We start from the raw sequence: 1,146,861 nt of genomic DNA on the forward strand, positions 1-1,146,861 counted from the left end.
AAAGCAAGTCTGAAGTAATGGGCCAATCCGAACAAGTTTCCATAGAAATTAATCTCATTATATTTATAATCCCAACATTTCTTAGGAATATATATAGCCAAAACGTATATCATCTGCTTACTTGATATTTGTTATAGTGAATTTAAATAATGGCAGAAACACCACAACACACTTCCTTGGTTCAGTGAATTGAATCCACTACTCTCATCCTTCAGTTCTTTAAGGCCAGATGTGCAGCTTCCCTGTTTATTTGCAGGTTCACCATTTAGATAATGACAACGTCCACGTCATCCTTCAGCTCTTCATAGATTGTTCACCAGTATAATACTTCTGAGAATTCTATATTTTCCATATAGTCAGACTAAACTGTGGTAGAGACTACTGGTTGCCTACATCAATATCCACTACCCCTTCTCCTTAAGAACAAAATGCAAATTTTTGCTGCCCATACTAGGGTTAGCTAAACTCCTCCTCCCCCCCAAAAAAAAACCAGTTAAGCAAAAACTGTATTTTTGCAGTTGTCCTGGCTGCTAGTTCGGGTTGTAAGAGGATATGTTGTATGGGATTTCCAGGAAGCATTCTTAAACGGAAGGGCCACACCTTTTTCTCATCCTCCTCCTTCCTGCTATCTGGAATGCAGATAGAATAGCTAAATTTCCAGCAGCCATCATGGACTACAAGACAATGCATCAAGGAGCAGCAAAATAGGAGAAACCTGAATTTTTCATGACCTTGGAACTGCCATGTCAAGCCTAGACTGACTCTTCAGGAATTCTTTAATGTCAGATGAAAAGAAATTTCTATTGTTCTTTAGCCACGATCATCTTGTTTTTTTCTATAACATGCACCTAATCCTAATATAAATTATGTACCTACTGGTAAGCACATGCAATGATTGAATAGGTGTTTTGCATTAGAAAAATATAGATGGACATTTTGGTAAGGGAAGATAGAAAAACAAATAGGGGGCAGTGCTACAAGATTTAGTTGTATTTTCCATAATGCTTATCTTGCTTTAATAAGGAAAATAAACATGTAATTAATACTTATGGCTATAAAATATCCAGTAGTATAAAGAGGAACACTTTTATTTAAGTTTGTGTGTGTGTGTGTATGTGTGTGTGTGTACACATGTGTGGAAAAAGAAAAACAACGATTTATATCCATTTGTTCATTTATTTGTTCATTAATGTATTTGTTAAAACAAAATTTATAAAATGCCTATCAAGCACTATACAAGATATCGTAAATTCAAGGAAAAATAGAAGAAAAGTCCTTATGTTTAGGAGCTAATAACCTAGTGGAGAAGACAGATTATCAATACTTTGTAAAAACGCAATGACACTAAATGCAAGGACAGGATGTACAGCCTTAGATGAGACGTAAACGCATATAGGAATGAGCTAGGCAGACAGAATAAATTGAGGAAACAATATCAATAAAAGACAGAAATCTTATGTACAGGAACTATTTTATGTAATAGATGAAGGTGAAGGGTTGTGCAAGACTATGTGCTTTATTAAACATTCTACTACAGAAGGTGAAATTTAAATCAGAGAATAAGGAGCCATTGAAATGTTATAAAGCAGGAAGTGACATTTTCAAATTTGTGCTTTATTTAAAATGCTCTGTTGCCACATAGTGACTATGGGTTTGAGGAAAACAGCTCTGGAAGCAAGGAGATTAACTAAGACGTTATTTTAGTAGTCTAGTCAAAATATAATGATGGTCTGAATTCAGGCAGTGGCGAAAGGGCTGTGGAAATAGGGAACACAGATTGAAGACATCTATAGCAAATGAAATGATCAGGAGTCAATAATCTAAGTTCCTGGGAAGAAAGGGATGAAGAAGAGTTAAGAATGATTCTGTGATTTCTGGATTGAGTGATGACTAGAGGGTAGTGCCACCAATTGTTGTTAAGAAAAAAAAAATAATGTCAAAGAATTCAATAAGGATTTGCATCCTGTTGCGAGAGCCTGGAAGGGCAGTCGCCACATTTCAGTCTCTTCCTGAAAGTCAAGGAGACATTAACCCCTCGGCAGGGCCCTACCTCCCTGCATGGTACTCGTGAAACCAGTGGGGAACAACGTCCTGACACACAGGTTCAGACAGAGTGAGTAACACAGCTTTATTTGGGAACCAATATCCCTCCAGAGGCCAATGCTCTGGTAAGCACAGAAGCATATACAGAATAGAATAGAATTTAATAATGAACCAAGTCCCTGAGTTAATTGAGATGGAGAAGCTCTCTGGTCTGGAAGAGACAACTGGGCTACAATGGGTCTGAGGCAAGCTGGTCTTGCAAAGAAGAACTTTAGAGAGTCCCAGGGTATCATGGCTTGTCCCTCGCAGAGGGTCTTAGCCAGAGCACCCAGTCAGACCACTTATGGCATTGCTCTGGAGTTCTGCTTTTATCCTCTTTTCCTTGCACTTGTTTACTTCTTAGGTGATAACTAGAAGTTGTTTTGATGAACGTGTTTATCACTCAACTTTGTTATGCTCAGTCTCACAAAAACATGTTTTTCACTTCACCCTTATCAGTCTCACACATGTACGGCCATATTCCTAGCTCACGATCCTACTAGTAAACAACTTGTTTTGCAAACCTCGATCCAACATGTATAATATATTTTATATACTCTACACAATTCCCCAAATCTCTGTATGGAACCCAGAACTTACACTTGAACACAGATAGCCAGACTTCCTGAATTAAAATTCTGAGTCTACTCGTTTTGACTATGGATAAGATGTTTAACCTCTCTCTCTCTCTGCCTCTGTCTCTGTCTCTGTCTCTCTCTCTTTTAAATAAAATGCTTGTTGTAAAATACAATGTGTGTAAGGACTGAGTTAGTACCTATAAAAATACTTAGAACAATATCTGGTACAAAGTGCTCCATAAATATTGGTAATTATTATTGCTGCAGTAACAATATCATGCATCCAGATTAAACTGGTTACTCAGGAATATATATAAAGAGAAGTTGATTGTGCATAGACTCCTGGGAAAAGTCAACAGTTAAGGGGTTTCAAGTAATAAGAGCCCATGCGGGATTTGAAGAAGAAAAATATTAGAGAAGGAGGAGAAAAATCAGAGTTAGGTATAAAGAAGCCAAGTACATACTAGGAAGCTTCAAAAAGAAAGTGATCAACAACGTCTGATCTAGCAGAGAGGCCAGTACGATAGCAGTATAAAAATGCTGATTGTATTGTACAGCTAGGAGATGACCAATGAAGTTAAAGCAAGTTTAGTGGAGTTGAAACCAGGGCTGATAGGGTTGAAACCAGGTGGTAGAGAGTTGAGAATAAAAAAGATAAAGAAAGGAAATAACATACCCATATACTGACGAGAAGCTGAAGTGGGTGGGAAGTGAAGTAACTGAATAAATGAGAGTTGAGGTCAAAAAAGGGCTGTTCTGTAGACAAACGAGCAATAAGGAATTGCAGGAGAGAGAGTAAATGATCCATGGCGGGAGGATGGGAGAAATAGAATTAATGAAACACATAGAGGGATCAGCTTTGTGCAAGAGACACTTAATGTTGTTATAATTAAGGAAAGAAAAAAAAAGGAAAGGAGCGGCTGTTGATGTTTATGGGGTGAAAGAAAGGAAATGAGATTGAAGGAGATCATGTCTAATGACTATAATTCTTTTTAATTGATGTAGGAGGTAAGGTCACTGGCCAGCCATTGATACTCCTATGGCTGCATCATTCAAGACGCCCTAACAGAGAACTTAGCATATGTTAGACTTTGCTGGAAATACCAATTGCTGCAAGGTAAATTGTTGACTCCTAAGAAAATTTTCAATCTATCTGATGGCAATATATGTACGCATAAGAAGTTACCAACAATGGAAGGCAGAACATGATCACTGCCAAGTAAGTTCAGCAGGCAGTAAGAACTCTTGGGATCACTAAGGGGAAATCAATATAGACTTTCTCCTTGGAGAAAGACTTCTGTTGGGACTTTGAAGAATCAGTAGGCTTCAGATAAGCAGAAAAGAAGGTGAGTTTGTGACAGATGGCAAAAATCAATGTAAGGAGAAAATGTGAGATTTTTGGAGTAGAATGTTATTAGAATAATCTAAAAGCAATAGTGAAAGCAGGAGACTAGAGTATTTTGCAAGATGACTAAAAACTTCAGAGGGATTTGGAGGAGATGGACAATAGGGTGGATATTTCTGTGAAGCAAGCTGAGCAGAGGAGACACTTAGGAATGACACTGTCTGAAGGTTTGATCTTCTGATACTGAGTCACTTTAAAGGAAGTAACCAATCCCTGGAGAGTGATTGATGAAATGGGATATGGTCACTTTGGTGTGGGGCCCCTTTTAGGGTGTCAGGAAGTCTGGGAAATGATGGTCATGTACTACATTCTTGGTTCTCATCTAACCCAGCCATGTTGACTGAGGAAATTCTAGAATGGAGTTGGGTTCTATACCACTGAGCAAACTATCTCCATGTACACAGACTTCTTTGTATTCACACTTACTCCTCTCATGCCACCATCACCAGCACAGCTATGGATGCCCCAATAACAGACACATTCAAGAGCTAGTAAGGCATGGGGCTCCTTTAATCGAGTGATCATGGTTTTTGCCTGTGGATTTGTTTTTGTTTTTTGTTTTTTTCTTTCCTATCAAAGGAATTTCAATGACTCTTTCTGTTCTCAAAATCCGGGTTACAAATAATAAGCAATAGATGGACATCCATCTGAGCAAACAGGATGCCCTTTATCTCTGTGTCAAGTCTTAGGCTCAGCAGACATCTGTCATAAGCTCCCAGGGTGTCTGAGCCAATGTTAGAGTCCTGGAAGGATAGGCAAGTGGATGAAGAGCCCAGAGACTTTTTTGTTTTTTCTTTTCTAGACTGCTGGCTTCTGAGACAGATTTGACATGATGGTGAATGAGGGGGTGAGAAAAGGAATCACACCCAGCAAGAATTATTAGTATTGTATTAGCGATACATCTGGGATGAGGAGGCATGCAGTTCCCTGGTTTTCCATTATTATGTGGATTTAATAATTTTCTGTGTGTGAAATACCAGGGAAAAACTGCCAGTACATGAGGCCTTTTTGAAAGTTTTCTTTTGAGATAATTATTGACATGGGTTTTGAATGCAAAATATCTGCATTTTAATTCTAGTCACAGGCAATGTGCATAACTTCAGGGTGTATGCATCTCTGTGCACGTGTGGAGAGTGAGGTTACTCTGAAAAGAGATGTAATTTTCCCATCCAAGATGGCTCATTTATTTTGATAGCTGCAAATGCACAAAAGAGAATGGGAATCGCCTTTGGTTGCAGGTGTCCTCATGAGTGCAGATTGGTGGGGGCTGGAGGGTGGAAAACCTGTAAACTTCCTCTCCAAATAGAAGCTGGGAAATCATCCAACACGTCCCACTTTCCTGAGAGGAAGCAAGATGTGGGGACAGGAAGGCTGTGTCAATAAAACAGCACAGCAAAGCCTTTTGCGATTGTTTTTGCATCATAAATATTCTGCAGCCAAGCTTACGAAATTTTGATTCTGAACAATTGTAATTTTCTGACATTCTTCAACGAAATTGAAGAGGAACAGAGTTTGTGGTCCTAGTGTAAAACAACAGAGAGAGGAAACTTCAGAATGGGAGCCACCCTTGTCCATCCAAGAGCACTAATTACGGCATGGAAGATTGCGCTTCCTCACCACAACCTGCCCAGAAAGAGGAGGATATGCTCGGCTCAGGAGGGGTTTCCTGCTGGGGCCGTAGCCTCAGCTTCTGGGATCTTACTTGACCAGGACTTCAGAAATAATTCATTCTACCATTCTAAGATAGCTTCCCCAAATTCCTCTAGGACGCTTCCAAAACACTAAGATAGCTCACCTTCACCCTCACCATCACCTGTTTCCCCAAACACACAATCTCTTGACATTCAATTCCTGTGGGTGATGACTCACTGGAATTCAACACAGTCTTTCCCAGTGCCACCGGCCCCTCCTCTTCTTCCTCTGATTGTAATGGCCTCAAATATCCCTCATCTCCTCATTCCTTCCTAGCAGCAGCTGCTTCTGGGTGACAGCCATCAAAATGGGACAGAGAGAATTATTCTGCCTCCCACTGCTCATGCCACTTAACTCTATGTCCCGTCTAGGAGCAGAGACATGTCAGGACTGTTTAAAGAAGGCTCTCGGGCTGGGGACCTAGCATGATGACACCTGAATCACTTTGATGAAATCCCTGAATCAAAATAGCTTGGTCTCTGTAGCAGGTCTGTTCCCTGTTTTAAGAATCATAGCTTTATGTGCCATGTTGTACTGCAAGGGAAATGTCCTGATAGAGTTATGGAATGACAGTATGAGAGATCCACTGTGTTAGGCAAAGCTGTTGTAGGAACATGTTGGGTGGAAAAATGAGAAGAAAAATGGTAAAAGGGCTTTGGACTAGAACTTGTACAACTGCCATATATTTTGTTTTCTCCCACTCCTTTATGTAGTCAGCAAATCTTTGTTATACACCATCTGTATGCCAGGCATGGTTCTAAGTAATAGAGAAACAGAAAAAAGCAATGTCAGACAAAAAAAAAAAAAAAAAAATAGATTGCTAGAAGACAGCTTGTATTCTTGCTCAGCACATATTTATGGAGCATATATGTCCCTATTTTCCAGGGATAGTTGTGGTTTCCTCCTACTGTCTCACATAATTATTAGTACTTCATCATTTCACTCAAAATTTTTCTCTCTTTGGTCAATAATTCACATGGTCATGCTAACTCTTCTATGCCTAGAACTCTATGAGGCACTGGCTATGCAAGAAGAGCTGGTCTTCAGGAAACTCGCAGCTTAGCAAGGTAAACAAGCACACAAACAAAATAATTATCATTCAGTAAGTGCTGGAGTGGAAATAAATACAAATGGCTAAGAGAACTTGCTTAGATCTTGGCAAAGTAGTAGCAGTTGGCTGGAAGATAAGAGGAAGAAGGTGGAAAGGTGGGATGAAAACAGATTAGAATTAATCACTATTTTGTCTCACTGGAATAGACAGAAGGAACAGTATGCGCCCCAAACTGAAGAACCACGAAGGAAAATGGCCTGTAAAGGGAAGTGCATACAGTGCGAGATTCAGATAATTTACATATGACAATAAACCAGAGTTTGCTAAAAGGATAGCATAGAACTAGTATAAATATCTTCAATATACGCTTTTAAATCTCTTCTGTCCTTTTACATACTCTGCAGCCCATCTTCTCCCCGCCCCACCATGACCACCACACACAGTTCAAGAATGGAACTTATATGGAGGTGTATTCATCTATGTGATAGTGTCCCATATTTATATACCGTGTTTGCCCGAAAATAAGACCTAGGCGGACCATCAGCTCTAATGCGTCTTTTAGAGCAAAAATTAATACAAGACCCGGCATTTTATATTATATTATATTATATTATATTATATTATATTATATTATATTATATTATATTATATTAATTATATTATATTAAAGACCCGGTCTTATATTATAGTAAAATAAGACCGGGTCTTATATTAATTTTTGTTCCAAAAGACACATTAGAGCTGATGGTCTGGCTAGGCCTTATTTTCGGGGAAACACAGTATATTCCACTCTTCAGCTGTGTGAAAATCTAAGGTAAGGGATGCTTTATGCAAGAGAACCCAGAGAGTGCAAACTTCTCCTGAGCACTTTCTGAACTTCTCTTTTTGATTTTTCCCTTCCCTCTTTCTTCTTTTACTTTCCTTCTGTGAGAGAATTTTGGTTTCTTGTCTTTAGAAACAGCTACACTACATTACCCAGCCACCTTGCTGATAGAGGAGCCTTTTTCTTGCTCTCTGAACAATGGAATGTGAGGAAATTGTATGCAATAGTTCCAGGCCTGTACTCTAAATACTACTTTCCTATTATCAGTCCTGTGTGTCTAGATGGACACTGACTTGCAGCAAAGCTCCCTACTTCTCCACACTTGATGTAAGAGAAACAGCAATCTGAGTGTGTTAAGCCATTGAGACTTAGGGAGTGTTTTTTACAGCAACCAGTGTTCATTATTTTAAACAATACACCTTCAGTTGTTCCTCCTCACATTTTCTGGTGAAGTTCTGAAAAAGTCTGAAAAGGCACATATGGATGGTTAGAGAAGACTTATTCTAGCTTTTCTCTCATACATGCTTTGCCTACTCGGAACTGGACTAGGTGGATGAATACGACCTACGTTTTTGTTTTGCTTTGTTGTTTTTAAGTTTTTAATTTCAGTTGTGACTTTTGGAAACTGAAAAGCTTATGTCCTCTCAAGTGAGCCTGGGAGACCCCTCAGCTTATCTGAACATTCTCATATCCCAATTCTTCCTCCAACATTCATCAGAGAAACAAAACACATTGTGGGAAAATGTCAACTTTCACCCCTTCTATATTATTCAATGTTTATGAGCACAATGAATGGAAAGAGCAATAAATTGGGATTTGCTTCTTGGCTTCTCTCACTAACTGGATGTGGTTGGGGTGGGGGGTAAATGGCTAGAGGTAACTGCTCTGGCTCACTACCCTGCTCCCCCCTCCATCCTCACTCAACTATACACACTCTTATTTAAGATGTCCCTGCTTTGAAGCAGAAGCCAGAATTTGTTCATTTATTAAACAAACTTTGAGCCTCAAGGACCAGAAAGTTCTAGGGATCCAGGGATAAATACAACAAAGGCCATTCCCTTTTAAGTAGCTAATATCTGGTGGCAGGGAAACATGTCAACTGAGAATTCCAGTGAGGTTTTGATGGAAATATGAACAGCTAGTAAGAGAGAGGGCATGACTAACTATTCAGGGTTATCAGGACACGCTTCACAGAGCACTTGGCATTTCAGCTGGTTTCAAAAGAGGAGACAGCTTTATCAGGTGGAGCAGGAAAATGAAAAAGGCATGCTACGCGCATGGTACTGGAAGCTCAAAGGAAAAAGTTAGAAACAATGATGTCACGTACGGAGAACCATGAGGAATGCATTCCTGTTGGAGCATAATGTTTGTACAGATTGAAGAAACAGGTGGATTGGTTTAGATCGAGAAGGCCTTGAGGGGCAGCCTAAGGGATTTCATTTTTATTTATGGGGGCAGGTCTTTACAGAGCACTGCTGTCTCGATTTTGTTTACAGCCTTGTTATGTTTGACACTATTTTATCATTTAAATTGTGTGTGTCTAGGGCTTTCCACTGTCCCTTTGAAGCTTCCTTCGTTATGATTTCATGTTTGGTGAGTCAGAGGGAGCAAGTAGGATCAGGAAGTGCTGAACAATGGGACTAGGAACAACCATTCTCCCAGGTTGAAGGCAGCTGATAAGGTCAGAGGGTGGGGCCCCCTCACCACCCTGCACTGGCCAGGTGGGGACAGGGCTGGGGCAAACCGAAGAGCAGCAGTGTGGAAGGTCTCAGACACAGGTACACCTTTTACCCTCCTTAATACCATCATTTGAACCTGCAGCGACTTAAATGCCATACGCACTGAGTGCTCAACATGCATTTATTGCTGACGATGCCACCGACCTCCATCAAAATCCTTAGAATAAGAATGTGGTATAATCTTCCCAATGAGGACTCCCCAACTAAAATACAGTAGCATAATATGCATGTATATGCAACTTTCAGAGGAATTAACAGACGCTTTCTTGTCAAATAATGCACTTTGGTCTATAAATTGTAGAAATACGTAATAACGGATCTAGAATAGCAGAGCTGGAAGGAAGCTATGAGTTCACCTAAGTCCTTATTTCCATAGATGACAAAGCAAAGACCCAGAGGTATTTTGCCATGTACTAAGCCTCTAGTAAAATTTTAATATAAATGAAGCTCATTCCAAGATATCGATTTCCAATAAAAATCAAAGATTCCTATAGCCACACAGCATTGCTTTTAGCTTTAAAAATAATGTCAGTAAGGACCTCAGGATTCTTCTTGGTCCATTATTATTTTCCTCAGTTAAGAAGCTTTTGGGGTGGCCAGTTAGCTCAGCTGGTTCTAGTGTGCTGCTAATAACACCAAGGTTCCCTCAATGCCCACATGGGGCACTGCGAGTTGGGCCCTCCTTAAAAAAAAAAAAAAAAAAAAGTTTTCCACAAGACCGACTCTATGAAGGGACAACATTTTGCATTTATGAACAGTACTTAGCACCTGGTATGTGTTCAAAAATTCTTATCCAACGAGATTTAGCCATACCTTCTTGAAGTCCTGCAAAATCCTAATACTTCTATTTGCTAAACGTTAGAGATGTTCTTGAAACCTACTATTGAAGGAAAAAACAAACCATGTGTACAATATCACTACTTTATCACTACCAAATACTACTTTAAAAATAATCTTTTAGCATTTTCTGGAAGCTAATACCCAGTGGATTATTCAGATAGAAACTTCTGGTCTATGCTGATTCTGGTGGGCTTTGCCATGCTTTTGTGATCCCTGGCAGTCTCTCGCATTTGCAGGAAATAGTGGGATGACGAGAGAAAGCTGAATATGGGTCTGATTTCCATCCTGCATGTTCAGTTCCTCTTATGCTGAACCTGGAATAGAATAGTTCTCTTAAACTTAGCTCTTAGGCCTTCTATGGAATGAAGGCCAGTCTAACATCTCTGAGCCAGTGAATCTCAAAGGGGTGGGGCCAGATAATGAAGGATGTATTATTTGTTAACCATGTCAAATAAGGTTGACTATAATTTGAAAAATTATATTAAACAAAATATAAGACCTATTCAACCTGTATTTTTTTTCTTCAATACAAACTATAGAAAGTCAAGCTTAAAAGAATCACCTTGGCTGATTGTGAGAAGCAAAAGTTAGACTAGAGTTGGGGATGATGGGATGTATGCAATAGTTTGTGAATCCACTAGTTCCCAAGATAGAAAATCAGTTTCTAGCCAGAGCCTATGCTAAGTCTGCTAAGTCTTATTAGTACTAACCACCTAACTGCTATTTATAACAGATTTAGCTGGAGAATGCGATCCATCTTTAAGGAAGGCTCAGGAAATGGGTGTCACATTATTAACTTTCTCATGACCTTTCCTCCATGTCACCCAGCAGGTGCTTTCACAAGAGTAAGCCCAGGGTGCGGGAATCCCCTAAACAACAACAACAGCACTTGGAGATGATTTTTTCAGTTGATAACCCTGGAACAGGACCCCATGGAAGGAATCAGAATAAACACCTTCACATTCAGGAAATAACACATGTCACGTGCTGATCACAACCTTTTGCTCCATTTCTGTTCAAGGAATAAAGCTAAACTCTTGCCAGTTTTCCAGATTCTCAGGGTTTACCTCCTGCAACTCAAGTAGAGTAGAAGCAAGGCTTTAGGTCAGACAGGTCGGTCACACTAACTGTTGTAATTACAGGTACAGTAGACATAATTGAGAAGGTAGTTCAGCCCTTACAGGAGAGCAGAACAGAAAGCAAAGCACTGTTTTGGAGCCAAACTTTTAGACCATTGTTGGGTGATGGTTGGAGGTGGAGGAGGAATGGTTTTTGTTTATAAAATTTATTTTTGTAACTTTTCTGTTTCAGTAAAATAGATTCAAAGTGTTTCCCTTCTGATTAGTACTCCTTCAACCTTGATGAGTCATTTCTATTAATCATGTCACCTTTTTTCAGGAAAAAAGTATCTTGACAAATAAAACTGGTTGTAAACAAACATTTGCTAAATAGCACAACAGTATCAGGTTTCACCTGTAGTTTACAAATATTTTGAATTTTACTTAGGGGTAGGGACAACCTTCCTCCTTTTAAGGTAATCATCATATCAGTTCTTGTTTATGAAGTTCACATGCTATGCCAGGTACTATGTTAAGTACTTTATATTATCTCATTAAAGTCTCATAACACTCCTTTGAGGAAGGAAATATTATTATTCCCACTTTGCCAATAAGAAACACTAGAGAAGTTACATAATTGCTGAATATCACGTACCATGCTTTCCCCAAAAATAGACCGGGTCTTATATTAATTTTTGTTTCACAAGATACGTTAGGGCTTATGTTCAGGGGATGTCATCCTGAAAAATCCTGCTAGGCTTATTTTCTCATTAGGTCTTATTTTTGGGGAAACACGATAGATATTAAGTGGCATGGGATGGTAGTGTGCAGGGAAAGTGAAGGGGGCAGCAGGATTCATACCTAAACCCACTACACCAGAGTTGGTACTGCTGACTTTCATCTTTCTTGTAGGCAGTAATCCCTCGGAGACAGAAACCTTTACACTGTCATCAGCTTAGTGTGAATGAGTTTCAAATTCTTTTCTGAAGGTTATGAAAAGCAGAAAGGATCCCTAAGAGATCAAAAAAGCAGGGAGAATAATGTAGAAGGAAAATATGGCGTGGAATTGAAAATTAGGTTGCTGATAAGAGGGTGGAAAAAAAAAAAGAGTGGGTATTTGGGGTGGGGGTTCCCAAAGTCAAACTGCTAGCTTTACAACTTTATTAAAGGACAATTCTTAGTGGATACATTTCTGGATTTATCTTTTGATATATTTACCCGAACCCTTAATAACTCAGATAAAATAAAGTTGCTATGACATATTCAAAGTTATATCCAATTTGTTTGCCTTGAGTAATCATCAGTTTTACAGGCTTTAAAAAAGTGCCTATTTGTCAAGTAGATAGCAGGTAAAAACAAGTTGCAGAGATATTCTGGTGAGAGCTAATTTGGTTAGTCCATGTTGGGAGGAACTTGCTCCCAGAATTCTAGCATGCAAAATTTATAGGCATGCCACTAGTGGTGAAATTTAATATAACTTTAGATACAGGAGCAGACATTTAAAAAAGAATGATGTATTTTATCACTACCTTTACTTTATAACTGTGGCAAGCGATCTATATTTATCAAGTTTTCTTTCAAAATAAATTTATTTAGGTTAAAACTCCAAGTCAGTGTTAACTAAAAATATTAAGTAATATATAGTATAGGTGGTTTGCACCTACAGAACTACGCCAGGCAATATGAAGGTGATATACACTGACCTCATAAAAAGTGCTCAGTAAACTCTGCTGAATTAAATGTGGTTTATGATGACCTATGCCGAAAATTACTTTATAAATTCTTAAAAATTGTCATTAATAAAGTTTCCTTCTAAAAAAAAAACACCTAATCCTTATTTTAAATAAGCCAAATGTACAATATCAAACATATAATTTGAAAAATAAAACAATGCATTAGCTGCTGTACTTATTTTTACTCATGTTTATTTTGCTTTTGCATATGAGGTATCACAAACTAAGAAGTCAAATGAGTATGTCATCGATGTTAACAAGAATCAAAATATTTCAAATGTCTGTATTGATTTAAGTACCCACAGTCCCAACTCGAAGCAATTTGGAGCAGTAGATTTTCTGAGGCGATTATGAAATTTTTGTTATTCGGTATGATGGAAGCTGCTTCTGAGATGGCTACTTTTTGACAGTTCAGAATACCATACCATCACAAACCACAGAGAAATAGCATCTCAGACCTACTTAGCAACTCTCCTGTACAACCTCTTCAATTAACAGAAGAGGAAACGGAGTCCAGAAATGTCCCCAAAGGCACAAAGCTAATATGCAGCAGCTTCTTAGCCATGCAATGAACATTGAAAATCAGAACTATTGCCTTGCTAAAACAGAAGTATTTTATTTTACTGAATTTATTAACCTTCTAAAATTAGTATGGTGAGAAAAGGTAGCCTTTAGAACCCATCAGACTTCTGTCTTGAATATATTGTGTTATCCTTCTGTCTCACTTTCCTTATTTCTATAAGAACCTTTTTTTTTTTCAAATCCTCGTTGAAGAAAGGATTAAATGAGTTGACATAAATATATAAAGCTCAGAGCACCATGCTTCTCAAGTTAGTTCTATGTCTAGGTTTGAATCCAGTCTTTACTACTTACTTCATATTTGAAGTTTGACAAGTTTAGTTAAACTTCCTGGCCCTCAGATTCTTAAACACTAAAAGGAGTCTAACAATATTATTTACTTTGTAAAATTGTTGCAGTGATTCAATAAAGCTATGCACATAAAACATCATTAGCATGCCCTGGAATACAGTAAGCACTCATTAAATGTTAGCTATTATTATTCTTTAAAAAAAAGAAGAAAAAGAAATTAGTTCTATTTCCTCTCCACCTTTAGTGTATATGTAAGCAAGGATTAGTTTAAGGCCTAAAAAAAGGATTAAAGAGAATATTATAAGAGGCTTTCTTTCTCATTGGCAATTAAAACATTATAAACGCAGGCAACGTATTCCTTCAGTATTTTGTTATTTGTGAATTTTCAAATGTACAAAATGAAGTCAAGTAAGTCTTCATTAAACTGGATAAAATATCACGTGGTCATCAGAAGAAAGGGTTGTTGCCCTGGAAACATTTCCTTTCTAAACTGTGAAACTGACAAGTCCAGCATGCAAAGACTAAATCTGAAGATTGACAGTTTGTAAAGCCATGGAATATACATTTAGCCAAAGGGTCATCTATTTCCTAGATGACATCAGCAAGAGGTTTGCATATTTCAGCTGAGACTGACAAAGATGAATTTATGTCACAATAGCAGAGGCGAGTATGAGGAAGGTCAAGGAAATACATGCCTACAAATAAGGTGCTTGTGAAATGATTGTTGGGAAGTCCTGAGCTTAGCCAAGGGAGACAGGGGCATGTGCAGCCAAATATTTCAATTATTCCTCGTGATATAGCTGAAGATAAACAGAAAATAATTTAAAATTTTAGCAATATAAATGTGTCTTTTAATTGTTTCCATTGGATTTGTGTGCTGAAAGGTCTGTTTTTTTACAACTTCTTTACTAAATATTTACTAACCATGAATACCATGAGAAAAATTTAGGCTGGTTTTTATATGACACAGATTTATTAAAGGGAATTTTTATAGGGAGAAGTAGTAACCTGGCTGAGGAAGTATAGAATATGATCTCTGCTTCTCTGTACAATGTCAGTGGGCTTGAAAGAGTTTATCCAAATTTGACAGTATTTTGTTTTGTTTTGTTTGTTTGCTTACTTGGTTTTTTAGTCATTATTGATTACCTGTTTCTACAAAATTATGTTTTGTTTCACTGAAATGGAGCCCTTAAGTAACTGAAATTTTATTTGACTCTCTACACTTAGGGAAAGTGCTAATGACAACAACACAAATATCATGGTTTCTTTATTTAGTCCAGTTTCTCTATCTCAACTATTGACGTTTGGGGCTGGTTAATGTACGGTTTTGTGTGTGTGTGCGTGTGTGTGGGGGGGTGTTCTATGCATTGTAGTATGTTTAACAGCATCCTTGGCCACTACCAACTAGATGCCAGTAGCACCCTATCACTCCCCCAAGTTATGACAATCAAAAATGTCTTTGGTTATTGTCAAGTGTCCCTTGGGGGCCAAAATAGCCTCTGGCTGAGAACCACTGATTTAGATCACATAATTAAACTGCAATAATTAATTAAAATTTATATAGAGAGACATAAAGTAAAAAAAAAAAAAAAAAAAACTATTATAGCTTCACTAAAGCAAAGTAAAATAATCCTATAGGTTATTTGCTGCCATCGGTATACATTTAGCCTAACTTCTAGAATTAGACCACAGTCATGAATATTCACACAAGTGTCTCTGAAGTTCTAACCACATCCTGAATTGTCTGAGAATGAGAAAAAAATATTTCTACTGAATTCCATACATTCCAGCAATATCATGACGATCATTTAGTTGCTTCTTCCATTTTATAGATGAGAAAATGAGACATATAGTAGTCAAACGCTAATGGAGACTATAAAGTTCAAAAGTTTCTCCTATAACAGTAGGTGTTATTCTGTCTCCTAGCTGATATAGAAACAACCTCAACTATAGGAACAGCCATGCCCTGACTCTTGCTCCAAAAATACTCACCCTTGAGATGGAGGTTGTGAAATAGTTTGAATTCTTTTGGGGGTAGAAGTGGTTAAAAAGACAGGATATGAATGTAGTATAAAGTATAATACTCTAGTCAAAAGTAATTCTGGCTATATTGTGTCCCTTCAAAGATGTTTTTAAGACAGACATTGACTTATTCTGCCACAAAGTTATGTTGCCAGTTGTTTTTGTCAAGTATTGGCATTTTTATGTTTCAACCTAATATATTGGTCTTAAGGTTTGCGGTGAGATTGGGGAATGATGGATAAGCATTATTTAATCTTAAACTATATAATGTTATAAAAATTCTTATTATACCTAAGAACATTGAATTTTATATCTTTGAGGACAAAAATAGCTGTTAAGTTAATATTTTTGGAATAGACTTATTTTTAATGAACTTTACTATCAGAAAAGAAAAACTGAGATAGATATTTCTGCATTGAATTTGACCTTTATAAAATGACTAGAATGGACTTCATGGAATGCCTCTTCAAAAAAAAGTTTGTAAGTTAATAAATTGCTTTTATGGGAATATTACTAATTTCCTGGTTAAAATTTTCCACAGGTATCTCTGGAGCGATGCTAGAATAAAATACATCAGGGCAAGTTAAATAGCTAATAATTTCCTTATTCTAGTCTTATATTTTATTAAGTGGCTTTGCAATAATCACTAATCTGTTTTGATGGAGGCAATGGACTTTTATGCAAGAGAAACTATTAGTCTGTTTTATAATCTCATATCTAATATAAACACAGAGAAAAAGTCCTAATCACCTCCCTGTGGTGTTACACACATCTGACAATGGCATTCCATGGGCGTGTGCTTGTGTGCATCAATAGTATCAGTAGGACACACCTTCGGGCTGTGACGTCCCCTGGCAGGAAGCTGTTCCTTGAGGATCTGTGAGCAATTGGTGGAATGAAAACGCACACACTCTGGAGGGCCTGATGGTTCACCAGTGCCCAGCCTTCCCAGGAAACCCTCTATACGGCTTCATGCAGAAAATGCTCCCTCCCCATACCACCCCACACTCATTACCTACCTGTTTCTCCAAGCGATAGCTTTTGGAATATGTATGAATCATCCAAGCCCCTAAGAGGTCATTTACTCATCCAGATTTTCCTCAACTTCATATAAGTTCTTTTAGCTTGTAGACTGACCCTTGCCAAAGCTTCCCAGAGCTGTCTTTATTGACAGGAAATAACAAGCCTGAAAGTGAAGGCAAGAAAATCTCTCCTACTTCCCCCCTCCTCCAGTTATTTTTCTTCAAAACAGAAAGAACTACCGTTTTCCTCATCATGCAACATAAAAATTGTTATAAAAACGAAGAAAAAAAATCCATAATCGTACTACCCAATAATCACATTTTGCTGCATATAACATTTTGGTATATATAAACTTTTAAAACTTTTACTATGCAATTATGTTTATATAATTAAAAATCTTTTAATTATATAAATGGCAATGGACTATTTCTATTTTTTATATATATATGTGTGTGTGTATATATGTATATTTAATTTGAGGGTATATTATGAGCATCTTCACATATCAAAAAAAAAAATAGATGGGCATCAATAGTTTATTGGTTACAGAGCATCCTTTGCAGGAATGCACCACTATTTATTTAAGAAATCTCTTATTGTTTGGCAGTTAGATGCCTATTTCTTTTTTATGTTATTATAAATAACGTTGGAATGAATGTCCTGAAAGATCTATATTTTCAATTGTCTGATTATCTCCTTTGGATATATTCTTAGAAGTAGGACTCACTGGTTAAAATATGCTATTTTTAAGGGCTTTGATGCATGTTATAAAATTGCCCTCAAGAAAGGATATATCAGTTTATTCTCCCATCAATAGTGAATGAATGTGGGAGGTTTCCTTTTCGACAGCCTTCGTCATGTCATGCATTTATTCCTGTTGGCTCATAACAGAATATAAACTCTAAGGTAGATTTTTTAGAAGGAAAAAAAAAATCTCAGAGAAGTTGTGACTATTCTGTGGCCCTTTATGAATCACAAGAGTGAAGCTTCCTTCCTGCCTGTGCTTTTGTGGGGAGCAGGCGGGGTTTCAGGCCACGTGTGGCATGCTAATGCTGTATGGCCAATGGTTACAGTATGGCAAGGCTGCCCTAGGGTGTGATGGGGATCCAGGAGGAAGAGGAGGAGTCCTATCATGTTTATGAAACTCAGCATGAGAAAATAATCCCCCTCCTGCAAAGTGGGTTTCAATGATGTATGAGATGTCTATAAGGATTGACAGTCCATTCTTCTCCCTCATGCTTTAAGGACTTGAGAAGTGCCCTTCTGATATTCTACAAAATAAGGGGGGGGGGGAGTAGAAACTGGATTCTTTATTGTGCCAACACTTCTTATTCTATGACAAGAACATATAACTACGTAACTATATACCTATATAACTATACATATGTATATATGTATGTGTATATATATATATATATATATATATATATATATATGTATTTTTATATTCTAAAGGCTAAATTAAAAAAAATGAAAATGTATTACACTGTGGGCAAGAATATATTTCTGATATAATGACAAAATCTGGGAGCTGTTAGTGGAAGCATTTACTTGAAAAATTTTCATCCTTTGAGAATCCTGATGAATAAATATTATAATTCAAATTCCTGCAGAAGACTCATTATTTTAATATTTTGGTTTTGATACAGTAAGTGCCATTGTCTAAGCTGTTCTGTCATACCACATTGTTGGGTTGAAATCAGTTAGAAGTAGGCTGGTCAAAGGTGGTTGTTACCTACATTCGGTGTCTTGTCTTTCTAGAAAGTGCCTTTGTACAACAGGGTATCTCATTTATAATCTTGGCCAGATAGACTGATTTGTGTTAGTTGCATCTTATTCTAAGTGTGATGGGAAGCCTTTGGAGGTTTGCAGGCAGGAGAGTCACATGACACACGTTTTGTCAAATGTTTCTCTATTGCCCTTTTCTTCCAGGATGTGGAAATAGCGAGTGTCTCCCACCTTTATCAGTTCAGCATATATGAGGCAGCCCGACCTCTTAAGACTTCCCCTTGGTAGCTTAGTGGATATAACAAATTATACATATAAATTGGGTGACAGTTATACTGTTGTTTTTCTATTTAAAAAGAAAAAGGGGGAATCTTGCCACTAATATCCCCCAAGTGGGCCCTCCAATTTCAGAGCCTGCTCTAAGGTGTCCTTGTCTGGGTTTGCCTGTCACTCAGCTGCCATGATCTGCCCTCTTGCATTTTTCTATTGTTCATTTCTGTGATGCTTGTTCCTTTTGCTTCTTCCTGCCCCCATGGTTTACTACCACATCCTGAAGCTAAAATTCCTAGCATTGTAGAGCCCTTCTGTATTATTTCAGATGAGCTGCTTGGCTCCATTTTTCTGGACCCACAGTGAGACCTGAGCTATCCATCCTGGTGGGGGAAATGTGCAACCATAAATTTTTTCTTTCTGGAATGACAGATTTATTCTTGGTAATGATTTTAGTCTTTGTACTCTTATTTATTTATTTATTTACTTATTTATTTATTTAGGAATGTTAAGCAGAGAGAATAGTGTTTGACATGTTGAATAATCCTAAGATGCAACTAATTTAAGTATGAACAAAAACATTTGGGGAGGAAATTTCAATATCTAAAATTAATTCTTTTTTCTATTATGTAGTATTTTCTTTTTAGATATTAAAATCCTATTTTAGCTTAATATTCAGTGGTAATAATGGGGTGACAGAAAGGAAACAGATCCAAAATTGATCATCTTATGTTTATGCAAACAATAAAGAGAACATATTAATTAATTCTGTCTGCCTGGAACAAGTTTCATTTACATGAACCTCTCACAGTGATATGTGTCATTCCTTCACAAAACAATATGACACTAAAAGCAAAATATTTTTAAGATCTAACCAATGTTAGCAACAGGAAGATGGCAGATGAGCTTTTTTTAGATCCAGACACTATACTCAAATAGTTAAATACAAACTATTAAAATGCAACATACCTTCAGAAAAAGGAGGAATAGAAGGCAGGGCTGAAGGGAAGAAGAAAAGCTTGGCTCTTGTGTCCACCGTGCATTTGCAAGAATTTAGAGAAATAAAGCCTAGCCACGTAATTTGAATAGGGTCTCTTTATTCATAAGTTCCACCCAGCAGACTTTAGAAAGTAGTAGTGTAGTATCAGCGTTGGGGGCACAGACGCTGCAGCCAGACTGCCTCAATTTGAGCATAAAGTCAGCCACTGACTAGCTGAGTGACCTTGGGCAAATTATTTAACATTTGCATGTTTCACTTTTCTCCACTATGCAATGGAGATCCTAAGGAGACCTGCTTCCTCAGGGTTCTTATGAATATGCAATATAGAAATACATGTGAAGCACTTAGAATAATGCCTAGCACAGATTGAATACGTGCTGATGGCATCACTATCATCATCAACACCTGACCTTAAGAAGGATAAGTCAGTTGTAGCCTGGGAAGCCCCAAGTTACTGCAGAAAAATAAATTTTTTTTTAGCTGCCGATTAGTAGAATTCTTCCTGTTGGATTCCAGAAGAAGTAAAGGTATGAATAGTTTTTATCTTATTATTTTTTTATAACAAGTTGTATTTTTAAAATGATAGACTAAAATTGATGTTTTATTTCGCTATAGTTTTATAAATGTTAACACATGTCTAGATTTGTGTAACCATAACTAGATTTTGTGCCACCATAATCAGAAGAGAGAACTGTAATAGCACCACAAAAAATACCTCCCACGTTTGCCCCTTTGCAGCAAAACCCTCCTCCACACCTAATTCTAGACAACCACTAATTTGTTTTCTATCACAATAGTTTTGAATTTCTGAGAAAGTCATAAGTGGAATATATTATGTCATCTTTTGAGATCAACTACTTTCACTCAGCATAATGACTTTAAGATGTATGAGTATTCATGATTTGTGTGTAGCAATATAGTGAGAGATGTGAACTAAGTCAATAAATGGATTTCAACCACATTAGTGAGATTTTAGTAGAGACCTCAATTTAAAAAAAAATCTGTTAAATTCATGAACATTTCAAACAGGAAAGTTTAATAAAAATTTGTGGTTAGCTGATATTTTTCTTCCTTAACTTCATGAAGAGCATATGTTATTGTCCATTTTGAGCTGTTTTTTGTTTGTCTTTTTTATTCAAGCAGAATTTTTATCTAGAATTTCCGAAGGTCTAACACTGTATTGAAATTCTGATTCAATCATGCAACTGTTTTCTAAGTTTGATAAAGCCCTTTTCCTTTGCCAGTTCTGAAAGCAAGACTATTTTTAACAGTTTCACCAGGACTATCAAAATAACCTTTTACAAAAACAACTTTTGACTAAGGTAATTGCTCATCTCTTTGCTGAGAGTTGAGAAATAAAGCAAAATTGTTAACGTGTTAGGAAACTAAAATTGAATATGACAAGAAGTCCAAATATTAGTGTTTTTTCCTGTTGGGCTAAATAAAGCTTTTGCTGATTCTTCAATGTTTCCTATAACATGTTAGAACCCGAGTTAGTTAAACGATTAAAACCTTTTATCCTCTGGTAGTTTGGCAGTTTCGTTTCCATTATCATTTACTCTTTCGAAAAAGAAAATGTATCACAAGTTGTTTTAGTCTCTTGGAACACTTTCACTGGCAAATGAAGTCAACAGTTAATGGATTCTTATTCAAAACAGAAAGCAATATCAATTAGTGGGTATTTAAAAACAATAGGAAACATTGTTCAGATATTGAAAATAAAAACCAATCCTAGCTAGGAGAATGAAAGGTGAGGGTTGGCCTATGTTAGAAGCTCCCCCATGGATTTTAGTAGAATTAGGCAATTTTTATCTGGGGAAGACTTACAGAAACAAAACCATACTATTTCACAGGTTCAATTTCTATTATCACTACCATCGAATGCTATCATAATAATTTTCTTTTGTGTGGATGAATTCCCTTGTGTCTTTGATTTGTAAGATTTATTCATGTAAAAATTTTCTTGTAGAAAATTGTAAATTCAGAAAAAATAAAAAGATACAGAGAAAAGAAGATGTTTTTAGTAACCCTTTAATATCTCTTTTCTACTTCAAAGACCTGGAAAACCTATTTGATAAGAACAGGTTGCTTTGTGAACCATTACCTTATGGAGAAAGATTTAGTAATCTTTGAGGATATTTTCATCTAGTTGTGAAAAAATAATAAGTTTCCCATCTCCATGTTAGGGAAATATCTCAATAGTTATCACAGTGAAATTGTACAATTATATCACCTGAGAAGTATATTATTGTGTTTCTCTTCCGTAGTTTGAGTGAACTCTGTAAACACTATAGTGATAACTAACTGCTCATCTATGGAAACTCAAAACTTTATATGTCCTCAAACTTAAATATACAAAAATATACTGAGAGTCTGCTGTATAATACAAATAATTCTTAAGGATTGAAAATCCTAGTTTCGTAACTGGCTTCTGCTGTGAGCTAGTTTGGAAACTCAGACCTCAGTTTTCTATACAGTGGATTTTGGAGATTTTCAAATGTTGGTTTAACTCCTAGTACTGCCATATAATAATGATGATTGAGGTTGAGTTATTTAATAATATGATCATTACCTTCTTTATCTTTGAAATGGTGAACATTGTTCTTGTCATGCCTATCTAATAAAAGAGGTAAATGCGTGTGAGGGCACTTAGCGAATGCCTAAGTTCTATATATAAATATATGGTATTATCATTTCACACTAAACCTATGCTAGAAAAGAAGACTGACTTGAGCTGTAGCTACACTCTAGTGATAGGCTTTGTGGTGATGTCATTGAAATTACTGATATTTCTAGATTGGTGTTATTGGATATTTGTGCAAATAAAGCCTGCCTTTTCTGAAAGCTATGGTCAAGTTTTAAAATCATTTCTGCTTCCAAGTGATTAGAGACAGCTTTGGACATAAATCCAGCCTTTGGCAGTTGCACTAACTTTTATATGCAGAAGTTTATCTTCCACAAAGTTTTGCTAACCAAAGTGGAGATTGTTCACGTTGCAAGATCTGGCCTAATATACTTTATACTGGAAAATGTTTACATCCTCTCAGGCCAGACCAAGTCAAAGATCAGCGTCTATGGCCTGCACAACTGAATGGTGCATTTGAGCTAAGGAGATATATAAACTTTGTTATTCTAGTAATGTGAGTCATCCTTTGTTTGGGATTTTGAGCATGGTTCCTTTTTGTGTAAGGTCCTGAAATCCCCATCGGAGTATGGAAGGACTTCCTAAGCCATTAGGTAACGAAGTCATGGTGGGCAGGTACCAGGTGAAAGAGGCTAGTGATGGCCTGGGGTCTGCTCTACTTGGGATTTATCCCAGACAGAGACAGGGCTATAGGTCAGGGATCCAAAGTCAGCAGCTTGGAATTCAGGCAGAAACTCAGGATGAGCTTTCAGTAGGGTCAGTCAGGACACAAGCAACGTTCTAACGGAGCACTAGTCCTTTTTATCTTGATCAGCTTAGACATGCTCCTTTGGTCATTTCCTTGTGAGCACCACTGCTGGTCTTAAATGACTGAGAGCAGCTAATGCAGACCTGCGTTTCCTAAAAGGAGTGGAATTTTTTTTAAACCCACCATTTCCTTGGTCTCTACCCCAGAGAAAGATTATATTTTCTAGGAGGACTTTAGACTTTGGATTTTAGGGTTGTCAACAACCAGGATAGGGAATGTGAATAGTCAAAGGAGACCTCGCCTGAGCTGTGGTCTCTATGTCCAGGTACAAACTACGCAGCTCTGGTTAAAGCCAGGCCTACAAGGATCCAAACAAACAATTTCCAGTCAGGTATAATCATCCCGCTGATTAGGATTCAAGTGATTGACTTCTCTTGATCAGGGTCCCTCACTTTATACTCAAATTTGCACCATTCATTTCTGCTCATGTTTCAGTTTGTTCTGAAGAAAACAACCAGCCTTCATTTCTATTGCTAAAACTTTAAATATTTACCCTTTCAAAATATAATTTAATGTTCTTTTTTGCCCTCCAAGTTAACATACATAAAAGACACTGAATGCCATAAGATTAAATAATTAGAGTTTGAGATGAGGTAAAAAGATTGCTTGTTGAGAAAAAGGACATGAGTCTAAGTGGTTTATTTGGGAGGTGATCTCAAGAAGTGCTGATAGGGGGATAGAGAAATGAGACAGGGAAAGGCAATACAGAGTGCAGTAATGAACAGGTTACACTGCGACTCAATCCCTCTAGGGACCTCTGGGAAACTGTAAACCATGTGCCGAAGCTGTACCATCTAAGGAGAGGAAGGTGGGTTCTAGTTTCCTCTAATTCCTTTCCTTCACTGGCTGAGTGCTGTTCTTGAGACAGCAACTGCCGAGCTCCTCTGGAGTGCTGTGCACATGGGCTCAGCATGTCACAGAATTCCTGTAGTGACAGGTCACAGGTGCCTGCCCAAGGAAGTCATCCGTGAGCGTGGGGAGGGTGAATGCCCAGGAGATACTGGCAGGGCCGTGACAGCATATGCTACAATACTATGGAGAGCAGGGCAATGCATTGCTCAGATGCCCCTCCATGACAGGACAGCTGCTTGGCTCGAGAGTGGTTAGCTGACAGCCTCGTGCTGCTAGTTCCTTCTGGATCCTCCTTAGATGTAGAGCTGAGGTACTGTTCTGCTTGGGATGACCCCCAGCTAATGACTAAGCTAGGCAGTGGTACAAGGCCTTGTCCATTCTGCCCTAAGTAGGACTCCTATAGTGGCTGATCTTTACTCCACAGCCCCCAAGGGTGGAGACTTGCTTAGGTTCGTCCTAGCCTGACAGCTCCCTCGGTCCAGTCGCGCTTCATCCCCTTTTCATTTTTCAGGTGCTGTCTTGTGTTAACACCAGCTTGGTGTATGCTTCCTGGAGAATCTAACCTGACACAAATACCTGATTCTAAAGAGAGGTTTGGAAAATGTCAACCTCTGGACTTAAGCCAAAGAAGAATCTACATGGATGATTAGGAAAGTGGGAGTGAAAGGACTCTTTTAACAGTAGGACTAGATAAAACAAAGATTGCTCTAAGTATATTGGAAACCCACCAGACAAAAATATAATAAATGAAAACAATATAAGAAAAAAATGCACACATAAAATAAATGGTAGGTAGACAATGTAGCGTTGGCAAATATTGAATAAATACTTGAGGGGGATGATGGAATTTCCCTTCTACGCATTCTTTAAAAGGATAGATTATCTATTCCATTGAGGCAGTTATCATTTCCAAATCCTTATTATAGATATTGTTGGTGTTTTTTTTTAAAACCTTACAGTTAATTATTCCTTTAAAGAAAATAGCAGAAACATTCAGAACTCAATTGCATTAGTCACTGGATTTATACATATGTTATAATAGCAAGAAAAGCTTAAGCAAGAAACTGTATTTAGATTTTTAGCTGCTTCATGGGAAGGGAAGTAATATATATGAGAGCCTATTATGTACCAGAAACCCTAGCCTGTGTTTTATTTATTATTCACCAAATACTTTTTAAAGCACTCATTATTTTCCAGGCACATTTCTAGGTATTGAGATATATCAGGAATGAAACATACTACAATTTCCTGCCATTGTGGAGATTATATTCTGGAGGGAAAATATAGATGATAAATATTAAAGTTAAATAAATATATGATAAAGTATCTCAGAAGGTAATACGTAATACATAAAAATAAAAATAACAGAAAAACAGTTTCAGTGAGGGCGTGGGCTGCCATTTAAGTAAGATAGACAGGGTAGGCCTCATTGAGAAAATGACATTTGATCAAAGATGTGAATGAGGTGAGGGGATTAGCTATGTGGATACTTGCAGAAAGAGAGTTCCTGGCCCAGGGCACAGGCAGGGCAAAGACCTTAAAGCATGTCAGAGGAAGAACAAAGAGGTCATGTGAGGGAATGGAGTTTCTACAAATTAAATCCCTCCCTTAATTCTCAGAGACAATAACTCCAGGTTCTGATGTAAATCTGTCTACCTCCGAAACTCATCCTCTTGTTGATCTTGGCTATGGCATCCATACACCACTCCACTTTCACCTTTCTAGAGACCATCCCTTTCTTTTATAACCAGATGCAGTTTGATGACACAATCGTCTGGCTGCAATTTATGTATGCTCACGCGTAGAGAGGTAAACATACATAGGCATATTCTTTGCTATACCAGAATATTCATAAATAATGACCTTCAAGCACATTGTATTTGGGGTATGACCTATTTGCTTTTTTCCCTGGAACACTCATTAAATAGTCAATGGTAAGCGTGACTTAAGCAGATCTCTGGGAAACCAAACAACTTACCTGAGAGTCATTTTTACTGAGACCATTGGAAGGACTGATTGGTCATTTTGACATTGTGGAGACCGGTCTAACTAATCTGCTCTCAGGCCACCACCCCACCCCATGAGCATCCCACTCAGGCTGAACATTTGAAGTGACATGTTTCATGATTATTCCCCACGAATAAATGCTTACTGCTTCTGTAGAAAATAATTCCTTTGACTTTTACCTGAAAGTATGAGCATCTCAACTTACTTGTTCAGAATTGTTTAAAAGATACACATTATTGAGTACAATTAGAAATACCCTTGGTTGACTAGCCTTACTCAAGGGAAATTTTCACACCAAACTGTATAGCTCCATGGAAAACCCACTATTTGAATACCTTGCACCTCTTCTTAACCATCTCTCATCCTCTTTTTTTTTTTTTTTTCTCCTGCTCAAGGATCCCAGAAGGTAATAACTCCTAAGAACATAAGTAGAATCAGAAATGTGTTAGATGAAGGATGTCACCAGCCCCTTGCAATGAGAATAAAGCTGAAAAACATCTAGTTATGACATGTACCTTATATAATAGGTGCAAGACATTTTTAATAAGATTATTTTTAGACACAAAATACAGTTTTTGGAGTTCCTTAGAAAATAGGTACTGCGTACTTTGAAATGGCATCATGCGATCTACAGAACAAAGACAAAACATCTTCATTTCCAAAGCATCTTTTCTCAGGGATGCCCAAATGTGTTAAAGATATGAACTCACTGATCTTCCTATTCTCCTTTTAGTAGTTAAGAGTCAGGTGTTACTTTCCTGATTTCATAGACCAGGACCCAGTGCCAACCTCTGGCTCTTCAAGAGAGACTTGTCTGAAGACTAAAGTTCTATCATAACATATGATGCTTTTCATACGTTTAAACAGACATCTGTCTCTTTTACCTTCAAACACTGTTATTTCCTTTGTCTTTTGGAGAGCATGCTAATATATATATATGTACTTTTTTTTTTCCTGACTGCAAAACAAGGCTTTGCTGTGGAGATTGATCTTGTGCTGAAACTTAAAATGGTTTTGTAAAAATGAATGGAGGCCATTTTTACCCTTATCTTTGCAAACAATTAAAAATAGGTAATATTCAGTGCTAATAATGATATAGGGAAATGGGTACTCTGATATATTGTTGATGGGAAATGAATTGCTACAAAAATTTTAGAAGGTTGACTGGAACTTTTTATTAAATAAATATGTTAGTATACTTTCCCCTCAGGTAATCTATTCTACAGAAATAAAAGCACCAAGATACATGCACAAACATGTTGATTTTGGCTTTATTTATAATGGTCAAAACCAAACAAAAAAGAAAGCATAGGAAAAATGCAGTTTCTCATTAATTTTTGATAATTCAGAAATTTCTAAATCATTCATTCTGTGAAAAATATAATATGTAACCATAAAAAAACAAATTAGTTCTATAAAGATTTATCTAGAGGGATAGCCATGGAAACTAAATATAAAGATCAAATTGAGGATTATACACACACACACACACACACACACACACACACATATATGTCGAACACCAACACTTATAAATAAGAATATATGTGTTTGTCTACATATGTGTGTGCTTGGAGAAAATTACAGAAGGATAAACGCTATATTGTTAATAGTGATAAGCTTTGTACATGTTTGTGTTGGTGAAGCTAAGAGATAGAGGAGGAGTGGGAGGGAGGGGTCAGGGAGATTTGGGACTTTATTTTGGCCAAACTCTGTACTTGAGCATGTATTATTTGTGAACTTTGAAATAATATCTGACCAAAAAAAAAAAAAAAAAGGAAGAAAGTCATCAAGATACAAGATGGTGAAGTATAGGGATGATGACTGGAAAGTCAGCCAGACTAATTAAACAGCCCAGTTTTGCTATTGGTTGCTTTGTAATGTCCCTAACACATCCCTAACTCCTCTGATGATTGGTTTTCTCATAAAATGGATAACACAGTCCAGGCACAATGCTGATAGGCAATAGGCACATAATAAATGCTATCTGTTATAATGGAGAAAGAATGTTTTTCAGGTGGGTGTAGAAAGAAGCAGAAGAAAAAGTTTGGGCAAGATGGAAAGTGGATTTTCCTAGGATTTCTAGGTCAACTCACAGAATAGGAATTTGGGACTACAGTCTCAGGACAGAACCTGCTGGGACACACGTACATACTCCTATTTGAACAACTGTGCTTCTCTCAGCAGCCCTGGAATCTCAGGCTGGACACTGAGAGGAACTGATGAGTTCTACTTCCAAAGGGTCTACTTTTCATCAGCCATAAGAACCAAATAACGAACTGTTCATCTTTCTGGATAGCGAGACTCACACTGAAAGATTGTTTCTTTTCAGTTCCTGGCTTGGAAAGGAGGGACAGGGGTGCTGATTCTAGGATGACAATGTACATCAGAAAGCAGAGAAGAGAGAAAACAGGGTAGGGAGGTAGAATTCCTTTGTGTCAGCCAACTAAAATGACATAGTTTGACAAACATTCCTGTTAACCAGCTATGGGTAAATAACTGCTGGAAGGAATTCATTCTAGCCCTAGTGTGCTCTGCCCTGATGTTTTATAGTTTCATTCTCAAAAGGTGCCAGCCTCAACATAAAACCCAGGACAGAGGTAAAACCAAAAGTTGTGGATAAAAAACAAAAATGTGTGGTAGTCCCTCTGTAGATCTGGAAAGAACCAGTCTAGTACAATTAGCCAGTCTGGGTCAGGATTACTTGAAGGACCATGTCAAAAACTGTTGGCATCCTCCAGAAGCTAGAAGGGACAAGGGGGATACTGCCCTCAGAAACAGCACGATCCTGCCAACAGTTGATTTTGGACATCTAGCCTCTAGAAATGTGAGAGAATAAATTTCTGTTGTTATAAGCCACCCAATTCGTAGTACTTTGTCAAGGCAGACCTAGGACTCTAATCCATATTTTGGCGGGACTCCAAGGGCCCCCAAACCCTGGATATGGTATCTTAGTCCTTTCAGGCTGCTGTAAGAGAATGTCCCAGACTGGGTAGTTTATAAACAACAGAAATCCATTATAGTTCTTGAGGCTAGGAAGTCCAGATTAAGGGGGCAGCAGAGCCTGCTACCTGGTTCTTAACAGCTGTGTCCTCACATGATGGAAGGGGCAAGATTGCTCTCTGTGGTCTCTTTTAAAATGTCACTAATCCCTTTCACAAGGGCTCCAATATGACCCTATCTCTCAAAGACCCCACACCAAATACTATCACACTGGGTGTTAAAATTTAACATATATATTTTGGGAGGATGCATACGTTCAGTCTCTAGCATATGGTTTCTCTTTTCTGGGTGCAACCTAAGGGTTTATGATAGTAGAGGCTAGTTATTGATTCAGGAAAAACATTAAGGTTTCCCTATTTTATTATAAGGAAGACATTCACATCGTTGTTTTTTTCTTTCTTTTTTTTTTACCTAACAACCTGTACAGAGGTGGTAGGAGAGCATATTTAAAGCCCTGTCTTGTTGACAGTAATCTGTGGATTTCTGGCAGGGAACTGTTTTTCCAGGTATTAACTTACATGTTTATGTATTTAATATTGTACACCCAAGATGAACTTCAGTAAGGATCTGATAATTCTCCCTCATTGAGTCTGGTGTCCTGTCCAGTTCTGTTGACCTTCTGGATGAGCCCTGGAGGTTTCTTGGCTGATGTGGTTCTATGCTGAAATGCATCTGGCTCATTTCAAGGCCCTTGTTCTTCTTTGTAGATAGCTTTTCGTGTTTATTTCAGCACACACTCAAAGCACTTTTTGTAAATAGTCGCTACAGGTATTGTGCTTAGCTTCAACATATTCTGCACAATACTGCATCTTTCCCTACTTGCTTATCTTAAGAATCACATTTTTGTGTTTTCCTGAACTCCAACCTCATGTAGTCTCAATACTGTTTTCTTTGCCTGTTGTATTCTTTCTCACCAGTTGTTTTTAGATTCCACTCCCTGGCAGACAGAATGCACGATATAGCACCTTGACACCTTTTTGCAACACCATTAAACACACGTTAGCATCCTCAGTTCAATTCACACCGATTACACCTTTAGCAAAAGACAATCTGATATTGTTTAACCCACCTTGCCATTTCTCACTGTAACAGATAAACAGAATAACTATTGATTCTCATTAAATTGTCAGATATGTTGACTGAATTTTACTTCACATGGAGTCTGTTATTCTGCATATTTGTCCACAAGAGTAATACTTTGGAGTCCCTTAATTCACCATGAAATAATATTCCAGTTAAAGTGCAAACTCTTATTCACTAAATCATAAATACTTGCAGATATAAGCCTACTGTGTTTCCCTGAAAATAAGACCTAGCTGGACAATCAGCTCTAATGCATCTTTTAGAGCAAAAATTAATATAACACCCGGTCTTATTTAACTATAATATAAGACCGGGTCTTTATAATATAATATAATATAATATAATATAATATAATATAATATAATATAATACTGGATATTATATTAATTTTTGCTGCAAAAGACGTATTAGAGCTAATTGTCTGGCTAGGTCTTATTTTTGGGGAAACACAGCAACATGTGATCGACTGGTAGGACAGTGAAATGTAACAAAAAATTTTAATATCAGCAGGGTTACCAGCGTTTCCCAAATCATAGCAGCAAATGCCTTAGTATTTACACCCTAAATCTGAAAAAATTTCCAATAGCCAAGTTCCATTTCCCACTTACTGTGTAGAATTCTGTTAGCATGCCTTTTTGCCAATAAAATGGCAGTACTATTACAAAGTTTTTGTAGTAGAAAAGAATTGCTGTTTGGGAGAAACAACATTTTAAAAAGCAGAGTTACTTAGTGAAATGGATTTAACATCTGTTTTAGAATTTATAATATAACCATAGTAACTAAATGTTTAAAGCAATATTGAACAAGACAGTGATCAAGATCAGAATTGCTTAAGGAAAACTTTGTAAAATAGAATTGAACCCAAATTTAGAGGAAGTGGTAAAACAGATTGGCAGGAAAGAGAGAGGGGTCTAGGAAAAAAGAGACTAGAGTTTTCAGCTTAGCTATAATACATTAATAACTCTTCCCTTGGGTAACTCATATAAGCTATCTGGACCCAGCTTCCCCACTGGAAAAAAAAAAATGAATAGCTTGGAGTTCATGATTTTTACAATTTGAAATTGCTAATATTCAATGGAAATGGATTAAAAGACAAAAGTGGCAAAAATTGTTTTACTGGAGCAGAAGTTATTTACTATCCATTATAAACTTTTCTTGGAGACAAAGGGAAAGATACACATTTTTTGGTAGGATTTGAATGTTTTATTTAATAGTATAATAGTGGTTTTATTGTGTCAATTTAGCCAAACTTTAAAAATCTTTTCCGTAACTCCCTTCCCTGTTTGTTTCCGTCTTCTTAACTGCCTTCTGCAGTGTCTGACTCTCGAGGCTTTTCGTTCTATCCCTGTGTAACTGCCTCCAAGTTCTAATGCATCAGTTTATCAGACACAATAATGACTGTTAATGGAGGATGGCCAGGGTAAGTGTTCGCATTCATCACCCGTGTGCTGGAAACCATGTCAGGTATCCACATGTCATTTAATTTAATGAGTTTAGATATTCATAGACTTTCTGGAAATACGGCTTTTCATCTCTCTAAGAGTGACTATAAAATACACTTTTGGGCTCTTTAGGTGTGTTTGACAGAATGTGTATGTCTCTTCACATCTCACCCCAACACGAGAAGCTGCTGATTCCACCCCAGGGGTACACTAGTGCTGGCTAACTTGGTGCCCACTCAGAATGTGGGTGTAGCCTCAAACTCCATAACCCTTCCTGCTCTGAATTTACCCACAGCTCCTCAATACTGTCCCCTGGCCTGAAAGATGAAAGGAAAAGGAAGATGCCTGTTGAGGGTAGGTAAGGGGAAGAGAATGTTAAATATGGCTTTACTATTACCTTCTAAGACCTGCTCATATTTGGCTGATGTCCTCCCTCAGAAAGAAGCCCCCCCCCATTTCTGATTTCTACATGCCAAATTGGTCCATCTAATCCTGTAGCTTCTTGATTTCCTATGTAACCATCACTGACTGCCTCTGCTTCACTGCTGCACCAATTCATCAGAGCACGATAATGACTGCTAATGGAGAAGGACGTGAGAGGTGACAACAACAACACAAAGAAAGAAGTCACCTCCAATTGATACTATGTCTTGGAAGGACTTTTGTGCATTCTGCACTGATCACCTCATTTATCTTTATTGCATCCCCAGTGACAGGAGGAGAACTACAGTTACATAGTAATTCTCCTTTAAAAGGACTGCCGTCACAAAGCAAAGAGTCAATCAATTTCAGAATTGCTAGGTTCTGTTTATTGTTGGTATGTGTTAAGGTATCTTCTGATGACACTTATGAAGACTGCAAGCACTACTGTTTAAGGCGCAGGAAAACTGAGCTAACCTTGATTCCACCTGCCTCACGTCCAGTCTTTAGTCACTTACTCACTGTCTCCTTCCATAACAAAACACAACTTGACCCAGATGACAACCTAATTACTCCAGGCTGAAAAGGACCAGTGGTTATAATCACATTAGAAAAACCCAATTGGGCATAGGAGGGAAAAGTAATATAGAGTATTATATCTAACAAACAAATTGCAAATGTGTTTAATGATGATGAGCTGAGACGAGGTCAATGATTTTCAAAGAAGAACATTGAACATGAGCTGTTTGGTATATTGATGTTGTTCAGACAAAGAAAAAAAATGCTCAGAAAATTGTGAAAATGTTGTTATTTTATCTATATTTTTAGCCACACTGAACTTGTAGGCTTACCAAATTTCTGTATCCAGGCACCCCTATTGTCCCAAAGGTTAGGTTTGAAATGTGTTAAAATATAGAAATATTCCAGATAACAGGAGTTTATCCCCATAAGTACCAAAACTATTGTTATTTACTATTTTGGGGTGGACAGTTTCCAAAAAGCACAATATAAAAAGGACACAAAGTAGAATCTCATATTTTCTAGATGAAAGTCTGTCATCATTATGAATATATGTGACTCCAATACCATCAGACAGTGAATGCCTTGAGGTTTACTGAGGTGTGTAAGGCCATCTTCCCTTCTCCTAAATGTCCTGGGACACTTAAGTTACTAAATCTGAGTTTTTAACTTTTCCTGCTTCTTCCTGGGCTGTCAAGTCATACCACCTTCTTCTTGCTACCGTCAGTACCTGCATCTAGTAAAATCCCAGTCCCTACCTCACCACCATGCTACCTACCACTCACTATTTCTTGAAAAATCCATGAGCTCTAGAGCATAAATAATGAGTAACACGGCCATATAAGAAGAAGATTTATAAGGCAGTGTTCTAAGAACATGGTTTTTAACCTTTCAAACCTTGGAAACATTGGAGAATCTGAAAAAAGTTGTGAACACTCTCCTCATATTCACATTAGCACACACTTCATTAGCAGGGTTTGTGAAACACATCCACAGAAACTTGGAGTGCATACACCCAATTTGGAAACATGGAAATTTTCCTAAGCACTTTGTAGGGGTTTTTCTGACCAAAAGGTGCTCCTACTTACCAGCACTTCTCTGGATATCAAACTAATTCTTATCACTAATAATTGATTTAGACATTCTAACTCAGTTGTTGGTCATAGGAAGCAACTGACAAATATTATTAAATAAATATTCATGTACAAAATTACTTCAGATTGAAAGTTAACCTGAGATATTATAAACACAAAAAAAGGATTGGAAATGTCTGCATCCACATGATGGAATGAAGAAAATAGACAGCTGACCTAATCATAAATACCTCATATAATAATTATATATGATTCCTGAATTAAATTTCAACTCTATTTGAAGCTGAGGTCTAAAATGGTTTACTCTAGAGTCTTTTCATCATTCCTCATCCATATTTGGCTTTGTCTATCCATCCATGACCTTCTATATTTGGAGTGTCCATTTCCTTCTACAAAGCCGGCATTGCTTCTTCCAGGGATTTATAGTTCTCTGAACCTCAATCGCTCAAAAGTCAGGATTAAGTTTGTAGTCTCTGTTACTTACATACCTAAAATCTAGCAAATGGCAGAGATTCTCCAGATGCTGAAATGTAAGTCTTGCCAACTTATAGTATATTTTCTTTGAACTGCAAATTGACATTACTCTTGAAATGGTATTATTTAACTGTGTGGTCCTGGATACTCTGAGTGCTCTGAGAGCCACTGGTTTTTAGCAAGAGAAGTTTTTCAAACTGAACTCAACCTAAAAGGCTTCTTGATGGGAAGAATGTATTTCATATTTTCTGTCTGGTTATCACAATTTTCTATCCAATTTTGTGAAGACTACTCTACTAGTCAGTATAAGATAGGTTATGCTGCAGTGATTAACAACCCACAAACCTAAATGACTAAGACAACAAAGGTGGGTTTCTTGCTCATGATATATGTCCAATGCACAGAAACAGGTGTGTTCCATTCATGGTAGTCATTTGGGTCTCAAAACTTATGGAAACTATACCTTAACACTTGTTTTTATGATTCATGCATAGAAATCTCACAATTCATTGGTTAAAACAAGCCACATGATTACGCCCAAATTCAAAGAGGGTGGATATTGCAGCCCCACTACATTCTAGGAAGTAAGAGGTGTGGGAGATTTGTGAATAGCTTTGAAGGTCTTCTTTTTTTATTTTTATTTTTTTGTTTGAAGGCCTTCTTACCTGGGTGTCCATATTCTCTTATCATTACTCATGGACTTTTGATATTTTGCACTAATTTAGAGGAAGGAGAGGTTGTTGGATAATTGATTTTTGAATAATTAGGTGTTTATGTGCTTGCACAAGGGTGTCCTAGGGAGACATCTTTGTTAGAAGATACCCTCTCAAAATATTTCATGTGGACACAGTAACTATTTAAGCTCTAACTACCCCAGTTGACAGTTCGTCATCGTCTGGGAATGAGTTTTTCTCTTTAACATTTTACTTATGAAAGAGATCAGACTCATCTCCCGTTCTTTTCCCATCCTGCCTAAGAATGTGTGTCTACAGTTCAAAGTTACCATAAAAATTTAGGAATTAGTGAGGGTTGAATTATGGCAATGGTAGTGAAGATAGAGAAAAGCAAATAAGCTATAAAAATATATTGCGGTAGAATTGATAGATATTCCTGACAGTACTTAGAGATTTTATTGGCTGCTTTAAGGAGGTTTTTTGACCCAGTGGTTGCATCTTTCCTAAGGAGCTCATTATCTGAAGAAATGATTGGAGCCTCAGAAGACTTTTCTAATGGATGAGGCTAAATGGACAATGTCAAGGGACTTTTTTTTCAAGGCTTATCAAGGGATAGGAGGGAGATGGTGGACATATTCAACATGAGTATAGTGGGCAATACGGGTGTGCCTTGACTAAAAAGCATTTAAAAACGGTGATGAAACCAATTAAAATTCTGTCTACTTTTTATTATCATGGCTCACTTGCAAATCTAAACAACCTCAGTGAAAAATATTCCTTTGAACTGGACTTATTCCATTGCCACTCTTCCCCCATATGTCACTAATTTAAGTTTCGACTTCAACAATAGCAGTACTTAAATTTTTTTGCTTCTCACCATTAGGTATGATGTTAGCTGTAGATTTTTAGATGCTCTTAATCAAGTTGAGGTAGTTTCTCTGTATTCCTTGTTTTCTGAGAATTTAATGTCATGAATGGGTGTTAGATATTATCAAATGCTTTTTATTCATTTATTCATATGAACAACTGTTCTCCATTACCTTATTGATGTGATGGATTACATTAATTGATTTTTGTAGTTTTTAGATGTGATTAACATTTAACTCAGTAGACTTTGAGTAAAGCAGATTATTTTCCACAATGTTGGTAGGTCTCATCCAAACAGTTGAAGGCCTTAAGAGAAAAAGACTGAGGTCCAGAGAAGAGGAAGGAATTTAGCCTCCAGACTGTTTTTGGACTCAAAACTATAACATTACTCTTGCCTTGTTCTCAAGCCTCCCAGCCTGCCCTGATCATTTTGGACTTACAAGCCTTCACAATCATGTGAGTCAATTTCAATAAAAAACAAGCAAACAGACAAACAAACAAAAAACCTATCTCTAGGTAGATAGATGATAGATAGATAATCTCCATTGGTCCTATTTCTCTGGAGAACCGTGATTAATACAGATGGATTTGAATAGGCTGAAAACAAGATTACCAGTGCAGTTACTATAATAATTCAGAAAATAATGATGCCCGGACTATGGCAATGGTAGTGAGGACAGAGAAAACAGATAGGTTGTAGAGATATATTGAAGTGGAATTGATAGATATTCCTAACAGTTTGGGTGTGACAGCATAAGGGAGATAGGATACTGAAATAATCCTAGTATTTCTGGTTTGAACATTGGTGGTGCCTTTAAATGAAATAAAGCTAAATTGAGGGGAAGGGTAGCTTTGAAGGGAAAAAAAGCCCTCAAATTTATTTCAACCATTTTAAGTTTCAGCTTCCTAATATCTAGGAAGTGATCCTGTAGGAAGATAGGGAGCTGTAGATTCTTTTTAGAAGTAGTCTGTACCTGCCGAGTGATAGTTGAAATTATGGATGAGAATGAGATGACTCAGGAAAACATACTAAGTGAAAATGGGGATGGAGGCATTGATCCTGGAGAATCCAACATTTAAGGTATGGCAGAAACAGAGGAACAATTTCTACAATTAATTCCCTGGGTTATACATTATATTACATTAAGGTACTTCTCTAGGTATTATAAACTTCACAGTCCCTGCTCTGTATTTCTATAAGGATCACTGACCACTTGCACTAGTCTTCAGGAAGCTGTTACATGGCAGTCATTTGTGGAACAGGTACTGACAAAATAAGCTTTATAACAATCTTGAAAAAGCACTGAAGAAACAAAATTATAAACATAGAAAAATGTGTTTTAATTTCTTTCATACTAGAAAAGCTTTAACTTACAGGCTCCATCGATGCAATGTGACTCCACTACAATTTGTGCTTTGCCAGTTCTAATGAAGTATAATGGCAGTATTTGACTCTGTGTTTTTTAATGGAAAGGGTCTCCCACTAATGAAGCATTTTAATTGGAGAATACGGAGGCATATGGATGTAAAGACAAAAGTTGTTCTATATGATTTAAGATGACTGAGGAGAAAAAGGCTTGAGTAGACAATACAATTCATAAAACTTGGCTTTGGATAGATAAAGCACATCACATGCCTCAAGATAGTTCCTCCATGGTAGTCAGCGTAGGCTGCTATAACAAAATGCCATAAACTGGGTGGTTTCTCAAAAACAGAAATTTTATTTCTGTGCTGGATGTTGGGAGTCTAAGATTATGGTGCCTGCATGGTTGGGTTCTGGTGGAGGTTCTCTTCCAGGTTGCAGGTGGCTGACTTCTTATCGTCCTCACATGGAGGAAAAGGAAAGAGCCAGCTCTCTCATAAGGACACTAATTCCATTCATGAGGGCTCCACCCTCATGACCTAATAACCTCACAAAGGCCCCACCTCCTAATACCATCACATTGGGAATTAGATTTCAACAAATGAAGCTGAGGGGAATACAAATATTCAGCCTATAAGAGTAGGGGGAGAAAAGATTCACACAAGAATGCAGATAGTTTAGTGAGTCAATTAACTTACCTTCTCCTCACTTTCAATTTTCAACTTATATTGGAACCCACCCTGGATATTCACCAGTAAAAAATAGCTGTTGCTAAGATTAAAAGTTCATAAGGCTTTTGGCTGTGATTTCAGTTTTGCTATGTAGTATAGCTGCCAGGCCAGTAGCCTTTGGCAAAGATAAGCTTGGAGTGTCAGATCACCTGATATAATTAAGCACATTCCTGTTTCATTCCATAGATACCATTATCTAGTCAGATGTGAAACTCCCTTTTGATGCATGTCACCATCCTGATTAGCTGCACAACTTCAGCTTTTGGTGCCTCCATTTCCTCATTTATAAAATGGGGATAAATAGATGTGTTGTGAAGATTGAGTAGAAAAATACATATGAAACAGTTGGTACTGAGCCTAGCCCATATGAGGGCTTATTACATAAATTGTTTACATTGACATTATTATGATGTACATTCTTTTTAATTCAAGAACTTGTAGAAGTGATAGCATAAGAACATGCTTCTGTAGCAGCTCTTTCCCTCCAGTTCAGTAGCCCTTTTAACAACCACAGGAAGTGGTGAGACAAGACAAAACTGAAACACTTCTACTATTAAAGGAACAGTAGACATACAGTGAGACATTTGGGTCCAATTCTGACATGTATATAGCATTATCATGCGCCAGGTGCTGTTCTAAGTATCTAACTCACATTAACTAACTCAAGTTGCCATAACAATCCAGTAAGGTAGGTACTATCAATTGTCATTTTACTGATGGAGAAACTGATGCAAAAGCAATTAAGTAACTTGCCCCACATCACACACATTTGGCAAGCAGTAGAATGAGGATTTGAACCCAGACAGACAACGCCAAGCCCACGAATCATGTCTTTAGCCCTCTTTCCTTCAGTTTTCTCAGTAGTAAAATGAGAATAACAACCCTGCACCGGAACTAGAAAAGGCAATACCAATGTACAGGATAATTGTCATTAAGCTACATAACCAAAATGCATCACTAGCTGCATAATGAAACAGAGTCAAGACTGAAGTAATCTCACTAAAGATGTGATGTTAACATTATCCCAGGTGCTGAGATACAAAATGGTGGAGTAGATAAATACTGTGCCTGCATCCTCCCATGAACACATTAAAATTACAACCAAAGTATAGAACAATCAACATGGAGAACCATCTAAAGTCTAGCCCAACAGAAGTCTTATAACTAAGAATATTTAAAAAACCACGTCGAGACTGGTAGGAAGAACAGAAACGCGAAATAGGCCCCAAACCTCCTTCTGGAGTTTGAGAATCAGGAGGGATATCTCAGCTGCAGAGGTTCTCATTCCCTTTCCCCCAGAGGAGCAAAGGACTCCACCCCACTCCAGGCTCCCCAGCCCAAGTACTGGAGCCAGAAGAGGAGCTCCCATGACATCTAGTGTAAAAAACAGAGGGAATTCTGACCATCTGGGTGGGATGGAAGGCTACAGGAAACAGACGACCTCTTAAACAACTGGCGCACATATTCACTCGCTCACAGGCACTTACCTTGTGTTCCAGCGGTGGAATGTGACTCAGGGTCCTCAGAAGCATACGGGGAGCAGACTGAGGTGTGTGGCTTCCAACCAGGCCTGGACGACGGTTGCCATTTTCTCTGTGTGTGGTTCTTCTCCCGCGCAAACGGCAGGCAGTTGCCATTGCTAATGTGTTGAGCCCACCCCCTATGCTTACAGCCACATCTGAATCTGATTGGTCTTGTGAGCTTTGCCGCTTTGCCCTGCTGACTCACTGGGACCCTGCCCCAGTGATAATACTCTTCATGATATATAAAGAAAACTTTCTCATGAGTTCAGAATTGAGTGTAGCAACACATGTTTAAAGGGGAATGTAAAAGTAAGTGCTGTTTACTGAATGATAAACTCAGATATTAAGGTCAATTTATCTTGCCTCCCAGGTCAGTGTAATTGCCTATTGATTCTTCGGAAGGCAAAAAAAGAAAATAACATTCACAATCTTTGCTCTTTCATTTTGGAACAGAATCGTAGCCTAAATGGAAAAATAACATTGTTTTTCCATTAGCGCTTTGAAAAAGCAGGACTAAAATTTTCCTTAATTACTTGTACATAAGTGGTGCTTAGTAAATATTTTTGGATTAAAAGCTTAACCCTGTATAAATAGTTCTTGCTTCATTAGACAGATTTGTGTTGCCTTCCTGACCAAGCATCCAATAGGCAGTCGGTAAATATATAGCAACTATAAACCTTTATTTACATCATTCGAAATTGCAAAATTCTGTTCTAAGACCAATAGCCATCAGCATGCTGCAGTTTAAAAATTGTATAAGAAATCTCAATGTACTGTGAAGTGTATACCCAGAATTAAAAGCTATATCTTTACTAAGTTTGAAATTGCTCCTAGACAAACAGTAAACATTGAGTAATTGTTTCGTTGCTTCCTTAGAATTTAGAAAGGCACTAGACTTTGTTTTGGACAGATCAGTTTTTATTGTTGTTTGTTTATGTTTGTTTGTTTGGTAGGGAGAGAGAGAGAAAGAAAAGAAGGAAGGAAAATACCTAGAGCTGTTGTAAATGAAGGTTTCTCCATACACTATTGGTAAATGTCCTTGTATCAAACACAGACTTTGACAAAAACACTGTTGAGCTCAGAACTGTATTACACTTGGAAATTAAACTTCTCAAAGCAGCTTTGTAACATCACATGAAAGACTTATTAAAGGTGTTGGTTATGAAGAATTGGGTAATTGTTCATTTGATTCTCTACCTCTTTTCTAGTATTCTAATTTAACATGTATATAGTTCTACAGAATTTCTAGGAATCACCTTATTCATACTTCTAAAGGTTATGTGAAAAAAATTGTTAACACGAACTAAATAGAGCATGTGCCCAAATCATTGACTAATATAATCATCATAACTCCTGTAAGTATAGTATTCAAAATCAGAGTATAATTGTAACTATCTACTATAGAACTCTAAATAGAGAAGGAAACTTCATTTTGGAATAAAATATATGGTAAAAAAGTTTTTAAAAGAAGATTTATGTATGTCATTCAAAATTTTCAAATATGTCTATGAAAACTTCTCCATTCCTTAGTGAAATATTTGTTCATTATAATGCATTTCTGGGCTCATAAAATGTGTTGGTACAGGTTCCTTGGGATGTTAAACGTTCCCAAGCAGCCACACAATGATCTAGAGCATTGCTAGTCAAATGTGGCCCAAGACCCAGTGCTTATTGTCTCTGGCTCTTAGTTACTCGGCTGAAACAAGATAAACATAAGCTTGACCCGAAGTATGTCAACTATACCAGTAAGTGGACACTTTTTCTTAATATCATAATTTTTCCAATAAAGGAAGCACTGTGGAATTTACATTCTGGAGCAAAGTCTTTTATCTCCGTAGGGACCAGTAACAATTTATGGACTAGCTACGTTGAGTGGCACTGTTCTGGTACAATTTTACTACACTACACTCTAGTATGATGCTTTAAAATCTTGGATTCTTCAGGCTGGCAAACCTGAGTTTGAATCATGACCTACCAATTCCGCAATCTAATGACCACAAATTAACTGCTCAACGTCTTCAATCCAATTTCCTTATTTATGAAATTGGGATAGACCTGTCTCATAGATATTGGGATAAATATTAAACTAAATAATGTAATATTCTTAGCACAAAATCTAGCATATATTAAGAGCTCAGCTCAAAAATGAGTTATGTTATTTGTTGTTACTTCCATATAATTGAGGGAATTATAACTCTGTTCTCTTCTATACATCTATGATTGACAACCAAAATCACTTGACGTATTCAGACTAGTTAGGCTGAAAATTTCCTTCGGTAATGAGGCACAGAATTAGCTAAATGCCTAAAAGGCTACACATGGCATGAAATACGCCTCTCTCCTGAAAGAAGGAAATGAGAGACAGCAGGTGTGGTACAATGAACAGGATAGAAGAAAAGGCATGGTATTTGATGTCAATGGCTGGGGATGAACCTTGATCCTAATTTTTACAGGCTGCTTTATTTTGAAGTAAATGGGGCTTTACATGAGAAAATATGCATGTATACAAATATACACATACATATATACATTGCATAGGACTTGAGGCAGAGAAGGTACTCAAAGTGTTTTTTTTATTCAGTCATCACTGTGTGACATAGTAGACTGGGTTTTATGCAGAAATACATTTCTTATTCTGGGATCTGGTGATTCAAATATTTTAGTCAAATTTTTGCATTTATATTTTCTTGCTCTCCACCACTGATTAATAAATAAGGAAGTCCTCCAAAGTCCTGCCATACTAAAATACTTTTAGAGTGGTGTCAATATTCTGTAATTCATCGACAAGCCCAATTAATCCCAATATGACTCATGATATGTCTAAATAGCCACTGCCATTTTTGTAGCATTTAGTTACTTGGTTGGCAGTTTCATGAAAAGATGGTGAGAATAAAATCTGAATGGAAGAGCAAGTGTTAATTTGGGGTTTACTCATCGCTGTTTATGTACTCAGCTCATATATCAGGTTCTGAGTAGACAAGTAGGTGAGAGTAGACCCTCATTAATCTCTTTTCCCCAAACCCGATTTTAAGGAAATTTATGAAATAGCAATTAATTGTCAAGCCTTGCATAGAACTATACACAAACACCTGTGCTCAGGAGTATGTTGAAAAGATGCTTCAAATGAATAACTCACGTCTGTTAGTGTAGACACATCTCCTCAGAAAGTGTATGAACATATTCTGTGCAAGCTCTTGTGGCACATACGTTGTTCACGCTCCATGACTGCACACATATCCATGTATGTGACGTTGCTCAGCTTACCCAGATTTATTCAGTTCCTTTTCATGTTTCTTCTTCTAACTATAATTGCCTTCTAAGTATCTTGTCCTACCTCCAAGATTATTTCCCTCCAATTTATTCTCCCTAAATCTGCTGGAACAAATTTTCCTAAACTGCCAATCTGATCATGTCCCTTCTAATCCAAGTCCTTCAATGACTTCCCATTGCCCTCGGGGTAAAATCCAAACTCCTCAGCATAATCTGTTCTTGGCCTATTTCCTTGGCCTCATCTCATATTATCCCCCTGATTAGTGTAACTAAACTACCATATTTGTAACTTCTTACCTGGTCCAAGCTCTCCTTGGTGTCTCTGCTATTTCTCCTATTTCCCCTATTCCTCCTATTTCTCCAAATATTACTTGGCAAATTCTTGCTTCATAGTTACCTTATACCAGCAGCCTTGCCTGTTGGCCTCCACAAGCTCTCTAAGGGCTCATCTAGTACCAGCTCTTACCCCTCAGCTAACTGTGAGATCCCCAAGGCAGGTAGGGTTTTTCTCTGTGACTTTCTAATTCCAATGTCTGCTACAGACCTGGAACACAACAGGAGTTTAATCACGTATGGATTAACAAATATTCAAAGTGCTGAGCTGAAATTGCACAACTGCATATCTGAAAGTTGCCCAACCAAAATGTAAGATATTCTCTTCCTAGAACGTTTAACATTCAAAGCCTAAAATAGCCGGTACTTATTCATCTCTAGTTCTAGATGGTTTTCAGATCAACTTGGCTTCCTGGTTGTATTGTTTCACACAAGAAGTGCACATGCATCAAGTGTGGGCACAACCCATAAATAGTCTGCATTATTAAACAGCCTTTTACATTAAACAAAACACTGCGTTCTTTCTCAAAGGTCATAATAATAAAAATAGTGTTCTAGTTTTGAGGCACTTAAACTTATCTGCTTAGTTGCATTAGGTTTTTTCAGTGACTCATTGAGAGTTTTAATTTTAACTGTTTGCTTAATAGTGTCAATATTCCGATGGTCGCAGCTTGACTGGAAGGTTAATACCTGGCCCAAGTAGTTAATTGAATAACAGAGTTTGCTTCCTCCATGTCCCCACTCCTGAAGCATCACATTTATCCAAGCTGCCTTCTGACAGGTCCTCACAACCACAGAGAGATGCAGGCAGATTTAAACAAACACACTGAAACTACAACTCAGCTGGAGGCTGGACACCAAAAGGGACAAGGTCAAAGGCCAGTCCTCTGTGCTGTTGGCAGTCACAGACGGGAACTCCTGAGGAACGCACGGTTCCATGACAGCAGGAATTAGTGGCTTCACAGAACTGCAAGTGCTCATTAGCCATTACGTGGTATCTGACGGCGCTCCTGAGAAGGCCGGATCTGTACTATTCTTCTAAGAATCTGTGGCCTTGAAGAGCAGATATTTGGATTACAGGCAATTTTGTTTTTAAAGAGACATGTGAGCAATTTCCAGATGAAGAAGGAAGCAAATGGTGTGATTTGTTCTCTCTTACTTTTCTAATTATAGGGGATTCACATTTCCCCCCATCTTGGTCAATGAAAGGCTAATTTTGCATTGCATTTCCTGCTCTGTGTCTCAAAGGATTATCAAAAGCATAGTGTGCATCAGGGATTAAGCTATTTATTTTCTAGACAACACCAGGACAGATCAACCAAAGTTCTCAGTTTTACATCTGAGAATATTCTGTGGTTCTCTACTTCTCAATATAAATGGCTTCTCCTCCTGGGGCAAATCCTGTTTCTCCTTTAGTTGTCTGCCTCCCTCCTCTTTTCCCTTAGATGACCACAAGGAAAATCTTTCTACTTGGTAGAAATGAAATAAGAGATTTGGCTCCTAAGGAAGTTTGCTTCGAGATTACAGATAAAGAAATGCAAACAGTTGCTGCAGTTCTCTAAAATGGAAACTTAGGCTCCCCTGGAAAACAGTTTGAGCATTTTGTAGGTGAGCTACTTTCTGACTGCTCATTATCATTTAATCAAAAACAACATCTGTCCTGGTAGAGCCAAGATGTTGGCTGCTTATTAATGTTCCTTTCTCTGCTTTGCTTAGTGATGTAGTGTCTTTTAGATGTGAGGTCGAAAGATATTTGACTTTTAAGAAGAGGTGTAAGTGTTAAGGACTTTTCTGGTCAAATTCTGGAAAAGCCCTGTTCCCCTGGTGGCCCCTACTTAAAGGGGAAAGAGTGTACTGCCCTGCCAGCTGTAGTCATCCTGACTCACCAGACACTGGCTTCCTGAGGAAAAGCCAAGCGAAAAATGACTCCTTTTCTAAAATTAAAAAAAGGATAAGAAGGTCCTCTAAGGTATAAAGTATAAAACAAAACAAAACTGTAATATTAGCTCCATAGCCAGCTTGTTCATTCTTTGGACCCAGCAAAGTGGAAGAGGAGGGCCAGGCATTCACCAATCAGTACTTGGAATATTGGAATTCCAATGCTGAGAGGCCAAAGCAAACCTAGGGCTCATTACTAGGCATGTATACAAGAACAGATGCAATGTTTTTATTAGTTGCTTATAACAGTGTTGTCAGAACTTTGGTGTAGGTTTCTGCTGAATCAAAATCTCTGGGGATGGGGTCAGGGAGCCGCATTTTTTGTAACTACCGAAGAGATTCTTATGAAGAGTCTTTTCTCAAAACCCCTACTTACATACCATACACTATTATGTTTTTAGTTATGCAAAATAAGCTGCTATAATTTCTGAGAAAGATATTTTGTAGGGGGGGTATGAAACACTAAGAGTGCATTTACCTAATTTCCCTCAAAATATTAGTTTGTAGTCTTTGAGCCATTAGGGAAATTTTGTCTCGAGATTTAAAAAAACAATTTTTGTTAGACTTTATGGACAAAACTAAATACAAAAAGAAGCTATTTGCTTGTTAATTAAGGAGACACCGATAGCAGTGAATTGATCTAGAACTAACAACTTCAGAAAGCTTAAATAACAAATTTACTGGGCAAGGTTATCCGCAACCAATCAAATCCCCAAGATTGTCACTATATATAAACAAAGCCAAATATTGGTTAGTCAATCATGTTGATTCAATAGAATTTATTCATTTGGATTAATTGAGTATATAAACACTAACATAGACATTTAACTATAGCAAAAGAAAAAATATCAAATGTGAAATGATGAATTAGCACTCTATTTAAATATGGGCTCTCTTTGATATTTAAAGTCCCCCCCCCATCTAAAGAATGGTAGGCAAGCAGAGAACTTCTAGTGAACACTGAAAACTCAATAAATATCATGTCTCCAACGCAGCTCAACTTGAAAGCTTTCATCCATAAAGTCACATATGGTTTAGAAACCACTAATTACATCTTTTATGAGTCAAGAAAATTAACTCATTCAGGGGACCTAAATCTACAAAAATTTTATTGAGTAATGTCATCAGTGAACTTTGTGTAATAGCAGGGCACATTCTAGGGCAGGCAGACTATTCTTTAAGAAAGAACTTTTTGTTCCATATCACTTGAGATTTTATATATGTGTGTGTGTGTGTGTATATACATATATGTGTGTGTGTGTGTGTGTGTGTGTATATATATATATATATATATATATATATATATATATATATATATATGAAAACATTATAAACTAAGAAACACAGTTGAATAAAACCCTAGGACAAGATCAGAACCAACTGACAACAAGAACTATAGTCTACAGCAACCTACTGCTTGTTCTACAAGATAGCAAAGGCCTGATTTGTTTTTGCTGAGTACATGGATTGGCATCTTATAGGCACTGTTGAAGTTCAAAACACTAGGACAGTACCAATCAGATCTTAGGAAGAAGCAGGAGATGATGGGTAAGGCCACTCATTGGATTTTAAGTTAATGTAACACACACCTTGAAAAACTGTCCTGTGACTATACATTATACCATATTTAAGGCCATTAAATATTATAAAAAATGTATACCTTTGACATATTGTACCTAGACTAAGAGAAATCTCTTATTAAATATAAATATACACATCTATAGTTTAATTTTTATCAGCACAAATTAAAATTGATACAATGTAGAAGAATAAGTTCAAGAGATTTACACAATTATCTAAACTCAATGGCCAAACCAATATCCTGGAATGTGATAACTCTGAACTTTGAATGAAAAAAATTTCCTGTATCAATTTAATATTGATAGTGAAATAATTTATTAAAACTAGGATAATCATGATGAAAGATCAAGTAACTTGAGGAAGTTTCCTTCCTTAGTGAAATAATGCCTACTCTATAAGAGTGCAGAATGAATCCTGATAGGCAAATAATTTATACACGGATTGTATAGGAGTTCAACATAAAAATATGTTGGAGAGAAACATGGAGATGTATTATATTACTCCCCATACCATCCTATTCTTCACCCTAAATTCCAATATAATTGAGTTCTGGAAATTCCAGATCCTTCTGTTCAGCCATTTTCTGATCCAGACATCTTTGCCTCTGGATTCCTTAGGCTTTTGTGTTCTCTAACTCTTATCTTTGTCTATGTCCTCTTCAGAAGTTCCTGTAGCTAGATTATTCTTGGGTTCTGTTTTTCTTAAACTCCTGAAACAGCTATCCATATAGGATTCATCTATACTACCTATTTGAAATTACAAACTTCTTCTGGCCTACTAAACCAAATCTGTCTCAGCCTCCTCTCCTAGGTAGGGCTTTCTCTTGTCAATGGATCCTAGAACTATTTTGTCACTCCTTGGTGACAAAACTCTACCTCTTTTATATTAATTAATAAGGATACCTTTAACAAGAAGTTAAAATAAGGTCATTAAGGTGGGCACTAATCCAAGATGACTAGTGTTCTTATAAAAAGAGGAAATTTGGAAACAGATATGCATACAGGGAAAATGTCATGTGAACATCAAGGCAGAGATCATGATACTTCTACCAGCTAAAGGATGCCAAAGATGACCAGCAAACTACCAGCAGCTAGGGGAGCGGTCTTGAGCAGATTATTCCTCACAACTCACAGAAGGAACCAACCCTGTTGACATCTTAATCTGAAACTTTTAATCTTTAGAACTGTGAGAAAATAAACTTTTTTGGTTGAGCCATCTGGTTTGTGGTGCTATGTTATGGCAGCCTTAGCAAACTAATACACATGGATTTTAAGACTTTAAGTTGGATGGTTGGTGAATAATAGCTATGCTCTTTATCTTATTTTGTGAAAGAATTTAAAGTTTATAACATTAGATAACTTTTGATAAATCATGGGAACTTAGAGACAGAAAAGACATGGAAAATGTTTTCTCTTTTACCCTGTATGTATCCACCAATTCACTTAAATCCATCCACTGAAAATGCTGTTTATCTTTAATGTTTTTATTTTTAAAAAGGACAAAAGAAAACACTTTTATATATTAATCATGTGCTTGCTATGTACTGTGAATGCTATGCCATTTATTTTACAAATATATCTTGAGTGCCCAGCATGTCCCTTGCATTGTACTATGCACTGGGGATAGAGCGAGAAGCAAGACAGATACTATCTCTGTTTTCATGGAACATACAGTCTAATGAAGGAATCAAACTATGAATATACAGATACAAAAATAAATATGTTATCACAGTTGTGATAAATATTAAGAAGAAAATATTTAGTGTACTATGGTGCAATATAACAGGAACCTGACCTGGAGTTGGGGATCAGACAAGACATCCTTAAGGTTGTAACTTTGAACTTGAAAAGGTTCAGTAGAAGTCGCCAGTGTGTCATTCCAAAAAAAAGAAAGTCTTTACAAGTTTTAAAGCAATGAAAGTTATGATAATAATTTTATTTTTAAGAGATCTGACTGTTAAAATGAGAAAGCATTGAAAAAAAGACAAGAATGGAACTAGGAATAACAAATTAGGTTGCTGTCACTGTGTCCAAACAAAGATGACGTCCTGGACAAAAATGGTGGTAGACGTAACAAAAAGAAGTAGAAAGATTCCAGGTATGTTTTTGAGGTAGATTCAACATGCTTCTCAGAGTAGGCATAGGAAGAGGGAGATATAAAAGATGATATCAAAATTTTAGTGGAAGTGTTGATGGAGGACCCATTTACTGAGATGGTAGGCACTGAAGAAAGGATAGATTTTTAAGATGAAAGTTGTACTTCACTTTCTATTTTACTTTACTTAATCTTCACATCAGCTCTGAAATTTAGAAATTATTATCATCTGCTGGTCTATTGATAAAATAAGTAATTCCATGGTCTTCCTGAATAGCATATCCCAAGGTTTTATGCTCTTCCAGTTAAACTCCATGACTTATTAAAGACCAAATTCATTTAACCAACATTGAGTGAGCATTTACCTTGTGCCCAGTATTCTATTAGAACAAGGATGGATGTCTCAGTCCCAGCCTTCCAAAAGGGAGACAAATATATTATACAAACAGAAATTATAACTCAATGTAATGAGTATAATATTAGAAATAGTCAAGGAATATTTGGAAACTCATACAAAAATATTTACATTAGTCCAGAAGCAGGAGTGAGAATGAGAGAAAGCTCCTTAGAAAAGGTTATATCTAAGTTGAGCCTTAAAGGGAATGCATAGGGAAAAGCGTCAAGGTTTGGACTAGAAGATGTAGAGACTAGAGGATGTAGAACAAGAGGGGATTGACAACCAGCCAGATTAATAAAATTCACAAAATTTTGTAGTGTGGTAAAGAAAGTAAGTGCTATGCCATGAAAATCTTTTAAGGAATGTGAGAGAGCTTGGAGTTTATAATATAATGAATGGCGAGGGAGCATTGCTAGATTCTCAATACAGAAGTGACATCGTCAATTATCTTGTTTTAGACATATAATTTTCTTGGTTATGTTGAAGATGGACTTAGAATATTAAGGCTGGAGAAAGGAAAACCACTTCAGACATGACTACAATAGCCTGGTAGAGAGATGATGAGTCTCAGTTAAGTTGATGATTATTCACATGCAGAGATGTAAATGGGCTGGAACTATTTAAAAGGTATAATTGTTAGAAAATGTTGATGCACAGATGTGTTAAATTTGAAGATCAGGGAAGAGAAAGTTGTTAAGGATGAACCCAGATGTCGAGCTTGGGTAGCTAAGTAGCAGTTAAAAGAAGAACTAAATAAGGAAGAAGCCATGAATTTAGAATCAGATTTTTTGAGTGTGAGATTCTAGATGGGATAAAACTAAAAACAAATCCTACGACTTTTAAGATTAATGCTTTTCTTCTAAAGAGTAGCTTTGAAAATAGCCATTTGTCAATGATTAAGGTTCAATTGAGACTTATAATAAATAAGAAAACAGAGTTTCTTTATATATTTTTTTCACATATTTCTATGGGAGGAGACAGAGTTATAAAATTCTGTAGGTGGTTAAATTTTTGGATCTTCTGTACAAGGTTGAGGGAGTTTATTGTATATGACTCATCAACAAATTGTGAAGTTGGTATGTAACAGGAGCTGTCTTTATCTGTGATAGAGAAGATTGTAGAGGAAAATAGCACTGTTTCTTAGTATGTTCTTTTCCCAGCAAGAAGGTTGTTTGGGTGTCCTACCATTTAATTCAGCCAGGAAACAAAGATCCTTTTTTTCTCTATAGCAAATGGATTGCAATCTGAGTTCAGTCCCTGGTTCAGAAAAGATTTGTTTTCATAAGAAGATTCTGGATAACAGACCACAACTCAAAGACAGACGATCTATACAGTCCAGACAGATTCATAGATGGGCAAGCACAAGTAAAAAACAAAATAAAAATTATATAATTACAAGGATAATTCTTTCTATGAGTTTACTGTCTAACACATCCAGAATGTTTCTAGAAAAATATAGAATACAACTTTAAATAAAATACAGAATGTCTCTAGAAAAAATATAGAATAAAGCTTAAAATGGAATACTTTGTAACTTTTATATACAAGGCATACATTTTTATAAAACATGGTGCTTTGAAAAAAAATTCTACCCAATGATTTACATAAAAATATTAAAATTGAGATATGTGATTCTAGAATCTAGAAAATGCATATTTTCTAAATATGGTAAGAACCTACTCTGTTTTAAATCTCTGCCACAGTAATTAAGTAGATTTAAGTAACATAAAAGATGCCCTGGATTGGTCAAGAGGGAGGCGATTGAAATTGTTTTTGTTCCACCAAGATCCAAAGAGGTGAATTAAGATTCGTTCTAAGTCACTACTGACCAGAATTTAAGAAAAAAGTCAAGAGTCTAAATATTTCCCAAAAGTAATATTCAGCCAACAGACATGAATACTCTTATTTAGGGCGTTAGTGAACAAACCTCAGAATGTTACAGTCACTATACTTCAGCACTCAACAGGCGGCTGCCGAGAAGTAATATCATTGTATGAAGAGCGTGTACGGAGGACCCGGAACCGAAGACGTTTGCACTGTTGCTGCACACAAGTCATTTTTTTTAGTTTCTAGTTACATTTACAGCATGAACTAAATTCGCCGTCACAGGCTTTCATTGTTGTTATGGTTTGATTTGTTTATTATTATATTATTTTCTTGTTTAAGTTGCTTGATATTTTAAGCAAGGTTGGAATGTCTTTCCCTGGAAAGAGATTATTTGGAAGAACACAACGAATGCCTATTTCTTCCAGAGGGAGGGAGTTTAGTCCTCATCTAGGGGCTACCAGTTCATATTTAATCTAGTATTTGTTTGTTTGTTTAAAGTAGTAGTCTCCTCCCCGTACCTAATGAATAATGACTAAGTCCCCTGCTTTTGCCTCCATATTAAGCTCAGCTATTGAATTGGTGATTTTCCTAAGCAGAGGATAATAATTCTAATTCACATAGGCAGCACCTTGCATCACTTTCTTTCAAATTTTATTAGGTTCAGTGAGTTTCCATATTTAAAAAATTGCTTTCTTTATTTGACTAAGCTTTATTCTTAGCATTAAAAAAAGCCGTATTCCTCTATGCCTAGCATTCCTCTTTCCCTTTGTATTTTTCAATCTTTCTTGTCAGAATTTATCTATATACAAAGATCTATGTCAGTCAGATCAATTAATTAAGTAGATTTAAGTAATAAATATACTAAGTAGTAATATGCTGTTAAATGCTATGAATTTCTCCTTGTAAAATACCAATTCCATATATTTGGTGGTAATAGAAGTTTACTGTGGGTGTGTTTGTTAAAACCAAATAAATTGGAATTTTTTAAGAAAGAAAAAAATTAACTATAGTTCAATTTGTGAAACAGGTGACACTGTTGGGGAACTTTCCCTCAAAGCAAGAAATTATGACATTTTTGTTTGTTTTTCTAGAGGGGTTTTCTCAAGTATAAAAATACAGATGACTGTAAACTTAATTCAATTTTAGATTTAGGGTTATCTGTATTTTACACGTGACTTTTCATCTAAAAAGAGAGAGAAAGGAGCAGAGGTGATATTATCTTTGAATTAGAAAATGGTTTAAAAAAGAGGACTTAGTGTTTCCAACAAAAGATCCTTTTTTTCCCTTGGAGTGCCAAATGAAAATCTTATGTCACAGACTAATAAATATCCCTCAGACAGAGACTCTAAAACTCCCTTCCTCAGGCAAGTAATGGAGATTTTCACCTGACAACAAATATTCCAATGAACCAGACTCCAAGATGGTAGTCGCTGATCCCAGGAAGACAAAGAACTTGTTAGTAAAGGAATGCTACAGATAGCCCTGGGGTGGAATTCCAGCACCACCTTTTGTCTTAGAGATAAGATAAAAGACAAGGAGGAGTTTCAATCACTTTCCTTTAGAAACTTTGGGGAACTCCAAGTTTACCTAGGGATTTCCAAATTCCTCCCAAATCAACCCTTTGTAATTCCATAGCCTGCTCCTTTCTGTACCTGCTTGGTTCTACTTTGGGTTTGATTCCTTTCTTTCAATGCACAGTTATTCATCCTATATCTTATAAACTTAACAAAAGGATTCTAGCAAGAGGTTTCCCAGATAGAAAGAATGGTTTGGGGCCTTGAATTTTCTAACTTATCCAATACAGTTCTTATTAGGTTTTGGAGCAGCAAAAAGTCACCTTTTGATATAGTGTAAAAGTACTTTATGGCCCTAAAATAGTTTCACTGAAGCAAGTCAGCTAATAAACTCTTGTTGTGTAATCTGATTTTCTGGGTAAAAAAAGGTAAAAATTACTATGATTAAGAGTTAAACTATTTACTCAAAAACTTTCCCTCTGCGAAATGTGAGGGTAAAGAATAGGCACATAGGAAGTTTCTGGTTCCAGGAATCCTCTGCTGCTTTTGCTAAAAATGGATGACCTTTCTCACCTACGGTGGTACTTGTACTAAATAGCTCTTTTCTATGGAGCAGGAGGATGGGGGTGAGGGGGGTAGTGGGGTCTCTCTTACTTAGCTCTAGAATGGAGATAGACTGTTAACAAATCCAAAAGGCACTGGAGCAAGAAAAAAGAGATTTTATTCAGTTTGTAAACTGGGTAGAGGCAGCCTCCAGCAAAAACCAAATATGTGATCCATGTTTTACAGATAAAGTTCCCACTCAGGCTCCTAATTAGGTCCATTTTATGTAAATGAGGTATCCAAATCCACACAGTTCTGATTGGTTGGAATTGCACAGTCCTGGACCAGGCAGATCTCAGTACATTGGTTGAAAAATGAAATCAGCAACTCCGTTATAATAGTTGACTCAGACGGCCTAACAAGCAGGGTATATAGTGTGGGGTGCTGAGAGAGTTCAGTCTGAGGTTCTTCCGGGAATACAGAGTACGTGAGAAGCCACTGTCAGCAGATGGCTGCTAAAACTATTACTATCTTTAAAGTTTGGGCCCTCAGTTGACCATGGGGAGTGCATCTCAGGAGATAAATTCCTTCTAGGGGTTCACATCAAATAAATTTTTCTTTTGGGGGCCACAGACCCGGGGAGGGGCAGTTTGCCACTGTCTGTGAATATTCCCCATGTGGTGCTGGTCATCCAGCCAGATTCTTTCAGTAACCACTTTAGTTTACTAACCACACTTTAAATTACTTTAGAATCACCTTGGGAGCTTTTAAAAGATGAAGATTCCTGGGCCATCTTTCTCCAAAGACTCTAATTCTGTAGTTCTGGTCTGGCACTCAGAATCAGTGTTTTAAACAAGCACATCTCGTAACTTTAGCGTATGCAGTACAGATTTTGAGGGTTACTGCATCAGATTGCCAGTTCAAAGGTACCTTCTGAAATGTGACAAATCCTACCATACTGTATAGCATAAAGTATAATTTCTACTTACTGGCTTTTGTAAACTCAATATAGAATTTTAAAATGTAAAAGCTTACACTCTTCCTCCTAATGACATTACGGCTGTACCATGAGGATCAACCAATCAAAACAGAGATCCACGTTGGCATGGCAGCAGGTTTCTTGAGGCCCTCTGCCGTTCTGTTGGCTTCCCCTCTAGATGCTGGTTTGTTGGTATATAATTTACCTATTTCTGTATAGATAATATAATAAATTATATATAATCTTATAAATGTACAATAAATGTTCCTGTATAAAAAAGAAACTATCTTAAAACCTAGTGGCTTAAAATAATGACCATTTATTTAACTCACAGATCTAAGGTTCAGAAATCTAGGTTTCTCTCAGCTGGATGGCTTTTATGCTTTTAGCTGGGCATACTCCTCCGTCTTTCGTCAGTTGCTAGTGCAGTCTGAGTTGAGATGGCCTGAACTGGGATAGTTCATCACTATTCTACTTGGTTTCTCTTTCTCCACCAGTGTATCTCAGGCTTGTTCTTGACTTCAGAACATACTTCTGAGTGAGAGGGAGCACATGTGCACAAGACCTCTTCTGACCTAGGCTTATAATTTGCATAACACCATTTATGCTGCATTCTACTGATGAAATTATGTCCCAAGATCAGCCAAAATCCAAGAAAAAAGAGACTCCACTTCTTGACGGGAAGAACCACAAGTCATATTGTAAAGGGGTGTGGGTATAGAGAAGAAAGTGATTGCAACCATTTCTGCAAGCAGTGTATTATTATGGGGAATTTGGTAGGAGGAGGGTCCAGGAGAGACTCCAAGTCAGTTAAGGTTCTGGGAGGGCATTAGGGGAGCTCCAAGCAGTAACTATTTACCAACTTCTATAGTAATATTTCAGTAGTTTAACAAGCAGTGTAGCTGCACATATAAGCACAAGCCAAATTTCAACCCTGGAAATAACATTACAATTTTACATTTTAAGAAGTAAAAACATGATCACATGATTACCTGAATTATTTTTACTTTCTTGATTACTCACACTTAAAGAAATCTTAACAGTGATGACAAAATTATCTAACTTTAGTCTTGAAGCCTAGAAGAAAAACCACCAATTTCTTGAAGATTAATATTGTTAAAGTAAAACTGTTAACATAGTTAATATTATATTATCCCAGAAAACGGAATGTTGAATTTAGTTATTATAACCTGCTTACAACTTGAAATATGGAGCATGAGTGGGAACTGTACAGTTTGACCATCACAGTTTATTTATTACTTTGTGGAAATATAAACATTCAAACAATGATCCAACTCATAGTTCTCTTTCCTTTAGATAATGCAAAGCCATCTGTGCTCAGATAAAAAAAAAAAAAAAAAAACTTCTTTAGTCTTATAACTATGTTAGGGTTTTGATTCCAAAATATTATTCTTCCAGTAAATAATATGGTAATAAAATATTTTCCAACTCCTGAAGTGTGACCAATCTTCTTCCCATAAGGTACAGCCCAACGTATAAGTTCTACTTCTTGGCATTTGTAGCCTCAAATAAAACTTTAAAACTGTAAAATTTTCCTCCTGATGAAAGTATAGTTGAAGCCACTTCACAGCCCCACGGCTCACCAGCGCTGTGGTTCTCTGCCAACCACACGCCTAGATGTGTGTATGACTGAGGCAGAGCTGGGGCACAGGTCAATGATTACTTGGCAACGGAGGCCAATCAGGAAGTTTCTCCTCCAGGCACTGAACCATAATTTATTCACAGGGCTAAACCCCTGAAAGTGAAGAAATCATAACTTTTCAGTCTTCGGATCTTAATTCTCAGTCTTCACTCATCACTTCCCAGCCATGGTCAGTGGGTATCAAGTGAGGTGACCTGCACTGCCCCATTCTTAAGTGACATCACTTGCTAAGCTATGGTTGAGGTGAGGGGAGCCCTCAGAGGTGTACAGCAGCCCTGTCTTGGAGAGTCTGAGTTCCCCATAAATCCAGTACTTGGAATGACATTTCGAGTCCCTGAAGTTTTTATTTCCAGGTGGAATGTTCCAACAGGGACATTCCACTCCCATTAGGAATACTGTAGTCATTTTCTTGTTTTAGTCACAGAATTTTACAATTATTTAAACATTTCAAATTTTCATTAATTGTTGGTGAAAATACAAAATGGCACAGCAACTTTGAAGACAGTTTGGTAGTTTTTTACAAAATGCACATACTCATATCCTACGATCCAACAATTGTACTGTTGGTATCGTGCTTCCCTGAAAATAAGACCTAGCCAGACAATCAGCTCTAATGCATCTTTTGGAGCAAACATTAATATAAGATCCAGTATTATATTATGTTATATTATATTATTATATTGTATAAACCTGGTCTTATATTAATTTTTGCTCCAAAAGACATATTAGAGCTGATTGTCTGGCTAGGTCTTATTTTCGGGGAAACATGGTATTACCCAAATAAGTTGAAAACTAAGCTCCATTATAAAAACCTTCACATGGATTTTTATAGAAGCTTTATTCATAGTTGCCAAAACATGGAAGTAATCAAGAAATCCTTCAATAGGTGAATAAACTGTGGTACATCCATACAATGGAATATTATTTAACAAAAAGAACAAATGAGCTATCCAGACAAGAAAAGACATGAAGGAAACTTAAGTGCATATTGTTAAATGAAAGATGACAGCCTTGAAAAGGCTACAAACTATTTGATTCCAACCATATGACATTCTGGGATAAATAAAACTATAGAGACAGTAAAAAGATCAGTGGCTGCCCAGGTTTGGTGTGTGTGTGTGTGTGTGTGTGTGTGTGAGATGAATGGGGGAGAACTGGGGATTTTTAGGGCAGTGAAGCTATTTTGTGTGATTCTGTGGTGGTGGATACATGACATTATGCATTGTCAAAACCTATAAAATGTGAAACCCGAAGAATGAACCCTAATGTAAACTATAGACTTTAGGTAATAATAACAATAATAATAATAATAATAATAATGTATCAATATTGGTTCATCAATTGCAACAAGTGTTACCACATCAATGTCAGATGTCAGTAAAGGGGAAACTGGAAATACAGGTATAATGGGATGGAGGTATATGAGGACTCCCTATACTTTTCACTCAATTTTTTTGTAAACCTAAAACTGCTCAAAACAGTTTTTTAATTAAAAAAAGCATCTTCAAACTACAAGTATTTCTTTTTTTTAAATTAGTTTCAGGTATACAAAACAATGTAATAGTTAGACATTTATACCCCTCACAAAGTGATAGCCTCCCTCTTCTACTGACATTGTATATAGCTTACAGTTCCACCGACTCTATTCCTTATGCTGTACTGCACATCCTGGTACTGTAGATAGATAGATAGATAGATAGATAGATAGATAGATAGATAGATAGATAGATAGATAGATAGACAGATAGATATAGATATAGATATATATTTATAGTTGACATTCATTATTATTCAGCTTCAGCTGCAGGTGTACACTGCAGTGGGCAGACACCTACACTGTCCATGAAGTGGTCTTCCTAACAAAACAAGTGTCCATTGGATACCCTACAAAATCTTTACAACATTACTGATCATATTCCCCAAACTGTCTTTCGTATCCCCGTGGTAATCTTGTGGTTGCCAATTGCACTTTCTAATCCCCTCACCTTCTCCCTCATCCCCACTGTCCTTCTGTCTAGCAACCCTCAGTTTTTTCTCCGTATCTTTTGATTAGTTTGTTTATTTATTCTATTCTTTAGATTCCACATATAAGTGAGATCATATGGTATTTGTCTTTCTCTAACTGACTTATTTCACCTGGCATAATGTTCTCTATGTCCATCCATATTGTTGCAGATGGTAAGATTTCATTCTTCTTTATGGCCCAGTAATACTCTGTTGTATAAATGTACCACAGTTTCTTAATCCAGTCATCTACCAATGGGCATTTCAGGTGCTCCCATGTCTTGGCTATTATGAATAGCGCTGCAATAAACAAAATTTTTTTGAATTAGTGCTTTGGATTTCTCTAGATAGATACTTAAGAGTGGAATTCCTGGGTCATGAGGTAGTTTCATTTCTGTTTTTTTGAGATACCTCCACATTGATTTCCATAGTGGCTGCACTAATCTGCAATCCCACCAACAGTGCACAAGGGATCCCTTTCTTCCATATCCTCACCAGCATACTATAAGTATTACTTAAAGGCCTCTTATGTGTTAGAATCTGTTGTTGATGCCAGAGACTCCTAATTATGTCACTGTTCCCAAGTACTAAAAATATAATTGGGAAGATACTGTGCACCCATCAAACTGTTAAGTAATAACCCAAGGATTCACGCAGCTCGGTGCGCAGATGAATGGAATAGATGTGAAATGCTGCAACCTTTCAGAGAAGAAGAAAATCAGCATGGGGTCACAAGATGAATTTAACTCTCCATTTAGAACTGACATTAGAAAAAAGGGGGAATTACTAGCAAGCCTGGTTGTGGATGAACACAGAGCAGACAGAAAAGTTTCACTGTAAGTGGCAGGAGAAACTCCCAGCAGTGGAGTATCCTACAATTTGAGGCAGAAGGAATTTCAAGGAGAATGAAGTGGTTTCCTAAGACATGGATATCTTCCCATCACCGTTGTTTCTGTATCCCGCCTGACTCTTTCTGAAGCTTCTCCTTTCATTTTAGTTTATTTCTGGGCACAGTGTCCAGATAAAAAATAAAAACCAAACCTTAACAGTAATCGCTTATAGGAACACCAAATATATTCACAAATATAGGTATTGCATGTTGGAGCTAAGACCAAGTGGTATGAAGGAGCATTGCATATACTTGGATCTTGGTGGGTCCCTTTGCTCCTCAAAATACACTTCGCCTTCATGAAAAGCCAGGAGAGGCTGTAGTCTAAGCTCAGAGAGAGAGCCAGAGAGAGAGAAAGACTGAATAAACACCAGCATGAGACTCTGGGTTGAGCTGTTTACCTGCTCTCCCCCCTAAAAACCAATCACAAACAGGTTCTTTTTAATACTAGTCTAGACGAGGTTTTGCAATGTTGCAGGTTCCTAATTGCAGTAATAACTGCCTGAGAATAATTAAGCAGACGACACCAAGCATTTTAATCAGGTGAATCCATTGTCCTATTAATAAATACCCATGTGGTTACTGCCTCTTTCTGGAAAAACCTCTTCGGCTGGTTTCATCCTACATAAGGCTCAAGTTGGGTATGTCCCACACATTCTGGGTGCCTGGAACACTTGTGTCTGCCTCAGCCTGAAATGGTCCCTCTTGTCTGGAAAACCCAGAGGCAGGTTTAGCAGCTGGCTGCTGTCGTGACTGTGTCCTGTCACTAATTAAATGTGTAGCTGAGAATTCAGTGTGAGAGCCATAGCACCCATCAGTTGTGAATAGATAACACGGATTTTGCCTTCTGGAAATCTTCTTTTCCCCCAGCTTGGCTACTTGCAAATTGGCTCTCTAAATATTTTTTCTCAGAGGAGGCAATTTCTTTTTAATCTTAAGATCAAAGCCCAAACCTGAAAGATGTCTTTTTTTTTAATCAGTAATTTTATATCCCAAACTATCACTTCACCCACAACAACCCACAATAGCTCTCCAGCTGCTCATAGTCTTTCTTTTTAACTCCTCCTCTTATATACCCCATGGTAGATTTCTTGTCTCAGGAAGGCTTCCTTCAAGACAGGTCTTCTTGTATTCCTATCATTACATCTTAGAATGGTAAAGCTCGCTGTCAGTCAAAGTGCTCCGAGTTTGCAGCGTAGCTGAGTCAGTGCAGCCCTCAGAGGAAGCTTGAAGGAGGCTGTTAAAATCTATTCATAGATGAAAGCGGCGGTTCCTGCCACAGCTGCAGTGAGAGGTTGCTAATGACGCATGTATAACCAGGACTGTCATAGGAGGAGAAGGCTTGCGGGGGAGGAGGGACAGCAGAAAGTGGGGGGTGGACATAGGATTGGAGAAAGCCAGCAAAACTTGACATGGCTGGGCCACCTTTTGGAAAGGACAGAATTCCAAAGACTCTGGGGTGGAATGCATTGCTAGTACTAGCTGCCTTGACACAGATTTTATGGCCTTTGTCTGAATTCTCATGTGGAGTAGAAGCCGCTGTGTATATGCACAAACACGGCTGGACTGCTCAGCTCCATAACACCTGCAAGATCTCTGACAAGCTACCGAGACCTCTGGGAGTGTGAAGAGAAGGCAAAAGGGAGGGTGTGGAAGATGGAGACAGGAAGACAGTCCTTCATCCATTCAGCTGGGATACACTACATACCAGGAGCTGTGCTAGGTCTGAAGAGATAACACAGGCTGGGGTTTAAACTTTAGCGAGTCATCCAAGGGAAGAAATAAAATCCCCCAATATGTTATTGCCAGTATGTGGGGAAAAAATATAAGATGTTAGGGCTGTGTGCTACGTAAGACTAACTTACCCTAATGAATGCAGTGGCCTGGTCCGTGGAGTTCATGGAAATGCAGATTACCTATTATTCCATCCACTGTCAGCCATTTATTGAGAACCTACTAGTGCCCGGAATTATGTGAGCTGTCGGTATGTCACAAATGCATATCATCAGCATCTCTAAGAGCACTGGAAGAAGCACCTGTGAGGATATGGAGAGCAAGCAATGTGGGCTGAGTGGATGATTTTGTTACCTAGAAAAGTACTCTTTTGCTCAAAAGTGAAAGATTGAGTTTCCTTTGCACCAGAAAAGACTATCAAGGATTCAGGGAGGCAAAGTAGCAGAAAGACCGCGGACCTTGATCGAGTCGGGGTTTCATCATAGCTTTGTCATGATTAGGATGCATTCAGGGGGCTCCTTTTCCTTATTTGGGAATGAAATTTGATCACCTGTAATATCTCTCCTAAATTCAAAAGTTATGACTTCATACTATATAATGATTCTTAATTCCCAAGTTTAAAATCTCCTTAACTAGTGAAAGATAATATAATACCCCCCTGGAACTTTTCAGTGATATTGACTGCCTCTTCTCCAACCCCCATCCTAGTCTTGACACCCCCAGGCCCCCCACGACTGTTTTCCTAATATGCCAGGATTCCACAGATGGAACAATTCTCACTTAACTCATGTTAAATCTTGAGAAAGAAATGTAGAATGGAATAGTGGGAAAGTGCCAAATGAAGAATAAGAACTTTATCCTTCTAACATTCTCTGTGATTTTCAGAAAGTCAGTTTACCTCAGTGGGCCTCAGTTTCCTCATCTGTGATTACCCCACCTCTACCCTGTACACACCTGCAAATCTGTGTTGGAAACACAGGTATCACGAGCAAGACATAAACATTCCAGGTTTGGCGATTATTTGCTGCAAATGCCTCACCTATCTTGACAAATACACTGTTCATAAAAATAACACTGAGAGTTTATTAAAATGCAGATTCTCAGGCCCTGCACTGACTGAATTAGAATTTCAGTTCTAGGGGACAGCCATCATGATTTTAAAAAGCTGAGTCAGCAACTATGATGCACCCCAAAATTAAGGAGCGCAGCACTGAGGCATTTGCACCCATTGATCATATTGGCAGCAATTAATAGTGTCTTCTGAATCTTCTCACCCATAGCACTCACAGAAAATGACACGAGGTCTATGACTCACTGAAGCCAACAGAGGAAGCAGCCTGTGCCTAGAAGCTGCATGGGGTGAGGGTATGGGAGTGGGTGTCTCCCATACGCCGGGCCCTGCCTGTCCCCAAAGCTGAGGGATGACCATTTTAGACCATCCTTTACTCCTTGTGGGTGTGCAGAGGCATGTGAGTTGGGAAGCTCTGATATCAGACTGGCAATCTAGCCAGAGCACAGTGCCGATGGGATGGCACATGGGAAGCGCAATGGGTCTCACCCTGGCAGGACTCTGGAAGACAGTAGTTGGGAGGTCAAAGTGGTAGACTCTGCCACTTGACAGAACCACATCCAGATCTACAGAGCTGGGTGGAAAGAGTAAAAGGACTAAGTGGGCCAGGCAAAGACTAGGGTTCGATAAGAATAACTCTAAAGACTTTGCCAACTTTATAAATCGTCTTATTTCTGGCATCCAGCTATATACCCGTTTTATATGAGGATGCTGAGCCAGTGAGCTGAAAAACAGCTTCCTCCAACCCACAAACACCTACTTCATGCCAAGTACCATATTCAGAAACAAAGCAGGATGTACACATAGGACCCGGAAATATGCCCATGTGCCTCTCCTCATTACCTAGGGTTTTCTGCAATCCTTATCTTGACCCAAGGACCTTCTTCTCAGTAATGGCATCTTCTCTCTTTCCCTCACACCATCTGCTTGCCCAAGTGTGAGTTTGGTCAATTTGCCTAAAGCAGTAGTACCGACGGGACACCCCCACAAATGAACTCATCTGCAGTTCACACAGAAGGGCTTTTGTTTGTCATCCTGCAACCACACGTGCACAAAGTGCATGAATGTCTGAGAAATGTGTTTGGGTGCATCTGTGCCCCTCTGGGCAAGGCACAGACTTGGGATACTTTATACTAGAAGATGCTCTGATCTAAGAAATTATATGTTACTATGTGGCTAATAAAATGCATCATCTGTGTGCATTAAAGAGCCCTTTATAATCCTTAATTATTATCATTAAACACAAGTATAAGGGCTCTGGAATTTCATTCTGGGGCAGGGCCCTGTGATCTAGCACTTCGGTTTCCCTGAAAGGCTGGCTGAGGACTGCAAGAGCAGGCTCACAGAGAGGTGGATGTAACCACAGACCACTCCTCTGTGTGGATCTATTTGGAATTGTTTTAGTGACAACTAGTTGGATGTGGAAACTATGTAAATTCTGTGGTTACAGGCATTGGAATTCTCCTGGCTACATTGTTTCAGCTAGGTTACTGGTTGACTGAGGTTACCACCTTCATCTTTCCAAAACCAGCAAAGGGGATTCCCCAAATTTTCCTAACTGACGGGGTATCCCTTAAAGGCACAAAACAAAAGCTTTTGAAATAGATTCTTCAACTTGCTCTACAATTGCTTCACTCATGCAATAAACCACGCTGGGGTTATTTGCAGGGCTGATGGTACCATTCTGCTTCAAGTTCAGGTTTGTGCCAAATCTGCTCACTCAATGCTTACATTGGGCTCCTGCTTACGTTATATGCTTACGTTTCTGCTAGGTGCTGTGGAAGTTTTGGAAAAAGGAAGAGTCCCCACCTTGGGGGAGCTTATAGTCTAAGAATAAAACAAGCATTATCTGGAGCAGTACAGAAAAGAGGGCAGGAGCACCAAACTCATGACAGGTAGGTTTGGGTTCAAATTTCTCTTCCCCCACTTTCCGACTGTTGGAACCTGGGTCCCAGATGTAATCTCCTGAGCCTCCATTTCCTCCTCTGCAAACTGAAGGCAACAATAACTACCTTAAGGGATGTAGTTCTGAGAGCTAAGCAGGATAATGCTCATAAGGCATTTAGCATCGCGTCTGACCACATCGTGCGGGCTCAGGAAATGGGAGCAAAGATGATGACCATGATGCTGAAACAATAATAAACAATAATAGAGAATATCTAACTAGAAGCGAAATTATAAAATATGGACTGTAAGTTTGGGAGGAGTTTAGAAAAGGGAAAACACCTTGCGGTTGAAAAAAAAAAAAACACCAAAAGGTTTTACAGTTAAGGACCAAAGTTGAGCCTGGAAGGATATGTAGAATTCAGATGAAGAAAGAGAAGATTTGACATTCCAATTAGGCAAAACAAACACAGCTAGTAAAGATACTCAGAGCGGTCAGCATGACATGTTGGAGTATTCCATTCAAGGCTTAATTTCAGTACATCACTTTATTGTGTGATTAATGAAATCCAAGGTTCTCTCAAGAACTTGTGCCATTGAAGAGGTATCCATGCTGAATTTCCTAGTGACTTCTCCTAATTGTTTGATTCTATTATGTTTCCAGAGGAAACACCCTCATATATTACAAACAATATACTTTAAAATTAAAGGTTACAGATGGAATTAAGTTTGTTAATCCACTGACTTTAAACTAGAGAGATTATCCTGGATTATCTGGGTGGGCCCAATATAATTAGAAGGGTCCTTACATATGGAAGAGGAAGGCAGAAAGGTCAGAGTGATGTTATGTGAGAAGGGCTCTACTCGCCATAGCTGACTTGGAAGATGGAGGAAGGGACTCATGAGTGAAGTGATGTGAATGGCTTCTAGAAGCCAGGAAAGACAAGGAAACCAATTCTTACCTGGAGTCTCTAGAAAGAAGGCTGACAACAGCTTGACTTTAGCCTAGTGAGACCCAGTTGGACAATCTGGGTTGTTTTAACCTACCAAGTTTTGGTAATTTGTTAAAAACAGTGATAGAAAACATACATCAGGAAACGCTTATTGACACAGATAGTCCAAACCTTCACTACCTGTTTAAAGTTCAGCTACTGTATTTAAATTTCCAAGAGCTCTTTCTCATACCAAGAGATTTTTGCCCACACTATTCTATTGTTTTATTTGTACACCAAAAGCCAGATGACAAGGAAATACTATCTTTAGTTTGCTAGGAAGAAAATAACTCTCAATCTAGATTTCTACATGCAGCTAATTGAACATTAAGGGTGAAGCAAACACATTTTTGGCAAATATTTTTGGTGTGTACCATTCACATACCCTATAATATTCCTTGATTACTTCTAATGAATTTACTTCTGAAAGAAGGAAATTGAACTGAGAAGCAAATAATGAAATTCAAGTAATAATAATTTTTTTTAAATGGTAAACGGACAAATCTAAATTTATATTAATTGCATAAAACCACAAAGTAACAACTAATTTGGGAGGTATAAAAAGAAAGTGATATAAAAATAGTGGAAAACAAACAACATCATGCTATTCAGAAAATGAGTGGTTAGATGTAAAGCTTTCTAAAAACTCTCACATTTGGGGGGAGGAGGTTAGAAGTGTTGATTCATTTTAAACTTAAAGTCAAAAGTGCGTATTAAAGTATAAAGATCGTACTCAAAGGAATAGAAATGAATGTGTATCTTCCAAAGTCATAGAGGAGATAAAAGAAATTAAGAAAATATGATCAGTTCAATAAAGGTGAGAGAGAGGGAGAGGAAGGGAGAAACAAACAAAAATATTAACCAGTTGTTTGTATAGAATGCCCCTCAATTTGGGTTTGTTTGGAATTTTCTCATAATTGATTCAAGTTATACAATTTTAAAAATAATTTTTAAGTGATATGGAGTCCTATTTGCATTACAGGAGGTGTAGAACATTAATTTTTTCCATTATTGGTGATGTTGTCTAAGGTAATGTCTTCCAAGTATTTACACTACAGAATTACTAATTGTGCTCTTTGTAATTAATAATTATGAGACAATATTTTGATACCATATAAATATACTATTAATTGTTAAGCTTTCATTTATTACTCATCCATTGAGTATTCTTGCCTCACTTAATTATTACTGTTAGTTGCAAAGTGGTGATTTTATAACTGCATCATTCCTTCCACATTATTAGTTGGCCCTCCACGTAATGTAGAGCTTTCCCTTCTCTTCCATTTATTTACTCATTTGTTTATTTTTAGTTTTGACTCATCTATTCTTATTTTATTTACTGGGTTATACTATACTTACTATCATTATCTGTTTACCAATGGATTGAAAACCTATTGTAAACCTGTTTGGCCACCATCTGGTTTCAAGATTGTGTATGTTAAGCATTTTAAGGGGATAGTCTACTTATTTTGGAGTTATACGGAAAATATTAAAAGGGTGAAGTGGCATCAACCATCTTCTCCCAAACGTTTTCCATTCTTTTTTCCCAAATAAGATAACTTTCAAAATCTGCATAGAGGTGACAAGCCAAGATAAGACATTCATGACGTTTCTTGGAGCATTCCTCAGCTAGGATGAGCCTTTATTTTTTGTTTCTTTATTTCTTGGCTATTTTTGCAGAAAAAGTCATCAGGGTTCAGTTGAGTTTCAAAGCATCACTTGTACAAGCAAAATATGCACCACAGCACCCCAGTTCCTGATTTCTTATGGTGCCTCCACTCTATCACCACCACTTCCCTCCTGCTCTCATTCATTAGAGCAGGGGGTTCTAATATAATATCCCTGAAAATCCTGAGTAAACTTGGACAGGAAAGTATATCTTTATTTTTATTAAACTCTAAGAAAAAATTAGCATTACTCTCAAATATAAATGTAGGCATGATGTCACAGTTGTTAGCAATAACGCTGTCACCAATAGAAATCCCACATTTTTTCATGTCACATTAAAGTTGTTGCAGATCTTCCAATGTTTCTGCATTCAGCCCTGCTTCAAATGCGTGCAGCTATTAGACCTGCCACTAGATCTTATTGCTGAATGTATAATGAAGAAGTTCATATATTACTGTATCACATTTAAAATTCTCTTGATAACTAAACTGCTGTACAATTGGTTTCCTTTGCACTTCTATGGTTATTATTTTATGGATTTCAAAACACCATTCTGAGAAGAGGTCGATAGACTTCCTCAGATTACCACAGGATTCATGACATAAATAGTTGTAGAACACTGACGTTAGGGCGTCTTGTGGGCTCCTTTCACCTGAGCTACTACATCAGAAGTAGGTATTCTTTCTTTTTGTCTTATATCCTAACAAAATACAGTCAAAGCTTCAGTGGCTTAAATTCACATTCACAAAGACTGTCTACTTAGAGAAATAAGAAAAATATTTCTGTGGTCAGGTTGGGATGTCTACCATGAGCTGTTCATGGTTTACTGTACACTTTAAATTATGATATGCTCTAAGCATAATTATCTGAGCTCTAGGCATAATTAGTCTAATGCTTGCTTTTTTAAAAATGGAAAAAATCATAACCATATGGTATCAGAAAATTCACAGCACAGTCAAAAACCTACTTCGCTTTCTCATTTTATCTAAGATTATATTATCATATAATCTTGAGAAGGTTCCTTTACATGTTGTAAATTATAAAGAATATAGTCTTGGGTTAGATAGATGAGGATTTGAATCCTGGACTCACTACTTACTATAGTTCTGGATAGTTGGGAAATTATTTTTTCAACTCTATTAGTTCTCAGTTTTCACATCTTTAAAAAATAGTGATAATAAAAACTGAATCAAAATATTGTTGGGCAAAATAAAGGAGATTGCATGTGTAAAACACCCAGCACATTACTTGGCTCATATATCCTGACTATTTTGTGTATCCATGCAAAATTTACATTTAAATAAATAGACATGCAACAAATTAGTCAAACATATCTGGGAGTAAGCGACCTAACACTGGAGGGAATCATGACTAAATAACTTGTGATGTTGTCCTCCCAGTGTTTTTTCCTTCTTTCTTTTTTTTTTTTTTTTCCTGTTACATTGATGGAAATCAAGTCTCACTAATAGGCTGACATCTGAACATTTTACTTCTGTTTTTGGTTGGCTTTATCACACTGAGTGATGAAGGTTATTTATCTTGTCAATAGAAGTAAAGTTGTAAATGTGTTTCAATTTTGCCACCTGACCACCCCTGTCACTTTGATAGAGTGCTGAAAGCTTCTTTTGAAATGATTTACTTGGTTTGAGGCAGATTCATAGATGCCAGAAACACAGTTATTTCCATTTCAAGTTGAGAGAAAATTGTGTCTCGGCTTTGATCGCTTTTTGATTTCATAGATTTAGACAGCTTCTAGGCCAGCCTTTTCACAGTACAGATGAAGAGGCTAGGATCATGTCATGCACAGCTTAATTAGCTTTACATATGTATCGAAAACAATACATTCAATTCAGTAAGACACGAACCCTGGTGATCTGCCTGAAGAAAAAGCAAACCAAAAATACCTAAAACCTTCTTTAGCTCAATCTACCTTTCATGAAGAGATGATTTAAAGAGAGCTCCCCTCGTAGATGATGCCTATTAGTTTAATAGAAGCAGCACTGTCTGCCCGTGATGGACCTCAATGGCCTTAAAATCAGAGGGTTCCTGGCAACCTGTAGAACAACTACAACTGCTCCTATTTTAAAAAATGTAGAGCAGGATTTATTTGCTCAATAAAGAAGAAACTGAGTGCTCCTTCTACTTCATACTCTTCCCCAAAGTCATTTTCCAGTTGGTGTCAATGGGAAACACTGTACCAATCAAATTTCTGCTCAAGGACAATTACCAGATGCCATAATCTTTTGATGAGCTCTCAGTAATAGGAGAATCAGACACTGAGATTCTGGTACTTTACCACGTGTGGTGGCAGGTAGAAAGGAAATGCAATGTTTACTATGTATTTGTATTTGAAACAGTACCTGATATTTCCTAATGAAAAGTGACAATAAATCCTGTAATAAATACTGACCTAGATAAACGAGAGAGGCTGCAGCATTATTTTGAGAGACCAATGCTTATGACAAGAGGACAGGCAGATAGACACTTTTTTCTTTGAGCATCCATGATTTAGTAAATAAATGCCAGAGAAAAAGTGTTGGAGCTTGATACATACAATATGGGTGTTATCAGCGTCTTACTTAGGTTTCCTCCTGTCACTTGGAACACTTTACATAAGCCAGATAAATATTATCCTATAGTCGTAGTAACAGGAATAAACAGCTTGCGTGGGCCATTACTGTACAGTTCTCATAGGGACAGTGACTCACCATTGCACCATCTCTCACCATTTTTTTCTGAATTATTTCAATTCAATTTTTTTCAATTCCATTTATGAAAGCTGCACATGCATGCAATCTGAAGCAATGTGCAGCTTTTTGCTATTGAAGCCTTTCCTTGTCAGGAGAGAGACAGCTAATAATGACCTTCCAGACAACTATTCAGAATGAGCATAAGGAACTCAAGCTGAAGAACTAAATGAGACCAAAGAATTCAAGTGGAGAAATTGAAAGGGATTCAGCAGAGTGACAAGAAGCTAAATTTTGGCAGCAATGGAAGTGCACAGGTTGCATTTGATTCTTAGTAGGAGTCACTGGTGATTTTGAAGAACACTGGAGTGAGCTATAGTAACTGACCACAGTAAATCCTCTCTCATACATTTAATTTCCAGGGTTTCACAAAGCTGAGTTCTGACTCTACTGAAAACCAAAAAAATTCCTAATCTGAATAATGACAACAGAAAAGGAGATGCACTGAAGATAGATGTACCATTATGATGAGGGGGAGTAATAATAAACAGGAGAAAGTCATATGTGGAATGTCATGCTCTATGAACAAATTAGTTTCCTAATAGTTCCCATTCTCATGTTTTCTACGAGTCTTCAGCATTATAATGATTTCATTCTAATAAAGGCATTCTCAGTCTTATTCCATGAGGAGCCCATGTTATGGAGGCAGATGGCTTAGCTTCCATCCCAGTTCTTTCACTGACTAAATGTGAATAAAATTATTTAACAGCTCAAAGCCTCAGTTGCCTTATCTGTAAAAGGAGGATAATACGATGATATTGTTTCATGAGTTAATCCCCTTAAAAGTGCTTTGGACAGTGATGTGTCATTTTGTAAATACTCAATATATGTTTACTATTATAATAATGGATGCTTTGTTGGTAACTGTGCCATGCAAATGAATAGTAAGAATCAATAATTGCTACCAATATTTTAGCGTCTATTACATTTCAGACAGTGAGCTAAGAATTTTACATGCATTGTTGTCAGCCCTCTCCTGGACTCCAGGCTGAATCCAACAAAGCTGTGTTGAGCCTTCAAGTTTTTGCAAAATGAATCTTCAGCAATTTGGTTAACTAAGACGAATGTAATTAATATCTAATGAAAAGAGGAAAACATAGCCATTTTAGAATGACTTGGGATCCTATAAAAAGAAAGCTATTAAGGATGTGATTCTTCCTACGGAGGACCCAGAATAGAATAGGAATATAAAAAAGACGGTTTTATCTCTGAGTTTCAAAAAACAACATGGATCAGATTAAAGCATTTTAGATCAGAGAAAAGCCAACTTTGAAATGGTATATCTGTCAGCATATCTTGGATTTCTGAAGAATTGCAAGACCAAATGAAGAAACTGTCAATAAGCAAGTTTTCAAACACCTGAGTATTCACAGAGCAGAAAAGAAAAAAGATATGTATCTCAGCTTAATTTCATTTTCCCCCTCATCAAAGTCACTGTAGCAATATTTAAACACAGAGTCAAGAGTTTCCTCTGCAGATAGCAGGCTCAGTTAAGGGCCTAAGTAAGAGTTAGAGCCTTTCAGAAGCCCATTGGAAAAGTGCTGAGCCATTTTTTTAATGTTGTTATTATGAGAAAAAGGGGGGAAATGAGAAAAATACTGCATGACAAAAATTTTGGCCATATAGCTGATTAATTATGGGTTGTATTGGGGTAACAGATATAATTTTTTATAATGCCAATATTACTGGGAGATGTGCCAGTTTTTACACCTTATTACTGTAATATTAGAAAAGACTTCAATATCATAGTAAGAACAGACAGAACTAAACAAAGGGGAAAGTTGAAACCTTCAAGGAAGAAGCAAGATTGAGTTGAGCTAATGTGTGGAGTCTGTGAGGAGTGAGAATGTTATATGGGGACATTGAGGGTCTAGAATTTGTCAAAAAATATCTTTATAGGAGGTGAGGAAAGCTTCAAAAATAAGTAAGTTGAAAGGAGCCAAGGATAAATTTACCATCTTTCAAATTCCATGTTGCTATAATACTAGTAACCAGGTATTGTCCATGCAAAACTATCTTCTCATTTTGGATAAGCAAATCCCTGATAACTGTGCTGTATCATATGAGTAATAAACAGATTCAAGATGAAACTAAACCTAAGCAGCTTCTGATCATTTCTTTGCCCACATGCATCTTATGCCAGGGAGAGGGCTAATGCCACTGATGGAGGGACTTTAGTTGGCTTAACTCAGCGATTCTCAATCAGGATTCCCAGAGGTGATATAGAGACTCATATACACAGGCCATTGTGAGAAGTTGCTAGTTGTGAGATGTTGCTGATTCTGTATTTTAAAAATTAAACAACTTAGATAATACATGAACTTAATATGACTGTAAAATATTCAAATAATACAAAAATCGTACGTATGCAGTGCATATTTCTCTCCTCCTACCCCAATCTTACTTCCTTTCCTAAACATATGCATAAGTTCACAGCTGTATGTTTTCCTTTTGGATTTCTGAGATTTATATAAGGCATTTCCCACTCAAAGAAAAATAATGAAGAAAAATAATAAAGAAAAAAAAATATTGTCTTCTAATACTTTTGTAGTTTTATTTGTAAAAGTAGGCTTCATCCACATGTAATATATTTTTATATATGTCATGAGGTAGAAACGTGCTTTTTTTTGTTTTTAAACAAATAACCAATTGCTCCAACATAATTTATAGAATGGTCTTTCTTTTCTCCAATGATGGAAAGTGCCACTTTAATCATTCAAGTAATAACCACATTTGGTCCTGTTATTGAATTTATTTTGTTCCATTGACATACTTATCTATTTCTGTGTCATTATGATTCTTATAATTGTTATAATTTTATTTCATATTTTTCTTCCTTTTGGGAAAATCCCCTTCAGTGCTCCCTGGGGTGAGGGGGATTGGGGACAAAAATTAGATATTCTTGCACATCTTGCACATAAGATGAAATCAAGAAGCACCTTCTCAGATTTTATTTTATAAACATTCTCATGGAATTATTTTATTAATTGTTAGATTAATCTTGGAAAAACTGACATAGTTTTATGATTGCTTATTCTCATCGAGTAATATGGATTTTTCACTAATATATTCAAGCCTATTTTTATGCTCTTAAGTACAGTAGTTTTCATTATGTCTTCTAATTTCTTATAAGAGCCTCACAAAGGTATTGTGAAGTTTTGTTGCTATTTTAATGGGATTATTTTTCTTGAATTTCTTTCTTTTTATACATGCATGATTGTTGGTTTAAAAAAATCACACAAATCAAAGAAAATTAATATTCTTAGAATTATATTGTTAATAATTGATTCATTTACTATAATGCATGTTTTAAAATAAGAAGAAAAACAAATCTCAAACTTTACAGAATGAAAAGTAACATCTTCTTACCTCACCTGCTCCCAGCCCCGACTGACGGTAGTGACCTTTTTCTTTTAAATGTTTGGGTTTGTAGTTCTTCTGGTACTTAGCACCATAACTTTAAATAATAGGTTTCTGGCTTTGTTTTGGGTTTCTTAACTTGAGATACTATCCATTATCCCTTTGTTTAAGGATGATATAATTATGCTGCCTGTTTCATGTGGGTATCTGAGAGCTATGCTCATCCACTAGTGAATGCCAGCTGATTATAAGACCTGCCTCTGGTGACTGTGGGTGATACAGTGTGTTTTGCTGGGATATTCTGAGGACCCGTCCTCTGAGTGTGATGGCTTCATCTCTTCTTGGGATCACTGGCTACCTAGAGCATGGTTCTCATCTCTGTGTTCTCTTCTCATCCTTACATTTTAGCTCAGGGGAAAATTCCTCCACTCCCAAAAGGACTAACACAAATGATGGTCCTTTTCATCATCCCTGGGAACCCTCCTGATCTTTTTATTGGTTGATTTTCAATTTTGAGCATCCTGAAAACAGTTTGTCAGTTGTCTTATGTTTTGTTTTGGTTTATGATGCCCTCTAGTCTTATGTGTCTGTCATTCTCATGCTTTCTGATTCAGAAATTTAAGAAATTTCTTAAGACTTCTAGTCTGCTAGAAAGATTTTATTCTAATAGTTCAGTGAATGAGTTTTCCTTTTAAAAACATAGATTTTATTTTCTCATTTCAAGGTATTTGAGGAGGGAGGGAGAAATAGATGCATGTACATCTATCTAGACTATCATCTTGATTCAAACCTAAAATAATTCATATTATTTTAATAGTACTTCCCTTTAAAACTGAACAGTCGAGAGCATACTAAATATTTGGGGTAAGATGGCAGGAGAGCCATGATGAACATAATCATGACTCAGCTAAACACCTTTACTTATATTTAAAATTGTACAGCCTTGAGCAGTCTTTATTTATAGATACCAATTGTTTAATTTAAATTTACAACTGACTATTGTTGAAAGAGAGAAAGCATAAAGAACTTTGGTCCTGGAATATAAAAGTTAAGGACAAACAAAAACAAGAACAATTCTATAGATTTGCTACAGTGATCTTTGCCTTATCTGTAAGCTAAATGAATATTATATATATATATATATATATATATATATATATATATATATATTATGAAGATGGCTTCACAACTTCAAAAATACATTTTTAAAGCAAAAATATATTGATTCCAGTCAAGAAACTCACATCTGGAAACTCATATCTGAGTTTCCATCAACCTGGTTAATACCATTGTCTCCAGCCTGGTGATTCTGAAACCATGCCCCACCCAAATTTCAGGCATACCCAAACCATTTCCAGTGGCTCTTTTGTACAAATGGCCTGCCTTGGCTCATGCAGACTTTCCTAAAATCTCTCAAAGGTTCACAAAACCTAAACAAGCAGCATCTGGTTTCAGTGTGTCCTGTATGTGTGGCTGGGAGCCCCTAAGCCCAGTACTAGTGATAACAGGTCTTGGTTCTTGGTTTTGACTGTCAAGGCACCTCTGAGAACAGTGCAAGTGATGGCCATCTGCAGATTGCTTTGTGTCTCATGCCAGGTAGCCCTGGGCAGGGCACAGGCTGCGGCTGAACTTGGCCTACAGATCCCCCACCACCAGATGGCTCTGGGGCTGGCATGCCCAGTGGCTAGCTTCAAACCAAGCTGGAGCATCACCCAGCTGCTTCCAAGGACAAGACAGCCAAAGGGCACAGTGGGCAGGCACCAGAGAACCCTGCCAAAAGTGAATCCTGCTCCATAAGTTCAGCCCCTATGCTCCTTCACTGTAGTCATGGCCAGTCCTCACAACTACTGAGCCCGAGAGTCAATCCTTCCTACTGACATGCAAACAGCAACCAAGGCTCAACTATAATAGGAGGATAAACACAATCCACACAAGGGACATACCTGGAGCACCCAGCTCTAGTGACCAGGGAGCCTGTGCCTCTGGGCCCCATAAGATACTTACTACATAAGGCCATTCTATTAAGACCTGGAGATATAGAAGCTATACCTAATATACAGAAACAAACACAGGGAGGCAGCCCAAATGGGGAGACAAAGAAACATGTCCCAAATAAAAGAACGGAACAAAGCTCCAGAAAAAGAACTAAACAAAATGGAGATAAGCAATCTACCAGATGTAGAGTTCAAAACACTGGTTATCAGGATGCTCAATAATCCCAGAGAGAATTTCAACAAAGAGATAGAAAACATAAAAAAGAACCAGTCAGAAAAAAAGAATACAATAATGGAAATGGAGAATACATTATAGGGAATCAACCATAGATTAGATGAAGCAGAGGACTGAATCAGCGATTTAGAAGATAAGGTAGCAGAAAACACCTAATTATAACAGCAAAAAGAAAAAAGAATTGAAAAAAATGAGGACAGTTTAAGGGGCCTCTGGGACAATATCAAGCATACCAACATTTGCATCATAGGGGTATCAGAAGGAGAAGAGAGAGAGGAATTGAAAACCTGTTTGAAGAAATACTGATGGAAAATTTTCCTAACCTGGCAAAGGACGTGGATATTCGAGCCCAGGAAGTGCAGAGTCCCAAACAAGATGAACCCAAAGAAGCCAACACCAAGACACATCATAATTAAAATTAAAATGCCAAAGGTTAAAGACAAAGAAAGAATCTTAAAAGCAGCAAGAGAAAAGCATTTAGTTACCTATAAGGGAGCTCCCATAAAAGTGTCAGCTGATTTCCCAACAGAAACTTTGCAGGCCAGAAGGGATTGACAGGACATATTCAAAGTGATGAAAAGCAAGAATCTACAACTGAGATTATTGTACCCAGCAAAACTACCATTTAGAATCAAAGGACAGATAAAGAGCTTCCCAGACAAGGAAAAACTAAAGGAGTTATTACCACCAAACCAGTATTTCAAGAAATCTTAGAGGGACTTCTATAAGATTCATAATAATAATAATAATAATAATAAATATGAATAATAAAGTGGCAATAAGTACATATCTATCAATAATTACTTTAAATGTAAATGAATTATATGTTCCAATCAAAAGACATAGGGTAGTTGAATGGATAAGAAAACAGGACACTTACAGATGCTGCCTACAAGAGACACATTTCACATCAAAAGACACACAGAGACTGAAAGTAAAAAAATGGAAAAAAGTTATTTCATAAAAATAGAAACAAACAACAGAGCTGGGGTAGCAATACTTATACCAGATAAATAGAGTTTAAAACAAAGTCTATAATAAGAGACAAAGCAGGATCCAATAATCCCACTTCTGGGTATTTACCTGAAGAAGGCCAAATGCTACTTTGAGGGGACATGTTTGCCCATTCATTCATTGAAGCATTATTTACAATAGCCAAGATAGGAAGGCAAGCTGGATGTCCCTGAATAGATAAACAGATAAAGAAGAGGTGGTACATATATACAATGGATTACTACTTAGCCTTTAGAAAGAATGAAATCTTGCTATCTGTGACAACATGGATGGACCTAGAGAATATTGTGCTGAGTGTAACAGGGTAGACAGCGAAAGACAAATGTCATATGATTTCACTTATAAGTGGAATCTAAAAAACAAAATAAACAAACAAATGATACAGAAACAAATAGGTACAGAGAACATTTTGATGGTTACCAGATGGGAGGGGGATTGGGGAATAGGTGAAAAAGGGGAAGGGATTAAGAAGTACAAGTTTGGTTGTTACACAATAGTCATGGGGATGTAGGGTATAGCATAAGGAATACAGCCAATAATATTGTAATAACTATGTATGGTGTAGACAGGTACTAAATCTATCGGGGTGATAGATAGGAGGGGGTTTGCGGGCAGGGTAAAAAAGGTGACGGGATTAAGAAATACAAATTGGAAGTTACAAAATAGTCAATGGGGTGTAAATCATAGGGAATATAATCAACAATGTGGCAGTAATTATGTATAGTGCCAGGTCGGTACTAAACTAGTCAGGGGGATCGCTTCTTAAATTATATAAATGTCTAATCACTATACTGTACACCTGATGTCATGTACAGCATAGGGAATATAGTCAATAATATTATGATAATGTGGCATGGTGTCAGATGCTTGCTGCACTTATCATGGTGGTCACTTCTTTGAGTATATAAATGTTGAGAAACCATGGTGTACACCTGAAACTAATATAATATTGTATGTTACATATAGTTTAGTAACAATTTCAAAAAGAAAAATATATTATTATTTTATCCAATTTGGATTTTCATTTATTAGGAATAAAGACTAGCCACACCAAAGTGGACAATATAAAAAAAAATGCTTGGAATAGTTTAAAATCTTCTCTCTCAATTGGTATTTTAGATAAAAATACAAATATAAGCCACCAAAATAAAAATAAAAAATTCTCAGTTGATGTTTTAATAGTTATAAAACCAGATTTGTTCTAGCTTTGATTGCTAACCCATGTTAAATTTCAATTTACATTTTCATATGCATTGTCACTAAACCAACAAAATCTGTTATTGAAAAGTTTATCTGAAGTGTATTGTGTTATGAAATAATTAATTTCATGCAAATCATTTGCCTTGGTATGGTCTATGTGGAATTTTGCCATTTGCTTTTATATAGTATGACTATTAGTAAAAATTGAAGTGAAATGCAATTTTTCAGTAACATGCTATTTAATCTTATATCTAAAGTAAAAGATTTTTATTAGAACCTTTTTTTATTCAATACCTTGCATAAATGATAGAAAGACTAAAAAAATTCTATGAGGGTTCAGAATATCATTATGTTATCATGAATGTGATTAAGTCAAAAGTGTTTGGGAAAGGACTATTTAAAATACCTCTAAGGAGTATGTTCAGTCCTGCAGGAGAATAATAAAATTCCATTAGAGATTATCATTTGGAGAGGAGCCCCATTGCAATGTTTTTACTTAGTGTTTTGATATTTAAATTAATGCCATTGGTAAGTACTTTTAAAAATCACATAAGCCCTGAAATATCTAGCTCTGATAAATCTAAACTGACTGGAAGATGAATATAAAGTAATAATTACCAATGGTTCAAAATTGACCCAGAAAATATATAAAGTTATATATTTTTAAATTATTTTGATGAAAATATATTTATTGAATTTGCAGATTGTAGCAATGATGGCTAGTATCTGACTACCAGTTTTATTCCTCCGAACAAGTTTGTTAATTTAGGAGAAATGCATCCAATACAATTATGTGGAATTCCTATAATTATTGGCTAGGGTAAATTTCTCCCTTTTGTCTACTGTAACCTAGTAACATTATGTAGATATAGATTATGTTGGTGTAAATACCATAATGATAATATGGGAGAGATAAATAATGTCCTAAAACAGATACACCAGTCGTTCAGAAAACAGAATCCAGGGTGAGGCAATTTCTTTCAAAATGGGTATATCATGACTATAAGTTAGAGTTTGAAAGTTGGTCTTATGGAGAGCAGTTGCAAATATTTTCCCCTATACTCACAGGGCAGACCATAGTCACATGTAGAAAAATTGAGAAGGTTATAGATTCTAAATATAAGAATATTTAATTTTGAAAAGTAGTCTAACATTTTTTTTCTAGGATTGTGCGTGCGTGCACACACTCACGTACACACATACACACACACAGACTTTTACAAATGAAGGCCAGCAAGGCCTGGAGCTTGACATTATATTCAGGACCAGCTTATAATGTGTGGGGGAAAGTGTTAAATGAAAAAGTAGGGCCCCTAGTTCATGAATTATTAATAATGGAAATAGCAAGTCATAAAGCATTAAACCAAGTACAGGTCCTTCTAAGTGTGGGGTCTTCTCTAAATTCTAAAACCCCGTAGTATGATTATCACTATGATAGACTTTTTTCATTATATAATATGGATGATTATCTTAAAATTTAGGGATGGACTAATCACTAGATAACTGAATAAAAGTTTTGAAGCCTAAATTAAAGGCAGAATGTGGCCTCACTTTTGTACTCTTATCAAAAACCTTACTCTTGCTTATTATTTCCTTGTTGTTCACTCTCTCCTCTCTGCTGTCCTCATCCCTCTCTTCCACATATGTAACATAATAAGGAGTGGAAGCATGATCTCATGTGTTTGTGTTCTTATGAAAGCATTGGTTCATATTTTCTGTTTTATTTTTAAAGGAGTTGAGTCAATAACAAAAACAAACTTTGTATAGCACTCCACGGGAAGGAGTTTGAGATACATTACTCACCTTTTCTTTAGTCACTTTAAAGAATTTTGACAAAAACAATGTTTCATGAATAATAATTGTGCTTTATAAAAGTTAAGTGGGACTTTTTACTGGGATGGAGATAGAAGATCAAATGGCTTGGATGATTTTTTGTTTAAATCTATGTTCTTATTTCATGAACGACACCGTGTTGGGTCAAATTGAGGCACAGAGACTTGACCTCTAGAATTCCTGAGAATTTTTTCAGCTGGGAGCAAACCTCTCCATTCAGTCAGTCAGTCAGTCAACTATATCCATTTGCCCTGGGGTCTTCTCTAAACTGTTGCTCTCAGTGGCAGCTGTTCTAAAGGCTTTGGAGAAAACTCTGCCCTTTCCATGGTGTATCACTTTCCTGTGGGATTGTATCTATTTAGCAGACAAAAGATGTCCCTGGAGAGGTAGACGAAAGCCAGGCTCACAACTCTTCCTCAGCGCCCACCGGAGAGATATAGAGGAGAAAAAAAGATCGATGTGTATATTATAGCTGAATATTAATAAGATTTTTCAATGTGAGATATTTGTGTTCCTGTAATTTAAGCACACTAGCACTTTTGATTTCAGCAAAGTAAGCTAATTTGATTTGATTTTTTTATATGTCAGATGATATGAATGATAATTTTTTTCTAATGTTTATTCTCTGTGGTTGCATTATCATAAAGTTTGTGTCTTGGGGAGGGAAGCAGAGAAGAGACTCGTTCTTACAAAAAAAGGGGATGCATGGGTCTCTTTACTCTCTCCCTCAAGCTCTGGGTGGTTTCCAGGTGACAGGCACACCTTGGGTGCAGGAATTTGTGACTTTGCTGTCCATTTCTTGCTGCAGCATCAGCTTCTAGCACAGAGTACTCTGGGCTTTATTTAACATCAACATCCAACAAATGAAAATAATACTGCTTGTCTTGTGTGGCTCAAATGACAGAACATATATGAAAATAACAGACCGTAATCTATGCCATAAATACAAAGTAATGTTATCTTTATGCATACAGTTAAATATAATATTGATAACAACATATAGTACGTATTCTAATTGGAAGATAAGTATTAAAATATTTTCTGCCAACTTTAGCCTAAGACCTCGAGTACCTTTGCATCCACCAGGCTGCCCTGAGAGCTGAAAATGCTAGGTACAGCACTGTTCACACATTTATAACTGCCATTCCTGTTGACTTCAGAATGTGAAACAGAATTATACTCTGTCAGGCTCGTAGTCCCAACTACACTACTTCCATCCCCAAAATTCATTGCAAAACACGTTTTATCCTTTTTTAAAAAAAATCTCCAGGGGTGGCTGGTTAGCTCAGTTGATTAGCGTGTGGTGCTAATAGCACCAAGGTTGCCAGTTCAGTCCCTGCATAAGCCACGGTGAGCTATACCCTCTTTAAAAAAAAAAAGAAAAAGAAAAAAAGAAAAAAATCTCCATTTTTAAGGGAGTTTTTCTTGAACGGCAAAAACAATGTATATATATTGCATAAATGGCAAAGACATTGTAAAAATAACCATTAACCCATAAATCTAAAGTTATACAGAAATAAAACAGAGTTTAAACATGATCTGGCATTGACTTAGAAGCAGCTTCACAGAGATGGTTTACATTTTCCGAATGGCAAGTGTAACTTTGGCTTAGCTCCCTGGATTTTGATTTGTTTTTCATGTCCACAGACCACATGCTACTCAGAAATAAAAGAAGGCTGCCTAACTCAAGTTCAGTTAAATTAAACTTCCTTTGAAATTTTGAAAAAACAGCAGTTATTTGAAGTAACAGTGTTGAAATATTTGCAGCCTAATGCTTTGTGACAATTCCTATAGTATGTTTCTTTACAATAGCTTAAACATTCTCATTGTTAACACAGAGTCATGCAACTCTTTACATTTCCTCTAATTCAATCTGTCATATTTAGACATGCAATGGCATTTAAAATGTTCACTCCCTGGAACAAGTTCATGAGTGTCCTTGCCAAAAAAAAAAAGAAGTCACAAAAGACCAAGAAAAGTCACACATATATTTAAGAAGAGTGAAATACGAAGTGAAATAATAATGAAATTACTCTTTGGAAATTGATGAGTGATTGAAAACAGGCTTGTGATGATATGAGATGTAAAGTAAAACACAGCTCATGCTTAGAGTTTTCTGAATCTCTGGAAACAGATCAAGATTGTTTTGAATGTAAGACAGCTGGCATCTGTCTGCCTGCCATGGTCAGTGGCTTTTCTTGAAACAAGGAACATTTATTTTCAATCTTCTAGTTCATGGATTCTCCTTTTGCCCCGCCAGGACTGGTAAACCAGAGGGTGGTTTATCTGTTGAGAAACGATACAGGTCGTATATGTTCTTTCCTGCTTTACTTGGGGAGGGTCAGCAGAAGCTGCTATCAGTGTCAACTTGAAATCAATGGTTTACAGGCATATGAACACATGCTGTAAAAGTAGAAGGAACAGCCTGAATAGAATAGTCTGGGGGCAGGGTGAAGGGGTGGGGGTGGGAGTAAATAGCCCGGCTGGATATTTTTTTAAATGGAAAACAAATACTAGTCCTTGTCACCTTCCTTAGTGTTTTCTAATTCTCCCATGTCCACCTTTCTCATTTAATAGGCCCCTCAGTTTTGAGTTGAGCTGTTGTTTACTGGGATTGAGATGTTAAACCAATGAACTTCTGAGACTCACCATCAGAAACCGTTTACTTAGCGACAAAGTATCCTCCAGTAGAGAGGTGATCTTTAGGTAAAATGGACTCAGGAAAATAACCTGATAACAAAGATTAGTGGTGTGTGTATGTGTGTGTGTGTGTGTGTGTGTGTGTGTGTGTTGAAAAGAGAGTAGCATTTGTCTCTGGAACACCCTATGGAGTTAAGTCTGGGTCCTGATGAAGTGTGGAAGGGAAGATTGATACTGTGAGTAAATACTGAAAGGGCTATTTTTACCAAATCCTCTGGAAAACACTTGGGGCATTTGTAGCAATGTTTTGTACCCATGTTCCAAAGTTTAACGCCAATGCTGGCGGAGAGATCCTTTTCCTTTCTCCATGGAGTATATTGGGTTTAGTCCCTTGAGAACGTCACCATTTTCAGCCTGGTTTGCCTCAAAGATGGCTTCACCGTATCAGTAGTAGTCAAAGCTTGTGGCACAAATACCCAGAGGCTGGTCTTTAGAGAGAGCATACAGTGAACCAGATATCCAGCACGCAGCAGATAGTACCACAGGGGCCTAAAACAAGAGGATGGACCAGCTGGCACAGGCCACATGGCCACTGGCAATACTTGTTGTTGGCCATGTGAGAAGATTCATGGGCTTTCCCAGAAATACCTGATGATAACTTGAGGTGGGTAGAGGTCACACAGGAGTGGAATGGAATGTCCATAGAGGCAGGGTGTATTTCTGTTAGTATCGTAGCGTTTATAACCTCTAGGCTTGTGGAAAACAAGGAAACATGGAGCATACACATCTTGTCAGACAGTAAACTAGATTCTCTTCCAGATCAAAGTGACTCTCCTTTGATGAATGAGGAACTTATGTGAGTTGCTTTTACACTTTTAGACTATTAGCAGGAGTTATTTGGCTTCAGGGAGGGCATTGTTCTCTATGTTTCTTTACCACACCATTTAAACTGTTTTCCTCATCAACTTCTGTTGTTCTCTGAGCGTGTCTAAAGAGCAATACAAAATGATCTCATACACCCTTTACCTATTAGTTAAACTAAAGTTTCTAACAATCACCACTTTATCTTTTAACTACAAGTTTCATATTTAAATTTTCTTAAAACATAACTCTGATGAAACTTTTTTTGTTGAAATATTCTCAACCCATTTATTTATATGACCTTTGAGTCTTTTGTGATAAAAAATATCGACAAAAATCTATTTTTTATCTATATTTTGGGGCATTAAAGAGACATCAACCTCCAAGAACTTGGGAATAAGGGAAATAAGACTCCTTTTGGGGCATTAAACTAGTAAAACCCACCCATTCAGTGTCAGCCATCTATGAGAATCAACCAAGAATTTGTCTGTAGTCATGTATCTGTATATCTAAGATTCCAGTTAGAATGATTAAAAAATTTCTCAGGGATCCAGGAATGCAGTTTAATAAGTAACAAGCTGATCAATTGTATTGCACCCTATATGGGGAAAGGCAATGAACAGTTATTCAGTCTACTGAATGCTTAGCTGGCATTAGATTTCAAATATTATCTCATTTAATTCTCCCAGCATTCTTGATAGGTAGGCATTATCATATCTATTTTAAAGATGAAGAAACAGAGGCTCTGAAAATGTTTGCAATTCTCCCAAGTTATTTTTTTTAAGTGACGGATCCAGAATTCTGAATCAAGTTTTCTGATTTCAAAGAATAAGAGTTACCAAATAGTAAGACTATCTGGATCAGAATCCCTTAAACAAGATTTCTGAGTCACACCCATTACAATTCAGTTGATCTTAGGGTGGAAAGGGCATGGGAGTTGGAGGAATTTTTGCCGTTTCAAAGCCCAGTAAGACATTCTGTTGCTCATTCAGGCTTGGAACTAACCCATAGGTAGGGGAATAAAAAAACAAGCAAACAAACAAACAAAACATGTCCATTCAAGCACTATTTAAGAGAGCAGTGCCCTGTCCAGCCAGGAAGAGGTGTACTCCTCCAATAGATGTGACCATTTATGATACCCCTGACATTACTAAACACTCTTGCTATTGAATGTATTCTCATTTTTCTGGTCCTAGTTCACCAAACCATATGAAAATGTCACTTCCCATGCAGTTTGTCTTCCAGGAAAGAATATATTAACCTACTGATCTGGATGTTTCAGTTCTTAAGTTGAACTTTAATACAATGATCTCTGTGACTGTGGTTATTGTGAATCCCCGAAGTCCATACAATCACTGTGCCAAAAGGTTTACCTGTAAGTTCGGGGCCAGACCCTGGACATCAATGAAGCAGGTGCCACCTTGACTGGGTGCTGAGGGGCAGCTCTTATTTTCTTGTCTTTTTTTTTTTTTTTTTTTGGTGATGCACATCCCTGCTCTCAGAGGGCACAGGCAGGCTTTCTTTCCACTTATTCCTGAAACTATTGGTGTTAGAATTTGGTGGGGTAAAAGGTCATCCACCCTACTGCCAACAAATGAAAATAGATAAATGTTTTACAAACTGGTAAATGCTTAGTAAACTGCATTTACACCGACTCCCCCCAAATACATTGCAGTGCAATTGATTAAGTTGCTGCCTACTATAATGCAATCTTATCCCAGCCTGACTTCCTGAGATGTCCCCAGAACATTCTGAAAGGAGTACTGGATGGGGAGACATAGGCTTACAGACAAGTTCTTAGTTAATTGTCACAGATGGCCAATCACACAGAGTATATGTGTTTTGCTAGTTTAACTCTGAAATGACAAGATTATTTTCTCTCGCTATTGGGTATATTGTATCTCAACAATGCCTCATACATTTAAAAAAAAAAAAAATAGTTTAATGAGTTGAGAATATTTGTCCTGACACTAACAGGTGAAGTTCTGTGGAAATTTTAACAATATTAATTATTAGTTGAAAGAAAGGCTAGAAAGGTAATTATTAGAAAGAAAGGCTAGGAAGGTAATTATGAGTAGCATTTATTAGGGTGGTGATGTGAACTATTACTGCTCGTCACATGTTTTGGTGTTGGCAACAACAAAATCTCAAAACCATGTTAAGTATTCTCAAGGTGGAAAACCATCAGATTCTTAAAGTAAGGTAAATGTTTGAAGAGCAAAGAAAAAATGAATTTCATATTGTCTACAGGCTCTTCAACTAGAGAGAGTTGGGATAAGCAATCAATGCCTGGGCGGTTTTCTCTTCTTGACGTACCTGCTCAGAAATTTCTACGGCAGCCACACATGGTGGGAGGTCAGGTTCAGCCCATGAGCCTTCCTTGCATTCTTCCCTTTTAGCAAGGTCTTAGGAGCCAAAGTCCTTGGTTGTGGAGCTGGTGGAATGAAGGAGCAGGGCTGGAAGAAGGTGGGAAGCTGAGCCTTGACAACTTTCATCAAGAACTAGAGAGAATGCCAAGCACGAAATCACCTGAGAATTTTGCATCCGAATGAAGCCCTTTTGGGATTGAAAGCATTTTCACTTTGTGTCTACTTTCTGCCCAAGTTTTAAAAAGGTAAATCCATGTAGTTTGTAGACTTTTAAAAATATGGTTTCAGAAAGGAGAAGCTATAATGCATATTATTAACAGAACAATAAGCTACCACATCTACACTCACATCGTATGGCTAATTATTTCCTTCAGTGCTGGCGCGTCCCCATATCATTAGACTAAAGCTTTTAACTCTTGGTTTCCCTGGTGAATTATATTCTTTTAGTATCACAGAGTCCAGGAAACATAATATAAAAAAGGGTTGGCAAACTGTGGCCAAGGGGACCAAATCCCACCTGAGGCCTATTTTTGTAAATCAAGTTTTATGGAACACAGCTATGCCCATTTATTCAGTATTTTGTATGGCTGCTTTTGTGCTCCAATGGCAAATTGTATAGTTGTAACAAAGACTATATGATCTATAAAGTCTAAAATGTTTATTATTTGGCCCTTCATAGAAAACATTGTTGACTCCGTATATAAAGCAATATTCAAAAAAAACTGTGGTATGAAGTATTCTTTTCCACAAAATTTCGCCCATTCTTTCTTATCCCATTTACCATAAAGCTGAAAAAGTACAGCAAGAAATTATTGCTAGCTCTGAAACCTATGGGGTTCAAAAAAAAATGCCACACTAGTGCAAGGAACAATTTTGAGATTATAATGACTAGTGTGGTTTTTTTAATTTATGTGTTTCATGGTAACTTATAAGGTTGCAGGATTAAGAAGTGTTTCACGTTAGTTTTAAAGAACACATTTTGAACTCTCAGCTTTACATCCAATGTCTAACATTGCCAAGAAAGTGTTCAGGGAATTGTAATAAGAGAACATTCAGGGGATAAAGAAGAAAATGGTTAGAAATTGTGCAACTGAGATAGCTGTACTCCCAATTTCCTTGCAACATTATTCACAATAGCGAAGATATGGAAACAGTCTAAGTGTCCATCAATGGGTGAGTGGATAAAGAAGATAAAGCATATAGGGATAGTATTCATCCTTAAAAAAGAAGAAAATCCTGTTATTTACAACAGCATGGATGAACCTGGAGGGCATTATATGTTAGGAAATAAGACAGAAAGATGAATACTGCATGGTATCACTTATATATGGATTTTTTTTTAAAAAAAGAAAAAGTTACAGAAACAGAGACGAGAAAAGTGGAAGTGGTTTCCAGTGGCTGGGGGTGGGGGGAGATAGGGAGAGGTTGGTAAAAGGGTACTAATTTCAGTTATAAAATGAACAAATCTGAGGAGCTAATGTATAACATGGAAACTATAGTTGATACCATTGTATTGTATTTGCTAAAAAAGTAGAACTTAAATGTTCTCACCAAAAAAAAAAAAAGAAAGAAAAGTAAATATTAACTTGGGGGGAATAATTTCAAAATGTGTATATAGGTCAAATCATCCCATTGTATACTTTAAATATCTTACAGTTTTGTTTGTCAATTATACCTCATTAAAGCTGGGCGCGGGGGAAAGAACATTGTTCAACTGGTTTTCAAGCAATAAGATTCTAACTTTTATTCCATGAATGTATGTATTTTAGCTTCAGAAAAACTGAACAAACTGGTCTTTGCCAGAGGAAAGGAGGGTTGGAGGGATGAGTGGAAAAGGTAAAGGGGAATATAGTCAATAACAGTGTGATAACTTTGAATGGTGACAGATGGTTACCAGACTTAGCATGGTGATCACATTGTAAGATCTACTAATGTTGAATCACGATGTTGTGCACCTGAAACTAATATTGGCATAATATTGTATGCCAACTATACCTAAATTTAAAAAAAAAGTAGACTTTTCCTAATTAATTTGGACCGTTCTGTTCCTGATTTAGACTTTAAATGGCATCATTGAAGTAACAAAAGAAAAGATCGCTTTAATAATGTACAGTTTCATTCATTCAACAAAGGTACACTGAGCATCTGAGAGGAAGCTGTCTCTGAGCTGGGCGCTTGAGTGATAACATTATAGCAGAGATAATCCTCTGTGAAAAGTGGAAAGGCACTTGCCCCTTCTGAATGGGACATGGCCTGATATTAGCCATGAGTTCCAGATGGAAGGCCTGTCAACACACTCTCCCATTTGTGAGGTCAGACCTCTACCACCCAGAAAGATTTTTAAGAGGATCTGTAAGTTAATGTTTACCAACTGCTTTAATATCCTAGGATTAAAAAGGGCACATCAGAAAGAAGTGGCCGTGCTGGAATTTGGAGGCTATTCAAAAATCCAGCCCAGCAAGTCTAATAGTTTGTTTTCAACATTTATTTAACCTCCTTCTGCTATCAAGAAACCTGAGAGCGTTCTGAGGAAGTTTATGCCAAAGGAAATGGAGAAAATGTACACTGATTTAGAGTTGTTTTGTTAAGGCTTCTGGATGGCAAGAGTGTGTGTTTTATAATTATGAAAGTTTGCCCAGCTTGTAGAGATGTTGTAGGCTTCAGTCTTTGAGCCGGCCAACAGTGGGGATCATGCCGTGCCTCCTTAGAAAAGCAAATATTGTTAGAGCCCTTGAAATAATCTTAAGTCTGTCCTTGAAATAACTATGAATGAATTTGGCCTCTGTTCAACATAGGCCAGTGAAGAGAACATGCCAGGGGGAAATGTTTTTGTCTACCCTGGAATGGCCAGCTGACACTGCATGCCAACAAGTGGGGGGCACAGAATTGCCGGATCTGTGGAAATAAGCAAACAGTTTTGTTTTCTCCACAGAAAGTCATTTCCCTGTGTTTCAAATTGACAATTGTGTGCTATATTTACAAAGGGGTTTGTATGCAAAAGAAGCATCCAGTAGGGTAGTACCAAATATTTACCCCAGCAGGTCTTGCTTTTTATAGAACCAGGTGATAACACATATCAAAGTGCTGGTTTGAGAGGCAAGAGTTTGCTGGCATAAAAATGTTCTTTAATTAGTATTTATCTCAGCGCCAGGGTGACATAAGTTGCTAATTATGCTGATACAAGAACAGATTGAGATATTTTTGTATGGAAGGGAGAAAGGGGTAATAAGGCATGCCTTTTGGATTTGGAATATATGTGTTTAAATTAGCTGGATTTGACCCTAAATTAGCTTAGATCCAGTCTGGCCTTTAGTTAACCTGCATTTAAAATAGCTTTCCTAACAGTTAAGGAGACTGTGCCAGCTCTGATTTCGAACACTAAGAATTTCAAGTTATATACTGCATAGTTAATTCAATATGTCATCTCTATGCCTCATAAAGGTTACCTTTTATCCCTACATTAATGGGGACTTTATACATCTCTCAGGAGCTATCTCTGTAAGTGCTAAAATAAGTAACTTTTAAAATAAAAACTGTTAATGGAGAAATATCTTTTATTTCCATCTAAATTCTAATAAAATATTTCATTAGAAATCCTGTGCTTGTATTAAATAACTTAAAAGATGTACACTGCTTATAACAGTACTTAGCAAGAACTCATTTAAATATATAGGTATATTTTTTTCAAATATTTACAAGGGTGATTATATATAATATGTGTTTTTTTTTAAAAAAAGAGAGTTTAGACCACATTTTTCTCATGGCCCAAAACCATAGTTACTGCTGGCATACCATTTGTTATGTGCTAGTCCCTATTCTAAACACTTACCATATAATTAATTTAATTCTTGGGTAATCCTATGAAATAGGTATTATTAGTACACATTTGGTCTAAGGGAGACACAGGCACAAAATGTTGAGTGATCTGCCTAGATTCATGTGTTTAGAAAATGGCACAGCTGAGATAGGACCTCAGATATCTGGATCCAGAGTCTATGAACTTGGTCACTATGCTGTCCTTCCCATCAAGAAGTCAAACATATTCAGGTACTAGAATAAAGCAGTGCTCCATAAATCCTCTCTTCTCCAGCACTCTGTTAAACATTTCTTATTTATCCATGCTTTGAGACCATTACAATAGGTGTTCACTATGGTAAACCCACAACAAAATCTTGAATCCTACCGAATCGATAACAGACTGCATGATATTTACTGTGATATTCACGTTTGAAAACATTGTCAATAGAAATATAACAGAATTAACTTACTAAAATATTTTATAAACTAGGGCTCTCTATCCCTTTCAGCACACCAGATCATGCTAATATGAGTATATGATAGTTGGGAAGCTAGCTTTCGGATGATTACTTTTAACCTCACCAGAAGCATATCAGAGTGAATGACTGCTGCTGGGCTATCTTGCCAGGCTCAGTAGCACTGTGTGTTCATTTTCAAACTGTTAATTTAATCATTGCCATATTTCTGGAGTCTTATAAAATTAAGAGTACCTTTTCTACTAATTTCTACCCTATTAAGAGGAGTTTTTGTTTCTTAACTTCTAGCAACTTGGGGGACTGTGACCTGTAACATGTCGATTTATTATTTTGAAGTACTTAAGGATTTTTGTCTGCCACATTTGCATTTTATTTTCTTCTCTGCCAACTTCAGAACAGAGTACCTGCCCCAAAACAGCATTTGTCTAGCCAATGTTTATGATATGGAAATATCATTTAACAACAAGGAAGAAAGCTTCCACATTATTGGTTATTTGTAGTCTATTTCAGCTATAAGATTTACTTACAAAGCACCTCAGGGTCAAGTCTCAGATATTGCTTTACTACTTTGTGGTTTTTAGTCACAGGCTGATAGGCAAGACAATCCTTCATTAGGGGGTGATTTTGCTTTATGGTCTTCAATTGGATATTTGCATAGTTATCTTTTTTTCATTGAAATAAATTTTAGGTATTTGTTTTTTATTTATCTTATAACACTTCATTGAGTATTTTTAACAATTATATTTTTCAGTTTTAGTTCTTTTTTTTTAAACTTTACTTGCTTATTCCCCCCCTACAGTTTTATTGACATATAATTGACATAAAACATTGTATTAGTTTGAGGTGTACAGCACAGTGATTTGATATATGTTTATACTGCAAGATGATTATAAGTTTAGTTAACGTCCTTCATCTCACAGTTATAACTTATTTTTCTTGTGCTGAGTACTTTTATGATCTACTCTCTTAGGAACATTTAAATATACGATACAGTATTGTTAAATATAGTCGCCAGGCTGTAAATTACATCCCAGAATTTATCTAACTGGAAGCTAGTACCTTTTGACCACCTTCACCCATTTTCCCCACCCCCTACCCTCTACCTGTGGCAACCACCATACGGTTTTTATATTACTTATTTAATGTTTTATAACACTGTGGGTAAATAGTGGCAAAGTGTTGAAAGAAAAACATAATGACTAGAAAATCGTTCAATGTAAGTCAGAATATTGTAAATCAGACTACCATACAAATAAGCTTGATTGCTTAGCATGAATTGACAGTCCATAAACAGGGAGCTGACTGGTAGTTTGTCTAAACGGATTGATTAATTCAGCTTAAAGTATAGAGACAAGGTCAGAGAGTGTCTTAATAGCTCTCATTTACTGAGTTTGTTTTTTGTTTTGTAAAATTCAATTTAATATTTGCTTCTCAGCAAAACGTGGTTAATATCTATATATCCAGATTATTTTGAGGTCTAAATACAATAAATGAAGCATCTCACATAGTCAGATAGTAGTTACTTGATAAAATGTAGCTACCCAGGGATCAACCATTTTGTGTACATATAACCCAGGTTGTCTGTGTTTGTTTATATTAAAAGAACTTAGATGATCACCTTATTTTATTTTATTTTTTGATGCTAACATAAATGAAAAGATTAAGGTATCGATATCAGTCTCTACCTAAGGAAGATTTTAAAGGAAAGAAAAGGAGGAAGGAGGAATGACAAAGGAAGAATCTGAGACACCATGTACTATCTTGAGAGCAGCGTGAATCTCCACAAAGAATTTCTTTAAGTTGAGATCCATAAAAATCTAAAGAACCTGACTTTTTGGATTTAGTGTGTAAATCATTTGATAACCTGAGCCAATCCTTTGAGTTGCCCTGGAAACCAATTTTAGTAACATAAAAAAGTGCTAGCTGTTAATTGGTATTCACTTAGGAGCTGCTGTCTCTGCTTTTGTCTCCATGGTTACCTAGCTGTCACGTTTTCATTTCTAGCATGGTGGTGAGCTTTCACATGTTTGTACCCTGTTCATAGTGTCTGCCACAGTTCCTTATTTAATATCTATAATTGTGATAACGTTTGAGTTATTAGCACTATTGCTAAAAAAACAGTTGCTTCACTGAAGTCAATGTCATCTTTCTTCTCCATTCTTCACACATTGAAAGCTTCCATTTTGGGATATGCATGCATTAGTTTTTGTATGGCTGTCTGCACAGGGAAAATTCTGCCTAACTTTTCATGTGTGTATGGAACATGGAAGTTTCAAAAATGCAAAATTGGTCAAACATGTATAAATAAGGAATAATTATTAAGGGTGTTTATCTGAGGCTGGAGGTAATGAATATTAATTTGAGAGATAAATGTCAAATTAGAGAAATGAGGTCCAGTTTTCTGTACTGAGAAAATATTCTCACAATTTGGTTGGATAATGCAGAGATGCCTCATATATCCAATTTCTAGCAATTTCTATTTAATAAAATGCAGTTTTTCCCCAGTTAGCTATGTTTTCTTCCCCATTTTTTTCTACTTAAAATTAAACTGAAGTTAGCTCTTTTTGATTTTGACTTTTATTAGATTTATTTTTCAGTTCACAAAGTTAAGTAGAATTATTTCCCAATCATAAGTGGCCAGCTAATTATCATAGTTAGTCTTCCTCATCATTATACCAATACTATATTCAGGGCAAGAAAAATGGTTTGGACAATATATAGCAATTAATCCTTTTAAAGAGGTAGCATGAATACTAGAAACAAAACTAACTTTGGATTGATTCAACATTGGTCTGAAATTCTGGGCTTTCTGTTTACTACCCTATGCCCTTGGGGGGGAAAAAAAACCACTATCAACAGAATTTTAAAAACAAATTTAAAAACCTCTCTTTCTTAATTTTTTTCATCTTTAAGTTAGGGCCAATCATACCCAGTGTTATGCTCATAAATATTTAACAACCAGCTCTTTAACAGAAGGAAAATCACTGATTTATAGAATTGAGTGATTTCCATAGTGTAAATACTCCCACCATGGCTGATTTCAATCTTTCAACGTGGTGTCATCAAACATGGAGCTGGATAGAGGTGTTAATAATTGTCATTCACAAGCCAAGGCATATGAGCTCTACCACATTACTATTTCTTAAGTTTGTTATAAAGCTTTAATGAGATGTCCTGGGTAAAATACTGGGTGCATAGCAGTCTCTAAAGATCTTAATTCTTTTTCTTCTCATGTGCCTTCCCCATTTATTTTTATTAAAAAAAAAATTAATAGCCATATTGAGTTCATATAACATACACTTCATACATTTAATTCTCCATTTCTTTTAATACGTTTCTTGTTGGCCACCATATACAACTAACATTTATTTGTGGAAAATAAATTTGAATATGTGGTGGTTTTAAAATATACCCACAGAATTTTTGATGTTCCTCCCTTAAAAATGTAGGGCCTAATTCACTTCCCCTAGAGTGTGATTTGTACTTAATGACTCTAAAATATGGTGAAAGTGATGGTATCTGGCTTCCAAGACTAGGTCATATAAGGCACTGTTGTTTTCTCCTTGCTCTCTCCTTTGAAACTCTTTCTTTGGGAGAAGATACCTGTCATGTCGTGGGACCACTCAGCAGCCCAGTGCCCTATTCTCTAGACCCTAGGCCTTGTGGATAGATCTACATGGCTAAAAACTGAGCCCTCCAGCCAACAACCACATCAGCGAGCCATCTTGCAAGTTATTAGGTTGGTGCAAAAGTAATTGCAGTTTGAAAGGTTAAAAAATTTTGCACCAACTTAATACTTCTGCAGCTTCATGGCAACTCTTCAGATAACTGAGTTCGTGACTGACATCTTGACCGCAAACTCGCAATAGGCCAGGATGATCCAACTAAACTGCTCCCTAACTCCTTACTGACAGAAACTATGAGATAATAAACGCTTATTGTTTTATGCCACTAAGTTTTGGGGTAATTTATTATATAGTGATAGATAACTAATAGAAGCATAATTCATATTTGTCCAAAAGTCAGAGTTAAGGTGTATTAGCATTAGGTTTTAATTATAAAGTGTAGCAAGCATGTAGAATAATTTAATATTTCTAAGCATTGACAAAGAGCTTTATAATGCCATCAGGAGGTGAGTTGCTGTTTAGATTTCACTATCAATGACTTGTTTATTGGGTATTAATGGTTCCTCGCTGTTCAGGAGTTTCTGTAATGTGTTGGTATTTAAAGTGTTTTTTTTTTTGTTAATGAGCCACCTGATCAGCTGTGATCTGGGAAGCCTTTGGGAAGATATATATGCTTATGTGTAACCTGAAAGTGGACTTGACTAGATTTCTGGAAGCACAAGAGGTTAATTAACTGGTGAAATCAATCCAAATTCCTGGAATTTCAGACATCAAACTTAAGGTTTATTACTGAGGCCATTACAAAGGTCATTGGTGCCAGAAAGAGATAACATATTTCTTTTAAAACAATTATCTCCTTTTATGCCTTTCAATCGATATTTAAATGGAAATACTCTTGATACGCTTTTTTTCTTTAACTTAAAGCTTCAAGCAGAATTTTTCTTTTTATAGTAAGACCTAGTAAAGAGGTAGAAAAAATATAGTTTTTAAATCATAAAAAATGTCTGGCCTATATTTTACCTTAAGTTTCACACTTTAGATATGTATTTAATGATCCACCTATATTTTACTTTCCCAAAGTTCAGGACTGATGGCAAGCGTTCACAGTTACCAAATGCAAACACTACCTCTTCAGACTTCTGTATTTTAACTTAATATTATTGAAGTGGTCCAGCAGTGGCCCTAATGACCCAAAAGACTGACATTTTGGAGAAAAGAAAAAAGTATATACATATATATATGTATATGTATATATGTACATATATGTGTATGTATATATATGTGTGTACATATGTATATGTATATATGTATCTATTTTAACCCTAGGGTTGTTTCCCTCATTGTTTCAGAGAAATTTTGGTTTGCACCCACTCTATCCCTTCATGAACACCTGTGAGGATATATTTTTAAAACAGGCTAAATAAATGCAATTAGAAAGATAAATATCTATTTCATCCACCTACCGCCCCCCCAAAAAACATAGCATACATTCCAAAGACAAAGTGTAAAAAGCGTTTGTGTTATTGAAAGCCTGGAAAAAACACTTAAACTCTCAGACTTCTGTTTCTTCATATGAAAATTCAAATGTGAAATAAGGAGTTCTAACAATTTTTAACACAGGTGTAATTTCGAACATTTTGGATAAGATTATTAATTTCAGTGTGTAAATAGCACATGTAGGTAACCCCCAATGTAAAGGGCTTGAAGGAATTAAATGGCAGCATCTTAAGCTATCAGTGCCCGGTGTATTCTAGAAGAATCCAACATCTCACAAATGGAGACTCAGTTATACCTTAAGCATAAGAGACTCTTCGCCATAAAATTTAAGTCCTCTTTCCGGAGACAGAAGGCACAGAACAAAGAGTAAATAAAGCAGTGGAATGACACTGATTTCTCAAAGAAAGTACAACTGCCAGAGATCACACCATTAAAGCCCTAGAGCACACAGCACAGAAGTCTAGACAGCTAGAGTCAGCGTTTACAGAAAACCCTGTAGAAATCCTTGTGGCACAATCAATTGACCAATACTCAAGATACTTCAAGACGGTGTTTAAACAAGGGCATAATCTAAGTCTGAGACTAAGGAAATCTGAATGTAGAGGCAGGAAGCAGGTATTCTAATGCAGGTAGCCCATTCCAACTAAAACATGAAACCCAGGCTAGACTAGAATAGGTTAGGCAGGGATTGATGGTACCTTACTGGCCTCGTAACCCACTGTAAATCGTTATAGTTCATTGGTTGTAAGCACGTAGAGTACTCTGTATAGTGATTCAGTTGTAAGTATGGGCTCATTCTCCACAAGTCTGATTGCCTTTTTGAAATTTCACAGGTTAATTCTTAAGGAGCTACGAAAGATTACTGAGGGAGGAGACCCCTTGCATGGACTCTTGCGTGTGCTGTGGGCAGAAACAACTGCCTTCAGTGCCTAGCAGAGTGTGTGGCACATGTTTGGTGCTCAAGTGAACAGATATATTTAGTCTCCCTGAGTGAACAAATTGTATGCTGCTTCTAGGCTGAGAAAGGCCTATCACCTGCACATGAATATTTGGACAGGTGTGATAACCTGAGGATGGATGCAGAATGAAAGTCTAGGATGAGAGTTTCAAAGCTCCAGATGGTGAGAGATTATTGTTTAGAAGCGTGATTGGAGTTTAAAAACATATCAAAGGGGCAATCTATGAGAGCTGAAAAAAATGACAGGCCTCCGTGAAACTGAAGGTTAGTTCACGGAAGTTCTGAGGACTAAGCCTGAAGATGCCTGCAATTCAGGGCAGTAGAGAAAATAAGGGTCAATTTTGGGGAAGTCTGGTGCCCAAACAGACAGAAAAAAGGTGGCTTAGAGACCATGGAAGTTGACAGGGTAGCTCTTGCAGTGAACACTGTAAGTACCAGTAAGACGGAGCAAAACAGGAAAGACAGAGTGAACAAAGGGTCCTCTGATGGGAAGAGTTGGTAGATGACTGGGGTGGAGAGAGCGGCGAGGAGTAAGGAAGGCCTGAACAGAATAAGCAATGCCTTAGAGACCAATCAAGTTACAGGGCAGGAGCTAACATTAATGCAAAGTCTATAGTAGGCTCAGGTTAAGCACTTTATATATTTATCTTATTTGAATGCTTACAGAAGTTGGAGAGGAAGGTATACTATTCCTGTAACAGATGAGGCAACTTAGGGGTATCAAGTCCCTAATAGGTGCAATGTAGAAAGAATAACTAAAAATAAGTGGATATACCATGTTTCCCTGAAAATAAGACCAAGCTGGACACTCAGCTCTAATGCATCCTTTGGAGCAAAAATTAACATAAGACCCAGTCTTATTTTACTATAAGACCCAGTCTTATTATATAATATATGATATGATATGATATGATATGATATGATATGATATGATACAATATGATATAATACCGGGTCTTATATTATTTTTTGCTCCAAAAGACGCATTAGAGCTGATTGTCTGGCTAGGTCTTATTTTTGGGGAAACACGGTATTATAGCTGTTTAGGTCATGTTTCTCAGGGTAGAGATCAGGGTTCTGCCAGGAACCAGAAGACACCCTCAAATGGGGACACGGAAGAAAATTTTAACAAAAGGGTTATTTATGGAGATGTGGAGAGACTTTCAAGAAACCATAATCTCGTACCCTGGACCTAAGAGCAGGAAGGAACATTTATTATCCAGAGCCTAAATAGACAAAAGGACTGTGTGGTCCCTAAAATCTAGAGGTTTCCTTATGTGGAGAGAGCTACCTGGCAGGTGTGATGGCCTTTGGGAGCTTGAGGCAGCCAAACTAGAATGAATGGATAGGAAGGGAACCTGAGGTCTAAAGACCTTGTCCTGTTTCTCTCTCCCTTGATCTCTTGTGAATGCCACTCTCCCCCTGCATCTGAACTCACTCAGAAGCCAGAGGGCAAGGATGCAGGAATCCAGGCATCCTTCCTCCTGGGGCAGAGAGAGTCTAGAGGAAAAAAACAGAGATATCCAGCCTGGTGAGCAAATTTCTTCTGACAGCATAGGTAAGTGGTTCAGAAACTTTCCTGGGTGTAAGAACATTTTTTTTTTTTTTTTTTAATGCAGATACCTGGGCCTGCTTCCCACCCATTACAGGGATTCTGAACCATTAGGTCTGGAATAAGACTTATGAATCTGCTTATTCAACAGTGTAAAACATTCAGCAGCTATTCATTGAATCACTAGGAGAAATACCTCCTTAAGTAGAGAGAGGGTCCTCTTTTCGTAGGCTGCCTTTGGGAGCCATCTTTTCTGTCAAGGTGTTCTCTTCAGGGAATTCATGGAAGGGAGAGTAGCATCCTGTAACATCATGGTGCTTTATCTATTTATGTACTTATAAATAACTGCTTTGAAAGTAGTCACAATTGAGTCTGAATTCCTACTCTGTCAGTGAAACTATTTGACTAAAACTATGAAACTATGCGACCTAAGCCTCAGTTTTCTTATCTCAAAAATGGAGTAATAGGACCTAATTCATAGGGTTGTTGTGAGAACTACATGTGATTAAATGTAAAAACATGTTAAAAAGAAATGACTTTAACACAATCGTTGGCACAAAGTAAATATACTATAAATGGTGTCTATGTTATTATAAGCTGTCATCACTTGGCAGTGCTTTGTCATAACTCATGTTCTACATTAACATGAGGTGTGACATATAGTCAAAAGCTGTAGTATAGAACAGACTAGCTGGGTAAAGAACACTTCATGCACTTAGCTCATATTTAATAATGCAAATAATGGTTTAGTCTTTGTACCTTGCAGCTTTAGATGTAAACATTGGAGATAAACAAGAAAAAGGAGACCTAGTTTACTTTTCTTTGTTCATTATCTATTCGAAGGCATTGAAAAAACACTCCCAGCAGGTTTCTTGTAAGTTGGGGAATGATGAAAAGCTTTTTCAGAAAAAAATACTAAATATGTTCTTCAAATATTTATTTTCTTTTTTTTATTAAAGTTGACTTGCTCAACTCAAAGATATGCTCAGAACTTGAGTCCTGCCGGAGGTGGTATGTGGAAAAGAATAAAAGATGTTTCCCCTTCCGTCAGTAAACAATGAGTCCTATTGACTTGTTTAAGTTCAGGGGGCCCAAACAGGAGTCTCCAAATCCCTTCAAAGCTCCTCCCCAGCCCTCCTCCACCACCCCAAGCCTAGTCTCAGAAACTGCTAGAACATCCATTCTAAGAAGCTATTGGAGCCCTTTCAGTTGGGGAGCTGCAGGACACAAAAAGGATAAAGTCTGTGCTTCCAGGGAGATGCCCTACCCTGAAGGCAACAGCCCATCTGTCACAGTGACAAGACAGAGGAGATCACAGAATGAAGGACCCTGTTTTGAAGAGGAGAGGGCTTTCTCTCTCTTTAGAGTAGACAATGGTGCTGAGCAGCTTGGGATGGACCCGGCAGGGAGGTGAGACTCTACAGGATTCATCCCTCATATAAATAAAGACAGCTAAAACACAAATTTATCAAAGATTTAGCACATTTTCAGAGATAAAAGGAAAAAAAGAAGGGTTTCCAGAAGCTGTTGTGAATAAATTTCAGAGGAAAAGAAAGATGGGATTGCAAGGGGAATTATTTTGCCTTTCTAACATAATTTAAAACAGTGCTTCTCAAGTAGGGGTGATTTTGCCCCTGAGGGGACATTTGGCAATGTCTGGAGACATTTTTGGTTGTCTCAGCCTGGGACAGGGGAGGTATTATGGTATCTATTCAATAAAGGCCATGCATGCTGCCTTATACATAGGTCATGTGTATATACATAGGCAAACTTAGCAATAAAAGGAGAAGTGAAAATACTCACTGGGCAGGTCATGGTGGGTAGTCACACCCCAGGCATATAATTTCCTTACTAAAAGGCTTATCTTTGCCTTAAGCAAGTCCTGTTCATAGCTTCTATGCATCTAAGTTAATACATCTTTGAAATGCCCATTTCAGATCCCTCTTTCTAATATGTGACCACTGTTTCAGATCCCTCCTTCTAAAGTGCCAAAGAGGCAAGCTTATCCCCATCTGGCGTTTCTCCCAACTTCATGTAATCTCCCTTATGTTCCCCTCCTTAATCTCAAAAGCATAGAAGAAACTGCAAACTGTAGTTCTCCAAGCGTGTATCTCAGTCTGTTGAGATCTTGCTTCCAGGTGTATCCTCTTTTTGGCTCAAATAAATTCTTATAATGTGTGTTCCATTGGCAAAAACAGGCTGTAAAATGGAAGTGAATGAATGGAATGCTTATCTTGATTGGAAAATAAAAACCTCTAAAAGGAGCACTGATAAACTTTCGTCAGAATGTTAATAAGAAAATTTAGAGATTGTCTCTGCACTAAAGAAAGCAACCAAAACTGCTCAACACCACCACCCTATTCCCCCTCTTTCTCCAAACACCCCTCTAGTTTCTGAGCTCCTTTTTTTCAGACATGTCCTCCCTTTCTCTTCCTCTTCTTCTCTCTTTTACAACTCTTTCACCACTCTTTACTGACTTCGGGGAAACTAAGAACAAAAGCCAGAACAGGATAGGCTAGAAGAACCAGAAATGCTGGCAGCTCCCATTAGAGAAAAGCCAGTCTCAGATTGAGGGGGGCCAGCAATAATTCACTCTCCTTGGACTAAAAAAGAATTAAGGAATCTAACTCAAGCTTTTCCTGATTCTCTCCAAGGCCCTGTTGGGTTTGCATTGGAATTTGTTTTAATTTGTTAGAATATATAATCCTGGTTATTCTTACCTGTTCCAACGAATATACCTATTTGTTTCTGAGAGCAAAGCAGCAGAATGGCTAGGTAAGGTCTGCTTGAAAACTCCTATAGAGGATTTAAAAACAAAGAGAAACAGACTAGGAAAAATGTAGAGAATTAGCTCACCTGCTTCGCCAAACTATCCCTGAGATTTTTCGCTGGAAAACATGCTAGAAGAAAATCTAGCAATGTAGACGAATCTGAGGAAACAATACTTGCTTTCTTTGAACATTTTGGAAAACAAAACTTTCTAGCAATATTCAGATTGTCTCTAGACAGTTCTTAGGATCATCGGAGTGGTCCAATTTGGTATTTCTGGAAGAATTAGATGAAAAGCTTGTAACTGCAACTAAACAACAGGAATTAAACTGGCTGATCACACATGCTGATAAATTAGCAGCTCTGGACAACCATTTATTTAAAACTGTTCCAAAGGAAGAGAAGGACAAATCTACTAAAATTATGAATTTACAGCTGCAACAACTAAGCAACCGGGTCAGACCTCTCCAAAGGCCTTTTCAATGAGGGGGAATAAGGGTCTGCTTTTACTGTAGAAAGCCAAGTCACCATAAGAAGAATTGAGAAAATCATGGTTTGAAAGAAACCTCTACAAGAGGAAAGTATCATGAGACTGAGTATTTGCTGCAGGACATTTCCGATGGAGCGCTGGGCTTTTTCCAGTACAGATATTGGGAAGATCAAGTCAACCATTCCCACCAAAATAACTATTGACAATACTTTGCCTCTACTTAATATTCACCAATATCCTTTAAGACCCAGTATGCTATCTGGAATTAAGTCCATTATACAAGATTACTTAAAAAGGGGCCTTATAATGCCATGGATGAGCCCCTGTAATTCTTCTATACGTCCAGTAAAGAAACCTAATGGAAAAGGATGGAGATTTATACAGGATCTAAGAGCTATAAACAAAATAGTTATTTCCAAACATCCTGTGATTCCAAACCCACATACCCAATTATCAGCCATTCCTGTGGACTGCCAGTATTTTTCATTTTTGATTTATGTAGTGCCTTTTCCAGCATTCCCATAGGAAAAGACAATCAATATCTTTTTGCCTTCATCTGGTAAGATCGCCAATTTTCCTGAACTGGAATGCCTCAGGGATATACAGAGAGTCCCACCTGTTTCTCTCAGATACTAAAGGCTGATTTAAGTGATGTTGATTTTCCCAGAGATTCCACTCTAATGCATTCTGTGGATGATTTACTTTTATGCTCTAGGACATTGCTAAACTTCCAAAGGACACAATATACCTACTACGAAAGCTAGCTATAAAAGGACATAAGGTCTCAAAGGACAGGCTTCAATTGTGTTTGTCCCAAGTAGAATAGCTTGGCCAACTTATATCTAAAGATGGGCTGCTAATTAACCCTGCAGGACTCAGAGGAATCCTATCGTTTCCTCTTCCAAGAACTAAGAAGTAACTTAGAGGTTTTGTAGGGTTGACTGGATACTGTCAAAATTGGGTTCCAAAATTTTCATTAATGGCTCAACCTCTATATGCTTTATCAAAATCAGATTGACCTGATCCAATCCAATGGAACCCTCGAGGAAATCAAATCGAAGAATCACTAAAGTAAGAATTAACTAAACCTCCCACTTTGGGACTCCCTAATTATAAACTTCCGTACTTCCTTTTTATAAGTGAAAATAAAGGGAATGCTTTAGAAGTTCTAACTCGGAAACATAGAGATTACCTTAGACCTATAGGATATTATGATCAGCAATTAGATTCAATACAAATGGACACTCTTCCTTGTATGAGAGCCTCTCTGCTACAGCCATCTTGTGCGAAGAAACAGAAAAGGTAGTTATGCGTTCTCCTTTAACCTTTTATGTTCCTCAGTCTGTTAAATCTTTGCTAAACTCTCACCATACTCAGCATTATTTGGTCAGCTCACTGGCTTCTTATGAAGTACTCTTGCTTTCTGCAGCTAATATTACTCTAGCCCAATACAACAACTTTAACCCAGCAACTTTACTAGCTTCTTTACAGAAGAAAGACACCCATGATTGCATTTTACTTACAGACCACCTTCTTGCTCCTAGGAATAATTTACAGAAAACTCCTATTGATTATGTTGACTTAATTTGGTTTACAGATGGATCTTGTCTCAAAGATGAACAGGAACATTACCGAGCTGGATATGCAAAAACTTCCATGGTGGATATAATTTAAAGTTCTTATTTACCAACAGGCCAAATTAAATGCTCTAACGTGAGTGTGTCATTTGGCCAAAGATCAAATAATTAATATTTTCTCTGATAGTCATTACGTCTTTTGTGGAGCTCATGACTGCAATGCTATGGAAGCAATGAAGCTTCTTAACTTCTTCAGGCCAGTCTATAAAAATGGAAAAGAGTATGCAGATTTATTAGATGCCTTACTTCAACCAACCCACCTGGCAATTATCAAAATTCCAGCACATTCTAAAGCCATCACCTTGAAAGCAAAAGAAAACCATTTAGCTGATGCTACAGCCAAACAAGCAACATTAAGCAATCAAATTATCCAGACCTGAGGATGATTTTTGCTCCCTGCTAAATCCATAAAAGACTCTCTTTTACAGTTCCAAAAGACAGACAGCTACAAAAGAATATATATAGACCATGTATATATACATAGACCATATATGATACACAGGACAGCCCTCTCCACCCCCAACAAAGAATTATCAAATCCAAAATTTCTATAGGGCTGAGGTTGAGAAATAGTGATTTAGAATATTTCTAAATATTTTAACTTGCTACTTCAAGTCTTAGTGAGTTTCAGAATTCCACCAAATTATCTGGGTCTCTAGATAAACTCTGATTAATGTAGTTATATGTACTAGGAAGAGTTTCATCATGACTTTGTGCCACCCAATGTTGGGAATTATTTAAGCTGTTATTTCATAAGTGCAACTTTATCTTGAGGGAAACTGGAAAACTAATGTCCAACTCCATTCTTAGGGTAGTAAAATCTTAAGGGAAACAAACAGAAGTTCACTAACAGTGACTAAACCACTTTATTGCTTAAAATTCCTTAGACCCAAGTAGAAGGTGCCAGATCATCAACATGTGTGGGAGGGAGGAAGATCTCTGGTGGTATTCTGTAACACAATGCTGAGCAAAGACACTGCATCAATCTACTGCTTTTCTAAATGAATTCTATTTTAAGCACAACACAAGATCATTTCAAATAACTAAACAAATATTTAATCAGTTTCTGTTTTTCTTCTTTATCACACAAATAAGTTAAGGTTATTAAAGGTATCTGTCTTGCCAGTTCTCGGTGAGGGTAAGATAGGTTTCCTTTGATAGGTTTCCTTTATATTTTGGCCCCTCTCTTTCAAAAGGCTCTGTCAATGGGCTTTTTCTAGCTCCTTGGGGGAAACTTTCCACTGAAGGAAATACTTTCTGATATGAACTTCATTGAAATTTACCTTGGCCACTACTTCTTCCTTGTGGTATTGTCATAACTTGCACATTTTAATAGTTGAACAGCACTGCCACTTGTATATTCTAGTTGATAGGCAAAACCCTTCTAGCTGTTCCGTACCTGTTGATGACAGTATTGTGTGTTTTGTACAGTGGGCTCCATATCGTGTTGCAGTATCTGCAGCAGGGAGGGAGAGAGCAGAGGAAGAAAATGAGAATTTATTACTGTCAGAGATGTCACTGAATTAGTAAAGATCCATGAAATTAGTTATGTAAGATAAACTCCTTTGCCTCAGTTTTGTCTGTGTTGTGATGGCCATTGAATTGCAATTTTTTAGAGACAGAAAATAAAACAAAACTATAACAGCAGAAAAACCAGAAGAGATGATAGGACTCAATTATACATGACTTCAGTTGAGCTATCCTTACTTGAATATAGTATTACAAAAAATAAAATCTATTAAAACCTGTGAATCTGAAGTTATTCACAAAACTTACTTACTTGGTTAAGATCCCCTTTTAGAAAGTTCTCACGTAGGTAGCATGCCCTCCATTCACCCACTTGGGTGAATATCTATATATAGATAGATATAGATATAGATTGTTATTTATTTATGTTTTTTTTTACTCTTTTTACATCTAGACTCTGTCCTAATACAAAACAAATTAGTTGGTTGGCTGTTTTTCAGCGATCTAGAAAGTGACAAACTGATCATAAGAAAGCTAAAATGACAAATCCAAAATGGCTGACTCAATTTTGTTTTGCACTTTCAACTGACATCAGTTGACACTCAGTCTTTGAAAGGCGGGACAAGACTGACAATGAACACGTGGATGCCTTGGTTGTCTCCCTCTGGTTTCTGGGTCATCAGCAACTCTTCAGGGATTGCAGTTTCCCTTCCATTTTTTTTCATCCTATCTATCACCTTTTATTTCAAGCTTAAAAGATCAAATCTGTTTTCTTGGATTTCACATCTTGCCTCTCTGGTATTCATTTCCTGAACAACATAATTGAGAGTTCCATTTCAAACACTGACCGGTGCTTCTCAATCTTTTCACTGACCTTTAAAGAATAATTATGAACTTAACATTCACTGGGGGTCTCAGGCGTATGATACCACTGTATACTTTTTTTTTTAAGGATATGCAGAAAGTCAACTCTTGGCAATAGCCTTCGCATTCATTCCTAAATGCCTTCTTTGGGAGCTTTTTTTTGAGAATGTTCCTCTCAAAGGAACAGTCAGTACTGTCAATTCAAGAATACAGGAGAGAAATTGACTCTTTGGTGAAGCACATATGAGTCTCTGGAACATCCCAACACTAGACTAGAGTTAAAAAAAAGAAAAGAAAAGAAAACTAGCGAAAAATTGTTTTATTACTTGGTGTATTTTTCACATCTTCTATTATATTCATGGAAATGGAAATTAGGCTTAAAGAAATTAGGAAAATCAATCACAAACTACCATGAAGAAAAAAAAATTTTTTTTTCACTTTTTATTTTAAACTCAGCTTTCATAAGTAAAGATGAATTTTCAACTCTGTATTACAGTGAGTTAAAAGGTAAATTTGATTTTCTGTGGCATAGGACAAGAAAAGACATACAGAGCTAAAATCATTCCTCTGGACTGCACGTTTTCAACTAATAAAAAGGTAGCAATATAGTTTGTACCCTAGAATCCACTTTCCCTCCTCTTGCTCATCCTTTTGTGAGAGAGCTCCAAAGAGATCAAGAAACAAAAATCGGTCTAAATGAAAACTAAGAGGAGGAGAAAATGAAAGTAGACAAGATGATCTGTGAACTGAGCTATCTATAGTCCCTCAAGAGCCAGCCATGTTAGTACGTGGACGTGCATAAACGGCGCCTATGAAGGACAGAAGGAGTGTGTTCTTTTAAAACACAGTGGAGCCTGTGTGATCTGATAAGAGTGGCCAGCAAAAGGAATTATTTTTGACAACTAAGAAGTTATTTACTAAGCAGGCACTAAAATATCAGACAAGTGACATTCCAGACTCTGACGGGAAAGTGGGTCCTGCTATAAAGCTCCAAATCCCGCAACAATTCATGCATTTCCTCCTCTCCCCTGCTTCTTCTCTCCTTTCACCAGCTTCATTCTAAATCCTCTGATACCAAACCCTGCATATCAAGCTGTAAACCCATTCAAGTGTGTTTCTTTCTTCCCCATATGCTGACTTAGCTTGTTTTCCCTCAGTGTTGAGTTTCATTTACATTTTCTATTGCATAAAACATGAGCAAACTTATCCACATGTGGGTTATGTAGAAAGAGGCAGATTACAAATCAATGAGCCAGAAACATTTCAAAATAAAATAATCTTAAAGGTTAGACTTTTAAAACACTATCCAGAAACACGGAATGTATCAGGAAACACAACACAGATCACATACTTCCAGAACTCAGAATGTTTTGGTGGACTTTACAGATGTTCTTAGATTTTTTTGATCCAAGATTCCTTGGAAGCTCATGAACAACACAAAAATTCTATTTTGAAGAAAGCATAAGCATGTCGGACACAACAACATGCATACAATTTTAGAAGATTATTGGAGGCCTTTAATCCCTTTCAGGAATCCCATGATAAGGGCTTCTGAACTCATCCAACACCCTCATTCACGTGTGAATGACTAACGTGTTATCAAGTCCAAGGTCAGAGCAAGCTTGTAGCATAACCAGGCCTCCAGATTCCCCATCCAAATACTCTCTAGCATACCATGAATCTCCATATAGATTTTGAGTTATAGGAATACTGATAATTCTTAAAGTGGTTATACTGGTTGGATAGTGTCCTCCAAAAAACATGTCTACCTGAAACTTCAGAATGTGATCTTATTTGGAAAAAGGGTCTCTTCAGATATAATTAGTTAAATCAAGATGAGATCATAGTGGAATACAGTGGGTCCTAAATCCAAATGATGTGCTCTTAAAAGAAGGTCGTGTGAAGACACACACATATGGAAGGCCATGTGATAAATGAATTGGCATGACATTTAAGAATGGTGTGAAGTGAGGGGGAGCCTGGAGTGATGCAGCTATGTGCCAAGGAATGCCCAGGATCGCTGGCAACCACTAGAAGTTAGGACAGAGACATAGACCAGATTCTTCTCTAGAAACTCCAGAAGGAACCAACACAGCTGACACCTTGCTTTCAGATTTCTAGTCTCCGAAACTGTGAGAGAATAAATTCTGTGTTTTTTTTTAAAAAAAACACAGTTTGTAGTTATTTGTTATGGCAGCCATAGGAAACTAATACAGTAGTTTACTGATGCTTGTTTATATCCTTATTAATATTGTTTTTAAAAGTCTTCACGTGCTGTTTCCATCACTGCCCCCCTTGGTCACTTTCTACTTCTTTTTCAGACTAGCTGACCTGGATATTAATGCTACACATACCAATCCCTTCCACGTCCTTCTAAGTTTTCTTCATGAAGGGTGATGAGTTGTGCTGAGAAAAATTACTAGATCTACATTTATACAACATTGCTTATGTTGTTTTTCAAAATGGACCATGCTTTCCCCTGCTGGGATAGCTGCTGTTGATCTTGCAAGAGGGTGATAAAAATTCCAACAAAAATTTAAAAGGAAGTTCCATTTAAATTATGTAGTACAATGGAAGTTTGCTTTATGCAAACAATGAGGAAACCTTAGAAGAGAATGTTTTCGACTTCCCATACTCTAAAGGACTCTTTGACTCAGGAAGATAACTCAGGCCTCACCAAGGATGAGCTCTGGAAATAACAGCCCACAGAAACCTTTCAGCAATCCCATAAGATAAGTGAACTGGCTTAAATCAAACCTTTCCCAATCCCATTTACAGAACACATTTACTGGCATTATATGCTGCTCATGTTGCAAGAACCCTACATTGACCTATGCAAGGCGATAGTGTTTTTATGCTGTTGTCAGGGTATTTTCAGAAATCCAACCAAGCTTAGGAAGAAAAGAGTCCTACTGTTGCTGCCACTCACTCACTTCCCTCAGCAGACGCGTGCCTAGGGAGATGAGCTACTGTGGTCTTGAAAAATTCCCAGTGGCAGGTCATTGTGAGCAGAAGCCTACTGTGTGGTCTGAAAGAGTATTTTCAGTTCTGCCAATTTTTATTTCCAAGAATTGCTTGAAAATAAATACCCCTGATTTTGTTAGGGGTGATTCTTTAATACTTTTGGGAATCATACCCTAATTTTACGCTGCACATTGAGCTAGCCTCTATTGTTGGACCCCCTGATGATTTCTTGATATGTTTGCTTCAAACTGAGTAAATAATTCTGGGCTGCTGTATCTTCACTTGCAAAATGGGAAAAAATAACACATCGATAAATTACGAGGATGAGTTGAATGTGTGTGTAGCCAATGGATTTTTTTATAAGCCTCTTGCAAATTGGTGGCAAAAAACAAAACAAAAAAGACTTAAACCTTTGAAAGAACATCCCATCTCCTTAAGGGGGTTCTAGTGAGTTTCAGAAGGAGGTTATAAAGCAAGGTGGAGTTGTCAGTGTTCAAATATAAATATGGACTCTGGGAAACTAAGACAGGAATCTGTGGAACTGCACTGAAAGCTCAGTTGTGCATTGCTTAGTCATATAGGAAACAAGGTAAGGAAATACAGCATGACCCAGAATAGCTTAACATATACAATGCCAGCTGGATAGGGATACAAGGCAGTAAAACCAGGAGAACTGAGTAGACGGAGGCCTTTTATGGGGGTGGGGGATATATATCCATAATATATATATCCATAATATATATATCCATAATATATATATATATATATATATATATATATATATATATATATCCATGATGTGTGTGTGTGTATATATATATACATACATATATCTATCATCTATGAGAAAAACCTAGGAAAAATATATGTGGAACAGAGAAAAGGCTGGGAAAAGAATCACAGATCATCAGACCAAGAAGTCAGGCTTGTTGGGTTGCAAGCAGTGTTTTGAATGTGCATTGATGACAGTTGCAAAGGTGGATGTGTGTCACAGACTGGAGAGTAGAGACAGTGAAAAGACAGGCTTTCCTTCTGGCAGACCTTGGTTTAAGTCCCAAGCCTCTGGCTTATTAGTTTTGTAACATCAAGTAAATTACTTATTTTTCTGAGTCTTGTCTATAAAATGTGGACTATAACTGTCTTTCAGAGATGTCGGGAATATTTCAGATAATACATAGATATAGGTCCCAAGCAGAAAGCACTAATAGCTGTTAATCAGTGCAGTGAGGAAATAAGAGGAGGGACAACTAAGAGGAAAAGTTTGCTACTTTTTACCTTCGCTTTTCTCCTCCAAGGGACGGAATGATAGGGTGGTTCTCAGTGTGATGGAAGGCAGGTGGGTCACGTGGCCTTGTGAGCGTTTCTTACCAGTACCTAGTTGTATCCTGCAATAATCTTATAAGTAGTAAAGCTGTGTTGTTCAGTACAGTATCCACTAGCCACATGTAGTTATTTGAACTGGAATGAAGTAGAATTAAAAAAATTTCTTTGGTTTCATTAGCTACCTTTCAAACAATGAATAATCACATATGGCTAGTGGCTATTATATTGGAAAGTAAGCACATACCTACATATATGTACATATGTGTCAATGTACATATATGTGCATGTGATTGTATTTTCATTATTTCATTAACTTTTATGACTTGCATATGTTTTACTACAGTGGATGATGTGGGCAAAAGGGTGTAACCGCAGGAGAAGTCAAGGTAGGGGGGAGAAGTGGGGACAGAAGCTGACACAGGAGGATAAAGCTTCTGCTGAGAGAACCCCCACTTTAAAAAAAAAAAATGCCCAGGATAAAGGCAGTAAAGAGGGGAACTTAAGATCAGTGAGATGGGTAAAACTTAAGTGATGAAGTCTAAGATCTGGGATCAAAGGATGTCGGCTACATTTGAAATTCATTCCAGGAACCATGCTTTGGTCTCTGATGTCAAACAGATAACCTGTTCCACGGTGACTAACCTGGAGCAAACTAAATAGAGAGAATAGAGTGTGGTGTCATTGAGAACTACATAAAAAATCAAACAGATATAATCATAGCAAATAGACTTGCCTAAATGGATCTTGCAATTCAAGGAAGGATAGAAATAAAAGAACATTGGGATCAAGGGTGAGGTTTCTCTGTAAACCTTAAGTGCATATATCGAAGTTCTGAGAGAACAAGAAGGAGAATTTCCTATAGTGAATCCGCCTCGTACCTAATGTGCAGTTAATAAATTTGTATGAATAGACGGATAAAAGGAATCTCAGAAACTTGAAGATGGAACAACTACAGTAGCACTGCCACATCTGAAAGAGAATAAAATGTTCAGTGTCTCTGTGGAGGTAACACATGGGGAGTAAGGCTAATGGTAACCAGGCTCATAGCTACCATTTGTGAGCACTGACCATATGCCAAGCCGTGGGCTAGGAGCTGGAATGTGTCCAGTCGTGTCGAATCCCATGATATCCAAGTGTTATTATGTCCATTTTACAGATTAGAAAACTGAGCCTTAGAAAAGTCAAGGCATCTGTTGAATAATAATACAAGTGGTGAAATTAAGGTTCTTATTATTATCTTTGTAATAGACAAATGTCTGGGTGAGATAAAGATCAATAATAGACCAACAATAAAAGGAGGAAGGGAAGGGAAGCAATTCTAACAACTGTCCCCCCAATAAACTTTAATTTAAAAAAAAATACTGTATATTCCTTCCAGCCTCTCTGCTTTACCCATTCATGCAAAAAACTACAACTAAAAATAAATAAATAAAAGATTAAGAGGAAAAGAGTGTGGGTCCTTATTTTGCATTTTGGGCAGAGTTCCCTCAAGGTGATCTGACAGTTCTAAGAAGTTGCAAGGGTCATGAAGTCAGATAGTAGAAGTCTGCAGGATCCCAAAGCAAAAGTGGTCCGTCCCTGAGGCTGTTGCTTTCTGCAGTGATTTATCGTATTTGAGGGTTTCATTCCTTCATGAAGGACTGTTGCCTTGACAGATGGTTTTTACTGAGTATTACAGATGATTCTTTTCTCTATGCAAAAATCTCAGTCTCCAACTTATATTTAACACTTTGTCAAACCATCACTTTGCACAGTTTACAGAATTAAACATATACAGATGAATCCACATGTTCTAACTCAAAAAATAACTTTCTACTTTTATATTTTTTTACATACAATTAAACATGCTTATAAACCATATTTTGAAAGCACTACTGAAATGGAGATTAAATCATGACAAAGTATTGAAGCTGGAAAAGCAGAAAGAAGGATGAGAACAAATTAAAGATCCCATCCTAAGTCCCCTCTTAGGGACTTATGTGGAGCTGTGAAAAGGCGGTGGACATTCATAGAGGTGACAGAGGTCAAGGTTGTAGCACTAGTCAGCGTGGGAGATGAGAGCCTAGACGTGTGACATGGAGCCCATTCCCTTACCGCTTTCCTTATGTTCCTGAAATGTGTGAAGAAGAACGTGCTAACTGAAAAGGCTTGTGTTAAAGAAAAGGCCTAAACAAACAGAAACTCCTTAAAAGGAAACAATTAATTAATTAATTAATTAATTAATAATATAACATTTTTGACAGAAGAATCACTGTAGTTTCACAGAATGGAAATAAGAAAAACCCAAATAACAGAGTATAAAAATTATACTCCACCTTCTTCTTTCCCCTCAGCCATATGTTTTAACTTCATTGCAATTTTTCCGCAGGCATATTAGTCTGCTAGTGCTGCCATAACAAAACACCACAGACTAGGTGACTTAAACAACACAAAATTATTTTCTCACAGTTCTGGATACTGGAGGTTCAAGAGCAAGATGTCAGCAGGTTTGGTTTCTTGTGGGGCTTCTGTCCTTGACTTGCAGATGGCCACCTTCTTGTTGTGTCTTCACATGGCCTTTGGCCTTTTGAGATCCAGAAGAGTATAGACGTCAATAAAAACAGTGGAGTGACTGATGATACATGCAGCTCCACTGCATTTCAGCAAGGTTTCCATCTGAGAATCTAGTATTGGTATCCAAATGAAAGTCAGTGAGGCACCAATCTGCTAATTGGACACTAGGCTTAATTTATTTGGCATTGGGCATTGAGCCATATATTTACCATAGTAAGGATTTCATTTTTCCAAGCTTTCCACCAAAGAAAGTTGTTCCTGATAGACTTTCCCAGCAGAAATGATGGGAGCTCGTGTGACCAGCAGAATTGGATATACGGTTGAACTAATTGACTCAGATCAATACTATAGGCACCGCTAAGTCTAAGAGATGTAGTGAAAGGGGACACGGTCTGCCTAAACCAATTAGGTTTAGTGTAGACGAGACTCTCAAGAATGAGATTTCCATGACATGGCACAGATGGCCTCATTGACTACTATGAAGGCACAATCAGAATGCTCCAAGGTGGGGACAGTGGTGATGATGGAGTTATATTGCTTGATGGTGACATGGGAACCTGAGGGCTCATGCTCCAACAATACAGAAAACCATTTTTCACTTCTTGCCATAATCAATATACATTCCATCAGCATGGATATAAAACCAAGACTGGTCCCTCCACCAAAGTTGTGACAAACTATGAAGCCCAGTGATCTGTGCCGTGGTCAACATGGTTTTGAATCTGTTCTGGACCCAGGCCAGTGCTTTCTTTTTCAGTGGTACAGTGTGAATCCTTACAGAAAACCGCACCGCCTTCTTCACTAGGGGTGAACTGGGTGAAAGAGCTGCTGATGCATGCCAGGGTAAACATCATCATTTGCAATTAGTGCCCAGGTTTATGAGTGCTGCTCCCAGTGGCAGGCTTGGTGAAAGAGTTGCTGAATATGTGGTTCTCTTCCCTGGCATCATGTTCCTGGGCACCGGGACTGTAGGCTGGATGCCATATTCCAGGAAGTGGAATTCTCAGCAGGAATGGTCAGAGGACCGGCTAGGCTAGTGTGGGTAGAGAACTAGATGCAGATGGTGAATATTTGGAGAGATCATGTTGTTTAGAGGAGGCAAAATGAATTATAACATAAATTTCTCAACAACACAGCATCAAGAGGTCTCAAGGAAAGATTAGAGAAAAGGTGACATATTACATGTCTAGTTTTCTGATCCTCAGGGAGCATTATGAATTTATCAGACCTGAACTAATATTGCCACCCACGGATTTTGGCCTTAGGAAATTTATAGTATGACAATTTCCCCAGTCTCATGTATTTTCATATAGATATCCTGACTCCTACAAAGTTAGCAATTGCCTGCCTTCCACACACACTACTTCTCCCCACCTAATACATATTGCCCTCTCTCCTTCCAACACACACTCTATCCCATTTTTTCTCTAAAATAACACTTCACCAAATGCTTTCAATTTAAATAGCTGCTGTACCATCATTTGCAATGACATAAAAAATACTTTTTGTTTATGAAGCTAAAGATATTTTAATAAATCATAGCAAACAAACTCTAATATTTCTACTATGCTGAAGAGCTGTATTCATCCCATAACAATTTCCTAATTAGTTATCCATTTCCATTTCCTTAAAAAAGAGTCCCATAAATATGAATGTGACAGAAATCCAGAGATGGTGGTTGTACCAGGACAATAATCTATTAATAAGAGGTTGAAGAAAATGGAATGTCCTGGGATCTAATGTTTAAGTGTGGCGAGACATCTCCAGTGTTTCGGTGTTTGTCCCCATTCACATAAAAGGAGGAAGCAAATGGGGAAGCAATGAAGCAGGCAGGAAATGAGCACTGTGGTTGGGTATTCATGGAAAGTCCTTTACGCGGGTAATGATAAAACCCTAGAGCTGAATCCCAGGGAGGAATGGAAATGAAACTTGTGCACCTGTGGTTCACTGCAATCCCTCAGTCTGAACATGCATCACCAAAAAGGGGAAGATTTCATCTCCAGTGAAATCCCTGGTCTTTATCTTAGCCCACTTACCATTCATTGGAAGAAATTCTTCCGTGGGCTTTTCACTTCTGGCTAGAGAACATAATAATGATAGCAAATACCTACTGTCAAATCACTATAGGCCAGACACTATGCTACGTAATTCACTTGCACAATCTCATTTAATTATCACAACAACCCTATGAGATGGATAACCTAATTGTTCCTGTTTAATAGACTAGGAGGCTGAGGTTCAGGGAAGGTAAATAACTTGCCCAAATTCACACAGCTGGTGGTAAAGCTAGGACGGAAATCCAGACCTATCATATGATCTTGTAATGCCTGGAAAGAAGTATTTTGTTGCAGAGACATTAAAAGTAAGGATATATATATATATATATATATATATATATATATATATATATATAATTCCTGTGAGACTCATTTACTTAATATTCATTAATGAGTCTTGCCATGGTGATCCTTCTACTTTTATATAAAATGGCATCAGTGACTCCAACAGTGTTTCCTTAAGTCAACTGTTCACAGGTTGCATTTAGAACCTTCCAGATGAAGCCTGCTTCTGTTCAGTGATGATTTAAATCGAAACAGGTGTGCCCAGAATCTGTTCTGAAAATTAACCTTTATGCATTATCCTTACTGTTGTTCTCCCTTTTTATTTTTAATTTGGAAATCTAACAGGCTAAGAACAATGTTCTTAGGACGGGAAATATTTCTTATAGGAGTTCCTCATGTTGGGGGTTTTCTTGTAAAACTAGAAGCTGGGCTGGGCTATGATCTATCTCCTGGGCATCTGTACCATGCTTCTGAGGCAGAGGAATAGCTTGGGGGGTTACCGCCACATTTTTTCTTTAGAAAGCAATGCGAGAATGGGGTATTTTGGGAGAGCACTGGAAACTCCACACGACGGAAATCATTTGGCGTGCCTAGCACAGTGCCTGGCTCAGAGGACACATTTCGGGGGGGCTGCACATTTACTATGACAGGTCCTGTCCTAGATGCTGAGGGCTCTACATGGTCCATGCCCTCAAGAGGCTCCCAACCCGATGAGGACACAGATAAATAAACAAGGAGTCATGCCAAGGCGTCATGGCACAGGGGCACTGTGTGAGGACCCAGGAGGAGCCCCTGATTCAGAAAGGAGTCTCAGAAAGTTCCATCGAGGCTGAGGCTGAAAAAATTAGTAAAAGTTATCCAGAAATTATAGGGAAAATATTGATGCCTGAGGCCTATGCATGAGGATTCTGATGTCATGGGTCTGAGTGTTGTCTGTTCACTGGGACTTTTAAAGTTCCCCAAGTGACTCGAATGTGTAGACAGAGCTGAGAATCTGGTCTGTGGCGCTCAATACTGGCTGAACTTGAACATCAGTTGGGAAGTTTTTCGAGTTCACTCCCTGGGATTCCCAAGCTGTTTGTTTGGGACATGGTATCTCAAAAGAGTTAAGAATCACCGTGTTAGCTGTTAGTAGCAGCACACGCAAGGGCCAGAAAAAGAAAACACGGCCAGCTCTGCGGTTGGGGTGAAAGGAGAAGCAGACTATTCAGGAGAGGAAGGGCTAATATTAGGAAGAGACTCCTTGACCAAATTATGGTGTTTGACTTTCATTTGGCGGATGATAGGTAGTGACTGAGGGGGTTAATATAGGGCAGCGACATTATAAAATTTGCTTTTGAAAGACTGGATGTAAGTTTGAAGGCAGAGAGTGTATTTGGCTGAAAGTAATTCATGGACAAAATAATGCAGGCTTGGATGTCCAATAGAAGACCCAGATTTTTTTGTCCCAAATCTCTACTTTCAGAGGGAGAAAGAAAATCAGTTTTTTTTGTGGTTTTTTTTTTTCCTTCTTACTCAAGTTCTCTAAGGGAAAGAAAATCATTTGTCAGACTCTATAGGATCCCTACATGGAGAAGGAGGTTGACAGAAAAGCTGGAAGAAAGGGGCTGTCTGGAGGGTTTCTAAAGTCAGGGAGCCCACAGCTTTCCAGGGGAGCCCAATGAACCCCAAAGAGTTCACTCTCTGGAGAGAGTGAACCATCAGACTCCACTCTTTAGAGAAGGCAGGGCAAAGATGGAAATAGTGCAAGAACTAAATTCAAGAATTATATTCATTATTCTCCTGGTGTGTGCTTAGCTCTAAAAATCATCGTGGTCCTCTTGACTATTTACTCTTATAAAGTGGTGTTTTTTCTTGGGAATGTTTAGGAAAAGAAGAAGCAATGGGGAAAGGATGCTCATGGCACTTTGTCTTTCCCAAGTGACTGCTCCTGCTGAGAAAATGGCCCCATGCCACCTTATGACTCAGATGTCTGAGAAAGGACGAGGTGGCCGCTCATGGGAAAATGATGACTGGTCATCACTCAGCAAACATGTCACAAGAGCAGAGTGTGAGGAACACCGGAACACATTGTTCATGCAGGCGCTACTCCTGGGCGAGCCTGCTGAAATCAGCATAAATCAACACAAGGTGCATTGGGAGTCCTCTCCCTCCCTTAAGGTATGGATGAAAAATGTCACAGCAGCTTGGCACTGAAGGTGACCAATGCTGCTAAAAGGTGTCTTTGGGATCTTTGAAGCCCTCTTCCCATGATATGAAGTAATTAAATATTAAACCATTTCAACAACTTTCTTCTTATAACTGGGTAATTTCCATTAGTATGATGATGCTTCTTCCAGTTAAAGGATTCATTGTGGTCTAAGGAAGGCAGAGAGACTTAAGGGTCTTCAGGGCCAAGGCATCAGAAATCTAGTCTACATCTTCCAAGTAGGGTAAGACTCACTAACTCTTTGCATTAAATTGTCATCAAGGCTCTTAAGTTTTTACACTTCCCTTAAACTCCTTTTCTTAGGTCAAAGACAGAGTGGTTTGCCCATTTGTTTTCTCCATAAAAAACAATTGACATTATTGATCTCCTATTATCTGGTGCTGTGAAAACATTATTTCATTTAATTTTTCCAGCAATTCTGCAGGGTGGTAGTATTAGTGCAGTCTTTTATGCTGAGAGTGAGGCTTGGAGAGATTGAGTGATTTCCCTAAGGAGTGTACCAAATTAGTGGCAAAGCTGGGCTATGGACCTACATCTACCTGGCTTTCCTCCATTATCTATCATCTCTCCTATAGCACCACAGTGTCTCCCTCTCCAGGAAACCACATCCCTGGAGCCCAAGGCCAGAATAGTATTTAAGTAACACTGTACTGTTTGCAGAAACAACCCCTTCCCCAGAACTCAGCTTTCCCTGAAGTAGTCTCCCCATTCAGTCATCCTTTCCTTGATTCATTGACTATTTAATGGCCAACAATTTTGAACAAAGCACTGGGAGAGAACGACGAACACATTAGAGTCCCTGTTCTCATAGAGTTCGGAATCTCACATGGTAAAGCAGAGAGTAAATAGTAAAGAAATAAATATTTGAGAACTATTCAGAGTTGCAAGAGCTGTGAAGACAATGGGGGAAAAGGAATGAGAGAAAGTGATGTGGGTTGGGGGAGGTAAACTGGGTGGTTAGAGAAGGCTTCTCTGATGTGAGGTGGGAAGGGAATGATGAGAAGGCAACAGTCATGCAGAGATCTGGGGAAAGAGTATCTCATGCAAGAGGAAAAGTGTGCACAAATGTATGAAGACTGGCATGAACCTGGTGGTTCTGCATCTCCTGCGTTCTCCCCTCAGAAAGACAAAGATTTATTGAACTCTCAATATAAAGCAGTCATTGTGCTACCTCAAACCATTTCCTAATTGAAATCTGCTAAGATTATGGTACTGGTTACTATGACACATGAAGGAGCTAGATTCTAAGAAGAAAGTAGAAAATTTGTAGCTAGTGTTTTTTGAGCAATTTATATGTTACCGTCACTATGTTATGCCCCTTCATATGTATAATGTCATTAATCCTCATTTAATAATAGTGATCATTTTAGAGTGGTTTATATCAGTTTGCTAGGGCTGCCATAACAAAGGACCACAGAGTGGGAAGCTTAAACAACAGAAATGTGTTTCCTCACAATTCTGGAGGCTGGAAATATAAGATCACGGTGTCAGCATGGTTGGTTTCTTCCGATGACTATCTTGGCTTGTTGATGGCCATCTGCTCCCTACACCTTCACATCGTCATCCCTCTGTACATGTCTGTGTCCAAATGTCCTCTTCTTACTAGGATGCCAGTCAGATTGGATTAGGGCTCACCTAAATGACCTAATTTTAACTTACTTACCTTAAAAATCCTATCTCCCAATATAGTCACATTCTGAGGTACTGGGGATTACGCCTTCAACATATGAATTTTTAGGAGGGTACAATTTAGTCGAGGTTAAAGTAAATTTCTCAAGATCAAATAGAGAATGAAAGGTCAATCAGGATGTGAAATTTCCTCCTTCCCTCTTGGTGAGCCTCAGAAACGACCGTGCGTGTTTGTTCTGCTTCCCTAACTAGTGTCTTTATTGAAGGCCTACTAGTGTGCGCCAGACACTGCTGTGGGTGCTGAGCCGGATTCCGGAGCTCCCTCACCTCCTGAAGCCTGCTGTGTCACGGAGGAGACAGATAACAAGCAAACAAACACACAACAAGATAATTATACAAATGTAAATACCACACAGGAAATAAACAGGACAGTATGATAAAACAGTACTGGATCTAAGGGGAAAAAGGGAGGGGAGAGCTACTTTTGAGAGGAGGGTCACGAAATTCTTCTCTATAATGTAACCTCGAAACAGGGACCGAAAGATGGCAAACTGTCAGCCCTGTAACAGGTTCCAGAAGGCTGTTCCTGCAGAGGAGAGAAGACCTTTTTCTATGTAAGTCACTTGCTGATGCTGCTCACCATAGGTGTTATTGACAGCAAACATCTTTGCAAGCAGAGGGACATCGAGCATTGTAGTGGAAGAAGCTGGGAAACATTGGAGAAGGGTGGGAATCAGAAGCTTCATCTCAGCTTCAGCGCCTACTAGCTGTGGGACCGTCAGGTCACCATATCCAGCTGAGCCCCAGCTTCTTCAAATGGGAAGCAGGAACATCAGTAACACAACACACAACACCCACTCTGCCCTGGACAGAGCTTGATTCAATGCACAAATGAGATAATACGCATGACAGTGCTTTTCAGACTGAAAAATACTTTGTGAATAAGTGCATTGTCACAGAGAACACCAGGAGCCATTGTTCTAACATGTATGTCTATCTGCATATTTTTCCTCCAACCTTTACCTAAATGTAATCCCCACTCAATGCCTCCTACAGTGATTAAAATTTGCCACAACAAAATATACAGGAAACTAAGTAGGTCATTTCCCTCCATTCATTAAACACTCAGAGTGAAGTTAGTTATTTTTTGTTTATAGAGAGGCTTACAGAGCATGTGCATTTCCTTTGAGAGTTCAGGCAGGAGAGGCATACTCTGACCTCCCAGCACAGGGTCTTGCCAGGGCTTTATTTACAGGAAGGTCCACAGAGCCAGAGGAGAGAAGCATGAGTGGACAATATTAGGCTGATGTCCACATTTCATAGCTATTTCATATCCCATATTCATAGCATTCCCATGGTATAGGCAAACAATTCTCACCTGTTGACAACCTGGACATTTTACCATAATGGAGAACTCTAGAACTCCACTATGAATGAATTTGTAATTTTTCTAAATATAATAGATATAGGGAATCTCTGTTCTCTTGGTAAGTAACTCCCTTCAAGCTCTGTAACACATAGAGACACCTATCTAACGCAGGGGAAACTTCCCATTACAATAAACCCAGCAAATTCATGCCATCACCTTATCTGTACATTTAGTTGTGAGCCAAACCATTCATCTGTGAGAAGTAAATGATTTCTAATTCCTTTCTGGAGCAAGATTATACCATGAAGAAAGCCAGGCTTTCTCTAAACCCTACTTCTTTCTCCCAGGAGAAAATTCCAACCCCTATTTGTTTCAAGGACAGCCCTTTACAAACAGACTAACAAAGAAGCAGGGCATTTCCCAGCCCCCTACTTCCTGGAAGAGGTTCCTGCTTCTCAAGGTTTGCTTTGTCTAATGCCAGCAGAGCCACCTCCAGAGTCTCACACCCTGCATTTCCTGTGGGTAATGTCCGTTTGAGTATCTAGTCACATGGATGAGAGAAACAAGCACACACACACACACACACACACACACACACACACACACACACACTTTCACAAACACGGACTCAAATACATATGTGTCAGAGGAAGGAAATGTGGGGGTTAGAAAGGCCGCTTAATTTATGATAAACACACATCGTTAATATTATCTTTATCATCATTTGAGAATATTTCCACAGGGCAGTTTTTGCCTTTGAGAATATGAACACCTCAGTGCTCTACAATGTTTCTGGACAGAGCTCTAGATTTGGAAGCTCTTTGCTAGTTCCCAGCACAAAAGAAAATAGGCATTTTCCAAATCTCACCTTAATTACAAGTACCTCCAAGAGAAGATACAATCCATGTGCCCATAAAATCCTTCCTGACCTAGCCCCCTCTTCTTCTTCTTCTTCTTTTTTTTTTTTTTTTTTAATGAGGACAGGAAGATCTGGCTAGGAAAGAGGAAGTTTTCTGGTTTTTTTTGTGTTTGTGTGTGTGTTTGTTTATTTGTTTGGTGTTTTTTTTTTGGCAATTGATAGCATGTAGGTTTACAGTGTGTACTCAGCTAAGCTGCTATTTCCTTTCAGTAAATGCTGAAGTTTGATTCAAACGTACTGAAGGAATACTGAAACCATTTAACTATTTTTTTATTCCCTTATCACATATGATAGCTTTCACATAACCCCCTGCAAAAACCCAAATGTATTCAGTGGGTAAGTCATTGTCAATTCCAAAGAGGAAGTAAAAAGCTGGTTTCACTTATTTATTTTGATTGGTGTGTTGTGTTAACATCAGATTATTAAAGATACATGTTCTCATTTCCTTTGTTTATATTTTATTAGAACATTAATTACTATTATTATTTTTATCACCATTCTTTATAATAATGTCTTACCTTTAAATTGAGTCTTTTGTCCTGAAATACCCCAAAGCTATTTACAAGCTATTAAACAAATTAGTCATGGACCTCACTTCACTCTCCCCTAAAATGTACCCACTTCCTGCAATGAAACGCAGCAGCTGTCTAACTACTTGCCTAGCCCAGCCTTGGATGGCATTAGGATGGAAAAGGCTGGATAATGCGTACTTGAGTCACCCAACCACTGGTGTCAACCGGCCCTAAGAAAAAACAAGCTGAACGGAGGTCTGTCTTGAATCATGGCTTTGATCAAAAACTTAAATAGATAGATCATTTGTCTTCCCTTCTGGACCCAGGCCTATATTAATTAGAGGTACAAGACCAAAAAAAATATGTTGTTTCTGCTAATGTTAAAGGGAAAAAAAATTCTTGAAGTTCTCCAAAAACAGTTAATATCTTTAAATTAGAGAGTTAACACTATTGAGGCATTTATCCTTTGAGATCCATTTGAACTGAATCCAAATTCCTGTTTCTCCATGTGCATCTTCTACTATTAACCTTCTTTGATGAGAATATTGAGACCTGCCCAAATCCCACCCAGTTTCATGGGTGTTTTTCTTTTTGTCCCCCAGAGACTTTCTCTGACCATCATTACCCTTTTCTGACTTTCAAATTGAACCACATTGCTTTTTCTACAATGCTTCACACAGAAAGCCTCTAAAGCATGTAAACTAATCATCTTTCTCCAACATTTCTGTACTCCTCCAATTTGGAGAAAGGCAGGTTTCATTGTAGCATGAATTTTTGAGAGTCTGGGGGAACAGCAGTAGTGATCCACCTGTTTCTCCACTGTCCTCACCCATAGCCCGTAACAACCCATCTATGAACATCCTGAATTCTCCTTCTGAGCAAGGTCCCAACAGCCCTGGCCTGGCGTCTATCCTACTCCTATCACAGATGAAAGGCCTGGAAAAGACCTAATCCCGTAGGCTCCAGAAGACACTAACTGTGCTCACTCCTTCCATAGTCAACCTCTTCCTTTATCATGGAACAACTTCTCTGGGAGAGAGAGCCTCACCTAGAATTCAGTTTCCTTATCAGGCCTGGGAAAATCTCCCTGGACTGCATTGATAGTGAAGCTTAATTAGAATGCCATGGATTATGGGCCTGAGCTTCAGAAAGCAAAACAAACATCACTCCTTTGAAATCTGACGTATCCGTCCAGTCATCTTTGATAATGACTTTCAATGAAATCATAAATCCATGTAGCTATGGTGCTACTAAATGTGTTATAAAACTAAAAAAAACACCAACAGCAGAATTTGTTCTTTAGGAGGTTTTTGTTTGTTCGGTTTTGAGTTGGAGGGAGAGAGAGTACAAGGGAAAGCAAATGAGTGTACTTTGTACTTATCTATTTTCAGGGAACCTTAAAGCTATCACAAAGACAAGGTTACTGTATCATGCACTGCAAGTTACATTCTGTTTTATGTGATGTAACCATGGTACATTCCTTTCTAATATGCAAAATAACTTAAAGGATTATGTCTACACAGAAGTCTATGGAAAACTCATGGTACATTTTGACGGTGCTGTATTAGTGCTGTTAAATATGAGTTCAACTGACTTGCTTATAGACCGCCCTGAGCTCTGTTAGCCATACTTTAGGGCAATTCAAATGTCTCTAGAATCCCAAACCTTTAGGGCTGGAATACCAGAGAATGTCGACTTATAAGTTAGATTTCGTGATGTGGAAAGGCTTGTGTTTGCATGAGTTATTCTATTTTGCCTGAGAGAAGGAAGGCAATGCAATGTTTAAAAAATCATTTGCTGATCCTAAAGTCTCCCAAATCCCCTGAGATGATTGAACCCATGGATTGGCATCACTGGACTCCCCATATTCAAAACTTTGGAAGACCAGAAAGAAGTCTGGGGCATCACTCCTTTGTACCTGACCTCAAGACACTTCTATGATTCACTGAATGACCCTAGAATCTTCCCTTGGCAATGGAAAAGATTTTAATAGTTCTGTTTGTATCCAGATGTTGGAGTAAAGATATGGAGTTGTTGGCTTATGGAATGAAAACATATTTATGAAAGCTCTTTATCATATAACTGCCAGGCCTTTCAGCTAGAACAGCATCATCTGGTCCATTTGCGCTGGAGGAACTGTGTCAGCCAAAGCCAGCAGGACCACAGTTGGCACAGCTTCCCACTTTATTGACTCAATGCCACAAGCATGTTGTGATTCATTTGACTTTTCACTTAGCTATTTATTAGAGAAGCCCATGAAGTTGGGTCTTAAGGATTTTCCCAGGAAAGTTTTCTCTGACAGAAATATGGCATCCACAGCACCAATTTAGTAACCTAAGGTGAAAGTACTAATAATACCAGAGAGAGAGATAAGAAAGTGCTTAGAGAAAAAATAGTGGTATTCTAGATTTTCCCATAATATTATATGTGTTCCTCTCATTTTTAAATTATAAATAAACATGTATCATCAAAAATTAACAGAGGAAATTAGCTTTAATAGAACAAATTAGGTTTAGAGAATGTCATTTTTCTCTTTTAAATGGGGGCAAAATAGAGCTCCTCTTGCATGTAGTATTCTGTGCTGAAAGATAACAGAGGTTTTCAAAAACCATCTTGGAAAACACGAGTAGAGTCCCTACCTTGGGTGACTGTTTGTGGTTCATACACGAAGCAAGGACTGTTAGGATAGTAGGGAGCTGCAGGAAAAAGCAAAGCAACTTGTATAGCTAGAGAAACAATTGTTTCCATGTTCTCTTGTACAAGCAGAGCTTCGGGCTTTGAGGAAAATAAGTTCTTTTCTGCTAGGAATCAGATGCTTAAATAAACACCTGGTGTTAGCCTCGGGAAAGGTGGGAGGAATATTGGAGCATATATACTGAAAAGAAAAAAAGTAAAGTTAGATAATTGAGAGGGCTCAAAGCCAGAATCTAGAAGAAATATTACTGTGAGAAAGAGTAAACAGGTGGAATGCCTGGCTGGCTTCTCATATTGGAAGTAGCATCTTGCTTTAACTGCCAGTAGAAGAATGAGCCAGAGGAAATACATGTGCATAAGAGTCAGAAAGAAGAAAAAAACGGATGATATAGAAATCCAGAAACGCTCCCTGGGCTAATTTATCTGTGTTTCCAAATGAATTCAAGCTCTGAAACTGAATAAAGAGTTAGATTAAGTGGTGCTGTAGCTCATGGAGTCTTTTATGGACACAGCTTGTGGTAAAAATGATACATGGAATGTACGTGTGAAGAATATTATCTGACAGAATAAAATTCCTTCGAAAATTATTTTTAAAAGTGAAAAACAATGTACACAGGTAATGATAAAGGTACATTGTACTTTTCAAATTTACCTTCTCATTTCTTCCTACTTTTCAAAAATGTATTCTCTCTAAAGCTCTTTCCTGTACAGAGAGAATTTGCTAGAATTTGCTTGGACCATTTGCCAACATTTCTGTGTCAGAGTTTCTCAAACCCCAGTGATTTTTTTTTTTTCAGTTTGCAAAGGTAACTGTGTGTGTGTGTAAGAGAGGAAAGAGACAGAGACAGAGGTGGAGACAATGGAGAATTAAGGAGAGAGGAATGACAACAAAAAAACATGTGCCAGTGAGTACCCAGAGAAAGCACACCTGAGAGCCATCTGCCTTACCTCAGCAACACCATTCTTCTCCCTGAAAGATCTCCCCCTTCTCTTTCCACTCCAGTTTTGTGATCCTGTTTGTTTTAAGATATATGATCACCAACATCCAATGAAAATGAAATATCATTAGGTAACTTAATATCTTAAATTTTAAATAAGACGTGTATTTTCCTTAGTCTTTAGAGAAGCACATTATTTTGAACTTATTAATAATTTTGTAGTTGCCTTTCATACCCAAAAGGCATAGAATGCGCAAAGATGACCTGTATTTCTGAGTCATAAAACTCAGTTTCTTACATAGTCAAACTGTACATAAAAAATTGAAATTATGTTATTATATTAGTTATATAATAGTGACCCTAGTAAACCGATTGGTGCCTTAGTTCCATGACTCATTCTTTAATGATTAATTAGAATTTATAAAGATGGCTTTGCACAATTTAGTGTACCTTTGCCTTTTCTGTTATAGCACTGATGAGAAATTAGTGGTTACCAAAGGATAGTGAGAGCCATGTGTGTTTGAAACAGTTTCTCAGATGATTTTAATGTACTACCTCCCCCGCTTCCCTCAACTATTTTCAAGGAAACCACTGCTCTGGATCCTATCTGGAACACATAATCTCCATTTATCACTAAAAATTCAAACTTTCAGAGAGAATATTTTCTTCCTTTTCATTTCCCCTTTGATGATGGTGTCAAAACTAAAAGTAGAGAAGCAATAAAAGGAGAGTAATTTTAAATTGCCTTATGGTTTTACTTATGGAAAATTGTCAATAAGAATTCTGTTAGAACTGGCTTCTAGAGATTGAAAAGCAATTATTTTTGTTGAAGAATATCTTTATTCCAAAGCAAGCAAAACATTCCCAAGACACTGAGAAAACCACTAAATAAAAGCTTAATTTAGTCAAAAGAGTAAAATAAAGCAAGTTGCTACCTATTGCATTTTGAAAATATAATGAAGTGACCATAAAGCTATACACATACAGATGCTGCTGAATAACACGTTAACTGTTTGATTTTATAATGGCAATTGGAGTACGCTTTATTATCAGATAAAATTTTACCCAAATATGCATGTAAACATACCCAGTAAAAGGCTATTTAGGTGAATCATCCAGGTTTTGGGTCCAAAATTATAATTGCTTTATCCAGGTGGAAAAGTTCTAACAATATATTGTAGATGGACATCTAAGATTCTCATGCAGGGACAAGATTTGTCCCTGTTAATCATCCGGGGCCAAGTGGAGAGGAAATGTCATCTATCAAGGGCAGAGGAATGGAGAGGGGGATTACTAGACTCTGAATTATGAGAATAAAGATTTCTTTTCAGCCCAGGAGAGAAAGTTACCTCTCCATCTGGTCTTTGGACAGGAAATCTGAGTCTGATAAAACATTAATAGTACCAAAATTCCAAACTTTCAACAAAAACGCATTCAATAATTTTGGTTTAGTTGGGCATTTTGATTGTTAAAGATAGTTTGGAGCAAATTGTACCCGGAAAAGCCATTTGCCTGACTGCATATAGTCACCTGGAAATCTCTGAGACCACAAAGTTTTAGAGCCATAATAGTAGCAGGGGATTAGTGAAACAATGTACAAATCATTCTCAAAACCCCTCCCGTACCTAGCTATGATTAGTCATTACCACCTCCAAAACATATCTTCCTGGGTTCACACTTTTTAAGATTCTATTATGTCTCACCTCAATCATTATCATAGCTCCTAACTGTTACCCAAACTCCTAACTGTTACCCAAAATTGCTTCCAATTTTGCCAGTTACAATCCGTTCTCCATACAAATGAATCTTCTAAAGCTATTAATTAAATGATGCACTCCCCTACTTACAAAGCTCCAATGATTTCCCATCACAAGAACACAAAAACCTAAATTGCCACCAGAGTCTACAGAACCTCTCCCTGCTCCCTTTCACTTTCACCCTGTGCTCCAGCCAATAAGCTTTTTTTCTGATCACGCAGACCTCAGCTCAAATACCCTGCCCTCAGAAAGCCCTGCTCTGACTACCCTGTCACTATTCATCATATCATCCGAATTTAATTCTGGCATAGCACCTGTATTTTCCTTGTTGCTTATTTATTTATTGTTTGTTATTGGTCAGCATGTTGATTTGTTGGGTTACTGACTGCTTCTCCCATCCAGAATGTCACATCTGTAAAAGCAAGGTGTTCTCTATCCCCAGTGCCTGAAACAGCGCCTGGTTTGTAGTGAGTGGGTGCTCAATAAATATCAGTTAAGTTTACATGTGAGATTCCTCAGACATTGCCAGACATTGCTTCAGAAGAGAAATCCTACAAGATGTCTCCCATTTTGTGAGGGTGAGGGAATCATAATCATTACGGTTTGAACTTTAAAATAAATGTCTATTTTGATTCCACTCTGATGAAGTGGGACACACTAGTTAATCATATTATATCAAACATTGCTTTTTAAATATTTAATATAAAATAATATTTAATATAAATATTAAATATAAAATATTGCTTTTTAAATATTAAAGCTTCTTTGCTTAGAAGCTAGGCTGTCCATGCTATTCACATCTATATTGTAGCACCCAGAATGAAATCCATCACCTGGTAGCTATTTTATATATGATTTCAAAATGAATCAACAAAGAAAGGAAGGCTGATATTTGTGATATACAATATAATTTTGTGGGTGTAAACAATTATTTATTATCTTGAGATCCTCCAAAAAAGCAGGGTATAGACTTGACTGAACTCTTTTGTAGTAAGCTATTCAAAAACACTACTAAAAAATGCATTATTTCATATCATATGTTTTTAGCACAATGTTAACTAATTGCTCTAAAAATGTTCTTAGTTACTAACCCAACTGTATTGAAATTGGTTAAATTTAATCCAATTAGTTTAATAATATAATTCTGGCCAAATCTGAACATAAAACATTTGAAGCAATGATGGCAATGGGTTTGAAGACAAAACATCTGAATAGCAAGGGGCCAGCTCATCTGACAGCATATTTCACAGTTTCAAATCATGAGGTCTCTGGAAGAGATCAATTCCTAATTCCTCTAGGCTGGACAGCATGTCTCTAGAAGATGTCAATGATAGATTGATGTACTCTCAGCCTTTGTAGAGGAGTAACTCTAGATGGTTAAAACCCTTGGAAATTTGAGCACTCCATGTGCATTTCTTTTTCCCCAGAGCAGACTGTCAAATTGACATAACTCTAGATGGCGATGAGTGAGTAGAAAAGCCCCAAGGAAAAGCTCAAAGGAGTAGTTGCTTTCTTTACCTTCCATGATATCAGCTATTCCTACTCTTCATCACCGACAGTGTCCCTAATACATACACAAACTGCAGGCACCACCCTATCCATATGCCTCTGTCGCCTTAATTTGATATTGAGCTTGGCGAAAACAAATACTGTTTTTTCAATTGCGTCTGTATCCCAAACTCCTAGCCATGCTCATGGCACATAGCAGATGCCTAAAAATATATTTATTTCAGTGAACAAGAGCAGGAGCAGTGGTGTTCTCACAAGGCTTCCAGATGTCTGTTTCTTCCCCTAAACCAGAAGATCCTCTAGCAACATCTCTCATTTCTTCTCTCTCCCTTTGGCTGTTCTTGGGCTTTATGTAGGAACTTGAAAGTCCCAACACGTGCTATAGATTAAGAATGTTACCAAGCCATGTTGCGAGAAAAAAGCCCACTTGTTAAAAAAGACTGATCTTAGATGAATAATAAAAGAGAAAAAATTATTTAGAAAAAAATAATAATGACTCAATCAAGAGGACTGGTTTGCCTCTTAAATGAGTAGACACTTGAGTGAGGTAAAAAAGCATTGCCATTGGCCAGAGATCCTGCTTCCTGTTGCTAGGCAGAAATCAAGTTGGCTTTACTCAGATGGCAGTTTAAGTTCCCTAGCTGTTTCAGAAGCTTATTCCAGATTAAAAAAAAGAGTATGGGGTAATGGAGAAGTAGACTGCCCCCAACCCACTTAATATGTCTGCTGTGATTACTATCTGATAATCTTGAAGAAATTGTCTTGGAGAAACTGATTAGCAATAACTGGAAATAAAATAACATCAAATAGGACAGAGAACCAGGACAAAGGGGAAGAAAATAACGTTATTACACTATGATTATTGAGACAAGGATGACCTGTCAGATGGTAAACAAAGCTGGTAAAGAATGATCAGGGCCATGGAAAGGACAGCCTCATCGCAAAATCAGGTAAGTTCTCCAAGAATGATGAAAGGAAGAATTTGAGAAACTTAAGAGGCCCTGAGCTTGAGAGGCAAAGAGCATGAATTCAGAATTAGATACTTATCTTTAGGATCCCAGTTCTATTCAGCTAAGAAGTTCTGTAACTACTCAGGGCAAGAATGACTCATTTCTGAACTATTTAGGGCAAGATCCTTAATCGTTCCAAGCCCTGGTTTCCTCATCTCTAAAATGGGGACAGAAACTTGGTTATCAACTCTCTTACTGAAAAAAGGTCTAGGTACAAAAAACTTTGCAGACACTTTTAAGAGGTTCACAGATACTCTGCTGCCCATTTTGTGTCTCCAAAGTAAAAACACCTACCTAAAAATATGTTTAACTCTGAGATAAATTTTCTATTTCACAGAACTTTCTAAATAGAAGATTCATGATGATGAAAGGACTATCAGGAAATTCTATTATTTATCAGTTGGCATTTTCTTGTAACCAGCATCTCTAAGCTTTAATAGAACATTAATAATTATTATAATAATAACCCATACTCAACATTTTGCAGAACGTGACACAAAATCAATTTCTTGTCTGTGTGAGAATGACCTTGGTCGCTTGTTTAAAAATTCAGAACATTACCTCTGAAAGTTCTGACCCAGAAAACTTGGAGTTTGTTCAGGAATCTGCATTTTTAACATAATAATACCAACCTTAGTTTTTGTATAAAATACAAGAGAAGGTAAAATTTTAATTCTAGTCCATTTGGGTTTATTATGACAGGCACTACCCATTTGTTTGCCTTTTTGCATTTTAAGCTCTACTCATTTAAAATAACATAATAAACCAATGCTTCATGTTCCACCAGTCTGATCAATTCATTTGAAAGATCCCTTTAAATGTCAGAGTAATGTATATTGTATGTAGTTGTATATGGGACAGGAAAATTGACTAAATCCAAAGAATTGTCAAAATATGTGCCTTAATATTCATGCACCAGAGTTCATATATTTTATTAATGGGTGTAATAAGAGGTGAAAGCAAACAGTAAAAGCAATGAAGAAAATAGTTCACAAATACCAGACAAAAGATTGTAAAAGTCTAGCAGTGTGGGACCATTGATACATGGGCAAATAGTCACAAACAGCTCTAGAGTTCCCAAGGCCATGATGTCTTATGGCAGAGGAAGAGAATCAATGTTCACGATGATTACTTAAGTTACTAAAAAGTTGAAAATATGCATCGAATATCTTAAGAAGGATGTCAAGCGTACAATATGCTTTAGAAAACTTTCTATCCAATATTTGTCAACCTAAAAACATATTATTTCTCAGCTTTCAGGAAAAATGCTACTTTTGGGAACTATTCATTTTTGAAATATCAAAGTATATGTTGTCCTTACTATAAACAGCTCACAGAGGACACAAAACAATAAAGCAGCCTCCCTACAAACTCCAGCCAGACTTAAACTGCAGCAGGAAAGACACATGAACTGACTGGGAGATATGGAAGTTTCCTGACAGCAGAAGGCAAAACTAAGAGATTAATGACCATCCTATATGAAAGAGGTTAAGTCCTCACCAAGTTTTCCTTTAAAAAAACACATATAGATAGCCTGCCATAAAAGTGATTTTACAGCAATTGATAAACAGAAAAGCGTTAGAACTAATCCTCATGCAAGAGGACTGACATAAGCACCAAACAGAATAACACAGAACTTCAGCTATGGAAACAGCAATGAAGAGGATTAAAAACTCCTCCATCTAGGGTTCTGATTCTAATTGCTCAGTAACCACCTGCAGTTAATGACAAACTCTAGCTCTGCTTAGGGCAGGTTCAAGAGGAGTAACCTTTAGAGCCACGGCAGACACTTGGTGGATTCTCTCCAAGAAAAACAATATAAACCTCAGGGATAAACACTTGGTAACTTTTCTAAGGAAATTGACACCAAAGCTGCCATCGGGAGCCTATATAGCTAGTGAGCCATTAAAGAGACTTGGAATAAGCCCTACTCAGGAGACTGTCCTTTTCTTCACTGTATGCTGCTGGTCTGAATAGGTTTGGATTCCATTTTGCCTCTTTTCCTTTCACAAAACCCAAGAACAATGGAGAGACAATGGGACCCATTACAAAAAGTGAAAACAGGAATTTAATATTCACCCCACAAGCATCTCTTGAACACTGGTGTTGTTCCCAAGTGTGAATCAAAGCAAGATGGTGGATAGTAATTCCTGCTCTGTTTGATGATTAAAAGTTCAAATAGGGCACATGAAAACTAAATATAAAGTACCTATCAGAAGGCGATTATTCTGTAGTTGGATCAAATTACTTCCCTTTGGCGCATGAACTGTGTTTTCTTATGAAATTCATTTTGGTGAAAGCAGAGCTGTGGCTGCCAGCTAGCCCTCCATTAGTGAGGTGTGCTTGATGATTTCAGAAGGAACACAGAGGCGTTGATGAGTTTGTTTGTTTTTCAGGCCATTGAGCCTTGTCCCTGCTCTGCTGTGTTCGTGTGTTCTTCCACATAATAATGAAATATATTATTTAAACACCTAACTTGTGAAACTGGAGGTCCTGGAGGATTTGTGAGAAACAAATTGAAACAGTTTCAGCAAAATTAATTAAATCTATAAGGGAAATATGGTCAGCATGAGATAAGAGGAAGACATAGACAATATGAAGAGGGGAAAAAAAAAAGAAGACTGAATTTTGCCATTAAGCCCCCAGCAAGTTCAGAGTTTCAGCTTAAATTTTCACTGCTGGGTATAACTCCACACAGAGTATATACATAAGACTTTTGATACAATGATCGGAAGACTCTTCCTGCTTCCGGTGCAGATGTGAAAAACTATCTCTGCTATTGGGCAGGCAGTGAGAGCTCACTTACATGCAATAAAGTCACCACTGAGATCCTGACATCCTTGTTTTCTTGACTGTGAAGACAATGTGAGCCGACCCACAACTAGTAGAGCAGAGCATGTGAGTCATAATGAAATGCTTTCAAATGAAATGCCTGGGGCTAGGGAATATATTCCATTTGCTGATTCTCTGTCTTCTCACCAGGGCTGTCTGTGGTTCAAGAGAGGTTCCTTTTATTAGGTTGGTGCAAAAGTTACTGCAGTTTAAAGGGTTAAAAATAATTGCAAAAACCGCAATTACTTTTGCACCAATCTAATAGAGTCCACGCTGCTCAAGTAACAGAAAAGTTGATTAGTGAATAGTCATCTCACTTTATACAAATATTCTTAGTTCAGATCTATCCTATCAGCTTGAATCCCTGCCCACTCAATGAACTCAGAGAAGATGAGGAACTGGAAAATTGTTCTTTGATTCATGACTCCAGATCCAGCTGTGCTTATGATAGTGGATCCGGGCCAGGTGCCCTTGGGAAAATGCGTATTTTGGGGAGGAAGATGCCTGGACAGTATATTGAGATTTCCTTTGCTGCCACGAACAATTTGTGACTTAATGAGGGTATTTATAGGTACATTACAGGTCCTCTATCTTCTCATCAATCAATGAAGTAATTTCCAAAGGAAGTTAGAGTGATCTGTGGCTATCAGCTGCCCCTATTTATCATAAAGAGAAAAAAAGAATTCATCCTTTAAGAAAAGTTGGAAATGGAAGAATTTGGCAGAAGGAAAAGTTAACTTTGATAAGATTGAATGAAAAGCTGTATAAAGGAAAACACTACCTAAAACAAAAAAATATAGCATTTCTAGTGATTAAGTCTTTTTTAAAGAAAATATTAAAACTTTATTTCTCCACCACAATTACCACTTAATGACAACAGCTACCATTTATCAAGGACTTAGTACATCGTCAGACCCCCTGCTAAATATTTTGCATGTTTTACCTCCTTCAATCCTTGTACCGATCTCATACATTTCAGACGAAGAGAATGAGGTTCCAATTGATATAATCATAATTACAAAGAGATTAATAACTTGCCCAAGTCATATAGCCAGCTAAAGGTACAGAGCTGGCTTTGAACCCAGTTCTATTTCACTCCAAATCTGTGCTCTTAATCACTATACCATATTGCCACTCCTGAAAGAAGTTATTCAACAACTTGGGTAAACAGGCATGTTTTGATCTTCTGAAGAATTCATTTTATTCTGTACTTGAATTCACACACACACACACACACACACACACACACACACACACACACACATCCAATTTATTTATTCATCCTGTCAAGTGGACACATACCTTGTGCCAAACCAATGCTAAGCCCAGAAGAGCTAAAGATGAAAACATAAGGTCTGTCTTCTCAATGCATTTGTAACAGGGAGATAGAAAGAACAAAATTTCTAACAGAGCTTGTGCAACAATGAAACAAAGTACAAGGTGGTGAAAGTAGAGAAGAGCTAGGGCCCTATTTTCCATATATAACATCGGGAGGCTTCCCCACTCATGTCAAGTTGACAAATATCTTTCCGAAACTACTGATCTCAATTCAAATTTAAGATAGCAGCAAAGGAGTTGAGGTTGTTTACTTGGTTTTAGGAAAACTCCCACCTAGGTTTCCGTGGAGCGCACCGGAAAGGGTGTATTTCTAGTTAAGGGAAATCTTTTTCTCCCAAATATAGAACCTCTAGGAAATTGTGTTCTTAATTTAGAAATCAGCTTTGAACTTTGGTGCTTGCAAAGTGGGTGGGTTGAGGTAAAGCATAAGCTTGGAGTTGTTACGTATTTCATTTTCTTCTCTCCATTTCTTTAGCAATCCTAGAATTAGGCACAGAAAGACTTGTAAACAACAATTTTTATATTGTTTGCACATAATAGATTACATGTTTTCTTGGTTGGCAAAACATGAGTTTCTCATCAAAATTAAAGCTTTCAACATAATGAGAAATGGCTTTCAAAAGCTGTCACATTCATTCTGTGAAAGCCTTGTTTAATAGTCACTGTACTAACTAAATCCTAGTGATTGTTCCTTTCTGAAAAAGGAAAATATTCTTGTACATATAAATGAAAAGGATATAGACCTCATATTGGAATGGTGATGTCATTGTTAGCTTTATTAAGGTGCACACGGGCATGGGTCGTATATTTTACACCATGCATTCACATATCTCAATTAATCCTCACAGCAGACCTAAGAAATAGGCCAGGTAAGATTTTCTTTCCTGTCTTCCAGTAGAAGAAGCTGGGTTTCTAAAATTATCATGACCTCTCTGGAGATTGTCTAGCTAATATAAGAGAGCGGAAGCTGAACCCAGCTCTACCTGAGTCTAAGTTCAATGCTGTGCACTGTGCTATGTAGAATCATAACTAGAAATGCACGGCAAGCTCCCTGACATTAAAACAAACAAACAAAAATATTTCTAATTATATTGATGGTGTAATGTAAGGGAAGCAATTTATATTTTATTCATTTAATACTTATTGAAGGCAAATCATCATGTTAGGAACAGTAATGGGAACCCAAAGATGAACAATGTTATGCTTCTCCTTTTACCAAGGGGATCTATGCATATCTACCTATGTGTACATGCAAACACATCTTCTCTAAATACAGTCTGAAATGAAGTCTGGAATAAAAATTATAAAGTAACCACAGCTCCCCTTCTTGAGATGTTTCAAGAAACTGAAAATAGATGAGTATGTACGGTGACAAAAGATTTATGTAGGATCCTGGTGATACTTAAGTTTACAACCCTATTCATTTATTTGAAATAAACTTTATGTCACAACTGCCTTTAGATTTGCTAGGTCTGGTGGCCAAAGTTAAGATATTAGAATTTGTAAATTGTGCTCATGTATCACACACCAGATTCAGCCAATATTGACATATCCTAACATTTCCTGTCAAGACCGAGCTCATAATTAAGCGGCTGGCTTGGGGATATTATTTGCTCTCAGACATGAGCTGTGGTATAAAAATCCTAAGTACTCACAGAAACCACTGCAGAATAGAATGCTATTCCTACATGTCAGAGCCCAGAGAGTGACTGCTTGGATTTCTTCAGGCTGCAGATGGAGCCTGTCTTTCCATACATATTTGTAAACCTCTCTTTGCACTTCTCTCTCCCAGTATGTTTCATATCTATCCGAGAATTTGTCCTTTCCTATTCCTAGAAGCATACAGTTTTTTAAACGTCTCTTTTGATACCTTGTAAATAAGCTCTTTCCTCTTCAAAAAACATTTTTTCCCCCTTGAATTCATGTTCCTTTGTGGAATTCAGACAGTTCCATCAACTCATCACTCAGAATCTTGAATACGACCTGAATCATATTCCCATAGGTAAAAAATAATTTTGTAAAAGTGCTTTTTATTATTTTTAGTTTAGCAGTTCTGAATTCTCTCTTTGGTTTTTAAAAACGCATGCATTTTGAATTCTTTAAAATCATGACAGGTAAAATTCTCAGATAGTCAGTGAGCCATTGTCATTAATCACTTTTAAAATAATCAGAATAATTACACAGACTTTAAAAAAGGACTTAAAGGTTGTTATTTATTTCTTTTTTGTCATCCCATATGAATTTACCCTCATCCTAACCCTGCTCTGAAGATGAGTTTATGACAGTATGTATGCTATCAAGGTAGGCAACTTGTATTCATAGGATGTATGAAACATTAAGATTCTTACTCAGTCTAACAGTGATGTCATTTCCTCCATGCCACTTGCAAAGCTTTGTTTTTAAGGAGCCATTATTGTATTATGAATTACATTGTTTCATAAATGGTTCCATTGTCCTGGGTATGGACTCCGTATGTTAGTAAAGACAGAAAAAAATAAGCAAGGCCTGGGACCATTTATTCTCATTGTATGTAAACCTATGACTCTGGAGAGAAACTGTCACAGGCCACAGTTACAAATGGTAAACAACTGATTGCATAACTAGTACTGGGTGGAAAATACATATTTTTTTAAATATAAGAAATCTGTAAAGTTTATGCTATATTCTTTCAGAGGATAAGAAGACGGAATAGAATTTTGTTTGGTTTGGTTCTGTCTTGTTTTGATACAGAAAAGCTCAAAGCAAGTCTTGTGATCTTTCCAGGAAATTGCATCAAGATTATTTGTGCTACCCTGGCAAATGCCTTTGAACAGCTAGCACTTGACTCACATTTTCAAACTGAAATGTATGTATGTTTCACTTTTGAAGTTAAAATATGTTTGAGACATAATATCATGGTCAGATTGAGATACCCAATATGCAAATTATGATTATAAGGATTTTGTTTTCTGTTCTCTGGAGATCGCACTATCGGTCATTACAGATTATGTTACAACAAATAATTTTGTACTTAACGGTTTTGGGTTTTTTAAATAGATTATTTAGGAAAAACTCCAAAAGAATTATTGATTCAACATTAGACTTCCTATGGGTCTCCTGTTTCATGCTGCTCTGTTGCTTTTCAAATGAATTGTAGCATTTTACACTCCCAGCAGTCTCTCTTCTTTCACTTTATCTGTTATCACAACTTGCAACTGCCACTAAATGTCATTTCTTCCTGTTGAAGGGTCAGTTAGAGTGCATAATATTGTGTTTCCCTGAAAATAAAACCTAGCCAGACCATCAGCTCTAACGCATCTTTTGGAGCAAAAATTAACATAAGATCTGGTATTATATTATATTATACCTGGTATTATATTATATTATATTATATTATATTATATTATATTATTATATTATATTATACCTGGTCTTATATTAAAATAAACTAGGGTCTTACATTAATTTTTGCTCCAAAAGACGTATTACAGCTGATGGTCCAGCTAGGTCTTATTTTTGGGGAAATACGGTATATGTGTATCCTGATACTTTCATTAAATTAGCATCTGTCTCAACCTAGGCATGTGACACTTCATGAAAGGAACTCTAGATCTCAAGCAACGTGGAACATTTTGAAAAGGGAAGTACATAGTCTATAAGGAAGGGGGGGCGGGGGAACCTGCAGGAGGTTTCCAACCAGTGAGGCTTGGGGCTTGCACCATTCTGCATTAGCTGCTGCATTATATGAGAGGCCCTTGTTCTGTTTTTACTAGGTGACTGACACCTGTAAGGGAAAGGGATTACCCTCCTCTGAAATTATTACTAAGATGAATATGTCACATCAGGTATATTATACTGAAGCCTGCTGAGGGCATTTCAATCCAGGCCTAATTCCCATACACACATACAAAAAAGATGATAAGCTGCATTAACCCAGAATGGCTGAACTGCTACCTTGTTACCCCGAAAATAAGACCTAGCCAGACCATCAGCTCTAATGCATCATTTGGAGCAAAAATTAATATAAGACCAGCTATTATATAAGACCCAGTCTTACATTAAAATAAGACCGGGTCTTATATTAACTTTTGCTACAAAAGACGCATTAGAGCTGATGGTCTGGCTAGGTCTTATTTTTGGGGAAACACGGTAGGAAATGGATCATTGTGTCTCTTAGATTACTCTGTAAATAACAATGAGCCCATCGTGTTTTAAAGATGAACAATATAATTCTCATATTCAATGTGAAATATGTTCTTACATGCAGCAAGAATTCATTGGCTACATTTTCACCTTCATCGTACAGAAGCCATTAAACACACACATACACACACACACACACACACACACACACACATGCTCCCAGAATTCTATTTGTCTGGCTAAAACTTCTCTCAGAAGGACAACATGCAACTTGTCCTCTACTTTTGAACTGCTTATTGCTATATTTACACTTGTTTTCTCATAGGATGCTCACACAGGCAGCTAAATCGGGCTTTGATAGGGTTTCCTCATCCTGAGCTCACTTTCTGAGCACACTGCATTCATAAATAGCCTGAAAGGCTTTGGGCTTCTGAGGTCACTGTGCTTCACACAATTGTTCTCTTCGGGACTACGTGAAATTCAGTGCCTGGGCTGAGGCCTGGAGTTCCTGGAAGCTGGGTTTCTCAGCATTGAATGGCTATCTCTTCTCAAACAAAAGCACAGCCAGGCTGTGGAGGGTGACCTTGGTCATTGTTTTTGGGGCTTGTGACTTCAGAAATAGAGATTGTTCCTGAAATGATAGGACCAACCTCTAGGCCGATACCATCTTGCTCTCAGGACAACTAAAGAAAGAGCAAACTGATATTTGCAATGAGATAAATGCTTTGTAAACTCTCCTCTGTTGAAAAGGAATGCAAATTAAAGCATTATATGAATATTTTTCCCTCCCATTCCCTTGACACTCTTCAGGCTTAATCCCAACACTTAGGGAAAGTAAGTGATGACCAGTTGTTGACCAATAAGAGAAATATGTTTTATAAATAGATGGAGAAGGTTAAAAAGTTGCCTAATGCTTGCCAGTTGAATGAGGAGGTCTGAGGAGGTAGTATGGAGGAAAACAATTAAGAAATTTGCTAATTTGTTGACATGAATACACTATATCGCTGTGTAGCTATAGATACAGTGTGTAGTGTAGCAGCAATCAAGAGACCACAGCTCCGTCTTCACTGTCACATTCAAACTTTTTTGTTTTTCAATTGACTTTCCTCTTTTTCTGGATGACCTACTACAATTTATATAAGACCCATGAAAATTTCCTGAAAAAGTACTCTTGAGAGTTTCCATTTATTTCCATGGACTCTGGAAGTTAAAAAACAAACACAAAATAAATTAGTTCACTACTTTTCTCCAGGGCCAAGTAATTTATGGCGACCCAGAAGTTTTAGGGTAGGTCTTCCTTTGAGAAAGTGTAGACAGGTGGAAGAAACTGAGGATTTGATAAACCATCACTTTTAAAATGAGTTCAAAGATATCTTGGACTCATTTTTCTTTATAAAGAAGGGCATGATGTCTTTATAGGCTATGACGTACATAAACAATTGTCATTAACCATTTTAAATACACATCGTGATTTAAAGTAATATAATGAACTACTGTGTATCTAAAATTTAGATAAGGAATAAAATGTTACCATGGTTATTGCTGTCATCCAGCCGTCTCTCTGACTGCATTCCCCTCCTTCTTTGCAGAGACATCCACTGTGCATTATTTTAAATGTGTTTGAAGTCAAACCACTGTAAATAAGCACTATGATGTCCTAAACTGTACCAAATGTTGACAACTTATTTTTTACAGTTTCTGATAAAGGCAGGGAAGCTAATATGTCTTAGTTACAGGTATAGTTGAATATACTCTTACCTGCCAAACATAAGAAATGTTTGAGAACATTATATAATTTAAAGCAATGCTTTTATATTGTTATGAATATATACCCCTACAAATATGGACAGGAAATTAAATGATCTAATATGCTTGTTTACGAGTCAGCCTTTTCATTTAAAAATAATTCCACTGGCTTTTGAACTTTTTAAAATAAAAAGCACTTAGGTCACGTAGGATTATATTTGACCTGGCGTGTTTACATCGGCCCTACCAATATTTAAGTAAATCCATACTCTTTCACTTACAGTTAATACTCTGTTTCTTCCCTAGGTCACATCTGTGGGTTTAGAACATAGATACATACGTACTCACATGCAGACTGAATAACCTCAGAGATAATATTCCTAGGACCCCAAAATCACTTGCCAATTCATTTAAATCAGTATCAACTGACTATTTGCCTAAATGGATTTGCGATTCGATTAAACTGACAGGACAATAATCCAAATAGACCAACCAAAGAGCTTCTTGCCCCAGCAAAGCATAGAGTGATAAAAACGGAAAACATGAAATTGCTAAGTTCATAGTTTGTCTTTAATCAAGCCAACCTTAACTTCTTTGGGCTTGGTGTTTATTTCCCAAGCTCAACTAAAGAGCTCTCTACTTTACATAATCTGTAAGAACCATGCCACCATTCGGCTTTCTGCAACATTCCTTAGTCACAAATAGATCCTGAAATTTGGGAGCAGTCTTGGGGTTGTTCATCTGAGGGCATTAACATAGACCAAGGAAGTTAGAGAGACAGTTGAATGACTGGATCAATGCCAGCTGGTATAGTGAAGACAGCGATTTTACTTTAAAGAGAGTGCAATTAATTGCTCTTTTGTACAACCCAGGCAGTTGGTTTTAGGTCTGATTTACTGAGTCCTAACATAATCCTATACATCAAAGAATTAACAACCCTCAGTTCTATAAATTAGGTCTAATAAAGTCACCTAAAATAGGTGGAACTCATTTAAAAATTCTAGAGAGACTCTCATGCAGCACAGAGAGTGACAATGTAGAAACTGGTAAACTTCAGGCTGTTTCTTTTTCATTCCAGAATAGTGATGCACCCATCTCACTTGGGACTTCCGGTCAACTAGACAGAATGTGCTGAGTTGATCATGCAGATCTGGTGGCTGATGTGCCTACCTGGGAGATTTCACAACTCCTGAAGATGCTGTTGCCTATTTTGGGGTCAAGAAATGATTCTAGACCCAACCATCTCACCTCATTACAAAAACTCCCCCATCCCTGAGTTTTTCCAGGGGACTGCTGCACAGATATTCATTTTCTAAGAATCCCTTGAAAACGTGCTAAGATATCCCAAGGCCCAAATAAGTTAGGTTGTAATTCAAGGTTGAGAAACTGATGTGCACGAGAAAACACAGCGAGTCAATCAGTTTTCACACTGCTATGCGCAACAGTAATCTTATCTAGCGAGATATATTTCTCACCAGAGCTTACCACACTTTAGTATCTCTCAACAATTCAGAGCCCCCATGAATACCTGAAATGTTATAATTCAAGACCTGAAACTGAATTTTCTGTTTTACTTTAAATTCACTGTAATTAGAATGAGTAGTAAAAAATTTAAATTCCTCTACTTTCCAATAAGCTTGAGTCTACTGTTTTGTGTTAATTTACTAGAAAATAGCTAGTCCACCACTATTGGTAGAAGCACACAAGATATTGACTAGTTTTGTTGACAGTGTTCTGACAGGCTCAAGGAGAAACCCATACCAGTTTGGAACGTTGAGAAGAATAAAGAAGCAACTAGAATCTAAGGGAGGCCTAGGACATTCACTAGCTCTGTTATCTGGGAATGAGGCAGGAGAGAGACACAAAAGTAAACAATGTGTTGTTTATTCTTACCGGGCTTCAGATGCATTTCTAAAGCTCTCTAGAGAGATACAGAGTAATATTTCCTTATTATCAACCTCTCACTACCCTTTCAGGTTGGAAGCATTTCTTCTGAGCTAATGCAAGGTCCTGCTGTAATGTAAAGATTTCTTCCTCCACTATTCTCCCGGGAAATGGTAAAGAGCTGCCCATTAGCTTGAATGCAGACATCTTTCCGGGAGTCGTAGGCTAAGGTTAATGAAAAGCTCAACTCTTTCTTATATAAGCTAATAAGTACCTCTTGATATTTGCTGGCTTCCCATGATGGTCGTCCTCCATTTCTACTGTCATCTTCGAAGGTAGGATTTTAGGGACTAAGTAAATTAAAACCTATGACTTAGAAAATCACTTTGGATCATTTTGCCATTTGTCTTGAGTTCCTCTCAGACAGCCCTAGACAAACCATGAAGGAGACTGGCTCTTTCTTTCCTCTTAATTCCCTCTCCTTGAATAAAGCTGTCTTTCTCCTGGTTTCTGTGGGGCCTCAGAGATGATCATTTTTCGATCCTTCATGGTTTTGCAGCCCTATTAAATATCAGAGCTAATCGAATCAACCATGCTATGACACAAACCAGATGTTAAACCCACTAAGACCTCTAGATGATTTTTTAATCTTCTAAGTTTGGTGTTATAGCCCACTCCTCCTTATTTTTCTCTTTTCTTTGAGTCTTTATGTTCAAAACTCAGAATAGCAATATAATGTTCTATTAGATTTTGTTAAAAAAATGATTTTGAAAAGTTACTTAAAGAATATGGATTAATTTTGTCCATTGTTTCAACTTCCAGTTGCCAAATTTTATAACTCCTCTTATGTATAACTTGAGCTAACTTGTTACTATACTTAGCGTATGTGTCACTTTAAAAGGGACCCTACATTTTGAAAAGAAGATGACTCGTTCAGGGTTAAAGCAGTACAACCAGTACATGATAGGTGAGATGAGCCCTCTGCAGAATCACCTAATGGTCTGCATGCCTATCACCTAGGTTATTTCCTTAAAGCCTAGGTTCTCAGGCCTCAATCCAGAGATTCTGATTGAGTATTTCTGGGGTGGGCCCCAGAACTCTACATTTTTTAACAAGGACCTCAAATGACTGTGATGCTGATATTGCACCATAATTTGAGCAACCCTCAATCAAGGAACAGGATGTCCCCTTAGACAAAGCAGGAAGAATAGTTCCCAGAAATCTAACCAAGACTTGACAGAACTGAAAGGAGACATAGCCTAAACAATAACATTAACCTAATTGAGGAGAAAAATGTGAGCATAAAAAGGCAGGGGCTTTGCGTGGAATCTGTTGGAAGGAACATCACAGCACAATTTGTGATGTCACAGTCTTCATAGAGAGAAACCTTGACACCCAACATGGACAATCGAGATTCATAGTGGTTCCATATTTCCCTACAATGGAAGTGCATGCATCAAAGTCTCTGTTGCTTTAATGGCAGTATTCTCCAATGACGAGTATGATCTAGTTTAATAGACTTGAGCAAACTTCTCAGAATAATGTGGCAACCTATTATAACCCTTTACAAGGGAGAAAAAAAACAATACAAACACCCTAGTCTATTTAACAGGTTTTAAATAATACACTGACATTCACACAAATGGGTGTCTTGTGAATATGACTAGCGCAAGTCGGTTCCTCTGAGTCTGATCAGCACTGAGCAGAATACCTACCAAGTTTTTGGCCCTTCAAAAGTAGACTTTTAAACTCTACACCACCTCACACCACCCCACAGATCTGACAAAGTGAGGTGGAGGGAACAGAGAATATCCACTGTCTACATGACAGCTCCACCGCTTCCTAGACTTAGCATAAGTGGTTCCACCTCTTTGAATGCTAGTACCTCTTCTGTAAATGGAGATAATACTTAGTGCAAAAGGCTGTAGAAATAATCAAACTAGTTAAGATATATAAAATTCTTTTATACAGTAGGTGTTAATTCCGTTAAATTTTCCCTAATATTCCCCCTGCCTAGCAAGCAGTTGAGCTCTCTTTATTACTTCTATGTAACTTAATATTGTTAATTGCTGTTTCTAATCTCAAATACCATATATGTACCTATGTGAGAGAGACATAAACCAAACAATTAAAAAAGATTATCTCTGGTGTATAAAAATGTCTTCTGTGTTTCTGTTTTCCAAACTCGCATTTACAATATTTAATGTTTTCAAAATTACCATTAAATTTCATTAATATAATTCAGTTATTCTTAAACTTAGCTATGCACTAGAATCATCTGAGAGAGATTTTAACAATTCTAATGCCCACGATGTACCTACAATGAAGTAATTAATCAGAATCTCTGATGGCAGGACCCAGGCATCAACATTTTTTTAAAGTTCCCCATGTGATTCCATTTTACAGCCAAAGCTGAGAACCTCTGGTCTAATTCTAATGTATTTAAAACCAATTCCTTAAAAAGTCAAGAGATGACACCCTCATGAAATTTTGTAACATCTTGAGATTTAAATATTTTTCCCAAATATGGTAAAAGCAATTTACTAAATCGTGCTACAAATCAAAATGGCTGAATTCTCCAGGATCAGTATTTTAAAATCTCAGCTTTTATTTATTTGTTCTTGTTTGTTTTTTTTTGTTTTTTTTTTTTTAAAGTGACTCTGAACCTCTGTAAATATGGATTTAGGATATTACATTCTAAACAGAAATTGAGGAAACTCAAATGTGTCTGAAAGCTCCTGAGGACCTACTAAAGGGTCAGTGATGGTTGACCACATCAAATTGGAGAGAGAAAGACCACTCTGACATCAGAAAGCCTTCTTTTGGAAGACACTTGAAGAGACACCAATAGTAGGTCACTGGCTAAAAAACAGAGAGGCAGAGGGCATGGCATCAGAAGACTATGCCAAAATGAAACAGTCTTATGAATTGGTCTCTCTGTTTTCTCAAATCCCTTGAAGGCAGAGCTATTTCTCAGCATGACCTGTGTTTTTTCTGATTCCTCTCTTTGTATGCTCTTTAGAACTCTAGCTTCCTATAAATGTTTCCTCAGAGTAGTTCTGGGAGCCCCAGGATGTTCCACCTGGGCTTATAAATAATTCTAGTTGGTTTTTAGTTCTGTTGTGTAGAATGAACTGTGTCTTTCTTTTGCTCTGGCTGTCTACTCCCAATACCACCATATCATCTCTTTTAGTAAAAAGCCCTTCTGTGTACTCAGATTGTCTTTGGAACTCAAAGACCGCCAGCAGGCTACTATTTTCGTCTATGTCCCCACGTGTCTGCAGATACCCTGGAATCCTTAAAGCACGGTTGTCTGTATTCAAGGGAGTGTTAACAAGTGCTAGGGTCAGAAAAATTAGTAATGAAAACAGTGTCATTATCCTTTTATCATGTTTGTAGACAAAAGTCACAGGTCCATTTCTAAGCTAATTTGCCTTTTATCCTTTATGGCCACCACCCAAAACTCCCACCCAGTTCCCCAGAAAAAGAAGAGAACCAATCACTCAGCAAGTTATACAGGTAGAATGACTTCTTTTCTGATTACCTAGAACGAGGTACCCACCAAGGCATGACTGGTGGACAAATAGGAATCTACAATCCAGTGAAGGAGTAAATGGAGAGATACCTGGACAGTGGGTCCATTTGGGAAGGAACCCATTTGTTCCTTTTTTTTTTTTTTTTTTTTGAGGGGGTAGGTGGTAATTGGAGAAGAAAGTTTTGATTTCACAAAGCTGGCATAAGAATTTGGACTAGGCACCTGGAGGCTTATCTTATTTCTTTACAAGTTCCTTTCTTCTCAGAAGTAAACAAAATTAAAATAACCTAATCCTGGTGGTGCTACATAGGTATCCAAGAAGTAAATCTTAGGCACGTGGGAGAGGGAACTCCTGTAGCTTTCCAGATCTTGATCTCATAGGTCTGAACTTCAAAAAAACCTTACGTGTATTTCAAGGACCAAAGTGTTAAAGATCTTTTTTGTTTGTTTGTTTTTTGTTTTGTTTTGTTTTTTGTTTTTAACTTGTGAGCAGCCTGGGGGTTAAGTAGGGAGACGTCAATCACTTAGTGGATCTCAAGTTGGAAATTTGAAAATCTTGTCTTCTAATTCTAATTCAGATTGTCTGGATTGCTTCCCTTTGGTTTATTACAGTTTTCTTCTTTTTGGTTATACCCTGGTGTTCAGTAGAGTCTGGTTTGAACTTTCAACCTGGTCACATCCATATTAAGGAATATTAAGGAAAATGATGTGTCCATACCCAGGTTGGTTGTTAAACAAGGATCAATGGCCCCTCCTCTTCAGAGCCACCTCTCTAAGGGAAAAAGGGATCATTAGAGACAAAAAGAGGACAATGAGGGCCAGTGTCCCCTTCCTACAGGAAGCCATTCCTTCCAGAGCATCTAATTCTATTTCATTGCAGAAGGTGGTGATGGAGCCTACAGAAGTGACCTACTTTGGAGAATAATGGCAGAGATGTTGGCATCCCTGAAGTCTCAACTGTACCTTGAACATCCCCAGAGCTTTTCCTGAAAGTACCTGGTTGTTATAAAGCACTGCAGTTCCTTTAGCTGAAATACTGACTCAATTCCAGTTCCACAGACAGTGTAAGAGAGAAAAATGGAAATAGATGACCCAAGAGACTTTACAACTATTTCCTGACCTAAGCCATTGATTTATTGTGAGTTTTGGAAAGGGCTTGCAGTTTTGTAATCATTAGGGAAATGTTTGATGAGCAAAGAGTTTCCAGTATTTTCAGGAATAGCTTGATGTTTAGGCTCTGAGAAAAATGTCTCCTGCAACCTCAGAGTTGCTTTGAGTTTGCAGCTGAGTTCAACTGACAGAAAAAGCCATCCTTTTGCTCTCCATCTTGACAACCAGCATACCTAATGCACTCCGCATTGCTTCCATTTTCTGCCTGGGACACCTACATTCCCTTGGTTTCCTTCTCGATCTCATGCCGACGCTGCCATCTACTTGCTTTCCCAGTGGATTAAAGTAAATTTATGAGACTTCAAAGCAAAGTCAAGTCATGTGTCATGACTTTACTTTGAGAAGACTCCCAATGAGATTGTAAAGTTTGGAGGAAGGAAAAAAAAGGACAGGAGTGACTCAAATGAGTCTGGGCATTCTACAAGTAAACTCCTTTAAATCAGAATCAAGAGAAAAGACTTCCAAGGGCTATACCACACATTTGTTTTTATTTTAAGATATTTTTTTCTAAGTATTTAAAGTGTTTTTACATTTCTGTTTCAATTACACACCAGCAATTTTCCTGCTTCTGAATCTTGACTTTTCTCTCTTTACTGGATTGTCTATATTAGCATACAAATTGATTGTAATTACTTCCACATTGAAACAATAATGTGACCCTATGTCCTTTTAATCTATGGGCCTATTTTTCTGCTTCCATTTACAATAATCCTTCCATTTTTCTCTTGATGCGTACTATCTACTTTCACCCTGACCACACCAAAGTCACTTCTGTGCTGTGGGTCCAATGGTCATTTCTCATCCCTCATCTTACTTGGCCGTCAACAGCATTTGGCACTATGAATCACTCAGCCTTTGAAACACTTTCTTTATGTGGCTTTCAGGACATAATTCACTCTTTTTTTTTTAGGTTATTGGGGTGACAATTGTTAGTAAAATTACATAGATTTCAGGTGTACAATTCTGTATTACATCATCAATAAATCCCACTGTGTGTTCACCACCCAGAGTCAGTTCTCCTTCTATCACCATATATTTGATCCCCTTTACCCTCATCTCCCACTCCCCACCCCCCTTACCCTCTGGTAACCACTAAACTATTGTCTGTGTCTATGAGTTTTGTTTTGTTTCTCATTTGTTTGTATTGTTCTTTTGTTGTTTTTGGTTTATATACCACATATCAGTGAAATCATATGGTTCTCTGCTTTTTCTGTCTGACTTATTTCACTTAGCATTATACTCTCAAGATCCATCCATGTTGTCACTAATGGTCCTATTTCATCTTTTCTTATGGCTGAATAGTATTCCATTGTGTATATATACCACAACTTCTTTATCCATTCATCTATTGAAGGACATTTTGGTTGTTTCCATGTCTTGGCCACCATAAACAAAGCTGCAATGAACATTGGAGCACACGTGTCTTTAAGGACATAATTCACTCTTGATTGTTCTTCTGTCTAATTGGTCACTCCTCTGTCACTTTTGCTAATTCCTTCTCATTTTCCTGACCCCCCAAACATGGGAGTGAACCAGGACTCAAGCTTCACAACTCTTCCCTGCTCTAAAATCACCTTCTAAGTGATTTCACCGATCACATGGCTTTAAATACAATCTTTATAGTGTTGATGCCCAAAGTTCTTTTTTCAACACTCATCTCTTCTCTGATTCCTCATTTGTGTATCCAGCTACTTATTGGATATCCCTGTTTGAATGTCTAATGGGCATCTCAAACTTATATATAAAAGCAAGCATCTGTTTCTAACCACCACATTTTTTTTTTCTCCAACATCATACCCCATATTGGTAATGGAAATTACATCTTTCCAGGCACTCAAACCAAAATCCATCAGAAAATTATTGGCTCTACTTTTCAAAATATGTCCAGAATCCTCCCACATCTTATAACCTGTACTGCTACCACTCTGGACCAAAGAATATTTCTTACCAGCACTATTTCAAGAGCTACCTAACTGACCTCCATAATTTTCCCATGCCCCCTTACCATGAAATCTTTTTTTTTCTATTGAGATATAATTTACATCACATACAATTCATCAATTTATTTATTTATTTAAGTGTAGTTGGTATACAATATTGTATTAGTTTCAGGTGTACGATATGGTAACTTGACATTTTTAAACCTTTATTGTCAGGCAATCCTAATAGGTTTGTTGTAAGTTTGTGGTGAGATACTGTCTGTTTAAAAAACATAAACTATAAAGCGCCATTCAAACATGATGTACTAAACCATTGCTATAATGGTAGTATGTCCTTAGTTTGTAATTCTTGAATGTTTGATCGCTATTTTAGCCATCAAGATATGCATTTTTTCTCTTTTATCAATAATAACACATCTTTTTCACAGAGTTCACAGTCTATCTGATTCCCTTGGCTTTTGAATGTTCTCAACAAAAGCAACTTAACTCATTTGTAGATTCAGCATTTTGATATCTTCTCCTGGATTGGTTCTAAGGTGGGAGTCGCCCTATCCAGGTGATACTTCAGTCAAGGTGTTCTCAGAGAAAGGGACTTAACCTTCATAGTACCCTGAGCTGTACTATTATGTGAGTGACAGCCAAGAAATTAGGCAAGCTTTATTTTCCAACTCATTCAAAGCAGTTATTCAGATGCAAACTTTGAAAATGCCTTTGCTGTTTAATCATAGATGGGTGAATCACTCGAAAATGTGAATTACTTTCTACAAGCTAAAGGTACATTTATGTAAGTGCATGTGTAGGCAGACTACTCCATAGAAGGTAGAAAACTTTCTCAAGATCATTCAAATGACAGACACATTTGCAACTAAACTTTTTTAACCACCATTCAAGCCAGAGATTTCATATTCCTACTTTCTAGTTTTACTATGTGCTAGAACACAAAACTCACCCTAAGGAATATAGATCAAATTGAAAAGAGATATAAACATAATTCAGGAAAGAAGAAACAAGACTTGAAGAATAAACTGAATTATTAATATTTTCTCCAATTGTTCATTGAATAGTCTAGTTGACAATACTTATTGTGTTCCCAGAGTTTTATTGTAACTAGGGTATTGGGAACTGGGAATGCATGTTATCTTAGAAACAATCTCACAGATGCTGGCTAGCTTCCCAGGCAGACCACCAAAGCTCATTTAACTCATAATGTAAATCATTGAGAATGAGAGAAACTCATGCTGGAGAATAAATATTTCTTTTAAATATAATAAATATTTAATCATCACTGGAATCTAAAAATCTTTAAATGTAGAAATAAAACACTAGTAACATAAATTTTTAAAAAGTACAATTAGTGACACACTGGTTGAGCTATGGTTTTACATAGAGTGTGGGTCAATCTCTGGGACTTTGGCTATTGCTAAGGACTCTAGAGGTTGAAATGTTATGTCCCTATTGTGTCTGATTTTGCCTCAGACTCAGAAGTTTTCTTTCTTTAATAAAAATGTCTTGACTACAAACATTAATCTCTTGCCCATCAGCTATATTAGTTTTTTAAAATTTTTTATTGAGGAATATTAGGGAACAATGTGTTTCTTCAGGGCCCATCAGCTCCAAGTCATTGTCCTTCAATGTAGTTGTGGAGGGCGCAGCTCAGCTCCAAGACCAGTCACTGTTTGCAATATTTAGTTGCAGGGGGCACAGCCCACCATCCCATGGAGGGAATTGACCCGGCAACCCTGTTGTTCAGAGCTCGTGCTCTAACCAACTGAGCCATCCGGCTGCCCCTATATTAGTTTTTGTTTTTGTTTAATTGCAAAAGTAACTTTAAGTAGTCTGTTTCACAATTGTTTCAATTAGAAGGCAATAGAATTTATTAAATTGCTAAAACAAAATTTCTCATGCTGTCTGAGATTCTTTTTAGTCTCACAGTTTCTTCAGGTCTACCCTAGTGTTTCTTTCTTTGACTTCCAAGGTTTCTTTTTCAAATTCTGTTGGCCAGAATCTGTTGGTCTCAGCTTGAGACCATACCGTAACCAAGTAGAGTCAGGAATCAAACCACACTATCTCATGCCAACTTATAGTTTCCTCCCTCCATCAGGGCCTTCCAGTTGATCACTGTATTCTTAGGCTCCTTGGTCCTTATCCTTTCAAGGTCAAAGCTAAGATAAAGGCTAATGAACTGGCTGAATGCCCTGTTTCCCCGAAAATAAGACCTAGCCAGACAATCAGCTCTAATGCATCTTTTGGAGCAAAAATCAACACAAGATCCGGTATTAGATTATATTATTATATTATATTATATTATATTATATTATATTATATTATATTATATTATATTATATTATATTATATTATATTATTATCATATCATATCATATTATGTTATATAAGACCCGGTCTTATAGTAAAATTAATATAAGACCCGGTCTTATAGTAAAATAAAACTGGTCTTATATTAATTTTTGCTCTGAAAGGCGCCTTAGAGCTGATTGTCTGGCTAGGTCTTATTTTCAGGGAAACACGGTGGCTAAGTTCCCCTCATTATAGTTGGCCAAGTATCTAGGATGGACGTTTAGTGACACAGTAGAGTCATTTTTTGTTTGGAGTCAGTTGGTCCAGGACTTTAATCCAACTCTTTGTCTTTCCTGGGTGGCCTTAGCAAATGAATTTCACTTCTCTGAGCCTCAGGGTTCTCATCTAAGAACGGATTGTAAAATGCCACATAACGCTTATAAAGCTCCATGAAAATGTATAGGCACACAGGTGGAAGGTGCACAATAAATGCTAGTGTTCCTCTTTTACTTCTTTCCCAACCTCCACCATGGAAACATAGAAAATGGAGGAAAGTGACAATCAGGTGGGAAACACTGCTTCAGGGCAGCGGCCCTGCGACTTCTGTGTCTCCAGGACGATGCAGATGCTCTTCCTCCCGCTGCCAGCAGCAGGCGAGGGACAGGCCTGGGTCCTGGCATAGGACTCCATGCTGCTGCACAGACTGTCCCACACTAGGGTGACTGCCAAGGGAGACAAATGGGAGCTGAAATCGGGCCCGAGCTCTGCTTGCCAAACCCAGTGTCTTGGCTCAGGACTGCAGTCAGTCTGGAAGAAGCAAAGCTTCTTGTCAAAACAGTTTCCCAAAAAGGCACCTTTTGGCAATTTCTCTGTCTGGAGAGGGCATCCTTTTTAAGAACAAAAAAGTAGCATAGCCAAGTGCTTAAAAGAGGCACTGTGGGAGGAAGCCGCATTGCAGTGATCCTTGGAACTGTCCCTACCCCACAAAGAAAAAGGCATTTTCATTTTAGAGGAGGAGAAAGGATGAGATCAATCCTGACCCAGCTTTGGTACGGAATGAGTAGTTCTTATAGTAGGTATTTATAAATTAGGGACTAATTATTATAAATTATCATATATAGAGATTATGTATTTGTTTATCAATAGTTAGATTTTAATCCCTTTCTTTTCCTAAATTAGATCCAAATTCATAGAGAAAACACCCTAGATCATTTCCATCTGTAGAACTGAAAGCCACAAGTTTTTAAATTAAGCTTCTTATTTTCAGCTAAGTGTAGGTTCACACACACTTGTAAGAAATCATTCAGAGAGATTGTGTGTACCCTTTACCCAGTTTCCCCCAGTGGTAAGTCTTGTAACACTATAATACAATATCACAATCATGATACTGACATTGTTTTAGTCAAGATGGAGAACATGATCACAGAGATCGCTCATATTGTCCTTTTATAGTTACACTCGCACTCCAACCTTAAACCCTAGCAACAACTAATCTGATCTCCATTTCTATAATTTTGTCATTCTGAGATTACGTAAATGCAATTATACAATATAGAATCTTTTGGGATTTTTTTTTTTCACTCAGCATAGAGATTGATCAAGGTTGCTGCGTGTATCAATAATCTGTTCCTTTTTTGCTTTTTTGTTTTGTTTTTGTCTGTACTCACTTGCTTTATGAGGTAAAAAAGAACACTTCAACACCCAAAGCTGAATAATAATGAATGTCAACTATAATTTAATATGTGTATAATCATGGGATACAGCATAAGGAATAGAGTCAGTGGAACTGTACCAGCTATATACGATGTCAGAGGGGTAGTAGATTGGGGAAGGGGGTTATCATTTTGTGAGGGGTATAAATGTTTAACTATTACATTGTTTTGTACACCTGAAACTCAAAAGGAACACTTTACTACTGTGTCATTTCCCAGGTTCTAAGATCCCTAGTCAGTCTGCCTTCTTGCCTCCAGCTTTCAGAGTCTCTGTGTGTTTGTTTTACACATAATGTTCACAGATTTTAGTTGTACTTAAAGGGAGAAATATGGGAAATATATGCCTACTCCATCTTGTTAAATACAAACCACAAGATTTTATAAATGATCCTCTAAAGGACATTGTGCTGATTAAAAACTTTATGTTAAATGTAGAAATCGAACTTGCTATAGAAAACTAATTAGGCTTTGGGGTATTTACAAGACATCTTTAAGTTTAGTAAAACTTCCAGTAGGCCTTTGATAATTTTGAATGCTGACAATATTCAACCTGAGAATTGTAGTAACTATGCTATAGGGCGTGCTTTTGACTTTTACAGAATACTTATATAACCATTCTTTCTACACAGTCAACTTTGCTATTGAGCCAATGTATCTTGCAATTTTTATCAGTGTGTGTGTGTGTGTGTGTGTGTGTGTGTGTGTGAGAGCGCGTGCTCATACGTGCACCTCTCATTCTTATTCCATCAGCTCACCCAAATTAATAAAAAGTGGCAGGTCCACAATGGAATGGTAGGACTTTCTTCCATGCTAGCCTCTAGCCCAGATGGCAGTTAGTGAAAAAGAGTCGGGCTGTTCAGCATGTATTTGGGTAGAGGGTAGTCAATTTTTTGTCATGTGACTCAAATGCATAGATATATCATGTGACCATTATTTATATAATCCACTACCTAGATCTTAAAGCTAAGGTTTAGATTGCAAACACTATGTACATTGTCAAAACCCTTGAAACTTTCTGAGTTAAAGAAACAGGTGTTTCAAATATCATACTGAAACACTTGAAGCAGACACATATATTATGGCGGCTTATAAGGATTCATTAGTGATAGAGATGAAAGATATGATTGGGCTATTGGGTTTCATATGAGCTATCTTGGTGGAATGGGTAGTGAATCTCAGAGATTCTAGGACAAGAGGTGATATGTATCTTTTTCCTTAGACCACAAGCTCCGGTAGAGCAGGGACTGTGTTGCATTCTTCAGGGCCTGGCCTATAGTAAGTAGTCAATATGTTTGTTGAATGAATGAATAAACAAATAAAAAAAAAAGTTTTTGCCCTACAATCCACTGATCTCTCCAGAAAATAAACTATAATAGAAGAGGGGCTGCATCTATTTGCACAGACAGGCATTTCTTTGAAAGAAATAAAGAGTATACCCAGAAAACATCTCTGGGGGACTTTCTAGGAAAGAGTCGTTACCTATCAGTTTAACTCCCACAAAAGAAATGACCCATAGATAAGGAATTACAGTAAACGTGAAAGGGATGTATTTAACGAACTTGGGTGAAGATCAAGACAGACTCCTTTTTCTTTAACCACTTTTTCTTTTGCTTTCTTATTGTCGACACTGGATACTTTCCTGGCCCCCAGCTTCACCCTCTACAGACATGCATTCACATTTCTCACATGGTTATGGAGCTATTGACCTGGCCAGCAGAAGCTGGGATGCTCTTTACGCTCACCAATTGCCAAGTGCGTCCTTTGAGCTTTACCCAGAAACCAGATGCCATTAGGAGTTTTGGCTGCGAACATAACTGACCTGGGGGGAGGACAGATGAAGAAGTTCTAGCTGAAGTTCACTCCTTATACCCCCCCGTCCATGTTAACCCCATGTCATTACTTTTTCTGCTGGGTCCCTGTGTTGCTGGAGGTGATGACAGTGATGGCCATGCCTCTCAAATTGTGCTGACTTTGTAAAGGAAAGATTATTCACCAGGTATCCATTGCCCTGCCCCCCCCCAAGCTAGTAATCCCCTGGAAATGGTATACAAAGTGATATATATATGTGCACCTGTACATTTTCTAAGAAGAGGGTCTTATGGGTTTCATCACATTTTTAAAGGAGTCACCAATCTACATAAATGTGTTACACAATTAGACGGTTGATGTAGAGATAAAGGTGATGGTGGAAAGGGATGGCCATATGTTGCCAACAGATCTAAGTCAATCTGGTTCCTTTTGGTAGATATTAGAAGGCTCCACTGGTTGGACATTGAGCTTCCAGGTGAATGTTACAATAAAAACAAATCTTAGAAAGAATTCTGCTATATATACAAACACGCACTAACAAGCAGCTATTGAGAATCTAAAAAATATGCCATCTGCCAAAAGAAAAGGGAAGGGGAAACACTTAAGAATCTAATTGGACTGGGAGTGCTCAGAGGGCTATCTCATAGTCTTCACTACATGCCCAGAAAATACAAGCACAGCCCTAACCACACACCATGCAAAAAGAAGAGGACAACCATCTCGATAGGGCCCAAACCTCCCCCACCCCTGCGATTTGGCCAATGTAAAATTTTGTAGCCCAAATATCATTGACTAATGTGACTCTGACTAATGTGCAGCCCCTATCTCCTGATAAAACTAAAAAGTTAGGAGTAGGTGAAATATGGCAGAGATGAAGAAAAGAGAGATAATGAATGAGGGACATACTAAGCAGGGATAATTTGATTAAGTATAATAACTAAATTAGATTTACAAAACAGTTCAGAAAGTAAGATATGTATCTATATTTTATGTTTTCAGTAGCAGGGGAAATATACATCAAAGTTAAATGGAAGGATGGGCAAAACAGATGGGAATGCTTTCAAATTGATAACTGTAAAAAGTTTGATTACAGTGGATGTCCAGGCAAGGAGCTAATGAAGTACAGACAGTGTCATGGTAAAATGAATGCAGGGTGAGAATGTTCAAAGTCTAGCCACCTGGGTCATACAATTATAAGGTTTGGAAAAGTTGGAAGGACAATACAGTGAGGAATTCCTCACAGAGGCATGTCTTATTTTCAGTGAGTGGAGACTCAGAGACCAAAATATAGTGTCTGTAGACATAAAGGTCCTAAAAAAAAGAGTTGAAAAGGGAGAGCACAGGCCTTCAGTGAGATCATCAAATGTTATTCCCTAGGTGGTACCTCAGTAGTGTAATGTTGGGCAGAATGGTCCCCAACTCCTCTAGGCACGATTATCCACACATTTGTAGGGGAGGAAAATAATTTTCCCTCTTCCCTTCTGAACTCTTAGCTGAGACCTATGTAATAAAAGACAGGTCTTTTATTAACCAGAGAAAAGCAAACAGAAGTTCATTAACATGTGTACCTCATGAATACAAGTACATGCTCAGGGGCAAATGAGAGACTCCCCAAAGCAGTTTAGCATTCAGATGTAAAGACCATCTTTTTTTTTCCTTTTTCTTTTATTACTGTTTGCTAAGATTTTATTCAGGATTTTAGCATGTACATTCATAAAAGTGATTGGTCTATGTTTTATTATTTTTTATTAAAGTATAGTTGATATATACTATTACATGAATTTCAGTGGAACAACATACTAAATACCGTCTTAGGGAAAGGAGGAGGAAGGCTTCTTAGAGGATAGTAAATGATTTTTAGGGAAGACGAAGGGGCCCTTACAAGAATAGATGAGAAGTATAATAGTTTGTGACAAAATTTATTTGAATGTGATGTGTTCTTCTAGTTTCCTTTCTTGAAATGAGTCAATCTTCCCTGGTTGATGGAACTTCCAGGGAGGAGATTTATGACAATTGTGCTCCTTTCAGAGGCTCTGTGTTTAGACAGATAAGGGGAGTGCAGAGAAAGCCTGTCTTACATTTGCTGTTTTTCATGTGCCTACGGCTCAAAATAATCAATATCCCAAAGTGGCACGTTTTTGGACAGCATGTCTACTACTCTTCACTTTCTACTTTAGCCTAGACTGATTCAGACTGCATGTGTTACCACACAGAGGTTCTAAGCCAAAACTGAATTTCAGGGAAGGAGGGACTGCACGAGGGTCAAGGTCAGGAAAACTGGCTTGAAAACCTAATGGGAATTAAGTTTCTTCTTGGACCTGTTGACTACCCTCTGTGCCTACACTACCAGGGGTGTCTACACTTCCAACTTCTTGTACGTGTGGTTGACCTATGTGTTCCTGGCCAAATAACAATGAATTTCATCCGGCACAAGAGCACAGGAACCACAAACTTAATAGTGTATTTTCTGTTTTCTACACTCATCTGGATTTGAGCAAGCACAGTGGATCTGAAAACCAGATAAATTCTCCCTGTTCCCCACTTTACTTCTCTGTGAGCAATAGTGTAGCCACCAAATGTTCCCTCTTTTCATCTTTTTCATCTGTGGCCTTGGATATATGTGTGTGTGTATATATATATATATATATATATATATATATATATATATATATATATTCTGAGCTCAAAATTTTCATAAAATAGTGACAGCATTAAAAATGAATTAAACAGTTGGCAAAAGCAGGGGGAAAACAAAAATATTGTAATACATTCTCCTCATTTTATGAATACAGTGGCAGAAAATTATGCATGCATAGTCCCATGTAGTTATTTTTCCATGCATAGTTTAGGCAATTTTGTGTAAACAATTAGGTGGATTAAAGAACACTGCTGAATGTGTAGTCAATTAGAACAAACAGGAAAACTATTGTTCTAGGAATACATATTTCCTTAGAAAACATTATAATAGTATTTATTTTATAAAGAAGTAAACGGTGCTATAACATTACAGATCCTGGAGCACACTCACACTTCAGAATTCATTAGTAATTGATCTTTTATGTTCAACTGGAGAAGAATGTTTTGATTATAAGATAATGTTGTACAGTCACGATCAATTTATCAGCTCTCACCAGCTCTTTTCTCTCCCAGCTTTCCTAACTTTAAAATTCATAAATATTTCAAGAGCAGGGTAATACATCTGTTTCTTATTCATTTACATTTTATTTGTTGTGATGTTTAATATGAGCCATTAGGAATTTCAGAAGCTTTTAAGCTCTTGTGGAGGATACTATGGTTTCTTTTTTCCTTTTGAATAAGGATGGAGTACTTTACCAAGAAAAAAGAAAAAAAGATTCAAATCTCAAAAGGTCCTAGTTTCATTTGAAATTCAAATTCAAAAACATCAAGTGGATTTTGAGAGTTGACACATTACATCCTTCCAGCATCACATTTAAGGGCCTCAAGATGTCTTATTTACCAACCCATAGTTACACTGTGGTGTTTTTGTTAGATTTTTTTAATGTGAAGATATATGTTTCAATGAATTCTGTGACGTTATTGCACAGTGGTAATCTAAAAGTAGGTCTGAAAACTCCAATAGAACTTCAGAGCAAAGTTTTAGAAATTGACTTCTTGAAGCTGTCCAGAGATAAATTTACTTTAACTTTGCAAACACCTAAGTTCTGCCTGTTTTCAGTGCATTCATCAATGTAAAATGGGTTCAACAATTCTAATGTGACCCCGCCCCCGAAAAAATAATTAACAAAATAAAACAAAAAAACAGAGTGTGTTTTCTGTTCCTAATTCAGGCAAAAGAGAATAATTCCTAGGAATGGAAACATCAAAGCCAAATATGTTATCCATCATTTTACTCATTTATTAAGCTGATTGCTTCATGCTCTAGTCTTTCCGCCCCCCCCCTCCCCCGCCACCAATTGATTTAGAAGAGTTATGGGAAATATTTCAAGAGCAGGGTTGAAATATTTCTCAATATTCTCATATTTCTCAATAATAATCTTTTCAATTATCCCATTGTTTGCACATCAGATGCTCATGAGAAGTTTGAAGCAAGAACGGGCAAATGAATATCAATATTTTGAAAATAAATAGATGTATCCTCAAAGATAGAATGTGCTACGTGGCATTGAGCGCTCTACTCATATCTCCTCTCTTCAGTTCAGTCTTCTCTGGTTATTTCAGTAGAAATAATGTAATCATTTATGAACACACTTTTGCCTCTCATTCAAAGGGATACATCTCTTAAGTAGAGTCCACCTAGAGTCTGAAGAGCTTTGAAGTTGGTGGGCATGCAGAGTGGTAATAGCCAAGTTCTAGCAAAGTCAAACAATAGTTGGAAGTGACTTGAGTAATGGTGCTAATGACTCAGCTGGTGGGAGGCTGGAAGAGATGACCTGGACGTGAATGGAGGTTGGGAAGCTATGATGACGTAATAGTTCATATATTTAAGAGTGCTTGTCTGTGCCGGGCACAATTCTAAGGGCTTCTATGTGCATTCATTTACATAATCTTTAGAACAATCCAATGAAGTTACTATTATTATCCTCTTTTTTCAGGTGAATTAACTGAAGCATGGAGGAGTTAAGTGACATGTCCCAGGTCACACAGCCAGCAAACAGTGGAGCTGCGATGAAAATCCCAGCAATCTGGCTCAAGGCTCTGAGCACTTATTCACTGCATCACGCTGCCTCAAGGTGGAGTTAGATTTGCCAAATATAGAGAGTTTAGTTTTCCAAATGCCTGGGAAAGAAACAAAAGGCAGAAGAAGTTTCCTGTATTCCCTTTTTTTAGTGTGTTCTTTCAACACAAATTCTCTCTCTCTAACTGAGGGACAGAGGGTTTATTCAGCCAGTCAAAAACTGAATAAAAATTGAATTCCCAACCTTGTATGTTGCATCAATATTCCAAAACCCTGAGGAAACACAAAGTCAGGTTTTCCAACCCAAAGAATGCAGCATTCCCGAACAGTAGCAACAAGATGATAAAGAGAGTTTTACAATGAAAGTGACATAAAACAAAAACTCCCAAACAGATGCCTGGGTGAATAGTGACTGCAATTCCCAATGAATATAACTACATGAGAAATGAAGTCATTGAAACAACTATATTTGTGCATTGTAGGAAATAGGAGACTTAACTTTTTGTTTTTGTTCTGATGGCGCTGCTATTTTAGTATAATAAAGAATGATCTGAATTTTGGAGAAATATCATGGGAACTTCCATGAAGGTCCAGAGGTAGCTTCCATCTAGAAGATGGAAGGTAACTCCTCTTCCAGGGATGGAAATGTTTCAGTCTGTGCTCTGTCTCCCACTCTCTAGCCTTATTAGTGACTGACTCACAAGGAAACAAGTTATGCCTTGCATCACCAATCTTGCCTCATCGAAAGTAAGCTTATCTTAGATCATTTATAGAAATATTCTGGTCATGCTTTGGTTTGCTTTTTATTCAATGAAAACACAAAATATATGTTTGCTTTAAAGAAATGTCCCAGCGCAGGTCTCTAGGTAAAGATGCAGGGCCCAGTGGGAACATTTCGTTATTCTGTGGTCAACTGACTTGGCACCTTGGAATCCAATCAATCTTCACCTCATTTCCTGTTTGCAGTCGGCAGCCCTCACCACCACACATACTTCCCCAAGTGATCACCTTCCAAGGTGATCACTTACTTTTCTTCGGCTCACACTTTCCCGGAGTGAAGTACACTATGAATTTCAAAGGTGAAAAGGCACCAGTTCACAGACATTTCTGAAACAGAGTTACAGCAAACCTATCTTGACCATGTCCTAAATTGCTAAATGTAGTCAAGACAACATTCATTGCAGCGGGCTTGATTTTTACAACCTGATGCTCAGGAGACTGGTAAACTCCTGGAGACATAGCACTGAATTATGTCACTGCTCCATATGTGAAAAGCATAAACCCAAATTCATAAAAAATTCTAGTAGCATGCATGCAATATGTATTGTTTTTAAGGTCATTTAGCCAAGGAGGCATTGGTAAATTTTGGAATATCTAATCTCATGTTTAAATACAATTCCATGGGGAGTTTCATTATTCTTAAATAAAAATTACTGATCTAAGAAACATACTCTGAACAAGACTTAAGGACAGTAAAACCAGTGATGTGTGTGTGTGTCTGTGAGTGTGTGTGTGTATATAAATATATATATTTATATATAATAGATAGATAGATATAGATACACACACACACGTAATCCCCTGTAACATGGCACTTCTATAATACGATTTTGCTCTAACACTGTTCGAGAATTATGGAAACCCTTGCACAATATGGCGTCCTAGAACACGGTTTCACTCTAACACGGTTTGAGAATTAGAGAAATCCCTGAACAATATGGAGCATAATAAGAGCTTTTAAGAGCAAAAGATATCTCATTTGAAATTTTTCATTCGAGCTTGGATGTCGTATCAGACATGACTGCAAAATTTCCTAAATGAAGATCCTTCCACTGAAAGAAGCGCAAAGTTTAAGAGAGAACTTCACAATTGCCTAGCACCATATAACGAAATTTATAAAGATCTCTCAGTGAAAAGCAAGCAATCTAAAATAACAGATTTTTTGCAAAAAGTACAGAATAGAAGTCAAGATAATGATGACTAAAGTTCAGAGGATGAAGATATCTTGTCAAAAAAAAACAAAAGAAAAACCCTCAGTTAATGGTGCTTAGCAGTGATGAAGAAAACATTTAATGCATATTAATATGTTATACTTTTGGTGAAAACTGTTTTAATAAAGATATTTCTCTTAATTATAAAAATATAATAGCATGTTTGTTTGTTTTTTCATTTTTGGAAGCTAACTCCCTTTTTTGTACTAGTGCTTTGTTTTGTATAACACAGATTTGCATAACACAACATTTTTTAGGAACCTAACAACCGTTAGATGGGGGTTACGTGTGTGTGCCATACCTTATCCTTCTATATATTATCATTTGTTTCTTTTTAAAACACCAAATGCATTCATGCCTCACTCCCACTTGCAGATTTATTGCACTACCTTTTGACAAGACTAGTTATAATAGAAAAGTTAATATTTTTGCCTTGAAACTTTTGGAATTAAAAAGAAAAGAACAAAGAAATTTATAGTAGAAGATAAAGGAAATAGAGCATTGCGGCACATAGCAAATACCTGCTTACTTATTGAATGAATGAGTAAAAAAAATGAATAGATGCAAAGATGAGTAAGTCAATGGTTGCTCAACACTCTCAGTGGGATGTGGAAAGAGCCTTGCAGAAGACAGGTACAACTTTCCTAAAAGAGACACCCTTGAATTAGCTGTGGAGTAGATGGTTCAACATGAGATAATGTGAAACTGGCATTAGCAAAACAACTTCTGAAAAGTTACAGCTAAGGCATATGTCTCACTCATTTCCTCATCTATAAAATGGGGATATGACTTCAGAAAGTTTTCAGGATCAAATGTGTTCACAGGCTTAAATCATCTAATGGAAAAGAGCTTCCTCCACACTGGATTTTTCCTTCCCCAGCAAGGAAGGGAAGATGCACGCTAGCAGCTAGTGCATCGGGTTGAAGTCAGGAAACATCAATTCACCAAAAAGCCTTGACTCCTTCTGTGGTTTTTCCACACCCAACTCATTTATTTTTCAGTTAGTTTAATAGAAATTAATAGCTAAGCCATCAAATTAGGTCTCCTTGAAGTCCCAGAAAAGAGCATTATGCTGATTTGATGTAACTTGCAAATGAGGTCCCTGGATTCTATTAATTCCCCCTCCATGACAGTACAAAGAGAATTCTGTAATCATTTGATATTTATTTTTATTCTGGTAATTACAAGCAGGCACAGAAAGGAATTATGTGCAGTTATCCTGTGTATTGGTCAAGTATAGGAGACCTTTTCAAGTTTCTAATATTCACTGATGTTTCTACTCAAGCCATGCTTTTGATTTTTAGTTATTTGGGGGTATGGTCTACATACAGAGGTAAAAAGGGTGATGTGTGAGTGTGGATATGTGGGGAGGCAGAAAAGCAAGGGAAACTGGGGTGCAAATCCTTTGTGCATTATAAACCCGAGTGGAGAAGAAGGGACCTGTCACTGCAAGTAAGAAGACTTTAGGAGGTCCCTTTTCAAATGTATCCTCCATTGTATACAATCAAGTGAAAACCTTTTTTTTTCTTCTCACCTTCTGTTTTAAAATGCAAAACACACCCACGTTTGACTTTGCATAGACATTGCTCAAATGAACTCTTTCCCTGGCCTCTTCATTTTACTTGTGAGGAAACCAATGCCTTGTGGGGCTGAATGATGTGCCTGTGCCATACAACTTATTAGTGGAAAGAGATTGAACTAGAACCCGGTACTCGTTGCCAATCCAGTGCCTTGCCCCAACTACCTCTCTGCATGTTAACTTGACTGAATCACAGGCATAATTTGGGACTATGGATTCTGAATATAAAGTCAGGTGAGCCGAATGTGGTGATGAGCATTTCAGAAATGGTAGCACACGATACAAGTATACACTATTCTTTTCAAGACCACTAATGGTCTTCGTGTTGTCACATCCGATGATCAATTCTCCATCTATAGCTTAATAGAATTTTCAGCATCCATTGAACAAGTTGATCACTCCTTCCTTCTTTAAGCATTTTCCTGATCTTGATTCCAGCACACTATATTCTCCTAGTTAAACCTGAAACTTCTGTCTCGTTTGCTGACTCCTCTTCTGCTTCCTGAGCTCCAAAAGTTGGTGTTCCCAAAGCTTAATCTTCTGACTTCCTCTCTTCTCTTTCTATACTCAAGGGGATTTCATCCAGTCCCATCAATACCCACATATTAATAACTTTCTAATGTATGCCTTTAGCACCAATTTCTCCCTTAAGTTTAAGACTCATATATACCTGTTTATTTGACGTCTCCACTTGGATATCTATTGGCCACATGAGAGTTAAATGTCCAAAACTGAACTCTTGACTTATTCCTCTTTCAGTGATCTGTATCTTAGAAAATAGCACAACATTTAATCAATAGCTCAGATTAACAATTTGGAAAAAAATCTACCTACCCCCACCAATATCCAAATATCCTGAAACTGAAAATGTCTTACAACTTTCACCATTATCAACAGCAGCTATGCCACCATAGTCTGTCTCTTGGAATAGAACAATCTTATCTTCCAGGTCTTCCTCTTTCTCTTGCTCACCACGGTTTATTCTTCCCGCAGGAAACTGATTCTTTAAAATCAAACTCAGACAGTTTCACGTCTCTGCTGAAAACTAAACACTTACGTTTTCCCATCACTTTTAGGGAAAACAAAAACAAAACACAATTCATACCATAGCCTACAATGTCTCCCATTACCAAAACCTTGGCTACCTGCCTGAGATCATGAGCTGCCAGCGTCCTTCTTAACTACTGAGAATTCAGCAATATGGGCTGGCTTATTGCCCCTTAATTATGCCAGATATGTTCTTGCCTCAACTTGATAAGAAATTACATTATTAAAAACAGAATAACAATACAAATAGGTGGAGGGAACAAAAATTAGAAATCAAGGAAACAAGATTATCCTCACAGTTAAGTGTTAAAACTCGATAGATCTTAAGATAACCACAGTCTTAAAAATAAAACAAACAAAAAAAAAAAAAACAGAATAAAACTAGAGTGAAAAGAAATTTGCATCATTAAAGTTAATGATTAATTGGATGTGAGAGATAAAGGAAAGAAGGAACTACAGGTGATTCTTAGGGTTTTTTACGTAGTAACCTGGGATGGTGGTTATATTCAATTTACTCACTTAGAACCAACTAGACTGAGTAGGAGCTAAGAGCACCCCTAACATAAGGAATGATAAATTATTACACATAAGTATAAATATTTGGAAAAACAGTAATCTATTTGCAAACAGATAAGCAATTTTCAACATTAAGAGCGCAACTGCCCTCATTTGTTGGGCTATATCAATGGGATATTTTAAAATCACAAAAAAATGGATTTTAATTTTGCTGAACATAATTAAGCTACATTGAATTTAAAAAAAAAAAATCATAATAACAAAGGCAAGGAGATTCTACCTCAAGTATTTCCATTAAACAGATACAACTGGAGCTATGTTCTTTTGATTTCTGGCAATTGAAAGGAGATTCTGAAAATAAATTACCTCTCTACTTTTTGCCACTATTGACACAGGAGTGGAGGTTAGTACCTAAATGAGCTACTTTCCTGTCATACATCATGGATGTAATTGAGCAGTGACTGAAAAATAAATGTTTATTAAAGCCCAAAGTCATATTTTAGAGAGTTTTTTGATGGATTTGCAGCCTGTGTGTGCTTTGATTTTAATAGACATTTGATCTCGCATTTGAGAAAGGTTATGGACAAGAGATGAAAATTCACTTTCCACTAATTGGAAGAGCACAGATCTGAAAGACCTAGCTGGTAATTGGAAAGAGAGACTGCAGACTACTGACTTACTAGTACTCGTTGGCTTGGGGAGATGATGAGAAGAGGTAGCATTGGCTTGGAGAGTCTTGCGGGACCCTCCTTTCCCTAAAACCATGTACTCTGTTTTAGCTTTGCCTGCCTTTGGGCACAGCAACATCTAACTGACCAGCCTTTTACCAGTGAATCTATCGTGTTCCTCTCCCCCCTCTCTCTTCCCCCGACTACCAGACCAGAATGAAAAGTCTCATCTAAAAAAGAAAATATTGCAGTTTTGAAATTTAGTGGCTTTTTTTATGTTAAGGCAAAATTTACATACAATAAATAGTACACATTTTAATTGTAAGATTCTCTGAACTTTTCGATACATGAACACATTTATAGACAATACTCAGATCAACATATAAAATAGTTCTATCATCCCAAAATGTGCCTCTTGCTTGTTCCCATTAATAATCCATCCCTGCAGTAATCACTATTCTAACTTTTACTACCAGAAATTGCTTTTGCTTGTTCTTAAAACGCACATAAATGGAAATTGTATAGCATGCAGTCTTTTACGTCTGCTTTGCTTGCTCAATCTAATGTTTTCAAGATTAATTCATGTTGTTGCATATATCTGAGTTTCATTCTTGTATTGCTGAACATTCTGGAGGTTCTAGGGGAGAATCCATTTGCCTACCTTTTCCAGCTCTAGAGGCTGCCCAATTCCTAGGCTTGTGGTCTTATTCTTTCATCTTCAAAGCCGCACTGAATCTTCCTCAGGCTGCTTCTCTCTGGTTTTCCCTGTCTTGCCACCCTCTTCCACTTTTAAGGACCCTTATGATTACATTGTGCCTACTCGAATAATCCAGGATAATTTTCTTTGCTAAGCATGTCAGCTGATTAGTTACCTTCATTCCATCTGTAACTTTCATTGACCTTTGCTATGCAGCCTGTTCACCTGTTTCAAAATTAGGATATGGACATTTTTGAGGACCGTTAATCTACCTACCACAGGATCTAATTGTTCCAGCACCATTTCTTGAAAAGACTATCTTTTCTTCATTAAATTATTTTTGTGTTTTTGTCAAAAACAGTCGACAGTATTTGCATGAACTTGCTGTGATTTTAATTCACATTTTCCTGACAAGCAATAATGTTACAACACTTATTCATACATTTATTGACCAGTCAGGTATCTCCTTTTGTGAAATACCTGTTCAAGTTTTTTCTCATTTTTTTCCTTATGGTTGCTTGTCTTTTTTTAAAAAATTGATTTATAGGAGTTTTTAATTTATTGTGTATACAAGTCCTTTGTGAGGTATGCATACTGAAATATTTTTCTTCCAATCTGTGGCTTGCCTTTTATACTTTCTTTCTGATGCCTTTTGATGAAAAGAAGCTTAATTTTGACTAAGTCCAAGTTATATTTTTCCTATATGGTTAGTGTTTTGTGTGTGTGTGTGTCCCCTTTAGAACTTGAAGATGTTTTCCTATGTTTTCTCCTAGAGCAGCACTGTTCAATGGATATCATGTGAGTCAAAAATCTGAGCCATATTTATAATTCTAAAGTTTCTAGTAGTCACATTAAATAAAAATAAAAAGAAACAGATTAATTTAAATTATTTTGTGAAACCCAATATTGTCATTTCAAAATGTAATTAATATGAACATTGATCAATAAGCTGGGTTATATTCTTTTCTTTTGTCGTGGTTTTGAAATCAGTACATATTTTATGTTTATAGCACACCTCAATTTGGACTAGCCACATTTCAAGTATTCAACAGCTACATGTGGTTAGTGGTTGCAGTATTAGATAGCATAATTCTAGAAGCTTGTTCATTTTAGCTTTTAAATTAAGGTCTTTGATCCATCTTAAATTAAGTTTTGTATATGTTGTGAAAGAGGAGTTAAAAGTTCATTTTTAAAATACAGATATTCGGTTGCTCCAACACTTATATTGAAAAGACTTTCCTTTCCTCTTTGAATTACATTGGCTCTTTTCCTGAAAATCAAGTAATTATATATGCTGTATCCTCTATTCTGCTCCTTTGATCAATTTGTCTATCCTTATGCCAATATAAGATCATCTTTAATTACTATAGATTAGAGTAAATTTTAAAATTTGGTAGTGTAAACCCTCCAATTTCATTCTTTTTTGGCAGGGACCATTGTTCTTTGAACTCTGAAAATCAGCAATTTATCATTATTATTATTAATTAAAAATGCAAATTAATTTTCCCTAACTCCAAATGTCTAAAGCTAAGAACAGAGCTACTTTAGAAAGAAGAGGGCAAGTTGCATACCTCCACTAGTCAAAAAGGCATGTAGTTACAGGAATCAAAGGCTTTCTATATGACTGATGTTAACTAGCTATACTCTTTTGACCTATAACGCCAGAAGAGAACACATGAATATGATCAGTGCCAACACAAGCAAGAGTGAGGGTGGAGAAAACACCCAGAGGAAGGCAGATGTACACCAGATTACAAAGGATTTTTAAAGAGACTTACATTCTTTCTTATTTTTCAGAAGTGCCATAAAAATAATGTCCTATAAAAAAACCATAAAACAAACATTTCCTCTCAAATATATATACATAGGTATATGTATACAAATATACATATGCACATATATATACATATATATGTGTATGTGCATATATATACATATATACATATACATATACACACATATATACATATATATGTGTATGTGCATATATATACATATATATATATATACACACACACATACACACATATCACCAATAAGCCTAATTCATTTTATTACCACAGTCTTTAAGTTTTCAGAGGTGAATAATATGAAACATAAGAGAGTAGATTACATGATTTGTTGTCACGGAACGTAAGTGAAAGAACTGAAAATAGTTCCTATAGTGTAATAAGCTATTGCAATAAAACCTAATCTATTCTCCATTCTGTCAAATAACACTTTTTAATTCACTGATATTTCTACATAGTTACAGAACAATGATAATAAAAATCATAATATTGATCTTGAGAGACTAAAGTATTCTTTCATGTATATATTTATTTACTCAACACTTACAAATATCTCCTAAGGACCAGAAACTTTACTTTGCTGACTTTCATCAGAGAAAGTGGATATCAGAGGAAGATTCTTAATCCTATGTCAAGCACATTTGAATTTATTTTCCTTGAAAACTGATAATCTGAACATGTTCTATATCGATGCTGTTACCCAGCTTCTTCTAATAACTGCTTGGGTGAAACTCTATACGGGAACAATCTTTGTGAGGGGAAAGGACTTGTCAAGAATTTGTTGAGACTTTGACTCTACACCTTTGGAAGACAGAAGTTGAGAATAAGAGAAAAACTATCTCCCTCGTCTACTTGCTGGTTCTGGCTAAGTTCCAAATCTGAAGGTCAGTTCTGTATGCAATCTTAGCAGGAATGTAGTTCTCCAAGGAAATGCTTCTCAAACTTTTCTATGCCTAAGAATCAACAGGAGATGTTTCTTTACAAATCTATTCTTGTCTCACTCCCAGAAATTCTGACTCATAAATCTGGGGTGGGCCTGAGAATATGCATCTTTAATCAATGCTGCTTGTGATTCTTTCCCCCAAATTATAAGTATCTACTGGGTAGTGACTATGATCAATATATTGAAGGAAGTGGGCAAAGCCAGTAGCATCACTGGAGTGAGATTAAATCCCTCACGTCATGGAGCTTATTCCTAGCAGAAGAGGCTGGGCAGAGGTAAAGGGGATAGACACGCCCCTCATTGTGTTGAGGCCCCGTCTGCATCAGGGGCTCTGTGTTTGAGGCTCTTAACACACAGAGCTATTAACAAACAGACAGCAGGCAGAGGTACCTAGTACCAAGTGGCTGAGGCATCAGTGAGAGTTGAATTCCCAGGAACGGGAGTGAGTGAACTCGGAGGGATAGAGGCGGTCAGAGAGGATTTCTTGCAGGAGATGGGTTTGGAACCAGCTCCAGATGAATTATGGGATGGAAATAATGGACCATCAAGTCACACTGTACAGCACAATTCTGCTTTGCTTCCCCTTTTGCTTTCTCCACAGTTTCCTTTCCCAGAGATGGAACACTCAGGAAGGACTGGCTGTACCCCATCCTTTCTAAAGATATTGAAAGTAGTTGAGGAAATTTTTTCTGTAAGTTATGAGTTAATGGCAAAGTAAGTGTTTCTCTCAGACATATGAAATGGGTTCTTTTGCAATTTTTCTAAAGTTTTTTGGGGTTTCTTTTTGCCTTTTTGTTTGTTTGTTTGTTTGTTTGCTTGCTTTTGGTTCTGAGGAGACTTCATGTAGGAAATGTTTTGTGTCACTAGAGCCACCAACTTGGATAAAGAATGCAAAGTAGAGGGGGATGCACCTTTTCTCTGACTTCAAGAATACAAACGACCAGCATTTAACCAAAGAGAAGCAGTCTTAGCTTCAAGACTAGAGAGCACAAGAACTCTTTGTTGTGACCCTTACTTGCAAAGAGAGATCATGTTAAAATAGCATTGTTCTCTTGAGAAAAAGTCTATCAATTGTGAATTCCAACAATTCACAATAAGTGTTCAAAACAGCCAGCAAACTGGGAAGAACACACAAAAGTATAGTAAAACTTGCATGACGAAAACAGTCATATCTTTCTGACTTAGCCTATGAACTTAGCCCAAGTAAAAATGCATCTGTCCTGACAGTTTTTTATCAAATAATAAACAGGCACTTGCAGAGTATTATTTATTTTCATCCTGTTTCAGGGAAACTATAACTCAGGTACCCTTGGGTTAATATGAGATCACCTTTCAGCTATGCCTGAAGCCACCACTCAATTGCCTTGGGGATGTTTGGCGAGTAAAGAATATGATCCAAGTGACATTGCCAGTATATTTTAAGGAGGCCAGATCTAATAAACTCATTGGCATTTTATATGATCACTCAATAACCCAGAAATTTGTCTTCTTTTCCTCCTTCCTACATAAATAATAGTGATGACAACATTTTTTATGCTTTTTCAGCTTAAAATGAAATGCATGATTTTAAAGTATTAACAAGGGGTTAAACTTGATGAGTTGGGATAGTTCCTAAATCCTTATTCCTTTACTTGCTCAAATCCGGGTCCATGAATGAGATGTTTTTCTTTTAAAATCTTTTCAACATAATGTGATAGTCAGAAATGAGAATCAAGCCATGTAAGAAGTTTGTTAAAATGGGAAATAGACTGACAGGTTCATGCTGTATTTCCCTGTGCTCTCTGCCATCTGGTGGATCTCAGATGACACTGAGAATGGTAAGTGGTGATAGCTAAAGATGCCCCAGCTCAGCCCTGCCCACCCCAAGCTACTACTTTAAAAATGTATATATAGCATAGAGCATAGTAAACTAATAGCAAAGCAGAATCCCATTATGTATTATTAAAAATTTCAGGACTACCAATTATCCTTGCATCCATAACTCAAATCTTCCATGGATTTCACTTTTCTCTGATGTCAAGTGAGTAACATCCTATTACACACATGTACCAACAGAGTCCTGAAACAGAATGCCTCTGAGGTACTCCCCATCCATAGAATCATTGTTACAATGATAGAGGACATGACAGTTTATAATCTCACCTCAGTTACCTGAAGGGAAAAAAATTAGTGACTACAACATCTGATGTTCTATTTTTATGTGGCATATACGAAATGAAGAGGTTATTGAGTGTAATCTCCTTTAAGTCAATTGATTCTATGTTTATCACATATGCAAAATGTCTTCATGGCAACATCTAGTCGAGTGTTTGACCAAACAACTAGAGAAATTGGCCTGGCCAAATTGGCACAGGAAATTTAACCATCACATAACTATTGAGAACTTTCAAGCGACCGTTAGAGTACTCAGTCTGCACATCCTCCCAATGTCTGGTATCTATTGAAAAAGACTTTTGAGTTGCCCTCTGCACAGCTTCCCCAACCCAAGCACCCTGCCTCTCAATTTCCTGCCACATCAGTAGCCCCACTCTCCAATAGCTGCCTCCTCAGCTCAGTGACACATCTGTGATTTGCTTGGTCTCCACCTCCTAGCATCGTGGTCGGAAAGTGTCCTAGGCAGATAGTTGGGATAAATGTGGGAATCACCTTGTTTGTTTTCCTTTTCTCGGGGATCATGGACTTGTTCTATATATTGTCCAATGTCTGGTAACAGTTGGCTCATATATTGTGACCAGTTATATAGTTGTTTATAGTAGTAAGGCAAGTCCTGTGCCAGTTACTCTGTAATAGTCAGAAGCAGAACTCAAGAGTCGTATAATTAGTTATTAGTCATCTATGTTAATAATGCTCTAATACCTCCTTTGCAATGAAGCATAAATTATACTGTAGTGGTTCTCGGTCATATTTTCATTAAAAATAAAATGAATAAAAATGTATACATCATTTTAAGATTTTCCAACCTATTTGACATTTTCAATTCACTAAAAAGTCATAATTGATTTGAAGATAGGCATTTCTATTATGACTACCCCAACATAACATAAACTCAAGTGAATTACCGAAAGCTTGAGGATTATTCAATATTATAGGTCTTCTTAGAAATAGTTATCAAAAGAATGAGTTAGTAAGATAATCAATAATAAGAATTTATGCTGCAAATAACATTGTGGTAACAGCTACAGATAATGTTATGTCTTCAAAAATTTACAGTGTTTCAACAAATGGTGCAGAAACAATGGACATCTACATGCAAAATAATGAATCTTGACACAGACCTTACACTCTTCACAAAAATTAACTCAAAATGGACCATAGAACTAAATATAAAAACAAAATTATAAAACTAGAAGATAGGGCGACTGGTTGCTCAGTGGTTAGAGCGCAGTGCTCATAACACCAACGTTGCCAGTTCGATTCCCACATGGGCCAGTGAGCTGCGCCCTCCACAACTAGATTGAAAACAATGACTTGGCTTGGAGCTGATGGGTCCTGGAAAAACACACTGTTCCCCAATTTAAAAAAAAAAAAATGAACTAGAAGATAACAGAGGAGAAAACCTAGATGATCTTGGGTATGACAAAGGCATTTATATATATATAACACCAAAGGCATTATACTCGTACATGAAATAAATAATTGATAAGCTGGATCTCACTGAAATTAAAAACTTTTGCTCTGTGAAAAACAATGTCAAGAGAATGAGAAGACAAGCCACACATTTAGAGAAAAGACCAACTGATAAAGGACTGTTATCCAAAATATACAAAGAACTCTTAAAATTCAATGCTAAGAAAACAAACAACCCAATTAAAAAGTGGGCCAAATACCTTAATAAACACCTCACCAAAGAAGATATATACAGATGGCAAATAAGCATTTGAAAAAAATGATCCATATCATGTGTCATTTGGAAAACAAATTAAAACAACAACGAGATACCACTACACACCTATTAGAATGGCTAACATCTGGAACACTGACTACATCAAATACTGGTGAGGATGTGGAGCTCATTCATTGCTGGTGGGAATGAAAATGGTACAGACACTTTGGAAAAAATGGTCCATCTACTTTGGAAGTTTGGCAGTTTCTTGTAAAATTAAACAAACATATTTTACCATGTGATCTAACAGTTGTGCATTTGGTATTTACCCAAAGAAGTTGAAAAGTTATGTCCATATGAAAACTAGTATATAGATATTTATAGCAACTTTTTAAAAAATTTATTTTGCATGCTTTAATTTCAGAACAAAACAAAAACAAACAAAAAAGCAGTTTTATTTGTAATTGCTAAAACTTGGGAGCAACCAAGATGACTTTCATTTATTTATCCTTGAGTGAATAGATAAATAAGCTGTGGTACATCCAGATAATGGAATATTATTCAGAGCCAAAAAGAAATGACCTATCAAGTCATGAAAAGAACTGGAAGAATCTTAAAAGTATATTACTAAGTGAAAGAAGCCAATCTGAAAGGGGTATATACTGTATGATTCCAACTAAATGACATTCTGAAGAGGCAAACTGTGGAAATGGTAAAAAAATCAGTGGTTGCCAAAGTTTGGGGATGAGGGAGGGATGAATAGACAAAGCACAGAGAATCTCTGTACCTTCCTCTCAATTTTGATTGGAATATAAAACTGCTCTGAAAAAACAGTCTTAAAAAAAGTTTAGAGTGTAGGTAAGAGCCAGGAAATTCAACTTTGCTAAGTGCTATACTTAATTTTATAAAACATTCTACATCAAGCAAACACCATGCCATGTGCTTTTAGTACAACCAAATGTCTTAGAAACGTAATGTTTGCTCGCAGGAGCAGATGAGTATCATTTTTCATAAATGGAAAAAGTTCTGATAGGTTATATGAGTTCAATTTTAGCAAGCATTCAAGTAAAACAGAATTTAGCAAATCATGGGGTTAATTTGTTTAAGCATGGCAAAACAACAACAACAAAAATTGATCATTTAATCCCTTCAAATTCAATTATGAACCATTCCAGTCTCTCTTTGAAGGAGTACCATAGGCCCTTTACACTGATCTTCAAATGAGTTCTATGTAATTAAGCCAGGATGTGAATTAAAAGGAAAGTGAAAAAAGGTGGGTGTAGGGATGGAAGCTGTATATTGAGACCCAAGCGAGCATGTTATTTTTATTTACAACGGGATTTATGGATTTATTAATTTATTTGAAAATCTTTAAGTCCTTACTATTTGCTAGAAACAGGGCAGATTAGTGATCTAATGGTGATGAAGTATACACGATCAGTTGTGATGAGCAAGAGTATCCAGGACCTAGAACTGGACATCCCATCACTTACATTGCAGTTGAACCAGAACCTTCCGAGCCAAGTTTTCTGGATTGTACCAGGACAGGAATGGGGAAAAGGGCAATTTACAACTTTTGAAGATCCCATAGGGATGAAAAAGATATAGGATAATAGCTAAAGTCCAATTATCACCTGGATAGAGAACTGAGAGAATCAACCTAGCAGTTGCCAGTGAGAAGGGCAGAAGTGGAGGAATGGCTAATGTACAGCTGTCTCAGAATCTTGGTATGATGTTAATAATGCATGATTTGCTCTCCTTTGCTGGGCTAAGCTCATGCCCCTAAAAATAGTAAAACAAAGCAATTAAAGGTGGAAGCTCATAAGGAAAAGTCTTGGTCCTACTAATCTAGTAGGCAAAACACTGTATCAAGAGCCTCAATATCTAAAACAGCGCAGTCAATAGGTAGTGGTCCAGAACCACCATTTATGTCAAGGACTTGTAAACCAAAGCAGAGGAATTTTCCAAAATGCACCTGGGGATTGATGACAAGGACTCCAGGGGTAATCCAGAGTTGTAGGCTGTCGCTATTGAGGAAATCTCTCTTTGGGGAGCAGGACCCCAAATAAGAGTGAATTTTCAGGAGCAGACTTCAGGCATTGAAGGGATTTCTACAGTGGACACAGTTTCAAAACTAATACTCAAACATAAGAACAAGAATATTGTTGTAAGAATAGAAATTCAAGGTAGCGTCTAAGCCTTAGAATCCCAGTTTACAGAACCAGGCTTCAAGGTCAAAGCTGGGTCTCTGAGCTCCAAGCGAGAACCTTGTAAATACCTCTACCTGTAGGTAAGAATTTGTACTAGAGACGAGATTGTCAAGCTGGTAAATGGTCAAATTCAGAGACAAAAAACTAGCTGAGCCTGTCAAAGGATCCTCTTTACCAATTTGGAATTGGTGTTTTAAGATAACTATCGGATTATATGACCTAAACATTAATAAATTTTATCAGAATATCTTTGTTTCATATCACTGAGGCTTTCCTCTTTACAGTACATCCAACAGTATAAGTTTTAAACATGGACATTTATTAAGGATGATTTTCCAATGAAAGACTTTCAAATTTGTGATATCTACTATTACAGATCATCAGCTTTTAAAAAACATTATGATAAAATTCAGTTAACCATTTTTAGCTCTACTGTTTTAAGGCCATAAAGAAGAGTAACATTTCCCCAAATAAGAACAAAGGGTGTGCTGACACCAGAAACTTGTGCCTCTACTTCACCCAGTGTAATTTCTTCCGTTATAATGTCTTCTCCATCCGTCCCTATTTATCCTGCTCCAATTTAGTGAATACAATTAAGTTCTTCCTCTTTACTGTTATCCCTAAATTCCTATTTACCTAGTTTAGAACACTTATTTCAGAATAAAAAATATTAATAATAATCAGTGTTATTATGTCAAGCTCTCCCTAGAATGGAAAAGACAGCCTTGGTCATATTTTTGCATTCTCAAGTGCTATAACTGTGCCTGGCACACAGTAGTTATGCAAGAGTGTTTGTCAAACAAATCAATGACTGAATAAATAAATATTAATTTATTCTTTAATTTGTCTAAAGAACTGGAGCATACTACTGAAACAGAAAGTAGACTATGAACTTATGTGTTCCTTGAGCATTTTGTTGCCTTTGAATACTTTCCTTTACTCGTAAATTTCCTTCACCCTTCTTATCACCAATGACTCCAGCGGAAATATCATTACTTGGAGAACAGCCAACTGATACTAACATTATTCCTTCTCGAAGGAAGAAACTTCTTTATATCTGTAAGAATTTTACCCTGCACCTTTGTTGTGAAAATTTTGTCATGCATTTCGGGGAAATCTTGCTATATTATATAAGACTATAAAGAAAGAAATGAAGAGAATCTACCAGTCTCAACTTTTGCAAACTACAGATTTCAGTTTCAAAGCAAAAACTGACAGATTAAGTTCTCAAGTCATGAGTTTTACTTGGAAGAAAAACAACACTCAGAACTTGTTTGCATCTGATGGCTCAGTTTTATAAATGGAAAAGCTGTAAGCTTGTGCACAGAACTCCGTCTGGGCCTGGCATCTGTGCTCATACACTGCACCCTGAAAGGGGTGAAGAGTTTTCTACCTGTATCTGTTTTATGAAACGTGGTACTGCCTGCTAACATGTGAATAAAACCCTCAGCCAGAACCCTCTAATCCTGTGTTGTTTGGGACAATTTACTCTCCGGCAATTATTCATGTAATCTTTGTAATATTAGTCCCTTTCTGCACAAGATGGTAGCTCACAATGATCCACCTCTTCCGTGATATCTCCTGATTCGTTTCTTTCCTTAGCAGCCGGTGCCTATGCTCTTCTTCATCTTACTGTATTTCGTTCTTGCATTCCCTTGTCCTTTCCCGAGCATAACTGTGAGCAAAGTGGATATAAGGTAATATTGGCAGGTGAGAAATCATGCTATCATCTCCCTCAGGAATTATACCATTTCACAACCTAAAAGGTTAAGATTGGGAAACCAGTCATTCCAAGTGACATCTTATGTAAAAGACACATCTAATTTTATCGTGTTGTTAAATCTTTATGCAGATGATTAAATCTGTGAATTTTTCCACTGCAGAACAGACACATTATAACCAGCCCCTACCATCCAAGTCTCTTAAAATTATACACATTCCGTATAGTGTGTACATTTCACACTTGCGCACGCGCGTGTGCACACACGCACACACACACACACACACACAGTCATTATGTTGGTACTTTACCCTTCCTTGGCAGACCTCTTACCCTGCAAACCATATCATTTCTGCTTTAGGATGGGCAAGTTGAGGTTAAGCCTAGACCTAAAACCAGCCATGGACAGCTTATTTACTTCCTTTCATCATTCTGAAAATCTAAGAAAAACAAATAAGTTCATTTAGGAGAAAGAGAGGACATTTTCTTATAAAAAAAAAAAGATATTTTTGTGGTTTTAAATTGGCAGTTCTAACCTATCTAATTGATCCTTCAAAAAACTCTGGGGTTGGTAGGTGAGTCACAGGTATAATTATATACCAATTTCCAAATTTAGAAAATGTGCCACAGGTTGGGAAACACACAGGGAGGTTAAGGAAATTGTTATGGCAGCAGGTAGCTACAGAATTAGGATGAAAGGGGTTTCAGAACACCATTTGTAGAGTCTAGAAATCTGTATTTTAGCAACTTTCCAGATGATCCTAACGTACAGCTAGATGTGGGAACCAGTAGGCAGCAACTGGTTTGTTCTGCTCATGAAACCTTGCAATAGAAGATACTACATGGTACATGTCAATTATAAATCAGGCTCTTTAGACTTTAGCGAGAGGCAGATGAATAGTTTGGCCACAAGGTCTCACTCACACAGTAGAATCACCAAGGGATAGCATTGCTAGATAGGTGAGTTGGCTTAGCACCTAATATTCTCCACTAAGTCAAACAAATATACAGTCTAAGTAAAAACAATATTATTGTGCAAAAGTACCTCATAGGACTAGTTTCCTGACCACTAGCCCCTCCATCCAACCCTTTACTAGGAGTCACACATCTCAGCAACAAATATATTAAAATTCTGAAGCTATCACAACCACCCACTCTATCCTTTCACTTTGGAGTAAATAAAATGAGAGGGATATCAACAATTGAGAAACTGTTCGAAAGACTGGGAAGGCTGCACTCCTCAGAATATAACTGCTGAATGTGTGCTTGAAAACATTGCACAGTCTCTAATTGTCGGTGCTTTATGTCCCTCAGATGTAGTTTGTTGATAGAATTCCCTAAATCTTCTGTAGCCTTAATTATTTGTTGTCTGTTAAATCTATTATTTCTAAGAGATATGTCTAAAGTCTTCCATTATTGTGGATATTTATTCAGTTTTCTTTGCCATAATTTCAAATTTTGCTTTATACAAGTATATCTTGAGGGTAGACTATTGAATGAGTGTACATGCTTTCAAGAATATTATGCTTTCTAGGCAATTTGTTTCATTTATGTAACAAGCTTCTCTGTGGCTGACAGTGTTTCTTCCTTAAAGTCTATTTTGATGATATTAATATTTCTTAGTAATTGCCTAGTTGGGGTTTTATTTATTTCCCTACTTTTGGTCTTTGTCATTATATTTTAAACGTGTATTTCATAAGTGATATAAAGCTGAATGTATTACAACCTAATTTTTACAATGATTGTTTTTAACTGGTGAGTTTAATTCATTCATTATTATAAATACTGAAATATTTAATTATTTTCATCTTATTTCATGCCACTGATTTCCTTTGCTTTTCTTCTCCTTTCTTGCCTTTCATTAAATTGATTAGGTTTTTCTGTCATTCTTTTTTCCTCTCTGCTAGATTTTAATTATACCTCCCACTTTTATTCTTTTAGTGGTTACATACATATTTCACTTCAGAAAATTCAAAAATTACTATTTTTTTTTATGTCTTAGGATTGACAATTTTTTTTAGAAAGAAAGTCAAGTATCTCCCTGGAAAAATAAATATAGCAAACTGTTGAATTTTCTGATAACTGAAAGTCCCAGTATACTGATATAGACAATAGTACTTTAGAATTGAGTCAACTATGTGCCTTTATTTTATGGTGATGAAAAAGAGAGTCCGAGATATCTTGGGGGCCTTCTGAGGAAAGGAAGGAAGGCATCAGGCCTCAAATTTTCAGCAAGTCTTCTTTGGGGACTCCCTGAAGACTATAGTTACTCTCCACCAACCTTAGGTTGGAGTTTTCTCTTCCTCATGTTCCAGGAAGGGGCAAACTGAGGGGGTACAAGTACTTTCCACAGGCTTCTTGTATATTCCTTATAGCCCCTGTTTGCGGGGCCGAAGGTGAACGGATGTGGCAGCTCAGCTGTGATTTCTGAGGCATGGACACACTTTTTGCTTGGGAAGTGTGACTTTTCACAAGTCCTCCAGTAGGTTTCCCCTCCCTATTGAGTAACTGGACTGGCTGTTCTCTTTGGAATTTTGTGTTATCTCCACATCCTCTGTTTCCTGGTTGTCCTCCAGCTGTTCATTAGCCTTGTGCACAATTTTCTCTTTCAGCTGTTTCTGACCTGCAGATGAGTCCATCAGCCTGTCCGGCCCCAGAAACTAGAGACAATACTGAGTACATTGATATCTCTGCTATTTCTGCCACAGCAGATTCTGAACAGAAACATGATGATATCTGGCCAGGCACTCTGTTCTCCATGGAGCACTGACCTCTGGGAAGGATTCTAACCAGCTGGGTTCTGTGCTGGCTATCTCTGCAAGGTTACAATAGTAATGAAGGAAGAAGTCAGAGTCGGGGATGTGGGACGGGGTTCAGAGTTATTACACAGACTTACTCAATGTGTTATTAGAATGCCTTCAGTGGCAGGAATAAAAATACCTATCTAAAACTGGTATAGGCAAGATGGGTATTTCATGATGCATGGGTTCAAAAAGTCCCAAATAGGGCTATTTTAAGTGATACTTAACTGAGTGCCTTGAATTGCATAAGAAATGCTCCGTTTTTTTTCTCCTTTCTAGCTCCACGCTTTCTGCTTTATTTTATTTGGGTAAAACCTTGCCTTATGACCCTGACAGGACTGCCAACAACTCTCTGAGCTATATCTTTATCATTTGTGTCCACAGTAGGAAAAGATGACCCTTGACTCAGTATTCCAAGGAAAAGTTCTGGAGCCCTTGAGGACTCCTGCCTGTACTGGTTCAGTCACTCTGAGCTACGGGACAAAATGCCCTGGTTGGTTTAGTCCAGCAGATGGTGCTCCCTGGAGCAGAACTGCAGTCCATTTCCCCAGAACGACATAGATCCAAATTTAGAGAATCAAAGAATGATGATCAGGAAAAAGTTGGTGCTGGTAGGCGCAGCAAAATGTCCATTATGCTTAAATATGCTTCTTAGTCTCTTAGCAACTATGAGATTTTTTTATTTCTGATTTTTTTTTTTTACCTCAACAAAGCATACCTTTGTGTAGATTCTCTGAGAAACTTATTAGCATGACTTTACTAAGTCAGTGCTCTTCCCCTTTAGCTGCCCCCGTACCTACTTCTCCAGAAAAAGGAATCATACCAGAAATAACATTAGATGACATTAAATGTGTACATTTTTTCATTGTCTGGAGCCATTATTTTAATCAGAGTCTTAATAGGGAAATACATATGCATAAAAGGCAAATATATGTGCACTGTCTATAATTTAAAGACTATAAGATGGTACCTTTGTTTTGTTTAGAATATGTCTTTGCTTTAGAGAAAATAGCTTTATTGTAGTTATACCTTGGTTATGCTTAATACTAAATATTGAAATAAAATGATGTGTCAAATCAGCTAATTGTTTCTACTTCTCCATTGTAGGCTTATAATTTTCTGGAGTATAGAATACTCTAGGAAATAATATCCAAGAGCATTCACTCTGTATTTGTACTAACTTTAAGTAGCATAGCCAATCTGGAGAGAGAGAGAGAGAGAGAGAGAGAGAGAGAGAGGCTTTTGTTTACTCCTTTATAGGTCTTATATTCTCAAAAGAAAGATCCATGTACTCAGCTCATACCAAACAGATAAATCTTACTAAAAAGTCATTTTAGGTCACTTAGTTGCCATGCAAGCCAAAATGCTATCACCAGAGTAAAACACATGCTGATCACTACCTTACTTTCACATGTGACACACAGTGAACTAGTAGATAGACCCTTTCTTGCAGAAAGCTGCCTGCAGTGATCGTGTTTCCCCGGAAATAAAACCGGGTCTTATATTAAGTTTTGCTCCAAAAGACGCATTTAGGGCTTAGGTTCAGGGGATGTCCTCCTAAAAAATCATGCTAGGGCTTATTTTCCGGTTACGTCTTATTTTCGGGGAAACATGGTAGATGATAGTCATACACTGCATGCCAACTGCAGAGGCTAGATGTACACAGTGGACAGGAGAAGGAAAACCCTACAACCCTACAGTTCAGACAATGGATGCTCAATAAATCTGACAGTTTTTTATCTATCCATCATTTCCATATGTGTATTGAAGTTCATTTGAGAAGACAGCAGGACAACGTGAATGAAGAGAGATGAATGGGAGTAAAACTGGCAAGCATTCATTCACTTGAGTTTACCCATGTCTCTGATGCTCGCGATTTCCAAGCAGTCTTGTACCTCAGCCGAGGCTGCCTGAGGCAGAGCTCAGGCCCTGAAGTACTTGAATGGAACACATTCTGTGTCCTGCAGGCCACAGTTCTCATTCAGCCTTCCCGCCTTATAAATCCTGTGTGTGTGTCATCACAGGAGTTCCAGCTTCCTGCTGGAGAAAGCCCTGGTGACCCAGGACTCACCAGCTCTCTGTTCTTGCCAGAGCTGCCGAGTCTGCAGCTTGGCCCAGGCTCAAAATTGTTAGTTCTTTGGACGATCGCAGGCCAAAGCCTCAGCTGCAGAGGAAATGTTAAGCAGCGTCTTTTCTCACAGATAAGATTTAATGAGTCCAGAGGATGTGTGATTAAAGGAAGTTCACAGGAAGTTGGGCTGGGGCTTTCTGATGATTGTTTAAATGGCGTTTACTTAGTCATTGAAGTCAAAAAATTAAACACATACAAAAGTAAAGGACAGCTATTTGATTCAAGTTATGAAGGCTAGTCCGTTGGGTTTGAGGTTGGAGGACTGAAGAAATAGTGGAGGGTAAAGGCTGAAGTGACCATAGAGGATCGTTACTCATAATTACCACAGATCCAAATTGATTATCAGTCTCTAATAAACTCATAATAGCTATTAGGTAATTGCTTGAAATTATGAAAACTGTAGCCAAAGGAAGCAAATTTTAGAAGAAAGCAATGCACCTTCTTTACATCCAGTAGAGAGTATGATGAGAAGCGGGAATTTAGGCTTAAGGAAATAAATTGCTAAAAAAGATTTAATCCCTTAAATAGACAACCCAATAAACACATCCTAGCAGGAATTTGAAAACCTAATGTCAGAAAGTTATGCAGTCAAACCTATGGAGGTTTTTACATGAATACATGTATCTGAGGACCAGAGACCATTTGATGTTTCCCTTAAGTTGGCTGTGTGGTTGCCAGCAACATAAAGGTCCAGCAACATAATCACAAAAACAATATTGAATGAGTGTAGACTCACTTCTCTCCCTGTGTTGTCATGGGCATGGTGTGGTGGGGGAAAGAGTGAATTGAGAGTCAGGAAACCTGGGAAATCTGGCAGGAAATCTGTGGTTGGAGTTGGCACTTTGGAATTTTAAGCCTTGAGAAAGCCACTTCTCCTGCCTGACAATCGTTTTGTTCCAACTGTCAAATAGAGAGTTTGAATTGGATGTTCTTTAGGAAATAGTCTAGCTCTAAATTTTACTAATTCCAACGGATTAAACCACAGCTAGTAATTATGTTGCAGTTTTATTTCATTGTTTAGAATAACTAGTCAAATTATCTGTATAGACACCAATTCTTACTAAACATTCTGAATGGTTAGTACCCTGAATAGGGACTTATTTCTGTAGAATGCAACTCTATCCTTTCCCACTGCTTGCATTTTCTGCCCTCTTGCCTTGGTTCTCATGGCTTTAGCAATGCTGTTTCTGCTAAATAAGTCTGTAGAAGAGACATGTTACTAACATATGCATCATAAGAAACATGTAATTGCCAAAATTCTCAAAGGTAAACTTTATGACTCCCATTTTATAGATGAAGAAACTGAGGCTAAGGAAACTGGCTTAAGGTCACGATGCTAATCAATGGAAAAGTGGAGGTTTAAACTCAGGAATCACTTCCTCAAAAAGTCTATGTCCTCTTCCAGAGACCAGCTGCCCCAGCTGTGACCTTAGGAAATAGGCTAGAAGACAGTTTTAAAATATTGTCATTCTCTGTATGCCTGAGCTTCACCCCGCTAAACCTATCCCCATGGCAGTGCAGGCTAACAGGGCTCAAGGATTTTGGTTAAATCACAGGCAAATTTGCCGTCAATCTACGGAGATTTGAGGAACAGTTGAGTCCCACACATTCCCTTGTTATTTTGCAAACTTGAAGTCTGAGATTTGAAATATCATTCAAACAACTCAATTTACTCAGCTGTCAATCTATTATTTGCTTGGAAATGCAATTTTTGTTCTCTTATTAGTTGCTTGTTTACTGATTTAAATCAGTTTGCACAGTAGCTAGGAAGCGTCTTATGGTGAAATTAACTGAAACCTGGAATCTGATTCTACTTTTCTTATATTCAGCGAACACTAGATTTGAAAAACACGTCTCTCAAGGTAAGGACCAGGTTACCAGGTGCTTGTGAAAAGAAAACTTCCTGGTTGTTTGTGAGTGAATCCAACTCTCTCAAGTCTCATGTGGTGGGGGAGGGAGATGAAGAAGAACAAAAGTGTTTATTATGGGGAAGAACTTCATTTCCTTTAGGCAGGACCACAGCAGAAGCTCTGTGTGACTTCCAGTTAGGAAAACTAATCTAGGAAGCTGCCTACCAACAGGTTTGTTTTCATGAATTTCACCCCATCCCCTTCCAAAAAAGATGCAACAAGGACTTGTATGTTAACTCCTTTAAAACATAATATGAAGGAAATGTCTAAATGCAGGAAAATAACAACACTCTCCAGGAAAGATAGAAACAAAGAAACAAATTGGATAATTGCCACTCGAACTTGCATCTCTATGATAACTGAACTCAATCCGTTGCACATCATTAAAACCAACCAACCAACCAAACAAACAAACAAACACAAAGAAGCAAACAAAACCCCTGCATTTTCCTAAAAAAAAAAAAGTTTCAGTTCATTTAACAGGATACATTTTCAGTCCTAAGAGAAACTATAGCTTAAAAATATAAATCCGTAGCACATGTATGTGGGTGAAAATTAAACAGACAAACGTGTCCTGGGAGAAAGGCACGGTGCCTGATCCCGTTAAATGGTTGCATTCACTCATTGTACTAGTGGATATTGTTCCAATATTGCCCAGGACTTAGGAGGACGGCTAACATCACTGTCCTCTTCCTCGCTTGGAGGCAGGATCCCCATTCAGTTAGTTGCCTCATCTGTGGGATGTAATGATTCCCCCAGCCCAGGGCTGCTGAAGGCCCACATTTCACTGCTCCCGCCAATGGACACCAGCGTACCAAGAGGAAGGCATCACAAGGACGGGGATTATTTTATATTTAGGGCAACTCCTGGCATGAAAAAATAGGCTCTTTATGTGTTGACTACACCTTAGAAAGACACTTGCAGGCTGTGCTAGGGCTTCCCTGTAGCTAAACTCCTGCTTTTCTGGGCAGGTTCCAAGAGACCTTTCACAGTCCTATGCCAAGAACCTGTTGAGAATGATACATCAGGGGCATCTGCCCTATGCAAGTTATCCCAGGCATCGTCATTAAGGGGTAGGTCTGCAGTGACTAGGACAGCTTATTGCATAGAGACAAAGATTGCTGCACGTTAAAGTTCCAACACAAATAAAACCACACGTATGCACACTGTTCAGGGTTATCTATCATCTATCTCTATCTATCTATCTATCTATCTATCTATCTATCTATCTATCTATCTATCTCTATCATCTATCTTCTGACAATTAAGTTTGTGAACTCATCCTAGAAAAAAGTGCTATATACCTAATTGCTGAATATCACTACAGTCACCTTCGAAGTACTCCCCATGATAGATATATATATAGATAGATAGATATAGATATAGATATAGATATAGATATATAGATATATATATAGATATATAGATATAGATAGATAGATATATCAGGAGTGCCAAAAAATGTAGACAAGTGGACACTTTGTTCAACATTGCTCAAGCAGTAGTTTGCCATAATCAGAAGTGCCTAGACACTGATGGTAACCACTTTGAGCAACCCTTGTAATTGCAGAAGTCAAATGTGACTTGTATTCATCTTTTGTTATTGGTATACATTGAGTATTACACTTTTAATATAGTTTTCCTTTCTTAAAATGTGTATACATGTTTTTTTGCACCCACACATACATTATCATTTCATTCATAAAGGCACAAAATACAAAATACACTTAAAGTTCATGGTTAACAACATAATTTATATTGTAGATATGTCTACATTTAAAATAGTTTTTATTTTTGAAATTTTGTTATCTGCTTATGAAACCTCAGTTGATATAAGTGTTTGATGTCAGCTCTGCCATTTTCTGCTGCTTCCCTATTCCCAGGCTTGCATTATCAGTCTTCTCTTAAATTCTCATTTATCTGTTTGTGATGATTAATTTAGTTACTATACTATTAATTTTAGTTACTATAATATTATATACTATATAATATTACCTGTAAACACACTTAATGGGGCTCAAGTAAACTGCACTATGTCCCAACATGCAGAACACAAAAGAATAATTAACCTGGGTAGTTAGGGAATAGCATGTTTTAAGCTTTTAAAAGTTATTTACAGTTTACCAGAAATGTTTTCCTTCTGTCCCCTAAGCTCACTACTAACTGATATTGACCAAAATTCTGGATGCTATTTTCATTGTAGAATCATAGATTTAAGGCTGGAATGAATCTTAGAAATGATGAAACTGGATTAATTGACTTTATCAAAATCACACCAATTGAGCCAGGTTTAACAATATAGGACTTAGTGTAAGAAGATCTCAACATGATCTAGATGACTATTCTTCTTCACTAAATCTCTGATGTTAATGTCCTTACACAGATGACCCTTTCACTAAAAATTAAATACCAAAATATATTTCAGACTCTTTGGGAACTCTAGTTGGTCATTGGATATGGTAATTTTCCTTCAATGGATATTTGAAAATATTTTTCTGTTTGTATTATTATTTTTAATTTTAATAAGCCAATGTCACTATTAAACAAAAAAACAAACAACCTGAAAGCAAAGTTAGTTTGGGCAGCAAGCAGAAAAGTAAGGCTACTTTGAGTTATACATGGACTTCTTGATTTTTTAAAATCAATTTAAAGAAAAATTCTTCAGCTCCCATTAGATGACTTTTACAAGGTCATTGCATATGGATGAGTCATCACACTGCTACTGGAAAATGACTTTAGGAATAAGCCATACAGAGGTTTGAAAGAGCCTTGTTTCTCACTGTGACAGTTATGCAAGTGGAAAGAATAGCCTTGAATCCAAAGAAATAGCATGAGCCCTCGTTTAACTATATAGTTTTGTATTGATATTATTTATTTGCTTCCTGGCAAAGAGATTTCATAAATTGAATGGTTTTTGTGTATAATCAGTCCATGGAAAATATAGATACCTTTATCGAGGATAAAAGCTAATATAGAGGCCTTTTTGAATAGTTTAACTTTTTTTTAAGTTTTTCTTTTTGTTTCATATATATGTATAGATAGATAGATAGATAGATAGATAGATAGATAGATAGATAGATATTTATTGGGGTGACAATTGTTAGTAAAATTACATAGATTTCAGGTGTACAATTCTGTATTACATCATCTATAAATCCCGTTGTGTGTTCACCACCCAGAGTCAGTTCTCCTTCCATCACCATATATTTGATCCCCCTTACCCTCATATCCCACCCCCCCACCCCCCTTACCCTCTGGTAACCACTAAACTATTGTCTGTGTCTATGAGTTTTGTTTTGTTTTGTTTCTCATTTGTTTGTCTTGTTCTTTTGTTGTTTTGGGTTTATATACCACATATCAGTGAAATCATATGGGTCTCTGCTTTTTCTGTCTGACTTATTTCGCTTAGCATCGTACTCTCAAGATCCATCCATGTTGTCACAAATGTTCCTATATCATCTTTTCTTACCGCCGAACAGTATTCCATTCTGTATATATACCACAACTTCTTTATCCATTCATCTATTCAAGGACATTTTGGTTGTTTCCATGTCTTGGCCACCGTAAACAAAGCTGCAATGAACATTGGAGCACATGTGTCTTTATGCATAAATGTTTTCAGATTTTTTTGGTAGATACCCAGGAGAGGAATTGCTGGGTCATATGGTAATTTTTTGATTAAATTAAATAATAAATTCATATTACAATAAAATTAAATTACATTTAAAAAACTCACTAAATGTTTACTAGTTTTATATCTGATCCCTGTCCTTATGGAACTTGCAATCCAGTCCTGAAGGTAAACAAGTAAACAAACATAAAATATGTGACTTGTAAATATAACTTGTGTGATAGAAAAGAATAGGGCATGAGGAAGCATAATGCGGCAGGGGACTTTTGCCTGGGTGGTCAGCAAAAACTGAAGTTTTGCTTTTATTTTGGGTACAATAAGAATGTCAACTCAAGAAAAACCTGGAGAATCTGCTCCCCTACTCTGCCCTCTCTTCCTTGTCACCTAGAGGGAGTGAAGAAGCATTCCACCCTGAAGAGAACTTCTGCCAGATGTGTACACACACACACACACACACACACACACACACACACACATTAAGTCCCCCTCAAATGAGTTTACCATCTGTCCCTGCCCCTCACTTGCACTCTGGAAACACCCTTCTATTATAAATATGCACGCAGGCCATTGCAGGAGGAAGAAAAATGTGAAAATTCAGTTTTTGTACCTATCAATTATGAGGTGCTGAAATTTTTTTTTACAAGTTAAAAGTACAACAATGAGGTAAAAATTTGTTCAAGAGTTTTCTAAGGAAACAAATCAGATCCTTATCACAGAAGCAGATTAATACATTATAGAGTCAGAATGGATTTAGAAATATTTTCTTCCAGCCACCTCTTCTTACAAAGACAGAAATTGAACACATTTGTTGAAGATTATAGAGGTAATTAGTTGCAGGGTCTGGATAAATCAGATCAGTTTTAGATGATACATTCACTTGAAAGAAGACATATATTTATGTGTCAAATTACTTAATAAAGTTTCAGTGGTTGATGTAAGTTGAATTGCTAAAGTATATTTATATGGTATGTTTAAATGTCAATTAAATATATTTTAAAAATTGAATGTATTTTTTAAATGTCTAACTGCTTATTCATTCCTTACTAATAGATAATCTGGTACTTTCTATCCACACACTAAACACTGATAAGAAAGCTTTAATTTAAGCAAAGATTCCTTTACTTACCTGAGTGCTGTATGCCATAGAACTTAGAAATGTGTCCGGTTTCCTCAACACCAACTTTAAGCAATAACCTTCAATAAGGTTTAAAAAAGTTAAACTATTCAGATGTCATCAAAATGGTGGCTGAGGTGAGCCTCTGTAAAGCTCCCCTGGAATTTACAACTAATGGAACAACAATAACTCCACAAAGGACTCCCTGCACAGCAGACAGGCAAGACGAAGAGGCCCACTACTGAATTCACCTAAAGGTGGGCGAATCACGCAAGCAGGGGAAGAGGGAAGGAAGAAGTGCGGAGACGGAGCCGTGTGGGCACAGGACTCAGACCTAGCTCAGTGCTCTGAGCTCCCTGCTTCCCGGAACTACCACAGCTGCGGGAGAGGGAAGAACTCGGACTGCTAGGGCTCCGCCAGGGCTCCACAGGGCTGAGGGGACAGCATATAAAACGGCTGAACCCAACGCTCATGGTAGAGACCTCGGAGAAGAGACTGAGGGAAGAAGGCTGAAAACCATGGTTTAAGCCCTCACTGCTGAACAGAGAATGGAAGCTTTAGGCACTGAGACTAGCCGCCCCCTCTCTATCCTCCCAGAGCTTCCTGGCCCCCACCTGCTCGGTGCTAGAAATGGAACAGTAGCAGTGCCAGATCAAAAGAACAGAATATTTGCTATTCTGAGAACTGTGGACCGCAGACACAGATTCGCAGCCCAACTAGTTCCGGCAAACGGGAGGGAGCTGGGGAAGCAGGACCGGCTGTGCTGGTGGTTGCCGCCATTGCTCTGGGCCACCTCTCACAACTCAACCGACTCCTGGCCCCACCTATCTGGGCGGATCCCTGCAGGAGTAAACAGAACTGCTGAAACATACGGGCTCTGAATCTGGTGCAGGAAGAGCTTTGGAACTTCAAAAGCTCTCCGCATACCCACACGGACACTATGCCCTGTGACCCAGGTGAACTATTAACAGAGGAGAAGCCCACTCCCAGGGAATTCCCCCATTGTGTGAGAAGCTGGAATAGTGCAGAGAAAACATAGCACTACCGTGTGAGAGAGAAAAAAAGGCTGCAGTCGGAGAGAAAAATAAAACATTCTACCAACAAGTACTGGAAAACAAAAGAAAGACCTCTTCCTATCAACCTGTTGCAGAAGCCACTCCTGTAGATGTCTAGGAAAAGAAATAATAAATCAGTAATTGCCATGAATAACCAAGGCAACAAGACAGCTCAGAAGGAAAGTGAAAAGTCTCCAGAAAAGGAACTTAAAGATATGGAAATATGTGGCTTAAATGACAGAAAATTCAAGATTGCAGTTCTGAAAAAACTCAACAAGATGCAAGAAAACACAGAAAGGCAGTTTAATGAACTCAGAAACACAATCAAAGAACAACATGAGCATTTTACGAAAGAGATTTAAATTTTAAAACAGAACCAAACAGAATTTCTGGAGATTAAGAACTCAATAGAAGAACTTAAGAATGAAATAGCCAGCTTAGGTAGTAGAGTTGACCAGATAGAGAAAAGAATCAGTGACATTGAAGATAGAAACCTGGAAATTACACAGATGGAAGAAGAAAGAGATTTGAGACTTAAAAGAAATGAAAGAACTCTACAAGAACTTTCTGACTCCATCAGAAAGAGCAATATAAGAATAATGGGCATACCAGAAGGAGAAGAAAGAGAGAAGGGAACAGAGAATATATTCAAACAAATTGTCAATGAGAACTTCCCAAACTTGTGGACAGAACTGGATCCTCGAATCCAAGAAGCAAATAGAACACCTAATTACCTCAATCCCAAAAGGCCTTCTCTAAGGCACATTGTATTGAAGCTGTCTAAAATCAACGACAAAGAAAGAATCCTCAAGGAAGCCAGGGAAAAGAAGACAGTAACCTACAAAGGAAAGCCCATTAGATTATTATCAGATTTTTCAGCAGAAACTCTACAAGCCAGGAGGGAGTGGAACCAAATATTCAAATTATTGAAAGGGAGAAATTATGAGTCAAGAATAATATATCCAGCAAAGATATCTTTTAGATATGAAGGAGAATAAAGACCTTTCCAGACATACAGATGCTGAGGGAATTTTCTAATACACGACCTGCACTACAAGAAATACTAAAGGAGGCTATTCGACCATCATCCAAAAAATCTGAAAACATTTATGCATAAAGACACATGTGCTCCAATGTTCATTGCAGCTTTGTTTACGGTGGCCAAGACATGGAAACAACCAAAATGTCCTTGAATAGATGAATGGATAAAGAAGTTGTGGTATATATACAGAATGGAATACTGTTCGGCGGTAAGAAAAGATGATATAGGAACATTTGTGACAACATGGATGGATCTTGAGAGTACGATGCTAAGCGAAATAAGTCAGACAGAAAAAGCAGAGACCCATATGATTTCACTGATATGTGGTATATAAACCCAAAACAACAAAAGAACAAGACAAACAAATGAGAAACAAAACAAAACAAAACTCATAGACACAGACAATAGTTTAGTGGTTACCAGAGGGTAAGGGGGGTGGGGGGTGGGGGTGGGAGATGAGGGTAAGGAGGATCAAATATATGGTGATGGAAGGAGAACTGACTCTGGGTGGTGAACACACAATGGGATTTATAGATGATGTAATACAGAATTGTACACCTGAAATCTATGTAATTTTACTAACAATTGTCACCCCAATAAATATCTATCTATCTATCTATCTATCTATCTATCTATCTATCTATACATATATATGAAACAAAAAGAAAAACTTAAAAAAAAGTTAAACTATTCAAAAAGGCCTCTATATTAGCTTTTATCCTCGATAAAGGTATCTATATTTTCCATGGACTGATTATACACAAAAACCATTCAATTTATGAAATAAATTGCTTAAAAATGCTCTAAGGATGGCAATAAATAAATAACCCCTCATTAGGAAATAAAAGGACAAATAAACTAGGGAAAAAAACATTTACGACCTAACTCAAATGATTAATAACCCTAATATAAAAACAACTTCTAGATATAGGAAAGGAGATATTTTTATCCCCAAAGAAAAAAGGTCTGGATAGATAAACAGATAGTTTACCAAGAAAAGAAATACAAATGGCTGTTAACCATATGAAAATATGGTCAACCTTACTAATAAGAGATGATTAAAATTAAAACTACATTGAGAAACCATTTTTCATCTATCAGGTTGGCAAAATTGTACATGTGGGGGAATAGGCACTTTTGAAAATTGTTGCTGGCAATGTAAATAATAAAATCCCTATGAAAGGGAATTTGATACTGTCTTTCAAAAGTACATATGCATTTATCTTTTGACAAGCAATCCCATTTCTAAGAACCCTTCCAAAGTACTGTGGCAAAAATACAAAATGGTGTATTTATAAAGCTTTTCATAGCAGCTTTGTTTGCAATAGCAACAGACTAGAAACTACTCAAATGACCATTTGCTTCCTAGGGTGGCCACAACAAATTACCACAAAGTGGGTGACTTAAAACAATAGAAACTTACTGTGTCACAGTTCCAAAGTCTAGAAGTCTGAAATCAAGGCATCGGCAGGGCCATGCTCCCTCTGAAACCTGTAGGGAGGAATCCTTTGCCTCTTCAGGCATCTGGTATTTTCCAGCAATCCTTGGTGTTTCTTGGCTTGTAGATGCATCCACTCCAATCTCTACCTCCATTACCACATGACTATCTTCTCCCTCTGTCTCTCTTCTTTTCTTATAAGGACACTGGTCATTAGATTAGGGTCCACCTAATGTATGAATATAACCCCATTTTAACTTGATGACATCTGCAAAGACCCTACTTGTAAACAAAGTTGCATTCACAGGTACCAAGGGTTAGGACTTGAACATATCTTTTTTTGTGAGACACAATTCAACCCATAACAGTAGTGGATACATTTAATAAACTATGGTATATCAACACAATGGAAGTCTATGTAACCATCATAAGTATGATTAATATATCTATACACTACTATTGTGTAATTTCTGGAATATATTGTTAAGTATAAAAAGCACAATGAAGAAAAGTATGTATAGTATGCTACTATTTAATTATGCCAGGATACACTTATGTGTTTAAGTTACAAAATAATAATAATGTTACCTAAATAGTGAGGGAGTAATATGGAAGAAACAGAAATAGAAGTTAAACTTCCATGGATATCATTTGCTTTGGAGGTTTGATTTCAGAATCATGTAAACATTTTACATAATTACAAAAAAGTTAAAATCTAAAAAGCAAACCCTAAACCTCCAAAGGAAAATGAAATAAAAATGAATTTGCGTTTCTAGTTGATGGAACTGATGTAGGAAATATTGTAAATGAGTATAAAACATAGTAATTTGAAAGTACATCCCTCAACACAAAGAGATTGTAAAAACAATTTTAAACTGTTTTTTAACAATCATATTGTTAGTAGTAGTATTAAGCCTGTTACGTGTGTCACATATAATAAAGAAATAAAGCAATTGAGTAACTGTGCTGGTGTCATTGAAAACCAGGATTTTATCTGGGGGACAGTTAATACAAAATAAGATTATGGTTAAGTAAGAATACTATAGTTATTCATTTCAATTGGATGTAGGATGATGATGATACTGTGGTTATATTTAAAAGAGGGACTCTCGGGACAAACACTGAAATACCATAGATGAAATAATATCATGTCTGGAATTTGTTTCAAAATAATCAGGAAGGGAAAAGTGGAAAATGAGTGGAGGTATAAAAGAAACGAATTGATCACGAGCAGATAAATGTTGAGCTGGGTTATGGGTATGTGGAGAATTGATTATACCATTGTGTCTACTTTTGTATTATATTTGAAATTTTCCATAATATATTTTCTATATATACTATATTCATGATATATATATATGATAAATCTATATGGTATAAATATGCATTGCATATGTTAATATATATTCTATACATTTATATATTCATACATACACGTCAGTACATATACCTAGTAAGGACAATAAAAATGTGTAAGCTTTCAGTTGACCCATTATCCCTGTCATTTAACTCATTGGTTTTGAATTTGCATTGCTTATTGAGCAATCACCACCTTGCCCTATGGGCAGCAATGTCAATTAGTCATCAAACTAAGCACACCTTCCCTCTGGGACACTTGCCTACATATATGGGAATTCCATAGGAAAACAATAGAAACTCTAGTGGTTCCCAGGTTTCTATTTAATTTTTTCAGCTCCAAGCACTCCAGATTTCCTGATTCCCAGCCTAATGTAGGTATGGCAATCACAGTAGTGTGTGGATTGTGGGTGTTGTCTTACTGAATGTGTGCACTAGCATTGGAACATGTCACCATTGAGACCCATTTCTTTCCCAGGCAACACCAGATGCCTTCTAGATTTGATCTAATTAAATGTGTTTCTTTACTCTGATCTTTTGCTCATCAAATTAATTTGTTCATAAGTGATACATTTCAATGACTCTAAAGTGTGATGATGAATAAGATAAATCACCCACCTCTGGGAAGGAATCAGTAAGGATTTGGAAAAAGAAACTGGGATTGGGGGTGACTGCAGTGAAAGCCCCTCCATGAGAAATATAAGGCCAGAAATATAGAGGCTCCATCCTCAGACTTCCGTAAACGTTTTCACCTCTTCTCTTAAGGGTCAATACTTTGGTAATTACTGAGTCCCCTTTTTCCTTGTCTTCAAGTTACACTCTTATATTCTTATTTTGTTTTATATATATATATGCACATTTATTCATGGCAGGGTCTAGTGTTGATAAACTTTAGTAGAATGGATGTATTTGTTCTGCTTTGACTTATTTATAAAGGACAGATTCCTGTTAGTAGTTCTCTGTCTTCCAGAGAATTCTCCACTCAGGTTTCTTATCCCATTCTAGATTTCCTACTTGAGTGCTTCAAAACAAGGCTCTTGGGAGAAAAGAAAAAAATTTCAATCATTTTTGGCTGTCTTCCTTCAAGTCCTTTCACTTGTATAACTTTTTCAAGAAGTGTTAACACTAAGAATATTATTTTTTTTATAGTGAGTCTAGGATGCTATGTTATTGTCAGGATCCTCACCAAGACAGTCTCTTGACCAGAGATAAGAAGGTCAATGGAATGTGCTAGAAATCAAAAGTAGGCCATTGGTATCATGGACGACCAGCTAAGATTTAAATTTAAAATAAATGTTTTGTATTTTTATATATACGCCTAACAATTTACATTCTTTGCAGTTAAAATATTAAAATTCTGGATTAGATTACTTCTGACGCTGATTTGAGCTTACCCCATGATCCAATGAGTAAAACAAAGGCTGGCCAAGAACCCCTCAAAAACTACCTCTACCTATAAGGTCCTCAGGTCTAAAATAAAATGGAGAGTAGGAAGTGCTGAGTTGATCATGCTCCCTCTGATGGCAGAAACCCCGTTTGGCTTGTTCCCATCTTATAATCTCCCTCTTCTATTATTATTAAATGCATTAACTGCTTCCCTCAAACTTTTTATGCTCAAAACTCAATATGCTTAACAAATGCCTGGGTCTGACTTCCTCTTTTCTTGGAAATGTCTCAGAATTGCTGGTGCTCTCAGTGTGAGAAGGATTTAAGAAGCCTTTGGACAAGGTTTAAGCTTGGTTGGAGCTGGGACCAGTAGTGAGCACTTATCATCGACAATCCAAGGTGACCTACCCATTAGGTATATCATCTGGCCACTAGATTTGCCAATATGTAAAATGAGACTAAGTTAAGGCACGATTTGTTTGTCCTGCCCACTGCTGCGCTAGTGAGAAGCAGTGCACTGGCTTCAGGAAGTGGGTCCTGACACCAAAGGGTGGGGAAGACCCTGGAATGGGCTCATTCTTCTGTTCTCCTATCTGCAAAGGGAGGCAAGATCATTTACTCTCTTGCAGTGCAGGGCAGAAGTTGCATTTCAAAAAAGAGGAGGGTGGGTCACTCTACGGAGACTGACCACAAAGCCTAATAATTGCTACAAATGTAGAAGTAGGGACCACAAAGCACATTTCTCTTGATGTCCAGGAGGGTGTTTCTGAGTGGAAACTGCAGGAAGCCATTGTTCCATTTTGAAATACAATGCTCATTTCAGGTAGAGAGAATATACCAGCTCACCTATAGCAGAGAAGTGGTACCAGTGTCCTTATTAGCGGTTACAGTCAGATTTCTTTATTTGTATTTTTACTAAGAAGTTGTCACTTCATCCATGAAGAAGAACACTAGGACGACTTATAAAGAGAAATTCCAAAGGAAAGGCAATGAGCACGGCCTCCTTTTTCAAATCTAATTATTAAGAATATGTGATAAGGTTAGATTTACCTTCAAACTTGTGGAATATTTAGGTAGAAGACAGGGGCTTTTTGTAAGCTACAGACTCCACAATGCCTTAAAATCTTTCTATTTGATTTTGGAGTTGCAACTATCTATTACCCAGGATCATTCACTATCCCGCAGTCCAAATCCAGGCAAATTTTTTATTTTATTTTATTTACTTGACTGGTCTGGCAATTTACATGGTTTTATTTAGACCGGAGTCTGTGTGTCAATATTAGGGACAACTAGCAATTTCGTGACAGATTTCAAGTTGAGTCCTTGATGTGTACATCCTGGATACATGACCTTAGGCAAATTCTTTATCTGTGACATATGGAAAAATACCAGAATCACAGGGATGGTGAAAGAATTACATGAGATGACACATGCAAAGTATTTATCACAGGCTGGTATAAAGTATAAGCATGAAATTTGTGTTAACTATTGCTAGATGCAGACATACTAGTTTGCACTATCAGGAAGCTTCTTATTCTTCTACTTTTGAATATGACCCTGAGCAGCTATCATTTCCAATTAAAAGCCGGGACAGAGGAATAAAATCCACAAGAAGCTGAATGATTATTATATGTATGTATAACTACACTTGCTGTTAGAGCTAAGGCATGGCCCAGGTAAATATGCTTGCAATATTACATGTAGCAAATTAGAAATCTGAAATCAAAGGGTTGAGATTCTGGCAATTGTGTGGCTATAAATTTGAGAAATTAATTCAAGAGATGATTAGTGAAGTTTCAATGCTAGGATGCTTGAAAAAGTTTTTGGTTAGAGTGTTAGATAATCCATAATTTAATTGGGTACTAATTGTGAGATTTAAGTCACTTAACTGTAGTGCCACAGAGGAACAGTTTGAAATTTCACATTAAAAGTGAGAAAATGATCCATTCTTTACTCAGGTAACCATTTTTTCATTAAAAAAAAGAAAGAATATCAGCTTACATTTGCAGTTGTCTAGAAATGAAAATAAAGCCATAGAACTATATTTACTAAATATAACAAATATTAAAAAATAGAGGAGCCCTCATTATGATTTTGTTTGAATATGTGTCTCTTAAAGTCACTTTTCACACAAATAGTCTACAATTCTGAGGTTAACTCTTGATTGGGAAGGAGTAAATTTAACAAACAAAATTCACACACTTCATCCCTTTTGTTATAGTTAACAACACCATATCGCTTCAGGGTTGAAGTGTTAGTGCTACTTTGACCTACATGTTCTACTACCCAGTCTTCTAATTGGACAGTAGATACCACTGATTCTACTTCCACAGTGTTAATCATATCCACTCCATCTTTTCCAGGTTTGCAGTTAAATCCCTAAGTCAAGCCTACATTGCCTCTTACCTAGCCTTCTGAAACAGCCCACTAACCGCTGTTTATGATTTCTCTCTTGTCCCTTGTAATCTGGGTTCATAATCCTGCAAAACAGCTTCAGTTTTGCCATGCACTTGACCTAAATAATTGACAGTTCTGGCAGTGTCCAAACTCCAGAGCCCAGCAAATCAGGCCGTCACCAACATGGTCACAGTCTTTGCCAGCAACCTTATCATGCCTATCATACAGCCTGCATTTCCAACACAGCAGAGTTCCTTACCTCCAGAAAACTCACACTGTTTTGTCCCCTCTCTGACTCTCCATTCTACTGGTTTTGCTCTCTCTGAAGCAGCAATCGAGGTTCATAAGAGCCATCCTCAGTCCCTCCCTCATCATCCTTACAGGTCACACTGATCAATGTCAACATCATTCTTTCTTGCTTAGATCACCTGCTGTTCAGCATCATTCTGAACTGATGTCCAGACAACTATTTTGACAGATTTGGTTTGGTCATGACAAAATGATTTGCCTTGTATCACTTAATACTTTAATAGAAGCTTGAATTAACATAGGTGGTAGACATGGAAGAGATTTCATTGGATTTGGGTTGAAAGGAAGAAAAAAAATAAGGAAAGTCGAAGACATTTCTGCAGCTGACAGAGAAATAAATCTGGACCCCATATGGCAGCTACATAATCAGATCTACTGCAAAAATCTCTTGTAGAACAAGAGGGATTAAATATGCCCTGGTTGACTAGATAGAAGAAAAAAAATTTTTACCTGGACAGTTCCAGAATCTTGCACAACTTCCTTTGGTACTGTGCTGCAGCTTGGGGGGAAAATAAGTAAAATAAATAAAGCAAAATAAAAACCACTACTAGTCAATCCAGAGACACAGACTCCCCCCGTGGCTCCATGCCTGAGTGGCTCTGCGAACTCCAGCACATCTTATCTCTGTACTTCAGCTTCATATGAAACAAATGGACCAGCTTTCTCAGGGCCCCTACCACCCCGATTAATTGTATTATTATGTATGAGTTCTTTAAAAACTGCATCTCCCTTTTTATGCAAACACCTTGAATAGTATACAAGATCAAAAGAATGTTTACAGACATGTGTGTGTTAAAATATCTTACAGGAATTTCTCGTTGATCTCTCTTTCATGACACTGAGTTTACGTGGTTATAAAATACCCGAGTTATTACGGAAGTCAGCAGCAAATTGATGGCTTGTTCCCAGACCATCCGTTCCCACTCCATCAGAACATTTTTCCCATTCTTACTCATGAAAGGTACGACCTCTTAAACACCAATGTATTTGCAAAGGAAAATATTTTCTAGCTTGCTATTTTCTCTATCTCATTAGTTGGCTCACAACTCCTGGAGTTTCTAAAATCCAAGATTGTTTAATTCTATAATAATAATTGCTACATGCTTCAGCAAATGCGTGGTAATTCAAAAGGCACCTTTTTGTCAGAACCAGAATTTGTTTTTTTTTTTTATTTATTTATTGGGGTGACAATTGTTAGTAAAATTACATAAATTTCAGGCATACAATTCTGTATTACATCATCTATAAATCCCATTGTGTGTTCACCACCCAGAGTCAGTTCTCCTTCCATCACCATATATTTGATCCCCCTTACCCTCACCTCCCACTCCCCTTCCCCCCTTACCCTCTGGTAACCACTAAACTATTGTCTGTGTCTATGAGTTTTTGTTTCTCATTTGTTTGTCTTGTTCTTTTGTTGTTTTTGGTTTATATACCACATATCAGTGAAATCACATGGTTCTCTGCTTTTTCTGTCTGACTTGTTTCGCTCAGCATCACTCTCTCAAGATCCATCCATGTTGTCACAAATGTTCCTATATCATCTTTTCTTACCGCCAAATAGTATTCCATTGTGTATATATACCACAACTTCTTTATCCATTCATTTCTCGAAGGACATTTTGGTTGTTTCCACGTCTTGGCCACCGTAAACAAAGCTGCAATGAACATTGGAGCACACGTGTCTTTACATATAAATGTTTTCAGATTTTTTGGATAGATACCCAGGAGAGGTATTGCTGGGTCATATGGTAATTCTATTCGTAATTTTTTGAGGAACCTCCACACTGCCTTCCATAGTGGCTGCACCAGTCTGCATTCCCACCAACAGTGTCTGAGGGTTCCTTTTTCTCCACAGCTTCTCAAACACTTGATACTATTTGTCTTGTTGATGATAGCCATTCTGACTGGGATGAGGTGATAACTCGTTGTGGTTTTTATTTGCATTTCTCTGATGATTAGTGATGTTGAGCATTTTTTCATATGTCTATTTGCCATTTGTATGTCCTCTTTGGAGAAATGTCTCTTCAGGTCGTCTGCCCATTTTTCAATTGGGTTGTTTGTTTTTTTGTTGTTGAGTTGCAGAGTTTCTTGTATATTTTGGATATTAGCCCCTTATCGGAGGCGCTGTTTGCAAAAATCTTCTTCCATTCAGTTGGTTGCCTCTTTATTTTGTCGATGGTTTCTTTTGCTGTGCAGAAGCTTTTAAGTTTCATATAGTCCCATTCGTTTATTTTAGCTTTTACTTCCCTTGCCTTTGGCGTCAAATTCATAAAATGCTCTTTGAACCCAAGGTCCCTAAGTTTAGTACCTAGAATTTGTTTCTTAAAATCAATGGAACTATTGGGATGATCATTTTGTAAGTTATATAAATGCCTATTCACTATGGTGTATACCTGAAACTAACCTAATATTGTATGTCAACTATAATTGAAAAAAAAAAAATACACATTTAAAAAAGACATGAAACCAGTGGAACTGATAACTCCCTTCAGTCAAAGAAGTTTAAAACACTGGGTTCCCATCAAGCTATCATCATTTACTCTGTTTCCATTTTGCTTTCAATAGTCTCATGCTTGGAGTAAGGAAAACAGCTGGAATATTTAAGACTGAAACCATTGATTCGCAGTGGAGGTTATTTAGTAACGTTCACTTAGCAAACACCTTGAACTTACTACAGTAGCAATATATATTCTCATTGTCAATAACAATACTTTAAATCCATAAATGTGTCAGAATGGTGTTCATAATACATTCTGTACTAATTACTATGCCTGTCTAATTTTCCTTCAGGTAACATAGAGTGTTTGTCAGTTTAATTGAACAGGCCCATGAACAACTTTATTTTCTCTAATCTTCTAAAATGTGAAAAGGAAGGAGAGAATAACATATCTATCTGTAGACATCCTAATGATCAAGTGATTTCAAAGCCAATGATAGGAGATGGCCTCCCGGCTTGACTCTTAAGTAGATGTGAGTCTCTTTCCTGAAGGCTGTTGGCCCTGCCTGTAGGTGTGCTGTGACGCATCTCCTATGGGAGCAGATCTGTCTGGGTAAAACCATTTAGGCTCCTTAATTTCCTAACAGAATAACAACACTGCTGCCTCACTATTGAGAACATGCAGTCTTCAATAAACTATGTTGAATAAAACTCAACATAGCTTCCCTTCAGTCATTCTCCAGAGAGCTCCTGTTAAAAGCAAACTTCAGCTTAATAATATTCAAGAGACATTATTAAAGCAACATTTATGTCAAGTTTTCTCCTTCCAGCAAGTTCTTCATTAGCTTAATCCCCTTTCCAATTGCCTCCAATGCCAATAGAGCAGCTGTCTCCTTCAAAGGTGGCTCCCACTGCGTAGTGTACCACCATTGCTTTGGGCACTGCTGCCACTTTTAGCAGATACGACTCTCTCCTTCTGGGTATCACCAGCTCCTACTGGGTACCACCCACTCTGTCCGGTACCACTGCAGATGTCACCATTAAAAATGCTGATATTCTGAAAGCATAACACCAAATGGGCAGTCTGTTCTTTGGAATCTAATAGGTGCCAAAAATGTTTTTAAATCATTGAAAATGGTATTCTAATGGATATGCATTTACCAGACATGCTCAGACACTTTTCAAATTCAGCAGTGGATTTCATGTGGGCTCAAACATGCCACACTGGTATTTTAAATGTAAATGACCTCAACTTACTTTAGCAGCAGGAGAACAATGCTATAAATCCAAACCTAAGTACATGTGCACAGTTTTTCATTCGCAGGTGAAAGGCAGAAGTGATTGTACTCAGTGTCAAAATAAACAGAGTCTTATGTGGTGTGATTTGAGAGTATCAAAATATAATTTACAAAAAGTTAAAGAAGTGACTCTGTATAAATACAAATTTACACATGCAAAAAATTGTTTAATTAAGTAATGAGGAAACTAGTAAGAAGGCAAACAAAGCTAGTTCAGAAGCATTATAATTATAAACATTAAAAAAAGAAAAGAAAGAAGGAAAAAAAGCAAAGAGAAATGAAGAAGGAAGGAAGAAAAGAAGGAAGGAAGGGAGGAAGGAAGGAAGGAAGGAAGGAAGGAAGGAAGGAAGGAAGGAAGGAAGGAAGGAAGGGATTGTTGGATTAAATAAAATACTACTTAATGTCTATAGGGCAAAGACATCATAAACTTTGAGGTTATCTTTCCTACTGGAGATAAACACACCACTTAACATGTTTCTGAACCAAATTAAATAGTAAATAAGTTAAAAACAAGTACATGTTCCTAGAGAGTCAAATAATCATCCGGTAAACTTGCTAAACAGGACCCTAGTAAGAAAAGACATACCTATCCCAACTCCTGACTTATTTCTAGGTTTGGGATCATATTTTCCTACCAGTCTCCCATTTTGGTCATACGTATTGGCAGAGTGTTCTTGATTACACATATACACACACAAAAGCTGGCCCCATATTTTGGTCTGATTATTTACATAAGCAGAACAAGAAAAGTTAATTACTCCTGTGAGCTCCCTTGAGTTTACTCAGCAAATCCAGAGCTATTTGGTATTGAGCAACTACTGAGGCCATAGAATTAACTTTTTCCTGGAAATTTTTATAAGGAATCTCAGATTTGACTTTTAAGCACTTGTAATTACTTGTTCTTCTACCCAAGATAGGAAGCCAAGCCCACGAACCGTTCCTCACCTATAAATTTCTGTGAATTTCTCTTTCTTCAAAGTTCTTAAAATAAGCTTAGGTCCCTGGCCTGTCCAAAGGTGACCTGATTCATCACCTGTGAAGTTGGAATGCGGTAAGCCAGGTACTAGGCCTGTTTTCCTCAGAGAACTTTTTAGGTATTGACTTCATATATAATGAATGGTGGGCTTCTCATAGCTGTTAAATGAACATTCTTCTCTAATATGACACACCAACTATGACACTTGTGCAATCTGTCTATTTTTATCCTGGTAAGTAGGAGAACACATTATTATTTAGCATATGCAAATAAACATATTGCCATGAAAAGTAATGAGGCTCAGTAAAATTACATTTCAGAATTTGGAGGAATCAGTACAAGTCAGACCATTTAAAAAAACTTTCACTTTAGTCACAAAAGCATAGTCCCCTAAATTGAGGATTAGCAATAAGTAAAGAAAACAGTGTTCCCTTATATACCAATCAGAAAATCGAACATTAAAGCAATATCAATAATATCTCAAGAAATAATTACAGTTAATTTTCCTTCATTAGTTCAGTTTTTAAGTTGCGTAATTCTTGTTCTGCTGAATTTTGAGTCAGCAGTTTGTTTTAATGCAATCATTTCTTCTACCTAAAAGGCTTCAGTTTGCTGGTATGGTCAGAAAACTGGCTCAAAGAAATCTCAACTTTCAGCTTTGAAGCCTATACCCACATATTTTTTCACAATGAAATATCAATAGTTAGGAATATGAGGTACAGTCCTTTTCACAAAGCTCTGAGAGTATTCTATGTGGTTAAAAAATAAATTCTAACTTGAAGCATACAGCAGAGCCTTTAGTCAAGCATCGGTGGAGAGCAGAAGCAACTTGATGAGACTGAAGTGCTGGAGTTAATCTATGACAGTAACTAATGAAAACAAAATGGAAGAAAGTCAAGTCCCCCACTGAGGTACAAAGCACAGCTCTCTGATCAAGGCCTCATCAGTGTTTCCCCTGAGAGGAAGGTGATCACTGCCAGTGAGGACACTGACAGGATGCCAAGGCCCTCCAAATCCATTCTGTAAGGTCTACAATTTTGGGGACATTTATATGAATAACATTTATCTCTGTACAGCCAATGGCAGAGAAGGCCAAGCTTCTTTGCAGCTATTCCCATGCAGCTCTTAATGACAGTGTTGAGCTAATTAAAAGTATTGAATCTACAAAACTGATTTTTTTCTCTTCCTTCCTTCCTTCCTTCCTTCCTTCCTTCCTTCCTTCCTTCCTTCCTTCCTTCCTTCCTTTCTTTCTTTTTCCAGGAGCTTGCTAGGAAATCTGAAACACAGTTTGAATTTTAAAAATTATGTGATAATTTTAGTTTTCCAAATTTAAGATCTGATCTTAGAAGGCAAAATCAAAGTGATTATGAGAGTATATTTGAGTATGCTAGATGGGTACCTGATAACAATAAATAGTTGATACTTAACTACCTATTAAAATGAGAATACAATATTTTAAAATACACATAGAAGAAATAGCGCAATTGTAAATAATCCTAGCTTCTTTTGGAAGAAGGAAACTTCTGTTTTCTTTTTTTTTAATAATTAGGAATGTAGGCCAATGTAAAGCAAAAGCATTTCAGAATCATCATCTCTGCTATATGCGCAGATTACACAGTGGATTACACAAATTATACAGCAAAGAATAGCATTACCACCCCTTGTTAAGAAAAGACCAAATACTTCTTATTTTAGCAAAGAGAAAACAAAATCTATTTTTCATCAATATATTATTTGACAGAAAGATTTAATATATTATTTGACAGAAAGCTTCTTTTTAAAAGTATCACGAAAAAGTTCATCAAAACTGAGCTAGCTTGCACACAAATTCTGAAGCTAGAGATCTTTCGGGTTCATTGTGTGTTAAAATGATGATTTACAGACTCTGAATAAAAACAGGGGCAGTAATGTCAACTACCTCCTCTTCCCCTCTTATGTGATGTTCCCCTCTTGAAAGGATCTCTTTGAAGACAAAGTTGACCCTTGAAAGGTAACTAAACCTGTCCAGGGTCATGATAAGCCCAGCCTCCAGTTTTATAATAAAGTGATTTCTGCAAGGTCTAGGAACTCATAACCCATGGAAGTGTAAACACATAGCTGCAGAATTAGCCTAGGAGTTTATCTCATCATATAACCCCTTGTTTCTTGGGGAGCTAAATTATTCTCTCAGAGAAGAACAATTAACTAAGTGTGTGTCTAGCTCAATTCCCAATAAACTTTGTATTCTCTCTGCTGTGTAAACAGTGTGAAATTCTATAGTGACTTTGTAGTCTCTTGAGGGCTACGTAAGGGCAGGGACTCTGTTATGTTTACTTGATAGTAAATCAGGTTTCTTTCTTTCCATAGTGATGTGGAGTGGTCTCTCTTTGTTGGCAGGATTTTTTCACTTTTTCAACATTTTACACACTCAACTTTTTTCCTTCTCTGCTCTTATGTATTCTGGATCAACTTTTTATTTTAAAACAAATGTGCTCTCTTTTTCCTTTGATAAGCAAAAACACCTCTTACTGTGAATATAGTTGAATGTCTTTACCATTATTATTCCTTGAATAACCTCATCCATTAAGCATACTTAATATACATATGTAAAATCTTAATATAATATATAGCATATTCAATATATATTAAATATAAAAATCATATATAAAAATTAGAAGGGAAAGTATGTATATGGATGTATGTGTGTGTGCATATACATATATATTTAATATTTTAAATTAAATCAGATCTTGGATATCATATCAAATTGACCCACTACATAATTAATATTGATATAGTTATTACTGATATAAAAAGGTGGAATACAAATGAAAAAACAAAGAATACAAAATTTTTTTTAAACAGAAAATATATTCAAATTGGGAAAAAGTATTTGTTAGAATTATGTATCCTTGAGTGGTCCTGTTAATACCTTAGGATAATATTAAAAGGTATAATCCCTCACCCTACCTCTTTGCCTTACTTTCAAATTTTACGCAAATTTTTACTAATCAGGGATATCTGTAAAGAATACCCTACCCTATGCCCAGATTTCTTGATATCCTTTTGACTGCAAATAGCTAATGAATGTACACTGGATGTAGAACACTGTCCCTGGGATAGAAAAGAGGCGATATACAAACAACGAAAAGAACATGAATTTCGACACAAGTGTGGAATTTACAAGAGTGAATCCTCGTTTCATTGGAGTATCAGTTTCCTTATCTGTAAAAAGGTCAATACATAACTGTCTGAGGTATTTTAAGAATTTCATGGTAGGTGCTCAATAATTGGAAGCTGCTATTATCATCAACATCATTTCTGTTATCATTATTATTATTTAAAGGACATGGTCATTGTCCTCAAAGAAAATATCATCTAGAAGTAGAAAATAAAACCAGTAAACATATATGGGTGATTCTTCTAATGTGGAATAAGTGTCACAGTGAAGATATAAATACAGGACTAACCCAGGGCTCAGAAGAGAAAGAAATCATTCTTAAGAGATTGAATTCCCCTTTTAGACAATTACTAGTTTTCAAAACCTTTTTATGTAATACAACAATTAAGCTGGTAAATAAACGACTAAAAAATGTAATAAAGTTTGCATAATAAGCAGTGGTCTATACTTTTCTATAAGACTTTTAATCAATTAAACATAGCAATGCTACACAGGGAATTGAAAAAGTGGTGACAGAGAACGGACCAAACCGAGCTTCCCTGTGTGGCCTGGGAACAGGAGGGCACGGAGGAGGGACCTAGAAAGAGAAAGTGGTGTGCTGTTAAGGAAGAAGAGGTCCCAGGAGGTAAGGTATCAAAAAACCGACGACAAACCTTAGCCACTTTTGCTCTGCAGGTGTATATGGAGAGCCCACTGTACCCAGTACTTCCGAGATAATAAAAGCAAATTAAGGTCTGGGGCTAGAGGTCTTTCAGCTTCATTGTGTGTGAAACTGACAGCTAGTGGACTCTGGATAAAAATGGGGTCAGTAACAGTGACAGGAAATGAAATAAAAAACAATACTATGTATTACCTCTTATTTAGCAACTAGATAGTTTGTGCTAGGAATGGAAGAGAACTGCACCCCTCTCATCCCCACCACTGAAGTAACTGTGAAGGAGAGATAACGCTGGTACTCGCTGGAGGAGGCAGCCTCCCCAAGAAGGATAGTTTGGCTGAGGTGGGAGATGAAAGGAATTCCTGGCTAGTTCTGAGCTTCAGTGTGGGAAGTTGCAATATAATGAAAGAAGCGAAGTAACCTCCCAGTTTTCCATGGACGTGTGGGAAGAACTAAAAAGCATCAATGTTGCAGGTAGGATAAACTGCTTTTGCAAAGTGAGGAATTCTCTCTGCCTTTAGTTAATCCATATCATAGTTGATGTTTTAAGAAAACTAATAATAATTGCTGATATTGATCAAACAGTGTGTGGCTTGCATGGTGCTAAGAATTTTAGGTAAGTTTTTGTTTTTAATATACTCTTCTGAAGTGGGCACTTTCTCACTCAAGGCTCCGGTGATTTGTCCATGGCCACATAACTAAGTAAATGGCAGGGTGAGAATTCAGTTCCAGGTGTGTTTAACTCTGAGGTCCATGCTCTGTACATTGCATTTGTTGTGGTTTGGTTAAATGAATTTCTCAAAGTAACTTGAGTTACTACTTTTCCTCTATTTCAGATATTCCCAAGGAAGGAAGGAAGGTTGTAGAAGAGAGTGGTGAAGGTACCATATGGTCTAGCAATATTCCATGAAGCATCTGGGGACATTAGTGAGCATTTTTATGAATGAATGCTGCATATGGCTATTTTTACACAATAGGTACTCACATAGATATAGAAGTGAAGCAAATTTACAGAACTCTGTCCACACAACTCATGATTTAAGCTATTTATTGACTTTATATGATTAATGCATGCTTGTGTGGTAGGATTAAAAATTATGATAACAGCTATAGCCACGAGTTCTCTTAAAGAGGTAACGGGGTTGGTATAGGAGGCGACACCTGAAGAAGGTGGTTGGGGCAAAGAATGGGTTAGTAGAAGACCAGATACCAGGAGGGAGACCTTAACACTGCTGTGCTAGAAATAACAGGAATTTGGGAATTAAAAGAAGAACAGAGAAGAGGAACAAAAAAAGGACATGACGGATAAGGGAAAGCACATACCCAAATAACATGGTAGAATGTTGAAGGATTTTTGATAATAGGAATACCTAAGATTCAGTTTTAAGTTACTTTTGTTTGTGAGTCTCAACGTTTTTCTCCTAAACTTTCAGCAGAGCCTGCTATCTCAGCTTTGCTGTGCTTATGCACGTGTGTGTGCCTGTGTGCATGTTTGTGTGAGTGTGTATTTGTGTGTGTTAGCACAAGACTGTGGTGCTGTGGTGAAGTACTCCGTAAACTGCATTAATTCAGAGGAAACAAGAACACAGAAGCAGAGATATATCATGATAATGTAAGTCCCTGAGAAGCCAAAGGGTGGAATGGGAATGAAAATCAATCTACCTAGTCTTTAGAGTCAGGGAGACCCCTACTCATAAAGCTACAAAGAGATGAATGAAAAATTTGGTCTGCCCAAACAAAAGGTAATAATGTTAAGTATAAGACTGTTGCATAAATGGAAAGAGACAGTCGGAAGAAATATACTTGGTTTTCATAAGAATGAAATTTATCTTGAGACTTCATCAGTATCCTTCAATATTTAATCTAAAAGTACATAAATTATGAATTGTAGCAGATTTCTATGCCAGCAGGGGTGTATTGATGAAGACTATCAGACTATCAATAGCACAGCATAATAAGACTATAAATTTTATGTTCTAACTGAACACGTAAGTATCTTTGATCTGTAGCTGAATAATACTTTTTAAGAGAATGGGTGGACAGTAATGAAGCCACTTTTAGCCATGGTTTCAGTGACATTTAACTTTCATTTATTCTAGTCACAACCTGGCCTGTTTATACCAGTCATTCATTGGAATAAAGACAGGTTGGAAAATTACATGAAAGTTGGCACCAACCTGAAAACACTTCTCTCACTCTACAGAATAACACTTCACCCTCAACAGTTCATACAGAGGGTGCCAAAAACATGTATACATATTCTAAGAAAGGAAAAAAAACTGTATTAAAATTCTAATACTCAATATATACCGATAACAAAAGATGAATACAAGTCATGTTAGACTTCTACAATTACAAGAGGTGCTCAAAGTGGTTACCATCAGCATCCAGACACTTCTGATAACGGCAAACTACTGCTTGAGCAACGTTGACTAAAGTGTACACTTGCATACATTTTTTGGCACCCCCAGTATATGACTATATGGACAACACAATTATGCTTTGGAATAGCCATACACAACTCCAGTAATACAGTCTGGAATGTGGAATGTGTCCATTTTCACCACACCCTCAGACCATCAGGAATCATTTGGCTCAATAATCTATACAAAATTAATCACTTTTCATCAAATATCATGTGTTCTTCCCAATACTTAATACATCTAACATGAAAAAGGAACTACTTTATATTATGATGGACTTTTAGCAAATAGTTCAGTTCAAAGAGGTGAAAAAAGGTGACTTTATTTGATCATGTGGAACTTAAATACTGTATGTGTTCATAGTTTTTTTTTTAAAATGAGTCTAACTTTCTGTGTTAGAGAAATAATAGTTCATTCGTTATCTAGAAAATAGTGGTTATTACATTCCTATTCTGTTGGATACCGTGAATTATGTAAATAGCTTTAAGAATATATTTAGCTGAGAACCGTTCATGATTTTTTCCTCAATAATCTAAAAGTTATAATGTATGACTTAACAAGGACTTCAATGTCTTTGCTCTCAACTGTTACTGACTTTCCACAAGTGATTTTCTTTACCCCTCCTTTTCCCCTCTTCGCTTCTTCTTTATCTCCTCTTTCACTGGGATAAAAATCAAAATCGGATAACTTGGATTTTTTAGTGAGACAACTGCAAAACAAAAAAGAAGTGCTATTGTTCCATTTTATAATTATAACAATTTCCAGCTCTAATTATCCAAGTCTTTATTTAGAAAATCAATGACTTATTTTAATTGGTATAATTTTTCTTTTTATCTACTGTTCCTTTTTGTCAGAATGGAGCAGAGGGTGACTGAGGCATCTTCTGATGTCTGCTTTCTTGCTATTATGATCTAATTTCTCAATGACACATAGGACCTAGTGATCAAATTGTGCAACCCACACAAACCCACTATATCAGAATATTAGTGTAATCTCTATTATCTTATTTTTAAAATACCACTTTTTAAAAGATTGGACATTTTCTTCAGATAAGGTTGTCATTTCCTATCCAAATGCAGCCTGATGCAGACTTGAAAATTCTGTGAGCAGAGGATTTTCCCTCTTTGGTTCTCAGTGGATGTCCTTCCCAGTGGTGGGCTTGGGCAAATTTAACTACTCACTCTCTGGGGGGGAAACAATCTGATTTGTAGCATTTGCCAATTTCCATGGTGTAAAGACTGCTGCCATGGCTGATTTTAAGCTACAAACATGATATCAATGGACATGGAATTGGGTAGGTGTGCAGTAACATCGTTATATTTCTACCCTACAAACATAATAGATATAAATAACCTCAAGAACATAAATAATAGTAAAATGTAGTAAAATAATTAGAAAGTGATGACTTTTTAGTATTTATTGCCTTTGTTTTCAATATAATTTATTTAATTGTAGGCTTATATCATTCAATTTTTAATAATGAAAGTGCTTAAAAACTGGTTGACAACATTATTGAAAAGTTAGTAATTGGTCCTTGAAAAGCTAGTGGAAGCAAGTTTCAGCATGCCCCTGGCTCTTTCCCTTTCTCTCAATGCCTGCTCCTTCCCAACACTCAGTGGTTGAGGATTAGAGAGGGATAGGCCAATAAACATGAATTGGACATCTAACATTTTTGAAACACTGTGCTTAGTTATTTATAGGTCTTAACAAAAATACTATTGATTGTACACTTAACTATAGGCCAGGGCTAACACTAGGCATTTTTCACATATTGTCTCATTCCTCACTTAAAACAGATCTATGAAGTGGGCGTTAGTATACATTTTACTGGTGAGAAGTCTAAGGCTCATGAATGGAAGAAACTTTCCCAAGTCTGTACTATCTGGTAAGTGTGGATTAATCTAGTAAATCAGTATTAACATTCTCACCTTGTTATTTACCGTTATAGTAACTTAGTGGTGAGGCAGATTTTACTATTGTTTTTTATAGATGAAGTTTAGAAACATTAAGGAACGTTTTCAAATTGGAGGATTTTCTACTTTCAAAGTCCATCATTTGTCTATCACAATATATCCTCTACCACAACTTCCACATGCTATTTTTGTTGAGGATGTAAGTTATGTGATTTACTGAGTTACACTTAAGTTTTAGAATTAAGGAGTTACCTCCTTAACAAAAGCAATTGCATATTAAAATAAGTCAAAGGGAGAGGACCGTGCTCAAGAAAAACAATAGATCCATAACCATAAATGTCAAACAACAGCTATGAGCCAGGACAGATCAGATTTTTTATAACTTGGGCACCCTAATACTTCTTCAGCAATATTCCGTATTCCACTGATCAAAGAAAGGTCACCACTCAATATTTGAAACACAGAGTTTAATTTATTGCCTGGTTAAACAAGTGAATGTGATATTTAAAAGTCTTAGTTTTCTTCTGAACAAAACAGAAGGGTGATATTTATCTGATTGTCTTCATTCTTTCATACTGAAGACAAGTCACTTCAATATAATGGAGAAAATGGCTCCCAAAAGCCCTAACTTCATACCCTTCTAATTTAAGAGGCAAGAAAACTCCTACTTCTGGAAATAAGGAACTCAATAACAAGTCTCTCTGATTTCTTAGTTTGAATAGCATGCCTTGTGCGGTACTAATCACAGAGTCCAGAGGAATACAATGAGTCAGGCCTGGGTCACTTCCCTACCTCTGCGGTAGGGACTGAGAAGTCGGTTAGTAGGAGTGAGTAGGCAGGAGTGGGCAAAGTAACATTCTATTAAAAAAAAGGTAATGGGAAGACTTTCTGAACAGCCCAAAATAATAACTATCAGAGTCCATTAAAATAAATTTTAGTCTTTTAATGTCTTCTACATTTTTCATTGTCTGTACTATAAAAATGTAGTCTACATTTTTGTGGTAGTCTGATTATTGGTCAATAAATTTCTCTTATTTGAGATGTCAAGGCTTTTATCATGGAGGGAAGAGAAAATATTAAAACTAGCATACTTTATCTAGAGATCACTCTATTGTTATATAATTTTCCCTGGATTTCCATAATTTGAAGTTGCAAATAGTGGATTCATTAGTAAGTTAGACAAACAGAGACACACTTTTCAGAAACCACCCCTCCTAAAGCCCACTTAATGCCCGAGAGTGATGTTTTACCATTATGTGTGCACACACGGGAGGGACAATTCAGAAATGTGGAGAGTAGCCTCCAGCATCTGGAATGGCAGCCTGGATAATCGTCCAAGCACTTCCCATTATGGAGCCTCACAGATCCTCTGAATAGAGACTAGTGGATTAAATTGGACACTAGGAAGACAGAACCATTTTTCCTAAAGATCTGTCAATACCAAAAGAGTGAGACAAATGTCTCCTAGAAATAAAAGTAAGATGAATAAGAAAATAAGTATATTCAAACTTATCATTTGTCACATTGTAAGATGTAAAATATAGGTATGTACTCTTACTTTATTGGTATAAAAATAAAGTCCATAAATTCACCCCATTCCTTCAATTAGAGGTATAACCATATCTTTCTCATGGTAACTTCAACAGTTTCCTTCCTTACATGGTAACTAGCAGCTTTCTGATCATAAGGTAGGCAAAGAGTATGGAAACAAAACTAGGAAGGAAAACAGAAGACAAGAGAGTGGTCCTTCGCAGTAAACAGGGTAATAAGCCCTGACACTTGGGACCCATTCTGTGACGAAAACCTTGGCCCCCACTGTCTGCAAGTTACAGCTCTTCATTTTGAGGCTCCCCAGGGATCAAAGATGGCAGAAGTAGTGGAATTCACACATAGCTCAGAAAACCTAAAAGAGTTATGTCTCCAATTTCCATCTGTTCCATTGTTATTTAGCCCTCTCCTTTTGCTTCTGAAATTGGAAGGAAAAGGTAAGTGAGAAACCTATGTGGACCGTGTACTTAGCACCTGCAGAGGGTCACACCTTTCAGAGAGAGAGGTTACCATCTCTAGGCACGAAGACCGGATGTGACCAGACCTAGCAGGAAAGATGGTATAGTACACCAGGAGTCAGAGGCTCCGTTTTGGGTTTGGCCAATCAGAGGCATGTATGGGAGATAGTAAAGAGGAGAGAGGAAGAGTCCACGTCTGAGGTTCCTGTACTTCTTGTTATTGAGCATAATCATGGAAGGGCTGGGCTGTTTTACAACAACATTAGCCAAGGTCCCAGTGACAAATATCTAGTGTCATGAGTGTCAAGAGGAGAGTACAATATGAGAATCTATTTTTATCTCGAGAATGTTCCTTAAAGATTATAGGATAATAAAAAGGAGAGGGCACTGTTCAGTGATGTCTACCTTCACTTTGAAAGATCACAAGGCTGATTTCCTTTATCCCCAAAACAACACATTTTGTATGCACACTTGCATTTCAGATTTAAAAATATACACACACAAGGGTAGCTAGAGATCCTTTTGTTTGTCCCAGAAGGGAGAATCTCTTCAAATTCTGTACTCATATAACTGACATGTTATACAAGTTCATTGCTTAAAATCTTCTCCAAATAGAAATTGAAATTGTGGCCAAAAGGATAGAACTATACACCACATGTTTCGCTTCCATGAAAGAAATTTTGGCAGAATTAAAATGGAATGAGGACTTTAAAAACCAAAAAAATATCCTGAAACATAGCTCTTACACAATTACTGGCCATCCTTATATGTTTTTGTTTTCATAGTCAAAATTCTGGATTTATAAGCCAAACTGAAATGAAAAGAGATTCTGAAATCTCCATTTGGGTAGCCACCCCTTTGAGAGACACGTGTACATCTATGTGGAATGTGTGAAAGGGCTGGGTTGACCTCTAATGGATTGATTTGCTGGGCTGGAAAAGTCACTCATTCTTTACCTATCCCTTTGTATTATCTGAGCTGACCCAGACTTCCTTGACTCAATCTTTTCCAGGATGCTATCCTTTTGGTGACATGTTTTAATATTTCTTTTCCATGGTGAATTTTGCACTCTCAGTGGGTACTGACGTCTTCACCAGATTTTTCTTAGGGAGCTAGGGCAAACAAAATGGAAATACTTGGAGAAAAATTCAGAAAAAACAAACAACAACAACAACAACAAAAAAAACAACTAAAATAAGTGGATGTCATATAGTGCAATACAGTATTAATGAGAGTTTTATGATATCCTTGAGAGTGATTTTTGTGATGATAAAAAGACATTTAGAATTTTACTTTTGTTTAAAAATATTTAATGTATTAGCATTTTAGATTTAAAAATTCAGTTATGTCTTAAGCTCTTAAGTTTAGCCAAATGTTACTACTCTATGTCTAGCACATTTTAAAAAATCACTTTGAAAGGATTTCCATTTAAAAACTTAGTTCAAAAATTTTAAATTTAACACTGCATTTTACATTTTCTTTTCTTTTCAAGTACTTTTCTTCTCTGAAATAAACAAAATCCTCATAAATATTAAATTATTCTTATAAAACTAACCAACTTAAAACATTATGTAACTTAGTATTTTTTATGTTTCAAAACAGTACAACATAAAAAAGATTTCCTCTTAAGATCACAAGTCTAAATTAGTAACTCAATTGTGGATTTTCAGTTGCATTTACAAAGCTATCACTCTAATGGACCATACTTCTGTTAAAAACGATTTAAAAGTTATTAAAGTTCCAAATATTTACTCATTTTTTAAACACAAAAATGTTTACAGTGTAGTCTGGATTCTCCTAAACGCTTTTATACTCAATTTTAAATCTTTATGTGGCCGAAAGATGATTCTACAAAAGACAATTAATATCCAAGTTCACAGGGATTACTTTGCACCAATGGTTTTAGCCAACATCTGGCGACGTTCAGGACAAATCTGCTCCCTGATCACAGAGGAAACTGTGATATTAGGAATTATCTTCTCAGCAATATTGAGGGTGTTGACAACTGGAGAGTTCAGCTGAAACATTGCCTAGAATCTTGTTGACAGTCCTGAAAACTTTAATAGTTACTGTATACTGACTTGATACTTCAAGGGAGTGTAATGGGGCAGCTACACAGCCCACATCCCTATATTCAGGTTGTAAATATCAAATAACTCTGATATCAACACAAAACCCAATTTGGGTTTACTACATGTATTTCTTCGGTTCAGATGACATGCAAATGTTTAACCAAGAAGACACTTGAGCTTGATGGGATTCTAAATTCTCATAAATTAATTTCCTTAGTGCACCTTACTCCCACATCAACAGTATTCTTTACTAACATGAACCTATTCTTATATTTTTCTGGCCCTCTTCTTGGACTTTGGACAAGTTCATTTTGCCCCTGAGTGACAGTTTGTATCTTTATAAAAGAGGCATCACTACTTGTCACCAACCTTGTGATATTATTAGAATTAATGACTAATGTCCCAGAAAATTCTTATCAAGAGAATTCCATTTAAGAATAATATTCTGTATGAGAGCTCCAGTCTAAAGGGAAAGACTCTGAGCAGTTTCTAATCACTGTGAAGCTACTTATTAGTAAGTGAACTCAGAAAAGTCCCTTAACCTTTCTGCTCTGGGGATCTCCCTACCTGCTTCATAGGAACGTTATGAGGATCAGAAGATGGAATATACGTGAATGGACTTGTGAAGAGTAGAGTACGATATGGACGTGTGCTCTATGTGACTACAAATAGTGAACTTGGGCATGCTGCGTCTACCCAGCTGACTTCTCATAATGCTGGTCGCAGTGCTTTGAATGAGTCTGGGAAAATGTAGTAAGGCCTCTGGATTGTGGTGTCAGTAAGATAAATACCATATTAACCCATGTTGTTAGTCTGCACTTTTTAAATCACTGATGTTTTCAAAGACTCAATAATAGAGAATTCTGCTACATACATAATCACACCTATGGTTCATATTGTCTTCTCCTGGAGTGAAAGAGGGAGGCAATTTCACAGCTTTTAAGTGAATGTTGTGGAAAAGTCTAAGCTAACATCTTGTCTTCCCAAAAAAAAAACACAGCTCATTTATGCTTATTTTTTACCTTCTCTCTCATTCAAATGAAGGTTTCAAAGAAAAGCTCAAAAGGAAAATGAGAAACACTAATTAAAAATTTAATGTAAAGCCAATAGGAACCTTTAGTTTCTAGAAGAAAAATTTTTAAAAAGACTATCTTGAACAAAATAAGGACATTTAAGTATTAAAAGATAGAAATGAACAAGAGTAACAAAGACAAATAGTGAGGAATTTTTAAAACAAATTTGAAAGAGACACAAAAACAGGTGTGCTGAATGGAAGAGCCTAGAGACAAGAATTTGGGGGTGAAATAAGACAGCACGTCTGTGCTACATCATGAGGAAATAAATACAAAATCTGTACATTTATGAAATTATGTTTGGGTTATATTTCTTTGATTATAGGATCACTTGAATATACCCTCTAACATCACATTTCTGGAACAAAATAATATCACAATTATAAATCTGATGACTCGTTTTTGTTATGAGTACAGAATTTTAAGTATTTCATCTAGTGCCTCGTCTTGGTGAGGTAAACAAACTTCACTGGCTGAACTGAGTTTAAAGGGACAGGGTGATAGACTTTCTAAATTCTAATTCCCAGTTTTAATACTAACTTCCATGCAACTCAATTTTTACCAAAAATCAGAGAAAATAGATGGTATTCTTAAAAAGAAAACATTCATCTTTTGAATTAACAAACTGAAATCAGGAGGCAACTCAGAATTTAAAAATATGAATATGTAAGTATCTCAGAAAGTTTCAGGAACTCATGTTGTTCGTTTTTCAGGATTGTAGCAGAAAATTGGGCATTAAGATGTACCAGATGCTGATTAGGCATTTCAATGTGTTACTTACAAATAATAAAGTAGGGAGGAGAAATTATTCACTTATTTACGCGTTATTCAGGACTTAGAGTACAATGTGTTTTGTCTATTTGGGGTCTTACAACTTACAAATTAAAAGTACACGTGAAAACTGATGAAGGGTCCAAGAAAAAAAGAAATAAAGACAATAAACGGATTAGCAGACAAGCCCTTTAAGTAAATATTTAAGAAATTTTAATTATTTAACTTGAATGTAAAAGAACTGTTTTCATTTATTTGAATGAAGAGTGACTAGAAGGTCCCATTTCCTCGAGTCCTAAAAATGAGGAAGTAAGGAAGAAAGGGAGGTTAGTGATGAGGAAGAACCATCTGGCTATAAATGGTCTTAAACACCAACTACGATTACCAGGGAAAGTGTGGACTAGCTTTACCAGGGACCTTTACTTTCAGGAAGGAAACCATCTATCAGGGAGTTTATCATATAAAGCCAGGCCATATTTTTCCTGAAATCTTTTTTTCAACTATGTTTATCCTTGAAAGAAATATTGTTCTTTCATAAGAAAGTGTTTTTTTACCATGCTTCTCCCACTCCTTAACACCACCCCCTAAGAAGTTACTTTATATCCAGATAATATGTGTATCAGAGTATGATTAAAGTTTCATTAGTCATTAATAGTCTTAAATGGTCCCCTCTCTCAGGAATGAATAGTCAAAGAAAAATAAGTACCAGGAATGAGTCAGAATCAAACTGTTCTCCTTGGAAGGATATTCAGTAAACGTAATCATTTCGAATGCACAGAGAGAGGCTTTGATTTCCATTTGAGAATTCAATTATTACTAGAAAATTTTCTTGTCTCTTGAGTAAATCTTAGGTAGATATTTTCAAAGGATACAGGGGATATGCTCAAAAGCAAGGGTGGCTGCATACTTCTGTCATCAAGGTCACAGACTTCTTTAAAATTACACATGCCAGCCTGCTATGATAGTGCACTCCACCCACTTTTGTCCTACCATCCTCCACGCTGACGTGGAACACATGGCCTTTCAGTAGAAACTGCCTACTCCATCCCCAAACCTTCCTGTATCTCCAAAGATGTTTTTAGAGAAAAAAAAAGAAAGTCATTCTTGACGTCTAGTACCTGAAACCATTTGGGTTTACAAGCCTGACACTAGAACCATTCCAAAACGAATCCAGAATTCACTTTCAACTGGCAGGAGGCTGTTTTTGTGGAGGTATCCTCAGCAGCCACCCAGAGTACCACTTTCTCCAATGTGTTCCTGGATCCATGGATCATATATGTAATTGGATTGACCAAGAATCAGTCAAAAAGATTCTAGAAGCATTTTATTGTTGTTTGTGTGTGTGTGTGTGCACGCGCGCGCGTGCGCGTGTGTGCACGTGTGTGTGTGTGTGTGTGTGTGTGTGTGTGTGTGTGTGTGTAGACACTAAGAATCTAAGAAATTCAGGTAACTACAAATGAATTGTGGGGCATTTGGCTAACAGGAGCTTTGTTTGAATGAGGGCTCATGTACTGAGTGCAAGACAGGGATTTATGAAACTGAAGAACAAAGGTCAAGGTCCTTCCAGAGAGAATACTGGAGGGAATGGATATACCCTGCAGGTATAGAGAATCAAGAACCACAAACTTTTTCTAATAGTTACTGGAAGTGGAGGAGGGAAGACAGGAGGTAGGAACGGTTAGAACAATCAGCATAGAGAAATAATTTTGAGAGCAGTAAGATGTGCTGTCAGTTAACTGATATTTCTATCCTAGACTTCCAACAGAGAGGTGACAGTTATGAACTGAAAGAACCTAACACACAGAAAAGAGAGCTGTACTTCTAAGGGTGAGGTAAAATCTGAGGGCAGGTGAGAATATGTTATGAAATATCTGTCGTTGGTAATAGATCATAACCTCAGTTAAGTCATTGCTGGAAAGAAGTTGAAGAGGCTTGCCTTGATGTGACAGGAGCAAGTAATATAGGGAAAAGATGGATAAGGTCAAAACTTGTAAATGCAGTATATAATGATGGCCTCGATGAGTTAGTGATAACCTTTCAGAACACACATATCACACTCTTGATGTCTTGCTCTGGAAAGATAAAAAATAATTTAATTTGTACATTTTTTCAAATTTAATCAAGATTTGATAAAATTATGCAATGAACTTCCTTGTACCAATCATAAAGTTTCAAAAATTCTCTATTCATGGCCAAACTTGTTATAACTGTAACTATCACCTCCCCAACACAGCCTGGATTTTGATGCAAATACCAAATATAATTTCATCTATAAATATTTTAGTAGATGTCGCTAAAAACTAATGGTTCTTTTCAAAATTTAAAAATATTAGCATTTAACATCACACTTTAAAATATTAATAATAATTGAAGAAGATAATTTTAAAATAAGTGAAATTGAGTTTACAGCAAATTGCTGGAAGGGATTGAGCCAGACTATTAAATATAACCATTAGCGTGACCTTCTTTTATCCCAGGTTGATGGAAACAAAAAGTTTGAGAATATAGGTGTTTGATTTAGGTCCCCTGTTCTGAGAATGTGTTGGCAGTAATGGAATAAATTTATCTTTAATCAAAAAGAAATAACATCCCTTAATTTTCCACATGTAAAGTAAACTAATTGCAGTTTTTGCTTTAGTATGGAACTTTTTCTACTGGCCCAGTGAGAAAGAGAGACCGATAGATAAGCAAAGACTATATTTCCGTAACCTATAAAAAAATGGTAGGTGTACTTGGTAATCATGTTTCTGCATATGAATGCAATACGTTGTAATAAACTAAGTATTAAATGTTAAAAACATGTTGCCCCACAAAGATCACTTAGCTGCGTACATGTTACAGGACTTGTTATGTGTGGTAAGCCTGCAGTTCTATCAAGCCATAAACATGAGACTCACAAGAAGTTAGTCCAGCAGTATTAGTCGGCTTGGGCTGCTGTAACAAAGTATCACAGACTAAGTGACTTAAACAGCATAAATTTATTTTTTCACTATTCTGGAGGCTGAAAGACCAAGATCAAGGTGCCAGCAGGGCTGGTTTCCGGTGAGATCTCTCTCCTTGGCTTTCAGATGACCACCTGCTCACACTCACATGGCTCCTTCTCTTTGGATATGCACTCTTGGTGCAGTCTCTCCCTCTTCTAATTAGGGACAACAGTCTTAAGGGATTAGGGCCCTATCCTTATGACGTCATTTAACCTTAACTACTTCCTTAAAGGTCCTATGTCTAAATACAATCACATTGGGGGTTAGGGCTTCAAAACATGAAATTTGGAGGCACACAATTCAGTCCATAATACCAGCTAATTCTAAAACCCTAAGGGAAATGATCTGTTTATTATCCTGCCAAAGTGATGATTAATCATTCACCGGAAACATGAGAAATGATTCATTAATTATTTTTCCTATTACACTTTCAGCCTCCAATTGTATATTTAAATATCTTCAATTAAATTTTCGAGGTTACACGAGCATATTTAGTTATACATGAATTTATTTCATTTATATAATTTAAACATAGATTTTGATGGATGTCAGTAGACATTATTTAATCATAGTACTTCCTTTTGCCATGTTTTTTTTGTAGAGTGTTGTGAATTGTTCTCATTCCCTTTGATATATATTTTTTTCACCAAGTGCTTCCATGTTTCTTTTTCCACCTACCAAAACTAAGGACAGTCAATCTATAAGTTGGCCAGCAACATACAAAGAAAATTTGTATGAAAACATGGTTCATCAGCTTTCCTGTCTTAATAATGTATACTAGGAAATATCATCAGAATGAGGCAGTCAGCAGAGAAGTGCAAGGTAGAAGGGCAGGCAGAGAGGAGAGCCTGAGACACTACGGCCTTAGGAAGTTGTGAGGAGCAGACAGGAGACAGAAGCTCAAGTGCTGCTGGAGAGGGGTGAGCAATTCCAGAAAAGCTTTAGCTTCCAGAACCTTTCCAGTTCAAGTTCCAGATCTGGTATGTTTTCTCTCTCTCTCTCTCTCTCTCTCTCTCTCTCTCTCTCTCTCTCTCTCAACTTAGCAAGATCTCTGTTCTTAGAACCAGAAGAGTCTAACAAACAAAGAAAGGAACACATCCTGAAATGCAGTATTCTGCTTCCTAATTACAACTGAAAAGCAAATGACTCCCAGTTCTTTTGATTATGTCTTTCGTGTGTCTTCCATTTTGCCAGCACAAGTATCCAGTCGGCTCTGTCTTTATGCATGAATGCTAAAGGATTTCAATTACCATAAAACTCCCAAATTGTGCAGTTTGCCTTACTGGCACCTGCTCTAACCTCCTTCACAGTCCTCCAAGCTTTTAGTTGATACTTTCTTTCTGACCCTATTTTCCATGCACTTCGGCTGCCTCCCGTCTACCCAAGGCTTACCATCATTGGACAAAGGTTTAATACTGAACTTCTTCTATACCCAGTCCCCATTTAATGTTCAAATATATTTTCTAACAGGGGACTGTTCCCTTCTTAGCTGTGATTTTTAAAAGTTGACAGGTAAATTCCATTTGTATTAACTTATAATGTTTAAAACTTTTAAGACTATACTTCTCCCAAGAATATTAACATTTTCTCCAGGGGAAAGAAAGGAATGGGTATATACCCATGAAATTTAAAGCATTGGAAAAGGCTTGCTCTATCCCTCCCAAAGACCCAAAGGTGAAGTAGTAATACATCTATTTACTGAAAGTTCCAAACCTCTTGACCTGTAAAATCCTCCTGAATGTTGTATTTTATGCCATAATATATATATTTCTATAAATCAGATTTAGGGAACTAGAGAGGGGAGATTTATCTGAGGGTATATTCCCAGGTTAGCTACTTTCACTACAAAGATTAGTTTAAGGACTTTAAGAGAGTCAGTATCTGGTCAGACCTTCAGTTATATTTTGGCCCCAAACAATTTCCTACGTGAGATCATCATCTTCAATAGTCAGCTTCATCATTGTGTTCCTGTGGTCACTGTCCTTATCGTCATTGGGCTGCATATCATGATAAAAGGGCAGTGGAATGCAGAGTCATGGGTGCTGAGACCCAGCTGCTCAGGATTGATTCTGGGCTCTACCACTTTCTGTGACCTTGGGAAAATGATTAAGTCTTCCTAGTTTTTCATTATTACCTATAATATAAGCATGAAAATGATAACATTACCTATTCCATAGGGTTGTTTTAAAAATTACACTACATAATATATGCAAAGCACCTAAAACTGTGTCTGACAGATAACAAGTATGCTGTGTGTTATGATGTCACTATCATACCATCTTATCATTAGACAGTGCTTGACAATTTACAAGGCCTCTTAATATATATTTAGCTATTTGTTCTTCACAACTCCCCTGGATGTGAGTAGGAAGATTATTATTTTATGAATAAAGAAGCTGAGGCTCAGAGAATCTGTTACCTCAAAGCTGCATCTAAACCTCCATTTAAAACAGTTCTGTCTCCTAGTATCCCTCCAAGTATGCACCATCAAAAGGACTTCAGATGATCAGCCAGATGAGTTCACTAGAAGTATCACCATGATTTAAGCAGTGGGATAATCTTAGAGAAAACGATTTTTTCCCTCCGGTTTTGTCAGTCTGAATGAAACATGTGACACATCCCAGGTAACAGTGCGGTGGCCACTTATCTCCCCCATGGCTACCATCCTCATTTGTCCTGCTTAAGGCTCTAATTAGTGCCTTCCTCCTTCTTCCAACAGCAGGATTGTGCTGCCCTGGAGACGGATTGATTAAAAGGCTACAAAGGTTTTTGGTGTGTGTTTCAACCAAAGGACTAACATAATTCAAAGGATTTTAAACGCAATTCCACTTGTAACCATAACAGAAGCAAACCAATTTAAACCAGCTTACTCATGCTTATTTCCTTTCTACTATGCCTATTTTCCAAATAGTTTAATTAGTTTGTTGCTTTTATGACTATTACAAAATTTATTTTTTCCTTTAATGGTTTGTTATTAAGATTTATTATTCTATATTTTAAAAAAATGAACTGAGTACTTTAGATCAACAATCTAACCCAAGTCAATTGAAGCAAAGACTTTTACCAGAACTTAACATGAATACCTGTTCTTAACTATTCATTGCTGGAACTGCTCTGACACAATAATGCATCCTCTGGCTTCTTAGGAAAATACGACATACACTAGCAGTGATAATTGTATCTTTAATATTTACTGTCATTTTTTCACTTAACCTCAGCAAGATTTCACGAACTGATACCTTGATATTAATGGATACAGTTGTTTGAACATCTTTTAAATGTTCATGATGGGAAATTAAGGGGAATTAAAACATCTTCAAGAGATAGGGTTTCGGGATGGCCAGTTAGCTCAGTTGGTTAGCGCCAGGTTAGAGAGTTCTTAACAACAAGATTACCAGTCCGATCCCCACATGAGCCACTGTGAGTTGCACCCTCCACAACTAGACTGAAACAACTACTTGCCTTGGAGCTGATGGGTCCTGGAAAAACACACTTAAAATCATTTTTTTTAAATAAAAAAAATTTAAAAAGAACTGTTGTCATCTATAAAGAGAGAGAGAGAGAGAGAGAGAGAGAGAGAGAGACATAAGTATGTATACAGTTCCCAGGAATTGCAGAAATGTAGTTCACTTTACACCTGAGTTTTCAAATGTAACTAAACTATTCACCTCATCAGTACGATGCTCCAGTCACTGGAGCTTCAACTTAAGCACCATCATCCTGAGCAATTCTAAAAGAATTTGGGGCAGAATGGTGTCTAGATTTAACTTGCTGCCAGCAAAATCTGCAGTGTTGAATCAAATGCGTTTCTGAAATAACCAGCTCCTCAACAATATAGTAAGGCCAAATCCAACATCAACTCTTGGCAATGTGTTTGCCTTGGACATTTCTCTTTCACAATGGGGATGAGAAAAAGAAAGTACTAAAAATGGAAATCATCAAGAAGCTAAAAGACAGATATTAAAATATCTGAAGATAACTTTAGAGAAGAGCCAAAAACCAACTAATAAGTACAATGCTACTTAGAGTCAAATGGGCAATTATATATATTTTTGAACAGTAAGACAAAGAAGAGCCAAAAAACAACTAATAAATACAATGCTACTTAGAGTCAAATGGGCAATTATATATATTTTTGAACAGTAAGACAGAGTGAATCATTTTGTCAACATTACCATCCATCAGAAGGGTCCTCTTTAAAATGCCACAAACAGGAAGCTGTTGAATTATTAACATAAGCTATTAGCAGTCACAAGCACTTCATATTCAAGGTTATTATTACATTGATAATGCAGAACCAACTCTAGCTCTTCCAAGCTAAAACTTTTTATTAAAATATCTTCTCTGGTTCATACTTTATGGTCTTATTTAACGGAAGACGAGCATAGCAAAGTAATTGATAGAAGGTTAGCTTCCTCCTTAATCAGTACCTCCCAACAAGGATTCCCGTCACCATGAGTACATCACCTTACCTCTATGATCGTCATCTGAGGCTATTATAAACTCCAGAAATCAGGTTAATCTCACTAAAAGGTTCGGGAATACATCTGCCATTTTCACAGCAATGGAAACAGTTACTTCTGAGGAGAAACTATGAGGAGATGCAAATACTGAATTTCTATACCTGGGCTTCATATTTCTCTATTCTTGAAAACAAAAAAAATGCCATGTTTTACAGAGATATAAAAACCATTCTAAAATTTGTATGGAACTGCAAAAAACCTTAAACAACCAAAGCAATCTTGAGAAAGAAAAGCCAAGCTGGAGGCATCACACTTCCTAATTTCAAATTATATTACAAAGCTATAGTAACCAAAACAGTATGTTATTGGCATAAACATGGCTATATAGACCAAACACAACAAAATTGAGATCCCAGAAATAAACCCATGCATATATAGTCAACTAATATTTGACTAGGGAGCCAAGAATATTCAATGGGAAAAGAATAGACTTTTCAATGAATGGTGCGAGGAAACCGGATATTCACATGCAAACAAATAAAATTGGAACCCTGTCTTACACCACTCACAAAAATTAACTCAAAATGGATTAAAGACAAATGCAAGGACCCAAACTAGAAAACTCCTAGAAGAAAACAGAGGGAGAAATCTCTTTAACACTGATCATGGCAATGACTTTTTGATATGACACCAAAAGCACAAGCAACACAAAAGCAAAAACTGACAAGTGGGGCTACATCAAACTACAAAGCTTCTGCACAGCAAAGGAAATAATCAATAAAATGAAAACGCAACCTATAAAATGGGAGAAAATACTTGCAACTATATATCAGATAAAGGGTTAATTTCAAAAATATATAAGGAATTCCTACAACTCAATAGAAAATGACTAATCAAATTTAAAAAAAATGAAAAAAACAGAGGACCTGAATAGACATTTTTCCAAAGAAGAAATACAAATGGTCAACAGGTATATAGAAAGGGCTCAACATCACGAATTGTCAGGAAAATGCAAGTCAAAACCACAATGAGATATCACCTCACACCAGTTAGGATAAGTAAGAGATAACAGGTGTTGCCAAGGGTGTGGAGAAAAGGGAACCCTTGTGCAATGTTAACGGGAATGTAAATTGGTGCAGCCACTATAGAAAACAGTATAGAGGTTCCTAAAACAATTGAAATAGAACTACCATATGATCCAGCAATCTGACTTCTGGGTATATATCTGAAGGAAATAAAATCACTATTTTGAACAGGTTATCTGCACCCCAATGTTCATTGCAGCAATATTTACAATATGCAAGACATGGAAACAAAGTGTCCAACAACAAATGACCTCATAAAGAAATGTAACTATATATAGGTAACATATATTATTTTATTAAGTGAGTTTATATATATACATTTTATTGATTATTTTCATTTTCATTTTATTGATTATTTCCTTTGCAGTGCAGAAGCTTTGTAGTTTGATGTAGCCCCACTTGTCAGTTTTTGCTTTTGTTGCTTGTGCTTTTGGTGTCATATCAAAAAGTCATTGCCATGATCAGTGTTAAAGAGCTTTCTCTCTCTGTTTTCTTCTAGGAATTTTCTAGTTTGGGTCCTTGCATTTGTCTTTAATCCATTTTGAGTTAATTTTTGTGAGTGGTGTAAGACAGGGTTCCAATTTTATTTGTTTGCATGTGAATATCCAGTTTCCTCGCACCACTCATTGAAAAGACTATTCTTTTCCCACTGAATATTCTTGGCTCTCTAATATATATATATATATATATATATATATATATATATACACACACACACACACACACACACACACATACACATATATGGCCATAAAAAGAAGACAACCCTGTCATTTGGGACAACATGGATGGAACTTGAGGGAATTATGCTAAGTGAAATAAGTTAGACAGAGAAAGACAGATATTGCATGATCTCATTTATATATGGAATTTTTTAAAAGCTGAATTTATAGAATAGAGAGTGGAATAGTAGATAGCAGTTGCCAGGGGCTGGGGGTGTGGGAAGTGGGGAGATTTTGGTCAAAGGGTACTTGATCAAACTTCCAGTTGTAAGATGAATAAATTCTGGGGATCTAATATACAGACAGCATGGTTGACTACAATTAATAATATGTATTATATACTTGAAAGTTGGTAAGAGAATAGATCTTAAACGTTCTCACTATAAAAAGAAATAAATAGTTAAGTATAGTTAAGTCACATTATTGTGATACTCATTTCTCTCTCTATATATATATGTATCAAATCATGTTGTGCATCTTAAACTTACACGATGTTATATGTCCCTTATATCTCAACATAGCTAGAGGAAAAAAAGTTGTTTTTCAAAAGGTATATACTTCCTTGCTAGAGGTGGACTTCATTCAGCCAGGGGCCTATGTTGTGTGGTTTACACTGAAAGTAATTCCAGGAAACCTGGCAGAGAGGTGGAGTGAGACAGGAGGAAACACAAACAAAACAGACAATAAAGGTTTTCTATAAAGCACGTTACCACTATTGGTAACAACAGATTAATCTTTCTAGAAGGCTGTGAGCCAGTGTAAAATACATGTCTCGGATTTATGATCGATGATTTGGGTTATTTGTATACCAATCTCTGTCAGTCTTTAGCTGAAGGCTATTTCCAGGCAGGGCATTAATTCCCTGCCTCTCCCAGACAAGTCTGTGGGCAGCAAAGTGAGCTCTAGAATGGAGAGAAAGACCCCAGACTGAGAAATGCATTTGGAATGTGGTCAGCGTGCACTGAACAGGGTAAAGATGAGGTGATATGGGTAGAGTACGAACACTGTAATATCGTGCCTCTTTTATCACACCTTTGAAATAACTGTATGGCTATTTCTTTCTAGAGAGAATCATTCCCGTTTCTTGAACGTATGACATTTGGTATCACCCTTTGACTACTTCATTCACTTGAAAGTTTGCCATAAAGCAGGAGATATTCTAAGAAGCCACCTTTCATGTTGAGAGTTGAGTGGAGAGGTGGGGAGCCCTGGATCAAAATCGCAAATGAGATTTTCCAAACCACATGTAACATCTGACCCCCCTGTTTTGAAAACAGTGTGTCCCCTCCCTACCCAGGGAAGCAATGTTCTGTGCTAAATCATGGAAGTTTATTGCATACTTCAGGCAGGTGTAGAAAGGAAAAAAGTAAAAATTATTAAAGGGCACCAATGTAAATGGAGTGTCACTATTCTAGCCTTAGTGCTAACAGGGAATATAAGTGATTTTAGTGCAACTTCAATTCTATTGTAATAAACCTGATGTCAAAACAAATTTCAAAAAAAGCAGCTATTTAACTCATAGGTTTTCCCAGAGCTATCATTTTAAGTAATTTTTTTTTCTTCATCAATAGAAATAATAACTTCATTAACTAAATGGAGCAGTATTAATATCCTGTATATTAATACTATCTACTGTATATAAAGACATCGCTTATTTACAGAGAAATGACTACAGTTCTAAAAGCAATACTCAGGAATTAAATGACATTAGCAACTTTGCTTGACATTTTGTTTCCAGAATGTTGTCATGGTGTTGAAGACCCCAAGGGCTAAGCATAAGATATATGAGTAGAAAGTAAATAAACTTTAAGAAAAACATAACCATCCCTAATATTAGGCTAAAATTTTATTCTTTCTTTCTGCCTTAAATTTCATAATATAGTCTTTTGGATCTATGTTTATTCAAAAGAGGAAAGGGTATTTATTTACTAAATGTTTTAAATTTTACTTTCCGAAAAGCAAAAGCATAAATAGGCACATTGAAGACTTGTGTCTGGTCAAGCTAAAACACCATGCTAAGTGGTTATCCACTTTCTCGTGCGATGTCCAGTTCCTCCTCCAGAATATGTGTTCCTTGGGCGAGGAAGCTGCACTTAGTTATTTGCCCGGCTCACTGCTTAGGCAAGTACCAGGGCGCTCATTTAATAACTGCTGGATGGATGCTGTACATCAGCAGTTACCGTTGTTCTGACAGGATTAAGTGCTCAACTTACTACATCTTTTAGAATAATGGATCTTTCCACAACAGTAGTTCAATCAACAGAAATCCTTCTGTATGAGTCCTTTAATTATTTATCTTGAACAATACTTCTTAAGCATTTACTCTGGGTAAGACACCATACTAAGAATGGCGTCAGACGAAAATAAATGAAAAGCAGTCCCACCTCCTGGAGCTCATCAGGAGTGAAAAGATAATGAGTAAATGAATAGCTTTCATCCAAGGTAAAGTATGTGAGGAATCATAACACAGGTTAAAAAAAAAAAAAAAAAAAAAATTAAACGGAAGCACCTTAAGGATGCTGAGCATCAAGAAAGTGATTGTTTTCCAAATAAAATGCCCACATTTGCTGATAGATTAATTCTTAGAATGAGTCTGAGCACCCTGAGCATTTCTGATGTTTTCAAAAGAGAGAATCCAGAGAATAAAATATGTCCTATCTACTTAGATAGCTTTAGGTTTTGTGGTGGATTAAATAAAGATGACCTCAGAATTCTTTGACACTCTCATCCCTGAATTCTAGGTCACTTTTCCAGGGCCCTTGAATCTGGACTGGCTCTATGACTGCTTTTACTCAAAGAACATAGCTGAAGAAATGCTGCTTAGTTTCTGGGCCCAGGCCTTCTGAGACTGGCAATTTCTACTTCTTGCCTAGAGAAAGCCAGCCACTGTGTAAGAAGCCCAGCTGCTAAGACTATCATGTTATGAGGAAGCTGGAGCTACACATTTTAAAAGGCCACATGGGGAGAGGAGACCAACCAGTGCCAGACTTTGTAGGCATCTCAGGCCAGGTTCTAGACACGTGAGTGAAGAAAGCCATCTTGGATACGGAGAATAACCAAGGAACTCAGACCACAGCCAGAAGTGAGGCAGCAGCAAAGTGCCCCACCCAAACCACCTCCAGCCCATGGAGCCACCCAGCAGAGTCCCCAGCTATCATGGGGTGAGGAGGGGCCACCCCTGCTGTGCCCTGACTGATTTTCTGACCCATGAAACTGGTTGCATAACAAAATGACTCCTGGTTTTACCACTACGTTTTGGGGTAGTTTGTGCACTGTAACAGATACACAGAGGTTGTATTTTCACTAGGGTTAACTATACAACAAGGAGATTTTGTTGTTGTTGTTGTTTTTACAAACACACTAGATCTTGCTTCTCAAAATATTCATATTCAAAGCTGTCACTTTGGAAGTATATTTACTTATTTCATAAATTTCCCATGCTGGAAACATTATTGATACTTTCTCCACAGGAAAATCTTTTGAGCCAGAAAGGAGGAGGAGAAGGAGTAAAAGGAAGGGAGAGAGGGAGAGAGGGAGAGAGGGAAGGAGGGAGGGAGGGAGGGAGGGAGGGAGGGAGGGAGGGAGGGAGGGAGGGAGGTAAGAAAGAAAAATCATGCCTGTTATTTTATAATCACATCTCAATTGGAGCGCAAGTAAAGCAATTATTTCCTGTTCTCTAGACTTAGCTCTACATAGCTCTCTCTCTCTCTCTCTCTCTCTCTCTCTCTCTCTCTCTCTCTTTCACATTTTCAAAACCAGTCCTCCAAGACTGAACAGTTGTCACTACTGAAAATGTTAAAAAGAAAGTGCCAGGTACTCTCAAGGCAATTCAAAAAAAGTGTTGTTGAGATATTTGGCTCATTTTCTTGACACTTAGCATCCCCAAGTGTCTCTTTTAAAGGACACAGAACTCATGTCGAAACATATGAATCTGGGAGATTAAAAAATAAAGAAAAAAAACACAATGCCATTATAAAGGGCAACTAAAGCCGAACATAACATAAGCATCCCTATAGTAAATTGGTTTGCTGACTAGCTCCTTCTGCAATGTCAACAAGCCTAGGTGCCACCTTGTAGTTCATTTATGTATATGTAGATTTATCCTAGGCTCTTCCACTTGCAAAAAGAGACGGTTCAGTTTCGCATAACAAGATTGGCAGAAACGGTTCTGTCCCTTACTACTTGCTTTTGATTTTATTTGTAAAAAGAAAATTATAATTCACTGCAAAAGGCTGATTTGTAGAAACAATGAATGCTTTTAAACTACCAAGCCCACATCTGATACACAGAAGGCTCTGAATCTCATCTATTCTTACAAATGAATAACAAGTCATTTCAGCATATTATTCTTGTGCTTTTTGTGGGCTTGTTTTTGTTTTTGATTTAAGAAGCTATAATCACTTCCTAAATAGCTTTATCTTTTATCAAAACATATACAAGATGAGACCTCATTCAAACATCAAGGAACTAATTCTAAATTTAGAAAATATTGAAGTTAAAGAGGAATACAGTCAATAATTGTGTAGTTTTGCCCAAAGAAAGTTAAAGGCAGGTTAATTTACTTGTTTCACGGTGGAAATAAAGGAGAAGCAGGATATGAAAACACTGCTGTTATTGTCATGATGAATGAGGCAATAATGTTTAGACTATAGAACAATGGTGCTGAGGTAAAGTACAGTTATTACTTGGTGTTATGAAAATAGGTTTGGGGTAATTTTCTTTATATACCAACATAAGAATCATGTTCTAAGCAAAGCTAAATAAACCACTATCAGACATTTCTGGTGTTACTTCCTGTTAAGCATGATAAACCAAACTTCTCTTTTTTTACATCCTTCCATAGCACCTGGTTGAAAGCTCTGAACTTGACAAATGCTGTTTCCTCTGGAATTTTAAGTAGCAATAAGCACTTAAGATATTTTCACACACAAAAAAAGACATGTGTGGGCTCTTCTTCTATTACAAAATGCCCTAGGCAACCACAGAAAACCTCATGTTTTAAAAAAGAAACATTTTTAAAAGATTCAGACAAGGTGATTGTCAAGAGTTCATCATTGGGAATGCCACCTACAGAATTCGAGAAGAATCCCAGTGTGCATTCAGCAGCATTTTGATCTTCTCTTATGAGAAAACTTGAAGTCTGTATAACAGATGCTGCTCGCCCTAGGATGCCAGCTATAATTGACCACTAAGGGAACTGTGCGAATGATGGCTCATCCTGTGTTATTGTTGTTCCCCGTTTCTGGCAAGCAACTCTTTGAAAACCAAGTGATTTCTTTAAGAATACATATTTTAGTATTAACCTTTGTTATATGGCACATCACTCCAGAAGAGTGCATAGGGCAGCTGGCAAGGAAAATGAGGTACTCGGCTATCTTGTGTGGTTGATAAAACGTGCACAACATGTGTTTTTTGCTGGCCAGAAGCTTCCCCTACATATCAGTCAGGATTTCGATAGCTGCTGTAAACGAACCATCATATCCCAAACCAAACGTAAGTGTGGCCTTCAACCAACTATAGCACAATCATTACAATTTGGAAATCTGCTAGAAGAAAAAAAAAGAAAAAAAATTAATTCTTAATCATCATACTAACAGTTCCCAGAGACGGGACTTTAAAGTATATATTTATGTGCAACACTTCCAAGGGTGGTGAATCTGTCACAGCTTCTCATGCTATCGTTTGTTATTGATTACTTTTTAGTACTTTACCTATTCATTATCATTTAGGTAAATATTTTTACTGTTGATGTTACCTTGTGTTTTCACCTTTAGGCCTAAGAAATAAAAGATTTAACTCTGAAAATGAAAGTTGGGTAACACTGAGTCTCCTTCCCCACGTAGCACCCATTAGTTGCACTGAGTATTAGCTGCAGTGGGTAGTGAAGAATGCACTTCCTGTCTCCAGGGATGGGACATTCACTGCCAGCTTCACTCACTTATACTGCCAATCTGGGCCTGGAGGCATCTGGGGCTGTGACATGCACAATCTCCAATCCTGCTGATGCCAAGAAACAATTCCATATCCTTTGGAAATTTTGTTTTTCATTATTTCCAAAATAAACTATAAAGTAACACAAGCAGAATACATTTACAGATTGAACGAGAAGACTGAAAATCATTTAGCAGTAACAATCAAAGAAACAAACAAAAACACAATATAGCCACTTGGTATGATTAAATTAGCAAAACAAACCCAAATCTTGGCTTATTTTTAGTTGAAGTGGTGCGCTCATATACTGCTAGTGACAGTGTAATTTGAAATAATCATATGGAAAGCAATTTTGCATCACAAGAAAAGTGAATTTATTTACATATTCAAAAAAAATTTGTTTAACAATTACACGCCAGATACTGTTGTAGGGATAGTGACTATTAAGAAAGTTAGGAAATAATTGTCAATCAGAAGTTGCAACCAAGGAGAATGAAATAAATTACAAAAAATAACAAACAAAAAAAAGGTGTACAAAAGGTTCTGGGTAATTGGGAAAACAGGGCAGAAAAGGTGATATTTGGGGCTGTGTCTGTATTGTTCATTGCTGCATTTACTCAGCAAGTACTTACTCAGTTCCTTCTATATGTCAGGAACTGTTTTAGACACTGGAGAAACATCAGTGAACGTAAGAGACAAAAATCTCTGTTCTCGTAAAGGTGACATTCCAGTCACAGAGACAGACAATAAACAAGGCAAATAAGCGACCTATATAGTAGATTGATAAGCAGTGTTAGGGAGAAAAAGCAGGATGGGGAGTCTGGAAAGGGGGTTGACATTTTAGGTAGGTTGGCCAGGGGAGGCCTCGTACAGCAGACATTGCATAAAATGTCTAAAGGGCACAAAGGATTGAGGGCAGAACATTCCAGGATGAAGGGACCGTGAATGGAACAGTTCTCAGGGGGACCTTGCTATGAGGAAGAGCTGGCAAAGAAAGCTGTTGGGGAGAGGGAAGTGAATGGGGTGGGGCGTGGAGCACATGCAGTCTGGGAGGCCCCAGGGAACCAGGCTATTCAGGTTACGTAAGCACTTCACTTTTTCTTTGAGTGGGGTACCCAGTCATTGGAGGGTTTGAGCAGAGGAGTGACAGTTCACACTTATGTTTTAATTAGTTCACATTCTCTACTTCAGAAAAAAGGATGAGTGGAAACAGGGAGACCAGTTAGGAAGATCACCTCTCTAGGAGACAAAAGAAAATTTTTGAAATAGTGGTGACAATGGAGGAGATGAGAAATGGTGCTATTCAGAATATATTTTGAAGGCGATGTTGATTGAATTTGCCAATGGATGGTGGCTCAGGGTCTTCAAGACCACCGCAAGGTTCTGTGATTTGCTAGGACTCACAGGACTCAGCAGAGACTTGTACTTGCAGCTATGATTTATTACAGAAAAAAAAAAAAGAAAAGAAAAGAAAAACAACTAAATGAAATTGGCAAAGGGAAAATGCACGTGAGGAGAAGGCTGGAGGAAAGAGGAGCAAGCTTCCAAGAGTCCTCTCCACATGCAGTCACAAAGAATGTGCTTAATTCCTCCTCACTCAACTGTGACAGCACACGTGAAACGTTATCTAACAGGAAATTCATGAGAGACTGACTCATTGCCCAAGGTTTTTACTGGGATATGGCAACCTAGACAACCTCTGCCTAGAATATACCCAACTTCTAGACTCCCAGAAAAAAGCAGGTATCCAGCATGACCATTGTTTGTGCAAACAGTTTAGGCACCGCAAACCACCCTTAACTATCAGGGAATGGTAGGAACCCTCCAGAAATGTATGTTCCTGACACCATCCAAGGGCCAACCACGCAAGCAGCTCTTCTAAGCATAGCCGTCTCAGGGCAGCTACGTTAACTCTTTTCTGCACATATAGAATGTGAGGTATGAGACAAAGAGCTGTTCAGGAAGAGAAATGGAAAGTACCTGGGTATTCTTAGGCAGTGAGAACACATATGTAAAAGGTGACAAGAGCAGACATAAATGGTACCTCTCCTTCACTCAGATGTGTGCAGTAAAATGCACTGGAGACATGGTAATGATCCCAGCAGACATGGTCCCTCCCTTTGTGGAGCTCATTTGCAATTTAATAGGATTGGTCAGCCCAGGCAGAGCAAAGAGCATTATGAAAAAAAGACCCTGGGGTGGCAAGAAACATGGTAAGTGGATGGTGGGTCACGTTGTTTGCAGCCCAGGGAAAGAAAGACAGTCACTTGGCCTTTTCTTCGTCTCATAGATTTGTCCTTTCTCTCCGTTCCCATCACCCTAACTAAATATCTCAAACCTGGATCACCGTGGGGTCCTCTCAGTGATCTTCACTCTCTCTTAATTCATCCTACAGTCTAAAATCAAATTAGGTTTCTTAAGATCTAATTCCAGGATGATTTCTAATGCTTAAGAATTTTTAATGTTTTTTCTACTTTTCACACTATGTTCCAAAATGAGAAACAAGTACTTAACGAAATCACACACACGCACTAAATTTTCGACAAAGAGCTTGCTCATTTCCATCACTATGCCTTCTAATCACGATGCCTTCTGGAAAAACCTCTCTTGAATCCTTCCATGTGGTCCTAATTCTTTTGTGAGACACCTCTGGGGCTCCTTCCTCCACTAGTCATTAACTACCTGGTCTACTCTACGCTGTCCTCACACTCCTTCCTACAACTTGTAATATCTGCAGAACACAAGCACCTCTTTCCCTCTGCTCTTCATATCTATTGATTTGATTTATTGACCTTTCTATCCAAACTTTTATCATAGGACCTTGCCATATCTACATGTATTAGTTATCTATTGCTGTGTGACCAATTACCAAATTACTGGCTTAAAATAACACTAAATATTGATTTATAGGTTCTGTGAGTTAAGAATTTGGGAGCAGCTTAACTGGGTGGTTCTGGCTCATGGTCTCTCACGAAAATGTTGTCTGGGGTTATCTAAATGATTGACTGAGGTTGGAGAATCTGCTTCCAAGGGGAGTCATTTATTTGGCTGACATGTTGGAGCTGGTTAATAGCAGGAGACCTTTCTTCTCCCTCATGGGCTTTCCCTAGGACTGTTTGAGTGTCCTTATCACATGGCTTCTGGCTTCCTGTAGAGCAAGTGATGCAGAGAGTACAAAACAAAAGCTTCAATGGTTTGTGATCTAAACTTGCAGAAGTCACAAAATGTCACTTCCACAATATCTTACCTCTCACAAAGGTCCACAATATTCAATATGGGAAAAGATTATACAGGACATGGATACCAGAAGGCAAGAGTTACTAGGGGCCATTTTGGAGACTGGCTATCCCACTATATCTGATTAAATTTACTGTCTAAGTTTTTTTTCTAGCAAAAGTACATTACCTTAAGCAAATCCAACATGAAAAAAAGTGCAAATACTGACAAAAAGAATAATGACTTAAAGCTTTTTAGCATAAGAATCCATCACTCATCAAAAGAATGTCGTTATATTGCAAGTACAACAGATTTTCCGGATAGCCTCTATGATATTAAGTGGGAACTGTAAGCATGCTTGCTTCCATCTCTTAGTCTCAAGGCTTAATTTCTTAACTAATAAATGTAAGTCCATCTCCTTAGCATTACACAAATATTTCTCCTTTCTCTTTTCCTCCACCAGTCCTCACATATATCCACTCCTCTCCTCCACCATTTCACTTTAGGCCTCACTTTCAAACCCTTTCTTATGCGTAGACAAACAAATAACCTGTGTGGAGTTAATGGAGTTGAGATCTCCTTCCGCCATCAAAGTATGTTTTCCACCTGCTCACTAATGCCTAACATTCTGCAATTAAAAGATTCCTTTTTTTTTTTTTGACATGTGGCTTCTTGTCTCCAGTTAAAAATACCAATATTCTTGGTAAAAGGAATATAATTACAATTTTATCAGCTGTCTGTTCATTAGTATGAGTTTTTCTGTATGTCTCTTGAAAACAAGTTTTCAGAAGGGGGAAGAGGAAAAACAACGCTGGGGGTTGGGTAGCCCTCAAAGGGCAAAGTCAGGGTAGAGAAGGGGGAACCTCATAAAATAGAAGGATACACTTCCTCACAATTTTTTCCAGGGCCAACTCTTTTATGAGACTTTGTCAAGGATAGAAAATCAAAGGCCTTTAACCTCATTCTCAAACTAACCAGACTCACTATATTAAGCCATATTTCCTCTGTGCACCATCTGCCGAAGTCCATCAAAATGTGGAAATGAGGACAATCCCTTAAAGAAAACAGAAAAAGAAATGACTGATGAACACAAGCTACAAAGATGGTAACGAAGAACTGGAAATGAACTATTGTGTAGAGTGGCTGGCTTGTTAAGCCTTGAGATTAAGCTTGTTTGTTTTAATGATGACTTTGGTTCATAAGCCCTTAGCCTTGTTATTTATTCATAACCTTGCAAAGGCCTAGAATTCCTAATTTGCAAGTATAAAAAATGAGAAGCAATTTGCACACGCCAGGTGTCTGGACAAATGCTCTCTATTATCTGTATAAACCAGATGTTCAATGATTTGAACCAAGTTGAACAAAACACTTATTGTTCATTTACAAGCTGGCATCCCACTCCTACAGAGACCCCAGGTTTTGCAGACCCTTCTGTAGTTTTTATCTAATATGGAAAAACCATCGTCCAAAAATGATGACTTTTCTGAATGATGTGCTGCTGAATGTAATGGTTGGGTTGCTCTGTAGAATTTAATGGCCTCAGAGTTTTCTTATGATGCTTAATAAATGCCCCAGGAACACAGACTTAGAACACAGACACTAAAGCCAGTTTTAACCACTGCACCAAAGTCCTTTCCCATTTTTATTTAAACCGATTGCCATGAGAAAGAGAGCTAGCACTTATTAACACATCTATTATAGATCAAGCATCCTGCTAGCAGCTGAAGTCACGTTATCTCATTTCCACAATTGACTGGCTCATAAACTATCCAATCTGACTTTATCATGACATTCAATGTTTTTCTATTAACCAAGTTAGACTGTATTTTGCTCGTGTTTTTATTTAGCAGAATAGGCTGTTCTGACACCAGAAATTGAACAAAATTCAGCCCCCCATGACTGAATGCATTCACAGCCTTATCTTTTTTGTAGTGCATTCATGCTCCCATGCTCATCCAAAAGAAAAAATGGGCTTAAAGGGCCTAGACCTCTGTGCAGGGCAAGGGATGCTGTAGAGCTGTGAATTGATATGGGGCACAGCAAGCGTAGCAAGCCTGAAAGAGCTGGGCTCAACCCTAGAATGAGCAGTCCTAGAGACAGCAGACATGCAATTACCTGAAGCATGGAGAACAGAGTCCACCATCAGGCTCAGCTAGAGGATACAAACAATTTTCAGAAGCTGGAGAGATGTGCTCAGATGAGTATCAGGATTTCTAAGCAGGACAGAAGACACAAAAGAAGCTTGTCAAGAGTATTCAGACCAGACCGCAGCACGCAGAGGCCTAGGCTGGATGGCAGAAGCTGTGAGAAGAGATAGGAGTAACAAATCCCCTGCGCTGGAAGAAAAAAGTTAACATGTAAATCAGGAGGGCAGAAAGAACCAAGAATCTGAAAGGCACAAGTGATGTCACAGAACAGCTCTATCACTCAGATAACACTGATGAGCTTGTGTGCCTGTTCAAACAGATCCACAGGTTATGGTCTGCAATGGATGACAAGGGCCCTCATCACCTCAGAGTACTCAAATGGAGCTTGCAAATGGTGCTCTGTGAGCTCTATATCAGATAGAAGAAGCTTTAAGGACAGGTGTATCTTCATGGTAAACACCATTTACTAGAAGAGATCTCCAGCTGAAGAGTGGCATGATGCAAATCCATTCTAAGAACGCCAATATATTGATGCCCTCCCTGGGTACATCTGGTAAACAGTTGCTTACACCTGTATAGTATTATAATTTTATGTCAGTGCTGGAACATATACTTCTCTATATCAGGGCTTTTCAAACATTAAGGTTCACAAAAATGACTTGGGGCTCTTGGTAACATCCAGATTCTGATTTAGTAGGTCCGGGTGGAACTGAGACCCCTCATTCCCAACAGACTCCCAAGCGATGCCAATGTTGCTGCTCCTAGCACCACATGTTAAGTAGCAAGGCTCTGGATTAAGGACGGGATCCTATTTTTTTCTGTTCTATCAACAACTAAACCACATAATATTCAATAACAAGCCACACTAAACTGGCATCTGAAAGAACACAGATCCTTGCTTTCCTGGTGGATAATTATTTGGATTTTATGTATTTGAATAATTTTTTTCATTAAACAACACCTCAATTTAAAGATGTATTCATATTACAAGTAAAAATTTTTTGTTTACTATGGTTGTCATAAAGTGGGTTATGCGTGCGTGAAGTCAGGGAGAAAGCAGAACTAGCAGTTGAGCTTCCTCATCTCCATCCTACTACTGTTGTATTGTGACGAATAGCAGTCGAGTTTCATTCTTTTGCATGTTACTTTCCAATTTTCTCAGCACCTTTGATTGAGGAGGCTTTATTTTCTCCATTGTACATTTTGTCTCCTTAATCAAAAATTATTTGTCCATATATATATGTGGGTTTATTTCTGTGGTCTCAATTCTCTTCCAGTGATCTGTGTGTCAGTTTTTCTGCTGATACCATGCTGTTTTGATTACTGTTACTTTGCAGTATAATTTGAAGTCAGGGAGTGTAAATGGGCAGAGGATCTGAATAACCTGAACAGATACTTCTCCCAAGAAGACATACAAGTGGCCAACGGATATATAAAAACATGCTCAACTTCACGAGCAATTAGGGAACTATAAATCAAAGCCACAATGAGATACCACCTCACACCTTTTAGAGTGGCTATTACCACAAGACAAGTAATAACAAGTGTTGGAGAGGCTATGGAGAAAAAGGAACCCTCATATACTGCTGGTGTGAATGTAAATTGGTACAGCCATTATGTAGAACAGTATGGAGATTCCTCAAAAAACTAAGAACAGATTTACCATATAACCCAGGGATCCCTCTTCTGGGTATCTGCCCGAAAAATTTGAAAACATTTATTGTCCATTGCAGCATTATTCATGGTGGCCAAGACATGGAAACAACTGAAGTGTTCTTCAATAGATGATTGGATAAAGAAGACGTGGTATATATATATATACAATGGAATACTACTCAGCTATAAGATGAAATACTGCCATTTGTGACAACATGGATAGATCTTGAGATTATAATTCTAAGTGAAACAGATAAAATGGAAAAAGTCAAGAGCCGTATGATTTCACTCATATGCAGGATATAAAACTGAAAGAAACAAATAAACAAGACATATAAACAAACAAAAACTCATAGACACAGACAGCAGTATGGTGATTACCAGAGGGAAAGAGAGGAGTGGGAGATAGAAAAGATTAAATGGGGTAAAAAATATGGTGACAAGAAGGAACTTGACTGGGTGGTGAATACAAAAAGCAATATACAGATGACGTATGATAGAAATGTACACTTGGAACCTATGTAATTTTATTAACCAATGTCACCCCAATACATTTGATAAAAAAGATGATCTTGTATAGATCACTGTCTTTATAAAAACTCCCAGAAATTTTACTGAGTTTCTGTTTTTTCAACCTGGATGTTTAGCATACCCTGGAATTTGGAAGGTTATCAGACCATTGTTGTGTTTTGTTTGTATGGTTGTTTTGTTTTCAAATGCAAGTCACAACCAAAGTTGACTAAATTTCTCCTAATTAATGAGAAAAATACTTTTTTTCTATGCAGTTGTATGGCCAAGAACCAGTTCTGATGAACAACCGGCGCATTTGCTAAACGATTTTGGTGGAATTACATGGGTATGTCAAAGAATGTAAAATAATAATTTTCAGTATGACAGAAAAGAGCACTGGAGTAAGCCCAGTTACCGTCTGAGCTGGCCGTTCATTGCCTGGGAAACCTTGAAAAAGACACTCATCCTCTCTGAGCCTCTCAGTTCTCCCTGTCTTAAACGGGGATGATCACCCTTGGTTTGCTTACCTCAGAGTTTCAACTAGCCCATGGCACACCTTTGCGACAATTAGAAGAAGATGTTCCCTCTGAGCAACCCCTGCCTTGTGCAGGCTCATAATTCAGCATTTGTTATGTGGACTAGTTTAAGGCCTTACATGTCCCCTTAATAGGGACTAACTCAGGTGCAATGAATCAACTTGTACATCCATGATGGTGGTGAGGATAAAATGAAGGCACTTCGTAAAATGTAAAGTGCAATACAAATGAAAGAGAATTGTATAGACATGAATGGAATCAAAATTTGGATTTCAAACCATAAATTTAGAAAAACTTCATGAATGTGAATTTCTCAAAAGTTTTTAATTTTAAGTACCTAGCAGACAATTCAGGTATTTTTAAACCAAGCTCACTTCTTTTTTTGCCTGAATTATGCAGAGAGCCTTCAAATGAAAAAGTATATTGCACACACACACACACACACACACACAAACACACACAAAACTTAAAGAAGATGTTATGCTCTCCATTTAAAAAAGCAGCTAGAATAATGTTTAATAAGTTGATGGATAATAAAATATTTATAAAATGCACATTCCAGAGTACATAACACGTGGCACAAAGTATCTGTACAGTCCCATCCACTGAATTACCATTGCAAAAATCCTAATCTTCTTCCGTGTCTGCTAAGAGTCCACTAAAATGCAATAAATTCCCAGATGAATATGTCGATCATCAGTTTTGATGTCCAATGAGGCCATTATGAATCACATCAAAAGCAAACCATCAATGATCAGTCTGCTTTTATATAAATCAGTACCATCAAAAGGAAAGGCAATAATGCAAACCCAAGTATTTCGGTGGTTTGAACTACTATAAATTAAATCCTTCATTAAAGCACACACATTTCTACTTTCAACTTAGATACTAAGGCATTTAGTCATAGTTTCCATCTCCTCTTCTGCTCTGTATTCCAGGAATGGACGAAGAGACAGTACTTAATACTTCTTTCAAGGTACTGTTAATACCATTGGCAGGGGAAGCTATAAAATGTTGAACAAAATTAAAAGGACCCATTTCTATCACCAAAGAATAAGCCAGAGAATTTCACCAGGCTGATATATTAAGTTATTGCATTTATGATACGAGCACTCTATTTTTATAAATTCTCAGGAATTATGTTTAATTATAATTATCACAGAAAAGTAAAAAGGAGAAAATAAACTAGACAAATGGTGAGGGACTCTGAGTTTTGAACTGACATATTCCTGTTCCCAATGCCACTAAATGGTCATTTTCTTTAGGCTGTTGGGGTACTAACCAATGAAGAAACCAGCTTGGAATCTGATCCTAATTCATCCTAAAATATTTTGGGGAAAAATAAGTCATCTATACAAGATTGACTAGATCCGACATATGAAACCCTTTTATATAATGGTTTTATAAAGTTACAATTACTAGCCAATGGCAAGATTAGAAAAATGAGTTTCTGGTTGCCATGACAATTCAGACAGCATACTACCACCCACTTCAATAGCAACCCTTAAATAATGAACATAAAGACAGATAATGGAGCCCACACAGAAGTGGGTGTCAAAAGCTAAAAGTTAAACTCTAGATACTGTAGTATCTAATAGAGTGACATAGGAAGTGATCACTGAGTAATGGGGGTATTTTCTGAGGTAGAGATCAGTTTGGTAAAACCCAGGATGGTTCATAAATGTCCACACCCCGACCTATGCTAGTAGACACTAATTTGTCATTACTATCTCAGCTGGCAGGTGCAGCTGACAATTCTGTAGAATGCTTACCAGAAGAGAGAGAATGTTTTATGCTTTACCCACTGTGTAAATGAATGTTACAGGTATGAACACATACTTAAACCTATTAAAATAAAAGCTAATGAAATGTTCTATTTAAATGAGAATTATGAGAAATGAATATAGTACCTCTTAATGTACTAAACAGACTGGTCTACCTGGCAGACATACGCAATAGACAGGTAAAGGGGAAATATAAACTGGATTTCACTGAGATTAAAAAAAAAAAATATTGTGAGGTATATCATTAATTTTGATACAAAAGAAAAAAAAGTGTTGCTAATATTATCAATTTCAAACTCATCTTAATTTCAGAGATATTAATTAGAATGTGAAAAAAACTGCTTCTTAAAAGTCATGAAATACAGTACATACCTGTGTGTATTCATATATAACTCTTTTTTGTAGTGTGGTTTAATTTAGTCAATAGTATTTTAGTACTTCCAATGTGCCAGCTGCCTGTGCAAGTGCCAGTTTTACATGATCAGTCAATAGTATTGTTGCTTTTATGAACCCTGAGAGAAGAATCTCACTGTTTACGGACAACTGTGAATAAGATTCTGGGGTGCAAAATGAACACATTATGCAAGTAATTTAATAAAGCATGTTCCAGGCTAGTATGTCTTGATACAGTTGCAGGCAATAAGAATGATATATTTTTAAAGTCACAAATGTTAGTGTCAAAGCCTAAGAATTCTAGGTATTTATCATTTATCTCCAACTTACAACATGTTACCAATCAAAAATTACTTACAAATTAATATGTTTCACATAAAACAATATGATAAATTTTGAAGCGGGTGGAGGCCAGATGATAAATGCCGTTTAATTCCCAGCTAGCTAAATTGTTATCCTCTAGTTACGTCTCACACCGTAACAGATTTTCCAGCACCGGACAACTTCCCCTCTCTCACATCTCAGAGTTTCCATATTCCCCACACACCCTCCTCCTAGTGGTGAGAACAAAGGCAAAAACATCTCCTAGTTGCTCATGAACATCTGGAGATACAAGTTGGTGTCTCTCAGAGTCACAGCATTGTTTCTGGTATAGATAAATCTGGGGGTATCAGTGGAAACAGATGTAGGGACATCCCCGAAGGAGCACCCATTCCCAAGTTCAGGATGTTCATAAACTGGGTGTTTATGTTTTCAGTGAGAGACAATCCAGATTAAACTGGATGATGAGCCTGATGCTATCCTCAGCCCAATTCCAGATTTAAACACTCTTTGCCTCAATGAAAAATAATGGAGAGAATGTAATTCTTCCCTGACCTTGTGAAATGAACATGTGCCCTTTTACTAAAAGCCAGAAATATAGAGTCAGAGAACCGAACAGCTGAGAGGCTTTCTACCAATAGGGCTTCAGGCAAGTTCCTTAACCTTTCTGACTCAGTGTTCTGACCTCTAATTATGAGTCTCAAAGATGTCAGTTATGATCATCACAAAAAATTAAAACATTATTCTTTATTATCAGAAAAAAAAGTTTTACAATATGGTAAACTGTTACTGGTGTAATCCAGATGGTGGGTATACGGGCATTCACTTTGCCATATGCTTAAAATTTTTCATAAATGTTGAGGAAGAAAGAAACTATGCTTTAAAAAGCTTCTATCTCCTGGATGGGGTAAGATCTCCACCTCAGAGTTTCTCTAGTATCAATTACTGTGAAAGGTCTGAGATTATACCCTTCTTGCAAGCTAACAAGTTAGCCTAGACGCTTAAGAAGACATGAGACTCCTGATTCAGAGACAAAAAGAAACTATCATTCACATAGTATCCGCAGGTGCACCAGCTCCCCAAGTCACTTAACACAGGGAGACACAAAGAGGGCAAGGTGATTGCTGCACATGCTGTGGCTGTGTTATAGAGAGGAAGCCCATGCTTGAGAAATCCAAATTCTTTATAACAGGCAGTAAATCTGCCTGACTTTTACCCTAGAGGTTGACAGAATATTCATTTCAGTGGTCAGTAAACACACCTTTTTTTTGTTCCAGAGAGAGACCATCTCTAGCTTCCATAGCTGTTTGACAAAAGAGCCTGAAAAAAAAAGGCAGTCAGGACCTCGGCTTGCAAGAGATGCAGGAACAAATTGCCTCCAAACACATACTAAAAAAGATAAATCTACAAGTGGTATAATAATAACAGTTCCCATTTACGTAGTAGTAAATGCAAACTTTGTGCTAGGTATTTAACATTGATTATCACATTTCATGGGCACAAAAATTTCCTAAGAGGCAGATACTATTCTTATAACTTTACGAAAGAAGAAAATGAAGCCATAATTCGAGTCATAAAACTACAATCCATATTACTAAATAATGGAACTGGAATTAGAACACCTATGCTTTTAATCACTGTTCTTTACTATCACTTTTTAATTATATGATATATACTTCCATCCCCACATATGTCTCATTACTTTGCAATTAGTTGTCTGGGTGCCTGTCTTCCCCCCTAAACTATATTCATCGAGGACAGGGACATGTTTGCTGCTTTTATTTTCAAAGCCTAATAGTATGTGACTAATATATACTAGATGTTCAAACAATGTTGGTTAAAAGATTTTTTTTCTTTTTTTAAATTAGTCTTCAGTAAATTATTGCCAGAAAAAAGAGAAGTTACTTCTTGTGCCCTTTAGTGCTCTATTCTGAAGATAACATTTATTTTCAGATGAACAGTCATGTTATGCTACAAAATAAGCTGAGCACTTTTATTCTTATTTTTTTAAGATAAACGATAGAGTGGGGCATTTATGACATATTTAAAATGGCCTTTCCTGACACTTTTTTCTTTCTTTCTTTCTTTCTTTCTTTCTTTCTTTCTTTCTTTCTTTCTTTCTTTCTTTCTTTCTTCCTTCCTTCCTTCCTTCCTTCCTTCCTTCCTTCCTTCCTTCCTTCCTTCCTTCTTTCTTTCTTTCTTTCTTTCTTTCTTTCTTTTAAAGCCTGACTTACCCTGGGTATATCTTATGCTGAATTTCTAATGTATTTAATAAGTGAATTTTTGAAAATTTTAACAATTAGAACAGAGTAGTGGAATATTAGTGCAGCAAGGATCCTTGGAGGTAATTTAGTTAACTATTTAAAAATAAATGAACAGAGGAACCATTTCTCCAAAGAAAATGTTCTAAGAAAGTCTAATATATAAATGAGGTGGACGAGGAGGTGCTAGCTAAAGTGGAAGTAGTAATATGGAGCCCCACCTAAGTGTTTTCTCTGGTCCCTACTTAGTTGTCTTTGAAGGGTACTAGGGAGCCCTAAGATTTGTTTTAAGAAACAGTTAGAGATCAGCTGATCTAGTCTATTCTTCTCATTTTTGAGTCGAAATACTTAAGACCTACAGCAGCTCATCCACGATCTCTACTTAATTAATGGCTGAATTTTACCAAAGAGTTCAGATTTTCAAACTCTGTCTAGTGTTCATGCTACTCTACTGCCCCTTAATTAGTATAGAAACATAATAATATCACAGCCTCAGATTTGCCCTAAATGATATTATTATAAATCATGATAACTAAAGCCAAAGTTATAAACGCCAAAATGAAAGCACCATGCTGGAAACAGCCTGTGCTAACTCAACTTTCAGAAGAAATGTGTCAAGAAGTGTGTCAAGAAATGTGTCCTTCTCTAACCTGATAATGTGGCCTTTGTGCATGTCATAGTGTCTAAAAATCAGCAACTCCCAGAAATGGGTATTTCATTTATTAATGCAGGAAGTGGGCTGGTCCACTTTTTCATTCCTAAGGTGACTGGAAATTTGGTGCCTTCATAGCAAAATTATGAGATTTGGTTTGATAATACTTAGGATGTTAACCCTTAACAGGAAAATCCCTAACTAATGCCGCACTTCGAAGTAAAGATTTTTCATCAAAAATAATCTGAACAAGAACAGTGTCTTCCAACACCTCATCCCCCAGCCTCTCTCCTCTACAGGGCTCTTTGTTTAAGCCTACAACTGCATTAATCTGAAAGGGGTAAACCTTTACTCTATCATCGGTCCCAGAGGTGCTCAGTTAATGCTTTGTTTTCAAATTTCCATTCTCCAAACTTCTCCCTTTTCTCCCCAGATCATGATAAAACTCCAAGAGATCAAAAAAAATTAGTACCATTTTATGGTGACTGAGTGTTGTTGTGAACTGCTATTATGGGGACTGAGTTCCAAATTGCTTGTGGCTACAGAGCCTGAAACCTATGCAGTGACTCAGTGAGTATTAAAAAAATATGTTTCTAATAATATATAGATATACACACACACACACACAAAAAAAAACACAATATTCTTCCTCCACTGGAGTATTCAGTGCTGCCCAAACATGCCCTGTACATTTATTTTGCATGAGATTTCCTCAGATTAATATTATATTTATAACATAATATAATATAAATGTAAACATAAAAATAATTCTAACACGTGAGTGAAGAAAACTAAGTGACATTTCAACAGTGCCTAGAGTAATACCCACACTATTACTATACATTGTAATTACTATTACTATACATTGTACAATAATTATACATTGTCTTGAATTGAATTGATTGGAATAGTTCCCATCAATACAACCATCACGAAGGCAAAGCAGATCACTTGGCCTCCATCTGTATCCATAGAGTTGGTGCCTTTTGGAGATTTTTCTCCCATTGATCTATTAAATTAATTGACAAATTTTATAAAATCTCTATTATATGTCAGATACTGTATAGGCACTGGGATATTATGGGGAACAAGTCAAACACCAAACTCTTTCCAGAGCCCAGTGTGGAAGAAAGTCAAGAAAGTAGGCAAACACAACATATTCTGAGACATGCTAAGGAAGAAGAACTGAAGATGCCTGAGAAAGTACAAAGGAAGGATACCTAACAGACACAGGAAGTCAGGGAAGGCTCCACAGAGAAAGTAATGCCTAAATTGAGACCAGAATAACCTGATAATCTGGCCTTTGTGCATGTATCTCCAATTGCCAGAACCCTCTTCACTCTTAGTTTAACCAGTTCATAGCACTGTTTAGGTTTAGGTTTAAAGAGTACATCTTCAAGGATACTTTCTTTCCCCAGACCAGCTTCTTGTATTTTTCACTTTCAGAATACTAATGACACTTGTCATTATCACTTCATGTCTCTCTCTGCAATCAGTCTGAAGGTCCATGAAGGTAAGACTATGTCTACTTTGTTACAATTGACTTAGATGTGCGCTTGGTCAGATAAGAGAATGGAAGAGTGATGGGATAAGAGAATTGGGAATATTGGCAAGGAGTGGTTAAGCTGATGGAATATCAATCTAGATACTATTAACAATACTTCTGCTACCACTACCAGATAGCTATTATGGAGCACTTTTTATGAGCTAGATAATATTCTAGTAACGCTATGAGGGGACTTATAAACAGAGTTAAAGTGAGGGATCAAGAGGCACTGGGTCTCCCTGATATTGAAGAACACTGTTGGGGAAGGTTACTGAGTAAGACATCTGGAAAGACAACTGTGGTGTGTACAATTAAAAGATGACCAGTAAAGGTAAAAACTTGGAGTCATGGCAAGGTCCCAGGGGGGGTGGCTCAGATGGAGAGGAGGTGAAAGAAGGAGTGATGTCAGGAAGAGACTGAGAAATTAGGTATTGATTGAGTTATTCATGAAGATGTAAATTTGGAAGAGGAGGAAAACTGCAAATTAAAGCGAAGAGGAGGTACATATGATAGCATAACAAGATGACCTCAGTTTCAAATTAGCAGGCGTTTTGCACAGAAATAAAGGAACGTAATGGCTTGAAAGTAATGCTGGGGTAAAAGGAGTATACCACACCTACTCTAGTGGGCTGAATGGTGACCCTGAAAAAGGTATTTCCACGTACTAATCCTCAAAACCTGTGAATTTTACCTAATTTGGGGAAAACGTTTTTGCATGCATAATTAAGGATCATGAGATGAGGAAATCTACTGGATTATATAAACCAATGAGAGAGAAAAAAAAAAAAATAAATAACCTGGTAAACCCTTATAGAATTTATCATCTGTAAATATGGTTTCCTTCCCTGTCCAAAATCTTTTGAGTTTGATGCAGTCCCATTTGTTTATTTTTTTTCCTTTTGTTGCCCTTGCCTGAGGAGACATATCCATCTGTCTCTGATAGCTAATCTATCAGCCACCCAACATACATTGTCAAAGGTCATAAAAAAATAACCTATGTGCTAGAACAGCCTCAGAGTTGATTCTGTCAGTTTTTAAGCATTTTCAGATAACAACAGCCATGGCGAAATCTTACATGCTCCTCAAAACTCCTTAATGGAGTAAAGATGTAATAAATGTTTCATTATCATCATTATCATTATTTAATAAAAAGGGTCTACAAAGCAATCAGAGACATAATTTAGGACTAAGGTTCTCTTTGCCAAAGGACAATCAGAGCTCTAGGGCCCATCTAAAATAACGTACATCCCAAGTATCACAATGACCAATCATGGGAAGTCCTCATTTCAAATATTCCTAAATCTTAACATACCCCTGATACGTACAATAAACAAGGCTGTCATCACATTGTATCTGGGAAAGACATAGACCTCTTTAATCAGTAGTAGAAATCTCTTACCTTTATGACTGTCAGTCATTTTCTCCTGTGGTTATGCTAGATACTAAATTTCTTTTTATTCACTTTCATTCAGTTTACTAACAGAATGACTATTTGCATAAACATAGGAGAGTAGATGAGGGTTCTGTGGGTTGGTAGTAATTTGGTTCAGTATTTTGCACACATTTTTCAAATTAATGCATTAATTTGGTATATTTAAATCATACTGCCCAATTCTCAAATGTTTGGGGTTCTTAAAGTAAAAAGTAAGCCTTACCAAACATATTTTGGTTTAAACTTTCCTGAGAGGAAATCAGTACGTGACTCACTTCAAAGATAGCGATTACAATAGGGTGGCCCTTAAGTGAGCAGAGCCTTTTCTCCATGTAATAGTTTACGAGATCAAAGCTATTAACATTTTTTTGTAACTTAAGCTGGGCACATTTGGAAGGGCATCTCAAACTCTTGTCACATTGCTCAAACAGAAATTGGAAGCTCAAATGCACTAGAGTTTAAAATCCTTCTGTGCTGTGATCTTTTACAAACTCAAACTATTGAGAAGTCAGCAAAAGACATACCAGAATGCCTTCCATTTCCTTTCTTTCACTACCCTTTTCTTTGCCAGAGCAAAAGAATGTATAAGACACAAAGACAACGATGTACTATGGGGCCATGGAGAAATACCAAACCTCTTTCATATTTCTAAATATTCATCTGATATAAATACCACAAAATTTTACTCAGTAAAATACAATTCATTCACAGTGAGGCCCAATGAAGAGCAATAAATATATGAAGTGTTAAGAGATTAAATTTCCATAGCCAAAGACAAATATGTTAAGGCAGAAATAATTTGAGCAACTTTCATCTTTTTTCAAAGTCGGATTGACATTGGGCCAAATTCTTATGACAAAAACTTTTTATAATTTGTTAATGTGTCAAAAAATAGCCTGCACAAATTGAAATATGGACTGAATTGGAAATATGATTTTGTTGGGTCATTTTGCACTATATTGCTTTGTTAATGCTTTGCATGCTAGTCTAAATGCCACGTTGGAAATGTTGGCATTTACAAACAAAATCTTTCTTGGGGGTGGATCTTAATTGGCAGAGCCAAAAAACAGAATATTCCTGGACTTAGAATAAATTTTCTTAAATCAAAATTTAAATATGGTTTTAAAGCAATTTGCCTTATTTTTAATTGTTTTTCCCTTATTTCCATGTAGAACAAAGGCATATTTTAGTGAATATGGTTGCTAACTAGTCATGCAATTAAATATAATTTGATGTATAAGTTAATTTTTGGTCAGTGACACATTATAACACTTGATAAATAGCTACTGATAATTAATTTACTTGAAAACCATATAGTCCTGCATTAAACCTACTAAAGAACTATGTGCACACTTCTAATAATGCTGATGATGAAAGTGGAGAAGTCAACTGAATCAATTGGTGCCATAGTTGATTTACTATTCATGGCAAATTTTTATTCTCACTATTTACAATAGCCACAAAGTACAGTATCATATTGCATTGCATAAATTGTCAGTGAAGGAATATTGTTATGAAAGTATACAAATATACCCCTCACCAAAAATTGACTGAATACATTCTAGGCTATATATCCACACACATAAATATATATAAAATATATATGTATATGCTTTGACTTCAGAGTATTTCTCTATTAAATCTTAAATTCCCCTTTTTAAAGATGGTGAAACCCTGTCAGTGAGGTCAGGCTGCCGAAAGCAGATCTGAACATGAAAATTCCCAAGAAGGCCTCACGCCCTTGATTATTTTGCTACCGTGAACATTTACTGTACCACTATTTCTTCCCTAGAAATTCTGTCAGACCCTGGCACATTTTGGGCATTTTCAATATTTCACCTGAAGATCGCAAAAACTATCTTTTCCTCATTTTATGTGCACGCCTCATGTTCAGTGTAACATTCTCTTCTTCTCTTTTTATATTTGAATCAGTAGAAAACTATAAAAAAGAAATTAAAAGTAGAGCAAAATGAAAATTTAAAAATTAGGTGTTAGTGTAAGAACACTTTTTATTTTAATCTTCCTATATATATATTTTTCAACATGGTGACCTCTTTTCCTATGGGGATGATACCTGACTAACAAAAACAGGAAGGAAAAGGAGAACGAGCAGGAAGTGAGAGAGCCTCTCTGTGCGCCCCAGAATCAGTAGGAAAGGAAGTTGGTAGAACACCAGATCTCCCCGGAGAACTTTGTAAAATTACAAAGACCGGCACATATGCCCAAACGCCAGAACACCTCAGTCCTGACTGTTCTATCCATAGCAATGGCAATTTTGCTGCTACTGAGGCAAGAGTGAGAGATGCTGGAAAGAAATTCAGATTATTGGTCACTACCTTCCCCACTGATTGCACAAGATAATATGTTGTCAAGTAATTAAATGATATATTTCATCACGATAATATTTTCTTATTTAATAAATAAACATTTTATTTAGCATACTGTCAAGGTTAGATTTTAAGACCTATGCAGTTTAGGAGAGTCTTATAAGTTTGAAGAATATGCATGAAAGCACAATAAAAGGGCATGGTAGGCTATCAAGGAATATTTTTGATTTTATAATTTAATTGCAATAACTGCAGTGCCAGGTGTGTCTACTCTGAAATGCATCACCTTATCTGAAGAAGAGTATTTGGTCAGCTACAGTAAATAGTGTTAATGACCCTGGTGACCCAAGCTTGATTGCAAGCCAAAGGTGAGTATGTTTCCTTCCCAAGCCACTCTTTCAATTATGGTAATAGTGTTATTTATAACATGTCACCACCAAACGGCCTTGGGGCTTGGGCATGGTCAAGAACAACCCTAGAAAAGGACGATGGACAGTAGATATGTCATCCAGTAAGATAAAATTCCAAGCAGGTACTTGCCAACTGTGCAATGGAGAGAGTAAAACAGTTATGTACAAACTGAAATTTGTAAAACTTGGTGTCTTCAAATGGTGATGTGTTCAGTGTGAAAGACTGAGCAGGCATACAATTGATGCTTCATAAAAGCCGTCATAGCAATGACTACAAGCAAAATGACAAATTCTTCAAAATAAAGAGATACTTAATTTGAAGTACATATTTATTTGGCCCACAATTATGCTAGCGGATTTTTTTTTTTAAATGAGTCAACATCAGTGAGTGCTGTAAATTTCAAGAACTAGAGCACATAAACAGTGTGGACATAGAACATCACGATACTGCTAATGAACACAGCTAACATTTATTGAATCTAACTATATGCAAGGCACGTTACATGCCTTACACATGTTATATCAATTAATTATTTTAACCATGTAATGAGACAGATGTATACTATTATTATCCCTGTGTTTTGGTGACGATACCTAGGCCTGAAGATATTATGTATGATGCCCATAGTTCGTTTCCACTGAAACCTGGACTCAATAGTCCCCAATTAAAAACAAAACAAAACATAGATTTGAAAAAAAAAAAAAAAAGCCGATCTGTTTCCTTGCTTAACCATCATACATACAAATGTGGCACAAAAGATGCCAGCAATTACCTTCCTTTTTGTGGTTATCATGAAACCATGAACGGGTTCACAATGTTGGTGTTAAGTTACAATATGGCAATTTCCCTTTATTGATCAAGAGTACGTATGGTGTCCTAAGGAACCCAGAGCACTGTGTTAGGCGGGAAACAATGACAAGGGGGATAGAAGACATGTGTTTGCTGCTGCTCTTCACATGCTTCCGATACAGCAGTGAAAGGACTAAGGACCAGCGTGAGTAACATGCACATAATTACAAGTGAGGGAAACATGAAGATGATGATAAAAATATCAAGACACTAAGAAGAAAGAAAATACCAGAATCATCAGGGGGACTGAAATCAAAGAAGGCCGATAGGGTTGTTCTTTATAAAATAGCCTTTATCTCCTATTGATTCCTTCTTGAATTCTTTCAAAATGTCTGCTACTGTAGGAGGCCTCAGTGCTTATTCCTAAATCCCTAAATACAAAATCTTTCCATCATGAAGTCACAAAGTCATTCTGATGAAATGAAGAAAGAAAAGAATGGGATTTTTAAGAATTATTATTATTAATATACCTATGTATTCCCTTCACCCTCCACTCACCTTTTGTTCAGGGGTTCCTATCAAAACGTACTACTTATTTTGTTACTCATTATTCTCCATTGTTGTAATTCCAATACCATAAAATAGTCTATGACATTAGGCAACCAAAACTCTGCCCTTACTTTCAATATCGGATATTTACTTGAATATGAATTAGTTCGGGCTGTTTCTGTTGGGATTTACTGTCACCATTACAAGAGAAGGAATCTGTCTATTCCTCCCACCTCATTTCTCTCTTCCCTTTAGAGGATGAGTAAAATCCCCAAGCCACAGTCATTCACTTAAACAATTGAATATGAAATGATTCTCATAAACCTACACTACTTTTTACTACCAAATCTTTACTGAAACTGGTTTTATTTGTGCTGAAAGAGTGGAAAACTGTTACAATAATGACTAAAAAGGTCTATAGCATTTTATAGTCAAAAGGTTACCCCAAAATCTAGAAACTTATTATTTGGTTGGTAATGATTGAGGTCACATGTTTTACAAAAACACATGGGCTTTATAGCTAGAAGAAGAACTGATTGGACCCATAATTTCCAGGATTCTTTTGTTTGTCTGACTTCTCAGAACAAAAAAACAAAGCACTACCACATCTATCTCAAAAGAAAAAAAAAAGTCAATGCGGCTCTTGATAAAAATTCACATCATTTTTTAGCAATAACAACAGAATATATCTGCAGGTATATGGCCATTTAAGAAAATGCCCTAAGCAATTGGTTAAATTTCATGATAAAATACTCAGAATGCTTTGGTTTTCACAAATTTGGCAAGGGCAAGGAGTTTATGGAAGGGATGCAATGCCGATGTGACATATTCAACAAAGATGAAACCTGTCGTTATCCAGGGATGTGCTGGGCTGTTGGTGTGGGAAAGAAGTGTTGCCTTGTCCTGGCAAGAACAGTCAGCAGTAGTGTGTCTGACTGCTGGACATCTTCACTGTGGACCTGGCAAGGCCCAGCCATCGAGTGACAAGTGCAAGGCTTGGGCTGGATGCTGGCCCAAATTTTGAGGATCCTTGGACCAGCTTGCCCTGACTGCTTTCAAGCAATCTCTCAGGCTTGACCATCATCACTGAGCTGATATTCAGCCCAGTGTTGGAATCATGCTCCTGGCCTCCAAGAGGCCCTCTAGAAATGCCCTAGCTCTGGCACACTACAAGGAAAGAGGCAATGCTCTATGAAATCTCTGTATTCTTTGGAAACATTATAAATAACAAGGCTTGAGGGAAAAAAAAGGGGCAGGAAACAGAAGGAAAAGACATCATTTTAACCAAAAACATTTAAGACTAGGTATGATGGCACAAATCCTTGACACTCCTCCTATGGAGGGAAGAGATTTATTTTTCCTCCTTTTGAATCTGAGTTAGTTTGTGACAAATATCACCATCATGCAAAGAAACCCAATCTAGTCTTGCAGAGAGACCATTTGGACAAACGGAGCTCCAGATGTCCCTGCCATTTATCAGACATGTGAGTGAGCCATTTAGATGTTCCAGGTTTAGTTGCCATCTTACTGCAGCTACATGAGAGACTCCAAATGAGACTATTAGAAAAAATAAGGTTGTCATTGTTTAAGCCACTATGTTTGAGGATGGTATTTACAAAGCAATAGATAACTGAGATAGGTAAGTAGGATCTCTGAAAAACGTTACTTTCTCCTCTTGCATGGACATACTGCTGAGATCATTACAATGAAGAGATTCAACCTCATAAATGACAACACCGAAGTTATAGGTCCAATATTTCCTCAGAGTTTAAAGAACTTGAATGTTTCAGCAGTAACCCCTTTTTCGTGTTCACTATTCTTCTTCTAACATTGTATTTTGTTTAATATTGATCTGAGTTTTCAAAAGGACAATTTTAAGTTAAAAATTTTCATGAGAAAAGCAGTTTAAGGATAGCTTTTAATCCATTGGATGACTAAAGAACAAAACAGCTATAAATTGGAAAACAAAAATTGACTATATCGAAAGAGCTACACTTCCCTGAAGCAACATAACCTTTTGTCTCCTTTGCATATTTTCAGGTTTTTACTAGAGGGGAAAAGTGCCATGCAATCCATGCAATTTTCTACTTGAGAGAGTCTGAGTAAGATCATGTCCTGAGAAGTTGGGCTAAGAATTTTCCTTGGTATATGAGTATACACAAGAATTTTTATTTGCTCCTTTTCTTCCTGTAGACCTGGGTTTGTATATTTCTGTGCTTCAGGCTTTCATGGTTCCTAAATAAACTCTACACGCCTAATTTGTTTGATACAGATCAGAATCTGTAGCCCATATTAATTGTATAATTTAATTCATGTGTCTATTTTTTAAAACTTTATACTCAGAATCCCTTTTCAGTAATTCACAAAACTTGAAAATACATGTCAAAATTAAAAAAAAAACCTCAATTGAAATATAAAAATGTCTCTAATGTTTATATTAGCATATATTCATAGCACTTGCGATATAAGCATTATTTTACCATTGAATATTTATTGAGAGCAGAATGCATTGTGCAGTCACTGAGTAGAACTGATATTGCTCTTTATTTCATTAGACAGTAGTAAAACTATTTTTGCTCTTGTCCCTAACTGCCATTTCTGCCTTTTTCTATCTGGCTGTATCTGTGGCACCATGTTATCTAAAGAGTCCTCACCCACAGAGCAAGCTCTTCTGGAATCCCTCTGTGCCTTACCTGATATATTGCTCAGCTGGCTGCCCACACAAGCTCTTCCATCTGTCCTGTTCCTTTCCAGAGGTTTACGGGGTCCACAGAAAAGAAGGTGGTAGTGCCTCTTCTGTCTTCTCATGGAATTTTCTTCTAAACAGTTTTATATATGAAAAACAAACAAGCAACAGAAGTTCAGAGAAGTTTAGTTATGTCCCAAGATCACAAAGCTAATGAGTGATAGAACTGGGATTTGAGCCCGTGTCCACTTGAGTTCATTCTAAATACACATATTAGCCAGTAACAAACATATTGTTCTCCTTATTGTGGTATGCAGGGCAAAAACATGACAGTATCGTGAGCAGTTGGAGTGACTGACTCTTCAAATACATCTACCTTTTAGCTGAAGACAATTTGAACTGGGTTGCTATATCTTGCAACCTTGAGGGTCCTGAATAATACAATCATAATATAGAAGTCTCAGGAAAATGGAAAATACAGCTTTCATAAGATGGTTGGAGAAGCCTGCTATAGTGGATAATATTTTTTATAAATTGTAGAGTGGATAGCAATAGGGACTAGAGAATAGCCAAGACATTTTTGTAAAATCTTATTTTCAGCACCTTTGTAACCTCAAAGCATCACAATAACAGAGATTTTCTTATTCTGAAAAATAACATTTCCCCCACACTTTCTACCTCTTAAGAGCTATGTGTATATTTCTCAAGTAATTCTCCATGGGCATGAAAAAAACCTTCTAAATTTGAATTACATTTATTCAGACTTTTACCTTTACTGCTCTTATTTGTGTAATGTGTTTTATGTGAAATTCAAGCTTTAAAATCTTTTTCCTACTATTTGACCACTTATGTATGTCCTCAAGTTGGAAAAATGGAAGCACTGTGTAGTTCAAAATACCTGAAACATTTTGTGTCTTACCTAAGGAATACCTGTTTTCTTTTTGTTGTATTTAGAAATGTCATACTATCATACTTAGAAATTTATATTTTTTCTTGAATGTTAAATCAGTTGGGCTCCAAGACATTTGTAGCTGATACAACAATCTGTAAATTATTACAAGCGAGGAGGCTCAGATTTCAAAGTCTGCACGTGATTTGTTGATGGGCAAGAATGATGGTTTGGACTCAATTCACTGTGACTTTTACTTTTCTTTACTCCAAAAGTATCTATAATAATAAGGAACGCAAAGAACTGACACAGAGTAAAGATGTGAGTGAGTGAACATGAGTGGGCATGGGCCTCATTGCTTCCTTTGTGTTTTCACAGGAGCACATCCTTGGCTAGTGGTCTTGGTAACCTGGATGAAGGGAGATGTCTACAAGGTCAGATGACTACAGGACTTCTCTCCTTTATGTCCTAGGCATATCAACATCCAGAAATAACCTCTAAGGCAATAGATCTACAATTTATCATGCTCTCCAGGCTGCATATCCAGGCTCCAAGGCTTGAAATGTTTGCCATGGAAGCACTGGGCAATTTCCCATTTTCTTCACCTATACCTCAGGGCCCAAGGATACTCTATTTAAGTCACTGAAGGATTTTTTTTACAGGTAGGTCTGCCTACAGTTTTCCATTGTAAGTAACTACTTATTATTCCTTCACCAGATACTGATTCTCAAGAAAAAGTAAAAACAGATTCCTATACACTATGTCAGTTTTCTCTTAAATATTATGCATTTTGTATTTTCCATGGTTTCCTTAAGTTGGTGGGTGTAAAGGTGAATCTAACATTTGATTCCAGGATTCATTCAATAAAGCATAGATATTACTTAATCTTCCCCTTCATTTGATTGAAATATTGCTATTTCTTTAAATATTAGGTGAAATTGCTTTTGGTCCATAGAAGGATGGAAGGACATGCTCTTGTTTCTACTGTTCAAGGTGCAATGGCAGTACTTTTAGTAGTAACACAAAAACTGGACTACAGCCCAAAACATGAAAATATTTAAGAAGAATTGCTTTAGATATATGTTATATTCCAAACAGAAGGCTCATTTGTCTGGCTTATGGGCAAGGCTGGGTATTGAGTTCTCAGCGAAGGGAATTTTGCCAAAGACTAGGATTTGAGACTCAGAAATCCAGAAGAGCTAACCTACCTAGACTGAAATTCTATCTCTCAGGGCTGAGAGGTTTTGAATAAGCTAATCCAGCAAAGCAATTTTCATAAATACCAGTGGTTTTACCTCCCTGTATGTATCTTTATGTGAGTTTGAAGCAGTGTTAAATGGTACATAAATGAAACTGGATATTCAAACATGAAATATAGAAGTTTTTATCAAATGTGACTTAAAAATTGCATAGAATAAAGAGAAATTTGACATTCAGTTACATCTTTGAGAAGTCCTGAAAAATATGTGATTATCTCTCAACCATCAACCATAGAACCTAGTCAAAAAGAACATAATTGAATAAAAACACATTTCTAAAATTGTTCATCTGCATACATGCAATATAGCAGACATTTTTATTGGTAATGAACATAAATTATGTCTTGCAAATGAGAACAGTGTAATCAGTTTTAGTTTGAAAAGGGGAGATGTATGATCTCCTAGGATATTGCAAAAATGGTGGTGAATAGGTATACTTTGATTATGATAGGTGATAAAAATAACCCCCAGTTTACTTCTAGGTCCTAAAACAAATCAGAAAATTGACCAATGAAAAGAAGTTAATTGGTCTACTGAGAAAATTGTTATGCCTACAGGGTTGAACACTATTTGAGAACAGAGAACACAATATATTAGTTACTGCCAAATGTTTCTGTTCTTGAATCAGCTTTACAGTAAACAAATACATGTTCAAATCTCAACTCTATGATTTATAGCTACGTGATCTTCAGAAATTGTTCTCTCTGAGCTGGTATTTCTTCTTTAGCATATAAAAAGCACATAGAAATGTGTAAGGAAGTTCATTAGATAAAATATTAAATGCCTAAACCAGTGCCTGGTCCATTATAGGTGTCCATTACATAAAAAACTTATTATTTTTCTTGCTATTTTATTTTGCAGAAATAGAAGATTGGTAAACAGTGTTCAGGTCAACATATTTTTTATTATTTTATCCCAATCTTGAAAAACGAATATTAAATGATTTCATATAGAACCTGCAGGATCCTGTACTTAAATGTCAGAGAGACACCCCCACCCAGGCTCCCACTACTCCTGACCCCTGATGTCCTAACAAACATATTCCAAAAATGCTGCCCTTACAGGTTTCTACAAATTCCTGGGCCTTGGAAAATATCCCATATATTGATCTCTTCTGTATTCCAGCATTCCTCACAGATCAGTCTCTCTCATCAGAATGAATGCAGTTTCATTGGGCTTTCTGCCAAATGCCTGAGCAGGTAGGACTTCCTTTTTTAGTGTGAGAACTACAGGTGAGTGAGTCAAGCTACGGCTCATGGGCCCACATGATAGCTCTGGATTTTCCACTGCAAACATCCCTTTTCCTGTGATTATCACTGGGGTATTACTAGTGATACCCCAGTTTCATCTCAGTTTCAGGGCTCAAAACAAAATGTTCAGCTGTCAAAATCATGCTGGTGACATCTTGGTAGAAAACATAATTAGATTACGGTACAAATGCAGCATTTTAAAGTGACGAAGAATTATTGCATAGTTCAGGCTGGATGCTAGGATCTTTTATGGCAATAAATTAGTTATTTCCTATGTGTAAGTTGCTATTTCCACATCACTGGTTGTCCATAAGTGAGCTATAAAAAAACTGCACAGTGGCATCAGATTGTTGGGGTTCAAATCCTGCATCTACTGCATGTTATACACAAAATTTCAGGTAAAAAACTTACCTTTCCAAATCTGTTTTGTCATCTATAAAATCAAGATATTAATAGTACTGACCTCAAAGGAATATCAAAGGCATTTACATGAAATGTATATAGCGCATTTGGTACCATGACTATTCATCAGGAGACATAGGAATTACTTAATAATTCTTTAATAAGTAATTATTTCTAGAACAATAATCTGATGAGCAGTATCTTAGTACATGAAACAGGTGTTACAAATATCCAAAGTGCACCATAAATTTAGCCAAAAGAGTTGAACACTTTAAGGATGTATAGACAGAAAAAGTCACTACAGGAGTTTTTGAAAGGTACCAGGAATCACACAGACCAAACTACAAACCATACTGTGTTACTTGGTTTGGGCTGCTATAGCCAGAGTGGCTTCAAAAAACAGACATTTATTTCTCATAGTTCTGGAGGCTGGGAATTCCAGGCTCAAGGTGCTGATTCATAGAGAAGAATATTTCCCCAACTTACAGAGCCAGCTGATTACCTTCAGCTGAGAGAGAGAGAGAGAGAGAGAGAGAGAGAGAGAGAGAGAGAATGCTCTGCCTCTGGTCTCACTTCTCTTCTGAGAAAATTAGTCCATCTTGGGGGCTCTACCCTCATGATCCATGTAAGCCCAATTCCCTCCCAAAGGCCCCACCTCCAAATACCATCACATTGGAGACTTGAACATGTGAATTTTGGAGGAATACATTCAAGCCATAACACATATGCTGGAAAGTAAATTTGCCCTCAATTTTATCTATAGCTGCTGTTGGGCAGCAGAGGAGTAAAATGAGCAAGCTGGGGAGCCATCCATCATTTCCTTGAAAAGCTAAGCATGAGGGGGTTATGCAAATAAAGTAAGGGTAGATATGGAGACAAAAAGCAGCACTGAGAAAGGGAGAGTAAAATAAAGTTAGGAGAGAGATTTTTTGCATATTAAGAAACACAGTAGTCTTCCCTGTGACTTGCTAGCTAAAAGCTCGGACTTGAAGAGTCCTTTCAAGCAGACATGCCACAGAATGCCTCTTATCCATCGAATGGAGTAGCAGAATCCTTTGTTCATTACGTTAGTATCAGATCATTATGTTTGGATATTTGTAGAGATACATTTATAACAATCAAACTACCTACAATGTCCCCAGGCCTAATCGATTCCAGAAAGATTTGCCTTTCCCTTTTCACCCAATCTGATCTACCTGAAATTCTTCCAAATCAGGATTGTTCTGCTTAGAGTAAAAGCTTTAAGTCCTTTTAAAGGTACCTGTGTTCTAACAGAACTAATTTCAGTAAAAGACATCCTCAAACCCAGGCTCTGTCATCTATTAGCCCTGTGACTGGGGACAGTGCATCAAATTGCTTATGATTTGATTAACTTAACTGGATAATGAGGTTATGAATACCTACCTTGAGAAACTATGAGAATTTCTCAAAGTTCATGAATATGAAACAATTTGCAAACTCTAAAGTTACACTGGGTTATTAAGCGCAAATGCCCCTGGAATGGGTGATACTTGAAATGGTTTCCGTTCCCTCATGCAGAGGTGATATACATGGCAGATTCTTCTACCACAGCAAGTTTTGATTGTATTTGGCAGCTTGAGGGAGAGCAAGAAAGATTAAGCAGGAAGCTGTTAACAAGGAAGAAATAGGGACAAAAGGTCCTGTCATAAAAACAAATTTCCTTTGTTCAAAATTGTGTTCTGGTAAGGTATGCTTTGCTCTCACATGTAAGACTGAAGGAAGCGAGTTGAAGTGAATGGAGATAATTTCATTTACATTCTCTATACTATGTCTATAGGTTTTTCATATCTGCTTATACCTTTTCCAACAGCTGAGAGGCAGGACTGGAATAACTGATATTGAAAAGCGTATGAAATTGCATCAGGTATCTGTAACACATGCGATATATATCACAAAAAGAGGCAAGAGGTGGAAAATGAAGGTACATCAGTGGTGAAGAAGGTAGGGGATTTACTGTGGAGCAATGCTGTGTGGAAGAGGTTGGCTTTTGAACTGACTAATTCAACTTGGTAGGTGGAGCATTGTCAGGGGTATAGAAATAGATGACATATAGACTTGGACATGTATCGGATTGTTGTCATTGATTTAATACCTTAAAGAAAAATTACTTATCAGAATAGTCTTCCAAAAAAGGGAACTTCATTGTACTTGATATGCTATAAAGCCCACTAAACTCTGATGTTTAACTTGCAAACATATGATGAAAACGCTTTCTGTGAGGTGATACAATTGTAATATCTTTTGGTCAATTTGGAAGAAATATATAAGAAATAGTCAACAGCAATTACCTCAAGAAAAGAAGGGCTGTAAAAAGTGGGAGAGGGAGTCTGACTTTTCATCTTTTAGTAAAATATAGTGTTTTTTAAATCATAATCACAATTTTATTAAAAAATAGCTAGAAAAAAATTATTTGCATGATATGCTTTCAGTTTTGATGCAATATACAAACACACACAATTCTCCAAGACAGAAAAATATTTATATGCATATTAAATAGAGACAGTATATCATAATGCTGAGAATTATCTCTGAGGAGTATGTTATTGGAATTTTTAATTCTTAACATAAATTGCTGTATTTCTCAATTTTTTTTGTAATTACCTTACCACTTTTATAATCAGAAATAAAAGCAAACTAATTTTTAAGCTATAAAAGTCATTTTTTTGAAAAACCACCTTATAGAGGTATGATTGATGTGCATGTACCTGTTAAACATATACAATTTCATGAGTTCGGAGATAAGCATACACCTGTGAAACCTTGATTACAATATATACCAAAAATATATCCAACATCTCCAAAAGTTTCATCCCATCCTTATCCATAAAAGAAAGGTATGTTGTCATTTATCCTAATTAGCAACTAGTTTTAAACTTCCCATTGATCGTTAGAATTTATCCCATCTGTGAGTTTGTTTTGATTTCATACCAATGGAAAGAATATTTTGATTTTAAATCAATGACAGAATATTCAATGAAATAAAAGAGGAATTTAAATAATCTCTCTTTCCCACTATCTTAATACAGTTGAAAGTCATTGTAAATAGACAGGCCTTTGATTCTGTTTTTTAAGTATTCCACACCCACTCTCATCTTAGATCTTAAACTCTATTCAAATTATTCTGCATAAACACAGCTAGAATCTATATGCCAGATTTCATTACAGCTTCAGTTAGCAGTGTGAACCTAGTGTGAATTCAAGGACACCAGAGAGAATTTTTCCACTGGTTATATAAGTACTAATAGTTATAATTTGGTTTCATTCTGCAATAGGTTTGGTATCTTTACATTTATTTTTCTTATATATAAATGCACACCTAATTAAGTAAATTTAAATATCATACACAAACGCAAAACCAAGATTTGATGTCATGTTAAACACGGATCAAATGTGAATTTGATTCTCACTGATTCTAGCCAAGCCCCTTGCTTCCCTTCCTAACATGTGCCCCTGAAGAGAGGGACTCATTGAGGTTAAGGACTTTTTCCAAATGTGCTTTTTATTGCTGGTTACAGAGAAGAGACTAAAAGTGGCTAAAGTCTTGAGAATGTTTCCCAGAGCCCATATTCATCCTCAGAGAAGTGATTTAATTCTTCCTTGTTTTATTACTACATACCTGGGGAGGATTTAATCCCCAGATCATGACATAATAAAAACTCCATGAGCACTTGTCCTATAAACACTGTTGGGTCAGTAAAATCCCCAACACTTCACTCCATGGGTCAGCACCCAAGCTTGGTCTGTGGTCATGTCTGCACTCTGTCTTAAAGGGTTGGGCAGCTTACACCCTTCTGAGAAAACAAAAAATCGTATGTAAACAATGGTGCATCAATGACACTGTTCTTAGGAGCTATTACCAAGTCCACTTTGCTTTCCATTTCTAATATGCAATAGAGCTATATTAGTGAAGTTTCTTCAGAGAACAGAACGAATAAAGAAAAGAACCAATGAATTACTGGCTCACATGATTAGGGAGGCTAAGAAGTCCCACAATCTACCACCTGCAAGCTGGAGCTGTCTCAGGAAAGCCAGTGCTGTAGTTTGAAGGCCTGAGAACCAGAGGGTGGTGTAGGTTCTCGTCCAAGTCTGAAAGCCGAGAACCAGAAGCAGAGGTCAGGGGATGTCTCAGCTCTCAGCCTTTTTTTCTAGTCAGTCCCTCATCAGATTGGAAGATGCCCACCCACATTGTGGGAGGGGAGGGTGGGCATCTGCTTTACTCAGTCTGCCAATGCAAATGCTAATCTCTTCTGGAAACCCCCTCACAGACACATTCAAAAATGTTTAATCAGGTATCTGGACATTCCATGGCCCAGCCAGGTCGACACATAAAATTAACCATCATAGGGTATTTTTTTGTTTTGTTTTGTTTTCATTTGCTCAAGCTTTTGTCTGAAGAAACAGGCCTGAAATGGTGAGGATCAGGCTTTTTGACTGATTGCTCTTTTGGTTGTTTAAGGCCAACCTGAAATCATCCCAGTTGACTGAACTCTAGTCTTACTGACATCCTCCAATCACACTGGGCATGCTGCTATCTTTGGGACATGTCCTGGCTGTTCTGCCTCGTGAAATGCTCTCCCTCTAAGTAGCTGTAGGTCTAACTCCCTCATGTCCTTTCCATCATTGATCCAAGAAGCCTTTGCCGACTTTCCTATAACTGTCCCCAAACCCAATCCCCTTTACCTTGATCTACTTCTTTTTCCATAGCACCTATCACCTGTGGCACTGCTCTTTCTCATTAAAAAATGAAAATTTAAATTAAAAATTCAGACAACTTGAGTACAGAATACCAAGCATCTGGTTCTTCAACTGAGTACCTGTTTTTTTTTGTGTGTTTTTTTTTTTTTGTGTGTGTGTGTGTGTGTGTGTGTGTGTGTTTTGTTTTTTTTTTTTCACTTTTTAACTAAACGGCTGGGGAAGCAGAGTTGCATCCACCTATTTTTGTTGTTTCTGAAAGTTAGAGACTTGTAAATCTCAAGAAAGAAAAATACCTTGTCACCTGCCTTGCCTTCAAAAAGCACAGTGCCTGACAATCTTACCCATGATTTTGGAGTTTGACTTTATAAGTTAATTGAATGCCTAACAGTCTTACTCTACAACAGGTCTATTCCTTGCTACTGTATCACAACATCCACAAATCATAATTGGATTTATAATTGCTTTTCTTGATAGAAAAGTATTTCTGTAACATGCTATAATGGGAGTATAAACTGTTCAAGTTTCGATGTATAGGTTAGGAAATATAGCAGGAGTAAGCCACTTTTAATATGTGTATAGTTTAATTTTTAATATGGGAGAAATGCAACAACCAGAAGTCTTTAGTATTTGTGAAATTGCCACAAGTAATGGCTCAGTTTAAACATTTTTGGTAGATATTTATAAAAACTGCCCTTTTCATTTGACATAACTGGAGTTTTCAATGACGTTATCAAAGAATTGCATTTATTGACTGCTCATTTCTCAGATTTTTATATTTGCTGTAGGGATAATTAAAATATATTGAATAAGCTACTTTAAATATAGAAAGAAAAATATTAAGTATTGTGTTCACCAATATGCCAGATGAGTGTTAAAATATTTATCAATTAGGCTAATCAACCTACTTCTCTTTTAAAAAGACCTAAGGCTTATAATGTATTGTGCTATGGTAAATGGTATTCTTTATAGGTAGGTCTCGATAGAGAAATAATTCTCAGGTTAAAACCCAAATTTGTTTGTGCAATTTGAAACATTTTGGGAAGACGTGTGATACTTATTTCAAACTCACTTACCTTTAAAGGTGTAATGGGATCTCAGTAATAATAATATCCAGATCAAAGAGAAGACAGTTGAATCTTAGCTTCAGATATATCCTGTAAGTTTCATATCAAGCTCTGTCATTACCGTCAACACTTGGCACACTTTCAGAAAAACTCAGCTTTGTAACTTCCCAGATAAGCAATATTTGCCTAATACATTATCCGGGCTCTGCAGAACTCAGTGTCAAATTATACTTGCAGCTGTTTCTTCACTGGTAAGTTAATACCTCATGGTGATGACACTTAAAACACAGTTGAATTATCAAGATGGAGACTTATCCGGAGCAAATGAGATGAACCAAAAGGGTTTAGGGCTTTGGAGTCAGAGAGAACTCCCTCATGCTGACATCACCACTGTTTTAGCTGCATGACCTCTATGGAGTTATTAGGTTATCTGACTATGATTTTCTTATTTGGAAAAGGAGGAGGATAAAACATAACTTGTAGGATGTTGGGAGAGTGAAATGAAACAAGGCAGGTAATTCACCTAGCACGTAGCTGAGACCGAGTTTCTCAATAAATGGTAACTGACATAGAGAAAGAGGAGACTGGTGGGAATTAAGTAAGCAGGCAGCATCAGGGCCGGTTCTCTCAACCCCCGTGCAGTGGGCACGCAGTGGATGGCTCCACCCACTGTAGTGTGCATTCCTCCCCAGTGCAGGTTTGAGCTTTAGAGCAGCACCAAGGACACGGGTGACGTTAGGCACTCCTGCAACCCTGGCCCAGCACCAAGCATTTGAGATCTTTTGGTTCATTCCACACCAACCTTGGGGCATTCGGTATTTGCATGTGCATTCAACCATTTGTGGTCAGCCAGGGCATGCCTATGGAATTCATCTTCATGTAATAGTTGACTAATGGCAAAGCGTGCTCCATTAGTCAAGCTATGGTGGAAAAAATACCAATCATGCTCCAACTTGCAGGGTAGCCTCAGACTCTGGAGGTGAACCACCCCTCAGGGCACACTGACTTCCATCTATCCTCCCTTCAAGCCACCTGGCCAGTTCCTAGTCAATCCTCACATGGAACATAAATGTGACTTTCTTTCTGCAGACCTAACCTCTGTATCAGGGACAATTGTGATTGACTCCACCCATAAGCTCAAAGGGTACTGTATGTAGCTCTATGATATGGCAATTCTAACACTGTCTACTAATTATCTGCTTACAGAACTGTCAGCCTCCGCAATGGCTAGTAACAGTTTTTTACATCAACCCCTTGAAGGTTTTAAACCTTGGATTTTTCTCACTGAAGCGCAAATACACACACACACACACACACACACTCACCCCTTAGGAGGATTATGGACATCTTGAGAGACTCATTCACTCTTAGGAATTTGGAGATCCAATGCTAAGAACTCCTATTCAAACCCTTGTGCATATCCATTTATGTTTTCCTTGAAAATCCTTGCAAATCAATGGGCATATTCTAGGCATTTGATAAATGAATAAATACGTGAACAAATAACAGTCTACCTAAAAGAATGGCAAGATTATTCCTAAAAACATATGCAAAGAATCCACAATTATCTGAGAGAATACCAGATGTTAGAGAATCTTGGAAGAAATTTTGATTGACTCATACCTGGCAACACAATCCACAAGAGGCTTTCTAGACTCATTGTCCTAATCCTATTTTGATTCTCTTTCTCATGTTGTTGTATAGTGAAGACCATGGTAGAGAGAAAAATTAGTTACACTCAGTTTCTGAAATATAACCTACAGTAATTTTGCACAGGGGCACAGGTTAAATGAGGGGAGATTATTTCCCTTTTCACCCTCTGTATCTATTACAGACCATTCAAAGGTAAATGGAGATTAATGTGTTTTGCCTCTTTTTGGGAAAATGGTGAAACTTCATCTATGTCTCTCCTTACAGATGTGTCCCATCTGTTATTGTTGCATGGGATTACAGCCACAGGCTTCACATTAAAGGTGGCAAGTGCATAGGAGAAGGCTTCTGAGGGGTTACAGGGAAAGGCTTCCCAGTGTTAGTACGGAAAACTCCTTGGAGAAGAGGTTTTTCAACCTAGAAATTTTTCTATTTTTTCATTTCTATGGCATTGCTTTAAGACACAGAAATTTTTTCCTCTTCAGTGTTTTATAACACACCTGCTTGAACAAGCCTCAATTTATTTAAGGAGAGAGAGAGAGAGAGAGAGAGAACAGATTTATTTTTCTTTGATGGGAGAACTCCCCCTTCTCCCAGAGGCAACTAGCAAATCCTTAACCTGCATTGCATCTACAGGAACACCCTAAGAACTGCTCCCAGCCCTCCTGTGAGCAGCTAGAGGTCTCTAGTGGAAATCCACAGCAATCACAGCTTTCATCATGTAGGGGAGGTGGGGAGGGCATGGACAAAACACGCAGCAGCCACTTTCCCAACACATGAATATGTGGGTGGCCTAGAACTCTATTAGCCACAGGTCCCCAACTTCAAGGATTCTGGGGAATTTGGAGAGCTAATTGGGATCAGACTTTGAAAAGGGAACAAAAGATGTACCCAGTCCTTGCTTCTTTCTCCTTCTTGTCTACCTTGGAAGCTGTATTTCTAACTAGAAAGGTTAAAATTCCAAGGAGCTCTGAGTATGTTAAAAATATGAGACATATTTTGCTATAAGTTGGGAGAGGTGTGAGATTATGTAAATTACCACAAACTTGTCAAGAGCAGGAGGTTTGCCAATATCCACGCTCCCTCCCAGCAGCATGAGGATAGAACTCTCTCTTCCTACACAAGATGCCCAAGTGTTGCAGATTCTCCTCATCAGGCATCACAGCACGTTAATGTCGTTTCCTTTGTGTCTTTTTTTCAAGTGGGGCTTAGCTACATGATTCATTTAACAGTGTAAAGACGATCTAGACTAGAGAAACCCATTATTGGGCTCCATTTGTTCGAATGGCCAACAATTTCACTGCAGTGAGAAAAGAGCTCCTAATGCATAGTCAATAGTAGCTTTTAACCCTACGCTGGCTTTGGAAAGAAATGATATGCTCAGGAAACAATTTCAGAGTCTCTCTGTTTTCCATTCTTGGGGATAAAATGTGATTCGGTGCAGTACATAAAAGTAAGTTGGAAACATTTGCCCCACAGGGTGCTGGTAAAGTCACAGTAAAGAAAGCTTAGGTAATTTGGAAAAGGGTGGTTTGATCTTGACAGTGTGGAGAGTGTTCACCAAATCTCACACCCGCTCCTGCCAATTGCCTCCAATAGTGGAACTGCCGTAGCCTCGGGAAGTATGGAGAGTGATTTTTAGCACTCCCATTGGCAAGATTGAGTGTGCCATAGTGACGAATACAAAGCATGTCTTAAAGCACAAATTAGGAAATCAAGCAATCTCCTAAAAAAGGTAAAGAAAAATGTTAGTGAAATGGGAGGACTTTTATAATAACACCACCAATAACAAACACCTCAAAGCATTTTTCCTAGGCATCACAATGTTCAGATTGAAACCATTCCCATAGGCATCTCTGCAATACTGTGGAGCTCATTATTTGCGCTACTTAGATGTCTCATAAGTGCTTGTTGAATGTTACCCTCCCTGCTAGAATGCCTGTACTCCATAATGTGTGGGAATGTTAGCCCTGCATAGCCCTGTGTCTGGGATTTCTGGTATGGTGCAACTCTCATCAAATCTTTGTGAATTGCATTCATAATAAATACATGAATGTAACACAATGATTTGTTTTCAAAACAGACACCACTCATTATAACAGGCTCCAAAGAAGTTTGACCAAGTTGTTTACAATAGATTGATGTTGTTTTTTAAATTGGTGGACCATTAGGTTAGAACCAAAAGGCAAATAGGTTATCATCAAAATATTTAATGGAAAGATAAATTTAAAAAATAAAAAGTTCCAGGAAATTCTCTCACTCTTTTAATGGCTATATCTCATCAGTGCCTTCCCAATAACCCTCTCAGGGAGATATTACTATATCCATTTTACAGAAGAGAAAAGGTGAAGGGTTTTTAAGAAGCAACGGCAGCCCTCTTCTAATCCATGTGACCCACACAACAAACATAAGCATCAGGTTTTATGTGAGGAGGGAAAGAGAAGAGGCAGTTTCAATCTGAGAAAATGTATTCTGAACGGGGAAGAAGCATTCAGGATGGAAGTATGGAATGAGGTCGTATGGCTTAAGGAAGGTCTGGAAAGTCTAGTTCCAAGGGAAGAGAAGCATGAGTGGGACGTGTAAGAGAAGGCGACTGCCCTAGATTCTTACTTCAGTACAAGATTTACCCATGCTGTGTCCCAGAAAGCTATGGGAATCAGTCTCAGAATTTAGGAGACCATCAGCTGATGGTTCCACTGAATCTCAGCAATCAGCAATTCAAATTTCAAAAAGAGTCAAGACCTGTTAAAATAGGACAATTGTTGCAGATGTATATCCTGATGCTGTGTGAAGGCAGACCTGTCCTTCTAGAGGAGACATTTCCATAGATAAGTCTGCCTCAGAATTCACGTGTTCAGAACTCTGAAAAGGCTTCACAGCTCTCAGAACAAAAGGTGCGCTGGGCCATGACCTGCAGGAACCAGCTCCCAGGTACCTCTCGGCCTCATCTCCTTCCACTCTTCTCCACACTCAGTCTGCTCCAGCCACACCAGCCTCCTCACTGGACTTAGAACTTTCTCCATATATCACATATCTTTATCCAAATCTCCATTAGGCTAACCCCACACTTCTGACAGGCTCCGTCCTTGGCAACCGTGTCTGAAACCACACAATCACCCTGCCTGACTCCCCTGCCCCTCAAACCCAACACTTCATAATCTCCTACCCACTTCAGTGTTTCTCCTTAGTTCTAATCACTAACATGAGAACTTCACTCTTTTATCTTGATGATTGTCTCTCTCTCTCTTGCTGGAATATAAGCTTATCAGGGCAAGCATCTGCATTGATTTTATTGGGTCTGTGCCTCAAACAGTGCCTAGCATATCACTGGTGCTCAGACGTGCTGGTGGAGTGGTTAGATGGAGCACAGAGGCACGTGTTATCTTCCTTCCCAAAGTCCAGCATGGCAGGCGCGGAAGCTGCCCCTGGGGATTGCAGTAGGCAGGGAGCAATCTCCTCATCTTCTGAGACTGGAGGTTTTGGAGACAGAGGCAGATACTTACCTTACAAATGAGAAGGAGCTGAGATGTGTGTTCTTTGCAGAAAACGTTCTCAGGAAATGTGTTTCTTCAATGCAGATTCAGGCTCCGGAGGAGAACTTGGTTCTTCTGTCTGGCTGGATTCATTTTCACCGAGTCACACCACTTCTTCCTGCCCACACCTGCTTCTCAGGAATGGCCCCTGTGAGCCCCAAGGTAGGGAGGGGTAGGGCGTGTCTGTGACACCTCAGATAGCTGTGCAAAGAGGGAAGAGGTCTGTAAGGGTTCTGCAGTATGGAGGGTGCCCCTCCTGGCAAGGAGAGAGAAAGGCCATAGCCCAAAAAACCTTTAAGTGCATTTGTGTTCTCAGAGAAGACTGTTCTTTTAGACAAGTTTCAAAAACATAACATTACATTTGTCTTTTGAAAGCATACATTGTATCCTCTGTATTGCCAGCTCAGCTCTTTTGAGGGCTTCTGGTGGATAATAAGAAGCCAGACTAGCAGAACTTTGATATTGATTATCAGCCATTTCCTACCAATGAATTTCTTGATTGCAGTTTTCATCTATTTGGAAAAAGAAAGCCAAAAGCCTTTCAGAGGAAGTTGCTAATATTTAAACAGAGAAACAATTATTTATCAGAATATTTGTCTTTAACTCTATTAAATCATACTTAGGCATAGCTTAGACACTCATTTTAGAAGAAAACCAAATGCATATTTTTTATATTTAATACCATTCTTTAAATGGCAAGACCCATGACAGGTCCATTCACTTTTACGTTCCTAGGACCTAGGAATTAGAATCTGCGCATCAAGTGCTCATAAATATTTGCTAAATGCACATACTTTGAAATGCCTCAGTTCATCTCAACACTACAAAACTTCCAAAGTTTGAAATCAGAAAATTATTCGCGCAGATTCCTAAAGTATGCCCTAATGTCTATGAGTACGTTCAAGTCTGTACTTCTTCAGCCCTTTGTACATACCTGCACTGTGGCAACTGGCACATCTTAATTATCGGTTCCTCTGTGTGTCTCCTCAAGGGTCATTTATCACTGTTCCCAGAGCACTTGGCTTGGTGCCTGACAACAGTAAGTGCTCAGGAAATTCATTCCTTCATTCATTCACCCATTAACCACTTAAGGACCTGCTATGTGCCAGGCATGCTGCCAGCTATTGGGGTTACAATTATGGACAAGACATCCAGCTAGCCTTAGTCCTCCTCATACAGAGCTCACAGCCCAGGGCCCGGGTGTGGAGCTAGGCAATCAGACAATTATTCAAACATCACCAAAAGGTGAGGTGAGTTAAGATACACACTTCAGAAGAACAATGAGAGGACTAATATATTCTAATGATCTGGCAAATCTCCCCAGAAAAAAAATGACATTTATACCAAGACTGAAAGGATGAATAAGAGTTAGCCAGGAAGAATGGTGGGGAAGAGTATTTCAGGTAGAGGGAAGAGCATATGACGAAAGCTAGTGTTCACACATTCCTGACAATAGTAGTTCCCAGATTTGGCAATGAGAAACTCAAATTTCCAGAAATGCCCAAATAATAAGTACATTTTAAAAATAATGAGTGACCACAACACTCAGCAGTGAACAATAAACAGTGAATTGTTTTTCAGTGACAGAGTTACAACTAGAAGTTTCAAAGGCATTTATTTTGTAACTTCATTCTCACACAGAACAATTTCTGAAGCTCTATACAAACAGGGCTAAATTAATTTTTCAAAGAATGCCTTTGAAAAATTAGGTATTCCTATTGAGAAACAAAAGCAAAGAGAATGAGAAAAATAGGCTTGCCAAAGAAATCAATACTACAACTGTAATTAGAATTTAGGCTTCAATTGACTTCTCGTTGTAAATTCATTGTACACCTCTCTCTTCAAGTAATTTTGAGATCCAAACGTGGCTAAGCTACTAAGGTAAAATGATCAAAATACCCAATCAAAAAGTATAAAATGAAAACCACCATAAATCCAGGATTTTATTTCCACAGATTTGGTGTTTGAAACCCTAAAATAATTTACAAAGTGTTAAAGAGGGATTTCTCAGGAAGCTTCAGATCATGGTAATGCTTAGAAGGACACTGAATGGCTGTCTGAGTCCTTCATCCACTCTGACACTATCCTAGTTAATTAAAAATATACCCTACTTTCAAATATTTTTATACAGAAATTCAACAATCTCTGTTAGGAAACAATTCCAATAGTTAATAACCTTTGCTGTGAAGAAAAGTGGTATTTATACTAAGTAATATATAAGGGGTGCCAAAAAAATGTTTACACATGACTTGTATTCATCTTTTGTTATCAGTATATAGTGAGTATTACAACTTTCATACAGACTTTTTCCTTTCTTAAAATTTGTACACATCTTTTTGGCACCCTCTGTATATGTCACTAAAATTGCAGTCCAAGGCCATTTTATCTATTTGGGCAAGGAAAGCAGTGATACATAAAAGTTCATATCCTGCCAGTGGCAGATTAATGGATTTGGGGTTCAGGGTCGCTCTATGCTCACTGAGACTCCATCAGAGACCTGGACCCCAGCAGCTTCATTCTGAGTGCTGTGAATGAACAAGCTTGGATCTTAGCCAATCTTCATGCTAGTCTAGCAAAGCCTCCTGGAGACACACTAGTCCTGACCATACAGTGCTAGGGAGGATAGGCTTCCCCGACACCACTAGCCTGAAGATTGCACATAACTCAGCCCCAGTAAGGGTGAAAAGACCAGCAAACCTCTCTTCAGTCTTATAGGGATGAACCCTGAACCTGTGGGATCTGACACTAGATAGTGTCAGAATTGAGTTGAATCGCTGGTGCCGGAGCACTGCTTGGCTGTGTTGGGTGGAAACACTGCTCCCCGTGTCTGAATTGGTGACCAGAACTTTTAGTACCCCATCTCTAGCTCCAAGATTAGCATGTGATGGGTCTCAGAGGGATCAAACTCAGTACCAGGTCAAGAACTTCAGCAGTTTCATAAAATTATACTCATTATTTACCAACTGAGCCATCCAGGAGGCAGCTCAGCTCAAGGTGTCGTGTTCAACCTTAGTTGCAGGGGGCGGAGCCCACCATCCCTTGCGGGACTTGAGGAGTTGAATCGGCAACCTTGTAGTTGAGAGCCCACTGGCCCATGTGGGAATCGAACCGGCAGCCTTTGGAGTTAGGAGCATGGAGCTCTAACCTCCTGAGCCACTGGGCCAGGCCCCTAGCCAAACACATTTTAATTTTATTTCTTTTTGAAGCCAAACATTTTTGGAACCAAGATACACTAAACTGTGTGACAATACTATAAATAATTACAACTTAATATTGATATCACTGTTAAAGTTCAAATTGATTTTATGAAGGGATGTATGAATATGGTAATAGTTATTGAATACCTACCATGTGATGAGAAGGCCGACTACAAAACACAGTCCCTGCCCTTAAGGAGACCCAGCTCAGGTAAGCACACAGAGCAGTAAATAAGCTGAAGAAGCGATTCACCTCTAAAAAGTAGCAGGCGAGAATGAAACAGGAAGGGACAGCTTGGGAGGACTGGAGAAGCTGTACAGAAGAGGTGCTGCTCCACTTGTGTCTTGATTAAAGGATGAATAAGAAACTTTACAGGCAAATGGATGGACACACACACACATATATACGTACATATACACACTCATATATACACACACACATACATACATGTATAACTAGAATTGATATGATGATAGATAGATAGATAGATAGATAGATAGATAGATAGATAGATAGATGATAGATGGACAGACAGATGGATAGAGGGAGGCAGGGAGAGGGCGAGAGAGAGAGAAAAGGAAAGATAGCTTGCTATTATTTAGAAAAATTGCTAGTGTATACATTATATAGAGAACAATTAGTATACATGATATAATATATAAAATATGTAATACTAATAAATATATATATACATATATAGTTACTCTGTATAATACCAGTCTTCAATTATAGATATTTCTATGTTAATGTTCCTCAAGGCTCTTAATTATCCCCCACATCTACCCCTACTCCAAATTCAGGAGAAAAACAAAAAAATTATTAATAGGATCCTTAATCATGGGAATATTGCATATAGAAATTATTAACAGGAAATACAAAGCTTCTGTGGCTTTTAAGTTGGCCAGCCCCTGCATTTATTTTGAAACCTGCCGCTAAATCTTCACATTTTGGGGAAGAACTCAGCTGTACCATTTTTCATTTCTCTGAGTCCCTAAACTGATCCACATTATAGAGAGGAAAAATGTTCCTGCCAAGTTTTTTGATCTACCTGAAATCAAACCGAACTGCATGCAATCTTGTGAGACTTGAGAGTCACTTCAAGCGAACAGCAAGCAGTATGCTGGCTGAGGAAAAGAACTGCAAGAAAAGGCAACTGACACATTTGTGGACAAACAGAGGGTCTGACTAAGAGCAGAGTATCCCGTCTGCTATGTCACATAGAGCTCCAAGGAGTTTGGGGCATCTGTGGTGGTAAAGAGGTAGCAAGACTGTACTATGCCAAGAACGGGGACAAGAGGACATTTGGGGACATCTACCTCACATGTTCTCACTCAGACTTTGCACTTGACAATGCAGTAACTTTCACAGTTGGAAAGAAAAGCTATGCCAGTGACAAAACTGGAACACTGAGGGGAAATTAATAACACTTTGTGCTTCAGGTTTCCTGGGAAGATGTGTCATACATATGAAGTGAGCATGACACAATTTAACAGCAGTAGCCTGTCTGGGCTCAACCTGTTCATTTAAAGTCCCAGGAACTGTAAGAAAGAGTCGATTTGAAAAGGAGACCCAGACAGGCACTAGAAAGATTTCTGGGGAGAGGGGAGAAGAAGGGAGACACTCCAGGGAACCCTCTGCTAAACTCAGAAAGGCTGACCAAGATTCCCTCATACATGTAAAGGGCACTCGTGGGAATTCTGAATGGTATTTTGTCGCAGAGAATTTTTGCAGAATTGAAATCACATTGGAGTTAGAGTTGCACTGGAATTAACAGGCACAGAAAGCATTACAGTCAATGATGAATCTGAACAATGAGCAAATACACATTAAAAGCCTGAGGACTCTTCTGTGCAACGTACTCATTACCCTCACGTCCTTTGATGAGAGGCAGACTGATTTCACTTTCCGGCTCTGCCCTTTGCTAGCTGTGGAAACTTGGGCAAGTTACTTCATCTCTCTGGACCTTGGTTCCTCATCTGTCAAAAAGAGATAATTACACTTACCTCATAGGGAAGTTAGGAGAACTAAATTTTGTGGTGTATGTAAAGAATCTAGTCTAGTGCCTGGCAGATGGCAATGAATCAAAGTCAAGCTAGACAAGTAGCATAAGATTTCTTTTTTGCTGTGTCCATATTGTTTTACTTCTGAGGCGAGAGCAGAGTATAAGAACTATTAGTAGTCATAGTAGCAGTACCATTGTAGTATTAAGAATCTATCATATTAAGTGCTAACCTATCACACTAAGTACTGATCATATTAAAATATTGTACTCTGAGTTTTATATAAATTATTTCTTTGAATATTTGCATAACTTCAAATAACAGAATAGTTTATTTTCCCTTCATTTATATAGATGAACAGAATCAGAGAGAAGAAGGAGCTTGTTTGAGGTCACACAGAGCTAGTAAAATGCTGAGCTAAAATTTAAACCCAGGTTTGTCTTCCTCTGAGGCTTACAATCTTCATTATGTGAGCCTTAAATTTGAGATAAACACAGCTGGGATTAGTATTGCTTATGAGCAAGGGACCTCAGAATGATTGTACAAAAGAGACAATATTTCAGCCGACTCTTAGAGGATGGGGAGCTTTTTTGAAGTGGGAAAGAGTAACCCAGAAGAAGGAACAATCTAAGCAACTAACAACAGCCTGAAAGTATTTTGCATGTGCTGGGCATGGAGATCTGGCCCTTCAGAGGGAGTTGAAGCATGGAACTTCAAAAGAGGTGCCACAGTAGCCACCAGAGTGTCACAAGATGTTGCATGTATTGTTCTGGAATTTTGGCAGAGATGCAAAGGCCAAGAACAAAACAGTAGATACCACATATCTACAGAGTCAAAAGTAAGGTGCTAAATCATCTCAATAAGATTAGAACAGTATTGACCCCAAGCTAGTTCTGCCATAAGTAGGTCATCACTCCCTCTAACCATACAAAAAGTTGAGGTTGAAAAAAATGAAAAGGGAAAATTTATTTGGAAAAACTTGTTGGGTATTTTACTACTCCCTGAACGAAGGTGGGGAAGAGCTGCAGCCTCACTTTAAACCTAGCGTAACAGGTTGAAAAGAGAATAATGAGGGAGCTTGACCTGTGTCTCCAGGAATCTTGAGGACACAGGGACTGGAGAGTGACGGATGTTGGAAAAAATGTAAAGGCAAAAAGCTGGACAATGGAAATGGTGAAAGAAAGACTTTGTTCTTTCATAGTGAAGAAAAAGAGAGCTGTGCGGGAAGTGAGATGTTTCTCTACCTATGGCATGGTAAAAGGGCTCACTGCCCTGTTTCTAGAAGTGGGTTCTGTGAAAAACCAGCCACTTTGACTCAACCCAAAAGAGGTCCTCCCCAAGAGGAACATATGGGGCTCTGTTGTATCCCCTACAGTGAAGTGGCCCTTGAGAAGCCCAAGGGATGAGGTAGATGAGAATTATTACTCACAACATTTACTGCAGTCTAAGTTCTTCAGCAGAGGACCTCCAAGGATTTCACAAAAATGTCCCACAAGAGAAAGAGCCAACAATGACGAGTCCATCATCCAGAGGGCAGAAACACAGATGACAGTTGTGCTAGCCTCCCTCCCGTTCTCCGTCCTAGCTAATTGTTCTTTCTGACGCCTCCATGGCCATGACCTGCTTTAAACTGGACTGAACTCTTTAATTCTTGACAGTAATTAGAGTCTTTTTATTATTTAAGAGTGACTGGAAAAGCTACTTCATCCAGGCAGGGGGAACAATGGTTTTACACAGTCTACAACAAGGGGTGGTGTGGAAGCATAGTTTCTTTCAAGTTTGTGTCCTAGTGAGACCAGCTAATAGAATAAAAATCAATTAGAATTGTAGTAGCAATTATAATAACAATAATAAGTCCATGCAAATTCTTTACCTACCACATATTCATCCTCATCCTTTTGCCTAGTCTCTTCATCAACCCATGTGGGCTGTGGGTTTGATTTTTGTCCTTAGTCTCTCTTTTCTTGTTATGCTCTAGAATCTGGTGTGTCACATGGATTTTTCTCTTCCATCACCTCTCAAACTGGTTTGTCACACCAATACTAAAGTTGACTTTTTGAATGGCATAAAGTAGAAACTGTTTTTAGGTGAGGGGGTAATCCATGAAACCTAGATGAGGTCCTTATTTTGAAGGGGTGTAAATATCATGCTAATAAGTACAAATTTTTTTTTTCTCCCTCCTTTGCAGATATAAGGAGATGCTGAAGGATTTTAATCTAAGCAGTAACATAATCATATTTTGGGGTTTTCATCTTTAATCTTTTTTGGCAGCACATGTGGGGGAATAGATTGGGCAAGAAAGAAACTAGAGGTAGGGAAATCAATTAAGAGGTAATCCTGAGACAAATAACCTATAAAATTATTGGAAGAAGAATTAACATTCTCCAATGACCCATCAAAAGGCAGGTATTAAAATGCAGTAAGCATGTAAACCTTGAAGGAACAGACTAATAAATCAAGCTGAATAATAATCATCTGAAAATAAATAAAGATTTTGATGTGAGCTGAAGACTATGCATTGATTGAATAATTAGTACTCTGGTGCTTCTATTACAAATTTTATTTTTATGTATTATCCTGGAGTCCTGAATTATAAATTTCAATGAGATTTTCTGTGTCATGGACTTAATTTAGGTTGCATGGATCTTCTTATGAGGTAAAGAGAAGGCAAAGTGGCTTCATTTCTCCTAAACATCTGTTGTCCTTAGACTAAAAGGGAATATTTTTCTCCTCTCCCCCTCAAGTACTTTTTATATCTAAATAGCAAATGTATTTTTTTTTTATGAATCAGACTTTTTTCTTTCTTTCTTTTCTTTCTTTTTCTTTCCTTTTCTTTCTTTCTTTCTTTCTTTTCTCTCTCTCTCTCTCTCTCTCTCTCTCTCTCTCTCTCTCTCTCTCTCTCTCTCTCTTTTATTAAGCAAAAAACTATTTGTATTTCACTCCCAGCCCCATCTGGAATGGTTCTTTTATTTTACATTAGCTTTAACTTTGGCCTTATTATTTTCAGAAACAATTTAAAAACTTTTTTGAAAATAGCATTAAATGCTCTAGGGCATAAGCCAAATGCAATTCCTTGGGAAACATCAAAAGAAAATCTGGACTTACTGAGAACAATTTTCCATTATAATATACCAAAGTAACAATAACATTTTTGTTAGAGAAGGAGCATGACAATATTCCACCAATTTATACACCCTGCTTTCTCTTGTAATTAATGTGCCATCCATTTCTGCTTCAGTCCCTAAGAGCCATCTGGTCACACTTGACCCCTTTTCACCTTGTTTCTCCATTCACAAATACCAAAGAGTTCAGCATAGCACCTATTTTATTTTGGATACACTCTGTCTTCTTATCCTTTTAAAATCTCCATATTTGTCATTAGTGTTTTGTTAGAATCATTTGCTTGTAAATGCATAGAATAATTCGAATATTACTACTAATAGCAATCATTTATTGAATGCCCACCATATGCCAGGTATCATGTTGAGGATTTTCCTACATTATCTCAATTTATCTGCACAACACACCTAAGATGTAGAAATACTATTTTTATTTTATAAGTGACAAAAACAAGTTCAAAGACGTTTAGTGATCTGCCTGAGGTCCTACAGTTAATAAAAAATCTAACCGGGATTAAATCCACACTAGGGCTCTGAACGATTGAGCTGTTTAGCCTCCCACGCCTGAGGAAATCACTGGGATTTCCTGTACTTATGGCACAGTTCTGACCACCAGGATAAATTCCTGTCCCTGGGTTGATACTTATTTCTCCCAATAAGGATTTCATAGATTGGACAAGAGAAATTTTGGAAACGTATTCATAAGAAGAAAAAATGATTTGCACTTTGAAGGAAAAGTCATTTGAGTTAGAATCCTTGAAATACCCCAAAGTAACCCAGAGAGGGAGTTCTGAGGTGAGGCTGACCCACCCAAACTGAGAAACAAGTATAGCCTGGCGAAGGCTTTGGACTGCACTGTATCCCAACACTCTGAGCCAGTTCAGGGGACTTTGGTTATTTTTTGCTGGTTAGTAAATTTCTAATTATTATTGTTATTCAAAGCCAATTAGTACAGCCATTATGGAAAAGAGTATGGAGTATCCACAAAATATAAGAATATAACTACCATATGATCCAGTTATTTCACTTCTGAGTACTTATCCAAAAAATATGTAAACACTAATTTGAAAAGATGTATGCACCCCTGTGTTCATTTGTTCATTGCAGCATTATTTACAATAGACAAGATATGGAAACAATCTAATTGACTATTAATGGAAGAATGGATAAATATGATGTGGTTTATATATACAATGGAATACTACTCGGACATAGAAAGATGAACTCTTGCCACTCACAACAACATAGATAGACCCTGAGGGTATTATGCTAAGTGAAATAAGTCATACTGTAAAAGACAAAAATTGCATGATTTCACTCATATGTGGAATATTAAAGAAGCAACAAAACAACAAAAACAAACACATAGATGTGAATAACATATTGGTGTAGAGGAAAGAGGGTGGGAGGAGGGTAAATGGGTAAAGGGAATCAAATGTGTGGTGATGGACAGAAACCAGACTTGGTGGGAAGCACACACAATATACAATATCAATGCATATTGATATTGAATTACAATGTTGTACACCTGAAACTTATGTCAATCAATGTTACCGCAATTAAAAAGAAAAAAGGGGGGAAAAAGCAAATTAACATCATAGGCTGTGCTTTTTCTAGTGATAAAATTCTATTTAATCGACTATAACTTCCTACTACAGCACTGCACGGAGACGAGCAGGAGATGTAAATCTACAGGTTATTCAATACCGTCAGGTTAGTGTTAACTTTCAACATTTGTTCTCACTATGCATTTTTGCTAGACTAGAGGTATTATAACATTAACTGATTTGAGCTTTACAGCCTATGCTAAGCTCTACTCATGCACTGATAAATGAGTTTGAAAAGCCAGAAAACCTTCCAGCAGTTAAGAACAGAAATATGTGGGGAAAAGAGGGGCACCTGATCATCTAAGCACTGGAATGTCACCGTTAAATATTAGGAGTCAGTGACGGCTACCTGGTAATCTCCATCTTTGAAACTATAGCATATTAGTTAGTCCAAGATGCAAAGCTTTTGACTGGGCCTTGAAAACCCTAAGTCCCCTTCCTGACACTGACTCATTTTTGTGTTCTGTCCTCCTCACGTAACCTTGTTGAACCTCAGTTTCTTCACTTGCAAAATGGAAATAATAATATGTATGGTACAGGGGTGTTGTGGAGTTAATTAGCGTTTCTAAAATACTTTGAGATGATCAGATGAAAGGTACACTTGAAATTTACAACATTAATTATTATTTTTTATTGTACATAATCATTTGAAAATACAAGGAGCTATTTGATGTTGTTTTACCCTTACTTAATATGTATCATAACATAAACCTGTTTCTGAAAACCATGCTCTTGTGGTCAGTATGACCTACTACTCATTCATAGATTAGTCCCAAACAAATCAACTTGGGAACAATATGCAAGACAGGATAACGAACAGGAACAGGAGAAGGCATAACAGGTAAGTATTGGTTTGACCAGTTAGAGGAGACACACCTACTGTTGAAACAAACACAAGAGCAGAAGGGATAATGGAAGGAAACACAGACACAGCTTGATTGCAAGACAATGTAATGCTGTTCTTATTTGAAGTGTGCTTTTCTTCTTAGGTACTCAAAGCAATTTACCAATGTTTTCTCCTTAATCCGCATATGGAAGAGAGCAAAGAGGAGTCCACTGTAAAATTAAATGAATGGAAACTTAGCGACTAAGTGGTTTGCCTAAGGTAACTGCCAGCAGCAGGGTTTAGGCTGTCCTTTTCCTGGACAAGGTCATAGAGTTTGCTAGAGGTGGGGCTGTGGCGGAAACTCAGATGTTTTGTGTCTAATAATTGAATAATGTTACCTCTTATCAGACAAATGGGTATAGTCTGAAGATAAAAGTATCTTTAAAAAGAACCCTGGACAATATCTAAATAAAAGCTCCACTAATACTTAGAGGCTCTTAGGGAGGTTGAGTAGGTCTCTCATAGATTAACAGTACCTGGCAAAGCACATTTCTGATCCCAGTGTTTAATTGCTGCAATTTCCATTTTCATCAGTGATCATAAATATTGCAAAGGAGCTTTATTTTTTATGGTACATCTCACATCACTGGGGAAAAATAGGGTTTTTTGTTTTGTTTTTGTTTTTTGCTGCAGAGGATGATTAGAATTTCAAAACATGTTCAGTACATCATTTATCTTATATCAAGAAATTTTCAAAATGTTTGATTCCAGCCTAAGTCTCAGGAAACACCAGCATATAATCATCTCAGATAAATCAGACCTTAAAACTCTCTGTCCACATATTCTACTTTTGGCTTCATAAACATCCTTCATGCAATTCTTACCCTAACTTACAAGATACAGAATGTGGGAGAAATCCCATTGATAATAGATTTGGATGTCTTGCCATATCTGAGACTCAGCAGTCAAAAATCACCAAAAATGCCATCACCAGTTTTTATTTTGTGTTAACTTGACTGGAGCTATTAGCAGAAATATTTTATGGTGATAAAGATCCATCATAAGATAACACCCTGATGATATCCTGATGATATTTCTGCATACTGGGCAAGTATTTCTCACTGATGCTCTATTTTTAAATCATTCTCTCCTCTCTCTCTCTCTCTCTCTCTCTCTCTGTTTTGTTTAGCATCCAGATCCCAAATGGTGGTTGTCTTTCATCCAGAACAGTCTTACAGACCAGTTCTACTTGGTTTGATGTCCGTGACTCACCCCACTCAGGTTCACAGGATTCTGATTAATTAGTGGGGCAAGTTTCTACCCTGCATTATTTATCACACAATCTCCAGCTTCAAGATCTCTATCAACTCTGGGCCAAACAATACAACATATAGCAACTTCTAGAGTTCTTTCTAAATAAACTTAGCTTCAAAATAATCGACACCTACCTTAGTTTGCAACGGTTAGTCCTCTAATGCTCAAGCAACATCATCAAACAGTACAGTGATGATATAACCCAGAGTTAATAATCCAATCGTTGATTTCTCTGGAGATAAGTAAAAAGCATTTTTGTATGACATGGATTTTTCCCAATAATATTTAGTAACCTAGAAATGGTATTATATAGTAAGCTTTTAAAAAGTGTCTCTGTGAGTAAATGTTCTTGGCCTAAAGAATAAAGTGTATTAAATGCCATACACTCAATGTCATATATTCAGAATCTTTCTGCCCTCTGCCAATTAGCATCGCTATGGATTCTTCTGTGACAATGTCCATGCCAGCTAGACTTCCTCCCCATTCGTAATTCCACCTGTGGGCTAGGGAAGGGAAAATGGCACTGCTTATATCTACAGAGAAGGAAGTGATACCTGGGGAGAGATGTAATTTAAAAAGACAACTCATAGGAGAAAACCTAGGTCACCTTGGGTTTGGTGATGACTTTTTAGATATAACATCAAAGGCATGATCCATGAAAGAAATTGATAAGCTGGACTTCATTAAAATCAAAAACTTCTGCTCTATAAAAGACAGTGTCAAGAGAATGAGAAGATAAGTCACACACTGGGAGAAAGTATTTGTAAAAGATATATCTGAGGACTGTTATCCAAAAGATATGAGGAATTCTTCAAACTCAACACTAAGAAAACAAACAACCCAATTAAAAAAATAGGCTAAAGACCTTAACAGATACCTCACCAAGAAAGATACACAGGTGGCAAATAAACATTTGAAAAGGTGCTCTACGTCATCATGAAAATGCAAATTAAGCAAAATAATTTCAGACAGAAAAAGTTGAGAACCATATGATTTCATTGATATGTGGTATATAAAACTGAAAACAACAAAGGAACAAGACAAATGAAGATACAAAAACTCATAGGCACAGACAATAGATTAGTGGTTAACAGAGGGTAAGAGGAAAGGGAGGTGGTAGGTGAGGATAAAGGGGGTCAAATATATGGTGATGGAAGGAGAACTGACTCTGGGTGGTGAACACACAATGTGATATATAGATGATGTGTTACAGAAACCTATGTATGTAACTTTACTAACAATTGTCACCCCAATAAACTTTAATTAAAAAAAAAAGACAATGAGATACCACTATATACTCATTAGAATGGCCAAAATCTGGAACACAGACCATACCAAATGCTGGTGAGGATGTGGAGCAACAGGAGCTCTCATTCATTGCTGGTGGGAATGAAAAATGTTCCAGTCACTTTGGATGACAGCTTGGAAGTTTCTTATAAAAACTAAACATACCTTGCCATACAAACCAGCAATCTTAACTATGTGGCATTCTGAAATACAAACCTTGGAAAATGCAAAAAAAAAAAAAGAAAAAAGAAAAAAAAGATCAGTGGTTGCCAGAGGTTAGGAGTGAAGGGAAGGATGACCAGGCAGAGCAGAGAGGATTTTTAGGGCACTGAAACTACTCTGTATGATACTACAAGGATGGATTCATGTCAATATACATTTTCCCAAACCCATAGAATGTACACCAAGAGTAAGCAAACTATAGACTTTGGGTGATTATGATGTATCAGTGTAGGTTCATCGGTTGTAACAAATGTACCTCTCTGATGGGGAATTTTGATAATGGGGAGGCTATGCATGTTTGGGGACAGAGGGTATATGGGAAATCTCTGTACCTTCCTCTCAGTTTTGCTGTGAGTCTAAAACTGCCCTGAAAAAACTAAAAACTTTATTTAGACACACACACACACACACACACACACACACACACACACACACACACACCCTTACCCAGTTTAAATTGAGTTATAGAATCCAGTGGTTGAGCGCAGCTTTAAAGGCCAGAACTCCGTTTACATTTATAATCATTAAAAAAAAAAAAAAAAAAAGATGATGCCAGCCCGGTTGCTCAGGTGCTCCTAACACTGAGGTCACCGGTTCGATTCCCACATGGGCCAGTGAGCTATGCCCTCCACAGTAAGACTATGAACAACAGGTCTCCCTGGAGCTGGGCTTCCATGAGCAGCCGGAGGTTGGCATGAGCTGTGGTGGGCTGCTGTATGCTGCCGCAGGGTGCTGTGTGCTGCTGTGGGCTGCCGTGTGCCACCATGAGCTGCCGATGGCCAGCATGAGTGGCCAGCAGCCAGCAAGATTGGCCGGCAACCATCGTGAGCTGCCGTGAGCTGCTGTGAGCAGCCCATCGATGACCGGCAACCGACTGCCTCAGCCGGTGGGGAGCGCAAGGCTCATAACACCAGCAGGGCCAGGGAGCTGTGTCCTACGCAACTGGACTGAGAAGCAATGGCTTGAACTGGAGTGTGGGGGGAGGGGGAAGAAAGGGGGGGAAAATGCCATGCTAGGTGGAATCAACATGAGCTGTAGTTCACTGGGAATAAGGATGCTTCTATGTTGGTAAAAATCCTCTCTGAAACATACGTTTTATTTTATTTACCTGCATTAAAAAGTTATTCGTGTTTAATTTGGAAATGAGATGGATACAGGGACCCCAATATAATTTTAAGTGCCCTCATACAAGGTTTTAAACATGATCTGCTCTCCCTGCCAAATGTTGCATGGACTGCTTCTGGGAGCTGCGGCCAAGATATTTAAAAGTTAGGAGTAAAGACATCTTTCCTTGGCAGTGATGAAAACCTACCATATTGTAATAAGAGGAGCCAGGGGTACAGCTGGAATGTGATTGCATTAAAATCATGGCCACATTACATGTGTTTGAACAGCAGTACGCTCTTGCGGAGCAGCAACCTTGGCTCTAATCCTTGGAGATCCAGTATGGCCTTCCTAGGTCTCTTAGCTAAAACTACATAAACTTCATTCTCAATGTTTCTCTCATTTCTTTTGTTTTCAAACATGAATAGAGCCTTTTACTTATGAATGTCCCCATTCTGGTTGAGGAGACTGCTTACTGGTACAGACTGGATATCACACCCAGCTCCTCTACACTAACTCAGCAACTCTAAAACCAAGCAAAAGGGATCCCAGGCTGATCTCTCTTCACTCCCTGCAAATCTACTTTGGCTCGGCTGGTGTCCAGTGAACTGAGTCATGTAATTACCCCATGGGAAACAGAAGTTGGGGCTGAATTTAAATGCCATGGACCGATCCCATAAGCTCCATTATTTACTTTTAATAAAACATGGTTGTGCTTGTTTGGTGTTTGTATTTGTTTTAACAGTAATCAAAATTATATGGACTCTAAGTTTCAATGAATGCATCTTAATCATATAGAAAGGTATCATTAATTGGTTTAGTCGAGGAAGCCTTTGCTTCTCATACACACTCTGCCCCTCTTGCCTCACCCACTTCCTCCTACAGTATGTGTTAGGTCATAGGGCATTGAAATTATTTTAGGCTTTTTTTTCTATCAGTAGAGATTAACTGGCACTTTGATGGTCCTCCTAACAAAGGAAGAACAAGAGTAAACACTGACCATTCCATCATTTGTACTCAGTTAAATATCCTAACATGAGGGTTTCTTGTGAGTATCCATTCAGGTTTGTGAAATATAAAGTGACATGGCTTATAGATCATTCCATTCAAACGGAGACAAATGCTGATTTTAAAGCCATTTCTGCATGTGTCTATGATTCAGTGTTATGTGGGTAGGAGCTTTCACTCTCTGAGGATTTCTTGGCTTACATATTGAATCATGATTAGACACACACCCTGGGTGACATTTTTCTCTTCTTCTTAATTCCCACATAGAACTCCCACTCAAGTGGTGGAGAAGACTCATGTATGTGGGAGGCTGACTTGGTATTCACATAGGTTTTTAACCAACAAAGAGGAGTTGCATTTGTCTGCTCACAATGCATCAGTGCAAGTAATAATCTCTCCTCCTGGCATCAACAAACCAATTTCAGTTCAGAAACTAAAATGGTATTACTGCATATGCTCCAGAATGCATACAGAGTGCATGCATATACATACAGACTCTATTAAAAACATTTGGCTTTTCTAGAATTTAACAGCACAATATTATTAATGTAAACCAAGCTCAATATGGCAAAATCCCACGCAGCTTGAAAACTCAGTGTAGGAGTGGAAGTCAGCCTGCCCGGTTGACAAGTGACTCAATACCAAAGTTTAATTGTCTTTGCTGTTTGCCAGTAACTGTAAGCAGGTACTTATCTTGGCCTCGCCTTGCTGGTTCACCAGCATTTTTTCAGTTGGGAAAGTAACTATGTGAACTACAGTGTCTGTGCTAGATGAAAATAGGTGTATTATCATTGGCATTTTAGACAAGCCTTCAGCATTTCATTACTCTGGCACAACACACAAGAGCATTACGCTGTATGCAAAGAGATGGGCCAAGATGATGAAACGTTGGACTTCCTCCAAAATTGGAAGTGGTTTACACCCAGTATCGGCTAGGAAGGCATTTGTTCACACATACGGTGATATTCTCAGCTTAGAAAAGCCTGGGAACTTACTTTCTTTCACTCATTCACATACTCATACACATTTATAACTACAAAACTTCGTATAAAAAACCCATAACATATCAGAAACTCATAAAGATTAGTGATTTATATGATTAAATAAGGTTCAACATTTGAATCTTGAGTTATGAAACATTGAAGATTTTTCAAGATAAAAATGTTGATGTAATTTTAGTTAAGCTCTTAAGGTTTTTTTTATTATTATTGTCAATAATATTTAAAAACATGTAAAATCCACAGGTAATCACCAAAAATTATTGCAATCTTTCCACCAACCCTCTCTCCCCCAAATCTCCACCAAGCCACTAATAGGTGAAAGAATGACTATGTATTTTATCTCCTTTATTTTTCTCTCCTCCCAAAAACTATGAACAGGAAAATTTCCTTATAGAAGGAGCCATAAGAAAATTGACACCTGAATAATCAAGAGCAAGCAGTAGTTCTCAGAAGGAAGTCGCTTACTTGTGTTAAGTGAGGAGGCTACTATGTTTTACACAATCCTTTTTGATTAGAAGGAACTCTGTTTCATGAAACAATAAGCCTAACAACTTGTGTTACAGTATTGGGGACCACTTCAGGCCATCAGTAGCTTTGGGCAAACCACTTCCCCTCTTTGGGTCTAAGTGTCCTGAAGGACTCAGTTATTTTTAAGGACTTTAATATATCTGGCTTCTATGTCACAACCTTTGGACAGCTATTTGTACGATGACTTTTCTGGAAGAAGTAGGGAATTAAATTCTCTCGTATTTTCCTCTTTGATTATACATCTTTGGGAAAAATGCATTATTTACAAATCCAATGGTGCAGCAAAGACAGTGCTTTTGCTTCTATATGCTGCCTTCAGTAGAAGAAATGAATTTTAATTTTAGCCACACTACTGAGTTATTTTATGGCTTTTAGAGTCACCACAGAATATCTCTGATACCAGAAATATGTTGAAATTTACATGCCATAACCAATAAATGACTTGATATCACTATCATTCCTACCACTGCAGTCTTTGCAGCTATTTAAGATGCCATGGCCCGATAGGAAAAAAAAAATGTTTATTATGTTTGAGATGGGTTTTTTTGTTTGTTTGTTTTGTTTTGTTTTGTTTTTTGTTTTTTATTTTTTTGCAAAGGGAGCCAGGAAGATAATTTTTAGCCATTACCAACCTAAAAATGCCTTGATACTCCTTGCTGTGTTCTAGGTTCATGAAGGGAAAAATGGTTCTATACTAAAGAAAACTGAGAGAATCTCCTCCCAGCCCCACCTCAGCCTCAGTCCCAAATAATTCACAACCACCTAATTTTATTTTTCAAAGCAGTGTTCTTTTTAAACCTCATGTTAAATGTATCATTGGTGCCATGAGACAATGGCCATCTGGATTCTTTGAAGTCCTGATGAACATTTCTATCTACTACACAAAGTATCAAACTCCAGTTTTGCATTTTCAGAATAAATCATATTTACAATAAGGAAAGCAAATTCACTGCAGGAGGCCATTACTATTATGAAGTAGATTTGCCCAGCACCAAAGAGTAAGGTACTAATTAAGGTAGGTCAGAGAATCACAGAGCTGTAATAGCTGTTGTTTGCTTACACAAACCCTGTGCCTCTAGCCAGCTTATTCTGTGGCCAAAACAAAAACAAGCTCTAGACAACCCAGGTTAATTCATGGTCAATGTCCTGGACCCACTGGCTTCACTCTGCCTTGTCCCTCACACCCACAATGGTCTTGTATTCTCCTTACTCAAGGACTCTTGATTTATTTCAGCATTTTGGCCTCATACGCTCGTCTCTTGGATACATTCTCTGACACTAACCCTCAGCTCTCATCTCTGGACACAACTGGACACTCAAACTCAAGCCTTATTCTACCTCAGAGCACAAAGTGCCTTTTCTGAACTAATTCAAGCCTCAGAGCCTACACCAGTTGACAGATCCTTTGTTTTGTGCTTTGGCAATATCTGATTGGGCCTACTGCAGGAGGTCGGCCCTTGTTCAACAGTCAACAGGCTACAAGACCAATCAACCCATAAAGGCTATGGCTGGGCATAGGGCTACATCTCTGAATTTAGCCAGTACAACATGGCAGAGGAAAGAACACAGTCTGGCTGGGGATTTATGAATCAGTTCTATTAATTCACCTACTGTGCATTTGGCATATAGTTTTAAAAAAAAAATAAAAAAGGAAAGAAAAGAAAGCTATCTCAAGGGTAAACAGATTCATATCTGCTTTTTCCCTACATATTTACCAATCCAGAAATCATTCCATATTAGTCGTCCTCAACTTTGGTGACACGTTGTAATCACCTGAGAAGCTTTAAAAAATACTGATGCCTGGGCCCCACCTGCAGATTCTCATTTAATTGGTTTAGGAAGCAGCAGGGATACAAATATACTTAATGTTCAACTCTAGAACTCAGTGCTTCTCAACATTTAGTGTGCATAAGAGTAACCAGGTTATCCTGTTAAATGGCAAATTCTGACACAGTAAATGTGGAACGACGCCTGAGATTCTGCATTTCTAATAAGCTCCCAGGTGTTGATGCTGTTGGATCCTGAACAACATTTTGAATAGCAAGATGGAAACTAATCCTTAACACCTAAGAAGCACTCAACATATATGCTAAAGTGATTTTTCTCCCTGCATATGGTTGGCTCATAAAAACAAAAGCCAGTGGAGACCCACCTTCTCCATTCTTCACTGCAGTTTTACAAGCTAATTTCATAGGACACACAAGTTGCAATCTTTAGACTCATCCCCTCCGTAATTACTGTTACCTTCACTCCCTTCTCTATCCATAGTAGCAAACCCTCTCACTGCTTCTCTACAAACAGAAAGTCCACCAACGTCAAATGGAAATAAACCACATGTGTCTATTGTGCAAAGGACTATGGGAAAATGCAGCAAAATACAAGACATTGCCCGTGGCCGTCCTCCTTGCCTATTGACAAGGCTTGTATAGAAAAACAGGGCCTACAATTCAAAGCAGAAATGCTCAGGGTCAAATGAGTGGTACTGAAAGGGAGTGCTGTATAAGAATATAGTTTAAAAAAAATCCCTGTAGGCTGGATAATTAAGCATAGGATGGGGGCGTGGTAGGGAGTCTCAAAAGGGAAAAGTCACACAACTCAACACAGATAGGGAGTAGGCAAGTGGGGAGGATCCCATAATCATTCCAGGGAGGATTGAATCGGAGCTACCATAAAACAGAAGCAGGAAAACCAAGGTGGGGGCCAATGATCATGAGAAAACCACTTCAACTAGGAGAGAAAAACCAGAATTTACTAAATTGCAATATTTTGAGGCCTATACTTCTTTAGGGCTGGTACTTGAAACATGATTGAAGGACAATGGGATATATCAGATACTCATAGCTTTTAAGTCAACACGTATCATGGTTTTATATAATAATAGCAATACCTCATACTCATTATGCACTCCATATATGCCAGACACTATTTAAAGTACTTTATATATAAAGATCTATTTAATCCTCACAAAGCTATACAATAGGTACTAGTGTCATCATTACTGGAATATAACTTAGATTGAAACAGGGGTTTTGTATATTTTATTCATTCCCACAATTCCTATTATCAAAACAGCAATTGACTCATCAAATACTATGAGAAATGGGAGCACAGAGAGATTAAATAATGTGCATAAAGTCATAGAGTAAATAAGCAGCAGAGCAGGAACTTACACCCAGGTGGATTAGCTTTGGTATTCATGGTTCTGCACCATGCCACAAAGTGTCCAGTTTAAGAGCAGAACTTCTGGAATGCATCAACTTTACCATGGTAAGTCTAGTTCTTGCCTTCAGTGTATAGCTAGTAATCCAACAAAAAGCATTCAATGAGAATTTGAGCACAAAGACCTGGATCTATATAGAAAAAGCGGTGCCCTTTTGCACAAGTAAGTTCTTTCATTCTTGCAATGACACTGAGTGGTAAGTGTAAGAGATCACCTAAAGCTTAGCAAGGCCCACTACAGACCCAAATCACACAGCTAGTACCTGATTGGAGGATTTGAACTCAAGTCCTCATATTCCAATTCTGGTAATGTTTTATCCTAAACGTGTCTCTTTAAGGTCTAAAGCTTTCTCTCTTGAATTCCTGATGACTTGCTTATTTACTCAAAACTAAGATACCTCATCGTCTCCTTCATCTTTCAATATACATTTATTGTGTGTCATATGCCATTATGAGACCCGAGCACACAGAAAGTCCCTAGCCCTAGAGGGACCAAAGTCTAGTGGACAGACATATGTATTATTTGTACAGGATTGAAGAGTACAGAGCAGATACATCATAGGAACAGTAAAGAATCTATGTCTGTGATTAACCTGAACGGTTACAACAGTAAATTAAACATAGGTAGCCGGGTAGGTGAACACTGGTCACTGGTGAAAAAAAGAGTGATAAACAGTAATAATTCTTGGCATTTGTATAATCCTTTTTATTACCCCCAATTTTTCCATATAGCTTATCTTTCTTTATCTTTATAATATTGATATAAAGTAGCGTGGGACTTCTCTACATTTTATGGAAGGTGAAACTGAGATATAGGGAGAATGAGTGGCCTCTCTGTTGTCTGTTTATGACCAAATAAGAACTCAAATTGGATTTCTTAACTCTAGTCCTATGTCTGTACTATGACATGAATGATAGTATTTTTAATGCATTCATTTATTTAACATACATGATATATGAAAGTCATCATACTGGTTCTAGTTCTTGAGTACACACAAATAAAAGAAAAAAACTGTAACTCTCAAGAATTTCAGTCCAAGAAAAAATATAAGCAGGTAACCACACAATTATACCTCAGTGTGATAAGTGTTAATGACATCGACAGAATGTTTCTGCCCCCCCCACCCCAAATTTACATGTTGAAATCTAATTCCCCATGTGATGATATTTGGAGGTGGGGCCTTTGGGATGTGATTAGGTCATGAGAGTAGAGCCCCCGTGATTGGGATTAGTGCCCTTATAAAGAAACTATAGAGAGTTCTCTCTCCCCTTTAGCCATGTGAGGACACAATGAGAAGACACCCATCTATGAACCATGAAGTAGATTCTCACCAAACACTAAATCAGGTAATACCTTGATCTTGGACTTCTCAGCCTCCAGAACAGAGAAAAATAAATTTTTGTTATTTTTAAGCCACCCAATCTATGGTATTTTGTTATAGCAGCCAGAATAGAATAAGTCAGCTAACATAAAAGCATGTTAAAAATGACATGGGGACTCATCAGAGTATGCCAGGGTCTTTTTTAGGCAAGGAAACTTAGAGTTGGGGGTGTTGAGAGAGGGAATTTGGTCAGTAAAGTATTCTCTGGGAAGACACTGCTTAAAGGACATGTCCTAATAGCTAAGAAAGAATTAAGAGTAAAGATTACGTGGGGTAGAAACAGCAGAATATCCAAAGGCAGAGTCACATAAAAAGGTAGCACAATCTTTCTACAAGTTACTTTCATAAGCTTCTCAAATTGCTACTTGCCTAAAAGGATTAGTTCTAGTGTCCAGATCCTCGGAGAGCTAGCAGCAGGCAGCTTTTAGATGCTCGCCTCTTCAAGAACTGCCTCAGCTGCAGAGCTCTCTCCTCCAAGGTCATGCCCTTTCCCATGGACACCCACATCCAATATCCAATCAGTGCAGGAATATAAAGGCTTGATCCTCCTGGCCCAGCTCAAGAGACCTATGAGGGTCTATTTTAGCTCCAAGCGTCCCTGTGATGTTGCCTGAGGCTGAAGTTGAGCCTACATTTCATCTCCTAATCAAGACATACATTCCCTGAAACCCTGTAAGACTGCAGAAGTACCTCCCACCATCAATAGTTAATACCCTCCCCTCTCACAAGAATAAAATACAGAGGCCTTCCCCTACAAGACAATGTATGCCTCATTTAGGATATACCCAATGTGATGGTATTTGAAGGAGGGGTCTTTGATATCCCATCTGGCCACTTGACTAGTAGTTAAGGTTAACTTGCAGCATAACCAAGCCAGGGACATCCTGGGCCTAATAAGGGAAAAAAGATAGCATACTTTGTCAGTATGCAGGATTTAGCATTCTGGCAAGGACCTCAAGGAATAGTGCAAACTCATTTCCCTGCACTTGGCCATCTACTTTGTGTAGAAAGAGGAGTGGGTCAAGGTTGGAATACATATATGGACTCACAGGCCATAGAAAATGACTTAGAAGGCTGCTTAGAGACTGGAAAGAGAAAAATAGAAAGATGAGGGACAAGGAAATCCAGAGTAGAGGTATGTGAGTGAAAATATGGGAATTGGTACAAATTATAAAAATCTTTGTATCACATGAACAAACCCCACAGATGGCATCCAACACAGAAGAGGTACTAAACAACCATGTAGCCAAAATGACTCAACCAGTTAATATGAGGCATCTTCTGTCATTGTCCATCTCAAAGCTGACAAAATGGTGCATAAACTGAGTAGCTGAAGTGGTAAAAATAAAGGCTGTACATATGCTGCAAGCATGGGTTCCCCCTTACTAAACATAATGTAGCTACTGCTGCTGCTGAAACACAGAGAAACACTAACTCCGTCTTATGGCACTATCCCTTGAAACCAACTTGCCATTTGGTTTGTCTTTATTGCTAGCAGGTCTTAGCCCTCACCACTATCCAAGGGTTTATGGAGTGTTTGATCCACAGGCATAGGATACCACATAAAATTGCATCAGGGAACTCATTATAGAGTAAAGCTGATGTGGAAGTTGGCCCATAATCATGAGATTCACATATCATATACTTACATGGACAAATCATATACCTCACTACACAGAAGCAAGTAGCTTGATAGAGCATTGGAACATCCTTCAGAAGGCATAGCTAAAGTTCTAGCTCAGGGTCAGTGATTTGCCAGGATGGAGTGTTATCCTCCAGAACAGGTATAGCCTTTGAATCAGACTCTTATATAGTTCTAGGATGCCAGAAAAAAAAATACATGGTTTTAGGAACTAAGGAGTGGAAACAAAAGTGGTCCCATCTCCCATATTTCCCAGTGACCTGCTTAAATAATTTGTGTATCACTTCTCTACAACTCTGGGTCTGTGGGTTTAGAGATCCTCGTTCTTAAAGAGAGAACGCTTCTGTCAAGGAATACAGTAATAATGCAATTGTATTATAAGCTTTGACTCTATCTAGCCTGGGCATTCCTTGCTCCGAGGAACCTGCTGGCAAAAGAAGTAATCATTGTTTTGGCAGGGTGACTGAACAATCATCAGATAGTAGGGCTGCAATTACACAATGGGGCAGGTAGGAATGAGTTTGGCACCCAGGTGATCCACTTGGATCTTAGTCCTCCCTCGCTCAGTTATAATGGCAAGTGAGCAAGCACAGCAATCCTAGCTTGAGAAGGCCAGGATGACCAGGGACTGAGACTACTCAAGGCTGAGGGTATGGGCTATGCCGCTAGGTAAGCAACTGAGACCAACACAGATACAAGGTAAGAGTGAGGAAAATCTACAATCGATAGTGGAGGATGGAGGCAATGAGTGTAAGTTGGGATCCTGAGAGCAACTGTAGCACTGGGCTTTAGTTTGGCCCACTAATATCCTGTTCTCAGTTTATCCCAAGAAAAGAAGTCCAGTGGAATCTTAAAAGAGCTGCTTCCTAAGTGTATATTGAGGTGTGAATTGGAATGGAACAAGGGATAGATTGCAGTAGACACTGTGCATCATATAGATCCACCCAGATCTTATTTCAATAAGAAATTGTTGTCCCAAATATTTGAAATGCTGCTATGAGACAGCCATCAGCTGTCAGCCCCTTCAGAGTTGTCTCAGCTGCAGAGAGCCCTCTTGCCCAAGGTTATGCCCTTGCTAGGGTTGCCCACGTTTGATAACTGATTGATGTGAGAGTGTAGAGGCCTGGCCATTTTGGCCCAACTCAGGACAACTCTGAAGGGCCATTCTAGTCCCTGGGAGTTGACAAGGCTATTGTTGGGTCTGTGTCTCAGCTCAATATCTCTTTCCAATCCTGTTGCCTTTTCCAGCCCTCCAGAGGTGTTGGTCCCAAGGACACTCCATAATAAATATTCTGTGCTCTAAATTCCATCTCAGAGTTTCTCGATGTAACCCAACCTGCAACAGATGAGAACATCTGGAGAGACAGAGATATAAATTTTGATTCATTTGCCTACTGGGGAAAGAGAATACTCTTTATTTCCAAAAGCAGTATGGAAGGAGGGTGCCACGGGGCCAAGAGTAAAGTTATTTAACGGAAGTGAGGAGATAGTGAAGCTGTCCAAGCTTTGTATTCCTCTCCACTAGAAGTTCTGTCAAGATGTAGGGGATAAGAAATGCCACACGGTAGCAGAAAAAGAGAAAAATTGATCATATGACCAACTCTGTATGTTGTGCATGTCTATTGGTTGTCCTCATGAAGAAGGATGGCCTACAATAATCTCCGGGTTTCTGCAACCAAAATTTGGCAAAAGGCTTTTACTTGCAATGCAGAAGAGTCTACCTTGGGTCAGCTCCAGAGCCAGTCCTGCCATTTAAATAAAAAAGACACAGGGATGGCCCTTTCTCCTTGCTGACAGCTTTCAGACACACCATTTGACCCAAGAGGCCCCAGAGACCCCAAAAATCACAAGATCATGCATAAGCAGGCTCAGTAAAGAGTGCAGCCACCAGTGCCTTAATAGAGATGGCAACTGGCCAGAAATCCAGCCCAGATGATCATAATCTTGGCAGACAAGTAGAATTCTGAGGACAAAAGGAAATCTTCAAATGTTTATGTAACTTTTTACAGGGGAAGAGTTTGCTGATTCTAGGAAGGGCGGGCCGCCCCCCAAGGCTAGCTGCCATACTCCAGTAATTACTGTAAGCCTTAGCACTATACAGCCCAACATTAGTAGTTAACACTTAACACTGAAAATTCACCTTTAAAATTTCTTGTCTGAATTTTAAGGCACAATAGGCAATTCATTTATTTCCTCCCAGAGGACCTGACACACGTGACTGTCTCCCGAGAAAGGCAATTATCACCGCAAGGTGGTCTGCCTGAATCACCCTTCTCTGATACTGATTTAGAGGCAGTGAACCCGTGTGACTGTCTCAGGAGGCTAATCACAAGATTGAGAAGAAGGCATTGTGAAGAATTCTTACAACATGCTTCTCAGTGACGCACACACACGGCTTCAAAACCCAGAAAATCTTTTCCTGAATTTTCTCATTTTCCTTTATTATTTCCATCACAGTTTCTAGGCAGGCACACTTTTATTATTTTGCTATGACCATCTTTAAATTCATTTCATTGAGGGCTGAAATTATGTTTACTTTCTATTATATAATATACAGAACTATCCATACTCAGGTGGCTCTGAGAAAAGGCATAGACTCAATTTGCAAGTTGCAATCTTTACAAGCTATATTAGTACTAAAAGGGACACTGAAATGGTCGGTCAGTGAGAAAATGTGACTCAGAGTGTTTTCTCTGGAGGCAGTGATCCATTTGCTGCCTATCCCCTTTCCTTGTGGTTCCAGTCCAGAGCTGCCTCCTCCATGAAGAATTGCACACCAATCCAGTTAGATTAAACCTCTCCTGTGTCTGTGGCTCAGGATGCTTAGCGTTTGCTTTTTTTTTTTTTCCCTATCATAGTACTTACTATAGACTGCCCGTTGGTGGCTAGCTCCCCACTTCCTCAAGGACAAGGGCCCTGTTTTCTATGGCTTGTATGTCTTAGACTTAATTAGACTGCCTTGCATACATTAAGTATTGTTCATGTATTGTTGAAATCAATCAAAACAATATAATTGTGTTATAGGAATAGTTCTTCCAAAACACAAATGAATGCAGAGTAGGAAGACCTATGACCCTTTGTTTTAAGAAAAAGACTTAAGCCAAGTCCACCTATGATTTTTAATAGAGATAACATGAAAGATGAAGGTGGTAATGTTTGTGGGATGCTCTAAAGTACTTTGTATAAAAGTCTTCAGATATTGTTCATTTTTGGGGAATAAAAATCAGTTTCTCCTGAAGGGCATTAACCTCCATAGAAGGAAATGCAGAGGTGAAGTTATGGGGAAGTTGATACGCTGGTGATAAATCAAATAAGGCTGAACAATACAAGGTGTTAGGGAAATATAAAATGCTAGATAAGAGATTAGCTAAAGACACCCATTGTATTTCTGTGCAGGTGGGAAGCACACCAATAGCAAAGGGAAAAATATGAATGTCATGCTATAGAACAAAGAGAAGCACTCAAGTTAAGAAATATAATAATCATAGAAACAAAAATGCACAAGGTGAGCCAAGAACAATTCTTAAGAAGTTGACTTGTAGGTGAAAGTATACAAGTTGGGAAAACAAGAAGAACAAAACTCTGAGAGAGGAGGAAGAGGTAGCAGAGCGGCCTAAGTCAATATTAGTCAAGTCAGGAGAATGAGCTCTGCCTAAGGAAGACAAGGGCTGCTGTTCATTTATCCACCCACTGAGTCCACCCCAACGCGGATGCTGTACGGAAACCTTCCTTTTGTGCAAGTCAACTGCACCCAGTCATTGAAAACAATGCTAAGTCCTCTAAAAGATAAGGAAATGCCATTCATCAGTCTTTGGGAAAAGACATATAAAGCTATTAGTTAGTTTTATAAAAACCCAAATTTATAATGTCAAGTGATAGAAATAGAAAGAAAAAAAAGTGCCTTAACTTGAATTTGAATCCTAGCCAATTATACTTGCATGAGAGGCACAAAACCCATGTGATAGCGTTTTCCTCAGGATGTTATTATTCTATGGTTTTGTAATTTTCACGTAATGGTATAAATCCATTTTTTCCTACTGCATCTCGCTGCGATTCATATTCCCTGTTATCAATCTGCTGCCACAACCACAAATGAGGCTCAGAAAACTGGGGCCCTCCTGGCCTCTCCAAATCCCAGTTTGCTGCTGTTCTGCTGGGCATTGGAGGCAACAGAACCTGGAAGAAGGCAGCTAAGGACAGGAAAGAGATGCAGAGTATTCGATTCTCAAAGGCTCACACAAAAGTCTTCCCATTTTAAACTGCTGAGATCTGTAAAGAGGTAATAACTTTCCACTGCACCAAAGTTCATGGTAATAAATTGGTGATTACAGAAAGGAACAAAATGAATGACTTTCAATTCCAGGTTCTATATTCTCCTTAGTCAACCCCTGAGCTTGACCTAACAGGAATCTCTCTCATGGAGATGAAAACATGATGAGACTAATGTCGGGGAATATTTGGTATGCACTAAGCTAAACCCATTATGAACACATTAGTGTTATAGGTCTAAGGGCACTAAAACATGTTTTCTTTCCCAAATGGTAGTGTCGATGGGCCATTATATTTTTGTCCACATTTTTGTCCCATAGTTATATGGAACAAAGGTCATAGCAGGTAAGGTAATTCACAGAATTATAATGATACTGTTCTGTTTGATATGCCTAAGCCAGGAATTTACAAATTCAGTATTTAAACTAATTGGTATAAAGTTTAAGAAAACAAAAAGGTGAAGAAAAAGAACAGCAAAGTCTAGACTCTGAGATTTGCTATTTCATGTTCTACACAGTGTAGAAAAAGTCGTTTTGTTTCCTCTTCCCAGATCTGGCACCCAGCTGGTCCTGAGTTAAGAATCTGAAGCATGTTAACCACACCACACATCAAAGAAACAATTATTCAATATTACAGGCTCCTTCCCACTGACTCAGCAAGCTAATTACCAACACCTATCTCACTGCCCAGCTCCTACTGCGGTGAGGGCAAAAGGGATTAAAGAGCACAGCATCCGAAAAGTTGACCACCAATGATTTCACTATCTGGAAACATGCCACATAAAAATATTTCAAATGCCCCAGGCATTTTGATCCAACTGCAACAGGTAATAACTTGAGCAGTTTTGAGTGAAATTATGCTTCTTAATTTCCCATTTATCTCATGAGAGACTCCTCATTTTACAAATTTTTTAAAATATTTATTTTAGTTTTTTGACTGCTTAAAATTAGAATGAAGTTCTTGCTTCAAAGTCATATCTTAGTTCCTACATTTTTTTTTTATTAAAGAAGGTTAATAATTACTCAAATCCTTGGATTTAGGAAATTCAGGGATTAATGAAAACTAAAATCTTTCCACTTAAACCTATGAATTTGATTTTGATTGGGCACTACAATTACATCCAAAGCAGTAATCATACACACGTAAAATAAAAGTTCAGTTTCAGTCAATGGATTAGTTTAATGGAGAGTAATTAATTAAACTACCATACATAGAAGGAAAGGAAAGAACTGTTTCGGATATAGATTAATCTTTCTTCTTACTCTCTATAGCAAAAGGATGGAAAAACAATTGCTGGGGGTAAACAAAATCATTCTACCTTCAGAACCAATTCTCATTGGTTGAAGCAGTCAGTAAGCACTATAAGAAGAGAAATATGTTTGTTTGGCTTACCAAGGTATTCCTAGCTCCTAATGCACGGTAAATGCTCCACATTTTTTTGAAAGTCTATATATCATTTCTGATGGTCCCTTTGTCAGGATAATAGTCATATTTATACTGTAAGTGGTGATACTTCCAAATAATGTATTCATGACTATATATATATAGATAGATAGATAGATAGATAGATAGATAGATAGAGATAGATATACACAATTTTATATATTATATATTAATATAGAAATCTATAAAGACCAAAAGGACTACGATTATCCCACTGAATTAAGTAACAATGAATTAGACATATGATAATATAAATGATTCCTTTACTCATTCAATAAATGTTTATGTACTATCATATGTTAGAATCTCTCTATTTTTAGTGACAGATTACCACAGACCTACCAAAAGCAAAATACATGCAACTCATATGTAAGTTGCTCCCTGAAGTCAGCAACCTTCTTTTAAACTAGTCTTCTGGGATTGAATTTAAAGCAGTTTAACTGGTTCGAAATGAGATACCTCTGAACAACATTTGGTCTGCTCCATGGACCAATGGTTAGGAAATTCCTAAATAGAACATTTGGGATGAATATGGTAAAGAACATCATCAGAAGGAGAGCTAATGGATTGTGGCTCCATTTCCCCAGGAAAGTAGTAAAAGGGCCTTGAAAATAATTGTAACCCTCACATTGGGCAAAAATATCCTCCTGGCAGAAACTCAAAGAGTTGTTCCAATTGAGTCATTAAGAAAATACTTAGATCAAAAGTTGCCATTGGAAGTGTTTTTTTAGAAGAGTTCTATCAAGCGGGAAGAAATGGACTGTGTAATGTTTGATGATTTTACCTTAAAAATAGAAGGCCTAAAGTACAACAGCATGTTGCAGGGGAAGAATTCTACAATATGTTTGAACTAGATGATCTGCTAAATCTTTACCATCCCTCCTGTCTGTGATTCAACTCTATTGCAGTTAAGTTAACCATAAAAATAAAGCCATGTGGGAACATGACCATCAGAAACAACACAAATAATAACACTCTGCGCTCCTTCCTTAGATGAAAGGCTCCATGTTTTTACAAAGCACTTCACAAACATTATCTTTTTAATTCTCACAACACCCAAGTTGTGTGGGAGGTAAGTATTATTATCCCATTTTGCAAATGGAGAAGTTGAGGTTCATGGGGTTTGACTTGCTCACAGCCACAAAACAATCCCACAAGGAAACTGAATCTAGACACTCAGAAGTGAGCTGCTAGAAAACCACACATCCTGATGAAATTTTGGAGGTCGAGATAACGCCTGCTCCAAGGGTGCAGCAATGTTATGAATAAGAAAAATGGAATAAAATTATAATTTTAAGTAAAAGGAATTAGTGCAAGAAGATGTGAAGTTTAACAAAGATGGAAGCACATCAAAAAAAATGAATTAGGGCACTCTCTTGAGTGATGATTTTCAGAGGATAAAAAGCAGCAGCAAGAAAGAGTCAGGTTTCTGACTTCTGATATTATTTAGAAAAACGTAAGAAGAAAACAGAAGAAAAACCAATTGCTGGCTACCCCATTGCAATAATAATCAGACTAACAGGAATTCTATCATTCTAAATATCCAGATCTAAATTTTCAAACAATATTCAGTGTACATCACACCAGTTCTATACTTCAGCCTTAGAGCAATTACCTGCATTATCTGGCCAGAAAACAAAACTGTTACTTCACTACAAATGAATGAGCACGTGACTGAATGAATAAATACTTTTTTTTTAAAAGAACATAGTTGGCTTCTACATTTTGGGCCCTGATTAAGACTTCCTAATATAGATAAGTAGATAAATCACACCTAACTCACTGTCCAAAAGGACTAACAGAAGAAAAGTGTCAACAATGAAGTCGATTGTCATTTTAGGAGGACTGACATTTCCAGATTGCCTTGGGCAACGATATTCCCTAATTCAAAGCACAGCTCAGCTCATGCTAGGTACACAATCCATACACTTGCAGCTCCACCTGAACAAATTGAAGGCACTCGTCATTTCAATCATTCAGTGCTGTAGGAATATGAGTATGTTATACATACCCTTTGGGCACCAGCTATTAGGGACTGTACTTCACAGAGCCACAAAGATCCAAAGTAGTCTTGATTCAGACTGCTGAGTCAGAGGTAAGGATGGGCCGAGGGAAGGAGACAGCATGGCAGTCTCATAAGCATCAGTGCACCAAATCTAAAAGGGATGAACAAGTCAGGCCTCTGCTTCTTTTCATCTTGTATGTATGTGGATTCTCTACATTTATTGTCTGAGAGTAGATACATATTTGCCTTCTCAGACTTCTGGAATATACTATTGATGGGAATGGCTAAAATAGGAAGAAGTTAACTAAGTAAATAGAGGCAGGACCAATGCAATTTCTGAGCAATTAATTTTTTTTTCCAAAAAAAAAAAGTTTTTTCCACATGTTGGTTTTATATTTTTTTTGTTTCCACTTTTTATTAGTCATTAGAATCTGCAAACTTGTGAAAATAAAGCCCATAAACCTAGTGCTATTCTGTGTACACAGCACACAATCACTTACCAGACTTGCATTCTTACTATTGCCCCAGCAACAAAACATCCTATGGTGATAAGAAGCATGAGAGCCTCAAGAAGTCCTGCAATTCTGCTCTTAAACCAGAGATGAGTACCCTGCATATTTCAATTTGTAGGCACTACATTGTCCAATGTATTAATTCTTCATCCTGATCTGGGCAGTTATTGCCTTTATTATTTTTCTATACAATATATTTTATAATTATATAAAGTAAATATTTGTTTATATACTATATACTTTAACATTTAGTATATATTCACTACATATATGCATTGATTGTACATACACAGATTTATTACAAATTGCGTTCGGCATTGTGGTGAACATTATGATATACCACCCAGATCTCCCTGCAGAAATGAAGGACTTATTCTCCTAGCTTCTGGGAGTGCTGTAGGAATATGACCCTCAGCTGGAAGTCCTGCTTTGGGATTCTCTCACCTGAATGAAAATACCTCATAAGTTTACACCTCCTTTCAGAAACTACCTTCCATATTCAGGAACTGATCAACACGGAGAGACCCCTCTACCCAATTCAGAACAACTCTGAGGGCCATCACAGCACTTGAGGGTCCAGTCAGCTTGGCTAGTCCCTTATTCATATTATTCACATTACATCACAACTCAACTTTTTTTCCTTGTCAAATTTTGCTTCCTTGCCATCTCTTCCACAGGACTCTTCCCAAGAGCACTTCCTACCAAATGCCCTAAACACTGATCTCCATCTCAGAATCTACTTGCTGAGAATTTTTCCCAACAGGCAACTGTGATACTAATGTGTTGCATACTGAAGACACAAAATGGTAAGATAATAAATAAATGACTCCAAAGGTTGGACAGCTCAAGGATGCTATGGTTCTGCCTAAATTTTGACATATGTAGAATGAATGGTCTTTGTAATTCAATAGGAAAATAAATTTCTGCATTTTTAAGAAATCTATATATAGGATTTTAGAGTGATCCTGTTTGGAAATGTATCGAAATGTTATTTTAATGTTCTTGGTGATAAAGCTAAATTCAATACTAAATAATTCTTTCTTGCACTCCAGCCATCAGGAAGGGTCCTTGCTGATAGATGAAAACCATAGGCTAGTAGAAAGAGACCTAGATATACATACCAATGTCTCCAATTGCTGTCTAGTCTTGGGCAAGTCATCTAAGCTCTCTGAGTCTTATTTCCTTCATCTGTTATAGGAAAAAATTATGATAACAAAGTGAAACATGCTATGTACGTAATCTGCTCAGCTCAATGCTTGGCATATTGGGTTAGGTCAATAAACGTTTGGTTTCCTTTGCTGTTGAAGAGTAGGGTTGCCTTTAAATTCATTGTAAGAGAGGTCCACATTACAGTAAGATGGGGTACAAAGAAGAAGCATATGTATGTAAGGTATGATACAGGTATTTCTAAAAATCTAGAAGTTATGGAGACGTCATTGAAACTTTCTGATGTCCAAAAACTCATGCTTTCTACTTTCTGTTTGTCCTCACCATATCTGTAGAACTTGATTATTCCCTAAGAGGCTTATGTATGTCAACTTCCTCCTTCATTTTAAACAAGACCCTGATAACAGATAAATAGCCTCTAGTGCCTATCAGAAGTGAGTCCATATTCATTCTCCTGGAGATCTTTTGACTAACGGATTCATTTTAGTAATAAAAGCCTGAGCAATATATTTGAATATTGAATGCTCCTCTCAAACATAATCTTAGTTTCCTCAAACTTAACCAAATTGATGGATTTCATTAAGAATCACTCAGATTTCATTGACTCATGCCGCCATTAACTGATATCCCTTAGGTCATTCTGTTTGTCTTTCCATTTGTTTCCTGGGAGCCTCTCAAGCATGCCTTATATGCCTGCACATGCTCTCACTAGAAGTCCTCTTCTATTCTGCAGGACCCCTCATGATGGCTCCAGAAGCCACTTGAGAGTGCCACCTACAACTGCTGTTCCAACCATTCCCATCATGACAACCCTGAGGCCTGGGCCAAGGACCCTCTTCTGAGGTCTACAAAGCAACAAGTACTTACGTAGCTGACACTACTCTGTGTCTGCCACAGTCCTCAATGCACTGAAGCTATGCCCCGTGGCGAGTTGTGGAAAGTGAAGCTCGAGAGGAAGGCAGGAGCCTGACAAGGTCTTGTCCACCATACTTAAAAGCTTGGTCTTAGCCTATAGTCACTAGGACACCATCTAAGAGTTTAAACAAGGGCTTCACAAATATACTATTTGAATTTTAGCAACATCACGAGCCTAAGTATAGAGCATGAATTGAAGGGACACTGAGATCATTGAGTCAAGAGAATAGTTATGAAATTTCTGTAATGGTGCAAGGAAGAGATAGTGGAGGCCTCCATCTAAGCAATGGACATGTCTGCGCTGTGTTCAAATGAGGACTGACTTTCTGGGCTATGTTTACTGGGCTTCCACGTCGGCTGGTTTCTAATTAGTTGGGGTCAGTGGTAGCTACTAGCAGGAGATTGGGAAGCAGAGGGAAAGAAAAATCCAGTGCATTTCACCCTCTCTCTCTGGGTCTCAGGTGACAGCTCCAGTAGCAGTTGCATCTCCTCCTTGGCATGTGCACACACGCCAGAGTTTTGGCTTCTGCCCAAGAATCCCACCCTGGGATCTGGGAACCCCATTTCCTCCCTTTGTCCCTCCAGCCCAGGGCTGATTAAAGCTTTCTGCTGTTGCTACCATTTGAGTTGCTACATTGGCCCTTGTTTGGCTTCTCATCTTTTCCATCACATGCATAACTGATTCTCTGTACAAAACTCTCTTAAAATATTTGAAGAGGTATTTTCCTTTCCTGATTGGACTCTGACTTATATAGAAGGGGATACATTTGGGAAATATTTAAGGAGGCAGACTCATTGGGACTTTATGAAAATAACCCTCATCACCTAACTCAAAGTGGTTCTCATTACTTTTGCACATTTCAGAACTGCTGTTTATTGTATTGATTCTTCAGCCAGCTAGCTATACCATGAGAAACTATTTGCAGTGTGGCAGAAAGTGAGAGTTCTCAAACCTCTTATAACAATAATAAAAGAGCAAAAATGATGGGACACTGCATGCCTGGGGCAAACAAGCCTCAGTATATGATCACCTTCCATAGGAGTCATTTACTGTCTGGGTCCTTCAGACTGCCAGCTTCCACAAATGAAGAATGAGAACACTGCCAAGCAAGGGCAAATCTGATGCCCCAGATATCGGTACTTGATTCAGATCTTGCCACATGGAGACACAACGTGACAAAACTGTTAAAATACTATTTTGTTTCTGGAATCAGCACAAGGGATATTAGTCCCCAGTGGCCAGAAAGGAGAGAAGGACATGATGCTGAGAGTGTGGATATGTGGAATAAAGAGGATGGCCCAGCGTGAATGTAGAGCATGCCTGGCCTGGCCGGGAAAGAGGCCGGGAAACATAAGGGCACTGACGCCCTATGCCAGGCTGAGGCTGCTGTCCTGCCTACACGGTGGAGGGGAGATACCAGGGCAGAGGTGCCTCTCTCCCAGAAAACTGGGTTTTTGCAACGAATAAAGGCTCACTGGGGATTGGCCAGACTGACAGGCATGCTATTTATTTATTTTTATAATTAAGTAAACTTTTTGTTTGGGAATAGTTTTAGATTTAGAGAAAAGTTGCCGAGGTAGTACAGAGAGTCCCTGTATACCCCTCACCTATTACTCCTACTATTACCATCTTACATTAGTATTTGTCACCAAAGTTGACACCCACATTGGTACACTACTGCCAACTAAACTCCACTAGTGAAATTTGTATTTCACTAGTTTCTTCCTAATATCCTTTCCCACATCCCACCCCTGGATCCCACTGCTTTACATGTAGAGGTGTTTTATTTTCAATCTATCTTAATTCTTAAGGAGAAAAACATTTGTTCTCATTTTTTATTATAGGAGTACCCAAATACGCATAAATCAAAAGATATATGTACTAATCCTGTTTCAGAGTTCGGTAAATTTCCTCAAGGAAGACCAGGCTAACTTTTCTTCCTTAGGAGTGCGTACTGAGGCACAGAGCACAGGAGTGGAATCTCATGGGTTCGAATCCCAGCCTGTTCCCTTCTACTGGGGCAGCCTTGGGAAAGGTACTTAAAGGGCTTAATCCCTCTGGGATTGGTTTTCTAATCTACAAAATGCAAATAGTGATAACACCTTAGCTCATTGGTGGGATATGTGGATTAAAATTAATAGTCCATATAAATCACGTAGAACAGTGCCTGGGTACATAGTAAACACTCAATTGATCATAGTTGTTATTATTATTATTATTATTATTACTATTGCTATATCACTCCAGAGTATCCTATATATATCTTTTCTTGATACTCATCATACTTTTAATTACAGGTTTCATGTCTGTCTTTACTTCTAGACTGGAACCATCATGAGTTCAAAGACATTTCTTGTGTAACTCATAGTAGGTGCTCAGAAAATAATCACTTAATTGTTTTACACACTGAATGTAGAGCCATGAACCAACCACATGAAACGTAAAAGCTTGAAGAAAGATTAAGGAATGAGATATAGTTAGATAGATGATATACACATACATACATACATACATACATACATACATACATACATACATAGGTCAAATGGGGGTAAAATATTTAAATTTTGTTTCTAAGCCATTGGTATATAACATCTTGTCCCTCTTTAAATATGAATTTAAACTCAATTTCTCTTCATGTGCTACATGATACTGAAAGGGAATGGATTTTTCTGAGATTAATAATTTAAACAGTTCAGCAGGAGGACACTGCCCTTTCAAGCATTGGGAATGAAGAATGGCCAAGGGAATTCTGGATGTAATTCCCAGCTATAACTTTCTGGTAAAATTGGCATGTGTAGTACAATTGAGATGGACAAGTATTATGGTCAAATGGCCTCAATGTTCAAGTTTCTGGCCAAATGCCCTGAAAAACTAAGTGTGTTCTACGTATAAATGCACACTTGGGCTCTGGGAACCCCGGGCACAGATGTCTGTAAAGCCACGTATATTTCTGCCTTAAATGCAACTTTAAAATGTGTTCCACTCTTATCCAGACCTCCAGACAAGGAAGTTGTTAAATGCATTTTTTTCTTCTTTCCTGTAAGTTGCCTTTGCCTTTGAAATATTGCTAAGCAGTTGTCCCACAGGGTGGAGGTGGAATTAGCAGCTGCAGCAGTTCTTACACAGTCATCTCTTTGGTATGTTGCTTCCTTTCACTCTCATGTTGGGGAAGATCCCACCCATCCTTTGCATTCCTCCTGAGCAAGTTGTGTCAAGGAAAGGCGAGAGAGGAAGCTATTCCCATCCTCCGGGGTGTAATCAAAAAGGAAGGTTTTAATTAGTTTCTCAGGATGTTCTCAGTTTCTGCACAAAACAGCCCTTCCCTTCTTTGGCATCAGAGCACCTCTTGGGTTCTTCAAGAAACACTCAGTTTTGCTCTGTCAGGCCCCAAACTCTGCATATTCAAGTATAACAAGGAGTCATAAAGTCTCTCTTTCCTAGAGCTCACCACAATTGCAATCTTACATTTTTTGGTATAATTAGTTGGTTTGTGACTCACCCATTTTGCTGAGGAGTCCATGAAGGCAGGCACATGCCCGATTTTGGTCTCCATTACATCCTGAGCACCAAGCAGTGTGTCTGGTGCATAGTAGGCACTCAGTAAGTGTTTGCAAAATAAAATAATAAACGTGTGATTGAAAAAGCATCCTCTATATCAAACAAAATAGGACCTGAAGTCTATGTGGCCCGCAGAGGTTGCTTCTTCACGAGGTTCCTAAAACTGTTGATGATACAGTCTTTTCTATGCACTAGACACTTTCCTAAGTGCATCACATTTGTTTCGTCTATTAAGTTAAATAATCCTTATAAAAACCTGTGAGCTAGATTCTGCAGTTATGCCCATTTTACAGATGAGAAATCTGAGACAGAAAGATGAGGTTAGTGTAATTTCCCGAGGTCACACAGGAGCTAGCGGCACAGCCTGGAATGCAGCATAGCCTCCAGAAACTATATGCCAACCTACTATGCGATTCTGCGTCCCAGGGCTCCCCAGATGGCACTTTGGATCCATAGTATAAGTGGCAGAGTGATAATAGTTCTAACTGGCAAAAACAAACAAACAAACAAAAAAATTTGATTCAGGTCTACACTAACACACTTTAGATTTAACAAGATCAAGGACTGTGTATTATCACTGGCAAAAATAAATACAGGCAAAAATTACCTTGAATACTGTAATGTGGAGTACACTCATAGATATCTAGTGAGTAAAAAATCCACCTTATTTTTTTCTAAAACATTACCTTAAGGATAGTTATATGAAAATGCATTCCACTCTAAAGAGCTCATGGAATCCCAACTGTCTAAAGAATAGATTACACCCATTAAAATAAGATTTCTGCATGAAGAAATGTTCCTACAGTACTGAAAGACATATACTTCAACTCCAAATGGAGTTTTAGACACAAATAAATGGGCAGGAAAACATTTCTCTCTCCTCTGAATTCCCATTTTACATTGGGCCATTTTTCTTGTTCTTGACATTTAATGCACTTATTCTGATGTTTGTGCCCTTGTCTTATCTCCCACAAAACTGTGAGCCCCTTAAAACAGGAACCGTGCCTTGCAATAAAAGGTAGTGTGCTGGAAAGAACAAGATTTTTATTAGTGAGTAGAATTGCCACTTACTATTTGTACAACCTTGGGCAAGTTATTTAACTGCTCCCATCTTTGATTTATTCATCTTTAAAATGAGGTTAATAATGGTATGTAGTATTATTAGCTAGAATATTAATAGAATATTTGAGACTTTTGTTAAATATAGCAGATTGAAACATACATTCTTTACTCTAGAAACACATTAAAATTTCAGTAAATAAAAAATATAATAATTTTCAGTAAAACCCATAAGGACAAATAAAGTAAGGGAAGAGAGCTAAAACAGTAAAAAATATATATATGTCTGCAAAGCAATGGACTGATTTGTGATCATTGATTTGGCAGATCAGCAAATACAGAAAGCCTTCAGTGAATGAAGTCACGAAGAACGCTCTGTGCAGGAGGCATTTTGGAAGGGGGTGTTGGTGGGGATGTAAACAAAAACACTGACTGAAAGTCTTTGTAAGGAGCAGCGAAACCCCAGGCTCTCTTCTCGTCCCTGCACAGCCAGGTGTCTACATGGCTTAAGTATGAATAATGTTTATGTAAACACAACAAGGCATTCATAGCAAGGTAATATACCTGTATACTAATCTGACCAAAAATTATAATTTAAATTATATTATAAAAATAGAGATAGTAGAAATGTGTGTTTGGGGTGAGTGGGGGTCTTCAAGAAAGCTAAATCATTGCCTTCATTGTAGGATATTCATAGGCAGTACCTAAAATGGACAAATTAATAAATAGCAGTATAGCATATTATGTAAAACTATGGCAGCCAATACCAGAAGAAACAGCTAAGAGGATTGAAAGTGGTTTCCTCTACAGGGTGAGAATTGAGGTGGACTAATATTTTACATTGTACTCATAAGCTTTGGAGAACGATTTGACTTTTATATCTATGTACATTTTTAATCATAACAAAATATATATTTTTTAAAGTGCTGGACTACAGAAGGCAGTCATTAAACATCAGCAGCAGCTCTCTTAATCCCTGTTCATTTTTATTATCGCCACATATTTATTCATGTTCACATTTATTGCTCTGTAGGCTGTCATTAAATGTTCACTAAATGACTGAGCAAATGAACCATCAAGGGTCACATATTGAATCACCAACAGAATCTTCAAAAGGGAAAAACGGAAGGGGCACATTTATTGCCTTAGATTTTATAATGTAAGGAATGAACTGCCATCCAGGAACAAAGTTTGAACAATTAATAATCAAACTTCTTGGCACTGTCTATGGGAAGTATTAAGAGAAGCTGGTATAAATAGGAAATCAGGTACCTGTCCCAAAGATGAGGCCTGTGATATATGAGATTATATTCCACTTGAAAAACTCCCTTAAAATATTCTTAGCTATCGAAACATGATGGGTAAATTCATCTGACAGCATCAACTTTTAAAATGACCTGTACTGTCACCGTTGTTACATATCTACATTTCCTTGCACCCATCCCCCCCACAAGCATGATGGTGATTGATTTATCACTGGCACTGATCAAGTGACATGATCCCTGAGTCTGGGCATACTTACTCTTGGGGAGCTTGGCACACATTAGCACAGTCACACATGTACTCAGGATTTACGCAGCACAAACAAGCAACTATCAGCTTCCAGAGCTAATTTCATATTTTGATTTTATATTTAGTATTCCGTCCAGAGAGTCTTCACTCAGGAATTTCCCATCCATACAGTTCTCCCTCCAGGATTCTTCCATTACGATTAACCAGAGGAAAGAGATAAGGTAGGAAGAGAGAAACAGATCTACCTGATTGAGTTGTTTATGCTTATCTACTCTACGATTTCTTTTTTTGTGTGTGACCCCTGACTGCCTACAGCCACAACTTCTTCACCAAAGCAGATGAATGGCGATCAGTGGTCTAGACCTCCACCAAGGAGAAATGCCATGAGTCGATCACTTTGTTTGCACATGTGTCTGTTGATACATGAAGAAAAATAACACAAGGGGACCATACAGTCGATCTTTTCCAAAAGAATTGCTTCTGAAAATCCAGACGACATGTACATTTGAAGATTTTTTAAAAATATGTTTCCAATAGTAACAATAAATTCAACTCTCTCCCAAGAATCACACATACTGTTCAGCAAAGCTGGTGATTTATGATTAATAATCCCCTCGAAAATGCAAAACCCAAGCAAACAACAAAGGTTCAGATTAAACCCAAGCCAAATCAACAGATGCCTGGCACCACATACTAAATGCCACCAAACACTAGCTCCCATGGAATGCATGAAGGAGGGAATTCCAGAGACACTGAGTCAGCCTTGGAGCCAACTTACCACCATTGGGCATGGCCAGGACATGGGAAAGTCTCAAGCAAAGAGTTCATGTTTTGCCTAATCCGTTTTCTTACTGAAAATCTTCAATCACATAAAGTTTCTAATCATGGAATAATTATCTGAATTCTGGGTTATATTGTTTCATAAGAATAAATGTCAAAAAAGAATGGTGGTCCAAAGACCAGAAGATTTGCAGTTATGGGAAAATGTCAGTGGATATGTGCTGTGAATTAACCTAAGCCAATTTCGCTGTTCATAATTATTAGGTGCTTTTCGGTGGGTATGCCCTATAGTGAGAGGTAGGTAAATGTTCTTGGTCTACTTCTTACAACCTTGTTACCATGTATGACACTGTGTTTCCCCAAAAGTCAGACCTAGACAAACCATCAGCTCTAATGCATCTTTTGGAGCAAAAATTAATATAAGACCAGGTCTTAATATAATATAATACAATATAACATAATATAATATCAGGTCTTATATAATATAGGATCGGGTATAATGTAATATAATATACCAGGTCTTATATTAATTTTTGCTCCAAAAGACGCATTAGAGCTGATGGTCCGGCTAGGTCTTATTTTCGAGGAAACACAGTAGCAAGTCTCAAACTGAATTCTGCTAGACACACATTTATTATCAAGCAGTCACAAAAAACATCACGCAACCAGCTTTCTGAATTTTGAGGTGCTTGGACCACATCCTGTATGAAAAATTCTCTCAAAGCAAATGCAACAGTGTTTTAAAGGCAGGATTTAGCAAATTCAGGGGAACAAGCACTCCAAATCAGGCTAACTGGAGACTGTCAGAATTAAGCTTTGGGTATGAAGCTGAAGGGCCTGGATTACCTGGTTTGCTACATGTTTATGTCTCAATTTTTATGCAAAGATGAGGATTTGTGTCCTTAGTAGTTCCAGCCAGTGAACATATCTAAACATCACTAATTTCATGAATGAAAACCTACTTCTAACATTTGCTATGGCACTTCACAAACTCACATTCATTGGGCAGCTGAATTTCTTGCAATATCTAGCTCTGGAGCAGGGTTTTCCAATTAGGTGCTAACTAATAAGCCATGTACTAGATTGAAAAGTATATCCCTAAATTCATGTCCACCAGGAATTTGTGAATGTGACCTTATTTGGAAATAGAATCTTTGCAGATATCAAGTTAAGATGGGGTTATATTGGATTAGAGTGGGCTCTAATGCAATGACTGGTATCCTTATAAAAAGAGAAAAATTTGGACACAGACACATACAGAGGGGAGAACACTTTGTGAAGTCAGAGGCAGAGATTGGACTGAAGCATCTAGAAGCCAAAAAACATCAAGGATATCTGGCAACCACCAGAAGCAAGGAGGGAGGAAGGGAATGAATTTTCTCTCAGCCTCCAGAAGGAACCAGCCTTGCTGAAACCTCAATTTTGAACTTCTAGCCTCCAGAATTATGAGAGAATAAATTTCCATTGTTTTAAGCCTGTCTGTAGTAATTTATCTAAGGAATTTATTTAAATCCATTAGTCATTTTTGTGCCTGTTGTATCTTTGGTGTTAATTCGTCTTGAGTATAAATCGCAGTTCTGAAACTTTTTGCCTGTGTGACCTGGAGGAAGCCTCTGCTGGATGTCTGTATATGATCCAGTGCAACTCACAAGCTTCTACTGAGGATTCAATAGACCACATAGGTCACATATGAATCCCATGTGGTGCACAATGTTAGGTAAATATTTGCTTCTTTCCTCCGTTGACAAAAGTCTTGTGAAGTTGGTCAGATCACATTTGTTTCAATGTGGACCCCACCATTTTTTGTTATGGGATCCAGGAAAAGTGAAAAAATAGCAATAGACACAGAAGTTGCTCTCCCCTTCAGGTTTGCCTCTAGACTCTACAAAGCTGTAGCTCCAGAATGGGAAAGCCCCAAGCCCAGGAATAGGCTGGTCCCTGCAGAGAGGAGAATCAGTGCCCCATTCTCTGGGTGCCTTCCCCAGCAGGTGGCAATGGCTAGAAGGGCATTCAGTGGGAATACCTTCAGGACAAGCTAAATTCCACCCTTACACTACACCCCTACCTCACCACCACCCCAGTAGCCCCGTTACACCTCTACTTTCAGGACCAAAGCAAGAATTGGCTGAAAGGGCTGTAAAAGTGGGACTCCACAGTGCAAGTCAATAGAACTGTCCTGCCTCAGTGGAAAGTTCATGAACTTGAGAACCTGAGAGAGTAGGTTCCAATCCAGGAGCCAGTTTTTACTACCTGTGTCACCTTAGGAAACGTATTTAAAGCCCACATCCTCAGTTTTTCACCTGAAAAAAAACAGCTTATTATTTCCCTTGTCATTGATTTGCAGCAAAGATTAAATAAAACAATATGCATAAAGAATTTTGCATAGTGCCTGACTCATAACTGGCTCTCAACAAACAACAATTAAGTCTTCTCTTACCCTATATATATTCTACTCACTGTGCCTATCCTCCTCTTCTACTATCATAGAAATACCATTCTTCACTCAAAGGCTGGCTTCTCACAACTTTGGTTACTTCCTTTATCCCTCATGCTCAGTGAACTTTTCCTACACCACTGCTGTTTTCACTTTTAAAGGTAATTAGAGATTTGAGGGTTTTGAACCTTACTAAGCGCCAAGAACTGCATAAATACTCTCAGATTCTCACTGCAACCCTCCAACACAGGTCAGACTTTCCTCAATTTATGTAAAAGGAAATCAAGGCTAGGAGGGATTAAATTTGCCAAGCTAACAAGTGAGCGAATCAAAATGCAAACTCAGTGTATCTAAATCCACAGTCCCTACACTGCATGGTCTGTAAGACTTAGTCCATATTGCCTTTCGTGTTATGTCAGATTTTAGGTATGTGCTCCATATGCCAACTGATAACATACATGAGGACTGGCTTAGCATAATGTTTAATGCATGATGTATGCCAAGTAAATGTCAGCTAAAGACTATTACAAATAGTTAATCAGTGATTAATTAGTTGATGACAATTAAATAATTGTGAATGTGCTTATTATCCTGTAAACATTTTCAAGCAAAAGAAAATCCTAAAGCAAGGTGGGGTTTACCTTGTATTTCATCAGGAAAGAGGAATTTTTTTAAAGTTATGGATTAAGTCAGAATCCAGTCCTGTTATTTTTTTATAAAACCAGATGTTGGAAAGAAAACTAGGAAGACACGGGTCCCTTCCAGAAGTATAACTAGACTGCCTCAGCATAACCTTTAGTGTTTTTAAAGATGGTGTGTTGATGTGTTGACTTGACAGTTGTTATGGCTATGATGAAAAGATGGTAAAAACAGAGGGTGAAAACAAGATCATGAGCCATGTAGAGATGGTAATCAAGGGGTGGCCCATTTTTATATACTTGCTCATCTTTCCAACTGGCAGTGAAGGCCCCACCCCAAACTCACTCACCCTATGTTAGAATCTAGCTACATCGCATCCTTGAGTTAGAGTAGCACAGAGTAATTCTGTAGTGATAGAGATCAGATTCCTTCAACTGTAGTTATAGTGAAAGACTGCGTATCATCTATCAATTTCAGCAAGACTACTCTGAGTTGATTTTGTTATCTGTACCCTGGCAATTTGGCTTCAGCTCCTAATTCAAGTAGAGATTGCTCTTTTTTTCCCCAGTCAGTTTTAAAAACCCAATGACCAACAATGAAGGAAAGCAAGATCTCTGCCTCAGATCTTACAGAGGAGCACGACCGGGTTGGTGCTCAGGACTCCTGCCATCTCAATTAAGAAAAGCCCAAAGCAGTGTCCACACCCATGTGATGATGGAGTCAGTTACCAATACAAATCTTACCACTGATTTCCTAAGAATGGAAAAGTGAGATATAATATGTCTGGCAGAGCTATTGATGCTGACTAGTCGTAGGTGGTTGTTATTGTTTTGTTTTCCCGCAAGAGGAGGTGAACGCATGTTTTGGCTTTACATCTGGCACTCAGCCCTCTCCAAGGGAAGGGCTTCTGAATCCTGCCAGCAATAGACTTCTTTGCTTTTGACTGAATTTTATTAATCTGGATGGTCATGTATCTACATCGCAAACAGAAAGGAGGCTGCCCCGAGTCAGAGCCAGTTTCACTGACACACACCCCGACCCTCACTGGAGTGTGCTGGTGATAGTGTGAAACAGCTTTGACTTTGGCCCCCTGGAGAGCAATATGCAACTCTTTGTAACATGGTCACAATTAGAGTTTCCCAGACATCCGAAGTTCACAGATCCAATAACATTAAAAGCAATTCCTGGCAAGCATGAATATTAAAAGCAAGAAAATGAAATCTGAAAAACCTACCATGACCTAACCACCATTATTTCATAATATAAGGAGATTTTAAGAACAAAAAAAGGTAGAAAGATCATAACCTCAGAATTAAGGATAGTCTTTAAATTAATAATTTAGTACTATAAAAAATGTTCTGATTATCCTTATGAAACTATAAACCAGTTAAAATACACACACACACACACACACACACACACACACACACAAGGTTGGATAATTAAGTTCACTATATGGTGGAAAGTTCTCAAACTTAATTGTCCAACTATATACATATATATATAGCCTCAGTGGTGTTTTTCATATTCTGGGAAATCTTTAAATATGACTCAGTGAGTGATCCTGAAGGAGGGTTTCTCATCTACTGCATATACCCAAGGTGTACATTTGGAGTTTTCTTAGGAAGATCATAAAAGTCTAAGTTTGGGTTAACGACATCCTGGAAATAGCAATGACATCCTGGAACCAGATTTGTCTCCTGCGGTCTGAAACCACAGCTGACCCCCAGCCCTCTCATGGTGCCACCCTTGACCCTGCAGCCACAGTGCTCACTGCTGTCTCTGAACTCTCTCCTGTGGGGCCATGACTAGCCACAGTACATGGCATTTAATCCCACAGTGCTGTGTGCCATCTTTCATCATGACCACTCACCTACATTACATTCCTTACATATTTTCTAGATGAGCACAATTCCTGAGATTATTCCATATTCGAGGGCAAGAAAGTCCCTGGCAAAATATAAGACTGAAACATATTTAAATATGGCTGCCTCTGCTATAAGATTAGTAATTCCAAACACCTACATGGGCAAATAGATAATATAAATACAGAATTTTTTATTTTTTTTTTAAATTATCAGGCATCTAAAAAGAAAACCTGGGAGCTAAAACCAGGTTTTCCAGGTACCAGTTCTTTTCTTAAACCATTCTTTCTACCATGCTTCCATTTAAGAAATCTTAGCCCTTCTTCCTTTCAAGTCCAGCCTCTCTTCTCAGAAACTTTTCCAACTATCCCAGTCTCTGGTGATCTTTCCTGGACTATTTATTATCTCTTCTCTTCTCCCCCAAAGTGAATATTTAAGCTCATTAGTAGCACAATGAGGACTAAATAACAGACATTTTTCTTCCTACCTCCATTTCTCTGTACATTAATCAAGATATGCCCACCCCCACCTCCTTATACATACGAGGAAAATCCTATTCGTTCAGCGATCAGCGCAGTTGCTTCTTCCTCTTTTAGACCTGCCTGGGCTGTCTTCCTTCTACACCAATTAATTACTTCCTCTTCCATGCCTCCATGTAAATTTTTGTCATTGAGCAAAAATAGCACTTATATTATTATAAAATTGTTGAGATTAAAACTCAACTGGGCCACTAGCACTGCCTGACATTCTCTTGGATTGGTCAATCCAGTCCACAACGTCTAATTAAAACTTCTCCTCTCCTTTCAAACCTCCTGTTATTTAGCATATGAACTTGTCTCTTAGTTTAAAGAGAAAATAGAGACTACTGATGAGAATTCCCAAATATGCACCATTTCCCTAATTTTCAATATACAAAACAACCCACACTGAACTTTTGCTATCTTCATGCCCTCTTGTTACAGTGGAGGATATGCCCCTTCTTCTATCTCAGATTAGTCTCTTTAGATCCCATCATTTTTCATCATCTCATAAGCTATCAATATTGTGTATCTCTTTTTTCTACTTTTGTATAATCAAATGCTCAACTGAATTCTATTATTTGGCTCTTGCTATGCTCTGAATGTTTGTGTTCCCCCCACCAAAAAAAAAAAAAAAAAAAAATTGTGTTGAAACCCTAATGCCCAATGTGATGATATTAGAAGATGGGCCCTTTAAGAGGTGCTTAGGTCATAAGGATGGAGCCCTCATGAGTGGAATTGGTGCCCTTATAAAAGAGACCCCACAGAGCTCCCTAGCCCCTTCCGCCATGTAAGGATATGAGAGAAGTCTGTGACCCAGAAGAGAGCCCTCAGCAACCATGTCAATGCCATGATCTTGGACTTCCAGACTCCAGAATTGTAAGAAATAAATTTCTGTTGTTTATAAGCCACCCAGTCTGTGATATTTTGTTATAACAGCTGGAACACACAAAGGCAAGTCTTAAACATACATAAACCTCTTCCATTTAAAAAAACGAAACAATTTACCTTCATTCTACCTTTCATTCTTCTATTCCTACCCCCAGCTCCTATAGCATCTCTGCTGGACCTTTTATAGCTAAACTCCTGCAGGATTGCCTGTACCTGCTGTTACCACTTCTTTATCACCCACAAATTCAATCCACTTCAATCTGGCATTGAGTGGTCTCTCCATACTTCTCCCCCATCACCTTCTACCATGTGTCCTTTCCGGAATGTTGCAAAATTTAGCAAATGCAACTACAAGATGACCATTTAAATTTAAATTTCAGATAAACAACAAATAATTTTTAGCAGATATTTAGATGGAATATGAGGTATATTTATACTAAAAAAAAATGATCTTTACCTGAAATTCAAACCAGTTATCCTATATTTTATCCAGCAACCCTACCTCTCCCATATATTACAATCCAACCACCCTGGATGTCTTCTGGTCCTTTGAATTTGAAATGTTTTTCATTGCCACAGATTTAACAGATGCTGGTTTTATTAGTTTCCCAGGGCTGCTGTAACAAAGATCAACAAACTAAGTAGCTTAGAACATTAGAAATTTACTGCCACACAATTCTAGACTCAGAAGTCTGAAGTCAAGGTGTTGGCAGAGCTGTGCTCTCTCTAGAGCCTCTAGGGGAAGATCCTTCCTTGTGTCTTCCTTCCTTCTGGTAGTCCCAGCCGATCCTTCGCTTGTAGCAGCATCACTCCAATCTCTGGTTTAGTCTACACACAGCTGTCTTCCCTCTCTGTGTCTTCTCCTCTTCTTATAAGGAAAGAAGTCATACTGCACTAAAGACCCACCCCTACTCCCGTATGACCTTCCTCTTGTTTTAATTAATTACATAAGGAACAACTGTATTGCCAAATAAAATCATATTCTGAGGTACTGGGGGTTAGGACTTCAACATATCATTTTGGGGGGACACAAGTCAACCCATAACACTAGACCTTCTGCTAGGAATGTGCTGTTTCCCTTATTTCCCTAGGTACTCCACTCACATCTATCCATTCTTTAGATTTCAACTTAATTAACAATTCTCTGACTTTCTTGACCAAATCCTATTCCCTAATTTTATACTTTTATAGGACCATATACTTCTTTTTCATTGCACTTTTAGAAGGTGAAGAGTCTATGTGAAGAATCTACATGGATTTGCTTGAAAATGTAATGATGTTCTCCATTAAAGTATGCACTTCATAAAGGCAAGAACTAAGCCTGTTTGGCTTATTAATACGTCATTGGCTCTGACCACCATGCTCTACACTTACTAGCTGCTTAATGAAGACTTGTCTTATGAATGAAGAAATGAATGAATGAATAGTTTTACAGTATGAATGGCTTGAGGGCAGAACAAAATCTTTATATTTATAAAGTTTTATAATATTCTTCAATTTGTAGTATAAAAATGGTCCTAGATATCCCAACTTTGATTTTTTCTCTTATAAGCTATGAAATAACAAAGACAGCGTCAGAGAACCAAGAAAGGTACTTTTGAAAGGTACTTAGGATTATACGGGTGCTTAAAAAAAGCAAACTAGACCCAGGAACTAAAACACTTCTGAGAAAGGCCTCAGAAGCAAAGCTCATTCATTGTTTCCATCCTCATCTGTTAATTTCTTGGAAGAGGTAATGCATCGCTATATCTGAGTCAGTGGAATCTCTTAGCCATATATTTATAATGATATTGAACAAGAGGATTTTGCCAAAGTCTGTGTGGAGATAGACGAAGATTTATTGAAAACACATCTGGCATTGACATTCCACTAGTTTGGAGCTGAGGTTTGCTTCCATTGGCCCTTGTGTTTATTGGGAACCTATCTTTGATTGCTTTTTGGATAGCATAGAGCTGAATTGAACTAAATCGTGGTTTTAGTGTCTTCTAAGAATTTGTGCAGCTTAGGTAAATTAGTGTTAGAAGTTGAACTTGTTAACATCTAGGCAAATAGAAGATATAATCAATTTTGCCCCAAAATGACTAAAATAGACTTTAAATATTGCTGACCCTTTAATATGCTCTCGAGCTGGTGATTCCAAGCATGTTCAATAGATACTTGCCAGATTTAATGTTTGTGATAACAGTCTTTCATGCTCAGTAACTTAATGAGTGAGCTGGAAAAACCCCCGTTTTTCTCATTTACATCCTGTGTTTCTCATTTACTTTCACATTCACAATACTTCTGGCACCTGATGTGTGAGTTTTCGCCACCCCAAGAAATTCTGTGACACCAGCTGGGTGTCCTACGATTTAACTCAATTCTAATACTACCTGGAGATGGCATTGGATCCCACTGGTCAAGGGCTCAAGCCCAGGAGACCGTCCCCCATTTCAGATGCCAATTGCAAGTAGTTGATCCCCAAGTTACCCACCACTGCTATCCTAGTTGGAACCTACAAATCAGAGATTTCCACAACCCCTTCCTCAGATTCAGTTAATTTGCTAGAGTGGCTCACAGAACTTGGGGAAACATTTACATTTGCCAGTTTATTAAAGGATGTGAAAAAGGACATATATGAAGAGCAAGATGAAGAGTTACATAGGGTGAGGTCTGACAGGGTACTGAGCACAGGAGATTCTGTCCCTGTTGAGTTGGGATGTGTCACCCTCCCGGTGTGGTGGTGTTCCCCAATCTGGAAGTTCCCCAAATCTCCTAGTATTGGGATTTTATGGAAGCTTCCTCATGGGGGCATGATCAATTATTAACTATTAAGTCCATTTTTAGCCCTTCTCCCCTCTCTAGAGAAGTTGGGCGTTGGAAGCATGGCTGAAAATTCCAAACTTGGTCTTTCCAATGACGAGTACCCATCCAGGACCCACAAGAGTCACCTTATTAGAACAAAAGAAGCCCCTACTGCTCTTATCACTTAGGAATTTCCAAGGGTTTTAGAAGCTCTGTGTCTGGAACTGGGGAGCAGAGACGAATAGTGTATATATATTATTATCTCACAATGAGGAAGTAAATTTTAAGTGGACCCTCTTCTGTAAGTATCGACTCTTCTGATGGAACTAGCTCAATCATTCTATATCCCTACAAGTATTTCAGTGATGAGTCAGGGTGTCTTTTAAATGACCTCACTTGAGAAACACCCTAGGATTTGCTTTTGTTATATAGGTCTTTAAATAATATCCATGTTCTAACACAAGTTTTACTGCTTTGTCCATTTTTTCACCTGTACTTTGTTACCACTAATCTAGCTCATGTAATTTATACACATTTTCAATAAATTCCAGTAGTAGTACAACTTGTTTTCAGGTAGAAAAATAAGTTACTTCAACCCTGGTTTCCCTCTGTATGTAAACAAGGTGCATTACCTGTAAAGGCATTTAAAAGTTGTTATTAAATCAGATGAAGTAAAAATTATCCAAGCTATATCAAAATACAAGGGGAAAAGATAAATTTGAAATGAGGTTTGTTTTGAAATATGACCTCTGTGTAGAAAGCCACTGGGGGAAGGCTGAGGTAGTGATGGTTGCTCTCGGGTGGGTATTCTTGGTAACCAGCATAGTCTGTCATAGACAGCCTAGGCCCAACAAATATTTGTTGAAAGGATATATAAATCAAAGAGAAAATAGGAGCAAATATGAGACTTCCCCAAATTAGAGCCTCTAAGAAGTTAAAACGTTTAGTGGACAAATAGGCAATACTATTTGAGGAGACCTTCTAAGGAAAGATGTTATTTTCACTTCAAATATTGTTCTACTCATTCCTATTTGTCTGCAAAAATAGGAAGTTATTGGGTTAGAGAATAAAAAAGGGTATGATTAGCCTCAAGGATGAAGAGATAGTCCTGAGGAGTTTTAAGATGAGGCCAAGTTGTGAAGTTGCTTTCTCAGATAATACCAGGGGTGCCAAATAAATGTATACAAGTGGACACTTTGGTCAACATTGATCAAGCAGTAGTTCTCCATAATCAGAGGTGTCTGGATGCTGATGGTAAATACTCTGAGCACCTTTGGTAATTGCAGAAGTCAAATGTGACTTGTATTCATCTTTTGTTATCTGTATATATTGAGTATTACAATTAATACACATTTTCCTTTCTTAAAATGTGTGTTCATTTTTTTGGCACCCTCCATATTTGCTCTTAGATAATATATAAAGCTGCAAGTGGATACAGAGCTGAAGTTGGCATTGAGCTCTCCTTGGGTGCAGAAATATAGCAATAAGTGACCCAAGGAATACCAAACATGTACCAAAGCATTGTAAATCCAGGGGTGTCTAGGATACTATTCTTGTTCAGTGTTTTATCAGCATCACAATACAATGGTTCAAATGAAACTCAAGTGCAACAGGTGTCCCTATTCCTGAACAGAACCACCAAGCTATGAATGAACCTAGAGCCTCTTTAGATTGTTGCAAATGCCTGTATAAAAGCCTATAGCTACCCAGACAGAACGACCATTTTTCAGTTCTCCTTAGACTTGACCCTGGGGAGAGCCTCGTGGTCCTTCTCTAAATGCTGACTGTTTAGATAACACATCAACATGGATCTCCACATGGAGTATCAGAAAGTAGAATATGTTTAAACACCAGGCAGAGATGTTGTCTCCGACACAAGACTAACAACCTTGACACAGGCATGGATTTGTTGTCTTGTGGAGATGCAGGCAGATAACAAGGCTAAGTGATGATTTAAGAGCTTTCTCTGAAATAAAAGCAGGAAACACTAGTTATCTGGGCTCAGGGGAAGAAGGGCTGAAACACATGCTTTGTTACTAACCCTTTCATTTCATTGGAAATATCGATCGTTAAATGCTATATTGTATTAAAGTAGTTATCTGGAAGCAACATATATATCAGGTCATCAAGTTTATGAGTCATGGAATAAACAGAACAGAAAGAATCCGAAAGAGACTGGGGAAGCACTATAGGAGCAAAAAAAAATGTGGACAGCACGGTCAAACAGAACCAGTCATGGTTCTACCACTTCCTAGTTGAATGGCCTATAGCAAATTACTTAACTGTCTGAAGTTTCCTTTCTACATCTGTCAAATGGAAGAAAAAATATATACTATAAAGACTGGTTGTGGGGAATAAATGAGACAAATTATGCCTATTGCCTGGCACACAGAGCAGGGGTCTACCCATGTGAAAAGGAATGTTGATGATGAAGTTAGCGCACGTGCAGTATTTGGACCAAATATCTGAATCAATTCCTGAGAGTGGAAATAGTTGTTAAGTGAGCCATTTCAGCAGACTCTCCAGCAAAATGGTTTTCAGCTTCTAAAACTACACTTTGTTACTCATTCATGAAATTTACCAAAACTATTAGCAAGTCATATCCAACTGGCAATAGTGGGAATAAAGAATTCACAAGAAAGGAATTTTGTATGTGTGACCTCATCTTTTTCTAGATCTTCTGTTACCACTATCAAGAAGTTCTCTGTATACTTTGGTCTGTGTTTACATTTATCAGTTGAACTAACAACAAATGAAGGTGGACAGCTGATAGGAATGTGGTTTTTCCTCATGCTCTGTCTTCTCCATACTCACAGATAGAGAGACACACAGAGACATGCAGACAGACACACAACCTCCTCAGAGACACATACAGTCAGAGATACACACACATACATACACACATCATCTCATTTAAATTATTAGCAGCTACAAGGGTTTCCAAATGATTTCAATAAGAATATCAATTATGAGGGGGTTATCACTTTGTGAGGGGTAAAACTGTCTAAGTATTAGATTGTTTTGTACACCTGAAACTAATTTTTATGAAAAAGAGAGTATGGTGATGTAATCATACATTCCTATATTCCTATGGGTGTAAACTAATATATATATATATATATATATATATATATATATATATATATATATAAATTATACTTGATAAAGAAATCTATAGATCAAATTCCAAAAAATATTTATAATTTTTTTTTTGGAATATACTTTTGTTTCTATATGACATTAGATTGGGCTATTTTACACACAAAAGATGCACATTAGCTATTAAGTGATTTATTGATTTAAATTTGGTTATTTCTTTTCAAGATATCAGGACAGTTAACATGAGAATGTTCTGTTCAAAACTGGACCCCGGCAACTCATTTTAATAAAATAATAGACATTTATCTCTATTCTGTAGCTGGGTAGTATTCAGACTATTGTAAAGGGGGGAAAACACCAATCTTTGATCTGATATACTCATCTATGATCTAAGGCAGTGAAAATATGGCAGGGAAGCAAACAAGACCGAGTACTCTCCTTATATAGGAAGTAGAGGCAATGGAATGAGGTGGAGATGGTAATAACCGAGTGAGCAATGCTGCTGACAGAGTGACTCTCCAGCGAATCATGCAGACCAGGCAGCAGCCCAATGATTGGAGAGCACCGCCTGGAACCACAAAGCTTTCATATTTCCATCATGAGAAAGAATCAAGATGAGAGGACGGAACTTAAAAAGATTAGAATAAGGGTACAAGAAGTAAAAGAGCTTAGTCAAATACCATGCATTGTATCTGACCCATGACTTTACAAGCCTCGGAGGAAAGGCTTGCCAAATTGTCCTGCATTTGATTGTCATTTTATGTACATAGAGAGAAGAGCATGTTCACATTTTGGAGAAAATATTCTTCTATTGACGTATATGCCATTAAGGATGTTCTGAAACATATCCTACTAGCTCCTATCCTGTTTTCTCTCGACTCAATAATGATTTCAGTCCATGAATGATCATACCCCAAATCACTGGACATTCCGCCTTGCATCACTCTACACAGTTTTCTCTCTAATACTGTAAGAGGAAACTTACTCCACCATCCTAAGTTCTTAAGTTCTGTTGAAAACATCAGTGTTGATGGTAAATACAGTAAAGACTGGCAACTGGGAATGATCTTATAGACCAAGTCATAGCTATGGGCCAAAATCAACATGTTGGGAGGATTAAATGAGATAATGTCTGTGAAAGTGCTTGTAAACTGGAGCACACTAACAATTAACAGAGCCGTTGGTGAAACTTCATAGATGCAAATGCAAATTCTCACATCCGTGTTATAATAAATCCATTGTATGAGTGTCAGATGACAGACATCTGGTGGGAGAGCATTTCAATAGAAACCAAGAATCTAAATGCTGGAAAGACTTAGGTAATCTGCAATTATAGGTAGGTAGATCACATCTGGCTATAGCGTTTACTTCTGGGAGCTACATTTTAAGAGCACACAGACAAACAGGACCACAGAAGAGAGCGAACAAGTTAATGAGAAGTTGGAAACCTTGTCATATGGTGAATGGTTAGAAGAGTTAGAAATAAATATTCATCCTCCAATATCTGAAGAGAGTTGGAGTGAAGTATAAGAGAACAGAACAGGATCAGGGTGGAAGTTACACAGAGACAAAGTTCAGCTCAATACAAGGAAAACTTTAATCATGAGAACTCTGAAAATACATACTGTATTTCTCTTCCCTGTCCCTTTTCCCTTCCTTCCTACTTCTCTCTCTCTCTCTCTCTCTCTCTCTCTCTCTCTCTCTCTCTCTCTCTCTCTCCACTGACTTATGTCTGATTGGAACAGGAATGGGAATCTGATCCAAAGGCTGCAGCCAGTGAGGTGGTTGAGCCTGAGATACTGGTCTAACAGGGGCCCTCTATTTAAGATAACAGTTAATACAGCCAGTCAGATCCTCTCTGAGCATTTGATTTTTATACGTACCTAAAAAGAAACTTCTAGCTGAAAGCAGAAGTAAAAGCAAACAGAGAGAGACCAAGAAAAGAGAAAGATAAGTAGCAAGAGCAAACCTGAGGCTGCAGGGCCCCAGGTAGAGGTGAAAAGTCAGGATCAATGACCCAGAGCTAGCATTTAACAAGTCCTGGTTTGATCTTTTATGTAGATGACAAGTTAGTGGTTGCTAGAGCAGGGCTGTGCCCTGGCTAATATTCAAGTGTTTGTGGAGGAGGCCTGACTGTGATGTTGGATGTATTGTCCATGGTTCAGCTGATGAGATCTTTCTCTTCTCTCAGCTTTTCTTGTGTTCTTACACTCAGTCTGCAGTCATAGAGGTAACGTGAGCATGTTTTCAGGGCAAATTTTTAACTTCAAGGAGCTTAATTAACACTATTATAATATAGACAGTATAGACAAAGAAAACAAAAACAAAAATAAAATCATCGAAAACCCTACTCTAGAGAGAAAAATTATTAATACTTGTCATGTGTGTCTATGCAGTCTTTATATATCTGTGTGTATTACTCCACGCAAACAAACTTCACGCAACACATGTGCATACACAAAGGGGTCATGTAATGCATATGATCTGGACTCTGAAATTTTTTACTCAAGTCAATCTTTCTACACCTTGAAATTTACCTTTTAAATTATTGTATAGTATTTCTTTACACTACTATATCACAATATATTTTTTAAATCCCTTTTTTGCATTTTAGGTTGTTTCTAATTTTTTACTACTATAAGAAGCACTGTGTTGAGTGTTCTTATAGTTCAAATTTGTACACCCATTGACAATTTTTTTTAGAATAAATTCCTAGACGTTCATATCAGAAGATATGAGCATGTTTAAGATTTTGTATTCAGATTGCCAAATTGCCCTCTAAAAGATTTTATCAATTTCCATTTTCAATTGTGGTCTTCTTTGAAGTAGAGAATCGCCATCATTGAAAAAGAGACTGAAGTTATGATCATCTTTTAGAAAAATTTTGGGAAATTTTCCTGAATTTGCATGTAGTTATATAATATCTAAGCACTAAATATTACATCACAAGATATCACACAGCCAAAAATATGGCTCGAAATCTGTGAGTTAATATATCTGTTTGTTCAGGCAACGGTCTTGGAAGTATTGAACTTCCGTCTTAATACTCCAGAATTCCGCTATCAATCCTCAAGTTTTCAATGCTGTAATCATCTGAGAGTAGAATTCAGGTTAGACTGCCTATGTGTCTGAAGGTACCAATGAAAGTTTTGTAGGGACAATTCTATTACAGGACAAATCATCATAACAAAAGTCCTAGCACAGATTCTGACTGACCCAAATAAACTGTTAATGATAGCTATAAACAGTAATAAAATGTATATACAGTATCATGCATGCATCACAGTAGATGATCAATGAGCACTTGTTGAATAAATAAATTAGTATTATAAAGATGAAGTAATCTGTGTACACATAATTATATTTTTTGCAATTAAAAATATTACATAAAATGAGATAAAATATATTAGTATTTGATTACATTCGACAGGAAGCTAAAGTGATTGTTTCACTATCTGAGCAAGTTTGACACTGATTTAACTAGTATTTACTAATAGGAAATCAAGAGTTGTTCTCCCAGTTCCTTTAAGAGGTAATGAATGTTTTAGATTTGAAAGAAGAAAGAAAGGAACCAACTCATTTGGAAGGATAAAAGTAGACAGATAAAAAAGACAGGTCTCAAGGAAATAAAACTCAAAGGAGGTATTTTGCTTATGCAATGATATTGATGAATACATATCAGTACGAAATGTTCACCATTTTTATTTCTTAAAATCAAATTAATTGACTTTTATTTCTAGATGTACCCTCCTTCCTGAAACATAAACAAAGAAAACCTAGACAAAATACTTGAAACAATGGTTTTCAAGACACTGGACACCAGGGAGCACAGGACAGCGATCCCTGAGAGATGGGAAACAGGCAGGATGAGCCCAGCTCAATATCCTGAGAGAGTTTCCAGGTACAGGTAGAACATGGCCCTTATGCTGAAGAGACACTGCAGAGATTCCGGGGAGAACAAGGTGGCAAGAGTAACAGACACAGTGCCAGAGAGGAGACAGCTACACAGAGCGAGAACCCTGAAGATCTGCAAAGGGCCCCACTCATGTATTCAGCAGAGTCATGACAAACGCCAAGTCTGAAGAAAGAATCGTCCAAAAGGATCAGAGGAGATAACAAATGATCCTTGAAAAACGATGTCCATATGCAAAAAAAAAAAAAAAAAAAAAAACTTTGGTAAATGCCTCTCACCTTATAATCCATTAATTCAAAATTGGATCAGAGACCTAATTTTAAAATCTGAAACTATGCAACTTCTAGAAGAAAATGAGAGAAAACCTTTGTGATCTTGGCTTGTGCAAGATTTGTTAGCTATGACACCAAAAACAAAATCCATAAAAGAAAAGATGATAATCTGGACTTCTTCAAAATTAAAAACTGCTGCGATTTAAAAAATTCTGATATGAGATTCAAAACACAAGCCACAGACTGGGAGACAATATTTGCAAATCAAACATCTGATAAAAGATTTTGCATCTACAAGAGCTTCTACAGCATCCAGTTAAGAGTATGCTTTCTGGAGGTGTGCTGCCTGGGTGGTATCATTACTAACTGCTGTCGAATCCCCCACAATGTTCTTATCTGCAAAAAAGGAGGAAACTTAGAATATCTATCTCAAAGTATTATTATGAGAATTAAACATATTAATTGACATAGGACTCATAGAATTCATAGACTAGTACCCAGCAGAAGAGAGAGAGAGAGAACCTGAATTATTTACCTCTACAATATTGGAATGATTGGAATTATAACCACCTGTTTGTTGTGCTTTTAAACATTGGCCTGGGAATTAGTTTCTCTCAAAATATAAGTGAGAAAGTCTATTGTGCTGACACATAGAACACAGAAATGAAATCTGCATCCAAGAAGCACCATTTTGTTTTACAAGAGTAAAAAAAAAAAAAAATGGGTCAAGAATTCTATTTTCTGCTATGACTATTTTTTTTTCCCCCCCTGGGTGGCTAAGAAATCACATGATGCCTTCCTAGCTAAAAAATGAAAAACAAAAAAATCAAACATCTGACTCCAAATGCAGTTTAACCCAGGGTGTAAGAAAGCAAACCTTGGTCACAGATGACAGATGTGTCAGGAAATGAATTCTGAACAGGAAAACAAAATGTAATTCTACGAATTTCTGCTTTTGCTAAGAGTTGACCAAAAGACATTGTTATGTGTCAAAACAAAAACAAAAACAAACCAGAAAATTCACACCAAGTAAAATGCTGAATTCATCTACTTTTTAATCAATTGACTTTCCTATTAACAAGAGACCATGGGATTTTTAATGGCCTCTATGATTCCTGATTTTCTAAGTGACGCACAGATTCACAATGCTTCAGATCCTCCAGCTCAGCAGGTGCAGGGGCACGATATCTCAGGGCACACTACTCACTACATCCTGAGTCCACCTCACACTTCTACCTCCAGGGGCCCTTTCAATTAAGCAGCAACAGCACACATCATGGAAGGATTACCTCGAAGGTAGGTCTGTCCAATTGTCTCTGTAGTTAGTAGGTTTGTAATAGCACTACCACATTTGTTTTGAGGAGAAGAGCTAGAAGTTGGATATAAAACAAGGAGAGAAGTTTAAAAGGGAAGTAACAGAAGTCTATGTCATTTCTGGAGTCGGTTTGGGGGAAGCATTACATTGCTTTGGAAAAGGTGTATTCCACATGCCACTGATATTCAGCATGGCTACTGAATTTCAGGATGAAGCACTCTGTGACTCATAAATGAGGACTACTCCATAAATTCCTCCATTGGAAGGCAATTCTCACCTTTTTTTCCCAAGCTGTTCTTCATAAATGCCCCTTCCTTATAAGCTACATCTAATACATCCCTTCAAAGAAGAAATGGGAACATTTTCAGGGGTGGAGAATTTGTGAATCTCTTGTGTATCTTGGAAGACTGGTTTTGCAGTTTTCGAACAGATATAAACTAGCCCTGGCTCTCTTTGGGGCCATTTCATACTATGCTCTTGAAAGCATTTACAACTGTTTGCAGACGGGGATAGTGAGCTTTATAGCTCAGACATGTAAAGGAAGCATTCTCCTTCGGCATATAAAATGTCTAGACACAAAAGGATGATCTCAATCGCAACAGGAGTTTGGTTCTGCTAGGAAGTTGTTCTTCAGCAGAGACTGTCCTTCACATGACAAAAAACAAAAAAGAAAGAAAAGAAAGAAAGAAAGGAAAAACATATATCCCAAACCAAGACTAGCAGTGTGAATGGCAAGCCAACCACATTCTTTTAGCTTGGATCTGGCAAGCTTTGTACAGCTGTACTCACTTAAAACTGAAGCATACAAAATGTTTCTCATTTATTATTAAGTCAACTGATACTATTAAGCACCTACTAAATGCCAGGTACCATTATACAACAGTAAATAATACAATGCCAACACTCAAGGAGCTCATGATATATAGCAGTGATTCTTAATGGTGGGCCTTTTTTGACTAATGGGGTTTATTTTATTCCTGAGGATATTGAGAAAGAAAAAGACCTGTTGTGAAGAAAATCAGTGTGCCAGGTTTATCTCTTAGACCCAAAAGAATGTTAGTGGGTCTTCAAGATAGAGAGGTAAGACTTGCTCTGCTCTGTCCATTCTCTGTTTGAGACATGCTCAGGATACTGGAGGTGAGGGGCAGTGCCAGGCCTCTTTGAAAATCTGCATGTTGATCAGTCCCTGTAGAACCTTCCCACCTTCTTTGCATAAATATACAAAGAAGCCCTCTCCAACTTGAAGTGTCCAGCCTCCCCTTATCTGGGTGCGAAGACTGCAGTCAGCACGGTAGTGTCTCTGGTATTTCAAATTGGCAGAGATGGCCAGGGAAACCACCACAGACTTCACAGTTGCATGACTGTTGCAGATGGAGTGACTCATTTGCCTCAGAATGTAATGCTAACTATGAGGTCAACTTCAGAGCAAGCAGCAGCAGCCAGCTAGAGAACCCATCAGTGGGAGAGAAATTCTTCAAAGATAAAAGTAAATCTTTCCAGTCAAACAGAATACAGCTAGAGAAAATATATTTGACTTTACCACCAATTTATGACAAGAACAAATTCAGCAGGTCTAGGCAAGCTCATATTGACTTAAGGAGCTTGAACAACAACAAAAAACATATTTGCTTTTTTATGCTAAATATGTATATAAATAAATTTATAGAAAAATAGCAGAGACTATAAAAGAAATTGAATGAGCTATGGAGGCACTTTGATTTTCTCTTATAATGCCCTACAATGTTAATTTTTTTCTGCCATTTTAGCAGTTAAAAAAATGTCTATTAACTAATTCCAAATGCTTTATCAGTTCCATTGTTAAGTAGGGTCTTTCAGGTATTTCACCCTCTAATTCTTCTGAACCATCAAAACAAATGCCAATGCCACTTTGGGGTCAATTCAATTTTACTGACTACTGGATGACTCTATATATTATGAAAAATTGAGACAGAATTTGACAGGAGACTAGACCAGGAGGACTTCTGAATTTCTCCTAATTCATTTCTGAGACACTTATTTAATTGAATTAGAATTTTTAGATAACCGAGATACAAAAAAGTTTTATGATAGATGATTTCAAAATCAAATCAGTGGAAAAATAATGTTTCCTGAGTTGCCAGGTTGTGGGTAGCAGGCTAGTGAATACTAGGGACAGCAACCTTTTAAAAATTAATGTTGATGGCCTCTATTATTTGAAGTTCTCCTTCCCTAACCCCACCTTTTTGGTGCAGGCTCTTTGTGCCTACTAAACAACATTACCAAGTAAGGACATAAAAAATTGCTGACTATATGCTCCATGCACTAGAAGATAGATTTCCTGTAGGAAGAGCTTTTGATTGTGTTATTCACAGCCATTTACCCAGTATCTGAAACAATGCATATCACATAGTATATACATAATAAGTATGTGTTAATCCAGAGAATAAATTAAGTGGCAGTTTTTACCTGCATAGGGATAATGTGATTCAGTTTGTCAAAGAAATAACCAGGAGCTTAACTTCTGTCTAATTACTGCTTCCTTGGTATTTAAAGGCTCACAGATCCAAACTGCTTTGACACAGGATTTTTCTGATAATTTTCATACTGTATTTCTTTTTTGGTCAAACGCACATAGGATTTTTATAACTAAGTTGGTATGGGAAATAGGGGGGTCTGAGCTAAAAATGCTCCTTGGGAATTTTAGGTTGACTTTAGCAGGTCACAAAGGCTGTGAGGTCAGAAGGAAAATCAACAAATCTAGGCTAGAAGTAGAGTCAGAATAAAAAATGTGTGAGGATGGGTGCTGACGGCAAAGCTGGGCTACCTCTTTATTGAAGCCCTAACTTATTTGAGTTCAGGATGAGAGAGTACCTCTGGCTGCTTCAGTCCTGATAGTAGGAAAGGAGAGTAGAAACTAGCCACTGAAACTGGGGAGTGGGGCATGTGAAACAATGGGATGCAGGTAAAACAATTACCTAATAGGAGCTGATGTAACATAACTCTGATTATAAGCTGAGCCTTTATTTTCTGTGGTGATTGGGGCCTAGGGAAAAAAATGGCCATGCATGAATTCCAAGTTTTATATTAGAAATAAGTTGCTTTAAAAATAATATGTTCCACTAAAGTACATAATTTTATAGAATAAAACATTAAACACACATGCACACACATGTGAAACCTATAAATTCTACAGAGTGATTGTATCTGTCGGTTTTTTTTCAGATGACACATTATAGATTTGTACTCTTGAAACCTATATAATTGTATTGACCAATGTCACCGCAATAAGTTTAATAAAAAATTTCAAACAGGCTATTTTTTTTTAAAGATAATTGTATCTTTCCTTTTTAGTTTATGGCTATTACTATAAGTGATCACTTAAACCAAAATTAACTTGAACACAGAAGTTTCCACCTGTTGAATAATCACTTTGGGGACAACTAAGAGTTCCTGATACATTATCTAAGCTGCCAGCTCAGTTACTCCCTGTATGAAATCTTTTCTCTTTTTCAAACGAGGCTATTCATCTATACTTGTTCAAATCCAAATCTCATATCCTCTTTCCAAAACTTTGCGGCAGAAAATTAAATAAAAAGGGAATAGATAAGACCTATGTAGAATCTATTGTATATACCTGTGATAATTCTACTAATTAGGAGATAACTTTCCAATTCAACACACACACACAAAGAAGCTCAAATCAAAACTTTGTTCTTCCCCCCTCCCCGTCCCCCATGATGGTCTTTTCAAATACCATCTATTTGAGATGTCTACTTATAGTTATTTTTCAGTTATCAGTTCTTAGTTTGTTCACCTTAGCAACATTTCTGCTCGATGTTAACTGGATATACATCTTTAAGTGCATGCATTACAGAGTTGAACACTGCACAAAGCAGTAAATTAAATCGGAAGTCATTTCATCAAACTTATTTTTTTAATAATCCTTGCATATAATGATAGAGACTTCCCATTACAGTTAAAAACTAATAATAATAAGCCAATAGCCATGCATTTGACTTACTGTCTTTCCTGAGCAAGAATAGCAATTCTTACATTTAAAAAAATTTTACCCTTTTTATTTTTTTATTCTCCTAAAATTTTACGTTCGAATGATACATTTTTTAAAGATTTTATAGAAATTTTTTCACCAGTCTTAACCTATAATATTTCAAAATTTTATTGAGTTAATCTGTGATCTTCACCTATGAAGGAAAATAATCAAGAAACAGTATGTGGCTATCTTAAGAGACAGAAAAATGACCGTTTCTTCATATCTTCTGAGCAATCAAAACAGTCTATAATAGTTTCAAAGCTTTCTTTTCCACACAGCAGGCTCCAAACTAATATATTTCACACACACACACACACACACACACACACACACACACACACAAGAAAGCAGAATCACTCACAAAATGATTTTTCAAAACTTTAGTCTAATCAGCCAGATGTTTTGTCTTCTCATCCATTGAAATGACAACTGCTCAGTTTCCTCAAGATCCTTCTGGCTTTTCCAAGTACATTTATTTTATTTAATGAGAGGGACATAGGAAAGAAAGCTTGGTTCGTATTATGAATGTAAAACCATACTCAGCTTTTTAAAAAATCATTTAAATATATCAATAGCCAGGAAGCAAAACATTGATTAGATTTTGCTTTGTGAACAAAAGCTCCTAAGAATGAGAATTCTTCTCAAATCTCTCCTGAAGAGACCTATAACAAGTAAGACTTCCTGGATTACCACATAAACTTTTCTGCTAAATAGTTTCAGTTTTAAAAAGAGATATCATAATGTTAAATATGAGTCTGTTATTTCATATTTCAAGAAATTATGTGAAATTATTTCTAAGGCAATTTATAGATGTAATAAGATTCAAAACACCTTCGTAGTCATAATCACTCTTCCATCTCCCATATGTACCAACTTATTTCTCTTGGTGGTCAACTCCTCTTTTTAATTTTTTCTTTCAACTCAATTTAGTCCAATTCACAATTATTTAATATGCCCTTATTATGTTTAAGACACACTGAAAGGATTTCAAATATTAATAAAGCATGGTCCCTCCACTGGAATTAGAGACCATTTAATGGGGGAATTCATTAAGATAGTGGAAATGAAAATGGAAAGGAGGCTTGCAAGAGACTTCAAGAAATTGAGAGGGTGGAATATAAATGGATGGGGCCAATACCTTCTTGTTCATGGGGCCTGGGGCAAGACTAAGAATGAAAGCCCACAAGTCATACGCTTTAATATGTAAAAGTTAACAAATGATCCTCTCAAATGGTGCTTTAAATGTTCTATCCTCTTACCTTGACAAATATATCTTTAAATGACAAAATTGAAAAATACAAAATTATGTTTTTATATGACTGAAAATCAGCAAAATAAAAATACAATTGAATTTACTTATTATTGTATATATCTAAGTATTCTCTTGGTAGATCAGTGATGTTTGGATGAATAATAAAGTAAAAATATGTGCAATTCATAAACGATTATATATTCATTCAATAAATATATTTTTCTTTCTTTTATTTCAACAAGATCTCTATGTTTGTTGCTTGATCAAGATTTTCTAACATGATTTGTGTTTAATTGACATCAGTTATCTAAAGGATTAAAAACATAAACATATACATGGTTTCCAAAATTTGAACACATTTCCATCAAAATTGCATATGAAAGCAAATATAAATAAGTGAAAGTATTTTTCATGTATAGTTTCAAAAATAATGTGTTGTCTTTCAATATTAAAATTATAAAATAATTAATTAGTACTAAAATTTTTAATTACGATTATTTTAATAAAGCTAAAGGTTTTTACTTAGTTTTGAAAACGAAATTTATTTTCATAAAATACTTTTATAAAAATAAGACTACTTTAAATTTTAGTGATCAACCTCCATCTAGTTGTTAATATAAAGAATTGGCTTCACTATGTTATAGCTAGACCTATAAGTATTCTCATTTAAAAGTAATATGAACTATTTAATATTACTAAATGTTCTTTATTCTCCATGTGCAATGTAATAATTAATGTGATAACTTAAGAGTACCTCCTGAATCATGAATTATAAATGATAAGCAAAATAATAATAATAATAATAATTGCTCTGTACTACTGGGAAGCAATAGTCAGCTATGTTAGAATTTATTGCATTCATGGTATCTGAGAGAAAGATTATAACAAGTTAAAATAAATTATATTTTTCATTATCAAGAGCGTCCACTGCTCAAATCCTACCCATGCTGCAAAGGAGTGTCCATATTCAACATAGCAGTGACACAATCCACCATTTTGAAGCAGTCACTTTTTCTTTCAAGGAAATAGGACAAGACATGAAGAAGCATTTTATTGGGCAACAAGAATATTTGTGTGGGTGCTGAGCTCCAGACCACAAATGAGAGAGATGCCTATGAGTTCTTAAATAATTTTTAATGTGGATTTATGACATGCAAGTTTCTCAAAACCTTAAAAGATCAAGGCAAAGATAACTTTAACCCAAGTCCAAGGGCATTACTATCCAACACCTGTCACACTGACTGTCTTACACCTAGCTGGGTATAATTAATGTTGTAGTTGTTACAGGAGTTGGTAACCAATTATACAAGTGTAAGGTGAGAAAAATATAAAGGAGCAAAGGACAGTGGTAATGTTTGAAGCCTGCTGATAGGATGGTTTAATAATTCTAGAAAAAATAGTATTGTGAGAAAAGAGGTTGAATTTATCTCTAAACATGGTAAGTTTGAGGTATTGGTAGAATTTCTCTGAGGATGTCTGTTGAGCAACTGAAAATCTTGGGCTTGATCAAAAGAAAATAATTTATAGGGGCTGAAATATCAAGAACTATGCCTTAATTTAAATTTTTTTTTTAATTTAAATATCCCAAAAAATAATGCAAAGGATGCCCAATTTAGTAATGGCAGAGTAAAATGGGTATTTTCTTCTTCTCTTCTTAAAAATCAGAATTAAAGATAAATATTAAAATTTAATTTTTGGTAAAAATGAGAAGATAAAATGTCAAACTACAGCACCGGTTTAGAAGCTATTTATACAATGGGAATCAAGCAAGAGCACATGCCGAGAAAAACAGGCAGAGGAAATCATGGCAGTAGGTCTCAGGATAAAAGCAAACAGTAAAGAAGTTTTTTTGTTTTGTTTTGTTTTTTTAAAACAGAAACATAACCTGAGTGGTGATTGTCAAAGCCTCTGTTTTTAACAGCAGGACAGTGGTACACACACAGGAGGAAGATGTAAATGGTGGAGGGGGGCCTAAAAAAATGATCACAGAGACCAGCCATCCTTTGAGGGAGTTGCCTCTGTACCAACAAAGCAGAAGGGAGACTTTTACATTGTGAATAGTCCCTAAGCTGGAAGAAGTAATTGCTATATGAACACCCCACAAGCCCAAGAATGGTAAGAAAATCCCAGTTAGCCTGGAATATAGTGCTAACTCCTCCGCCACATAACTTTTCTATCAATACTTCGTCCAGGAAAATTTTACTCCCTTCAAAGATGAATAGTGAACATCAAAAACCAGCACAGTAGCTATACAAGAATGCTACAGGAATACAGAAAGAAAAACATAAAACAAAAGTCAAATAAAGAAAAGCCACCAGAAAAATATACCACAGGGCAAATAAAAATGACCACAAAATTATTCATTCCATCATAAGTTAATGATGAATTAATCATCCCCATAAAAAAAGACTAAGCAGAAATATATGTGTTTAAGAATGAGACGTTGATACTAAGGGAGACAAAATGTGAATTGAAGAACTCAGAAAAAGATGAAACAAAATAAATTAAGACAAAATTAGGAGAAATACTAAAAAGAATGGATATTATTAAAAACACAATAATGGAAGTAGATAATTGACGTGAAAAAAGAAAAATAAAACATGATAGTTTAAAATTTGAGAGAAAATGACACGGAGGACAGATAAAGGGGATTCAACCTATATATAATTGCAATACCCCCCCCAAAAAAAAAAAAAAAAAAAACACAAACCTGGAAACAATTAAATGGCACAAATCTATTTAAAAAAAATTTTTTTTTCTATAATTAAAGAAGACGTGAAGTTAAATATTGATATGGCACATCATGTTCCAGGAAACATGGACCCAGGTGAGTCAACATAAGTTGTATCCCAGTTAGAGGGACTTCAAATATAAAGAAACACTTCCTTGCATAGTCAAAAAAAAGAATAGAAAATCAAATGATTATTCAACAAATGAAAAAATGTCTCCTTCTCTTACAATAAGAGAAATTCAAATTAGAATCACACTGACATATAACTTTCCACTTATAAGACTGGGAAAAAAAATGTATAATGTACCCTATTGGTGATGGGGTGGAGAAACAGGTAGATTAGTATATGCACAGCTAGCCAAAATGTAAATCAGTATGACTCTATTATGGGAAAGTTACCTATATCTATAGAAACATCAAATATGTATCACCTAGACACAGCAATTCCTCTTTCAGAAATTTATCCTATAACTATCATAAAACAAATTTGAGATAACATTCAATAGAACTTTCTGCAATGATTGAAATGTTCTATAATTCTGTACTAAACACTGTGGTAGCCACAAACCTCATGTAGCTATAGCTATTAAGCACTTCAAATACGGCTAATGTAACCAATGAACTGAATGTTTTAATTTATTTAAATTTAAATGGCTACCTGTGGCTAGTGGCTACCACATTGGACATCAGAGCTTCATACTAAAATGAAAACATGAGTTCTAAGCATCAAAATGCTGAGCTCTGAGATCAAAAGATGACATTAACATAAATAATTTACATTCACTCCATGCTAATATACCACTCTGCACAAAAGCCTAGTCTTTAGCTAGATAGCTGTTTCTGTTTCTCAAACTCCTCAAATCCATAGTTAGAGTCATAGCTGGGCCACACAATATCTGTGGAAATTAGAAAAGGGATCAAATCCACAGGCAGATTGCTTGGCCAATGGTCACTTAGTGTGAGATGGTAGGTTCCACCACTCCTCATGCCCTTGTAAGAGAGTGGTACCCCTGGGCAGTGAAACACTTGCCCAGTTGTGGCCCTGTCCATAATACTTCCTCAAAACAAATGGCTGACCAGCCAGCCACAGCAGACGTATAAGATCAGTTCCTCTATTCACCCCCTACCTGCGTCAACCTCTTTAAACTGCAACTGAAGCTGAATCCAGGACCCAAATATTCTCTTTTTATTCCCTCCATAAGTATTATTCCATTGGCTGGAACCATAGTAATGCCCGCATCAGAACATCAGTTTGAAGGTTAAACAAAGTAATTTATGCATAGCACTGAGCTTTTATCTAGCCTCCAGTGGATGCACAGTAAATCTCAGTTCTTCTTCCCACATGGATGTGGCAGCTATGTATGTTAAAAGGAAAGAGAACTTATGAATTTGTCAATTGTCACCTGGATGTTGGGTGAAGTTTATACAAATCCTTAATGAAAATACATGGGAAGTAGGGTCTGAGAATACTAGGAAGCTGTGTGTGTGTGTGTGTGTGTGTGTGTACAGGTATGTGAATTTGGCAGGATACTTTGTTAACTGGATCTAACCATGACACTCATTACAACACCACTTTCTGACTTTTTTACTTTAGTCTGTAACGCCAAAACCTTCCATCAACCCATATGGTATATTTTCTTGACCTCTGTGCCATGTTCAAAATAGTCCTATTTTAAAGATGAGGAAATTGAGGCTTAAATATTTTAACTGATTTCCCAAACTCACACAGCTTGAGAAAGAGGCCAGTTCTTGTCACTGTAAGTTGAGTTTTCTTTTGACGAAACTCCAGTTGTCAAAATATAACACGCCAGTAATAACACATTTGTCTGTCGCAATTAATAATACTGACCCAAGATAAAGTATGAATTAGGAAGAAAGTTCTTGTATGACTTGAGCAGTCACCAAAATCATCTCATTAGAATTTATTCTGGGACAAAACTTCACCCTCACAGACCTCCTGAACTCAGAGAATAAGAGGTCATGAAACCCACGCTCCTCAATTTACACATAAGTGGTAGTGATTCATCCAGAGTGAGTCATCGTTTCCCTCCCTGGACCTTCTAATGATCAATTTCATATATGAGAAATAACTTGGCAAGCTGCAGTTAGGATTTTGTCTCCACAGGAGAAATAGGAGGTAACGTAAGTTTCTCAAGGGGTGGTAGATCCTTGGATCTTCAACTCATTTGCAAGGAAGGAAAGACATATTTTTCTATATATTCCTTTAATGCTCAATGTGCCAAATAAAGCCATAAGCATAGCATACCTGCTATTTGGTAACATATACATAAATTCTTATTTTAGTTTATTTTAACACAAATGAAGGAATTAAGATAGGGATCTGATCTATTTCAGGTCTCAAATTAAATGTAACCCATTTAAAAATTAATCAACACCGTATTTATAAATAAAACAAGACTCAATTGAGCTGGTAACACTTCCTCCCTGTCTCCTACTCTCTGAAAATGTGTTGCAAGCTAACCTTTAGGTCTGAAAATAGGGCAGCCTTGCTGAGTCACTAATAAATTTCAGCCCTATACCTCACAAGAAGATATAAAATGTTCTACAACAACACTTAAAAACTTGTCTTCTTGAAATCACATTCTTGTCCTGAAACCAGACCCAAATTCCATGATGGTTCCCGAAAACTATTCCTGGAATATTAGACAATTGCCAGTGACAATTAGCAGCACCCACTCACTTTGGTAGAGAGGGGATTTTCTTCCTTACAGAAGTAGAAATGAGGCTATCTACCTTAGCTCCATCAGTCACCAGATTCCCTTTATTTGTGATTTATTTTGAGAAGAGCCTTCATTCTTATGGCTACTCAGAAATTCAGACAGACTCACTAAGTCTGTAAAGGACTCAGAGGTCACAAAAACCCAGTTCCTCATTGTATACCTGAAAACAGGAACAAACACAAGACTGTCAGGAAGAGTCTCATCTGAAACTACTAACAATTTTTTTTTGGGGGGGGCCAGAGTTCTGCTTGTCTTTACCTGTAATTTCTCAACAGCATGGGAAGATAAAATCCAGTGGGTAATATAAAATGGCTTTTTACTTATTCATTCATTCAATAAATATTCAACAACAGTTTGTGAAATCTCCTGTACTAGGTGCTGAGTATACAACAAGGAATACAACTGACATGGTTTCTGCCTTCTCAGGACTTAGTTTAGTGGGTTATAATAGAGAAGAAGAAAAGCAATTATGATAGTCTGATACTTATGTATGAGAGAAGTACAGGAGTGTTATAGGAGAATATGGGCAGAGAAATTGGCCGAGAGCACAAGATAAAAAGTTCCTAATCTGGATTTCGACAAAAAGTTCCTTTCTGGAGGATGTAACACCTAAACTATGACCTGAATTAAGAGTTAACTTGGAAATGAGAATGCGGTTAAAAAACAACAACAATAACAACAACAAAAAAAAAAAAACCACCGTGTGTCCCAACAAATCCAAAGACCCAGAAGTGCATGAAATAAAGCATGTTGGATGAACCAAAACCATTCAGCCTAGCAGGAGCCCAGAAGGGCCAGGAAAGTATGGTAAGCCCTGAGGTTGGAAAAGCAAGCAAGGGTCAAATCATAAAATGTAATTATTATAAGCTGCATTAAGGACTTTGGACTTTTGTCTAAGAGCTTTGGAACCCAATACAGAATTTTAGCATCTGAGAAAAATTACTGAGCTTATATTACGTGTGGGGAAATAGTTGGAAGAAAAACAAAAGGCAAGGATACCCGTTATGGAAGGGCTACTCAGGCATTCAGGCCAGTAATGTGGTTGTATGAACTAAAAATAGTGACTGCTTTCAGAAATATTTATGCAGTTGAATGGACAGAACTGTGATTTTATCAGGAAAAACAAGAATGTACCCAAGAGTTTGTCCCCCTCGATGTCTCCCTTGCCCCACAGTCCATAAATCAGAGATCACAGATCAAGCCAGCAATAAATCTCCCAGAGTAAACCACCCAACCTCCAATGTTGCCAGGTTGGAGTCTTCTGGATTTATAGGATGAAGGCTAACCAAAGCCTCCCTCTCTCACTGACGTTCATCCTATGGATATTTATTGAGAATCTGCTATATTTCAAACAGTAGTTCAGCTCCTGGGAATAGAAATAAAAAGGACAAAGTAGCCACACTTAAAGATTCCTGTATTACAGAAGAGACACATACCTAAACAGATAATTATAAAACAACGTCATAAGGGAAATGATAGTGGCTCTGACTGAGTATACAGAAGGACATGATACAACTAAGGAAATCATTAAAGTCTTTGTGGATGCTTCATAGAAAGCTTACAGGGCAGATTTATAAAAAGTGAGCAGGAATATGCAGAAGAAGGGAGGCGGAGGAAAGGATGGCATCAATAAAGGCATGAAAGCGAAGGGTGGCGTGGTTCCTCTGGATGAGGAATATAAGCAATACTGTGCAACTGAAGCATAAAATGAGAGACAGTGTTGTAAGATAAAACTCAAGAGGTTTGTAGAGAGGGCCTGGAAGGCCACATTAAGAAACTTGGATTCTATTCACTGGAAAATGGAGAGTCACTGAAAATAGCAAAACAAAAGAATAGAATTAGATTTATGTTTCAGGTGCTGAAATTGTGGTATATGTACAGAGAATGGGATTTGAAGGATCTGGAAGCAAGCATGCAGGTTAGGAGGCTTTTAAAACAGCCAGAAAGAGAAATGATGAAAGTCTGACCAGGGCTGGTAATAATAGGATGGAAAGCAAAATGAATGAGAGAACTTCTTAGAAGAAAGCATCAGCAGAATTTTGTAATTGATTGGATCGGAGTTAATAAGGGAGCAGGAGAAGAAGGACTTAGTTACTAACTTGGGGGAATGTGTGTCCTAGAATTAAGACAGAGTTCATTTCACATAGTCAGTTAGAAGTGTCTCGGTAACACTATATAAACAGAGATCTAACATGATGATAAATATATATGTGAATCCAGAGTATCAAGAAGATATAAAATTTGGAGTTATCAGTACATGAGTGGCAATAAAAACCTTAAGAACAAATAAAAACATCTCTTTGCTTCATGTCTAATTGATCAAATGCATATTAAATACTCTGTATGCATATAGGAACATTATATAGAACAAGAAGAACTGGAACAAAAACAGGACACTGATAGCAAAAAAGCTAACATTCAGGAGGTGAAAGAAGGCAGAAGACTCTACAAATGAAACAGAGGAGAAGCTATCAGTTTCAAGGAGAACCAAGAGTGTGGGTATTACAGATGTCAAGGGAACAGAGATCAAGATCAATAACTCCAGTAATATAAGAACTAAAAATAATCTTTGATTCGACACTAAAAGTTTTAGGTGATACCAGTGAGAGCAGTGTCACCAGAGCAGTCATTGAGCGAAATAGGCCATTTAAGTCACTATCTGTATACACCAATGGCCAACTACCTTTGAGCTTCCAGCTGGTCCCTGTTCTCCCACAACTGGGAAAGTAAATTGGGTTAAATGTAATAGTTGTAAAATGTCTTTTTCAAAAAGATATGTGTTTGAACTAGAGGATCTTTTCCTCAAAACCCAGAGACTCTTCCCAGATTAGTCTGTTGCTACACAGCAGCCTACCTGTCTGTCTCCTTGTACCTGCCCCTAAAGAAAGGAGAGTCTGTGAGACAGATCCTTTCAGGGACTTTGCTTCACCTTTGTGCTTGCACCTTATGTCTCCCTGTTTGGCACCAGAAAGATGGCTGGTTAGCCAATGACAAGTAAGATTGGGGGAGGGGGGGGGACGACAATTCAAGCCAGGCACAGCCGAGTGGGGACCAACAGGAGAATCTACAGAGTTGATAGAGGTGCGCACAGCCCCCCACCGTCCCCTGGTTAAGGAGAGCCTCTGCCTCTGTGGCTGCATTCCTTCCCACAACCTTCAGGGGAAGTGATTCAATGTTGTGCTCTCCATCTATTCATATGCGTAAAAGTTTTGTCCCTTGGAGAAATACATATATCCTGAAACTTATGGTTCTGCTGCCTGCAGGCAAGGGTGATTGGCTTGAATCAGTTTCCTATTATAATGTATGAGATTCACAGATCTTGAGATTGACAAGCTTTATCTCCTTTACTTCCCCACCCAACTAATAATAGCTATGCGTGTAGGCCCAATTTGGGGCTCAGTCCTTGAGGCTAGAGTCCCTTGGCCCCACGTGCACTCTATTCATGGCCACTGTCTTTCTTAACCCTGAGCCGCCCTCCTCGCTCCCCACAACCCTCATCGCACGGGACAAGACATTTGTCCTGTTGCAAATCGAAGTTACCCTATTATTGAATCTAGTTGATGCATGAGGAAGAATTAGAAAAGTAAGTTCAGATATTGAGTGAATCTACAGTATTTGGTTCCTGTACTTTTAATATCAAGTGGGAGGAGTATGGATAACAGACATATCTTAAAATTTTACCTGAATCTATTCAGTTCCAGTGTTTGGAGGGTGAGAGTTCAGATAATGAGCGATATTATATCTTAAATCTTGTTTTGTACAATGTAGGAGGTTAACTGAATAATTTTATTTTTCCTCTGAAGCCAGTCAAAGCAAAGGAATTCTGAGAAGTAATGTTTAAGAAATGTTGTATCTTCTATAATATGGAAAGAGTGCTGGACGAGGAGTTAAGAGAACAAGTACTCCAGCCAACACTAACCTGCTTGGTGGTCTTAGGTAGACCATTTAACCCTCTGGATCTTCAATTTCTCATCTGGACATCTGGTTGGACTAATGACCTCTCAGAGCCCTTTCAACCATCACTCTATATGATTAGAGGCATCGTAATACACTATGCCTTGGTATGACTTTTGGTATATAAATCTATTATCTCTTAGGATATCCCAAAGGCTATGGAAAGGCATGTGGTCTACCCCTATGTTGGAAAGTGCTGTATTCCTTCCAAATAGGAAAGCAAAGTGAGAGGTGAAACTTTTGTTTTCCTGCAAGATAAGAAAATACATTTATAAATCTGAGGCAACAAATGCCAGTTTCATAATAAACACCCTCCTAGGATTTGATTTCAGTCAAAAAAATTAAAAATCCTTAGAGGAACATAAGACCTTTATCAAAACTTTTTGCTCTTAAATACGTACCAAGTTGCTGTTGTATTGTTTGAAATGCTTATCTCATTAAATCACAAAACTTGTGCTGGACTGAGAGAGGTTTTCATGAGTGGAATTACAATTGTCTGACAACTCTTTGGAAGGAGACCTCAGAGAATTCGAAATAATTAAAGCATTTACATTTCAGAAGCAGCAAATATAGTGACAGACTTTCAAATAGATCTTGTTTTTGCAGGCTTATCAGAAGGTTGACATAAAGCAATGGAAGGACAAAAGACATAATTATCTAGAAACACTTGGACATGAAATTAAGAAAACCCAATGATCCAGCAGCTGTAAATTCTATTTTAAATGTTCATTTTTATTTAAAATTAACATAAGTGTATTATAGAATATTGAAAAGCAAAAAACGAAGGTATTTTTTTCTTCCCTTTCCTATTTTCAGATAAATGACATGAAGAAATAGGAGAGAAAAACAAAGATTTTTATTTACTTGAAAAACATACTGAAGATGTATATAATAGATAACATTTATGGAATACACACACATTTTGTGCCTAGGACTAGAAAAATCCAATCATAATCTTTCTGGCTACAACCTAAGATAGTCCTAAGATCAAGTCCATTTAGTCTAAAGCTACCTTGGGGCTTCAGTGACTCCCCAAAATGTACATATTTCTCAAGTGTTATAGGGAGATCTACATATCAGAAAGGAAAGAAAGGGAAGAGCAAATGTTAATATGAATTACTCAAATTATGAAAAAAATGGATGACTTTATGAAGACTGTGGAAAAGAAATACCTGTAGTACGAAAAGCTTACTTTCTTAGTCAATCTTCTCAATATGTTCACAATATGGTCTCCTTTCACACCCTCTCATCTTCTATCCCTCCACATAACCCAACCACATGATTCCCTCTTGTTTCTTGTTTTAGGTTGGGTTTCCAAAAGACTAAAAAAAGGGATTTGAGAGTAGGCAGTTTCTTTGGGAGGCTCTAAGGAAGGCTGGATAGGAATATAGTAAAGTAGAACCAGAAAGGGAAAGAAGCTAAAACAGAATGCACTGTCAAGTAGGTAAACTTAGAAGGTAACTGGTGCTCAATTCCACTGAGAATTTGGGGGGAAAAAATATAGAATACAACTGAGAGTTATTACACGTGAAAGATAGGGAGCTGGAGTATTTATTCTCCAGCCCCATCCATCATTAGCTGAGGCTACTTCCAGGGCCGTGAATTCTACTCGTTGGTTGGCCAGGTCAAGAGAGAGTCTTCAAGTGGGGGGCTCTATGTGCTTTCAGTAGGGAGGGACCTTTAGTACTGACACATTGGTATTAAGAGGATATGAGTGGGGCAAAGGCAATTCACTACATTTCTCAAATACACTTTACAATTCTCCTACCTATGTGCATACATTTTCTTCTGCCTAAAGTATTCATTTCTTCCCTCCTTAGTCTTTATTTTCCTCCTCTACCCTTAAGAGGGTAAAGGGGATCAAATATAAGGTAATGGAAGGAGAACTAACTCTGGGTGGTGAACACACAATGTGATTTCTAGAGGATGTAATACAGAATTGTATACCTGAAATTTATGTAAATTTACTAACAATTGTCACCCCAATAAACTTAATAAAAAAAAATTACTGATTTAAAAAAAAAAAAATCAGTCTAAATGCCACATTATTTTGTGAAATCAAAGTCATTTAGCAGTTTTGCTTTGGAAACACACAATAATAACCAACATTCACTGAGTGCTTAAAGTAACCTAAGCATCTTCTGAGGTATGTGTAAGGGTGGTGCAAAAGTAATTGCAGTTTTTGCGATTATTTTTAACCTTTTAAACCGCAATTACTTTTGCTCCAACTTAATACGACTAATACCTCCATTGTACTGTGGAGAAGCAAAGTAATGGTGCGTGAGATTTCAAGAGAGTAGGTGATAGAGCGAGGATTCAAGCCAAGATAGTCTGTTTCTAGAACCATACTCTAAGACACTATACCCCAAAGATACATAAGATGTAGCCAACTGCCTTCAGAGAACTTAGGATCTGGTTGGGGACACAGATTAGTCACATAAAAAGTAAGGCATATCTAGTAATTGACAAATTAATAAAATAAATACCAAGTGTTCTTTTGTACAAACCAAGAAAGAATAAATCAGAAGATACAAATTACAAAACAACAGTAAGAGATAAAGAGGCAGAAAATATAACAGAAAGATTAAGGATAAGAAAACCCAATATGCACCCATTAGGAGTAATATAAGATTGAGAACATTGGAAATTGGTACTGTTCAAGCACAAAATGGTTGTTAATTTTCTAGAACTGATTAAGAAGCACACTAAGTACAAATAAAAAGAAATAAATATAAATCCATACCTAGACACATCTATAGTTAAACTGCAGAACACCAAAGATAAAGAGAGCTTTAAAATAATCTGATATCAAAGGCAAAAAACTTTAAAGGAACAAGAATTAGACTGACAGCAGACCTCCCAAAAACAATCACAGAAGTCAAAAGGCAAGGTGATATTTCAAAGTGGTTAGAGAATATAACTGTCAACTTAGAATGATCTGCCCAACTAAACTGTCATTTAAAAGTGAGGAGGAAATCAAGATTTTGTTTTTTTTTAAATGGGAAAACATGAATCACTAAGTGACCCTCTGTGAAAGAAATATTAAAATAAGTAAAAAAGTATTTTAAAAGATTAAAAGAATAACACTTAACACAGAAAGAAGGAATGAGATACCAGTACAAAGATGAACAAGGAAATTAGTAAACACTTTGATAAATCTAAGCATGCACTGGCTGCACAAAAATCAACAGGACAACAAATTTGGGGATCACAAACTTGGCAATACTAAACTACTTGACAATGGCATAAAAGACAGAAGTGGTGATGAGAGTTAAAATATTCTAAGCTTAAAATAGTCAAGGGAGTTTTTGACTATTTCTAAAAAATCAAAGCAGAAAACTTCCAAATCATTGTTATGTGTGTCGGAAGAAGGAAAGGAATAACGATAACTCAATAAACATAGTAAAATGTTGGAAAGGGGGGAAAATCAAATCAAAAGCCAATACAATATAAAAAGCAAATAAGACAATGTAAATAATAACAAGTAACAATTGTATAAGGCTTCTATGTGCTAGGTACTTTTCTAAGTGCTTTATAAGTATCAATTCCTTTATTCCTCACAACAACCTCATCAGGTAAATCCTATGATATTATTACCCTAATTTGATGAGAAAAGTGAAGCATAGGGAGGTTAAGTAATTTGTACAACAGAGACTGAATAGAAAGATGAAAAGTATACACCCAAGTTTGTACTAGTCACTAATATATTATGTTGCTTCCAGAAATAAATCCAAATATATTAATAAGTGCAATAAATGAACTGCATTAAAATCACAAGGTGATGACAGAGTCTCAGAATACATATATTTTCAAAACAGGCCAATGAGATCAAAAGCTAGATATTTGTAATAACAGAAAAATTTCAGTCAATGCTATTCAAGAAAAAGAGAAATGGATAAAGAAAAGGTGACATATAAACAAGATAAACTTCAGACAAATCATTAGAATTTTTAAGACTGTCAGCAAGTTTGCTAAATGGATAAAAAATCAATATACAAAATCAATTGCCTCCACCCCTATAAAACCATTGCAAGTGATTTGAACTGTATTTTAAAAATATATATTATTTCTAATCACCTTCCAAACTGTAAAGTATCTAGGAATAAACATAGTAAAATATGCATTAATTTTTAAGAATAAAATATAGACTGAAATAAACTATATAATGAAAAGACATCCAGGACAACATTAATCTATGAAGAGTTTATGGATGGGAAGCCTCAATAAGGTAATGATTATAACTATGCCCAAGTTAATCAATAATTCGATTTAATTTTGATAAAAATAACAACTGAAGTATTTTGGTGAAACATTGCAAACAATCCTAAAAATAATTTGAAAGGACAAGAATATTCAAAATGATTTTAAAGAAGAAGATTCATCTGTTCAGACAGCAAAGCTCATTTACAAATAATAATAATAAAACCGTAGAACTTAGGCGCCTGGTCCAATTTAGACACTAAAGATTTATGTCTTTGGATAATTTACTTAATCATCTTGGACCTCAGTTTACCCATGTACCTCATATAAAATAGTCTGGTTGCTCATGTAGACACTATATCTTCCCTCATTATCCAATATAAAATAGCCCCTCTCCCATAGCTTATTATTTCATAGCCTTGTTTATTTGTTTTTATTGCACTTGCTATCTCTGAAATACTAGTGGTCATGGAATTATTGTTTGTTTCTCCCCCTCCTTCAACCAAAATTTATTCCTCTACCTCTGGAACTTGTCAGTCTTTTCACATCAGTGCTCTTCATATCTGGAATTATGCCCAGCACTTGGTAGATTCTCAATAAGTATTGTTAAATAAATATAAGTGCTAATATTCACCTATGTTCTATAATCCCCAATTGAGGTAATCTGGAAATTAAATTCTGAAAGCTCTGATGATTTCAAAAAAGTAAAAATCTGATGGAGGATGTCCTTGGGTTGTTTCCTCCACAGTCCAGATGAAGAGAGAGTGGGAAAATAAACAAAGGTGACATATCAACAAGACAAGCTTGACACAAACCTTTAAAACATTTGTCTAACAACCTCCAAAGGGCATATCTATGGCAAGGAGAATTTGAGTTTCACCTCCAAACAGAGTACAGAATAATGATCACTCTCCCAGGGCCTGTCAAACAACTTTCAGTTACAAAAGACCATATTCACCACATCAAGACTTTTCCACAATGGAACTGCTAAACAATTGTTAGGATGAAAATAAATTACTTATTCAATAATTTGAAAGAGAGCTGGGCTCAAATTCCAACTCCCCCCATTACCGGCTGTACAAACACTTATGTTACTCAACTTACCTGAACCTCATTTTCTCATCTATAAAATGTAGTCAATAACAACCATTTGTTATATGTAATATGATAATGAAATGAAATTACAAATTTATCATTGTGAAGACTCTAAAATAGTGCTTGGAATCTCTTGAGTGCTGCTGTTTCCCGGAAACAACAGGAAGAACCTGGAGGAACTAGAAGTAACTAATCACAAAATAGGCAATAATAATACCATGCGTTGTAGAAATACTGTGGCTGGAAAATAGGAAGAAAGATGATCCTGACTAAGAACTTGTTTTATAAATGCAAACCTTCCACTTTCCATGACCCATTGCTTGCATAAGCATTTGCATGTTTGTGGGATGGGAAATGGATGAAGGTGTGAAGCAGTTTCTCAGTGTGGATATTGTAGTACAGGATAACATCAGAAAGCCTCTAAGGATTCCCAAAGGCCTTGATTTCTAAGTATTGAATACAGTACGACAATCTGCAGAATGATAGTGGACATTATAGTTTGACACTATGCATAGTCGTTTTTTATTTTTTAATTACAGTTGACATACAATATATCAATTTCAGGTCTACAAAATAGTGATTAGACATCCATATAACTTACAAAGTGATCACCCCAGTAAGTCTAGTACCCACCTGTCACCATATTTAGTTATTATAATATTATTGACTATATTCCCTATATAACCCTTTATTTTCAAGGAGAAAAGGGAAATAGGGTTAGAAATGAGTAGAATGATTTGTTTTAGTATTTTAGACAGACTTGTTTACTCTAGGATCAGTCACAATGAAGACAAGTTAAAATGAATTCCCATGACCTATGGATGAAATAAAATAGAGTTCCCAGGCTAATGTTCTGCAACAGGAAGAGGAAGCACCATGTACCGTGTTTCCCTGAAAATAAGACCAAGTTGGACAATCAGCTCTAATGCGTCTTTTGGAGCAAAAATTAATATAAGATCTGGTCTTATTTTACTGTCATATAAGACCAGGTCTTATATAATATATATATATATATATATAGTCTTATATTAATTTTTGCTCCAAAAGAAATATTAAAGCTGATTGTCCAGCTAGGTCTTATTTTTGGTGAAACACAGTAGCTCTTGTGGGGCTTTGCAGGTTGTATTAAGGAGTTTGAGTTTTATTCTAAGAGCAAAAGAAGCCATTGAAAGTTTTAAATATAATAAGAGAATGATAAGATTCAATTTACATTCCAGAGAAAATTATTCTTGCTATTGTATGGGCAATGAATAAGAGAACAGCAAAACTAGAAGCTAAGAGATCAGTATAGAGGTTATTATAATAATTGGATGAGAGGTAACAGACAAAGTTGTCTGTGAAGATGATAAGAATTGAATGGATATGAGGGAGGCACATCTTAGAAACAAAATTGATTGGACTGTTAATGAGCTGAATATGGGATGTGAAGGAAACAGTGTAATTGACATGACTTCTAGGTTCTTGACATGAATAATTTGGTAGCTGCTGATGTCACTTACTAAAATAGTAAAGATCAAGAGAAGGACACTTGGATGAGGGTATGCTGTGGAAATTAAGAGTTCTGTTTGGGAGCATGTGAAGACTGGGATATCTATTAGAGGTCCAAGTAGAAATATGAATTAACCAGTTGGACATGTAAAACTAAAAGTTCAGTTCTAAATTTCTAACCTTAAGAACCAAAGTTTACTCGTGTAAAAAATACAATCATTGATTTCGGCTTTTGGCTACAGGTGAGTAATAGGGGCTGGAATCACACTCACGAGATAAAAACTATAAATTATGCAAAAAATATGTTTTAGACTTTGGAAATAGATAGCCCAGTACTTTGATACCTGAGAGAAGAGGGAAAAAATGAGATGAACCCTTCATCACCGGTCTGGAGACAATTTCCAGACGATAGCAAACACTAAACAGATATGGTGGTATTACGGAGTTGAGGAGATGAATACCTGAGATCAAGGCAGATGAAGTTTCTAGAATTGGCGGGAGAGAATTCCAGAGAGCAGAAGCAACACAGAGAAAGAGGCTTAAATGTCTAAACAGGAGTTCTCATGAGTCTTTGGCTGAGTATCAGTCAGCATGTTACGGGCCAGAACAATTTCTGAGAGAAAAACAAATATGACAGGAAATATAATAACACAATTGCTAGTGATCACACAGGACTGAAAGTTGTTTACTTTCAATGAAAGTAATGAAGGAGCTCTAGAATAAAGGCCACTATAGACTCGCTCGCAAACAGCTTAAAAATAAGTTCCATAAGGATCAAACTAATCTGCAACTAACCTGGCTTTCTACAAGAAAAAAGGTGTAATACTCTTTAAAGGTAAATAACAAAAACTAGCATCAGAAACATAAAATTTACAATGTTTGGCATCTAATAAAAATACTAACATAGGAAGAAGCAGGAAAATGTGGTCTGTAACCAGGAGAAAAATCAATTAAAAGGAAGAGACCCAGATATGATAGAGACGATATAAATAATAGGCAAGCACATTAAAAGAGCTATTATAAATGTTGCATATCCTAAAAGATTTCAAAGATAACAAGAACAAAATGAGGAAAAAGATGATATAAAGAGGAACAAAGTGTAATTTTTCAGATGAAAAATTACACTGAATGGTATTTAACAGTAGATTAGAACCTGTGGAAGAAAATATCAAACTTGAGGACACAACAGAAAAATCCATTTAAAATGCACACAAAGAAAAAAAATACTAAAAAATAATAATAATAATTATAATAATAATAATAATAATAAAGAGACTGCATGACCAGTATGACAACACCAAGTAGTCCAACATACATGTACCTGGGGTTCCAGAAGGAGAAAAATGGTGGTGGGGCAATGGGGTATAGACAGGGGAAGTGAGTAAAAACATTTAAAGGAATGATGGTCACGTGTTTCAAATTTGATGACAACTATAAACCCATAGATCTAAGGGGCTCAATAAAACTCAAACAGGATAAACACATGTATGTGGACATGCACATGTGTGCATGTCCACATACACACCTATGTACATCAGAGTAATATTGCTTAAAAAAATAGGAATTAAGAGAAAAATTTTAAAGTATTCAGAGAAAAAAACACACATTCAGCAGAGGAACAGAGATAAGATACATTATATATTCATCATCCCAAACTATGTCAATCAAAGACAACGGAATAGCATCTTTAAATAGCTAGAAGAAAATATCTGTCAACCTAAAATTCTATTTCTAGTGAAAATATGTTTTAAAATAAAAGCAAGGTAAAATCTTTTTCAGACAAACTAAAGATACGAAAAATTCAACAGACCTTTACTTTAAGGAATCAATCTTAAAGGAAGTTCTTCAAGCAAAAAGGAAAAAAAAAGAACAGATTGGATACATAGAAAAATAGTAAGATGGTACATATAAACCAAATCATATCAATAATTGCATTAACTCTCAAAGGCCTAATGTTCCAATTAAACAACAAAGATCATCATATTGGATAAAAAAGGAAGACCCAAAATCGATGTTGTCCACAAGACACCTGTTTTAGATACAAAGCCACAAATAGTTTAAAAGTAAAAGAATAGAAAACAAATATACCATGGAAACGTCAATATGATGAAAGCAGGAGTGACTATATTAATATCAGAAAAAGTAAGCTTCAAAATAAAGCATACTTCCAGGCATAAAGAGGAACATTTCATAATGACTGCAAAGTCAATTTCTCAGAAGACGTAATAATCCTAAATGTGTATTCACATTTACCAGAGTTTCCAAATTCATGAAACAACTACTCACTGAAGCTGAAAAGAGAAACTACCCGAAGAACTGAAAGAGAGAAACAGACAAATGCACAAATATAGCTGGAGATTTTAACACCCCTCTCTCAGTAATTAATAGAACAAGTAGACAGAAAATCAATACAGATATTGAAAATCTGAACTACACTACCAACTAATTCAATCGAATTGGTATTTACAGAGGATTCATTATAGAACAGTAGAATACACATCATTTTCTAATCTGTATGGAACATTCACTAAGATTTACCATATTCTTTGCAGTTGTGATTAAGGTAAGGATCTCAGATGAGATCATCCTGGATCAGGGTAGGCCCTAAATCCAGTGACAAGAGTCTGTATAAGAAGAGAGAAGGGAGAATGACAGGGAAAAAAAAAAAAACCCACGTGAAAATGGAGGCAGAGATTGGAGTGACACAGCCCCAAGCCAAGAAATATGTAGAACCATCAGAAGCTGAAAGAGACACGGAAGGATTTTCCCAGAGTCTTTGGAGGGAACGTTGATTTTATACTTCTGGTCTTCAGAATTTTTTTTTTCCCTGTTTTTGTTTGTTTGTTTTTATTGCTATTATTTGAGAAAACAAATTTCTGCTTTCTAAGCCACCAAGTTTGTGGTAATTTGTTATGGTAGCCTTAGGAAACCAATACAATGCATTGTCAACTGGACAATGAAAGAAATACTTTGGGGATTTGGCTATAGCTGATCCCAAACCTATCTTGGCACTGACTGCCCCAATCTGAATTCCCAGAATGCCTTGCAGCTGTACCTACCTGAGGCACCTGTTTCCTGTAGTCACTCATTTATCTCATACACCCTTTCTTTTTATGTTTCTTCTTGCCTTTTAAAGAGGCAATACAGGGTGGTGGGACAAACACCAAATCTGAAATGTAATTTTGATTCTGCCACGGGCTAGTCACTTCACTTCATTGGGCCTTATTTTTTCATGTATATTAATAAAATAAAGAAGTTGGACAGGATGACCTCAACAGTAAGTGATTATAGGTTCCTCTTGTCATGGCAGGTTTTAACATTGAAAGTCTGTCATCCCAGGAAACTCCTCAGTCCTGATCAAACTATGTAGTTGGTCACCCTTTTTAAAAGTTCCTCCCAGCTCTAACTCCATTTCCTAAAGCCTTTTACTAATATTTTACATTTATAATATTTTTCTATTCTTCTGACTCTCCTGATCCCATTCTCATAGGAGTTTCAAGCCAAAGGTCCTTTGATTCATATAAATGTTGATCTTGTTCCCAAAGAACTTCATGCTTTAGACTGGATATTAGTCTGGGTTTCCACCAGTGTTATGTTAGTGTTCCTACCACTAACATAACATTTAGAGGACCAAAAACATTTCAAGTTTTCTTTAATTCTTAAGATCCTGTATTGCATGAAAACTATTTCTATGGAACAAACTACTTTCTTAGGGTTCCTTGGGTTGTACACTAGGGTTACCTCAGATATACGGCAGCGTAGCCCAAACCAATGACTGTTGGAACCAGTACAACAGATGATTAAGTGCATCAATCAATCGTACTTTCCTTTTGTCTCCATGCCTTTTGATTCCCTTCTTTGGATTCTTTCATAATCTTTCCTTGCTATTCTAGTCAGTTAGGGGAGAAAAAATAAAATAAAATTCTCTTTGCCTTCCTTAGAGGGGATCATATAAAAAAGTAATTTTTCCAATATATTAATATAATATACATATGATTATATAATTAACTATGATTAATATAATAATCATTCCTGCTGTTCATAGCAAACATAAAAGGGAAGGGAGTGGATGCCTATTCTATTGAAAGAATTGCCAAGAAGACAAGATCTATTGTGCTTAATAACATGAAGTCAGCACGTTCGCATGAATTAAATTATATAATAAACAACTTGTTGCAGTTTTTTTTTAAGGCAATAGATTTCTCTTTCAAACATGATACTTCAAGGACATACGAGTTAAATAAATATACCTACATAACATATTATAAATCACCCAATAAAAATTACCTGTGATTTTTAAAACTAGAAGAAAAAAAGAAAAGAAATATCTTAAAGGAATATGCAGTGATGCCTCTCATTACTTATTACCTTTTTACATTAAGTGAACTTCACTCATCTCTTTTCCAAATTAAATTTCTGATGTGCTAGAGTTATCAATAAAAAACAAAAGAAAACAGCAGGCAGTATTCCAGTGTGCCTTTTAAAAGCCTCCCTCCCCACCCCATCCCCCAGTGCAGCCAAGCTTTGATGTATCTGATAATGGAGTAAGGAAAATCTTTCTGAATTTTATATTTTTCTGTGCATTGATCCGAAAGCAGTGATAATTTTTGTTCTCAAATTCTGTAAGAGAACAACTCCTCCAGGTTGTTTTCACCTTCCTCTGAACCTAGAATTCAGACATAAACCCATAGAAGCTGAGCTAATGACAATTAAGAGTGACAGCCTATATTGTATTCATTCTCACCCACTCTTTCTACCTTATTGCTAGAGAAAGCCACATGCATCAGATATCATCTTGGTCCTTAATGCAAAAACAGTCCCTATAGCTTTTCCTTCCAATCTGTCTGATATGCCCAGGCATGTTTATAACAGCTCAGAGAACACAAATTAGATTTAAAATAAGCCATTTGACAAGAGAGTAAGAGAAGGGTCTTCACCCCTTGCTTCCCAATTTCCAGCATTGGAGCCTTGTGATTCCCACTGTCAGCCTCAGGATGCCTCAGATTTTAGAACTATTCCCATTTCATAATCCGGGGAACTTGTGCAGCAGCTTCAAGAATTGCATCCCAAGTCTGGTTTGGGCCTTTGTGCCCCCAGTGTAAACAATAGGGTGCCTGCCATGCTCCTGCAGCTAAGTCCCCACATTTACTAAGATCAAGAAGCTGGACCTCCGTCCCTGCCTCAATAACATGTATGGGCATGTCCAGAGCCCCAGCAACGGAGTCTGCAAGCACCTCTACCTCCTCAGTGAACTCATCACAGAGGCCTGACCCTTCCCCAGATGGCCTTGCTCGGCACCTATAACATTGTAAGCTTTTCGTCTGACACCATTCTTCATGCAGCAGTAGGAAACCAGGTTGGATACTGTTTTGGACAGCTGGGAAATCCAGAGAGAGAAACTCAGACTTGATTCAGTGGATAATGACGAGCCAGGCTAAGTGCTTAAGCAGGAATGCAACGCGAGAGGAAGGAATAAATACAGAGCTTGGCTTCCTCTGCAGCCCAGGGAGCACAATTCACACTACCTGTGCCTTAATCGTGCATACAACCCTTTTAAACCTGAAAGTGAATAGAATTAAGGGTTCTTGGAAGCTGCTTATTTTTATTCTCACCAGGTTTCCTTTATTTTTTTCTATCAGTTTACATCTTCCAAATGAAACATGCTGCTATTGTGCCTAGAATATTAAAACTGTAATGTTAATAATGTACTTAGAAAATATCCAGAGTAAAATTGAAACCAACTTGGGCATTCTCAAATATCTTAAGTGCCTTTCCAAATGTCTGAGTTCCAAAACAATTCAAGACGCATTTAGTAGGATGTTTTCCATTTCTTACTTAAACCCAGGTGGGCTTTAAGGAAAAACAGAATTCAAGCATTTCTTATCCCTTCACACTTCAGTAAGCAAAATGTGATTTGGAAAGAGCTACTAGATATCAAAAACATCCTTTCAACTAATTTAATGAAGTTTCTTTGCTTTGTTTTCCTTAAAAGGAATAATAAGAATTCTAATGCAAACCAACGCAGAATTTTCTAACTATAACCAGAAAGCCACAAATATTCAACTCAGTATTTTTCTTCATTTCCTAGTAATATGCCCATCTTCCTTGCACATTTTAAGAGATAATTACATCCCTGGTATAATTCCCACCCTTAAATCTGGGTGTCCATTTTCATGGCTACAGCAGAGTTCAGTTAAGCCAGTGCATAATGAGCTTTCAACAGATATTGTTAGCACATTGATGAAGGTATAATTTTTCAGTCCAGGTCCAAAGCAGTGAAAGTTAACAGCTGTGGGGGTACCCAGGATGAAACAGAGAATCCTGAAACTCATTAAAGAAAGGCCAGTAAAAAAATACAAAGTATAGCAGGTAATACTGAGGGCTCCTAAGAAACCCTAGAATTATCAGACACAGAGAAATAAGTTTATGAATGGCAGTTTGGCAGCTATGCAATGTTCCTGGATACTTTTTTCTGCCTCTTCTGCACATAAGAGTCTTCAGAACACTGAGCGCAAAGAACAAGCTTGCATCGTAGGATAGGGAAAAGGCCAAGTAACTGATCACACAGTGCAGACGTTCATTTTTAAAGTCTGGTGGACATCAAAGTAAAAATAAATACACCCTTTCAGAAGCAAATAATGGAATTTGAAAACATGGGTTTAAGTACTAGCCCTATAAATTTACCAGCTAAGTAAGCAGAGAGAGTCACTGAACCACTCAAAACCTCAGTTTCCTCATGTAGTTAAAGGGATAATAGTACCTATTTCACAGAGCTGTCTAAGAGTATGTCGTTCTGGAGATTTTCATCACTCCCTTCCATACATGTGCCTCTTTTTTTCCATTTAGACATCAGAGACCAATACATAGTCTCTCCTCAGCATTTATTGGCAAGGACTGAGATAATCTAAAGCAGACTTTGAAATTGTAAAATGCAAAACAGTTTTTATAAGGAAGACATTACATTATTGAGAGAGATCTGATCCCTGAGTGGGAAAATGAAGTGAAGTCCACCAGTGATGCAGACACAAGACAGAGAATATCCAGGGGAGCCTGGTCTTCTTCATTCACCGGGTGAAAAACCAACCTGGCTCAGGGGTACGATACTATCCAGGGAAGCTGTTTTAGAATGGCCATGAACCTACAGACATCTAAACCCATGTCATCCAAAATATGCACCAAGCCTGGTTTTCTGCCTCGCTAGTTTGGTTATATAAAGGAACAGGCCTTTCAGAGGTTTCCTGGACTAAGGATTATCCAGCCAGGTTTTGGCAAATTGCAAGAGAGCTTGCCCCTGCCCAGACTCTTGTGGACCAAACTAACACCTTGAACTTCTAGAAAAATAATTTAGTCATTAAGAGTGAAGAGGTTTGCACTCCAGAAAACAGATGGCCCACTCAAAGTGGGTAGTATGAAGAGAGTTTAATAAAGAAAATATTGTAAAAGTATGGGTAAGGAAACCTAAGCAGGGCAGGGGGGTGTAGGGAGACAGATTATTGACCTTAACCCTGAGGGTTTGAAGGAGCCCTTAAGGGTCCCCAGAAGCAAAGAAATCTGTGGATAGGGTCTCCTTATAACACACAGCCAGCTGTGGTTACACGCTTCATCCTCAGGGGAAAAATATACCCCACCCCACCCCATTCTCCTCTTGCATCCTATCTCTTGCCATTGGCAAACCCAACTAGAAACCAGAGGACAAAGGGGTTCCCTGGTATGATCCATGTAGGCCTGCCTCCCGGGCTCAGGGCAACATGGAGAATGGACCCAGAAGTCAAAGAGAAAATATGCAGCACTGAGAGATTTTTCTAGTTGCATTCTGTTATGGGTTGAATTATGGTCCCACAAAAGATATGTTGAATTCTGAATCCCCCGGTATCTCAAAATGTGACTATATTTAGAAAGAAGGTCTTTATAGAATTAATCAAGTTAAAATGAGGTCATTATGATGGGCCCTAATCCAATATAACTGATGTCCTTATAAAAAAAGAGAAATTTGGACACAGAGACACTCACAGAGGAAGATGCGTGAAGGTAGACAGGGAGAAGACAGTGATACAACAGGTGTGATGCATCTACAAGCCAAGAAATGCCAGCAAACACCTGAAGGTAGATAATGCAAGGAAAAATTCTTGCCTAGAGCCATCAGAGAGAGTACGGTCCTGCTGATACCTTGATTTTTGTACTTAGACTCCATAACTATTAAAAAAATAAATTTTTGTTCTTTTAAACCACCCAGATTTTGGTATATTGTTACAGCAGCTGTAGGGAACTAATACACTTACAAAGGTGCAACTGGTCTTTGGTTGAACTGCCTAAATTCGTCAGAGTAGACATTAGCTTCAAAATGGACCTTAGAAAAGATTACGTCCAACCCTTTTATTGTATAAATAATAAAATTGAAACGTAAGGGAGATTTGCTCACAGTCATACAACTGGTCGCCAAGAAAAAAACAGCAGTCCCAGGAAAGCTATCTGCGCGACATTGACAGGAGGTCAGTGAAACCATTCTCAGCCTAGCTGAGCTAAAACATCTGCAGTGTGTCTTAGGATATCATCTAAGTTAAAGGATTGATTCTCCAGAATGAGTACTTGGCATCCTTTCCTGAACTCTCATATCTCCACAGTACTAGCAACTTTTAAAGGGGCATCAAGTTAAAGAAAACAGCTCAGGAATGAAAATGAAAAATTGCCTTTGTTCTTTTTTAGTGCTAAAGAAAAATATAGCCCTGAGAAAAATCACCATAAACCCTCTAAGACAAATTGTTTTACTTTCCTTGTAAATTAGCAATTTAAAAATGTTGCTCCAACAAAGCTTATTGTTTGAAGATTGACTGCTCCATATGTCCTAAAGAAATGATAAGAAACTACACAGTTAGCAATGTAGAAGTTGAGAGAGTTCCACCCAGAGCAAATAGATTTCCTATAGCACTGTGATGTTTCTTATCTAGAGGAAGGTTTTGTTTTCTTGTCAATCAACCCCAGCAGATCTTCTGAGGATTGGCCACACCTTGGGCTGGGGAATGCTCAGGAAGGAATGTGGGAAGGAAAAGGGGAGAGGCAATTTCCTGATGAATTAGCTGCTGGCAAGTGTCTGGACCCTGGGAAAGTCATGGTACTGGAATTTCTCCCTTTGGAGAGCAACCCAAGCAGCAGAAACAATGCTTGTGATCCCCTGGTGGTAACTCCCAGGTCACGGCTTGAGCAACACAGGCCACCAGCAGCGGGTTTTGCCGGGACAAGTCCTGGGCTCTCAGCAGTGTGTTGTTTACTCCTCTGTTTCAATCCAGCTGCCAACATATAGTAGTATTCTCAGAGCAAGTTCTGTCCAAGGGAGATAATTAGCTTCACACAAGATTAAAGCATAAGAATAACTTAAAAAGCAAACGAGCTAAGAAAAGTCCCATTAGGACTTCCAGGTTGCCGTCTTCTTGGCTCCTGGCTGAGAGTTCTACCAAAGGAAGGGTATGTTTTGACTGCCAAAGTATATGCAGTTTTTGACTCTGATCCCTTTATTTGCAGAGTTGTAGGTACTTGGCATGGAGTCCTCCCACATAAGGCATCTCAGAAATTATATAACAGCTAATTAAAGGGACACTTCCCATGCTTCACACTGCAGTGTGCCCATGCCCTTGAAGGAAGCATGCACAGGAGACACATGGAGACATTGTTCTTTGGCCAGCACACCACGTAAAGAAACACTCAGTTAATGGAGACTAACACAGCCTTATTTCTACATCACTCTCATATAGAAAAGCCTTCTCTCTGATTTCCAAAATTAAGACATTGGTTAGGAAGCGTTTAATCACTATAAGAGTTTCTTCCAGTTATATCAGCGCAGAGAAGAAAACAAGAAAAATCAATAAAAAACACTCTATTCAAAACAAAGTTTCCCATTTCTCAACAGACTAGCTGGAGAATAGACATTATGATCGTTTATTTGCCCTATTTTCTCTTTCATTCAGATATGAGCAGGACGCTGACTCTTCCTAAGCATTTTGGAAGCCTCTATGGCCTTCATATCTGGTGCATTGGTGACCTCTAGAGGAGACAATTTCATTCCAGACTCAATGTCAAGATTAAACATTACCAATTTTACAGCTGCAAAAAATAGCTATTCGCTCTTGTGACACAAGAGATTTCAAGAAATTAATCTTCCTCCAACTGAAATCTCTAAGGTGTCAAGTGATCTATTTTCCTGTAAATGAGAGAAGTTTGTTGTTGATGAAAATCAAAAAAATGATGGGTTTTTTTGCTCCCAAGGTGGAGCTCATTTTCTAACAGATTCCTGATTTGGCTGAAACATTAAATGGGGGCTTACGTGGTTATCATCAGCTAGCCTTTGCCTGTCAGTGTCCTGCCCAGTTCTCAACACAAGAATTTGAGAATGTCAGAAAAAGCATTCAAAGACATGTTCTTGAATCTCCCTAAGCTGACCGAGTTTGGCATTTCCTGGAGTTGAGTGGAGTCGCCAGCCATGCTTCACCACATTTTCCCTCACCAGCAGAACTTTTCAACCAGCTGAGCAGGGTTTGAAGAGTCTCAGGGCCGTAGAGTTTGGGTTGAGGTGTACTTGTGCAGTGGGGCTCTCGTCTACCTTAGGGTTTCCATGAGGTTCTGAGACAGAGCTGCCTTTCCACTCAAACAGAGCTAGGAATCTTGAATCACTTCCTGTCACGAGGTAGTCACACAGACTCCAATGTGATTTATCCATGGGGACAGAAACCATCCTCATACCTCCACATGCAAGGTAGGACCATTTAAGACTAGGTTATAGTATCACTGATTTTTTTTTTTTTAAACCATCCATACCCTGGGCATTTTGCCAGGTACTTATATTTGTTTACCTCTCATTTTCATAAGAGCCCTGAAAGGAAAAGTTATTCTCTTTCTTTTACTGTTAAGGAACTGAAACGGAGAGCTCAACTTGACTGAAATCACACATAACTGGAAGTTTGCTTATACATGTATGTGTGTTATTTTTGGTGTATTAATATTACAAAGCTTTTAACATCATCAAATGTTAGAGCAGAAAAAGACTGTGGCCCTCATAGTTTTATGTATTCACTTTATAAATAGAGAGAAGTGAAGTGATGTGCCTAAGGCCATACATGTTAATGGCAGAGCTGGGGCTCATAGCAGATATCTTAATTCCCAGGCCAGTGCTTGGGACACTATACAAAGTCCATAATAATTCTCTTCTTGCCTTTTCAGGCGCTCTAGTGGGTGACTATGAGATTAACATAAATACTGGAAAATAATTCTCCTTTAGCATTTCTTCTCCCATTTACCTCAGCTTTGGTTTCCACAGACAGAAGCCCTTTCTGAGGACCCCCAGGAATCCCCAGGCTCCCACCTCTAGTAGCATGGCCTTGTTCAGCATATTTTCTTCTGTGCTTGTGTCCTTATTCACATCTATATGGGAAAGAAAGCAGGACTCTCAAAACAGAAACAAAAGCCCACTGAAACAATAAAGAGAGACAGGCCTTAGAAGTTAGGAATTATGACAGGGATCCCTAGGAGAGGGATTATGACAGAAATTGGAAAACCAGATGGCATTTCTGCAATTTAAAATGTTAATCTTCTCTGAGAAAGTACTCATCATATGACTTCTGGAAAACCCCATTAATTTCTCACAAGCTCAGTTTCTGCCCCTAATAACATGTTTAAGTTCTATAAAAAGATATTCTTATCCTATTAAGGTTTACAAGTAAATGATCAAACTGTTGTATATTTTAAATGGACTGTTTTACTGATGAAAGGATAAAAGCATGAGAACACAAAACTATACGATAGATTATACAAGACTGGATACTGAACCAATATTTGCTTCTCTGTCTTCTTCCTACTACCCGATTTTTGCCCCATTACTCAAATCCACACTTCTCAGAAAGGTACCAGCTCTTTTGAAACTTATCAGTGAAATGCTGTTAGCAGTTCTAGTAAAGATTTGTTCAGTCAAGAGTTTAAGCTAGTAACAAAATGGTGGTTTGGGGATTATCCGGGAATTCCAATGATCTCTGTTAGCACAGTCCCAATATCGTGGCTGATGACTGAGTTTTCAGTGACTCACGTTCTCAGTAAAAGGAGGGGGTTTCTGGGAACCACACAGATCTCCAAGGCCAGTTGTTAAAAAGTGACAAGCCTCCATCGTTATTAGACATCAGAGGCATCTTATCTGGATCAAGAAACTCAACATATTGAATCGTGTTTGCTTGACCTTTAAGAATCACTATAGAGAAACAGAAAAATTCCCATGTTGGTTGGCCAGTGAGCTGGAGTTTTAACAATCCTTGTAAAGGTACAAGGAGACAAATAGCCGTGTACCATGAGGGGCGGCCTAGTTGTAAAACTGAATGCAGTGAAAGGAAGAGCATTTAAGAGCTCTAAGGCTTCAATGCTTTTCCCTGAGTTTTGACGTGTGATGTATCTTGTTCCAATTTCAAGGCCAACCGGCCAACTGGCACTACAACAAGCACTAATTAGAAAAGTCCTTTCAAACTTCCCCTCCATCCTTTTGCCATAATGGAGCAGTTCATAACAGAACTGCAGCAATTTCCCAGCTAATGGGAAATTGAAGGCATTCTCCTGAAGATTATATGTCATTCACTTTTTGCTAGTTCCTACCCTAGGAAGGATGGTTAGTATAGCATTCTGAGGGATTTTTCAAATATCAGCTATTATTCCTGTAGTGGCCACTTACTGATGTAGGTGTAGGGCTGAACAGACTGCTGTCCAATCTCTCAACACTACCCAGCTTCTGCAGCAAGGAAGCCTCGGCACACTGAAATCTCCCACACCATGCCATAAAGCAGGCCAGTCCTTCTCAGTAAGCAGAAGCCTAATAGCAATCAAAAGCACGGGAAAGAGAGCTCTAAACAGAGAAGTGCTCTAGGCAGTAAAATGGAGGACGAAGCACTTAAAAATTTTTGAGATAATTGTCTAGGTAAATATGAAAAGCGACATTTAATGCTTATCTAACTTTCTCTGCAGGCTAAGAAGACAAAGCAGGTCTCCCTAGGACAATATAGGAAAAGATAAAAAACAATGAAGCATATGACAAGGGTCTGGCTTACAGATGCAGTATTGCTTTTCCATGTCTAAGAATACAGAATTGGGGATTTTTCAATCAAGTTACAGATTGCTAGTGACCTAGAGAGCAAAAAAGACACAGAGAATAAGGCATCAGACAACTCAGTGCTGTCCAGGCTGATGCATGTTTTCTGTTGGGAGATGTGGTTTTATTGACTCGATTTTGTAGTGCCCTTTAAAATGTTTTTCCAGAAGCAAGAGGGGTGAATTGGCTTAGTCTACAGTGCATGAGGCAGAATACAGACTCTCAAGTAACGGTGAGCCCTATAAACAGAGACCACATCTGTTCTCCAGGCTAACTGTGATGTACTACCTCGTCAGAGAAAATATCACATAACATTTCAGGCACCTGGACAATCTTGTTAGTGGTAGCTATCGTCTTTGCAAAGCAAGGCTGATTCTGTGTACACGCTAGCAGCTGTCAGAAATTAAATAAAGGGTCACGTTGTGGTGTTCATAGTGTTTGATTTGTTTATTCATATTGTTCCTGGGCAAGTCCTCCTTGAAAACTTCAGCGTTATGTGCATGGAGTGGGGGCAGATGCTCATGGGAAACACTCTCTCCAGAGCCTTGCCAGTCCCAGGACCCACAGATGCATGAGAATTGTCCTAGACATAGCCCGTTCCTGGATTCCCCTTATTGGCGTCTCCAGAACTTTGCCATGGAGCTCACTAGGCACCAGGTATCACATGAGTACTTTATAAGTAATATCTCATTAATTCTCACAACCACCTTTGTAAGGTAGGTAATTGTTTCAATTACTATTGCATTTTGCTGATAAAGAAATGGAGGCTATATGGGGTTAAGCAAATTACACAAATTCAAGCAATAGGTAAACAGTAGAAATGTGATTCCAAACAACCATGGTTTGTGCCAAGATGTATTGCTCAAACCTATTTCAGAACTTCTCCAAGTCGGGGAGCTTGAGACAGGTTATAAACTCAAATGCCTACCAGGATGAAACAGATATTTTTGTTCAGCTTCTCAAGCTACCCTCCTCCCTTCTACCTTCCTGGTAGAATCCCAACTGTGTTCCAATATACACTTTTCTCCACGTATAATTCAGTGGTTATTAGTGTATTCACAAAGTTGAGCAACATTTACCTAATGCCAGAATATTTTCATCACCCTAAAAAATACTCCACACCCATTAGCAGTAGCCCCCTAGTCTCTTCCCAGTCTCTAGCAACAGCTAGAGACTTTCTATCTCTATAGATTTGGTATTTAATATAAATTGAATTAAAAATGTGATCTTTCATGACTGGCTTCTTTCACTTCGCATAGTGTTTTCAAGATTCATCCATGTTGTAACATGTATCAATACTGTGTCCCTTTGTATTGCCAAATAATATTCCATTGTGCAGATATACCGCATTTATTTATCCATTTATCAGTTAAAGAATATTTGGGTTGTTTCTTTTTTTTGGCTATTATGAATAATGGTGCTGCAAACATTTGTGTACAAGTTTTGTATAGACATATGTTTTTACTTTTCTTGGGTAGATACCTAGGAGAAATTTGGTTTTTACTCTGAATGATATTGAATGTTACTGGGAAGTTTAGAGCAGAGCAATGATTTACATTTTACAAAAATTTTAGGCATACCTTATTTTTTTGTGCTTCACTTTATTGTGCTTCACCGATGTGAAGTTTTTTTTAACAAATTGAAGGCAAGAGCCTTCACCAGGAAAAAGATTCCAACTTGCTTTATTGTGATACTCACTTTGTTGAGGTGGTCTGGAACTGAACCCAAGATATCTCTGAGGTATGCCTGTATCTTGAATTCTATCTTAAGAATGGATTGTAATTGCAGAAGAATGGAAGCAGGGAGATTAGTATGAGGCTATTATTTTCAGCCTGATGAGAGCCTGGTGACTTAGACCAAGAATGTAGCAGTGGTGGTGAGAGGTGATAAGAGTCTATCAACAGACTGAAAGTGGAACTAACTAGATTCCCAGATGGAATTGATATGGGGTACAAGGAGAAACCAGGAGTCAGGAAGAGTCCAAGGTTTTTGTCCTGAAGAACTAGAAAAGCAGAAGTGTCATTTACTGAAAGGGGAAATATTGGGGTAGAAGGTTGAGGGAGGAGATAAAAAGTTTGGGGGTTGTTGTTCAATAGATAACCAAGGTGAGATTTTAGGGAATATAGTTAGATCTGGAGTTTAGAGAGGAATATGAGCTGAAGATAAAAGTTTGAGAAGTCAGTGTTTAGGTGTTATTTAAAATATAATCATCTCATTCCTCCAAAAATAAATAAATAAATAAAAGTAGAACTGCCATACAACCCAGAAATTCCACTTGTGGGTATTTACCCAAAGAAATCCAAAACACTAATTTAAAAAGATACATGCATCCCTATGTTCATTGCAATATGATTTACAATAGCCAAGATATTGAAGCAACCTAAGTGTCCATCGATAAATGAGTGGAAAAAGAAGATGTGGTACATGTATATAATGAAACATTACTTGAAATAATAAATAAAATAAAATATTGCCATTTGTGATGGCTTGGATGGACCTCAGGGGCATTATGCTAAGTGAAATTAACTGGACAGAGAAACACAGATACCATATGATTTCACTTACATATAGAATCTATAAAACCACACAAGTGAACAAACAAAGCAAAACAGAAACCCTACTCTCTTCTTAGCGCTTGTGATTCTGAAGTAATCCAGAGACTTTAAATCAAATCTATTTAATTTTCTGATGAATACTAATGTGGAAAATAATTTGAAAGTATTTTACCAAGATCCTTTATAAGTATCAAAGCTAGACCATCAAAGCAGTGAGAGCCAACTAGCAAATTTCTTGACCCACCCTCACCCTCATGGAATTGTCTTCACCCATTACACTTTATTTTTATTATTTGTTTGTCTCTTTTCCTATTAGTCCATGAGCTCCATGCAAATAGTGCTCATTTGCCTCTCTAATTCATTATTGTAACCCCAGTGTTTGGCATATACAATAGGTGTTCAATCAACCATCAGTGAATGACTTTGTTCAATTCTACACAGAAAGTACATATCGAATCAGAGGCAGCTTTCTCATCATCACTTCATTCATCTTTAGACCTTGGAGACTCAGCCTTGTTTAAGGTTCTCTTGAGACATCTGCCCTTGACTCACTCTTCAGACGCTGAATTCTAGATTGTCTTGAACAGATATTTGTCAGTTAATCAGCAAACTGTTCTGTGTTCCCCACAGGGAAACAAGAACATTGTATATCACTACCCCGGTTGTGTCACTGACAAAGTCACAGAAGTGGAAATTTCCCTTCAGTGTATCTTGAGGGTTAGTCTTTACAAAAGAAACATTTTGTGGGTGGTATATGAGAACATGTTGGAAGCAAAATTTATAAATTTGGTTTATTGGATTTTTATTTAGTTGTGCAAATCTAACTCCCTTTAACTTGTGAGTAATCTTGTGCAATTATTCAACTGTGATTCATCCTGGGAATCAATTCCAAATACTTTATCCTTTCAAAGATGGACTGTTTGTCATAATGGGTGAACTGATTTTCTTGAAACCACAGAATTTCCTAGGGGTTGCTGAGAAGTCTATTTATAGAAAACATGTGTACATATTTTATCAAATCTCAACCCAGTATGGTATGAAGAGCTTTTGTTCAAGGGCATTAGAATAGACTTTTTTAATTTTAAAAGCTTACACAGGGATGCAAAGTACAGCATAGGAAATAGAGTCAATAATATGTAGTAGTAATTATGCATGGTATCAGACGGGTACTAGACTTACTGAGGTGATCAGTTTGTAAATTACATAACTGTCTAATCACTATGTTATACATATGAAATTAACATAATATTGTATGTCCACTGTTACTGAGTTTTTATTTTTATTTTTAATTAGAAGCTTAGAGCACATTAAAAGGAAAGAATATATTTCATGGTAGTGAACTCTCTTACCACTAAATTCTGCTTATCACCAACTCCAATATCAATCTGTATCAGAGTAGATGCTTAGAGTAATAGAACCCTAAGCAAAAGTGGATTTTAGTGGTGATTTTGTCCACAATCTTAAATTCATCCAGACCATACTTATGAGGGACACAATATTGTACAAACTTGAGGTTTAAGAGCATGGACTCTTGAACTAGATTTCCTGACTTTGAATCCCAGCTTAGCAGGTTATTAGTCGTGTGACCTTGGGAAAAGTTTAGTAAGCTCTCTACTTTAGTGCTCTTAACTATAAAATAGAATATGGTAATAATAGAAACTATCTCATTGAATGTTGTTAGGATTAAATAAATTAATATAGATAAAGATGAAAGTGCAGTGCCTGGCACAGGGTAAGTGTTAAATGAGAATTTACCATTATTACTGATATCTGGATCTTTTCATAATCACTTTATACCTATTCTTTCACTAGATGATCTCATCCAGCCCCATGCCTTTAAATGTCACCTAGGATACTTAATATGCAAATGCATAGCTTTATCCCTGGCTGCCCCTCTGAGTTTCAGATGCATATAATTTAAGACCTCCTTGGATGGCTTATAAGTATCTTGAACTTCACATGTCTAAAACAGAACTCTTGAGACACACACAGACACACACACACACAGACACACACACACAGACACACACACACACACACACTCAAATCTTTTCCAAGTCTTCATCAGTAAATAGCATTGCCACATACTCCACTGCCTGGGACAAAAACCTTAGCATAATCTTTGTTCCCATAATCAAATAATCCTATCAGCTTTACCAATGAAATACATCCAAAAAATACCCAGTTTTTTCTGCTTCTATGGCTTCCACCATAGTCCAAGTGACCTTGGCCTTTCACCTGGACAACCACAGCGGCAGCCTTATAATGGGTCCTCTACAACAACTGGCGCCCCTTGTAATACATTTTCCATAGTCATGGTCATCTTTTAAGAACATCAATCAACATACTCACCGATCACTCCCCTCTCAAAGCCCTCTAATGGCTTACTGTCAACCTGCAAATACAATCAGAGCCTCTCATTGCGGTCTAAAGGAGACTGAACGATTTGGCTCTTGCCTACTTTTCTAATCTCTAACCTTACAAAGTGGCCTCTATCCATGCAGAACAAGCCAAGTTCTCCACTGACTCAAGGCCTTTGTATTTGCTTTTCCTTCTATCTGGAATGCTCTTCCCTCAGATATTTATGTGGTTGGTTCTTTCTCGTCATTTATGTCTCAGCTCAAAGTTTCTTCCTCAGAGGTCTCCATTCCTTTCCCTACAGTTGTTCTCTGTTGGATTAGATTATTAGATTACCCTACTGTATTTTTACATTTATTAGTATAACATTTATTACTGGCTAAAATTATCCTGTTTATTTTTTATTTATCTATTATTGACTGGTCTATACTGGGCATATAATAGGTCCTAACACATAATAAGATCTATGACAAACAGAATAATGGCCCCCCAAAAAATGTCCAAGTCCTAATCCCCATAACTTGTGACTATCTTACCTTGCACAGTGGTAGGTGTGATTAAGTTACAGATTTTGAGATGTAGAGATTGTCCTGGGTTATCTGTGTGGTTCCAATGTAATCACAGGGGTCCCTAAGAGAGGATCGCAGTCAGAGAGATAGGAGATATGACAATGAAAGCAAAGAACGGGAAGATGCACTTAGAAGATGGAGGAAGGGGACATGTACCAATGGCAAAAGGCAGCCAGCCTCTAGAAACTGGAAAAGACAAGGAAACGGATTGTCCTTTAGAGGCTCCAGAAAGAACACAGCCCTGCTGACACTTTGATTTTAGCTTCTTAAAACCAATTTTGCATTTTTGAATTACAGAACCAGTAAGATAATAAATTTGTGTTTTTTTTAAGCCACAAAGTTTGTGATAATTTATTATAGAAGCAATAGGAAACAAATACTGGCCTTCAAATATGTTTATTAAAAGAATGAAAGGAATCTAAGTGTTTGGTATAATGCGGTGAAGGAAAAAATAGCAGACATACATTTTTGCTCTCATAGAGGCTATAATCTAGTGGAGGAAAAAGGACAAAAATAATACTAACAAAATATATTATGTGGTAAAATAGAAGGTAATAAGCACTAGGGGGAAAATGAATCAGGGAAGAGAGATAGAAAGGCAGCTGGAAGTTGTTGCACTTTTAAATAGTATTTTCAGGGAAGGTGTCAAGTGAGAAGCAGATAGCTGAAAAAACACTTGGAGGAGAGAAGGGGGCTAGCAATTGAGACTCAAGAGAAGAGGATTCTAGGCAGAAGGAACAGCTAGTAAGAAGGACTTGGAACGGTGGGGAAGTGGGGTGGTGCCTGAAATATTAAATGAACAGCAAGGAGGGCAGTGAGGCTGGAACAGAGGCGTGAAAGGAGAGTATCATAGCTGGACCTGAGGTCAGAGAGGTGATTGGGTGGGAGCCTAGCCAGAAGCCATTGAAAGGACAGGGCCCATTTCTCCAAATATGAGGATAACCTTTTAAGCAAAGTAATAATATAATTATCTGATTTACATTTTAAAAGGATCTCTCAGGCAAAGTAGGGTTGAAAATTGGTGTTGGGCAAGGGAAGAAGGAGTATCAGTTAGGAGGCTTTGCCACATTCCAGATGAGGGAGCAAGGACCCCTTAGACCACATGCTGGTCATGGAGGCATCTGTCTGGAATACATTTACCCTGCTGCTGGCCAAACTCATGTCCTTATGAAGACTTTGCTAAGAATTTCCTCCTCTTGTATTTTTCCCCAAAATGTCTACCCCTTCCTCCCCAAAATGAATAAAGATCTTTTATCTTCATCTCTGTACCCCCATAACATCCTTGACTATTTTTCTTAATTAAAAAACAAACAAAAAAAATTATTTCTGTTGAAATAAATTTAAACTCACAAGAAGTTGCAAAAATAGTACAGAGTTCCAATATACACTTCACCCAGCTTCCCCAATGGTCAATAAGATCTTACATAATAACCATGGTACATTACCAAAATGAGGAGACTGATGTTAGTAAATACTCAATCAGTTTTTACTTGCATCTTAGGTGTGTATGTGTGTATTTCTACAAAATTTGATCTCAAGTATAGATTTGTGTAACCACTACCACGATCAAGAAACAGAACTTGTCCATAACCACAATCTCCCTCTTGCTACCCCTTTGGAGTTAGGCTCTCTCCCCAGCCATAACTCCTGCCAACTATGTTCTGTTCTCCATCATTGTAAGTTTGTCATTTCAAGAACTTCATAGAAATGGAAGCATATAACATGTGACCTTTTAAGATTGCTTATTTCACGTAACATAATTCCTTTGAGACATATTCAAGTTGTGTGTATCAATAGTGTGTTCCCTTTAATTGCTGAGTGGTATTCCATTGTATGGATACACCACAGTGTGTCTATCCATTCACCCATGGAAGGACATCTAGGTTGTTTCCAGTTTGTTAATATTATAAGTAAAGCTTGTATGAACATCTGTGAATAGATTTTTGTGTGCACATAAGTTTTAATTCCTCTAGGATAAATATCCAGGAAGGTACTAGCTGGATCATATAGTAAGTACATGTATAACTTTATAAAAAACTGCCAAACTGTTTTCCAGAGTGGCTGTTCCATTTTGCATTCCCACCAGCAATATATGAGAGATCCAACTGATTTGAATCCTTGCCATAACTTGATATTGTCAGTATTTTTTTCTTATCCTTTATAATAGGTGTGTGGTAATATTTCATTATGACTTTAATTAACCAGTTCCCTAATGGCTAATTATGTTGAACATCTTTTCATGGGCTTCTTGGCCATCTGTATATCCTCTCCAGTGAAGTACCTATTCAAGATTTTTTGCCCATTTCTAGTTAGCTTGTCTTGTTATTGAGTTTAGAGAGTTCTTTGTGTATTCCGGCTATAAGTCTTTTCTCAGATAATGTGATATGGAAATATTTGTCCCCATCTGTGACTTATACTTTCATTCTCTTAACAGGATCTTTCTCGGAGTAAAAGTTTTTAATTGTTATAAAGTCTAATTTATTGATTTTTCTTTTATGGGTTGTTTTTGGTGTCAGGTCTAAAAACTAAGTCATGCTTAGCCCTAAGTCATGAATATTTTCTCCTATGCTTTCTTCTAAAAGCTTTATAGATTAACATGTTGCATTTAGACCTCTGATCAATTTTGAGTTAATTATTGTAAAAAGTGTGAGTTTTAGGTTGAGGTTCATTTTTGTATAAATGAATATCCAGTTGTTCTAATGCCATTGGTTGTAAAGACTGGCCTTTCTTTATTGAATTGCTTTTGCACCTCTTGGCCATACTTGCATAGCTCTATTTCTAGACTTTTGACTTTGCTCCATATCACGCTTTGTTTTAATTGTTGAATTCCTTGTCTCTCTCTGTCTCTCTCTCTCCCACTGGACTTGAAAGCAAGGATTGTGTTTTTCTCAACTCTGCTTCCAGGGCACTTGGCACAACGTCTGTCCCATAGTAAACATACAGTGAATAAAAGTTTATTGAACGAATGAAAGAAACTTGGCTCCTTTGCTTTTTATAAGTGATTGTCCAACTAGTCAGCTTACATTTTTGAAAGGAAGTAAAAAGCATTTTCTCTAAATTATCTGTTATCCTCTCCAGCATTTATTCATTGTCCATCTGTTCACACACTTAATAGCTTTTGATTCAATCAATCAATACATTACTATATTTTGTGTAATATGTACATTAAAGGAACTACGATATAATATCATCTTTATTCTTAAGGAACTTGCATCTCGTAATATAGCATAGTGGTAATAAGAGTGACTTCATGGCTGAGCAAAAATGAGATGAATCCTACATAGCTGTGTAACAGCTGTGTGACCTTGGGTAGGTTATTTCATTTTTGAAGCCTTAGTCAGTTAGTATGTGAAATCGTGACGATAACAGCACATACCTCAGAGAGGTGTTGCAAAGATTAAATTTGACAATGCAGTTAAAACTTTAGTACAGTGTACTCCCAGCACGTGGTAAAGATTTCATAAATGCTATTACAAATTTCCATTTATGGATATTATAAATAGAAATTTTTCTCCTGTTAATATCACTGTAACCAAAATGTTCTTTGAGGAGGACTTGACTGGGCTCCTACAAAATGAATCAAGAAAATGTCCCTGTTCCATCTTGCAACCTAAGTCAAAATTATAAGCCTATCTCAAAACCACTTCCCAGTCAGCATCCTTCTGTTCTCCAGCTAAATCACAAAATCTGATATAAATAAACATGGGACATTTTCAAATTAGCAGTAAGTGCATTTTTTCAGAATTACACCAGTGGAAGGAGAAGTATTTACCCAATAGAGAAATTTGCTAAATTTGCAGGCCACATTTTGATTACAGAGGACTGGCCATCTCCAAAAGCTAAATAAAACTTTCTTCCGCTCTTGGGAAACTAGTTATGCTTTGCAATAGAAACTGCACTTATGTGAATATGATATTCTTTGCAATTATTAATTCCATCTCTTTTAAACATCCTAATGGGCTCTAATGAATTTTCTAATTGTTCTATGTTTTCTGTGAAGATATTATTCTAAGTGCTAATTATAAACAAATACATAAACATGTGGTGTTTTAACACATTTTTCACCCTTCATAAACACTCAATATGTTGTATCATTTCTGTATGTACTTATACAGAGTTTTCTTCTGGAGATAGATAGTAGTGAATAAAATAACAGTAAAATAGAGTTCTGATGCCTCAACACTTTCATTACGATATAGTCAAGGGTCACGGCTTGGAGAGGGCAGCTCTTTGCTGGCTTCTAAGATAGTTCCTAAGCACTTGAGATGTCTATGTTCTGACCCAGGTCTCCTGGGAAGTCCACAAGTACCTTCCAACATGGAACAATTCTATTAAGAAAATTCACATCATACCCAAACAGCGTCTTGTGGGTGACATTTTAGCAAACACTATTTATAAAATCCACCAGAGGGCCAGTGTGTCAACTACAGATTCCCTGAAAATACCACCTTAGTAACCTGTGGCTAAAGCAAAAACAAGTTTATGGCTTATTGCTGTAAGAAAGACCACTCCCTGACTGAGTTGTAGGACCATGTTGCAGTGGAGAAGGAAAAGACAAGATACTTATGAAGTTTGTGGTCTGGTTTAAGGTGACTCTTTCTTTGGTGAGAAGTGGTGTGCAGGAGCTTAAGACTGGGCAACTGTCATGACAAAATTGTTAGGATAGGTGGAACAAGGTGAGATTTGGAAGAGTCTTTAGGAGTGGTAGGTATTAGGTGAACTTCACAGAGATATAGTATCTACGAAGGGATAAGGAGGCTGGCTGAGTGGTCTATTGTTCAAAAAATTGATTTTCCAGAAGTTCCTGAAATAAGTAATAAAGTTATTTTTAACTTCATCTTCCTAAGTAAGGATTACTTGGAATAGTAGTGTCCTGTTTATAAAGCGACAGTGAGCTGTGTGTTGCCGCTGGTTTGGGTTCTCATGAGAGGGATACATATGCCATCTTGTGTGTGAAAACCTCTCAGCCTTCCACTCTCACTATTGACAAGCTCTGGTTCAGAGATTTTCTCTTTATTGATTCTTCTCTTTGGGGTAAGGCATTGATGTCTCTAGGATGCCTCCATTAAACATGATTTCTCTTGAGAGTGGTAGAAAAATGCATTGTTAAGAGTATGGAAAATTAATCAGAAGTTACTGACTATTCAATAATTAAATAAATTATTTAATGATTAAATTATTAACCGGAAGAGGCATAAAAGTAAGTTGTTCGAGGAAGAAGGGATGAGGGGAGGGGGGAGCGGGCTGACTGCTGCCCTGGAGCTCAGGCCATTGCCCCAGGAGGATAAGCTGCTGCTCTGAAGGATGCTGTCGGCTAAGGAAATCATGGCGACTGGTGTGGGTTGGAATATGGATATGGGGAGATGTATGAAAAGAAAACGACCTTCTCATCTTGTGTCTCTAAGAAACACTTGGTATCTACTATTTAGATTCTCTCACGGAGGATTCTTCTCAAGAGTCACTTCCCTTCATCAAGCATCCTCTGGGGTTTTCCCGCAGCGGCTCCTGCAGGAGCATGTGTGTACTGTGGGCTCATGGATACCAACTACTTTTACTGTGATGAAATTCTGGAGTTAAACTATATAGAGGTGAAATCAATTTAATATATACATATAAGCCCATTTGTGTTAAACTCAATTAAATTTACTTTTATTCTGTTTGTTCTAGACTATCATTGTTTCTTTTCCAGTTTTATCCCTTCTAGTCTAAAGGTTTCTCTTAATTCCTTATTGTCTTTCTAGCTGTATTTGTATTTTATATCAGATCTATTTTTTCTCTTCATTTTCTTTTCTCTCCCCAGGAAAACAAATAAACACACACACACACGCAAACACACACACACACACAGAGAAAAAAATATATATATACATATACACATACATACATACTAGGGGTGCCAAAAAATGTATACAAGTGGACACATTGGCCAACATTGCTCAAGCAATAGTTTGCCGTAATCAGAAGTGTCTGGACACTGATGGTAACCACTTTGAACACCTCTTGTAACTGCAGAAGCCAACCATGACTTGTATTCATCTTTTGTTATGGGAATATATTGAGTATTACAATTTTAATTAAAAGGAATTTTCCCAGAGTCTCCTCCAGCTAGAGGTAGATGTGGAGGGACAATCATGAATCCAGTTTTAGATATACTGATTTTGACTTATCTTTGAATTATCTATCGAGTGGAGGTATCATGTGGACAACCAGATACACAAGACTGGAGCTCAGATGAGAGTGAAAAAAAGACAGGCATTTGTACATCACCTACACATAGGTATGTAGGTGTGTTTGAAGCCATGGAAATAGATGATGTTGCCTAGGGAGAGAATATACAGTGAATGAGGGAGAAATGTGGGCTTGAACTTTGGGGAATGACATAAATCAATGCCAAGGAAGAGGAAGATGAGCATAAGAAGGAAAGAGGCAGAATGGGAGCTGCCACAGAGGAAGAAAAATAACAATGGGCTGGATGGAGTTAATGAAACCAAGGAAGAGAGTATTCCAAGTTCTTTACAGACTTAAACCAACAAAAGAACAACAAAGCAAAATCTACACAGCATTTAGATGTGGGAGATTATCAGAGGCAACTTATTCATTTTAACTGAAATCTTCTAAAGGACAAATTGAAGTCTGTGTAATTTTCTTTGTTCACAGACTAAAATGGTACACATAAAATGGAATCCAATTCAATACTAGGACGCTTATTATATTAATGCGTATTGGGAGTTCACAGAATGATTGCAGAAAATTAGGTTTTTGTTTGTTTTTTCCTAAAGAGAACTAACAAATGGATGTTTCAAGTACTCCATCAGATCTCTGTACATAGTGTTCTCTGAATTTCTTTCCACAACACATTTTGAGTGTAACAATTTCAATCTTACTCTCCTGCTGAAAATTTGATTAAAAAAATAATGGAAGCAACAGTATGGCAGAGAAAATGATTATGTAAGATTCTTTCTCAAGTGTTTACAATAAAAAATAAATAAATTAGATCAAGCATGAGTTACACAAAACAAATTACAATCAGCTAAATCCAATGAATAATGAGAGAGAATAACTACTAGATATCATAAAACATGCACTCCTAGGCAACCCACACATAGGAGGACACGCTGAGAGATCCGAAAAAATCAATTAGAAGAAAAAAGCTTTCTGTATTTAGGGGGCAGGTAGAAAATACACCACAAGACCTTCAATAGCATGTTCTAATCAGTCACTGCTCGAGATCTCTTTGAGCTGTTTGGGTCTCAGTTAGGACTCTTCTAGTGGCCAAAGCCCTCATTGAATGTGTGTGTGTGTGTGTGTGTGTGTGTGTGTGTGTGTGTGTTAGAGAGAGAGAGAGAGAAATGTACTAATTAACAAGCACACCCACATACAGTTCCATCAGAGTGTTAATAATGTCAGGTTCTAGGAGATAAGTAACAAATGAATGAAGCACACCCAAGAAGGAAAAACAGAAACAAAAAATACACAAATACAGTGCAAATGACAATCATGAAGTGGCCTTCCTCATGAGAAGGCCTTTCACAATAGTCCTGTGGCTGATAGGAGTCCAGAAATAATAGAGGCCAGAATAAGGGGAAGAAGCTTAGAGCACCTTCTCACACTCTATTGTGCACAGTAAATCATCTGGGGATCTTCTTCAAAATGCAGATTCTGATTCAGTGGGTCTGGGGAGGGGCCTGAGATTTGGATGTAAAACAAGCCCAGGTATTGCTAACGTTGAGGGTCTTTGGACCATATTTTGAGTAGCAAGGTTGGAATAAAACCTAAAAATGGAAGTTTTACCCCAACATGGTAAACGTCTGGGGTAACTGTCTGAGTTGAAGTTGGGGAGAAGACTCAAGACCAACGTAGCAGGAGGAGAATAAGGAAGCTTACTGCGTGCAGGTGCCCAGAGACAGGAGGGTATGTGCAAACACAAACAGCAGGGTTCAACCCAGGGAGCATCCTCCTCTCATAGGAGAGTGGGAAGATCTTAAGCAGCAGCCTCATGCATGAGCCGACTTTCGAAGCTCAACTGTATAAACAGCAGAGGGGTAACATGGCCCTAAAAGCCCAACTGAGCAGGACAAGCAAAATACAATTAGCTTTACATGGACAACAGCTGAGACTTTAAAAAGTTTAGCTTGAGACAAATAAATTCACCTTTGGAACATTGTCTGCTTGGGACGAATGTAAATTTACAGAAGTAAATCAAGGATGCCCAGTTCATTGAAATTAGCAATGGGCAACTACTAACAGCAAAGTAAAGGAATTCCATATTGTGTCTTAATTATCTATCAGCAGAAGATTAGCAAGCCTAGGCTAGTAGCTCTTTGTAATATTGACAACCTTTCAATCCTCTTTTATCCTGCAGGCTAAGGCATACTGTCTACCAGTCATCAAAGAAGGAGAGACTGGAGTGGTTTTCCATACCACAAAATGCATTTCCAACTCTTGACATTCTAAGGAATACATTTAAATTCAGAGGGTTCAAACAAACGTTGTCGATTGAGTCTGCTGGAAAAAATGACTATTTGTTTATAACCCACATTATTTATATTTAAGTTCACATTGTAAAGATAAGTTCCCTAGATCTTACAGTTCCCCCTGCTCCCCATAAGCTCACGATCAAGGTGAGAATTCCCAAAGGTAATTTACAAGTTCCTTTCCCATTCCCACAGGGCTTCTTGTCTGTTTGCCCACATGTACAAAGAAACTGTCAACCACCTCTGCACATGTATGAGGCTTAGGGGAAGGGTAAATCAAAGGTCATTTCCCTGGTTCTGTTCCCCAGGTAAACCATCTCCCCTATACACCGAGGCCTGAGGCAGGCGTACTTTAGGAATATATCTACACATGTACCCATAAAATGTGCACGGCCTTTTTTAATGTTTTCACACTTTATATAAACGGTGCCAAATAACTTAACAACATAGTGCTGACTATAAACACTGAAAGAGTATTAAAGAGTGAAACCTATATGGTTAACATTTATGTAAACTAAAAATACATGCACGCTCTATCAAGCATTGTCCTTAATTAGGGACTCAGGCTGATGGACCATCCGCCATCTAGAACCACCATTGGGGGAAGCAGTATGAATTATGCCCTGGCTCTTAAAGGCTTCCACTCAAAAATGATACACATTAATTACAGTAACATTTCGTTGCCAAAATAAGTTACACAGCCATGCCCTATCTCAAGGGAGCCAAGAAGTGTGATCCTATCTGAAAGGGGGGAAACCAGAAAATCATTGGAGTCTAATGACAACCACACACACAAAAGTTCAATTCATATTTTACAATACAATTATAAGGATGAACATTAGAATGGTTGCCTATAGGAGTCATCGGAACAGAAGTGGAAATGAGGATAAAAGAGAATTAATAAATGAACAAACAAGGACAGGTATTATTACTCCCGTTATACAGATGGGTAAACTGATCATCAGAGTTTTAATGTGTCATTGTGATCCCAAATAGTTGTTGCCAGAGAGGAACTCAAACTCAGGGCTTCTGACTCCACATCTCAGTTCTTGTCCCTTAAGGGCCCTTGTCCCTAGGTCTCAGGGCTACATGCTTTGACAGATAAATAAAAATTAATCAATTGATAATAGATTCCTATCTACATGATGATTTGAACATGGACAAATATTTCTAAATTGGCATTTATTTATTTCATTTGATATTTTAATCAAGGGCTCCCCATATACCTAAAATAAAGCTCTCTGTATTTCCTCCTTGATAAGCAACCTTCATAGCGATTTGGCAAAAAAAGAAGTTGAGAGTAAAATGAACATAAATTAGAATTCTGGCCTTGTCATGTACCAAAACTTTATGACTTTTGACAAGTAATTTAATTCCTTTAAGTATCTTTGACCTCATTTGTTAAGCAAGGATAATAATGACTAATTTGAAGGGGCCTCGTAAAGATTAAATAAGAAAAGGGAACATCACAGAGCCTGGTACATAAAAGTGTTTTAAATACCGAACTTTAATTTTATTGCCCCAATTTTTATAAGGTAGTTTACACTGAACTAATAACCTGTGTTTTTCTGCTCCATCCTACCTGCTATTCATTTGATATTTCCTCTATTTTGCTCACACTATTACTAGTTAACTGTTACATTAACTAGTTATGTAAGGAGTTCACCATGAATATAAAGAACCAAAGTGAAAATCAGTCATTGAGGCCTTAGGTTGATGTTTTAAGCTTCATAGCTCTACAAAAAGGACTGTAGCAAGTAAGTGTACCATTCAGAAACATCCTGTGATGTTGTTTAAATTTGAGACTAAACCCAAATAATAAGTGACTAATCCCTCAAGCTTCTAAATTTTTATTTATTTTTTCCATAGGAATTCTATCCCATTTATTCATCCAGCATAACGAATAAAGATTTCTTCCTGTTTGCATGAATATTATCTAATGTAACCACCAGTTTATTCTAAGAGATCAAAACAGTTTTAAGAAAAATACAATGTTTAGAAATTATGTTTTTCATTGTAGTTTTACCATGTAGTTATGCACTTCCAAATGACATATTGTTACGTTTTATATGATTTTGGAATTTGAGATAATATAAATGGAGCTATATTGTATACATTTTTCTATGACTTGCTTTTCACTCAACAGTGTTTTTGAGAATTAGTCACTCTGATGTATGAATCAGTAGTTCACTCTTATTCACTAATGTATGATTTCCATTTATAAATCTACTACAACTTGGTTATCCATGTTTCACCTTCAGAATAGTGATTCCCTTTGATTAAGAGGCAGAAGATACTATAGGAGAGAGACCCAGAATGAGGGGGGATGGAATATGGATCATGTACTAAACATTTACCATTTCTAAATTGAGTAGAAGTTAATTTTGTTATTCTTTATACACACACACTCATACATACACATGCAGAGGGGGGGAGGGCGGGATAGAGAGAGAGAGCCAAAAAAATGTATACGCATATTCAGAAAAGAAAAAACTGTACTAAAATTGTAATAATATATACCGATAACAAAAGATGAATACAAGACATGTGTATACATTTTTGGCACCCCTGGTGTGTGTATAGATAGATAGATAGATAGATAGATAGATAGATAGATAGATAGATAGATAGATAGATGATAGATAGATAGATAATTCTTTTGTATTTATAAAATATTTTATAATTTCAAAAATTGGAGGGGTTGGGGAGAATGTTGCTCTTTGTTTTCTGACCCAAAAGGCATGGCCATTTCATCAAGGACAAAGCTTCATTTTATATTGGCATGAATGTCACTGGGTGTTGTTGTTTTTTTAATTGTTTCTTTTTTAAAGACTGACCCAAAGTATATGGAGTTAGTTTCTTTCTCCTTCTTTACCTCTGTCATGCCAACCAGATGTGACAAACACATGTGAAACTCATCTGCAGCAGGTTGGCATTTGAACACTCTTCTCTTTACCCCAATAAATTTCCAACCTGCTTACTCTACATATGGCAAAGCCAAGGCACGGAATGGTCACCAACAAACTCTTCCATCAGTAAATATCACTGATGTAAAACTAGCTAATAAATTAAGGCTACAATATAGAAGACATACAAAACATTTGTAAAGCATCAAAATGAGAGTTAGTTGACAAAACAACAGTAGGGAAATTGATAGAGGGGACAGTATTTATGCATTTAATCAATCATTAGATATTTATCAAGTATTTATTATGTGCCAAGCACTGAACAAGGGGCTGAACTCACAAAAATTTGACCCAGGCAAGTATTTCCATTACAGAACTCACTGCATCTTTTTGAATAGCCAGTTTGTCTCAGAGCAGTTGTTTCCTCGGGTAGCGCATGTATCTTACTGCCCAGTGCTTAGCACAGTGGCTGGTTCAGAAAAAGTCTCAGTAAATGTTTATTGAGCCAATCACAAATAAAAACTGCATTGCCCTAGAAATCTATAACTCATGGTTACCTTCCATTTTTTTTCTTGCAAGATGCATTATTTCTTTATTTTTAGATTTTGCCTTCAGAAGCCCCGAACTCTTCAAGCCAGAGTCCTTACCCCATCTCCCATATTCCCAGTGCTTCCACCCTGCACCCCCTCCCCACACACATACTCATGCACTCACAGACAAACTCACAGAAAAGATTTTTAAAATTCCAGTCGTGACCATTTAGAGCGATTAATGAGAAACTGGCGTTTAACAATGGAATCTCAGAAAACATTCCAGGGAATTATTTGCTTCACTGTCTCACTCTAAAGACAGCCTACTGTCCCAGCATTCTTGAACACAGAGATTTGAGAGAGTTAACAGACAGTCTGCATCTTTGCTCATTGCACGAATCCACTTGGATAGCGTAGCAGACAGACGATCTTTGTACAGTTGAAGAGGTCAAAGAAATTAGCAAGAAGGGCAGCTGCCTAGAGGAAGCAAATCAGAGGCAAGGATCTGGAGAACCAGGCTGAAAGGCAGCACCAGGACAAAAGAGAATAACAAGATTGGAAAACTGAGCATGCTTCCTTGTTAAAAAATATTGCAAAGGAGAAAGATTAACATAAAGCCTTGGATTCTAATGGTTCAGGATCTTACGGAGTGTGGGGAAGACTGATAAGGGGTGGGAAGGGGAGATGTTTGAGGGGCAGTGGAGAAGTGTCTCTGTGCTTATTACAGATTTTCTATGGACTGTGTGGAGGAAAAAGGGGCCACATACTAAACCTGACAAGCTCAGGGGAGACCAGCGTGGTGGGTCCTACAAACTTAAAGACTGAAATTAACCACATAGGATGGTCTGAACATAAAAATCCCTAACTAAAAGCGGGTCATGGTGGGTAGTCATGCCCTAGGCCTGTAGCTTCCTTGACAAGGGTCAATCTTTACCTTCTCTGAGCCTGTCTATTGTCTTTTTGAATCTAAGATAATATACGTTGGAATGTCAGAGTAATCCCTTTATCCAGATCCCTCAGGGCACAACCCGCTGCACCAGAGCAGGAGACCACAGAACCCCTCATTGTTACCTTGTTTTCCGAATACCTTCTCTATGTGCTGTAAATGTTCAATATTAACTATCCTGTACCAACTAATGTAAAAGAACTATGTGTCTCTCTGTTTTACTTTTAACTCAATCCCAGAGATTTTTTCGCTTTGCTTTTTCTGCCCCCTTAATCTATCATTAACGGTTTTCATGTAACTCTCCTTAGATCCCCTCTTTTTATTCTAATGTATAAAATTAGCTGCAAAACTGCCATTCTCTGGAGCATTTTCTCAATCCATTGAGATTTTGCTTCCCAGTGATTGTCATCATTTTGGCTCAAACAAACTCATTAAAATTCTCTACAAGTTTGGATGTTTTTTACATCGACAACTGCTTATATCCTGATTTATATATTCTCATCAGCCCTTCAAGAAATAGGGGTCCATACTAGCTGTGGGACTGGTAAAAATACTCTGGATATAAAAATCAGCCATTTACCATTACTGTTCAGAAGACTGGTCATCGGATAATTTCAAACAATGTAGCATTTTCTATAGTCTGCAAAGAACTAAGGAAAATGTCTCAATTTCTGGTTTCCAATCTCTGTTGGTCAAAACCTCAGACCTCAGTCTGGCCTTCAATGATAAATTATTTTGATATATTAAATTTTTATTTATACTAATCTACTAATCTTTTCATTTTAAGTTGATGTCAGTGAATTTGGATATAATTATTAAGGAACATAATTTACCATAAATATCCCTGAACAATCAACAAATGGTTCATTGTGTCTCTGTTTATAAGGTGTTCCCAACCCAACTGCATTATTGACTCTGGAGCCAGAAATTATTTCTTCTATATTCTTCCAACTATACACATCTTTGGATCAAGCTGAAAAAACAATGGGTACTTCTGTGTGATATTTAAAGAACAATCTTGCTGTTCTCATTAGGCCATCAGAGGATATTTTAAGACGTTTTTTACTCTAGGCACAGGAGATTCTGTAACAGAGTGAAATACTCACTCAGCCTCTCTGACACCATCTTGTTCAAGCTTGCATTGTACCCTGGCCTTCTGCCTAATAGCTCTGCTTTAGACATGTTAATCATTAGCGAAATCTATTTTCCCTTCCCTTGACATAAAAGAAGCCTGAACTCTATACTTTGGTAAGATGGACTTGGGCATCTGCTAGGGCTCCCATCTTCTCAGCACATTCTCAATCAATAAACTTTTCCTTACTCCAAACTGACATTTTGAGTTTTGACCTTTCAAGGCGTCAGGCACACGGCTTCTGGACTAGTAATAATACTTCAAAAAATCATATTTTTCCTAGTTTAATCTAAGAAAGACTCATCAAAATCTAACTAACGTGTGCAGGTTATGCATAGAAGCCTTGCCTTTAGCTGGTAGGCCATCTCCTAATGGCCTCCAAATGGCCACATCCATATTATTCCCCCAATAGATCACAGAATCAAACCCATAGGAGTTGCTACATACAATGAGCAAATGCCTGTGCAAGTAAAGACTTGGTTTTCTCTCCTTTTCTGCTCCTGAAAATGACCAAAGCACAATCCTCAAAGTCAACATGCCTCACAGGCTTCTTCTATCAGTCCAATTTCTTTGCTTTCTCCTCATTAATTAAACACATATAAATTGAAGTTCTTAGCACGCCAAGCCCTGAGCAAAGGTGTTACAGCTGTTCTCATCACGGAGTTCGAGAAGACAGAAGATGACCAGGCCATTTCAAAGAAATGAGATTAGGATTAAATTAGGAGAAAGCAGAAAGCACAGTGGGTGCTCTTAGAGGCACCAGCTCTGTGGGGAGGTAGTACACGCTGACAAGGAAAAGATGTCATTGATCACTTTGCACTGCCACTAGTTTCCCTGAAAATATTTTGATACTTCACCTGATTTTGGAAGAAAGTGCTGAAATCAGTTTGGGAAGTCATAGTTGGAAGAACCTCGCAACAGGGCTTTGGGCTGCAACGAGGCAGGAAAATCACAGCACAATGCTTCTTTTCCTTTATCAATAAGCTATATAAGTGGACAATTATAACACAATCTATAAATCAGATGTTCTAATGTCTCTATTTGATAATCTATATGAAATCCAATTCTAATTGAGGTTTATTCCTTTATTCTCTCACCCACAAACATAAATTAAAGGATTAATGACCTTAAAATTGATCTAAGTGACAGAAAAGGCCTTGAAAAACTCTTTTCTCTCCATAAATCCCCTCATTTACTATTTTAAAAGAGGCCCTTTCTTCCCCTGAATAGGTGAAGGTCCCTGCAAGGCTGTGTCCCTCTTTTGTCTAATGAATTACAGAGAGATGAGCCTTGAAATAAGGACAAGTCATAGCTCACCTGAGCTGTGGCATTAAAGAGAAAAGCTGACTTTTAAAAGGAACGTGTGGAATTTAAAAAAGAAAGAATAAAGGATTTGTGATTTTCCAGGCAGATAGTAGATATTTCTCAGGAAAATAGGCATGGAGTTAGTAAGCAAAGCTTGTGTTTTAACTTTTAACAGTCTTTGTTGACATGGTTTCTCCCATTCAATCTCAAGTAGCTCTAAATACTATAAAGTCAACTCTAATATTTGACTACATATACCTTGATTTCCAGACTTCTAGACAAGCATTTTAGTTGGAATGAAGTCAAGGAAAAAGATATTATGAGGAGAGAACACTTTAATACTGCTTTTTTAAAAACATCATCACAAGACCAATATCAACCAAGTCTAAGTTATTTTAGTATTCCCACTGCCAGGGTCAGAGTTAGTCACTCTTTGGATAATGGGAGAAAATCCCTGGTTCCAAGGGCTCAGCTGTAGAATCTGACTGAGGCTGACCTTGGAATCGTTATCTTAATACATAAACCATAAAAATTTTTAAAAATCACAAATTTCCATTGACTGGAAGATATGTAATGTTTTTCATGTCTGCAGTAAAATACAAATGAAAAATGCAAGGAGATGTCAGTTTAGATCTCTCTAGGTTGCTTCTGAGTTGGAGCACAGATTTTCCTGAAGGCATTAGTTCTCTGTCTACCTAAGTGTTACAAGCTTAAAGAGTCCTTTTAAAAATCATCTCTCACTCCCATGCTTTGTTCCAGAAGGTGCTTTTCATTCCAGTTAGGAACTGTTTTGTCCTTCAGCATGGTCATTGAACGCAGATTGCTATGGATGCTTGTAGCAGAATACAGCCTGTCATTATTTCAGAAATCATCAATAGCTTTCAATTCTGATAAGTATCTGAAGTGGCACTTTACTATCTTGCATTGGACTCAAGGCTACATCCCACTCAATCAACTCTGCTGAAATCCCAGTTTTGTTACCTAAATTTTGGCCACCAAAAACAAAGAAAACTGTTATTTCTAACCTTTTTAGCCCCCTAGAAAATATGCATACAGGGGACTTACATAACATGACTACATATGAATCATCTAAAGATTAGATTTTTTTCAACATTTTACCTGAGCATTTCTCCAATAGACTAAGAAAGCCATCACCCTAGCTATCATTTGCCTTCACTACTGATTTAGGTGAAATTGGAGACTAAAATCGAGCTCTGATTTACACTGGTGCCAACTGTAGTCTCACTGTAACGTTGACAGATGTTTTAGAAACTCATCTTTAGTTAGGAAACGCTTTTCTTCTTAGCTCTTGCTGACAGGTTACAATCAGGCTGCATTCCTTGTCTCTTTTCAATATAAGCAACAGGTATACTAACTTTCTTTGTGCCTAGCAGGAATAATTCATCTTCATTACTCCACAAAGCACTCTATACTTGAACAGTCTACAGTATGACTATATGAAGAAAACAAGCAGAAGGGCAAAGCAGATATCTTCTTAGGAAAAATTGTCTTTTCTCTCAAAAGCATGCAACAGTAGAGTGCTTATGAAATAAAAATATATAAGTGGTCTAAAAATAAGCAAACAGTATCTCTCATGCTAAGGCTTTATTTATCATACTGCTCAGAGAAGACAAAATGTAAAATTGGGGGAAACCTTAAAAAGATGCTGATGAACAAAGAAAGCCCTCTGTGTCCTTCCTTTTACCCACCTCAAGCCTCTGAAGTGTCACCTTGATAAAAGCTAAAGGGAAAAGGCAAGATACAAGAATAACTCAAAAAAGTCCCTCCTTCTACCTGAATCAGTCACTTGAGAAGAAAGGAAAGTGAGATAAAAAGCAGATTAATTAAACAGCACCAAGATAAGCTGAATCCCAGAAAAATAGGAATGTGGCAATGCAGAGGTACTCTTGATAAAAAAAGGAAAGGATTCCAAGTGAAACAAAAAGGTCATCAATTTAGAGTAGTATGTTCTATTTTATGATATGCGACCTTTAATATTGATTACAGTCAAAGCTAGATTCAGAAAAATCATTCATATGAATTTCTATTGGTGCCATGGCACCAATACTGTGATACTGTGTGGCTTCTGTAACTCATTCATTCAGTAGACTTAGATTGAGCTCTGGCTTTAAAGGAAATTAAACAGCTGTGTACCCGGCCCTGTACTAGGCCCTCGAAATATAAAGATGTGTAAGAGCAAGGCACTACCCATGAAAAGCCAGCGTCTGGGGGAGGAGGGATTTGAATGTCCAGCCAGCCTGTGTATAATGTTTCCAGAGACTCCTAAACCAGTGATACCTAAACTTTCACATGCATATGAATCACTTGAGGATCCTGTGAAAAGGCAATGTCTTACTTAGAAAATTCTGACAAGATCCCAGATGATGTTGATATTATTGTCTTGGACTACACTTTGAGCAGCAGGCCCAAAATCACAGTTGATTTCAGCCATTTCTACAACAAGAAATGTCGTGGGAACCAGAGGGAGTATTTATGTTACTGTGCTGTGTGTGCTACCTGGGCAGGAGGTCTCTATGACCTGTACATACAGAACATGGCGAATGGCTGCTGTCCATCTTCTCTGAAGTCTGAGGGAATCTACTAAATCGTCAGTAACATAAAAGCTGTTGAGTGATGAGATCAAGTTTCCCCTTGATTGGACATCTTGATATACGCTAGAGTTAGTTTTAAAGTAGATGATAGAATTTCCTTACCTGGATTCTAAGGTGAAAAAATATGTAGATTGCTTTTCTCCTGAAGACTGAAATGGTGATTTGGCATTTAATATTCAGCCTGTTCTGACAGTCTATGAAAAACAAAACATATAAAAATAAATTTCAATGTTTGTTCAATACATTCTTATTACAACCATAAAAACAATTAACCAGTGAGATTGAAGATAATTGGCATACTTAACCAAGATCCTTCCTCTCAATGTTCATACCATTAAAAGAAAATAATCTAAGATTCTAGTATCTTGACAAAAGTACCAAGATAATAACTAGATATGAGAATTAGCTTTCTTAAAAATGTGCTTATTTAAATGTTGATTTAAAGCATAAAACGAAAAAAAAAGTCAAAGGAAATCCTTGAGTTTTTACCCTTACAGCTTGCAAACTGAAGAGAATGCAAAGTTATTCACATCTGCTGTGGATTCAAACTCCTCCCGTTTGCAATAGGACCTCAGTCACTGTCCCATTATCTCCCATCATCCTTTGTATCAAACTTTCACACTCTAACACTTCTTCTCAAGTTAAAGGCAAGCTTATTGCAATTTTATCTTAACAAGTAAAAATTTCTACCCTGTATCCAGATTCCCTTGTAGTGCTGCTACATTTCTCCTCTCTTGGCCACCTTTCTTGAAAGGATCAGTTGCATAGGTAGCTCAGTTGTCTTACTTCCATTTATTCTTATTTTTTAACATCTTTTTAAAAAGTATCAGAACACTACTTTTTAAGAGAAATCTTACATAGAACCCTAAGACAAAAAATAGACAAGAGCACAACTTCACTAGTTGAAAGGGGATGGTGAGCACAAAACCCTCCTATTCAATCTTTGATTTTTGCCTGTCCAGGTAGGCACTGGGCCACTTCTAGAAGATCTGAGGCTCTTAATCATTTGATTAACTCACTAATCCCTACCTCTGCCTCTCTCTAGTCCAAGGAAATTGTTAAGAACATCTACCGTGCTTCCCTGAAAATAAGACCTAGCCAGACAATCAGCTCTAATGTGTCTTTTGTGGCAAAAATTAATACAAGATCCAGTATTATATTATATAATATATTACATTACATTATATTAAAGACCCAGTCTTATAGTAAAATAAGACCAGGTCTTATATTAATTTTTGCTCCACAATACACATTAGACCCGATTGTTCAGCTAGGTCTCATTTTCGGAGAAACATGACAGGAGCTCTTAAAATCAATAGCACTTTCCAGTTGGTGTCTTACTTGATTCTGCAAAGTATTTGATACTACAGACAAGTGTGCAACTATCTACAATTCCTACATATTTGATTCTCTCTCTTCAGTGCCTTTGCACATTCTGCTTCCTCTGTTCGAATCCTCCACTGGCTTTCCATTTCACCTAGATTAGAAGCCCAGTTGGTTTTCATTACCCATAAACCCCTCTTCAATCTGCAAGCCAGTCCCCTCTTCTCTGACCAGATCGCCTCTGCTCTTACGATGTTCTAGCGCCACCACCTGCCTTTGTGTCCCACGTTTACTACAAGTAAACACCTTACCTTGTTGCATTATTTTACTAAGAGTTTGTTTCCCTGTCACATATATAGCTATTGTTTTCTACTAAGTGCTTTTCAAAAGTTGAGGAATTGTATAATCAACCCACTGAAAGCTTGCTTTCTCAGTTCATATGCAGAATATTATTTTATTTGGAACTGTGAGACAGTGTCTGGGCTGTGTCTAGACTGGAAATGGATCCAATGTAGCAAACACTTCAAACTTAGTAATATTCTACTGTAGCATGAAAAAAGTAAAATGCAACAAGAATTTGTTGAGCACGCCTATGGGTTGGTTATATGGGAGATGTAAGGCAAGAGGAGAATACAACATACTTTCCTAACTAAAAATGATTATGGTTGAGTTAATGGTTGGCAATTCAAATTGAGGTGTATTATATCAATTACATGCTGATTAAAGAAAAAATACTGAAAGAATTGGGGTTTTTCTCCCCCTTAAATTTGAGTTTCTGTCATACTAACTTCATTTTTCAGCAAAGATATTCTTGTGCCTCAGAGAAAGAAAAATCACTCTCATTCCAATATTCACACTCTCATTCCAATATTCACAATTCTGGAATAATTTCATTTTTATTTTATTAGGTTATATATGTGTAGGTGTGTAGGGGTGTGTGTGTGTGTGTGTGTGTGTGTGTGTGTGTGTGTGTGTGTGTGTGTGTGTTAAAATTAAGTTAAAAAAATAAGTTTGCAGTATTTACATGATATTAAATTGTAAAATCCTGGCTCACCTCTACCTCCTGCTCTTTTTGTTCTTACATCGTAAGTGAAATTGTTCACCAACTGAATCCAATGGAATAATAATTGCATTTGCTTAAACAGAAGTAGGTCAAAGCCACTCTAAACAGAAAAATAAAGAGGCTGCTAACAGAGGCTGAAGCATAACATCATAGGTATACATTTCTAAACCTAGATTTTTAAGGATAAGAAATAAGTAAGCTTCTAGATACTTTCTAGGGCTGTAAATTAATGCTCAAGAGTTCTGTACACTAGGGGCGCTTGTGGTTTCTCAGATTATGTGTAGTAGTACCAGACTCACATTTTGCTGATACTCTTCCCTCTGCTAACCCAGGGGGAAATGTGCTGTCAAAAGTAAATCAATTCAGTAGCTTGTGATGTACTCAATACTTGTAATTTTGAGTATAAAATTCCTCCAGTAGTACCAAAACCTCAAAACAAATACAACATTTCATGTAATGGATCTCAGATACAGTGGACTCTTCTGGTTATTTCAGTCCCAAATAATTGTACTTTATTCTGGCTTTAAATATAATCATGAACTTACAATAGTTTCCTCGCGTGTCTTTGTCACTTTCACAACTATAGACTTTTTTTTATAGTTTCTTTTGTTTTGTTTTTTTTGTTTGATTGTTACTTTTTTCAGTCAAGTGCCAAGGGTCTTGACATTTCTCCCATGGACCACTCTGTGGTTTTCTCCAGAAATGTTACAAAGATATTTTCTATCACAGTTGAAAAATGAGCAAGCTCAACTGTCCTACTCACTTGCACTTGGCTTCACTTTTGGTTAGAGCATTGCTCCTCTTGTCCGCTCTTGCTTCCCCCGCCCCTATCACTGGCTGTTCTAATCTATAACTCAACCCCACCAACTTCCTGGGTCAATCAACATTCAAACTATAGAATGGAGTTCACCAGCAATCTTAGTCCACCAACAAATGAGTTCAAGAATTTGTCTTTCTCTGCCATGCATTTCACTCTTGAGTTGCTTAGAAGCTCTAGGTATCTGCAGACTCACACATTTGCCATTAGTCCCAACCTACTGTGGCATTAGTGCAGGCATGAGTTTCTATGCATGGCTCTCCCATATCCTCCTAGTCCTGTGGCCCTACAAAAATTTACTGGTTGCTTGACAAACTCTGACACACAGCCTAGCTCTTGCCTGTCCCTTTCTCTGGAGGGCTGGATCTTATTCACTGTACTTCTATCTACTTCACAGACCCCAGCTATAAATGGACGATTGTGTTAAAACATGCCACCATAGTCTATGTGATATAAATTCCAGTGAATAGACTGAACATCCCTATACATTAGAAATGAAAAGTTGCTGTAACCAAGCCCAGGTTAAAGACACCCCTTAAACACGCTACAATGGAGCACTGGCTACCCTCTGCAGTGATCGCCTTTACATCTGATCAAATTCTCCAATCCCCCATTCTCAAAAGTGCTAAGCATCTTCAGCAGTGTCCAGCCTGATTCTGAGAGCCTATCACACTTCACCCTCAAGTCCTTCAGAAACACAGAAATATGAGATGCTGCCTCTAACCTCAACTGGGACACAACACACGCTTGTAGAACTAACAGAAAACACATTGGGTGGCTGCCGTTCCTTCTACTTTAGGTTCTGCTGACTGAGAAGCTTTAGTACCCATGGGAAGAATACCTTCTCTAGGGAACACAAATATGATTCTATTGATTTTAGATCTTGAGAAAACCATTTGTATATTTTGGGCATTCCCTGGTATTGGGATCATTAGTAAAAATAGAAAAAGAAGGCTGCATATTTGCCTGATCCTGACTATCTAGGGGAAATAGGGTGACTGTACACCAAGGGGATATAGGAAGAATGTGGATGGAAACTAGACAGGCCTTTTCACACTTACCCATAGAGAAAATAAAAATAAAAAAAGACAACCCCAGCAATTCCAAAGAGGTGCTACAAGCAGGGGTTAGATCCTTAAGGAATCAAAATTCCTGAGTGAAATCAAATATTAAATGAATAGTAGAGGAAAATTTTTTATCTATAATCTAATGTCATAATTGTCTACTTACATTCTTTTCCTTACATCAGACTTAAACATTTATGTATTTCAACTAAGTTTCTTTTTCTCTCACCATTTTATACAGAGCGTGTTGGTAGTAACTTTTTGATTTAGTCCATAGGTTATAGAATATGGACACATGATTGTGACAAAACCAGAGGAAGACTGGGCGTTTCCCAGAGATCCTGAACTAGGAGTTTCATACATTAGTTGATAAGGCTCTGGGTTTCCTCATTTTGGGGGAGGAGGTAACTGTACCTTGACTATCAAGGTTTATCTTTGCTATGATAGGCTGGAACCAATGTTTGCTATTGAAAATATATACAAAAGATATCCAAAGTGCCAGACTGCATAAAAATCATATTTTTTGGCTACTACATAGTCTTCTGTTGTGGGATTCTCCAATATAAATCTTAGGAAGATACAGGGCCTGTCTCCCTCTACAGAAGCTCAAAGAATTCAGCCTGGCCTTTGAATTGAGAGTTAGAGACACATAGAAGACAGGACTAGAAAAATGCCAATGAGATTGGGCGCTGCCCAGTTCTGATGGCTGCTGCAGGCACACATTGTAGCATTTAGCATTTGGTGGAGCTCGTAGAAGTTTTGTCAAGTGTTTCCAGGTATGTTTTGGGCTGCCTCTGTACCCAGTTCTCCAGTCTTTTTTGTGATATGTAAAGTACTTTATTATATTTTCATAAATCTGTTTTCCACTTAAATCCAGCAAAATCAGTTTCTGTGGAGACCATAAAATCTATCTGGTCATCCTCCTGAGTGCCAGCAAGGCTCTACTTGAAATCACTGACTTGGGTCATTTGTTCCATGCCTTACTTCCTAAAGAATAAGATCTAGTTTCTGTTTCTTGTGGCTTTTAATGTCACCAATTATCTAATTGCTGTTCTCCTTCCCCATTCCTCACCCCGAATAATAATGGCTTCCCCAAATAATAATCCTATGATTATATTTCAATTTGAAAAGAATCATAGTATACAGTATCACTGAAATTATATGCCTCACTTGAGTTTTGAATTTGTTTTGCTCATGACAGATGTTGGTCATTATTTACGTAAAGAACTATGCATCTCCCAGAAACATACAGAATGTATGATATACACATCTGTTATTAAAAATCATGATATCTCTTAAAGAAATGAAACAAAATTCAATTGCAGAGTGAAGAGTGGGTCTTAGACTGGAACAATACAATATCAAATTTACTTTGTATTATATAATAAGTGGTATGTGAAGAACAATATTTATATAGACTTTTTATATGTTATGGTGAATAGTGGTATATAAAGTTAAAAGGCTACAAGTTAGCATACAACTGGGATAAATGTACAGCTTTCATTAAAAAGAAAATTTTCTGGATAACTAAAGATTACCCCTTTAACCACCAAATATTTTCTGTTTCTTGTGGCTTGAGAAGAAACAGAAAATAGTTGGTGGTTAAAGGGGTAATCTTTTAACCACCTTTAACAAACTTTTAACTCTTTTTCATGAAAAAAAAAATCTTTCAAAAATATATTATACAATTTCCCTGCCTTCCTAATTAGATTATATAACACAGAATGTAAACTGTTCTTTATGAAAAGGATCATTTTCATAAACATCACTTATTAAACCATGTTAAAGGGCTATTAAACTATATGAAGCTGTTTTCTACAAGCTGCTGAACTTCTACTTCACTTTAATGCCTTGAGTTTGACATAAAACTTGAAACTCTTACCTGCCCTGCAAGCCCCTTATGATGGAGTCCCTGCCTGCATTTGCATCCTCCTCCCAAGCCACTCTTCGTCGTGCTTATGATATGCTGGACATTTTCTCTAAGCTCTTTCACACCCAGAGACTTCCTATGCTGTTCCTTCTGCTGAAACCTCCTCCAGGTTTCACCTGGCAACTGCTGCTCATCCTACAGATCTCGTCTTAAATGTTACTTCCTCAGAAAACCTTTCCTTACCCCAGAGCCTAGCACAGTGCATATAGTAGACTTTCAGTAAGTGTCTGTGGAATTAATGAGTCACATATCAAAAAAAGTGGATTCCACAAATATTATGGAATAATAGTACCATAGGGCTTTTTGTTTGTAGCAATATTTAAAATCTAAATCTTTCTAAAAACTAAAACAAATACTTATGGAATATATTTAACAGCAAAAGTATAAAGTAAATAGAAATTATAGCTAGTGATCAATTAAACAATGAATATGCAGACATCCACATTCCTTTTTCTTTTCTTCTGTTGTTAAGATAATATATTGACTGAAACTGCTGTACAGATATCAGCCAGAGGAAGGGAAACAAATGGTCACATCTGCATCTGACTTACAGTGTTTAAATAGGGCTTAGAGATTCCCTATGGATGTCAGAGATCCATGCTATCCCCTATCTCCCATTTCTATGGAATTTCTATTCTAATTTGTATTCTTAAAAAGGAAGAGACAACATAATATTACAAAATTGTGATATCCAGGTACAATAGAGTAATAGTAAACAGATGGCAAAATTTGGGAATATTTATGATACAATATTTTAGTCAAGAAAACATAGGTGTAGCGATCACAAGACCTATGTTCTAGTCCCATTTCTTCTAACTTGCTGTGTGAATTATATGATCAGTGTTCATTTCCTCAAAAATAATTTATTAAGGTATATGGCCTAGGGCTAAGAACTGTGTATGTATTTGTGTAGAGAGTGAGGCCAGGTACTGTGGAGGAAATCATATATGTATATACCATAAATGAAACAGCCTTTTGCCTTAAGTGGTTCATAGCTACTATGAAAAACTTGAAGCAGGCACATAAACAAAAGCTAAATTGTGTGGCTCAGACTCCATGCATAGTAGGAGTTCAAAGAAGGGCGAAATGAATGTGGGCTGGGGTTGCTTAGGAAACTTGAGGGAGGGAGCTCAAGAAGATGTTAAATGCTGTTGCAAAGGACTGAAGATACTCATATAACTTGTCACTAAAAAATAAAACCCCTCTTCCCAAAAGGTTAAATTCTTTTTCCATTTGAGCAGCTCTGGAAACATACAAGAATTCCTGAAGAAGGAAGCCTCTTGTCTAGCCAGCCAATTTAGTGGAATCAAGTCTGGGAATGAATGAGTTACAGATGTCACAGCAGCTCTTTTTCATATGCATCCTTCTTGGAGAGGACGGAAAAGGAACCAGGTCTTAGAGAGACAACTGAAGTTAGCTGGGCAGCAAAGGGAGCAGAGTGAGTGTGAAGACATGGTAGCAGTTAGTGCCCTGTATGTGCAGAACAGGGAAGAGGCTGGCCAGTCTAGAATATAGACTGTTGTGTTGGGGGGTAGTGAGGAGATGATTGGAAAACCACACGAGACCACGAATTTGATCTAATTAGAATTAGAAGAAAAGCCAAAACTTCTAGGAGTATAGACTGATTCCAGGGCTGAGGCAGAGGAAGTATAAGTTGAGCCCTGAACTCCATGCTGCACTAAGAAGTGAGGAGCTGCTCAAAAAAATGACAGGAATGTGTCAAATGCATCTAGGAAAAGAGCGTGAAATAGTCTGAAACAACCTGAGCATCAGAAAATAATACTGTCGGTAACAGATTATAGCTACCTGAATGAAAAAAACTTCTGAGTCTATACTGATGTAAATAAACAAATGAATAAACAGGTAGTATATGGAGGGAAGGGAAAATTCTTCCTTGAAGTATAATACCAACTAATAAATACAGAGAATACGATGAAGCTGAAAAATCATTAATAAGTAGTAGATGAAGGCTTGATAAGAGGGGGTGTTTATATACTCTCAAAATATTTCCACAAATTACTTATTAATTGCAAAGCAAAAAATAGTAACTTGACAAAGGAAACATCCGGAAAACATTTCACCTCAATCAAGGAATCAAAGTCAACATCACCAATATTAGGACACACAGACATTATGTGACTCTTGAAATGATATACTGAAAAGGAAAAAACCTTTTACTGATATCCCTGTCAAAATGCATTGCCTAAATCTATTGTGAGTAAACAGTTGCCCAAGGTCAACTGTTTCAAGTAAAAGGAGACTAAAGAGACATGAGAACTAGATGCAATACATGATGCTGGACAGGATCCTGAACCAGGAAAAAAAAAAAAAAAAGCTATAAAGAATATTAGTGGGCCAATTGATAACTCTTGAATATGAAGTGTAGATAATAGTATTACATCCACGTTAAATTTCCTGATATCAATAACTCTATTGTGGTTATCTAAGAGAATGTTCTTGTTCTCGGGAATTACACATTTAAGCATTTAAGAGTAAAAGGGAATGATGCCTTCCACTTATTCTCGGAAAAAAAAGTGTATACGAGGTCTGACACTTAAGTTCGTGAAATAATCCTAGAAAAAGTGCTACAAACCTCATTGTTGAATATCATTGAGGTCACCTTCGACGTACTCCATTGGGGAGCTATGCACCGACTCCAGTGCCTAGAACACCCTTCAAAGCAATTTTGGAACTCTTTTTCCGGAATGGCCAACAGAGCTGTTGTCGTATTACCCTGGATGTCCTGAATGTCATCAAAATGTCTTCCTTTCATTATTTCCTCTATCTTTGGGTAAAGAAAGAAGTCATTGGGGGCCAGATCAGGTGAGTAGGGAGGGTGTTCCAATACAGTTATTTGTTTACTGGCCACAAACTCCCTCACAGACAGTGCCGTGTAAGCTGGTGCATTGTCATGATGCAAGGACCATGAATTGTTGGAGAAAAATTCAGATTGTCTAACTTTTTCATGCAGCCTTTTCAGCACTTCCAAATTGTAAACTTTGTTAACTGTTTGTCCAGTTGGTACAAATTCATAATGAATAATCCCTCTGATACCAAAAAGGTTAGTAACATCATTGCAACAAGTTCGCAAACTTAATTGTCAGACCTTGTATGTGTGTGTATAGGAGAGATGGATCCAAATGTAAATTATATCAAAGTAAAAAGTCACACAAAAAGAGAAAAAATAACATCCAAAGCAATATTTAATTATATGTATTTGGATGTGATAGGTCATTTGTATGCCTATAAGAACAAAAACCAATATCTAAACTCTAAACTTCCTCTTTATATAATAGAAAACTTTGTTACTTCCTAGATTCTACTGAAGAAAATGGCAAAATGCAAGAAAAAGGAGTTCAAATTTAAAACAGTACAGTTTTGTCAAAAGTACTTCCTCTGGAAAACCTGATGGTTGGGACATAAGGAAGGCACCCTTCCTGCTTAACCAGAGCAGAGGAAGCAGACTTAGCCCAGATGAACAGACTCAGTATTCTCCCCATGCCAAATCCTCATCCTGTTGCATGCTCCATCTGAGGTTACTTTATGAAGCTTCTGCCTAAGGGTAAAATAAGTGAAATTTTTCTATCACAGAGAGTTTGGGCCTGTAACACCTACAATCTTTATATTGAGCCCTACCACGAAGCCCACAAGAACAACATCTGGCAATTCTGAGCATTTTATGGGGTTTAGAATTATTTTTCTGCCCAAGGTCAAGTTTCCATATATCCTGAGTGAGCCTCCTCAGCTAACCACATGCCCTCTCATTTGTGGCTTCCTCCTTGATTCTTCATCATAACTTCTTAAGCTAAGCCTTCAAGCTGAGTTTCTGCCCTATTTCCTTACTGCTCTCTAATTTCATTAGGGACAAGAATCCATCCTTTCTGTCTAGGACCATGACAATCTATTAGGTCTGCTAACTCCCTTCTTCTGACTCAAATAACCAGATTCTCTTCCTTTACTTCCTTTCATTGACTAGGAAAATTCTTCAACCAAGAAAGTCTTCCCAGGAATTATGATTCCATGACCCCTGACTCTTAGGAGCTTTAGGTCTATAGGTATTTGTGAGCTCAGGTTGTGGCATGCTACCTCTCTCTGAGACAAGAATAAACCTTCCAGAATAACCTGAAAATTTTTTGAAACCTTCAGAAAGGGGGGTGGGGGGTGGGAGATGAAGGTAAGGGGGATCAAATATATGGTGATGGAAGGAGAACTGACTCTGGGTGGTGAACACACAGTGGGATTTATAGATGATGTAATACAGAATTGTACACCTGAAATCTATGTAATTTTACTAACAATTGTCACCCCAATAAATTAAAAAAAATATTTTTTTCTAAATATTCTCTGGTAGTTTTCCAGGGACATGATTACATCACCTTTAAATAGAGAATGTTTTACTTATTTTCTAATTCTATGCCTCTCATTGACTTCTCCTGTCTAATTCATTGGTTAATTCCTCCAGTTCAATGCTACTTAATAGTGGAGATACTAAACAATTTAGAGAAAATATTTGCAAATTAAATTACAAATAAAGTGCCATTATACCCAATATACAAACAAAACAAAACAAAAACCTTAAAATTAGTACAAATAAAACAAAACATAAAAAGAGAAAAATGGGCAAAGATATGAACAAATGGTGGGAAAGAGAGACAGATATAAAAATAGATATAAATGTGTGAAAGGATTTAGAAGTGATTATGCTCCAGTTGAAATGATCACATCTCTTTAAATAAATGGCCAATTCCAGGGTTGAGGCAGGGATATTAGAAAATGAACTTGAAACATCTTGTTGTACCAGAAAATAAAGAACTACTAACAGAAACATGAGGACATACTGAAAAGATACAGGAACAAGTCTGAAAGATTTCCACTCACCAAAGCTAATTTGGACGTCAAAATAAATAATAGTAAAGTATTAAAATCTATTGAATGAAGCAATAATCCACTGAGTCCATCTGTCGTAAACAAACTAATGGGAACAAATAAATCTCTTCTTAAGAGTAGAAAGGCAGCTAATAAATATGGAAGAAATTTTAAGATTAGAAAATTGCCATTTAGCAATCACAAAAATCGATTCAGGCAAGAATCTCCAATGGGTACTAACACTCATAGTGAAATTTTGAGGAGTATTAGGATATTTACATAGTTTCAACTATATCCCCATAGATATATATCAATCACAAAAGGGGAAATAGTAATTTTGCAGTGGAGAAATCGGACAGATAGCATTTTAAGTAATCAATCTTAATAATGGCAGGAATGGGACAAAACACCCTTTTGATAGGGTGCATTGAGAAAAACCATTACTTCTGGACTGTGCCTGCCCACAGCACTTCCAATCACAGGGAAACACCAACAAATCCAAATAAAGGGACAGTCTACAAAATACTTGGACTATGCTTTTTTGAAAACTAAAAAAGGTTCAGATTAATAGGAACTAAGAGATGTGACAACTGAATGCAACATGTGATCTTGGATTTTCTTTTGCTAGAATGAACATTACTGTGACAATTAGCAAAATCAAAATAAGGACTGCAGATCATATAATAATGTATTAATATTTAATGTTCTGATTTTGATAAAGGTGTTGTGGTTATTTATTTTTTAAAAAATAAAATGCAGGTTAAACTAGTTAGGGATAAAAAAAAGCATCTTATCTGTAGTTTACTGGAAAACAGTTCAGGAAAAGAGCATATATAGATGACTGATGATGAAGAAGAGATAGAGAGATACATAGATGCATGTATTAAAAAGTTAAATATTGACATATGGAGAATCTAGGTACATAATTCTTTATGCTACTCTCACAACCTTTTGTAAATCTGAAAATATGTCAAAGTATTTTTCCTAACTCAGCTTGGCTAGACAAGAACATATATGCAGAATGTTACCTCTGTCACCTCTGTGACTTAGAGAAGCATTTCCCACAGCCCAGCTGTGCTCACTCCTATTCTGGCACATGAGTAGAGTAGACATAGAACCGGAAGCCAGGAAATTTAATATGGACTTGGCTTCTAACTCTGTTTCTTGGGCAAGCCATTTGTCATCTCTGAACTTCAGAGTTCTGACATGAAAGAAGGGTCAAACAAGATGATCTCCCAAATATCAAATACATTTTGGAAATGTACTGTTAGAACTGCATGTTGAACAAAATACCTTCTCTCCTGGAAATAGTTTAATGCAGAAAACAGACCAAAAAACATAAATTATTTAGGTATATAAAATTGTGAAAGTAAATACATAAAACAGAAGTCTGGGAACATAAATCAAAGAGATCTGAGTCTTGGGAGAGCAGGCAATGATTTCCTAAATAAAATCACAATTAAGCTGAGACCTGAATGCAGGATCGTGGCTAGCTGGTGGAAAGAGTGATGGGGTGAAGAGTATTCCAGGAAAAGGAACTGTATGTGCAAGATCAGAGGGAGAAGATTGTTTGGCATCTCCAAGGAACTGAAGGAAATCCAGATGTCTAAGGAATAGAGAGAGAGATGTCTCAGGCCAGTGGTGGAATATTGGATGGAGATGGGGGCAGGGGGTGGGGAGGGCCCAGGTGGTGAATGCTATCACAGGAATATTAAAATGTCTTTTTAACCTGTGATTCTATTTAAGAGATATTTATATACAGATGTTTGACATTAAAAAGGAATCCAAATTCCATAAGTCCATTGTAATATGACTCAGTACTTGAGTGTCTGGCTCATAATAGTTACTCAGAAATACTTATTGAATGTCAAGTATATTCATTATTCTATAGCTCATCAGCTTAACAACTGCATCTGACAAAAGCTTGCTATGCCAAAGAAGGCCTGGAAGTAGTCATAACATTACCATCCTTTCCATTAGGGGCTGGTACAAGCAAGTCTTGACACTGATAGAGAAGTTCATCAACAGTGACAGGAACGGAAACATCCTCAGAATCGAATGCTTGGTGACTGCAAAATCATTGAAAGCCATAGCCAGCTAAGCTCTGAAATAAATACTGAATAATTGTCTCTTAGCTGGGCGACTGACCATACTATCTAATATCCCCTGTCTATAAATTAGAAATGTAGATGAGCCCATGGAAAGTTATATTATGATTTCTAAAACTTCTCTAGAACAAATCTCACTCCCTTTGGGGCATGATTATAAGAGAGAGCATGTGTCCACCGTGAAGGATCAACAAGAAACTCATGCTCTTATAAAATGGGGACCAAAAGGGGCAATCACCCTATATCAGCCTATGCTAAAATGATTGGGTTTTATGGCCTTTTAGTAAGAGGCTGTGTGTAGATTTTGATCCTCTCCAAAGGCCAATAAGGCCTAATACACTGTTGTGTTCCATCAAAGCAAATTAACAGCACAAAGCCCACGCACCGTATCTACTCTCACCAAAAAGCAGTGACTGTGTGCGTGGCTGTGGAGGAGGGTTTCATGTGGAAAACAGCAGGGGCCTGACACGTCTACAAACCAGGCTTACTGGATGTGCTTTGTACAACTAACATGGTTGAGTGTCTGGAGGACCTAATAAAAATGCTGTACAATAGTCCTCCAGCCCAGGGATCATAGCAAAGCGGAAATGCATCCTAGGATAGTGAAAGAAATGTATCTGCTCCAGGAACAGCTCCCCAGAGCTAGCGGTGAAGTAAGAGCAGAATCGCCATGGATCAGACTTGTGTCAGGACACCCCTGCATGCCCGGAGACAGGTTGCTTCAAGTAGCAATTCAGTTCATGGGGACGGGAGGTGGGGGGGGTGGGGGGCAGTGTGTCCGAATCTAGCTCTTGATGCCAATTTTACCATATACTCTCTCTGAATCAAAGTTCAGGTTATTAGTTCAGTGTGTAAAACACTCCATAATCTGGTTTGAGCTTCCCTTTTCAGTGCTTAGCCCTTACAATTCTTCAGCCAAACTAACCACACTTTCTCAGTCCTGTTCCTCCGCACCCAAGTGCCTTAGGCATAGAATGACCTCCTCCCATGTTGATGTGACCCAACTGCTTTCCGACATCAGAAGAAAAGCAGCTGTCCCACAGAGCCTCTCTCATGTCCACACTTCTGCCTCCTCAGCTTCTACAATCCCTTAGCTCCCTTCATTCTACTCCAAATTTGTATTCTTTTATGTCAGGTACCGAGCTAGCATTGCTTCATTTAACAACCACAAAATGATCTCTGCTTTGTGAGAGAGAAAAATGAAGCAAAAAGCAGTTAAAAGTTTTTCCCAAGCTAAGTTGCTCACTGTAGCGCAGGACATAGCAAATAACTACAGTTTGGCAAATGTATGATTTTTAAATGCAATATTTGCTGTAAATGAAAAATTGATAACACAATCCAGCTAAGACTTTTTGTGAATTTTTAACCCACACCAGAAGTTAGCAGCACGATAAATATACTTCAGTGGAGTATATAACTCGCACATCCATTGATTTCCGAAGTACAACCTCATTTGTACATTTATAGGATTTCTTTTTTAATAAGCAAAGCAAGAAGCTTTGTAAAAGAGAAATGAAGGGGATGCTTAAGTGGTTTTCTTATTTAGAAAAACAAGTACTGCTGCCATAATAAATCTGATATCTATGAAACCAAGGTCAAAGTTTCTCTACATTTTTTTTCCTCCTCGTCTTTGAAGTAGTAGAAGGCAGTCTTTCCAGAACATGGACAAAGGCCATGTCTGTGATATCAACATCTCCAAACCATTTTCTACAAACAAATAATTACTGAGCTGAAGAAAAATCATTTGGAGAAAACTGGCAACCGTGATGATACACGACGGAAGGAACTGCAAAGTCAGCTCCACAGACTCTGCTGATAGAGAGAACTCAACACTAATTAGCACAAGAAAGAGTAAAGACTGATATGTTGCAGCCACACTTTGCCCTAGAAAACCAGGGAATTTCCAAAAATATATCCCAAAATGCACTATGAAATCCTCATCTCCTATGGTCACTCCCAAACGAGCCTGGGGTCCCCCTTCCAGAGCCTACCTGGCACCTGAGGTTGGGTTTCCCTGAAAGCAGAGGAACCATGACTGGAAGTCAGAAAATCCCACCCCTAGAGTGGGCCAAGAGAGCAGTTACTTAGAACAATGGGGGTAAATGATGAAAACAATGGAAAGGGAAAGACAAAAATCCTAATTTTGAATTGCCAAGTGTGCAGGATTCCTCCATCACGTAGAGGCAATTTGTGGTTTCATGACAATCCAACTGTGTCATATGTGGGGTGCATGCTGGCTCTCTTCTCAAACCACTCCAGTAATAAATGGCATAGGTAAATCTTTCTGTCTCATCCGAGTTAAGTCACACAAATATGGTGACAGCCAGATGGGGAAGGGAAATCTTCCTTTGAGGTGAGGATGTTAGCACACTGGGAATTCTGATACATCTTGGAGACCAGAAATTGTTTTCTGTCATAAAAAGAAATTACACATGAGAGAGTTTGGTGAGCTGTTTCCTTCATGTTGGCACCCTGGATGGGGTACTGCCTGAGGGAAGGTAGCACTGCTAACATTTGGTGTCCAGCCCTGCCATGCTGTAAAGATTTTGTAACTCCTCACCTCAGGATTCATAGATCTACCTTCCTTAGAAAAGTCCACAAATTAAGTTGTGGAGAAAAATAAGTGGTATCAGCATTCTTCATGAAGTTGTAGCTGTCTTCTGATGCTTATTATTTCATGTGACACCAGTCTACCCGGGACCCTGTGGGTTTCTCTTAGAATCAGTACCCTTTCTTCATTCTAAAAGGACCAAGAACCATTCTATCCTTTCTAATTTTTATGAAATTTCCACAGCCCACTCAGAAACAGCTCTCCTTGCTAAAAATGATCTAACTGATCCCATCCAGCATTTCTGAATAATCTTCCATGAGCCTCTAAATATACCACAAAATTAGGAGTGCAGACTGGCAATTATGACTAACCTTCCCACAGCTAATGGCTTTTATGTATATAGCTGATTGTCTGGGTGAAGAATGTTCCTTCAAACTAGAACCTTCAGGAATTATTAACAAAGGCCATTAAGTCCATCCATATACTGCAAAATAAAGCCTCTGGAGAATAAAGCATAAAATTAGAACATGTTGCACTCCCCTGCAACACCGTCTTCTGTTGAGCTTCCGTGCATATAAAAAATGGCCTACATGATTTACTATTCATCTTGGAGACTTAGAAAGCAAAGTGGGGTATACTTAACTGTGAACTCTTTCAGATCAGATGCCTTTTGTTAGATCTCCAGTGTCAAGTACAAGGCCTGACACAAACAAGACAAGAAGTAAATGTTAGAGTGAGTCTGTTCACAAGAAAGATAAAGGAGAAAGTGTGAAATAATATGTTTTAGAAATGCTGTCAGTTAAAAATTGAATTAGTTTTAGAATCAAGGGTTATTTTCAATGTTATTATATAGAAGAGCAGTTTTAAAAAGAGCTGAAACAGGCCTGGATAATGAGGGAGATTGGATTATTAACCCAGTGTATCCAATCAGAAGGGCTTAATTACAGAGGAGACTAGGAATTACAATGAGTGGCTTACTGAGTTTTTAAGCAGTAATCATGAAAATTAAAGGACTCATGAAGTCGGTACATGAACAACAAACTTACACTTGTGAGTAGAACAACCAAGATATCAATCATACTCTATACAATGCCCAAGATCTAATGAAAACTCTAAGATATCTAGACATTTGAAGACTGCAATAAGGGACCCCTAGAAAGAACATTTTTAAAGAAATAGCACATCATGTTGAGTTGAAGTCCAAGCAGTCTCATAATTAACTACATTAGTATAAGAAGGATTAATGTGGCAAATGTTAGTATAAATGCAATTATATTTATTTATTTTTTAAAAATCACTGAACTGAACCTGTTGCCTATTTGTCCTAAGCCTTCTCATGGATTCAGCATTACCAAAGTAAGTTCTTGTTTTTTCCCTTGGATTTGATTTGACTTTGACAAAGTTTTTAAATATGGCAATTAATATATTACAGATAGCTATTTAAATCCTAGGAGACATAATTTATATTTAGAGATATTTCCCTATCCTAGTAAGTATAATCTAAAAATTTTCCAACTAGACATTAGGGAAAATAGTTTCTAAATCATTTAATTAAGGAAAGCAAAAGACCACACATTGAGAAATAATTCTCAATGGTTTTTTTTCTTTTACTGAAGTATGTTCAAAGCTCATTTCAAAACTGCCAAAAAAACTAGGCTAGTCCATAAAACTCTATACAAATACAAGCCACATCATAAATAACAGGGTCCCATCAGATAACTTAAGTGTACCATAATGCTAAATGACAAGACCCACTGATAAAAAGACACAAATTTGCTCTTATCTCTGTTCCCAAGAAATCTTTTGACAGCATGCATTGAAAGTTTTTATTTCTGACCCCAGAAAGAATAAGAACCACAAGAATTTATGTCAGGAATACAGCACAAGCTTCTCTGAAAGCTCATAAGTAATCTATATGTTTATTCTGTTCCTCATTTCAAAGAGAACTACTTCTCATTTTACAGGGCTCCTAGAAATATTTATAGGAAACATTAAAAAAAAAAAAAAAGTAACCATGAGAACAAATATGGCTACCTAGCTTACTGCAATTCTATGCAAATGATATTTGATACACACTCTCAAAGCCACTGCAGATATTTATCAGCAAAAATATATCATTTCAACCAAATTCCCCTTATCTTCTAAATCTCCTTGGAGTTCTATAGAAACAATTATCAGTAACAAAATTTGACAGGGGAAGGGAAGTTCCATGTGGCAAATGAGTTAAAGTGATATCTCAAAGTTACTAAGGAAATCTCTAGGAAATATATCTAGGATGCTAGACTCTTGATTCTTAAATCTAACTCTTTGACCATCAGAATTTGAATTAACAGACCCCAAAATGAACTCAAATCCTAATAATTGAAAAGTTGAAAGCCAGGTAGAGAAAGGAAAATGATTTCCAAACAATAACCACATAAGTTTTGGTGATTCTCAAACTATAATTTGTTTAAAACTGAGTATAAACACATCATTAATTTAAAAACAAGGTATTTTTAAAAGGGCACTATCCTCCCACTCCCTGCAGTAGAAATCCGCACAGCAAAGAGGTGTGCTTTTAGCTGTGTATTAGGATATTATTATATTTTTAACGCTCAATAATGGGTCATGTAGTTTGAAAAACTAAGAATAAAAGAGATTTCAATAAACATTCTGTTTTTCTTCCAATATCTGTCACCATGTCTTCCCCAAACATTAATAGAAATGATGGGTAAATTCACATTTAAACTCTTCTGACAGTCCTTGAAGTTGGGGATAAATTTCAAAATCTGTCAGTTACTGAAAGGAAAACATACACTGCCAATATTGATTGGGCTCTGCTGGCCAGGCACTTAAACATTGGCGCAGGGTGCCCTTCCTTTTCTTAGACAACAACCCCAGTGTCCGTTTGTAATCATAAAAACAAATGATTCATTTTTGTTCCATTAACATAAAGTCTCATTCAAGCCATGAACATAAATACTATTAAATAGGAACTTCATGAGGAAGTTGGATAGATAAATATAGAACAAGATTGAAAGGACATGATCTGGTAAAACGTATCCTTGAAACCATATCCATTGGAAATACAAATAAGAATTTGTGAATAGAACATATACTCAGTCTTTGTGTAGTTCCCCTAGAGCCAGACTGGAATCTATGAACGAGTTTCCCTGAAGATCACGTAGTCGTGGGTGTGACTTAGACGAGTTCATTGGCAAGTATGCTAAGTTGGAAGCAGATGTCCAACAAAACAATGAGAGTAAACAAAACACATAAATGAATAACCATATTTGACAGAACTCTTCCAGGTATTTATAAGTCAACCAAAGTCACTCTTTGTTGCAGCCCAAATCTCCTATCCTTACCATTTCTTATCCTTCTACCATGTTTGTTTGTTTGTTTTTTAACTTTTTCCTGAGCTACTGCAAACTCCTTGTGTCTCCCTTTCATTCTACAATCCTGTACATTACCTGTGGCAAGATCATTCTTCCTACAACCTGCTTCACTCATGTCCTTCCCCTGCTCAGAATGGACACTGTGTCTCTATTCTCCTCAGCAACTTTATCCATCAATAATTCTATGTGAAGAAAGCAAAGCTAAAGAAAATTGATGATCACCATCATCATCAGAGCTGCAAGTTTGTGTTCTTCTCGGTCTACATCTCCTAGATGCTTTCCTGAACCTTGAGAGGTAAACCCTATTCACCACTGAGCTTAACTCAACAGTCTTTTTGCCACGCCCCACTCAACGCTTTATTAATCCACACCCTACCTTTTCTCTTTACTCAATCTTCAAAAATAGAAATCTCCCCAAAGGGGAGACAAATCCTTGTCAAAGGGGAGAAATTTTCTACCTTCCACCTTCTCCAAGCACCATGTAGTTTTCTCTTTCCTACTTATCCCTTTCATTGCCACAGGTGGTCTAAAATCTTCCATCCCATGCCTCCCTCTTTAATTTTCTCATTAACTCATCAGATTCTGACTTTCATCATCAAACATCTACTGTCCCTGCTCTTCCTTTTGAAATTGTCTCGTCCTTTAAGAAGGAATCCGCAAAGTAAAGTGTAAGCGTTGTTTCTCAGGAGGTGAGCAACAATAAGCCGACGTATGGGAAAAATATTAGAATTTCTATTTAAACCAAAATTTAAAAACTATGAATAATATCATTCATAATCGAACTTTTCAGCAGAAGAGAAAGTATATAATCAAAGATATAAATAATAATCCTTTACTCCTTTATTTGAATTGGAAATAACAGCAAATATTCACAATTGACTTTTTTCTTTCATGCACACGTCTCTCCCTCCCGTCCCCCGCCTCTCTTTGCCTCTCATCACTCATTCTCTTAACTTTCTCATCTCTTCGCAGCTTACTCCCAATCACTGTGCCCGTCCTGTTCTCTATATCCTGGAATCCAAATTCTAACCCAGTAACTTCAATAGTACAGCCCTCCAAAGTGGGCCTCTTAATACTTCAAACCCCATATATGTGAGAACGTGTCCTGACACAAAGAATCAAAGCCTTGGAGTTAACTTTCCCCGGCCTGTTTCTTCATCCTCCCAATCAAATCCTATGGATTTTTCCATATAAAATATCTTTATGTATTTCTCCTTTTTCCTTTTTATTCTTACTGCCACAACCTAAATCCAGGTTTTGTCACCTCACATAACATTACTGAAAATAGCCTCCTAACTTCTGACACAACTCTCTCTGCTTTCCACTCCATCTGCATTGCATAGTAATACTGATGTTTGTGAAGCATCCCTTTTATCAGATCACATCCCTCGCTAAAACTTTCAAGGGTCCCTATTCCCTGCCACATCACATCTTAAATCTTTTGCCTGGTTTTCAAATCCCTCTGTTAAATAGCAACACCTTTTTGCCAGCCAAAATATGACCCCACCCTTCTACCCAGGGCTTTTTACTTTGGACTTATTCCCATCTTTGTGATTTAGTCCTCTTATTTTCTTTACCTGCAATACTCTTCCCTTTCCTCACTATTTATCCTTCAACTTCTGTGTATTATTATAGGTCCAAGTTTAATTCCTGCATGAAGCTTTTCCTGAATTATATTTGTTCCCAGTTATCTATCATCTCTCTAAAATCCTAAAACATTTATTCTTTGTGCAACCAATTTCAGGTTTTATTATAGATAAAACTATAATTTGTGTAATTCTTTAATTTTGTCATCTCTTCTATTGTCAGTCACAACCTGAAATACCACATGGGGACCCAGGTTGGGAATGAAATGAGAGCTATCAAAAAGAAAAGTTTTGGAAGGGGAAGAGCATTAGGGGCTGAGTTTTCTTAAGCTTTTTAATAAGGATCTTTTTAATTGCAAACAAAAGAAATCTAACTCAAAATGGTTTTGGGGAAAAATGAAAATATATTAATTTATGTCACTAGGAATATATTAATTTATGTCACTGGGAAATCCAAGGGCTACATCTTCCTAGATGCAGGGGTTCTAACAATGCTATCAAGATTTTCTATAAATCTTATGGTTCCATTTATCCCTGGGTCTTGGTTTCATTTTCAGACAGATTTCCCCTATATACTAGGAAAGAGAACCACTGCCAGCACAAGTCTATCTTCGGGCTTATGATCCAAATGGAAGAAAGATCTCCTCTGGTGCCCACACATCAGGAAGTCTTACTGGTTGTGCTTGGTCACAAGCCTGCTTCTGGACAAGTCCCTGGGCTGGTGTGCTGAGTTCCGTGATTGTCCATCATGGAGCATGTGCCCACAGAGAATAGATTTAGAGAGCAGCGTTATTGAGTGAGGAGGAAGCTTTCCTTGTCTTAAATCATATAGGTACCATCAACTGCATCTGTTCATAGAGCGTGTCAATTCCAAATTTGTAAAATAACAGCACTTACAATTTATGAAACTACTTCTGTGTAGAAAGGCACTGTGGTCTCTGCTCTATCTATGCATCAATTTTCACATAACATAGAAACGAAATGAGACGAGACTAGGATCCAGTCCTGCCACATCAGCCAGCTGGCTTTTATCACTGGATTACTGTGATTCTGAGGGTGAATGGGACCTACAGCTGAGGGCTTTATCCTGTCATTATGTGAGTAGCCTCTTCACCTGGGGTACTTGCATTCCGTAGTGAGGTGTCATTACTCACAGAAATGTAAAGAGTGTCACCTACCTTTCCATGCATGTGCCCTATGTGCCCATTTACTTTGGCTCCATGAAAAGTCAGGCCTGATAGTTTTCCTTAGTTTTAAATCCCCCTTTAGCTCACTCAGTACCTTTTACTTAGGAAGCTGAGAAAGAAACACACTAAGAAACTATTAAATACGAATATTCAGGTACTGCAATATAAACAGAAAGTTAAGACACTTACTTGAACTTACAGGAATTATGCATTTCAAAATTATAACTTCAGCTTATTTTTCTGTTATATGGGATAGGCCTTAATGTTAGCCTATCCCATGTTTTAATTAAATATTTTAATTAAAAACAATAACAATGAATACATGCAATTTCTAATGTAACACATACTAGAAATACTTGAACATAATTAGAGTCTGGAACAAATTTCATGATGTTTTATATAATTTTTTAAAACTTAATAGAAAAATTGGGGTTTAGTTCTTATGTTTTTCTTAATTTAGAATACAAGTGAAGGCTGCCTCAGCTTTGAGCCTTTGATCATGGCTGATAGGTAGAATAAATAAAAATACTTTTCCCAAAAGGTACATTTGTGAAATTCCAGAGAAACATTCCCTAATAAAAAACCATGAAAAATAAAAATCATCCTGCCACAAGTTAAAATCGCAGTTTCTAGAGCCGAGTTCACATTTCTTCACAAAGATCAGGATTTCTCTTTCACAAGATGATGCATTTACTATCTATAGTTTGATCTTTAAAAACATCTCCCTATTAATATGTTAGGATCTAACTGGACTTCCTGTTAAAAATATAAGCATTATTCATAGCTCTCCTTCCCCTGTTCTTATCACACCTCTAAAATGCAGTGAGACTCACATTTTGTTCCCCTAAAAACTTAGCTTTCCATCTATTGGAGTAAGGAGTTCTGTAGGCCATGGGGGTCTCTGAGTTTTACTACAGTCAAAGAACTTGTACCCATAGACATGGCCCAATGCAATGCAAGAAGCTAAGGCATAGTGCAGGATATGGACCTTTTAGTTTGCAGATTTCAGAGACCAAAATTGCTTTCCCATGACCTTGTGAGTTTAGAGAATGAAGCCTTATTTGCCACATGGAGAGGATGTCTGGCCTTATTGTACTCAATTTCCTTTCTGTGTTTAGATTAAGTTATAAACTCAAATCTCAATCAAGATTTGAGCTTGGGAAGCAGGTGGTGAGTATATATGGAAGGAAGACACAAAGTTTCACTCTTCTAGTTAAAACGATAGTAGGGACTCTCTCACCAATAAAAGTGAATGAATTACTTATGAAAATAGTAGAGTGAGAAATGGATACCTTACTCTACAGAGTTCAGCATTGTGTTATATTAATAAACAGCACCCAAAAAATGAATACAGTTTTACCTTCAAGATTTTAAAGGATTCAGGGGGGAAAAAGTAACATTCACATAAAGATCCCTGCTCCTCTACTCTAACTAGTAATCTATTTAAAAAAAAAAAATTCACTCTGTCCTCTGTATTCAATCCAAACACACTTTATCTATCTTATGGCTGGCAAATGACTAGACTCCATCCTCCCTCCAAAAAACGAACTCCGGTAAAAGTTAACTGGATAGGAAGTTTTTAAGACATAAATTTCTAGGGCTGACAAATGAATAGCCCTGGACAATAGAAAACCGTTACTTAGATTTAGCCATCTGGCACGTAAGCATTTAAAATTTATTTTCTGTCTTTTTTCATGGCATGTCTCGCCAGCCATCAGACTGAACAGTTGTAAGGATGTTATCTTGCCTCCCCAGCATCATGACTCCTTGTATAACTCCTGCTTCTCTGCACACCAATGTGGTGAGGCTTTGTCATCGCACTCGTTCTCCTCCAAACAAAACCAAACCACACTCTGAACACATAATAAGATGTTATGCACTGTGCACAGATGTATGAAGCTAAAAAAACTGCGTTATCATAACATCTTCCAGTTCAGCTATTTTAAGGCTGCGCTCCCATATCACAAAGCCTTGCTTGTTTATACAACCCTGCACATGGAAGACCTCCCTCCTATGAGAAGACTGCAGCCCAGTGTGTGTAGAAGAAACAACTGCAGGCCCCACACTTTCATAATATATTCACCCTGGCTTGCTTATCTTCCCTGAATGCAAGTCAAATTTATTAATAGTTTTTTTTTCAATCAGCAAGAAAATGAAACCATTTTAATTTGACAAGAGGATATAAAGAAACAACATGAACAAGAAAAGCAGACAATCTCAATGCAGAAGGCACCGGGGAACCTCCTGGGCCAAAGCAGCTGGGAAACAGTGGAGGTCTGAGTGTGCTAAGCCCGGCTGTGCCACCACTAACACGTATGAATGATTCCTTAGCTGTGCATCACTATTCACTAATGCACCACAGAGCACAATGAAAGGTGTATCTTGCCTGGAAGCTGGAGAAAATCAGCCTCTAAAATTAACTTATACTGTCCTGAGGGAAAATGATGATGAGAATGGAATTACTTCACTGCCTGAAGTGTATGAAGAATTTCTTTTCCAAGTGAATTTGGCATATCGCTCTTCAAAGCTGCTGCACTTTCAGTAGCCCAACAGTGTCAGAAGTGTCAATACTCTCCAGAAAGTATCAGACAGAGGGGTCGTGAGTAGTCTCTCAATTCACAAAGGCAGAGAGTAAATGATCTGCAGAGTCAAGTCCCTGGTCTAGATGTGTTTGGCCACTGGGCTCCAAAGAGAATGGCTATTCTTTAGTACATGCCATTGACTGATGTACCATGGATGTAGGAGTTGGGACAGCTGTCTGGCGAGGAGTCCAGACCCCAGCTATCAGATGCATGGCCGCTCTTCCCAATATGGGTCCCAGGAGGACAGGGAAGGGAAAGGTAGCACAATGATGGCTCATAAGGTTTCCCTTTGCCTTGTCCCCAAGGACTTCTCACAATCTTTGGGGGCCTGAAGCTTCATAATAGTAAATAAATCAGAGTCAGGCCACTCTGTCCTGTGGGAAATTTACTCTACTCTTCATGATGCAGCTACAAAAGATTCTAGTTCTAGGTTTGACATAGGACCTATTCCCTGTTCTCCAGGCCACATGGATTCAATGGCAAAAGCAAAGGTAAAAATCTCTACCACCTGTCACTTAAACAGGATGGCATTTATTATTTTTGGCTGAAAGGGCACTCGTTACACAGGACTAGATGTCAGTCTTGAAAGGCCCAGCATGTGCAGCCTCCTTTCCTCTGCCTTCCCCTCACCGTGAGCACATAGTACCCACCACTCACTCCCCACGCATCACCCCTGGGTGTGCACCTGCTCAGAGTTGGTGTTCTGATGGTGAGGAGACAGACAGATCTATAGTTCGCAACCTAGGACCTCCAGTAGTTCTTTGTTTGAGGTGCTTTCACGGCTTATGAAACCCTGCAAGGCTGCCACTCAAGAGGTCATCAGACCACTATTTCACTGCTCAGTCAAACTGTGTGCTAGATTCAAATTAGCTGGACTTGAGGAAGTAGGGAAGTTGGGGTGGGCCTGCATTTGTGACATTGTTCCATATCAGAAGCTGACATGTTACTGTAACTTTTTTTTCTTCCTTTAGCTGAGACATTTTCTCTTTTTGGACAAGGAACAAATACCATTTCTCTGGTTACAGAGACTGACTTATTAGACTCAAGGGCAAGATGGACAAGTCATTATAGATTATCAGAATGACAGAATGTGGCATGCACGCGTGGTGTGTGTCTGGTGTGTGTGTGTGTTTATGTGAGAGAGAGAGTTTTCCTTCCCACTTGGTTCCATGCTATTTTTCAGGGTAAATATGTAGAGTAAACACACATTATCCTCAATGACATATCATTTGTCATTTAAAGCAAAAATGTGGGCAGAGAATGGGTACCATTGTGCTTCCGTAAAGACTAAAGCAAGGCTAAAGAGAAAACATTCACATTTATTCATTGCCATTTTCGATGGAATTACTCATGTTTGCCTGCTCTCTGGTGAGTCACCAGCTGAAATCCAGGCACAATGCAGCCTCCATGCTTCCAGGGGGCTCTACTGTGGGTCATGCAGAGGTCACACAGAGGATGGTAAAGGTAGTCTCCTCCCAGGAATGAGAGCAGACTATTGTTTGCGACCAAGAGTAACGTTTACCCAGTAGAAGATAGACAATAAAAGGACTAAGACTCTTGTCATGAGGTGGGGCTGCCGTGGCTGGCATTCTCCTACAGTTTTCTGCCTTTCTCCCCAATAGGGGCCATATTAATGATTGAGCATTGCCAGCACATGATATCCACCTTGCATGCATGACTGGCTGCATCTCTGCCTGAGAGTTTCTGCTGTGGGGCTGTGGATGGAAAAGAGGCCACATACTAAACCTGACAAGCTCAGTGGAGGTCTGCGTGGTGGGTCTACAAACCCAGAGACCGAAAGTAACCACATAGGATGGTCTGAACATAAAAGTTCCTAACTACATCAGATCATGACCAGTTGTCACATCCTAAGCCTGTAGCTTCCTTGACAAAGGTCAATCTTTACCTTAAGTGAGTCTGTCTATTGTCTTTTTACATCTAAGATAACATACCTTGGAAGGTAAGATCCCACTTTTCTGGGCCCCTCCAGGGGGTTTACCAGAACACAAGACCACAGAACCCCTCATTGTTATCTTGTTCTCCTAATACCATCAGTATGTCAAAAGGCACACTGTCCTTCCCAGACTGTCTCTTAAAAATACCTTGGGAATGTCTGTCAAGAAGGAGTAGGGTCATTCTGACACCTTATAAACGAACGGTTTATAACAGATATAGATGAGGAGTATGGATACCGAACTCAAATGATTATCAGATTTCTAAAATAGGAAGCCTAGTATGATACCTTCCGCCACAAGGAAGGCAGAAATTCATTTCCACATTAACCTCTCAGTGTAGGTAAGCCACAGGGTCTTTAATCAGCTCAGTTTTTCTACTGAAGGCACAGGAATGATGATACTCTATCCTTCTAATAACAAAATCATCCTGTTATAGTTCTGGAGACCTGTGAGGTCACTGAGCTCAGACCCCATCGAGGGTCAGCACAGTGCTGCAATTATGCCATGGAGGACAAACAGACATCTGTCTGTTTTCTAAGGTATCCAGGGAAAGAGTTTGCAAACACTCTTAGCAACGTATAACAGATCTCAGAATTTTGCCTCTGCAGGCTAGAGAGTTGCCTCATGCAATCGAACCTCGTTCTCATATTCCCAGGAGATCATGGAAAACAGCTGGTCATTACATAGGACGAAAGTAATTTCTAAATTGGTGTGCCCACCAGTTCAAGTATGAAAAAAATTAATCAACTGATTGTTTTATCAAACCAACAATCGTCCATAATTGTTGCACAAAATTTCTTTTCCTGATTTATTTTCTTACTTAAGACTGTGTTTACACTGTACTCAACATTGAGTCAGTCCAGACAATAAGTCAAAACATAAATTTTGCTTAGTTTTATGTAAGCAAACATGTAGAATTTATCATGTTATTAGTGTTATTGTATACACCAAATATTTGAATCATGATGACTATGTCTGAGACACACCTGTTCCTAATTCCAATTCATTTAACTTTTCTAATAGTCATCATAATGACATTTTTTGAAGTTTTTAAATTAAATCTTTGATAGAAATAATAATGATGGGATAATGTGTAGCTACCTAGTCTTGCAGCATTTCTTCTTCACCCTTTCCCCAAAATCTCTCACCTGAGCTTTCCCTCACTCAAGGGTTACAGTCTTCTGAGTTAAATCTTAAGAAGAAGAAGTGCTTTATAATTGAATAATATCTCCTACCGAAGTGTGGGAAAAATATTAAAATAGAACTAAAACATTAGAAGAGATATCATCAGTTGTTTATCCAACTTATTGCCCAATGAAAGATTCCCTTCAAATATCCCTGTGAAGGCCACTCCACAGTTTTCCCATGAGGCTGAAAGTTCACAGTCTTAGATGCAATTTCTCTCAGTATAAAATTTGAATTTATTCAAAGCACATAAATTGTCCTCTTATCTGACTACATTAGACTTTACTTCATAAGGTAAACCCATTTTCACTCCCCTTCCTAGGTTAATTATTTTGCTTGTTAAAAAGCAAAAGAAATAAGACTTATGTAATTCACCTGTTTTCTCTTTCTTCTGTCACTATACCATCTGTCCTAAGCCATGGATTCTTGTCAATCTTTCATATTATTCTTTGTTAGGTACTTTTCTTTCTGCTATTGGATCATATTTATTTGAGTTTATCAGGGGCCCCTTATAAAAAGGCATGGATTTCATTCATATATAGAGGGTGACCAAAAAATGAATACAGATTTTAAGAAAGGAAAAAACTTTTTAACATTGTAACATTCAATATATACCAATGACAAAAGATGAATACAAGTCACATGTGTACATTTTATGGCACCCCCAATATTCTTTTAATATTTATTGAGTGCCTATTATGGGCTAGATATTGTATTAATTTGTTTGGATAAATTCTTGCTATCTTTTCCATCAGAATGGTTTATAATTATATTACCAGAATTTTGTTTTCAATACCCTGACAATTCCCCTAAGAATTATTCTACTTTTGGGCCCATGACTATAGAACAATGTCACCTTTAAAAATTATTTCCAGAAATCTAGCATTTCACTTTCACCTAATTTTGGTGAAAACTTCAGCATTGGTATATTGGTATAAACATTATAAGCTATGAGATGGCTAAGACATTTGCTCTAGATTTCTGTTTCTTCTATTTTATTAATTAGTTATTCCTTGATGTGGTTAATCTAGTCCATATTAATGAAGAATAAACAATTCCATCCCATTGCATCTGCAAATTTTCCTGGAAATTAAATTGTAGGTAGAACAAATTAAGATTTTATCAGATACTCTGATTTGAAAACAATGAGTATATCTGTCAGTATCTGGGCAGGAAACAAATAGCGCATTCAACATGGGTGATTAAAGAGGGTTTAGTGAAAAGACACGTACTAAAGGTGTAGGTAGTGTCTTGGGGGAAGTGGGAGTCGGAGATGAAGATTTTCTTATAGGCAGTTTATCGGAGAGTGCCCTCGGGATCAATGCCTGTGAAGGTAAGAAAGCAAGATTGGGCCGAAGTAGGAGCTGAACCCTGATGCAATCACAACTCCCTGTCCACCCCACAGGGAGCTCTGGAACTGCTGTGGCCCTTCAAAATTGCGCCTTTTAAGGCAAGAGGGCCAGTTCTTTATACACACACACACACACACACACACACACACACACACATAGGCCAATCATTGGATAGTGACAGCCCCCTGGGGAACTTGGCTGAGATGATTCTCTGTGACAGAAGGCAATTTCTCAGCTGCTGGTAGAGTGAGTGCCCCAGTACTGATGTGGTTTGTGAATAGCACATCACAGCATTCTTCCAGACAAGATGGGACAGCAACTCACAGTTAGCCACAGTGATGAACCATTGGTCCTAACAAGGCAAGGGGTAGAGGAGTTACTGGCACCTGATAAGATCTGTAACTGTAGGAGAGGGTCACTCTACAGGAGCTGTGATATGCAATGGAGGAGCACGGCCACCACCAGCCAGGGGTCTGGCAGAGAGTGAGCTAAGGCAACAACCACAACTCTTCCCTCCTCTTACCCTCTAATTTTCTGCTGGTTTCTCCCATTGGCTAATACCAAAAGAAAGTCAGAAGGCAAGAAGGACTGTCCTTAGATCCCAGCTTCCCTCGGCACAGAGCAAGGTAGAAAAGGGTAGAAAGTAGATCGGGAGAGGCACTGCACAGAAATATAATTGTCACCAGTAGGTATGTTTTGAATGATAAAATTAATAGCTCCATAAAAATTAAAATAAAATAAAATAATACATAAATGAATAGCCTCAACCGAGTCTTGGAAAATCCAAGAAAACTTTCCTGGAAGAAAAGATAGACAAGTGGAGTCCTACAGGAAAAGAAAAATTTAGCTTTAGGAGTTATTAAACCTGGACATACATTAGTGAACCTGAAAAGATTTCAATACATTTTGAGCCCACGACATTAGATTGAATTGGTGGGGTGAAGCCCAGGCACCAGTTGTTTGTTGTATCAGTTGCTGTTTTTAAAGCCCCCTGTGTGGTAAATACAGGACTGAGAGCCACTGAGTTAGCTAGAGACAGGGTGAGGGGAGAATTAGGAGAATTTGGGAATGGGCTTTGCCAAGGCCTGGAGACAAAAGAGCACATGATATGTTTACAAAACGGCAAAATATTCCTCATTTTAAGGCTGAATCATAAAGAGGAAATGTTGAGAAATGAAACCAAAGACCTAAACAAAGACGGGCTTGAAAGGGTGTAGTTACCAGTATTTCTACTAAAGTTGGACAATATCCTTAGGGAGGAAGATGATCAGACTTGCATTCCTCTGTTTTAAGACTAAAAGTGAATTACGGTAAAGGGGTGGAGGGGTGTGCAGGACAAGGGAATTGGGGCCCAGAAATAGGAGCTAGGAAGCTGGTGTTATAATCTATTCAACAGTACACCTACAGCCCAGAATATCTTTTTTTACTTTCTTTCTTTCTTTTTTTTTCTTTTACAGCAAGATTATTCTGGGATCATCTTTAAAGATATCTAATACGTTTTTGGTTTGGTGTGGTGTTTCCTATAAATTAATATTAGAATATTATATCCTTTAAAGAGATTCCTTATATATTTCTTAAATCTATTGTTACAGAATAAAAAGAACAAAGAGAATACATTTGCAGTTCACTTGGTGATCTCTGTATATTTTATAATTACAGTGGCGTTCATAATTTTAGAGGGCTTTCTGGAATTCAAATGTATCATATAATCTAGTTTTAGTCGTTGAAATTAAAGAAGATCTTGTACTCATAACTGATATGAGGAGCCCTTTTAAATGAATCCACTTGAACAGAGACCCTCCCCCTGGAAAATAATCACAAAATTATATCTTGAATACTTTAGTTTTTGTTCCATTAGAAAAATGTGTGGCAATATGATCTTCCCAGAAAATGGATGTTTTGTCATCATTAAGAGCCACAAAAGTCAGAAGCACAGGACAGGAAAGGAAAATTAAAGACATCAAAACAAAAAAAGTAGATTTTTGAGGGGAAACCTTGTAAGGAAGACCTTTCTATTTTATGATATATCTTTAAATGACATTTGTCTTGCACTTTCACCTTTCCTTTCAATAGAATAAAAATAAGAAATGAATTAAACTTAACAGAAAATACACAGAATGACATTTTTTATTTTAACATGGAGTTTGGTTAGTTAGCTATTGTCAATGACTTGGATAATGTTTATGTTATGTAAAACATTTCCACTAAAATGATGACATTTTATTCAAGGTCTCATAAAATGACTCATTTGGGGATGGAGGAGCAACAGTCTGCTCTTTCACATGTCAAACTACTTTATAAACAAACATTAATTAAGTCCCCAAAGTGCACCGAACACTAGGCAATGCGAAGAGAAAAAGTGTGACTCAGTCCTTGTTCTTCAGGGGTCTTAAATCCTGTGGTAAGAGACAGCATCTCTTTGCCAAAGGGCAAATAAAAATGAAGGGATCTTGAGCTGAGTGTGAGAGAAACAAGAGAAGGCATAAGAACAAGACATGAGTTGAAGCAGAAGCGAGGAAGAATTGCTGGAAAACTGGTGGACTAGGGTGGGGCAGAAATGAATATGGTGCTTACTTAGGTCAAACTATGATGAAAGGGTGTTTTTCAAGGACAGTAAAAAGAAAGATGTGATACAGAAGCTGAGGAGAGCTTCAATTACAGAAGGCCTTGTATACCAAGCTGGGAAATTTTGGACTTGTCCTGTCGGCTAGATTGGAGCTGTATGGTGTGAACTAGGGTCTGATGTGGGAATCAGTGGTTTTCAAGAGATCTATGTAAAACAGCTAAAGAATAAAACGTACTTTATAGCCAAAGTCTGGATTGCACGATGCAAAATAATTATTATAGTAATTCAGATTCAAGAGCCTTTCATCATGGACTGGCTTTGGCCACAGAGGCTTTATGTTTGTAGGATTTGTATATTGATTTTAGAAATGGTGTCAATAACAGCATTTTCTCTCATTTTCTGTGAGTAATGAAGTTGTTTCAGGGAGCTGGCCATATGAATAATGCAGCCAATGGGTATTCTAAACCAGTGTTTTTCAAATGTTAATGTGTACATGAATTACCTGGGGTTCTTGTTTAAATGTAAGCTCTGATTTGCTGGTCTAGAGGGCCATAAGATTCTGCTTTCTTATAAACATCCGGGTGATTCAAGTGAGGTGATTGGCTCTAAAAGTATTTAAAGCTACTGACCCATGGACTATACTTAGAGAAGAAAGGTTCTAGCCTACACCTCCATACCTGACATTTATATCAATCCACACACTCACTGGTATTTCGGTTACCAGTCAACCAGAGGAAACAACCAGCATCAATCATTAAAGATAGCTCAAATGAATTGATTGACCACCCTTTAAGCATCTTGCTCCAAGAGATATAATTATTAAGTAAAAGGAAGAATTTCCAGGATAGTTTTATAAAAACCACACATGCTAGTACATAAAATCCATGTTCTATTAAACAGAGGCTTAGGATGAATGAAGGGCAGTTCAACAAATGAATATTTGAATTGTGTGTTTTTTAATTGCCTATGTATATTATCCATTTGTAAAACATTCATAAAGCATTAGATTTCTAGCATTTACATCTATCAGTCTCTCACCTTTTGTGAAGGTTAATTTTATATGTCAACTTGGCTGGGCCATGGTGCCCAGATATTTGGTCAAGCATTATTCTGAATGTTTCTGTGAGGGTATTTTTGAATGAGATTAACATTTAAATGGGTGGGTATTAAGTAAAGCAGATTGCTCTCTATAATGTGGGTGGCCCCATCCTGATCAGTTGAAGGCCTGAATAGAACAAAAGACTGACCTCCCCCGAGCAAGAAAGAATTCTGCCAGCAGATGGAGTTGAATTGCAACACTGGCTCTTCCCTGGATCTCCAGCCTGCTGGCCCATCCTGAAAATTTTGGACTTGCCAGCCACCCATGGGCCAATGGCTTTAAAAAAAAAAAAAAAAAAAAAAAATATATATATATATATATATATATATATATATATATACACACATCCTATTTGTTGTCTCTCTGGAGAATCATAATACACCTATCTATGAAAAATTGTGCTTTGCTATGTCTTCTACACTTCTAAATTTGCAGCCACTGGGATTGTTAATTCTTCTCTCATGTTTAGCCTTTAAACATACTCCAGAGATAGCTCTCAATGCAGAGTCACTAAATAAGCTTTAAATCAGAGGCTCACTGGATCACCACATCACCAGCTTGACTGGATCTTGAATGCCTGGTACCTAGATTCTTGGATTTTTCCCAGTTGATCAAGTCCCTGCCAAGTAGCCCTACCCTCTTCAAGGCAGCTGACAGCTTCCATGACAGTTGCTTGAGCCTCTGTGGTTTACCCTGATCTTGAACTCATTTTTGAACTTTAGAGGTACTTGCATCCTGCCTGTCCTTTGTCCTCCTAGACTGATCTCCCAGATGTGGAGCCATCTGAGATCAGTTACCAAATCCGGGCCTAATCATATTTTTCAGCAGCTGAGTTTTGTCAAACTCTGCAGGCCTCTCTTTATCTATGTTCCAGCCAACCCACAAGTAAAGAAATCCTACTCTGACTGAGACAAACACACCAAATATCCCATCCAGCCCCTGCCTTATTATCCAGCTTCCTCTACCACCAATTCTCTCATCTGCACGCCAAACCTATGCCATCCCACAAACACCCCGCACTCTAGCCCCCCCAACCCCCCCACCCCGTGATTCTAACTCTTCCTTGCCCATCCTGGGTCCTTTCGCCATCCCATGCCTCTAAACATACTCTTCCCTCTCTGGAATAAACTATTTTCATTACTGGCAATACCCCACTGAGCCTTTAAGAACCTGCTCAAACGTTGACAGCCTCAGGTCACCAGTGACTATCCTAGTTGTCAGTTATTTTTTTTCCTCCAGCACTTTTTTTATGTCTCTTCCTAGTGCTCACTTTGTTGTAACAGTAGTATCCATTTACACGTTGCTTTCTCCAGTAAATGGTGACTCCTTCAAGGGCGGGAACTAATTCCTTCTTATTTCTATGACTTGAGGAACTAATGCAGTACTCATCACTGGAGGAACTTAATTCTCCATTGGCTCGTTTATTGATTAACAATCCTGGGCACTTTCAACCTTTCTCCCCTTTTGGGCAGAGAAAGTCTTGTGTTCTATCAACAACCATCAATGTGGATGTCATTGTGACTTTAAGTTACATTACTTCCAGGTATCAATTTTTAAGTATAAAGTGGCTATACACCAAAACTCAACTGGATTATTGATGATGATATAGAAGACAAATGCTCTACCCTAAAGTAATCCCAAATGCCAGAAACAACTACTGAAAAGCAAATATCCAACAAGCTTTTCTCCAATCTAAAAAACCTAAAGTTCAATAGTTCAAAGATGGAGAATGATTAGAAAGCCCCAAAACTGACAAAAGCTGTACTGCATTATGGAGCAATTTCTTATGTTGTTTATTCCTCCCCAGATGCAATGTCTTTCTTTATTACCTAAATTTTAGGCCAAATCTTACTTCTAACATGCAAAGTTTACTTCTAAGTATTGGCCTGTTTCTCAAGGGCAGAGAGCATGGTAGCTTAAAGTCCTTTCTCCTTCCAAAGCACCTCACAGAGGGGCAATTTACCACACTTTTAGGCACTCCCTAATATTTGATGGCTGACAAACTGACAAATCTGTATTTAGCTATATAACCATGAGAACTCATGATTTTCTCACTACATCTTTATTTGAAGTAACAAAATAAACAAGGGTGGATTTTTTTGTTGCTGAAAAAGCTACCCAGGAAAGTATGGATGAAATTTTCCAATTCAGAACAAACTGTCTGTTTTCCCAGAAAGTAGAGGCTCAACCAGGTACAGTAAAGTATGTGACCTTGACAGATGAGGGCTGGCTGCTTTGTACTAAATGACCTTCACAATCAGCGTACTGACAATAAGATTTGGGGATTTTATAATCTCAACTCTTCTTTAATTCCATACAAAATACTACAGATGCTTCCTCCCAGTGAACCGCATCTCTTATATTCATGCTTTGGTGTCGTCCCCTCTTTGGGAATCTGAGCTGGCCCAATGACAAGCTTAATAGAACGTGGAGGAAATCATGCTACATGACTTCTGAGGTTTGGACAAAGGAAACTTGGCAGCTTTTGCCTGGAATACTGAGCGGCCATGTAAGAGGTCTGAGTACTCTGAGACCACCATGCTGGGGACAGCACATGTAGGCACTCAGGTCGAGAGTTCCAGCTGAACCCATCCATCCAGTCAATCCCAGCCCAAACACCAGACATGGGAGTGGAGAAATCAGCTGGGTGTCCAGCCCAGTCAAGGCTTCAGTGGCTTCAGTCTTAGCTGACAACTGAATGTGACCAGATGAGAGCCTTCCAAGCAAAAAACAGTTAACTTAGAACCATAAACAATAATACCAAATTATTGTGCCAAGACACTGGGTTTCGAGGGGGTTTGTTTTGTGGCAATCGGTAACTGGAACACAGTAACAAAGGGAAGTAGATGCAGAGTCTAGAAACAAGGCTTGGTGTAAGAATTCCAAATCACTACATACCTGGACACATAGCAAACTGAAAACAGCTGTCTCCACTATGACCTGGGTCTTTGGCCTCTCAAAAGAGAAATCTTAGTTGATGATGCCTTTCCTTTTGACATACTTTATCAGTTTAAGTTTAGCTCATTTCACTGCTACTTGTCACTGGGTAGTAAAGAATTCTACCTATTTAATGACCTGGAGCAGTAAAACAGAACACCACTGTCCCCCGAGACTGCAGGGAGTCTCCGTTCCCTTCCAGGCTGTGTGTCAGAGCAAGGGGAATTGTCACCCCAGGTCTGATGGTGGCTGAGCCAGCAGGTGGATTTCTCCCCTGCATTTTTCCTTCGATAAACTAGCACAAGAAAATGACACAGCTGGTAGGTAGTGTGACAGTGCCCCTGAGAGGTGTAGACACCACATAAGGATGAGTCTGCAGAGTGCAGCTTTGTCTCTGCTCTACAAAGCTCATGACCACAATTAGCCAGCAGTGATTTAGCAAGTCTGCCTCCCAGGAAGTTGCTCATGAGGTTAACTCACTGCAGCAAGTACAGTTGCAACTACAATTAAAACTGAATTATGCTAGTAATCCTAATGGCCACTAAATGGGTACAAATAGGACCTCCCATGATTGAGGAGAAAATTCCATGTGTACATGTATATATGGTTACGCTAAAGAGCTCATGAAGTGAGTTAAAGACAGAGTCCTGGGCTTTCCAGGTGACTGCTGCATTTATTTCTTGTCACTCCAGAGTGCTATCCCTGAATGCCAGCACCATGTCAGACTAGAGATTGTATGGCTCCTTTGCCATGGAATTACCACAGTCAGAATGCTAAACCAGTTATCGTATGGGAACCTGATGCAATCATGTTTTCTTGTTTCTCTCTCCTTCTCTTACATGTGACCTCCTTGTTCTTACTTCTGAATCCCCACTTCTAAGTGAAGGCCTGGTACACATCGGTATTTAATAAATGTTTGTTAGGAATGAAGATGCTGGAAGCAATATGCAATGAGCTAGATTAGATGAGCAGGTCAGGGAACTTATATCTATATTTATTATGTATAATACTTACTATATATCTCTGCACAGTGTGCTCCTTCTCTGTGGATTACATAGGTGATCCTTAAAGCGAAACAAGACCTCAGTCAGTCCTTGACTGCCCCAATCTTGCCCAGAGAATATTATCCTTCAGAATCAGTCCAGGCTAGATTCTTAGCCAATGAGGCCTGGTCACCAACTTAGGAGCCGTTGGCACTCTTCTTTTGGCTCAAAAATTAATCTTGCTACCCTGTGTTTGATAAGCACCCATATTTTCCTAAAGATACATAGATTTTCCATAAACTGGGGGTTTTATAACAGTTTTAGCAATCAAGAGCTTTTTCCTAATTTATTTTATGTGGAACCCCAAATATAAACACCTAGATGTGGGCTGTTCTGATTACAGCAGAGATGAAGAGCCAAGGCAACATCTACTCAGCCTCTCTCTGACCCACCTGAGATAATTCTGAACCACAAATAAATAACTACCTTGAAACTACCAGCCTCGTCTGTTAAGCCAAGAACTCCAGTTCAGTTCTTAGCTGAGATTTACACTCAAGCTGTGACTCCAGGCCATTTGGTTGGGGCCAGAAGCCTGTGATCAGATCTTCTCAGAGTTCTGGTTCAACCCTAGACTCACAGCACAAGAAGCCATCTCATGGTTAATGTCACCATTTGCACCACATCCTGCTGCTATGTCTAGCCCCCCAGATCCAACTCCTTGAATATTGACACCAGGATGTGTTGACCTTGATTTCGCCACATATCTTAGAACAGCATTTATCAACCCTCTGTATTAGTTTTCTATTTTTAGAGAACAGACCACTATAAACTTAGTGGCTTAAAACCACACATATTTATCATCTCACCATTGCTTTGTGGTCAGGAGCCTGACACCTTTTAGCTGACTCCTCTACTGAGAATCTCATAATGCTGACATCAAGATGTCAGTTGGCTGCATCTTCATTTGGAGCAGGGGTGTCCAAACTGTAGCCCGCGGGCCAACTGCGGCCCGCAATCCATTTTTAATTGGCCCACAGCAAATTCCAAAAATATATTTAGTTTACTTAAATAAACCAGGTGAGGCAATACGTACTTCACCTCAAGTGAATGGTCCGGCTGTTTGTGTATTTTACCGCATATTGTCCTTGGTGAAAAATGTTAAAAAAAGTTTGGACACCCCTGATTTGGAGGCTCAACTAGGAAAAGATATGCTTCCAAATTCCCTCAGATTGTTGGCAATCAGTTTCCTTGTGGCTCTAGAACTGAGGTTCCATTATCTTGCCAGCTGTTGTACAGGGACCATTCTCATCTCCTATAGGCCACTCTCATGTCCTTGCCATATGACCCCTTCCATTTCAACATCAAATCTCCTTCACTCCTCTTCTGCTACTAGCTATAAAAAATATCTCTGCTTTTAAAGAATTCTTGTGATGAGGTTAGGCTCACCCACATATCCACTGGTTGATAGATAACCTTAGTTACCTTGGAAAATCCTTTTTGCCATGGAACACAGCATAATCACGGGAGTAACACCAGGAAGCAGAGGTCATGGGTGCCATCTTGGAATCCTGTCTCCCACACCCTGCTATAAGCCTACTGCACATATTCCTGAACTATTCCCCTGTATTGGTTGGGACAGATTTATTACTGTAAAAAATAAACATCAAAGTCTTTGTGGCTTAACATAATGCAGGTTTACTTCTTTCTCACATCAGAATCCCTCTAGGTCAGCAGGGGCTCTGCTCTACATTGTGATGTGGAAACTCAGGTCCCTTCAGTCTAGTGGCTCTGCTCTTTCTTAGGGCCCAGCATCTTCCACTGGATCTTTTATACTCAGCTGGCAGATAAGGGAAGAGAGGACATGTGGAAGACTTTGAAGAACATAAGGGCCAGGCCTGGAGATGGCCTACATAACTTCCACCCACATTCCATTGGCCAGAACTAGTCACAGGATTATGACTAATTGCAAGAGAGTCTGGGAAATGTAGTCTGTGTGCCAAGAAAAGGGAAAAGGTGAAAAACTAGTCCCCTCTCTGCTGACTCCCTCTTTTCCATTAAGTTTCTGCTACAGCCTACGGTGCTTCCTGGACTTGACAGGGGGAAAATATTTACCTTTCTTTGCTACAAATTCCATTTTCCCCCACCCCCACCCCAAGCCTACCCCCCCGCAGAAACCCAGGTTAGTTTCTGAATTGTTTTGTTCCAAATACAGAACTTAAGATAATGAGTGCCAAAATATCGGTCTGCTGACTCTGATGTTATTATATCAATAATTTTAGGTTCTGGATAAACCTCTAGCAAGCATTTATTGTATCAAAAACTTCATTCTCATCACAACCTGAAGTTTTACAATTAACATGTAATGAATCTAATTGAAGTGTTGAGAATTGGGAAAAAAAAGTATGGTTTAGACAGTAATATGAGAAGAGAGGGACACACACACACACATTTGATTTAGGTAGTGAAGCCAGATCTGTTTCTTTTCCCATCATCAAGGAAGTTTATGTTCACTTTTTTAAAATGCCTCCTGAAGTCATTTTCTTCAGAGATTTTCTGGTGTGACTGAGTTGTGTTCTTAGAGCTGCAAGAAAGCTTGTTATTTTTGGAGAGTTACAGTCCTTATGCTGGGTCAAGGAGAATACACATTCCAATTCTGAGCAAGATCTAAGGGTAGTTTTAAATCTCACCTTGAGAAAGAAAATTATTCTGTTCTTTCCTGCTTTAAAAGACGCTGGAGGAAAAAAATTAAACGAAGGGGCCTTGAAATGCCTGGAACTTGAGATACCCAAGGTTTTAGACATCTTGAAGTCTTTGTAGTCATATTTCAAAGGATTAATTAGGCTGCTATTTATGTAAACATCACTTTTCATATCAGTCTTTGTTCATTTACTAACTGCTCACTTGTCCTATTTAATTTTATTGTTCAATGACTTGTTACAGAGGTTTTTATATGCATGTTTAACCAGTTCCCAAAGCCTTGCGTGTTTTTTCAGATCACACCTCATTGGCATAATGATGTGTCTTTGAGGGTGGAAGAGCAAGGAGGCTAAGAACCACCTTCCATGTCTTTTCGGTGGGATGAAAACATGAGGTCAGAAATGTTAAGAGAAACAAGCAGAATTCCTCCACCTCCATGGAATCAGACAGAGATCTAGGAAGGGTGTTTTTGTGTTATCTAAAGTCTTCAGAAACATATGTAACTTTACTAACTATTGTCATCCCAATTAACTTTAATTTTTTAAAAAAAGTCTTCATCTTGTGCTTCTTTTGTAAGGCAAAAACGCATGAGAGACTGATTCAGCCTGTGCAAAAATAAAGCATCATTTCCTACTTCATGCTAGATATATTTTCTTTGAGGCAAAGTAATTTTTAAACAACATAAAATCTAGGCTCTATGATTCTTGAGATCAAATTTAGAGTAAAAATGGTAAAAGGCAGAACAGACTATGAGAAAAAAAATACTTAAAAGCAAACACTTTGCCAATGCTTGGTTTAAACTTGGGTTCCAGCCACTCCCCACAATCTCTTCTGCACCTCTGATCTCCCAATACAGAAATTTGGGATACTGTTTAGAAATAAAACTCTCAAGGACACATTTTCTGTCAGTTATTCTTACCATCATTTTCTATAAGTTGATTGTAAAATGCTGTTCAGCCTTTATATGCAATCCACCCTGCCTCTTAAGTATAGGAGAATTGAAGAAATTAAAGCTTGAAAGAATATGTGCACTTAACAGACTCACAATGGACAGAGTTTAGCCTCTTAAATGCTGAATTTTAAGGAAGGCAAACGATAATATCCCACTCAGGAAGCCTCACACTAAACATTTTTTGGATATGCCCTGTTTATAATCTGTGCTATTTCATTAACCCTAGTCTTGTTTAGAGGTGGATATCTTCTGGTTGTCACAGCCTACAGGTCTATCTCTGTTAAATATGAAACATTCTCTGTGCTAAGAAGCCAACAAATTGTTCAGCTCTCCTCTTGCCATTTCTTGTCTGAATACAGATAACTCTACTAAAGACCCTCAGTAAAATACTAAGAGGTTAATAACCAGTCAAGCTCCTGTTATCATAGCTTAAGATGAAGAATATACTCATTTAGACATCAGGATGCTGCACCTAGATGCATTAATGTATTTTTATAGGGTCATCCACCAAAACAATAAAAGGAAGAGACTTTGCCAGGCAGCTTAATACCCTATTTCCCCGAAAATAAGACCTAGCTGGACAATCAGCTCTAATGCATCTTTGGAGCAAAATTTAATTATGTAAGACTGGGTCTTATTACATTATATTATATTATATTATGTTATGTTACATTACGTTACGTTACATTACGTTACGTTACGTTACGTTACGTTACGTTACGTTACGTTACGTTACATTACATTACATTACATTATATTATATTATATTATATTATATTATATTATATTAACAGGGTCTTATAGTAAAATTAGACCAGGTCTTATATTAATTTTTAATCCAAAAGATGCATTAGAGCTGATTGTCCAGCTACGTTTTATTTTCGGGGAAACATGGTAACACTGGCTATTTGTGTGTGATGAGAAAGTTGTTTTTTGTTTGTTTGTTTTGTTTTTTTAATTAAAAAAAAGAAAGAAAAAGTTGTTATTCTCTAGCTGTGTCATTTTTATTTACAGAAAGAGCAAGCAGAGGGCAAGGTCTACCAAAATTCAAGGACTTCAAAACAAGCTGATTTTCTAGGTTGCAAATTGCCTATTGACCTCGCATTACTAAATGGCGTTTCAGTGAGGATCAGCTCTCTGAATCCCAGAATGGTACCATGCAAATTAAGAGTTCTAGGCTGCCCTCAATTCTTGGGTGCTGAGGAAGAAGTTCACTACTACAGACATTAGGAGCCAAAAGAAAACTAAGCATTGACCATTCTTGTGTCCATGTCCCTTTCCACAGCAGGGAAACAGTTTGATGCCAGTTTTCTTTCTTTGGAACCTAATCCTGCCACCTGCAATCCATCCTTTCCTCCCTCTCCTCTATTTATTTTGCTTCATTTGCCCATTTGGCAAATATGATGTGATGGGTTTGGAGTGCCTTGAGCCAGTCAATTGATACAGCAGGAGATGACAGTTAGTACATAATACTCTACTCTTCAACAGAGGACAAAAAAATGAGTAAAAATGATTGCAAAGCACTGTGAAAATTTCGCATGCTCCAGAATGTTGAGTCCACTCAAAATGATGATATAATCATAAACAAAGCAAAAGCAGCTTTTTCATTACAGGGACAAGGATCCAGGGAAGGCACTCTAATGCTTTAAAATTGTCAATAAGCTTCCATATTGTTCTATCATACTTGCCACTTTGCTAACCATAAGGTGGAAAGCCAAAATTACATGTTTATATAAATTGTGTTTAGCACTTAAACTTCAAAAACCAATGCAAAAGTAGAAGTAGGGCAAGGGTGTGCTTTCCTAAGCTACCAAATATCCACTTGGGGTTCTCTCTAATCTGAGAGTCTCCGGAACACAAAATATCCAAGGCTCCCAATTCCAAAGAAAAGATCTATGGAACCAGGGTTAGAAAGGGAGAATCAGGGTTGGGGAAAAAGTGGTTCCCCACACCAGGTTCTGAAATAGCTAGCACTCTGTGGGGATTCTGATGTATCTCCCATGAACCCAGCTTAAAAGAATAAGAAATATTCAATGGTAAACCACAAGCCAGATATTTCGCTGTGACTAACACCTAAACCACCAGTCCCCTTCTCAAGCCCATAGCATAGTAGATACCCTGTTTCCCTGAAAATAAGACCTAGCCAGACCATCAGCTCTAATGCGTCTCTTGGAGCAAAAATTAATATAAGACCCAGTCTTATTTTACTAAAAGACCAGGTCTTATCTAACATAATATAAGACAGGTCTTATATTAATTTTTACTCCAAAAGACGCATTAGAGCTGATGGTCTGGCTGGGTCTTATTTTGGGGGAAACACGGTATATTTTCCCTCCAATTAAACCACTTGATTCATTGACCTACTTAAGCCAGCCCTTTATCATGTGGAAATCCCAAAGCCTTAAGAAACAGAAACTTTATGGTTTGAATCTTCGACTTTTCTACCATTTGAGCCAGTGCCAAGTAGACATAACTCAGTCCAGTGTACTTTAGTACAGGGTGGCTAAAAGTGTGGACCCTGAACTGGTGCCAGACTAAAAGCTCGTCCACCAAGTGATAAGTACAGACAGTACGTGTTCAGAAACTGTTACTGCAATTTGACAGAGTAATTTTATAGCAGTTTATTCTAATAATAAGAAATTGGGGCTTCTACTTTATTGAGGGCTTCTACTTTTTATTTTTTTTAATAATTTATTTTTCTTATATTTTATAAAAGTATCAGTCCACAGTTGATTATAAAGCTAAAAAGAAATGTCCTTAACTATTGTTAATTTGAGAAGTACCACTGTAGAAGATCCAGTTTTTCTCTTAGTCCTGAGGAATAGCTTTTTTTTTAATTAATTTTTATTAAACTTATTGAGGTGACATGAGGAATAGTTTTTGATATGGGACAACTCACAAAGTATTACAGTTCCCCAGATTATTTCATGGAGGTTGGGGGCGGGGCTGGGAGAGGGAGGGAGGGGTCTTAGACTCCTCTGCATTTCTAAGAAAGTTCAGCAAGGCTAGTGTGGAGTCTTCTTGAGCCAAAATTTCCTGTCAGAGAAGTTCTCAAAATGGGCCTCCCTTAATATTCAGCACTGGCTAGGAACAGCCTTTGGAAAGTGAGACCTAGGCAAAAAAATAAGGATGGATTTCAAAGCAGAGTCGATAGGGCAGTTGTTCAACCACAACTCTTGCAGTACAGGATCTAAGGGTCACATTTTCAGGGGCAACATACTCCTCCTGATTCCACTGATTTCCTGAAATGGAAAGTCACTTCCTTTCACCCATGGGTGAGAAGCAATGAATTTGGATTAATGCTTTTGATCCCCCTATCACCTGCTCACTCACTCCTCTGAACCTGTCTAACTAGTGAGATCAAGGAAAGGCTGACATTTGCTAGGCTGTGTTAACCTATGGGCAAGACCACAGCATTGTAAAAGGAAAGGTGGGTTGTCTCTGGGTCTGTAAGCAATTATATTTTTGTGGAACAAGCCACAGTTGTCCTTTCAGCTAGCTAGATAACTGCTGGATATGAAAATTCAACTCTCCCTTAGATTAAGAACAAAAAATAACTTAATTCTACAATTCACATTATCAGGAAACTTCTCACTGTGAGGATTTAGGGGAAGTTGCCTAAACTATAAGCATGTCTGAGTCTATGTTTTTAATGTTTAATTATATTCTTGTTCCTATTTGTCATTAAGGGAGCCCAGAAGGGAGATTGGGAAATAATTAGCATCACCTAATTTCCAATGTATACAGACAACTGTGAGCTTATTTATCTAAAATATCCATATTATCCTGAATATAGCAGATGAATCTTATCATGTACATTTGTGCTACTAAATAAATATCTGTTGATAATTAGCCCTTGTCCTTGAAATAAAAAAACACTACACAGAGCACCAGGCTTGCAGGTGAAGACAGACATCTATAATCAAATACTTCAGAACCTTTAAAAAACAATAGAAATATATCTGGCTTCTTAAGAAAGCAAGGTGACTGCTTTGGTAAAATGCTCTTAAGGGAAATTCTATACATGCAGGCCTCCAAAAGGCCACTCAACCTGGAAACAAGGAGAAAGTTTCATTGGTAAGAATAGTCATTTCATTGTGAGACACCGGGAATAATTCCATTAAGAATTTATGAAGACAGCTGAATCTACAGAGAGCTCAAGTACCCCTCTCATAATGAGGCCCTCCAGAGTGATAATGGTTTCCACCACTGGTAAATTGGAAAGCTTTCCCTTCATCATTTTGTAGTCTAGAGAAGACGGTAGGCAGAAAAACAAATGTGAGTTCAGTCATTGACTTCCTGTGGAAAATCTCAAATTAATCTGTTGTTATTGTTCTGTCTCTACATTAATAGTCTTCTTCTGACAGTCATTAAATAGCAAAGAAAATCTTTTTGTGGTATTAAAAATTTAATAAACATGTTGAATCTCAAGAACAAGTCTGTAACACAATTTTTTTTTTTTTTTTTTTTGGAAGAGACATTGTGAATAGTGTATAAAAGTGTCAGGCATAGTCCAAACAGCATTTACACCAACAGTAAAGAGAATTTCCAGGAAGCACCTTGAAAAGAACTTTCAAAGTCATCAAAATCAGTCTTCTTTGAAGAAAATTATCCTGGAAAATGGAATGCAACCAAAACTATTTTTTTCCTGTTCTGCTTAGGGATGATGCAGTGTTTTTTAGGGGACAAACAGAATATTACTCAAATCAATGAAATATATATCACTGAAAAGTCTACATCTTTGTGTGGTTGCAGGTCCAGCTGCATAAAAAGCAAAAATACAGTTTCCTTTTTTATCAGATCTCATAAAGACAAAATGTTCCCATGAATTCTAAATCAGTAAGAGAATTCTTTTAATGACCAGCAATTCACCCAAAAACCTATATTTTCTTGGACTAATTAGGATAATTGCCTAGTAAATCATCCAGCTCCCAAAGAGATATTTTGTTTGCATAAGTGAATTCCTATTCATATAGAGAGGCTCATTAAATTCTGTGACCTAGAATTATAAGCAACTAAGGCAAAGCCAGCAAGATAAACTGGAGATTATAAAACGTAGCCTTTTTTTCTGGGCCTTGACGCCACTGCAAAGATTCCATCGATGATCTACTCATGTGAGGGGGGTCAGAACAAGGGTCTCCTATAGAACTTTCCTCCCAAGATTCACTGAAGAAATAATAAATCTGGTTACTCTTCCGTGATGTCCCAATCAGACCATGTGTTTACATGGGTTTATTTGGTTGAAGAAAAGAATGTGGTATATATCCTTACTGCAATGGCTATGGAAAGTTCCATCTGTTACATAATAAAGGAAATGATTAAAGAAGCTTCACACTTGATACCTGAGAATGGTGCTTTGCATGAAATGAAGTGCTCATCATAAATGAATTTATATGCAAGTACGCATTATGGGCTACCATGCGCAGGCATGCCATGGTCTCACATGCAACATTCAAGTTTCATCTTTAAATTATGTCAATAATTACATAGGAAAAGTTGTAGGTGGGATGTTTCTATAAGTACCCAACTATATCAGTTAATCTTCACAATTACATAAATTTTCGTGTGTGTGCTCTGAAGAAACAGGTAAGGTCACTTTCTTGTGTGATTTTCCAGCTAAAGTGGTTGTGGTTACAGACAGATAACTAGTCTAACACAAAGTTACATGTAGGACAATTCCCCCTTCAGGCATTTGCAAAACTTTAAGCTACACAGGAAAAGAGGTTAAGAAGCTAAACAAAAGTCACTTAAAAGCCGAGCAGAAATCCCCAATACAATTTTAGCAAATAGAAACCAACAATGTATAATAATAATAGTACACCACAATAAGAGGGATTTATTCTAGGTATGGAAGGGAAGTTTGATGTTCAAAAATCAATCATTGTCATCCACCACATTAACAGGACAAAGAAGAAAAGTCATATAATTATACTATTTGACTCAGAAAAAGAATATGACAAAGTTCAACACCCATCCATTACACAAACTCTCAGTACTTTAGGAATAGAGGGGACTTCCTTAATCTCTTAAAAACACCTACAAACCTATAGCTAATGTTATACATAATGGTGAAAGGCTGAAATATATTCCCTCTAAGATCAGAAGCAAGTCAAAAATATGTACTTTCAACATGGGTATTCAACATATTACTGGAAGTTCTAGTCACTGCAATAAGGTAAGAAAAACAAATAAAAAGCATACAGAATGGAAAAGGAGAAAGAAAATTGTCACACAAACACATAAAGAATTTTAATGTTACCGTTTCCCCGAAAATAAGACCTGCCGGACAATCAACTCTAATGTGTCTTTTGGAGCAAAAATTAATATATAAGACCGGGTATTATATTATATAAGACCCAGTATTACATTATATTTATTATATTATATTACATTACATTACATCATATTATATTATATTAAAGACCCGGTCTTATAGTAAAATAAGACCAGGTCTTATATTAATTTTTGCTCCAAAATATGCATCAGAGCTGATTGTCCAGCTAGGTCTTATTTTCGGGGAAACATGGTAGTTTTATAGGTTTATTCCTTTTTGTTATAGCCAAGAGAAAGTGTCTCATAGGTACTGACTGAGGATCACAAGTCCTTGTGCCCTAAGGAGACTAGATCTTTCTCTAATTATGTTGGTAACTAAATATCTAGAATCTTTAACTTCAAAGCTACCTTAGCCTGGAAATGAGTGCCAAAAAGCTCATTAAAATATAGCAGAATGGATCACTGAGAATAATGATTCATGGATTTTACTGTTTTGAATATATAAATATGTACATATAAATCAAAGGATATCTTAGATGTTATTGAATCTAGTAGTCCCCATACATTTGGTCATCAAGGAACCCTGTGTTTTGTTTTGTTTTTCCAACAATGCATTCTGTGTCAAAGCTTTGTTTACTGGTACTAACAATTATAACTAATTATTGAGGGCTTACTGTGTCTGGTATTATTATAAGCATTTTACATACTGTATCTCATTCAATACTAAAAAATAATTATGACAGTTACTGTCAATCACTATTTCATATATGAGGAAACTGAAGCCAACTGAGGTTGAGCAACCTAAGACCACACAGCAGTGGATTTGGGATTTGAACTCAGGTCTGTCTGCTTTCAAAGTCAAATTTGTTAACCTCTATGATCTATTACCTCTTCATGTGAAAACATATTTACATGTATTAGATTAAACCATATGAAAGGTTTTTGTCTGTCTTTTTAGGTCAAAAACTGTCAAATATCTTCAATGTTATACTATTCAATCTAATGACTAATTGTTTCCCTTATTCTGTGTGGTATGAGAAAACTACAGTTACCATAGTTAATTGATAGTATCCTAGTCAAAAGCAAAGGAATTTTCTATTTTATTTAGTCTTTGTTATTTAGTTTTTGTTTGTTTTTGTTTTTTGGTGTTTTTTTATATATATAAACTTCTATTTCAGTTAGTCTTTTCTAAAATATGGCAATAGCTTGAAGATTCCAATTCTAACTCAGGTTGTACAACACTGATCTATCTAATTGTTCAAGTTCTTACTTTCATAGGTAGGGAACTACTATAAAAATAGAGGGCCAGGATGACGGAGATAGTAAGTGACAACACAAGATAAGAGACACTCCTCTGATTCTGTTTCATCTAGGGAAACATTTCTCTGTGATATAATAGCATCTAAGTTCTGCTCATTTACATAGATATAGTTTACCAACCAAAAAACCCTGGGCCAATTGTTTCCTTAAATACCTACATATACAAAGGATATATACAGTCTTTTGAACTCTGAGTTTTCTTAGTACCCTTCCAACTTTGTTAAGGGAATAGGACATAGAATGGAATGCTTGGCTATTTCCATGTAGATTAAGAAAGAACAATATTTCACAGGGCATTTTTTTTCATAATTCTAGATCATTTACTTATTCACTGAATACAAAATCTTCAAGAAGCCAGCAAAATGGAGAAATAAGAAAGATACTAAATTTAAAGAAGACTATTAATAGAACATCTCATATCATTGTGGGATAGGAGTGAAGATGCATTCCAGGGATTTGATTGCAGTAGAGCAGTTTTCTTGCTGTTTGAGTGTTGTATAGTATACAAAAGGCTCCCCTGCCTTCTGTAAATTTTTTTCAGGAGTCATACTCGTATGTTTGGTGTAAAGTCTACTGTGAAATGTCATTCAGGAGCAAGAAGATACCCGTTATACATTACCTGGAATACTGAGTTAACCTCAAGAGAACTTTGGAAGGTGTTGTCAGTAAATAGGACATTTAGCAGTGATCAATGAAAAGAAATGGTAGCATCAAATGTTGAGACATAAAACTCTTCAATTTATTAATGACAGCATTTCTAAAAGTTATAATAAATATTTTACTTAGGTGTTATTAGGTAAAATATATGGCTTTCTTCAGGAACTAGTCACCCATTTACAAAAACTCATAATTTTTTCGCTACTATTGACCTACCAATCACAGAGCACGTTGATGATAAATCTGACAGCTGAGTAAGCCAAGTCTCTGCTCCTTGACCTCTAGGATTAGTGTGCTCTGAGAATTATACTATAATATCTTATGTCTTGACAGCACCTTTTTCCAGGGAATTGCAAAGGCCTTACAGACTTTTACTCTAACCTTCACAAATAGTTCTATGACATACAGTAAGGGACAGAAGTTGTTCTCCTATTTTTCCTGAGAAAACAAGGCTTCTGAGGAAAAGTTTAGCCATCTGTATCTGACTAAATATTTCCCAGTGAGGAGAACAGCTGGTCTAATGGCAACAACCAGTGGTCCCGTCCTGTCTCTGGTCCCATGCCTCTCTGTAACTAGAGAGTTGTCTCCTAATTATCTCCATTTCTTCAGCTGTAAGTAAGGGTTAGAGCTAGCTATCAAGTAGCACAGACCCCTAACATTTATAGGGTCTAGAGCACAAGTACAAATGGGTACCCCCAGATGCTCTGCTCTTCCCATTCCCCACAGTTCTACATATGAAGGGCCTCATGTTGAAGCTGTGGACAGCCTACCATTACACCTACCATCACAAATGCTTGTTCTTTGGCCACCTCTATGATCTAGGGTTGAAGGGGCTTTCTGGATCCTTAGTAACCAAGTGCAGTCAGGAGGGATGCAGGCTCCAGCCCCTAAGACTCTTGCCCCTTGAGGAGGGGCAAGGCTGGAGAAAAGAGAAAGGTCAGAGTGGTGCCCTCCATAATGCAGGACCCTAAGCAAGGATCCAGTTGTCCAAGTCTAAGATGTCACAGAGACTGTGGTGTACTTTCCAGAATCCCCTGTACTACACTCATTCATCTGGCTGCTGGGAGTACTGCAGCTCACAGCACTCAACCTCAACTATCAGCTATCAGCTAGATCATTCATTCTCTCTCTCTCTCTCTCTCTCTCTCTCTCTCTCTCTCTCTCTCTCTCTCCCCTCCCCCCTCCCAACCCCTAAAAATTGCCCTAGGCCAAAAAGAGTTGATTCAAATAAGTCACATCCCATCCTGAGGGCAACCTGCATCCAATGGATGATTGAAATAAGTGTACAAAGTCCCCTCATTGAAACTACAGAAAACTCTGAAGAGTCATCCCCTCCTCAGAGCTCTCCCATAGGTTTACCTGAGGACTTATTGAGACTTCATCACAGCCCCTTCTCTTTTATCAAATCCTGCGTCCGTCCCTTCCCCCACACATCTCCTGCACACTATCTCCTTCTCAGACTCTACTTCATGGGAACCTGATCTTCAACAAAGAGTGATACTAGTAACACCCCCAAAAAAGATCTGAAAAAAAATGAAAATATTAAAAAGTGATTAAAAACAGTAAACTAAGTAATGCTTATTTATCTTACAAAGAATGGCCTTTGCTTCAAACAAAGTTAAAATGGAATTTACTTCAGAGTGAATTTACTTAAACTCTTCTTGCATATGTGTTTGTTTAGTCATCGTTATTTTTCCCTTGAGGAATTGAGGGAGGGGAGAAGTGATTTGGGGCAGGGGGAATAAAAAACAAAAGTTCCCCATCCACAGTCAAAGATCAAACAGAAAGGTAAAATATTTGTGTTGTTATCATGTGAAGCAAAGGGAAATAATGCTTTGTCTCTACCTTCACAGAGCTTCTAACAGAGACCTTTAGAGGATTCATACTTGGAATTTTGCAAGGATTCCTAGTCATATAGAAAAGCCAATGCATTTATTTTCAAGATGCATGGTAATTTTCTGAGATTTATTGAATGGATAGAGGAGCAAAACCTATTCTTCCTAGAAGAGGGAAAATGCACAGTGTCCAAATGTATTCTCGCCAGCCACTTACTAGCCATGAGATAACATGAACTGAGAAGAATTTGAGGTCTAATCCTAAGAAGAGCATGCATTTGGCTCTCCTGCTCATTTAGCATCTTAATCTCTTCCTTTCTTGAAAATGGAAGAGCTATTCAATATGAAAATAAGATGATGGCTCATGTTGCTCGAGCTGAGAGACAAAAGGCTGATTCAGCAAGAAAAGGTAACAAAGCAATGGCTATCAGTCAAAAAAAGAATTGGCAAAGAGGAAACAGAACCCCCAATTGTCTTTGGAGTAGAAGGAAAAAAAACATTCCTGGGAATAAGAAATATGTGGTCAGGAAATTCACTTCCTAATTCCAATATGTACAGTATCCATAATTTCACATGCCCAAATGTGGACATGTTGCTATATATGATCTAACAGATGGTTTTATAATAGGCAAAACAATTGAATTCATTAGTGTCCCAGAAAATGCTGAATGATTAATAGTGTTAAAATCCCATAGCTTCTCTTCCTAACAAGATAGTTTATGAGTCCTCTTTTGATGTTAATCAGGAATTATTCTCCCCCCAAGAAAAGTAGAACAGGGACAGAGTAAAACTTCATCGGATATATTCAATGTATAATCATGCCCCAATAGACAAAGTTACTAAATTCTTGAACTTCCAACTAGGGGAATAGTAAATTAGGTGATAGTAGGGAAGAAAGGAAAAAGAAAAAATTACCTCAAAGACTTTCTTCACTGAGCCAACCAACTAGCAGGAAGAAAATCCACCTAGATACCCATGGAGTTGGAGAGATTTGTACTCTTCCAAAATGTCTACATAAACTGGAAGAGAGTGAGTATAGACGGGCTATCTGCTCCTTGGGAAACCCTAAAGTGATAGACCATAAAACTATGGACAATTAATTCAAAGAGAATAATAGTTAATATTTACTAAGTACTTTCTATTTAAGAAGCTATGTGCCAAATATTGTATATTTTCAACATCTCTGGGAGGAAAGTAATATTGTCCCCATATAATAGATGAGGAAAATGAGAGTCAGTGAATTAGGTGACCTGCCCAAGATGACAGAGCATGTCAGCTGGAGTCAAGATTCAATCTCAGGTCTGATTCTCCAAAGCCCTTTGTTTTCCAGTCTGGCTAAGTCTCTTTAATTCTGAAATAAATGGTCAAAGTTTTAGGTGCTACTTTGAGCTGACGAATTTCTGGGATCACTAAGTCATTTTCTGTGCATTTGCTCCACTTTTTCTCTCTGTGACAGCTTACTCTGTAGAATGAGTAGATGTGATTATGAGATCACCTACAAATGTAACCTGTCAACCTTAGTGAGACCAAAGGATACCAGACGTGCTAATGGGATCCAGAACAATTTGGATATACCTGTGCTTGGCTCAGTATCTGCGGTGCTATGGATTGTTAGCAGTTCTGATGTCACTTACCTGCCATGGGTAGTATAGTGTACTATCTGCAAAGATGGCCACCAATAAATATCCCCATATTTATAGGCACAGCCCATCAAGACTTCAAGAGTACATCTGTGCTGGCTGTGTGGTTTGCTTTGACCAATAGAATGTGATAGAAGTGATTCACACTGTTTGAGTTCTGGACCCAGGTCTCAAGAGACCAGGCAGTTTCTCTTTTCACTCTTGTTTGGAACCCTAAGACATAGGTTAAATTACATAAGTAAATGTTCAGTTACTCTAATGGACAAACCACATGTAAAGAGAAATCCAACAAACAGCCAGTACCAACCACAAAATATGTGAGTAAATCACCTTTTGTCATCAATACCCAAGAAAAAGGCAGTCATTTAAGTGAGCCCAGCTGACACCATGTAGACAGAAAAATGTGTCAGCTGAAACCAGCCAACCAATAGAATTGTAATAATTGTAATAATAGTTATTGTTTGAAGCCACTAAGTTACAGGGTAGTTTGTTATTTAGTAATAGGTAAATGAGATAAGTAGGCCCACCATGGCTATTGTTCCGGGACAAACAAAAGGGCAAAATTGTATCTGTCTTCCAGTGGTCAGCTTATAGAGTTCACATTCTAGGCACTGCAAGCAACAAGAGCTGCCAATTGAGGGTGGGCGGTAAAAGGGAAACCATCCCAACACCAGTTCGCTCCATATTCTTAGTGAGCATTGAATTGAGGCTAAAACATCTACTTTGTTCAGCAGAGGTGCTACAGGCCTTCTGGATCAATTAATCATCTAGCTCTCTTCTGTAAACCAACATTTTCCTTAATCCTTAGAATCAAAGAACAAAAATATCAATTCACAGTTATGGATCCCAAATCTTTGCTAAAATAGGCTTGAAATCTGGCTTCATGGAGCCTAACTCCTGAGCTACCCTTCCTTGAAAGCCTTAAGGTTCCCTTCAGACTGTCCCCAGATAGCCACTCTACATCTCAGAACTGATGCACCAGGAGTGATACAATCCTCCACCAGGTGCTGAGGGCGATATTTGCCCTCAGACCTAATTGGCACTGGTTGTGTATAAAAGTTTCCTGGTTTCTCGGTGCCACGCCATCTGAGACCCTTTTAATCTTTATTTCCCCCTTGTATGGATTTAAGAAAGCTTCATCTGACCTTCTTTAGATGGTATATGATGTTAACACAAGTGAAAACTTTGTTCTAATTCTGGTTTTATAAATTCACAAACTCTTAAAAATCTTCATTGCATAGGAAAACAATCCATTAAAAAAAGGGATGAGACATACAGAAAACAATGAAACAAATTCTCTAGAAAATGAATTAATCAATTTAATTTAGAAAGAGGCAGGAGAAGGGAAGATTATATTATCGGGAAATTAGATTTGAGGTTTAGTAATCACAAGAAGAAAGAGCATCTTCCTCTGTCTTCATAATGGCAGATTTCCTTGGATGTCATACTAAAAAAAGGAGGGGAATTGACATAACCCCTTGATGTTGGCTCTTGTCAGATTCAGCCAGTGGGAAGCAGTGTCAGGAGATAGGAAGCAGGAAGACAGTCAGGGTGGGTGCTTATTCCCCAGGGTGTCCCAGTGCTGTGCCTCGGGTTGGCTGCACTCCTCCACTGAATGCCACAGTGCCTCTCAGGCAGCCCTCTCCAGACAGCCCTCTCTCTCTCTCTCTCTCTCTCTCTCTCTCTCTCTCTCTCTCTCTCTCTCTCTCTCTCTCGGATTCCCTTATCTCTCCTTTCACTTACTCCTGAAGGCCTGGCAGTATTAACAGGAACCCGTATTGGCATAGGGGTACACACCATCCCTGTTGCTTTTTCTGAGCCATGTCCACACCCTTGTAAATAGACTTTTCATCAAACTCCTCTCAAATTACCCAATCTTAATGTTCCATCTGTTTCCTGTCAAAATCTTGACTGATACAATATTGAAAATGCTGGCAAGAACTTACAAGCCTCATCAAAACATTACCACTCTGTAAAATCCTTACTTAGAATGCAATCTCAAAAATTAGGAGAATCTCAAGATATCATGCTAAGCAAACTAAGTCAGACAGAAAAAGTCGAGAACCATATGATTTCACTCATATGTGGAATATAAAACTGAAATCATCAAAGGAACAATACAAACAAAGAAAGAAACAAAAACTCATAGACACAGACAACAATTTAGTAGTTACAAGAGGGTAAGGGGGGAGGAGGGATGGTAGATAAAGGTAAAGGGGGTCAAATATATGATGATGAAAGAACTGACTCTGGGTGGTGAACACACAATGTGATATATAGATGACGCACTACACAATTGTACACTTGAAACCTATATAATTTTACTAATCAATGTCACTCCAATAAATTTAATAAAAATTATATATGTAGAAAAAATATATGAGTGAGCCTTTTTCTAAACACCAGGCTTTCATTTATTGGGGTTTAATTACTCATTAACTCTGAATCAGATGAACAAGGTCTATTTCTTCCTGCATAAATGAAAATATTGTAAATATAATACAGCAGAAAAAAAGACAATATATTTATTTTTATAATTACCAGGGTTAAGGTGACCTGACCTGCAATTTTGTTTGGGAATCCAAAATGTCTGATAGTACCACAGATCCTCGTTTTCCCTTATCCTCTGGACAGCCTGACTCAGAGTAACATTGAGATCCATCTGCCTCCAGAAATCTGGAATCCAGTCTTTGTTCTGACACTTAATAATTGATCTTGGCTGTATTATGTATTTCCCTAAGCCTCTGCTCCTGTTATGGACTGAATACTTGTGGTCCCCCAAAATGTTTATGTTGAAGCCCTAATCCCCCAATGTGATGGCATTTGGAGATTGGGGTCTTTGGGAGGTAATTATGTTAAATGAGGTCATGAGAGTAGGACCTTCATGATGGAGTTAGAGCCCTTACAGAAGAGACATCAGAGACCTTGCTCCTTCTCCTCCATGTGAGGACACAGTGAGAAGGTAGCCATCTGCAAAACAGGAACCCTGCCAGACCTTGATCTTGGACTTGCCAGTCTCCAGAACTGTGAGAAAATACATGTCTATTGGTTTAAGCCATGCAGTCTATGATATTTTGTTATGGTCGCCCGGGCCGATTGATATAGTGCCCTTACCTTTAAACTGGTTGTGATTATACTAGACTACCCACACAGGAATATCTCTCTCCCATTTATTAGTTGTACAGCTTTGTTCAGGTTGGTTAGCTGTACCTGTTTCCTCATCTGTAAAATTAGAATAATATTTCATACTTCTTTGGTTTGTCAGGAAGATTAAATGAGATACTCCAAGTAAAGTAATTAGCTCAGTGTCTGGCACTTACTAAATATAAATTAACATTAATCATCATTAACATTGCTATGGAAACACAAAATGAATAACTCTGCCAGAGACAGGACACAGTCATCAAAGTCTTCTTAGAAGATGTGATGAAGAAAGGAAGCAAGACCACATCATATAGTCAGCCCTTTTTGCTCTCCCTAAATATCTAATTCAATACTAGCCACATAAGTGCTTATCACCTGCTCTTTGATTGATGTAGAAATTTTTGAAACAATAATTCAATTACAAATTAATGAATATAATAATGTAGAACTTATAGTATGAGCCAATGAAGAGTAAGTATAGAAACCGAGCTGATCAGGAAGGAGGGAATTCAGTAGTCACTTCATGAGTTCACTGCTTGTCCCCAGAGAAAGAATGCACTTAATCTTAAACCTCTTTATGACAAAATGTACAGCCTTACTGAATTCTATGGATGTGAATTCCCTAACCAGGTCAAAAATCACACTTCATCCCCACTACCCAGGAGCATTTCAGAATATTGAGCACATAGTGGACTTCAACACATCTTTCCTGAATGAACAAATACAAAGTAGACTGCCCCTCACACTGTCAGTCCATTGAAGGAGACTTCCCAAAACAGAAAACACAAAAAGGGGAGCCATTTGAGTGCAAGTACCAGATGATGAGTTCACACCAGAGGGAGTTGTTTCCATGCAGAGAAATGGCTTGGAAAATATCAGATTTATAACTAATTTCTCATAACATTTTGGAACACTTGTTTTCTATTTTTGTTTTAAAAAGAACTTCATAAAGTTAGGAAAAAGATGGTGGAGAATGGGGGAGGGAGAAGAGGAAGAGGGAGAAGAAGAAGGAAAGTGACCCAAAAGCCCTGGAGGAAGCCCAGGGAGAGACTGGGTTGGGTACTCCAGAAAGAGCAGGAGTCCTCACTTTTCCTTCTGTGGAAAATGGGAAATGTTGAAGCCAATTGTACTAGGTTGAGGCAGCAGGCCCATCACCTACTCTACAACCCAAGCCTGATTCATGTGAACAAGATCAAGAATTGCTCAGTTGTCAACCCCCACCTGAAGTTTCTCTAGATTTGACAAAATGCATTCAATCAGTATTCACAGGGTTTTTTGGGCACTCATCACTTGTTAGGCCCAATTGCTGGAAGAGTAATGGGAGATATTAAGGTGAATTAGACTAGATATCTGTTCCTAATGATTTTCCATCTTAAGGGATATAAAACACACAAAAGCAAAAAAGAATATTATATGTAGGAAAGATGGAATCAAACACCAAAAAAGTTTTAAATCACTGGTAATTATAAGGCTGATCAGAGAAGAAGGAGAGTAAAATGTTTCTCACAGGTTGTCAGTCTGAGATATGTCCTGAAGGAGCATATCTGGCTTGACTGGGATGAGATCATCCCAAATTAGGGTTGGGGGAATGATCTGAGGAAAAATTGAACAAAAATAAGCAAGATGTATTTATTTCTTAGAAATCGTGATCAAACCCCCAAAATAGTATTATTGAGCATATTCAAGATGCATTGTTCTTTCATAGAAAAGAAATCCAAAGGGGGCTGATCGGGTCTGGTATGGTGCTCCGTGATGTCATCAGAGACCCAGGCTTTTTCTAGTTTTCCATTCACTATCCTTCAGATGCGGCCCTCATATTATTATGTTCTCAAGGTGGCTGCTGCAGCTCTAGCCATCATGTCCATGTGTCAGACAAAATGAAAGAGTAAAGTTTTTTAAAAAAAGCTAGAGTACTAACCATTGTCACCCCAATAAACATTAATTAAAATAAATTAATTAAAATAAAATAAAAAGCTAGAGTAAATAGGTAGGCAGATGCTTCTCTTTTGAGAAGCTTCTTCAACAAGTTCCATTTACATCTCATTGGCTAGAATACTGTTACATTTCTACCCCCTACCTTCAAGAGAGGCTCTGGTATGTGCTATTTTGCTGGACACTTCACCACTCCCAATGGTATCAAATATTTGTAAGTAAGGAATAATTCTAGAGTTCAGCAACAAGTAATAGCAAAAAATTTCTCCACAAAAGATGAAGAGTGCGTGTCAGAAACTAACACTGTAATTTGTGGCCTGTGTCAGATTTTGAAGAGGGGATTGAAGCCAAAGTGAAAATTGTTGCTCTTGTGAACTAGGCTGGGTTTGAAGAGAAAGATTAAAAGGTTGTAAAAAGCTCTTGAAAATCCTCATGCACAGGAATTAAGTGCAGAACTAGTTCCACTGGATACGCATTGTCAGTCACCATGGAAACGTGCTCGGGACCAGCTGAGCACACAATAGCCCCTGGAAGTCAGTGGCTCACGTGAAGCATGGCCCTGTGATGCCTCTTTTAGGGCCATCAGCATCCAAATGTCTCTCTTAGGACCATCAAGTTCCCTCATGTTGACCTTTGGTTCATTTTCAAACTGTCTTCATGTGATTTTTTCATTTCCCATCAGTTGAGTTTAAAATATAGAGAAATTTCCACATAACATTTTGTAAAAAAAAAAAAAAAAAAATTTTGTATCTTAGAAATACAAATGTAATTTTTATAAATATGGATAAAAAATATTGATTTAAGACATAAGTATGTTCTCTGAAGTTTTAAAAACCAAGAGGCATTCTACTGAGACAGTGCTCACCAGAAAGACACTCTGCAGAATATGCCTATGACTATATACTATGCACACCGGGAGTCCAACCAGAGAGGCACATGAAGTTAATGGGGTCCCAGCATAACTCAAAGCCACTGAAGACACCAAGCCTACTGTGGTCTATGCTAATTGCACCGTCGGGGCACATAGACCAGCCTGTGAATGCTGCCCCTGCAGTGGTTTTGCTAACAAGTGTCTCTGGATGAGGTGGCCCCTCTAGAATTACCACATAGCAAAGACTGAAAACTATTGTAATATTTTATTCTCATAAATGTCACAGGAGACAGTTTCAGGAATGTATAGTGACTTGTACAGATTTACACACCTTCTGAGTAGCAGAATCCATGCCCACCTGATATACCGACGGAAATTTGAGCTGTCCGTGATGGTCAGGATTGGTCTCTCTTGAAGTTACTCAGATCATGCTATATTAAGTTTATTTTTACTACTATGAGTGATGAGTGCTGAGAGAATATATTTTTCTTCCTCCAGTTTATATAAAAAATATAGAAGCCTTAGACATTACAAAACTATTAGTTTGTTTAATTGTATGGTTATAAAAAACTACTTTCAGCCCCTCTTATATCAAAAACTCACCTCAAACAAAAGAAAACAAAATCCTTAGTTTAAAAGTATGTTAAAGGCACCAGACTTGGAATCAAGAAGGCTGGGTGTGTTCCTAACTCTATAACTAACGAATGTTTTAACCTCAAGGGACCTCAGTTTCTTCCTCTATAAAATGAGGGGCTTAGTGCCTCAAGACCCCTTTAAGCTTTACATTCCAGGATTCAATGCTGGCCTGGTTAAAAACGCATTCAAGCCTACTGAAAGTAGTAGACATTCCAAAAGTAAAGCTCCATGACACCATAAGGAATAATGCCAGAAAAACAGCTTACCCACATGACAAGATGGCCTCTAGAAATAGAAACCCCAGAATATCTGTTCATAAGACTAGTGGCTGGTAGCTCTCAGCTGCCTGGAGCTGCTATGGATTTAGAAGGAACTTCTTTGTTTGGCTCTCATCCCCTAGCTCTAAAAATCCAGTTGCTAATTTAAGATTCAGTGCTAATGGATCACTTAGTACACTGACAAGCTTGTGGAACAAGGTTTATTGCCTGTGCATGCCCGGTTCACGACTTCCAGAAGAAAATGTGGAAGATAGTCCTGCTCGTCCTGCTCTGTCTCCTACTTAGTCTTCCACATAATAACATGGAATTATGCTTTAAAATAGGGCAACAAACTGTACTCCCCTAGGTTCAGCCTACCTGGATCTGGAAACCTGCTGGGAGAAAAGAAGGAGAAAAAACTGTTTTTCTGTCAGCATCTCCCCACCTTAAATGCAAACCCCAGGACTGTAAGGGGAGAGGGAGGAAAGATGAGAAGCCGGGAAAAGACCTGCTGATTTGTTCCGGGTTCATGCTCTTGGTTGTTTGATGGATGACCAAAGCTAATTCTTTTTCTTGGGAGCATATTTGTGGATTCCTCAGAGGTCCTTGATGCATGTCCGTTAGCTGACCTGTTGCTAACTCCTTCACATCACTTCCTGCCTTAGCAATAAACCTCACAGCCTCATACTCCCAGTGCCTTTGCAGAGCTCATTCCAGATGGCTCCTTCCAGGCTCCCTTTCATGGCACCCATTTGGTCCATGGGAAAGTCAGGCAATGCCAAACTGGGAAACATGCAGCCTTTCCTCTTGCCCTAACTTTATGTGTGACTTCAGCCAGTCTTTCATGTTGAGACTATCTTCCACAGTACCCCAGACAGCAGTCCAACATGTCCCCCCAAGACCAGGGACACACATTAAGCTTTCTGATTGGTCTCTTTACAGCCCCTTTCACTAGGCTGAAGTGAAAGGAAAACACCCAATATTCTCCTGCTACTGGCAGTAGGGGTGCTCCCAGCACACAGTCAATGTGCAAAAGATGTTCCCTCTCTTGGCTTCTTAAACATCAATCCTTCTTACCTTCAAAGTGCATATTGGGCCAGACGTCAACAATCTCATTCTTGACCATCTCCTTTGAATACCCCACATAGGTGATCTAACTTCAATACTGCCTGTGTAAGTAAGTACTTGCCCACTGTTTCTTTCTTCTCAGACAACTAATCTTGTAGGGCCTGTTACAAAGAAAGAACTTCTTTTTATTAGGTTGGTGCAAAGGTAATTGTGGTTTTTGCAATTATTTTTAACCTTTTAAACAGCAATTACTTTTGCACCAACCTGATAGTATCCTTTTATTTTCATTTACAAATATTCTTCTACTCCTCAAAATATTTTTATGGACATCTAGTCAATCATATATTGCTTTCTTATTTATATAGAAAACTAAAATATTTCATCTTCTCCCTCTTATGGGCCTTTTCTCTTTTGTGAATTGTTCTTCACTCTCTAAATCACTTACTTCCTTACTTTTCCATTCTTAATTGTTTCAGTATTTCTGTTGTCCCAGAATCCTTATCCAAAGATGTACAGAAGAAAAAGTGAGGAGGAACTTCAGGGTTCATCAAATCCAACTGGTTAGATTAAAAACAATAAAACCAAATCCAAAAAAGGACTTGCCCAAAGTGTCAAAACTAGTTAGTACCAAAGTCAGGATGAACATACAAGTCTCCTGACTTCCAATATATTCCATTCCAAATAAATTATTCTCTCTCTCTTTAAATCCTCATGTTCCCTTCATCCCACTCTCTCTGATCTCATTGCTAAGTAGCCACCAAACTGTTTTTGTGTTTCCTGCATCCCGTATTTCATAAGGTAGATAAGTTCACATGCCATATACCAATCCAAGAAAAGATTTGACCTTGATCTTCTCTAAGCCTCTCCAAAAAGATCCAAAAGAGCTAGAATGGTGACCAGAGCCTATGTTAAAGGGCTAACCTTTTGCAGCATACTGAAGGGAGAGAAATTTACCTTTAAAATCCTTTTGGAACATTTCTCTTTACAGCTAATACCATCAGTCACAAAAAGTTTCCAGTACCATCTTGTTACTCTCTTATCAATCAAAGCTCCCCTCTTACCTGCCACCAAAATGATCTGTCCAAACTCCAACCCCTCATGCACTACTTTCTTCTATTAGCCTGTAGAAAATAATGACTAATCATATTGTTTGAACATATAGCCCACCCAAAACCCACAAGGAAGGTTTCTGTTCACCACTTTCTTTCAGGACCACCCCCGCAGTGGGTTGAGGTGCAGCAACATTCAATTTTCACTTGCACCTATGTGCCCAGCCTACTCAAGCTTGGACCATGCTTGGCCATTTTTTATTCCGCAACAGCTGGTCAGAAGGAACTACCCCATCATTGGTCGATGCAAACCGCGAGAAAGGCAGTGGTAAAACCACAGTCAGCGATAGAAGGGTCTGGACCACATGCTAATGCTCATGTCTGCCCTCTGTCCCTGCTCATGCCCATCTTGGCTGTACCAGTTGTATCTAACAGGGGGTTGCTGCTGGGATGCCTGAATTTATTCTTTGGAGAGTAGTTATCACTTATTACTTACCTGGTAAGCAATTGTTATCTTACTACTGTCAGAACCTCACTCATGATGGGCAGTTTGAGCCACTTAGTCCCTGGATGTTCCAGGCTCAGTCGTTCCTTTTCTATAGCGGCCCATGGCGTGCCAAAACTCTGTTTTGAATAGTTAATACTCTGCTGCAGACGGCACAGTCCTGTTCTGGAACCCTGGGTCTTTACTGTATTTCTTCTTTTGGAGTTTGCCATCAACCCCACACATCTTGCTCACCACACACATCTCTAACACCAGGGGTCTGCAGTGCATAAGGTCAAAGGGGCAGGTCTACTGCTCCACACACTGGACCTGCTGCAGAGCCCTACCCTTCTCAGGGCCCAATCCTATCTGGAAGCCTCTGTACCAATCACAGGTCACTGCTGTGCCCCAAAGCTTGGTAAATGATGTCTCCAGAACCCAAAGAGGCCTACCAGATGGTACACTTCCTTCTTGTGGTAGGAAGCATGAAATGTGATAGTGTATCTTTTATTCTGAAGGGAGGTCTCATCAGAAGACACCCATGACCTCTTGAAAACCAGAGCACTGCAAAAGAGGGAAAGTACATGGAGGAAAGTTGAAGCCCCGCCTCCTCGCCTGAAAGAATCCAGGCACCCATACTTGCCATCGAATCATTCAAGCACAGAGAAACTCCATCATAGAAGTAGGATTCTAATTCTGATCCCTATCACACAGTATCCACATATACCTCACAACCTCCCCCAGTCCATTAAAGGAAGCGGGCACACGCACACCCCCTCTGCCTCCATTATGGCTGTGGAATTGCTCTGGACTGTCATCAAGATGAGCAGGAGCCAGAAAAGAGCAAATGTCTCACCACCCTGAAACCAGACACCAAATCCTAGACCACCTATGCCTCCCGCCTAAATACAACTCACCCCACACCACCCACACCATACAACCAGAGTTGGGAGCCAAAGGCCAGGGAAGGAAATAAGAAATACTTTGTGAATTAAAAATTTGTTTGAGATTTTAGTGGTTCATGATGGCATATGGCTGAAGAAAAAAAAAATTCTAATACTTAAGCTATAGGTATTTGAGACCTGCCTGAGAATTTGTTACTTGCTTTGTATACTGTGTCTCTGTGGTTACTTTAAAGAGAGAAATATCTTAATCTGGGATGGAATTTTATATGATACTATATGTGAAGAAACCTAGAAAGTGCCCATATCATCAGGTTAAAGAAGGAGAATAATGGAGAACAATCCCAAATGCCTATACCTTCTTTATGTACCTTGCTTACATAAGAATGCTTGTCCCAGTCTAGCCGTTGAAACCAGAAATAACCTTTCCTTCACCACCTCTCCATGGTTGCCAGGCTGCTGAGGACTCTTTCCCTTGTGCGTCTCACACAGTCTGCTGGCCCTCAGCACTTCTAGCCAACTCAGTGTCAGCCCTTTCTCCCCTATGTCCAGCACTCACTGATGCAAAGGCCTGTCATACTGAAGTGGTGGAAGCATGACACCCCTCCATATAAGGCTGCTCCCCCTATTTCTTCTCCAGTCCTCAAGGCTCAACTCTTACTTTCACTTACTGCTTCCTCCATTGTTGCCAAGTGAGATGAGTGAAAGGGGAAGAGGGCACACAACCCCTCTCTCATACCACATAGGGAGGGCTCCTGACTCTACTCCCAAATCAGCACAGAGAGGAAAGTGAAGAGAGAAGGAGGAGGGTCATGGAAGCTGGAAGCAGAGGAAAGAAAAGAAGGAATAATTTCATGCATCTCTTCATCCTCAAACTGGCTCCTCACCCCGTCAGTTTCCTTCACGGCCAGTCTCATCCTTTTCTCACCACAGAGCTGTTGTTCCTCCAGCATTCTCCAACTAAGCTCGGAAGCTGTGTACCACCCCTTGCCTCCAACAGCCCGACCCTTCCTGAAGTGTCTGTCTTTAAAAACCTGCAACTCTCCCAACAGTGGATTCAAGTTGAGGAAACCCACATTTTTCAACCCTAATAACGATTAGGAAGAGGAACTCCAATTTCAAAAGCTGTTCTATGTGATGAAAGGATACGATGGAGATGGGAGAAATAATTTCCAGGTGTGTCACAGCCAAAATCATTTGTGAGTACATGGTAGTGACGGACTGCGATCCATGCAATGACTATAACCACCATGTTTATGTGCTGCTATGACAAAATGTGCTCTAAGATCCAAACTAATAAAATGCCAAATAATGTAGTACCACAAAGCTTCTAACAAAAACAGGGGTCTCCTGCCCTATCCCTCCCTACCTTGGATCACAACCTCAAGACACAATCATGTTCTGCTCTTTTAGCTTCTATTTTTAATAATTACCTCCATATTATTAATCACTAGGTTCATACTGCTATTGCTTCATTTATCAATTCACTTCTCACTTTAAAGGGTAAGAATTTGGTAGTTTTAGCTCTCCCCATCCTATCACAACATCAGATATATACATTCTCTCTATATCATCTCAATATAATTAAATGATAGATTTTTTTGTTGAATCAATCTTCAATTTATACATTATAAAAATACACATATTTTTATGTAATAATGTCTAAATATTATTAATATCTGAGCCTGGTAGTGTAGAATAACTACATTTTCTTTCTTGTACAATTGCCTTGTTTTATCCAAAGTTAGTTGCCTCATACTTTTGTTGTTGTTGACTTGCTTTTCTATGCACCTATCACTACATTATCCCCAAATTCACTACCAGACATATGGCTCCTTTCAATTTATTCAAGCACATCAGACAACCTATCGGTTTTACTATTTACTTGGAGAGACATTCTTCCTGGAACCTTCTATATTGCTTCTCAATCTGGAACTTTTGCTTTCTAGTTTTGCTGCCCAGCTGCCATTCATCAACATCCTAGGGATTTCCTTACCTTCTTTCTTGTATTAAATACTCTTTTCTTGGATAACTTATCTTCTCTCTCTCTGTTTATTCCATTGTTTTGGAGGAGCACATGCTCGAGTAGCTTTCTGAGAAAAAGGACACTGGAGAAAATTTCTTGAGACTTTGCATCTTTAAAAATAAATTTATTTTACTCTTATACTAGATTAATAGATTGGACAGATATATTATTTCTATCTGGAATAAGCCTGGAAAACAATTTTTTTTCTCTAAATTTTAAAAGCATTGTTATGTTGACATTTTGCTTCCAGTACTGCTGTTGAGAAGTCAATGCCATTTTTATTTATTAACCTTTGTATATAATATGTTTCCCCTCTTTAATTCATCAAAAATATTCTACTTCCACTTATTTCTAATTTTCTGAAATTGTACAGTGGTATGCTTTTTTATAAATCATTTCATTCATTGGGCTGAACACTCCATAAGATCTTGACAATCTGAAGGCTTGTGTTTATGTCCGTTTCTAAGTTATTTCTTTGAAAAATTTCCTTCCCCCCTTCCTTCTCTTTTGTTGGAATTCTAATTCATCAGATGACAGACAATCAGGATTGATCTCCTAATTTGCTTACTATTTCTTTATTTTTTTGTTCTACTTTTTGGGAAATAGCCTCAACTTTATCTTCCAACCCTTCTACTGAATTGTTTAAGCCATGATATTTTTAATTGAAAAATGTTCTTTCATTCTTGAATATTCCTTTTTATAAACCTACTGTTCATAGATGTAATATCTTCTCTAATTTCATGGAGGATATTAACTAAAAGATTACATTTTACACAACCATTACATACATTTCCACTGTATCTATTCCTAATGCTGTACTCCACTTCTTGTAACTATACACACACATATATATATATATAAAATTGTAGTTGACATTATTGTTCAGCTTCGTGTGCGACATCAGAGGGATAGTGGATGGGGGGAGGGGGGTTGTCACTTTGTGAGGGATATAAATGATAAATGTCTATTACATTGTTTTGTGCACCTGAAACTAATAATAAAAAAAGATGAAAAATATATATATATTAAAAGAAGAATTTCCGAAATTAAAAAAAAAAATTACATTTTATGTTTTCTTTTTTGTTTTTTGTTTGTTTGTTTGTTTGCTTTGTACCTTGGCATTTATGCTAGAGACTTTCCTTTACTACGTGTTGATTAATTTTTGGCTGTCCATTCATAGGTAAGCCCATCTGACTCTTTAATGAACAATACTGATGCTTTGTCCAGCTCTCTTGAAATGCCTTTTTACTGATTGCTGTGGGAAAGAGAGGTTTCATGGCAAAGCCATCCTGTGTGAGAATTCCTGAGGTCACACTTTTGCTTTACTGCCTCCTCTTCCTGGCCTGCTACCCCAACTCCTGGCCTGCTACCCCACAGCAGTATTTCCTTCATGAACCACTTGTGTAAAAGCATTTCTCCCAGGATCTGCTTCTGGGGGAACCCAGACTCTAAAGCCCTTCCTCTTAATTATAATATTATACTTCCAGAAATGTCTAGAACTGTCCATATGCATAATGCCAATATAGTAGGTACCTAATACATGCTTGTTAAATAAATATTTTTTTTGCAATAAATTCTAAGAAATGACAGGCCATCTGAAAAGTAGATGAGAATTCATTTTCTTTTTTATATAAATATTTGCATATTGATACATAAAGCACATGACAATTATTTGTCAGAGAATTTCAAAAACTATATGTTTTCAAAGAAAAGATACAATCTAAAATTTTTTCGTGAAAACTCATTTGTTATTATATGAAAATAAGAGCAATAAATAGTAAATCAAAAGTTGTCAGGTAGAGATAAAACTCCTAACATTGAGCTTTCCCACTGTTTAATTTCATAAATTTGAAATTTCTGAGAAATTTTATAAACACACCTTCTTGAGTTCTCTGATTTTTTTTTTTTTTTTACCAACACACACATACACACATGTACATAGCACCCACACATTCACATTCTCTTCACAGTGGAATCACACATAGTAAAAAAAAAAAAAAAAAAAGATAGAATGAAAGAAAATACGAAAATACTTGAGAGTTTACAGAGGCTATTTAGAGTTTATTTAAATGGATTCTCAATAATTATCCAGAACTTGCATGGGATAATCCTCGGCATTAATAAAAAACAAAAACAAAAACAACTGCTACTCAGCTTTAGCCCTGACTTGAGAGATACCAATTTGACCAAATGATCAAATGGGTGGGAATAAGCCACAAGTAATTTTAGGTTTACCTTGGAAAAGATACAGAAATAATATGCTGCTTTTCTTCCTAAGAAAAGAGAGTCAGATTTATAGAATAAATCTTAACCACCTAATAAATAACTTCTAGAGGGGTAACTGGAAAGAAAATGTCTGCACTCCAAGAAAATGACTAAAGTGAAGCCAGGAGAAGTGGAAGTTATGATCTGATGATTCCGGTGGGCTTAGGAGGCCCAGGCCTTTGCTGGGATCTCCAGGGCCTAGCGCACCACTATTCCCACTTAAAATAAAATAGTTGCTATGGTGTGATCAGGGCAGAACTGTGTCCCTTTTGTTGATGAGAGCTAAACCATCCTGCAACTGTGCCCTGCCCTAAGGTGCTGTTTCCAAACCTACCCCAGCAATGCTGGTTCCATATCTACCTCAGCCTACCCCCTATGCCCAGCTTGAACCCTGAGGCCGGTCACATGCCTAAGAATTCCTACCCATCACGGACCTTCAGTCACTGTCCTCTGCCTGGGACTCCAGCCTGGTATCCATGGCCTGTTCTCTGGTCACCAAAATGCCTCATTCCTTCTGCAGCTACTCTGGCCCAAATGACAACAATGAGGTGCTCCCCAATATTCTGTCCCTTATACCCTATTTTGTTCCATAGTCGCCACAACCTGTTGCTGGTAAAATGTTAGGGATCACCATGGATTTTAGTAGAGAAAACCCTCTTAGTAGCTCAACTTAGCTTAACCGAAAATAGCAGAATTTTCTGGAAGGACACAGAGCAGGTAATATAATAGAACATCAAGAAGGATTCAAACAAGTGAGATCAACTGAGAGAACTTTTGCTGTCCAGATCTGTGAGCCTGGGTGTCTGTCACCTCATGTTCTCTCTGCAGTCAACTTCCCAAGCTTTGGCAAACCTTAATGGACACGGACTCGTCTTTATATAGCTTCTCAACTCATGATGACCAGCTAAAGGCTATGTGCCCCAGTATCAGGCTCTTGAGAGAATGAATTTAAAGGGTTCAGATGGGAAAAATAAACCATGGTGATGATTAAAGGACTGAATAGCACAGGTGGCTGCTTCTTCTGGTGCCGTGGGAGACACGCTCCCTGAGGGTGGGAAGGAAGAATGAGCATCTCAATACACCTTGTACTCTAGAGGCCTGGAGAATGAGTCATTCTGGAAATCTGTTTTTCAGAGCTGAGATTTTATATAAGCCCCAAATTATGTATTGTTGTCATCATATTTATTGAAAATCTTTTAAACATCTATTTTAAACTTTCCTGCCGGCCTAATCAGTATGCTGTAGGCAGCTAAACCTTTCTCTTATGACTCAGCCATCCTTATCACCATCATGTATTGTACATTCTGCAAAACAGAAAGAGCCAGAGAGCCCTTTGCAGGAGGCCTACAGGGCTATTTTCACCCACAGAAAATGGCACAGGTCATTATATTTGGGGGTTGTCTTTCGCCAACAGCTTCCTGTTCCTCTCAGCATGCCTATTTCTAAAAGTCCTTCTTTCCGTGTTTAATTTACTATAATTATTACCCTTATGGATTTGAAAATTAAATCACCCATGCTATTTGTCACAATCCATTAGGTTGCAAGGAACAGTCATGTACTCAGGTCTCTCAGTTAATGAAGGATGATACAAAAATACACAAAATATTTAAGAAGGCTCACCCTTCACAAAGCCAGTTCTCATGGAGAACTAGAATATTGTCCATGGTGCACAGCTCAGCTCTTCTGACCCACTTATGTTCCCTGTGGGAGTAGCAGAGTGGGGGTCATAGAGTGGGTGTACAAGCATCACCAGGTAAAAGAATTTGGCAGGTGTTAAGATGCAGCCGACCTTGAATGAGTATTGTATTCTGTTGAATTTTAATGTGCACACAATTTAGTTAAGCCCCTTTTTAAATTACAGATTTGGATTCAGTAGGCATGGGTGGGGCCTTAGTGTCTTCATCTCCAACAAGCTCCCAGGTGAGGGCTATCATGGACGACTCTGAGGCTCAAGGCTGTTGGGTATATTCAGTTGTGGCCTGTTCATGATAAAAGCCAGCTGTGCTCCTCATTCCTTGTGAGGACTTAAGGGGAGCTTCAGACTATCGGAGGCTTCCCTGGCCCACATGGATGCTGAATAGATCTACCAGACTGTCAAGATGACATGGGGTAGCTTTTCTGACTGTTGAATATCCCGTTAGGCCCTCTCCCTAAAACTCTGATCCCATGTTCTTAAAGTGAAGTAAGTCATATGTTTGCCATCCCCATACTAAGTGATCTAGGGAAAGTACATGAATGCATCTTCCAAGAATGGAGCTAGAGCTCCTCCATTCCATCCCCTCAGGATTTCGCCTTTCCCATCTTAACTTGAGATCTTCCCCCAATTACATTGGCCTAGTTACTTTTTTTTTTTAATCTCTTGCTACTACCAACCTATCCCCTCTTTCCTCTTTCTCTGCTTCTTCTTGTTCATGGTTTCTACTGGCCCACATTTCTCTCACACTTCTCTTTATGTGCATCTGGGCTTCCACAGCCCTGTATGTCTCTGCCCCTTTCTGTCTCACTTCTGAATTCCCCAATACTGAGAATCTGACTGTGTCTGTTAACCACTACCCAGTTTGGACCATTTCACCGGAACAGAGATATCACACCACACCATTTCATAAGTCAATTGGTCCTCTATGGACAGCTGCCTTTGTCTCTAGTTCTGTTCCCTAGATAAGGTCCAAAGAGATGTGGCCAGCACCAAAGAGCATTGTAGAAAGAGCTCAGATTCAGAGAAAACAGAAAGCCTGGTTTGGTAACTGGTTACACCACTTACTATGAGCCCTTGAGCAAATTACAGAACATTTCTGGGTTTCTATTTATTCATTTACAAAATGGAGATAACAATGGTTAGTGTTATTGCAAAGACTAAAATAACACTCATATAAAGCTCCTTGATGATTTTCTGATGTATCAACTTGGTCAGGCTGAACTACAGTCTCTAGTTATTCAATCAAACACCAATCTAGGTGCTGCTGTGAAGGGATTCTGCAGATATAATGAAGTCCCTAATCAATTACCTTTCAGTTAGGGAGATTATCTTGTGTGGGCTTCAGTTGATCAGTTTGGAAGGGAAATTATTCTGGGTGGATAAACTTAGTCAGCTGAGAGGCCTTAAAAGAGAACTTCGCCTTTTCCTGGTGTGGGGAAGAGGAATAGAAAAGGAGAAGAATGCTCCTGCTGGTGGACATTTCCGGCCCATGCCTGTGGGTTCCAGCTTGCTCGTGAACTCCCTTCCAGACTGCCTGCCCTGTGGACTATGGACTTCCTAGCCCACCCCCACAATCATATATGCTAATTCCTTGAAATAATCCTTGCCATATATATGACATTGATAGACTCTCCTACTGGTTCTGCCTGTCTGGTTGAACCCTGACTGATATAACCACTTGGAACAAGATCTGAAGCATATAGCACAGTGTTCAACAGATTTTACCCATTCTTATTATTATTACCTATGCATAAAGAGAGTGTCAGCTGCTTCTCTGAAGAGTGGGCTGTGGCTATGATGAGCTCCCAGGATGTCCTATCTACTTATTGGTTTTGTGCCTATCTACTTATTGGTTTTTGAACATGTCTGGAATAGGTAAGGTTGCCAGACAATAACACTGGTGTTACTGTATTTTAAAAGTTGCTATTGACCATTTTTTAACATATGTGTCATTTAACATTATCAATATTTCTCTGAATGCATTATATAAATGAAAAAAGTCAGAATCTTTGTAGATCCTACCTGACTCCACTGTGCCAGACAGACATCTCTTGTTTTCTCCTCACCAGCTCTCCTAACTCCTTTCTTCTGGCCATGAAACCTTGCTATCAGGGAATTACCTCTCCCACATCCCATATGATTTGGAGAAGGATGTTAACAATGAGACTCCATGTTTGGCCACAAGTGTTGGCACAAGAGCTGACTCAAGCAACAATTCTATTACCATGTTTCCCCGAAAATAAGACCTAGCTGGACCATCAACTCTAATGCGTCTTTTGGAGCAAAAATTTATGTAAATCCCAGTCTTATTTTAATATTTAAACTAGGTATAATATATAATAATATAATATAACATAATATAATATAAAAGGACCGAGTCTTATATTAATTTTTGCTCCAAAAGACGCACTAGAGCTGATGGTCTGGCTACGTCTTATTTTCAGGGAAACACAGTACTATCTCCCTAGATAGAGGTAACTTATGGTGGACACATGATTCTATAGTCAGGTAAGAACTTTCTCTTATCATTCATGGACCCTAGGAAAAACAGAATCTCTCTCCTAAATAATGAGCCCAGGATGTGAACTGTTGATTACCTGAAGCCATTTCCCTATGCCACATATAGATAGCTGGTTTGAGGATAAAGAAACAAATTTAGAAAGCCAAGCTTCAGAAAGTAACATGCTCCATTGACTATAACATTTGAATCCCAGGATCTAGTTGTCCCTGAAACTGTAGCCTCTTTTATTCATTATCTATTGCTGCATAATAAATTACCCCAAAACTTAACTATTTAAAACACTGAAGTGTTATTTCCCACAGTTTCTGAGTCAGGAATCTGGGGGTGTCTTAGCTGGATGGTTCTACCATGTTTCCCCGAAAATAAGACCTCGCCGGACCATCAGCTGTAATGCATCTTTTGGAGCAAAAATTAATATAAGACCCAGTCTTACATTGTATTATATTATATAAGACCCAGTCTTATATTGTATTATATTATATAAGACCCAGTCTTTTGTTATATTAAAATAAGACCAGGTCTTATATTAATTTTTGTTCCAAAAGACGCATTAGAGCTGATGTCTGGCTAGGTCTTATTTTGGGGGAAACACGGTAGCTCAGGCTCTCTCATGTGGCAATAGTGCACTTAAGGATCAGGCTGTAGTCATCTGAAGGTTCGTCTGAGGCTAGAGGATTCACTTCAAAGATGAAGGTTGGCAAAAGGCCTCAGTTCATTGCCAAGCGGGTCCTTCCACAGGGCTATCTGAGAGTCCTCACGACATGACTCCCCAGAGTAAGTTACATGACAGTGAGGGCAAGAAAGAAAGCACAGTCCGAAGTCACACACTGTACTGTCACTCTATTCTACTCATAACAGTGAGCAACTAAATAAGTCCAGCCCACAGTCAAGGAGAGAAGAATTAGGCTCAAGGTCCACAAAGCATGGACATTTAAAACCACCAACCTCCCCTCAACTTCCAAACGATATGACCCTACAATTTCCATTTTCTCTTCAACTAAATTGGACTGGATTTCTGCCGCTAGCTGTTCACAACTGGAGATTTGGCCTCATCACGCTCATTCCTTCTTTAGTTTTGACCTTAATTTCACATCCTAAAGTGTGGAGCTTTATCCAGAGGCTGAGCCATGATGCTCCTTACCTTGTTTTTATGTGCCTACACCCCACTGCTGATAAATGCTCCAGAACTGGGCCACACTAACTATACCCCAGAGACCCTGAAAGACTACTACCCACCTGAAATTTCAAAGGCCTGCTTGTTCAGAGCTGCTGATACTTTGCTTTGGAATGTCTTTGTGTTTGTGCTGCATGCTTGCCTATTATCAGTTTCCACATTCTCATGATGTGTCTTTTATTTCTGTCAACCTGTATTTCTTGTCCTCACCAACAATAAATGATTTCCCACCACCTTACCAGTATCTGCCTCTTCCTCAAACATGATTATTTTCAGATTGTCGTCCTAAAAACTTGGCCCATCTCTCTGCAGTTAACTCTTTCAAATCTGTTTGATTTATAAGATACAATATCCTACAATTCTTTTCATAAGAAATTGATGTAACTTTACATAATAAAACTTTGACTTAAGAATAAAGTGACAAACTACCTTGAAATCATTGATAAAGCACCACTGCTAAAGAGTTGCCATGCTAAAAGTTGATATCGGGTAGTAAAGCAAACATATGGCTACATGACTTTTAAATTTAAAAGTATCATGACTAGGAACCAGTGACAGGAATTAAAGGATACCAAGCTAGAAGCACTGGACATTATCAGGTCCATTGTTTTCCCATCTGGGGTCAATGAATATAGATAGCAATAGCAATCATGAGATATTTTTTAAATTTTTTAAATGAAAATATTTGCTCACAATGAGGATATCTGACTAAAATGTCAAGAGTCTTTGCTTTTGCATTGAATTTTATCAGATCTGTAGAGTACTATGTAGAACAGTAATAGAGTACTGGTTCTCTATCAGTGTCAGACCTTTGAGTGATGTGTGATAGCTGGTTCACACTTGCTAACATAGTCATATGTAAGGAGATCTCAGGACCCAAACTGAACACATCTGGTATATATTAATCCTGGATTGAAAAAGAGAGAGAAGGCAAATGTAATGACCAAGAGCAGTTAACGGTACTAAGGTATGTCTTTATTTAAACTTCATTTCTGAGCTTTCATACCATCATAGCCCACAAGCCATAATTATCAAGGCTTTAAAATCTGGACCAATATTAAAGTGGAAAAACATTGATTACAAAGATAAACGTGTATAATTTCTTAATGAATGCAATTTTAGGATGATCAAAAATTTTTCAAAACATGGGGTTAATGAGAGAAAATTAATAGAAAACATTGTTGGCAGTAAATTGGTTGAAAAATACTAATTGAGTTTACTGTGTTTCCCCAAAAATAACACCTAGCTGGGCCATCATCTCTAATGTGCCTTTTGGAGCAAAAATTAACATAAGACCCGGTCTTATTTTACTATAAGACCAGTATAATGTAATGTAATGTAATGTAATATAATATAATATAATATAATATAATATAATATAATATAATATAATACAATATTGTATCTTATATTAATTTTTGCTCCGAAAGACGCCTTAGAGCTGATTGTCTAGCTAGGTCTTATTTTCGGGGAAACAGGTAATAGCTTTCTTTTACACATAGAGGAACAGGTATTTTCAGAGAAGGAAAACAAAGTTCCCAGATTTACACAAGTAAGTGGCAGAGCTAAAAACTGCCTCTCAGTCAAGGTGTTTGCCTCTTGTTATATCTTCTTTTGGGACATAGAAATATGATTTCTGCAGCCATGTTCTAAGTATACTAACTTTCCAACTCATATATATGCAACTGCCTACTTTATTTAAAATTCATACAAGCATCTCAAACTTAATAGAGTTAAAAATTAACTCTTAACAAGACCTCCCAACTCACTTCTTGCCCATTTTCCTTACCTCATTCAATACATATTCCTCTATACTCTCAAGACAGAAATTTGAGAGTCCAGCATGATTCATTCCTCTCCCTCAATGTTCATATTCAGTAACTGGCAACTCTGACATGTCTACGCCCAAAACGTATTTTGATTCCATCTGCCTCTCTCCATCTTCACTTCTGCCACAATAACTGAAGAAGCCAACATCACTTGCCTAGGACGTTATCATAGCATCATACCAAATCTGTTTCCATTCTTTTTTCCACCCCTGCCACCACTCTACTTTTCTTACAACAGAGTAATTTTTAAATATAAATATAAATCCTTTCCATTTTTCTTAAACATCAGAGTGTATCTGTGACCTGCCTCCATGAGGTCATGGGCTCTCACTGTGGGTGGGCAGTTGGCCTGATAATAAAGACCAGATATGCAATGGGCAGGATCATGCTTAGAAAGGCTCAAGTTAGCCCTAGGTGAAAAGATTTCCATTTCATTTCTTTAAAGAAAAAGAAAAAAAAATCAGGAAAAAGACCTAGAAAAAAATCGTACATAAAAACATTTTGACATATTTGGTATCAAAACATAATATCCTATTCCCAAGTAATGGCTCCAGGAAGTTTATAACTTTGCAGACTATAATGCCAAGTCCCATTCAAGTCAGACCACCCATTCTGACCTACAGACAGTGTAGCCATAGGCCCCCCACTTGGATAACATGAATTTCTTGCCAAGTGGGCCTTGTGTTCACATTCTAGTATATCTTGGCCTTGACACCTGGGTACCTGGAAGCTGTGATGAGGAGCAGGGCGTCCTGACATTAATACAGCCTAAAGCAGGCTCTTCTGGATGAAGCGGCTCAGCAAGGCACAGTGACCATCACAGAAAGTGTTGACAAAGACTTTTCTTCAAAACTGGCCCAAGTGGTAACATAAGTCATTCCCAGGAAAGTTCCCTGTATTGTTTGCATTGGCTTTCATAGCACTCCCATGATACCAAGGCTCTATTTCATTACCAATGGAGCTGAGATGGCAAAACTCAAACAGATTTCCTTCTACACAAAGCCTCCATTTTATTGCTTAAGAGAACTGCCTAAGAGAATTACAATACATTTTTCATCAATCTCCTTTAAGTTTTACATTTTCGCAACCTAATATAAGTGATGCATAACCAATGTTAAATACTTATGATGCCTTTTGGTGTATTTCAGAATTCTATAGAGCTGCACTGTGCATAATTTGGAAAACATTATTGCAGCTACCATCTCATCTTATGTTGAGGAAACTGGCTCCGGGAGAAGTAAAATGACGTGACAGTCATACCGCCAGTTAGTGGAAGACGTAGAATTAAGAATCAGTCTCTTACCTCCCGGCCCACCTCATTTTCTAGGATGTGTTTTATGTGGAGTGCCAGTAGAACATCCAGGTAAAGATATCTAGAAGTGGAATTTGGAAGGGAGGTAGGATTTACAGTCACCCACTTAGCAGCTATGCCCCTTGAAACAATAGTAGGATCCATGTTGGTAGAATATATAATAAAAGACAAAGAAAAAAGTTATGAGGAATAGGAATCAGATTATAATTTCAAATAAACATCTCACAAGAAATTATAATGAAGTCATTGAAAAATTATTTCAGAAAACAGGTTGAAGTAGTAAAGAATTTTAGGGCAAAAAAATATGTTTCTATCAGTTTCATATTTATTCAGTCCATTCAGTCACCATTTATCTACTGCCTACCACACAATGTTAAGTGTTAGGGGACATGGAGATGAATAAAAACTTTTTACATCAAGATAATCACCACCTACTGGGAAAACAAATGAATAGTAAATTATATGGCCACAAGAAAACTAGATTTAAAGTGCTATAGAAGCACAGAAGATAATATTGAACCCTGCCTAACGTTTTTATCAACACAGATTTTGAAAATAGAACTAAGTAGCCACAATTTTTTAGTGCAGCATGTAGCAGTAATTTAGTGAGATCCTAGTCAAATGTTTTTACAGCAGGATTCTAGGTAGACTGGAATCATTCTCTAAAGGTGGCATAATACTATCATTAGCCTCCGTCTTTTCTGTTCTTCACATTTCTTCATTCTGCCCCTGTACAGAAATGAATTCTTAGGGCTATCAAGCTTTGAAATACAGGCTCTGCTCTTACTACCCCTCGAACTGTCAAAATGGAAAATAGGATTGATCACTTCCTTGTATGATTCCTAAAGAATAATATTGTATTCCAAGACAGGAAAAAAACAGTTACATTCATTCCTAATCTACATAATAAAATACTATTTAGCACACACACATACATACATACACACACACGCGCGCGCGCACACACACACACACACACACACACATATATCAAAGAAATAAAAAGATTATCTGTTTGAAATTGCATTTAGTATCTGTTTAGCCAGCTGGGTTTCTTGAATAGTATCTGGATATCTCCCTTCCTTCTAGTTAACACCAAACTTTGTGCTATTGTGTCCTCTTGGTTTTGCACCCAGGAAAAAATACAGAGTCTGGAAACAGGGTTCAGTAGAACAGGAATGTAAACTAAGGATTGATCTATAAGTGAGTGTAATGTTTGAAAATATACCTTTGGTTCCTTCCAGTGTAAACCCTATCTCCATTAATCTGTGCAGCCCTCTATGTGTTTCCCTCCCTTAATACATCAGCTTTCCCCAAACAACCCTGGGAGGCAGGTGAGTAGGTATCAGTAGAATAATTTGTAATTATTAAACCTAAGATCTAACTCAGGGCTAGACACAGATTAGTAACAAAATCAGATCTAAAACCTAGATCTGTTTTTTTCTTAGTTAAGAAGTTGTTCGTCCACATCAGCAGTTGGCAAACTTTTGCTGTAAGAAGCCAGGTGGTAAATATTTTAGGTTTTGTGGGCCATACAGTCTCTGTGTAAGATTGCCAGCCAGAGGATGCAAATAAAAATACAGAACACTCAGTTAAATTTGAACTTCACATAAGCAACGAATAATTTTTAGTATAAGTATGTCCTATACAATATTGGTTGTTTATCTGAAATTCAAATGTAACTGGGCTTCCTATATTTGGCAATCCTATCCCTTTCACAACAATGCAACTCTGCCATTGTAATGCAAAAGCAGCCACAGACAACACACAAAGACACAAGTGTGGCTGTGTTCCAATTTACACTGTATTTACATCAAAGCACAGCCAGGCTGAGTTGGTTGGTGTTGGGGTCATAGTTTGCCAACATGGACCCCACACCACTGACTTTCTTAAAAGCTGGCCCAGGGAAGGGAAAAACCAGGCTGGTATTATTGTTGAGTTTGATTCATGTCATTTAACAAAATAAACTTCAAATGTCATATCGTTCACAGAGGGTATAACTGGCTCAATTTAGGGAAAATAAGGAAAATGCTCTGAGTGTTCTACGAGACTTTTGGATTCAGAGACTCACAGTATTTTATAACAGGAAGTCACTTCAGAGTTCCTTTAGTCTCTTCATTTCGCACATTCTAGAACTGACATTCAGGGCATGGGTGACTTACCCAAGGCCACACACTGACTGTGGCAAAATCTGGTCTACTGTTTGGAGATAGCCAGTCATATGAATGTTACATCCCTATGGCTATACATGTTGCCTAGGCTTTACAGAACAAGTGTTCCCTACCCCAGCAAATCTGGAACTTAAAAATGCTTGTAGGAAAAATTAGAAAGTGGGTTGTTCCATTTCTTGTTTTCTGAAGTCTCTTTCAGGTCTACTCCCCATTCTGTTCAGTGTGTGGTGCCTCTAACCTTGCTGCGTAATTATCCCTGTGGATCCTTGCTCCCAGAGACAATGCTGAACCATAGGACATGGGAGGTGTTAACAATGGATCAATTTTTGCACCACCACAAAAATAATTTCCCAGCTAAGGTTGCAGTGGAGGAGTCATTCTTTCTAACAAATAAATCATAATTTAACCTCCTCCCTCACTGCAGAGCACACCATACAGAAAGAGCTGATGAAAGAGAAAAGATCAGAGCATAGGGAGATGCGGCTAGACAAGGGAACCGCACCAGACGGATAAAAGTCATGGGTGTAATAAACTGCCACTAGTTGCTGAACAAAAATAAAGACCGTTTGTGAAGAGACATTTTGAGAAAGCACATGAGAATGGGCTCAGAGATTTCTGGAAATAGTAAGAGTGCCCTGAAAGAACAAAGTAAATTCCCATCACAAATGAGTGTCCAAAACAGTGCAGGATTCACAAAACAGGGCTCGCAGTCTTTCTGGAAAATGAGAAATAAGAACCAGAAGAAATGCACATCTCTCAGCTAAGAGCAATTAGTAAATTTGTTAACAAGGAGGAATAAGATTTATACAGAGACGCTATTATAAATCACTCATACTTTGAGATATATATATATATATATATATATATATATATAATCTGTCTCTCTAGAGTAATACGCGTGTGTATTTATATTCTGATGTTAAACATAAGTTAACTTACTCTTAACTCTTTTGAAGCCTTTGTAATGTCCCGAGTTAAAGGACCTCATCCAAGTACTGCTTTATAAAAAGGTAGATTGTATGGGCCCTGCATGACTATTATAGTCAAATTGCTGCTGCCCTGGGGGCCACAAAACAAAATCAGCAGCACCTTTACAAGATGACAAACCTGATTTCTGATTGGATAAACACATGGGAGTATGTCTTTTCTTCAGTGTATTTGATATTGTAAATAACAGGGCACTGTAAGCATGCCCAATAGTATGCGTGGGTTGAAAGTGTCATTTTGCATTTGATTTCATCTTTCATTCGCCCTGTTTTTCTTTTCTGTGCAGTAGATTCTTGTCATTTTTATCTATCCAGAATCTAAGTACTTCATATTTGGGGAGAATTCCAAGGTAAACAGGAGGCACCTCCCACTGCAGAAGCAAAGGGGGAAATATATTATCTGTCTCACTCTCTGAAAAGGTGATTTCAGCCCACCCAATCAGATATTCCCAGGATTTTTAATGTTAAGAATGAGAGGCAAATATGCAGCAGGTCAATGACATAGGCCTTCCAATGGCTTCCACAGAAGTGACAGTCCAGTGGTATTGTGGTGAGAGCCCAGGAACAGTGATGTCGCAGCAGCACAGAGAATCCTAACATCCTGGGGCCTATCACAAGTTCCTGACTTGGTTTTGTCTTCTGAGGTTCAGGCCCAACTTGGATTCTCCAACATCCTTGTCAATTATTTGAGCTTCCCTAAATCCTTGCAGTAAAATTCGATTCTGCTTAATCAGAGTGGGTACTTATTTTTGTAATCCAAAACTTAAACGGATACAGCCAGAGATCAAATAATAGTGATTCATTCTATAGCTTCAAGAAATTAATGTACATATGGACACATTTATGACAGATGGCTATTATTTCGCCATTTAAAAAAATTGAGGTTAAAAGAAGGGGTTAATACCTGATTAAAGGATAGAATTTACAGCATAAATTGTACCTTCTATAGGTAAACCCTCCCTCCCATGGTATTTGCCATTTGTTATTAAAACTATAATCCATCTAGCAATTAATAAGAATTTGTTATTATTTAACACTATACGAGGTATCCTATAAGTTACAAGTATATGCCCTCAAAACAACTTGTAATCTAAACGGGGGGTGGGGGGGGGAGGGAACCCAACTGAGTACTGATAAATAAAAACCTAAAATGCCCTACCATTAAGTTCTAAAGGGTGTGATACAGAATTTAAAAAAAAGTCACTTGAGAAGTCTTCATGGAGAAACTGAGTCTAAGCTAGACTATAATACGTGTAGGCTTTAGGAGGGTGAAGGAAAAACAAAAATCAAAAAAACAAAGATCAAGTCAGTAACCTGTGGTGAGATTAGAGGAAAAGGCATCATTAACAAAGACACTATTTCTATTCCATTTAGGTAGGATAGCACTTTCACCTCTCGCCTGGACCACTACGAGTAAGAGGTAGCCATATGAAACATGAGAAAGTAGGAGGCATGCTTTTCCTATTCTCTCATTTTTCCTTTCAATTTCATGCCCTGCCCTATTTACGTATCTTCGCGCTATCCTCTACCCACGTCTCTAGGGAAGTACCATCCATACATCTGTTTTTCTTTTTCCCTTTGCCTATTGTCCACACAATCTGTACAAATACGTTTATTCTTAGTCAGCAGACACATTGGACTTCAAAGATCTGGTTCCTGCGTTTCTCTGCAAACTTGAGTGAGGTTTGTGAGAGCCATGAATGCTCACTAATTCCAGGTGTACAGCAAGTTTATACCTAGTCCATCCATCTATCGTGATACCTTCTAGAATGCCCTATCTTTATGTAAGGGTTTCTTTTATAACTTTCCACTGTATATGGATCTGGGCTTTGCTTTCTATGTTCCATGTAGTCTATCAGAACCCCAACTCTAGGCTGCAAAAGCCTGGCTAATGCCCCAGGCTAATGCCAGTTTTAGGACTTGTCACCTATCTCTGTTCAAGCTCATTCATTTTTCATAGTCACAGAAGATTGCATCTACATCCCATATAGCTCAGCTATATAATTTGAACTACCAATTTCTTTAACTTACAGTTTCAAATGCTATATGCTGGAAAACTTTCTCTATACATCTACTAGTTATCAGGGCAGGAAGAAGAGCATACATAACTATGTCCTTTCTTTTTAATAAGATTTTGCTTTAAAATAAAATATTTCAAACATAGAGAAACATATGAGATCAGACAATAAAATTCACAAACTTGTTGCAACGATGCTGCTAAATCTTTTTGATATCAGAGGGATTATTCATTATGAATTTGTACCGACTGGACAAACAGTTAACCAAGTTTGCTATTTGGAAGTGCTGAAAAGGCTGCATGAAAGTTAGACGACCTGAACTTTTCACCAACAATTTATGACTCTTACATCATGACAATGCACCAGCTAACAGTGCACCGTCTGTGAGGGAGTTTTTAGCCAATAAACAAATAACTGTATTGGAACACCCTCCTACTCACCTGATATGGCCCCCAGTAACTTCTTTCTTTACACAAAGCTAAAGGAAATATTGAAAGGAAGACATTTTGATGACATTCAGGACATCAAGAGTAATACAACAGCTCTGATGGCCATTCCAGAAAAAGAGTTCCAAAATTGCTTTAAAGGGTGGACTAGGCTATGGCATTGGTGCATACCTTCCCAAGCGGAATACTTCAAAGGTAATCATAGTGATATTCAGCAATGAGGTAGGTTTTTCCTAGGATGAGTTCACAAACTTAATTGTCAGGCCATGTATCCAGAAACTATAACAGAGATCTGGGTACTTAGGTCTTAAAACCACCTGGAATTAGTTTTTGTGTATGGTATAACATAAGGACCTAATTGTGTCTTTCTCCATTTCTTTGGATAATTGTCCCAGGACCATTGACTGACTAGTCTCTCTTTTCCTTTCTGAAATGTTAATGCCTTCTATTACATATCAAGTTCTCATATACATGTGGGGATACTTCCATGCACTCTGTTCTGTTTTTGGAATTGTTAGCGTGTTTGTTTATTTTGTTCATTTGTTCTTTTTGTCTCTTTTTGTGCCAATTCCATACAAGTTTCTCTAGTATTAAAGCTCTATAAGAAGTCTACTTATAAGATCCCACTTACTATCTAATTTGTCTCTGCTTTTCTCAGACTTTGTGCGTATATTTCCTATCTCTAGGCCTTCTGCTAAAATCCCTTTCCTATTGTTCTCCACAGATACAAGTCTGACTCATTCTCTCAGGTCAAACTCCAGCTTTTCCAAAAAGCCTTCCCTGATTGTCCTAACTTGAAGTGTTCTCTCTCCCCTTTGAACTCCCAAGTCACCTACTCTGTATTTTGCTTTCACCTTTCACCAAACAACTATAGCACAAGTTCTCTGAGGGCAAGACCCATGTCTGACTAATCGCTGACTCCTCAGAATTCCTAGTACAGTGACTTTTATACAGAAGTTATTCTATTAATACTGATTCATGCTCAAATATGAAGGTCTCTTTGTCATTCACTTTTTCTTATATATTAATGCAGTGATTTCATCAGGGTTACCTTAATATCTGTGAATCATTTTTTATCTGCATATAGGGGACACTCTTCCTCTAACTCACCTTTCATTTCCTCTTTCTCCTTTTTAACTGTATTTGGCTCAGGTATGTAACTAGCCCCTAGTCAGCTCATGTGATGCCACGGAACCTGGCTCTGTTCTCAGCTTCAGAGGGGAGTTCCCAAATATTCCACGCCAACCAATGCATGACTTTCTCTGATAACTGCTAATGTTCTACGAGTGGGTATAAGACCTAAGTTGGCTCAATCAGACCAAAGGGAAAGACTGTAATTCCGTAGTGAAGGATAGTCTCTCCCCTCTCTATCTTCCCGTACCTATTGCACATGAACAATGAAACATCTAACTATAGTTACCTATTGTTACATAACAAATTAGCCCAAAATTCAGTGGTAAAACAACAATGATCTTTTATCATCTCTCAGGATTTCCTGTGGGTCAGGAATTCAGCAGAGCACAGGAGGGATGACGTGTCTCTTCTCTACAATATATGAGGCTTCATTGGAAGACTTCAGGGCTGGGCATTGGGCTCAACTGAATGCTTTTATCCTGGTGGTTGATGCTGGCTGTCAGCTAGAACTTAACAGGGGCTGTTGGTTGGAATACATACATGTGGCCTCTCCATGCCACCTAGATTTCCTCACACATAGTGATTGAATTCCAAAGGTAAGTATTTCAAAATATAGTCATCTTATCTCAATAATAGGAGACTGGCTAAAAACCAAGTGGACTTGAGAAAAGCGTAACAGAATGATGGTGATAATTTGGCCTTGATCACCCAAGTAATCTGCAAATCAACCAACCCTAAAGCCTGGCCTTCTTTTAGACTTTCTATGTGGGGTAATATATCTAAACAAATATGAGTTTGGCTTTCTGTTATATGCATTCAAAACTACTTTAATTAATATATTGCATTTCAACTATCAATAAAAGGTGAGTAGGAAAAATAGGAATGATGGGCCATAATCATACCACACATAATACTGTAAGGAAGCCAGACTGTACATTGCGTTCAGTTGTCTGAGGGCTCCCAATTCTATATACATCCACATATTTCTTACTATCTTATTTTTAGTGCTATTCACCTATATGGTATGCTTCAATTTTCATTGCAATAAGAAAAGCACTGGCTAGAAGTTTTTATGGCGCTATCATTGAGTTTCACATCCTGAAATTTAGTCTTATTGTGCCCTGAAACCTGGTTATTTTACTGTTTTGTTGGTGATATCCCATATAGATACTGAACCTGTTTATTATTCAGTGATTGGCAAGAAAACACTACATCACTTCTATTTTTATGATCTATGCTGCTATTTGAATTTTCAGTCCAGGTCATTACTAAGTAGTTACAGATTATAATGCTGAGGAATTGCATTATTTGTAGTGTCTACATATTTTCAAGGAGGCAGAATTTGTCCAAACCATCTAGTTGCATCCTAAAATTTTATATGCCTAGCTTTAGAACCAAGTAATAATTTTTGGAAAATGGGGTGTTGTCTATAAGTTGAACTGAGCACAGAGCTAAAATATTAACATTTTTATGTTACTCAATGCTCCTATAAATTTGGATGCTCTTGTATTTAAAAGTCAATTTGTAGATGATTGGCATATTACATTCACAACTGATGTCTCAATACTTTTTTTTTTTTTTCAGTTTTCTTGGGGGATTTTTTGTTTATTTTACTGCATGTCTATGAATCAGAATACACTGAATGGCAGACAATTCAAATTCTAAGACCAAATCTTCAGGGTTTAAAGAAACAAATGACTTAAAGCAAGTTGAAAATTATTTAAATGATTCAGAGAGTGTCAGAATGAAAATCTTTGCCTTCTCTCCACTATTTTATTATATCATAATTATTCATAATAGCATGTTGACTCTTTGCCTTTTTAAAACGGAGAAGATATACAATGTCCACTAGATAATCAGCTTGATTGCCAATACATAAGCAACTAAGCATGAACAAAATAGGCTAGATCAGCCATTTTGGAGGAAGACAGGAGGTAAACTATCAAGAAATACCTTCAATTTCTTAGAAAAAAGCAAGCGTGAGATGAAGATTAAATTTCACTGGAGTGCTCTAAATAAACCTGCAAAATGGGCTATAAAACTAATCGTATCTGGGAAATATGAAACCTAATGATCCAAGTCACGTAGACGTTGGAGTTCATAATTCAAATAATAAATAAGATAATAAACTTCCTTGAAATAAAAAGTGAATGGAGCTTCAAAAGAAGTAGTTAAAGAAATAAATGGTTTGGGGCAACATAGTGTTCACAAAACAAGCTGGAAAGAACAAAAGTTCCAATATGTATTAAGGTTTTTTTCTTCTCTGAAGTCACCATCTTTCTCTCTCTGAGGCAGGTCCTCTACCCAATACTAAGGCAACTGTTGCTATAGAAGACGTTTCTATTTCATAGCACAATGAGCAATTATATAAGACAATATTTTTCCGTCTCAGCAAGCTCTCTCCCTCTTTCTTCATGGAGATGTCTTTAAGTCATTCCCCCTTCTTCTTTTTTCTCCGGAAAAGAGAAATATAACCAGAAAAATAGCATAAACGTTCTAAGTAAAGTGTTTAATGCCTGGTAGGAATAAGAGAGAACAAAACAAAATATGTGACTGAAAAGTTTGACAACCTGACGAGAAAATGTTAGAGTCCTAAGCAATATTATGAAAGAAACTAAGAAAACAGCTGTCTGTTGATCATTAGAGTAAGAACGCTCAGAATTAAAACTGTATTTCTGAGTAGAGTTTTTGATTGACATATGCACAAGCAAAACTGTTGTTTTGTTATTCTATGTTCTCTCTTGTACATTTTTCATGACAAATAGTTAAGTAGCAAAAGAAAGGAAGAAACAGAGAGTTCTGTTATTAATAAGATAGTACTTCTTACCGTAAAATTATTCCAAATTAGATATAACTGGTGATCCTTAGCGTGACAAATGGTGCCCACCTTAATTACCCCCCTCGCCACTCCTCCCTCCAGCCTGTCCCAGCCAGAGGTGTTTCTTTCTCACATACACTTGTATACTTGACATCCTTTTCATTCTTGCCTGCTGGTCTTGGCTTATTCAATAGCCTGATTGAGAATGTTACTCCACAAATCCCTATTGAGCCCTACCCTACGGTTCCTTCAAGACTTGAAGTAAAACTTTCTGTCTTAAGCAGCCTTTTCCTACCAACCCCACCTCACAATGTAGATTTTCCTTCCTTTAAATGATATGTTTATAGCATACTTGGCACAGTGTCTGGTCTCAAGATGTAGTTTTTTATTATTATAACTTTGAATTCCCTGATGTTACAATGACAACTTTACTATCCAACCTGGAATATCATGAAGGTCACCTCCAAATTAAATATTTTCAGTACCTGATTTTCTCCTTATGTTTACCATTCGTTTCTCCCTTCTAAGTTAATGTAGAATATTCAAGTGATGCTTGAGTTTTCGGGTGCTACTTTTATTTTTAAGATTAAAACTTTAAGCCTTATTTTTCATTTTTAACAAATTTATGTCTTCATATAAACTTGTTTAATCAGTTCTATCTAATGGTTGATGTATGTTTCAGATCTATGATATAGGATATATAAAATTACAAAAATGTGTCCAGTTGTGCTTATTGCTAAAGACTATAGGGAAAATAAGGGAGAACTAAAGACAAATTCTCTGAAGATTTCTACCAGCTGTACATCTCTGCAGTTGGATCAATTAAGTGTTTAATGAAACTGTCTTCCCATAATGAATGACCTTCATCATTTGACTTTCCATTTAAATGAAAGAGCATCACTCCTTCCTGGTGAGTACAATTGTTTGCCTAAAGACGTAGTGATTTCTGACGTATGTATTTAACTTTCATTTCTTGTCTTCTCTTTGAATTTCGAAAACTTAATTAAGATTCCTTAACTTGATTCGTAGTAGATAAGGATATTTGGGGACAAACAGAAACACTTTCAGAGACCCTTGTCTTCTGTAAAATGGTTTAAAATTTTTTCTCTCTCTTTCGTACTCTATTTTCCTCAACAAAAGTGAACAACCTTTCTGCTGGCACTCTGTTACCTTGATGTTGATAAAGAAACCATCTCTTCCCAGGCATAACAAAAGAGGTCGGAGAAGTTTCTGGACTCATCAGCAGATGACAGGGATGATAAATGAGATTGGAGTGGTCTCTGAAGGTGTTGTAGTCTGGGTGTCTTGTTCTAAATTTGGGTATGATATGGTTCATTTATTAATAAAGTAATTACTACAAGCCTGAAATATCAATCTCACCTGTTAGACCTTCACCTATGATGAGAATTATACCTTCCTAAACATTCATTTCCATCCATCTTCTCTATTCTCTGTGCCCCAATCTTGACAGATGGCTGTAACTCAAGGTACAGATAACTTTTCTGCAGATACCATCTAAGCTCCCATCTTTTGCTTAACAATTTTTTTCAGTTAATGACCTTCTCTTAAATAATCTACATAGATAAATGAGTGCTCCCTTTTCTCTTTCTCCCCACCACACACCTTTTCCTCCACACATACATTCTGACTTATACAAATAACTCCCTACTTATCTATAATTTCTGTATCATATAGCCTTACTCATAACATTTTTTTCAAGAACTCTGAACTCAAATTATCACAAACAGCCTTGGATAGTCTGGAACATGATCCAATGAAGTAAGGCTTATCGTAAAGTTTCTCTCTATCATATTCCTGAAAAACTGACATCCCTAAAATAGAGTATAAATACAATCTTACAAAAATAATCTTGTAGCAGATTTTGACCTTCTCCTTACCATCTATAGCGCATGCAGGAGGACACCGGTATTCTCTTCTGGTGGTCTAATTTCATAGAATCACAGAATCTTAGCAATTGGGAGAGATCTTCAGTGAGGTGTCTATTCCACCTTTCTCATCTCAGAAAGACTAAATCACTTTTCAGTACTTCCTTCTAACTGTAGAACAAAGGTAGACCTGGAAGTATTAAAATTGTTTCTGCCCTTAAAAAACTCACACCCCGGGGCCAGCCCGGTGGCTCAGGCGGTTAGAACTCCATGCTCCTAACTCCAAAGGCTGCTGGTTCGATTCCCACATGGGCCAGTGTGCTCTCAACCACAAGGTTGCCAGTTCAATTCCTCCAGTCCCGCAAGGGATGGTGGGCAGCATCCCCTGCGACTAAGATTGAACACGGTACCTTGAGCTGAGCTTCCGCTGAGCTCCCAGATGGCTCAGTTGATTGGAGCACATCCTCTCAACCACAAGGTTGCCGGTTTGACTCCCGCAAGGGATGGTGGACTGCGCCCCCTGCAACTAGCAACAGCAACTGGACCTGGAGCTGAGCTGTGCCCTCCACCACTAAGACTGAAAGGACAACTTGAAGCTGAATGGCACCCTCCACAGCTAGGATTGAAAGGATAACCACTTGACTTGGAAAAAAAAAAAAAGTCCTGGAAGTACACACTGTTCCCCAATAAAGTCCTGTTCCCCTTCCCCAATAAAATCTTAAAAAAAAAACAAAAACAAAAAAACTCACATGCCAACAAAGGAGAAAAGATAAGTGAATATACTAATCTTACTGGTTGTGAGATAACAACTGTAAGAGAAAGCTATGCAAAAGGTTATGGAAGCACAGAGGAAGGAGAGAGGCTTTTTTGTAAAAGATTTTGTAAGACATTGTAGAATACAAAGGAGGATTTCTAAATCCAGTGGACTAAAGTCTCTAATGATGACCTTTATTTACTATTGCAGATGAAATGGAAATAGTTTTCAATGCATGTGTGTTGAAGAGAAAAATTCTTTCCAAAAACTTTCAAAGTCCTCTGTGTTAATGTTTAACCATCTTGTAAACCCAGAAGACCAGTCCTGAATTTCACACCCAGGTACGGAATACAAGTAGGATGCATGGCATGGCTCAGAGACAAATTGTAGCTTCAGACAGACAGGTTTGAGCGCCAACTTCTCCCTTCATTTGCATCAGGAATGTGGACAGTTGTTTAACATTTTGATCCTCAGTTTCCCAATTTGTAAACTGGGAAAATATCAATAATCTGGAACATGGTATACATTTAATGATTTAGAGTAGCATTTAATAAATCACAATTATTATTATTATGATGTGCCCTAAGGATATTTGTTTTACATAAAACCAACGCATAGCTGAAGTATGAAATTTTTTCACATGTGGCTAGTGGAAATGTGTCAGATATTCTGTGTCAGAATTCTGATAGTCAGAATGTCTGTAAAATATCCAAGCCTCCAACACACACACACACACACACACACACACACACACACACACACCTTTAACATTAAGCCAGGTTCCCAATTCTCCATCAAGAGAATGGCAGCCAGCAGCATTATCAAATTGCAAGAAAAGTGTGTCTGAGAAAAATGGCAGCTACCTTTCTCTACCTTCTATGCCATTCTTAGAACATGATGTGCCTCAGACTGATTTACAAGGTAACCAACCTTCTCCCAGTAACCCTTAGAGAGATCAAGAATGCCAAAGACCCATCTGTCACCTGCATCTTCTCCTGCCTTACTTAGAAGTCTCTCTCTCTGTGAATCCTGACCCCATCACGTTGCAGTATGAGAGGGGGAAAAGCGAGTTTCATAAGAGACCCAAATCAGCAGTTAAGCTTTCCTCCAGCACATCTGTCATGCTATACAATATATATGTTTTGTTTGTTGGTGTTGTTGTTGTTGTTGTTTGCCCTGACATTTCATTTTGTGGAGTAAGCAACATCTGAAAAATCTCTACATATGGGAAAGGTTCTTTTTCATCCCCTGGAAAACTAAGTGAGAAATTTTAACCTATCCAACTTTATTTCAGCAGGAGCACTGAGGTAGACAAGAAAAGCATGGGGGTAGAAACAAGAGCCCTTCCCCCAATTCCTAACTATGTGGTTTTGACTTATGAGGCCTACTACCCACAACTCTTCCTGAAGAAAAATGCCCACTCACAGCCCCTGTGACATAAACGACCACATTTGTACCATGTGACTCACAGCCAATTGGATCAGAAGTATGTGCTTTTACAAATATAGTAATCCATTCACAGTTTGGACTTGGCTCTTTGATTTGGTGGGAATAGATGACTTGAACATAGCAAATTCCATTCCTCAGAACTCAGCACTAGGAAGCCCAGAGTCGAGGAAGCTGATAATAGGGGCAGGAGCTAAAAGGGGCATCAAGACATGTCATGTGGCAGAGAGGAGCCAGAGAGAACACAATAAGATGATGCGATATTAACTTGATGTTTTCAGCGAGCAGAAACTACAAGGTAACAGTGAAAGCAAAAGTCACATGAATGATGGAAGAGAAGAGAGAAAAGATACAGAGAGAGGGGATGAGATTTATTCCTTCTTTAACTTCTTCCTTCCTCTGCCCTTCCAGTTGAGCTTCCCAGTTCATGCCTCAGCTCATCCCCTCCTACTTTGCTTCCCGTGGTCTGTTTACTTTCCCTGACATAGCCCATTTTGGCATGGCTTTGGATCCCCCACAATCGTGAATGTCCTGGTGCTGTCTCTTGGGCCCTGTGGGTCATTTGCCTTGCCAACTAAATGTCAGAGGGCTAGACTAAAATGTGAGGTTTGATCTGGAGTGATGCAAAGCATGGAAAGTGAGAGAGACAAATACCTAAATATAGAGGCAATGCAAACATTATAGGCTAAATACAATGTTGGCATTGCCATGATTTGTAAAAACCATTTGCAGAGCTGAAATTGTTCTCATGTACATAGCTCTATTATAAGTGTCCTTACTAGCCCTTTCCAGGCTGAATCTTTCCCTCTTAAATCTTAAATCCAGTCTTAACTTCCCCTCTTAAATCTGTTTCCAATTCTAATTATGGTCATTCTCCAAGTTTGATCCTAGACCTTGGAATTTGGTAGAAGTCAGCCTACTCTTATGCTTCATGCTATGCTCTTCAATGATAAGTTGAGAGAATAGATAGAGGAATTTCAAGTCTGTTATAGCTCTAATATCCCATGACACTATAAGCTAAGATATACTCATCATTAGGTTAATAACTAGAGACAAAGAAACAGAAAAAAAAGACATTTTGTTTTAGAATCTGTTTCCTAAAGGAGGGTTCTGAAAGAAGCTTCTTATTGGAAAAGGAGCTTAGGGAGAAACTTGAGCATTTTTAATTATCTTTCCAGAATATGTCATATATGAATAAAATAAATTATATTCATCCAGAAAAATATATGTGAAAAGGAAACCCTGACAACGGGATTCTAAGGGCCTAAGATATACATGGCTTATTAATCCTAACATCTTATAAATATGATCTCCAAAATCTGCCAGGGGAATATTCAACAATTCTAGACTGTCTCAAAGATGAAGAAAAAATGTCAACACTTACTGTTTTGGATTTTAGATCAGGAAACCCAATGTTCGTGGGTAGTTAAAGGGATTAATGAGTTGTCTAAAGATGCTAATTAATCAGGTCAGTCCATCAAACTGACCAAACCCAGTGAACATGTAGCCGTGTTGAAATAGTCCCTGTCACAGTATAGGTCAAATACAAGAGAAGGGGGAAAAGCCACATATATTTGTGAAGTCTGTTTGAAGGGCTTTTTTAAATTGGTGCATATCTCTATGTTTACTATCCACTCAAACTGTTGAGGAGCCTGGAGTAAGAATGTGCCTTTACATGAGAGACAGATGTTTGCTCACTCCAGCCAGCTGATATGTATAGACAGCTGCAAAATCAGGCCTGAGCACCCTAATGAAACAGGACAGAATTCCTTGGTGTGGATGGATACACAAAAAGACGAAAGTCAGATATTTTTCAATGACAGCCATGTAACTTCTAAAAGTAGTAATTAGTTCTCACAACCCAAAACAGAGAGTATGCAGAATAGCTAAAATTTACACCTATGTTCAAGCCTATGAAAAAGAAACTGTCTCCTCTTTTTTTTCATCTTAAGGAAAAGTATATCTCAACTTTACCACTATAATCCAGAACAGGTCAGATTGCCTGTGTGTGAAAATAGGAATTGGCAACACAGAGAAGACATATTTCAGAAACTTTCAGCATAGAAATGTCAAATCAAATTAGGCTCATACTTTCCTCTTTATTGAACCATAATTCAATGAGAGTTTTATTATGTAAATTCACTGGAAAGCAAAGGTCTCTACCTCTCTGCCAAACACGGAGTGCAATAATGGCAGTCACGTTGTATTAGTAAGGAAACACTATATCTTGAGCACAGGAACTGGAGGTGATTTAAATTTTTAATATGTTCATCTTACTTAATACAGTGATATTTTGAGAGATCACACAATAAATAACACTTGGAAGTGGCAATTTCTGTGCCAAGTTAACCAGAAGGAAAATGTTTTCTGAGCTTAGCTATAAAATGTGAGTCTTCCAAATAAGTCTCTAGCTCTATAGTTTTCAATACACTTTGCTTATGCTTGTTTTTGTCACCTTGTGTTGTATATTTCATGTTTGCTTCTTTTTTTGTATTACCATAGCTATAATCCTTCAAGATTAACCACCAGTCTCATTGCAAATAGTTCAATGCATTCTTCACATTTGTCACAATATATTAATTAATGGGATCAGGTGAGTCACTAAAGATTTTCTTGTTCACACACACACACACAATCACACACACATACACACACACAAATGGCTTAAGGGATTAAGGCTTAAGCACACTTATACAACCAAGAAGTTAGATGAACAATTTTCCAGAAGCTTAGAGACACTGAGACACTTTGAAAAACTTAAATCATCTAACTCCCTACAAAATGAACTCATTAACTTTATGAAATTACAATAAAGCCCACTAACGTTCCTTAAGCATAGCATTTACTCCAATCCATACTTCAGGTAAGTGCAGTTCAAGTATTGCCTCCATGGAAAAGGGACTGAAAATCTTTATTTCTAACAAACATTACAAGAGCCCCTTTGGAATACATAATTTCAAACTCAAAACATTTTATTTCCCTGTTAAAGTAATATCTATTTAAAAGAACTTAATGCTGCCTTACTGAGCTCCACGAATCAAGTCTCAACTTAATCCCAACTGAAATTAAGCACCCTCATTATAGTTCAGAATCAATCCATGAGGACAAGAAAGGGGCTGGGAGTTCCCCCTTTGAGCCAGTCTGAAGCTCACCTTCACCTGTCTGAGACAACGTCACCTGCAACCCACTGCAACTCCACCTATTAGCCCCCAGTGCCAATGATATCAAAATTCCTCTGCATAACATCACTTCATTTCTCACAGTCTGGGTTATTCAGTCTTGCAGTCATTCATTTAAGACTGTAGCCGCTGTCTTCAGGATGGCCGTCATTGATGCCTTTCCTTCCTGAACATACATGCTACTCCTACGTTGAAAGCTGGAGAATACTCCCCCACCCCTTCCATCTGATCTGGTCTTTAATGCTCTGACCAAGAGGAGACTGAAGAAGTGATATTGTGCCAGCTCTAGGCCTAACTGTTCAGAAGACTGGCAGCTTTCAACTTACTAACTTCCACCTAAGCCCCTGAGCTACTACCTGAACACTCAGATAAGAAGTCCAGCTATACGGAAGTACAGGTTAAGCTTGGCCTAGTCAAGTTCCATTTCTTTGTATGATAGTCCCTACAGTGTGTGGTGAAGAAGAGGTTTCCTATTTCTCCTGCTGTCTATTTTATCTCAGCTTTGGGGCTCTTGTCAGCATTCAAACTACACATACACACACACACACACACACACACACACACACACACACGCACGCACACATACACACGTATATAAGTGTACATTAAAACAAGCCATAAGTTACCCACATAGCAATACCTAAAATCATACTTAGAAAATAAGAATTTCTTTTTAGACACAAAACCTATGAAATACACCCCTGACTCAACTACACAAAATAATTTCTATCATTAAACCATCTAAAACACTTGCAATCAGATATGAGAGTTTCTTCTCACTTTTCCCCAAGTGGACAATTGCTTTTGAATTTGTATTTCATTAAAGAGTCTCTTTAGTTAGTTTTCTCTGAACAAATACAGAAATCTGCCCCCAAAGAGTAGTCACATTTTTATCTATTTGAAGATTAACATTTTGTGAAGCTTTGAAATGACGATCATTTCCTTTTTTTATCACTTCTATCAAGGTTTTAAAAGCTTTGGGAATTACAGCTGAGGAACCATGTTATACTCACATGTCTGTAAGATGAAGTTTTATTCTGAGAAACATTCAAAAATATATAAGTTGACATTACGTTGCTCTCAGTGCCTGACTATCTCTAGAAAATGTTACAGCAAAGACAAAAGAGAAAGCAGAGACATGGAGCCCATATGAAAAGGGCTATCTCAGAGGGGTTTAAACCATTTCAGAACTATGAAAACTGAAATGAAGATATGGAATTCCATTTCTAGTCTATTTCTTTCTCCTTATATCCTCCTGGTGGCTACACATACTCATGCTTCACAAACAGTATCAGGACCAGAATACAGCTCAGGAGCAATCTTAGACTTAAGTGCTCCAAATGAGTTCCAAAATTTCCAAATATTTGGAATATTCAAAAGAAAATTATCCATTCCTTGAGAACTAATCCAAAACTGTTTCCTTAGGTATCCACCAAGGAATGGTACTCTCATTGTCAACTCTTTGTCACAACGATTATTGTCACATCCTAAGTTTTTTGAGGATGAGCTGAGTTCACTGCTTAGGTGGCATAAATTAATGCTCAGTTTATCCAAATTACATTTACATAATGAAGGCAATAACCATTGTTTATCAGTTAGCATAGACAAAAATAGTTTATCCTGAATGTTTTGTTTTCAAATCATTTTTAAGGGTAAATGCCTTCAAAATCCCAAGTATGTTCTAAACTAAGCAATAACAAACAAAAAATTTTTAACAGTAGTGCCTGTGTTTCTATCTGTGGGTTTTGAAGGCTTTGATAACTCTTCCTTCTTGTAGACACATTGATGTTTTTGTTTGTTATTGCTTAGTTTAGAACATACTTGGGATTTTGAAGGCTCATAGTCAAATTGCATTATCGATTTCTGACTTTAAAATTACTTTGACTTATTTCTCCCTAAAAGGGAAAAAATATTAGGTATTTGGGCGAGTCAAGATGGTAGAAATGGCAAACACTGTGCCTGCTGCCTCCCATGACCACATTAAAATCACAACTAAGTTACAGAACAATCAACCTCGAGAATCATCTGAAGACTAACTGAACAGAACCCCTATAACTAAGCATATAAAGAAGAGGCCATGTTGAGACTAGTAGGAGGGGTGGAGATGCAAAATGGCTGACCCCAAAACCACAGGTAGTGGTTGAGCCCTGGGAGGGACATCTCAGCAGTGGAGGCCTTGAAGAGTGAAGGGTCCCAGAGCCACACACAAGGCTCCCCAGCCCAGGGGTCCTGTGCCAGGAAGAGGAATCTCCACAACATCTAGCTGTAAAAGTCAGCAAGTATTCCACTCATCCCAGTGAAACGGAAGGTGACTGAAAATTTAACCATCATCTTAAAGGGCCCGCACACAGACTCATTCACTTGCGAGCACTCACCGTGGGCGCCAATGGAGGGGAGGTAACTTGAGAGGTGCCAGAGACACACAGGGAAAGACTGAGTTGTGTGGCTTCAGGGTGAGGAATAGAGTGATAGCCGCCATCATCCCTATGTGGAGCCTGCTTCACACATAGCCTACAGACGGGCACCATCTTTCCTGTGTGGAGCCCTCCCCTACAGGGCTAAATCTGAGACCGCATTGACCTGGTGAACTCTGTGCATGCCTTACTCTGGTGACTCCCAGGGACTCCACCCTCCCCAGCTAGTTCTTCATTGCCAGGGGCACTCCCAGCTCCTGGGCAGCTAGCCCAGCTCCACAAGTTGCAGGACACTTTACAGCATCAGACAGCACATGGTGACCTGGGAAATTTTGGTGGCAGGTGGTCAGCTATAACTTGCCCTGCAACCTTTCTTTGATGGTTCTTGGGGATCTGCAGGCCCGAGGTGAGCAGCGGCTGGCCGTGGTGTTCTCTGTATGTTTTGTGGAATAGCTATAGGCTCAGCACTGGCACTGAACTGAGTCTGCATTACCTTTGTGAAAGTTAATGCCCCAGCCCAGTGACTCCCTGGGACCCTAGTGCACCTAAATCAGGCAGCATCAGAGGGGGAACTGTCAAAACCAGCTCAACCACATGGGCCCATGCACCTAAAGAGGCGCTTTCAGTGGCTGAGCCTTATGGGCAGCCAGTAGGTGGCAAGAGGCCTGGGGGACTCTGGGCCTTTTGCTAAGCTGCCCCAGGCCAGATGCTTGTGGCAGTTTAGCAAAAGGCGAGATACTCAGTTCATAGCAAGACCACCACACACACCTCCAGGTCCAGTACAGGTAATATCCAACCACTTACAGCTTTGTAGCTCCTACCAGGTAGCTCTGGGCCAATCACAGGCAAGAACTGAAATTTGCCTGCCCAGGAGCCCCTCCCAATAGATACCAGAAACAAAATACCCAGAGGCTTGCTACAGACCTTACCAGAGCACTACCGGTTAGCCCCACAAGCGACAAACTCAAAGAGTAGTCTCAACAGGCACAAAAACCCACTGGGGTGAATGCCACTCTGAGGGGTCAGCCCCCACACAGCAACTCATATACTGTGGGTGTAGCCAATCCACAAAGCCAGTTAGCCTGGGAATCAATTGCACCCACTGAGATGCCAAAAGCAATCAAGGCTCAACTACAACAGGAGAATAAAAACAACACACACAAGGGGCACTCCTGGAACACACACATGAAGGGATGAAGGGAAAAGAGGAGGTGGTACATATATATAAGGGAATATTGCTCAGCCATGGAAGGGAATGGATTCTTGGCATCTGCGGAGGCATGGATGCATCTGGAGGGTATTGTGCTAAGAGGAGTATGTCAGACAGAGAAAGACAGATGCAATGAGAGTTCACTTATATGTGGAATCTAAAGAACAAACAAAACAGAAACATACTCATAGATACAGAGAACCTTTTGATGGTTGCCAAATGAAAGGGGGTTTGGGGGACAGGGTGAAAAGGTGAAAAGATTAAGAAGTACAAATTGGTAGTTACAAAATAGTCATGGGAGTGTAAAGTAAAACATAGGGAATATAGTCAATAATATGGCAGTAACTATGTATAGGAAGTGCCAGGTGTGTACTAGACTAGTCAGGGGGATATCTGCTTAAATTATACAAATTTCTAACCACTATGCTGTACACCTGAAATTAAGTTAAAATGATACTGAATGTCAGCTGTAACTGAAAAATTAGAAAGGAGGGGGAAATGTGAAGAGGAATAAGAAGTTCAAATTTCTAGGTAGTAAATAAGTCCTGGGTATGCGATGTACAGAATAGTCAATAATATTGTGATAGCGTGGCACAGTGTCTGATGGTTGCTGGACTTCTCATGGTGATCACTTCCTTAGGTATATAAATGTTACCCCTGGGGTGTGGTGTATCCCTGAACCTGATATAATGCTGTATTGTATGTTAGCTACATTTTCTTTAAAAAAAATCTTTTTTAAAAAAGAAAATATAGTCAATAATGTTGCAACAACTATGTATAGTGCCTGGTGGGTACTTGACTAATTGGGGTGAATCACTGCATAAATTATATAAATGTCTAACCACTATGCTGTAAAGCTGAAACTAATATAAAATAATATTGAATGTCAACTGTAACTGAAAAATAAATAATTTAAAAGAAAAAAGAAAATAATGAGCAAACACTTTTAGAGCTCTTACTAAGTACCTGGCATTGTTCTAAGTGCTTTACATTGATGTCTTTCTCTCAACAGCACTGGGAGGCAAATGCTGTTATATTCCTTTTATAGTTGAGGAAACAAACACAGAATAGTTAATTGCTGAAGGTGACACAGCTAGTAAGTGGTAGAGGCAAGATTGAAACCTAGGAAATTTGGAATGAAAGTCTGTGCTGTGCTGCCTCTCCTGGGGCTTCAGATCAGCAGCAGTACTAATGCTGAGGGAAATGACTACTTCAACACTCCATCCTGAGGCCCCCAAACTAATCAACCTATTTATTCATGTACTTTCAAATGAGACTATCTGGATAAGGCTGATTGCATTGAAAACTTCAATTGCTTTCCACCAGAAGCTCATCTTTCATGAAAAATATTTTCCTCATTTCCCTTCAGCATAGGCCCCAAACCACTTACATGTGTGGTCAATGATAGTTGAACAATGATTATAATCTCAACAGAAGCTTACAATTTCTGTTGTGTGCTTCTTTTATCTGAGAACCAAAGGCATGATCTTTGGCTGTGTGAAGCCTTACATGTGAGCGCCACAGTTCCCCCGGGAGAATGGGCCTCAAGAAAACAAAAATAAAAGGTACTTTGGGATGTCCAGGGAAGTATCAGGGTACTGAGGATAGAGAGGAATCCAGATAACTGGGCTTAAGACAACTTCAATACCGCATATTAATCTGGGTCCTAAAATGCCTGTTAAGGTAGAAGGTTAAAAAGAGATGCTAATCAAAATAATTCTTCAGTGTCTGGCACTAAGAATACTGCAATCAGTAAAGGAGGTATCAGGCAAGGGGAGAAAGGAGGAGACAGTCACCAGTAACCACTACTTAGAAGAATGCACCTGTTGACTAATAAAAGCAGTGTTTTAAGAAATGAATGCAAAAAAAAAAGATTAGTAAGAAAGGGGTCTGCCAACTACAGCTTCATACTCCTTTGCCTACTAGCTTCTGGTCAGTGTGGCCAAGAAATAGGAAGTCTGGTGGGAGATAGGCAGTTGGGAAGTAAGAAAAAAAAAAGATTAGTAATGGGAGAGGGAGGAAGAAGGATGAGACAGAAAATAAAGAGGCAAAGGAGGAACGGGGGAGTGAGAAATGGGAGGGAAAGGAAAGAAAAAGAGGAAGGGAGGGGAAAACGGAGAGGGAAAGGGAAGTGAGAATAAGGGGGAAAGGGAGAAAAGGGAGGGAATTTTAAGCTGCAAAACCAGAGGTAACAAATTATCCATTCAGTTTCACAAAAGTACGTTTGCCCCTTACAAAGTGGCTGAGAATCTTTTCAGGTCTACTACTTGGGGAAATCCTACCAAAGTGAAAATCATTTGCTTCTACTCTCCCTATCACCCACACACACACGCACACAAACACCTTTTTTTTCACTGTACTGACAGCCAGAGTTGACGTGCAGATTTAAAGGAAAAGGGTACCAGATGTCTTTCCCCATGCTATTCGATGCACATTGTCTCACCACATGTGATGTGTTGGCTTTGCATGTTTACTCTCAGATCCAGTGTTTGTCTAGCTCCTCTTTAGGCTTTATATCACAGGGGTCTGCCAACTACAGCGTCATACTCCTTTGCCTGCTAGCTTCTGGTCAGTGTGGCCAAGAAATAGGAAGTCTGGTGGGAGATAGGCAGTTGGGAAGAAAGAAAAGCCAGGGTTTCTACCCACTTTCCTCACTGGAGGCACTGTCTCCTGTGGTGCCTATGCCTCCTCCATGACCGCGGCACCTGCCAGACACATTGTCTCTGAGTTTTCAGCTCCAGCCTGGTGGCCCTGGCTCCTTCTCTGGTAGCACTGTCTCTTCCTGTTGTCACTCTCCTAGAGATGCTAGTAGCTCCTTTAATAGTTCATCTCTGAGTTGAACTACCTTCCCAGCAGCATCTCTATAACTAGGTCCCTCTACCGAACTATCTGGCACAGTCACTTTTCTGCCTGGACCCTGTCTGAAACACTTGCCAAGCAAGCATATAGTATAGCATGGCACACAACCCACCCTTTGCTTTCTCAATTTTCTTGTTTGGTAAGAAATAATACCCACCTAGAATAATACCCACACCCACCCCAAGATATCCACATCATAATCCCAGAAAACGGAATTTGTTCTTTTAAATGGTAAGAGGAACTTTGTAGATATGATTAAGTTAAAGGTCTTGAGAGGGAGAGGTTATCCTGGATTATCCAGGTGGACCCAAGTAATCGCAAGGCTCTTACAAGCAAAGGAGTCGGGCAGGAGGGTCAGAGATGGGATGTGCTGACGGAAGCAGAGGTCCGAGTGATGTGAACACTGGAGAAGGACGGAAGGCAGGAATGCTGGCAGCTTCCGGATGCTAGGAAAAGCCTAGAGCATTGAGGTCACTCCTGGTAACTTAACTTTAGCCCATGATACCCATTTTGGACTCCTGACCTTCAGAATTGTAAGATAATAAATCTGCATAGTTTAAAGCCACGAAAGTTCCTTCTAATTGGTTACAGCAATGATAGGAAGCTAACACATCCTGCAAGAGTCACCCACCCTAAGTACCAGGGAACACTGTAAGAAACTGCGGTCACTCCTGGGAGAATCATGGGCATCTTGGGCTCACAAGAGAACAAAAGGAATGAAAAAAAGTGATTACTCGTTTGCCAAGGGCCCACGAGTCTCAACACCGGGACTCAATGTGCACAAATGTGGGGATCCTAATAGAAACTAGAGAATAATGAGAATTCAATTCATAGCCTATATGGCAAGCACCTCGTTTTTCAATAAGGGAATGCAAAAATATTATCAAAGCTGCCTTTTATCACATTTCACAGTGTCTTCTCTATAAGGACACAAGGGAAATTGTCTGAGCTCAGCATCAGAAAAAATTGTGGTTCACATGCTTGACTGGTTTGATCTTACTTACTTAACGGATTCTGTGAAACTTGTTCAGGTCATGCTTCCCCTTCTCAGTTGGCCTTTAGAAGATTTAAACCCCCAATTGTGGCCCACCTGTGACTTTATGATAGGCCTTTTGTGACTAACCTCACTTCTGACTCCATTGTACTTTCCTACCTTATTTTCCCTTTACTAGCATCTCTTATTTTAAATGTATTTGTTCTTTATTTTATATATATATATATATATATATATATATATATATATACAAAATTGAAACCCTTTTGAAACAAGATGGGGTACAAGTAAGTGAGTAAACAAATCAATGGTCAATAATGCATGCTATTGGCTAGAGTAAATGGAAGAGAAAGGCATGAATGTAGGTCTCATACAATCAGAAGAGAACTTGCAAATACATGGATAAACATATTTTCAGTCAAGTCAGGATATATTTTAAAGTATACCAGTCAGGTAAAGGAGGAAAAAGTTCTCTATCAGACAGATAGTGAAGAGAAGCTGCTGGTGAGTATGGCTAAGCATTGCAGACACTAAAAAAAATCCCCAGTTGGAGGTGGGACACTCATAGCAAATGAACAAATGTATTCAGATACGGTTCTTGGCATTGGCCATATTAGCCTACTTTTTTTTTTTTCATTCTTTTCCAGAAGAAAGAAAAGCACACACACAAACTTAAGGTCATATCAAGACTGCACATAAAACAGACCCAGGAATGTTCCTTTGGATTCCTTCATATTGCATCCCATCTTAAATGAGACTTTGCAGGCAGGCATTTATATCTGGGTGAAAATAGCCAAGACCCAGTCAGTTGCTATTCACAATGATTATTTGAAGATTTACAATATGCAGAATATAATCACCATCCAAATTAATACTATAGACAAAAGGCGTCAGGTAGCTAATCTTCAGACCAAAAAATATCCCAACAGCAGGGGACATAATTGCTTATTATTCAAATGGTCTGTGCACTCAGGCATTCTGCATAAATAGATCATTATAGCCATTTCCGAGACATTACAATTCATTAGGTAAATTAGACACGCTTTACAAGTCCTAATGATACAGTTCCATGACCAAATGCCTCCAGAAACATTTATCCAATTCATAACTCAAGCCTGCTCGTCTTTAAGAGATGGCATTTGACTGAGAAAGCTACCAAGTGGTTCTATTTTGAGAAAAGACAAGACAAGAATCACAAAACTCAGGGAGTTGATGCCTTCTTCATGCTGCCAAGCAATAAATGATTATTTAGAACCAACCCCAACATTTCAAGGCACTAAATTGTGACATGTTTAATAACCACCAAATCAAACTATTCTTTATTAGTCACACGTAGCTAATGATTTTCTTCAGAATGGCTTGAGTAGGTTTCATCTTTTTTGCTACTATGACTTCTGACTGCCTAAGAATAATTCCCAGGCCTTTTCCCAGAATTGTTCGCCCTCATTATCTCTTGCCTGGATTATTCTAATCTCTTATTGCCTCTGGTATCTCTTCCTCCACTCATTTAATACTTAGCAGCAGATGAATTTTCCTTAAGCAAAGTATACTTTGCTTTGCCACATATGCTAATGCAAATTTTCTTATTTAATTATTAGATTCATATGAGAAAAATTAGATCATTTTCCTAATCAAAACTCTTCCATGATTCCTCATTGCCTGCAACCAAGGTGGCCTTGAGTTTCAGTTTGCCTAGGAGAGTCCCAACTTACATCCACTGTTCTGACACAATTGTTAAGAGCACTGCCTTTCACTCCCAAAATATTTGAACAATATTATCGTTCAAATATAAGGTAAAGCTGAGACTCTTTGGCTTAAGGTTGATACCAATCCTGAATAGGAGTTGCTCCAGATGTAACCGTGTTAAACACAAGCCTGGGACCCCAGTAACCTGAAGGGCCCACTAGCGATCCTGCCACCCTTTACCCTAAGCACTTCGGGACAGGGAACTCTGCCCTTTAGAATCATGGCGGCTACAGGATAGGACACCTTCCAATTCAAGCAACTCCATTTTGCTGATAACCGAACAAAAGCACAGCTAGCTGATGATGGAGCCAGACACAGGCATCTATCCCTCTTAACTCTTGGCCCAGGAGTTTTTCATTCTGTGAAGACTGTACATAATCAGGAAGCTGTGAATCTGGAAAAGAATTTTTCCCCAGTACTAGGAATAAATGCTGTAAAGCTATTTCTATTCCTCCACGCACAGCAGCCATGGCAGCATGTAAGAGGATGCTACTGGGTGTGGGGTGCAGTCTGTCCTTGTGAAGCAATAGAGCTAAATGTCTCAGAGAGAAAGCACACTCACAGCCTCAATTTCATTAACACCACCTGTGCCTACAGGCAGGAAACCATAAGTGCATTTTCAATTAAAAGAAATTGGGGCCTCACATCCAAAGGCCCAAATAAAATTGTAAATGGGTCTCCAGCCTCTTTCCTGTACTTGTTTGTTTTCTAGCCCACAGGCTCTGAGTAGAAAGAAGTCTGGCTTCTGGCCTCGAATCTTTTTTCTGTCCCTCTTCCTCCCCTTGCGTCTCTCCACAACAAATAAGAGAGACAGGTGCCAATCCGGGGTCTCCCCGTCATTCCTGTGCTGGTTCCAGGGTCACAAGGGCTGGAAGAATGGTAACAAACAGTGGGTCACCTTCGCCACATTACCTCACAGCTTATTTCCCCTTTCTGCTTTGAATTGTTGCAGTCTACCAGCTCCAAGGGAGTTTTAGAAAAGGATGAAAAGAATGAGGTAGGCAGGGAGAGTGGAGAAAGGGGAGTTGTTGTTCAATAGGTATAGCATTTCAGTTTTCCAAAGTGAAACATTTCTAGAGATCTACTGCATAACAACGTACATAGAGTTAACACAAATGTGTTAATTTAGAAATGGTTTAGATGATACATTTTAAATGTTTTCACACACACAAAAAAAAATTATGAGGTAGGTGTGATGGTTAGTTTTATGTGTCAACTTGGCTAGGCATAGTCTCCAGTATTCAGTCAAGCAATAATTCAGGTGTTGTGATGAAAGTATTTTGTAGATGTGATTAAAGTCCATAATCAGTTGGAAGGAGATTATCCTAGATGGTCTGGGGCCTGATTCAATCAGTTGAGAGACCTTAAAAGCAGAGCTGAGGCTTCCCTGAGGAAGGAGAAAGTCTGCCTGTGGATAGCAGTTTCACCTCATGTCCAAGAATTCCAGCCTGCCCTTTCTCATGGCCAGCCGTGTGGATTTCCGACAACCAGTCCTTAACATATAACTCCCACTGGTCTGTTTCTTTGGTAAAACCCTGACCAAAGTGGGGACACACCCTATCCCCACAGTCGGGACAAGAGACTCTTGGCTTTTCTTTCCATTTGTCGTAGAATTATATAGTAGGAAATAATGACACAGGTTTCCAATTGACATATATTTCAGGCCTAGCTAGGTCCAGGCCTTCAAGCAAGTACTGAGACTCCAGTGGAAATAGTCCCCTCAGTGGCCTTCAAGTCCCCTCCCTCTTTTCTACCCCAACTCCCAATCTTTAACATATGTCCATCACAGCTGTGTACATATAAGACTTCACAAAGGATGCGCTCTCTCCAGACCAGTAATTCTCAATCCTGGCTTCAGTTTAGAATCCCCTGGTAAGCGGTAACAATATTGAGACGTGGACCCTCACCAGACCATATGGACCTGAATCCTAGGGATGAGACCTGGACTTTTCTTAGAAGCTCACAGGTGACTCTATTGTGGGCCAAGATTGACAGGCACTACATTTGACTGGCCAGTTGTAATTGTAACTTGTGTGTTAGATGAAGTCACTCTGCCCTAGATAATCTAGATAAGATTGTCTGAAACCCCATTTACCACTTGTGGAACGTCCAATGCCCTTGTCAAGGTTTCTGCACATTTACCATGGTGCTATGGTCCTATGGTAGAGTTGCCAGATTTAGTGAATAAAAACACAGAATACCTAGTTCAACAGTGGAATGTTGTAATTTATTAGAAAAGACTGAATATGGTGCATTTAGGTCACCTCAAAAAGTCAACACAAGCTTGAGGACAAAATCATGAACTACAGGGCATGTTCTATATACACAGGATGCCTGGCAACCCTAAGACCCAAGGACACCCCTCAGTCCAAACTCCTCTCGCTGAATCAGTTTGATTAATTAAATCTACTTGCAATCCTGTATATTCTGTCAGGGTTCCACATATTAGAATTCAGATATACATCTCACCTCCTATCCTTATGTTCACCCTGGTAGATGAAGTAACTTTGTTGGAAGTCCAAGGAGAAAGGGGGTATTATTGCAACAATTCAAACAACTGAAGAGTAAGAGGTACCTTGTTCTATACGGCTATTGTCACTTCACTATATTGTTTAGTCTCGTCTTCTTCTATCCTCTCCTCTCTGCTCTTCCCTAAATCCAAATTTCCGTTCTTTTCTAATGAAGAGTGGCTTAGCAATCTCTGTAGTTTCCATCTCATCTACCTGAAATACCTTACCAAGATACAGCCCTCAACAAAGACAGGCCCTTCTTTATGAGGGATTCTTGTGCCACTTAGAAACACACTTATTTTTCACCCAGTTCCATGATTATGCTAATATTTTCTGTATCAACAAATACGAACCTGGGGTCCTAGCATCTTTGGGGAACTTTTTCTTCACCTCTGGTTTTCAATGAGAGCCCTTCTGTTTTCCAATCCACATTGGCCTTGAGTAGACTGATGTAAGCCAGAAAAGCTGGGTTGCCTAAAACTGTGCAGTCTATTACCCTGACTGCTTAGTTGGAACGTATGGTGTTGCTGAGTCAGCCTTTTTGTCTAATGCGTTTTTCCAGCATATGCAAATCATCACCATTACCTGGGCCTGTTAAGAGTACAGTTTCTGACTCCCAGCCCAGACTCAGAGGATCAGAACTATGATGGGATGACTTAAATGTTGCCAAGTTTAGGAAACACTGGTCTAAGCCCTGAAAAGCCCTGTTAAAATGCAAATAAAGGCACTTCCAATATGGAAGGATTAACATAAACAGGCTCCACTGAGGAGTGCTGGAGTGAAGAACCATGTGGCAATTCTTAAATCTCTGGGTCTCCTTCTCATCTGTTCAGTGGCTGGGCTAGAATGATCTGTACACGTTCTCTCGACTCAGCAATCTGTACCACTAGATCCTATAATGAGGCTTCCAGACCACAATCCAGAGGACTGACACATGGGAGGGAATAAAGCCAGGAAGAGATCAATTTTAAGAGGCCACAGAGCAAAGCCTTGTTGGAAAGGATACTTAAACTGTAGGATCCTGAGTCCCAGGGAAACACAACCCGCACTTGGCAGAGGGAAGGAGCAGTGACCAACAGCACAGATGGGGATCTCCGTGACATTAGCTCACTGTGCCTCAGGACAATCTTGCCCAGAACCACCCATTTAGCTTTTCATCTAAAAATTAATGGTCAGATGTTCCCAATATTCCTGAGCGAAATGCCAGCCTACTTCCACTTCTGCTAAGAATTGTACCATGGGTGTTAAAAAGAAGGGATGTGATATCACCAACATACAAATGGAGCAAGCTGTTTCATTACCCCAGACACCCCAACTTTCTGCTTAGCACACATTTAACACATAAAAACAGTTGACTCAACTCAGAGGTGAAACATTTAGAAAATGATCTGTAGGCATTATTTTAGATGTGTTAGGGAAAGCACATCAGATTCAGGGGTAGACATCCATAAAGTGTACAGAGAGGGAAATGACTGTATAGATGACACTATTTATCCTTTTAAAAATGGTTGCTTACCACCCCAGTGCAGATTTCCCCCTAGTTACTCCATTACTTAGAAATGATTTGACATCTGAACAAATTTTGAATTCAGATATGAAAGCTTCCTATCACTCATGCAAAATGAAAAGCTAAGTGGCAAAATGCCATTCATACCCACTGTTCAAATAAAACTAAGATTTTTCAAGAAGGAAATCTAAAATACTAATAGAAGTTCCAAAGCAATATTGGTTACTGTTCCAAAGAAATACAGCAAAAGGATTAAAACACTGGTAAGTAAGGCAACATTTCTGGAACATTAATTCCAAATAAAATTTTAAAAATAAATAAATAAGAGGATGTGAATACAGTGTGTTAGGAAGAATGGTGTACAGGGAACTTTTTCCATAAAGAGTTCCCTACAAGAAAAGGAATGAAAAAATGGGAATGGAGGAAAAGAGGCAAGCTGTGCTCTTCTGTGGGGTTACTGGCCACTTCAGATGGAGCCCCAGACCTGTAACATTCAGCTGTCTCAGCAGCCCAGTGGAAGCACCCAGAAGACAGTCAGAGTGAAATAGGAAAAGAGCCAAGAGTCGAAAAGCCTGAGCCACACCTTTGTGACCATGGGCAAGGAACTTGTTTGCTGGCCTCTTTCCTTATTTACAGATTGAATGTATAACACCAAGCTCGTAGTGTGGTTAAAGGATTAAAACTCCTGCAGAAGTCCATGACATCTAGTAAGTGCCTTAATAGATAGTAGCTACTAAGATGACCTGAAATCCTCATCGTGTGTTATTATTCCTATTTACTAGAGGCCTTTTGGATGCATGCACATTATGACTTGCCAGATGTTCCCTATCTAGGAACAATTATGCATCTCTAGTAATATGTTATTTTTAGGCCTGATTTTGCTCATCAAAACCAACATGCAAATGTCAGAATTCTGAAGACTGAGAAACAAGTATGACACATTTTGATGATAGGAAGTGAGAAGGAAAAATAGAGATATACAAGATAGGCCTGGTAGGGTTGCCCAGACAATATGAAGTCAGAATGAGGGGCCTGTATATTCTGCTGGAAGAACCCTCAAAAATGAGATAAGAGGCATTGAGTATAAAATTTGACTCTCTCACAAGTGTGCCTTTGGAGAATACTTGGTAATTCGCTTTTCTAAGGGTACCAAACGAAACTTGGCCCTACCACTTCCTACTCATGTAAACTTGAGCAAGCCATGTCATTGCCCTGTGCTTTGCCTCCTCAGATGCACAATGGAGAGAATGCTAGAATGTGTCTATGGGATGGTTGTGAGGGTTCCAGGCGCCTAGGATGATGGGAATACTGTATAAAGGGCCAGTCTCATTGTCTACTCAGTAAGATCTCACAGAAGTTCTGAGTAAACCCTTCAACTATTTATTTGCATTTGTTATTATTATTGTTATCTTTAATTAATTTAACATTCTCACTAATTAAATCTCACAAAATCATAATACGCCTCAACATTTATTTAGTTTAGAGGGCTCCTTTTTTCCCAACAAGTTGAAGGGTTCAAACATAATAGATTAACTTGTAGCAACTTTTGATTAAAAATACATTAATGTAATACATTTTCTTAAAGTAGAACTATTATTATTTTTGTAATAACAATACTCGCCAATTTTTTTTTTAATACAACCAATAAAAAAGACTAGGGAAAAAAAATGTCAAGTCATTCCAAATCCAAGTACCTAAATAACAATCACCAACATCACAGTCGCATAAATCCAGGCATTCCCCCAGTAGGCAGAGCGACAAAAAGATGAATAATTTTAGAAAAATTATTTACAATTGGGAGAGTACTGCAGAGAACTGAGTTGGAGAAAGAGAAAAGAGAAGGGGATAAGCAGAGACTCAGGCTACAGGAATTTGATGAAATCTCTTCCAGAACTTTCCCTCATCTTCTTTGCAGGTTGCGGCAGCAAAGAAGGAATCCTTTGGACAAAATGGAGACCTTCACCACATGCCTCTCCTGAAAGTTAGAATTGATTTAATGCAGAACTCTCTGCCTTCCACATCAGCCACAAAAAATGATTTTGACCCTGTCTTCAAAAGCAAAAGGACTGACTACAGCAGCAAAAAGAGCTGTAACCTCAGCAGTGACCATCTTGCCAAATACAGCCAATAAAGTTTAAATCACTTGAAGTTTAGTTCAAAATAAATATGTTTCCAATCAAAGTTTGTTTCCATAGATCTTCACTGATGCTGACATTCTTGGCTTGGAAAGTGCTTGGAGTTTTATCTTTAAAGAAGGCAGGCCCAATGAACAGAGTTGAAGACGAGGGTAGCCATAGAATTGTATGTGTCAAGCTGCCATAGATATTTAACTGCTTTTGACATTCGCATATAAAAGAGAAGGGAGAGAATGGGAGTAAGATGTTTAGAATTATCTGTGTACAGACAGAATCTCTTCCACCATTTTTGGTCTAGAACAAACAAATTGTGTGTTTTTTTTCCTATTACGCTGTTGTATACTGTTTATTAAATAACAGTTAAAACGCATATAAATAATCCCACTTTTAACAACGTGATATCCCAAGCATTTTGTAGAAAATTCAAGTCCCTTTAGAGCTATAGTTTCATGCATTTCTCTAAGTAATTTATATTTTAGGAACATCTAATAAAGCTATAAAAACTTCTTTTTTATAAACATTGGCAAATATAGCTGCCACAGGATTGTTTTAAGTATTTAAATGACCATATTAATAATTTACTCTTTTTAATTATCCTATACTATCACTGACCTAAAGGATGTGACAGAAAGTTTCACTACCAAGAGGATTATTTTAAATGCCATATTTCCCCAAAAATAAGACCTAGCCAGACAATCAGCTCTAATGCGTCTTTTGGAACAAAAATTAATATAAGAACCGGTCTTATATTATATAAAACCTGGTTATATTATATTATATTATATTATATTATATTATATTATATTATACCCAGTCTTATATTATATAAGACCTAGTCTTATATTATAGTAAAATAAGACTGAGTCTCATATTAATTTTTGTTCCAAAAGACACATTAGAGCTGATGGTCCAGCTAGGTCTTATTTTCGGGGAAACACAGTAATTCTCTCAAAGACAGTTTAGGGAGTTTCTAATAAGAGATTTAAACATACAAAGGGTAAATTAAATTACATCTTGCCATATTTTCAAAAAAAATTTAAAAATAGTGATCCCTGACCACTGGTCAATTGATCAATTTTTATGATCAGGTTCAACAAAAGTAACTGACCCTTTGTTATGGACAGAATTGTGTCCCCTCCCAAATTCATATGTCCAAGCCCTAACCCCCAATGTTACTGTGTTTGGAGAAAAATACTTTAGAGAGATAATTAGGTTAAATGAGGTCATAAGGGTAGGCCTTAACCCGGTAGAACTGCTGTCCTTATAAAAAGAGGAAGACACAAGAGACACATGTCCTCCCACCCCTCCTTCCCCCTGTCTCTTTCCTCACCCATGCACAGAGGAAAGGTCTTGTGAGGACACAGCAAGAAGACATCTATCTCCTAGCCAGGAAGAGAGACCTCACCAGAAACCAACCAGGACAGCACCTTGATCTTCGATATCTAGCCTCTGAAACTTTGAGAAAGTAAATTTCTATTGTTTAAACCACTCAGTCTGTGATTTTTTATTATGGCAGCCCAACCTAACTAATACACCCCTTAACAAGGAACTCCAAAAAGGTACGATAAATGCTATGAAAAGGGGAGGACGCCCAGGATGCTGCAGAGCACACAGGAGAAGCACTTAACATGGGCTTGGGTCAAGAACAGATTTGCAGAATAGCAACTTTTAAGCTGAGACTTAAAGAATGGATTCAAACAGTATTCCTCCAAGTATAGCCTGAAGGCATTTGGGAGACTCTGAGACCCTCTTAAAGGGCTCCTGTGAAGTCCTGCCTTTTCCAATTGTTATGGGTTGAGTTGTTAGAACTCTAATCCTCAGTATGTGACTTTATTTGAAGGTAGGGTATTTACAGAGATAAATATGTTAAAATGAGGTCATTAGAGTGGGCCCTAATCCAATCTGATGGGTATACTTATAAAAAGGGGAAAATTTTAACACACACACACACACAGAATGCCATGTAAAATTTGAAGTCATGCTACCACAAGCCACGGAACTACCAGCAGCTAAGGAAGACCTGATCCTTCCCCAGCACCTGGAGAGGGAGTATGGCCCTGCTGACATCCTAATCTCAGATTTCCAGCTTCCAGAACTGGGAGGCAATAAATGTCTATTGTTTAAGCCACTCAGATTGTTGTACTGTGTTATGGCAGCCAGTACACTGCAAACCAGTACACAACTACATATTTTTTTGAGACCAGATTTTTCTCATACGCTTCAACCAAAACAACATATTGCAGAGGTTGAATTCAAAAGCAGATATGAGAGTCCAGTGTCTTCCATTGAGCAAACAGTAGATATTTATAAAAATGTTTAAAAAATGCCACTCTTCTCACTGAACGTTTTTTGTCTCGTCAAATACACTGTTTTATAAAATATGTTATTTATGTTATTACCATTGTTCTTTATCATTCTTTTAAAATCAATAAATATATAGTCTTTTTAAATTTGTTAGTTTTAATTGTTGAAACACTAAATATTGATAGCTATAACCCCCATAAACAAGAATTCATTGGGGTCCTCAATAATTCTTAACACTTTAAAAGAGTTCTGAGATTTAAAAAAAAAAAAAAAGAAAGTTTGAGAACTTCTGTGATCAAGTTAGCCAGAGAAAGAAAGTGGGGGCAAGACTGCCCAAGTCAGAAGAACAGTATATGCAAAGACAACAAGGAGTTGCAAATTCAACATAAATGGAATATAGAATACAGGGGGCAGAAAAATGGGAAGTGGAAGCCAGATCAGCCTTAGACAAAGGCCTTGTATAACTTGATAAGGAGTTTAGTTTTAAGCAAAAAAGCAAAGGATTAGCTAGCAATTTTTGTTTGAGAAAAGCTCTTCTTAATGTAATAAAGAGGGTGGATGGAGGGGGCAAAACTGAAGACAATGAACTGGTCAGAGGGTTAAGTAATTGAGAAAAAACAAAGTAGTGGCAATGGGAAGGTGGAAATATGTGAATAAACAAAGAGATATGAATTAAGTTAAATCAAAAGGGCTTGAGGATTGTTCAATGTGGGTGAGAGGCATTTAATTTAGAGCAGCACCCAGTTTCAGACTCGAGCAACTGAATGGTTAGTGGTACAACTTAGTGACACAGGAGGGTCAAGTACAGAGGAGGAAAAGTAATGAGGTTTATAGATGGTGACTCTGAGATGCCTGAAGGACAGCAACAGGAATTGATTAAGTAAGCAATTTATTATATGTACCTAGAGTTCGGAAGGTAGGTATGGATTGGACTGATGTGTCTGGGAAATATTTGTATATAAATTAAGATTAAGCCATGGATGGAAGAAAGTATTGAAGGTGAACATATGGAATACAAAGACAGGAGGGTCAAAGGTGGAACCACTGGAACATCACCATTGAGGAAACGGCCGAAAAAGGGGAGCTGCAAGGAAGGAGTGTCAGAGATGCAGGAGAGGAGCTGGGAAAGTGAGTATTATAGAAGCCAAGAAAAGTAAGAATTCCAGGAAGAAAATGGTGTTCAACAAGGTCAATGGAAAAGTCAGATGAAAAAGAATTGGAAAGTTTTACTGGGTTTCCTGTGAAAGAAGTAATCATTACCTTAGTGGGAGACATTTCAGTTGGATAACACCTTTCCCTCAAGCAAATATATGTTTGCATTCATAAATAGCTCTTAGCCACCCACTTACCTCTATTTATAACAATTAAATTTATTGATTTAAATGTAATCTAAGGAGCTTCCTAGATGGAAAAATTAACTCCAGCCTTGTTCATAAGAGCTCAAACGTACAGACACATGTCTGAAAAAATAAGAAAAGAAGTACCGTGTTTCCCAAAAATAAGGCCTAGCTGGGCAATCAGCTCTAATGCATCTTTGGAACAAAAATTAATATAAGACCCGGTCTTATTTTACTATAATATAAGACCGGGTCTTATATAATATAATGCCAGGTATAATACAATACTGGATATGATATAATATAATATAATATAATATAATATAATATAATATAATATAATATAATATAATATAATATAATATAATCGGATCTCATATTAATTTTTGCTCCAAAAGATGCATTAGAGCTGATTGTCCAGCTAGGTCTTATTTTTGGGGAAACAAGGTAAGTGTGAGATGATAACGTAAATAAAAGAAATCAGCGTTCAAGAAAGCATGAAACTGTACACCTGAAACCTATGTAACTTTACTAATAATTGTCACCCCAATAAACTTTAATTTAAAAAAAAAAAAAAAAAGGAAGAAAAAGAAAGAAAGTATGAAGTGTTCCCTTGAAATCAATTCCCAGTATGGGAAGAACTGTGGCCGATTCTAGCCCAGTCCAGCCAGTATCGTCGTCACCACACACATGTGGCCATGGAGCACTTGAAATGTGACCAGTCCAAATGGAGATGGTGAGAGAAAAAATACATGCTGGCGGGGTTGGCCTGGTGGCTCAGGCGGTTAGAGCTCCATGCTCCTAACTCCAAAGGCTCTCAGTTCGATTCCCACATGGGCCAGTGGGCTCTCAACCACAAGGTTGCCAGTTCGATTTCTCGACTCCCGCAAGGGATGGTGGGCAGCGCCCCCTGCAACTAAGATTGAACATGGCACCTTGAGCTGAGCTGCCGCTGAGCTCCCAGATGGTTAAGTTGGTTGGAGTGCATCCTCTCAACCACAAGGTTGCTGGTTCGACTCCCACAAGGGATGGTGGGCTCCCTGCAACTAGCAACGGCAACTGGACCTGGAGCTGAGCTGCGCCCTCCACAACTAATACTGAAAGGACAACTTGAAGCTGAACAGCACCCTCCACAGGTAAGATTGAAAGGACAACAACTTGAGTTGGAAAAAAGTCCTGGAAGTACACACTGTTCCCCAATAAAGTCCTGTTCCCCTTCCCCAGTAAAATCTTTAAAAATATACATATATATACATGGTGGTTTTTGAAGATTTGGTCTAAAAAAAAATGATGTAAAATGTCTCACAAATAGCTTTTTATATTGATTACATATTGAAATAAAAAAATGGATATGTTGGGCTAAATAACAAATATTATTGAAATTAATTTTATCTTATTCCTTTTACCTTAAGATGGCTACTAGAAAACCTAAAGTTACATATGTAGCTTGTATTACATTTCTATTGGACAGCACTAGTCTAGCCAAACTTAGATACAGAGGCTGAAGGTCAACTGAAAATTGTATATCTGAATTTTTTTTTAAAATAAAAGCTGGCTTATTAATCTCCTTCATACTTTGAAGCTCAAGTAACTGTTTTGGAACCACTCCTGCCACCAACTGAGCATATAACACAAAGAGAGAGCATTCTCCTTCTAATTTTAAAAAAAGGGAGCTAAGCAACTGAGGCCCTATCGGAATAGTACAGTTTAGAAATCCAGAGAACAGTATTGAGGAGCTGCCCAAATTGATTCTAGAACCTCTAGAACTCCAAAATACTAGCTGGAGATTGCGAAAGGAGGTGGGGTTGTTGCATTAGGAGGCAGAGGCTAGGAGTTAGTGTTGGCTTGTTCATAGCCTCAGGATGCTGAAGTCAGAGGACACTTAAGTTGTAGCGACAGCTTGAGGAGTACACCTATTAGGAAGCTTTTAGCTGCAAGTAAGAAAACTTAACTCTGAAGAGCATACACAACAAGGGAACGTCTCACACAACAGAAACTCAGAGATAAGACCTAACCAGAGTTTGTTGATCAACACAGTTCAGGGCTATAAGAAAGCATTTAGTTTCTTTTTGTCTCTTTTTTCCATGCCTACTATCAGAGTTCTTGTAATTCTGCTTCAGTTTTTTCCTCATGGTTGTATAATTGTCACCAGTGGTATATGGAGCACCATGCTTCTTGATTCCCACCCACAGAGAAAAGTGACTTTCCATGTCTCTTTCTTAAGAGCAAATGAAGTTCCCCACAGCTACCAGAAAACTCTCTTTGTGTTCGTTGGCCAGACTCAAGCCACATGCCCATTTTTGAACCAATTACTGGCTGGGTGATGGGATCACACTTACACCAATCTGTTCCCTTTTCCATAGAGGAGAGGAGAGGCAGGATCTCCCCGAGTAACTTGTTCTGCAAGAAGGTGACGTGGATACCTGAACAAAATTTGGTCTCTTAGAAAGGAAGAGGACGGGGATTCTGCAGTATAGGCAACCCACAGTATCCACAGCAACTCTGTTTAAATACAAATAAGAAGGGGTCATCTGATAAGGAGATAACATCCAATACATATAAAGAATTCATGTAACTCAACAGAAAAAAAATAATCTCATTAAAATGGAAGAGGAATTGAATAGACATTTTCCCAAAGACAAATGGGCAACAGGTACATGAAAAGGAGCTCAACATCACTAATCATCAGGGAAATGCTAATAAAAAGCATGAGATATCACCTAACACATGTTAGAATAGCTATTAACAAAAACACAAGAAATAGCAAGTGTTGGCAAGAATGTGGAGAAAAAGGAGCCCTTGTGCACTATTATTGGGAATGTAAATTGCTGCATTCCATAAATTCTATACTATGGAAAACAGTATGGAGACTCCTCAAAAATTAAAAATAGAACTATCATATGATCCAGCAATTCCACTTCTGGGTATTTATACAAAAGAAACAATTATTATGTCAAAAAGATACCTGCACCCGCATGTGTATTGCAGCATTATTCACAACAGCCAAGACATGTAAACAACCTAAGCATCCATCGACAGATGAATGAATAAAGAAAATGCAGTGCATATGTACAATGGCACATTATTCAGGCATAAAAAATAAGGAAATCTTGATGTTTCTGACAATGGATGAATCCTGAGGGCATTATGATGAGTAAAATAAGTCAGAGAAAAAAAAATACCATATGATCTCACTGAGATGTAGATTCTAAAAAATAAAAATAAAAACTCAGCTCATAGATACAGAGAACAGATTGGTGGTTGCCAGATGCAGAGGATAAAGGGGTGGGCAAAATGGGTGATGAAGGTCAAAAGGTTCAAACTCTCAACTATAAGATAAATAAGTTCTGAGGAGGTAATGTACAGTATGGTGACTACAGTAAACAATACTATTGTATATTTGAAGGTTGCTAAGAGAGTAGATCTTAAAAATTCTCATCATTAGGAAAAACTGTAACTGTGTGTAAATAAGTTAACTAAACTTATTGCAGTCATCCATATATACATATCTCAAATCATTATGTTGTACACCTAAAACTAATACAATGTTAAATGTCAATTATTATCTCATAAAGAAGAAGTAGGAAGAGGAGGAGGGGGAGCCAGTAGGGGAAAGCTTAAAAACACAAAAGGGGGAATAATACTTCCAACCAATTATTTAATCCTGAGCCAACTTCCCTCAGCCTCACATCAGCCCCACAACTGGTTTGGCTCAGGGAAAACCATGTAATTTTAAGTGGCCAAAGCAAGAGGTCATTGTGAAAGTAAACGCATTATAAAAACAAAGATTCTATTTCAAAGCTGAATGTCAATGATTTTCAAAATATCTGTTGTTTGGTATTATTTGGACCTCTGCTGCCTCTGCTTATTTGCGTGAACGGTGAAGAATCAAATAATCCTTACTCAGCTTCTTGTTCTATTTCCAGCAGATATATTAGCCCATTTTTATGCTCCATCTCTTTGCCTTCCCATTCCCCATACTTTTCAAGCCACAGTTATGAGAGCATGTTTTCTTGTGTCTGTTTTTCAAGCCTCGTTTGATGCAGATAGGCCATGATCTAAAAAGAAAGAGTAATAAGCTTTTAGGATCAGGGTTTGCTTTGTAACTGAGCAGGGGACAAAAGATGTCCTTTAGTTACTGTTGTGTGTATCACAAAAACAGCTTAGGTTTTAAAACCCTCAGCATTAAATATTCTAATTCCCCCACATGACTCCTTCTGTAGCAGCCCCAAAGGTCAAGATATACAGAAGAAATTGGAACTCCACAAAGTTGTCTCTTCATTGAGTACAATGAAACACAGTGAGAGTACAGAGTCAGGGCTAGTAATTAAATGAAACAAATCATGCTGACATGGCTCCAATCGACCCATGGAATTTTGGATTTAGAAGGGACCTTCGAGACAATCTAGCCCTCTGTGGTAGGCAAAATAATGCCCCCACCCAGGATGTCTGTGTCTTAATCCTCAGAACCTGTGAATATGTTACCTTACACGACAAAGGGAATGTACAGATGGAATGTATATTAAGGAATTTGAGATGAAGATTATCCTAGATTATCTGGGTGGGCCCAATGTAATCACAAGGGTCTTTGTTAGTGAAAACAGGAGGCAGGAGAGTTAGAAGTGGGATGTGCTGATGGAAGCAGAAGTCAAAGGGGTGCATTTGCTGCCTCAAGCCAAAGAATGAAGGCAGCCTTTAGAAGCTGGAAGAGAGAAAGAAACTGGTTCTCCCCTCGAGCTACCAGAAGATGTGTAGCTCTACCAACTCTTGGGTTTTAGACTTTTGAACTCCAGAACTGTAAGAGAATAAACTTGTGTTGTTTTAAGCCACTAAGTTTGTGGCAATTTGTTACAGCAGCCATGGACAGTAATATACCCTATTACCTCATGTGCTAAATTACTCCTCCGCCCCAATACGTGCCACACACTGAGATGCTTGCACTTCCTTCTTGCATTTCCTTTTAGTACCACACTTACAGTAACAATATTCTTGTTTGCTATCTCTCTAACTAGACTCTGATCATCTCCAGGACACAGACTATCTTTTCCTTTCTTCATCTTCAATAATACCGAACACAGACTTCTGACCTACAGAAACCATTTAATAAATAGGTTAGCTGGAATCAATTAGGAAATAAAAAAGATATAAAATTGGGGCCCCATCTAAAAATCCCCTAGATACATCCTAAATTACAAAAACCTAATGACAGCACCCTCCAAATTCATGGTCATGTGTACCCTCATGCCAGAACACTTTTTATTTTTTTATTTTTATTTTTTTTTAATTTATTGGGGTGACAATTGTTAGTAAAATTACATAGATTTCAGGTGTACAATTCTGTATTACATCATCTATAAATCCCATTGTGTGTTCACCACCCAGAGTCAGTTCTCCTTCCGTCACCATATATTTGATACCCCTTACCCTCATCTCCCACCCCCCACACCCCTTACCCTCTGGTAACCACTAAACTATTGGCCAGAACACTTTTTAAAAAATCAACAGCAAGATCTCCTTCTAGTAAAGGTATGGGATGTGAACGCAGAGATACAGCTTTGGTCTTTGAACTTCAGGATGGTGTGTGTATGTAGCCCTGAGCAGGGATTATAGGTAACACCCTGTATGGTCTTCACAGAGAGTGTCCTGGGAGAACAGTAGGAATCTCCCAGCCCTCACCCTCAAGGCACTACAGTGTCAGTATGGTGTCCACTGGGCCAGGGCTGAGCCAGGAGGCTGCAGACCAATAGCACCGGCAGGGCTCCCAAATCAGGCCCTAAAGATGCCGAGGACCACAGCCTCAGAACAAGCCCCGTTTTGTTGCTGCGTCCCAAAGTCCAGTTCAGGCTGAGAATTTTGAGGAAAAGTCAAATGGGTCAGAATGCAGGTGTTAAAGTAAGATCAGAAAGGAGTAAGGAGGCCAAAGACATTTCCCGTGAGGGGACTGCAGAGGCCACAGCTTGTCTAGATTGGGCCTTTTCTGGGGGAATGGTGGTGGCTGGTTTTAAATCTGGGACACTGCTCTGAGAAGAAAGGGGTGAGGGTCGAGGAGAAGGCCTCTAAGTTTGCATCTTAAACTATGGGGTCAAAATGCTGCAGGAGTAGAAGTGACATCAGAGAGGCAATAGTGCGCCACAGTTATCTCTCCAGAAATAATGTTCTCCAGACTGGGATGCCTTCCTGGCTCCTCACCTTCATCTGGGAATAGACCCGTCCCCTCTAACACAGAATGGGCTCAGCGAATCACAGCGTCTCCCAGGCTGTCCACAGGACTTGGCACCAGGGGTGGGTGTGCCACCCAGGTCAGTGTCCTTCCCCAAGGAGTTTTCAAATGGTTGTTGGGAGAGAACAATTTTCTCTCTTTCTTCGTACTGGCTGTAAAGATATGACGCAGGTTGCCTACAGCCATAGTCTCCCGCCTGCCCAGGTAAGTAGCTGGGAGAATGGAGTCAAGCCTCAGCGAGAACCCTCCAAGATCCCGGAGTCACCTTCATTTGTGTAACTCTTCCTTCAATTCCACCGACTGCACCAGTGACTCTCCCTGTGGCTCCATCTGCTTGAAATCAGCTGCCTGTTACTATTAAAAAATCGGCAAAGCACTGGGTATTTGTACAGCGATCAACAAAAAGCAACGCAAGTTTATCTGGGCTCCTGCTTCACCTCATATAGCATATTCTCTGAACAGGAGTCCTCCCCTCCTGCATGCAGCACTTCACTTCTGCTGGCATCTGTCCTCACCTTCCTGTGCAGCTGCTGCAAAACCACATTTTTGGTGTTCCCAAAGCCACTGAATGTGGAGGAGAGCAGCCTGTTGCAGGAGACAGGCAGAGGGGGTGAGCATTTCTTTTGATATAAATACTCCCTTTAAGGAATGCTAAGGACTGAGCATGACAAAAGTTTCTTCTCTTCTCAGTTTCACCAACTTTTTTGTTGTCATTGTTCCAGAATATTGCATGGCAAATATAAACAGGACAAATATTTATGAAAAAGTCCCAAGAAAGAGGGAGAGAAGGGAATTTCTTGAATAATACCCTTTTATTTGATCAGCCAGTGACTCACCTATTTTGGCTGGAGTGGAGGCATTAGCACCGGTTCCAGCTTCTGAGCCCTGTTTTCATTCTTTCCAGCCTCTGCCACTGTAGTCCGAGGGATGTTTCCAGCCCCTGGAATGAGCCCCCATCCACCACTCCCATGTGCCTGAACCTTAAAATGTGCTGACCAAAGAAGCAAATTACTCCAAATACATTTCCTGAAGACCCATCATCAAAAGGGGCTGCACTAAACTCTAAGTGTTCACACAGATGCATTAGCCGTAGTCTCTGACATCAAGGAGCCAATAATCACAATGACAATGACCAGAGAATCTAGCATTTACCTACCACATGCTGAGTCTATATGGAAGATCGAATCTAAACACCAAAAGAAACCAAAAGAACCCAGGAATTACCATTATCCGATTTTCTAACTGAAGAAATTGAGACTCTAAGAAAAACTGTCTTGCCCAAGGTCACATACAATATTAAGTGACTGGGACAAACTCAGGTGTGTATTCCAAGAACCTTTTTGGCTTAAGAGATGAAAACTTTGTTTACAAGGAGCAACTGATGAGAGAGAGAGAGAGAGAGAGAGAGAGAGAGAGAGCACAAATGTGGCAAAATAGTAACACTTGGAGAATTTGGGTAAAGGGACATAAGTTCTTTGTACTGCACTTGCAATTTTTTATGAGTCTGAATTATTTCAAAATAAATTATTTAATAAAAAAGTATGCCTACCTTGGGGTATTCTCACTACTGTTGAATATTAGCTGTGTTTTTGTTTTGTTTTGTTTTTCGTTTTTTTTACCTATGCCACTATGATAGGAGAAAATGGTGGTCCTAATGTGCATTTCTTTGTTAATAAGCATGAAGTTTTTCATGTTTTTCTTTGCCATTTGTATTTTTACTTTTAGTTAATTATTTTTTGTGACTTTTCCCACTTTTTCCAAGGGGTGTGGTGGCCCACGCAGGTCCCATCTTCAAGGCTGCAGCACTTATCTTCCAGCTGCTGGGAATATTAGCTGCTGATGGCTCACAGTTACATCCTTCACTGGGAATTCCTTTCAATCACAGAGAACTGTCTCACCCAGTTACTCCCCTTTCCAGGGGGCAGCCCATGACCAGTGATGTTCCCCTATACATGAAATCCATGGGGAGCAAAAAAGTAAATGCCAATCTATCAATCTCTCTAAATGTCAGCATTACACATTTTCTATTTGAGGGTTTGGAAAAAAATGGTATTCCCCACACTTATTTACTGGGAAATATCTATGATTTGGAATGTTTCACAACCTGAGAAATGTTCACCCACAGAATCATGTGTATGTCTGAGCTAGATTTGGTCTTCAAAACGCCTATTTATTTCATTTTACCAACAGTCAAAGTAAGGCATTGATAATGCTCTTTAAAGTACCAATTCATTAAAAGTAAGGAAACTAAACACCGCCCCTCCCTGTGCAAATCACTTAACCTCTCAGGTAAGTTACTTAACCTCTCCGTGCATCATTTTTCTATCTGTGGCTAATAATGGTACCAGCTTCAGGGGCTTGTGAGGACCAAATGGCATAATCAATGTAAAGATCTCAGCACAGTGCCTGGAACATAATAAAATCTACAGAAGTGTTAGCCATTGTAATTATCATCATCATTGTCATCGTCGCTATTTCTAAATATAAGCTTTATTCCCTGTACCTTATATATTCAAAGTGAAATCATTTTATTTATTGATTTATCACTTTATTTATTGATGACACTATGCTACGATTCAGTCTTTTCTTCTAATTCGCACTGATTTTTCTTTCCAACTTTATACACGTTAGTGAGGTCTGACTATTACGCTTACTTTATGCCCTATTCATAATGTGACTGGCACTTACTATGAGACTTCCAAAAGACAATCAAGTCTCATCATCCTTTCTGCAAAAGAGCAAACAAAATATCGAATTCTACTTTATTCTTACTTGGATACATTTGTTCTATTCCTAATAAAAGAACTGTAAGACCCCAAAGCTGAAGAGATTTAAAAATAGAGATCATTTTACATCTTTCCAAATTCCTATCAGGCAAGCTCATGGCAAAATGCTGGGGCTAATGAAACCAAACTTCACGATAATTATTATGGCTACTCATAGGTTATTCCATTTGAAAAGCACTTGTTTTCTAAATTCAAAATGCATAGTTTTTAAGTCTTTTAATGTATTTCATGTAAAGGAAACAAATAAATGAACATAAATGATACAAAAGTCAATACACCTTAAAAGTTAATATTCTTCCTTTCAGTGGAAAAGAGTGATTGAAACTTAACAATACTGAAGGACAAAGGCCAGCACGTCTAGCAGGTAACATTGTAGAAAAGGTTGGAGCGGAAGAAGAGGTGGCACCATGACAATTAGAAGCCATTTGTAACTGAGCTTTTGACAGGTATAAGTTCACACAGCCTTTGAAGTGGTGGTTTGCTCTATGAAGGTTGAGAGAGAGAGAAAAAGCAGGGTCCCCGAGATTGTGACATAAAAGTCTCTAGCCCTTCTTTCTGCTCCAACATGGAGTTAAATTTAAACTCCATGGGCCACTATAAGACAAAATGCTTAAGCCCACCAAAGATGTCTTCAGCCTTCCCTTTTCATACTCTTTGCAACCTCAGTGACTTACTTACAACTTTCCCCATCAGTGGCCCAGGACACTTCTGCTTTTAAAACTTCTCTTTCCTAGCAAAATGAAGCAGAGTTATCATGTCATCATGATACCTTCTATCACCCTCTCATCTGAATTTCCATCTTCAAGCCTTTTATCTCTATTTATAGAAAAAGAATATTTGGCCTCTGCAAAAGGAGTTTAAGAAGCTGTATTGGTTTCCTATTATTGCTGTATCAGATTACCATAAACTTTGTGGCTTAAAACAACATAAATTTATTTTCTAGTTCTAGAGATTAGTTCAAAATGGGTCATCAAAAGAACCAGATTCCTTCTGGAGGCTCCAAGGCAGAATCCATTTCCTGCCTTTCCAGCTTCTAGAGGCTGCCCACATTTCTTGACTCACAGTCACATTAACCTGACCTCTGCTTCCATTGTCATATCTGCTTCTCCGACTCTGGCCCTCATGCCTCCCTTTTATAAGGACCCCTGTGACTTCATTGGGCCACCCAGGATAATCCAAGGTAACCGCTCATCTCAAAATCCTTAATTTAATCACATCTGCAAATGTGTGGTCGTGGACAGTAACATAGTCACAGGTGTCAGGGATTAAGATGTGTGGACATCGCTGGGGCAGAGGGAGAAATGGGGGGTCAGGGTGGTACATTATTCCACTTACCACAGAAGCTGGTCCCTGCTCAATAGACTATGCTTCAGCATTTCTATCTTCCTATAACCTGAGACCTGGAGTTCTCCCTGCCTGGGCTCCAACCTGTCAGTTCCCATATTCTGTTTTTCCCAGTTCTTTCTAATTCCTTTGTCCCTAGATCACTAGATACTTGTTATACAAAACTCTTCAATCTCATCACCACACCTCCTTTTCTCTATGGCTTTATCTGTGACCGACTTCTACTCTCTCTGTCCCTGGCCCATCCCACCCAGCTCATTCATTGACAAGTTTGATCCTGAGAATACAGTACTTAGTATATTCCTATGATTCTGTTGTCCTTACCTTGACCCAAGAACTGACCCTACCCAGGGCTAGGACATACTGTTTAAGAAACTTTTGCTTGGAGGGGAGAAAGGAAAAAATGTTCATGAAAGAGAATTACAGATCGAATGGTACTAAGTGGGGAGAGCATAGGGAAACCAATCCTGAGAACTTTACCTTTGACTTCTGTGCCTTAATGAAAGATAAAGGTCATTATCAGCCCCTATTTAGAAAACAAACAACATTAAAAGAAAAGAAAATTTAAAACGAAAATTTATTCTAACTATGGAAACATAGTTTAAAATATTATGTTTTCAAAAGAAGAGCTGGTCTTCCATGAATGTGTCGGATCAACTTGGTTGTGAGTTTTATTGGGTTGCAACACTAATGACAGTATGACTACAGAGTAATGAGAATGTTTTCACAGTCCACAAAAAGATAGGATTTCATGCCTTACTCCACTGCCCCCACTTTCTCTGCCCAGGGTCCAGTTAGAACCATAGAGTCATATCTATGAAATGACAAATAAAATGGCCAAATAGCATCACAGAGTGCACAGAGAGTGCCAAGGTCCCACGAGAGCATCCTACGCTAGGCTGTTGTGTCTTCCTTTGGATGTTCCTAATCTCCATCTCACACATGTCGTGGAGGGTAATCAGTGTAGACACCCATCCATCTTCTGTTCTTCGTGCTATGGTACTGACTTATTTTTCCTTCTTCCACTTCAGGGAGTTACAAAACCTCTGAGTGCAATGTAGCATTTCTTTCACTTAGGTGTAAATTTGTGTTTTTCACTGAAATACATATAGGAAACTAATGTTTAAATTTAACATGTGCCACATACATACATACATACATACATACATACATACATACATGCATTATCATTTTTGAGCTTGTTTCTTTTGGGGGAAAGAATTTAAAAATAAAAAAAGCTCCCTGTGTAAAAATGTGAAATTGAATTTGTATTTGCATGAGAGGGGAAAATAAAAACCCTACATATATTAAAGGATAAAAAAGACAGATACCTCATTAGGAAAAGAGTCCATCTTTGAAATCAAGTTTACTAGAAGATTGTTTTTCAATTAGCTCAAAGTTCACAGCTCACCAAATTATATATATTGAAAAATCAGCCCACAAAGAACTCCAAACAAAATTTACACAATACATCGAACAGGATGTTTGATTGATTCATTCTGTTCTTTCTAGTTTTCAGATTTCATAAATCTTTTTGCCAAATAGTTAAATACCTTTAAAGTCCTTTCCAGTGATTTATCTTTATTTTTCATAGATGACAGCTCCCCTCTGTTTTCATATTTTTAAAAGAAGAAATTCAAGACATCTCAGATGTTTCTCTTTAATGTAAAAAGAATTTCTGGGTTTTGTACCACCCCCAATTTTATTCTGTTTTAAAAATTTTGTCTTTAAAACATTAACAAATAGTGCGCAGTTACTCAGAATAACATACCATAATATGCTTTGAACTTGAATTCATCCCAGGTTTATCAAGATTGAATAATTAGATCACTGATTAGAGGAGTCTTATAATAAATAGTCTTATAATAAATAAAAAGTATGGTGCTTTTTTAAAAAGTGGAATATTCCCAGAAAATGCAGAGGACTGTTTAAATTAAATGTCTCCCCAACTTGAAACATGAGGCATTTTCCCAAACCTTGGCAAGCCAGCTACTTACACCATTATCTACAGAGAGAGCTGTGGCCCCAGATGGGAGGTGGGGGGGTATACAGGGGAAGCAAGAAGAGGTATATAAATGCAGCACAGTGCTATATGCCAGTATCTTATTATAAGAAGACTTCATGTAAAAATAAACTAGGTTTTAAAAATTTCTAATAAGGCACTAAGTTCCCTTACAAAATGATTCTTTCCCATAGCATTTATTTAAGGAGCAAGATACTCTGTGCCACATCTAATTAGAGAAAAGCACGGAGCCAAAGATTACAAAAATTAATACATCATAGTCTTGTCTCCTAAATGGCCTGGTATATCTATGGGAAAAATGTTCACATATCTTTTCAGGAATATCTCTACTGTACAAAGTGTGTCAATCCTGTATTACAAACAAACCACAAAATTTATATATCATCTATATAAAAATAACTGACATCGGTAAAAATGTATTTCTATTTACAGACTTTTACACTCACTTTTTTTATCCTTACAGCAAACCCAGGAAAATAGAAATGATTATCAAAATCCCCATTTTATAGGTGAAGAAATGGAAGGTCAGAGAATCAAGAGCAGAGAGCCTATGTATGTTCTTTCCGCCTTCAAAATCAGTGCTGCTCACAGTGTGACCACTGATGAGAGACTGGCTCATCGGAAACATCCTCTAGTCCCAAGCAGAACGTGGCAGCATCTGTCCACTGCCTGTCAACACCGCTGTGTGCTGCCTGCTGCACTGGCTCGGCACCCAGGGTTGTTTATGGCACTCCTCAGCAAGCCCTCGTCTTCTGAAGCTGTCTCTCACTGTGTCTTTAACACTTTTGCTTTGACTACCCTGACTCAAAAACGTGTGACCTACGTCTGCCCACATCAATTCACTGTGTAACAGCTCACTGCACACCTCACCTCCTCTCTTCTCTGTGTCTCCTGATCAAACATGTGACACTGAAATCCAGGGGACCTTCGGGGAGGCCCTCACTGCTGGCAACGACATGATAAAAATACTGGTAAGAGTACATAAACCAAGGGTTCTCAGGCATTTCTCAGCCCTCAAGGTTCCTAATTCCACTCAATCCCCACTACCCACCACAGTCTCTCTCTCTCTCTCTCTCTCTCTCTCTCTCTCTCTCTCTCTCTCATGCACGCATGCACGCACGCACACACACACACTCATTTTGTCTCAATTGGAGAGATGGTAATGTGGCATTCATTTATCCATTCTGAGTAGGCAGTTTATAATCCTGAAATTCACAAGAATTGTTTTTTTTAACATTTAACAGACACTTATATGGTACCTACTACATACCAGACACCATTCTAAGCACTTTACAAATAATAGCTCATTTAATCCTCGTAACAATCCATGTCTCCATGTCACAGCTAGGAAAGCTGATACAGGGAGGTACCCTGCCTACGTCACTCACTAGGAAGTGGGGGACCGAGTTTCTCGCTCGGGGAGTATAGCACCTGCATCCATTTCTCAATCGCTACACTATACAACCTTCTAGTTGGGGCACAGAAGAGGTGATTTCAAGATAGGATAGATGAAAAATGAACGCTGCTATAGAATGAACTGACCAACATGTGCCATCAGGTTGAGGAGATAAAAGAGGGACCTCAAAAGCTTGATAAGGTAGCAGCACAGATTCTCTGCTCCCGGATCAAATGTCACTTGGGAACTTTAGGTTTCCAAATTTTCTCAACACTCTCTCTTCTCTCCCCAACCCCCCACATGCCAAAACAACCAATTTGGAAACATTTCACCAGTCATTCTCCTTCCAGTTCATGACAAGGGAGGACTTACTTACAATATTTTCTGTCTCCTAAATGTCAAGATGCAGAGATTATATGGATCCATAAACAAAGGCAATGCTTTTATAATTTATAAATCATTGTTTTACAGGTGACAGCACAGACACTTCCCTTGAGCTGGCAAAAAGGGGGGAAAAAGCTCAGTATTTTTACATCTCAAATATCTAAGACACTATTGTTTAGGTGGGAGGTTTAGGGTTTTTTTGCTTTGTTTTGGTGGTTGGTTTGTTTCTTTTTTTTTCTTTTGCTTAATTTGGTATTCAAATCACATGGTTGTGCACTGAAAATTATTTTGATCCACACTTGTCTGTAGGTCTTTTGTTTGCCAGCATTATGCACATCTCACTATTTTCCTTAAGTTCTGATTTATGATGACTTAGAGAAAATGGTAATGTTATATAACCGAGGAATTTGTGTTACAGTATTGGTCCTTCTCTGGTTTGAAAAGGATTAATTGTTCCCCATTCTGCACACACCCCCTTCACTGAGTTATTATTGACCTGTATTTAACTATCTGGGTGGGCTTCTGGTAATAATTAAGCTGCCATGTCCACTAACTCCCAGGGAGAGCAAACTGAGGGCAGCAGCAGCAGTGTGTGTAGTGACAACTCACCATCGTAAAGAGGATGGCTTGAAGGGCACTTGTGTGTTCTTTCTCTATTCTTTGGGCCACAAAACTGTAAACATCTGATGAAAAAGCATCCTTAAGAACTCTGAATAATTTATTGAACTCTTACTTACAGAAGGATTCTATTGTTTCCTGAAACTTCATTTCTACAATTAGACAGTGGCTTTGAAAACACATTAGAGAATCTTTCAAATAACACTTTAATCCAAATCCCAATAAGGACCAGATTTTGAATACTTAACCCTGAACCTCGTCATTTAGAAAAAAAAAAAAAAAAGACAGAGAGAGAGAGAGAGAGAGAGAGAGAGAGAGAGAAGGAGAGAGAGAAAAAGAAAGAATATTATGGAGGTAGCACGCCACTGGCAAAAAGAAAAAAAAATCTAGAATCCAGAAATGAATATTAATTCCACCTCTCCAAGGGCTTTACTGGGATTCAAGAAAAATGAACACATCCTTAGGCTCTTGTCTCCAATATGCAAAATACAGAGATTAGGTAGATTAGTTAAAACTAGGCTGGGCTGCATTATAAAAACAGATAGTAATAATATGGGGTATAAACACACAATAGAAGCCGAAGGCAGGCCGTTGAGAGCTAATCTGGTAAATCCATAGGTAGGGGCCTGAGCTTCTACTCTGTGGCCCTTCTCCAGTCTTAGCTTGCCAACTCATGGTTTAAGATGATTCCTTGAGCTCCAGCCACTGTGTCCACATTCCAAACAGGGAAAAGGAAGGAATAAAGAAGAAATATGCTCCCTCTCTTAAAGAACACTTAGGAAGTCACCACACACATCTATATCACATTGCATTGTACAAACTTCATCACATGGCCACAGCTGAGTCGCAAGAAAGCAAGAGAGGACACACTTTTACCAAGTAACAAAGTGCCTAGTGTTAAAACAATGGGCCCAAAATGGAGTCACTTACAAGCTCCATGTCACCAAACCAAGACTTAACTACAGTTTTGACCCTTCCAAAAGTGGAATCTTAAACCAATCAGCAATCTTCTCTAATCAGCATAGAATCTCCCCTAATCTGCCTATAGACTCTTGCCATATGCTAAAGAAAAGTAACCTTGCAATAACCAACCTGCTTGTTTGCCTAGTATAACTTCCTTTTCCCTTCTGCCTAAAAGTCTTTCACTTTGTACAGCTCCCCGGAACTCCTTTCTAGCTGCTAGAATGGATGATGCCCAATTCAAATTGATTTTTGCTCAAAAAAACTCTTAAATTTTTTAATTCATCTCAGTTTATCTTTTAAGAGTAGCTTAGCAGGAAGCAGAGAATGGATTTGGGGAAACAACTGGCAGTCTCTGACCCACAGAAATGCAAGCTTCCCTTCTAGGATATTAAAATGCATAAATGAAACACTAATATTTTTTTCTCAAAAGGTGGCATTTAAACAACAGTTCACAGTGATAAACTGTTTCCTCTACTCAGCCTTGCCCTCCCTGACCTGTACCACATTGCCCACCGGCACCATCCCCAAATCTGACAAGTCTCTCAGGTTTTCAGCTAGGATATCTACGTTGCCTACAATGTTTCGAGTTGTGAAATTACAAGACGCTTTCTGAGGAAAAACCTACCAAAACATAAAAAAGTAACAAGAAATATTACAAGCAACTGTTGCCTCAAACTAATGAGAGACACAATTCACTTCTGAAACTGAGGGAGGGAATGAGAGTTGTAATCCTGCTAAGGAGAGAGAGACATGAGGACAAAACAAGCTGAAGCATACAGGTCACATGATACACAAGACATGCACCAGCAGCACCGGTACCATGCTAACCCGTGCAAGACTGTTTCATTTAGTTATCACAAGAACTCTATGAGACAGGTAAACTTTTATTTATTTTTTCTATTTCACTAATAAGGAAATTGAGGTTCAGAAAGGTTTAGAGACTTGTTTGAGATCACATATACAGTAAACGGCAGAAATCAAATGAAAAGAGATTTAGGATTATAAAAATTACCAGTAAATTGACCCAGAGGAGACAGCTCTTGCACAGAGACAGGTTACCCTGTGAGAAGCAGGGACGTTTGCTGGAGGGACACAGCCAGCCTGAGGCAGCCTAGCAGGAGAGCAAGGAATCACACCTTGATCTCCCCTCAGCCCTTCTGCCCATCTTCTGCAGGTGCCCTATTGGCTGACCCAATCAGAAGTCCAAGGGCAAGGAAGTTCTTGATATAGTCCACACAGGTCAGTCTCCCGGAACAGAAAGCAGGGTTCAAAGGGGAGGACTGAATCTGGAGTGGCAAATAAGATCCCAGCACAGAAGGTGGGCCATCACTGTCCTCTCCTCATTGCATTCAAGGACTGTAATGGACGAGTGATATAACTTTCCCCATTTTAACATCAAAACTTCCCTTCCCATCCCACCACCCATAAGGGAGCCATGATTCAAGCCGTCTTACTGCCAGCAGGTAAGAAGTTAGTATTTTGGCCCACTGTATTTAAAGGTTTCCAAAACCAAATCTAAACTATGTGAAAGAGAGGCATTTGACTATCCCATTTTTAAATTATGTTGAGCAGGGGGCACAAATTAGAGAACTCCTGCAATAATTTCTTCCATGGTTCAACGACACAGTCAAGAACTCCTTCTATGTGAATAATCTAGTCACCTAAGTGTTTTCTAGTTAGATCTCTTGATTCTCTTAAGAGAAAAATAGTAGCAAGGCAGCAACATTCTTCAAGTGGCTGTTTCCTGTCTTGTAGACGTGTCTCTACCAAGATCTTTCATCTTAGATGAATAGGTCTCTATTCCATCCTCTGTAAGTACAATCTGTTTTCCTTTTTTCTGCTCTTTTGCACACTATTCTTATCCTTGTTTTGCCCTCCTGGTAAGCCTGCTTTTCCAGCTCAACACTTACTTCCCACCTATTCACTTCAAGAAAGCCTGTTTAGACTAACACATTCCCCAAAAGGGTTGGGTTCACTTTAACTTTCCATAGCAACTATGCTCATTAGCAAAATACCATGTCCTTGGTGTCTATTAGTACTGCCTGAATTTTCCTTGAATTGTTCCAGTAAAGAGATTTGGTGTATAGAGATTAGCCTCATTCTTTTTCATAAGAACATACTCTACTCTTTCTTACGTGAACTTAAACAATTGTTTTTAACCAATCCCCTATTGGTGGACACTTAGATAATTCCTTCATTGTTATACCATTATGAACAATGCTATATTGATCATATAAACATATCTGTGTGGCCGTCTGGGAGTATTCTGTAGGACAGATGCTGATGGGTAGATTTGATTTGTCAGGGGATTTACATTTTTATTAATTTAATAGATACTACCAAATTTATTTTTTTTAAGTGGTAGCCATTTGCAGTCCTATCCAGCAGGCAAGTGTTTTCATATCCATCCCCACCCACCTTGCAACAAAAGATGCTACCCATCATTAAAATGTTTTACCAATCTCGTAGGCAAAAATGTTGTCAGAATATACCAATTTGGATTTCTATGATTACCAGCAAGATTATATTTTCAAATGTTTCTCGAGCATTTGTATTTCTTTTCCAACTTGCCACTCTTAGCATTTTCCCATTTTCATACTGGAATGTCTTTTTCTTATTGACTTGTAGGTAATCTTTGTATAATATAGATTAAGCCTTCATTTTTATCATACATTACAAATATTTTCTTCTAGTCTCATACTTGCTTCTCATTAATTGGTTTCTTTGTGGATATACATCTTTAAGCCTTATGTGGCAAAAAAAATGTGAACTTTTCAAATTTTTATAACTATGAAAATGTACAAAAGCATAAATCTCTCTCTCTCTCTCAACTTCTATTTGTCCACATAGCTCTTAAATTTCTCATCTGTTGTGTTGAACATTTGATGTACTCTTTCAATCTTCAAACAATCCTTAAGCTTTAGAAAGTTTCTTGAATTATTTTTAAAATGTCCTCCCCTCTACTTTTCCATTCTCATTTTCTGAAACAGCTAGAACTCTTGAAAAGGTCCATTAAATTTTTTTTGGCCTCTAATCTATCTTTTGGTTTTTTTGTCATAAAGCTTCTGGGAGATCTTCTCAATTTTACCTTTCAAATGTTCTCCTGAGTTTTAAATTTGTTTTCATATTATTAATTTCCAAATCTTATTTTTGTCCTTTAAATGCTTTATTTTTATAGCTTCCTGCTTTTTATAAGTGGAATACCTTATCTCTCCAAGGACCTTAATGAGATTTTTTTTTAAATTTCCATCTTCCTGCGTAGTTTTCTCTAAATTGCTTTCTCCAAATTGCTTTTTTCTATTTTCTTTATCCTGGTTCTCTGGCCTTCATGTCAGAGGCTTTCCTTAAATGTGCAGTGATTCCTACCATCACTCACATTTAAGAATGAGGTGCTACAGAGCTGAATATATACTCTGTACCTGGGGCTTCATGAAAGGGAGGTCTGCCTATGGCACGATATTGAGGAAACTCCAATGTCAGTCTTTTAAGGTCTTTTCTTGGACTGGTTATGTGCCATGCTAAAAGAGCATAATTGTGGGCAAATATTCAAATGTGGGGGAAGAAGTTTGGTGGACTTAACAGCCAAGAAGTAAATTTTCACTTAACCACTTATTTTCAATGTGGCACCCCATCCTCAACTGTGCCTAGTACCCCCCAGGCCAGACCTTCTATTGATACACTACAAACATTAAGCCTTCAGCCACTGCCAGAAGCTGGTGGGGACAGACTACAACTGTATGGATGGGGTTAGGATCCGGGAGGGAGCCTACTATCAATAAACAAGATATAAACCCACCGTATTAGAGAAGCCCTGCCTTCACCTCCCCTTTTCAGGGGCACCTGGCACTGCCGATTCCTGAGACTGGAGAGTCCATGCTGTGTATCAGATTTCTTCTTCACTTTTCCCACTGCCAATTGAAAATTCAGCTCTCTCTGTTGTGCTGGGTCAGCAACCCCTCATCCTTCTGCTTTCCAGCTCCCAAAATGTTGTTGCTGTTGTCTTCTCTCCAGGTCTATTTTTCCTTGTGGGATTATAGCTTTAAAAAATATTTTTCCTGTAATTATAATGGGTTTTCAAAAGGAAAAGAGGCTACTGAATATGTTTGATTCACCAACTTTAACTAGAAGCTTCTTAGTATTAAATTTTAACATACATACTTAAACATGTGTCCCTATCAGTCTCCAGGGTTAATGAATATTTATATTCCATCTTCACACACATGCACACATATACATACAAAGAAGACAATAAAGAAAAAGACAAGAATGTTAGCACAATTTTAAGTTTTTTCTGCACTTCACTTTGTCTCCTGACTTACAATCATCAAATCAAATTCTAGGTTTGTGATAATATATTAATTTTGCTTAACTAGCAGTATTAATGATTCCTTTGCTCATATTGCCTCTTCCATTCACTCAACAAATATCTGAGTATTTCCTATATTTCCAGAATTGTTTTAGGACGACATATTCTTATCCCAAGTAGCTTACATAACAGTGGGAGAAATGGGCAATAAACAAGTAAGCATGTAACTAAACATCGTCATTTAAGATAGTTACAACTGCTCTATAAGACAAAGCAAAATAAGGAAATAGAAAATAAGAGTGGTAATATTTTTGATAATGTGGCCAGGCAAGGTCTTTCTGTGCAGAGACTTACATCATATAACAGAGCAACCTGTGCCTAGTAGCGTTGCCTAGTGGTAATCAGCAATATTTCCCACTCTCTTCTATGCTATATTACAGAGGCTGGAAACTACATTTCTCATACTTCCTTGTCAGCAAGTTCTGGATACAGTTAGGATCAGCCAACGTGCTGAATTCATGTGAGAGCTGGAATGTACAAGAGAGAAAGCAGGCTCAGGCCAGCAGGCTCCACGGGTCTTATTATGTACCACGTTACCCAGAAAAAGCTGGTGTTTTAGAATGATGGAACCGCCTATTGAAAACTCAGTTACAGAACTGCCTTAAAAACTGCACATTCAAGGCTCAGTGCTGTCCTACAAGCTGTACTATATGGTCCCAAAGAATATCCAATGCAATCTTGTTTCTACTCTAGTCACAATAAGTCCAGGAGCCAAGGATATAAGTAAGAATGGCATCTCTCATTAATACGACTTATGAACCACAAATGAGAGGTCCATTCCTTCCTTATGCCTGTGGAGTCTACGAGAGAGAGAGAGAGAGAGAGAGAGAGAGAGAGAGAGAGAGAGAGAGAGATGTTAGTTCCCAAGGGAAAAGCAGTCCCACCAGGAGACATGACAGTGTTCCACTGAATGGGAAGTCGCAACTGGCCTTCTGGTCATTTAAGGCTTCTCATGCCACTGAACCAACCATCCAGGAAGGGAATTACTCTCCCACTTGGAATTACTGTTCCTAATTATCAAAAGATATTAGAATTGTTACTGAAAAAAAGGGGGCAGAAAGATAACGTATGAAACCTAGGGAATTCTCTGGAGTACCTTTTACTATATCTACGCCTGGTGATAAAAGGTTTTAAATAACCCAGTATAGATAGGACCACTATTGATTCAGACTCTATAGAAACCCAATGTAATTAACACCACTGAGAGCTCAGAACTCTCAGGAGATAGTCTAGTTACCTCATCAGGTAAAGCATGTTCTTGACTGACTGAGCTTCTGGATGAGTGCAAAGATAATATGAATGAAGACAGTTATAAATTCCAACTGTAGCCTCATGGCCAGCTGGAGAAACAAGGGCTGCAGTAACTATGCCTGTATTTTTTCTTGTTTTGAAGTTTACATATTTGTGTATCTTGGTCAGTTTTTCCCTCTTCCTTTCCTTGATAATTTATATAATTTATTTTTATATTATATTTGCCATCTTCAACTATAAAATGAGCTCCTTTTTTACAAAAGTAACATTAGGTGGAATGTAATGAATGTGGGGAAGGTCATTCTGAAATATAGAGATAATAAAGAGAAAAAAGAATTAGAAAAGAAGACAGTGAAGACCACTTAGTGAAGTAGGAGAAAATTAGGAGTATAGTGCTCTGGGAACCAAGAAAAGAAGAGATATAATAAGAAAGGAGGGGTTTCCTCTATACCATGCTGCTGAAGAATCCATGCGAGATCAAAGAACTTACATTGGACTTGACAGTTTGTTGATTATTATTAAGCAAGTAAGAGTGTATTTTGTGAAAGATGTGGTTTGAAAATCTGACTAAAGTGTGTTATAGGTAGAATAACAGGTAAGGAGATAGAAACTGAGTATAGATACCTGTTCCAAGTATATCTGTTGTAAAGGGAAGGAGAGTTTGGGGCTGGTACAGAGGGTAAATGAAGGGGACTATAGTGTCAAGGGACTTTTTTTCAAGACCAACAATATTACATTTTAGTAGACTTTGGGGAATGATCTGGCAGAGAAGAAATGTAATGATACAGAGTGAATGGGGAAAACCCGAAGGGGAAATCCTGGAATGGTTGCACAGAGAGGTGAGGTGATACGTGAAGTTGGGTGGAGTACATAGGTAGACTGCTTTAAGTATGGAAATTCCTCAATCTTCTTGAAGGTGGTCTGTAGCATATGGTGTATCCCTGTCTCTCAAGCCCCACCACCCAATCAGTGATTATCCTGGAATTCCCACTTCAAAGAGTTATAGTCAGAATTTATTCTAGAAGACAACACTGAAGTCATCTACTCCATGCCTTCCTCCTCCCCCTTTCCAGTTTCCTTGTACAGATCTTATATTGCTTCCGTCTGCTTTTCTTCTCTATCTAAATCCAACACTCATGTTGGGAGTGCTCCTCAATTAGATAGTTTATTTTGTTTTGAGGACAATTCTTTGAGTTGTATCCTAGGAGAAAATTCTGCCTACTGTTCAGTTTAAACTGAAGGAGGAGGAAGGACAAAGGATGTCCATATGCAGTTTTTTAATTAATTCCCCTGTGATTATCCCAGTTCCCCTCTGAGCTTCATGTTTTGGACTCTGAGCTTGAGGAAGCTCCGGAAATGCTCTTTTATCTGCAGTGCTTTTTTTTTCCCAAAACACATTTTTGTGTTTTGTTTTCACTGCTCTTTCATTACGTTAATCCTGGTCTAAATGTTAAATTTATGGTTCACTATTATCACCTCTTGTGTTTTCTAGCACAGTCGTGATTTCATTAGATTTTTAAAAACAGTGTCTTTCATTTCAGAACTTTGGGGGGGAAGAGAGGTTGATATGTGTTTTCAATCTACCATCTTCTCTAGCTTACTGATGAGATGGGATGAATAGGATCTCAAAGATGGATACTTAAGACATCAAAAGGTTAAGAGATGTATCTATCTACAATTAACCCATAAGTATTAGAATCATATCTAAAATGCCAATTTCCTCCTCTTTGCTAATACCTCATTTAAATTCCCTTCTTTGTTAAGAAATTGTTATTTATCTAATATTTTCCATAAGTATTCAAAACTATGTTTTATCATTAACTCTTCCTTATCCTCAGTTTAAGAGTCTTCACCAGAAACACACTTTGTTAGTAATGAATTCTTTTGCTGGTAAATTTCCATTTAAAAAATATTGTAAATTTAACCACAGAGGTGAAAGGCTTATACACTGAAAACTACAAAACATTGCTAAAAGAAACTAAAGAAAACCTAAATAATTGAAAATCAGCCCTTGTCAATATTTGAAAGACAATATTTACATTGTTAAAATGGCAATACTACCCAAAGTGATCTACAGATTCAAATCAATCTCTATCAAAATTCCAACAGCTTTTCTTGCAGAAATGGAAAAGCCAATCATCAAATTCGTATGGAATTGCAAATGGCTTAGAATAGAGAAAACAATATTGAAAAAGAAGGCCAAAGTTGTGAGACTCACATTTCCAAGTTTCAAAACTTACTGCAAAATGTATCAAACCAGTGTGATATTGGCATAAGGATATATAGACCAAAAAAATATGTTTTAGAGTCCAGAAAGAAACCCATACATTTATGGCCAATTGATTTTTGACAAGAGCACCAAGACCATTCAGTGAGAAGGAATAGTCTTTTCAACAAATACTGCTAGGAAAACTGAGGAGCCATATGCAAAAGAATAAAGTTACCTCCCTACCTTACATCACACAAATATTAACTCAAAATGAGTCAATATAGCCTATATATAAGAGATAAAACCATAAAACTCTTAGTAAAAAAACATAGGAGCAAATCTTTACGACCTTGGATTTAATAATGGATTTTTAGATATGGCACCAGCAACCAAAGAAAAAAAAGAAACAGATTAGACTTCATCAAAATTCTTTGTGCGTCAAAGAATACTATCAGGAAAGTGAAAATAGAGCCTACAGAATGGAAGAAAACATTTGCAAATCACAGCCAGAATATATAAAGAACTTTTATAACTCAACAAGCAGAAGACAACCTGAATTTTAAAGAAAAGAACTTGAATAAACATTTGCCCAAATGGACAACAACCACATGAAAAGATGTTCAACATCATTGGTCACTAGAAAAATGAAAATAAAAACCACAAGACAGTTTTACACCCACCAGGATGGCTATAATTTTCAAAACATGACAAATAACCAATGTTGGAGAAACTAGAACCCTCATACAATGTTGATAGGATTATAAAATGATTCAACCTTTGTGGAAAGCAGTTTGGTCCTTCCCCAAAAAGTTAAGCATAAAGTTACCCTGTGACCCAGAAATTCCACTCCTAGATATATACCCAAAAGAATTGAAAGCAGGTTGTCAAACACATACTTGGAGATAAATGTTCCTAGCACCACTATTCACAATAACTGTGTATTGGATAGAGTTTTAGTTTTGCAAGATGAATAAGTTCTGGAGATTGGTTTCACAATAATGTGAATACACTACTGAACAGTACAGTTAAAAATGGTTAAGATGATAAATATTATGTTATGTGTATTTTACCACAATTAATTTTTTAGGTCAATACATCATTTTCAATCGCTCAATTTTAAATCATATCCTCATTTCAAGAAGCATTCCTGAAACATATCAATATTAGAATTTTAGCTAAATATAAGGATTGATTTCAATGTACTAAGCCTTTTTACATACACTCTTTATTTGAACTAACCAAGAAATTGTATTAATTGATTATCATTATCTTATCATTAGCCGTTCTGAGTTCCCATTCAGTATTGAGAATACTATATATAGCACATTCTGCATCTCAGAGACAAATAAGCAAGGATGGGGAAATGCAGAACTTATTCTCAGTGTATAGAACTACAAGAGCTAAAAGTTTCAGAAAATTTATTTTTGGAGACAATAAGATTCTTGCTCAAATCTTTTTTTATTTTAATAACCTGAACAGAAGACCAAGGGATATACAGACCATAATTTATCTCCATCATTCCCTTAAAACCTTTTTCTACACACACACCCTACCACCAGTACATATCAAACACAGGGGTATTCATAGGAAACCAGATGCTAGACCTACAATCTAGTTGTCATGGCAACACAGTTGATTGCAAGCATCTAAAACCAACATATCTGCAGGCTGCTCAAAAACTGAAAGCACTGCTTTTTAGACACAGACTTGAATTAAGCTTTCATTTAGGATTAGAGTCCACCGGTATAAAAAGCACAATAACCCTCTACAGATCAAAAATTTAGAAGCAGTTCCAAAGTCCATTTTATCCATAAACATATCTCTATTGTCAAATGGTACCAACTTAGTCCCATATCACTTGAGAACATTAAACCAGACCCATATGAATAGCTCCTTGGTCGCTTACCTATGTCACTTGACAGCCAAGAAGGAGGACGTTACAGGGGCATTTGACCCTTGAAAGGTTCAATTAAAAAGTGGGGTTTTTTTCTATATTCTACTTGATAGACACTTTTTTTTGTCCTACTGCCTCTGCCCCCAGCCAGCCAAACACACAGACTTCTGGTCTCTCTCTCTCTCTCTCTCTCTCTCTCTCTCTCTCTCACACACACACACACACACACACACACACACACACCTCTAGAAACAAATGTCCCTTATTCTCTCCAAGGTTCTGGTGACCTCCTAGGACATGGGGGTGCCAAACCATGACTTTTTAAAAGTCTCATTTCCTACCATAATGCTTGTGTACTTTGAAAGGGATTCCTTCCTCAGTTATCAAACTGTTCTGCCAGCTCTTTGTGGATCCTCACAATTCTAAATTAGCTGAAGAGGAGGCTGCCCTAGACAAATGGCCACAGCCGGTAGGCTGTGGGTTAATATGAGTACCATTCAGAGCAAGTTCTCACGTGAGGACCAAGCCCCTTCCTGATCTCAGCCCTCTCTCCTTCTTAAGCTCCCATTTCCAAAGACCAAAATAGATGGTAAATGCCTCTGTGACCTGCATGTTTCCCTCTTCCAGGCCTCACAGAGAGTAACCACAAGGACTTCTCTCAGAGAGCTGGCTGGGTGAATGCTTATCATCTTCCTGAAATACAGGGACCTACCCTCTTCAGAGAATTTGGATCTCTGCTTATAGATCATAGACTAAAAATAATACACTTTTGCATAATTTAGATCCCACAACTACAGAGATGAAGATTGGAGAGACTATCCTCAATGAGTAAAACTCCCTAAAGTAGGGCCTAGTTATCTATGCTTGTCTCACAGTTATCATTCTTCTTTATTTCTAGAAAGAATCAATAGGACTAAGATTGCTTTGGAAAATACACTCTATTCTGCCAAACTTATCCCATGGGCATTTCCTTGGGAAACCTCAAATGGAAAGAATTGCCACCCACAAACCAGAGTCTTCTATTGGACTTCATCAGTGGAGAAGAAGAGACAGTGCTCAGGAAACTCTCAGAGAATGGAAGAGTAAAGAAGGAGAAAAGCAATTATAAACTTTATGTTACTAAAGCTTTGGGTTTTTTTCCTCTGAAAAATATTTCCACATTTCCCAATCACCTAGAGCAGATCCATTGTCTCACTGGGTCTTTCACTTTGCCAGAAACAGCTCATATCTGTGTGTGGCCTACTTGGGATGGGTGGGAGCAGCTGGGCGGGGCACGCTCGCTCTAGTCGTCCCATGGGTAGGGTTTAAAAACCAAAGACCAGAAGGCTCCTGATAGTTTGCTTCCCACAGAAAACACAAAATTTTTTAAAAAATAATAAATTAACTAAAATAAAAAATAAGAGGCACACTAAGACACCAGGACCTTTCTCTTGACAACTACTCAACTTACATACAAGGTTCTTCACATTTAGAGTTCTGACTAGTCAATGTCCTGAGGCCCCTGGACTGAAGCCTACCCTATTTCTTCTCCTTTCTCTGCTTCTCTCTTAGCACTGACCTCGTTCAGAAATAATCCTGTTATGATTACCCAGTCAAAATGGAAAAGTAGGGAAATGCTATGCTCACCTCCTCTTAGGACCACATCAATTACAACTAAACTACAAAACAATCACCACTGAGAATCGCCTGAAATCTAGCTAAACTGAAGCCTTACAACTATGGATACACAGAAAAAGCCACCTCAAGACTTGTAGGGGAGCAGAGACAAGGAATGGGCTGGTCCCACACCCGTGTGTGACCACTGAAAATCAGGAGGGACAGCTCAGCTGTGGAGTTACCCCTCTGAGGAGGGAACGGTCTCTGTCACTCCCCACCCCAGTGTTTCTGTGCTAGGGAGAGAAGTCCCCAGAACTTCTGGCTGTGAAAACCAGCAGAGATTGTGGCTGAGTGAGACAGAAAGTGGATGCACTCCCAGATGCTCCTCTTAAAGGGAGTGCACACAAACTTACTCACTGACAGATTCACTCACTCTGAGCTCCAACACTGGGGTAGCAGCTCCAAAGGTGCTAGGGACATGCAAGAAGGAACTGAATTGTTTACCTTCAGGGTAAGGGCTGGAGGGACAGCTTTCTCCCAGAGGGAGGAGCTGGCGGAAGCCATTGTTTCTTTGTTGAGCCCTCCCCCTTCCCTTCATGCAGATGCGAGCAGACACCATATCTGAATCTCCATCCAACTGTCTATCACTTTTTGTCTGCTCTGCCCTAGAAATTGCCTGAGACCATGTCCCACCCAACTTTTGAGCACACCCAAGCTATTTCCAGTGGCTTTTCCATATAAACAACCTGCCTTGGCTCATGCTATGAAGTTTCCTAAAATCTCTCAAAGGTTCACAAAACCCATACAAGGAGGATCTAGCTTTGGCATGTCATGAACATTTTCCTCAGCGGCTCTAAGCCAGCACGAGTGACAGCTGGCCTTGGTTCCTATCTTGGCCTCTCAAGGCACCTCTAAGCACAACGCAGACAGTGGCCATCTCTGGATTGCTCTGTGGCTCATGCCAGGTAGCCCCAGGCAGGGCAGACTGTGGCTGAACTTGGCCTGAATTGGATTTCTTCCCAGGAGGACCCAGGGCTAGCATGCCCAGTGGACAGCTTCGGACTGGGCTGAAGCATCTCCACCATCTCCAAAACTGACACACCCAAAGGGCAGAATGGACAGGAACCAGAGCCCTGCTTGAGCAAATTCTGCTCTGTAGTGTCAGCCCCTGCACAACAGCTCCTCCACGATAGTCACAGCCAGTCCTCCTAACCAATCAGCCTGAGGGTCACCTCTCCCGTTGATGTGCAAATGGCAATCAAGACTCAACTACAACAGGAGGACAAACACAACCCACACAAAAGAGCACCTGGCTCTGGTGACCAAAGAGCCTACACCACTGGGTGCCACCTACTACATAAAGCCATTCTACTAAGACCAGGAGGCATAGCAGCCCTACATAGAAACAAACACAGGGAAGCAGCCAAAATGAGGAGACAAAGAAACATTTCCCAAATAAAAGAACAGAACAAAGTTCCAGAAAAATAACTAAACAAAAAAAAAAGACAAGCAATCTGCCCGATACAGAGTTCTATGCATTGGTTATAAGGATGTTCAATGATCTCAGGGAAAACTTCAACAAAGAGATAGGAAACATAAAAATGGAGACAGAAAACATTAAAAAGAACCAGTCAGAAATAAAGACTATAATAACTGAAATGAAGAACACATTAGAGGGAATCAACAAATTAAACGAAGCAGAGAATCGAAACAGCAATTTAGAAGACAAGGTAGCAGAAAACACCCAATCAGAACAGCTAAAAGAAAAAAGAATCCAAAAAACCTTTTCTATCCTGGTGAAAGAAATAGACATACAAGCTCAGGAAGCACAGAGTCCCAAACAAGGTGAACCCAAACAGGCCCACACCAAGGCACATCATAATTAAAATGCCAAAGGTTAAAGACAAAGAAAAAATCTTAAGAGCAGCGAGAAAAACAATTAGTTACTTACAAGGGAGCTCCCATAAGATTGTTGGCTAATTTCTCAACAGAAACTTTGCAGGCCAGAAGGGATTGGCAGGAAATATTCACAGTGATGAAAAGCAAGGACCTAGTACCTAGATTACTCTACCCAGCAAAGCTATTATTTAGAATCAAAGGACAGATAAAAATCTTCCCAGACAAGAAAAAGCTAAAGCAATTCCTCACCACCAAACCAGCAACACAAGGAATATTAGAGGCACTTCTTGAACGCCAAAAAAAGAAAAAGGAAAAGAATAAAATGGCAATAACCACATATCTATCAACAATTACTTTTAATGTAAATGGATTAAATACTCCAGTCAAAAGACAGGGTGGCTGAATGGATAAGAAAACAAGACCCTTACATATGCCTGGCTACAAGAGACTCACTTCAGATCAAGACACACACAGACTGAAAGCAAAGGGATGGGGAAAAGATATTTCATGAAAATGGAAAGAACAACAAAAATCTGTGGTATCAATACTTATACCAAACATAATAGACTTTAAAACAAAGGCTGTAACAAGAGACAAAGAAGGACCCAGTTAATTCCACTTCTGCATAATTATCCAAAGAAACCCAAAACACTACTTTGAGGGGATATATGCATCTATATGTTCATTAGAGCATTGTTTACAATGGCCAAAATGTGGAGGCAGCTTGGGTGTCTGTTGACGGATGAATGAATAGAGTATGTGGTACTTATATACAATGCAATATTGCTCGGCCATGGAAGGGAATAGGTTTTTGCCGTCTATGGCAGCATGGATGGACCTGAAGGGTATTGTGCTGAGTGAAGTATGTCAGACAATAAAAGACAAATGAAATGTGATTTGGCTTATAGGTGGAATCTAAAGAACAAAATAAACAAACAAAACAGAAACAACTTCATAAATACGGAGAACATTTTGATGGTTGCCAGATGGGAAAGGGGTTGGCAATGGGTGGAAAAGGGATTAAGAAGTACAAATTGGTTGTTACAAAGTGGTCATGGGGATGTAGAGTACAGCATAAGAAATATAGTCAATAATATTGTAATAACTATGTGTGTTGTCAGATGGGTACTAGATTTATTGGGGTGATATATGGGAAGGAGTGTAGGGAGGCAGGGTGAAAAAGGTGAAGGCATTCAGAAGTACAAATTGGTAGTTACAAAATAATCACAGGGAATATAGTCAATAATACGGTAATAGCTATGTATAGGGCCAGATGGGTACTAGACTAGTCAGGGGGATCACTTCTTATATTATTTAAATGTCTAACCACTATGCTCCACACCTGAAGTTAGCATAAAAAAATATTGAATGTCAACTGTTATTGAAAAATTAAAAAGGGGATAAAAAATGAAGAGGAATAAAAGGTTTAAATTTCAAGGTATAAAACAAATAAGTCATGGGAATGCAATGTACATCATAGGGAATATAATCAATAAAATTGTGATGGTGTGTTATGGTGTCAAATGGTTGCTGGACTTGTGATCATTTCCTTAGGTGCATTAATGTTGAATAACTATTTTGTACACCTGAAACTAATGTAATATTGTATGTTAGCTATATTTTAATAAAAGTCTTAAAAAATAACAATAACCCTGTTATATACAAGTTTCCAATAAAGTCTGCTAGGATAGCATTCCATTAAGCCTTCAGTGCAGTGTCTTGTAAATGAACATACTTGCTTTGCCCCCAAAAACCAGTCCAAAGATTATTGTATAAAAATTGGGCTAGCTGAAATACTGTGGTACTATGTGCAAAAAAATCATCTGGAGATGATAGAAAAAGCGTGGTAAGAGCTGTCAAGAAGACTTTTGTGCCAGTCACTTGCTCATTTACCCCCATGTTTCTCTCCTGTGATGGGCAGAATAATGGTCCCTAAAGATGTCTATGTCCTAATCCCCAGCACTTATGAATATATTACCTTACTTGGCAAAAGGGACTTTGAAGATGTGGCTAGAATCTGGAGATGGGAGGATCTCCTGGATTATCTGAATGGGCCCAATGTAATCACAAGAGGGAGGCAAGGGGGTCAAAGACATAAAAGGAAGAAGTGTGACAATGAAACCGAGGTTAAAGTGATGCACTTAGAAGATGGAAAAAGGGGGCAGGAGCCAAGAAATGCAGGTAGCTTCTAGAAGGTGGAAGAGGAAAGAAAACATTTCCCCCCAGAAGGCTCCAGAAGAAACATAGCTCTACCTGACACCTTGATTTTAGATTTCTGACCTCAAAAACTATAAAGAAATGAATTTGTATTGTTTTAAAACACTAAGATTGAGGGAACTGGCTCCAGCTGCAAAAGGAAACTGATACTGTTCCCCTCAACCATCATTTAAGGAGCTAACACCAGCCAACTACATTTCCCAGGCCTCCTTGCTGCTTCCTTCTCTGTTCAGCAATGGGAGGCGCTGGAATGACTCTAGAGATTGTGAGAAAGAGAAAAACCATGGTACTAGTTTCCCCTTTCCCTATTCAGACAATATCTTCAGCAGTTCCTGCTTCCCTTCCATCGACTCAGTTCCTGTCACATCACCCAGGCTCAGAGGCTCTAGAAACACTATGACCTCACTTTGTCCCTCCTGCCCTATCCCTGGGTTGCTTCACCTTCCTTTGTTTGATTGTGCAGCTCTTCTAACACCTTTATCGCAAATTTAGCATATTAAATTCCCTATATTAAAGTATGTGACATAGGTTATGGTTTATTGGCTGGATTCTTTCAAGAACCAACGATATGCCTAATGTCTGCTTACATTTATTCCCTGTACCAGGGTTTCTTGTTCACCAGTGGTTGAGATGACTCATACATTCAAACTCCTCCCCCATTTCTTTAAATTGATGGCCTCCCAGGTGACTGACAGTCTTTCCGCTTCCCTCATACCTTGCTCCTGTCAGCATAATGAATTGGGAAATCTCCTCACAACAGTGGTTGAGTTGCAATTTCATTAGTTTATGCAAATTGGTATAATTGAGGTGTGAATCAATCAGCCTCTTTCTATGATCTAGTGACCTAGAAAAATGAGAGTAACTATGTTCAGTGAGGAATTCTTTGTTCTTTCAGCCTAAATTTCATTAGCAAATCAGAACACAGTTTTGTGTGTGTGAACTGAAAGATCATTCTCGCCAATTTTACTTAGCTTTATTGCTGTAGCTGAGGTAATTAGTCAAGATTTTATTAGAGACATTGTTAAATGAGGCCATCATTTGGAACAATTTAATACACTATTAGTTCTTGAGCTTTATTTACCAAGCTCTGGGGTATGTATGGTGGTCTTTGGAGTCACAGCACTGGCCCCTGTAAATAAAATCTCAAGGTCTAATTTCTACCCTGTTGTATTAATTTACTAGAGCTACCATACTAAAATACTGCAAACTGGGTTGCTTAAATAACAGAAATGTATTGTCTCACAATTCTAGAGACTAGAAGTTCAAAATCAAGGTGTCTCCAGGGTGGGTTCCTTCTGTGGGCTGTGAGGGAGAATCTGGCAATCTTCAGTGTTTCTTGGCTTTTGAAGCATCGCCCCAATCTCTGTTTGCTTTGATCTACACATGACATTCTCCATGCATGCATGTTTGTGCCCAATTTTCCCTTTTTATATGGAGATTACACATATTGGATTATGGACCACCTTTGCATTAACTTGCTCTCCTCTGTAAAGACCCTATCTCCAAATAAGGTCGCATTCTGAAAAAACAGGGATTAGGACTTCAACATATAATTTTGGGAGTGAGGGACATGATTCATCCCAACCCATAATTCCTGTTCTCTAAGGAGAGCCTTTTGGCATCCATGGTTTTAATTCTGGTAAACTGGGTGTACAGTCTCCGTGCCTTGACCTTTCACTTTTACTGTATTCTCAGGTTTCTCTTGTGCCAATGCCAAAAACAAAACTCTTTTAACCCAAAGGACAGTTTTCTCTACTTTTAATATTCTTTTCAATGGGAATAGCAAGAGTGACTTTGAGAAATCTTGCTCATGAATCCTGAGGATACTAAACAGATTGGGGATTCTCCTCTCCGTTCCTTTGATTATTATTTGTCAATTAAGAGTCATGGAGAATTAGTGATATCAAGCTGTGTATTCCTACTAATCAGGTCCTGTGAAGTCAAAACAAAAGTTAAGATATGTTCAAGATTGCATGCCGGGAGTAAGATGTGATAACACACTGTAGACAAAGGAAAATACCCAGGATCATGTTATTAATGCAGAACTGGAACTACTCTGCCATAGGTTTTTCTTATTTCCCTCTGGGTTTGGATAAGAAATTAATTTAAGTTCTTAAAATAATGTACTTTCCTACTTCATATTCATTTTTTAGTTTTATGTATTCCTTCTAAACTTTCTGAGGGAGGGTTTATTTCAGAATTTTTTTTTTTTTTAAAGAAAGGTAAAGTGTTCAAGAACACCATAGCACTTTAATTCATATGGTAAACCAATGCTAAGCAGGGGACCAGACATTCAGTTTTAGGCCCAGAGAAATGTCTGTGTTTATAATGCTTACATGTGATAGATATTGATCTACAAAGGCCTACTTATCAAACATATGGAATATATTCCTTTTCTCAGTTATATAAAAATAAAACAAAAATACAACAGACTTTAACCAGATCAAAGAAACTGCTTAGATCACAGCTCCTAAGCAACCCTTTCTAAGAGCAATCTGAACTAACTCAAGGCCACTGTTCTCATGTTTAGAAGCAGAGATCGACCATATAAAAAGAAAAAGCCACCAACAACTATAAACTTTATTCATTAAAAAAATTATTTGTCATTTTTTTAACTTTTATGATTCATGTTCTTCTGGAAAATGCATGAGAAGTATATATAAGGAAAATATAGAGAGAGTAATTTGTGATACTGGAATAAATGAGTTGTGATTAAACTAGTTCACGCCAATTTTCTGGAACTGGAAGATATTTTATGAGAAGCTTTACTGAGCAGGAACATTATAGAAAAATAAACAGAGGCTCAGACTATTTCTCCACAGGTACATTTTCAGCTAACCACTCAATACCGAGTGACGAGCTGTGTGGCTCAGGCACACGCACCTCACAACCTGGCTGTATTAATCACAACAACCTGATACACTCCCTCCTTGGGATTCTCACAGACTCCTTTCCAGCTACAAGTCATGAAGTTGCTGTCTCCAGTCACTCCTGCCAGGTCCCAGTCCAGTAATCCTAAGCATCTTTAAAGCATAACTTGTTTTTTCTCTTATGCCTAAGTCATCACCACTGTGACTCATATATCACGTTAAAATATAGCAAGAATGTCCCATATAAAGCCTTTCTGTTAAGACTTAGAACTGTAGCATGATAAGGGTTGTCAGCAAAAATTACAGAGAAACAAATACTCCTTGTAAGAAGCTTCAATCTTCTGTCAACCACACACACTAAAAATTAGTTGATTATAACCCTCAAATAGGAAACATTTTTATACCCTGTTTCAGGGGCAGGGAAGCAACTACATGTGGCCTCTTGATGGAAGTCTATTCTTTGTTGTGTCTTCATTGCATATTTAGTCACTCTAAAGGATCAAACATAGCAAAGAATTTGGCAAGAAATCTTTCCTTCCTTTTCCAATTTCCCCCAGATTTTACAGACTTTGGCCCTTGAACACACAAAACCATACAAGCCTATTACTGTAAACTTACTCTGCCTGAAAATTAATAGACAGAGCAACTTTATATTCTAGTCATAGTCTGAAATTGCAGTTCTTGATATTTGGAACCAAGCTGAAAATTATAAGTCAGAACAAAGGCTATTTCAGTCCCGTATGTCTGGAAGAAAATTAGTATTAATACCTCTAGTCTCCAACTCCATATAGACTAAGCAGAGGTAAAAGCATGTAATTTCAGTTGGGTCCTTTACACTCTCATTCCCCTGCCCTTCAGATCCATCTCCTATTCTTACTGTTTTTATGAGCACATTTCCATTTTCAGAACCCTATCACGTACTAACCTTGGAACTCAATGACATATTTTAATCTGAGGGTTTTTCTTTTTGAAAACCAATTGTTATTGGCATACAGGATAGTCATAATAATAGTATAAAGCTTAAGACAGGGCTCTGGAGTCAAACTACCCAAGTTCTAATCCCAGTGCTACCACTACTTACTATTAAGTTGAAACATATGAAATTGCCTTTTTTGTAGGTAAGGCAGAAAACGATCTAATACTTACAATTCCACAAAGTTCAACTTAATTGATGTCTCACCTATCTAGAAAAAAAAAGGAATAATAATAGTTGCTTTGAGTAATTCAGGAGATAATAAAAGGGTTTTGGTTGCATAATTGACTATAACCAAAGCAGAAGTAATAAATATGGTAAGACAGTGCTTCTCAACTTTAATATGCTTAAGAATCACTTGGAGATCTCATTAAAATGCAGATCCTGATTCAGTGGTTCTGGGATGGGGCCCAAGAGTCTTCATTTCTAACAAGTGCCCAGATGATGCTGAGGCTGCTAGCTCGAGGACCACGGTTTGAGTAGCGAGTGTTATAAGAAGTTTCCCCTCTCTAATGATAGGAATACTTCTTCCCAGGCCTCTCCCTTAGAGACATTCATTCAGTATGTCTGGAATGAGGCCTGGGTTTTTCGTTTCGCTTTGTTTTAACAAGTACCTGAAGGTGAGTCTCATTATTTTAAAAAGTATGGAAGGCACTATTGTAAATAAGAGAGGTAGAATCCAAATTCTATATTTGTTAAGAGGAAAAAGAGATCATTCCTAGCAGAGAGGTCAAAAAAAACTTCCCAAAGGAGACAAGCTGTGAAGCAGGTTTTGCAAAATGGATAGGATTTGACTCTAGAGATGTGTGGAGGAGAGTATTCCAGAGCAAAACTAGAAAGAGTGAAAACAGAAACAGGATATTGGGGCACAGAGTGGGGCTCATGCAAGCAGTTCCATCTATCTGGAGTACAGACATACCTTGTTTGATTGAGCTTTGCAGATGTTGCCTTTTTACAAATTGAAGGCAAGACTCTCCACTAGGAAAAATAAAATAAAATATTACAGTCCTAGTTTTATTGCAGTGATCTAGAAATGAATCTGCAATATCTCCGAGGTATGCCTGTATAGCGTTCAGGAAGGGGAAGATCTCAAATATCAAATAAAGATATTAGGACTTTATTTTGAAAAAATTGGAAATATATTGACCATTCCTAAGCAGAGAAGTGACATGATCAGAACTGGGCTTTTAGGACCATAGCGCTTCATTATTGAAGCTGGGCCAATAACGGTATCGAAGAATCATTGTAGAGCCTGAAGCAGAGCCTGTGACTGGGAACCCAGGGTTTAATGTGATGGGCTTGCAGGTGAGCTTGCTTGGTCTCAGCTTCATCAAGGGCAACATGTCCATTTAAACATCCAGGTAATCATGGGACATGTGATTTTCCAAGGTTATTTTGTTTCTCCGTAATTTCAGAGACAATTGTTTGTGAATGGCCGTGCATAGCCCCACAAGAATGGAATGATGGGAGCCTCCTCTCCAAATCACAAGATTAGTTCTCATTATGCACACAGACTTCAAGAAACCTAAATGGTGTCCTGAGGATTCCTTGTAGCTCATCCCAAAATCTAACTTCTCTAAGAAGTTCCATCTCTTCCTAAAAAGTTCAACCCCTAAGCTCCAGAGTGACAAAACAAGTCTGTCTTAGAAGAGTCCCAGTCTTTCAACTCAAGCACACCCATAAAATACTCTCCCTTTTATTTAGGACAATGTATTATTAATGCAACAAAGTGTTTTGCCTTTCTCCAAAATGAGGAATCAGATGGATGGATGGATGGATGGATGGATGGATGGATGGATGGATGGATGGATATAGTTCTCCATCACCCCAAGCTTATTAGAGTCCTAAATTCTACTTTCAAACTTCTTCAAACTCTAACCTTTTCAAACTTCTTCATACTAGATGCCCTCCCAGCACTCTTGCTGCACCAGCTCCCTTTCTCTAGAATTATTCCCACTTGAGGGCCACTAGAGCTTCCCAAGGCCCCTGTTAACAAACTGCCTCCCCGCACACTGGAGTCTGCCACTCTGTGACGCATTTGCTGTTTAAGTGGTCATGTTTTGTCCAGCACATCTCAGAGCCAGTGTTGTTCTGGTCACAATGAGTTTTTTATTTCCCTTAGTTCGTGGCATTAGATATTCAGCCAAGGCAGACTTCTCTAACACTGAAGTCATTCCATCTCACACAGCTTTAAACCTGTTCTTTTTCCATGGCAAGAGGGATTCAAGAGCTTTCTGAGAGGAGCTGGACCAGCCTGGACGAGGTAACTTGATTAAGATTTGCATGTGCCCTGCAAGTATGCTCAAGGTAATAACAAAGGAAACCCCCTGTTTAGCATGCCAGGAACCATGGAGAATTATAAAGTGAGTGGGAAAAGGAAAGGGGAAAAAAACCCAACAAGACTTGAGTTAAGGCACTTGGGGGACAAATAAAGGAATAATAACTTCTCTCTTAAATTCTAAATCAGCAGTATTAAAAATTCCCTCCACAAGACCCAAATATTACAATTTACGTGCACTTAGACATTTTTGCCTCTGAAATAGCCAGCAAAGCCGCCTCTCTGATCCCACACACTTCACTGTGTACAGTACTTCTGTCACAGCTGAAAGGCTTAAACAGTCCTGAAATAGTACTGTGCATTAAAGCTTGTATTCTCTTTAATACAATACCGTCTCTTTTATTCTCTTTAACACAGCCCACTGCTACCCAGCATGTGTAAGGCCTTCTCAGCACTCCTGCTGACTTAGTGCCGGCCATCATAATGTCTGGAAAAGGGAGACAGTACCAACTGGCCCGTTACATAGCAACAGCTGCCATTTTTGTAAGTACCTACTGTGCACCCAGCCCCTTTTATAGAATACTGGTAATCCTTACATCAACCTGCCAGCATAGTTTTAGCATTCCACTCATTTGACAGATGAAGCAACTAAAAGAGGCTGTCACTTGCCCAAAACCACACGGTAAGTGGCACAACCAAGAAATGAACCCATGTTGATCTAGTCCCAAGGCTTGCATCACCATGTTTCCCCAAATAACTTAGTGATTAACCTATTTCTGGGCAGTTAATTGTGTTTCCAGGTAAAACTTTTTAATGAATGAAAAACAAGAGGGGACAGAGCCCACCATACATACTTACAAGCTTGGTCCTCATCAGTTATCTCCAACACTTATCCTGCTATATTGCTCTTCTGAACACCACTTTAGTAAATCACATACCTTTCAGCTCTCTTGACTTGTGTATATGTAATTGTCCTTCTGTGGCCACCGTACATATTCTGAACAGCTAAGTGGGGTTTGGGTAGATAGAGAGTGAAGATTGACCACTTCCTGGCATCACAGCTGAATATAAAGAGGAAGAGCACTCACCAGAAGACAATAATGTTGAATTTGAGAAGGGTATTAACATCCCAAAAAGGACAAATTTGCCCCTGTAAGCACAACTATCACAAAACTAGTTCAATGATTTTCCAGGCACTTCAGTTTACTCCATCAGAAAAACCAAATAGATAGCATTTTTTTCTTAACAGCTTTTAGACATGTTTTATCCCATCAACTGAGTAAAATCACATGGTTTTGTTACATGCACAAATTGCAGAAAATATTAATATGTTTAATTCCCAGTCAATATGTTGATTCTCCTTTAGCTACCATGTTACTGAAAGGCTCACCTGCAGTAACCCACCTTTAAATAAATTCACTCCACATTATAAAAGCCCTCCGAGTGTGGAAATACTCATATATATTGCTAACACTAGAGTTTGGGGATGCTGGCCTCAGGGCTGGCGGGTAAGCTGGATCACATTTGCTTAACTGTATGTTTGGGTTAACCAAAGCCAGCTAATCAGAACCACACGGTATTTAAGTGAACTCCTTTGCGTCTATAAAATAGATTCCTGAAGACCAAATAAAACTTGCTTAACCAAGTGTGCTGCTCTCATTAACTCATTACCCTTGATGTTTGCTCATAAAGGCTGATTTTGGTCAGGCTGGTGGTCATTTAGGGGAAGGTCCATACCCTAACAAACCTCATAATGACCAAACAGCATACACATGAAAGAGGCAGTTCTGCGTCAAGATTGGGGTCAAAAGTGGAACACTGGAGTCTCACTGTTTTCCGTGCCATTTTTACCTAACCTCGGGAGCTGCACCAACTGACATTGCAATCTTTGCCAGGTTAGGAATTGAGAAAGGGAAAAGACAGAGCCCAGTTGCCTGTTTTTTACATAGGGTTAGCATAATCTTAGGGTCAAGGAAAGGAAATACAAGTGGAACAGAATGTGAGTGTAACTTTATTCTTCTTGTCTTCTGTTTTTGCCCACAGTATATCTCTTTTGCAGCTTCCTTGATGATAGAATATCCTTCCCTCTTTTCTTCCCTTTCTTCCTTCTTCCCTTCCTTTCTTCCCTCCATATCCACGATGTGCCCAAGCAATTTTCTAACTGTTAATATGGTAGGGAGAGGAGGAAAGGAAGGTGGGGGAGAAAATGCAGCCTTGGAATTAAGCTCTGGGAAACAAAACAAGCAGCCCACAGATGACTCATGTAGGGAGTTTTGACTTCAGAATACAGGTCTAGAGAGAGATGTGGATTTGAATCCCACCCAAAAACCATAGATCAAGAGGAGGCCATCTCTTTCTTCCATTCCTCCTACCTCATTCCTAACCTGATTGAGACCATGCCTGCCCTCAGAGACACTAAAGAATTAAACATGAACTCAAATAGTTGTGGCTCATCTATGATGTAGTCATTAGCTGCCTCATGTTTCCCTTATTTTTCACAGCAACCCTAATGTAGAATCATAGCACAAAACTGGAGTTATTTGGCCACCAAATGGAAAGACTCAGTCAGGGAAGCCTGCAGAGCAGCAGCAGTTTGGAGCTGGCCACATACGGAAGGGAATAGGACACTGCTTGGGAATCTGTGTCCCCAGGAAGCAGATGCTGATTACTACTTAAAGGGGATGGGGAGGCGAGGGACAGGGGGCAGACAACTTGGCTTTTGTTCCTGTTGGTTTGTTCATTGTTCTGATGTGACTTACAGTGTTTTCATGAGCAAAAAAAGCCTTATGGTTGGTGATGAACTGGACTTTGAGTCACAAAACCTTGCTGATATGTTTGTCCAACTGTGATTCTAAAAGAGCTCTGTGTCCCCTGAGAAGAAGGCTCAGTACTTTCATATACTGCAGTTGGAAGACCAACTGAGATACTGAGACCTTCAAGTACCCACCACGATGTGGTCTCTTAGAGCTCACTAATCTGTGTGACTTGCCCCAGTAGCCACAGTGGGATTGGTAATTGATGCACATATCAATATATCCAGCAATATTATTTTTTTCTCTGAAGCCTTATCATCTCACGCCTGGAATACTATACCAGCTGGTCTCTTCCCTATATGCAGGTGCCAAGGAATTGGCCTAAGCACCCCTTCCATCAGATGAGCTCCCTGCTCAAATACCTAAATTCCTGATTGCTGAAACAAATCTAAGCTCCATTATCTGGCTGTGTAAGGCCCTCCCTAAGCTGACCCTCCAGTGCCTTTCAACCTATTTCCCAGTAATGTTCAATATTAATTCACTGTTAAGCCCCATTAACCTCTCCCCTACTATATACTACATACATTACGCTCATGTCTACCACTGTCACTCGCCTTCTACTACTTTCATTAAACCCCTGTCTGTGTTAACCCTATTCAGCACTAAAGTCTCACCACCCAACAACTTCCTCTCACGTTGAAGACTCCTTCCTTTCAACGCCTATAGAATTTATGGTCTGTCCCAGGTCAGTTACTATTTATTGTGGAAGATATGGTACATTTTCCCCCAGTTTCTAGTATTCTCATCTTCTATTACTTTTAAGTAACAGAATCTACTTTTGTAGCTAAGCACATGACTTTCACCTAGGACTGCACTTCCTAACTTCTGTGTGAGCATGTAACTTAAATTCTGCCCAAAAAGATATGAGCTAAAATCAATTATACAACTTTTTCATATCCTATAAAATAAAAAAAAGACTCTAAATTTTTTTGGCTTTCATTTTTTAAAAATAAAAACTGTTTCTTTGACTTTTACTTCTTTCTATAAGCTTCCATGGATATAAAAATATTAATATATTTGTATTTCTTTTTTCCTGATAATTTGTCCTTTGTCCATTTAACTTACAGGCCCAGTCACAAATCTAAGAAAGGAAATTTTTTCCTTCCCTACACTATACATGGGAAAAATATATAACAATACATTTAAATTAACAGCAAAAACATGAACTACATAAATATAAATTTAACAAAGATGTATATACTGAAAACTATAAACACTGTTGAAGGAAATTAAAGATCTTAAGATGTCAGTTCTCCCTCACACACATAGTTGATCTATATATTTAAATCAAAATAAAAACCCTAACAGCATTTTTTGTGAAAATTGACAACCAATCCTAAAACTCTTGTAAAAATACAAAGGACCTAGAATAGTCAAAACAATTTTGAAAAAGAACAAAGTTGGAGGACTACACTCTTTAATTTCAAAAATTATGATAAATCTACATAGTGTGCTATTCAAGACAGTGTGGTATTGTTATAAGATTAAGCATGTCAATCATGGGAAAAGACATAGACCTATACAAATATGATCAATGTATTTTTTACAAAGGTGCCACGGTAATTTAATGAGGAACAAATAGTCTTTTCAACAAATGGTGCTAAAACAACTGTATGGGGAAAAATTATCATTCACTGTTACTTCTCAGCATACATAAAAATTAATCAAAATGAATCATAGACCTAAATGTAACAGCTAAAATTATAATATTTAGAAGAAAACAGGAGAATATCTTTTGACATCTTTGAGTTATGCAAAGATTGCTCAGGTCACATAAAGTATGAACCATGAAAAAAAATAATTAATTGAAATTCTTCAACATTAAAAACTTCAGTTCTTTGAAAGATCCCATTAAGAAAATGAAAAGACAAGCTACGTCTGAGAAGACATTTGCAATAGATCTTATATCAGAATATAAAAAGAACTCCTCTTATTATTAATAAGACAACCCAACTTTTTAATGGGCAAAAGATTTTAACAGACATTTCAGACAAAAAAATACAAATAGGCAATAATCACATAAAATGATATTCAATATTTGTAATCACTTGAGGATGCAAAAATTGTGGATATCACTACACAACTACTAGAATAGCTAATTAAAATAAAGTTGATAGTAAGTGTTGGTAAGGCTGGGGAGCAACTGGAATTCTCATACATTACTGGTGAGAGTATAAAGTATTACAACCACTTTTGAAAATACTTCAGCAATCTCATGAGGTCCAATACATATTTTACACATAATCTATCAATTCCACTCTTAAGTATTGTCCCAAGAGAAATGAAAACACACATCCACAAAATACTGTACACAACTGTTCATAGCATCTATAGTCATAAAAGTCCAAAACTAGAAACAACCCAAAAGACCAATAACAAAAGAATGGATAAATAAATTATAGTATATTTATAACATGGAATACTACAAAGCAATAGAGAGGAATGAACTACTTTGAAACACACAACAAAATAAACGAGTCTCAAAAACAGTAGACAGAGTGAAAAAAAATACAAAAGAGTGTGATACAGAGTATATTGTAGGGTCTATCTACACTAGCATGAAACTGAGAATGAGTGTCTGCTTAAATTTGCATCTTGGCACCTCACTTGTATCACCCTAGTCCCAGCCTGAAATTGCATGTATGTGAAACTCTAGACCAGACAAAACTAATCTATAATGACAGAAAGCAGATTAGTGGCTGCCTTAGGCCCAGAGTTAGGCCCAGCTAAAATTATAATATTTAGAAGGACTTGAGGGAACTTTTTGGGGTGATGGAAATGTTCAGTATTTGGATTGGGGTAATGGTTAAATGGGTGTACACATTTGCCAAAATCCATTGAACTGTACACTTAAAACAGGTGCATTTTGCTTTCTGTAAATTATACTTCAATAACACTGATTTTATTTTTTTTAGGGGATTGCTCATTCTCTACTTTCTCTCTTCTGCCTTGTTGTGAACTGAAGTATGGAAGAGGTAGGGACAAGCCAGCTTTACCCATGGCAGAACAACAAGGAAAAGAGACCTGGACGCTAGAAGCCCAGCTCCCCTTGAGGGATGAAAAATTGATAGCTGGTGGGAAGGAAGCTCCTATCTTGTTTGAGTCACTGGACTTTTGAAACACTAGATAAAACAGCTTAGCCTGAGCCCCAACTACCACAATTACATATAATTGAGCATTTTTACCAATTACTTTCAAGTGCTTTAGGTTTACACATTTCAAAGAGACTATAAATTCTTCATAAGGCAGGCCTAGAGAAAAATGGGTAATTTCCCAAACCAGTTAGGACACACAGGCTCATCGGTTATGGCCGTACCCCGTGCTTTGTTCAATCACCCACAAAAGCTTACCTAACTAAAGTCTGTGAAGGTTGCCAATACATTTTGGCTGGCTGGTTAGCACCTTCTCTGTCCCAGGAGTATTCAACAATTAAGCAAACATATTGGAGTCATTTCACGGTCACCTGCAAAAAAGAAAAAGAAGAAAATTTTAAAAGAACCAATAGTACATAGAGTTAAAAAATACAATAAATAAATGGTAAATTCTTTAAAATGGTTATGAATAGTATTGAAAAGTTCACAGAACCCATATGACATCAAAATAATCAGTTCAAGAGAAAAATGTAATTATTTGGATTATCAAAATACTACAGAGAGAGAGAGATTAAAGCTTTCAAATTTTAATTCATTTCACTGATACTGAATAAAAAAATACATCCCTGTACCATTCTTCGACTAACCACTAGAATCTAAATTCACTTATACTTGGGGAGGTTAAAAAAATAAAAATAATAGAGGTTTTTCTAAGTGGCTAGGTGGTAGCAGTAGTTTTAGTGTAATTTAATCCTCTAAAAAAGTACAGTGAAATGAAAGAGGGTGAGAACAAATTGTCATAAATTGATGGCTGGCTCTTTTTTTTTTCCATTTCACCTACTGTATGCAGGAGTTGATCCAAAATTCTAAACAAAGATGGGCCGAAGCAACTCTTTATAAATAATAGTCTTGTTAGTTCTACATTCAATTTTTATTTTTTTTAAAAAAGGAGCTGTTTGTTAATTTTGTTACTTTATGAATTGAAATTTCATGACTCAAAGACTCATTTTTCTCAGATGGTCCTGATTTAAATCCTTTTGTGTCACCCATCGTTTTCAGGGTTTGAGGTTCCTACCAGTATGTATAACCTACTAAATGAATAAAAGAACAGAATTAGTTGAAAAGTCATGAAACCCCACAGGACATTTGGAATCAATAAATGTAAATCAGTAAAATCATTCCATCTTTGATCAGGTATCTTTCCACTGGCTTGTTCCCTTAACAGAATTCACTATAGAAAGTAGAGCATCTTTCTATTTTAGTCCCATCAAATTTTGTTTTAAAAAATCAACTTCTAACCAGGAGATATTTAAAATGTTTAACTTTTACTTCACCAAAAATTGTTAGAATAAACAAATTCAGTAAGGTTTCAGGATACAAAATCAACAACAAAATCTATTACATATAAGAATGAGCTATCAAAAAGAAAAATTAAGAAAACAATCCCATTTACAATTGCATCATAAACAATTAAATACCTAGGAATAAATTTAACAAAGGAGGTAAAAGACCTATACCCTGAAAACTACAAGACACTGATGAAAGAAATTGAAGAAGATACAAATAAATGGAAAGATATTTCACATTCATGAATTGTAAGTACTAATATTGTGAAAATGTCCATACTACCCAAAGCAATCTATGTATTCAATGCAATTCCTGTCAAATTTCCAAAGGCATTTTTCACAAAATTAGAACAGACAATCCTAGATTTTGTATGGAAACACAAAAGACCCCAAATAGCCAAAGCAATCTTGAAAAAGAAGAACAAAGCTGGAAACATCACTCCCTTGTTTGAAATTATATTATGAAGCTATATAGTAATCAAACAGTATGGTAGTGGTATAAACACAGATGTGTGTGTGTGTACTGAAACATTATTCAGCCATGTAAAAAGGGAAATCCTGCCATTTACAACAACATGGATAAAATTTGAGGGTATTATGCTAAGTGAAATAAGTCAAATAGAGAAAGACAAATACCATATGATCTGAAAAACAAACAAACAAACAAGCAAAACCCCAAGCTCATAGACACAGTGAACAGATTCGTGGTTGCCAGGCAGGGATGGGAGTAGGCAAACTGGATGAAGCAGATGAAAAGGTACAAACTTCCTGTTATAAAATAAGTCATGGAGATGTAATGTACAGCATGGTGACTATAGTTAATAATACAGTATGACACGTTTGAAAGTTGCTAAGAGAAAAAAATCTTAAAAGTTCTCATCACAAGAAAAAATTTTGTAACTGTATAATGACAGATGTTAACTAAATTTATTGTAGTGATAATTTCACAATATATGCAAATATTGAATCATTATGTTGCACACCTAAAACTAATATGTTATATGTCAATTATACTTCAATAAAAAAGAAACTTAAATTTTAAAAAAGTAATAAAATGTTTAACTTTTGAAACATCAAAAATAAGCAAAAGTTAATTCACTGATAGGATACAGTCATTTCTATTCTTCTCTTCTATATGAATGAAATGTCTTCAATGCGCATTATTAGCCAACTTTGAATGAAGGAACCAAAACTGAACATGTAACCTTTCAGTTCTTAAAATGCCCTGTTGTCTTTAGTCTCATTTCTTCATTTTATCTCTGAGAACTTAACAAAAAAAATCCACATTATATTAAGTCATACCATAGGTATTGAGAAAGAACTTTACTGTCTTAGAGGCATAATAATTTTGGTCACAGGAGTAATTTTCTGCAAAGCAGTCCATCTATTTATAAAATGAAACCCAAAACAGTGAATGTAATTCCTAAGTAACCACAAACTAGGTTTCACTCATGTGTCTCTTTAGAAAAATGCATACACACATAAACACTCACACATCTTCACCTTCTTCCTAGATCTTCTTCTCAGATTGGCTAGTTATGGCACTGACAAAGTACCAAACTCTTTGCAAAGAGATTTCTTTAGAGTCATAAATTGATAACTCATCTAGAGTCCTATAAAGAAAGAAAGTGCCTCTTATCATCGGCATGGCTCTTATCCTTTCATACCTGTGCCCCTTTGGGGTCTTCTTCTCTGAGCAGACACAGCTAAAGCGGGGCCTTCTAAATCTTTGTCATACACTTTCACCCCCTCTGCCTACCCCTTCGTATGCTACTCCTCACCTCCAACTCCAAGGGAGGAGAAATTGTTTGTCTAATCCATCTGAGTCCAGGACTTAGACTGGACCAAGGCACAGGGAGCGGTTGTGCTTTGAAAGCAGGAACCCTTGAATGTCCTTCCCGCCTCCATGTGGAATGCTGACTGAGGCTGGGATCCAGGGTTCATCTCCTTCTTCCACACTTAAAACAGGTCACCTTCTCTCTCTTGCTCTCTCTTTCCATCTATCACTCCATTCCTCTATTTTCTCTGCTCCTGTTTATGGAGTTTTCAGATTCAACAGCAATCAAGTTGGGAGTCTCACTTAGCCCTAGACCCTAATCCATTTACCAATACAACTTGTATAAAATGAGATTATTGGATGCTTATCAAATATTGATAAAGTGATATATTAACCAGGGTTCTCCAGATAAACAGACTCAAAAGGATACATACAGATTTATTAGAGGCACTGACTCACACAGTTATGGAGGCCTAGAAGTCCCACAATCTGCTGTTTGCAACCTGGAGAACCAGAAAAGCAAGTGGGGTAATTCAGTCCAAGTCTGAAGACCTGAGAATGGGGAGGGCCAATTAGTTTAAGTTCCTATCTGAGTCTGAAGGTGCAAGAATGGAGCACTGATGTCCAAGGGCAGAAGATAAATGTCTCAACTCAAGCAGAAAACAAATTTTCCCTTCTTCCATCTTTTTGTTCTATTGAGGCCCTCAAAGGATTGGATGATGCCCACCCACATTGGAGAAGATGATCTTACTTAGTGTACCAATTCAAATACTAGATGCCCAGTGAAGTTAACACGTAAAATTGACCATCTCACATGGCATTTAGTTTCCGACTTAGCTATTATTTCCTACTACACCTTCCCACAGTAGGAATGTCCCAAGGAAGGAAGGGTGATTGTTAGGATTCCCAAATGCTGCCCTGATCTCCTCAGAGGTAGCATGAACTTCCCTTCCGTCATGTTGCATTGACTAGACTGCAATGCAGTACTCAAAACAACCATGAAGTCATGTGCACAATACTCTGTAATTCTCCATTTTCACATAAACTATCTCATCTGAATCTCATACAACCCTGTGAGGTCAGTACAACAGAGATTTTCAACTCTGTTTATAATAGCAATACTAAGGCTAAGAATTAATTGGCTTATACAGTGAGTTTATAGGACCAAACGCTGAGATCTCTAACTTATATCAGGACACTACCACAGTCTCTCAGTCTTCACTCCATTCTAAAAGGGAGGAACTGAACTAGCAAAAAGGAGGATTTTGTGAATATATAGATAATATTTGGAATAAGAGGAGTGTGCAAGTGTGTCATGTGTATGGCCTACGTTGGCACAGAACCAGAACATAAAAGGGATATACATCATTAGTTGACCTAGTATAATTTTAGTGTGACTTAGTAATTTTGCAAATTACTCTAAGACTAATCTTGCCCATTATTCCCCTGCCTCTTGGAAATTTGCACAATGGGGCGAGTCCTCCTAAACCTCTTTCTGTTGACTGCTCTCAGTTTAACACAGGGAATCCTACCAGATTTCCCCACCAACAGGAAGCAATCATGAATACTACTATGTACAGCCATTGATTTTACATCCTTCTTTTCTTCTGTAGAATAGGCAACATACTTCTAAAGCAAAAAAATTTTGTTCCGAGTCATATGAAAATTCACTTATTGATTTTTTTTCTCTTCCTTAGTACTTTTTATCTACTGAGTATTACTTTTAAACTAGAAGTGTACAATTAAACTAGGGCATGTCCAGAAATTAAAAAGTGAGATGAGACAGAAATCATCTTTATCAGGATAGACAAGTCAGTCTTGGGATTGCTGGAGTGGATAGCTACCTTATCTACCTGTAACTTCAAGACAAAAGCAACTTCCTATGGTAATGAAATCAAAATGATTTTGGCTGAAAATAATAAACCCACTATGGTTATTATTAATGGTAACAATCTGCACCCAAAGTACAGCTAGACTGTAGATATAGAGCAAAGGGACAATAACAACCACATTAAACAGACTTAGCAGGCAATGGAGCTTCAACCAGCTGGAGCAAAATCAAATCAAGCTCCCAGTTTACTCCCATAGAGAGACTTTGTTTGCCAGGTTCCCGGCATGACAAATGCTGCCAGTGATCTCTAAAATGAGCACATCAGTGTAAGTATTGACAGATTCGTTAGGTCTGGGGCAGCCATCAGACACTACTGGTCTAATGCACAGGGCATGTGTTCCTTTTGCTCATGCTTGTCATTTGTCTAAAGGATCTAACCAAATTTGCATATACTGGAGGCTTAAGTAGTGTTCTTCTCAAACATCTGGGCCAGTTAGAGTTGTAAAATGAATTTCACAACATTTCTGTGAATTAAGCATATCACTGCATCTTTTCATCAGTTGCAAAGCTTAGTTGCTTACAGAATCCAAAGGGGACTCTGAGTCCTGAGACCTTTGCCAAACAGCAAAACCTTGAGGTAAATTGATTTCTCCACCTGTTAAGTGGTAATAACAATATTTCTTTACCCTCCTTGGTTTTGTTCTGAGGCTTAACCAATTCGTTTGTTAATTGTTTTTCTCCAATCGAATCCTTATTGAATACACACTATATGCTGGCCACTGTTTGAGGAAATGGGGAGGGGGAGAGAATGAGATGCAGCAGTGAACAAATACTCCTGTCCTATGGAGCTTACATTCAGGAATGGGGAAAGTGATGGGGGAGAGAGAAGATCAGACAATAAATAAACACGTCAAAATGTGAAAAATACTGTGGAAAAACTAATGTCTGGAAGGGAAATATGGAGTGCCAGAGTGATGGTGGCTTTCTGTTTTGAATGGAGGAATCAGGGTAGTTCTCTCTACCAAGATGCTGAAAGTTGAAACTATTCCATCGTTTATATCTTCCTAAAGTATGGAAAATACTCAGATAAGTGAAGAGAGTACATTTCAGAAGGAACAAAACAGTCTACTCTTTATTCTGACCACCTATTCTAATCCTCTTCTGAAAATAAAGTCATAATAAATTATCTGAAAGCCTATGAGTCATACTTTGTATTATTCAGTATTAATCAAAATGTCATCCTCAGATCTAGTTCGTTTTCTATCAGGAAAGTAATGAGAGGCACCATCATTTGAAGAGAGATCACAGAATTAAATTTGGGGCCATGAGGGTCTACTCTCCACTCTGCTCATAAACCTTTTTGTAACTTTATGCAAATCATTTTGTTTGTTCACCTTAGAACATTTAAGAAGTGAGGTATATGGAATGAAAATCATAAATTAGAAAGGGAGAAAAACTTTTCAGTACTACTTCTGATTTAAAAACTCTATAAAGAGAATTAGAGAATAAGAGTGAACTAATTTGTCAAGTGAGGATGACAGGTAAATCAAAACATTCAGGAGAAAGTGCACATTGGACGAGGTTATGAGGAATGGGTAAAGATTAAAAACAAAAGTAATTTCCTTGACTGGAGCCAAAATACTGAAGAGGTTAATTGTAGATGATGAAAGAAAAAATGTAAACCAGTACTAAAAGATCAACTTGAGGATGGGAGAACTTCATGTTTGATTTGAAACTTCAAGGAAAAAGGAGGCTCCATTACTCTAATTATATAGAAAAAAATATGTGGTTAAAACAAGAGTCAAGAAAGAAAATTTGAGTAGCAAATTCAGGCAGTGAAGAGCAAAGTTCCTCAGAGTCAAAGATAACCAATAGGACTGAAGAGAGAACATCAAATAAATTCTAAGGCTAGCATACTATGCTTTCCTCTATTTTCAAACTTTTCCAGAACTGTATTTAATATTTTTATAATCTGTGCTCGCTTCAGCAGCACATATACTAATATTTTTATAATCAGAAAAAATATATAAGTAAATATAAATATAGTCTGAACAAAAGATTCTGATGCAAGAAGCAAAGAGAAAGCTAGAACTAAGAATCCAAATTAAGCCACTGCCCCAAGTTTGGTGGTCTGATGACCATCTATTTCTATTAGAAACATTTTGCATAAAGGAGGATTGTGACTTTACAAAACAATCAGAGAGAGTCCCCTCAGAGGGTTGCTTCAGTTGTCATAGAAGTTTCTGTAGTGTAGAGGACTTGTGCAATCGCAACTGGCAGATGGCAATCGAGAGGGTCACACAAGAATCCAAACCATTCACAGGACTAGGGCCAAAAAAGGGTCATTACTCTAACCATTCCAGCAGGAAAGCTTTCATCAATATCCTAGGAGCAAAGATTGGTGGCTCACCCTGGAACCTGTAGTTTTTAAAATTTGAGCTAGAGAACTCTTCCAACCAAACCTCATCACAGCCCCAGTATAAACAGATAAAAAAGGGTCTAGATCAACTGTGGTAGAAGAAACGAGAAGTTCACCTGTTCAGGTTCTCCCCCAGCCCATGAAGTGGCTCAGCTGGGGCATCTCTGTGGAGACCCTAGGCTCAGTGAAGTATGTCTTGAAAAACCATTGGATATAAATTATGCCAACATATTAGTAGTTTAATTTGCTGTGTAAATACATGTTATGTATTTACATAAATGTATAAATATATTTACATATTGAATGTATAAACATGAATTTACATTAACTTTTCATTAAAGCTGGTATCTCTCTGATGTCTAGAACTTATTGAAGACTATCTGACCCTCGCTGAAAGCACCCGACTTTAAGGTCACTGTCCCAATGCAAGCACCAGGCTACGAAGTCATACTGAACTGCCTAACAACGCAGCTCCACGAAAGCCAACTAAATGACACCCATTCTCTATGTAAGGGCATTCCTGGGGGACCATATTCAAGGATGGTCTGTGAAATCCAATAACCAGGTTATCTGAAAGTCTGAGAATAGCTTTTGTAACGTGAAAGAAACAGAGGTAGGACCAAAAAAAAAGGCCAAAGTAAATCTAAATCTAGAAATCTTTTACCTAAGTACACTGTACATTTATCATTGATTGCACTCTGGGTTATTGGGTTTTATGTTTTGTTTTGTTTTAATCTGTTTTTCTCTTGGTTGGTTGTTTTTTGTTGTGTTGTTTTGTGTGTTTTTTTTGCCAGGATACGTGCTATTTAGATATCTTTATCAAACAATCCACAATGACATCTACACATGTGATTTTCTCTGAGTTGCTGGAGTACACAGTCCACTTATGTGTAACAGACAGAGGACTATTGAGATTACTATGAGAAAGGGTAGTAGAGGGTGATAAATGATCTACTTCAAACTCTAAAATAAATAAGCCCCAAAGTCTCAACTGTAACTTAATAGGAATACATAATGGAAATAAAATCATAGCTATTTATCTATTTTATTTGACATTTTTAATGGGTTAAGGAAAATAAGCATAGGCTTAAATCAGTACTTTTCATGCAGACAAGTTCAACGGGAAAAATGAGCTGGTTAGTGGTACTTTATGTATCAATGCTTAGAACAAATGGAAAACGGCGCTCCATGCATTCACCCATGTAGACTTATAAATGAGAACTAGGTATGAAGCCAGACAACACTTCAGGAGATTCTGGTGGAGGACCTAGGGGAAGTGCCTCTCAAGCCGTCTGACCTCACTTCCTCCTCCACAGCAAACCGGCTGTCTTCTTTTACCACCAAGTTTCTGAGGCCCAGAAACAAAGACCCAAGAGCCACAGTTCTCCGAATTTTTAAGGAACTAGAAACTGAGCAGGATAAAGTTTGGGAGAAGGAACTGCTCTTTTTCTTTCTAATAAAAGTCCCTTAGAGGGAAAGTCCCTTTCCATTCAAATTAAAACCAGAAATGGCAGAGATTGCATTTTTTTCATTGTCTTTAGGTACTATGAAATAGAAGATCATTTTCAAATTGTCTAGGAATAAGCTTCACCAGCTGCTTAAGCACTTTTCAGTTCAGGTTTTTCAGGCAATAGCTGGCTTCCATCCAAGCACAGAAATGACAAAAACCCATTTTTCATAAAGGTCATCATGATGATATCCTCAGGAGAACTAAAAGAAGAGAGTAAAAAGGTGTCTGTGGGATTCCATCACGCAGAAGTGGGTTTGGCTGGAATGATACATTTCAAAGAGTTTTAGAACTCCAGTAACAAAAAGCAGCATTGGGAGGAGTTGCAGTCTTGCTTCTGAATGAGCATTAATAATATGCCTCGCCGGGGGATGGGGCGCAGGGGTCTGACTGACCACAGTGGAATGCGGAGATAAAAAATTAAACTGCGCATTTAGCTAAACAAAGTTTTACCATGCATGTTACATTCCACTTCTCCTGAGGCCCTTCAATAAGTCTCAGGAAGTAACAAAAGGGAAAATACCATGTCTTTATTTCTCCAGAATAAAGAAGTATCTGGTTTCTTCTTTTAAATAAAGTGTCCAAGTGAAAGTAGGAAAAATGAAATTTTAAGTCTCAGTAACTTTTAGTTTAATGTTTCTTGTGTTGCCTTGAAACTTTGTAGTTCCGTTTAAACTTAATAGTCTAATTTTCCAAAGATTTCTCCTGAGCTTTTATTTAAAGCAGCAGCACAGGGTCAACCAGGAAGAAGGAGAGACGAGGGAAAGATTAAAAATAAAAATAAAAAGCTGCATCAATTAAAGAATCTCCCCAGCCAACTTACCTCCATGGTAGTCATAGTCTACAAGTCCTATTTTGAATACAATTAAAGGGAATGGGAAAAGGAAAATTCATCAAACTATTTTGAGACAAAGGAGTATTGTGAGGACAGAGCCCCAAAAAGTAGTTTACAGGCTCTCGGCCTCACGTGGAGGAGTGCTGGCTCGGGTAGTAGATGGCCGTCAGCTGTAGCCAGTTAGCTAATTAGCTGCTAATATAACTGCTGCGGCTACGGAGGAGGAGAGTGGAGGAGAGTGGAGGAGAGTGGAGGAGAGTGGAGGAGAGTGGAGGAGAGTGGAGGAGAGTGGAGGAGAGTGGAGGAGAGTGGAGGAGAGTGGAGGAGAGTGGAGGAGAGTGGAGGAGAGTGGAGGAGAGTGGAGGAGAGTGAAAGAGAGTCGTCGGTGGGTTGCAGACAAAAGGGACAGCAGGTCGCACGTCCAGTGAACCCAGCCTCCAGTGAGACCGTAGTGGTATGACTCCCCTGCCTATGGCTCCGTGGGTGTTCCTTTTTGGCCTCACCATATCCTGCGTTCTTGTGTGGGGAGCGGGAGCAGAGACCCCGCAGGCCTCCCTGCCTGACAAATGGCGCAGCGAGCAGGGTCTCCTGCACGACAAGTATTCTTCTAGAGCTTCACAAGACATCCCCTTTGACCAAATTTTAGTCATACTCCTCAGAGCTGCCTTTCTCAACTAGGCCTTCTCATCCTTGGACATGTTTTTGAGAGCCCAGTGAATCCTGTGAAGTCAATTTAGAGAAAATCTCTACCCTTAATATCTGACCAAATGTCTCATCATCCACCCTTGGTATATAATTACCCTGGTTTACCTTCAGCAAGAATCTGGTTAAGTCAATTTAGTCAGAGCCCACCTTACACCTGGTGGTTCCTCTTGGGAATTTTCTGTCCAGTAACCCCCACCCTACTCCTTGGCTATAAATTCCTACTTACCCATGCTGTATTCAGAATTGAGCCCAAGGGAGAGACCTATACTGAGGTCTCTTTTCACCTACTGCAACAATCTGAATAAAACCTGTTTATTACCACTTTACCTACTGTCCAGCTCTGGTTTTTCTTTGGCAAGCTTATCCCTTCTATAAGGCTTTTGCATAGGAAGCTTGACTGTCTTATTCACAGACAATACCATTTGTTTATTCACAGAATAGAAAGAATTTTGCTTCAAATACATGATTTTACAGAGATCTGACACAGAATGATTTCATATATTGAGAAGCCATAGAATCTGATTCTGAGTTTCCCAGAATCAGTTAATTGTTTCAGCTCAGTTTTAAGATGCACCCACAGGACCCTCAGCGCAATACATGATAGGTGCTATGCGCTGAGAGCAAACTGCTAACTCCTAATGCCAGGAATCACCCAGGATCTGTGAAGGACCTTCCTGCTCCTCAAGCCCTGATGTTTTTCTCCTTAAGGAATCTAGGATTAGAACCCTTGTGGTAAAATCTTTCCTTATATCTAGACCTTATAGTAGAATGCCAACCAATCTATAGAATCAGTATATACTAAAATCTTCTAGGGTCCTCATTTTACAGATGTGGGAAGTGACACCCCCAAATATTTATACACTGCTCCCCAACACTCAGTAATGTCTCTTAGAGGAGTGATACACTACTCATGCAAACAAGCGAAGTTCCGAACAGAAAGAAACAAAAGGAAAGAGCTTCATTACAAAATACATGCAAGTAATAAGCCATTCTATTGAAAGAAATAAGTCAATAAATTATTCTGCACCATAGAAGCCAAAAGAAAACAAAGTCATTTGGTTAAAATCTACTTTCAATTGTTTTAATTTCACAGTTAAAACTTCATCTTCTTTATCAAAAAGAACAGTCTTCAAACTCTTTTAAAAAAGAGAGGGTGGGTGAGAGTATAATCATGATCAATAGGAGATAGGAGAGAAAACAGGTCTAAGAAATAGTTGTGTCAGAAAGCAGCGTCAGATGCAGTCAAATGTCATCCTAGCATAACAACAGAGCTAAATTAACTGAGTGTCCACTACAAGGCAGGCACTGTTCTAGGTCCTTTACATGGGCTAGCTTATTTAATCTTCACAACAACTTATTTGATAGGTACTATTATTAACCATATTTCACAGATAAAGAATCAGAGTTCAGAAAGGTAAATCAGTGGCTGGAAGTTTCATCGCTAGGATTCCTGCCCAGGCAAGTTAACTGCACTCTCCACCACTACATTATACTGAATTCCAAAGGAATCTGCAGGTATGACAATTAAGACACTGTTCTCAAGGATGCGATGGGAAGGTAAGGGGTAGAGTGCATGAGACCAAGATAAGGGTCAAAAGACTTGAAAAGGTCAAACATTCTTATTTTCAAAAACAGACAAAAGATTCTGCAAATGACATCCCTACGAGTCTGACATCAAACCCCAGGGAGTACATGCCTAAACAGAGAGTTCATGAACTTAGCAAAGAAAGCAGAGAGTACTGAGTACCAGTCCAATCTCATTGAGGACAAGTGACCCTTCTGATGGGGTCACTATAACAGCAGGCCAGGGGAATTCTAGAAACAATGGCCATCTGAGTTCAATAACACATTGGCAACGTCTGTTCGATATTCTTAAAATCATAACGAATACATGTGGTTAGTTGAAAAAATGTTCCCAAAGAGAACTAACTAATAAGTAGAGTTCTCTTAAATAAGAAGGAAGTCTTGAGTGACACAAAGCTCTCAATTAGACCTGTTCTGTTTCTATCGATGGTTAGGGTGAAATATACTTTTAAACATAAAGATATTGCAAATTTTGAAGGTATCTCAACTATAAAGACTAAGAGAATCAACATTTGAAAGTAATTTTTGATAAGCTGGAACAATGTTTCTAGGCTCACAAGATAAAATTAAAAATATCCATAATTTAATGGAAGAAATGAAAAATATTGCACTACGTTAAAAACAAAAAATCAATCCCAGACTAAAGAATTGCTTTGAACACTTCATGCGAAAAAGACTTCAGGGCTTGAGTGGATGACAAGCTCAAAAGAAGTCCACAGCACGAGCCTGCTGCCAAAAGAGCTAATGCAGTCTTAGACTGCATTAAAAAAAAAAAAAAAAAAAAAATGTATCCATAATTCTCCTGAGCTCTGATCACATCCAAGACTAGATTTCTTGTGACCCACAACACATTTGAAATGTGCGTTAGAGTGTATCCAAGAGGAAAACAACGAGTATCATGAAAGGTCTAAAAACCACATCAGGAGGCATAGTTGATAGGACCTATGATTCCACATGTCCAAAATTTCACTTATGCCATCTGTTTCTCTTCCAGTACCATTTTAATTAATGACATGATCTACCCATCCTTTCTTCCAACCTAGAAACCTAGTATCACCACCTAACCATCCATCCCACTACTGACAATTCATCCCTGAATCCTGCCAATTTCTGTAATAAATCCACTCTTTTTCTCTTCATCCACCCTGATTTATTTGGCTTACAACATCCATTGTTTGGACTATTGTAGAAGCCTCCCTCCTGGTCTCCTTGTTTTATTCTTGTGTCACTTCAATCCATCTTCATCACTATAAGCAAAATAACTTTGTAAGTCAAATATAAATTTTCTCCTCTGCTTTAAACCCCATTGTCTATAAGTTACAGTCCACACTCCTTATCATGATCTCCAAATTTCTCCACTATCCGAAACTTCTTCCATGGCCAACCCCAGTTCTTCTCACTCCTTTCTGTCTACTTTATACACCAAACATACCAAACTCTTTGCACTTCCCATGGATGTGATCAGAACTGTAAATCAATTTGGCCCTACACTCCAGACTCAATCTATCAGAAGAGTGAGTCTGGAGTGTAGGGCCAAATGGGTAAGGCCTGAACCATGGCTCACAGGAATACCCTTCGTGATGGCTGTGATAATGCGCCACTCAGATCTCTTGCTGCAGGGAGCATAATTGACTGAGTGTCCTGCTGCCGCTCCTCCAAATTCACTGTTTCATTTTTGAAGAGGTCACAGTCCCTGAGAGCTACTCCCAGTCTGAGCAGAACAAGACCACCAAGGTAGACCCATCCCAAAGTGTCCTCTAACAGGCAACTTTGGCTTGAGGTCTCCCCATCAGCCTGGCCCAAACTTTCTTAGAATTATGCTGTAGTAAGAAACCCTTCCCACCTAATTGTCCTACCTTCCACCTCCCCTTCCCAGGTGGAAGAGCTGCGTCCTGGTCTGAATGCTTCCCCTGCTTCCTTCTGCCTCTTCTCCCAAGAAATTTCTTGTATATCTAATCACATGTTGACATCTGCTTCTTTGACAGAAAAAACAAACACTCCTTCTATACATGTTTCATAATTTTACTTCATCTTTGTGGTCTCTAATGTCATTTCATCAAAGTCTTATTAATACATTACTATCATGTCAACATATTACCTTAAAAATTATTTAAAAGGTACCTCTTTTTAGACAATGTACTCAGTAGGAAAAAATGTTCTCTTCCCTATGTATGGGTTTCAAGAGCATGCTGGGTTACATCTCCATGTACTTCTTTCTACCTAAAATGCCCTTACTGTATGTGTCCTCCTCTAGACTCCTGCTTATCCTTCAACACCCAGCACCAGCGTCATCTCCTCTGTGAAGGTTTCCTTGATCCACCTACAAATAGGTCGTCAGTCCCTTTATTGGAACAGTTCCTATGATATCCTCTATTATTACATTGTCTTTCTTAATCAACATTAAGCCTGAACCTATTGCTTGGTACACAGTAAAACTGTTAGTGGAGGGCAGCCAATTGGCTCAGTGGTTAGAGCACAGTGCTCATAACACCAAGGTCACCGGTTTGATTCCCACATGGGCCAGTGAGCTGCGCCCTCCACAACTAGACTGAAAACGACTTGACTTGGAACTGAGCTGCGCCCTTCACAACTAGATTGAAAAATAACGACTTGACATGGAGCTCGTGGGTCATGGAAAAATACACTGTTCCCCAATATTCCCTAATTAAAAAAGAAAAAAAAAACTGTTAGTTGAAATAAACAATAGTTACTTAATCTGCAAAAGGTAAGACTCAATGAGGGCATAACTATCTTCAAATATTTGAAGCACTGTCACCAATCACACCAGGTATTATCTAAGATACTCTCAATGAGAGAAAAGAACTTTCACAAAAACACACAAAAAAATCAAATATAACTTATTACTCTCCTCCTCCAAGATGAAATTACTGCAGTCTGAAAGTGTTTTTCCATAGGCTTAGAGCAACAGTATAGACCTGCTCTGATCTAGCAATCAGGTTTTCTAAAATAGATAAATAATAAGGCCCCTTTTCACTCAACACCTGTAGCAATGGTGCATGAAGGTAGCAATTTCCTTTCTTGAGGCAATCTTAGAAACATGGTTTAAAAGTATTTCTTTCCTGATAGAATTAATCTTAAAGCACAAATTTCAATTTCAGCACTCTTTTCTCAAATGAACGCCAATCCTAGGCCCAGCTTGGATCATTCCTTCAACTTAAACATATAAACTTCATAAAATATACAGAAACCAGTCTTAATTCTCTGCTCAAAGTTCCTAAGAAAATGGAATAACTTGATTCATCAAAATACTTTCTCAGGTGAAATATTTTCTTGTTTTGGGGAATGGTGTTCACCTCTTCTTTATTCCTGTTTAGATAGAGCTCTTACCAGAATTTTTTTACTCTCGCTAGTAACAGCCCTTTTCCTACATATCTACATGAGTTTCCTACTCCTAGGCAAATTTAAGCTCAAATATGAACAATTTCTGCAGCATCTACATCATAATGTCTCCCCAATATTATAATATTCCCATTACATGCAAAACATCATGTTGAAACTTAAATATAAAGTGCCTGCTCTATGCTCCATGGTCACCTACAGTTCTCCTCATAACTGTGTTTGTATGGTGGTTTTATTTATGATTTCTCCCACGTGGCTCATAAGGTTAGGTGGGCTTTCTGTCTGTTTTGCACAATTCCTAACACCATAATGGGCTCTCAATAAATATTTATACAGTGAATGACAGTCCTTGAGAAGAAAAATATTATAACTCTCCAAACTGAGATAGGAAATGAAACATGAGAGTCTATAAAATCAGATGTGAACCATGTCCCATTCTATTTCTTCTATAGCGACATCCACATCATCATTTGGAGCAGATGAGGAAGTAGAGCAAGGATAAAACTCACACAAAGTCAGACTATGTTGTAGGCTGTATAATGCGCCCCCAAAATACCCAGGTCCTAATCCATGGAACCTATAACTGTTACTTCATATGGCAAAATGGACTTCACATATATGATTAAGCTAAGGGTCTTGAGATGGAGAACATTTTCCTGGATTACCTAGGTGGGCGCCAAGTGTAATCACTTGAGCCCTCATGCAGGGGAGGCAGAGAGAGATTTGACATGGAGACAGAAGACAGAAGGTGATGTGATGGCAAAGCAGAAAGAGACTTGAAGAAGCTACATGGGTGGTTTTGAAAATGGAAAAGAGGACCATTACATTAGCCAAATAATTTGAGGAATGGATCTCTAGAAGCTGGAAAAAGCAAGGAAACAGATTCTCCCCTAGAGTCTCTCAAGGGAAAGTGGCCCAACCAATCCTTGGTTTTAGTCCAGTGAAACTGACTTTGGACTTCTGATCTCTGTAACTGTACGAGAATAAATGTGTATTGTTTTAAGCCACCAAGTTTATAGTAAATTGTTATAGCAACCGTAATACAGACTATAAGTACCATCTCTTGACAGTGTCTACCGCATTGATAATAGTGAATGCTTCTCAAGGCTTACTATGTACCAGATTCTGTGATAAGTCCCTTATGTGTAACAGCTCTTTTGACCCTCATATAGTATCTACAAGGGAAATATTATTAAGATCCTCAGTTTATAGGATATGAAAACTATATCACACAATTAGCAGATTACAAAGCTAAAATTTAAAGCAAAGCGGCCCATAATCCAGAGTCTGTTCAACTGACTTTAACCTTTAATGTCTACAATTCACATGTCTCTTTTGTATTTGGAGATGAGGAGCTGTGATGGGCCACCCAGAAACTACACCGTTACAATTCATTTTGTCTATTACCATTATATCATTCACTTCAAAGGATTGTTTCAAATATTTCCTGCTTAACCATTGGAAAAACTGAGTCATAAAGGATTAAGAGTGTTCAACAAGCCTGTAACAGAACTGGGAACAGAGCCACTGCTAAATGTCTGGCTCTGTTTAAGCAATTACATCACATTTAACGTGCTTTCATCTCTTCAAAGTACCTTCATACCTTTTATCTCTTCTGAGCTTCACAACTCTTCAGGGTGAGTAAAACAAGTATTATGACTTTCATTTTAAAGGTAAAGAAACTGAAATACAGAGGTAGAGCAAAGTGCATACATTCACTCTTCCAGTTTGTATGGTTTCAAGAATAGGGCTCAGATCTCCTGTCTTCAGCCCTGAGTTCTGCCCATTCATCCACATCTGGCCATCTCATAAATGGACCAGCACCATTTACTGGGCTATTCTACGAATGACTTCAGAAATAAGACTCACCACTGATATGGGACTTATCTAGACCTGTGATAACCAGTAGCCACTAGCTACCTGTGATTATTGAACATTTGAAAAGTGGCTAGTCCAAATTGAGATGTGTTGTAAGTGTCAAATGCACACTAGATTTTGAAGACTTAGTATACAAAAAAGAATATAAAATACCAATAGTGTTTATTTTGATTATGTGTTGAAATAGTGTTTGGATATATTGGGTTAAATAGAATATATATTTTAAATTAGTTTCATCCATTTCTTTTAACTTCCCTAAATATGGTTGGATTACACCCATTGGATGAAGGTGTAAAATTAAATATATATATATGGCCCCATATTTCACTGTTCTAGATTTTGTCCCAACCAGTGCAGTAAAGAGTCCCTTTCCAGAACCCATGAGACAATCTCAGTTTGAACATTCTCAGGGACAGAAAGGTTTTCAAGATGCAGCCAATTCCATTTTTGAATGGCTCTAACAAAGTTATTTTCCATTACATTACAAAGTATATATTCTCAAGAGAAGGACTTGAGCGTGATGAAATCTAGCCTTGGTCAAACGTTATTTTGGGTGTATCTGTGATGTTTTTGGATGAGATTAACATTTGAATTGGTAGACTGAGTAAAGCAGATTGCTCTCCCTAATCTGGGTGGGCCTTATCCAATCAGTTGAAGGTCTGAATAGAACAATGAGGCTAATCCTCCTGCAAATAAGGGAAACTCCTATCTGATTGCTTGCGATGGGACATTGGTCTCTTCCAGTCTTTAGAATCAGACTGAAACATCAGCTTTATTGGGTCTTGCTGACTACAGATTTTGGGATTTGTGAGCCCTGTAACCATGTGAGACAATTCCTTATACTAAATCACTATAATTACTTATTATATAGTGTATTATTCTGTTTCTCTGGAGAACCTGACTAATACATAGGTCTATAAGAATTACCAAACAAGATGCTTTCTTAAATTAAAAACAATTTAAAGTAAAGAAGACTTTTCTGTGCTTAAAAAACATAAAGAAAAAAGAAAATGAAAAGAAAACAACAAGAATAAAAACAAGATCTTTATCCATATAGTACTGTTTATATGCAGAATACCTCTAGAAAATAAAACAAAAAATAGATAACAGTGATGACCTCAGGAGTGGGAAATTTGGGGTCTGAGTAATGGGTGGATGGAAGACATGGTTTTCACATTATGCCTTTTGTTAGCCTTTAGTTATTTTTCTTTGAATATATGTTTTCCATTCAAATAAATATATTTGGAATAAAAATGACAATGCGTTGTCTAAAAATCCCCATCAAACCTTAAGCAGACATTTTAAGGAAGACTCTTCAGCTTGTGAGCTGGGACAGGGAGTAGCTGGCCAGAGTTTTACAACATGAAGTGATATTTTGGTGCCTTATACAATGGGCTTAAGATTCACTCCATGTGCCGTATGACCCAGCAATCCCTCTCCTGGGTATCTACCCAAAAAATCTGAAAACATTTAGAGATAAAGACACGTGTGCTCCAATGTTCATTGCAGCTTTGTTTACGGTGGCCAAGACATGGAAACAACCAAAATGTCCTTCGATAGATGAATGGATAAAGAAGTTGTGGTACATATACACAATGGAATACTATTCGGCAGTGAGAAAAGATGATATAGGAACATTTGTGACAACATGGATGGATCTTGAGAGAGTAATGCTGAGCGAAACAAGTCAGACAGAAAAGGCAGAGAACCATGTGATTTCACTGATATGTGGTATATAAACCAAAAACAACAAAAGAACAAGACAAACAAATGAGAAACAGAAACTCATAGACACAGACAATAGTTTAGTGGTTGCCAGAGGGTAAGGGGGGGGGGTGAGGGTAAGGGGGATCGAATATATGGTGATGGAAGAACTGACTCTGGGTGATGAACATACAATGGGATTTATAGATGATGTAATACAGAATTGTACACCTGAAATCTATGTAATTTTACTAACAATTGTCACCCCAATAAATTTAATTTAAAAAAAAAAAAAAAAAGATTCACTCCATGTGTGAAAGGCCGTCAACAAGAACTGACCCTGAGGACTGAAGGAAGAACATCACCCCCACACCTCCTTCCCAGAATCACACTCTAACCGGGTTCAACCCTGCCCTTCTCTATAAGAAGGTGGAGGGGGGGAAAAGGCGCAAACCCCAGAGCTAAGCTGCATATTGTCCAGGAGCCCTGGCACCCTCCCCTCGGGCAAATGTGACATGAGTTCCCAGACCCTCTCTTTCCCCACACATACACCAGTGACAGGTAGAGAAGTACTTTCCTGACAGCTGACACAGGATTCACTCAAGAATCCTCTAAGGCTAGTGCCCACTTGGGAGCCTAAACTACTGAAGGGAGAGGGTCCAAGCAGGGCAGCCTGTTTTCACCATCTGAATTGGGCACTAACTACTGTACCAAAAACCTTTCGTGTTTATACAAAGTTCTCCAAATGAATTGGTCCTTGGAAGAATCTAGCTCAGGGACAGTTTTACAAACTGTACCCTTACACACAAGTTCACCTCCTGATTAAATCTCTTTTCTCTATTCCATAGACAGGGAAAGATGGTGTTGACATCTGTGCCCTTAATTGATGAACATACATTCTAAGTTGTTTGGAGTGATTCACCTTCTACCCTGTGGATATTTCTTATCTGCCATGTACTGTGATCAGTAGAGATTCAGGAACTTTAATCACAGGGGTGGAAGTTTGGGATATATGCCAAGCAATCATCCAGGCCTTCTACTATTTCAAAAGAAAAATCCCTGTTTTTCTTAAGGGAGTGTGTGAAGCACTGTTTTCAATGTTTTCATCACAGGGGCCATAGTTTTGGAGTCGCTTAGGAGATATTTGCCTGCTGACATGTAACCTAACAGCTCTCAATTTGTTTCTTTGTCTGCAAAGTGAGAATAATTATTCCTTTTTCATGGGACAGTGAAAAGGACTAAATGAATTAATATATGGGAAAGCACCTAGCACTCACCCAGTCACTGAATTTAATTTCCTCTCCCCTTCAGAGAAGTGCAGCTACTCAGTACAGCATTCTACATACAGAAAATAGGTGATACCTTCACAATTCACTAGTAGCCTTCCAAGTTTTTCATGTTATCTCTATATTTCAGCTAAACTCTAACTCACACACTTTCTTTTACTGTTATCTGGAAACTAACCGAACAGAGGAAAGCTATGTACGGTGCATGCCAAATCTCCAATCTTGTTTCCAGGAAACGCTGCAGCAAAGAAGAGCCTCAGTAATAAGAGCCGATGCCCAAGTCATGGGTGAGCACCTCCTATGCTTTGACTCTTAATTCTCTCAACAACCACGACATAGGTACTATTATTTTCTACCATTTTGCCGATGGGGAAGATGAAGCACAGAGGTTAATTTGATGGACCCAGGATTTACAAAATCCACGTGCTTAATTATTAAACTGTCCTCAGAAGACTGAAGCACTGCCATGCTGAAGGTAGAAAGAGGGGGACGCCAGTGTTTGAGGTCAGGAAGGAACACAACATCTCTTTATCCCTTTCTCAATGCTGCCTTTAAAGTAAGGCTCTCCTTTAATTCCTCCTCTGCCCAATTCTCTAATCAGTTCGCTCTGTTCTCCCTAAATCCTTGATTCCTTAATTTAAATTCAGGTTTTGCTTTAGATGTTTGACCTGGGTCTCTTTTTCCCAGAGTTCCTCTCCGCGTCTGCCTTTCCCAACTCACTGTTCTCCACTCATCTTCCAAGCTCCTAACTCCTAATCCTGCTCTAGCTTAATGGGTCTATTCACTCTCTTCCAGTTCACCTCTGGATTCTTGACCCTCATAACTTTCTCTCTGTAGTCCGTCTGCCTGGAATAGCCTTCCTTCTCTTCTCTACCTCTCAAAGCCTATGTGCCTTCAAGATATAGGTGAGTCCCACTCCTGCAGGAGACCCTCCTCTCCAGATCACTCAAGTGAGAATGTTGGATTTCTGTGACCTGCATTGCTTGTGACACACCTTCTGCAAGTAATCACTGAGTGTCTTCTGTATTTTGAGATACCCCCTCTCACATACCACAATGTGTTGTATACAATAGAAGCCTGAGGTGCTATGGCTAATATGGATGTGCTAATCAAGCATGCCAGCTACATCGGCCATATCCACTCTGTCCCCCTTGGGTCAACTAAGGGCGCACTATAAAATATATATTCATTAAACCCATATCTACGCATGATGATTCTTATTGCCAGCACAGAGTTGTCAAGCGATACAACTCCATTGCGCATGCAATTGGGAAAGAGAGCTATTCCTTATGCACAGACAGAAGAGAAGGAAACATCCAATATTACAAGGAGGAAAGAGAATAGCGATGCTGCAACAGTAAAGGTAAAAGCTGGAGAGCTGAATTTGTTCAGTCTGAAAACAAACAATCCCTACCCCAACACTTATGCAAAAAGAGAAGAGAGGTTAAAAACAAACTCTGAGGATACACAGAAAAAGCATGTCAATAAATTCAACATTATTAAAATTCCTGCTGTATGTTATAAAAGAGTTATACAATCACACTTATTTTTCATTTGCTTTTATTTACTTTCTGATTCACAAATATATATTTGTATAGCTCTGTGGGGGGTAAAAAAGCTAGGGTTTTGTTTGTCTATATTATTTTGGTTTTGCTAATCATATTTAACTAAAAAAAGTTTTCATTTTTGATTAAAAATAAGTCAAAACAATTGAATGTGATGCCAACTGATGCTTTCCAAATTCACCAGACCATTGCTAACTCACCAAAGTCAGGAAGCAATGATAATTCCTTCTCTTTATAGAATGAACGCCTTTTCTCCCCAGGAAACTTCAAAGCTCTCTGCTGAGGCTGGGCTCTGCAGCTGCCAGGAAAGAAATGTGGCTCCACTTACCTCAAAGGGAATGTCAGAAGCACATGCGGGACAGGCTGACCCACAGCAGGCGTGCCCAACCCACACCGGCCACTGCCTCCACTTTATCAGAGACCACACCCAAAGCTCTGGTTTGGAGTCAAGAAAATAGAAAAGACAGCAGTGGTACAGAGCTACTCATATCCCTCATCTACCCAGATAAGCGTCCTAAGGACAGGAGTAACCAGATGCAATATTGTGACTCAGTAAATCATGTCAGTTGTCAGAATAAATAGTAGTAAAAAGAGACAAAGTCATGCAGCTCTTCCCTGATGGAAAAATCGTCTTGGGCTACTCCTATCAATATTCCTGCAGGAACTCACTTCTTACATAAATAGGGAAGAAAAAAAAAAGACTGGGAACTCTGGTATCTCCTGCAAGTCATACCTTCTCATACTTAGTCCTGTTCCTTAGATAAAACAGAGTAACTATTATTGACTTAACACCTACTACGTGTGAGTCATCTCAGTTTTATTTTTGTGAATCCTTACAGCCGTCCTCAGAGGGATGTATCCGTAGTTTATAAGTGACGACATTAGGGTTCGGAAAGATTTAGTTTTTTAAAACTCAATGTAAGATACCTAAGGAAGAAATGTTTCTAATTTGCCCTGGGAGAAATAACTTCACAGCTGCTCAACATGGTGAAGCCACAGGGGCCATCTTCACCTTGAAGACCCAGGTCAGCTTAATTTCAACTCAATTATCAGCAACATGCCTTCCTCCAAGTTCATGGGTCCTGTGAGTGTCCAGTTCTTCGGGTGCAAATGAGTGGATACAGGCAGAAGATGGTCCAGATTCCATTTCTGGTTTTAGTTCCTCCATTTCTGGTTTTGCTCTCAGCTAAAAGTTGAAGAGAATGAGGCAAATTCCAAAATATAAACCAACCTTCAGCTGATGAGCCAGCTGAATATAGTGTCATGAGTGCACCCAATTAAAACCAAACAGAGGCTAGAATCCCAACAATTTAACAGATGAAGAGACTGGGATTCACAGAGATGGGCTCTCTTGCCCAAGAACACATAATTAGTTGCTGAATCAAGAGTCAGGATTTGAACTTGAATCTATCTGTTCCTATTGCACATGCTCTTTGCACAATAACCCACTGAACTATGGCTCTTCTAGGCTTAGTCAAACCGTGGGCACGGGCACTGAGCAAGACTCCACACTCTCCAATGTTGTCTCCTAAGTAAGCTTTAATTTAGCGCCTGGGTTTACTGAATACCTGATTTATTGATTTACATGGGATCAGGAGTTTTGTCTGGAGTGACATGGTCTTTCCAGTGGGGAAAGGATAAAACTTTTTATCTGGGGCAACCCATAAATTGAACAGTTATGGACAACAGAACTGTTCTGAAAAGGGAAAGCTCTACATCATGCTGAGATTTCCAGAAAGAAATATTGGAACACGGCTAGCTTCTGAGGATGGGTGTATTACACAGTGCCAAAAAGAATACAAGATGATTTCCAGTGAATGGGGGGAGGGGGGTAGAGGAGATACACAGACGAAAATGTAGAGCTGGGAATGCACAAAAGTGCATGAGTGAAAATTATGCACAAGCAGTCCGCCCAGCTGGAAGACAAGGTCATGATGACAGACAACATGAACTCGATCAGTTCTTGTCTCTCATGAGAAAACATCCTTTTCCCTTTAGGATTAAATGTCAAAAAGCTAGGCCAGGCCCCTCAGTGCTTTGAAAGACCAGTAATTTTGAAGCAAAGTGAATGCTAGACACTGATTCTCACTTCAATTCCCCTTCACTAGTGAGCTGATGCCCGTATTTTATGAGAACTTCTTGAAGGACAGGGCAGCTTCTTCCTGATTGTTTTTAGGTTGTTCCCATGTTACAAACAATTCCCGTGTGGGGGTCCCTGTGACTATGACTGTGACTGCAGATCCAAGATGAAGGCAGCTGGATGCCTCTTTTCCTTCACCCCCACACAAGGCCAATGATGGCTCACTGGAGAAATTCAGTTTTCAAGATATAAGCAAAGTCAATAACTATTGGGAAAGGAACAGTTTTGGAAATTAAGTCAGGACATCAGGACTCTGGTCTTGGCCCTGATGCTTCAGGTAAAGGAGGACAACCAACCTGGTGTGAATTCCTAACCGGTATCAGGCATGACTATATACTTTATACACGTTATCTTATCTAATCCTCTCCACAATCATGTAAGTAAGGTGAGTGCTATTTATCCACACTTTATAGATTAGAAAATCTAGACTATACAAACACACAGAAGATCAAACAGAAAATCGTGGAGCTTGGATTCACATCCAAGTTTTTCTATTATAACTTCAGAACCAATGCTCTTCTTATAACCCAAATTGCTTTTTTGCTTCAAATATTAAGACCCCTCTATGTCTTCAACCCTATTAGCTCTAAAATTCTAATATTCTAATTCTAGATAGAATTATGATAGTTCTTTCCTTAAGTGATTTATTATTTTATTTTTATTGAGAGAGAGATAACTGACATACAACATTATATTCGTTTCAGGTGTACAATGTAATAATTTTATATATGTACACACTGTGAAAATAGCTGAGCTAATATGAAGAAAGAATTGTATCCACATGCCCTATGAACTGTTATCAAAGGAGATCAAAATAAATGAAAGCACCTTCAAGTCATCAGCTATTGCAATAAAATTCTAATAAAAATGTGTACTTCCCCCTAATGCCTCTGATGTTTCAAGAAATATGAGGTACAAGTTACCCCATGAATATGTGAATTTCTGAATTATTCTGAAACAAGTAATACATTGTCAATCCACAATTTAATAATGTTTTTAAAAAGTCTGCAAAAAGTATGTTTAAATGGGATACTCAATTTATTACTCAATTTCACACATGCACACACGTACACACACACACACACACACACACACACACACACACAGAGACCTCCATCCATCCGGTCAATTCAGGGATGCATCTCTACCACCATCTTGCTTTTCCTCTCCACAGCATTTGACAGAGTTAATACCTCCCTCATTCTTGAAACATTGTCTCCACCCATTTGCTGGAGCTCTGCACTTGAATACTCCCAACTTCTTCTCAGTCTCCTTTGCTACCTGTTCCTTCCGATTTCTAAACGTTGGAGTGTTCCAGGATCCGGTTCTCTTTCTACATTATCCCCAAATGACATCTGTACACTATGGCCCCAAAATATGCACCTCCAGTTCAACTTCTCCTCTAAGCTCCTGGTTTATGTATCTAGTTGCCTTGTTGACATCGCCTGTTGGCATCTAGCAGACATTTCAAACTTAACATATCTAAAACATCATTCTTAATAAATCTAACCCCATTTCACATAATGGTTAAGTCCAAAAACCCAAGAGTCATCCTGAGACTTCTTTTTCCTCTAACCTCTTATCCTCAACAAATCCTGTTGACTCTATCTTCAAAAGATGCTTTAAGTCCAGACCTGCTTACCACCTCCATCAATGGCACTGTGGTCCAAGCCCCCATCATCTCCCATTTACACAGCTGCTAAAGCTTACCAAATCTCTCGACTTTGGTCCGTTTCCCTCTTCAGTCTAGTCTGGGTGTAGTAGCCAGTCAGAACTTTTTTAAATGAATCAAATTATGCCATCCACCCATGCTCAAATTTTTCATTGGATTTTTATTGCACGCATAATAAAATGCAATAGCCTACAATGCCTTATATTAGCTAGACCTGGTTTGGGCTGACTCCCCGTCTCTTCCTGCTTACTCTAATCCATCCACCCAGGCCTTCTTGCTACTTTCAGGTATGCTTCAAACTCGGTCCTGCCTCAGGTCTTTACTCTAGCTCTTTCTCCTCCTGGGACATTATTCCCCCAGATGCTCATATAGCCCACTCGTTCACATAAGTCTGGTCTCTTCTCAAGTGTAACCTCCTCAGAGAGGACTTCCCTGAATAATCTAGCTAAATGTATACTGTTAACCATAACCACCTGGCTCTATTCCCTTATCTTGCTTTAACTTCTTCAGAGTCCTTTTCATTGTCTGGAATTATGTTATTTTAATTAATATTGTAATAATTATATTATTTGTCCATATACACTTAACCATAAGTGGATTTTTTTTCTACCCATTCATTTATTCTCTGCCTCCTCTTTAGGATGTTATCTACAAGGGACCTTGTCTGTCTTGTTCACCACTGTATTCCAGTGCTTACAATAGTACTAGAAACACAGCAAGCACTCAATAGATATGTGTTAATTGAATAACTGAATCTTTTGGATGTCCTGTGCCATCTTGTGATGCTCTGTTATTCTTTTGAATATAGCCTTTATCTTGGGTATCTGCCTATAAACTTTCCTTAAGTTCATTTTATTTATAGTTCTGATCTTCTGAATTTTTATCCCTTCAATACCAGCTATCCATTTCATTAATTATGTCTAGAATCAATTTTCTACTTCGTTAAATGCTGTATCCCTGCTATTTTTACCTAAATATTCTCTGAGCAGTCCAAATACAGCATATGTACTCACAATGGTAAGAGTGATTTTATTACGTTCCTCTAAAGACGAGTATAATCTTCTGATTAGGCTCTAAAAAACAAATATTTTCTCTTCTTCTGTCTGCCCCTAGACCCCACCTCAGCACAGGATACACACAAATACTAGACAACAGTACTGGTATGATGTCACTTCCTGTGTTGTGCTGTGGATCAGCCCATGTCCACTGCTGTGGAAGCTGCAAAATCACAGAAGAAAGAAGATGAGAAAACTCCACATGATTCCTCCCTTTAACTGGAGCTGAGGCAGAAGGTTATGACAACATGAATAAGAGTGTGTGTCTATGTTTTACTGGGGCTACTCTACAGAAAAAGAACTATAGTCAGATTGGCCCCAGTCTGGAAATAACCAATTAGCAATACTCACAAACTGAAAAAATAAAATAAAATAAAGATCATCTTAAAAATAAACAAATCTTTGAAAGAGGTATATTAGAAGCCATTTCTGAAAGATAGTTATAAACTTTTACTTGTACAATACATTAAACAATTGAAAGAACAATACAGTTTAACTAGTCTAGAGTGAGACTGTCACTGGAAGGCTTTCAAAAATGATTGACAGTAACATTACTTTCTTGTACTTTACAGGAATCACATTTGCATAATTGCATAAAGCAATTCAGAATTGACCTCATGCATGAAAACAGGCAACAGATGGCATTAAAATGTGATGGGGAAGGAAAACGCATTATGGAAATCACTTGCAAAAGCTAAGAGATCATCCTATTTTTCAGAGTCCATGGAATTTATAATCATTTGTTGGCTGCTACATTCATTGTTTTTGAGGGATGTGACCCAGACTGTTGTGAAGGCATATATATATATATATATATATATATATATATATATATATATATACTCTGATTTTTTTTCTTATCATTGGCAAAGGAGAATAAAAAGGAGCTTGCAAAAACTTTGCAGTCCACACAATCAAATATTTTTCATTTTCTGTATTCCACTTCCATTCTCATCTGTTCTGAATGTAAATCCTCAGTTGTCCTCAGACAACCAATTCCAGTAGGGCTCAGAGATCTCCCCCTGTTGATCTGGAATTAATTTGGAGCATCACAAATCTTAAGCCACTTCATTGAGTGAATGTTGGATACAAATAGTGTTTTGACTTCTGTAGGGTCAAGATAGGAGAATTATTGGAGAAAGGATCAATGAAAATGGTGTTTTCCTTTGTAAGACAGACAAAGTTAAAATGAAAAACACAGCTGTGTTCTAAACGAACACAGCCTTCTCCTAAAGCAGTCAGTTTCCTAGGTAATACAATGTATGAAAATTGTTCTGAAAACTTCTACATTTCCCTTTAGAGGAATCACATTTGTGATCTTTCAGCTTCTCATAGAAAACACAGAGAAAAAAATTATCAGTACTGCTTGGTTCCCAGGCAACCCTTACCACATACCTACTATGTGTCAGGCATGTATCCTGAGCTCTGAAAACAGAATGGCCTTTCCTGCATTAGTAAGGAGAGGATACACTGCAACTTCATGACTCATCAAGCAACCTATCATCTAAAATGCACAGCTTCTATTGTAAGACAATACACACAAAGGAAGATTCCTGTGGTTTGACTCCTCCATGGGACATCCATCACTCATAAGGCAGATAACTTCCACTGACCTTACCTACATACTCTCAGTTGGCATGTGGCCCATGTGTGTGGAATGGGTGCTACTCTTTGGCCCATGCCTGTAGTCTGCCCTGCTCCTGACAAAATCCCAGCTACTGCTGCCCCCCACTCCCAGAGAACAGCTCTAAGAAAAGCTGGGTTTTCCATGCAGTACCTTAATGGCTTCTATGGGAATGTCTGCTCTCCCAGTGGTTGCTGACATCAAAGCTCCTCCTTCCTCTTCCCACTTAGACTCTCCACCCTGCCCATCTATCATCACGATCAATAGACCTTCACACCGGGCAAAGCCCTCCTCATTTGTATACCTGGCTCCCTTGGAAGGCTTATGCTCTTTGCCTGTATTCCACCTGGCTAGAAGGGGAGAGACTGACGCGGGTGGGAGGCAGAGATAAAGGAGGTAATGATCCTCTTGGAATCCTGACAAGGGTGAATGTGATCTGAACATTCCAATCCAGTGCTTAAAACGATTTTCCCCTACCTAAAGTAAACTATAGTAAAGATCGAGCCCATATAAAATTGCCAATATTCAACCATCTTTGACATACAAAAATGTCAATTTAATATGGTTCAACCTAACAGTAAAGGGTGACTTGATTCTTTCGTTCTGTTAGTGCTAAAATTCAGCCTTTTAAAGATTTGGGAGCCTACTGTGACCTGCCACTTTCCTTTGTAACTTTGTTACTATGGGAATTGGATTCTACATTCCTAACAGCTGACCACAAGCAAATTTTGGAACACAACCCATTCATAAGCTGAGGACTGCCTACAAAGGATGTTCTTTCCTATGCAAGACAAAACTGATGGAGTGCATTTATTAGAATTATAGGCTAACGAAACCACAAAAGGCTTACTTCAGGTCTCCAGATATCCCTCTCAGCCTTCTGACTCCAAAATATAATCATCATCTAAGGTTGTCTGGTGGTGAACCAGGCCATTCCAGGGAAAGCAGGAACCAGGGATGCAATCCGACTCATGAGGCTGGGCAAACACCCCAGGCCTGAAGATGGAGGCATGGCAAAGACTGATTAATCTAAGGAGGGACAGATATGAAGATGTGAATGTAAAACAGTGGTGCTAGCCCATGTCTGCCTGTTGGAATAATCTGTGGAGGTTTAAAACTCTTGGTGCCTGTACATCCCCAGAAATTCTCATTTCATTGACTCAGAGCACATCCTGGGCATCCTAATTTTACAAAGTTCCCTAGGCAATTCTAATGAGCCATCTCTTTTGAGAACCATTGTTCTAAATATTAGTTTGAAACCAGGAGATAGATTCAAGCATAAATAGTATTTGTAGGTCCCAAGTGAGCCCTTGATCTAGGATATCACCCAAACAGAGGATGCCAGTGGTCAGAAGTCCATGGAATGTGTGCCTGGAGGTTCACAGGCTGCCAGAAGGTCAGGAAAGCCTGTGGCAACAGAGAAATGTAGCATAGAGTCACAGGTCCCCAGTCATGGGTTCAGGTAAAACTCCATGAGGAGGAAGGAGTGGCAGTGAGGGGTAAGGGGGAGAAGGCTGGAAACCAGGCACAAAATTCCCTCCCAAGAAAACTCTGAAGATACGGCAGGAATCAAAAAAAAAACAAGGAGCTGTGCTTGGTAGACATGCGATAGCGCCCTGAAGCTGAAAGGTGAGGAGGAAATGTGTTCAGGGCTAAGTCTCAGCTCCTTCTTTTCCTTCTACAGTCGCAAGGAGGTTGTATTAACCCAGCTACAGGGGTAAAGTTTTCAGAGGCAAGAAACCAACAAGTCTCTATAGCTTTTCCCTCAGAATAAACAACCTACCTCCTCCTGTCCGCCAGGACCTAAAGAGAGGACTGTCTCCTTTAAACTCTGCTCAAGGCCTAATTCTTGAGGAAATTTTCCAATCTAATGGCATGATTGATGACTTATACTGTCACTTCACTGTACAGGCACGTACAGTTGTACAGTTTGTACACTGCACAAAGGCAACCAACAGAGAGGGCATGGAGACTAAAGTCATTGGACCTGATGATGCAGGGCTCTTTCTGCCCAGAGGACCTCCCTTTCTCTAATTTGCACAATTCAGTGTAGGTTAGTTAGCTCAGTGTCAGCACTTCTGACAATGACGACTGATTTTTAATCTATTTAAATAATTGTTGACTGAGTGATTAATCTACTGACTCTAATCCATCTTCCTGCCAAAATAGATGAATATGTGCTATATTTTAGAGACCACAAAGCATTCTGCACTTACTTTGCACACGTACATTTTCTTCCTAAAAGTGCTCATGCTACTAAAAAACAATCTTATCAAATATAGCAAGAGAAAGCTTGTACTCTGCCCAGCCAATTTCATCCGCTGACGACAGCAAAGAAAAGCATAAGGGGCCCTTGTTTTGCTGTCTTTGTTTCTCATATTCTGAGCAAAATTGCACAGGAATTAGAAACAGTTAGCAAATGGTGTTTAAGCGACCAAAAATCAAATGACAGCTCTATGAACAGAACCAGGCTGGCCCCAGCAAGGCCAGGCTGCTGGAGTTCTGGAACAAGAATTAGGGAATCAAGTTTTATCCCTGGCCCTGTCCCCAGTTCACTGTTGACCTTAGTTTGCTCTCAGCCTCCCAGAGCACCCACAGTGCTTTGTGACCTGCAGCGCAGTGCAAAGATCATTGAGACATTACTTGAAAGAATCTGAACATCTTTGACGGAGGCCACAGTCAAGCCACTGCTGCGAGTCCTCCTCAGTGAAATTCATGGCAGGAGAAATGGGTTGTAGAAAATGTCTCATTTCCCAAGAGGCCAGAGGTTTTAGACACAATTTAACCCAATAGTGTTGAAAACTTCAATAAAAATGTGACTGCATCTTCAAAGAACAGACACAGCCTATACATTTAAAATGGCCTTTCTCTCTGTCCTCCCATTCTATCCCTCCTCCAGGTCTCACACAATATTAAATCCTTTGATACCATGTGGGGGAAGGGCTAACTTTGTTTTGTGTGTTTTGCTTTGCTTTGTTTTGCAAATAATCAAATCAATATCTCTCCTCCCCTCACCCCCTTTCTAAATTGGCTTTTCATTTGCTCACCTGCAAGAGGCCATAGGCCTGAGAAACTGATGATACTGCCCTTCCTTCCACTCAGTTCACATTGCAATTCCTGTACCCCAGTTTTAAAAGATTCAGAAGTTAGACCAAATGACCCATAAAGTCCTTTCCAACTTGAAACTTTTTTTCAACGCTTTGAAACTTTTTCATATGCTGAAAAAAGTTCTGCGAGTATAGCCTCTTATGATTTCTCTCCTTTTCATCATGCACATTTAACTAGGTTGATTAAAATCAAAAGAAATAAAAAGTAACAGAATCACATTATCTGTGGTAATTATTAATAGGCAACTATAATTTGAAAACCTAAATCTTCTTTGGGGGTGAGATGTATAACATCTAGACTTGTACCTTTAATTGTCTTTTCTATTTCATTTTTCCTTCTCCAGAAAATGTATTCTCCAAGTGAACAAAGAAGTAGTACATACTTAAGTTATAAGTAAATATGATTTAATTTATCCACCGCAACCTACAAAATTAAATGGGTAGAAATGCAGGGTCCAATCTTTGGAGAAACTTAAAACCAAGTAGTTCAGTGGTCCTCAATCAGGAACAATTTTGCCCCTCAAGGGACATTTGGCAACGTCTGGGGACATCTTTTGTTGTCACAAATGGGGAGGGCAGCTATTGGCATCTAGTGGGTAAAGCACAGAGATGCTGCTAAATATCCTATAATGCACAGAACAACACCCCCCCCCCACAACAAGGAATGATCCAGCACAAAATGTCAATGCCAATGATGAGAAACCCCCGTTTACACTTATGCATTGTCCTAGAAAAACGAAACCATCATTTTTCCATGCAACAAGGAAAACCATGTATTCTCATTAATAAATAGTGGCTTCACTAAGTCAGGCAGCCACAGAAAGAGCAGTAAATTTAAAGGTACTACATAAATTTGAGTGTAAAGATTAAAGAGATGGGATTTACCTCTTCTCCCTTTAATAGAGGATCGCTGTGCTGCAAAGCAAATTACTAGTTAGCCACTAAAGTATGTTGCTGCCATCTAGGGTATGAAAAGAGGATCCTCAAAAGCATCCATCCCTAACTCCAAGGACACGAGCTACAAGATCTGCAGGCATACAATGCACTCATTTCCCAAATTCATAACACTGAAAAGAAAAATAATATATTGGTTTTATGGTGAGCAATTGTTTACAACATTTTTAAAATATGTGTATGGCTCAGAATCTACAGCGCCATCAGTTTATTTGTTTTTCCATTTCACGCGTGGTATGAAATGGAAAGTCTGGGTTTGTGATAAGGGGTAAGGTGTCTGGTGGCTGTTTTATTCTCATTGTTAATTGGTGAAAAGGGAAGATCAATCAATGACCCCGGAACTCTCTGGTAAGACCTAGCTTCCTGCTCAACCTTTTCTTTGGACCATAACAAGACAATAGTAAGTTCTAGGTAAATTACAAATCAAGGGAATTCCTTTGCTTTTAAAAAAAATATGAATTTTTTTAAATTAAAGCTAATTAAATGAAAACTAAGAAGAACCAGAGTATAGACAGAAGTCTTTCTTCAGCCAAACACATTATTACTCCTACAGAGAGAAAGAGAGAGTTCATAAAGGTTACAATGCTCAAAGGACTTCTCTAAGAGCTTTGAGAAGAGTGGAAAGAGGCCATTTGCACCACCTTCCCTGCAGTTTCCAGGAAAGTGGGACCTCAGGCTGGTGGAGTGTAGTGTAGAGTTATAAGCTCCCTTTCCATTCTTTCTGGTGGTCTTCCTCAAGCTTTATCATGACCGGATGGGTTATATCTAGACTTTTTTTCGTGTGCCAGAAGTAGAAAGTTTCTAATTTCTTCACCATAAGAATTCCTAAACATCTTAAAACAATGAGAAAACATGTTGTGATCTTCACAACATGCCTTTTGAATAGGTTCCGAACTCTGTTTCTATGTTTTACACAAAGATATTGTTTGTTTTTTAAGATTACATTTTGTCCTGACCCACCAAGGCCTCTAGATCCCAAACCAGCTCATAATTCAAGATAGTTGCATAAAATGAAATGGCTCTTCTACCTCACTGTTTTAATGGAGCAGCCCTACTTCCCTCCTTTAACTTTGCTGGGGGCCTGAAAATACCACAATCCAGAGCTTATTCTATTCAAGGGGAAAAGCCTTGAGGGAAACTATCATTGGAGCAAGAGAAGAGAAACTCATGTTATAATTAAGACACGATTCCATAATTGGCCAAAAGGAAGAATTATCTAATGACCTCTTTTACAGACCACTGACCACACGTGGATGGACAGATCGATAAACAGAGATAGGCAAGGCACAAAATTTCCATTAGAGTTCCAGCGTTTCCGTGAATTTTTTACAGCCTAATTCTCCTAAGAATCTCATGCAATACATGAGAAAGTCCTTTCTTAGATGAATGAAAAGTATTATTTAGGATAGATATTGTTACTAACATTTTCATTGTATTATATTTTAATGTGTTTGGGTTGCACCAAAAAAATCATCTATTTACCTAGCACAGAGAGTTATTGTGAAAATCAAGTGAGATAAGGCAAAGAAAGCTCTTTAAAGTTCTTATAAGGATACTATGCATATATAAGATTTCATTGTTATTGTCAAATAGAGTAGAACTGAATTGAAGCAACTCATATGTCACAAAGTCAATTTTCCTGATGGCATGTCTCCATGGACACAGATGCTTATTTCTTCAAAGATCACATATTCTGAACTACTCCCCTCCCCCCACCAAAAAAAAAGGAAACATGATTTGACAAGTGGACCGCATAATTTAAAACTGGGACTGTCTCCCACCCAATTTCAGGAAATATAGTTCTGGTATCTAATCCAACTCAATTATTTTAAAGAATAGCTACTAGAATCTTTATCAGTTTACTTATTGTTTGTGTTTTATATGATATAGGGGAAATGTTTATGATATACTGATATCTAAGGAAAGCAAGATACAAAATTGTAGATATGCACGGTCTTAACTATGTAGGAAAAGAATATGTGAAAATAATAGTAATTATCTCTGGATGGCGAGATTAGATTTTTTCCTACTTTAATGAGGATACAATACTTTTTAATCTTTTGATTTTATCAAAGTTTTATGTGCATCATTTTAAAGTTATTTAGTTATAAAAGGCTTATAAAACAAAAAAAGATTTACATGCCCCACCGCTTTCTATCACCAATTTCTCTCCTCAGAGGCAACTAATACCAATTCTTTCAGAGGTTTGGTTTGGTTTCTGTCTCCTTATTTTTCAATAACCTATTTATACAGCCATTCCTTGATGTTCCATATTGAGATTTATCTGTGTTCCTACTATGGAAGAGGAAAATGTAGCACTCTTGATGCCTCTGCACACTCATGAATTTCCTGTTCCCCATCCTCCAGTATAATTACATCATTAATTATTATTGAATCATTACTCTGTATTTACAATACTATGACCATCTCTATATCATTCACATTTCCACTTATATACAATTTTTGAGTTAACAAATCTCCCTTTTTTCCATTAATATTCTATGTATCCATCCTAAAAATTTCTACCAAAGGAATAAATATTTTGTCCATGCATTCAATCACATTAGAAATTCTATGAGTTTCATCCTTCCCTTTATAACATCTTTCTGGAGCCTTCTGTGCCCCAGTTCTCTCTGGATTTTTTGTTTTCTAAGCCTGTTTCACAGTTATTGTATCTGAATCTCCCTTCATCATCATATTTCTTTGGCTTATCTTGTGAGTTGAGTTTCTTATTTCCTGGATCCCACATTTTCCTTTTCCTTATAACAGCCTCTGGTTTTCCTTAAGCACACATGCTCGTATTAACTAAAAAGAGATAAGTGGGAAATAAAATTTTGAGACCTTACATGTCTGAAAAGGCTTTTATTGGTCTCTCATATTAATTGTGAGACTGGCTGGGTATAAAATTCTAGCTTGCATATCATTTTCCCTCAGAACTCCCAATTTTTCTATTGAGAAGACACTCTGATTCTCACTTCATTGATTGTGACCTGCTGTGGTCCTTTTTTTTCTACATAAAGTTTTTAGGACTTTTCCTCTACGCCAGTATTCTAAAATCTTACAGACACAAGTAGGTATCTAGTTTCCACTAATATTCATCACTAATTATGCAGAAGGTCTTGGTTCAAAAGTTGGAGTTGCTTACGTGAAGCCTTCATGGGCTGCCATAATCCATACTGCCCTCTTCCAGGGATGATGCTCAGCTCTACCACACAGCTCCAGGGGGGATCAAGCCCAAGTGTGGTCAAAGGCACAAAGAGAAACTCCCCCCGCCTCCAACCCCAAGTGTAAGAAAGCACTGCATCAAGATCAATGAGTATCACCCATTGTCTTGTTTTTTCTATGCTTATACACTGTCTAAATCACTGAATCCTGCAAAACAATTTAGCTTCCATCTCTACTCAGAGGGTAGCCACCCCTGACACAATAGGATGACCAACCCCTGCCTGGTTTATCAAATTCAAACCACTCAGCACTGGCTTCAGGGTCTTTCACCAATTCTCCACCTCCCTTTAGCCATCCCTAGCTTTCCTTTTCTTAATGCTAAACATAGATATCTGCCCCATTCATAAGATTTTCCCAGTCTCCATTAGGACCCTTCCCAGGGATGTTCTGCTCATGGCTCTTCACTCTGCTACAGAGTAAAAAAGGCGCGATAGATGAGAGCTGAGCAGGCATCCTGGGGAGTGATGGGAAATGCAAAGTTTCTTGCTAAAATTTAATGAACTCCTGTTCTTACCACATGCTCTGCTAAGTACTTTATAGGCATCACCTCATACCAACCCCAAGACAACTTTATGAGGTAAATACAATTATCTTCAGCTTAGAGAGATGGAAACTGAGACTTTGGGAAGCTCTGAAATGCTTCCATATACAGATCTAGCAAGTGTGGGGACAGAGTTAGCTCTACCAGTTCCAGACCTGTGTTTTTAACCACTATGTTCTGATAGTTATTGTAGGATCAGAGCAAAGCAGAGAAGCTTAGATTTCACGTGGGAGTGAATTTGAAGTCTGGGAGATTTTAGTATACTTGATTTAAGAGTTTGCTGGCAGTGCCTTCAGAAGGGTTTGTGGTTGGAATAGTCATAAAGTGCTCTGCAACTTAGCTACATGTGAAGTGATCAAGGCTTAAACTAAAAGCAAATAGGGACACAAATGAAAAAATGAAAATTATCTCACACAATATCCAATAATATTTCATGTCAATGTCACATTGTTTAAAAAAAAAATTGATTGAGTTAAAAATGACCCCAAAATTAGAAAATTGAATAATTTTGAAAATGTTGAGACCACTGATATAAACAGAGCACTTAGGAGAAGCTGATGAATTTTGTATTGGGTATGTTAGGTTAGAACTTACACACATAACACGTTGGAGTGTTAACATACACTGATCAATCAAGCATTTGTTTAAAAATAAACATTGGAAGTGAAGTTCAACAGTCAATGATTAGACAACTATAGTTGCAAGACCCCATTATAGGCATTTGTGGAACTAAAATGTGAACGTGATCTAGACAATAGAGCGAGAGAGACAACCATGTACATAAACAATACAAAACAGGAAGGGATAAGAACTACAACAGAGATGTGAGCTAAGGGCTATGAGACTTGAGAGATGCAAGAGATTAATTCCTCCTGGGGAAATGAGAAGATTTTATGGGGAAACTGGTGAGCATCTGAGATGGATGAACTGTGAAACGACAGAGGTGAGGAGGACATTCCCAGTAGAGTAAGCAATGTCAGCAGGTCCAAGGAATAAGAAGAGCAATTAGTGCAGGAGACCTGAGCGTAAAATTCCTGAATGGAGGAGGAGAGGATGGGGAAGTAGGTTGGAGCCAAATAATAAAAGGCCTTCAGGTCTATACTAAGCAGCTTGAACTTTGTTCTACAGTGAATGGAAGTCATCAAAAGGTTTAGAGCAAGGAGTGACAAGTTCATATGTGACTCATATGTTAATCTTTTATTTCCATAAATGAATGTTTGATCTGTATAAAAGGAATGAAATTCTGCTTTATATCTCTTCTCAGTCATTCTACAGTTGACCCTTGAACATGAATTTGAACTGCACAGATCTACTTACACACACATTTTTTTCAATAACTACTATAAATGCATTTTCTCTTCCTTATGATTTTCTTAATATTTTTTCTCTAGCTTACTTTATTGTAAGAATACAGTATTTAACATATTAAATATATAAAATATGTGTTAATCAACTGTTTATGTTATCAGTAAAGGTTCTAGTCAACAGTAGGCTATTAGCTAAGTTTTGGGGAAGTCAAAAATTATACACAGATTTTTGAAAGCATGGGGGTCAGTGCCCCTAACCCTCGTATTGTTCAAGTGTCAACTGTACCTTCCTTGCCAAATCGTGGCCTGGCATTAATATTCTTGAATTCTTTTGCATTTTTTTATGTTCTATATAATGTTTCTAATTAACCTATTATATAACCAGAAGCCCCTCTTTCTTCTTTCCTTTTTGGTTCGAACTAAAACTATTATTGATGTTAACCAGAGATATCAACAAAATAATTCTTTCTTTTTTATTTTAATCCCAAAGTCTATTTCTGATACTTCACTAGTTTGACCCAGATTCCATTTGTTGCTGGATGGAACTAAAGGAGGACTTGCTCTGAATACTTCTACCAATGCTTTCCTTGGGCAAATTCTTATAGCATCTTTAGATGTCCTTTTTCAAAGAACCAATTTCAGAAGGAAGGGTTCTGAATAAGTCAAAATGCATCCATTTCCTCATAAGGGTAGGCTTGCTGCTTTAAGGAGAGGGTGGGAAATGCCCTAGACTATGTTAAGTCATTTAAAAACCCAGTCCAGTCTCTTTCGACCTGTCCATCCAAAACAGGAGAAAATTCCAAGAGCCAGACCTCTGAATTTTCCCTTCAAAGCAGCAACAGACAGTGCACCAGAAAACAGAATTACAATTTAGCATATTCTCTGCAATTTTCTCCTGTTGAGCTAAAATCTTTCCTTCTGTAACATAAACCCATTCCACCATATCCCATCCTCAATAAAACAATGAAGAATAGAACCTCCCTCCCAGCCTTACCATCTTTTGAATTGTATTCCTTTTTAAATTCCTAAAGACTTGTTACATTTGGACATTTGTCATGTAATGAAAGAAACTCAGCCACACAGTATTTTTCCTCTGTTGTAGATACCACACCATCCCCAATACAAGAAAGGGCCCCACAGAACACAGGCTTCCAATTACCCTTTTTTCCATCCCACCCCTCCAAATGCATGCTCCTCCTTAGTTTCTCAGATCACATTAAACTCACTTGCCTGCAAGGAGCATGGACAGAGCAGAGTGGGAACAATGCTATTGGGATGTGAATGAGGATGATAATCCCAGGTACCTTGAAAGGATTGTCATGAGGATTAAAGAAATGGTATGTGTAAAACATTTAGCAAAGGAACTGGCACACACTAAGTGATCAATGATCACAAATTTTATTGTTCTTTTCTCCACCTTTCAGGACCAGAAAAAAACTTGGAATGTGTCTCAGTCTTGGATGATATGTGCTTCGCCTCAGCAGTAGCTGACCTGCTGTGAATATTGATGCTTCCATTTGCATAACATTCCCTTTTTTTCTCCTCTTAGAGTCAAGACATTTTCAAGGGTTGATCTACTGCACACAGGAATCCATTCTGCCTCTTAACAACTTTGCTTACAAGTCAGTCAAACTAGCCAAAAGCCGATCCATCACATATTTTAAGAGTTAGGAAGAACGGGTATGAAATTGAAATCCATAAAACCTTTGTCCTTTTAAACATTAGGGGAGCCTTGTCACCCTGTGGAGGGAAAGTTGGTCTTGCTCACAGGAATAGGCTAGCACAGGTTGGGGCCTGGGAGCTCGTCAGCTGCCCCACTGAAACAATTCGTTCTCCCAGATTATCCTTCCAAGTGCATCCTGCTCTAGCCAAGATGAACATCACCAAAGCCGTTTCTTTCTCCCTCTTGTGTCCACCTGCCTGAAGAAACCTTAAGGTGAGTCAGGTTTTATTTGCAGGAAAAATAGCTGCACTTTAAAATTGTAACATTATTTTACAAAGTTCTATGTATTAAACAGAAAATCACTATAAACTATTATCAGTAATTCCCATTGGTGGGTTTATCATAAGAAATTATGAAGGCCACATGTTAGAGGCTTCTTCTGAACGAACAATTACAGTTCTTAATATATGAGTAAGCCGGTTTCTCAATATGAAATATAAACATTAGATAGTATTTAACCCAAAAATAAATGGTCAGCTCTACCTATCTATCAATGAATAGATCAGAGTGTGGAATGAAAAATCTCGCTATGTACCCATTCGTGTATTCGTTTACTCAACATGTATCAAATGTCCAGTAAGAGCTATTCTCAGAGCAATCCACGCAGTGGAAGAGATTGAGATTCCCAGAAGCAATAAAATATTGTTTTAATCAAAAGCTTGGTAGAGCGACATGAAAAGGAAGATCACAAAACTTTCAGTGTGAAGGTTTGAAGGTGAGTTGTTTAATTCTGGTGAAGGAGGAATTGATTTTGCAGTTAGAGGAAAAAATTAAGGGAAAGGACAGTCCTGGTGGGGAAAGAAGCAAAACTATGGATTTTGTAGTGAAACACACATTCGACCATGACTGATGATGAGCAGGAAAGTTTTGAAGGCAGATTAGAGGGGAAAGCACTGGATAAATCCAGAAGAAAATAACTTGATATCAAGCTATGGACAAAGAGGAGGTCTAGACACTCACAGCTTGGTGATGCTATGATTGTCCAAGAGGTTTGTGGACAGAGACACTGGCTAGTCCTCCTGGCCTTGAACTGGAGGGTGCGGTTCTGTCCTGTACAGGGCTACTGCTACCTCTTACAGAGTGACCATTATTAAAGGAAGGAAGGAAAGAAGGAGGGAGGGAGGGAGGGAGGGAGGAAGGAAGGAAGGAAGGAAGGAAGGAAGGAAGGAAGGAAGGAAGGAAGGAAGGAAGGAAAATAAAGGTGATTTTGGAGAACTCAGATTGGGTCATAAAAAACTGCTTTATTTTAGAAGAGCTGAAGGGGGATTATATCTTATTCATCTAACACATATGGAAGCAAAGTAATGAACTTTCTTAATTGTTGTTCCTCTGTAGCATATCACTAATATCCTTCGTTGTTGTATAACTCAAGAGTTATTGCAAATAAAACTTTTATAATCTGCATTTTAATTAATAAAGCATGCAAGATAGTTGGACATTCAGCCTCTATGTAGTCTCAACATGGACCAAGAAAACCTAGCTCTGTAAACTATCTAGGTATAGTAGTGCTAAGGGAAATTTGGTTATTAGAAATTTGTATCAAGAAAAAAATCTGTAGTAGTTTACTTTATTGACCACTTAATTGATCACTTCTAATCCATCTCTGATGGATTAGAAGTTTATTAAATATCCTTAATTTCTGCACACAAACACATTATAACTACAATTGTCATGCCACCCTTGGTAATTCATTATTTTCATTCATTAAAACAGTTTTTCTATCATGATGACATCCTGTGGGATTAGAAATGTAATGGGGGAAAAAAATCTTGAAAATGTGAAGTTTGCAGAGTGAGACTGCTCATAAGAATAACATCTTGAGAATGAAAAGTTAAAACTAGGATGTAGGAAAGGAAGCCAGAGGGTAAACAGAGGAGGAAGTGGCTTTCTGGCAGTGCTGCTCACCCCTAGCACTAGCTATCTTTCATCTTGCTTTATATCCCCCATCGCGTCATCCTAGTTATCTAGAGACCTCACCAAAACAGCCCGACAGCCATGTGTGGGTTGCCTAATTACAGTAACCTGAGATACAGCCAGTTGGTAGTCAATTTTCTCTTTATGAAGGAAGGTCTACTAATGATTTATATAATCATCATCATCATTATTACCTCAAAGGCAACGCCACCCAGAAATGCTGAGAAGTGGTGGGATAGGAATGGGTGGGGCCAGTCCGTACCTTTAAATACCTGTCATCACAGCACAGTCTCCCCTATCTGGAGGCAGTTCTGGAGTGTTTTCAGCCTGTTCATTCTCTCTCTTGCACCCCATAGTCAGGTATTTACTCTCCGTTTAACTTCTGTCCAGCCGTCTGGAAGGTTCCAGCCAGCATCATGACTGATGATGACCTGTCTGCCTTGGTGGTGGATAATGGGTCAGGGATGTGCAAGGCAGGCTTCGGCGGTGACGATGCCCCCCGGGCTGTGTTCCCCTCCATGGTAGGGCGTCCCCGGCACCAGGGAGTCATGGTTGGCATGGGCCAGAAGGACTGCTATGTGGGGGATGAAGCCCAGAGCAAGAGAGGTATTTTGACCCTGAAGTACCCCATTGAGCACGGAGTGGTCACAAACTGGGATGACATGGAGAAGATCTGGCACCACACTTTCTACAACGAGCTCCGTGTGGCACCGGATGAGCATCCCATCCTCCTCACCGAGGCACCTCTCAACCCGAAGCTCAACAGGGAAAAGATGACTCAGATCATGTTTGAGGCCTTCAACACACCTGCCATGTATGTGGCTATCCAGGCCGTGCTGTCCCTCTATGCCTCTGGACGGACCACAGGCATCGTGATGGATTCTGGGGATGGCGTTACTCACACTGTGCCCATCTATGAAGGGTATGCCCTGCCCCATGCCATTTTACGTCTGGATCTGGCTGGCAGAGACTTGACTGATTACCTCATGAAGATCCTGACAGAACGAGGCTACAACTTCACCACCACAGCTGAGCGGGAGATTGTTCGTGATGTCAAAGAGAAGCTGTGCTATGTGGCCCTGGACTTTGAGCAAGAGATGGTCAGTGCTGCTGCATCCTCCTCCCTCGAAAGAAGCTATGAGCTTCCTGATGGGCAGGTGATCACTATTGGGAATGAGCGCTTTCGATGCCCTGAAGCCATTTTTCAGCCTTCCTTTCTGGGCATTGAGTCCAGTGGGATCCACGAGACAGCTTTCAATTCTATCATGAAGTGTGATGTGGATATTCGCAAGGATCTATATGCCAACACTGTGTTGTCTGGCGGTAGCACTATGTACCCTGGCATTGCCGACCGGATGCAAAAGGAAATCGCAACCCTGGCCCCCGGTACCATGAAAATCAAAATCATAGCTCCACCAGAGCGGAAGTATTCCGTTTGGATCGGGGGCTCCATTCTGGCCAGCCTGTCCACATTCCAGCAGATGTGGATCAGTAAACAGGAATATGATGAGGCTGGCCCTCCCATTGTTCATAGAAAATGTTTCTGAATGGGCTTCCACACCATTGAGTTTAAATTTTCCCCTTTTCTAGGTACTGCCTTTATCCACCTTCAACTGAGTCAAGGTAATAGTTCACTCTTGCTAGTATCTAAACCAGCAAACTCACCTCCATACTGTGAGTACTGTGGGCTCCTGCCCAGCTAACCACATCTTGAACTCTATCAACTTAAGGAAAATTTTGATACCATATTCTATTTTCCTCACCTATAGGGTTCAAAGAAATGTAGACCTGCTTAAGTGAAAATAAGTAACAAGGAGTAAAATCATGAGAAATGTCCTTTCAGAATGAATAACTAGAATTTCCAACCTTTAAAAACTAGTTCTTACTTAATATATTTAACAAGAGCTGGCTCTACAACCCTGTAAAAAATGTCTGTATTTAGCAAATACATTTTAAAAAATTAACGCGTCTTATTAATTAGTATTTTTTGTTCTTTTCCTTCTTTGTATAGAGATAATGAATTATAAGGGTCAATAATATTTCTACATACATAAGCACCAGGAAAATAAAATATTGTCTTAAAATATACTGATAAATCTGGCTATCTGACTGGCTAATGTGAATTTCTTAACTCTCCAGTAGTCACTGTTTTTGTGGCTCCATATTTTAATTGTTTCCCTTATTAAATAAGCATAATGAGACAGTCAACATTCCATTAATGTTGTTTAAAAATCAATTAAATTTTCAGATCGGAGTGGAGTTCTGCTGGTGAAACACGTATTTTAATGTCTTACTTATTGAACTTCATTCTATTTGTAAAAAAGCAAAACTACAGATAATGCCTAACTTTTAAAATAAAGAGATATTATAATATCAAATTAATATCATTATACTATAGTTTGACAAGAATAATTTTATTTCAACTTCTTAGCATAAGAGCATGTCTTGACTGATTTCTGTAGCCATGATTTTGGGTATTTCTCTTATCAAGAATTTCACTGTGGGAAAACATAGCTATAGCATCTTTGTAAATTATAAATTCTAATTCCAGTATGGTAATTTCAATTTTATTCTTGGAAATATTTTAGAATGTCCAGTAGCTAGCAAAACTTCTTTATGCAAAGTCTCTCTAAAATACTAACAACGTAGAAAATATCAGTGTATCTTCCCTTAATGTCTAAAATTTTTAATGAATCCAATGATAATTTTCAACCAATTCTAAGTACTAGTGCATTTGTTTCAATATATGCTGCGATTTCTGATTATCTGGATACCAGGGTTATGTGTATTTTTCATGGGTTTTTTTCTGAAAATTTAAATATTTTGGGAGGTTGCTTATTAAGGCATTATCAGATTCTTAAGAAGGAAGAATTTCTTCTTCATTCCTTTTAGTTGAGAAACTTATACTTGTCTTTTAAAGGTCTAAATTTGAGTTTGTAAGCATTTTTTGCTTAAGGTTAAACTTTTAAAAACATTTAATTATTCCTTATTTCCTTTACTTGACAATACAATTTTTAAAAATGCATTAAATCAAAACTAATCTCCAAGGCACTTTAGTTTATAAGACTTTATAAAGCTCATAAACTTTATAAGAGTTTCCTTTATTCTTTAATTTTTAGTAAATTAAAATTGCTTCTCTCTTGCATTTGTTATTATTTGTCCTCATCCTTCCCAAAGAATGTAGAATGGTCCAAAGAGGATCACTTTTTATATGTGTTTCCTATTCAGCCGTATGGTATAATTCTGCACTGGTTACATTTGACCGTGTAAACATTAAAAGAAAAGTTGTTCTAATGATGGCTAGTCAGATAAGGTTATAAATTCCTTGCAATCTCAATTTAAGAATTGGGTTTTAGTGGATGAACTGGTCTTCAGATAATTAGTAGGCAGAGATAATAGCAATAGTAATCATATCCTGAGTTTATATGCTACAACATTTTCCATTTGCAGAGTTGTTTTCACAAACACTCTGACCTACATTCTCAATTACCAGAAAAAACACATCTCCCCACCCACAGGAAATTTATGAGACAGGTAAGGTGAATTTCCCAGAGAGAAAATTATTGAGCCCTGCATCATTAGGTGGAAATATGAATCCCATAGTGCAAACAGAAATTTAAACCTAGGGTCTTTGGATATTCTCCTGTTCATCAACATTAACCAATGAATTAATTTAATGAGGAAACAGTCCATCTCACATTATTATATTTTAGAATCAATGCCATCAATTTAGGTAATACAAATGGCTTGTTATTCACCAGGGCTTACCAACCTGGCTCATCAATCAAATTACTTGGAGAACTTTAATATAAATACAGATTCCCTGGCCCTGTGCTCAGAAATTCGGGTTCAGGAGGGCTAGGATCTAAGAATCCAAATGTGCAGCCAACTCAAGGAATCAAAGCTGTAAACAACCAGAACCTAAAACACATCACAGACTCCAAAGGCAGAACAGGACTGTGGACATTTGCCTTATCCATCTTTCTCATAAGATGGGACAGCGACGAAGTGGCATTCAGATAAATTGTATACCACTGTAAATGATTTCCATTCTCCTTCAGTGATCCACTCTGAACAGAAATCTAGGGCTAGGGCTGAACCACAATTTCCCCTAAGTGTATTTTCTAACCATAGGTAATATTTTTCTGAAAGCTTACATGGTCCAAAACTAATACCTACAATCTTTTTCACTAACATCCAGATGTGCTTATTTTTCATTAATGAGTTAAAGAAGTGCTAGGATACAGGTTGAACCTGACATTCACAATTCTGTAATAGAGAAGGACTTAGAAATGAGTATCACATTCTACAGAAAAATCAAAGAATCATCCTTTGAGGTGACAAGAGTCTTACCACATTTGTTCACTATCTTGCAACTGTAAACTCAATTCCTTATGCCAGAATTTACTAGAGAAATGTTTCGAGGTCTTTGGGGAATTTATAATCCAGTAGTGGGGGAAATTATATGCAGTGGAAAGCAGTATGATCTAAGGGTGGTTCATAAACTAAAAATGGTCCAAGGTACTGTCATAATTCAAATTAGGACAGTTCAAATCGGGTGATCGAAGAAGGTTGACAAAGCAGACAGAGTCACTAAATTAAGTCTTAAAGCACACACAAGTTGTAATGAACATAAAACCTTTTCTTAGATGGCTCAGGCACCATTATGCTCACTACTTTTGGAGTTGGTAAGATTTTTTTTTTCACATTTCCACTGTACTATGCCAGAAACTATAAAGAAGTACATAATCTATAGGGCTCAATTCATGTCACCTCTTCCATGGATCTTTTTCTAGCCTTCTCTCCTTACTTCTCAAAGAAAAGTGATAAGCTCCTCCTTTGTGCATCCACTGTAACACTTACGTGGATATATTTGGTTAGTGCAAAAGTAATTGTGGTTCAAAAGGTTAAAAATAATTGCAAAAATCGCGATTATTTTTGCACCAACCTAATAGCATCTCACCTATAATGTATCCACACTCTCCTATCCTCACCCATCAATGAGCACCTAGAGGACAGAGACAAGGACAGTATTTATCCACCTCTGACTCTTCCGAGATTCTCCTAGCAGCAGACACATACTATTAACTCATTAAACATGGTTTGAATGAATCATGTTTAATGAACTAGCAAATTCATGAATTCTGATGTATGTCATATGTCACAGTTCTGCATTATTTATTTCTTACCATTGTATTCTCAACTCCCTGTCTACCAGTGTGCCACTTTTGTTGGTATTGTTTTTCCTCTGAAGCACATGTTCTCTTTTCCCTTTCTTCTCTTTTCTTTCCTTTTCCATCCACTTCTCCCATGCTTCTCAACATGCAGATCTAGATTTTCAAAGTTTTCACTTGTCAATAAAAGTTTCCCATTTTTCTGATTGGTCAAAGATTAAGGATCAATTAACCTCATCTTTGGAGTGTGTGCTAGTTGTGTGGCCACTAAAACATGAGAGAGAGAGAGAGAGAGAGAGAGAGAGAGAGAGAGAGAGAGAGAGACAGACAGAGAGACAGAGAGACAGAGAGACAGAGAGACAGAGACAGAAAGACAGAAAGATACAGAGATAGAGACAGAGCCTTTCAGTGAGCACAATAGTATATTCAGCTCTTCTAATCTATTTCCATTCTCACTGATATTTTTTTCTAAGCTCCAAATCACTCCAGAGTTGCATTTCATGCATGTGACTCCCTAATAACATTATAATATATTGAAAAGTATGTTTTTCTGGTAACTATTCATAGCCTCTTTCCATAATTTACAAAAGGTTCCTTTCAAAAAATGTTTGAAGTTAGGAACTAAGCATGTGGTTTTCCTGATACTGCTTCCAGATGTTGATAAATACAGTTGGAATGTCATTAGGGATATATATGTATATATCAGTAGAGAGACTGCTCATTAAAATTAATTGATACTTTAAGACTTCCTTTTTAAATATGAAAGGACCCGTCTGAACTATAAATGTCATTTTTTAAGCTAACACCACAAGTAATAGAGACTCCTTGAGCTGCCTGCCTTGTTTTTCATCCCATTCCAAATCTGCTGTCCTAACCACCTTATAATTTTAGGTTCAGTTAAATCTAGTCAACAGATGTACTAGTGTGATATGATGACAGATATTTTATCTAGACAACACCCTAATACCTCTTAAAAAATGGAAAATCTTATTTAATCGGCTAGTTGACAACATATAAGTCAAAAGCCAAATTGTTCTCTCTGGAATTGGAAATAAGGTATTTGTAACCATACATATACCATATGATATGGTATGTGGTAAAGAAGCGAGAGGATACACAAACACAGCAAGAAGGATTTAAGTTCTCACTCATGCCCCCTTCATGGCTGTATTGCAATAAGAGAAGTGTTTCCTAGCTATTTTATAGGTTGGTGGTGAAAAAAGAAAGCCCGATATCAACATGTGTTTTAACTTCATGGTTCCTGCATATTCTTGGTGACTCACTTAAAACATCCCCAAAGATCATCCCTCTCCTTTTAATTGAGAAACTTGTTTATTGTTTCCATACGTGGATAATAAGGGAGCAGCTGGACTCACCAGTGAAGACAAATTCATGTTCACCAGGGGGATGCTGGGATATTCTAGGACAATCCACAATGTTTAATGGTTCATAAATGGAAGGTTTTCGCAGAAATATAAGCTTTTTTGAATGATATGGCGATCTAGACTCATGTTTGTTGCCAGAACTGTGCACCAACCACAAGAAACAACATTTCACAGACAAGCTAAACCGGCATTCAAGAGCAAGTCTCCTGACTTCAGGACCAAGGTGGCAGGGTAGGAAGATGCTGAGCTCACTGCCTCTCAGTGACAACAAAACCACAACTACGTGTAGAACAGCGAGCTCTGAGAACGACCTGAAGGCTAGCAGAACAGATTTTCTACAGCTACGGATATAAAGAAAACCACATTGAGATGGGTAGGAGGGGCAGAGACTCAATTTAGTCAGGATCCACACTGTCCCCCACTCCCTGTGTAATATCCCAAACGGGAGACATATTACAACCTCAGAGATTCCACCCCCGCCCCAAGAGCGACGGATCCGAGCCCCAGCTTAGGGGACCTGCGCTGGGAGGAGGAACCCCATAACATCCAACTTTGAAATCCAGCAGGGCTTACATCTGGAAGAGCCAAAGCGCTGTAGGAAACCAAGGTCATGCTCTTTCCAAGTCCCAGTGTAGACGCAACGGTTTGAAAAGCACCTGGGTTATACATGAGGTGATTGATACATTGACTAATCTTAGAGTGTGTGCTGGAGGGGCAGGGATCTGTTCAAACTTCCTCCAGGGACAGAAGTATTGTTGGGTGCCATATTTCTTTCCTTTCTTTACTCTCCTTCTACTTATCTCCTCTGACACTCGCAGCCACCATTTCTGAAACTCTTCATTAACCTGCTAACACTGTTCACCCCATAGTGGCATTTCCCTTAGGACCCACTGCAGCTTGCACCCTCCAAAGTGGCTCCTGCCCTGTCACTTCCAGTGGAGAGCCTCAGCCATCACTGATATCCTCTCAAAGCAGCCCCTGCTTCACCACACCTGGTGGGCAGCCTCAGTTAGCACCGGTGCACAGCAGTGTATCTGCAACAGTTGAAGTTGGGCCTTGCAGCCACACCAGAGGCCCATCCACACACCAGCACACCAGCAGCAGCTGCAGTCAAACCACCAGCCACCTGCACTGGGGTGAGGCTGCTCTGCACACCAGTGTACCCACAACAGTTATGGCCAGGCCTCACAGCCAGGGACAAGCTTCAACTGTCAGTGTGTCCATAGCAGCTGCGGCCCAGCTACAACAGGAGGCCACAGTAGTCCACACAGAGAACACCTCTGGAGCACCTGGTTTTGGTGACGGGGGGGATTGCACCACTGGGCCTCACAAGACACCTTCTACAGTAGGCCACTTTTTAAAAACCAGGAGATGTAGCTGATCTACCTAATGCATAGAAACAAACAGGCAAAATGAGGTGACAAAAGAATATGTTCCAACCAAAAAAAAAAAAGAATAAGACAAAACCCCAGAAAAAAAACTAAACGAAATGAAGGTAAGCTGCCTACTAGATAGAGTTCAAAATAACAGTCATTAAAGATGCTCATTAAACTGTGGAACAGTGGTTCAATGCAATGAGAACTTCAATGAAGAGATAAATAATGCAAAACATGGGCCAGCCTGGTGGCTCAGGTGGTTGGAGTGCCCTGTTCCTAACGCCGAAGTCCCCAGTTCAATTCCTACATGGGCCAGTGAGCTGTGCCCTTTACAGCTGAGATTGTGCACAACAGCTCTCCCTGGAGGCTGGGCTGCGGTCAGCAGCCGGAGGGTGATGTGAGCTGCTGCAGGCTGCTGAGCGCTGCCATGAGCGGCCGGTGGCCAGCATGAGTGGCCAGCAGCCAGCGTGTGTGGCCAGCAGCCAGCGTGTGTGGCCGGCAGCCAGCGTGTGTGGCCGGCAACCATCATGAGTGGGCTACTGTGTGCTGCCATGAGTGGCTGGTGGCCAGCGTAAGTGGCCGGCAGCCAGTGAGAGCTGCCCTGAGCTACTGTGAGCGGCCAACCAATGACTAGTGACCGACTGCCTCAGCTGCGGGGAGTGCAAGGCTCATAATACTAGCATGGGCCAGGGAGCTGTGTCCTACACAATTAGACTGAGAAACAACGGCTTGAACCAGAGTGGGGGAGGAGGCAGAAGAAAGGGGAAAAAAATAAAGTAAAAAATAATGAATCAGAACTGAAGACTATAACTCAAGTGAAAAATGCACTAGAAGGAATCAACAGCAGATCAGATGACACCGAAGACTATATCAGCTATCAGGAAGACAGGATAGTAGACGTCACCCAACTGAAAGAGCAAAATGAAAAAAGAATTTTAAAGAATGACAATAGCACAAAGGAACTCTGAGGCTTATACATCAAGTGTATTAACATTCACATCATAGGGATCCCAGAAGGAGAAGAGAGAGAGAGAAAGGGATAGGAAACCTATCTGAAGGAATAATGACTGAAAAGTTCCCTAACCTGGCAAAGGAGAGACATCCAAGTCCAGGAAGCAAGGAGAGTCCCAAACAAGATGAGCCCAAAGAGACCCACACCAAGGTACATAATAATTAAAATGTCAAAACTTAAAGAGAGAATGTTAAAAGCAGTAAGAAAAAAGAAAAACTAATTATGTATAAGAGAACCCCCATACGACTATCAGCTGATTTTTCAGCAGAAACTTTGCAGGCCAGAAAGGAGTGACATAATATGTTCAATGTGATCAAAGGAAAAACCTACAAGTAAGAATAGTCTACCTGGGAAGGTTATCATTCAGAATTAAAGGAGAGATAAAGGGTTTCCCAGACAAGCAAAAGCTAAATAAGCCTATCACCACTAAACCAGTATTATAAGAAATAGTAAAGGGAATTCTTTAAGTGAAAAAGAAAAGGCCATAACTAGAAATAATAAAGTATATGAAGCAAAAAAAAAAAAAATCTCACTAGTAAAGGCAAACATGCATAGCAAATGTAGTAAACTAACCATTTGTAAAGCCAGTATGAAAAGAAAATGGCAATAAGTACATATGTATCAACAATTACTTTAAATATAAATGGACTGAGTGCTCCATTCAAAAGACATAGGGTAGCTGAATGGACTGGAAAAAAAAAAAAAGACAAGACCCACACATATGCAGCCTACAAGAGACTCATTTCAGATCTAAAAACCGAAAGTGAAGAGATGGAAAAAGATAGTCTACGCAAACAGAAATAAAAAGAAAGTTGGGGTAGCAATACTTAGACAAAATAGACTTTAAAACAAAGATTATAACAAGAGACAAGGTTAAGATAAAATGATAAAGGGATCAATACAAAAAGAGGAGATAACACTTGTAAACATCTATGCACCCAACATAACAGCACCTAAATACATACAGCAAATATTAATTCACATAAATGGAGACATTGACAGTAATGCAATAATAATAGGGGACTTAAATACCCCACTTACATCAATAGATAGATTATCCGGACAAAATTAACAAGGAAACATTGGCCATAAGGACAGATTAGACTAAATGGACTTACTAGATATGTACAGAACATTCCATGCAAAAAACAGTAAAATACACATTCTTTTCAAGTGCACATGAACATTCTCCAGAAGCATCACATGTTAGGCCACAAAACAAACCTCAATAGATTTAAGAAGATTGAAATCCTATCAAGCATCATTTCTGAACACAATAGTATCAAACTAGAAATCAATTATAAGAGGAACACTGGAAAAAACACATGGAAGGTTAAGCAACATGTGTTGGTTAGTGGATCAGTGAAGAAATCAAAGGAAATAAGAAAAATGCCTTCAGACAAATGAAAATGGAAACGTTACAAAATCTATGGGACACAGCAAAAGCTTTTCTAAGGGTGAAGTTTGTAGCAATAGAGGCTTACCTCAAGAAACAAGAAAAATCTCAAGTAATCTAACCTTACACCTAAAGGAACTAGAAAAAGAAGAAACAAAACCCAAAGTTAGTAGAAAGAAGGAAATAATAAAGACCAGAGCAAAAGTAAATGAAATTGAAGTTGGAGACTCCACTCTGCCTGACTTCAAATTATACTACAAAGCTATAGTAATCAAAACAATATGGTACTGGTGCAAAAACACATAGATCAATGAAACAGAATAGAGTGCTCAGAAATAATCAATTAAATTAACAACAAAAGAGGCAAGAATATACAATGGAGGAAAGTCTTCAATAAATGGTGTTGGAAAAACTGGATCACTTTCTTATACCATATATAAAAATAAACTCAAAAAATAATAATAAAACAAAATAAAAAATAAACTCAAAATGGATTAAAGGCTTAAATGTAAGATCTGAAACCATAAAACTAAAAGAAAACATAGGCAATAAACTTTTTGACATCAGTGTTAGAAATACAGTTTTTGATGTGTCTCCTTGGGCAAGGGCAACAAAATAAAAAACAAATGGGACTACATTAGACCAAAAAGTTTTTGCACATCAAAGGAAACCATCAACAAAACACAAAGGCCACTGAATGGGGGAGATATTTGCAAATGATATATCTGATAAGGGATTACTATCCAAAATATATGAAGAACTTATACAACTCAACATCAAAAAAACAAATAATCTAATTCAAAAATGGGCAAAAGACCTCAACAGACATTTCTCCAAAGAAGATATGCAGATGGTGAACAGACACATGAAAAGGTGCTCAACTTCACTAATCATCAGGGAAATTCAGGTAAAAACACAAGGATATCACCTCACACCTGTCAGAACGGCTGTCATCAAAAAGATAAGAAACAACTGTTGGCGAGGAGGTGGAAAAGAGGTAATCCTTGTGCACTGTTGGTGGGGTTGTAAATTGGTGCAGCCACTATGAAAACAGTATGGAAGTTCCTCAAAAAATTAAAAATAGAACTACCAGATAATTCAGTAATTTCAGTTCTTGGCATTTATCCTAAGAAAATGAAAAACCTAATTCAAAAAGATATATGCACCCTTATGTTTACTGTAGTATTATTTACAATAGCCATGATATGGAAGTAATCTCAGTGTCCATCGACAGATGAATGGATAAAGCATATATATATATATATTTCTCATTATTAAAAAAGAATGAAATCTTGCTATTTGAGACAACATGGATGGACCAAGAGAGTATTACGCTATGTGAAATAAGTCAGAGAAAGACAAATATTGTATCATTTCACTTTTATGTGAAATCTAAACTAAACAAATGAACGAAGAAAATAAAATAAACAGACTCACAGAGAACAAACTGATAGCTGCCAGAGGGCTGGGCAGTGGGTGGAATGGACAAAAAAGGTGAAGGGGATTAAGAGGTGCAAACTTATAATATAAATAAGTCATGAGGGTATAATGTACACCATAGGGAATACAGTCAATATTGCAATAACTTTGAACAGTGACAGATGATTACTAGACTTCTCGTGGTGATCACTTCATAAGGTATATAAATGTCAAATCAACCAGAGGGTAAGGGGGGTGGGGGGTGGGAGATGAGGGTAAGGGGGATCAAATATATGTGATGGAAGGAGAACTGACTCTGGGTGGTGAACACACAATGGGATTTATAGATGATGTAATACAGAATTGTACTCCTGAAATCTATGTAATTTTACTAACAATTGTCACCCCAATAAATTAAAAAAAAAGGCAAATCACTATTGTACACTTGAAACTAATGTAATATTGTATGTCAATTATACTTTAATTAAAAAGAGCTTCATATTCCAGAATAGAAAAATATATATATATATAAGCTTTTTATAAATCTTCAACTACCAGAATAATTGAAGAGCTTATTGTATGTGAAATCTATAATTATTAGATCAGTTGGTAAAATTCCAGAAGAAATGCAGAACATGCCCCTAGTTAATACAAAAATGGCATTAATTCAATAATGAGAATCAAAACATGACATCCTTGACTAAGTAATCAATTTTATGAAAATGGAAGAAATTATTTGTGACAAAATGTATAATTTTTAAAATTGGGCAATTCAGGGAAATAAAAGTTGAAGCAGAGAAAAGAAAAATACTATCAATGAAAAAGAAAGAGACGATAAAATAACAATTAAAAAGAACATCCTTTCCTTTTACCTGGTCTCAGTATTACGTTATTACTGTTTGACACTAAGAAGGCCACTTAGTGATTTAACTAATCAGCCAAAATTAAAAATAAAAAACGAAATTATCAAACCTCTGTGGTAGTGGGAAATATGAATCAACAAAGCTCTGTGACCAATTGCGGTGTAAGGGAAAAGGAGAAAAGGGAGAGAGGAGTTGAGACTCTAAATGACGCCCATCACCATGTCCAAACCATCACTGGTGTAAACAGTCATTACTTCCATATTTGAATCACTTTGGCCAAGAACTGCAGCCAGTCGGCTTCACTGTTCTTCAAGCATTGGCCCCACAAAGGGGCTGTTACCATTCACAGAATCAGGTAGGCAGGATGAGTATAGTAGACACTGATTTCTTCATTTGCTTTTTGTCTTAATTTTTAGCTAATGAGAAACTGAATGCTCCTTTACTTTAGCAAGAATTTCCTCTTGTGTGAACATTGGTGGGAGGCAAGACAGGCTCATGTGCATTCACTAGCAGCTCAGCCGAGGCTCAGTCTATCAGAGGCTCCATTCTCGGATTTTGACACTTGGATCCAGAGAAAGTGACCAATATGCAAAAACTGTTGAGAAATTATTCACAGGCTCAGTGACACAGGAAAGCCATCAATATCTGTGGCATTATCCAATAGTAGAATCCTAACCCAACTATTGATTTGGCATGACTTTAGCTTTTCTTTTTAGACATTTTCCATTTTTGTCCACTTTCCAAGAATGGAATCTGTGAGCTACTTATCATGCTTCCAAAAATTTCCTTTCTGGCTTAAGCTACCTAAAGGCAATTTCTGTTGCCTGAAATCAAGTATGCTGATTGAAACATATTTTGATATCAGGGAATGGAATTGCAAATAGTAAATAGACCCTTAAAGAAATGGACAAACCTAGAATTGGCCATCTGGCTCAATTTAGGCTGAAGGCAGTAAAATTCCACTAGTATTCAGTAAAGGAAATCTTGCAGCTAACAGCAAACAATGGAGAAAGAGTTCATTAAAATATCTTCTGGGATCATTTAAAATGAAGTGCTTTTTGAGGGCAAGGCTGTGGGGAACCGAGCTCTCACTGTCATGAGTACAAAGGATATGAGCAATTTGGGGGGGAAGACTAGATGGCTTTTTCTATTGGCTCTGGCCAGTTTAAAAGAGAGAATAACAAATTCAAATTGCTAGACATATCTCACAGCACAAACTGAGCTAAAAGAATCTTTTATCTCTTAGAGACATAAGGCCGAAGTACCTGAAAAACAAACTCCACTGACTGAATTCACCAATTCAGCAGGACTTTCATGTTCAATTTAGCACAATGCTGGGAAAGAATGGAACCCCAAGAATTGGAGTGGAGTTACTGAGAGGGATTTGAGAACTGGGAGACTCCAAGCACCCAGCCCCACTTCCTTGTGGCCAAAGCGAACTCTTCTTCATCTAATGAGGCCTTTATCATTTGTTTGCACAAATATGAATGAAACAGCCTTACCTGATTGAGGTACCTGAAAGTAAAAGCTAATTTTATCAGTTAGGGTTCTTGTAGGTAGCACGTAGAAGACCCAAAGGGTTTTCCCGGAAGAGAATTTAATTTAAAACTATTTACAGAGTTCTAGCAGAATCAAGGAATCAATAAGGGATTATGAGGCACCCACTGCTAACAACAGCAGAAAGCCATTATCATCCCTGAAGTCCAAAAAAGCAAGAAAAGGTAGCAGTGTGACCAGAACCCAGTGACCGTTTTCAGGGAAGAGGGCTCTCCAGTAGGAGTTGTGGTTACAGAAGAAAACAGTCCCAGCCAGGACGCTGGCAAACAAAGGAAGAAGAAGGGAAAATAAAAACTCTGAACTCTCCTCCCCTTCACCTGCCAAGATCCTTTGTCTCCCATTGATCTAAACCAGCAAGAAGCCAGAGGTCAAGGGAGGCAGGGTAATGCAGTCCTTAGAGGGCCGCTTGCGAAAGCACAGAGCAAGACAGAGGAGATATAAAATGGAAGGGAAGGAGTCAACACATGATAACCAGCACACCAATTCTTCTCATGCCCCACACCAGAGTCACCTCTGTTATTTCTAACCTAGAGTCAGGTCCCGATATGATTGAGGGTGCTCACTTCTGAAGTCTAAATCTGGAGGGAAAGGCTGACATGCAAGAAAGGAATTGTAGGACTTGGCAAAGCTCGTAAGACAAAAAACATCTTGGAAATTTGTGTACAAAGAGTGTTCTGCCTCTTTATAAAGAAAAGAATGTGACAAAAACTGTCTACTAAAGAGGGGAAAAGCATCATTTTACATCAGGCTGGGGTTGTACTTACGAATTTCATTTGTGAGGGTACTGGACTGAAAGTGATAGCTTTAAGAGTTGACAGTAGTTCTACTTGTGTGCTGCAATAGTTGATGAAAATCTGACTAAGAGGTGGGCCCTAATAGATGAAGCTGAGACACTAGAAATTCCATACCATTACCCAGAGGAAGGAATTAAAAGATTTTGCAAGATAGGAATAACAGATTGGATTGATCAGAGGCTCCCTTTCCTGCACCCCTAAATTATGTTCCTCTAGGAAACCTAGAGCATACAGCCTTCACCAAGGTCTTGAGAAATACATTGGAATGGAGCCTACAGCATCATTGAGTGATTCCTATTTGGTGTGTTACCTGTGGGACACTTTCCCCAGGTTTTTGGATGAGGACATGTACCAGGGGAAGGATAACTATGGCAGGTGGGTGATGTGCTGTACACGGACCCACTAGGCAGATGGAATAGAATTTCAGTTGAAAGTAAACGTTTACTTGGAACTTGTGAAGCATCAACCATTCATATCAGTGAAGTCTGTTCTCTGAAAATACAGTGTGAGAAATTTTTGACATTTCAAGTTTTTATTTCCAGCCCCAGCAATATTAAGGCTTACAGCTTTAGAAAAGAAACACATGCTTTAAAATGTGATGAAATATCAGGCCATTCCAGGGAATATGCTTAAGTAACTTAATATGATTCTAACAAGACTTAAGGGTATAGATAAGCCAATGATTCATCTTCCAAAGGAAAATCTGCTGCATTTCTAATAATTCCTTGTATAAGTATTTTAATATTGACCCATTATACACTGCCAAAACTAATATAAGGTATAACATATTTAGCTATCTTTGATTTATTTCAGAAAATAAAGAAAAATGGTATAAAGAAGCAGTCATATATAGAATGTTTCTAAAAAGTCTAATCAAACTACCCATTTTTAAAAATCTAAAACTAAGAAATAATTCAACTCTTCATCACAAGGCTTGAATCTAAATGACAAAATAGATTGAACACTTCAAATTGAAAAGGAAAATGAATTCCAAGGAAATTATATAAAATAGGTTGACATTATATAAAATTCTCGACTTTTCAATAAAAGTGCTCAAACCAGATAAACATTATCATTTCAATTCGTTAAGTGCAGACAATTCCAAAAACAATTTAGTCTTTGCTCCAGGATTTATGATGGCACTTCCCACTTCTTACATTTGCTAAGTGACTTGAGTAATCTCGTCACAATACTTTCTTAGAAATCTCAGACAGGAACACATTGTGTCTCTCAGTTCTGCCTCAATATATGCATCTGTTCAATCTACCAAGATATTCCATGTCCTTGGCTGGAATAATAAAATGAGAAAGAGAAAAGAGAATAATGAAATTGACTTCTGGTGGCTTCTCTACTCCCCCGTACAGGGTGCATGCAAATGTGTTCTGACTCCATCTGACTAGCATGAAACTCTTAAGAGTGTCTTATAATTTCAGTAAATCCACAATAATATAAAACACACACTTTAGAGAAGTAAAGAGACCTGTTTCTGAAGCTTCTGAGTTTGTTCCAAATCACAATGCAAGTTGTAAACAACTGGGCAGCTCTCTTTAATTCTGTGTGCCATGTGTGTTTCTAGCATTTAATGACTTCTTCACAAGTGCTCCTACCCCTTTTAGAATGACTGCACATTATATTAAAACATAAAAGTTCAGCTCTTAGTTTTTTGGTTTCAAAACCAGAATGTACTAGGAGAGACAAGGTGAACTCAAGAGTTGCCTGCAAACAGGTGTAAATCCAAAATCATACTGGGTTATTCACAAAAAACAAATACTTTCAAACGTGTATTACTCAGTAACTAGCTTACAGATTTACTTGTGGTTACTTGGCCTGCCGGTGGGAACATAAATTGGTAGAGCCACTATAGAAAATAGTATGGAGATTCCTCAAAAAATTAAAAATAGAATTACCATATGAACTAGCAATCCTTCTTCTGGGTATCTACCAAAAAAATCTGAAAACATTTATCTGTAAAGATATATGTACCCTTAAGTTCACTGTAGCATTATTCACAGTGCCCAAGACATGGAAACAACCGACGTGTCCTTTGATAGATGATTGGATAAAGAAGATGTGGTACATATACACAATGGAATATTACTTGGCCATAAAAAAGATGAAATACTGCCATTTAGAGCAACAAGGATGGATCTTGAGATTATCATGCTAAGCAAAATAAGCCAGACAGAAAATGTCGTGAACAATATGACTCAACTCATATTTGCGATATAAAATGAAAATCAACAAACAAATGAAGAAATAAAAACTCATAGACACAGACAACAGTTTTGTGATTACCAGAGAGTTGGGCGTGGGGTGTGGGGGTGGAGGAGGTGGTAGAAGACGAGGGTCAAACATGATGATGGAAGGAGAACTGACTCTGGATGGTGAATATATAATACAATATATAGATGATGTATTATAGAAATGTACACTTGAAACCTATATAATTTTACTAACCAATGTCACCCTAATAAATTTAATAATTTTTTTTAAAGTCACATTACAATCAACTCTTCCTCATGCCTTGAGGAAATAAAGAAATGCACTTTGGCTGCCTGTCTAGCCATCAATAGTTACTGCCTCAAAGGATCTGGGGTAAATCAAACAACAGGACGGATATGCGCTATGACATGAGGAACACACATTGAGCATCTGTGAGGTTATAGACATAACACTGATAGTTCCTTCACACATTTGATTTGACTACTTGTTTACATAAAACCTACTTCCTGAGTAAAAATATTTTCTTTAATTTCTCAATTCTGTTTGAATCGCTTTGTATTTTCTAACCAGCTAATGTCGTAAGGGGTTATGAAGGCAGGAAAAGGGGAAGGCAAATGGAAGAAAGTCAGCGTAGCAGTTGCCTCTTTCTTCTAGCTATGCTATTCCCAGGATATTAGCACTGCCGAATCACGGGTCTGATGGACGGCTAGGTGGACTGTCCATTTCCTACTTTCCTTTCCCATTTCTGTTCTCTCATCAGACATCCTTCCCACTTGAAATGTCACCATCAGTCTGTCATCACATTTTCACAACCGTCACCAACTTCAAAGCAACCCTTCCTTCTAAAGTTGAAGCACTACTTGGTAGGTAGTTGATAAAGCACAAAGCCCTACCTACCTGACTACCCACACAAACCTATTTGGTTGTAGCATAAATGCTTGAATTCCAAAATATTACTTAAATAACTAAACAATTTCTTAGGCTTAAGCGAATGTAATTATGTTGAAAAACTCATTCGTCTTTGTGCTTATAGATACAGCTGCCGAGGTCTGGGTGTGCAGCATACAGTCTCCAGATCTAGGCCACTCTCACCACTCATTATCAGTTGTTTTTACCTTAAAAGAGGGCAACTGTCACATTCTGAAGGGGGTATTTCAAAAGGACTTTAAGTTCATTAAAAGAAATGCAATTTGTAAAACTGCTTCTGTTTTATAGCTGATCAAAAGGGCTATGCATATTCTTCCACATACAGAAATTGAGCAGTTATTGAACACCTAATGATTACAATGGAACATAGCAAAAGACACATGTGCTATATAACTGTTACAGTACCTTGTGCTAAATGTAACTGAGCCCCTGGCTATGTATAATGAGAGCAATGAGCCTCCTGTTAGGACATTAACTTCGTATGGGCTGCTCCTGATTATTCCTGGGGTTGACTGTCCTCAGTTTCACCAAGCTCCTAAGTTCCCACTTCTTTTATTGCATGTTCCAGACCGACGGTTGAAAAGAAGTGATTGGTTCAGTGAGGTGAATTCACATCATAAAGGAATTTCAGTTTGAAACCCTATGGCCAAGACATGCTCCTCTCAGAAAATGTGTCATGGATTTTTCCCTGCAGGTGAGCATTCCCTGGGAAAGTTAATAATCACTATTGCCTCCCCAACTCTGGCTTCAAAGGGGCCACTTCCCTTTTTCTACCCTGGCCCAAACATATTCATTTAACCCCCCTTGAAAGCCTATAGCACAGCTGCAGCACACATGAAATGCTTTATAGAGACTACTCAAGGCTTAGAAGTGGCAAGAAGTGATTGAACACAGAGAGCTGCATGCAGTTAACTCATCAGATTTCCCAGTTCAGGCAACTTCCTCAGAAGCCAACAGCCTGGCCTGTCACTTTGGGTCCCTACATAATTTAATTGCTTGGCTATCTGGCTCACTGACACATCCATAGGACAGAGGCTTCTTCTCCTAAAACACTGGAGAGCATATAGGGATTTCTCAAAGTCCTAGTCCAAAAAAAAAAAAAAAAAATGAGACCATATGTGTGTTACTGGAGAAATGATTTGAGTTAATCAGGAAATATAAAAACGTATCCCAAAGACAATGGGATTGAGGCTATAATTTGAAGGAGGCAAGAAGTGATTATGATGGATTGAAGGAGGCAGTACATTAGCTTCCTATTGCTGTCATAACAAATTACAATTCAGTGACTTAAACCAACACAAATTTCTTATCTTACAGTTCTGGACGTCAGGAATCTAAAATCATTGACAAGGCTAGGTTCCTTCTAGAGGGTTTAGGGGAGAATCCATTCCCTTGCCTCTTCCAGCTTCTAAAGGCTGCCCACATTCCTTGGCTTAAGGCCTTCTTCTACCATCTAAGCCAGCAATTACATCACTCCAACCTATGCTTCTGTCCTCACATCTCCTCCTCTGACTCACCTGCTTCCCTCTTCCATTTGTAAAAACCTTAAGATGACATTAGGCCCACATGAATAATCCCAGATAATGCCCATCTAAACATCCTTAACATAATTACATCTGAAAAATCCCTTTGCCACGTAAGGTAATATATTCACATCTTTTGGGGATGAGGACGTGGATATCTTGAGGGAGGAGGCATTATTCTGCCTACCACAGGGTGTTGATTCCTCATTTGGAATCTCATGGATAAGCCCTACACATGGTGAGAACCACGTACAAACAGAAACACATGCCTGAAGGGCAGGACACATCAGTGGTCCTACCTTCCATCCCTACCTGAATGAGGACAGGTAGCAAATGGACTCCTGGGCCAGATTGCCTACTCACTGTGTGAATTTAGACAGGTAAATGAACCTCCCCCAAACTCGGGGTATTTTATCTGTAAACTACATCTAATAATAGAACCTATCTCAGGATTACTGGGCTGATTCAATGAAATCATGTGTCTACAGGTGTGTGGAACTCCACCAGACTCATTAGTAAGCATGACATAATATTATGTATTAATAATGATGGTCATAAATTGCCATAAACAGAAACAAGAGGGAAAAAAATAAAGTATCAGCAGTATTTTTCTGCACACACTACAGGTACTTTCTGTATATTTGGGGCACATTCATCACCCTTGAAGTGATTGGAAGGAGGTGGAGAAAGAGAAGAAGGGAACTGGACTGCGGCCCTCACACTGGCTCAGGGCTGCAACTACAGTGAAGGGACAAAACCAAAACATCCAACACCTCTCTTAGAACCAGGCAAAGGGACCACTGGTCAGGGCCTTGAGCTTTAAAAGACCCCACCCCCAACCCACGGGAAAAAAAAAAACAGATTTTTTTTTTTCTTGTTAGTCTGATAAGAAAGTTCTTTGAAAGTTTGTAATTTATTGAGTAAAGGAATATTAAAGGAGAAGTAGTAGTGGGCTGAGTGAGTGTCTCAGGCCAGGTGGCATTGGGAACTGAGAGCCCCACTGTATGGTTGTGTTAGGTGGTGGGAGAGGAGGAAAGAGGGTCACAGCCTCTTCCTTTGCTTTGTTTAAACCTGAAACAACAAGCTATCTGTTAGGTGTGTCTGCACAGACTAATTTCTCCAAAATAACCGCACACCCTTCCTCTCTTCCACTCCAGTGGTATCATTTTGGAGGTGCTTAGAACAACTTGAAACCTCCCCACCCCCAAATGAGGAAGCATGCCTCCCAGCTCTCTAGGAGCTTGACTTGGTCTGTAGTTCCCATCCTAAGTCTGGAGAGTTCCAGTGACCAGCCAGGAGTCTTGGGCATGGACCCGGCTTCCACCAGCCCCAGCAGAACCGTAGCACTGCTCAGGTTCACGGAAGCAGGGCTGGTCCCCAGTGGAGACTCCTTCTTTAGCTTCCGGAGCACCAGCTTCCAGTCCTGCAGGGCTCCTAAGTGGGAAGCTGGCCAGGCTTTGGGCATAATTTGGATGATAGTTTTTAAATATTTAGACATAAGGTATGTGCACCACTGGTTGTACTCTTGCCCTGGGTGTCATAAATGTTAGGGGCAGACAGAAGGCAGTATTTCCTCCTGTCATCACTAAATCCATCACTAAAGGGATGTTAATGAACCACACAGGTGGCATGTAGCCATCTCCTCCAAGATCACAGACATAGAGCTAGCCAGAGAGGTATAGAGAGCAGGAGAATTGAGCAGAGAGGAGTCAGCTGGAGAAGAGACAACTTCCAAATAAATTAAGGTGCCTTCCATCCTAGAAATGTAAGATACAGTTTCTCTGCACATCAATTTAATGCATTCTATCTGAAGGCAAGAGAAAACAGATTCAGAGTTCCAACCACATCCTCTAGGGTAAAGGAAATTGGATTTACATTAACAGCATGCCCACAAAACCCTTCAAATACAATCTTCTTTCATGTCACATGGTCTTTATCTCAAAAAGGATGTGGTGGTCTGGGTCGTTTTAGAAGTGATTTCAGGAGAAACACGTCTGATAAAGCTCTGGGAGGCCAGCAGCTGGCTTCCTTGGGAACTCATTTCTGCTGCTATTTCAAATCCCTGCCAATTTCTGGGCCTTGAGACCCAACCTTCAACAGGGAGGCTGACCACCCACGATCCATTGTGCCAAGCCATCCTCTGTGGTATTTTCACTGTAGAGTGTCATTTAAGAAAAACTGCTGCACAGATATAATAAAATGTCTTTTAAGAAAATATCCCGGGCCAGCCCAATGGCTCAGGTGGTTGGAGCACCACGCTCCTAACGCCAAGGTCGCTGGTTTGATTCCCACATGGGCCAGAGAGCTGAACCCTCTACAGCTAAGATTGTGAACAACAGCTCTCCCTGGAGCTGGGCGGCCGTGAGCAGCTGGAGGTGGGCATGGGCCACTGTGTGCTGCTGTGTGCTGCCATGGGCTGCTGTGAGCTGCCGTGGGCTACTGTGTGGGGCCAGGAGCAGCTGGCGGCCTGCGTGAGTAACCAGCAGCCAGTGAGAGCCGCTGTGAGCGGCCAACTGACGACGGCGGTGACCAACTGCCTCAGCCGTGCGGAGCGCAAGGCTCATAATACCAGCATGGGCCAGGGAGCTGTGTCCTACACAACTAGACTGAAAAAACAACAGCTTGAACCGGAGTTGGGGAAGGGGGTGTAGGCGGAAGAAAGGGGGGAAAAATAAAAAAGAAAATATCCCAAGAAGGGAAAATAAAGTTCAGAAAGAACCATGGTGGCAGGAAAACCCCATCCCTTCAGCCAAGAAAATAAATGAATGTGTGTGGTGGAGAGGAGTGGGGAGGGGAGCAAACAGGACAATCACCCCAAAGAGACCTGGGTGCAGATTCAGACAGCAGCCGCAAGCTAGGGACAGTAGGATCTGAATTCGCTTTGTCAACCATGCTGGGAGCCCGGGGAGGCACCTCTCTCTCCTTCCCTTCCTTATCTCCTTTGTCCCTAATGCCCAACTCTCCCTCCTCTTGTTTCTCCATCCCCAGCTTCATACCCAAACGTACCATGCAAACACTCTGACATCTCTGCTATTGCCAACTTTCTAAATGATGCACATGACATATCACAGAAACAAAGACATAAAGAGAAAGCTCAAGTCCAGATCTAAAAAAAGAAAATCAATCTCTGCATACAAGAACTGGTTTTAGAACAGTCACTGCACAGCATTCCACACTTCCCCCTCAAAGCCCCAAGGCTCTTCTGAAAGGTCAGGAGAACACAGACAAGGTAGTATAAAGCCTTTCCCTTTTCCTAAACAATGTAATCTTTGTAAACTTAACAGTAGGTTTTCTAAAGTGCTCTCTGTAAAATCCTGTGTCTCCCAACTCTCAACTTGGAGAGTGCAATAAAGCTCCTGGGTGCAGGCTCCTTTATTTATTCAAGGGCACATTTTTAGAATTAAAAGGGGGGGGTCATCTCTTCCTTCACTCAGGCTCTTCTTTAGCAGCACAGGGACTGGAGGAAGGCAGGGGCCGTTAGATCGACCACTTCACTTTAGTAGTGCAGGGACCTTCCCCTCTGTGAGGTCTCTCTGAGGCTGCCAAGGCTTCTCCTGCCTCCCAACTCCTACTTCTACTGCCTTGGATTGTAAGTGCAAAGTTTCATTGTTTTCTCAGAACAATTTCCATTTCCCTGACTAGATTGAAAGCTTGTAAAGAGTAAAAATCATTCATTTCTACCCCACCCCACCCCTACCCCCAAACATCCCCTAGTCCAGAGACTTTTCTGGGTCCAGTAGACTGAGTGTGGTACCTGATAGAATGGCTAAGAGCTTGCTTTCTCCTGGGAAAGGGGGTGAGGGGTGGTTTACATGTACAGAGACTGAGCAGAGATGAATGCTACAAGGCAATTCCACGTACTCAAAAAGCACAGGCTTCAGAGTCAGACCAACCTGAATTTGTATCCTGACCCTGCCATCCTTGTAAGTTAGGAAATTGCTTAACCTTTCTACACATTTCTGTCTGTAAAATGGGAATAATAATACCTACTTCATAGCAGAGATATTCATACATAAGGAGGACATTAGATGATATATTTAGCTGGATGACCAAAAAAAAAAAAAAAACTAATTCAATAGGTGTCCTGGAGAGAGTTCAGTATTTTTTAAGAAATAATAGCTTAAGAGAATCAGGGATTGGAGTGAGATCCCAAAGAGCATGTCCAAGCCATAAAGAGTATCTGCAAAACTGGCTTCAAAAGAGGGTAAATGGCAATAAATAGAGAGAGATCTTTGGAGGAGACAGGACAGAGTTGAACTGCATAAAAAAAGGAATGAGGAGTTTATATTGGGGGCTAGACAGGGCATTTGGGAGGGAGAAGTACATATGGGCGGATGCAACAGGGGTAAAGAAAAACCAATGACCCCCTAATGGTGCCTATAAAGGGATTTGAGGAAGAATAAACATGCCCAATGAGCATTCTTAAGCTGTTTGTTGTAGGTGTGTGATAGAAGTCCTCTTAATATTCTCTCCTGTGACCTGGGGGGATTTGAAGAGTTTGGCTTTACTTCTGTTTGGACTTGGACATACAGCCAGAGGATGGGACACCTAAGTTTCATAGTACATCCTAGAATTTTTTTTTTTACCAAGTCAAAATGGATCTTACAGTTGATACAGTTATTTGTGTAACATACAGTAGTTTTTTTATTTTTCCCCAAAAAATTGTTCCAAAATCAATACCATCTCATAATCAAGAGAAGTCCAATAATTAGAAGTTTTTGGCTCATAATAGGTTTCTTTTTCTTTTTTTTTTTTTTTTTTTTTTTTTTTTTTTGGAGAGAGAGAGAGAGAAAGAGAGCAGTAGGTTCTTAATAAAAGTGATATTTTGTTTTCCTTCTCCCCCATTTTCCCTGTATATACAGGAAGAGAATGAGCAATATTATCCCCTTAGACTTAGAAGGGCTACAAGACAGATGGAAAGAGAGATTTGAGGCCAAAAATAGCCTCAGATTTTTGAAGTAATAGCTAGAGCCAATATATGCTCCTTCTCGGGCAAAAACTATTGGCTCAGTCCCCTCTTTTCACGTGGCCTCCTTACCCCAATTACTCAACCCACTGTTTCTTCTATTCAGTTCTTCAAACACTGTTTCCATGGGAACCCCCAAAATGAATAAAGTACTCCTTTGGCCTGAAGGAGATTACTAGCTGAAGGTACATGGCACATAAAAAAATTAACAGGGAAATCAGGCTGAATGTGCTAAGTCCCTGAAGAAAGGGTGAAAGGGGAAATGGGTGTCCAGAGAAATGAGATAAGACACAAGTTTGGTGGAATCAAGGCTCTGTGGAGGAGATAATATTCAAGACAGATGCTGAGGTTAGATACAGTTCTGATAAGGAGATTTGGGAGTAGAGAGGACACTCTAACACATCGTGATATGATATTACCACCCGCCCTCACATCCACCAGCACCCCTTCTGCCAGCTGGGGCCAGGCAGGCCTCTCGTGTTTTATTGGATTGTAATGCACCTCCCAACCCACAGCCTTCAGCTCTGGTTCTCTTTTCTTATCACCTACAGATCAGAAGCTAGACTATACACGACACATCTCAAAATACCCAAGACATCCCCCAACTATAGCACGTCATTGGGACCACTCAGCTCTCCTGGTTGTATCTTTTCCTTCATTCCTTCCGACATGTCCCATTCTTGTCTCTAAACTTGACCTCTCAAAGTAGGATGGTACATAGCACAGTAAAAACATGAACTTTGGAGTCAGACACTCCCAAGTTAGAACCAACATCTGCTATTTACCAGCTATGTAATACTTAAAACAATATGCAACCTCCCTGAGCTTCCAGTTCCTCATTCATAAAATGGGTTTAATAGTACTACTTTATAGGGCTGGTACCCTATAGGATTAGGATTAAATAAAATCGCACAGGTGAGTGCCAAGAATGTGCCTATTTCATTGAAGATAGCATGTTACCAGATCTTTCCTTCTTCACATCTAGGATGCTTGTCCATCTGTTCCTCACCCACCAACAACCTTTATTCAAATGCCCATGACCTCCAAGAAATTTTACCACCTACCAGAAGAGAATGGGTGCCTTTCCCCATTGGGACACACTCCAAATAAAGCATCCTCTTTCCCTTTCAAGATTTTGCAGGACGATTTTACTCCTCTCACTGTGAGAACATTTTGTTTCTGACCAGTTTGTTTATGCTCTGTATCTGTTTGTATTTGTGTAATCACTGATGTGTTTCTTTTTCCTATTTATTTAGCTGATAAAATGAATCTAGCTTAAGTGGCCATCACATGTGCCTAGAAGGCTGAGATCAGACCTGTTTCACTTGCTTTGCACAGCACCTGAGATGGGGAAATGAAAACAAAAAGCACTCAATCAATACTGTCTAATGTTGGTGGACTTAAACAATAATTTAATATTTTCTAAAGCTTTCATTCTTCACAAAAAACTCTTACCCTGGAAATTCTTCATGATGTGGATCAGAATTATCACCCCCATATTTTAACCCAGAAATCAAGCACAAAGAAGTAGGCAGACTCATCCAGAGCAGAACAGACTAGTGGTAAGAGCCACTGGTAGCTGGGGTGGCCCAGAGAGCAAAGTGACAGGGGCAGCACAGTTGCACAGACAGACGCCAAACCTGGATTCTAATCTGAGCTCTTAAAGCTTCTTAAAACTTTTATGAATATGAACAAATGGGTCCCCCTCTCCAAGCCTTAGTTTTATCATCTTTAATATTATATAATGGTAACTACACTTGGTAGGGACACGCCTAGGATTAAAGGAGATAATGAAAGCATCTAGAAGAATTCTTGCTAAAGAGCATGTTCTCAGCAAATACTTGTTCTGTTTCTTCTTTCCTCTTTGACCTTGTGAGAAATTGTAGAGACCAAAAGACATGCCGTTTAGGAGAAAAGAGATCAAAATTGGAAGATGGTCCCATGTGGGAGCCGCTGGGAGCCCAGGAGCAGAACAGAAGCTGTGGCGTGATCACATACAGGAAAACTGGAGCTGTGAGCTAGAACCAGAATAGTTGTCCTTTGTCTTGGGCTTTGACCACTGCTCATAATTTACCCCTAGAAGCCCTTTCTTTTCTCTCTTCTGGACCCTTGATCAATGATAGATCTGAGAGACAATGGACATCAGCAGTAAACTAGAAGAACAATGCCTTCTAAATAGAAAAAGTCTCCTAAAGATTGGTCCTCACTCTGTGCATCCCATCCTCACCAGCTACTCCCATGATCTACACGCTATGACATTTGTGAGCTTCAGACCAGCATTGGCCAGCCTGGGCAGAGCTTTCTCAAATCAGCTCTTGTCATTCAGCCTGACAATCGATGGTTCCATCTCTGCAATAAAGGACAAAGATAGTGAATGAAGATAGCAATGTTCTAAAGCACAGCACACCAATTAGTATGGTTGGCAAGTCTTCAGGCTCTGCAATTTAATTTGACAGGAAACTTCCAAATGCAAAGTTATCATGGCTGACCCGTGCCTGAGAACAGAAGCCAGCAACACACCACACCCTGGCTTCTTCAATGGAAGTATATCATTTCCTGTCTTTCTCCACCAGTGACTTAATAACAAAAGACAAGGAGGCTTCAGCAGTAACACATTACATGAAAAGCATCAAAGCCCAAACTAGATGCTTCCAAGGCCTGTGTTCTCAGCGTATGCCCTGACGCAGTTTTCCCTGGTAAAGCTAGTGAAATAAACAAATGTAGAGGGATTTCCCAGGCTCTAAACATGGATATTAGAAACATATATGTTGCCTTTTGGACTGTGTTAAAGTCCTCATGAATCAGGCTCAGCTTCTCTGAAAACACAGCAAAAGGAGTGTTCAGCTAGTCACAAGAAAAACAGTGGAATTCAGATCACAGAATGAGAAGTCCTTTGCTAATGTATTTTGGAGAACTCCCAACACTAATTCAAAGTTTTGCTTATTTTGACCAGAGTTGAGGGTTAGCAATTGTCACTTTATCCATTGTAACCTGCACGGATTCCAACTAAAATAAAGCAAAAATTCAGTACAATACAATTTTTTTTTCATGCGGTCTTCCGCGAAAAATAAATAACATGGTATCACAATAGGAATGAGTGTTTCTAGAGATTTTGATTATTTTGGATCCATAATCTGAAGTCTTTACATTCCACAGGAAGATTCTCTTAGACCATGAAATCTTCTAATTCAGTGTGACAGAACCATATACAGGGAAACCTATCAAAGAACATTATCTGGCTTCTTGGCTTACTTCAGACATGTAGATCATTCATTCCTTTCCCCAGTTCTCCTTCCTTGAGTTGATCTCTCTTGGCTGCCTCAAACTCCATCCAGCAATTTACCCGAATCTCTCCCAATGACGTGTTCAGGAAAGATTTGTCTTAGCTGGAATGCCTCAGATATCTAATGGTGCTGGGTATTCTAACCATCCCCTCTGGTGATATTCACTGAATAAAACTCAGATCCCTTCCCCTTAGCGGCAAACCCTGCCCTAGGAAAAAACGATGCCCTCTAACAGTCCCTCTCCTAAGCCAGCCTACTGCCATTACCGAAGTTCAAGGCCTATTTATCTCTCAACTAGTCTCTTAACGAGCCTCCTATTTGGAAGCCCTAGATTTCAATTTCTCCCTATTCTAGTCTAACCTCCCTCACTTTTTGATTAAACTTTTAAAACTCAGCTCTGATTGTATCATTGAACTGCATAGAACCCTTCCTGGACCCACTCCCTACTGCACTGAAGTATGGATTCCTTAACAGCCATCAGGGCCCCACATGATCTGACCCCAATGCACCTTTATGTCCCTGTTTCCCTCTGCCTCCTAAGTGCTACCTCCAGCCAACATGGACTGCCCACAGTTTTCTTGACACACACAGTAAGTTCTTTTTCCATGTTTTTGTGACTACTTATTTGTTGAGAGTCCGATCTCAAATCCTGTCAATCAATAAAACCTAGGTAGGACCCTCAGAAATACTATATTCCTTTGGTTCTTCACTCTGGCCCTTCATTGGTTCTTCATTCTTTCCTTTAAAATTGTCCTGACAATCCATTCTTCCCATATGGTTGTTGTTTGTCCATTTGTCTTTGACAATTATGCTTCTCAATCTAATCTTTGAGCTGCCATTTTGGATCTAATAGGTTGTTATACATTGAATTATGTCTCCCCTAAAAAGATATATTGAAATCCAGTACCTCAGAATGCAATCTTATTTGGAAATAGGGACTTTACAGAGGTAATCACGTTAAAATGAGATCATCATGTTAAAATGGGTCCTAATCCAATATGATTCATAACCTTATAAAGGGTGAAATTCAGACAAGAGACAGAAAGAGGGAAGACCGTGTGAAGAAACACAGGGAAAAGACGGCCATGTGATTGAGTGGATCCATCTTCAAGCCAAAGAACACCAAGTCTCACCAGAAAACACCAGAAGCTAAAAGAAGCTAGTAAGGATTCTGCCCTAGAGTCATAAAAAGATCATAGCCCTGCCAGCACCTTGATTTCAGACTTCTAGCCTCCAAAATGTAAGAGAATTTCATTGTTGTAAGCCACCCAATTTTTCTGTATTTTTTTACAGCAGCTGTAGCAGACTGACACACAGGTTGCCTCTATTCTTAGGCCTCTGACTACACACTTCCTCTTGTCCTCTATTCTCTCACAGTTTTCCTTTCCTTTATTTCTCTTATAGTTACTCTTTTCATACCAGAGACTAGCTCCCTCCAGACTTCATATTCCACACATTAGTTTTACAAAATATATTTATATTTTAAAAGCAACTCCAATAGATTTCCCCGATGTTTTAAAAAGAAACATGTAAGTTACCACCTTTACATCCTAACGCAGACAACTCTGACCTTCCCTAGCAGGTATGTCACCTCTACATCCTAAGTCAACTTTTGAGAGAGAGAGGACAGCCCATCATACTCCATCACCTGCACCAGCATCTTTAATGGGACTAATCAGAAGGATTTTCTGGAAGATCAGTAATTCCGAGACCCCTCTGGAGAACCAGCTCAGTGAGTCCTGGTTTTGTCTAAGCCATCACACTTAGGATCCTCTGCCTTTTTCAGGGTTCCCTCCTCCCCAAACTAGTAGTGACCCAGGATTACTCAAATATAAACCAAGTGATTTCTTTATCTGTTTGACAAACATATGCACTGAGTGCCCACTATGGACAAAACACAGTGCTAGGCACTAAGAGGAAAAGGATAAGTTGATTAACAAGATATAATCACTACACATAAAGTTGCTTACAATGAGTGGGAGAGACAATGAGTGGGAGAGACCAGGAGGGTAGTGGAGGAAGTGCTAGGGCAGAAGCAGTGGTTCCCCAGGTCCAAAACTGGACCCCAGAGTAGAGAGTTGCTTTCAAGTCTCACCCTAGAGGGATGTGTAGTAGAGAGAATAATGCCCCCCCAAAGATGTCTACACCCTAATCTCCAAACCCGTGAATGTATTACATTCCGAGGTAAAAGGGACTTTGAAGGTGTGATTAAGTTAAGGGTCTTTAGCTGGAAAGATTATCCTGGATTATGTGGGTGGGTCCAGAGGAATCACAAGGGACCTTGAAAGGCAAAGAAGGAGGCAGAAGAGCCAGAATCAGTTGTGATGACAGAAACAGAGTCACAGAGAAAGAGTTTAGAAGATGCTATGCTGCTGGCTTTGAAAATGAAGGAAGAGGCCACAAGCCACGGGATGCAGATGGCCTCTAGAAGTTGAAAAAGGCAACGAAACAAATTCTTCCTTAGAGCCTCCAAAGAAACACAGGTCTTCCAACCCATTTTCAACTTCTGACCTCCAAAACTGTAAAAGATAAATTTGTGTTGCTTTAAGCCACTAAGTTTATGGTAGTTTGTGACACCAGCAATAGGAATCTGATAAAAATGGTTTTCCTGGGGACAAAAGGGTGGGATGAATAACAGATATACTCTTTCGCCCTGACAAACTGCAGACCTGCTGTGGTACCATTGGGCCTAAATATCAGGGAATGTCTAAAAACTCTCCAACTGAGGAGTGGGGCAGGGTCCCCCTACACCCAGCTCAGCCAGTCAGCATTTGTTCTATTCCCTGCAGTACCACCATTGGAATACATGGCCTGGTTTGCAGGAAGTTACTAATAAAGAGAGCTATAATTTATTGACTGTCACATGGTAGGCATTCTGCTATGCCCACCATCCATACTATCTCTAATTTTCCCAGTTACTCTACAGGGTGAGTGGTAATATTCCCATTTTAAAGATTTAAAAAATGGGCATTAAAGACACAATTTGAGTTGCCCAAAGTTGCACAGATTTGAGCCCTAGCTTATCTAACTCTAAAATCTGTTCTTTTCTGCCTCTACCCTAATATCTTGGAGGTGCCTAAAATGATGATCCCCTATGTTTGCATCGCCCCAGTTCCTTAGGTTTCACTCTCCTGTGTAACAGATGAGTATGACTCAATTTCACTAACTTCTACTCCCATTTAAAGGGCACAAGCCCCCGCTCCAACCTCCTGTCAGTCTCTCTAGTTATTTCTGATGAAAAACCCAGAGGGTGTTTCCTGAAAGCTTACAAATACAGTAGTACCTTGGTTTTTTAACGTCTCCGTTGACAAACATTTCGGTTTAGGAACGTGGTAAACCCAGAAGTAAATGCTTCAGTTTTCGAACATGCCTCAGAAGTCGAACATGTCACATGGCTTCCGCTGAGTGCAAGATCCTAAGGCCTAGCTGTCGGTTGTTTTCGAATGTTTCAGAACTCAAACGGTCTTCCAGAACGAATTACGTTCAAAAACCTAGGTACCACTGTAGCCCTCATCCTCTTCCTCTTAAAGCCCCATCATATCCATTCCTGGAAAGCCTCGGGAAGACAGCAACTGGAAGCTGATGCATCGGCTAGGTAGTGCCTACACCCTCTGACAACATGAGGCCTGAGGGAGGGCTACCTGCAGACCCTCCAGAAGAGCACAGCTTTCCCAGCAGCCCTCACCAAGCTGAAGCCATGCTGAGTTCTGTGCAGAGGCGTAAAGAGCGTTCTCCCTGCTCCGTGTGTTGAGCCCCAAAGCAACACCACTTGAAACTCTGTGTCTCACAAAGCCCCTCCCCAAAACAAGCACCATCATCTGCCTGCAGCCCTCTATAAAATTTCTTTTCATTTGCTTATCATACTCCTCACCACTCTCCCTCCGCTCTCCTCTTCACAGACCCCTACCCTCCAGTATCCATCAGCTGACCCAATCACTGCCAATGGGTTGCCAAAGCCATTAGTCATAAGAGACACTGAGACATGTGGATTATCTGAGTCCTGGATCAGAGCAAACTGCAATGAGCCCCAACATTTACACAGTGTGGGCAATTTACATGCCTTTCACATCCATAGTCACAATTGGTCTTCACAGAAATTATCTGAGGACATCATTTCTTTGTTACAGAAGAAAAATGTGAGACTTGAAAAGTTAAGCACCTTATTCAATGATGCTAATAAATGGAGGAGCCAGGACTGAATCCAGGGCTTTTATTTTAGTCAGTGCTAGCTCTACCCAAACATCCACAGAGAGGGTAAGGGCCTAGGGAGGAAAGTGTTGGGGAAAGCCTGGACAACTGAAACTGCCCTTGGGCTTGAGCAGTCACTGTAGGCTTCAGAAATAGCATGGCTTTTCTGAGAGAAAAGATGTAACTCAAGCCTTTCCTCTTCCGAGAACAATAAGTGTGCCTGTCTCTCCAGGACAAGCAGTCATTCAAGGAGAGAGATAGGAGAAGTTTGGCCAAGGAAAACCTGCCATGCATGAGGAAGAAATATGAGAAGATTTTCCCCTCTTTATAGGAGATCTGCCTCAGGGGTCATCTATCTCTTCCAAAGTATAAACTAGACAAGTCAGAGGGCCTGAACCCCAACCGAGGAAAGAAACTTGAAAGAGGGAAAGAGAGAAGGTGAGAGAGAGGGAGGGAAGGAGGGGGGAAGAAAGAGAAAGACTGAGGACTGGGGCTTTTGTATGTAAAAAAAAGAAAAGAAATTGGCTCTCCTTTCCGGCTAAAGGCTTGTTTTCCATGTTCACTAAAATAGAACATGGCAAAGATAATAAATGTATAAAGAATAAGATGCTTTATCTGGAATCTGCAAGCTTCCTCCAATATAAACTCAGTGTGCTGAGGTATAAAGAGCCCTTTATATAAACTCTTGTGGTTTAAGTTTCTCTAAGAAAATCATTTCCCAAGTCTGATTAATACTCTGCTCTTGCAGTCACAGAGACAAGACTTGGGTCCCAGAAGTGTCAGATGGCAGAGGGAAAGGAAAAGGGCCTCTCAGGCCTGGGTGGAAGCAGGAGTCCAGGATCAACTCAGTCTCTGGTATCACAACTCCCCTCTGGAAAGGCCAAGTGTCGCATGAACACCCATTCTGAAACAGAAGCTATGTGGCTACATTTGACTTTCAGGCCAAAATGAGCAGTTCAAGAGAAAAGCAGGCATTTTCTTCAGCATGGCCTCTACCACGTCTGTGGAATTATCTTTGGATGTACGAGGTCGGACAATTAAGCTTGCGAACTTGTTGCAACGATGTTAACTTTGTTTGATATCAGAGGGATTATTCATTATGAATTTGTACCAACTGGACAAAGAGTTAACCAAGTTTGCTGTTTGGAAGTGCTGAAAAGGCTGCATGAAAAAGTTAGACGACCTGAACTTTTCGCCAACAATTCATGGCTCTTGCATCATGACAATGCACCGGCTCACACGGCACTGTCTGTCAGGGAGTTTTTAGACAGCAAACAAATCACAGTATTGGAACTCCCTCTCTACTCACCTTACCTGGCTCCCAATGACTTCCTTCTCTACCAAAGATAGAGGAAATATTGAAAGAAAGACATTTTGATGACATTCAGGACATCAAAGTTAATACGACAACAGCTCTGATGGCCATTCCAGAAAGAGTTCCAAAATTGCTTTGAAGGGTGGACTAGGCACTGGCGTCAGTGCATAGCTTCCCAAGGGAAGTACCTCGAAGGTGACCACAGTGATATTCAGCAATGAGGTTTGTAGCACATTTCTAGGATGAGTTCGCGAACTTAATTGTCTGACCACGTATGCTCACACCTAGAATACCCCACACTGTAATCTTCTTCTTGGCCTAGTCAGCTGAGGGAGTGGGTTCTAGATTGGATGTTCCATGAGCGTTTTGTTCACTGCTGTGTACCCAGGACTCAGAAGAGCACATGGCAGACTCCAGGTGCTCAATAAATAAATATTGAATAAATGGGTGAATAAGGATATCAGTAAAATCACCACATGCCTTCATGCCCCCTTCTCCCCATTTCCCAATAATCCAAGTACTAGAGTTAAAGCCATTTAGGATCTGGTATAGATAATGGTTGAGAGGAACTTCAGAATGATTTGATTGATAAAACACATCTCCCTGATATGCTTTGTGACTACCAACTCACCCTGGAAAAACCAAATGCTCAACCACTACAGAAACAAATTTCGTGGCCAATAAGTGCTTCCATGTTTCTAAGGGTATTATTTGATTTTTGATATAGCAAAGCTGACAGAATCTGCTACCATCAAAGTATTCCAAGTAGTGTTGATTGTTGATACTCCTAGAGCAGCCCAGCAATTAAATTGAGGTTCTAAAATAAAAACAATACCCTCTTTGAATTTACCTGTTTCTATCCTTCATCATTTTCCCTAGTCACTGGTGCTTAAAATCTTGATGGCTACATTAATGCCCACCCTTTATTTTTTAGCTAAATGCAGTCAACCCAGACCAGCTGTTCTTCCTGTTGTATCGCCTCTCATTCGTGCCTCAACATTTGTGTTACTTGCCAACCTGATCTGGCTGCTTTCCAGACTCACCCCTTCCACCCATCCAATGCATCCCTGCTAGATTTATGTTCAAAAAAAGAAAATCTGAGCTCTACCACCTCTCAACCTTATCTCTTTACTATTCTTGCACAGAAAGCCTGTTGTGGTCATCACAGACTTTGGATTGTTCCCTAAACATACCAGGGACATTCTGCCCATATCAGGTACATTTCAGCTTATGCTACTCTCCCTACCATGACTGTCTCCTCACTTCCTCTTTACTTGTTGATGTCACATTTATGTGGTGAGAATGGAAAAATGTTAGAACTTGAAATCATAGATTAGCTGCATGGTACTGGGAAGGTTATTCAGCTGTGCTAAGCATCCGTTCCCTTGGTTATAAAATTAGAATAGTAAAAATCATGATGATAATAATAATGTAGTCATAGGATTATTGCAAGAATTAAACAAAACTTTGTTGTAAATTCTGATTACAGTGCCTGGCACTTAGTAAGATACACAAGTTGTTCATCTCATTCTCTTTGAGCCTCTGCTTCTTTATCCATATAATGAGGATACCAATTACATCCTCCTTAAAAGATTTCACAGTGATCAGAGGAGATATTGTTACCATCTTTCTTCCCAGCCTAACTCACAGGAGCGCCTTCATCCCAGACAACTTCGCTAAGCACTTACTGCCTCGGCCACACCCCAGGAATTTAGCATAGACTGTCTTGAGATTTTTGGTTGTTGTTTTACTGAGTTTTGTGTTGGCTTTCTCAACTATTCTTGCTTTTCTTACCTGACTGAAAGCCCCTGAGGGCAGGAATTACATCTCTCAGCAGCTTCCTTTTCCATGGAGCTGTGCCCACAGTAGGAAGACAATCATCTTTGTCTACAACTGGGAAAGGGAATGGGTGCCAGCTCTAGCTAAGGATCCTTCTATCTCAGAGGTTCAACAACCCCGTTTTAGGCTGCTTCTTCTCCTCACCCCTCAAGTGGGAACCATTTTGCCAGATTCTGCTGAAAAAGATCAGCAGAAATAAGGGAAGAATCCATTCATTGCTCTGTTCCTCCTTCAGTATATTCCAAATGTGTGTGTAAGGTAGCTGCTTCCCTGGAGAAGGAAGGTTCAGGAGGAGATGCAGCCACAGAGAGGCTTCTTGTTCCTGGGGAGTGTATCTCCCTGAGGGCTGCTCCTGGCCCCAAAGCTAAATGAGCTCTTTAATGATGCCCTTAGGACTCAAAGACTCAGGGGATAACTATGCAGTTCCCAAGGATCTATCATTTCCGCGGTCACACAGAGTGGAGCTATCTCCCTTGCACTATTTTTACGTCTACCCCATACAATTTTTTGCTCAACAGGCTGGCCAGGATTTTCTTGTCTGGGAGCTGTGGCTTCTCTCTCAAACACTCTGCATTTAAATTAAGCAGCACTCCCCCTACCTCCTGTTTCTTCAAAACCAGCTCTTCCCTGACATTGATGAGAGCCAATTGAGAGTCAGCAAAGTAATGTCCATGTCCATCTCTCCCCATCACTCATCTTCACTCCCTCCCACAGAGCAGAATGAACAAGAAACTGATAGCTTTCAGATGACATAAGCTCCAACGGCAAAACCACCCACGTGTATACATTATAAGTCAATTAAGTCCTTCTCAGCATTTTCTCCTTTCTCAAATAAAGATTAGAGAAGTTCTGCCAACTAAGGTTCCTGTGTGAACAGATTGTATCTACTAATGAGCTGAGACTAAGAAGCATATAGGGAAAGCTCCAGAAGACAAGAAACCCAGTCTTCCTCTCATAAATGAATGTGGACAGACAACGTTGGGCAAGTCTCAATTGCTTCTTCCTCATGTTCATCATCTTACATTATTTACTGAATGCAAAGACCAATGTCTTCTTTGCCTGAGAGAACGGGCTGAATAAAGTGATCTCTTAAGCTGCCTTTCAGCTCTGGAGTCCATACTATGGCTTGAGAATAGCAGAAATAAGGCCTATTCCAGAAGCTCTACAGTGATGGTTCCCAGCTAGGGAGGAGGAGTAGGTGGTAATTTTTGGTTGCCATGACAGGGGTGGTTTGGGCAAGGTGCTACTGATATCTGGTAGGTAGAGGATGCTGCTAAACAGCTGATAATGCACAGAACATCCCCCTCAACAAAGAATTATCTGGCCCAAAATGCCAATAGTGCTGAGGTTGAGAAGCCTGAATTAATCAAAGTAGGATTTTGGGGAAAGATGGTAAAGTGAGTGCAGCAGTCCCAACATCCATTGACCTTAAAATGAGCTGAACTTATTATAAAAGAATATAAACCTGGAGGTGGAGGGAAGGAAAAGAGTCTTGTCCTTAAAATGAAGAGAAGCGCATCATTTATATACATAAAAGTCAAGGGGTTTCTGCTGAAAGGCAGGTGGATCCAGACTGAAGGAAATCACTGACTGCTAAAATCCCAACTTTCCTTCCCTAGAAAGTGATGCCATTCACCTCATCTAAGCAAAGGAAAACCTGTCAGAATGCTCTAAAGTCCTTTGTGTGGAGGGCTGAGAGCTTGAGGCAGGACAGGCTGAGGGGCAACTGGGAAGGTCTACCTCCACTCAGTGTCCATTTGCCCCAGCTGATAAGCAGCATTCCAATTAGCTAAGCCACGTGGCCCAAGAGCAAACAGACACACCAAACCAAGAGGCTGCAAGTGAGAACAGGAGGGAGTTCTCTGCATGAGGACCCTCCTTGATCCAGTGGGACTGACTCAGTCTCTCCCTTCTTCCTTCATCGGGACCTCCTCTGCCACACTGGCCAGTTGACCTAGTACGGAGGTGACACCCATGGATGCCTAAAGTTGTCAATAGGTGTAGCAACTTCCACAGCACAGAGAATAAACTTCAAAGAGATGAAATTTCTTCACTGTGATTCTTCAGGATGCCAGGTCCTTCTCAGTATCTCCCCAGCCTACAAGATCTCTACAAGCATCACGGAAAAGCACCAGCCTCCGAGCTTACCATATGGGAGATGAGTCTTATTGCACCCAGATGGACATGAGAGGACCCAAACAAATATAACCATACTTTTTAGAATCATTACCACGCTGGAATAGTTGTCTTCTCATTCAAGGATGAGTAAACAGAAAACAAAGCAAGAACACTTAAGGACTATGAAAGTATTCTGCAGCATTAAAAAAAAAAAAAGATAGACACAGCACAAAGAATTAGAAGAAAACAATTTGGGAGAATGCTTTACTATTTAAAAGAAAAAGAAAGGAAAAAGAGAAGAAAAACTTAGGCAGCAACTGATTTTTTTCTTAACAAAATTAATAAAAAATCTTACTTTTTAAGAAATAAAAGATGACAGGATTAAACAAAAGAATAATAAAAGAAGCCTGCAGAGTTAAATAAATGGTAGAATAAAAATACCATAATGGAATTTAAATCAACATTTGAAAGAGCAGAATTGAAAACGCAGAAAATCAAATCATACGTAGAAGATAAACACACAAGAATTTTATCCAGAAGCAGAGGAAAATGACAAAGAGAGGAAAAATATGGAAAGAAGGAATTATCAGTATGGATGACAAAAGCAACCTATTCGTGAATGATAAGTGTTCTTTCAGAAGAGACCAAAACAAGTGAATTAGAAGTATTATAAAAAGAGAATGTGAAAGAAGAAATTTTCTAGGAATTGACTTAGGATTACTTTGACCAAAAGAGTATAGTGGTAAGTGACATCCAAGGCCAGGTCATAAAAACACCATGTGTTTTCTGCCTTGTTCTGTTGAGATGTTCTTTCTTGGAACCTATCCACCATGCTATGAGAAGGGCAAGCAGACACATGAAGAGGCCACGTGTAAGTGTTCTGCCTGATTGCTCCAACTAATGTCCCAGCCACAGGCAGCATCAAATGCCAGACACGTAAGCCTTCAGATAACTCTAGCCTCCAGCCAGCGAGTCACCTCCAGCTTTCAAATGCCCCCAAGTGACTGTGGAGCAAGAGGAGCTGTCTTTGCAAGCCCTGGCCAAATGCAAGTTCATGAGCAAACTAAATGATGGATGTTGTTGTAAGCTGCTCTGTTTGGGGACTTTACTATGCAACAATAGATAACCTAAACCAACCAGAAGTGTCCCAACTGAAAGGAGATAACATAGATTATTAAGCAGTGGCTCCTGCATGGTGACTTGGTGTGGCTGCCTCAGAAGTAAGATGAACAACGTGAGGGGAGAAGAGGATTCTATCTTCATATTCATATTCATGTCTTTTCCCCCACTGTATCATGGAGGAGGTTGCCACTGTGCTTGCTCTGGGCCCTAAGAACATAAAACCTCCAGAGCATCTTTCCAAAATGCCTGTTGTGGTTATCTAAGAGACCCCCTGGCAATAGCCTAGGGGTTGAAATGTTTTTTGGACAAGCTTTCTACACACATACGCACACAACACTGCAAAGTTATTTATGTGACTGACAAAGACATATTTCACTGTTTACAGCTCAACTTGATGAGTTCTTTTCAACAGATCCAGGAGCCACTTAAATGGGATAAACAGGAGGGTTGTCCTACAGTATTTTTAAACCAGCCTTGAACTGTGGCAAACTACAACAACCCAAGCTGTTGGGGGAGCACACATGCAATGCCTACCACCTGGGGATCTGAATTCTCTTAGCAACTAATGCCCTAGTCCTTGTGATTCCCAAAATCCCCTTTTACTCTTTCCTGTGGACATATAATTCCCCACCTGCCTTGGGCCATCTCCACCAGTGGGACCTGGGACAGCCTCTCAGGAGCTGGTAAGAAACAGTTCTGAGCAGCAACATCCCGTCTCATAGGGGCTGATTCATCCCTAATGTACTTCCACTGGGAGAGCCAGAACAGCTGTTTAAGACACATAATACAGCCCTGTGACTGGATGGAGCAGGTGGGGGTGGGGGAAAACATTGAACTTTTTAAAAACAAAAACAAAGGGCTTAATATGCAGTAGTCAAGTGTACTAAATTTATTCCTGCCCAGGATAGAGATCCAAAATGGCAGAGTAAACACTGCCTGCATCCTTCCATGAACACATTAAATTACAACTAATGTATGTAACAATCGACCTACAGAACCATCTGAAGTCTAGCTAAACAGAAGTCCTAAACTAAAAATATAAAGTAGAAGCCACCTTGAGACTGGTAAGAGGGACGGAGACATGGAACGGGCCACAGACTTCCCTGTGCCAGTTGAGAATCAGGAGGGATATCTCAGCCACGGAGGTTCCCGCTTAGGAGTGAGGAACCCCAGCCCCCCAGACAGAGCTCCCCAGCCCAGAGCACTGGTGCCGGGAAGAGGAGTCCCCACAATACCTGGCTGTGAAAAACAGTGGGAATTCCAACCCTTTGGGTGGGACAGGAGGCTGCAGGAAACCCAGACATCCTCTTAAAGTGCCCGCACACACTCACAGGCACTCACCTTGGGCTCCAGAGAAGGGACAGTGACTCGGGGGGGCCTCAGAGACATGTGGAGGGCAAACAGAGGTGTGCGGCTTTGGGGAAAGTACTGGAGGGCAAGTGGAATTTTCCCGGTGGGGGAGTCATCCTCCTGTGCAGCCGGAAAGTGGAGGCCATCTTTAATGTGTTGCACCTGTCTCCACAGACCAAATCTGAATCTTATTGGCCTGGTGAGCTCTGCTGCTCGGCCCTGCTGACTCAGCTGGGATGCCCCTCCCACCCAACTCACACACAGCTGGAGGCAATTTCCCAGCCTCACCTGCATTACACTCTTTCTTGGAAAACTATCAGTCCACAGGTCCCAGGTGGGCAGCAACTGTCCTCAGGTGTGCTCTGAGATTTTTGCTAAGATGCTCCAGGCTCAGCACTGCCACCAAACCAGAGTATACATTAACCTGGTGACCACAACTCTTCCCACTCTAGTGACTCCCTGAACTTGTGCACCAAATGTGGCTTTATCAGTGGCTGAACCTTCAGGAAGCTAGCAGGTGGCATCAGGCCTCTGGGTGTCCTGGCTTTCTGAGGAGTTACCCCAGGCCTGGTACTGGTGACAGCCAACCTTGGTGCACAGTGTTGCCTCTCCCACATGCCTCCAGGGTTAGTACAGGCAGTGAACAACTGTGGATCACTTTGTAGCCTACCAGGTAGCCCCCAGCCAGTCACAGGCAGTGGCTGACCAGGGCCTGCACTGGAGCCCCTCCCAAGATGCCCCAGAAACAACATACTTCCAACCATAGCAGAGCACTGCCTAATTAGCCCCACAGTCAGCACACCCAAAGGATAGTCTCAACAGGCACCAGTGCCCACTGGGGAAAATCTCACTCAGTGAGGTAAGCCTTCCACACTGCAGCCCATAAGCTGTAGAAGTGGCAAACCTCACTGCCAATCAGCCTGAGGGTCAGCCCCACCCACTAGTGAGCCAATAGCAATCAAAGCTCAACTATAACAGGTGAGCACACACAATACACACAAGGGACACTTCTGGAACACCCGGATCAGGTGACCAGGGAGACTGTGCCACACAAGGCACCTACTACATAAGGTCACCCGGCCAAGACTGAGAGACATAGTAGATCTACCAAATATATAGAAACAAACACAGAGAGGCAGCCAAAATGAGGAAACAAAGAAATGCATCCCAAATGAAAGAACAGGAGAAATACAGAAAAATAACTGAAAATGAAGGTAAGAAACCTACAAGAGACAGTTCAAAACAATGGTTATAAGGATGCTCAAGGAACTTAGTGAGAACTTCAACAAAGTGATAGCAAATATTAAAAAGGACATAAAAAAGAACCAGTCAGAAGCGAAGAATACAATAAATGAAATGCAGAATGCACTAGAAGGATTCACCAGCAGACTAGATGAAGCAGAGGATTGAATCAGCAATTTGGAAAATAAGGAAGCAGAAAACACCCAATCAGGACAGCAGGAGAAAAAAGAATCCAAAAAAAAAATGAGAACAGTTTAAGAGACCTCTGGGACAACATCAAGTGTAACAACATTCACATCATAAGGGGTACCAGAAGGAGAAGAGAGACAGCAAGGGATTGAGAATTTATGTGAAGAAATAAGGACTGAAAACTTCTCTAACCTCGTGAAGGAAATAGACATACAAATCCAGGAAGTGCAGAGAGTCCCAAACAAGATGAACCAAAACAGGCCCACACCAAGACACATTATATTTAGAACAGCAAAGGTTAAAGACAAAGAAATACTTCTAAATTCAGTGAGAGAAAGGCAACTGGTAACTTCTAAGGGAGCTCCCATAAGATTATCGCCTGATTTCTCAACAGAAACTTTGCAAGCCAGAAGGAAGCGACAGGAAATATTCAAAGTGATGAAAATCAAGGATCTACAATGAAGACTACTCTACCCCGCAAGGCTATCATTTAAAATAGAAGGACAAATAAAGAGCTTCCCAGACAAGAAAAAGCTAAAAGAGTTCATTACCACCAAACCAGTATTACAAGGAATGTTAGAGGGACTTTTTTAAGATGGGGAGGGGGGATGAAAATTACGAATAAAAAATGGTAATAGCTACATCTCTATCAACAATTACTTTCAATGTAAATGAATTAAATGCTCTAATCAAAAAACATAGGAGGGCTGAGTGGATAAGAAAACCAAACCCTTACAAATGCTGCCTACAAGAGACTCACTTCAGATTGAAAGACACACATAGACGGAAAGTAAAGGGTTGGATAAAGATAATTTATGAAAATGAAGAAACTGAAAAAACCTGGGTTAGGTAGCAATACTTATACCAGACAAAACAGACTTTAAAACAAAGGCCATAACAAGAGATAATGAAGGACCCAGTAATCGCACATCAGGGTATTTATCCAAAGAAACCCAAAACACTACTTTGAGGGGACGTGTGCATCCATATGTCCACTGCAGCATTGTTTACAATGGCCAAGATGTGGAGGCAGTGTGGGTTTCCATCAATGGAAGAACAGATTAAAAAAAGGTGATATATATATACATATATATGTGTGTGTGTGTGTGTGTGTGTGTGTGTGTGTGTGTATCCTTCATCGTGGTCTTCATTGTCAGATTACTTTTGCAAAAGAAAAGATATCAAATGTTATGTTTTTAGAGAATGTTCCCATAGGAAACTATTGTTCCTCTAATCCTTCTTTTTTACTTGCAAGGTTGGCATAAGTACTTGTCTGAGCAATCCATAATTTACCAGATTGGAGGATTTCGCTGCCCTTTCTTCACTTTATTTCTTTCTCTTCTATTCCTATAGCCTTCTTTTCCCTCTCTGCTGCCTCTAGTCTAGAATAGTATCGTTTTCTTCCCAAAGATATCAAAATAGTTTTTTTGAGTCTCTATACTTCACTTTTAGTTTCCATACCCCGGTGTTCTCCACCCAGCTTCCTATCAGCCCCTCTTCCCATGTCCTGAATAACAGACTTCACTTCCCACCGCTAGGGATTCCTGAGCCCCCCAACCCTTCAGTGGTGCAATTACACGGAGCCTCCACTCCTACCCATGTGCTCTACGAAGGTCTCTGGATTAGCAAAGAACACTCACAGCCTGTAACACTGATTGAACTATGGTGAACTATTGAACTATTCAAAGATCAGCTGTGGTCCTAACAGAGGCTTTGTGTCCAGTGAGTGAATATGTCACCTGCTGTAGAAAAAAAGAATGATAATAGCTAACACTTAATAGCGCTCACTCTATGCCAGGAGTTATTCTAAGCATTTTATATACTTTAATTCATTTAATCCTGATACCTACTCTATGAGATCGGTGTTATCCTCATTTTGCAGAGAAGAAAATTGGGGCCCAGAGAGGTCAAGCAACTTGCACATGAGTTTTCCAACAGTAAATGGCAGAATCAGGATTCAAATTTAAACAGTCTGGCTCCTGAGTTTGGACTCTTAGCCATTGTTTCATACTTCTTATAAGACATAGGGAGAAGGGTCGAGGGAAACCCCAAAGTTCTTCACAGCAGAAAGCACTAAACAGAGTCAGAAATTAGCAATGGTACAGAATAACAGTGAGATGTGGTGCAAAATACTTCAATCTCTCCACTTCAGTTTCTTTATCAATAAAATGTATCTGACTCATAGGATAAATGTGAGGATTAAATAAGAGCATAAAGGTATAAGGGAAATGTGCTTTAGGAATTGCACTTCATTGCTTAATAAGAGAGAGAAGCAATAACAGATGCTTCAACAAGATAGAAATGTACACAGCTCACACATTAAAAAAAAAAAAAAAAAAAGAAGGAGAAAGAAAAGCAAGGAGTAGGCAGTCCCAAGCTGGTTCTACAGCTCCAAGACATCATTAGGGATCCAGAAATTTTTCTCTATAATCCTTAGCATCACCTTCAAGGTTGCCTTATGATCCAAGCTGGCTGCTGCAACTCCAGCCTTCAGGTCTACTTTCCGGGGGAAGTAGGGAGTTAAAGACTTAAAAAGCCTACATTTGTTGACTGTCTCCCTTTTACGGCACTTTCACATAATTCCCACCCAACAACTTCTTACATTTCATTGGTTAGAACTTAGTCACTTGACCATATCTAGCAGCAAAGGATGCTGGAAAATATGGCCTCATTACTGAGCACATGGCCATCTGAATGAAATCAGTGTTCTGGTACTAATTAGGAAGGGAATATGGACATTGGTTAGGCAACCAGCAGTCTCTGGTCATAAAAGTGCACTAAATTTTACTGAGCATCAACTCCCTGCCAGACACTTCACATAAATTTTCTCATTTGATCCTCATAATAACCCGGAAAGATTTGAAATACCATTACATTTATAGATAAGGAAATGAGATCAGAGAAAATAAGCAACACAGCTCCTCACATGGAGAAACAGATTTAAACCATATCTTACTTCAAAACTTGAACTCTATCCACACCATTCAGCCTCCAAAGTTTCCTCCAAGGAAAAAATATTGTATGAAAGCAAGCACCATATGCATCTTCAAGAATTCTGCTGCATTAATACTTTAAATTATTTCTTAGTTTCTTCCCTGGAGAAAGTGAGGGAGTAACTTCATTTATCTCATAAGAACCGCAGAAGTTGCATGCCATTTCAGTTGGTGGGGAAGAAACATTCATTGAACACACACACATATGTGTCCCCAGTTACTGATGTGTCCATACTTTGAAAGCATTTCCTGGCCTCTCCCTCCACAGTGAGAATAAAGGCAGAAAAGGTCATTTCTGCCAAAAGGAGACTATCAACGTGATTAATCTCTAGGCCTCAAGCTCCAGCCCTCTTTCTGGCAGCCACAGATTATTTATATTAAAAAGATGATCTTTATATTTTCTCTCCTCTTGATCAGTTCTGAAAGGAGGCATGGCAGAGAACAGAGAAGCACCACATCAATTCCCCTGCTACATTTGCATCCTGGGTCCACTCCAGAAGTTGGAGTGTTGGGAGAGTGAAGAGGTGCAAAGCTAAGAGGGAAGCAGCAATGTTTGACCAGTTAGAAACAGGCTGCTCAACATTTTGTGCTCAGACTCAATAGAAGCTTCCATGCAATTTGCTTCCCTGCCTAAGTAGAAGACAATCCTGATTTGCACAAATTGTTCCTGTTACACTTTCTTTCTCCAAAGGGACCCTCAGGATGTGTAAGGTGTCACACGTGAAGGTGAGACAGTGCTTTGCAGGCATCCAGTGCCTCATGACTTCTACAGGCTTTTCAAGCACCCCAGAACACCAGCCCCCACCTCCACAGCTGCATTACCTTCAAAAGAAATCAGGCCTTCCCTTCCACTCCAGAGATAACGTGTATGACCTATTTGTGCTCTTTCCGGAGAGCTGATTTTGAGAAGAAAGAATCAGGACAACACAAAGGTGGAAAAAGACAGCTTGGTGGGGCTTGAAGATGAACCTCTTCACCTTCGAAGTTTCCCTCTTGGATTAAACTAGCTGAAAATTTTTCATAAACTTAACACAGCTCCTCTAAAGCAAAGTTTTGATGGCTTAAGTAAAAGGAAAATAAAAAGGATGGTGGTGGGGGAGGTATTTTCAAAGTACAGAAAGCATGAGAAGGGGGAGTGAAGGAGGCAAGAGACATGAGAGAAGGAACATCTGACAGTTGGCGGAAAAGAACTTCTGGGAGGCAAGAAAAAAATTGAAAGGAAACCTGTGGACGCTCCAACTTTCTACTGCACAGCGTCTCCTAGAACCAGCAACAGAGAGAAATTTTCAAAGGTTGAATTTGTACCATGGTTTACATGGACTCTTAGCAAAGAGACTGGGGGCAAAACTTAATAGAAGGAAATACAGTAGGACCGATTTCAGGCCAGTAATATAGGGGAAAGATTGGCTACAATTTTCCTAACTGCAGTTGGAAGCTTGTCAGTGGGGTCTGTGTGTTCGCTACACCAGGTGAGTGCTAGCCCTAAGAGACAATGTGTTGTCAGAGTAGAAAGAGCCTTTAAACTATATTTCCAATATCTTTTATTCATTTGAGTGCTGTTCTTACACCCAAGTGAGATGGGGTCCTGCTTTGAACACTCAACTGTAATTATGACCAGCTTCTATGAAGAAAGGAATCTACATGGCCAAAGGGGATCTCACATTCTCCTTCTAGCCCACTCTCTGAGGGCTGAGAATTCTGAAATTTCTTGTGCAAGCATCCACAAGACCTGGTTGCAGAGCCTGTGTGGAACTCCTCCCAGGTTGTCTACTGAGGAGGGACTGCACAGCTGGTGTGTGCCACCTAAGCCCAGGGGCAGCTAACTAAAGTGGGGAGTGGACAGAACTTGGATGTGGCCCGACCAGGCCTTCTAGTATGGCTGGGGTTGGTGCTGGAGAGGGAATGGGATGCGTGATGTCTAGAAACCAGTTCTCCCACACTACCCCATTGCAATAGGAACTCTGAAGATGATGAAAAGTTAAAATTGAAACCCGGCCTTCCAGTTCATTATCAAGATATGTTTGTCAGGATAGAGAGATAGAACATATTTTATTTAACATCCTGCAGCTTAACTTATAAATCTCTCTATTTAGATACAGGATATACAGGCTTCCATTTATATTCTTGTCCTGGGCCCCACAAGTTTGAGGGTGAGCCCACTGGGTTTCACTAAAATCTCTTCATGCAAGTAGGAAGAATGCACTAGACCCAAGGGCATGAGGGGGGGGGGGGGGGGGAAGGAGAGTCTGTCTAGGTTCTGTCACCAATAATCTGTGTGCCCTGGGACCAGAAATATCCACTCTCTGGGACTCAGAGTCTTCTTAAGACTATTGAGCAAGAAGTTCCATGAAGTTTCAACACTCCTTTTTCTTCCTTCAAGTACAGCATCAAAAGTCTTCTTTCCTAGCAAGGAAACTGAGGGCTTGATTCACCAACAGGGAGATGGGGCAGACAAGGGTTTTTCTAATATTAAGCTACCACCAGACTTAATCCTGAAAGCGTTCCAATATCCTGCTCCTGCATTGTTGATTTTCCATTGAGAGAACTATTTTTAACAGACCCCTGAATAATAAGAAGAAAACTCTCCACAGACCTATAGCTGTGGAAATTCTTGCACTGCAAGACCCACAGGATCGCATTTTTCTGTGATTAGTACAAGGTTTTTTTAGATAGGTGTTTGTTTGCATTGTAGAAACAGTTCCAAAATCAATAAAAAATGTTATACCTTATCACTCTCCAGAAGGGAAAAACAATAAAGAATTCTGTAAAGCGTGTCTGGGACGCTGAGAAGTGCATAAATTCATGTCAAATACAGAACAATCACAGCCCTGGTGATAGCATTTATCAAACCTCACGTTAGGAGCCATTTCTTCCAACCAGAGCAACCAGCCCACAATACAGGAAGATAAGACTAACAGAAGATTTTGTTTTCCTTGTCACCTGCTTTCAACTCCAGTAGGAGAGAGTATCAGGAAGCTAAGAACCCATTGAAATTTATAGGAGTTCATGGCGCCTGTGAAGGAACAACTGGTTTCTGTTTGAGTTATATTATACCTCTCTCATTCTTTAAATTGGATGAAGTGCATAGAGCAATATGTGGCAGGAAAGTGGCAGTTCAAAGCACAGAGATAAATTATATCAAATGAAAATAAAAGAGCCAACAGTATGTAGGATAATACAGTAGTTATAGAAACCAAAGAAAGACAGATTCTCGTTGTAATAAGGGCAGTCTGAACCATGCCAATTGGGAACAGAAGAGTGGGATGTGGGCGTGAGGAATGCTAGGAAAGACGAGTTTTGATGCTGTACTTGAAGGAAGAAAAAAGAGGAGCCCAAAATAATGTAAAACACTGACCTTAGGTGAAAGGAGGAATGATGCCACCAACAGAAATAAAGATGGCTCTGGAGGGGAACAGGGAGAGTCTAAGTTTAGACCTAAGTTTAAATTAGTGTCAGACATCTAGGTAGAGCTGTGCCGTAAGTGTCTTGAGATTCAAGGGGGAAGCCAAGGAAAGAACACATAGTTTGAGCTATGGATTTGCAGTCATTCAAATCTGGGATCAGAGAGGCAACCTCAAAAACAACTGAATGCTATGAGAAAAAGTGAATAGAGTTTAGAGGACCATGGGTTAAATCCACTGCTAAGTCAGAGGAGGAGGGAGAGAGAGAGGGAGAGAGAAAGGGAATGCTGTATAGAGATCTAGAAAGAGAACCAGAGCAAGAGAGTTAAGGAAGAGATTTTCAAAAAGAAGAGTGTAGCCAAGTTTAAGTTAAGAAAACTGAAACCTGAGAAAACGTATGAGCATCTTCATAGTGAAGGTCACCTTTGGAGACACAATTTAGAGAGAAGATAGAGCTAATGCCAGGGTGACAGGCTGAGGATAAGAACCAAGGAATTAGAAATTGTGCTACTCTTTGGAGAAGTTTGCAACAAAAGGGATGAAGCCAAGAGGTCAGCAGCAGGGAAACAGTGAGTATTATTTTAAGAAGGGAAAACCTCTCACGTACCCAGCATGCCAGTGGCACAGCTTATTGAGACCCATTCTTATTCCAGGAATGCCAGAAATGAGCAGGTTACCCGACAGCCTCTGGGCAAGTGCCAAGTAACCCCCATGTTGCTCCAATCTTGCTTCCCTGCTCTCAGAGCTGATTAGACTTGAGCGTCTGGAATGTGCCTGGATTTTCTCAGAGAAACGAGCAATAGAAACACAAGACATTGTGATAAGCAACACATGCATATGAAACAAAAGTTGGCCAGAGCGACTCTGAAGGTAAAGGTTGATCTTTATGGGAAATGACTCAAAAGTCCTGGTGGATCTATTGAAATAGGACTTTCACAGGCTTGAGTACAATAGACTATCAACATGAATTTAAGACACAGGAAACCTAATTATGGCCACAGAGCTGCCATCCCCTTTGGGTGACCCAGGACAATCTCCTCAATCTCTGAGTTTTCATTTATTTATCTGAAAAGAACAATGATATCTCCCTGACCTATTATACAGGGTGTTGGGAGATGAAGATACTCTATAAACTACAGAGGTCTCTAGAAATGTATATTTTATAATTCTTTTGGTGTACCATTAAGATATATAGGTAAAGTTGTATTCTTAATGGTTTCTGAAACTTGAAACATAAGTTTTCAGCCTTATTTATCATGATAAAGTTGCACCACAGTTACATTGAAGTCTACAGTTTGAAATAGTCAAGGGGAATAAATCATTTACATAGAAGGAAGTTGGTGATCTACTTTTCTCTTCACTCTTAAGACTGATGATGCAAACAATTTGAGATAAAACATTTAAGTACTACTCTCAAAGTCTTACTTTCAGTGATATCAGTAGTGGAGAAAATGAAGTAAAACAAATCAGATATGACATCCATTTGTGATTAAAAGACTCAGTAAAATGGGTGTAAAAGGAAAGTACTTCAATATAATAAAAGCTATATATGACAAACCCTCAGCTAGTATCATATTCAGTGGTGAAAAACAGAAAGCTTTTCCTCTAAGATCAGGAACAAGACAATAGGATTTTTCATTTCATATTTTATGTGGGTAGAGAATTGATTAGCAAGGGACTAATTCAATCAAGCTGTTGTATTTTATGAGTTCATTTGAATTTTCTGACTGAATTATAGCTTCTTAATTCAGTTTTTCCCATTTGAATTTTGGTGTTATAAAATACATTTCCATAGGGAAATATCTGGTCTCTTAATGGGAGCATTTGGTAGCCAAAAATTGATTTATTTTTTTTTAAGTTCAACAAATCAGCAATTTTTGTTCAGTGAGAAAGAGAGAGAGAGAGAGAGAGAGAGAGAGAGAGAGAGAAATTAGACAGGGTTTAGGTATGATTAAATACCAAGATGTGAAGACTGAAATAATTGATTCAAAAAATTTAAATTGGAAAATAATTAAGATTGAAAAGAAATCATTTTCTTCAAATATAAGAAGAGCTGTATCTAAAATGGAATATCAGTGATAGTTTGGTTCCATTAAGGACCAAATATGTATCCCAGTGCTTTGTCAGTGTCAAGAACACAGTAGGTTTATAATGAATACATGTCAAATAAGAACATTTTTAAAATGGATCTAAATGACACCATAAGGGGCTGAAATTATATATGAAGAATAATTCCAAGTGGAATGACATAGCTACCACACAATGGAATTACCCAGACATATTATGGTCCCCAAGCACTTAGCTGGGAAGTTAAGTGTAAGGCTGGATTCTTAACTCTTTCACATGGTTTGCTTGAAGTTCTGCCTAAATACAAAACATTTCTAGACAACTTACCAAGTCCATTCCTTGCTGGGTTTTCATAAAATATACAAAACTGAATGTTAAGTAGATTAGGGAAAGTGAAGAAATTAGGCCAGAATGATATTTTTCTTACATAAATAATGCTTTGATTTACAAATCTACCTCTTTCGCTGAGTTGGAATGCTCTGGACAAATAGTAACTTCCCAGCCAGGTGCCTTCAAAATTCAAAATTTAAGAATATTACCCTGCTTAGAAGAAGGCACCATTTGCTTCACTGGACAGAGAAAGGACAATACATCACCTGTATTTGACCTTCTTCTGATATCCCTCAGCAAGCTCTCAGATGCATTTGTTGAGTGTCTACTATGTGTTAATTGTTTTTATATTATCCTCAAAATAACCCTGTAGAATTCAGAAACATAGGTAATTTACCCAGAATATCTAGGTATGAATTGGCAGAATATGGGTTTATATCCAAATACACCCAATTCGAGGTTTAGTTTAAGCACCTCTTTGTTAGTGAGGTTAATTTCTATATGACAAGAAAATCAGAGGCTAGTTTACTCTCTCCACCTCCTGCTCTTTCCCTGTGAAAGGAGGAAACTATTCCCCAGTGATTCCCTGTGTCTGTGGGCCATGGGGTCAGCCCCTCTGTGAGCTGGACTGTGAGCTCAATGACAAATATAGCAAAGGCCCGTACACAAAATTACAGAGGCATCCTCCCTCCAGCAAACTGTGGTTCCTGACGATCTAGGCCGAAAAAGCGGCCATTGCCTCCTAACCTGGTCATTTTTCTCCCCAGAGAGTTTGCCTCCTTTGGGGCCCCATGGAGTCCCAACGTTTCCATTGAGTCCACGATAGAATGACCTTCAACTGTGTTTGCTGAGTCTGCTTGTATTTATTACCTAATATTCCAACTGTGTCCATATGCCCAGGGGCCTTGGCAATAGGGCGGTTTTACAAGTCTAATAAATAATTATATGCAATATTTACTGCAGTCCATTCCTATTACATAAGGTCCCATTAAAATCAAGAGAAAAAAAATGCTGATCCTTTTCCCAGAGCACTGCATCATATGCTATAAAGTGTGTCCTTATTAGGCAAAATAGGCAAACAGACTTGGGCTTTTTATAAGACCCTCTCCCTCAACTCAAATAAAGCCTTTGTGATGTAAAAACGCTTTGAAGATTTTGTTACTACTTGTTAGTTATGAGTGCTTCTCCTGTTATATACAGATTTGAGCCAAGACTAATGATGCTGAAAAAACAAAGGAAAATCCTTTTTAGTGGAGTACATCATCTTTCCAACTGCAATTGGAAAACTCACATTTGCCTTTGAGATTTCTCTGCCTAATTTCACAAAGTGAAACTCCACATTTGCCCCTAGATCAGCTCTGTCTCCAAAGTAATTTCTCAAGTCAAAATGTACTTGCCATGCTTCCTCCTTTTGTCCATTTTCATAAGAGAAATTGATTAAGAAAATATGAAAAACAAATTATTGTCTAATAACATCTTATATGGTGTTTTCAGGTATACAGAGAATTTTCACAAAAAGGACTTTACTTAATTTTTTATTATCCTTGCAAAAATGCTGTGGGTTTTTATAGTGATTTTCCAGATAAAGAAACTGAGGCTCAACGAATTCTAGTTCTGTGCCCACAACCACACACCACTGTAAAGAGTCCAATCTAGTTATTGATAGAAACTTCCAATTGTTCCCTAATATATTCTCTCCATTTCTTCATTTAGTAATGAAACTCTTGACTTTTGGCTGGGCACATAGCCAATCAGGGAAAAAAAGACTACACTTCCCAGACTGACGCGTAGCTAGATGGGACCATGCTATTGAGTTTTGTCCGATGATATTTAGGGGGCAAACGCATAGGCAGCTTCCAGGAAGGGCCTGTGATAGGTACTATGCAGTCTTTCACACATTTCTTCTTCCTACTAGATAGAATGTGGATATGATGGCAGGAACAGGAGTAGCCATATTGGACCATGAGGTAACATTGACCATGGAGGTCTTGCATAGCAGAGATACAAGATATAAGGAGCCTGGGTACCTGCAGACTTTGTGGCACAAAGCAGCCATACCACTCTGGACAGCACACATCCTGACATTAAAATGAGAAAGAAATACCACAACATGAAAGAACAAATTCCTGACCTGTTTGCTGTTACTTTGACTTACTACTCATAATTAAACCTAACTTTAACCAAGAACTAAATATTAACTGATAAGCAGTTTGATTCCTTCTCTACAATATGGAGATAAATGACTGGAGTGAGAAATGATCTGATGAAACAGATGGCTTCTTTGCAAAGGGCCGATTGAGACGGAAAAACCAGGTGATTTTTGTGGGACTTAACACAGCCATTTGACTAATCAATTTACATTGAAACTCATTTTGCTATCTTTGTCTTCTTGGATGGAGAAGCAACTACATTAACATTCTCCCTCCAAGCTAAGCTATCGGACCTCTTAAATGTTAACCTTTACTAACAATCCAATGGAAAGGGAAATTATGGCGGTGTAAGTTACAGATATGTCTCATTTTATTGCATTTCACTTTTTTTTGCAGATATTGCAGTTGTTGTTTTTTTTAGAAATTGAAGGGTTGTGACAAACTGGTATCAAGCAATTCTATTGACACCATTTTTCCAACAGGCTCAAATGGCAACATTTCTTAGCAATAAATTATTTTTAATTAAGATATGTATATTTTTATACATCATGTTATTATCACTTAATAGACTACAGTATAATATAAACGTAACTTTTACATATACTGGGAAACCAAAATAATTGTGTGACTCTCTTTATTGTAATATTCACTTTATTGTAGTGGTCTGGAACCGACCTCACAGTATCTCCGAGGTATGCCTGTACATTCCACTGATACGATGTTTTGGAGGTGATACTGCCTCTTAAATACCACAAGCCTACTTCTGATATCAAATCATGCATTAAAGACCACATCTAAGACCCAAGACCCTGACAGTGTGGTCCTTTCACACACAGGTACAGCCCTATAAGGGGCTCCCATTTTTTTCTATCCTGATTCTGGGCTGCAGGCCTGCTGGCCAAATCCCAGGAGGCTCCACAAAAAAAAAAAAACCAGGTGAGCAAGATGACATCACAGGCCCAAGCTGGAGAATACACCCGCAAAAGCCAAACTCTAAGGCACAGCATATCTAGGACCAGGCCACAGCAGCCTCTGCACCAAAGAGCTGGGAAAAACCTGGCAAAGAACTGAGAACTCCAGATGGGAGGCATGTGAGGGAACAGGCACACCCCGCACTTGGCAAACCCTCTAAATCATGGGGTGTAGCAGTCATACAACCAGCCACAGGCACAGCCCACAAAACCAAAGCTTCTGAAGGTGTGTGCTTGGCCAGACCTCATGGGGAGTTTGAGGATGGTCTGACCATCTGAACTGCCAATTGCAGCCCTTTGATTTCAGAGAACTCAGTGTTCCCTTCTTGCGTCATACCACCTATATAAGTTCAGTAGATACCGATTGACCAAGATGTGTGGGCGAGGGCAGCAGGATGATGAGGCCTGCTAAGCAGACTTACAGCTCCACATGAACATGGGCCTTTCTTGACTACAGACCATGGGCTATTCCACGGTTCCCAGCTACCTGGCTTAAACTAGTAAAGGAGACACAAGTGCTGCAAGGGAACATGCCGTTTTCTTTATACTAGTTTGGCTCGAGTAACCTATGCAACATTTACGTGTATTTACTTTCCATGTATTTTCAGGTTAGATATGCTTGGGCACCTTTTATCCGTAGATGTTGAACTTGAAATTTCATCCATTTATATAAAGCAAATAGAAATTAGGATATCCTTTCTGTAAATTACGAAACCCTAAGGTCCTATAGCCTTCAATCTCATCATAGACTTGCATTCGTATAAAACCAATCCCATCATCATTCACTCATTCAACATTTATTTGTTGGGTGCCTTCTACATGCTAAGTCTTATTTTAGATGACAGAGGTACAGCAGGGAATAAATGAAATTCCTTTCCCTTATAAAGTTTTCATTCTAGTGGGAGCAGACTAGATAAATAAATATTGTGCATTGGATGTCAGAGGGCAGTCAGTGCTACGATAAAGCTGGAAAAGGAATAGGAAGTACTGGGTTGCAGATGAGGTTACAATGTAAATTCATCAGCAAAAGTCCTCACTGATAACATGACGATAAAAAAAATAATTGAAAATGTAATTTATACCTAAGCCTCCAAAAAAATATCAAAGAGGGATCTAAATAAAAAGGCACAACTGATTTCTCTCTCTCTCTCCCTCCCTTACACACACACACACACACACATTAGCATCTTTTAAGAGTCCTTCTCAACTTGCATAATCTTTCTTTAACAACCCAGCCCAAGAGTGAGTTCTGGCCTGCCTCCCTCTTCTCCTTATCCAGCTCAGTGGACAGTTCCAAACATCTTTTTAAAAACTATCAATTCAACTTGATTAAATTCAACAATTATTTATTTATCATCTACCATGTACCAGGAATTATTTTAGGTTCTGGGACTACAGGAATGAACAATTGCTCTCAAGTGCAGAGGAGACAGACAAAAAAATGCAGAATTACAAGGGTGGTATTGGAGTATTTACCACCCTTTATTTATAATAAATAAATTGGGTATTTATTATATAGGGGGTTCGTAGCCCAGACTTGGGTGTCAGGTAAGGCTTCCTGGAAGAAGTTATATCCAAGCTTATAGCCAAGTTACATCCAACACATGCTATATGTGTTAACTACGTCAACCCAGGGACAAGGAGGGGGAGATAAAAGTTCTGGAAGAAAGGCTAAGGCATAGAGGGGCAACCTCTCCTCCAGTGAGAAAGCCCCACATCCACATTCATTTATCACATCTGCACTGGGCCAGTAAGCTCCAAAACCTCCCCACATGACTCACTTCAACACAAGTCCAATAATCACTATTTTCCTTTGGAGCTTTATTTAGTACCTGTGGGTAAAGGGTTAACAAAATGAGTTTTCTTTCTACATGAGAGTTTGACCTTCAGTTAATGTTCTCCCTCTGTTCCCTTGGTAACCTGATAAAAATGGTGTCAACTCTGTTGCCAGAACACATTGCTGCTGATGAAAATGCCTCCTGATTGGTAAATTGCATCTGGACTGGGTGGAACTATAAATGAGCCATAAATATGGGATGGGAGTTATTATAAGAGGTATTGGCTCTTGTGGAACATGAGGCTTCTAAGCCAGGGCTATTTCTATACTCACTGGATGGGAGCTTAATTTCTTCCACGTAGGGGGCCAAAGAGAGTCACAGCTGACAGCTATGTGGACAGTGGCAAAAGACCGCTGCAAGAACTCTCACGGCAGAGAGGTGCCTGACGCCCCCGTGCCAGCAACTTGGTGGTTCCCATCTTACAGCATCCTGCAGAGACTGGGGCCAAGGGCAGCCTGTGGTTATCGCATGAGTCCAAATATCTAATTAGTCTATGAAGAAGGTGCTCTGGTAGGTGCTGCTGTATCCATGCACAAACTTTCTCTCTCAACAGTGCTATTTCTTATAAAGGCCAGTGTTTAGGAAAGATGATGAAATAACCATATAATTGTTCCTGTATTTGCCCCTTCATCACAGCCCCCATTCTAAAAATCCCACTGGTCATTATTCATTATCACTCATGTGTTACCTTGCACTAAGGCCCTTTCTCTCTCTGAAATCTACCCACCGCACACCAGCTAGAATCCCATCACGCTACTTTTCACACCACTTTTCCCTTCGGTCTATTTTAAATTAAACCAAAGTTGGCTTTCTTTCTAGCCAGTTTTCCTATGGTGATTTTCTCACACCTTATTTCAAATTCTCCCTCTGCTCTCTCATCAAAACTAGGCTTTTTGCCTTGTTCCTATCTATTTGTATTTCTTCTCACTCATTTTCTTTCTGATTTATCTCCACACTCCCCTCTGTCCCAGCAGAATGCTTTTCTGGACTGCCAGGAATGCTGTGCTTTGGGAATCTTTCCTTAAGCGTAATTTATTTCTTTACTGAAGGCATTCCATCACTGCACAAATCTTTCTGGTCATGTCTACCTGACTTCCCACAAAAGTGCAAATATTAGGAAAGTACACCTATAAATAAACAAGTTACAAAGTTGTCAAAAGTCCAGTTTTGTCACAGGTTGGTTTTTAACATTAAAAATCCTTCTACCAGTATCTCTTATTATGTGCCGTTATCTTAAAACAGTTTTTTACAAGCACCCACCAACCTACAGAAAAAGAAAAACCAGATCCAAAGGGCTCTCAATAGTAAACCAACAGTGGTGTTGACACACAATTTAGTCCTTTCCACTGTGGTTGGGAGAGCTCATGTCGGCTTTACAGCTTTCCTAAAGACTTAAGACTATGATTTCCAAGATCTCAAAATATCTAGAGAAAGAGCTGTACACATCCTGGAGAATGCAATGAGAAATCTGGGCTAGAAAGGAAATTTTGATTCCTCAAAAAGAATGGGACAGGGCAGCTGGGAACCAGTAGTTTTTGTTCTAAGAAAAAAAATGTTCTGCTTTTTGAGTAAGATATATATGTGTGTGTGTGTGTGTGTGTGTGTGTGTGTGTGTGTGTGTGTGTGTAAGTGAAACTCTTTGGGTACAACTAAGAATCAATTCAAATTGAAAATGTACATCAGATATTCTATATAGTGTTACATTTTTATAAATATATTTGTATTTATTGCTTTGCCCAAATCATATTCTAAAAGTTCAGGGGTTTTAGCTAATGAAGATAGGTTTTTAAATTCTACATAAAATAAAAGACTAGATTTCTCTTTTTTGTAGTGTACCATTCCCTTATGCCTTGAAAGTTGGATCTTGGAAAACATGACTCTCAACTACAGCTTGACGGTGCTATAGATAATTGCAAGTGCAGCTACTGAAAGGAAAAGTCTAACCACCAAAGCACTGAGTCTCATAGCTTTGGAGCAGTAGCCATTACTGTTTTGTTTTGTCTGCTCTATTTGACAACATTTAGACAAAGTTGAAAAAGTCAAAACATAAGAGAAGAAGACTGACAAAGGCGAGTAGAGAAAGACTATTCAAACAAAGGAAAGATTCTCTAGTTCCAAGTTCTTTCTATCTGTATATAAGCTTGAGGTATTCACTAGTATTTGTGCTTTTGTCTTCTTGACATGAATTAAAATATATCATGCTAAGAATCTGTCTACTTGGCCAGAGACACAATTTCATTAATCACCAAAGAGCAATAAAACATTGCTGGGTTCAATGAGGTCCAAACATATTGTCATCATCGCTGAACCTAGCAACAGTCTAGACTGTGTAACCACTTATCATCAGACACCAATTGAAAAAACTCCTGGAAAGAATGACTCCTTCTTATGGCTTCAGTCCCACCTCAGCTCTCAACACCCTCACTCTCTCCTCTCCAATCATTAGTTTTATTTCAGTTTCTCACATGGTCTAAGATTTCTCCCAAATCCAGGTCTTTGAAAATGCTGCTGTTTCCACCTGCAATCGTCTCGTACTCCTCACTTGACTCACCCCTTTATCATATCTCACATCAGTATCACTTTCTTCAGGGAGGCCCTGCCAGGCCTCTCTCACAAACTAGTTTAGGAGCCCCCATAGCCCTGTGCAGCCCCCAAAAGAGCACTACTACATTGGTAATTCATCATTTAATGTGTGTCGTGCCTACTAGACCTTATGCTTCATGGAAGGAGAGGCGATCTCCATTGTATCCGCCACCACAACCCTGGAACATAGTACAATTCCTGGCACACTCAACAGGAGTTTATTGAATAAATAGCTAAGTTGATGAAATAGACATACAACTATGGCATAATGTGATTTAATACCAAATTAATATACGTCAATTCTCCATGGGCTGATAGAGTCAAGAGTCAATGACAACAAGCACAAAAGCAGCCAACTCTTCACAGGTCCAAACACAAGGAAACTCTTAAGTCCTACTATCAAAAAACAAATGTCAATTTGGAAAGTTACGCCATTAAAACAACCAAGAGATACAGGTTAAAAAAGAAAAAAAGACAAGAAATGACCATCCATAATTCAATTTAAGGAAAGCCCAAGAAGCTGCATGTAAAGTGTTTTTGTTTGTTCTTGGTTCATTTCCAAAGCACCGTGTAGGAGGCTTGGCCTGTTGAAATGAAGATGATAGATTGAACACAGAAAATGTGCGTAAGTCCTGAATCAAAAATAGAAGCAAGGAAGTCAAGACCTCTGGAAAAGCAGTTTCCAGATGGATGAGAAAAAGACTATAGGTGTTCAAAAGTGCCCCTGAAACAAGGAAACAATAAAGTCTGAAATAATTGTCGCAGCTGACTTTATTGAGTTGTCACCACATGCCTTGCAACACAAGAAGCATTTTGCAAGCATTACTCCATTTAGTCCTCAGAATCGTCTCATAAAGCAGGTACTAAATATTCTAATTTTATATATGAGGTAACCAAGGTTTTAAATGGTTAAGTAATTGTCCCTAGGTCGCATAGTTAATTAGTGTGAACCCTGTATTCAAACTCAAATTTTTGGAACCCAAATTCTTAAACTCACTAGACCATAAATTACCCAAATCAAAACCCCTGCAGTCCTTTTCAGCTAAACCCACAACAACATCTGTCCCTTCAGTGACATTTCTGACCCCCCTAAACCACTCTCCAAAGTGTTTCAGTGAAAATAACAGGAGACTCATGTTTAAGGCCTTCTCTCCAGAGCAGCCACAGAAGGTCCCGTAAGAAACACAGGGAAGTGTTCCGCTAAACAGGGGAGCCAGACGAGGCATGTTGCAGCTTCCCATCAAAACTCAGAATGATGACACACTAGTGAAATTCACATATATGTTTTAATTGTGCATGTGTATCAGATGCATGTGTGTGCTTCTGTGTGGGTATGTGTCCATATGTCTGAGCCTGAATGCTCACCACCTAGATGCACTTACACCAAACTGTAACAGAGATGACTGATGGGAAGGGGAGTGAATTAGAAGCCGGAATAAAGGGGAAGGATTCCTTTTTAGGCTGTGTCCTTATGTGATGCTTATAGCATTTTGCAACAAGCCAGTCAGGTCATCGAGCCCAATTTCTGCTTGAAAAGAGAAATGTCTTATTGCAGCTATGACAGGAAGAGTTCTTCTCCCCCATGTCAGAGACTGGCACTGCCTCCTGACATTTTCGCCGTGGATACTGCCTTGCTTATTTCTGCTGGAGCTTACTGCGTGTCAACTTATTCCCTTCCCCCCCACACCTTTGTTCAATATGTTAACTAATACTTCTTTGGTAACAGCCGTGGAGACCATACTTAATTTGACTGGAATAAAAAAACACAGTATTTCTGAACAGCTCCCAGAACACTTTAGAGCTCTACAGTCCTCTTGAACGTAAGGACTTAACGTGCACTAGGCCCAGGGACGCTCTACCTTCAGATGAGCCTGCACCAGCGATAGCAATGGGTTTTATCTAGTCCATGAAGTTTCATGTCAATTGCCCTGAATGTGAAAACTTGATATAATCTTGAACTCATCTGTCCCCCTTAGTCCCCAAATCACCAGGTTGTTTTTCCATGCTCTTGTTGTTGCTGTTTTAAATACACAACTAACCATATGAATATGCTCATTGTAAAAGAGCAAAACCACACAGAAGTGTATCAAGTAAAACGTAAAAGACTCATCCTTGACTTTTCCTATAATTGCAGTTAATTACTGAAAACCACTTATGAGTGTCCTTCTAAGTATTTCCAGTGTGTTTATAACTTAAACACAATCTTGTTCTGTGACTTGCTTTTTTACATTCCTTCATTCACAATATATTTCGGATATTTTCATGTCAGCATATTTGGATCTGCCTAGTTCCTCTTAATGGCTATGTGGTATTACATAGTTCGACTATATCCAAATTAATTTAACTACTACTGTATTGATAGACAATTAGAGCATTTCCACTTTTAAACTATTATGAACAGTGCTACAGTGAACATCCTAGCACTTGTATCTTTATGCACACTTTTAAGCATTTCTATAGAAGTATTAGAAATGAAATTCTTGCTTATTGTCAATTTTGATAAATATCACCAAATTGTCCCCCCAAAATGTACAATTATTATTTAATTTTCCAGCTTTGTGGTATTTGTTTTATATCCAGGAGGTCAAAATAGTCCCCATATGCTGTATGGATTATTTTTGTTTTTCAAAATTACTTTAGTGCAGTTCTCATTCAGACCAACTTTACAATAGGGTTTTTAAGTTCCATTAATTTTTTGTGAGACAAGAAAAGCATAAAGAAATGAAGAATTTGGTGTCTCAGATTTTTGCCAATTCTGTGTCCCACCCGTAGGAGAAGCAGCCAGGGCCTTAGAAAAGCAGGTCTCTGAGGCCCACAAAGCCAAGGTCTGGAAGGCAAACTTCATCCTCCCTGACCACTTAGGGGAGCCTGGCAGATGCCTCTGTGGATCCCACCTGGCCTTCCAGCTTACTACTTCAGGGAGCAGAGGCTTCAGGGGTCTCAGGGAGCAGCACAGTCACCAGGATGGCTCCTCTCGGAGACAGGGCGTTCACAAGAGGGCAACACCAAGCAGCCATGCTGCACAAGAAGAGGAAGAGTTTGGGAGGCCAGACAGACCAGACTGGGCTGTGATCTGGCCTGCCCTAAGTGTCTGTATGAGCCCAGGTAAGTCACGTGAGCACCCTGAGCTGAAAGCTCTTTGGTAGGTAACATGGAGATAACCACGTCTTGCTATAAGGACACTAAGATAAAGACCGTAGATCCTGTCTCTGAAGTATTTAGCACAGTGCCTAAAGCAGGTAAGTATACAGTGGGTTAAAAAAAAAAAAAAAAAAAAGACAGGAGAGAGTTGTTTTCACTCATTTCCTATCAACCCTCTTGTGATTTCTCCTCTCACTCTGCTCCTCACCCCTATTCCACCTTGAGAGCAGAGTTTGGCCTGCTATCAGTCACCACTTGGGGTGAATGTGTTGGAGGCAAGGGGCCAACAGCTTTGTCCCAGGAGTTATTGGGGGTCAAGGAACCTGAGTTCTCATCTACTTCACCCAGCCACAGCCTCAGGGCCTAACCCACTCAGTCTCTGAAGTTGTTCTCCTATGAGACTGTTGTCTTCATCTTCCCCCACCAGTGATTCATTCAGCAAATATTTAGAGAGCTCTGTGCCATGCACCTTGCTAAGATTGGGGGACACAGTGGAGACTCAACAGTCCCTGCGCTCAGGCAGCACATGTGTTCTCCCCTCTCTTATTTTACACCAGCCCTTTTATGCGGCCATGGTCCAGGATCTATTTTCAACGTTTCCCTCTGCTCTCTACCACCACCCACAGCCGGCTCCCTCCATCTCCCCTGCACACCCACCCCACCTTAAAGTAAAACCATAAAAGGGGCTCAGCTAGGAAGCATCAGGGACATAACATCAAGAATCTTGTTCTTTAAATCATGTCAACATTAAGGATGCTGTTTGAAATCACATCAGGAACTGTGAGGCCAAAATAAACAAGCTTGAATCTAAAAGACCAAATGTTGAGTGTGTTAAAGCAACCTTGCTTTGGTCTAGGCATTGGTCAGTACCCTTGTAACCACTTCTGTTAGTGTTAATCAGAATCAACTATGATTTCCTGGTAACATACACATACGTAGGTCCTTCTCAAGCACCACTTAGAGAGACTGCCCCTAAATGCAGGGCTCCCTTACCCAGCAAGCTTAACAAATTAAAGTTTGTTTTTCAGACTTGGGGTCTGTTATCTGATCAACAGTGCTTTATCCCAGCATTTCCATGGTCTGGAGTTCCTCTAGCACTGGGGCTAGTCCTTGACGGTTAGTTGGCCAAGAACAGATAATAACTAGGTGTGCCACTAAGAGATTTTTCAGCCGAGGTGGGGTGGACCCTTAAAAAGGAACATGAAGAGGTTAGGGAAGAGTCTTGACTCTCTAGATTTAAACATGGTATAATTCTGTTTCCAGTAAATGCTACCAACAACATTCTGCCAAGCCCTCATCGCCGACTGGATAGTGGGCTCTTGAAACAATACCCCAGACTGATTCTTAATTTTTAGTCACATACAGTCATGAAAATAGACTTATTTCAGTTCTTTAAGACATGATCCAGTTTATTTTAAAGTTTCAGTCTTGACAAACTAAGAGAATTTAGAATGGATAGGAGGGGAGATATGATATATTCCCATCCCTCAACTGGATTCAAAATCATGGCTTCATGTTCTGTCCTACCTCTACGGTCAAGAAAAAACTGACATCGAAAAAGTAGAATTTAATAATTTTTAACTAACCTCAGTCTACTGATCCTGCCATTGTTTAGATTTTTTATACTTTGCACATCATGGTGTTTTTTTCATTAATTTTGAATTTAAAAGAAAACAATATGTTAAAGCATTATTTATCTCATTTCCTGAGATTTTTGGCACCCTCTTTGGCCACCCGCTTCTGAGGTGAATGCCTCACTCACTTAACCCTAATCCCAGTCTTTCTGGAGAGGTAGTCACTTGAGAGGTCATAATATGCAGAACAGCAGGCTGAGAAGTTTGGGCTTTATTCTCTAGGTCAGGGGTGGACAAACTGTAGCTTGTGAGTCAAATCGGCTCACTGCCTGTTTTTGTAAATAAAGTTTTATTGGAACACAAATAAATAAATAAATAAATAAATAAATAAATAAAAAGTAGAATTCAAGATCTTTGTTCTTTACTAGGCATAAATGCTTCTGGAACATGAGTGTATTGTTGAGGGCGGGGAAGAAAAGAGAGAGAGAAAGATTTCACGTGCATTTCATTTTTTATATAGCAACTTTAATGTATACGTGGTATCAGGAAAAACTCATGATGAACTGTTTTTAGATTCTGGAGAACTAACATTTCAGGATAAAAGTAATGCCGCTAACAACCATTTATGATGGCCCTGTGCCATTTGTAGGTATTTCCCAAGTCACTAGTAGGCATACCCCGGACACATCGGATCGACCCTGGTATAAAGTCTATTTGATTCAACTGTGTCCATGTATGCTGACTATTCAATTACTCATACTGTTGTCAGCTTATGACATTAAAAATATAAAGCAAACAATGAGTCCAACCCCACATATAAATTAAGTAAGATTGAATTTATTTAGTAGGACTGAGGGTACGAAAAATAGTATGGCATTTGTAACTGGGGAATCTGAAAACAGGTGGCTCAGATTGCTCACTTAGAAGTAAAGAAACAATAATAAGAAGCACTATTAATACCAACCAAACTGAAACTAACAGATTCAGAAAAGTTCACCCATAAGAAATATTTTTAAAAGAAAACCAAGAACCGCTAAGAAAATGTAACCTGTTCTTAACATACAATCCAAAACACCCTGCTCAAGAGACATTTAATAATAGAATATTTTTATTCCTATGGCATTATTCAATTCTGAGCTAAAAGTACACCTTGAATAATTCATTGATAACCATGAAGAGCATGAATCTGCCTTTACACAGAGATGAGTAAGATAGATGGAATGTGAATAGATATAGAAACACATACGCACGTACCAAGATATTGAGAAAGGGAACAGGGGAGGCTGGAAGAGGGACAACACAGCCAGCCCCAGACTGATTTCTTTTGAAGAACAATGGAGAAGGGGGAACTGTGAAGTAACAGCCCCCTGCCAAGGAGGCTACATTTAGCCCTGCGTCTTGGTCTTTCCACAAGGAAGTTGAATCAGTGTAGCACTGGCTAAAAATGTCAGGCCGCTGAATGCTTTCTTCCTTTAAATCTTCTGTCGCCATAGCAACAGTCACCCTCTATTTTCTGAAAAGTGGTTAATAATGAGATTTGGAAGAAAGAAAATTCTATTTCAAACTTGAATTCAGTTCACTCCTGTCTCTGATACCACCATCCTAGGTGTTATTACTGAAAATTCAGAATATCTTGGGAACTAAAATCCAGACCCCTTTGTATGGGGCTATGAGGTAAGATTACAAATTCATCATGCATGTATGACTGTGGGTGTACGTTTCAGCAAATAAACCAGAACTTGCATAAAGAAATTCTAGAACTCCTTTTTCAATACTACCTTCAGAGCCAGTTTAAAAGCCCCACTGGGAAATCCATTTCATAACTTTACAGACATATATTGTGCAGTAAATACATAATGTGACAACAATGCCAAAGGCCACTGTGATTGTAGAGCAAGAAAGAATGACCTATTCTTGTTCAAACTAAAAGAAGAAGCAATACCAATACTTAAAAATTTTATCTACACACACCCATTAGGATGACAATTATCAAGAAACAGAAGATAGTAAATGTTGCCAGGATGTGGAAAAATTGGAACCCTCATGTGTTGCTGGTGGAAATGTAAGATGGCAACCACTGTGGAAGACAATATGGTGGTTTCTTAAAAAATTAAACAGAATTACCATATGATTCAGCAATCCTACTTCTAGGTATATACTCAAAAATAATGGAAAGCCGGGGCTTAAACAGATATCTGTACACCAAAGTTCATAGCAGCATCATTCATAATAGCTAAAACATGGAAACAACCCAAATGTCCACTGACAGATGAATGGATAAACAAGATGTGGTATATACAATGGAATATTACCCTTAAAAATGAATAAAATTTTGATGCATGCTACAACACAGATGAACCTTGAAGACTTCATGCTAAGTGAAATAAGCCAGACATAAAGTGAAAAATGTATGGCTTCACTTATATGAGGCACCTGGAATACAGAAAAGATGATAGAGACAGAAAGTAAAATTGTGGTTGCCAATACTGGGGGAGGGGAGAGTTATTATTTAACGAGTATAGAGCTTCATATTGAGAAGTTGAAAAAATTCTGGAGATGGACAATGGTGATGGCTGCATAATAATATGAATGTACTTAATAATGTTGAATTGTACATGTAAAAATGTGTAAAATAGTAAATTTTCTGCTATGTACATTTTACATCAATAAAACAAATTACTTCTATAAAAGCAAGCCAAAGGAACCGGAAGTGTCTTCAAACCTGCCAATCGTTAGTTGATTTCGTACCCACACACGTTGCTACAGATAGAAGTTCTCCAGGACCAACCCAAACATTTGATGTTAAGTTAGTTGTCCTGTCACTTGACCAGATGCTGGTTTGAATTCAGACAAGACAAAAGCAACTTCTCAGTGATGAGACTCACTCCTAAGCAGTGTTGTCAGACTTGGCAAATAAAAACACAGGATATCTAGTTAAATTTAAATTTCAGATAAACATCAAAAAATGTTTACTATAAGTATATCCTAAATGTTGCATGGGACATACTTATACCAAAAACTTTTTGTTGTCCAGCTGAAGTTCAAATTGAACTGGGCATCTTGTATTTTATCTGGTAACCCAAGTCCTAAATGAAATTTCTTTTAGTCAACATCGTCTCTTACCTTTAAATGCTGTCTCAATGGAAAGGTTGGAACTGCCTGAGTCTACTGCACTCAAGCATGAACTAAGCTGTTATCAATCCTTCTAGCAGAAACCAGAAAAATGAAGCACAGAGCTGGTCGTAGTCATTTCCCCCCATTATGCAATAGTCAATATATCTCCAAAATCTAACACTTCAGCCCTTGTCCTCAGCCTGGAGGTGAAGTACTCTTCCTTTCTACCTATTAGCTTAGCTCTCGACAGGATCCTGAGCTTAGAGGATCCTGGTGGATTGTATCCGTTCTCCCTAACTGGTCATTAGATTTACAAATATCATATTGAAAAACTGCTTACTGCGTCATTTCTAGTTCTCCTTATCTAAATATGTCTATGATGATTTCCAGCGATGGAAAGGCTATTTTAAAACTATCCCTGCCAAGTTTTGCTGTAAATATATTTCCTGGTTTACTAAACATGTACAATTCTCAAGGAAACTTCATGCAAAGGACAATATATTCTCCATTTTATACCTAAAGAAACAGAATGGGCACTAACTTTCTCAGTCAATTGTCCACTCTCCAGTCATCACTTTCATCTCTCCACCTGCTTTCCATCTCCCAGATATCCTTCTTTTCTCACAATCTGGTGCTACGACCAGGTATGTATGTGTTTTCCATCTTGACCCCACTAGCTTGTTCCCTTTGACAGGATCAATTCTTATTGTTTGCAGCCACCAGAAGGAAATATTCAGAAGCATAAGAATAAAAATAACATGGAATTGGTCAGAAGGGCTGTTTGCCTTTTGCTGTGTCACTCCTGGGTCTGCCACTAAAAGACATCAAGGCTAAAGAAATTTATACAACTCTTGCCACCAAGCCTACACTGTTCTCAGTTTCCCAGAACAGAAACATGCAACTCAGTTCAACAATACCTATTGGGTTCCCATTATGCATAAGGTTCAACTAACTGATGCCCAGGAACCAAATTATTAAGTCATTGTCACTGCCCACAGGGCACTTAAAAGCTCATAGAACCTGAAAGTGAACAAATTACTTTATAATTGGCTCCTTCACACAGCTTCATTCAGCAAGGTATTAACATAAATGGTTTTATTTTTCTCCAATTCCGGCATTTAACCACACTTTCCACTTTCCCTTCCCTTAATAACATTTTGTACACATTTCATAATTTTTGGTCACTTGAAACTATTAAAAATACAATTCTGTTTAAAACTCCAATCCCACATCTGACTGAAAACCTTCCCCTCTATGTTGTGGCTCAGTGGACTTGGTGAGGAAGATGGTGGGATTGTTCCTTTGTTCCCCTGTCACCTGATTCCCTAGAAGGGGAGATGGGAAAGTTGTCTTATTCTGGGCCATATCCTTTTCCCAGCCCTACCTTTTCCTTCCAGAGTTAGTCTCTTCAGAGTTGGGGCCTGGGAGATAAAGGGAGGAAAGATTGTCTTACCTGGTGGCCCAGGTGGAGACAAGTGACCAATTTTGCTCTGGTTTAGTGTGGTGCCATCTACTGATATGGTGGCTTTCACAAAAATACACATGCAATGTTTCTCTTAGGCATTCATTGTTCAGCTTCAACCCAGCCCTTCCTCAGCTCAGCACCGAGGAGCACTGCCTCACCTGGTTCCATGGATATCAGGGCAATCCTACATACTGGTGCTCCTTCATGCGGAGTTAGAGGGATCAGTCCCACCCGCTTTGGGACCGTCTGAAGGAATCTGAGCAGTGAGGAGTATTCCTCACCTTTTCAAAGAAACTATGCCCCAGTTCCTTCTCACCCCAGCTATACAGTCTCCTTCCACAGGATTGTCAGATTTAGAAATCTCCAGATGAGAAGCAGTATCAGTCTCATATTCAAGAACACCCCCTTCCCTGTCTTTGGCGATGTATGTTACGCTCTACCCACAACCCCCTCAGCACACTCCTCTGTGCCAATGGCAGCTGCAAGTTGTTCCTTAACAAGCATCCATCTGGGAGGAGGATGTCACACTCCCTTTATGATGGATATGCTCATTCTGAGTGATTCCTATGGATCTATGAGGGTCTTTGGAGCTGTCCCAGCTCATCCACCATCGCAGGGACAGGAGAGAAAGGCTCCTCACCGTAATGACTCTGCATGCCCCCAACTCTGACAATGACTGCCTTTCCCTCCCAGGTGTTCTCCTTATGTAGAGCTGGGAGTGGAGTTAAGGGCATGGCAATAGAACTGTCTTCAGCTAGGGGTTCTTGTTGTCAGTTCCAGATAATGAGAAAAATTTCACTAAACAGCCCCACTGCTACTCCTAATCTCCTCAGTGACACTCACCAACTGCACAGCTCACAGTGGCCCATGCAGTGATCAAACCAGCAACCTTGGTGTTATCAGCACCATGCTCTAACCAACTGAGCTAACCGGCCACCCCCAACTGCTATATTTAAATCTCCCTTGATTATACTTGCCTTCTTCCATTGACTTCATTCTCTCAACAATTTTATATTGAGCACTGGGTGTGAACTAATGTGAGATAGTGATGGACAAAGCAGATATAACATGTAGTCCATGTAGTCCCTTCCCTTGTGGAAGTTACAGTCCAAGAGAACCATGGGACAAAAAACAAACAAACAAAAAATGAGTAAATGAAAAAATTACAAATGTGTGAAATGCGGTAAGAGCAACAAATTACTACCTGAAATATAACTATTAGGTTGGAGGTGGGAAAGGTAAAGGAGACAAGACAGTGGGGTGACTTTTTACTCTTATTCTCTGTTGGGGACACAGTTGCACTTTCCAGGGGTTTCAGGATGAGTTATATGGCAACAGATTTATTGCAGACTCTGTCTTTTATAAAGCCAGACATAAAAGAGATTGGCAAACTATATAAAAGAATACCATTTTTCTCACTCATTTTGTTTTCTAAAATAGTTATTTTCATAAAATTTATTCTATGTTAACATGTAATGAGTTTTTATTGTTTTTAAGTAATTATTTTTAAATTTCTCACAATTTTAATTTCTAATACAGTAAACATCAGTAGATAAAACCCATATAAACAAGACTCTTTGGGTCTGTTATGGACTGAATGCTTGTGTTCCCTCAAAATATACATGTTGAAGCCCTAACCCCCAATGTGATGGTATTTGGAGGTAGAGTCTTTAAGAGGTAATTAGGTTTAAATGAGGTTGTGAGGGTGGGGTGCCTATGACAGGATTGCTGTCCTTATAAGAAAAGGAAGAGAGACCAGAGCTTTCTCCCTCTCTCTCTTTCTCTCTGCTATGTGAGGATACAGAGAAAAACTGGTTTTCTGCAAGCCCGGAGTGGGCTCTTACCAAGAACCAAATGTGCCTGCACCTTAACCTTGGAAACCCCGGCCTCCAGAACTGTGAGAAATAAATGTCTGTAGTATAAGCCACCCAGTCTGTGGTATTTTGTTAGAGCCGCCTGCGCTGACTAAGACAAGGTCCTCAATAATTTTTAAGAGGCAAAGGGTTCTGGCACCAAAAAATTTGAGAAATACTTGTCTGATCTAGTGACCTTTCTTCAGAATTTATGCTAAACCTGGCTTGCGCTCTTGATAATGTGTTCCTTCTGAAACGCTCCCTTTTAGAAGGCAGGATAGTCTGGAGAGGGCCTCTCCTGACCATGTTTTTTAAGTCTTCCCCCACTGATGTCTATTCATCCACCTACTCCTGTAAAGTCAGGTCTGTTTTAGAGAGAGCCTTGGTCTTCCTTGCTTTTGTCCTAGTTTCTGTTCCGTGGCATCACTCTTACCTCTCTGTTGTGTCTGCCAAATTCTCTTACCCTGCCCTAGACCCAGATTTTCCAAATTTCCACTGGACATCTCTATCTGGAGGTAACATGATCTCCCAAGCTTGATGCCCTTCAAACCTAACACAGTCTTCCTCCCGGTCCTTGCCCCGGTACTGCTAAGATCAAGGGCATCCCTGTATTCCAGACAGTAGAAACTGAAACTCTCCTCAGTCCTATATACAAGCAGTGACAATATCCAGCCAGTTCCACTTCCCACAAGGTCTCCCATATCTGCCTTTGCCCATTCCCACTAACCTCAGCTTGGTTCTTTACCTGGCATCACACTTGTGTGTCACAGTAGCTTTGCAACTCTTCTCCTGACCTCCAATCTCTCCTTTCTCAAACCCACGCTCAGGCCACCACCAGACTTATCCTACAATCGCTAGTCAAATCACATTACCCCTATACAAACAAAAATCCATAATGTCTCTCCACTGTCTGGAAGAAAAACAATTCTTTGAAATGCTATTCAAGGCTCTACCACCTAACCCTACCTCAGATCTAGTTCTTTCTCCCACTTCATTGTCCCAAACATTCTTCACTTAGACTACACAAAACCTTGCAATGTCTCCAAAACTGCTCATGCAGCTTTTTGCTCCAGATGTCTCCTCCTTTTAGACTGTGCTCCTCTCTTTTAAAGAGCACAGTTACTTAAAGCAGTGCATCTGAATTCAAGTGCACTTGTGTGATATTGATCAAATTATGTTTCCCTCAGTTTCCCCACATTTAAAATAGGGACAATAATTATGTGTACCTCTTAGAGCTTTTGTGCTGTTTGAGAGCTGATACATTTAAAAGAACTAGGTACAATGCCTAACGAGTTCAAATTTTAGTTTCTGTCATGGCTATTGTTAATTTACCCATATTTGTCAACTACTACTCATTCTTCAAGACTCCAATAAAATGGCACTTCCCCGTGGAAATTTCCTCAATTGCCTTAGCCAAAACCATCATTAACTCCTTTCCCCACCTCTCACCAATAAGTTTGTCACTCAAGGTAGCCCATTTTCACTCTGCTTTGCATTCTAATAAGTTCCCTATAGGGGTTGGTACATCCTCCCAACCCCTACAAACCCCTACACACACACACACACACACACACACACACACACACACACACACACAGTGGCATCCTCTTCTTAATTTAGGTCCATTTGGGCTCCAGCTAAAAGTTTCAATTTAGTACCTTTTCTCAAGTTAAACTCCTCTTTTCTCAGATGTAAGCCCCCACTGATAACATTGTTCTTAATGGTATCTGAGGCCACAGAAAGCCTTTCATTTTCTATTTTGACTTTTATTGCCATAGTAAATGGCCAGTTCTCCTTAACTTCCCTACTGTTTAAATTTGCCCCTAATTACACTAAAATCTTACTTAAAAATTTGGTTTTTTTATGTTTACATTCTAATTTCCTATAAATCACAGCTTTCTCTTAAACTTTTCCTTAAAACTGTGACACATTTAATGGTGACAAAATAATAAAGGATTTGACAAAAGCTGGAATAATATCGATAAATATAAGATGAACAGCGACAAATTATACATTTGCATCTGTAAAAGCCCACAAATTTATAAGGTATATCTTATCCAAGAAATATAAATTTTCCAAAGAAGTTCATAGTCTAGAGGTGAAATATTTAGGATGTCAAAAATTGCACATTTGGATCATTTTTCATTAGGGTAAAATGAACTGTCAAACTAATAAAATTGGGCTGGACTTTGCTCAAAAGATATTTTCACATTCCAATTGGAGAGCAGAGTGAAGCTAATGAATATTTTGCCCAAGCAAGGACTCTCTGATTTCATATTCAGACCCTACACTTTATGTTCTCATCTTTACTAGAGAAAATCCTAATGATGGTGAGTACAAACTGAATCTTATGATTTTACCTACTTGATTTGTTTCCTTTCCAGTATTTTCGAATTCAAAATAAGCTTAATTTACAGGAAGTTGAAAATCAGTCTGTTTATTCCACACATTTGAGAGATCTGCATACAAATATTTACTAGACCTGAAAATTCAATGCCCTAACACAAGCCATCTGACTTTAGGAAATTTAATACACGCAGCAATAATTAGCAACAGATGGAAAATTTTACATTCTTAGAGTTCCACGTTTTGAACTGGGGCATACCCTTCAGGGTAGGTGCTCATTTGGACAATGTGGGGCTTTGAGAAGCATGTTTTCATTGCTAAATTCTGTTTCTATAGCTCCACTCAAACACAGAGGAAAACATTATTCTCTGAAATGAAGTGCGGTTAAAAATAGAAAGCAAATTAGTCGCCAATCTTTGGGATTTCCTGAGTCGAACTTTGATCCTGTCCAAAAAGAGGTTATTGTGAAATCTTTCTTTTTAGCTGAAACAAATGAATAGCTAAACGAAAAACAGTCATAGAAGTGTCACAGCAATGGAAGTTATGAAGTTCTCCGCACTTCCCAGGAAGAGAAGCTAGAGTTTGAACTTCAGCTTTATATGCTGGTGTTTCTCAGATTCCGTATTTTAAATCATCTAGTTCATCCATGTCCATTAATGATTCACAGAAGTATAGGATTATGGAATCTAACCATTTCATTTTACAGGGGAAGAAAATAGCAACTTGTCCAAGGTAAAATTTCTAATTATTTGTAACACTGGGACAAGATCATCTGAACTTCCACTTGAGTGTTTTTTTAATTCCAAAACCAGGTGTGCCACAGCTCTCCTGCCAGAATCACAACACTGCAGGTTACAGGACCTTGAAGGAGGAGAGAAGAAGGAAGCCCGAGAATACAGAGAAAGGAAGCCCATGCAGGCAGGCCCTGAAATCCGCAGGAAAGAGCTCACATCCCTCCCACCCCTACCCTAAAAATATGCCTTCCCCCCAAACGCTCACGAAGGATGTCTGAGGCAGGAATGGCCAGAGCCCAACATTAGGACACCAGAGTGGATATGAACAGGCACTAGGAGTTCTCCCAGGGCCGCGCTAGCCAAGAAGCCTCAGCTGCCATCAAAGAAAAGAAGGACGTTTGCTGCAGGCTGGAGCTACCAGCTTTTCTCTTCCAGAGACTTTCAGACTCCCTTATAGGAACCAGTCTGCTCGGCTGCCATAACAAAGTACCACAGACTCTGGCTAAACAGCAGAAATTTATTTTCTCACACTTCTGGAAACTAGAAGTTCAGTATCAAAGGCTCTTTGGTTGTTTTCTCCTGTGGGCCCTCTCCTCGACTTGTAGATGGCCATCTTCTCCCTGTGCCTTCACATGGTCTCTCTGTATGTCTTTGTGTCCTAATCTTCTTCTAAGGACACCAGCTATACTGGATTAGGGCCCACCCTATGAACCTCATTTTACTTAATTTGTCCCTAAAGACCCTATCTCCAAATATAGCCACATTCTGAAGTACCAGGGATAGGAATGCAACTTGAATTTGGTGGGACACAGGTCAGCCCATAAGACCTCTTGAACATATCCAGTAACCAACCCAAAAATCCAATGGCTTATCTTTTTTGCAGCATCACTTGCCTCTACTAACCACACCAGCTGCAGATTCATGCTGGTGCTGCCCCTGCCTGCCCTTGCCAGCCTGCTTCTAAATCCAAGAAATCACCCCATCAGCCAAGCTGCTCCTCCTGCCCGGCTCCAGGAAAACATGGTCATTGCTTCTCTCTCTCTCTCTCTCTCTCTCTCTCTCTCTCTCTCTCTCTCTCTCACACACACACACACATACATTTTCCCAACTGTCTTGCAGATATACTATACATCAGAGTCTCCAATTGTATAAACATAAGAGAATTTCCAAAGCTCTGAAAGAACTGTGAGAACTTCTAAAAAAGCCCTATAGAAATCCACTGGGAAGAAGTTCCCATTTAACCCATGTGGTAAGTAGAGTTCTAAAAATGACCTCCTCCCAAGATTTCCATCCCGTGGTTATTCAACCAAACACTAATCTGGATACCATTATGACAGGGCTTTGCAGATAGAATTAAGGCTACCAGTGAGCTGACTTTAAAATAGGGAAATTATCCTGGATTATCCAGGTCAGCTCCATATAATCATATAAGTCCCTCAAAGCAGAAGAGGAAAGCAGAGGAGTCTCTCAGAGAGATGCTATAGGAGAGATGAGGCAGAAGAGGAGGTAGTGTGAGGACTCCTTCCACCATTGCTGGCTTTAAAGATGCAGAAAGGCCATGAGCCAAAGAATACAGGTGGCCTCTAGAAGCTGAGAACCTCTGGCAAAGATCCAGCAAGAAAGTGGGGATGTCAATCCTACAAATGCAGGAAACTGAATTCTGATGAACAGAACTATGAGATAATAAATTTGTATTGTTTTAAACCACTAAGTTTGCAGTAATTATTACAGTGGCAATAAAAATGAATATACCCATCCTGTTATTAAATGTAATTTCCCCACATCAGTCCCTTTTAGGAATGAATTTTTTTTCTCATGTCACCTAAACTCATATCATTCTGAGTGGTAGGTATTACTATTTACCACTAATTGCGCTAAAATTCATGCAGATTCTACAGCTAACTGCTGGAATGAGGAGCTTACAACCTAAACATGACACCACATTCATACTCATACATCCATGGTTGTATTCTCTGCCCTGGATTCTCCCCATGACTGTTATGAGGTGACTTGTTCTCTGGAGATCATACATGCCTTCAGGAATCTGTGCCCTACAGACATACTCCAAATCTGATCCCAGAAGGAACTGCCCTGACCTGCCACATTGCTTTTTGTTATGCTCACTCTTGTGACCTCACATAGTACTTGGAAGTAAAACTGACACAGATATTTTTAAGCACCACTTTGAAAGAAATGAAGTGATAGTTTAGAAAAGCCCACAATATCCAGTGAATAAAAATAGCAATAGGAAAAAGGAACAATCCACCTATAACAAAGAATCTCCTGAAAAAACACTGTTTGGGTGCAAGAGTCCCAGGAGAGAAATTGTTCCAACCAACCTCCAGGGCACCACCACCGCAGTGAGCTCTTCCCGGCAAAGAATCTATGTCTGTAACTATGATGAGCTGGGATTTATTTGGCTAGAATAAAGAGGCCTTAAAATCTGTAACAAACGCCTATGATTCTAACCACCACTTCTCCCAAATGTTATCTCCAAGTTCCAGCTCCTTGTCACTGGTTGCCTGCCAGACAATTCTTTCTACATCTCTTGTGGGCACCTCAGACATCACCAAAACACAACTGAATCCATCATTTCTCTCCCCAAAGTGCACGACCTCTCAACATTATACTTTGCTTTGAACTGCCATTTATTGGATACCTGCCTTATGTTGGTGCACTGTCCTCCACATTTTACGTACAACCTTCATTGAAACTCACAAATCTTATAACACAAAAAAAGAAAATTACAGACCAATATCTCTGATGAACACAGATGCAAAAATCCTAAACAAAATTCTAGCAAATAGAATGCAACAATGAATTTAAAAAATTATACATCACGACCAAGTAGGGTTCATCCCAGGGCACAAAGATGGTTCAATACATGCAAATCGATCAATGTGGTATACCACATAAACAAAAAGGACAAAAATCATATGATTATATCAATTGATGCAGAAAAAGTTTATGAAAAAATGTTCATTCCGTTAGAAATATACCTCCCAAATAAAAATCTGTGTAGACTTTTTCAAGGTCACTTTAGCAGTATCTACAAAAAAGTAACATGCACACATGCTCAAGGAATCTGTTCTTCAGACATGAGAACATTCACTGCATTACTGCATAGAAAAGGAAAACTGGCCACACCTAAATGCCCCTCAGTAAGATTAAAGATGGCATTTACATGTGTAACAAAATGTTATGCAGCTTTTAAAAGGAAGCTATGAATCTGGAAAGATATTTACTATATATTAATTTAATAAGAGTGATTCATCTACTCATTTAAGAGGGTGGTTTTTGACAATATTCACTTTGGCTTAGACTTTGGAAAAAACTACCGATCAAATACATACTAAGAATAGTGACTGAACTAACTGGGGGGAAAAATACACTATTCTTAGAGATACATTTATTCTCCTTTATGATGTGAATTCTTTTATCTTTTGTAAACTCACATAGATTTCATTAAGTTGAAAAGTTTATATAATCCCTTCTTATGCAGTTTCACAATGACTTTCCCCAAAATTGGTATCCCTCAATTGTTTTAAATATCATTTTGTTAAAAATTTCTTGTCTTTGGTTTGATCCCCGCGTGGGCCACTGTGAGCTGCGACCTCCTTAAAAAAAAAAAATTGGATTTAATAGTAACAAGTGTTGAAGAGGCTGTGGAAGAAAAGGAACCCTCATACACTGTTGGTGGGAATGCAAACTGGTGCAGCCGTTAGGAAGGCAGTGTGGAGGTTCCTAAAAAAATTACGAATAGAATTGCCATATGACCCAGCAATCCGTCTCCTGGGTATCTACCCAAAAAAATCTGAAAACATTTATACATAAAGACATGTGTGCTCCAATGTTCATTGCAGCTTTGTTTACAGTGGCCAAGACGTGGAAACAAGCAAAATGTCCTTCGATAGATGAATGGATAAAGAAGTTGTGGTATATATACACAATGGAATACTATTCGGCAGTAAGAAAAGATGATATAGGAACATTTGTGACAACATGGATAGATCTTGAGAGTATAATGCTAAGTGAAATAAATCAGACAGAAAAAGCAGAAAACCATATGATTTCACTGATATGTGGTATATAAACCAAAAACAACAAAAGAACAAGACAAACAAATGAGAAACAAAAAGTCATAGACACAGACAATAGTTTAGTGGTTACCAGAGCGTAAGGGGGGTGGGGGTACGGGGGTGGGAGATGAGGTTAAGGGGGATCAAATATATGGTGATGGAAGGAGAACTGACTCTGGGTGGTGAACACACAATGGGATTTATAGATGATGTAATACAGAATTGTACACCTGAAAACTATGTAATTTTACTAATAATTGTCACCCCAATAAATTTTTTTTAAAAATTTCTTGTCTTAAAATGAGTAAAGAAAATGGAAGTGATATAACATGGGTATATAATTATACCCTGAAAGAAATTATAGCAACTGATGTGGAGTGATGAAAATACCAAAGGCGGGGCTTGCAATGAATGACAGGTGAAATTTCTCAAAGCCTTATGAGCTTTTTTACTGCTCTGCTCACTTAGTATATGCCTTAAAAGAGTATAGCAAAGTAGATCATTATAAAGAGGATCGGTATGAGGTGGGTCATTTCAAAGAACATTTTTGTAAAGCAGCTTTTGTGTTCCCTCTAGTTTAAGTTCCTGTCCCCCATTATAAGACTTGGCACATACATGATCTAAATAACAGTATAAGTCATCCCAAAGTACTAATAGGTACACAGATTATAGAAAAATTTGACTCAAACTAATCATTTATCTGAGAAGTTATAAACAGTAATGAAACATTTATTGACAATCATTTTTCTTAACTTTTTCTTTAGAATTTAAAAGAACTCATTATACACGATTTATTTAGTCCATGTATCTTAAAAAAAAAAAAAAAAACTTTCCAGAGATGTTTACGCAAATGCTAATTTCTTATTTGTTTATGTGTTTGCAGGCAGAAAGATTAAAAATGTATCCATTGACATTATAACTGTATTAAAAGTGGGGATTGTTCTTTTCAAAATAACCACTGCAAAATCTAAATATTTGTATTCACGTTAAGAACTTTAGTTGCAAGTGGAGACTCATGAAAAAGGTATTCATCTTCATTATTTCTTTTTTCTTCCATCATGTGGTGGAATCTCAGGAGTGAAAGGCAAAAGACAGATATACAGCAAGTGGGTTAAGTGCCCAAAGGAATAGAAGTGGAACTAAGAAAAAAGATTTGGGGGCCAATTCCAAGGCAAAATGACGCAATCAAGTTTCTTCTGCTTCATCTGATTTGGCTCATAGATCTAACAAAGGGCAGAGCTGAGGTGGGGACACTGGGGCAGCTCATGCCTGGTCCCAGCCCTCCACATTCCTAGTAAGAGGTTTTATCACCATCCTTAAATGTTGAGTAGCTTCTCCCCAAATCCCCCCAAAAATTAAGTAAGAGACAATGAAGAATATGAATGTGTGTGTATTTTAAAAGAAAATGTCACCATAATGGAGGTCGTTTCCTAGATTTTCTACTGCTAAAAGTTCTCAGAAAAGCTGACATGTCTGGAAATTAACACCTAAGAATCATGTCCTCTTCTATTATCAATTTCCAAGAAAAATGCCCCTAATTAGGGCCCAGAGATGGGACTTCAGAAATAGAGTTGGAAAATCATGTCCTCAAATATGCTTGCTAATTGACGTCTCCCCCACCCCCCAAAAGACAACTAAGATGATGAGAGCCACCCCATGTAGCAGTCACCATAACCTTCACTGTGAGACCTCGTGTCTCTCTTCCCCATCTCCGAATTACTGGACTAAATGCCAGGTCATAACAATAACTTTCCAAAAGGGAAAATGGAGACTTCACCACTAGAAAAGATGAAAGACATGAGCTGTCTTTAAAAAGAACAAATTGACTAATAATGGCTTAATAAATAGGCTTCACCTACTGAATGAGGCAAAAATGAGTTGAATGGCAATCCCATGTTAAAAAGAGGTTGTGGGCGGCTGGATGGCTCAGTTGGTTAGAGCGCGAGCTCTGAACAATAGGGTTGCCAATTCGATTCCCACATGGGCCAGTGAGCTGCGCCCTCCGCAACTAGATTGAAGACAACGAGCTGCCTCTGAGCTTCTGGAGGGGCAGCCAAAAGGCTCAGTTGGTTACAGGGCGAGCTCTCAACAACAAGGTTGCCAGTTCAATTCCTGCATGGGATGGTGGGCTGCGCCCCCTGCAACTAAAGATTGAAAATGGTACTGGACTTGGAGCTGAGCTGCGCCCTCCACAACTAGATTGAAGGACAACGATTTAAAGCTGATGGGCCCTGGAGAAACACACTGTTCCCCCAATAAAATTTATTTAAAAAGAAAAAAATAGGTTCTCAACTCATATTTGTGGAATAAATTATTATTTTTTAAAAAAGAGGTTATAATGGAACTATCTCCTGACCCGTAATTACAGCAGGTTAGATCAGGAGCCATCTCTAATGTGCGGTAGGAATTAATGACTCCCTCAAATGGCTTCTGCTTTAACCTCTGCACAGTGTGCTCAAAATGATCTACATTAAAAACCAGGGGCTTGTTCTTCGGCAAGACATATTATCTCTCTGAGCCTCCATTCCTCATCTACAAAATGAAATGAATTTCAACTTCAGGAGTTTGTTAAAAATGTAAGTTACCATGTCTCATTCCAAGAGATTTTGATTCAGAAATCTTGGTCAGGAATCTTATTTTCTAGACAGATAGTTCCCAAGTTTCATATTATGCACAACATAAAAGATGCATGTGGTTTTGTTTTTAACCTTAAAAATTCTACTTATCTAATTCTTCTTTAATTTTTATATATTGTAGAACATGGAATGTATATTTTCTGTTGATAAAGTATAAAATAGATGCAGATTTGGGAAATGACAAAAAATATATCAATATTCTTTAACTCAATTTTAATTCAAAGAATCTGTACTAAAAAAAAAAAACAATCTCAAAGGCAGATGTACTTTCACACAAAGATGTTCATGAATGCATTATCTTAGGAAGGGAAAGAAATTTCAAAATGACAAAAACAGAACAATAGTTGAGTAAATGATGGTACATCCATAAAATAAAATATCATAAAGTAGTTAAAATCATTAGTATGGATAAATTGCACTGATGGATTTTTATGATATATTTAAGTTCTGTTATATGAGACAATAGTATAGATATAGATATAACATGCAATAAATCTTATCTATGTAAAGAAAAATGCATAGAAAAAGACAGGAAGAAGTAAATTAAAATAATAGCATGGTTGGTACTGGTTCTTGTACTGATGTATCTTTAACGAAGCGCACTGAGGGGAGAACAAGCACACTTTTTTTAAAAAATCTTGAAACCAACTATTTTATCTCCCGCATAAGAACCTATTAAATGACAATGCTCTCCCACTCCAATCCAGTCCATATGTCTTCCCTGGGACCCTATGATCCAGTTAGAATGGCACTGGAGAGCAAAGCCATATGATACCCACAGCCAAGTTGATCTTTTCCATTTATTTCTTTTTTCTTTTTCTTTTTTCCACTTCCCTTTGGCCTGAGCTAATAAAGTCATGATCCCAGAGGCATGACGTAATCAGAGGGTCCACACACCTGTTTTAATAGGTTTTAGTATGATTTAGGTACGGTAAGGCCAGCAGATCAGATGACTGCCGTTGGAAAGATAGCTTATTATACTCACAGATCCCAAAAGAGGGAATACACATCATGCCACAGAGGCCACACAGGAAAGCACCAGTGTTGGTCAGGAGGCAGAAGAAAAGGGGTAGTGTGGGCAAGCACCTTTATTATAGTTTCTGCAAGAAAGAACAGAACAGGCAGGGTAGACAAGCTTAGGATTGACTGGTTTGAATCATTTCAGCAGGTGCTGTGGCAGAGGGGCCTGGTACCTAGCCCTGGGGTGATTAGGGCAGGTGCAGTCTGGCCCAGAGTTTGAGGACCCAGTAAGGGAGGTGGTTGAAGTGTGGACTTAATCACCTGTATAAGAAGGGGAACTGACTGGACTCTAGCCAGTGCCTCAAAACTAGGTTAAGACAACACTTAAAAGATTATATTACAACAACTGAAAAAGGTTGCAAAACATAGACCACTACTTGAAATTCTTTAACTCCATGGTGGGGAGTGGTACATCGAGAGACTACAGCAATTAAAAAAAAATAAAAATACCTTTTATTTTGTTACCCATTTCTCTCACACAACAGATCTACTCTCCTCAAAGTACTCTGAAGAATTTCTCCAAACCTTAGTTATTTCCTTCTCTCTCACTTGTCCCCAAGAAAAGCCTCAGAACAGGTCTGGGAAAGTAAACCCTCCTAAGAGGGCAGATGAGGGCAGGGCCTGACTCCTGCCTGGCTAGGGTGTGAGGAAAGTCTGGGAGCACCGTGGAAATCTGAACTCTGTACCAATGTGAATGCCAGGCTTTGATAATATTTTAGTTTGCCAGGTGTCACCTTTGGGGAAACTTGGGTTCAGGGTACACAGGACATCTTTAACATTCTTTTGCAGCTTCCTGTGAATATATAATTATTTCAAAATAAAAATGTAAAACCAAAGCACAATTATCATAATTTAAAAATGTTTAAGAGAAAATACTTTCTCTTTTAAAATTTTAACCTATTGCACACCATTTTTATTTCATCAACTAAGCAATTTAAAGAAGAGAATTCCCTGACAAAAAGTACATTAGAAACACTCAACAGGTCTTTCAGACACTGTTGAAGTCACTTTCCTGGAAGTTATGAAATGTGGATGAACTCTCTGTATACGAGGGGTGCTCGAGGAATTGTGATCCTGTCTGGGGCAGAGAAAAGGACTCATTCTTCTCTAGGGCTGTGCTTTCTGCATACAATGTTCCTGCCCATGGAAACTGAACACACGTTTACTGAGAGCCGAAAGAACTTAGTGTTTGAAGGGGCTCTCCTTTCCACACCCCTACCCTACACAGCTGAGTACTGAACAAATTGAAAAATAAGAAGAATATTTTGTGGGAGGAATTAAAATATCACCTTTATTATTGGTAAGACTGATACTGGAAGATGTGGTTTATACTGCTAATAAGTGGGCTTCCCAATGCTGACCTACTGTGGGCCACACAGAATGCACACTCTCTGCAGACAGCTTGATCCCTAGAGACAAAAAGAAGAGAACGGAATGAAATACTCACACTCAGTTTATCCTTCCAAAGTCAACAATCAGATTAAGTGACTCTTCCATGAATGAGTGAGTGAGTGAGTAGCCAGGTGCATTACTAGTGGAATTCAAATCACATGACAGAAAACATGAGTGAAGAAAACTTCCCGAGCACCACTGTATTAGTATCCTCAGGCTGCCATAACAAATTACCACAAACTGGGTAGCCTAAAACAGCATAAAATTATTCAGCAGCGCCATGTTCCCACTGAAGATGCTAGGGAAGAGTTTTTCCCTGTCTCTTCCTAGTTTCTGGTGGCTGCCAGCAGTCCTTGGTGTTCTTTGGCTTGTAGTTGTATCACTCCAATCTCTGCCCCCATCATCACAGGACATCTTCCCTCTATGTGTGTCTGTAAACTCACATGGCCTTCTTATAAGGACACCAGTCATTGGATTTAGGGCCTACCCTAATCCAGTATGACCTCAGCTTTACTATTACATCTGCAAGACCCTATTTCCAAATAAAGTCACATTCTGTGGTTCTGGCCGGGCATGAATTTTAGAGGACACTCTTCACCCCAGTATAAACACCACCACCAAGAACAAGTGGGCGTATGGTCTTTTAGAAACATGGTCATTCCTAAAGGTACAGCACACCGAAGCCCATCATCATGATTATTTTCTCCCTTGAAGCACTTCTAGAGAGGAAACCTGGTTAAAAAGAGGTTATAAACATTAGAAAAGTAGTCACGTAACTGTTGCAAATGGAAGAACACTGTTGCCAAGAGCCAGGCCTAGACCCATTTATGCTGCCTTGGTTATGGTAGAAGCACTGCATGGATTTTGGTGTGATAAAGGAAGAAGAAGATACAGAAGTGTGATGCAGTATTACATATTGTTGGTTCTGACTATTGCTACCAAGAAAGAGCCCAAATAAGAATTTATCAGTACTCCACTTTGCTTGGTATGTTATAGGTAGGACTATTACACAGAACCAGTTCTTTCCCCATGTGTCATATCTTACTAGTAGAGTATACACATCCAAAGAGAAGGCAGAAATCCATGAGAGGTGCAGCTCACTTGGTTTTGCTCAGCACAGTCACCAGAATCTCAATTCTGATTGGTTTATGTAAGTTCCGTCCAATCCCATACCTACCTGTGCATCCACTTATGCACTCATCTATCCACCCCACGCCTCTAACATTAAAACCAAAATATGGACAAATTTAACTTTAACTCGGGCCTTTACATAGATACCTAAAGAAATTCTGATACCAACTTTTAATTCCTCCTCCTAAAGAATTGGTGATAACTCTTAAACATTGTGGCTAACAGACCATTCCCATCCTGTCTAGACCTCCTCCAACTGTTTTATGCTTCCCTTATTCCACATCATCTACACTGAGATGTCCACTTTTTATATCAGATCTTTTGTTATCAAGTAGTCACAGATATTAATATTTTATAAGTTTTTTATGTACTTACCCAAGAATGGTCTTTCAGTACAAAACCCTCCATCAATAGATATTTAAAGAAGGCCTTGTTTGTTCTCAATGTGTACATTTCTGGATTCTGGTTTTTATTTCTTAATGAAAACAACTTTGTTATGCAGACGTTCCCCACCTCTCTCTCTCACCTGTCCTCTCTGGTCTGTATCTGGACTCCTTCCCGTACCTGTGGGACCCATCAATAGTGTCTTGGAGAGTTACTGTATAGCACCAAGGCTGTAATCTGGAGACCCACCAGCTGTGGATGCCACCAGCTATGCTTTATTTAGCCACACAGCATTTTAAAAAGTTGAACTTCATTACCAACTTTTTAAATGAGCAGAATTTACATCAAAACCAATTATTTTCTTCAGGTCCTCTTCAAAACTTAAAAGCTCAGGCAACACTGGGCCAGAGGTTAGTAACAACTTCTCCCCTTAACTAAGGCATGTGTTTCTATTATTTACATAAACCACCTGGCCACTCAAAGCATCTGGGTCCAATCTCTGGCTTAGCACATCATTCCTAATATTATGTAGGTTCACACATAGATAAAATAATATGCTTACCGCAGGTTTTGCACACAGGATCCCTGGAGAGCGACGGATCACCCTTCTCCCACTGACCTCTGAGTTCAGGGGATGACCATATGCTTCTTAGACCCTTCTCCACCATCCATGAATGTGTGTGTGTGTATGTGTATACCAGGGGGTGGGCAGGAGGCTGTAACAGCAAGACAAAGGGTAAGATGTCAGTGGTTATCCACTCTCCCTTGTGCTCTGCCACTGCCAGCAGCACCACCTTTGGCTTCTCTGCCCACATATAGCCCCATAGGCTCCTCACAGTCCATGGGCTTCACTACAGTATAGGGCAGACACTGTCTATTGCCTAAGTAACAGCTATATCCTTTTTCAACCCCTTTCTTTCCTGCTAACAGAACTCTGATCTATTCAGGGAGCAGGTGGAATGTAGCAGTTTGATCTTGGGGAGCATAGCCCCTTTATCAGACAACAGGAAAAAGCACTGAAATCAGTTAAGAGAATTTCATACCTTTTGGCCAGTGATGGATCTAAGTATTTCCATATAATCCACTTTTGATGAACAAGATGCAAGGTAAAATCAGTAGGGGATGGACCTCCATGGTGGGATGGAGGTTGAGGGAAGAAAAAACTTCATGAGATGGGAGCCTTTCAATCTTTCCTTTTCTTCCTACCTGGAACACGAATAGCCTTTTTGCAACCATGAAGTTGCCAAAGAAAGCACAGTAAAGAAGCTAAGAGTAGAACAAGAAAAGGAACCCCCTGACAGTTCAGCCCTCTGCATGGTTGGGCCACTTCTCACTCCACAATCCAGAAACCCACTCTCCATCTCCAGCCAAGGCCTTCATGTTTGCTGACCCATACTCACTTCTCTTAGGTAGAAGAGTTTGTTGTTTGCACAGCAATGTGTTGAACAAAGTGAAGCCTGCTCCAGGCTTTGCAGGGGAACCCATTTTACTAATCACACCTCTTTTAACACAAAAGTTTATATTTAAACCATCAGAAATTTGTAACCATGCAGCTAGTGGAAACTATTGTTCTCCTCCCTAAAGTTTTCAGGATTACAAAGACCATCCCCAGCCAATAGACACAGAGAGTGCATGAGCCCATTTGCAGCGTTTGGGATCCCTGTGCGCCCCAACCGGTACTATCATGCAGTCCCTTCAGAGGGGGCAGAGCACAAGGGAGAGTGGATAGCTGTGGATCACCCCCTTTCCCATCGGGCTCTGCAGAGGGTGCAGCTCTGCAATACTGCATTCACAGAAATCTTAAGAAATCCTGAGGCTTTAGCAAAAGCTGCACACTAGCGCTTTAAAATGAAAACAATAAGCATAAACATCCTTGCACATTAGCTGCGTCTGTGCATGCCACGCAGGTTAGAAGTGAATCATCACTCAGAAATTATTTTGGTACAAAAGTTAAACATAAAGCCTCCACCAAATAAACAGTTTTTATAAAAAGGTTTCATGCGACAACGGCCCCTGCTCTGGCATCAACTCCCGGAAATGATGAAATATGACTCATTAGCATAGAGCAATTCATATTCCAAGCAGAGTGCAATTGCTCCCAGGGAACCCGTTCTCATCTCTCTGCCAAGAGGCCACCCTGGGGGATGACGCAGCATCCTTGGCCGTGTTTTCTTCATCTTGTCAGCTTTTGCTTCAAAACTGAGCTGGATCATTTCCGCTCAACAAGGGTAATGGTCCAGCTCGGTCCCCACTGTTTTCATGAAAGAGTCACCAAATATTTCCACCCACAGCAATTTCCCTTACTGGAGGTCCAAACACTTGTCAAGCTGGTTCATTGCCCACTGTTATGCACTGTCTTAAGACTTAATGTCATACATAGTTCTCTCCCTATAATTGAGATTCCTTTATTCCAAATTCCTATATAGCACAATTTATCACCAGGACAATCTCTTTTCTGGTTTATGTGAATTATGAATTATGCAAAATCAAAATTACTTGTGTTGATGAAAATTAGCAAAAGAGTGGGGAATAACATAAGGAATATTAAAATAAGTGAAGTATATGGGAGAGAAAGAATGGGTGTTCTCTAAGGACAATAATTAACATTAATTTAGTGCTAATTATTTGCCATATACTTTGGGAAGCAGCTCACATGTATTATTTAACCATCACAATCCCCATAAGGCATGTACTTCTCAGTAATCCCATTTACACAGATGAGGATGATATGGAGGACTAGGAAGTATTACAGAATCAACAACTAATCTCTTCTGGGCTTATAACAATGCTTTTATAGTGGATTGAATTATTGGCCCATTTCTTTATCTTCCCTATGTCCTCACCCTTTGCTAAGTGACTATGAAATTCCTCCCACTAGAGATGGGGTCTACTTTCCAGCCCCCTTGACTTCGGGCTTAACCATGTGACTTGCTTTTGCTATCATGAGCAGATATGATATATTTGCCTGGTTTGTCTTCTCCTGTAGTAGATGAATGGTGTCCCCCCTAAAATTCATGTCTACCTGGTACCTTAGTATGTGGCTTTATTTGGAAATAGGGTCTTTGCAGATGTAATTAAAGACTGAGATGAGATCATACTGAAGTAAGCTGGACCCTAAATCCAATGAAAGTACCTTCGTAAGAGACAGAAAAGGGCATACAGATACAGAAAAGTAGGCCATAGAAGATGGAGGCCAGATTGGAGTTGTGTTGCCACAAACCCAGGAACACTTGGAACTACTAAAAGCCGGAAAAAGGTGAGGAAGGATTTTTCCCTAGAGTTATCAAAGGGAACATGGCCCTGTTGACAATTTTGACACTTGACTTTGGACTTCTAGATTCCAGAAATATGAGTAAATAAATTTCTGTTTTTTTAAGCCACCCAGTTTGTGTTACTTTGCTATGGCAGCCCTAGGAAATGAATACACCTCTTAATGCTCTTGCCATTACCTAGAGAAGAGCTTCCTCCAGGTAGCTGCTGCCCTTTGACCCAAGATCCCAACATGGACACTTGGGGAGTGGACCTGAGCCCTACCCACTCATCCAAGCCCAGCCTAGATCAGCCATGCTGCAATCAACCTGCAAACCCATGAGTGTAACAAAAAATGCCTACTATGTTACAAGCCACTGAGTTTGGGGTGGTTTTTGAAGTAGGATTTTTATTCTAATAGCTAATAGATATGATTTCCAAACTTTCCACTCTCCCACTACTGCCCTCTACATATTACCTTATACTTCACTGAAACTGGACATCTCACTCTTTCTTAAACATACCTCATTATTTCCTACTTCTATGTCTTTGTTCCCCCATTATCTCCATCGTTTCTAATCTAATTCATCTTCCATGCCCCAGCTCAAATACACTTTCTTCATGAGTTCTGTTTTCCCCTTCCCCACAGCCCCACTCAACTAAATGTACAACCTTCCCTCTTTTATTCCCTTTCATGTCATGTGTCATAATGTGCCTTTTATCGTAATTATTTGCACATAAGATGGAAGGGGAGAATTTACACATTTCTCCAAAGTTATTTGGCTATTAGTTTTTCTAGTCATTGGCCCAGTTGCCAACTCTCCTTTTTTTTATTATTGAAAGTTTATTGGGATGACAATTGTTAGCAAAGTTACATAGATTTCAGATGTACAATTCTGTAATACATCATCTATATATCACATTGTGTGTTTACCACCCATAGTCAGTTCTCTTTCTGTCACCATATATTGGCTCCCCTTTACCCTCATTTATAACACCCTTCCCCCTTACCCTCTGGTAACCACTAAACTAGTGTCTGGGTCTATGAGTTTTTGTTTCTTCATTTGTTTGTCTTGCTCTTTTGTTGTTTTCAGTTTTATTTACCACATATCAGTTAACTCATATGGTTCTCGACTTTTTCTGGCTGACTTATTTCGCTTAGCATTATAAACTCAAGATCCATCCATGTTGTTGCAAATGGTACTATTTCATCTTTTCTTATGGCCGAATAGTATTCCATTGTGTATATATACCACAATTTCTTTATCCATTCATCTATAGAAGGACATTTTGGTTGTTTCCATGTCTTGGCCACTGTAAATAAAGCTGCAATGAACACTGGGGAACATATGTCTTTGTGGATAAATGTTTTCAGATTTTTTGGATAGATACCCAAGAGAGGGATTGCTGGGTCATATGGTAATTCTATTCTTAATTTTTTGAGAAACCTCCACACTGCCTTCCATAATGGCTGCACCAGTCTGCATTCCCACCAACAGTGTATGAGGGTTCCTTTTTCTCCACAGCCTCTCCAACACTTGTTCCTATTTGTCTTGTTTATGATAGCCATTCTGACTGGGGTGAGGTGATATCTCATTGTGGTTTTTATTTGCATTTCTCTGATGATCAGTGATGTTGAGCATTTTTTCATATGTCTTTTGGCCATTTGTATGTCTTCTTTGGCGAAATGTCTTTTTAGGTCCTCTGCCCATTTTTCAATTGGATTGTTTGGTTTTTTTGTTGTTGAATTGTATGAGTTCCTTATATATTTTAGATGTTAGCCCCTTATTGGAGGTGTTGTTTGCAAAAATCTTCTCCCAGTGGTTGCCTCTTTATTTTGTTGATGGTTTCTTTTCCTGTGCAGAAGCTTTTCAGTTTGATATAGTCCCACTCATTTATTTTAGCTTTTACTTGCCTTGCCTTTGGGGTTAAATTCATAAAATGCTCTTTGAACCAAGGTCCATCAGTTTAGTACCTATGTTTTCCTTTATGTATTTTATTGTTTCAGGTCTTATGTTTAGGTTTTTGATCCATTTAGAGTTAATTTTGGTACACGGTGGCAGATAGCAGTCTAGTTTCATTCTTTTGCACGTGGCTTTCCAATTCTCCCAGCACAGTTTGTTGAAGAGCCTGTTTTTTCTCCATTGTATGTTTGTGACTTCTTTGTTGAAAATTATCTGTCCATATTTATGCCCTTTCTGCCCAGTCTCCCCACCTTTCTAAACCTCATTTCATCCCACAGACATGCAGGGTATTTATGCTGCCTTGTTCTCATTATGAAAGAAATCTAATAAAGCAGATAAAAACTAATTCACAGTGCTATGCTGGTGGCCTCTCAAGGGGAATTATATTTTAAAACAGACTCACTGAGAAAGGACAATGTAAATCCAAAGGACTGACTCCCTAATTCTGGAATGTTTAGTACTATTTCTTTCTATCTGTCTCACCTAGACAACAGAATTTAAAGCAGACCATGAACCCAGACATATGTTTGAGATATGGTAAGTCCACATAGGCAGCCATTCAAAGAACTGTTGCTACAAGAATGAGGTAGGCCATGACTTGACATAGAGTATATTGTCACAGTGATGACCCAACAAGATTTTCAAGGCCCAGAATCTGTACCTCAGAGAATCTGCTTGCCGAGAGTGCAAATTTTTGCATTATATGCCCAAATAAGGTAGTTCTGGACATTTGGGTATGAAAGGCAATTGACTCTGTGTTCTTCCAAACTGACAGACTTTCTACTTATCTAGGTTAGCCAAAGCCAACAAACTGTGGGGCACCTCTATGAATACAAGAGAAGCAATGGGAATCCATATCCACTCATGTTCTGTATTATGTGCATTCTTTATACTGTTGATAAGCCACCAGAAGAGAAAATCAAGTTAAAGCAACCATGAACCAAATCCCAGGTATAACTCTCACCAGTTCTGGAACACAGACCAGTCTCTATGATCTGGTCTAGCACAGCAGTTACTGCTAAGCAAGTTGTAATGTGTGTTAGGTTTTAGTTATAGATTATTATTATAGCATCTGTGGAAGGACATAGGAAGGACAAAGCCCATTTTTAAACACTGCATATAAAAGTCTTTTTTGGGCCATCCCGGTGGCTCAAGCGGTTGGAGCTCCGTGCTCCTAATTCCGAAGGCTGCCGGTTCAATTCCCACATTGGCCAGTGGGCTCCGAACCACAAGGTTGCTGGTTCAACTCCTCGAGTCCCGCAAGGGATGGTGGGCTCCGCCCCTGCAACCAATATTGAACACTACACCTTGAACTGAGCTGCCTCCCGGATGGCTCAGTTGGTTGGAGCGCTGGCTCTCAACCACAAGGTTGCCAGTTCTAGTCCTCGAGTCCTGCAAGGGATGGTGGGCAGCGCCCCCTGCAACTAAGATTAAACACAGCACCTTGAGCTGAGCTGCCACTGAGCTCCCTGATGGCTCAGTTGGTTGCCTCTCAACCACAAGGTTGCCAGTTCAAGTCCTCGAGTCCTGCAAGGGATGGTGGGCTGTGCCCCCTGCAACTAGCAATGGCAACTGGACCTGGAGTTGAGCTGCGCCCTCCACAACTAAGATTGGAAGGACAACAATTTGACTTGGAAAAACATCCTAGAAGTACACATTGTTTCCCAATAAAGTCCTGTTCCCCTTCCCCAATAAAATCTTTTAAAATAAATAAATAAATAAATAAATAAATAAATAAATAAATAAATAAATAAAAGTCTTTTTTTTTGTTTGTCCCAAGGTTAACTGATTATCCTACTGTCCCATATCTTCTTAGGTCATAGGTGTGGCAATTTAGAATTATAAAGTATGTCAAAACCCTAACATACATTTGGAATAATCCAAAAATATTAAATGTTCAGTAGAATTTTACTAGTAATGTATTTTATTATTTTCAATTTTTGGAAAATTGCCACCCTATATGTATATATTGTGTTATAACTAACAATTCCCTATAGCCAATGTATTTATTAACCAGGAATGTCATCTCAACTCCTCAAAATAACCCTGAAAGTTGGGGGTTATTATTTTCATTATTATTAACATCATTATTATTTTATAAGTTTGGAAACTATGCTAATCAACTTCCTGGGAGTCATAGCAGCTAGTAAATGATGGTTTCTGTGACTCAAATCCAGGTCTTATAGCTCAATAGTCCATGTTCTCACTGCACTAATGATTCTTCAGCAAAATCTTCCAGCTTTGTCCCATTTTCTGCTAGGTTGGTGGTCCTATGGAGTCTTGCAGCAAGTTCTCTGTAATGACTAGTACCCTTAGCAGCCCCCAAACAGCCAAGAATATGCTCATCAATGTACTCTGCCTAACTCTGAAGCCCTAACAAAGGCTTAGAGCCCCAATAAATATTCTCTGAACAAGTGAATTTATCAGAACCTAGAGCATACATGCTCATTTATGGAGCCTCGGTCACGTTCTAGGAATGAGGAAAATTTTAGGGCATATACGCACACATACACACCCATTATGCATCTGTGCATGTGTGTGTATGCATGCATGCCCTCGCCAGATCACCTCTCTCAATCAATTACCAACAAACCTCTCCAGGGGCTAATCAGGACCTAATTTGTGTGAGGGGTCAAACTATAATTTAAGGATCTCTGATGTTCATGAACCCCACAATTACTTTCAATGACTAAACTGGAGGTGTTGACAGCCACATAAAATCTCTTGTTCCATCAACATCTCTCTAAAATATGGTGGAAACTGCACCTGCAACTTGAATTCATTAATCTGTGTCACTGCCTTTTTGAAAAGCACTAATAAATGTCAGGGGTTGAAGGGCCAAGATTATAGGCTTCTTTCTTCTCATAGAAAAACACCACTATCTGCTGGCTGAAAACCAGCAGCGTGTCATTAGCTGGGATTCTTCAGCCACAGCACTGCTGATCTCTGTAAACAGAGGTGCCGGTGAGGGGCTAGAAGATGAGCCTTTGCATGTTCTCTGAAATCCATCCAGTCTCACGACCAAAGTTTATGCACAAACAGCAGATCATAAATTGGAATCTGCATATAGGAGCGCTTCTTCATAGAGGTCTACAAAATTAACCTGTTAACTCACTTACTAGGAACGTTGATGAGGGATGGTAAGGATTGGGGATAGACATTCTAGAACACAGCTACCCAAAAGAACTATAGTGCAAGCCACAGATGCGAACCACATATGCCATTTTAAATTTTCTTCTAGCCTCATTTAAAAGGGCAAAATTAACAAGTGAAATTAACTTTAACAATACATTTTATTTAATCCAACAGATCCAAAAGGGTGTCATTATGTAACATATAATCAATATAAAAAATATTGAGATGCTTTATATTCTTTTTTTTTTTACTACTAAGTCTTTGAAATCCAGTGTGTATTTTATTATACTTTCATTTCCATTTGGCCTAATCACATGTCAAGTGCTCAAAAGTTACATGTGCATGGAGACAGTAAAAATATCAGTGGTTGCCAGGGGTTGGGGGGAGAGAGAGATGAATAGGTGGAACGCACAGGATTTTTAGGGCAGTAAAAATACTTCGTATGATGCTGTAATGGTGGATACCTGTCATTATAAATTTGTCCAAACCCATAAAGGTACAACCCCAAGAGTAAACTCTAATGTAAACTACAGACTCTGGGTGATAATGACATCTCAATGTGGGTTCATCAACTGTACCAAACGTACCACGCTGGTGAGGAATGTTGATAATGGGTGGGCTATGCATGTGGGGGGGGGCGGGATATATGAAAAAGCTCTGTGCTTTCTGCCCAATTTTGCTGTGAACCTAAAATTGCTCTAAAAAATAAAGTGCATTTTTTTTTAGGTTACATATTACTAGTGGCTGTCACATGGGACAGTGAAGTTCCAAAAGAACTACATTATAATATAGTCCTGGATAAGGTTAGGATGGCATGGAAATGGAGTTGTGTTAGCCAGGACTCTTGGGTTGCCCCTCTCAGAAGTGCAATTCAAACTAACGTAGGCAAGGAGGGCATAGGGCAGGGAGACTGCTCAGCCTCAAAGATCACTACCAAATAGCAATAGCTCTTATTTCTTCTTCCACATGCCAGGTTTCTCCAAAAGCTAGAAGTACAACTTCTAGAAGCTTCTGGATTCATATCATTCAACATCATTCCCAGAGCAGAGAGAGTACTTCTGCATCAATTTCAATGTGAAAAATCCCAGAGAAACACTCTAATTGGCGCCATCTGAGTGCCATGTCCACCCACATGGCTCAGAGGGCAGGGTACTGTGTTTGGAATCTCATATTGTCCCATGCATTACGACTACGTACCTGAGAGCTGTAGTGCAGACTCTAGAACTTCATGGCTGAAGGGGAGAGGAGGCTCGCTTCCTAAAAGAAGGGACAATACATACATACCACACCAAGCACACGGTGACACTCTTTCATAGAAATCAGGGAAGAGGATTGCCCTACAGGATTGGCTCCCACTTGAGCAGCCCTTCCCAGACACCAACCAGGAAGTGCCAGCAGCCGTGAAAAACCCTCACCAGCCCTGTTCACCCAGAGAGAGCTAGAGAAACTTGGGACTTGGGATCCAGGTTCCTAAGCTCAGAACTCAGCTTTCCTTGCACCACCAGCGTGATTTTCCATGGAAGTGATACCACACTTTAAAGAGGGCTTTCAACTTTATTGGGACAGTTTAAATTGTCCCAATGACCAGTGGATGCAGTTGGCATTTTATGGGCAGGAACCAAAGATACCTTCATTTGAAGATGCGTTTCTCTAGCTCTTACATTTTTATAATACATAAATTGTGTTATTTTATATATTTTAATGCCCTGTCAAATATTTTTAGTGCCAATAATATCCAGCTGAATGCTGTCTGTTTCTTTTAAAACCAAACTTATTCATTATCAGTAGGTGTGAGGCTCTGTCTCCTTCAATAAGACTCTAGTACAGCCGTACCTGAGCATTTGCGTGTGTGTATCATTTTACTTAACTGATTTCCTTTTATTTTTTCTTTATATTACAGCTAGACCATTATACTGATTTTTTTAATTATGTGTTTTGAGTTTCTAAGACCTATAAAGTTTATTTTAAGATCATAAAAAGGATGTTACAAAATATTGGCAAGTATTGCAAAGGCAGGCATTGATTGGGTTGAGAATCTCTAAACTACACCAAACTTGCAGGGAAGAGCCCAGGAGAAAGAGGTGAAGAAGTCATCAGAACATAAGAGAGAATAAGCAATGATGGTGGAGAGATAGCTTGAATGTGGGCAGAAAGAGAAAGTCAAAGAAGAAAGAGAGGCAGGCCGAGGATCAGAAGGGAAGTCATCGTCCCTGGCCTTGACAGCTCTCCCACTTCCTGTGAGTTCCCCTCTCTTTCTGTCTCTACAGTCCTGTTTCTCTTCCTTTATGGTCTTCCCCAACCTGAGGGAGGCATGAGATTTCCAATGACAGCATATGCCTGGCAAGGTCAACTACAGCCAATTATTTTCATAATCCTTAACACAAAGCTCCCACGGGCTTCTTCCCTGGGCTGTGAGATGATGGGAAGAAATGGAAGTCTCTGGCGAGATGCAGGACCTGAGAGGAAACCCCCACCAGAATATTACGGAGCAATTTTAACAGCTAATTATAGAGACTAAAGAAATACTGACATATGTCAAGTGCATCTTAAATTAAAGGCAGAATACCTCATTTTAAGTACCCTATGTTACAACGATGTTTTTAAAATACTGTATATGATTATCAACAAAACTTGACAAAGCAGGATATTTCCAAAAAGTAAAAATAATTGCTGTAATAGTATAGTAGGATTTACTTATCAATTTTTTTCTGTCCTAGTTTTCTATTATGATTAAATATTCCCTCCCAAAAAAATCTGTTCATTGTGCTCTTCTATTTCCTTAATCAAAGCATCCCTCCTCCCCACTGATTTATTCCTGGACTTCCCTAAACTTCCAAAGCAAATGGGCCTGTCCTCCATAGTTAGTCCTCCAACTTTCCTACCAAAACAAAAATGTATGAGCTTTACTGGGAGATCAGCAATTAGCACCAGTTCCATCAGTGTTTCACCTTAAAAATTTTTCCCATAAATTTCTCTCAGAATGTTATCATCAGTTATACCTACCACTTTGCCTAATGTTAAAATAAACTGCTTTAATTTTAAAAACAGGCTACAGTAACTCTTTAACATAATAAGAGCCTACAGAACACATGTACCAGATAGATGCATCTTGAGGGAGGGTAAATTAAAGCAGAGTTTAATTTTTAAGATGTGGATAATGGTGGAATTTGTTGTTACTAACATATATAGGAATCATTGGAAATTTTATTCAATCTTGTGCGGGAGAGCTAGCAATGGCTGAATCATATTATCTGCATCCCCTTAATCCACAAAGAAACTAATACATAGTTCTATTTTATTAACTATTAAAAATCAGGCTCATTGAACCTCATTTTCCTTGACTACTCACATCAGTCAAAACTGCTGACCATTCTCTCCTTAAAATCCTTTTGGTTTTCACAAAACTATATTGTCCCGATTTTCTTCAAGCCACTTCTTATAGACCTGGACAATTTTACCACTCAGAAGGAGGAAGAAGTGAGGGGACTACTTCTCTAATATGAATTCTGCCCAGTAAGAAATTCAGTGAGTGAAGGAAAATCTTGGGCTGGTGGTCATAACCATCAAGGAAGGAATTGTCCAGCCAGCTAAAACATTTACCACTGACCAAAAAAAATTACACTTCAAGGAATTCAGAGAGAAGAGCTTGTTCCCTGATCAGAGATTCTAAGGGGTTTTTTAAACTCACTAAGGTGGCACCTCCCTCTCTATTGCTATGTCCCTCTGGGGCATCCCCCAATCATTCCATGTACTCCCCCAACTCCACTCACATCTTGCAGCCTGAAAATCATCTGCCCACACCTTTCCCCAGGCCAAATCCTATCTTTCATCAAAGCCCAACTCGAGGTGCTACTCCATAAAGTTTTCCCTGATTGCCTCAGGCTGGGTGACAGCTCCCTCCTCTGAACTGTATGTCTGTATTCTTTATTTGGCACATAGCATATTTTAGTTTCATCTACTTCTTGTTTTTGCACATGAGGCAAAGCTCCCGAGCTGAATTAGAAGCTGCTTTAGGGCAGAAACTACCACCTAACTCTCCCTGATCCTCATAGTTCAAAATAATGGGCAAAGTCATAAGGATAATAGTGGTGCTTATTGCCACTTCTTGACACCCATTCTACACCATGACTATTCTGAGTGAGAAGTCTTGGAACCTAGGATCTATTTTTATCCATTCCCTTCTTCGCTTTGAGTCACAGGGTCAAACCTGCTAAAATGTGATTTCTTAATCTTTAAATGAGACATAGATACAACACAGGTGTGGCTCACAGCTCAGTGAGTAAGTTTTCATGAATGCTTTGACCTTCTTGAATGACAGATGCCACTTATTAATGTTATTCTTTGGCGGATGTTGTCTCGCTCCTGGCATGTTTTCTGGGAAAATAAACAGACAGCTTTATTTCTCCATATAACTCACTAACCCTTCTGGAGTTCATGTTGGACTCCATGCCCTCAACCAGCTATGCAAACAGGACCTAAGCTCATTCCTGGATGTGACTGGTTCACCCCCCTCCTTTTCCTGCTGGACATAGTTCTTAGGAAGGAGCAAAGAGAAATACAAAAGGGAGGGTGGGCCTATGTGGAAAGGCTATTAAGTTGCATCCTTTAAAAAATCCATACACAGGTTCTGTTGCTAATTGTAAAGAACATTTTAACATCAATTCACAGACTACAGCATCTAATCCACTGAAGGCACCAGATGTGTACCCTACAAGACACCCTACATGTAGCAGTGTCTGAGGGACTGTGCACACTAGAACAGACTGGAACTTTTTACCAAATGAAGAAAGGTAATATAAAACTTGAAACTATGATTTGCTCATCCTGAAAATTTTCTTGGATAAATTTGTTAACCACCTGAGCTGCACTTCTTTGTTCTTTAAAAAAATGAATCCAATCTCTCAAGAAAATGATGGCCGAAAATGGCTTTTAAAATTACTTCTTTTGTTAAGAACTTTGCAAATTTTTTTTCCATTTACAGCTCTAGCTTTTGGCTTGGCAATAATGAAAGCAGTTCATCAGAGATGAGAATGGTTTTCCCCAGATTTAATTAATGGGTTTTCAATTAAACTAATATAAAATTTAAGACTTTGAGACTTTTAAAAAATCCAGACAGATGTTTTCACTTGAGGAGTGGATTTTGAGCTGTAATTTGGTGTTTTCACTGTTCTGTTTTCGTCATTCCTTGAGGGCAATATATGTTTTCCAAGTGCTGTGTCCTATGTCTTATTTTGGCTCTCCATCCACAGTGATGAAAGGCCACTATTTCTCATGATGCTCTCTGATTCGAGTGTTTAGGAGACTTAACAGCACATAGACACTAAGTTAATGGTGATAAATTTGGCTAATAAATCATTTGAAAATAAGTCATTTAGTGGAATTCATTTTTAGTAAATATAATATTCATATATTTAAGACACAAATATCCATTCATATCTTAAATATATGAATATTATCCATACAGCAAAATTTATTGAACAGCTCTACATCCTGGGCCTGCAGTTGGATATAGGAACTCACAGGCTTGTGAAAAAGACAGATAGGCAGTCAAGCTTTGTACTTTAATTATAAAAGCTATAATTGATATAAGCAGTAAATGCTAAAAACATTAAGTGCTCAAAAAAAAGAAAACCCCACGTAGATTCAAGAAGAGAAATGGGAAACAGAGAAAGGTCAGGGAAGACTTCCATAGTTTGTAACTCCTGAGTTGAGCTTTTAAAACAAGTAATCTCAATAACAACAATAACAATAGCACAATTGGGATTAAGGCATTGCACCTAGCATTTTTATAGGCATCATGTCATTTGTCATTATCACAACCCAGATAGGATCTTTATGTTACAGATGAGGAAACTAAGTCTTAAAAGGGCAAGATCACACAGCAAAGATGTGGTTGTTCCAAACAATTTCAATGAACTAGGCAGAGAAACAAGAGTTAATGCGCATTCAAATTTTCCCTCATTCATCCACAAAAACCAATTGAATCGAGCCCTTATTACTACAGACTTTTTAAAAGGTCAAGTAGAAAGGAAAAGAAATGCATTAAATGCCTCATCACCACCATCTCTTTCTATATCATCTCACCCACCATACCCCATCAGGACCCCAGGACAGAGTACTTTCAATCTGAACAACTTTTCCAGGACAGATGTCAGGCATGTTCTATTTACTCAAAACAAAACACTTAAATCCAACACATATTCACTATCTTAACCTAAACTTTTTCAGGATAACTCTCACCCTACTTTTTCCAAAGGTAAAATAGTAATAATATTCTTTAGGAATCCTCCTTCTGTGGTGAAAGAAGGATTTGAATCGAGGTCTGCTTGAATCCAGTCTTTCATGAAAGTCCATAATAAAAGCATTGGCTTTATAACATCCCAGCCACCTTTTAGTTTGCATATAAACTAACCCAATACCTTAATTCTTTTCTCACAAGTCCTATTTCTGAAGACTTTAATCAGTGTGTCTGCTTCTACCCCTCCACTGGATTCATAGTCTTCGATGTGCATACACATCCCAGGATTATTAACAAACAAATGCCAACTGCCAAACCCTATACTGAAGAGTGGGAAAGCAAATTATAAAAAATAGACATTGTTATGTAAGACTTTTTAAATGCAAAACTAAGTAATACATTGTTTACAAATAACACATATGTAGAAAAATATTTTTTAAAAATCAATGGAATGTATCTACCAAAAAAATCTGAACACATTTATCCATAAGGATATATGTGCTCTGATGTTCATTATGGCTTTATTTATGGTGGCCAAGACATGGAAACAATCAAAGTGTCCTTCGATAGATGAATGGATAAAGAAGTTGTGGTACATATACACAATGGAATACTACTCTGCCATAAGAAAAGATGAAATTGTACCATTTGTGACAACATGGATGGATCTTGAGATCATTATGCTAAGCAAAATAAGTCAGACAGAAAAAGTCAAGACCAATATGATTTCACTGATATGTGGTATATAAAACTGAAAACAACAAAAGAACAAGACAAACAAATGAAGAAACAAAAACTCATAGACACAGACAGTAGTTTAGTGGTTACCAGAGGGTAAAGGGGGAGGGAGGTGGTAGATGAGGATAAAGGGGGTCAAATATATGGTGATGGGAGGAGAACTGACTCTGGGTGGTGAACACACAATGTGATAGATGATGTATTACGGAACTGTATAACTGAAATCTATGTAACTTTGTTAACAATTGTCACCCCAATAAACTTTAATTTTTAAAAAAATCAATGGAATGATAAACACAATTTGAGATAGTGGTTTCATAGGGAAGGGAGGGTGAGTAGAGTAGAAAGGAAACGAATTGGGAAGATTCATGTGGGTTAATTCACATAGGAGGGGTTAATACTAACTGGTAATGTTCTAGTTTTGAAGCTGAATAGTGAGTACCTATGACTTATTTTGCTACTCTTTATATTTTTAATATTAGCTTATAAATGAAAAAATGGCATAATTTTAAAGTAAGCCAATAAATTGCTGACTTCAAGAAAAATATCAATATTTACCCTTTACATCAAAAGATGTTTATACATTAAGGCTTACATGTCATCATTTTAAAGTGTCTTCTATCCATGTGGACACCAGGTGAAATCTCCCAGAAGAAACCACTGTGGCTTCGAGCAGACAGGATCCAGGGAAGGCTCCTGGGTCTAAACGTGGGTATCCATTTTCACAAATAGCTGCTTTGACAACTGCTGAAACCAATAGTGATTCCTGTAGGAAGGTTGGCTGGTTAGTCATCCCATTTCCAAGGCATTTCCAAGGGAATATGACATTTTACAGGCTACCATCAGCAGACAGGCCAAATGATACCCTTGATTTTTGTTTTGTTTTATTTTGCTTACTAGACTCATCCAGCCATGTGTGGAAAATTGTTCCAGAAACACAGCCATTATTTTATTCATTTTTTTGTCCTTGGCTTTAATAAATTAATGAGGTGTTAACCAAATTCACACATGATAGACTACAACAAAGTCACAAGGTCTGAGGATCTGGACCAGCCCTACCAATTACTATAATCCCCCAGATGCATCTTTCCTCCCTCTCCTAGAATGTATTGATGTGTCAAACTACATTCAATCTATCATACCTACAAATGCTTTAAAAAAAAATCCTCTGTATCTTGTACACTAAGGGTGTTTCCTTAGGGCTATCAATAACGTTATCACCTGCACATAATAAAAACGTTAGCTTTACCACAAACTTCTAAAGGACAATGATTAAAAGGGAAGAAGGATAAGAGAAAATTGAGAGTTCTGAATACGGATCTTACATAAGAGGAACGATGGGTTTATTTTAATTAGCCCATCCAAATCCCGAAAGCAGTGATCTTTCCTAATCATGCATGGAGAAAAAATAAGTAAATAAAAAACCCAGTTTCTTTCTTGCCTAAAGCAATGCAATCTGGTCCATGTGGAGAGAGGAGCCCTAAAATCAGGCCAGTCAATTTCTAATTGGTTCTAACAAACTCTTCTACCCTCTCCCTACCCCAAAGCCCTCCCACGGGACAGACTTTCTTCTTCACATTTGGAAATAACTTTCCCACCACATGCTCCTTCAGTAATACACTGATAACTTTTTTTTGTATTGTTCGTTCATTATTTTAACACAGACCTACTAACATCAAGACATGATGTCTTTTGGACCATAAGATTTAGCTTTATAGATCAATTTTCATGCAAGAAGCATTCATCATAATCATTAAGAACAATAACTCAATTTTGACCACGGTATGAGTTTCAAAATGATATGATGGGAATGAGAAAAAACTCTGTCAAGGATTCAAAATTAAATTTTCATCCACATCACAGCTACTCTTAATAAAGAAATGATCACAAAACAGACATCCACCCAATGAATCAGCCACAGGTTTTGTGTTAACACATGTGCATAGAAATCCTGTAAATATGATGCAGGAAATCTGTAGGTGCCTTTCTGAGTGGTGGTACCTCAAAGGAGGAAAAGCTATTCTTGGTCTAGCCAAAGTAGCATAAACTGAGAGCAGAAACACTGGACCTCAAAACAGAGGACTCAAGTTTGAATCCTTGGTCCTGCTACTGTGAGGCAACTTACTTGCATGAGCCTATTTCCCCATCTGAAAAATGGAGAATATAACCCTTCATCATAGGGTTGCTGGAGACTAATGAGATGATGTGTGTAGGGTCCTGGTAGAAAATAGATGTTTAAAAATGGTGATTATCATCTCTGGGCTTTGTTTTGCTTGCCCACCCTCCACCCAGCCCTCCAACCTCCAAGCTAATTTTCAAATTTCCCCCAAACTCTTTCTCTGTAGTAGTCAGGACTCTTTCAATCGCAAACAGATACCCAATGTAAACTAGTTAAAGCGAAAAGAGAATATACAGCCTTTGAGAAACTGAATATATAAACAGACAAGGGCCAAACTATATGTAAAAAGAGAACTCTGATCTAGCAACGATTCCAGGAAGTCAAACCACAACCTCTGCAGCAATGAGCCCAAAACATTCAAGACTTGGTCAATAACTTCTCCCTTCCCTAATTTTTTGACTGTCCTTCCAACCAGAGAAAACCAAATATGTTCCTCTAACCAATCACACAGGATGCCCCAATTCTAGTTAGTCTGCCTCCAGTTTCCCCATGCCAACAACCTCCAAGTAGGGTACACCTGAAGCCTTTCCATTTTTCCAATATAAAGCCTAGCCACTCCTCTGCTTGCTTTTGAGTCTCTGCTAAACACAAGTGATGGTGGCTGATTCTTTTGCTATAGTAAACTGAATAAATAACTTATGTTTGTTCTAATTTGGGTGGTCTTTGTTTATTTCCACAGCTTGAAAAGCATGGGAGGATGAATGGATGGTATAGCTGGATTCAGCAAGCAGTTCAAGTGCTGTGCCCCTAACGCTCTCTCTCCATTGCCTGCCTTAGCCTGCCCCTGGGTATCAGTGTTCTCCCCTTTTGAGTCAGGTTTCTTCCATGCAGATAGACAAAGTACCAGGCTCACATGGTACAGCTCAGGAACCAGAGCAGAAAAAGAACTTTCCTCTCTCAACTTCTCTCAACCACCATTGCCCGCCGCCCCTCCCCCAGTAGGAACACTGGCCTCAGCAGGATAACAGAGAGAAGCACAGAGTTCCTGCTCCTGGTGAGCCAGTTCCTCCCTGGCCTCAACACCACCCACTTACCCCTACAAACTGCCTCAGAAAAGCCTCTGGTCAAGGTCACCCATGAGCTTAACTTTTCCAAATCCAGTGACCAATTTCTTTACACTCCTCACATTATCCAAATTGACTGTCTGCCTTGCCCTAGGAAATCTCCACAAGTAATCCTACAGCTAAAGATCTTGCTTCTTACTTCACTAAGAAACTGAAAGCAATCAGTAGAAACCTGCCTTATTTTCCTAACAGTAACTTTTCCAACCTAGCTTCCCCTGTACATATACTCCGCCTTATCTCAATCACAAGAGATGAATTGCGCTGATCCCACCTACGTTCACATCCTCCACTTGACACTCATCCCATTCCCTCTTACTTTCTCAAGTTCTTCGCTATTATAGTTATTCCCTCTCTTTCTTACATTTTCAATTTTCCCTTTTCTATAGGCTCATTCCCTCCAGCATATAGGTACGCTGTAATATTTTCTTATTAAAATGCAAAACAAAAAAACCCTTACCAATACCCCTCCTCCAACTAGTACTCCATTTTTCTGTTCCCCCAGAAGATTACTTATGCTTCCTCTCTCCTCTTCTTCAACCCACTCTCTCTTTCAACCCACTCTAATGTGGATTTTAATCCCCACCTGTCCATTAAAACTACTTTTGTCAAAGCCAGTGACTTTACCTTGCCTTATCTAGTGTCAGTGAGTCCTCAATTTACATGACATCCAGCATCATTTATGCAGCTAACCCCTTCTACCTTCTTCACTTTCTCTACCTTGCTTCCATAAAAATCCATGCTCTCCAGCTCGGAACTTTTTTCTTCTCTCCCGCATCTACTAGTGCTGGATGATGCCCCAGGACTCCGCGTTTGGCCCTCTCCAACTAATGGAGATTCACTCCCTAGGTGATCTCATCCAGTTCTAGGTCATTCCATCTATTCAGCTGATGTCTAATCTTCTCCCCTGAGCTCTGAACCTATATATACAGCTCGCTACTTAACATCTCCTTTTAGATGTATAATAGACATCTTAAATTTAATATAACTCAAGCTGACCTTCTGATTCTATTCACATACTTTTACACCAGACTCCCCTCATCTCAGTAAATGACCCAGTCTGGGTAACATGTCAAATCCCATGACCCATAGGGGAAAAGCTTCACAAATGAAAAGGAGTGTTACTGCCAGAAGACAGATGGGCATGCCTGCTGGGCGAGCCAAAAGCAATCATTTTCATAGCCCACTACCTAATCCATCCCTCAACTATCCTTGCCACTTAGCAGACAACTTTGTCTCTTGCTTCACTGAGAAAATTAGGGATCTGTTACCTACCCCTACACTAATTTTTATCTCCTTTCCTCCAGTTCAAAGCCAGTTCTCCCCCTGTGTCCTTGGTCCTGTTGCATCATTTTCATTCATCAGTGTTGCTCTATCGATAATCCCCTTTCTCTGCATTTCAGTCTTTTCCTCCTTAGTCTATAAACATGTCAAATCTGCATCATACTAAAAAGTTCTGGCTTCTGCCTATATTTTTCCTCCTTTTCTCAGTCAAGCTTCTTAGAGGTACAATTCACTCTCTGTACTCACTTACCATTTTTCCCTCAATGTCACAGCAACCTGGCTTCTGTCCCCCACTGTCCATTCCCTCCCACTAACTTTAACCATGGAAAGTACTATCTCCATTCCTGTCCCCCCTTCTTTAACCCACACCATTTTGGCATCACCACTTGCTCTTCTCTCTGCTGAGGCTGGACACTTGGTATGCAGCATCTAAAGGGATCTGAAACAATTAGAATAAATGGATTCTGAAAACAATAGGCTAATCCTATCTATCAGGTCAGCCCTGGAATAACTGAGAAATATTGCTCCAATTTTCTCATGAATTAGCTTATAAATATATATGTGTACCCTTAATTTTTATTAATTTTATAATAAATGTTACTGGTACAAATAATCAACTCAAAATAACTCACAAAATTAAAAAATCTATACATAGAAAAAAATTTAACAGTATAAAAAAATAAAAACCTGATTTAGGAATTACATTTTGAGGAGATCCAAGATGGCAGAGAAGATAAACACTGTGCCTGCTTCCTTCTGTGAACAAATTAAAATTGCAAGTAAATTATAGAATAATCAACCAGGAGAACCATCTGAAGTCTGGCTGAACAGAAGTTTCATAACCAAGGATATAAAGAAGCAGCCACATCGAGATTGGTAGGAGGGATGGAGACGCAGAACTGGCTAACCCCAAATTTCCATGTGGCAGTTGAGAACTGGAGGGATATCTCAGCCACAAACTTTCCCCTGAAGAGGAATGAGGGCCCCAGCCCCACACTAGCCTCCCCAGCCCAGCGTACTGGTGCCAGAAAAAAAAGCCCCCACAACATCTGGCTGTGAAAAACAGTGGGAGTTCCAACCATCCAGGTGGGACAGAAGGTGACCGGAAACCCAGGCATCCTTTTAAAGGATCCATACACAGACTCTCTCACTCCCAAGCACTCACTTTAGATTCCATTGGAGGGACAGTAACTCAGGGGTATTGGAGACATACAGGGGCAGACTGAGTTGTGTTGCTTTGGGTTGAGGGCTGGAGGACAGTCATCATTTCCCTGTGAGGAGGTCCTCCTCCTGTGCAGCTGGCTGGCAGGTGCCATCTTTCCTGTGTTGAGCCCACCCCAAAACAGCCAAATCTGATTCTGACTGGCCTGGTGAGCTCCACAGCTCTATCCTGCTGACTCACTGGGACACTGACCCACCCAACTCCCCCAATTCCAGAGGTACCTTATCCAAGAGCAGCCAGCCCTGTCCACATTGCACCCTTTCTAGGAAAACTATCAGATTCGGACAGACCCCAGGCATGTGGCAACAGGCCTTGGTGTGCTCTGAGATTTTTGCTGAATAGATTCAGGCTCAGCACTGGCACCGAAACAGAGTCTACATTAACCTGGTGACCACAATTCTTCCCACTCTAGTGACTCCCTGAGACCCTGTCTCACCCAACTTGTGTAATATACAAGGATTTATCAGTGGTTGAACCTTACAGGAGCTGGCAGGTGGTAGCAGGGCTCAGGGTGTTCTGGCATTTTGCAGAGCTACCCGTGGCCTGGCACTGGTAGCAGACATCCTCAGTTCACAGCGTCACCTCTCCTACATGCCTCCAAGTTTAGCACAGGCAGTGAACAACTGTGAATTGCTTTGTAGCTCCTACCAGGTAGCCCCTGGCCAGTCACAGGAAGTGCCTGACTGGGCCTGCATGAAGCCCCTCCGAAGAGGCCTCAGAACCAACACTTGGAGGTTGGCTTCAGATCATAGCAGAACACTGCCCAATGAGCCCCACAAAGTGGCACACACAAAGTGTGGTCTCAACAGGCACGAGAGCCCGCTGGGGTGAATCTCAGTGAGGTAAGACCCCCGCACAGCAGCATATAAGCTGTGGTTGTGCCTAAACCCTACAGTCAGTCAGCCTGAGTCAATCCCACCCACTGATGTGCCAATAGCAATCCAGGCTCAACTATAACAGGAGAGCACATATAACCCACACAGGGGACACTCCTGGAGAACCCAGCTCAGAGACTGTGCCATTGGGCCCCACAGGACACCTACTACATAAGGTCACCCAGCCAAGACTGGGAGATATAGCAGATCTATCTAAGACATAGAAACAAACACAGAAAGGCAGCCAAATGAAGAAACAAAGAAATGCCTCCCAAATTAAAGAACAGGAGAAAAATACAGAAAAAGAACTAAACGAAATGGAGGCAAGCAACCTATCAGAGATAGAGTTCAAAACAATGGTTATAAGGATGCTCAAGGAACTTAGTGAGAACTTCAACAGAAAGATAGCAAGCATAAAAAAGGACATAGAAACCATAGAAAATAACTAATCAGAAGTGAAGAATACAATAACTGAAATGAACAATGACCAAGAAATCACCAGCAGACTAGATGAAGCAGAGAATCAAATCAGCAATTTGGAAAACAAGGTAGCAGAAAACACCCAATCAGAGCAGCAAGAAGAAAAAGAATTTTTAAAAAATGAGGATCGTTTAAGAGACCTCTGGGACAACACCAAGTGTAACAACATTCACATAATAGGGGTACCAGAAAGAGAAGAGAGAAAGCAAAGGATTGAAAACCTATGTGAAGAAATAATGTCTGAAAACTTTCCTAACCTGGCAAAGGAAATAAACATACAAGTCCAGGACACGCAGAGTCCCAAACAAGATAAACCCAAATAGGCCTATACCAAGACACATTATAATTAGAATGGCAAAGGTTAAAGACAAAGAGAGAATCCTAAAAGCAGCAAGAGAAAGGCAACTAGTAACTTATAAGGGAGCTCCCGTTAAGATTGTCAGCTGATTTCTCAACAGAAACTGCAGGCCAGAAGGGATTGGCACAAAATATTAAACATGATGAAAAGCAAGGACCTACAACCAAGATTACTCTACTTAGCAAAGCTATTATTTAGAATCAAAGGACAGATAAAGAGCTTCCCTGACAAGAAAAAGCTAAAGGAGTTCATTACCACCCAACCAGTATTACAAAGAATGTTAGAGGGACTTTTTTAAGATGGAAAAAGAAAAGATCAAAATTATGAATAATAAAATAACAGTAGCTACATATCTATCAACAATTACTTTCAACGTAAATGAATTAAATGTTCCACTCAAAAAACATAGGAGGGCTGAATGGATAAGAAAACAAGACCCTTATACATGCTGCCTACAAGAGACTCATTTCCGATTGACAGACACACACAGCCATGAAAGTAAAAGGATGGAAAAATATATTTCATGAAAATGGAAACCAAAAAAAGCTGGCATAGCAATACTTATACCAGACAAATAGAGTTTAAAACAAAGGCTATAACAAGAGACAAAGAAGGACCCAGTTAATCCAATTCTGGGTATTTATCCAAAGAAACCCAAAACACCAATTCAAAAAGACATATGCATCCTATGTTCATTGCAGCATTATTTACAATAGCCAAGATATGAAAGCAACCTAAGTGTCCATCAATCGATGAATGGATAAAGAAAAGTGGTACATATATACAATGGAATGTTACTCAGCCATAAAAAAATTTTTTTTTTAAATGAAGTCATGCCATCTGAAACAACATGGACTTAGACTGTATTATGTTAAATGAAATAAGTCAGGCAAAAGACAAAGAAAGATAAATGCCATATGATTTCACTTATATATGGAATCTAAAATACAAAATAAACAAACAAACAAAACAGAAACAAACTCATAGATACAGAGAACATTTTGATGGTTTCCAGTTGGGAGGGGTTTTGAAGGATAGGTAAAAATGGAAAGAGATTAAGAAATACAGAGTGGTAGTTATAAAATGGTCATGGGGATGTAATGTATAGCATAGATAATGTAGTCATAATATTGTAATTACTATATATAGTGTCAGATTTATTGGGGTGATCACTTTGTAAGTTATATAAATGTCTAATCAGTATGTTGTACACCTGAAAGTAATATAATATTGTATATCATTTGTAATTGAAAAATAAATATTTTTTTAAAAACCCGATAAGGGGCTAATATCCAAAATATACAAGGAACTCATACAACTCAACAACAACAAAACAAACAACCCAATTGAAAAATGGGCAGAGGACCCGAAGAGACATTTCTCCAAAGAGGACATACAAATGGCAAATAGACATATGAAAAAATGCTCAACATCACTAATCGTCAGAGAAATGCAAATAAAGACCACAGTGAGATATCACCTCATCCCAGTTAGAATGGCTATCATCAACAAGACAAATAGTAACAAGTGTTGGACAGGCCGTGGAGAAAAAGAAACCCTCATACACTGTTGGTGGCAATGCAGACTAGTGCAGACGCTATGGAAGGCAGTGTGGAGGTTCCTCAAAAAATTAAGAATAGAATTACCATATGACCCAGCAAGCCCTCTCCTGGGTATTTACCCAAAAATATCTGAAAACATTTATCCCTAAAGACACATGTACTCCAATGTTCATTGCAGCTTTGTTTACAGTGGCCAAGACATGGAAACAACCAAAATGTCCTTCTATAGACGAATGGATAAAGAAATTGTGGTATATATACACAATGGAATACTATTCGGCCTTAAGAAAAGATGATATAGGAACATTTGTGACAACATGGATGGATCTTGAGATTATAATGCTAAGTGAAATAAGTCAGACAGAAAAAATAGAGAACCATATGATTTCACTGATATGTGGTATATAAACCAAAAACAACAAAAGAACCAGACAAACAAATGAGAAACAAAAACTCATAGACACAGACAATAGTTTAGTGGTTACCAGAGGGTAAGCGGGGTGGCGGGGTGGTAGAGGATGGTAAAGGGGATCAAATATATGGTGATGGAAGGAGAACTGACTCTGGGTGGAGAACACACAGTGGGATTTATAGATGATGTAATACAGAATTGTACACCTGAAATCTATGTAATTTCACTAACAATTGTCACTCCAATAAACTTTAATTAAAAAAACAATCCCTGGTCAGAAGGCCACTTGTGTGACACTCTACAGAGGCAGCAGGAGAGGGAGGGAAAAAAAACATATGAAACCAGCCATAATTAAAACTTCACATGGTAAACATTTTAGGGACTAAAATTTGACAGACAAATCAGTTCTTCTTCACTAAATTTGTGTCTGTAACATTTGAATTTGTCAAAATAATCTTGGTCAACAGAATGATAACAAAATAAAACAACACAACTATAAACTGGTAAACTGTCCTTGTGAATTTCCCATGAAAAAGAATTGCTCCAAAGGAAAACAATTTTGGTAAAACATAATGAAAATGGAAAATAATGGATAATTTTCACTGTCCTAAAAATACAATTGAATAAGGCATTGAATTGTGAATGTTACATTCACAAATTCCAAAAGGGAACATCCATAAAGTCAAGTTAGCCAGGTAAAAAACATCTACTCAGTTGGAACTGCAGAACTGAAATATCCTCTCCCTCAGCAGAAGAGTGAGTGTTAATTTAGGCTACAAGGAACCTGACCTTGTCCAACTTGAGTGATGCAAAGTGCTTTAGCTAAAGCACCAAGGGTGCGAGGGTGCGGACAGAGCTGCCTGAAGAGCTGAGCTCTAGGTCCTCTTGGTTCTTTAGTCTGAAGGAGGAAAATCAGCTCCCAGTCTCCAGTGGGGAGATCCACTTTAGCCCAGCCTACAGATGCCCAAGCCAGAGCCACGTCCCCCATACCCTCCTTGAGGTGGGCAGCCACCACTAGGCCATGGGTTGAGCCGAGCCCCCCAACACTTATGTCCTCATACTCAGAAGAGTCATTGCTATTGACCCTGAAAGCTGAGCTCTCCCATCTGGATTCCCAGGAGCCCAGGGGAGGGGTGAAGAGAAGGGGGGGTGGGGCGGGCTAGCCTTTCAGTTCCTGGCTCTCAAACCAGTGCAGCCTTTTCTTTAGAAATTCGTGGGTTTGGCCCTGCTTCCTTGGTTACTAGGAGAATAGATTGGTTGTGTCTTTCCTTGTGTTACTTTTTCACGTAACAGAATTAATGTAGGAAACCAAATCCAGAAGTGTGTGTGAGTGCAGGAGCCTGGTACTCACCCCACACCCCTTGTATGTCAGTCTGCGCAGCCAATAAATTGTGCCTTTCTCACTCAGCGCCAACAAAAGAAGGAAAGACATATCCTCTTCCTCCACAGGTAGAGTTTCTTTCTTTCTTTCCTCTTCTCTTTCTTTCTTTCTTTCTTTCTTTCTTTCTTTCTTTCTTTCTTTCTTTCTTTCTTCCTTTCTTTCTTTTAACAATAACCAAAACCTTACTTTTATGTTTAATTTTCAAATCAATTCCCTAGGCTTTAAAGGGTTGCGTAGTACAGGTAAAGTTTTGCCCTAGGCCTTAGGTGAAAAAGAAAGAATTCAATGACATACTTCCCACTCTTGAGGGTTATAATTTAGGATGAGAGTTGGCAAGTTATGGTCCACAAGAGAAATCTGGCCAGTAGTAGTGACAGAGACCATATGGTCTGAGGAGCTGAAAATATTTACAATGTGGTTCTCTACAGAAAAAGTTAACCAATGTCTGGTTTAGGAGGCTAGGTACACAACTAGTCAGCCATTAACTGCTGTAACAAACCCAAAATCTCAGTGGCCAAAGACTTCAGGTAGTTTCTTGATCTCCCGGACTGATCTGCTGCTTTGCTAACATTTTTTGTTTTTTAGCAATTTCGGGACCACCACAGTGTAAGTCCGCCAAGATCAAAGTTGTTGTTTTATCCATCTTTGCATCTGCAATGTCTAATATGATGCTAGCACTTAGTACGTGCTCAATGAATATCCAACAAAAATTAATTTAGTAAGTCAATACCTGAGGACAGGATTTCTCAAATTTAATGTGCAGTACGATCACCTGGGGAACTTGTTTGGCATGCAGATTCAAAGACTATATCCCCAGAGATTTTTGAATCACTAACTGTAGCCCCAAGTGAATTTAGCCCCAATTCAAAAAATGACATTTTGAGGCACAAGGCACTAGGACAAAATGAATTATGATAAATCTGGGGCATCTACCATGTGTATCAATTAAGAATGTTTTCCACTATCAGTAAGGAAGTTTGATCTTCTAAGGCCTATAAGCAAGAAGTGTAGATGGTGTGTAGGTGCTGGCCCTGGTTCAGCAGCCTAAGGATGTTAGAGCTGGTATCTGTCAGATTCTCTTGGTTTTCCACCTGTTTTGTCACCTCATGGTCGATTAAAAAAAATGCCTGCTGTAGTTGCAGACATCGCATCCATGTTCAAGCCAAAAAGAGGGGTGAGAAGTGCCATTTGCAACTGTCTCTTTTATAGAAGAAGCAAATGCATTCTAAGAAACTGTCTTGTACACTTTCACTTCTGTCTCATTGGCTAGAACTGTGTAAATGGTCATATCATGTTTCCCCAAAAATAAGACCTAGCTGGACCATCAGCTCTAATGCATCTTTTGGAGCAAAAATTAATATAAGACCCTATATTATATTATATTATATTATATTATATTATATTATATTATATTATATTATATTATAGTGGGTATTATATTTTATTAAAATAAGACCGGGTCTTATATTAATTTTTGCTCCAAAAGACGCATTAGAGCTGATGGTCCAGCTAGGTCTTATTTTCGGGGAAGCACGGTACCTAGTTGCAAGGGCAACTCAAAGATCATATACTAGTTTTTCTTACCTCTCTGGTGAAAAGTATAAGAGAAAAAGAACTGAAAATGACTGTTGGTTTAGCCAAACAATGTCTGCCATGTTGTGATCCCCAGCAATTCCTCATCTACCCAGTTTTCCAAAGAATAACAATAATAATAATAGCAGATCACCCTTATACAGCACTTACTATGTGCCAAAGACTATTCTAAATACTTCCCACCTATTAATTCATTTAATCTTCACAACAACCCTATGAGATAGATTCTACTTTATTCTTATCTTATAAACAAACTGAGGCACAGATAGGGTAAGTAGTTTGCCCCATGTCACTCACTGGTAAGTGACAGATTCAAACTTCAATAGTTTGGCTTCAGAGTCCATGCTTTTAACCCCTACACACCATGGATTCAAAAATAAACTCATAGTGAATGAGTCCTTTAAGTAGCTGCCATCCAACATAGCATTTGTTAACCTTTACTGCACTGTAACATCATCCACTAAAATAGACCTTCAAATACTTACCTTTATCTTTCTACCTTTCTTTAAAATGCAGCCCCAGGATGAGGCAACATTTTTAATATGCATTAAAATTCAAAACTTGCCCTATCACCTGGTTTATTTTAGGTCTGGTTAGCTTTCATTATACACCTTGGCACATGAACCCTGGCCAAAGGGCAAGTCTGACAGGATAGTCTTGCAAATCAAGTCCCAAGACAACAGTAGATATGTCCTTATTATAGGGCTGTCTTTCAGAATGGAGGACATATTCAAATTCTCAGTAACACTGAGCCCCTGAGGTACCTCTAACAACTAAACCTATTTACTGTAACTAGAATGTATTCGGGATGTTTAAACATCCATGAAAAGATAACTTTTCCTTGGAGCTGTGCATATGGCAATGAAAACGAAACAAGGTAAAAGAGTCAAAATAAGACTTATCTCCTTTACAGAGCCCAAAAAGTTTTTCCTTCCCTAATCACCGCTAAGTGATATTATCTCTGAATTATTTTTATATGAATGGAATTTTAATACTAAGAAACAGGAATGCATAACATTGGTTTCAATTGCTGAAGATAAAGAGTTGCTATACATTTTTAAATTTAAAATACTTTTTTCTTATAACAAAAATAATACATATTCATTGCAGAAAATTTAATGCAAAAAAAAAAGAGAAAGTTTAAAACCCACAGTTGCGTTATTCATAAGTAACCACTGTTAATATCTTGGTACATGATCCCCAGATGGTTTCTAGTTTGGCTCTATATTAGCAACTAATGTAATTAGACTAAGTCAGGGTTAGTTCTCAGCTTCTGGCACGCAATATTTCAGGCACACACAATAATATTTATCAGCGAATGTCAGAATGGAAGCCTGATGAGCTGAACATACTGGAACCAATGTCCTTCTAGTGCCTTCTATTGACAAAGCTCAACATCATTGTTCCTGCTGCAAAAGAGAAATGCTTACAGGGTCCAGGTTTGTTACCTCAGAGGCAAGCAATGAAGGGTACATACAGAACTCAGAGGTAATACATTGATAAATGACATAAATTGATAACTGGTACTCTCTAGAGATTTGTAGAATTTGAGTCTCTTTTTATCTTTCTGTTGTTGTTGTTGTTGTTGTTACTGCTGCTGTTTTCATTACTGTCTTAATAAAAACCATTCTGTGCCCATAAAAATTTTGTTTGCCTAACATTTCTTCCAGGCCCATTTCACAACCCCCAAAACAGTAGCGTCATCTCTAGCCCTTGAAATGTCATTGTATTTCATCTTGAAGTAGTGGATTCCAGCCACTTTCTAACACTTCCACCACTCCCACCGTGGCCCAAGCCACCATCTTCTCTCCCCTGCATTACTGCAGTAGACTCCTAACTGATCTCTCTGCTTCTCCTCTTACACATTTGTCCCCTAAAAACTCTCCTCAGCACAACAGCCAGTGAGATCCTTTGAAAATGTAACTCAGTTTATGTCACTCATCTGCTCAATAGCTCTCAGTTTTACTCAGAGTAAAATCCAGTCTTTCAACAGCCTGGGAAGGCCTTATAATGATCTTCCTTGACCTCACCAGAATGTAATCACTGAGAGCGCAGGGGTTCTTGTCAGTTTTATTTATTGCCGTCTTCCTGGAACCCAAACCAATGCCTGACTCACACCATGTTTCCCCGAAAATAAGACTGGGTCTTATATTAATTCTTGCTCCAAAAGACGCATTAGGGCTTATGTTCAGGGGATGTCATCCTGAAAAATCATACTAGGGCTTATTTTCCGGTTAGGTCTTATTTTCAGGGAAACACAGTACTAGATATACACATATTTGTTCAATGAAAAAATGCCCACACCTAGAAGAACTGCCTCACCCTGGAACTTCTTTTTTATGAGATAATACATTTCTTTATTGATGGCACCCAATTTGAATAAGGATATTTTGTTATTTGTAGACAACTGACTCCTAATTGGTAAAATATACTATTCTATCTAATACTAGGAAAGTAAACCTGTAGAACTTACTAAATACCATTGTTTTCTAGAAGGAAGGAAGGAAAGGAGGGAGGGAGGGATGGAGGAAGTGAAGAGAAAAGAGAACAGAAGAGAAAAAAGAAACAACATTAGATTGACCCAAAGACTATCAATGAGTTGATCAGTGGATACTTATTTTCCAGTAAGAAGTGTTTTCTGTAACTTAGGGCTATTACTGAGGAGTTTAGAGTACCAAAACAAGATGAGCAAAGAAGAAATAATAGAATAGAATTTTAAGTATTCGGACAATAAATGTATTTATTTTCTTTCCTCCTATTCAAACACTCACTTCTACTTCACCAAAAACATTTCTATGAAAATCATATAAAGCTTGCATTTAAATAAAGGATGGTAGATATAAATTCTATTGTCTTTGATTGATCTCCAGAAGTAAATCATGCTCACAGATTTGCTCATATACCCATCCCACTAGCCACTGTACAATATGTATGCAACCAACCCTAAATTCATGACACTTAAGCAATATAAATCATAACAAACGCCTGAGAATCAAATTTTTACCTTTTGCACTGCTAGTTTAAGCCAATGATCAAAAGTATAAGCATATGCTTAGAATGGAGACTAGAGGTAGTAGGAAAAGACTTTAGCCTACATAAAGTCATCCATTCATCAAATTAATATTTATTAAACACTTACAGTGTGCTCTGATAAATAAAACAGACATGGCCCCTACCCTCATGGAGTTTATAGTCTAGAGGAGGGTCAGTGAAAGTTTTCTGTAAAAAAACAGATAGTAAATATTCTAGGCTTTATAGTCAATGAGGTCATGTTCTCTGCCACTGAAGCGTGAAAGCATCCATAGACAAGACATATTTGTAGGTTGTACGGTGGTCATATTTGTAGGTTGTATGAAATAGGTGGGGGCCCAGATATGGTCTATAACCATAGTTTGCCAATCTCTGGTCTACTGAAACAGAAGAGATATTAATCCAATAATCCCTAAAACAGGTATATAATTGTGCACTATGATAAATACTACAAAGAAATTTGGATTAAGAGAATATAACAAGGAAACAGCCTAGTCTGGGGAGGGTGGTATACACATCCCTGCGGAGCTAAAACGTGATCATGGAGTAGCTTAGCTAGGTGAAGAAAAAGACTCCAGGCAAGTGAGCAGCATGTGCAAAGGCCCTGCAGCCGAGGCTAGCCTGACCTATTCAAAAAAGTTCAAACTGACCTTTCCCCAATACTCAAGGGTGTGAGGAGTGGGAGCTACACCAGAGAGGTTACAAGGGTCAGAGTGGACAGGACCTGGTGGACCATGCTACAGATTGGCTCCATATCCTGAGAGCAATGGGAAGGCACTGAAAAGGAATGTGGTCATTTACTGAACAAATACTCATTGAATACCTACCACACACCAGGTACTTATCCACAGTGAACAAAACAATGTTCTTGCCTTCATGGAGCTTACATTCAGGGGAAGGAGGGGAGCCAGACAGTAAACAAAAATATGCAATACAATGTCAAGTAATACACTTGTTAAGACTATCAAGTAAAATATATGTCAAGAATATACTAGAATAAATGTCTTGGGAGAGATGGATGGTGCTATAATCAGATTCATGTTTTACTATTCTGTTTGCACAATAAGAATGTATAGGAGAGAGCAAAAGTAGGATATTAAAACCAATTAGGGGACTATTGAGGTGGCCCAGGTTTTTTGGTTTTTTTCTTTTGTTTTAATGATATAGCTTGAATTAGGGCAATGGCAGTGGACATGAGAGCAAAAGATAGGTTGGAGAGGAATTTATAAAGTTTACTGGCTGTAGTGATAGATTCAGTATTGGAGTTAAGGGATCAGACAGTGTCAGAGATGAAGGATGACTTTGTTCCTTGTTTTGTGCAACTGGAGAGGCCATGGTACCCTTTACTGAGAAAGAGAAACTGGAAAAGGACAGCTTAGGAGGGGAAGACGGCAAGCTGACCTTTGGACAGGTGAGTGTGGGGCCCCTTCAGGAGATTCAGACAAAGATATGGAGTAGGCAGTTGGATAACTGGTGGATTTACGTGTCTGTGAACAGTGCCCTGACCATGTCAGACAATGTCCAAGAGGCAAGAATTGCCCTGCCTGGGACTGCGCTGAGGGGTCCTCACCTGAACTGAGTGTCAAGCTTAAGAATATGGCCTATGTCAGAAAAACAGACACATAGACCAATGGAATAGAATTGAGAACCCAGAAATAAAACCACATAAATATGGACCTTGGGTTCAAAGAGCATTTTATAAATTTGACTCCAAAGGCAAGGGAAGTAAAAACTAAAATAAACGAATGGGGCTATATGAAACTTAAAAGCTTCTACACAGCAAAAGAAACCATCGACAAAATAAAGAGGCCACCAACTGAATGGGAGAAGATTTTTGCAAATAGTGCCTCCGATAAGGGGCTAATATCCAGAATATACAAGGAACTTATACAACTCAACAACAACAAAAAAAAAAACAACCCAATTGAAAAATGGGCAGAGGACTTGAAGAGACATTTCTCCAAAGAGGACATACAAATGGCAAATAAACATATGAAAAAATGCTCAACATCACTAATCATCAGAGAAATGCAAATAAAAACCACAATGAGATATCACCTTACCCCAGTCAGAATGGCGATCACCAACAAGACAAATAGTAACAAGTGTTGGACAGGCCGTGGAGAAAAAGAAACCCTCATACACTGTTGGTGGGAATGCAGACTGGTGCAGCCGTTATGGAAGGCAGTGTGGAGGTTCCTCAAAAAATTACGAATAGAATTGCCATATGACCCAGCAATCCCTCTCCTGGGTATCTACCCCAAAAATCTGAAAACATTTATCCATAAAGACACGTGTGCTCCAATGTTCATTGCAGCTTTGTTTACGGTGGCCAAGACATGGAAACAACCAAAATGTCCTTCGATAGATGAATGGATAAAGAAGTTGTGGTATATATACACGATGGAATACTATTCGGCGGTAAGAAAAGATGATATAGGAACATTTGTGACAACATGGATGGATCTTGAGAGTGTAATGCTGAGCGAAATAAGTCAGACAGAAAAAGCAGAGAACCATGTGATTTCACTGATATGTGGTATATAAACCAAAAACAACAAAAGAACAAGACAAACAAATGAGAAACAGAAACTCATAGACACAGACAATAGTTTAGTGGTTACCAGAGGGTAAGGGGGGGTGGGGGGTGGGAGATGAGGGTAAAGGGGGATCAAACATGGTGATGGAAGGAGAACTGACTCTGGGTGGTGAACACACAATGGGATTTATAGATGATGTAATACAGAATTGTACACCTTAAATCTATGTAATTTTACTAACAATTGTCACTCCAATAAATTTAAAAAAAAAAAAGAATATGGCCTATGTACAGCGATGTTGGTAATGATAATGATAAATTCTGTGGTTGCATATTTAGTGTTAACATCCCAACAGCTAAAATGTACTGAGTGCACACTTACCGTGTGTGTGTGTGTGTGTGTGTGTGTGTGTGTGTCAGGCACGTGGATTATCTCATTCACCCCTAACACAATCCTATAAGGTATAAACAATTATTCTGTCCATTCACACATGAGGAAACTGAGTCTGAGCATTTAACCAGAGTACAAGGTCACAGATGGTAAGCAACAGAGCAAGGGCCTAACCCAAGTCTGTCAGCAACCCAGCTGGTGACAAACTCACAACATAGTGCTGGTGGTCTGGGCTAGGGACAAAGCGCAGCCCAGCACAGGGGAGGGGGAGCTGCACTGTATGAATGAGGGAGCCCCGTGAGTGGGAAACCAGAACTGGGAGCCAGCAAGTGACAGCCTCAGGGGGGATGTTCGTGACTTTTGAGATTAGGCCTTTTCATTGCTGCTAGTGTTATTTTGACCTAAATTCTTTCATTTTAGCACACTTGGGATAATGGAGTCTGGAGAAAGACCTGGAGATATGTAGGTAGAGCCTGAGGATTAAGCTAAAATGAATGTTACCCTAACCCAGTGATTATTAAATTTTAATACTGCTTAAAACTCCACAGGAAGGTTAATTTCGATGCTCCAATTCTACCGCTAGAAATGCTGATCCAGTAGCTCTGGTATCTGTGTTTTTATAAGCACCAGGTGATCTACTCTGGGCGGTACTTAGATCTTACTTTGAGGACCCTTTTGGAAAACCTTTCCTTTCTTAGCCTTTCATCAAAAGCAGTTCCAGCCTTCCTGCTAATTTTCATGAAGTTTCAACTTGGTCTTATTTATTGATGGAGAAGAAGGAAGTTTGCAATGACGGGCAGCAACACACAGAAGAAAGTTTGCAATAGTAGGCAGTTGGGTCTCCGAATCGCTTGCACTGCCTAAGTGGTCCAGGCTTACAATAAATATCAGCAGGGCTTTCTTCTCTACAGAGCAATAAGGTCTCTGGCACCCACTGACAGGTTAATAATGCTCACAAATGGTCGACAGTATTTGGGGACATTTTTTCATTTACTTAAGAGAAAGAAACTTCAGTTGAGGGTTTCAGTTTTTCAGTGGAATAACCAATTCTCAGAACCTAGAGACTACGTGCCCAGGAACCAAGTTTCAGAATTCAGTTCAATGACAGGTTCTCTTCCTGGTGTGTGGAAACCGAGCAATTTGGGATGGATGACAAGTACACAGCAGGCTGAGCCTGACATAGCTCTCAGGTAAATGAATGACTGGGTGTCTCTCGTTACTGTATTAATTCCCAGGCTTCTCTTTTGCAATTTTTCTGTTTGTTTTCCCCAGCTGGCAGATGTTGATTTTTTTTTTTCCATGATATCACATGAGGGTGAAAACTGTGTGCTTGAATACCGAAGCAAATTTATTTCATCTTTGTAACACAATTATCTGTTCTGGTAGTTTCATATACAACTTATGTCCACCAGTCCACCCAAAAATAAGGGAAGGTAAAATGAAGGACCACAAATATAAGGACATCTTCTGATTAAAAGCTGTAAAGAAATAAAAAGAGGTACATTCTGGCTTTAATTTTCCCAATGAAGTAGCCAAAGTTCACACCTATTTATTTGGCTACTCAAAGTGTGGTCCTCATTTTGCTGCCAGTCCCTAAATTGGTGATTTGCAAAAAGAGTCAGCACCTAGAAACTGCTACAGCAATTTGATGATGATATGATATCCAAATGCACAATCAGTGGACTCATCTCGTTGAATGAGGTATGGACCAGTTCAGGTGTGGAACTCACCTGGTGAGTTTCAGGTGGAGTGAACTGAGTATTAGCATTGTTGTGCAATCGACTGGGGAAAATCCACCTGAGGTCCTTCACCTCAGAGAGTTTGAGAGCACAACCATAAACAATACACTGTATCAGAAGATTTGATGTATTGTGACATTATGGAACAGTGAAGCTTTGTAGGGAAGCTAACGCTAACACTGGGAACGGAAGGGTCCAAATTTCTGTTGTTAGGTGGCTTTCTCCAGCTGCCATTTGTCCAGTCGCACTTTGATGATTCTATGTTCGAGAAAACAGTGGTGAATACTTACAAGACAGAAAGCTCTCACAGGTCTGGTTTAGGGATTGTGGAAGGAGACGGGAAACGACCTTATGAACCAGAAAGCAAATTCCTGATCCCCACACATAAACTTAGGCAGGAGAAGGGAAAGCCTCCAGATAGGAAGCAAAACCAGACCAAGATTAAGTGACAAGTCTAACACCAGAGGGAAGCCAGAAGTAAAACCAGCAAACTATCCAAACATTTCTGCTTCCTTGTTGGAGTTATTCCCAAGAGCTCTTCTACTTGCAGGATTTTCTTCACACTGATAAAGGGGTTAAGAATGTGAGTCTCTGGAGTGAGGCTTTGAACCCCAGCTCCAGTATTTACTCTGTATGTGCCCTTGGGCAAATTATTTAACCCTTCTGAGACTCAGTTGCCTCAGCTGTAAAAATGCATAATAATCATACCTTTATTGTAGTAGTATTGTGAGGATTAAGAAAATATTACACAAACAATACTTAGAACAGTATTTTTTCTAACTGGCATTTAGTAAATCTCTTAATAACTATTATCTATTATTATTACCACCATTTGAGAAAAAAGCTCCACAGTAAGAACTCCTTTGAAATGCCTGTCTTAATTACTTTCCAGATCTAAAGTACAAAGCAATTGTCTTCTATATTTGAAAAGTTAAAATATATCATTTAGACGTCCAAATCTTAAGCTACAAAGATTAACTATGTTTCTCATAAAACCCTAGGTAAAATAATTTACCAACTTCTCTGAGCCCACTTCTCTAAGCTGTTTCTTACTATATTTTCTAATTCCATTGGGGAAGGGTACGATATACATTTATGCTTATAAATGCCTAGAATATCACCAAAAGGACACATGAGAAACAGGGGGTGATGACTGTATTCAGAAAGAGTCAATATGTTGCTGAGGGTGTGGGAAAAAGAGAGGAAGACTTAGTTTTCATTGTATATCCTTTTGTACTTTTTGAATTTTTAAACCATGAATACACATTATGTAATCATTAAACATTCATTTAAAATTTTTAAAAGAATATGAATGCTCAAGATGATGCAATGTAATGTATCAAAATACTAGACGAGGACCCAGGAGACCTGCACCCTATCACTTACTTACTTGCCATGAGATCATGGCAAGACACTTAATATCTCTTGGATTTCACAGCTGAAAAATTAATAAAATAATGTCTCCCAAACCACTTCATTGGGTTTACCTGAGGGTCAAATAAGATTATAGAGGGAAAGCTGCTTTTCAGAGTACAAAGTATTATACAAATATAAGCTATCCTTCTTATTACTGGAACCCATCTTCTTTGGTGGTGTTGGCTCCTGGAATCACAGAAGAAGACAGAAAAGTTTGGCTTCAAGAATCAGGAGTCATCTATTAGTGGAGTAGGTAGATGATGGCCCTTTTCAAGTCAAACCCTTCTCTACTTTATAACATGTTTGACTTCCCATTCCCCAATCCCATCATCCTAGAAAACAATGTCCAAGAGATGTGACAGAAGAGCTGACAGCAGCAAGCCTGCAAACGAACAGTCCATTGCAGAGGTGACCATCCATAATGATCATACGCAATGGTTTTATCTTATTTTGGGGGACCTCACACCTCTTATGTTTGACAGCATCTATCCACTGGGGATGCCCAACATCTTGGCATCAAGTATAACACTTTGGTCCAACTATCACCTCCCCTATATCCAGCATCGATAGATGAGATGAATCCCAAATGTAGACGTGTGCTATATGCCAATCAGGCAAAGGGCGAAAGATCCCAGTTCTACCTTCCTATCTTATCTAATCACAAAGGGAGGCTGTACAAACATGCAAAAGCAAAGAGGAATGTCTCTTCACCAGATGGCCCTATCAATAGATAGAAAAACTCAAGAAGTCAGAGAGAAAAACACAAGCCAAGAACAGTTTTGCTCAACCTACGGACTCCAATTTCCACCCCTGGAGCCGAAAGCCATGTGGAGCCCGCCTCAAATCCAACTAAACAGCCCTCTTAAGCCTCTCAAGCAATTCAAGTTGCATAAAATCATTTCTAAACTGGGGTCTGAGAGGCTCGCCTTTCTAAAATTCACATACAACAGTATTATAAGAAGCTATATTGCTTTTATAGGCTTCGCCTTGTAAGAGTAAACCAATGTTTACTAAGCATTTATTATGTGTCAGGCTCTTTTAAATATGCAATCATGTTTATCCATTGAAACCTACAGAAAAGCCACTATTAACCCTGTTTCATAGTTAATCATCCTGAGGTTCTGAGAAGGAAACTGTTCATAAATGTCCAGCCAAGGTCTGAATCCAGGTCCCCAAACACTAGATCCTTCTCTTCATCCTTGTGCTCCCCAAATTAAATTCACCATAGAGTACTCCCAAATATTGAAACATCGTAAGTGAAACATTTAGCTGCAATATATAAAGAACTAAAAGTAACAGCAAAATTCAGACCCGTAAATCAGATATTTGAACTTAAGGCATAAGCTAAAAAAAATGCAGAGGAGCCAAAGGCAGTGTGGGCAATAAACTCCACCTGATTTCTGTCACATCAGTGCTGGAGGTAATTGTGGCTCCTCCTTGGGCCACCACTATATGTAGTTGAGCAGGTTGTGCACTGCATAATCGTATGTATGAATGGTGCCCCCTCCAGGTGCCAGTACACAACCTCAACAACTGTCCATGGCAGCCTATTCGCCCTTGGGTATCACTTGTAATTGTGACTGAAAAAATGTTAAAGTCTAACTCTGTTTGGAAAAATAAACTCACCAAACTCTATATCCAGCAAGTTTGGGCTATTATTCAAGGTTCACTGAGGAGAGACGAAACTTAGCTTTTAACATTAATTTTCAGCCTGAGAGTTATCTGTGATTTTGCAATTCTGAGATAAGTTGGAGGAGCCACAGAATAAGAGATGTGGACATGATCATCACTAAATTATTTTATTCAGATGAACACTAAAGCTAACTCATCACTTTCCAAGTAAATCACCCTGCTGGTCCAAGATCCAAGCTCCAAGGCCCCCAAAATCAATGCTCTGAACTCATATAAACACCTGGACACCCAGAAGAGGCCAGGGAATTAGATTACCATTGTCATGCCTTTGCATTTATCTCCTGAAGTTCAGGGTTAAGGAAGTGAACCAGAGTAATTTCAATTTTTCATTTTCGGGTGTTGTACAGGATGACAACTCCCATGGAAGTGGAAGTAGCTGGACCTGTAACCATCAGGGTTCTAAAGGAAGCAAATGACACATATGAGATAAGATTCTGTGATGAAGATTTGCTTACAAAGCTGTGGGCATAGGGGAACGCTGGGGACGACACAGTAACATACTGCTTAATAGTGGCCAAGCTGTTACCGACAAGGCCTAAAGAGAGGAGAAGTTACTAGAACCTAGAGGGAGAGAATGTGTAGAAGCCACATCTTGAAAGAGCTGTGACTCCACGTATGGATACAGCAATTTAGGCAAGCTAGCAGGCAGGGAGCCAGGGGAAGGAAGACTGGGCCTCATTCACCTCCCTCCCTTGATTGCCTGCTGGGACTCCTAATTGAACAGACTCAACCGGAAGCCAGAAGACAGGGAAACCCCTTGTGTGATCTACATACATCAGTTTTTCAGAGCAGAGCCAAATAGGTGGGGGAAAGGAGAGAATGGAGGGAGGGGAGATGGTAGGGACCAGGTGACCAAAGGAGGATATCTGGCACAGCACCTGAACTATCCTCAGAACAAAATTTTTTCCTCAATATTTTCTTCATTCTTCTCTGATTCTGTTTCCCCATTTTCATGCATATGGCCCATTAAGAGACCTCTGAATGTTACTCAAGATTTCTTTTACTTAAGTTTTTTATATTTTTCTTCAATGTTAAGGACAGAGTTCTCAAGCCATCTTCACAAATGCAATCCACACTCAAGATATTTATTTTCATCCCTGGAATAGGTGTGTTTAACCTCTTCCTAAATAAAGTGTTATGAGTTCATACCCACATCTGAGGAGCCAGCTGGTTTGGAATGCCCTCACCAACTTGCCCAGCAGAGCCATGTGACACTGGCCATCTTGGCTACTGGGAAACTGAAGGAAAACAGTGGCAGTTCCATAGGTCATATTCTCCTAACTCATTGAATTTTTACTTGATTGTACCCTGATTTCTTTCTGGAATTGTATTTTATAGCCTATTCTCAGGTATTCCATGACGACTGAAGATAAAATGTCCAGTCACCCCAGCTAAGGAGAACTGTCCCCCCCAGGCAGCAGTCTCCTCTCCATTCTATTTCAGGCCAATCAGGAAAGTTGGACCCTGCTGGAGTTTCAATAACTCCTCAAGCCTCAAAATCAAAACCTCTGTACTATGTGGGATCAGTGGCTGGGAAGAGAAGTGTTGAGAAACAGCTTCCACCGGCCTGGGCATGAATGCTATGCCTTTGTTTCTCTAGAAATTTGACAAAGAAGTGAAATTTGAGTGAAAAAAAAAACAGGCTAGAGATCAGGAAAAAGCATTCTAAAAAATGCCATATTTCATCGAATCTAAGATGTCAGCAATTTGTAGGACACACCATTATTTAATGCACCGTGAAGAAAGAAAAGCACCTCCAATCAGTGGCACCAACTGCTTGCTTCTTTGAAGTTTCTTGTGATTTATTCTAAGGGATTTGGGAATTCCTCCTGCCTTTAGTTGCATCACTTGTCCTATTGTCGGCAGTCTTTTTGCACGCAGCTCAGTAACACATGTAACATGGCTCCGACGCCGGGGGGAGCTTCCTATCCTAAGTCCCAGAAAGCCCTTTAAAAATATGGAATTGTCTCCATTCTGCCAAGATAGATATTTGCTTCGCTGACATCAAAATTGTGCCTCACTGCTCTCCTTCGTGCCTTTGTGTACACAATTACTTCATTCCAGAGTTGAATCATAATGTAAACTTTCTGAAAACATTTTAAACAGCACTGGGTAAAGCCAATGCTGAACATAACTGAAATGAGGGCTCTGTGATCCTCACTGACCAGGTTCACGTATGCACAGGAAAACACCGACAGCTGCCTCGCTGGTAGCAAGAGTAAAAACGACCATTGGCAAGTCTCATCCTGATTTTGAAGATGCTGAAATGTAGGTGTGGGGTGGGCGTACATCTTAGAATCATTGAAATATGACATATATTTAAATATACCCACATTTAACTGGCTAGTACTCTACAACAAGGGTAGATTTTTTTAAAACATTTGATGTTTAGAGGGCATACGAGTAAGGTCCCAACAAGAAACAGATGGTGCACGCCAAAAGTAGTGATTAAAGAGAATTTAATAAAGAGACTATTATCAAGATGTGGGCAGGGTTCAGAGAAACCAGCAAGCATCTCAGGGCAATAGCAGAAAATTATCTGAGAGGTAAGAGGAAAGGGGGAGGTCACCTGAACCTGGAAATGGTTGCCTTATGACAATTGTATGACCAAGATAGATACAGCATAGCTACTAGATGAAAATTATTGCAATCAGAAAGGGCCTGGGAATTTGGAAGGTGACTGCCCATTTGTTAGGCCAGATCCAAATTTGTGTTCTGAGAAAAATCTTGACTCTACTTCTTGAATCAAGAGGCTACTCCTCTTGAATATATAGATGATTGAGCTAAGCAGGTAGGTAAGTAAGTAGACAGACACAGTATAAACTGGGCTTTTATTCAGAAGGCACCCCAAGTGGCTAGGGCCAAACAACCAAAATTGGAATGAGGTGAGCATAGTGGTACCAAAAGCCAGCTTTGTGTGCAGAGTCATAATAATAAAAGATAATATGCCTTAAACGTTCTGTGTGCCAGACTCTGGGCTAAGCATTTTATATTCAGATATCATTTAAACCTCACACAATGCTCTGAAGTTAGTACTATTATTTTCATCTTAGAGTCGAAGAAATAACTATAGTGTTTCCCAGAAAATAAGACCGGGTCTTATATTAAGTTTTGCTCCAAAAGCTGCATTAGGGCTTATTTCAGGGGATGTCATCCTGAAAAATCATGCTAGGGCTTATTTCATGATTAGGCCTTATTTTCAGGGAAACACAGTAACATGAGTATCTTAAAAAGTAAACTGGATTATATCACATTCTTGCCGAACATTCCTTCGTCTGCACTTAGAATCCAAAACTCACATCCGAGTCTGCACAACTATGTGTGCTCAGACCTTCGCCTGGTCCCCTGGCTTCATCCCAGCTCAGACATCCTGTTTCATGAACACCAGCTTTGGGTGTATTTCATTTCCTCTGGAGCTCCAAGCTCATTCTCTCCTCGAGGTCTTTTTATCAGCTGTTGTTGCTGCCCAGAATCAGAATGTTCTTCTCCCACTGTTGAAAGGCAAGCACCCTCTGACCTTTTATCGGCTCTGCTGTCACCCTTGACCTCACCTACACCCACCTAAAGTAGATTCATTCACCTACATACTCTTGTCTTTCTGTCCCTCTCTCAGGCCCTTGTTTATTTCCTTAATAGCTTTTCATGGTGTGTGTGTTTGTGTGTGTGTGTGTGTGTGTGTGTGTGTGTGTGTGTGTGTGTGTGTGTGTACATCCCTCACTCACACTAGGTAGGACATGAGTCCTATGACTGTAGGAATTATACCTGACGTGGTCCTCTTAACTGCTTCCCCTACCATTACAATCTCAGCCCCTATGTTTCCTTTGTAATCTTTATTGTAATTTGCTGTTCTTTGGTTTTCTCTTTACCTGTCCTTGGACTGTCTTCCTCAGTGGAATCTAAGTTCCTTTGTTCACCATTCTGTCTTCAGCACCCAAAACTCTACTTGGCAAGGAGATGGTGGAATTTGCCCAAGGTTAGGGTCGCTGAATGGCAGGATTTGCAGCCAGGTAGTCTTTCTCTAGAGCCATCCCTCTTCTCTACCCCACAGGACAGCCTCTTGGAAGTTCCTCTCTCCATGTGAGAAAGCAGAGCACATATGCCGTGCAGTCTGCCCATGTGGCTGCTTCTATAGATGGGGAACACAGAAGATATTTACACTTCTACCTCCAGTATCCCCCACCAAAATTGGCTGAGAAGACGCATGCCATTGAGCCAAAAAAGAAAAACTCTGCACCTATCTCCCATCCCAGCTGTTCCAGGCTGCAAGGAAACTAATTCTGTTTCTCCACTAGACGGGAAAAGCTACTCCTGTTGACATTCAAAAGACAAGGACAAAAGCAGCATCATTACACAAAGGTATCAAACTCTGGACTCACATCAGCTTTCCCTTCCTCTGCACATTGTTCATTTCTTTCAGTTAAATCTCAAAAAAGAAACAGGATGTACAAAGCCACAAACACCATCATCTCCTTCTCCTGGGGAATGTATCACCATTCCTTTTGTATAATCTGCTAAAGATTTTATATATGTCCTTCCACTGCCACTGCTTTCTGCTTTTCTCTGCCTTTCTAACTCCTCCTCTGCTTCCTTTCTGCCAGAGAATTTGGTCTGTGTGAGCACGTGGGCACGTGTCTTTTAAAGCACAACTCTGGCTGCGTTCCCAGCGAAGAAGGAAGCAGGCTTTGTTGCCCAACTAATTCAATAAGCTTCAATTATTCATGGACTATTTATTAGGTGGAAAGAAAGCAATGGTTCCACCATTTGTTATTACTCCACATTCTATCAGAGGAGTCAATTAACTTCCTGTCACCACACAAGTCATTGTGTCCTCAAATGCAGGAATGGCTAATGACTAAAGTTTGGAAACTGTTTTACAAAAAGGTCATGACACACATCACTTATGCCTCATGGTACAAACCAAAAACAGGGTTTATGAGAGGGGGGGAGGATGGCAAGCAGAGAAGTATCAGAGGGTACACCGTCCCCTAAGCTCTCATTACTCCAAACACTTCAGCCAGGCATATATGAACCCTGAAACCCATGGTCAGCACTTTCCTATTCCTTTGTGAAATGGTCAGTCGGGCACAGCCACCAGAGGAGGCATGGGAGAAGCTCAGGAAAATAAAACTGATTATACTCACAGACCCTAGAGACAGGAGGCACTCCATGCCACATGGAAAAACACCAGTGCAGGCAGAAGGCAGAAACAAAGGGAGCACAGAGACCATGGCCTGTATTGGGGTTTCCTTGGGAAAGGCAAGGCAGGGTAGGACTAAAACAGTTTAGGACTAGCTGGTTTGAATAATTACTGTAGACATTGGGCAATAAGGGTAGTACCTAGTCGCCTGGTGCTTGCTCCTGGAATGATTAAGACCGAGAAATATTGTCTTCTAGGATGTAAGGGCCAGATAGAGGAGGTATGGCTCTGGCTACAAAACACACTCCCAGCAGAGCCCTTACAATCTCCAAGAATTGGCTAGCCCTCCAAGGAGCAGTCTCTCCCCATCCAGAAAGGTTTTTTAAGATGTCAAAACATCATAATGCACAGAAAATTGTAAAACATACAAACATCAGGTTCCAGTAGAGCAGAGCCCAGCTCCATCAAGCTCCATTTGTAGAAAGAGAGGGCAAGGAATATCTATGTGAATAAAACACTGGATGCTCTCTTGTCAAGGAAGTGTCCTGATTAAAAAAGAAAGCTTTGGAGCTCACAGGCCAGAATCAGCCTGATCTTCAATCAAGCTAACACAGACCAGCTGAGCCAGCTCTCTGCTAAGCCACTACACAGTGAAAAAAAAATCAGCTTCTACGGCCATTGTACTTTTCTATCCTTAAAGGCTAAATGACTTCATTTCCCAGTAAAAAGAGCCTGGAGCTATTGGGTCCCCTGGAGAAACAACCAAATGAGGATTGCTTCATTCATCTCAGGACAGCACAGCAATCAAACGGTTTGGGATTCGTGGTATATGGAATTCGGCATGAGTATTTTAAAATGTAACTTTTATTAAGTTCATAGATACTATTTGTCATGCAGTGTCTCTGGTCCCACTCCCTGCACAAGAACGCAGGATATGGTGAGGCCAAAAAGGAACTCCAGTGGAGCCATGGATGGGGGGTTCATACCACTATATTCTCGCTGGCGACTGGGTTGGAGACACAGGAAGCAGGAGCCACATGATCTGCAATCCTCCATCCGCTTCTCTGCCAACCAACAAACCAACCCCATAGCATAGCCGCGGCAGTTATGTAAGTGGCTAATGGCTAACTGGTTACAGCTGATGGCAAACTAGTCACAGCTGATGGGTAGATGTACTACCCAAGCCAGCACCTTTCCACATGAGGCCGAGAGCCTAGAAACTGCTCTTCGGGACTCTGTCCCCACAGGCTTCTTCATCCTTTCTTCGCTCCTGGGTAGAATGTAGACATGATGGCTGGAGCTCAAGCAGCCATTTTGGACCATCATGTAGAAGCTACATGATGAGAATGGCGGTTCCTAACAATGTCATGAATTAGACACCTACTCCTGGACTTCCTAAATTTCTACTTTGTGCCATTTTATTTGGGGTTTGCTTTCACCCTCAGCTAAACCACTTCCTAACTGATATGTGTCCCCTTTATGCTATAATATGGTTCACACAACATGAGCTAAGTGACCCCTGTGTCCTCAAAAAAGGCAGAGTATCTTGACTATAAGAAGAAAATACCATCACCCAGAGGGATTTAGGGATTCTGGACATGGCTGTGTGTCCAAGCAGATAGTAAATGGAGGTGGGGAGGGGAGAAAGGAACAGAGCACCAAGGTTCTATCCTTTTCTTCTCTGGGGGGCTCCCCTTAACCTCTCTGTTGCTATAGACACCTCCAGAAAGAACTTTATTAACCCTCTTGAAGCGCTTACTAATATTTCTTTCTGTTTGCAGCTGGGAATTCTAACTTATATTTCTCTTATTTCAATTTAGACAAGTTTCTCTTCATCTTTAATGATGAAAGAAGTACAGGAACTGCCTGCTACAAACAGCATTTCAGTGTAAAATCCTCCATTCATCCATTAGACAAACTCTTATTTGAAGGTATACTATTTGCTAGTCACTGTGGTAGGCTTGGGACAGAATAAAATCTTCCTGAAAGCTGGTTTTGATTAGTGTATTTGTCTATAAAAGCCAAAAACCTGACTCCAGGCAATAAGCCAATTATTTCAAAGCCAAGTTTGGGCCTTGACCTTGAAGACATTATTCAAGGATTAGACCCTCTGAAAATAAGAAAAATAAAATGCCTTTTTTCTTTTAGGATACATAATTACCTCCCTTATGCTTCCCTTCAAATTCTTAACTGACTTTTCATGACACTCATATAAATTCTTCTTCTTCAATCATACAGGATAAGTTCTCCAAATGGATTTAACTTCCTCTCTCTCTCTCTCTCTCTCTCTCTCTCTCTCTCTCTCTCTCTCTCTCTCTCTCTCTCTCTCACACACACACACACACACACACACACACCATAAGCATACATGATGAAGAACTGAGTGCATTTCCTGACACATTGTAAGTCTTCAATGTTTCTTGGGGAAAATAAATTTTCCCCAAATCTGACTTCCTCAGTTTTATGCTTTATATTCTGTGTTTTATGCTTTATATTCTGTATTATATCTCTTGCACCATACCATTTAGTAAATATGTGTATTAGTAGAATGACTTTCTTTTTTTCACTTCTATATTTCTAATATTACTACACATCACCAATTATACACACTGGTCTTCAGATTCGTCCAGAAGCCACCATAATTCAAAATATGAAGCAATCATATAATGTATATATGTCAATAGAATGTATTTCTGTGGTTACAGTTGAATGTGGAAGTGCCTGTTGTGAAACTATTTTAAGAAATCAACTAAGTCAGACGATGAAGCCATGAAGATCTGCACCAGAGGCAAATGGAAGGCTGGCTGGCTTCCTCAGGGCTGTGGTTTGGGGTTGAAAGGGAGAAATCAGATGGACACCCTGTTAATGGAGTGTGACACTGGGATGCTTGTGCTAACCAGGAGGCAACCTCCTTCCTAGACACAAACAAATGGAACTGCCTTTTTCTCAGCTTGCCTCACTAATTCTCCGGCAGCTAACAAAATATTTTCATTTAAAAGGGCCTTTTCAGAGCCAGTCGATGAAGTTGCTATAGCACATTCATATGAGGATAAGAAATCGCATTGACTAAGGGGCATCTGCAATTGGGCACAGCGAGTCCAAGATCACCCCCAAGGGCCAAGCCCACCTCTTCTTCTTTTGGAGCTCTGGGCTGGGGTTGACTAACTTGTGTAACATTAAATTTGACCCACTCACCCTACTTTACAGCCTGGGGCAGATAGGCACGAAAGCCAGTAGTATAAGTCTCCATTTAAATGACATTTCGGTGCATGTCTCTGTATCTAAAAAGAAACAACCAGGATTAATTTCTAAAAGCCAGTTTTTGCATAAACAATTGTGACCCACTTAATGGCATGTTCACTAAGAAGAAATTTTCTTTATTCATTTCTTTTTTACAATTCTAAAGGTAGATGCGTTAAAAAGTGGGGGGTGGGGGGGGTTTCCATTCATCTGGTATGATGTTTTATTTCCTCTTATCCATTTCTCTCAACATCCTGTTGGGACTACGCTGCTAAGAAAGCCTCTTACATATTTGGGGTTTATGGGGGGAGCAGGACACGGGGAAGGGAGGATGTAGGGAAGCTCTTAATGAATTTGAACAGGAAATGTCTTTAACAAATGAAGTCTCTCTTCCCTTGCCTAATTCTGAAATGCCTCTGGCTTGAAAATTCCCCATATGCTCGTTATTTATGTATACCACGCAAATTCTAAACAAAGAGCTCCATTCTTGGTCTCCCACCACACACCCTTGAGCAGCAAGGAAATTTTTCGCTGGAGAGATATTGGGGGATCCGGAGCAGAATCAGACCAAGAGTCACTGCACAAAACATTATTGGCAAAAGCCAAATCTAAGGTTGGATGAACAATGTGGGGCCAACTAGCCCTGCAGGGAGGACCCACTTAATGGCATGTTCACTTACTTTTCTTCCAGGAAGCCCAAACTTTCAAGTTGGTGACCATGTTAGTTTTCTGGGGCTGCTATAACAAAGTTCCATAGACTGGATGGCTTCAAGCACTGAAATTTATTGTTTCACAGTCCTGGAGGCTAGAAGTACAAGATGAAGGAGTCGGCAGTGCTGGTTCCTTCAGAGGGCTGTGAGAGAGAATAGGTTCCATGCCTCTTGCCTTGGTTCTGGTGGTTGGCTCGCAGTCTTTGGTATTTCTTGATTTGTAAAAGCATCATCCTGATCTCTGCCTTCACATTCACAGGGCATTCTCCCTGTGTGCATGTGTCTGTCTCCAAATTTCCCCTTTTTATAAGGACAGCAATCATATTGAATTACGGTCCACCTTGATGACCTAATTTTAACTAAGTACATCTGTAAAGACCTTATTTCCAAATAAGGTCACATTCACAGGTACTTGGGGTTAGGACTTCAGTATGAATTTGGGGAGACACAATTCAACCCATAATAGTTGCCCAATATAAAGCATCCTGACAATAAAGCTGGTAAGTCTGCCCGAGGAACAGCCAGGAGGAAGATGACTTGTTAGCCTTTTTTAAAAGCTGTGACCACCCTGGGCTATAGAGAGCAGGTTTCTGAGCTGCAAGAATCCTGTGGGAAGAGTCAACCTCTGAAAGATTCTCTTTAAAAATGAGAAATCAGACAATTCAAGACAGAGCAGTTATGCCTGAGCCCTCCAGTTCTCAGAGCTCTGGTCCTGTCTCTCCACAAGCAGGTAGGCAAAAATCTGAGAGAACCGAGGGCTTCCCCACCTCAGAACCAGCTTATTCTGTGGTTTCTCCGTAGACAGTCAAAGCAGGAGAAAAGTTATAAATGGGGGCTAATCACCAGCCTTTGGCTGCCAATCTTAATTCCACTCTGCCCTCCTCCGGACAACTCCTTCCTGCTTCCTTCTCCCTCACACTCTTCCAGCCTAAATACCAAGAATACTGGCTATAGGAAATTCAAAGAAAAACAGTCAAGCAAAAAAGTAAAAATTATGCAGACAGCAACATGTTTGGTGTTTCCAAGCCCTCTCTCTTGGACTCCAACGCCCACAGAGCCCTATCCGTGCAGCCTGCACACACGTCCTTGGTTGGACCTGTGGATGATGTCATTCTGTATTTTGATTGAACTTTCTCAGGACTCAGGGGAGTAGCCAAACTATTTGTGTAGAATTGTTTTCCAAGTCATTGTTTGTTTGTTTCCTTCAAAGCATCTGTGCCATCCCTCTGTTACACCATGGAAGAGGAGAGCTTTGGAGAAAGAAGGTGGGACAGAGATGCTGGCGTCCTTTTTCCTGGGGCCAAGCCCAGGCTCACCTGAGCCTTTGCCTAAGTGGTCCCGGACCCACCTCCACATCTGAGGAGACAGCACTAAAATGGAGACAGGAAGCTCTGGAGCGTCCACATAGCTTGTTAAGTGGTGGGCTTCACTGTAGGATAATCAGGCAGAAATTTTCTGTTTCATTGAGGGACCCCCAAATGCCAGTTTCCCAAGAGATGATGCTGCCCCTCCTCCTGGGGGATGTAAGTCTGAAAAGAAGGATTCCAGGGGACCAGCGGAAGAAGAGGGTAAAGTCCTCTTTGTCCAGCAGGATGAGATAGGAAAACTGGGTGGTAAAACACATCAACAGAGGCAGCAGATGCCCCTTCTCAAAATTCCCCTTTCTCCACTGACTAGGGCAGTTGCGCTGGTCTGACCCATGACAGCTGACCATGAGGACAGCCCTGTCCTGCAGCTTGTGTGAGCCCCTGATTCTGCCCCTCCGGTGGGTCTTAACCACACCCTTGACCCAGGCCCTGTCACCTCCTGCCTGAATTGCTGTAAACACCTCCATGTCAGAGGAACTGCATGGTTTGTCTTCTGACAGCAAGCAACCTGTTCCAGTAAAACTATTTCACCCAATTTGCAATTAGTCCAACATCACACCCACCCAGTGGACAGAAAGGCAGACTATTTATTAGTCTAGTTCTGACCTGATGAAAACCATCTGACAGTTTTTCCAGGACATCCGGAACCCTCAGCATGGGCAGGCCTGAGAGGGTGAAACACTTTGCAGTCAACTAAACGAGCCCCAGGATGTTGGGGGCTATTGGGTAAATGCATATTAACTTTTGTTTTGTTTTGTTTTGTTTTTGTTGTTTTTTTATTATTATTATTTTTTATTAGTTTCAGGTGCACAAGACAAAGTAATACTTAGACGTTTATCATTTATATCCCTCACACTGTGTGAAACCCCCTCCCCCCATCCACTATCCCTCTGACATCGCACAGAGCCATTACATTTCCACTGTCTCTATTCCTAATGCTGTACTCCGCTTCCTGTAACCATATGCATACATATATATATACATATATATATAATTATAGTTGACATTCATTATTGTTCAGCTTCAGCTTCAGGTGTACAGTGCAGTGATCAGGCATCTACATCTTCCCTGAGGTGGTCTCCCAAATGGGACAAGTGTCCATCAGATACCCTACAAAATCTTTATAACATTATTGATTACATTCCCCAAATTAATTTTCAAAACCCCATGGACATCTTGTGATTACTGACTGTTTTCTAATCTCCTCACCTTCCCCCTTATCCCCACCCCCACCCATGTAGCAACCCTCAGTTTTTCCTCTATGTCTCCAAAACTGTTTCTGATTAGTTCATTCCCTTATTCTTTTCTTTAGATCATATTAACTTTTAAGATATCTGTTCCCTGTGATGATTTAGCTCTAGACTCCAAAGTGTGCTCATTTAAATCTAATGCAGGAATTAAGAGCTTCTAGTTTAAGTTGTCAAATGTCATTTTATTTATTTAGCAAATATAGTATTTGCCATTTGTCTAGACCTGTTCTGTGTGCTTTACAGATATTAAGTCATTTAAATCAGCATAACCACATGAGGTAGGTGCAAGCATTTTCATCCTTACTTTACAGACACGGAAAATGACAGGCAAAAGGGTTAAGGAACTTGCCTAAGGGCATTCAACTAGTAAGTAGCTGAGTCAGGATTCAAATCTGTGTGGTCTAATCTAGAGTCTGGACTCCTAACGACTGCTTTGAGGACCAACTATAATGTCAATATGTCAAATGGAGCAAAAAACAGGAGGAAATAATTGAAAAAGAGTAGTTGAACTGCCCCCCACCTCACACACACACACACACACACACACACACACACACACACACACAAAACCCCGACAAGAACTCACTTGCGTTTTCTTGTGAGGCATTTACTGCACTTGAACACCTTTTCCTAGCCATCCAGGCTGGCCAGAGATTAGATAAAATGCAGTCCATTTTGGCGATGACATATAATTACAATCATCAAAAAGACATGCCTCTGCTTTTAATTAGGGTAGTCCTGGACCTCTGAGGGATGCTGGGCTACACTATATTTCCTCTCACTACTGAGAGCTTTTTCCATGTTCTTCTCTGGATGGGAATTCTAGTGTGGTAAACACAAAAAGAAAGTTTTATATGATTTTTGTGAAATGGTAGTTTCTCCACCTATGGGAAGAAAAATAAAATCCAGATCTTCCATATTTCATTTTCAAGTTAGTCACTGACTCACTGATTCCCAGCTGTGACAGAAATTTCCATAGGCCATTTCCATCCCCGCCCTCAGAGAGAGAGATAGCCATTAGACTTGCTTCTTTCACTTTTAAGTTGGCTCTTTCCTGTCAGGGAGGGAATGTGAGGACAGAGTCCCAGAGGGCAGTTTCCAGGCTCTCGGTCTCACATGCAAAGGTGCTGGCTAGGGTAGTAGATGGCCATCAGCTGTAATCAGAAGGCCATCTGCTATAGCTGGGTGGCCATCAGCTGTTACTGGTTAGCCATTAGCCACTAATATAACTGTCATGCCTATGCTGGTTGACAGAGAAGTGGATGGCAGATTGCAGCTCCTGCTTCCTGTGTCTCCAACCCAGCCACCAGCGAGAATATAGTGGTATGACTCCCCTACCTATGGTTCCGTTGGTGTTCCTTTCTGGCCTCACCATATCCTGTGTTTTTGTGCGGGGAGCGGGAGCTGAGACCCTGCATGACAGAGAGTCTGTCATCAATAAGTTTATCATTCGCTTGGAAAAAAGCCCCCCAATGTGCTCCTCATCATTTGGCAACCCCAGATTACAGCATCTGTCAGATGTGCCCACACATTTGTTACTTCTCAACAAATGGAAGAATCCCGGTTGATTACGGTTGCTGACTAAATTAAACTTAACAACCTAGTTTATCCTAGCAGGTTCCTGGTAAACAGCACTGCAGCTGAAAAGGCTTACTCTGTTTACGTTTGGTGAAGTATTCTGTGTTGGGACTCCCACCGCAAAGCAGAGGCCGCGCTCCCTGAATGTCAGCTGTTTTCTGAAGGGCTCTATGTTTAGACAAATGGTGTTTAGGTAAGAAAGCCACTGTTGATGTGATCTTTTGTATCAACTTTGAGCATTTGACGTAGATGGCCTTTTTTTGTTTTAGGATATGCCAAACCTTCTCAAAAAGGAGAATCACCAGTGTGTATAAAGACTGGAAGTTCTCTGTTGACTCGGCCTACATGAACAGTGTGACCCTCTTGAGTTTCTGCCTCGATGTCAGGGTTTCTCAACCTCAGCACATTGGCACCAGGTCATTCTCTGTTGTGGGTTCCGCCCTGTGCATGGCAGGGTATTTGGCAGCAGCCCTGGCCTCTGCCTTTTAGATGCCAGTAGCACCATCCCCGCAAGTGATGACAATCAAAAATGCCTATAGACAATGCCAAATGTCCCCTAGGGGAGAGCAGAATCATGCCCCACCTGGGTTGACATCACTACTCAAAGTTAAAAAGAAAATCTTTCTTATAAAGGTCAGCAAGGGACAAGACCATTTGTAGAACATTCAGGAACTCTCAGAGTATCCTCAGATGGTCTCCTCCTTCATCTACCATAAATGTCCACAGGGAATTCTGACTGTTCCCGCTTACTGAAACTTGGAAACACAAATACTTAGAAGACTTTTAAAAAGTCTTCAGAATAATTCACATCCTATCATAAACCACTGACCTGTCACGAGGGATTGAGAAACAACATGGTAATATGATCCTCCTCCTCCATTAAAAAAAATGTTCTTGTTAGGTTTTCAACGTACCTTACATTTGTAGGGTTCTTGGTATCTGGTGTCATATAGTTCCTAGTTGTTTGCAACAGAAAAACCCTCAAATAGGTGTGAGTACTCGTGACATCTTGTCTTACAGCTCTGGAGGCGGGAAATCCAAGATCAAGGTGTTGGCAGGGCCACGCTCTCTCTGATACCTGTAAGGTCATCCTTCTTTGCCTCTTCCTAGCTTCTGGTGGTTTGCCAGCCATCTTTAGCACCCCTTGGTTTGTAGATGCATCGCTCCAACACCCTGTCTTCACATGGCATTCTCCCTGTGTGTCTGTGTCTTCACATGGCCATCTCCTTATAAGGACACCCGTCATATTGGATTAGGAGCCCAGCCAGCACCAGTTATGACCTCAGCTTAACTAATTACATCTGCGATGACCTTATTTTCAAATGAGGTCACATTCTGAGGTTCTGGGAGTCAAGATTTCAACATATCTTTTTCAGTGGACACAATTCGACCCATCACAACCATCTACCTAACTAGACACTGGGATTGTAATGCAAAAATCCTGAAAGGAAAACCTTAATGCCTTTCTTATTTGGGGTGCACTCTCTTGCTACAAGGTCAAAGATAGTAGACTGAGTTATAATCCAACAGTGGAAACAAACAGAGTTTAATCCTTCCAAGAGTAAAAAATGTGGAAAATATGCCATGCACAAAGCTTATATTAACATGAACTCCAAATTAGAATTCATGGTCTGTGCCTGCAAAATCCACAGATTTGACTGCTCCATAAACATCAGTATTCTGCAATTTTCCTCATTAAACAAGACCATACAACACTTTATGAAAACATAAAATTGGTAACTCAGTCCTTAAACCATATGTGTTCATAAGTAGCAGCTAATCAGGCAAAGCATTTGCATGTCTGCTATTTTGGGACTGTTTCAATATCTCCCAGGGATTGTAAATGTCCTTATTTTCAGCAAACTGTACCCAAAGTAGTAACAAAACATAAGCCACAGCTATGCAATTATGCTACTGTGAGAGTGTACTCTCAGCAAATGAGAAAGTGAGCCCAGGCAAGGTGATTTGGAAAGAAACCTACAATGAAGGGAAGAGCTGGGGCAGAGACCATATGGGGGAATGCAGCCTCTGAGTAGACGCCACTTAGCTCTAATGCAAAGAATTTAGCTTTGTCTAAATATTAAGAGCTATACGATGAAATTAGTTGTCTCCTAGCCTGGGACTGACCTTGTTATAACCTTGGTTCAAAAATTAGTTTTACGACTTTTTCCTGAGAGAGAGAAATAGAAGGAGAAAAACATGGGGGAAGGTGGCGAGAAGGGAGTGATGGGCAAGTCGCTTCAGTTTGTTGTTTAAGAGTGAAACAGCAAGTGACTTTTGCTGCCCTGACAAATGTTAAATGCTTATTAAGCAAAGAACATCTACAGATGGCCACCCAAAGTAGTATAATTTGGAAGTTTTCTCCCTGTACCCTCCAAGGGATCATAGCACCCTAAATTCCACCAGGAGTGTCACTTGGGGGAAAAGAGCTACTCCTTTTCCTGGGTTCCTGCTTTAAAATGCAAAAGTCCAGGCTTCAAGACATATCTCCAACACAATGTCCCCTAAGTAACTTGTTGGCATTTCACTCCAAGCCTCTTCCCCATAACCCACCAGCTAGGTTGGGCTAAATGGCCCCTTCCACTTGCTCCCACAGCCCCCGGTAAGATAGGGGTGCCCTACATCCTCCTTTACACCGTTCCACTGTAATTTTTTAGTGCCCTTTTTCACTCTCTGTCCCAATTTGGATGAAGAAGGACGATCTTTGGACGATCGACTTATTCATCCTTGCCCCCACCACCCTGACACAATGCCTTGCGTCTCCCACCAGAATTGAAGGACAGGGCCTGTGTTGCATTTCCTCCTTTACTTTCAGTGGCTGGAGATACCTGGCATGTGGCAGACAGTCCATAATTTGGTGAACTTAACTAAACTGAATTGAAATGCCCTTCAGTCATTACCCTGTAATATCCAGTCACTTACCAGCTCACCAGACAACAGGGGCCTCTCACATCAGGATACCATGGGGCTGTGAGGGTGGAAGAGCCCAGAAAAGACAGCAAGAGCCTCAGAAAGGCTTTGCCTATTTTACCACCTACTGTACTGGGCAGGCTTTCCCTTCCCACCAGCTGAGGACACTAAACACTAAGGCCCACCTGTCGGGATCCTTTATCTCAGACACACTCAGGCGGCAGCCAAAGGCCACATGTGAGCCACCTGCTTCAGACTCTGAAGATTTTTTTCTCCCTCTCTGCTTATCTTCAAGTTTATTTTGCTTCTCTTCCTGGCTTCATGCTCTTTTGTCTCTGTGATTAGATTAAATGTAACCACCCTTGATTTCTAGCAATTACGGCCTGCCACTACGGGCATTTGTTCATCAGACAGAGTATGCTCATTTCTACAAGCAAAAAAGTGAAGAACTGCCCTCAGAAGGAAAGTGCTGCAGCCACAGTAATTGGTCCTGGAGCCGTCTCTGCCACACCTGGAGCAGGGAGAACATACAGATCAAGTGTCCCGGTGATGTGATCATAGAAAACAGAGCTACTGTGAAACCCTCAGTACACTTTAGGAAACACAGCACCTGAATTTATTCAGTCAATGAGTGTTACATGCACAGATTCCATGTGGTCATAGCACTGGGATAGTTGAGGGGAGAGACCAACGGGGATGAGTTATAGTCTCCAAGAGATTTTAAATCTAGTTAAAGAATGGAAAAAACTGGGGATTCTCAAATTGTGGTCCCCAAACCAGCAGCCTCACATGGAAACTCATGAGAAATGCAAATTCTCAGGCTCCAGCCCAGACTGACTGAATCAGAAATTCTGGGAGGGCAGGTGGTGGCAGCAGCCTGTGATGTAACTAGGTCTCCTAAATTCTTATGCTTACCAACATTTGAAAGGCAGTAGGTAGACTCATGCAAGAAATTTTAAAATGATCAAACAAATGTACCGTCCATGTTACCAGGCAGTGTGGAAGTAGGTACTTGGTTTGCCTGCACTCCAGCTCAGGTCTGGAGAGGGTAGTTTTGGTGCCTTCTCTTAGCCACCAGGTCCTCTCCTCACATTTCGCAGGCTCAGGATTTTGTCACCAGACTGAGAACGCAATAGTGTAACATACTCACGCAAATTTCATTTTGCCACTTTCTACATCTGTAAGCCAGCCCTGGGTATGTGATGCAGGATGACAGGGCCATAAGTCCTCAGGCGATGCGCTTCCTTCATTGCTGTGAGGGTCTGCACAGTTGGAGGGCTCCAGTGAGCTCAGAGCTGATGGTTGATGGGCATAGGAGCAGAACACAAGCAACCGCCAGTCTCTTTAGAGATGGGTACTAGGCCAGCCTTTACAGAACTGCTCCCAAATTCTATTCCCATGAAAGACAGACTTGGTAATTCAAACCAATTATTTTGCTTGAAGACATTTAAAAGCTGGATAAAATACCCAAAAATATCTTCATAAAAGGAGCAAATAGCTAACAATAGAATGAAGAATTACCTGGCCATCATCTAGTAAAAAAATAAAATTCAGAGAGATGGGCTCCTCACTTGAGGCTGCCTTTGCCCTGAAGAGGCAGATAAAAAGCAAAGCAGTACTTCTGACAGCTCAGGAGGATAGCAGGGCAAAAGGTCAAGGCTAAACCCTGCCAGAAGGGGGCTCCAGTGAGCTACCCAGGGCTTGGCGTTGGTACCCTGAGAGCTGCACTCTAGAAATAAGTGCAAACTGCACTGAAACCTGCTCTCATTTGCAGCCGAACTGCAAGTCACTGGGTAGCCCTCAGAGTCTCAAGCTCTACACCTAGATTAACAGAACCCTCGTTGCACCTCCAGGTACCTCCAGATACCCAGAAGAAAATCCTCTCTGGTGAGAAATATCATTCTAGGCCTCAAATTATTTCTACAAATAATGTTTCCAAATATAATGCCCAACACACAATCAAATATAACCAGCCCTCAAGGACACAGGACAATATGAACAACAGCCAGCACAAACAATAGAAATGAACACACAGGTAGTCCAGTGAAGGAAATTATCAGACACAGACTATAAAACTACTGTAAATAATGTGTTCAAAGAGATAAAAGCAAACTAGACAATTTAAGCAAGGAATTGAAAAAGGAAGAAAGTGACATTGCACATTTGGAAAGGAAACAAACTGAAATTCAGGAACTTAAAAATACAGTAGCCAAAATTAAAAGCAATGTGCAGGCATACCTTGGAGATATTGTAGGCTCCGTTCCAGACCACCGCAATAAAGTGAATCTCACGAGGCACAACCTTTTTGCTGGTAGAAGGCTGTGCCTTCAATTAGTAAAAACGCAACATCTCTGAACCACAATAAAGCCAAGCTCAATAAAACCAGTCCGTGCTGCTTTACCAGCAGATTACAGAAAGCTGAATAAAGAATTAGTGAACTGGAAGACATGCCAGAAAATACAGAATGAAGCACATAAAGCAAAAGGAATAGAATATAGAAAGAAGCAGAGAATAGACATAGAGGACACAGTGAGAAGATCGAACATATGTTTAATTGAAAACCAAGAAAGAGAGAGAATGGGCCAGAAGCAGGTATACTACAGCTGACTGTCATATTCTATTAGACAGAGTGACAACTCTCACAGGGCTCTTGGTAGAGTGTAGGATCCTACACTCTGCCACTTAGTGACAGAGTAATGGGGGACGGGTAATAGCGGGACCAATCACATTTACTGATTTCAAATAAGTACTTTTTCAACCAATACAATTGAAATGCTTCTAATATTTAAATCATTCCCTTATGATTACTTTAAATAAATTCAACACATTATCCAACACTCACATTTGGGAGAAAGATTCTGAAGGAGTTGATAAGAAGGGGGGTTGGCACATCTGAGGCATTTTAGGTAGCTGTGCCTGAGGGGAAAGACAAAAGAGGGGCTAACAGCACACTCTGTCCACTTCCCCTCTGTCAGACACCCAGGACTCACGGCTGGACATCGTCAGAGAAGGTCTTTCAGCAGAAGCTAAAGGACCTGCTTTCAGGAAGGGCACAGCAGACGGCTCTGGTACATGTGGGATGGTGGCTAGCTCAGAGCTGGCAGTGTGGCAATCCCCAGTTCAGCAAGGAACGTAGCTTGGCGTTTGCTGAGTCAGGACTTCAAGGAATGGAGCAGTCAATGGGCAATTCAAGAACAGCAAAGAGACCTGGGCACAGCTTTCCAGGGAGCAGTGGCAGCAGCCATTGTGAAGTAACTGCCCTCCTGCATTTGCAGTGGACCCACAACCCTGAGAAATGTGAATTAGTACCATTCACCAGGTTCCTTTATAACTCGTGAGCAGGTAAGACCTACCAGCACGCAGGGAAGAGGTAGTCAGGAATCCCCACAGACAAGCGAGATCCCTGTGAAATAGGTCACTGTGTTTTATGTACTGTGGTTTATTTACTCTGTAGGTGTACAGAGAGCCAAAGATCAATGGCTCCTCTGAGCAACTTCCCTCCAAGGATCAAACGGGACATTTCAACACAGAAAGACTGCACACCTTTATTTTTGTACTCAAGTCAAAACATTTCCTTGTGAAAAGGCAACTCCTAAACAAAACAGAAGCCAGTGAAGGAACAGAATTCACAATATAAAAAGAAATTTCTCAGCCAGTTTTTCATTGTATTTTAGGGCAAATCCAATGTAAATATGAGTGAGTCCTGATGGAATATAGTAAAATGGTCATTTTAGGGCTATTTATGCTGTAGATTTCAGCTTTAGCCTGATGACTTGATAAGAATGAGTCAGTTGTTTAAAACATCTCACTAACATATTCGGCCCTTAGAACACGTCCAAACCGAAAATGTCACCAGAAATAAGATATCTATACTAATTGAAAAGAATAGTGCTTTTAGTCTAAAAGAAAATTGGGGATCCTAAAGGAAAAGTTACGTGGATTAAATGTCCTTGTTTTTTAGTTTTGACAAAACTGTTTATTTTAGATCTAAACATCCCCCCTGCTGTACTATGAGCCTAAAAATTTTTGTATATTTTAACTAGAAAGAGAAACTAACCAGAAATAAAGAAGATAAACACATTGGCCCAATAGATTTTCATTTTCCAAGCAAAACTACGGGCAAATTGCAAAAAAGCAGAAAAAGCAAAGGGCCTGAAATGTCTGCAGCTCCAACAGTTCCAACTCACCTAAATGAGTAAGGAAAGGAAAGTCTTGGTATTGAGTGAGATGGGCACTAGGCAGGTGCCTCAAACTCCTGCCCTTCTTCCCAGCTTGGCTGCTGTCCAGTGACACAAACGGCCTCCAGTGTAAGGACCTGATTGTCACTCAGGACTGATCACCTTTAGCTCACACTTTGATGATAATAGCGACGCCCTGTTCTAAGAGGCCACCGCGCACTAAGCCTGTTATCTTCACAACAACTCCATGAGGTAGATAGGCACTGGTGAGGTGACGGAGGCACAGAGTAGCCTCCTTGCCACGGCCACTCAGTGGTGGGCCCACAACTGGAGGCTGCCAGCTCTCTAAGGCCCCCAGAGCCGTGCTTCCCAAAGCGCAGGCAACACACCTGTCCCCAGCGGAGACCTGTTTGTTACGGAACCATTTCAGATAGCCATTGAAAGTTTCTGAAATTTTTATAGAAATTTGACCGAGTAATATTATACCTGTTAAAAACAAATCATTTTTTTAAATGGGGCTTGTATTGGGTGTTTTAATTTCACGTTTACAAAGGCAAAACGTTCTTTTTGCCAAGTAGTAGTCTGTGATACTGGGAATGTTTCAGAAGCCTCTCCTCTACCAGAGAGTGTGAGGGGCGTCAAGCCCAAAGCTCAGAGACCACCCAAGTTCAGCACTGATGAGAAGAACCCTGACTGCCCCCATCTATCCTCAGCAGGGAATCACTGTTTGTGGAAGAGCTTATGTCCTGTGAAGGGGCCACCTGTCCGCTAAGAATGAGCCCAGAGAAGACATAGGGACCAGGGGAGTTGGGGGTACAGGAGTCCAGGGCTGGCCTCTCCTAAGTTCTCTTTGGTGATTCCACAACTTTCCCCTGCAGTAGGTATGTAAAATAGGAAGAAATTGTGCTTCAGCATCTTGCAGAGCCTTCATTAGAATGCTAACACTACAAGTCACCCTAAAGAAGGTTATCTAAGGCTTCCCCTTTCCCTGTGGGAGACCACTATGAGGAGACAGAGTACCATGTTCCCCAGGAACAACAGCAGTCACTGTGACACCTCCAGGTCTGTTTCCTTGGTCTCTGTGGTCCCAAAATGCCTCTCCCAATAGTGTTTGTGTTTCTTCTCCCTTATAAAACAGCACACAATGCACCAACCCTCTCCTCACTCTAGTAAGAAAAGAACCTAAAAAAGGACCCTCAATATCTGAAGAAAAAAAGGCTTAACTTCAGGAAGGGACAAGAAGGATACTTGGAAATCAGCATTTCTCAGACTCACATGGCTTTGTTTTCTTGGAAAGTCTATCCCAAATAAACCAAGATGGAGTTTTGAATATCTTTGAGGCCACAGTTCACCATGAAACCTAACATTTACAGAGAAAGTAAGCAGCTGTAACAGAGGCACTTGGGACCACGGGGAACTTGTTTTGGTGGGTGAGATGGACACCGAGTGAAGGAAGCTTTGGAGTGCAGTTGGCTCAGGCCGAGAACCGGAAGACGTAGGTTGTTTTGGTTCATAGAAAGTGAAAGAGAGAAAACCAGAGAGATCATTCACCATGGACAAACTAAAGCCCAGCCTAGTGTGTTGCTACCCTTAAGAGTCGTAGCCTAACAGGAAAATCCCACCACTCCTGCTTGATAGAAAAAGTGATAGAAACAATCGCAATATTATTAAGGTTGATGGCTTTTTATAATTTACAAAGTGCTTTTGCACACGTTCTCTCGTTTAATCCTAATCTTCATTTCAGGCAATGAATAGTAGAGGTCTTACAAGCCACTTTGGAAAATAATAATTAGCAAAGATGAAGAAATTCTGGACATTTTGCCCAGGTCACACTGCCAGTCGGTAGCAGAGTGGCATGTGGCACTAGGACTTCAGATTCTCTTTCCAGAGCTTTTTATGGGTCAGCTACTTGATTCAATGTCACTCACTTCTTGGCTCTTGTGTCCCAGGGGGTTTCATTTTGTCAACTACTATCAGGTCACCAAGATTTAGAAAATAAATAAGTAACGTTATTAATGTAACCTAACCAATTGCCTATCACTATACTAATTAGAAGTGTGTGTGTGTGTGTGTGTGTCATAGTCCATAAAATCTTCTTGGCAATTTTTCACTAGCTCTGAATTCAAACTGGACTCATAAAGACTTTTATATCAGCAAATTTTTGCTAAATTTTTGGTGAATAAATGAATGAGTAAATGAATAAATGTCAGTTAGCAAGAACATTTGCAATGTTCTAGCACAGATGTTCATATCCTGGGGAGCTAACCAGAATCCCCTGGGGTGAGCTGAGTTCCCTTTCTCCCCCACCCTTGGACACTGTGATTCCGGGAGAGAGGACGGGGCCTGGGCATTTATCTATATGCCTCAAACCAGATTCAGAGGTACACTTCTTATTAAGAACCAACTTCTTCATTTTACAAGTGAGGAAGTAGAGGTTATGTGACCTGCTGAAGGTCACACAGCTCCTGGGAGAACACCACCACAACCCAACACACCAGGTTCTGGTGGCGCCTCCACTTACTAGAAAATGTCACATAGTACCAATGCCCGTGGGAGTCCCAGCTGTAAAGCTCCACTCTCTCTCCAAAAACAACCATATTTGGCCACTTGAACAATCAAAACGCAGCACATCCTCTTTTTTTCCCCCAGCTCGGATGGCCTATAAGAAGTTCTAGTTAAGAAGTTATCCCGAGTAATGACTGCCCAGAGTCAGCAGGGGAAACAGATATAGGTGATTTAGGATAAAATATCTAGCCAGACACAGTTTAGTGATGGCTACACAGCATGTCCCTCAGGACAGTGCAGGGTCCCAGCACCACCCCTGTGAACACACTCACCTGACTCAGTCTCCTGGAGGCCTGTCACTGGGGGGGCCCTATCACAGAGAGGGTTCTCAGCAGACTCTGTATTAACTGAGAGACCCAGGATGGAGACCTCCAGTTCCTCATCCCTCAAGATGCAGGAAATGAGCTACTCAAGCTGTGTCTTTCCAGAAGAGGTGCTGTGTCCTTGGAGGATCAATGCCAAGAGTCTTTGGGTAAGAAACTAGCAGTATTCCCAGTAAGAGCCCAAGTGTGTGGAAACACTGTGAACCTAGTTGAAAAGATTGAAACTATCATTCATGTAAGAGAGGCTCTGATATCAGGACCACCCGTTTTAGAAGATATTTAACAAACACATCACATTCTCGAAAAAACAATCTTCTTGCTCTACTGAATTTTGTGCAGACAGCCCTCTAAACAGTGCTTTCCTGCCCCCTGGTGTTCATTTCCTTTTATTTAAAAGATGGTTAACAGATCCTTATTGGAGTAATTTTCATAATCCCTCAATCTTTCCTAAGAAAAGCATCCCTTGACTGTCACTGCAGTAGTGCAATTAAATCACAACTAAGATAAATTAAAGACAAATGCCTTCTTGTCACATACACTACAGCTACTTAGAACAGAAACATGTCCCTTCTGCCTCTCATCCAGCTGTCACTCACCAACACGTGTCGCCACAAGGTAGGAAGGCCTCCAAAGAACCACAAAAGCCAGAACCACAAGTCACCATTTATGTCACTCCAACAGGGTGGCTTTAAGAGAAAGTAATTATTTACCTGAAGGAAGCCATTAGCTACCCCCGTGGTTCCCAAAACAAGCAGAGCATCTGAGGAGCAGTGTTTCAAATATAGAGCCCCAGGGCTCTGAATAAGTAGGGTTGGGACCGTTGTAGTTTTTCAAATGCCCCAACTAATTCTGCTTCACCTTCAGGTTTGAGAACCACTGAACTTCTGCATGAGCGAGGACTGACGTGTACCGAACAGGCCTAAGAGAGGATTTTTTTAAAAGTCAAGACTTGGTGGCAGAGACAGACGAGACAGCCGACTGGAGTTTGTGGTTTTGTGTGCCAAGAAGAGGGCCACCTAGGATAATACTGGGATTTGGGAGGCGGCCCCCTAGGTGAAAGGAATGCCATTATGGGAGGGGTGAGGGCACTGAAGCAAGGCAGCTTATGCTGCTGGTCTGCCCCCAGGCTCCTGCTCACAGTCCCTCCAGTCACTGATCCTCTTTTCCTCCACAGTCATGCAATCACCAGGTCCTGTTCATTCTTTCCTGTCAATCGCTCTAAAATGTGTCTACAATTCCCTCTTTAATTCTGGTATCAATGGAGGAGCAAGGTCAAAAGAGAAGGGGAGCTTCTAAAACATCCCCCTTACACAACCATTTACTTAAAGATATCCTGCTGGTTCTTAGTGTTTCAAAGGATAGTTTCCACAGATTCACAGTGGGCTCCTCTTTCAGTAAACCTTCAAAAAGTGATGGGTTAGAGACACCTCATTTACCATGGCCAAGTGAGCACCCATATTATCTCCTCAACACTGTTGCAATTTCACCAAAGTAATGGGAAAGGCATACAAGAGATAGAAACCCACAGGAACAAAATTAGGGGGGAGGACACAACAGCAGATGCCCTGCTGGAGAGAAGAAACTAAAGAAATACAAGAAAATATCCAAGAACTGAAAAGGCCTCCTCAATGCCTAGAAGAATAAATGAAAAGAGACCCATGCAAAGTAACATCTTCACAAAATTTCATGAGCCTAGGAATAAACAAAGCTTCTAGAAAGAAAAAAGCAGGTCATATACAAAGGATCAGGAATCAGACCTCTTAATTGCAACAAGACAGACTGCAAGGCAATGAAGAAATAGGGAAAAGATTACCAACTTGGAAAAATATATCCAGCCAAAGTATAAATATACATAGCAAGAATTAAGTGGGCGGCTGGATGGCTCAGTTGGTTAGAGCGCGAGCTCTGAACAACAGGGTTGCCAGTTCGATTCCCACTTGGACCAGTGAGCTGCGCCCTCCACAACTAGATTGAAGGACAACGACTTGGAGTGGATGGGCCCTGGAGAAACACACTGTCTCCCAATATTCCCCAATAAAATTAAAAAAAAAAAAAAAAAAAAAAAAAGAATTAAGGCATGTTCAGACTTGCAAGGAACTCAAAATATTCACTACGCACCCTCTCTTGGGAAGTTCCTGGAAGATATACTCCAGCAAATCAGGGGAAAGGAAAATGTGTTTAAAAGATAAACTGAGGCATATTAAAATTTTTAAGAGACTATTTGAGCAAAAATCAATTCCAATCTGGCAACACCAAACCAGAAGTGATCAGGGGTAATCTGCTGGCAAGGAGCCTGGGGAAAGACTTACATAGAGAAGTTGCCAAAGCAATTTGTTGGCTATAGCCTGGTTGGCTGTGTGTGAGATTGTCCTTAGCATTTTGCTTTTATAATCTTGAGGCATTACAGGCTTAGATCCTGGTTTGCTTATGTAGGCCACCAGGGCATTAGATCCACCTCTTTATAATGGCTTCCTTGTTTAATTAATTTAACACATGGTGGCCAGGCAAGAGGAGATCCAACAGGATAAGGGGGCGAAGGCAAGTTGGAGAATGAGATCTCTGTGCCAGCTCGGGGCACAAGCAATTCAGCCTTGAGCAAGAAGACAGAAAATGGAAAAAGATATGTTACATTTAGTAATTTGGAAAATATCATTGGCATTTGACAAATCTAGTGATGTGCATGGAAAACCAGTGACCAATGCATAAGAAAGCTAAGCCCATGGAAAAGTGAGGCAATTAACTCCAGGAAAATCAAATACTCTGTAAGAAAGGAAAAAATTACTCCAGTATTTAGCTAGCACTGAAAATTATTGTCTATATAATGATGTAACTATTCTATTTATTTCAGGAGGTTAGAGCACAAGAGTGGAACACAAGAGGCAACTCTTCATCTACCATAATAGAAAGCTAGTAGCTAATGTCTTAGATTGATAAATTGAGAAATATAACTTAATATTTTGCCCCTGAGAGACAGAGGTGGGAAACAGACCTTTCTCTGAATTTGTATTAGAAACTTTTGAATTTTGAACTATGTGAATGTATTGCTTTTCTGGAGTTATTATATTTGTTAAGACTCATCAAATGGAATCTCTCTGGCAAGATATTCAGTGAACTACTTATAGTGGTTGCTACTAGTGAAATGAGAGGCGGGGGAAGCAGGTAGAAGAGGAAAATAATTTTCACTAAGCATCCTTCTGTACTTTTTAAATTTGTACTTTGTTATTGTATTATCAAAAAGACAGTGATTTTCCCCCCAAGGCAAAAGAAACTGGAGTTTAAAATGATTGACCCTGGGGAGCAGAACTGGCGAGAATGAAGGGGTAGAGGGGGCAGGGACCATTTGTATCATTTTGTGTTTTTATTTACAAAAATCTTTCTTGTGTTAACTTTTGGTTTTAGAGTTTTAACAATATGCATATGTTATTCAGTATATACTAAAATTATTTTTTTAATGAAAGCTATGGACACCAAGCTTGTGTATGTTGCCTCATTGGGCAGGCAAAGTTGGTCAGGAAGCCAGGGAGCTTCCAATTCATGGAAAGCTCTTTGGCCCCCTCTGCTGGTCAGTGATACACTTGTAAAAGAGTATTAAAGTCTTAGCTAAAATCCTCACATAAGCTAACAAATTCATTGGTTAAGTAGTTTAATTCATGTTAAAAAAAAAAAAATCCCTAAGTATGTCCTTACATTCACTGGCAATGTCAGAGAGGGAAACATTTCTATCTCAAACGTTTCTGTGGATTACAAAGACCTTTCTCCCTCCCCAGGCCAATATTTGCACATACTCAAATAAAATCTTTTCTAAATGCATTAAAAGATGCTTTTCTCTTGTGCTACAACTACAAAGAGAACACCAAATAGCAAACTTACAAATTTTTCATCCTTTTCAAGTAAGTTCCAGATGCCACATGGCCAGAAACAAGCTCTCCAAAGACGCTCAGTCTTTGCTGTCCCAAGCAACTTTCTCATCTCCTGCCTCAGGTGACAGGACTCCCTGGAGAGAGCCCAGACAGGTGAAAAATACACCTGGTCTCCTCCACATATCTGAAGGACGTAGAGTTAGAGAATACGCTTACAGATTTTCTCTTTTTTTGATCACCTAAGTAATACATGCTTGCTTTAAAAGTTAGAAAAAAATTTTTTTAAGTTGGCACAGTCTCTTTTAAAGGAAATTCCACAGAATCTATTGTATAACTTTTTTTTTTATTCATTGCCCTATGACCCAGCAATTTCACGACTTGGTGACTCTCCTAGAGAAAAAAGAACACGTGTACAAGGCCACAGGAGTGGTCACTGTGGCACTATTTGTAATAGTTAAGAAAAATAGGAACTATTGAACTGCCCATAAGCAGGGAAATACTTAAATCGATGGTCAATTATTTATTGTGCGGCATCCTACTCAGCAATTTAAAAAAATAAGGTAGTTTACATGTGCTAGCATGGATATATATCCAAAAAAATACTGTGGCATGAAAAAGTATATTGTAGAAAGATCCATACAGCGTGGTATCATGTATTTTTTTAAATGCTATAAATTATCTCTGTGTACATGTATAACCATGTAAATACATGGAAAATTTCAGGAAGGACACATACTAAACTGGGAGAGGATAGGGAAGAGTGCCAGGAGTGGTGTTCAAAAGGGCAAGTTTACAAACTTATGGGTTTGTTCATTACTTGAGTAATTTAAAATTAATATAAAGATAATCATCTCTTCATCCCCATCCAATCTCACCTCCATAGAAGTAATCAACCTTGACAGTCCTTCCATAACTTTCTCTATGTTCGTACAAAGATGTACAAATATACATGCACATATACTTTTTTAATTGTATAAAAGGATTAGAATATACATAATATTCTATCATTGTCTTTCTTCACTTAATATTGCAAGTAATATATAAATATATTTCATTCTTTCTAACAGTTTTGCTATCATCCATAATATGGATGTATTACAATCTATTCAAAATCCCATTATTTATGAACATTTCAGTTATTTCTAGTGAGTTGTTAGTTACTGTACCATATAGGTATATGATATATGCCATTTATATATATGATATGCCACTTATATATAACACAGTGGCAAAAATACAGATGTATACATATAGAAATATATACTTATATGAAATAGCAAAAATAAAGAACCAGAACTATTTATCTTTACATCCTGGTACTTTTTTCTGGGAGTGCTGAATCAAAGAACATACATATTTATGGCTTTATTAGCTAATGAAGGCTATTTTCCCAAAAATTCACACTCCCACCAGCAATCATGAGAGCCCCCGTTTCCCCCACACATTCACCAGCTTTGGTAATAGAGTTGGTAAGTCTACTACCAAATACAAGATTTGGAAGCATGTCTAAGTAAGAACATCCACTACAACCTCTTTGCTTTATAGGTGGTGAAGCTAAAACCTAAAGAGATCAAGCTATTTACCCAAATCACACAGCACCTCAAAAAATGAACTAGAAACTAGACCCCAAGTTCATTTGCCGGGCATCCATTCCTCCTTCAGGCAAGTAACTGTTCCCTGGTCTGGGGGAGTGTGGTTGACAGAACAGTGCCCCCACCACCACCACCACCAAAGATGTCCGTGTCTCAATCCCTGGAACCTGTGAATATGTTTCCTTATGTGACAAAAAGAACTTTTCAGATCTGATTAAGAATCTTGAGTTGGGGAGATTATCCTGGATTTACCCAGGTGGGTTCCGTGTAATCACAGGGGTCCTTCTAAGTGAAAGAGGGAAGCAGGTGAGTCAGAGATGTGAGGACAGAAGAAAGGTCGGAGTGATAGCATTGCTGGCTTTGAAGGTAGAAGCGCGCCGTGAACCAAAGTATGCAGGCAGCCTCTAGGAGCTGCAAAAGGCAAGGCAATGGATTCTTCCTGAGAGCTCCCAGAAGGAACTCAGCCCTGCTGACACCTCATTTTAGCTCAGTGGAACCCAGTTCAGACTTTTGACATCCAGAATGTTAGAGAATAAACGTGTGTTGTTTTAAGCCACTTTAGTCTGTGGTAATTTGCTACAGCAACAATAAGAAACCAACGTGGGGAAAGCACCAGCGACTGGCGTCTTACTCTCATCTAGGCAATTTGTATGGGGACTACGGAAAACTCAGCCCAGGGCATATGGCCCCGGCTTGGGGGATCAGCATATGCCATACCCCAGGCCTGTGACTGGCTCCTAGATTGCAGGTCACCAATATTGGCCTATGGAAGTCAGATCCAAAACTGGTATTGGAACTCTCTGTGAAACAAAATTTCTATTTTTCACTAGACTCTACGTGCAAGAATATAAGCTTGGAGCACGCAGAGCTACCATGAGAGAAAAGCCAGACTAAGACCAGAACAACACAGAGATGGACAGAGCTGAGACACAGACCAAAACAGCACCCTCCCCAAAAATGCTGTTTACACATTTGATCAATTTGAGACTGAAGACAACTTCAGTTTCTTTTGCATCATTTGTACCCCACCCCCCAAAAAATGGTCTAATTCACCAAACTCACAGTTCTATGCTTTTATCATTATGATTCTTTCTGGAGATAATTTTAAGTTATTTTTGAAGACAATTGATACACTAGAAAACTATTCAAATGCATACAACCATCTGAAAGCACAAGCTCAATAACTACTTGATAAAGCAGTAGCCACACTCTCAAGCTAGTGGATTCTCTTCCTTAAGGACAATAAGGAAGATCATGTTTCGGTTGAAAGCAGAATGAATTTAAGTTTAACAGAAAAAAAGACTTAAGAAGTTATAAGCATATCTTTAAAATACAGTGCTCTTCAGAAATCTTTAAGAATATGCAAGCCAGGGGCCAGCCCGGTGGCTCAGGTGGTTGGAGCTCTGTGCTCCTAACTCCGAAGGCTGCCGGTTCGATTCCCACGTGGGCCAGTGGGTTCTCAACCACAAGGTTGCCAGTTTGATTCCTTGAGTCTCGCAAAGGATGGTGGGCAGTGCCCCCGCAACTAAGATTGAACACGGCACCTTGAGCTGAGCTGCCACTGAGAGCGTCTTCTCAACCATAAGGTTGCTGGTTTGACTCCTGCAAGGGATGGTGGGCTGTGCCCCCTGCAACTAGCAATAGCAACTGGACCTGGAGCTGAGCTGCACCCTCCACAACTAAGACTAAAAGGACAACAACTTGAAGCTGAATGGCACCCTCCACAACTAAGATTGAAAGGACAACAACTTGACTTAGAAAAAAGTCCTGGAAGTACACACTGTTCCCCAATAAAGTCCTGTTCGCCTTCCCCAATAAAATCTTTGGGGGAAAAAAAAAAGAATATGCAAGCCACTTGTGGACAAATGCTGGGATAAGCAGTACCTCTGGCTCCTCCTTGCTCTGACCCTTGAAAAAAAATTTTATGCTCTAAACCACCCTATTGGGGCTGGGATTTAGAGCAAGGGTGGCCACTTTTTTTGTAAATAAAGCTTTATTGGAAAGCATCTACTTGTTTATGTACCGGGGGTGACAAAAAAATGTATACAAGTGGACACTTTGGTCAACATTGCTCAAGCAGTAGTTCACCGTAATCAGAAGTGTCTAGACGCTGATGGTAACCACTTTGAACACCTCTTGTAATTGCAGAAGTCAAACGTGACTTGTATTCATCTTTTGCTATCAGTATGTTTTGAGTATTACAATTTTAATACAGTTTTCCTTTCTTAAAATGTGTGTACATTTTTTTTGGCACCCTCTGTATTGTCTGTGGCTGCTTCCCTACTACAAAAAGTAGGGCTAAGGAGCTGCAAGAGAGAGTAAATAGCTCACAAAGCCAAAAGTCCATATTATCTGGACCATTAGAGAAAAAGTTTGCAAACCTTTGAGCTGGAGGATTGGGGGATACTGGCTCTGTCAGAAGTCTGGTTAGACCCTCACATCAAACCAAATACTCCATAGTGCTGGTGCCTGCTATGCGCAGGCGCTGTGCTGCGTGCTAGGAGTACACAGGTGAAGATCATGCAGGCCCGACCTCCAGAAACTTTCTGTCTACCGGGAAACAGATATATAAACAAGCGTAGCACAGCATGATAAGGGATTTGAGAGCTACAGCTTTAAATGAATAATATGTAAAGAATGCTTGGCACGGTGCCTAATACATAGTAAACAATTAATAAATACTAGCTCTTAACTTTTAACTATTTTTGTTATAATTCCCCAAATGCCTTGAGAGCCACCTACCCTAGCTGGGGGAGTCAGGGGTGTTTCACAAGGTTAGGTGTTAAAGCAACTGTGTATAACGAACAGCGTGATTTCAGGCCTGGGCGATGAGGCTTTGAGTGTGAAAATATATATATTTTGTCAGAGTGCAGTGAGTAATTTGGAAGATTCAGGCTTAGCAATTGCAGAAGGAAAGAATCTCTTAAAGCATCTGAGACCCAGTTGTGAATGATTCTTCATGTTGCTACCATACAAAGAACAAAAGGAAGAAGAGAGAGATAGGTTCAAGGAAAAATTTGTTTTTTCTAAGATATATTAAGAAGTACTAAAGGCTTGTAGGCAGAGCAGAGAGAAAGTCCAAAAGCCCAGACCCGGGGAAGTAGGTGTCTTCCTTGGAGAAAGCAGAGAAGAGGGTGTTGGTTTGCAAACTGGCCTCCGATACAAAGGGCAAGGAGAGAAAGAGGCAGGCCACTCCAGATGGGGAGCTGGCAGGTTTAATAAGCAAGGGAACTTACCAACAAGGCTTGTCCTCAGTAGCCTCACAACGAGTATAGTGGATTGCTGCACCTGCCAGCCAGAATCCTGAAAGTTTATAGAGAAGTTTACAGGATTAAGTCATGTATGCCATCCAGATGCTCTCAAGAGTACCTTCCTCTCTGAAGCCTGCATCCTTGCAAACGTGGGAATAGTTGGTAGAACATACATTCCAAGGACAGGGGAGGGGTGAATTCGAGAGTCAACCAGCAGTCATGTCTTCTTGCTGACGTCCTCCAACACTCCACTCCTCCTGACCCCGTGACCAGCTCTCACAATCTTACATGCCCCCACTCTCTTCCAAAATGCAACCTGAGCAGTAGGTGAGGGGTTTTAGTAGCATGAAGGTGGCTCCTTTGGCAGCTGTCTGGCTGCCCTAGAGGCAGATACCACAGCAGTAATAGAGACTCGTGCGAGAGAAAACATACATCAGGTAATACTTCCCAAAAGAAGCAATAATTTTTCCCACCAAGAGCCCCATGATTGCAACCACTGATTTATGAAGTCCCCTGGGCTGTGGGTCGGATCACTCAGGGCATTCACTTGTGTCTTCATGTGATTTTTAAAAAGACATGTTAGCAGACTCATCAGGTAGTACGAACACACAACACACTGTTTGGATAATGGCACAGGTACTTCCTCACGAGGCAGTAATAATGTCCATGTATTTTGGAGGACAGCTTTCTCATTACGATATTTCCGTGTCAGTAAGACAGGCTTTGCTGGCTATCATTTAAGACTTGCTGGGTGAACTCATAAGGGCTTTTAGGTGTAAAGCCTTGAGCCAACGAAGGGAACAAGGACTGTGGCCAAACGATCGTAGAAAAGGCTAACAGAAGGTGTCTGCGTGGCCTGAGGAGAGGGAGGCTGGCAACTTCAGGAATCCGACCTGGTTGTGTTTGCCACACATGTGGCCAGGAAGGCAGCACCATCAGGCCTGAGGACGTGGACTGGGGGCAGGCAGAGCTAGGATCCAAACCAAAAGGTCTCCACCTCTGGTGTTAATGACCATAACATTTCCCACAATATTCAAGTGGTTAGTGACCGATCTCAGGCCTTTGACACTTTAACTTAAAACATGATCTTCTCTCCTCGGCCAGCATTTCCACCTCCCCGCCTGGCTTGTTCTCACTGCGGCCCTGCCTGTGCACTGTCTGCCCTGCATGGACCTGGCACCTTACCTTCCTCTGGGCCACATCTCAGCATGCGCTCCTCTCTCAGACCACAGGTCCTTGTTAAGTTCTGGCTGGTTTTAAATGAGATCTCAACTTAAATGAATAAAATATATAATTTACAATATGTCATTACGAAAAGAACAGGGACAACAAGCTGGTTAGTTAAGTGTCATCATTTCAAAGATTATTTAAGATTAGCGACTCAACAACAAAAATAGAAATTGCCTAAAACCTCACAGTTCTTTCAGATATGAAACACACTTGATAGAGATTTTCTCACCTTAGCAATTCTGAAAATTTACAAATTATGAAACTGAAAGAAACTTTTCTAAACTATCAATAATAAAAAAAAAAGAATTTCAGTTAGTGATATTTTTCTATTCCACTTTTTTTAAACATAAAAATGTTATCATATGAAAAAGAGAACAGGAAAAAAATGCAGCCAAAAATTGTAGTGGAGAAAATGTATTACAGAGATACATCAGTTAAATTTTAACTAATTTAAAAGTTATTTTTCTGGATTTTTGGAATTTTCTAACATTTGTCATCTTTTTTAAATTTGCAGTAAGTTGTGATTTGTCCTAATTCTAAACAAATAGTCTCTCTGTTTTGTAACTTTGAATTTTTTTAATGAGTCCCCCGAATTGCATAAGTTTTAGGCTCCACAAAACCTGAATCACCCCAACTAAGCTGGGATGGTGTATTAGTTTTATAAAGCTGCTTTACCCAATACTGCAGACTTCAGAGATTGGACAGCACAAACCGGTTATCTTACAGTTGTATAGGTCAGAGGTCAGACATGAGTCTCACTGGGTAAAATCAGTGGCAGGGCTGTATTCTTTCTGGAAGTTCTGGGAGTAAATCTGTTTCCTTGTCTTTTCCCACTTCCAAAGGTTGTTCACATTCTTTGGCTTGTGGCTCCTTCCTCCATCTCCAAAAACTGGACCACTCTGCACCCGATTTCTCCACATCCACACCCACACCCACTCCCAAAGAAGGAAATTATCAACAGAAGGCAGAATAAGGGTAAACCTTAGGAGAGAAGGCAAGGTGGGTATGTGAGGCAGCAAGGAGAGAGGGAGAGGGAGATAGAGAGAAGGAGAGAGAGAACACTCACAAGCCCGAGTGACATGGAGCCCCTGGCCCACCCCCTTCTTCCTAGCTACTCATCAGTCAAGTTCCTTTTCTGCTTGCGCCAGCTTGAGTTCAATTTCTGTCCCTTGCCACGAGCAGAATCTTGATTAACACGTTGTGTACGGCGGGGTTTAAATCCCTCGTGAAGATTCTTGTGATCTGTATGCAACGTGTTAACACAGCAGTCATTTATTGAGAATGTACTATTTGGCAAACACTGTGTGAAACTCTTCACCTGCACTTGGGGCTTTTTAATCCTCATAACCACCCTGCAAAATATTAGTTTCTGCATTTTAAAAATGAAGAATGTGAGGCTCTGTGGGGTGAAGAACCTTGACCCAGGTGACCCACTATGGCTCAAATCTAAGTCTATTCAATAGATTTCAACAGAGCTTATAACTAGAATTTGGAGGTTCCTTTCTGTGGATCTTTTCCTTCTAGAATTCTCCCCTAACTTTCTGTCCTGTGGTTCTTCAGCCAGAAAAACTGTAGGTTTTTCTATTGGTGTTTTAGCTGTTCCTAACTAGAGCCTGACTCTGGCTAGAAGCTACGAAAACAGGAAACTCAGTGCTATTCATTTCTTCCAGAGTCAACCCCAATTCCAGATTTTGCTGGCTGGTCTCTGTCCGGTGCCCCTTCTGAGCTCCGAATCTGTATGCCTTCTATTGACATTGCCATTTGAACGTGTCAAATTCAATATCCAAGTGTGAACTATTTCCCCCCCTCCAAAAAAAATATAGTCTTCCTTCTAAATTTCTTATCTCAATGGATGACGACACAACCAGCTAAGCCAAGCACAGGGCAGGCATCCGAGACCTCTTCACTCCCCTACCAGCCAAATCCTCCTGACTCTCCCTCCTTAGCACCTCAATTCCATTCCATTCCAATTGCCTTAGTTCACTTGGTTTTCATTCCTTGCCAGTATTACGGCAACATTCTCAACTGTTTCCCTATTGCTCAGTTTACCCACTTCCAGTCTTTTCTTTACCCTGTGGCCAAAGTAATCTTTTTTAAAATGAGTGTGTGTGTGTGTGTGTGTGTGTGATCTGCTCATATGATTCCCCTGCTTAAAATCCTTCAGTAGCTTCTCATTTTCTCCAGGAAAACATCCCAGATGTTTAGTTTGATTGTCAAGATCTCTGCCTGCCACTCTAGCCTCTAACTATCCCACCACACACACTCCTCCAATACCACTCACACAGTAGCCCCTCTGCGGAAACACCCCTTTCCTCCATCATCCAACACAATTACTCCTCAAAATAAGGATCAGAATTTTGCCTCATTGCAGAGAATTTTCTGACATGCCTTTATACATGTCACAGCACTCGCCCTGTTGCCTTGATTTTCACTTCGTTGTCTCCACATTAGGTGGAAACGTAAGAGCTAGCTTCATAAAGGATGGGACTCCCTTTTCTAAATCTGTGTTCCCAGAGTCCGGCAAAATGGCTGATATGTATTAGATTTGCCATAAATATTGGTTGAACAAATGAGTGAAACAAAATGTTAGATAATGCAAGAGTAGCCATATTTTAAATGCACGTTGTGGATGCCTCTACCCTAGACTTTCCCCTAGATAAAGAATTTTAGTTCTTTCAACCTTTCTGATCACTTCGGTGAACCACCACACACACACACACACACACACACACACACCTCTCCAGATTCTTCACACGGCATTGAACCTTAACTGGGCAACCCTAAAGCTAGTATCTCACTCCTGGTTCCTTCCACTACACTGACCAGCAGATCACTGAGTGATCTGAAAGTCTTTTTAAACACTTTGGGTAGTAAAAAAAAAAAAAACTCAATACACTGAGGGCCTGTCATCAAATTTGTCCAATTCCTTAACAATCACTGGGAAGAACACCCACATTTCCATTCATTTAAGAGTTCCCTGTGAACACATATGGTCACTCTTGTGGTTAGAAGGATGTGAGCCTACAAATTCACAAAGTGAAAAAAACTCATCTATCTTGGAAGAGGCATAACAAGAAAAAAAATTTAACTAAATTTAAATAAAGGAAAAAACAAAAAGATGCCTGACGTTCCTAATATGAAACATATGTCTGCTCTCACAAGAAATGCAGATCCACAGGAGATGAAGCAGTGAACACTTGAATCAAAGGCCAGAGGGAGCTTAAGAAATCTACCGACTATACAACTCACCTCTCTCATCAGAAAATGAACTGCAACGATGTGAACCACTCAACTTTTCTTGGCAACAGGAGGGTAAGAGACGGAGGAGTATGGTAAATTGGTCAGCTCTGGTAACTCATGAAAAACGATTCAGTAATGAATATTAACATTTCACCCCGTATTAACACGAAATGAGACATGGGGATGGAAAATATCCAGATAATTTGTTTGACATTTGCAAGATAATTTGGAGTGGAAGCAAGGTCTTATTAATATACAGAAGTAGCTACCTAAACCCAAATTGGGCTCATGATTAAAAACTATTCATCATGCACTATTTTTGCTAAGTTGCTTTGCAGTGTTACGCCACCTGAGGGCACCAAAGACTTAAAAATGTTTTCTGCTGAAATAAAAAGTTCCTCAGTTTTCCAATGGTTATCTATTGAGCATTGTTAATATGTTTTATGCACAAGGAGCTGAAATGAGAATACAAAAAGAAACAAAACATTACACTGGCTTTGCTGAGTGAGGTCAGTGTCTGGTGGAAGGGGCCTCAGCGTTACTGAGGAAAATGCCATGTTTTGAATGAATTACTGGTATTAGTATAAACATATTTAATCTGTCCTTGACAGTGCTTCTCTGAGTAGGGCCCAGACTCCTGAGAGTCTCTGAGACCCTCCAGGGGTTGGCTGAGATCAAAACTATTTTCACTGTCATCCTAACATGTTTTTGTTTCTGTCGCTTCCATTTTCTCACGCATGTAAAAGGGAGTTTTCCAGAGGCTTTATGACATTGATGTTACTGCTCTGCTACTACGAATGTGTGTTTGTACAATGCATAACTTTCTAAGGCAGTTGGTTTAGGGTATAGATTTGTGCATTTTCAGAGATTAACTCAGTTTGTTCTCGTTGCTCCTCCTGGGTTTTTGCTTGCTATCTTCGGTTATACTTGCTGTGACCTCTGCAGTCTCATTACCCAGTAAATCATGATGTTTGAAGCCGATAAATTTTTCTTGTACTTCTGTGGAAATAACCCTACTAAAAAATCCTTTTATATCTTCTGTCATAGCATTTTTAAATTCTTGAAAACTTTTCTAGATTTTATTTTTATCTAAAATATTTTATAATTTGATATTTTATACTAACATTAAGTAACTATGTATTTTTCTTATGTTTAAGAATAGACAGGTGACTTAAAAACAAGAAGATTAAAAGACTGCTTTTCTCAATCCATAGCTGCACCACCTATATCTAAAGATGTTGAAAGAGATGAAACTGACACCCAAGGGTTTTCTAACTCATGGAAGAGAGGACTCTACCACAAAGAAACTGGGCAAAACCATAAATGAACAAAAGTATTATGCATCAGAACATTTTCAAATAGTTTTGTAGTGCTACTTAAGTTGCAGCATCATTTTGAAACCAGAGTTTAAAGAAAGAGTATCAGGAGTTTAACGAAAAAGAAATTGAACACTGTATTGGGTTCAACAGTGTGCCCCCAAAATTCCTGTCCATCCTGAACCTGAGAATGTCACTTTATGGAAATAGGATCTTTGCAGATATAATTCAGCTTAAATGGGGTCATACTAGATTAGACCCTAATCCAATAATGGGTCTTTCTCGGAAAACAGAACACACAGCGGGAAAACAGCCATGGAGATGGACAGAGATTAGAGCTATGCTGTCACAAACCAAGGAACGGCAAGTGTTGTTGGAAACCAACCGAAGCTATCAAGAGGCAAGGATGGAACTTCCCCGAGAGACTTCAGAAAGGGCATGGCTCTGCCTACACCCTGATCTCAGACTTCCTGCCTCCAGAACTGAGACAACAAATTTCTGTTCTTTAAAGCCACCGCCATTACAGCCGTCCTATGAAACTAATACAAATATTTTAAATACAGATGTGATGGGCTCTTTCAAAGCCAAAAGTTATTTCAACTTTTCCAAACTAGAAATGAAGTCACTGAATCATCTCTAGTAGATGTTTCTGTATTGCCTTGACTGGTGAGAGGCTAATTTAAAGCCCTGATACACTGACACTACTGAATGCCTGAAAATTCAGTAAATAAATAACAGGAGTGACATTTACCAATGATAAGGTTATTCTCTGAATTAAACACTTAGTTGCAAGCATGAAGACTGAGTTAATAACTCATCTTCAAAATTGTACCTGTCTTACAAATGGATAAATCAAAAAATGTGGCTGGACGTGCTGTTTTGCTTATATTCATCTGGTTTCAGCACCAATGAAACAGTATCTTCTTTTATGTGAATGCTTGCCAACAAACACAAGTGGTGCTGAAATAGTCAAAGCACTGAATAACTTTTTTGAATCACATCGGTGATACTGCAACAATTGTGTTGCACATTTGCACTGATGGTACAAAATGACTGGGTAAAACTGCTGGTACTTGACCATGAATTGAGGTGATAGTATCAAACAGGATGAGTAATTATTGTATTTTTTTCACTCCCAGGTACTAATAGTAAAGGGAAAAAAATACCAGCTTCACTCAAGAATGTTCAGTATGAAACAGTAAAACTTATTAATTTTACCAAATATCAGCTCTTGGGTACATGTTTTTTTAATATTCTGTGGGATGCCATGGGACATACACATAAGGCTAAATATTCCAATTCATATTACTCATATTTTACTATTAGACAGCAAGAGCCAAGTAAGTTACACAGAATATCTTAGGGAAAAGCAGCTTACGTTAATAACGACTTTGTGATGAGTCACATTGAAAAATGACAATTTTAAAAGTATGAGTTAATCAATTGCATCTTCTTAAGACCATAAAATCTAAGCCAAAAGGGCCATTACAGTCATCTGGGTCAAGATTTTCCCAAATGCAAGAAGTCCTTCACAGGATCTATGAAAACTGGTCACGCAGCTCCTATTCGACTACCACCATCAAGCAAACCATTTGGTAAGAACTCTAGTCAATTTTTCATTCAGGGAACTGAAATCTGCATCCCCCAATATCCTTGGATTGCCCCTAATTGCCTCATTAAGGTAGCTTGATATCGTGGAAAGCACACGGCATTAGGAAATTAGGAGACCTCATTCAGGTCTCAGTGCACTCACATGTTAGCGAGGTGACGTGGGCCAATTACTAACATCATTGAGGTTAGCTTGTAAGAACAGACAGTACTAATCCTTTCAACTACACTCCAGCAACGATCAGGGAAGAGTAGGTTTAAAACTCTGGTAAACGTAAAAACAATGTTTATCCATGCAACACAATTATTTAGAAAGATACCTTGCAGATTTCTCTCCATTGAGCTACACAGAAAAAAACAAAAACAAAACCTAATATTGTTAAGTACTGACTACCCGCCAATGTCTTGTAAGGGCTTTACACGTTTGTTTTGCTTTGAGTTTTGGTCTTTTTTAGTCTTCCTAAAAATTTTATGAGATAGCTCCCATTTCATACCAAAGGAAATTGAGACACATACAAGTTAGGTAATATAACCAATGTCACAAAAAAACTACCTAATCCCTCTTTTCCTAATAATCCTTCAAATACCTGAAATCAGTTGTCCTACCTGCTCTCTACTTGTCTTACCTTTTGGCGACTCTTGAACATACATCGATCTTTGGCTCAGAATACCATGGCCAGAAACCTGGCCTGGAATCCTGGTGTTGAAGCAATTGATCAATGAGCCTTCTGAGACCCAAGAATGCCAGTGTTAATCAGCTTCAGCAAGACAAACACCCATGAAGAGCCACCCAGCCTGTACTAAGAGAGATGCTAGGAGAATCTAATCTCTCTTCATAATTATCTCCAAGTCAAAAAGAACAGCTTGAAAATGTAGCAGTTACCACTGCAATTCCAGCAGAACTCGTCTCCCTAATCAATAACCTCAAGGCAAACAACCAGTGTTACTCTAGAATATTTTCATTAAAGTCACAGCTTATACAATAATGTGGTTTTTTACTTTTTAACACACACACTGAACTAAGCATCTAAATGACTATTGTTCCCTTCAGAGTAGTGACACTGGTAGGCTCTGCACTTAGGACCCAGCATTGTACCACGTACATAAGAGGTGCTCAAAGTGAGAATGCTTTTGGTGATGCTGCCCCTGCTTAGCGCATTTGTGGCGTTCTGCTTTTGATCATGTCCTCCAAAGTAAAGATACATATTTTAAACATTTTTGATAGTAGTACTTCTTGGCCTTGGAGAACAACTCTTTACCAAGTTGTAGAATTCTTCCCCTCAGTTGTGAAACAAACCAAGGGAAAGTGCATAAAAACATGAAGAGATTGAACATGCTTTAAATGTAAATTCAATATATTTTTAGAAACGCCAAAAGCACCTATTCAAAGTTTTACTTTGAAGACAAATTTTCAGGTACTGAGAATGTACCTAGCTATTTATGCAAAGAATCCCTGAACTTACTCGCATATATAGATATAACTACAGATATACAGGTATGCAGATATATAGGAAAATAGATCATTTCTTGAGGCAGGGCCACATCTTTACATCTTTGGGTCTCCTCATTCATTATCACTACTATAATATACTAATTGCCCAAAAATTACTCAATTATTTTTGTGTATGACTTTCAACAGGGAAGGGAGAGAAAAAGCTTGAAAGTATTAGAACCTCATTTTTGTCAGGTCCTTCTGCAATGAGGTTATTATTGATGGACTGCTTTGAGAAACTCCTCTACTGCAGGCCAGATCCTTGCTCAACCTGTCCCCGCTCCCCTCACCCCCGCATGCCAGAACAGCTTGCCTCTTTCACTGCTAACATATATCCACCCCTCTACCTAGATGACCCTCACCGAAAGTCACACCTGAATGATGCATTCACAAGTTCTCCTTCCTACCTGCCCCTGTAGTTTTAAGCAATTGTATATACGAACCTTGATGAAGGCTTTTGAAATCTGAACAGAAAGAACATTGAGTCGGATGCTCCAATTTTAGTATCTTTGATGGCTCCCCACTGCTTGCAGGATAAAATCCAAGTTTGGTCAACATGGTAAACAAGGTCTTCATGATCTGGCTCCTGCTGCCTCACAGCCTCATCTCCGTCTCCAATACTTATAATGAACCCCGTTTTTTCCTGAACCCAGTAGGCGGCTATAGCATGCCTTTGCACAGGCCAATTCCTGTGTCTAAAATCCCCTTCTGCCTTGTGTGTGCCTTGGTAAATTGTTCTTCATTCAGCAAAACTGAGCTGTGACATCCTCTGGAAAGCCTTCCCTGAACCCTTACCCTGCCCTATGCTAACCCTATACACTGCACATACTTGAAAACTCATTGGCTGTATGTTTATCCTACAAGGCTGTGATCAGTTTCAGCACAGGGGTTATTTTTATTCTTTGTACTTTCAGCACAGGCCTGACCTATAGGCCCCCATTTTACTATTTAACTTGGGAAGTTGCAGATACAGTATTTACTATTAAAGTCACTCATGGTATTTCAATGTGAACTAGCACACAGTTCACATCTCCACACTTACTCTTCATCCTGGTTCTGACCCCCTATCTAGGTTGGATGATAGAGCAGGCTATTTGAACTTCAGAGCCAGTTAGATTCGTTTTAGCCCAGCCTCTAGCTAGGTACAGTAGGGTTCTGTCCTTGCCGCAGCACCTTGTTCCTACTTCTTTTCTATGGATTTAGAGCTCATGTGGTACCTCTGAGTGGCTTAACTGCATCATCACATTGCAGCTTCACTAGCTAAGGAAAGTGTGCCCTATGTCCCTTTCCTGGGTTCAGATTCAACACACTGATTTTACTTCTTTCCCTCATCGTAGACATGAGATCTTTCCATCATTCCCACTCCAGGAAGAATTTCAGTACTGCCCTACTCTCTCTGCCTAGTTGTTAGCCTGAAGCATGCATTACTGAGATTTAATTCCATCACCTACTGCTTTCTGCTATCTGAGCCTGAACCATTATCTGGGCCTTGTCTCACTAGCTTCCACCAGACTGCAAATGCAGGCACCGAAATTCTGATGAGAACCTGCCTGATACTTTTAACAGCAACTTCCAATACCAAAGCTTGGACCCTTGTTTCAAAGCTCTTTTGCCATGTTATTTCCTACTGCTGGTAGAGATGCTTCTGGTTCTCAATTCATGTTCAGAACAGAGGATGACATGCTCTTCACCAAAACTTCCCCGTTACTTCACAGGAAAGCTCTAATTTCCACCAAAGGAAAAGTCTCTTCCTTTAAAATAAATAATAGTCCATCTTATTGTTGGCACAATCCAAATGAGAATGAAAAAAGACAAAGTTTTTATCTTTATAACACACGAAGTAGAGAATGCTGACTGAGTAACCAAAGTTGGGAAAGAAAATTACTCCACTTTCAGGGGAGAAAAGGGAACTGTCTTTAAAACTGTCTCTGTTTTACTAAGGTTTTCCCATTTTCTCCGTAGGCCTCTATTTGTATTGACTTGATAAATTTGCATTTCTTTCAACGTGATTCAAGAGGCAGTATGTTTTATCCTATGTGGATACATTACAATCATGTTTACAAAAAGGGGCAAACATTATATTGAACGTTATGCATTTAGCAAGACAGAAAAACTACCCCGGTAGTGGTGTAAAGATCAAATACAGCAACAACGCAATTTTCGAGACTCCAAAAGCCTGGAGATTTAGAACAGCAAACAGCAAACTACACTCCCAGCTGGCCAGTTTTCCTGGAACTAGGACACATCCATTCGCATAGGTATTGTCTTTAGCTGTGTTGTAATGGCAGAGTCGAGTAGTTACAAGAGATTGTATGGCCTAAAATAGTATCTATCTTTCATAGAAAGTACACCAACATCCAATTTAGAAAATAGTCTAAATGAAAATTGCAGACATCTTAATAAGTGGTATTATGCCTGTTTGGACAAAGAGGTGATTTCCCAGGATCTGGGTTTTATCTACTCTGCCAAATAACTCACTCCAAAACTCATTTCACCGAAATAAAAAATGTTGAACATTGTCAGGACGTAAGTCCAGATCTGAGGCAGAAACACTTCCCTCTCCCCCAAATTCATAATTTTCCACCTCACCAAGTCAACTTCTTATAAAGTAACTGCACCTAATACTTATAACAGTACTCAAACTAACTGAAGGGAAATTTAATTTGGTTAATCAATTGCTAGTTTGCCATCATGAAAAAGAAAAAAATACATTAAAGTGGCATTGTTTATGACATTCCCTATTGAAGTATATTCCGTATTGAAAGGACACACTCTAAGTAAAAATGCTATTACAGAAATACGAACCTCACACAAAAGCTGAGGCCTATCATCTAATTTTCTTGTCATCAATGTCACCTAGACCTAGTGAGTTTGTTCTGTAATAGAGTGCCCATTTAAGGGTAAGTAGCTGAAAGAAAAGTTATCTCCCTCTCATTACAATTCTCCAGTCCATTACCTCATTCATCTTTAGCATCTCAGAAAAAGAAAAAAGCGTTGCAAGAGTGAAAGTAGCAAGTCATACTCCAGAGTTGTTATTCTCACAAATAGCATGAAATGATGTGGCTGTTGGAGGCAATTCTATTTTAAAGGTTTGAAAGCACTTAACCCATCTTAGTAATTAGTCCACAATACGATTTACCATAAGTTCAATGATTACATTTAAGAAAATTGGTAAACCTCACTTTAAGATCAAGTAAGCGAGTTCATAACTGAGCATAATGCCAAATAAATGGAGATGAAACAGCTCAGTTTCAGTTCAATATGACAATTTAACCAGATGTTTCGCACCATATACAACCATTTAGAATGGCATCTAACACATAATTTAAGAAATGTGTACTACATGCTACTGGAATTCCTGTTAACAGTAGTGAAATTAACAGCTGAAATTTATGAAACGCCTACTACGTGCCCAAAATGTACAACAGGTGCTTTTCATTCTCTTCATCCTGACAGTAACACTACAGAATAGATATTAATGTCTGAAGAGGTTAAGTATCTGGTCACAGTTCACTGGGTAAAGCCAGGCTTCAAATTCAGGTGTGACTATTTCCACCATACTGCATGTCCATACATTAGTCATCATTTTTTTGAAGCTTTCCAGTGACACCAACGTGCAGACAAGTTTGGAAACCACTACTACATGGACTCTCTAACATATACCAAGAATTAGGACACTGCTGCATTGAACATGTCACAGCTGTATCCTTCCAGCAGGCCTAATGGTCCAACACATTATAAACTTCATTGTGCCAGATTAGGTTCCTACACAAGCATTACATAAGGGTAAACACATTTACAAGATAAATGTCAGCGAGTGGTTAAATGTGTATGTCCCATAAGTAAACAAGAAAAATTCACAACTACAAAACTGTTGAAAGAGGTAATTACTGAATTACACATTCCCAAACCCTTAAACTTTTCAAGTCTATGTGTCCCATAGTGCCCATAATTATATATGAAAACAATCACAGCTGTTTTTAGAGCCCCATCATTTTTTAAGTCCTAGCATTCAGCCCTGCCTAAGGCAAGGAAATAACATTAAGTAACAAAACAGAATAACCGAAACTTCTGTTAACACTTGAAGGCTTTTAGGAATTTTGCTGTTGCTAGAAATGCCCTGCCCACCCCTCCCCAGTCATCAAATAACCATTATAACTTCCAGAAACATACCTGTTCAAAAGAAAAGTCACAATATAACTTCCAGAAACATACCTGTTCAAAAGAAAAAGTCACAATACATCCCTAAATTTACCGTGTTTGCCAAAATAAAGTCTCGCTTTAAAAAAATTTTTTCACAAGTGTGTATCTTATCTAATCCAAGGATCTAAATTCTAATAAAACCACATTTTAATAAAACATCTTTTATAAAGTTTGTGAGAAGATTATGGAACATCAAGTACAATCTGATGTCAGGTTAAGTTTAATTGCTTTGGGGGGGGGGTCAAAAAAACAACTCATTCATGACATATTCCTAAGTGTAAAAATGTTTACATAACCATATTCTAAAAGTACATACAAGTATTAGCAAAAGGAACAAAGTATTTGTTTAGGTGCTAGACCCTTCAACATACTGGATTTTAATATAAACCTGATGTTATCAAATCAATCTGATTATTTTTCGGTTAACACTTCTTAATATTTATTTCAACTTTAATGGAAATGTATTTATGGAAATAAAAATTATTCTAATCCTTATCTTTAAACAGATAAGATATAATTTTTGAAATGCTATTTTATATACCTATTGCCATTAAGAATTCTGCTCACACATTTCTTACCAAAAAAAAAATGCTGGGGGGAGAGGTGGTAGTAGTAAGAGGGAAGGATGACAAAGGAGAGAACACCAAAAAACTTTTGGGAGTGACAGACATGTTCACTACCTTGATTGCAGTGGTGGGTTTCACAGGCCAAACTTTTATCAAATTATGTTTCAAATGTGTAGTTTGTCGATTTACATATCAATAAAGTGAAAAAGAACTTGCTGCAAAGAAACTGAATTTAAAGCAGCCAAATTACTTTTTTTTCCCCAGACCTCCATGGCTATTTCTGAGACTGGCATTTCCACACTAAATGTACAACTTAACTAGTTTCCGTACTTGTGGCTCCCTTTCAAACAACATGGTCGAAATTCATTACCAGCTGCCCATTATTTAGACAAGTTAAAATTAAGCTAAGTTTTAATGATTCTACATTTGTATTGCTCCACCTCCTTAGTAACCAGACTTGTTAACGCTATTATTTAATACATAGAATAACCAAACCACTGTGCCTTTAAGGTAAACTACTAAACACATTCCATACCACAATGCATGAATGCAAAATATACATTACTTAACTGCCAATAAATAGGAATTAAAGCAAAAAAGAGCATCTGAATATAAGGCAGTAGATGCCAGAAATAAAAATATTACAAAAACAAAGCTATTTAAGAGTCAGTGGAATTTTAACAGCTACATACGGGATCAGAGCGGTAGTAGACTGGGTTATCACTTTGTGAGGGGTGTATAAATGTCTTAACTAGTAGATTATTTTGTATTAACTAGTAGATTATTTTGTATACCTGAAACTAATTTTTAAAAATGAGAAAAAAGGTTTTTATACAACACAGTAAGGTAAATTTTAAATGTAAACCACATTTCTTAGGTCCCTTCTAGCTTGTGTTAGCAAATAATTTGCATAGGTTTCATAAATCTATTAACCAAATACTGCAATCTCAGAGTCCCAAATACTATCTGATACTGATGGAGCTTTGTCAAAGCCCACTCCTGTTGCTAACATTACATTTAATTTGAGGTGACTTGATGGCATATTATATAATAAAGGCTAATTTAAAAAACGACAACTCTAAGATATATTTAATACTTTGTTACCACTCTAACTCATCTTCATAAATTTTGTGGAGGTGAAATTGTGTTGTTTTTAATTTCCCCATCATTACCACTCTCAGTGGGAACAAATAAATCTGGCTTCTGGTGAAAACTGGAGTCTGGGCAGGATACTGAGGGGGAAACAACAAAACGACTGCAGTCTTCTGAGAACACGGCTTGAAGAAAAACTGAGGATTAACTCAATCTGACATAAAATTTAGAAAACATTTTTGCACTAAGATTATGTTCTTTACAATTAAAATATATTTAAAAATGGGAGTAGGATGGGGAAAGCTAAAAGCAAATGTGGTAAACCAGAAAAATCAAAACACAAATATTCAGAGCCAAATTATTCTTCCCGTCAGCAGTAAAACAAAAATGATTCTAAAATTAATGTGCAAATGAAAAATAAAGTGGTTGTTTAACATTCATTCATTCATTCAATAAACATGTTAAGCAGGTGATAATTAAAAGGTTATATTCCAAAGCTTTCTTTTTCTAAACTCAGAAAGTAATCACCATCTTTAATAAAGTATAACTTTGTTTTAATACGTGAATAAAGCACACTGTGTTTAGAGACCAATACCTTGAACACTACAGAGAACGACAATATTCTGAAAATCCAGTTTATTTTCCATGTTGTGGACAGATCCAGTCAGTGTGATCAGTTTTTCTGCACGTGTAATAATTTATCAAAATATGTTTTCCCACAACTCTTTTCCATCAACTCTGAAAATCCTGGTCTGACAACAAACCCAAATAAAGCTCTTGAAAATCACCTCTTAAAATTTGGAAGAAAGTGTGGCAAGTCTTTGCTGTAATATTTACTGAACTACAAATGGCTAAAGAGCAACTTATGTTTTAAAAGGTGACTAGTACAACAGTTGAGTTCAGGAAATTAATATTTTAGTGCACTTTGCTCCAGTTTTAGCCAACATGCTACATTGTCCTTTTTTTTTGGAGGGGGGGGTGGAGGGGCGCACAAAGTGGACTTGAGGATTTCCATTGTACGAAAAAGATATGACTCTGCAAGCAAAACAGTGTAAGCTGCCTTTTGTTCTTAAGACCTGGACATTTTAAGACAGAAGCTTTGCAAAACATTACACAATTTTTTATTATTAAATGAGAAAATCTCATTTGTTACATCGTCACATTGCTAGTCAGAGAAATGCTGCAGTGATGAAGAAAGTCAATGTTGGATCAACCAAAGTCCTCATTTCTACAACATTCATTTACAAAGAAATAATGTTCAACACAGCCCAACACAACATTCTTGGTTTTCTTCATATTGAAGTCCCCCAAAAAAATCACCTTCTAATGGGGTATTTTACTACATAAATTATAGTTCTTCATTTTTACAATTCACCCCAAACTGTATGAGAGATGTATCACACTAAAATTTCTAAAGCTGTTAGGAAATCCTTCACACATCGTCGTCATCTGATGTGTCACTGCTACTTGTTTCTGTGTCATCATTCTCAATAGTGGGTTTGAAAGTGCTGTTTTTCCAGGGTCCAAACTTGAAGTCACAGATCAGGCCATTTTTCAAAATACCATTTTTCCTCAGACCATTCTTCTGTAACTAAAATGTCAAAAATAAATTAAATAAATAAACTATCCTCTGAGTTACTATTAAGAATACTATAGTAATTAAATGTAACCCTAAATAAAGTTAATAAAATTATATCCCACTCTGAAAATTCCACAAATTATGACATCAGTTCTAAAAAACCAGTTAGATACAGGTAACTGATCCAAGAAAATATTTCCTAGAAATAAATCACTGCCTTTGGGAGAACCGCATTTACCATCGACCAACCCAGTATGAAAATTGTAATAAATCCTTTTAGATACTGCCCAGAATATAATCAGCAACCATTCAGCTACAGCTGTTATTTTTATTATTCTGACCTACCTGGACTATTAACACACTCCACAATCTGCATTATTCACACTTTGCAAAGTAAGTAGAATACAAACTATTCCAGTAAGCAGCATTCAAGAAAGGTATACGAAGTAACAAAATCAAACAGAGCCCTTTGCTATTAACCACAGAAATTAAGGTACTGGAAAAAACATACTAGTTTCTATTTCTGAAAATAAGAAATCAAAGCTAAAAGATTAGTATGGTAATAAATTGGATCCAAAGATCACCTTTGAGGGGAGGAAGAGGGGGCTGGGTGGCCCAAATTAGAAACAATTTAAAGACACAAAATTCAGTTAAATAATAATAATATACATTCTATTAACTCCAGCCTTAATTTCTTTCATGAAAAATGCTTGACACTGGTAATTTTCATGAATGTTCCATAAGACCAAATCCAGCTATGTAAGTTAATATTTGGAACTATCTATAGGTTTCAGATTCTAGAGGGTTTTTTAAATCATGAAGATTGGGAAAAGATTGAAACCTACATCATAGCTAATTTTGATTGTTACGGACCTTGAAAATTAGAAATAACAGGTCTAGGGTCTTGGCTCTCATTTTTCCTTTTCCCCTATTTAATTCTCTATTTTCCTTATCGGATTTTCTATTTTAACTAAAATCTAAAATTTAAGCTACCCTCTGTCGCTTTGAACAAATGACCCTACCATCTTTTACTGAGGAAAACAAAAGCCATGTATCCACCTCTGGTGTTCTCAGCCACTGGGATGCTTAAAAATATACCTTTGTCCTTTCAAAGGTATATCTTTCCCACCCACCAAAGTTCTATTCTCGCTTCACATGATGTATAAGCCCAATGCCACCTAATCTTTCCAAAGCTTGAAATCAACTGTGGAGAATTTTGATAAAAATCAAATCTAAATCTTTATCTCTGATTTCTCTAAATTCCTGCATCATCCCTAAGAGCATCTAATTTATGTTTTAAGCCTTCTACAACTAGCTCTTCTTTCTGTATTCCTGTTTATAATAATACGATTATCAGTTCGTAGGCTGGAATTTCAAAATCCTGCTGATTCTGTTTCAGATCTTAGTCTCATCAAGATCATTTTTTACTGTCATTTCTCTACGTTAAGCCCTCATTTATCCCTCCCCTAATTATTACATTATATCCTCAACTAATCATCCTGATCCTGGTCTTCTAAATCACCCTTTCAAGGTACACTTTACACCTGTACTTTCTCATGTACAAATAATGACCACTTCACATCCCTAAAAACCCTCAAAGGTTTCCTATCATAGAACACAATCTCTACTCCTGACAATGGTATACAAAGATCTTCATAATGTGACCCAAATATACTGTGTTTCCCCGAAAATAAGACCTAGCCAGACAATCAGCTCTAATGCAGCTTTTGGAGCAAAAATGAATATAAGACCGGGTCTTATATTATTATACACTATATTATATTATGTTATGTTATATATTATATTAAATAACATTATATATTATATTATTATTGTTATATACCCAGTCTTATGTAAGACCCGGTCTTATATTATAGTAAAATAAGACTGGGTTTTAATATTAATTTTTGCTCCAAAAGACACATTAGAGCTGACTGTCAGGCTAGGTCTTATTTTCAGGGAAACACGGTATATTTTTAAACATTGTATCATGGTTAAAAGCACAGGCTTTGAAGTCAGTCAGACTTGGGCTCAACTTCCAGCCAAACTACTGATACACTGTATGACCTAAAGAAAATTATGCAACCTCGATGAGTCTCAATTTCATCATCTATACTGCAGGACTAATAATAGTCCCTACTTCATACAAACGCTACAAAAATGCTCTTAGCACAATACCTGGAAGGCATTAAGAGCTCACACAAATATCATTTATAATTAGGGAGGTCATGTAACCTATCATACAAACTAGGGCACTTATTAGAATGAAAGTAAGCACTCACTATTAATAACTAAAGTGGGATAACATGAATAAACTGGGACTCCTCTCCAGGGCAAACCAAGATTCAGACTCACCCTACCTATTACTGTTGTCATGATCTTTCATTAAGAATTTCCCACCCCATGTTCCAAGTACTGTGAAACCCAGCACACCGTGTACTCTTCCTTTCTCCCTCTGTTCATTCCTTGCATCAGGAATGTCATTCCCTCATCTTAAATGTCAAAGGCCAATTCAAATCCAACTCGTCAAATGCTTTCCCAGATCACCGCAACTGGAATCAATCTCTAGAGTAATCCTTAGGATGTAAGTCCTATTTGAGCAAAAATTTTTGTGTTTTCCCAGCATTCTGTAACATAGCCTTGGCACATAGTAAGCACTCAAGAAACATTTGATAAATTTGCCTGACACACTCTCCTGTCTTCCCTTAAACACTTTGAAAACTGCTCTCACATTCTGCTTTATATATTGAATCTATTCACCCTTATTAAACTGTCAGGCCTAGGAAGGAGCTCGTCTCTGTAAGCTCGGAATCATCTTGTCACAGTGAACAAACACTCAATGTTTGCTAAAGACAGACTTTGAACTCAGATTTTCCTGTTACCAGATTTAACAGAAATCCTTTCATAAACAACATCAGGGCCTAATGATTTTTCAGAAATCCAAATGTCAAATGATATGTCATCATTAATATAAATATATCCATGTCTTTATCATCAGTTAAGTATGGACATACCATTGGACATAGTTACATACCATTGCGCTCCAACCCAATTATTTTATTATCAATCGGGATTTTTTTAATCTACCTGTCCTAGTCATCACAAGGTTTTATCTTGGTCAGATACTATTATGCTTTCTGTGGTAATGGTACCTAACTGATTTCTCTTGATGTCTTTCTTCAAATTCAAAATAAATCCTTCAAACAGATACACAAACTGGTAAATCCATACAATGGATTACTACTCACCAAACATAGTTGAGTTTCAAAACCATGAAAGCAGCCAGATCTAAGACCATACAGAGTATGGTTCAATTATTAAAACATTCTAGAAAGGCAAAACTATAGGGAAAAGAAAACAAATCAGTGTTGCCAGGGGCAGGAGCTCAGAGTGAAAGAACTGAATGCAAAGAGGGATGATGCTGAAACAGGTCAGTGGCTGATTAATTGGGATATAATCTGTGCACTCAAAATTGAGGTGCTAAAAGTAAATTTTTTGTATGTGAACTATGTACTAACATAACAAAAAATATCCTTCAAAACTATTATCCATCACCAGCCTCACAATCATGTTGTGAAAAGTAACATGGTTCACTAAGAACTCCTGAATAAAAAATTTAAATTAATTGGAAAGAAAGGTGACACTGAAGAAGTAAAATTATCTGTTTACAGACAACATGATCGTATATATAGAAAACTCCAGTTGCAGGATATAAAATCAACACATGAGAAATCGGTTGTGTCTATAATAAATAATCTGAAAAGAAATTTAAAAAAATACCTATTTGCAATAGCATTAAAAATAAAATAATTAAGAATAAGTATTAGGAATAAACTTAACTAAGGAGGCAAGATTTCTACACTGAAAACTACAAAACAGTGCTGAAAAAAAATTAAAGAAAACAATAAATGGAAAGACATCCCATACTCACACATTAGAAGACTTAATATTGTTAAGATGTGAATACTACCCAAAGCAATCTATAGATTCAATGCAATTCCTATCAAACTCCTAAAGATATTCTTGGCAAAAACAGAAAACACCATCCTGAAATTCATATGCAACCGCAAGAGATTCCGAATAGCCAAAACAATCTTTGAAAACAAAGCTGGAGGTGTTTCACAGTTTCTGATTTGAACACTCATTACAGAGCTGCAGTAATCAAAACAATGTGATACTGTCATAAAAACAGATATAAAGACCAATGGAGTAGAAAAAGAACAGAAATAAACCCTTGCATATACAGTCAAATGACTTTTGACAAGGGTGCTAAGACCATTCAATGAAGAAAGAACAGTGTTTTCAACAAACGGTGTTGGGAGAAAGGGATGTCTAATGCAAACGAATGAGGCTGGACCCTTACCTTACACCACGTACAAAAATTAACTCAAAATGGATCAAAGACCTGAACTAAACTTCAACTTTAAAACACTTAGAAGCAAACATAGAGGAGAAGCTTCATGACATTGGATTTGGTAATGATTTCTTGGATATGACACCAATAGCACAGGCAACAAAAGAAGAAAAAAAATTGGACTACATCAAAATTTAAAACTTCTATTTATCAAAGGACACAATCAACAGTGAAAATGCAACCTATGAAATGAGAGGAAAATATTTACAAATCATTTATCTAATAAGAGATTAATATCCAGAATGTATAAAGTGTCACAATTGTACACCTGAAATCTATGTAACTTTACGAACAACTGTCATCCAATAAATTTTAATTAAAAAAGTGCCACAACTCAACAATAAAAAAACCCAATTAAAAAATGGGCAAAGGATTTGAATGGATATTTCTCCAAAGATATAATAAATGACCAATAAGCACATGGAAAGATGCTCAACATCACTAATCAACAGCGAAATGCACTATCAATAGGAAAACCACAATGAAATACCATTTCACATCCTTTAGGATGGCTACTATCCAAAAAAAAGAAACTCTTGAGCACCACTGGTGGGAATGTAAAATAGTGTAGGTACTATAGAAATACAGTATGCTGGCTCCTTAGAAAGTTAAAAATGAAAGACCATATGATCCAGCAGTTCCATTTCTGGGTATATATCCAGAAGAATTAAAAACAGGGACTCAAAATATTTGTAAACCCATGTTCACAGCGTCACTACTCACGATAGCCAAAAGGTGGAAGCAACCCAATGTCCATCAATGGGCAAATGGATATATACTAAATGAAATAAGCCACTCTCAAAAGGCAAACACTGCATGATTCCACTTGCATGAGGTACCCAGAGTAGTCGAATGAATAGAGACAAAGTAGAACAGCGGATTCCAAGGGCTTGAGAAGCTTGGAAGGAAGTTATAGTTTAATTGGTACAGTTTCAGTTTTACAAAATGAAAGAGCTCTGGAGGTAGATTCTGGTAATGGTTGCACAACAGTATGAATGTACTAAATGCCACGGAACTGTACGCTTAAAAATGGCTAAGATGGAAAATTTCGTGTTATGTGTATTTTGCCACAAATTTTTTTAAGTGCTGTAAAAAACAAAAATCAGTATTAAATTCTTCCTTAAAAGTTTTTCAATTAGGGTGATTATGTCCATTTTATCATGAAGTCAATAAAACTAACTTGCTCAGAGTTTCAGTCAAAATACTTAAAAAGCGTTTTGAAGATTATGATTATCGATTATAACATGTCTACATAGAAAATCACTTCTGTATGATTAGAACTATTTTAAAAACTCTAATTTAGAAAATCATCTCAACTTCCTGACACTCTATCAAACATTTTCTAATACTCTTTCAAAAAGGAAACTATGGAGACATAACACAAAAGCAAATGTGACCTACAGTGCGATGTCCAATAAATGCCTGAATAAAACTGTGTAAGCCCCCACCCCCAATGCTTTGTTAAAATACACAGTTCTGATTAAGGAAAGGCAGTTAAAAGTGAACCTGTATGATTCAGGTCTTCTTACCTGTTCACTAATAACTTGGAATTCTCTCATTTCATCCTCAGTTAAGGGAGCACACGTTTCATCATTTTCACTATCTTCTTGCCAGCCCATCTCCTTTAACAATCTGAAAAGAAGGGAGGAAATAAATTTAGAGCTTCATCCAAGTAGGGTAATTCCATTTATGTTAGGTGCAATAAAACAATATCCATTATACAAATTCTCAAAATACATAAAAATTTTTGAGTTTATGCTTTGAATGTCTTCCTAAAAATGAACAGATAAGATCAAGCCCAATAAAATGTCTTAGATAATAAGATCAGGATGAACTGCTTAATTGCTTTATCTTTGGTGTCAGAGGTTCTCCAGGTTAGAAAGTGAAGAAAATTTGCTAACTCCACTAACTGAAAGTAAAAGCAATACTCCTCTCTATTTGCTCTTATACCACCACAAGCCATCCTATTCTTAGCTACTCATTAGGTTTTCTACTTTGAAAAAATAAAGGTTGGGCTATCTTATCCTATATTCTGTATTGTATAATTTATCTATTGGTATCACCTCTTACTGTGCACACCAGTCATCATCCTCAACACATAATTCCATCTGAAAGAAGCATTTATGTTCTACAATAACAGAAAGATGGCTTCTTTAAAAGCTCCCAACCAGGACCTATGTAAAATGACTAACATGGTTATTCTCTTTCTGTTCCAATTTTTAAAGAGAACGACTCTATCTGAGGCAAATAAAGAAAGAGAGAAAGAAAAGGATTAACAGGGAACCAAACACTTCTCTCTAGTTGGGCAATAAGTACCATAGCTATAGCCATAGCTGCTGCCTTTGAGTCAATGACTTCAAAGTTTTTTTTCTAATATGGCCACATATTTTATACAGGTCTGACTATACTTTTTTAAAATAAGTACATCTCCTTAAGTATTTGTTACTCCTATTTCTACCTATTCACCTTTCAACTTGAGCCTGCCACAATTAGCTACTTTATAGACTTACGCCTTAATCTCAGAATACCAGTGCTCAGACCCTAAATAAAATTTAACACTACCCTGTATTTTACAGATAATCAAGATCACATAAGTAAAATAACTTGCACACTGAATAGCAGAGAAAGAAACAGAATTCTGGTTTTTCACCTTCCAAGTCAGGATATATTGCACCAAACCCTGCTGCCTCTGGACCAAAATGTCAGTTATTTATAATTAATTATTATTTCTCTCATTCCTTTTAATCACTTATTTCTTTTCCAACACAGTGTTCACTCTTTAACTTAGATGGTGTCCTTGTGGAATGGTATTTCCATTCCCAATGCCACCTAGTCCAGAGTCTATAGATTTCAAGTGGTAAAACAATCTAAGTGCTTTTGCTAGGTCCTTACTTGTTTCACTGTTAAAAACTTACTCTTAACAATAATGCAGATGGAACAAATTATTTCAAATGTTATAAAAAAACAAGTATTCCTAACTATCCATTTTCTCCTGTTCCCTCCCCCCAGAGACTGTAACTTTTCACTGTTTCTGGAATAGCTTTCAAAACACTCTTTCCCCACAATGAGGAATATGGTTTAACAGTAATCTGCACTTTGCTTCTTTTTCATTATCATTTCTTCCTTCTCTTTCAAACTGGTATTATTACCAAACCACCATGACGTCACTTTCACAATTACCACTCTCTGCTAAATATTTTCAACGGCTTCCTAATTCCTAAAGAACAAACTCCTTAACTTAAACACAATGACCACAAATCCAAACTCCTCACAGTAGAAAACACACAGGATTATAAGCAGAAGACGTGGGTCACAATTCCTCCCTATTACAAACCAGGTCAAAGAACACAGGCCAAAGTCCTTCACTTCCCTAAGCTATTTCTTCATCCGAAGTATTGAAGGAGCTTGAAAAGATCTCCAAAGTTCTACCTTATTAAGGTTTTCTCTAATTCCATTAAAATGGGACACCACACTCTTGTCAAGATATTATCCACTGCCCCTAAAACAAACTAGATACATACTCAACTCTAAACATTCCTTCACACCCCTTCTTCCAAAATGACTACCTAGTACCCTTGCCTGGGTGAATGTCTCACCATTTAAGATTTAATTTAGGTTCCAATTAAAACTTTCGCACGGGTACTCAAGCCTACCCCCAAACTCCCTTGAATTTCTCTAGCACTCATTTCTACTAATGCATTGGTGCTTAAACAAGATAACTACTATCCTTCTGATATTGAAGCTATCCCCAATATTTCATAATGACATACTGAAATTTACCAATAATACATGTGCCTGATTATTCCATATTTTATATTTTAGTTTTCACATTTGAACAAAAGAATTGTGATCCTTAAAAACTGTGATGTATCACTGACACCTAATTTGTTAAATCCAACCAGTGAGTCCTTAATATGTACATAACTAAAGAATCTCAAAGTTTACAGAAAATTTGAAGCCAAGGGAAAGAAATATCACTCCCCTTTCAGAGAAATAAACCTGAAATGTAAAATAAACTATTATTTTGTTACCTAAAAAAAAAATGTACTGATGAATGTCTCTGGAACACTCACAAACATAATGTACTAAGCAGTGTACAAAATTCAAGCTAACAAATTTAAATTAAAATGGTTCTAAATCAGTAGCGCCTTTACTTCCTCCTTTTATTGATTCAGGATCCTTTTTAACAGGCACAATGTTTCCAGAAATCATCTATAGGGTCTTTAAAAACAAAAGACATATATAATAAGATATTCATTCAGGTAGTCATCACTACCTGAATCGACAGGTATCTCTTTATGCAGTATGTGTCTCCCCACACACCGAGTTTATTACAATTGAGGATGGTTTCTCCTTGCTCTATTTGGCTTAGTTCCTAAATCCCATTCTCTCCATTTTCTGTTAGTACTCACTAGAGGAACAAACTCTCAAGGTAGAGAACTAAAGACTCTTCCCTGAATCCATGAATGAAACAAGAAACCATCAAAACGCTTCCTACACTAAATATATACATGATTAAAACAGAACAGTGAAAACACTCATTATCTCAAACAGTTATAAGAATATTTCTTAATAAGTGTGGCTCAACTTTCTTATTATAACCTTAATAGATTCTATAGGTAAATAATTTAGCTTTCTTCTTTTATTGCCTATGCTATTACCTCCTTAGGAGAATTCGTCTTTACTATCATTAGGACACCTGGTATATATACTTTCTTTTCTGAGCACAGTCCTTCTTCCTACCAACTGTCTGATTAGAAATACTTAAATGACTATTGATGAGAGTGGAAACTAGCAGAACATTTTTGGGTAATAACACAGCAGTATCTGATTATTTTACATACGTGTGCCATTTGACCAATTTCATTCCTAGTAATCTATTCTGTACACACTTTACACAACTGTTAAAAAATATGAATACAAGGATTATTTGTAAGAGGGAGAAAAGACAGGGAGGGAGAAGGGGAGAGACAACATTGGGGGGGTACCTAATCTTGATCAAAGGGAACATCATTTCACAAATTATATCTTTACTATAGAATAGTGGCTTCAAAGGGAGGGATACTACTAGAATGATGGAAAAAATACAGGAATTTCTACTTATGACTATCTTTTGAAAAAGGAATTAATATCCATTATTAATGGTATGACATTGCAGCTATTATTACTCAGCCAACTAATCAGAATCACAAGTCATAAACTGTGAGGTAAAGGGGAGTTCCACAACATGGATGGGAATAAAAGGTGTGGTTACTTATCCATTCATATTAAATGCACAGTAATAAAAGAATCTTTATTTGTTGCTGATGAGAATGTAAAATAGTACACTCATTTTACAAAAGAGCTTGGCAGTTTTCTCAAAATGTTAAGCGTATGTCCCAGCAATTCCACTCCTAAATATCTACCTAAAAGAAATTAAAATACAACCATAACAAAACCGTGCACATGTTCATAGTAGCATTATCCAGAATAAAAAAAAAACTACAAAGTACAATCCAATATCTGTCAACTGATGAACAAATGTGGTAGAGCCATACAGTGTACTTATTTGATAACAAAAAGGAACACTGATGAATCTTAAAAGCATTATGCTAAGTGAAAGAAGCCAGACATAAAAGACAAAATATTGTGTGATTCCACTTACATAAAAATATCCAGAAAAGGCAAATCTAGATACAGAAACACTGACGGTGTACACTAACGGTGGCTGCCTATGACAGAACGTAAAAATGAGGAGTAACAAATGAGCACAGGGTTTCTTTGGGGGGGCAATGGAAATGTTCTAAAATTAGACTGTGATGACAGCCGCACAACTTTGAATATACCAAAAAACCACTAAATTATACACTTACAATGGGTAAAACTTATGACATACAAATTAAATCTCAATAAATTGTTAAAAAATAAATCACGACATTTATATAGTATCGAATGCCTGTATATAAAAAATGCAAAGAAAGTAAAAATAAATAGTAACCTGTGTTCTGCCTCAAGTGAACTTGAAAGAACATCAGTTTGTGGGAAGGTTGAAGACCGAATGATCTGTTGGGAAATAACCGAGGCATTGCCATTCTCTTGAGGAATTTCATTTTCATCAAAGTTTCGGTTTATATCCCTTTCTTGGTGAGTACTATTGCTGTTATGCAAATTAAATGAGTCATCATCCTGATTTTTAAGAAGTTAAAAAAGAATGAGAGAATACAGTTAAAAACTGTCATAGGTCCCAGTTAATTTCCATTGATAATATGTACATGTTAATACTTATCATCATTAAATTTAGAAGACGTTATCATATGGTATAAAATTAAGTTGTGATGGATACCCACAGCTTTCTGACTCTGTATTCACATTTATTCAACAAAGGCAAAACCCAAAGGATAAAGGTAGGCAACATGGGGAAAAACAACATATATGAACAGGAAATTTTAAATTTTATTTTCACACAGGAATTATAGAATGAGAAAAATCTACTTTAGAAAGTCATTTTATGCAAATAGTTAGCTAGCCTTGCCTTCAGGGAGATAACAATTTGATTATAGTTTATTCAAAGGTCCTAAATGATATCTGCCCAAATATTTCAATGACATGTTAATGTCAAATCAAGAGTTACCGTGAGTTAAATTACCTTCTCTGAGCCAGCATGGCTTTCATCTTCATGCTCCTCTTCTACTCGGTCCCTTTTCAACGCTTTCAAAAATTCACTCTTCTTATCAGTGCGCATTCGTGTCAGTTTGGTTAGACGAGGCTGCTGATTAAGTTTGTCAACAGGTGAAGAGGAATTTGAGCGATTACACTAAGAAAAAATTCAGAAATATTAATAAATATGCAGAGAACTAATGTCAATATGAAGCTCACAACTACCACAACATCCTCTTTCACCTTTATTCACAATACAAAACTGATTTTAAAGTCTATTTCGAAGGCTATTTTCTTTTATCCTTGTATGTTTTATCTTTCCTACTGAATGAGTAAACAAAAGAATGTTCATATCCCAGAAACAATTAAGGTCTGATAACACAAAGAACAATGACTCTAAATTAGGAGTTTAAATAGTATTTTTTAAAATGGATCCTGAAACTGTTTAAATATTTCTGTAATACACAGAAGAGCCGTTTTTCCAACTGTTCTACAGAGTTCTAAAGTTCTAATAAGAAATCCTGTAATATTCTATTTTATAATTATTTACATGCAGGTACATGTAGGGTTTATCGGGTAGGATTTCACCAGTGAAAATTTTTGTGGAAGGGCAGAAGGAAGGGAAAGGGGTACATGTACTGACATCCTTTTGTTTTTGGCATTTGGACAGTGGACTAGAAAACAGATGTTACATCTCTGTATCATAGAGAGTTTTAACCATGGAAATAAACCACAATGCCTAACTGTTGGCAATAATGTCTGTAGACTATAATGAATCTAATCCAAACTAACCAGCTGGGAACGTTAGTCCTTCCATCAAAGCTCTAAAATTCTATGATTGAGAACAAGTACATGAAAGCCTATGATGGCCCAATATAGTGCCCAGAACAATTTCAGATATAATTATATGATCACAATTATCTTTTGAGACTGAACTTGTCAGGGAACTCCCTGAAAGGGAAGTTTCAGAAACCTGGTCAAATGACAAAGAAATACTCAACAGGCATTTGAAGTCAGTTCAATAACAGTATACACCTTTCCCTCTTCTTCCTTCCTTCCGGCCCTGTTAACACTAATAAAACGTTCATCAGCCGCAAAAAATTATGTAGTACAAATCCCCAATTTCAGTCAAAGGTTCAATCATAGGCATAGCATAACTCTATCACAAATGTCAAAATTGCAATTTTCATAATTCTTTTCTCAAAAATTACTCTTTCTAGTCAACAGGTATATGGGTGCTTCACTATTATTTTCTCCACATTTTGGGATATCAGAAAATTTTCATTAAAACTTCTAAAAACTGATTCCTACTTAATGTGCCAAAATGTTAATAAATTGAGGAAAGTATCTGGATCAGGTTTTCTGAAAGAACTAAAATATAATTTTAATGTATTCATTTAATGAATCTAAGCTTTTTGCTGTTAATTAAATAATCATGATTAAGACATGCTGCCAATAATTTTAAATGCCATACCTCTTTCACTGAAGTTGTAGATGGACTAAAATTCTTGGCAGTTGATTTGAAAGCATTGAAATTGCCAATACCATATGTAGACTCATGGGAGAAAGAAGTCCCAACTTTATTTTCTTTAGTTTGGCTTTTCCATTGTGTAGGCTAAAGAAACACACACAAACATTATATAGAAGAGAAAAACAAAGCAACCACTATAAAATAAAAATGACTAGATGAGGCTCATAAAAACAATTATTTTATATTACATCATTACTACATGATTCTCTTTTTTTCTGCAAATAAAATCAAAACTTGGTATTCAGATAAAAACATCTGACTACACTGCTATTTTGTCAAAGTTTTGAAAACCAAAAAAAAGTTAGGTTTCTTTTGCCTAACATCAGGAAAACACAAGTGGGAGTTTCAAAAACCTAAAACGGAACACCAAGGAGATAACATTATATATTATTATTAAGCAAATGTATCATAGATGCATCTAGCAAAACAAAAGATTTCATTTATTAGTACTAAAACAAGAAAACCCATACATGGACAAATACACGTTATCACTGAAAAGATAATTAAAATTAATGACACACAAACGGCCAACTCTTTCCACTTAGGTGAAGACAACACCCACCAATACCCCCACAATTTGGTGTAAAATTTTTAACATTATTTTCTCAAAGTAACTCAATTGATATCAACTTAAAACTTGTATTTTTAACAATTTAGAACTTACTTTTGTAGGTGGAGCAGCAGGTTTAGGGACTAAACCTTTATAAACACTTGGACCAGTCCCGTTCTTAACTGGCTGTGATTGAAGATTTCCTACTACTGGGAATCCAGATAGCTGTAAATCTTTTGTATTACCTTTCTTAATGACCAGCATCCTTGGAGCTCTAGATTTAGGATTCGGAGGATATTCTGCATAAATAAAGCACGAGCAAGAGTTACACACAGTATAAATTTTAACATTAAAATTAAACCACCAAAAGAATAGTATATTCCAAACCTTGATACTTTTAATTGAACAAATCATAGCAAGAATTGAGCAAAGTCAGGTAATACAGATGAATTCAGCTGACAGTGGCCTGGAATATCAACTATATTAACTATAACCAAACCAAGATTAATTACATTCTAATGTATTTTTCATTATTTTGTTTTCACTTGCAATTTTCATCCTAATGGCTCTTAGGATTTGCAACGTAAAGTGTATTCTATTTTCCCCTTTTCCATTTTGAAAAGAAAATTTTCCTAATTCCTTTTCATTCTTTTTATCTCTCATATGAAGTTATTACCAATAAGCAAGGAACTACAGTTCCTTTATTTCTAAATTTCTACTTTGAAAGTTATTTTGAAAGAGAGAATTCTATTTTCACAATACCAATTCACTCAAATATTTAGTGACCATCTAAATACATCGAAGGCATTATGCAAGTTGCAGGGTAACCAACTCAATCCTAGCTTTTGCAGCTAGTACTAGGAAATAATAGTTGCTAACTAAAAGCTTTTCTCAAGGCCACCGTAGTTGTTAAAATATGCAAAATTACTCCTAGAGTTTAATCAGTGTATGTGTAATCAAACAGATGTTACATGTGAGCATGTTTGCAATTATTGCAATGAAGTATGTCTTTCTTCTTTTGGAAAAATTCCAAAAGCATCAGTTTCACAGAGTTTAGGATAAAAGAATTAACTGAAGGGAGAAATCCCAGAAAATCTAAACTAAAATTAGCTTTGCATAGTAAAGAAGATATGATCCTGTGAGATGGCTAAGTTGCATAAATGTTTTGTGATGATGCTCCACCCTCAACAAACCAAGCCAAACTTCCTACTAGATCATCTCAAAGACTAAACTAAACAAGGACTCCTAGGACATGGAGAGACTCTCAAAGTTAATCTGAGGCTTCAAATTCTTTAAAATGTAAGAGCTGGTATGGTGCTTCATTTATTGTAACAGGGAAGGATAAAATAACAAGGACCTAGAGCAAACTGAGAAAAGGTTGGTCCTTCCAAAAGTTAAACACATGTTAATTTACAAGGCAAACATTCCAACTTCTTGGCTGCCTAAAAAGGCCCAAGATATGAATGCTAAGAAAGACATCTTCAGGAACACGAGACAGTAGAAATTATATCACCAGTATACAGCTTTTCTGAAGAACTTACATAATGAAGTCAATGAAACAAAAATTAAGAATAAAGATCTCAAACAGAGGTCAATAAAAAAGAACTACTAAAACAATTTAAATTTCACAATTATTACTTTTGGTAAACATACTGCATAAATAGTAAAAAAAAAAAAAAATTTCTTGAAATAAAAATACAAGAGAAGGAAGGGGTGGCTGGTTAGCTCAGTTCGTTAAGAGCGCACTGCTCTTACAAACAAGGTTGTCAGTCCAGTCCCCACATGGGCCACTGTGAGCTGCGCCCTCCACAACTACATTGAAACAACTACTTGACTTGGAACTGATGGGTCCTGGAAAAACACACTTAATAAAAGTTTAAAAATATATCTGTAAGAGAAAATCTTCACAGTCTGGTACTCAAAATCTGAATTAAATAAAACTCAAGAAATCTGAGGAATGACTGATGCTGAGATATGCAAACGGTGATAGGAGTTTGCAAGGTCTCCTCTCAGGGGAATCAAAGTGTTGAAACAGAGCAGTTCTATCAGAATACCACAATTAAATAGGTTCAAATATGACTGATGAAGACTTCTTGTGTGTCAACTAAGCACAAAAGTTTATCTTCTTTCCGTTCTAGATCTTTATGTTAAAATTACTATTAATATAATGAGGGAGGAAAATAAACACAACAGGAAAAGGGTCATCAGCAAGGATAATTCCAACCTACATTTTTCTAGAGAGAGACATAAAGGAAAAAACTCCAGTTTAGTACTCAAAAAAGAACCTAGTATCTGAGATGGGAGTTAATTTGCCCTGTAGAATCTTGTATTGTAGACTGGGACTTGGAAATGCCAGATAGCAGAGGGCGGAAATAAAACTTTTTTAAGACAAAAATAATCACCAATAAAAGATGCTTACTGAAGTAAATCTGAAATGATGTACTTTAGGGAGAAGGAAAATGATCCCATATACAGAGGATGCCAAAAAATGTATGCACATTTTAAGAAAAGAAAACTGCATTAAAATTGTAACACTCAATATATACTGATAACAAAAGATGAATACAAGTCACATTTGACTTCTGCAATTACAACAGGTGCTCAAAGTGGTTACCATCAGCGTCCAAACACTTCTGATTACGGCGAACTACTGCTTGAGCAACGTTGACCAAAAGTGACCACTTGTATTCATTTTTTTTGGCACCCCCAGTATAATGTTGAAGATACAAGAAGGAAATAAATATTTTTTGTACATAAGCAATCATTGATCAAACTAGAAGGCAGAAGAGAAGGGGAGTAGATAAGCAAGCAGGTACGTTATCCTTAAATAGCAATATAGTTTGTGACTACTAAGTTTATCTTTCCTAAAATTGGATTTCTAGACACCTAGGAGTAAGAAATATGCTGGCTGTTTCCTCAAAGAGGCGTTCAATGCAATGAATGATAGAATATCTGATAAATAAGAATGGTGAAGCCTAAGAAACCAATCATAAAAGGACAGGTAGCAAAGTAAAAGGTAATAAAGGCACTGAAAGGAAGATGATGGGGATTGGGAGGGAAGAGACGTAGACATAGTACTAATGTGCTTAAGTATATTCAATTTAAATACTATAGTACAGAGGTTAAGAACATGTGCTTTTGTACCAGATTGATAGAATTTTAATATTTCCTCCAACCTTACTAGTTTAATGTCTTTATAAACTGGAAAACAATGGTTCCTGTCTCAAAGTTACTGTGACATTTTCTTTAAATACTAGAAAAAAATCTCCAAAAAAGTCATACACCGTAATAGGCTTCTGATTGTATTTTAATTAACGGTGTCCTTTTTAAAGAATTTTAGGTTGACTCAAAAGAGCATGGAAGATGAGAAAATTTAACAGAAATAAACACAATACAGACTAACCTATGTCCTATATGTCTATGCTGAATATACTACATAAACCTGCCCATTTAAGAGGAAAAGTGCTCTTAATGGTAATAATTACATGTAAGTAATGGAAAGAGTAATGACAGACTAATCGCCAAAACTTAATTTGCATCATTTATATCCATTTTATATTACTTATAAACTGGTTCATCTATTTTATGGATTATTTCTACAAATTCTCCTGACACGAATCTCCCAAGTTAAGTGTTGAAGCTGTTGGATTCACAGTATCCAATGTCTCCTTCTATACTTTTACCATTTACTTAGTCCATTGGTAAACTATTAATATATGGAAAAGACCCAAATTATATGTTCTTTTAAAGAGAAAATTTATGTATTGATGAAAAGCTTTAACACTTATATAAAAGAACTAGAAAGTGACCTTAGGGACTTACTTCTGTAAATTGCATGTGCATATTATTACCTCAAGCTCATATACGCAGGTATTCTCATTCAATTTTAAGTTCAAAACACCTGAAGCAAATTATCGTGGACTGTCATATCATTATTTCCCTTTTCTCACAAACAACTGTAATCTAACAATAGATGATTTTAAATATCCCCTTACTAGCCTGTTATTCATGCTCTCCCAATATCTGTGAATATAATAGTTTTATCCCTTAAATACGAAGTCAATTGTGGAGGGGGAGTGGTTCAATTCTTTGGAAGAAAATTGAGAATTAAAATACTGCCACATATAATACAAAGTAAATTGGACACATGCATAATACAAAGCTGACATCTCAATTCCTCATCCTCTTTTCTTTCATATACTCGCCATATAGCTGCCATACATATTTTTTCTGATTCAGTCACTCATTACTTTACTCTTCGATTACTTAGAAATTTTTTTTTCCCCTTTTAATAAATCTACTGAATCTCCCTGGCTTATTGGATTTGAACCACATAATTAGCTAACATTTATTAACACCTGTAACATGATGAAAGATTTTTCACAGTAGACAAACATTAATAATGTTTTTCTTATTAGGATTATTGTGATCATCCTCATCTCACAGACAAGAAAAATCACTCAGAAAGAGAGATTAAGTTCAATCTCCCAACGTCTAAATAACCAATAGGTAAAAGCTCTAATGTTTGGGCCCAGATCTATCTGATCCCAAAGCCAACGTACTTAATCATTATATTATACTACTGAAGAAAATGAAAATTAAACTATTCCTAGCCAGATACTGAAAAATGTTTACCATTCCCAACTAAAAATACTAATAATAAGTCTATACTGAATAGTAAGAATAAGGGGTTTTTAAGTGTGCACTACACCAGGTGACATCAGGGTCTATCTACCCTTTCCTCCATCCACCACCGCATTGATGCCAGTCATTAGTTTCCTCATTATCTTGACACACACACACACAAAAAGAACTTTCATATGTAAACAAAAGCATATAGCCAAGTAAAGGGTAAATAGTTAACTGAATTGAGTATTCACCCTAATTTGAGAAAACTTAGTCACATAAGACACAGTAACATTCAAATTTAAAGAATCCGTACGTAGCACAGCAACGAAAACAAATTCGTACTGTGAACACAGAAAAATGTGTTAAGATTATTTTTCTATATATTGAAGCTGTTTGAATTTTGTTGGTTTTGAATTTTTTAATTTAATGTCCAAATCTGTTGTTTTTTATTTATAGTATGAGAGTGTTAATCAAATGAGTTTCACTAACTTATAATGTATGTCAACAGCAGGGGAATGGGATTTTTCATTTAAGAAGGTTTCCTGTATTACCCATAAGGAAGACAGGGTTAAAGAAATATACTTCTAAAATAAAACAACTTAGATAACGAACAAGTGATACTTCTAACTCTGACCAAATAAAATTTCCTTCTTTCAAGTTGTCTAATCAAACCCCATTCTCAACCTTGAACATGTTTTGTATTTATTACCTTTTCCTTCTTATTGTAGTAATTTTAACAAATGTTTTCATGTAAGGAAGACACTGAAGAAAAGTGGAATCATTTCAATAAACAATCTACCAACAGAATGTTTTTACAAAGAAATCTGATACAGATTATTCCCTTCTCTTATTATAATTCTATTTATGAAGTTCCTTTTAAAAAAAGGCAGAAACTCAATGGTTTTCACCACGATCTACCGTGTTTTCCCGAAAATAAGACCGGGTCTTACATTAATTTTTGCTCCAAAAGACGCATTAGGGCTTATGTTCATTCAGGGGATGTCATCCTGAAAAATCATGCTAGGGCTTATTTTCTGGTTAGGTCTTATTTCCGGGGAAACACGGTAATTCATTTAATAAAATCATGTCACTCAAGCTGTATGCTTGTGGCTAGCAGTATCACTGGAATTCTCTAGAAAATAACCCATCCTTAAGAAATGGTCACCAATTTGCTTTGATTTAAAAGGCTAAACAAAATTCTTAACAATGAGCCTTGATGCTGTTTAGTTTATCAGGTATGAGCAAAAACTAGAAAATTCATGAAGTTATCAAGGAACAGACACAAATATAAATGCTGAGTGGAAATAAGCCTATATTTTAAGTTAATTACCAATGACTGAAATTTTTTGTTATTTAGTATCTGAAACACATCACCTTAGGTTCTGCCAATAATATATTGTTGACATGTGTCAATACCAACATACCCAATAGGACTCCCAAAAACACAAATCAGTCCCTAGTTATGTCTCAAATTGCATGCAAACACAACACAGATCGTTTTATCTCTTTCTCACCGCCAAACAAATCAATCACACAACTGAATTATTTTAAAATTCTCACAGGGGACATTGAAGTACTTTGAATTTTTGTTTTAAACTACTTAAACATGGAAATAAGATTAATTTAGTAAGCATTAATCCTGTGCACCAAACAACAGTGATCCTGGTCAAGATCGAAATACTATGGAAGTCACAGATTCAAGCTGCATGAAGGTGTTCCCAATAAGTCTAAGTTCTAAGTAGAATTACACTTATGTAACGATATTTTAAATAGCTTAATTACTTTCCCTCAACACCCTTTTTAAATTGGGATATTATGTTTAGACTCTCGCAATTTTTGATCTATAAAAGTATAGTTTCAGGGACAAACCAGTTTGTTTTTAAATATATGTTACATTTCCATTAAATTTTTACTTACCTGGAAGGAAGTAGCACTAGGAAAATTCTATTGAAGTCTTTCCTAAATTTTTCTCATGTCTTCCTCAGGAACATAGCTATTTTAAATGTTTCAATGGATAAAACAATATTTGGGAACCCAAGGGGAAACTGAGAAAGGAATAGTGAAGTGTAATACAATGGAAGTTTCATTGTATTCCTGTAGGAAGTACTGGGGATTTAACAATTAACCAAGCCACAATTAACCATTTTCTTTTTTCTAATGCAGACACACTTCTTAGTATACCTAAAACACAGTAAAGAGTACATCTTCTTTTTAAACATATTTTCAACTAGTGCTCAAACATCTTTTACATCAACCCTGAAACAGCAGAACCAAAATCTTTATAATACACTGTATTTTCAATATTTTCAAATGTTATTTGCCTTTATATCATTTCTAAAATTATTAAATTAACCCAGGATCAGTACCAATAGTATCTGTAGGTAGTTTTATATGACAAACGCTCACTGACATTCTTGACTTTTTATTTACTTTCATTCTAATCAAATCCAAATTATTCCTAATTTCTTAGAGTTTCTATTTAACACCTTCCAGGTGGTTCTATATTCTTATGCAATCAGCTGTTCCCAGAAAAACTGAATAATAAGGAAACATACCTAAGAGAGGAGCTTGGGAGATTTTTTTGGTTGGGTATGTGTGTGTCTGGGCGTGTAGGCCTGGGGAGAGTGGTAGAAATACTAATTTGCAATACAGAAAAAACAATGCCATTCACATGGTTCTAAATAAAGTGTCTGACCACCCCCACCCCCACCCTCAAAAAACCCTTAAATAAATAGGGAGATTAAAGAAAACAAAATAATTCCCCAGAGTAGCACCCCATATACAATAAAGAACAGCACAGGAAGTGGCAAAGTTTAAAATAATGCCTTTATTGTTAGGACTAGTATGCTGTCATAAGCCACAATCCTTTTGTTTTGGTTAAGTTGTTGATTTTCAACAGAAAAATACAAATGAACATGTGTACAAGTTCCAAAGTGAATACATCACCTTTGAATTTGGTATCAAATAATTAAATTTTTCAGATATCAAATCTTCATATTATAAATTTTTCCATTATTTTAAACTTCACTTGAATCTTTAAAAAGCTGTCTAATTTATACTATATGAGTGCAGTTTAATCTTTTGTAAGATGCTATCAAATTAAAGTCAGCAGTTTTAAAGGGAATTATTACCAGAAAAAAAACTGTCATTAATCAAAAAGGCAAAGTATTTCAAACAGACTTGTTCTATAGGCAAATCTATACACTTTAATACTCTCTATGTATAACCATTTTCGTAGGTAAAAAGATTTTATTTATCTCACAGTAAGTACTTATCTTTCCAGTTAACTAAGTTTTCAACTGTAAAAAACTGAAAATTTAAACTAAGTTTTTTGTTTCTTTAGATTATGGGCTGCTCTCAAAATAACATTCATTCATTACATTCACTTACGGTCATTTTTTAAAAATCCATATTTGAGTATACTTAATGGTACTAACATATGCAAATCAATTATTTCAACTCCAATTTTTCTATCCCCAATATCTTGTTTTTAAAAGATAAGTGCCACTTTTTGTGGTACGTTAGTACATCGAAACAGGTAATTTAAAAGAAGAAGTTTAATCCTAGCCTACTCTTTAGTTTTAAAAACACAAAAAAGTGAAACCTACAAGTAACATTTTATACCCCTCAAAGAAAGATCAAAAATTACTTACCCCATACACCTGCAGCTAAAGACTTATTCTGATTTGGTTCTCTCTCATATTCAGGATTTAAAGACGGCTGAAAGAACATTGATATGGAAAGAATACAAAAAACAATTTTAACTGCTCACATCCTTTTAAAAGTAATCTCAAAACCATACTGAAATACCTGATGATATAATCAACTTAACAATTAAAGACTAATTATATTCATAAACCTTACTTTTAGCTTATTTGGCTAACCATTAAAATGGTTACCATCTATACTCACTCCTAGCCCCGGAAAACAAGGAAAGTGTTTTTAAATATTCTCCTCATCCCTGACTACCTGAGGAAAAATGTGAATTAAAAAAAAAAAAAACACCCCGAGCAAACACAAGAGAATGTAGTCTTTGCATCAATCTGAGAAATATCTTTTTCTCAGAGCAAGAATAAAGAAGAGGAAAATCAAACCATTCCTCAACTCTTGTGTTATGTTTTCATTGCTGGACACTTCAGTTAACACATTCATTCTCAAAGCAAAATGCAAATTTTATTTTAATAAATTATGCTATGATATTAAAAAGAAAACTGAGTTGAGCATTGAATGTGCACTCTAAAGCTAATCTTAGTAGATAGGTTTACCCTATAAAATCCTAAATTTCCAGTAATTGTATCACCCATTTGCCATATTACCTAGCAAAACATCCTGCCATAAAGAAAGTACTTAACATGTTGAATAAAATGAATCCCAATGTATTTTAATTACCCACAAGTGAATTACTAACATTCTACTGACATTACCATAAAGCCCCAAAGAATATGCATGTACTCATATACTAGTATGGATTCACTGACATAAACTAAATAGGATGGATAAGATTTTGGTGGCAGTTATATTATACGTGCTTTTTTAAAAATACAAGAAATAATATCATTGATCTATATTCAAGGTCTAGGATTGTAATTGCTGATGCCCACCATCTTGGAAGTGGGGATGGAGTATAACAACAATAACAACTAGGTTTTATTAAGTGCTTGGTATGTGTCCAGCACTGTTTTAAATGATTTACATGTACTGCTCATTTAAGCCTCGCAACACTATGAGAGCACATTATCACTACTGGTTTTAGATTATAAAAATTCCATTTTATGGTAATTAACAAGTTGAAAAAATGGGCCACTGAAATGAGAAGACAGTGATTCCAAGGTTACTTAGTTACAGGATCTAAGAATACTCTGGTTCGTCTCTATCCCAAACCACTCCCTTGCCCTAAATCCAATCTATCAAATCCTTTCTCTCACTTCCACCCTCCATCCAATCTACCATCAAACTATATCCAAAACCATTTATCTTCACTACCACAGCTACCCAGTTCAAGCCATCTTTTTTCCTAACTGGTCTCCCTATTTTCACTATAATCCATTCAAGATCTAACAACTGGAATGGTCTTCAAAAAACTAAAATCAACTCACATGAGTTTCCTCCAGAGAGGCTTTCTGCTGCATTTGTAATTAACCTAAAATTCTTTACAGGCCAAAGTCCTACCAATTAAAACCCCTTCCTACCCCTATAACCGGGTATAATACTATTCTTTACCCATACTGGCCTAACTTTTATGCCTTAAACATATGACCAGCTTGCTTCCACCTTAGGGTCTTCACACCAGCACTTTCCCTTTTTCCCTGTCTTAACAAAGTTCCCTCCTTATCGATAAGTCCCAGATTAAATGACACTTCCCTAGAGAAACCTCTCATAACTTCCAAAACCAAAGTAGCCACCCAGTAATTTCCTGTCTAAATTCTCTGTAAAATACTAATTATTTTTTCTCTTTATGTTCTGGAAGTCCCCAACAGAACAGAAATTCAGCAAGAGTGGGGACCTTGCCTACCTTATTCACCTATGTATTCTGAGGGCCATGAACAACTACATATAGAGCCACTCGGGTGTATACTGAATAACATATACACAAAAATAAATTAACAGGAATGAGTCACAAGAAGAAGTAGATTAAGATTGTATATTAGATCGATTTTTATACAACTTGAGAAACATAGTGTGTAGATAAACCACATGGTGAGATTTACGAATAGGGAAAAATTATGAAAAATTTGCTTCTAATTAGTTCATACTTGTTTTAGTAGTCGAGTTAACATTCCTAATTGTATCTGACCTAGGCTACCAACTAATTTGCCTTCCCTGACCAAAAAGAAATTTCTGAATAGATAAAGTACAGAAAGGAGGGCTAGGATGGGATTAGATTAAGGGTAACACATGATTAATCAAGTGTTAGTTAAAGAGATTATCTGAGTGAAATGTGCTGGTAAAATATTCTTTCAAAAATTAACTTGATAGCTTTTTAGAGATAATAACATGATGCACTTGCAAATAAGCCACTAAACTCTGCCATTATTTCTAAGGGAAAGTGTTTAAATTTCTATAAGGAATAAACCAACATTATCAAGTTCTAAAAGACCACATGGTGAGAATGAGACACAGGAATAAGTAGAAGAAGGGAGGGAACAATGAAGGGAATTAAGGAGAGGGGAGAAATATGAACAAAAGCCTTAAAAATGTAAGAATTAAAATTAACTGAGCCTGTAAAGTGTAATCTCTGTAGAAAATGAGCTGTCCTGATAAAACCTCATGAAAGAGTCTTGATGCTAAAACAGCACTTGCAGAAACCTCATTCGTATTAAAATTATAAGAAACTTACAAAATCCTCAGCCTCAAACTGTTTGCGTTCTCTTTTGTCTTCTTTCCTCCCTGTTTCATTGTCAGGTATGTTGTTTTCATGTAGTCCTTGGCTTTTTCCAGAATGGAAAATACTGCTACGAGAACGGGAACTTCCACCATGGTATCCCCCTCGATGATTTACGTTTTCAGTACCATTTCTTCCATGTGTACGCCATCCATTTTTCTCTTTCCTTCCAAAGTTACCTTTTTTGATAATGGCGAAGTATTATAAATTCAAAGAAGATGGTTATGCTTAAAGACTGTATCACAATCAAAACATTCTTAAAAGAACATGAAAGAAATTATCCTTAAATTCATCATTTCTTAGCAAATTTTACCTCCATTAGGACGTCCAATACCAGAATCAAAGCCATCTGAAGAGTTGTGTCGTCGACGATTCACATCATAACGATTTTCTGTCCATGAAAAGTTTTCAGAATGCTTCTCAAAATTCAATGACGACTGAAACAAATTATGAGCAAATAGGTAAATATACAAATACAACCTAAATACAACTTTTTAAAACTAATAATATTCTGACTTAATTTACTTCCAATAATTTTAAATGGCTAAGAACATTTTGTATTTTCAATGTGTTTGGTAACTTATTCAGATGGATTCCACTGTTGGTCTATGTTGTACTTAATGGAAATAAGAGCACCATTCTGAAAGAGCTCAGCAACTATATCTACTTACCTCAAAACTTTAAAGGTAAAAAGGCATAAGGGAAACAAGGCAAAACGGTGTATTTCTCTTGTAACAAAATGTAACATTCTTTATCATATACTACTTTATTTAATAGCTCAAGGTTTTCTTCAGTATCAGAAAATTATGGCAAATGAAGCTACAGGTCTATTTTAAGTTCTCTAGATTTCTTTCCAAACGCCTCTTTCCCAAAACAAGCGTTTAAAAAATGTATCAAAAGAATGTGTAAAAACTATTTTAAAAAACTAGAAGTGTGTAACAGGCTAGCTTGGTAACCCTGCAACTAGGGTAAAAACCCAAACCTTGTACAGACCCTAATATTTTTGGTGATGAGGATGAGATGCTGACAGAGGTTAAAAAAAATTTTTTTTTCTTCTTTTTTTGGTGGGGCAGAGTAGAGAGACAAGGGGTTTCCTGGGCCAGATTGGAGCATGTGAGAAGACTCTCCAGGATCTGGTAACAATTGTTCTCATCCAAGTGACAGGTGGAAGTAAGGGTCCCTCACTGTTTAGCAGCCAACTGGCAAGGGGTAGGATCAAAACAAGGTGCCCAAATGGTGCTTTGTTGTTAACTCTCCAAGTAGAAGGAAAGGATGTTTCACCATGACAACGGGGTCCCAGTTAAAAGGCAATATGGCTGTGGCTGCTGAGTCAAAAGGTCTCCAAAGCTGAAACAGTGCCAGCAATGAGCGTTATCGAGTTTTGGAAAGACTGAAAACATTACACTTGTTAAGGGTGAACTGCTGTAACCAACTGCAAACAAAGTAAATGCGGAGCCTAGCTTTCAATAGTGGAAGTATTCTGTGCCCTGTGTACTGCTTCCTGATCCCTACCTTTCCCACTACATCGACCTCAGCTGCTTTAACGAAAAAGTCAAGTATGTGGAACTTAAGGAAAAGGAGACAAACTTTTTTTTATCCCCCAGTTGGACACAGGCATCCAAGTCACCCTCCTTCCCCTTCCCACGGTGAGAAGACAGTACTAAGCACAGGGGTAACATGGCATTGAGGAGTGCGAGGCAAAGCCATGGCCCTGTGGTGCAGGGGGGCAGGAAAGGCTCCAGCCCTGGTCTGCTGGAGCCAGGAGATACACAGGAGAAGGGACCACACCAACCCTGGGTTGAGGAGCCAGAAGACAAACCAAAAGCCTCCAAGCCACCCATGCAATCCCCAAAGAGGTAGTCTTCCTCTATCCACCCTGCACATTCCCAGGTAAAGAGACATCTCCTGAAAGTTTAGATTGTAGCTTTAATATGCATTTGCTGAACTCCTTAGTTTGTGCCCTCATGGCAGAAAAAGATACGTACATCAGTGCCTCAATCTGACTGACAGAGCGAAGAAAATTCAGTAGTTGGAAAGAAAAACTAAAGTGATCTTACAGGAGGGGTCTTGAGGCCAATTCAATGTATACTGTTGTGTTTTACAGTTGGTACTAATGTTAAATGCTTATACTGAAAATGCTCAAGATTCTCCCATTCAGGGAATGCCACAGGTTGACAGGTGAGGCCTGCCCCATCACTTTCCAGATGGTCTAGCAAAAACAGTACAGGCTCTAAAAGACATCAGGAATGTAGGTGAAGACTTCCTGGCTACGGGGGTCTTCAGGGAGGCTACTTCCCAGTACATGAGTGCCATCTGCCTAACAAATGCACCAAGAGCACTCCTTTGAAAGGGAATGTGGCTCTTGCCATCCTGCTGAACTCAACAGTGAACTCAAACAAAGGACTAACCAAAAAAGAGACCACCAGGGCTCTTAATCAAATGGAAATAGTGTGTTCAAGGGTGCAGCAGGCCTGGCCCTAGGGACATTTCAATTCTGCCTGAAGAAGTGGTAACTACCCTTTGGGGGAAACCTTATTCCCCTTCCAGGCACCTGTAACAAATGCTGTTTTAATAAGGCTCTCAAGTCACAGAAGTTCCCCTAAATGTCTGGGTCTTGTTCGCTGGTAATTGAACTAAGCTAAAAGATGATGGTGCCCACTGGGTGGCAATAGCCATCCAGGCCCAACAAATCTGAAAGACCATATGGTACGTGCCAGTTAGCACAATGGGGTAAAAGGAAAGCTGTGACCCTTACCTTAGATAATATTCTTAAGGACTAGACATTATATATATTTTTGACTCTTAAGATTGTCACCAATGGCCTAATCAACTGGTCTGTCACCTAAAAACACTACAGACTAGCAGATTAAAGGACTTTATCTTGCGCTCTTCCCCAGGAGGCCTCCATGCCAGCCTAGGACTGCCGCCTTGCCTTGTCTCTAGTGATTCCTGAGGAGTCCCAGCACATTACGCAAGGACTCAACACCAGTCCTTTCCACTCATGCGCAGTGGAAAACTGCCTTTGCCATCACTGCAAGTGAGGGTGTGGGGCGAACACATGCTCATGTGGTGTTCAGGAAAGCAGACATCGATTTCACCAAGGGCAGGAGAGCACACTAAGGATGAGTTGGAATGTGTGATCACCATTATGCAGAATCCATGCCAGTACAAGATCCCAGACTGGTTCTTGAACAGACAAAAGGACGTGAAGGATGGAAAATATAGCCAGGCCCTGGCCAATGGTCTAAACAAGCTCTGTGAAGACCTGGGGCAACTGAAGAAAATTCAAACCCACAGAGGGCTGTGCCACTTCTGGGGACTTTGTGTTCGAGGCCACCAAGGCCGTACCGGGTGTGTCTAAGAAGAAAGAAATCTGTAGGCCTTGTCTGTTAATAAATACTTTATATACTATGGGAAAAAATTTAAAACGGCTTTATCTTTCTGATGCAGAAGCCATCACTGCATGCCAATTTGTGACTCCTGCCAAAAGTTGGTCCATTTGTCTCGCCGTGAAGGAGGCAATAATATACAAGGGAAACTACATCAAACCTTTGACCACTTCCTAGAATGATCAGTGGTGTCTCATCACTGTTCAAACATTTTAGGTTATAGTGTTGTTGTTGAAGTCTGATCGTTAAACTCTGGTCACACTACTGTGACCCTTAAAATTAGTCCAGGTATGGTGTTTTTGGTGTTCCAGGTCACTAACAGTCCAGTAACAGTCAATCTTCTGTCTAAAGGTCACCATGCAATGGACCAATATTCAAAGTACTCAATGGACATTCTGTACTCCCTACTGTTCGTAGGCACCTGGTATCATCAAAACTTTGAACAGTCTCCCCAAAATTCAACACAAAACAATCTATAACTCCACATCTTTCATCTCTTCACACACCTTAGTAAAACAATTTGGTCAATGAATGAAGCGTAAGTAAAAAGAGATCTTCTCAGCCACTTCCTGGGTAGTAATCAGGATGAAAAAGTGAAGTCATGAGACTATATAAACATTTTTTAAATTAAGGATTATGCTGATTATCTCTAGACGTGATGTTTCCTTTCCTAAGAGTAAATGCAGGCCAGGCCTACCATCAGGGTAATGGCCTGGACAAAAAGGAAACTAAGGAATTCAGATAATCTGGTTTGGGCACCTGGGTTCTGTTGTTGGACTGACATGGTCCTAGATCTGTAGACCATGACCATTTGCTTGAGTATACTTCTCATTAAGTCTCCCCTACAGCGTCCAGTGTGGACCAAGACGAGGACTATAATGGTTCTCTGCATTTCACGTATAAAAATGCCTTTGTCCTCACATCCAACTCCTCTGGATAAAGTAATCTGGGTGCAAGTAAAGAGTTTTGTTTTGTTTTTTTAAGTGAAATCAAGAGTTATTGGAATGGGACACACAGATCTCATGGCTGTAGAAAGGGAGCAAAAACCCCACCACCTAAACAGGACACATCTTTGACCCCAGAAGGTGCAGGAAGAAAGGAGAACAATTAATGCTCTCTCTATGCCCTAGAACCAGCACCACTACCTGAATCAAACAGCAACTAGAAATAATACTGACCCACTGCTAGATTTGTCATCCTCATCCATATGCTTTGAAATCAAAAACGCTCATGTGGCCACCAACAGCCCTCAACTATTCTGCTGTGCCTTATGTCAACAGCAGTTCCTGAATATGAATGCATAAACACTCAGACCAGCACAAACCTGTTTCACTCTGATAAAAATTCATGATTCTCCTAACACTTTGAATGCTCTTAGGGTATGCTATGTATGGCAACTGAGGTTGCAACTAATGGTGATGCTACTGTCTGTTTCTTAAACAAACTAATATTAATAGTAATCCAAATCAAGTTTAACAACAAATCACAAACTGAAATGATCTGAGTCCCTTTCAGGTGGTATGTTTGTATATGAAAAAAATAAGGCACAGAATGTCTTTTACTGAGGATGTGGAATGCTTTTTGGTCCACCATCCCTATAACTGCAGGTGATGACACCAAAAATCAGGTCAGTTTCAATTCCCTTGAGTGCATCTCAATGGATAGTAAGAGTGGCCTTAGACTACATACTAACTGGCTGGAAAAAAATCATCTACTGGTCCCCGCTAAAACTTATTTACATAGTTGGCTGAACCCTGGCCTCACCTTGCTGCTTGGGTTGTTCATAGCAGCCTTAATTAAATGCTATTTATTAAGAAAAATTAAAATGGATTTGGTTCTAGCCTGTTAATTAGAATGTCTAACACAGTGGTACAGTAATGTGAAAATTAAAGTTTGGCCAAGAACATGTAAGGCTCATGGGTAGATTATTGGGACAGGCAATCCACCACAGGCCCTGAGGATCCCTGAACATTCTTACTTGTGTGCCAAGAATATGAGACCTTGACTGTTCTTTGTATGGCCCATTTATGTTTGCAGCAAGCAACATTAGGAATAGGTAACGTCCTTTTCCAGGACAAACACTTGGCTTATTATAAATGTGGTAGACTCCCCAGTCAATGCAAGGGTAGCATCTACCTGGGCCCCTCCATGTCAATTCCCAAAGGTTTTAGGGGGCATGAAGAACCAGTGCCAATATCATGCTTATGGCTGCTCTAATAAAAGTTCTTTGTCTCTGACCCAGGAGTCTCACATCTTTACCAGTATCCACGAAACAGTAACAGGCTAGCTTATTAGTTTGCAAGTAGGATAAAAATCCCACACCCTTCACAGACTGACATAGAACCAGTACAGCAAAACGTGAGTAAGAAATACAAGTAACAGAACTGCAAAGGTAGAAAACTGATAATATTTGTGAACGGATGATTGTCCATTTTAAAAACCCAAAAGACATTACAGATTAAGAATTAATCAAGGCTGCTAGATACCATACTACCATATTCCCCCGAAAATAAGACCTAATGAGAAAATAAGCCCTAGCATGATTTTTCAGGATGACATCCCCTGAACATAAGCCCTGATGCGTCTTTTGAAGCAAAAATTAATATAAGACCCGGTCTTATTTTCGGGAAAACACGATAGCTCTAGCACTTTGGGAACAGTTACTCAGCTCTCTCAACCTCAGTTCCCTCATCTGTAAAGGGGGACAAAAGCAGAGTACCTGCCTCTTATGACTTTTGTTAGCCTTCATGTAACGTGCTTTACAGTGATTGGTATGTAGTAATGCCTCAAAACAGATATTACAATGAGCAAGAAAGAGACCATCTCTACCTTTTCCCTCTTACACATTTTAAATCTTTTTCTGGATTCTTTGGAATGTCTTAATCAGTAACAAAGAACTACATAGCAAACAGCAAGTTTCAATAAATTCAGCTACCAATCTGAATGAATTTTCTGATCCTCTCTCTTCCTAAATAGTACACATTTTCAATACAGGCTGACACTACTTATACTATTGAAAGAAAGTTTGGGACAGTATCAATCATTGTTTTTTAAATGTTGCCACAAAAAAAAAAAAAAATCAATAAAGCACTACTGCTACACTCTAACCATAGAAATAACTACAGAATATTGAAAATATGAAAATGAATTGACTGTAGTAGAATCTCATTATTTTTTTGTTTAAAAAGAGTAAGAATGCCTTATTTTCTGTTTCTATTTCCTACCACCCATTTACTCTTTAAATACTACACCCGTGATCTTCCTTCCTCAAACAACTACTACTATGAAAGGATACCTCAGCCTGATTAAGGGAATTATTTTATCATACTTCCTACAGTAAAATAATAGGAAGAAGCATCTATAACAATGGGGTTTCTAAAAAGGTATGTAAAATTTTCAGTATCTACAACCATTTCAACTCAGTATTCCTTCAATAATAAAAATATTACTTTTCAAATTGCAGATCAGGAACTATTAAAGGATGACAAAATTAGTAACAACTTGCATTTTTAATGGATAAAAAAGAACAAAAGACCACAAGAGAAAAGACCACAGGTATGCGACTTTTTATTTATACTTGTGTGTATACAAAAACACTATGTAAAATTTATGTCTTACTGGGTCTCAATAAGCATTTCGAAAGCCCATGCCAGACATATAATCAATGCAGTTTAAAATTTCACCACATGATGGGGCTAAAATTCTACACACCTCAGAAAACTACTGAACTGTGGTTCTGAAAATGTTTACCCTTAATTCAAGTCCTTATATCATCCCTTCAAACAACAAATAAATGAGCCTAAGTTGAAATAGAAGAGTGCAACAGTATTTACTGTCTACTCCACTTATCCATGATAAGATTTCAAAGGTTCTGGCAGAAAACAAGAGTTATAAATAAGAATCCGCAAACAATGATTTTGAGATGAAAGGATAAGACAGAAAAGTGTAAGAAAAGAAGTCATGCAATTAAAAATAATTTTTTAGGGCCGGCCCGGTGGCTCAGGCGGTTAGAGCTCCATACTCCTAACTCCGAAGGCTGCTGGTTCGATTCCTACATGGGCCAGTGGGCTCTCAACCACAAGGTTGCCAGTTTGATTCCTGCAGGGGACGGTGGGCTGCGCCCCCCGGCAACTGGAAATGGCAACTGGACCTGGAGCTGAGCTGCGCCCTCCATGGCTAGGACTGAGGGGACGACAACATGACTTAGAAAAAAGTCCTGGAAGTACACACTGTTCCCCAATAATAAAGGCTCGTTCCCCTTCCCCAATAAAATCTTTAAAAAAAAATTTTCTTTTTTTAGTCATTACTAAAAGTTGTATGTCTGTGTTTATAAAATACTACTTTGGGTAAGGTCTATGGTAAGTTTCAAATACTGCTAGTTGAGAGTTCAAATTGACACCATTTTCTGGAGAATAAGAATTAAGAATTTGGAATAGGCAATCCCAATTTCCAAAAATCATCATCATTAATGAGGGCCGATAACCAGGTGGAGAGTCAAGTTCTAAAAAGCTGTAAGGACATCACCAAATTTAACAGTCAATCTTCATCAACCTCGGATTAACATTTGAATGAAGATTTACTCTCAAGCTTTTTAATGTTTTGTAACTAACTTTTCAGGTACTGGTAACTTACTGATCGGCTTAAAAAAATGAAAATAAATCTTATTGAGAAAATGAACAAAAGAGAAAAAGGAAATAAAAGGACGGAGTAGGAAATTCCTATGTATCCAGGCTCTGAAGTAAGCCTAGGGAAATAAATGAACCCACTGAAAGGATAGATGAGAACAGCTGGGGGGGAAGATTAAAAAAATCAAATTTCAGAGACCTACACCTAACAGGAAAGGGGGCAAATAGAGAGTCTGTAACTGGAAAGAGTACAGAATTGGAAGTGCATCCTGGATTCTAATCTAGGCTCACACTAATTACATGACAACAGGCAAGTCAATTAACCTTCCAGAGAATCCATCTGTATAAAATGTCAGTTTATATGAGCATTAAGATCCATCTTTAAACATTAAAGTTCTAAAAAAAAAAAAAAAAAAAAATTAAAGTTCTGTTGCCTGGGAGAATTGTCACTCCAATGCAGATTTAACAACATATGAAGGGTCAAATATATTATGATCTAACAATTCCTTATAAGGGAACAACTTTTTCCAAATTATGAAAGTGTTCCCATAAGAGCTGTTTTTAATCAACCATTTTATGAAACTGCCTGTACCTGGTAGAACTTGATTAATAGGGCAAGCAGACCCTCTCATAATTCCTTTTGAATTAAAGGGGGAAAAAGCAGAAGACAGGAGATTGACTGTAACCAATTCCAAGGTCCCTCTCTTTCAGCATGTCTTATAAATAGATGACAATTTCAATGCCTAGCAAATCTTATAAACTATTCTGTTTTGGTATTTAAGTAAAATGAACGTTTATTAGATTAGTGAGTCTTTATATGTAATAAAGTTGCAAAGTCCTCATCACTTCTGAAATTTTAGTAATGTACCACTCAAAGTCTTATGTGTTATGAAAAAGGTCTTCCAGTTATATGGTTCAAAAACCTCCAATTATTTAAAACATTACCTACAGAAAAGTAACGCAGTTATCAGGAAAATAATATAGAAAAAGGTAGGATGTAAAAGTCATGTTCAGTGTATCTAGCTGGTTTGAAATAAAGTGTGGAACTTTGATTAGTACAAAAGACACCTGAAGTAAACGGTTTCCTATGTTGATGGTATACTGAAAACTGACTTTAAATAATAAAAACCAATAAATATAAACTTAGATGGTAATACAAAAATTATTTCTCTGCAAAAACATTAAGCCTCTACATCTTAACTACATTTGTACAGAATGTGAACAGAAGAAAGAGACTGACAGAAAGAAGAGAAAGATGCAAGAAAAGAATACCTTTGTTGATGATGGTGGTGTGGGAAAATTAAGCCAGGCTGGAGCAAAGTCATGCTGCGCCATTTAGGTCCAGTCTCTCCGACTCAATGAAACAAGGCTTCAACACCTCATGGCAAGTCCCTGTCATATAAAAATGGAAGGAATTAGACCTGTCGCTCCTGGCCAAAATTATCTTCTTATCCTGTATCTTCTTTAACTAATAATGATATTACTACTTTAAGATTCCACTTACAATATAATTCTAGAAAAAGCAAAAATAGTGACAGAAACTACATCAGTTGGAGTAAGTGGGGGACCTATGGGGGAGGGGAATGACTGCAAAGGGAAGGAGAAAATTTTTGAGGTAATGGGGGTATTATCTATATTGTGATGATGGTTATACAAATGTACACTTATCAGAACTCATCAAATTGTAAACTTAAAACTGGCTAATTTTACTGTAAATAAAGTATAAGTCAATAAAGCTTGTTTTCAGAAGTACAACGGTCTTATCACAAATAAGACTGTAAACATCAACTATCTCCTGATGTCACACAGCAGGAGCACAGAACACCATCTATGATGTATTCCTGCCCACACTCCAATATGGAATCTGAAATGTGATCAAACTACCAATTTGCAGGAAATTCAACACAGAGAAACAATTTAAAGGACATACATATAAAGGAAGTAATCCACCAAATCCAGACTAAGCATATTCTACAGGTCAAATAATCTGGTTTCTTCAACAAACAAGTGCCTTTGAACAGGGAGATCAATCAAGTACAATGTGTGGACCTTATTAAAACAGATCCTTATTCAAACCAACCAACCCTTAAAAAATGAAAACTATGAAATCAAAATTTAAGCATAAACTGAATAGCAAATGGCATTAATGTTATTAATCATTTTAGATGTGATAATGGTTAGTGCAATGATGTTATATAAAAGTTATGTGCTGAAGTCTTTACAATTACAATTGATACATCTGGAATTCGCTTTAAAACAAACCAGGAAATGCTAAATAGGTTTACAGTTTGAAACAAGGTTGTTCATGTTTATTAATGTTGGTACAAGGAGGTATATGAATACTCTGCTCTACTTACTCATACAGTTGAAGATTTCCATAATTAAAAGGTTTGTTTGTTTTTTTACTTACAATCATCACAATAGATATCTTAATATTTTAGAACATACTGCTCTTCTACATTCTAAATTTAACTTTTAGGGAGCCTATCTCAACTGCGTCCATCAAGTTTCATGTTGCCAGCCCAATCTAAACATAGTAAATTCAGTTTTTTTAAATAAGGCAGAAGCCAACTGGGCAGCTGTATTCATTTCAATATAGAGCTTAGTCAATGAAGAAATCAAATTTTTTAAACATCAAAATGTCTAAGTTTACTAATAATGTTTTATATTTATAATCGCATAATTTCAACAGTGAAAGTTTTTTTAAATGATCAATACCATTGTTAATCTTCCTTTTTCAAGTCTTCTTTCACATATAAGTGCTATGCCCACAATATTTTAAAGCCTTATCAATTTCCTAAAATACTTAAAAATAGATTCTTAAGACATTACAGAAATATTCTACTTCCACTATCTCAAACTGTGCTGGTCTAGTAAAAGAAAGGTTAAAAGTGGCCAAATACATGAAATAGATACACAAATATGAGTTAACTCACTATGGTAATAAAAATGTTTAAATGCTAAATGCTCGTATGAGCTGGAGTTACAAAACCACTGATGCATTCAAAACACCTAACACACATTCCAAGAAAACACTTGTAAAACAAATGCAAGATTTTAAGATTGTACCTAATCAAAATGAATTATGTACAAATTTGTGCATTCTGAGCTAATTCTACTACCATCTTATACTTTTGAAGTCTTTTGAAATAAAAATGAAATCTACAGTGTTTTAGGATGTATAAAAGATTATCTATTTTGACATGAAGCTAAATACTAAACTGTTTTGTGATATGTGTGATAGGATGTTACTTTCCCAATAACTTCTTGTTGAAACTCTTAAAATTATAGTTCCAGTAACTCGGTGGGAACAAAAGATCACTTTTATAACATGTACCGAATGAAAATTCACAAGAAACTCCAGAGGACTTAAATTAACCAATAACTTAAAGCTTATCATTTTAAACAGGGTCTCATCCAAAATGATGGTTAAGTGAGAAGTTATATACTAAAAACTCTTCCTGAGAGGCAAACCACTAACATTACCTATTCATTTCCTTGATGTCTTAATAAATTTTAATTTAAGTCCAGTCCTTAAAGAATAAAGTATGAACGGCTAGCTAATGGCAGATGTTTTCATGTTCTGAAAAAAGGTAAAGAGCAAACACTAGTTAACATTATGGCATTTACCCAACAAGTGTGTGAAAGGATCAGGATATGCCACCCCAAAATATGCCACTCTGACAGAAGAATAATTTTAAGCTGAAAGCATGAGTTCCTGAAAGCCCTTATCAACCGAAAAGCAGAGTCACCCCAAAGAATTTATTAATCTCCTTCCCTGGGGCAATTCTAATCTTCTCTTCTGGAAGACAAGATAAATCTGCAAATCACCCAGACATAGCCACAAACTATCATATCATCTCTCCCATCAATTTTCCTAAGGGCCCATTTATCAATCTTTTTCAAAAAGTCACTTGCTTTTCCATTAAGCTCCCTTTTCCCCTTCTCCTTTTCCCTTACTTAGTATAAAGATCACAAATTCCAACCATCTCTGAGTTACTCATCTCTGGATACTCCCACATGTTAATAATAAACTTTTCTATTTTCTCTTGTTAATCTGTCTTTTGTCAGTCTAATTTATAGGTTTATATGTTCTCTACCCCAGACAGAGAACCTAGGAGGGTGGAGGGGGACTTTTATTCAACATGTGTAAAGGCAAATTAAAGTTTCAAAGACTCCACCCTATTTATTTTCTTTTAATTGTGCTTTGTGCCATCTTACTTCATTCCATCTTCCTTTCCCTAAATAATGTTATGGACTGAATTGTGATCCCCTCCCCGCCAAATTCATATACTGAAGTTGTAACCCCACATGTCAGAATGTAACCATATTTGAAGATAAAGTCTTTGAAAATGATGAACTTAAAGGAGGATGTTAGGATGGGCCCCATTCCAATCCTGTGTCCCTATAAAAGGAGGAAATTTGGGCAAATTGAGAGGCACCAGAGTTACACCGCACAGAGAAGACAATATGAAGAGGCAGCAAGAGGGTGGCGATCTGTAAGCCAAGGAGAGAGGTCACTGAGGAAACCAACCCTACTTATACCTTGATCTTGGACTTCTTTCCAGCCTCCAGAACTATGAGAAAGTAAATTTGCTTAAGCCACCCAGTTTGTGAAGTTTTGTTGTGGCAGCCTTCCCAAACTAATACTAATAGCAATATTAGAAATACACTAATTAAAAATGTTTATGTATTTCCTGGGGTGGCCGATTAGCTCAGTTGGTTAGAGCATGGTGCTAGTAGCATCAAGGTTGCCGGTTAGATCCCCGCATGGGCCACTGTGAGCTGTGCCCTCCTTAAAGAAAAAAATTAAAAAATAAAAATGTTTATGTATTTCCTTTACACATGTATCAACTGGTATATACAAGAAATTATTACCAAAATGGGGGTTGGGGGGTTAGGGTACAAATCAGCAGTCCAATTAACACCTCAGGGATTAAAGCCTATTAGGAATCTTCTACCAGATTTTGTTACAAGGTCTAAAAGCCCCATGTGGACAGAGAGAGTCAAGATTTTTAAATGCTTCCATTACGAATATCCTAATTTCTCATCAGTCACCCAATTTACAACTTGTTCATGAATCCATGTCAGAAGTCTGAACTATCAACAATAAAATTCCCCAGGGGAAAACTGGTTCCTAAAAGATCCTAATCTAAATTTCTATATTTGTCATTGTACATGCCTGACTATATTTTTTAAAGAAATACAGATCATTGATTAATTAAATATCAAAATCTAGTTCTTTGAATTGAAATATAATGCGCTTTGGCAAAAAGTACACAAATAAATGGGACTTTTTCTATTTCTACTATTTTACTTCCAAACCCACCAAATTTGTGCCAAATGCCTCCAATGAAAAACTTACTCAAATTGATTTCATCAGAATGAGCATCAAACTTACCATCTTTATATATAACGGTTTGTATTTCAGATAGCTTAAGCTTTAAAAATCATAAAGCCCTTTAAAACACCTGAAATCAACCAACAGCTAAGGTATTCTCTAATTAGACGCAGAGTATGGGCTTCAGAGCCAACATTCCTAGATTCAAATCAGTTCAACAGGTTCTTAGGTTGGATGACCTTGGCAAGTTAACATAGTCTCAGTTTCTTTTCTTCATTAAAATTGAGATTCATTTTGCAAGATTCAACCTGAAAACTGTTAAAAACAGCTACAAAAAGACAACTACCCTTTACTACGAGACTCTCTACATTCAAACCTTTGGATAAGGTTACGTTTTTTAATATTTAGTCAAACTACTAACATTCCTTAATTAAGACAAGAACCAGAACGCCTTCTATTCATCCTTAGTTTTCTTTATATTAATAGTAAACTTCTGGAACATTCCTTTAGTGTAAGCTTATTTTAATATATTAATAGAGTTCATTTAAAAAGTGGGTCTTCCTCTTCCCAATTCAGGCCTAAAGCCAATTATATGAGGCAGAGCAAAGAAGCCAAAGGATCCAGACTAGATATGAGAGGGTATCAAGATGGGAGTAGCCCAGCACAGGATGTCAGCATCAAAGCAGGGTGAGCAAAGGCAACCATGCAGAGGGAAAGCCAGGGATGAAGCACTGAGACCAAAAGAATGAGGAAGGAGTCCATATGGGGAGAAGGAAGCAGCTATAACAGGGAGTCAAGAGACTAAGCAGGGAGAGAAAGGTGCCCACACAGGGGAGGTGACAGCAGCTACAATAGAAGACTGGTTATATATAGGGGAAATGATCAAATAACTATATCTAGAATAATGAAAGCTAAGTTTCACACTATCAAAGGCAGTAACTAATAATGGAAAGGGTAAAAACTACAGTGAATGCTGTGGTATTGTATTGTGTTGGTATGATTACTGATTAATTCACAGTCATATTAACAGTATTAAGGTACTAATGGTCATATATAACAAAGGTACACATTTGTTTACGTATAAATTTTTTTCCTTCCCCCCAGCTCTGTGCACTTGAGGTCCTAAGCAGAGTGACACTCCAATAACAATAAGCATACTTAGCAGCTGGGTTGTGGCTTCTAAAATCCATTTTCCACTAAAAGAAACCAGAGCTTTTTGAAAAATTGCTGATTCCAGGGCTGGAAAAAGACGGCAAAATAAGCCTGGAATATTTTATTGTAGCAAAAAGGGAAGTGTCCAAATAATGACTGGAGAACTATCTTAAAGGACATGGGAACCAGCTTGAATTAGGTTGCCACTGACCGTATCCAGGACAATTTGAGCACTAGAAAAGACATGTGAAAGACATCAACAAAAATGGTGATGAAATAGGCAATTCCACGAGCCTACCCACCCCTCCACAGATAAGCCAAAATATCAAGCAAAATCTATCAGAATCAACCTTGTCAGAACTCTGAACAGTCAAAGGTTTAAGCAATCAAGCAAACTGTGGATGGAAAAGGGGCCATATGGTAAACCTGACAAGCTCAGGAGACTGAAAATAGTCTGAACATAAAAATTCCTAACTAAAAGTGAGTAGTGGCCGGTAGTCACATCCTTGGCCTGTAGCTTCCTTGACCGGGGTCAATCTTTACCTTAAGTGAGCCTATCTGTTGTCTCTTTTTGCATCTAAGATAATGTACCCTGGAAGGGCAGAGTAATCCCGTCCTCCCCCCAACCCCCCGCCCCGAAGGCACGAACCCACCAAACCAGAGCAGGAAATTACAAAATCCCTCACTGTTATCTTGTTCCCCAAATACTATCTCTATGTGCTGTAAAATGCTATTAAATATCCTTTAACAACCAATGTGTCTCTCCATTTTACTTTTTATCTAATCCCAGAGATCCCCCCCCCCTTTGCTTTATCTCACCGCCTTAATCTAAAACCAATGGATTTCATGTAACCCTCCTCCTTTGATTCTAATGTATAAAATAAGTTGCACACCAGCCATTTTCTGGAGCATTTTCTCAATCCATTGAGACTTTGCTTCCCAGCAACTGTCATCAGTTTAACTCAAACTCATAAGCTTTCTCTTAGGATGGATGCCTTTTCGTCGACAAAACAAACTTTAAAACTGTAGGGAAATTTTGTGGTATTTTTATTTGCCCTTGACCCACATCTCTTTCTGGCACAGAAGTCTTTAAGACCCAATGTGGGACCCTGGTCTCTGGTTCCAGAGTGAGCAGAGTAGACCTTATTGTCATAGAATTATGTTTGTCTGTATAAACCTATCCGTGAACAACCTGAGTAATACAAGAAGCACTTGCCTTTGTTCTGCCTCACATGGAAGGAAAAGCTGCTATGCAGAGGGCATTCACTCAAAACAACCTCCTGCCTGGAACAAAGTTCACAAATGATTAAGCAATAGCATACCCAAAGGTTGTGAGCAAAGTCTAGGAGAGACTTTCTTTGGGAAATTATTTCATTGCAAAGAACTCTCTTACACCAAGGAATTTAGAAAACTACACAAATGCCCAGAGTAAGTTGCATGCTCAGAGGGAAAAAAAAAAAACCCTATGAAGACCCCTAAGCTTTCACTTCTAGCTGATCTTTTAAGGTTCTGCAAAAGCAGGAAGTGAAGGCTAAGACAGAGTTATAAACAGTGTGGCTGAACATTAAAGAAATGCCTCCAACACAGACCCAGTAGGCAAAGACTGGGAGAGTTTATTTTTATTTTCACTTTATTTTTATTCATTTTTGGCGACAAACAATAGCTGAAATAAAACTGCTATTGTATTGCATTGATATTACTTTCTGTAATTACGGAACCTCTAATCAAGTCTTATTAAAGGCTACCACCTATCTCAGCTGTGTTGCAAACACAACAGTAAGAGTTGGTTCTTTGCTTGGCTCGCGTGTAAAAGATTTGCAATCTTTACACAAGATAATATACAGATCCTAATGGTATTTAAACTTTCATATTTTGTTCATCACGAATTTTTTGTTAATTTCTTTAAATTTTTTCATCAAAATATTATTTTTTCTCAAATAACAACAAAAAAAAAACACTACGTACCACAAACTAAGGGTCAGAGACTACCCAAAACAAAGAATATAGACTTTACAAAAATAGTTCAGAAAAATCCCAGAATGAACACACAACTACAACCCACACAGCAAGCAACCCTGATGGCAGAAAAAATACTTGATTCCCAGTGTCTACATATTACAATATTCAAAATGGGCAATTTTTTACAAAAACAAATTATATATATCTATAGATAGAGATATCATGCAAAAAAATAAAGTATGACCGATCACAGGGGAAAATATTAGCAGAAACTGTCCCTGCTGCAGCACAGACATCAATTGTCTTACATACAAAGAGCTAAATGAAACCAAGAGAACAAGGTCTCAACAAATAGAACACCAATAAAGAGACAGGAATTATAAAAAGGAACCAAAGAGAAATTCTGGAAACAGTACAATAACTGAAAAGTAAAATTCAAGAGTTTCAATAGCAGATTTGAGCCAGTGAAAGAATCAGAGAAGTTAAAGATAGATCACCTAAAATTATCAATCTGAGGAGCAGGAAGAAAAAACAAACTCAAAAGAGCAGAAAAGACCTGTGGAACACCATCAAGCACACCAACATACAATCATATAACGGAAGTTCCAGAAGGAGAAAAGAGAAAAAGGAAGAAAGACTTATCTAAAGAAAAATGGCTAAGCCCTTCACCAAATTAGATAAAGACACAAACATACACATCCAAGAAGCTAACCAAACCCAGAACGAAAAACAAAAAAATTCACAGGAAGACATAATCAAACTCAAAAGCGAAATACCAAGAAAACCTTCAAAGCAGCAAAAGAGGCAACTAGTGACGTAAAAGGGATCCTCAATCACTATAACACACACCTAACAAAAGTAAGGAAAAATACTGTATGATCATCTCAACTGGTACAAAAATGGCATTTGACAACAATCAACACCCTTACATGATATAAAAAAAAAAAAAAAAATTCAACAAACTAGAATAGAAGGGAACTTAACCTGATAAAGAGCATCTATGAAAAAACCACAGCTAACAAAATACTCAATGGAGAAAGACAAAGTTTTTGCCCTAAGATTAGGAACAAGACAAAGATACTTTCACCACTTCTACTCAACATTGTATTGAAGTTCTAGCCAGAGCAGACAAAAATAAAAGCATCCAAACTGGAGAGGTGAAGAAGTAAAACTATATTCACAAAAGAGGATGATATTATACACAGAAAATTCTAAAGAATTCATCAAAGAAACTATAAGAGTTAATAAATTCAACACTGCAGGATACAAGATCAATACAGAAAACTCAGCTGTATTTCTATACATTAGCAATGACATTCCGAAAAGGAAATTTTAAAAATCCAATTATACTCACAGTAACATTCAAAAGAAAATATCTAGGAATAAATTTAACCAAGACAGTACAAAACTTGTTCACTAAATAAAAACTACAAAACAAGCAATTTTGGAAGACCATATAAATATAAAGATATCCCATGTTCAAGAATTAGGAAATTTAATATTAACATAACAATACTACCCAAAGTGATATACAGATTCAACATAATACCATTAAAATCCTAACAAACTTTTCTGCAGAAACAGGAAAGCCAGTCTCAAATTCATTTGAAACTGCAGGGGGCCCCAAATATCCAAAACAATACTGAAAAGGGAGAATGCAGTTACAGGAGTCACATTTCTCTGTATCAAAACTTACTAGGAAGCTACTGATCAAAACAGCGTTGTACTGGCATAAGGAGAGAGATATATATCTAAACCAATGAAATAGAACTGAGAGTCCACAAATAAAGTCATGTATAAACGGCCAAATGATTTTTAACAAAAGTGCTAAGACCAATCATTCTATGGGGGAAAGAATCTTTCCAACAAGTGGTGCTGCGGTAACTGGGACCCCTATTCACACGATATACGGAAATAAACACTAAAATGGACCAAAGACCTTAACTATAAAAGCTAAAACTATAAAACCATAAGGAGCAAAAAAAAAAAACACAGAAGGCTTCATTATCTTCGATCTGGATTGGATTTTTATACACGACGCCAAACGCGTACGTAGCAACAGAAAAAAGAAATTGGGACTCCATGAAAATTTTTAAGTTCTGTACAAAGGATATTCCCTAGAAAGAGAAAAGACAACTAACAGAATGGGAAAGAATATTTGCAAATCATATCTGATAAAATCTAGTATCCAGAATATATATACTGAATTCTTACAGATCGTATCTAATAAGATCGAGTATCCAGAATATATATATTGAAGAATTATCACAACTCAAGAACAAAAAGACAAACAACCCAATTTAAAAATAGGCAAAGGACTTGGACAGACATCTACCTACCAAAACAAAACAAAAAAAAATTAACAAGTGTTGGTAAATATGTAAAGAAACTGGTATTCTTGCATTGTTGGTAGAGGTGGTGCAAGCACTATGCAGTTTGACAATTCCTCAAAAAGTTTAACATATACCATATGACCCAGCAATACCATACATATATGTATATATATTTATACACACACGTAGTACATGTATATACATATATACATCCAAAAGAATTGAAAATGGGTACTCAAATACTTGTACACCAATGTTCTTAGCAGATCTATTCACAATAGCCAAGAGATGCAAACATTCAAATTGTCCAGTAATAGATGAATGAATAAACAAAATGTAATTTATACATTCAATGGAAGGAATAAAGTACTGACATGTGCTGTGAGGATTAACCTGAAAAATGTTAAGTAAAAGAAGCCAGACACAAAAGATTACATATTGGGGCCGGCCCGGTGGCTCAGGCGGTTAGAGCTCATGCTCCTAACTCCAAAGGCTGCCGGTTAGACTCCCACATGGGCCGGTGGGCTCACAACCACAAGGTTGCCAGTTCAATTCCTCGAGTCCCGCAAGGGATGGTGGGCAGCGCCCCCTGCAACTCAGATTGAACACGGCACCTTGAGCTGAGCTGCCGCTGAGCTCCCGGATGTCTCAGTTGGTTGGAGTACGTCCTCTCAACAAGGTTGCCGGTTTGACTCCCGCAATGGACGGTGGGCTGTGCCCCACCCCCCCAACTAGCAACAGCGACTGGACCTGGAGCTGAGCTGCGCCCTCCACAACTAAGACTGAAAGGACAACTTGAAGCTGAACGGCACCCTCCACAAGTAGGATTGAAAGGACAACTTGACTTGGAAAAAAGGCCTGGAAGTACACACTGTTCCCCAATAAAGTCGTGTTCCCCTTCCCCAATAAAATCTTTAAAAAAAAAGATTACATATTGTACAATTCCAGTTATATGAAAACTCCAGAATAGGTAAAGCCAGAAGGAGAAGCAGATTGATGGTTACCAGGAACTATTAGGAAGGAGTGGGGAGTGACTGCTGAATGGATACAGATTTTTCTTTTGGGGTGATGAAAACTGTTCTAGAATTTGACAGAGGTGTTGGTTTCACAACACTGTGAATGTACCAAATGCCACTGAACTGTATGCTTTAAAATAGTTAACTTCATTTAATGACTCTCTTTTCAATAAAAATAAGTAGTAAGAATGCTGTATTATAACCCTTTGAATAAAACACCATGAATCCAGATAGGTATAATGTACACACCAAAAAATCTGCAGAAGAGGTTATTTACACAATTTTTAAGTACCTCCAGAAAAATACTTATTGCAGTCTTACAATAAATAGCCTAGCAAACAGCATGGGAAAGGCTTAATCAACAGATCAAAGTGACCATCATTAGTAACAGAACAAATTGAAATTGTGTACCAAATAATAGAATGCAATGAGCAAAACACAGCCTCACTTCACTTCTGCAATATCCTAGCCAAAGATACATAACCTGCATAGCCTGTCTAAAAGTAAGAAAAGCCAACTTGACAGACGTTATACTAAAACAATTGGCCCTTAATCTTCTAAGAGTCAGGTTATAAAAGGACAACCATTTTTTAAAAATCATCAGGCTGTGACACATGTCCATTCCCTACTTTTGGAATTCATAATATTTTTAACTTTTGATACTTTGATATTTTACTCCACCGAATTTTGTTTCATTGTTGTAATACCATTAATAAAACTGTATTAGTATTTAGTAGGCATCTGCCATGTTTCCACGAAAATAATGGCTAGCTGGACAATCAGCTCTAATGCATCTTTTGGAGCAAAAATTAATATGAGACCCGGTATTATTTTACTATAGTATAAGACCCGGTCTTATATTAACTTTTGTTCCAAAAGACGTATTAGAGCTGACTGTCTGGCTAGGTCTTATTTTCGGGGAAACATGGTACTAAGTGCTAAGTGATTTCCAGACTTCCATAACAAAAAGTAAAAGAGGCCCCTTTCCTGGAGATTCTGATTCAGTAGGTCATAAGCAGGGCCTAGACTTGTGTTTTTAAACAAGCACTACTAAGAGTGATGATCATCAGGAAAGGATAGAAAATACTGTAATAAAGACTCATCGAGAGAGAAAAAAATTTTGCTTAAGGAACAAGGCCTCTTACAGGTAGTAAAATAGTCTATTACTTGACTATTTTTTTACAGTTTTGGTCAGAAAGTAGTGTCCAATACCTTGTAATTAACTCTATTTAAAATTATAGATTAGACTCTCTCAAATATAAAAGAGCATTAATAAATTTCACAAGAAACCTAGAGTTATTAGGAATCTCCATACTTTAAAGTTTCACTTTAATGCTTCCTTTAACCTGGAATTTTGTTAGACTTCTCAGTTTACCTCTTATTTAAGTTGTTCAGAACCTTTCTATGCTTTACTTACACAGGGGGAAAAAAACATAAAAAATAGAGCAAGAATGTTATGACAATTATTATTAAGTTGATATACATGAAAATTGCTATGTTCACCCCTCCAAAAAGAACTTTAATTAAGGGGGGAAAACCATTAATGGAAACAGGATGCTTTCAGTTCTCACGTTTTTAGACTATTAAAGGTGTAATATATAAAATATAACTAAAGAACTTTAAAACTTATCATGAACTGACTTAATTTTCATATAAACTTCACCAGTACAAAAAAAAACGTAAACTTTACAATGTAAGCCAATTTTTATTCATTGAGCTTCCCTTTACTCACAAAACTGAGGCAAATTAAGTCATCCCTGAAAGTTTTTCCAAGTCAGCTTATGGGATCCATTTTTTTTTTTGTAAGGATTGGTAAAGGTATATTTTAATTTAGAATTATAAAGCACACAATATGAACTAATTAGGATAAAATTTAATTCAAATTGACTCATTTACTGAACAGCCAAATGGGCAAAACAAAGCGTTAAACACTGAAGATACAAAGCTCAAGAGGGTACTCCTGCCTGCTAGCAGCTAACAAGCTAACAGTTAACAAATAATTGTAAAACAAGGTGTTGCTGCCTCAAACCCTTTATCAGAAATGTTGAACTATAAGCAAATTATTTTTTTTAACTGAAGTATTTACTATGAGAAAGGTGCCAATATTATGAGGGTTCAAATGAAGTAAACACACACTTAGTGTGTGTATATATATATATACATATATTATGTTATATATACATAAAATGTGTATATCATATATATTATATATATACTATATATAATATATATTTTATATATACACACACACACACACAGGAATCAGCTTATGTTCTCTGAAAAGGAGAATTACTAAAGACTATCTAATTTACTCCTAAACTACACAGCCAGTAATGACAGAAACTGAACAATGTGAACTCTGCCTCAAAAGCTATGCTGTCGTTTACTTTCATCATCTCTCAAACCTTCCCACAGAAATTAATGAAAGTTTAACAAATCCATTCTCTTGCCCCAATGTATTTCAGAAAGTAACCAAAATAACTTGTCTTCAAGTCCTAGTTTATTTTACAAACGTATGAAATTTCTGCACTGTACTCCAATATATTCACATATGTTGTAATGTAAAAAAGTCTTTAAGTTACTTGCCATCAAGTAAAATAACTGCAGCAAGAGGTGCTTGGTTTACCCTATGGGTTTCTTAGATTACGTGTATGAGAAAGCACTGTTATACTACGTAAAATCCGAAGATGGTTTAGCTCAACTAGAATATCAATATGAACAAAAATGAGTATAACTATGTATGACTATAAGATCAAAAAGAACTACACTGAGGATATATCATATAACATAGAATTTATTTTTTTTTAAACCAGGGTATTAGACACTAGAATTAGTAACTACCAAGCTGTTAATGTACCGATTCCCTTAAGATACAAAGGTAGCCTTTGTTACTTAATATTTTCACACTTATTTAGCCCAAGACACAAAACTATAATGCTTTATATTTTGTTTTAATTGAGCAGAAAATGAAATTACCCTCTCCATCACTAATACAAAAAGAAAATGGAATTTATCGCTGTTTCTCCCTGCATGCCAAGACTCCTTGGCCAGTAACATATTGTAAAACTCAGAAAAACAAAACCTGAAACAGTGAATTTGTGTTAAGAATTTAGAGTAAGCATGGAATATTTTTAACAGGTTTCTTTAAACTTTTGGATGCTTCGTTTCTAAATAGTACTAAACCACTGTTGCAAATATACCTGAACTGATGAATCTAGTCACTATACTCTCAAGATAATCAAGCCAGTAATGAACAGGTCAAACAACACCACTTACTAAGGCCAGGTCTATCTAAATCAGGAGTAGAGAACGTACTCTGGGGGTGGTAAGTAGAGGGCTTTTAACAGCACACAGGAATAAGAAATCAGAACTTAATTTGAAGGAAGGAAAGTACTCAGAAGTTTTAAAGTTGTAATTACATGTCTGGAAATTTCCTTTCAAAAAATCAATCAGGTAGCTTGCTGTAAAATGAAGGGGAGTGGTGATTCAGTAGATCACCTGGAGAGGAAAAGATATTAAAATCTAAAACTTTGATTCCCATCACCACCAATTCATGACAGACATTTTCACAAATTTTGTTCCACGGAGTTCAATTTCAATTTAAGAGTTTCCCTGGGGGTGGCTGGTTAGCTCAGCTGGTTACAGCGTGGTGCTGAGTAACACCAAGGTGGCCGGTTAGATCCCCACATGAGCCACTGAGAGCTGCTCCCTCCTTTAAAAAAAACAAAAACAAAAACTTTCCCTCAACTTTTTAAAAAGCTCTATTCTAAAGAATGCAAGTCAAGTGTAGGAATAAGAGAGTAGTAGCAGCGAACATGGAGTGAAAAAAGGCAGAGAGATTGAAAAACAGAATCTACTGGTGGATGATTAGTAGAGAACTGGAAGTGCAGAGCAAAGGAGAGTGAGAAACCAAAGATGAATACATTTCAAAGTTAGGAAATGAGGGGGACACAAGGAAGGAAAATTTGGGGATGTTAAGAAATGGTGTTAACATAGTATGTTCACTTTTTGAGAATTTACCAAACTGTATGTATACATATAATTTGTGCACTTTTTGAGTATATGTTACCATTAATAAAACGTTCAAATGAGACCTTTTTTTGAACAGAAAACCAGGAACAAAGTTCCCACCAACTTAGAGCTTGAGTCAGTCACCAATGGGCAACGATGTAATCATTCGTGCCTAGGTAAGAGAATCTCCATAAAGACCCTAAAGGTATTCAGAGAATTTCCAGGTTGATGAATATGGCTACATGCTGATGAATATGGCTACACCCCAAACTCCACAGGGACAGAAGCTCCTATGCTAGGGACCTTTCCAAACCTCACCCTATGTACCTCTTCATGTGGCTGTTCATGTTCTTTGTAACACCCTTTACAATAAACCAGTAATAATAGTGTTTCCCTGAGTTCTGTGAGCCATTATAGCAAATTATTGAACCTGAGAATTGGGGGGAAGGGGAATCTCCAATCTGCAGACAAATGGGACAAGTGTGGATAACCTGGCGATCTACCAGTTGAGATTGGCATGTGAAGTGGGGGAGGCGGAAGTCCTATGGGATTGAGCCCTTAACCTACAGGGTCTACGCTAACTCCACATAATTAGTGTTAGAAAATCCTAACTGAATTAAACTGTAGGACGCCCACTAGGTGTTCCACAAAAAATTGGAGAACTTCTTGCAAGAGTATGAACAAACACACAAGCAAGCATATATACACACAAGAGCAATCACTCCCAAAAAAAAAAAAAAAAAAAAAAGCACATTTTCTAAATAAAGAGTTAACATGGGCACTGGCACCACAAAGATAATTTCCTTCAGCCTAACTACCTCTCAGTAAGCACTGCTTACACACACAAAGCTACCAAACAGCTTTTTATTGCCTCATTCTTAAATATAAACAATCATCAAACATTAAAAACTATGAACACAAAGGAAACAATTCAAGTAGTAACCAGCCAAATTAATGAAATTTTCAGGACCCCAAGAATAAAGAGCAACTTGCAGACAGAAAAAAGAGCATTCTTTCACAATGAAGGAAAGAAATCAGACTGCATCGAGCTTAATCATCACATACTGTTAAGACAACGCACAAAACCTCTATCAAAGTCCTAAGCAAACTTATTTTGGTTCTGGAACACTATACATTTTCAGACAGGCAATTCCTAAAACCAGAAGGGAAGAAAAAGGCCAGTAACCAACATTTTTTATTCAGGTAAGTATATGGACAGTTCGTAAAAGAAATCGAATGACACAGGAAAAGATACTCATAACAAGAAAAATACAAATTCAAATACTGGAACTACTCACCTACTATATGGCAAAAATCTCTGTTAGGGCGGGTCCAGAAAAGCTTATAGTCTAAGGTTAATTTTGCCCCCACTAATTGGAGAAAATCCTTTTGAAGACTTTGCTATATTCCATCTATTCGGAGGTCTTTTCACACTGGCTGAGGGAGACACAAACCTTTCCTGGCCCTGTGTAAATACTGGGAAGTGTTTTGCCTGTTCTTTTCTGCCGGTTCTATCCCCAGCCTCAGTAATTTCCACCTATGCATGCGGAAGTCAGTCCTAAGTCAACGTGAGTGGACCCTTCTGCGTTCCCTGTGCAGCACTTTCCTCTCTATCATTTTGGCACACAAATTCTACTTATTCTGACATCAAATATTCAGCTGTCTCCCCAACTTCCAGTAAGACCACCAGGCTATGTTTGAATTCGCCCTCCTTGGGCTATAGCCTATAAATTTTCTTCAAGCAATGGGCTGAGGCATTTATAAGATTCACCACTTGCTTTCATCCCTTGTTTTAAAAAGCCTGTTTCATGTATTTTGTTTGGCTTTTTAGATTCCTTTGGTGATGAGAGAACCTGGTTATCTGGTTTCCTGTTATTTCATCAGAGCCAGAAACAAATGCCAATTCAATTTTAACATTATGAGATTTTCACTAAATTGAATGTTTTACATGTATGTATTTTCTATCATGGAATTTTTCTTGAAATGATCCAACTAATTCCAAGTAATTTAACTGTTTCCCAAAACAAAACCCAACAACAAAATCCAGCACTCAGCATCCAATCAAAAATTACCGGTCATACAAAAAAAAAAAAAAAAAGAGCAGGAAAATACTACCAAGAAGAAAAATCAGTTTATGGAAAGATATCCAGAAATGAGAGATATGATGGAATTGGCAGACAAGTACAGTAAAGCAGCTATTGTTAATATGTTTAGAGTAAGGCAAAACATAAACATAACAAAAAATATGAAAGACCCAAACAGAATTTCTAGAGAAAAAAATGCAATATCCAAAATGAAAAATACACTGGATAGGGTAAATAGCAGATTATACAATGCAGAAGAAAATGATCAGTGAATGAACTGATAGGGTAGCATTTAAACTATAAAAAAAAAATTAAAGGAGACAAAGACGGACACTTGACAACTGAAATGTACAATTAAAAATTGAAATAATAATTTCTAATATTTCTGCACCCAATGACAATGACACACTTTTCATAAAGCAGAAAGTACAGGCAAGGGGGTCGCCAGTTACCTAAGTTGGTTAGAGCACAATGCTCGTAATATCAGGGTTGCCGGTTCAATCCCATATGGGCCAGCGTGAGCTGCGCCCTCCACAACTAGATTGAAACTACTTGACTTGGAGCTGATGGGTCCTGGAAAAATACACTTAAATAAATAAAAGTTAAAAAAAGTGAAAGTACAGTTGAAAAAAAAATAGAAAACACTAATAAGAGACTTGAACACATCTTTCTCAGTCCAATACAAATATAGAATAAAAAATTAGTAAGACTATAGAAGACTTAAACCATACTCAAATATTGATTTTATATATCAAATGCTAAACCACCAAATGCAGAAAGTTTATCTTCTTTTCAAGCACCCATCTTAGGATACAAAGAAAACTTTAACAAATTCCAAACAGAAGCATACATTTGACAATTCAATTAAACTAAAAATTAATAACAAAGTCAAAAAACAAAGACTTCCAAATGTAACTCAAAAACAAAATAAACTAAAAGAAACAAATTCACAAAACCAATTGGAAAAAGCAAAACAGATAAATAAATCCAAAAACCGCTGGAGCAGGGGGAATCAATAGAGAAGACACTATCACAAATAAACAAAACCAAAAATGACAAAGAATATTTGAAATCATGAGCTTTGAAGTCATGATTGAAATCACTTTGAACTTTATGTAAATAAAGTTGAAAACACAGGAATGGGCAATTTTTAGAAAACTACAATTTATTAAAAATGTCCCCAGTAGAGAGAAAAAACTAAACATAAAAGAAAAAAAAGAGTTCCATTACAAAAAAAGCACAGGTCCAAGTGTCCTTGAGAACTGAGGTGCTAGGCGTTGCAGAAAAGAAACACAGACTATGAATGAATAAAAGCCTTGCAGTCCTAAATTTGAATTGGAAGTATCAGTATGAACTTATTTGGTACTGTAGGGTAAATATACATTAAGACTGGCTTAGAACTTAAGTTCTACTTTAAATGTCAAGCATTCAAAACCTAATTCAATGCAATAAAGTCACTATCATCCTTTTAAAAAATCTTCCACTGACAGATAAATGGATAAAAAAGATGTGATACACACACACACACAATGCATTATTATCAGTCATACAAAAATGAGAAAATCTTGCCATTTGTAAAACATGAACGGACGTTGAGGGGTATTATGCTTAGTGAAGTAAGTCAGAGAAAGACAAATAATTAATGTTCTCAATTATATGTGGAATCTTAAAAAAACTCATTGAAAAAGAGCTCAATGATACAAACTTCAAGTTACAAAATAAACATGTACTAAGGATCTAAGAACAGCAAGCCTATAATTAACACTGCTGTTGAGATTAGATAAATAGACAGATAATGTCTATATATGCAAGTTAAGAGTACATCCTAAAAGTTTTCATCACAAGGAGAAAATGTTTCCTTTTTTAAATTTTATCCATGAGATGATGGATGCCAATGAAACTTACTGTGGTAATCATTTCACGATATATGTTAAGTCAAACCATTATGCCATAAGCCTTAAACTTAAACTGGAGGGGAGGAGGATTAAAGGCATACAAAAAAATCTGCCCCCCCAAAAAAAAGATTAAAAGGACACAAAAACAAAACAAGAAATCTTAACCAATTTAGCCATAAATTCCTTATCAAAAGATTCAGCATTGTACATGTTACTCCATTAAATGCAATTAAGCTTCCCATAAACATTTTTGCTGTATTTATTTTCTGAATGACACAATTACCAATAAACAGAGAGTGGCTCCAAACCAGGATTTTAAACAATACTCTCCAGAAGAATACTTACTACTATGGAATGAAAAACAGAGGACGGAATAACAGAAGGAGGGAATTTTGAAGGAAGATTAGCTCATTCCTCTTGGTACCAGGTAATTACAGATAAAAAACAAAGGTGAAATAATGGTAATGACTATCCTCAAACTATCAAAATGTGAAACCCACCAGACTAAATTAGTATGCATTTAATACAAAATTAACTCCATAACTGGTTATTTTGTGCTGAAACTCCACATCAGATTTATTATATTAATTATTAAACAGTAGAAATCTTGACTTTGAGGACTGACACAGAAAATTGACAAAAGATTGTAAAGAAGGGAAAGAGACTCCTTATTGAGCATCTATATGCAAATATCATGTTAACACTTTACATATCTAAATTAATCCTAATAACAAAAGGTATTTAAATCTCCATTTTACAAATTTAAAAAACAACTTTAGCTTAAAGATATTTGTGCCAAAGGTGTCTCAGCTGGCTCCTAATGAGTCTCAATAATACAAATTATGTCTGTCTTCATTTTTTTCATATAACTTATGACACAGAATTCATTTTTATACTTACAATGAAATAATGGGCTTGATAATTTTGCATGTCAAAGACAAATCAACTTTTTAGAATTAGAAAATCGTATATTACTCATTAAGAATACAGTGTCCTTCCCTCAGCCAGCCAGTTTAACTGTCCTACAGAATTTAATTTTTAGAGAAACCGCTCACAGAAGTTAGTTGTATTTTTTTTCTGTAAGTTACAATAAAGAACTGCTCTCAGGGCCAGCCCGGTGGCTCAGGCAGTTAGAGCTCCATACTCCTAACTCCGAAGGCTGACGGTTCGATTCCCACATGGGCCAGTGGGCTCTCAACCACAAGGTTGCCAGTTCAATTCCTCCAGTCCCACAAGGGATGGTGGGCTCCGCCCCCTGCAACTAAGATTGTACAGGGTACCTTGAGCTGAGCAGCAGCTCAGCTCCTGGATGGCTCAGTTGGTTGGAGCGAGTCCTCTCAACCACAAGGTTGCCAGTTCGACTCCCACAAGGGATGGTGGGCTGTGCCCCCTGCAACTAGCAATGACAACTGGACCTGGAGCTGAGCTGCGCCCTCCACAACTAAGACTGAAAAGACAACAACTTGAAGCTGAATGGCACCCTCCACAACTAAGACTGACTCGGGGGAAAAAAAAGTCCTGGAAGTACACTGTTCCCCAATGAAGTCCTGTTCCCCCCTTCCCCAATGAAAAAAAAAAAAAAAGAAAGAAAGAAAGAAAAGAAATGCTCTCAGTCCTTTGGGGGGAAAATAATAGTGTTCTAATTTCCAGATTAAATGGCTTTTTGACACCCTTTTATATTTAATATAATTCCATTTTAAAAGCTACAATAATTAAGACACTATAGCACTAACATACGAATAAAAATAAACATCAGTGGAAGAGAGCAGAAAGTCCATACACCCAAATACATATGGAAACTTAGTTATGTGAGAAAAGTTGGGACAACTTCTCCTACCTCAAAGCTTACTCAACATAACCATCAAATGGGTCAAAGATTTAGAGGAGAAAAAAAGCAGTCACTAGAGAAGTGGGAAAAACTTTTATGCTCTCAAAGGGGGAAGGAAGGCCTTTCTAAGTATGACACACAAAAAAGGAAGTGATAAAAATGTATTTATATATTCAAGTATATGCAAACGCAAAATTTGACAAAATATGACAAAATTCACAAGGTCTAAGAAAACAACATACTGGGGGAGGGGAAAACTCTTCACATATAGCACACATAAAGGGCTGACTTTCATATTATAAAATGTTCCTGCAAATCAACAGAAAAAGAACTCAATAAAAAAATGGGGAAAGACTATAAACAAAGTTCACAGAAAAGAATCTTGTATATGAAAAATTTTCATTCAAAAGGACAAGGCAAAATGTGTAAGAAAAAGTCTGATCCCCATGAGTGCTGGAAATGTAGCTCTTTGGAGAGCAATTTGGCATAGTACTTAAAATTACACTTATAGGAATGTACTCCCCATTTAGAAGGATATTCATGAGCATTGTTCATAAATAAGACTATTATTCAGCCAATAAAAAGAATGGGGTAACTCTACATGTATTAGTATGAAATAACTTTCCAAGATATGTTCTTAAGTGAACAAGGCTATAGAGCCGAGTGGATCTCATGCTACTGCTACTATTAGGAAGAAAAAGAATATAACCTGCTTATATGTACATGTAAGGTCTCTCTAGAAAAATACATAAGAAAAAAACTAAGTGGTTTATTCAGACAAGTACTACTACTGAGCAACACGAGTGAGCGAGTGACTTTTCTCTAAAAACCCTTGTACTTTTTGTAATTTGCACTAGGTGTGTGTGTTAAAAACAATGTTAAATACTCTTCAGTCTGACTCAACTTTACCCTTTTCGGAATCCTCAAACTCTTAATATAATCCATCTTTTTCTGAAGCCAAGTTAGTTTAAAAAGAAGAGAACAAGTTTCAACAAATGAATTATAAAATGAGCCTAACGCTACAAACAAGTCAGTTCACGAAGAATGCTAACAGAGACAGGACCCTTGGTATGAAATGGAAGATTTGGAAATTCAAATACCTTAAAGACCTTAAGATTATGAACACAGCTAAAAATATATACTGAATTCACACACACACAACTTGCTAGACAATTTGCTTAGAGCTTTACAAGTAGTAACTCATTTAGTCCTAACTACATCCCCTAGAGGTTGATATTATCTTTTCTTCAAAACAAGAAAAACAGGTTTTTATACAGATGTGAAGCACATTTTAAAGTTCCCAAGGTTACAGTACTAGTCAGTGGCAGCTGAAATTCTTAACCACTATACACACATATACATACTGTAAATAATTCAGAATCCTTTAGATAGGGATCTTACCCTATATAAAATATGAGCTTTAATAACAGGTACTGAAGAAATTTTCTAAGTTCTGAGTTTTAGTCTTACCTTTCAAGCACTGTCTTGAGCTATAGATATACCAAACTATATAAAATACAGAGCTCAATCTCCTAGACAGATAAAAGACAAATAGTTTGAGCTACCACTACAGTCACAACTGGCTTTCCACTAACCTAGACAATTATGTCCTCAAATTGCCTCTTGTTTTCTCATCAAATTCAGTCCTTGGAAGGTCCTAATTGAAAGGACTTAGATGAAAACGTTTTTCACTCACTTTTTTCCATTTCCTATAAAAGGAACTCATTTTAATGAAAGAGAGACCAAAGAGTAATTCATGTGAAAAATCTGAAACTACTAGTTGTGTTACAGGAAAAAACTAAGGCAACTAGGCTTGCATTGGAAAAGTCTTTAAGACACCTTGATTATTATCAGGTGAATCCATTTTTCAAGTAGTTTTCAACATAGCTAGTGTTCCATAAAACACTGATTTCATCACACACCTGATGTTACTCATTGTTTATAGCCCCAAGCTTAGCATTCTTCTAGAGCTTTCATAAATAAGCCCCTTTGCAAGGGATCTTTGTAATAGCAAAAATAAAGCTCTACAGGCATAAATCTGCATTTGTATCTCTGAGGAAACATAAAAGGATTGTGCTCCTCAGAGACAATAGTTAATATAAATGAATTGCCATGGCCTTCCTGATTTCTGAAAATGAGCCTAAAATTCTGTTCACTCAAATTTAAAAGTCACTGCTTGAAACCTAAAGTGTGTTTTATCGTTTTAAACCTGAGAGGACAATTTCACTAGGTTTCAATCTCTCTGGTTCAACAGCTCAAAACTGAAGGAAAACTTTAAAGGCAACGGTCATAATAAATAAGTCTTCATCAGGCGGTCCCTTCAGAAAGCTACCAGCAAATCCAAAGCCAGTCTTTAACAGACTAGAAGCTCATGTAACATATTATTTAAATCTAGGCAGATAATACAGCTTCTAAATGAGCTGACAACAAATCAACTTGACTACAGATAATCCCCTAACAAATTTCACATAGTCCCCAAGCAGTTAAACAGCAGTTCTGTAATAAAAATATCAACTGCATATACTCAATTCTGGGGGGAAAATAAAAGTTAAGCTAAATTATCTAAAATGTTAATAATTCTTTTATTTGGTAACTGCATTGAGAATATGAGTCAAGATCCCTGCCCTCAGAAAAGTTTGTGATGAAGATGGATAAACGTGAACAAGATAGAGACAGTGCTCTGAATGAAATAAAATACAGAGTAAAAAAAGAAACCAAAGGTGTAAGACGGGAGTTGCCCACTTTACATAGAATGGTTAGAGAAAGTCACTCAGAATGTAACTTCTGAACTAAAATTGAGCTAACAGAAAAACAGAAGGAACAAACGTAAAGGCCCTAACACAGGAAGGAAAATGCCTGGTGTGTTCAAGAGAAAGAAGGCCAAAGGCCAATAGTCTAGGAAGACAGCAAGCAAGGATGCACAAAAAAGGGGACAAACAATGCAGATGCTTGTAGGCTACAGAGTCTGCACGCTGTTCTTAGGTCCAATGGTAAAACACTCATTATTAGAGTCAGGGATGTTGGCTGGCCTGGCCCAACATCAAATAGCTATTATTACTAGACTGTGATGAAACCACGATTCAAAATTCAAGGACAAAATTCAGAGAAGTTCAGAGCAGACAAACTACTTGAGTTTAGGAATCTTACATTTCTGCTTTGTTTGCTAACTAAATACCTAGCACCAATGAAGGTGCAGGCACATAGCAGATACTTAAACATCTGCTACGGCAATGAATGAACATCACTAGCACAGATTGGCTCTCAAGAGATAAGAATCTTATATCCACTGCTGAGTCAATGTTTTACAGTAAATAAGTTGTACCCTACTTTCTCATTTCCAAAACAGAAAGGTTGTCATTTATTTTCCAGGTTGTTCAAGTTATTAATTAGATAACATATAACATTTCAAGTCGATGGAAAGAAGATTGCTCTATGAATTCAAAATGGCATTCTTTTCCAACAGGTTTTACATCACACGTTCATAAAAGCAATTTCTCCTTTCAATCCAAATTTCCTATAACAGATTTTTAGAAAACAAAAAGATGTCAATCGGGTTTTAAAGCAGTAAAAGTCAAATGCTGTAATTTGTATTTATCAACTACAATTCTGTAGAAATGACATAATACATATATATCAATGAAGAATACAAAAGAAGTTGTATACATATACGGTCAATTGATTTTCAAAAGAAGTACTGCAAAGTGATTCAAAGGGAAACAAAGTCTTTTCAAAAAACGGAAGTGGGACAACTGGATACCTCTATCCAAACAAACAAGAAAAAAGAACCTCAACCCTTTCCTCATACTACACACACACAAAAAACTATTCAAAATCGATCACAGATCTAAAAACATGAGCTAAACTACAAAATATGTAGGAAAAAGCAGGAGAAAAATCCTGTGACCTTGGGTTAGGCAAAGATTTTTTAGGACACAAAAAAGTACAAATCATGAAAGAAAAAAATCAACCAATTTTACTTCAAAATTTAAAATGTTCTTCAAAACACACTGTTAAAAAAATGAAGACAAACAAAAGACGGAGAGAAATTATTTGCAAAACATTTGTCTGATACACTTGTATCCAAAATATAGAAAGAATTCTTACAACTCAATAAGAAACTGAGTTTTTTTAAATGGGCAAAAGATTTGAACAGACACTTCACCAAAGGACATAAAAACAGATGCTCAGGATCATTATTAAGGAAATACAAATTAAAATCACAATGCAAATTCAAACTATACATCCACTAGAATGATTAAAATTAAGACTGACAACATCAAATACTAGCAAGAACACAGCACTAGAACTATATACAACGTTCACTGCTGATGGGAATACAAAATGGTTCACTTTGTGAAACAGTTTTGGCAGGTTTTAGCAGAATTAAATACACACAATTCATATGACCCTGCAAACCCATTGCTAGGTTATTTCCCAAGAGAAATGAAAACATTCGTTCACAAAAGTCCTGTATGCAAATGCTCACAGAAGCTTTATTCATAATAGACAAACACTGGAAACAATCCAAATATCTAGTAACCAGAGAATGGATAAATATTTATTGCATAGCCATACAACAGAACATAACTATAAAAAAGAATTAGAATACATGCAACGACATGCATGAAAAAAGCCAGAAACAAAAGTCTACACACTGATTCCACATATATATAACTTTCTGGAAAACAATACATGCTACAAAAAACAAGAAACAGATTGATGGTTTCCAGGGACTGGAGGTGAAGAGGGGGGACTATCTGTAAAGGACAAGGTAATTTCTGGGGGCGGGGGAGGGTGATGAAAATGTTCTGTATTTTCATTGTGGTGGGGTTACACAACTGATTTGTCAAAAATCTGCGAACTTGACACTAAAAAGAGTATATTTATTGTATGCATTCCTCAATAAGCCTAATTTAAAAATGGGTTCATACCCCATTTAAAAAATTAGCAGGCAGACATTCACTTAGAAAGACTATTAAAAAGTTAATGTACATTGTAAATAGAGGATTAATAGTGTTTCCCGTATACAGGCAAACCTCGGAGCTAATGTGGATTTGGCTCCGGACCATTGCAATAAAGCGAATTTTGCAATAAAGCGAGTTTTGCAATAAAGTGAGTTGTAATCTTTTGCTGGTGGAGGGTCTTACCTTCAGTTTGTAAAAATGCAGTATTTGTGTACCACACTAAGTGAAGGGCAGTACAACTTATTTTACTTTGCTTTATTATTATTTGCTTTATTATTATGCTTATATTACTTTGACCCTAAATTTACTTTCTCTAGTCTGAGGATTAATAATTCTACAATTTTTCCTCTATATCAAGGACTAAGTCCACTAATCCAAATTGGATGTTGATTTTTACTTTCAATTTATGGTAGAAGGAAACTAGTAATTACTTTTCTTTTGATCATTTCTAGAAATATCATTATCACTACACTAAAGGATAGCTTTAATGTTGGCTAATTGCCCATTCAACTACACCGACAGTAAATATCAGAAAAACAGAGAAAAAGTAATTAATGACTATTATCAACCAGCCATAAGGTACTCTTCTTCCTTAAAAGACAGAAGTTCTTAACATTAGATCATTTCTTTTAAGGGGAGCAAATGACTTGTAGAGGGTGTTTTGCAAATTTGTGTGTGAGGGGAGGTGCTTGTCTTGTAGAATGGTCACACCTGTGCTATTACATACTGAAATACATTACATTATAAATGATCTTCCTTGTATTTTTTTTTATTACAGTTGTATACTATCGTGACCTTACGTGCATGGGATATTTTATTTCAGGGTAGTAAAGGGGAAGTACTTGTTATAAAAGTTATGGATCTGACTGGATTTTATACCATTGCTCTATAGCTATGCTGTCCATTATGCCCACGTTATTTATATTTAAACTAAAATTAAATGTAACTTAAAATTCAGTTCCTCATATGCACTAGCTGCATTTCACATGCTCCAAAATGACATACAGCTAATGATTATCACTGTAGACACAGAACATGTCCATCATTTCACAAAGTTCTACTGGACAGCGCTGTTCTACCACCTAGAACACTAAGGAAGTTAGGTATAACAAAAAAATACAAATAAGTGATTTCAAACTCTGGCTCCGCTACTTACTAAGGACGTTGGGTAAATTATTTAATCTCAGACTGAGTTTCTTAAAAACATTAAATGGAAGTAGCACTTATTTCACACAATTAGAAAAAGTACTTTCTAAACTGAGTACTATATAAACACAAGTTATGAAGTGATCCAAAAAGAAACTATAACTGAATGAGATCAAACCCATGTGAAGGGTATATTATAAACAAGTCACAACTGTATCACCACAAGAAAAATAAAATTTAGTTGCTAAAAATAAAATAAATATTTTCTAAGTTCCTGAAAAAGAATAGTATTTTACTTTCCTCCTATCACCTAAAAACTGTTAACTATGAGCGATAATTGGTTGGGCATCTAGGCTCTGCTGCTGATAGGAATAAAAAAAAAGTTGGTGCCACTATGGAAAACATGGTGGTTCCTCATATAATTAAATAGAATTACCACAATCCAGCAATTCCACTCTTAGGTATGCACCACAAAGAATTAAAAACACTGATTCAAACAGGTATTTATTTGTACACACTAGTTCACAGCAGCAGTGTTCACAACAGCCAAAAGGTGGAAGCACCCCAAGTGTCCAACAGCTGACTGGGTAAACAAATGTGGTATAGCACACAATGGATTGCCTTAAAAAGGAGAAAATTCTGACACATGCTACAACACGCATGAACCTCAAGGACATTATGCTAAGTGAAATAAGCCAGTCACAAAAAGACAAATAGCGCATTGACCCTCCTAATATGAGGTACCTAATCAAATTTATAGAAATAGAAATTAGAATGGTGATTGCCAGAGGCTAGGGAGAGAGAGAAATGAGGAGTTAATGTTAATTGGGTACACAGAATTTCAGTTTGGGAAGATGAGAAAAAGATCTGGAGATGGATGGTGGCGATGGTTGCACAACGAGAATGTACTCAATGCCATTGAAAATTACATTCAAAAGTGGCTAAAATGCTAAATTTTATGTTCATTTTACCACAATAAAAAAAAGTTTCCTCATACACAGGTTAGGAGATCAGTGTGAAGGGGGAGAACCATCCCTCTACATCTCATACATTGTCTAGAAAAGTTGAAAGATTTCAATCTTCTAAAATTTAAATTTAGAACATACTTTCTTCTCTAAACTTATAATTGTCCAACTTCCTATTTGTGGGGTGAAAACTTTGGCTAATTATGTTGACAATTACCAGTTGTGAAGAATTACCTCCTATTGTGGTTTTTAATATGCCCACAAATTCTTTTGATAAAAGGTGGAGGAGCCTAACTCCATTCCCCTTGACTGCCAGCTAGATTTAGTAACTTGCTTCTAGTAGTGAAAAAGAATGTGGCAGATGTTACTTCTGAGAATAGGTCAGAAAAGGCACTTCCCTTCTACCTCTTTTCTCAGATCACTTGCTCTGGGAGATGCAGCTGCCATGTTGTAAAGAAACTCAAGCAGTTCAATGGAGAGGTCGACATACGGTAAGGAACTGAGTCCTCCAGTAACAGCCAGCGTCAACCTGCCAGCCCAAAGAGTACATCCTCTTGGAAGGAGATCCTCCAGCCCCAGTCAAACTGTCAAGCGTCTGCAGTCCTCGTCAACATCTTGACTAAGATTTTATGAGAGACCTGGAGGGAACCAGAACCCCTCAGCTAAAACTCCCAAATTTCTGGCCCACAGAAACGATGTGAGATAATAAATATTTATTATTTTTTTAAACTCACTCATTAAAAAAATACATATTTATGTCTACAAAAGCAAACTAATTTCTTTTACTAGTATGCATATGTAAAGAACGATTCCTGACAATTTTTCTTTTTAAGAACTTTTTTAATCTATTTGCAAGTTCTGAGTTTCAAAGGAAACAATCTAAGTAGGATTTTAAACCTTTTATTCTTGCTAAAAATAAAAAAAAGTATATGGGGAAAATTTTAAATATGGTTTTAAAAAATATAATCTGAATGGGGTGGCCTGTTAGCTCAGTTGATTAGAGCGCGGTCCTCTTTAACAAGGTTGCCAGTTCAATCCCCACACGGGCCACTGTGAGCTGCGCCCTCCACAACTAGATTGAAACTACTTGACTTGGAGCTAATGGGTCCTGGAAAAACACACTTAAAATAAGTAAAAGTAATATATATATGTATGTATGTGTGTGCATATATTATATATATATATATATATATGCACACACATACATACATATAAATAAAATCTGAAAACTGAATTAAGGGGTGAAAAATGTAAGACCAAAAACATTGCACTCACCAAGCTGTGAACAGAAAGATGAATCAAGAACAAGAAACTGAGGGAGGCCAGATGGATCAACTGGTTAGAGCCCAAGCTCTCAACAAGGTTGCCACTTAAATTCCCACATGGGATGGTGGGCTGTGCCCACCTACAACTAAAGATTGAAATGGCAACTGGACTTGGAACAGAGCTGCGCCCTCCACAACCAGATTGAAGGACAACAACTTGGAGCTGATGGGCCCTGGAGAAACACTCCCTAATAAAATTAAAAAAAAAAAAAAAACTGAGTGATGCAGAAACTAGCAAATTACCTAAAGGGACAGAGCAAAAGCCTGTAACTGCTGGGTGGGGCAGCTGACAAAAAGGAAAAAAGCAAGCAGGTAAAATGGAAAAAGAAACAGACAGATCCAACCACTAAAGGTTTACCAGTAATTTTAACATTTTGTTTCTCGAGGGTCATACTAAAAGAAATGAACCTGCTCCCCAGAAAAATACATACAAGCATCCCTAAAATTATCAATTTCAGAAAATTCTCAAACTACAGTCCTCATATTCAGCCACGCAGCCCAAAAGAATTCATGTTAGGAACAAACCCGACACATAAGACATTAAACGGGGTTGGGGGGTGAGCTGGGAATGCATCTCTTTCCACCAACCTACTTTACCTAAATACTAGTATGCCAAATACATGCCCCTAAAGGCTGCTAAAAGTAACAAAATCAAGAGCTAGCTATAGTTTAGATTCTCTGGCCAAAAGAGAGCGACTATGAGAAGAGATGTGGAACTAAAGGCCAAAAGATGAGTTTAATAGATTACTACTCCCTCAGTCAAGGACCAAGCTAGAATAATAAATGAAATGGGGAGGCATGCATGGCATGAATGGTATTTCAGGTAATGCCATTAACAGAAACAAGAGATAGAAGCAAATTTCAGAGACTACGATACGATAAATTCTGCTTTGACATGTAAAATTAAGCAAGATCTTAAAATACTGGAATTAAAACTTTATACCTATATTACACTTCACAATTAACAAAAATCCTTCAAATACATTACTTCCATCAGTTTTATGAGGAACTAAGGCCAAAACAAGTTAGGCCCTTTTCTAGATATTCCAAATACTAAAACCAAAAATCTTTCTAACTCCCAGCCATTCCCTGTTTTCTACATCACCACCCTTACCTAAACATTTTTATTCAAAATTAAACAGAAAAGGTGGTTGGATCAAACACAATTAGATAATAATCTGGCCTGGGTTTAGGTTCTATCCTCATTTGCTAATTTTACTTTCAGACTAGGGGTTCCCATCCGTATTCCCTTCTGTAACTCTCTAAATTTTATTTTCTTTCTGTTCATTCATATTCTTTCCCTATTATTTCCGATTCCTATTATTTCCCAATTATGCCCCTTTCCTCAATTCTGAAGTGTCAGCAGCTCTAAGCACAAAAATTCGTGTATTAATTTCAGTTCAAAAACAGAAAAAGCAAAACAAAGCTAACATGCTTCATACCTGTGTAAAGAGGTGCTGGATGTGATCTGAATATAATCTGACACATTTTAATTTTTACCTAACCAAATATCACTCAAATAGTTACTAACAAACAGCAAAACCAACAAGTTTCTATCCTTCAGCTTGTCTCCAAGCTCCACTAGTAATCAGTACTAACCAAAGAGAAACCGTATATGAAAAAAAACCACAAATATCAGGGATAATGTTCAAATAAAATGAGTTAATAAAGTAAAATCCACAAAGCAGTGCACGACATAGTGATTAAGAGTATGGGGCTTGACGATTTGGTTCAGATTCCTACCTAACCTTAATCCTAACAAAATTAACCTTCTCCCAATCTTAGTCTCTGCTAAATCTTAATTTCCTCACCTATATCACTGTTAACTGTAATAGTACTTCCCTCGTAGGATTATTATAAGTTTTAAAATATACCAAGTAAAGTACACATTAAAATACATGACACAATCATCACATAAATGGAGTCATTATTATTATTTTTAGACCTATAGTTTAGGGACAGGAGAAAAATATGGGAGAAGGGGAGATAAAGAGGAGAACTAGAGGTACTTATGGGGGGCAACTGTTCCAATTACTACTGGTACTATATATTTCAATGCCAAGAAAATAATATATATCGGAACATTCAAGTAAATCTGTTCTTGAACAATTGCAGTAAGCAAAGCTCACGAATATTCTATTCAAGGATTAAAGTTAATTGTTAAAAACTGGTCTCTGGAGTCATCTTTATCTTGATACTGCTTGTGGTAATAACATCAACAGGAGCAATTTAAAGAAAAATAATCAAAAATAATAAATATTACGTGGTTCTTTTCTATGAATAAAGATCGATCATTTCTATTTCAACTTATCACATTTAAAATGCATATTCTTAGATAAATAACTTTAAAAGCCATTGAGAAATATGTAATATACAGACTCCCGAAGCAAGGGGCAGAGGAGAATGCCCTCACATTTTTATATAAATCAAAGTGGAAACTCAATTTAAAGTACTACACACAGTTCTGACAGAAAAACACAACTAACCTATCTTAACAGAATTACTGAACATTCTAATCTCAGTTTTAGATCAGAAAATAAATGTTATATACACATATCTAAATACCTACAGTCTTTTGGATTCTACTACCTTCTCTGCTCTAAGTAAGTGAAGAGGATTCTACAGTATAGCGAAAACAAAAACAAAAACAAAAAAAAAAAAGCTGTTTCAAAATAATGAGCAACTGACACGTTATCAGGCCATCCTGGCAAAGTGTTCGAAAGTTACGTTTTATCTCAGGTAATTAAATAAACTCTAATTTTAGCCACGTTGATGTATTCACTAACAGTAAGTCCTTAAAAAATAAATTTTAATGAATTTTTTTTTTAAACATTTTACTGAATGCCTATGATTCACTGAAAAAATGTAGTAACTAATGGCAATTAAAAATACCATTCAATCCAGAAAAATACAATTATTATTAAAAGAATTCATTTGCCAAAAGAATTTCTATTAATTACAGCAATTAATATTCACTATTTTAAAAAGCTTTGTTTATAAACTTAAGGCATCATAAGCTTCCTAGGAGAAAAAAGTACACTCATTTTTTAAGTTAGTCTGAAACTTGTTAATCCATCTTGCTCAGTTCCTCTCAGTTTCTGTTCCTAGTAATGACTTGGCTTTTTGGAATTGAGATCTTAAGGAATAATTTGAAATATAAAACCACTTCTACAAATTGTTTCAAAAATTTAATTTCTATGATGGATTAAAATGTTAGCAACAGTTATGCCTTAAAACAAGCCACTTCATGAAATTATCAGATTAAAAACCAAGCACTATAATTTGTTTCAAACATTAAATAATCTGTTGGGTTTTTTCCTACCAATCTAAGAATCCATAAAGCCGAAGATGAATAATGACCATATAGACTTTTTTACTTTAGGAGCACAAAAACTTAAAATTTGGACTGTTTGATCTGCAATGTTCTTAAATTTTAACTCTTTCTGCATTTAAATTTACTTAAGTTGTTTTCAGACTGTCCAGGAATCTGAAGCCAAGCAATATTACTGCAAGAAACTGAAAGGCTTCCAAGAATAACATAGGATAAACTTGACTCATTACATTTTACAAATGATCATTTGATTTGCTCACCATATAGTACTTACAAATTCCAACAGGACTGCACAGGAAGGTGTTGAGTTTTTCTCTGTTATCTTTACGTTTTCCAGTTTGTTTTTTTATTTTGTATCCTCTGAAATAAAATCCAAGTTCTTCGAAGATACTCAAGCTATGACTATTTGACATAGAGTTACTTCAAGTCAGCTACCCATACTTCTGTTTTAAAGTTTTCATATGGCTATCTCCAGAATTAGCCAAGTTCCTTAGATTTAAGATTATAAAGTCTTTATTATTCCATGAACTTGTCACTGTTGTACTTATCCACTCCAGATGAAATATCCAATTTATGAGCCAAAAAGCAAAGACAAAAAGAAAATTTCACATCTGAAGAGCATTCCTAAACATCAGCATATACAGAGACACATAGCTATCTCAATACTACCATGCTGCTGGGAAACCGCAACATCTTAAATTTCCCCGTAAATAAAAGATAAAAGGAAAAAAACTCTGTATTCTTTCGATGTCTTCATTTAGAAAAGTTGCCTCACTGTGACATGAATAGGGCTGAGGTCAAAAATTCCTAAAACTTTCAATAAAGGTAAAAATAAATTGCCATGAAACTTCAGCAATATTTAAACAGTAATCTGAAACTGCTGAAACTACTCAGTACACAAATCAAACATATCTTACAGTTTTGGCTGAAGAACACTAACAAGAGGGGAGGAGTTGGGGAAAGGCAAAAATACCACCAGCTGAGATACTTTAAACCAGGTATATCATCCGTTTGAACCAAAATACTAAAAATGACTATGTTTCTTTTTAAGTAGCTTGTAGAACTGTTCACTACTATGAATTCACTTCAGAGATGATTCTTGACAATTTTAATAAACTTCTGGGGCAAAATTATCCAAAAACATTGTAATTCCAAAATGGCCACTTGAAATATCCGGGGCCTTTTACACAAAACCTAGATGATCTTCATATCTGAGTAATTCGATCACCTGTAAAAGTCATAAAAAACAAATACAAATTACACACTGAGTTTTAATTTTGAACTAAAAATTAATCCCCATCTTAAAGAGTCAACCTCTGGAGAGAAATTCACTTCTATATACTACTACTTGGGTCTGAAAAAAAGCTATGCCCAAGCAGGACCCAAAAAGTCTACTGTAAGAAAAGGGCTTCAGAATAGGGGTGGAGGAGGGATGTTATGGGAAGCAAGTATTAATTTCAACTGGGAAAGGGGTGCGGATAAAATACAGGGGATTATATAAGCAAACATTCAAACCTTGTTATACTTTTTAAGTAGATATTAAAACTATGAAACTGGCACACAATCTTATGAAAGGTCTCTATTCAATGTACCAAAGAAAATGAAGACAGGTGTGGTGCCACCAAACATTAGCAGATGAAACTTAAGAGAATGAGGGATATAAAGAGAAAGACGCTCCCTCCAAATTAGAAGGTCTAAAAGAGGCACATTTTCCCACACTAAGGGCAGAAGTAGGTGGATGAGAAGTGGGGCAAGAACATTCCTTAAATTTGCCTGAGGGTAAGACTTCACCAGCTTCCGAGTGCAGCAGGATGAAGGTGTCGGCTCCCATTTCTTTCAATTAAGAAAACAGGTTTCTCCCAACACTGAGGGAGTGGAAGGTACCGAGCTTTCTCGTAAACCACGTTAAGAGTGGCTCTCTCCAAAAACAGAACAGGACCCCTCAGGACCCCACAGGGCTCGGAGGGGCAAGGCAGCAGCACTCGACTCAAAACAGCTAGTGCCACGGACCTGGGAGAGGCGGGCAGAGCGGGCGCGCTACTGAAGAAACAACCCAAGGCCACAACTCGGCCTCGATTCCCTCAGCCCTCGTAGAGGGGTAGTGGTGCCAAAGGAGGCGGGCGTGTGCGCGAGGTAGAAGGAAGACCGAACACGGAGGGCGTCGGACCCGTTCCCAACCTCCGCCAAACACCCCCAGCCGCCAAGGCTAAGCCACCCACCTCCTCCCCACAACCGCCACCTCCGCTCCACCCGGGCCGAGGCAACACCTAAAGGGGCCTCCCGGTGCCGTCCTTCCCTCTGTCTCCTTGCTCTCCGCTCCCCTCCCCCAGGTCCGCGGGCAGCCCATACCTCGCGCCGCCAACGCCGCTCTAGACCCCTCAAACCCCAACGCCGACACGGGCACCCCCCTCCTCCCCCAGACTCCGGCGCGAAGCACAGAGGACGATGTTACCTTCTGCCACACGAGAAGTGCCCCTGGCCTGGGGGTGCCGCTGCGCTCGATCCCGAGAGGAGGTTTTCGGTACTTTGAATAATCCCCCTTTGCCGCTTTTCCCTCCCCCACAACCAGTCTCAGTCCCAAAATGGCGCCGACCCGATCCGCAATGTTCTGGGCCAAGTCTCGCGAGATGGTGGAAGGCGAGGCGGGGAAGGAACTAAAGAGGTTGAGGAGAAGGGGGAGGAAAGGCGGGGCGACGAAAAGAAGGAGGGAGAAAGGGTGTGTGGTAGTAGAAGCGGTGCGAACAAACCTACTGGGCGGGGCAGCAAGGAGGAGCGCCTCCACCAGAGAACCTTCTGGCCCAGGCAACCGCTCACGCCCCGGCCAAAGAAGCTCCACCCTCTACGTAGGGCGGCTGGCGGGAGGGGATGAGGGCGGGGTTATGCATGGAGGCGGGGCTCCGAGGAGGCACAGGAGGCCAGGGCGCGCGGGGGGCGGTGGCTCCGCGCGGTGACGTCAGGAGCAGCTGGAGTCGGGGATTACCCCCTGCTGCTGACGTGAGGATGGTGAACAATCGGGAAAGTTCGGTGGAAGGGGGAATTCCCCGCCGCTCCCACAGGAGCCCCTCCTCCCTCCCTTCTCCCCCAGCCCCGGGCCGCCCCGGAGCTTGAGATGGTGGGGTTGCCCGAAGGGCGGGAGGGGAGGGCTGCTCCGGGAGGCAGCCGCGCGGGCCTCAGTGGCGCGCGCCGCGGCGTCTTCCCTGACTCCGAGATGCCGCGGCGCGCGCCGCTCGCCAAGTACCGCGCTCGGGCCTGGGCGGACGGGAGATCACATGCTCGCCTCTACACAGCCCAGGGCGGGCGGAGCGCTAGCCGTGCTGGCGCCGGGCTAATTGGGCGCCCTGAAGCACTGGACCCACCGTCGTATGCAAATACGAGAGTGTGTCGGACATAAATAATATATATACGGGAGGCCAGTAGCTGAGGGATCGAGACTCGCTCGTTGGGAACTAAGCCCAGATTCTCAAAAGGATAAATATGGCTGCTGGATATAATCGTGCTAATTATCATTTTTTATTTGTATTAAATCCACAGTAGGTGACAATTATTTCAACAACGTCTCAGTCTCACACAGCCCAGGCGATTTTTTTAAATGAATTTTGTAGTTACAGTCCTCTGATTGCGACACCTTTTCGCACTATAACTGAAGTCTCCCTTTAAAACCTGTGAAGTTAGCCTTCCAAAAGGAAGAAAAGTAGCTACGTATATGTGCTGAGAGGGAATGTGAGGGGGAGGGTTTCTTAAAGAGGGAAAATGCAGAAAATAAAAAGTACTTGGCTCTTTGCTCTCCCCCAAGCCACAAAAGTTTCATAAACAGAAACTTTATGATCCTTTTACTTGCATTATGGGGTTTGCAGTTTAATGGACTACTAAAAGCTCCTTGAAAGAATGGTTGAATTTACATAAACTCACCAAAAATTACACCTCCCAATCTTATTTTAGTCGTCATGGGAGGTGGACACTTTGGCTGAGTGCGAAGAAAAGAGAAGTAACACTTGCTGAATGCCTTGTCCTTGCCAGGCACTTCTTTAATCCTAAATCAATTTCTGAAGTGGGTGTTACTTTCCTCATTTTGCAGATGAGGAAATTGGTCAAGTAATGTCCTTGAGGTGGTTACCTACCTAACATGCATGTTGGGTGCCACAATTTTGCTGTACCAGACAAACTCAAGTATGTTTGGGTCTTAATCCCCTTACTTTCAACCGCACCACATTGCTTCTGTAGAAGTTACTTAAGTATTGGGACAGGACCTACTTCTGCTTCTATTTCTAAGCAAGATATTAATTAAAGAAACAAAGGAAAATATTGTTAATTTGAGCACATACAAATAGTGCTCTTCTTATGGCAAAAAACATAAAGTTAAAAAACAAATACTGCAGTGAAATGGAGAAACAATTGTAACATGTATGACATTTTAATATTTAATTAGATATACTTGGTTACTATTCTTAATATCTAATGTTTGATTTACATAATAAGTATATCAAGAGCTTTTATAAATCATTAAGAAAAAACAACTTTTAAAAAGTAACAGGACATGAACAAGCTAGTCATGTATTTGTCAATAATTATACGAAAAGATGCTCTACCTTACTCGAAATCAGAAAAAAATTAAAATAAAACTAACGATATACCACCTTTTAACCTAGCCAATTGGCAAAGACTTAAAAAGAATAAAACCTAGATGAAGGTATAAGGAATAGGCATTTGCATTATTCATATCAAGAATCAAAATCTGTATAGCTTTTCTGGAATATAGTGTGGCTTTCATTTAAAACAAAAGTCATTAAAATAAGATACCCTTTGCCCAGCTATTCTATATCTTAGAATTTATTTTAATAAAATAATAGGAAAGGTGTCCAACAATTTATAAAGATACTCATTGATAAATTGCTTACAACTACAAAAAAATTGGAAACAATCCAAATGCCTATAAATAAAGGCACTAAGTACATAAATAAATTATGGTACATCTATAGATAGACTATGAAGCCATTAAAAATGATGATGTACTTTTTTGTAAGGAAAAAAAAGTCACATGAAAAGATGTTCACAGAACACCGTTAAGAAAAATATGAGGAAAAAAAAGCTAGAAGAAAAAAATAAGAGGTAGGTTACAAAACTGTCTATATAATGTCCTATTTTTGTCAAATAAAAAGTATATGTCAAAACGAAGTCTGAATAGGTACAAAAAATGTTACCAATGCTTATTTCTAGGTGGCAGAATAATAGAGGATCTTTATTCTTTATACCTGTTAAGGGCGTATGTTACTTTTCTAATTAAATACAAGAAACTGTCTCCAACCAGTAACATGTTTTCCCTTAATTTGTTTTAATTCATTTAGTGAAATCTAAAACAAGGATTTATCATATAATAGATTCTTTTATTAATGAGCATAACATTTTGGTAGTTTGAAAGAAGAGGACATTTTTTTAGCCAAACTCATTTGCAAGAATTTTTAATTAAAGAAGATAGTTTGATAAGTCTTTCAATGTTTTATAGATATTAGCCACAAAGAGATTACATAACTTGCTCCAAAATAATGTTAGCCCACATATACATTGCTGTATTCATTTCCAACTTATTTGTAAAAGTGAAAAGCAGAAAACCTAAATATCTACCTAAATATGTACTTTAAAAAGTAATAGACACCTGAAACTAACAAAGAAAGAAAAAGGATAGAGTACTATGCAGCTGTTGAAAAAGAGTAAGGTAGACAAATACATACTAACATGCGAAGATGTTCAGTATGTTTCTAAGAGACAAAAGAATGTGGTAAAACACTATCTAGCATCATTATTGTTATTTTTTAAGTGCATATTTATATAGAAATAGACAATGCCTAAAGAATAACTTTAATATTCATCAAATCAGGGTGGGGTTTTTTTTGTGTGTTTTTTTTCTTTTTTTTTCCGAAGGGTTATTTTTTTAATACACTGCTGTTCTATTGAAATATAGTATTTTAGAATAATTTAATGTTTAAAACTTACTTGCCCAAAAATCTGCAACAATTGAGGAGCAGAATAAAATATTTGTATAGGAAAGCTTGACTCAAAATTATATCCAGTGTCCATTTTCCATGTTCCCATTGTATGGTCCTGTGCTTAGCTCTATGATTAATTATCTACCATTTTATCTCTACCTTGATCCTGAAAAGCTGTCCAGGACCTTCCTTACTGTTCCTCCTACATCTGTAATAACACTAGATTGTAATTGCCAATTTGTTTACTTGCCTCTACCACTGGTCTAAAAGATCCTTGAGAATAGTGACTATGTCTTCTATTTATTCACAGCAACTAGTGCAGTTTCAGCAATGGTGTAAATTCTCCAGTATTTGTTAAATACATGACTTCCCCACCTTTAGTCTGTTTTAGCCATGCACTACCTGCAGTTCTCAGAGTTTCCCTTGTTCTTGATCATTCTGTGCAAATATTATTCCCTTTATAGATTGCCTTTCTCCTCCCCAGTCTCTAGTTTGCAAATTTGTATTCTTCTCCCCACAGACCCTATTCAAATAACAAGTGAACAACAATCAGGTAAAGCTCAGAACTTCCTTCCTTGAACTTTGACATGGATGTACACTCACTTTTATTACTATTTGTTCTCCTTTCAGCTCCCTTGTCTAGAAGGTGAGACCCTGGTCAGGGACACTGTTCTATTCATCCCCTGCCTCTAAACCAATGCTCAGCCCATAGAAGGTCCTCAGTGAATATGACTGGCTGGCTGGATGACTGAAGCATCCAAAACCCATTCAGCTCCGGTTCCCATGCACCAGCACAGCCTGACCAGCCTCTGAGGTCACTGACAAGGTGCAGAAGTTCTCTCTTATTCTCTGTTCACTGGCAATTGTGGTCCTGCTATTACACTCATGGTTCACAGAGAATCCGAGCTGAGGATCAAATACATCACTTGGAGAAAATCAGAACTCACACAGCCTTTCTCCTTGGTATAATCACAAATATTTGCACACCCCTCTTTCTTTCTGGCAAGTTTCACGGTTTTGTGCTGATTCTTTTAAAGGAGTCAATAATTTCAAAAAGGAGAGCCCATGCCTATTTTATTTACTGCTGTGTCCCCAATGCCTGGAACAATACTGGACACAGAATAGGTATTCCATATATGCTACCTGGATGAATAAAGGACTGGATAGTGAAAAAACATTTTGAAGAGAAATGTTTATATTCGTTTTTTTTTTGTATGTTCTAAAATTCCCCATATTTAAAACTATTTTATCTGTGTTCCGTTTTAAGAATAGCATAACATTTGATTTCTTAATTTAAAACATTTTATGCTAGTCCTTATGATCTCTGTATTTTAACACAATAAGAATGGTTACTATTTTGAGCCACTTTTCTAACCTGCCTTCCCCTAGAAAAGTTTCCTGATCCTATTACGTTCTGCTCAATTTAACCTATAATTATAAATTTAAATTTACCAAGCATGTTCTTCTTTTTGATGAGTTTTTAAATTGTACCTAGAACTAATTACTGAAGAATTGACCACTTAGTTCTTAATCAAAACAAATTAGTTGGCAGCTATTCCTCCAGGCTCCAGTTATGGGTGGCCCAGTTTCCCTAATTGGCACTTGGATCTCTCTGCTCCTCCTTCTGTACTAGGAGGTCTGGAGGAACCCCATTAGCATGAGTACAGTTGCCAGGAAAATTTTTTAAATGTTCTTCCCAATATGGGGCTTCCGAAACACATCCTCTTTTTGTATGGCACTTATAATTCATACCTACAGCAGGAATATAAACATCTAAATTATTGTAGGTAAGGTGAAGAGTACAGTTAGTAGTGTTTTAAAAGGATCTGTGGTCTATTTCAATATGTGGAATGCTCTATTAATTCTGGAAATGGAATACCAGGAACCCTAGAGGTGTAATTGCCTCCACCCCCGTCCCTTGTTACAGACTGGGTAACATAAGGAGAAACTGAGTCCAGAGCTAGACCTCTTTGCTACTTCTTGATTCTAGGTACAATAAACTTAGGAGACACTACTCAGAAATATCTCGTTGGTGGAATTTCCTAGTATTTATCCTCTTAGGTTTCCAAGTTCATCCTCCACTTTTGACTCTGGATACCCTTTTTATGACAGGAAATCCATTGTGCACATTAGTAACTTTATTGAATCAGGAGCTTTCCAGTGCCACTGAGTGGCAACCCCTCCAAACAATTCTGCTTAAATGCATTAATGCCTCTCACAACACTGAGCCTAATTGCCTAGTGAGCATATAGGGACACAAGCTAAATGGCATGATCAAACCCAATCAAAGGATATCAGACATGGAAGTAAAACTGAAGATGTGTCATTGTAATACCTAGTATTAAGTCTTTTAGTTTCAGGGTTAGAGTAATCATAGATCATTTCACCTTTACTGAGACTAGAAACTATGTTCACACTAACTGGCTTTTGTTAAAATTTATAGAAATTAATACCGTAATAGTTTATGTTATGATAGTGTCTTTGATTATAGTTTTACCTTTTCTTCCTTTTTAATTATGAAAATAATACAAGCTTTTTATAAAAATATAAATAATACAAAAGTGTATAAATTAGAAACAAAATCCTATTGTACTTCCAGAGTTAAACTTTTGTTTGTTGTGATCCTTCTAGATTTTTTTCCTATGCATATATATGTCATACACGCCATATGTATTTTAATAAAATTGGTCTATGCATACTAGTCTGCAATCTGTTTTTGCAGCTTAATAATGTATAGACATCTTTCCATGTCAGTACACTTAGCACTAACTTATTTTTAAGAATTGTGTAATGATTGAAAGAATTTACCTTATATTATTTAACTAGTACCTTCTGGAAGGACTTTTAGGTTGTATGTAATTTTTCCCCCTATAAACCATATAGCAATGAATGTTTGTGAATTTAGAGAGTGTGTTTGGAAAGGAAGGAGAGGGAAGTGGTGGAAAAATTATGGTAATATGCCAGTGGGTGAATCATTGAGCCAAGGATGGTAGTTTAAGAGGAAGATTTGGCAAGATAACATTATTTATTGAGCACTTATGATGAACTAGGTCCTAGTTAGATGTGATTTATGCTGCCATTTCTCTTAATAGTGTTACTATTTTTACGTTAATAGATTCAGATTAATCTGGATTCTACATGGTGGAAACAGCACAGGCTTTGGAGTTAGACCTGGACTTGAATACTAGTTCAGTTCCATTCAGATTTATTTTATATTAGGTGCTGTTCCTGTGCTATCTGTTGAGGATACAGAAATTATTAAGACATAATTTGTCCTCTAAATTCTTACAGCTTGAGGAATAAAACTGGCATTATATCTATTTTGTTCATGGCTGTGCCCTCCAGTGCCTAGACCAAGTGCCTAGCAATAGTAACCACTCAATATTTGCCACGGGAATGAATTTTAAGACTTTGTGCCAAGTGCTACCTTAGTAGAGGCATGTACAGAATGCTATGAAGTGTCTGTCCGGAAGCAGCCTTTAAAAAACAGTCTGGCGAGTTGAACAGAAATCCAGGAGGGAAGGGCCTTCTAGTTAGAAGCTGTTGCACAACCAGAGGTGCAAGGATGAAAATAAGCCAGAGCAAGGCATTTCCAAAGCTGTGAAAAGAAGCGACTGCCACCACGCAGACTTCTGGGAACAGAGAGGGCTGCAAAACAATACAGAGACCACGTCACAGGGCCTTGAGCCTGTGCTAGGGAGATTGGGTGTTTATCCTCAAGGCTTTGGAGGGTCTTTTATTTTAAGCACAAGAAAGATGTGATTGGATTCGTACTTTACAAAGGACCTTCTTGTTGTGATCCTTTAGAGAAGAGATTAGGACAATGAAACTCCAGGAAGAGAAAAAAGCTAAAAAGGTTGTTGCAGTAATCTAGGTGAAAGATGATAGTGGCCGAGACCTCACTGGCCATCTTCTGGTTTTTCCTAGACAACGAGATTCTCCTCCATGAGGTCTAATACACCACAACCGAGTGAAGGATCATCTCATAAACTGTTCCTTTGGCAGAAACACATTTGCTCTCCCACTTTCTGTCACCAGTTCCTACAAGCTTCCAAGTCTCAGCCTAAATGTCACTTCTTTAGGCAGCTTTCCCTGACCCCCTAACATTCCCTGTACTCTCCCTTATAGCCCTATCATAATTATAAACAGTCATTTATATGATTATGTGTTTTGATGTATGCCTTACCCACTGGACTCTATATTTCATGAGGAATTAAGTGAGTGAATAAGTGAACGGGCAGGGAGAGAACAGATTCAAGAGTGGATAAAAGAAAATGTTTTCTTTAAATGTTTGTGATCAGGCCAGGAAAAAGTCAGTGATTACACCTGGATTCTAATTTGGTCACTTGGGTGGATGTTGCTGGCATTCCCTCAGTTAGGAAACCGAGGCAGAAACAGTTAAGTGGAAGATGGAAATCACAAGTTCAGTCTGGGACATGTAGTGGGTAGGAATCTCAGCCTACAAACTTAAGTGGGCAAGAAATACAATTCAGCTAAGTTTCCATAATAAGCTCTACATCCCAGTGTTAACCTTAGTCATCTCCAGCGCTCGCTCCAGTAACAGCTAAGGCTACTGATGATCTTGGTCAGAAATATGCTCCTTCACTCCTAGAGTTACTTTGCATCTGTTATATTTATGTCTTTCTCCCCTTGGTTTTCTTTTCTTTTTCTTTCTAATTTTCTCTCTTTCTAGGCCATCAAATTGCTAAAGCAAAGTTTGTCACAGCTGTTTGACATGTGTATCATGATTCCAACAGAAGTAAATGTGCTTGTAAATCTGAGCATGAGTGATTTGCATTAGAAATAATGAGATGATTTCTAATAGAAAGAAATGTATTTAATATTGGACTAGATAACAGATTAGTTTGAGAAGTTACCATCTTTTAAATCATCAAACTTGGAAGGAGTTTAAAGTGGAGACCTTTTTGGGGTGAGGGCAAGGGAGTGGCTGACCAACAGTTCTTTCCCTCTTTTCTGAAAACAGAATGCTGGTTTCTTGAGGGAATCCATATTCTGTGTAGTATGAGTGGGACTGACCCCAACCCATTACTCATTCGCCCCTGCACACTCAGTTCCTAGTGTGGTCATGTGTCCTAGACCTGCCTTAGAATACTATCTCCATGGCCACAGTATTGATTTGGGCACCTGACTCAAGCTGGGCCATCAGAACTTTCTCTGAGACTTTTCTATGAATGCTATCAGGAAGACGTTCCCTTTCCACTGGGATTACTAAAATGGAAAGTGTGTAAGTTTGAAATTTCCAGCGTAAAAACTCTGAAATTTCCATCTTGCCTACCATGTAGCTTTAAGAGACAAACATAATCAGAGCTCTAACATTCTTTCAGTCCTTGGATTTAGTCCTTCCTGAAGCAATGACTATCTCTGGACTTCACAGTAATGCAAGCAAATAAATTTCCTTCATTGCTTTACTAGCTTGTCCTGGGTTTCTGTCACTTTCAGTCTAAGGAATACCTATGAATTTAGGGTCTTCATCCTATAAGGTGACTGATACTATGAAGTGTTTTCTTTCAGCCATGATATCCAAAATTGATTGTGAAAGACCTTCAGTTTCTGGTAAAGGAACTGGCCATCTTAAACAACCAATGGGGTAAGTGCAACAATTCTGGTGTTTTTCTCTCTTATTGTGTCAACACTATGGCTAGCCCAAAGAAGAATCAAATTCACTCTATCTATAAATAAGTTTCCCTCTAAAGCAGGATCCCTTTTGTGGAAAATAATTGAAAAGGAAGCAATTTATCCTATCCAATTTACCTCTATCATCCAGGGCAGAAGCTCTTTGCATTTCAGCAGAATGAAACGGTAATCTGAGAAAGACTCTGGGAAGTCTCCTTACAGTTAGTATTCTTTTCTACTGCAAAGGATGAATTCAGCCAAACTTCTAGAAGTGTAAAGTGATATAGGCGAAGGAAGGCAATCACTTTAGAGGGAAAAAGTTGGTGACTCAGAGAAGTGAGAGAACAGTAGAATTGGAATGAGAAAATAAAACTGGATATGAGAGAAAGAAAACTAAAACAGGAAAATAGCTTTAGGATTATCTTTGTTGTTCTTTAACTTGCATACAGAAAATTGATTTACCAATAGCATAATCATTCATTCATTTAAAAAGTAGTTATATGAAGCCTACTTTGACCAAGGCACCAGGCTAAATGCTGAGAATGCTACGAATAAGACACCTGTGATTCCATCTGTATTTATAAAAGTAAAAATTTAATTGTAAGAAGGAAAAAGAAATGAATGTTAAACATCCAATATATTGTGGTGGTGTTCTCCCCACTACCCAAACTCCCTGGCAATGAGCAAAGGGAGAACGGTGCTTAGGCCATCCTTAAAACAATGAAGAGGGAAGCTTGGAGGACATAAGATGCCAGACTCAGGCCCAAAAGTTTCAAGGCTGTGGTGTCCTGCTTTTCTGACAATAGAGCAGACTGTGTTGGGAATGGCCTATACCCAAATTTTGGTAAGGCAGAGGATTCCTGAGTTACCCATGAGCCAGATGTGGCCTTACTTAGTGAAGGGAGCTAGATTTGACCCCAGAAGAACACCTGGAACGGTGTGATGACTCCAGCAGAGAGGTGGATCATTGGAAACCCCTGAAAATCATCAAAGAGGAACAAAGCTGGACACTAAAGTGGGTAGGACAGATTATCAGTAATACCCTGTTGCAACAGGGAAGAGTCCATTGTGAACCGAACTGAAATGAACTTCAATTTATACAGAGGTGACTGGGCATTTTAAAGGGAGAAAGAGGGACGAGGGAGCAGGGAGAGTAGGGGTTCAGTAGAGTCAAGAAAGTGAAAAATTACAGAAAGCTGGGGAGGGGTTTAGTCCTTGTGAAACCCATCTGCGTTTGTTAACTGGCCCTTATCAAAGTTTGACTTCTACCCTCCCACAGATACCGGGAGACTGAAGCCTATCTTCAAGTGCTGGCTGAAACAAACAGTTCTTTGGGCAGCATTGAATTTTCTCGGGCAGACACTTTAAGGGGGGCTAGGGTCATCCTGGGGATGTGGCCTTGAGCTCTTGGAAACTATGTTAGTATTTGTTCAAGTCTTTATTGGCCAAGGCTGAGGCCTAGTCAAGAAAGGGCTCAGAGGTGCCTGATTAGAGTTAAGGCAAGAAGAGAATCTTTGTCAAAACCAGGGTCCAAGGGAGGCACATATGGCCAGATAGAGAAGCCAACAGGAGCCTACAATATGGTTTTAAGGTTAGGCATTCTCAAAGTGGGAAGGGTTTGCAAAGTATGTAGAAAGGCACTGTGGGAGACAATCAGCATTGTGTAAGACCTTTCTGACCCTTATTCCTGTTTCCTCTCCCCATCCCCACTCTAAATAAAACAGGAGGAGGCAATGCAACCTAAAAATTGAGGGCACGGGAGTAGAAAATAGAGAAGGAACTGACCACTCTCCCCGCCGCCCACCAAAGGTTTAAAGCCTGAAAGTAATTGAGCTTGGTGGAGGGGAGAACTTGAATTGGTGAGAGCTTGGAATATAGGTTATTAGACTGGACTGGCCTTTTTATTATCTAGAATGACAGTAAAAGTACTATGTAAATTGCCCAAGATTTTGTCCTGAGACAAAAAACATTCTAGAAAAAGGGTTTAAATGCACAAGACTGGGAAGGAAAAAGGTTGTTTTCTGTTTGCATCCTATCAAGTCTAGTTTATTTATTAAACTATTTATACACCCTCCTCCATTATCTCATCTTCCAAATATCTCCTAAGAATGAGTCCATTTGCATATGCGAAAGTACATGGTGCTTCTGCAAATATTTATGGTTATCTATAGATGGAAGATCTCCTGGTTTTCATCATCTTCTGAAAGACATCTATTTATTCCAAAGTGAAGAGCTCTCAAACTGAGGCCAGTGGGTCCTAGCTCTACATAGCTACACCCTCCTCCCTTTCATAGTGATAAATCTTTTGTGTTGCCCCCTTACTATAATAAACTGGAATTTATAATGAAATACACAGTTCAATGTGTAAATCAGAGTTTCACTGGAATGCATAATGGAGTAGTCATATGTTCGTAATGTTAAAAAACAAGGCAAGAGGCCCAAAATGGAGTCGCTTACGCTAAGCCCCACGTCACCAAACCAAGACTTAACTTATTGTAGTTTTAGTACTCCCAGAAATGGAATCTTAAACCAGTACGTCAGGAATCTCCCCTGATCAGCACTAGATCTGCCTGAAAGACTCCTGCCATCATCTAAAAGAAAGTAACTGCAATAACCAACCTGGTTTTTCTTTTGCTTAATATGACTTCCTCGTTCCTACTCCCTTTTGCCTAGAAGTCTTTCATTTTGTACAGCTCCCCAGAGCTCCTTTCTATCACTAGATTGTATGCGTCTGATTCTAATAATTTTTTGCATAAATAAACTTTAAGTTTTTAATATGCCTCAGTTTATCTTTTAAGAGTTTCCATATGTAGAACCATTGGCTATAAAAGCTACAAATGCAGACTAAAACAACTATATTATATTTATTTAAATAACATTAGCTGAGTGTTAATAACTGTATTATTTTCTAAAATTCTGAATGTACCTTGGTAAAGTTTTCCATAAAAGGAAGTACAATTTTCCTTCAGTTTGTTCAGTACTTGTATTCCTAGCAAATGTAATGTACATAAAAGCCAAGCAAGAAATACTTAGTGTTTATCTTTTAAAAGAAGTTAACATGACTAAATTTTAAAAAATTATTTCTTTTTTCATTTACAGTTGACATTCAGTATTTATATTAGTTTCAGTTGTACAACATAGTGGTTAGACATTTATATTTAACTTGACTAAATTCAAGTTTACTAAATGCTATCTTTGTAACAATCAAAAACACCCTCACCAATTCCCAGATCTCTCTGGGAAGACCCGTCAGTGTTGTTACAGTGTGCTGGTTTGTGAAGGTCACCCACTCCCACTTCTCCCTTAGGCCTTCTCAGTTCCTGCTTGTTCCTCCCTCCTACCTTTCCCGCTACAGGGGAATTCCTGGACTGAAGAGACATCCCTTTACTGTATTTTCTTTCAGAAATGCTAATGAATTAATATCTCTTGATCTGATCATGTAATAAAGCTAAATCTTGATTGAAGTTTGGATGCTCAAAAACTCCCCAAGTTAGTCACGTCCTCAACTACTCTTTTGGAGTGATTTTGTTTTTAGAGAATTATCTCTCTATTTTTGGGGACTCTCCTGTAGAAAATCCCCAAACCATACTGACTGGCCCTATTACAAATTTACAAGTCTCCCGTCTCAGGGCTCTGTGACTTTTCTTAGGTCAGCTTCTCCCATTTCCCTCAGCACTGATCCCCAATCCTTACCACTTTCTTTAAGCCTTCTAACCAATCCATCACACCAGCTGAAAAACTCAGTTCCTACCTCACTGAAATAATTAAAGTTATACAATCCTTCCATTTCCTTGTCTCTCTCACTAGCCAAAACAACTTTCTATAGCAGCATGTATCCTAGCACCTTGTTAAGAAGGAAAAATAACAGAGACCCAAGATGGAGTGCTGAATGAATTTTTACTGCCAAGCAGGGGGATCCCAATTCAGCTGAGTCTGGCTTCTAGGGGATGAGTTTTGGGAAGAGAGAAAATGGAGTAGTATTTTTAAAGCCAAAAAAACCACAAACGTCTCTATCCTGTATTAGGAAAGTGTTGCTGTGAGCAAGCACTGGGCAGGGCTGATAGGGCTCCTCTGCATTTTGTCGGGTTCCTGCCTCAGGACCATAACTTCCAGCTGCCTGTTGATATATAAAATGTCCAAACCTGTACCGAATTTTTTATTTGAGCCAAACTGGTCACATGCCAGGAAGCAAGATCTCAAAGGCTCTGGAGAAGGGTGTTTTGCAAGGTACAGGATAGTTAACAAGATTCTGTGTTCTGTTCAGGGTGGTTATGGCTCCCAGAGGTCTGCAAAAGAGGCATTTCAAAGGTGTGTTGACCTAGATGCACAAGAACAATGGACAAGACTTGCTTCAGGCAAAGATAACATTTTACTGGGGAAGTTTATAGGCCTGAGGCATGACTACCCACCACGACCTGGCCAGTTAGGAATTTATGATCAGGTCACCCTGTTACTTTTGGTTAGATTTATTACAGTGCCCCTTTTTTGTCCATATGCCTCTGCTGCAAGCTAGGTGGCCAAACCACTATTTGAAACCCCCTTTGTTTCACTGAACTATCCATGCCACTGCCTCCATCTAGAAAGAACCAGGAGTATAATTTTAGTAGCCCAAGAGGTCCACATGGGTCAGAGGAAATAAACTGGTAAAAATTTGTGTAGCAATAACTTTATTACTCATAAATTGGGTGAAGAAATAAATTTGCAAAAAGCACTCTGCTACTTACAGATCCAAAGGAAAAGTAAAATTGCTTTATGAGAGTGAATATTTTTTGAAGTGCATGGTTCTGTTAATTAGAATGGCAAAGTTATGAAACATATTCATATGAATTAAAGGGTTACATAAATTTTACTATTTGTGTTATAATGATCTAATTATCTTAAAATTTTACCCTTCTGCCTCTGTGCCAAGTACCCCTTTAGGCCCCAGGCTTATTTTGGAGGACCTGATATCGCTTGTTTTTCAGTGTCATACTTCTCTGTGCTTTCAGTTGCCATCTCCTTAACCAGCATAAAATCTCTAGAAGATTGGTTAATTTCCCGTTGTACTAAGAAATTGGTACTGACATTTTCAGAGTAATTACTTCCAGGTTGTTAAATTATGGGTGATTGTTTTACTATTTTGTATATTCCTGATTTTGAACAATAAACATGTGTTACATTTTTCTTTTTTAACTTTGAGAGATGTTAAAAGTACAGAAAAGGGCAAAGAAAAACATAACTAATACCTGTGTTCCCATAACCCAGTGCTCATCTATAATATTTATAATTAACAAAGTAATACAAAATTAGTATAGGTTACAGAATGGATGCATGACATGATGTGCCTACCTGACTGGCTCAACTCCACTTGGTGGGTGTTTGTTTTGTTTTGTTTGGGGAGACAGCAAAAGTTATACTCGGGGACTGATTCTGTCTTGGTGGGCAATTTATTTAGCACAGGTTCACTGTGGGAATTATAATAATTTCAAAAGCCAATAACATACAAGATAATATCTCTTAATAAACCAAATAAAGAAATAACAAAAAGAGCGAGCGAGCGAGCGAGCGAGCGAGCGAGCGAGCAAGGAAAGAAAGAAAGAAAGAAAGAAAGAAAGAAAGAAAGAAAGAAAGAAAGAAAGAAAGAAAGAAAGAAAGAAAGAAAGAAAGAAAGAAAGAAAGAAAGAAAGAAAGAAGGAAAGAATACAACAAACAAATGACAGGCTAATCACACTATTGTTCCAAACCAGGGGAGGTGAAAAAATAGTGTTTAAATTTAATATGAATTGTCCCTTTTTATACAAGGAGGCACTTAAGAAAGTAGGAGACAAACCAAAGAGTTAATTTCCTACAGTCAGTGCAAAAGTGAAAATGTCCTGTTGTTAGAGCACGTTGCTAGGGAACGGAGATGCCAGTGATGGTAGGTGGGCTGATCTCTTACACAGGGGCACTATGGTTTAACACCACTGTCTACTAGGAGTGCCCCAAGAGTCTTCAAAGAGTTTTTAGGTTAGCAAAGAGTCGCCTTGCTCAAACTGAAACTCTCAAATAGTCCTCACAAACTCTCAGAATGTGTAGTCAAACTGTCCCCTTGCCATAGTTACTTCTCCACATGTTCCTATCGATAAGCTCCCAGTGGGGCCTATCAGCAGCTGGACTGTTGCTGACGGCTTATCAAGGACACCAGATGGAGAATGATGACATCCTGATACAACTTACTTCATACTTATATCAAAGCAACTTTTTTTGTCTTTGTCATAAACAAGTGAATTAAAATAACTTCACTTAAGTCATAAACAATTGGATATGAAATCATATTAAACCAATACACAACAGTGGGCTTTCAGCAAGAGCTCCATTCCTATAACCTTTGTGGTGCCAATATTTTTTTTCAGTTTTTCTGATTATAAATAAAGTAAAACATTATCTTGTTGAATGTAAAGACGTAGACTCCCAGTGGAATCAGAAGAGAGAGGTCATTACTAAATGTGTAAAAAGTAAAGTAGTATTTTCTCAAGTCCAGCTACTTGAGAGAGAGAGTAAAATCATAGGTAATGAATAATTTTAAAAGATGATGAAGTTACCTTTGCTCTGAAAATAATGGTATAGAGCTTACTATGTGCCAAATACTATTCTAGTACTCATTTAACCTTGACAACAATGTGGTAGGGTTATCACTATTATTATTATTGCCTTATTTTATGAATGAGGAATTTGAGGTATAGAGAGGGGAGGTGGCTTGCCTATAATCACACAACTGGTAGGTGGTGGTACTGGGAATACGCGCATTAACCAAGACAGTCTAACTCCATGTTTAACATTGATACTCTCCTGACCTCCCACGGGCAGAAATGCTAGAACCCCTGTCCTAAATCAAGTGCACCTTTTCTCCCAGTAGGACACAAGGAGTATATCAGTTCTTTATTGCCTTATTTTTAAAAAATGCCAAAACTCAGTGGTTTTAAGCAACAACAATCACTTATTTAGCTCACAAGTCTGCAATTTGAGTAGTTTTCAGCCCGAAAGCTCATCTCTGCTCCAATGTCAACTGGAGCAGCTCAGCTGGAGGCTGGAAGTTCCACTTCCAAGATTGCTCAACCGCATGGCTGGTGAGCTGGTGCTGACTGATGCTGAGAACTCGGCCAGGGATGACAACTGGGGGACACAGTTCCTTTCCATATAAGCCTCTCCACAAGCTGCTTCAACTTCTTCATGGCATAATGGTTGGATCCCAAGGGCCAGCATCCCAAAGAGACAGGGAGTGGAGTCTGCCAATGTCTTAAGGCCTGGGGCTGGAAACTGTCATAGTAACACTTCTGCCATCTGCCATATTCTGTTTGTCAAACAAACAGAGCCCAGATTTAGGGGAGGGGACATGGACTCTACCTCTCAATGAGTGAAGCTCTAAAGCATCTGGGACCATCTTTTAAAACCTCCACAGTGCCTGAGTTCATCTCCAAGTTTGTGTAGCTGGGAACCCTCAGCTTTTGATGACTCTGTGGCTCCCAATGAAATGAGCTGACTTCCGGCTTTGTTGTTGCCTTCATATTAAAGTTACTTCTGTCATCAGCACCCTGGAAGGCCTAATAAGTAACACCCCACCCTGGGAAGGAGAAAGATTCACCAGCTCCCATGCCACACCAGTGCTGACAGTGGTGTTAGACCTCAAACCTTAGACCATACCTCCTGCCCCTTACAATAGCCCTTTTGTTATGGGACTTTTCTGAAGTGCTCTGTTAGTTTCTCACAATATCCCACTTGGAGGCATCATCTTGTAAGCCTGGGTCAGAAGACACTGGAAGAAACAGCACACTATACACCCCTCAAAATCAAACTGCTCTGCTATTACCTGTCTTCCCCTGCCCCTGCCTGTGTTCTCTGATTCTGCTACATCAGGATGAGTTCCTTTGGTACCTGTTACACTGAGTCTATGAGGGTAAGAGGGGCCACTATTTCCCCAATACACATTTTACTTGAGAGCTTCAGCTCCAGGCAACGCAGGCTACATAATCTGCGAGATCCAGCACAAAATGAATAGGTGGGACCCCATGTTCAAAGAGCAGAAAAAAAGTGCTCTTAAAGGCACCAAATATAAACTTTTTCTTTTTTTCAGTCTCTCTCCTGAGTTGACAGGGGTTTTTTTTGTTCTAAGTAAAGAAAAAGAAAAATTAAAATAAATAATTAGCGTAAATTTTACCATTTATTTATATGGTAAGTAATGTCCATTTTAAGTGCAAATAGAACAGCATTTAACTTGCATGCAGAGTCACCAAAATTGCACAATTAATATTTCAGAATTCATATTTTCATAAGTATTTTCTTCTTTCCAAGACTGTGAAATACTGGACAAAACTAAACTCATCTGTTTTTATGTCACTTTTTTTTATACTATAATTTAAACCAGATTCTCTTAGTCGTATCCAGAGAGAAATTAGAGAGAAAATGTAAATAAGAGATCCAAATAACTAGTTCTCTGGGTACAGGTTTTCTTTTGGGGTGATAGAAATGTCTTGGAACTAGACAGAAGTGGTGGCTGCACAACTATGTACCACAACATTCTACCAATACATTCTCCCTTCAGGTTTCTGATGAGGAAGGAACAACTTTACAGGAAAGAAAAGATGAGTTCCCTCATATTTCTCTTTTCTTTTATGTCATCATTTTCCCATCATTTTCACTCCTACTCATTGTGAGTCCACAGAAATTCTGTGCCCATGGGCATCTCGAATGGTATGTGCAAATGAGACAACAATAAACATATTTGTGCATATCTCCAATGTTCCTGCACAGGTTTCATTGTCCCATCGAACTTCCACCTGCAAAACACAAGCTCAAAGATAAAATTATTAAGACTTAAGACCGTGACAGCAGAGCATTAAAACCCAGTGTGGAGCACTTCAGAGCATAGAGCCCTGTGCTACTGTGAAGGTTATATGTTCATGAAATCCTCTCTGGTTCCAGGGTCCAAATTCAGCCTTCTTGGTTAGTTTACCAGGTCCTGAGCAAAAGGCAGAGCCTAGCAAACTACTGATATTTGGGGACATCATTTGGAATTAAAAAAAATTTTTTTTAAGATTTTTAAAAAATATATAGCTAACATATAATGTTATATCAATTTCAGGGGTACACCATAGCTCTTCAACATTTATGTACCTAAAGAAGTGATCACCGTAAGTCCAGCAACCATCTGACATTGTACCATGCAATCTCAATATTACTGACTATATTCCCTATGCTGTACATTACATTCCCATGACTTATTTGTTTTATACCTGGAAATTTGGACCTCTTATTCCCCTTCAACTTTTCCCCCACTTTTTAAATTTTTCAATTACAGCTAATATTCAATATTATTTTGTATTAATTTCAGGTGTACAGTATAGTGGTTACACATTTGTATCATTTAAGAAGTGATCCTCAACTAGTCTAGTACTCACCTGACACTATACATATTAATAGCTATTACCATATTATTGACTATATTCTCTATGCTTTGCTTTATATCCCCATGACTATTTTGTAACTATCAATTTGTACTTTTTAATCCCCTTACAACTTTTACCATGTTCCCCAACCTCCCTCCTACCTATCACCCAGATAAATCTAGTACCCGTTTGACACCATACATGGTTATTAAAATATTATTGATTGTATTCCTTCTGCTATACCCTACATCCCCATGACTACTTTGCAACAACAAATTTGTACTTCTTAATCCCTTCCCATTTTTCACCCACCCCTTTTACCCCCCTCCCATCTGGCAACCATCAAAATGTTCTTTGTAGCTATGAGTATGTTTCTGTTTTGTTCATTTTTTTAGTTCTTTATTCCACATATAAGTGAAATCACATTGTATCTGTCTTTCTCTGTCTGACATACTCCACTCAGCATAATACCCTCCAGGTTCATTCATGCCAATGCAGATGGCAAGAACCCATTCCCAACCATGGCAGAGCACTATTCCATTATGTGTATGTGTATGTGTATATATATACCTCCTCTTTACCCATTCTTCCATTGACAGACACCCAGGCTGCCTCCACATCTTGGCTATTACAAATAATGCTGTAATGAATATATGGATGCCCACGTCCCTGCAAAGCAGCATTTTGGGTTTCTTCAGATAAATACCCAGAAGTGGAATTACAGGGTCCTTCATTGTCTCTCGTTACAGTCTTTGTTTTAAAATCTATTTTGTCTGGTATAAGTATTGCTACCCAGCCTATTTTTTGTTTTTTTTTTTCCATTTCTATTTTCATGAAATATCTTTTTCCATCCCTTTACTTTCAGTCTGTGTGTGTCTTTCAATCTGAAGTGAGTCGCTTATAGGAAACATAGGTCAGGATCTTGTTTTCTTATCCAGTCAGCCACCCTATGATTTTGATTGAAGCATTTAATCCGTTTACTTTGAAAGTAATTGTTGATAGATATGTAACTATTTCCATTTGATTACTAACATTTTTTTTTTTTCATTTTAAAAAAGTCCCTCTGATATTCCTTGTAATACTGGTTTGGTGTGATGAACTCATTTAGCTTTTACTTGTCTAGGAAGTTCTTTATCTGTCCTTCAATTTTAAATGATAGCCTTGCTAGGTCGAGTAGTCCTGCTTGTAGATTCTTGCTTTTCATCTCTTTGAATATTTCCTGCCAGTCCCTTCTGGCTTGCAAAGTTTCGGTTGAGAAATCAGCTGACAATATTATGGCAACTCCCATGTAAGTTACTAGTTGCCTTTCTCTTGTTGCTTTAGGATTCTCTCTTTGTCTTTGACTTATGCCATTTTAATTATAATGTGTCTTAGTGTGGGCCTGTTGGGTTCATCTTGTTTGGGACTCTCTGCAATCCCTGGGCTTGTACGTCTATTTCCTTTATCAGGTTAGGAAAGCTTTCAGTGATTATTTCTTCAAATAGGTTCTCAATCCCTTGCCGTCTCTCTCCTCCTTCTGGTACCACTATGATGTGAATGTTGTTACACTTGATGTTGTCCCAGAGGTGTCTTAAACTGTCCTCATTTTCTCTTTTTTTATTCTTTTTTCTTTCTGCTATTCCAATTGAGTGTTTTATGCTACCTTGTCTTCCAACTCATTGATTCAATCCTCTGCTTCATCTAGTCTGCTGGTGATTCTTTCTAGTGCATTCTTCATTTCAGTTATTGTAGGCCTTACTTCTGACTGGTTCTTTTTTATGGTTTCTATGTCTTTTTTAATTCTTGCTATCCACTTTGTTGAAGTTCTCACTAAGTTCCTTGAGCATCCTTATCACCAGTGTTTTGAACTCTGTCTCTGGTAGGTTGCTTGCCTCCATTTCATTTAGTTCTTTTTTTGGAGTTTTCTCCTATTCTTTCATTTGGGATATGTTTCTTTGTTTCCTCATTTTGGTTGCCTCTCTGTATGTTTCTACATCTTAGGTAAATCTGCTACATCTCTTGCCAGGTGGGTTTATGTAGTAGGTGCCCTGTAAGGCCCAGTGGCACAGTCTCCCTCGTCACTTGTGCTGGGTGTTCCAGGAGTATCCCTGGTGTGGGTTGTGTGTGCCCTCCTGTTATAGTTGAGCCTTGATTACTATTGGCACGTTAGTGGGTTGGATTGACCTTCAGGCTGACTGGCTGTGGGGCTTGGCCACATCTACAGCTATGGGCTGGTATGCTGGTGTGCTTTACCACACAGAGAGGAATAGCCCCAGCTGGCTCTGGTGTCTGTTAAGACCACTCTTTGTGTGTGCCATTTGTGGGGCTAATTGGGCAGTGCTCTTCTGTTTTGTGAAGCCAACTTACAAGTATGTTGGTTCTGGGGCCTCTTGGGAGGGGCTGCAGTGCAGGCCAGGTCAGCCACTGCCTATGACCAGCTGGTGACTACCTGGTAAGAGCTACAATGTGATCCACAGTTGCTCACTGCCTGTGCTGGATCTTGAGGCAAGTGGGAGAGGCCACGCTGTGAACTGAGGAGAGCTGCCACTAGTACTGGGCCTGGGGTAGCTCGGAAATAAGCCAGGATGCCCTGAGGCCTGCTGCCACTTGCTGCTGGTTGCCGGCTCTGGCACGGTTCAGCTGCAGGTAAAGCCTCCTGTGGTAGGGAGTTGGGTATGATGGGGTCTCAGTGAGTCAGCAGGGTGGAGCTTTGGAGCTTACCAGGCCAATCAGATTAGATTTGGCCATAAGTATAGGGGGAGGGCTCAAGACAGGGAAGAGGATACTCACCTACCAGCTGCATGGGATCACCCCACACTGGGAAAATGCTGACTGTCTTCCATGTCTTCCCCTGAGGCCACACACCTCAATCTGCCCCCATGTGAGCCTCTGACACCCTCCAAGACACCCACTGAAGTCCAGGGTGAGTGCATGCGAGCGAGTCTGTGTGTGGGCCCTTTAAGAGGACGTCTGGGTTTTCCCCGCAGCCTTTATGTCCCACGTGGTCAGTTGAAATTCCTATTGTTTTTCACATCCAAATAGTGTGGGGGCTGCTTTTCCCAGCACCAGTACTTCTGGCTGGGGAGCCTGGTGTGAGGCTGGGATCCCTTGTTCCTCCGTGAGGAAACTCTGTGGCCGAAATATCCCTCCCAATTTTCATCTGCCACACGGAGGTTTGGGGCCAGCCTGTTTTGCGCCTCTGCCCGTCCTACCAGTCTAAATGCAGCTTCTTTTTTATATCCTTAGTTATAAAACTTCTGTTCAGCTAGACTTCAGATGGTTGCCAGGTTGACTGCTCTATAATTTAGTTGTAATTTTAATATTTTCATGGGATGAGGCAAGCACAACATATATCTACTCAGCCATCCTGGATCATTTTCCCTTAAACATTTTTATTTCTAAATGCGATGGAGTATTTAATAGCATTATGGGTTCAGAAGTCAGACATTCTCTAACTGGCAGCTTTCGTCTCTAGCCCTGTTAGTGTTTGATTTTCTAATTTTTTTCTCTATCTCTTCTATCTCTTTAGCTTAAATTGAGATATAATTAATATTTAGTAAAATGCACAAATCTTAAATGTGTAGCTCAATGACTTTTTACCTATGTATACACACATGTAATTATTGCCTTGGTATGATATGGAATATTTTCATCACCCCAGAAAGTTCTCTTGCACCCATTCTCAGTCAGTAACCACAAATCCCCCATCAGAATTTGTGACTATCCTGACTTCTACTACCCTAGAATAGTTTTGTCTATTTGTTTTTTCAAGAACTTTATAAAAACAGAGTCAAACAGTGTATATTCTTTTGTGTCTGCTCAACACAATTGTTTTGAGATTCATCCACATTGTTGCAGTTCTTCTTCTTTTTTTAATTGTTGCAGATATTCCGTTATATGAATATATATCAGAATTTGTTGATCCATCCAGTGTTGATGGACATTTGAGCTGTTGCTGGTTTGGGGTTATTATAAATTAAGCTGCTATGGACATTCATGTACAAGTTTTTATGTGGACATTTGTTTTTATTTCACTTGGGTAAATACTTAAGAGTGAAAATGTTAGGGTCATAAAGTGGCATATGTTTTACCTTAGTAGAAACTGCCAAAGTAGTTATATAATTTTACACTCCCACTAGCAATGTATGAGAATTCTTCTCCTTTCTTTTGCTTCTGCCTTTTTCTTTTTGTTTTGCCACCTTGCTTCCCCAACCTCATAATTGTTTCCTTATAAGTAGGAAGAGAGCTCTTAATTTAGGAACAAACTGTGTTCATGGCCAGAGAAGAGAAGGAACTGAAAGTCTGAAGGTCCTAAGCAATTTAATTCTTCGTAATATCTTAAAGAAAACCTGTGTGTGTGTGTGTGTGTGTGTGTGTGTGTGTGTGTGTGTGTGTGGAGAGAGAGAGAGAGAGAGAGAGAGAGAGAGAGAGAGAGAGAGAGAGAGAATATGTGTTCTTCATGCGTTCTTAGATAATTCATAGGGCCTACTGGGAACTTTAGGGACTTTGACCATATTCCCCTTCTCTTCATATTTCAGCTTAATCTTTAAAGATCAGCCATCCCAGAGTAATGCAAGTAGATATTTTATTTAAAACTTTGAGATACTTATTAATGGTTATTATATGCAACCTACATGTGACATTTTTAGAAGAGATAACTTAATAGACAGGGCCAGATAATGTTATCTGTTTTTTATTGAATTCATTTACTGTTTTATTATCTGAGAAGCCTCAGCATTTTTTTTTTCTTCCACAAAAATCTTCATTATTGGTAAAATGGCTATAACATTTAACAGATGGAAAAAAATGTGTGTGTGTGTGTGTGTGTGTGTGTGTGTGTGTAAAATAACATTGCTAAGATCCTATGGCAGCAGTGGAAGGGTCACAAATGTACACCTGTGATACTCCACCTGGGTTGCTGGTCAACAACGAGTGGCTTAAGGACCTGATCCCAGAAGAGGGCAGCCAAGAGCTGCCTTAACTACTGAGGAGAAAACCTGCTGAGACCTTCGAGTGTTCCTGAAAATGTCCATTGTGGAAATTCCCGGAGAGATATAAGACCAGTTTGGGACCTGATGAGCTCAAACTCGACTAGAGTAGTAATAAAAGTTGGTAGAGGAAGCTGGGAACAAGCTCAGGTACTCTAGAGTGAGATTAAGGAAAAGCAGAAAGTTGCTGGCAAGTGTTAAAATCAGGGGCAAGAGAGAGATAATACAAGATGAAGAACCATAAAAGGAACAGATTGACTGGCAAGCTTTTTCTATTTTTTAAAAAATATTTTCCTTTTAAAATATTCATGATCATTATGATACACTGGAAATTACAACAAAGATTTGTTCTAATGATGAGTTCGGGGGCATTTTCAGGGCTACAAGGCAGAAGGAAGTTGTGATATATGCCATTGTACAAGGCCTTAAGCCTTATTTGGGGTATTTGGGGAGTGAGGGCTGAGGTCTCCTATGTCATGATATCTAGACGGGATTGACTTAAACGCCCATTACTTATTGTGAGAAGTCCAAAGCCTTCCCTACGATGTCTGTGAATCTCTGGGAGGGATACGGCAGGTTTTGATACTACATTCTCATGGTCAGCCTTATATACCTAAAGCAAAGCGTTTAGAACACACCCTGGCACACTTTATAAGTAAGTGATAGTTACTTCCCCTCTTCGTTCTTTTTTCCTTTTTTGCCTCCTCCTCCTTCTCCTTGTCATTGTTATGACCTCTGGCTCTGAGTTCCTGCTTCCACTGAACGCGTCCGTTAATGGATTATCTCACTATTTATTATGCAGGTTGTCCCATTCTGCACCATGTGAATTGACTTGTCAATTCCTTTACCTTACTCAATTGATACATGCTCATAACACCACCCTTTACCCCCTCAACACACACAGATATATCTGTTAACATGAGACATTTTTTAAAATCAGAATTTTGTGAAAATTTGGGGAGACAAATGGGGTATGAATATTTATAGCTCAACAATGTGACCTCCTTCCACTTGAAAACTAGGCACTTCTTACAAATCCTTTTTCTAGGAACTGTTCTGTTTTTGTCCTGTCCATATAGGGGCTCAGCAACACACCAGCTGTCTTGTTTCTCTTCATTTCTCCTGGATCCCATATCTCCTTACAACACTCTCCTTCCTAGACTGCAGCCCCCAATGCAAATTCTTATTCTTTATGCAGGGCACTGCTGTCTACTTGGAAGCTAAGGTCCAGCCACACGTTTGTATATTCAAACCCATGCAAATGTTCAATAGGACAAAAAGGTTTTTATTTACCATGCCCCATTCTGCTTTTAAGGACATTGTGGTTGTAAATTTCATTTTTTACCTATTCTTTGCATAAAGCTGGTAGAGTGAGGGACAGTTAGCAGGAAGCCACCGAGAAGAAGACAAACTGGGAGAGAAGTGGAGCATCCTAGGGAAGGGATTAACAGTTGAAGAACAAGTACCTGCAGTAACATGGCAGTTTCAGTCTGAAACCGTTCAGGAATTCAGTTTGTAGGGAATGAGGCATACTAAAAATTCTATCTAAAACAAATCAAGGGAAAGGAAGAGTGGTGACAAGTCCCCCCAAAATGGGGTAGTGAATAAGAGAATCAACCAACTCCATGCATTTACTAGGGGACCTGATAAAGCTTGCCCAGATTTCTGGTACCTGTGTTGTGGGGCCTGAAGGGGATGGAAGAAACCCTCAAACTGAAAAATCTATGTGAAAAGGAATTAACTGAATATCTTAGCTGCTTGATAGGGATCTGAAGACACTCTGACACTCATGATGTGATCAGTATTAGGTTGGTGCAAAAGTAATTGTGGTTTTTGCCATTGTTTTGAACCTTTTAAACCACAATTACTTTTGTACCAACCTAATAATTTTTTCCATTCTTGTGGAAAACAAGTATGATTAAATAAAACTTATGGCTGTCTATCACCCTTAGGGAAGTCACACTAATCACTATATGACCCTTCCCACAAGATAAATTGTACCTATTGCAACAAGGGAAAATAAAATGCAATGGTAGTGGAATTTCACTGAAAATATATTAAAAATTGACCGAGTACAATGCAAATATAAAATCAGTCACTTTTATCCAAAGTCATAACGGTAACAATAGTATAGAGCTCATGAAGGAAGACATATGGACCAATGGAATAGAATAGAGAGCTCAGAAATATATGAAATTTGATATCTGATAAAGGTAGCACCACAAAACAATGTGGAAAGGAAAGATCGTTTCTTAGCATGAGAAAACTGGCTCACCATACAGAGAAAAATCAAGCATAAAAAATATGCTTTTTTACCATATGTGAATCGATTTTACATCCTACTAGGGTAATAGAAAATGCAGAGAACTATCTTTATCAACCAGGGGTAAAACTGTATTTTAAAAATGCAAACATGAGATGAAAAACAATTATTGTGACTGCAAAAAAATATAAAAACTCTGTTCAATGAAGTACAAACTTAGGAAACAGGTGGCTGACTAGGAGAAGATATTAGCAATGACCCAAATCTATAGGGCATTAAAACTAGAATATACAAAGAGCTCCTGCAAATCAGCAAAAATAAAATTGAAACTGTATGAAAAAAATAGATAAAAGATATGAATAGGCAATTTGAAGCAAGGGAAGTCCAAAGGGCTAGCAAATAATGAAGATATTCAACCTCACTAGTAAGCTGATAAATAAAAATTATTAAAGCAAAAACAATGTACCATTTTACACCCATCAGATTGGCGTACATTAAAAAGGATGATACATATTAGTTTGGCAAGGATATGAGGAAGTAGTGTAAACTAGTATTCGAGAAAGCTTTCTGGCAGAATTCAGTGGAAATAAGTTAGTGCATGTCTCAGCCTTAGTTATCTCAGGGTATACATAAACCAGAGATTATTCTTGCACAAACATGAAGGAGAATTACACAAGGATATTCATTGCAGTGTATATTGTAGTGGTAAGCCAGAGGCATGCTAGGTGAGGGGTACATAAAATGTGGTATATGTGGAATGCTATGCAGGTAGAAGCATATATCTATCTATCTATATCTATCTATCTATCTATCTATCTATCTATCTATCTATCTATACAGCAATATGGATAGATCACAAAAACATAATGCTGAGGAAGAAAGACTTCAGAAATATGACGGAATACATAGCCTATATCATTTATGTAAATTAAAACATATAGACATGCAATACAAAATTACATATTTTAAAAGGGCATATGCATATTTTATAACCTGTATCAAATGCACTAAAATGAAGACAGGAAAATGGGATTAGTGATTAAGGCTAAAAGAAACTAAAACAAAACAAAACAGTAATGGGCATTATAACACCTGGTTTTAATATTAAACAAGGAATTGAGAGGTATGATTAAATGTTCTGCAACTGAAGACTATTATGAAAGGTAAAAAAATAGCATATATATATATATATATATATATATATATATATATATATATGTGCTTATCCAGCATTAACTGCCATAATATATTATGATAAAAGTAATAGATAATTGCAATAAAAATAGTAAAAATACACTTAAGGAACAACTGCATTACTGGATATTTAAAGAAGACATGCGCTAACGGGTACTGGAATGGGAAAAACAAAAAGAAAACAAATAGCATAAATGTGTTGTTTTTTCCAAGTCAATGTATAACTTACCATCATTCCAATGAAAACACCAATACATTTATTTTTTAGAAAAACCTCATAGAAAGTACACTAAATATAAAGTTTACAAAACAGGTTAAGGTATCAAAGAATAGCTTTAAAAAGAAGAGCAAAGGGGAGACAGTAGCTTTTAAGATGGTAAATCACATTTTGATGCAATAATAACTTATATAATGGAACAAAATAGATTATGGAACTGAGTAGGAACCTCAGAAATAGAACAGTATTACACACAATGATTTGACACATAATAAAAAAGACACTATGAAACAAAGGCAGAGCAAAGGATGATTTTATGAATGAATGCTGAGACAACCAGTTGATAATCTGGAAAAAATTAACTCAGGACCATACCTTACCGATGTGCCAAAGTAAGTCTGAAGAACAGTTTCTTTTTTTTTTTAAATCAGTTCTTCTAAGCTTTTTACATGTAGTATTTCATTTAATCTTTACAATAACTCTGGGAGGGAGGCACAATTATTACAACCATTTTATAGATTAAAAACTAAGACAATATAAACCAAAAACAACAAAAGAACAAGACAAACAAATGAGAAACAGAAACTCCTAGACACAGACAGTAGTTTAGTGGTTACCAGAGGGTAAGGGCGGTGGGGGGTGGGAGATGAGGGTAAGGGGGATCAAATATATGGTGACGGAAGGAGAACTGACTCTGGGTGGTGAACACACAATGGGATTTATAGATGATGTAATACAGAATTGTACACCTGAAATCTATGTAATTTTACTAACAATTGTCACCCCAATAAATTAAAAAAAAACTAAGACAAATAATTTAAAATTTGCCGACCATCAAACTATTAATATGTGGCAGAATCAGGATTTGAACCAAGCACTATAATACCAGAAATATGCTTTTATCCAGTGCACTATGAAGAACCTACTGTCTGCCAGACACTACTGTCTGCTTAGCAGTATACATGCATTATCTTATATATGCCTTGTGGTAGATTGTCATCAAAGAGAGCAACCCAAATTCCTCCCATCCCTGTAGGCACTTGCCACTCCTCCTTTCAAGAGGTGGACTATTTCCCCTCCCCTTGAATTGCACTGGCTTTATGACCTGCTCTGACCAACAGAATGTAATAAAAGTGATGTTGTATGAGTTCCAGATGTCAGGTCTCAAAGAGCCAGCAGTGTTAGCTTTCATTCACTTGGAGCCTGAGCTGCCATGTAAGAAGTCTAGCTACGCTGCTGAGAAACCAGATGGTGAGAGAGAGGCCTAACCAGCCCCAAGGTATTCTGAATAGCCTAGCTGTAAGTGGTTTTGGATTACCTAGTTGAGCCTCTAGATGACTGCAGCTGCCTACATAACCACAGCAGACTGAAGAACTGCCCAGCTGAGCCCAACCCAGAATGCATAATTGTGAGCAAATAAATTTCTTGGAGCCACTAAGTTTTGGGGTAATTTGTCACAGAGCCACAGATAACAAAAATTCTCCTCATACTTCTATGAGGTAGACGTCATTATTGTTCCGAGTCTGCAGAAGAGAAATGAAGGTTCAGACTGGTTACCAAAGGTCATGTGACCAATCAATAACTGAGCTGGGATTTGAAACCAGCTGTGTCTGACTCCAGAGTGCCAACACTAAGCCTCAGGACATTGTGTCCCTGAACAAAAGGAAATCACACCTCTGAGTCATTCTATTTCCCACCCAGAATGTAATAAATAGTCTGTAGAGAAGCATTCCATGCTGCTTCTAGGAAGATCCAAATAAATCTCCAGGGATATGTAGAGATCTGTGGATTGATAATGGTCAATAGAATCTGAAAGAGGAGTTTTGCACAGATTGAGGGAGGAGTATTTCATTCTCAGATACAAGTTATCCCACTTCTGCATTTTCTACATGCAGAGCCTCAGCGGGAAAGGGCAATTCAGGCATCTCAGTATAGAAATATGTCCCCCTGGAATGCTGGGTGAGGCTTCAGGGTATGAGTTAACTGAGAGTATCACTAGTCAGCCTAAAGTAAATGTTCCAAAACATCTTTTTGTCTTTTATTTATTGAAATTAAAGACACTGTCTTCCAAAAGTTTTCTTCCTTCTGTGCCCAACTTGTTGAAAGAATCAATTTCTGCTTTCAGTCAGGGCACTAATAGTGACTATATATGGACTGGACTGACCTTGAGGGAGAGTTTACTGGAGACTTAAGTAAGCTCTTTGGAGCCTCCAAGACCTTCATTTTAATCCAACTTTGAATACATACAATGTGATGATATCCAGAGTGCTTCTTGGGGCTTTTTCCAAGGCAAAAATATAGGTCTCCTTGAGATCCTAGAAATAGAATTTAGTTCTGAAGATGGATTTTGGCAACTGAAGAGGTTTGTATGCCTTTGTTATGACAATGAAAACCAATTCTATCATCTCTCATGAAATCCAAAAGCAGTGTTTTTTTTAATTTCATTGCTTTGTTTGATTGTTCTTTTAAATTGTTCTTGGCCCCTCTGTTGTTTTAAATCTATGTCTTTTTGGCTAGGTGCTGTATGAGTTGCATTTGTCTATGCCTTCCACGGAACAAATATCACAGAAACATTTTTTCAAAGGTGAAATGATAGCATCAAAAGCACATCACATCAAATATATGGTGATGGAAGGAGAACTGACTCTGGATGGTGAACACACAATGGGATTTATAGATGATGTAATACAGAATTGTACACCTGAAATCTATGTAATTTTACTAACAATTGTCACCCCAATAAATTAAAAAAAAAGCACATCACAGCTATTAGCTCATGGCCTCTGTTTCCCATTGTGCACTTACCTTTGCTTCCAGAAGAAGCAGCTGCTTATAATTTTAAAATATGGGAAAGTAATAAATTTAACCAAGCAGTTATCAGGTATCACTGAAATTGCAGAATTTGAGTATGGGTTTGAAATGTCATTCCTTCTCCCTTTTCTTTTAGGATGGAAAGATTATAATGAAAGTACTGTGGTTAAAAACTAGAACAAAATTAAAAAAAAACAAACTGGTAGAATAAGATCAATGAAGCTAAAACCCGTTATGCATGGGGATTACAGCAAGGTACTTCACAAATTAAAGTTAATGAGAAATGAAATTAGGTAAATTCAAAATGTAATGAATGAGTTTAGCTACTTTTACAAATGATACAACAAAAGATATTGTCTTCAAATATTAACTGAAGAATTTGGAAAATATCCAAAATCTAGCTAAGGAGGCTTGTGTTAACTTCAGGAAGTTCTGTTAAATGTTGTAGCCAAGAAAATGTCAACCAGGGATCAGAAAGTCAAATGCCCAAAGATGACCAGGCAGATAATATAAACATGTCTATCAAGCTGAGCTTCAAAAAACAACAACTATGAAATGGGATAAAATATTTGCAAATCATATATATGATAAGGGGCTAATATCTAGTATATCTAGAACTTCTACAACTCAACAATGACAGCAACAATAAAATGACCTGATTTAAAAATGAGTGAAGACATTTCTCCAAAGATCTATGCATTGCCAAAAAGCATATGAAAAGATACTCAACATCATTAATCATTAGGGAAATGCAAATCAAAACTACAAAGAGATACCACCACTTCGCACAATTAGAATGCTTACTACCTAAAAAGCAGAAAGTCACAAGTGTTGGTGAGGATGTGGAGAAACTGGAACCCTTGTGCACTGCTGGTGGCACTGTAAACTGTAGCCACTATGGAATACAATATGGCAGTTCCTCAAAACATTAAAAATAGAATAAACATATGATTCAGCAATTCCACTACTGAAAGCAGGGTCTCAAACAGGGTACGTACACCCATGTTCATAGCAGCATTATTCACAGCAGCCAAGAGGCAGAAGCAACCCAAGTATCCATCCATGGATGAATGGATAACAAATGTGGCACACACACACACACACACACACACACACACACACACACAATGGATTATTCTGTCTTTAAAAGGAAGAAAATTCTGATTCTGACACAGGCTACAACATGCATGAACCTCAAGGACATTATGCTGAGTGAAATAAGCGAGTCACAAAAAGGCAAATAATGCACAATCCCACTTATATAAGTTACCTTGAGTCAAATTCATAGAGACAGAAAGTAGAATAGTGGTTGCCAGGGGCTGGAGAGAGAGGAGAAACAGGGAATTGTTGTTTAATGGATACAGAGTTTCAGTTTTGCAAGATGAAAGAGTTCTGGAGATTAGTTGCACAATAATGTCACTATAACGCTACTGAACTGTATACTTAAAAATGGTTAAGATGAACAAATTTTATGTTATGTATTATTTTACCACAATTAAAACCAACACCAACAATATATCTGATACTAGACTTCAGTAAGGGAGAGACAGTAGGGAGAGGTGAGAAATATGGTAATCAGACATATGCATTAGCTAATGACTAAGGCTGTCAGAAGTTTTTTGGGTGTAGCTAATTATTGTTATGTGGGGATTTGGGTCCAACATTGTCTCATGCTCTAATTGTTTAAAATCTGAAATTTCATTAAAATTTCCTGACAATGATTATTCAGCAATTCAAACGTTTTTCAAAATTCTGTGCAAAGATCAACAAAACGTGATAATTGTAGACACTAGGTGATGGACATACAGAGATTCATTGTATACTCCCTCTCCTTTTTTTTTCCTATTTATTTTAATGTATAAATGGAGATCTTTCATTATTCATACTTTCTCCTCAAATTTAATTTCATTTTCAAATATTTTTGTCTTTCGAGGGTTATCATAAAGACTTAGACACAAAGTAACCATAGCATTCCGATTCTCCCTTGAAAATAAATAGACTATTAATTTTACAAAATGGCAATAGTATATTAAAATAATAAACAGCATTTTGAGGAATATATAATAGAACTTAGAAAAAATAATTTTCTTCAGAATAGAATAAAAGGAAAACTATATAAGACAATTTGGAAACGGTTTAGTAGTTAATTTGCCCTTTTTAGGCATTGTTTTGATTATGGATTATGGTATCCATACAAAACTATGCGCTCTAGTTATTTGCTTACTTATTTATTTACTTATATATTGGGGGAAGGGGAACAGAACTTTATTGGGGAACAGTGTGTGCTTCCAGGATTTTTTTTCCAAGTCAAGTTGTTGTCCTTTCAATCTTAGTTGTGGAGGGTGCCGTTCAGCTTCAAGTTGTTGTCCTTGCAGTCTTAGTTATGGAGGGTGCAGCTCAGCTCCAGATCCAGTTGCTATTGCTAGTTGCAGGGGGTGCTGCCCACCATCCCTTGCGGGACTCAAGGAGTTGAACTGGCAACCTTATGGTTGAGAGCCCACTGGCCCATGTGGGAATCGAACTGGCAGCCTTTGAAATTGAGCATGGAGCTCCAACTGCCTGAGCCACCGGGCTGGCCCCTATTTGCTTATTTTTTAAAAAGACTTTTTACACAGTATATATCCCATATATCTGTGTGTTATAATTTTCTGGGCCTCTCAAAACCAATCCTCAAAACAAAAACAAATTAGTTTTCCATGTGGTATCAATGTTATAACAGAAGCAGGGAAATAATGACATTATTACGCATAGGTATATTTGTTGACCAGTGTTTAGTTACCTAAAGATACAATGGACTCTCTGGCCTTATACATGATACTTTTTTTCTTCATTATATAATGATTTTAGCTTCAACTTCTTTTCCATTTTAGAAATTAAAGTTTGGGAAAAAAATCATTTTTATTACCAGCAGAATTAGACAGGTCTATAAATCATAGCTGTAGGAGGAATCTTGATAACACACTGGAGCTATATATCTCTTTTGATGCGTCCTTTGAAGGAAGGGAGGACATTTCTTTCTTCACCTTGAGATTCACTGTCATAATGAGGGCCACTGTAGAACTTTCCATAGGTAAAGAGCAGAGGTTCTTGAATGTGCAAGCCTGGCTTCAAGTATTGGTTCTATCATTTTTCTTATCTTGTGATTAGGTAAAGTATAGGAATTGTTCAGTTGCTGTGTAAGTTTTCTACTACTGTGGAATAAACTACCATACACTTAGCAGCTCAAAAAAACGAAACATTATTCTATAGGTAAAAGTAGGCATGGCAGCTAGGCTCTCTTTGACGAATCTCACCAGGCTAAATTCAAGGTGCTATCTGGGCTATGTTCACATTTGGAGCTTAGAGTCCTCTTACAAGTTTTCAGGTTGTTGGCAGATCCCTCTCCTTTTCTTTATGTTTGAAGTGTTTATAATAAAAAGATTTTTATATACCTGAAATTAATACAATGTTACATGTCACTTATATCTTTAAAACAAAAAGGAACTTTCTTGATGGCAAGAGGAAAAAAAGAAAAGTAGTAGTTTTCTTTTTTTAAGCCTAAGCTGGCCAAATAAAATCTATCAGCAGGCCATGGTCTATAAATTATCATCTCTGGTTTATGTGCTAAGCACTAAGCATGCAAGCTCCATGAGGGCAGGGCTCTTTCCTCAAGTGACTAGAATGGTACAGGGAACATAGTAGACACTCAATTCGTGTTTGTGGAATTAATGATTAATGGAAGGAAAACATCTTTTTTCAGTACCTGAGATGGCATTGTGTTAGGCATTTAATACTATTGCTATATAATTGTGCTATTTTTTTTTCCTGAAGAAAGATTTAACACATATAGAATGGTCTGCATTGCCTGTATAAAAGATGAGTTCAGAGAGACTGTTAGTTTTCTATTGCTGCTGTAACAAATTATCATAAGCTTGGTGGCTTAAAATAACACAGATTTATTATCTTAAAATTCTGGAGGTCAGAAATCCAAAATGGGTCTCACTGGGTTAAAATCAAGCTGTTCTACGGGGCTGTGTTCCCTCTGGAGGCTCTAGGGCAGAACCCATTTCCTTGCCTTTTCCCACCTGTAGAGGTTGCTTGCATTCCTTGGTTTGTGGCCTCTTCCTTTGTGGTCAAAGCCAGCAATGGCCAATCCAGTCTTTCTTGCACTGCACCACTCTGACACTGACACTTCTACCTTCCTCTTCCACATTTACAGATATACAGGCCCTGTGATTACATTGGATCCCCAGGTAAGCCAGGATACTCTCTCTATTTTAAGGTTATCTGATTAGCAACCTCAATTCCATTTTCATCTTTAATTCCCCTTTTGCACAGAGCCTAACATATTTACAGAGTCTAAGGATTAGGGTGTGAACATTTTGAGAGGGGCATTATTCTGCCTTCCCAGGGACTAAAGTTGGTACTGTGCCTTCGTATCTGAGCAGCAAAAAGGCCACACCTAACTAGCCAGAGAGGATTCTGTGTGCAGATAGGTGGACCTGTCTTTCATACGCAGGTGTGTCTGCCTTTCATAGATAGTGCCTTTCTTTCATACATAGATATATCTATCTTTTTATAACTTGATGACCATAGATATTAAAACCATATAATTTCCCTTGTTCTAATTCCATATTCAACCAGTTAACTTCTGATTTTACACACACACATACATATTTTTTTCAAAGTACAGAATACTCTGGCCAGACAGTATGAATGGCTTCTCCATTTGGCCATTATATTTCTCATTGTAAATTAACACCTTTGGGATGCTGGTTTCAGCCTTTTGTATATTTCCTGGACAATGGGAAGCTGATTTTCTTGGTACATTAAAAAAAAAAGTGGAGTTTTGAACTTGAGAAATTAACTCTATGTTGAGGTGAACACAGCAAATTCTGTCTTTATGCGTAGCCGTTCCCAAGGCAGCACATCTCTCTGTCTCACTGGTCGTTTCTTACAAACAAAATAGCAAGGATCAGCAGTCATAATAAATGGAAGTTACAATGAATTATGACCTTTATACAAAAATTCCATTGTAGGCAAAGAAGGAGCACTCTGCCTCTGATGATACCAAAGTAAGCACAAGGGCTTGGCAGGCCAAGAAAACCATGTGGAAAGGCTGCCACAGCCGCCAGAAGGCCCAATAGCTACCTGCCTCCCGGTGGTATAATACATCGGGACGCCACAGGCAGCCTAAGACCAAGGAATAAACTAGACCACAATGCCATAATCAAGTTCCCCTGGACTGCAAAGAAGATGAACAACACCCTGGTTTTTACTGTAGATGCCAAGGTCCACAAGCCTGAGATAAAGCACTTTGCAAAAGCTTGTGACATTGACAGGGCTAAAGTCAACGCCCTGATCTGGGCCGGAGGGAGCCCACAAGGCACACATTGCAATGACCCTTGACTATGGTGCCTTGATGCTGCCGACAAAATTAGGATCATTTAAACAGTTCTAAACATTTTTATCATCCCTCACAAAGCTGGGGGTACACATTGTGAGTAGTAACCATTATTTCAGACCAAAAACATCCAAACTCTTTAATATGTGGAGCTCATAATATTTTGAAATATTAGTTTTAAATTTCTCCCCATGTTTTTCACTAGTTTTTCTCTCATTCAAGCAGAGAGCTGGCTCTTTCTTCCTGCAACAGTGCAAAAACCTTAAGTCTGTCAGACATCCTGTCTTTGTTTCTAAAATCTTAATCAACCCCACAGGAGAACTGAGAGTTTTCTAGTGGAGGTAGAAAGGAAAGGGTTTGTGGGACAAAGGGCTTGCACGATGCATTTGAGAAAGGAGAGGGTCCTTCCTCCAGACTGTAGAGATCTCCCAGGCTGCATGGCAGAAGGGAAAAGCCTCTGGTGTTTTGGAGCAGTGGAGAGCTCTACAGTGCTCCCGGGCCATATCCAGGAGATGCAGCTAGCCTTCCATGAGGAGTGACTACCTGGAACGGGTAGGGTAGGGATTGCAAACTCAGGTACCTACAAGGCCAGTCAGGTTACACTACTCAGTGAAGGGTTCTCAAAGGTGAAGCCACTACTTAGTTGCAGCCTAGTGTTGTTACGTAAGAATATGGAACCAGAGTTACCATTATCTTCCAAGTCAAAAAAAAAAAAAGAAGAAATCTGGATGTTGTAGGTCAAGTCACCTGATTGTTACATGTTGCAATTATTTCACATGTCTAAATGTCACTATGTGGGTCAAAATAAAACCATCTGCAGAGTTTCATGTTTTGAGAGTGTGACATGACTGCACAGCACCACTGGACTGGAATGAGCTATTTGGACAAGAACAAGGGCCAGTTTCACTGTGGCGTGTGTGCAGACATGGCCAGTGACCACACGGCCCTTCCCCACTGTTGCTGCTTTGACTGTGTTAGAGTTTCCTTTCTTGTCATATCCTTAGGTGAAAGTCAAAGAATAACAGGTTCATTTCTTATCAGCCCAACAGGATGGGGCTTAAAGAAATAATTGAATTCATTCATAAAATGTAATGCGCTGTCTCATATCTTTTTTTTTTTAAAGAATTTCCAACTAGTTTTATTTCAGTTCCCAACTCCAACATATTTTTTTAGGTATGAGTTTATGGATTGAGATTCATGCCTATTATGTAATTAAAGGCATCTAAAGCCCCGGGAATCAGGCTCATGTCCTGCCGTACAACCGTTTCTCTACTTCAGTCCACCCACATGGTGGACAGAACTCAGTCTGTCCATGTGCTTTGAGGATAAAGCCAGAAGGGCCAGATTATAATCCATTTTTTTTATGTGCCCTCACATCCCCCTCTAGGACTTTGCTTAGTCTATTCCCTCCCTTAGAATGTCCTTCCCCACCCTTATTTCTGCCTACCGAAAACCTATCATCCTTTAAAGAAGCCCAGAATTCTAGTGAATCCATCTTTTCCCCTTCTGTTGCCTTGCCTGTAGTGTGGCTCTTTATGGAGTGGCCTCTCAGTCCTAATGTGTTTCCCTCCGCTGTATGGATGAACCTCACCTTGTGATCTTTGCTTCTGCCCCGGTCTCAGAATAGGAATAAAAACAAATGATGGCTGACTGGACTTGAAACGACCATGGCTTAGGAGATGCAGTGATGCGACTTTTCTTAGAGTTTGGAAACCAAACAATGAGTTACATTGAACTAGTTTCTATGGTGGACGCTCTCATGCACAATCTAGTCCTCTTTTGGGAACAAAGGCTTTATTTCCCCACCTGTCAGGAGTGCTAGGAGGCGTCAGCCCTCAGCTGCCAGTCCTCTTCGCTGATTGCCTGGGCTTTAGGAAAACTGCCTCGCCTAAGATCACCTGTCCTTTCAGGGCTGGCCTGCAGCCAATGACCAACAAATGGGCGAGTATAAAGGCTTGACTCCCTCGCCTCAACTCTGGACAACTCTGAAAGGCCGTCAATCTGCAGGACGATCCTGTGGGGACAGCTGAGGTCTTTGTTGGTCCTGCATCAAACCAGACTTCCCAGTCCTGGTTTCTGCCCCACTTTCCTCAGGTATTGATCCTGAAAGAACGCCCTGATAAAGAGGTTGTATGCTAACTTCTGTCACAGAATATATTTCTGGGAAACCCAACCTGAAAAAGGTTTCATATCAATTAACTACTATTTTCTTGCAAATTTATGGCTGTTCATATAGACAACATAAGTGTCAAATCCACATTAAGTATGTTTATTTTGTAATATAAGTTCAGTGAAAGAATAAAAGGGAAGAAAGATGGATGTGTAGGGTGGGAAAATAGGTTGTAATTACCGAATTGTAAAATAACATAAATTAGGGTCATGAATTTAAAATTGAGTTTTTGACTATTTCAGTTACATTAAGTAACTTGGTGTGTTAGTGATCATTTCAATAAAACTTGTTTTCTCTTTTCTTCTGCTTAAAGAAGTCTTTAACATTTCTTGTAATACTGGCTTGGTGGTAATGAATTCCTTGAGCTTTTCTTGTCTGGGAAGCTCTCTCTCCTACAATTATAAATGATAGCCTTGCTGGATAGAGTGGTCTTGGTTGTAGGCCCTTGTTTTTCATGACTTTGAATATTTCCTGTTACTCCCTTCTGGCCTGCAAAGTTTCTGTTGAGAAGTCAGCTGATAGTCTTATGGTGCTCCCTTGTAGGTAACTAGTTGTCTTTCTCCTGTGGCTTTTAGGATTCTCTCTTTGTCTTTAACCTTTGCCATTTTCATTATAATGTGTCTTGGTGTGGGCCTGTTTGGGTTCATCTTGTTTGGGGCTCTGTGCTTCCTGTCTCTTTCCTTCACCAGGTTAAGGAATTTTTCAGTCATTATTTCTTCAAATAGGTTCTGGATCCCTTGCTCCCTCTCTTTATTTATTTTCTCGTACTCCGATGATGCGAATGTTGTTGCATTTGATGTTGTCCCAGAGGTCCCTTAAGCTTTCTTCGTTTTTTGTGTGTGTTTTTAAATTCTTTTTTCTTTTCATTGTTCCAATTGGGTGTGTTCTGCTAAATTGTCTTCTAAATCGCTGTTTCAGTACTCTGCTTCATCTAATCTGCTGTTGATTCCTCCTAGTGTATTCTTCATTTCAGTTATTGTGTTCCTTATTTCTGACTGGTTCTGTTTTTATAGTTTTTATGTCCTTCTGTATGTTTACTATCTCTTTGTTAAAATTCTCACTAAGTTCCTTAAACATTATTATAACCAGTGTTTTAAAATCTGTCTCTGGTAGATTGGTTGCCTCCATTTCATTTAGTTTTATTTCTGGAGATTTCTCCTGTTCTTTTATTTGGGACACGTTTCTTTGTTTCCATATTCCGGTTGTCTCTCTGTGTTTGCTTCTATGTAATAGGTAGATCACCTCTGTCTCTCAATCTTTGCTGGGTAGCCTATGAAGTATGTGTCCTGTGTTGTCCAATAGCACAGTCTCCCTGGTTTCCTGTGCATGTGTTCCAGGAGTGTCCCTTGAGTGTGTTGTGTGTGTTTTCCTGTTGTATTTGAGCCTTGATTGCTTTTGGCACATCAGTGGGTGGGATTGACTCCCAGGCTGACTGACTGTGAAGATTTGCTATGAGCATAGTGTATCAGCTACTGTGTGTGGGCTGACCCCTCAGAGGCAGATTTGCCTCCATAGGCTCTTGTTGAGACCAACCTTTGGGTGTACCACTTGTGGGACTAACGTGGTAGTGTGCTCTGGTATGGTCTGAAGCTGGCCTTTAGGTAAGTTGTTTCGGATGTCTCTTGGGAGTGGTTCCCGGGCAGGCCAATTTCAGCCTTGTCTGTGACTGGCTTGTGGCTACCTGCTAGGAGCTACAAAGCTATATGTGGTTGGGTGCTGCATATGCTAGACCTGGAGGAGTGTGAGGGTGGCCTTGCTGTGAACTGAGGCCAGCTGCCACCAGTATTGGGCCTGGAGTAGCTTAGCAAAAGGCCCAGGGTGCCCTAGGCCTGTTGCCACCTGCCAGTTGTCCATAAGACTCAGCTGTCTGAAAGAGCTTCCTTAGGTGCATGGGCCGGGCTGACTGACTTGGTGCTGAGAGTGCCTTTGGTGATGTAGCACGAGCTGGGCAGGGTGGGGTCCCAGGGAGCCATGAGGTACTGCCAGTGGTTTTTACAAGGTTAATGCAGATTCAGTTCTTGCACCAGTGTCTGGCCTGTGACCACTTTGCAAAACACCCTGAGAATACCACAGCCAGCCACGACTCACCTCAGACTCACACATCCCCAAGAATTGCCCAAACTGCGGTGAAAGATGTGGCTCACTGTCCACCACCAAAAGTTCCCCAGGCAGCCACACCCCATCCACTGCTGTAAAAGGCTTCCGCAGCTTGTGGGGCAGAGCCAGCCACCATGGGCGATGCAGTACTAGCTAGGCAGGGCAGGGACCCAGGGCATCACCAAGGTAGTGCACATATGTGGATTTTACCACACCAATGTGATCTCAGATTTGGCCCTTTGGGGGAGGGTTCAACATAGAAAAATCGCGCCCTCCTGTAGGCTCCACGTGAGGTAGGCTCCACACAGGGATAACAGCTGCTGTCCCTCCAGCCCTCACTCTAATACGACTCAACTTCGTCTTCCTCTGTATGTCTCTGGCACCTCTTGAGTTGCCGCCCCTCCACCAGAGACCAGGTGAGTGTTTGCAAGGGAGTGAGTCTGAATGCAAACCCTTTAAAAGGGCGTCTGGGTTTCCAGCTGCCTTCCGTCTCACCAGGATGGACAAAGTCCTTGCTGATTTTCCCTGCCAGATGTTGTGGGAACTCCTATTCCTGGAATAGGATACTGGGCTGTGGAGACTGGTGTTGGGATGGGACACATCCCAGGCCCCCTCCCTCTTCCAGAGGAACCTCTGCCACCGAGGTGTCCCTCCTGGTGTTCAACCACTGTCTGTGGGTTTGTGGTCAGCCCATTTCTCGTCTCTGGCCCTCCTACCCCTCTCAGCGTGGCCTCATCTTTATATTCTTAGTTATGGGGTTTCTATTCAGCTGGTCTTCAGATGATTATTTTTTTATAGCTCTCTGTTTTGTTTTTTTTAAAGCACTGTATTTATTTATTTATTTATTTATTTATTTATTTATTTATTTTGACATTCAATATTATTTTATATTAATTTCAGGTGTACAACATAGTGGTTAGACAGTCTTCAGATGATTCTTGAGGTTGATGACTCTATAATTTATTTGTAATTTTGGTGTGATCCTAGAATGCAGTAGGCATAGCATTTACCTAATCTACCACCTTGGACCCAAATCCTAAAACCACATACTTTTTAGCCTGTCTCCTCTGTCACTTCCCCAGTCCAGACTGCCCCTTCAGTAGGTGACAGGAATAGCATTCTATTGCTGCATCCACTCTTTTGGAGAAGGGGGAAGGGGGAAGGCGACAGAGGGAAGGGCATAAAAATGAAACGGTTTTATTTTCACCCATCATCGTTTTTTGGTGGTGGTGGTGGTAATGTTGAATGTTGCTTTTCTCTCCCTCAGGGATATCATGGATAGATTTCACAGAGCTTTATGGTTGCTTTCAGTTATTAAAATTTTGTCAGATTTAATCCCAAACTTTATTAATCTGTTTTCTTTTTGTTTTAAGAATTTATCTTTAAAAATCTTTTTATTGTGAAAATTTTCAAATATACAAAATTAGGAAGAAAATAATATAATAAAACCTCCCATTGCCCCAGATTCAATCATTGCTAACATTTTGCTAGTTCTTCTAATATTCTTTGTTCTTTTCTCTGGATTATTTTAAAGCAAATCGCAGATAGATCAATTGACTTCTAAATTCTTCAGTACATATTGCTAACATATAAGGTCATTTTTAAAACAAACTCCAATGCCATTACCACACCGAACAAGATAATTATTTCTTAATATCATGTAATACCCAGTACCTACTCAAATTTATTCAATTGCCCCCAAATGTTTTGCAGTTTTTTTGGTTTCAATCAGGATCCAAACAACATCCAATGCCTTCTTTTCTCCTCCTTCTCCTCTTTCTCCTTCTTTTCCTCTTCCTCTTCTTTTTCATCTCATTTATTTGTTGTAGAAAACAGGTCATCCATCCTATACAATGTCCCATAGTCTGGATTTGGCTGACTGTATCCTTGTGGCATTGTTTAACATATTTCTCTAACTCTCATATTTTCCATAAACTAGATCTACAGGCTTGATTAGATTCAAGATAAATTTCTTGGCACATATGGGGCTATGAGCTTCATCTTTTATATGCACTCTTGATATCTTTCAATCTATTCTCCATGTAACAACCAAGTGATTTTTAAACATATATAAATCTGATAACATGACCAGTATCCTACCTCACCATACTTAAAAACCTTCAGTTGTGTCTTGTAGCTCTACATCCAAAGATTGACATCCTTAATGTAGTTACAGGAATTTGCTTTTCCATTTTTATCCACCCACACTGGCCTGCTCTCCTTCTCTGTCAGTCATTACACTCCTTCCTACTGCAAGGCTCTAGAGCTTGATGTTTCCTCTGACTGAGACATTCTTCCCTTCTCTCTTTGCCTAATTAACTCCTGCTTCTCCTTCAGATCTCAGATGACCTTAGTTCCTCAGGGAAGCCATCCCTGACTGCACAGATGGGATTGTTGTCTCTTTCAGTTCCAAGTGACAAAAAAAAAAAAAAAAAATCACGCAAGCAAGCAAGAAAGCAAGCAATCAAATGGTTTAGGCTGAAAGAGGGGAATTAACTGGCTCACATAACTAAGATATTTTTGGTAGTTGATGTGAGTCTAAGTCAGTGTGTGTAATTAACATTCTCTGGAAACTCTATTTCTTGGGTCTGCTTTCTACTAGCTTCATCCTTTGGTATGCTCTTCTCACGCCATGGCCACCAGCAGCTTAGCTTAGCTGCTTAATTGAAGAAATGTATCTCATTCTCTTTTGAAATTTATTTTTCAATTACAGTTAATATACAATATTATATTGGTTTCAGGTGTACAGCATAATGATTAAACATTTATGTACCTTACTTGCATCTCATTCTTAATCTCTCCAGGGAAAGTCCCTATAGCTTTCTCTTTGGCCTGACCTGGAGTCACATGAACCAATCACTGTGGTCAGGAGATGCAGTACTTTCATTTGTCTGGACTGGGTCATGTGACCTTCAATGACAGCAGCCCCACCTTAACTGCGTTGTCAGAGAAAGAGGAAGGGCTAGTTAACTAGAGGAAAATTAAAGGGCAGTTTCTAGGAGAAGACGTAATGTTGGACAGATGAAAATAGATATCTACTCCTATAACACCATGGACTTTTCCCTCATGGTATAATTCACAGCTGCAATTTTGCATTTATTTGTGTGATGATTTGGTTAAAGCTTATTTCTTCCAGTAGGTCATAACTCCATGAGGACAGGCAGTTTTTGTTTAACCTTATTATTATATCCCCAGTGCCTGCCTCCAGTGGGCGCACAATAAATATCTAATGAATAAACGAATGAACAATATTTTGGATATCCTGGGGGTGTTATGGCCTGGTTAGACAAATTTGGATTTCAGTGTTGGCTCCATCACTGATTTGCTATTAGACGAATTAATAAATTGGCCTAAGATTTACTTTCCACATTTATGAAATAGATGATTCATTGGACTGTTTGAGGATTCAATCTGATAATGAACGCAAAAGGTTGACATATTGTAAGAATTGATTATTCTTTTTTTTTTTTTGATTATTCTTTTATTCCATCTATTGCCAGGAAAACTAGCTATCCATATTCCCATGGCAGAATTGCCCTGTAATTTACTTCTCCACTCAGACACTCCTTTAACTGTATCTACGGCATATATCCCAGTATTTTCCATTCTATAGGGCTCCACCCTTTAACCTATTTCTGGAGAAAACTCAAGGCTCACAGACCACCTTACAAATGACTGCAAGAGAGAGAGAGGCAAGGCTAATCCAATGAGCAATGCAACAGGTGGGGGGCCAGGTGTGGCTCTTGTTTCCTCCCGTCACTTATTATTTTGTACATTCTCAACAATCAAACTGACTAACATTTGACCCCAGTCTCCACTTCTCCACTTCTATTTTCATCCCTGCCCTTGTTTATAGCCTCACCAATTAGAGGGACTCCATCCCAAACTATCTAATCTGCTATAATAAACAAGGAAATGGATATGCATTTTAGACCACCCTGAGCGCTGAGCACCACAGGCACCAGTACAATATCCAGTACTATTGTACAGAAAGAACCAGGTTGAGTGATGCAAAAGGAAAGCACACCACTCCAAGGATGCTCTGGGTTACATGCCAGGCATTCTACCCTAGAGTTAGGAGTTACCCTCTCTCCTCTTTCCATCTAAGTGTATGGGGGCCAATAGCTAATAAAGCAGAAGACCTGAATAGGAAGGGAACAAATTCCATGAAAAGAGTTGGTATGGGTGTTGCTGATGTTGGAAAACAGGTTCTTGGTGTTTACCACAGGAAAGAATTTAAGGACACACCAAATAAACCAACAAGCAGTAGATTTATTAAAAGTATAGTACACTTTCAAGATGGTGAGAGCGGGCTGGCTCAGAGAAGAGCAGCTGCCCCGAAGAACAAAGATGCTTAGGAATTTATTACTCCTAAAATGAGGGCATGAAATATTCAAGATTTAGGGGTGGCATTATAAGTGTTCCTAGCTCACCACTCCTTCCCTTTGGGAGTAGGATTTTGTCCTTATTTGGCTCGTGTTAGAACTGTCATAGCGACACAAAGGATGGAGATTTTTCTTGGCTGCCACACTAATAATATTATAATCCATTATAATTAGCTAAAGTTCACCTAAAGTGACAAGGTGGTGTCCTGGTTCTCTGCTCTCTGCTGCCGAAATCTAGTTCTGGCTGATCTGGTAGCTTCTCTTGGATGATCTCACCTCTTCCCTCTTTTGTCGCCCTTCACCTCCTTGTTCTCTTCTTTCCCCTCTCTCCCTGCAGCTCTATTCTTTCTGCCTATGGTAACATTGGGAGTGGGCAGGGCAAGACACTGGAAGGCTGGTATTGTAAGGACAGAGCTAAGAGGGGTTAAAAGTGTCTACAGGAGAGGCATTGGAATGGTGGACTATAGGAAAGAATAGCTATGACTCGTTTGGGCCTTGAAAGAATAATCAGGGGAAACAGACATGAAAACTAACAAACACAAAATAAAAATTATAATAAAAGTCTATATAAAGTCATATATGAGAGAACCAACTCTGTGTGAAGAATTAGAAAAGAGTTTGGGAAAGATTTTAAAGAACAGAAGACATTTGGGCTACATTTGAAGCCAGGTGAGGTTTCTTACATGCCTGGTGGGTAAGGGTGATCCAAATAAAAGCAAAATATGAACAGAGATATAATAAAGGCATAAAAGGGAATTATAGGCTAAGTGTTGGGTAGACGGTTTAGATATTGCTGAAAATCAAGGTACGTTTGCAAGAATAGTAGACATAAAGGTTAGATATGGGACAGCAGTGTAGGGCCAGATTATCAGGGTCTGGGTGTGGCAGTAAAACATTTAGGCTAAGAACTTGGGTTTTGGAGAAATACCACCCTGGCTTTGAAACTCCAATGCACTGTAAGGAAAACACATTGTCATTCCCATCCCATACATTGGGAGGAAACTCCTTGTGTAGGAAGCTACTGGAGGCCTCAAATTCACAAAATAGGTGCTTTCCTCATGGATTGACCCCGTTGCCCGCCTGTTATCTGTTCTTCAGTCGCTGGTTCAATGACTCAGAGGTGGTATTATCAGCAAGGTCAGGTCTGATCTGGTTTCTTTAAGACTTAAAGCCAGCTGACCCACATTATAGATTAACCCTTTCAAGACTTCACTTGTTAATGTCAGAGATACAAAATATTCAGAGTGAAGGGCTGGCTTCCAATAAACAATGATTGCAATACCAAGTAGAAAGCTGGTTGCAACAGACATCATCTGGTGCTTCTGTTTTTATGAGACTCCCTCCAAGCTACTTTGGTTAGCACGTGCTTGGCAAATCCCTTTGTTCTTCCACAGAACTGTGGCTCTAACCTCCTCATTTAGGTCAGAGAGAGCCTTCTGGAATACCTTTGACTTTATAACTTATGTTGGCCTGACACTAGACCTCAAATCTTCATTGCGTTTGCCATTAATGAGACCTTTGAACACACTGCCTGACGTAGGACATTTGGGCACGGAGTAGTCAGTTAATGTTTCACCAATGCCACCAAGTACTGACACACACCTATCTTTTTTATTTTATTCCCTTCTTATTCTTATTTTTTACTTAAAAAAATTTGCTGAACATATGAACATTTAAGTTGCTGAGATCATGGCCTGTCACCCCTGTAGCATCTCTATGTTAAGAACCAAGACATTCAGGTACATAACTACTCAGTCATAATCTAACTTATTCAATATTTAATTATCTATTTATTATTGATAAAATGCTATTATCTAATATACAGTCCATATTCAGTCAATGATTGTCCTGATATCATCCTCCCCCCACTCACAGTCTAGGATTCTGTTAACGTCCCCTTACATTGAAATGCTTCCTCACCTTTCATTGAAACTAATATATATTAATGATTTTCATTAATAGAGAAACACAAATACAGAGCACAAATAATAATGAAACATATGCTAGGGGGTGAATATTTTAAACATTTCATTGTATAACAGGAGGCCTTTGCAATAGTCCACTCAAGAGATGATGAAGTTAAACCAACTAAAGAGAAATAGTTTTCAAAAGAGGTATACAGAGGACTCAATTGACTTGGCACGGGAGGTAAGTGAGAAGGAAGGATCTGTGATGACTCCAAGGTTTCTAACGTGGTAGTCAGCGTGGACAGAGATGCTGTCCATTGCTAGAGCGAATACTGGGAGGAATCGTATTGAAGGGGAAGATAGTCAATGAATTTTGGATACATTGACTATACGGTACCTTAGGAGTGAGCAGGTAGAGTTAGTAGTAAGATGACCAACTTGTTCCAGTTTGCTGGGGCATTTTCCAGTTTTAGCACTGAAAGTCTACATTCTGGAAATCCCTTCATTCCTGGGTAAATTGGGATGATTGATCACTCTTATAACCAGTCAGCCATTAGTGACATGAGCCTGGAGCTCAGAGAGTGAAGTTAGTGATAGAAGGGCACACCCATGTAAAGGTAACAATTTGAAAACTTGGGAGGGACTGAGACAAGCCAAAGACAAAAGCCAGGTGAGAAGGCCTCAAAGCCTAGACTGGAATCTGAGACCCAGAGCATCTCTCTTTCTGGGCAATTTCCCTAGCCCAGCAATCATAAAACAAGCATTGATTTACTTACCGTATATTTGAAATTACTTGTCATACTGCTGTGAGCTGTTCATAAAGTTGCTGTCTTAGGAACAGAAATGAAATCAAATTCATTATCCATCAAGGTGGTGGTTACTATCATCCCTTTAATCTGTGACTTCTTTACTAGACTCATTATTAATTTGAGAGATTTAACTTCTTTTTTAGAGTTACTAATTTTTAATTCAATTCTTTACAACCACTTTCTACAGTGGCTTCTGATCATTACTTTTCATTTCTGAGTTTCCCAGTACAGCCTTTTCTAAAATATGGTCCATTTTCTGCATCATGAAGTTCAGCAGAGTGGAACTTTGGTTAAATAAAATGAGAATAAATTTAAAAGTTTCCAAATTTATACTAATTTTTCATCCTTGTCAACACTTAGTGCTGTCAATTATTTTAAGCTAATCTATAATTAAATATGTAGTAGTAACTCATTAAGGCTTTAATTTAGGTTTCTTGGGTTATTAAAGAGTTTAAGCATATTTTCGTATACCACTGGCCATTTATATATCTTTTTTTGTGAGGTGAACATTTCCGTCTCCTGCCCATTTTTTTAAATTGATATACATATATGTATATGTATATATATATATATATATATATATATATATATATTTTTTTTTTTTTTTCTGATTTGTGGAAGTTTTTTTTGTTTTGTTTTTAACATATCCTAAATATGACACCCTTTGTCCCTTGCAGGTGTTACAATATCCTCTCCCACACTGTAGACTGCATTTTCACTCTCTTTATGGTGCTTTTTGATAAAAGTTTATTTTACTCCAGTTTATCAATCTTTTCCTTAATGCATAGTGCTTTTAATGTGCTAAGAAATTTTTTCCTACCCCAAGTTATAAAGCTAATCTCCTAAATTACTGTCTAGAAACTTTAATGTTTTGCCTGTTATATTTTGAACAAAAACTTATCTGGAATTAATTTTTGTGTATTGTGTGATTGTGGAGTCAAGTTTTGTTTTTTCCCAAAGGATACCCCACATTGAAAATACCACCTTTTCTCCACTTCTCTGCAGCGCTACCCTTAACATAATTAATGTCTAAGTACATATGGGTGTATTTCTGTACTCTATAATTCTCTATTCTTGCACTGATACTTTGCTGTTTTAGTTACTATAATAAGGCTTGTTGTCAGTAAAGCAAGTTCTCCTACCTTCTTCTTCAACGGTTTTTGAATATTCTTAGCCATTTGCGTTTTCATGTAAATTTTAGTATCACCTTCTCAATTCACAAAATTACTATTGAGATTTTGATTGAACTGAAAGTCAAATTAGGAAGAATTGACATCCTTTCAATATTGAGTTTTCCAATATAAGGACATATTGTATAGATTTACTTTGGTTTTCAAAACTTTATCTCAACATTTTATTTGCCGGACTTACTACTATTTATTTGATTTTTTTGAAACTACTGAAATTATGCCCTTTTTAGAAACTTACTTTTGGGTTGGCAGGTTAGCTCAGTTGGTTAGAGCGCGGTGCTCTTAACACCAAGGTTGTCGGTTCTATCCCCCATGGGCCACTGTGAGCTGCGCCCTCCTCCTTAAAAAACAAACCAAAACAAACTTATTGTCTATTTGTTGCTGGGGTATAGAAATAGAATTGAGTTTGCATATTGACTTTGCACCCATCAATTTTAATGAACTCTTATGAAATCTAATTATTTACCAATAGACTTTTGAACTTTTATGTTTAAAATCATATTACTTTAAATTAATGACATTTATTTCATTTCCAATCTTTAAACCTTTTATTTATTTTTCTTGTTTTATTCTGGCTAGTACAATATTGACTGGAAAGCAGACATCTCTTTGTATTCTCATCTTAGAGGAAAACCTTTCAACATTTTACCAGATAGATAGATAGATAGATAGATAGATAGATAGATAGATAGATAGATAGATTGATAGATAATGCACGAATTTGAAATCAGAGGCTCTACCCACTATCAACTATTTTAAATTATTTAAAAACTAGTGGTATTGCTTTTTATTGAAAATGTACACAGAACTTCAGTAAATAGAGGATAAACATTGAGCTTCTCTACTTCAAGCTGAGGCGAGAACTTGGGAGCTCCTCTCACACAGCTTCTGTTTCTTTGCCACCAAGTAGTAGCCTCAGGAGCAGCTCTTCCGAACGCAGGTTGAAAACCACTGCACCAAACCAACTTGCTTACTTCAAACCATTTCCTTACTCTCCAAAACACTTAACGCATGTAATTCAGTAAAAATGAAATAATAAATAGCTAACCCCTATTAAACACTTACCTATTCCAGATATCTTTGTTGTTAAGGTTTTACACAGATCATCTTGCTTCATTGTCACAACCACCCTAGGAAGTAGATACTATTAATACAGATAACTTCTCATTTTATAGATGAAAAGACTGAGGCTTGGAAAGTTTAAGTAATTTAGCCCAAGACCACATAGCTAGCAGATGGTGGATTTTATTTCATTATCTATTACTCATACTCTTAATGGGGAAACTAATCTGTTTTCCAGCACAGATACCTTGCATCCCTAACCAATGTAGCTAGCCAGCCATGGTTGAAAATACCTCATGCTTCAAGTTCTAGGAACATCTGTTATATGTTTGCTTTTGCCTGCATAGCAGTACAGCTGGCTAAATGGGTGATAAAAGACGCATAATGGGAGGTGACAAAAAGAAGTGCTGTTTACTATTTAAAAATTTATATCCAGGGTAACACATTTATTTTGAAAATGTATTATTGAAGCTAAATATATTAATTATTCAGATGTCATCTCAGATGTGGTACTTGTCAAAAACAGAGAGGGCTGTTTTCCCAAAACACATCATGCTCAGTGTACCTAGTATCAGAAGCTGTATATGTTCATTCTAAACTATGTCAGTGCTTCTGTTTGGGCCTTTTCTATTATATATGCATTGCCTTAGGTGAGTTATTCATTGTGTTAAATACCTGGGGACTGAGGTAGTGATTTATTTTACAGTCCAATATGTTATGGTACAGAAGACATTGAACCTGGTCTTTTCATTTCATTAATTTTTTTGCATAGTAGAATTTCTGAAGGATCTCTCTCTCTCTCTCTCTTTCTCTCTCCCCCCCCCCCCCGCCTCTTTCTCCCTCTCCCTCTCACAAATGCCAATTTCTTCCCCAGAGATTTAGTCTTTGGTTTAACATATCATAAATTGGAGCTGTATAAAGCTGTATAGATGTTACACATCAATTATATTTTTTTCTATTTATATATGTTCATGACCAACATTCCTTACAAGATAAGGCAGATAGCTCTTCCTTCTGAGATATAGATATGCTAATGGAGCCCTCCCCCCAAAGGAAATTCCATATGACCCATTCAGGGTGCAACTGTCTCTTAATGTCTCTCATTCTGTGTCCATTTCCTCCCCTTTTGGGGCAGACCTGGGCATTTCTAGTCCTACTGACCTTTCTTTTCCTGCTCATCCTTCTTTCCTTTACTTTAGCAAAGACTCTTAGTTCCTCCCACTCTTTCCATCCCCAGTGCGTGTCAAGGACAAGAGAAAGAAAGTCCAAAGAAAATGTATCCATTTTTTCCTTGGAGGGAAAAAACAGGTGACATACAAGTATAATCAACCCACTATGTCAAGAAATAATACAAACAGTAGTATACTCATCCCTAAAGCAAGGGATAAGACAATGCTAACATCCCCAAAGCACCTACCATTCCCTGTGACTCTTCCCAGTGACATCCCTTTTCATCTGTCCTGGAGGTCACTTTTCTCCTGATTCTATAGTACTCACTTTTTTGTTTTTCTTTCTAGTATTTTAAAAATATTTTATGTGTGCATGCACCCACTATTATTGTTTTCCAAAGTCATTGTACCATTCGCAGTCCCATCTCAATGTATGAGAGCCGTGGTATGTGTCCTTCAGGGGCTGCAGGACAGGGCAGCATAGGAGTTGGCCAAGTTCTGTGTCCCTACCCCAATTCATTTCATGTTTTTCTTAATGAGAATCAGCAATGTTCTATTGGCAAAAAGGCTTGTATAGCTTAACAACAACAGGATTGAAAATAATTGATCTGGGAGACAAATTATATCCCTAGAACATTATAAGCTCAATAAATATTTGCCAAATGATGAATGAACAAATGAATTAATGAAAAAACAAACTAATGAATAGATTTCCAGAAATGAGGGTTATAAGAGAATATCTAGTTCTTCCCAGCTATGGTCCTTGCTCACTAGGAGAGAGGCTGCAGGGAAAGGTTATGTGAATAGCCTGGAATCGTCTTGCTCTTCTTTCTACTTTCCAATAATCCACAGAGGGACAAGGAGAGTTAGTGCAACAGAGAGAAATAGAGAGGTGGGGGTGGAGATAGAGACAGAGATACAGAAAGAGATGAGGGAGGGATGGGAAAAGTAAAGAAAAAGTGTAGTATTTTTCTTTGTAAGTCATTCCTTTTCCACTTTGCTGAGTAAGTTCTCAGAACACAACCTGAAGACCAGGCAGCCATTAGAAACTTCCCTCTCTTGATCTCATCACAGCTCAGTCCTTCCAACTCTAAATTATTTTGTTCTTGATGCTCTTTAGGAGCTTGAGTTTGTGTTAGTCTGGAGAACCTTACCACACCCCATTGGCAGGCCTTTACAACTCCTTTAAACATAACCTACAAGAACTTTTCCATGCCTGGGCTACAGGGTTCCTCAGGAGCCCCCAGGAACTGTCCCTGCCACTGATGTCCTACTTGTTGATGTCCTTCAATCACTGATAGGCTTGCAGGCAACTCAGCCTGTCTGCTGCATATTTGTATAATCCTTGATGTCATGTCAACCAAAAAGAAAAAACATTCAAGAATCCTGGGAGATTTTTATTCCAAAAATGATTAACTAAAAGGAATGTGATCTTCCTAATAACATTTCTCTGTCCTCATTTTATTCAAGGTGCCTGTATAATTTAAATTCTACTGGTGTTGAGAGTGGTGAGTTATCTGAAGACAATACTATCTACTTTAAATTTTGTTCTTTTCTTTAAGGCACTATTTCTAGTTCTTTCACCTGTAGGTATGCACATTTTCTAATTTCAGTAGCAGCTTTTCTTCTCTTCAGGAAAAAAACACATAATTTTCTTTAAAGTTAATATTAATGTGAAATTCAAACCCATTCATATGGTAATTCCGTCATTCAAATTTATAGCTATAATTGAGAACCTTACATTATTTGATCTAAGGATAATCAAAATGAATAGGGCTATGGTCAGATTAAAGTGGGTCTTCAACGCATGCAACACCAAAACTAAATGGGATAATTTAGTACTGCCTCGTATAATATCTAATATTCATGTTCCCTCAATTTTCTCAAAGTTATTATTCTCTTTAAAGGACAAACCTGAATAAAGAACCCACCACAGATACTATTGCATATCAATTTTAACACTCGGAAATTCTTACCAAATATGAACTATTTTTCAAAGTCATTCATTCATTCATTCATTCCCTTATTCATTCGATAATCATTTGTAGATTTCGTATTAGGCACTGTGTGAGGCATTTAGATTACAAAAGCAAATCAAAATAAGAAACGATTTGTTTCTTAATGATTATTTGGGTGGCAAGGAGTTGGGGAAAGAGACCTAGAGAAGAAGTGAGGCAGCAATGAAAATTACAGTCATGAGCCACTTCATGGCAGGGATAGTTCTGAGAAATTCATGGTTAAGAGATTTTGTTACTGTGTGAACATCATAGAGGGCACTTGTATACACCTAGGTGGTATAGTGTACTGTACCCCTAGGGTATATGGTATAGCCTACTGCTCCTAGGCTACAAGCTTGTATAGTATGTTAGTGTATAAAACAATGGGAGATTAAATCAAGCACAAGAGGAAATGATGCAATCAATCAAGATAAATACAAGACGTATGAGGCTTCTCACAGCATAATGTGGCATACTGTTTTGCAGCAAACTTTTTTTATAATTAGGAAGAATACACTCTAAAATAACAATAAAAAGTATTGTATAATAAATATATAAACCAGTAACGTAGTTGTTTATTATCAAGGATTATGTACAGTACATAATTGAATATGCTATATTTTTATGTCTGGCAGTGCAGTAGGTCTGTTTATACCAACATCACTACAAACATGTAAGTGATGTGTTGTGCTATGACATTATGGTGGCTATGACATCATTATGCAATAGGAATGTTTCAGCTCCATTATAATCTTATGGGACCACTATTGTATCTGTGGTCTGTCATTGACTGAAACGTTGTTATGTAATGCATGACTGTACATGATGTGATTGAGGTAAACCTAGGGTGTAGTGGGGATCTGAGATGAGGAGAGCATGTGGTAATGATGGATAGGATTTGGGAAAACGTCCTAGAGCAGCTGAATCTGAAAAATAGTAAGAACCAGGCAAAGGGAGACTGTAAAGACATCCCAAACAGAGGTGGGCAGGAAATACAAAGATCCAGAAGTGAGAATGAGCATTTTATGGTACTAGAATCGTCAGGGGCTTAGTATGACTGGAGATTAGAATGAAAGCTGGAGAGTTTGTAAAGAGTAAAAAGAGGCTGAAGAGGTGAGTTGATACCATATCATAAAAAGCCTATAGGCCATTTAGTGGATTGAGTAGTGTCCTTCCAAAATTCATGTGTACATGGAATCTCAAATTGTGAGCTTATTAGGAAATAGGGTCTTTCAGATGACATTAGTTAAGGATCTCAAGATGAAATCATCCTGGATTTAGAGTGGACCCTAACTTCAATGACTGGTGTCCTTATAAGGAAAGGACAGGACTCAGAGAGACACACAGAAAAGACAGCCATGTGAAGATGGAGGCAGAGTGGGGAGTGATGCAGCTCAAACCAAGAAATTCCAAGGATTGCCAGGAGTCACCAGAAACTAGAAGGTACGAAAGGATTCTTCCCAAAAGCCTGCAGAGGGAACGTTACCCTGCCAACAACTTGATTTTAGACTTCTAGCCTTTGGAACTGTGAAAGAATAAATTTCTGTTGTTTTTAAGCCACTAAATTTGTAGTAATTTATTATGGCAGCCCTGAGAAACTAACGCCATCATATTAAGGAGTTTGAATTGACATACCCTGTTTCCCCGAAAATAAGAGTTAGGCGGACAATCAGCTCTAATGTGTCTTTTGGAGCAAAAATTAATATAAGACCCGGTCTTATTTAAATATAATATAAGACCAGGTCTATAATATAATGTAATGTAATGTAATGTAATGTAATGTAATGTAATGTAATATAATATAATATAATATAATTAATATAATATAATACCGGGTTTTATATTAATTTTTACTCTGAAAGACGCATTAGAGCTGATTGCCGCCTAGCTCTTATTTTCGGGGAAACATGGTAGATACCTACTTGTCAAGTTCCAGTTTTGACATGTCCTGTGAAAAGATTTATGCAAAGAATTGACATTATCAAATTGGTATTTTAAAAGGTCACTCTGCTTACAGTATAGAGGATGAATGGGAAGAAGCCAAGATTTAATGCAGGGACGTATTGGAAGGATCTTGGAAAGGCTCGCCTTAACTAGAGCAGTGAGAGAGGGGAATGAAGAGAAGTGGTTAGATTTGTGAGATAGGTAGAACTGATGGAACTTGATAATTATTTTTTATTTTTATTCTTTATGTTTTTTATTTATTTATTTTTTAACTTTTATTTATTTTAAGTGTGTTTTTCCAGGACCCATCAACTTCAAGTCAAGTAGATGTTTCAATCTAGTAGTTGTGGAGGGTGCAGCTCATAGTGGCCCATGTGGGGATAGAACCGGCAACCTTGTTGTTAAAAGAGCACTGCTCTCAAACCAACTGAGCTAACTGGCTATCCCATTGATCATTATTTTTCAGATGTGAGGGTTTGTGAAGAGTTCAAAGTTAAGGACTGACATTTGATATACAGTCTAGCTTTATCACAACCCCTTCAAAGAAAATCTATTCCTGTCTACAGATCCAGCTTAGGTAGGGGACATGGGCAAACATGTTTGCATCACTTGATACAGCTAAATTGGGGCAATCTGATTCTTGGTATGAACTGGGATATTCAAGCACCTCAGAGAAATTCTGTTGTGGGATTGGCCTGGAAGGTCACACTGGGTCAAGGTTATAGTAGCCTTAGTAGCCATATATGAGCAGAAGAATCTAGTTCACTGAGGAAGGAAATAGAGCTGATCCTTGAATAAAGCAGGAGTTGGGGTGCTGAGCCTTGCAAGGCCAAAATTTGTGTATAACTTTTGACTCTGCAGTTTGCCCTTCGCATATGCAGATTCTACAAACCATAGAGCGAAATCAATATTTTCCATCCATGATTGGGAATCTGTGGTTGGGAATCAGTGGTTGGAGATGCAAAAATACTGTTTCAATCCACAGTTGAATCTTTGGATATGAAATTCTTGGATATGAAGGGCCAACTGTATTTATGGGAAAAAGTCCGCATATAAATGGAACCACACAGTTCAATCCCGTGTTATTCAAGGGTCAATTTTAGATAAAATCCAAGAAAAACAATTCAGGTAAACTTGGGAAATACAGAGTTTGAGGAGAGAGATTCCTTTGAGGCCTGGTTTTACATCTTATAATCGCCTGCCATGAATGGCACTAACTATCCTGTTATCTAAGCCAGAGATCTGGTATAATAGCGTGAGATAGAATGACTAGAAAACAGAAAATTTTTTTACTTATTGAGTAGATTTTCTGTTTTGTAGTCATACTATCTCACGCTATTATACCAGATCTCTGGCTTGGATAACAGGATAGTTAGTGCCCGTTCATCAAGAGGGAATTATGTGAGGGAAAATAGTTTTGAGGAAAAATTATGAGTTCTGATTTTGACATTTGCTTTTGTGTTGCTCTTAGGGCACCTATGAAAGTCCAATGTGGACACAGAAGACCTTACAAGAATGTTTCAGACCAGAGTTCAGCTCCGGAAGCCATCTCCTATAAAGATCAATTGGTGCCATTTTCTTCCAGGGAAAGTGGGAAAAGAGAGCTAAGGACGATGGGAAGCCTGACCTTTGAAGGTCTTCTCTATTCTGAAAAGGAAGAGGAACCTGCAGAGGAGGATAAGAGGAATAGCCAGAGAAGTAGAAGATAAATCAGAAGAAACCAGGGGTGGGAATGTATGTCAAGAAAATTGAGAAAGGGAAGCGTTTCAAGGGAGTCAAGAACATCAGACGCTGTGGTGAGTCCACTGTTTTTGTTTGTTTGTTTGGTTGGTCGGTTGGTTGGTTGGTTGGTCGGTTGGTTTTTAGCAGGGAAGAAGCCACTGCTGATTTTGGCAACAGGAAATTTGGAGAAGAAATGAGAGTAGAGGAAAGACTCTGGGTGGAAACCATAGATTAAATTTTCAGTGGGCTGGCTATAAGAGGGAGAAAAAGACATATGGAGGTAAATAAAAGGTAATGTAAAGTGAAGGGAGGTGTCTGGGGTTTTTTGACTTAATATGGGAGAGACTTAAACCTGTTTACATACAGAGGGAAGAAAATCAGTTGATAGAATTTAAAGATACTTGAGAAGCATTAATTGATGAATTAATGTTTCTAGGAATGTGAGCGAGATAGATGTAGTGCCTAGTTGAATAATTACCCTCTTTCATGGTGGTGAGAGGGAATGCGGTAACAAAAAATAAAAATAGAAAGACGACTGCAAATAAATTTGTAGGTTAATAAGAAAAGTTACAAAAATGGAGGAATTCTTTTCCTGATGATTTTTAATTTGTTTCTGTATAGTAAAATGAGGTACCAAAAATTAAATTTGTGTTAATTGGAGAAATGTACCAGAAAGGTAATTTGGAATTATAAATAATTATACTTAAGAATAATTATTTAAGAAACTCCCTCCCTACTTTCCTTCAGAATGTCTCCAAGTGTGAAACAGGGTGAGTACTTGGAATCACTTAGGAAGTGTCCCATAGAAGGGAAAATCATCTCTGTTGTCATGAAAGAATATATAAAACCTAAACTGGTTCTTTGTAAAGATAAATAAAACACAAACACCTTAGGTAATACACAGATACAGATGTACACATACACATACCATTTTGGGTTTGAAAAAGGAGATAAGGTAGAGGTCAAAAGAATTATAAAAGAATACTTTGTGCATTCCATAGTAGTAAACTGAAAATCTAGAGGGGAGGAATTTTTTTTCTAGCAAAATATAAATGATTAAAAGCCTTTAAAAACTCCAAATACCAATATCACAGAAAATATTGGAGAAGTTAAATCTACTATATAAAAAAGGGTACCAGCTCGTCTTTCTCATATGAACTATATTTTAGGGTAACTAAAAGGTTAATAAGGGAAGATTCTTCTTTGTTGGGGAATTTCAGCTAATAAATGCAGAAGGAGTGGTAGAATAAGAGAATCACCATTTTTGTAAACACTAATGAAACAATGACTCTAAGGAATGAGCATCAACGGCTGCTAAAACTATTAGGAGAAAGGCTGATGGGGAACTTTATAATGAATGGATCAGGCTGACGATACCTGAATTCATCCATCAATCTCAATATCATTTTAAATGGGACACCAGACATTAGGGGCAATCATGATGTGATACAATATGAAGTACACTACACCACCTATGAAGAATCCTTGACAACAAAAAAAAATAATTGGGGCGGACAGGTGGCTCAGTTGGTTAGAGCGTCAGTTCTGGGCAACAGGGTTGCAGGTTTAATTCCCACCTCAGCCAGCGAGCTGGGCCATCCGCAACTAGAATGAAGACAACAAGCTGCCGCTGAGCTGCCGCTGAGCTCCCAGGCGGTTGCATGACTCAGTTGTTGGAGCATGTGCTCTCAACCACAAGGTTGCTGGTTTGACTCCCGCAAGGGATGGTGGGCTGCGACCACTGCAACTAAGATTGAACAACAGCAACTGGACTTGGAGCTGAACTTCACCCTCCACAACTAAGATTGAAAGGACAACTTGACTAGCAGCTGATGGGTCCTGGGAAAAACATACTGTTCCCCAATAAAGTCCTGGAAATACACACTGTTCTCCAAAAGTCCCTTCCCCAATAAAATCTTTAAAAAATAATAATATAATAGAACTTCGATATAATCAAGACTTTAACTTTCAGGCTACAGAAAACAAAAAAAGAACAAGTTAAACAACGCTATAAGGAAATAATCAACCAAATAATCCAGTATCTGGACTATTCTGTAGGACAAATAACCTGATTTTTCAAGAAATACATGGCATAGGGTGGGAGTGGGATGTAAGACAAAACTTTTAGAAATTAAGAGAAAAATCAAGAGACAGAACAACAAAAATACAACGCAGTAGACCTCGTTAGGATTCTGACTGGAACAAACCAACTGTAAAAGGATATTTTTAAAACAATCAGGAAAATTTTGTAAGGTATGATAAGGTGGCTGTGTTTTAAAAATCAAACTTTGTACCTTTTAGAGATACATAGTGAACTCTTTACAGATGGAATGATATGAAATCTAAGATTTGCTTTAAAATAATCCAGCAAAATAAAACTGGAGGTCAAGATGAAACAAGAATGGAAAATTATGATAATTGTCAAATCTAGGTGGTAGGTGCGTAGAGTTCATTATACTATTGTTTTCTACTTTTATGTATATTTGAAATTTTCATGTAAAGGTTTTTTAAATGATGAAAAAAGCAACAAGTTTGGACAATGTCACAGCCAAATTTCCTTTAATCTTCAAGTCACAGATAATTCCTGTTTTTCAAACCATTCTAAAATATAAAAAAAATCTTTATAATAGTTTTATAAATCCAGCAAAGTCATGATAATAAGTGTTGAGAAAGAAGACAAAAAAGAACTATAAAGTAAACAAAAAATTAAAATTAGAAATAGAAATACTCATCCTAAGATGTGCCCCAGGGAGAGAATACCTATATATGGGCATGATAAGATGGCCTGAGCTCTCAGTGCTTTTGGACCTGAGAGGTAGTTGCTCACAGGACTGGTTTCCACTGTTAAATATACAGCTAAGTTTATGCATCAGATTTTAAAAGTATTTTTACAACTATGGCAACTTCTTGATGACTGTTGAATCTGAATGATGGGTACATGGGGGTTCATTGTACTGTTCACTCTACTTTTGTATAGGTTAATATTTTTTCATGAGAAAAATATTTTTTATGTAAAAGATAAGATTCTGATATAACCACCATTTATTTTATGATCACAGCCCCTGAAAAGAAGAAAATAGATGTATTTTTCCTAACTCAAAAAAATCTGACAATTTCTTTATACTCATTGAATTGATTACAATAAGACCAGTTACAATGTTGATGAGTAAATTCAAATGGAAATTCCACTGATAACAATGAGGAAATAAAATTTCTCAAAAAATGAACAAGTGAAACAAGCATCACTGTCTCAAAATTAAGGGTAATATAATGATAAACCATTGTAGTTAAACATCAAGATGTAACCGGCAAACTTCTTAAATGCAAACGAGACAAGAATCAACTTCATCATGATAAAAAACATAAATCTATCAAGAGGAACCTTCACCCCAACCTGGCTAATGTTTACATTTTTTAGTGTACTCAAAACGTCTGATTGGCTAATAGTGTCCTTCTTTGATCTTTATCTCTATAACAAGCTGCAATGGCCAGCTCAGAGTTTTGTAACCTTAAAATGTCTGTGTCAATGTCTCATCTGCCTAAGGTTCCTGTTATCAAAACATCTGGTACAACCATAATTTTAATCAAGGCTGAATCACTGGTATTCGGAGCTTACATTTTTTTTGAAAAAAAAAATTTCCTCTGCTCTAGGTCTGTAACTTTGAGAAACTCAGTGTGAAGGAGGCTTGAAAGAGATTAATACTATGTGAGGGAAATTGCCCTCTCCTGACACCTTGAGACAGCCCTGTGGGATCACCAAGGGAGCTGGCAGCAGTGGGTCGTGATCCAATAGGTTGGATCATATAGGGTTAAGTATCAATAATATGTGTGCCAGCAAGACATCACGGAAGTGGGTTCTAATCATGCCCCAGACCTGTTGCTACTTGGGTGTAGAAGTTGACCGATCCTCTTTTTTCCAAGTCAAGTTGTTGTCCTTTCAATCTTAGTTGGGGAGGGCGCAGCTCAGCTTCAGGTTCAGTTGCTATTGCTAGTTGCAGGGGGCACAGTACACCATCCCTTGCTGGAGTCGAGGAATTGAACCAGCAACCTTGTGGTTGAGAGGACGCGCTCCAACCAACTGAGCCATCCAGGAGCTCAGCGGCAGCTCAGCTCAAGGTGCTGTGTTCAATCTTAGTTGCAGGGGGCGGAGCCCAACATCCCTTGTGGGACTCGAGGAATTGAACTGGCAACCTTGTGGTTGAGAGCCCACTGACCCATGTGGGAATTGAACTGGCAGCCTTTGGAGTTAGGAGCATGGAGCTCTAATCCACTGAGCCACCGGGCCGGCCCTGACTGATCCTCTTTTGACTGTGAAAACCCCTAAGGCTTTTAGACAATTCAGAGGCAATGTGGCGACTTCAAGGAGATACCGAAGTTCCTGCAAAAAAGCCGTATGGACTGTGCACTCTGCCATGCCCAACTGAATACACTTGTGAAGTGCAGTCAGTGCTCTCTTCTGAGGTTGAGGAGAGGTCTGTAGAGTAAAGGAGTCAAGGAAAGTGGCAGGAGTTTGAAATAGCTGCCAGGATGAATGGGAAAGTAATCTGACAAAGCATTCACTGAAGGGCTTTTGGGCTGTGAGGAAGACTAAGTAGAGGTTGGAGAGCCTTATTGCTTGATTTTCTCAGCAGCTCTAAAGAACTTGAGTTCTGGGGCCAAGAGGATAGATAGATAAAGACTGGGTTAAGATGGGAGGCAAAGGCAAAGGGGCAAAGGTGGTGAGATCACTGATGAGACAATGATTGAACCTATAGGACCTGGGGTCTGTGCAGAGTAAAGAAGACAGAACCATATGGAAGTTAGGGGAAAACACAGGAGGCAGTCCCTGGGGGGCTTGATTAGATCAAAGGTCGAGTGGTAAAGATGTGGGAGAGCTAAAATGTTGTGGTTAGTGAGCATTTTCTGGAATTCAATAGATCAGAGGTGGAGCACATAGATGGGCAAAGGCCCCCAGGTGAGCCTATGGGAGGAGGCAGTTGGGCGTTAACACTGATGACAAATAGCAAAGAGAAAGACACTTTGGTATGAATTTGGGAGAATACCCAAAGATTGGTAGATGATAGGGTGCTTTTATTTGGGACTAGCAGCCCCAGCTTCGGGTCTCTATCTATCCATTTTGGAATATTGGAGAGAAAATTTTTGTCCTCCCCCCACCCCATTTCCCAACACACACACACACAGACACAGACACAGACACAGACACACACACACACACACAGACACACAGACACACACACACACCCCTCTGTCATTCTAAATTAGTTAAGAGCAATTAAAAGTTCCTAAACATCTCTCGTTAATTCAAAAGAGAAAAAAATGAAATGACAACAATTTATAAGGATGATGAATGGTTTCTCATAATATTGTGAGTCAAGAAAGCAGGACATTTATTGCAGGTTTAGTTTGTGCTTTCGCATAGAGTTGAAGTGCATGGGCTTTGGAGTTCAGTAGTCTAAAGACCGTCTCTGCCACTTAATACTTGCTGAGCAGAGCAAATCACTTTACTTCCTGAAACTTCAGGTTATTGTCTTAAAATTTCGATAGTACTGCCTACTTCATAGATGTGCCATGAGGATTAAATGAGATGCTCCTTATAAGGTATAAAATACTTGGAATAGTAAATGCTCAATTCCTGCTAGCTATTATTGTTTTTCTCCTTCCTCCTTCCTGAGGCATTTTTCTCGCAGGCTCCTCTTATTCTAAATGAAGTGAAATTCAGCCACATCTAGTGTTTGTCTGAGAATGTGGTGGATCCAGCTTTTATCAACTCAGGGTTGTGTGCTTTTCTTCCCAACTTGTAGTTCAGTGATGTTGATAGCTGAGGTCCACCATGGTGGGAGTATTCGCACCATGGAAATTGGCAAATACTACAAAATAGGGCTTTTGGGGGTGGTCAGAGTCTGTTTACTGCCCTTGGGTTTCGGCGTGGGTGTTCCTTTCTCAGATCTGTAGCTAATTTGATGTGCAGCTTTTCACCTGATTCCCAGCCTCTTGCAAGTTTTCATCTAGTGAGACTCTGCTGGCCTGAGATGGTGTCTTCTCTTGCCCCACTGCCTCTATCATCTTCCAATTAGTGGGATCTGAGAAACATACAATTGCCAATTCTTCTATTGTCACAGGTCTTTCGGTCTTAATGTCTCTAGAGTGTTTAATTGGGGGACTACAACACCTCCAGTATTACCCCAGTTCCTGCCTTGTTTTTATCATGGAATTTGAAAGGTTTTAGACAGAGAGGGAAGGGAGGACTAGGAGAGAACATTCCAGCTGCCCTCAAAACACAGCTTCTGTATGGGAAATGTTGGCTGTCTCAGGTTTCCCATTGCTACAGTCTTTTATTTCTTCAGTCAGGGCAAAGGGAAGGGCTTTTTGACCTTCCTTCTTGCCTGTAAGTTTGTCATTTTCCCCAATGGTATAGGAAGGGAGCACAATTGATTACATTTTTCTAAACTCTTCCATCTGACTAATACTTAGTGAAGTTACCCCCTTGTTTCTACCCACAGGTTAATTGTCAATTTATATTTTATTTTGGTATTCATCTTCTTTCTTCTTCTTAAGTATTTCAATTGGAAGTTGAAAAACGTTATGTCTGGATCTGCTAGCCGAATGCCATTTTATATTGGAAACCATCCTAAGATAAACTCAATTTTACAAACTTTATTTTTATTCTACTCTTTTTCATGCTCTCCCAAAAGTTGTTATTAAATAGAATTATTTGTATTATATTTTCTTACAGAAAGCACAAGTAGTAACGAGAGGATCCAATTCAACCTAGAGTTTCTAGGAATTTATTAGAATGCACAATAGTGCCCTGAATAAAAAGATTCCTCTAATATGCACAAATTAATTAATAAAATTATGAACTCTGCCTAGAAGGAAAGCTGAGAGCCAGGATATACTCACATATGGTAAAGTATGTTTTCAAAAATTACCTTTTAATCTAAATAGATAAAGCCTATATCCAAATTGAAATTTTAAAAATTCCCCTTGATAAAAAAACATTTTTTTATCAAAAGCTATACCAGAACGACCTATATTTTAGGAACATCCTTAGGAATTAACATTCTACAGTTGATAGAGGACATTTTCTGAATAAGATCTGGTGATTTGAAATGAACAAAAAAGGTAACCAGGAAGGTATCCATGGATTATTCAAAGGCTGGTCTTGTGCCATGGAGCTCTGTGGACTGTGTGTGGATGCTGGAAAGCAACAGGAGTGAGGCTGTACCCCTCTTCCCTCATTTCTCATCAAAGGGCAGTCTAGGAGGATGAGTAATTCAATTTGATTTACTTTACCTGCATGCTGCCAGGTTGTGATTAGCTGTCAAGAGGTGTAACCTCACTCCTGTGAATGAGTCACCACATTGGTTTATTTCTGTAGGAGTAACACCTTCCCTTCCACACCCACTAGGAGAGCTGGGTGAATTTATTAGGCGTTGTTAAACAAATCAGAATCCTTTTATGTGGCAGTAGGCACCAACTTGGGTTCAGCAGGAGCAAGGCGTGCCAAAGTAACGTCATTGTCTGCTTTATAAGACATTGGTGAAAGAGAGGAAAGCTATGGATAGTTATTTCTTGGCTTAATAAGATACCTGACAAAGCAACCATGATATCTTTATGGATGAGTCCAGGAAATGTCATGTGGAAAATAACACAATGGATTATGTGGATTAGATTCTTAGCTAATTTAGTAATAGTGACCAAACATCTCTGATTAATCAACCATGTTGGCTTGGAGGACTTTTTTTGGTTGGGTTTTTTCGCTTGTTTTGTAGTTTTATGCAGGATTCGTGAATTATTTGTATTTTTATTAGCTACCTCAATGACAACTTAGAAGAGATGTTTACCAAACAGGCAGATGCCCGAAAGCTGGAGGAACAGATTATAGGGTAGGTGACAGAATCAGGACCACCACAGACCACACAATGGACTCTTAAAAGATAAAGCTTAGCATGATTTAATAAGTCTACACTTAAATTTTAAAGATCAGCTTCACAAATAGAAGTTGAGGGAGATCTAGAATAGAAAAAAAGCTAAAGCCTTTGTTGATTTTAAGCTTATGTTACCTAATAGTTTACCACTAAGAAAAAGCGAATGCAACCTTAGCTTGTATTATAAAAGTATAATAAAAGGAGCATGAAGCCCAATAGTTTCTGTAATGATCAGACCATTCATGATTATTTATTATCATGGTTCAGGCCATCATTCCAGGAGTTATGGGAATCCAAAGGTGGATCAGTCCTAGTTACTTCAGGAAACTTCCAGTTTACTCAAAGGATAAGTCTATACTTGAATAACCACAGCAGAAGGTAGGAATTGAGGTACTATTAAGGGAGATACAAGGGCAGCTGGATGGCTCAGTTGGTTAGAGCTCAGTGTTAACAACAAGGTTGCCGATTCGATCCCACATGGGCCACTCCACAACAAGATTAAAACAACTACTTGATGTGGTGCTGATGGTTCCTGGAAAAACACACTTAAGGAGTGGCCGAATGGCTCAGTTGGTTAGAACCTGAATTCTGAATAACAGGGTTACGGGTTCAATTCACACGTGGCCCAGTGAGCTGCGCCCTCCACAACTAGATTGAAGACAACGAGCTGCCGCTGAGCTTCCAGAGGGGCAACCAGATGGCTCACTTGGTTATACTAGTGTGAGCTCTGAACAACATGGTTGCCAGGTCAATTCCCACATGGGGCTGCACCACCTGCAACTAAAGATTGAAAACGGCGACTGGACTTGGAGCTGAGCTGCGCCCTCCCCTAGATTGAAGGACAATGACTTGAAGCTGATGGACCCTGGAGAAACACACTGTTCCCAATATTCCCCAATAAAAAATTTAAAAAGAAAAAAAAAAGAGTTTATCCTTTTTTTAAAAAAAAAAGAGAGATACAGGTAAAATTGTATATAAATTCAGAGGAGTCAGTAATTATTTCTAGGAGTAAGGATCAAGAAATGCTCATTGAGTAGAAGGAATAGCTGGAGTAAAGAACATGGACAAATCTCTTGTGTTGTGTATGAGTCTTTAGGGGCTTAGTGTGTGTCCCGCAGATTTGGGTGCATGGTTACAGAAGAAAAAGTGTCAGAGGCAAAATGAACCTAATTGAAAATCCCAAGTGCAGAAATGGTGCAGAAAGTAATTAAGTTTAGCTAAGTTTGTCAAGGGCAATACTGTGAAAGATTAGCAAGATAAATTGGAGCCAGATAATTGTACTTTATTAATATCAGTGGGAAGGGACCTCGGGTCTCCACAGAAGTTCTTTCTCCTTAACCAGGGCTGAATTTCCAAGCTTTGCCTCTGTTTTCTGACCATATAGTTTTAACTCTGGATTATTATTCTCTAACTCATGCTACTGGGGATTGGATGCCACCTGCTATTCAGAACCACACATGACTCTGGTTTCCCTTATCTCTTCTTTTGCCTCTCTCCTATCTATACTTTTTCCAAAACCCAATACCAATAATTTCATGTCTTATTAATACTTGTAACAACTACACCTCATACAGAAGGCCTTGCATGACAAGGAAAGGTGTTTTTATTTTACAGACTAGACACAGAAGTGGTGTAATCACAGCAGTGATTTGAAACCTACTCAACCATCAAGGGTAGCTAGAGTGAAAAGGGGAAGATTGAGGCAGAGAAAGTGGCAAAGAGCATCAGATTTAGGTTTGTACTTATGGGAATATAGAGGAGGGACCAGTTTGAAAAAATATACAGTCATCTCTAACACAGGATCTTACTTACTGGGGAAATACTTCACACATTCCTTCTCAAGTTAGGAAGTAGACGAGAATGATCACCATCTCCACAACAAATTGTCCCTATCAGACTTTAGCCTACACAAGCACTTGGTGAAAACAATTAGAAGGTAAAAATTAAAAAGAGGCAAAACCATCGTTATTTTCAGATTATATGGTAGCTTAACTGAAAAAAACAAAACAAAAAACACCTCTAAATTGAAAGCAAAATGAAACAAATCAATCTAACTATATATCAAATTGGTGATACAACCATAAAGAGGAAAGAATTATTTCAACTGTCCTTGAAATAGGACTCTGACTAGATCCTTAGTGAGATATATCATATGAGTAGAAAGAAAAAAAAAGGCAAAGAAATCTTAACATTTTACTTAGTAGCAACTTTGGTATTACTAATGACATAATTTAGAAACTACTTCATGTACATTTTAAGATAAAACAAAAAAAAATTATTATGTTAGTGTAATTAGGAACCAGTATTTTCAGTGTGAGGGAGGTGATATAAATATAAAATCAAAGAAGTTGGGCTGGCCCGGTGGCTCAGGCGGTTAGAGCTCCATGCTCCTAACTCCGAAGGCTGCCGGTTCGATTCCCATATGGGCCAGTGGGCTCTCAACCACAAGGTTGCCAGTTCAATTCCTCGCAAGGGATGGTGGGCTGCGCCCCCTGCAACTAGCAACAGCGATTGGACCTGGAGCTGAGCTGCGTCCTCCACAACTAAGACTGAAAGGACAACAACTTGACTTGGGAAAAAAATGTCCTGGAAGTACACATTGTTCCCCAATAAAGTCCTGTTCCCCTTTCCCAATAAAATCTTAAAAAAAAAAAAAAATCAAAGAAGTTATAAAAACCTTATGTCATTCTCAGCAAACTAGGAAGGGAACTTCATCAATTTGGTAAGGCACACATACAAAACAATGTTTCCCCCCTTCTATTCACATTGTACTGGAGATCTAAACCAATAACAAGAAATAAAAGGCATATAATTGGAAAGGAAGAAGTGAAATTCTCTATTCACAAGTGATTTGATTGTATACTTAAAAAATCTGGTCAAGTCTACAGATAACTTTCTAGAATAATAAGCTGAATTTGACAAAGGTATCTGGATACAAAGACAATAGAAAAAATTATATTTTTATTTTATTATATATTATATTATTACATATTATATATTATATTATATAAAACTTAAGATAAATCTAAAAGAGTAATTAAGAGAGTGTGCTATTGACATAAGGATAAATAGATCAATGGAATAGAATAGAGAGTTTGGAAATAGACCCATCCATATGTAGTTACTTTACTTAAAACAAAGTCACCAATGGGAAAAGGATAACTTTTTTTCAATGAATGATATTGTAACAATTTAATGTTTACATGAAATAAAAAGACCCTAGTAACATGCTCTGCCTTACAGCATGCTCAAAAATTAATTTGAGATTAAATCATTAGGTCTAAATGTAAAAGGTAAAACTGTAATACTTCTAGAAAACACATAAGATAATATATTCATGGAATTGGGGTAGGCAAAAAAAAAAATTGTAACTAGGACACTAATGATTCAATCATAAAAAAAGAAAGTTGACAAATCATACTTCCTCAAAATTAAAAACTTCTGTTCATCAAAAGCACGATTAAGAGAGCAAAATAAAATCATATGTTTACAAAGACAACTGTACTGAGATGTATATAGCAGTTTTACTCATAATAGTCAAAAACTGGGAATGGCCCAAGTGACCATCAAGAGAAAAACAGATAAATAAACCATGTGCATATGGGTGATTACTGGGCAATTCTTTCAACTTTTTTATATTTTTGAAATTTTCATAGGAAGATTTTGGGCAGAAAAGTACAGAAACGAAAAAAACAGGGTGCTAAATATGCTTTTAAATTATCCCTGTGTATTTAGATCTGGAATGAATTTATGAACTGGCAAGGACACACATCACATTATATAAAATGGTTTCTATTTTGTGTTTTATATAGCATATATGCATTTTTTAATTAATTGGGGAATATTGGGGAACAGTGTGTTTCTCCAGGGCCCACCAGCTCCAAGTCGTCCTTCAATTTAGTTGTGGAGGGCGCAGCTCAGCTCCAAGTCCACTTGCCATTTTCAATCTTTAGTTGCAGGGGGTGTGATCCGCCATCCCATGGGGGAATTGAACTGGCAACTTTGTTGAGAGCTCTCACTCTAACCAACTGAGCAATGTGGCCGCCCCTCCAGAAGCTCAGCGGCTGCTTGTTGTCTTCAATCTAGTTGTGGAGGGCGCAGCCCAATGGCCCATGTTTGAATTGAACCGGCAACCTTGTTGTTCAGAGCTCGCGCGCTAACCGATTGAGCCATCCGGCTGCCCCCATATTTTTAAATTTAGTATATGTTTTTTGATAAATCATGAATTTTACTTTATGGCATAAAAGAAAAAGAAGCATATGTACATCCTGTTACTGCAGCTGCACCTATGATAGATCCACTGCCAACACAATCTTTTCTGTGATTTTTAAAGGTATATGGAATTATCTGACGTTTTCTTAATTACTCTGAGTGCATATTACCAATAAGATAGTTATTTTAAAAACATGGAAAATACAGAAATAACTGTAGTCAGCAGTAATTTGGATGTACTTTGCTGTTTAAATAGGAAATTTCTCGTATTACTAAAACTATTTCTAGAATTTTTTTTACACAAAATGCATGCAGTATTTCCATAAAAGAAAATGTACAGTGATTTTAAATACAAAAAAAAAAAAAAAAAAAAAAATGAAGGTAATGCATGGCTTTCCAACACAAATGTATGAAGACAAATTTTTTTCTTTAAAGAAGACAAAGATAAAATTGGCTGTAGTGAATGAGGCACTGATACCAGTCAGAGATAGCCCAGAGTCAGCCTGAGTGAACACCAGTAATCTGGACAGACTATTGTCTGGAATGCTAGGTCTACCCGCAGGCCCCTCTGAGAGGTTCCTTCCCTGAATCCCCACTGAGGGAAGCAGACCCTGGTGGTTGCTCCTGCCTTAGCTCATTGCAGTAGGTTGTCCCAGAGGAACTGTAGTGATTTCCAGGACCAATCAGATTCTCACTCTTGGCGAGTTTGGGAAGTTTCAAGAGATAGCTGAGCAGTTGGTAAATTGTGGAAGCTAAGCTCACACAGAGAGGAAACAGTATGCAGATGCCATGAGGGGGTGGAAGCCTTGAGTAAGCCAAAGCCATCAATAGCAGAAGCCATTAACATGAGAAAGTGATGTAGGATCCTGATGTCTGGTGCCCCGAGTTTGTGGTCTCACATATGTGGACTTGGAAGGAGAGGTAGTGGAGCAAAGATTTTTATTAGAGCCAAAGTACAGCTCTCTTACAAAAGAGGATACCCGAAACTGGGATGCACACTGTTAAGGCAAAAGCCTCTTACTTTTATACTTTCTCTTGCATGCGTGGGGAAGGGCTTGGTCGCCTTCCGATGGGTTTTGTCTATCAGATTCGCTCTGTTGTCCAGCCTAAAGGGATTTACGAGATAATCCATTTACCCTCAGAACACAATTACATTTTTTACCCTGGAGTGAATGAGTCATTCCAGAACCTGGAGTTCCAAGATATGGCTGCCTTTGTTTATCCTATCAGGGACTTCCCTGTTTACCTAACAGCATGCTAGCTAACCTGTCTCAAAAGGGTGGTGGGTAGTCGGAAGACAGGAAAGGGAAAAGTCAGAAATGGCTTTGAGCTAAGTCATTAAAGCTCATACAGTGCTTACTGCTTGCCAGCAAATGTGCTAAGTGTTTTACATGTACTAACCATATAATCCTTAATGTAAGGTAGGTACTTTATTATTCTCATCTTTGCAGATGAGGAAACTGAGGCAGAAAAGCATCAAGTCTCTTGGCAGTCTGGTGCCAGGGGCCCTGCTTTTAGCCACTGCACTGTATTCCCTGCCCCACCACATGGTCCCCCAGGAGAGGCAGGCTCAGCTGCAGAAAAAATGTCATATACTGATGGAGAAACTGACCTAAAATGGTTCCCTGCCACATGGAACTGACCTAAAATGGTGGCCCGAGCAGAGAGAGAAGTCCCCAGCCTAAGCCCTACCCATTTCCACATAACCCCCTCCAAGCCATACCCTGAGCCAATCACCAGAGGACACCTATACCTTCCCCAACTCAAGGAAGTTCCCAACCCATAAAAACCTGCTCAAAACCTTGCTAGGGACTCAGTCTTTGGGAAGGATCCCGCTGAACCCGCTGGCGTAATAAAACTGACCTTCCTAACTCTCTGAGTGCCACTTGGGTTCTTTCCGGACCTGGTATCTGTAACAATACCACACAGGATTCAGGCCCAGCTCTATGGTTTTTCAAGTTGTTTTTCATGAAGCCTATCTGTGTGACCTGTCATGGGATTTTATGAAGTCTGGCTCTGGGCCTGAGGAGCCTATCTTATAACATACAAGGGCAGAGGAGAAAGAATGGCCACCAGGAAAGAAAGAGTTGTAATAAGTTGAGACTTGAAATGTAAGTAGGGACCACATCAGAAAGAGCCTTATCAGCCATGTTAAGATGTTTGAACTTTATTCCAAAAGTAAGAGGTGTCACTGAAGTGTTGTCAGCAGGAGAGGTGGGGGAGGATCATGATGACATTTGCATTTTTAGAAAGATCTTGGCCTCCTTTGTGGAAGAGAAAGATAGGAGGCAGCACGAGTGGTGGAAGGCTTCTGGGTAAAGGGTGATGACAGCCTGAATTAGGGAGGTTGGCAGAGGGGATAAAGAGGTGTGGACAAGCTGGAGAGATGTTTAAGTGGGAGAATTCAAGATTTGGTGATTTATTGGATATGAGGGAGAGGAAAAGTCAAGAATGATAACCAGGGAAACTGGATTCGATGATGCCACTCATTGAAAACGCAGTAGGAGAGTCCATCAGGTAGGGCTGGCTTCATGGGCGTGTGAACTGGGCAGTCACACAGGGCTCTGTGCTCCGAAGGGCTCCGTCATTGGCTTAAAGTTCTGCCGCTGTGGTTCATCATTTTGGAACAAGGAACCCCACACTTTGGTTTTGCGCTAGGCCCTACAAATCACATAGTTGGGTCCTGCCATCAAGCATTTGGGAGTGCAGCATCGGAGCTCAGAGAAATCAGGGTCTGAGTAGTGTTCCCCAGACGGTGTTTCTCAGGAGTGCTAATAGGTGTTGTCAGGAGGGGGTACTGGGGGGAGGGGAGTAAGGTCCGTAAAATGGGGCTTCAGGGTCAAGGAAATTGAGGAAGTGTCAGGTTAAGCAAAGTTAAATTGTTTTTTAAACTGCAGAGTATCCCAGAATTGTGAATATGCTAAAGAGCTGTGGTAAAATAAAGAATATCTGGTCTTTGTCCTTGGTTCCTGGCCCAGAGCTTCCTAAACCTTTGGAATTTCCTTAGTGATAGGAGTGCCGTTGTTATGCTAATGAAAATGTGGGTGGGGGTTGCCTCAATAGCCTCAGGGTGATGGTTGATCATTAGAAAGACTAAACATGTAATTAGAAGATTGGAAATTTTGACCACCCAACCTCCAAGGAAGGCAAGGGGGCTGGAGATTGAGTTCAATTACGTGACCAGTGATTTAATCTGCCATGCTTATATTATACCTATAATGAAGTCCCAATAAAAAACAAACCAAAAATCCCCTCTGGAATCAGAGGCTTGGTAGAGCTTCCTGGTTGGTGAACACATTGATGTGCTGGAAGGATGATATACACCCAGATTTTACAAGGAGAGGACATGGAAGCTCTGTGTCCTCCCACACGCGACCCCTTGACCTTGCCTTATGTGTCGCTTTCATTTGTCTGTTCTTGAGTTGTATTCTTTAGAATAAAACTGTAATCATAAGTACAGTGCTTTTAATAAATTCTGTGAGTCACTCTAGTGAATGATTGAAACTGAGGGGATGGTGGGAACCCCCAATTTTATACCTAGTGAGTCAGAAGTGCCCCTGTTGCACTTCTGAACCTTGACTGGTCCCTGAGACTAGCATTTGGTGTCTGAAGTGGAGACAGTCTTGAGAAGGACTTTACTTTTAACCTGTGGGATCTGTGCTAACTTTGGGTAGTTAGTATCAGACTTGAATTGAATTGTTAAGACACCAGTTGGTATCTGAGAATTCATGTCAGGACCATTGAGCTATAGTGGCATTTTGGTGTACCACCCCACTCGGGTTCCCCCTTCAGAACTGAAGTACTTATTCTCCCAGCTGAGAAATCATAGGAGCTGAATGCTGGCTGCTCATAGCTCCATCCCTCTCTGAGAGATGCCCTGGCAGAAGAGAGCTGAATTGCCAGTGGGTTACTCTCCCTCATTCCTGGCACAACGTGCATCCAATGACTAGAGAAGCCTGACCCCTTGTGCCTCAATGCAGCACAACTCTGAATGGCAGTCAAGCTCCACAGCTCCCTGCGGGATTAGCTGACGGCTTTATGGCCAGTTTATTGCCATGAAACTTCTGTCAGTCTTGCTTCCCTCACTCCCTTACAGGTGGTGTTTCCAAAGGCACTCCCCAATGAACCATCTGCACACAAATCTGTCTGTTTCCTAGGGAACTGGACCTAGAGGCATCATGAACCTCTAAAGGAAATAAAGTATGTAGTTTTTCCCAAACTTATTTGACAGTGGAATCCTTTTCCTATAGCATCATGTGGAGTCAGAGAGTTGCTGACTGGCTGGCTTTCAGAAATGAAGGGTGGCACTGATTGTTTGGCTTGCAGAAGTGTATTATTCTCTGAGGCAATTTGCCCTTGATTGATTAAATGGGTTGAAATCTGATAACAGCAGCTACACATTTCTATGGCTACAGAATAATCATGTTTTGGTTTCTTTTCCCCTAGGAATCTGGGAACTTCTTTTTCTTTCTTTTTTTTCTTAAAATTAGTTTCAGGTGTACAAAGCAACGCGATAACTAGACATTTACACCCCTCACAAAGTAACAACCCCCACCCCAATCTACTACCCCTCTGACATGATATGTAGCTATTACAATACCATTGACTATCTTCCCTATGCTGTACTCCATATTCCGTGGCTATATATACTGGGGTGCCAAAAAAATTATACGCATTTTAAGAAAGGAAAAACCTGTATTAAAGTTGTATTACTCAATATATACTGATAACAAAAGATGTATAAAAGTCACGTTTGACTTCTGCAATTACAAGAGGTGCTCAAAGTGGTTACCATCAGCATCCAGACATTTCCAATTATGGTGAACTACTGCTTGAGCAACGTTGACCAAAGTGTCCATTTGTATGCATTTTCTTGTCACCCCCCGGTGTGTGTGTGTGTGTGTGTGTGTGTGTGTGTGTGTGCGCGCATACACACATATATATATTCAATTATAGTTGGCATCCAATATTATTCTACTTCAGCTTTAGGTATACAGCAACTTATTTTTCATAAGGAGGTACTCTTTTTCTTTCTTTTTTACCATTATTGAACAGAATAAGGAAACTGAAGAGAGAAGATTAAGTAACTTGCCTAAGATCAAAAGTGGCAGGGAAAGAATTCACATTTCTAGATTTTAAAACTTACTACAAAGCTACAAGTGATCAAGTCAGTGTGGTACTGGCCTGAGGATAGACATATAGATCAATGGAATAGAACTGAGAGTCCAAAAATATACTCTTTACATTACGGTGACTTGATTTTTGACAGGCTGCCAAAATAATTCAATGGGGAAGGAATAGTCTTTTCTACAAATGATGAGACAACTGGATGGCCACATGCAAAAGAATGAAGTTGCTCTCACACCATATAAAAATTAATTTAGAAGGATCATAGATGTAAATGCAAGAGTTAAAACTATAAAATTCTTAGAAGAAAACATAGGAATAAATCCTCACGAATTTAGATTAGACAAAGCCTTCTGAGATATAATATAAAACATGTACAACAAAAGAAAACACTATTTTATTGGATTAAATTGAATTTTATCCAAATTAAAAACTTGTGCTGCAAATATAACCATTAAGAAAGTGAGAAACCAACCACAGAATGGGAAAGAGTATTTACAAATCAAATATTTGATCAGGGACTCGTATTCAGAATACAGAAAGAATTCTTACAACTCAAATATTAGAAGACAAATATCCTGATGTAAAAATAGGCAGAGGACTTAAATTGGCATTTCTCTGTAGAAAATATAACCGTAGCCTGTGAGCACATGAAGAGATGCTCCACATCATTAGCCTTCAGGAAAGGAACTAGTGAAAGAAGAGGCAAATCCATAAGAGAGAGGCTGTAAGGATGAGACAGAGTTTTGAGAAAAAGAAAGAAGTCAAACCAGGGACACAAGTGGAAAACTTACTTTTGGAAAATAGGTGGGATATTTCTTTAAGATAATAGGAAAGTACAATTCAACACACAAAGACATTTGAAGCTGATGAAAGAAAACTTGATGGAGTTCTCTTCAGATGGTTCCTACCTTCACAGTAAATCATAAATCAAGGTTGTCCAAAGAAAGTGGGTTGAATATTTTATTTAGCTCTGAATAATAAAGGGTTTTAAAGAGTTCAAAAGTTTTAGTGGAATATATGGAATTCTTTTAAAAAAACCTTTTCTTTCCAAAGCTGCATAACCTCTTTTTAAAAAGAGTTTTATTAAAATATATCTAATACTCTGGTTTCTCTTCAGATCATATAAATCGTTTGCCTTTTTAAAATATATCTAATATACAATATTATATTAGTTTCAGGTATACACTATAGTTATTCAATGTTTATATACCTAAAGAGTAATCACCATAAGTCCAGCAACCATCTGACATTGTACTATGCTATCACAATATTATTGACTATACCTTATATCCCCATGACTTATTTGTTTTATACCTGGAAATTTGAACCTCTTATTTCTCTTCACCTTTTCCCCCCTTTTTAATTTTTCAGTTACAGGTGACATTCAATATTATTTTATATTAATTTTAGGTGTGCAGCTTAGTTGTTAGACATTTATATAAGAAGTGATCCCCTGACTAGCCTAGTACCCACCTGGCACTATACATAGTTATTACCGTATTATTAACTATATTTCCTATGCTTTACTTTATATCCCCATAACTATTTTGTAATTACCAATTTGCACTTAATTCCCTTCCCCTTTTTCACCCACCTCCAACCTCCCTCCCATCTGGCAACCATCAATATGTTCTCTGTATCCATGAGTTTGTTTCTGTTTTGTTTGTTTATTTTGTTCTTTAGATTTTACATATAAGCAAAATCACATTACATCTGTGTTACTCTGTCTAACGTACTCCACTCAGCCAGTATCCTTCAGGTCCATCCATGCCACTGCAAATAGCAAGAACCAACTCTCTTCTCTGGCCAAGCAATACTATATACGCATTGGGCTTGGAGGTGACATGAGACGCCAAGCTGTGAAACGAGGCCAGCTGCCTAGTGTCAGGTTTAGGGCTGCTCAGCCAGATGTAAGAGCATGCCAAAGCCAGATGACACTTGTTTGGTTTTTGTGTATCTTTGAGACTATTTAGGAAAATCTGCATCATGAGCCAAGACAGGCTGTTTGTATAGAAAAGCCCTGGAAACAGCTTAGGTGAACCCACAAGTTGGGTGGCGCAGGATCTCAGGGAATCACCAGTGGGGGGATAACTAATCATGTTGACTAGGTTGATGGAGACTCAGATATTGTGGTTCCCTGGGTATGCATTCTGGGAAGCAGAGGACTCCACAAAGGAGTAATGTCTTCTGCCAGCTTCTCCATCCAGGAGAAAGTTGCTCCTCTAGGCTTTTCCCTGAAGCCAGATAATTCAGTTCCTCCCATATGTCCTTGGTGCCTTTCGAGCTGCTGCCCCATTTCTGGAGCTCAAGAGCAAGTGAATCCGTCAGCAAATAAGTCTATACACAGGCTGTTTGAGAGGAGCTCCTTGGAGTGCAGCCACTGTTCATCTCACTCAGCCACAATCTCTGCTGGTTTTCACAGCCACAAGTTCTGGGGATTTATCTCCCTGGCACAGGAACCCTGGGCTGGGGAGCTTGGTGTGGGGCTGGGATCCCTCACTCCACAGCTAAGGTATCCCTCCCATTTTTTAATGGTCACATGCAGGTGTGGGACCAGCCCATTCTGAGTCTCTGCCTCTCCTACCAGTCTCAAGGTGGCCTTTTCTGTATGTCCTTAGTTCTACGGCTTAAGTTCAGCTAGACTGCATAAAGTTGATAAATAAATTTATTATAATTAAACAATAAGTCTCCAAGGATTGAACGTTGGTTCTAAGCTTCCAATATTATTTGTAACTCAAGGAAAATATTTTCATACCTAGTATGGATTTTTCTTTAGAATACATTAACAAGCAGAATTACTTGGTTAGGAACTATAAATAATTTTCTGCCTCATGATTTATAGTGTTACTTCAAGTACACACTTGGGAAACTATCACCTCAGTAATAATTAAAATAAAAACAAAATATAATTTTTGGTCTACCATCAATTTGGCCTACCAAATTAACCAAAAAAGTGAATAAATTAAATATTTTTAGTAAGTTGTTATGAATCTTTTAATAAAGCAATTTGACAGAAAATAACAGCCATAAATATTCTTATACTCAGGTTGCAACACATTTAAGGGACGTTGCCTAATCAAAGCATGCTTAGCAAAGGTATTTAAGATTTTTCATATTGGAAAGAGGTGGTCTGCTTAAATTTTCAAAACCTGGAAACAATGAAAATGAGCAGCCTTCAGTTGCATATGACTAAATTTAGCAAACAGGACATTATATTACAAATTCTGTTTAGCAAGTGTTTAATTACTCATAAAAAAATGAAAATGAGCAAGAAAATTATTCTCATCAAATATACAACTTGAACAAATAGATGAAATTTCTGCAACTTAAAATTTTGTAACAAATGGAGAATTTACTTATTGATTTAAAAATTCAAATATGAGTAGACTCCATTTATATTCTTGCCCAGGGATCTGCTAATCTTAGGGGCGGACCTGTGAGAACAGAAAGGGGGGTGTTAACATTTTGGTGGGGAGGGTCTTTTTTTTTTTAATTTCTGAGTTCCACTTTTGTATTTTTTATTTCTTTTGCTTGTTTTATTTATTTATTGAGATATAATTGGCATATAACATTATATTGGTTTCAGATGTACAACATACAGATTTGATCCTTGTATATATTGAGAAATGATCACCACAATAAATCTAGTTAACATGTCATCATACATAGTTATAAAAAATTGTTTTCGTTCTTGTGATGAGAACTTTTAAGATCCACTCTTTTAGCAATGTTCAAATATAAAATACAGTATTGTTAACTAATTCACCATGCTGTACATTATATCCCCAGGACTTATATATGTATTTTTTCATTTCTAAATCAAATATAACTGTATTCAAGATACACAAACTTTATATACACATATTTATAAAAATGTAAATTAAAGTGAAATTTTAAAAACAAAATATTCTATATATTTTATATATATTTGACAACATTATTTTATGTATTTTATATTTTACATATAAAAATGATGGTTAGTTGTATGTGTCAAGCTGGTTAGGCTATATTACCTAGTTATTTATACTAATCTGGGTGTTGCTATGAAGATATTTTATAGATGTGGTTAACATCTATAATCAGTTGACTTTAAGTATAGGCGATTACCCTCAATAATGTGAGTGGGTCTCATCCAATCAGTTGAAACGTCTTAAGAGCAAGAACTGAGGTTTCCTAAACAAGAAGAAATTCTCCCTCAAGACTGCGGCATCGATTTCTGCCCAAGAGCTTCCAGTCTTGCTGGCCTGTCTTATAGATTTCAACCTTGCCAGCCCCCAAAATCTCATCAGCCAGTTCCTTGAGATAAATTAATAATTTTCTCTCTCTCTCTCTCTCTCTCTCTCTCTCATCCAAATACATTAAGTTCTAAAAATAAGTTTTTCTTCCAAAATACTCAAGATTACTGAAAGTAAAAGGTCTAATTTAAATAATAATTCATTAATATAAAAAATTTTAAACCCCACGTATTTAAATAAACTTGTACTTTAATTTTTTGAGAGTTTAATTCAATCTTATTAAATAAGTTGATAAAAATAAAGCGTTCACATTGCAGCACTCGGTGTCCATCTAGTTGCGGTATAAAGAATATTACTAGGCTTCATGCTTACTACATTTAGACCTATTGTATCAGTCAGGGCCAATTAGGGAAACAAAAATAACACCAGTTGTTTTAATAGCAAAAAATTAAGGAATTGGGTATCAGAGGACTGAAAAACTGAAAATGGGTCATGAAGGTAACATGAAGATGGTGTCTGCAGAAGCTACCATGCCTAGGGCTGGTAGAACACGGAAGAAACTGGAAGCTTGGAGGAGGGCCCTGCAGAACTGGGGCAGAGGCTTTTGAACAGGAAGAGTTGCCTGGCTCATGGATGCCATGATGCTGCTCTGGCACCTTGATAAAGCTGGACATAAACCAGCTGTCACTGCCAAGCTAAGGTGCTGCCGGGGAGGGGATACTGACAGGAACACCCAGCAAACAGGAGGGAGGAGCAAGTCCCTTCCTTCCCTGGCCTTGCAGCCTCCCTGCAGCATTCCCTATTAGTGGAAAGTAGAAATGTATTTTGCAGAGACCCAGTAACTGCCTTACAAAGCAAAATATAGAAGATGGTTTGGATTTGAGCAACAATATGATTTAAGAGTAAACACTTGTTTAATGTTACAAAATACCCCTCTGCCACCATATGCAACTGTTGTGAACACAACATTAATTCGTCAGTTCCTCCAGAACCATGTATTGGAACACAAAGAAAAACAAGAATGCTTGGCACTATTGGGAAATACTTCACTATGGAAGAATCTATTGGCTTTCCGCTCTCTGAGAAGGATTTGACAAGTTAACAAATTTGTCTTTTTTTTTTTTCTAACCTAAGCACTTTTGCTGCTCAAATCTGTCCTGAACTCCAAGAAGGTATTAGTTAGTCTCCACTGTCTGCAGTGAAACTACCTACAAATCTTCATGGACGTTTGACACAGTTGCCTTCAGCTTTGAGGATACACAGAGGACAAGCCATGTGAAGAAGTATTCCCTGGGTCCTGAACAGGAGCAGACGTTTAGGGTTAAAGGTCGTGCTGTGTCAGTGTTGATGGTAGGATACCAAATGGCAGACATGCTCTCTACTGTGTGTGTGCCTCATATTAATTCCAAAGAAAGATGGGAACTTATGGATAAAGTCTTCCTTTTTTTCCCCATCCTTCCCCAAACTGGGACTGAGATGACATTTATGTGATTTCTCAGGGGTGCGATCTCCTGATTGAGTTATCAGTTGTACTCACTGGTGGCCAGCCTGATAAATTCTCTTCACCTTGGTTCTTTCTCCTTCCCTGCTTCACTGCTCTGAAGCCTTGCTCCTGCTTCCTGGGCTTGCATTCTTTGGTAAACTAACCACACATAAGCCCTTGGCTTTGGATTCTTTCTGGGAACCTGGGCTACGACACTGTCAGTACCGCTAACTCGAGAACCCTAAATGGAGAGTATTTCTATTCTGGTAAAGAGGAGTGAAACCAGCTCTCTAAGGCAGGGCCAGGACTAGGGTGAGGCAAGAGAGATGCCTAGATGCAACATTTAAGCGGGCATTCACTCCCAGGGTCACACAGTGCAGGCTGGCCTGAACTAGGAGAGTCTCCTTGAATTTTGTGCCCTAGGAGTCTCGTTTCCTTATACTTGTCTGGCTTTCCTGTTGGAGGTTAGAGGGAATCAAGCAATCATTCCTGCACTTGGAGTCACAATCAGTTGGACATAGATATAAGAAACCAGTAAAGCAGAAGCTTTAATATTATTCAGGCAGCACCCAACAACTCCAAAATATAGGATTTTTACTAAATTGAGTTGGAGGATGTGGAAATTGCACTGTAGTTTTCTTCAAATCCACATAGCTGATGTTTTTCAGAGGGGTTCTATGTAAGGAGACAAACAAGTTCATTATTGTGTTTCCCTGTATCCAAAATGATGTTCCTATAATTTGATTTCAGGTGCAGAGAACTGAGTTAAACATTCTTAGTGTGTGGCATACTGTTACTGTTAGTTACATGATGTCTTTTAGACATAATTGTTTAGCTTTCATTTGAATGTCATTTTTAGAAACCTCCTTATTTTTCAGTTTTATGCTTTCTTTTCTAATTAATAAAATAATTTCTTTTAATTATAGAAAATGTAGGAAGTTTCATAAAATATAGAAATACCAATAACCCCACACCCAATGGCACCCTTCTTAACATTTTGATAATTCCTTCTAGACCGTTCTCTGTGCATTTTAAATTTTCGAGTGTATTGTGCATATACTTTATAATTGTATATCATGCTCTTTTACTCAAGGTTATATCATGATCATTTTGCAATGCCATTAAAAGGTTTTAGTAAAATTTTAAGATGGCAATAGCAACTTAATTTTGGTAACAAAAGTTATGACATGCTTATTGTAAAAACTATTGCTAGTATAGAAAAATATAAAGAATAAAGTAAAAATCACCTGTAATTCCATGTCCTAAATACACACTACTAACACATTAGTGGTAGATTGTATGCAAAAGTTGCCACAATTATTCTCTTCCCTGTGTCCACGTCCCTTTGCAATGTGACTTGGCAGCTCCTCATATAAAGAGGTAGAGTCTATTTGCCTTCCCCTTGAATCTGAGCTGGCCTTTTGATTTACTTTGGCCAAGAGAATGTGGCAGAAGTAACACGCCAGCTCTCAGCGTAGGACTCACTCTTGCTCTTAGAACCCTGGGAGGTACATGTGATCAAACCAAGGCTAGTTTCCTTGGGAATGAGAGACCAGGAAGAGCAGAGATGAACTGTCCAGCTGAGGCAATCCTAGATCAATGAGTTTCCAGCTAATAGACTACTGACCTCAGATGCATGAGGGAGCCCGAGACCAGAACTGCTCTACTGAACCCAACCCAAATTGTTGCCCTGCAAAATCATGAACTACAGAAATGGTGGTTGTTTTAAGACACTTAGTTTTAGGGTGGTTTGTTATGCAGCAAAATATTAACAATACAATCTTTCCAGACTTCTTTTTTATGTTTCACACACATAGGAGGTCTGACAATTAAGTTCAAGAACTTGTTGCAACGATGTTGCTAACCTTCTTTGATATCAGAGGGCTTATTCATTATGAATTTGTATCAACTGGACAAACAGTTAACCAAGTTTACTATTTGGAAGCGCTGAAAAGGCTGCATGAAAAAGTTAGACGACCTGAACTTTTCGCCAACAATTCATGGCTCTTGCATCAGGACAGTGCACTAGCTCACACGGCACTGCCTGTGAGGGAGTTTTTAGCCATTAAACAGATAACTGTATTGGAACACCCTCCCTACTCACCTGATCTGGCCCCCAGTAACTTCTTTCTTTACCCAAAGATAAAGGAAATATTGAAAGGAAGACATATTGATGACATTCAGGACATCAAGGGTAATATAATGACAGCTCTGATGGCCATTCCAGAAAAAGAGTTCCAATTGCTTTGAAGGGTAGACTAGGTGCTGGCATCGGTGCCTAGCTTCCCAAGGGGAGCACTTCGAAGGTGACCATAGTGATATTTAGCAATAGGTACTGTGTTTCCCCGAAAATAAGACCTAGCCGGACCATCAACTCTAATAAGTCTTTTGGAGCAAAAGTTAAAATAAGACTGCGTCTTATATTAAAATACAACCGGGTCTTATATTAATTTTTGCTTCAAAAGATGCATTAGAGCTAATGGTTCGGCTAGGTCTTATTTTCCGGGAAACACGATATGTAACACTTTTTCTAGGATGAGTTCGAGAACTTAATTGTCCGACCTTGTATACTTTTTAAAAACCAAACTAAGATTTTGCTCTATGTATTAATATTATTTTGTGACATGCTTAATTTTTTTACTTAATACTATAGCATGTGTTAAATAAGTATATTTCTGTGCTAAGTAAATGCTGATATCATTGTTTATTATTAACTGTAATATTATGCTATATGTCAATACTCTAATTTATTTGAGTAATTCCCTGTTGGTGGACACATTTTTCTACTACAAAAAGCCTCCATTAACATCCTGTATATACATGTTTGCAAATGTGTGCTATTATTTACTTGTATTAAATGTTTTAGAAATAGAATTTTTGGGTAAAAGGGCAGTGTGCATATTTAAGGATATTAATACATGTTGTTAAACTGCCCTCAAGAAAGGTGATGCCACATTGCCAATTTTTTATTGTCTCCATTATCGATTTTAATTCCATCATTTCAGAGTTTATCTCACTCACCTCCTTTTCCTTTCATTCCATTGTCTTTCCATCTCAGCCCATCCTATGCTTTTCTGAATCTGTTTCAAAGAGGTCAGTTGCTTTGCCTTCTTCTGAGGAGGTAAAACTTTCCAAACTTTTTTTTTTTTTTCCTGATTCCTGTAGGAAATCTTTTCAGGGGCCTGCAAATTATTTGAGTCTGAGGATGATGCCTCTTCTCTTGTTCTTGGTATGTTTTCACAGGCTCCATTTTATTATTTGTAGTTGACTCATATTCTATGTATCCTCTGGAGAAGCAAGATCTGTACAGAAATCCCACTTAGCTGTGCCTTTTGCCCTCAGTGATGCTCTCTCTTCATGTGGGTGCTGGTAGGGACTGCTAGTCGGATCTACAGAGAATGGCTGGCAGGTACACACTGCTCCTGGCTTTCATCAGACATCTCTGCTGGAACATGATGGGATCTTCCATACCTATCTATTTGTTGGCCCTGTCACACTCTGGACAGATGTGGTTCATAAAAGGATACAATCCCTAGCACGCACATCTCAAGGGTTCTTGCTCTCTCTGCCCCCCATCTCTAGGACTCTGCTTTGAGGGGCAGCCACTTTGCAACTTAGTTGAGTGCTTTGTAGCTAATGGCTCTCTTGTTACTAATTAGATCATCATGGAAAGACATTCGCATTAAAAAAAGACAAACGACACACCACTGTCTATGTAAGAAAGGGCGTCGGATGCTAATAGGCTCTTGTGTCACTGTGGTTTGGTGTTCCATTTGTGTTTGCGCTGTAGCATCTTTCAAAATTCTAAGTACTTGGGCAGCATTACCTGCAATCCTCAAAACAACCTTACAAGGCAAGTCTCCACATTGTGACAAGTCAGGCGCTCTTGTCCTTGAACTTTAGGGGGACAGAGTGGCACAGAGGGACAAGGTGATTCATCTGTTCAGTTGGTGGGCATCTGTGGTTCCCTAGCTTCCCCTCCAGTGCTTCTTCCCATGGCATTATGCTGCCAGTCCGCCCATCCCCTGAGGTTAGTTGGGCTTCAGTGGAGGGTCAGTATGCATGAGTGATTCAAACACTTGAGTTGTCTTGCTGCTGCTTAGAAAGTTCCCTTAACACAGACTGCCCTGCTGAGCATTTGAGGTGTGGTGCTGGATGAAACTACATGCCACTCTGCCTGCCCCAAAAGCCCTGCATTATGTGTTTACTGCTCAGACTCTGTTAAGTCTTAATCCACTTCATCCTCAATAACAGCTTAGTCAGTATGAAGTGCTTCTAATAATAGCAGCAGGACATGAGTATACACAATACCTGTCATCCTGAAGGTGCATTCCTGCACAGGTGTTTCTGTCTGGTCATCACTTTAACCATGCATCTGGAGGTAGATGGAAATATTTAGTAACTGGGAAGTCATGGGGCTATATCCTATTCAGTAGAGAATGTAACTATGTCCAGCTAACCACATTAGATGTGTCACCTGCCATGAACTTGCATTCCTAGGAGAATGGCAACCAGCATTTACTAAGCATATTTTAAGAATCTTTTGGTTCTTGTGGAATGTAGAACTATAATGGGTTCAGCAGGTGCAGAAGGGAGCCAGCTGTGAAAGGGTTAGTAGGTCAGGTAGCCCAAGGGCTAATATTAGACACTCAGAAAGTGGTTATTTGTTGGACCTACAGAAATGGCAGCTGGTATAGAAGAGAGGGAGAGAGAGAAATGGAGGAACAGAGAATAATATTGTTCCTGTTTCAGAAAAGGGGGGATTAAATTATTGATTGGAGAGATCCTGAGGCTGGTGTGTTCCCAGGGGGCAAGGATAGTAAACTAGACAATTCACTGGCAAATGAAAATGAGGCTGAAGTGATACGGGATCCAGGAGAACTGTGAGATACCTTAGCCCTCCTCATTCTGCAGAAGAGATGTGGTCTTTTGCCCAGAGCCACACTTCAAGTATGAACAGCTTAGACAGACGTAATGGGGACTGGAGAAGAAAGATGATGACAGTGAGAGAGGAAAAGAGAATCTGTGATGGATTAGTTGCTTCAAGTTTCTGAAACAAATATATATAACATACAAAATATATAACCATATACACATATAAACATTTGTGACTCCCAGGAGAAAATCCTGATTCCATGATTTCATTCCATGAACAAATCCACCTTGTCATTTTTCTTGATAAATGAAATTTTACTCATGGACTCAAGTCTATTTAGAAACCGTTTTTTATTTTAAAATCTCATTGATTTAAAGACTTATGTGAAACCTGTTCTCTGCAGAATCTCCTCAGTTACGATCTCCACATTGTGACAATTCAGTTTCTAGTCAACCATAGAAAGAGGAATAATCTTTTGAGAATGGGACTAAAGATAGAAAAGCACTGTAATGCTTTTAATATACAAGTCATACTTCTGGAGGGGAATATACTTAGCATGAAAAGAATTACAGTGGGTGGGGCAGTTTCGGGTTTCACTTCCTTCTTCAGCCATAATTTTAGAGGTGTGCCATGCTAAGCCATAAAACCAGAATTACACACTAAATTGTACTCACAGGCTTGGGTATGATTTCAGGGGTTCTGGCGTGACTCAATGTTTTCATTGACCTTAAGTGACTAATTTGTGTATTCCTTTTTTTTTCTCCAAATATATATTATGGAAATTTTCAAGCACTCAATAAAGTTGAAAGAATAGTGTAAAGAACACCCATATACCTCTTCTTAGATTCAACAATAATTAATATTTTACCATATTTGCTTTTACTTTCTCTGGACATTACATAGATTTATAACCTTTGAAAGTAAGTTGTAGATATTCATGATATTTTACTCCTAAATATTTCACCAAGCTTGACACTTGTCATGCCATCAGAAAGTGAGAATTCTTGAACAGTAAAGTCTTGTTTAGAAAAGGATGGGCAAGATGAATTGTCAGTATAATTTCTGGGAATGGAGGTTTCTAGCACGTAGCTAATTCTCACATTGATTCTCTGATAGATACATGGTGCCATTTTACAAGGCGTGCATAATACATTTTGTCTTGGCAGCTTTGTTTCAATAATTTCAAAAGAGACAAAGCAGATCCATTTTAACTCTACACTTTCATGTCCATTTTCTTCATTGTTTGCTTCAAAACCACGTCTTTATTACCATGTCCTCTTGTACACACGAGAAGATAGAACTTGCTTTTTTCCTACCAGAATACTAAGTACTTCAGTTATTTTGTGATACGTATTTGACACTATTGGAGAGAGTGAAGTCCTTTCATTATTTTACCTGTGACTTGAATCATAATAAAATGCTCACTTTCCAAGGTGAAAGATGTTAAACATCACAATTGACACTTGCTGATGTTTACAGTGCATTACTGTATGGCACATTATAATAATGGTTATCTTCTGCAGAAAAAATAATTATATTGCTTTAATGCACTCATAACATCTGCAATTTTTAGCTGCTGTTTTATTCCCAGACCAGCTTGTACACAAAAACAGAGCTTAGTGCTGGTTAATCAGTGGCTACATTATAGAGGAGAGAAATTATTCATTAGGACATTACAGATGTCCTGTCTTTGTTTCAGAACACACCAGAGAGTTTAATTCAGAGTTCTAAGTAGTTCTAAAACATTTTTGACAGGCAAATGGGATATGAACTTAATAAACCAGTTGCAGAGCAGCACTCTCTAATGTGCCAAACCCCTCTCTGGCACTTCCCATTTCTTCTCGCAAGCCCCTATCCCTCACAACAGGTCAACAGGTGGCACCCATGACAAATCCTCAACAATAATGGTTTAAAATCAGATGAAAGCCATTGTAATTGGACAATAATGGTATGTAAAACAGTAGGAGCCAGTTGTTTTAGGTAAAAAGTAGTTTGGCTACATATTAAATACCCAGGAACCTGGTTCTGCATTGTGTGTCTTGATGCAATTTAGGTGCACATTCTGGTTCAGTGGTTCTCAAAGTTCAGGGAGCCTGAGGATGATTGGGTGCCTGACCCAAACGCTGATTCTTTGATCCTGATCCTAGAAGTTTTGATTTAGCAGATCTGGAGTGAGGCCCAGGAATCTTTACCCTGTTGAGTTCCCCATGTGGTTCTGATGCAGGCTGAGATGGAACATGCTTTGACCTACACTGTTTCCAGCACCTCAGATATGGGAGGGGGTGGGGTGGGGGGCCTTGCTCAGCCTGATCCATTATGTGTGAGCTGGTTTAATGCTTGTCTTTGCTGGTCAACCAGTGCTAATCGTCTCTTTCTCATCCAAGATCAGTCACTGATCAGAAGGAACAAGGGACTCATATCCTGCAGCTGAGAATCATTGTGTGGGTTCACTCTGAAAAGGATACTGTTTTCCCCTGTCAGCCCTGAAACAAACATATATAACAGGACACCTGCCTAGTAGTATTTAAACAAAGCTCGTGTTGGGGGTGGGGGCGCACGCACAAGCACACGCATGCACAGCTATTGGACCCAAGATTAGCCTTTCATGGCTCTACATTACACTTCTGATATAGTTCTACGATAATGTGACATACAGCTTCATAAAAATCACCATGCTGTGCACAATAGCGCAATAAGAACCACAGGACTTATGGGAAAAGATGAGACTCGGGAGACAACACTCCAAAACTTCATCAGTGATGTGTTACAAAATAAAGATAGGAGCCTAATACAAATGTTATCACAGTTTTATACATGTTAAATGGTTATGAAATTCATAAGGAGCCTTTTCTCTGGCTGAAACTACGTGGGGTGTAGAAGAGAAGAAAAAGAAGGTTCCTGCTGTACCAGAGACCATTAAGAAAAAGCAAAGGAATTTTTCAGAGCTAAAATGAAGATCAAGTACCTCAGTAAGAAGTTTGCCCAAAAGATGCTTCAAATGGCAAAGAGGACGCTTACCTGTGAAAAAGCTTGGCACCATAATGAGGAAAATAGGCAGATGTTCAGAAGTGAGAATCAAATAGTGAGGATGGCATGAAAAGCAGGCAATTTCTATGCAACTGTGGAAACCAAATGGAATTTGTCTTCAGGATCAGCGGTATCCACAGTGGAACCCAAAGGTGCTGCAGCTCCTTTACCTTTGTCAGCATTTCAATGGCACCTTTGTTAAACTCAACATGGCTTCAGTTAATATGGAGAGGATTGTGGAGCCATATACTATATGGGGGTACCCAAACCTGAAACCAGTAAATGAACGGATCCAAAAGCACAGTTATGGCCAAATCAACAAGAAGCTAATTGTCTTGACAGATACCTTTTGGATTGTTAGATATTTTGATAAATAGGGTATGTCTGTATGGAGGATCTCATTCATGAGATCTATACTGTTGAAAAATGCTTCAAAGAAGTAAACAACTCCCTGTGGTCCTTCAAATTATCTTCTCCACATGGTGGAATGAAGAAAAAGACCTGGCATTTTGTAGAAGATAGAGATGTTGGCAGCAACGAAGACAGGATCAACAGGCTTGTTAGAAGGATGAACTAAAGACATTATTTTTATAATCTGCTCACTTAATAAACAGCTTTCAAGTCGAAAAAGAAATTCATAAATAATACAACAAATATGACACTTTACCATAAAAAGATTTGAAATTTGTTTGAAGAAGTGCACATTGGAAGGGTCGTAGCTCATTACAAAATGGTAGGAAGGTAATTTATCTAAAATCAGAGGAAAATTGTAACACCAGATGTAGAAGGGCACAACTCATAACACAGGTATGAACTGAGGTAGCTGGTCAATATCTGAGGGGAGCGTGTGTGTGTGTGTGTATGTGTGTGTGTGTGTGTGTGTTATATGTGTACATAAATGCCCATTTTGTGTATTCGTAGACAGCTCAGTTCAGGTAGGCGCATTTTTTTTTTTTTGCTTTTATCGAGTGTTTCTTGCTTATAAAATCTCACATAGGCAAAGGCATGCTTGCATTATGCTCATATTGTTTCCTAATATAATCACATTGGAATAAATTAGTGTTTTCAAGACAAGCATTATAGGAAAACTGACTATACCTGTAAGGAACTCACTTCAAAGCAATGGTTTCAAGTTGTCTAGACTCTGAGGGTAACCAGATGGGCATTTACTGCCCTACAAGGAGTATTGTCTGTGTAAGAAGGTTTGGAGACTGAAAATATGAAGGTAGGGTGTTCCCTTCCATGTTCTGGGCCATCTGCAGGGCCATGAAAGAACTCAGTGTCCCCCAGCCATTATCTTATTCCATATTTTTATAGATTAACAACTACCCAAGGGTTTAGGATAGCTAGATAGAAAACACACAAACAAACAAACCAGCATTACAGTAAGCTTCAGAGGATTCACATTTTATTCTTTGCTTTGCAAACTGTGTGACCTAAGGGAAGTCCCTTTATTTTTCCTGTATTCATTTCCTCATCTATAAAAATAAGAAACTGGACTGTATTTTGTCTGAGATCTCCCCCATCCCAATATCTTGTGACCCTAAGGCCTTCTATGCTGATTAAATGCAGAGAATATGAACACTTTGAACCCCTTTAAAACTCTCCACATGGTTCAGTAATATTTCTTTCTCATCCCAGGTTGTCTTCTTTGATCATTTTCCAAAGTGAAAATTCCAAATTGTTAAATGACCGCCAATCTCTGTCTCTACCAACAGATGGAATTCACTGAGGCAGATCAAGTCTGAGCTCACAAAGCTCCTTTATTGATTTTGTTGATAGTTTTATTGAAATAAAATTTATATACAATGAGCTGTACAGATTTAAAGCATGCAATTTGGTAAGTTTTGACATATGCATACACCCATGAAATCATCACCACTATCAAGATAATGAACATATCCCACGCCCCCAAGGGTTAGCTCATGCCCCTTTGTAATTCCTCCCTCCCTCTCTCCTTCTCCTTCTGTCCCCACCCACCCAGGCAACCACCAATCTGCTTTCTGTCATCATAGACTAGTTTGCATTTTCTAGAATGCTACATAAATGAAATCATATAGTATGTACTACTGTTTTTGTCTGGCTTCTTTCAGCATAATTATTTTGAGATCCATCCATGTTCCTTTTGTTTTAAAAAAGGAGTAATAAATATGAGCTAGGTAGTAGTCTATCATATGGCTATATCACAGTTTGTTTATCCATCCACCTATTGATGAGCATTTAGGTTGTTTCCAGGTTTACAGCCATTAGAAATAAAACTGCTGTAATTGTTTTTACAAGTCTTTTCATGGATATATGCTTCCGTCTCTCTTGGTAAGTACTTAAGAGTCAAAATGCTGGATCACATATGGTGAGTGTATGTTTCACTTTTTTAGAAACTACCCAACTGTTTTCCAAAGTGGTTGTACCATTTTACATTCCCATCAGCACTATATGAAAATTCAAATTCTTCTATATCCTTGCAAAAACTTAGTATGGTCAGTATTTTCAGTTTTTGCCATTCTAATAAATATGCAGTGAGATCTCACTGTGGTTTCAATGACTAACAATGTGGACCATCTTTTCATATGCTTATTTTTCTAGTGTATATCTTCTTTGGAAAATGTCTGCTCAAATGTTTTGCCCAAGTTTAAAAACTAGATTTCTTTTTATTTGTTGAGATTTCTTTAAATTGTGGTAAAATATACATAGCATAAAATTTACCATTTTAACCATTCTTATGTTTCCAGTTCAATGGCATTAAGTACTTTCACATTGTTGTGTTATTATCATCACAATCCATCTCCAGAATTCTTTCATCTTGAAAAACTGTAACTCTATACCTATTAAATCATTCTTAACAATGTCTTCCAGAGAGCAGACATTTTTAATTTTAATGAATTCCAATTCATAATTTTTTTTCTTTTTTTATGAATTTTATTGGGGAATATTGGGGGACAATGCGTTTCTCCAGGGCCCATCAGCTCCAAGTAGTTGTCCTTCAATCTAGTTTTGGAGGGTGCAGCTCAGCTCCAAGTCCAGTTGCCGTTTTCAATCTTTAGTTGTAGGGGGGCACAGCCCATCATCCCATGCAGGAATTGAACCGGCAACCTTGTGGTTCAGAGCTTGTGCTCGCCCCTCCAGAAGCTTCGGAAGGTCAGCGGCAACTCTTTGTCTTCAATCTAGTTGCGGAGGGCTCAGCTCACTGGTCCATGTGGGAATAGAACCAGCAATCCTGTTGTTCAGAGTTCTCAGTCTAACCAACTGAGCCATCCGACTGCCCCAAATTGGCTTTATATCTAAGAAATTTTGCCTAACCTGAGTTAATTTTTTAATGACACAAAGTATGGGTCAAAATTCATTTTTGTGTATATGAATATCCAATTGCTCCAGCATCATTTGTGGAAAAGGATATTTTTTCTCCACTCCATTGCTTTTGCATCCTTGTCAAAAATCAGTTGTTCATATATGTGTAGGTCTCTTTCTGGACTCTCTAGTTTACTTCTTTGATTTATTTGTCTTTCTGGATACCACGCTGTCTCGATTACTGTAGTTTCATAATAAGTGTTGAAATGATGCAGCATTAGTCCTCCAGTTTTGTTCTTTTTCAAAAACAGTTTGGCTCTTCTGGGTCTTTTACACTGCTATATACATTTTAGAATAAGCTTGTCTATTTCTACAAAAAAAGCCTGGGATTATTGAAAATATAGGTCATTTTGAGAACTGACATCTCAACAATACTGAATCTTCTCTGAACACCATGTCTCTTCCATTTATTAAAGTCTCCCTTAATTTTTCTCAGCAATATTTTTGTAGTTTTCAGTGTACATAGCTTGCACATATTTTCTCAGATTCATCCCTGATTATTTCATATTTTGATGCTGTTTTAAATATTATTTTTAATTTCAATTTTCAATTATTTATTGCTAGTGTATAGAATTACTATTGATTTTTATGTATTGACTTTGAATTCTGCAACATTGCTGAACTCATTTATTAATTCTAGTAGCTTTTATATATATGCCTTCTGATTTTCTACTCAGACAATTATGTCTTCTGTAAATACAGTTTTACTAATTTCTTTGTAGTCTTGCTGCTCTTTATTCATTTATTTATTTTAGCCTTACTGCACTGGTTAGACCTGACAATGCAATGCTGACTAGAAATGCAAAAGTGCATATCTTTGTCTTATTCCTGAATTTATAGGGAGAAATATTCAGTTTCCATTACATATGATGTTAGTCGTAGGTTTTTCGTAGATGCACTTTATCAGATTGCGGAATATTTTTCTTTTGTTTATTAAGAAATTGATGATGGATTTTGTTCGGTTTATCTATTGAAATGATCATACATAGGGGTCATCATTATTTTAGTTTTTTAGCTAAAAATAGAAACCTGTATAGTAAATTATGTTTGAATGTTAAACTAATCTTGTATTCTTGGGATTACCCCCATGTACTGGGAAATACACTAGGGTAAGCCCCAAGTAATCACAATGTAGTGTCATTTTTATATTGTTGGATACAATTTATATTTAAAATTTTGTTTGGAATTTTTACATCTATGTTCATGAGGGCTGTTTTTCTGTAGTGTTCTTGTATTATCTATCTAGTTTTGGTATCAGGATTATGCTGCTTTCATAGAATGAATTAACAAATATTCTATCTTTTTCAATTTGGGGGATTGTTTGTACAGAACTGGTATGATTTCTTCCTTAAATATTTGGTGGAACTTGGTAAAGACCTCTGGACCTGAAGTTTTCTTTGGGGAAGAGTATTTAATTACAAATTCAATTTCTTTAATAGATATAGGGCTATTAAAGCTATCTATTTCTTCTTGAGTAAGCTTTGGTAGTTTGTGGAATTTGTCCATTTGATTATCTAAGTTGTTGAATTTATTGACACAACATTAGTCATAATGTTTTCTTATTATTTTAATATCTGTAGAATATATAGTGAGATCACTTCTCTTATCCCTGATATTGTTAATTTGTGTTCTCTTTCTTTTTCTGATCAATCTGGCTAAAGGTTTATCAATTTTAATCTTTTGGTTTGGTGTTTCCTCTTCCACAGAGTAGTATGAATTTGTAGTCTTCCACACTTGTGGCACAGATTTGGGATTCTGATTTCTGATGGATGTCACTCTCCCTTGGTAGAAAAATAGCTTCATTAACATTTCCTGGATAGTGGTCAGTGTCCTTCCATTTCATTATTATGGGCAGAGAAGGCTTGTGAGCCCTGGCTTTTGTGGGAAGTCCAAATCCTCACCTCTCATCCCCATGAAACCACTATACCCTAGTCCTGGGCCTCTCAGGTTTATATTAATTTGCCAATATTTTCTTGAGAAGTTTGGCTCCAATTCCTATTTTGTGCATCTGGCACCTAGGGATCTCCTTTACTTGCTTTTGAATTTAGATATGTATGAAATTTTTTTTGTTGGACTTTTTTTTTTTTTTTACCAGCAATATTATTGTTTGAGGGTGATCCTTTTATATCAGCTCAATCCACCATATTGCCTAGAAATTGGAGCTATATCTTTTACATCTTGAGTCTTCTTTATCATGGAACCCAGACAAGGTATGTAGAAGGGTTGAACAAATGTTGAACGCATGAATAAATGAGTCATACACAACTCGGTTGATCCTCCTACCCAAGTCTTGCTTCTCCGTAGATTGATGTACATAATCATAAAATCTTTGGTCATAGCACGTCTCCTGTTTCATGACCTAAAACAAAATGAGAAAAGCTAATGTAAAAATCAAGAAATTTCCCAGTTTGTGGCATAGTCTTTCCTAGTCAAGATTATATATACTGACCTGGGTATACATGCCTGAGCAATGATAATGCTCTCAATCCCTGACAGTGCAGCAGAAACAAACTCTGGCTACCAGCATTTCACTTTGCAGCATCATCTCAGAGGGGCTATGGTGACACTCCCATCACCACTGAAGGGACATAGAGGTCTCTTGGAGGGGGTGGGCCATGGATTACTGTCATTTAATGGAGGCCTCTCACACTGCATTGTGGGAACAATGCAGATTCATTTTGGGATGATGGGAATCAAAAGAATCTTGTCTGGGATCATCCATGATCATCATTCTTTTAATAATCTACTTTCAGGGTAGGATATTTTGCATAGAAAGACTATTGGTTTTTGCAAATTTTGTATGGAAATGGATGCGTGAAAGTAAAACAGCTCTAATGATTTGCCAGGACTCTGGAGAAGAGGGTGGACTGGAACAGAAAAGACTGACATAATGAGTAAAGGGAAGAGCTAAACAAATTGGTCATCCATTCCTTTTAAAGAATCATGATCTGTAAATTAAAAAACAAACTATTGTTTAGGATACTAGAATTTGTGGCCAGCTCTGCCCCTAATTAAGAACATTTATCAGGGTTAATATACTTTATAAATTTGACTGGAAAAAATCCCAAGATGGCTTTTGTTTATATACAGAGGGTGCCAAAAAAATGTATACACATTTTAAGAAAGGAAAAAAAACTGTATTAAAATTGTAATATGTAATATATACCAATAATAAAAGATGAATGCAATCATGTGTATACATTTTTTTGGCACCCCGGTATTTATTGAATATCTACTATGAGTCAGTACTATTCTATATATAATAAGTGATGCAATGATTCTTACCTATTACTACAAATAATATATGAGTAGATGCACAAACATCTATATCAAAAGTTGTAATATAATGTGTCAAAAGAGAGGTAAGTTGCAAAAGAGAGCTCATAGAAAGCTAAGAGGTGATTAAGGAAAGCCTGTAGTGGAGGTGACCTGAAAAATGAAGACTATTTCAGCTGGAAAAAAATGGGTGTGGAGCCAAGGGGAGCATCAGTACAGCCGTGGGGAGATAAGGCAGTTCAGTTGGACTGGTGTGTTGTGTACACAGAGGAGAGAGGAGGAGGACATATGTCTGTAAAAATAGGGTAAGGCCAGAGAATGTGAGGTATTGAATGCCAGTCTAAGGAACTGGAACTTAATTTCCAATTATTTCCAGAGGTAATAATAAGCTATTGAATAATTTTGAACAAAAAACAAACAGGAAGCCTTTAAGCAGGACAATAACAAGATTAATATTTCACATTTAAGTCATTGCTTCCCAAACCAGGTGGATCTCTAAAATCACCCTGGGGAGTTTATTTTAAGATATAAATTTATAGGCTACATTCCTCCAGGTCTTGACTCATTAGAATCACCTGGAGATCCTGATTTTTCATCTTCATTCATACTGTTCCCAGGGGATGCAGCTTCCCAGTGAAAGTGACAACAGTGGTGACTCCCAGGGTCCAGTGAGAGCAGGGCCATTGACAACATTCATATTAGCAGTGGTGGCAGCAGCAACGGGGTTGCTGGTTCAATTCCCACATGGGCCAGTGAGCTGCGCCTTCCACAACTAGATTGAAGACAATGAGCTGCCGCTGAGCTGCCAGAGGGGCGGCTGGCTGGAGGGGCGGTTAGAGTGTGAGCTCTCAACAACAAGGTTGCTGGTGCAATTCCCTCCATGGGATGGTGGGCTGTGCCCCCTGCAACTAAAGATTGAAAACGGCAACTGAACTTGGAGCTGAGCTGCACCCTCCACAACTAGATTGAAGGACAACAACTTGGAGCTGATGGGTTCTGGAGAAATACACTGTTACCCAATATTCCCCAAATAAAATTTATAAAAAAAACAACAACAAGTGGAGTTTCCAGTAATGTTCAGTCCCTGCTCATTTCCCCCATCTCCCTTTAACAGAGAGAAGAAAACATACAGATCATCCCTTTGTCTTGTGAGAGAAAGCCTAACTGCTTGATAGCAGAGTCTACTCCTGGCCATGAAACATGCTGGAAAAGATCTTCAAGTGCGAGGATATAAAAGTGAAATGTACACCAAGCATATCCATCCCCCGTCTCCATCCTCAATACATTGCTCCCCTAGCTCCCCTACCTCGACATAGATTTTTTTGGTGTGGATTATTTTCTAATCAAAATTCCTCTCAACTTTCTAGTGCTTTGGTAAAGTCTTGATTCTTTAGCCCTGAATCAACTCTGTTGAATTTAATTCCTCAGATTTCAGAAAAGTTGCAGCTGTGAGACTGCCAAGACATTTTGGGAAGCAAGCAGCTGTCTACTACAGTTTTTAATTCTTTCTATTTGGCATCAGAGGTAACGTGTGTGTCTTTTTTAACATCCCTGTCTGCCTTATATAAATTTTAGGACAAAATGGTTTCCCTTAGCTTAGCTGTGGACCTTTACCCCAAGGCAAAAATGTGTGATTACATGGTACCCAGAGGTGTTGTTCAGACAAGAGACTTTCTTCTTGTTCTTTACCGTTTGCAGGATCAGGAACTGTAAGTGTAAGCACTTTTATTTTGAAAGCAGCTCCTTTGTACTTTTCAAAAGATCCTCATTTTGACCCTAAGACTTTGAATACCATGTTTTTTTTTTTTTTCAGGTGAAACTAAATAGGTCGCCAGGCACAGCCTGGAGAGGTGGGCAAAGGCATTACACAGGAAGTAGGAGGCTATGGTCTGTTCCAGTAGGAACATGTCCTATGATACAGCAAGAGCCAGACTTTCTTGGAAGATGTTTGTGTAGCAAAGCTCAAGGACTTCTTTATCCTTCCACTGACCCCTACGGTCACTTACAGGTGACCTTGGAACATTAATTTAGAATGATGGGGAATGATACCAAATTTCACCTAAAACAGTGGTTTAGAGCATATCAGATCTGATTGTTAGAAATGTAGACTTCTAGGCATTGACCTGCAGCGTGTGTGTTGGGGGTATGTGTCTTGGTCATTTTTATTTTTTATTATTTTTATTTTTATTGGGGAATATTGGGGAACAATGTGTTTTTTCCAGGACCCATCAACTCCAAGTCAAGTCGTTTTCAGTTTAGTTGTGGAGGGCACAGCTCACTGGCCCACGTGGGAATTGAACCAGTTACCTTTGTGTTATGAGCACTGCGCTCTAACCAACTGAGCCAACCGGCTGCCCATTGGTCATTTTTTTTAATTAGCAAAGTTACTTTAATAAGACCATTACAGGCAAATCCAAAAATAACTAATGATCAATATTGGTATGCGATGTTAATATTGAACAATTGGGAACTATTACCTTGTTTTATTAATTTTTTATTTTGAGATAATTATAGATCCACATGCTATAAGACATAATGTTTGTTAGATTTATAGCTAAGTATTTTATTGGGTTTTGAAAAATTCTAAGTGGTATTATATTTTTAATTTCAATGTCCATGTGTTTATTGCTGACATATAGAAATACTATTGATTTTTGTATGAATTTCTTATATCTTGAGCTCTTGATGAAAGCATTAATTCTAGGAGGTCTTTTTCTTTTAATTACTTGGGATTTTCTATGTGACAATCATGCCAATAGGGACAGTTTTATTTCTTCCTTTCCAATCTGGGTACCTGTTAGTTTCTTGCTTTGCCTTACTACACTGGCTAGAACTTCCAGTACTATGTTGAATAAGAAGGGTGAGAACAGGCATCTTTGCCATTCTAATCTTAGTGAGAATGCATTCAGTTTTTCACCATTAAGTGTGGTGTTAGCTATAAGTTTACCTGTAGATGCTTTTCAAGAGGTTGAGGAAACTCCCCTTCATTTCTAGGATACTGAGAGTTTTTATGATTGATGAATGTTGAGTTTCATCAAACTTTTTTCTGTGTCAATTGATATAATCACATGCTCTTTTTTTTTTCTTTAGCATGTTGATATGGTAGATTACATTGATGTTTGAATGTTGGACCTACCTTGAATACCTGGAATAAATCCCACTTGGTCTTGGTGTATTATTCTTTTAATGTATTGTTGTAACTAATATCTAAGGGTGTGTGTGTGTGTGTGTGTGCTGGGGTGAAGGACATGGTAATTATCAACAAACATCCCATGTGGCTCTGATGTCTGTGGGTCCCCAGACCATACTTTGAAAGATGTTGAATTGAATTAGAGCTAGAACCAGCTATAACAACCAGCTGATGATTCGGGTAGGCAAAGCTAACAGAATTAAGAGAAATAGATCATGAACTAAGGCAGGGTTTCCAGTGTCTAGAAGCTCTCAAATGTTGAGGAAATGGAACTGAAAAGTCAAGAGACCAAATAGAATACACTCCTCCTCCAAAGAACAAGGCTGCTGCATAGCAGCTGTGCAGTGCACCTCAAGGACAGACAGGATGGGCTGGGGGCCCACACAGAGAGAGAAGATTGGAGAATTCTGGGAAAAAATTAGAAAACCACCATACTTTACCCCAGTGGTATTCCCCAAACTGACCTAAGCTGAGTTCATGCACCTTAGTCTACACTCCAAGTGACAGAGCACAAAAGAGAAGGATCAAGTTCCTATGAACCTTGGTTACTGTGCAAACAAAACCAGTCTTGGGCTTTTCTAGTTATTTTAGGATTAATAACTTGTATGTAAAAGAGCCTGTATCTGTGATACCTACTTGACCACTTCAGCTCTGATGAGTAGACAGACCAGAGTGCCCCTAGAGGCCAGGACTGGTAGTGTCAGCAGTTTTCACGAACCTGGCAAACCTTCATGTTGCCTGTGGCCCTGAGGAAGTTATATAGGTGAGAGCTTTGCAGGGCTGGAATCAGGAACAACTGGGTGGCTGACCCATTCCTACTCGGAGATGTGCTTCTCAAAGGCAGAGCAGAGGGGTCTTGGGAACCCGAACAGCCTACAGATTAGCCTGGCAATGATGACAGGATTGGGACAACTCTTTCTACCACAGCTCCACACATAATAACCCAGATGCAGGATTAAAGACCATAAATTGAAAAGAAGAAGAAGAAGAAGAAGAAGAAGAAGAAGAAGAAGAAGAAGAAGAAGAAGAAGAAGAAGAAGAAGAAAGAGAGAGAGAGAGAGAGAGAAAAAGAAAGAAAGGCTATGCAAGTGGGTCTGTACTCATCTGGGTGCAGGAGAGAGAGCCCTTCAGAATCACTGCCTAAGAATTAATAATAATCATATCACCGCATAATTTCTAACTTACAAAATGATAACAGGTACTATATGATAAGCACTTACTACATGCTAGGAATTGTGTACTGCATTACACATACATCATTGCTAATCTTCATATAACGGGTGAAATATCATGAGCATATTAAACAGGTGTATTTTTGTCCTAGGTAATCCCTGGGGCCAAGTCATCTTATGGATCCCAGTTCCAGAGCCACTCTTGAGGCATTCATAACATAGAGGTTTATATCATAGCATCAAGTAGCTACCACTTTTATCAAATGATTAGGCCATGAAGCCACCTGTCCCAACAAACAAGGAGGATATAATATAGAGAAAGTAAAAAGTTGAAATCCATACCTTTTGATCCCAGGAGATTTTAAGGGAAACAATGAAGTAGAGATACAAAAAGAAAGATAGAGAGCTTTCTTTTCTTTGATCCTCAGGGCTGACCCTTGGGATAAGGTTACAAAGATCCAGTCATTGTTTGAAATATCCAAGGATCCAAAGAATATCATGCTTGGTGACCTTCTACCCCAGGTGTTTTCCTGAGCTGGGATTCTTTCCCTGTGCCTGGGTAAGGAGGGGTAATTGAAAGGAGCTGTGGCTTACTGGGACCCAGGAGTGTGCTATCCCACCCTCACTCTCCTCCCTCACTCCCTCTGATGGCCCTCAGGGCCTCTCACTGGACAAATACAACTGGAAACCAGTAAGCAAGGGAGCCACAGAAGTAGTCTATAAAAGTCTGGGTCCGCCTCAAGACAAAGCAAAGAGCAGGATGTAGGAGAGTGTAACAAGGGACAAGTAGAAGACGTGGAACACCTGCTTCCCTTTAACATCTCTCTCTTTAGCCCTTCTATTTCTCTCTCTCTCTCTCTCTCTCTCTCTCTCTCTCTCTCACACACACACACACACACTATAACCCAGCAACTCTCAGCTAATAGTTTTCCACCTTGGGGCACAGTCACTGTTCTGTGGAGCTTTGTACCTGCTGGTCCTACTGTCTAAAACACCTTTTCCCTCATCTACACTCATCCTTCCAGTCTCGGTTTAGAATCTTCTCCTCCAAGAAGCCCTTTTTGGTCCCCAAGCCTGATGAATGCCCCTTTTCTGCATTCCTACAACAATCGTGGTTAACATATTTAAGTGCACATTGTGGCAGGCGTTGTTCTAAGTAACCCCTAAAATGTATTATTTATTTTTAAAAACCTTATCAGAAAGGTACTATCATTTCTCCCAATTTAGAGACAAGAAAACTGAGGCACAGAGCAGTTAATCGATCAAAGTGACACAAGGAGTGAGCGATAAGGCCTACATTTGAATTCAGACAGGAGCTGGAGCCCAGGCTATAAACTACTGGGGTAAGATGCTCCCGGTTTCAAGCTGTACTTATCCTTAGACCATTCACAGCCTGGAGGCACTCAGTAAATAGAGAAGACTTAACTAGCTAGTTAAATCTATGCAGAACAGGAGTCCTAAGGCAGTTTTTCAGAACATCTGGGTGAGAAGGATTTGTTATCTAGCTTTTGCTTTGTCCCCACTAAATGCTCACGTGAGATTGTGTTTTAATGCCCAAGATCTGGCTGAGAACTTCTGATGCATCAGAATTTATTATCTTGGTTTCTCTTGGGAGTACATGTGTCCATATGATGAAGGATCTGACAGTACAATTTCTGCAAAAACCATTAATGGTATGCATTTCAGCAATTATATTTATCATATCCCACCTGGGGATGCAAGCCCTAGCCTTTGCTCACATGGATGAGCAGTAACTTATGGATCGGCTGCTGCGTCTGACGCCACAGCTTCTGCAAAAACCATTAGGGATGTCTGCCTCAGCGATGAGGTACAGGAATTAGCTCTTGGAAGAAATCAAAGAAAAGAGGAAGGTAGCCATATAGATGACTCGTGGGAAGATGGTCTAATATACAGGAAGGAAACAGCTCTAAGGGGGAAAGAATAAAGCAGGCGTATCAGATAGGAATAGATGAAGAGTTAAACCGAGATGTTGCAAAAGTGAAGAGAACCAAGAAACTAGAATTTTAGGGTACACCTTCCATATGACAGGCACCATGTTTTACATCATAATTCATTTAATCTTTACAGCAATCCAGAGAGATTTTTCAGTTTAAAGATGAGAAAACTAATCGCTTCTCGACCTTTTGGCTAAGATCAAGTGAAGATGAGAAAACTGAAGGTCAAAGAGGTTATGTATTTGCCCAAGATTATCCAGAAGAAGGCTATGCTGGGATTCAAAGTCGAGGTTCTTCCTACTGCTCATAGCCCTCATGGCACATAGCTTAGAGCTTCAGTGTCTAGTACAGAGGCCAAAACATCACTCATTCATTCATTCACTTACACATGAATATTTATTGAGTGTCTACATTGTGCTAAGCACTGTGCTAAGAACTGGGGACACTACAGTGAAGAAGGCAAATCCATGCCTCACTGTGAAACATGCAATGATTGGATGCTATTGGAGTACAAGAATATGTAGCCCATCTTGGTGGAGGTGAAAAGGAAGGCTTACAAAAGAAATGGATTTAAATGGAGCCTTGAGAGACTATGGATTAGCAAGGAAAATAAGTGGGCAGTATGGTTTTGGACATTTAAGTTCGCGAACTCATCCTAGAAAAAGTGCTACATACCTCATTGCTGAATATCACTACAGTCACCTTTGAAGTACTCCCCTTGGGAAGCTATGCACTGACGCCAGTGCCTAGTCCACTCTTCAAAGCAATTTTGGAACTCTTTCTGGAATGGCCATCAGAGCTGTCGTTGTATTACCCTTGATGTCCTGAATGTCATCAAAATGTCTTTCTTTCAACATTTCCTTTATCTTTGGGTAAAGAAAGAAGTCACTGGGGACCAGACCAGGTGAGTAGGGAGGGTGTTCCAATACAGTTATTTGTTTCCTGGCTAAAAACTCCCTCACAGACAGTGCCGTGCGAGCTGATGCATTGTCGTGATGCAAGAGCCATGAATTGTTGGTGAAAAGTTCAGGTCATCTAACTTTCTCACGCAGCCTTTTCAGCACTTCCAAATAGTAAACTTGGTTAACTGTTTGTCCAGTTGGTACAAATTCATAATGATTAATCCCTCTGATATAAAAAGAACGTTGCAGCATCGTTGCAATAAGCTTGCAAACTTAATTGTCACATCTCATATATTTCAGGAAATGGTTACAAGTGATACAAAGGCCTAGACATCTCCCAGAACTACAAGTAGCTCAGCAGGAGGTAAGATGACAGCAAGAGATAATACAGGGCAGATAAACTGGGTCCCAAACGTGTAGTCTTGTGTAATATATAAGGTATTCTGGACTTTATCTTGAGAGGCATGAGGAGACAATGGAGTGACATTATCAGACGTGTGTTATGGAAGGATGACCCAGCTGTGTTGTGAAGAATGAATTAGAGAAGACAAGATGGGAAGCAAGAATGATAGCTTGAACTAATCTATTGGCACCAGAGAAGAGAGAAAGATTCAGAAAATATTAAGAAGGCAGAATCGGCAGGACTTAGTGAGGAAGTGACTATTAGAATAGGGGAGAGGAGAGTCGATTATGGTCCATGGTTTCTGGTTTGGACCACTGAAAGGTGAAAGATATTGGTATTCACTGAAATAGGAACGGCAGGAAGAGGAAGAGGCTTGGGACAGATTTATTGACTGTAATTTGCGACATCCAAATGGAAAGGCCCAGTTGGCAGTTGATTTTATGGGTCTGGACCTCAGGATGGAGCTCTAAACTGAAAAGTACGATTCGAATGATCAACATAAAGATCATTGTTTCCAAACGTGGCTACAAATCAGAACTGCCTATGGGGCGTTTTGCAAATTAGATGCCTGATTTCATCTAAAACCAACTAAATCAAAACTTTCGGAAGGCATGATATAGATGCATACGTTTTTAAAGAGCTCCATCAGGATTCTGATGCCCTGCTAGGGTTGAAATTTATTGGTATGTGTGTTAGCCATGAAAGTGCTCTGCTCAGACCTTCAAGAGAACCTGCTATGAGAAGTATGGTTGACTGACAGACCCAGTTGACCCCACCTTGGTGACTGTTCACACCAAGGTCATACCTCTCAGCGAGCCACAGATCTACTTAACAGACAACTTTGGCCCCAGGATTCCCCATGAGCGTGACTGGAACTTTCTTAGAACTGCGTGGCAATCTGAGTCTCTTCCTCCCCAATCTTCTTTCTTTTCTCCTCTTCTCCCACAGTTGTCAGAATGACATCATAATCTTCTAAATGTTTTCCCAACCTACCTCTGCTACCTCCCCTTTTATCGTTCACAGATGTTTCCCCAAATAAATCTCTTGCACATCGAATCACACCTTGGTAGATGCTTTTTGGAAACCCTGAACTGACACAATATGGATGTTAAGGAAAGGCACAGTCATAGTGGAGACCATGCAGTGGAGAAGAGGAGAGGGCTACAACAGAACCCTAAAGATCCCCTACATTCACAGGTGTGCAGAAGAAAAGATGCTTAGGGAAAAAGACTGAGAAGAAGTGGCCAAAGAAGCAGGGTAGAAACCAAGAGAACATGGCTTCCCAAAAGCCCAGGAAAGGGAACTTCAAAAAAGATGAAAAATGGTGAATATGGTCAAATGTCACAGGGCTCAAATAAAGACTGGAACGTGTCTTTTGAATTTAATACTATGGATTGGAGGTCTCAGTGAGAGTCACTTCAGTGGAGTGAGAAACCAAATTGCAGTAGCCAATGACAGGAGAGGAAGAGGAGATATTTAGTGCAGACACCTCTTTTAAGAATCTTGTCTATGAAAGGAAGAAAATAACACTGGGTGGATGTGGAACTGAGAGTGAGTTTATTTTTTTTTTTAAGATGGAAAATTCTGGGGCTGGTATAAATGCTTTCAGGAAGGAGGTAATGTGAGGGCAAGAGTGAAGATACAATATTGAGAGGTGGCAGAACCAAATGAGATTAGGTTACAAGCAGACAGAATAGACTTAGATAAGAGGCAAGGCATCTTTCCCATGTTGGCAATGGGGAAAAGAAGGGCAAAGAGTTATAGACACAATAAAATTTGTGCATTGGGTAGCGCAAAGTTAAGGGTGTTTCCTTCTATTTTCCTTAAGGTAAAGTCTCCTATGGAGAGTGAGGAATGATGGAATATAGGTTAAGAAGATGAGAGAGAAGTTTGAATAATTTCTGTAAAGAGTGGGAGTAAAGCTACGCAGACAACAGAAGGATTTCCAGGCAGCCATTTAAGACCTGGTTGGAGTCCACTACTTCAGAGTGGCCTGACTGTATCTGTTTGTATAGTTGTTGTTGTTGTTGTTGTTGTTGTTTCCATCAGTGCCCAACATACCTGGTATGTGGCACAGAAGCCAGGTTGTTGGGTTCTCCAAGCTTAGAGTTTTGCTGGGTATGTGTGATGGAAAGATCAAAGAGGGAGGCAGTGAAGGAAACTGGATGGAGAGTGGTAGAAGAGATGGCCATGGAATCTAGATTACATAGAAAAGGAGATGCAGAAAAGGTGAAGAAAAATGTCAAGAATAGATACTGGGAATTTCAGAGTAAGAAAAACATAAGGATAGGAGATTATGATCCAGTTAGTGGGATGTTTGAAGATTTTAGAAGTGGAATCATTTTAGATGGTGATACTCATATATCAATTGAAGTAGGTAAAGGTGATGGTACTTGGAATTGAATAGGTAAAGAAACAAGATACTAAGGTGCGTTATGGGTCTTTCATATGGACTTTGAAGCAACCGTCAATGATGATAGACTGGGGGAAAGAGGGAGATGGTAGATGAGAACCCAGGTTCATAGTGAATGATGGGGTGTAATGAGGAGATCAAAAAAATAAGAGGATGATGAAGTAAGGACAGTGAAAATAGGTTATGGGCCTTAAAGGAACATAGGATTTTACTCAAGGATGGACGAATGATGGCTGGAATGCATCATAGTTTAAGGAAGAAGCTGTCAAGCTAATATCTTGACGTAATGCGTGGAACAGTGAGAAACAAATTTTCAAAGGGCAAGCAGTTTCTGTTGGGAAGGTGTGATTTTCTGTTTTGGCAAGAAGACCCAAGAGAACATTTTGTAATGTTGAAAATCCAGTGGAGTTTGGAAATGTGCTCTGTCCAAGAGCACAACGGACAGATTTGGGAGGAAAAGGAAAAGTAGTGACTGAGGCAGGAGAAAGGGACAAAATAGTATGGGAAAGAGAGTCTAGGAGAGAAGAGAAGACAAGGAAGAAGTTTCATCTTCAGGGGAGTCCTATGTTGATATGGAAGTCAACCATGATGCACTAAAAGTTGGGTATCTGGAGTATTTAGTCCCCACTTATTTTCTGTAAAAAGTCAACTATGGCCCAGATTGATTATATTTTCAAGGGAACTCTAGTCTGGATGAGCCTGTGAGCAATGATAGTTTCATCGTAAGACAATATAAATTGTGAGACTATGTAATTAGTAACAGCTTTTTTTTTGGGGGGAAGGAAAGAGTATATTAATTGTATCCTGATTTCAGAAACAGTACAATACGAAACATGTATGCAGTAGAGTCAAGAAAATATGAAAGTTGGTTCTGTGTAGCTTCTCATGTCCCTGGTTGGTGGAAGGGAAGACACAGACCTCATCAGAACACACTATGTTTGTTAAATGAATAAATGAGGAGGGTGTTGAGAGATAGCCATTCAAAGAGAGTAAGAGGAAATGAGATGAAAGTTCAGTCTGGATGATGTTAGTAAGAATTTTCTAACACTGATCATTCTAGTTTGGGCTGATCTTTGTTAATCACAAAACTGGGTTTTTACATGAAAACATGGCACCTCCTCTGAAGGGATTCTAAATATAGTGGATTTTCATTCTGTTGAAATGGGTTTCCTGGCTGTAAGCTGAAATTTTGATAATCTCTCAACTTCTCTACGAAAGTGACTATTTGTCATAGTTCTTCTGTAATTCTTGTTTTCTTGTCTTTACCCAGCCAGTTTAGCCCGTGCTTACAGGGTAAAGTTTTATGTAAATAGGCTTCATTTAGTCTTTCTCTGAGACTTGTTTCTTTAAATCCTAAAATAAGAAATTAACCTAAGAAATTTCCTAAGTTTTCCTCTACTCTATTTACATATCAAAATGAGCATAATGCTGGAGTGATTTGTATACTCCAGGAGGCAAAACCAAACCCCTACTTGATATAATTTACTAAAATGCCAGATTCTCCTGGGGAAACTGGGCTCTCTTTATAACTTGATTCAAATAACTACTCTGATTCTCAATAGCTTTTTATGAAATTACCATGTAGAAACTAAATTGGTGCAGCTGAATTAAATAAATATCAGAGCTTAACATTCTTAATCGCTAACCTTCAATTTAACCAACCATTTATTATAATCAAAAAGCAATCAATATGTTGATTGTGGTGACATGCAAAATGGAGATAAAATTATTAGTAATTACCCTATATTTGTGGTTCAATGTGATGAAGAAATAACTGGAAAGAAATTTTAAAGCACACACCAGTTAAAGGACTGGTTGCTATGTGTTGGAGCAGTGTGCTATATTGATTGTAGTCTTTAAATAAATTGAATAACACAGGTTGCTGTCAAACATGTGAATTATTCATGAAGCAGAGTTTAGGAACACTAAAGCAGACTGTTTTGAATATTCAGATGCGCTAATGTATACGTAAATGACCGACCCAGCACTCACCAATTCTTACGTGAAGACAATGTCTCAGAAACAAAATAGAAATCTATCAGTCAAACTCATTCACTTGGGTCACTCACTTGAAACATAACTACTGTGAGAGACGGAAAATGAAACCTAAACCCGCAGTCAGAGAGGCATTTGGTCTCCAGGAAGGAGGCCTTGGGGACTTTTTTGGACTGGGAACACTTGATGACACCAAAGTCTTTTCTGAAGGCTCCAAGGACCTTGGAGTTTCCATGATAACGCTTCTGGTGTGGCCCTTGGATCACCTCCTATTAATAGTTGGAGCTATATATCAACGTACGTTTGGTTTGCTTTCTCAGTCCTATTAATGAAAGAAGGAAAGATTACAGAGCATCCACTTTTGAGAAATCCTAAATGACAATATTCTTTTCTCTAAATAGGACTCTACAGTGGCCTATAAGCTGTGTGTTTTAATATTTATGAGGCTTCATTAGGAATAAAATCCTTATTTCCTGAAAACTCATTGAGTCTTGGGATGATATATTTTAGTAAAAAATAAAATAGAGAATTTGTCTGAGGCCATCACATACAGAGAATATCACGAGAAGGCAGTGATTTGTGACCAATTAGGGTGACCAACCAGCCCAGTTTACCTGGGACTCAGGGGGTTCCCAGGGTATGGGTGGGACCTCCAGTTTTAAAACTTCCGACAGTCTCAGGCAAACTGGATAAGTTGACCACTATACTGACTCTACCAGTTTGACCAGAGAAATGTCCAGGGATATAGGACTTCCAGTGTTAAAAGCAGGAAAACCTTGGGCCAACCAGGTCTGGGGGTCCCCCTACCCAAACTACAAAGTGAAATGAACAGATTGGTGGTGGGGGTGGGGAGGCAGAGCTACTCCTGTTGATCAACTTTCTAGAAGAGTAATGTACAAAACTGATAGCTAACCTATTATTAATTCACAAAAGTGTATAAATTTTCCTCTGAGTGGAATTTTATGCATGCCACCTAGTGTACCCTGTCCCATCGTCTGCATGATTTTTTTACATGGAAATTTTAAATAGGATCTTTCAAGTGTGTGAATCAGAGCCAAGGGAGGGAAAGCCTGGAGTATTAATTCCCAAATGTCACTGCATATCAGAATCACCATAGGGGCTTTGTAAGAATATGGATCCTGGAGCCCCACTCCTTGAGATTTTCATTTAGTAGGGGCTTTGGGAACTGTATTTTTGTAAGCTCCTAGATGACACCAACCAAACTGAGAAACAGGAGGTTGAAGAAATATTTCATTCAGGCCCAAGTGGAACACAATGAATTCTTCCTGCCCTTTCATGGGGCACACCTCCTGGGTAATCATGCTTTTCATGTCCCATATGATGCCGTGAGTGCACTGAGTCTCAGCTTCTGGTATCCAAAACCCTTTGTTCACTCCTCACTCTGACACTTATAAACTGAAAACTTAAGCAGGTCATTTATACTCCCTGACCATCTTTTTCCTCCTCGGTTAAAAAGGTATTTCATAGAATTGTTAAGAATTAGGTGATACAGTGTATGTAAAATATTTAGAAGCCTGAGAGCCACAGAGTTCAATGAATATTAGCTAAAATTATGATTTCATGTTTCTCTGAACAGTGATGAGTAAACTGCCAAATCTTACTCTTAGCTCTTTCTTTTACTAAATTTTTCTAAAGATCACCTCTTTGCATGAATGCACCCTTTCTTCAGGTAGACTACTTCGCATTGTTAGGTTTCAGGGTAAAATATTTAACTACACTGATGTCTGATTGTGCCACAATTTCAGATCTATCGGTACAACCATGTTTCTGAAGATTGGACCCAAGTCAGCTTGGTTCATCTTGGGCGCTCTCAGATCTTCAGTCATCCGCATCTAGCAAACTGTTGGGTCGCAGTCGTGGATAACATGAAGCCATTCTATTCTGGCAACATGATCATGGGTTAGATGGTCAAAAAAAGAAAAAAAAAATGAGGGCGTAGGTGAGAATGCCCTCTTTTGCAATGTCCAATTAATTTTCTCTTCTGCATTGCTCAAATAGGCGGGAATTGGACATATTTTATGTATTTGGGTTGGGTTCAGCTAGGTTAATTTTCCTTTCCTTACTTCACTCCTACCTCCATGGACCACGCATTTACCACTTGGAGGTCGTTCCCATAATGGTTATGCTAGTGTGAACTGCAATTGGCAAGTTGGTTACCAAATTATTTCCTTTTCCCTCCTTATCACATTACTAGATGTTTCTTACTCTTCCTTGCAGTTAGACATGGTAATATGACCAAACTCTGGCCAATAAAATTGGGCAATATTGTGAGTTATAGCCAGGATTGTCTAAGAAAACTTCCTGTGCACCCCTACAAACTCTCTCTTCCCTCTTCTGCTGACTGAATGCAAAGGACCTAGTGAAGCAAGTAGACAGAAAGAGACTTGGTTGCTGAGTCACTGCTCATAGAAGATCTGCCTGGGAGCGGCTACATTGGACCATTATATTTGTGAAAACTAACCTTTCATTGGGTTTAGTCACAGAGATGTTGGGTTTATCTGTTTCATCAGTTATTCTATCCTGACTTTTCAACTAGGAAGGAGGGGTGGCAATATCTATGACAAATATCTGGTAGGTAGTATTTTTTTGCCTCTACCATTTTAATTAATTTTTATTAAATGTGTTTTAAAAATAAAGTTATGCAAGTCTTTATATATATTTATTTGAGAAAATGTGGAAAGACAGAAGAAAGTTAAAATAACCCACAGTTATACCATATAGTCTTCTGGACTATTTTCTGTATGCGTGTAAATAAATTTTTTCCCCATAAAAATTAGCTCATCCATCTTTACTATTTTATAACTTTTCTAACACTTAACATTTTATGTAAACATTGTTAGATTTCAATAATCATTTTTAATGGCTGTACCATCATCTAATTAGTGTCCTGTATTGAGCATTAAGATTCTGAATTTTTTCCTATAAGACAAATCCTGCTATGGATATCCTTTTACATCAATCTTTGCTTACATCTTTATTTTCTTAATATAAATTCATGGAAATAGAATTGCTAATTCAACATTTTATTCTTGTAACTCATGCAGGGTTGCCTTATTTAATTGGCCTTGACCAAAACCGCAACCATATTTTAATTTCATAGATTATAAATGGGACCAAGGAAGGACTTGCCTATTTTAATTTTATGTCATGGGAATAGAAGAAGAAAATGTTGAGTCTCACTACTTAGAATTACAATCTCTCACCATAAAATATTTTTTGAGAAGGTTTGTTACAACTGAAATTCTTTGGAAAGTGATATATGAGCCTGGGGTAGATAGGACCTTTGCCATTCTGCCACACTTTTCAGTATCTGAGGTCTACCTGGAAGGGTGCAGTTACGTACTGAGATACATATTAACCCAAGTGCTGCATTTAACATTCTGTAGAAATCATTCTGGTAAAGAAGCTTTTCATTTTCAAATTTGCATGCATAATTACTTGGTTAAAACATTTTCCTTAAAATTTATCTTAGGATAAACTCATAGAATGTTATATATACTGCAAGTCTTGCCATTTGAAGGTTTTTAAATGTTAGTTGACTGGTAGATTTCACAAGTCAGTTATCTCAGGGCAAACAAGGCAGTAGTATGCATTTTTAATTTCAGAAAGGAGTCCTTGCTCCCCTGGTAACACCTCTCTGGTCTCACCGATATTGTGCAACCATGAAGGCCACACACAGTTTCAAAGATTCTTATCTTCCATCTGTGGTTGACTTCGTGTGCCACTGTCAAACGATACTCTTTGGAAGTTGAGTGAACTCGCAATTAATGCCCTTCAACAGCTGGCTTCAAAGATGAAGAATAGTGCAAGTGATTGAAGGCACAGATAACACAGGTTGTGTGCTCAATTGTTGACATGTGCAAGAGTTATTTTTGGAAATACAGTGGCTAAGAGCATGCTTCCCTGAACATTTTTTTAAAAATCAAGATTACACAAATATTTTAAAAATATTTGGCAACATCTGATTATGTTTATGCTATTTGGATGGATGGATAGCGTCTAAGGACAGATGATATAAGTTCTTCACAGAGTCCAGTTTCATAAGATGCCCTTATTATCAAAATGGTAACAAAATATCCAGGCCATTTGCTTGACAAAGGTGCACCCCCTCCACATCAGCGTTCCTTTCTAGCTGCTCAGTCACCAAAGCACAGTCTAAGAAGGTGATTGTATCTCATCAATATCTTCTCTAGGTGGTTTCTTAGTGGCCACATGGAAACTGTCATTCTTGGTGGTGTGTTTGTTTAAAATAACAACGCTTTCTAGCAACTCAAAGCCAAATAGATTGATGTATAGATCCTTGGAGTGTAAAGTATTGAGAGGATCTTAACCTGCAAGCAAAGGCTATAGATTTTATTTTGGCCTTTGCCCAATGAAAAAGCAGTAACTGCTTCAATGATTTCTTAGTTCTTGACAGTAGAAAAAAGTAGGCTGAAATTAATAGCCATGTTCATGACACTATGCTCTTGCGTCAGGAAAAGTTGTCTTAATGGTGGTGAGGGTTTTCATAACAGAGATCATATGTCTTGAAATGGAATCTCACCTAAATTATTCTGATTAATGAACATCTCTCTCAGAATCTTTGAAGCACTGAATTGGCATTCAGCGCTGGTTCATTTTCTCCTGCTAAAGTAAATACTTCACGATAAACCATGCCCATCGACTGTATTTTGTAGGCTAAGAATGAAGAGAAGGCATAGGTGGCAGTAGGGCTTTTCAGAACAGGGAAGGCAGGAACCTAAAGATAGGAACAGAAACTCATAGACACAGACAATAGTTTAGTGGTTGCCAGAGGGTAAGGGGGTGGGGGGTGGGAGATGAGGGTAAGGGGGATCGAATATATGGTGATGGAAGGAGAACTGATTCTGGGTGATGAACACACAATGGGATTTATAGATGATGTAATACAGAATTGTACACCTGAAATCTATGTAATTTTACTAACAATTGTCACCCCAATAAATTTAATTAAAAAAAAAAAAAAAGATAGGACAGATCTATGGTCTGTACACTCCACATGTGACATGTGATCTTAGCATGTCTTTTCTTTCTCTCAGTCAGATCACCTGACCAATCCTCTAAAACTGGAGCTTTGCCCTTTCCAGAAAACAATTATGTTTACTGATTACTTTACGTTTTTATACTGACCACTCTGAATTCTGCGATTTTAGTAGCCATGCTGAACCATTAGTTAGATGTGTGATATTGGACAAGTCACTTCACTTCACCACTCTGGGCCTAATTTCTGCCATTAAATACGATGATTAGTTGAGCTCTAAGATCCCTTCATGCTCCAAATTCTGATTATAAACACGTCTGAATATTCATTCATTTATTCAAGAAATACATATTGAGCCCAAACTGTGTGGTAGGCATTGTGTTGGATGTTAGCAATACTGCAAACAACTTCAGACTAGTTTCTTGACCTCTAGCATGTTCTCTCAGGCAAAGACCAGAATGGGGACTAGGACGCCTGAGGCCAGTGAAGCTTGACAAAGCTCCCCGGGATCCTAGTACTCACTCCTTCTATCAGTTGAGAACTTTATATTCACTCTGAAAAGGTCAGGCACAATAGGCCATTAGGACGCATTATTCCCCTGTAGATTGGCTAGATAAAATCAAGCTGGAGGTCACTCCACTCTGTATATTCACAATACAGTGCATGTGTAAAGTATTCTTTTAGCCAGTGCTGGGTCGTGGGTCTTTCAAAGGTTCAGGATTTCATTTGCATTAAAGCATTAGTTATGTGCTCTGTGATGTAGTCTCTTTGTTGTGTCAGGGAGTAAACTTAAGGGACTTGTCAGAGAAAGGACTGGTTCAGTGGAGTGTCCTTAGACTTGGGCCCCTGTTTTCTCCACACCCCCTAGTTGGATGGGGGAAGGAGAGAGTTGAACATGACAGCTGTCGGCTATAAGGGTGCAGCTGCCACACAAGTCTGTTGCCATTCTAGGGGTGAGGGCTTCTGAGGCACTTTGGGGCTTGTGACTCTCCTTTAGTTTGTCACCAGTTCCTCTCTCTAAGCACCAGAATAGCTCTCTGTATACGTATTATATCCATCAACACTTTGAATTCTCTCTCTCTCACAAATACCTGTATAATGATGGTTGTATGTAGCTATTTTCCTCTCCTCACCATTCATTTATCAGTCTACTAATTCTTCGATTCATTCACTGATTTGTTCATTTGGCCATTCATTCATTTATTTATTCCCCTGTAGATCAGGTTAGAAAAGCTTTACACACAAGGGAGACTCAATCCTAGCACAAAATGTTTCAGAGAGACATCTGCTGTCTCTCTTTACACCACTTCCTTTTCAGTGTTCTTCCAGTTTAGACCTCAGTTAGAGCTAGTTCCCGCCCATCAATCCCTCGTTCTTTACATCCTATCCTCTCTCCCATTTAAACATCTCTGATAGGCTTTGTTCAAGGAGATTGCGCACATGTTTGGGAGGTTGGGGCTGGTGGCCTAGAAAGAGCTCTGTGGGCTGGTGGCAGGTGCAAGATGGCACCAGGGAACCACTGAAGTCAACTAACAACCAATTGCAGAGGATATTGTAAATATTTAAAAGCTCAACCCAGAGAGTTTCCCAAGTTTTCTTTTATCTCTTTAATACAGTGACCTGTAAGTCTACTCACCACCTCTTTTGTCCAGTCTGGACCTGGTTTCTCTCTTTTCCTCTCCTCACAAAGCAGTCTTTCTATGTCAGTTCAGCTATGCCAGAGGTTCATAAGCAGCACCTACTTCGTTCCTGAATTCTCCATCTTTCACAGGCCCCATTTCTTGAACCTGGGCTTCTGTCTTTGAGTCTGTTCTCAATAACCTGGCTGGTGTCCTCATCTCCTCTTAGAACAGGAGCTTCCCTTGGCCTTGCCCTTCCAGTTCCCAGGACCAGAAGTGCAGATATCTCCAGTGCTGAGACTCCTGGCTTGGCACCCTGGACTTCTAAAGGTGATCCACCTTGCATGCCCCTTTCTGTGCTTCCCACACCTACTGGGCTCCTCTTCCCTCTCAATGCCTGCTCAGGCCATCTGCATCTGTGCTCCCCCAGGGCTGTGTTCAAAACTGGAATTCACTGCAACTGCAGCTGCTGGTTCCCTCTCCCTCCCTTATGTCTGAGTCCTCAGGGCAGAGACTCATCCAAGTCCTGTTGCCTCCTCCCACTCCATCCATCCATGAGTATTGCCAGGCCTGGCTGAATCCCACAGAGTGACACAGGCGACAGTCATGCGTGAATTAAAAGTTATGGCATTTGCTGTTCTGTAGATCCATGCCACAAAAAGAACAGCCGAAACTTGAATGACCAGAGAAATTTCAGGGCCACAAGAAAATTCTGTAATTGAAATGTTTGAAAGCAAAAAGAGACAACTAGCTACATTGTTTTACTATTTCCCAATTTTGCTTTCTGGAACACGACTCTAAAAGTATCCTTAGGGCATATGCTATGCAGCTTACTTTTATGCCAAACCCCCTTATAATGTGGTTATTTTATATCATTCTATCAAAATCATTTTATGTGTCTTCAAAGGACTTGCTTAGTAGCAGGGTATCCTAGTTGAAAGAGTATTGGGCTGTGTCCTAGTCCAGTTTCTCTGGAACATACCAGCTATTTGAATTGTGCAAAGCATTAACCTCTGAGGGGCTTAGCTTTCCTATCTCTGTCTGCCTGGGAAAGTGCTGGGGGGTGATGTGGAATATATAAACATATTTATTTATGTATTATGTTATACATATATATTTTTTAAATAAGTTGATTTCTTTGACATTATTACCAAAGGCATTTATTTTAGGTTATTGGTAAACCTTTAGGTTATTTGAAAATCACCTTTATGTTATCATTTTATTACAAACCACTTTGCAAAATAGATTTAAAAGCTTTCCTGTTTCCATTTTATGAATGAGAACACAGAAGTTAAGAAAAGATAAATATGTAATAAGCAGTGGAACTGGGCTGCGAACCCAGTTCCCTGCTTTTCTGGGCCAGGATCCTTTTATTGTCTTTATCCGGGCTTCTCTCTAACCAGCTCTAACACCGATGTGTTCCCTTTGTCTAATCTCTTCTGCGCCAGCGGCAGAGCTGAAGTAAGCGCTCAGGTGCCAGGCAGGAGGGCAAGATGCTAAACTCTAGTAGATAGGTAGAGGGCTGGGCTCTCCAGAGAACTGGACCAAAAATGAATTGCAGAATAGGAGCCAAGTTCAGATATCTAGCCAGATATCAAGTATGAAAAAAATTTTAAAAACCCAATCTCTTAGTGGGTAAATATATCAGCCAAAAATGGTACAAGCAGACAATTGCAGTTGACCAGCTGTAATACACAGAAATTGGATCAGGAACAGAGCGATCTGGATTCGTTTTCTGGGAAGGGGTCTGTGTGTGCCCCTTTGAAGGCTCGGGGCCTGACTCTGAGCCTGTGCCCTCACTTCTCTCAAGTCTTCTTTAACTCATTTAGTCAGTTTGCACACAGGCGCCATATTTAGTGAGCATTTACTAAGGACCATGGGCTGTTAAATGCTAGAGATACAATTGTGAATAAACAACTATATGGTTACTGTTCCCCTAAAGCATACAGTCTAGTGTGGGGTCCTCCACCTGGGCACTCTTGACATTTTGTTGTGGGATTGTCCTGGGCACTGTAGCATGTTTAGCCGTATTCTGGCCTCTACCCCCTAGAAACTAGTACTATGTTTCCAGTTGAGACAACTCAAAATATCTCCAGACATTGCCAAATGTTCCCTGGTGGGGATGGGGATAGGAACGGACAGACCCCCCCCCAGGGTTGAGAACCACTGGTCTGGTATTAATAATGATTAACAACTACTGAGCTCTTACTAAGGTACCAGGCGCAGTGTCAGCACAACCAGCCAAAAGGCAGATTACAATGGAAACTCCTAAGCAGACCCCACTAAAACAACTCAGCAGATTCCCCAAGGCTCTCCATTTCCTCCATGACCTACAAGGATGGACTCCAAGGTCACATGGAACATTTACAGCCAATAAATCTGGTTTGCCTGTGCACTTTTGCTCCCAAATGATGAGTCATGTGCTTATAAAAAATTTTTCTTTGTTCTCACACCAGTTTGTGCCTATTGTATTTGTTATAATTGTGCAATTTGATTGACTAGTACATAGACGTTGGGTACAAGTGTGAAGAGTTGTTCCGAAGAGAATTAAGTGACGTACTCTGGAACAATGTGATAAAAAACCTTTCGGTCAATTAAATGTGGGTAAGAACAATTGTAACAGGTAGAAAATAAAGCCTAGAAGGTACAAATTTTTGCTATACCTTAAAGAATCCCAAAATGGAAATTGTTGCCATTGGGATTCAATTTCCCATATGGATCTGGATTAGATAAGAAAAAATTCATGAAGTACAGTTAGCCAAAGAAAAGGCCTATGCTCTACGTAAAGGTATATAAATAAATGCATATTTGTATGTTTTAAGTTTAAAAAATGTTTAACATACATGGCATTTTATGCTTCTCTACCCCAATTGTTTGATATGAGTGGGATTCTCTTACATTACCCCATTTTAGAGATGAAAGTTGAAAGCTAGAGAGGTAACTAGTCTAGATATATGTCCACATTTAGAGATGGTGAGCCAGGAATGAAGTCTGGGTGTGTCTGGCCATAGTTCAAGCTTTTGACCATGATGTGATGTCAGCAACCCTCCCCTTTTCCAAAGATGCTCTTGGTTATATTAAAATTAAGGATTGCTGTGCAATCAAGGACATCATGGACAAAGTTACCAGGTGGTCAATTGGGAGATGTTTGCAATGTCTAAAACCAACAAGAGTTCAGTATCTAGAATATACAAGGCAGTCCTGAAACAAAAAAGAAAAAGCAATGCCAACATAAAAATGGGCAAAGGATGTGACAGGTAACTAACAGAAGAGGAATCCCTAAAGACTAACAGGCATAAGAAGAATGAGCAGTAACTTTAATAATCAGAGAAAAGAAGTTTAAAACAACAAAGAGATACCATTCTATACTTGTTAGCCAGGCAGAAATTAGCTGGATAATACCACAAAGAGGCAGAGATGAGAAAATATAGGAACCCCACATACTGCTGATGGGAATGCAAGTGGGAGCAGCCCCTCCAGGGAACAATCAGGTCTCATCCTATGATCCAACAATTTCCCTCCTAATCGTACATCCCAACCAATCTTTACACAGTTTTATTAGGGGACGTGTACAAGGATGTTTGGTATAGCATTATGGGTCTTCCGAGAAACTGATGTCAAGAAGTAGATTAAATCAATTAACTGTATGAAGATTCTATTAAGGGAGATGCCTGTGAGAAAATGGGGAAGACTGGGAGGACCATCGTGCCACGACGCAAGTATGATTCTAAGTGGTGGCAAGAGGGAAGGAAGCTGGACAGAAGTGTACTAGACGGCCATACAGTCTAAGGAAGCTTCTTCAGTCCACTGGAAGACCTCAAGCCAAATCAGCTGAGAGAGGGACCCTATGTCTCTCAGCAATGGGTCTGTCTTACTGTACCTGCTACACTTCCTCACTGACGGGGGCAGCCCGTGGGACGTGTGAGCTTGGGGGAAACACAGATGGATTTCAGAGCACAGCAGCAGTGGTGGGAGGCAGGGGCTGCTTTGGTCAGCGACACTCCCTGTGACTAGAGCTCTGTGAGGAGCATTCTCCTGGATGGCACACATTATTGGGGGTACCAGCAGCAGGGAGAGGAAGGCAGCCTGTATGTCAATCATGGGGAGAGTAGGTAGGCAATATGTAGTGCACACATACCAGTGAGCAGTTAGAAGCGAAGAGTTAGGTGTACTCTTAACAGTGTGGATAGGTCTTAAAACAATGTGTGGAGTGAAAAAAGAGAAGAACCAGAGTGAGACCTCCTATACAATGATATTTACTAAGTTTAAGGATACATGCATGCAAAACAGTAGCACTCAATAGGCAAGTGTACACATACAAACCAAAAGATGTTCATTATGCCCATTAGAATGGTTGCTTGGGTGAGATACGGGAGTAAAAACGAATAAATACAAAGGAATATACAAAAAGGCCTTACATGAGGTCAGCGAGGATCAAGTGTCTTGAACTGAGTATAAGTAACTCAACGTTGTGACCCTGAGAACCTAAATAAGTCAACACAGTGCCCACCACCTGCCCCCTAAAAAAAAACTGAACACAGAAGCAGCCTCTTGGGCTTCTTTAATAGCAAATATAAAAGCACTCTTCTTACAAAAGCAGCACTTCACTACACAGTAGATGTCTAGCCCTTCCCCTGGCCCTTCACATTCACCTCACCCTGTCAGGGCCTCAGGTTGCAGCAAATACAGAGCAGCGGCAGCAGCACACAACACCCAGCCCAGGAACTGCCTCAGGCCACCTGCCTGCTTCCTCTCTATCGCATCCCCCCCTTCTGGTGAACTTGCGGGTCTTCCATTCCTGCCCGGGTCCCCTACTTCTTTTTTTCTCTCCTTGTCATAACTGTATCGAAATATAATTCACACACCATATAATTTTCCCGTTTAAAGTATACAATTCAACGGCTTTTAGGATATTCACAGAGTTGTGCAGCCATCACCACAATCACTTTTGGAACATTTTCATCACCCCAAAAAGAAACACTGCACTCCTTAGCCATGAATCTCCAATCCTTCCATGTGCCACCTCTCCCTTTCCCGCTCCCACCGGCCCTAGGCAACAACTATTCTACTTTCTGTCTCTGTAGATTTGCCTGGTCTGGACATTTCCTATAAACGGAATTATACAGCATGTAATCCTTTGGGACTGGCTTCTTTCCTATAGCACAATGTTTTCAAGACTCATCCACGTTATAGCATGTATCAATGCTTCATTCCTTTATGTTGCCAAATAATATTCCATTGTATGGATAAACCACATTTTGTTTATCCTTTCTTCGATTGATGAACATTTGGGTTGTTTCCACTTTTTGGTAATTATAGGTAATGGTGCTATGACATTTGTGTATAAATTGTTATGTGGACATATGTTTTCATATCATTTGGGCATATACCTGTGAGTGGAGTTGCTGGGTCATGTGGTAACTCTGTGTTTAACCTTTTGAGGAATGGCCAGACTGTTTTCCAAAGCAGCTGCACCATTTTGCATTCCCACCAGCAGTGTAGAAGGGTTCCAATTTCTCTACATTGTCAACACTTTTTATCATGTCTTTTTTATTATGGTCCCCTTGTTATTGGCTCCCGGCCCCCCCTGGGCACACTAAAGTTACTGTCCTATACTTCCTTGATTTCAGGGCTTTTCTGGGTTTCCTGTAAAAGGCATCCTCCATCACACTGGCAGAATTAGCCCTTGGCTTCCCCCACTAAAGAAAAGAGGTTGCAGATAATGGTGTCCTTAGATTCTACCCCCAAAATAAAAGAGTAGAGAAAGGGAAACGTTGAATATGACTAGCAGTTTATCGTAGTCCTTCTCTTTCTTTTCTGCTCCAGTTGTTGGACTGACAAGATGAAGAGTCCAGGAGGGGCTGACCTGAGGACAGCAGCCATTCTGGAATTTTACCGTGAGAAAGACAAGGATGACAGCATGGCAAGTGCAATTACCGGTGTAGAGGTAGACTCTGATTTTCTGCAGTGTTTTCATTTTCTGCACATGCAAAGATAAGGGAGAGAAGGGTCAGTGTTAGGCATGGTAATAATAAATCACTGTTTTTACTGATGACAGTTGCATAATTGATAATGTTAATTGTTCCTCTTATGAATGACTTCTCTTTTATGGCTGGTTTATTTGGAAACAATTGTTGGCACTTGTACCATTTCTATTTGTTCCAGGCTGAAGGGTTCTAGTTCAGGGCGAGACGGATTTTAGGATCAGCCAAAGGAGAAATGCTACCAGCACAAAGAGAAAAACCACCAGAAAACTCGTGAGTCGTGTTTCTGTTTAACCCTCTATTCTGAGGCTGGGATCACTCAAGTAGAGTTTTCTGCCTTGCAAAATTGACCTTGATTTGGATTTCTCAAGCATATTTAAATTTCGCCCTAGGAAAGAAGGCTCAGTGAAAGTACACTTTCCTACAATAACCATTCTATACACAGCAGAAGCCCTTACTTAACAACCATTTAGACTTGGGAATAGATTAAATACATTAACTAGGCCAGTGTTTTCTCTCTTAACTGTGGTCATTAACCAAATTGCTACCTTTAGTTATAACACAGATAACCATGTTTAAACATAACCTGGACCTATTGGTTAGCATTTTTATTTTGATGGGCATGACTAGGAAATACATTCTCAACCTATTTAGCTTTGCGGAATTCAAGCATAAACTTAAATATCAACTCTCTTGAGGTGAAATTCCCTTATGTCTAAGTGCACCCATTTTAAGGGTACTGGATTAATGAATTACACATTTGTGCAGCCACTGCCATAATCAAGATATAGAACATTTCCATCACCCTTTTCTCCTGCCCTTTACTGTCAATCCCCAATCATTTTCTGGCTCCAGGCTAGCACTAATCTACTTTCTGTCACTAGATTAGTTGTGCCATTTCATGAACTTAATATAAATGAAATGGAACCAGAGTGTTTTTGAGATTCATCCATGTTGTTGCATGTATCAGTTGCTCATGCCTTTTTACTGATCAATAATATTCCCATTGTGTGTATTCACCACAATTATAAAGTTTATCTCGGGAATGAAAGATTCGTTAAACATTGAAAATTACCATATTACCAGAATAAAGGTGGAAACCCTATGATCATCTCAATATATGGAGAAAAGGTACTTGAGAAAATTCAATACCCACTCATGATAAATACTCGCAGCAAACTAGTAATACCAGGGAATGTCCTAACACGATAAAGGGCATATACAGGAAACATAATACTTAATGACTGTATTAGTTATCTCTTACTGTGTAAAAAATTACCCCAAAACTTAGCAGCTAAAACAATAAACACTTATCTCACTATTTCTTAGGGTTAGGGATTTGAAAGCAGCTTAGTGGGGTAGTTTTGGCTGAGATTCTCTGATGAGGTTGCACTGAAGATGACAGCAGACGCTACAGTCATCGGGAGTCTTGACTAGGGCTGGAGGATATGTTTCCAAGATGGCTCATCACGAAGCTATTGGGGTAAAGCTTCAGGTCCTTACTTGCTATTTGTAGGAAGCCTCAGGTCCTTCCCATATGGATCTCTTCACAAGGCGGCTTGAGTGTTTTCATGGCTTGGCAAATGGTTTCCCCCAGAGTGAGTGATTCAAGAGAAAAAGAAAGCAAGGACAAAGCCACATGCCTTTTATAACCTGATGTTTGGAAGTTATATACAGTCATTTTCATTAGAATCTATTCATTAGAATCAAGTCACTAACTGTGGCTCACATGCCAGGGGAAGGGGAATTAAGCTCCACTTTTTGAAGGGAAGAGAATCAGAGAAATTGTGAATATATTCCAAAACCACCCCAACAGGAAAAGATGAGATGCTTTATATCCCCCAGGAATATCAGAAATGAGGAAGGATAAGTACTCTCCACATTTTTATTCAACGTTGTTGTGAAGGTCCTTCAACAAGAAAACGAAAAAGGCATGTAGATCAGAAAGGCAAAAGTAAAACTGCCTCTATTCACAGATGACATGTTTATGAACACAGGAAATCCTAAGCATTCTACTAAAAAGCTACTAAAACAATAAATAAGTTTAGCAAAGCTGTAGGATACTCATACAAGGTCAATATATAAAATTTAATTAAGTATCTATATACTAGCAACAATCAATTATAAAATGAAAATTTTTAAATGCTATTTAAAATAGTATTGAAGATACACAAAATACTCTGTTAAGTTTAACAAAAGATGTGCAAGACTGGTACAACGGAAACTATAAAACATTACTGAGCAAATAAGACCTAAATAAATGGAGACATACGAATATGTCGTGTTCATGGATTTGAAAAATCACTGTTTTTCAGATTTCATTTCTCTCCAAATGGATCTATAGATTCAAAACAATCTCAATCAAAATAGTGGCAGGCGTTTTTTATAAATTGACAAACTGATTCTAAAATTCTTATAGAAAAACACAAAAGATGTAGAATAGCCAAAATAATTTTGAAAAAGAAGCAAGTTGAAGGGTTTCTACCTGATTTCAAGATTTGTTATAAATCTTATTATTATAAGTCATCAAGACAGTGTGGAATTGTCTTAAGGACAGACATATAGAACAATGGAACAAAATATGGAGCCCAGAAATAGGCATTATATACTCACATATATAATATATTGTATGTAAAATATGTATATAATGCATATTTCAACTGATTCAGATACATATTATATTCTCAGATGATTTTTGACAAAGGTGCCAGTAAGGAAAACTTTTCATCAAATAGTGCTGGGACAACTGTACTCGTATATTTCTGTGGAAAAAAAATGAATCTTGATCCTTAACTCACACCAAACATAAAAATTAACTCAACTAGATCACAGACCTAAATATTAAACTTAAAACTATGACATATTTTGAAAAAAGGTATCAAAGAAAACTTTTGAAAACTTAGAGTGGGCAAATATTACATAGGCTACAAAGAGTAACAACCATAAAAGAAAAAAATCGATACATTGGACCTCATTAAGATTAAACTGTTTTGTTTTTCAAATATAAATGTAACCAAGAGAATAGCAGTGTGGGGGTGATGAAGGCTCTGTGTACACCAGATCCTGTGAAGGGCAGTGGACAGACAGTTTGTCAATGACAGTGACTGGGAGTGAAGCGAGTGTGAATGACTGCTAGGATTCTCAGGGCAGAGCATCCTGGCTTCCCATCAAAGGAGCAAGGGCATGGACCTCACCTCCTGATCCTGGGGTTTATGGAGCCTGAAAGGACGGTGTACTGGGGGGATTGGAAAAAGGAGACAGGTTTCAGTTAAGGCAGATGGTGGGGAGAAATGCCTGGGGAAGTGGGTCTGGCTCTGAGGGTGTGTTGATCACAGAGTATGACTTCTGGGGACTTGGTGCAAGGATTTGGGAGGACAGTGAAACATGTTAGGAGGAAGAGGTCCTGAGGATAGAGGGTAGGAGAGACATTTTGGACCATGGTGGAGGAAAACAAAGACAAGGCCAGGAAGACTTAGTCCTCTCTGTCTCCTAAAACAGTGGTCTTCAAACATTTTTTCTTGAATACTATCACAAATTTTGAAAAACCTCTTTATTTATTTATTTTTTTGCTTTTATTAAAATACAACTTTTATAACATACACAAATCTTAAGTATATGGCTCAGTGAACTTTTCTATATTTATGCACTCATGTTACCTCCACCAAGATCAAGATGTAGAACCTTCCAGCCCCTCAGCAGGCTCTCTTCGTGTTGATACCTACCCTCTTCTACGCACAGGTAACCATTATTCTGACTTCTGTCTCCATCCTCTCACATTTTAAAGTTAACATGTAAATTTTTCTATTATGAATCTACATAGTTGCAAAGGATGTTATTTCTGGAAAACTATATATTGTACTTTGGCCTGCAAATTTAACCAATTTAGTCTATGGAAATGTCCGATATAGTGAGTAAATGGCAACACCAGTCCTCATTGTCAAACCAATTAGCCAGATTGAATTTTCAGTCAGAAAAAGTCCGACTTCATTAATCAATTCATCTGAAAGTGTTAATATGTCTCCCTGTGATCAACTTATCTTTCTTTTGGATTCTAATTCTAAGACATATAGATGGGTCATAAAGGCCCAGAGACTTGCCAGGAGTTTGTGACCTGCGTAGAAGGAGACACTGCTGCTGCTTTAATATTTTTATGAAACATTTTTGCTTTGCACTCAGGGAACTGCCTCACAGTTCTTCCTCACAGGGGAGAGCTGAACATTCTCAAATTGTCCCTTGTTGGGTGCCTTGGAAGTTTTTATACCCGGGAATATATATTTGGGATTTGGGAGAAAGGTCATTGTGAAAGGGAGGTGGGAAAGGAGAATTGGCAGACTGTGGCTGACCAAATTTAGGAGAGTACAAATAGAAAATGATGATATATCACCAATCAGCTTAAAATCGTCTGTGCCTGCTCACCCCTAGGAAGCATATGTACAACCCTAGGCCAGAGTTTCCCAATGCTGGCACTATTGACATTTTGGGTCTTTAATTACTTGTTGTGGGGGCTAGGTTGTGCATTGTAGTATATTTAGTGACTTCCTTGACATCTACTTATTAGATGCCAGTAGCAATGTCCCCCATCCCAATTATGACAACCAGAAATGTCTCCAGACATTGCCAAATGTTCCCTGCAGAGCAAAACTGCCCCTGGTTGAGAGCCACTGTCCTAAGGTACTCCTGTTTGAGGACTGCTACCCTGGAAGATAGTAGCTTCGCAGAAGTCACCAGCAAGCTGGAAAGGAGAACCACGGTTGCAATGTGGGACCCTGTGTTTCCTCTGTGCTTAGTTTACAGAAGTGGGACTTGAATCTCCTTCCCAAGTAGGCTGGGTGGCAGCAGGAGCAGGGAGGCAGGGAGCCAGGGAGTACAGACTAAGTGGTCCTTCTTGCAGGGGTGAGCGGAGGGTGTGGGCAGTGTTCTTCACCCCTGCTTCTAGCTTTCACATTAAAGGAGAGGATGGGGACCTTCTATAAATGTGGTTTGATGACATCATCAGAGACGTCCTTTAGACACTCCAAGAAATAACTGAATGAGACTTAGGAGGGCTAGGGATCTTTTCACAACAGAGAAGAGCAAGTGTTAGAAATTTTTTTTTTTATATTCTTGAAACAAGCTGTTTTTTCCCCAACCCCACTTAAGTGTGGTCGAGGGCAGTGCTACTCAAAGTGTGGGTCCATGAACTGTTACTGGTCTCTGACTAGAGAACAGGCTTGTGCCAAAATATCAACCAACACACTGCTTCCTTCATTGAGAATATCTTGCTATGAATTTAGTACTTAAGGACTTTAGTGTATAGTGACATCGTTTATTTACAGTCTGGCTCCAGCTCCTTATTTGTCACAGCAGCAGTCAGCACTTTGAGTAGCTAGAATAATGAACTAAGTAAGGTCTTTAGAGGGTCATAAAATCATTTTGGGGACTTGCAACCTTTGTTTAAAAACATCGAATGAAATAGGAAAATATTAGAATACATGCTACTTAGAAAGAGTAAGTATTGTTTTATGAAACTTTTGTTTCAGTTATAGATGTGTATGTATACAAATATACACATGGTGTATACTGGGTCACAATGTAAAAATATATTTCTAACTGTGAATATTGGTCAGAAAATTTGGAAAACCACTGGTTTGGAGAAACATGAAAGCACAACTGTGCTGAGTTAAGGCTGGACTGAGGCCCTTTATGATTTTTAGATCTTTTGCAGCCTGTACATCAGCAGCAGCTACTGCCAGCGCTGGTCCACGTTCCTCAGTCTACCCAGCAGCCGCCTACACAGCACCCGTACACACTTGGTTCCTGCATCTTTCTACCTAAGTGTCTTTTCTGACTCCAAGAGTGGGCTTGGCTCTCCTGAAGGGCAGGCCAAAAGTGCCCAGGAGTTAATACCAGGAGTGACCTTCAGTGGGGATGGGGATTGGTAGGTAAAATCCAACTTCCTCACTTTTCAGTGGAACAATTCTGAAGTGTTACACACTGTTTCTAGGAGGGTGACAGCACAGATTGAAAAGAGGAAACTGAGGTTCACGTAAATTAAATGACTTATTCAAGGTCACATGCTAATAACATTTGAACTCAGATCTGTTTTAGTCCAATGTCCACTATGTTTAACTGTGTTTTATTTTTTCTCCCAAGGTACACTTCCCTGGTTCTTAAATTTGTTGATCTAACTATTTCTCCAGTTTAATCTTTGTTGTTTTCTGGGCCAGTCCTTAGCCTGTGCCATTAATTCCATTCTACATTCTTCTCTCAAACTGCTTTGTATTGACAGGAGTGCCAACTCCTGCAAGCTGCATTTCCCAGGCTCCTGGGTGAGCTGGTTTTTTCCTGAATTCAGGTAATGGGAGGCACTGGCAGGAAATCGGAGGAAGCAAAAAGCGGGATATTCGTCCTCTGTCTGTCTCTGGTTACATCCCAGCAGAGTTGTATCTTCAGAGCTCTAGCTGATCAAGCACACCAGAGTTCCAGCACCTTCCAGTGCGTGGTCTCTGGGCTGTGGTAAAACTGATTCTTCCTTTTGTCTTAGGAGTGGTAGCATTTTCTGCTTTTGCAAATATCTGGATTACTTCACAGTCCTTTCTTGTACCTCAGCTCTTTCATGACCTATGGATTAATTTCCTTTGTTTTAAATCCTAGAATATATCTGTTTTTCCAGTTAGAATGTACTGATACACTTTCCAATCTCATATTTCATAAAATGTGATGATGAGTCCTCTGAACTCAACATATATAATGCAGGAGCTTGTTTTTGATGAATGATATTCAGCTCAGAATCAGCCCCAAGATTCCTTGTCAGTGTTTGTCAGTTTTAACAGGTGGTTCCTTTTTTTTCAGTCTTATTTTCCTGTTGGCAAGTATGCTAGCATTCTAGCCTAACTTCCCTAGAAAACGGAGCCTGAGGCAAGAATGAAAAGATGTTGCACTTGGGAGTATTTAGGAGGTACAAAGCCATGGCAGCAAGAGTGAGGAAAAAGGGAAGTTAAACAGGGAAGGATGGGAAGCAATGCAAGATGATGCGTAACCACACTGGTCCCTGCTTCATGACAAAGCCATGGGAGATGCGGCAGGCTGCTCAGCAGGGACTTCTGCTGGACGTTTTAGTATGTCGTGCTGTGTGACCTGCTGTATGGAGAAACAGTGCCCTAGAGCCATTCACCCAAGGGAGGGAAGACAGGGAGTTTAAATGCCTGGCACCCTTTGTCTTCTGTGTTCCCATTCACTGAAGTTTGCCTCAGAATTAAAACCTCCTCCACATTTTTGGCTTATAACATCCAACTTCTCCAACAGTCACTTAGGAAGCTAGAGTCCATACTCTGCAACTGGTGTGTCTTCTGAGTGACAAAGTGGCAGGAGGAGAGACACCAGCATGCAGCTGCCCAAATGGAATTGGTCATGCATGTTGGAGGCTGTGGGTCGGAAAGGCAAATTGCGGGGAAGGAATCCGAAGAGGTACATCTTATGAAATGAGTCATTTTCCCCCAAATTCATGTGTTGAAGTCCCAATTCCCTAGTACCCTCAGAATGAGAGATGGGCCCTTTAAACACGTGATTAAGTTAAAATGATGCTGTTAGGGTGGGTCGTCATCCATTCTGACTTCTGTCCTTATAAAAAGATACAATTTGGACACAGACAACAAGGATACCTGTACACAGAGGAAAGGCCATGTGAGTATGTGGTTAGAAGGTGGCCATTTGCAAGCTAAGGAAAGAGGCCTCAGGAGAAACCAAACCTGTCTACACTTTAGTCATGGATTTCCAGCCTCCAGGACTATGAGCAAATAAATTTCTGTTGTTAAAGCCACCCATTGCATTGAATGATAAACTAAGTAATGAAGAACTGTATGTTGATCACTTTTATTTTTATAACATAAAATGAGTAAATTATTTTAATCTTGAATTGCCTGCTTTATAGTATGTGGTTTATCATTTATTTTTCAATGGTTTTTAAAATGCTTCAAAATAAGATTTAACATGTTCATTAGAATTGAAAAATGAAGTCAGACTTTTGCTGAAGGAAAGCATGCCTGACCTGGCACTTTGGTTTGACAAAGAAGACAGTCTTTGCTAGTTGGGTTATAAGGCAGACATTTTCCACAAACTGAAAGGGACAAATATACACCTCCAAGGTCTTGACAAAAATATATTTAAAATGTGTGACACAATAAAGCATTTTATTTAAAAATACTATATTGGCAAGGAAGTATTGAAGTTGAGAATATTTTCATTCCCCCTCCTTTTTCTGAGTCTGTTGGGTTAAACAGGTGCTTCTGAGCAAAGAAAATAACTGGTACAATTAATAGATGTATAAGTCTTGGCGAAGCCTTTTTTGGCATTTTTCACAGAAATTTAAGTGAATTATAGTGAAAGACTGTAAGGGATGGGTAACAAATCCTTTTGTATGTCAGGCAGCTTTTAATTCTTTGCTTTCAGAAAAATTGAAGACAATCAAAATATCAATGTAAGAACATTAAAAATAATGTTTGATAGAAGATCACAACATGAGTTCAAAGAATTGAGTGATGGTTTAATAAAATAATAAAACCCTTCCATTCTCATCTACTTATTGTATGAATATGGTTTCTCTGAGCTTACTTCTAAACAAATAAAAAATAAGAATATCGTTGATGCTAAACTCATCCTCATTTTAGCATTAAGTAATTGTCGCCCACAGATACATGAACTAATTTTTTTTAAGGTCCCATTCATCTTATTAAGAGATTGATTTCCAATGCAATTTTTATTTTTGTTCAATAAGCTTTAATCAAAATTTGTAATACATGTATATTGTTTTGATTGTGAATTAATAATAATTATACTGATAATGTAACCTAGAGGAAAATTATTAATTTTGAGTGTCAATGTACAGGGATATTTCTTTTGCAGAGCAAGATAGTAGGGTATCAATCAAAGACTTCTAGGCATAAAGCTTTTACATTGGGATAAAATTCTTTGGAGGAAAAAGAAGGTGAATATGAGTTTAAAGAGAAAAAGGAATTATAGTGTTTTATTGTTAAAGAAGAAACATGCTTATTTTTTAAAGAATAATGGCTATATCAAATTGCTATGGTATTTAGATTAGATTGCATACATTTAAAAGTGTTAGGTAATAGCTTATTTTACAATGACCATTACAGTATGTTGTAAAGTATATCCTTTGCAACTATTTAAACTTATGAAAAAATTAGATGTCCACTTGGATATGTGGAAAGCAGTACAGTTCTTAAAAATTATTTTGAGAATATTCCTTAAATTTAAAACCACTAAGTTGGAAAATCTAAGGGGTGAGCCTTACAAAGGTATGTTAGCTTGAGGCATCCATCTTATTATAAAGTCAGCCTTGAATCATTATAGGTCAGATAGATTCTCATGTCTATGGACCAGGTCCCGTCCTCCTTTGTAATGAACTGAGGATTTACTCTCTTTTTATCTCTGAATGCTCTTCTCTTTTTTTATTTTAGGTACCATGCAGATCATTTCCCTTCTGTGAACAATTTTGTTTAGGCAAAGCTTACAACAGTGAATTAGCTTTCTCAGAGAGTATTCATTCATTCCAACAAAGAATATTTGAGTTTCACACACACGTGTATATGTTTAGAAAAATGCAAGAAGTTTGATGTGATGGAGAGCTGAATTGTTGGTGTTACAGTTTTATCCAAAGCTATATTGAAAGGATATTAGGAGGATGTTTCAGGTTAGTCTGCCAACTGGAAGCTCACAGTTAACATGATTTACTGAATGTGATTTATTTGGCCCACATTGTGTTTAAAATTTTTTTAATTAGTTGACAAGTTTTATAAACCAGGAGAATTCACATTAAAAATCCAGCTTTCCAGCTGTTCTTGGAAAATCAGAAGGTCTGGAAGCACTGGGCTCACGTTCTCACAAGGCAAGAACCTGTCTGCTGAGACTGAGTGGCTGCCCCATTTAGACAGGATTTCCATCTGCGGGTTTGCTGTTGCCCCCACTTCTGTCTTCACACTGGCTTGCTTCATTCATTCATTGTGCCTGCCTGACTACCATACCGCTTGAGATTAACTTTGGGTAGTCTATTATCTTTCCTTGGGTTAGATGGAATATGTAGAAAATGAAATATTTGTATTGCATTATTGTGGCCCTATTAAAACTGCTTTCAGTAAGTCATACATTCATGGATGATCACCAAAAAAACCTGTTAATGGGTTTGAAGATCTGGCAGAGGATATTTCCCTCTGCGTTACTGTTACTGTGTAGCTCAGTAAGACATTTCTTTTAAAGTGTCCTGAAAAGCTTTGCTTCCTTTGAAGAATTTGTATATTTCTCCTCAAAGACAATGAGAACCAAGCAACTGATTGTATTTACTTAAAAAAATTTTTTTTGCTTTGATTCCAGAAAGCTCTAAGCCAAATTTATGGTTTAACTCTCATATTATGCGTTACACTTCATTACCTGCCTATTCTTGTTCTAAGTTTTTCTCCGGTGTTAACCTCTTAGCCTAACTAGTTTCACTGGTTCTCATTTTTTCATATTTACATTTTCCTACTTTATTGTGTGTAATTATTGTAAAACATCTCAAATCACATATTCATAATCTTTTCCTGATTTATTTCATTTCTGAAGATGACGGGAGGATCTATTATATTTTGGTTCTCCTTAAGGAGTTACCATGGTTTCAGTTTTGAGTTTTCCTGGCTCTTGTTCCCATCTACCACATATAAAAATTACTCAGTTACATTATAAACTTTTGAGGGGCCAGGACTTTTATGGTGACCCCACAGTGCCCAGTGTCCAGCATAGGACTTCCTTTCTACATAACACCACCTTTTGTGTGGTGACAGGATAACAACAGTAAAAAGTAATTTTGTATTTCAACTCCCTGGAATAAGGGGACTTTTTAGCTGTATTAACTCCTTGTCATCAAAAAGAATGAAAGATACATGTACATACAGTAGACTTTTCACACTTTATTATAAAAGAACTGTGTTATATAAGACTGGGTAGTAAAATTTTTCTCTAGTGATTAGGGGTGAGAAAGGAGCTGTTTCCTTAAACTGTGAATTAATTTAGCTTCACTTATCTTTCTATGAATCCTTCTTTAATAACCGGGACACAGACTACATAAACTATGTGCTATGATGGAGAGAATATAAGCAATCAAAATTACAAATGCCTGTACAAAATCTTTACAATTTAATAAAAGGAGAATCTGCAGAAACTCTACTAAGTTTATGCAAGTGCATGAGTCTGTATATTTCTTAAACATGGCAACATGGAGCCTAAGGCTACATTTATAGTTTAGATTAGCAATGTTTTGCTATGAAGAAAATGTTTTTCCTTAGGATTAAGTACGAGGCAAACTGTTGGAGACACTTTCTTCAGGACTCAGATTCCAGGCCCTGTGGTCAAGCTCAAGGCTCTGTTTCATGGTCGGTCCATGGGGTGTGCTCACTGCCACATTTCTAAAGTTCATCACTTGCACTTAATTTCAAACCATTTTTTCCTTTAAAACTCTAAATGCTTCATTGAGGACAGTTCGTACAACATGTGCCAAGCCTTTGGTTTCAAAGTTCAGCTGTTTTTGAGTTATTTGACTGGACAAAAGGTCGAAAGGTATCTTTCACAGCAGGGAAAGTGTAATTTTCCATATCTTTACGATGTCCGGAAATGGTTGAAGTGATTTTCCCTAAAATTTCCATAAATAAATAAGTTTTACCAGTGGAGTAACTTTAATTTTGAGATGCCTTGGCAAAAATGTTGAAAGTAACCCTTTCCCCTCCTATCCATCATCCAGTCTCCAGCCTCATCCTCAGTATGCACCCATGGAGGGGAGAATCAAAGGTGACCCCAGGTTAAAACTCAGACCTTTCACGTTTAGACTAAGTATGGAAAGTTTTAGAGACTCCTAAAAAGTCTCTCTCTCAACTTGTGAGATTACGGCAAAAACCTCAACTCTGTATTACATGTTTCAGCAACAGTTGGGAGAAGAGCACGAGTATCTGAGATCACTTTCCTCTCCAGTTCTTTGCAAGGCTCTGATTGTGTAGGCATCTCACTTATCCATGAACCTTACAGCAGACTTTTCTTTTCCATATTTTTAGACTTTCTTTTCCATACATATTGTTATTTCTGGCCTCCTGCCTCAAGACAATCCTGTGCCAAGGTACCCTCGCAAGATAACTTCTTGTAGGGTTTACCTCTATGGGCTATGAAGTGTTTAGTATTTCTGTATACTTTGCACAAAGTTGTTCAGTGGATATGGATTTGCCTGGTTAGACTTACATCTTCTAAGGAAGAGCAAATGGCCATAAGGCATGCATAGGAGGTGGTATACCTGTTAAGCATTTTCCTCCCTTCTGCACCCATCCACTTGCCCATATGACTAGTTTCCATTTTGACCCTAAGCTTTTGGGGAGGGAGGTGGGTGGTAGAGTATTTGAGACTCATTTCAAGGATTTGATATACTATTTCTGCCCTTCCACAAGTCTATCAAGTGAGTACCTCTGGGTCACCCCCTGGACTATCTGGTGATCAACAACCCCTAGGACTGTTCTAATTTTTTCTGTACGTGCACAGTTTATTTCATGAGTGTCTTCTTTGGATTGTGCAAGTCTATGTATCACCAATTGTTTGCCCTGTTGATCTTTTCTTCTGTACTGTCACTACCTTCCAGAGACTTTTTGGCAAATGACCACTTCTACCATACACTCCAAGAGCCATTGTATGTTGATCAGCATCCCAATTCGGCAGGTATCTTCCGGGAAAACTCAAAATGCCTGGTCGCTGTCCTCTCATTTTGGACTGACCCTGCCGTCCATCGTGCACTTCTCCCATTTCTCGGGGCTTCCTCTCGTCCATCAGTCTACTCCGTCGATCACCTCCTATCTTCTTAAGGAAGTCTGTCGAGTTGTCCCTCCAAGTCTCCTGCCCGCTTCCCCCACGCCCTACCGGACCAGGGTGTCTGTCGTTGGGTCCTCAGCCGCCATGGCCGGCTCTTTGGCCTCGACTAGCTGGACGTAGGTCTGTCCCGCACCCGTGCTTCCATCCGTCCCCCGCTTGACTCCAATTCTGCAAGAACTTAACTCCAGCCGAGAGAGGAGGGGCGGGTGAGCTCGGGTGCAAGTCGGGCCACCCGCAGCAGGCGCGGGGAGCGGCGAGGGGCGCCGGGCGGGGTGGGCGTGCAAGGGGGCCAGGGGCGCCGTGGGCTGCCCTGCCCTATAAGGGGCCGAGCCGCCCCCGCCGCCGGGCGGGTGCCGGGCGGACCGCGGCGGCGGCGGCGGCGGCTGCTGCGATTGGCTCAGGCGCCCCATCCGGGGACTGGGCTCGGCGCTGCTCGTTCGCCCTAAAGGTACCAATATGGCGGAGGTGAGCAGGGAAACCGGGCAAGAGCGGCCGGGCTGGACCGGGCGCCCGGCGGATCCCCGCGGTTCCCGAGCCAGCCTGGAGGATCCGGGGCCCTTCCCACGGCCCCATGGGGGGCGGCGCGGGGGCCGCGGGGCGGCGACTGGCCGCGGCGGGGCCGGCAGGGGGGCGGGAGCGGGCGCGAGAGCGGTCTCCCTCCGGGACTAGGCCGCGTCGGCTCCAGCCGCGACCCGACCGGGCGACGGGGCCGGACCGGAGGCGGTGGCCAGAGGCATCGAGCCCTGACCCGGGGATTGCGCCGTGTCGTGCCCCCGGGCAGCTGACGCGGGCCGCCAGATCCTGCGCGCCACCTCCCGGGGCCGGGGTGGGTGGAAACCGGCCGATCCCCCACTCCGCGGCCGGATTGCAAAGCGGGGAGCGGGCTGCGCCACTGCCCCGCGGGAGGAGTGCTCTGTGTCCCCGGCCCACAGGGTCCCGGCTGCAGCGCGAAGGAGCCTCACCCTCCACTTTGCTCCGGGCGTGGAGGCGAGCGGGATGCGCGGCCGCCGGGCTTCGCGGGAGGCGAGTGGGACTCCTGACTCCGCAGCCCCGGAGATGCGGGAGCCCCTGGGGGTGAAAGGGGGACGACCAAGACCCTCTAACGCTCTCTCCACGGGCTCTCAGTAGCTCCACTTCCCCCTAGGCTGGAGGAGGGAGGCAGGGCGAGCGAAGCTGCCCTGTCCGTGTCCCCCGGGACTAGTGAGCTGGGGGGAGGGGGTAGCGCAGCAGGAGCCCCTCGGCAGGAACTCGTTGGGCGAGGGGCTCGCTGGCAGGCCCGGGGAGGGAGTGAACACCCGGGAAGGAACCAGCATCTTTGCGACTGAGGCACCGTGTCTCCGGACTCGGGGGAGAGGATGGGGTTTTGCGCTTTGGTTTGGGGGAGAGTGTCCGGTTGCGAGCTGGCCTACGCGCGGGTGTTAGAAGACAGCCCCTGAGTTGGGGCTCCCAGGCCCCAGGGGATGGACTAGGTTGTCAGAGGGTGAGCCCCTTCCAGGAAAGGGTGTGCGTTGCGAGGTGGTGTTTGGGGTGGTGGAGAGCTGGGTGGGATTTGGGGGACTCCTGAGATGCCAGGGATGGGGGACCGATGTTGCGAACCGACTGCTCTGGGTTTTGCGTCTTCCCTTTGTAACTTGCTGCGCTCCGAGGGGCTGCTTGGAGTTGCCTGTTGGATTCCGGGTTTCGTCCCGGGTCTGTGAGTTTGTACACTGGGGACTCAAAAAGGAAGGCGAGGCAGCCAAGAGGGGCCCGAAAGGGGCCGGGAGCGATTGGAGCGAAGCTACGTCTTGCACTTTTGGCAGCTGCGGAGGAGCGCTGGGCTCCGCCTCCTCTGCGCCCAGTTGCCGGCGCTGCCTCTTTCCCTAGGCTTCGCGATCTAACCGCACGTTTTCTTCTCTCTCCTAGGCTTCTTTTGGAAGTTCGAGCCCAGGTTTGTCCTATTTTCTTACCTCTTTAGGGGGTCCCAAAGGGTAATGGGGGCTCAAAGGTCTATTGCTAAAGGTTTCCCACAAAAACTTGTCCTGCGAGTTTTTCATCATTTGTTTTTAAGCGTTTCAGTGTACATTTTGGTAATTAAGTTGTTCGAGGAAGGAACAGTTAAACTATTCTCTTTTCTTTTCATGCTTGTTGAAAAAAATATTACCTTGTTGCAAAACTGCTAACAGACAAGTGTTCTTTTTGAGTAATATTTGTTTAATGCTCACAATATCTTGTTTTTCTCCAAGGCTGAAACAGTTAATCCCAAATTATCTTTGCGCAACTTTAGAAATTTAGTTTAGATTTTAATTTTGGTTTCTTCAAGAAATCAACTCTTTAGTTTGAACGAACTTTGGGGTTGCTTATATTGATTATTAACTATGAATCTTGTCTGCCATATTTTGTCTTATATTTTTCATAATTGAGCAATGTCTATAGACTGTATTAAAATAGAATTTTGACAGTTAGGTAAAGCCACCTTAATCAAAAGAAGCAGAATTTCCAAGTTTGGCACTGAAAAATGGTAATATAGAATTTTTGAGGTGAGACTACCTTCGATCTTCTAATGCAGTGTTTCTTAGCCTTTTGGGGGCCAGAAACTCCTGTCAGGATCGGATGAAAGCAAGGGACTCTCTCCAGAGCTCTGCACATATGCGTAATTGCATACAATGGGGTTTATGGAACCCCTGAAGCCCATCTATGGTGAGGACCTTTCCTCCTGTGCTAAAATGTAAGGATAGCATTGTTTCAATTTCTTATCCCCTTTCCAGCCCCCTCTTGGCTGACTTTTCCCTCTTACAGTCTCCAGGAAAAGTACCTCTGAACAGTCCAACTCCCTTATTTTACACTTGAAGAGACTTTTAAATAATTCTACTGAGAGTCACCTAGTTAATAGCAGAGCCTGGATGAGCTCCCAAGTCTAAGTATATTACAACATGTTGTCTTAGAGTGAATAGTCCATTTCCTTGCATATTACTTTGTGTGTTGACTTTTGAGTTCTACGTGATTATCATTTAAGGTATTATAAAATAGTTAACACCAAGTAGAAGAAATTGTGGCTATTTTAAAAATAGCTGTCTACATCTTTACGTTTTAAAATACTTCTCTAATTTTGAGACAAACTTTTTTTGTTATAACTGATTTCAGGAAAAGAATATTTATATACATGATGCCAAACATCTGGATGATAATGGAATTTTTTCCATTTTGTATCACTGTCTGCTTTTAAGAAGTTGCAATCCAAATAAAAAGCAAAAAGATAGTGTGGTTTTGGTGTTTTAACAAATTTATAACCTGTTTTTAATTGATTGGCCCATTTTAAAGGGAATTTTATAGCAAGAAGAGACTCTTGAGGTTATTTAAACCAACCCTATGTGTTTTACAAATGAAAAACTGGACCTAAGCCCAGAAAGTTTAAATGACTTGCCTCAGGTCCCAGAAAGCCAGGGACAAAGCCAAGAGTAGACCCTGAGGCCCTTCATTTCTGGCCCTTATTGAATACCTTCCACTTTAGGGAGCCTGCGAGGCCAAGTGATACGGGATTAGAAAAGAGGTAGAACTAAGTTACCATCTGTTTACTCCCTGACACTTTGGCATACCACAGAGGTTTCCAGCAATTCCTCAAAAAAAGAAATTTGTAATGGTGGGTGTTCTGCTTTTGAGCTGTTTAATAAATATTGTTTTTTCTTTCAAGTTAAGTTAAACCACCTATATTTAAACAGGTTTTGGAATGAGCAGATTTTTCAGCATTAAAAAAAACAAACATAACACAGTGTGTGCCAAAAAAATGTATACCCATTTTAAGAAAGGAAAAAACTGTATTAAAATTGTAATACTCAATATATACCAATAACAAAAGATGACTACAAGTCATGTGTATACACTTTTTTGGCACCCCTGGTAAAAACCGCCTAAAGAATTCAGTCCCACTGAAATTGTATTATTTTTGGAACTAATTGTCAGAGTTCTCCAAACTCAGAATAAAAAACATTGAGTTAAATGTCTGTAGTATTTTTCCATAGTGAAAAATCTTTTGGTCTAGTTCAGTATCTTCTTAATGATCTCACAATGTCCTTAAATATTTGAAATTTCAAAATACTAAATAGCTTGACTAAAAACAGATCAAACGTTTTATGTTGAATATGCTTCCTTCCACTTTTTTTTCACCCCAGGATTCTGACACTTCTTTCCTTCTGTGCTCTGAGAGTCACTGGTCTAATTGAATTAGATACTATAGTAAAACAAATGGAGAAAATCCTGCTTTTCATAATTTGATTTCATTCTCTTGGAATTTTAGATCTTATTTATTTTTCCACTTGGTTTTCAGAGTATCCTGCTAACTTCATATTTGCCATTAAAATGCAATACAATTTTATTAGCAAGTATGATTTGACCAAAACTTGGAACGGGATACATTTTCCAAAACTTTTAGATATGATTCTCAGTATTCCCTTTATTAGTGATCTAAAGAAAAGCATGCTCTTACAGTTTAATGCTTGTCTGATTAAAGCTGGGGAGCTTGAAATACTGTATAGACATGAAAAGCGATAGTGCTTTTAAAGAGTGAATTGCTGTATGGCTGTTTCACAGAAACTTACATTTGTTCAAAACCCATATTTCTGTTGTGTTTTGCATCTTTGAGGGTTAGAATTTGGGTGAAATTTATATTCTCTTCTGAAGTGTGTTTGGCCATAGTGTATAACAGATTCTTGTGAACTCTCATTCATAATCCTTTTGACGTTTTTCTATTGCTTTTAGACAAATAATTAAACCAACTCATAAGCAAGTTTGACTTTCCTATCAGAACTTTTTTTTTTTTTAAGGGCTACTCCATTTATTTAAATGTGTTTTCCAGGACCCATCAGCTCCAAGTCAAGTAGTTGTTTCAATCTAGTTGTGGAGGGCGCAGTCAAAGTGGCCCATGAGGGGATCAAACCAGCAACTTTGTTAAGAGCACTGTGCTCTAACGAACTGAGCTAACTGGCTGCCTGAGGGCCACTCCATTTAAAAATCACTTTGCTGCTATTATAAGTCTTATTCTCATGGATTGGACCCCTTATAAAAGGTTACTCTGCCTTGTTCTGTTGCTGGTTTAGATATCTTTTCAGAACTGGTGGTCTTACTTTATAACCTGTAAAATATATAGTAAATGCATTTAACAAAGCTCAACCTTATGCATTAAAAGGAACTGGCAGAAGAACGCAAAATATTTTTTTTTGTAAATAACCTTGTGAACTTGTAAGGTGATTGAGTTTGTTTCATTCCAGTTGGGTCTTTGTCTTCTGAGGATCATGATTTTGACCCCACTGCTGAGATGTTGGTCCATGATTATGATGATGAAAGAACTCTTGAAGAAGAGGAAATGATGGATGAGGGTAAAAACTTCAGTTCTGAAATTGAAGACTTAGAAAAGGTAAAGGATTTTACTTTAGTATTTCAATAGAAACTTTAAGTAAAAATTTTGAAATTTTGTCATAAATTACAATCTATCTGAAATAAAAATAAGGATCAGCATTTTTGTTTTTGACCTAGTTTTTATAGATTGTCCCTGTTTTTCTCATTATTTTGGAGGCTAGACAAAGTACACTTTTAATTCTTCAAAAATTATTTTATATTTGTTGTCCTAATTTTTAAGTTTATACCAGCACAGTGAAGTAGGAACATCTGCTCATCTTACAGATATAGACAACTGTAGACCCTAAACTTAGTTCTGAATCGTAGCCCAGACTTCTTTGCATTCTACCACTCTATTCTACTGAGGGTCAAACTTGAGTTTAAGCACTGCAGTAGATACAGGGAGAAGTCTTTTCCTTCAGATTACTTACATCTGGTAGAATACTGTAAGAAACTTGAAAGAGAAAAAAAGTTTCACTCTATTTTAAAATGTAAATTAGTAATATCCCATTTCCTAATTCCAGTCATCTTTTGAAAAGTTGGCAGGAGTAAATCTAGTTTATAACTTTTTAAACTCAAAAATCAATATAAATTCAAATGAACTGGATTTTAAGCACATATTTATACCAGGACTACAAAGAGAGACCTCCATAGGGGTCACTTTGAAAAAATGTAGGATTATACTTATCTATAAATTAATCTTACTTGCACATCTCTAGTCAGCCCAGAATAACAAGACCTTTCAGGAATACTATTGAATAATAATAATCCTTTGAGTTTCTATACCTCTTTTTCTTCAAGAAAACAAAGTACATTCTTATATAATCTTTTCTGCTATCTTTGTGAGGCAAAGGTGGGCTATTATTGCATTTCTTTCTTCATGTTAATATACAGGGAAACAGAAAGCAAAGTCATCAGGGCTTAGACCCCAGGCTTGCTCTGGTAGACCTAAAATTTTCTAAACACATTCATTTGGCAAATTAATCTAACACAGTTACAGTTAGATTTAGTCATTTAAAAATATGTGTCTCTTCTATAAAAGCCAAACATATTTGGGAATGTAGAAATAAATTTGTTAGGAAATACTCAAGAAGGAAAGTCTTGCCTATCACTTCTCTCAGGTGTGATGACAAAGTATTGCCTGTTGATGAGGAAAGAAGTCCAAGAGTCTTCAGCTCTGCCTTGGCTTTATTGAGGGCATTCCTTTCTAGCTCTTATCCATGTGTAACCTAGAATAACTGAGAACTATAACCCAACTAACATTATCACTAAACCGAGGACTGTGGTGGATCTTTGGATTGCAAAAATGAGCAATTTGACAATGTTCCTGAACTCTAGGAGCTTACAATCTAGTGTGGGGTGACAAATGGGAACAAATTTTTTTTTTTTTCAGATTTTTAAAGATTTATTGGAGTGACATTCATTACTAAAATTATATAGTTTTCAAGTGTACATTTCTATAATACATCATGAGTATATTGTATTGTGTGTTTACCACCCAGAGTTAGTTCTTGTTTCATCACCATATATTTGAATGGAACAAATATTTTTATATGATATGCCAAGAACTGTGAAAACAATGAGAGCTATGGAAGAAAGGGTATATACAGAGGGTGCCAAAAAAAAAAAAAAAAGTACACATTTTAAGAAAGGAAAAAACTGTAGTAAAATTATAATACTCAATATATACCAATGACAAAAGATGAATACAAGTCATGTGTGTACATTTGTTGGCACCGCCCCCCCCCCCCCCCCCCCCCCCCCGGCATATTTAGTAAAAGATGTTTAGCCTGGTGTGGAAGTTCATGGAGGTCTTCTTAGAATCGTCACTTCTCTCCTGTAGATTTTTAAGTCAGGACACCACTATGGGTATGGGGCAAAAGTCCCAGGTGTTCTCGTAATGCACCTTTCTTGATTATATATTAACAAATGTAAAGATAGGGAGACAACAGTCTAGTTACAGCATGACATAGGAAAATAATGTAAATGTGCCGGACTGCATTTCAGTCATGCAGGTAGCTGTTTTGCGAGTAAAACAGTAAGAATTAAGAATTTCGTGTAATGTGTTAACTCATTCAGTACTAGAGATTCTTATGGTTTGGTAAAATTCTATTTTTCAGATTTATAGGTTTTATTCTTCGAGAGGTTGTAATAATTGCTTTGATTTGTGCTTATTGAGTTTTAAAAGGAAATTAGAGAAGATACAGAGAAATAATCAACAGCAAAAAGTTATCTATTCACAGAAATACCTACTTGCTGATTCCTGCGATTTTCATTTTGTTTAGGAAAGACTGGTAATTAAGTTCTTACTTTGTAATGGTATCTAGCACTGAATTTGTAGATTCAGAAAAATTATAGCCCTTTATATATTTCAAATGAAATATGTAAAGTTTTGCTTCTTGGCACTTTATCACATTCTTGGAAATCGCGAAAAAAATAATACAGATGATCTTTAAGCAAATTCCAGTGAAGTCCTAAGAGCTGTGTCTCCACTCAGAAGGCTGATCCTTCTCTCACTGAGCAAGGGACAAGAGCTATTTCTAAAAGTGACTGATGCCCACTTTCTCTGACTGTGATTCTTATCTGTAGTAAAGCACTGTGTAGATGTGGTCTCTATTCTTTATTGATGTTTAACGAAACATGAAAATAAATAAAAGAAACAGAATCACAAATATGCAGAGTAAGGATCATTTAACTTTCAGAAATTTAAAATTATTTGTACACAATTTAAAATAATGTATTCTATTAATCTTTTATTGAAATGGTGATTTAGGCACTGGTACATGTTAAGAGTCTTAGGGGCTAGATGTTAATACTCATTTTCAAAATTCACAATAAGGTTTTATACTCATAGTAAATAAACTCAATAGTTTGTAGACTAAAAGTATGGCCTATATTTTGGTGCTTACAATTTTTTTAGTACCTTATTTGGTATGAAAAATAATAAGTACAAAATCAGTTTTCTTATGGCAGCGATTTGGTAAGTATAGAGGACAGATTATGTAACTAGATTTTTGTTATTAAACATTAAAATAAGGTTTATATGTCATGTGTTTCTATATTTTAATTTATTCACGTCACTGTTTCCTGAGAGGTTTTATTCAGTAGTCCTAGATTTAGAACTATAACTTTTTTTTAAAAAGTCCTTTACATTTTTTATCTTAACTTATAGATTTCCCCGCTGATATTCTTTGTGAAATAGGAAAGTGGAAACCACCTTTTGTAACACTTAGACTTTGGTATTGGTCCTTCCTTTTTTTTTTTTTTTTTTTTTAAGCATTTAAAAAAAGTTACATGTATACTGTTTTGCATCTTGTGTTTTAAGATACCAGACTAGCGTTATATTAAAATTGATCTGTACTTCACTTAGACAATCTCATTTGACCCATCCAGCAGCACTATCAGGTGTGTCAGATGAGTATTAGCATTATTTCCTTGTCTCAGAGGCCTTTTTGATTGTAAGACGTGCCATAGATTTAGAAATCAATAGATGGGGCCTGGGAGGAGCACTGTACATTGGTAATGGGATGCATCCTGATTTCTGATGTGTGAGGATACGCGTCATAGGATCAAGGAAATTAGGTATTTTTGTATTTACAGATGAGGAAATGGCGGTAAAAGGGGTTAGGTGATGAGCCAACAGAAATAATAATAAGTGCATCCTCTGCCTCTAAATCTTGTTCTCTTCCTGATATAAGCCCTTCAGCTTATAAAACAGTTCATTTATAAGTGGACCTAGATTTAAATGTGTCCCTTAAAAGTAGGGCCAACAATATACCTGAGAAAAAATACAGAAGAGAAAAATCCTTATACCTGGGGTAAGGTGCTAGGTCAAACTTCTAAGCTGATCTTGTCACCACAGATCCTTAGAGACTGAGACTAACTCGGTTTTGAAAAAAAAGTCATTTATGCTTTAAAGGACTACTAAGTGCTTTCTTTATTAATAGGCTCTAATAGAAAGCTCATTTGTGATAAGTGCTTCAGAGACTGGATGCACCTTTTCTAGTTTTGCTTTAAAATTTTTAGTACAGTTAATTTCTGTTTTAGAACCAGACCCCTTTAGGGGACTAGTACGAGCATAGAGTGTCATCCTTTGAACGAATTAATGAGGTTTCCACTAAGGTGGTTGGTCCCCTTCTCCCTCAACATTTGATCATGCTTGAGTCTTTATAGAGAAAGTAGGATTTTCATGAGTGACTACCTGGAACCTCTTGTTTGCCCCACACATACAAACTTAACTTTTATACTCATTCTTCCTTCTTTCCCTCTGTCCCAGGAGTATCTGCCACATCCCCAGTTAACCCCTAGATTCCATCCCTGCTGCCCTCAGTTTATTCTTCTAATTTTTTATTTCAGCATAGAATCCTACTTGTACATTTCCCACATTTGAAAGAAATGCTCTTTTGACCCTGTGTTGCCCTGAGTCATTCTTTTGTATAGTGTATGTACTTTCTCCCCTCCCATTTTGGTGCTTAGCTTTGCTTCTTCAAACAGGTTGTAAGGTCAAATTCCTAATTGACAGATACTAAGAATGCATGTCTGTCTTTATCTCGACTGATTTCTCTTTGATATTTGACCCAAGTCACCACCCCTGATTTCGTCACACTCTCTTCTTCTAACTTACATTATCTTGATTTCTCCTAGTTCTGCTTCTGCTCTCTGGTGTCTTCCTCTGTCACATTTATGGACTTTTCTTTCTTTGCCCACATTTTAATTTATGGTGTTCTGCAGGGTACTAGCTCTTGTTTTCTTACTCTATATCCTTTTTCTGGATAGTCGAATTCAAGCCCATTGCTACAACTTTTACATTAAGTCATCATCTACCATACCACCCTCCATCCTAAAGTGTATTTGTTTTGTGTTTCTGTCTCATGGTACTATAGCTATTTAGCCTTCTCAGGCCTGAAGTGGGCAATCCACTTAGACTCAGTGTCACTTTCATTCATTCTGTCAAGTAAGTCAAGAAACAGATTCTTTTCCTTTTCCTTAATTTCGTTCAGATAATTCCCTTCTTTAGTTTAGGCTCTCATTCTTCTACTCCCTGTAGAGTGTTATTTCCAAAATGTAAACCATGTTTACAATTTTCTAGACATACCTCATTGCCTGTAGGGTAATATATCTGAAAGTTCCTATAATAAAGCATGTATCCCCTTGTCTTTTCTCTCTACCCTCTCCCTGAGTGAGCTCATCAACTCTTGTAGCTTTAAATATCATCTAGATGCTAATGAATGCCAGATTTATATCTTTAGCCCAGCCTGATCCTCTGAGCTCCAGGCTCCCCGCCAAGTTGACTTTTCCACTTGGATGTTTCATAGGCCTCTCAAACTTAGCTTGTACCCTATGTAGAACTCTTAATTTTTTCCTTCAAAGGTCTTTTCTTTCTTTAGTTTTCATCTATGTCAGTACAAGTTACCACCATCTAAGCAATTGCTCAAATAAAAGTCTGGGAGTATCTTTCCTTTTCCCTTTCACTCCCACATCCAGTAACTCATTTGATTGCACCTCAAAATGTATCTCATCTATTCACTTCTCTCCAGGTCTGTATCAATACCCTTAACCAGCATGAGCATCCTATATGATCTCCCGGCTTCCTCTTATCTCTCCACATCCCCAAACTTCTTCAGGACCCTACTTATTTATTTCCTTTTTATTTCCTTTTTATTCCTCATAATTAGTATTTCTGTATTAGTAGTTCTAGTACAGAACTTCTGTATATTAGTAGTTCTGTATTGTATCACCCTTAGACTGTAAGTTGTAGAAAGGCAAGACCTGTGTTTTATACCAGCGCCTGGAACAGTGGCCTGGCACAGTCAGAGCTCAGTGTTTCTGGTGACAGATCACAAGTCCCTAGTATACAACCTAGTATACATCTACAAATACCTCTTCATCTTTCAAGTCTTAGCTCAGTATTCGCCTTCTGTGTGGTACCTCCCTACCCTATACCATTATTCCTGGAGTGTAGGTCTTCCTTTCTTTGTACCCACCAATTTATAGCACCATTTCCAGAACTGATTATTGCACCATGACATTGTAGTATAATTGTTAACTTACCAGTTTCTTCTAAGACTGAACTTCTTGAAAGCAGGAATTTTTCTATAAATGTCATTTCTATATCCTTAGCTGGTAGCCCTCCTCACAGTATCTAGGACCCAGTAAATACTGTATTAAGGGGAAGGTGGACTGTCAGTGTATGATGAATGCAAATTGTCGTCTCTCGAGCTGAGGGAGGGAATCTGAAACTCTGAGGTTTCGGAGAAATACTATTGACAGGTGGTTGGCAAAGGCTGCAACCCAGTTTCCTCTTGTATTATAACCATTATGAGCCAAAGGGGACGGGTTGCATGGATTCTGCAAGGAGCAGGACTAGAGAGACTCAAATCTAGTTCAGGGCATCTTTGAGGAGTTCTTTGATTTGGGAGAAGAGTAATTCATAAGGTTTACCCATGGCGTCAGGTGAACTTCTGTCCATCCTGACCATCCAACTCAATTTGCGTTGACTCATTGCTAGCAAAGCAGCGTTTTACCGATTTTAGTCCCAAGCTAAAAGGATTTCCTGAGTGACATGATTGGTATGGTCATTGGAAAGGCACAGGTCTCCTACTGCAAATTTACAAATGAACACATTCTGTTGTATATCTTATTCTAAGTTTGTTTAGCATGAATTTGCTTTAAATCGGGCATAGTGAAAAACGTAAGTTACATACCTGCAAAGGGGAAGGCCAGATTTCTTGGGGACCCCCCAGATCCTGCATCCTCTGTGGGCCCTGGGGGGCAGTCAGCTGACTCTCTAGGAGTCATTCATCACTGGCTCCTCTCAGCACTTACTGATCATCTGGGGCATGTTTTGCACACTCTGCTTTAGCATTGTCATGATGTTTGCTTCATGACTATTTTGTCTTAAGGGGAACACTAAACCAATAAGCAAGCTTTAAAAATGAATCTCTTAATAGATGGACATAAGTATCTTAAAAATATTTAACAAATTAACTTATCCATGAATATATTGTTTTGAAGTTACTTATTTGAATAATTTTAAATAGTTCTATATACTTTAGCAGTTGAATTAAAATATTTTTAAAAAGAAAATACAGTTGACCCTTGAATAATGTGGGGGTTAGAATTGCTAATCCCCCTTGCACAGTTGAAAGTCCACATACAATTTTTGACTCCCTAAAAACTTACCTACTAATAATCTACTGTGTACCAAAAGCCTTACTATTAATATAAATAGTAGATTAACACATTTTATGTATTATATGTATTATAGGCTGTATTCTTAAAGTAAGCTAGGGAAAAGAAAATGTTATTTAAAAAATCATAAGGTTTTTCAAATTGTCTGCAAGTGTTTTCAAATTGTCACAAACCTCCAAAACACTTTCCAATATATTTTTGGAAAAAAACCCACGGCTCAGTGGACCCATGACATCCAAACCCATGTTGTTCAAGGCTTGACTGTATAGCACTTATTTTCAGATGAATTAGTGGGGGAGAAACAGTGACTCGGTATCACTATGTGGCATGACATAGATCTTCATAATACAGACAGCAGTGCAACTAGAGTATGTCATTTTATAAAAGCAATGCAGCCAGTAAGGGAACTGGGGGTCCTGGAATTTGAACCCAGAACTAAGCCTCAGTTTTCTCATTGGTAAGATGGTGGTAATAATACAAACTCCAATAGACAGTTTCGGAAAAAAACCTAAAATAATTGGTATGGAAGGTAGATGTATTAGTAGAAATACAAAAGGGTAATTGGGTTTTGAACATTAATATATAAATATTGTTGATTTTAGTATATGTTCAGCAAAGGTTTCCCATTAGGTATCTTCTAATTAACGTGGAAGACTAAACCAAGTGGTAAACTGTTAACTGCAAGGAAACAAGCTGAAAATTACATGAAGTTATTGATTGATTAATTAGAAATGTTTTCAAGGCAAAGCCTTATATGTGAAAGGTAAAAAAAAAAATCTGCACTAAAGCAGATATTTGAGGAATTTTTTTAAAAAGTGAAATGCTAGAAAATAAAAACTAAGATGTTAATTGTTACGCTTTTGTTAATATATTAGGTGTTTTTGAGACTGTTTTCTGGCAATGGAACAAAAGAAAAAAACTAAAACTTGGCTTTAATTTGATACTTCTGTTTTGATAATGTGCTTGGTGAACATTAAGGGCATGACAGTTTATCTGTTGTTTTGTGACATCTCCTGAGCTCATGTTTGTGTCCTGGCTTGAATAGGAAGGAAACATGCCTTTAGAAGATTTACTGGCATTCTATGGCTATGAACCTACAGTTCCAGCAGTTGCAAATTCTAGTGCAAATAGTTCCCCAAGTGAACTTGCAGATGAACTACCAGATATGACACTAGACAAAGTAAGTACAATCATTTAAAAGAAAAATTCCAGATCTATCACCACTGATTATTTTTATTAGAGTTTCCTTAATTTAAAGGATTTCATAATTCTGAAATGTAAACTTCTTATTGACCCATTGCTCTTACCATTTTGGTGACTGTTTTAAATATTGTATGGCTTTGATCACACTACTTTAAAAGTAGTACATAGTTGCTTCATAATACATTGCATGCTTGAGTATTCTTCCATAATTTTTCCATCTTTCCTATGCAAACACATTATATCTAAACTTAGATTTAGCCCTAACTTTTAATCCTGTGAATCCTTGACTACATTGATTAATAAATCCTCCACAAGACTTCAAACCGATCTGGCTTAGGCATGGCATGCTTGGAGAGAATCTCTTGTTTACTTGGGCTCTGCGAGTGACAGCGGCTGCAGCAGCCGAGGCCTCGGTGGTACATCTCCAACATAGGCTGGTTGTGGGGAAGGCCTAGTCCTTGCTGAGGAAAATTCACACAGCCACTGTCTCTGCTAACAGATCCCTGGAAAGCTTTCCTCGCCTTTCCGATCTCAGGCAGGGAGAGGAATCCACATCTTGGAACCTCTTCCTGTGAGTTATGTTCCCACTTTTCAGTCAAATGTGATATTAATGTACCACGAACCTTAATGACCATAGTCCCTCAGCAAATATTGAGTGCCTATTGTGTACCAGGCCCGAGGATGAATGTACGCTTAGACATAAAAATTAATTCAGACCTGTTTCTTTTGAACTTACATCACTAGTCAGAGCTATTCATTAGTTGGACTTTTCAAATTATTGGAAGTGTGGTGTTTGGAGACTTTTTGTTTTTGTTTTACAGTCATCCCTCAGTATCCGTGGAGGGAAGGATTGGTTTTAGGACCCATTGGATACCAAAATCCAATGCTCAAGTCCCTTTTATAAAATGGTGTAGTATTTGCATATAGCCTGTGAACATCCTCTTGTATACTGTAAATCATCTCTAGATTACTTATAATACCTAATACAATATAAATGCAATGTAAATAGTTGTAATACTGTATTGTTTAAGGAATGTGACAAGAAAAAAAGTCTATACATGTTTAGTACAGATGCAACCATTGTAGCCCTAACTACACAGACAATTAACAACAATGTAACATTTGTTTCAAATATTTTTGATCCATGGTTGGTTGAATCTGTGGATGTGGTACTCTCGGATACTGAGGGCTGACTGTTTTTATTTATGTTGATAGAGTGAGTTTAATTGTTAATCACTTAAAAGTAAGATTACTTTTGTTGTAAATTCACTAAAAATTAGCCTGCAGCTTCCAATAAGTTCTCTGCATATCCATAAATTATTTTTTATGGATATAAACAATATGGGCAAATTGTTTGTTATAAGCGTATACTAATATAGTTGTTAAATATTATATATGATTAAATCTTAAATGTTATTAAATAGTTACATGAAGTAAATTATAGAATTTTAAATTCTCTCAAAACTATGGGACCTTCAACTAATTCTTAATTATATCATGACATCATAATAATATGTTTATGAATAATGTTATAAAAAGACGTTTTTAAAAATTAATGAGATATAATCAGTTCTGGCCACTTCATTCCTATTCTTATAGGAGGAAATAGCAAAAGACCTACTGTCAGGTGATGATGAGGAAACTCAGTCTTCTGCAGATGACCTGACACCATCAGTGACTTCCCATGAAACTTCTGATTTCTTCCCTAGGCCTTTACGATGTAAGAAACTCAGTCATTACTGATTAATAGTAGTATAGGTATTCTAGCTTGGCTACATTTCATTACATTTAGTAGTTTGTCAAAATATTCTAAGTTTTTTACTTGATTGGAATAAAATTCTATTAGAAGCTGAGTAAGATTATAACCTTTTTTATTGGGATAGAGGTCAACTAATATTCAAACTAAAACATTTGCTTAGTTTTACAAGGCTGTTCTCTTCCCCAAGACTCATCTGTTGCTATGGTAATCAGTCTTAGTTTAATCATGAAATTATATAGATAGTTTTTGGACTACTTTAAAAGGCGTTACTCTCCTGGTTTTGACAGCTATCAGTTGCTCAAAAAGTATTTTTTATTTTCAGTGATGCATTTAATCCTTTTCCTTTATTTCTTGGTATTATCCCTTAATGTTTATGAGTAATTTAAAAGATCTTTGAACTGGAATAATTTCTTATATACCATCTTGGTTATTTCTCATGTATTTATATGGTAGAAGAACTGTTCGGTTAACAAATTCAAATACACACACACGCATGCACAAAACTGTAACTTTGGTGGCCTTAATGTGCAGCTCTTTTTGTGTGTCCCAGTCTACATTAGCATAATCAGAACTCCAGCACTTTATATTCTTTTTTAAGGTGACCATAGTGGTTTGCCTTTTACATTCCCAAACTACTAACTGAACACCAAATAATTATGAGGATACTATAAGCTTTCTTAGTCTTTTCAGTGTCTTGTTTTGACTAATGTTAAAATGTAAGACTGTTACAAAGAGGTTTAGTATATTTGTGCTGATCTCATTTATTCAACAAATTTTTATAAATATCACATGCGCCTTGAGGCATTCTTTCAGGTGCTGCAAAAATAGGCAATATTAACCTTTTTTAAAATTTAATTTTCTTCTTTTAAGCAAATACTACATGTGATGGTGATAAGGAATCAGAAGTTGAAGATGTTGAAACAGACAGTGGTAACTCACCTGAAGATTTGAGGAAGGTAAATTGAGTTACTAACCATCATCATAACTTGATAGACCATTTGGACTAAAGTATTAAAGTAGATTTTTAAAACATTTTTTGAAATAATTTGGGAAATTTTATTGTTGTAAGATGAAGTTTCTTTTGACCTATAGTAACTGATTAATGAGTTGGAAATCTTTTTCCAATATTTATTTTTATAATAAGTTATTTTTACTTCTAAATTTTCCTGTAGGAAATAATGATCGGTTTACAATATCAGGCAGAGATTCCCCCTTATCTTGGAGAGTATGATGGCAATGAGAAAGGTAAGGAAGAAGGCTTTTGATTTTGATAATATCTGATAGGCAAGTTATCCCTTAATACATTTATTTAAACATCTAGTTATAAACCAACCTTGGTAGTATAAAGATTGATTTAGAGTCAGGGAAAATGTAGGCCTGACTTAGAAATAATATATCAAAACTAATCATGAGACTCAGAGAATCACCTCCCTCCCAGTACAGTATTTCTTGGCCAGTGTACTCAGCACCTGTTGAAATAGTGGAGTGCCTCTTAAGGTGCTACTAACTGCTTGGCCTACAACCTGCTCCAGTAGAATTGGGTAGAATCTTATCACCTGAGATAATGAGAATGTTAGAGCTATAAACCTCTTGGAAAGAAAACTCTTGAGTGAAAAAGAGACCAGAAGAAATTCTCCTGCCCCTGCCCTGAAAGAGAAGAAGTTGGTGGAACATAAGGATTCTGCTTCTTTTGTTGTACACCCCTACTTAAGTGTAATTAGTTTTTCCTCACATTTTTGGTAGATTCCAACTATAGTTGGTTCTGAAAATATGCAGAGAAATGGTGGGAAATAAAAATGCAGTTATACCTTCCTAGTTGGAAACCAAGTAGATCTGGCCACGTGCATTTGGCTTTTTTCTAATGAATTGGTTGGTCCCTGTGAAGTCATGAGGGCAAAACAGCATAGCAACACAAAATTTCCAGAGTTCTTTCTTCCTTTCCTCTATGTCAGGTCACCCCCTATTTAAAGGAAGTGGGGACTGGCTACCCTGGGGGTCATTAGCCTTGGCAGCCCCTAGCAATACTGTTTCCCTAAACCGCTTTCAAAGTGATGGAAGGCAGTTGTCCTGGGAAAGCAAACAGTAGCTGATTTTATTCAGATGTCCCAGCCTATCCACCACTGCCGCCCAAATGCCACACACACCCTTGGAGCCAATTACATGCTCAGTACCTGTCAGTTCTTAGCGTAAACATAATGGAGGTAATAGTCTCAGTTTTATGCACACATTCAGGATGGAAGGTTTCCTTCTCTACCTTTTGAAGGGAATAAACCCAAGCTATTTTACCTATTTCAGTTTTGTCCAAATTGAAAAGAAACTGGTTCCAAAATCTTAGCGCAAAAGTCAGTCTTACTGTTTGACAGGCACACTTTATTTTTAACTTTCCTGCTCACCGAGAATGATAATGGTTGCCTATACAGTTGTGAATATAAAGTACTTACCATGGTCTCTAGTACATAGTGAGCTTGCAATAGATTAGTTTTGTTAACTATCTTTAGTACTTATTATACACTTGAAGAATGGAGTGCACTTGAAGCACTGGGAAAAAATCTTGGGCCACCTGTATTTATTGTGTGAGGTAGAAGCTTTGACTGCAGCAGCCATGTGTGCATTAATAAAACAGACCTGTTTCAGTGATAGTTTGCTTATTAGTATATCAGCCTCTTTATATTGCAGAGATTGTAGAAAGTTTATTCCCTCTTATTGTTTATTGTTATTTTTCATTTTTGATTAATCTGCTGCCTCCTGTAAATAAAAAATTCACCTTTTGGGAGGAAATCAGTAAAGGAAAAATATACTTAGATATTTTATTATTGATAGATATTTTGGTTTTTATTTTTGTTTGTCAATTTTTAACTTCTAGACATTTCATAGAGCCATTTTGAGAGTTCAATAGAAAATTCCATTGAGTTTATTAAAGAATTTACACAGGTTATTTTTACCCCCTCATTACGAGAATATAAGACACCACTATGGAGTTTTATATTAGACTTTACTAGGCATAAAAAGCCTTCTGATTAGTTAGTAAATCCTGAAACCCAACCACCAAAAAAGCCACTTGCTTTAGCCACTGGAACACTTGGCCCTTAATAAAGGTTAAAAAAAATTTTTTTAACCTTTATTAATGAAAAGCTCAAGCTGCCAGATAATGAAATTACTGGTGTTCTCAAAGTTAGTTACTTGTCCCGATGAATAGCCTATCAAGGAAGAGGAACAACAGTCTGTATATATGACTTTGAGTGTGTTCACTATTTTTAACATGTTAATGGGATTTTCTTTATCAGTATATGAAAATGAAGATCAGTTACTTTGGCGTCCTGGTGTGGTTTTGGAGAGCAAAGTTAAGGAGTACCTTGTTGAGACCTCATTAAGAACTGGAAATGAAAAAATAATGGACAGGATTTCTTCAGGAACACACACAAGGGATAATGAGCAGGTATACTACAACTTCTGTTGTTAATAGCAGTTTACTGGTAGTATCTTACCGGTTTTCTTATATTTGATACAAATATTTCTTCCATGTCAACTGGATATCTTTTTCTGATAGTTGTTTAAAACTTGGAAAATACTGGTTTAAAAAAAATCTTGAGACATAGTGATAATCACTATAATATTTCATATCTCTGGCCTTTTTTTCTGTACCGATACACATACCTTACTTTAGATACCATTTTATATTCTGTTAATCACTTAATCTTATTTTCCTTTGCCACTGAGAATTCTTTATAGCTCATTGTTGATGACTGCATATTCCATCTGCTGTTATGTAATGTTATGTAAACATTCTCTATGCTTAGACTTTTAGATTTTATAATAAAGGTATTTTTGGATTATTCTTGAACTTCATTCAGGAAGTGGTTAAAGGTAATGTTTATTAAGATTGTATAAATTTGACTTAGGAGCACTTGTTTAAGCGCTGTGTATCTGTAGCTGCAGAACACTCCTGATTGTGTGGGGCGGAGGTGAGATGTTGCCTATTAAAGGCCTTTGGAAGTCCCCTTTTGCCCTCTGACATCATCTTGCCCCTCACACACCTTTTCACTCTATTGCCACCTTGTGAGTACCCAAGGTAGGTGGACTTAAACTTGAATTCCCAAGTAACACAGAGAAGTCGTACTAGCTGAGCTTCAAAGTATGTAGTTTTATCAGCTGTCTAAAAGAAATCCCATTGGGTTTCTGTACTGATATTCCATTAAAACTGTAAATTAACGTTGGAAGAATTAGTACCTTTAAAACATTAGTAACTTTAAAACATTAAACCTTATACTTTAAGAACATGGTCTGACTCCATTTATTTGACTTTTTTTTTATCACTCAAATGTTTTTGTTGAAAATCACATTCATCTAATTAATTTCTCAGTATCTTTTAAATATGTGTATGTATTGTAAATGGGATCTCTGTTATATTTATAATTGTATATTGTAGAGAAATATTTAAAAATTTGTTTTCTCGAGCTTTTGAAACTAACATGATTTTCAGTTTTTTCTTAGGTTTTCTAGTCTTAAAGTCATTATTGAATTATACTTTTGTTCCTCCTTACCATTGTTATATCTCTTATTTCTGTTATATTTCTTGCTGTATTAACCATAACTCTCAGAGACATTTGGTAGTAATAGTGATATGAGGCCTGCTTTTGAAGGAAGGTAATACATTTGAGGCTTTTACATTAAGAATAATACCAGCCCTTTGTTCGATATAGGCTATCTTTATTATAGTAAGGTGGTAACTGTCTACTTATAACTATTAGTTTTTGTCTTTTTAAAATTTGAAATGAATACTAATTTATCAGATGCTTTTTTAGCAGCTGTTGAGATTGTTTTTAATGATTGATTGTTAAACTACTGATGTAGTAATAGGTTTACCGATATTGAGCTATCCTTGCCTTTCTTGAAACTTACTTGAGAAGGTGGATTATTATTTAACTTTTAGTTGAGTTCTGTCTGCTTCTATTTAGTATATTCATAATTTCAAATATTCAATAGGAAGAAATTCTGTTTTTAAAAAATGACACCCTTCATAGCAAATGGAAATAACAGACCATTATAAACCTAGTGACTCAAGTACACATACTTCTATTCCAGGTCTGCTGCTATTCCCGTTCATTAAAACTCAAAAGCAGGAAGTAGGTGATAAAGAGATAAGACTATGGTTTCAATTTTTCCCAGCTAGGAAAAATAGTTCAAAATAGGGGAATTACCACAGCTCAGAGGCCTAGCAAAAAAAAAAAAGTTAAGGATGATACTGCTGGATAGTTTCTGAGAGGTAGGGTGAGAATGAACAGTGAACTCGGGATACCAGAGTCAATCTGCCAGGATAGTTATGTAGACTAAATGTCTGAGTAAACATACCCTTAAATATCCTGAAATTAGAGAACATATCAGTCAATATTTGTCAGGACTTTTAAAACACACCGTTTTTTTTTGTTGTTGTTGTTTTTAAATGATGCTGTTAAGTATGAACTTTTGCTTATTTTTATTGAACAGTTTTTTTCCTCTCTCTACTAGGCATTATATGAACTTCTCAAGTGTAACCATAATATAAAGGAAGCGATTGAAAGGTACTGCTGCAATGGAAAGGCATCTCAAGGTAGGAACACTTGGGATTAAGAGAGGAAAATGACAGAGATGGTCATTTGAGGATCAGATTAAACAGAGCAGTCCTGTAACACTTTTGTAAGATCTTTGTTCATCGTCATAGAAAATAAATTTTTCCTTTTTCTTGCCCTCTATTTTTAGACGTACCAGAGTGGTCAAATACAAATTAGTTACCCTCCTTGTCACTTCCACTTTCTTGAAGAAAGAGTTACAGAACAAAGCAGACCCCAGAGATAACAGTATATTCAGAGTAATTAAAAAGAATGATTTTATAATTTCATTGAAAAAAATTTTTAAAAATCAGACCAGAAATGAAAGTAGATTAAATATGTAAAGAAATACGTATAATATAGTCCATTGGATTTTTTGCAAGAAATATATTTTTAGTAATTATGTAACATTTTTATAGTGTTTATGTTTTGTCTTATGTGTTTCAAGGAAAATGGTTAACTTTAATTTCAGTATTTTTATCATTACATAAATGGATTGCATGCCCCATTAAGTTTATGTATAGTGAGCTAATACTTAGTATATGAATGGCTTGGAAAAATAAAAAGCTGAAAACAGTACGTTGAAACTTACAGGTCGAGATAGTCTGTTGAAATGTTTCCTTTTAAAAGCTGCTTCTTTGAAATTATTTTAAGCTCTCATAACTCAAAAATTAAATTACTGGTTTCTTTTTTAGTTCAAACTATTTTTCACCTTTATGGGAGACTACTAATGGCTTTGGGGTCTTAGTCCCCAGTGTCATTGAATGAGGCACTTCAAGTCTCCCCTGGCCCAAGTAGATTTTATTTTAGTACACCAACATTAGCATTTGTTGGGAAGTTGACTAGGATTTAAGTCTCTTGAGAGCATGCACTGTTTCTTATTTCCTTTATATTTCCAGAGTATAACACTGAAAACTGACTTTAAATAAATACATATTGATTATTTATGGTCTTTAATTGAAGAACTTATGGTTTTGATGTGAGACCAAAATAAGGCTTTTTTTCCCATAAAGGAAATAACCCTTTTTTCTAATTAAAAGAAAAATATTCCCATTGTGTTAAAAAAAAAACACCCAGAAAAATAATCAGCATAAACTATAGAAAAACATTAAATTATTCCACCATATGCAGAGAAAATAATCAGTGATTATATTTTAGTATTACAGATTTCAAAAGATTTATAGCATGCCTACTTTTTGTAATCCTAACTGAAATCTCCAACATATAGAACGTGCGCGCACGCACGTGCGTGTAGAGAGAAAGTGTGTTTATGGCGTATTACGGGGAAAATGCACTGACAACAAATCAGTGATTCATATAAAAGGGTTTTGAGGCCAATGAGTTTTATTTTAAAATTTCCTTAGAGGGAATGACTGCATGGACGGAAGAAGAATGCCGGAGCTTTGAACATGCACTCATGATTTTTGGAAAAGATTTTCATCTTATACAGAAGAATAAGGTAAGTTAGGCAAATTAATACAGAGAAATTGCTTAGTAATTGCAGTGAATATAAGCAACTAATTTTCCAGTCACTTGGGTAGAAAAAAAGGAAGCCACTTGTTAATGCTTCCCTGCCACTAACATTTCCACTATTGCTCTCATTGATGCCACAGCCTGCTTGTGGGATGGCTGGTAATATATTCATATATCTTTTCACATATACAATTGTCATAATCTACTTAAAGAAAATGCATTTATTGTATTTTTCAGGAAGTCTTACTCTTCTACCATTTTCCTTGACTTTGATTTCTTTCTAAACTACTCAGAGGTTTGTGGCCTCAAAAATGTTTCTCTTCAGCAGCAAGAACTGCAGTTGCTGAAGAAACATTGGTTACTAAAAGCAATTAAAGATATTCTAACATCAAACACTGGTGAGGCTGTGGAACAGCAGGAAGTCTCATTCATTGCTGGTGGGAATGCGAAATGGTACAGACACTTGGAGAGAGTTTGGCAGTTTCTTCCAAAACTAACCATACTCTTAACCATACAACCTAGCAGTAGTACTTATTGGTAATTACCCAAAGGAGTTGAAAAGTTATGTCTATACAAAAACTTTCACACAAATGTTTATAGCAGCTTTAATCATAATTGCTAAAATTTGCAAGTGATTAAGATGTCCTTTGAAGTGAATGGATAAACTGTGGAACATCCGTATAATGTAGTATTATTCAGCTCTTAAAAGAAATGAGCTATCCAGCTACAAAAAGGCATGCAGGAACCTTAAATGCGTATTTCTAAGCTAAAGAAGCCAGTTTGAAAAGGCTGCATACTGTATAATTCCAACTACTGTATGATTCTGGAAAAGGCAAAACTGGAGGCAGTAGAAAGATCAGTGTTCCCGGGGTTAGTGAGGAGGGAAGGATGAAAAGGTTAGTGAGGAGGGAGGGATGAATAGGCAGAGCACGGAGGATTTTTTGGGCTGTGAAATTATTATATATGATACTGTAATGGTGGATACATGTCATTATTTGTCAAAACCCATAGAATATACAGTGCCAGGAGTGAACTCTAATGTAAATGACGGACTTTGGGTGATAAAGATGAGTCTGTGGGTTCATTGATTGTAACAAATGTACCATTTTGGTGGGGATATTGATGGTGGGGGAGCCTGTGCATGTGTGAAAGCAGCAAGTATATGGGAACCTCTGTATTTTCTGCTCAAGTCTGCTGTGAACCTAAAACTGCTCTAAAAAATAAAAATGTGTGTGTGCATGTGTGTAGATTCTAACAGTTTAGAATGATTTTCATTTAAGTTTGCTTAGTTTATTATCTTTCTTTATCCTAAAGGAACATAGGATTCTGAAGTATTTAGGTGGGTAGGTCAATATTTTATGCCTTTCTCTTTTTAATTAATAGACTTCATTTTTTAGAGGAGTGTTTGCTTTACAGAAAAATTGATCAGAAAGTATGCAGAGTTCCCTTACACCCCTTCTCCCTGCACATACACAGCTTCCACTAGTATTAATATCTTACACTAGTGTGATACATTTGTTAGTGAACCAATATTAATACATTAATTAATTGTTATTAACTGAACTCTGTAGTTTATATTACTGTTCATTCTTTGTGTTGGTTTTGACAAACATATAAAGATATGTATCCACCATTATAGTATCATACAGAATATTTACACAGACCTAAAAATGCCTGTGCTCCATCTGTTCCAACCTATTCCTTCCTCCCTCCCTCTACCCCACCTTAACCTCAGGCTTTTTACTGTGTCTATATTTTTGCCATTTCAGAATGTCATGTAGTTGGAATCATATAGTGTCTAGTCTTTCAGATTGACTTCGTTGACTTAGAAATTATGCATTGAGGTTTCTCCATGTCTTTTCGTGGCTTAATAGCTCATTTCTTTTTATCACATTTTTTTTTATTCCATTCTGTGGATGTACCAGTTTGTTTATCCATTCACCTATTGGAGGACACCTTGGTTACTTTCAGGTTTTGGCAATTGTGAATAAAGCTGCTGTAAACATCTGTGTGGAGGCTTTTCTGTGGATGTAAGTTTCCACTTCTTTGGATAAATACCAATGGGTGTGGATTGCTGGATTATATGCTAAGAGTATGTTTGGTTTTGTAAGAAATAAACTGTCTTCTAAAGTGGCTGTACCATTTCACATTCCCTCCAGCACTGAATGAGAGTTCCTGTTGCCACATCCTTGTCAGCATTTGGTGTTGTCAATGTTTTAGATTTTGTCCATTCTAATAGGTGTGTCATGATAACTAGATGTTTTAGTTTGCATTTCCCTGATGATATATAATGTGGAGCATCTTTTCATATGCTCGTTTGCCTTCTGTATATCTTCTCTGGTGCCTGTTAAGATCTTTAGCCCATTTTTTTAGTCAGGTGTTTTTTTCTTATTGTTGAGTTTTAAGATTTCTTTGTATGTTTTGGATCATGGTCCTTTATCAGATATGTTTCGCAAATATTTTCTCCCAGTCTGTGGTTTGTCTTTTCATCCTTTTAACAGTGCCTTTGCAGAGTAGAAGTTTTTAATTTTAATGAAGTCCAACGTACCAGTTTTTCTTCCATAGATTGTGCTTTTAGTGTTGTATCTAAAGTCATCACCATCCTCAAGGTCATCTAGATTTTCTCTTATGTAGTTTTTCTTCTGAGAGCTTTATAATTTTACATTTAGGTCCATTATCCATTTTGAATTAATTTTTGTGAAAAAATGTGAGGTCTGTGTCTAGATTTCTTTTTCTTTTCTTTCCTTTCCTTTTTCCTTTCATTTTTCCTTTCCTTTCCTTTCCTTCCCTTTCCTTTCCTCTTTCCTTTCCTTTTTCCTTTCCTTTCCTTTCCTTTCTTTTGCATGTGGGTGTCCAGTTCTAGCATCACTTGTGGAAAAGACTACACTTTCTTCATTGAATTTTTTTGGGTCAAAGATATGTTAATTTCTAAAATTTTTTTATTGGGAAATATTGGGGAACAGTGTGTTTCTCCAGGGCCCATCAGCTCCAAGTTGTTGTCCTTCAATCTAGCCATGGAGGGCACAGCTCAGCTCTTAGTCCAGTTGCCATTTTTTTTCAGTCTTTAGATGCAGGGTGCACAGCCCATTATCCCATGCGAGAATTAAACCAGCAACCTTGTTGTTAAGAGCTCGCACTCTAACCAACTGAGCCATCCGGCCGCCCCTCTGGAATCTCAGCAGCAGCTCGTTGTCTTCAATCTAGTTATGGAGGATGTAGCTCACTGGCCCATGTGGGAATCGAACCGGCAACCGTGTTGTTCAGAGCTTGCGCTCTAACCAACTGAGCCATCCGGCCACTCCTAGTTGACTATATTTGGGTGGGTCTATATCTGGGTTCTTTATTCTGTTCCGTTAATCTATTTGTTCTGTAAGCCAGTCCTTCAACTTTGTTCTTCTCTTTCAATGTTGTGTTGGCTATCCTGGGTTTTTTGCCTTTCCACATTAACATTAGAATTAGTTTGTCAATATTTATTAAATAACTTGCTGGGATTTTGTTCAGGATTGTACTAAACCTATAGATCAAATTGGGAAAACTGACATCCTAACAATAATGAGTCTCCCCACTCATAAATATAGAATGTCTTTCTATTTATTTATCTCTTCTTTAATCAGAATTTTGTAGTTTCCTTTATATAGATCTTGCACATATTTTGTTAAGATTTATGCCTAAGTATCAATTTTAAGTGTGGTAATGTAAATGGTATTGTGGTTTTAATTTCAAATATCAATTGTTCATTGTTGATATATAGGAAAGCAATTGATTTTTGCATATTAATTTTGTATCCTGCAACCTTGACTATAATCCTTTATTAGTTCCAGGAAGTTTTTTGGTGATTCTTTCTGTATAGATAATCATATCATCTGTGAACAGAATTTTATTTCATCTTTCTCAATCTATATAGCTTTTATTTCTTTTTCTTGTCGTATTGCATTATCTAGACCTTCCACTATGATATTGAATAGTTTCATGCTTTTTTGTATTTATGAAAATGTAACTTTTTTTTTCCAAAGATGAAGTGTTTCATTTAGTGGATAAAAGATTGTTAAAGACATCTGGGTTGCCCCCAAAACATCAGTTTTACAATGACTTGTGAAATGTATCCATTCATTTCATAAATAATTAAATCCTGTTATTTACCAGACATTGTTTTAAGCACTAGAGATATATCTGTGAATAAGACAGGAAAGGCCTCTGTCCCCAAGAAGCCTATATTCTCTGTGAAGACTTAAAGTTAGTGATGTTTATTGAAAGGTATCCTTTATTGTTTGGTTTAAAAAGCTTGTCCCTGTATTATTATCTTATGTCATAACATGCTCACTAGTCAGGATAGACACTAAAACTTCCTTATTGGGTACTGAAGCAGTGGAGTGTTTATTAGACAAAGGTACAGAATTTTCTCTGTATGTCTGACCTCATATTCGTAGCTGTGCATAGTTGGAGGAACACTAGTCTGGATGTGAAGCCAAGTTGTTGAGGCTCAGATTTTATTATTGTTGTTCTTATTAAACTCAGTTGGCGATAAGAGCCAAATATATGTTGGAGGAAAAAACCCTGCTTTTAGCTAGCTAATCATCTTAAATGCCAGATGCAGTAGTACTGATCCCTTTTCTAAGAGTTCTTAATCTCTTTTGGATCATGGAACCCATTGATAGTCTGGTGAAGCCACAGTCCTTCCCAGAAAAGTGTATTTGCGTATAATTTTAGGGATTACTAGATTTTAGTGAGACCCATTCATGGACCCCTAAAGGTTAAAAAGGACCCCTGTTGCAGTAAGAAAGAATCACAGAGTTAAATAAAGAAAAGTAAAGGATGCCAGTGTTTTACAATTCTTAGTAAAGATGTAAGATAATTTCTGGATTTACATTTATTTTATAAACTAATACATTCTGATTTAAGTAAAAAACCTTGGGCTTTTGAAGTTAGACCTCATTATTAAATAGTGTAAATGTAAAGATATTTCACTAATAAAATGTTCAGAATTTCATAATAATTTCAAAATGTCCCATGGATTGAAGGTACAGTGTTGTTAAAAAAAAGTTAATAGGGTGGCCAGTTGGCTCAGTTGATTAGAGCATAGTGCTCATAACAACCACCAAGGTCGCCGGTTCGATTCCCACATGGGCCAGTGAGCTACACCCTCCACAACTAGATTGAAAACAACGACTTGACTTGGAGCTGATAGGTCCTGGAAAAACACAGTGTTCCTCAATAATCCCTAATAAAACAAAAGTTAATAAAAAATGTGTTGGGTTTGTTTTTAAAAATCCAATTCTTTTTTGTTAGGTGAGAACTAGAACAGTTGCTGAATGTGTAGCATTCTACTATATGTGGAAGAAATCGGAACGCTATGATTACTTTGCTCAACAGACAAGATTTGGAAAGAAACGATATAACCATCACCCTGGAGTTACGTAAGTTCCTTGGACTTGACTTCAGGAACTTTATTTGTAACTGATAGGCAGTCATAAAATTATTGGGGTGTGTTTTTCAGGGATTACATGGATCGTTTGGTAGATGAAACAGAAGCTCTGGGTGGGACAGTAAATTCTTCAGCCTTAACTTCAAACCGACCTGAGCCTATTCCTGATCAACAGCTGAACATTCTCAACTCTTTCACTGCCAGTGACTTGACAGGTAAAATGGGCATATTTTTGCGTTCTTTAGCTTGGCCCAAACTTGTGTCCTCCTTGTTTCATGACATAGGACAATTTACTTATAAACCATTTTCTATTTTTTTCTTTTTAGCTTTGACCAACAGTGTAGCAACCAGCTGCAACCCCACGGATGTGAATTGTTTGGATGATAGCTTTCCTCCACTGGGCAACACACCCCGTGGACAAGTAAATCATGTGCCTGTTGTAACGGAGGAGTTACTCACCCTGCCCAGCAATGGGGAAAGTGATTGTTTTAATTTATTTGAGACTGGATTTTATCATTCGGAGCTGAACCCCATGAACATGTGCAGTGAAGAGTCAGAAAGACCAGCAAAGAGATTGAAAGTGGGCATTGCTGTTCCTGAATCCTTTATAAATGAGGTTTCTGTAAATAATTTGGGTGTGGACTTTGAAAATCACACACATCACATCACCAGTGCCAAAATGGCTGTCTCTGTGGCTGACTTTGGCAGTCTGTCTGCCAGTGAGACCAATGGTTTCATCAGTGCCCACACTCTGCATCAGCATGCTGCCCTTCACTCTGAGTGACCCGCGTGAGGGACCCAGAAACCGTGGGTGTGCAGTACCAGTAAACTTGAGGGAAGTGTCAGGTTTGCTTAGTCTTTCACTGGAAGTTTGAACGTTTTTCACTATGACATCAGTGATGTCAGTATGTATAGAACTATATCTTGATTTATCAAGAGTATTTTCATTTTTCAATCCATAAATGTGGAAATGAACTATGATCAGCAGAGTTGGGGACTAAGATTGAACTCTGTGGTGCAGCTTTAAGCTCTGCGTGTCTCCTCCTCATCTCCCAATACCTCTTCCCCACTCCCTTCTTTTTCTATTTTCTGTTCCCCACACCCCTCACTCCCAATTTTAAAACCTGTAGACAGAGGCCACCAGCTCAAAACCAGCACAGATGTTCTGAACTGAATGGAGTGGCTTCTTCTTGTGTAAATTCCTTTTGCCGTAATGGATGCAGTGGAATAACAATGTTTACAGGTACCGATCCTGATCCCTGCTAAATGTAGCATTTTTGGGTTTTATTTTCTTAACTAAAAGCAGGGTTAGGTTTCTTTAAACTGCACAAACATGCAAAGATTTTTTAAACATGGAAACTTCTCTCATGTTATTCAACTAGAGCACTTCAGTTTACAAAACAGCAAGTCCATCTTTATGGAAGCCAGCACAAGGAACTGTGTGCAAATTATGAAGACGCTTGCTTGGATCCTGTTTGAAAATACTGGACCAGGGCTCCCTTACACAAAATCAGTCATCTTACTGTCGCAAGATTTTTGTGTAACTTCATTTATTGGCTACAAATTTGGCGTTTGAAGATGTGGTATTCCAGTGAGGTTTTTGTCCACCATTGTCAAGATTGTAATTGTAAAAATCATACCAGTCGTTGATAATTTAGTTTATCCTGAGGCAGTTGACTGGCCGGGCACAGTCTACAAAGCCTAGGATGTTGCCACTCAATGGTTTACATTTTGGGACACCTCTTAAGTTGTTTGTAGCACTGCAGTTCAAAGTGTTAATATTTAGGAGGGACTTCCGGATTTACACATAATGCAGTAGAACCTTGAAGTATATTTAAACTATTTTGTTTAGCTTGAACAGTTGGCAAGAAAAATGTGAGTTCCTATCTGAAATAGAATGGTACGTTACCACTTTTAAGTTTTAAAAAGTTATAGACATTCAGATGCATCTCCAACTCACTTTTATTTTTATTACAAACATTGTGAATGAGAAGCCATTGTCATAAACTTTGGCCATTTTGGCTCTATAGACATGCATCTTTAAGTTACAACGTGAATTCAAACCATATGTAATACAGTATTAGGATATAATAAGCTTTGCTTTTATATTTCAGTTAAAACAGAATTTTACTTTTTTTTGCACCGCCTTAATTAAATTTTCAATTTCTACTAGTTGTCTTGCTTTGCAAAAAACTTAAACGTTTGGCTGCATTGCTGATATTTGTAAGTATAAGTCACTTCAAGGTTGTGCTGATGAGTAGGTAGATTGTAGTAAACTTAGTAGTGATGGAAAGGGAGGGTATTTATTATACAAACTGTGAACTGCAATGACATCCTTAGTTTTGGATGATGTGTATTCTTGTTTTTCTTTGCAGCGTTTTAATGAAGATTGCTTTGAAGTGTTTACGCAGTAGCACATTTACTATAAATTGTAGGTTAGCACAGTGGACAAAAGTAGATAAATTAATAACTTAAAATCAGTCTCTAATTTATACATCTAAAGTCTAGCATTCCTGTATGCACACAGTAAATAATGGGTAGCCTGGGCTGTATGTTGCTTTTAGATATTTTTATCCAAGTTGTCAGCTTCTTATTGCTGTGGTGTTGTGCTAAACTTTGACCTTATTTCTTTTGTTAAAAATCAGTACAACTTCTATAATTTACTAAGATACTGGCCATAATCGTCCATTGTTATCACTTTAATTTTCACTCTGGGTTTACAGTGGCTGGTCTGTATAAAATAATTTACACAAAGATGACTGAATGGTAATACCAGTTGCACTTAAATGAACATGCCCATTCTCAGTAGCTGATGCAGTAATATATTCAGTTTATCTATGCATTGCTGGGATCTTGATATAAGGTGGAAACAGTGTTTCTTATCTAAAGTTTTGATTATCAGCAAGTTGAATGGACACTTTAGTTATTTAAATAAAGATTTTTGACCAAAATCCAGAAAATGATATGAGAGAAAAATAAATTCCAGCTAGTTTAATAGATTTTTAAATGCCAATCTGATTTTAGCCTCTTAGAGAGTGCTAACTAGCTGGTAACGTTTACTTTTAATTCCTTGTTAAAATGAGGCAATAATTTGCAAGATTTTTGTATATATATGTAAATTCTTCATATCTTTTTAGATCTAATTCAATATTTTCTGACTGCTTCTGCCATGTATAATACCATTTTTGTGCATGCTTGATGTGACATTCATAAATTGTACCACTATGACTTTATCCATGTAAAATAGCTATTTATTGAATTTTCTTTTAAAAGCTGGATTTAACTGGTTTTTTTCCCTCTCCGTATAGCATCTTAACAGAGAATTTGTTACCGTTTATTAGAAGAATTGCGTTTGAGAGCATGCAAATAACTGATTTGCAATTACATGAAGAAACAATAATGCCTTTATTATCAAGTGTTAAGCACAATTCTTATAACAAACTGTGATAAATTCTTTTTTTTCCTTTGCTGCATTATTTTCGTATGAACAAACCAAAAATCCATGGTGAGCAGTTGCAGTGTTGGCTGATGTATCTTTTATGTACAGAGAATTTGAAGAGGACGGCGGATTCATTTAGAAGTGTAACTGGTGCTGTGATTATAGCAATACTTTTATTAGTCGTACTTCATCTTTTTCATGCTAGCTTTTTAAATGTTCAGTTTTCCTCTTGTCATGGTCAACTGCTGAATTTACTTGAAGGATGTAGAATACTGTTTAAACAATACTAAAGTGTGTACAATTAGGTCAAAGAATTGTGCAATTGTTTCCTTTTTAATTTTTAAAATTGAGGGTCATAAATATTTGAGAACATCAGATCTAATAGAGCATAGTGATACTATTTAATTTAACCAAAGTCTCTAGTGAATATTTCAACTTTGAATGTAAACTAATGAATAAACCTGACCACCAAGGAGATTGTTTGCCCAGAGTTTCAAAGCACATTGTCTACAAATGGAAATTGAAATAATTTATAAAAATATTGACATTACTATGTTTTTTAAAAAGTTCTTAATTTTTTCACTAAAAGGAGGAAACTATTAGTTTTATTGTTAAATATGGTAGATATTAAAATTCCTCTTAGATAACCAGTGATTCCAATGGTCCCAGTTTGAAGTAAGTACCCTGTATGAGATTAATTAGTGACAATCAGAACAGGTTTTAGTATCAGATGTTCAAGAGGAAGTTGCTATTGTTGTATTGATTTTAATATTTGTACATAAACACTGATTTTTTTGAGCATTATTTTGTATTTGTTGTACTTTAATACCTGGTGTACAGTTCCAGAAATAAAAATCTGGAAATCTTTTTTTTTTTCTTGGTTCGTGTGAATATTTGCCACAAATAGATTTTAATTTAACGAGTCTTAAGCTAAACACATGGGTAGTAGATATTTAACTACTGCTAAATTGGTTTTAGATGTAGTAAATATTTGATAAGTAATAAAGGTGGTAGATAAAATAAGTATTCTTTAAATCCTCTAGTAAATTTTCATTTATAACTGAATTGTAGTCATCTCAAAGTGAGGATTATACTTTCAGTTTAATTCAGGAAATATTTGACTGTCTTATGTTTCAAAAACTGTGTCTTTTAGGAACATAGCTGAAATTGAATCACATTATTATTTGACAATATATTTATGGTAAACTAGTCTTCCTTATCTATAATATTCATAGTTTAGTAGACTAGAAATATCTTCGCTAAGTCTTCATGTTTTCAAGGTAAATATCTTTCAGCCTAATTTCACAAGTTTGTCCCCATATTTCATTTGCTCTTACCAGAGCTTTCTCTGTATAGTTCTATTCTTAACATGTTGTGTACGGCGGGGTTTAAATCCCTTGTGAAGATTCTCGTGATCCGTACACAACGTGTTAATATGCAGTGATAAGATTGCATATAATGTCCAGATTTGTATAAGGACAAAAGTAGGATAAAAATGAAAAAAAAAAAAAAAAAACCCAACCCAACCAAAAAAAAACCCCACCTTGACTCCTCTGCTTTGGTAACTTGTCTAAAACCACATTCCTTCATTCAGACACCAAAGAGCCTTGATGTGCAGGGCTCTGTGGTGGACACATAACATAGATGCCTTCAACGGGGACTTTTGAATACAGCCAAGAGTACAGCCAAGTATCATATGACAGCTAAGTAGTATTTCAGGCTTTTAGGGGAAGGAGGAGACCCTTGTGGGAGCAGAATAATCTCCAGTGACTTCTAGACCTTATCCCTTTTGGCCATAATTTCCATCGATGGTACGCTTTTTGAACCTGCTGCTTCTCTGACTTCTCAGGCCTCATGGCATCTGTAAATTGGACATTTCATAATACACACTTAAACCAACCCCTGGGACATAGTACTGTTGGCCATTTCCCATCCAAGTGAGTGATCCCTAATCCTCATCCTGTTCCCGTGACTGTGGGTTCTGACAAAACAGTGCCAAGGGCACTGAATTCCTGGTCCTGGAAGGGGAATGCTCACTTTTTTCTAGGTTTAATACCCCAGTTAACGTTCACTTTAGAGATAATGTACTCTGTTCTGTACCTCGATTTTGATGAGTCTGTTTTTACAGAGGTAAAGTCAATACTGCTACAAAGTTGTTTTCTGGTGTAGAAGTCAAAAAAATTTCAAAAGAATGTCAGAAATGAAAACAGCCATTTATAAATCTGAATTATTTTAGTAAAAAATGCTTTATTTTTAAAAAATACCTTTACTCCATCTTTCCAGTCCAGACCAAATTATGCTATGCAAGCTTTATACTCCCACTGTGAACATTTTAGGAGCAGGAACCATGTTTTATTCTTTGAATCTCTCAGGACCTTTCATGTGGTAGGTATTCACTAAATGTTTGATGACGTTACTCTTAAGCTGATAGAGAGTTTTTCTCCAACTTAAAATACCCAAACTTTTAAGACAAAAGTTAAAAGAAAGGTATAAAGAACAACCCAGACAGATTAGCATTTTACTATATTCGGTCTCTACATAACATGCGTTTTTTTTCTGAACTGGTTTTCAAGTCATTGACATTGTAACACTTCATTTGTAAATGCTTCAGGCCACCTAATATGGCCACAGGAGTTGGTGTCCATATTTTACACGTACATGAAGTTCTAGGTAACAGGATCTTTTCAGTTAAGTAGATTGGCTTTTTAACAAGATGAGTCTCCCTTGGTTTCTCAGGATCTTTGTGATACAAAAGACAAATGAGTTTGAGAAAAATAATCAGAGAAGCTGTCATGGATGTGTATATTCATGATAAATGCTATAGAGAAAAAGAAGGGAAGTGGAATGGGGTGTTTCAGGGGTGGCAGCTGGGGATTGTAGATTTCAATAGGGTGGTTCGGCAGGGTGACGGAGGGAATGAGTTATAGGCTGTCTGGGGGGAGGTCTTTGCAGGCAGAGCTAATGCAAAAGTCCTGAGGTGGGAGTGTGCCTGGCTGGTTCAAGGAGAGACAGGCAGGTGTGACCTAGGGTGCAGTGAGCAGGAGATGAGTTCAGAGGTAGTGAGCAGCTAGATCATGTATGTGAAGGACTTCCACGCTTACTCCAGGATAGGAGTACACAGAGGCAGGTCAAGATCTGACTTTCAAAAGAATCACTTGGTGATCTATTCTGTAAAGGGGCAGGAGGCTATTAAAATTGCACTAAATTGAGAAAAGCTGTTGCTGTAGCGGTGAAGGTGGTTAGAATCTGGTTATACAGGTTCCATGTTAGGATCTGAGGGGCCCAATAAATAACAGCCTCTTCCCTATCCATGTTTGGAACTGAGAGTTGGACACAGGAGTCAGGTTGATGGAGATCAAAGTAATTATTACTAAGGAAACTCTGGAGAAGGTGGCTTCAGAGCTGCGGCAAAGTTGGCTCACTGATACTCCACCTCAGAATGAGACTCACTCCATCACTGGCTGGGCTGACTACAGGCTACTCCTTGCATAGGGCAGCCCAGGACACATTCTCTGCAGGTAGAGTCCACAGAGAAGGATCTAGAGGGGTCTGGGCCATAGGTGTCTAGTTCTTCAAAGATAATCTTAGAAAAATTCTCTCCCTCCCGTGGGTGGAGAGAGAGGCCTGGAGCATTACGAATGGAAGCCTTCCACATGGAAACAGGAGAAATGGGGAATAGGTGTTCTGCCCACCACCACTATCTTTTACCTATATTCCCACACCAAACAACCTCTCACACTTTTAAACTGTATGTGTAACTAGTCAAATAAAGTACAGAAAATAGTATAATGACCCCCCATTTCTTCCTTAGCCAGCTAAAACAATCTTTAATTACACACATACAGAAGCACACCTCAATTCATGGTAACAACAAATATTTTTGGCTTTATTCTATAAAAATAGAGCTTTTATAGAAGTTCATACATATCAACACTGCAAGAATTGCTGATGACTTGGCTAAAATTTTATAAACCACCAAAGAGATACATAAAATAAAAAAAAAAATTGAAATTATATAAGTTCAGGCAGGTTTTAATTTAACAAGCGTCTGTGTATTTAAGTGAAAACCAAATAAAATTGTAATTCATTACCTATTTGAAATTGAAGCAAATAGCTTTTGTCATGGAATTGAAACAAATATCGTATCAATAAAAACAAAAAAACTCCCACTCCAATTAGGTCTCAAAATATTTTTTGTACAGCTGGAACTCAGGAATAATTAACAAAAAAACATTTAGAATTAACTCAATAGATGAGTAGAAAACCTAACTTCTAATTCATAGTTAGCTGACAATTGTATAATAGTTTGAAAAAAGCTCTTCTCCTTGTTTGATGTCCCTGAGTGCAACAAGAATGACACATCGAAGTGTACTGAAAACAAATAGAAATATACAAAAGTTACAAGTAACAGATACAAGCTCATATTTTTAATTTAACCAATATGGGTTTATAGGTGTCATTTTATTCATATTCCTTATTAGCCTCTTAGGAAAGAACTATATCTGTAGGGAAATAGTTCTTATCACTGATGGAGGTTATTTTAAAGTAGAGTATGTCTATTCTATATCATTTTAAAAGACCCCAAATCAAGAAGTTTGTACAACTGACTACTTCTGAACATGTTGTTTTTATTTTCAGGTCCTCAAAACTGGTATCACAAAAAGCATTTTAAAATGGTATTTATTATAGTTTAACATTTTAAAATTAATTTGTATCTTTGTATTCTGCAAAGCTGGAAACATTACTTAAAATTAAGATTTAAAAAAATACTTTTTGTGGATACAAGTCAGGTAACTTTCAATGTTCCTCCTCTTCATTTAACTCTTTCTGTACTTGTTGAACAGTAATGACATGCCCCAGAGTATATGGCTAAAAAAACTAATTGCTAAATACACAAACACACACATATACAGAGAAAAGTTACCAAGTTTTAAGTATAGGGAACAGTCTAAGTTTTAAATATCACTCATTTTAAAAGGACAATTTAATAGGACCCACACAAAATAAAGTTTGCTAGCAAATGGCAACACAGTGAAATGATATTAAGATTACATCGTCCTACAGCATTGCTATATTTAAAAATTGTTACATGAGTATTCTCAGACTTTACACTTAATGGACAGAAAATGTTACACTAAAATAAGTATCTTCTGAATATTTCCTGTTTATCACCATTTTAAAAAAATTAATTTTTTAAATTTAACTATAGTTGGTATACTCCCTGTTTGTCTTTTTTTCACTAGTAAGTTTCCAAATCTAACAGTGAACTGGGCAAAAGAAATAATAGTGTAATTAGACTTCTTTCTTCAACTGGGTGTTTTCATGTGAGATGGAGAACATGATCCTTAAAGTTTTTGAAGACTTTGTGGGTACGAAAAACAGAATCACTTGAAAATAACTTTAAGGTTGATGGTATTCATAAAGTACTACCTAGAGTAAAATAGGCAATAAGTAGAATAAGCTAAATGGAAAATTTTTAATTTCAAATAAGTCTACGTTAACACATTAAGGTGTGATGAACATAAAAATCTAAGTTACAATTTTTCACTAAAAAACTTAAACTTACTGCAAATTCTATACAGCTTTGTTTTAGACAATATATATTTTTAAGTACAGCATAAGACAGAAGATAGGAAAAGCCCTTCTAGAAGACTAACCTTTGTTTATCATTGCTGTAGGCAACATTAGGAAGGTATTGCTTCAATTCTATAGGGAAAACTGCAGGCACATCAAATTCCTGATAACAGACATTAGCTGGTCTATCTAGGAACAAGTACATAATTTTTAGAAACAGCCATTTTATAAGGTCATAGAAAACAGTACTGAATCATGACATTTGATGTATAGTTTTCTAAATTATCAGAATATGCTCAAATTAAAAATCACTATTATGTTTCAAGCACTGCTAAGTTTTATTTTTATATGTATGTGTGTATGTTTTATTATTCACTTTTTGAAGATCAGGAAACAGAGGCTCAGAAGGTTAAAAGTTACATAGAAGAATCAGGCTTCAAGCTCATGTCTCCCTAACACGAAAGCCTATGCTACATGTAGCCAGATGATCAAACTTATACATATGGGAAAGTCAAGCCCCAGAGACGGTAAATGACTCACAAACTTAGGAACAGAAAAGGGATACCAGTCTAGAGGTTAATCTATAAGGCTATATTGCGGCACAGACAAAATAATCTCTAAATTAACTATTAAAAAATGATGATCAAAAGGGCAGTTATCAATTGCCTATATTTACTGCAAAACCAGAACAAAAATAGTAAAGAATTCCAATTAATGTATATCATTATTTCCCCAAATTCTCTCTTTATATCTGCCTCTAATATAGTTTACTTAAGGGCTTCAAACAGCTGACATGTTCAACCCAACTGTGTCTGGCACACATTCATATGGCAAAGAGAGAATTACCACTGCTATATTTACATGTTGTCTCACAGCCCCATGGTGCCAACTTACCATTTGAACAATTATTGACATACTGTCCTATGGCCAGTGGATTCTGAATTTCTGATGTTAGCCATGTACTATCACTCATTTTTAGAGGGCCAAGTCGATCCCTCCCATTGCAAGACCTGAAAAAGGTAAAAGCATTAGCTAAAGGATTATTCTTCTGTATCTTACAACTCAAAAATGCAAAATTAACCCTACAACTGAAAAAGTGCAATTTCCCTTTAAACACTTTTGTCTAGTCAATAGGGCAACTAAGGCTAATGGTCAGTCATTGTGGGATGGTTCTGTCTCCTATAATTAAATTTGAACAAAGGCTCTAATTTACCTGTACACGACTTTTGATATTCCTTTGTCATTTCCATCAATGAGTACCCCATCCAAGCATCTAAAAATAAATGGATTTCCAATGGACTGGAAGAAGATTGGCTCATATTTATGATATACTGTACCTATTATAAAACAAGACAAAGACATATTACAGCAACATGTAAAAATCATAAACATCATGATAAGGACCTTTCTATGGAACATAAATGTAACATGGAAGAATCTATTTTAATTTCTCTACCTTTTTCTAATATTTCACCTCGAATCTAGATTCACATTCTCTTTGGCTACCTTCCCCTTTAAAGAGTGCCCAACAGTAGATGGAGCATAGAATCAACTTGTCCACACAATGTGACTTGCTTAACAAAAACGTGAACACATTTCAAGCTCAGTTTCACAAAGTCATGGGTTTTTTCTGTTTGTTTGTTTTTAAAGTAACATCTATCAAAGAAAGAGTCTTTTAAAAAATGTATTTTGCTAATAACCAATTAAATAATGTGGAAATATGTGGGAATAGATAAGTCAGACATTGGGGTTGTTTCTCCTTCCATTGGCAATAGGGGAAATGAAAAAATTAGTATTTACTGGGTATTTATATTCTAGACATGTTAAGTTATTAAATTTATTTTAGTATTAATTTGTTGCTGGCTTGTTCCATTTAGTTTTTACAGAGTCAGTTGTGTAGGGAGAAACTGAGACTCCTTTGCTTAGGGACGAAAATTAGAAAATAGTAGAAGGACTTTTTCAAAAACATAGGTCTATCTGACAAACATCCACATGTATTTTACATTGCACCAAATAATATGTTAGTTTAATAAATAACATATTTTACTGAGCACTCCAGTCAATGATCTTTTGCAAAGATGCTGCTTTACTTTCTAAGTGTAGAAATGGCAGGAAGGTCTTTATTCAGTGATTTATGGGTTTAAATTTTATCTTTCATGTTTTAATCAATAACCATTTTTACCTTCAGTTATCAATTATCTCAGCCAAACCAACTTATTCTCTAGTGACTTCTAAGTATTCAGTCTGATCCTAGGAGGCCATATTATATTCTCCTAAACTTACACACTGACTATAAAATTTTTCTTAAAAGAAAAATGCATTTATCCCAACAAATACTTATAGATACTTTCTAACAAATAATTTACAGTTAATTTCCAAATTTAAAAATCTGTGGAAATCTTGAGTTTCCAATTCAACTCCTTACTCTAAGAATTGCAAGGCTAGATATTTTTTTGAACTTGTATTTATCAATATATAAGAAACTCTTGGCAAAGTACTAATTGTGCCATTACCAGGATACATAGATACAACCGCGCCTTTTGGTACCAATCCTTTAGTAACGAAGACACCTTTTCCAGCAGAAATCAATGAGCTAGTTGCTCGGGCAACACTGAAACCCAATGTTTTATAAAGAACTTCTTCTGGTTTAAAGATATTTTGCTGATGATGTCTGTATTCAAGCAGTTTCACCCTTGGATGTTGAACTGACAGTAGATCTTGATATTTTGATTTAACAGGTTCTGGAAGCATAGTCAAGATATCTGATTGTTTAATGAAATCATTTATGAATAGAGCTTGGAAAACTTTCAGTAATGTTCCTAGGACATCTTCATCTGAGATAACTTTGTCTTTGGATTCCTCTGGAACATATCGGAGGGTCCTGAAAATGGGAAAAGTTTCCATTCACTACCTTTCAACTGATAAAAGCCAGACAGTCTTGATGCTTTCTGGGCTACTGGCCTTAATGAAGATTATTCTTATGTGTTTGATGGGCAGAAAACTAAGAAGTTCGGAAAAGAGTTGTTTGGGTGTAGTTCTAGTTACCTAACTTCCAGTAATAACCTATACAATTTAAAACAGCAAATATTTACGAAAAGCCCAATGTATACCAAATACTGTTGGGTCCTTAATATTCATTATGTCTTTTTTGCAGACAAGGAAACAGGTTTGGAGATATTAGGAAATTGCCCAAAGTACTGAGGATGGTAAGTAGGAGAGCCATAAGCAGAAACAGGTAGCTGTTTTGGCCCAAAGACATCCATAGCTGTTATGTGAATGTTATCAACGTAAGACTCTTCATATGCAATGGCTTTTTATAGGTGTGTAGTTTCAAATACAAATTTAACATTATACACTTTGTCACATACTCTCCCAGGAGTACCTTACTTCTTCAATGACTACATCGCTTTTATTTCCATAGTATTTTTACTTCTGAACAAAAAGGAAGAAATCTGCCTCACAGTTTTATAGTTAATGATGCATCTGAATTCGTTTCAGTAGTATGAAACTTTGGGAAAACTCTGGTTATTTACTAGCCTTCGTGGGAGCTAGTTCACCTAAGTGAGCATTATGTGGACTTCGCCCAGATTACTACTGTGTTTCCCTGAAAATAAGACCTAGCTGGACCGTCAGCTCTAATGCGTCTTTTGGAGCAAAAATTAACATAAGACACGAAATTATATAAATTATATTAATTATATATTATATTATACCCAGTCTTATAGTAAAATAAGACCGGGTCATATTAATTTTTGCTCCAAAAGACGCGTTAGAGCTGATTGTCCGGCTAGGTCTTATTTTCAGGGAAACAGGGTAGCAAGCCACTTATTAAAGCCAGCAATAACGCTGAACCCCGGTCACGCACTCAGACAGCTAGGTCCCCTTCTTCAGACCCAACACTCAGAATACCTGTTAGTGGCTTTTTTTTGTTCGTTTTTATGCGTCAGGTACTCCAACCTGTTATCCTCATAGCCAGGCTGGGTTGCTTTCACGTATAAACTACGGAGCTGTGAAAATAAACCGGTTTGGCTTTTCTAAGGAATTTCAAGCTTCTAACTATTCCTTGGAGGAGAGAAGGGCACGCACTCTCACGCTGTATGAATTTTCTTCTTTTTCAAAAATTTGTTTTTGCCCAGTCACAGGCGCCCCCAGCCAGTGCAGACAGCAAAACCTACAACACATGCCAACGCCCGCTGGGGACCGAAACCCTACGGGCTCTCCAAGCGTGGGGCACGATGGGAAACAGACCTCAGGCTCTGCCCACCTACAGCTCCACGCCCCTACCGAGCCCCCGGCCCTCCTCCAACTCCAGCCTCAGCCTCGGCCTCGCCTACCTTGGGTCCCGCCTGCTTCTGGGTCCGCCCACTTAAGCCCCGCCTGCCCCAGGCGCTGTGGTGGCCCCAGACTCCTCCCGTATCAGGCTCCACCCACCAGGAGTCGGCTGGCCTCAGGCCCCCTGGCCACCCGAAGCTCCGCCTGACTGATGCTCCGCCCCACTTGCCTCGGGCCCACTTGCCTCGGGCCCACTTGCCTCGGGCCCACTTGCCTCGGGCCCACTTGCCTCGGGCCCACTTGCCTCGGGCCCACTTGCCTCGGGCCCACCGGCTGCAGTGGCCTCTCTGGGTTGAAGGAAGATGCCCCTGCTCCTGGCGTCTCGTCCTCCTACCTCGGGTTGTGGCTTAGGTTCAGCGCGATCCAAGGTACGAAGCGGTACCTGTAACGGCGCCATCGCAGCCACAGGCCCCGCAGCAGGCGGCCGGGCATGGCTGTCCGGTGGCGCCCTGACGAGGATGACGCGGGAGACGTGGGTCGTAGTCTCGGGTCCGCCCCAGCCAGGGGAGGAGCGGAGGCCGCGTTGTCCCTCCCCTCCTCGGTCTCCGCCTTCAGTGCCGCACTCGGGGTTCCTGGTACCCCTGTCTCCTGTCGCTGGTGGCCTCTGTGCAACCCCTTTATTGATCGCAACTCGCTGAACAAGTGCGTAGAGCTGAAGGAGGCCCCCTTATTCACGTTTTCTTTCTCCGTTTGCTCCTGTATCCTCCCCCACCCACTCAGACACACACACACACACACTTAGGACAAGTTTAGACAACACTTAGTTCCAATAGGAGCAAACTACAAGAATCCATCAACCATCTTCAAATCAACAAGTGTTTATTAAGAAATAAATCGGATGGTGCCATTTCTTCAGGCTGGAAGGTGGGCTTTCCTATTCTTTGCCCGAGAGGGTGAATCTTAACCTAAGTCTAAATTGAACAGGTCAGACCTGGTGAAAATTCAGGTAAATGCAAGTGGTCTTAGGACATTTATTCTATTCCAGAAAGAAATAAAAGCAAGGAAAGAAAATTGCCAGTGTTATTTCACTCTAATATCATATGATTTTCGCAAACGCTAGAGGGCCTGCCGTCAGGTATTATGTTTGGTAAGTTGCCATCCAGACTTACCTGATTTGCTAAATGGAGTCAATTCAGTTCCAGGTTGTATTAATAACTGGAACTGAAAGAAAGTGATTTTATGGTCTCTAAACTTAAGAGGAATCAAAAGGAACTAGTTGAATCCTTACTTATAGATATATTGTAGGGATGGAGTCCCAGAGAGCAGTTTCCAGGCTCTCGGGCTCACATGGAAAGGTGCTGACTCAGGTAGTAGATGGTCATCAGCTGTGACTAGTTAGCCATCAGCGGTGACTAGTTGGCCATCAGCTGTTACTGGTTAGCCATTAGCCACTGATATAACTGCCGTGGCTACGCTTGCAAGCAGATTGTGGGTTGCAAATCGTGTTGATCCTACTTCCTGTGTCTCTCCCGGCCGCCAGTGAAACGAGGGTGCAGGAAGACCCCTGGTTGGGGTACTGGCGGATGTGTGCTTTTGTGTCTTGACCAGCTGCCATCGAGAATATAGTGGTATGACTGACTCCCCTATCTATGGCTCCGTTGCTGTCCCTTTTTGGCCTCACTATATCCTGTTCTTGTGTGGGGAGAGTTGAGTCCCTGCATTACATATATTTATCTTTTTTAAAAAGTAGTTTTTGTATATGTTTCCAGTGCTTTTTTATTTTTAATTGTTATCATGTAGTTTAATCATCTGCAATGTACATCCAGCAGAAAGGACCATTTTGCGTAGATATTTAGTTATTTATTTTACTGAGGTATAATTGACATATAACATACGGATATTAGTTTCAGGTGTACAACATAATGATTCGATATTTTTACATATTGTGAAATGATCACAAGTCTAGTTAATATCCATCACTGTACATAGTTACTTTTTCTTGTGATGAGAAATTTAAGATTTACTCTCTTAACTTTGAAATATGCAGTACAGTATTAACTGTAGTCATCGTGCTGTACATTGCATAGTCATGCCTAATTAATTTTATAACTGGAAGTTTGTACGTTTTGACCCTCTTCCCTCATTTTGCCCATCTCCATCTTTAGAAACCATCAATCTGTTCTCTGTATCTATGAGCTTGTTTTTGTTTTTGTTTGTTGTTTTCTATTCCACATATAAAGGAGACTATGTGCTAATTGTCTTGCTCTGTCTGACTTACTTCACTTAGCATAATGTCCTCAAAGTTCATCCATGTTGTTGCAAATGGCAAGATTTCCTTTTTTATGGCCAAATAATATTCCATTGTGTGTGTATTCTATATAAATATTGATAAATTTATGTAAATACATAAATATACAGAGGGTGCCAAAAAATGTATACACATTTTAAGAAAGGAAAAAACTGTATTAAAATTGTAATATTCAATATGTGCTGTGGGGACAGAGTCCCTGAGAGCAGTTTCCAGGCTCTCAGCCTCACGTGGAAAGGTGCTGGCTCAGGTAGTAGATGTCCATCAGCTGTGACTAGTTGGCCATCAGCTGTTACTGGTTAGCCATTAGCCACTGATATAATTGCCTTGAGGGGGTGGTGGGTTGGCAGAGAAGCAGAGAGAAGCAGAGAGAAGCAGAGAGAAGCAGAGAGAAGCAGAGAGAAGCAGAGAGAAGCAGACAAGCAGACAAGCAGACAAGCAGACAAGCAGACGGCAGGCTGCGGATCGTGTGGCTCCTGCTTTCTGTGTCTCCAACCCAGCTGCCAGCGAGAATATAGTGGTATGACTCCCCTATCTATGGCTCCGTGGGTGTTCCTTTCTGGCCTCACCATATCCTGCGTTCTTATTTGGGGAGTGGGACCATAGACCCCGCATGACACCCTGCATGACATATATCGATAACAAAAGATGATTACAAATCATGTTTGACTTCTGCAATTACAAGAGATGCTCAAAGTGTTTACCATCAGTGTAATTTTTTTCATTTTATATACATATATATATACATATACATATATATATATATATATATATATATATATATATATACACACACACACACACACACTAGTTTTAGGTGTACAAAACAATGTAATAGACATTTCACCCCTCACAAAGTGATAACCCCCACCCCAATCTATTGCCTCTGACATCGTGTATATCTATTACAAATCCATTGACTCTATTCTGTATGCTGTACTCCATATCCCATGACTATATATATATATATATATATATATATATATATATATATATATATAAAATTATAATTGACATTCAATATTATTCAGCTTCAGCTTCAGGTGTATAGTACAGTGGTCAGTCAACCATCAGTGTAATTTTAATACAGTTTTTTTCTTTCTTAAAATGTGTATAAATTTTTGTGGCACCCTCTGTATAAGAATAGATAAATATATATTAAATATATGTATTATATCTTCTTTATCCATGGACACTTAGGTTGTTTCCATATCTTGGCTGTTATAAATAATGCTGCAGTGAGCATAGAGGTGCATGTGTCTTCATAGTAGTAGTCTTTGGATAAATACTGAGAAGTAGAATTAGTTCTATTTTTAATTATTTTGAGGAACCTCCATACTATTTTCCATAGAGGCTGCACCAGTTTACACTTCCACCAACAGTGAACAAGGATTCTCTTTTCTCCACATCCTCACCAACACTAGTTATTTATTGTCGTTTTGATAATAGCTCTTCTAACAGGTGTGAGGTGATATCTCATTGTGGTTTTGATTTAAATTTTTCTAATGATTAGTGATGTTTAGCATCTTTTTATGTACCTGTTGGCCATCTGTGTGTCTTCTTTGGAAAAATGTCTATTCAGATGTTCTGTCCACTTTTTAAATCTTATGGGTTTTTTGTTGTTGTTATTGAGTTCATTATATATTATAGATATTAACCCCTTATCAGATATATGATTTGCAGATATTTTCTCCTATTCAGTTGGTTGCCCTTTCATTTTGTTGATGGTTCCCTTCACTGTGCAGAAGTTTTTTTTGTTTGGTGTAGTCCCAGTTATTTATTTTTGCTTTAGTTGCCTTTGCTATTGGTGTCATATCCAAAAAATCATCACCAAGACTGATATCAAGGAGCTTTGATTGTGTTTTCTTCTAGGAGCTTTATGGTTTTCAGTTTTACATTCAAGTCTTTAATCCATTTTGAGTTTATTTTTATGTATGGTATAAGATAGTTGTCCAGTTTCATTCTTTTGCATGTAGCTGTCCAGTTTTTCCAACACTATTTATTGAAGAGACTGTTCTTTCTCCATAGTTTATTTTGTCATCTATCAATTGACCTATATGCGTGGGTTTATTTTTGGGCTCTCTATTTTGTTCCATTGATCTATATGTCTGTTTTTATGCCAGTATCATACTGTTCTGATTACTGTAGCTTTGTAATATAATTTGAAATTAGGGAGCATGATGGTGCTAACTTTGTTCTTTCTGAAGATTATTATATTGGCTATTTGAGGGTATTTTTTGGTTCCATACAAGCCATACAAATTTTTGGATTGCTTGTCCTATTTCTGTGAAAAATGTCATTGGAATTTTAATAGGGATTGCATTGAATCTGCAGATTGCTTTGGGTATAATTTTAATAATATTAATTCCTCCATTTCATGAACATGGAATATCTTTCCATTTATTTGTGTCTTCTTTGATTTCTTTCATTAATGTCTTACAGTTTTCAAGGTACAGGTCTTTCAACCTCCTTGGTTAAATTTATTTCTAGGCATTTTATTCTTTTTGATGCAATTGTAAATGGGATTTTAAAAAGAAATTCTCTTGCTGATAGTTTGTTATTAGTATATAGAAATATAACAGATTTTTGTATATTGATTTTGTATCCAGCAGCTTTACTGAATTTATTAGTTCTGACAGTTTTTTGGTGGAACCTTCAGGGCGTTCTACATATAATATCTATATAATATTATGCCATTTATAAATAGTGAGAGTTTTACTTCTTCCTTTTTACTTTGAATATCTTTTGTTTATTTTTCTTTCCCAATTGCTCTGGCTAGGACTTCCAGCACTATGTTGAATTTAAATTTATGGTATTCAATTACTTTTTAGTTATCTAAGTAATTAATGAAAACAACATTTTCCTTATAACAAATAGAAACATGGTAGATAAGGCTCAGCTCTCCTTTAACCATACCCTATAACCTGTGCTTCCACAATCCTGGTCCTTATTTGCTCTCCTCAGAAGTTATCAAGCTGATGTTTTCTGCCAGTCTTATTTCTATGTATTTACATAACTGTGTATGTTCCTATAGAAAAATCATAGAATTGTGTGTATGTGTTTTTTAAAATACTGTAAGTATCTGCAACTTCTTTTATTCATCCAAAAATATTTTTTGGAGTCTCCCCATATTAGCTTGTGTAACTCTACTTCATACTTTTATTTCTAAGGTTTTGCCTTCAAGTTTTATATTTATTGTAATTTTCTGGTAGGTATACTTTATGGAATTTATCAAGAATTTTTGTCTTAAAATTTTAGTGTAGTGAATTATAATGACAGATTGTCAAATGTTGCACCGTCCTTGGATTCCTGAGATAAGCCTACTCAGTTATGAGTAATACTTTGGCCATACTCTATAGTAGGTGTATGATTTTGTTGTCATCCCACATTTACCTTGAAGTGTGTTTTAATTTTCAGTCTCATGGCTTGTTTGTAGTTGACAGGCTTTGGTTTTAGGCTCATGCTGACTTCATAAAAAGAGTTGAGAAGTATTTCTTCTCTACTTTCTAAAAACAATATTTGCATAAGATTGGTGTTATTCCTTCCTTGAATGTTGATAGAATTCACCAGTGAAACGCTCTGTGCTTATCATTTTCTTTAATAATGAATTCAATTTCTTTTAAAGATATAGGGCTATTCAGAATTTCCTTTTCATCTTGCTTCAAGTTTGGTAAACTATATTTTTCATGGAATTTGTTCATTTCACCTAAGTTGTCACATTTGTTGGCATCAAGTTGTTCATAAATATAGTCTTACTGTCCTTTTAATGTCTGTATGATCTAAGTAATAATCCCACTTTCTTTCCTGATTTTGGTGATTTGTGTTGTTCTTTTTTCTTCATCATTGTAGCTAGAGTTCGTTGATCTTTTCAAAGAAACAGTTTTTGACTTTATTTTCTGTTGTATGTCTATTTTCTATTTTGTTGATTTCTCTTCTTTATTGTATATGTTCTACTTACTTTGGGTAAGTTTACTCTTCTTTTTCTAGCTTCTTAAAGTAGAACCTTACATCACTATTTTAGACATTTGTTTTTTCAGATTTAAGCATCTAAAATTATAAATTTCCTTCCAAGCATTAATTTACTTGAATTGCAGGAATTTTGATATGTTGTATTTTCATTATCATTTAGTATAAAATATTTTTAAAAATTTTCCTTGTGGTTTCTTTTTTTTATTCATGGTTTATTTTGGAGTGTGTTTTTAATTTCCAAATATTGGGGGTTTTCTTAGATATCTTATTGTAATTGGTTCTTAATTTAATTCTGTTGTGGTTAGAGAGCATGTTTGAGTTCAGTTCTTCTAAATTTATCGACTTGTTTTATGTCCCAGGATAGGTTCTATCTTGGTGAACATACCATGTGCAATTGAAAAGAGTGTATATTCTGTAGTTCTTAGGTTTAGTGTTCTGTAAATATCATAGGTCATGATGGTTGAGCGTGTCATATTCTTTAGATCATCTATATCTTTACATAAAATTTTAAATACAGATAAATGAGAAACAACGAATGGCAGACAGTTTTATAATACATCACATATAACAAGCAGAGGGTTAGCATTGGTAGACATGGAGATGTGCTACTGTCCAAAATTGCCCTCTTTGCTCTGATGTCTTACTTCAGCTCATTGTGGTTTTCAGTCTCTCCAAAACCCCACCCAATTGAGAATAAGATATGTGTGCTGTATTTTTCAATTTAAAGCCCATTTATGCTAAAATCACAAAAATGCCATGTAGGAAAGATAGTCTTTTTTTTACTATTCTATGTATCTACAAATAGATACATAGATGTCTACATATGTCCCTAGATGGATTGTAACTTACAGATTTCAACAAATAATTTGAGTTCCTACTATGTCCCAGGCTCTAGTGTAGGCGACAGATATTAAGTAAATACATGAATGATGTCAGAGGTGATTAGTGCTCTGAAGAAAATGAAGCAGGGTACTGAAAAGAGAGTGGGATGGATCACTTTTATGTGTGTCATCCGTTCCCTAATGGGACTTCACTCTCTAAGGGTCAGTTGGGGTGGGACTAGGGGTAGCAGCCTTGAATGGGGTGGTGACATGGATGACTGAGACCTCAATGACAAGAAGGCACCAAACTTGGGAAGATCCGTGGGGAGAATCTCTGGATAGAAAATCCAAAGGCACTGAGGCGGGAGGAGCTTGATGTGTTTAAGCAAGGAACAGAAGGGCAATGTGGCTAGAATGTGCTAGTAAGGGAGCAGGGCACGATGAAGCCAGGGAGGAGGCCAGCTCGTACCCTGCCTTGCCGTTCCGGCTGGGGAGTTGGGATTCTTAGTGTAATGGGAAGCCACTGGAGGGTTTTACGTAGGGGAGTAACATGATCTGATTCTTCTGTTTAAAAGATCACTTTGAATATTTGGTGGAGAATAGGAAGGTAGTCACCACACAAGGAAGGTTGATTAGGAGGCTAACACAGTAGTGCAGGTGAGAGATGATGTTAGCTTAGACGAGAGTGGTAGCTGTGGCAACGGAAAGGCTGGATGGGTTAGGATTATATTTTAGAGGAAATGATTGGACTTGCTGGTGGATTGGAAGTGGGAAGGTGAAGTTTTGTAATGCCTATGAGAAATGGCAAGTAACTAGTTGAATATTACATCTGGAGCTTTGAAGTAAAGCCATAGTTGGAGATAAAACTGGAGTTTCCGCCAGAGGACTAGATGAGATCACCTAGGAAGAAAAGGGAGACGGCAAAGAATGTACATTGAGCGGTGACCATGAGTTTTGCAAGATGTGGGCCCACGATGATGTGGTCAAAAGCAGTTTCAGTGAAAAGTCTGTGGGTTTGAGTGTGTTGAGGAGAAAATGTGAGTTGAGGAAGCAGAGACAAGTTTACATAACTCTTGCAGTAAGTTTTACTGAAAGGGAGGCAGAGAAATGGAGCCAAAGGCAGGGAGGAATTTGGTAAGATGAAAGGTCCTCTAGCATATTTACGAAGGTTGGAAAATTAAGTTCGCGAACTCATCCGAGAAAAAGTGCTACATACCTCATTGCTGAATATCACTAGTCACCTTTGAAATACTCCCCTTGGAGTACTAGCGCCTAGTCCACCCTTCAAAGCCACTTTGGAACTCTTTTTCTGGAATGGCCATCAGAGCTGTCATCGTATTACCCTTGGTGTCCTGAATGTCATCAAAATGTCTTCCTTTCAATATTTCCTTTATCTTCAGGTAAAGAAAGAGGTTATTGGGGGCCAGATCACATGAGTAGGGACAATGTTCCAATACAGTTATTTGTTTGCTGTCTAAAAACTCCCTCACAGACAGTGCCGTGTGAGCTGGTGCATTGTCGTGATGCAAGAGCCATGAATTGTTGGCGAAAAGTTCAGGTCGTCTAACTTTTTCATGCAACCTTTTCAGCACTTCCAAATAGTAAACTTGGTGAACTGTTTGTCCAGTTGGTACAAATTCATAAGGAATAATCCCTCTGATATCAAAAAAAGTTAGCAACATCATTGCAACAAGTTTACGAACTTAATTGCCAGACCTCGTACGTAACGATGAGAACGACCTTATAGAAAGGAAGAAATTGTATAAATGTATGGGTAATTTCCAGAGTAAAGTCCTTAAGGTGGAAGCTGATTCAGAGCACAAGTGGAGAGGCTGGTGGCCTCTGGCAGGAGCAGGGATGCATTTTCAGCTGCAGCAAGAGGGAAGGCAGAGTGTGGGCTCAGCAGGTGTCTTAGTGGATTTGTCCTGAGAAAGATGAGGGCTAAATCTGACGACTACTAGTTTCTCAGTGACCTATGAGGCAAGATCTTCAACTAAGAAGAGTTACGGAGGAATATTGTTGGAGGTTTTCAAATGAGAAGATAAGATGTAAAATAGCCCTGAATGGGAAAGCCAGTCTTGTAGGGAAATATAGGAGGGAGTTGCTGAACTGTCTATCTGCTCCTGGGTAAGCAAGGAGGGATCCTCTTCCTTCTCTCCACCTTCAGAGGAAAGGTTTTCTCTCTGGAAAAAGACTAAGTTTATGTTGACAAGCTAGCAGATATCCAGACATTTAATGAAATCCTGGCACTATGTATCCACTTAATATTTTTTTATGGGAAGAATCAGTAAATAACTTAGAGCTTTAACTCTGTCCAAGAAAGAAGTGTTTTTTCCAAACTATAAGCTGGAGGACAGGCTTACTTTGCATGAATCAGATAATGCATTTTTGGTCACTTTTTCTTGACTGGAATGTGTGTGTGTGTGTTGGGGATGGAGGTACGGGCAGTGGGAGGCAGAACTCTGATTTCAGTTTTTTGGTGAAGAGGATATTTAAAAATGGTGGGTGTTCTGGAGTCTATTTGAATAGCTTCATTGTCTAATGTGGGTAACATAATTGTCAAATATTTATTCACTAATTACAGTTTTAAAAGATTACACTGGAGATGGAAAAGCATAACTTAGAAAAATTAAATGTTGATTATCATAGATTTTCAGTGTGAGTTACTGGAGTTAAGGAGTGTGTCAAAGAGAAATAGGTAGAAGAGAGGTGGAAGGGAAGGGATAGCAATAAGCCAGCAGTTCTCAAAGTGTAGCTTGGGGACACTGGGGGGTCCCTAGGACCTTTTTAGAGATTTACAGGGTAAAAACTATTTTCATAATTTTATTAAGATGTTATTTGTCTTTATTTATTCCCATTCTCTTACAAGGGTACCGTGGAGTTTTCTGGGGTATTGCATTATGTATCAGACAGACTGAATACAAAAGTAGAGATGAGAGTTTAGCTGCTTTTTATTAAGCCTGAAATGAAATAGATTTACAAAAATATAAAAAATTTACATTTTATAAAAATTTACATTTTTCTCACTGGGGGGATTTAGATACTTTTCATAAAGATATATTATCCATATTAACATGTAAAAAGATTTTTAAGTTGTTATTTTAATGAATTAGTTAAGTAAATATTTGAAACTTTATCTGTTTTAATGTATAATACAGTAAATCTCAGTAGATGTAACTCACATAAAAGCTCCTTGGGGACTTTTGATGATTTTTAAAAGTTACTGTAATGGGGTCTGAAGAGAAAAATGTTTGACAATGGAGTGTTAGAACCACATATTGTGATGCAAAACTTTGGAAGGAAAGTATATGACAAAGCATTTAATCTGACGTGAAGTTAGTGCCAGTTCTATGAGTTACAGTAGTATATTGCATATTGATACAATTAGACACAAAGTATTTTGAAGTTATTTTGTGCTGCAAGACCTAAAATATTACATAAAAAGAAGAAATAAAAAAAAAGGTCTCTGCTAGTCTTTGTGTGAATTAGCAAAAGCTACTTCTTCCTCCAGCCCCTTTCCTGGAGGAAGATAATTGTAATAAATATGCAAAGCTATTAGGACTGTAATGTGAATAATGCCCAATAGAGCTGTGTAGTACACAGTTGATTGTGGTGGCTTTGAGTATCAGTTGGAAGATCCAGTGCCATTGGTTGTCAGCTGCTTCTCAGACCAAATTATGAGACCAAAATGTTCGAGAACCACTGACATGAGAAACGGTGCAGAGGTGGGATTGAACACAGTGGGTTCAGAGAATGTGATGTTCTGGCTAGAGCAAAAATTTGCATTAGGAATAGTAGGAACGAAAGTCTTGAGGCAGACTAAGGTCCGATCATTGGAGAATCTTGGGATTTGAGGTGGTAGGTGGTAGGTAGTCATTGATGGTTCTTAAGCAGAGCACTAGATGTAGAAATAGTTTGGGAAACTCAGAATAATAATAGTTGGCAGGATTAATGGGTGGGTGGTCACACAAGACCAAGGGCGTCTTGAATATAGGAGACCAGGAAAGAAGGTATTAATTATCTTGATACAGCCTCTTTCTCCTAGGTTGTGACTGTCAAAAAGGCGTGGGGGAATAGGAGTGTCCTGTTTGACAATAGCTAAACATCAAGTCTAGGTTTTAGATTGGAAAAATTGAATTCTCAGTGATTAGCTTGAATTTTTTCAATTTTCTAAGAGGAACACTGAGATAACTGCTTTATTCCTGAGTAAGGAGTGAGGGAAAGTCTGGTTTTCAGATATTTGGCAAGTTTACACACTATTAAAATCACCCTTTAGTTAAAGAAAAGTTTTACTCTGCTGCCCTCTTCTGGATCTTTTGTAAATGCCTAAGTAGTTCTTCCACTGGTGGTCACTTAGTGTAGGCTGAATTGCGAAATACAGAAACTCAGCAGAAAGGGGAAAAAAGAGTAAGAAAGAAAGAAAAAAAAGAAATCAAGGTAAAATACAAAAAGAAATTAAGCCAAATCAAAATATATACAAACTTAGAAATATTTTTTCAACACTATTTTGAAAAATTCTAACCTATAGAAAAATACAGTGAGCAACCATGTATCTTTTATGTAGGTTCACCAATTGTTAACATTTTGCAACATTTCCCCCCATATATATTTTTCCTTTTCCGTTTGAATGTAAATTCCAGACATCAGCTTCCCAAGAATGATATTTTTCTAATTCCAGTACCGTTATCACATCTTTTAAAGTGAACCTTAATTCAATATTGTGAATATATAGTCCATATTTAAATTTCTCTAATTTCAAAAATGCCTTTTTATAGCGTTGTGTTCTTTTGTTATTTGCTTTTTAAGTTGAATCTAAATTCACACATTGCATTTGATCTATTTTAGTCAAGTCTAATTTAATCTATGTCCTGCTTTTATTTCTTTTTTACGACACAAAACTTTTATAAAGAAACCATGCTTGTGTCTTGTACAACGTTTTTTTTGGTTTTCTTTTCTTTCTTTCTTTTTTTTTTACTTAGCAGAATGGTGGAAATGGATATGTTTTATTTTTTAAAATTTTATTATTAGGATTAAAAAAATTTTTTCCCATCCTTCACCCCTCTCCCCTTTGGCAACCATTAGATTGTTTTGTTTTAAAAAATTTTAGTAAGCTATAATTGGCATACAATATTATATTAGTTTTAGGTGTACAACATAGTGATTTGATATTTATATACCTTATGATGTGATCACCACACTAAGTCTAGTAACCATCTGTCACCGTGCAAAGTTATTACAATATTATTGACTATATTCCCTATGCTATATACTACATCTCATGGCTTATTTATTTAATAACTGGAAGTTTGTACCTCTTATTCCCCTTCAGCTTTTTCACCCATCCCGCCACCTGTCTCCCCTCTGGCAACCATCAGTTTGTTACATTTCTGTGAGTCTATCCTTGTTTTGTTTGCTTGTTTACATTTTTCAGTTCCACATATAAGTGAAATCATGTGGTATTTATCTTTCTCCGTCTGACTTATTTCACTTAACATAATACCATCTAGGTCCATCCATGTTGTTGCAAATGGCAAGATTTCATTCATTTTTATTGGTGAGTAATATTCCCTTATATTTATACCAGGTCTTCTTTATTCATTCTTCTACTGGACATTTAGGTTGCTTTCATATCTTGGCTATTATAAATACTGCTGTAATAAACAGGGGTGCATATATTTTTTCAAATTAGTGTTTTTATTTTCCTCGGATACTCAGGACTAAAATTGCTGGGTAGTATGGTAGTTCTATTTTTAATTTTTTGAGGAACCTCCATACTGTTTTCTATAGCAGCTGCACCAATTTACATTCCCACCAACAGTGCACAAGGGCTCCCTTTTCTCCACAGCCTCACCAACACTTGTTATTTGTTGACTTTTTGATAAAAGCCATTCTGACAAGTAGGTGGTATCTCATTGTGGTTTTGATTTGCATTTCCCTAATTGCTAGTGATGTTGAGCATCTTTTCATGTGTCTATTGGCCACCTGTATATCTTCTTTGGAGAAATGTCTATTCAGGTCCTCTGCCCTTTTTTAAGTTAACTTTATTGGGGTGAAATTGGTTAGTAAAACTATGTAGTTTTCAAGTATACAATTCTGTAATACATCATCTGTATATGGCATTGTGTGTTCACCACCCAGAGTGAGTTCTCCTTCTGCCCATATTTTAATAGGATTGTTTGGTTTTTATATGTTGAGTTGTAAGAGTTCCTTATATATTTTGGATATTAACCCTTTATCAGATATATCATTTGTGAATATCTTCACATTCAGTAGGTTGTCTTTTCATTTTGTTGCTGGTTTCTTTTGCTGTGCAGAAGCTTTTTAGTTTGATATAATCCCATTTGTTTATTTTTGCTTTTGTTACCCTTGCCTAAGGAGACATATCCAAAAAAATACTGCTAAGATCGATGTCAAAGAGTTTATGCCTATGTTTTCTTCTAGGAATTTTATGGTTTCAGGTCTTACATTTAAATCTTTAATCCATTTTCAGTTTATTTTTGTATATGGTGTAAGAGAGTGGTCTAGCTTCATTTTTTTTGCATGTATCTGTCCAGTTTTCCCACCACCATTTATTGAAGAGACTATCATTTCCCCAGTGAGTATTCTTTGCTCCCTTGTCAAATATTAGTTGACTGTATATGGAGGCTTTATTTCTGGGTTCTTGATTCTGTTCCATTGATCTATGTATCTACTTTTTTGCCACTACCATACCATTTTGGTTACTATAGCTTTATAGTATAGTTTGAAATAAAAAAGTGGGATGCCTCCAGCTTTTTCTTTCTCAGGATTGTTTTGGCTATTAGGGGTCTTTTGTTGTTCCGTACAAAGTTTAGGATTGTTTTTTCTACTTCTGTGAAAAACGTCACTTGGAATTTTGACAGAGATTGCATTGAATGTAAAAATGTCTTTGAGTAGTATGGACATTTTAACAATATTAATTCTTCTAGTCCATGAACACAAACTACCTTTCTATCTGTTTGTGTCTGCTTAAGTATTTTTCATCAAAGTTTGTTTTCATTGTACAAATCTTTCACCTCCTTAAATTTATTCCTAAGTATTCTTATTGTTTTTAATGCTGTTGTGAATGGGACTGTTTCATTTCTTTCTCAGTTATTTCATTATTAGTGTATAGAAATACAACTGATTTCTGTATGTTGATTTTGCTTCCTGCAACTTTATTGAGGTCAGTGATTAATTCTAACAGGTTTTTGGTCGTCTTTAGGAGTTTCTATACATAAGATCATATCGTCTGCAAAGACAGTTTTACTTCTTCCTTTCTGATTTGGATGCCTTTTATTTACTTTTTTTCTTGTCTAAGTGTTCTGGCTAGGACTTTCAGTACTATGTTGAGTAGGAGTGGTGTGAATGGCACCCTTCATTGTTCCTGATCTTAGAGGAAAAGCTTTCAACTATTCACTGTTCAGTATGATGTTAGCTGTGAGTTTGCCATACATGGCTTTTATTATGTTGAGGTATGTTCCCCCTCTACCCGAATTGTTGAGAGTTTTTGTCATGAAAGGATGTTATATTTTGTCACATGCTTTTCTGCATCTATTGAGATTTTTATCTTTCATTCTATTAATATCGTATATGACATTTATTGATTTTTTAAAAATTTTTATTGGGGGATATTGGGAAACTGTGTTTTTCCAGTACCTATCAGCTCCAAGTCAAGCCGTTGTTTTCACTCTAATTGTGGAGGGCACAGCTCACTGGCCCATGTGGGAATTGAACCGGCGACCTTGGTGTTATAAGCACTGTGCTCTAACCAACTGAGCCAACCGGCCGCCCAACATTTATTGATTTTCATATATTGAACCTTGTATCCCAGGAATAAATTCCACTTGATCATGGTGTATGATTCTTATAATATGCTGTTGAATTTAGTTCGTTAATATTTTGTTGAAATGTCTTCTATCTATAGTCATTAGATATATTGGCCCATAGTTTTTTTATAGTGTCCTTATGTGGCTTTGGTATCAGGGTAATACTGGCCTCAGAAAATGAGTTTGGGAGTGTTCCTTTCTCTTCAGTTTTTGGAAGAGTTTGAGAAGGATGACTATTAATTCTGTTTAAATGTTTGATAGAATTTGCGAGTGAAACCATCTAGTTCTGGCCTTTTTTCTTTCTTGGGAGTTTTTTGATTATTGATTCAATCGCCTTACTTGTTATTGGTCTGTTCAGATTTTCTTTCTTCATGATTCAGTTTTGGTGGGAACATCTTATTTGCTGTGATGCTAACATTACTCTTTCCTCATAATTTTTATTTATTTTTCAATTACAGTTGACATACAATATTACATTAGTTTCGGGTATACAACATAGTGATTAGACATTTACATAACTTATTAAATGATCACTCTGATTAGTACCCATCTGATACCATATAGAGTTATTACAACATTATTGATTGTATTCCCTATGCTTTACTTTACATCCCTGTGGCTGTTTTAATAACTGGTAATTTGTACTTTGTTGAAGTTCTGATTTCATCTCTTCTTCTCCTAAGGGCGTTGAGCATCCTTATAACCAGTGTTTTGAACTCTGTATCTGGTAGATTGCTGGTCTCCCTTTAGTCATTTTTCTGGAGTTTTGTCCTGTTCTTTCATTTGGTACATATTTGTCTTCTCATTTTGGTTGCCTCCCTATGTCTGTTTATACTTGTATATATTAGGTAGGGCTGCTGTGTCTCCCAGTCTTGGCAGAGTAGTCTTATGTAGTAAGTGCCCTGTGGGGCCCAGTGACACAGTCTCCCTGGTCACCTGAGCTGGATGTTCCTCATGTGCGGTGTGTGCCCTCCTGTAATACTTGGGCCTCAATTGCTGTTGGCACATCATTGGGTGGGCTTGTCCCTCAGGCTGCTGGCTGTGAGGGCCCGTTATGACTGCAGGGACTGACCCACGGGGCAGGAGCTGCTTTCGCGGGACTCTGGTGCCATCCAAGTCTGCCCTTCGGGTGTGTTGTGGGGTAGTTGGGTGGTGCTGTGACATGGTCTTAAGCTGGCCCCCTGGTGTGTTTGACTGGACTGTCTTGGGAGGGGCTCTGGTGCAGGTCAAGGTCAGCCGCGGCTTGTGACAGGCTTGGGGCAACCAGATGGGAGTTACAGTGCAAGTTGAGACCAGTTACTGTTTGTGCTGGGCCTGGGGCCGTGTAGCAAGAGCTACAAGGCATGCCAAGGCCAGCTGCTGCTTGTTTGGGGTTTGCAGATTTTTGAGAGTTTGGGAAAGTCCATACCATGAGCCAAGACAGGTTGCTTGCTGGAAGAGGTTCAGGCCAGGCGAGTGAATTGGATAGGGTTCAGTCTCAGGGAATCACCAGGGCAGTGTCAGCCAGGGTAATGGAGAGCACAGATGTGACGCCCACCTGCACCTGCCAGCTGCATGGGGTAGGGCTCAGCAAAGAACAGTGGCACCTGCCAGCACTTCCATCCTCGGAAGGCTGCCCCTCCCTGATCCCCTCCAGCCCTCGCCCTGAGGTTCATCAGTGCCGATCCTCCTCTTATGTCTCTGGCCCTTTTGGAGCTGCTGGCGCTGTGCTGGAGCCAGTGAGTGAGTTTGTGAGAGAGTTATGTGCTGGCCCTGTAAGAGCAGCCTGTCTACCAGTGCTTTGTCCCTCGGATACTCAATCCCCGTTTTCACAGCCAGATATTATGGAGATTCCCCCTCCTAGCACTGGTGCCCCGGGCTGGGAGCCCAGTGGGACTGGGACCCCTCACTCCTCAGGGGGACCTCCACAACAGAGATAACCCTTCTGCTTCTTACTCCCCACCCCGTGGGTGTGGGAACTGCCTGTTCTGCGTGTCCACTCCTCCTAGCAGTCTTGACGTGGTTTCTTCTTTATATCCTTTCGTTATAGGACTTGTTCAACTAATCTTCAGGGGGTTCTCCATGATGGTTGTTCTAGAATTTGTTGTAATTTTGATATGATCGTAGGAGGAAGGAAGCAGTTTACTTTCTCCGCTGTCTTGATCAGAAGTTGCCTGGACTCTCATTTTTATCTGAATACTGCAGTTGTCTTCTGACCTACTCTGCCTCTTGTCCTACCCCATTTGATTCTTTCTTCAAGATGCTGCTACGGTGATTTTTATGACAAATATGATCATGCCACTTGCTGTGAGCGATTTTTCAATATTGCACCACACCTCGTTTCTCCTCCTCACTGTTTCTCCTAGTTCCAGCCCTCATCCTCTGTACGTGTACGTAGCTGAGAAATTTCATTAAGCAAATTGACTTTCAAGGAAAATAGCACTCGTTGTCTCAAAAATAAACTCTTAATAGGAATTTCAGCAGTGCATGAAAAAAACCTTTGGATCATGAAGGCTTTGTTTCAGTAGCTTAGCCATTTTCTCTCTACAGGTCTGGCAAGGCTATGAACTGAAGGCCACGAGGCGTGGGCCCCAGGGACAGCAGCTTCACTACAAAGTGATGAGACTGTCTTTAAGTGGTGGATGGAGTTCTTTAGTCACAGATCCTGCAGGCAGAGTGTCTATTGTAAAATAAAACTTAAAGGTTAACTACCACTGTGGTGGCATATTTGAATGCTATGTATGCATAGTGTGCTACATGACAATTAGGCTTTAGTGGTAAGCATTTCACATTAGTGCATTTGGACATTGATTTTTCTCTTACAGAGGTTAGTTCTCTGGTATCTATAACCAGCATCTCTACTTTCCCCTCATCTTTTATATCTTAGAAGAAAAAAGTCCAGAATCCAGGTTCCCAAAGCTGAGACTCCCAATTTCTTTTGTTTTATAAGCCTGGACTCAGGTCAGAGCTCAAAATGCAGCCAGCCACAGGCCAAATCTAGTGTGTTTTCACCTATAGTTCCTAATAAAAATTTGTTTCCAATGTTTAATGGCACGTAAAATTTAGATTTTCAACTTCTTTTGAAAATTTAGAGGCTTTGGCAACATTGGACTTTTTTTTTCCTTCATTCCAGCATGGCAGCCATGGCTCCCCTTAGACATGAATTTGGCATGAACTCTCAGGTCTGCCACAAGCCCTACAAAGACTTGTAGCTCCACAGGCATTTCAGTCTGTGACCTTTGGGTCACTCATTGATTCATACAAACATATATTGTGCATCCAGTGTGCCTGGCACTGTTCTAGGCCATTTACATAGGTTCTCTCACTTCTTACAACTGTTCCTTTCATTTTATAGATGGATAAGTGGAGGTTCAGCAAGTCAAACAGTTACACGCTGGCAAGTGGCAGAGCCAGATTTGACCCAGGTTGTTTCAGGCTCTGTGGCCACCAAGTCCATCATCTTACCTACTTTAAAAGGCCCATCCTTTCCTCCCTTATGTCAATTCAACCAGTGATTTTTGCTTACAGCATATACAACCCCAAAACTGTCATGCCATAAAAGATGGTACTTTGCGTAAATTTCTGTTAGTCGTTATTTTCCCCAATAATGGCAGTATTGCATGCATTTTGTTTTATAATAGGTGAATTACTGTATCAGTTCACAAATGCATTCACTGGCATTTCCGTGAGCATGATACCCCAACATTTTTCTAGATTCTATCTAACCTGCAGAGTTGGTCAATTAATAAAGTTATTAATATTATGTAAATAGACTCAAGGAACAATAGTTTATTTTATTCCTCTCAAAAAGCTTTTCTCAAAGTTAATATTTTCCTAAAATTACAAAAGTGTATACTTTAGCAAAAATATTGAGCCTATTTAAAAACTGTATATTTTAAATCAAATTATACAGAAACTTTAAAACAAATGTAGAGACAGAAAATGGCTTCTGAACTCAGTTATTCAGTGACATTTTTTATTTTGCAGGGTTGGATCATCTAGTTTCAGGTTGGGTTTGATCATGTGAGAAACAACTACTGAGCAGAAATATGAAGGATGAAAGTGGAAAACACAACCACAAGGTACGATCTAAGACTAAAACTATGGGCAGGCCCAGTGAGTTCTCTGGTACAGCTAGAATTACAGCTTGATTGCAATTACATGTCCTCATGTATGAAATGGAGTATAGTCACTGTTCCAAAGTATGCCTGACAAATGGTAGCTGGTGAATAAATCCTCCTTCCCAATAGTTTAATGTAAGAGGACAGATTTTTTAAAATACCATATTATATAAAAAGAGTTATGTGAATAAAATCAATTATGTTTAACCTATACCGTCTGGGAGGAGTGGTAGCATTTACATGAAAGTATGTAACATAGAAGGTCAAAGAAGAACTAAGGAATGGTTCTAGATTGAATGAGACTGAAGAAATGTGACAACTGAGGGCAACACATCTCTAGGTTTGGATCCTTTTGTTATAAAAGTCATACCTGGGTAGCTGGCAAAACCTGAGTGAGGCCTTTGCTGAAGGGTATTTGAGAGTTCTTTGTGGTATTCTTACAACTTTTTTGTAAGAATGAAATTATTTCAAAAAAGTAAAAGTAACAACCTTTGTTCAAAAACTTTTATTTGCTATAAAGACAAAACACCAAAATAGGTACAAATACTATAAAATTGGTTCAATGGGGTAAAAATTTTAATTAAAATATCTTGATATATTTAAAATAACAAAGGATACACTTAAGCCAAATTTTCTTACCCAGAGATTTTTTTTTTGTAACATTTGCTTACACAGTAAGGTGCTAAGAGAAGTTAGCCCTTAAGCCCTGGAAGTCTTAGGAATCATAGTCACACAGCAAATATAATTTCATTGTGAAAGTGAACTTTGGTAGAAGAAAAATCTATAGGACACCTGAGGTAGTAGAAACTGGAATAAACAGCAGTAGACGTTATTTACAACTTGAGTACCAAATAACATTAAGAACACAAAAATAATTACACAATACAATTTTCAGTCCAGCTTTGATCCAAAGAAAATAAGAATATTACATCACATTTGCATTAAAAACAAAACAAAAAAACAAAACACCACAATTACCAGCAAGCTGAGGGAACTGCAAACAAACTCAAACAATGGATTTTGACATCTAGAGGCTGTCTGAGTTTGAAATGTGGTGGGCATGGTGATCTACAAAGTAATACTGATTAGCTGAGGTTCCTCAGTTTATACAGTTTACATTACTGTCAGACAGTTTTGATCTGACCAATGATCTTCCAGTACATAAAATGGCAAGAGTGCATCCTTTAAAGCTTGCACATGACAGACTTGGAAACAATCTTACTAGAACTGTGAAAATTCTAAGTAGTCAAAAAAGAGAGAGAAAATAAAAAAAGTCAAGTACAACACATTTAGAGCTACCAAACTTCACATTTCGGTACTATTTTTAACTCTTCAAATATTGCCAATCTTCCAAAACAAAGGAATGTAAAATTTCACTAAGAAACACATTCACATTAAAAAAAAACCAAAAAATAAAAACTGCCTTTTAAAAATTGTATGTAATATATCCCTGTAAACTTACCTTGTAACTTATTTTACTTCCAATTTGTGTTGTACATTAAAATGTACTCTCTCTATATATAGCTTATTTATTTTCTCCTGAGTCTTTGAGAATAACCAATTCTATTTCATTCTGCAACAATTCAACTGGCTTCTGAAGAGTTAAAACAACATCTCAAAAAGTTGTATTAAATACTTAATCAGTACTTGATTTAAAAGACTCACAAAAAAGGGATAAAAGAGCTGCCATGTTCCTTCAGGATTCCATGCATCGGAATTCAACTTAGGTGAAACCATTAATTAGGTAAGTGTGCAAACTCCAATGAATTAGTATGTAAATGAAATTCAATTTCACTTTTCTTCCTGAATACATTTTCCACGTTCAAATCAAATGTGTATTGTTTAAAAACACTATTACTCATTGGTAGTTGAGTAATTAATTTTTATCTATCAGCCAGGCCTACTGTAAAAAGATGATGCATAGTAGAAGGAAAATAGCAGTCACATGTTATCAGTGATGATGAATGACGGATTGTTACATACAGAGTAAGACTTAAATGGTGTGAAGTTTCCTACAAAAGAAACCAATACATTTTGAAAATTCAAATAAATTTCAAGGTAATCTTGATCTTGGTTGTGAGCTGCATCACAGAGAATAGTTGAGTTTCACTTAATTGATATTCAACCTGCACAAGACGAGCAGTGACTGACTCAATGAAGGTAGTATTAAATTCCAATTTTAAAAACAAACAAAATTCTGTATTTAAAAAAACTCTTGCAATAGCAAGATATTTAATAAGATCTAGTTCACACCTAGTTCTATTTTTTTTCTGGTTTGAAACGATCACCTTTCCCTGAATATTAAACAAAAATGAAGGTGAAATGAAAATATAGAACCATGATTTCCAAAAACGAAATGAATGGGCCAACAGTAAAATGCACAATGAACCACAATTGCCCAGGCATTTAAAAAAATAAAGGTCAACTGTGGGTCATAAAAAAGTTATCAACTTTAAAAAATATATTTATTTACTGCTATTCGTAGCACATTCTGACCTAAAAGAGGCAGATACTGATTTTTATAGCCAGTGACAAAAAAAAACAAAAAAACACCCAAAAAAACGGAATTGCTGAACCCTCTGCTTGTGATCAAGATGTGAAATGGAATAATAGAAACATTAAAATAGATCCTGAGCCCCTCAGCTGCTAATATTGCTGAAAAAGTGCTCCAAAAATAATAAAATTATGCTTCTGTTAATTAGTCATGCAAACTTCATTGCTTTCCTGTTCACCTAGGGCCAGTTCTTTGAAAGGCACGGTTTACAGTTTCTGCACAAACTGTGGACTTTTGCATACTAAGCTTAGGTACAGATCATGATTTGTCAATCACATACTTAGGTAAGGGTTCCCCACTGGTCTCGTTCATAGCTGCTCAGTGGCATGAAGGCCAGCAGATTATCAACGTGGTTCTCCACAAAAGTTTTTTCTCTTATTGAGCATCCTGTCTCCATTAGTTTATTTTTATAATTGGCTACCATGTAGTACGGAAGACTGGATGCTTCAGTAGCTCTCTCGATGGAGGTCTGTCCTGAGGTTGAAGTTCTAAACAACGAAGAGCCACATCTCGTAAACCAGGAGACAAATGTGAAGGGATCGATGGAGCAGTAGTTGCACTGGCAATCTGCAGGAGAGACAGACATCAGAGAGCTGAAGCTTCCCACAAGAGGAACTTGGGATCCAGAAATACCTGTGCATATATTTCATAACCTCTATATATGCATCTTGTACACAGAGGACTTGAAGCAGAAGTGAGTGGACTTTTTGTTAAAAGGAGTCTATGGAAAAACACCCACTGGATGGGAGGTTTCTTCTAAGAATCGTTCAAATTTTAGTATTTTAGTAATTGATCAAATACATCCTGACCATCCGAGCCACTTCACACAGAGGTAACTGTGCTAAGTGCTTTACTCAGGCCCAGAGCTAATTTCATCTTCATAATAATCCCATCATTTATTACATGTATTTTATAAACAAGAAAGCAGAGGGTAGACAGAAGAAGTAATTTTCCTAGTCACATGGCTATTAAAGGATGGAGCCAGGGTTTGGAACCAGGTCTGTAAGCCCAAAGCCCAAGCTTTTAACTAGCACATGTCTGACTCAAAAGTTGAAAATCTCAGTCATTGCACTATTCTCTGATGGAAATGAAAAGAACGGATTTGAGAGTTGTCAGAAAGGTTGAACAGACAGGATTTGTCAACCCACTTGGGTATGAATTTTTTAAACATAGAAAATAGTAAATTACAGTTTAAAAATTTTGTTGATCATATATAATACATGAAGAGCTTTAAGTATTTAAATTTGAAAGTATATGTATATATGTACATATTTCACCCAGGAGCAATGATCTATATTTGTTAATTCAGTGTTCACAGCGACTTTACAGAATATAAAGAATGAGAACTGACTGTATGTGCTGCAGTATCCACCACACCATATAGTTTTCTGGAGATGGATACATATATACTTATTTCAAGGAAGATATGCATTCATGTTGGTTAAGGAGAACCCATGAAAATTTGCCTCCTACCAATTTAGCAGAAATAAATTTTTATCTCATAATTACCTTAAATATCAGAGCAAGATGATTGGAGTGTTTTTCTGCATTCCAAGGTGGTTTAGCACAAGCCATTTCTATAATAGCACAGCCGACACTCCATACATCACAGCTCCTACCATACTGCTGACCTCGTAGTACCTGAAATAAAGCAGAGACTTAATCTGGAAATCTGACTCACTAAAAAAGAGAAAGTCATTTTGTAACTATGGGTTCTAGGTTTTTACTTCAGAGCAAAACAAAGGTAGAAACAGCAATTCTGTGGACTACTAGCTGTCTCATTTGTTTCAGTAATAAGCTTAATCTCCTAGGTGGCACAAAAATATTTTGGAGAATGGTGAGATTCTAAAGAAGAGTCAGATGAAATCATAGAATTTCAAAGCAGCCCACTGAGCTTAGTAAACTATGGGGCAAGAGGACAACCAACAATTACAACGCATGCACATGAAGGTTTTACTGCAAAACTATAAATTAGTTAATAATTCTTAAGTAGAAATAGCCTGTAAGCAACTCTATTAAAACCCATCTTTTAAAATTTTATTAATACAAAGATGGAAAAGAAGGAATTAAGGGTCTGAAATCAAGGATATCATTAAAACCTATTTTTAGGGCCAGGGACTTCTAATTGGTTAAGCACATACTGGATAACACTGCAAAATAATTTGGTCACACAGAACTCCAAAATATTTTCTTTCATCGTACTCAAAGCTGCTTCTCACCTCAGGTGCCATAAATGCAATTGTCCCCAATAACTGTCCCTGAAACTCTCCCGCACCAGTTCCTTTTGATGCCAATCTGGCTGCAGCTCCGAAATCTGCAATTCTCAGTCTCTGACCTGTGCTGTCAATTAGCAAATTGGCACCTGTCAACAAAAACAGCAAATGACCTCATATGTTACAAATAAAATGACAGATTAAAAACAGTAAAATAACTAACTACTAATGACATAGGATAACAAATGATAAAAGAAAGAAGTGGACCACATGTCAGAGGTTCAGACAAAGCTACTCTCTCTCCCAATTTATTTCATTATTGCTAAAAGCACACAGGTCTCTACAGTGTAAACTAAATAAAATTGAAAGCCTCAGAGAGAAAATCTGACAAAGTATCAAGGCATAAGGACATAAAGGCAGAGATTTAGTGAAACTTTAAATAAGTGCTGAAAATCTTTATAATGATTCCCAACAAAAATCTTTCTTCAAAGTTCGTATTTTAGTGTGGTTTACATTTTAAGACAAAGTTCTGCTGAAACACACTGACCTAGAGGAATTCAAACTACTGTAATTTCATAATTATAGCTTAATATAAAATACTACTTATATACACTATGTCAAATACTAGCTGAAGACAAAGTTGCACTTAACTGAACTGCAAAAGATTTTTCTTAAAAGGAGTTTATGATATCCCAATTAATCTAAATAAAACCGGGAACAGGAACTTTTGAGGAGACAGTGCAGTATGAGACCAACACAGGGAACTGGAGACCTGGATTCTACACTTATTTTGCCATCAACTGGTAGTAAGCAGGACTGTGGAAAAGTCTCAGCCCCTCTGAGGAAGTCAGATGATGTGACCCAGAAGGTTCCTTCACTTCTAATAATTCTAGCGATTTGAGTTACTCAGGAGGAACAATTCCATAACTGATTTCAAGTTAGAAACTATCAACAAAGGTCCAAGTTTTAAAATTACATTTGTTTTGTACTTATTGCTAGTAAATAATAATTAACAGAATTCCTACCTTTGACATCTCTGTGAATGATCTGGTTTTCGTGGAGGTACGAAAGGCCACGAAGTAATTGTTCAGTATAGTTAACAACTACTGATTCCTTGAAGGCTCCATATTTACTGAGCAAATGAGCTACAGATCCCCCTAAGGGACAAACAGTAATAATTATCATAAACTTAAGTCAGAATTAAAATTATTTATTACTCTTTGGTCATTTATATAAGGTTGCACTGTTAGGAGCTCACATTCACATTTGAAATATTCAATTTATACTCGCATCAGAAGTGAAACGGATTTAAAAACCAACACATTTCAATAATCAAAACCTATCAATTAGGGAGACATTTTCATGCTCATGAACTAGTTTTCTGGAAGGTCAGTATTTCAGAAAGCTTTGAAAGTTAACAATTTTGTATGGAACTATTTCTGAAATGTACAATTCACCTCTGTCTTTTTGACGAAGGGATACAAAATGCCTTTCTTACTGACTTAAGTAAACAGTGCTAACATGTTATTTAGCAGAAGGTAAAGAGAACGGGAGAAGCCAGAAGACCCAGAGTTAGGTTCATATCCCATTTACTAGCTCTGACCTAGGACAAGTCACAAACTCAATGAGCCTCATTTAAAAGTGTTTATACTTATCAACTTAAATGACAATCAATCCAGCTACAACTAACATCAGAGAATGTACTAAAGAACTGATCTGTAGAAGTAGAGGTCAGGATGGTGGAGTAGGTAGATCCAGAACTCACCTCCTCCCATGGGCACACCAGAACTGCAACTTAATATAGAGCAACCATTACTGTGAATGACCTTAAGACTAGCTAAATCTGATTCCTACACCCAAGGATATAAAGAAGATGACACATCGTAATGTAGAGGGGCAGAGACATGGTCTGGTTAGGACCCACACCCCCAATGTGGTGATTCACAAGTGGGAGGGATATCACAGTCATGAAGGTTGCCCTGAGGGGAACTGCACCAGGAGGATGAGCCCCCATATTATGGGAAACAGCCAGTTAACCTGAGGGTAAACCCCGTTCTTTGGCATGCCTGCAGCAATCATGGCCCAACTACAACAGGAGGGCACATTCGATTCACACAGGGGACACCCCTGCAGTACCTGGCTCTGGTGTCTAAGGGGGATTCTGCCACTGGGCCCCACAAGAGACCTTCTACATAAGACCACTCTTACAAGACTGGGAGATGTAGCTGATCTACCTAATACATAGAACCAAACAGAGGGAGATAGGCAAAATGAGGAGACAGAGAAATATCTTCCAAATGAAAGAACAAAACCCAGAAAGAGAACTAAATGAAACAGATAAGCATTGTACCAGATAAAGGAGTTCAAAGCAATTGTTATAAAGATGCTCAATGAACTTGGGAAAAGAAATGGATGAACCAATCAGAACTAAGGAATACAATAACTGAAATGAAAAATATGCTAAAGGGAATCAACAGCAGATTAGATGAATCAGTAATCTGGAATACAAGGTAATGTAAATCACCCAACCAGAACAGCAAAAGGAAAAAAAAAATTTTTTTTAATGAGGATAGTTTAAGGGACCTCTGGGACAACATCAAGCATACTGACAGGCATTCCAAAAGGAGAAGAGAAAGGGACAGAAAATCTATTTGAAGAAATAATGACTGACAACTTCCCTATCCTGATGAAGGAAACAGACATCTAAGTCCATGAAGTACAGGAAATACTAAGCAAGATGAACCCAAAGAGGCCCACACCAAGACATACCATAATTAAAATGCCAAAAGTTAAAGAAAAAGAGTGAATCTTAAAAGCAGAAAGAGAAAAACAGCTAGTTATGAATAAGGGAGCTCTCATCATGCTATTAGCTGATTTTTTTAGCAGAAACTTGGGAAGCCAGAGGGAATGGCACAATATATTAAAAGTGATGAAAAGGAAAAGGCTATACCTAAGAATACCCAGCAAGGTTATCATTCAGAATTGAAGGAGAGACATCAAGTTTCTCAAAACAAGCAAAAGCTAAAGAAGTTCACCACCTGAAAGGACTTCTTCAAGCAGAAAAGAAAAAGCCAAAACTGAAAATAAGAAAATATAGGAAACAAAAAAGCTTACTGGTGAAGGCAAATGTTTAATAAAGTAGTGGATCACCAATTACAAGGCTAGAATGAAGTTTAAAAGACAAAAGTAGTAAAATCATAGATATCTACAATAATTAAGATACACACACACGGAGACGTCATCAAAATGGCGGCTGAGGTGAGCCTCTGTAAAGCTCCCCTGGAATTTACAACTAATCGAACAACAATAACCACAAAGGACTCCCTGCACAGCAGACAAGCAAGATGAAGAGGCCCACCACTGAATTCACCTAAAGGTGGGCGAATCGCACGAGCGGGTGAGGAGGGAAGGGAGAAGTGTGGAGATGGAGCCGCGTAGGCTCAGGACACAGACCTAGCTCAGTGCTCCGAGCTCGCTGCTTCCCGGAACTACCGCAGCTGCGGGACAGGGAAGAACTCGGACTGCTGGGGCTCCGCTTATGGCCCACAGGGCTGAGGGGTCAGCATATAACACAGCTGAACCCAACACTCACGGCAGAGACCTCGGAGAAAAGACTGATGAGGGAAGAAGGCTGAAAACGGTGGTTTAAGCCCTCACTGCCGAGCAGAGAACGGAAGCCTTAGGCACTGAGACTAGCCGCCCCCTCTCTACCTTCCCAGAGCTCGGCCCGCCCCCACCTGCCCGGTGCTAGAAGCGGAACAGTAGCAGTGTCAGATCAAAAGAACAGAATATTTGCTGTTCTGAGAACTGTGGACCGCAGACACAGATTCGCAGCCCAACTAGTTCCGGCAAAGGGGAGGGAGCTGTGGAAGCAGGACCGGCTGTGGTGGTGGTCGCCGCCATTGCTCTGGGCCACTTCTCACAAGTCACCCCACCCTGGCCCCACCTATCTGGGTGGATCCCTGCAGGAGTAAACAAAACTGCTGAAACATACGGGCTCTGAATCTGGTGCAGGGAGAGCTTTGGAACTTCAAAAGCTCTCCGCATACCCACACAAACACTGTGCCCTGTGACCCAGGCGAAATATTAACAGAGTTCGAGAAGCCCGTCTCCCAGGGAATCCTCCCATTCTGTGAGAAGCTGGAATAGTGCAGAGAAAACATAGCACTACCGTGTGAGAGAGGGAAAAAGGCTGCAGTCGAAGAGAAAATAAAACATTCTACCAACAAGTACTGGAAAACAAAAGAAAGACCTCTTCCTATCAACCTGTTGCAGAAGCCACTCCTGTAGATATCTAGGAAGAGAAATAATAAATCAGTAATTGCCATGAATAACCAAGGCAACAAGACAGCTCAGAAAGAAAGTGAAAAGTCTCCAGAAAAGGAACTTAAAGACATGGAAATATGTGACTTAAATGACAGAGAATTCAAGATTGCAGTTCTGAAAAAACTCAACGAGACGCAAGAAAACACAGATAGACAGTTAAAGGAACTCAGAAACACAATCAATGAACAACATGAGCATTTTACGAAAGAAATGGAAATTTTAAAAAAGAACCAAATACAATTTCTGGAGATTAAGAACTCAATAGAAGAAATTAAGAATGAAATAACCAGCTTAGGTAGTAGAGTTGACCAGATGGAGGAAGGAATCAGTGACATCCAAGATAGAAACCTGGAAATTACACAGATGGAAGAAAGAGACTTGAGACTTAAAAGAAATGAAAGAACTCTACAAGAACTTTCTGACTCCATCAGAAAGAGCAATGTAAGAATAATGGGCATACCAGAAGGAGAAGAAAGAGAGAAGGGAACAGAGAATACATTCAAACAAATTGTTGATGAGAACTTCCCAAACTTGTGGACAGAACTGGATCCTCGAATCCAAGAAGCAAATAGAACACCTAATTACCTCAATCCCAACAGGCCTTCTCCAAGGCACACTGTATTGAAGCTGTCTAAAATCAACGACAAAGAAAGAATCCTCAAGGTAGCCAGGGAAAAGAAGACGGTAACCTACAAAGGAAAGCCCATTAGATTATCATCAGATTTTTCAGCAGAAACTCTACAAGCCAGGAGGGAGTGGAACCAAATATTCAAACTATTGAAAGAGAGAAATTATGAGCCAAGAATAATATATCCAGCAAAGATATCCTTTAGATATGAAGGAGGAATAAAGACCTTTCCAGACATACAGAAGCTGAGGGAATTTTCTAATACATGACCTGCACTACAAGAAATACTAAAGGAGGCTATTCGACCACCATCAACAGGGACAATTTGTGGCAACTGAAACATAAAAAGGGGGAGAGTAAAGGCCTGAACCGCAATATGGGAATGGAGAAAGTAAGCATGCTGAAGAAAATGGAATACTCTAAATACCAAACTTTCTTTTACATAAACTTAAGGGTAACCACTACAAAAAATCCAGAACTGAACCATATACTGAAATAAAAGAAGAAACAGAGGGAAACATCATAGCATACCACCACACAGAAATAATAGACAACAACAAAAAGTCAAAGAAACAATGGAGACACAGCCTTACCAGAACACTAAAGATAGAATGACAGGAAATCCTCACATATCAATAATTACCCTAAATGTAAATGGACTGAACTCACCAATAAAAAGGCACAGAGTAGCAGATTGGATCAAAAAACTAAACCCAACCATATGATGTCTCCAAGAGACACATCTCAGCTACAAGGTCAAGCATAGACTCGAAGTGAAAGGGTGGAAATTGACACTCCAAGCAAATGGTACCCAGAGAAAATCAGATGTAGCCATAATGATATCAGATGAAACAGACTTCCGGGTGAAAAAGATAACAAGAGACAAAGATGGACATTTCATAATGGTAAAGGGGACTATACAACAAGAAGACATAACAGTCATCAATATTTATGCCCCCAATCAGGGAGCACCAAATTATACCAAGGAACTACTAACAGAACTAAAGGGAGAAATTGACCAAAACACAATTATACTAGGGGACTTAAATACATCATTGACAGCTATGGATAGATCATCCAAACAGAAAATAAATAACGAAATCGCAGCCCTAAATGACACATTAGATGAAATGGACATAATTGACATTTATAGAGCACTTCATCCTAAAACATCAGACTATACATTCTTTTCTAGTGTATATGGAACATTCTCAAGGATAGACCATATATTGGGACATAAAATCAGCCTCAGCAAATTTAAGAAGATTGAAATCATACCAAGCATATTCTCTGATCACAAGGCTTTGAAATTGGATATCAACTGCAAAAAGAAAGCAGGAAAAAACACAAATACATGGAGATTAAACAACATACTTTTAAAGAACGACTGGGTCAAAGAAGAAATTAAAGGAGAGATCAAAAGATACATAGAAACAAATGACAATGAAAACACATCCTACCAAAATTTTTGGGATGCAGCGAAAGCAGTTTTAAGAGGTAAATTTATATCATTACAGGCCTATCTCAAGAAACACGAAAAATCCCAAATAAATAACCTCATGTTACACCTTCAAGAACTAGAAAAAGAAGAACAAGTGAAACCCAAGGTCAGCAGAAGAAAGGAAATAACAAAAGTCAGAACAGAACTAAATGAACTAGAGAACAAAAAAACAATAGAAAAAATTAATGTGACAAAGAGCTGGTTCTTTGAAAAGATTAACAAAATTGACAAACCTTTGGCTAGACTCACTAAGATAAAAAGAGAGAAGACACTGATTAACAAAATCAGAAATGAAAAAGGGGAAGTTATCACGGACACCACAGAAATACAAAGGATCATCCAAGAATACTATGAAGGACTATATGCCACCAAATTCAATAACCTAGAAGAAATGGACAAGTTCTTAGAAACATATAGCCTTCCAAGGCTGAACCATGAAGAACTGGAAAATCTAAACAGACCGATCACCAGTATGAATCAGTCATCCAAAACCTTCCCAAAAGCAAAAGTCCGGGACCAGATGGCTTCACTAGTGAATTCTACCAAACCTTCAAAGAGGATCTAATACCAATCCTGCTCAAACTCTTCCAAAAAATTGAAGAGACAGTACTCCCTAACTCATTTTATGAGGCCAACATTACCCTGATACCAAAACCTGGTAAGGACAACACAAAAAAAGAAAACTACAGACCAATATCTCTGATGAATACAGATGCAAAAATCCTAAACAAAATTCTAGCAAATCGAATACAACAATGCATTAAAAAGATTATTCATCACGACCAAGTGGGGTTCATCCCCGGGGCACAAGGATGGTTCAACATCTGCAAATCCATCAATGTGATACATCACATAAACAAAATAAAGGACAAAAATCATATGATTATATCAATTGATGCAGAAAAAGCATTTGACAAGATACAACATCCATTTATGATTAAAACACTTAATAAAATAGGTATAGAAGGAAAATACCTTAACATAATAAAGGCCATATATGACAAGCCCTCAGCTAATCTCATAATTAATGGTGAAAAACTGAAGCCCTTTGCTCTACGTTCAGGAACACGACAGGGCTGTCCCCTATCACCTCTGCTTTTCAACATAGTGTTGGAAGTCCTTGCCAGAGCAATCAGGCAAGAGAAAGAAATAAAAGGCATCCAAATTGGGAATGAAGAAGTTAAATTATCACTCTTTGCAGATGACATGATGCTATATATAGAAAACCCTAAAGACTCCACCAAAAAGCTATTAGAAACAATCAACGAATACAGTAAAGTTGCTGGCTACAAAATCAACGCATAAAAGTCCATTGCATTCCTATATACTAACAATGAAATCTCAGAAAAGAAATACAAAAACAATTCCTTTTGCAATTGCAGCAAAAGGAATAAAATACCTAGGAATAAACTTAACCAAGGATGTGAAAGAACTATATGCTGAAAAGTATAAGACATTTTTGAAAGAAATTGAAGAAGACACAAAGAAATGGAAAGACATTCCGTGCTCATGGATTGGAAGAATCAACATAGTTAAAATGGCCATATTACCCAAAGCAATATACAGATCAATGCAATCCCCATCAAAATCCCAATGGCATTTTTTTAAAGAAATAGAACAAAAAATCATCAGATTTGTTTGGAACCACAAAAGACCCCGAATAGCCAAAGCAATCTTAAGAAAAAAGAACAATAATGGAGGTATCACACTTCCTGACTTTGGCTTGTACTACAGGGCTACAATAATCAAAACAGCATGGTATTGGCAGAAAAACAGACACATAGACCAATGGAATAGAATTGAGAACCCAGAAATAAAACCACATAAATATGGACAGATAATTTTTGACAAAGAAGCTAAAAACATACAATGGAGGAAAGACAGCCTCTTCAATAAATGGTGCTGGGAGAATTGGATAGCCACGTGCAAAAGAATGAAACTGGACTGCTATCTGTCACCATGTACCAAAATTAATTCAAAATGGATCAAAGACTTAAGCATAAGACCTGACACAATAAACTGCATAGAAGAAAACTTAGGTACTAAACTTATGGACCTTGGGTTCAAAGAGCATTTTATGAATTTGACTCCAAAGGCAATGGAAGTAAAAGCTAAAATAAACGAATGGGACTATATGAAACTTAAAAGCTTCTGCACAGCAAAAGAAACCATTGACAAAATAAAGAGGCAACCAACTGAATGGGAGAAAGTTTTTGCAAACAGTGCCTCCGATAAGGGGCTAATAACATGAAACTCAACAACAAAAAAACAAACAATCCAATTGGAAAATGGGCAGAGGACCTGAAGAAACATTTCTCCAAAGAGGACATACAAATGGCAAATAGACATATGAAAAAATGCTCAACATCACTAATCATCAGAGAAATGCAAATAAAAACCACAATGAGATATCACCTCACAGTAGTCAGAATGGCTATTATCAACAAGACAAATATTAACAAGTGTTGGAGAGACTGTGGAGAAAAAGGAACCCTCATACACTGTTGGTGGGAATGCAGACTGGTGCAGCCGTTATGGAAGGCAGTGTGGAGGTTCCTCGAAAAATTACGAATAGAATTACCTTATGACCCAGCAATCCCTCTCCTGGGTATCTACCCAAAAAATCTGAAAACATTTATATATAAAGACAAGTGTGCTCCAATGTTCATTGCAGCTTTGTTTACGGTGGCCAAGACATGGAAACAACCAAAATGTCCTTCAATAGATGAATGGATAAAGAAGTTGTGGTATATATACACAATGGAATACTATTCGGTGGTAAGAAAAGATGATATAGGAACATTTGTGACAACATGGATGGATCTTGAGAGTATAATGCTAAGTGAAACAAGTCAGACAGAAAAAGCAGAAAACCATATGATTTCACTGATATGTGGTATATAAACCAAAACCAAGAAAAGAACAAGACAAACAAATGAGAAACTAAAACTCGTAGACACAGACAATAGTTTAGTGGTTACCAAGGGTAAGGGTGGAGGGGGGGGTGAGAGATGAGGGTAAAGGGGATCAAATATATGGTGATGGAAGGAGAACTGACTCTGGGTGGTGAACACACGATGGGATTTATAGATGATGTAATACAGAATTGTACACCTGAAATCTATGTAATTTTACTAACAATTGTCACCCCAATAAATTAAAAAAAATAAAAAGATATACCCACACACAGAGAAAACAAGGTGTCAACAACATAAAACATGGGGGAGAGGAGTAAATTCGTAGTGCTTTTCAAGTGCAATCGAACTTCAGTGACCAGCAAATTAAAATAAACTGCTATAAACAGTTTGATATACATGAAGCTTAAATCAATCACAGACCAAAACATATAATACACAGAAAAATAAAGGGAAAGGAATCCAAACATAACACTAAAGGAAATCATCACTACACAAGAGAACAAGAGAAAATACAAATCGGAGCAGGACTACAAAAACAAGCAGAAAACAAGAAAATGTTATGAAGTACATACCTATTAATAATTACTTTAAATTCAAATAAATGCTTCAATGAAAAGACACAGTGTGGCTCAATGGATTAAAAAAACAAGACCCATTTATATGCTGCCTACAACAGATTCACTTCAGATATAAAGACATACACAGAAAGTGAAGGGATGGAAAAAGATATTTCATGCAAGTGGAAATGAAAAGAAAGCTGGATTAGCAATACTTGTATCAGACAAAATAGACTTTAAAACAAAGACTAATGAGATAAAGGACATTACACATAATTATAAAAGGATCAATCCAAGAAAAGGATAGAACACACCCAACATAGAAATACCTAAATACATAAAGGGAGAGATTGGCAGTAATACAACAGTAGTAGAAGACTTTAAAAACCCCCTTACATCAATGGATAGATCATCTCGACAAAAATTCAACAAGGAAACACTGGCCTTAGATGACATATTAGACCAGATGGATTTAATTGATATTTTTAAAAGCATTTCACTCAAAAGGCACAGAATATATACATTCTTTTTAAGTCCAGGATAGAATACATATTAGGCCACAAAACAAGTCTCAATAAATTTTAAGAAGACTGAAATCACTTCAAGCATCTTTTCTGACCACAACAGTATGAAATTAGATCATCAATTACAAGAAGAAAACTGAAAAAAACACGTGGAGGCCAAACAGTATGCTACTAAACAATCAATAGGTTAATGAAGAAATCAAAGAGGAAATAAAAAAATTCCTTGAGACATGATAAGAACAATCCCATTTAGAATCGCATCAAAAAGAATAAAATACTTAGGAATAACTTTAACCAAGAAGGTGAAAGACCTGTACTCGGAAAACTAAGACATTGAAGAAAGAAATCGAAGAGGACACATAAATGGAAAAATGTACCAACCATATTCATGGGTTGAAAGGATTAATATTGTTAAAATGTCCATACTACCCAAAACAATATACAGACCGAATGAAATTCCTATCAAAATTCCAATGGCATTCTCAGAATTAGAAAAAAGTAATACTAAAATGTATGGAACCACAAAAGACTCTGAATAGCCAAAGCAACCTTGAGAAAGATACTATAAAGCTATTAATAATCAGAACAGTATGGTATTGGCATAAAAACAGACATATATATCAATGGAACAGACTAGAAAGCCCAGAAATTAACCCTCACTTCTATGATCAATTACCACAAAGGTGGCAGGAATACACATTGGGGAAAAGAGAGTCTCTTCAATAAAAATGGTGTTAGGAAAACTGGACAGATATATGCAAAACATGAAGCTGACCACTCTCTTACACCATATACAAAAGAGACTCAAAATAGATTAAATATATAAATGTAAGACCTGAAACCGTAAGACTCCCAGAAGAAAACGTAGGCATAAACTCTTTGACATCAGTCTTAGCAATATCTTTTTGGAAATGTCTCCTCAGGAAAGGGTAACAAAAGCAAAAATAAATGGTACTACATCATATAAAAGCTGTTGCTCAGTGAAGGAAACCATCAACAAAATGAAAAGACTACTGAATGTGAGAAGATATTCACAAATGATATATCTGATAAGAGGTTCATATCCAAAATATATAGGAACTGTTACAACATATAAAAAAAATCTAACAATCCTATTAAAAAATGGGCAGAAAATGAAAACACTAATTTGAAAAGATACAGGCACAAATGCTGCATTGCAGCATTATTTACAATAGTCAAGATATGGAAGCAACCTAGGTGTCCAACGACAAATGAATGGATAGATGTGTGTGTGTATATATATATAAGCACATAAACACACACACACCCCTATAATGGACTATTACTCAGCCATAAAAAGAATGAAATTTTACCACTTGCAACAATGTGGATGGACCCAGAGAGTATTATTCTAAGTGAAATAAGTCAGAGAAAGGCAGCTACTGTATGATTTCACTTAACATGTAGAATCTAAAAAACACAAAACAAATGAACAACAACAACAAAAAACAGAAACAGACTCATAGGTACATAGAACTGATGGTTGCCAGAGGGAAAAGGGGATCAGAGGAAGTGTGAAAAATGTGAAGGGCAATAAGAGGTACAAACTTCTAGTTAAGTAAGTCAAAGGGATGTAACGTGTAGCATAGGGAAAATAGTCAACAATATCTTAACTGTATAGTGATAGATGGTTATTAAACAGAGTGTGGTGATCACATTGTAAGGTATATAAATGTTGAATCACTACGCTGTACATCTGAAATGAATGTAATATCGTATGTCAACGGTACTTCACTTAAAAAACAACTTGTAAATAGAAATACGTTCTTCAAACACAAAAAGTATGAGAAGTTAAACCAAATACCTACCTATTCATTACACCCTAAGTCATTTATTTTACTGTATATACTACTGCATAATACAAAATAAAATGCTGTCTTTATTCAAGTAGATGACAAAATAGTTCAACTTTATGCTTCAGTGGTAGTTTACTACCACTTCAGTGTTAGTTTACTACCACTATGCTTCAGTGTTAGTTTACTAAAAAAAAAGAAAATTTTCAAGTTATATCTTAATTAATTTTAGTTTTATACTGTCATCTTAAAACATATCTTAAACTTGTCCAATTAATTGATGGCCACCTGGAAAAATATACATAGCAGGTTTAAAAAGAAATGATTCCTATAAAACCATGCTACACAATCATTTTAAAAGAAACAATGAAAAAGTCTAAAAGGTAGAGGTAATGAATGTTTTATTTATATTTAAACAAAAGACAAAGTATTTACAGTTCATCCTACTATGTTAGGGATGATTTTGCTTTTAGGAACCCAAACTATTTAATAAAAGTAAGTGTCCATTAAAATGTTTTTCCTAAATTTAATATCAAGCAGAAAGTTAAATCCATGTATTTAATTTTGTAATTTAAAACACGAACATACCTGCCATCCATTCGATGAAGAGATTATAATTGCTCTTCTCACATGTGGCTCCCAACATCCTAATAATGTTTGGATGATTCAGATGGCTCATCATTCTTATCTCTTCTCTTAATGCTTCCACTACTTCTTCTTGCTCAGATGATGTATTTCTGACATATGTCACCTGTTTCAATTAACATGTTTACAAAGTTTTTGCATTCTAATGAGTTTCTATTTACAGTTGTAACTAACAATGTGATCTAAAATGGACAAACCCAAATTAACTTATGTATTAATAGCAGATGGAATTTATGCTGATGGATGCAATGTAGATACTTTATAAAAAAACCTCGTCAAAGTTGTTTTGATAAGATTCTAGCTTAAGAAGCAGTGAAATACCAGGAAAATGACAAAAAACTGGAACATAGCCAATCCTCCAAAACTGTCTGCAGAGTAAAAAAATGAGAAAAGCCCAATCATGACAGAAGAACCAACATGATTTAAAAATGAAAGCTTTATCATTTTCCTATCTTGATAAGCATGCTCATTATAAAAAGTAAACCACAGAAATCCCAACGTGACATTGCACCAGCAACACTGCTGAAAGGAATAGGAAACCATACCTCTTACTAGCTATAAAAAGCACAAACAAAAAACAAAACCTATATAAATAAGGCCCTTCTTGATGTTGCATCTTAACCATGCTTCAACTTTTAAATAGAATTCATGATGCTTTTGATGCTTTGGCAACATCTACTTTGAAATTTAGGTTTCTGAAAACTTAAAGAACTACAGTATATACATACAGGGACATATCTCTGATTCTTTTTATTTGCTCATGTTTCACTTTTATAAATTTAATCATTTATATGCTCAGTAGATACCTGTTTAACAGCCATTAAAGTTCCCGTTCCAACATCTTGAGCCTGGTAACAAGAAGAAAATGCTCCAAGGCCTATTTGTTGACCTTTCAGCCATTCAGTGTCTTCTCTATAAGGTTGTTTTGCTTTGGTATGTCCTGGTAGAGTCTCTGGTGTCTACATATTAAATGAAAGCAATATTTTTACTGTTATGTTAAAAGAGTAAGAGTCTGTGAAAATAGCCTGGCAAAATACTACTCTTGTTCAGTCTGGCTTCCCAAACCACCTACAAACTTGACTTATGAATGTACAGTGTTGGTAACTAATATCAAATGCCGAGTATCACCATTATAGTATCACCCAGAAATGCCTTTGAAATAGGCAAGTATTTCTGTTCAAACAATGATACAAACATTGTGTATTCTATGTGAAAAACCTGCTTCTAACGATTAACTCCTGTTAAAAGCAGCATTTCTGAATTAAATTTATTTTAGTATGGTCCACAGAAATTCTGGCACCTCTTAAAGACTCTATACTTACATCCTGTTGAATGATGATGATATCATCTCCATTTTCAACCTGTAGTTGAGGAACTGCGGGGAGGGCATCCTGAGATGCTGACATTGCCATGGCAATTGCTAAAGCTTCTTCTTCTTCAGCTTCCATTTTTTCTTTGCACTTTTGATTATGATTCACATCATCTTTGTAGGTATCATCATTTTCATCCTTTTCAGGAGAGAGGACAGCAACTTCTGATTTAAAAGTGACTGTTGTGTCACTTGAAGGCATAGACGCTTCAAGAAGGTCCTCAATACTGGAGTTGAGCTCTGTGTTGACATCTAATTTGCATTTCTCCTCTACTGGGGTGAACACTGTCTCATCACTAGGTATAACAGCACTACTACTGCTGCTACTGCCAAAGCTGTCATCACCTTTGGAAGCACTGCTCAGATCAAGTGTCATGCTATTTTTTGAGGCATCTCCCTGTTTACTTGTATTACCTGGGGTAGGTCGAGATGGCTTTGGCCTGTGTATATTACTGGAGGGCAGAGGTCTTGACTGAGTAAAGATTGGGGAAAGTTTATCTGAGTCTCTGTTTTCGGAACAGTTTCTCTGGAACTGTAGAGAAAACTTGCGCTGTGTTTGAGGAGATGCAGATGGTATTTTGCAGGGAGTGAATCCCTGAGGTCTATGCTTAGAGACATCTGTTGCGGTGCCTGCTGGTACAGGTGGGGCAGATGAAGAAGGGGCTGACAAGGCTGGGAACATTAACTGGGAATGATGAGATAAAGGAGAGGAGTTCAAACACTGACTGTGGGGTCTGCCTTTTGTTTGAACCATTGGCTTTGGCTGCTCCATCGTTGTTGAACTAGAAAGTCCTACCGAAATGCTGGCCAGTCTGTCAGAAATGTCCTCTGAACTGGCACTCAATTTTGTAGCACACAATCCTTTTCCATTTTTTTCTAAATGGTCTGTGCACTCAAGGGAACTGTTCTCTATGGTTTCTGCATAGCTGTTAGGGACAGATGCCTGCAAAAAGCTGTCATGTCGACCATCCAAAGTGTCTTCTACGCCCAGCTGGATGGCCTCAGCGATTTCCACCTCATCTGCAATAGCCATCAAACGACGACGCATCCTGGTAAAATGAGTGGAACTGGAAACATTCAGCATTTCTAACAGTTTTGAAAATACATGGGGTACGGCAGTAACCATTCTCGCAGAACTCAAATATATCCTTCGGGAGAGTTTACCAACCATTGAGTGGGAATTATCAATGGACTGCAAAGCAAAGGTTAAGAGGGACAGCAGCTTCTTATACCTGAAAGGAAAAAAACACATTCAATTACTAGACAAGTTAAAATTACTAGTACTACAGAGAATATACAAATAAAAAGAAGATGGTACTAATTTACAGCTTATAAATTAAAAAAAAATAATAATTTCAGTACAAAGGTCTACATATTTTTAATTAATTAGCCTAGACTTCAGGTTTTTATGTCAATCAAGTATTAAAGTATTAATAATCGACATATACTCTGTAATTTTGTAGTCTTTCATGAATCTAAAATGTGTTCTTGGCAGCTGGGGTGTGGCACGGGGTAGGTAGGCAGAGGAATGTTATATATTTTCAGAAGAAAAGTTACCTGACTTCAACAGGCTCAGCTTGTGAAACATCAGTACTGACAATATGAGGGTAAAACTCAGCAGGAAATTCCAACAGCAGTCTATCTACGAGACAGAGGCGGCCCAGCAGTTCTTGCCAGTTGTTTGATTCAGTTTGGTTTCCAAGAATACAATTTAAGACATAATCAACACCACCAATACCAATGGATCCTATAAAAAGGAAAGTATAATTAAATAACTGAAAAATAGTGATATTAAATTCTAAAACAAAACATCAAATGGCATAAGGCCAAGAAAAATATTCTGAATTACATTAATTTTAAGAATTCCTCTCAGAGTCATATTCTATTTCTAATGTTACAGCTAACTGAATCAATTTACAAAAGTACTTCAAATTCTATAACTTCCCTATATCAGAGATTATGAGATCAGTGCTAAGAAAAATGATAAAACATGCTATGTTAATTTTAAGTAAAAAGTTATTACCAGCTTTAAGTATTTCTCTGCCAACTGCCAATTCGCCTGCTTGGCCTTTGCACAATTCCAATAGTGTTGATATAGACAGCTGACTTGTACGACTAAAAATAAAACCAAGCAACATCAGACTTCAATCTTGGATAAAGTACACATTAAACGAAGAGCAGTAATGTAATGCCTTGTGAAAAGTTGGGGAAAAGTGTTTGCTTTTCTACCACTGAAATCACATTAACAGTGTTGTTATAAATAATAATATTCATTATTAGGTCTAGTTTCATAAATTTTATCTTATCCTTTATGTTAAGCACAGAATCTTCACAACTGGCTCTTGGACACCAAGTATTAATTTAACTATCAAACCAGATAAGATAAAAAGCTTATTTTCATTATCACATCTTGTTAAAATAAAAATGAAAGAAGACTAAGACATTTTGATTTCTGAATTTTCACTAAGAATCTTTTGAATTAAAAATAAAACCTTCCCACCCCAAACCTTTATATTCTCTTATATACCCAGTCAGTTCCAAATATCATAAAATCTCTTTATAATATTTCTAATGATGTTCACTGAAGTAACAGAAAGCAGAAAACACAATAAATACCACAAAAGCACTGAAGTTCTCAGAAAAATACCTATTCTAATAATGAAAAATGATGTGATTTTTCAATGCATTTTTCAAATTGTTAATTTGCCTAATGTTTTCCAGATATTATAGTTCTCTCTAAGATACAAGAAAACCTCTAATACTTTCAATCTGTAGGCTTGTATAGAGAAAACAATGGAGGCAAAAAAGGTAAGACTTCATAAGATGAGAAATAAGTCAAAGCTAAGTACCAAAGTTTTGAGACCTTCTACAAATTTCATCATGTGACTTAGGGAGGAAGACAAATGTTGGACCAAACAGGTGTAATGGCAGAGGCAAAACAAGGGATATTTAACGCTTCTTACCACCTGAGATTTGCTAGGACATGGAGATGAAAACTTCCAAACAACTGTTTACTATACCTATGCTTATTACATGAAAAGTAACCTTTTCCTCCCACTTTATGGAAAGGGAAAATAAAAAGAACTAGTGGTCTAATAAAAGCATAGTTTGTACTCATTTTTTACTATCACCATATCTCACTTCTTTACTTTATATCTAACCCCTTCAAGTAGGGTTACCCTTGCTCTTTGTAGATTTTTAAGGATGTTGCAGGGATATATGGAAATTTTTGGTTGTTATTTGACAAACTGTCATAATTAGAGCAAAATTCCATTACACAGAATATAGCGAAGTGGGTTTTTTTTGTCATGATAATAAGGCAAAGCAGGTGTAATGATTTTATTGGTTCCTATTGTGTGCAACTCATTCTCTAAAATGAAATTATACATATACATATATTGGCTATTGTTCTTATCAACTGGACTTCAGATTAAAAATATTACTTTACAATAAAAGGGAATCAATCACAGTACAACAATGTGAAGGTCTATGCAGTTTGTTAGCCTGGTTTTAGTTGTTGCCATTAGTCCTTCTTCCTAGTCCTTAAGAGCTTTCCGTGTTCCATTTTAATTTCAAGTCTCACATTATAAAACAATATTCAAAGCCTCATTTAATATGGATCAAATGCTCACTAGGTGCTAGTCTTTTAACATAAGAAGTTTGAAGCAGTTCATCAGTAGAACCTTACCTATTGGCGTCTGCGCACTTGACCAGGATGGTGTCTACCACTGGCCGGAGGAGTCTCTGCAGTTTGATTCTTTCTGCCAGACTATGGCAAGGAGTATATACTAGCATGGCTCTTAACGTTTTCTGGGGTGAGGTGGGGTGGGTGGGGGGGAATAAAACTGAAGGTCAGTTTAACTACATTTAAAAAGCATCAGAGACAATAAGCTAACCTCAGACAATTTGAGAAACAAAATAAATGATAGGACTAGACTATAACCCATAAATCAAATTAAAATCCGTGATACAAATAAATAATTAAATAAATAAATAGATGGGATAGAAAGGAATTCTTTGAGCTATATCTACAATTTTTAAAAGTCCAAATTAGTTTCAAAATGAAAGCTTAAAAAATTGTTTAAAAAGAAACAGAACAGGAAGCAACCTGATAGAGCTCCCAATGGCCAATGCAGGAATAATTTGAGCAACAAAATAAATAACTGGATAACTCACCGAATAAAATAAATACCTGAGTCTCTATATTGACACAAATAAAAAAATGAATAAAGACATAAATGGGTGTTAAGAGACAGCTCTTCTTTATAGAAAAATTCCAATTAATGCAGAATGAAAGAGGGAAACAGAAAATCACCATTATAACACCACAGTAATAATTTGTTGTTGGCAAGACCACTGATAACTGCTAAAGTAAGTGGGCAAAGTTTTGAAAAGAACAGGATATTTGTATAGTCTCAAAGTATCTCCTCCAAGAGACTTATTAGTTTTACAACAAGAAATCCCATAGCTATCACCTCAACCAAGTGATGAAGGTGACATCACCAATAAGAAACCACACTGACACCATGTGCTCCCTGACAGGAAGCACTGCACTAAGAGGGCACATCACTTCTGGTATTCTTGCAAAACAATGCATAAACTCAATCTAATCATGAGAAAGTATCAAGTAAACCCCAATTGAGGGGCATTCTTCAAAATAACTGGCCTGTACACTTCCAAAAGTGTCAAGGTCTATGAAAGCCAAGGAAAGATTGAGGAATTGTCACAGATAGTAAGAGATTAAGAGGGCATAATAACTAAATGCAATATGAGATTCTGGATTGGACCCTAAAACACAAAAAAGACATTAATGGAAAAACTGGTGAAATCTAAATAAAATCTCCACTTTAGGTGTAAAGGACATTTGGGACAATTAGGGATATCTGAATATCTTTATAATACAGAACAGTATTATTATCAATGCTAAATTTCTCAAGTCTGGCTGATTGCATTGTGGTTATATGGTAGAGTATATTTTTTCCTAAGAGATACATTCTAAATTATTTGAGGTGAAGTGTCACGATGTTTGCGGTAACTCTCAAATGGCGCAGTAGAAAATTCTATATGGGGAAGGGGAAAAAGGAAGGGCAGAGTTCTAAGGGCAGGAACCATTTCTTCTTCCACTGTGCCTGGAACATTAAATAACTGCAGCAGAATCAGAATATAGTATCATTCACAGAGTCCTTGCACTCTAGGAGCTCACAAACTAGTTGGGAAATCATCTGAACTTAAGAAGTGACAACCAGACAGGCATTGAGCAGTCAAGTATGTCTGAAGGTTTGTGTTGGAAATAGTAAGAGGTAAAAAGTTGGGCCAAGAACATTTTTATTCTACAGTATGCTGGTCTTTATACTATTCTATAGTATGCTGGTCCCTCAAGATGCTACATGAAAAAACAGACCGTCGTAAGATAAATTTGGAAAATAATGCATCCTACCCCTTACTCTTATAGATTCCCAATGTACATTAGCTTATTGGAGGTTCCTAGGGGCCTTTCAGTGAACAGATAGATCCATTTAAACTCATGTAATTCAGTGTTCATCAATTTTAAGTGAACCTAGAACTCTTTCTTCAGGGAACTTTTCATAATCCTGCCAAACTTCTACAGAACATGCTTTAGGAAATGCTGCTGAAACAGTAACCTGTAAAAGTTTCTGAGCTGGGGAATAATCAAATGGGTGTTTAAGGAATAGTGGTGGCTGGTATATATTCGATGTTCTTACATAGTACTAGATATTTTGGATAAACGTTTCTAATTCAAACTCAAAAGGTAAACATTTCCATTATTTTATAGGTGAGAAAGCCGAAATTGAAGAGTCCTAAAGTCACACTGCTAGCAAATGGAAGAACCTGAATTTGTATCAAGGTCTCTATAATCTTGACCATATGGCCAGATTGTCTGGGCTAGTCCCAATTTAACTAGCAGGATTATTCAAGTATCCCAGTTTGGATGATAAATTTTGAGGTCACTCAATTCTGACTCCAAATTCATGTTCATAACCATCATACTACACGACCTCTCAGGTATAGCTGTCACAGGATGGATTAGAAAAAGACTGAAAGTGAAAGCAGAGAAATTAATGAGTTTGAAAACCAGACTAGATAAGCATTATTCTAAAGCAGTGGTTCTGAATTGGGGATGATTCTGACCCTCAGAGACCATTTAGCAATGCCTGGAGACATTCTTGGTTGTCATGACTGGGGGGCAGGAGAGGGGGGCTGCTACTGGTACCTAGTGGGTAGAGGCCAGGGATACTGCTAAACGCCCTACAATGCACAGGACAGCACCCCTGCCCCCAGTGAATCATTATTTGGCTCAATAGTGCTGTGGTTGAGAGACCCTGTTCTAAAGATATACACATACACACACACACTCAAGATGGAGAAAGTCAAATTAGCCTCCAAGATTACAAACAGAATAGCCTCTTCATTCCATCCCACTCATGAAAGACAACTGCTAACAGGTTAAACTAGAAAAACAACCCAGTAGTAATCTATGTCATGGAACCCTCTTCTGTGAAAACACTTCTGAATTTCCATACAACAAAATTTGTTAAAAACCAGTTCTCTTTAATGTCTACTCATATCAAGTTAAAAAAAAAAAATCAAAGTAACTTTGATCACTTTGCTATCCCATAAAGTATTTTTAATTTGGTCATGAGTAAGGTAAGGAAAATGTAAAGATATCAACAGCAAGACACTGCTACTTTAAGGGAGAAAAGTAAACAGTATATAAGAAAACTTGAACAGATTAATAAGTAATATCCAGATGAAGTGAAATCCAAATGAAGAGATTAAATGGAAAATTGTAATTTCCTGGGATTATGGAATAAAAATAAAATTTGGATTTTCCAAAATTAAATTAGGGAAAGTAGTTTTCCTGGGGCTTAAAAATGGTTCTCTATAAACTACCAAAACCCAACCAACCAACCCACAGTGCTACGGTTATGGAATAAAACTACTTACTAAAGCAGCAACGTACACTTTGTAGACAGGGTCAGCACAGACCATTGACAGCACGTTGCAGCACGCCTCCACCACGTCACCTGAGATACTGGTCTGAGAAGGCCCACTGGCACCTCCAGCACTCGAGCTGCTTCCACCATTGCTCCCCGAATTTCCAGTGCTCTCCCCATTTGCCAATAGCAGAGCCCCACTAACATCATGGGAAAGACGTCTGAGAGCCATCTCTCTTACATTCCAGTTTCTAGAAAATAAGCAGCCAACGAGTTCCATTCCAAATACCTATAATCAAACAAATACAATTAATTCAATGTGAAGCAAAATTAATCAACGTGAAGCATTTTGAATTAAGCATGATTTTTTTGCTACTAAAGGAAAACCGAACATTTCTTAAACCTTCCCCATACTACACAATTTCAAATATGTCCAGCCACTTAAAAATCATAAGAGGAACTTTATATTCAAGTTTAGCGGGTAATTATAAAAAATCCTTAACATTTATTAGCTCAACTAAAATTAAGAGGCCTCCATTAAGTAATTAGATAGACATATGTTTGTGTATATGTACCGGGGGTGCCAAAAAAATGTATACAAGTGGACACTTTGGTCAACGTTGCTCAAGCAGTAGTTTGCCATAATCAGAAGTGTCTGGACGCTGATGGTAACCACTTTGAGCACCTCTTGTAATTGCAGAAGTCAAACGTGACTTGTATGCATTTTTCGTTATTGGTATATATTGAGTATTACAATTTTAATATAGTTTTCCTTTCTTAAAATGTGTATACATTTTTTTGGCAACCTCTGTATATGTGTATATATTTTATACATACATATATATACGCTTATTTCTGTATTCCTATGCTTACCACAAAAACAAAACAAATCAGTGAAGAACCCCAACTTTGTGTTCGTATTAAGGCAGTCTACAGAGAAAAAGCTGAAGCAAGATCGAGAAAGCCAAATCAAGAAAGACCCTGGAGTGCTGTATTCAAGAGATATATAAAGTATTTCTCCTGCAGGTGATAGTGGTAAATCAAAGGCTTTTACTTGATTTTTGTCTTCTATAAATGATTAAAGAAAAATACCAGATAAAATACGTGGGACTATAATTAATGGAGTGGAAAAATCAAAGACTAAAGAAAAAAATTCTTGTGTTCAAACCAGACAAGGATAATGATGTAACTGTAATTAAAATGCATGTAACTACAGTCACTACCATGCCTGCAAAGGCAGAGAGTCCCTAAAGAAAGGAAAGGGTACATGGTTTTGACATTACAGGCCAATTAGCTAAAAGTAAACTTAATATCTAAATTATCATATGTAAAATTTCTAAATATTAGAGATGAATAGACATAATTTGGGGGAAAACAAATCATAACATATTAACGTGTTTTGTTATAAAGTGATAGTAAAGGAGAATAAATTAACTAGAATATAGTGAACTTATTATATATACTTATTTCTGTACTCCTATGCTTTTAAAATAGCATACCACTATCTAACTCTCAATTCTGTCTTACATAATATGCTTAATAAAAAAACTCGGAATATAGAGCCTAGTCCAACCTACAGCTTAAGCAAAACAAACTACACCACTGCCTTGAAAGAATGGCCTCCAACAGCTCAGTATCAAGTTGAGAGTTGTCTTGAAGACTCATGAAGGGGCAGGTGAGGGCCTACATTAAAGACCATTAATGAACTATATAAAGGAAGTAAGATATATTTATTAAGCTTGCAAATTTTAGTAGATTCATAATAGACTGCTAACATGCTAAGAGAATTAAAATCTGTAAGACACAATATGAGAAAGTAAACAAATCCTAATGATATACAAGTTTAATTGGGTTAGTGTGTCTGTTTACTAATTTAAGAGTATTAAACAGAATTTAACAGATTATCAAAAATATTTTACTCTGCTTTTGTCTACTGAAGACATTGGTTTTGGATTATATTTTTTTTTAAAAAAGGACTAATTAAGCATTTAACAATGGAAATCATTAGAAACCAACCAACTAACCAACTGAAATTCCAATTTACCGGGATGAAAAGCATTAATGAGAAGAGAAGGTAAAGGAATGGAAATTGTCCTTACAAATAAAAATGACTAAGATAAGGTAAATACCATGTTTCTCTTATTCATCCACTCACCAATTATTAAGCCCCTATTACATGCCATGGGGATGCAGAAAATGAGAAGTTGAGTTTAAATGGCAAGAAGAAAAATGACAGAAATTCTTAGCAGGCATGCCATTATACATTCGAACAAGTTAGCACTGAAGGGGTCTACTATCTATCTTTGGATAACATTTCATGGCTGTTAGTTTAGAAAGAGATGTTTCTAGAGATGGGAGATGACAATACAAAGAATTTTTGAAATTTAAACTCTATAATAAGCAGCATAGTAATACCAAAGGTAAAATTAAATTTTCCAATGGAATAAGAGGCAAGCAATCCCCATGATGGAGGCAAGCAAAAGTACTTTCTGAAATTATAAACATCTGGGGAGACAACTACTTTAATTGGTCTATAAAGTTTCTTTGAGAAATGAAGAACAAGACTACCTACCTGAATCCATGGCTCAGCTAAATCTTTATAAGCAGGAGGAATCTGCTGAGTTCCATAATGAGTAAGGTTAAAATTGCTCTCCTGGTTCCTTCGCTGTGGTCCAGCCAAAGGCTGCTGCTGTACAGTTTGCTGCTGTGCAGCTCGCAGGGAAGAAGGGGAATCCACAGGGCTTGACAACTCGTGACTAAATGAAAAATAAGCAAAGCTTGCTAAAAATAATGAACAAATTTAAATAACACTTTGAGAACAGTTTTTTTATTAAACATATCCAAGGCATTAATTCTAAATATTACCTGTAGAAATCATGGGATCTCCACTTAGACCTACAAAGGGGACATATTAAAGGTTCTTTATTTCTTCTACATTCTTCTGCCCCTGAAAAATCAAATAAAACAAACCTTATTATATGTAATAATTGTTCATTATGGCTAGTACAGGATTTATATGGAAGGAACCTCAAAAAAATAATCTGACATAGTATTTACCTATAAAAGCAGGCAAACACAGCAGGTTAAATTATTCTGATGCTCATACCTTTTGCAAATGCTATTTTATTAGTTATAACATGTACTTTGTTTACTACTTTTCAAGTCATCTGCCCACTTGATTACCTGGTAATGTTATTCCAAACCTTGCTTTGATGTTACCCTCTCTGTAACGCCTGCACAGGCCTTCTTCTACCTCTTTCTCTCCATGTATACCTTCCAGATCAGAATTAGGTTTCTAATTCTGTGCACTCCTTCCATTACCATAGGTATCACACTCTATTACATTTCTTGGCTAACACAGCTCATCTCATAACAGATCCTAAACTCCAATTTGATGAAAACTTCACATAGGGCCTACATATACTTCTTTTCTTCTCTCATCAATTTCCTCAAAAGCCATGTTAAAATCCTAAATACACAGTTGACCCTTCAACAACCACCCCGCAGTCAAAAATTCATGTATAACTTTTGACTCCCCAAACTACTAATAGTCTACTGTTGACTAGAAGCTTCACTGATAATGTAAACAGTTGATTAACACATATTTTGTATGTTATATATACTATACTGTATTCTAACAATAAAGTAAGCTAGAGAAAAAGAATACGTTACTAAGAAAATCATTATGAAAGAGAAAATACATTTACTGTATTTATTGAAAAATATCCACATTTAAGTGACCCGCGTAGTTCAAACACGTGTTGTTCAAGGGTCGACTGTGGTTAGCTTACGGAGTAACCACGCTGAGTAAGCAGAGGGAGAAAAAGAGCCACGTACAAATTGACATGCAGTGGTGGTGCAGCTTGTTCCTGCAGCCATCTTCGCACACTGTAAGACTTTCTTCATCAAGCATGCCCAACAAGCAAATAGGACACATCTGTTCCTCTTCATCTTTTATACTATAAGGAAGAAATGAAAGCGTTAAACACAAAAGAATATAACAGAATTAATACCATATGCTACACGTAATTTTGGCTTTAGAATATGAAAAAAGTAGAAATTCTTGTTTAGGAGCATCTTATATATATACCTATTTGAGAAATGTTTATTTCTCCTATTAATATATAATTTTAAATCAGATTCGCACCACTGTGTATTTATAGATGGTGGGTATGAGTTAACCTTTCCTTGCTATGAATACAATTCCATATATGAAGTATTGCTATAAGGTTTGAATGTACAAACATACTACACGCCAACAGTTTCAAGATTTCAAGTACTGGAAGGGACCTTAGATCTCATCTATTCTATATCCTAAGTTTGACAGACCATTTCAGACACCTTTGTTGGGTGTATAAACTGGTCCAACTTTCCCAGAAACAAATTTAGAAACGTTGCATTTTAAATGCATATACAACCTTTCAACTAGATTTCTAGGAATATATCATAAGGAAATAAAGAGACAATAAAGATGTATGTATGAAAATGTTCACTAGTATTATTTAGCAAAATGAACCAAATGAACATCAAAAAGACGTTTAAAAACAGTACACCCAGACACTATGAAGCTTTAAAAAGGATCAAAGAGATCTGTAAATAATGACAAAGATATCCACAATATACTATAGGGTGAAAAGAGCAGGTAACATGATAAAATTCTAACTGGTATAGAATGATTCAAGTTATGGCAAAATTGCAACTTCACTGTGTATATTTGAATTGTATATATAAATATTCCCAACATACAGAGTGCTTTTAAAAATCAGTAAGAAAAATACTAATAATTCACTTGTAAAATGGGCAAAGAAGATAAAAAGGCAATTGAAATAAACCAATAGCCAATAAACCAATAATAAACCAAATAACCAATAGCTAATAAATACGAATTTGCTACTATTTCTTAAAATACTAAATGTACATATCCATGACCTAAAAAACTGTGCAGCCCAGACTGGAGAGAGGGAATTGTATGTTTTGTTTTATAAATTTTTGTTTGAACCTTCATGATATAAGTAGCTTTTAAAATCAATAAAAATATTTCCACTGCAACACGAAGACAAGGCTCTGTGATGTTAAGTGAGTTGCCCAAGATTATAAAATCGGTTTGTGGTAGACCTATCATTAGGCTTTAATTTGAGATTATCCCATAACCTACCTATCCCTACAAATTCCAGAGCCTTGGCTAGCTCAGGCATTCCCCTGGGCCCAGTCTTACCCTTGCACTATCTCAAGCTGTATTTCCTGAAAAACAGGTCTGACTGACTGACAGACAGCAAAATAACAGTTCCCCCAAAGAAAGCTCTACAAACAGATCAGCAAAGTCACAATGTGTGATTCCTGAAGTGAAGGCACACTTGCTGGTCTCTCTCCCTCCCGATTATCTGCCCCATCTCTTTATCTCTTTTCATAATTATGAAGCTATGTAGAATGGGGAAAAGCTATCAAAATATGCATGTATTAATGACAAAAATTACCGGAAACATTACAATAAAAATATTAGTGGCAAAGATGATCCAAGGTCAACTAACTTTTCAAATAATTACATCAAGATTAGCTTATTCAAAAGATTTAAGTAGAGGAAAAATAAAAGTTCACTACTTAGTCAAATTGTAAGTATAACATTATTACTACTTAAATGCTTTTCTGACTTCAAAACAATCCATACAGCCCTTTTTTCCAAGTACATATTTTGTAAACATTATTCAGATCATTTATCTGTATACATGTACATATTCTTAAAAATTTTTTATCATAAAAATTCCACTTGTCATTCAAGTCCTCATATACATAATTTTTAATGGCAACATAATATCCCACAAACTAAATTGATCCTAACTACTTAAGCATCCACTTATTGTTGGACATTTGAGTTGTTGCCATATTTTCACTTTTTAAGAAACCATTAGAAACAACTTTGTGCCACTTTTTTCACATTTCAGATTTTCTTTTTAGCACAATTTTTTCAGAAGGAAAATCATTTTAAAAGATAGCAGGGATTAGCAAACTACAAGGGGATCAAACTAGCCTGTGGCCAGCTTTTGTGAGAAAAGTTTTCCTGAAACACAATCATGCCCATTCACATACAGTCTATGGCTACTTCAGCTACAAGGGCAGCTATGACACAGACCCAATACTTACAGTGTAAAAAGTCACCTGGAATAATACCACCTATTAACCACTACAGTTTTTACTCATTCCAATATTTATGCACCTATAATACATTTTATATATAAAAAATTTTATATATAAAAACTGGGTTCATGTATGACATATAGTATTATTACCTGGATTTTGTTTCACAGCATTCAATATTCTTCAAAAGTATAATTTTAATGGCTGCCTGAACTATTTATAACATGAGTATACTTAAATCATTCACTTGCTAGATATTTAAGTAATTCTAAAGTTTTCACTGTAACAGTGTGAGAAACAGCCATATATGTAAGTCTTATGCATTTCTCAGATTAAAACTTTCTTCTTAAAAACAAAAAGTGCATTTACTGGATCAATGAATATAAACATTTTAAAAGGCCACTTTTTTCCAGAAAGGCTATACCACTTTACATACAGTGAACCATATCCTTATAAGAATTGAACTGCCTCATTACAAAAGTGTCCACTAAGTCTGTAAATAAATCTGGTATTTTTTTAAATGAGCATTTCCTTAGTTATTAGGTTGATTGAACAACTTTCATACGTTTGTTAGCCCTCTGAAATTCTTCTTTTGTGAATATTCTCTACCTGCCCTTTCCCCTTTAATGTACTGGATCCCTAAGTTCCTGTTTACAGCTTTCATTTTTTATTTGGTAAGGTTTTGTTAATTTTTGTAAGTATATTCAATTTGTCTCAATTCTGTTTTTTTCTTATATACCATTTAAAATTAATACAATACAATAAAATATCCAGATAAATTTCTTTTTTTAACTGAGATTACATGAAACATTAACCTACTTACCTATACAATATAATACAATATAATCTCAGTATATCAAGATTACAAACCATTCTATGGTTCCCCCATGGATACACTAATCCAAAAGAACTAATAAACCGCCCATTTTACAGCCAGCGTGTATCTGGAAGGTACCTTTCTTCATCTTGGAGAGAAGCTTTCTATTTTAACTTTGGCTATCTGGTTTAAGCATTTTTTTCCAAAATAAAAAGCTACAGAAATGTCAATCAAAAGGAGAAAGGCTCTAGAATAAGTTTAGGGCAGGAAGCTTGAGAAATAAAGCTCACTTTTTCATTCTGTTTAGAAGAGACAAGGGGTAAGAGCCTTGAACTAGAAGTCAAGATACTCAGGTTCTGGTTCTGCCTTTGCTCAACTGAGCTGCATGACCTCTTTTGGCTTCACTTATCACTGAACAGGATAAACTAGAAAATCTCTAATGTCCCCCAAAACCCGTTAAAACTCTGTGATTCTAAAATCAATTTACTGAATCAAAAATAAGAAAATTCATTTCCTTTCTCAATAGATGGAAAAAAACCTCTCCCTCAATTCTTTTCTTCATCAGGCCCTTGTCCAGATATCAGTAGTTTCTATTCTTCATGAATTCTGAAGTAGTTACAGTACTTAAAAGATTGAAGGGATGGAGATGGGACTTAATCACTTAGACCACTGCTTCTCTAACTAGGGTGCCTTGGGAACATATAGGAGGTACCCTTGTAAGAGAAGCAGCACTCCTTTCTGGAGTAATTTAAAAATCTTATTTTTATATTAAAACCAATAAATAAAACCAGTAATCTTGGAAAAAGAAAATTCACATGAATTTTTATGATAATACCTTGTTTCCCCGAAAATAAGACCTAGCCAGACCATCAGTTCTAATGCGTCTTTTGGAGGAAAAATTAATATAAGACCCCGGTCTTATACTATTTAAGACCCAGTACTATAGTAAAATAAGACCTGGTATTATTATATTATTAATTACATAATATTATATGACTGGGTCTTATATTAATTTTTGCTCCAAAAGACGCATTAGAGCTGACTGTCTGGCTCGGTCTTATTTTCAGGGAAACACGGTACTAAAGACGCACACACTGTACAGAAGGCAATGGTAGGTAAACCACTGCTGCATTTTCTTTTTCCTTCTCTTTGTTTTACCATGAAAAACCTACGATGAGACAGTCCAAAATGAAATATAAGATAGTGCTGAAAGATGAGACTCCCAGGTCTAAAAGCACTCAAAGTTAGTAGGAAGAGCAGAGAACAAGCATGAATAGCATTGTTGCTAATAACGTCGCTAGACCAAAGCCGTAAGGATGTCTAGTGGCTGATGTGCACAAAAGCAGAAAGAATGATGCTGTACAACACATAATTGGAACACGGAACGAAAGCATGAACCAAGGAAAACTGGAAATTGTAAGGATGGAATGGCTCCATAAAAGAAGCCATAGGCATGAGTCTACAGAGGCTGTGCAAGGCTGTGAGGACAGGGCATTGTAGACATCACTCATTCACAGGGTTGCCAGGAGTTGGAGCTGATTCAACAGCACATAACACACACTAGAGACTTGAAAAAATTTTCACACCTGTTATTTTGGGCTGCATTCAGATCCTTCAGGGTTATGAGTTCATTCTTATCAGCAACTAGGCAATGGAAAAGCTTGAGAAGCACTGCAGATTTTAAGTAACAACTGTGATTAACAGCTACTGTATCTTTTTAATTACAATTGATTAGTCTATTTGTTTAGAAGAGCATGCTTATGTTCTCACACTTGAAATGGCCTGTAATGAGAATTCCCTGAAAGTATCTATGAAAGAAGCAGTGATGCTACACAATTAAAAAATCCTACATTTGAAAGTGATTTGCGGAAACCACTTTCCCTTCCGTTTATAAAAGAACTACAGACATATTCTTTACACATCCTCAGCTTCATTATCTGCACAACAGCGATAAAACCTACCTAATGAGGTTGTAAAAACAGAATAAGACAACATATTAGGTGACTGAAGCAAAGTAATGACTAATAAACAGTAGTCACTTATTATTTTATACCTGCCACATGTTTCTTGTGAAATGGACATTTATTATATTCTGATATTTAAGGTGCCATTTTTCAACATGATAGTTTTCAGGACAAAATGTCTGCGCGCGCGCGCGCGTGTGTGTGTGTGTGTGTGTGTGTACACACACACATACCACACACACTCAGATGACCTTTAATATTTTTTACATTTAATTTTAACTTGAAAGCCAAGGTGCAATAGTTAAATCATTTTAGAGCAAATTAACAAGTAGATATAAAAAATTACCACTAAAATGAAAAATAACACTGGATTAATGCTTTTAAGTCCTTAAAAAGTCCTCACCTGTTTTCTGAGCTAGACGTAGAAGTACTAGATGATGACAATGTATGAGGATTGGACATGCGTGAAACAAACTTCTGGATGGTGTTACGAGACGGAGCTTTGATCCTTGAGCTGCGCCTACTGTGATATTTCTGGAACAAACTCTCAACCTGACGTTGAAAAAGACAGGAACAGTGATATCTGCGCCATAGTATACAGACGAAGAGTTCCAAAGGTTGAATTATATCTTTTATTTCAAGTTTTTCACAAAACCCATTTAAAAGTTTTAAAACTAAGAATACATATAGCTTACTAAGGACAATGTTTTTATTGCATTGCAGGTCAGTGTTTACTTGTTTTTCAGTCTAGAAGGAAAAAACTAGTCAATGGATTATAAGAGAACTATTTGTAAGCATCAAATAATTCTTATAGACCCCCTACATCTTCAAAATGACCACTATTTATTTAAACTAAGAGCTCATGGAAAAATTTTAGGAATATACCATAAAAATTTCATGACAATTTTACTCTAAAGCATTCATTTAAAATTACCTCAAAATTCTTTAAAGTTTTTCTCCATAACATTGGGTCCGAAGGTTCTAATTGAAACACCCGGAGCATAACAAATAACAGATGAATACAAAATGTTCCACGCCCACAGCTGCAGTTCTAAAGAGTTAAAAAAGTAAAAAAATAAAAACATGTGGTTCCATTAGAATTGTTCAGTCTATCACTTATTTTATATTTCCACGTTTATTATACTAAAATTTCTATTAATTTGTTTCATTTCCCTTATATAAGAAGATATGTAAAAAAAAGTCTACAGTTATCTCCATGAATTAATCTGATTTTTGGTGAATTTATTAAATAGATCAAATTTGTTTTCTAAAGTATATTAAGTCATAGTAAAAAACCTTCATAAATACATTAAAAATATTTATTAGCCCCCAATATATTTTAAATTTACTTTAGTTTACTAAAGAGAATTGATCTAAATTTAAGAATGTTACTGTGTAATTTTGGGTTAGTACCAGATGCTACTAAAATATAAAATGGTGACAAAGCCTACCTGAGGCCCAATAAACACCCGGTATTTATTGTCTGGACTATCTCCTCCAATCAGGAAAGAGTTGGGTCCTATTTGCTGCAGCAAGTACAGTCTGGCCCGCATCACTTTGTTTACACGGCGGTTTGTTTCCTCAGGGCTATATGGTGAGAAGCCATCTGGTGAAGGGGCTCTTCGAGGTGGTGTGATTCTCCCACTCTGAAACTTTACAACATTGTTTTGTTATTAGGAAAATTGCTTACTTTTCGATAAAAAACAATTACCCCAAAAAAGTCATACCAGACAGCCACGCAGCATTTTATATTCTGAAAATGCCTCAATATATACTGGGACAAAATGTATTTTGCAAATGCTTTTGTCTGAAATACTCATCACGAGTAAACGTCTACAAATCAGTCACTCCTACAACTAATGATAAATCTTTGGCCAAGAGAGACAACCATGTGGTAATATAAATTATAAATATTTGAGTTCTTTGAAAAGTATTATGTAAATCAAAATAAAAAGCATAAAAATTCATCTCATAAGCAGACAAAATGACTTGTTTCTAGTGATAAAATTTAAACATCCAATTTCCTGGCTTCCACTTAAGGTGTTACTAAATGCTGTTTTGCAACTGGAAATTTACAAGTAACGCCAAGGAATTCCTCCCATGGTACGTACGCTATGTAGAGAACTAATAGCAAATGGACTCTTCCCAGATTAAGACATCTCACTGGAGGCTAACAAAAACGGTCCTGTGGTGGGGGTGATACATGTCCCTCTCACTCCACTCCACTGATTCCCCTAGAACTTAGTCTTTCTATCAATGCCCATAGGAAATTACAGTTCTTTTTGAAGCCTAACTGAATACAGACAATACTGGCAGTAACATGAAGCAGTGAACACCCTCATAAAGTGCTGGTGGGAATGTAAAATGGTGCAGATGCTTTGGAAAATCTATGACCCAGCAATTCCACTCCTAGGTATAAACCCAAGAGAAATGAATAGATATATACACAAAAAAACTTGTACACAAATGTTCACAGCAGCTTTATTCATAACAGTCAAAAAGAGGAAACAACCCAAAATGTCCATCAACTGATGAACTGATAAACAAAATGTGTATCTTCATATAATAGTATATTATTCTACAATTAAAAATGAATGGGATATTGACAGAAGTTATACCATGGTTGAACCTGGAAAACATGCTAAGTGAAAGAAGCCAATTACAAAAGACATACATACTATATGATTCCATTTATATGAAACGTCCAGAATGGGCAAATTATATATGGAATCAGACAGTAGATCAGTGGTTGCCTTGGGCTAGGGCAAGACTGCTAATTGGTCTCGGATTTGTTTTTGGGGTGATGAAAATGTTTTGAAATTTATTGTAGCGATGGGTACAACTCTATGAATATATCAGAAACCAACAGATTATATAATTTAAACAGGTGAATTGTATAGTATGTGAATTATATTTCAATAAAGTCATTGAAATATAACTGTTTTTAATAGGCAGTACTTAAAAGTAAAAACAAAAACAAAAATAAGTACACATGCACATGCTATTTGAGCTGCTAAACGTTCAGGCTATGAATGTGCTCACAGATGTGCAAAATGATGTATGCATAAAAATATTTTTGTTCCATTGTTTTTTAGTAATTAAAGGTTAAGAAGGAATATAAGTGTCCATTGGTATGTAGTTCATTAAATAAACTATGATTTATCTAGATGATAAAGTGCTATGTAGCTGTTCAAAAGAATGAGGGCATAACTTTGTCTAGCATGTATCCCAAAGTGGGTGGAAGGGGGCAGGGAGATGTAATTCTGTACATACAGTACTTGTGATAGACTTGTACTTTGATGGCCCCCATGAAGCACAGCTCCCCGTATTCACACCCTATGTAGTACCTACCACACCAATTCTGGATTTGGGCATGTAATTGGCACTGGGCAGTAAGACATTAGCAAACATGATGGGAGTCATGGTTTGACAAGAGCTATGTTGGGACTTGCCCTCTTGAAACACTTTGGTTTTTCGTTTTGGCTTAACAGAAATTTATTGTCTCATAATTCGAGAGGCTCAAAGTCCACGATCAAAGTGTTAGCAGGGCTGGTTCCTTCTGAGTGCTATGAGAGAATCTGTTCCATGTTGTCTCCTAGCTTGAAACATTTCTTGTTACAACCCAACTACCTTGCTATGAGGAAGAGATGCCACCAGCCCCCAACTGTCTAGCACCCCAGGTGAAGCACCAGACAGGTGAATGAAGCAGCAGTCTTGGGTATTTCAGCTTTAGCAGATGACATGGAGAGCAGACACAAGCCAGTCCTGCTGAGCCCTGCCCAATTTGCAGATTCATAAGCTTATTAATAAATGAGTGATCTTATTTTAAGTTAAAAAAAAAAAAGCAAATTTAAAGGTGTGTCAATATAAAGCCAATAAATACTCCTGGGTAACTCTGGCTTCACTGTAAAAAAATTTACTTAAAATTTCCTTTTTGAAGGATTTATATGCTTTTACAACCTCAGATCTGAGGAAAACCAAATCTCCCCCTTGTGGTCACTATCAATCATTTTTCCATTCACTCATTTGCTCTTCAAGGTTAAATAAAATAAGTTTTAACTTTCATTTCTGCCACTAGAAGTCTCTCTCATAAAGTTCGCACCTATCTTTTTGCAAATCTCTTTGATGTTTTAATATAGCTGACGTAATATAGAAGACAGATGGATTCCCATTGGTGCTTCTGCATTCAATATGCTGTAACATGATGTTTTGGTTAAAGTGCATGAAGAAATCTGGCCTCACACATACATGTAGCTGGAAAAGGTATTTTAATAGCCTTTTCAAATAATTATGAATATTCTTCTTTGATACTACACCAAAGAAGTGGTTTCTTAAAGAAGGCTGAAATGTGGAATCTGAAACCACATCAACAAACTTTTCCTACATATGTTGTATTAAAATCCAGGTTGTGTATCTTACACACTTTGAATGGATCATTTACCAAAAATGATTTTGTTTCCTCATGTACTGCTCATTTGGAGAATACTGGTTCACTAATTTATGCGGATCTTCCAAATGTTCACCCATTTCATTGTGCAGTATGAAAAAAAAAAAAAAAACACCCAAAAGACATCCCGTTTGCTACTATCACCCATCTCATTAGAAAAGTCTAAGTTTTGGGAAGCTATCAAGCTTAGGTGAAATGAGTTTTACAAAATTCTGATTTTTGCTTTAATCTCAAATTTTACCACTGGTGAAAAAAACTTTCAATTGTTTTCCTTGATATGAGTCTCACTTATTTAATTCATCTTAAGGAAAATGTGTGCCAAGTACCCGAGTGAAGAATATAATTTCTACTGTCATAGCTTTAATTTAGGTGACTGTACCAGCAGCTTTACCCACCACTGTAAATGTCAGTGCAGTGAAAGAGGCAAATGACATCTATTTTATTGCAAAATTAGTTTGGACCTAATGGATCCACAGAAAGGGTCTCAAGACCTGCCCTCTACTCCCAATCAAGGGTCTGTAGACTACACACACTTTGAAAGTTGCCGCTCTAACAGATGGTTAGCCAACCTTTTCTGTATTATAAATGAGTCTACGAATTGTAGAAACTTAACGTATTTATTAAAATATTAACTTACAGGCACTGGGGAAACTCTTTTTCTCCTTACTCCTGGAGATTCTGATTTCACTGTTCGACCTGACGGGGAGCTGCCCGGGGAAGGACTGCGCCGGCCTTTGGGAGCTGGTGACGCGGTGCTCGCCGGGCCCTCTCCTTGGGACTCAGCTGCCAAGTTATTAATTTCAGATCCATCTCCTTTAATTGGGATTGGTTTCACCACCTGAATTAAAATTCCAATATTTTTATTACTTAAAAATATAAGAAAGTAAGTAAATCTGAACATAATAGGCTAAGAAATGAACTCCCTGAGTTTTATTATGCAATATTATACAAATATGACAATATATCAAGTTTTATTTAGTATTACTTTAAGCCATAAATGTAAGACTATTTTACCCACACATATTTATCATTTAGGCTTCAACAGTAGTTAAAATGTTATCATACATAATTTCAGAATTTGGTGTCACCTGTTATTATATGCCCTAAATCACTTAACATTCAAAACCAACAATCAAAGGTTAGTCAACAACATGAAAAATAAGCACTTAGAACTTCAACAGTTAACTTATTCAACTAGATTAAAGTAGATGTTTTCTTTTTCATTTGTATTGAAAAAATGTAGGACTTGAAAACAATACTGAGTATAATGTGAAGTACTCAGTCTGATTAATAATTTCGTTTTTTCTTGGCAATGTTATATTACAATAGACACTTTAGACATATATTTTAGAAATACCAAAGAAGCTAGAAGTTTAAAGATCAAGCTCTCAAGTGAAAATGCAGTTTATGAGACCTGCTATTTTTGAACTATGAGGGCTTTCAGACTTAACGTAGCTGTGACCAAAAGGCTCAACTCTGTAGCCTGGGCACACTCAAAGCTCAGCACACTTTTCTGGCCTTTCTCCCACCACCACTCCTGTCCTCCTAGCGAGGCGCTCTGCCCACCCACCCGGTCCTCTTCGTGGGCTTTCACTCGCACTGGTCCTCCTAAATCTACACCTCCAGCCTGCAGCGCCCCAGACAGCGTACCTTCACCTGGTGAAAATGCGCCCATCTTGTAAAGCTCAGATAGAATCCGACCTTTTACAAAACCTCCCTTAACTCGACCGGCCTCACATTCTTCCTCTTTGCTAAGTCATTATTGCTCTTCTGCCCACCCCACACATTTAGCACTTAATCACAAACTGCTTTGTGATAGTTCATGCCTTTATTTTTATTTATTGTCCATAAGTCGTATTTTCACAGTTGGAGATATTTATACCTCCCTCATGTTTCAAGGAGGATTTGATGTAACCTACACAAAACATAATAAAAACAGCCAAACTCAGACCTTCAAAGTAGACTCTAAGTTTCTTAAGGATAATATGAAATCTACATTAGATGCAGGGTGGCATAAGGACTATGTGAGATCTGTCTTATTCCTCACATTTCTTCCGTCTTGTCCCCTGTCCTGTACACAGACAGGGTATTAAGTATTTGCTGGAAAGCGAAAAGTGAGAAAAGACAAAATCTGGTCTTAGATCACCAGATGTTCTTAGTTCATATGTATTAAAGGATAAATAGTGGGCTTCTTTTTAAAAAGTTGTGATTTCTGCTCTGTGGTTTTCTCAAAAGATTTAGACTCTCTACCAGCTCAAGGAATTCCAGAAAGCAGCATGTTCAAACTTCAGATGGTTTTAATTGTTCAAAAGCTGTTTATATTAATTGGGTAGAAATCTGCCACCTACTATAAAATGTTTCAATAGAACTTTCTCTTTTCTAACATGAACCTTTAATACCTTCATCCTCTGACATGATTACTAAAATGGTGAGGCGTTCTCCCCACACTACTTCATATGAGGAATAATGGAAGAAATGTGGACACTTAGCTGGAAAGGAAAGGACTCATGGGTAATGTAGCAGCTAAAAAAGGTGGTATCTACAGGAACAAATGAATATATTCTGAATTAGCTCCATGGCTTAGAACCAATGGGTAGAACGTACAAGACAGACTGCAGCTCAACAATGATGGATGTCCAGAATCTCAGGGGCTTGGGGATGTTTAAGAGGTCAGTCAGTCCTAGACATCTAATAGAACTTTCGGAGATGATAGACATGTTCTGTAATTGCACTGCTGAGTTACAGAAGCCACTGGCCACATGTGGCTATGAGCATTTGAAATGTGGCCAGTATGACTGAGGAACTCAACTTACTTTTATTCATGTTGAATTTAAATTTAAACTTAAACAGGCATATGGGATGAATATAGGGCTAGATAATCATTTGGCAATTGTATAGTTTAGGGGCTTCAAATATCAAATGAGTGGTTTGCTCAGTAACATGATAATACCCACCTCCCCTTGCCCCCTGACACACACACACACCCCTAATGAATCCTAAATTGCCATCTCTGTTTATAAAGAACAAATAAAACAACAACCAAAAACTTGTGATATAGACTGGTTGGTACTGGGCCATTGTCACAACTGAGATCTTCTTCCTTTTTAAGAATGAAGAAGCATATTTTGTAGATTTCATATACAGGCATATCTAGTTTTATTGTACATTGCTTTATTGTACTTCACAGATGTCGTGTTGTTTACTCTCCACCAGCAAAAACATTATGACTCACTTTATTGCAATACTTGCTTTACTGCGGTGGCTGGAACCAAACCCACTATATCTCTAAGGTATGTCTGAACTTTAAAAGAGAAAAATAATGGCAAAAGATGAACTACGCCTGCCTTTCCTAGTTTAGGAATCTACTATTCTTTCCCCATACCCTGGGTATCTTCTTACTCTGTCTCACACCCATGGCTATTTCATTTTTTCTGGTTCCTGGAAGATTTCTGGAATTAAGATCCTTGGATCCTACCTTAGAGATAAAACATGAAAATAAATTTTGAAAAATTGCCTTTCTTTTTAAAGTTTTAAGTACAATATAAACCTCTTATCAAAGGATTTTAGATACTGACATTAGAGGGCAGTGTTGCTTTAAGCAAGTCTGCACCCAACCAACCAGTTTAGAACAAGTTGCTTAATGAGCATAGTTTTAGCTATGTTTTGTTCCAAGTGGTTAGAATATCAAGCAGATAAAACTACTGCATTTAAAATGAAGATGAAAACAAAAAGCTTACAAGAGGATCTATTTATGCTTGATTTCCCATGTCCTCCTATGCCTCCTTCCTTATAGCGGGGACCACAGCCACTCACCACAGGGCCTCTCCTGTTTCTCCTCTCCAGCCACTCGTGCTTCCAGGCGGGCATGCAGGTGGCCTTCAGCTTCTCCCTGATCATTCGTTCTTCTGGGCGGTCATCCATCTTGTGCAACCCCTTGAGAGTTTCTTTATTCTCCATCTCACGACTACAGTGGAGGGAGAAACAAGGAGAATGAGATTTAGACAGGACAAATAATTTGCAAGAACAGAACAATACAGTTCTATTTTGTCCTTTCAATGACACGTAACTAAAAAGATAACTGCTAAAAGTCTCCCAATGATTTAAGCAAAATATGAAAGTATGATTGTGGAGCATACATACATACTGCTCTACTGCTGTATTTATAATGTGGGTAGTGTTGAGTGTCGCCTGATAACAGGAGTTTAATAATGCCTTCAGAAAGAAAGGTTCTATTTAGAAGGTTCAGGCTTACTAATAATATGAAAGCAGACCTTTGTTTCCAGGTGGTTAACATAATGGATCCTAAGACATTAAGCACCGTATTAACAAATACATGTGAAGATTGCAGTGTTTCTAATGATACCATTCTATTATACAAATATGCAGCAGAGTATTTTACTACTCTTTATCGTGCAGAATTTCCAGTAATTTAGGTCAATATAAATAGAATCTGGTAGATATGCTCGTTTCTGAAATAAGCTAAATATTGAGTAAGCTAGGTAAAACCTAATCACATCTTCTATGATCCCACAATATTTTTTCAAAGCCAAATGATTAAATTGCATTATCAGAACAATAATCCCGTGACAAAGTATTTGGGTACTCCATATACAGTACACTCATATCCACTCACATGTGGATGTATACAACACACAAGATGCATGTGCATCGCTTTTAAAACCTGGTTCATAAGGAAACAGTTAAAGCAATTGCACTCTGGAGGACACAATTTTAAAAATAGCTAACTTCAGTAACTATTTTGGAAATTCTATCAAGTTACAGAACAGTGATTTTTCTACTCTGATAGGAAAAGGAAATACTCGAGGAAATACCAGAGATGATAACCACAAACTTACTAAGTCAAATTCAGACTCTTCTAGGAATTTTCCAGCTAATTATAACTATAAAGCAGCAGTATCTTCAGAGAACTAGCATAAAAACCCACTTAGAACTAAATATGCACTAGAAAGGAAATGGTTAACTGGTTTTACTGAAGCATCAATACTGTGAGGGGAGTGAAAACCAATATGTTAAATACCTCTGTGCCAGAGACTGCCCTAGATATTTTTAGGAATGCAAAGGCACATAACATTTGAAACTTGCAAATGGGCATTAAAACCATGTAGAGTATTTCTACCACACAGGCATAAAAAAACTGTCACAAAGAAAGAGGCAATATGAGTAGAAAAAAGGTAAATAAATGAAAGAGAGCTAGAATGAGAAAAGAAGGTGGTAGGGAGGGAGGGAGGGAGGGGAAAAGAAAAGAAAGGAGAGAAAGAGAAAGAAAGACTGATTCTCTTGTTTACTTAGAAGTGTTTGGCTGCTTTTCCTGCTCTGATTATATCATAAAATATAAATGTTAGTGGTGGGTGGGAAGAAGAGTAACAGGGAGGGAAAGGGAAAAGAAAGGGAGAGAGAAAGAAGAGGAGAATAAGAAAAAAGGAGGGGGAAGAGAGGGTGAGGGAAAGGAGGGTTGAGGATGGGAGGGATTTAAGGAGGGAGAGGGGAAAAGGAGGGTAGGGAAGAGGAGTGGACAGTAGAGAGAGAACTGTTTTCCCCAAATTCATCCTGCTCAGTCAATACTTACCCAAGGAAACTCAGATTTATAGGCACTGGACTTTATGGGCTGATGGCATACCAAGAATTCACTTACAACTCTCCAGTTTGAAAAGCAAACACATTCCCCTCCTGTAACAATGGTGCAGGGCGTGGCTAAGGTTCCCAGGCTAATTCTCAAAAAATAAAACATTGTGGAACTGCAGTGCATTTTTACACCAGAAGTTCCTGCACTCCCAGACAAAGGTGCTTATCTCCTCCTCCTCTAGATTTGTTTTATTGAATATCTCTTTTTGGTTCTGTATTCTCAGTGTCTCTCTTCCTGGCACCCACCCAAACATGTAGAGGACTCTCCCTGTCTAAACAAATCTTCCTGATGATGAGGCCTCCTTACACTCAGCATGCCTTGCCTCTTTCCTTGCCACTTGTTTGAAAAGAATATAATCTTTTAAACCAATTTCTTATTATAAATAATAGGGGATGAGCATACCAGGAGCTCAACTTTTGTACATACCTAAGATTGTTTCTTTAGAATAAGTGCCCTGAAATGGATTTACTGGGTCAAAATGTACATTTTTTGGTACATTAAGACTTTTGATAATAATAGCAAATTACCTTCTGGAATACATATATCCATTCAAAACTCCCCAAGTCAAGTTGTTAACTTAGCTGGTCTGAACTAGCAACAGACTCCTAAGGGGGTTTCTTCACTTTGAATCTTATTCCTAAGCAATGCAGGCTTCACAGAGCACCCCGGCTCACTGCCCCCATTTAAAGCCGTTTGGTGGTTTCTTCCCCCCCCCCAGTACTTAGACTAAAATCCAAAATGTTTCACAGGGCCCAGGAGGCTCTGCACCGCCTGCTCTTACCTGACCTGGTCACCCAGACCCCCACCCCACCCTTCCCTTTCTTTCACTGCCTAAAAAACTCTCCTTCTTGCTCAGGGCTTTTACACAGGCTGCTTGCTTCTCACGAGTCTACTTTTCACCTCCTTAACTTCTACCCACTCTTTAGCTTTTCTTCAACTCCTAATCTCAATTAGGAATCCCTAACTCCATTCTTTCACCTTTCCTTTAAAGTGCTCATTGCAATTGTCAGCTCCTCCCTGCAACTGAGGGCAGGTGCCAGCATTTTATCTATCACTATATACCCAACATCTAACAATGTCTGGCTTCAAATAGGTATTAAAACATATATTAAAGGAATGATTATTTATTAACATCTTTGGCAGCCCTAAGGACCTTCCTAGTTTTAAAATTTAATAACTACTCATATTAATCTTTTTTTAAAAATATTTTTTTAATTTTTTTAATTATTTATTTTATTTAAATTTATTAGGGTGACAATTGTTAGTAAAATTACATAGATTTCAGGAGTACAATTCTGTATTACATCATCTATAAATCCCATTGTGTGTTCACCACCCAGAGTCAGTTCTCCTTCCATCGCCATATATTTGGTCCCCCTTTACCCTCATCTCCCACCCCCCCACCCCCCTTACCCTCTGGTAACCACTAAACTATTGTCTGTGTCTACGAGTTTTTGTTTCTCATTTGTTTGTCTTGTTCTTTTGTTTTTGGTTTATATACCACATATCAGTGAAATCATATGGTTCTCTGCTTTTTCTGTCTGACTTATTTCGCTCAGCATTACATTCTCAAGATCCATCCATGTTGTCACAAATGTTCCTATATCATCTTTTCTTACTGCCGAATAGTATTCCATTGTGTATATATATACCACAACTTCTTTATCCATTCATCTATCGAAGGACATTTTGGTTGTTTCCATGTCTTGGCCACCGTAATATTAATCTTTTTACAGTTCTGTATTTAATTAAGACTAAATTTGCAATTTCAATGTTATTCAGTAGACCAATTTTCATTGTTCCTAAATTAATCTGCAACTATAAACCAAAGTGTTCTTTCTAATGTCGTCATAAGTAATAATTTAATTAATTCTAAAATGTGTTTTTTCACATTTTAATATCTCTGAAACCTAAATGCCTCTTATAATCAAATGTCATAATTTAATTGGCAGGGTTTTTTACTTTCCTTTCTTCATAGTATATAAAATAATGGTATAATTTACAACCAACGGGATCTTAGAGTCAGTGACATATACAGTAAATCCTATTCTACCTGTCAGGAAAAAAAAAATCATACCTACTCAGTTTCACCTGTCTCTGAAATAGAAACCAAACTGGGAGGAAAAACTTTTTCTTACATACTTTTATTGTTTTGTTATAATCCTAACATATAGCCTTCATAGATCAGATATACGCAGGATTTTATTTTTTACCAGATATGTGTGTGTGCTCGCATGTATATAACAGTAATTTGTCATCTTATCCAATTAATGTAATAGCTATAGCAGGAAACATCTTTAAATATTTGCAAAATCTCCAGGAGATGAGAGGGCCTGTAATCAGTTTGATTAAACATGAGTGTTTTGGAGAGTTATTTTTGCCCTATTTATATCTAGAACCATACCTGTTATTTTAACTAAAATAACAGCTTGTATATTTCTGACTTTTTAGCAAAACAAACATGTATTTTTGGAATACTTTGAAGACTTAAAAAAAGTAAACAAATAAAATTTTAGCTAGATAAACATGAGAAATTTAAACCATTGTTACAGAATACGCTTTATCTTCCTTTGCTGTTATTTAGAAAACAGGTTTCTAAACATTCCTCAGAATGAATTTGTGATTGACCCAGAGCTTCAAAGAACCTTTCTCTCCTGAGGTTTCTAGTTCTAGTCTCTTTCTAGACCTACAGAATTTACCTGCTAAAAAAATAAGATGCTTCAGAGGTCCCTTCTCAATGAAGTCACTTGGTCTTCCCTTCATCTGATGCCACTGGTACCAGCCATTGTTGACTGGACTGTCATTCCTGTAGATCTCCCATCTCTTGACTTCTAGAAGATTTTTTTCCTAGTTCTGTTTCTAACACTGCTGCTAATCTCATAGGTATCATACACTAGACCCTTTTCCTGGAGCCCCTTCAATGCCAGCCATTGCCCTCTTCTCACAGCACTAAAGTACTTCCTCCTTAAGCACACCAAGATTATTTCCTACCTCTCTACATTTGCAGATGACATTTTCCCCGACACCTCATATGCCTTCAGTAAAGAATTTCAAACCACTGTTCTATAGCCGTTAGCTACTGCCTCGCAGTATATTCTGATAATAATTGTAATACAGCATAAACTAGAGTACATATTTAAGTATCTGCTTCCCTCACCGCATTGGGAGCTCTTCTGGGACAGGTTACAACATCTTACTCACTTTTCTATCCTCAGTGCCACTTTTCTATCCTCCTGGACAGGCCACAGAAGGCTCCCAACATGAAGTGAGAGGGCCTATCCAGCCACAACCACCGCCCCTTCTAAGGGTGGTGTCTGATGCCTAAGGCACCAAGCTTTATACATCTGAACCCATCCTGCAGTCCACAGTGGGCAACAATACGCCCTGATCCAAAGACCCTCTATACTGGATGGTACTGTACCAACGACTTGAGAGAAGAGGAGAGGGGAAGGAGAGGGGAAGGAGAAGAGAGGGGAGGGTGGGGGCAGGAGAGGGGAGGGACAAGGGAGGGTAGGGTGTGGAGGAGAGAGCAAGGGAGGAACTATCTTCCAAAACAAAACCGGGCCACTGTGGGATCCTTAAAAATTAAGTTTCCAAGTAAAAGGCAAAAGGAGTGACTTCGGTAAGTAACAACACAGGCTAACAATCCTTCACCATGGACAGGGCGCTGTGCTAACAGTTCCACATGGCTCATCCCAGTCAAGTCTCACCAGATGGGACTCTTACTGTCCCGCTGGCAAATAAGAAAATGACAAGGAAGTTATTAGGTGTCCAAGGTGGCAAGGTCTGTATGTGAAAAACACAGGATTTAAACTCAGGTATGAATGATTCCACAGTCTTGTTTCCTACAGGGCAAAAGGAAAATCGGTCTTCAAAAGTGCTTAAAATTCGTTGACCTAGTAATTTGTAAAAGACTGACTTCACAATCATTGTGCAGATATATAACAAGAGGTTCACAAAAGGCAGCGAGCTACTATACAGTATCAAACCAGTCTTAAAGGTAGCAAATCTATATGGCTTTTTTTTTTGCAGTTAATTACCTTTGACCTAGTACATGGAATAAACTACAAGTCTCAAAGTCACCTTTTGGAGAAGACGAGTGACTCAAAAAGAAAATTATATTTACTGCACAGCTCTCCTATACTGTATAGTCTTATATGAATGCTAATATATAAGTATACTTAAAGCAATTGATATTCTACAGATATTGATATTCTACTGCTAACTACAACTTAGTATGCTACAAATTCAGACACCATTAATATATTTTTTAAGTGTATATAAAATATTGATAACTACCAACTAGGACACTAATATGATGAATAGAGCATACATTATTAAGTGAAGAAAGAAAAAAGATTCTATGTTGTTTTATTCTACTCAAGACTCTTTTATGATTAAAAAGCACCTCTCTTAACCACAAATATTTCATCGGAATAATGAAACTGATAAAACTGTCTTGCAGAAAAAGTAAATCTACATTTTACTACATTAACATACAAACATTTTGGACGGACTTCAGTTGTCTCCCAAGTTACTGACATGTTCAAGGTAAAACACCAAGGCTAGATTTTCAGGTGGACATGCTTCTATATGAGTCAATACCATCAAACTAAAGGGGCTGTGTTTCCTGTGATTGACACCCAGATAAACTAAGAAAAAGATACAATGCAAAAGAATTTTCTAAATCACCTCGTAACACCTGCCGAGTCCCAGAAGGAATGTGAAGCAGTAATGCGAAAACTTCGCTAACCCTTGGTACACGTACATGGCTTAGAAAGGCAGCTGGCAGGTTCCATTAAAAGCACCACAGCAGAGTTACTAACGTACCACAAACAAATCAGCCTAATACGCATTACTGATAACGTCACTCAATAATGGAACCAAGATGTTCTATCCAAATCTAGAAAAAGAATCATTCTTCCTTCTAAATGTGCTAGTAGATGAATATAAAAGTCAACAAATTTATATAAGAATGAAACTAAGTATGTACGCTTGATCAAGCCAAAAGAGGCATAAGATAACAGTCATATGTACTGATAAGTGTGTAACTGACTGGTCAAGAAAATGTCAAACTGCAACAGAAGATAAATTTGCCAGGAAGAAAAGGCAATTCAGACAACTCAAATATACAGCAAAATGTGGGCTATGCAGACACAATCAAGAATATGTAGTAACTATTATAACTGATAAAAAAGTTTAGAGAAAACTAAAGGAAATCAGACAGATCAAGTTAGGTTAGTAAGGAAATGAAAATCGTAGAAGATCAGCAATTTGAAATCAGAAAATATTATTTTTTAAAAAGCAGGAGACAAACCAGAGAAGGGCAGACAGATCTTCAAATTGGTGTTAGGCATAGAAGAAATCAAATCAGACTAAAGTGAAACCAACATGTTGTCAGTTCTAAAATGACTTATGATTCAAATTCAATGAAATTCACTGACTTGTCACAAATTATGAACTAAAATTTGACGGTAATATTTATGGAGACAAGTGAAAACTATAAAAATGGTCAGAATTGGACGGAGAATAGTTTTGTGATCTTTGTAAGATGCATCATCTCACAAAATACATGAAAATCCTAGTGACAGAAAAACAGTGAATGCTTTTCTGCTGCCAATGACAGACAAAACTAATGGACTGAAAAGTTACTAGCTGTCACTAGAATGTTTACTGCTTGAACTAAATATTTTTCAAAAATACTTTTCTTACGCATCAAAGTAATCACCTTTGTAACAGTATTTCTAAATACTACTAGTTTAAAACCGATTTGGTCCCATTTCTCATTTGTTCTTTTCCAACAAAAAGAGCATCAAATACTTTTAATCCTGTAGGCTTGTATTCTTTAGATATTCAGTGCTAAAAATTCCACTGTTTATTCCTTCCTTTGTTGTGTCCTTGATACTTGAAGAACCGTTAGAAGTCTTTGGGGAACAAAATGGGAAGTATGAGCATCCTCTTCCTTAAATATTGAACACACATCAGTAAGCAAGGAACAGGATGCTAAGTTTTTACAGTATGTCTCTAAATGCGTATTTCCTTTCAAGAATTCCCCTTGTGTGCTACTTGACAAATCTAGAGTTGGGAATGTCTAAAAGACAACTGATGGATAAATGTGCTGAGCTTTTACACTACATTAGCAAAGTAGATCAGAACTCCATGTACCACTACTGTGGGGCAGTTTTCAGGAAAGCAGTGTGTGCTGTCCTCCATCCAAGAGCACTGGTACACAGTTTATGGCACAAAGCAGGCATTCGTGGTGAAAAAGATGCTACTCCTTCACCATTTTGCTTTTCATCAAAAAGATCCCAGTCAGTGTTATATGGAGGCTCTGGTATATGGTTTTCTTGGAAACCTTCTCCAGTGGGTGTGTAACTACATTTTTACTAAGTCGATCATCTTGACAGAAATGTGACAGCTCAGTTTGAGTATTCTAAGAGATCAAACAAACAAAGCTAATAAATGGCAAGATGGTCTGTTACTACACATATTCACCTCCCACATTTTATGAAACGTGGTTTAAAGTTGAAAAGTATCTTCTGTGATAATTAAAAACCCTTGTTTTTAATGTTCCCAGAGAAGAGGGTATAGTGCTGAATTAGAGCACAAAGCCCTCTTACAGCCTTTGCTGAGAGAAGGATTTCTTTCACACCCTGCAGAACAGCTAGTCCTATTTCTACAGTACTTCCTTCTCGCTGGTGCAAAGGCATGCTAACTGGGGTGCTCAGAAAGAGGAAGAATGACTTCCTCACAAATGTAGCTTTTCTTCTTGATGCTCTTAACGCTAGAACACGGCTCTGTTCAATGAATGTTGGCACGCCTACTATGTGTAAGCTCTGGCCCAGGCAACAGACATAAATACAAGTGGGATAAAGAAACAAAAGATAAATAAGACAGGATCTCTCTCCCTCTAGGGGCTTAGTCTAGCACTCGGAGAAAATACGATGCCATCTTTGCTATAACACAAGTATTTTAACATCATAAATAGTTTCAAAGATGGAGCAGATCTCCATCCTTAACGTCATCTGGGGAAATCCTGGAAAGACCCACAGAGGAGCAATATTAATGATTTTAAAGGAAAGAACAGGACTGGCAGGGGTGGAACTGATAAAGGTTGAAAGGAGATTTTCTAGACAATAGAAACAGAAAATAATGTTCTATAAAACACTAAACAGCTTATGATTCTGCTGTTTAGGAACCACTAGATAAAATAAAATTAAACTGGTTTATTTAAAGACCTACATGCATCATAATTCTCCAAGACAGAGGGAAAAAAACGGTACACAGCTTTCCTCACACTTATTTGACACGGAAGTCCTTTTCAGCAGAATACCTCTGATTGGCATGTAATGTCAGAAATCTGTACAGAATCATCTCTCAAGTCCCTTCAGGCTCAAATTAGTCAATGTGCATAAGAAGAAAACTCCAGAGAAGAAACTAACACCAGCTGTCATAAGGTCTTCGTACATGATTCTCAAGCTATCAGAAAATTCAGCATGTCTTTAGTGCAACTAAGGGTCCAAGAATTCAAAATATGAGGGGAAAAGATTATTTGACAGCTAGCTAGAGAGACAGATAAAACCATCTGGTACAAACACATCCTAAGAGAAGTGAGTGCCAGAAATTGAAACTTGGCCCAATCTACCCATTAGAAGTGGCCAGAGTTTGTCACTAAGATTTGCCCATGGCCAAGCCCACTCGCTCTCTGCCAAGGACTTAGGTCTGGGGTGAAGACAAAGAAGACATCAGCCAAAAAAAAAGCAAACAAAAAAAACCAAAAACAAAAACAAAAAACCCAATCAACCAATGAACCAACCAACCAAAAACCTTAACAAGCCATTTTCTCTAAAAATCTCTATATGCCTAGAGGAAAGCCCCAGAATGTGACATAAAAAAGGAGCCTGGGGGCCGGCCCGGTGGCTCAGGCAGTTAGAGCTCCGTGCTCCTAACTCCTAGGGCTGCCGGTTCGATTCCCACATGGGCCAGTGGGCTCTCAACCACAAGGTTGTCAGTTCAATTCCTGGAGTCCCACAAGGGATGGTGGGCAGCACCCCCTGCAACTAGCAATGGCAACCGGACCTGGAGCTGAGCTGCGCCCTCCACAACTAAGACTGAAAGGACAACAAATTGAAGCTGAACAGCACCCTCCACAACTAAGATAGAAAGGACAACTTGACTTGGAAAAAAGTCCTGGAAGTACTGTTCCAAGGACAGTCCTGGAAGTCCTGTTCCCCAATTAAGTCCTGTTCCCCTTCCCCCAATAAAATCTTAAAAAAAAAAAAAAAAGGAGCCTGGGGCATGGTTCTCACTTTACTATAAAGCCCTAGAGCTCCAGCACAGTGGAAGCACTTGTGTGTCTTCAGCACTGATGGCAGCGCTCCTGGCAGCGACTGGTGGGAAGCAGGTCACAGCAGAAGAAGCATCAGTGTCCAGAGGGGCAGCAAGACCAACGTGGCCGAAGGGGGAGAAGATGATGGCCAAGGAGGCAGTGCTGTCCTGAAACGGTTACAGGGCAACTGCCCAAATCCATTGCCCAGAGCATGTGAGACCCACACTAGGGAGTTTAGAAAGTATTGGGGGGGGGGGGGGGCTTACAAGGGGGTATTGATTGGGCAGTAGCCACAAAACCAAAAGGGCTTCTTATTCAACAGAGATGACCTAACTTGAAGGACACGTTCCTCGGAGAGGTAGAAAAAGGAAGAAGTCATCCCACAAACATCATCAAGAGTGTGGCACAGGGATCAGGATCATGACTCCACAGCCAACTGCATGGATGCAAACCCCAGGCCTGCCACTCACCAGTCCTATGGCTGTGACCCACTGAACCACTCTGTACCCCGATTTCCTCACTGTAAAATGGGGATCATAATACCTACCATATCGAATAGTTATTAGGACTAAATAATATATATATATATATATATATATATATAGAGAGAGAGAGAGAGAGAGAGAGAGAGAGAGAGAGAGAGAGAGAGTTTAGAGTTTAAAAGGAAGTTAACCTCCCTAATTTTCTCCCACTAATTTCTTTAAAATAGAGATAACAGCTAATACTTAGGATGCATTTGCTATGTGCCTTTCACTATTTCAAGCCCTCTGCAAGTAGTTCTCACCTCAGAGTTTTAAAAGGAACATGGAGGAAGCACTTCAAACAGTGCCACGTTCATAATACGCGCACAACAAATGTCACTGTAACCACTACTACTACTATCATTGATGACGATGACAGTGACGATTAAAGCTATTCTTTATGGAGTGCCTCCTCTGTATCAGGAGCTGTCCACACACTGGCTCTGAGCCTCACACAAGGTTACAAGGGAAGATATGTCATCTGATCTTCGTGGTTAGGTAAAGAAACTCTTGCAGAGAGATTAAGTAACTTGACTAAGAATCCACAGTAAGTGGGAATTCTGAGTTTCAAAACCAGGTGTCTCCGGCTTCAAAGCCCTGTCCTCCACCTCTACACTATGTTGCTTCATAATGTAACAATATGGTAGTTGAAAAACAGATGAAAAGAGCACAATACAACTATTTGTTCTAGTTTCAGGAGGTAACCATGTTGACTAGAGACATGTGGCCGCTACACAAGGCAACCATGTGGTCTGCCTTGTGGACCACATGGTTGCCTTGTGTAGCGGGAGGGAGGGAGGGAGGGAGGATGAAGGAGGATCCTACTGTTCCTTTAATATTTGTTTCCTGAAAGTACACATGCCCAGGCACCCCACTGTGCAAATATGTTACAGGATTAGCATCTATTAAATACAGGAAAAGGTTTCATGGCTATTGGTTATACTATTCTCTAATATTTTCCCTTCTGTATTTTTCTATATGCCTGAAATAGTTCCTTAAAAATAAACACGTGCTACAGAACTACTACTCTACATTGTGGGAGGTTTCGTGGAAGCAAAGGAAAACAGGACTGGGGAGTGTGGAGATTCCGCATCAAGTCCTAACTTAAAGCAATTAACCAGCTACATGGTCTTATGTAACTCACAACCTTTCTGGAATTCAAGGAACTACCAAATCAGATCGGACTACAAAATGGAATTTTAGGGCTGCTCCAGTGTGAACATTATGATTCGTTTGTTAATGCCACTATTGAAATGCTACAGTCCTGCAAGGGAGGCAGACAATCAAAAAACAGGAAACTCAACAGGAACCACCAAGTCCCTAAATGTTAAATCTGGAGAGTACAGAGCACCTCCCAATAGCGCATTTTGTGCAACATCCTTTGCCACTTCTAGAACCCCATGGCTCCCAGTGTTTTAAAGCGCGAGAACCCTTCATTCACATCACCGTCTGCACCGACGCAGCGCGCACGTGGAGCCACAGCCTCTGGCTTGCAAACTCAGTACCTGCCACAGCCACTGTCATTAGAGCAATTCAAATCTCGGTGCTAAGCAGGTGAGTATTATGCATGAGGGACTCTGTCAAAGCTCTTAGAAAGATTACACTGTCAGGAGGAACATGCAAGAAAGGAGAGTCCACAAAACATGGATTTTAAGGTTTCTCACACTAAAACCATTAACTCTTCTAAGTCGTTTTTTTTTTTTTTTCAATGAATGAGCCCCATATTTCTTTTCCTTAAAAGACACATAACCATTTTGCATATTTAAATACCACGAGTCAAAAAGAGGGGCAGTAGTAGCCTGAAATGCGGCATGAAGTATGGCGGCCTCCGGCCAAGCCTCAGCTCCAGGGACAATGTCCCAATCTGAATTCTAACTGCCCTGGCCCAGTCCAAGGCTCTCTCCAGCCCAGAGCCTGCTTTTCTCATTATCTGGTATCATAATTTCAGAAATGCTTGATCTGTGTCCAGTCACATAAGTGATAATTTGCTTTTTTTAAATGGAGAAAAGCTAGGACAGGGGTGTCCAAACTGTTTTCAACGGTTTTTACCAAGGGCTGTATGCAGTAAAATACACAAACAGCCGGGCCACTCACTCGAGGTGAAGTACATATTGCCTCACCTGGTTTACTTAAGTAAACTAAATATATTTTTGGAATTTGCTGTGGGCCAATTAACAATGGATTGCGGGCTGCAGTTGGCCCGCGGGCTGCAGTTTGGACACCCATGAGCTAGGATATGGTGTTAATATTTAATGAGTCATTCTGAGTACTAATCTGAAAACACAATTACTGCTAAAATATTCTTGCTTTTGTATTAAAAATTGTTTTCAGAGAATGCTTGCCATTCAATATTCCTTATTTAAGTAACATGAGTAGATATCATTGCATTTTAAAAATAATTTTAAGATCTATTCACTTAGATGCAATTTATTCTTTAAATTGAAAAAAGTGATTAACCTTTGGTTAATTACATGTGATGTTTCGAACACAAACTTGACATATTTGGGTTAGACAATATATACATTTTATATGGAATGAGTTCTAATACCTTACACTATACATATTTTTGTTTTTTACTTGAGGGTTTTAATAAAAAACATCCAGCAGTGGGCTGTATAATTAATCTGTCAACATCAGTAAGTGCAAATCAATCTAGCACACAGTCTACCTCCTTTCAAAAGAAGTCATTTTCTACTTGCATAGTCGAATAAACGAGTAGAAAAAGCTGGAGACAATTGATGCTTAGCAATGAATTAAGCCAAAACACCACAAATGTGCCAATAAACTATAACAAATAATGGCCATGTGAAATTCTCAAATAAAACATTTTAATTTTGGTATTAGTGTGTCCGCTGGTGTTCACGTTCTCAACCTTTCATTGGTGAGATAATATCTTCTTTTTAAGAACTATAGAAAAGTACCACGTGGGATATGCTGAAGTAGGTATTTGGATTTGCAATGCAGGAATCTCCCCAAATGACCTAGGGCCAAGCTGTGATCAAACAATCTCTGCATTAATTATTATCCCCTAGGACACGGAGATGTTCCCAGTAGATCTTGACCAATGAAAGAGGTACGTTCCCCAATCCCTTCAATTATTCTTGGAATAATTTCTTCCCAGCCATGTGCTCACCTACTCCTAACTCACTGAGTGTCAATATATCTACCGTAAAACAAGACAAGACCAAAAAACCTTTGGGCCAGTGAGCACATTAAAACAGTGGGAAGGTTTGAAACTTGCAAAGTGCTGAATCATGCTTATGTTTAGATATTATTTCTACAACTGGTTTTGGAGGCACAAACTCTCTCTACCAATACTGGCTAGAGATACTTCCATCTTAAGCTACTGGAAGATGGGATCAGGACTGAACCTGACGTCTTTGGTCACTGTCTGGCATAAAGTACCTACTGGAATTATCTACTGGAACTACTATCACACAGAGTCGGAGAAACTAAGAATTCAAAGTGAAACAACATTCTAGGATTGGAATGTCGGGGAAGGACAAAAAAATCTTCATTCAGTAGGTGGCACTCTTTCCTTAAAGATGTAACTTAGGTGATTTAATAACAAAGGTATCATCTGCCCACTAATCACTTGAAAAAGGCACACTGATTCTGACATCCTGTCCTAAATACAGTCTCAATCGTTACTTTCTGTCTACCTGAATAACGTCTTCCTCATTTCAATGGCATTCTGGAGGTGTTCATAAATATGTTAATTTTTTTTTCACTATACCAAAAGCTACAATTTAGTAGAACCAAATAATTGCATTTATTTTAAACTGGCAGGTTTTGACTTATGACTTAGCTTGGTATATGCTTCAAAAGACATGAATCATAACCATTTTCTAATTTTAATGAATTCAGTTATGAATTAATAAGATGAACAGAAATGGGGCAAATGACCGTACCTGTTATATAGACACTATATTATTGTATTATTTGTTTTAAAACATGACAAACTCTTTTTCACAAGCATGCATGTGAATACTCTTTTTACCTAGAATAACTCTGATTCAATTCATTATCATTCTGGCTGATACAAAACCCAAAACTTCTCAGTTGAAAAATAGAAACAAAGCTGACAATTAATAAAATGTGAGTTTATCTAGTATATGAAGAAGCAAAAAATAAAATTTGTCTAGTTTTCCTTAGGCATATCTCTGGATTTTAATACCCTGTAGTTCTACCTCATCACTCAAGTTCTAGGGTGGGGCACCCCTTCCTTGGAGAAACTGGCACAGATGCTGCCTTCAGCCTCCTCCACTAGTCACGGCCCCTCTAAAACTTAATGGAGCTGGGGAGGGCTTCCTCTGTCCAGCAGCTAATAGCACCGTTATAATGGCTTCTTACTTATCCGTCTCCAACACTTGATTGTGAGATCCTTGAGGGCAGAAATGGGTCTTGACTTTATGTCCCCTGCCCTAGCAGAAAGCTTGGCCAATAGGAAGTACTTAATAAATATGTGGTGAATAAAGGAACAGAATGATCTTTTGCCTCCAGCTGGCTGTATTTTTCCTTGAGGACAAGCCTCTGTCTTACTCACCTTCCATTCTAACAATACTGACTCTCAGAATGCCTGTGTGTCCATGGCAGGCTGTGAGGAAGTAATGCCTTTCCCATATGAGCCTCCAGACCAGAAAGAGCTCTAAGATGTAAATAAGCTTCACTGAGGCCTAATGTAAACCAAGTATCCACCATCAGTTCTAGGGGCACTGAAGAGAGAAGGGCTGGGAAAACCAGTTGTGGGAAGAGTGACAGATTGTGTCCCTAGTAAAACACTAAGAGATGGTCAGTAAAAGAAGCTAAGAACCATGAGCCTAGGTAGCTATATTTCAGTAGAAAAAAAACTTTCCCATAATTTTGGAAATTGTCCATGTCTCTAATTTTGTTAATGGTTGTTGATTTTCCTCTGGTTACTAGGAAAAGTCTTGAAGAAAAGATTTTGTGCTCGGGAGGGGAGAGGCAGAAGCCGAGACTACATCCTATTAGGAAGCAAATTAGGAAGAAAGGGAAGTAGCGAAGGAGGTCAGTGAATGGGGTGTGTGTCCAGGTCAGAGGCAGTGCTGGAACCCCAAATCCAGACTCCTCAAACCTAGATTTTCCTAATTTGGGGGGATACAGCTGGCTGAATGCATTTGAAACCACAGCATAAGAATTAAAAACAGAGCACCTGTTTCTAGAATGTCAGTTTTTCCCCAAGATTTGGGAGAGGGGTGCAGTGATAGTTCTGTGCTAAAAATACAAATATGACTAAGATATAAAATTCAAATGAATGAAGGTAAACCATGAGAGTAGGGGACTGAATCCAGTTTGCTCTGTGTCCCCAGTAAGCCTTCCCAGGGTGGCAGGCAGCACAGGATACCGCTGGCTCCCTGCTGAATGCACGGCCAGGACGGTCACCAACAAGCTAAGCAGCTCTTCTCAGCAACGTTCCCATCCCAGTTTCATGTTCACATACACACGATGTGACAAAACTTCAAAAACCTGTTGAGGGCACATAATTTATCAATGGCACAACAATTAGCCATTTATCAGTAACAAGTCACCCTCTACACCTGAAGCAGAGAGAAGGTAGGTAAAGTATAACTGCTAAGTGCTAGCCATATCTTCACCATCAAAGAAAGCCTATTAGCTATACAAGATAAAAATATTTAGAGATATTTCTAAATATGCCCTAAATTATTTTTCTAAAAATAAATCATTTTAAAACTTTGACATTTTTTTATTACCAAGAAAGTACTCATGGATCACCATCCCAGGTGTGTTGCCACTGCTACACCTTCAGGAACAAACTCTACATGGCTACCGGTCAGGTACACATGCTGACCCAGATAAAATGGGGCTGGGACCGTACTTCTCTGAGGTTACTACATGTAACAATTAGGGAGAGGGTAGAGAAATGCAAGAGCCACCTGGAAGGCTTGGACAGGAAGCAATCCTCTGAACACTTGGGGCAGGAAGGTCAACTTTAAAAGAAGTATTCATGTCATCCTAAGGGAAGTCCATAAAACCTGGGGAAAAAATGTGCAAATAGAACCCATAAGGTGGGTGCAAGCACACTTACGACCATGTTTCTGTTAGAACATAATCTCTCTGAGAGCAGGGAGTTTTGTGTTTCATCACTGCTGCTTTCCTAGTGCAATTCTTAATAATTTTGTTGAATGAATGTTTTGTTACACCATGAGCTACAATAATTTAAACACAGAGAGAACTCCTACCTACGTAGTTCATAACCATGGCAAGCTTAATCACAGACCTGCTTGCTATTCACCATCAGTCAAGCGCCTTCCAAGCTTGAGAAAGGTCATTGTGTCAGAAAAGCACACTCACTACTTTAACAACAAAACCTCCTCCCTTTGCTCGTCTCTTCTTGCCTTAAAACAAAAACCAGCCCAACTAACCCCAAGATGCTTCTTTTCCTTGGCCAATTCCTGGGCTTCCTCCTCTCCCCAGCTCCGTCCGCCTCCAGCTTCGCCTGTACTTCTCACGGCCCTGCCATCCCTTCAGGAAGCACAGTGGCTCTGACACCATCATTCCACTAAAACTGCTGGTCTTGAGACAGTCACTGCCGCCCTGCATTCCGTGCCTAGTGACATCACTACTGCCGATCATTTCCCCTACGGTCCTTTCCAGTGTCACCTGTCCTGCACCGTCTCAGGCTCCCTCTGCGGGTTCTCTGCTGTCTTCCAAGAAATCCTGGCACTCCTCAGAGGGAGGACTCCAAGCCAGAATTTCTCCACTACCCTTTCAGAGGTACGGATCTGAACCTGGGCCTACCTACCTATCAAGGAATTCAAATTCAGTCCTCAATCCCCGGCAGCTGTGAAAGATTCTGAACAACCCGGGATTCAACTGTGCGAAGATACCATTAGAGGGAAAAATCTGTGAGAAGCCATGTGACTTCAACCCAAAGCTAGAATTACTATCAATGTAAAAAAACACAAACTTAAGCATATCTTACTTTCCACAAGTTATTTTCTGTACATAAATAAAATACACATAATAAAATCACTCTCTCATGAGTGTGACACTGAATCATTCTTGATTTTTTCAGGGGGGTGTCAACTCACATTTTTATTAAGAGGACTTTCTTAAAGCACAACAGTATCTCTTTCTTCATTGCCTATACCATTTGTACCCTAAAAGGACAACCAATAGGCAGCACTCATGAAGCCGTCCTCATAGCCAGTATGGACACGAACACTGTCCAGTCCAGGCAGAACCTCCAACCACCCGAGTTTTCTCCAAGAGTTTCTCATGAAGCTAACTAACCAGTCATCAGTGGCTAGCTAGAGAACAGCAGAACTGGTTCTCCTGCCCAGCACTTGCCCGGGGATAACTCAGTTTCCAGCACAGCAGTTTACACACAGTGTGCCGGGAAGCACACACTGAGCTGCTGTGATAGTGTAAGTTTCCATGGCAGCACACAGACGGTGTAAGACTAATGGGACAGCAGACACATTACTATTATAATTTAAGAAAACAAACTAATGGAATATCAGAAACACAGTTAAGGGCAAAGGTATTTATCTTGCCTTGTAGGAGATTTCAGTTTTACGTGAATGAACTTTCTATAATTAAACTCAAGGATAATCTCCTTGGTTTGTTGGGGAAGCACAGGGTCAGGAAGATTACTGAATTCTCTCGGAGCCACTAAGCTCTTTATTATCAAAGATGCCTGCTGAACACAAAATAAAGATCCCATGTTTAGTAGGCAGGCATTCGTTAACTTCTATTACTAGTAAAGAACAAACATCAATAAGAAAATACCTGAAGTTCATTTAGGCACAAGTCTATATTGAATATTAGCCTTAGGTATTATCTATACTCAAATAGTAAACAGGCACAATTACAATTAAAACACACCAACTAAAAGAATGCCGAAGTCTGAACTGAGCTTTAATTTAAAACCACTGGAAATGAAAACTAGCTATTTTTTCCAGAACCCATCTATAAAGAGCTCTAATAGCTATGTTTTGTTGTAAAGAAATAAATTTCAAAATGCCTGCGGTACCCAAGGCAACCCCTCGAGCACGCACAAGGGCACAGGTGTGAGCTCCGGAGCCGCGCAGGGGACGCGTCTGCACAGAGCAGAGGGTCAGCTTCCACTCTGCCTCTCGCTGCTCCACTGGCTCAGGAGGCCACCTCCCTTTTGTGAGCTATTCCCACTAAGTGGACAACCGGAATGCTGCCTGTGTAACAAGGCGCAGTGAGACGACATCTGTGCAAGCACTCTGTAAAGGACACGGCTCCCACGTGCTAACAGTGACCACTTTTAATGCACGTGCGCTGCCAGCACATCGCCCATCCTGCTGGCAAAGATCTGCGCACTGAGGAAGTTAACCATGTCGGAAACCTGGAGCCTACTCTCTTCTCTGGTATAGTTAACACACTGAAGTCTACATTTATTTGTTTACAATTGGCCTTATTTTCTAACAACTTCAGGTAACAATGAAAAATGTTAAAATGTTTCACTGATGCTTCCTGTATATTTTGGAAAATCTAAACATAATTTAAAAAGTTATCAATAGATAGGATTTTTACTTCAGTAAAAGCCAAGACAAGGACATGAATAATAGATCATGAAATTTGTGCTCTGATGTAACTCAAACCCATCTCCTGATATAAAAAAAATGCAAAAGTATGCATAAAGGATTATCATGAAGGTTAAGAGGACAGTCTTGGAGTCAAACCGCCAGGGTTCACATCCAAGCTTCACCGCCCACTAGTGGCCGAGTCACCTCACCTCTCAGAGTCTGCTTTCTCGTTTGTAAAATGGGAATAAAAATGCACTTACTTCACAAGGATGGTGCAAGGCTTAAGTGAGACGAGCTATATAATGCGCCCAAGGTACCAGGCTCAGAGGAAGTCCACTATTATTGCTATTTGCAATAAGGGCACATCAGGAGAATGCTGCCGATGGAGGGTGCTGGAGGTGAACTAGGCACGGGCCACCCCCGCCCCCCAATGCGCTGCAGTGCTCAACCTGACAAGACGGAACCTTTCCGGGGCCAGATACTCAGTCAGACAGTTTGTCACACGGGGCGGCCTGCGGGGCCTCCTGTCCTGCTCCCCACATAAGCACGCAGGATATGGTGAGGCCAAAAAGGAGCACCCACGGAGCCATAGGTAGGGGAGTCATACCACTACAGTCTCACTGGAGGCTGGATTCACACGACGTGTGACCTGCTGTCCGCTTTTCTGCCAACCGACCGACTACTTGCTAACTGCAATTCGCGCTTGCTAGCTCAGCCACCATCTTCTTGCTAGGCCCCCATTTTATGTTAGCTTAGCCACGGCAGTTATATTAGTAGCCAATGGCTCACTGGTTACAGCTGACGGCCAACTAGCCACAGCTGACGGCCATCCAGTCAGTTGATGGCCATTTACTACCCGAGTGAGCACCTTTCCACGTGAGGGCGAGAGCCTGGAAACTGTACTCCTTGCTCTGTCCCCACACAGCTGTACTGCTGAATTCTAAAATGCTGTAACCTCAAGGCCTAATACTTTGTTTTTACCCTTTGAAAGCACTTTCACATCCATCATCTCATTTGATCCTCTCAAATTTTGGAATTAGGAGAGGTATTATTTCTAGCTCACAGATGAGAACAGTCAAACTCAAAGTTAAAGTAACTTTACTCTGTCCTGCAGAGGTGCTAGGACAATACAGGGGACAGCCCTGATGAGTCTGAGCAAATGCTAACACTTACTCTGCCACAAGAAGCAGTTAGCAGGTTAAATGCCTTTCAAGTAAAGACACCTGGCAATTCTCCATCCAACAGCTTAAGGGAGAAAGCAGGAATCACCTATGTCCATAAGGAACTCTTGAATATGAACTGCAATTTGATTAGGCTTTTCATTTTAACTGAAACAGTAAAGGAAACGGTTAAGTTTTGTATCAGAATAGTTTTGGTTTTCAAAATATTATCCACATTGTCTCACTTCAAGTATGGCTACTTGACTCCTAAGAAGAAAGAATTCTCACAGAATTCATCTGTTTCTAATTTTTTCATTAGTTCTACAAAAGCAATCATAGATATCTAGAAATAGACTAGAATACTCAAGTTTTATTTTTTTTAAGTTTAAAGTTTTAAGAGAAAGAAACAATCAATGATTACAAATACCATTTTTAATATGCACAGAAGTTAACATGTGTGGGGACAGAGCCAGGAGTGCAGTTTCCAGGCTCTCAGCCTCACGTGGAAAGGTGCTCACTCGGGTAGTAAATGGCCATCAACTGTGATTGGATGGCCATCAGCTGTGGCTAGTTGGCCGTCAGCTGTAACCAGTGAGCCATTGGCCACTAATATAACTGCTGTGGCTACGCTAGCAGCAAATGGGGGCTAGCAAGAAGATGGTGGCTGAGCTAGCAAGCGGCAGAGTGTGGATTGCGGATTGCAGAGAGGCAGATTGCAGCTAGCAAATGGGGAGTCGCTTGGTTGGCAGAAAAGCGGACAGCAGGTCGCACATCGTGTGAATCCAGCCTCCAGTGAGACTGTAGTGGTATGACTCCCCTACCTATGGCTCCATGGGTGTTCCTTTTTGGCCTCACCATGTCCTGCGTTCTTATGTGGGGAGAGGGAGCTGAGACCCCACAGGCTGCCCCGAGTGACACATAGCACAGCGTGCAGGGTCTCCTGCATGACCACATGCTACCAATTTTTTAAATAGCAGTCTAAAGGCCCACCTGGTCGTCAGCCTGATTAAACTTGAATTATGAAATGATTAGGAAAACATTAAGTTACAAATCAGGGGTTAAAAAAAAAAGTAAGCCTAGGTCTTTCGTGGTCCACCCTCCTTTCTCAAAGTCTACCTACCTTTAAAGAAGCCTGATTAGTTTGTGCAGTTCACTGTTTCCAGGGATTGATTCTCGCCACAGCTGCTACCACCACCACCACCAACCCTTCCTGCTCTCCACCTCCCAGTCTGGTGTCTGGAAAACGTCCCACTGGCTGCTTCTAGGCTCCAGCAGGCAAGCACAGGTCAATGGCCTTTTGAGGCCGTCTCATTCAGGAGGAGGAGTTCTAAGTGGTACCTGAAATGATCTGTGCCAGGGAGTCTACAAGGCTTTGGCTGCATCACAGTAACCAATCCCTCTGTGGCCCAGGGTCCAAGGTAAGACCTAGCAGTGTTTCACGTCCCAGACTTAAAGGAAAAACTCCAAAACACTGGGGGTGCCAAAAAAATGTATACACATGCCTTGTGTTCATCTTTTGTTATTGGTATATATTGAGCACTACGATTTTAATAGTTTTTTTCCTTTCTTAAAATGCGTATACATTTTTTGGCGCCCTCATAGTTACTGAGCTACAAGGGAGAAAATGAAAGCCACGCGGTAAGAGCGCTGACATCACCATTTCCCCATGACAATCACAGGTGACATATATAGTCTTAGAGGAGAGTTAGTGATGGCTGCCAGGTCTCTGAACCTCAAATTCACACACATGGTCCTAAAAAAACCCAGACATTATTCCATTTTCATGGGTAAAAGAACTGTGGAAGACAGAGCTGAACTTATGAAACTTCCAGGACATTTTCATGGTTTATGGAAGAAGACAGAATATTGTATTTAAAAAGATTTGACACATGTGGCCCCCTAAGTAAATGGGAAAGAATTCATCAACATTTAAATATATACCTTAAGCAGAAACTTTTTACAAAACGTAAGTGCTATTATCAATGTTTTTAATGTAGACAATCTCCCATAGTACACTAAAAAAAAAGTAATCCTACATTATGAACTAAAAAATCAATAACTGATGTCTTTGGGCTAACTTTTGTGACATTTAAGAACTCTGACTTTGGCCAATATAAAATGTAGCTCATGTGCTCTATACTCACATGAAATGATACACTGGGGCAAAGGGAACTGAATAGTATGAGGACAGAAGGTTAGCCTGGGAATTCAAGTGAGGTAAAGGTAACCCAAAGTGTAAAGCAGATTTGATCACAAATGCAAACCCTATCAATGCTCAATAAATGATTTATAAAATGAGGTTGTTTTTTTTTTAAATTTATTGGGGTGACAATTGTTAATAAAATTACATAGATTTCAGGAGTACAATTCTGTATTACATCATCTATAAATCCCATTGTGTGTTCACCACCCAGTCAGTTCTCCTTCCATCACCATATATTTGATCCCCCTTACCCTCATCTCCCACCCCCCACCCCCCTTACTCTCTGGTAGAGGTTGATTTTTAATAAAGAAATACAGAAAAAAGTGTGAGTGCACTGGCACTATGGGAACTTTCTACAGCACAGATTTCAGTGTAAGTGGTTTACTGGAGACCTTGTAACAGCAAGTCTCAGAATAATTTGCCAAAAGACAGCATTTGAGCAAGACCTGTGTGTGTATTGGGGTTGGGGGAGGTCACATGTGTATGTATGGAGGGGGCGTGGTAAGAAACACAAACGCAGAGAAAACAATTTCACCTAGGCTCAGTGTATGGCCAACCATATGTTCTACTTAGATAAGAGAGTTCTAATTTGTTTTCAGTAATTAAAATTTGTGACATTCAGTATTTTGAAGAAATTTCAAGAAGAATAAAGCATTACGTTGCACAATGTAATTCTGAACGCATTTCTTTAGCAAGTTGCTGCATTTACAGATATGCTGACTTCAGACACTAATGGTTTTTTATCTTATCACCAAAACTTGGCCCAGGAAGTAAGAAAGAGAAGAGAAAGGAAGAAGTTCTTGAGCATAAACTTTTTCTCTTTGATGCCAAAACTGCCTTTATGGGCCCAAGCCCAAAAAGGGAAGGCTTTGTTCTTGTATGTCTTTGGCACTATTCACAACTCTCCTAGCAAATCCTCTTGTACTGAAGGGAATGTTCTACTATCCACTTATAAAACTGCAGGATGATTTCCGTTTGCATTGTATAAATGATAGTCTAGCTGCCTTATTTATTGCAGACAAAACCTATAGCCAGTTATCACAACCCGTCACAATAGGCTGGAAGAATGGTGCACTAAAGCAATCAAGACTCAAAAGGACTTTGTTCTATTTCTTATCACAGCCTTGTCTGGAAATCGTACACTGGTCAGCATGCAGTGAGTGCTCCCAAATATCTGAATACCTGATCACAACAATCAGAACTATGGAACTGCATGGATTGTGACAGAAGCGGAAGGGTCAAGCATTCTTCACTACTGGGAATCTAAGACAAACAGCAACTCCTGTTGCATGTCCATGGGATCAGCCATGAATTCTGAGCAGCTTCAGTTCCGTGTGAATATGCTTCAACTTGCGGCAGTCACATGCTTACAAGCTAAAGTCTTATTCCAAATCTATTTGAAAGTCAAAATTTTCTAGAACTCAAGCCCCACATTATTAGATTAAAAAGAAAAAAAAGATTCATAGTGAAATTCATACTTTCCAGTAATTGCCAACTTTTCCAAATTATGTGAAAGGAAACCACCAAATATAATTAAATCTTAAGTTTCACAATTAGGAAACTGAACAACGTATTTTATGTATACATTTGTATACAAAATAAAAAAGTCTATAATACATATGAAAAGGTCTTTACAAAAATAGGAAAAGACAAAGGATTGCATTATTAGAGGTTATCTCTGGGGAATGTCTCTTCCTTATACAATTAAAGTTGGGGGGGGGGAGATAGATTTTAATGGTAAAGTTACCAAAAATTAGATTTAAAGTTATTTTCAAAACTGCTCTCTGAGCATATTTACTAAACACAACCATGCTAACAACTTTGCTCTAATTTATTTTCTCCACTTTGCAAAATACTATTCTCCCAGCAGTTATGTTTCTTAATAAAATATTTTTGCATCATTTAATGTCAGTTAACAAAAAATGATTTCTCTCTTTTCTGAGCCTTCATTGCTTTTCATTTGTACTTCTCCTCGTGATTGGTACCCAGGTTTAAAATTCCAAGAGTTTATAACTTCAAAAAAGGTTTAACTGCTGTTTCAATAAATACAACTAAATTTAGCCACAAGAAATAATTTTCAAATTAAATTTTTGGAAAGGTGCTAGAGCTTGAAGGGACCCAAGACATTATGTAATCCAACCTCTTCTTTGCACAGATGAGAAAACGAGACCCAGGAGACTGGCACTGGGTCCTCATGAAGTGATGAGAACCCTCACCTACGTACTCCTGATGACATACGTGCTTTATCCCACATCACAGTTTTGAAAGTTGCAGTTTTCTCTTACTCGAGCAAATAATTTCAAAATAATGGGGGGAAATAAATTGCTCTCAAAATGACGCATAATCCATACAAGATGCCTCTGCTAAACTAATGGTAACTAGTAAATTAACAGTGAGTCTCAATTTCATCATCTGTACGGGTTTAAGGAATGAGCCTTCATAACTACTTGCAGTAAGATCAGTGATAGTTAATGTTTACTGAGTGCTTTTCTGGGTCAAGAATCGTGCTTCGTTATTTCATTTAATCACCACCACTCACCCCATTTTCTAGATGAGAAATATGAGGTTTAGAGAAGTTAAGTGCCTTCCCTGGAGTCTAACAACAGCAGTGGCTAACAGGGCGAACGCCTAGGGCCCAGCTTCCTTACCAAGACACCGTGCTGTCTCCGAAATGTAAACATTGCAGTTCTAAAACCACACTCAGGACCAGAGAAGATGGAGTTCGTTTTGCAGGAGAAATTTCCCAATCTGTGAACCGCTGAAACTATGGGGAGCTGTTAGAAGTGCACGAGCAACAGTTCCCAGACCATCTTGCACCAGCTCTGATGTAACTAACTCCTTAGGGCCTCCTGACCCACTTCCTGGTGCACTGTGGTTACCTGTCACACTACAAAGGCTTTTTATTTTCTCCTAAGCACGGAGATCTAAGGATTGGCTAGAGGGAGCAACAAGGAGAAAGAAAGCCAGAGCCAGGTTTCTGAGCCCCATCTGCACCCTGCTTTCTACCCAGAGGGCACTACCTGAACTGCACTTGCAATTTTCAGATCAGCACCAGCCTTGCGGGGGAGGTGGGGCTCCTCCCCCTCTTCCCCCCCACCCCCAGGCCACGAAACTTCCCGGCAAGTCCCTTTCACCTGTCTAACTCCTCCACATTCTTCAGGACTTGGCAGGGACTTCCCATTTCCCAGGAAGCTCTCCCTGCACGCCCCTCCCCCCAGCTGACTGAAGCCAGCACCACCAGTCACCAGGTAGACTATTACTTTGTTAAATTCCTTCGCAGGCTTTCTCCCTGCTGGGTCCCCAGCTCCTGGGTGCCTGGCTCACAGCAGTCACTCAGAGAGTGTTCCTGAAGGCATGGCTGCTGCCCGTGTCTGGAGAGACGACAGCACTGACAATAGGCATTCATTCACCTTGGCGTGTTTACTACTCCGGCGTGGACCAGACAAAAAGTGATGCGCAATGACCCCACATTGGATGTGCTTGTTCTCCTAGGACCCACTGGTTCCCTGGGACCTTGCCTAGGGAGCCCGGCAGCTGATGCAAAACCTGGGATGGAAGCGCCCAGGTCACAAGTAAGCTCTGTGCTTGAAGTACTTGAGCATGGTTGTTCTGAGTTCAGATGGTCTTGGATTCTTCTTGATGACAGCAATACATTGCTTGGCACCAAAGTATGTTCCTGAGAATGCATCTCTGAAATTTTAATACAATAGGAAAATCTGATTCACTCTACAATAATGTATATTTCACCAAACTCTTTGTAAACACTTGTTCAGTAAGACGTAACTGCATATGCAATGACAGGAAAAACTGAAAAGGTTGAAAAGTGGCAAATCTAACTCAGACACACTGAAGAATTTTAAACCAAAGATTTCAGCAGAATTCAGACTACAGTACTGATGTCTGCAAATAGCCACATTTATATTTACAGAATACTAATAATTCTTTATTACAACGGGAATAAAACCATATTAAAAAACACTTCACAGCAGAGACAAAATGGGTACTCCAGATAGAGGCAGCATTTAGTACGTTGAGTAAAAAGAAGGGCAAGCTGGAGGAACAAAAACATGAACATGGCACCAAATGACTGGAGCAGGGGGTTCTGGAAGCAGGAGCTGAGAGGGGAGCACAGCTGATCATAACAGAGGATTCCGAACTACAGGAAGGAATGTGGACTTTATTCTGAAGAAGAAGAAAACATTTCCTGGGTAGAAGTGTCAGGATCAGACCTGCACTACAGAAGCCTCCCTCTATCTGCAGCGTCAAGACCAAGAAGGACATATCCGAAAGCTGGAGGCTGGTTACAAGGAGGCCTTGCACAGACTGGAGGAGGTGACAGTAGCCTGACCCTGGGTTAGCAGCTGTGGGGGTGGATTCCAAGGCGAGCAGATAAGTGGCAACAATAGAACTGGAGGCTGATTGGACGCCTGAGGGTGAGAAAGCCAGAGGAGTAAGAGCACAGCAATTTGGGAGCCGGTGTCAGGTGACGGATGGGCACCCAACCACCAGATCTGAGAGGACGATGAGGACTAGGGCTTCAGCTCGGACACTGGCGGCTGCAGGAGCTGGCAGAGCTGAACATCCTGGAGAAACTATTCCAGAGGCAGGTGGATGCACGTTTATGTCACTGAAGCCAAGACATTTTAGGCACCGAAATATCCGTAAGAACAAGTCAGCAAAGACACAGCAATAGTCTCACATATCCTGTTCTCTCTCATCAGTGACTTTCTTTTCATCTTTGTACAAAACTTGAAATGTGGTTATTTAGGAACTTAGGCCCTGGTACAAAAGAAAGATCAGAAAGAAATGTATTTGGAAACTTCCAAATACTTGAAAAATTAGTATGTGATGAAGGAGATACTTTTAATCAATAAGCAGTGCAGGGACACCAAGCCAGTCACTTGGAAAAAAATAAAGTCAGAGCCCTATGTTGCCCCTGAAACTGCAGATGGATTAAAGTATTGTTTTAAAACCTACACAAATACTGTTAGAAAACACTGAGGTTTTTTATAATTTTGCTGTTGGAAATGATAATAGTTATTACTTATATAGTGCTTACCATTCAGCAAGAGTTGTTTTAAGAACTATACAAACACTTTCTGTCCTCGCAACTCTGAAGTAGTATCTTCATTTTACAGTTGAGGAAACTTAAGTGCGAAGAAGGTACACTACTAGAGAGTGGTGACACTGACTAGATGTCAGGCCTCTGTACTCTTAACCACACTCCACAGCACTGCCTTTCTAGGCCATTCTATAAGACCTAAACACAGAAATAATGAAAGAAAAATACCATGATTGAAATTCGTGAGTCATAATACCAAAGTGGAGGAAAACAATTACAACAAATGTCAGACCTAATATTCTAATATACAAAGGACGCATACAAATCAATAGGAAAAATGAACAATTCTCTTCCATGTGTGAAAGGAAATTCACAAAAGTCTGACACTGTCTACAGACAAGTTGTACAATGATGCTAAAAAGCTAAGAAATGCATACACGAAATCATCTTTCATCTACCAGACTGGCAAAAATTAAGGACTGATGATATCCAATGTTGGCAAGAATGTGGGGCAACGGGGACTCTCACAAACTGTGAGGGAAATGTGCAATTTGGCTCTATGACCAAGTTTTTAAATATGTATGGCCTTTGATTCAGCAATCCACTTCTGAATACTTATTTTACAGAATTAAATGAACAAATATATGGAAATATATATATGTGTGTGTGTGTGTGTGTGTGTGTATATATATATATATATATATATATCCTGAAGCTTAACATAGCAACCAAAAAGCAAACGATATAAATGTCTAAAAATAGGGAACTGATTAATGAGACTTCCATACCCATATGATGGAACACTATGCAGTTATTAAACAGACAGCACTATATTTATCATTAAGATAACTAACAAAAATACTGTTAAGAAAAAAGCAGATTGTATAGCAGTCTACATAGTACAATCCTTTTTAAGTGATAAAGACACAAATGTTTAAAATTGTTCTGTTGCTTTCAAAAGAGTTATCAAATCATTTTGTTAATGAAGTTTAATTCTATAAATTATGAATCCCAGAAACACCATAAACACTTTGTATAACAGCATGGAGGTGCCAATGTACCAGAATAATTGAAACATATTCTCAAAAGTCAAAATAAATTTAGATTAAGACACTAAAACTTTTCCAGGAATATTAATATCTATATTAATGTGTCATATCTTTTTAAAAATCTAAGGTTCAGTAAAATTAATTTGATTAATCAAGAAGAATTTAAGAATACCAATAGAAATCCAGAAAATAAGTAACAGATATAGACAATTAATGATTTTGAAGGAGAAAAAAAAGAAATGTGAAATGTCTGTTTCAAAACATTTATCATCTTAAGAGTATGTAGACATTAAGAACATGTTTGTAAGTAGCCATCTTATTAAACCAAAAACCTTTAAGTAATTAAATAACTTGGGCAGCGTTACAAAGCTGGAGTTCACTGCCTGACTCCTCACAGTCTAACTAGGAGAAAAGTCAGTATATAATGGTGGTAGTGACTAATTATTTTAAAGAAATTGCAGAGTACAAAATGACTCAGGCAAACAATTAAAAAACAAAACAAAAACTTTCCCACATAAACAATCCACAAGACATTTTTAATGAGCAGCGCCCAATTTTATGTAATTCTAAAGAGCACTTTTTTTATTCAATATCATCAAGGCTTCAGGACTACCTCTTTCAGGTAATTTAGACATTTACCACTTTAAGGATCAAAATACTTTCTACAGCTATCTTGGATGGAAATCTTCCTTAATATACTGCAAGCTTTCTAACTTTAATTCACTGAGGAGATAGAAACACAACCTTGTAATAATAAGCCACAGTCAACATTAAAAAAAAATTACATATAAATTTGATCACATTCATTTTACAAATAAGGAAACTGATGCCCAAAAGGTAATGTTGGAAAGTGTTGTGATTTACTAAATGTATAATCTCAGAGGCTATCCAGGTATGTAGAACTAAATGTTCCAATGCCAGGTGGCCCCCCGCTGCAATGTTTAATGCCCTCTCCTCTCTACCTCTCTCTCCTCTGGCTGTCAGGGAACCTGTCTCTTGCTCTCTCTGCAAGTCCTTCTCATTGGCTGCTTTTAAGTGCTGCACATCAGGTACACCAAATGGGTAAGACTGCAAGAATAATATCTTAAATAAGTGTCAGCGAATGCTGAGTGAGTGCCCTTGGAACTCTTCTAAGCGTAAAATAAAAAACTTCAAAGCACAGATTTTGTTACAGGCCCTTTGGCGGCTCAGAGCCTTTTCCCCTTACTTCTTAGTGCTAAAGCATGTTCTAGATAAGGGAGGCGCAGGGTTCAGTTACCACCAGTTAAACTTAAAACGTTTTCTGTTATGTGGCTTCCTGGCTCCTGAAATCTCATGCAGCACTTGCCTCGCAAATCTTTTCTTTAATGCAAATGTGAACTACTACTTAGCCCAAGTTGAATATCATCAGTAACAAATTAATAAATTTTGGATCAAGTACGGTTATTAGGACAAGAATCCTAAAAGTATTACGTTTAGATAACATTCTGAGAACTTGGAAAAAGGAATCATTGTATTAATGCATAACAGCTTTATGCATATACTTGTTCATATATACAGAGAGTGCCAAAAAATGTATGCACATTTTAAGAAAGGAAAAAACTGTATTAAAGTTGTAATACTTAATATGTACCACTAACAAATGATGAACAGAAGTCATATGTATACATTTTTTGCCACCTCCGGCATATACTTATTCTCTCTCTCTCTCCCCGGTAAGTGAAAAAGAACTGCACACAGACAGCAAGCAAACTCCTCTTACCTACAGCACATCACCCTGCGGTAGAGCTATTTCCGCTATACCACATTAAGCTGTCCTTCTTCACTGCAGGCACTTGGCATGTCTAATAATGCAGATACCTTCCAATGATTCTATCGCAAAGCAGCAATTTGGGAACACCAACTGCTGGAACACGAACTGCTGCACCAATTTTGGAACACCAGCTTCTGCTGGTTAACCTCCTCTCTGCTAGGACGTAGCCTGCATGTGACCAAGGGAAAGAACAGATGACCCACAAAATTGAACTTGCTGTGTCATTATTACCCTCATCCACTGCTACAACGGACATTTACTGAATGTCTACTCTGGGCATTTTGCTAGGTCCGGGGTCCATACCACGCCACAGGCTCTGCCCACTCAGGTCTTCCAGTCTTCTGAGAGTGGCATGAGAACAAACGTCGAATCACAACCCTGACAGCAGGGAAGCAGCAGTGAGCTAAGAGGTGAACGATGAGGAGTTTGATGCGGGACCGCGGGACTGGGGAAGTTCCCGGCAGAGGGAGCTGCTGCACGTGCACAGGCCCTATGGCAGGAGGTGCTGCGCGGAGTGTGAGGAAATGCAAGGCCTTCCTGCAGAGAACAAGGGCGAGTGATCTGAGATGGGCCTGGAGAGGCAGGTAGGGGCAGACCAGGCAGGGACTCGATAGGGCATGTTAAGGATTCTCTGGTCTTTATCCAAATGGATCATTTGAAAGTTTTAAAATTTAACTTCGTTTACTTCTCTAGAGGAAAACTGTGATAACCAGATTTACATTTTTAAATGATCACATAATTGGAGGACAGATTGGAAGGGAGGAAGTAGGACATGGGGAGCAAATTGGGAGGCTACCACCACCTTAGTCCAAATGAGAGCTCTCAGAAGCCTGCACGAGGGAGTGACAACAGGTCAAATCGCCAGCCTGTGATGATGGACTGAATAGAAGTTCTCAACGTAACTCCTAGGTTCTCGTTCTGCCCTTTTATGAGCAAGGAACAAATTAGTAGGACAAGATATAAGGGAAATCCTGAATTTGGTTTTAGATATCTGCGTACTGGATGTGCCACATAGACAGTGAGGTGTAGATCTGGAGTTTAGGAGAGGGCACGGCTGGAAAAATAAACTGCAATCATGTGCAAATGGCCAATAATTGATCTAAAGGCATTAATGAGACCAGGGTGGGGATGGAGGAGACAGAATGATAGAAGCCCTAGGACCACCCTGAGGATCTTCTAATACTGACGTTCAAGAGGATGATGATGGACCATCACGGAAGAATTGTCAGGGTTGAGAAAATCAGGAGGGCTTAGCCATCAGCCCAAATAACTACACACGTTCAAATATCAGAAACTCAATTCTCTCAGTATTTGACAGGTTAAGTATGGCTCCAATTACTTTGTAACTACACTTAGTTGTTAAACTAAGTATTATAAGATTTACTTTATATGAAATTGGTCAATATTATCAACTCCTACTTGCTAAATACCAATTACTTTTACTAAATATCAAGCTACTAAGTATCAATGTATGTAATAAACTCACAAGGGAGGGCTGGGCAGCAGGGTGAAAAAGGCGAAGGGATTAAGAAGCACAAATTGGTAGTTACAAAATAATCATGGGGATGTAAAGTGAAGCACAGGGAATACAGTCAATAATATGGTAAAAACTATGCATAGCGCCAGGTGGGTACTAGTCATGGGATCACTTCCTAAATTATATAAATTTCTAACCACTATGCAGTACACCTGAAATTAACATAAATACTGAATGTCAACTGTAATTGAAAAATTAAGAAGAGGGAGAGAAAGTTGAAGGGGAAGAAGAGGTTCAAATTACCAGGTATACAACAAGTAAGTCATGGGGATGTAACGCACGGCATAGGGAATACAGTCAGTATTGTGATAGGCGGTACGGTGTCAGATGGTTGCTGGGCTTATCATGGCGATCACTTCTTTAGGTACTTAAATGTTGAATAACTTATGGTGTACCCCTGAAACTAATATAATATTGCATGCTAGCTATATTTTAATAAAAATCTTTTTAAAAAACTCCTAAGAAACAATTCTTGCCATCAAAACTTGCCTTAAGCCAAACCACGATTAAAACCCCATTACAGTAAGTTATTGTAATCTTCTGACACACTAATTTTAAGATAACCACTTTGGGAAAATTAATTCATCCTAACATTCATGGGCACCTAATATTCAAAAGTTCCAGACACTACTCTGGGTGATGGGCAATGGTAAGACAGAATTCCTTGTCTGTTAAAAACTGATAGATATTACTCAGAATGTTGTAAAACCACCTTGAAGATTATTTGATAATATATCAGTTAAATGACTATTTGGGCAATAAAGACAGGTAATGCTCACGTCTATTTATAGTCAAGAGCAAAGCCTTCACCCGCTGCCCAGTATCTCCCCTCTCCTCCCCACACCTACACTCTCATCATGATGCTTCCATGGGACAGTCAGCTACTGCACTAACTACAGCACTGCGTAAGTTCTAGGGACTTCCTCCAGTCTTCAAGACGTCTGATGGTCTCATTAGTCATTCCCAGGTGACAGACAGTACTTTCAGAAAAATATGCTTAGTGGGTCTTAAAAACTTAACAATTCTTGATACTCTACGTCTCAATCTATTAAAAAACTGGAATCAGACTGGTATTCAAGGACTTCATCACTAGCAACAGAGAACTGTCTTCCATCCCAAAGATACCAAAACCAACTGATACGTATGCCACAGAGTAAAGGGAGTCAAGGCTGTCTCCTTGGATATCTTATGCCCTGAAGCGTATTTCACATTTCCCTACATTGTTTTCTTAACTAGCAGAGTTGTTGTTTCTATAATAAAAAAGACTGAATTTTAAAACTAGCACTGGCAGATACTGCGGTTCTTTCTCCCCATAACCCCATTTTAATTTCCTCTTTCAAGAAAGAAAAAAAAAAATCACCTCTGAACTTGCAGTTTCATATATATTCCTGTTAAGAATATAAGCAGAAACAGTTTGAAACTAATCTTTATCTGGATTTCTTTTTCCATTACTGTGAAAATGGAAAAACTACAGCATATATCTGTCCTAAGACACGGGAAAGAGACCAAAAGAAAAGAGCAAACACCAGCAGAACAAATGACAAGTAGAAAGTAGAACAAAGCCATCAGCCTTAACTACGAACCATGAAGGACAATTAATTCCTCAGAAAGTTAGAGGTACCACAGTCTTCACCGCAGGAATACAGTGTGGAACACGGGATGAGAGTCAGAGCACTAATTTTTCATCTGGGAGCCCCTCTGTATTCCCATTTCTCTTACAGCACTTAACCTGGGATTGTAAAACATGTTCCTACCACAACCTACCAACAGAAACAGAAGCTGTGCATTGACCATCTTTTTCTCTACCATCCAGACCCCATATCACCCTGTAGAGGTTCATAAATGTTGGGTGAATGAAATCTAAACAATAACAAAGGGGCAGGGTCCAACTATATTGGAACAGTTTCTCTCCATGTGTGATGATTAAGATGAGTGATGTTAATTCCAGCTTCTTTATTTTCTTCCAGTTATGATTTCGTACAGCACAAATCAAGAAATCTAAGAAACACTCATCACAAGTCACTTATTCTCCTTGCCTAACATGATGAGGTGATCTAGTAAGTACAGTTTACTTGTATTACATGTCTGAGGCCAGGTTACCGAAAGCTACGCATTATAACATACGTACATATCAGGAGATAAACGTATTAGCAATGGCACTGGGTAGAGACCTATCAGTCTGTTATGACTCCTGCAGCACAACTTCCTCCATAAAAGTCAATTAGTTTGATGATTAACTTGAAAAAGAAATGGAGGTAGCATAGAGTAGTGGAAACAAATGGTGTGCGGAGTCAGACCAACTTGGGTTTGAATCCCAGCTCTGTCTTCTAGTTGTATGATAATGACGCTTCAGCAGCGCAGAGAGTTTCCACCTCTCAAAAACAGAAATTACAATGTCTTGGAGGGCTGCAGTCATGATGAAATGAGAAAAAATACGTAACTTGCCTGATACATGGAAAGCAAGGAGGTGACTATATGAAAGTATCTAAACGTATCTATATGCTCAATAAGCATGTTTTAGTTACAGCTAAAATCCTTATCTTCTTGTAATAAGAAACGCACTTGATCAATCCCACTGCTTTACAATGAGCCATTTGCGTTACTTGTTCCTGATTATTTCTTTCATGTTTAAAAATATTCTTAAGTTATTTCTTAAAGACAACTTGGGTTTACTCCTAATAGTGCACATTTCCTCACATTAATCTCTACCCATTTCCAATTTTAAGTAGCTCTAACTTTTGACTTAGGATACAAAAGAGGTCGACCAGGACTGATGAAAACAACCATGTCTAAGGAATATACATACTTGGTATATCTGCTATAAGCAAAGCATCCCAAGGTTAGAGGTGCAATATGCTGCAGCTCTTAAGAGCCTCTGGAGACTATTACTTTTCCATGCCACATTTTTCTATTGCCTTCTTCATAAATACCTTTTAACCTAAGACAATGGGTTACAAAATGTTCTGAAGGCTCCGTATTTTTCCTCAGGGGAATCCATTCCCCATTAACTGCCTTGCCACCCCATCATTTCTTCTTGTGGAATGCTCCCAGCCAGTGTCAAGGACTGATCACAGACGGCCTAGGCAAGCTGTAGCTGGTTCTTTTGCTCTTGGTGAAAGCAAAGAACACTCCTTTCTTTTCATATTTTGAAATTTTCAAGTTGACAAGTCAGTGACCATTTCTAAAAAATGCATCAGATGCTTGGTGCTACAGAAGATGTGAAAATATCAATGAACAGGGCTACTTCCTGCTTTTTGTATCTAACAAAATGGAGTTATTATAGTGTATTGGAAATCATATATTAAGGAATGTTGGTTAACCAGTCACCCTTGCCAAAATCAGATATGAAAAGAAAACAAAAGTTGGTAACAATTCTAGCTCTGATATTTCTCTTTCAGAATTATATTTAACAAAGGTTAATCTTTGAAGAATGCATTAATTCTCTTACCTAATTTAAAATAGAAAGAACTTAGAGACAATTCATAACTACAAAAGTTACAAATTTGTGTAAGACTAACTTATGTAACTACCTCTATCGTTTTATAAAATCACCAACTTAATTTTTTAAATTAATTTTTAGGTAATAATGTGCCTATACCTCCTCTAGTAAAAAAAATTTTTTTTAAATCACTAAATTATATTTTCAACCTAACAGCTTCTAAAAGGGAGTGAAAAGTGAGGGCTATATGAGGATGTAAAAGCAGCCTATGAAATAGCTTTAGTTTTAAACAAAAACTAACATTAACAAGTATAGCATATCTTGTTCTTTTGTGGGGCCAGCAAATTGATAGTTAGGTTTTTTTTAAGTTACAAAAATAGGTTGGGGTAATTATATCTACCAAACTCACAATAGCCTGTTCAATGGAGAGTAACACTGTAATTTTTCTTCAAAGACAGTAAATAGGAAGAAAAAGCCCCTAATTCTGTAATATAAGGAAAAAAATCAAACCCTTGGGCGCCACTTACAGGCACAAAGCTTTCACTGATTTCAGTTATTACCCTGAAAAAGAGGGACAGACTTAAAATCTATTTTTAATGAGTATTATTTATATAATTTATACTTCACAAATATATTTTCTACACGTTCAATTTCTATATCCAAAGATTAAAAACTAAAGGAAAATCTGAAATAAAGAAATCACAGAATTCTCTTAAAAAACACAGTAGGCCTTTAGACAGAAGAGGTCTCCAGACCCATACCACTACTAAAATATAAAAGTAGTTCAAAATCTATTTGATTTTCCTCCATAAGTATGAATATAGCTATTGCCAAAAAAAGTAAAACGTAGAGTTCAACTGAAAATTTATTGCACTGCTTATAATAAAAGTGCTTATACTAACAGATTAAAATGAATTTCAACCTTATTGACAAGCAAATTGGGGGGAACACCACTGTTATCTCAAAAAATGTGAAATCAACATTTTACTATAAATAAAGCCTTTAGGTATGACATTTGGGGTGAACAAACTAGCACTGTGGCTAGTGAAATTCATTAAAAAAATGATTATGATGATTAGCTCCTTATTTCACATACTGTGCAATTACAATCCACCGCTTAAACAAAGAGGAGTAAAAAACACCTAGGTTATAAAATGCAAAAATTAAGCATGGATTATTCAGTCCCCGAATTCTATCTGCCTCCACTTTATTCCTCTTATTCTGTGTGGAGACAACACTATACAACTTGTATACAGTATTTTAATAGTGGTTGCTCTTCTACATTCATAGCTCATTAAAATGACTAGAACGCTGACACTTGATAATTTACTGTATCCAAACAGGTGTTTTCATGAGAATAGGTAAATTTCTCAAATTTGCGGTTTAATACTTTTACCTGGAGCTCACTTCTAGTAATAATTATTCTAGTGAAGTTTTAATCCAATCTGCACAGAAGCAGGAAAATGTAGAGAAACACAACTCTTGTAAGACTAAGTTACATGTACAAGTGCACACACATAACTATCAGTCACAAATCTCCTTTCCTCTCAGTATTGCCATGGCACAGTGCTGACTGTATTTTTCAGGGTTTTCTTTTTTTTGCGGGAGGCGGGGGAGAGGACAACTTCCAAGTAATAAACTGTGGTTTTAAACAAACAATCAAGTTCAAAAAAAGTGCCGAATCACTTTAGAAAATTAACCAAAACCAACCATTTGTACTGTCCAATTCGTCTCAAAAGGGAACAAACAGGAGACAGTCTTTAAAATACTCAGAATAAAGGCCAGGAACTCTACAAGTCAACGGGTGACCATCACAAAAACATTTTCAGCAACTCAAAATACGCATCAAGACTGTGTTTGGCATACACTAGTTAGATTTTTTAACACAAGGATTACCACTGTCACACTTAAAAGAGTTTATTTTAACATTAAAAGTTTCAGTTGCCAAAAAAGGGTCAGACCAAGAACCGTTGATCTGAGTTACCTTACACATACCATTCTGCACAGGCATCACAGGACTATCTGAGCCGAAGCCCACCGCACTGTGGCCCCTGGAATTCCGCAGTCGGCGGGCGGCCCGCGCAGCTGCAGAGCAGGAAGCACCGCACCCGCGCCGCGGTCAGCAACCACGCCGGAGAGGCTGCGGGGAGCAGTCACCACCACTTTGAAACTGAATGGCTGACACATCCGGTCCTGGCTCTTACACCACTCCGCCAAATGCAAACTTCAAAGGCCAAATTCAAACTCCAAACAGAAGTCACTCAAGTCTTAGTGGTGCAGTTCGCATTCCCCAGAACACTCGGAGTCCTTGGGGGACGCAATTAGAAACCCCCCACGTCTGAAAAGATTGCAAGCCCCAGAATCTGCAGCCCATCCGCCCGCACCGCTTTGACAGGCGTTACCGAGTCGTCCACCCGGAGGCCTCTCAGGCCGCGCCGCTTTCGTCCCGCCCCGGACCCCGGTACCTGCAAAGCAGCTACGCCTGTCACGGCCACCGGGACCTCGCCGCTTTCTCCTCCGCCCTCCGCCGCCACCCCCTACCCACCCCGCCCCTTTTTTGACGACCGCCCGCCTGCAGGCTCGGCCCGCAACCCCGGCGTCCACCCCGGACTATCGTCTGGGGGCGCCGCCGCCGTGCTACTGCCCACCCCCCAGCCCGGCCGGGAGGACCCTGCCAGGGTCCCGCGCCGGGGCTCCTGTAAGAGCCCCGATTCCGAGAGCCCCACAAAGCCAGCCCGGGCCCCCACACCTTAGCTCAACCGGTCCCAGCGGCGCGGCTCGCACGCCTGTCACATGTCTGCAAACAATAACAAACTCTTCGGCACGTCCCCGCCCGGAGACCCCATTCCGTCCCCTAGGCCAGGTCCGGGGCGCCGTCCGACGTCGGAAGGGTCAAAGGGGGTTGCCGGAGGACTCTGGTCCCGGAGAGCGGCGCGCAGCCTCGTTGCGCGGAGCCCCGGGACGCCGTGCGCATTGCCCAGGATTCATTCATTGCCCTTGTCCGCCCGACCCCCAAAGCCCCGCCGCGCCCCTGGCCGCGCTGCTCACCCGGCGGGGGCCGCTGCAGGAGGCGGCTCGGTGGCCGGCGTCCGCTTCTCTCCGGGCTCGGCACCCGCGGGGCTCGGGGCGCCGCTGTCCGATGCGGCCGCTGACTCGGCAGGGTGGGCGCCGCCGCGAATCGCAGCTCCGTGGGGCGGTAGCACCGCCACAGGCTGGAAACCGCTCCCGCCCGCCGCCGCGTCCGCGGGCTCCGGAGACGGGGAAGTGGAGGAGGACGGCGGCGAGGCGGCGAGGAAGAGCGGCGGCTCCGGCAGCTGGTCCAGCTCTACACTCCGCACTTTGCGCAGCTGCCGCCGCCGCCAGTCCGTCCGCTCGCGGCCCCCGCTGCCCGCCTCCCGCAGTAGCCCCGCGGCTGCTACAGGCGCGCTGCTCGCCTTAGGGGATCTTCCGCCGCCGCCCGCCTCGGGGCTCGCCGCCCCGGCGCCCGGGAATCCCGACGACGAGGCGCGATTCCCCGCCGCCGCCGCCATTTTCTCTCGCGGGCTACATTAGCTGGGCCCCTGCGAGGGAGGGAGGGGGCGGGGAGAGTGCAGGGGGCGGGCAGACCGGCGGGCGGGCGGGCGCTGCGCCGCTAGCGTAGGCCCGCCTGCGCCAACTGCGTGAGCACGGCCCGCCCGGCGCGCCTGGCCTGGACCGACGGGCGGTGCACCGCGTTCGGCCGGGAGGTAGTGTGGGACCCCGGTCGCAGGTGGAAGGAATGGGCTGTGCGCTGGACTTTGCGCGCAGGCCGGCGAGGTGGGCTCGGACGTGGCCGCCACGGGGGCACCCCGGGCTTTGCGCACTTCCCGCGCCACGCCGCCAGGTAGTCCCGGGTTGCACCGGCGAGAGGAGGAGCCTCGGCGGCTGCTGCGCGCCGCGTCCTCTCCGCTGTAATCTCGGTCGGCTCGGCCGGGCTCGCCCAACAGGAGTTGCAGTCCGGACTTAGGTGTGTGGTGCGTTGAAGGGGACGCAGGGGAGAGTGTTTACAGTATGTCATTCGCACAGCCCTTTGCGGTGGGCGTCGGCGAACCTGGGCTCGGATCAACCCCACCCCCTCTTCGTCCCGGACGCGCAGGTGGCTCCCAGGGCGGTCGCCTGCTGCAAAGCGAAAGAAACTCAACGTTCAACGGACAGGCCACCACGTATCAAAAAAAATGAAGTTCTTTTAAAAAAAGTTTTTCTCCTCTTTTGGTCACGTCCCCCCCAACTCGTACTACAAATAAAACTTGAGAGAGTATCCTGGGATATCTTGTTCACCTCAAGTGCCAAGATGTGGGACTCGCTTCTCACCCCCTTACCCCGCCCCCGGCTAGAGAGAGAGAGAGACACCTGAATGGGCGGGGTCCCTGTACATGTTTATTTTCCCCTCCACTCTTTGGAAAAGGCAGCGGTATACAGGACCACATAGCGCAGGTTCGGGGAAGGAACCAACGGTGTGCCAGGAAGTGCTCGGTGTGTCATCCTCCAGGTCCTGGCCCTCCCCGAATCCGACGCCTCTAGCGGCACGTCCCTCGTCCCCGCAGGGTCCGCCGGCGGTCCGGGTTCCCTCCGCCCCCACCCCCGCAGTGCCCGACTTCTCTCACGTGGCGAGCCGAGCCCTTCCAGTCCCTGGGGGCGTCCGGGCGATAAGGTGCTTTGGAAAAAACACCATTTGCAAGTTAATGATTTTCGACCTCTCTTCAGGCGAGTAGAGCTCCTGTGTCTCGTTGATTTCTCCCCTCCTTTCTTTTCGTCGAGCCGGTTTGTCTGTGATGGGAAATCTCCCACAACCCGGCAGCAGCGTCCCTAGATTTATTTTGTGAAACATTAAGATACGGGGGAGGAGGGGGAGGGTCTCTCATGAACAGAAAGGAGAGCGCTATCTTGTCAGTCTTCATATATTCAGACGAAAGTCTGAAATGTCTGCAAAATAATTCCTTTGACTTATTGGAAATAGATGAAATGAAAGCCCCCTTCCCGGGTGTACATGTTAATTGAGGAGGACGGTGATATCCGAGGGTTTTTTTTAAAAGGTCCTGATTTCATGTTAATGTTTTGAATACTCCTACAACATCTGCCATAAGATAGTTTTCGATAGTTACATCCAACGGTACAAATTTTGAAAGTTTAGATAAATCTGTTAAAATCTGAACTCAACATTTAGGCTATAATTATACGCTCTTTTAATGGTAGCCAAGTGTATCACCCAAACCAAACAGTAGTTATTTCCCAGGTCTTCCCGGATTGCCACACCCACCAAATCCTAAATTGAAAGTAATACTTTCCTCTTTTCTGTTTGAATTTTTAAAAAATCATTAAAGTTCACACACACACACACACACACACACACACAGGCACCTGTAAATGAGAAACGTGAATGCCTTTAGCTCTTGTTCAAAATTCTTCCACGTTTGAGTTTGGCCGGAGTAGCAAAGTAGAAGGGATTCCAGCAAAACGTTTACACAGTGATGAAAACTGGGGCCAAGTGAGAAGGGTTTCAAATGCAACACTACCAATTAGCCAGGGCTCTCTGACCTCCATCCACCACACACCACCATGGAGAAATCTAAGTGCTGGTCTTTCACCTAGTTTTTGGTGCTTTGAGTCATTTTCCCCTGAATCTTTTATGTAAATATTTGGGTTGTCATTATGCATCTATATACTGAAAAAACTGATTTTTTTTAAGAGAGAAAAATAATCAAAGGACATGGTTGACTGAAGGGTGTTCTTCCTCTGCCCTGTGTTAATACAATCTTTGAGGAGAATTTAACCCATGGGATTGCCACCATAGTTTCTGTCTTAAGCATGGGTAAGATTCTAGCTCAGTTTTGGTGTTACTAGATTCTGCTTTATATTACTTCACAAAGGCATGTGTCGAATTGCCTTAATTTGATTTCGTTAATGACATAAAAGAGACTTGTGTATCTTCAAAGGTTGCTTGTACACTGAAACTCCATTTACTATTTCCACACTTTATTTCCATCCTCTCTGATACAAACGTTGCAATGATTTCATTTATGCTATGACAACTTGGGTAACCTTTATGCCAGGGTTTTACAGATCACTGCTTCCACATAGTGATTCTGGGAATAGCTGAAGTCACACTTTAGTTGCTATATACCCCATTCATTTAGAGGATCCAGTTACTATCAGTGCACTTCCTCATTGTGTATAAATATCACTGACATTCGCATGAACAGCTTTAATATGCACTGGTGAAATATTTCAGCCTGTGCATCATCATATATTTATTAAGCACCTACTATGCACATGCATGGAGTTTTCTTCATCTCTGGGGATGTTGTTTGTTGTTTTCATCACTACAAAATTAAAAAAATAAAACATTCCCATGTACAATTATTTTTATTAGTGGGTATTTATTGGGCTGATTCTGATAGAATTTCATATCCCCCCCATCTAAGTCTTAGGTAAACATAAAGAGTAAGAATGTAATCTTCAGAATTGAGCAGCAGCTGGTGTTCTGTCAGGCTTATAAATACATATTATGGAATACTTGACCGAAAGTTGAGGCTAGAACTTAGTTTCTCTGTGCTCTTTCCAGACACCAATCTTCCCAGGTGTTTCTGGATATTCTAAGTCAGGAAATCTTGTCATTAATGGGATAATTGGCCCCCCTACAAAGATACTGTAGGTGACATTATAGTAGAAAGTTTCTTAACCAGCCTCTACTTAGCTGGCTTATATAGTAACAGGTACTTGTCATCCCAGTGTGATGTACAACATGCAGAGGGATGAATGCCCATGGCACCTGCACACTTCTGCTCCCACCGAGTGAGTTATGGGCCTCAAGAGAATCCATCATACTTGTTCCCAATCCTGATTACACCTAGTATAACTGTCCTTATGAAACTTAAATACTATTAAATTGATTATTAAATTAATAAAGCATGAATATGTGAGGGCAAAAAGAAAGATGTTCCAATGAAAACTAAAATGCTTTGAAAGAATGAGGGTGAGACACTGAAAAAAGTCTCTGTCAAATTAATTGCGGGAATGATGATTGTAAAAGACTGGATAAAAAACATACAAATCTATAAGAACTTAGTTTGTTGTATCTTATGAGTCCTCATTTTGTTTTAAAGAAACTAAAAGTGGAAATTGTAGACAATAAGATATGTGAGAAGGATACATGGCAGTCTTAAATTGTGGACCCATACACAAAAGACCAAGGGCCCTACAGCCAAATACTGGTTTAAAAAAACCCAAACCATATAAAACAAAGCCTTGTTATTTATGCTTTAAGCTAAAGTAAAATATTTAAGATATATACATTCCCTTTTATTAACCAGTCATCTAAACATTTTGCATGTACTTAAAAATCAGAAGCTAAATTTTGTAGTACATGATGAAAAACAGTTGAATTGGGATTTTATATTTAAAAATAAAACTACAACGTAGGAAACTTGATCTCGGTTAGCAAAATTCTGCTCACCTTTACAACTTTGCAGTGATTCTTTGAGTTCTTTGAATGAGCCCTATTGGTTGCTGTTTTTTAAAGCTGATGAGATATTCCTTTTCCATGTGACTTTTGTGGCTTAATCATTACTATCATTTTTGCAAAAAATAGTAGAAACTTCATACATTCTCCCAGCGTCCTCTATAATAATCAATTAATTTCTTTGAATTAGTATCCTTGTTGGTTTCTCTCCCTTTATGATCCACTGGTGGAACTCTGCTGAATCCTACACTGACATGTGATCTGAGAAGTTCAGAACCACTTTCAGTGGCTTAGTCAATGTCTGCATCTTTTGCAACATTTGCACCTTCACTTTACAATTGATGTGCATTGTTTTGGGGTCAAAGCTGCTAGGGGGGTATACAAAATTGACATCCACTAGAGCACTACTGCCCAATAAAATATAAGGCAAGCCACAAATGCAAGTCACATATATAATGTAAAGTTTTCTAGTAGCCCTATTAAAAAAATACTACAAAGAAAAAAGTGAAATTAATTTCAATAATACGTTTTGTTTCACATAACATATCCAAAATATTACTGTTTCCATGTGTAATCAATATATAAAATATTACTAATGAGATCTTTTACCATTTATTTTTGTACTAGATCTTTGAAATATGGTGTGTATTTCACACTTCAGAATATCTTGAACATCATTTTGGATTAGTCACACTTCATGTGCTTAGAAGGCACACATATCCAGTGGCTAGTGTATCAGACAACACAGCCTTTGAGCCACTGTACCTAAGACTTAGGAGTTTTGTGGACTGTTAAATGCCTAATTAGGTCAGATTGGTATATAATAAAAAATATCCACATTTATATGTTCAGGAAATAAAGAATCACAATAGATATAAATTAGTAACACATAACTAAGTAAATTAGTTTTTCTACTTCCAGTAGCTAACCTTTCAAATAAATTTTAGGCGCCCTTGTCAGTTATCTTTCTAAACTACCATTCTAATTTTGCCTTCTCTTTTCAAACTCTTTAATGGTTCCATATTACATAGAGTACAGAATCCAAATTTCTTCTTTCAATCATTCAACAAATATTAAGTGCATTACTCCTCTGTGCAGGACACTATGGAAGGTCCAGGAATACCATAGCAATGAAAGTAGGCATGTCTTTTACCCTCCTGGAGCTCCCAGCCTATCACTTCCCTCTACTTTCCACCATTGATTGTTCGGTTCTCACCTTAACTAGCCTTGTCTGTCCTGAGGCCTGTCCACCCACAAATATATTCCCCAGGTCAGACCTCTTATCTCCAGGCTTTCACTCATGGGACCCTCTTCTCCTGAAAACACTTCCTTAAACCCACCCCACCTCCTCAATCCCTGCCCACTGCCACCTGGGGCCAGGCTGATGCCTAACATCTGGAGGACCAGGCCCTATACAACATTTTTAATTACTTAGTGTTAACATGTAAGCCAACAGTAAAAAAAAAAAAAATTGTCCTAAGCTCCTACCTTGATAAGTACATCTTTATAAAGACAAAATGGAATACTATATGTAAAATTGTGGTTTTTATATAACTGAAATGACAAAATACCAAAGACAGTTGTATTTAATTATACATATCTGAGTGTTCCATTGATGCGCTGACAGTGTTTGGATGGGGAGTAAAATAAAGACATATGTTAATTTCTTAGCTTTTATCTCAACAAAATTACTAATTCTGTCATTATTTAGTCATAAGATTGTCATATAATTTGTGATCACTTGAAACAATCAAATTATCTATTATTATTAAAAGGCAAAATTCTATTCTAAAGTACAAATTCGATGAATGTTAAAATTTTAAATAATATTATTTAAATAACACTGATTTTAAAAGCTTTTTGAAAAATTAATTAAATGTTATACAGTATTTTATTAAAATAAAACTTCACAATTCTAGCATTCAATATCCATAAAGTTGCCAATGTAGGGAATAGCAACACATTTCACACGTTTTGTCTATTCCTACATCAATACAAACTTAAGTGCTACATATTGCTTAATATTGCAAAATGTTCCTCAGTATTTGTGTGCAACTACTGTGCATACTGCTCGGGACCCACAAAATGGGACACAAAAAGAAGCACATGACTAGGCTATAACACTTTATTTAGGAATCCATTGCATTCCTGCTCTCTGAGGGGACAAATTTGACAAGTTAGTTCATTTGTTTCTTCTCCTACTAAACACTTCTACTAATGAGATCCTCTTGGACTCCTAAGCGTGTTGTTCTCCAACATCACAAGCAGCACATCCACAGACCTTCTTGGCAGTAAAAGGCCATGGGACAAGGCATATGAAACAGTGTTTCCCTGGGGCCTGAAAGGTGCTGGGCACAAGAGCAGATGTTTACGGTTATGGGTCATACTGAACCAGCCCTTCCCACCAGACCCGAGTGACCAGGGCAGCTGTGTTCTTTAATAAATTTGTTTGTCCAAGTTTATAACACATGGTGCACTCTAAAGCACAGTGCCAAGGGCAGAGTCTCCTGTGCAGGTCTGAGGGAGCTATTGCTAAGCTCCTGCTAAGAGTCAGGCCCTGTTGTAGGTGCTGGGAATAGAGAAAGTGAGATAGTGAGTGCCCTTGCTCTTGAAGAACTTCCAGATCCTGCATTTCCACCCACTTATGAGACCCTGGAGAGAGGGACCATCTCCTCTCATCATCCTTGTCTCTCAGCGGTCCCTAGGGGTCTTGTGTGTAGTAGATGCTCAGTTAACAGTTGATTTAGGTGGTTACAAATACCAACTGTCTAAGGATCCTTAGGATTTGACCCTCTGTGACAACATTCCCTCACTAATAGGGAGTTCCCTTTTCCTTAAAATGATACCACTTTATTTGCAAATTTAATTGTGCACTCCCTTCAGAAAAAAGTGAGAATTTGTTTCTCTGTATACCATGTTTTCCCAAAAATAAGACCGGGGCTTATATTAAGTTTTGCTCCAAAAGACACATTAGGGCTTATGTTCAGGGGATGTCATCCTGAAAAATCATGCTAGAGCTTATTTTCCGGTTAGGTCTTATTTTCGGGGAAACACGGTGTTGTGTGGGGAGGCCTGTGGGGTCTCTGGTCCTGCTCCCCACATAAGAACACAGGATGTGGTGAGGCCCAAAAGGAACACCCATGGAGCCATAAGTAGGGGAGTCATATCACTATATTCTCACTGGCGGCATCCGCCTCTCTGCAATCCGCTCTTGCTAGCTCAGCCACCATCTTCTTGCTAGCCCCCATTTTTTTGCTTGCGTAGCCACAGCAGTTATATTAGTGGCCAATGGCTCACTGGTTACAGCTGACGGCCAACTAGCCACAGCTGATGGCCATCCAATCACAGTTGATGGCCATTTACTACCTGAGCCAGCACCTTTCTATGTGAGGCCGAGAGCCTGGAAACTGTGTTCTGGGGCTCTGTCCCCACACACGGTATTGTAATTGTCTCTTATTGGGGATAATTGGGAGGATAGGGAGGGAAGGAAGGGGAAGAGGGAGAGAGAGAATGAAAAAGAGAACTGGGAAAGCAGAAGAGAATGGCAGAAAAGGAGCAGAAAGTTTTGCAGTGATGCCTCAGAAGTTTATGCAAGATGAGGGATGGCAAACTCAGGCCTTAAACTGCACTTCAGGGGCCACTATGAGGAAGAAGGGACTCTTATTGCAGGAGGCAGGAGGTGGAACCCTGAGAACCACCCTAGAGTAAATGTGGGGTAGGGGGTCATAAATTCAAAAGGCATTGAGCATTTGTATAGAAGCCCATAAAGAGCAAGAAAAACATTTCTGGGTGTGTGTATTATCAGTAACACAAAAAACAAATCTGAAAGTTTGTGCAAAGAGAATCCTGCAACGTTTCTAGGGAGCAAAGGGTGTTAAAAATTATTAATAATAATTATGAACATTTATTGAACATTTACTATGTTCCAGTACAATGATAAATACTTCATGTATATTAACTTATTTAATCTATGCAATAACCATATGAAATAGGCCCTATCATCATCTCCATTTTACACATGAAGAAACTGAAGCACAGAGAGGTTAAGTAACTTAATCAGGGTTACTCAGCCAGGAAGTGGTGGAGGTGGGATTTGAACTTAGATACTCTGGCTCCACAGTTCATTCTTTTTCTTTAAATTAAAGTTTATTGGGGTGACAATTGTTCATTCTTTTAACCTCAAAGCTCCCACGTTCATTATTACTAACATATATCTTTGTGGTTTTCCTATGGCTAGGTGTTACTGTTTTCTCAGTGAGCATAAAAACATTTGTGAGATTTCAGAGTTCTTGCCTCAATGCAGTTTTTATTCACTAATGCTTTGAGTATCTCAAGTGAAAATTTTACCATGAGGGTCTTTTCGAACGCATCACTTGGAATGGGGAAAGGGATACTACACTCTGTATTATTTTTTAAACCAAAGTTTCAAACTTTTTCAAATCTTAAATTTGAAAAATCTTTGTGTACTAGACACAAAAATTTACTTTAAATTACTATAGATCTAAAACTCATTATACAAAGAAACGGAAAACAATATCTAGCCTAAATATTCTGTGCAAAGGTGTGGTAGAGACACTTAGCTGTCCATCAAATTCTCTCTTACCATATAGTTGTAGCTGAGACCAAGAGCAGAGCCTAAGACGGGAACAGGAGTGGGGGAGTGAAAAGGAGAAAGGGGAAGCCAGTTCAGGGGAGACTTTTCCAGCTGGTCACCACCTTTGTGGGCAGTCGGGGCTGGATCCCTCTGGGACCTTCTGAGGAGTTACATACACTGTGGCTCAAAATTGCCCACCTGAAGAATGGGAGGAGGGAGGGAACATTTATTCACCAGCTCCTGTCCTCATTGCCTTTCACACATTAAGGTCGGTGCATGTGCAAAAGCTGATCAGGGTCCCGGGCATCCCTGACACAGCAGGAGAAACCTTCAAGCAGAAGCAAGAGGTAACAAGGTGAGGCTGGAATGAGGGGCTGCCAGGCCGCAGACAGCTGCTCGAAGCTGCAGCCATAGTGGGAGTAAAAGGCGGGCCAAGATGGGAGGTGGGCACAAGAAGCATCCAACGCAGTACCATAGTTAGTGGGCAATGTGAAATATCTTTCAAAAATTTAAATACACCTGTGCTTTGAAGCAGCGTTTCTACTCTGCAGAGAACTGTTTCTGTTCTACAGAGAACCAAGAATGCCTTTAGAGCAGTGTTTATATTCATGAAAGAGTAGCAATAAACCAAATGCCAGTTAATAACAGTTAGATTTAAACCATTATGCTACCTAAGTGGATATTCAGTAGTAGAGAGTGGAAAAGCTTGCTTTATCTACCTATTTATTGTATTGAAAAAGAAAGTTGTGTAAAGCATAGTGAAATGGAAAAAGCCAGTAGCAGAGTATTATATGACGTCATTTCCGTAGTCTATCCATGCATTTTACTTTACATATATTTATATATAATGCTAATATAACATGAGATAAATTTTTATATATTTCAAATACACATAAGATGGTTAATAGTACCACTTGGGAATTGGATGGAGGAACTTTTACTTTTTACTTTTATGTTATTTGTACATCTTAAAACAAACATGTTTCCTTTTTTAAAAAATAAATTATAACTAATAAATCTTTAAGTAATACATAAAATATAAAATAATAATCTTTATAAAAAGTGTGTCTTATTATCAGTGATTTTGTTTTGGCTAAGTTTTAGTTAGACTCACATAATTCACCTAACTTTTAAAAATAAAAGTGTTTTTATAACAAGCACACCAATTTACGAACATTTTCAAGTCTACATTTTGGATGGGGTGAGAGGGTGACATTAAATGCTAGAATGTCAGATTTTCTTTGGAAACATAAAATTTTATAACATGTTATTTACTTATTGTCTCCAAATTTCACTGGCAAAACTTTTAGTTATGAAGCCTTTGCACTTCACTCTGAAATTACAACACGAAGATACCATTCCTTGCAATATGTTCAGTGCATGCTGTGGACACACAGCGTGCTTCTCAGTCCATTCAGTGATTAAATGAAATGTTTTTGCTAAGTTAAAAAAAAAAAAAAAGCAACTGAAAAAGAACTACAACTTCACGAGATAGGGGGAAACCATTTTGATTTTTGGACTTAGTTTAGTACCACTCTGCATTTCCTAAGAGGATGCCTATCGCTGACTTCCATTCTAATTAAGTTACAAAGAAAAATAATTTCTAAGATAGAAAAGTGTAAGTGTCGTTGTAGCAACAGCTCTAACACAGGAAATCTCTGCAGAGAGCCCTCCCTTTCACACATATTTATTGGCAGTTGCAGGAGTTGCAGGATACATCTGTTGTTTCAGATGATGTAGTGGGAGGAGAATCTGCCGGGCCAAGCTGTAGGAGAAAATGGCAATATGTGGAGGCTGAAACAGAAGCATTTGCTCTCTTCAATTTTGTAGACTGCAAAGCAAATCTTATCGTATCCCAACCTAAGAGAGGCATAGGTTAACTTAGAGTGGCTGTTCTTTGAGAAGTGCTCAAAATGGTGGGAAAATCACAAGACCATCTTCTTATTACTAAATAGAGTAATGTAACATGGGCGTTGCTGGGATAGCTCATTAGGTCCGTGTTTCCCCGAAAATAAGACCTAGCCAGACAATCAGGTCTAATGCATCTTTTGGAGCAAAAATTAATATAAGACCCAGTCTTATTTTACTACAATATAAGACTCGATCTTATATAATATAATATAACACAATACAATATAATACCGGGTCTTATATAACATAATATAAGATGGGGTATAATATAATATAATGTAATGTAATATAATATAATATAATTAATAAAATATAATATAATATAATACCGGGTCTTATATTAATTTTTACTCCAAAAGATGCATTAGAGCTGATTGTCCGGCTAGGTCTTATTTTCGGGGAAACGGTATATATATATATATATATATATGAAAACACTGGAATGCCCACTCATTTTAAGGTAAGAAAACAGACCAGGCACAGTAAGACCATGGAAATAAACTTTCCATCTTATTTTAAATCACCTTTGATATCTCTGAGGGTCTCAACATTTTGTTTGAAAGACTCATCTTTTTTAGAAATTAGATATTGATAAAATGAGTTGAACTAAATTGTGGAAGATTTGGGTTTTTTATTTTTTACATATTAAAATGTTCAGGGATGAAGATTATAGAGGGATATCATTGGAAATCAAAACCCTTATGAAATATAAGAACATTTCTAAATGAATTTTTAAATTGTCCTCTTTTTCTAAAAGCAATTCTTTATCTTCCTGAAACAGCTGACTGTGTATTGGTACTTACTTCTGCATCGACGGCTGAGAAGACCAGGCCATTTGCATGTTTCCATTCTCCAACTGCTTTGCAGGCTCCTTGGCTGGGACTGGTGTCCCTCACTGCAGTTTCAGGCCCAGGCCCAGCTCTGCCTATTCATGTGACAGTTACTGATCATCACCTGCTCTGGCAGAAGAGAAGGGGCAGCTCCCAAACAGTCTGGCCTGTCACATACTAGGGCTGTCAGTCTCCTAAGGGGCTGAGCATATGTTCCGAGTGGCTTCTTCTGACTCAGCTGATTTTGGGCCCCTTCACTTGGATCTCCTCCTTTTTCTTTAGATGTTATTTCTAATTTTATTTGAAGTGGAGCATTTCAGCATCTGTCATAACTTTTCATATTAATCTAATCAATAATAATAATAATAATAATGTCAGCTTATGTAGCTGCCAAGAGGCTGTCCTTGATGAGAGGATAGCATAAAATTATAATCAGTTGGGTTCTCTGTGAAAAGCTGTGCTTTTCCTTACTCAGGGACGTTACTGCTGGATTCCCTACCTTCCTTACCAGTGCACCCCCAGGAGCCTGGAGCTGCTCTGTGAGCTTACTTTTATCTCAAAGAAGATCTTACTCCTTTTTATTGACATTGCAATGTTTAATATCCTTATTATTTTTGCTTGCTTCTGTACTTTGCCAAAAATGAGTTATATATATTTCTCATTTAATATATATATTCTCATATATATTTCTCATTTAATATATATATTCTCATATATATATTCTCTGGATTATATAGTATCCTTCCTCCCTTAAAAATAATATATATATATATAATTAAATATATTATTTAATATATATTATATATATTAAAATTATTGGTGGAAAGACTAAAATTAAGGACAAATTCATTCGTGAGAATTAGTAATTTAGGATTCATTTCAACCAACAATGCTAAAGACCCCCTGTGTGTCTGGCTTTTTGCATGCTGTCACCCCATTTAATTCTCCCACAAGTCTTCTTCCAGACAGACATAGTTCTTCCCATCTCACAGACTTGGAAGTGGAGACTTAGGGAGATTTTTTATCTTGCCCCAAATCACTTAGCTGGCATAGTGGCAAGATGGGCTGCTAACTCTAAATTCAGTATTCTTCCGACTATACATCACTGCTTCCAGGAAGAATAAATATAATCATTGTATATCAATGAGGCATTGCTTAGTCAACAAATGTTTATCAGGTGCCTATCAGGTACGGTGCACTTGAAGGTTTTATGAGTAGTGATAGTGTAGTAATTACTCACAGTCCCCACTAGTCCTATTTTGAGCAGTAGCATAAAAATTCCCGGCAGTAACAGAATTTCTTTGAATGATGCTGAGTAACAAACAGGGCCTGTACCTGCCATGTCACCTCATTAACATTATGCTCTAACTCACTGAGGTACCAGGCCCGTATCAGAGAATGGGACACTGGAATTTCATAATCGATTCTTAGGCATTTCACTAGAATTATCTAACATGAACAGCAGGTATTCAGGATACTCAAATATTGATATGATACTTTCAGTTTTGTATTTTCTCAGTTTTGCAAACTGGGTACTTCACATTCATCTTCTTAAGTAGATTTGTTTCAAAGTTCAGTTCTTCCTTGTCCTTCTTCTAAGGATATTCACATGGATAAGGAAGAAAACAAAATCTAACAAATGTGCCAAGAAAACACTTTGCTTTATAAAGGCCTCATAGCTGAAAGAATGCTAATCAAACTTTCTCCTGAAATTGAGTTTTGGGTTAAGTTCAATATGGGAAGCTCCAGCTGCAAAGGATATAATTCCAGAAGTTTGCAAATAGAGGCATACCTCGTTTTATTGCACTTTGCTTTATTGCACTTTACAGACGCCGTATGTTTATACAAACTGAAGGCAAGACCCTCCATCAGCAAAAAGATTATGACTTGTTTTATTGCGGTTGTCTGGAACCAAACTACAATATCTCCGAGGTATGCCTGTAATAGGAAAAGATGCCATGTGGAACTGATGGCAAGTCTTTGTGAAAGAATTATGTTGCAGAGAGCTACAAGTGTTAATCTCTGCTTCCCAGAGAACCCAACCTATGATTAGAGTAAATGGGATACTTCTGACATTGTCACATGAAAAGGACACAATATAGAAAGAGATAGAACTTAGACAAAAAATACAAACTTCATAAGGAGCACATATCAGGTATATTTATATGATATTTCCACCTTTAATGATGGGAAATTATCCCTACAAATGGCAATTCATTACTTCCCCCATGAAAAAGGTTCTGAAGAGCATTGCCAAGATCACTCCATGAACCTTTCAAAGGAGGAGGCCACTGTTTGTTATCTTTCCAAAGTCAGGCAAGACCCAACACAAGGACCGGTACCAAGGCCTGATCCTTGGATTCGCTTATGAAGACCATCAATGAACCAAAGAATCACAGAATGTTGGGAATGGAAAGGATTGCAGGTCTTTATTATCACTGATAGAGGCTGACTCATACTAGAGAGGCTTCACATGCTTGATAGTCATTGTCACGTCTTTCCTAAAAACATGGGACCCAAGGAGAACTCTGCTAGGTTCTTCTAGGTAAGATTTCTACCCTAACAAAAAGACTCACAAGAAAGTAATCCCTCCTTCTCTTCTTTGATCTGGCATACTCTTTACATCTGGGACTACGGCAGCCATCTGCAACCATCAGGAGCGACATCATACTAAAGATGATACTCAGTAAGACAAAAGAGCCTGTGTCCTTGATTATATCACTGAGCTGTCAAACCAATCCATGAAATAACCCTCAGTCCAGAATTTTGATTTTGACATAATATATCGCTATTTTTAAAGTCATTTTTACTTAGGTATTCTGGTTTACAGCCCAAAGCTCCCTAATTAGAGGTGCTAATTCAATAGTTTTCTTCCACAGATAAAGAAACTGAGACTCTGAGTGAATAGCTTGCTCAGCACCCACAGTGATTAAGTGACAGAGCTACAACTCAAATGCTGGTATCCTGATTCTTGGACGAAAGCACTTTCTGCCAGTCCTTAGAGAACATTCTAGATGAAATCAAAGGAAATATATCTACTAGGCTCTGAAGGGAAGCAATTTTAGGCACTCAGGGAGAAGAGGGTTTCTGCTACTAAGTACAGACCCACAGGACAGGATCCCAGCCAATTGTGAGTACTCTCCTGCCTTGTTCCTGAACTCTTAGCCTACCCTTATGTCCCCAGAAAGCCAATTAAAAATAAGCATTGACCATGTCACTGTCCTAGATACATAAAAATAACATTACTGTACATGACCAAAAGTGAACCAGATTCTCTGAATTTTTTTCCAACTTCTAAAAATAGTTGGGATTTTCTGCCAAAAAGAGCGGGGCTTGAATTCCCATGAAAAACATCAGTCCATGGCATTTGCTCCACTGTAGAAATAATTAAATATACACTGTGAAGAATGGAATTCTCAGTGCTCTCTTATCCCACCGGACTGTTTTCTGAAAGTAAAGGGGAAAAAATGTGGCACCCATAATGTAGTGAAGAAAGTGCGAGACTTGGAATCAGGAAAACTGGGTTGTACTCTGTGGAAAATATTTGCCATTCCTTTTAGTCACCCAGGATTTGACCCTTCCTTTACAGGTTTGAGGAACCTCTCATCTTAAGACATAGAACCCATCTCTCATTCTGTAAGCGTAAAAGACCAGACACTTATTTCCCCAGCCTCCCTTGCTGCTAGAATTTGGGTGTATAACTTAAGCTCCACTGTAATAGCTAACTTAATGTATCAATTTACTGGGCCACAGGGTGCCCAGATATTTGGTTAAATAATATTCTGGGTGTGTCTGTGAGAGTGTGTTTGTGAGGGTGTTCTAGATGAGATTAATGTTTGAATCAGTAGGCTGGGCAAAGCATATTACCTTCTTTAATATATTGGGCCTTATCCAATCCATGGAAGGCCTGAGTAGAACAAAAAGGCAGAGTAAGAGAAAAATCATTCTTTCTACCTGATCTTCCTCAAGCCAGGCCATTGGTCTTCTGCCTTCGGACTCAGACTGAAACTACACCATTGGTGCTCCTGGGTCTCCAGCTTGCCAACTACAGATCCTGGAACTTTCTCAGCCTCCATACAATGTGAGCCAATTCCTTACAATCAGATTCCTAATAATATTATAACTCTCATTCCTTATAACCTAATTCCTTATAATAAATCATAATAAATCATCCTATTGGTTCTGTTTCTCTCAAGAATCCAAACTAGTACATCTACCAAAAAAACACCGTGCCCAAATTTTGAACAGGAAGCCAGTGTGGCAAAGAAGGACTTGGACGGAGGGATTGGTGAAGAGGGGAGGGGGTAGAGTTGATCAGACACTCCTAGTTGAGATTTGACCTGGGGCTTTTGTTTTCTCTCTCAGTGTTGAGTCACTGGACATTACTGATTCACAAGTCAATCACTGACTCTTGGCCAGACTGGAAGTTCCATGAGGAAAGGAACCTTTACTGGCTTTATTCACCTCTGTATCCCCAACACCTACCTCAGCACGTAGAGCCCAGTACCTGCTGAATTAACAACATCTGCTTCATATAGGAACACATCAGCCATTTCTTGCAAATTGTTTTGTTTTGAGATTTTTATACTGACCAAATCAAACCTTGCTCATTGTAGGAACGTTGAGGAAACCTCAGGCTAACAGAAGCATACAAATAATCAAAGAGTTTTGGATTTGGACTTAACTTTAGGTTTGACTTTGACTGGAAAAAGTCACAACATTGAACATTTCTCTAACAATGAAGAATCTAGTGATTGGTGCCTTGGCTGGGAGGTGATATCCTGCAACCACACACACTCTCACGCATCGTGCCAAGATGAGCTGGGATATAGGGTGACAAGACCTGCCTGGACTACCGCCAATCCGATGCTCTCAGCAGCAGCCCAAATTACATTCTGGTCTTGCTTGTGACATTTTGCTATTGCCATTAAAGGGTGAAAGGAGGATCAAGGGAGGGGGCAGATTCTCCCTTTACAACTTAGCTTGCCCTCCAATCTTTAAGTCTTTATTTTCTTAATGTGTTTATTACACCACAAGAGAGCTTTAGTTCAAAGGTAGCAGATGCCTAAAGTTAGATTTGTAGAAACATTGAAAATGCAGCTTGTTTTGTCAGAATTGTACTTCTTTAGGCCAGCATGGGGGTGTGGCAGTAAAAAGGCAGGGCACAAACAGACCCTCAGCCATCTTTAGTTGGAACAGAAACTTCTCTGGGCTGATCCTGGGTGTCCTAACAAGCTTTCGTGTATGTCAGAAACAAGAACTAATACTTATGAGCATGTACTATGTGCCAGCCACTCATTGTCTAAGCACTTTCCATATTAACTCCTCACAAATCTCAATGAGTATGTTGCCATCATCACACCCATTTTATAGATGAGGCAAGGCAGGCACAGAGAAGTAAGTAACTTGACAAATTTCATGCAGCTAGGAAGGGAGAAACCAAGATTTGGACCCGAGCATCTGGCTCCAAAGTCTGTGCCCAGAGTCACCACCCAAGTGAACACTAAGCAGAAAACTTGGTGTTTCCCGCTACAGATAACATAGGGTTCACAGCCAAGAGATGAACCAGGGCTAAGAATTAGTGAGTAAAGAAGGGGCTAAGGAACAAGAGAACAAGTTTAAAATCTTAAAAGAAAGCCACAAAATCACCTCTGGTGCTGTTTATTCTGACTATAAAGATAATATAGAAGAAAATGTGGAAAATACTAAAAAGTATTGTTATTTTTTAAAATAAAAAGCTCATGAAAATTTGAGTCCTTTCTACCCCTCCACAAGTCTCATCCATTCATCTGCCCATCGATCCAACTAGTGACTCCACCTACTTTTGCTAGGGGCTGTGCTTTGCTCTGTGAAGCAACTACAAGTCACACAAATGAACTCAGCTTTAGTTAGTTTATAAGAGGAAACAAATCACAGCTAAGAAATTCCTTTTATTATCTACAACTTGAGGCAAGCTCTAATTAAAAGTGATAACAAACGGAGCACAGAGGATTTTAGGGCATCAAAACAATACATTTGTCAAAACCCACCAAATATGTAATACCAAGCATGAACTGTAATGTAAACTATAGACTTTGGGTGACAATGATATACCAATTGTAAGTTCATCAATTGTAACAAATGTACCACTGTGGTGCAGGATTTTGATAGTGGGTGAGGCTACGCATATTTGGGGGCAGGGAGTATATGGAAGTCTCTATACCTTCTGCTCAATTTTGCTGTGAAACTAAAACTACTGTAAAAATATTTAACACTCAAAAAATTTTAAAAATAGTTTGAAAAAAAGTGATACAAAGTTAAAATGATAACTAATGCTTTGTGTTTACTGTGTGCCACACATAATTCTAGGAAACTCTGCATGAAATTAACTCATTCAATCCTCACTACAACAGAACGAGGTGAGGTTATCTTTAAATCTCCCTTTTATAGATGAGGATGCATCTATAGTGCAGAGAAGCTACGTGAGTTACCAAAAGTCACAGCTAGTAAATGGTGGAGCCAGCATTTGAATCAGGGCAGTGAGCTCCAGAAACCATTCTAATCACTATTGCTCTCTGCCTCTGTGGAGCTTTAGGATCACTTCCGGTGAAGGGCGGGAGAGAGAAGCTCAAGAGTGATATGAGAGGGGTGGAGGTGTGTTTGAGACAGATGAAGGATGAGTAATAGCTCTCATTTTTCCTGTTCCCGAAGTATTTCTGAGCCTTGCAATACCATGCAGCTTGTTTTGTCAGAATTGTACTTCTTTAGGCCAGCATGTGGGTGTGGCAGTAAAAAAGGCAGGGCACAAACAGACCACCAAGGCAGACTGCTAGATTTCTGGTCGTTGGGTGAAGGGTTCACACTAAGTGAAATGACAACCATTCTCAGAAAGACAGCAATAGCTGACACATGCCCAGAACTGCTAAATACTGTAGATAACACTGTAAATTCAGGTCAGAGTTGGAGATCTGTCTTCAGATAATCATTTTGTCCTGTCCTTGCCTCTTTTTATTCCTCGTAGCCCTCTCTGTCTCAGATCCCTTCCCAGTGACGACTTGCCCTTATCCCTTCAGGGCTGAGTAAAGACACTGCCCTGCTAGTATTCTGCACACCCTCACTCCTGGCACCTCTGCCTACGTTGTGGTTTAGCTCTGGAGGTCTGGACAGTCCAGGACAGCCTGAGCTGAACCTCAGAGAATGGGAAAGTTCAGTGTTTGCCTGAGGCATGACAAGTCATTCAACAGTGACTCTTACCAGTTAGCACTACATCTTAGCAGTGCCCTCACTGTACCTTTCGGCCTGCTGAGGAGAGTCAGCCTTGATAGGCCTGCTTCCCTCACCCATCCTCCTGCAAGGGCCTTAAGCAAGATTTCTGACAGAAATTTCTTTCTGTGGAATTTTGCCAGCATTCAGCCACTTCACACATTTGTTTAAAACTGTACCAAGCTATACTTTAGTCCATTTTCAAAAATGATCTGTGGCAGCTTGATTCCAAAGTTGGCTGCCATCAATTCCCACCGTCCTTGTGGGTACATGCCACTCTTCCATTGACAGGTAGAATCTGTTCCTTCAAGCTCTTGAATCTAGGTTGGCTTGTGACTGCTTTAAACTATGGAATGTGGTAGAAGTGACATTTGTGTCAGCTCTGGACTCTAGCCTTGAAGGTACTGGCAGCTTTCCCTCCTGCCTCTTGGAGCCCTGAGTGCTATGCTGTTTTGTGTTCTGATTTTTGTACCCGTTTTATAATCAGAAGAAAAAATAAACTTTAAGACGCAAAATTGATGTAATTTTTCTCAGAATGTCTCATTGCCTTTTTTCTCCCCTCTTACATACAAATTCGCAAAGATGTGGAGATACATGCAAATAATGTAACCACAGGAACACACATACCATGCCCCAAAATAACTGTGTAAGAATTGTGTCACTAAGCAGTAATCCATACATTAGGAAAGTTGATATTTAGCAACTTGGAGAAAAAGGCTTCTTGTTGCTCTCTTTTCCCTTATGGTAGCCAATCTGTCTTGGAAGACCTTGAACCTGACACCCACTGATAGCAAGTGAGTCTTGTTAAGAGGTTACAGGCGGGGCGATTGCCAGCCTGCCTGCCTGCCTGCCTGAGTTAGAATTCCTCCTCCGCCTCACGCTGGCCCTCTGACCTTGAGAAAATGACTTAACTTCTGTAAGCCTCTATTTCTTTATCTAAAAAACAGAGGCAATTCTATAAATGATCTCAAAGGGATGTTGTACACATTGAAAAGGGCGGCCCATGCGATGCGCTCAGCACAGTTAATATCTGGGTGCTGGTGATGTCATTATCCTTTCTTTCTAGTAAGTGTTGTCACATTTCATTTGGTTTAAACCTCACCCAGACAACCAGCATTTAGTCCTTGCACATAGTCTGTCCACGTTATTTTGAAAGATTTTAATTCAGGAGAAAAATCAGGCAGCAGGCATTATACATTTTTATAGTATGTATATCACAATAACATAATGTTCCACATTGCATTAGTATCCCATGATGGGTATTAACAAAGAGAGTTTGGAAATGGGAAGAAAATTTAACATTAAGGTTTTAGTATATTTTATCAGTCACTAGACGTAAGAACAACAACAGGAGGAGGAGGAGAGGAAAAGAAGGGCAGCTACAATTTTTGTATGCTGACCATATGCCAAGCAGCATGCTCAGGGCAGGTGCAAAACGGAATCCTCCCTACAAGTATTATTACCCCCATTTTACAAATGGGGAAACTGAGGCTTAAGGAAATTAAACAACTTGCCTAAGGACACGCACTTGGTGAATGGGTGAACCAGGATTTGAATATAGTGCGCTCGATCCCAAACCACTGAACTCAACAACAAACTACATGAAGTAGGCATTACCTGGAGTGTTACCCAAGATTACACCTAAGAGGGTGTCCATGCTGGAATTTACAAGATCTTTTCTGAAATATTCACTCCCCACTACCCCACATGTATTAATTACCTGTTCAGAAGTTGATTTCATGGCTGCACATGAAGCACAGAAATCCTCTCTACAGAGATTATAATGTAACTACATCTGAATGGCCCTGGGCCCAACTTGGATCAACAGAGCCATTATGGAGACGTATTGCCAGAAGCATCCACTGCTCCCGAATGGACTCTCAAGTGGTTTTCCTATTCCCTCGGTTCCCCAGTGATTCCTACGCCACCCAGCAGCACCCACAGCTCTTGTTCTAGCTTTGCTCTTCTCTCTCATTGATTCTCTGTTCTGTCACCAATGACCTTAAGTCACTTTCCTCAATAATCCACACCCCCTTCAAGTTTCCTAGAAAGCTTTGGTGAAAACATGTTCTTTTTTTCTTCCAGTGAGCTCGGGAAGCCACTTTTCAGTGAGATTGGGGGGAAAAAGACAAAGAAAAAGGGTGCTCAAAATCACCATTCATCATTCTTAGGAACCTACCCTATCACTGATTTTCAAGAATAAAGAAAGGAAGACTTATCAGACCCCTCTTGTCCTGAAAATTGTCTGGCAGGGATTTTGCTGGCTTCTTAGGAGTGCATTCTTCTGGATAGAGGGTCATTCTATATCTTGGGAGCCAGCCGACCCTAAGGAGCCATAGCTTCTGTTTTCTAAATGTTACATTACATAGTCTGTGGAAGATTCTTATTACATGGGTCTTATTGCACAAAGAATGTTCAGTTCTCAGAACTTCTAACCTCTAGAAGGGAAAACCACACTGATTTATTCACCGGCAAAATCATATTAAAATATGTACCTAGGTATTTTTCTTAAAATGATGTACCACTGTTGTTTCTATAGACTACTCCCTTCTGCACGTTCTATATTCACACATGGTATACAATTCTGAAAATACTTCTTTTGACCTATTTAAAACTTTATCTTCCCATTGCAGTTTTTATCTCTACTTCAAACAGTTCACAGAGCCATCAGTCAATGTAAAACGTTTGCTACTTTTCACTGATAAACTCACAGAAAGGGGCTTTTATTTGAGGTGAAATCACTGTTCTCTCTTCCCATCTCTGACAGTTTAACATCTATGTGGCCACAAGAAAAAACTTTAAATAGCTCAACCTTCAGCTGTGCCTCTGGTGGAAACCAGGAATAAGAATGACGATCTTGTCTGAACAACCTGAAACTAATGCCAGCCTCTATGGAAGGTTTTTGCAGTTCTGCATCTCAGAAGAACCTGAGCTGCATGTAAGAACTGAAGCTGTGATATTGCTGGTACACGTTCCTCTTAAAAGGGCTTTAGCTTATTTTGTCTGCATCTCGTTATTAATTTACCTTTTGCCGTGGTGGAGACCCAAAGAAAAATGCCCAAGGACCAAATCTCCAAGAGATTGTACTGAACAAAGTGGACAGGGCTTACCAGCTGTTTCTGGAAAGCTGTCCCTAACTAGCACAGAATTAAGAACAAATTGTTCCAGCAACTCAAGGCTGCTTTTTTTCTAAACTGGCCTTAAAGAATACGTAGAATAATAAGGGTTAAGCAACACTTCAAACAATAAAATTAAGCAAAAGCATCTAAAGTTGGATCAGTAGTCACTTAGGTATATCTTACTGATTGGAAAAACAAAGTGAGAATTTTGAAATCCTAATTTACAAATTATATAACTTTATTAACTATTAAAAGTCACTCATAAAATCATGTATTTATTGTAATCATTAGCATCTTCTGGAGAAGACACAATAAAACAAGTGAGATGTACTCAGTTTTACAGACAACGTGGAATAAATTGAAATCAGAATCAGTGAATCAAGAGGTGGGCCAGATCGTTGTAGTATTCAAGTATACTGTTTAAAACTCCTCCATGGGTATGATTTATCTATATGTTTGTGGATATACAAGACAATTTTTTTTCTGGACTGATAATCATGAACAATGGTTATGTTCAGTTTTCATTTAATGTTCAGTTTAAAGCTGGTCAATTGAGCTTCCTAACCATATACTATTGATAGTTTTTTTTTTAGTATATGTGCTGCCGAAGCGAGAACGATAGTTTCTTTTTAATACAAAAAAGTTCCATCTGGGCAGTGAGGATATATCCTATTTTAATTTTTTCCTATGCTTTTCTTAATATTAAAAACCTAATCATACTATTTTACAATTAAATAGTATTACCCATTCTATTATTCAAAAAAATTGGGGAAAAAGGGAAGCCATCACATTAAAGTTAGAGCTGGTAGAAAACATTATGCAAGGTATTCTCTAAGAATCCAAACAGATTTTTTTTCTCATTAGCATATTTATTCCATTGTCCATTCATGACCAGTAGATTTTAGTTTGGTCAACAACCGTATTCTAGTTTTTTCAAAAATTATAAAATTTTAAAAAGCACTTGAAGATCCACCAGAACATTTTTTGAATGCTAACAAGTTATCATATGGTCGCATCTTAAGTAGAGTCACAGGAAAAAAACAACAATCTAGAATTTCATGAAGTATACTGCAGATTTTGAGTATAGTGTGTTGCTCCTCATAGCTATGGGTGCTTTTGTACTTCTTTGTGCCTCACAAAGTATTAGTGTTTCATGTTTTCCATTGTCCAGCCCCTAAGAACCTTGACTGAAGAACCAGCCATCTGTGCTGGGTTTGAATTCACCATTAGCACTCAGGGTAACCTCAGTCCACAGAATGTAAGAAGACAAGTGAGGCAATGTTTGTGGAGTCCAGTGGCTGAACCCGCTCCGCGAGAGAAGAAATGCCCCGATTGTCTTCCTAAGCAAAAATTGCCATGATTCCCCATAAACAAGCAGTTGTCCGTTGGCTGTTATAAATAGACTTTAATTCACAACCAGCTGTCTGAGAGAGTTTATAACTGTTGACCAAAGACACAGTAGAGAAGGGAAATGGGAGATTTCCACATAGCAGGAGAATGGCTTGTCTGCAGCGAGAGAGGTTGCACACAAGCCCCCCCCCCCATTTAAAATATGTCAGCATGCCTGGGTGCAAGCTAAAATTAGGGGACAGCACAATGGGCTTCATGTGGGAGTCTTTTCAATAGAGACTGTATTCTTCTCTCATGGGCACTTTGAATTGAGGATTGTATGGTAAGTGACGGTTCCCAGCAGATATCCTGTAAAGTGCTGGTCAAAGGAGATATTTTAGCAGATACAGAACGAGATGCGCCAGTTTGGCTGTGATAAGAATTAACCTCTGCCCCTGAATCTTCTTCATTTCCTGTACTGCTTTCCTTCATCTTTTCCAAGACGACTCTCCTTCCTCTACTTTCCCAATCTCCCCAGATAACCATTCTCTATGAGAGTGTTCTGAACAGTTTATTTTAACCAGACCCAATTCCTTGGGCAAGATGGTGTCTCAAAAATCTGATGGGGTGTGACAGAGAACAGGGCCCCCGAACAGCCAGCCAGGAGCACATGCTTCTCTGAACTATACATGATCCCACCCATGGCTACTTAAAGTTCTGACCAGCCAGCCAGAGATAACTGTATGTAGCAGAGGTTCAACGTGGAAGGGGTGTTGTTGCGAAGCTCAGTAAAACTAAGCAGGAAAGGACAGACATGCCTGAGAAAAGCAATGATGGAAATAAAGGGGCTGGCACAGAAGAGAGACATAGGAGGGTATAATCCAGAAGGAAAGACTTATTATTATAGAATGTTTCTTGCCCCTGTCATATAAATAGAGATTAAGAAAGAACAAAAAAGATAATTTTTAATAGAAAATAGTACATTGTGTACATTTTTAAAATGTACCTTTTCCCAAATGTCTGTGAAATACGCTTTGAGATGCTGAGATGTTTTTGTTTTGTTTTTTTCAAATGAATTCCTAGTTTGATCTCCAACCCCTAAAAAATTTGCAAGAGTTTACAGATTCTCTTAAAAACTTACCTAGCTAAAGATAAGCCTATCATGATTGTTTTTGAACTACCCAGAGCTAATACCCATCCCACGATCCTAGCTTACCCTGAGAGTAACATGATGAGTAAGTTTACAACTAGTATAAATTAGAGAATTTCTTTTTTCCTTCTCGCTGAGAGACATGCAATTTAACATCAAAGTCCTATTTTTTTTTTTTTTAGGAATTAGTTCTTCTATTTTAAAGATAAAAAAACTTCAAACTGAGTGGGCAAGGGAATGGACCTCTAGAGAGGTATCCCCAGAAGACTATAGATGACTACTCTTTCTTCATTAAACTGCTGTTTCTGTTTCCTCTTTTATAAAGCAGCACCTCCCTTGGAGCGTTGTAAGAGGGTTCAATGCATGAATAGAAGAGTGCCTTGCATCTGGCACACAATAGTGTAGCCTATTACAAATTAATTCTTCCTATTAAGATTTCTCATTTCTTTATCTTCCAGGATAACTTTGTATTGGAATCTAATAGCCAGACAGGAGTGCATGTAAGTAAGCTTGCGTGAATCGTCACAAACTGCATATACCCATGAGAACCCTGCCCAGACTAAGAACGTCTCCTAACTCCGTAAGAACTCCCTTCGTGCTCCCTCCAGACACTACTACCCCACCTGCCAGTCAACAGCAGCATTATCCTAACGATATTAGTTTACCTTTTAAAAAATATACATTTATATTTTTAATGGTGATAAAATACATATTACATAAAATTGATTAAGATGGTAAATTTTAAGTGTACAATTCTATAACATTAAGTACATTCACATTGCTGTGCTACCATCCCCACCATCCAACTCCAGAACTCTTTTCATCATCCCAAACTGAACCTCTGTACCCACTAAACAATCTCTCCCTATTTCCCCCGTTCTCTAGGCCCTGTCAATCATCACTATACTTTCCAGATCTATGAGTTTGACTATTCTAGGTACTTCATATAAATGGAATCATACCATATTTATACTAATTTTGTCCATTTTTTGTTTTTTATAAAAATGGAACCACACCAATATATGCTCTTCTGCTCTGCTTTTCCCCCTCCACATCATGTCTATGAGATTCATCACTCTTATTGTAGACAGTTGTACTTTATTCATTCTCATAAACACATAGTATTCCTCTGTGTGAATATACCATAATGAATTTATTCTACTGGTGATAGGCATTTGGGTAGTTTCCAGTTTGAGGTTTTTACATATGGTATTGCTACGTCTTTTGGTGAACTACATGCCAAGGAGTAAAATTGCGAGGTCATAGGGTACACATGTGTTCAGCTTTAGTAGACAACCCCTTTACTTTTGCAGTACAAGTCACCATAGAGAAGTACTCTCTTGCATCATGTGAGTTATGTGATTTCTTTCCTGAAGAAAAGCAATAAATATTTGAATACATATGATGCCACAGGCTCTGTTTAGGAAAGTTCTTTTCTCCAAGGGTTCATCTGCCCATCCCACTTAGCTCCTCTCACTTCAAATCTTTCCAGCTCCATTGAGCTTTCTGCACTTATCCAAACTCAGTTCTCGTAATCTCTCCTTAGGCTATCATGAGAACTACTTTGGTCACCTCACAAACATCTCACTATTCCTACCCTCTTCCACCTAGTTTGCCAGCTGCTTGCCATTCAGACCTCATCTACTTTGAGAAGTGGTCCCAAAGCACACAAGCTCAGAATACCTGTCATGGTGCCACGAGTCTATTTTCCCTGTTGGAATATAAGCTCTGAGGATGAGGCTCTGACAGTCTCTTCTTGCTCAGGGCTTAGCACTTATTACCTCTGCTTTTTCTTCTAGAAGTTGTCTACAGATGTTGGTTAATCATATTTTGGACCTCCATCCTGGGATTCCCACGGTTGTAAAATGATGCTTAGGATATACACAGATCCAAACCACTCAGATTGGCTTCAGCAATCAGATTCAATTCACCATCCAATAATTAATTGCACATAACACCATCTTGCTATTCTAGATGATACCAGGTCTAGGGACTCGCTAATATTTAATAACTCCGCTTAATTCAAACACAGAAGAAAAAAGCTATTCAATGGAATGTTCGAAAGGACTAGAAAGCACTGAATTCTGAGTTGGTCTTTACTGTTAGACGAAAAACAACACCGACTCCACATGGTTTCAGTTGCTGGGGGGGAGAGTAATGTGGACTGATGGCATAGAAGTAAGCCCTGTTAACAGTCCCTTTCATATTTACAACAGCAACGTGGATCACTCAGGACTAAATCTAAGTAGATATAGCCATGGCCTAAGTGAAAAAAAAAATAAGGGCATTTAATCAGGTCTTTTTTCCTTCATCAAAATGTAAAATTATAGCATGTTCATGAATGGAACTTATCATAATGTCTTTTTTCCACAAATGACTCTATAAACTCAATGTAAACCCAACCCAGAGTTTATGGAACTCAGCCTTATTCTAAAATAAGCTGAGGAAAATAAAGATGAGAACTGATGAGAAAGACATTTAGTGCATAGAGCAAATCCTCCCAGAGTCATAATTATACATTAAAACTATGGAAATTATGTTGATAATATTGATGTGAAAGTGGTGAAAGATCAGTAGATTGGAGTGGAATTTAAATAACTCATTTAAAACATATTGTTTCAGATCAATGGGGAAACGTTTGAATAGCTAATAAAAGGTCAGGGTAATTGGCTATTTAGAAAAAAAATTAGACCCCTATCAAATAAGAATGCATTTGACTACAAACAACCAAATATATATATATATATACAAAGCAAAAACAAGACAAAACAAAATAAAACACAACCATCCTAACAGTGGCTTAAACAAATAGGGATGCGTTTTCTCACGTAGCAAGTCAGAAGAGGTAGTTGCTAGTAGTAGCCCTCCTGGTCAGTGATACCCTAGGTCAGAGGTATCATACCCATGAGCCAATCACCACCTGTTTTTGTACAGCTTTTGTTACAGTGGTCTCTATCTTTTTAAATGGTTGAAAAGAAAGCAAAAGAATATTTTGTGACAAGTAAAAATTATGTGAAATTCACATTTTAGTGTCCATGAATAAAGTTATATTGGAATACAGCCCTGCTCACTTGTTTACTTTTCTTCTGTGGCTGTCTTCATGACACAATGGCAGAGTAGTTGTGACAGAGACTGTATGGCCCAGAAAACCCAAGATAGTAACTACCTGGCCCTTTACAGAAGAGGCTTCCTGACTTCTGCCCTAAGAGATCCAAGCTCATTCCAGTTTTTTATTTTTTAATTTTTGTTACATTGTCCCAGTAATGTAGTACTTTATTACTCCACACTGGGCTCCCAGATCGAATGCCAAGCTTTTCTGGAAAGCTTGTCAACTCCCACTTATACCTCATTGACCAAAATATCACACATCAATCCCTAGGGGGTCTTTAAGTTTAAAGCACAAACTATGTCCATAAATTTGTTAGAACTTCAATTGCAAAAGTACTAAAAATCTAGGAATCAACCAGTTAGTGCACCCCTACTTCATAAAACCCGCTATACAGCTGAAAAACAGCTTGGGAAAGTCAGGAGCCAAGGGGTGCTAGACCCAGGCTCACATGGAGAACTATAAACATCTGCTGGGCAAGTCCAGTATGGCAGCTTAAGATTTCCAAATGTAACTGATGTATTCTTCTCCGTTCCTAGGATTTAATGGCACATAATGTAAAATTGTTAAGGCATTGAGTAAATGCAGTATTATCTTTCACTTTCAGTTTCTCCTCTGCACCAAAATCTAACATGCAACATTGGCATTAATAGCCATGTTAGAGTACTTCCTTATATTTTGCAGCTATGGTTTAGAACTTAAACCAGAAGTCATTTGAGTGAACACCATAATGGACATTTATTTCAAATGGTGGTGGAGTTGCTTCTCTTTTCTGCAATCCTTGATGATAAGGTTTGAGACCCAACATTCTGATTCAGACACTCAAAGACATTAAGTGACAAATAATGTAACATAAGAGGCCCATAACACTGGTATTATAAAGTGTTTTATTAAAGGTAATAAAAAACCTAATATACTTAAATTAAACAGTCATTATGTAGAAAGTCCTTTAAATGACAAGGAGAGACTTCACCAAGGCCAAAGCCTCCTCCCCCGAGGGTCAGTACCAGGGGACATCCTCCATGCCCAGTGATTCCCAGGAGCTTATCTGACACTCACTAGTAGCCAAGGCCTTGGTGTCTTACAGCCATGACTAGCCATGGCAGAATGCTTACTCCAGAGAGGCCAGGAATGCTAGGTGGGCAGGAATGCACATTCCAAGGCCCAGGCCTATGGTACAGAGAGGATAAGAGCAGGGAAATAGCTTGAAATGGTCTAAAGCAGAGCGCTGTTCAGCACCAAAAATAGTTTTAGCCCCACTCCAAGGGGAGACACATACCCATTCCAGCTCCTCCTTCTCACTTACATGACCCCTAAACTGGCACAGAACCTGGCCAATGCTTGATCTAGAACAGACCAATATTCAGACATCTAGACACACAATGGGTCCAGCTCCCTCAGTGACGGGGTAGTGAGAATAGCACTAGATGGACCTCTGCCCACATCAAAGACTGACATCCAAGGAGGGTTTGCTCCTATAACTCCATCCTAAGTGTGCTTGAGAAATAGAAACCAAATCTCACCTCCCTTCAAACAGCTCTTGGAGGTGGAGCTGTGAGGACCACCTCAGTTGTTCACTAGAGTCCTAAGTTTGGAGTGGCCCTGGGGAGGCTCCAGGGATCTCAAAAGCAGCCACCAGGGATGTGTTCACGTGGTGCACACATCGTGTGTCCATCATCCAGGACCATCAAGGAAAAAAGCTCGATCTTGATGGAAGAGCCAAGGAGCAGGTAGAAGCCTCCTTCTGCAAGCACAAAGGACAGGAGGAGAGTGGATGCTATGATAGCCACAGGCCCACACTCATAGAATCAGTAGACTAGGTGGAGACAAATGGGCAAGGAGAAGGAGGGTGTAGCGGGGAAGCTCCCAAATCAGGGCTGCTTTGGAAAAATCTTTAGAAAACTGATGTTTCTTTTGGACCAAGATAAGGCATAAGGTCACAATATGGGAAGATGTGACATACGACATCGGTGCTAGATTACACTGGTGCTACCTTCAATGACTTCTTTTGCTAAAAAGGAGACAGGTCTGGAGAGTTGAGCACTGAATATTATCATAATAAGACCCCAGAAGAGAAAGAACAGGTTCCAAATCTTACCTTATAGCACTAGAGTTTGGCCTGATGGAGCTCGCTATTCAGGGCCAGGCAGGTCCTTGGACAGTAAAGGAAGTTGAAAGTCTTGGGTGCAACAATATACTCATCCCAGGAAGCTCTGTGATGTTTCACCTTGTGATCCTGAAAATGACAGCGCTTCTGTGCTGGAGACTTAGCCAGGTCAGGCTCCACCTCCCAGTCTCTCTGGTCCAGGGGGCCCAGGACCACATACTCCACATTGGGTCAAAGGTCTCCTGCATATAAGACAGTGAAACAGAGACAGCTGTGCAAGGCACGAGGACACACCTAGCAACGTTATATCCCACTTGCCTTGGGTGCTGACACGATCAGTGAATGGGACCTTCCTTCCATCATGAGAGTGGGCACCAGCTCCATCTAATACCTTAGTAAACAGTACATCTCCAATAATGATCCTCTCTCTGATGAATAGGTTGGAAAGATAATGGGGAAAGAACCCAGAAGGAATCTTTTGGGGTCCCTCTGACGGTACTCCAACTCTAGAACAAGCTCAGTGGTGTGTGTGTGTGGGGTAATTGGTACCCAGGCCCAAAGCTGTATCAAGGGAATCCCCAAGAAGGAGGCCTGCTTTGAAATGGAGAAGCCAGTAACTATACAGGAACTGAGAGCCTGTAGGGAAGAACAGAAGCCGCTCCAGGAGTGTCCCATAGAGGAAGCTTACTCAAATACCACCTCCCCACCCACCCAGCCTCACAGGATAGGGTTGAGACTTAGCAGGCCCAGTGTATGTTCACCCACCTACAAAGCCAGTTCTTGACTCCGTAGCATTTAGGGCTGACAGAGCTTCCTCCAGTCCCCTCCCCACCACTAGGCCTGACAACCATCTCAGTCACTGTGACCTAGGACAAGCCACTTGCCCTGTCATATCGCTGAACGCCATGGTTGCCCAGCCTACCAGTTGCATACTCCATACTAGGGCATAATTTCACACAGAACATTAAAGACATCAGCCACAAAGCTTAAGAACATCTCACCTATCAGACCTGCAGAGCTGAGACCCGGAAAGAGATTCCTTTCCTACTCGATCAGCAAGGAGTATTTCCTGCCCCAAATGCTATGCTTTACCCCCAAGAGGCCCAAATATGTGTGGCCATTTACATCCCATCTCCCACTGGTGCCACAGAATGCTGCCAGGCAGCTTCTAGATTTCTTCCCTGGCAGGGACCAGAGCTCTAGCTACTTATTTTTGGATGTGAGAGTAAAGCCACATTGCCTGGCAAAAAATATGTAATTTACCTAGAAAAGCAGAATCCAACTGGGACAGTCTAGTGGCTCTACCCAGTTAAAATGCCATGTACCAAAGTCCAGAGCCTAAAAGCACAAGAACAAACCAAGGGCTGCCCTTCCTCCTGCTGCCAGCCCCCATCGTGCCTGCTCTCAGATGCTAGGCTGCCTTCTTCGTGGCCTTTAAATGTCCTTCAGCACAGGTATGAGTCCTTGTCTACGCCCTATAGCACTGTGTGGGGCTGGCGGGGAAGTGCATCGTGAATCCAAGAGTTGAATTCAGGTGAGAGAATGGGCCACACCCAGGACAACTTCAACACCTACTCCTGCTTATAGAGCGGAGGTGCAAGAAGTGATTATACAGATTGTTTCTAACATTAAATCTGAAAGCACAGGTACTTAATTAGTAGAGAGATGCCCTTATGTGGATGGTGTGAGCTGACAGACTATGTCAGTCGCAAATGCTGGCAACACAGAATGATGTGGACAGTCTATGTGTTACAAACAATCTAGACCAATTTTGTGTCCTCCAGAGCAGTGTTAGACATTAGCGGACATCAGAATCATGGAGAGGGTTTGCTAAAATATAATTTGCTGGGCCCCATTCTCAGAGTTCCTGACTAAGAAGTCTGCGGTGAGGGCCGAGAAGTTACCTCTCGGACAAGATCCCAGGTAATGCTGATCTTGAGACTACACTTTGAGAACAACTCCACATCATTGATACCAGACTAGTTGATCAAAGATGTTCACTATGTGTATGTTTATTAGTTGAAAATAAGGGATGCTGGTGTGTTTTGCAGTTCTAAAATTCTTAAAAAACACACACCCAAAATATAACTTCTGGGTAAAAGGATGTCAATAACTAAATCTGGAAATTATCAAAGGAAGTATCCATGTAGGTAACTAGCATTTGGGGTTCATGCTCCCAACCTTCTTTTGTTTTGTTCAGAGAGAGCAAAAATCTGGATCTTCAATAATTCAAAAATAACAGAGACGTAAGAAGCCAATAGAGTCCTTTTCAGGCTTCCCAACACTTACGGGTTATTATGAATATCATAGGAATCATCTATCAATATAACATCCAACGGAAGGCATACTTCACTAACAAATTAACCACCAGTTCATAATATTTGCTTCTCTTAAATGACCAAATCACATTGACACATACACACCATCAAGACACGAGAACGTTGAGGTTTGTTAAGTCTCAGTGAAAAATTCAGTGTCCTAAATTACATAAATAAGTATATCAAAAGCAATGATAATCAAAATATTCCATCTTTAGAAATGCCACACCAATAATGGACTCACATGGCAAGCGTGTGAGGCAGGCACTATTATTCTTGTTTTATGGATGGAGAAACTGAGGAAGGAGGAGGAAGTTGACTTGCTCAAGGTGGGCATGAGTCAGCACTGAATGCACAGTAGATGCTATGTTAAAACAATTGCTTTGGATTTTTGTCTCTTAAAAATCAAGAAATGTAAGACAAAACCAAAGGATAACCCAGTTTAGAAAAAACAAGCTTTGGTAAAAGTAGTAGATTTTTTTGTTCTGTTTTGTTTTTTAAAGCTGAGAACACATCTAATAATAATTTGCATGCCCCCTAGGTTCCTGCTATTTACCACTGTCTTCTCTATGTTATCTTTCTAATCAATGAGAGGTTGATAATAACTCTCTCTTTCGACCTGACATGCTTTGCTTTTTAATGAACAGTCTCTTATGGAACGCCAAGTAAATAAGTAGTGAGCTTATGGAAGTTCTAGCAAACATGGCTTTCCTTTTTGTTTACATAATTAATCTTCAAATTCTCAGCAAAGGAAATCCTGTATAATCCTCAGACCTTCCCTAAATGGCTTCAAAAGCTGTATCAACTTTAAATGTGTTAAGTAAAATCCTTCATGAATTTGTAAATTGCTTTAAATAAAGCCCTTCAATAATAATCTTGCCCGAAAAGCTTGTTTTAGTAATTTACCACTAAGCAGCTGTTATTTTGGTGGTATCTTCAGTTTGTTTTACACAAGAAAATCTGAAAATGAGTCCTATAAACAGGAAGACCAGATTGCTTTCCATAGTCAATATTTTTGTATTCTTGTCTCATAGAACTTTTACATTTTCTGAAAAGTAAACAGCAATCACACTAGAGAAAATATTGGCCAATGATATGTTTAATTTATATTCCAATGAATTTTATATTTTATATGTCATTGCCATAGCTGAGTGTGATGAACAAATAGGCTGGCAAAATAGGAGGCAACTTCTCTGAGGCCCTGCAAAGCCTACAATGCCTCCTCAGGGGTGTTAAGGATTGACTTCTCAAGTCATTTACTCTGCTATGCCTGTGTTCACAACATTCAGTTCTGTCCATTTAGATGTGGCAAGAATCAGGAACTGATGAAAGGTATGTAGTTGTTAATATGCTCAGTGTCATTTTGGCACTTGAGGTAATGTATGCAAAGTATATATTGTAAGTTACAAATTGTGATTCCCTTCTGTAGACAGGGATGTTATGTACTTCAGTAATGCAATAATCTCAGAGCTTTTGATTGAGTACCAGTGAAAAGAAATTAACATTTATCTCCATACTTATATATGTGTTTATTCATTCATTAATAAACTGTATATGTATACTTCTCTACTAATATATTATAAAATACATAAAGATAGAAATTGAAAAGGGGTAGGAAAAATAAATAGGAATAGAAGTTCTAGTATTTTCTTCCTCCTCCCAATGAATTATCTTTGGAGACTACAGCTCTAATGGAATGTTAAGTCTATCTTGAAAATAAGGTGTGATAATTATAATTAGTATTTACATAATATATGTAAATACTGCTAAATATTACTAACTCTAGTGTTTTACATATATTAACTGGTTTTTATCTTGGTATCAGCCTTATGCAAGAGGTATAATTATTATCTCCATTTCATAAATGATGAAATTAAGGTAGAAACTGGTCACCTAACTTGTCTGTGACAACACAATTACAAAGTAGGAGGGATGGGGTTTAAACCCAGGCAGTCTAGAGTTAGACTCAAGCTAATCTGGAACTCTGAAGGCCTGGCAAGTTATTATCATTCTAACCAGTAAGTAAGAGTTTCCATAACACCTGCACAATGGCGTGTATCTCTCATCAGGTTATAATTGTTGCCTCAAATGTTTCTCTCTCCCACTAGAATGAAAACTTCTTGAGTTCGAGGACTGAAGTATTTTTATATTTGTTTTGCAGCATTGAGCAGAGTGTCTGGTATCTAGAAGGTATTTGGTAGGTACTTATTGAATGACAGCTGGATGAAAGAAAAAAATGTATTTGAAATGTGTGGATGGATTTACACCAAAATACTATATATCCACTGAAATTTGAATGTCTTTGAAATAAGGTCAGGAAGCTATCTTGCTAACCAAGATATACTTACTTTTTTTCTGAATGGGTTATTGCTCTATTGCTAAACAAACACACAGAAAATAATAACCTATTTATGTTACCCAAACCGCTTCCGGGGAGGAATAATGTCCTCTTCAGGAGCCGTCTAATCCTTTGATTCTAGAGAAACCAAAAAGGTAAAAGTAGAAAGATAGGAATGATGTTTATGGAAACAATATGTCTCTAAGGAGCCTGAATTGTGTTTTCTCTCATTAAAAGAGCAAAACAAAAAGAGAAGCTGCCCTCATGCTCTGGAATCAACAGGAAATTGATTTCATTACAAACTTAGCCTGGATACTTGCAGGGAAAAAGAAAAAAAAAAGGATGGGTGAATTAAGGAATTAGGGACTTGCTTTCTAGGCAATGGAATGTAGATATCCAGGTCTCAATCCAGCCTTAATCTATAATCTATGGTTGCAATTCCACTGGCAATATGCTTTGCCACAATGCAAACTACCCACACAGCAAGACTGATGTTTAGCTTTAAACCATGAGAGTTTGTATATTTCCTTCCCTTCATTTTGAGTGGCACAAACCAGCACCAGGCTATGTTAGCCAAACCTTGGAAAGTTTTCCTACATTTGAAGCTTTAAAAGCTTCAAGGAACTTTGACCCAAGCACACACTCTAATAAAATGTATATTTCTTCCACACCAGTTACTTCTGTACATACTTAAGACTCAAAAACCTCTGAATCTAAACAATGACTGTGGAATTGCTTTATCAAATCAAATGATGTACTTAATGTAATGTAATGTGATAGGTTCCATCTAAATACTATTTCATTGATTTAATATATTATAAATATATAATTTTGTCTGTTTTCTATTGCTTTATATTTTTTGAAATAAAAGATGGTTTTATAAAAGTTGAATTCTGGACTTTGTTACTAGGTTGGTGCAAAAGTTATTGCAGTTTTTGCAATGATTTTAACTTTTTAAACTGCAATTACTTTTGCACTAACCTCATATATTCATATATAATGTAATTATATATAAATATTAACTATCTATACATATTACATATGATGTTTTTGGTTTAGGCTGATTAGTGTTGCTCTTTAGAACTTTCTTGTAGGAATCAAACACAACTACTACTGTTCTATAACAGTGCTTATCAAACTCATTTTTTCTCTCTCTGAGAGCTGTGCCTGACTATCTAATTTTTCTGTCTTCAGGACGATGTCCACTGTAGTGTTGGTAAACCTTTATTGTATTGAATCACTATTGAGCTACTCAGCAGGGTAGCATTTTTTCAAAGTATTACTCATTTTAACGAGTAGAGAGGGAGTAGAGTCCTGCTATTTAAATGGACCAGCAGAGCACCCTCTACATCACTAAAGAGCATCTTAAAAATGCAGAATCTCAAGTCTCTCACCTTCATGTACATTTGAACCCACTGAGGATTGTGTTAAAAAGCAGGTTCCTACTCAGAAGATCTGGGATGGGGAGATCCTACAATTCATTGAGCTCTCACGTGGTGCCTATGAGTATAGAGCTGGTGATGTGGGAACCCACAGGCAGAATAGCAAACAAGGGCAATACTATGTCCTGGGGGTGGGGTTTAATGCCCACATGGGGTCAGAGATGTGGCCTGGGCCCACATGGGGCAGGGAACTGAAACCAAGACTTCCTCATAAAGTTGGGACACCCTTAGTAAATGGAGGATTAGAAAAACTCAGTCCTCTGCCCAAAGAAGCCGGTCTTCTCCTCAGGCTCTTAGTAGAAAAAAGAAGAATTGTGTGGGAGATTTTGATATCCATCTGGGCATGCATGAACGTGGAGTCTGATTTAACACCCCACAGGATGTGGAGATCCCAGCGTGAAACACCTGAAGCCCACTGAGGCCGGCAGAAGCAAGCATGAAACCTCCCTGTGGGGGTGTTTCCACAGGTGACAGTCTGCTACACCTGGTGTTTCCAGGTGTAGCAGACTGTCACCAATAGATAGAGAAAATGTAAGTGTGGAAAACAAAAATGATTTTCAAACAAGGAGAGTCTATCATCAAAAAGACCTTGGCCAGTAAAGATTGTACCTCAGTGCAAAGGAAATTGAACTCAGAAAGAATTTCTAACAACTCCACAATAAAATGACAAAACAATTAAAAAATAAGGAAAGGATCAGAATACACATCTCTTCAAAGAAGATAAACAAATGATCAATAATCTCAACATCAAAAGATGCTCAACAAGATTAGCCACTAGAGAAATGCAAACCAAAATCGTAATGAAATACCACTTCATACCTACTAGGACAGCTGAAATTTTTAAAAAATGATAATAGACAGGGCAGCCGGTCAGCTCAATTGGTTAGAGTGCGATGCTCGTAACACCAGGGTTGCCAGTTTGATCCCCGCATGGACCAGTGTGAGCTGCGCCCTCCACAACTAGATTGAAACAACTATTTGACTTGGAGCTGATGGGTCCTGGAAAAACACACTTAAAATAAATAAAGGGTTTTTTTTTAAATTAAAGTTTATTAAGGTGACGTAGTAAAGTTACGTAGATTTCAGGTATACAATTCTGTATTACATCACCTATATATCACATTGTGTGTTCACCACCCAGAGTCAGTTCTCCTTCCATCACTATATATTTGATCCCCTTTTACCCTCATCTACCACCTCCCTCACCCCCTAACCTCTGGTAACCACTAAACTATTGTCTGTGTCTATGAGTGGCAGTTTTCTTAAATAACCAGCCTAAATTTATAAGTTATGATATCAAAATTTCAAAGACAGTGTAAGACTACCAAACACAAATATCAAAGAAGAGAATTTTCTGTATCTTTATCTGGAGTAGAAATGGACTTGAAGACTATAAGGAGAAAAAGAGGACCAGAAGTTTCCCCCATGAATCCGTCTCGAATGCATGGCTGGAATGAAGCCAGAATGAGTGACTGTGCAATGCTTTCTTAGAGGACTTGAGTGACTTACTTAGATATTTTGATATTTGAAACAGAATGACCAGCTTTCAGGTACATCTAGGCCTTAATTCCAATTGATTTCTTTCCAATAGGATGAAGTTTCCATGTGCCTAGCTTCTAAAATGTTATCTTAATTTCACTTGCAAAAATTAGATTATTCAATTTATGTATGGGGAGTCAGAGAATTTCCACTTGACTTTGTACATATAGTGTGTGCATTTTTGCAGCCAGGACCCTTTAGCACCTGGAAACATTGAAAAGATTATGGAGTCCTCCCACCCCACCGGTGATTCAAAAGTTTACGATGACACAAAATGTCCATGCATGCTGAAATTAAAAGAGTTTATTTCTATATTTCTGCATGTGAAATTCTGGGAAAGTATGTCAAAGTTAACTATTTTTAGGGAGAGGGTGCCCTTGCATTGCTGGTGCTATGAGCATAATCCTTGGGTAGTCCTACACTGTCTCGGCTATCAGTAAAGCTAAAGGGTTCTTTATAGCAACCCATTATTTTAATCTAAGAGACTAGGAAAAGCTACGAGAGCTTCTAATTTTTCTCACTGGCTTCAGGACTCAGAGTCTCGTCTGAAATAGCCAACACTCAAGTAACTGAATGACTAGTACCGCAGGGCTGAAGCCTAACATTGAAACGTTCATTTACATTCTCCCATCCTCAGCCACAAGATTAGAATGTAAGACATCAGTGGAATTTGGACCTACGACCTTCTCAATCCACTCCATGAACCTTTTTGAAAAGACTGCGCTCTTCAGCTTCAGGACAGCTTTTGTTGTGTTTGATATGGTGCAATGACTAAAATAAGATTGCCAAAATGCCTTTCCCAGCCAATGGTACAGATCTCTGCAAATAAAGGTCATGTAAGAATATGCACATTTAGGGTTCAAAAAGGTTCATTGTAACAATGGGTATGGCTTTAAACCAATTAATTTAAGCCCACCCAGTCTTACCAAAGGGCTTTATATTTTTACACACTTGTTTTAGCTAACTTGTTGGGAGCAGGGACTGTCTGTGATCTTCTGTACTGTACCCAGTGAGGTGGTGGGTGCAACATCGAGTCGTTACATTGCAAGTCATGACACCTGTTTTCAAGTTATTGAAAGACATTAAAAAGCATATAAGTTAAAATTCCCATAAATCTAAAAAAGTCAGCATATTGATTTTCAAAAAAACACCAAAGGAATCATATGTAATACTACAGTAGGAAATATCACCTGAGACCTTTTTAAAAAACATTCCTTTTCTGTTTTGAGACTCCAAATAAGTTTGGTAAATCCAAGAACATTATCAACCAACCTGCCAATTAATCAATGTTATTGAGTCCCTGTTATATGAAAAGAAACACAAAAACAAACAAACAAATAAAAAACCATGACAATTGGTACAGGGTACAGGGAATATAAAAGGCATAAATAAGGTTTTTGCCCTTAAGAGATTTATAATTTGATTAGGAAAAGGCTTAAAGTACATTAAAACATAAGTTGCAACATAAGGAAACGACACAAAGACAGAGGCAATGCATGAACAGTGGTATAAACTCTAAATAAACATAATATTTCTATAAAAGAAAGACATTATTGCAGAACAAAATTTTGCATGTGAAAATTTCATTATTTAACCAAGAAACACTGAAAGACAGGTGAGCCACAGGCCAGTTAGACAAGAGGGTCCCCTTGCTCCAGGGTGAAGACCAAACAAAGTTAAAACTATTTGGGTATTTACATGTCTTTAAGGGGTATTTACATGTCTCTGGGGAAGCCTAAAATATCTACCATTTGAAATATTGAAAATATGGTACAATTAAACTCAATTAAGCTTTTGTTTTTTGCTTTTTAAACACAGGTGCAGGAAAGGGCTGAGGTGATCATACACCTCAATTGTTGAAGACACGCTATCATAGATAGTGTAATACCCCCCACCCCCGTTCTTTCTTTTTTTATTTTGTATTTACTTATTCCCTTTATCCCCATGTTTCACTCCCTTTTTCCTCTTCCCTCATAGACAGCCATTCTGATGTGTTTTATGTGTTTACCACATATGGTTACATTTACATGTGTTCTTACAAAATGGATGTTATTGTTTTGTCTACATGTTTATTTTGTAACTGCTTTAGATATATTAATAATTCACATACCCTACAATTCACTCATTTAAAGTGTACAACTCGATGGTTTTTTATTACATTGACAGAGATAGGTAATCATCACCACAATCTCTTTTACTATATTTTTATTATGCCCAAAATAAACTTTATACCCATTAAGGAGTCACTCCCCGTGCCCCCTCTGCCCAGCCCCTCCCTGGCAACCACTAATCTGCGTTCTGCATTTATGAGTGGGCCTTTTTTGAACATTTCATTGAGGGGAATTATACATACGTGGCCTTTGGTGTCTCGCTTCTTTTATTTGCAAAATGTTTTCAAGGTTTATCCATGTTGTAGCATAAATCAGTACTTCATTCCTTTTCATGGCTAAGTAATATTTCATTGCATGGATTTACCATATCTTATTTTATCCATTCATTTGATGAACATTTGGGCTTATGAATAATACTGCTATGAAATTCATGTACCATTTTGTGTGTATACATATGTTTTCAATTCTCATAGGTATATACCCAAGAGTAGAATTTCTGGGTCATATGGTAACTGCGTGTTTAACATTTGAAAGAATGGCCAAACTGTTTTTCAAAGTGGCTATGAGACTTTATATTCCCACCAACAATTTCTCTACAATCTCACCAATGCTTGCTCTTACCGTTGTTGTTTTTTTTTTTTATTGTAACCGTTGCAGTAGGTGTGAAGTAGCATTTCATTGTGCTTTTGATTTGTGTTTCCCTGATAGTTAATGATGTTAGCCATCTTTTCATTTGCTCATTGACCACTTGTATATCTTCTTTGGAGAAATGTCTTTCCAATACTTTGCTCATTTTTAAATTGGGTTATTTGTCTTTTTATTATTAAGTTAAAAGAATTCTTTATATATTCTAGATACAAGTCCTTTATCAGGATTGTTAATGTCCTATGAAACACAAAAGTTTTCCTTTTGATGAAGTTCAAGTTGTTTGTTTTTTCTTTTGTTTCTTGTGCTTTTGATGCCATGTCTAAAAAATGATTATAAAACACAAAGTCACAAAGATTTACCCTTATGTATTCTTCTTAAGAATTTTATAGTTTTAGCTCTTATAATTGGGTTTTTGATCCATTTTGAGTTAGTTTTTGTATATGCTATGAAGTAGGGATCCAACTTTATTGTTTTGCATGTGGCTATCTAGTTGTCCCAGAACCATTTGGTGAAAATATTATTCTATGCCCATTGAATTTTCTTAGCACCCTTGTCAAAAATCAATTAGCCCTAAATGTGAGGGTTTATTTCTGAATTCTCAATTGATTCCATTGATCTATAGCATATCTGTCCTTATACTAGTGCCACAGTATCTTGTTTCCTGTTGCTTTTTAATAAGTTGTGAAACGAGGACGTGTGAGTCTTTCCACTTTTTTTTCCCAAAACTGTTTTGGAGCATGTATTTTTCATTTATAACATATTTCATTTGTTATCCACGTATCCTTTCTATAGCAGATTTTGAAACAAAGTCCTACTGATCATTCTATATAAAAGCTGCCGTTTCCTCTTCGTGGAGGTGTCCCCTCATTTTCTCCTCTGGGTTGATGTAAACATCAAGGCTGTTACTAGAACTGACTGAGGCGACTCCCCAACAAAGCCCTTGTGTGAGGCTGACTGTCCTTCCTTCTTCCTCAAACTTCTTACACTAGGTCTCTTCTCTTTGCACTGCTTTCTTTAAACTCATGAGACCTTTAGGACAATTGCTCTGTGATAATTCCAGTTGAACTGCTCAAACCGAAACCAAGTGAATAGATGCCTTAATAATAGGCTTTTTGGGTGTATTTTTAAAGTATGTGTATATAAAACATGCACACAGAGACAAACACAAATCACAATGGTCCAGGTGTGTATATACATATATTTTTAATTCATGCAAATGCTATTGTGAGATAGAGATATGTCTTAATGATTTACACATAAGTTTCCACACACAACTCCCTTCGTAACTGACGAAATGAAAACTTGGTTTCACTCCTGCACCAGGTAGAGTATAAATTTTAATTTACAAACAAACAAAAGACCCTTTTTCACCAGGCATTAGACTATCTCTGTTGACTATTTTTGTGTCTTGAGGAGCACAGGTTCCCCGGCACACTGGCTCTGCCATGTAATGCCACCACACTGGCTGTGTCACCTGCTGCCACCACACTGGCTATGCCACAAACCTGAGACCAGCGGCCAGCAGTTGCCCGACCCCTTCTATGACTGTTAGCTAAAATTCTGAAAGCAAATAATACATGACCAGCGGGTTTTCCTGGATTGAGAGATGGACTTATTTTCTTAATTAAATTTTAAACCATCCAATATATATCTGAAGAAATTATCTCTTTAGAAAAATAGCCAAAAAACTTTCCATAAAAGCTGACAGGAGGCGGAAAAAAGTGGGTAATGTTCTGTTAATATCAAAATTGTGGTGTGTGGAAAGGATCCCTATGTCTACTTCGAACAGAGTTTGTAACCATGTCCGTGTATCCTTAGCACATGTAAATGACCAAGGCTGTTCAGGTAAAAGTGGCCAAAAACTGACATGACCGGTCCAAATAAGATGACGTGCTGTTAATGCACACAATAAATACTTCATTTTATACGACTTTTGAATACCCTCTTCGTATTTTGAAAATAAATTAAGGTATTCAGTTTTTATTAGTAGGACATTGCTTGTTCCACATTCTCACTCGATAAATATTGACCAAATACTTAAATCATATCTACTGGAAAGGTGCTGAATTGTTAGCCTGCCTGGGGTAGGGAAATCCCGGAAATCTCAGTGAAGGACAACTTTCAGCAAAACAAGATTTTTATATCCTAGCAGAGGAATTGGCAAAGGGTCATTCAATCTCTGAAAGGCTTGAAGGGAGAAGGTGAGAACACGAGCAGAGATTTTTTTCAGTGGCTGCTGTGGCATGTCCGTCGTTAGCAGTCTGTCACCAGCACAAGTAGCAGGTTTATGGAAAAGACCAACAAGACAACATTTGAAGGGGCTGTCTGATGGCAGGTTCATTGTGAGGCCTGCATTACAAAGCAGACCCAGGATTTCACCTATGGACAAAGGAGGACATTTGCTGGCCACCCAGGGAAGTCTGAGCATTGAACACATAAAGTTGCTTTCTTACTACACACCCTTGAGAAGAGTGCAAGACACCAGGTGTTAACATTTGAAAGGACATGTTATATTACAGGGATATTCTTCATGAATATAGATTCCTGGGAATAAAACTACTATGTATATAGTGGTTGGGAGCAAACTCTGAGCTTCTAAACAATGAATTAACAACTACCTTTGAGGAGCAGAATTGGGTTAAGACATTTAGGAGCCCAAAGCATAACAACAACGGACACTAACTTCAGGGAGAACAATGGTTTTTCATGGGTTAACTGAATAGTGGTCATAATAACATAAACACTAAATTCTTAGATAACCCAGATTACAATTTAACCCTGCTAGGAGGATAGTGTATGCATGATGAGGATGGAGGGAAGAAAGGGGACTAAATCCTCTTCTATTCTGGGAGAAAGACATCAGAGAATGCCTAACCTAAATAATCAAGAAGTAGTGATGCAGCATGCTAAAAGACACAGGAAGATAAACATAAAAATAAGCAGCTAAAAGAGGTGACAATGGTTTCATGAGGGAAAATGGTGGGAAGGGAGGAAGAGAACCACTTTTTTAAAAAAGATTTTTTGTTAAAATATAGCTAACAATATTATATTGGTTTCAGGAGTAAATCACAGTTATTCAACTGTACCCACCTGGAATTATACAAAATTATTACCACATTATTGATTATATTCTCTACACTAAAGAAGTGATCACTATGGTATGGGGACAGAGCCAGGAGTGCAGTTTCCAGGCTCTTGCCCTCACGTGGAAAGGTGCTGGCTCAGGTAGTAAATGGCCATCAACTGTGATTGGATGGCCATCAGCTGTGACTATTTGGCCATCATCTGTAACCAGTGAGCCATTGGCCACTAATATAACTGCCGTGGCTATGCTAGCAGCAAATGGGGGCTAGCAAGAAGATGGCGGCTGAGCTAGCAAGCACAGTTAGCAAGTAGGGTTAGTTTGTTGGCAGAGAAGCGGACGGCAGGTTGCAGATCGTGTAGATCCTGCTTCCTGTGTCTCCAACCCAGCCGCCAGCAAGACTATAGTGGTATGATTCCCCTATCTATGGCTCCGTGGGTGTTCCTTTTTGGCCTCACCATATCCTGCATTCTTATGTGGGGAGCAGGACCAGAGGCCCCGCATGAGACCTCCGCATGACATATGGTAAGTCCAGCAACCATCTAACACTGTACCATGCTATAACAATATTATTGACTATATTTCCTGTGCTGTATATTACATCCCCAAGACTTGGGTTTATATATCTGTTTTCTTCGCCAGGTTAGGGAAGTTTTCTGTCATTATTTTTTCAAATAGGTATTCAATCCCTTGCTCTCCCTCTTCTCCTCTGGTACCCCTATGGTGAGACTGTTGGTATGCTTGATGTTGTCCCAGAGGCCCCTTCAACTATCCTCAGTTTTTTGGATTCTTTTTTCTTTTTGCCATCTTGATTGGGTGTTTTCTGCTACCATGTCTTCTTAATTGCTGACTCAGTCCTCTGCTTCATCTAATCTACTGTTGATTCCCTCTAATGTATTCTTCATTTCCATTATTGTATTCTTTATTTCTGACTTATTCTTTTTTATGTTTTCTATCTTTATTTTTATGTTCCCTATCTCTTTGTTGAAGTTCTTCCTGAGATCATTGAACATCCTTATAACTAGTGTTTGGAATTCTGTATCTGGTAGATTACTTGTCTCCATTTTGCTTAGTTCTTTTTCTGGAGCTTTGTTCTGTTCTTTTATTTGGGAAGTGTTTCTTTGTCTCCCCATTTAGCTGCCTCCCTGCGTTTTTTCTATGTACTAGGTAGGGCTCCTATGTCTCTCAGTCTCAGTAGAGTGGCCTTATGGAGTAGGTGTCCTGTGCAGCCCAGTGACACAATCTTCCTGGTCACTTGAGCTGTGCAACCCAGGTGTGTCCTTTGTGTGGGTTTTTTGTGCCCTTCTCTTATAGTTGAGCCTTCGTTGCTATTTGGGAGGGATTGACTCTCGGGTTTATTGGTTGTGAGGACTGGCTGTGACTACAGTGGAGGAGTTGTGGTGCAGGGGCTGACCCTAGAGAGCAAGGTCTGCCTCAGCAGGACTCTGGTACCTGTACAATCCACCCCTTGGTTGTGTCATCCAGGGAGGTGGCTGGGTGATGCTCCAGCTTGTTTCAAAGCTGGCCACTGGGGACACCAGCCCCAGGGACACCTGGGAGGTGACCCATTGCAGGTCAAGTGCAGCTTCAGCCCATGCCCTGCTGGGGGCCTCCCGGCAGGAAGCACAAAGCAATCCGCAGATGGCCACTGCCCATACTGTGCTTGGAATTGCCTCGAAAGGCCAATCTGTGAATGAAGACCAGCTGTTGCTAGTGCTGGGCTTAGAGTTGTTCAGCCAGAGGTACAGGACACACTAAAGCCAGATGCTGCTTTTCTGGGTTCCATGAACCTTTGAGAGACCCTAGGAAAGTCTGCAGCATGAGCCAAGGCAGGTTGTTTGTACAAAAAAGCCATTGGAAGTGGCTTGGGTGTGCCTGAAAGTTGGGTGGGGGTGGGGTCTCAAATCGCCAGGGTGTGGCAAATGTTAGCCAGCTTGAGGGAAACTCAGATATGGTGGCCACCTGCGTCTGCATGCTGGGAAGAGGGGGGGCTCAACAAGGAAAGGATGGCTTCTACCAGCTCCTTTGACTGGGAGAAAGCTACTCCTTCAGCCCCCTTCCTGCAGCCAGGTAACTCAGTTCCCTGCCATATGTTTCTATGTTTCTGCTGCCTCTCCAGCATCTGTCCCAGCCCTGGAATTCAGAGCCAGTGATTCATGTGGTGAGTAAGTCCATGCACTGTCTATTTAAAAGGAGCACCTGGGAGTACAGCCGCCCTCCATCTCACTCAGTCATAATCTCCACTGGTTTGCACAACCAGAAATGATGGGGATTTCTCTTCCCAGGACTGGAGCCCTGGGCTGGAGAGAGGCTGGACCCCTTGCTCCTCCTGTGGGGGGGGATCTCCACAGCCGAGATATCCCTGCTGATTTTTCATGGTCACACATGGGTGTGGGACCAACCTGTTCCACGTCTCTGCCCCTCCTACCAGTCTCAAGTTGGCTTCTTTTGTATGTCCTTAGTTGTAAAGCTTGGGTTCAGCAAGATTTAAGGCAATTTTCAATGATGGTTGTTTTGTAGTTTAGTTGTAATTTTGATGTGGTCATGAGAGAAGGTAAGCACAGTATTTACCTACTGGGCCATCTTGATTGGAACTTGAGAACCACTGTTTTTCATAACAAAACATGGGACTATTTGAGTCCTTAACCTATTTTTATTGATAAAACTGAAAAAAGAAAGGAAGGAAAGAAAGAAGGAAGGAAGGAAGGAAAGGAGGGGAAAGGAACTGGGAAAATAACCCAGTAAATAATTGCAATAATCCAGGAACAACTACTGAACTCTGATGGAGAGGATAGAAATAGGGGAAAAAGTGGGAGAGAACTGAAAGAAGGTTTTTTTTGTTTGTTTTGTTTTGTTTTTGAAAATTGGAAAAGGCTTAGTGTTTGAATGTGGAGGAGAGATAGTGAGATGGTTGAAATCTGAAGCTGGTTTATTGGAAGAACAGTGTGTACTTAGAGAAAAATAAACTAATATTATATTGCACATATGCCCATCTACTACGAGCAGTGCATTATTATATACTGCATTGCTTTCTAATTATGTAACTGTAGAATTTAGCACTTTATTTGCACAGGGCTGTCATTCTCATGAACTGCATCATGTCAGTATCATTTTTTACTGTACTATAAACTCCTCTGCTTTATACCACATTTGAATCTCCCCTTGGTCCCACATAGCTAGGGATATAATAGAGCCTCTGTAAATAATCACTGGTTAGTTGATGATGTGAGGTAGAAAAATCAGGCTTTAAATGTTGATAGCTGATAACGAAAAAGCAAATCTGTAATTCTAAAGTGACTTTATTTATAAGTACTTTATATATGTTATTTTACATAGAAGTATAATAACAAACACGTATATAGTACTTTCTGTGTTCCAGGCACTATTTTAAGTACTTTACATATTTTAATTCATCCACTCCTCTTGCTGACCCCATAAAGTAGGTACCACTGTTATGCCTGTTTGACAGATGAGGAAAGCAGTGCACAGGGAGATGAAGCAATTTGTTCAAAGTCACACAGTTACTAAGTTGCAGAATCAGATTTAAACCTGGGCAGTCTTGCTCCAAAGTTTGCAAGCTGGTATATATATATATATATATATATATCATAGTTCATCCCAACATGGTATGATACTATTATGTGGTATAGAGAAGTGAATAGCCAACATATCATAATGTACAGTGTGATTCAGAGAGAGAATGTGCAAGGGACCAGAGGAGAGAGTAGTCCTTATGAATGGAAATGTTTAGAAAATAATTCCCTTGGAGAGAGGATACAAGCAGGTCACAGGTCAGTTTGCTGTAAGTCAATTTATAAATGATTAATTTTCCAAATGAGAAATTTGCTGAAATTTTAAAACATTAATTTTTAAATTAAATTTATTGGGGTAACATTATTTAAAAATGTTTTTTATTAATTTATTGGGGTACAAATTTGTTGACATTTGTCAGAAAATTCATTGTAGCTATATTACCACAAGAGCCATCCACGTGGCCAGGGGCAGAAAGGGACAGAAGTATCTAAGTTGTGAGATTGATAGCCAAATTGATAGTCATTTGACAAGTCTAACCAATTTCCAGCTAAAGGAAACTGGAATGTGGAAAAAGTCCCAGTAAGGCAATGAACTGATGAGTCAGTGAATACATTATTTGTGGAATTTATTTTTGGTGAACTGGTTTGTGGAAAATTCACTGTCAATAAATTGATTTTTGCTTCATGGGCGTGATTTAACATCTAGAACTGGAATGTGACCACACACACACACACACACACACACACACACACACACACACAGCATAAGATTCACATTGCCCTTACATCAGGCAATGTACTCTGTTATTCTCTATTGTATTTTCTTTCCTTTAAAAAAATACTTGTTACAACACAATAACATGATTTCCTAATCATTCAATTCGTGAAGATCTACAGTTTAGAAAACCTTGTAACAGAAAACCTGTTGTAACTTGAATACGTGGTACAAAGGCTAAGGGTTCAATAGAACCATACTAAGATGTTTAATACTGCTTTGGGAAAAACAATGGATATAATGCCAACTCAGTGTTCCAGGACACAATTCCCCACTGCAATGGAACAGGGAACATTCTATCTATTCTAATTCCTGCTGGGGGACAGACTGTAGGGCGATGTTGAAGGTCCAAATCGCTGGTATGGCTGCCGTGGCCTGTTGGGTCACTGAGTCACTAGTTAAAGGGCTGGGAGAGGTATGTCTTGATCACCAGATGACTTACTGCTTGAGCCCTTCCTTTTCCTCCCCTAAACCTACTTGTTTCACTTTCCACTGCTAAAACTTGCTATTGGCTGTCCACAGGAATTTCTCTTTCCCTTGTTCCACTAATAAACTAAACACCATCTTAAGATTTTCACTTCCTCTAATGTCCTAGAATGAAGTCACCAATGCTTTGAGTGCTCCTAAAGGGGTATGGTACTGGTTATAAGAAAGTGCAGATAGGGTGCAAGTTTTCTCTGTTTGCCTCATGCCTTTTCTTTTTCCCTTATGCCCAGTAGGAAAAGACAGAATTGCACATAGATTCTGGTGGTGGGTTTTCAAGTACAGTGATGTTGATTCATCACCATTTCAAGAAAAGCCAGGGTTGGGTTGTTCTGACTGGATGTTCAAGTCATCTGGTTAAAACCACCATTTTAGGATATTGTTTCTAATTCAGTGACATATAAATATTAGAGGGAAAAATAATAAAAACACATGACATGTGCAATTGTATGATGTCTCTTCATTTAGCCATGCATTTAAACAAGTTAAATGCGGATTACACTTCAAATGTGAAATTCTAAGGGCCTATTCTGCCCTTTTGAGTTCAATTAAAATTTTAATTACTTGATAAAGGGAAGTACATAAAGGAGAGATTATGCAATGCCTTGGTAATATAAACCCTCAACTCTCATTGGCCTCACAGGACAAATATTTATTTCTCGCTCACAACAGTCTTACTCAGATCAGGTAGTTTTTCTCAGTAGCTCACCTCCAGACTATAACTCAAAGATCCATCCAACAACCTTTCTTAGTCAGACTGTCTTATCTAGACATGTGGTTTCCAAGGTCACCACAAAGGGGAAAGAGAGTGCTGGGGAATTGAGAGAGATGTTTTTAATGACCAGGTAACAAATGGCTTAATTACTTTTACCCATATTCCACTGGTTCCCAACCAGTCTGCAAAGAAAGCCGATCAGTGCATTTGTTCTGTGTGCTCAGAAAGAAAATGTCTAGTGTACGTATGGTATTGTCTTTGTCATAGAAACCAAACTGAAAAGTTCCTTGGTTTCCTAAAACATAGCAGCTTTCTCAATTCCACATTTGCGTATGCTTTTCTTGTTTTTGATTCGAGCTCTAAGGGCATGACCTTTTAGATGCCATTAGTAATGACTGAGAGATTTGGGGGACAAAGTTAATTCTGCGAATGGTTATGTGAATGACCATCTCTGAAGGTACCCCAAAACTAAGTATAGACTGGAATTATTTCCAGCGGAATTATTTCTGTGGAATTATTTATATGTCCTGTCAACACCACTGACCTAGGGTAAGACAACCTGTCCTTCAAGGTCTAGTTCTAACTCTTCGTGTTCCTACGCCTCAGGTAGATGCCTCCTAATGACTGCAGCCTATAGGGTGGTTTGTGAACACATATCAGGCTGAATCTCCTCTATGGATTCCTAAAAATGGCTGGGGAAAGAGGGTAACCTGAGGCTCTGTGGGTGCAGATGAAGAAAAAAACAGGATTTGAACATTAGTCATATTTCTGTAACTTCTTTTTGTATCCATGGGCTAGGAAAGTGTAAACAACACTTGAGCTATATTTTTATCTTTTTTTGTTTTACCATTTTAAGTCTTTATACTTTGTAGCATTATGGTTAATTTTGGAATCAAAGAGGAAAGCTTTTGAGTCATAGCTTAGGCACTTAGCATGTTTTGATAAATCATTTACTCTTTGTGAGCTTCAGTTTCTTTGTTAGTAAAATGGAGTTAATAATACCTACTGAAATAGGGAGAAAATAAGATACTGTACATACGGTGCTTAGAACAGTGTCTTCAACATAAGGCTTAACAATGACTTACAGATTATAATTATATTATTATCTTCCTGTCTCTATTTTAGGCTTCAGTAAGGCAGGGATCAGGCCTTATTCATTTTTATATTTTCCAGAGCGGCTAGCACAATGTCATAAACATTATAGGTACTGAATAAATATTTGTTAAAACAAATCAAGATAAATTCAGTGGTGCTTTGATCTCAGTTAGAAATGCCCTATACAAATTCAAGACACAATAAGAATTGCATACTCTTTGTAGATCACACCTTTGCGTCCCTATCAATAGAATAAGCATGTTGGAAGTTGTTTGAAAGCACTGTTGGCTTTTATTGAGTCAACTCTGCTTGCTGAGTCTCCTTTGTGAACTTGTGCAAAGTGTGATGCAAGAGGGTGAGCTGGGCTGGGGCAAATTGAGTGAAACCAATGACATCAACAGATGTGCAGCACCAACTCTGGCCTCTTTATCACAATGTTCTAATTAAGTGATAATTAGCTATCAATAATTCAAGTATCCATAATGAGATAAATTCCTGGACAAGAGATGGAGGGTCCAATGACAGAGGAAGAAATAAGCAATGGTAGAAACCATCACTGTTACAATTAAATGTGTCACACAGTATGGATGTTCTTTGCAGTGCAGAAAGCATCTTAATTTCATTTCTACCATTGATTGAATGAAGCCTGAGGAACATTGCGGTTTGGGCTATGGTTCTGTCAGAGTACATTTAGTACTATAAGTCAAAATCCAACAGAATCTCTTCCTATAGAGCAAAGACAGGGCAAACAAGACAACTGGGTTCATGGATCAATTCAAAGTAGCACATTTTTAAATAAGTATTAAATTATAGAGCACTTTCTATAATACAAATATAGACCCAGCAATCAAATTGAAAGAAGTTAAGAATTCTGCTTCCTGGTGTTAATTAAATGTGGGATCTGCAGACTGTTGGGTAGAATAGAAAGGGCTAGTGAATCAATACGCAATACTTATACTTAAAAAGTGCATATTTGGAACATATTTTTGTAACCAAAATCCACCAGGGAAAAGCTTTTCTAGTAAATTTTTACTTCCTCTCTTGTTGCTGACTGATATTTGCTGTCGTTCTCACTCTCCTCATTAACATCCCAGATATTATCAACAATATAACAAAAAATTGGACTGGGTTTTTTGTGGGGGTGTAGTGGGAGGCAGTGATAAATAGGTAGGTGGGACATGAGCCTGGGTCCTGAAATCCCCCAGAACTATTGACCTAAGAGAAAACACAATGGGCTGAAAATATTCAAATCTCTATTTGTCCCCTGATACAACCATATCACTAAACCCTGGGTGATTCAATTTCTCCATCTGTAAAGTGGAATTACTTACAGATATTAATACTACAAAAATTGCTTACAGATAAAACTATGTAGAGTATGTGGGAGAACCTTTTCACAGTGCCTCAAGTATTTTCTTTTCCCAACACAAAAGACTTGTATACTCTTTATCCCAGATATTCCTTCTTGTTACTCAAACAGCCGCAACAAACTCTCCGCAGAATCAATGGAAAGAAAGATGCCACTTCTGAATAATAACAAGAGTTTAAAAAATACATCAAAAAAGAAGTGATTCATATCAAAAATAAGAAGTGCAAGGTTACACTGTAAATATGAGTTTTGGGAGCCAAACTGTGATATGTTTATTCAAAATCTGGAGGTCCAATTTGGTGGTATAAGGAGACGAGACACTATTTAGTTCTTTCCTTGAAACTTCATCATGAATATGTGCCTGGAACATGGAGGTATGTGCTGAAAGGGATCTAGAAGGATGCTGACCAAGAAGTCCTGCCAACTAAGCCTTAGGACAGGAGGGGCCCATGGTCTCTGACATACAGTGTCCTCATTGGAAATCCCCAGCTCACAGATGCCAGCAATCTTTGCGCGAGCTCCCTCTTGCTTCAGGTTATCTAGAATGCCAGATATCAGGTCTCTGTCACTTCTAGTGGCTCCTGGTGTTTTCACCTGCCTGTCAAATGTGGGGATCAGGCACTGGCTCCCAATCACTACATCAAGTCTGTCATTGGGAATCCTGTGTCCTTCCAATCTCACCCCTTAGACCACCTACGGCACATCTCCCCTCCCCACACTCACTCACGGTTCTTATCATCTGCCATGTGAGGACATACAAGGAGAGTAACACAATTTTTCAAAAGAAAATGGCATTTTAACATAGAACATTGGATCCTCAGTCAAGAGTCTTCTTTCTGGTAGGCCATCTGCTCAGTGACCACATACTACAGAATTGCAGAGCCATTGTCTCTAAAGAACACAGTTTACATGTGGTGAGTGTTGTATAAGCAAGCTGTAGTCTACTCCAGTGGTTCTCAAAGTGTGACCCAATAAAGTGTCTGCAATAAAAATAAGCTCAGCAGTGGGAAAATTATGCCTGAAATCTGCTTACTCTTCATCAACTATACTCATTTAGATAACACTATCATTTGACTCCGAAGACCATTCCAGTGTGCTGGTGGTTAACTGGGGGGTGTAAAGGATTTCTCTCTGTTTGGCAATGGGATGGACACATTTGTGTCAATTCTGGGAGCACTAGACTTCCTGAAGCTTTAACTCAGTTAATTAAATTGGCACCTTGGGACCTACCAGACATAACAGATTCTAAACAATTCTGGCAAGAAATCTTCTCCTAGGCTCCTAGGGGCTTTTCAATTTTAGGCAATTAATCAGTCATTTTATAGCAGGTTGAAACTATTAGTTTCCAACCTAGGATTATCCTGGAATTCAGAAAATAAAAAGAGACTGTTTAAGGACTATATAATTAAGTGAAGTAACTTGCCATCAATGGAAATTTGTGCTATAGCAATTCCTATTTCGCAACTCATTTGGGGGAGAAGGGATTAATATGTTCCAAACTATGCATTTATTAAGGATTTTGACAGCTGAGTCAAAGTTTCCAATTTAGGATTTTAAAAAGTGATGTAGTCTTTGTGAAATATCCTCAATAATTAGGGTTTAATTGTTTGTAATTTTGCTTTATGGTAGGTAACCTTTAACAGACAAATTATAAGATTATGAATTTTTCATTTAAGAGTAATCAAGTCCGGCTTCAGCTCTTTACTATCTAGAAATACATAATTAAAAATAAACTTTCAGATGGAAGATAACATACGTAGAATGCTATCATTCTTTAGATCCTACTCAAAGTGTGTCTGTGGACCAGCAGCATTGAGGTCAACTAGGAGCTTGTTAGAATTGAAGAAGCTCCGGCCCCTCCCCACACTAACTGAATCAGAATCTGCATTTTAATAAGATCTCTAAGTAATTTGTATGCACATTCAATTTGTTAAACACTGTTTTAGATCGATGGAAGCTAATCAAATAGAGAAACTGCCTTTAGTACCTTATCCCATTGTCTCATCGTTCTACTTGACAATCAGGGTCAGAATAATTTTAAGAAAAGTTTTCCTTCAAATTTTATAATAAATTGACCAAAATTAAGCCGAGACATTTCAAATACATAGAAAAGTACAGAAACTAATAAAATAGACCATCTGTAACCCTACCACTGGATTTAAAACAATTTTAATTTTAACATTTTGCCGTAGTTGGTTTATCTCTCCTCCCTATTAAAAAAAAAAAAAAAACTTACAGTGATAAAATATATGTAACATAAAAATTAGCATTTTAACCCTTTTTAAGTGTACAATTCAATGAAATTAAGTATACTGACATTATGCAACATCACCACTACCTGTTTCCAGAATGTTTTCATCATCCCAAACTGAAATTCCGTACCCATTGAGTAACAGCTTTCCATTCTTCTTTTCCTCAACCCGTGGTAACCACTACTTTTACTTTTACTTTTTAGTAAGTACCTTCCTCAGTGGCTGCACCATTTTACATTCCTACCAGCAATGCACAAGGATTCCAATTTCTCCATTTCCTCACCAATGCTTGTTATTTTCTGTTTTGTTTTTTATTTTTTTAGTAATAACCATTCTGATGGATGTGAAATGGGATCTCATTATTTTTGATTCATATTTCCCTAATAATTAGTGATTTTTAACATCTTTTCATGTGCTTGTTGCACATTTGTGTATGTTTTTTGGAGAAATACGTACACGTTCAAGTCTTTTGCCCACTTTAATTGTTGTTATTGTAGTTGTTGAGTTGTAGCAGTTCTTTGTATAATATGGATATTAATCTCTTATCAGATATATGATTTAGAACTATTTTCTCCCATTTTGTGGGTTGTCTTTTCACTATGTTGATAGTGTCATTTGAGACACAAAATTTTTAATTTCAATGAAGTCTAGTTTATTTTTTTCTTTTGTTGCCTATGTTCGGTGTCATATCTGAGAAATAATTACCAAGTCCAATGCCATGAAGCTTTTCTCTACATTTTCTTCTGAGAATTTTATATTTTAGGTTTTTGACCCATGCTGAGTTAATTTTTATATGTGGTGAAAGGCATGGGTCTAATATCATTCTTTTGCATGCGGATATCCAGTTTGCCCAGCACTAGTTGTTGAAAAGACTGTCCTTTCCCCAGTCAGTGGTTTTGGCACCCTTATCAAAATTATTTGACCATGTATGCAAAGGTTTATCTCTGGGCCCCCCATTCTATTCTACTGGCCTATATGTCTGTCTTTATACCATACTGTTTTTTTCTAACTATTTATTTTAACATTCAATATTATTTTATATTAATTTCAGGTGTACAGCTTAGTGATTAGATATTTATATGCTCCTCCTGATGAGCCTAGTACCCACCTGACACTATGCATAGTTATTACCATATTATTGGCTATATTCTCTATACTTTACCTACTCATGACTATTTTGTAACTACCAATATGCACTTCTTAATTCCTTCAACTTTTTTACCCTGCCCCCCAAGTCCCCATTTACCATTCCCATGAATCTGGTACCCACCTGACACCATCCTGACTGTGTTTCTTATGCTATACCCTACATCACCATGACTACTGTGTTAACAACCAATTTGTACTTCTTTATCCTTTCCCCTTTCTCACTCAACTCCAACCCCCCTCCCATTTGGCAACCTTCAAAATGTTCTCTGAATATAGGAGGTTGTTTCTGTTTCATTTTTTAATTTATTTTGTTCCTTAGGTTCCACATATAAGCAAAATCACATTTCATTTGTTTTTCTCTGTCTGACATATTTCCCTCAGCACAATATCCTTAGTTCCATCCATGCCACCACTGATGGTAAAAACCCATTCCCTGACTGAACAATATTCCATTGTATATATATGTACCACCTACTCTTTTTCCATTAACCATTGACAGACACCCAGGCTGCCTCCACATCTTGGCCATTGTAAATAATGCTATAATGAATATATGGATGCACAAGTCCCCTCGAAGTAGTGTTTTGGGTTTCTTCAGATAAATACCCAGAAGTGGGATTACTGGGTCCTTCTTTGTCTCTTGTTATAGCCTTTGTTTTAAAGTCTATTTGGTCTGGTATAAGAATTACTACCTCCGCTATTTTTGTTTATTTGTTTCTTTGTTTCCATTTCCATGAAATATCTTTTTCCCATCCCTTTACTTTCAGTCTGTGTGTGTCTTTTGATCTGAACTGAATCCTTTGTAGGCAGCATATTTCTTACCCATTCAGTCACTTTATGTTTTGTTTGAAGCATTTAATCCATTTACATTTGAAGTAATAGTTGATAGATATGTAGTTAGTGCTGTTTTATTATTTATGTTTTTGAGCTTCATTTTCTTCTTCTTCTTCTTTTTTCCTTCTTCTCCTCCTCTTTCTCTTTCTCCTCCTCCTCCTCCTCCTTTTCCTCCTTCACTTCCTTCTTCTCCTTCATCTTCTTCAAGAAATCCCTCTAACATTTCTTGTAATACTGGTTTGGTGGTGATAAACTCCTTCAGCTTTTTCTTATCTGGGAAGCTCTTTATCTGTCCTTCAATTCTAAATGACAGCTTTACTGGGTAGAGTAATCTTGATTGTAGGTCCTTGCTTTTCATCATTTTGACTAATTCCTGCTAATCCTTTCTGGCCTGCGAAGTTTCTGTTGAGAAATCAGCTGACAATGTTATGGGAGCTGCTTTTCTTTTGCTGCTTTTAAGTTTCTCCCTTTGCCTTTAACCTTTGGCATTTGAATTATGATGTTTCTTGGTGTGGGCCTCTTTGGGCTAATCTTGTTTGGGACTCTGTATGCTTCCTGGGCTCGTATATCTATATCTCCTTTGCTAGGTTAGGGAAGTTTTCTGTCATTATTTCTTGGAATAGGTTTTCAATTCCTTGCTCTGTCTCTTTTCCTTCTGGTACCCCTATGATGCAAATGTTGGTACACTTGATGTTGAAGGTCCCTTCAAGTCTCCTCAATTTTTTGGATTTTTTTTTTTCTGTTCTGATATGGTGTTTTCTGCCATTGTGTATTCTTAATTGCTGAATCAGTCTTCTGCTTCATCTAATCTACTGTTGATTCCCTCTAATGTATTCTTCATTTCCATTATTATAGTCTTTATTTCTAACTGGTTCTTATTTATGTTTTCTCTCTCCACTTTTATGTTTTCTATCTGTTTGTTGAAGTTTTCCCTGATATCAATCATTGAGCTTTCTAAGAACTAGCGTTTGGAACTCGGTGTCTTTTATTTAGTTCTTTTTCTGGAGCTTTGTTCTTTTCTTTTATTTGGGATATGTTTCTTTGTCTCCCCATTTTGGCTGCCTCCCTGTGTTTGTTTCTATGTAATAGATAGGCCTGCTGTGTCTCCCAGGCCTTATGTACTAGATGTCCTGTAGGACCCAGTGGTGCAGTCTCCCTGGTCACCAGAGCTGGGTGCTCCAGGTGTGTCCCTTATATGGATTTTGTGTGCCCTCCTGTTCTAGTTGAGCTTTGGTAGCTGTTTGCATGTCAGTAGAAGGAATTGACCATCAGGCTGATTGGTTGTAAGGAGTGGCCATACTACAATAAAGGAGCTGTGGTGCAAGGGCTGACCCTACAGAGCAGGGTTTGCTTTAGCACGGCTCTGGTGCCTGCCTAGTCTACCCTTTGGGTGTGTCATCCTTGGAGGCGGCTGGGTGATGCTCTGGCTTGGTTGGAAGCTGGCCACCAGGTGTGTCAGCCTTGGGGCCTTTTGGGAGGTAACCTGCTGCAGGTGAAGTTTAACTGCAGACTGTGTTCTGCCTGGAGCCACCTGGTATGAGCCACAAAGCAATCCACATATGGCCACCACCCACACTGGGCTTAGAGGTGCCTCAAAAGGCCAATCTGTGGACTGAGGCTGGCTGTTGCTAGTGCAGAACTTAGGGCTGCTCAGCCATATGTACAGGACACAGAAGCCAGATGCTGCTTGTTTGGGTTTTGTGAAACTTTGAGAGATTTTATGAAAGCGTGAGATAAGATAGGTTTTTTTTTTTGTATGGAAAAACCACTAGAAGTGGCTTGGGTGTGCCCCCAAATTGGGTGGGGTGTGGTCTCAAGGAATCACTAGGGTGGGACTGAAGGAAGGTGATAGTTTGATAGAGACTCAGTTTGATGGAGACTCAGATATGGCATCTGCTTGTATCTGCATGCAAGGAAGTGGGAGAGCTCAACAAAGAAACAATGACTTTTGCCAGCTCCTCCATCCTGGAGAAAGCTGCCCCTCCAGGCCTCAACCTGAAGCCAGACAATTCAGTTTATCCCTGTGTGTCCCTGGCATCTTTCAAGCTGCTGACCCAGTGCTGGAACTCAGAGTAAGTGAATCCATCAGTGAGTAAGTCTGTGTGCAGTCACTTTAAGAGGAGAACCTGGGACTCCAGCTGCCCTTTGTCTCACTCAATCACAATCTCCACTGGTTTTCACAACCAGAAGTTATGAATGAAGACTTCTCTCCCTGGCACTAGAATATGGGACTGGGACCCCTTGCTCCTCTGGGGATAACTCTGCAGTGGAAATATCCCTTCTGATTTTAATGGTCACAAGTGGGTCTGGGACCAGCATGTTCTCTGTCTCTGCTCCTCCTACCAGTCTCGAGGGGACGTCTTCTGTATGTTCGTAGTTGTAGATCTTCAGTTCAGCTAGATTTATGTAATTCTCAATAATAGTTGTTTTGTAGTTTAGTTGTAATTGATGTGGTCCTGACAGGAGAGGAGCACAGCATTTACCTACTCTGCCATCTTGATTGGAAAAACATTTCTGTACTGTTTTGATTACTGTGAAAAAAAATGTTTTAAATCTATGTAAAGATTTAAAATAATTATAGGAACGGCAAAGCTATGGTGGAATTTTTTATTCAGTCACTACTAGAGCACTTGCAATTTAAAATGCAACAAAAAGTACTTACACATAACTAATATTTCATCACTTTTAGTTTTGCCAAGGGAGATTTTGACCTAAAATAATAGTTTTAGTAATTGCATGCCAAAACTTAAAATTTTCTTTCAAATTAAATAGTTTTCTGTTTCCTTAAACAGAATACAGTATAATTATTTCTCCCCACTCCATTGATAAAAAGGCTGTTCCCTGGAAAAACGTGGAGAAATGTGATCTGTGTCCATGACACTTTCTCCACATAAGAATAGAAGGCTCAGAAATACCTGCCTGAGTTAAGCATGGCTGTAATTAGTGAGAAGCCCAGGTTGCTGGTTACTCAATCAAGAATTTTGCTGAAACATAACAAATGAAGCAATAGTGAACATTAAATGCAAAAGATATATTTGAAGATAGTATTAAAATATGAAAAATATATACAGCCTGCATTCCATAAATGTGTTAGAGAATCTGTCTCAGCAAGTAAAATGGCAACACAGTGTTCTGAAAGGCTCCTACCAGATCTGGTTCTAATGCCCATGAGTTTGATTTGTTTTGGAAGAGAAGCCATTTAGAACTTTTATTTATTTATTTATTTTCTCCCCTCCCCAGTTTTATTGACATAACATTGTATTAGTTTTAGGTGTACAACATAATGATTTGATATATGTCTATATTGCAAAATGATCACCACAACAAGTTTAGTTAACATCCATCACTACATAGTTACATTTCTTTTTCTTATGATGAGAACTTGTATGATGTACACTCTTTAGCAACTTTCAAATATACAATACAGTATTGTTAACTTTAGTCACCAAGCTGTACGTTACATCCCAGAACTTATTTATCTTGTAACTAGAAGTTTGTACCATGTGAGCACCTTTACTCATTTCGCCGTTACCCTCTGGCAGCGACCAATCTGTTTGTTGTATCTGTGATAGAAATTTTATTGATTGTGTATGTGTGTTATTAATACACTTTATCATTTTTTAGAGCAGTTTAAGGTTCACAGCAGAACTGAGCAGAAAGTACAGAGTTCCCATCTATTTCCTGCTCTCCCCCCCACCACAGTCTCTGTGGCTATCATCGTTCTCCACCAGAGTGATACATTTGTTACATATTGATTGTTTCGCAATAATAGGTATTGTGGTAGTAATAGTAGATACGTGATGTCATGTTTTACTCTTTCTTTCTTTTCTTGACTATTTTCTATGAGATTTTGATTTTTGCCCACTTCAGTTTTGCTAAACATGATGCAACTTATAGGCCTAGCTTGGGCAGATTGGTAAGGGATTATAATATAAATGAAGGCCATGACCTTAAAAAAGCAATATGTCTGAATGGTGGAGGTTATTATATTTTCTTCCGGTTGAAGTTTACCCAGTTGTTTCAATAAAACATTCAAGAATTTTGGGATAAAGGCAGTAAGGCATCCCCAACTGTTCATCCTATGAAGTTCAAATGTACTCATATCTTGGCTGAGGGCTGTGCTCAGATTATAACTAGTCACAACAATTTGCGTGTAGGCACCAATTGTGACACTGACAAATAAATATAAATTGC

At 38.2% G+C, this 1,146,861-nt stretch overlaps 5 protein-coding genes, 2 long non-coding RNA genes and 1 pseudogene across 23 annotated transcripts; 4 read left to right on the forward strand and 4 right to left on the reverse strand.

The window, feature by feature from the left end:
- Positions 1–102,022: 102,022 nt before the first annotated feature.
- Positions 102,023–717,606, reverse strand: LOC141570426 (uncharacterized). The gene is made up of 8 exons (XR_012494434.1): positions 717,073–717,606; positions 660,544–660,706; positions 660,063–660,216; positions 536,236–536,348; positions 381,963–382,054; positions 265,431–265,661; positions 250,705–250,830; positions 102,023–102,309 (listed from the first exon to the last, which is right to left on the reverse strand). It is a non-coding gene; the product is annotated as an uncharacterized LOC141570426 (long non-coding RNA).
- ACTBL2 (actin beta like 2) lies at positions 577,453–578,811 on the forward strand. 2 transcript variants are annotated; one of them, XM_019743335.2, is made up of 2 exons: positions 577,453–577,581; positions 577,708–578,811. In XM_019743335.2, the coding sequence occupies exons 1-2, from the start codon at positions 577,453–577,455 to the stop codon at positions 578,581–578,583; spliced, it is 1,005 nt and encodes a 334-aa protein (XP_019598894.1). In that variant the 3' UTR covers positions 578,584–578,811. The 2 variants fall into 2 exon arrangements, with proteins under 2 accessions (XP_019598894.1, XP_019598883.1); XM_019743324.2 differs by having other exon boundaries at positions 577,453–578,811.
- A 28,238-nt stretch (positions 717,607–745,844) lies between the features above and the next one.
- On the reverse strand, positions 745,845–815,081 carry GPBP1 (GC-rich promoter binding protein 1). 6 transcript variants are annotated; one of them, XM_019743308.2, is made up of 13 exons: positions 814,284–814,650; positions 812,106–813,059; positions 779,754–779,873; positions 770,781–770,904; positions 770,423–770,646; positions 767,739–767,805; positions 766,641–766,700; positions 759,571–759,755; positions 758,850–758,990; positions 757,365–757,532; positions 756,717–756,904; positions 752,269–752,371; positions 745,845–746,337 (listed from the first exon to the last, which is right to left on the reverse strand). In XM_019743308.2, exons 3-13 carry the CDS (start codon positions 779,814–779,816, stop codon positions 746,179–746,181), a joined length of 1,482 nt encoding a protein of 493 aa, XP_019598867.1. In that variant the 5' UTR covers positions 779,817–779,873; positions 812,106–813,059; positions 814,284–814,650; the 3' UTR covers positions 745,845–746,178. The 6 variants fall into 6 exon arrangements, with proteins under 6 accessions (XP_019598867.1, XP_019598878.1, XP_074185026.1 ...); XM_019743319.2 differs by lacking the exon at positions 766,641–766,700 and having other exon boundaries at positions 814,284–815,081; XM_074328925.1 differs by lacking the exon at positions 766,641–766,700 and having other exon boundaries at positions 812,092–813,059; positions 814,284–814,441.
- Positions 815,082–896,330: 81,249 nt separating this feature from the next.
- Positions 896,331–901,602, forward strand: LOC109453240 (large ribosomal subunit protein uL30; annotated as a pseudogene).
- Positions 901,603–945,535: 43,933 nt separating this feature from the next.
- MIER3 (MIER family member 3) lies at positions 945,536–977,476 on the forward strand. Of its 4 annotated transcripts, none has more exons than XM_074328929.1 (14): positions 945,536–945,634; positions 947,072–947,096; positions 950,410–950,555; positions 958,773–958,907; positions 959,430–959,501; positions 960,530–960,650; positions 961,560–961,645; positions 961,862–961,934; positions 963,974–964,125; positions 966,195–966,276; positions 967,639–967,733; positions 973,034–973,161; positions 973,242–973,384; positions 973,496–974,087. In XM_074328929.1, the coding sequence occupies exons 1-14, from the start codon at positions 945,626–945,628 to the stop codon at positions 973,951–973,953; spliced, it is 1,725 nt and encodes a 574-aa protein (XP_074185030.1). In that variant the 5' UTR covers positions 945,536–945,625; the 3' UTR covers positions 973,954–974,087. The 4 variants fall into 4 exon arrangements, with proteins under 4 accessions (XP_074185030.1, XP_019598846.1, XP_074185028.1 ...); XM_074328927.1 differs by lacking the exon at positions 945,536–945,634 and adding an exon at positions 945,648–945,995; XM_019743287.2 differs by lacking the exon at positions 959,430–959,501 and having other exon boundaries at positions 973,496–977,476.
- A 1,359-nt stretch (positions 977,477–978,835) lies between these two features.
- SETD9 (SET domain containing 9) lies at positions 978,836–987,001 on the reverse strand. 5 transcript variants are annotated; one of them, XM_019743275.2, is made up of 6 exons: positions 986,849–987,001; positions 984,696–985,063; positions 983,396–983,519; positions 983,077–983,192; positions 982,266–982,367; positions 978,836–980,979 (listed from the first exon to the last, which is right to left on the reverse strand). In XM_019743275.2, the coding sequence occupies exons 1-5, from the start codon at positions 986,944–986,946 to the stop codon at positions 982,315–982,317; spliced, it is 759 nt and encodes a 252-aa protein (XP_019598834.2). In that variant the 5' UTR covers positions 986,947–987,001; the 3' UTR covers positions 978,836–980,979; positions 982,266–982,314. The 5 variants fall into 5 exon arrangements, with proteins under 5 accessions (XP_019598834.2, XP_019598827.2, XP_074185034.1 ...); XM_019743268.2 differs by having other exon boundaries at positions 982,266–982,371; XM_074328933.1 differs by having other exon boundaries at positions 982,266–982,371; positions 986,774–986,908.
- Positions 986,744–1,086,237, forward strand: LOC141570705 (uncharacterized). Of its 2 annotated transcripts, XR_012495135.1 has the most exons (4): positions 986,744–986,882; positions 1,005,345–1,005,439; positions 1,082,648–1,082,737; positions 1,086,127–1,086,237. It is a non-coding gene; the product is annotated as an uncharacterized LOC141570705 (long non-coding RNA). The 2 variants fall into 2 exon arrangements; XR_012495136.1 differs by lacking the exons at positions 1,082,648–1,082,737; positions 1,086,127–1,086,237 and adding an exon at positions 1,030,322–1,030,456.
- On the reverse strand, positions 1,005,969–1,087,670 carry MAP3K1 (mitogen-activated protein kinase kinase kinase 1). Of its 3 annotated transcripts, none has more exons than XM_019743245.2 (20): positions 1,087,168–1,087,670; positions 1,048,657–1,048,807; positions 1,045,481–1,045,681; positions 1,041,848–1,042,048; positions 1,041,331–1,041,447; positions 1,040,800–1,040,948; positions 1,035,321–1,035,442; positions 1,034,349–1,034,430; positions 1,034,056–1,034,239; positions 1,031,494–1,031,772; positions 1,028,216–1,028,337; positions 1,026,551–1,026,642; positions 1,026,085–1,026,274; positions 1,024,481–1,025,759; positions 1,023,965–1,024,117; positions 1,023,102–1,023,264; positions 1,011,271–1,011,402; positions 1,010,252–1,010,394; positions 1,009,542–1,009,673; positions 1,005,969–1,008,599 (listed from the first exon to the last, which is right to left on the reverse strand). In XM_019743245.2, exons 1-20 carry the CDS (start codon positions 1,087,647–1,087,649, stop codon positions 1,008,450–1,008,452), a joined length of 4,524 nt encoding a protein of 1,507 aa, XP_019598804.2. In that variant the 5' UTR covers positions 1,087,650–1,087,670; the 3' UTR covers positions 1,005,969–1,008,449. The 3 variants fall into 3 exon arrangements, with proteins under 3 accessions (XP_019598804.2, XP_019598812.2, XP_074185031.1); XM_019743253.2 differs by lacking the exon at positions 1,087,168–1,087,670 and adding an exon at positions 1,086,115–1,086,543; XM_074328930.1 differs by lacking the exon at positions 1,087,168–1,087,670 and adding an exon at positions 1,079,093–1,079,118.
- Positions 1,087,671–1,146,861: the final 59,191 nt, after the last annotated feature.

The sequence above is a fragment of the Rhinolophus sinicus genome, linkage group LG03 (genome assembly GCF_036562045.2).
Source record: "Rhinolophus sinicus isolate RSC01 linkage group LG03, ASM3656204v1, whole genome shotgun sequence".
NCBI classification, from domain to species: Eukaryota; Metazoa; Chordata; class Mammalia; order Chiroptera; family Rhinolophidae; genus Rhinolophus; species Rhinolophus sinicus.

Bases quoted from the DNA above. Each gene is read 5' to 3' on its own strand.
- ACTBL2 (XM_019743324.2), top strand. From the start codon at position 577,453: ATGACTGATGATGACCTGTCTGCCTTGGTGGTGGATAATGGGTCAGGG.
- GPBP1 (XM_019743308.2), bottom strand. From the start codon at position 779,816: ATGGCGCAGCATGACTTTGCTCCAGCCTGGCTTAATTTTCCCACACCA. The intron at 766,701-767,738 runs GTAAGTAATTTT...CACTCTCCCCAG, and splicing joins TTTAGCTGCAGGTGTATGGG to GCCTACACGCCCAGACACAC. The intron at 759,756-766,640 runs GTATGTTTCCTT...TTATTTATGCAG, and splicing joins CTCCCAAGCTCCTCTCTTAG to AATATCCTCCGAATCCTAAA.
- MIER3 (XM_074328927.1), top strand. From the start codon at position 945,741: ATGGGGGGCGGCGCGGGGGCCGCGGGGCGGCGACTGGCCGCGGCGGGG. The intron at 964,126-966,194 runs GTATACTACAAC...TCTCTCTACTAG, and splicing joins ACACAAGGGATAATGAGCAG to GCATTATATGAACTTCTCAA. The intron at 967,734-973,033 runs GTAAGTTAGGCA...CTTTTTTGTTAG, and splicing joins ATCTTATACAGAAGAATAAG to GTGAGAACTAGAACAGTTGC.
- SETD9 (XM_019743268.2), bottom strand. From the start codon at position 986,946: ATGCCCGGCCGCCTGCTGCGGGGCCTGTGGCTGCGATGGCGCCGTTAC. The intron at 983,193-983,395 runs GTAAATTAGAGC...TACCTTTTTCAG, and splicing joins ATATCAAAAGTCGTGTACAG to GTCTTGCAATGGGAGGGATC. The intron at 980,980-982,265 runs GTTAGTCTTCTA...ATTTGTTTTCAG, and splicing joins TACAGCAATGATAAACAAAG to TACACTTCGATGTGTCATTC.
- MAP3K1 (XM_019743245.2), bottom strand. From the start codon at position 1,087,649: ATGGCGGCGGCGGCGGGGAATCGCGCCTCGTCGTCGGGATTCCCGGGC. The intron at 1,045,682-1,048,656 runs GTGAGTGGCTGT...ATTTTAATTCAG, and splicing joins GAAACAGGAGAGGCCCTGTG to GTGGTGAAACCAATCCCAAT. The intron at 1,028,338-1,031,493 runs GTAAGTAGTTTT...ACCTCACCCCAG, and splicing joins AAGTGTACGTTGCTGCTTTA to AAAACGTTAAGAGCCATGCT.